The following is a 1,083,419-nucleotide window of genomic DNA, read 5'->3' on the forward strand; positions in this document are numbered from 1 at the left end:
ACCCCAGGAAAACATTTGATCATTCCGGTATTATATAAGCCCTTGTAGTAAATCAGTCGGCTGATCATAGACGACACGAGATGGGTACCAGGGTGTCAGTATCGTGGGGGGACGAAAAGGTGGAAAGGGGAGAGGGGGGAAACTAAATTGTCATAGATAGGTACTGGTGCGTTTCACCAATTGAGAAGGATCCCTCAGACCGTATCATGGCCCTCCTCTTCTCACTTTAGGGATCTGCAGTAGAGGACACGAGCAAAGAGCTAGATTGAGTTTTGTAGATTTGCGTGGGTCAAAAAACCTGGCCAAAGTGACAAAAATAAGAATGAAAGAAAAATACGAATGGATCGTGATTGACGATGAAGCGCGTAAGTGGGGGGAAGTTCAATGAATTGATGCAGTTCCAGCAAGTTACTGCGTAAAGGGGGAAGGGAAGGCCCCAGTAGTCTCATTGCTGAATCAATTAGTGATCCTAGGGTTAGACAGCATGGCAGCATGACACCTAAATAGCAGCAGGAGCAACACTACCCAGCACTTGCGCTTGCCAGAGGTACATAGTAGTGCAGTGTGGGGTGAAGGTGGGCAGTGGTGGGGTACCTTGGCGGGGACTAAAATTAGTTTACTTAAAGGACCCTTGCCCCATACCTCCGTTCTTTAACTGCCAAGGTACGGACAGGGTAAGTAGTACAGGACAGGTAAATCTGAGCACCGAATGACCCCCTGAAATTTCCTAAACTGATAGCGCTAGAAGACGGTTTGCGCACCCACTCGCGTTTCCTCTGACAATCTTGCAATCAATCTTGTGTTCATGCGGGGCCGAGATTGTAGTACATCGACCAAGTACAATACAAAATATGTGCTGGTATAAGGAGGGGGGAGGAAGAAAAGAGCGAACTAGCACCGGGCACTATTTCGTAGCGCAATCAATGGCTCTGAACTATCTCCAAGAGTCTATCTGTTATACTCATGTATTTTTTTTGGGGGGGGGGGGAAGAGCATTGTATGTACTATGGTATCTCCGTTGAGTTGCAAGAGAAGGAAGGTGCGGGGCAGGGGAGGGGCCGGCGGACAGTTCAAGGAAGGGAAGGCATCGCTTAAGAGGTACTTTGAAGACTAAAAGTACGTATCGGGCGTATATGTGCATCCATGGTTAAGGGTCCAGGGGCAAGAACGACTAAGGCCAGGGGTCGGGGTTGGTTTTGGGCCATGTGGGATGGGATCTCCTTCCCGGTTTGATCCAATTCCATCCCAATTCGATTCAATTGCAAATTTCAAGACTCGAGCTTTGAACAATCAAGCTTCATTCTGGCAGCAAATGCCCTCTCCCCCCTTTCCTCTCTCGCACGCCACCAATTATACCCTCTCTTTGGTTGTTTAGGGTTGTGTCCTGTCCCCCAAACTTTCTCTCTCTCTCTCTCTCTCTCTGTGCTGATTCTCTTCTCGCCCCCTGCCCTTGTTCATACGTCTCAGACGTTGGGTTACGTCCGCAGCTACAAAGCAGAGACGAGACGGCAGCGACGGGGTGCCGCGCGACACGCCCTTGCTACCGGCCTATTTTGACGAATAGCTCGAGTCCTAGCCCTGGCCCTGGCCCTCCCTCTTCTTGACTCTGGTTGGCCTCGATTTGAGGCCTGAAGTGTTGTGCGTGTGTGTTTGTATGTGTAGAAGCATGTGTGGCTTTGGAGGGTAACACATGACAACGCTGCATTGGACACGACAAAGACACACTACATACAACAAAGCACGGCTACACACACATGTGCGTGTGTGTGTGTGTGTGTGTGTGTGTGTGTGTGTGTGTGTGATTGCTTGACTCGGTATCCTAACTTAAGTACAGTATAATCATATTGCGCCATCTGGACACACGAAACGACCTGTCAGGGCTACCACCTCGGCGGCTGCTGCAAGCTAGCCTCGTCGAGGTCAAGCCTCAGTTCCTTTTCCCCCACCGTCGCACCGTCAAGATCGCTCTTGTGCCAGGGGGGTCCAGTCAGATCTCCTTTCCTGGCTGTCCACTCACCCAACATAAGCGCTCAAGCCTCTTCTGTGCCGTTCTGCATGTGTACATCGTCCATTGCCACCTCGCAAGATTTCGTGGTGGTTCGCAGGTTCGTGCGTGGCAGTGACCGAGGCCAAGCGCCTGGCCTGGCAATCCAGAAAGGCCCCTAACCACTGCATTGTCGAGGGACGAGACGAAACAATACCACATACACACACGCCCACACACACACACACACACGAGAGGGTCATCTGGACACAACTGCACTGCACTGCACTGCCCATTGCTCCTCGGCTAGTCCTTGTTTCGACCATTCAGCAACCACGGGACGAGGTAACGATACACACAGACACACAGGCGCATGTCTCTCCCTCCTGCACCTGCATCTGCGTCTGCATCTGCATGGCGTCCACACAACAGCACACCTGCCCTTCCTTCTGTTTCGCCTGTCATTTCTCTCGACCCCCCCTCCACCCCAGCAGATCTCTAGGCTTCCCCTGTGGGTGACGCCGACGACATTGACGTTGAATCACCGCCATTACGACGACAAGGAGGAGGAAGACGAACACCACCACCACTACAAACGTTGGCGCCTGCCTGCAAGGGTGGTGGGGCTTGTGAGACTAGTTGCAGGGCTAATTATTCATTTCCCTCCCGACCAGACGAACGGCAGTGCGGTACCGTACCATACCTTGGGAGGAGGGTGTCACCCAGCAGGCATAAACCCGTGTCAGCCAGGGCTCAAAGATCCGGGTCCGAAATTTTGAACATGCCTTTCTCTGAGGACCAACAGCCCCAGCCTAGGAGGGTGCGCAATCACCGTCGCAACAACAAGCCTGACCTCAACATAGACACTTTCGACGCCAACGCCTACTCCTACTCTCCCGACTACGAGGACAACGAGCTCTCTACACCACTGTCGCCCCCGCCGCCCAGTCACCTCGCATTCCCTAAGCCTCCCGACATCCCCTACAAGTCGTCTCAGCGCAGTCTGAACTCCCCCTCCTCCTCCTCCGCCGCTGGCGCCGCCGGCACATACGACAGGCGCCCTCCGCCCCTCTCGTTGTCCAGAGGCAGGCCTGCTGCAGCCGACGACGACTACTACGACGACGACTACGATCGCGACAGCCCACGTCTCCACTTCAAGTTGTCTAGCCAGGGCTACAGGGCTGGCCAGGAGGAGAGGGATGCGCGCACAAGACCTGGTACTACTGATCCCAACAGAGGCCGCGACCTAGGAGGCGGCCACCACGACGACCGAGCCGACGGCCCTGACGACAACCAGACCTTCTTCGACGCCTTCTCTGATACCTTCTCCGACGCCGACGTGATGTCCAACCAAGGGAACGACTCCCCCCTGCGGCGACGGCACTCCCGCACCCCGCCGCCGTCCGCCCTGCAGCATCGCGACTTGCGAGACTCCTCCCTCCGAGATTCCCACGACCTCTCCCTCTCCCCTCGAAATGTGACCCGCGACTCCCTTCTGGGGAACATGCTCCTCTCCCTCGACCAATTCAACCACATGAGCCAGGTGAACAACATGCAGACCAGCGGCGAGACCAGGACCATGTCTGGTTTTGCCGGCCCTCATCCTTCGTATCGCTACGAGGACCCAGCAGCAGCAGGCCCGAGGGCGGGCACAGCAGGAGGTGGGGGCGGCAGTAGGACGATGACGAGCACAACAAACTCAAAGGCAAGAAATACTATCCACGCCGGAGCTGTGGCCGGGGGCCGAGGCGGCCACGGGTACTCGTACAGTTCCGACTACGAAGGCGCCGACGATGACCTGAGCCGTGTGTCGACCAACATGTCGCGAGGGCGCAGGAGTAACAGCCTCTCGGCCAATCCAGGTGGCCTGCGCGATATTGCCACCAATCAGCAGCGCCCCGTCCCTGGTGGCTCCTCTTTGGGCTCACGGGTGCTACACTCGAGGGGAGGACGCGGGAGCAAGAGCAGTAGTACAAACAGCGTTGACGCAGCAGGCTATGCACACGTGTTGGGCAGCCAGAAATGGGCGCAAAGTATTGGTGTGCCCAAACGATCCTCCAGTCTAGAACCGGCACGCCGCCGCTCCTACGGCACACAGCCGCCGGACCAGCAGCAGCTGCACTCGTCGCGCCCGACCACTACCCAACACCCACAGAAACACCTACAACAGCAGCAGCAACAGGGGCAGCAGCCGTCGTGGCATATAGAGCTGCCCAACTCCTTCTTCGACCACGCCAGCTCCAACCTCGACTACGACTACTCTTACGATCTGGACGATGCTGCACCCACCCCGACAGTACCAGTCGGTCCGCGTCGGCTCGCCACCATGCCGTCTATGCCGTCCATTGCCCGGCACGAGCCCATGGGCGAGCCCCTGTCACCCGTGCGCTCTGTCAACCTCCGCCTGGAGCGCAAGCGCAGCAACAAATCTTCACGGAGCACCAGCACTGCCAAGCACCACCCGTCGTCCTCCTCAAGACGTGATGCCGCCCGCGAGCGTGACCATGAACCTGTTCCCCCTCTTCCTCTTCCTGGTACTGCTCCTGGTACCGTCGCAGATTTGTTAGAAGACTCGGCCCCGGCCCCCCATGTTGGTTACGAGAAGGCCAAGGAGCCCGTGCACGCCAGCCCGGCTGCTGCTCCCACATCGACCGTCGCGCAGCACAAGGAAAAACAACCCGGTTTCTTCAGGCGCATGTTCGGTGGCGGCTCCAAGAACAGCCTTGTTGCAGCTCTAGACCAGTCCGCCAGCCTGCCCTCGTCTGCTACATCTCTTGCCCCGGCCATCGGCTCTCCTGCAGCCTCTGCCAAAATCATGAGCAGCAACCATGCATCCTCATCCCAGCAATCGCCCACGACTGCAAATGCGGCATTCTCGGAAGCCAACAAAGCCGCCACCAGCACCCCGTCCTCGAGGCAGACGAGCTCGTCCCACGGGATACAGAAGAAACCATCAGGGTTCTTCCGGCGCCGCAAGAAGTCTGTGTCGGTGAACAATGTAGAACCACCCCCTCTTCCGCCCACCTTACCACCGTCCATCATACCATCGGCAGAGCTGCTGCCTCCTCCCCAGAAGCGGCTCGAGGTTATGACCCCGAAGCCCGAGCCCAGCCCTGTCACAAGCCTGCGCAAGGCCATGGACCCTTTTCTCAAGGCCTCGGAGTCATCAGCCCCGTCTTCCGGCCGGACCAGTCCCCGGGACGACCAAGCGCAGTCCGTCTATCACTCGGCAGTGGAAGAGTTTCCTCCCGACCGACAGCTTCGAAGCTTCTCTCCCGACTACGAGCCAGACCCGAGAGCCACAATACGTTCAGTGCCGTCCGATTCGAGACCCAGGGTGGACAGAAGCCCCACCGCCCCCGGAGCACAAAGGCCCGGGACGCCAACACGACATGTCTCGAAGCCACTTTACGATTACGAGCGCAGCAGTTCCTTCTTGCACGACAATAGCGAAAGCGATGGTAGCCCACAACAAGTCAGGAAGCAGGCCTCACAATCTGCCATGGCCAGCCGCTCCAGGTCGCCCATTCCTGTTGGCCGCATGACGCTGGCTCCGATCCAGACGGATTTGCCGTTGTCGTCCCCGTCTTCGTACGCCACGATCAAGGACAAGAAGCTGGACAGGCTGACACAGGACAGCATGGCCTCCGAAAAGAGCGACCGCCCGGGAAGCCTGACGCTGCCCATCGAGGGCTTCAAGACCGAGCCCGAACCCGAACCTGAACTAAAGACACGTGCTTCTGCGGCCAGCATCCCAGATCTGAAGATCGAAGGGGCAGACCTCAATGCCACGACCAACCTTCCCAAGGCCGAGCATCCTCTTGACGAGCCCCACTTCATCGTCGGCGATCCCACCCAAGACGACAAGGCGAAGGCGCAGAAGATCTTCGATGGCAGCGAGGACTTTATACCCAAAGAGAAAGCCGCCTCGTGGATGGGCGAAGAAGGGCCCATCAGACAGCGAACGCTTCGGGCCTACATGGACCTGTACGACTTTACAAACAAGAACATTGTCACATCGCTACGGGATGTCTGCAACAGGCTTATCCTCAGGGCAGAGACGCAGCAGGTGGACCGCATTCTCGTCACCTTTTCGAAGCGCTGGTGTGATTGCAATCCCCATCACGGATTCAAGTCCGTGGGTAAGTAATGCCCCTCTCTGGAGTCGCGCTGTGTATATTTTGTATGGATCAAACATGATACTGACACCGTCTTCCTTCTTCTCCTTCTCTAACTAGATGTCATCCACACCATCTGCTACTCGATCATGCTGCTCAACACAGACCTGCACATGGCCGACATCGAGTCCAAGATGACCCGCAGCCAGTTCATCAAGAACACCATGACCACAGTCAGACAGGCTGTGGCCGAGTCCATACCCAACGCATACGATAGACCCAGCATCCTCCCAGGCAAGGGCTCTACACTCGACGATCGACGCCAGTCTCTGGAGAATACCAATATCAATGAGAGGACCAGCTTCCGAAACTCGTTCATCAAGCTCCCTGGAAGGGCCGGGTCTGCACTGGGCGACGCGCCCACCGAGCTGGACGACTGCGGGCCTCTGGTGAAGTCCCCATTCGAGGGGTCTCTGAAGGCCTGGGAGAGCCAGATGGAGGTTGTGTTGAAGGACATCTATGCCTCCATCCGCGACGAGCGTCTGCCTCTGTATGGTGCGGAGCCTGTGCAGGAGCTGCCCTCGGCCGGTGGCCTGTCCGTCATGGGCATGCTGAAGCGCTCGCCCAGTGTGCTCAGCAAGGCGCCTTCAGAGAATCCCTCTGCTCGTGGACGGGTTGGACCGGAATCCATACGGGCAGGCAATGGACGATGGTCATCCAAGAGTCGGTCTCGGCCTCGTGGGTTCGGTAGCGCCGGCTTCGCGTCGAGCAGGACGAGTTTCGACGACGGTCAATCGCTGTGGAGTCCCGTCGACTCGGTCGCCACCTGGAGTCGGGCGTCCCTGGGTAGAACGCACACCTCGATGTCCATGGACTCGTTCGGCTCGCGCTTCCCTCGCGGCGACTACCAGCAGTCGATTGGGTTCGCCAATGCTCTGAGCCAGGCCATCATCCGCGAGGACCCGCGGAGCAGCGTCCCGTCGCTGGTCAGTGACGACCTGAAGACGACCCAGCTGCTCGACGACGAGTCTCTCGAGCTGGCCGGGCCGCCGTGGGTCAAGGAGGGCATTGTCATCCACAAACACCACCTCGACGGCGTCGACAAGAAGGCAAAGGATCGTAACTGGACCGAGGTCTTTGCCGTCATCCAGAAGGGCAACATCAGCATCTTTTCCTTCACGCCCAACAAATCCATGGGCCGTCGCAGCCGCAACGCCCCCAAGAAGGGTGCTGTTGTCGGCGGTGGCAACTGGCAGGAGAACGCGACGACGCTTGGCACCTGGAGCCTGCGCCTTACGCTGGCCTCTGCACTACCGCCACCCGGCTACTCGAAGCAGCGGCCGCACGTCTGGGCCCTGTCCCTGCCCACGGGCGCTGTGCACCTCTTCCATGTCGGCACGCCGGAGATCTGCAACGAGTTTGTTACGACGGCAAACTACTGGAGCGCCAGGCTCAGCACGCATCCGCTGATTGGTGGTGTTTCGAACATGGAGTTCGGCTGGAGCGATGCAATCATCAACAACGCCCTGGTCTCGGCCATCAACGAGACAACAGGGCCTGCCGGGCGACAACGCAGCAGTAGCAATGCCGCGGCGCGCTCCAGCATGCACTCTCGTGGGAGCAGCTTCCGGTCCGTCGGATCTTTTGACTTTGGCAGCTCGAACCCGCGCGCCGGCGGTGTGGCCGCGTCCAACAAGCTGCCCGGCGACATTGTCAATATCGCCGAGTGGACGCCGCCGACGCAGTCGATGCGGCCATCCAATGCCTCCGAGAAGGATCAGCTGGATGCGCTCCTCAACTACGTCAAATCGATCGAGGAGGAGCTGCAGCAGCACAACGCACTGCGCAGCCCCATGCTCCTGGCGTTCACGCCCAGGGGTTCCAATGCCCAAAAGGCCATGGCCAACTGGGAGCGCAAGAGCTCTTACCTGCTGCGCGAGATTGTCAAGTTCCGCACGTACGTGGATATCCTGCAGCTTGCAGACACACGCAGGACGGAGATCTACAGGGAACGTGAGGTGGCCAGGCGTGCGGCGAGGGGCAGTCTCGACGTGGACAGGCTCAGTTCCGACATGGGTGAGGGCGTCGGTTCCTACGAGTTTGGAGGTGAGGACGGTGCCGAATACGAAAGGGGACGGAGGGTGAGCCGTGGAGGGTATGAGGAGGAGGAGGAGGAGGAGGATGGGGACACGACGCTGCGGGCGTGAGACGTTTCTTCGTCCTGTCTTGTGCTGCTGCACATGAGTTCCCACTCACTCACTCCCTCCCTCCCTGCCCTTACCACTCACTTTGCCCTAACGGCAATCAATCAACGGATGGATGCTCAACATTGGTGCTATGGTGGTAGCCCTCGCACTTCTTGATGGGAAACAATGATTAATTCCGATACTGTGTGGCCACCTTGTATCTTGTTTATATTTCTGCTTAGGAGGGCTGTTTCTTCTACTGAGCAGTGATGAGCGGTGACTTGTTCATGCCTGCCAAGCTACAAGTTTTCTTCTTTCTTTCTCTTTTCTTCTTTCCATTGCCATTCTTGATACCCCACCGGTGCCTGCTCGCTACCAGGCAGCAGCTCCTTTTTTGTTGGGCATTGTTGATGACGGGTTGAGTTGGGGTTGCAGAAGAAGTTGGGGTTTTATTTTGTAGTTCTCTTTTTTCCCTTTTTCCCTTTTTTTTTTTTTTTTTTTTTTCATATTTCGGATTGTATTTATATAAACGACCCTGTAACTTTACATTACTTTATTATGTCTAATGTCAAGCGTTAGGAGTTGCTGGGTACATGGCCATGCATGGGCTAGATGGGCTTGGCTTCGGAATGGGAACGGAGATGAAAGAAGAAAAGAAAAAGAAAAAATGGGTGTGAGGGGTTTCTGGTGAGACAAAGAGGAGAGGAGAGGAGATGTGTGTGTGAGTGTGTGAGAGTATTTGCATATACTTTAATGAGAATGAAAAAGAGAACGCTTCCGAAACTGAGGAGGAAATGATCCTTGCTTGTTTGTGTTTTGTCTGCAGGCTTTGCTTTTTTGCTTGGCTTTACTTTTCGCCTCTCGGAAAAAGAAGTCCTGGTGGTTGGCTGGCAACAACGAGGAGCGAACGACAGCGGAAGAAAAAGCAGAAACCTAAGAAGGTAAGACATGATTTTGTATTCCGTGTGTCTCGGAGCACGAATGGATTGTCCTGTCTCACACTCCCCTCCCCCCCCCAAAACCTTCTTCCTCTTCCAGTTGCCTTTCTTTTTCTCGGCCAAACCTTGCCAACGAAAGCCTCGCACAAGAAGCGGGGGGGGGGGGGGTTTTCGGTGTGGTGGAGTGGGAAATCTGACGGTTCAGCATAGTGTCGATTGCACAGCTGAACCAATCCTTGACACACGCGGTGTGCGCCACTGACGCCTCTCACACGTCTTATCTTTTCCTCTGTTTTGGTGGGGGCGTGGTTTTCAGCTCATTACTTCCGTGCCTGGTTGGGAATAGGACGCCCTGCTGTGAGACATGACCACGGGTGGTTCTGACGTACACGGCGGCGGCGGGGGGAATACGTGGGCATGATTGCTTCGTTGTGTTTCTTTTGATCAAAGGTGTGTGTGTGTGTGTGTGTGTGTGTGTACACATTGAATTGACCAGACAGGAAAAAGATTGTCAGACATGGAGAAGAGGTGGTGGTCATACCAAGCTGGACGCAAGTGGTCCCCCCACCTTTCCTCCAAACTAAAGAAATAAATGAAAGGGAGGGAGGGAGGGAGAGATGTTCTCGCAAAGGTTTCACCCGTGGATTGATGTTGTGTGCCCATGACTACGGGGCAATTGTGTTCCAAAAGGTTGATCCTTTTTATTGTTGTTGTTATTTTTTTTTTTCATTTTTTTTTTTCTGTTCTTGAATTATAAGCAACACCTTTCTCGCCGTTACGAAGAGATTCGGCGGTGGCAGCAGCGGCAGCAATAACGCCTGAGAATCAACCAATCTGAGGATATCGACAACGAGCACATCATGTCCCTGCCTATTCCTCGACCTCCAGGTATTCCACTTCTGGGGAATGTCTTTGACGGTGAGTACACGCACAAGCATTCATTGTTCTGTTCTTCCTTCTTCTCCCTCTTATCTGTATTTGTATTACGGAGAGAATCACCAACCCCGAAAGAAAAAAGAAAGACAAAAGGAAGAAGAAAAGAAAGAAAGAAAAAAAGGGAAACTGACCACCCGAAAATGACAACTTATAGTAAACACCTCCAACACCTGGACGTCCCTGGCCTCCCTCGCCGCCAAGTACGGCGAGATCTTCCAGCTCACCGTCCTCGGCAAGACGGTGGTGTTTGTGGCGGGTGCCTCTCTTGCAGAAGAGCTATGCGACCAGCGTCGTTTTCGCAAGTACGTAGGCGGGCCCGTCGTCGAGATCCGGCATGCCGTGCATGACGCGCTGTTCACGGCGTATGACGACGAGGCGAGCTGGGGGGTGGCGCATCGGATCTGTGCGCCTCTTTTGCGGCGGGAGGCGGTGGAGGGGTGGACGGGGGAGGTGGCGGTGCTGACGGGGGAGTTGGTTAGGTGGTGGTGTGAGGAAGAGGAAGGGGGGAAGAAGAAGAAGATGATGAAGAAGAAGAAGAAGAAGAAGAAGAAGAACAGGAGCAAGGAGGAGAGGGATGGGAAGAAGGTGGATGAGCAAGGAGAGGGAGAAGGGGAAGGAGGAGGTGATGATCATCAGCATCAACATCACCCTGACTCGACAAAGACACAGCAGCAGCAACAACAGCAACAGCAAGAGGACGGCGTCCTGCTCATGACAGGACTAAACCGCCTCTCTCTGGAGGCGACCACCGCGACGCTCTTTGGGCGCAAGCTGGGCTGCATCGCCGCAGCCCACGACGACCCGATGCTCGCCGCCATGGAAGACGCCACCTCGGAGGCGATGCGGCGGCCCACGCGACCAGGCCTCGTGAACTGGCTGTTCCACTCCCGGCGGTGGCGCGAGTCCAAGACGGCCATGCGCGAAGGGTATGCCGCGCCCGTCATCACACACCGCCGGCGGAACCCGACGTCGCGCCGCGATCTGCTCGGGGCCCTGCTCAAGGGGCGAGACCCGGACACGGGCGAGGCCCTGCGCGAGAGCCAGATTGTGGACGAGGTGGTCACCATGCCTATCGGGAGCAGCACGGCGCCCTGTGCACTGGCTAGTGCCTTGTACTTTTTGTGCAAGAACCGGGAGTGTTTTGTGAAGGCGAGGAAGGAGGTGGATGAGGTGCTGGGGCCGTGGGTTGGTGGTGCTGGTGGGGGAGAGGAGAATACGGATGATGATGAAGAAGATGATGAAGAGGAAGAGGAAGAGGAAGATGTTCAAATGACCGCCGAGCAGCTGGGCCGGCTCAGTTACATCGAGGGCGTCGTGCGCGAGACCCTGCGCCTCTCTGCCGCAGCGCCTGGCTTCAACATCGAGCCCATCCCGCGGACCACTGCCGCAGGCGACGTCGACACGGCGCCCGTCCTCCTCGGGGGTGGCAAATACGCCGTCACCCACGACCAAGCCATGATCATCGTCCTCGCAGGCGTCAACACCGACCCGTCTGTGTTTGACGACCCTCTGTCCTTTCGCCCGGAGAGGATGATGCGCGAGGCGCTGGAGGCTCTCCCCGCCGGGGTCAAGAAGTGGTTCGGCAACGGGCGGCGCGAGTGTATCGGGAAGAACTGGGCCTGGATGTTCATGGTGACGGTCCTGGCTGTGCTGGTGCGGCGGTGTGATTTCGAGATGGTGGATGAGGAGGGCTGGACTTGGAAGCAGGATGGGTGGTTTAATATTCGGCCGGTTGGGCTGAGGATGAAGGTGACGAGGAGGAAGGCAGCGACGGCGGCGGCGGCGTAGATTGAGTGGAGGACAATCTTTGTCATTATGCGGTTCATTTGGATTGTTTTTCTTCACGATATATATTTTGGTTCCATGATTTACATACGCGCATGTTTGCGTCGTCGACTTTGCTTGGCTGTTGCAAGTATTAAAAGGCTTTTCATGTTGTATTCAGGTCTGTACAGTTATGATTCAGAATAAACATTATTACAATAATATTCAAGATTTATCAATTCTGCATAAGGCGCTATATATTTATACACTGAGAAGCAAGTCTTGAGTAAATCGAGACATCTACAAACCTCATGCTGGAATCCATTTCCATTGAGATCCCTCTTTGGTATATTCATTAAAGACGAAGGAATACTTCATATTGACTCTGTAATCGTCTCCAATTGAAGTATACTGTCTACAAGTGATGACTTCAAGGACTAGCTTGATATCACCTCGACACGGACAAATAGTACTTCGTATATATAACTTGGTGTTTTCATCTGTTGATCATTTTCGAAGAATAACAATAGGAAACAAAGAGGAAAAGAGGGGAGGAGAAGGAGAGGATGAGGGGACTGCATGACATTCCTTCGAAAGATAGCGTACGAGTATATGTATTACACACGTGTTGTCCTCACACCTTGACACGTTTGAATCGTTACTATTGGTGTTTTCACGTTTGTTGTGGGCTTTGGCTCTGGAGTAATACTCAGTGGCTTGGTTCTACCATGATTTCTTGGTGTCTTTGGATCACTGGCTTATGCTTCACATGACTGGTAGTACCGAGGTAGCATGCCGGGCTGTTGATCACTCCATGGTTGAAGCAACGGTAGATAGTCATCTTCTGTGGGTCTTACTCTGTCAAATGTATCTTACACTCTTGCTGTGGGTTCTACGGATTTCGGCCTGATGCCGGTCTGACTTGTCCAGCAAACACTTATTTCATGAGATGTTCTTGAAGAGCAATGAATACGCAAAGTACAAACGGGAAGAATCATGTACCAGACACATCTACTTGTGGTGAGTTTCGTCCATCTACATGAGTTCAACCTCTCAACTCCTTGTTCTTCTTCTTGCCTGCACGGAATCGCGGCACCGGCGCCTCGGACAACCGGGATTCAATATGATCCTTAGCACAGAACAAAGGCAGGTCAGCACCCAAAATGTTTGGTAAGGATTTCAACCATTTTCCGAACACCGGACTCGTCAGGAACGGGGCTGTGGAACGGTGCCGAAACCGATCGCGAATAGCTTCCGCGGCGGATCTCACGGTCCAATGCAGAAACCCATTCGAGAAGCTGATGCAGCAGCACGAGGATCTCCATCCGTGTGCTTAAGTAGGCCCGTCGAGATAACCCTTCCTGAGGAGTCCCTTCATGTGATTTAAGAGAGTGGTCCTCACTTTTGAGATTAGACAAGCGAAGGACACGAGGGCGAGGATGTATGCACAACCCTCGAGGGGCAAGGTGCACTCAAGTTGTAAGCGATGCGAGATCGACCGACCAACACCAGGTTCTGGCAGCATCTGACGCTCAAACGGGAGAGGATCTGACAGCCAATCACCCTCGCATCGTTATCGCTTTCGTTATAGTGTGCCCCCTTGCTGCATGGAACCGACCCGGGCACAGCCTCCCAAGCCTATTTTATGCTACTAAGACAGCCGGACGAGCACGACACCGTAACAATTATATTTTGAATCCTTCTACTAAATGAATGTATAACTCCATGGCAGTCTCGGTGTCTATTTACTGTCCGTGATGGATGCTTCCTAGGATCACGACTTGAACAAATGTGCTCCACATTATAAAAACCACACCAATTTCTACTTGTTTTCTTGTGTCTCATCATAAAGCACTTCATCGCTATCCAATTCCAACACGCAGCCTGGACAGAAAAGTCCCAAATACCCAATCTGAACCGTCGCAACCTACAAAACTTCTCACTCAACTCCTACCGCCAATAACACCCAGTCCAAGCAATTTACACAAGATAAAGTGATTATGGCCGTGGCCACAGAGATCTCGGGCCCAAAGGGCCTTCCTTTCCTCGGCAACATTCTCGACCTCCAAGATGAAGTCCCCATCCGCGCAATCGAGCGCATAGCAGACATCCACGGCCCCATCTTCAAGCTACGCATGCCCACGAGGGACATCATCGTCGTAAGCGGCTTCGAGCTGTTTGACGAGCTGTGCGACGAGACGCGATTCTATAAACTCGTCGGTGGCAAGTTGGCTAGACTGAGTGAGGGGGACAAGGCGCAAGGGTTGTTTACCTCGTATGTCTTTTTGATACACTCTTACCAAAGTTTCTCTTCCCACTCTTATGAAGACGTAATGGCATTTATTTTTTGCTGACGGATATATCGTGAACAGGCTCAGTGAGAAAGAGGAAGACTGGGGCCAGGCGCATCGAATTCTGATGCCGGCCTTTGGACCTCTGGCTATTGCGGATATGTTCCCAGGTGAGTGAGTGGGAAGGGAGGTTTTCCTAGCCAGCATAGAAATGCAGGACGATCCAGAAAAAAAAAAAAAAAAACAGACCTTGCGATGTTCTTCTTTCTAACATGGAGAAATCCTGTCCGCCCTTTTGTTTCTACACAGAAATGCACGACATAGCAAGCCAGCTCGTCCTAAAGTGGGCACGACAAGGCCCGCAGCACAGGATCCCGGCCTCGGAGGACTTCTCGCGCCTGACGCTCGACTCGATCGCGCTCTGCGCCATGGACTTTCGCTTCAACTCGTTCTACCAGGACGAGATGCACCCGTTCATCAAGGCCATGAACGTCAGCCTGGGCGCGGCGAACAGCTCCGGGCAGCTGGCCGGGCTGCTGTCGAGGCTGATGCCGTCGTACAACGAGCAGGTCAAGCAGAGCGCGGAGCTGATGGAGAAGACGTCGCGGGCGCTGGTGCAGCACAGGCGAGAGCACCCGACGGACAAGAAGGACCTGCTGAACTCGTTGATTTTCGGAAAGGACCCCAGGACGGGGAAGACGATGAGGGATGAGCTTATTGCTGCGAATATGCAGACATTCTTGGTCGCAGGTGAGTAGGAGAGAGAGAGAAAGTTCTGTGATCATCGTCGTCTTCCTTGTTGTCCTCACCTCCTTTGGTTCCTCTTCACATAAAACTGACAAAATTCGTCCTTACCCTCTCCCACAAAGGCCACGAGACGACCTCGGGACTTCTGTCGTTCGCCTTCCTGCAGCTCCTCAAGAACCCCAAGGCCTACCTCACCGCACAGGCAGAAGTAGACCGTGTCGTGGGCAGTGTCCGCATCGAGCCCAAACACGTCAACGAGCTCAAGTACATCAACGCCGTCCTGAGGGAGACGCTGCGGCTCACGCCCACAGCACCGGCCTTCAGCCGCGCCGTCCGGCCCGAGAACCACGAGGAGACCGTGTACATTGGCGCCAAGAACCCGGAGAGCACCAAGAAGTACGCCATCCCCCGCGGCAAGCCGATCATCTGCCTGCTGGGCAAGATCCACAAGGACCCCAAGGTCTGGGGGGACGATGCCGACGAGTTCCGCCCGGAGCGGATGCTGGACGAGAACTTTGAGAAGCTGCCCAAGAACGCGTGGAAGCCCTTTGGCACGGGCATGAGGGCGTGCATTGGGCGCGCGTTTGCGTGGCAGGAGGCGGTCCTGGCTGTTGCGCTGATCCTGCAGAACTTCGACATGACACTGGACGATCCCAATTATGAGATGAAGATTATGCAGAACCTCACCATCAAGCCCAAGGATTTCTTTATGAGGGCGAACCTCAGGGAAGGCATTACGCCGACGGTGTTGATGCAGAGACTGGCGGGCGACCACGATGAAGCCGCCTATAGAGGAAGTGGACAGAATGGGACTGGTACTGCTGCTGCCGCTGCAAAGAAGAAGGAGGAGGCGGAGGAAACCGTCGATTCGAGCCACGAGCTGTCCATCCTGTATGGCTCAAATACCGGAACGTGTCAGGCCCTGGCACAGAAACTGGCTGCACAGTGTGCACAGAGAGGCTTCAAGGCCGAAGTCAAGACACTAGACCAGGTGATGGGCCGGGTGCCCAAGAGGAAGCCCACAGTGATCATCACAGCCTCGTACGAAGGTCTCCCTACCGATGACGCCGCGCGGTTCGTGGCGTGGGTAGAGAGCTTGGACGAGAACAAGGACAGGACGACAATGCCGCTCGAGGGCGCACGATTTGCTTGTTTTGGATGCGGCCACAGCGATTGGGTGTCGACGTACCAGCGCATCCCTAAGCTGCTCGACGAGCTGCTCGTGAAGGCTGGGGCGGAGAGGATCGCAGAGCGTGGGTGCTCGGACGTCAGTAAGCAGGATACCTTTGGCGATTTCGAGGCGTGGACGAACGGTCACCTGTGGCCGGCACTTGGTGCCCATCTCGGCTCGTCATCACCAGGAGATGATGGCTCGGCTTCGAACGGCAGCGCGGCAGCAGTGCCCATGCTGGAGGTCGAGCTCACCACGCAGGAGAGAGCGGCACACCTCCAGCAGAACGTCCAGTGGGCCAATGTCATGAGCACCAAGGTCTTGACGGCGCCAGGGGAGCCCGAGAAGCGCCACATCGAGATCGAGCTCCCTTCCAACGTGACCTATAGCGCCGGTGACTACCTCGCTGTGCTGCCCCTGAACCCAAAGGAGTATGTCAGGAGGGTGATAAACCACTTCAACCTGCCGTGGGATGGAGTAATCACCATCAAGGCCGGGACCGCAACGACCCTCCCTACGGGAACGCCGGTAGGCATCTTCGACCTCCTTCAGGGCTATGTCGAAATCTCTCAGCCAGCAACAAAGCAGGACATCAAGGTCCTGTTGCCCGTCTGCAGCGCTGACGACACTAGTGAGGACAACGGCGTCAGAAAGACCCTGACCTCGTACCTCGACACGACTGTCTTCGCTTCCGAGATCATCCAAAAGCGCATCACGATTCTCGACCTCCTCACACAGCACAAGACGGCGCTCCCTCTCCCCTTTAGCACCTACCTCGCCCTCCTCCCTCCCATGCGCACGCGGCACTACTCCATCTCCTCCTCCCCACTCGCCTCGCCACACTCCGTCACGCTGACCTACAGCGTCCTGGACGCGCCCGCCTGGTACCAGCCCCCCATCCAGGCCCCTGCCTCAAGCCAGGAGGAGGTCCGGCAGCGGTTCCTGGGCGTGGCAGGCAGCTACATGCGGTCCCTGGCGGCGGGCGACCGCGTGCTGGTCTCGGTGCGCAGCACAAACAAGTACTTCCGCCTGCCTGTGGACCAGGAGCAGACGCCCATCGTGATGCTCGCCAACGGCAGCGGGGTGGCGCCGTTCCGAGGGTTCGTGCAGGAGCGGGCGACGCTGGTCCGCGAGGGCGGCAAGACGCTGGCGCCGGCGGTCCTGTTTGCGGGCTGCCGGCGCGAGGGCAAGGACCAGCTGTACGCGGACGAGTTTGCCGAGTGGGCGAGGCTGGGTGCGGTGGACGTGCGGTGGGTGTTTAGCAGGGCGGTGCCTCGCGCCGAGGACGGCTGCAGGTATGTGCAGGATCGCATGCTCAGGGACCATGAGGATGTCGGGAGGCTGTGGGAGCGCGGGGCCAGGTTTTATATCTGCGGCAGTAAGGAGCTCGCGCAGGGTGTTGGGTCTGTGGCGAGGAAGTTGTTTCTGGAGGCGGCCAAGGCGGAGGGGAAAGAGGTTACTGAGGAGCAGGTCAATACCTTTGTGAGGGGGATGAAGAATGAGAGGTTCGTGACGGATATCTTTTAGAGCAGGTCGATACTGTTTATAGACTTGAAATCAAGAGTTTGCCGAACGTTGACTATGAATTGTTCCATGACTTTCTGCATGCATACTTACCCTTTGGCCAAGAATTGTCCACGTTCATGGCCAACAAACCAAGCACTCCCGTCATTGTTTGACTTTAGTAGACTCTTGTTCACTGGCTGGTTCGTCGCAATAGTCTCATGTTTCGTGGTATAATTACCGTGTCCTGGGTCGGTATTCACCACTCAAGTCACATCAGTGACGAGTTTCTTGGACGAGGAAAACAGGTCGTTTTAACCTGCAAGGATCAAAGCAAGGAGACCAAAACGTCGGCTACCTGCCACGCCCTGCTAAGTCCTGGCCCAGAATGCCATGATCTCTGCAGGCTTCCTTGGGCCGAGCTGCGAGCGTGTGGCTCTGCTTGTCTAAAGATAGTCTTAAAGGGATGAGTATGATTTGTGCAAAGAATTCTTGGTCTTCAAACAACACATATCCATCTCCTCATTGCTCAACTTACGCTTGTGAAAATGCCTTGAGGTCCTAAGCGAATTTCGCTTCAGGAACTGGTATGATCCCGGCATAACCGACCCACCCTCCCCCTGGCTGTGCCGCAGTACATAGTGACTGATCTGTCTCTCTTGGTATGGTTCTCCTTCTCCGTCTCCCTCCCTGTGTTGATGCTTTGTACATCAAACATGACATGCTGACAAAGTCATGTCCCTCCTAAGGGCTTGTTCTGGGATGCACTTCCTGCGAGACTCTTTACGGTTGAGATCTGCCGACCCGCCCAGGCGCAAACGAATGCCGAGACATTCCTCTGGCGTTCTTCTGGTTCTCGTTTTTTTGCGTATTGAGCGCTTCCCACCCCTCGGGAATAAGCACTAAATGGTCTAAGCCTCCTGCAAGCCTTGTTGTTCCTTTGGGGATGCGTGTCAGGGATATAGCTAAGCTGCGCCGTCATCAATCGTCGTGTGAAAGAAGAGGCCCGAGAAGAAGACAACCTCGGAATATATGTACACACGTGCAACACCTGACACGGCGCCGCAACTTGCTGTTGATGTCACGTCACCTCTCAAGCCTGAAGAAGTGTCATCAAGAAAGAGAGAGACAAAGACAGGAGAAGGAGAAGCATTCTTGTTTCAACAATGTCTGCATCCCCCACAGACCGAGTTCCGAAGCGATCAGGCGTCGTCAAGCGGTCGTCAATGGCATGTACGACATGCCGTCAGGTGAAGGTGCGTGGTGTCTCGCGCGAGCAACAGAAAGAAGAAGGAAGAGGAGGACGATAGTTGAACAAATCAGTCTAACATGACCTCGAGCGCCAATGTAGCTCAAGTGTGATGCTCTCAAACGGTCCCCAAATCCGTGTACGAGGTGCGAGAGGATGAAGAGACCATGTCTGTGTGACCCCGGTTTCAAGAGAAGTGTCGTCCGAGGGTACGTCGGGGTTCCAGACACCGCCCAACCAAACCGCACGTGCAAGGAGACCCAATTGATGGTGTTTTTTGTCTAACATTGGTTTGTTAGGGCCTTGGAAAAAGTCACACAGGAGAAGGAGGAGTTGCAACATCTCGTGCACTCTCTTCGCGGCGAGAGTGCGATGGACGGTGCTCTGGTGGTCCCCTCCGAGCAACGCAGCCGTGGCCTCAGCTCCGAGTCTCCGCAATACAGAATCAGCATGACAAGCACTCCTCAAAACATATTGCCCCGTCCAGAAAGTTCCAGCCTGCCCGGCGCATCGCCCTTGCGGCCCTCGATGGCACTGACGCCGAATTCGAACGCGACGGTCATGGACAGCGTGTCGACATTCCATCTTCACGGCGTCTATGTCGATCGACATTCAGCAGAAGGGCTTTTTCAATAGTACGTCCTGTAACCTCAGTGGGTGTACTGCCGCGCCGATGATCCTCCCGCGGATAGGGACCACAGTCTGCTGACCACGCGAGGGCCATGACAGCTTTTTGGACCATCATTTCGAGCAGCTCCCTATCCTGCATGTGCGGAGGAGCATCGATCTTGTCTTTGAGGACAGCCCCCTTCTCTTTTGGGCCGTGATATTGACTGCCGCGCGTGGATCTCGCAATCCTCTGTTCGAGAAGCTCCTCGAGCCGGTTAAGCGCCTCTTGATGGCCCAGATCGTCACCTCGATACGGTCGATACACGCCATCCAGGGCTTGTTGATCCTTTCTTTCTGGCCATTCCCTGTCCAGCGGCAGACACAAGACGTATCCTGGACGTATTGCAATATTGCCGTCTCGGCTGCGATACAGATTTGTTTAGGTCGGGCAGATCTACCTCGATCCGGTCCACATGCCAAATTTGACGTCCCAAAAGGTTGGACGGGGGATGCCGTCCTGCGCAAAAAGACCTGGCTGGGCTGTTTTGTCGTCAGCACGTCGTAAGTGTGGCCCTTATGTGATCAGGAGTCGATCCTGAGATCAGATCTGAAGCAGTCCTTGCTGACATGTGGTGCTTCATCCTTCACAGTCTGGCTGCGACGTTTGGTCTACCGCCGCCCATGAGTATGGTTGCCAACCGTGCGCTGTCCATTAGGCAGAGTCTCGAAGGCCACGTACCGCAGGATTTTTTGAGGCTGGCTGAGCTCCAAGAGTTCTGGATCAGGGCGACCACGATCATCGAGGGCTCTAGCTCTGGCAAGCCGCATCATTCCCTGATAAACCTGTTGGTTATGGAACTCGACGAAATAAAGCGAAGTTGGCCGGCAAATATCTCGCTGTGGCTCAGTATGGGATTTGCAGCAACGGGCCTACATCTCTGCACCACTGCCGTGTCGAGTAATATCCAGCGCGAGGCCAAACTGCAGGCCGCGGACCTGCGAACAGCGCGATACCAGAGCTTTGAGGCTGCCTCGCGAATCGTCGACCTCGTCGTCACGTTGTCAAATAACACGTCGGGACGAATTGAAATCCAAAGCCATGCGACAAGAGAAGTCAGTGAGGCCATGGAGCTGTATCCCAAGCATCAATTGCGCGATGTCGTTGCGGCAGCGCTATGTCTTGTCAACACCATCGCTGTGGACAACCTCGACACAAAGCTAGTCTCTGCAGACGTGAAGACGACAGTCATTCAAGAGGTGCTGCAGATATGTTCCGTTTTGCGAAGTCTCTCGTGGGATGAATGGGATGAAGGCGGCAGCGCGGCAGGGCTTCTCGAGCTGCTCGTGCGGCATGCCGAGGACAGCAACACGGGTCGCCACTTTAGGGAGGCTGAGCTGTCGCCGCAGCTCGGCATCGTGCAAAACAGCGTCGACGTCGCCCGGCGGATCTTGGGAAGAGTGGAGGATTCGGGTCTCAACCCAGAACAACATCCTCCAGGCCCGGCCCTGGCGGGAACGAATCCGTTGCAGACTCCCGGGTATTCGACCATCTCTGGCCATCCCACCGTGGAAAGCTCACATTCTGGAGGTGATGAGTCTTTTGCCCACCCTGCCCCGTTCATGCAGGCCGGACACGACACAGCAGTGCCAAATAGGCTGCCGGGGCCGGATGAGGCGAATGAGTATGTCATGTCTACTTGGAGTTTTGACACGTTCCTGTGGGATGAGTTGGATGTTATGAACTGGGGCCATCTTTATCAGCCTGATACAACAGCTATAGCCGTGGAGCCAAGCGGTTAATGACGAGATGAATAGTGATGTATGGCTGGGGTTGGACTTGCAAGGTCCTTGTGGTAATTATCTCTGTGGAGGATCGATCTACACCATCAATATAAGTTGGTTTTCAACATGATAAAAACTCAAGTGATCTGGAAAATCTACTTCCCAGACCGGTCACCTGTGGCTGCTGTCCTCGAAGCTACCTTGTGTCATGAGGCTCATTTTAGACCTTCTCTTGCTTTTTAGTGTGGCCTCGTCGTGTTGCACCTTACGCAGAGCACACATGTGCTCTTGAGCATATTTTTGGGAAGGAATAGAGATGAGGAATCGTATCCATTGGTTCGAGAGTGTATGAGCAGTCAAATCCTGTGATCATTGGAATTTATGCGTAATGCGTAATTGCTGCTTCCTAGGAACTGCTCTATTTACTTGAGGCAGGAGGCGAGCAGCATTGTTCCATGGGAGGATGAAGCCTGTGAGGAAGGAGCCCTGACGCTAAGGTACCATAGTGCTGTAACCCCGAAATAATGCACGGGCCACACAGTGCATACTGTAACATACTACTACTACTAACACTTTGTTTCCTCTCATTCCTTCCCTCGCACACTCATGTCCTCCTCTTTTTTTTTTCCTCCTAGGCAAGATCAATTCCAGCGGGCCTGGAAAGGCAAGATAAGGTCGAATTCAAGTCACAACACGATGGCCTTCCCAAGACTTCCTGCCAGGGCAGCCTATATCAACCTCTCCAATCCTCACAAGCGGAATGCCCTCTCCCTCGCCGTCCTCCGCGACCTTCGCAGGCAGCTCCACTTTCACCTCAAATGCCCTGTGACGGGCGAACCGGTGCTCCTCCCACCCTTTCAGCCAGATCTCATCGACACCCTCGAGGCTGCTGCTGAGGGTGGCAGCAAGTCAGACGATCTCCATGCATGGCTCACCCACGCCCCAACATGGCGACGCAGACGTGCAGACCAGCCACGGGTCCTCGTCCTCCGCAGCGAAGGCCCTGTCTTCTCGTCGGGCCACGACCTGGCCGAGCTGTCGAGCCTCTCCCGAGACGAGGTGCACGAGACCTTTGCACTCTGCGCAGAGGTCATGTCCCTCATCCGACGCTCGCCCGCGGTCGTCGTAGCCCCGGTCCAGGGACTGGCCACCGCGGCAGGGTTTCAGCTGGCCATGACTGCCGACCTCCCCATTGCGCTGGGCGACACCAAGTTCCAGCTGCCGGGCATGGGCATTGGCCTACCCTGCACGAGCCCTGCCGTTGCGGTGTCGAGGCGTGTATCGCCGGGTCTGGCGTATCGGATGTTTGCCACTGCTGAGTCGGTTACGGCTGCGGAGCTGGGGGCGGGCGTGCTGGATGTTGTGCCTGTGCCGGAGCATGCGGAGAGCACGGATACCAGGGCGAAGGCGTTTGAGGAGAGGGTGGCATCTGTAGTGGGGAGACTGGTGGAGACGTCTGGTCAGGCGCAGGCGCTGGGCAAGTGGGCGTTCTGGACGCAGCTTGGGATGCGCGGCGGACATGGCGAAGGTGGCGGTGCCGATGGGTATGAGGATGCTGTCAGGTGGGCTGGGAGGGCTATGGCGTTGCATGCGAGGAGCGAGGATGCTAAGGAGGGCATTACGGCTTGGAGGGAAAAGAGGAGGGCGGAGTGGAAGACGTGAATGCGCTGTCAGGTGCGTTCGTTTGATTGTGTAGTCTTCTATTTGTACAGATTCAGGCACCTCATCTTCTTTGTCCAAGGATACCCCAAATACAGCGCAGTTCATCGGCCATGGATCTCTAGAACTGATGGATCTGGTCTTTCCGATAGCCCAACTTGGCCAAGATCCCCTCCTGCCGCCCTCCCCAGCCTTTCTTCCCAAGCAACGCCTCTTCCATTCCCGGCGGCCCGCACACCATCACCTTCGTATTCTCCTCCGACGCTGGCACAGCAACCTCCCTCAGCAGCGCCTCGGTGACATATCCCTTTCTGAACCGTTCATCACCGCCAGCCAGCTTCTCACCTCCCCTCGAAACCGCATACACAGCCCTAAACCTGTCCTTCCCAAACCTGCTCTCGAGGTCTTCAAACTCTCTCCTCAGCAGAACATCCTCCTCGGCATTCACGCCAAACACAAGTCGAATCTTGGTCTTGTCCGCCGGGTCCTGCAGGATCCCCTGGATGAGCTGGTAGCACGGCGTGATCCCAGCCCCGCCCGCAATCAGCGTGATGGAGTCGTGCTTGTTCGGCGTCCACTTGTACCCTGGGATCACGACTGCGAACAGGACCTTGTCGCCTGGGGACAGCGAGTGTAGGTGTGTCGACTGCTTGCCGTTTGGATAGCGCTTCACCATGAACTCTACCACGCCAGCTTGATCGCTGGGCGAGATGGGCGTGTAGGGTCTTAGTACGGGCAGATAGTGGCCCTTGGGCACTGCCACTGTAAGCAGCGCGGCTGCAATAGCTGTCAATAGCCGTTCCATCCTAAGATGGCTCTTCTACCTTGCTTCATGCACATGACGAGCTGAACTCACAAGTCAACGGCAGCCCACTCACGTCCCCCTCCCCAGGCAACCCAAACCGCAACCTCTTCGTATTGTGGTTCACATCCTCGCTCTCCTGCAACGCCAGGCTCACAAACGCTGGCCCAGCGCGCCCAAACACCTTTTTGGAGGCAGCACCACCCGGCGGCGCCTCTGCGTCTGCTGAGCCTACCAGGAGTCTCGAGAGGAGCGCGCCCCCTGCGCCGGCGACGGCGAGGCCCTTGAAGATATTTAGGCCGTGGGTGTGGAGGAGTTCCTGGGCGGTCGACATCCTGTGTGCTGCTGTTCTTGATGAGGTAGAGAAATGTGCTGTGGCAGATGTGAAGAAGAATAAGGGCGTCGTCTGTCGCGAGACGCGCGTGAAGATGCGGGAGGCGTTCATTTCGGGGTAATATAGGATGACAGTTCTTTTAGTTTTATTTTGGTTTAAAAAAAAACAAACCCAAACACACGCAGGCTTAATTAGTAGCCAACCAATGTGTAACGAGGACTAGAAGAAGATTTCAAGCAAAAGCATGGTCTTGCTTGTGGTCGCCAAGTGTCGGACCCAAGGTGGTGTTGGGCTGAGCTTATGTATGTGGATGGGGAAGTCCGATGCGGCATCACCGAAAAGTCCGGATCGGTCCGGGCTGACATGGGGACCATCTTACTCCTGGGCTACTTTCACCGAGTACCCTAAGTGATTAATTTATAGGACCAAAAAAAGAACCGAAAAAGATAGCAAAGTTTGCAACTACTGCCTTACAAGGTTACGGGGGATATGCATTGAAAAGGCCGTGGTATTCAATGTAGTGCAACGGGGCATTGTTTATTTCTCGGGACCGAGCGGTGAGACGATCGTTCCGTGGCGTGACTGGTTTCTTCAAGGAATTGAGTGCGCGCTCCCTCGAAAGTTCGCAGTGGGAAAATACCTCTGAATGGAAATCTATTCACTTGTGGTTATCCTTTCTTCTTCAAACACACTACTTCCACACACCTCCCTCCCTATTCCAGCTCCGTGCCGTATGCGTCTGGAGCTCTCCTTTGAAGCTGAGAGGTTGCCCCTGCGGTTTATGCAGAGGCCGAATGGAGAGGGCGATATTGGACCACCGCTAGCTATTGAAGCCAAGTATTGCAAGATTTGCGCGTGTAAGAAATCAAAGTCGACTCTCCCTCTCTGCACTTTGGAGCATCATCGAGCTGAATATCGGTAATGATCTGGACTCGCCCGTGTGCTATACGAGCGGCAATCATTTCAGCTGGGTCGTTGAGTATCTCGGAGCAGTGGAATCCCACACATGGCGTGGAAAAGTGCACCCTCTCATATGACGATGCGGAATGCCGTTCTTGTAGACGGCCCGCCTCCCACAGCATTTCCACCGGCCCGGTTCCTTAGGCAAGGTTGGATCCTCATAAACCTCTCCTGGAAAGAGAAACGGTCAGTACGCGTGTGATCAAGTTGTTGAGAATCATTGTGATTTTATAACAGTTCGATGATGGAAACGTACCCGTGTGCCAGCTCCTGCACAGTCCTGCCGTGTTTTGGCTTTCTCTATACCACACAGAGCAGTGTTTGCACCGGAACTCGCGTTCTCCCGTCGTGATCTCGTTAGGTTGCTTAATGGAACTGTTCTTCTGATGGGATATCCTGCTGGCTGGCTGCTGTGCGCGAGGAGTGTGAGAATTGGCCATAGGCGTCTGCGGTAGGCTGCCGGCATTCTTCGAGGGCGTGGCGAGGTAAGGCAGTCGAGCAGGGCTGACGAATGCCACGTCATTCTCCAGACCGGCCCTCTGTCTACCACGGAAAGACTGCTCTGGGCTGGTGCAGGACTGGGTCGCTTTGAAAGGAGTGATGGGCTCCAAGAACATCTGGACATCATTGTCATCGTCTTCCTCCTCGATCTTGATCGCTGGACTAGTTTCCTTGGCGCTGGCGTCTTTTTTGAGGTTCAATTTCAGAATGCGTTGCGACCCACGCCGCGTGCTGGACGGAATAGGCCGAAGAAAACTAGGAGTGGCGCCATGGGATCTTGACCGCAAAGGCAGTTGCATTTCTGGGTTCTGGAAGCTCGCAGGAGGAGCCTGTTGTAGGCAACCAGTCTGTTGGACGTCCGCAAGCCTTCCCTTTTTATCAGGCCTCATTGGTGTGTCGTCCTGACTGTCATTTCTGCCATGCTTGCGTGATCCTCCTGACTGGTTGTTGAAGGAGCCGTTCGGAAAAGGGTAAGCTGCCGCGTCTTGGCTAGACTCGCCAGCTCTCATGAAAGCCAGTTCGTTAGCCGATCTTCCACCTGTTGAGCTCACACCCTTCTCGTGGCCACAACTAGACGAGGGATCGCCTAGTGGCGCCGTTTCTTTTCCTTTGGGTTCGCTGTAGGTCTTGGTTGGAGCATTTCCAAGTTTCACTGCATCGATAGCCGTAGCATTGTCGACCTTCGCTTTCTGTTTTGCCTTCTTGCTCTTGCCTCTCTTTGCCTTCTTCTTCTTCTTCGTCTGCTGGACGTCGTCCTCGTTATGTTTTCCTTTCGACTTTTTTGGCTTGCGAGTGTCGACCTCTCGTGGACCGCTCCTGTCTGGTTTCTTGGCCGTCCTTGTTGTCAGAATAGCGTCGTCGCTCTCGCTTTCCCCGCCATCAAGAGCAGATCGTGACTTCTTGACAGCCTTCTTTCGCTTCTCTTGTCTGATGGCAAGTCCAGAATCGCTCTTCTCTAACTCGGCCTCAGAGCTGCCCCTTTCACTGTCGCGCTCAGCATCCGACCCCTGGTCCGCGAGACCACCACCATCTCCCACCCCAACGACATCCATCGACACCTCGCCAGGCTGAGTCCATCCCAACTTTTCAATTGCGTCTGGGAAGCCAAGCTCCGTTGATTCGTAGCGCAGAGATGTATGGTCCAGGTTTCCGATTGGCAGCGGGTTTTTCAGTGCGTCCATGAGACTGTTTGTGACGGTGGTTCTGGTCGCGTTGATGTTGACAACCAGCGTGGCCAGGACATCTCTGGCTTTGGCCCCGCTGAGGCTGCGAACGTGCTCTAGGGTGACCTTTCTGAGGGCAGACATGGGCATGGTTGCGATTCCCGCTGGGAAAGAGCCTGCCTGGGTGCTTGACGTTGTGAAAAAGGCCATTTTCTCGGGTATGGTCAGGAGAGTTCCTGGGATGGGAAGGTGTTAGTTATTGTGTTCGTTTGGGGTTGGGCGTGGAGGTGTTGAAGGCATCTCAAACTGTATGTGAAAAGGAAGGTTGAGGCACCGTATGCTTGTTTGTTTGAAGCTCACATCAAGTTCAGATGAAGGGGACAATGGGAACGGGGGAAAGTAGGAAAGACGGAGACTCTCGCACTTGACTTTAAAAAACACCTCTGGACCTTCAGAAGGGTGTAGAGACAGGATCCTAACACAGGCCTGCGTTGCTCTCTATGGTCAGACTTGGACTTGTCAGGTTGAGTGTGGTGCCATTGGGAACAAAACACCAGCTCGGAGAAGAGGAAAACACGAAAGAGGGGGGTGGCGAGGAACAGTAGGAACCACCCGATGGTATCGCTTGAGTTCTAGCAGGTTTGAGCTGGTTTTGTCAAATTTGCTGACGGTCGTGCAAAAGAGACGAAAATGGTTGATGGAGCTGGTTGTCGGAGCTGCAATTTTCTGGAAGCGCGCGTGCGAGAAAAAACTGGGTTGCAAAAATTTGGAAAAAGAAATAAAGAGAAAGGTAAGGTTTCGTGTGTGGCGTTAGGGTGCATAGATTAGATGATCTCTCAAAGTCAAAGTTGACCTGTCCACGTTGCCTGCGTGGCTGGCGTCGCTGCAGAATGAGAAAGGGGACACGGAAAAAGAAAGATTCCATTTAACGTATGGCTTTGCTTTTGAATGTCAGATGGAAGCCCACAGGAAAATATACGTATCACCCAGGCACGCGGCAGTATTGACCATCACTTAGTAAGTGGTGTATTCCGTGCATGGGGCATGGTCAAAGCTGGCCTTTATAACATGCTCAAGTGCCCTCGTAAATTTATTTACACGAACCACCATATTAACACCATCCCGTCTCCTAATCGGACAGAGTATATAACTAGCTTTTCTCCTTTCGTTGACTGGTCTGGGTGGTTGGTCGACACATTTGAGGAGGTGGGTCGAGATTGGCGGAGAGGCCAGGGGGCACAAGCTTGCATTTATCAAACATACAGACAACTTCTAAGGAGGATCTTCTTTCCATGTATTATGAAGCATACTGTACAGTCGACCTAGAAATTTGTGTTGGCGACGCTCAAAATAATATCAAGCAAAGCTCCCCCTTTCCAGTCCCAGACTGACTGCTGTATCTCGGTTCGAAAGGTTGCTTTTTGTACTCGTATGGAGTGGGGAAGCGGTATTGATGCTGGTATCCGACCTGAAAGGTCATAGCGACTTATTCAGAAACGTCTCGGCTCGTACTTGGTCAAGGTTTTGGGGTCCCAAGCTTCGTTCTTATCCTGGTGATACACTCCCACGCAGCCTGGCGAGCAGATATTCAAGGCAGAGCGGCCGTCGACCGTGATCGGGCGCTCACCACAGCAGGTCCACTCGAGGCCGCCGATGCCACGATTGAGAGTACCTAATGCAAACAACTACTATTAGTCTCAGATCACAGACGAGTTGGTCTGATTTGGCATGAATGGGGCGGTGGCGTACCAGAATGGTAGGAACAAGGGGCGGAGCCGTCAGGACGGGCTACGTTGCTCTTGTCGTTGAAGTCTGACTTGCACAGGTGACATCTGCGGAGACGCAATTTCAAATTAGACTCGGTGATAACAGAAAGGGAACTGAGCCTCTGTGTCTCCATGTTGTTATCCTCCAAGTCTCTGGGACAGTCTGAGGAGGTTTGGGCTTGGACAGGTCCCTTGGTGTTGTCGACGACGACCTGAGGAAGACGACCAGTGTCATCCAGCTCGGGCTCGAAATCCTCGATATTCTCATGTGACTGTTGACGATGCTCCAAACGGCTGTCGTTGCCCTCGCAGGCCCCTACTGCTGCTACAGCCTGCAACAGGTCACCGTCGACTGTCTCGGCTGTGGTCGCGCTGGGACTGTGATAGATGTTGATGGTGACGTTGCCTCCATTGACTACGAAGGTAGGAGAAGTACAGTTACTGGAAGCCACAGCATCGGAGGAGCAATTAGCACACTTGACGCTGATGTTGCCAGGCGTGTCTGCATCGGTGCTGTTGACGTGAGACTGTGAAGTCTCGCGCGTGCTGGTGGCGTCCATGATGGACAAGGTACGTTCTGCCTGCTGGATCTAGTGAGGAAGAGGCAAGTGGAAGGGATGATGACGTTGCTGAATTGAGGTTGAATGGCGCTGGGTGTGGTTGCGAGAGACGGAAGGAGAAGTGCACGCGTGGTAAAAATGTTGAGCAACAAAGAAAGGCGCGTGCTGATGATTCAGTGAACCCTGCCCCACAATCAATGTCATTGGAAGGTGCAATCTAAACAAAAACTTGTCTAATAAGTCTCAATATGCCCTTGTGGGGTTCCAAAGTATGGAAACTTGAGTGGTGATGGCATCATGAAACACTTCCCACAGCCCGCCATTCACGACACACTCCAACTTATTCATGGTCAAATTAAGGCTACGTAAAGTCGACTTCAGTTAATGTTCGGCTATTGATTTCAACTAACCTTTCAAGTTAGTAATAGTTTGTACTACCAATAAGTACTTATATTAGACTGTAAGAATAGCTTCTTATTCCAAAGATTTCTGGTTGGCACTGCCTTCCTTGACATCAACTTCTCACTTTATTTGAACGTTATCGGAATAATCATTGCATTGCTTATTGCACGTGCCGGCTTCTGAGTTTTTAACGAGTTCAAACACGGTTATATCGTAAAGTTCCGACATCTAGATCCAATGATTTGAACAGAAAATAATTTGAATAGAGATACGTAGGTTAATTACCAGAAGTGTGCGTAGCTAGAAGGCGAAAAGTAAGGATTACTGGAACGAGATCTACCGGGCAACTTCATCTATTCCTCTCTTTCGAGGGTACATGTCCAGAACAGTCTCCAGCTCCTATTACGTCCGCTTAGTATGACATCCAATAAAATTTCTCTAATGGCGTGCAAATGCCTGAATGTTGGAGGAATCTTACCTCTACAGTGCCTGAAATGTTCGCATCTGCTCCCATACCAAGTGTGAACTTGGCCAGTTTCCTCTTTTCTTGCTGTAGCTTCACAACGTTCTGCAAAAATCAGCAAGATCACGAATTTTAGATCAATAATCATGCAGCATGACTAGATGCTCACCTGTTCGACAGTGTTCTGAAGTACATATCGGAAAATCACAACTTCCCTCTTTTGGCCCATGCGTACTGCACGAGCAATTGCTTGTTCTTCGACTGATGGGTTCCATTGCGGCTCAACAATGTGAATGCGGCTCGCCACTGTGAGGTTCAATCTATAACACATCTTAGTAAGCATTCGAAGACGTTGACTCAAAATTTCCAAGTATTGGTGGTATTATTCACCCTACGGCGCCGGTCTCCATGGTCAAGAGAAGGACTTGTAACGAATCGTTCTCTTTAAACATTTGCAGTCGGGTGGAACGATCTGCGTAGCTGGTATCCCCGTCGACCTGGCAGTAAGAGACAGAGTGGCTGCTGAGCACGTGGGCCAGCAGATTGAGGGTTGACTTCCAATAAGAGAAAACGATACTGAATACCAGAGGGTCCGAGGATGGGTCAGCAACAAATTTGCATGTCATCGGGAAGGTTTTGGGGCATACGTACGCCTTGTCCTTCGTGGTCTTCGTTGAGACGATGTTTCTCAAGACTGCATCCAGCTTCGTGGACTGCCCGTCTTGGGCTGAGCGCTCTGCACAGCCCGGAGTCATGGGCAGAATCGCATACAGAACGCCGCGCTCAGAAGCTGCTGTGGGCAGAGGGCTTGGAGACCTGTCTTGTAGTGGTCGCCCGCAATCCGGGCACACTTCCAGCTGAGACAGAAGCATGGCGCTGTCTTGGTCACTTCTGGCGCACCGATCGCACTGGTGAATGATGCCATCGAGTGCTCCAAACTGTGATGGACAAATCAGACCGGCACTTGATGCTGTGCTACGGCTTTGGAATGTGCCGGAGTTACAGATCATGCGCAGTCGCAACAGTATTGTGAACAGCTCCGTACAGCGAGTGGACTGTCCAGTGCTGACCATCTCGTCGATCTGGACCCGACCACGATTCAAGGCTTGATCGTAGAAAGTCTGTTCCTGCGGTGAGAAACGTAACGAGATCGTTTCTTCGCGGCTCGCTGGTAGAGTAAGGCAAGACTCGGTGCGCCGGAGATAGTAGGCTTGAGAAATAAGAACATTGTTAAAAGGGGATAGCTGTGAGCTGGATTGATTTGGCTGGAATGAACACTGGTTTCATTTCTTTGTAAAAACGGATACATCTTTGCTATAATATTGAATGCCTGCTAGTTGAGTAAGTTTATAATTTAAGAAGTGGCTTAACACTTGAATGTTTTCGCTTTCCACAACCCCGGTTCAAATACATATGTACAGTATTGATTAAAAACCCCCGAAGGTTATGTTTATTGCTTCAAGTGACAACCACGCAAGACATGGATAGCTTCTTGAAAAGCCCTAGATAGACTCTACTATTTGACTTGAATCACATTCTCTTATCCGTCGCGTCTGTCCTTTCGCTATAGAACTGCCCACTTCTCCTTTATCCCCCACCACTACCACGACCGCCTTTGGAAGACTTAGGACATGGTGGTGGCATCAATCTACATGCAGGCAAGATTTTCGAACACTTTATCCACCGAGGTCGACACTTCTTCTTCTTCTTTGGTTTGGGCTCCGGCTTCTGGGGCTTTTTAGGCGGGCCTGACCGAGGAGGAGCATGCGGCGGCGGCGGCGGCGGCGGCGGCGGTGCTTTGTTGGCGTTGTCAAACTCCTTGATGATCTTTGCGACCTCCTCAAGGATCTGAACCTGCTTTCACGCCACAATCCGCGTATACTCGCTGCCAGGTGCCTTGGAAGGGTTCCTGAGCAACTCCTCATAGAACTCCTGCCGGTTGAGGACAGTCTAGTGGTCCATGGCCCGGTTGTCCTCGTCCCGCATGGCCCTCTTCAACATCTCACCAGGCTGCGCCGTCGGACCAGTGAGCCCAGCCAATCTCTTGCGAGCCACGTCGCGCAGTGCCCACTCCCTGATCCCCAAGGGCCCCACGTCGTCCTATAACCCGTCTTCGCCGGACGAGACGTCCTTGGGAACACCCTTTTCGCCCGTTGTGCTGGGTGAGACGCAGTTCTCGGGCAGCCAGCCTTTGGCCTTGAGCGCGGGATGTCCCTCGCCCTCCAGCCAGCCATCTCTCACGTACTTGACCCTGGTCAGCTTATCGCCAGGTCGAAGTCTGAGGTATCTCGAGTCCCCAGGAGGGCCCTCAAAGGCAAAGTCTGCCACTGCCCCTTCAGAACGCCACACGCTCCCCGGTGTCGTGTCCAGTCCCGGAATCCCAGGCGGCGCGTCAGGCGGCACAGCCGGCGGCACAGGCGCGCCAACTTTGCCCTGGGCACGAGCAGCCGCGTTGGTCACGCGCGAGAGGCCCTGGAACCAGGCGAGCAGCTTGCTCGTCTCAGCCGGGTTCATGGGCCAAACCTTGTGGCTCTTGGGGTCGGGAAGAAGATTCTCGATGCCTTTCCAGATCTCCTTGGTCGTCGAGCCGATGCCCGCCTCGTACCCTACCTCGGGCCCGACAGGCGTGCCACCACCTCCCGATGGAGCCGAGTTGATGATGCGCTCTGCCAACTTGCGCACGAGGGTGTTCTTATTGTTGTTTACAACATAGCCTATCCCTACAGCGCCGAGAGTACCTCCTCCTAGACCGAGGCCTACGGCTAGGCCTACTTTTTCCGAGTAGTGTGGTAGGTGGGTTGCGCCTGGTGGGATGATCTGTGTTATGTCTGCTTAGCATTTATCATCATGTATTGAGGGAAGACGAGGAAGAAGAGAGGTGCGAGAAGAAAGAAACAGAGGAGGGACTGATTTCTTTCTTCTTCACCGAATGAACTTCTAGAAACTTACGGTCTTGACAGATGTGGGCTTCTTCTTTGGAGGCGGCGAGGCTGAAGGCTTCCTTGTGGGCTTCCGGGGTGTGCTATGAGGTGGGGGCTTGGACCCTTTTGACGACGGCTTTGGCGGACTCGACGATCTGCGGGTCGCGATGGAGGAAGAGGAAGGCCGAGCCGAAGAGAGAGAGAGCTCGATGAAGTTTTCGTAGCGGTGTTCCGCAGCGAAGAGGATGTGGCCGTTACCAGGACTGACGGCGATGAAGACCTAGAGGGGGAGGACGAGGAGGCGGAAGAACAAAGGCCGTCGCATACTATACCCTCAATGAGAGGGATGCTGCCATCGCTGCCGACCTTGGAGGCCGAGACAGTGACAGTCAGGGTATAGCAGGCGACCGTCGTGATCCCAGAAGGAAAATCAGAACTGCTCCACCCGGGCCTCGTCTTGTAACCGTCACGCAGGTGCATCGTCTGGGTGATGGCCTCCGTGAACTTCCCTCCCGTGGCGCATGTGCCAAGTCCTGAAGACCACGGCGAGACAGAGGAGTGGCTGGCCGTCTCGCCGTACTTGGCACCACGGCCCTCATCGCCTTGTCCCACTTGGCATTTACCAGGGTCGTGGGAAAAGCGGCGCCAGACAGGATCCCAGGCGTGTTGTCGTTGGCGATGATAGGCCCGCACACCTCAAAGTGTCCGTGGGGTGTCTTGCCCACGGCGCAAAGAAGGATGCCCGAGGTTCAGTTTGTCACGGCATCCTCGGGGATGGGGCCGGCAAGGGCGCACACCCCGACGGCCAAGAAGGCCAGCAGGGATAGCAGAGAGGAGAACGAGAAGAACATCCTGTTGGGCGAGGCTGGGAAGACCCATGCTCGGATGCTGTTGGGAAGATGGAGGCTATTGTCAGCCCTCCAGTGAAGGGTTGGTCGAGAAGGATGAGGGAAAAAAGGAGAGGAAACATGTCTTGGATTGTCGAGAGAAGAGGGGGATATTTATGTTTTCCCACTCATCACTGGTCATCTGTGTTTGGGTTTTGGGAGACTGTTTTCTTGTGGCATGTGATGCTAATCTCTTAGTCCACTTTCTTCGCACTAATAGTTTAACACAAGCATATGTGTGCGTATACTCAGCTAAAAATCGACGGACCTCCTAGCCTTGGCTTCTCTTACTGATCGTCTAGAGAGAACATGACCATTCAGAGGCGCGATGAGGTGCATGTTTTGCATATGTGAAATGAGCGACTCCACCAAGCCTTGTCAAGGGTTATTTATAAGTTTGAGGAAGATGTTAGTATGCATTTTGCTGAGTCGTGTACCCTCTCATCGCTCTTCCTCAGACTAGTTGCACTGATCATAAAAAGGGACGGCGTTGGGGAGAGGAGAACATGCAATGGTCAGCGTCAACATCAACGTATCATGGATTTATAATTCGATGAACTGCATTCAGACCTAACACTTGTTTTGATACCCATATGACATCTCATGTCTGAAACGGGAGCCAGACGAAGTGTCGAGATGGAAATGGAATGAAGTTACTTGTGATACTCACAGAAATAACACGAGCCGCAGAAATAAAGTTGATCACTAACTGCCAAATACGAATGAATGCTATGTCAAGAAGGAAAGAAGGAAGACAAGAAAATGAAAAATTAGTTGAGAAAGAAGCAGAAAGGAAGAGTTGAGCAGGGAAATCATATTTTTCAATGCTGCATATTTCGATCGGAAATAATCTGATGAGACAAAGATGATAAGTAGTGGAAATAACGAGGTCTCAATTCCTTGCTTCATGCCTGTCAAAGGCCCATTACTTCATCCGTCTCGACATCTCTTGGGCTAAAGTCCTGGGTAATAGCAAGTAATTTTATGACAACTTGAAGTGCTGGCAACAAGATGTTCTTCTGACCTCTCATGTGCACCAGCACGTGCAAGTTTCGTACGCTCTGGGAACTTGGCTGGAGGAGGTATGGAAGTCTTCCCCTTTATGCAAGACTTTCCGTGTGAGGTCTCAACCCCTATTCCAATACCAACCAAGAGCTGATATCAAGTAAAGAGATCATCATACGATCCATGAATTCAACCAGAAGAGTCGTTGGTGACCGCCCTCCCCCACCCCCCAGGGGGTCGCCCTGGTCTCAACAACCCCGACATGTTCTATATTGAAGGGGTTGTTTTGTTAACAGCACTTTGTGGCGCTACTTCAACGCTGATACCTATACGCAAGCGTCACATCCGCCCTCGGCACCAGGCCAGGCTTCATTCTCTGTTGTTGTTGCTGTTCCCTCTCGCCACTTGCACTCCCACCACCACCACCACCACCACCTCCTCCTCCTACTTCCCAACCTTCACAAACTCCCATCCACACCCGCAGACACCACATGGCCACCAAAGAGTCCCGCAGCGCCCTGGGGAGCGCCCTCGTGACGACTAGCCTCCAGGTAGCGGGCCCATCGCCCGCGATGACCTCCTCGCACGCGACCTGCCGCCCGGTAGCGTCTAGATAGTTGTACTCGTCGCGGCTCAGCCAGCGCATGCGCATCCAGGCGAAGAAGACGGGGTTGGGATCGGAGTGTTCGGGGTTGACGTCTGTGGCTGTTCGGCCTGGGTGGAGGAGTGCGCTTAAGCATGCTGGGGGGCGGGATAGTGAGGTTGATAAGGGGAAGGAGGAGGAGGAGGACGAGGAGGATGATGGTGGAGGTGTCTGTTGTTGCTGTGGTGGTGGTGTTTCTAGGTGAATGTTGCCCAGCAGTGACGCTGACAGGGAGGTAAGGTAGTATGATGTTGGTGGTGGTGGGAGAGAAGGGTGTGAAGCTGGAAGAGGCGGCGGAGGCATCCTTTCTGCTGTAGTAATAGTGGGAGAGGGCATGAAAGAAGTCACAGGTTGTCTGCACTGGCGCGTGAGATGAAAAAGCGGCTGAGGCGGAGCGGAGGTCCGTGTGAGGATAATGTAATCCGTGCCGCTGGGCTTAAGAGGCGGAGCGGTGGTGACGGGATGGCTCAGGATGTACAGAGGTAATTCCAATGCCGTCTCAGATGTGATAACTTGGCCGGTAAGCACGAGAACGTCTGGAGCGAGGACACCCTCGGCGTATATTGAGTTGCTGGTTGGGTAGGCTGCTCTCGTATCCTGTCTCTCACATGCCGCCATCTTTCTGTGTTCTCACTTCATGGAAGAAGGCGGAAACGGAACGAGAATAGGGCTGGGTAGATGGGCGGCCATTAAGCGAAATCTGGTGAGTCCGAGTATTGTTGTGGAGCGAGAACTAGAGAACAACATGTAGATATTAGAAGAGAAGCTTCAGTTGATTGAGAGAGAGAATGAAGAAGGGAGGGAGGGAGGTGGAGAAAGCCCAGCTTTACATGCAATACGGTGAGAAGATAATGAGATATATGGTATTATAGATATTCTGCAGTGAAAATGAACGTCATCTAGCTTGCCAAAAAGAGTATCAAGATTCATAGAGCTGGGGTCGAATCCTTCTGTGGGCGGCATTCCACAAAACCACCTACATTCTAACGTGAAAGAACTGGGGCGGAGGAGCCTCATCAATCCTATTTAGGCATCGTTAATCTTTGCTTACACCTCCGTGCGCATCCCTCAGGAATTTATGGCGGCGGGCGGGGTGTCGGACTGTGGGCCGATTCCTGCGGGCAACTTTATATAAACGTGCCAGAACTGCCCGTTTGTAATTGCCCCAAATGTCTCCTATAGTAATGCCATTACTCGTGTATGAAGATCCTGTGATGTCCGACGACCCAGTTATCGCAAAGAGGATCTCGGCAAGCTTATTCTGAATCTGTACAAGATCAGTATGGCCCTCTCTTCTCGTACGCTCGTGTCTTCTGTCGTGATAAATGGTTATCAATCCAGTGATTCCACTGCAGATATGCAGAAGAAGATGCCGCCCCCAGGAGAGAATCAAAGAGCCGAGACAAAGTTTTCCGACATTCTGCTTTACCTAGTGGAACAGTGCGAACTTTTGTACGACTTTCTGCGGCACGACACGCTAACCGTCGTTCAAGAGGAGTGGCCTCAGATCACCAGTAATTTGGCCCCATGAAGGAATCGGAACTCTGCAGGACAGAGACAAAGAAGAGTTGGCTCCCTTGCCTCCCACGCAGCTGCATGATAAGTCAATGCGGCCCAACCCCTCCGTTCGAGGTACCTTGATGCTAGAGCTGGGTGGCTGGAATTGAGGCTTTCCAACGAAAGGCTCGTATCTGCTGCAGTCAGATGCATACTGCCTGCCCCAATGGTACACACCGTAGCAAGATGGTGTGCGTGTGAAACGTCGAGAAATGGGGGCCGCAAATTTAGGGTAGCATGAGCGTCGATGTTCGGTGAGGTTATCTGGTCATGTTTTTCACACATAACTGCATCTCGTTGCAAACGGTCGTATGTCGGAGCGTTCCGGCCAAGATCAAGATACGTATAAGATGCATGTAGCTTGGCCATACCACACACACTGCATACTGCCCGCCCGCCCTAGTTACCACCACCTACCGCCTAGTCGAGTAGTAGCTTTGAAAAGTAACAAGGGCCACCTGAGCTGCTCTGTCCCAAATGTTCACCAGGTCTTTGTCTCACAAGCTCTGCGGCTTGCCCCAAATGCAGCCCCCAGTGAGGGGAATTTAAAAGCCACTTTCCATCTTCATCCCCTCGGACTAGATGGATTCGTAAGAACATAAAATATGCCCGCATACGACGCAGAACTTGTCCACTTCTCAAGGGAGGCCAAATTTTGCGAGCTCGAGAGATTCTCCTCCGGCAGCAGGTCTGTCGAGAAGCAGCCTGCACTAACTGGCGATGGTCAGTACGCAACCAAGTCAGAGGCCGCAGACTCTGAAGGAGATGTGAAGAGGGACAATGACAATTACACGACCGAGTCCGACGTTGTAGCCAGAGGACGAGAGGGCGACACGGGCGACGGGCAGCAGGAGCCACAGCAGCCACAGCAACAGGACCGCCACCTGGAGCTGGCTTACTTTGCGCAGAGACGGGAGGAGGACGAGCTCGATGCCCTACTGGACGAGGCGTACGAGTGGTGCGAGGAGGACACTTATGTTCTCGCCGCTGGCCCTGACGAAGAGCTGCACGAGCTGGATGGATGGCTTCTGCGCGGTAAAGACGAGGAGCCGCGAACCGGTGCGTATATAAACACCCAATGCCATTTGCCACAAGCCGGATATTTGGGAGCAGGCTAGCTAACTAGCTGGCTGACCGACAGGAGCCGTAACGAGTATTGAGGAGCATGATGTCGTCCACGACAGGACTTCGAGTCTCTTTCGCGAAGGAGAGTTGGTGCATGCAGCAAGTCGTTTGCAGACTTTTGTTGATTTCAGCGAATCCTGCTAGCTGTTCAAGATTTGCTCTGCTCAGAGTCATCTTGTCACTTCTCGAACATCGGCGGAGGAGGGAGGAGGGGAGGGGGGGAACAGGAGGGAAGGTGGGTGAGGTCAGTGATTGTCCTCACCATCCAGCAACAGTGACATGCACTGCCACTCAATTGAACGCATTCCAATCACATGATGGCTAAAGAGTAGTCTCTAAATGAGAACCGGTCTTAGTAAGCCCAAGTCAGACAGGTGTCAGTCAAAAAGGTGTGGCGGTCAATTAAATGTGAAGCTCTGGAGCTTTCCAATTCAAGAGTCCCTTCCAATGTGAGGTCTCCCACCAGAGCGGGCAGGGACCATCAAGGCATCGTGCGCCTAGCGTTTTTCGCTTGTGGTGTTTTTGGCGATTATCCACTGATGTTCTAGGGAATTCAGAAGGGCCCAAGGATATCGGAGGGTTGGTCAGGGGCTGCATGAACGCCCTGATAGCCCCGAACGCCCCCTGTGATGCGCAGATCCGGGGCAAGTCATGCAGCAGTGGTAGCGGCGGGGTGGTGGAAGACTGAGCTCATGCTAAACTATTCTTAGTTAAGATCCGTCCTCGTGATTCGCTGCAGTTATACTTTCTAGGCCGGATCCGTATTGGGACTTGTCTCCGCTCTAGGGTTGGACCTCCACCCTTCCCTGAGTGGGGTCTCCCAGTGGGAAGGTGCAACCCCCCCTCATGCTGGTGGTGATGGTGGTGGTTGTCGTCTTCGTCTTCGTCTCCGCCTCTCCACGTCTCCAACCATCCATTCCTCTTTGTCGTCTACGTGCCATCTTCATCGCCAAGTTCTCATTTATCTCTTCCTCCCTCGTGTGCCAGCTCCACAAGCTTGTACCCCGTCTTTCCAACATAGAGAGAATACACGGCGGATATGGTCTTGGATCTGGATCTGGATCTAAGCCCCTTTGGAAGCTGAATTTCAAGGGCCGACAAAGCTTGGCAGCATCTGCAGCCCTTCAACCACGGATTGAGTGCTCTCTGCAAAGCCTTTCCCCACCATCCATGCCGGGTACGCACACCACCCTTCGAGGCTCGTCTCCGGGATTTACGTACTCTTCTTGACTGGGATCCTGACACTGCTGAGGACAGCACTCAACAAGATCTGGTTCATGGGACCGGTCAGACACATATACACACACACACGCACATACAACAACTCATATGTACACCAACACACGCACATACAGACTATTCGACACTGCACAGACCAACCTTCTACGAGCTCACTTACTTGTGTGTATTTGTCTGCCTCTCTGCGCCACAAGAGGACCTGCTGGGCCTGCGAGAGCGCCACCCCTCGGATATCAAGACTTGAAGAGGGTTTGTGAGCGACATACTTGCTGTACGCCCGCCTTTCGTTGCTCAATCATGCCCGCCTACTAGTCCCTGTGCGGAGTGTCTTCGCAAATCCGAGCAACGACTGCCGAACCGTTCCTCACAGTCTGCAGGTCGCAGCAGGCCGACCTCAGATGCGTGCGCACTCGTTACACTGCAGTGAGCACCCGACACGTCCCACCCCCATCTCGCGCGAGATCTTCTTGAGAAGCTTTAGCCTTACGGACCGAGGCTGGTGTCGGTATCCACACCACACACACATACACAAACACACACACACACACACACACACACACACGCTTACCTTAAGTTACCGGATCCTGCTGTACTCCTCCTCATTGCTCACCGACTTCTCAGCCTGGCGGCCCGGACGAGTCCGCTGCCACAGGCATTAAACTCAACCGTTCATCTAGGGACCACAATATCTCATTTCAACAGTCATTATCTTGTCAGTTATTGTCAAAGCTAAGCAACCCCTCTCAAGAGCTGTGGCTCGGCCAGCTGGTCACAGCTCCACACCCGATGGATCCCCACGACATAGGTGACTCGGTCACCGTCAAGCAGGACCCGTCCATCAACGGCGCCGGTCCGCACCCTGATCTCACCCTGGATATTGCCAGCCCTCAGAACAGCCAGAATGGTAGCATCAACACCACTTCCCCCATTGCGGAGCATCGCGCCTCTAAGGTGGCTGCATGCCTGGCATGTCGGAAGAGTAAGGTTCGCTGTGAGAAGGGCACTGATCCCGTCCGCTGTCGACGATGTGCTCAGACCGGTGGGGATTGCATCCGACCAACGTTCAACGTTGGGAGACGGAAGGGCGTCAAGAAGTAGGTCCTAACTCCCCTTTCCTTCCTCAGCCTGCGACATAACCTGCCCGGATGTATCTCGCTGACTCCTGAGCAGCAAACGCAAGGGGCTCGAGAAAGCCCTCTTCCAAGTTGAGGAGGCTCTCAAGAGAGCCGGCCCGGGCGTCCAGGGCACTGATGCCAATAAGGCCATCTCCGAGCTCAAGTCTATGCTGGCTGCTGGGCAGGAATCCCGGCTCAATGGGTCTGTAGACGGGAGTAACAAGAGGCCACGTTTGATGACTACTGGCTCGAGTGAGCCCATGGACTCCTCATCTGACGAGGAGGAGAGCCCACGGTCTAGAAAGGAAAGCATGGGCCGCCGGGAGTCCATTATCTCACAGAGACATGTCCAGCCAGAGGAGCGCCTTGCCGTCGACGATGCCGAGAATCCGTTGCAGCTGCTGGCCCGGGCGTCAAATCTGCATCTGTCCCCCGAGTCGAGCCACGGCCAGTCGCCGGCCACCGCCACGTCCCATCTCCCGGCAAATAACAGCGCTGAGGAGATGGACCCCCAGATGAGACGAGTAGAGGCCTTCTTCGGAACGACGCATTTCAATGTGGACCAGGGAGAGGACTATGACCCCATCGATTTAGGTTTGGTGACGGAGGACGAGGCTGAGATGTTGTTCGACTTGTAAGGCTGGCCGGCCCTATCACGTCAAACAGCCCTGTAATACTGATGACATGGCGCTTTAGCTTCCACAAGAATCTTGCACACACCCGCTGGGGTCTCGATCCAGCTCTATACACAGTTCCATGGACACGCGCCCGCTCTGCATTTCTCTTCACTTCCGTCATGGCCGCCTCAGCACTCTTCATCGAGTCAGCCGCCGCACTGTCAAAGCGGCTCTCGAAGCACTGCAAGTTCCTAGCAAGAAAGGTCACCGAGCTGAGACACCGGTCGACGGAAATTGTCCTTGCGTTCATGGTCAATGTGCCGTGGATGAGCCCTGGAGTGCACAGTACTGACGACGAGACGTGTTGGTATATCTCCATGGCAACTACCATCGCCATCGACCTGGAGATGCCCAAGATCTCCATGCCCGCGGAGGCATTCAGGAATGGGGCAGCCGGTCAGCTGACGAGGCAGGACTGTATAGATCCCGAAACCGCACTGAGATCTGGTGGGTTCAAAGATGTCGACCCAAATTCGGAGCTGGGGAGGAGGCTTGTCCGGCGCCGCGAAAGATGCTGGCTTGCCCTGTTCGTCCTCGAGCGGGGCATGTGTCTGGCACGTGGCCGGCCCTATACTGTCCCTATAACGCCTTTGATTAGAAGATGTGACAGGTGGCATATATCAGACATAGCCGACAGCATGGATGGCGCGCTGGTGTCGATGGCGGTGCTACGGAGGGATCTAGATCCCCTCTTTGACACGATCCGCTCGCTTTGTGACGGTTCAAGAGAGGGCATGACGGATGGATCCCTACTTGCGCAGTCGTGAGTGGTAGCTTCACACCCGGATCGATACGCAGATTGTCGCTAACTCCATCGCAGGATTCAGACCACAGTGGACAAGTTCTTTGAACAGTGGTACCTCGAGTGGGGACAGACCATAGGGCAGGGACCCCGTGAGTGTATTTTCCATTACATCTTCTGCCATAACGTAACGCTGACTGTGTCTAGAAAATCGCCTCCCGCCCTATGTCGAGATCTTGGTGACGCATACACGCCTTTCGATTTACAGTCTCGTCATAAATCATCCTACCGCCCCTCTCGAAGTGCGGCACTTCTTCCGTACCGCTAGTCTGTCCGCTGCCCTCAATGTGATGCGAGCCGCCGTCCAGGGCGAGAAGCAACTCTACTCCATGCCCAACAACACAGCCATCATGGTGTCATTTGCAGCCTGCTTCGCCCTCCGTCTCAGCACGCAGATTGCGAACATTGGGAACGCAAACACGAACAGCAGCAGCGCGGCACTGGCACCATCGGTTCGGACGCTGATTGAGGAGACGGCCGACGTGCTCGAGAAAATTGGGAATGTCACGCGACATCGAAACAGCACATGTGGCCTATACGCCAAGTATCTACGGAGCATAGTCAAGAAGGCAGCAGCCGGGACGGGCTTACTGTCAAGGCAGGGGATGGGCACGCCGAGGGCCGTACAGCAGGGACATGTATATGGGGAGACTGCAAGGCAGCCCACGTCCTTCAAAGATACGTCCCGCAAGGCAGGAAACTCACTGCCTGGTGCACTCAACGGCGGCTTCGCCATCCCTCCACCGCCTACTGCTCCAATAAATGCCTACGACACGAGCACGCCAGCCTGGCCAGCATCCAACCCAGCCGACTTATTTCCATTCAGCTCAATGAGTGGTGACCAGATCATCGAGGCGCTGAACCGAGCTGGCGGCGAGTTTGATAATGGCTACGCTCCCGGGCTGGGAGGGGGAGGCAATGCTGCAGGCGGGACCGGCGCTGGGGGAGGGGGTTTTGGGTGGGAGGACGGCGCGGGCTTCGACTTCCTGCCTACATGGAGCAACTGGCCAGATTTTGGGTTCTAAAAAGAAGAAAAACAGGGGCGGTTGTATTATACTGGAGGCTCTTCTCAGCAGGTCACACGTAATGGAAAGAGCCGACTCGAGGACAGGCTATGCGCTCTAATAGAGATGACTATGTGAGAAAGCAGAGCACATTGGAAGGGCAAGCTGCCTACTAGAAGTTCAACAAGGACAAGACGCATCTAGGAGACAAAAGATTTCTGATGATGTAAAGAGGCCATTGCCTGCTAGGAAGGAAAAGGGGAAAAAATCAACGTCTGCATGTGATCTTGGGTTGCTATCATATACGCTCCCATGTATGCTGTCCCCTCTCCAGAAACGCCGGAACGGATACCATAAGAAATAGAAAGAAGCCGCCAAATACAACAAGCAGACATAACGATCCAGCCCAACCGAATTGCTATCGGCTCCCCGGGCGCAGGGTATCTAAATGGAAATTTCACATCTTCGCCTCAACCGGCGCCACAGCGGTCGTCGCCCGCCAGTTGACGAGGTCTTGGAGTTTCTCTATGAAGACGAAGGTGAGGATGGTATGGGGTCTGTTGTTGTTGGAGGTGGGTTGAGAAGAAAGAATGAGTCAGTCAGGCGAACGTGTGAAAGTAGGCACCAAGGGGACGGACGGATGGATGATGGAGGGGCAAACTTACGTCAATCTTAGCCAGGCTGGAGTCCAGCCTTTCATCAGGAATATGGGGCCTTCGTGCTGGAGACCTTGGGAGAGGACTTGCAGAACGCTCTGTAAGATCAAACCGAGATTCTTTGTGTTAGAGACAACGAAAAAAGGAAGGGGGAAAAAAAAACAAGGAAGGATAAAGGGGGGTGAGAATGGAAAAGGGACGAGGAGTCTAGAAAGAATTGCGTACCGAAGACCCTCCTGCCCTGGAGGCAGACTGGATGCGGCTCTTGAGAACGTCGGCAGGGGCACAGATGGTGGTGGCGACGGTGCCGGCGATGAGGGAGGAGAGCATGTGTGTCTTGACGTCGTCTTTTAGGCTCGTATTTTTGAGGAGGAACTGCTTGGCGGCGGTGTATCTTCAAGGTGGGCAACTATTGTTTTAGTGTTTGCATGATCGAGGGTATGATGATAAGTGATGGTGGGGTTGGGGGGGGGGGGGATGAGTCCAGTACCAAAGGGGAAGAAGAGAAACTTACGGCGCAATCTGCCCAACATTCATCAATACACTCCTCACCACAGTAGCCGTCAAACCCCTTCCAAAAGTAGCCAGGCCCTCCTCGCGCGCGATCCGAGCAAGGCCCCTCGCGGCATCTGGATAGTGCATCCTCTCGCTCGGTGGTTTTGCGCCGTCGGCGCACATGCGGACGAGGATGACCTCGGCCGGGTTGCCGATGATGCCGGCGAGACCGCCTGAGACACCGGCGCAGAGGATGGTGGCCCAGGACGAGAGAGGTTGGTTGTTGCGTTCTTTGAGGCGCTGGGAGAGGATGGTGTAGAGGCCGAAGCGGGCGGTGGAATAGGTGGATTGGCGGAGGATGGAGGCGCTGAGGCCTGTCCAGAGGGAGGGGATGCCTTGGATGGTTGTTAATTTGCTGTGTTGGAGGTTTGAAATATGGTGATTCTCCTTATTCTTCCTGTGTGTATATACAGACAAATTAAACACCAGGGGAGATTTAAAGAGAGGAGGACTTACCATCACGAGCTGCAAAGCTGTATAATGTCCTTAGCATCGGTGCCTTGGTGTGCATGACCTGCATCCGACTGAAAAAGATAATTGTGTTAAATTTTAGGGGTTTCCTTTTTCTTCATTTTCTTTCATAAATTGGACTTCTTTGGACTTCTTACTATTTTGTTTGGTCCAGTGGGTGTGCTAGAAAGCGAGGCCATCGTCAGTCCCAACTTGGCCAGCCATTGATATCACCTATAGGCGTTGGGGGTGGAGGGGTTGAGGGCGCGTGGGGATAGGGAGGTTCTAGGGCCTGCACTCACTGAAGCATACCGCCATAGAGGCAGCGGCACCACTGAAGATCCAGCACAAGTCAGCGCCCCCGAGTCACTGAAAGCCAACCAACGAGCCACCAATTACCACCGAAACCCTCGCTGTAGTAGTCTTCCATTCTCCAATCTAGAGATGTACTCACCCAAGCCACCATGGCTGTTTCTGCTTTTCCCTCTGTGATTTGGACATATTTGTTTGTCAACCGTTGTTGGTCAATCCTCCGTCAACCACATAATATGAGAGAAAAGAGAGAGACAAAATGGTCCCCCTTTTCCCCCCATATCCCATCCCATCTCATAATGCATTACCCTTCTAATGAATCCATTAATTCATGTCGGGTGGCAGAACTGCAGCCGCACCAGGAAGGCATTCGCTAACTAGTGTGGTGATAGCATGTGACCGTGCCCCACCAATAAATCAACCATCAACCGGCCTACGTAAACAAGGTACGTACCTGCCGCCAGCCCGGCACAGTCGGTCCGGTCATTTTTCTACCTGCCGCCTCAGCCCCACGCACTCCCCTAGCCGTCGCCATAGTGAATTTGTACCAATGCATCTCCATCCCATCGTCGTCACAGCCCAGCAGGGTTCATCTCGGCGCGCCCCTCGGCATAGTGCAACCGCGACAAGGCGACAGACAGACAGACAGACAGGTACAGGACGTGGGGGTGCTTGCGAGGACAATCACGTTTCTTGTTCTTGCGACTTCGGAACTCTTCTCTTGGGAATTATTTCTCGCCTTGGGATTTTCCTACTTTCTCCGACATATCGACTGATCTTCGTTTTCTGGTCTCTCGATCAATTGGAATCTCCTCCTTCACGATAACATCGGCCGACGAAGTAGGTCCAGTGACCACAGCTTTCGTTCTCTTGTCCATATAGAGAGTCGCAAAGAACAGACAAGAGGGGAAGAAGACGAAGAACCCACGACCCCACGCCCGCCCACACGATGTCGAAGCTGGCTCCCGCGCTCAAGGAGCTCGTCAATGCTCCTTTCTCCCGTCCAGGCCCTGCCAAGGCCCCAGCAGGCATAGGAAAGCTGTACGAGAGGATAGCAGGCGAGGCACAGGCCCAGAGCCTGGGCCCAAGACCGTGGATCGTCTTATCCGTATGTCTAGATGCCTTCTTCTTCTTCTTCCTCCTTCTCCTACTCCGTCTCCTCGTACGCGACTTTCTCTCCTCTGCTAACACCTAACAAAACAACAGGCCGCGGCAACCTTCACGCTCAACTCCCCCGACTCCCTTGCCATCCTCCACAACGTCGCCTCCTCCTCGACCGCCCAGACTTACCGTGCCCTCCCGCCCGCCCCGGCGGCCGAGCTGATTCGAGAGGTCGGCCTGAAGTGCATCTCCTTCAACGGCATCCCACGCTCCATCAACTGCCTCGGTGCCTTCCGCGCCTCTCTACCGCAAGACGTCCAGTCCGCCCTCGAGACCAAGCCCTCCCGCGAGCTGACGCCGGCCAACCTGGCCCAGCGCAAGGCGACGGGCCTGGGACTGTGGACGTCCGTCTACGACCCCTTCGAGACGAAGCTGATCGCCAAGCTGGCGGACAGCCACCCAGACCTGCCTGTGCACATCCTGGGCAGCCACTACGCGCCGCTGCTGAGCAACCCGGAGGGCGTCAACAGGGGCGGGCTGGCGGACGTGGGCCGGGTGCTGACGAGCCTGGTGGCGATTGCGTGTCTGCGCGCGCAGACGGGGGTGGGGCCGCAGGTGCTGAGCCATGTGTTTGGCCTGCGCAAGGCGGTGGACCAGGGGTATCATGAGAGGGAGGCCGAGAGCCCTGAGGAGGCGCAGGGGCTGGCGTGGCTTTCTGGGGACGAGGGGAGCGAGTGGCTGCTGAAGAGTGTGGATAGTATTGTGGAAGCGGTGGGACAGAACTTTGCTAGCAAGTTGTAGGATGTAGGATGTATTGAAATGATACCACATTTGGATTGTAAAGACACATACAAATATATGTCTACATAAGACCAATCATGAAACTTGTTCATCACAGTGAATGCAAATGAGATGTACGATTGTATCTCATTTTGTGTGAAGACTGCCAATATACATTTTATTGATGGTTATTCATATTTATTTATATATATACATATGTATGCCCAAACACCCTATCCACATCCTTCCCCCGCCCCCCCCCCCCCACCCCCCCCCCCACCCCCCTCCTCCTTTCTATCCTAGATTTATATACATACACAAATATATAAAATTTGCACAACAAAACCGATTACTCCATCTGCAGCAGGTCATCAGCAACCTTGAAGCTGGCATCCGTCTTGGCCTTGACCTCGTCAACCTCGACGCCTGGTGCCAGCTCGGTCAAGGTCAGCCCGCCCACCTCCCTGTCGACCTGGAAGACACACTGTTCACCAAATGTCAGTATACATACATAAATATCCGCAAGCATTCTCGAAACGGGAATATATATCATTTTACATACCAGATCAGTAATAATAGTGCTCACGACCCGCGCGCCCGTCAGAGGCAACGTGCACAGCTCGACAATCTTGGAGCTCCCGTCCTTGGCGACATGGTCGGTGGCGACGACGATCTTGGTCTGGTCTGGGTTCGAGACGAGGTCCATGGCGCCGCCCATGCCCTTGAAGACTTTGCCGGGGATCATGTAGTTGGCCAGGTCGCCGGCGGCGCTGACCTGGAGGGCGCCGAGGATGGAGACGTCGACGTGGCCGCCGCGGATCATGCCGAAGGACTCGGAGGAGTCGAAGGTGGCGGCGCCGGGGAGGAGGGTGACTGTTTCTTTGCCGGCATTGATGATGTCGCTGGGATTTGTTAGAGGCTGTGTTGGAAAGATGGTTTCTCTCTCTTCCTCTCTCTCTCACTTCCCTCTATGGCTCCGGTAAGGAGTTTACTTACGGGTCAACTTCATCCGCTGTAGGATATGGTCCCATGCCCAAGATACCATTCTCGCTCTGCAACCACACCTTCTGCCCCTCTGGTAGGAAACTTGGCGCCAGGGTGGGAATACCCACACCCAGGTTCACATAGTATCCATCCTTCAACTCCTTGGCCGCCCTCCTCGCAATCCTCTCCCTCCTCAGGACCGCAGGGCTCTTCTCTGCTTCCGCCTTGGACGAGTCTGTGTTCTCCTCCCGCAGCTTCATCAGCTCGATCGTCTTCTCCGCCGTGGCCGGGACGATCCTGTCGACAAAGATGCCAGGCAGATCCACCTCCATAGGGCCAATCTCGCCGACCTCGACAATATTCTCGGCCTCGACAATGGTCAGCGCAGCAGCCTTCGCCATGATGGGGCCAAAGGTCCTCGTGGTGTAGCGAAACACACAGTTGCCCGCGGTGTCGGCCTTCCAGGCGCGCAGGATGGCCACGTCGCCGGGCAGCGCCGTCTCCATGAGGTACGTCTTGCCGCCAAAGATGCGGGTCTCGCGCGGCTTGCCCGACTCGAGCACGCGGCCCGACGCATCCAGGCGCACGGGGATCTGGCCCGACTGCACCAGGCTGTGGGCGCCGGTGGCGGTGAAGAAGGCGGGGATGCCGGAGCCGGCGGCGCGGAGGCGCTCGGCCAGGGTGCCCTGGGGGCAGAGCTCGATGGCGATCTGGCCCGTCAGGTACTTCTTCTCGAGGACCTTGTTGCTGCCCAGGTACGACAGCACGAGGCGGTCGACCTGGCCCTCCTTGGTAAGCACGCTGAGCCCGCCCTTGCCCTCGACGCCGGCGTTGTTGGAGACGGCGGTCAGGGAGTGCAGGCTGTCCTTGCCGCGGCGGTGCAGGGCCGTGATGAGGGTTTCGGCTACGCCGCAGAGGCCGAAGCCTGAGGACAGGATGGTGGAGCCGGATTGGATGTCGGCTACAGCGTCGTCGGCGGTTGGGTAGAGCTTGGAGCCGCCTCGTTTGGGGGTGGGAGAGGAGGAGGCGGCGGCGAGGATGCGAGTGGTGGTGGAGAAGAGGCGGTTGTGACGGGAGGAGGCTATCCTCTGTGGTGAAGATGATAGTGAAGATGATGATGATGATGATGATGATGGCCTTGAGGAGGAGGGTGTGAGACAGGCTGTTGCTCTTGATGATGATGCTGCTCCTGCTGCCACGGCCTGTCGTGTCCTGGCTGGAGAGAGGAGGTTGAGGTTTGGCATGCACCGCCGCACATGTCTTGCTGTCGTCGCCATGGTTGCTGTGCTGTATAGTTTGACGTGCGTCTTCCCTTCTGCTCTTCTCTGCCTTTTGTATTTTCTTGCACACCAACTTGAACAAAGCGTTGAAGCCGAGAATGTACTGTAGGGGCCAACTGATCAAGACACAAAACAGAACAAAAAGTGAGGCTATTCAGCAAATTATTTTCCCTTCACAAACAATTCAGAAAATAGTCAAGAATCCATGCAACGCAATGCCCCTCGCAGTAACCTCGTAATCTGATCGTAATTCCGCAATCCGGAACGGGAACCCAGAGATCGCATGCGCATAAATGTCCCCTTACAAGTCAAATCATGGGCGCGCACCTCGGCCGCGCAAAAAGAACCTCGGGGGTAACTTCTGCCGACCGGCGACGTCATCATCCCGCAGGGGTTGTTTTCTCCACCGGAGCTAAGCATTTGCAGTGGTTGTTTGCTGCCGAGGGCGGTCGGGGGGTAGATCAGAAGGCCGGGGTTGCGGGTTGTGGGCCTGGGCCAAAATGCACGCGGGTTCTAAAACATACTTTAATCACTGGGAAGCCTTATTGGGATATTCCGAGGTGAGAGGAAAGGACGCGACTTTTTGGGGGTTCGCTACACGAGGGCAGCGAGGTCGGAGTTTGGTCTCTCTCTTGGCTGATTACGGTACTTGAAGTAGTCTCCATACACTTACATATCCAAGGTTGAGGGGTTGTTATGTTTGGTACTTGTTTTCGCGACTGGAAAGAAAGCACGTTTTGAAGGCAGTGATCTTTTCTCTTGCACTGGCCAGCATGTTGAAATCCTGGCCAGTGCATATGTTATGCAAGACCATGCTGCTCATCACCTGATCTGTGCAGCCTGTCAGTAATAGAAGATGTTGATCTGGAGGTGAGAGGTTTGGGAGAACCAGTTGCATGCAATGTGACGTGACGTTTCGATTGATGAGAAGGCCCCAGACAAATTTAACGTTAGACACATATTTGCTAGTTATATAATGAGAGTGCTGTGCCGTTCGCAAAGGATCCGTCTGAGCTTCAAGGGTCCCCAATAGCAAAGTGGCCGTTTTAAACCAACGGACAGCCAAGTCGAAAATGTCTTGTCGATTGAAACATCTGCCTTGGCAGTACAACTCTTATCCGCAGCCTTCCGATTTCATCCTACTCTCTCAGTCTATTTTGGGATAGCCTATGGCTTCTGCACTAACAATAGCAGAGCGAAATAGTACTATCAAGGGATCTTGGCTCACAGCCTGACGAACGACTAGAGTCACTCAATGAGCGACCCCGTCGGTGCCGGCACGGAATCCTTGCGTTTAAGTTTTTATAAGTACTGTACCTTCTGAGGTACTCGTTGCGCTAGCCAAGTCTTCTTGGCATACATCTGTCAGGCCTGCAGGTCATATTCGACAAACACTGCCAAGCACGTTGGCAAGACACAAAGAGACCAACACCATTTGACCTCAGACAAATAGCTGAACTGAGACCTCAATAAGTCTCAGCCAGTCAGACAGGCCTGACAATTCCTCGACAACCAACGCCCGCCGTTGGGACGCATAACCATAAAGGTGGCGACAAGAAAGGGAATAGCGTAATGGATCTTGTGCGCCTCTTCCGCAGGGGTCGGATTGTGCCGCACACTCCTCTTTGCGGGGAAAAAATAAGGATAAGGGAATCCGGGGTAATTTGCTGGCTGGAGTGTAACCTGTAAGCATTCAAGTCGGTGAAGCAGAGCACACGGATGACAACGACAATAACACAGCCTACATTTCACCGCTGTGATTACTGAGTCTCTCTCTCTCTGTGCTCTCTGTGTACGTGTGCCTCTGTCTCTCTGCAATCATCTCACTGGTAAGAAACGAAAGCAAGAGCATTATTCGCCACTACTGCCAGCATGAAGTCGTCCTTAGACTTCCCTGAGGCCAAACCCGAGGCCGGCGAGGTCGAGGAGGCACAAGCAGAACACGAGTACCGAACGCGAATGACCAGGCGCATCCTCCTCAAGACCGACACCCGCATCCTGCCTATCCTCGCACTATTGTTCTTGTGCTCTTTTTTAGACAGGACAAATGTCGGCAACGCAAAGATTATTGGTCTCGTAGAGGACCTGGACATGACCAACCTGCAGTACAATCAGGGTCTGGCTGTGTTCTATGCGACATACATAGCAAGGTATGCGCCCCAAGGTCCATCCCATGCACTATCGTCCTCAAGTCTCCACACATATACGATATAATAACGGGCTGTGCTAACAATGAGATCCTTGTTCCTCTAGTGAACTCCCCTCCAACCTCATCCTGAAGCGCCTCACCCCGCGACTATGGCTCGCCTTCCTCACCTGCGCCTGGGGCATCGTCACCATGTGCCTCGGATTTGTCCGCAGCTACGGCAGTTTCGTCGCCGTCCGCGCCGTACTGGGCATCACCGAGGGCGGCCTGCTACCCGGCATGGTCCTGTACCTGTCAGGCTTGTACACGAGAGGCGAGATGGCCCTGCGAATCGGCATCTTCTACACGGCTGCCTCGCTGTCTGGCGCCTTTGGAGGCCTTCTCGCCCGTGGCTTGTCGGCCATCGGGCCACGGGGCGGCCTTGAGGGCTGGCGGTGGATTTTTATCATTGAGGGCTTGCTTACTGTGGTCTGTGGCCTGGTTGCGCTGGTGTTCTTGTCCAGTAACCTCGCCACGGCGTCGTTCCTTACGGTCGAGGAGCAGGAGTTTGCTGTGAGGAGATTGTCGGGGGATTTGTCACCGGAGGAGAGGTTCCAGTAAGTTTTCTAATTGTTGTCTTCTTTTTCTGTCTCTTTTTTTTCCTTCTCTCCCGACGTGACAGGGAAGATGCTAAGAAATTGATAGCACCGAAAGTGAGAGACAAGAAAAGTTTCGATGGTCAGAGGTGAGAAGAGGAGTTTTCAACATCCAGGTGTGGCTTACTGCAACTGCGTACTTTGCTATCCTGGCAGGCTTGTACTCTTTTGGCCTTTTTGTAAGTCATTTTCTCTGACATAATGAAAGAGATGTATCATACCCTTGAAATCCTAACCAGTATCACAGCTCCCGACGATCATCAATGGGCTGGGCATCACATCCAACTCTAACGAGACTCAACTCTGGAGCGTCATACCTTATGCTGTCGCTACACCAGTCACTGGTATGTCTGAAATCCCTCCTCAGATTCTAACGACAAGCAGACGGGAGAGAAGGAGGAAGAAAGAGTAACGAGGGCTCTTCACTGATGAATCTCACTTCGCAATAGTTCTCATTGCATTTATTTCGGATCGCATGAAGATCAGGGGTGTCATCATGCTCTTCACCCTCCCTATCGCCATCATAGGCTACGCAGCCATCGCCAACATCACATCATCCGAGGCCAAGTTTGGCATGACCTGTCTGATGGCTATTGGCATGTACTCAAGCGTGCCTTGCGTTCTCGTCTGGAACTCAAACAACTCAGCCGGCCACTATAAGCGCGCCACCACGTCGGCCTTGCAGCTGGCGGTGGCCAATGCCGGCGGGTTTGTAGCAAGTAAGTCCTGTCCATCTAACTACTTCATCCATCTCGTCTCGCAGTTCCTCTTAGAAAAGGCTCCTGTTAACGTTCCTTTAGCATTTGTCTATCCCAGCGATGAGGGCCCTCTCTACCACAAGGGCCACAGCATCATCCTCGGCCTATTGTGCTATGCTTGGGTTGCAGTGCTTGCGAACGTGTTGTACTGTATCAAGATCAACAAGGACAAGCGAAACGGAAAGTACTCTCACTTTGAGGGATCTGGAGACGATCGGGACCCCAACTTTGTAATGGTCTTGTAGAAGTGCTATGAAAAGAGAACGATCTTCGCCTTGCTTTCTAATTTCAGACACACACACACACACACACACACACATAGAGAGAGAGAGAGAGCGAGAGAGAGGTGTCACTATACATCCGGCGCGGATAAGACGGGCGGATCTTCCAATTTTGGGGGTTGAGCAAGTTGTATATGACGACGTACATGTCATACTCAGGACTGCCTCAGCTCGCCTTGACGTTTGAAGGAGGCGTAATTGATGCGGAGAGTTGGCCAAAGCTGGTGAGCTCGGAATACAACAGATGTTTAGCTCCGTTGGAAGAAGTTGTCGTGTGACAGGGAGAGCAGTTAGCCACATGGCGTACATATGAATCGCTTACTCTCTTCCTCAGGATTTTGTCAAAACATGTCCTGAGCGAAGAGTCTAGACTAAAGCTCTGTGTGGGTGTCGAGGCCTGAGGACAAGTGCCAGTTAAGGTTATACTCAACAGGAACATAGTGCCCAGATGCAACCTCAGCAGCGGGGCGAATATCTCAAGAAAGAAGGTGTTGTGCGCTATAGTCTTCAGGCTCGCATGCATCTGAGAGGGCAGATTTTCAAAGCAGGTAGTAAATGTGAGGTGTGTTGCTTGGGGAGTTGGAGAAACCCTACCATGTCACTTCTTGATGACCACGAATTGCCCAAAGTGAGGGAGCTGACGAGGCCATCGTGAGAAAGTAACATGATCGTATTGGTGGACTGGAGGCGCATAGGTGTGAGCCCCCTTGTCTATATGTGCCACCCACATTCCTCTTCGGTCAGCGACGGACCAATTTGGACCCCTGCTCGACTCCCCTCATTGCGGAAACCTGTTGAGAGACCCTTCACATCACAAATCAGAGTGCTGACTATCACATCTAAGCATCAATACCACCGCTCCTCTACATTCTGGCCTCTCCCCCACGCAAAAGACGGGGGTGGCATTACGTACCCACGTGCAGCACGGCAAAGTTGGCATGCCCTTTCGTGACAGATCTTTTTCTTGTGGTCTTCTATCACAAGTGCTAGATAGAATTACTACCTTCCATATAGGGCTCAAACTATCTCCAAAATCATGTCTCCTCGACAATGTTCTGCCGCAATTGCCGTGCCCTCGACCACGATCCACAGCGGCAACCAAGAAACACAATTCCCCATTGCTACTAGTACGTGCAGTATCACGACGGAACTCCTCATTCATGCCCATCCTGCCGGGAAACCTAGGATTGTGGATAATATGTTGCATATTCCTACGGTTACAGTGTATCTTGCCACGCTTCTGTTCCTCCTCCGCCTGATACTACCTCATCGTGCCCCTGACAAGCTCGCTTATTCGTGGCTGTCTCGTGCATTGACATCGCGGGATTGAAACCAATACTATGCTCAGTAAGTCCCACGCCATAGCTGAGGCAAATTGACTCGATGGGAAAGGTCTAAAGGAATGAAGCTTGGCATGCGTGAGGGCTTCGTGGAGGCATGGGATACCTTCGTGCCCGCGGACGCCGTGTAGACATCGTGCACAGTAATGATGAAGGGATATGATTGCCTATAAAGAGACGAGAGCCCTCATGGATGAGACACGTTCAAGAAGGGGCATCTTTTCTTGAACAGAACATATTGAGACGCGAATTTCCCGAAGAAAAATATATTCAATTTCTATTATCAACACCTTTTATCATAACTACCCTACACCGTTACCATGCAGCTGTCCCAGATTACCGTCTTTGGTCTCTTCAGCCTCGCCGCTGCCAGGCCCCATGCCCACCACAAGCGGACGGCAGCTGAGATCGAGTCCAGCATTGCATCCATCTCCACGGAGCTGACGACCTTCGACAATGACATCAACGCTTTCACCGGCAGCCTCCTCCAGGCCCTCGCCCTACTCACGGCTTACGACAGCCTCGACTCGGCCGTCACCTCCGCCACCTCTGACATCACCTCCACTGGCGCTCTAGATGAGTCGGACTCCGCTACCATCTACGCAGATGTCAGCAGCCTGACTACCCAGATCACCACCACCCTCAGTGATGCTGTCGCCAAGGTGAGAGCTATTGATTGTCCATAACTTGCCCCTATTGTTACGTGAGAGCGATGTCATCTTAGGCCGGCATGCTAACCTTGGGCGATGTATTAGTACTCTGTGGTTGAGTCGGCTGGATATGCCTCTGATGTCTGCGATGCCCTCTCGAGCCTCTACGTAAGTCTTTTACAACCTAGTCACACCTACAAAATGAAAAGAGTGATCACGCTAAGGAAATGATACTGTATAGACCGACTCCGATGCGTTCTTCGAAGCCCTTGAGACTGAGAGTAAGTGAACAATGACCCACAGTGACTGACTAACACATTAAAAAAAACATCTACTAACTAGTGGGTACAGTCTACTCTACCTACACTTCTGAGGTCGACACTCTGCAGGCCACTTCAGACGCTGCTTTCGAGACCACCGTCTCGACCTACGGCTGCTAAATTTGCAACCATGTGAAAAGAAAAAGCTTCATCTTGATGTTTCATGAGATACCAGGGTGCAAACACGAAGAAGGTTCACGTGCTTAGTATATATTCTTGATCGTATAGTACAAAGAAGAAAAATTAAAGTTTGATGACTTCTCGCTTCACTCTCATTCGGAAGGTGATGACGGTCCTTGAGTTGTCCTACATAAAAATAGTACTAGGTGGATCCTGCTTAAGGTTTGATGTCCAGTTAAAGATTACTTAGTTTGCCTTTGTGGCTGACGAGGCCATCATAGATATGAACGTCGTTAAGTTCAAGCAAAGTATGAAAGACAGGTGCATATCTCAAACAACGGTATGTTCCTTTGAGAAGATCTCATGTACATTCTCGACTAAACACGAAACTAGCTGCACAGTCTACTTTCTCTCCAGAGCCTGAACAGCCTCATCCAAATTAGGGATCTCGTTGGCACTCGCTGCAACACCTCCCCACACGACTTTGCCCTGCCCGTCAACAGCCCAGCTCCCACTGGTCTGAAACCGAAACCCGCTCTCTGTAGGTCTGTTCGAGATACCATCATCTCTAGCCAGTCTGAAAACGTCATAGAGCCCCATCGGATTCAACACATGCCAGAACGAGGCAACGCCCAGGCCCCACGCGGCGTAGATCTCCCGCTTATCGTCCACCACAACCTCGAGATTGTCTGGGTTGGTACCGCCGATGTCGTGCAGCCACTTGTCGGTGTGCTCTCGGCTGGAGTGCGACACGGCGATGAAGTGGATGTCGGAGTGTCCCTTTGCTGTCTCTCGGAGGCGCAGGAACGTCTTTTCTGCGACTGTAAATTGGGCAGCGTGGTCAGCATGTCATCTGTGTAGCGAGCCGGCCTCACGTATTGTTCACGTCTGAGGCTGAAGGATGACCCAACTCACATGGACAACCACAGTGTCTGAGAAAGGTAAGAATGGTGAGTTTGTCACCAGATTGGGGCAGCTTGAGGCGAGCCGTCGAAGGGGCAGGCTGTCCCACCTCTGGGGCGGGGGACGTTGGGATCTTGGGAGGAGTAAGCCATGAATAAAACTCTTGTGTGGCAGACATTATGTGCGAGGGGTTCGATGTTGCACTGGATGTATTGTATATATTGAAAGGAGATGTAGAATTCTGGTGGCTCAGATCGTTGACACAGGAGAAGATTTGTTGCGCAGAAGTCATGACTAAAGACGTCATCATGAAACAAATATGCACACGATCGACTAAGCGACGCTAAATTGAGGAGCAGAGGGTGGGTAAGGGCAACGTCTCGACGACTCACCTTTGGGTCACTATTAATTATACACACTAAGAATATTCCAGATCAGGCCTCGATTGAAATTCGCACTTCGTATACGCTGATAATGAATGTGCGCTACTTTGATATCGCTCTCAGAGGCTCAGACCAACAATATTCCAATCAAATCATGTCACAAAATTCTCACCAAAAGCGCAAGCACATATGATAAAGCAAAGAGCCCACCCTTGGAATATTGTGTACTCTCAGCAGCAACAGTTTATCAAAAACACAAGATCATTAACGGCCCAACTTGCGCGCAACTGCCACGGCCAACTTGAAGACGTTCCACCGGACCATAGCCAGCTGCTGCCTTATTGACCTTCAGGGCCAACTTTGATTTTCTCAAGACAAGCCAGAAGCTAAAAAGGCATATCCAGCTATCTCCTCAGTAGAGCAGGGCCCATAGTGCAACCTACTATGAGATGGTATCATGCCATCTGTCGTAGGCATGGCGATCGACACCGTCTCTGTGATTCCCGAATACTGCGTCCGGTGTCCCAGACGGCTCACGTCCGCCGTGTCAGCAGCGAAGATGAGGCCAAACTCCCCAGAGACAAAAGCTGCAGTCGTTTCGTCTGTGGGCAGCGTGATGTAGGCAAGGCCAGAGACAAACCAGACCCATCTGCTCTCAGATCACATAGTCAGCCACGTGTGATGTTCCGAAATCCGCCGCCTGTCTTTCTTACTGGTTAGAAGGTGCGTGGTGCAGCCCGCCGTCTAGCCCCGATGGTATCACGACGTAGGTGAAATTGGTGACATCGCCGAGAACGATCGATGCGCTGCCGGCGATACCAGGGGTGGATGCGATGGAGAAGGGCGTGTCCATCGTCCAGCACTCGAGCGTGGAGGCACCGTTCTGCGCCCCGACTGCGGTGATGTTGAGATTGAGTGCGGTGGCTAGGCTTTGCAAGCCGGCAGAGGCGAGCAGGCTTGCAAGACACCTGGACACGTGCATGATGATGAGCTGTAAGACGATGAAGTGACTAATTCTGCGTGAGCGCTTGACGATGATTGAGATACCTGGGCTCTTTTCCAAGACTTCTCCCCTGGATGTTGGGTCGACGGAGGTTGCTGTGAAGAGGGAGTGCTTGGGCTTCCAAGATAGGGGAGAACGATGAGTGGGGGATCAGCAGCTTTTTCATTGCTTTCGCTGGTGCGATGTGACTTGCGCGTAATTCTTGTACCGCCACATGCAGCCATGACGATGGTTACGCCACTTCGGCACAAAACGTGCTTGTATCCTCGCGGAAGCGACCTGTCTCAACACTGGGGAACGGCCACCCCTAGACATCAGGGTCTGGACGGTATCCATCTTCCCATCGATGAGGATTATGTGCGTTTGTGAGGCCTCCCTCTCCTCTTTCCATGAGACTATCCAATCGCTTTGAAAGGGTCAAAGACACCTGCCCATACATGTCTTGTGGTGTGAGATGCGGCTGATACGGCTGCTTGCAATGTCCGGACTAATATCCCCGAGGAGAGGAAGTCGTCACACCCCGACATGTTAACCAGTCAACACCCAGGTGCATGTCTTCGAAAGGAATGAGACAGGAGGAGAAAAGAAGATGGTGGTCAAGATTAAAGTCTACCAGAGCATACTTCCTGAACAAAATATGAACATTCGAGAGGCCACGTATCTTTGACACATCTTTTCCAAGACATAATGCAATTACTGATTTGTGATGAAAGCCTAGTGTGCCGCGTATTGGAATACGGCCGATTTCAACTGACCTCAGATTGCTATCGAGGTTGGGAAAAACCTGACGATGGACGCACATACTGCTGTCAGGAATGATTACTTCATACTTGATCAGTATGAGGTGGTAAGGCAACGTTCAGACAATTTCTGACATTATCGAGGATCATAAATCAGAAGCCGAGATCTATTTTGAAGCCTTCACATGCTGCAAAGAGCATCTGGAGTAAAGATGGTGGGCTTACATTTATACGCCACAAGGTGGGAAAGCGGGCACAGCCTCCATCATGTTGGCCAAAACGTCCTCCACTAGATGATCGTCCCTTCTCGTGCAGTAAATGGGTCGACTATACAGGCAAAGATTTCCCAATCTTTTAACCAAAGCCGTCGCGGGTGATAGGCGTCCAACCACGCTGTGTTGTGATTATTCAGCAAGCCGCTCGATAATAAAGATTAGCGTATGCATTGAGAGGGAAGAGGCAAGCGGTTTAGGGAATGGGAAAGTATCATGTGCCTCAGACGTATTATGTTTTCTTGGTTCATGGTCAGGCTGTCAGGCACTGATCAGACATGCAAGTCTGTTGTCATCATCGGCGCGGTGAAAGAGGACGAGCAGGACGGAGTTTGAGTACGGGGAGGGCGTCTCAAGCACTGACCAAGGGAACAAAGGCTTATGTATCGATGCGAAGCTCATTTGGATAGTCTTGAAAGTAGTGGATATGATAAATTGATGGATACCTATCAGAAATCAAGGACGTCAGCACTTGCGAAATGTTGTAGGTAAAATGGTGTCGTGGCTAGGAGACGCGTCGAGCCTAACTGCAGGGATGGGGAAGGAGGAGGAAGACGGGCTGTACAAAGTTGTGATAATACATCTGCGAGACATGACGCCTTTCTGAAGCGCTGAATACATGGTCGAGCTCAAAAGAGTATACTGAAGTACTGGTAGTTGTTGACTGCAGTTTGCGAGGTGAGAGTTCGCCGGGTTCGCCCGCCGAGAATGGCTTTGGCAATGTTTGTTGTATAAAGAAAGAAAGGAAACGGGCAAGCGTGGGAAGGCATCAAAGATTCCCGAATAGGCTCACGTTGAAAGTGCATATTGGCATCATGTGACTCTGCTCTTTCTAAGGTGACATTATCGATTGTTTGCAAGGACTTCCAAAGGGGTTCGAGATGGGCGATCTAGCAAGCCACTTACGTGCTGCAATGCAAAGGCTGGTTTCTCTGTTTGTATGTAACATGTAGACAGCATCTTGCTAGCTCTGGGGCATTTACCTTTCCACCTGTGAACTGAATTGTTGTGATCTTGCACAGATCTATACAATGAAGATTGCAGGATGACATGCACAGGATTATTATTACAGGGAGTTAGCAAAGTCTTCCGGTATGCTTGCTCTCGCTGTAATTACTATTCAGCCTACTTTTAATCACACCTTACCTCGCATTACGAACACCCAAACACATTGATGGTAGTAACATTCTCCTTTGACAAGTAACCTCAGCATTTGCTTTGGTGAGACAAATCAAAAGGTCTGAGCTCCCTGTCCCTCAGCACATGATGACGAATTTCCACATCCTCCTGTAGACCGGGACATTCCACTCCTGATCTTGGCTTGGGCAAAAGCATCATAGACCGGCATGTTCTTGATGGTTCCCAAAAGGGTACCTTTGTTTCATAGCAAGTCATTGTATTTCCATGCTCTAGGTCCCAGCCTTGCTCAACCCTTGACAGTGTACACCTACTATAGAAACTCCAGCTGGAAGCTTCCGCCTGCATCCTCTTCAAGCCGGACTTCGATCCCATCTTCACAGAGCACCTGAATGTCCCCGGACTCATCCGCACTTTTCTTTGGCAATCCTGGTCATCGCGTCACATGCCACACCTAGGAATTACTATATATACCACAGCATCTTACCCCTGAGCTGTCTCTCCTGCTGTTCTGTTCTCCTCACCTTCATATTTGTCATTCGGCTTATTGTCTAAGACGTATGATATTTCAACACTCAATCTTCCCAAGACGCTGTTCTTGGCGCTATCAACCTTTTCACCGTTTTTACCTCGGTGCTATTACTCTTCCCATTTTGGTCCAGCCGAGCAGTCGTCGACAGTATTTGGCGACGGCTCATGGGTCTGTATCACCGATGGGTTGATGAGGGTGACGGAAATCACGACTGCCCAGTCCGTCGCCCCCAGAAGTTCGAACCTTCGAAAGAGAGGGCTAGCCTAGCTCTTGAGGGGCCAGACCTGCATACCTGCCCTTCTCCCCCGTTCTACGTTCGTAACATTAGCGACTGATTCCCAAGTAGTCCGCCCCTTCAGAGCAATAGAGGCTAACCTGACAGATAGTCGCCAAGGACTGCTGCTTTACAGACCCAACTCAAGCCTTGCACTTCTTGAATGGGCGGGGCTTGCGACATGTGTCGCATAAAGAAGACCCAGTGCGGTGCTGAGAGGCTGGTCACTCTCACTCTGCGTGCCGGGTCAAGCCGGCCGTAATGCAAGAAGCGCAAGGCTAGGGATGGGTTCCGCCCCGGGGGGGGTGGGGGGGCAAAGGCCTTTTCAAAGGCTTCCGTATCAACAGGGCCTCTCGATTTTTTCCATGGCCATCTGCATTACCATACCCTCGTGGGCCGACCATGTTGCCATTTTCAAGACCTCGGGTCTGACGGCCAAGAAGCACCGTTACTACAACGAGGACACAATCGACCTGGACTTTGACGGCATGGTTGCCGACATCAAGGCCAGTCCCAGGGGCAGCAACTTCCTTCTGCACGCCTGTGCCCACCAACAAGAGTGTTATTGCAAGAAGAGCTGGGAAAATGGGACTATCCGAACGTGTTCGCCTTGCGTCCTGAGAAGGGTGTCTCTTGGACGGTCAAACAATCACGGTAAGCAGCGATTCCACTTCTGTATTTTACTTTTCCAATTTGATCTAACGTACTTGGATAGGGGATTGAGACAACTTTGTGAACAAATTATCATCGTCGACAACGACTTCACAGTGACTGCTTATCTGATCAAGGGCAAGATATACGTGCATTATTTGTTGACGCGTGCAGTCGGCATGGTTATCTGTTGTTTCATCATAACTCCGACAAAAGACGCAAGAACCTCGCCTCCGGCTCAGATATTCTTGATCTCACCATCACATCAATATGAAGCAGCTGAGGCAGCGCGACGGTCTTCTACACATCGTACACAGACACATCCTTCTGCTGCAATTGGGCGCCGCTGTCTTGTCAATGAAAATGGGCAGGTTGCCAGACTGGCCTCGTCGATCACCTATCCTCATCATGAAGACGAGCCACGATTACTCGAGAGGCCGAAGGCAGCTTGTCGGGCTTTGCGATGTTGCACAGTGCATCTTTCCCCAGGTCCAGTTGTAGAAGAATCAAATGTGCGAGGGCCAGTGAGTCACTGGCCCTCACTATCGCTGGGCACCATCTGCCTACATGTAAATAGCCCCACCTAGCCAGAGGTCATTTCCCTCCGTTTCTTCTTCTTCTTTTCTCCAGCAGCGCATCAATCCGTCATTTCCATATCAAAACTCCACGTGCATCATCATTAGGGAGCAGTACAGCTATCAATCGAGTCTTCTCTGGTTAGCCTCAGGCCCTCAATAAGCATGAATATACTGCTAAGGGCGCTATCGCCAATATAAAAAGTATGACGGGGAAAAGTCGAGGCCGAGCGATTCATATTCTCGTCTCAGATTTCAAGCTGTACAAAGGTCGTCTGCACGAATGCGGGGATGGAATAAAATCCATGCATCCCCTCCATTGAGGCTCGCTTCACAAGACGCTTTGACAACCGTAGGAAGCTGTTGAATGCTTAGCTATTAAGGGAGGCTTCATCATCAATCCGCATCATGAAACCAATTGGCAGTCTCTTCTTTTAGTCATTCTAATTATCCTCCGTCTTCAGAGCTCCATCAAGCTTCCCTCTGTTCTGGTTCACAAGACTCTAGCCTTATGAGCCAACGAAGGCGAAGCCCAGCATCAAGACTAGACCAGGTTCGCCGTCATGCAGAGTCTTGACAATTCTATCTAGTCCATATTATCTGCCGGGGAAAAAACAGTTGTAAAGGATTCTGCGGCCTTGTATCTTCGTTTCTCGGTCTGCATTCCTGTTTGGGGTCAAAGTCCAGATAAAAACTCCATCTCGGCCGTCTTGACTTTGGAGGCAATCCTCAATAAGATGGTTTTTCCGCAATGACCTCGGGCTTTGAGGGAAAGACAAGGGGGAGGAGGGAAGGTTGGGCAGGTTGGGAAATGGCCTGTGTTTGCAAGCACAGACGACGGCACAGACGACGTGGAGGCGGCACTCGGCCGCAGCAACCTTGGAACAGCGCAACGGCAGTCGAAGTCAACACCCTCTCAAGACGTCCATAAAGTCCACGTGGGTAGCTGTTCTAGCTCGGACGAGTGGCGTCTTCCCACTACGGAACATGCCGCACGCAATCTCACAAGGTGGTGGAGGCTGCGCAGTGACAAAAAGAAAAAGACCTGCCGCAGGGGGAGAATGTTGTGGAGGAAATCAAGGAAGGAGTCTAACTCGGCTGTTTCGAAACAATGCACAAGTCCTGAAAGGGCCAGTCCCGAAATCCCTCGACCTGTTTGTGGATACGCGCCCCGAGATGAGCCACTGAATACGGGTCTTGCTGGGTGGGGAACCATGGCACAAGCCGGGGAGACTTGCCCATGTCAGATACCATGGCGCAGACGGCAATTTCAGATATCTTCTCCCGCAAGAAGGGGACCGGACATCTTGCAAAGGTGGTAAAGGAAGTGACTCAAGAGGCCTTCTTGTTGTATTTGAATTTCGGAAAAGGAGTTTTCGGCCGATGCGTTCTCAGCAGTAATCGAGGGCGGATGCTACCTATAATTGTGTAATTATAGAAAAGCTGATACTGTGTAGATAGAATTTTCTTTAAACTTACGCTCTTGCAGATGTACCCCTGATGAATTGAATCCGTCGGCCCACTTTGGGATCTTGCAGTTCTATAAGTCGTGATGCGATCTCTTGTTGTCCGTGTCTTTGCTCCTCCTGAGCTTGTTGTTGTTGTTCGTCGCTCGCCGTGTGTAGTTCCCTAATCGTCCGTTGGAGCTGGTCCGCCTCCTTTCCTTGCCCAACGAGGTTCGCCTTTCTAGGAATTAATTCGTTCCGTTCTCTCACTCTTTTCTCACCTACATTCGCTTCCACGGTAACAATGAAGGCTTCTCTCGGTAAGAATCTACCGGCAAACAACACCCGAAAGCATCTTTTGTCTGAAGAGCAGACGTTTCAATCAATGGAGGAGTTACTAACGAGGCCCACACAGCCCAGACCGCAGCCTTTGCGGCGTCTCGATCAATCGTCGATACTGGCCTTGCATCGAGATCGATCGACACCGCGCTCTTTAACAACTTTCAGTGGATGGCCGAATACGCAGCTGCAGGGTATTGCAACATAGACGGCACTGTCGGCGACGTGATCTCCTGCGAGGATGATGTCTGCGCCGACATCGTCGCCAATGGTGCCACCATCGTGGCGACCCTCAGCACTGGATACGAGTCTACCGGCGGTGTGATCATGAGGGACGATGTCAACAAGGCGATTGTGGTTTCTTTTGCCGGCACAGACTCGGATAGTATTATCGACATCGTACTGGAGTAAGTCGAGCAGGGCCTCTATTGAATGATGGATGGCACAAGATGATCTTTTCTCTTTACTGCTGTCATGAGCTAATTCATTATCAATTGCTTAGTCTCGACTTTGGCCTCGAATCTATCGGGATGTGTGACGGGTGCGAGGTGCACAGCGGCTTTCACGGCGCCTGGGACGATGTGTCCGATACGGTCATCAGCACTGTCCAGGACCTGGTGGAGGAGACCGGCTCCGAGTACAGCGTCACTTTCACGGGACACTCCCTCGGAGCCGCGCTTGCAACCCTGGGATGCGCATAGTACGTCCTCACTTGACCTATTTGCACACTTCTTACCGCTCTCCATGCCCACCACTCTTGCTATACACACAACCTTGTTCTATTACTAACCAATCACCTCGTCTACAGCTGGCGCATCGACGGAGGCGCCTGTGAACTCTACACATTCGGCTCCCCCCGCGTGGGCAACCTCGCCTTTGCCGAGTTCGTGTCGGCCCAGAGCGGCGACGAGTACCGCATGACGCACCTGGACGACCCTGTCCCTCGTCTTCCAAGCCATGACTTCGGATATTACCACACCAACATGGAATACTGGCTGTCGGACGGCACGGACACTACGACGGACTACACGGCTGCCGACGTGGTTGTCTGCACGGGGTATTACAATACGAGCTGTAACAGTGCGGGCTTGATCAGCACAGACTATACGGCACATTCGTATTATTTGGAGCATATTAGCGTTTGCAGTTGAGGATGAGGATAATATAGAGTGGACTCGAGGAGTCTTATGTGTTGGAGGCTTTTTGGGCCAAGTCAAGATGAACGTTGACTAGTTCCAATGTCAAATTAATACATCATGTAAATTGTTCAGATCTCAATTCGTTGAACATATGCACGTGCTGTCGTTAGGACGTGTTGCTCAGCCATCACGCTATTCAACAACTAAGGTTCGTGCCAGATAAGAACTGGAATGATCAGATATTCCTCACTTCATGCAGCCTTACAAATTCTCCATCATCCATACCGCACCGTTCCCGCACCCTCCCTAAACCAATCATCCGACGCCAACGATTCCTCAGCCGACGCAAAGTTGATGATAGTGCTCTTCATCGTCGTATACTCGCGATACGCATCAATACCATTCTCGCTGCCCACACCGCTCGCTGTCTTTGCGCCACCCCAAGGACTGCTCGGATCGTTGCGGTGGTGCGTGTTGACCCAGACAATCCCAGCCTCGATCTGCTCCGAGACTCGGTACGCCTGCGAGAGGTCCTTTGTCCAGATGGCTGCCCCGAGGCCAAAGCTGCTGTCGTTGGCGAGCTGGACGGCCTCGTCCTCGTTGTCGAAGCCCACAACGACAACTACAGGCCCAAATGCCTCTTCCCTCCAGATGCGTGCGTCGAGGATACTATTGTTGCCGTCCGTGGATGTGAGTATCGTCGGTGCGTAATAGTAACCCTTGGAAAAGTCGGTCCCATCCAGAGAACTCGTCCCTCCTAGCCTGGACCCTCCAACGGCAGTGACCCCGAAGCCACCCTCCACAGCCTGCTGAACGAGAGTCTCGACGTTCTTTAGCTGCTTTTCGGAGATCAGCGGGCCCATCATCGACACTGGATTCGACGGCGCGCCCATGTTCTGAAAGATGAGCTCGCACTTGGCCTTCAGCCTGTCCACGACCTGGTTCTTCACCTTATTGTCCACAATGATCCTCGTGGCAGCCACACAAGTCTGTCCACTGGCCACAAACGCCCCAAACGCGATCCCATTCACAGCAACATTGATATCCGCGTCTTGAAACACCACAAGCGGCGCCTTGCCGCCAAGCTCAGCCGTGAACCTCGCCAGGTTGCCTCCCACAATACTCCCAATCGCCCTCCCGGCCTCAGTGCCGCCGGTGACGTCCACTTTCCTCACCAACACATGGCTCACCAGCGCCTTGCCCGTGGTGGCGCCATACCCAGGCAGCACGCTGAACACCCCGTCCGGCACGCCAGCCTCGGCCAGGATCTCGCCCAGCTTCAGGGTCGTCAGCGGAGTCAGCTCGCTAGGCTTGACGACAACGCTATTTCCCGCAGCCAGGGCAGGCGCAATCTTTTTCACGGCGATGAGGAGGGGGTGGTTAAAGGGGGTGATGAGCGCGACGACGCCCAGCGGCACGCGGTCGACCCAGTTGTGCAGTTTTCCCACGGTGGGAAGCACGGCGCGCTCCTCGGTGCGCAGCAGGGCGGCGTAGTACTTGAACCAGCGGACGAGGGAGGGGACCTGGGCGTTCATCTCGCGGATGGGGCGGCCGGTCTGCTGGACCTCGAGGGCGATGAGGGAGGGGAGGTGGGCGGTGAGGAGGGTGGCGGTGCGGTCGAGGACGTCTGCGCGGTGGTGGCGTGGGGCGCGGGACCAGGTGCCGGATTTGAAGGCCGCGTTGGCGATGATGATGGCGTGCTCGACGTCGGCGGGCGAGGCGGACTGGGCGTGGGCGAAGATGGTCCCTGTAGAGGGGTCCTCGATGGGGATTCTGGATTATATGTTAGAGATGAAGGGTCCTCGTTCCTGTACTGGGGTCCTGTATGGGATGGGTTGATGATGGTTCACTCACAACTCTCCTTGGCCCGGCGAATACTTGCCACCTATCCACAGCTGGGCTGGATCAGATGTTGCAGACATGATTACGAGGCCTCAAATGAGAGATGCCTCAAATGCGAGATGAAGGTCACCAAGGAATCGATAAATAATCCTTGAGATGAGGTGTGGCTGTGCAAGTACAAATGTAGTAATTTCACAGTCAAGGATGAGAGAAAGAAGGACGAGAGAGGTCTTTTGGAGTTTGAGGTTATCGCCGGCATCTTTTTGTGGGCCGTAAGATTCTCGACCCCGGCAACATGGCGGGCCGTCCCGTGGCACAGGGAACAGGGTACCATTAAGGGAGAATCGTAAGGCTCAATTTAAAGTGACTCGTTTCTATACATACATTGTTTGGAGGGGGTAGACACAGCTTGTTCATGAGGGAAACGTAGGAGACCGATCTTCACTCAAACAGACGGTATTATTCGGACGTTCCAAGAGATACTGCAGCTTCAAGTCTCGGCAAACAACCACATTGCAAGCATTCCTACGACCCATGTAATTCCATGTTACGAAATTACTATCCATGATCAGAATGACAAGAAATCACTGCCAGCCAAGCAAAAACTCAGAATGTGCTGCCAATACCCGCCTCCAACCTTTCATTCCCCACAGTAACCACATTGCTTGTCGCATGCTGTCAAATCTTTCATGGGCTCGTAACAGGCATCAAAGCTGTCGTAGTGGCCATCGAGATCGTAAGCCCTCTCCTCTGCTTCTTCAACCCACGGCTTATCCTGTGCATTCAGGTCAGCTCATGCCTTATCCGCATCAGGCTAGAAAATATGTTACCACTCTTTCGAAAGCTTTGTGTTTGTCTCCGTCTCGCTGCAACTTGCCATACTTCTGCCTACAATATTGAAGCAGTTGCTCGTCAGGTCCGCAGGTCATGTTACGGAGAATGTCGCTTCTATGTTGCGATATCACATCCAGGGCTCGACTGGGGACTAGGACTCGATTGACAATCTTATTTAGTCGAACTGTGCCGAGTCCCTGGCCTGTTCCACGTGATTCGACATGAGGCGTGGCTGACTCGACCAAGTCTTTGATATCCGCAAGACTGACCGAGCTGCGGTCAGTCAACTGTAAACCAGTCGACGAGGAAAGTGGCGATGCTTGAGCTGCTCAGTTCTTCATCCCACTGATCTTCCAAGTCGAGATCAAGGTTGAATTTCTTGCTCATCCAATCTTGGCAGAACAAAGACAAGATGCTTGTGCCAAGTGATGGCAATAGGGATTGAAAGGCAGCTTTCACCGTGATCTCTGGCAGGGCCTTATCCTAATACATCATTCAAAATTAGATATTACATCACTTTTATAATTCTAACTTCTCATAGCATACCTTATTTTCCTGGAAATACAGAGTCTTAACAGAAGCTTTGGTTTCTGCTTGGGAATGCAGATCCTCTTTTGGGGTCCCCATGCCCACGCCCAACTTCGTCGCTGCAGGTTTTTGCTTCAATCTTCGGTCGATATCTCTGGACGGTCTTGCGAGATTGGCTCGCCAATGATGCGTTATTGATAGGGTTTATCTGATAGAGGTTGACCTCAAAGCCTTTGTCATGCTTTGCACATTTGAAATTCTTATACCTGCAGATCTCCGAGCCGTGAATCAGTATACAAGTATCACTGTCTTGAGATAGCCACCCTGTACTTAAGCGTTCAACTTCTCAAAGTTTGCTTCAAGAAGTGCATCCGCCTCAGTTTCGGCGAACTCGGATCCTGAGCCAGATGGGACAAAGTATCGAATCGACTCCTGGGGTCCGTAGCTCACTTGGTTTACGAGCTAGACCGCGAATGGTGCGCCTTTGACCAGTGGGGCGTCATTTTTGATGACCACCTTCTCCCGACGAGCCCAGGACATGAACTGGTTGAACTTATGGTCATGGTCAAGGCGCTGAGGTCGATAAGGCGTGATGGACGAACAACAGAGAATAGCAGACATTGTGGCTTGAAAATGAAATGAAGATATTGAAATAGTAGAGAATAGAGTGTGAATAGCAACAAGCACTGAAAGCTTACAGCATACTGTGTTCTCAGGTAGTAGATCGTAACTTCGTTTTATCAACATGCCAACACTGATCCCTTTATAGATAGAAGCAAACATAGGTATTATGCATTGGTTCGAAGAATAGTCTCGCGCGGGTTGTAATATCCCAGTTGAGACATGATCAAAATTGTCTCGAGATTCGGTCAACGATATGGAGTGACTTAAACTTTGTTTCTGAAGCGTAGTGACCGGTCAGATATAGACAACGTCATGATTCACTTTGTTTCCTGTTTCCTGAGAGAAGGAACGAGAGCCCTAGATCTGAGATGGTCACAGATTGCATTGAGACTTCACGTAAGTTCATTCTAAAGGAAAGACTCCTCGGTTCGTTCCCGTAGGCCAAGATGATAGTTCTTTCGTGATTAGCTCTTCGGTGAGCTTGCATGAAAGAAGGGAGCTTCAATAATGTTTGATGATCTACTTGATCTCAACGAAGGCGAGGCGTTGCAGCCAAGCAGATAGGTATTGTCCTGTATCAGGCCAAATTGGATGATTTAATACGCGAGCATGACCAACGCTCTAGTGATCGAGACCATTCCGGATGTGATTATTACCGAGATGAGGGACTCCTCATAATCTTCCTCGGCAGATGGAGCAGGACGATGCGATGGAGGAAGAGAAAGGAGCGCAAGATGTCGTCATTGTAGCTGTTTGTTTAGGAGGCTTAGGTATATTAATACTATTTTGATACATCATCGCTAGTCGCCCTTGTCAACAAGACAGGACACTTACACAATCAACATACTGACGAACATTTGCTTCGCGTCAGCGTCTTCAAAGACAGCTACGGGCTGGATACCCCCAGGCATGAAATGCACGGGCTGATAGTGGCTGACCCACGCATAAGCACCTGGGTATCAATGTCCAATTGCTCTATGCAACCCAGGCGACCAGAAGGCAAGCAACCGAGTCATTTGTAGCTCAACGAAGAGATGCAAATTGGAGTACGCGTGATAATTATGGCCGAATACCTTTGACAATAAACATGACAAGTCTCACCTCCAACGCAGGTTGTCTTACCAAGAACTTTGTTGGCAGTCGTCCCACTCTTCGCTCAAGTATGGGGCCAGCATTATGTGTCGTGTGGCCATGAATCCATTCTCGGATATGCCGGATCAGGCAAGCCGACAAGACAGGGCGATAGAACTCCACGGAACGTCCACCTCGCCCGCAAATGTGCCCCAACCTCCAAAACGTTTTTGTACATTGATCTACACACGCTAAACAGAAAATCCAACTAAGTGACGATGTGGCCTCCGTCAGCGGAGAATGACTCCGCCCCCAGACTTGTGCCTTGTCTTGGCTTTCTGGGGAAAATGCGGAGTAGAGTCGTAGGTGTGGATAATTTGAATAGTGTACAATATTGTCCCGACCGGCTTGTGGTAAGACATGTCGAACAACATCACTTTGACAGCCACCCTAGCGGGGGTCTGTCGCCCTATTTTCAGCTTCCACGAAGATAGTTCAACAGAAGCACAAGACCGAGAACGAGCCTACCAGGCTGACTGGTGTGTCAGTCTCCTCCCCTCCTTCCCCTCCTCCTTCTCCCTCTTCCCCCCCCCCCCCTCTCTCTCTCAAGAGAGAAGCTGATATATAAATGCAAGTGAATAGTCAAATCTAAAGGCAAAGACAAACATATACGCACACACACATCATTCATCCACTCTGCCCAACAAAGATGAGCCCATCCACAACAACAGACACACCAAAGCACGTCCCCTCCAGCCAGCGCTGCGAGCCCGGCTCCATCAACGTGCCCATTGCAAAATGGCCCAAGACCGCCACCGACGGTCCCATTGACGCCCTGGCCGTGGCCAAGGACATCTTCTCAAGCTTCAACAGCAACCTCGCCAAGTTGCCCTCCCAACAGGCCGCTAGCGACATCATATCTCTGTTTCGGGACGAGGGCTGCTACTGGCGCGACCACCTCGCCCTGTCGTGGGACCTGCGCACCCTCAAGAACCGCGACAAGATCGCTGCCTTCCTGGCGGACAATGCAAGTCTCGAGGAGGTTGCTGTTGACACTTCAACCGAGTTCCGGTCGCCTAAAGTTGGGGCTTTCAACCCAGAGCAGACGGTCAAGGGCATCGTGGTCTATCTCACTCTCTCTACGCGGCTGGGACGGGGACGTGGATTAGCGAAGCTGGCCCAGGACGGCGGTGGTGGCTGGAAGATCTGGACGCTGTTTACGGGTCTGGAGGAGCTCAAGGGGTTTGAGGAACCTGTTGGGCGGCGGCGGCCTACTGGTGTGGCACATGGATATCACCGTGGGCGGAAGAACTGGCTTGATAGGAGGCGGGAGGAGGAGGATTTTGTCAATGGTGACCCTGATGTTCTCATTTTGGGTGAGTTCTACATTTTGCTATATTACTATTGTCATAAGCTTTCTTTCTTTCTCTCTCTCTCTCTCTCTCTCTCCCCCCTCTTCTCTTTCCCATCTTTATATAGTACTTCATGCTGACAGAAATCTTAAACTTAGGTGCTGGTCAGGCTGGGCTCACAGCCCATGCCAGGCTGAAGATGCTCAACGTTCCTACGCTGATCGTGGATGCGAACGCTTCAGTCGGCGATAATTGGCGGCAGCGATACCACCAGCTCGTTCTCCGTATGTAACAACCAACCCTCTCTCCATCTCTTACCCTCGTCTCTTCGGTTAGTTCTCATCCAGCGGAAACCATCAGCTAACCATATGGAAAATCAAAAATCTCTTTGTCCCTCCCAACAGACGACCCAGTATGGTACGACCACATGCCATACATTCCCTTCCCCGACTCGTGGCCCATCTTCACGCCCAAGGACAAGCTAGGTGACTTTTTCGAGTCGTACGCAAAGCTGCTCGAGCTGAATGTGTGGACCCGGTCGACAGTCGAGGCGGCCTCGTGGGACGAGCGCGAGAAACGCTGGACCATCACGGTCAAGCGCACAGTCACAGACGGCCAGGGCGGCGAGGAAACGCACACACGCACCCTCCGCCCCAAGCACATCATCCAGTCCACCGGGCACTCCGGAAAACCCAACCTCCCCGCCATCCCCGGCATCGAGACGTTCCAGGGCGACTTTCTAGGTCACAGCTCAGCCTTCCCCGGCGCCCGCCCCGACGGAGCAGGCAGAAAGGCCGTCGTGATCGGAGCGTGCAACTCTGCCCACGACATTTGCCAGGACTACCACGAAAAGGGCTACGCCGTCACCATGGTGCAGCGCTCGTCCACCTGCGTGGTCTCGAGCAGTTCCATCTGCCGCATCAGCCTGAAAGGGGACTACGAAGAAGGCGGGCCCCCGACAGAGGATTCCGACCTGGCTGGGTGGGCCACGCCCGCAGAGGTGCTCAAGGCCGTGCACAGGGAAGTCTGCGCTGCACAGCAGGCCCACGATGCGGAGACTCTCCAAGGCCTGCGCAAGGCCGGGTTCGCCGTGGATAAAGGGCCGGACGAGTGTGGGTTGTATCTCAAGTATTTCCAGCGCGGAGGCGGGTACTACATCGACGTTGGGGCCTCGCAGCTCATTGCGGACGGGAGCATCGCTGTCAAGCAGGGCCAGGAGGTTGTCGAGGTGCTGCCGCATGGTTTGCGCTTTGCAGACGGGACGGAGCTTGAGGCGGACGAGATTGTGTTTGCGACTGGCTATCAAAATATGCGCACGCAGGCCCGGGCTATCTTTGGAGATGAGGTGGCGGACAAGCTCGGGGATATTTGGGGCTTTGATGAGGAGGGTGAGTTTAGGGCGCTGTGGAGGAACTCGGGACATCCTGGGTTTTGGTTTCATGGAGGCAATCTGGCGATTTGTCGGTACTATTCGAGGGTTGTGGCGTTGCAGATCAAGGCGCAGCTCGAGGGTTTGGCTTGATTGTGGAGGAAGCAATGATTAATTGCAAAGCATGCGATTGCCTAGCCTTGTAATTATCTTCTAATGACTCACCCGTGGCACTTGGTCGTGAAGAGATGCTTTGAATAAGTAAACAAGAAGGTTTCAGACAAGGACTTTGCATAATTATGTGATGAACATTGACTCTAGGCAGATAGGTACACGAACCAGTAGGCAATAATCAAGGATATTTGACAGCATGTCTCAACAGACCCAGCGGTAATTGAATTCCTCGTCCCTCTGAGAATATCCTTATGTAGTGAAATGTACGCATTCTCCAAGACAAAGCAATTGTCTATTCAATGAGGCTTCTTATATGATAAATTTTTGCTTTACGGCATGAAGACGAGCCCTTCCTCCTGCAACGCGCAGAGCCAATTCCCGTTAGGATCAATTCGTAAGTATCATACGTTCTCTCTACCACTCTCCATTATTCTTCCTGCCTTATTTGCCCCCTCCACCCTCATTCAACTCTCTGGAAATCCACGCCCTCCGCCCTCTGCCCCTCGATAAACATCACGGGCGGAGTAAAATGCTTCCGCCCATGAAACAAATAAGCCACCACGCTCAAGACAATCACCGCCCCCCAGATCAGCGGCGCCCAGTTCGCATCCGCCGGATCGGGCGAGGTCTCGCTCGGGAAACAGCTCATGACGACGATGAACCCCGAGTAGGCGACGGCGACGATGTTGATGGGTAACCCCCACCGCCCCAAGCTCCAGCGGGCTGGGGGTAGCGGGGGCGCGTTGCCGATGCCTAGACGGCGGAGGAGGACGCAGCCTATGGAGAGCATGTAGGTCGACATGAGGGCCAGGAGGGAGAGGGAGGCGATGATGCTGAAGGCCAGGCTGGAGCCGAGGGAGACGAGGGAGATGATGACGGAGATGATTGTGGCGGCGTAGACTGCGTTGAAGGGTTGATCGTATTTGTGATTCATCTGTGTGAGTGTATGCACAGTTAGAAAGGGTAATGTTTTGTGGTTTCTTGCTTCATTTTCCTTTTTCTCTCTTTTAATCTGATTCATGTTTCATGGTTTTCTCTTCCTTCAAGACTCACATGAGAGATCCAGGAGGAAAAAGGGAACCCCTTGTCCCTAGAAAAAGCCCATATCTCACGTGACGTGGTCGCCAGAGCAGTAATGTTGCCGGCAGCGATGAGGAGGATCAATACGACAGCCAGAAACAGCGCGGCGCTGCTGCTTCCTGTATTGGCAAACAGGTTCAGGTACGGCAGGTCGGAGTCAAGAATGGAATCCAATGGGCCAATGCAAAACAACATGGTGATGACGAGCAAAATGGCCATGACGGAGTTCAAGACGTAGGACCACCACATGGCGAGGGGGACAGTCAGAGACGCATCCCTCACCTCCTCGGCTACAAGGGAAATTCCGAGAATTAAGAAGTAATTAGCAATCAACTGCAAGTCACAAGAACGACAAACAAAAAAACGAGACAAAATGCTCACAGATGTGCACGATAGTATCACTTCCCAACATCGACCAAATAATCGAAACCTGCGTAACCAAACACGCAGCCCCATAATTCCCCCACCCACTATTATTCTCAAACCCAGCAAAGACGTCCCGCGCGCTGTTCAGAGGCCGACACAAGCCCCAGAGCACCCCGACATAGGCCACCAGGCCAATGGTGTGCCCCAGCAGGCTCCCGACCTCGACGGCAGGCAGCACGCTGGCGCCGAGCGTGTTGAAGACGATGGTGACGAGCATGAGCGCCAGCAGGACCAGGAACAGCTGCCAGTCCGTCATGACGAGGTCGGGCCAGGTCAGGTTGACCGTGACCTGGACCAGCTGGGCGGCCACGTAGACGCCGCCCGCATAGCTGGCGACCCAGCCCAGGCTGCTCATCCAGCCCGCCGCGTAGCTGGCCTCCTTTTGCCATCGCGGCGGGGCGAACTCGCTCACCCAGTGGTACTGCCCGCCCGCCGTCGGGCTCATGGACGTCATCTCGGCCAGCGACAGCACCACCGACCCGTACAGCACCATGCACCCGATGAACGTCCAGAAGAAGCCGCCGTAGCCTACGGCCGGGATCGACGGCGACATGGACACGATGGCGTACTCCCACGTCGCCATGTAGATCGACACGAACCCAAAGGTCGACCAGTACGAGAAGTTGCGCTGGAACTGCTGTGCCTTGCCCAGCCTCGCCATGTCGGCCGCATCCGTGTCGACGAGGAGAGAATCTATCCCCGCCGCCGCCTCATCGGGCGAGGCGACCTTGGCGAGCACATTCTTGGCCGACATTGTTTTTTTTTTTTTTTTTTTTTTTTGGGGAGAGTAGTCGACGAGATCAGACTTAAATTAGGCGACCAATTCACTCATACATGGATATAGTGTATTAAAGTGAGAAACGTCCAAACAGTACAAGAGACCTCAAAGGGCAGCTGATGGGAGAAAGGAAAGGGAACGCCTGTGAGCCAATCTAAGGACTTGGACAATATTCTCTCCAGCTGAGGTGAGAATATGCAAACAAACCAAAGTGCGTATGCTGTGGCAAACGGCCGTCTGCTGCCTTATCTCTGATTGATGCGAGACACAAAAAGAAATGGACCGACTTGACTATCAGGCACATTGTAAGAGGCGTACACATGCTGCATTAGCGCTGCAACACCACAGGCGCTGCAGCTTGAGTATGGCGTTCAGCTAGGACGGGTCAGTGGCTGGGACCATCCTACTTAAGGTAAGTCTGCATACTTGTGGCCAGGGGTATCTGCGTCGCTTTTACATTGGAGGAATCCGTTGCCGGTATCCCGGACCCACGAGATAAGTCGATCACCATGCGCGTCTGCTTGACGTATGGAAAGAGAGAGAGAGAGAGAGATGGGCCACAAGATAAACGACATTGCCTGATAAGATAGCTACTGTAGACTAAGTTATATTACCGAGAAGCTGGCATCTATCAAGTACAGATCAATTCGTTACAAAATCACGCTTTTTCAAAGCAAAACAGATTCATCGACCGAGCCCCATCCCACAGCCCTCGCTGCATTCTCTGGCATGCTTGATTATAATAAACGCAATGATTACACCAATATCGACAATGCCGTTGGAGATAATGACCAGGCCTACCACAGCTCACAAGTAGGCTCCTTGACAGGGCAATTGAATGCCTCGCGGAACTCACGAGAGTTCGATGTAGTTCCCTGTGAAGGTCAGCAGAGCGCCCAATCATTGAACGAGCCAAATACAGAGAGGAGAACTCAACTTACCTTGATTCTATACTGGCTAGGACTGTGAGGATCCGTGTAGATCAGCTGTACCGACCTCTCCTCTCGCGACTTCCCACACCACGTCAGTCCATAGGCGAGGAAGAAGACCTGCTCCTTGGTGAAGTGCTGCAGCCCCGGGAGCTGCAGGTCAGCCTTCTCATCGTCACGCTGCTGCCAGGATTGGAACGCGGCCGTGAGACCGCCGGCGTCAGCAATGTTCTCTCCAAGTGTGAGCTTCCCGTTCACGTGGAGCGGTCCATCCTTGGTCGGGATGGAATAGTTGGAGTACTGCTCGACGAAGCAGTCCGTCTTGGTCTTGAAGGCGTCGATGGTCGAATTATCCCACCAGTCAGTATAGTTCCCGTTCTGGTCGTAATTCCGACCTGACGAATCAAAGGCATGCGACAGCTCATGACCGGCGACAGCGCCAAAGGCACCATACGACAGGTACTTGGGCACGGAGGGGTCATAAAAGACGGGAGCCTGCATGATGCCGGCTGGGAACACGATCTCATTGCCAGGCGGGTTGTAATAGGCATTGACGGTCGGCGCAGACATGCCCCATTCGGCCTTGTCGACGGGCTTGTCAATCTGCGCCCACTCGCGCTTGATATCATTCTTGGTCGAGGCGAGCCTGTTGGCAAAGAATGTGTTGGAGGAAACGGGAACCTCGCTGTAGTACTTCTGGAGTTCTTCTGCGTCGGTGACATCCGGACTCTCGGTGGGGTACCCAATCTTTTGACGAATCAGGTTGACCTTGTCAATCGCGAGCTGGCGGACCGTCTTGGTCATCCACTCGGAATGTTTGAGCTTGGTGATGAACTCGTCCTTGATATCATGGATGATCTGGTCGCCGAGATCCTTGGCTTCCTTGGAGAAGGCTGTTTCGACGAAGAAGCGGCTCAGGATCCAGGGAAGATCACTGTCGACCACACTAACACACGTCCTCCACCTCTCGGGCTTGACATCAGGCTCCTTGCCCTGAAGCTTGTTGTTGAACCTGCGAAGAGGCTCCACAGAATCACTCTCCACCACCGTCCCGTAGGACTGCACCACCTTCCAGCCCAGGTACGCCTTGAGGACGTCCCGTTCCTGGGTTGCCAAGATATCGGAAAGAGACTTGAGGTAGTCTGGAGAGGCCACGATGATCTTGGACGGCTTGTAGCCATCGGCAAGGCCCGTAATGAGCGTCTTCACCGAGATGGCAGGGTTGTATGCGTCGGCCTCATCCAAGGTCTTGGGGTTGTAGACTTTGGTGATGTCCGACAGATCTTCGGGGTCAGGAGCCGCAGCGGCCATTTGCGCCTCGAAATCAACCAGCTGATCAACCACCCTCTTGTTCACGTGGTCCGGTGCTCCTGGGTGCTGGAAGACCGAGAGCACGTCGTGGGCCCTTTCCTTCCTGGCTTCATTTATCAAGCCCTGGAGAACGGCACCGATTGTGTCCTTGTACGCAGTCACCATCTCGGTTTTGTTGTAATACTGCTTTGATGGGAGACCAAAAGAATAGGGAGGGCTGAGCGATACGACATTGGCATTGGGGTCCTTGTCATCAGCACCAACACCCAGGGAAATCGGGGTCCTGACCCCAATGCTCATCAAAAATTGCACAGTGTTGGTGAGAGCTTGATCTTCATGAGATCCGTGTAAGGGGTATAGCCTTTCGACCTGTTTGAGCAGGTCGAGCAGCGGCTTGGACCCGATGGACCGCAGCAGGGTCTCGTTCAGGCAAGCGTTGTACCCATCCTGCAGCTTGGCGAAGATCTCCTGGTCTGGAGACGAGGCAGTCCAAAAGAGAGAAGTATCCTGTGGGGCTGGAGACTCGAGGATACGCTTCAGGATAAGCTGGCCTTCCTCGCTCATGACCTGCAGGCTGCCCACGCTGGTCTGGTCCTCACGGATCTCGTGGATGGCATCGAAGCCCTCGCAGGCATACGCGCGGAAGTCCTCGCATGGGTCGAGCTCCTTGTATCTGTTCCTCTCACACAGTAAGTAAACGATAGGTACAGGAGCAGCAGGAATGGGCGCTGTGCTGAGGGGAATGGTGCTTTCTGACTGACCTAGGTGAGATGCTCCGCAGCAGCGTAGCCGAGGCGAGAACGCATCCAGCAGTCGTGCAGATCTTGGCCTCGTCACCGGGGTTTGGCACCACGGGCGACTCGTCACTTTCTTCTTTCCTGGCCAGAAAGGTCACCAGGAAGAGAGCGATGAAAAAGATGAGAAGCAAGCTCAGAATGATGTTGGCGATATGACCTGCGAGCCAGCTCGTCAGGCGCTCCGTCCTCGAATGCTCGTGAGATTCTTCCTCATCTGCGGCCCCATCGCGGCCCAGAAGAGGAGTCCTCTCACTGGCGGGGACATCATCAGAAGAAGGGTTGATGTTTGACATGATTTGTTGTTTTTGATGGACTCCAAAAGGGATGTCCAACCTTTTGAAGGGAAAAGGAAACTGCAGTTGACTGGAGGCCGTGGTGTGTGTTGGTTGATATGTGAGACGGGGTCGTACTGTGGGTGTGGGGCTGGAGCTAGGATGCGGCAGGTGCTATGGTGAGTTGTCGGCTGACGTAACACAAGCATCATCGCCCACTTGATGCCCCCTGAGCAAGGGCCTCCATGGGCCTCCTTCATACAGTAAGGCCTGAACTATACCGCGGTACAAGCACGTACTTCTTATGGCTCAGCCAAACTCTTCCTCAAACCCCTGCCAACATCAACCAACCTTCGATGCTACGCCGTGGTCGAAACAGTAAACTCTCAGCCCATGTTGACCAATAATCCTTGTATCGTATGACTGGAATCTGCCGTGCACTTTACGACTTGACTCTGTATGCAGCCAGCATGCACGCCCATTGCTCAGTTTGTATCTTCTCATGATAAATGTCAAGAATGTGTCATCCCCTGGCGGATCGGCCCGTCTGACGAGGTAAAATCTAAACACGCAGGACACGCGGTTCATGGGGCAGAACCCGACGCCATCTGCCGGTGACGTTTCTGGCCGGCTGGGACGAGACGCCTCACATAGGCCACCGCACCCTTGTAGAGGAACTACGTTTTGAATCGCTCTTGGCTTAGTGAAATTGTGTACGTCGTGTGGTATCTGATGAAATATCCAAAGTCATGCCCTCGCTTCAGGCCCATCATCTCACCTCCTCCGTCCTCGCACAGATGGGACATCCCCTAATCTGATCTCTCAACAGCCTCGCGTGCGTAACCTTGGTGCCCACCGTTCTCCTCACGCCCTGTCTTTCATCATCCTCATGTGCCGCATAGCGACCAAAACCTGCGAGATCCTCTGTCAGCTGGTCTGGGTGCAGCACCTGCAACAAATGCGTCAGGTGGTACACGTGTCCACACGCGAAGCCCACCAGTGTCTCCTCTTCCCATTCGGTAAATGGCTCCAGACACTGCACCGCCGCACAGTGGCCAGGCTTCCACTTCTTTGCGGGCTTCTTGAGAGGCGGGTGTGGCGTGGCGGCGGCGTCCTTTGTCGCCTTCGAGTTGCCTGTTGCTGCTTTGGCGGATGGTTCGTTGGTCCCGGTGGAGTGAACCGAAGCTGCATCCGATACCACGCTCTTGGTTTCCACGTCCACGTGGTCGGCATCCTTGACCACAACATCGTATTTGATCCCCTTGCGCTGCCCATTTCGGAGAGTCGTTTGCGCAGCGGCGACTTCGCTTCTCAGTACTCTGGCAACGCCCTCGCTGATGCTGTATTGTATCTCGTGCTCCTTCATGATATGCTTCAGACCCTCTCGTAGGCCTTCAATCTCCAAGCCTTCAGGAATCCTCCTCACTAACGTGATGGGGTTGATGGCAGTGCCGACTTCTTCAAGCAGTCCTCGTATGAAGCGCGGTTTGTCCATGCTATAGTTCAACAGGTCTTCCCACAGGTCCGGGTCGTCAAGATCTTTAGCAAAGGCTATTGCTCGACTCACGTCGCCCAGTCGGTCTATGATGAGGTATAAAGCCCGCTTCATCTGACCGGTCTTGGAGTACAGGTAGACGAGCTCGGGAATGTAGCTGTGTTCTTCGCATTCATGAACGGCCTAGGCATATCGTCAGTTACGTTTGGTCCGAGGATCACGAGAAGGGGAGAATTGTGTGCAGACCGACCTTTTCAAAGGTGTACGATGTCGAGGTCTTCAGAAAGTCCATCAGAATGGATTGATCGTACAGGGCGAAAAGATGGACGGCCAAGTCCGCAAACCCATCGACCAGGCTCTGGCTCTCCATGACAAGGCGCTCGCGGTTCTCACCCATATGTTCTTGAACCCCTTCGCCTTTGAAGAGCGCCCGCAGGTAGAAAAACAGGTAAAGGTTCAGTTCTTTCTCCTGCAACTGGGACACCACGGCCTCAGGTCTGACCAGGCCGTGCTGGGCTTCATCGACCAGAAGTGTGATTGCCTCTGCGGTGGCCTCCTCCAGGTTGCTCATGGTCATCTGGTCCTGTCCATCAGCAGGGACGCGAAGAGTCACGAAGCTCGGGATATCATCTGCCACAGCATCGGCCAGATGACTGTCTTTGATCAACCTCATTGCGGAATCGGCATCTTGGAGCCTGATATAGTAACGGAGGGCCTCCCTATGGCGACCGTTGACCTCACACAGCTTCGCTAGGCTTTCCACGACGATCCTCCAATCACGCCCCTTCACGCCGTCCTCAACACTATCCGGTCGCACATCACGATACTTCAACTGGTTCTCCAGAGTGGTTGTGACAGTGTTGACGTCGAACAAGTCCGAATGCCATCTGTCCAGGAGGTCCTTCAGTCGTAGTTTGTCGGTCTGGATATAGTGCTTGAGCACGACTTCGTAGACAATGGACGGGAGCGGGGGCCGCATCGGCTCGATGGGGATGAAGTTTGTGATCTCGTCGAACTTTTCGGCGTGGGCGAACGCGTAGACCCACTTCTCCCATTGATCAGAAGACGTGAGGACTTTGCCCGCCACCTGGCCAGCACGTTGCCAGTCTCCGGTATCAACCAGCTGCTGGAGCCAAAGCTCGCCGATGCGCCGCTTTTCCTTGTCGACCATGACATTTGCTTGCCTGCCGACCTCATCCATCACCGACGCAGTGTCGGCGTAGAAATCGTCCGGCATCTGCGACCGACTTGGCGTGCTTGGTGATGTGATGTCTTGGATATTTTCTGCGGTGATGACGATCTCCGGGTTCTCATCTACGAGCTCCCAGGCCCGCTGGTATTCTCGCCGCTCTACAAGCCAGGAGAGATGGTCGCTCAAGTCGCGCTTCGTAGCGAGGATGCAGTCATAAGGACTGTGCACAAAGATCTTGGTTCCAGGCTTCGACAGGCTGGGATGCACACTTGGCGTGGCCAGCCGCTGAGGCTGCGCCCTGACGCTCCCAGAAATGCTTGGTGTCTTGGAAGCAGAAGCTGCCTCATTGCTATGTCCACTTCGAACGCTGGCGGCAGAGCTGAAGAGGGCCTTGGTGGGATACATGGCCACATTCCAGACATCGGTACCAATCCCAGCCATGGTTTCGAGGTATCCTTTGGAACCTGCCACCACGGTAGCCGCCTGTTGTGGGAGGACGCCCAAATGGTAGTCATTTGAGCTCAGGCGATCGTGTCGACTGATGCTGAGGCTGTCCTTGTCGATCTCGGCCTGGGAAATCAGATCAATCAATCGCAGCTCCGGGGGAGGATGGTTTTGGCGACGCCGAAGGCCGCCTGAGGGACCGCTGCCGGCGGAGCTCGTCGAAGGCTCTGCCTTGTGGCCGTGAACAGGCTTGCTCTCCCCTTCATCGCCCTCGTCGTCTTCATCATGCAGAGGGTAAGCAAGAACGAGTAACAGGCTCTGGGTATACAACGAAATGCCTGAAATGATACAATCCATGCGCAAACTAACTTGAAGTCAGCACCAGGCTACAGTTCCAAGACCGGGGCGGATGAGACTCACATCTTTACCATTTCCGCCTTATCGAGACTTCGCTCGGCGGCATTCTTGTCCGCGCCGTGGACATGAATAATCCAAATCGTGCCACCCCACCCAACCAAAAGTCTTTCGGTTTGCCTTTTGTCGCGGCTTTGGTGAAGTTTGAGTTTCTCTGCAGCCGGAGAGGCAGGGCCAATGTCCTCTGCGACCTTGGCTTCGTCGCTCGCTGGTACAGACTGTTCGTCGATCCACTCGACTCTGCCTTTCCACACACTGGCCATGGTCTCCCATTCGTCGGTCTGCGGTCTGTCATAATGACCGATCCGCTTCCAAGCATCGTCCGGTTCACCACCCTCCAGGTGCAGATTAGATCGCATGATCTTGATGCCATGTTCGTTAAGCCATACGACATATTTTCCGGACAGCGACCATTTGATTGTGCTGATGATGCCCTCCCCGGAATGCAGAACTGTATCTTTGCCAGTGTTCGTACCGAGGCCCATGCTACCCAGCCAGCCAGATGCAGTAGCAGCAGCCGTTCCTACAGTCGAAGACGTACTGCGGCCAGGACCACCACCAACCGTCAAGATAAGATTTCCGGCTGTTCCTCCCGAGAGATATGTCCGGTCGTTCTTGAAGTCAGGGGACAGGGCGACTGCATGTACGGGTCTGGCAAAGTTCCTCAACTGCACATCCTTCAAGTCAACCAATGACTGAACACAAACGTTGCCGTCCATCGAAGACGTAGCAATGTAGATCTGATTCGAGGGAAGGTTCGGTATCTGTGGCGCCTCCCGAGGCTTTCTCGCTGTCGCTGCAGAGCTCGCCGCAGACTGTCGCGATTCCGGCCGAGAATTTGAGCCACCAGCTACACCGCCAGTCGCCTGGGCAATCGCACGCGTGGCGGCTTCGGGTTTGGCAGCAATTGTCGGCGGCGGAAATGGAGATATAGAGACGGCAGTGACGGAGACGGAATGGGCATGATAGGTTCGCAAGGCCTGGAAGGACGGTAATTGTAGCACATGCTGCGGGACCATCAGTTGGGGACGGACTGAAGGTCTGGGAGAGGTTTGATGCTCACAATATTGCCGTTGTGGGTGCCAATAATCTGCATACGGGGTCAGCCGAGCGCGCGGTGGCGACAAGGGGCGGCGTTTGGCCTCCTTACCATCTTATCACCGGCGACAAGGAATGCACTCGTCGAGTCTGCATTTCTGTAGACGGAGCTGAGATGCTGCGTTAACCTGGCATACTTTAGTCGCGGCTCGTCGTCGTCGTCGTCGTCCTCATCGTCGTCGTCGTCATCTTCCCCTCCTTCCTCTTCGTCCTCTTCCTCGTCGTCATCTCCGTCTTGCTCCTCAGTTTCGGTCTCTGTAGCCTCTGTGGTCGTGTCATAAGCGCCTATGGGTTTAGCATCGCCAGTAGCTTCTGCTGAGCTTTCAGGAGAGTTGCGACCGTCGTCAACAGGACTGGATGCGACTTCGTGCGTGTCGATGGTCTTGTCATCGCCTGCACCAGGCACAGATTCCGTCATCTTTGCTCAAAGCCTAATGACCTGATCATGGCGGTCGCTATCTGTGAGGGAAAGGAACAGGTCTCGTCGCGGGGGAGTTGATCGTATAACCAAGACAGGCAGCTTGCAAGAGCACGACAAAATAAATTGAAAGTGACTTCGGAGACACGCGACGTCAGAGAGGCTAGTGGACCGCGGCTCTACGTGGGCAGGTGGGATGGGGCACCTAGGAAGGAGCTTGGGCCGTCAATTGCAAGGGTACGTACCGCTAAAGGTGGTGTAGCCATAGAAGCGCGAGTTAGCAACACTGTAGATCCATGCATGACAAGGCACGACAAGGCTCGACCTCGACGCGTCGACGGCATATTTACTTCTTTACGACGACTGTGACCAGCAACCACAAACTACAGATCGAAAATCCCTTGTGAACACAGGCCGATGGGCCGCACGTGGCTTACAAGTCTTCAGAGATTTTCTCCACATACATACAAAAGGCAGACTGTCTCTCACTGAGCCTTATGGAGCGCATCAGTCACGATGGCGTCGGTCAAGTCTTTGGGGATGCATCCGCCCCTAGGCCTGCGAGGGCAGCCGGTCCAGGGCAGCTATACCTGGGATGTCACAATAGATGACGGCGGCGAGGATGAGCTCCTGATCATCGATAACAGTGTCATCTGGAAGCGAGGAGGTGTGTTCAGGAAGAGCTTCAATCCCGAAGTCGAAAAGGACGAGCCCATCCTGCAGGCCCTGTTGACCTATTTCCCCACCAACAACACGAACAACCATGCAACTGCCACCAGGGGCACTACTATGGATCAGTCTGGCGCTTCCTCCAAGGCGAAAGACCAAGGAAAAAAGGACGTCAACAAGCTAGAGAAGGCACTTGTCATCTTCCTCAAGACACAGGCACGCATCTTCTTTCTGTCTGGTACAAGCCACACCGTCCACATGCCCTTCGAGGTCGAGGCCGCCTGCGCTGCTCCGGTTGGTGTCATCATTCAAAGGAAACCTCGAACGCACAATATGGCGCCTATCAGCCTGAAGTTTCCCCGTGTACCACCGAGCTCGTTCGTCTCCTCGCAGTTGTCTTCAGCACCCCAAAGGCAGCATAACCCGACGGCTTCGTTCTCTGTGGAAGGTCTGGCATTGCCAAGAACATTGCCGCTGAGGCTGAGCACCACAATGGAGAATATGTTCGAGACTCCGCTGGTGGTGAATGATTCACAATGGCCCCGCCTGGTCTGCCTGACTGATCCATTCCTGGAGCTGGGCCTGGTGGTGAGCCGCTCGCCAACCTCAAGTAAAGGGGATCGGCCACGTTCCTCGCCAAACGCGCCCTTTTTAGACCTGTCGGAGGAAATTCTTCACATTGAGACGATAGAGGATGGCTTGATTCTGGCAGTAACCGCGAATCGAGAGGCCAACCAATATACAGTCTGGCACCTCAGCTACATTCAGGACGAGGACATCTTTACCAAACACCCGAAGGACCAGGACCAAAAAGCCAATCGCCGACGCAGCTCAATGCAACCGAGGCTCAGCAGCGGCGCCACAACACCAGTTGCGGCGTCTTTCCGCGAGAGCTTCGGCGCCGGTCCACAACCTGGCAAGAAAGATCGAAAAGGCGACAAACAGGACAGATCCAATACAGGTGACATAGCCGCGGCATTAGGAGCAGACAGAGGAGACAAGACAAAGAAGCCGTCCCGACGTGTGAGCTCCCTGCTGGCTCGAGCCGACTTGTCTGCGTCGCACGAAAGAACCACGTTCGCTGAGCCATCGGCCCAATCCACTCACGCCGAGGGCCGTCGTATGACAGCAGGCCAACGAGTTCGTCACAGCGGCGGCCAAAGCAATCTGAACCTCGGCAATGCTCGCACCATGGGTAACCTCAGCAATTTGCGAGAAGCTGAAGGCCTCCTGAACGAGCTGCGAGCTGGTGGTGACTTTGAAGGTTTTCATAGCATGGGGCTCGAGGATCATAGCTTTGATGGTTTGACCAGAGAGATTCTTCTCACCAAGATAATCAGCACGTCTATCGACAATGCGAATGTGCGGTATTCGCTCTCAACCCAGCCAGCTCGCACACAGTACAAAGTCTTTATGGTCAAAAGCCCCCAGTTCGCAACGGACGAATCTGGTCGTTGGGACCTGCTTGTTGGCATACAGGATCCTCTAGATAAACGCCTGCAGCTTCTCCCCTTGACTATAGAACGACGAGGAAATGCCAGCCCACCGGGCCACGATAGTGGGAGGACAGCCGCGTCAATCGCCTCTAGCGCATACAAGATCACTCCCAATATGTTGACCCGAGCCTCCAGTGTCGTTGACTCCTGCAAGGTCTCGGATGGCGACCAGTCCATGATTCTGATACTGTCGGAGAACAAGGAGGGTCAGCGAGAATTAAGCATCCAGGCACCGTGGAGTGCAATGACCCCGCTGGCCTTGCCGACGTTATACGCAGACAACATCGGGAGCCTAGAGTATACCGGCACTCACGTCAACAGAGAGGTCAAGGGTCGACGTTCTATTGGCTCCAAACTCACCGCCACGGATATCACGAGAATTCGCCATTCGCGCCTGTCGGGTACCGTGGATCTTGAGGATCGAGAGGGCAAAATTCACCGCATTCAGATCCAGCTGCAGCCAGCCAGTCCTCAAGTTCAAAAGCTTCTCCAGGTCTGTCGCAGCGTCTTGCCGATCGAGGTGTCGGAAAAGATGCTGGCTGGCTGGTGGCATATCATGCATTGGATGGAAGAGCAGGGCATCGATGCAGCAGACCGTGAGTGGTCGTGTTTCGTCGTGGAGATTCTTGCTATATTTCTATCCCTTGGAAATCCTGCTTCAAGCCTTCAGCAACCACCTACACAAGCGACGCCACGGCTTCGGAGGGCCATGCATGCCTCTGCAGGAAGCTATGAAAAGATGCTACCATTTGCAGGCCCCAATGCATCCACATGTCCATCGTGGGCATTAAGTCGTCCATGGAGGTGGCTCGTGGATGAGGAGACACCGGCCATACCACCCATCACACCCAGAACCAGCCGAGACGACTTTTTGACGATTCATACACGACTCGCCAAGTCATATATGGACTCACCCCGGGGCCAACATGCGCTGGGATCCTCTAACGGGCATCTGCCCACAGCCCGGAAAAGAAGCCTTGAGGACCGCACCGGTGCTGCATGGGGCATCATGTGCGCTTTACACTTGCTGGTCGAAGAAGGAAAGCTGGACGTAATGGACCCAGAATACTCTTCGCCAGGACGGGCTGATGTCAGAGCCCTTCTTTGTCAGATTGGACGCTGGCTGGGTTGGAACGAGTTTGTGGCCCTGCACGAGCTGGGCATGCCGACTGATCTCGACCCTCGGAACCACTATGGTAAGTTTGTTTTGCCCAGACCCATATCAATAGCTGAGCTGACACAATGGCAGATATTTCCGCTGCCGGTCTACCAAGTCCACAACGTCTTGTCAGCATCTTGGAGTGGATCCAATCGCATTTCGCGGGCGACAAATCTATTGAGTTCCCTACTGTTGCAGACGTCTACGCGACGATTACTCAGAGGAGCATTACCGCGGACAATGCATTCCGTCGGTGGTCCTCAATCATGCCGAGGACGTTCATGTTCAAGAGGCTCTTCTCCTTCCTCACGCCCGGTACCTCACATGTCGAGGTCGTTGAGCTTGTCCACCGATGCGGCTTCACAGCCAACGTTCTTGAGACCTTGCCGGAAGCTGTTCTCACGCCTATCAAAGACGCCATCTCAATGTGCCAGTCACGCCCACCAGCGAGCTGGCCGATAGAACTGTTGGCACTGGTTCACAGGGCCGACATTGCGACCATGCTTAAGCAGCACGAAGCCAAGGAGATGTTGGCCATCAACGCTCCACCTCCCTCCCATGCCGCCACCGAAGATTACAAGGCGATTTGTGGTAGCGTAGAGAAACCAATCCACTATGGACACTTGGCAAATGAGTCCACTGAGCGCCAGGCAATCATCCAGGCTCTTTTCAAGGAAGACCGCCGACTCGTTGAGGCAGAGAGCATGCTATCGACCAGGTACCACAGGGTCATCCACTGCAACGCAGAACCAAACTGGACAGAATCAGAGCTTCTGGAAAAACAAAAGGAGCAGGTCACTGTTGTTGCCACTGGAACCCTCGCCATTCCGGCAGGACGCGGCCTTATGCACTTTGGCCTCCGCTTTCCGCTCCCGACTGAGAGATTTGACATCACGGGCTTCAACCTCACATGTCTCGTCAAGCCGACGAATATCCTAGTCAATGCAGACAAGTCTTTGTTCATTGAGGAGAAAGTCAACTGGGCCTTCTTCCACCAAGGTGCTGCGGCTGGGCTTCAAATATCGCCTCGTGCCACAGGTATCGACAACAACTGGATCATCTTTAATAAACCCAATGGAGAACCAAGTAACAGGCATGCTGGGTTCCTTCTGGCTCTCGGTTTGAATGGACACCTGAAATCCGTGGTGAAATGGGTGGCGTTCAAGTATCTCACGACGAAGCATACAATGACGTCCATAGGCCTGCTGCTTGGACTCGCGGCGTCGTTCATGGGCTCTATGGACAACTTGATCACCCGAGTCCTCACCGTCCATGTCACGCGCCTGCTGCCACCAGGCTCCGCGGAACTCAACCTGTCACACCTCACGCAGACGGCTGGCCTCATGGGCATAGGGCTTGTCTATTGTGAGAGTCGACACCGGCGCATGAGCGAGATCATGATGTCAGAGATCGAGCACGACCAGGACGAAAACGAAGAGGACCCTCTCAGAAATGAAGGGTACCGTCTTGCGGCGGGTTTTGCCCTTGGGCTGATCAACCTGGGACGGGGCGCGGACCTCCGAGGACTGCACGATATGCGGCTGAAGGAGAAGCTGTTGACGTTCGCGTCGACAACGAAGAAAGTTGAACTGGTCAACGTCCTCGACCGCGCAGCACCTGGCGCCGTCGTTGCGATAGCACTCATGTTCATGAAGTCTGAAGACCACATTGTCGCACGCAAGGTCGACGTTCCCGACTCTGTGCTTCAGTTCACATATATTCGGCCGGATGTCTTACTGCTACGAACCCTCGCCAAGAACCTCATCATGTGGAGCCGCATCGAGCCGAGCGTGGAGTGGATTCGGTCCAGTCTGCCTGTTGAGTACAGATGGCGGCATTTACTCCAGGGACCGAAGTCCTTGCGCAGTAAGGATATGTCCTTCTACTCGATATTATCCGGGCTCTTGTTCTCGCTTGGTCTGCGGTTTGCAGGCTCTGGAAATCTGCATGTGAGAGACTTGTTGGTCAGATATCTCGACAAGTTCAGAGACCTTGTCAGACAGCCCGCCGAGTGTTATGATGCGCAGCTGGCACGCAACAACGTGCAGATGTGTCAAGACATTACTGCCTTGTCCGCCGCCACGGTGATGGCAGGTACAGGTGATTTAGAAGTGCTGAGGAGGCTGCGGTCCCTGCATGGCCGCCATGATCCGGACACGTCCTACGGCAGCCACCTGGCAGCCCATTTGGCCATCGGGGCCTTGTTCCTAGGCAGTGGAACCGCGACTTTCAGTACCAACAACCTGGCCATCGCCTCTCTTCTGATCGCGTTCTACCCGCTGTTCCCCGCCAACGTCCAGGACAACAGAGCCCATCTCCAGGCCTTCAGGCATTTCTGGGTGTTTGCTGCTGACCCTCGCTGTCTCGTGTCCAAGGACTTGGCAACAGGCGCGCCCGTCAGTGTGCCTGTCCTCATCAAAATGAAGTCAGTGACGTCCAGGTCTCTGAAACACACCTCACCATCCAAGTCACGATCGAAAGCCCGACATGCCGCGACCACGAGACAAGAGGAGCCCCTTGTCCTTCGCAAGCAGACACCCTGCCTTCTGCCACTCCTCGACGACATATCCTCTGTTCGCACTGACGCCACGTCTCTTGGGTACTGGAACCTCGAGCTCGACTTCGAGCACAACCCAGACCTCGCCGCCGAGTTCCGCGAGAACCAGACGCTCAACCTCCGCCAGCGAACGCTCCACGAGAGTGTTTTCAGCGGCACGCTCCGCGCGCTCGGCCGCGACAGTCTCGCCAACAAGAGTGGCGGCTGGCACGCCGGCAGCGCGTCCGCCTCGGCATCATCCCACGAGCCACTTGAGTGGATCTTCAACCGAATCCCGCTGAAAGGCATCACACATGCCGAGCGCGTAATGGTCCTTGATCGTACCGGCGGGGAGGGGGGAAGTGAAGAGGCTGCCGGGACCGAGGTTGACGCGAGGTTGACGCTGGAGAGCGGGTTGGAGGGCTGGAGTCAGGAGGATCTGGAGGGGTTGAGGCTGTTATTTGCGTGGGCTGAGAAGAGAGAATCGTCGAGAGATGGTGGCCCGAAGGGCGAGGATGAGGGCGAGGGATGGTGGTTGCGTGATGGTGTGGTTGAGATGTTGAGGGGAAAGGTCTGGATTGCTGCGAGGAGAGAGATGGAGGGCAGTCCTGGGTCATAAGAGTACGCAGCTACCCCAGCTTACAAGCACAAATCAAACCCAGGTTATGGAGATATCCGTGAGTCCTGGATGCCTCTTTTGAATATAGCCTTTGCATCTGAAATCATGTGGTCTGTCTGTACTTTGCTAAGACTATAAGTAATGTTAACAATACAAAACTATTATAGAAGACATCTAGTCAACACAGTCTTGAGCAAGCTCTCAGGATCGACACACACGATCACAAATCACAGTGCAATCTGAATCAGATTTAGTTGGTTGCACATTACCCCTCCTGATAAAGTTTGGACCCATGGTAGACTGTACGCAGTCTGATCTTCTCAACTTCCAGTCATCAGGTCTGATTCGTCCATTCTTGTGGCACAGAAATTGTCGAGTAGCATGCTCCAAGAACACCCAGTATTCAAGAGAACCTTCACCTCACTGTGCTCGTTCAATCACTCGAAGACAGTGGCCTAGTATATATAATGAGATACAAAACTGCCTAGGAATCCACGCAATGTCTGTTCTGAGGGGTTACCACGAACACCCAAGAGACAACTCCTGTCTCATGTTTCTTCTTCAATTCTCTTCATCCAAGAATAACAGCTTCATAGGGCTGTGTGAGCCTCTCTCACCCTCAAACAAGAAAACAAACCACAAAAAAAACACCATGTCGGAGCACCGGACTGAGACCGACAAGTGGCCTTCTGCTCTCAGGTAAACCTTTGCACACTTCTTACCTCTATCCTCGCTCTTTATAGTCAGCTTGAACATGTAATCAATGAATGCTCTTTTTGGAAACATTTGGAACACTCACATGCTCGAAAATGCAATGCCAGTGACAATCCCCACTCGCTACCAATACGGGAACCCTCACCTGCCTACCATCATCGTCATCGACCACATGCAGTCGAAATCCCTGGGAGACCTGGCTCAGAGCCAAACATGTAAGTATTCCCCAAGGTCCGGAAAGACATGAAGAAGAAAAGGGAAAAAAGAAAGAAAAAAAATCACAATTTTCGTTCTCATCCTTCCCCTTTCCAGCACCTTCTATCCTCTCTCTCTCTCTCTCTTCTCTCAGGAAACATGTATAGGACTCCAAAACGCAAAGCATGCTAAAACCGCCAAACAAACTTCAAAAGAAACCGACAAGACGCCTTGGCCGACCACGGAAACCGACGCGCCACAGATGCCCAGTCCGATGTAGAAGCCAAGATCCATAAAGAGTCCAAGAAACTCGAGTTCAAACACCGGGCGGCCCAAGAAGCGCTGGACCGCCGAGCCAAGAAAAAGGCCACGGACTGGGCGAGCGCGTTAGCAGGGCCGTCGGAGCAGTGCGACCCGGGCGAGCCGGCGACGGCACCGGCCAGCTACGAGTACCACGGCGACAGCAGCTCGTCGTCGGGCCGGCTGCGGCCGCCGGATGAGCGGGTGTGGTTTGCGCCGAGCCCGGGCCCGGAGAGGCTGGCGGAGCACTTGGAGGGGCTGGGGCGGCATGGGGTCTGGGGGACGTCGGCTTCGGGTGGGGGGACGCGGGTGACTTCGTCTTCGCAGCTGGAGAGGGAGGTGCTGGAGATGATGGGGTGGGATGTCTCGGTGGCTGAGGGGAGGGGGGCAGGTGTGGCGAGCCGGGCAGATTCGGCGAGTAGGCGGCATTCTTCTGGTTATTCTCGTCGGCATCATCGGCGTCGAGGATCATCTCGTGGAAGTGAAGCAGATGGGGGATGTTGCGTAATTCTGTAGATGGGTTACTACAGTGAGACACAGGGCTATGGTAATAATGAAAGGTAGATCTAGATTGGCTTTTGATCTAGATTCAAAGAGAAGAGGATTGTTGGTTGGTAACTATCATTCATACTTTGTACTTTGCTTTACTTGGTATTAACACTGACGGTGGTTGATAATCACTTTATTGAGCATAGCCTGACCAAGCGCTTTCGTATCCTATTGTCACCACACAAACAAGCGCCCATCATGAACTTCTTGAACATCTTTGGTATCATATGCCATTAATATAAATCTGGTTTTATGTACAAAGGCATTACTTTATGTGCACCCGTCACCAACTTCAGCCACTTTGGGACTCTTCCTGATGACCATTTACGGTCCAAAGGCAATGATGAGAGCCATCCAACCATCCCACAAGAACTCCAACAAAATAAAAAGAAGGAAACCAGTACGTAGTATCCCGCCGACCCTTAATGAAACCTCGCGGCGTTGAGTCTCTGCAGCCTCAGGTTCCGGTCATATCTAAACTCCCGATACGCCGAGTATGCACCAAACGACAACTGAAAAAGAAACAAGGTCATATGTCAGCAAGGTGAGTACACAAAAGAGAGAGGTAGAAAAAGATGAGAAGGTTCAACGTACCATGCCAGTGATCAGGACAAACAGTGGATATGCCTCCACAGGCGGGCTCATGGGGTGCGCAGACAGGCGGGCCAGCATGCTGGGGGCCCTTGCGACCTGGTGGAAGAGTCTTGGTGTGGGACGCATGGTGAATTAAAAGATGATTTTGTGTAATTGTAAAATGGACAGTAGTCGTTGAATGTCGTGCGTATGTGTGTGTGTCCAAGTGTCCACGCTGTTGACGAATAGGGTGAAGGCGAAGTGTGATTGATTCTGGTAGTAGAATGTAGAGACTTGAACTCGATCAACTGATTGGTTGGCAAGTGAAATCAGCCGTATGTCTCAGGTTTTTTGCTTGTCAAAAAAACCGAGTGATGATTCGATGGCGATATTAATTGAATGCACACGAACCATAATAACCACTGCAGTGAAACATAGGAACCCATATGATCTCTTTATACTCCCACCCGCCGAAAGACTACCTCACCCATCATGCGACAAACCGTTCCTCATGGACAGGCCGTGGTGTGACCAGCCCAGCTTATTCCCGGCCAAGCATCCCACCGTGGCGTGATTCCTTTCCTTCTCAACCCCGTCCGCCCCCCGCCAGCCTCGTCCCGCGCCGAAAGCCCCTTCTTGCGCCGGGAAATATAGGAAAGGAGAAATACAAGAAAAGGATATCTGGACATCATATGTCTAGTCTCTCTTCGTAACCCCAGAAAATGTATCCCCGGGTTTTGTTCGCCTGTCACCAGATTGTCGGGTCTTTTCCAAAAACAAAACGTAAGGCTGGCCGGGTGCAGCCGCCGCCCGCGCATTTGTCAGTCACATGGCTGGGCTGTTTGCTTGCTTGCTTGCTTTTAACATCATCGCTACACTCCAAGATACTTTACTGTTCTGGTTAAGCAGATCTTGGATCCTGCCATCTGTCGTTGACCCTATCCTTGTCACCAAACTATTCATATTTGCTAATCGAGAACATCGGTTGGCACAGCTGCAAGATGAAGCGGGACAGACATGATCAACTCCAGCCAGGCCAAAGAGGCCACACACTCACACACTTACTCACACATGCAATCCATAACAGCCCAGCCAAGACACAGACAGTCAAGTCTCCGGTTTTAAAGGGTAGTTTTTGTCTATTCATTCGACGACATCAAAGGGTGCCCCTTTTTCAGAATCACCCGGGAAGACCCTTTCCTCCCCTCTAAACGCCTAATTTCTGCCGGTAGTAAACACAAGAAGCTTTGTTGAAAGTGTCATCAAATCCACCACCGCTTCCTTTTGCTTTTCCCATTATACCCTAGTGTCGTCCGCACCAGCAGCAGCCACTCCCCTCCCCTCCACGTCCCCCACCTATACTTCCCCCCTGATGGGTCATCTCGTCACAAGCTTTGTTTCTTTGCCCTTCTTTCTTTCTTTTACCGTGCCACCGCCGAGTTCAGCACTTGCGTCCTGAAGAATCCTCCCTTGGTCCGCTCAATGACCTGCTGGTAGACGCTGCTGGGCGGGTGATTCATGATGACGGTGCCCTCCTTGGAATCGATCTTGGCGTCCAGACGCGTGTCACGGATCAGGTTCACAATCCACTTCTCGCCATCCTCGTTGTTGAGGCCCAGGCTGGCGCTCAGGCCCTTGATGTCGATGCGTGCGTGGATCTTGCAGTAGCTCTCAAAGATCAGGTGCCTCGCGTTGTCGACAAAGACATCGCCACCCGCTGTCGACAGGAAGAAGTCGCCGCGGATCACCTCCTCGGCGCGGCTCAGCTGGCGCTGTGCCTCCTCAAAGTCAAAGTCGATGAACAGGGCGCGCACGAAGTCGGTCAGGGGGTCGTTGTACTCGTACGCCTCCTGTCGCACGATGCGCACAATGTCCTTGAGTTGCTTCTGCTGCACACCCGAGTTCCGCGCACGGCCGCGGCCGGTGATAACGGCGGCGGTGAGGTACCGCAGAATCCAGGGACACGAGGTCTGAATAGTGTTGATATATTCGGGCCGGAAGAACATCTCGAGGAGTTGGTCGCGTGCGGCGTCGTTGTTGAAGAGGGGGAAGAGGGCCCAGTGGATGAGCCAGGTACGGTGCTGCAGCTGTGCGAGGGGGTTGTTGTAGAGTCTCTCGTCGATGCCCTCCCTCACCTTCTTCAGCTCGTCCAGAGCTGCCTCCCAGCTGGTGCTCAGGATCTCGGACGCGAGCTTGCCCCACGTCGCCGCCTGAACCTTGTCGTTGTCCGTGGACAGAAGACGGAACTGGAACAGCAGGTCGGCTGCCGCACCGTAGTTTCCACAGCTGTACTGGAAGTTGCCAAAGTCGTAAAGAGCGTTGACCATTTCAATCGTAACCTGTCACGTCGTCACTGACATTAGCATTGCGTTACTCGAATCTCTTCGATCCCCCTTCTTTGTCCCACCGCGCCATACCACGCGCCCCCACACGGCTGCGGTAGACAATAGAGGTGTGGTGGGATATCGATCCCTCTCTCTCCCTCTCTCCCATGGCTATACACGTACATCATGCTCCTTCTTCAGGAATTCCAAGTTGGCAACCTTGTCGCTCCTCAGGTTTGAGACGACCTCCTCGGTCTGCAGCAGCTCGGTGAGCTTGTTGGTGCTATCCTCAAAGTTCTCCAAGGTCTCGATGACCTTTTGCCTCTTGTCGGCGAACTCCTTCGGTGGATCCTGGAGGCCCTCGAGGTCGCAGTACAGGTTGGCGACGTAGTCGGTCATGTTGGTCTTCTTGAGCAGCTCGTACTTGGCCTTGAGCAGCTCGCGCGTCTTGTCGGCGTTGCCATCCTCGTTCTCCACCACGCTGCTGCTGAACTCGAGGAGGGGAAAGATGAGGTGGCGGTCCAGCTTGGTGACAAGCTTGGGCAGGAGGTCGAACTCCGACGTTGCGAGGTCTGCCATCGTGGGTATCGATAGGTGGTATCGCAAAAGATAGGCAGGTAGGTTATGGACGAGGTGTGGGTACCAGTCCTAGAGGTAAATCGACGTCGAGAATGGGGGATGGTGGAGAAGGCTCGAGGTCGAGGTTCGGGTCGAAGTCGAGATCGGTCAAGCCCAGAGTGAAAGAGAGAGAGAGAGAGGAGGAGGGAGGATATGACTGACTGACTGACTGACTGACTGACTGACTGACTACCTAGTGTAGGGTCGTTTCGCCAAGTCGTCGGTGTTGAGGTTGGGGCTTGTTGGTGGGTGTGAGACACAACAGGACTGGAGGCAGGGCTAAAGGTTGAATGGGAGGGTTTGGCGGGGCTCGCTCAAAAATCCAGCATTGTTCTCCTTCCTCTGCTCGCTTCAAACTTCTGTCCCTGCCGTTTTCGTGTGGTCCCACCCTGGCCTCATTTTCATTCGCCAGTCGCACTTTAGTTCAGCCGTGTCCCCGATCTTGCCGCGGGACAAGTGTACGTACCGGTACGTACAGGGTCTTGCCGGCAGCGTTCTCGGCAAGGTCCATGCATGTACGCCTGCGAGCTTTCGATTTTCTTTTTGGTGAGCACTCCTCGTGTCTGGAAAGGCCAACACCTCGCGCGCAGGAATCCCTCCACGAGCACTGCCTATCGCGGTTCAATTTCGTCCTTGTACAAGAAGGTCGGAACAAGAACATTATGATATACCAAATACCAATTCGGGCAGCCACCGCGGCGGCGCCCAGCCGACTGGTCTCAACCCATGCCGTCCGCGCCCCGTTCTCCCCATGCTTCACCACCACCACCACCACCACCACCATCAGCACGACGCGACATCTTACCACCGAAGCAAGATTCACACCACAAGCCTCGAGTTCTCCCTCACTACGTCCCTCACCGACACCCTCAACAGCCACAGCCTCACCCTCCGGGACACCAAAACGGCTAACCTACCTCGTCGAACGCACCGCCTCCAAGAACCTCCCCGTCTATGACGATGTCCGATCAGGCGGGACGAGGAAGCAGACCCTGATCAAAAAGATTGTGGGCAACACGCAGGACCTCAAGAGCGACATCATAGAGGAGCTGAAATTCAAGAAGGAGGATGTCAAGATCAATCCTGTGACGGGACAGGTCGTGATAAAGGTAGGTGCGCGGCGAGAGGATCGTCTGTGTCTGTCGATCGCATGACGACGCTTCCCAGCAAAATTTGAAATAACTATATGGAAATATTTACTGATGAACCGTGTATATATATGTAGGGTTTCCATCATGAGAAGGTCAAGAATTGGCTTGAGGCTCGAGGTTTCTAGTTGGCGGAGGAAGAGCTTAGGTGAAGCACTAGTAGTCGCCGACCCTTTTTCACCTCGGAACTACCAATCTATCCAGCGCCGCAAAGACCGGGGCGCTGCACAAATACCATATCATACGCATAAGTGCGTCGTACGCGGGGAAATACCCACGTCGAGGTCAGGAGAACCAAGAGACGTTAGCCCTTTCCAGCCGACAGCTGGCTCAAGTTAGGGAATTGAGGGCAAATTTAGATAGAAGACTCGTGGTGAGTCCGTTGCTACGAGCAGCTATGCCAGCTGGTGTGGGAGAGGAATTATCTAGCTGTCATATAAGCCATGTCCGGTTTTTATAGGACATATATGCATACCTTCCTTCACTCGTATTTACAGAGAGGGTTGGAATGTATTGTCAACATGTCGATACCCCCAAGACAGCAACAGTATGATCCACGACATGTTGAAGAAAAACCACACAAGACATTGGTTCTGCCATCTTCACGCATGAAATTGGAGTACCTTCGCATGTTTAGTATAGCACAAACACACAAAATTGATTCGTCTAATCGATTCGCTCCGTTTCCAATCAAGACACCTGCAACGACATGCCGACGTCTATTGCTAATAAAAGGACGCACCGCATATGCCCACCTGCTTGAATTTTTTTGTTTTTGTCCCCCCCCCCCCCAAACAGCGACCTGCTAAACTCTAGGAATGTCTTAAGTCAAGATCGATCTTCATAATCTGTTCCAATTTGGGACGCCGGTGGGAATGCTGCAACATATAAAGCCCTCGATCCATTCTTTTGTGCCAAAACTTTGTCACAAGCTCCACACTCTCGCTTTGACTCCATTTACATACTTTCTTCGACGCAGGCCACTCTTCACCTTTCCAGCGCTCCAAAAGCAACAAGATCCTTCAACAGCCCGTCCCTTGTGAGTTCCTGGCTGGTCATTTCTAGCGCACGCAGTACCTTCTCACTCTTGGGAATGACACCGGCTGGTATCGTGGCCGCCGGGTTGGCTGGATTGCGAGCCTTCTCCGAGAGCTTGCGCAGCATCGAAGTCGCCGTCACAGCGATGTAGAGCAGGTCGGGATCCTTCTTGGGATGGCTGCGTGGGTGGGCGCCGGGAGCACGGATCGTCGGCCTTTCGAATTCCACATAGAGATCTCGAACGAGGAGGAAGAGGTTCTGCGCGAAGCCGTTACCGGCTGAGAGCCAAGTGCAAGTGATGCTGGGGTCGGTATCGGGGACCAGAGAGGAGAGAATCTCGCCAGCAAGCAACCCCTGCATGAGGAAGGCCTTGCGAGCCTCGACCAGGGATGGCATGTCAGGGGCACGGGGCTCGCGCGTCTGGTCGGGGATCGGCGACATTGCGAGGGCGAAGGTCCGGGTAATCAGCTCTGAAGGAGGAGACGTGGCTGCATCAAGAGCAAAGATGTTCTTGTAATGACTCCTGTTGGGTTCATCGCGGGCAAAGAGCTTGGCCAGCGCATCAATAGCATGAGGGAGGTAGGGATGCAGTGCCGGGTCAAACGGAGCCAGATACATCTTGCCACCATCGGAAAGAATGGGGTGTGGAGTCGGTGCGAAAGCAAGGATGAACTGAAGGAGATAGTAGGCCTGCTCGCGGTCGGGTATCTCGATGAATGAGGAGATGTTCGACAAAAAGATGACAACGTCTTTCATAAAGTCCAGCGTATCTGCGTGTGTCCTTAGCAGCATGTTCCGGGTGCCCAGGTACCGAATCACCACACAAAAGAACTTGATCAGCATCTCGTCTGCTAGGAGCTGCTGGCAGGGGAAGTTGAACGACATGTTGCGGAGAATGGTGGTAATGCAGAGCAGTCGGTCGGTAGCCTGATCAAGTTCGTATTCCAGGGTGCCCATGGCGTGAATCTCCTTGATAGCCAGTCTCTCCAGGCGACAGGCTCTGCACACGTCCTCGTACGGGTTGATGACGATCTCGTCTGACAGCTCCTCGGTATGCTCCGCGAGTAGCTCAACCTGATCTTCAGCACACTCTACTAGGGTCTCCACCAGCTCTTCACACCTATGTAGGTCCAGATCAACCATGCCGGCAGGCCCTGTTAGGGTGGCTAGCGTGTCCAGGGCAAGACGAACCTCAGCGTGGATACCACTCTGCAGGCCCATGACGAGAGCATGTACGTCGATGTTGCCAAGTGCAACGACTGGTGGTATATCGGGTTTCCAAGCCTCATACTCCTGCCCAATCTTGCCGGCAGCCTGCACATTGAGCCCACCGTGCGTGAAGCTATCAGCCACGTATCGAGAGCAGGGCTGGTATTCCGTCGGGTCCCTCGCGAACGGCGCCGTGTACGGCAGCAGCTTCTGCTCGTCTGCAGGCACGCCCTGCGCTTCAGGATGTGCGCTGCCAGGCAGTGGTAACGACATGCTCCCGTGCTTGCTCGCAGGTGAGGGCAAGGCGATGTCGTCGTGGCCAGGCGTCTGGCTCTTGGACACACTGTTGCGGGGATGTACTTGTACTTGCCCCCCAGGTGGTTGTGGTGTCGAGTAGCCATTGACGCTCGCTTGCATTGCCCCTGGGGGTATCGGTTTTGAAGGTGACTGCATCTGCCCCTGCTGCATGCCCATGTGCTGTCCTGCTTGCATCATGCCCTGTTGCATCTGCCCTGGTAACATGGGTTTCTGCCCGACGGGTATATTGGCGGCGCTTTGCTGCTGTTGGTGCTGTGGCTGGTGCGGCGGCGGGTGCTGCTGCTGTGGCGGCTGCTGCTGATGTTGTTGCGGATGTTGTTGTTGTTGTTGTTGTTGTTGTTGTTGTTGTTGTTGTTGCTGCTGCTGCTGTTGCTGCTGCTGGCTCCGAAGTGACCGATAGTGATCCTCAAACGCCCTGAGAGAGCGCTCGTAGATCATTTTGAACTGCTGAGGCGCCATAGGCATCTGATTAGGATGGTATCCGAGCGCAAGCGAGATCTGCGCCCAGCCGTTGCGCTGGGTGACAGAATTGAACCCGCCATGCTTGAAGACAATCTGGAACAGGTTCATGAGGTTGATAGGACGGTCGCCGAGCGAAGGATTAGGGTCAAATGGCAGCTGCTTCTGTTGCATGAACGTGGCGACCTGCTTCATGAAGTTGTCTGCCCCAGTCTGAGCTCGCATGCCTTGCTGTGGCGTCATCCCAGGCTGTTGTGCGCGCATCGCAGGGTTGACGTTTGGCGGCATTTGCCCATTGGGCATCTGCTGCCGTGCCATGTAATTCCTCTGCTGCTGCTGCTGCTGCTGCTGTTGCTGTTGCTGTTGTTGCTGCTGCTGTTGTTGTTGCTGTTGTTGTTGCTGCTGCTGCTGCTGCTGCGCCATGTTCTGCCCAGGTACCTGACCCTGCATCTGAGAGGGCATCTGCATACTTCCCATATGTCCTTGTCGTTGCATCTGCTGCTGCATCTGATACATCATCTTCTGCTGTTCCATAGGATTGCGAGCCTGGGCCATACCGGGGGCGAACATCTGGTTGGGCATCTGGCCCATCTGGCCCATCTTGCCCATTTGTTGCATCTGCGCCATCTGGCCCATCTGGCCCATACCCATCTGGCCTGGTTGTTGCATCATGCCCGGCTGCATCTGACCCATTTGTTGCGGCATCATCTGCCCGCCCATCGCGTTCGGGGTGGAGGGAGGTCGAGCGGGTGAAGGGCTCGGAGCGCTGAAGCTCGGATTATAACCCTGCGGGTAGCCACCTTGCTGCATGCCCTGCGGCATGTATGAGTGTGGCTGAGGTGTGCTGCTCTGTTCGGAGGGTACCGGTGATGCTTGAGGTGCAAACTGCTGCTGCTGGGCGGCGGGGGAGAAGGGGTGAGGCGACGTCGTGGACACACGCTGCGGCACGCTGCCAGGTCGCATCGGGTTGTTGCCCATGATGGGCGAGGGTGTCGCGTTTGCAGACCCATTGGCCTGCAGGTGCGGGTATGGTGATGGCTGGCCCGAGCCAGGTTGTTGCATGGCGCCAGCTTGTTGATAGCTGGGGAAATTGGCCTGTTGGGGCGTGTCGGCGCGTGATGTCGGCAGCATGCCAGGGTTCTGTCGCGGCGAGCTTGCGATGCTGTCCTCTCTTGGGCGCGGTCGCTTAGAGGGGATGACGGGATTTGTCTGATACATCTGGTTGGGGAAAGACGGCGACGCGTTACGCATTTGGCCATTCTGCATGGCCATCATCTGCGCTTGGTATTGCGCCTGGTTGAACTGGCCAGCGCTAGAGTTCGCCATGAAGGCGGAGGGGTCCATCATTCCCGAGGCTTGGGCTGCATTTGGGTCGTTCATGTTGGGGAAGCCGTTGCCATTGTGGTTGGGGACAGCAGCCTCGTTCATGCCCCAGGCTGACATGGTTGGAGGCGGACGACTATTCGCGCGATGCGAAGAAAACGACGGCGGCGGCGGCAGAAGAGTGGGAGGGGAATAGAACTCGGAGTTAGGGCGCGACAGCTAGTACTCTGGTGGAGATGACGATAGTGGTCGAGGCTGAGAAAGAGACGTCGACAGTGGCTGAACCCATCTGGCTAAAAGATGGCCTCGAATGGTGTGTCGTCAATTAAGGTCTGTGGGGAGAATAGAGACGAGAGTTAGACACAGCCAATCATCAAAACAGAACAGGTACGAGGCATCAAGATGAAAATTAGCGCGAGAGTGACCGCAGGTGATACGCGACGGGGTGTGGAAGGAGGTTCAGTCGCGTCAATCCAGGTCGCGATGCGATGCGATGCGATGCGATGGGAACTGATTGCCGCAGCAAGCTTGCAGTGAGTGGGCAGGTTCAGTTGTCCTCGCTGGGGGCTGTGTTGGGGGGGGGGGGGCGGCGCGGATATGGGACACAGAACAGTGATCTGATCCGGTCCAGGCTGCCAGGGACTTGTTGCAGCGCTTGCCCACAGTGGAAGGGTGTGGCTGGACAGTGAGCGATTGTGCAGGTAAGGGGGGCTCACTTAGGGGAAGAGGGGAAAGATGGTCTGTGTGTTGGGGTGGAGCCCTGCTAAAAAGCCCCTTCTGTGAGTGATCTGGTCTCTGGTTACAACCAACTGTGAAGGTTCAGAGACCACAGAGGGCAAAACTAAGGCCGACAAGGGGGAGGGGGGGGGCAACGGTGGAATAGACCAACCAGAATACAAGAAATCAAAAAAAAGTCGCGGGCTTTTCCAAGGTTAAGTTGTAAAGGGGGGACATCAAAGAGGGAAGGAAGAAAAAAATTAAAAATCAAGTCCAAAACAAATTAAAGAACAATAATAAAGTACACAAAAACACAGTGCAAATGAAATAAAATAAAAATGAGAAAAACTTGCAATACAAGTATAGCACAGAAAACAAGAAGGATCAAAAGAAGAAGATAGAGAGCGAGAGAAGATATTACATGTGTGCACGAGCAGAGCGGGTGGTGTGCAGTATGGTTTGGTGCGCTCGATGTAGATAGTGAGGGCAAAGTTGAAAGAGGCCAGTTTTGTAGAGAGAGGCTGACTCGCAAATTGGGCAGAAGGAGAGGGGGGTTTCCGTTGTGGTGGGTGCTGATACGTGATATGTAGTATGGCTGTGCAGTAGTAAGTGTGCTGTGCTGGGGCTGCCCGCTGTAACAAGAGCTGCAGTGAATCAAAGAAGAAGAAAAAATACCCAGCCAAACAGGCCACAGGAGGTCGACGACTTGAAGCGACGTTCAGCAGTCGCGCCGGGCAGAGGCCATCAAATCAGAGGGGCAGAGCATCGAAATGAAAGCTCAGGAACAAGATTACAGCAGGTAAAGTGCGGAAACAGGGGCATGTGGCAGAGCAAGAAAGGGTCATACGTACCGGAGCAGCGATTGATTCGTGACCGAACCGACTTGAGTTCCATGGGGGAAAAACGAGAGGAGAATCTTCCCACTTGCTCCCCGCGGACACGCACCGCTCGCCCTGGTCTTTGTCTTTGTCCGCCTGTCCAAACAAGCTAGACCAGAACAGGAGAGGCGTGAAAAGGACAAGAGGCTGACACCCCCTGGCGTGAGCCGAGGTAGTCAATCCATCCGCCTTAATCCCGTCGACAGCCGCCTAGCTTTGATCCGCTCGACCCTGTTTCTCGTTTCATTTTTCAGTCCGTAGTATTGCGTACAGCACAATGAGCCTGATGCCGAGTGTGCGTTTGTCGACCAACTGGCGTTCCTGAACGGTACCTGACATATACGACATTCCCAGTTCCAAAGAAGAGGGTGATGGGGAAGAAGAAGAAACATGATGTCACCGTCCGCAGCTGGTTCGAGGAGGTAATGGGTGTCCCAGATATGGTCGTCGAGTTCAAACCCAGTGTTGAATCTGAGGAAAGTGCTGAACGGGTGGATGGCTTGACCCCATTATACCTCAGTGAGGAGCTGGGTAATAGGGTTCAGCGGAGTCTGCCGAACACACGCAAGATCAATAACTCTTGTGGTTCGTTCAGCTTCAAAGACCATGGCGCACAAATTCCAGGCAGCCTACCGCTCTCATGCCCTGCCAATTCGGCGACACGCCACAAGCGTTTGGGCCTGTCTCTCCCGGGAGCCAGATGACCAGAACCAGACCAACTAAAAACAGATCAGATCAGCCGGTTTGTGTTTGAGTCTTCCTCCTTGGCAGGCCAGCCAGCTACTCCCTGGCTCCGTTCTGATGCTGCGCTGAGTGCATAAGAAACTTCCAATGGTGGTGGCGATCACTTAGGAGGCTGCCAGGCTGCCTGCTGCTGCTGCTGCTGCTGCTGCTGCTGCTGCTGTAGCAGCAAACCATGCTTTGATGGATGGATGGGGCCCCCGCTGTAGTAGTGGTACCCTGCCGCTGGTGCTGTATTGTGCTGTGTTGTGCTGTGTGGCAGGCGGCAGATGGCATTGGCAGCGGGTTGGTGTGCCCCTGGTCGGTGGTCACATCCCCACCCCTTCCAGCCCAGTCACTGTCACTTTTGCCTGGGTTGGGTGGGCTTGTGTGCTGGTGATGGGAAACCTGGGACGTTGTTGTGCCGTGTTCTTTTCCTCTTTTCTCTCTTTCCTTTATCTTCTTCTTGGTATTCCTCTTCTGTCTGAGCGGTGGGCTCAGGGTGAACCACGCTCTTCTTTACTCCAAGCCATCTCAGTTGCGTCGCTCTCTTCAACCCATCTTAGAAGTAGGCGTGTTTTCCTAGTGGTGCGGAGCCGTTGCGTCAGGTCTAGAGTACCAGCTGAGAGAAGGCATGAGCAGCAACAAAGCGACAACAAGGCGAGAAAGAGGAATTGTGAGATTATGAGAGCGAAACAGACGGGTGCAGGATGAGAAAGGAGAGAAAACAGATGAGAAAGGAGGGGTGCAAGAGGGAGTTTGGCCCAGGTCGAGGAAGTGCCTCGAGGTACTCTTGTACTTCCGTAGTGCCGTACCTCGTGCTCTTACCTAATCAAGGGCCCCTACTGTGGTAATAAGGCATCAAGGAGGGAAGCCACGCCTGCAACAGCCAACAGCCAAAAGCAACTTTCTCTCCCAGAGGTGTGCCTGTCCTAGCCCCATTGAGCCAACCCTCATCAGTCATCCGTCCATTCGGATAGGTCGTTTTCAGCCACCACGATGCATCCATACCCAGAAAAAAGAAGTGCTCTTGGGGCCCTTGAATTCTGATCATCTGAAAGTTTTTTCTTCTTCTTTTCTTTTCTTTTATTTGATGTGCAGCCAGTCATACATCCATACGGAGGGTTCCGAGACAGCTTTGTGATTGGACTGGGTGTATCGCTAGGTAGCACCTGCCCAAATAGCAAACTGCGATGAGGGAAAGAAAGAGACTGGTTTTTAGTGCTGTAATCAAAAGCCTGACTAGGTTGGTCCCTCTACTTAGTAGAGATCATTACATACTCGCAATTGTTCTCCTAATGTCAATGACAGACCTCGAGCTCTTCCTTCCTTCTCCTTTCATCGAGCACGATATCTTCTATGATTGAAGGGGCCACCGAGAGATGAACAGATCATTGCAGAGCCTGTTGTGGCCTCTGAGGCCAGAGGATGGCTGGACCTTGAGGCTGGACGGTTGCACCGCCTTGCGATAGCTCTACTACTGACTTCTGGCATTCATGTCAATACCAAGGCATGCTGGGCAACCTACCTGCCGATGCTCGCAGGCAGGGGTCGCAATTCACGGTATCTCTAGCTGCCCTGCACGGTTTATTGGCCCTTAGCCTCAAACTGGTTGTCAGACAGCTTCCCGCAGCCACGAGACCATATGTTCGTCTAATAAGACCCTTTTCGTGCTACCAGCCTTGGGGATGCTCCCGTATTTTTGGCCTGGCCGACGAAAGATAGCGGCGTTGTGTATCGTCGCCTTCTCTCAAGGAGAATTGCGTTGCGAGCCCAAGGGGCAGACACTGTTCTGTCATTCAGGTGAACGAGGCGATCTGATCGAGGCTTTCATATGTGCTGACCGCCGTCTTAAAGAACAGAGACAGCAAGTGTTAGCAAAAGACCAGGCTCTCAGGCGAGGTAGGCACGAGGGCCATCTAGGGGAAATAGAAGCTTGTCTCTCACCAATGACCACCGTCGTCCCATTCGCATAATCTGCCCTCACAAGGAATAAATACGCCTCTGCCACATCCTCCGGCCACCCCACAAACCCAACACTGAGTTCCCGCGCCCCCTTCGCCCACACCTCCTGCTGCACCTCGCGTGAGTGGCCCTGCTTGTCCCACAGCTCCGTCCGGCACAGGCCTGGCACCACCGTGTTGACGCGAACCCTCCTGCCAACCAGCTCCAGCGCCAACCCCTGCGTCAGCGAGAGGAGCCCGCCATTTAATGCACCTCCAACCGCCGTGCCTTTACTGGCGCGCAGGCCCACCACGCCTGCCGTGAGCGTCAGCGAACCTCCTGGCACGACGATGTCGTCGTGCGCGGCTATGGCTTTGGCCACCACGACGCTGCCCCAGAATTTGACGCCGAAGAGATGTCTCGCATCGGTGAGGTCTGCTGCCGCGAGAGGGCCGCGGATGGCCCCGTCGACGGATGTGAAGATGATGTGGTCGAAGGGGGCGGCGGCGCGAAGGAGGGTCGTGAAGGCGGCCTCGTCACGGACATCGCCCGCGTAACCCCTGACGAGAAGAGGAGCAGGGGTGGAGAGGTCGATCGTTGAGTGGCGGGAAGCGTTGAGGCGGTGGATGGCGTCGTTGACATGGTCTTGTTGGCTTGAGATGATAGTAATGTGGGCGCCGTGTTCAAGGAGGACGCAGGCTGTGCCAAAGCCGATGCTGGGTGGGAAAAGGAGGAGTTTTGTCAAGTTAGCTCTGTTTGTGTCCGAAAGAAATAGGAGGGGAAACCATGTATGTACCCGGATGTGCCTCCTATGACGGCTATCCTCTTCCCTACAAGCTTGTCTCGACTTGATGGTCTCGTCATGATCTTCATGGCGCGTCTTTGAAACTTGCCTGGCGAGATGGCCTCAATGTAGACCTAGTACGAGGTGGTGGTTCTGACCAGACAGTGGAGAGTATATATGAGCGTTACTTGAGCAGCTGAGCAGGTAGCATCGGGCTGAGGGCGGATCATCCAACATACGCAGCTCTATGTTGCTGTGTGCGTGAGAAAGAGAAAGAGAGACACAGTGAGGAAGAGAGCGGACTTCCATCTTCGATCCTTCTGCCACCACCAAGAAAGGGATTACAGAGTAGATTTTATACCCACGAACGACACGATCGATGCCAAGCATCACGTTCGTGCCAGTTCAGCCGGGTCGACAGCTACGTCCCTCCTCTTGCCTCCTCCTCCTTCGCCCTCTCAGACGCACGCGGCACGGGGATTTATCTACCAACGGTACAAGCGAAAGCCCTGCAGCTGGTGTGGCATGCAAATTAGTTGGTCTATGTCTAATGGCGCGTGAGACAACAGCGGAGGAGGCTGGAAGGTCTTGGCAAAATGCACGCTTCGAGGGACGATGTGACTGATCTTCCTTCTCAAACATTGGAAAAGGTCGATTAGGCTTATGGGGTTTACTGCAGCCATAATCAGCGAACCAAATGGCAGTTCGTCAAAGATCTACGATGTACAGACAGTACATCCACTCGGGCGGGATCACATCAAGGAGCGGGCAGCTGGAGGCGGGAATGTTGAAGGATCCCCACCCCTCCCGGCACATACCGGCCCTTTTGCACCGGCCCCCAGAACCGTCTTGTCGAGGCTACTGCATGCCAAGGAGGGCGAGACTCTGCCACTCGATCAGAGGGCAGCAGGCGCGCGAGGTGTGCCGTGCTGAGCCGTGGTCTAGAAGACATGGCATGAATGCAGAGCAGCAGGGAAAAGTAAATATAGTAGCTGTGTGTTCAGAACAGTCAAGTGCTGCTCTACAGGCTTGGAGCGTCGACAACAAGCATTCATGGTTTACATATGCCTAACAAAGTTCCCCCGCACCAAGAAAACGCCAACACGCTGGTCTTGCGTCTCTAGCGGCACTTAATAAGCTTGTCTCTCAAGCGTGGGGAAAGGCAAAAGGGAGGTGGACTGGACCCCTGATAGAGGGAAGGGGATGTATTGGTCTGCGTATGGTAGCATTCTGCAGCCCTCCATCCCCTCAAGGCTTGAAACTGAGCTCCAGCGGCATGCGGGGCGCTGCCGTTTCGTGCAGAATCGCCGTCTGTCCTGATTAAAATTATTTTTCTTTACGATACCTTGAGGAATCATGTGAAAGATGTCTAATCTTAGTTGTTGTCGTCATATAAGTCTTGTCCGTCCTGCACGTACATGCTGCGAAGCACTTAGCAAGTAAGAAGGACAATATGCTGTGTTTTTCATTTTGCATCGTTTCACGAGTGGTAACAGTCGAGACCATTTCACCTGAGACCTCTCAACCACCTCACGAGCACAGTGTAACAAGAAGACGAAGATGAAAGATAACGACGATGACGATGATGAGAAATGTAGGACATCTCCAAGCACGAAGCTGCAGACATCAGATGTCATCAAGATACTTTAGTTGATCCTAATGGGTGACAAGAAATGGCTCCTAGCCCCCCCCCTTGTCTTCTCCCTGGGAATCTGAACCAGGTGGTGGATCACCACAAGGAACTCTTCATACTGGAACCTCAGAAAACGGCTGAATTGTGTACTAGTCTCCAATACTGCCCGAGTATTATAGAGACTTACACAATGTGTTTTAGAGTCTCTCTTCCAGATGCTCTGAAGAGGCCGACATGCTCTGCACGCACACGCCCCCAGTTCGTGTGGTGCTGCCCGGGGGGGAACAAGCATTTTGTCGCCCTTGAAACGCGCGACTCGCCTGGGATCAACCGCCTTTCCCCTTCGGGTCTTTAACCGCCATCGTCTCGTCTCGAGTCTGTTTGAGCCTCATCCCGGCCCCGTCGTCTCAGATGCGCCAATGATCGCAGTCCACCCAGAAGGATGGTCAAGAATCAAGAAAACCCTCTTCTTCTCTTCCTCTTTTTCTTCTTCCTCCTTGGATTCAGGAAGGCAGCTCCGGAGCTCACCTCAATCAACGCAACAAACTTTCACGCTGGACGGCCCTTTTCCATTCTTTTTTCTTCTCCTTTCGCTCTCTTGAATACAGCAACTGGTTTTTGCCGTACTATTTAATTTTATCTCCACCGACATAATGGCGTCCCACAAGTATGAGACCGTGCAGCTCAAGACGGAAGAGCACGACCACGACCACAGCTCAAGGTCCAGCACAGAGGTCGAGTCGCTGATGGGCGAGGAGGAGAAGTCGTCATGGCAGACACAACAGATGCAGAGGAGGTCCAAGAGGCAGTCGCTGCGCAGCATCCTCAGCTCTTCGCGGTGGATGCTGGACACAACGTTGCTCATCATCATTCTCGTCTTGTTGGTCCGGAACCAGATGAAGGAGCCGCCTATAGACCAGTGGCAGGTCGTCGGCGATATGACGGGTGTCGGACCAAGCTGTTAGTCATTCATGATATATACACATACACATACGGACTTTTGAAGGGTTGCTAATGTTGTTTCACTTGTTTAGTTAACCAGAAGCTGACACGGTTTGAATACGACACATCGTATGCGCCGATGAACACATCCGAGTTCTTCACCGATGAGGTTCTACAGAAGTGGAACAATCTCATGCCTAGTAAGGACGACCAACAGCCCTCTTTTCCTGCTTCAGCATATGATCACTTACTAACAAACTCTTCCCTGTCTGTCAGTTGGCATGGGCTTCCAATGGGTCAATGACACCTACAAGTACAACAACCTCCCCCACCCCATCCAGTGGTACGAGGGCATGACCGTCTTCACAACGTCCGTGACGCATCAAATTCACTGCCTGGTACGTTTCGTCCTCTTGTTACTTGATATCATTGTCATCATAATTATCCCTGCTAACCAACAATACATCATCTCCAGTTCACCATTGCCCAGACATACTCAGGCCTGTCCTCAGGCCACCCTATCCCAGAGGACCACCACTGGCACATGATCCACTGCATCGCCTACATGCGCCAGGCAGTGCTGTGCGCCGCCGACACCGCCCTCGAGGGCAAAGCCACCACCTTCCCGGATGACAACTCGGGGAGCGACGGCTGGGACGCTACGCACGTGTGCAAGGACTATGATCAGGTCAAGTCGTACCTGGAGAGCGTGCGTGCGTATGACGACCAGCTGATCTACTAAGGGATGGAATAAACATGGCATTTTCACGGCGTCAGGGCGGGAAATATAGGAGAACAGTCTCGTACAAAACTTATTCTTGTGAAGTGCAGTAAATATATACATGCATACCCTCACTTTGGAGAGTGACATTTTGAGATTTTCCTTATTTTCATGTTCATCACAGGCACAGATGTCTGGCTTCATTGCTTGCGTTGACAACTGGTCAATTAAAGCACTCTTGATGCTGCCTTGGTTTCGAGATGGAGCAGCGAGCCATTGCAAAGAAAAGTCATGCCGTTCAGCTGGCATTGCACAGCCACCAAAGTTAGCCATTCACAGACTTCATATCTGATATTGCCCATGCCGAGTGGGTTATATGGTCTTGCTTCAATACCTGGACAAGAATAACACATGCATATCTATAGGTAAATAATAGAGGAGACAGACATGCATGCTATGACCTACCTTAGCGGCTGAGGCGGCACGACGGGTTCCTCACCCTGGAAACTTGATGAAAGGGATAAATGATTAGTCGTCCTACAGAAAGTGGCTGTTGGCTGTTGGTGCCGTACAGCTGATCCGTCCGCCGGCTGAACGGTACCGTGGTCTCTTTTGTTGGCGATCGTGTTCTTAGGATTCGACTGCTTGGTCAAAAACTTTGAAAAGGCAACGCGGCTGTGCAACTTGGGTAGTCATAGCACCTAAAGCAGAGTGTTGTTGGATATGATGGATTATATGAACGACGAAGCTGAGTGAATAAATTTGTTGCCATCTCTCATCTTGCGTGAGTTTGCGGCCTCCGCCAACCGTACTAAGTACTTAGTCAATTGACACACACACATAAGATATTTATTGCAGGATTCTAAGTAGCATTGAAAGGCGGTATGCTTGGTTGGTCACCAATATTTTGGCTAATTGAGTTGTTGACTTGTTGGCACGCAGTCACCGGGGACCGAACTCTGTAGCGACACTCCTTCAGATGGCCGGGTCTGCAGCCCCGGGCGATTTCACATTGCACTTTCTTATACTCTGTAAAAACAAGCGCATTTAAAGCTAACGTCGTGCAAGTCTAGTTAAATACGAAAGAGACAAAAAAACCCTGTACGTCGCAACCGAATTCCCGCAGGATCCGAAGGACACACTCGGGCGCCACCTGAGCCACGAAGAAAAGCGCGGGGGCGGCCGCTCTGTAACGATCGATCTCCTCATGCCGGCACAACAAAACAAAGCCCCCCAACCACTGCAGAGCAGCGATTGGAAGGGCCGGGGGCAGAGTGACTCTGTGTGGATCCCCTGGCCGCTGCAGTTGGTCATCTTTCTTTTTTTCTTATTTCTTTCAGCCCCTCAGCCTGGCTTTGCAGCTGAACGCGGGTGGAAGGAGGCCGCTGGGCTAGTTCTGGCCATTGGGTTTCAGTGGGGTCTGAAGCCTACACAGCAGCAGCGCGTTGATTGGTGAATTCATTGGCATCGTCCAACCAGAACGGACAACCAGGCTGCAGCGGCAGTGTTTACTTTGGCTGCCTGCAAGAGAGAAAGAGAAAGAGACAATGTCCGGCCGTTGTGTCTGGCCTTTCCTGGAGGGAAGGGGGACTACGGCTGAGCTCCATGTGTCTTTTTCTTTGCTGTCTCGCGCTCCGTCAATGCATGGATGCATGCCCACGCTGGACCCCCCGTTTTCTGACGTGTCTGGCGGCGCGGTGATGCCTGCGCGTGTGGGTTTCTGAGTGTGGTGGCACTGCAGTTGGTCGGGCAGCGGAATCGAATCCTGGCTCTTTGAAAGAATCCAACACTCTTTTTTGTTTGAGAGCTGGATATACTAAATGATGAATAAGTAATTGAGGCAACGATGTATATAGATCTCGCTCTCTCCCTCCCAGCTCTGAGCTTTATGTCTTGGTCCTGAGAGTGGCTGCTATCGCTGCTTTGAATTCTTGCTTACTTGTCAACGTCTTCTGAGCTGACAGTAAGAAAAGACACTCACGATCGTCATACCATGGTGCAACTCACACAATTTGCTGCGCTTCTTGCGCTCCCAAGGGCTATTGTCGCCTTGGACACCCGCGCAGCACAGAGTTCTCCCTCCATTACTGGACCAGGCTTCATCCATGCACCTCTCAAGAGGGCAGACGTCCCTGTAAATGTCGAGAGAAGATCGTCCGTCACACGCAGAGCATCCTCAAAGTCAAAGACGGGATCTGCAACCGTCGGGAATCTGTACGTCCATATTCCCTCTACGCACGTCTTTCTCGTTCCAGGTGGAACAACAGTGTTAATACAGATTCGACCAAAACAGGCAGCGGAGATACTCAATCAACATCACAGTCGGAGGACAGGACACCATGCTCATGATTGACACCGGAAGCTCTGAGCTCTGGGTCAACCCCAACTGTTCCGTGGCCCAGGAGTCCGTTTCGCTGGGCAGTGACTTTCTGTCGGACGAGTTTTGTCGGAGCGTAGGACAGTATGACCCAGCGTCTTCAAAGACGTCCAAGAAAGTAGGGACTATGAACACGCTGTCTTATGGCGACTCGAGTCAGACTGTGTATGACTATTATACGGACACGGTTGAGGTGGCTGGTCTAGCTATTGACAAGCAGCAATTGTGAGTTCTCCTAGATTGTTTCCACACTCGTCCCGTCACCCATGAGGGGGAGGAAAAAGTTCATTGCTTACAATCACCCTTTTTCCTTCTTCTTTTTAGCGGCGTGACTTCGGAATCGACTGGTGTTGCCATTGGAATTCTTGGCCTGGCTCCCAACAACTGGTACGGATACAACAACACGCCGCCCTCGGACAACAGCGACCTCAACGCATTGTTCTCTAATGCCAGCTACGAACTGCCGCTGGCCAACATGGCCTCGCAGGGTCTCATCAACCGCGCAGCCTTCAGTCTGGTGAGTTTTTTTTCCTGCTTTTTTACAACATCACTCACTTTTCTTCTTCTTCTCCTTTGTCACTCTTAAGCTGACATGGATCTGGCGCAACAGGATCTCCGCGACGACAACGAGACCACCGGATCCCTCATCTTCGGTGGCATCGACAAGGGAAAATTCTCAGACATGCTAGGTGATCTACGCATCTTCACATTCCCCCAGAGCTATGACGGCTACACGTGGCCCATCTACTCGTACAACATCTCTGTCAGCAGCGTAGGCGTGACCACGTCGGAGGGGAGCGATACGCTCAGCGGGTACACGTCCAACTTTTACGCCTTGCTGGACTCGGGCACGCCCAACAACATTATTCCCACGGGTTATCTCGAGCCCATCTGCGACGCTTTTGGCGCCCAGTACAACGGCAGCTATGGTCTCTGTGTGGTGCCGTGCGCCACGAGGAATGCGAGCCTGGGTGCAGTCGAGTACGGTTTCGACGGCACCTCGGGGTTTGTGCTTCGTAACAACTACCGCAACATCATCTATGAGACCAACATTGTTGACTTTGCCCTCATGTTCGACACGACCGTCGCTGAGCTGGCCAAGGACTTGAACCTCACCGGCATCCTGTCGGCCGAGGACTTGGAGAATCTCAACAGGTTCAACGGCCTCGACGACGTGGACGACGATGCTATCAGTGCTGACCAGAGCGACGGGTCGATCCCTGATATCTGCTATCTTAACACGTTCGAGTCGGACGAGCCGACATCCTGGATCCTAGGTGCGCCTCTGCTGCGGGATGCGTATGCCGTGTTCGACTGGGAGGTGCCTCAGATCCTCCTGGGGCAGGCAGCCGACTGCGGAACTGAAGTAGTTGCCTTTTCGAAGGGCACGGATACGAATGCCATTCCTACGGTCGGAAATTGTCATGCAGAGGTGCCGACTTATGTCAGTCTGGCAAATGCCACTGCGTCGGCGGCTGCGGCGCTCAAAGGTTCTTCGAGTAAAAGCTCGAGCTCGTCCTCGTCCTCGTCCTCCTCGTCTTCTTCCTCTTCCTCTTCCTCCTCCTCCAAGACATCTGGCTCGGAATCTGTGAGCATTGGCGTGGGCGTGGGCGCTGCAGCAGCCGGAGTGGTGATTCTCGGAAGCGGAGTGTTTATCTGGAGGAGGATGATGGCCAGCAAGGCGAGATCCATGCCCATCCCTGGGGCGGACTCGGAAATTCCTGCGGCCGATGAAGCCAAGATTCCTCTTGCGCCTGAGTCGACGGAGGAGTATGGGAGGCTGAGCCAGGTGCAGACGCGTTACGATAGCCCAGCATACGATCCTCAGGAAGGCAGACTGTAAAGCAGGATGAATGGACCCAAGAAAAAGAAAAGGTGGTGGTGGCAGGCTTATACCAATAATACTAATTTACTAGACAGAATGGTGTTATTCCCCTTTTTTTTTTTAAAAAAAAAAAAAGACAGAAGAAAAAAAAGAAATACTTGAATATCTTCATTCGTTGCGTATGACAACCACCATCTTGGCACCGCCTCCACCAGACTCCATAATCTCATGAATCTCCTGTATATCCTCCATCTTGAACTCCCTATAAGGGATCTTGATGCGTCCTTCTTCAACATCTCTCACCAGCTCCTCCCACGGCATCCGATGGAAATCATCCGGCCCTCCTCCATACGCACAGAGCCTCACCCGGTTTGGCACCGCCATGGGACTGAACCTCTCCATCTCCCATTGCCCACCCTGAATTCCCGTCATACACAGAGTCCCCTTGGGCCTCAGACACGCCGCGCTGTCCAGGAGTGTTGTCGTGCCCACGAGCTCCAGACACTTGTCAAACCTTGTCTCTACTCCTCCTTCTCCACCACTCCCCAGGACTTTCTCAGCTATTGACCCGTCGTCGATGAACACTTCGTCCGCTCCAGCCTCTCTCAGCATGTCCTCGCGCTCCGCTTTTCTCGTCGTCGCACCTATCCGACTCGTTCCAAACCTGGCCCGCAGGAGCTGCAGCGCACAGATCCCCACCGAGCTCGTCGCCCCGCGCACGAGGACGCTCTCGCCAGGCTGCACGTCCAACCCTTCCCCTTCCAACGAGCCCCACGCCGTCTGCATCATCTCGGGAAGCGCAGCGATCTGTGCGACACTGACCTTCTTCGTCGTCGTCTCGTCAGGCACCCGCCGCAGGTTCTCCTCAGGCACGCAACAGTACTCTGCATAGCTGCCCGGGATCTGCCGCCCCAGCCCGCCCATGCATGTTGCAACACGCTGGCCGAGGGGGAACCTGGGAGGGGTGGAAGAAGAAGAAGAAGAAGAAGAGGAAGAGGAAGCATTCAGGGAGGCCACGACGCCTACGCACTCGATGCCCATGATCAAGGGGAACTGGAGACCTGGAGAGTGGCCTTGGCGGGTGTACATTTCGGCACGGTTGATGCCGAAGGCGAGGATGCGGATGAGCACTTGGCCTGGTTGCGGAGCGGGGATGGGGATGTGTTGGATTTGGAGGACGGAGGGGGGCCCTGGGGTTGCGCAGACTATGGCGCGCATTGTCTTGGGGATGGGAGCCATGACGGTAAATTGCGATGGTGGATGGGGAGGAAGCAGCAGACAGTTGATCTATGTGAGTATAGGATCGAGTTGATGGATAGAACTCGGTACTTTTGAATGTTGGCAAGGTGGAGCTCTTGTCAGATGTGTATAACACACTAGGTCAAGGTGGTTCGGAAGCGTCGGAGTTCTCTAGAACCGATGCCTAATTACCAAGTCACGTTCAGTACAAGTACATAACAGACAATGATCGGACTTGTCAGCTATTATACAGGATATCATATGGTGAACCTATGGTCTGATACTGAACGTAGCTAGAACATACTCCTTGACCGTCATCATCTTAATTCCCCTCTGCCCATTTAGTGTCTCATGCAAATCCCACGACACACCCTTCCCATCCCCAAAGATGCACTGATACTTGTACCACAAAGTATCTGGATTCTCCCTCAGCCTTGCCCTGAGAAAATCCATCCTCCACTCCTCCCTCGCCAGCCCCAACTCCAGCGTCTCCTCCAGAATATCCGCTAGCTGTCCATACGACACCGTCTCCCCGGCAATATAAACCACCCGGTCCAGCGTGCTCTCAGGGTGCCACACCATCTCGGCCGTCATACGCCCAATATCAACAGGCGTCGTCACCGTCACCTTGTTTTCCCAGCTGCCCAAGGCCCGCACCGTCGGGCTGCTGGCCTCGAGGTCCACGACGCCAAAGTCTGGCAGGAAAAGGTAGCTCATGAACAGGCCTGTCGAGATGATGGTCCAGTGCGTGCTGTGCTGGGATCGTAGCAAGTGACGGACCTGGAGCATCTCATCGAAGAGCTCGTGGGCACTGCCGTGGCCTATGGCTTCATAGTCTACGCCAAATTGCCATGGGCTTGAAAAGTGATCAGAGGGGGCTCTGTTAGCAAGACTATGATGGATGTTATAGAAAGAGAGATATAGAAAATAAGGAGAAAAAAAGACAAGCCTACAAGTATCGCTTCACACCAGCCTGCAAAGCCGCCGCCGCCGACTTCAACTGCGTTCCCTTGGGCAACCCATACCCGCCAGCTTGGATCACAACATCGTATCTCCCAAAAGTAGCCGCGAGAACAGAGACATCATCCTCAACAAAGTTGCCAGGGACGAGATGTGCGCCTAGGGACTGGAGCCTGGTGTTGGAGGCCTGCTTGGCTGGTGACGGGGCGTTGATGGACTCGGACCGGAGGAGCATGTGGAGCGGGGTCTCGGAGGGGCGGGCTGGGTGCTGGGCTAGGGCGGTTAGGATAGCCTCGCCCAGCTCGCCAGCGCCTACGATGAGGATGGAGAGAGGGGTGGACATGTTGTGCTGGGGTGGGTGCAGTTATTAGTGGGTCTGAATGTTAAGACGTAGGCGGATAGGAACTAAATTAATGAATAGCCAGTCTGCCCATGACCTGCGACAATCTTGTCTGAATCGCAAGGCGTTTTTAATTATGATGACAGCGTTGTGAATGGGAAGGGAGGGAAGAAGGGAGGGATGAAGGGAGAAAGGCAAGAAGAATATAATTGAATTAGAGACTTGTCAAGTTATAAAGCATGCTAATCCAGTCTCTGAAACAAAGTGAAGAGGTCCTGACAAATTGAGAAACAAATAGTCATTCAGCCTAGATGAACCATTATTCAGCAGTCTCTGGCAGATCGATACTTTGCTAGGTGTGGAGTGATATGACTTGGGCTTGGCAATGGAAACAGCCACCGGAATTAGGAGTTACTGTTGGGTCTGTACAAGTACATTCTTGTGGAGAATGTCCTTGTTTCCACTCCAAGAGATGACGGATGTTAGAAATAGGCAGTCATTTGGAAGCAATTGAAAGTGGTTCCCATTGTATAGCTATCTACTTACATCAACATGGGAGTGCTGTAATCCTACTAATAGCTGTAACTCACAAACATGTGTTAGAATGACAAGCAATACTTAATGAGCAGCAGTGATTCACATGGAAATGAGTAGGCTTTCTCTTTACGCAACTAAGCTCCGTTATAAACTCAACTGCTTTCTCTACCTTTCATTCGCCACACCTCAACACAGACAACTCTCACAGCCCCTCAATCCACGTCCCTCGAAACTTCTAGCTGAACCTCGTCTGATTTCTTGTAGAGCAGGCCTTAGAAGTATGCAGCTTTTCTTCACCCCTGGCAACTGGAAAATACTCCCGTACCCTACCTGATCATAGATGGAACCCATGAGACTCCGCCCTGCCAACACGGCCTGTATACGAGTTGGGACTCTTCCTTAGCCGGATGGCCAAACATTGTCGCTAAAACCCTGGCTGAGACCTGTAATCACTGTGTGTAAGCTATTTCGAAATGGTTCATCGATTATCTAGAAAATCGCTGGGCAAGAATTGGGAATGTTGCATTGTCTGACCTTTCAAGCCGCAAGGCCCCCTGCTTGGGAATGGGGGAAGAGCGCGTGCTGTGTGTATACTGCGTAAACATTGATATACAGCAAGATAGAAGAGACGGAGCAAATAATCACCTAGACAGCGGAAGCACCACCAATTCACTTGACGTGAAGCATTCAAGCAGGTGGCGAATTGATCTGTAGAAATACCACGAGAACGCAGTTCGGCACATGCGTTTGGGTCACAACAGGTGTGTCTACCATATCTTGAAAGTTATATTTGATGTGATGCGTGTTCATTTCCTTGGAGAATCAGTCAATTGAAGTTTAAGGCAGCAGGAAAATCAATCTTCTTCTTATCCATCCTATGTGCTCGATTACGGCAGCCCGTCATTACTGTCGTCTGGTGGCGAAGAAAGTGACGAAAGTGACGAAAGTGATACCAAGATCCTGGAGCCGTACGATCCTAGCATTGACAACAACTTTGAATACCCGATATTAAATGCCCCAAGAGAGTGGGGCAGGGTGAAGAAACCTGTGACGAAACCAGTGGTCCAAGACCCAGTCCCACCCCAAGCTTCAACGTCGTGGACCACGCCCGAGCAAACTTCGTCCGGCTTCTCAAGCAAGGCTGGAGGGTGTCCGATCTGTGCCGGATTGATTTGCGCCTGTCGAATCCGAGGCGACCGTACAGATCCAAGGTCAGGCTTGGGTATTCCGCCTCAAGGCTCGCCCAGACAGAACGAGTATTTCGTCCCCGGTAACGGGATAAACCGAGAGGTTATCACTGCTGATATCTGCCGCTATCTTGGAAATGATGCGCTTGTTCGACCTGCAACATACCAAGTATGACCAAATCAACTCCTCCTCATACACCGCGCGCTGTGGTGATGAAACCAAGGTAGCAGCAAATGGCATACTAATGCGGGAATTCCTGCAGGATCCCACCACTGGCCAAATGATGCAAGGCTACCGTGTCTCCGCCTACAGACCTCTTACTCCGGTAAGTATTCCTAAATCCAGTCGATACCTAATTGCCCCAAGCTAAAATCATCGATCCGGTAGAGCATGATTCAAGACCTCAAGAACGATTCTGCTCGGTGGGAGATGGAGAGAAGGAGCCTCTCAGGAGCCAATGCTACATACCCTGGATCGAATGCCCCTGGGTATAGTGGCTGGGCACCGACCTTGTCTCCCAGCATGGATCCAAGAGTTACTGCGTATGCCAGTGGAGGAGCATATTGCAGTGGAGGAGCATATGGAGCCATAACTCAGGCAGCCCAGGTCAGCAGTCATCCCACATACGGTGGCACAACTTATCCAACAAGCAGCCAGGCGGACTACAGCTCGTACGGCTATTCCTCTGTATACGAGAGGGATCCGCCGCACGAAACAACGCCCGAAACACGGAAAGAGAGCAAGGCTCACGGCAGAACCCGGAGATAGGCCGGCTGGCGCGATGCTGAAGACACGATAAGCGGTCTCGCAATGGCGTCCAGACTTGCGTCGATAGCACTGTGACTCGCATGGCTTATGTCAACGATAGGCGTTCTGATGAATTGTCTCACGTTCCACAAGAAAGCAGCAGAATAAGCAACAAGAATAAACTCGCAACTTGCTAGTGCAAAATACCAAGGCATAAGAATAATGTAGCATGGCTGGCCCTGAGATGATTTTGATTTTATTGTCACAATGTCTGTCCAAGACAAAGGCGTGGAGCTTCTCGCCGTAGCGCGGTGATTACCATCCCCTCCACAACAGTCTCATGCGGAAGCTGAACAGATGCGTCTGACACCAATCTTCAGACTTCGATTGCGAGTTCTCTCGTATAGAAAGAACTGCGCTTCAAGGTATAAAAAAGAAAACGAAGGTCTCTGAACCTAATGGGATAGTTGCTTACGTGAGAGAATAAAGTATTCGAGTAATTACTTAGTTATTTAGCTATACGAACACCGACAGCAGATAATAAGGACTTGAGCGTAAGTAAGTCATTAGACTTGACAGGTAATCAACAGACCCAAGCGACTTGCTAGACAACGTGTGATGACTCTTAATTTCAATACTATGAGATGAAGAGGGACAATGTACTTATACAGAGAAATAACGATGAGAAAAAGGAAGAGTAAACAACAAGAACAAGAGATGCAAATGAATCAACCCAAGACCTCGGATCCTAACAATGCAGAAGACGGATAGCACCGGAATTTGCTTTCTTGAGCGGGACTCGCTACTATCAACAGCCGCGGTTTCATTCGGCCCAGTGCAGTCGGCTCCGGCACTTTAGAACTAACACTGCGGTACCGCTTGGCTTATCTTGAACCACCACCGCATCTCTTCGAGTTCACCTTCAAGAGACAGCAGACATTCATTCTGTAGACGACGATTCGTGAAAACTACAAGTGTGAAAACTACTCGTACACCTGTAAGAAGGACCTGGCACTGCAAGTTTCCAATACAAGCCACTAGAAATCGACCAATCATTCATCATCAGACATGGCGCCGTGGCAAGAGCAAGTCAAGGTTGCCCTCGAGGCCCGGGAAAAGTCAACCCCAAAGCAGTGGCTACTGCCAGAGGACAAGCTGCCTCCGAAAACACAGCAAAACGTCGTGGACGTGCCCAGAACGTCAGGGATCTTGACAGAGGAGGAGGTCGAGATCACGGAGCAGGACGTGCCTCAGCTGCTGGAAGCATATCGCACCAAGAAGTGGACAGTGAGACAGGTTGTGACGGCCTTTCTGAAGAAGTCTGTCATTATTCACCAGCTGGTACTTAAACTCATGATCTTCTCTTCTCTTCCCTTCTCTCTTCAGCCCCCAAAACAACACACCTCTGTTCCCTCTCTCTCTAACTCTCACCAGACCAACTTCGTCACCGAGTTCCTCGCCGACGAGGCCCTCCAGCGCGCAGACGACCTGGACACCCACCTAGCCACCCAAGGAAGCCTCTCGGGCCCGCTCCACGGGATCCCCGTCTCCGTCAAGGAGCAGCTCTCCCTGGCAAACCACATCAACCACGGCGGCTTCGTCGCCCTCATCGCCAACCCCGCGCCCGCCCAGGACGCCCACCTCGCCCGCCTCTTCCGCCAGGCCGGCGCCGTCCTCATCACCCGCACCAACATCCCCCAGAGCCTGATGCACCTGGACTGCGAGAACAACATCCTCGGCCGCACCCTCAACCCGCGCCACCTGCTGCTGTCGCCAGGTGGCTCCTCGGGCGGCGAGGGCGTGAGCATCGGCGCCCGCTGTGCTGCCCTGGGTATCGGCACCGATATTGGCGGCAGCGTGCGCATCCCCGCTGCGTTTAATGCTTGTTATGGCCTGCGGCCTACGGCGCTGCGCGTGCCTGTGCTCGGGCAGACGGGCGTCTCGCTGGGCCAGGAGAGCATTCGTGGCGTGGCGGGCCCGCTGGCCCATAGTGTGGAAGGGCTGGAGATCTGGATGAGGAGTGTGCTGGAGCAGGAGCCTTGGGAGTATGAGACGAGCTTGATGCCTGTGCCTTGGAGGAAGGATGTGAAGCTTGGGAAGGGGGAGTTTGTCGTGGGTGTCTTGTGGGATGATGGGTTGGTCACTTTCTTTCTTGAAATCTTTCTTGTGTCTTTCCATCGTTACTTGGTTTTTTTCTTCTTCTTTCCAAGTATGCAACATTTACTGACGATTCATACATTTGGAACAGCATCGTCAAGCCTCATCCTCCAATACTACGAGCCTTGAAACATGCAGTCTCGAGGCTCAAAGAAGCCGGCGTCAAGGTGGTGGACTGGGAACCTTACGATCACCAGCGCGGCTGGGATGTTCTCGTGCGCCTTCTCCTCTTCTTTCCTTCCCCTCTTATCATATCCATACTTTCACTCCTGCTAATCATCCTCCTTCCCAAAAGGCTCCTTTATACTTCCCAGACGGAGGTCAGCGCTGGCTCACCGCCATGTCCAACACAGGCGAACCCATCCTCCCTCTAACCCAACATGCCCTGGACTTCTCCATCAGCACAGGCAAGACCCCGCTGACCATCCCCGACAACTGGGACCTCAACGTCGCCCGCGAGACTTACCGGCGCGAGCACCACCTGCTCATGAAGACCCGCGGTGTGGACTTCATCTTGTGTCCTGTGTACCCTGGCGCAGGTGTTCTACAGGGCCAGCCTCGGTATTGGGGGTATACGAGTATCTGGAACATCCTGGATCTTCCGGCGGCTGTCTTGCCGAGTGGGCTGGCGTGTGACAAGGTCGTGGATGGGAAGGATGAAGGGTTCAAGGCGATGAATGAGAAGGACGAGGAGGAGCAGAAGGCTTGTGAGTTGACTGACTGACTGATCTTATCCCATGCTCTGCGGTCTCATCTGCGGGACGGGAATCTTTCCTTGTGATTTTGGATGGCTAAAAACTGACATGGCAACTTGCAGATGACCCGGAGTTGTTCCACGGCTTCCCCATTGCTCTGCAGCTCGTCGGCAAGAGGTTCAGAGACGAGGATGTTCTTGCTGCCGCAAAGGTTTTGGACGACGCCCTCAAGAGCAAGAAGTAATTGACAACCGGCGAGCAGACAGGCAGATTATAAGTATAACTGGAGAACCTGGGTGCATCTCTCTACTGATTAGACGGTCAACAAGGCGAACACACCTGACTTGTACAGGAACTAGAAGCTGGTCGGTAGATTCCACAAATAGAGGAATGGCATAGACGAACACCAGATCAAGAGTAGAATGATACATTCAGTTACAAAGAAGGTCACAGCTTTGCAAGCAGAACACTCGCGGCCTCCTTAAGCCTCTCCTTGGCATCCTGAATCTGTCTCAGACTAGGTGGCATGCCCGTCAGGCTGTTTTCCGGCGGTCTGCTGTCAGCTCGCGCAGCCAATAGGTCCATACACTCCTGTATTAGCATGTGGCACCTCTCGATGGATTTTAGGTCCTCTTTGTGCTTCTCTACTTCTTCTGGTGACATGATCAGCGGAGGGGCCGGGATCTGGCTGACCTTGGCAGGCAGTGGAGGCATTGGTGGTGGTGGAGGATGAGGGGGATGGGGTGGCGGCATGATGTTGATCACGTCGGATGGGGGATGAGTGGGCAGCCCTGCGGGTGAAGCAAGATATTCGTATCCTTCTGTCGTGATGAGACCCGTTGGGGTCAAGTACTTCTGGGGTGGTTTGCCGTGGGTTGGGTAGGGGAAGAGACCAAACTGCGCCATGTATTCGGCCTCTGGCTTTTGCGGCTGAGCAAGACTCGGCAGGGGAGCGAGCGGCCGAGGCGCAATCGGCCGCAGAGAAGGAGGGCGCGGTGCGATGTTGACGAGACGTCGGCTAGCGAAGCCAGGTGGAGGAGCTTGTGTCGTCACGTCTGCTGGATCGAGATCATCTGCTATATCTCGTGGAGGAGGGCCTTCTTGACCGGCATCTTCCCACGGCTTATCAAAGTCGTTGTCGCTGAAGTTAGAGTCGGATGTCATGCCAGTGGTGACTTGCAGTGCTGACAATTGCGGCTGCAGCGACGTAGAGGAATCCACATTTAAGTCCAAGGATGACGCGACCTGGCGCTCTACCGCAACCTGGCTGTCCTGCTCGTCCTCGCGAGCCTCGTCAGCATCTGTCCCTTCACCATCATCCAGAACCTCTTGGTCGCTCTCGGCTTCGTCACTCGATGTCTCCATTACCTCCTGCAGTGCATCTGTTCCAGCGAGAGCCATCGCCGAAGGGCCCTGTGCTGATCCCGTTGGAGCCATGCCGTCCTGGGCAGGAGGAGTGAAGATTGGGTCGAAGGTGTGAGGTAGAAAGTCCACGCCGGGTAACTTGTTGAGAACATTTGTACCAAAGCTTCCAGCCTTTCTTCTTTCTGCCGAGAGGGCTCTCAAGTGCTGCTGCTGTTGCTGCTGCTGCTGCGCATTGCGTCCCAGAAGAGCAGGGTCATTCGTCGACTTAGGCCTCGCATCACCCATGAGCCTATACCCATACTCCCGCCTGGCATCCCGTGCAACCTCCTCGCTCATCTTGCTCCTCACCCAGCCATCCACGTCCACAACGCCCAGCTCTTGGGCGATGCTCTCAAACTGCTCCTTCTGAGCCTTGGCCGCCCGGTTCCGAGCTGTGCCGCGGATATTCTCGACGCTGCGCTGCGTGTCCTCGGTCAGGCCCCAGACGGTACGCAACCGTTCGACAGTGGCAGCGCCCCTCTTGAGCCTGACACCACGGGCGCTGAGATTCTCTGCGATCTGTGCTGCCGACAGGCCCTCTTTTGTCATGCGCGTGATCTCGGCCTTGCGCAGGACGCGGATGCGCACTCGCTTGACGGGGACGGGGTCACTGTTGGACAACCGCTGGGCGTGGTCGAGGTGGGCCTTACGGATGTTGGCGAGACCTTGCTCGGTCATTCGTCTCTGTGCCTAATCTTTCCAACCATGGAATTCTTTCTGTGTTAGACCAGCCAGGCGCGTCAAGAGCATGGGCAGAACACAGACAGACAGACTGACTGACCCTCTGTCGGAGACCCCATTTCATCCTCTGCCTCGCAACAGCCCGATTGCTCGTCTCGACGCCCATGGCGATGAGAGCATCAGCGATAGTCTGGCAACCTTCGCCCTTTTTCGTGCGCGTCTCGATTTCGTCCCTGAACTCGTCCAGGTTTGAGCCCAGCTTGCCCCTCGTCTTGGGATACACCCATGGTTGTCCTTTCGGGTCAAGACCCCCATGCGCGTCCAGACCCGCTGCCCAGCTCAGGTCTGCGCTGCTCGTGTCCATGCCGTTCAGCAAGGCGTCTGGGTCTTGAGGTTGCCTGCGTGTGATGAGTCGGAGCGAGGCATAGTCAGTGCCTGGTGTGACGGGATTGCGTGCGCCGTCTGTTGTTGTGCTCGCCGCATGTCCTCTCGTCCCATTGCCCGCATGTCCAGCATGAGTGTTGTTTGCATTATTTTCGGTCGTAACATCTCGTTGCAGGACGGCATTTTGCAGCTGGACTAGACGAAGCTCTTCGTCTTCTGTCGTGGAGGTATTTCGATTCGAAGGGGGAGGAGGATGACTTTCATTGTCTTGGGTTTCATGTCGGCGGGCGTATGCGCCAGTGGGCATCTTGGAGGGCTCGCATGGGATGCGTCGTGGGATGGTCGTCGACTTGGTGTGGTCGTTATTGTTTATGTCGTAAGGGCCTCAGACACAGGCCAGCGAAGGTGGGGTGGATGAGCTCTTGCCTCATTTGGCAGAAACAGATGTCAGCCACAATTTTAAAGCCACGCCACAAGGTCAGCCACGAACAGCCACTCAGGAAGAAGAGGAAGGAGACGAGGACAGGAAAGAAAAAAAGGTTATAAATAAAGGATAGATTTTCATTTACAATAAGCAGGAATAAAGTTGAAGAGATGTAAATATGGGGAAAGAAAGTTGTATTGGATCGAGTATAATCAAAGGACAAGAGGAAAGGCTGAACAAAGGTCCTCGAGCAAAGACAAGAATTGAGATAATTAGGTACTTAAGGATTAGAAGATTAAAACAGACAATATTGGGGGAAAAAATCAGAAGAGAAGAGGAAAGGCAGTCATGCACAGGACTGATAATCAACATGCGCTGTACGACGGCCAAGTTCCAAAATGCTGCTCCCAACTCCAAACGTTGATGCCCATTCCAAGACGATGCAGTTGTTACTGTGCTTACATATAGGGTCTCTTCTTTGGTTCATCTCCTTTTCTTTCTTCTGTTGTTTTCTTCACTTCTGTTTGCAAAGAAAATTACATGCCGACGTCCAACGAGATAATGTATGCATCACAACTGTAAATATCAATTCATCAACGTGACACAATGACAAAGGCATGCACATGCGTAATGGTTGAATGCTGTTCATTCCAATAACATGGATCGATCTGGTGGATATGAAACAGTCAATGACAGAAACAGGAAATTCATCTTTCCAGAATCTTGGGTTTCTGAGTAGACACGAATTTATCCCCAGCCATCTAAGCAGGACCATCGACCTCCTTCTCATCCTCACCCAGCAGCCCCAAGGCCTGACGCCGAGTGGGCGAGCTCGGGTCAAAGTAGGGCTTCTCACACAGGGAAGTGACCCGAGTGCCATGACGAGGGTGTCGGCCACCATAGTCCCAGCTGGCGTTGTGGTTGGTAATTCTGTAAAGAGAGTGATCCCAAAATTAGCCTCTGCTCGAGTCTGATGCACATTCTGACACCTTCTTCGGAGTACTTGATTACTGACCTGTTGTCCCAGATGGCGCTCGTGCCCTGCGTCCACTTGAAGCGGACCTGGATGTCGGGGTTCGACTCGTACACATCACACAGGTAGTTCAGGATGACATCGCTCTCTGGCTTGTCGAGGCCTACGATCCGGTGGCACATGGCCCGGTTGACAAAGAGGGACTTCCAGCCCGTGGCGGGATGGGTGCGGACGATGGGGTGGATCCTCTCGATATACTTTGGTCCCTCCTCAGGGTGATCACGGTCGAGGTAGGGGTGAGCTACATTAGATAACAAGAAAATTAGAACATGAAATATCAGTAGAAGAGAGGAGAGACGCAAGAATTAATGAATCACTGACCTGAACGGAATACACCCAGCTTGCCGTCAATGATCTTGCGGAAGTCTGGAGACAGCTTCTCGTAAGCAGAGTAGCCGCTCGCCCAGAGAGTATCACCGCCCGTGGGGGGAATCGTGTCGTTGTGTAGGTGGGTGTATCCGGCCGGGTGCAGCTCATGGACAAGGTCGCTGTGCCAGCGAGACGCGCCGCCAGGCTTGCGGAAGCCTGTCTGACGCTCGGTTGCCATCAGGTCGGGCCAGATAATGCTGACGCCGGGAAGTCCTGGTACTTGAGGCACTTGGGGCTAGATAGAGACGAAAACGAGATGTCAGAAACTACTTCATCATGTCTTTGTCCGTGCTGTAGATGCAAAATGAACATAGGAAAGGCCTTGGGAATAATCAAGGAAAAACGCACATGAACCTCGACCTCGCCAAACCATTCTCCCAGCTGCCAAAAAGGTTAGCTCAAAAATAAACTCCTAGAAAGACTTGTTATTCTCTTGTAATGACTTGCCGACTTCTGCTGCTGAGGAGACAGATCTTGGTCGCGGAAGAAAACAACACTGCGCTCAGCAACAAGCAGGGCCAGCTCGTCCTTTTGCTGGTCCGTGAGGTCCTTGAGCTGCAGGCCCTCGATCTCGGTGCCGATGTGCGTCGTGAGGTCAGTCACTTTGGTGGCTGCCGAGAGCAGGGCCTTCTTCTCCTTGTCGGCCCTCGAACCCGGGTCGACGTAGGGCCGTTCGACATTGCGGATCTTGTAGACATCGTCGAGGAAGAGAGGCCTCGAGGGTCTGTATGGGTAGCCGTTGCTCAGGTCAATGCCTGCCTTCTTGAGACGGATGGCTGTTGGCTCTGGAAGGCCCAGGTTGTCCTTCTTGGGCTCGACATAATCAACAATGTCGGGAACAATGGGAGCTGGAGCCATGATGTATATGTATCGCTGTTTACTCCAAGTAGACACGCGAGATAGTATCAAGTAAATACGAAGTAATAGTCTTTTGGTGGTGATAGCAAGATCGCCACGAAAGTGATCTTATTCTGCAAACTCTGATCTCGTTTCTACTCTCTGTATGTTTTCTCCAAATAACACTGCTGTCCATGTCCCGTCCACATGAAGATTATATATCCCCGGGCATCCTCATCGACTTTCTAATCTACTATTGCATCAATTACCCCGATCAGACACACACACGGCCCACAAATGCCACGAAGGCAAGCACGTATTTCTAAGCATCATGTGTATCCTAGGCCTGCCCCTCTCCCCCCAAATCTCCAAACCAGCAGCTTGCAATTATTAACCAGATGCGGAGAAGATGCATCACCAAAACCAGTGTGTGTCTGAGGTCATTCGCAGTCTACCCTGCATGCAGTGACTGATAGTGCAAGCCACCTTTCGTACAAATCAGAAGAGCTGTCGGCCCTCCACGATGCGCGACACGAGCAGCAACCCCATAATTACAGTTTTACAGTAGAGCATGCATTGGCACGCCATCGCCATCGCGGGGCTTGCGATCATCAAATGGAAAACTAGTGCGCTTACTCGCCGTCTAATTCCCCAAAGACCGGGATTGGAAATACCACCCAGAGTATGTAGATCCAGGGCTTGCTATCTGCGGGGTCTCTTCTCTCTCGCGCAACACGTACCTCGTACTAGGTTCTGAGGATGGCAGTGGTGGGGGGGAAGCATATTGCGTGCTCGTGATCGCGTCTGGTGTCATGACGGATTGTGCAGATACACTACGCGCACCTTGGAGCTCGGGTAAAGAAAGGCGAATATCATTATGGTACACAGGCGGGGTTCTCTCTATTCTTCTTTTCTAGAGCGGCCCATCGGATCCGAACAACAAGATACGAATGATGCAGCTGCAGTTGGCAGAGAATCTTCACTAGAACCAAGTAGTCATTAGTCTGTCAAATTTAGGGAAGATGTTCATCCTTCACGAGGCTACGGGAGATCCTCGGGCTCATTTGTTTTACATAATTATCCACAATTGCGCCCAAACGGATGCAAGTTAATTATCGTGCGCTCGGGCGGTGGCCATTGTTGGGGTTCTGGTTTGGTTATCCTATATTCTAGTCACTGACTTTACTAGTAAAAATATGCATTGCTATGGTATAATTGGTACTGCAAAAAAGGTGTTGGGCGGATGACGCACCGCCATGGCTGTCAGCACGCCATCCCGATATCCACGATGGCGAGAACCCGCAACGTGGGGCGTGCAGGGCGTGTGTTGATAACTTTGGTACCTCTCACTAGTCGTTCAACGTTCGCTCCATCTATAAGCTGGCTTGTCACGCAGCTCGTTCTGGTCGAATACCATATAATGCAGCTGTATGGCGTGCTGCGTTTCGTTGGACTTTTTGGGCAATCAGATTGGCTGACTCGAGTACGACGAAAAGATACTGTCACTGTTGTCTTCGTATCTTTTACTCGCCAAGCTGTAGCCAGCCCGTTGAAGAGGAAATAATTCGACCGGACATCAGCACTAATCGGTTCTAAATACGATGGCAGTCTCAGTCACCGGGCCGGCCGACAGCGAGGCCGAGAAGACCGCACGCGTCTCAATCTCTCAGTCGGATGAGAAGCATGGCCACAATGTTCCCGAGTCGGACGATGCGGACTCGCACTCATCGATTACAGTGCAGACTGTTCCCAAGAGGACATGGCGATCGTACTTGTGGGATACATTCGACAAGTCGCCGGAGGAGCGACGGTTTCTCTTCAAGCTGGATGCAGTCATCCTGACATTTGCTTCTCTTGGTTACTTTATCAAGTACCTTGACCAGGTGGGACACCCTAAAAAATTCTTTCGAAGGCAATTGGTCAGGACATTTGTAATTAACCTCTTTTTATTGCAGGTGAACATCAGCAATGCCTATGTCAGTGGTATGGAAGAGGACATGCACCTCTATGGCAACCAGCTCAATATCATGACGACCACATGGACGGTCGGATACGTGATAGGTGAAGTGCCAATGTAAGTTGCCCAGGACCTCTCGAATATTGTAATTACAAATCGAAATCGCACCATCCATGCTGACCAATTCACCAAGCAACCTGCTCCTCACCAAGGTCCGCCCGTCCTATGTGATTCCCGCCTGCGAGACCATCTGGGCCGTCTTGACCATCCTCATGACGAAATGTACCAACGCCCAGCAGATGTACGTGCTGCGCTTCTTCATCGGCCTGGCCGAGTCTGGCTTTTACCCGGGCATGCAGTACATTATCGGGTCCTGGTACCGGAAAGACGAGCTCGCCCGTCGATCGTGCATCTTCCACGCCTCGTCCGCCATTGGAGCCATGTTCTCAGGTTATCTCATGGCTGCCGTGTACCATCTGGGCGGCGTGGATGGCTTCAAAGGGTGGCAGTGGCTCTTCATCGTCAACACGGTCATCTCGCTGCCCATCGCCCTCGCAGGTTTCTTCCTGTTCCCTGACGTTCCCGAGATCTGCCGTGCCTTCTACCTCTCCAAAGAGGAGATCGCTCTGGCGCAGAAGCGCATGGAGCTGGAAGGGCGTGCAAACCGTGGCAAGTATACCAAGGCCAAGGTCAAGAAGATATTCTCCAGCTGGCACATCTACCTCCTGACGCTGCTGTATGTGCTCTTTAACAACGGAAACGGCTATGGAAGCCAGCCTGTGTTTGCCGACTGGCTCAAGCTACAAGGATACAGCACCGTCCAGGTCAACACGTACCCGACAATCACACAGGCCGTCCAGGTCATCACGACTTTCATCTACGCCTGGACCTCTGACACGCTGTGCGGAGGCGCAAGATGGCCGCCGATTGTGTACTCGGGCGTCAACAACTTTGTCATCAATATATCCATGGCCGTTTGGAATATTCCTGTAGGTTGGAAGTGGGCCTGCTTCATCCTGCAAGGTTTTGGTGGCGGTATCAGTGGGTTGATCATGGCCTGGGCGCACGAGATCTGCAGCGACGACAATGAGGAGCGGGCTCTGGTGGTGGGCACCATGAACGAGATGGCATATGTCTTCCAGGCCTGGCTGCCAAATATAATCTGGCTGGAGACGAGTGCGCCAGAATTCCACAAGGGCTTCATGACCATGATTTTCTTTGCTGTAGGATTGGTATTTACGGCTTTTGTGGTGCGACATTTACACCACAGGGAGAGGGCCATGAAGCTTAGGGCTGCAGATGTGTACTAGACAGGTCTGTGTGAGAGATGTGAAACTATTACATATATTTCTCTGCAAATGTTAAATATACTTGAGTACACACAACTCTGAAAATACGAGACCAGGGAAGCTGTAGTAAACATGATGAGAGGCTATTTGTCCGCAAGACTGTATAGATTAATGTTGTTGATGTCAGTCTGCATCTCATTTGCTCCGTAGATTTCCCACTCCTTCGGCAGCCTCCGCCTGCAAAGTCGCACAATCCCTCGGGCTACAGACTTGCCCACGATATTCCTGCTCCAGGCTGATGGAGTCGTACGACAAAAGGACCCACGGTTATTGAAGCGAGTCAAACGATAAGGGATTGATATGTTGCCTTTTGCTTTCCCCTCCCATAGCGTAATTCGTGGGTGAGTATTGCGCCATCTCAGCCACGACCCCAAAAGCACCGAAGACGGGGCCGCGGTTTGTAATACATTCGTAAGAGACTTTGAATGAGAGTATAAACCAACGAGGAAAATTTACACTAGGCTATTTGTACCCATTTATGACGCCTAGTTTCTCATTTTGCCCTAGGAAATAATAATATCATTAACAGACCCACGCCCCGACTTGATAGTCTTCGATTCATCACTAATTACGGGCCTTCTCTTGCCCAGCAAATATCTCACACGCTTCAGGCGTGCCTGTCTACTTTCTTCAGCAAGTCTCGAGTCATGCCGTCCTCTATCAAGTCTGTCGCCGTCGTAGGAGCTGGCATCAGCGGCGTGTCAGCTGCTGCCCATCTCCTTCGACATGATTTCAAGGTGACCGTGTTTGAGCGGTCCGACGTTGCCGGCGGCGTCTGGCATTTTGACCCCCGAAGAGACAAGGACCCTGAATATCCGCGCATAAAGTCAGAAATAGGTGGCAGTAGTAGTCCTGCAAGTACAGGCAACGAGACGAACGGCGAGGAGGATCGCAAAACACCAGAAGACATCGCTATTGCTCATGCACCGCCGGGACCGTGTTACGAGGGACTCATGAACAATGTCCCCACCACCATGATGAAGAGCACTCTCCTCAAGTGGCCAGAAGGAACACCCGAACATGTCACACACCATGAGATTGAGACGTACGTGCAGACGCTTGCCCTTGAGACGGGTGTGCAAGGTGTGACGCTGTACAACACGCGCGTCGAGGAAGCTGTCAAGAACCCCAAGACCGGCGGATGGGATCTACGGAGCAGAACCCTCCTCAGGAATGAGGACGGTTCAATTTCATTTGAGGACAAAGACTGGGTATTTGATGCTGTGGTTGTGGCATCAGGGCACTACCATGTCCCTCTGATCCCAAGCGTCCCAGGATTGGCTGAATGGAAGCAGAAGTTTCCAGACAGGGTCATGCATTCCAAGAGCTACCGCTATCCGGCCGAGTTCAAGGACCAGAACCTCCTCCTTGTCGGTGCTGGCGTGTCGTCGCTTGACATCGCAAAGGAGCTGGAGAAGGTGGCAAACAAGACCTACCAATCAGCGCGTGGCGGTATATTCGACCTCGACGCCTCTCTCCTCCCGTCCAACTCGGAAAGAGTAGCAGGCCTCCAGTCCTTCGAGCTGGACGAGGGGAAAAGCCTCGAGGACGAGCCTGGTGTGCCGATACCAGGCACAGTACGCCTGACAGACGGGCGAATCCTTAGCGACATCCACCAGGTCATCATCGCGTCGGGGTACCAGACCACATACCCCTTTCTAAAGGGCCTTGAGTCGGACACGATTCCTGTCGAGGAGGCTGACGAGACAATCCTGATCACGGCGGATAAGTGTGTCACGCACAACCTGCACAAGGACATCTTCTATATCCCGGACCCGACCCTGTCCTTCGTGGGTGTGCCTTACTACACCTCAACCTTCTCCATGTTCGACTTCCAGGCCGAGGTGGTGGCGCGAGTGTACGCTGGTATGGCAGAGCTACCGAGCAGAGAGGAGATGAAAGAAGAGCACGCGGCCAGGAAGGCAAAAGGAGTAAAGGGTAAAGCCTTCCACAGCCTGCTGCAGAATCAGGTACCGTATATGAATGAGGTCTTGGAGTGGGTGAACCAAGGCGTGGAGGAGAGGGGCTTGGATAGGATGAGAGGGGTCGATGAGGATTGGTATGAAGCACTGGAGGACTTCAAGGCCAAGTCACGGAGGTTGTTGCCCGAGGGCTCGGCGCAGGTTCAGCAGCCCATCGCTAGCAAGTACTACAAGACAGAGTCAGACGCATAGATAGGAAACGAGATATGATTAGATGATTAGAATCAGATCATGGCCTGAGAGGAAGCTTCTTTTCTTTTGTTTTCTTCTCACAACTTAGTAGCAGGGACAAGCGTTGGTTCTTGGCAATGCATCCAATATTACATTCATATTCTCAATTTATATCATCACACGATCAAATTATAGCACATTGCTAAGAATCTAGTGTCGCCTCACGACTCTAGGCTTCTTCTTCTCCGTGTAATACTCGTCGACCCAGGTCACAATCTGTGCCACCTCATTGTCGATCACTTCCTGCACACCAGCATTGACCAGGCCGTTGTCAATCAGCATGTCGCTGCAGTGGATGCCAGAGGGAATAACCTGGATAGGCGCTGTGGCAGTGCCCTGGAACGGACCACCGGGCTTGTAGTCGCTGGAGACGGTCGAGTCCTTCCAAGGATCGTACTGGCCATTGGTCCAGATAAGCCTGGTGGTGTTGCCAGCCGTGTCCCAGCCGCCGGTGTACGCGTTGGTATCGGCAACGGTCTTGTTGTCAGGGTCAAAGGTTCCTGGAGGGGGGAACAGGAGCGAGCATTGGCGCTGCCAGTATTCTCCAGAGACAAGGCGGGAGACGATGGTGGAGACGTTCCCTGGGGCACCATCTTGCCAGTAGGCAAAGCTAAAGAAAGTGTATCTGTCAGAATCATGCACACAAAAGTCTGAAAACATGGAACACAAATATGTATAGGGTTCGACTTACGGCTGGTTGCAAAGGAACCAGTTCCACTGAAGGTTGTAGATGTTGTCCACGCTCCTGTCAGTGAAGAACGGGCTGCTGGCGTTGTACGTGTCGAAGCAGCCAACATCCCACTCGTCAGTCCAAACATCATAGCCGTAAGAGGCACAGGCTGTTATTTTGTTGTCTTGTGAGCTTGGGCCAACCTTTGAAACAAAATCATGAGTCTCCGGGCGGGAAGATATAACTTACCACCGTCCACAATGTAGTTCTTGATGAACGCAGCATAGCCGTCAAGCGCCTTCTCAAGACCAACGCCCTCGGCACCGGGAACAGTAGTGGAGTCAGGGAAATAGTACCCAACGTTCTCGACAGAGTCGCAGAAAAGGTAGAAGGGGCTGTAGCCCGAGTAGAACTGAATCTCCTGCCACTCCCAAGGGCCGTACTCGAGGACGGCAGCAAAGTCGTCGTTGTGCTCGAGATCCTCAAGGGCGAACTTGGCCTTCAGGCTCTGGATGGCAGCCGTGTCGTTGCTCGTAAGAACCGAGTCAACGTAGGCAATGACGCTCTGCACGTCTGCGCTGCAGTTGGCGGGCATGCCAGCCTGCACAGGCTTGAAGTATTGATACTGTTGAAGTGTTAGCGACATGGTTCAAACCCCCTCAAGAATCACCAGTTTTTTGAAAGACTTACAAAGTCCCAGATGGTCTCGACGACGGCACTGGTCGCATAGTATGCCCAGTACGTGCCCGGATCGACAGCCTCGACCCAGCCAGTCAGAGCACCCGAGTAACTTCCACCAGCCATGACCCAAGGAGCATTCGAAGCCAGACTGGAGCCGGTGGGGTCAAAGGGCAGATCAATGTTGTTGGCTAGGTACGTGGTGTCCTTGATGGCCTGCTCCAGCGTCAGGTAGGTGAAGTTCTCGGTCGTGAGCCAGGTGTACGGGCTCGACTCGCCCCAGTAGCGGTGCTCCATCATGACGACGGCGCCTCCAAGCTCCTGGGCGAACACGCCTGTGATGGTCTCGTTGGTGAGATAACCCGTGTACTCGTCGGCCTCGATCTCGCCAGGCGTGAAGAAGACGACAGGCGCGCCGGGACCCGTCCAGTACTCAGAGCTCCACCAGAAACGCTGGCTGAAGGTGCCCTTGCTGGGGTCATTGTGGTCGAGCAGCTGCTCAAAGGTGCCCTGGCCGACGGTGGTGGTGTTGTCCCGCTTCTTGAGACTGCCCGTGCTGAATCGCTCGTCGACCCGCTTGGGTGGCAGAGGCTTGGGTGGTCCTGGGGCTCTGTTCAGGGCAGCCAGAGTGCTGCCGGCCAGGAGCAGCGGGCTGAGGAGGACGGACTTCATCTTGACAAGACCTCTCGTCGTGCTGCTGTCGTCAACGTCGGTGAAAGGGAGGAGTTTGACGAGGGAACGACAACACAAGAGGAAGAGAAAGGAGAACAAGAGAGAGCAAGACCCAGAGGGCCGAGGGTGGACTTATAAACAATACAGTCGCGTCTTCATCTTCATTACCCAAGCTCCTTGACCTCGAGGCCCCCCCACTTGTACGAATATGAACCTTACCAACAGCACTATGGTAATTCTGATACTACCTTAGACGGAAACATCTCTTTAGGATATACTTGCATTGCCTTCCCATTCAGGTGTGGGTCAAGAATGCAGTCCACACGCTAAGAGGACCCATAACAGCAGGCGAATCTTCCATGGTGGTGTGTGTTGGCGGTGCAAGCCGTGGCTCGTTTGCCTCGAAGTGTGGAAACGAAGAACCAGAGCCAAAGAAAGGAGGCCTTCTAGCACGCTTCTCCCGCATACTGCAGGTAGATGATCGTCTCTGCAGCGGACCGTCGTCTTTTGTCTGACCCCTCTGAGCTGAGCCCCCTCCCCTCCCCTCCTCCGGGTGCTCGGACTACGGCATGGACGATTCATCTGCATGGCCCACAATTCTCGAGCGAGAGAATGCATGTGCATGTGCCGGGCCGTTGAGGGCTTGCGTACCAGCTAGCACGACAGCGCTACTATTGCATATATCTATTGTCTTTTAAGTTATCGCTGCAGGAGACGGGAAAGCATTCCGAAGATGTGCATGGAGAATGTTACAACGCCTTCATAGATGCTTGTCAGTGTTATTTCTTGTCTTCTTTTCTTCCGCGCAGAACCCATAATTAATTTGCACGGGCGATAGGCGGCACAACAGAGATATCAATCTGGTGGTGAAGTAGAAATGTCGCGCTCAATTCCTTGTTTGGCGGAGGTGTTCCGGAGACGTTCGGCTAGGATGGTCAACCACCTTCCTAAATGAGCCTTGCTGGTCCCACCGCAAGAATACGACGAAATGATCGACGGACATCCCAGAAGGTTCCGGAGCAGGGAAAATTGCTTATCGAGGCGTGCATCTCACGTAGCACAGAAGATCTTTGGAAATTGAAGGTTGCACGGCGACTCTTACTCTTGATAGGTTCGTCCTCCCTGGTACCTGGCCAGGATGTTCTAAAATGAAGGGGCTTAGATGTGAAGAGCAATGACAGAGGCTTGATCGTGAGACCATTTTTAAGGTTCTCCCCGCGGGTAGTCACGTGGGTCCTTTTTCGAAAGGGGGCCAAGACTTGGCTTGCCCGTCTAGACTATGTGGGGATAATATGTTCTTTGGATGGATGAAGAGGGCCAATGCGTGGGTCCCGTCTGATAACCAAGGAACTTGATCAACAGCTCTAGGGGTTATTGCGCCGGGTCGCCGTGCAGTGGTGGCGTTGTTTCTAGATAACACTAGTGGGGTGCAGCTGGAAGGTGACATTGCATTCAGTTGCATTGCTTCCCGTCACGTACCAATTATTATGTGGTAACGTTAATGTATTATTGACTCCAAGAAGGTTCATGGCTTGGGAAACGGCAGTGTGCCATAGTACAAGGCATGAAGTGCCATTGTACTGCAGTACGCTATGGAGATAATACTCCTGAGGTCCTCCTCTCTTCTTGGCAGTGGTCAGCAACAATTTCTTCCATGTTGAGCTGAGCAGAGTGGCTTAGATGAAGATTTGTGGAGCGGCTTGATTGTAGAGGAGGAAAGCATTGTTGATTGTCAGCTAGGCGGAAGATGCTTCAATGGCACACATTCCTCTGAGCAATAATCTGACTAAGATACTTGGGTATTTGATTGAGAGGGGTTCCAAGTGAGTCCCTGGAAGTTGAGTAACCGACCTGCTACAACATCGAGACATAGATTACTCAATCGCTCGAGGGTTGAACAATTGGATATGAAGACCCCTCTTGCCTACAAGGACTAGGAAGAGTGAGGAAGATCTAGGCACGATTCTACGAATACTGTGAATGTGTTGAACAGCGGCAACTGATCATCTAATTAGATGTATATATATATAGTCGAAAACATGAATGCCAAACAAAGATTCCAAAGTAACCTGTTTCAGCATATACAATCACTACAATTGCTACTAGTCACTAAATGAGATGAGTTCATTGACCCAAGGAAAAGACGTCGTCATCTGTCCACAAGAAGAAAAGCCATCAGAATCTTCTACAGACCATCTTCAATTTTTCAATTTCCCTTCAAAGACAAGCAAATGTTGGTGTTGAGTCACTGTTTCTTGTCAATCATTCATTCCTTTAATCAATGGATAAATATTGCATACCACTCTTTTAACCAACTCCAATGGATCAAGTGGCATCTCCTTGGGTCCTTGCACCAACTTTATCAGCACCAAGAATCTCTCCCCTCAGCTTTATTGTTCTCTTTCCTTGACAATGAACTCTTGGTTCTCTCAAGCCGTTGTCGTACCGACCACAGGCACCAGCCTGACCTTCGAGTGCGGACACTGCCACAGAATCGTTTGCAACGAAACCTGCCTCGCTGGACATCGTGATCGATATCACTGCCACAACTCGAGATGCGTATACCACCGTCCAACTCAGCCACAATATGCAGCCTCGCCCGTGCCTTCTCAACACGACAACAACAACGCTGCCCTAGACTCAGCAGGTACATACCGCACCACAGCAGAGCCACTTCCTGCGTCGACTACCTTGGGCGAGACGACCGACATGCCTGAAGAAGGCAACCTGGTCATCCACGAGACGATCACACGTGAATACTGCAGGGAGGAGGACCCAGTGCCGATCAATGCCAGCCAGCACAGGACTTCTGGGCACGCAGATCGAGGCAGCTCTCATCGGACTGAGCACGGACAGGAAGTGGCTGCGTCCCTGCCGCCTCTTCCAGTCGACGTCACTGATGCGGAGATTGTGGCGCAGGAGAGACTGCTCGCTGAGTACCAGCGGCGTGCTCACCAATAGAGCAACACATGGTGTCTATGTGTGCCTTTCCCCCAGAAAGTAGCTTCCGTGACGGAGTGGTGGACAGTACCCGATAGTGACACGAGGAGAGGATCTGCAGACAGACAGGATCAGAAGGAGAGTCCGATGCTCCCAAAGATTCCCCAGGAAGCTTATTCACTGCTGACCTTGCTGTATGTGGAATGTGGTAGGGAATGTGGCCTTCATCAATTATGCCTTGGCCTCCACCTTTTCATTTGATGCCTGGTGGTGGAGGGTAAATACCTGCTGTCAGCATGTTCTGTCCAAAGTCGTTAATTAAGCATAATAACAAGCGAGAGCTCACAAATCATGACCAGGATTCGAGGTCTTGGCTGGTCGCCTCCGCTCTTCCTTCTCATGCACGTCCCCCTCTCTCCCTCTCTCCCTCCCTCTCTCTCTGTGTCCACCTCCGCTTACAGATCTTCCCTTTCCTTTTCCTTTTCCATCACATGTTTTGTCATGTCTCAAAGTATAAATCATAATGCCTAGCACACCCTGGATTAAACCCCGCTCCGCAGCCGGGGCAAGTGTTCCCACAGCCAAGGTACTCCGCCACCGTCAGCTCGCGCCTGCAGTTCCCGCAGAGCACCGCAGGCGTGTCGCGCTCGTCTCGGGCCCACACCTGGGCGCTGTGGCCGGCCACCGCCTCGTGGCAGCTGATACAGGCGTAGTACTCGCCGCAGCACTTGTGTCTGATGGCGATGATGTCGAGGTCGGAATTCCAGTGGGCGCACTGGGTGCGGTCGGTGACGTTGAGGCCGTGGACTTTTGGGGTAGGGTTTTCTGGCATGATGGATTGAGGATGGTGTGTTGAAGGAGGAAGCTATGATGGGAAAGGCAGAATCTTGTGGTGTTGTCTGTGGGCTTTTGCTGTGTATATGAGATGAGATGTTTGCGACTATTTACACGAATTTTGTTCAAAGCTTTGTTTCTAGACGACTTGTTCGTTGCGGATATCCCTCAACCCTAACCCTACCAATTGTCGTGAAACGCTGAAATCTTGTAACTATGTGATGAATATCAAGGAATGACTTCATGGATTATGAGAAGGATACCGATTCTACAAGCAATAGTCATACGCAATGGCCCAAAGGTTGAGTCAATAGGCAGGGATCCAACTGAGATCTATATTTGATTCATGATACTCTTCATAATATCCTGTCTCAAGCGGCCCAGAACTCACCTAGCCCCTGTCAAACCCGTTATTCGCCGAGAAAACAGATTGTGACTATCAATTGATAACACTTACGAGATACCCAGAGTATCTTTCATGGCTGCAATGGCAGAAAATAGCTCATTGTCATGATACTTCCGCGCCACAATCTGCAGACACACAGGAGCCCCCTCAAAGTCGCCCTCCTCCCAGAGCTTCCGCACATGTGCGTCCTCGTCGCCGAGCACTGTGCCAGAAGAGGAAGACCCGTGTTGCGCCTCCTCTTCGCTCTTGGCTAGTGCCTTGATTGGCGTTGGAAACACAAACCCAGGACAGTCAACATAGTTCCAGAAGGCGGTGTAGTTCCAGTAGAGCGCCGTGTCGTGCGCAGAGGCCGGGCCGACGAACACAGGACACACCACCACGTCGACGTCCTGCTCGGTCCAGTGCTCTGCGAACTGGGTACGAAGATCGTCGCGCTCGAGGCGCATCTTGAACATGTCTTCCCATGAATAGGCTGGGCCCTCGGCGTCCTGGATGATCCACTGGGCTTTTATGATTTTAATGCATTACTTCATCAGCATGTATTGTTTTCTCCATCTCTCCTGAGAGGAAAAACCAATGATCAATATCGTAATAAGGGACTGGACTTACTCAGTTTCTCCATGGGTTCTCCCGTCTTGGCCACGGCGGCCTTTATGCCCTCTCCGCCGTCAGGCCAGTATGCGCGACGAATGTTCTTAATAGCATCTGCGACGCGATAAGGGACAAAAGGCTTCAGCTCGAACCCGTCGGAGGAGCCAGAGAGTTTAGACCTCGCCCACTCGAGGGCCCGCACCACGGGCGGCTGGGGCTGAATCACACCGTCGTTCATCATGAACCCAATCTTTAGAGGTTTTTGTCGACTTGATGCTCCAGCTCCTCCATCTGCACTCAGCCCTCTCCAGGGCAACGGCACAAGGCTCGGGTCCTTAAGAAAGGGCTTCTCACCGAGCACAGCGCCCATCCACAAGTCCAAGTCCCTCGCCGACACCGCCATGGGCCCACACGTCGCCAGAATTGTCAGCTCCGCAGGGACGCCGCCAGAATGATTCAACCCGCGCATCGGCAGCAGCCTGGTCGTAGGCTTGAACCCATACACCCCACAGAACCCAGCAGGGCCCCGAATGCTGCCTCCAATATCCGTACCCACGCCCAGCACCGAGCCACGCAGCGCAAGCAGCGCCGCCTCTCCTCCTGAAGACCCTCCCGCCGACAGGTGCACGTTGTGCGGGTTCAGGGTGCGGCCGTACGGGCTGACGGTCTCGAGGTGCATGATGGCCTGCGGCTGGTTCGTCTTGCAGTAGAAGACGGCACCGAGCCTGCGCAGGATGGAGACGATGTGGCTGTCTTCTGTGTCGAGCCTGCGCGAGCCCAGGTAGCCGTCGGCAGACCAGTGGCCTGCCATCTGCAGGTGCTCCTTGATGCTCACCGGCACGCCGTGCAGGGGGCCCACCACGGTTCCCGTGCGCGCGAGGTGCTCGTCCAGGGCGCGCGCCTGGGCCAAGGCTTCGTCTAGGAACCACTCCGTCAGGCAACATGTCAGCTGGTGCGCGATGATGGCGCGCTTGGCGAAGGCGGTGGTCACGGCGACGGAGGTGAGCTGGCCCGTGCGGATTGCCTGGGCGAGCGAGGTGGCGTCGTGGGTTTCTGTGATGGCGAGCTCGTCGGCGGTGAGGAGGCCGCAGTCGCGCGGGATCGAGGTCACGTCCTTGGGCGGGTTGTCGATGATGGCAGAGGGGAGGAGGAGGTTCTTGGGCACCTTGTTGGCGAACTGCTCAAGGACGATGTTGTCGACGAGGGATTCATACTCGGGTGTGCCTTTGGCCACCGGCACCGTCTGGACGATGGGGAAGACTCTGGGTGGCATGTTGTTTGTAGAAGAAGAGTGGTCCAAAGAGAAGTCCTCGCTGTAATTTGAGTGAGTGGTACTATTGTTGAGTGAACCCTGAGTCTGAGAGCGTACCTCGAGATATTTGTCAACAATGATACCCGGCTTGATATGATTGAGTAGAAATAAACACTCCCAGCAACCTTGAAAGAAGCAGATCGAAGATTTCGCCAGTCTGTATAATTGCCGGGTGGTGGAACACGACCAAGGTGGCACAAATGAGTGAGATACGTGATGAATTACTAATGAGGAGATGGGCACGATAAATGACAGATAAAGTTGTAGCCGTAGATCTCTCGTTATTTGCCCAGATAGGACGATACTGATAAGGAGTTTGTCCACCAAGGCGCGCTAATCAGTAGGTCGAACTACCATGCTGGTGTTACACTACATGTAGACCTGTTCATAGAGACAGAGTAATTCAAATTCAAAATCTAGAAGGCTGTATTTATATTCCGTCTCATCATAAAGTATATGCTCTCCACGACTGTTGACGAAAAGGACATGAGAGACGGTTTGATTTTCCGGGTCCTTGTGACCTGAGCTCCGCTCTCACTGTCCGTGCATGCTAGGCTGCCAACATTGTTGGTTGACTAATTGTCTCGACGCTGAGTAATTGACATGAGAAGAGAATAATTGCTACAAAGCAATATCCTTGATCAATATGAGGCGGTGATTAATTTGTTGATCATTTTCAGGATGACGTTGGAGGCGGTGAGCTTGGAGTTGCAAATCGGCATTTCGAAACCGCGCAGCAAGTACACTAATACTTGAGTAGACATGAGATATGAAGCTGGGACAGCAGTAATCGGAGAAATAACACTGAAAACGTACTATGAAGATTATTTCAGACGCTTCTGTCCATCAGGAGATACCGTAGAGCTTATATGAGCAAACCTACTCCAGTCCCAGGAGTCATTTGTTACGACGCCCTCTCGACTGACTGACACCTTATTGCCTCTTAAACTTGTTGACAGACTACAAATTGCTTCATAGACGTTCATCTTAAGGGAGAGCCCCGACAATTTTCAACGTTTACAGCTTTGCGCCACCTCACGGCGGCGAATCAGAGATCATGATGTAAAGCCAAAAGACCTAGACTGTTCTCATATGTATACATAGAGAGAGAGAGAGAGAGAGAGAGAGAGAGCGCCATGACAGACCGGTACCTTGAAGTTGTAACCATCAGATTGTCGAAGGTAGCCATCCTGGATGGATCAATGAAATCTTGCGGTCTGTTGCTGGAATTGCAAATTGCTGTCGTTCCGAGTTGCTTTCTTACCTCAGCCCTCCGAGAATTCCTCTGCAAGTTCTGTTAGTAGTCACAGTAATTGAAACCTATGCCATTGCTACATATATGACATTGACTGCGACTCTAGAGGCGGATTCACTGTGAAGGCAAATGTATGCGACAGGTAATGACGCGTAGTGTGCACGTTTCGGGTTCCAAGGGAAAACAAGCAAACGCGAAAGGGAGGTTGTCTACGCGTGCAAAGAAGGTGCATTTGGCTCACTGGCACGTGCATGCCTGGCAACCACCAGCCCTGACCGCCGTTTCTCTAGATAGCCTCACTCCAGCCTGAGCCTGGCTGGTTTCCTTTGTTTCCCCTCTCCTCTCCTTCTGCAACGCGCCCCAACAACCCAATTCTCCCACAACAAGACATTTCCTACCTTGTGCCCGTATTCTTTATTCACGGTCTTCCCGCTTGGTCTGCCTTCAGCAAAATCCTTCATTTCGCGCAGACACTCGACGGCAAGCCAAGGCAAGGTATACGCCAAGTTTCGAAACAGGGCTTTTGATCACCACCTCCTTCCTCAACAAGCTTCATTCGATCATCTCAGCAAGTACCTGCAGCTATCCGAGCGAGGACCTCAGCCCACACCCATCGGAGCCCACAAACGAATCATACAACATCTGTCCAACTTGGCCCTGCCAGTCTGAGCTTGTGGCAGATTTAACCAATAACACGCGAGACTGCTGGGTAGTCAACTCCTCACAGTCACCAGCAAAATGGACATCGACGACAAGACAGCCATTATTATCCTGCGCCTGCAGGCAGAAGACCTCGAGGAGTTCTCTCGTCATCGGGCTGCCAATGCCAAAGGCAAAGAACGTCATGACCACATCGACGACTTGGGCGTCGCTCTGGAGCTTCACAAGGCCGAGATCCAGTCCCGCATCACCTTTCTTTCCGACCGCCAGATGACCTTGAGCTTGGCCAGAGCTAACCGCGAGGATGGCGGACTCATCAGCAATTTGACAGCTCAGGATGTCCAAATCGCTCGAGACTGGCGATTGGCCTGCAAACTAGCAAACAAGAAGACGGCGCTTATGCAAGGCCCAGGACCTGACAAAGCAGCACGCCTGAAAAAACAGCCAGATACCGTTGATGACGAGCTCCTCAAGAAGCTCGACGAGATGTACGTCTCTGGACCTCAGGCCGTTTTAGACAACGACCACCAGCAGGCTGAATTGTCTTCATGGGCAGCCTCGCGGAAGGTCTCCACAGCCAAGCCAGAGCTACTGCCTTGCAACACCTGCCTGGACCGGTTCCCAATCTCCGACATTACCAGGGCACCCTGTTCCCATCACTACTGCCGGGGCTGTCTCGTGGAACACTTCACGCGGAGCCTGAAGGATGAGTCCCTCTTTCCTCCCCGATGCTGTGGCCAGCCGATTCCGCCTCAGAGCAACCGCAGGTTTCTCTCCTCGCAGCTGATTGAAAGCTACGAAGCGAAGAAATTGGAACAAGAGACGATTGACGCAACGTACTGCCATCGCCCTTCCTGTGGCGCTTTCATCCCGCCTCGGTCCGTGTCCAGCGGTGTTGGAACATGCGTCAAGTGCAAGACAACTACATGTGCGTCGTGCAAGAAGGCCCCACATGTAGGTGAGTGCCCCGAGGACCCTGCCACACAAGAGATTCTGCGGATGGCCAAGGAGAACGGATGGCAGTCTTGCTACTCTTGTCACCGGCTCGTCGAACTACGCCATGGATGCAACCATATCAGTAAGCTATACATTGCATCTGCTAACCCTCAAGTGCTCTCCCCTCCCTTGCTTGTGATTCATTAGCGATCTGACCAAGACCTGAGCCCTACAGCTTGTCGTTGCGGAGCTCAGTTCTGCTACGTCTGTGCTGCCCGCTGGAAAAAATGCACTTGCGCACAGTGGGACGAGGACAGATTATTTGACAGGGCGAATGTTGTGGCGGATCGGGAGGTTCGGAACCGGACTTTGCCTGCGGCTGCAAGGAGTGATATGGTCGCTCAGGTTCGACAGCAGCTCATCAATGACCACGAGTGCGCGCACAACTCTTGGAGGAGGATCGACGGGCCGCGCGAGTGCGAAGAGTGCGGTGACAAGATGCCCATCTGGCTGAACGTCTGCCGTCGATGCAACATCATGGTCTGCAGACGGTGCAGATTCAATCGCGTATAGGAGCCTGCTTGAGATCACACGGCTCTTGTCTGTGGCAATTAATAGCAGAATGAATGAATGGATGGAAGATGAAAGAGCTGCTCGCTCGGCCTGCCTTGATATTTGACCTATCAGAGCATTGTGTCATGCATTGAGGCGACCCACTTACCACACCAGTGTGGTGAGGATGGTCCGTGCGCTGATCACCCTTCTCGCCAATCAGCATCCAAACACCCGCGAGGCCGGACCCACTAACCACGCCGGTGCGGTAGACACTGGCTTGCACCTGCAGTAATTATTCCTCGCTGCGCTAAAGCTTTACTGACAATGGCTCTGGAAGGAGGTGGGAGCTACTTTCGATCGCTGCTATAGAGATCATGATGTAAACGTGTCTTCCATTATTCCGTCTATTCTATTTCATTGACTCTACTGAGATCTGTAGGGAAGTTAATGGTCCACTCACACTCCAACCTGCTCACGATCACTAATGGAAGCCGGCAGACATGAAAGTCGTCTCGAGCTCGAAACTCTTGGTGATTGCCAACTCACTCCTGAAAGTGCCCTTAGAACAGCTCGTCCTCCTTGACAAGTATATCCTTCGTAACCTCGTCGAGACCGCGTAGCCCAGCAAGATGCATGTTCATCAGCAGGTCACCACAAATGGACCGCAGGACATGCTTCACCCCCTCCTCGCCTCCAATCGCCAGACCATACGCATACGGCCTTCCAATAAAGACACACTTGGCCCCAAGAGCATATGCTTTGATAATGTCGGCACCACACCGCACACCGCTGTCAAAGAACACTTCGATCTGATCCCCCACAGCGTCCACGATCCGCGGCAGCACCCCCAGGCTGCTCACCCCGCCGTCCTGCTGCCTCCCGCCGTGGTTCGACACCACAATCCCCTGCACGCCCACCTCCACCGCCCTCTTCGCATCCTCCACTGTCTGGATCCCCTTCAGCACGATCGGCCCGTCCCAGTGCTGCTTCAGGAACGCCACATCCTCCCAGGCGTGCGAGTGGCCTGGAAAGGCAATCTTGGCCCACTCCGCCGCCGCCTCGCCGAGGCGATGCCCTGTCAACTCGCTGTCATGCCTGCGACCATCACCACCACCACCTCCTTCGACGCCATGCCCATGCTCCTCCTCGAAATGCGACCGAAACACCGGATCTGTGAGGCCAATCTCGACGCCGATGCGGTCTGCATGGATAAAGGGGTTGTAACCATGGTTCATATCCGCAGGCCGCCAGCCTAGAACGTACGTGTCCAGCGTCACAAACAGCGCACTGTAGCCCGCCTTCTTCGCACGACTGAGCAGCGACGCCGTGATGTCGTTGTGCTCTCGCGACGGCCAGTACAGCTGGAACCACCGCACCGGCTTCTGGTCTTGTTCCTGCAGGCCCTCGACGCTGTCCATCGCCTCGGCCACGTCCTCGATGCTCGTGCTCGACGCCGTGCTCAGCGTGTACGGCACACCCAGCGCAGCAGCGGCCCGGGCAGCGGCCAGCTCGCCTTCTGGGTGGAAGATGCGCTGCACGCCGATCGGGGCGATGGCCACGGGGAAGGGGAGCTGGGCCGTGGACCCCAGCACCGTGCTGTGCGTGTCGGCAAAGACCTCGTTGCCGTTTTCGTCCTTGCGCGAGGGGCACAGGCGCCGCGGCAGGATGGACCACCTCTCGAAGGCGGCGCGGTTCTTGCGGTAGGTTGATCCCTCGCCTGCGTTGCCGTGGATGTAGCCCCAGGAGTTGGCCGAGAGGATGCTCTGGGCCTGGTCCTCCCAGTCCGAGTAGTGGAAGCTGAAGGGGGGCTTGGCTGAGTGCAGACCTGCCTGGAAAACGGCATTTTCGTACGAGACAGGATCGGGACTACGACTGTTGGGGGCCATGATGGAAAAGGTAATGATGGTAAAGAATAAGGTGTAATGATTGCGGCGTAGATTGTAGCTGCTGATGTCTTGGCCAGCGATAAGGGGGAAGAAAGAAGAAGAAAAGTCTAAATAAACAAAGTCTGAACGCCGATCTAGTGGTTTCGGTTTGGGGTTTGGTGAATTCTCGAGGTTTTTATTGTTTCCTTGGTTGAACAAGGGTTAGGTTCGTGCATTCGGTGCATAAGCGCGAGGTGCGGCGATGGTGACGTCGATGGTCGATGTCAACGTGCGCGCCCGCGAGGCACGAAAGAAACCTGTTTCAATTCATCACTAACAATAACCTTGGAAGAGTACAACACAATTCAAAAACTACTTGCTTTCATTCTTTCCTCTTTCTCCCCAGACAAATTCATGAAATCAATGGCAAGGGATTATTGACTTTATCATTGATCAGCAATGCGCCCAGTGCCAAAACCAATCCCCGCTTCCTTTTTATTCCACGGCATTACCAAGAGTCCGCAGCCGCCGTGACCGCAGTCGCTGGCGTTTTGGCTCGGTGGTCAAGTCCAGGCTGAGCCGTGGTGAAGATCAGCATATGATTATCTTGGTTGTCGGTAAAATGTTTGGAGGGAACGTAAGTGAATAACTTCTCGAAGAGCGGCCGTATGGAGCAGAAAGCAAGTAAGAACCATATTTTGGTTTGGAGATACATGCACCGAGAAAGGAGACAGCCTTTGCGCTATCATGATGAGGAAGCCTTGTATTCAGCCAGTGATGTAGACAAGCTCAGGACATTTAATATCACATTTTCCCATGCTATTTTCTGGCCCAGTACAACATTGTCCTGAATTGGGGTGGTCCCAAAATATTGAGCTGGTGAGTTGGCTCAGGAGTGAATTGCAGGAGAGGCTCGATCTATGCTTCCAGCGTCAGTAATAATCAAATGATCTCATCCGGAGTAGCCAGGAGGCCAACTTTAGCGTGCAGGTCACTATGAAGCATGTACATGAGTAGGAAACCTTGAATTCTGCACTTATGTTTCTGCCAAGTCTCCTGGCTGTAGCATACATCATACTAAAACGCTCGTAAAAAGTGTACTGCTGTGGCAGTGGCCATAGGGGCCTTAGGTGAATGAGGCCTGGGTGGCCACCCTGACTCACTGGCCTGGGCCATTCAATGGAAAGGCAGTGAGTCGCCAGGTACGCTAGCTCAGTTGGGACTAGTGCTAATTGCCTTCTATATAGAAGGCAATTGGCAAGCGTGCCTTGAGATAGATTAATTGAAGAATCATCTTCCCTTCTACCATTTGTACAGCCCCTAGAGTGCCTTCTACAACTGCCTTTACAGCTTTTTGACATGTGCCTTTTCCCTCTCAAGGAAATCTTTGAAGCTGGTTAGTGGGATCACAGTGGCCAGTTCCTGTATGTCGACAAGTTCTTCCATGTGCTCTAAGCATTTGTCGCCCTTAATATAAGGGTTGTCGAAAGACCCAGCAGGCAGCTTGGCGACGTCTTCTTCAGTCAGGAAGACTGCGTTCAAGCCCGGCCGTCCCATCGCTTGGCCGAGACAATCCAGTGTCTCTTGTGGGGTGAGGAACTCGCTGGCAAGCCCGATAGCCCGACCGTCAAATCGATCTGGATTTTGAAAGGCTGCGACGGTGAATTTGGCGACGTCGTCGTGGTCAATCAGCCCGAGGCGGGTATCAGCCTTGAGAACGGTGGACCATGTTCCTTTTTCCAAGATCTCCGAGTAGCCCTCGATTACCGGCTCCAAGAAATTAGCCATGAAGTACCCGGGCCGTACAATGGTACATAAGTCAAATCTCCCTTCTTTCATAGTCTCTTCCACATCCTTCTTGACCTTAAGAAAGGTATGCAGCATCGTACCAGGCTTGACTATGCCCTTGAGGGGCCCCTCTATGCCGTATACTTGAAGCAAAGAAAGCCTCGTAAGTGTCTGGATTTATGTAGGCAGACTTGGAGGTAAATGTAAGTGAACGTACGGGATACGCCAAGGCTCGTGGATAAAATCACTTGCTTCACCCCGGACTCTTTAGCGATATCAACTATTTTCGCAGCCTGTCGACGTTCACGATCGAAATCATCCCAGGTCGAAACGAGATTGATAAACATCTTGCTGCAGCCGGCGATGCTCGTCTTGAGTGCCTCTTCATCTTCCCAGTCGCCTTGGGTAAGCTTCACACCGGCTGCTTCCAAGGCAACTGCTTTAGGCGACTCGAGGTCTCGAACAGTTGCGTGGACATTCCAGTTCAATTCCAAAAGACGCTTGGCTACGGCGCCGCCTTGATTGCCCGTAACGCCACAGACGAAGACGGATAGAGACTGTGTAGCCATATTGGACAATGTACAACGTCGTTGAAAGCTTACGAGTGCACGAGGAATAATCCGAAGAAGGTGTAACGAAGCTAAGCAGACCGTCGATGGCTGATTTCTTATGCTGAAATGAAGAGGAAGGAGAGAAAAACTGGACAAGTATGGGGGCCATCAGAGGAACCCCTCTATATACCCCCCAAGCTGGCTTATTAATCTTTCCACCAAAGGTTCAAAGTCTGGTTGTCAGACACGGTCTCCATTTTCTGAAAAGAGAGAGGCGGAAAAATATAGTTCATAAGATGGACAATGGTACCTGTATCTCTACTTTCAGCTGAACCTCTGTCATGTAGCATATGTCATACTACTTGAGTGTCCACATTGCACTTTTGTTCCCTTTCCCTGTGCCATACATTAATTTTGTTTCAATACTGCTATTCATAAATGGGAAATCACGTGTTTGACCGACCAGCATTTTTCAATAAGGTGGATTCTACGGTTTTCTTTTCTTTAAAAAAAGAAAAAGATCAAAAAGGAAGCAAACCTGAAAGATGATTCATGCCGTTGTGCCTATCCCTAGTACTAATCTTCTGATAAGCTACCCAAATTATACATATTTCAGCGACATATGAGCCGTTAGAGGTGGCAATCTGGCTCGCTCCATAGACTTGTTAAGAAACATGATGAAACACAAAGTCAACAGAGAGGGGGTTCATCGGACAGTGGTTCTGTGGCATTGCAAATATCGTCCCCATGACACTTAATAATGGCCAGTAGGTTTACAGTGGAGATCGACTTCCCATGCCAGAAGGTTGTACCACGCAGCCTGGCGATTATCAAGGCCCCTTATTGTCTGCTGAGATGAGTGTATTTTTTTCTCTTCAGATCAGGACTCAGTAATAACAAGCACGAGGATGCCGACAACAGTCTCTTCTCTGAACCAAGGAAGCATGAGTCTTCAGGACCCACAAGGACGTTATTGAAAAGAGTCCAAAACTCGGAGTAGACCAGCTAGCTTCTAGTCCTCACGAATGCTAACGTGGGCCTCCAAAAAGCCCTTTCCTTTGGTACCAATGACAAACTGGTCACTGTCACATTCAAAGTCTTCTGCTGTTGTTCCTATAAACTGGAAGTTGAAGCGTTGCACAAGGGCGGCGAGGGTCATGTATAGTTCGGCCCATGCGAGGCTGTGTACATAGCCGTGTGAGTAAGGGCAGACAAGGTGATCAAGTAATGGGCAAAGACGTACTGCATTCCGATGCACATTCTCGTCCCTTTGGAAAACGGCGCATACGCCTTCTCAGCATTCTTGCCACCGTTCCCGTCCACCCAACGTTCTGGTTTGAAGGATTGAGGGTCTGGGTATAAGTTCTCGTCTGTATGCATTAAGATTGTGGTCATTCCGACAGGCGTGCCCGCGGGTATGCGCCAGTCCTTGTAGAACAGATCCCGATCCGGGGCAATACGTGCCATGCGCGTGGCTATGCCGGGACTCAGGCGTAGGCCTTCCATTATCGTCGAGGTGAGGTAAGGGAGCTGCTCAAGCACTTTCAGTTCCATCACATCAGGGTGCTTCTCCTTGGCAGAATCGAGTTCAGCTCGTAGTCGTTGAAGAATTTCAGGATCACTGAAAACGTGGAAGAAAATCAGGCGAAGTGCACCGCCAATAGTCTCAAATCCCGCGCCGCTGACAGAGGATACGTCCTCAAAGACGCGCTGGAAAGACTTGTCGTGGGGAGGGAGCTTGGAGTCGAGTATCTCGTGGACTATGGTCCGCTGGCCTCTGTCTTCTGGCGAAGGCGATACAGCGGCAGCCATAAGACGTTTCGTATCTGCCATGGCATTCTACAGCCTCGAGAGTAAGCACACGGCAAAATGTGAGCTCAGACTTTGTAGAAGATTGAGCGTACCTTTAGATGCGCAAAGAAAGTCTTCATCTCATCATCTGAAATTTTGATAGCCCAATCCAAGGGCATTGAATTCAACAGAGGCAGAACATATCCCACGTGCTTGGTGATCCGCCAAAGGGGCCCGGCCCCTTGCGCGGCGTGGAGAACGGCGACATCAAAGTCATCACGATCGAGGCTGTTATAGCTCTTAGCCAGAATGAAGTCGAAGGCTACATCGCGTGCCAGCGCGGTAGCAGCAGCCCCTAGATTGACTGTTTTCCCTGACTCGGCAATCTTGGACAGACGATCACAGAAATTGTTCACATGTCCTCGGATCATGTCTTTCCGATCAGCTACTTTGGCCTTAGCAAAGAAGGTGGCCAAGGGCTGGCGGCGGGCCCTGTGTCGTTCGTGGTCTACTGTGTGGATCGTTGGACCTTCAGCTCCCCAAGCATCCCACGCAAAGGCATACCTGTCCCAGCGCCCCTCTTGACGATATAGAGTGTTGAAAAAGGTTGAGTCGCTGACATGGAGCTCGTAAGGACTGATCCGTATGATCGGGCCTAGAGTGGCGCAAACAACGCGTATCAGACAGGGAGAAGCAAACAAAGCTTCCAGAAGACTGACATTGAGAGGCAGGAGTCCTTACCATATTGTTTGTGCAGTTCCTTGATCTTGAATGTGTACTGGCCATTCTGAACAACATCATAGTAGCCTTCGTACCACCGCGTTATGGCTGCTAACTTTGGACCTGGAAACCGAGCAAGAGGATGGAGAAACAGGCGATAGATGGTAAGACTGGCAAGGTACACAAAAATTGCTGTGACGACATTCTGCCATGATAGTAACATGTTCAAAGATGCCATGACAGGCTTCGGATCTCGTGTTCAACGTCTTGAGAATCGAACTGGGTCAAGGGATGGAGCGTTTGAACATAACAAGCATGTATCAATTTGAAGACAGTACGAAAGCGTAGGAGCAGATCACCTCTGAGAAAAAGAAGCCGTGGTTGGGAACAACTTCTTGCGAAGAAAACAAATGATCTGGCCAAAGAGACAGAGATTGGGGTGAATGCTTCAGCTGCCACGTCGAGAACTGAGATGCCGTGACAGCCACTAGTTGTCATTGCTGGACAAAGCGAGAGCTGACTGACCCCGGCTTGCTGTGTCTCAGTTTTTTTGTGCAACAAGAGCTGTCTTTCACCCCGCCGATAGTAGTTAGGCAATTTGCTTCTCACCGGGGACGGGACTTTGGTCCGGAGGCGCCTTTAGGTCTTACTCACGTTTTTGTCCCTCCAATGAAGTCACACTGTTTTGGAGCGGGAGAGCATTTGATCAGCGTCAGCATATGCAAGTTGGCGCTTGAGCCAGTTGTTACGGGTACTTACATTTATGTTGTGTGAGTGAGTAAGTACTGAAGTATTTTCAATCGTGCAGCTAACCACATTGCTACATAATTTACTTGAGTAAGAAATCACGATGCGACTCCGAGCCATGCCGTGCGAACCGAGCACCATCCAAGAGACTCGATACCACCTGTCGATCATGAAGGAGGGTAAAGTTGGGGGCACGCATGAGTTGGGGGCTCCTGCGTTGTAACGCCAATATCCAAGGTGCAGGTAGCCATACCACCGACCCAGACTAGATTCATGTCGACATAATTCATCCGATTTACTAGCATTTACTACTTGTACAGATATGCGTTTAAGTGACAGTACATCCCGTTTCCTGACACCACCCTTAGAAGTGCAGCCTCGCTGACAACTTGAGCACGACCGTGCCGATCTAACGTGGCAAGAACTTGCGAGGTACTCAGCTACATAATAGATGTGGTACTCTGGTCTCAACAGGGGTTGTCCACCATTTTCACCTGGAGGAAGGGAGGGCTGCGCGCCCGCGAGGGAAAAATTCTTTCGGGGCCGGATGGCAGTTCTCTGATCTGTGTAGCTCGATCGACCCTTGTATGTTTGGGTGCCTTCGACGAGTCCGACCGCGACGCCTAAATAAAAAAGATTATAAGGCCGAGACCGTAGGGTGGGGTGACTTCCGTTTCTCTCAATCTCCTAGGCACTGAGGCTGGTGAACCCACAAGCTTAACTTCGATAACGTCCCTGTCATCCAGACTTTGGCCACGAATTATCGTGGTTACCTAGGCATCAAGTATTCGTCTTCGGCAGTAATATCTGAGTCTCGCCTTCAACATTCGGTTTGCAATGGAGGGAAATGTGCTTTTGGGCGTGCCATTGGCATTCACCATTCTCGGTGCACTTGCTGTCGGTCTTCGCTTCTATGTTCGCACCAGAAACCAAAATGTCCTGGGTTGGGATGACTGGGTTATGCTTCTGGCTGTGGTAAGAAATGCGAAACTAGGCGTTAGAAATCTACTGATAGTTACGTCTTAGGTGATTGAGATCGTCAACCGATCCTTGACCACGCTATCGACAATATATGATCTCCGAGTTCCTCCGACGACTGAAGACGCGGTGCTGGCACTGAAGTACAACTATCTCGCTCTACCGTTTCAAGTGACGGTATCCGTATTGGCGCGACTCTCCATTATGCTTTTATTGATCCGTTTGTTCTCTGTTCACAAGTGGTTCAAGCGGTTCTTGATCATTCTATTCACTATCTTGTCTGTACTCAGCATTATTTTCATTCCAATAACCTTCTGCCAAGTGACTCCAGCCCAGGCGCTCTGGGACTACTTGCTGGTCGTCACGAACAGGTGGAATCCAAATATCTGGCTATACTTAGCGTGTGTTATCCAATGTTCGTATGATCCACGCCTTCGCTATCTTGGGGCTGTTGAACGTTCGAAGCATTACTGATTCATTGGGACAGCTATCTATACCTTCTCGGATCTAGCGTTTGTCATGCTGCCCGTCATGATTATCTGGAGACTGTAAGTACTCTTATAAGGAACATAATAGATGACGCACAGAAACACCGAAGTCCCTTTCCAGAACGGGGTCAGAATTTCACGCTCACTTCCCCGCTTTTAGGAATATGCCACTTCGTCAGAAGATAGGCCTTATTATTCTCATGGCGATGTCTTTGCTTACCATGGTCATGTCAATAATGAGGACTGTTTGGATTGTTGTGTCGTACAGTGGCAGCTCGGCTCTAGAAACTTATGACGAGACTTCAATCCTAACGCTGGCTCTCCTGGAGGGAGACATGGTCATTATCATGGGCTGCATCCCGACGTTGCGGAGTCTCATGAAGCTGAACCTGTCACAAGTCGGCTTGTCATTCTCAAACTTTTTCGCCAGGTCCAAATCGAAGCCCTCGACAATGGACAAGAGCTACAATAGTTCTGGACCATACCACGACTTGGAGCTCAGCACTAGGAAACTAGCTGCTATCGGTCAAAGTGAGAATGTCCAAGTCTCTACTGCTGTTTTCCACCCGAATAATAGGAGCCAAGATGAGTTGGTAGGAGAAACTGAGGTTAGGCGAACAGACCAGTTTTCTATCACGTACGAATCGGCAGGGGACGCAGAAAGACATGCGGGACAATAAGACCATTTAGAATTTGATATATGAAGAGGTTTGGAGGAATATACCAGGAGAATATTGCAGAAAATAGAGAGCTTTTCATCTAGGGAATCAAACAAGCCGCCCCGGACATAAATTCAACAGACCTTGAAGTAATTGCTACATGGTTAACGGTCTCATGTTGACCCCGCCACGCTACCCATCAACTTCCAATACACCTTTCAAGTTCATCCGACACGTGTCGAGCATCTGGGCTAGGCAAACTCAATGTGGTTATTGCTTGGCATCGTTTGAATCTGTAGAAGCAGTGGAACCCTTGTTTGGCCTCACTCATGTTCGCCGTCTGATCCTGATTTGAGCACTCGTCGGAGGCAACATTATGCTTAACAGACTTCTTCTCTTGCCTGGTTTCTTTACTATTTCCACATCGTAGTGCATAATAATATGAGCAAGAGCCTGCTTCATAGTCTGCGCGGCGAACCACCGGCCAGGGCACGTGTGCTTCCCATACCCGAAAACGAGGAAGGAGGGGGTGATGAATGTAAGAGACTCGCGTTGAGACGCGTGCGCGGCCGTTCCCGCCAGACCTTCGAACTTGCGTGAGAAACGAAAAGCGTCGAAAATCAGTGGATCATCGTAAAAATTGGTATCCTGGTGTATTGACTGTGTAGGAAAGACCATCCGGACTCCTCGGGGAATGCGAATTCCATTGCCCAAATCTAATTCGTTCGAGACTACGTCCCGAGCAAGCCCGGCCACGTTGAAGTCAGAAAGACGCATAGATTCGCGAATGGCTGAGTCGTGCCTATAGAGACGATCGACAGCTTGTCTCGTTGAAAGGCCGTTGTATCTTGCGTGAATTAGTCTGCACTCCGCCTCCAAGCCGCTGATAAAGTCCTCTTTGGATGGACTGTCGTAGATATCGAGCACACAGTGAGCGAAGACATAGACCATTCCAACAACAAACATAATGTTGGCCGTAAGAAGCCGAGTCGCGATTCGGACTGGATTTAGTTCGTCCGGGCCTTGTTTGGCGCAAAGAGGAATAATCCATTGGAGAAAATCGTTCTATTAGTTCCACGTCAGTGGCAGTCTCATTGTAGAGGGTGGATGGAGTCTCAAACTTACCGGAAAACTGTCCACTGCTTGACTTGTTCTCCAAACCCTCAGTCTCTCTTCGACAATAGGCACTAGGATCTCGAGGCAGCGAGCGTGATAATATTTGGCTCGCAGTGCCACCAATGGTCCTATCAGACCCCTCATGCGAGGTGGGAAGCAATTGATCATGGCCGAGCCCATAACAACAGAGTCGGCGAATTGTCTGGACCGCTCGAAGAAGGTCTCATCCCGGCACATGGGAAGTCCTATAAGAATTCTTGCTGCTGCGCGAGTGAGAATGCGCCCACAAGTGTCCCACATATTCAGAGTCGTCCAATCTTTAGATGTGCCCCAACATTCTCGGAAGGCAATATCAAGTTCCTCGGCTGTTGCAGCAGCTAGGGAGTCGAGATCCTTATTTTCCCCCATGTGTTTCCGCACGACGTCGAAGTGAATGACATTCATGTACACGTCGCGGTCAGAGATCATGTAAGGAAGTCCAAGAGTCTCGATTTGGGCCTCAAAGGACCTTAATTCGCTGTCGGGTTTATGAAGCAAATCCAGCATTGAAGGTGGCAAAACTACCACCGCATCGCCTGTCCAGACTGTGGGCAGAGCAAACGGTAATTTCTGCGTTCTGGAGAATTTTTCATAGCCAGTATGCACATTATGCTGCGTCGACGTCAAGGACCGCAGCAAAGCTCGTGTCCATGGGAATATGCCACCGGAAGAGACACCGACCATGTCAAGCTTTGCCCATAGTTGTGCCTTTTTCTTATCCTGTACGTGTGATGTTAGGAACCGTCTTGCTATCAGAATGCCAATGAAGAGTAGGGCTAAACACAATAATTGACAGGGTGAGATCATGTTGACGATTGTTGGATCAGACGTTGGAGGGGTTTGGGACACATGGCGCTTGGTTACTGAAGGATGTTTTCGGCCGGCATAAAGTTCTTTCCCATTCAGTTTATCTCGCTTCATCTCGCTTCAAGCTAATCCGAATCCTCAAGTCACTCTTGGTTATGTGCTTCTTTCATGGACTCTATCTGATTACCGGGGCATCCTTTTACTGCGATATGACATAATGCTACTTTACGAGCAGATTTAGCAATGCCAGCCCGTTGTTGGTGGCGGAGGCAAAGCACAAACTATCCCGTGTAGCCCAAAAGTGGTGGTAATGCTGCAGTGAGAATGAAAGGGTGTAAATGCAACGCACCAATTCATTGACTGGCCAAGCATCTCGCGTAAGCATCTCGGACAAGCTTTTTCTGCATATCAGCTATGACATCTAGATGATACGTCCACCTTTGGGGATGGAATATCAATTCATGTGGATCCATTCGCGTGTAACCACATTCACAGATTGTAGACCTTGTCTCATCCTCCTTTTTACCCTTTTCTTTTTGGATGTTGACAATGATGGAACATCGGACTGAGAGTTCGACCTAGAGTTCCATCAGTACGACGCGGCCAGGCAGAAGCCAACACCCACCCCAAACCAGCGCCTGTCGGCCGCCCACAAACCCAACTGGCCACTTCAGGGATTTCACTTACGTGAGATTCGGTTTCCCTAGGAAATGATCGCATTACGTTCTTACAGATGATGTCATCTTGTCTTATTTGCCCCCAGATTACCCCGCCAATCAACCTTGCTGTGGTAGGTTGGCGGCGCATTGGATTCGCTGCAATGTAATCAGGGATACATGCCTGGAGTTGAACGGCACACTGTATCTGAGCCATGGGGTATTCTGTTACGACCATTGCCTCCCAATATGTGCTGAAAAGAGCCAGCACTGGTATTCTTACTGTAGTGTATTTCAATGCAATACGGTACCAAAGCCGGGGTCAAATGTTCCATGAAGACTTTGCAACCGGATCTACCTAATAAAACCAATTGCAATATTAAACTTGATTCGGATGTTGAACGATTGCTAGCTGCTGGAAATGACTACCCTCGAAACCTACTACTACTCTGATATGCTCACTGATATCAGAGACAATGCTGGTGGCACTATGGCAGACGCACTTCCATCAAGCTCTCGTGACTCACAGGGTTGTACACGTATGTCTTGATCAGCTTCAGTCCAGCCTCGTCGATCACACTGCGCCACTGTTTCTCTGAGCGTTCCATTCCCGCAAACGCACCCATCATCGTTATATCCATAGAGGCTGCATCAACATGTGCTCCAACTTCAGGTAGGATCATCTCATCAATCAGAAGAATAGAGTCTGAGGACATGGCCGACTTGGTATTTTCGAGAAGCTTGCGAACTTTATGAGGCGGGTGGTTGTGGAGAACTCCTCGCATGAAGTAGAATTTGGCTCCTAGTATATGGGAGGTGAGTCAGAGCGGTTGTTCATGTTGATCTCCTGTTGGAATCGTCTTACCTTGAATCGGTTGACGATCAAAGAAATCATGGGCCATATTCTCCACTCCAGGTGTTTGCAGTGCCTTGGCAATTGAGTGCGGCAAGTCTTGGAGTATCACTCGACCGGGCACGTCAGGATACTTCTCTTTGAATTGAGCACACTGATGACCGATCCCACCGCCGATGTTGACGTAGAGGGCTCTGTCAGCCCTGCAGTCTTGTATATGTTCTTTCACAGGGTATACGATAAGCCAAGAGAGCTCTGGTTGGCGTCGGAAAGCCATGAAGTCGTTGAAGTAGGCCAGATTCTGTGGATGGTCCACAAACCAGGCAAACTGGTGAATATCCGTATTCCAGGCTTCTTGAAAAACCGTGTGAAGCTCATCAGTGGGATTTTTATATCCGATTTTCTTCAGGAAGCCGGGCAGCACCTGGTACTGTGGTGAGACGGTTTCGAAACTACAATCTGTGTGAGCGGTCTCATCGCCTAAGCTGGTGTTGTCTCGGGAAGAAGAAAGAATATTCAACCTACTAATGGCTCACTCCTGCCTCAGTGACCCTCTCTGCCAGGTTTCTGGTCAGGTGGTTCGCGGCATACTGGTCGCTAGCGACCTCTTCAACGGCGCCTATAGCGGCGAGGTACCGAAGGAACCGATCTATATTCAAGTCAACATGCATATCGTGGAATTGCATGCAGAGGGCGTCGAACTCAATAACAGTGCCTCTGCATTAGTGTGCTGAGATATGTCAGTCACGGTCACGGGCTCATGACGTTCGGTCAAGAGCCTGAAAAGTCCCAAATCAAAGCCGATTTTTATGACAGCCGTCTGAAGGTTCTGATATTGATAACCATTAATGACCTGGAAAACATTGAGAGGAGGAGGGAGACCTACCATGGCGCCGTATCGGTGTAGTGTATCGTCAGACGTCTCCATTGAATATGCCAGCTTATGCAGGGCAGACATGAGGTGCTGACGACCTACTTCGTTGGTCACTGCCGCCAACTCCCTGATCTTCTGTAAAACTTCATCCATATCGTGCTAGGGGGTAGTCAAGACCGCGGAAGGTAAGATGGATAGCAGTGATCTTGATAAACACGCAACGAAGTAAGTGCTATCAACCACCGCCTTTGAAACACGAGATATGGAGGCCGAAGAACAGCTCGACAAGGTCTCTGATATAAGAAGGCGAGTGTAGATGGTGCAGAATAGTCAGCAATTTGATCTGTGGTTGCTTTCAGACAAGTGATCGGCATCAACCACAGGGAAGAGAGCAGAGGAACCTAAGACAGGACTTAAACGCACAATCACAAGGCCTGACAATGCATAGATGACAAGAACATGACGGCAGTCCTTTCAAGTTGCTGATATCTAGTCAAGTGAGACGGCCAAGACAGAATTCACTGAGTGATACGTGCCCCATGCAGTTCGGGGCCCGAGTAGGCCACCTCGAATCACTAGATCAAGAATAATAATTCCGTACCTCGGTGCATTGACGCCGGCAGAAGCGATCCGTAGATGGTGTAAACGTGAAAGGAACTTGGGGTCTCAAGAGTTCGGTCAAACATGGCTCATCTGTGACATACGGTACTATGGTACAGTATTTTCTTCGCTCGGCAAACTCGCATCACCATCAGCAGCCAGACTTGAAGCCTTCCGTAGCACGGTAAGGTAGGAGTGGGGGCCAACAGCAAACTTGGTGCATTCACTTGGGGAATTACGTGCATCCTATTGCAACATCGTATAGGTGTCTATGCGGAATGTGTCACGTCGTACGGCATATGTATGTGGAAGGTCTGCATCGTGAAATCCGAGCTGAATGTACTACAGCCCGCAAGGATCCGAAGCCGCCACCTCGACAAAACAATAGCTGTAATCCAGCCCTGGACTCAGTACAAACGTGTGAGTTATTGACTTATCACATTAATGCCGTCGCAATTTGAACTAGGAAGCTGTACATGTCGTGTGCAATGTGAATAGTGACATTTCCTTTCCGGCAAATTGGTGCTGATCAGGATTCTGCATATTCTCCATACCCTGCCCTCTTTCCTTTCAATTCTGGTTAAGAAGGGATGCTTTCACTTGGGTGAGACAGCGTCAGCTCTTCGGCCCGTTATCCAGAAGAGGAATACGCACAAAAGAAAGCTCGAGGTGATTACTGAGCCGACACCCTAAGCATTCAAATGTTACGCTTTGATATCAGAACTCATGCTTACCTAGGGAACTCCTATGGACCTATGTAATTGTGGAGTAAAGCAGAAGAATGAGAGAAATCTTTTCCATGAATTCAAAGTCCCCTAGCCTTCAGAGCGGCCTGCAGTGTTATAGCAAACCGAGCGACATGGTCAGGCCCAAGCATAGTATAATGCTCCCCTCCAACAGTATGGAATCTTGGCTCCGTCCGACTAAAGTCTTTCCATTTACTGAGATGTTTTGTGACCCATTCCTCACGCGTTGCAGATGCTATTTTCAGAGGTATGGCGTGGAATACATCAAGAACATCTACCATGCCATCGGGGTCATATTCGCTAGCCATACTCTTGCACATTCTTCGTCAGTAATCAGGAGCATGACAGCTTCAGATGCATTTCGAGCACTTACTTGTAGACCAAAGGCTACATCAGCCCACCTGGCAAGTTCTATCTCGCCTAGCCCGAGCTCGTCCATCCGAGGCCCATCTGCTACCTGGAGAACCTGTTTTAGTGCCTCGGTACGGGGCACAGCCCGGAAGCCCTTCTCTTCACAAATATCAGCATATTCTTCTGTAGTGAGACCCAAGAAGTAAGCTAGATGTAACAAGCACATGTTCCAGTTCAGATAGCGCATCCGCATTTTGATGTGCGGTGGTAGGTTGAAGCTACCCAGGAAGCGCACCGAGCTCCCACCGTCTTCAGAGTTAAGCAGTTTAGCCATTTCGAATGCTAGCATAGTCCCATAACTGTAGCCAGCAAGTGCGTACGGGCCTTTCGGTTGTTTCTGCCGCATGGCTCCCACATAGGTCTGTACTGTCTCGATGATGGATGAAAAACGCTTTTGGTTCGGCTCAAAGCCTCGAGCTCTGAGTGCATACACCGGCCTGTCGTCATCACTCATGTGTTGAGCTAGTCCAACAAATACCAGGACCTCTCCCACGCCGGGATGTACGAGCCACAAAGGCGCTTTGGTACCATGTGATCGCAATATGACCACTGGGTCATAGTCTACCGCTGCTGGCAAGGCGGGATTTGCAGAATCGCGGATGAGATCAGGGCTGAGGGCAGCAGCCAATGACCTAACAGTAGGATGTTTCATGAGCATCACTAGAGGAATTGGAATGCCTATTCGCCTGTCGATGCGACGCTTAATTCGGACGAGGTCCATCGAAGTGCAGCCAAGCTCAAACAGAGGAGTGTCCAGACTAACTGTATCAGCAGATATCCTCAACGTCTGCGCAAAGTCTTGGAGAAGACTTGCTTCTCCTTCATTTGCTGGAAGCCCTGTCCGTTGTCTCTGTCCTTCAGCAGCATCCAAAGCCTCGGAGTGGAGATCAACATCCCGGCTAAAGGCACCCCCTTCGAAGAGCGATCGCATTTGAGCTCGAGATATCTTGCCCAAAGTAGTTGTAGGGAGTAATGGCAGCGATTCTTTTCTTAGACAAAAAACAAGTGGACGGTGCCCAGAACACATGAAACATGCGTGCGCTGCCATCCCGTGGATCCTGAGCAGCTCCTCAGCCTGCAAGGGCCATTGCTTTGGAAGGTATGCGACGGTGATTTGCTCGGTATTGGCCGCCCTGGATGGGAAACTGATAACGCGAGCAACGTGCGCTCCCAAGGCCTGCTCGAGAGCCCACTGAAGCTCAGCCGAAGAGACTTTGACGCCATTGATATTAATAACGTCCTTTGCCCGGCCACCCAAACTGAGATTGCCAGCAGAATCGATTCTTGCCTGGTCGCCGGTGCGAAACCAGCAGCCATCAGCGGTAAAAGCTTCGGATGTTGCCTTTGGATTGCGATAGTACTGGTCGAAAACAACATCTCCGCGTACCTCAAGATCGCCCAGCTCGTTGGGCAAAGCCGCTCTCGTGTTGCCTTCGGGAGTGGTCACAGTAATGCGCATATTTATTCCTTTCATACACCGGCCGAGAGACGATACGGAGTTTCTATTCTTCACATCGTATTCCGGGCATTCGAGGTTGTATATCGCCCCAGCGCAGGTTTCTGTCATGCCAAACCCTGTGACGATGGCATTACTGGGCGCGCCATGCCTCTCGAGAAGGGCTGATACTGCAACACATGTACTGACATCGTTGGCCTCGCCCCCAGAAGCGAGAAACATGAAATCGGATAAGTCCCAGGGACCCTGGCTGGTCGAGGACTCAACGGCTGAGATGAGCTTGGCAAGAAAGAAGTTGGGAGCGAAGGAGCGGGATACACGGTGGGTGCTGAGGAGGTCGAGAAAAGTCGTAGGCGATGACAAAATATCTGCGGCGTGAATGTGGATTTGACCGACGCCAAGCCAGAGAGCCTGGAGATGAATTTCGACGAGGCCGGCGACATGATCGAGGCCAATCCAGTTTAAGAAAGGCCGACCGTCTGGGAGCAGTCGAACAGAAGCCTTCCCTTCAACCGCAGCGAGCACTTGGTGGTGTGTCAAGCATACAGCTTTCGCATTTCCAGTACTGCCGGACGTCAACATGAGAAAGGCTGGCGTCCGTTCACCAGCGTACACATGGTCTGCCTCATGATTTCCTGGTCTTGTTCCGTGATCACCAAGTATATATAGGTCGCTGGGTCCATTTGTTCCCTTCTTCGCCAGCAGCGTCTCGATTGTATGCACCTCGAAAGAGTGACCTCCATCGAATAAAGGAAGATACTCGGCATTTGTGATGCAGATAGGAGATTTGAGGAGTGACGACAAATTCTGCAGGTAGTTTTGTCGTTGTTTATCAAGATTGCTCAAGGGCGATGAGAGAACCGGTAACCCGTTTGCAAGAAGAATGGACCAGAACCACAGGATAGTATCCCAATGGTCCCCTAGATGCAGCAGAATAGGCTGGCCGTTTCGAAATTTCTCCAGAGACCGTATCAGGACGCTGTTCGTCTTGGCACGCGTGTACAAGCTACTGTATGAAACTTCCTTCGGCGTTGACACATCTCCAAGGGGATAAAAGCTGAGCAACCGATCTGGTTTTGATTCTGATTGAGCCTTGAGGAGATCTTGGAGACAGGATCGCCCAGTGGACCATGTCGTTGCATTTGCTGGCCGTGGCTTCTCCATCCATCGATTCCAGATTCCCGCGCAAGAAGACCGCAGACCGGACAGAGTGTAATACATGTTGTCTTGCGAAGCTGGTAGTACGTTAAGCGATGTGAGCCAAGTTTGAATGTATTATCGAGGAGGAGAGCACACGATAACAATAAGAAATTTGAATTCGTATCGAGCTCAGACAGATAGCAGTTAATTAGTTATGATGCTGCTTTACTCCGAAAAAGTTTTACTCTCAAGGCAGCCAAAATCCCTCTTGCATCTAGGCGTACTAACACTATTCAGAACATAACATTCATAAGCTTCCCCGGAAAACTCGTGCCCTGCAACTGGGAATGCAATTTTTCACATTTGCAGCTAGAGGATTGTGTAAATCCAAAGCAGCGGGGATTGGGGCCGAGCGTGAGTAACACACATGCAGTTGAGACACACCTCAAGGATGCAGCCAGCTGATCCTAAGAATTTTGTGGCGGAAGGGGTGTGAAGAAAAAAGTATTACCCTCCGAGCTTCGTTTGCGAGTTGAATTGGAAGGTAGTAGATCAACGAAGAATGGGTTAAGTTAATGCAACCCTATTCGGAGCACGGCTAGGGCTTACTGTACACCAATAAAACCGATGAATGTGTGCGCGGTTGCCTAAGTGCATGAAACTCATGCGGTGGGTGTACTACGGTAACTGTTGGGGATGGATGAGGTCGGCATGAAAGTTGATGTACTACACAAAAGAACCCATATCGTGTACTCTGAATGTAAACATCTACTTGAGTATTCACTTTAAGCATGATACCTAGATTTCCGATATATTGCTTAGTGGGTGATTCGCAGACCCCAAAAACTATGGGTTGCTCAACGCGACATGGCTTCAATTAACCCGTCATTATCGGCCCGTTCACAATCCTTACATTCAATCGGAGCGAGAGTCTTGCGGATCATGTTGCCAATGCGGCTTGCTATCGGGCCCGAGACTCTCTGCAACTCCCGCCTCTTCCAGCGTAAGGATGCTGAACGTTTCCGTGCTTATTGGAGCGATGAACACAGATTCCATATGGCTTGGGCAGTGCTCATGTAACACCCGTTTTCCTGGATGTATAGCCACCGCAAGGTGGGACTGGTAACTGACAGACTCAGTTGTACACAGAAACTTTCGTTCCCCCTTCTCCGAAGGCAGATACCAACTGTAAGATCTTGGGTCTTCACCCCTGAACTCTACCTTTGCTTCTTGAACCCTCGACATCATGGCTACTACCCAGTCGTCCCGAATCTCGCAGCTGGCAGCAACAATCAGTGAATCCGTGGCGAGGCTACAGGAAGTACTGTCAACCAGAGGACTCCAATCACCTTCTTTTGACGAGTACGCGCAATTCTCGTTGCCCCAAGAGGCGTGGGACGTCCAGGATGCTATTCTCGACGCTACGGCAGAGCTTCATGACCTGTTGCTCGACCCCTTGGTCCTGATCAGAGAACACGGAGGAGTAAAAGACCCCCTTGTCACGGTCGACGCCTTTCGAGCGCTGACTTGTGTACTTTAGCACAACAACTCAACATGCTTGCAGGCCATAGCACGTTTCGGTATTGCAAGCATGATCCCCACAGCAGGTCGAATGTCCTTCGCCAATATCGCCAAGCAGACGGGGTCCTCCGAAGACATGATCCGCCGGCTGCTTCGCCATGCAATGACCATGCGTGTATTTCGCGAGCCAGAGCCGGGCATGGTATCCCATACTGCTGCATCCAGGATATTTAGTGACCCACTCATGAACGACTGGCTCAGGATTGGAACAGAGGAATTGTGGCCTGCCGCTGTCAAGGTAATGGGGACGGTTGTAGTATCCTTGCATCATCACAGGAAATATACACTGACTGTCTGTTGTTGTAGATGGTTGATGCCCTGCAGAAATGGCCACAATCATCCGAGCCGAACGAGACAGTATTGCCGCCCCCCCCCCCCTTCCACCTCGCGCCCCGGCTCTGACTCTTCAACAAACATGGCAGTATACTCACCAATGATTATACTAGGGATTCTCCCTCGCAAACAACACGACGGAATCAATCTACGACGTACTTGGAAGCGACCCGGAGCGGGCAATTCGCTTTGCAAATTCAATGACGGTCTTCGCCAAAAGCCCCAACTTCGACCCCATCCACATCATAGACAATTTTGACTGGGCCGCCCTAGGTCCAGCAAAGGTGGTCGACGTTGGCGGCGGCCAGGGCCATGTCGCTATAGAACTCGCCAGTACCTTCAAGAACCTCGAGTTCATTGTACAGGACATGGACAAGATGATAGAAAACGCTGGGACTGGTTTGCCAGAGCAATTGAAGAACAGAGTGCGCTTCGTGGCGCATGATCTGTTTGCACCACAGACTGTCCAGGCTGACGTGTTCTTCTTCCGCTGGGTTTTGCATAATTGGTCGGATAAGTATTGTATCCGCATCCTACGCGCACAGGTTCCTGTTCTGAAGCCAAATGCGAGGATCATCATCCAGGACGGATGCCTACCTGAACCTGGCGCTGTAGCGCATTGGAAGGAGAAATATTTAAGGTATGCTTGTCAACCAGGAATCAAGATGGGAATTCTTTCTAACAAAATAACTTAAAATTGACAGATCAGACGATCTGAGTATGGTCTCATTGTTCAATGCGCGCGAGAGGACAGCAGACGAGTGGAAGTTGCTGCTAGTGAATGCAGATCCAAGGTTCGTAATGAAAGGGGTGACTCAGCCTAAAGGATCAGCTTTGGCGATTATCGAGGTCATCTGGGATGGAGGCTCCTCTTAACACGTCGGCTACGGGTCTGGAGCCGAGTGTGAAGAAAAGGCTGACGATCAGCATCGTGGGCAAGCTTGTAGTGGGTTGTTGGTCAGGGAATGGGCCAAATTATCCCAAAGATGGGAATGATCTCGGCAATTATACTTGGAGGCTACTTAACTGCAGTGCTAAATTGCTAGTTACTCAGAATATGGAAAGGTCATAGGTAGAGGTTGGGAACATGTTGATATGTAGGGTGGACCATAAGAACCTGTAGATCACATTTACTCGTTAGGCAATACCTACTTAGGTATTTCCTCCGTGCCTCTTGCATCATTCCAAGTCACGTTCTCTGACAAGGACTCGTCCTTTCGCATCTAGATATCAGGACTGGCGCCTGGCTGAGCACTGCAAGCCAATGCAAAGCAAAAGCAACATGAAGGGTGAGGCTGTGTTTATTGAACAATGCCGAATTACCAGGCCATTTGCTGAGAACGACCAGGATTTGTGTCATATTTACACCTGAATAAAATTGAGGACGGGTCTATGACAAAGTCCACTCAACCCCCCTAAACAATTGTCTGCCACTTATCACTGTACAACGGCCAGCCCCTCCCTAAGCCTCTTCCCATTCTTATAGAACAGATATGGAAATGGCGTGAACAATAGGGCAATAAAAGCCAAAGTGGTGTTCCCCCACCCGTAACCCAAGCTCATATACAATTTATCGGCGCACAGAGGCAGCAAACCACCCGCTAGACACCTCAGGACCGAAGCAGCCCCAACCGGACCCGCAGCCTCTGCATGAAAGACGTCGATAAGGTATGTTGTGACGGGCATGATAAAGAATACCAGCCCTTGACAAAGGAGAAGACAGCCAACGATGGGCACGATCCAATGCAGTTGCTTCTCCAGTGCCCAGCCGTAGATGATGAGACCGAAGGCTGCCAAGGGTGAGCCTAGGGTGATGGGAGCCAGCCTGAGCTCGGGTGCTGGGGTCATGATAGTCTTTGTCAACTTTCTGTAGCCTCTGTCGGCTGTCACAGAGTAGATTCCAAGCCCTAGGAGAAGTCCGACGCCCAAGCCCAAGTATGGTAGTCCAGAGTCGCCCGTCGACCACCCGTAGACCTGCTGATATACCGTCGCCATCGTTGAAAGAACCAAGAACACAATTCCAAAAATTACTGAGAGTCCCAGCGCGGGAAGGAAAACAAGCGGAGATGTCATCAGTAACTTGATGGGTCGGACCACGGAACCTGCCAGTGTTCCGAATCCCATCCCTCTTCTTCTGCTATGAGGTATTGCTGCGACTTGATCAGATTTTCCAGGCTTGACCTGCAAGCGCTTTTCGTTGCGCTGCCTCACAAGAGGCCCATATGTTTCTCTTAGGACCAGCGTAGTCAGCAGTGACATAACAGCACCCACAATCGCAATGATCCAGCAGTTCCGTCTCCACCCGGCTTCCTGTGTGATATAGGCACCCGCCACAGGCCCAATCATAGGCCCGAGCAGCAGACCGAGCCCGTATATACTTGTTGCCCTGCCTCTGTCCTTGGGGAGGAACATGTCGCCGATGACACCACCCCCAACAGCCGGCGGAGCAGCTGCGGCCACTCCTTGGAGAAAACGAAACCCAATCACCTGTCCGAGTGACCGCGACGCCGCGACCGCGCAGGCACATGCCACGAACAAGACATTTGTGCTGTGGATGACGACAAGACGTCCGTAGACCTCTGAGATCCCGGACGTGAGCAAAAGTCCTGCCGCCATGCCGATCAGAAACACAGAGACGACGAGCACGGCGAGGATGAGGCTGTCGGTTTTGAACTCGGTGGTGATCTGGCCTACAGAGGGCGCTACCATCGACGAGGCCATCTGGCCGGCGGCGGAGAGGAGGGCGATGTTGAGGACGATGGAGATCTTCTTGTGGTTGGGCCATTGCAGTGGGTCGCTGTGTGTCAGTGAGTCGGCTGGATGCGAGCCAGCTTCGACGTCTGTTGTCGTTGAGTGGTCTGAGATGCTCACGCTGTTGCCGTTTTCAGCATGATGGTCGTCCGTGGCTATTTTTCTAGTTTCGGGCAGGGCGGCGTCTTGTTGCATCTTGAGCTACGCAATTTGTGAAAACGAAGTTGCCTAATGATTGAGAAAATGGACAACAACCTTGAAATGGCAATAGTTATGTTACAAGACACATTCTAAATCAGCGTTGATTTTTAGAAAGCGAGATATATGCAGAAATGAATAACAAGATGTTCAGCAGACCAGGACGGCGGTGATCGCCGACCCCAGCACAGGCCAAAAGGTTCATGTGTACTTAGTCAATTTATCTTCGCCGGTGTGGCTTGGGGAGCGGTTGGAAGAGCTCCTCTCGACAAATACTGTATACACGTGCGGCCTTCTGAACGCCCTCGGGTCGAAGCGCAACCCTACCGAGCATCACAGGACACCCCTTGTACAACATCAAGCGCAGGAAACATGGGTGTATATGTGTGAATGTACAGACAGATTAACATGATTATGCCCTGCCTTTGGCTGCTTTCTTGACGGCGCCCTTCCCGACGCCACGTTTTCGAACAAGTGATATAGTTGTTCTTCTATACCTCCTGCCCCGGCATGCTTCGCAGTCGCTATTGGATGCAGCAACTCAGGTCTCGTATTCGGCCGCTGTTCTTGTGCACATTCTGGGGCTGAAACGGGCGCTTGCTTGAAGATCTTAATGGACCGCTGAGATAACAGAATCAGGGACTTGCATGTGGCGTTCATCAGCTGACGTTAAGATGCTACCATTGCACTCTTTTCACCGAATAGAGCACCATTCAGTGTCGCTTTGGCTAGCTGACGAGGGTAACAAATCAAGAGCAGTTCTCTAGCAAAAGTAGCTTGACCTCAGATTGTGACTTCATCTCGGGAGTTCTCCACGAGCATATGAGTGATAAGTGCACGCCTTTTGCTAAAGGGCTGGTTCGTAGTGCTCGTTTGTCACATACTTACTCTGTACCATTATCTGCTGAGAGGCTGACATTCTTCATCCATCCCGGATGCGTACCTTTATTATTCGTCATGCATGGTATAATAGTGCAACGTCCCACCAGTGCTCCTTCGTGTCACGCAGGTACCGAAAAGAAGCATGGTTGTGTTTCTGGAACGATTTGGCCTTGACGGTTTGTCCCCAGAAATCCTTCTAGAAAATTGAGGAAGACTTCTGTGGGCTCCCGAGTAGGACAGCGTTACAGGGTCGTGTGGCCCTTAGGACAAGGGCGGATATTCTTTCTTCTTTCAGCGTGTGATTCTGAAATTACCGTAGCGCCCGCCCTCATCAATCTGAATCCTGCCTGATTTTCGTATTGATTGGGCTCGAAACGTGCCACAGAGGAGGTTCTTCGGTCCAGTGCTACAGGCGCACGAGATATACGAGACTCGACTTCTTTGAAGCACGTTATGATGGCCAGCACACTTGCCTTCGGAAATTATCTAACCTGTCAAGCATACCCTGGCGCTGTGAATGGATTATTTCCTGCTCTTGCGAGTCATAGACTTTTATGTCGAGAAGGTCTATTTGAAAAACTCATCAGACAGGTTTTGGTATTATTTCCTTTGAAACCAATAGCAAGTTCGCATCCTCGTATCTTCACCTCTTCCAACTGTATGCACAGAGTTCGATGCTGAAGGTCCGATGTTAACTCGTATCACAATACTACCAACTCAACCCATGTCACGATTCCTATGCCCTTGATACAATTGGACCCAGTTAAACAAGCTGCGTTGTCTATTGATTAAACATCATGACCGTACCTTCTAATGACTCCCCTTCTTAGCCTGAGTATTGCTGAGGCCATCGTGTTACAAGAAATAATCGGAATATCAGTCTATCTCTGCATAATGTCGCAGTCTCTCAGGGCCCGCTTTGCTTGTCATGCCCTGTTTTGTTGTTGTAACTTGGCATACCTTCGCAAATTGAAATCCAACAAAATAACTTGTTTGCATTCTCCTGAAAGAAAGTCCAGACCCTGTTTGGTCGACCAATGTATACTATTCTGACCCTCTGCTTCTGCCAGCAGACAAAAGCTGTCGTTATTGCTCTACCGATCCATGCGTCATACTCAGATTCATATTGCTAAGACTCTGCGTCGTAGCCGTGACAGACGCGCCATCTGGATGCATCACTGCCAGATTGAGGTCAACAATGAACGAATTTCCTTCCCCAAACCTCTCAAACAGTGGGCTTTCCACGCCGCCTGCTGAAGAAGCCTGACCAGCGTGTGGTCGTTGTTGCTGGAGGTGAACCTGAGGAAAGTGTGGCGCGTCGACCCTCACCACCTCCAAGATAGTGTCCACCTCAGAGGTGGTGACTATGCCCCTCATAACGGCCATGCTGAGCAGGCCCGTCAATATTTCCTGGACGAAGACGAAGTTCGAGGCCAGATTTTTGTAGCCGTCGACACAAGCCAGGAACCACTTCCGGCGAGCTATGCCCTCGATCTTCCTGCTCGCCTCCACGTCCACGCTCGGATCTTGGAGTTGTGCCGTGTGGGATAGGCTGGAGTGCAGGGGAACGCAGGCATTCGCGACGTACAACAGCGCGTTTTGCCATGTGTGCGATCTGGGGGAGCAGTCGTATTGTGTTCGGAAAATTAGGACGAGGTGCTTGAGTTGGTTGATCGAGGCCATGTATACGTCTTCTGACGTCCGTTTGTCTGCGGTACATCGGCCTACATTCAGCGGGCGGGGTATAGTGCGGTAGAGCAGTGGTCGGAAGAGGTCAGCGATGGCCGTATGCAGACAAATGCTACAAGAATATGGCGTTAGCTTGTCCCTAGCAATGTGGATCAGAAAGGGATATGTGATTTAGTACTGGAGGACTGCAGCATGGTGAGGCATGTTCTGAGCCCGGGACATGCTCAGAGGCAGTGTGTCTGACCATGCCAGCAGCCTGCTGTATATTTTCTCGGCAAATTCTGGAGAGCTGCGGAGTGTAGGCGCGATGCGATCTCCGCTGTCGTAGTATTGTCCCAGTATCTCGCGGATTATAGGCGTAAGTCTGCATAGTTGGGTGAAACTTTGACCCATATAGTCTGGCAGATGGAACGCAATAGACTCAGCGTTCGTACGCTCAATGACAGTGCCTGGAATTGGGAGCCATGGCTGTATGTCGATATAAGATCGGTGGTAATTCATCCCACGAAGTCTGCCATGCAAGACCCCCATCAATGTCAGTCCAAGGATTCTCAGTGCTAGTACGGGGCAGAAGACATTGAATGGCAACGCCCGACCATAAACAGGGTATTCAGAGGCTGGGGAGGCAATCAAGGAAGAGAAAGATCAGTTCACATTGATTCAACTCACGTTGCCATGCAAAACGTTCCCCAAGCTGTGTGCGAGGCAGCTCGAACACAGAGGACATGGTCGTCCAACCAACTTCTGGCAGATTGCCCCTCGTTTACGGCCAACAACCCATTGTCACCTGCAAGCTGGATCCCATAATGTAGATATTGATGTGCGATTGCCTGGCGGCCGTGACACGTCGCAGCCACACTCATGAGTTGAAGAGCGGCCACTGTCATGATGGCAGTACCATACTGTGGCGCGACTGTCTTCTCTTCGTTATACAATTGCTCTGCCTCGGCGAAGAACTCGTGACTTAACCCGGCAGCCTGGGGCTCGAATGCGGTATATCCTTGCTGAGAAAAGTCAATCCAAGTACTCCAGCCATTGAAGGAGACGGATCAGAGCTAGCATATTCTATACACAGGGAAAGGGAAACATACACATGCCAAGGAGAGAAGAGCACTGAGGAGTAGAGGTGAGCAAAACTCGGTCTTGCGAGATACGAGATCTCCGAGGAAGAGGTCAGCATCGAACAGGCCCAGTGTCGGATGATCTGTAACGAGATAATGCGATATGGCCCGAGACGCGAGTACAGTGGAAACTTCGGTCTGAAGCCATTGATGCACCTCGAAGTGCCTCAATCGTTCGTCGCAGACCGTGTAGAGATCTCCAATGGAGTCGTTGGGCGAAAGCGCTGTGTGAGGTCCGTGACGTTCGGTTGGGGAGATTGAAGACTGGTCGTTGCTCAGTCTAACGATGTTTAGCATTTGTTCTTCATCTCTTTGGTACCAGCTCTGGAATGAGGAATTAGATAATCTAGAGAAGTCAAGACACTGAATATGGTTTGCAGGAGTCGAGAGACTTCTCCATATCATAGTGTAGGCTGGCTATCCGCCCATGGTGAATGATACTCACATTGAGCCGGTTCGGCTGTCGCGACTGGGCGTGTACATCGGAGAGTCACTTGCTGGACGAAAAGTCGTCACAGACATCTTGTTGTAAATCAATGGTGTCAAGTACCCAAAGGAGTACCGAGCCATGAGCTCAAACTCCAAACTTTGGCTTGACGGCACATCGATGTCTTCCGTAGTGATTACCATCTGTAGCGGAGCCATCTTTGAATGGTCAGTAATTATTTGGCTGGAAATTGTCATTTCTCTGGGGATGCAAGTTATGGAGCACTTACTGCAGCCTCGCTAGGCTTCGCTGCTTCGATCTGATGGAAGGGGACGAGGGCTTGTTCATTTGAAGATGACTCGAGGCCGTCGACAGTCTTCAAGTTCCCGCTTGCGAGTTGCATGCGCAAGTCATTGTTCTCCTTGCGCAGACGATCGAGATCGGCTCTCTGCTTCTCCACAATACCAGTTTCTCGTTGAGTAAAAACACATTCTGTTTTGCGTCTTACACAGGACGGACATGGTGGTTCGCCATTGCACTGTGAAATCTCCATTGATTAGCAAACCAGAAGCAGACGTGGAATGTAGCATGCCAACGGCCAATAGACAAAGTTTCCAATCCCCTGGGTTAAGGTTCATCATGTTCTCCCAAACCCACTGTCAGGCGAGAGAGGATGAGAGGGGTTGGCCATAAGCTTGTGCCACCAGCACTGGCCCTGGCTTTTTCTGAAGCCCACCAATAAGAAGGCAACATGAGAGGAGGAGATGTGTTTGTAGATACTGCTGCTAGAAGGTTCTTTTGCTGGACAAAACTGACAGATCATGAGGCTAAGTGTATGATCCAATGAGAAGAGCAAGATGTGAAGGCCTAAGTTCTGGTGCGTGTAAACTTTATGTGCAAAGCCATTCGTGCAGATATAGATAGGTACTTACCCAGTAGAGATCAGCCCTGTGAGTGCAAGTGTGTTAAATCTGGCGCAACGACGGCTCCGTAAAGAGTGATGATAGCATTCTGGAGCCCACGTCGACGGATATTGGTGAAGAAAGGATGGTTTTTGTATACAACCCAGAACATGAGAGGTACTGGTGCTTGTTCCTTGAACCTCTTCTTTCTTGAGTGCTCCTTTTAGTATGCCTGGGCGAGAGAATAGATCAACCAGACTGAGCCTTACTTTCGACCCTGCTGAGGATGTAAGGAGTGATGGTACCCTAAAGCTTAGAAGTCTTAACCGCTAAATCACTAGATATCTGTGTGTTGCATCCTCCGCGGTGTGGTCAATGCAGTAGAGTGGGTCATAGGGCTGACTTATAGAAACATGCCAAGGATGGGGTATCAAACAAGAAGATCGAGTCCACGAACCGGAACTAGATATGAGACTTCCGGGAGTGAGACGAAAGAACGAAACGGGAAGGCGTACTGCTGTTTTCCTGATACGGCAAGCATCACAGGCAAAATGCCCTCCTCCAGCTTTCCTCTTTTTTTTCGAGGCGGCGTCAGAGGCCGTCCCCTTGGGCGCCTGGTCATCGTTGCCGGTCTCGATGGAGTTGTTGTCTCCACGGGCAGGTAGAATAGGCACAAAGCCTTTGTGGCTACCGCTTCCAAGAGGATTCATCCTCGGATTCATTCGTTTTGGATTGCTGTTCCTAGTTCAGAAGATTCGATAGGCGGGTAAACACTGTGTACTAACGAAAGTATGAACATGAAGAGACTTGGTTGTCTTTCGGGAGGGTGGAAGGGGGCAGGGTCTGGCTGGTGGGGACAGTAAGTAACAGATGCTAGGGGGCAAAAAAACAAAAAAAAAAAAACAAGAAAAAAGGCAACAGACATGCAACATGGGGGTTTTATTTAAATTCTGTACACAATCCTGTTTCGGTTCCGCCTCCCCTTTTTCTCCCTTCTCGCCTCCCCTATCCGTTAACTTCTTACGTCATTGTACTATGAGCGGCATCGACCGAACACACGATCTCTTCGCCCCTACGCCTTGAGACAAGGTCAGCGATGTCCACATGGCACCGCAATCCTACAGTACGCCCATAATGCATCTCGCCCCTTGCAGCATCGTCATTGTCATGTGCCAACGAAACAAGAAGTAAAATGGCACAAATAGTAAAAGCTTGTCATTATGCGTCGTCAGAGACGTTCCAGGCACGTGGCATAGGTGGACAGCCATTTAATGATCGTACGAGCATCACGATCACGACTATAACCATGAACACTTGAATAAAACCTGAGAGGAATCTGCTGAGTATTTCTCAAAGAGCAACAAATGTTAGTCGAGTGCATCGCATGATTTCGACTTCAGAGTTCCAACTAGCCTGCTGATGTTGATTGTAATCGATGGTTCCTATGCGATTTCTCCATTGAAGCACAATGCACACTCCTATTCCTCTTGTCCAAAGATATGAATACATATCTTCTCTCCAGGACCTTAGCCAGTCTCCATGTCTTCTTGCCATTCTTTTCAGTGCAGATCCGTTCTACACCGACTCTTTGTTTGTCTGGCACATTGCCCATCGCTTTCAAGACCTGTTGATGTTCCTTGACTTGTTCCTTGCTCATGCTCCATCGTGATAGCGTTTCTCTTTTCCTCCCCGTCAAGGGGTATCGAGGGTATCATATGATTCAACCTCCCCATACCGCTTCCCCCCCGTCTCATTCACACCTTCTGCAACCATGGCAAGGTATCATGTTGTCCTCAAGGCGAGTCATCTTCTTTTACCAAACGACAACGCCTGAGCTCTTCCTCTTCCCTTCTGAAGCCGACGTCACCGCGACCCTTGTTATTTGTGTACATTGTCAACTGAGTCGTGTCCAGCATGCGCCATCATCGATGACGAGGTCGTCAAGTACGAATACGGTCGGGCGCTGGCGTTTGAAACAATTTGTTTGGCCGTATGTTCCAGGTATTGCTGAATCTCTTTGTGGCCGCACCGTCCGTGCCGTAGTATCTCGTTCTTCAGCTGCAAGACCTCCTCTTTGAGCTCCGTGGCCATGGCCTCAAGATTTTGGTGTTCGCCCTTCGCGACCTCGAACTTGGCCTCGAGCTCCTCTTTTGCGGCCTTGGACCGAGCCCGGATGTTGTTCGCAGTCTTGCGCCGGCGGAGGAGTTTCGACTCTCGATCCTGTGCTATTCGATCTTGCCCTATAGGTGGCATAGCACTAGGAGCTGTACGGCTTCGACGCGGTGTAGGTCGCTGCTGCGGTGATCTGCTGCCTGCGACCTGCTGATTGCCCGAGGAGGCTGGTGCGAGGGAATGCTCGCCCTCACGATCTTCAGGACTGGGCTTGGGGAGATCATGGGGAGCGATTTGAGTCTCAACAGTCTTCTTCTTCGTCTTCTTCTTCTTGTCCTGAGGCCGCGTAACCTGTTCCTCCGCAGGTTTTGAGGTCTTACTCTTCTTTCTGGTGCTACGTGCCGATGTTGGCGCTGCTTCTTCTGCGGATCGGAGGTTCAGCTGTGCTGGGTCGACGCTCGGGTTCGATGGCGACGTTTTGGCTAAGGTCGCATCGCGGTTCTCAGAGAATTCGGGACTATAGGGAGTCGTGATCATGCCAATCTCGAAGGGTCGCTGGTCTGAGATCGACTGCATTGGCTGAACAGAGCAATCCCTGTTCTGCCGATATGTGAAGGGCCCTGGGTGGAAGTTGAGAATGTTGGATCCCATGTCGACGTTCGCAGGATGTGGCACAGCACCAGTCAACCTATCCCCACAAGCTGTCGTGGCTTGGACACGACAAGTTTGATCGTTGGTGTGGGTGGCAGGTGGTGCTGCAAAGGAGGCGAAGTTAGAACCAGCTTCGAACAAACCAGTGTCATAAGAACGATCATTGCTGAGAGGAAAGTCTGGCATCGAGCATGGAGACATGTGCTGGCTCATTGGTGCGAAGTCGACATGTTCGGTGGGAGGGCAGTTTGAACGGATGCTGTCGTCGTCTGAGGCGAATTGGTACTGGGAGGCCGTTTCGGCAACGAAGGATTCATTTGTCGGTCCCACGAGAATATCGAGGTCGTCAGGGGAGGTGAGCTGCACAAAGTGACCGTCTATGTACCTGCCACGGCGTGCCTGGAACTCAGCCAGCTCGACAGACACTTGGCTAGACAGAATGTCTTGGCGTGGAGGCGATGGTCGTAGGGACACTGGAAAGGACGCAGTGCCCTGGCCGGCGTGAGTGTCGCCCATTGTACTCGTTTGTTTTTCCTGGGTTTTCTTTCGTATCTGTTACCCAACAGAGAAAAGGCTTGCTCTACAGTACGCTCAATGTCTTCTCTTCCCGTGAGCTGATGTTGTGGTTTGCCCTGGCAGACACATGAACGAGAATGTAAGAAAGGATCAACGAGACGGTTGGAAAAAATTCAACGCGTCTTCACGATAGGTGGTCGATGTCCAAGGGGAGGTTGGCAGAGCAAGGGGTGACTCGGGATTCGCAAGTGCATAGGGTGGTTTTCCGTTTTCTTTTCACTTCTGGGTTTCAGACACACCAACAAGCCCTCGCTAGACTGGCAAACGAAACCCCACGTTCTTCAGAACGAAGACCTGAGGAACGCTCGAAGGGAGCAGTGAGGTAGCTTACACACACCGGGGGTGTCTGTCGTGTTTTCAAGTGCAGCACAAGCAAGGACAAAGCCTTCTGCGCCGGTGCCGTGAGCAGGAAGGCCAGGGTCCTATTGGTTGGGAAGAGGGGGAAAATGGGGGTATGGGAAGCTCCGTGAGTGCTTTGCTGCCTGTCCGAAACAGAGGGCCTCGTCGAGGCCAGCACGTCAGTGCGTTAGCTCCCTGGGCAACACAGGAGGCTGTTAAGTGATGCCTGAACACAAGATGTTATCGAGGTCTCGTTGCTCTTCGTCGAGAACCTAACATTTACTTCTATTGTTGGATCAAGCCCAAACTTGAGCAGGCAATCAACAACCTCATAGGCCGAGAGACAGCGGGGAAAATACAGAAAGGTAGCTACACGAGGACTTCAAGAGAAGGGGATTAAGGAGGAAAAAGGACATGAGAAAGTAGGCAAAAAAACAATGCAATAAAAAGACATGAGGAGGTTAAAGAGCAATCGGGGCATTCGACATCAGCGTCGATGGGGCATCTTGCTTCAGAACGCCAAGATCTCTCTGTGCTGATCAAAGAGAGGGTGTCGTCAGGTACGCCTTCTAGAAGGCGATCTTTGAAGGGGTCCATGGCAAACGAGGGGGACGCACACACCCAAGCTGTAGGCTCACCACACCACTAGGTTACACAGCACACCTACACACCACCATTTTACACACACACCTACACATACGCACACAGAGTATCACTCCAGTAGCCTCGGTGGATCTAACGGTTTGAGCAAGAGTGGAGGTCTGGCGATGAAAAAACTTCGGAAGTCAGGCGTCTGCTAGTCATTTGGCCATCTCGTCATGCTGTTGGATATATGACCTGTCATACTGAAATGATGAACTGGGAAGGAGGTTTCAAATCATCGTACAAAATCCAGTATTATCTCGCCCTGTAACAGCATTTTCACGCGTACGCTGAAGCAGGGCAACACCTTCGAGAGAAGAAGCCCCGTTCAAAAGAAGGGAGGGGAAGGAAAGATGGGAGTAGCAGAAACTTGTTGACCACGGCTGTGTAAACATACCCGCATTAATTTTCAGACGCGGATGCGACACTTCACAGGGACATTTTCCTGATCCCACTGTTTATTCTTCTACACCAACCATGTACTCTATACTTATGGAGAACAAGCCTACCAATCACCTGTCACCAAAGCCTCTCCACCAGCAACATTGTTCTGATTGGCCAGGGGGGCGTTGGCAGGATCGTGATCGCGGAGATCAGGTTGCGTTCTTTTTTTCCTCTCTCTTTTGCCTCTCTTTCAGCCCTCTCCCTTTGTTCTGCCTGGTTGCAAGATACAATAGAGCACACCAGATGATAATTCAGAGGAAGGGCCAGTCGTTTAAAGAGAGAGAAAGAAGATAGGAAAGGAGTGTGGTGGAGGAGACACAAGAGGGAAAGAAGGGATGGGGACGGAAGATAGGGAAAACAAACCAGTAAACAGACTGGAGTGGCCAGGCAAACCACGACAACAAATCCACCCCAGCACGACAGCCCAGGAGGGGTAAAACAGCCTAAACAACAAAGGTCACATCAGTCAGATTTCCGCCTTCTATTCCCCCGCTCGCACAGAGTAGGAAATCGCCCAACGGGATGATCACTGCTCTTCATGCAAGTTCTGAGAAACTGATCTAATTGCAGAACCCCACTCGCAATGGCACTAAATTCTAGAGGTTTCACTGACACTTCACCTTGCTGTGGCATGTACATGGCGGCAGGCAAAAACGTGGGCATCCTTTGACGATGACTTCCCATGTGGGAGTTGTGGTGGGTCGCAAGTCCATAACGCACGTGAGTCCCAGTGGGATTTACCAATGTGTTTGATAGATGTCCCTGACTCTCGAGCTCCGTCGAGAGATGATTTTGGAAGTGTGAGCGCGCGGTAGAATCAAAGCTTAAACGACCGTCTGCTCCTCTGCGCATAAGACTTTCAAGGAGCCTGTGCTGGTAGACTAAGTCGTATAAATACATATTGATGTTCATTCTCAGAAAGACTAGATTTCTGATGTTATTGCGATTGTCATGTTCTTGTTTTCTTCTGGCGCCTGTCTGTGCCAGAGCACTGGCGTCCAGGCGGATACCTTACTACGGCCACCATTTCCAGCCCACAGTGGTGTGTTCCATGCTTGCCGACACGAAGGGAGGGTTGCTTTTTCGTGAAGCGCTTTCCCCTCTCCACCCCCGTCACCCCCATCTGCAGGAGACGTCTGTATACACACGCCCCTGGTCTTAATAGAATCAGAAAGATTTTGCGTAACATTTCCTTGATGAACCTTGACTAGCGGCCTAGAAGACATTTATTTGATGCGATTAGTTTCCACTGAAGCGGAAGCGAAAGCGGTGGTGGCGAGTGTGGCACTGGCCTGTAGCCTCGTTCAGAAGTATCATGCAGGTTGTTGCTTACCAGCCGGAACTCCAGACATCTTCCAGTGAGTATGGCACAAAGTCCACGGCAGACAGGTACCTCAATACCACCGTCGGCCTCTCCAGGGTCTGCTGCTTGCACCCATTCGTAGTCCCTCCACTTTTGTCCAGGGGCGTGGTCTTCAACAAAACGCTACTGGGGTGACGAAGCAAAGAGCAATCATGTTGGTAATTTTATATCTCTATATATCGAAAAGAAGAGGGCTTTTGGCAAGAACCTGAATACTTTTCCATATGGATATTGGTATTTTTTGTGCATGGAGCGATTCTTAACTTGGGAGTCATCGAGTTTCCTTCTCCCTTCGAGAACCCCGGTGTTAGAGACGCCAGGCTGTGACAACGATCACTGCTCTTCAGAAGGGGGCGGGGCTAGTACACCACAACTAGCTCCTCTATACATAAGTATCCCGTCCAGCTCAAGAATGTAGTCCATTGTGCTACATGATCCGGTGAGAAAAGAAATCGCTGGACTTCAATCAGGTGGATGTCAATGTACGTTGGAAAAGCGTGACGCAGTGACCAGTACACCTGGTCACTAAAGTACGCAACAGCTTGTACTATAGTACTAGCAGCGACTTTTGTGGTGAACACTGCATTGTAGGTGGAAAACGTCGTGCAGATGTTCTTTTTCACGTACGGCTGAACCTGCGGCGGCAATATGCCCTAGATCTCAGGGCGAGCAGAACCCTCGAAAGATCAAACAACTTGCAACGTAAAGCTCTTTAAATAACTGGATCTTCGCCTTGTGACAGTCAGGCATTACAAAGGATGTTAGCATTATCATCAATTTCCCGTCTCAAGCTCGTCAAATGTCACGTTCCATCGGAAGGAGATCCCGCTCTGCAGATTTACGTGGCTGAAGAACTTGCTTCTGGTCTTTACCCCTTCTCGACCCAGTGCACGATCCTGGTGTCAGCTTGGTACTCTTTTTGTTCTTTCTTTTTCCCCACTTGGGATGATTTTTTATCCACCTTGTTTACACGTTTCGTGTACACAAGTGGTCTGTGCTGTTTGATGTTCTTGTTGTCAACTTGAAAATATCTTTGATGCTCACGAATCATACATTTTCAACGTTTTATGCGGAAACCCTCCCCTCCCCCCCTCTGTCCCTAAAATGCACACGCTACCTGCATCACCTACATCACAGACCCCACGCGTAACTATACCCAGGTGCCTAAGCCTGCCACCGACATGTGGCATCATCCACCTCTAGTATTGCTCTAACCCGCCCACCTCCCAAAGAGCTTCTCCCAACATCGCTCTCAATCTACGCAGACCTGCCTTCCGTCATGTGTCATAGAGGTTCTCTTCAAGCATCATGACAACCGCTGGCTTCAACAATAGGTGTGTCAATGTCAATAAGATTCTATTTCCTGCTTCTTGATAACTCTTGTGTCTTTGATGATTCTAGAGACGCGTCTAACTGATGAATTCTTCTAGGAAACAGAACTTCCCGACTTGAAGGACGCGCTGACCCATACTCTTCGTGACTCCAACGTCTTCAGACCGCTGGGACAGCTCGACAATGTATCCAACAAAATAGCTCCGACCACACGAACCTCCTCCCACCATCCTGTACACTGCCTGTGTGCTTCATGGCAGCCGTCTCCGAGATACTTTCCACGGAGGTGTATAATACAAAGGTCGTCGAATCGTTCGAGTGGTGATCGATCGGGAAAAGAGGTCTCGGTGGCTGTCATAAACGATCCCACATCGAAGCGGCGAGCGGACGCGTGCATTGCGACATAGTTCAATATCAAACAGCACGAGTTGTTGCTTTGAAATATGCTCATCTCGCAGATCAGGAGGAGATGAGCACAGCCCCAGTGTTGTCATCTGCTCGGAGGCGACTCGGTCGCTCTGCGAGCGCATGATTGGGGAAGGGGGAAGCTGCTGCCGCAGGCACCATCCTAGGACGACCAGGAGGCTGAGAATGGGGTCTCGGAAACTCCAAAGACGCCCATCCACCGGGCGATGAGTTTATAGGTGCGCCGTGGAAAGAACCATAGATCGATATATCGGTGCTGCTCTCATTTTTTTCTTGCGTTGCTCGTGGCGTTAGTTCACGCTCAGTCCCAGCCACCATCCCCGTCACCAGCTAACCAGCCCATCTTTTCCCCACGGCGGTTGGCTGTGGCCTTGGAGTCGAGGATTTGTGAGTGGGCCTTGATAGCAGCGCAGGCCTCGCAGTGGTGTGTCTTGTTGGCCTTCTTCTTGCGCGGGCTGGCGGCATCCATCTTGCCACAGTACTTGTGAGGACGCTGGGCGGTCCAGTTCGCTGGGATCTGGTCCGACCCTGACGCTTTGGATTTGGTGCTCTTGCTCATCGCGGCTGTGTTTGCCTGTCCTGCGTGTGCGTGGTTCCGTGGTTGAAGTTGTTGACGTAGATGACCTGTCGTCTTGGCCGAGTTGAGCTGTACAGGAAGACTCTCCGGTGTGCAAGGGAAAGACAAAGAGAGACGAGAGCGAAAGTGTGTCTAATGTCAATGAGTAGTGTGAGCCTGAACAGAACCACAGGCAGCCACTGACTGCCAAGATAGATCTTGTTCCTAGAGGATTCTGATCAGATTTGCAAAAATCCCATACCTTTGGCCAAAAAGTCCCTGGACCCTGATCTGCAGTGGCGATAAGTCAGAAGTGACTGTTGATTCCGAAATGGCCTGATTTTCAGGACACTCGAATCCATACATGGGATTACTAACATGATAGCATCTGGGGGGCTGGTGGGTCAGGCGGGATTGGTGGGTCTACGTCATCCCCCATGAGCGCTGAACAGGGACTACCTTGCCAGTCTCATGGGCCTTTCCAGAGACTTTGGTGCTTGATTACCTAAATTCATCAGTACCCATGCTACCTTCCCTAGTGGGTGCAAAATGAACTCGGAGCTTCAAGCTTAGAGCTTACTTAATCCCAACTGTTTAATTGTCACAAGGTAAATTGCACAGCTTGCTGGACTTTGAAGAGGTGAACGGGCTTGCAATACATACAACCTTACACTCTCTGTCATGATGCCTCCTATACCTGTTCAAGAGCTGAGCAGATACCTCTTCACTGGACAGTTCTCTCAGCGGGGCTGCCTTCATCTTGCTCAAAACAAGATATGCACCTCAACCTTCTCTTCCAGACAGTCTAGCACTCGTCGCCTTTCTCTCTCCTCCTCCTCCAGATATCACCACACATCATCGACAAAGGCTGAGTCCACTCCACTGAGCCAGGAGGGATCACCTCTCTCCCCACCATCTGGCCAGGTGCCCCTGCGAAAGCTTCTCAAGGCCTCTCTCAAGGCCCAGAAGAAGGCACCCACCACCCGCAGGCAGACTGTCGACGGGTGGGAGCTCACCGTCGGCATCGAGATCCACGCCCAGCTTAACACCCCATATAAGCTATTCTCCCATGCCTCAACCCCTCTGCCAGCCGACGCTCCCAACACGCGCGTTGCGCTCTTCGACCTCGCCACCCCGGGCTCCCAGCCTCTCTTCCAGCAGGACGCTCTCATCCCCGCTGTGCGTGCCGCCTTGGCCTTGAGCTGTAACATACAGGCGACGAGCAGATGGGATCGCAAACACTACTTCTGGTGGGACCAGCCAGGCGGGTATCAGATTACACAGTTCCACGAACCCTTTGCGAGGGATGGTCACATCAGGCTATACCAAAGGGATGGGATCGCCGACGAGGATGGCGATGCCATCACGATTGGCATACAACAAGTGCAGATGGAGCAAGATACCGCCAAGACCGTTGCGAGACCCGATGGTGTGCAGTGGGTGGATTTCAACCGGGTCGGCGTGCCGTTGATTGAGATCATTACCAGGCCCGAGATCCATCACCCAAGGACAGCTGCCGCGCTGGTGCGGAAGATCCAGCATTACCTCAATTCCGTGGACGCCTGTGTCAGCGGGATGGAAGCCGGTGGTCTGCGAGCCGATGTCAATGTCAGTGTAAGGAGGAAAGGCCAGCCGTCGTGGCAGACCCTTCCGTTGGGCCAGAGGACGGAGATCAAGAACCTGAGCTCTTTCAAGGCTGTGGAGGACGCTATCATTGCCGAGAGGGACAGGCAGATCCAAGTCCTCGAACAGGGCGGCGTCATTCTCGGCGAGACCCGTGGCTGGTCCATCGGCGGCACGGAGACGACACGGCTGCGCGGAAAGGAGGGCGAGGTGGACTATCGATACATGCCAGACCCAGATCTAGCACCACTGTACATTGGGAATACTCTGGTCTCACATCTTCGAGACAATATGGGTATGCTGCCTGACTCTGAGGTGGACGAGTTGAGCAGCCAGTGGGGCATCAAGGCCAAGGACGCCATGGCTCTGATGCTTCTGGACGATGGTGGCAGGCTCGAGTACTTTTACAACGTTGTTCAACACCTGCAGAACCGTCTGGAGGACAATTGGACCGAAAATTGTGCGGCTCTAGCATGCAATTGGGTCCTCCATGAGCTCGGTCGCCTCACTTCTGACCGTAACGTCACCGCTGAAGGCATGGTCGAATCTTTAGGCATGACGCCTAAGGGGGAGTGCTCACGTATTCCGGCCGTACATCTCGCAGATATCCTATATTTCCTTCATGAAGGTCGGATTTCCGCAGGCGTGGCGAAGGACCTTCTCTTCGCTGTGTTCCGTGGTGCCCTCGACAGTGCATCACCCGAGAGCTATGCCAGCATTGAGGAGGCAGTCGACAGAGAGGGCCTCTGGTTCAGCAGGCTCACGCCGCAGGAGTACGATGAGTTGGCCAACCAGGTTCTGGAGGGCGAGGAAACGGCGCTTGTAAACAAGTTCGAGCCTTATTTTTCGGGCAAAGTGAAGAAATACCCAGAAGGTCAGCTACAGCGCCTTGTCGGCAAGATGATGAGGGAGGGACCCGCGGAGAGGATTGACCCCAAAACTGCGCAGCTTGTCCTGCGGAGGGTCATTCAGGAAAGAGTGGAGGTCTCGGCAGAGTAGCGGCACTGAATTGAGAGTCTCGCCTGTGCGTCCAACTCCCGATTGATTCATCCTCCCCAGTATGACATCGCAACCAACACATGGAGTTCTATGCATGCGTCGTTGTACCAAAGGGAGTACTGTCGATCTTTGATGTCATATGACAGGTCGAATACCTCGGTGCTTGCCAGAATTGAGCACCCTTGCTCCGTACAAGGCATGCCCTCTGCCAGTGGCACAGTCGAAGCGCAGCACTTCCTGCTGTTGTCCATCCATCCCACATACGAGCAGTATTGCACCATCTCTATTTCGATTCGCTTCACAGTGGTTGATTTCCAATCATGAGAACAGCCCCGCCTACGCAGGCAGTCAAGGTGCCAAAGTAGGGTGGCATGGAATCACATCCCCTCACGGCCTTGCTGATTAATGAATGGCTTGAATTTGTCATCTCTTCACTCGAAGCCCACGCCAGCCTTTTTCTTTTTATGGTGATATAAATTGGGATAACCTGTCTCTCTTCATACCATTGTTTTGGAGGGAGACAAGATTAAGTCGGAAGACACTTTGCTCCCTATCTTCACAGAATCCTTCTGCTCAATATGGCCCCGATCCGTGTCGCCCTCGTGGGCCTCTCTGCCAACGCAACGACCTCCTGGGCAGCCCAGGGCCATCTTCCCTATCTGCTCTCTCTACGAGGCAAGACTCATTATGAAGTCGTAGCCCTGCTCAACTCGTCCACCAAAGCAGCCGAAGCCGCAAGGGAACACTTTAAATTGTCTAGCTCAGTAAAGACCTATGGCGATCCGGCTGCGCTCGCTGCAGATCCAGACGTCGATCTTGTCGTCGTCAGCACGCGCGTCGACACCCACGCGGCTCTTGCTCGACCCCAGCTCGAGGCAGGGAAGCCAGTCTTCGTGGAGTGGCCTGTGGCATCGTCAGCAGCAGCCTCCCGCGCGCTGCTCGATCCAGGCACGAACGAGAAGCACAAGGCCGCACTGCAGAGGAGTATTGTTGGGCTGCAGGGGCAGGCGGCGCCCATCCTCACCAAGTTGAGGGAGGTTCTCGACTCTGGGCGCATTGGGAAGGTTGTCAACAGCGAGGCCAAGTTGTACGCAAACCTGCTCGGTCGAGACTCGCAACCTGAGCCTCTGGCCTATCTCACCGAACGCAAAGTTGGCGGGAGCTCACTTACGATCACCTACGGGCATACGATCGACTTCATCCAGGATGTGCTCGGTGATCTGCAAGCCTCGACGGTCAAAACCACGTCAGCTGTGCTGTTCCCCGAGGTCAAGATCTTGGGACGGGACGGAGCGGTGGTCAGGACGGTCAAGTCGGACGTCCCAGATTACGTGGCGGTCAGTGGGCACCTGCAGGATGTCAGGGGCACAGGCAGAGTGGTTCCAGGGGCGCCGCTGGCCGTGATAATGCGGGCCGGCAAGCCATTCAAAGGCCAGCCTGCGTTCGAGTGGACCATTCACGGTGAGAAAGGTGACATACTCTTCACGAGTCCAGCAGGACCTTATATCTTCTCTGGCGACTCGTACGACATCCAGCCCCGGATTGAGATTCATGATCTCGAGACGGACGAAGTGGTCAACGTCGAGTGGGACTGGCTGGACTGGCAGAAGGACCTCTTTATCCGGGGTCGAAACGTAGGAGGGGTCTATGACCGCTATGCTGCATGGTGGGACGGCGGTCGGTCTGCTGAGAAAGAGCTGCCCGATGCCGAGCGCTTCCCGCGGTTGTTGGACGCTCAGGTCAGGATGGATCATCTGGAGAAGATCTTGAAGGATTTTGATGAAGCGGTTGAGAGTCTAAAGGAGTAAGGCATCTCGCTCCTAAGATTGATCCTGCTAATTCCGCATTTACTATGTTAAGACTTCATTTTGTACCGTAGTGCTTCTATCAATGTACTTAAATCACATCAATTCAACCAACCTCTGTTACTCCGACAATGAATTTCTTGATACAAACCGACCGAACAAAGACGAGACAATAGCCGCCCGCCTACTTAATACGAATGTGTGGTGTATGGCTGAAGCAGGCCTAAGCCCCTCTAGGTGGATGCAAACCTCTGCCACGGCCAAGGACTCTTTGGCCACGTCCTCGTCCCCCGCGTTGATGTCCAGGTCTTACACCTCGTCCTCGATTCTGGCTTCCAACATCACCTCCTCGGCCACCTCGTTGATGACCACGTGCCCCTGGTCGTGCACGGCTTGGCATCCCAGAACCCGCGACTCCTCGTCCCACCCCTCGATATCCACTACCTGCGGCCCCTCTTCCACGACCTCGATATTCATGATCCCCTCCTCGTCCGCCCTGTCCTCGTATGAAGCCGCCTCGGATCCCATTGCCACGAGGTCCTCCTTGACGAGCAGCAGGAGCAGCAGGAAGCGGCATCTGCCCTGCAGGAACTGGTCGTAGACCCCTACCGCCCACACCAGACCCAGCCACCGGCTGAGCATGGTGAACGGGCCTCGGCATGACAGGATTGTCTCTTCCTACACCGACTGGGTGGCCATGGCTTTGGCCTGGTACGGTTGAACCACCTGCTCCAAATCGCTGGGCATGGACGTTTAGAGGTCGCACCGTACCAGCTGCGCCTGCTGGGTTCACACGGGCTTGTCCATGTAGAACTGTACCACCTGCTGCGGGTTGCTTTCCATAATTCACGCCGGGCACGAATATACCACCTGCTGCGAACCGACTGGCATAGGATCCCGCACGCTGGGCACCATCACCAACAGGACTCCGACTGGGGACAGGTCCAGCAGCCTGACCTGCGTGGTAAGGTTGCGGGTTCAATGGATTTGGACCAATGTTAAGGGCAGGGTGTGCTGCTAGTCCTGGCGGTAATGTCGGCACTGGGTGTCGATGAAATCTACGAGAAAGTCTAGCAGATGAGCTTAGCTAGTAATTATAAATCCAAGAAAAAGAGGAAGAAGTAGATAAATAAGTTTTTATAAAATAACAAAAAAAGAGGATGGGAAAAGAGGTGAGGTGGAACGAATGAAAAAGTTATGCAACAGACAAGTGACTCACGGTTCTGGTGGATTGACTAGTATAGTCTTGAGGTCGGTCTTGGACCATGGAGCAATCTCTCTTTGGTCCCAATCAAGAGCAAGACTCCGCAAGATTACTTTCTCGAGTTCCGTCAGCGTCGGTCTGTCAGATGGCTGGTTTGCTGTGCATGTGTGAATGTTATGATTAGCCTTGATTACAAATTGCAATTTATAATCATCACATCGGCAGACTCAGAAATTCATCAAGGAAAAGAAACACTGCGCCTCAAATCAGAAGGTCTTACCCATGCACTGTGCAATCGTCCTTCGAAGTTCGAGGTCTTGGTAATCGAATTCATTGGTCAACAAGTAGCCCCCGTACGTCCATGCTTCAAAGTCTGTACCATCCGGTCGAGAGAAGGTCTCTTTTGAGCATTCGGGTGGTACCGATGGACTCTCCGAGGTTACAAGTTGCCACATGCACTATTTACAGCAATTAGTCTCGCTTAGCTGACTATAGTGGTTACAGTTGTGGGTTGCTCTTGTGTTGAACTCACGAGGCCCACGGCGTAGACGTTGGACCACCAGTCGTAGTTCCCGGCAACGGGCTCGAGAGGGTAAGGTGAACGGTCTAGGTAGTTCCAGTCTTTGGTGAATTGTTCCTGTTTTTATGTATGAGTCATTTGAATTCGGTCATTCTGCTGCTGAGAGCTGCATGTGGACGGGGTGAGCTACTGACTGGGGAGAAATGTGTGACTTTGCCTCGTGTCCGGTCTTTAGAAAAACCCACCCTGTTCATGAATCAATGAATGTGTTAACTATTTCAATATTGCGTCTGAGAGCATTGATGATCTATGCTTACCAGTCCATGCGGTCCGCTACTGTGAAGGTCTTTGAGAGGCCAAGATCTCCAATCTACACCCCAGTCAGAAAGTATGTACTTGGTATTACGACCTTCAATATCCTCTTCATTCACCGGTCCCTCACCTTGATCACAGGAACGGTCGTATGAGGATGAAGGACATCTGGAGAAGTGCGAAGGTCGAAACTTCCAATCATCACTTTCGTCCAGTCAGCACTTCTTGTGGAGGTTGATTGCCATCCGCAGACAGAACAAACTTGCCGTTTGAAAGGTCAAGGTCAAAATGAACCATCGCGTCTTCAGGTGAAATTTCGCTCCCATCTTTCCCTCGCGGTATCGTCTCGTCCTGCACCGGGATATTTTCTTTTTCAGGATCGCGCCCTCCTGTCCAGTTGTCAGGGTAGGCCATGGCTACGCATCCTTTGAATACTACCAGACAGCATGAGTTCAGTATTTCCTTGCCCTTCAACGCTCTTGCAAGGACGAATATCCAACTTACAACAATGGAATATCATCCATAGATCCTGGCTTCTCAGACGCGTCCTTCGTTCCCTTGCTTCATATATTACGCTTTTCAGATCGCCATATGGTGCGTACTAGAGTGGCAGTGACTTTCTGGTCAGTAGATGTTGTCGGGACATTATGATACGTCATCCACTGACCTCCATTGCAAGATGAGTTGCAAGTGTATTGAACTTGTTGATGAGTACATCCCTTTTGGTAAGCGGGAATTTCTTCAGACGTTTCCCCATGACTGGCTGGGGGAGATTTCTCAAGTAGTGACGTTGTAAGATATGCCTTGCTCCTGCAAGTCGCTGCAACGTCAAGAGGTTCAGCACCATACTCTCTTCCACTCCCAGCACGGGCCGGCCGCGGTCAGCCATATATTCTTGATAGCCGTCAACTCACCCGCATATTGTCAATCTCAGGACCCAAAGACGTAGGTCCAAGAGCAGCCTTCACCACCACCTTGTGAGACTGGCCATTGATATCTTCCATCTGCAAGAGTGCAGCACAGCCATACCCGCCTTGTCCAAGCACCTTCTTGAGCCGAAAGCCAATCATGCTAAACGCCGGCATGATACCGAACTTGCCCCCTTGGATTGCGGCTTCAATCTCGTGAAACTGATTTGGAGGTGCCCATCTTCTCATCTTGACGGCTCGATGCGCAGTCAGATCTGGGCCCTCAGGCCGTTCTCCAAGGACTCCCGTCGGTGCCTGCCGTAATCTCGGGACTTTGATTCTTTGATAGATTGCTCGTCGCAGGCCCTGGGCAAAGGCCCTCTTCCATACAAGGTAACTGTCGAAGCCTTGCCAATAGTGATCGAAGATATCAAATGTTACCCGTATCTGATTCTTGTCGCGCTCCGAAAGGGAGGCAAAGGTTCCTGGCCTGGAATCTGCTGCTGGTGCTGGTACTGGCGGTGGCACCTCGGTGGCATTCTGAGGAGCTGAAGCCCGCGCTCCTGAGGCACTGTCTCCTCCTACTGGGCGGTTTTCGAGTACCTCTGAGACTTTCTCTGTCCTCGAATTGGGAGCTTGATCATTGGGCTCATCGGTGCCATCTTCTCGACGCGGATGAGCAAGAGGAGGAGGCGGAAGAGAAGGAGGATAGGAGCTCAACAAGGAGGAAGGAGGAGGGCTGAGCGAGGAAGAAAGAGGAGGAGGAGGAGGAGGAGGAGGAGGAGAAGTAGAAGGGGGAGGAGGAGTGAAAGAAGGTAGAGGAGTAAGAGACGAGGAAGCAGAAGGGGAACGAGGAGGAAGAGGGCTGAGAGAGGAGGAGGAAGAAGAAGAAGGAGGAGGCAAAGGAGTGAGTGACGATGAAGGAGGAGGGACTGAACCTCCAAGCAGGGAGCTCATGGATTGCGGCGAATGCTAGTGCGCATTCAAAACGAAGTTTTGATAATTTGCAGTTGTCTTGCTATTATTTCGACGATAATCGCACGTTGAATCTTCAAATTCTGCGGCTGTCTATTGTAAATGTATTTGTCGTGGACGAGGATGTGTTTCATCAGACTACAGTCTATCTACAATGCTCGTATTGCTCTCGGAGCTGACTTTATCAATAGTGAAAGAAATCGTCGACGTTCCTGTAGTTCTTTATAGCAACTGGACAAAGGTTTATTCTGTGATACGACGCCTTTTCAGCGCTCAAAACCACCGTTTCTGGCTAGGCTCTTCACTGTGCAGAAGATGTACTTTTTCAGCAGCATGTGAGTGTTGCCAAAAATTTACTTATGTGTTTCTTGTTCGCTTTGGTGGTATAATAACGTTTTTGAAGTAATTACTTAAACCCAAGACTGGTGTCCAATGTTGGTACTCGGTGCTAGGGAGGATGTAATCGGGCATGAACACGCTGCTTTATACTTTCAAGGGATGTGGAGACGGGAATGCTTAATTACCACATGAGATGGCATTCTCAGTGCAGTCTCGTCGCGTGTACCTACTTTTCCCCTGCGCATTCCAGAATTCGGTGACTGTCTCAGGTAGGAAATGGATGCTTGACCGAAGGCGTGTTAACCTAAGACTTAAGACCCCCTTTCACTGTATAATGACTTTCAGCAGCTATTAAATGACATTCTACTAGACTTCCTTCCTTTTCTTTTCGTTCTGTAGGTATGACAGGATTATCTTTCTTTCATCTCAACAGACTTCGCCCTAACTTGGCCCCAACCATGGAGGCTGGTCTGGCACAATCACTATGAAGTCTGTTTATACACGCCGTGCGCTGATGCGCCGGCGCAGTCCCAGCTTGGTATTTGGCGTTCTACTCATCTTGGCCTTTACTCAAGTCATCGACTTGGTAGGAGAGTTTGGTTACTCTTCATCGACATATTACTGGCTATGCTCGACCTCCCAACAGTCCCAGCATGACCATACGCACACATCTAGGTGGGCAGGCTACTCGATCAAACCTATAGCCTACGTCTTCCCGCAGTTCCATCCCATCCCTGAGAACGACAGGTTTTGGGGTACAAACTTTACAGAGTGGGTGAATGTGAAGAAGGCCAAGTTGAATCGGTTTGGGCTCGAGACATTACAGCCCTCGAAGGAGGTAGGGTACTACAACCTCCTGGACTACGATGTTCGCAAGCGCTATGCGACCCTCGTCAGAGACTCAGGGTAAGTTAGTCCTCCAAAACGAATGATTTGTTTTATGTTATCTCACTTCAGATTGCTCATCTGGTACTCTTTGTCTTCTCAGAATTCATGGCATCGCTTATCACCACTACTGGTTCGGATATCCCGTGATGGACAAGCCCCTCCAAGCCATGCTCCAAGACGGCCAACCCGACGTCCCCTTCATGCTATCCTGGGCCAACGAACCCTGGACCGTCCGGTGGGACGGCATGGACGAACTCAGCAACGAGGACGGCACGCTGCTATCACAGGTCTACGGCAACAGTACAGAGTGGCGCCGCCACTTCGACTGGATGGCCACCTTCTTTAGGCACCCCAAGTATATCCGCTCAGCCGGCAAGGTGCAACTCGTTGTATACTCTCCCAGCCTGATGGGTGACGTGGGGAAGCGCATGTTTGCCAGATGGCGCCGGTGGGCGGCGGAGGATCCGTCGATCGGGGGGTTGGATATCATCGAGACGGTTTGGGAGTGGGATTATCCGCCAGAGCGTGGTCAGACTGATGCGACCAGCGAATTTGCTCCTCACTCAGGAGGCACGTTTGATATGACATCCTGGGATAGGAACCCGCGGATAAGCACGGTGCATCATCGCGGTGTGATGGTGAGCTGGGACAACACACCGAGACACCTCAAGGATGGTCTGTCAGTGAGTACAATCTGGGTGCATCCCACACTCTGGAGAGGTGAGTGATAGTTCATTACTGGATGATTTGAACACTGCCCCTCATGGTCCAAGTACACTGGTTCACTAACAAGATCGCGGCAGAGAGTCTCGTCAGCATGATGCGTCGTATCAAGCTGGACCCAAATCCCCGCGGCCAAGAAAACTTTCTCTTCATCAACGCGCTGAATGAATGGGGAGAAGGCAATGTTCTCGAGCCATCTGCGCAATGGGGCTCTGCCTTTTCAAAGGCCTTCCGCTCCGCCAGGGACTACGCTGAAGTTTCTCTACCCTGGATGGAGGATCGGATCCGGCAGGGTGAAGAGCTGGAGCATGCAGTTCTGGACACAAACAGCAAAGTTGACGTCTGCGTCATCATTCGAGACTTCTCCGGCTCTCTTCCATGGACCGAGGCTTGGCAGCTGTCTCACACGCTGTGGTCGCTGCAAGCGCAACACAATGCCAGATGGCGGGCTGTTGTTGTCCCGGTGGGCGCGGAGGTGGGCATGCCAGGCATCGAGACGCAGGTGCTGGACACCTACGACCCGAGGATTGTATACTCTGACATACCAGAAGACCTGCGCCATAACAAACACACAAACACATCTGACGACGTAACCGACTGGGTCATTGCCAACATGGACACCCTTAGCCCGTCTTGCGGCAAGGCCACATACATGCTCGTCACCAATGCGTCCACAACGTATGAGCCGCATACTTTCGACATCGCCTCAAGGAAACGCACAGATATCATTGGCCTTAATTTTATCTCCCCCGAGACGATGGAAGTCCAGGATCAGCTCGAAAGAGATTTGACGTGGGACCGGCGGTGCGCCCGCTACTCGGAGAAGACACCTCTGGAGATGTCCCAGGCAATGAAGCCAGGACACGGGACACTCGATATCAGTGCAGCGCTGGTCAACTTCGCGCGCTGGCGCAGCGAAAACCATCTGTTCAAGCATGCGGCCGAGTTGTACGGGGACAGCGTGGTGAAACTGGCTGAATTAAAAAGACGGCGTCATGAGCCCTGGGCATGGTTACGGCCGACAGGCTCCAAGTATTACGATGTCGTTCATGCCGGTACCTACCCAGCTTGCATGCGAAGCGGCCGGATCTGGTTCGATGGGCCAGGTGTGGGTGGGCTCAAGTCGGGCTGTTATAGCGGCCAGGACTTGCAGTGGACCGTTGTTAGTGATGTTATTCCCGTTCAATGGGATTACGAGAGGTTTAAGAACGAGGATCCATATTGTGTTCGGCTGTCGGAGAGGACGTACACAGCTGTATTTTCTGAGAATCCTATGGCGAGTCTGGGTTTGAGTGAATACTCGTCGCCTGGGGACAAAAGTGAAGAAGAGAGACTTGTTGGTCTTAGTACATCTTGGGCGTCTTGAATAACGACGAATAAGTCAAAGGGGGGGGTTTTGGGCCGGGGTAGTTTTGGGCCACCCTGGCCACCCTCACCGCCTCTTCAACCCCCTTTAGTTTGATAGCTATTACTCAACCAATTTTGATCCAAACAACTTCATCTTTCCAGCAAACCTTTATCTGACTGTTATGAAGCCCTATTCCGAGTTTGAGCTAGCCCAGGCCGTTGAGGCTGTCAGAAAAGGCAAGTCTCAGCGGCAAGCCTCGAGGGAATGGGGTATTCCAAGGAGTACTCTTCAGGCTCGTCTAGAAGGAGGGGAATCGCATAAAACAGCCCACGAAAACCAGCAAAGGCTCTCTATTGATCAGGAAAGAAGACTGGCCGAATGGATCCTGATTCAAGAAAGCCTAGGCGTTCCACCAAGCCATTCAGAACTCAAATACTTTGCTCAGCAGATCCTCGAGGTCCAGGGAGACCCTCAGGCCCTCGGGGTGCAATGGACTCAGGCTTTTTTGAAGAGAAATCCAGAGATAAAGGTCAGGAAGACTCGCCGCATTGCCTCTGAACGAACGAATGGGGCTACAACAGAGGTAATACGGCTTTGGTTTCGTCTTTTCAATCTTCCTCATATCCAAGCTATTAAGCCAGCTAATAGATGGAATATGGATGAAGCTGGCCTGATGGAGGGCCAAGGAACAAATGGATTAGTCCTCGGAGGCTCCTCTTCGCGTTCAATTCAAAGGAAAGACCCTGGATCAAAAGCCTGGACTTCTTTCCTCGAGTGTATCTCAGCTACAGGTGCCTACCTCTTCCCTCTGGTGATTTTCAAGGGCTAAACGGTACAACAACAGTGGTTTCCTCTTGATTTGGAGCCTTTTGATGGTTGGAAGTTCACAGCTACGCAAAACGGATAGACAAACAATAAAATAGCAGTTGAATGGCTGAAAGAGATCTTCATTCCTCATAGCCAGCCAGCAGACCCCTCAGAAGCCAGGCTGTTAGTCCTGGATGGCCATAGCAGCCATAAAACGGACGAGTTTATGTAGCTTTGCTTCCAAAACAATATCCTGCTTATTTACTTGCCTTCTTATACCTCTCACGTTCTTCAACCCCTCGATCTAGGGATCTTTTCATCTCTCAAACGGGCATACAGAAAGAAAGTCAGCAATATGGGCTAATGGGACGATTCAACTATTGCAGGCAAGCGTTTATTCCTCAGCAACTATCGTCTGGCTCGACTGGAAGGCCTTTCAAGCCAGAATATTAGATCTGGATGGAAAGCAACTGGTCTGTGGCCTCTCAGACCCTCAAAAGCCCTCTTAAGCCCTCTTCTCCTCGAGAACAGTCAACCAAGCCGTCAGACCCAGTCCAATTCAGGCTCAGCACAATCAACAGCACCTCGTCTTTCCCCAAAAGCCTCCTCAAGCCAGCCAGTCCTCTTTTCAACTCCTCGAAAGGCTAAACAGCTGTACTATCAGCTGCTAGAGAATCGACAACAACTTCGAACGGAATCAGGCTGCCGTATGCTATTCAAGAAGATAAAAAAGGCTTATAGGGAGAGGGACCTCGAGTTTGCCAAGGCATTGGAGGAAAATAAAGCGTTGAAAAGGCAGATTGAGGCTCTGAGGCCTAGTAAAAGAAGAAAGGTTGATATGGATCCGAATTCGAAGTTTGCAGGGATTGAGGATATATAGAGAGCTCAAAACGCGGCCAATCGCCACGAGGATAGTCTGAATGAAGAGAGCGATGTCGAATTACCTACTGATGAGGAGGATTGCATCGTGGTGGGTGAATAGAATAGATAAACAGTATATATATATATGGGTGTGTGTATTTGACGAGGGTGGCCAGGGTGGCCCAAAACTACCCCGGCCCAAAACCCCCCCCTTTGACTTACATGGACTACTTAGGTTATCGAATACTACGAAATCATGATCATAAAGTTTCACATGAATAACGCCTTCGACGCTCTGGAAGGACATATCACAGGCTCATGGATAGCTTGAGTCCGTAATTATTACCTACATCACGGTAATAGCTGAATTATGATCATATTACATACTTGAGTACTTCATCAGGACTGATCCCCGCAAAGGATATATTAGTGGATTCACTCCAGGGCTCAGTCCCGTCATAATGACGTTGTACTCAATGGCAGCATCTAGACTGGTATGAATAGGTCATCTACCGTCAGTGCGGAGATCATACCAAACAAAGACTGAGCGAATTCAGCTTTGGAAGGGTTGTTGGTAGCGATTTAGCTCGCATAGGTTCAGCCTCAGTGACTAAAGTAGGTAACTAATCCAGTGCCAGTATGGACTACACTCATCGGCGATGCTCATGAGGGCAGCCCAAGATAAAATACAGTCTCCCGTGTTTACAGCAAATTCTGCAGCAGTAAGTCGCTGGTTGCGGCAAACATTAGCATAGAAGCATGAATGGCTTGCTCGCGTCCTCCCTAACGCTATCCGGGCCACGCGGGAGCTACGGAGGCGCCTATTATTTTTCCTTCTTCTTCCATGAAGCATGTCCTATACCACATTGTTTAAAGGCCATTCAGCCCGTTGTATTCTGATTTTGACCAAGCTCGAGGCATGGGCAATGACTTCTAGCACCGACGATCTATATGACCAGCTTTGTATTATTCACCCATCCTAAGTAGTATATTAGATTATCATACAGCTAGCAAGATGCAACGAGTTGCGGTTGTGCTCTTTGTCGCAGGGCTGGCACTTCCACCGGGTGTCAAATGTCAATCATCTGCTGATATTGACTCGTTCATTCCGCAGCGGATGGCATGCCCAGAGGATGTCCAGGTCCGCCCAGCTGGGGTAAGTCTTTACAGCCTAGTAATACCAAGGACTGTCTAAGGACACGACATTGTGTTGACCAGGACTGCAGAATCTGTCCTCAGAAGAGGAAACGTGGAGAGAGACGAGATTGACCGAGGTCATAAGCTCTATGAAGTCTTACCTGACAACAGCCAATATCTCAGGTTTCGACACCGAATCGTATCTCAGTAAGCTTAACACCACGAATGCTCCCATTCTCGGTCTTGCTATCTCTGGGGGTGGAAGCACCTCTGGAATGGGCGGTCTGGGCATCTGGCAGGCATTCGATGAGCGTTACGAGCCTGCTGTCAAGGCTGGCACCGGTGGTATAACCCAGTGTCTCACCTATCTCACTGGACTCAGTGGCGGTGGTTGTATTGCCGTCTCAACTCTGTACGTTTATGTGTGTGTCAAGTCGCATTGTAATGGTCGTTTCGCCCATACTCATTACTTTTCATGATGATTCCAGAGCCAGCAATCAGTACACCACAGTGGACAACATCAGACAAGCCGTCAATTTCTCTGAAAACTACGTGACAGGCCCGAATGACAATGTTTCGGAGTATTTCACCGACCTCTACGAAAACAGTCTTGCAAAACAAGAAGCCGGCTTCCCAGTCTCCATCGCGGATATCTTTGGCCAGTTCTGGCAGATGTACCTCCCGGAGTCGTGGCAAAACAGCTTGTTTTCAGACCTCGCCACACAAAACACCTCCTTTTCCAACGGAACAGGTCCAATGCCGATCCTCGGCCTGGCAGAAGTGATCCCAGGCCAATCACCGAGCATGGGAAACATCCTGTACCCAGGCCGCAACTCCACAAACGGATTCAACCTGACCGAGTACGAAGTCACCCCGTTCGAGTTTGGAAGCTGGCTGGGCGGGCGTGTGCAGGGCTTCATGCCGACGCAGTACCTTGGTTCTGCCATGTCAGCTGGAGAGCCGTCAGGCGTCACCTGTGTTACTGGATTCGACAGATTCACCTTCTTCCAGGGCGCCACTGCGGACGCGTACAACTTCTATTTTATCTCTGATTTCTTCAACATCCCACTATTCGCCAAGCGCGCCCTATCCAGCATTCAAAACCTCGTAGCCCGACAAGATGTTGGTGCGCCAGACGACGTGGACATACCGTCAGAATGGGACAGTAATCTGCTGGTGGGCTTGGTGAACCAGACAGCTGAAACCTTTGGCCAGGATTTCAACGATACCCTCTGGGCCTGGGTGCCAAACCCATTTCAGGACTATAATGATGCAATGGCCAATGTTACTGATCTGCTTCTGGTCGACGGGAGTGAGGCGGGTGAGACGGATCCCTTGCGGCCACTGATCATCCCGCAGAGGGGGTTGGATTTCATCATTGTGTATGAAGCTACACTTGATGCTGCTTATAATTGTGAGTACCCCGTGGGCTTTTCTTTCTACTTCACTCGTGGGAATCATAACTGACAGAATACACCAAGGGAGCAACGGCACCAATCTCATCAACTCAGCTCAGGCCGCTGAACAAGGAGGTATCCCTTTCCCTAAGGTTCCTACCGTGGACACTCTTGTCCTTCGTAACTATACTCGGCAACCCACCTTCTTCGGGTGCAACGACAGTGCCGAGACGCCATTGTTGCTGTGGCTGCCCAATTCACCCTGGTCGTCCTACTCCAACTACTCCTATACAATGGCGGCGTTCACCGACACCCAGCTGAACGTAACACTTGAAAATGCCTTCAACCTGGCAACCTACGGCAATGGAAACATCCCCGCGGGCGAGGGCTGGTCGACCTGTCTAGCCTGCGCTGCAGTCAAGAAGAGTGTTGCAAGAGTTGGTTTGGAGTTGCCCGAGGTTTGCAGCCAGTGTTGGACGCGATTCTGCTGGGACGGGACTGAAGAGGATGGAAAAACGGATACAGAGACGGCTTTTGACTTGCCGCTTCGTTTGAACCCCAACTTGACTTATTCCGAGTGGTATAATACGACTTGGAGTATGTGATCTACATGTTTCGAGGAGGGGCACAACCTAAACCAACAATAGGCCAACGGCGCACAACGTTCAGATGAGAGGACAACCAAGGAGTTATTTTGTTTTCAGGGAAGAAGAATGCAGTGACTGTGAACAAAGGAAGGCTATCTAGGCAGGCAATATATAGGCATACTTTAGGACTACATAACCTGTAGTAATGTTTCACTCATTCATTGTACAATACAGTAAGGTTATTCTCAACAAGTATGATTCCAAAATCTTTTTCCTGAAGTGGGGACTACCTGCTTTGAATGCACTATGGATGGAATAGCAGACTCCCTCTTCAGGCCCGTCAGATTTCTCACCAGGAAGAAACTGAAAGGCGACAAACAAGTAACACACAGAAATATAAAATGCTAGTGTCATGCACTGTGTCCTAATCACAATGTAAATCCTCATACCTTTCCTTAGTAACGCATAGACAACATGTTCAGTCAAGTAGGTTCGTTGGTAAAGTTTGAAAGCGCCATAACATACGCTGTATGAGACTCAGGTAACTCCTTATCTTTAAGAATCGTTCGTTAACATCTTCAACCCTCATCGACAATGGAGCCTTTTGCTAATATTCAACTCGCATCTTGGGCAGAAACATGTCCATTACTAAGGAAGTAAGTGATTTGCGCAGCAGCATGACATTTTGGCTTAGAGGCAAACAGAAAATACTCACTTGCTGGAGGCAAAAACGCTACCCCCAACGCCGCCCCCAATCGCAGCAGCAATAACGACAATGGCAAAGAACAAGAATATAATAAATGTCGGCTGAGAACAACCATAGATGATCTTTTGCTTCCTCGAGCCTTCTGCGCCCTCTCCCAGCTCGACGTCATCGAGTGTGCTGGGGACTGGCTGATTGTCGAGTCGAGTTTGTGGACGGCCTACAGGTCCTGGGGCAGGTTTCCGGAACCACGAAGAATGTGTGGTAGTGGGCTTTAATGCGTGCTCCGCTTCTAGTTGGCCTGGAGCATGTTTTGCACTTGAAAATGGCAGTGGAAACATGGCGACGGCGGGTGGCTCCCTCAGAGTGGCTGAGTTGATGGGGACGTAAGCAGCTTCTTTTGTAGGCCCTTCCATGATTCGGGATGTGATGTGCATATCATCCCATTTGCGTGGGAACGACCATTAACAAGAAAGGCCAATCTGGATCTGAATGTGCTGGTCCAAAGCGATTCAAGCCATCGAAGGTGTAAGTGCAGTCCGAACAGCCGTGGAAGAAAGAAAGAAAAGAAAGATTGAATACGGCAATCGATATTAATTATAGATTTCCTTCCTTCCCCCATCCAGAAGCAGAGCCGCTGGGCTCAGAGTAATGCAGCAAATATTTTGCAACAAATGCAGTTCTAAGGATGCATTATTAGCCCCCATACGCCATGCGCGCACTCACACGGCAGTCTTGCATCATGGGATTATGACACGACTCCAATGAGAAAATTCGGGGGCGGGCTGCCACAGCGCAGCTGTGCAAGCAATGTCCTGGCAAGACGCAGCGAAGTCAGCCGCGCCCCGGCCGAAAAGGCCAAAGCAGCAGGCCTCAGGGGCGGCGGGCCAACAAAGACACACGCAAAGCTGCGGCTTACCGTCCGCCGCCGCCCCCCCCCCCCCCCTTCCTCTCGGGACAAAGCACTACGTACTTGGAACATACATGCACACAAGTGCCGTGAGGAGACTAGATACGCACGATATATGCTTACACAAACACAAGGGCCCGGTTCGACATGTCGCAGGCCTGCGGGAGCTGCTCGTTGGCTGATTTGCATGGTGGACTGGACTGGAACAGGCTTAGGTATGCACATGCTGTGCTCTTGTGGTAAGTTGCGTCGTTACATCTCAACGTAGCTCTGTGGGGGAGGGGATGGAATAGAACTGTAATAATGCTCACTTTTACAGGGCTGTGCTCGTGTTAATTGCGCTCAGATTCCGCGTTGGACGGACACCCTCCACTAATCATGGATGCCTCGGTACTACTGGTTTCGAACGGTTGTTCCCATTTTCTCCATGTTACAGTAACTTTGACACCATGCACGGTGATGAGACTTTTGCCTACAGATTGGACTATTGATACACAGTCTCAAACATGAATCGCCACAACCAGCAATATCAAAACTGTTATATCATGGTCAAGTGTTCAAGGAGAAACAGTGCAATCTTCACGCCCAGACTGAGACAGAATGTGGTGCAGAATTTCAGCCAGAAACAAAAAGATTACAACATAGATGACGTGCAGTCTATCAGGAGCATAGGAGCGTCAACCCTCCCCCTCCTTTTTTTTTTTTTCCTCTCTCTCTCTCTCTCTCTCTCTCGCAGCTCTTGGAAATAGGAGGCGTAGGAGGACGCACGATTTAGAACCTCGCCATAAGAGATTCTTCGTACGCTTTGGCAACGAGGCCAAGGTGGAGAACTTTTCTCTTCAACCTGATGTACTGTCTCGAAAGAGGATAATCATGAGATTCCGACCAAGATAGGAGATGTTCTTGTGTACAGTCTATAGCTCTAAGAAGAGGGTATCATGTATGCTTTTTCGACCTTCCTGTAATTAACAACCAACTCATCCACACAAGAGGGGCACTGAGGCACAACCATCATCAACCCCGTTCTCTTTCACCCTGTCTAGATCTTGACAGCCAACTTGGTAAACCCAACCTGCTTGCCCCTGGCCAGCAAATAAACAAGCACACTAACCGCCATGCAAAGCCCACAAAACAACTGCAGTCCAAGATACCCACCCCCCTGCGCCTGCACGATCGCCCCGGCGATAGGGCTCCCCGTGAGCGCGCCAAAGCTCATGACGGCCATGCCCGTGCCCGTGCGGACGCCGATCTGGCGGATATCGCTGAGCTGGGCAATCAAGGTGGGCATGAGGGAGACGAAGCCACCAGAGGCGAAGCCAAAGAGGGCGATGAAGACGACGATGGCGGCGGAGGAATTGGCGGCGGGGATCCAGACGGCGAGGGTCATGATAGCGGAGAGGGAGGTGATGGCGATCATGACGTTGAAGCGGCCGAATTTGTCGGCAGCGAGACCTGGGAGGATACGGCCGAAGATGCTGTTTGCACAAAGTGGTTAGCCCTAAGTTTCTTTGGCCTTTTTGGTTTCTTTTCTTTCTTTTATTCTTCTTGGCGAGAAAAATAGGAGGGGAAGGAAGAGGGCAAGCACAAGCACAACAGCAGAAGCTTACCTCACAGCGTTCAAGATGGGAATGAGATAGTCAATCAAATTCTCACTCATTCCGGCCGCCCTGGCCTGCAGCAGGATATAATTGTACGGGATAAACATGCCCCAGTAGAACAAGAAGTTGGCCGCCAGCGTCAGAGCAAACGCCGGCTCCGTAAAGCCCCCAGTGTAGTCCTTCAGCCTCAAGGGCTTGGGCTGGGGCGGCAGCCTGGACTTGACGGTGACACAGGTGACGCTCAGCAGGCCCAGGAAGATGAAGGCGACGGCGCGCATGGTCCAGGGAAAGCCGACCTGGGGGATGAGCTTCTCGATCATGATGGGCATGACGAAGCCGCTGAGCGAGGAGCCCGAGACGACGATGCCGAAGGCGACGGCGCGCTTCTTGAAGAACCAGGAGACGACGCTGGTCATGCAGGCGTTGAAGACGGCCGAGGAGGCGACGGCGGCGCAGATAGACTGGGCGAGGAAGAACTGGTAGTACTGGGTCGCCAGGGAGGTCATCATCAGGCCGAAGATGTAGACCAGCGAGCCGACCACAAGCATCCACCGCGGCCCGTAGACGTCAAACACGCGTCCAAACACGATCCCGAAGAAGATCATGGCCCAGACCTCGGTCGAGGTGATCCAGGACACGGACGACGACGAGTAGGAAGCCAGCGGGCCCGTCTCGTAGTGCTCCTGGAACACACCGATGCAGCTGACAAACCCAAATGTGCAGAACAGCCCGCAGAATCCACCGAGCACCACGGACCAGGCCTGCATGCCGCCGTCGGGGAAGTCGGAAGGGTGGTGGCCTGAGCCCGGCAGAGGGCCTCCTGTTGCTTGTGCCGCACCACCCTCGCCAGCAGCGCCATCGTTCTCCCCTCCGTGGGCTTTCTCCTCGGCTATGTCAGCCTCAGCGACCTCTTCTGGTTCCGCAATGATATTTGCTAGCGTCTCTGTATTTTGTGATTGGATGCGCTCGAGCGAGGGTCGGGTGGACTCCCAGGATGTCTGGTCAGCCTTTTCAAGGTCATATCCTGCCGTTGCCGCCATTGCTGCTGGTGTTGTTGTTGTTGTTGTTGTGGTAGTAGAAGTAGCATCACTGTTGTGATATGCGCTGGGTGAGTTTGGCATTTTGAAACTATGAGCCAGGGCGAAGGTCGTAGTGAGGGCTGGCGTAGGCTGTATTATACAGAAGTAGTCTTAATATAGTAGAGCTACTGGTGAGAAGGCGATTGTTGAAAATGCTTTCCCACAGGAGAGAGAATGGGGAGAGAGGAGACAAGTTCGTATGCCAGTGTCCTTGTTGGCGATATGATGACTTCTGATCTGTTCTATCAAAAAGACAACTCGCACAATTTCACCTTGAACACAGTAAGGGCAAAATATGTAGTCGAAGCCTTGGTTTGTGGGGGGGGGGGGGGATAAAAGAAGGAAACAGTGACCGTCCTGAGACGGGTTGATTATGCATCCGCGGAGAGAAGAGAAACGGTGTAGTAGTGAATTGGATGGTCATAAAAAAAAATAAAAAAAGTCTAGTATAAGCGGGTATAAAAATAATTTAAAAAAAAAAAGCAGTAGGACGTTGAGAATGATCTTCGGAGATTCGAGACGGATTAATCCTGTGTGAGTCTGACCGTAGAAGTCCGCAGCTATATAGGCTATAGTCATACTCAGTCAGCTGGGAGTGGCAACTCATTTTAGCTGCGCATAGATTCACATAAACAGCTCGAGTATCCTGAAGAGGACATGACGAACCAGGACCGGGGGACAAGAAATAAAGCTGGCGCCACTTCCAGACCAGCCTTTGGCTCTCAGAGAGGCGGTTCGCCAACAGAGAATGCGACTTACAGAGAATGATTGATACCCCGTTCAAAAGGCCGAGGATCACGAGTAAAGACCGTCTCGTCTGCTGGATATGGAGGACAGGACAGTACTGCTCAATTGGCCAACGTTTTTGCGGGCCGGATGAGTCAAGTGTATATGGCAAACGGAGATGAGAGATACTGTTTATGGTATGAATTTCTCACTCGCTCGAAAACGGAGAGCATGCAATCTTTGTCACATGATTGTCATCAGCACCCATCTTCCAGCTATATAGCAGGTTGCATAGCATCTCCTGCAAGGAGTGTGTCAGCCAGCCTCGTTTCTTGCGTGCTTTGGGTCGGAGGGATTCGACTGGCATGGTTAGTGGCTGCACATCTACCTAAGCTCCGGGGATATGCAGAGCGCGAAAGACGCGAGCCCAGGCCCAGAAGGGAGACGGAGAAATAGTCCATTAGTAACAGAGGACCTGGCTGGGCTAGGTTGGTCTAGTCGAAAATTGGGCTCGAGGTGAATGGTTTGATTGGAGGGTAGGTGAGCCCAAGGTCCGCGGATGATCCGGTACGGCGGTCTGTTCGATGCAGTGGCTCGTCCACCTACAGTGGGTTTACTGATTGAGCCCGAGCGGCTCGGAATACTATGTCTGCCTCTCTCTCTATTTCTTTAATATAATACCGAGGTGAATCTGCAGGAGAGAGCTTGGGTCCCTAACGATCAGTTCATCAGAGAAGAAGAAGCTAGTCTTGCTGTGCTAGACATGGCCCAGAATGCCGAAGCCGAGCGGTGTGTACGGATTTGATCGGGCAAATATCATTGCTCAACGTGCTATTCACTATGTACAACAAGATTCCCCCTACTATGATCTGCAGTTTGGGTCTCTGTCAAGAATGAGACCGATTTCGGAATTCGTATCACCGCCCGACAAAATCCTTCAGATCTTTGGTGTCTTCAAACTGGACCTTTCCGTCCTTTCCCACACTGGCCACATGTATGGCAACTGGCTGTTCAGCAGCACTCGCCGGTGCTGATGCGCCAGAACCTGGTGTGGTCGCATCGCCTTCCTTCTTGGGCTTCGCAGCCTGCTCCACGGCCTTGGGCACAATGCCGGCCTCGGCATCCGCAATCTCATTCACGTCGTCCTTTGTCAACACGTCACTGATTCTGACGCCGCGACTGGACATCAATATTGCCGTGGGGCCCTTGAACTGCAAGAACAACCTGTCCCCAAAAATAGATCTCCTCGTCTGTGTTCGCAGGCTGAACAGTACCTTTGCCAGAAATTTGTAGACTGCCGTCTCCTTCATCTCCTTCCAGAACCTGGCCAGGCCCTGTGGCACCAGGCTGGCTGGGAGGCTGGGGACCGTCAATCTGATCCCAGCACTTCTGAAGCGGAATGGCACCGGAGGGTTCCTGTCCACGCTGTATGCCACAACATGACTGGGATGTACAACCAACTCCTCGCCTTCCGACAGCGTGACCTCGTATATCTGGCCTGGTGCTGCAAGAGCAGCCATGCCACGGCCCGTCAGGTGATGGTTGCCCCAGTGTGCTGGCGCCAGCCCGCGCTGGACCCTGGGTGTGATGGACAGGGTGTGGCCGGTCCATGCGAGGAGGGCATTCCGCTGCGCGACTTGCCAGTCGGTAGTCCCGTCGAGGTGTAAGATCGAGAACGTGGTATTAGGGGACTTGGTCGCAATCAGGGCTGTTATTGGAGAGGTAGAGGAGATGCGCTGATAGAGGAAGGGCATGCCGAGGAGGGCGTGGCGAAAGGGGCTGAGGAGGCTGAGTGTGGATTGGGCCTGGAAGCGCACGGTAAGTCAGCCAGAGAATTCATACGAATAGGCCCATACCCCATGTATAGTTCTCACATTTTGTGCCTTTCCTGCGACTGTCACGAGCGTCCCTCGTCTCGTGTACAGCTTTTGTGAGGCGGAGAGGGTGACGGATAGGAGCGAGTACGGCGAGCCAAGCACTTCAAACCGAGCGTCTAGTAGCACATCGAAAGTTAGTATCGACTTCACGGGGCCAAACCACGCCTCCTTGTTCCAAGGAGTGAGTACCTGCTGTGTCCCTGAAGCCTTGCGAAGGCGCGCCGAAGGCATCACCTCCCACCTTGGGCGACTCCGTCGTCGGCGCGGCGCTGATCTGGATCGCACGACATTGCAGGCAGACGTAAGACGGTCTTATCCTGCTGAGAGGACGTTGTGCCACTCGTGATAGTGGCAATTGGCCTCGCATGATGCTGAGCGAGGGTGGTGAAAGAGGGGAGAGTGGTGGTGGAGTTTGAAGACTCTCGAGCTTGCATCGCCAAAATTCGGAAATCAAGAATATGACGGAAGACCTGCATCCCTGGTCCACAGTGCACAGACCACTTATTGGGGAATCGAGACACGCAGTGGCAGAGAGAGCATAGCAAGCCCCACTTACACACCGGCCGGGGCTTCTTCCAGCGCACAAGCCACTGAACACCACTTGACGCCACGCCTGGACGGCCTTGGATGGGCAAGGGTGTAGCTTCGTTGCCCTCGCAACCAAACCCCACTGGAAATATTGACCAGGGTGAGTTCCAACCGACGCCTACACCCACATCTGCAACTTAGAGTTGAGAGGCTCATCCAACGGACGCAATCTCAACTTCTCTGCCTCTTCCCTTGCTTCTGGTGGTAAGCTGTGGCTGCCCACCCTATAGTCCTTTTCTCATCCTTGTATTATTTCTTTCCAGTTCTCTTTCTCTGTTTTCATGTTTGAATTAGTTGTTGTTCTTTTCTAATCAACATGTCTGTCCGGGTCGTTGCGAGGATACGGCCTCTGTTAAATGAAGAGCTCGAACGAGATGTAATCGTCCACGCAGACCGCAAGGAGGGCAGCCAGAAGGCAAATATCGTCAAAATTCCCAACCCAAAGAACGAAGCCGAGGAGTTCTCCTTCGCCTTCAATGGCGTGTATGACCAGGAGACCACGCAAGAGGACCTGTTCACTGCAGAGGGTGTGTGTTACCTTGCAATGGATAATGAGCAGAGACAACAGCTTTGCAGCCCAAGCAACCGACCATGCTAACCCCCTACGTCACAGTCTCGCCGCACCTCAAAGCCCTCTTCCAAGGTCTCGACGTAACTATCTTCGCATACGGCGTCACCGGAACGGGCAAAACTCATACGATGCGCGGGGGACTCAAGCTGGCTGACCGAGGCGTCATTCCACGCCTGCTGAGCAACGTGTTCCGACGAGGCAAGAAGATCACAAAAGACTCAGACGGGGAGACAACCGTAGATGTTGCTCTGTCATACTACGAGATCTACAATGACAAGGTGTTCGACCTCATGGAACCCGCCGAGAAGCGAACCCCATCCGGCCTTCCCTTGCGAGAGGCGAACGGGAAGACGAACGTCGTGGGACTCTCGGAGCGAGCATGCCGCGATTTGAAAGATTTCGAGGCTCTTTATATCGAGGCAAACACCAACCGCGTGACGGCCGCCACCAAGCTCAATGCTCACAGCAGTCGCAGCCATGCCATCCTGCGTGTCAAGGTGACACAGACGACCGGCGACCGGGTCCTGGAGAGCACCGCATCCGCCATCGACCTGGCCGGATCAGAAGACAATCGAAGAACAGAGAACAACCGTGAGCGGCTCGTGGAATCCGCTGCGATCAACAAGTCCCTGTTTGTCCTATCACAATGTGTTGAGGCCATCTCCCGAGGTGACAAGCGCATCCCCTACCGAGAGTCCAAAATGACCCGTATCCTTTCCTTGGGACAGAACAATGGTATCACGGTCATGATCTTGAATCTTGCGCCTATGCGCAGCTACCACCTCGACACATTAAGCAGCCTGAATGTCAGCTCTCGCGCCAAGAGGATCGAGGTTCGCGAGATCGAGAACGAGATTGTCTTCAAGCAGGCCCCACGTGCCATGACCCTGAGTGGAACGAGTATTCAGAGACAGCCCCTGCGGCCTCTCAATAACGCACACAATGTTCATACGGGGACAACTGCTGCAAACAAGGAGAAGGCTGCTGAAAAGGACAAGGACAAGCCAGCAAAGTTGTTCAGCGTCTATTCGGACAAATCGAAGACTGCACCAGCACGTCCGTCCACGACCAATATCTCATTGCAAGCACGTGTGTCCAACATCAGCAAGCGCAAGTCCGATACCAACGATGCACAGAGTCGACCCACTAAAATCCTGCGGCCGAATTCCGTCACTTCTCGTCCCCCACTGGCTGCTGTCGCACAGCCCTCTATAACAATGTCAGCTGTTCAGATTGAGGAGATGGTCGAGCGCAAGGTTCAGGAGATACTCGCATCCCGAGCAGCGAAAGACTCACAACTGAAGAAGGAAGAGCAGGCTCCTCCTCCCCCACAGCCTGCATCGGCTGATATCAGCGAGGCCGTACAACGGCGTCTGGAGGCTCTTGAGCGACGTATCGAGGACAATGACGGTGGAAACATGGGCAGATCCGAAGGCATGCGGCTTCTCTTACAGGCGCGCAAGCTCAAGGAGAAGGGTGACGACGACGGAGCTCTCAGGTGCTACGAGTCTGCCCTGGCGTATTTCCCTGGACAAGCGAAACTGTTGGGCAAGATTGAAAGACTGAGGGCAAAGATGGCGGGCAAGAACGCAGCGGCTGGTGTTGCGGAGGACACTGGTGATTATGTGAAGCCAGAACCAGTCCCCAGCAAGAAGATAAGAAAGCACTACAAGACAGAGAGCGACGAGGACGCCAATGATTCCGACTACAACGCCTCGGAAGCCGACGCAGACGAGAGCTACGTGGATACCAAGATGAAATCCAGCGGCTCCAAGGCCTCCAAGGCTCGCACTGCAGGATCCCGGCCTTACCTCCCGACGCCAGAAAGTAGCTTCGAGAACAGGCCTAGTGCAGCAAACCCGCCCTCCCCACGAACACAAAGACTGCTCGACATCGTCAACTCACATGACGCTGACCTGATTAAGGGCCTGCATGGGTTTGGGCCCAAGAAGGCGAGGGACGTTGTAGAACGGCTCGAGGCCTACGAGGGAGGCATGATCGTGTCAGTCGAGCAGCTGAGGAGTGTGCCTGGGTTTGGGGGTAAGACATTGGAGAGAGCATGGGAAGGAATCAAGTGCTGAATCTTTTGGAGGAATGAACGGTAAGTCAACGGTGGGCGGGCGGAGGCGAGCGAGGGTCTCACGTTGAGCTTGATTGTCTGGCATGAGACATCACGACGACGATACCTCACGACCGTACGTACTACGTACGCCCGCGAAGACATCATCTAGCATCTTGTTGGTCCTTTCCTATCATGCATGGCGAGGCGTTATCAGGAGTCTGTTTGTCCTCTTAGATAGTCAATTCTGTGGCGGAAGTGCCTGTCTCTCTGCGCCATTTTTGGTTTATCTGATACTCTATTAAGATGGTCAAGCCTTGCAATGCAGCGCGCCTCTCGTATCTACAACAAACAATTTCAGCGTCCGAGACTGGCTTGAACCTTCTGGTTGCCCTTAAGACCTAAGTCAGCTGGTCCATCTTGTATGCAGTGCCGTGAGCCCCGGGCACACAACTTTTCCTGAATATTAAATGACTGCTTGGGGCACCGGCGGCGGGTTGTCTGGTATTTTCTCTCTGTCTAATCACCTATAGCTAGCTGGACCAGCCAGGACACCGTCCACGGTTTCGACGCCTGTTGAGCTGACAGTACTTTGAAATTATAACCTAGTCCATAAAAGATCAAGGGCATATCAAGCTGGCCATGTTTCCACCATGCTTTGCCCTATTAGTTCACTAGTTGAGCACTTGTGCAGGATGGCGCCTGTGCTAGAATGTTTTGACAGCTTGGATGGCTGGGGCATCGAAGTTTTATGTCTTCAAGTCTACAAAGAACTCCTGGATGCATCTATAAGACCAGATTGCTGAGGTGCATCTCCTCTTGCTGTTATTATCAACATCTGCTGGGTATGAAGAGGACTGTTGGTGCATGAAATCCTAGGAAAAGTGTCATTTACACGGCAGGTATTACCAACCAGAAGAATAGATGCACGCCTAGTAGGTGGCTAGTCAATATAGACAGCTTCTCCTTAGCAGCTGGGTTTGTATCGAAGCAGTAATGTGACATCAAGCTTCACTTTAGCTCATAGCTCCGTTCTAGAGGAGGTTCTCTGTCCACTTCCTTACCTACCAGAACAGCCCCCTCTCGCTGGATGATCATTATTCATGTTCTAGCAACACCCACCATAGGCACATACTACCATCCCTCCCTCAGATTCATCTGGTATCAAATATACTCTCATCTAGAAACTTATTCCTCCGTTCTTGGTCTTGGTTCAGTACCAGACGCCAAGTTACTACATAAGTCTATTTACATACTTGTTTATTCCCTACAACTAATTCGTCAAGATGTCTGATTCTCAGCACATAACCCCTTTCACCTCTGCCGAAACGGCCACTAAAGAGCAGGACACAAGTGGCCTCTCACGGAACACTTCTCTCGTCCTCAATGTCGCCTCCTCCAAAGACAAGCCCAACAACCCAATCACGACCCGCCAGTTCATCCTAATGGCAATAAGCGGCAGCATCGGCGCAGGCCTCTTCATCGCCTCGGGAGAGGCCCTGCAAAAAGGCGGTCCTGGCTCCCTCGTCCTCGCCTTTCTCATCGTGGGGCTCGCCGTCTGGCTGACCATGTGCGCGCTGGGCGAGCTAGCCTCGACGATCCCAGCGCGCGGGTCCTTCTACGACTACTCGGTGCGGTTTGTGTCCGAGTCGTGGGGCTTTGCGATGGGGTGGAACTACGTGGTCAACTTCATGCTCATCGTGGGGTTCGAGATCACGGTGATTGTTCGGCTGGCGAGGTACTGGGTCGGCGCGGATGCGTCTGTGCTGTCTTCAGGGGTCATTGCCGCTGTGCCGGCTTGTCATGTTGTGCTGGCTGTGCTCCAGTGTTTTGGGCCCAAGTGGTATGGAGAGGCAGAGCACTTTTTTGGGATTCTAAAGGTGTTTATATTGACGACGTTTATTGGCACGGCTGTTGTGATTGCAGCAGGAGGGACGCCAGAGGCTGGTGGAAGAGGGTTTGAGAATTACCTCCAGTATGATTTCCTCGTTCCTGTCTCTTTCCTTTCCTCAACCCATTTTTTTTCCTTGTCCTTTTGCATGGAAAGTATCTCGCATCACTGACATGTAGACTTTTTTGTGTCTCTCTTCCCATAGCGGCCAAGCATTCCGCAACGGTTTTCAAGGCTCCATCTCCGTCCTCGCCGCCGCAGGACTGGCCTATGGAGGCACCGAAATGCTCGGCCTCACCGCCGCCGCCTGCGCCCAGCCACGCAAAGTAATGCCCCTCGGCGCCAAGCTCGTCGCAGGCCGCATCCTCCTCTGCTACTGCACCGCCCTCTTCGCTCTGGGCCTGGTTCTGCGCCCCTCGGCCCTTGACAGCCCCGAAATCGCCAACTTGACGGCTTCTCCTTTTGTAATCGCTGTGCGCGTCGCAGATATCCCCCGCCTGCCGGACATCATCAACGGCCTGCTCATCGCCAGCGTGTTCAGCATGGGAAATTCCGCCGTGTTTGCGTCCTCGCGGGCGCTGGCGGCGATCTGTGAGCGTGGCATGGGCCCGCGGGTCTTATCTCGGTTCTCTGAGCGCGGGGTGCCCTGGGCGGCGCTGCTTGTTGTCTTTAGCGTTGCTATGTTGGCGTGGCTTGCTGCGGTGCGGAACGGGACGGAGATTTTTGAGTGGCTCCTTGCGTTGGCCAGCGTGAGCAATCTTTTCACGGTTCGTATTCTTCTTGTTCTCTCTCCTCTTCGTTCGTCATCGTACTGTTCAGGGGATACTAATGAATTTCTCAAAGTGGATGAGCATCAACATATGCCACATCCGCCTCCGCAAGGCCCTCAGATTTCAAGGCCGTAACCCTGATCTGGAGGTAGCATGGCAGGCCTGCTGTGGTGTCTGGGGCAGTTACCTCGCTGCCGTCATGATTGTCTGCATCATGATCGCACAGGTCGCCAGCGCCGCCCTGCCTCCTGTCCTGAACCACGACGGCACGCTCTACTTCATCTTTCTCCTGAGGGGTATATTGGGGTTTGTTGTTGTTGCTGTGTTCTGGGTGGGACATTTGGTTTATTCGGCTCGTTTGGAGGGGAGCAAGAGGAAGACCTGGCGGGAATTGTTGCTTGTTCCGCTTGGGACGATTGCTTTGCCTGAGCTGAATGCCAATATAAGGGCACCTGCAAGGGATGAGGAGGAGGAGGAGGAGGAGGAAGAAAAGTAGGGAGGTGTATAGATGCTTTGAAACAGCAAGAAAGGTTCCGTCAGGCTTTTGTACTTTGGATCTTCGTCGGTATTTCTTTCTTTCGTTAACACCCCAAGTAAGTGACAAACAGGGTTTCCTGGGATCTTTTGCCCATCTAATACAACTGTAACCAGTAATTTCATCAATTTACTTACTATCTTCTAAAAACAGCCCCTCAGTCCAATGTCAATCCTCATCCTCATGCCTCTTCCACTTCCTCCACCTAAACATCATGGCCACATCCGTCCAGAACCCAACCGGCTTCGTCGCCAGACTCTCCTCATACGCATCAATAACAGGCCTATCCCACACCAGATCCGCCTCCTCCGGTTTAACCACCTTGGTCCGCTTCAGAATCTTCCACACGGTATACGTCACAACCGCCACAAAGACCATGGTGTAGTAGCTGAAGAAGGTGCCCAGGTCCCACTCTCCAGGGAGGAACGTCTCGTAGCCATAACAGCCCAAGACCACCGTCTCGCCGACGAGGCCGATCCAGGCGCTGTAGGGCTGGAACCAGCCCTTGTACGGCAGGGTGTCGCGGTCGATGCCCTGTGCCTTCAAGGCGCGGTAGAAGAAGATGTACGTCAGACACATGATCATGTAGTCAATCAGCTGCGCGGCCTCGGTCAGGTTGGCGAACCAGGTGAGGGCCTGGCTGGTGCCGCTCGAGACGTCGAGGAAGGACAGCAGGGGAAACAGCATGGTGACGGCGAAGGCGTAGACGGGGATGCCGGAGCGGGTGCACTTTGCAAAGATCTTGGGGGCCTGGCCCTCGAGGGCGAGGCCGTACAGCGAGCGCGTGGCGCAGTACGTGTAGGCGTTGCCGGCCGAGAAGATGCTGGTGACCATGAGGGCGTTGGTGATGTGCGGGAGGACGCCGATGCCCAGGTTCTGCATGGCGATCACGTAGGGGCTGCCGGCCGCGGTGCCCGAGCTGTTGTTGGCGATGAGGGTCGGGTTGTTGTAGGGGAGGACGATGCCCACGCACAGGGCGCCGCCGATGAAGAAGAAGCCGAAGCGCCAGTAGACCGTCTTGAAGGCCTGCTTGAGATAGGTCCGGGGCCGCTCTGCCTCGCCGGCTACTATGGCGAGGTACTCGGGCCCGACGATGGTGAAGGCTGCCGACCAGAGGGCGCCCAGGAAGCCTTGGAACCGGCCCAGGGTTCCGGTGTGGATGTACTCGGCAAAGGAGCCTGGGTTCTGCCAGTAGGTGAAGCCATATGCGTCGTGGTGCGGGTTGCCTCCCACCATGGTGATGAAGGTGAAGCCTAAGAGACAGTACTTGGTAAGCAAGAGAAGGATCGCTCCTTGAGTATGCAGCCATGGTTGAACTTACAAAAAACAATGACAATGAGGAGGAATTTCCCTGTCGACAGCCAGAACTCGGCCTCTCCATAGTACTTGACGGCAAAGACGTTAATGGCAGCGTAGAGCACGACACAGGCTGCACAGACGGCGGCAACAGGAATGTCATCGCGCCAGAAGGTCAGGATCAGGTTGATGGCAGAGATCTCAAAGGGGATCATGGCTGCCTCGTAGAGGTAGAAGTTCCAGCCGCTCATGAAGCCAAAGGCCTCGTCCACCCACTTGCCAGCGAAGCGGATGAAGGAGCCTGATAGTCAAAACAAAAATTGCACATGACCGTGAAATCAGCAAGCCGAGAACATTACACACACAAGACAGAGAGATAAGAGAATTGTTTACCAGAGATGGGCATGAACACGGCCATCTCTGCCATGCAGTTGTTCACCAGGGCCAACAGGCCACAGTAGAGGGCATAGGCGATCAGCAGCGACCCTGGCCCGCCGTCGAGCAGACCATTGCCGATACTGACGAAGAGGGCGGTGCCGATGGAACCTCCGATGGCGATCATCTGGATCTGCCGGTTGCCGAGATGCCGCTGGAGGGCGTCTGCATTGCCTCTGACCTCGATGCTGCCCTCTGTCTCGTCATAGCTGCTGGGCCGCCCCTTTTCGTGGTTCGCTGTGGCGTTGGCCCCGTCGTCCAGCTCCTTCAGGCTGGCCATGATGACGTTTTGTCCGCTGTTTGGCCGTTATCAACCTGAGGCAGAGAGGCACAAGTCACTATGAGGTGTAGGTTGTGTGTTCTGAAAGATGACTGCTGATCATCATATATAGAATGCCAAGCGCGCATACACACTATATAAACATGCGATGGCCCAAAAAGAAGAATGCAGGTGTACGTTCATGCACAGTAGTGAGTTCCCTCTTTATCTACAAGGGTTGTGAGCCCTGGTTTTTATTAACGGGCCTGGACCAGCTGAGTGAGAAACCAGAGGCGCTCGAGAGATAAGGAAGGGGGCAAATTCCGTTGGACTGCACATCATTTGCCTACCAATGAGCGTACGGGGGACCATAGTATGCTAAGCATGCAGCTGTAGGGGAGCACGTGGGGAGGAACAACATCCTGTTGACAGGCCGACAAGGCCAGTCGATAGCGTGCTGCCGCTAGAGACGGCATCAGTTTGGACAGGGTGGAGTGGTCACTGGGGTGTGTTATTGAAAATCTATATGCATGGATTGTAGCCTTTGGGAGAATTAGAGGCTCTGGTTGTGGGGGTTGAAGAGGAATGGTAAGTCGATCAGGATCTCGACGCTTGTTTTACTACTGTAGAACGTTACATTCCAAGGTTCATAGCGGTAGATCCTGATCGATGATTGATTGTTCATGCTGTACACTATGATTCAATGTAAACTGTACTGTATGGCATATAAAAGTCAGTATGATTGCAGCTTTCATCATCTTTCGCACGCAAAGATGTCGATTATCTTTGCTTTCTATCAAAAAACAGAGAAGGATGAAAGCAAAGATCATTTCCAACATGCTTTTTTATCCTCCGTACTTGCTCCCCTGTTCCACAAGGCTTGATCCATGCCAACCCCCGCCACCATCTCCTCTTCCAGCATGTATAGCCGCTTATTGTGGGATGAGTCTTCAGCTTGGCTTGCCCTGCTCTTCAGACGGCTTTAATAGCGCTAAAAGACGTCGGCATCGCCTTGGACATAACCCCGCTCCCTAGAAAAGGAGGGGGTTCTAGATCATAAAACCCCCACAACCTCGGCCGTATTAGTGAGCTCAGCACCAGCTGAACAATAATCATAGCAGACATACGACTCGAAATGACATCGTACAATTACCTGTGGAGCGCGCAATTATTTTACATATGGAATAAGGAAGTATCTCCTGCAGCTGCTTTACATGTTTGTTGGTCTTGGGCGTGAGGGAGGAGGCATGGCAATGATGAGCACGACGATGTAGGTCTATTGTTTTCTGTGACTATGGCATGAGCACGAGTATACAGAGCACCACAAGCAGCTATTTATTGACCACGGCAATATCCAAACCAAAGCCTCACATTGATCACTCTCCAAACGGCGTAAACTTGTCCAAAAACGCCGTGGCATCCTCATTCTCCCTCTCCAAAACCCTCCGATGCTGCTCACTCCTCACCCGAACAACACACGAAAACGGTTTCGGCCGGATGTTGAAGCCCTCGGTATAGTCAAAGGTATCATACTTTGTCCCAGGCACAGGCCCGATATCATATGCCCACAGCAGCTTGGCCAGCGCGATGAAGAGCGAGTTGGCGGCCAGGTTCGCGCCGGGACAGATTCTGCGGCCCCAGCCAAAGGACGAGTGCCCGCTCTTGGAAGGGTGTGCCCTCCCGCCGACCTCGACATCTTGCTTCTCTTGCACTCCTCCTGCGATGGTTGCGCCCTTGGCCCTGGCGGCAATGTTCTCGTCCAAGAAACGCAGAGGATTAAAGTGGTGCGGGTTGGGATAATACGCCTCGTTCAGGTTGATGGCCCAAGAGTTGCCCAGCACAGTCGTGCCGGCAGGAATGTAATAGCCCTCATAGACATCATCCTCCGTCGACGCGTGAGGCGTGCCGCCCAGCACAGCAACAGGCCGCCACCGCAGCACCTCCTTACAAAAGGCCCGGATATACGGCAGCGCCGCCTCGTCCTCAAACGTAGGGCTGCGGCCCCCGCCCACGACGCGGTCCAGCTCCTCGTGCGCAGCCTGCAGGGTCTCCTGGTGCGTGACCAGAGCCAGGAATGCCGAGCACAGCGTCGACGCAGTGGTGTCGGACCCAGCACCGAACAGCGACGCCGGGACAAAGGCCAGGTCGCGGTCCGACAGCGGGATGGGCTCTTCTCCGCCCGTGGCCGCCCTCTCGCGCATCTCCAGCAGGATCTTGCACAGCGAGTCCGGGACCTTGGCCTCTGCGCCCTCGGCCCGGGCGCGCGCCATGTCGCCTCGCACAATGTCCATGAGCGCCATGTTGGCGACGGCCTCGCGTCGCCCGTGCGCCTTGATCTCGGCCTTCCACGGCGCGAGCCAGTCAGGAATGTACTTGAGCGCGGGAAGGGTCTCGACGAGGTACCGCCCCGGCACGTTGAGCGAGGCCGAGTACTGCATGAACTCGAAGCGCTGGGCGATGACCTGGGCGCCCAGCGAGTCGATGCGGTGCCCGTACGCGACGCAGAACACCACGCTCGAGGTGAAGGTCTCGACCAGGCCGACGTATTCCTCAGGCCGGTCCAGCAGGCGGAACACCAGCCGGCTCGCCTCGGCCTCCTGCGCGGGCTTGTACAGCCGCAGCGCCTTGGGCGTCATGGCCATGTGCAGCAGTCGCCTCCGCACGCTCCATTCTTTCCCGTACGGCTGCACCAGGATGCTCGCCCCGTCCCAGAGCAGCTCGCCCATGGCCACCATGCGGGGCCGCGACGAGTACTTGCTGCTGCGGCTCTCCATGAGCTCCGAGGCCACGATCGGGTCCGAGATGATGACCGTCGGGCGCCGGCCGATCCAGATGGTGAAGATGGGGCCGTAGCGCTGCGACCAGGCCTGGAACTGGACCCATGGCTTGGACTTGGGGAGCTGGAGCTTGTTGCCGATGAAGGGGAGGGGCGGAGGGCCGGGGGGCATGCGCAGCCATGTGACTGCATCGTAAAGGGCTGTGGCTGCTGGGAGGGCGATGACGAGAGAGAGCCAGATGTAGAGGGGCCATGTAGATGGGTGAAGAAGAAGAGAGAGGTCTGCCATGATTCTTCTTCACTCTCTCTTTCGGCTTGCTCCTGTAAGGTTTGTGTATGTTGTTACAGAAGTATTATGTGAGACCAGATTTATTCACCACCATTACTTTACCCCTCGCGTTTCGACTTGGTCCTGCTTGTCGTTACTTGATGATCCTTCAGAAAAGTAATGTGAAGACGAGAGGGCGAAGCAGGGTTGAATTTAAACCCCAATAAGATGCAGCACGGCTCAGTATTACTAGACAACGGCTCGCTTTCCACTAAGAAGAATCATTATTCCGACACAGCTCAGAGGGAACTTGGGGCATGCTCGGCAATTGGGCACAAGAGAACTCAATACTAATGTAGGCTTTGTTGGCCATCTTTTCGTTTGGGAGGAGTCGAGACGGGCCAGCATTTCCCCGCACAAAAGACCAACGCATTTCCCCCCAGACCGCTCCCTGCATCTTGGCTATGATATTCCATATAGCCGGTGGAAGCGCCTCTTTGGTGGGAATGTTGGCCCGCAATAGCTCACTCATTCCTTGGCCCCCGTTGGTTGCGGATCGGAAAATGGATCTCGGGCACAGATAGTGTCGTCGTCTTTTGGGTTTGTGGACCAATCACCGTCTCGTCCTTATAATGAAATCTGCCATGACAGTTTATCATAGACGATATAAAAGGGAACGTATCTAAGAAGGCAGCAGTGTGAGCAGCATAGCATTCTTCCAAAGCCATAGAACAGTAAAAGATCATGAGCAGCACAGGAAACATGGCAAAAGGAATGAGTAGCGGATAAAATTCAAAAAAAAAAGAAAGACATTCATTCAAACACTTGGTATCTCGAGCTCCCTTTGACACAGAAAGACGAACCCCCCCCACCCCCCCCGAACCTTTGCATCAAACCGACTACTCCCAAAACCAGATGATCCAAAACAATAAAGTAAAAACAGGCCTAGACCCCGACCCCTGGACACAAAACAGCTAAAAACAGTGATACAAAAGAAAAAATATTGTTAAAATGATTGGTGAGTGAAGACATCCCTCATCCAGTGAGGAAGTTGAAAACAAAACAAAACAAAACAAAAAGCAGACCTAGAACGCCTGTCCAAGAGAAGCATCTCCATTCTTGGAGACAATTTCAAACTCCTGTGTCTTGCCGCCAACACCAGCAATACTAAATAAAGGACCGCCCTTGATCTTCATGGTAGCAGACGACGGCGTGACGTCGTCGGACGTGTTCACCCTCCTCAGAGGCCGCGGCGAGGCAATGGTGACGGTCTTGACCTGGCCCGTCTGGATGCGTCGCAGGCCCGTCCTCGCCGCCGCAGGGAGGTTCTTGTTCCTGCCGACACCAGCAGTGCCGTAGGGGTCGCCGCCGCTGGTGAACTGCATGGACACGGTGGGCACATGGTGCATCTCGATGGCGGTCTCGACGTCGTCCTCATCGCTGCGACCCTGGCCAGACTGGCCTTGGAATTTGACCTGCTTCTGCCCGCCCTTCTGTGCCGCGTACAGCGCCTTCTGCTCCTCGTGCAGCATTGCATTGAAGGCCGCCGTGGCGATCTTCTCGTCATCCTTCTTGTTGGGGTACAGCCGCAGAGCGCCCGCGGGCTGCTTGTTATTGTTGTTGTTGTTGTTGTTGTTGTTGTTGTTGTTGTTGTTGTTGTTGTTGTTGTTGTTGTTGTTGTTGTTGTTGTTGTTGTTGTTGTTGTTGTTGTTGTTGTTGTTGTTGTTGTTGTTATTTGCAGCGCTGGGGTGCGGCGGCTTGGGCCGCTGCCTGTCCTCTACTGATGCCTCGCGCCGAGGTGTCGAGGCCACCGAGTTGGGCGTCGCCGCCCCGCTCCTGGTCGGCCGGAATTGCACCAGGCGCTGCTTCAGCGGCTCGACGATGTTGGTGTTGGAGCCCATTCCCAGACTGTCCTGCTGCAGCTGCGGTGGGCTGATGGTCGGCCGCCAGACCGAGGGCGAGTCCGACCTCTCGCTGCTTGAGCCACCCCGCTCCCGACGCTGGCGCCCACGGCCGCGGTCAGGCGAGGCCGTGCGGTCGATGCCGATCCCGATGGTGCGGAGGGCGGCGTTGGTGAATTTGTTTTCTTCTTGCGGTGGGGTGCGGGAGGTGCTCGATGCGGATGTCGAGGACGCCGAGGATTCTTTCCTGTGGTGCTCTGGGCGTCGGACTGTCCTGGAGGTCACGCTACCGCTCTTGGATGATGAACCGGCGGACGATGATGACGACGAGGAGGAGCCTTCCGAGGAGGCGACAGAGGCCTTGCGACGAGGAGGAGGTGGTGGTGGCGGCGGGTTGGGGTTGCCAAACGATGATGTAGACGACTCGGAACCTGATCGCGAGCGGTCAGTGCCAGGGCGGCTCTGCGGTGTGGCTGGCCTTGAATCTTTGGCGGCAGCAATCTTGGCCCTCTCGCGGATGGACTCGAGCTCTCGTCTGCTGCTCTCGCCGGGAGGAATAGTCCGCATCATCATCATACCCATGCGGTTCTGTGGTGGCGACATGCTCGCATCCCTGCTCGAGGGCGGGGTGGGCTCCATCGGCTGTGGCATGGGGAGGGGCTTGGGCAGCGGCTTTGCGCCTTCAGGTGGAGGCATGTAGGCTGTCGCCGGCAGCATCGGGATCTGCTCTTCCCCTGGCATGTAGGTGGCCGAGGGGAGCATCAACACTTCCTGTTCCTGGTCCTCGTCGTACTTGGCAGAGGGTAAGTGGTAGTCCGGGCCGACCTCCTTCTGCCTGATGCGGTTGACGGCCGTCTCGCTCGCTGACCTCTGGTGCATCTGCTTGCGAGCCATGTTCAAGGGCCTCGGGACGAGTGCCTCGGACGAGTTCTTGGCCGGGATCGCAGGGCGGTTCATCCTATTGTTATTGTGCCCATGGTGTCGAGGAAACCTAGAGTACTGGCCCGTCACGCCATCGTAGTGAGGCGCAGGCAGGACAGACCGTCGAGAGTGCGCGATCTCAAGCAGAGGCTGGTCGTAGATGACAGGAATGTCGGCACACATGGGACAGGTCAGGTCAGAGATGAACTCGTCCTCATCCAGGGCCACCTCGTCCTGTTCATGGGGGTCACACCAGTGCTTGAGGTGAGCCTTGCCAACACACTTCTCCCGCCGGATGAAGTAATGCCTCTCGGGCTCCTCACAGCCTGCATACCCGAGGTAGGTGAATTTACACATCTCCTTCTTCCTGTGTTGTAGATGCTGATGTTGTTGATGTTTGTTCCTCAGTCTTCGCAGTACGCCGTCGTCGTCAAGAAGCCAAAGGGCAAGAGGCCAAAAGAATTAGGCGAAAGGGAAGTTGGCGTCCCAGGGCCAATGGTAGAGTAAACAGCTGGTGAATGTGCTGTGGCTGCTGCAGGTCGTGGGGCCGTCTTCACGAAGCGAGGTCTTTAGGGGGCCGACGCAGTGATCTTAGCGATTGGCATTGAGAAGTCCTCAAAAAGATTGTTACCCTCCTCGGGATGTTATAGTCATCTGCAAAAGAGAGAGAGAGAGAGGCTGACCTCTCGACTGCACAAGCCAGATGAAACAGGTGAGATGCTGGGGCATTGTTTTGTTGTGTTCCAGAAAGACCTGGTGAGAGAGACCAACAGACACGGCCACTAAGCATCGCTGAGACGATCGACGCTGCGTGTTTGACACGGCAGAGCAACAGCAATACCTTGGTGAAGCAGGCGGAGGGCGGGCTCAGGACACGACCTGGGACCGCGTCTACGGCCGCAGCCCAGCAAGGCAACGGTGTATTGTCATGCTGGAACTCAAGAGCCGCGGGACTGGCCATGCTGACTGTACAAGATGGAGACTGCAAAATCATGGCTCTCCTGTCTGCCGCTGTTGCCAGAGAGCCAAAAGTCAGGCCAGAGTAACCATCATGCGCCGGGGTCGGCTCCGGCTCTAAGCCCGGAAGAAGAGGCCGTCATGTCCGCAGAGGAGAAGGCCCAGGAGTCGGAGACGATTGGCTGAGGTCGTCTGGCTGCGGTTTTGTTTCGACGCGGCCATACTGCCCGGCTAAAGTCGTGGTCGTCGAGGGTCAAGGCGTGTAGAGAAAGGACAAAAGTTTCGAACAGCAGCTGACTTCAGCTGGGGCTGACTGTGATGGCCAGCACCCGCACTAACACGTTTGTAGGGTATCTGAGTGTAGAGCTGTTAGCGGGGAACACCTTGGCGGTGCCGACCATAAGCAGACCCGTGGACCCGGGCTTGGCCCCCCCCCCCCCCCAAACGGCTCGAAACTCCTCCACTACCGGTGGAAATGACGACGTTGAAAAGGGTGTCTATTCTTAGGAGCAAGGTCATCATCTTTGTGTCGTGGTCCAGAGCAAGCGTCGCCGACACAGATTCTGTATTGTAGACAGGGAGAGGTTCTTCTTGTTCTCCACTCCTTCTTCGTCTCCACTTCTTCTTTCGATGCTGACCACGAACCCACTGACAGTATGATGGTTAAAACGGACCCTGAATTAGCTTAATCGCCATACAGATGCAGACAGTGCCCTTGTCATTGAACAGACACAGCGAGAGTTTTGGTAAACAGGTCACTTTGTTTTCGCCTCGAAGGTCTCTTCAAAAGGACAAGATGAAAATCCGAGGGGTTGAAAGGATCAACGAAAAGGAAGACAGAGCCAAGAATAGCTCTTTCTCGCTGAAGCTTGCTAACATTCACTCATTGGGAAGGCATGACAGCACGCCTTCCTCATCCTCAATCTTTTCGCCTCTTTCAAAAAGAAGGAGCGCAGGGAACCCATGCAAGTGCTTTGATACATGGCAATTACCCAATTCTCTCCAATGATTATTTGCTCTGGGACAGAATTTCAAACACTCCACTCCGAGTCCTCCACTCTGTTGCTCTGAACGAAGTGAATCTTGCGCAATGCTCGATGTGTTGGAGGTGCTGGATTCAAGGACGACATATCACATCACACGCTTTCGACAGTGCTTCAAATGCATCAACCCGAACGCAAAAAGGTTTCTCAATATGATCTTGAACGTACAGGACTGCGACCTTGAATGCCTGACCTGGCCCGACAATCGTGCCCAGATTTCAATGTCACCTTGGACTGGCCAACAGCTTAGAGACCTGGCATTACGTTGGATCATCATGAGAGGTATACGACACGATGTTCAAGGTGCTCCACCAGGCGCCCCAGCCTACGTGTAGAGGTCGGCCGCCACAGTCTGAATGTATAGATGGCTGAGAATTGTTGTATGCTGGGTCAATATCATTAGACAGGGTCCATTCTGGACTGCCATTGTGAAAGCGACTCTCATGTTGAGATTAGGGAGCTACTGGCCTACGATATGGCTGCCATCTAAAACACTTGCCCGCTGAGAGAAATTTTTGCATGGCGATCACCAATGCATCATTCCGCCGCCGTTTTGGCAATTGTTTATGTGTAGTGGGATCCAACTACTCAGCATATTCTAAAAATACATCTGCTGCACCCGAGTAAGGCCATCCTTCCGACCTCATAACAATCTGACAGCCGGCCCGGCTCCTCCCGGCCCAAGGTTGGCTGGGATCATCTTGGGTGCAAATCATAATACGTCATTATCCAAAGTTTTGTAGGTTATTACCTCTTAGCAAAGGTATCATCAAGCTTAGGCAGCATTTCAGCCTTAGTTTGAAGTGATTCTTATGCTTCAAATGACGAGCGTCTGGGGGACTGAAAGATGAGTAAACAGACTCATGATGACTGGCATTATTGAAAAATCATCTAGAAGTTCTAGGTGTTTATTGAAATCGTATGTATAGGCAAACACACACAAACACACACACACACACACACACACAAATAACGAGAAGTAATAAAGCTGTCCTATGTAGAGATTCAGTTGAGAAAGCTACTGCAAGCGGCGGATGGTCGAATTTTCGCCAAATCTACTAAGAATGTTGGAAACATGACACGTGTGCCGAGTGGCACTTTGAATAGTTCATCAGGAGCAGTCTCTATTAAGAGTCAAATAGGAGGATATGCAGGTTATAAGAGAAAGGAAACTCGCTACAAATTAATAGATGCCCGGCGATCAACTACCTCCCTTTTCTTCTTCTTTTTTCTCATTAGGCCTCTGAGAATTCCAGTTTCCGATGTGTTGGAGAATTAATCATGCTTCTATTCTGCAGAGACAATATTCAATTAGCAGATTGATAACATTGCAATTTTTAGTATGTTGCGTGGTATAGTAGGTGGGTTAGGGGACCTACTGTAGATCGAGGTCTCAAGCAAGTTCTTAATGACCTTCCCCAGAGACATCTGGACGGTAATCGTATCATGTACATCTTGCTCTGGACCTGCACACTAGAACCTACTACATAGCTGTCTCATTCCATCTGAGTGGTTGAATCCCTCAAGCAACTCAAATATCACAACATGAAAGAAGAGCAAACAGCAAAGAAAAAGGGGCCTAGAACATTGAGGTTTCTCCTGTAATGGTATTCCAGCTGGTGCTGTATTAAGCAAGCCGTCAATGCCAATTGACAGGATGCACTAAACTCGTCTTGGTAGCAAACAGGTACTCCCGCACCTTGGCACGCTTGGCGCTTTGTTCAGCACGCAATCGTGGCTAGCCACGCAACCACGCTTGCCACACCAGGCCCAGCAACGTTAGCTTCTACGATACGCCAGGCGTTTAAAAGGTACTGTAGGCAGGCCTGACAGGCACAAATGTACCACTGTCCAAACCGTCTCCCATAAAATCTGACCCCTGTCAAGCCTTGCACGTCGTGCTCCGACACGCCCACATCAAAAACGATCACTTCAGGAAACTATGCAGTCACTGGCGTCTGTTTTGTTTGATTTCCCCACACCATCATGGCGATCCATATTTCCACAAACAAAGTCGAGATGATGTGTTATATAGTGGGGGTTCCATCTGGGCTGCCGTGCGATCCGAGGGCCAGGAGCGTGGCAGAAGGCACTCATTTGAGGGAACAATGTGAGGACCCTTGCGCATTCAACGGCCCGATTTTATGACGACACCTTTCAGGGACCTTCCTTGAATCGATCGGAGCATGAACAGCATGGATATTTTCAGACGAGAAAACGTTCGCCAACCAATGTGGAAGAACAGTCCAGTCTCGAGAGGCAAGTCAGTACTTTGTACGGAGCAGACGGGTTTAAAAGAAACTGTGGAATGGGACTCCAATTTTTTTTTTTTTTTTTTTTTTTTGAAGGTCTCTGTCTCTTGTCTCATGATTGCCTCTCCTCCACACCTGCAGCTACCCTCTCACCAACTCAATCTTTCTCTCACTTCCGACAAATCTAAGCGAGGTCGTGCATGGACCACACATGATGAAATCATCAGCCCCTCTGCTCTTCTCAAAGTGGGCACACTTTCTTCTTTGTCGTCTTCCTCCTTCTCCTCCTTCTCCATCTAGGTGATCGCCCACAGTGGATGACATGGCGTTGTGTTGCCAGCCTGGTCGACGACAGGGAACCACCAATCATTTTGCACTCAACGAGACCATCACGGAGCTCCACAAGCAGGGCAGCGCCATCATCTTTCACTTGTTCCCACATCAGACAACAATATCAGACACAACCTCGACTGGCACTCTCGCTCACTCACCACCATCCTCGTCAACTTGAGCCTCTCTCCACCTCAAACATTCCATCCATCCACTTCGAACAACCTTAATCAAAACGCTGCCATCTCCTCCACCATCTATCTACCTTCACGATAGGATCGTCCTTGTCAACATGGCGGAAGGGGCCATTCCAGGTGCCCCCCAGATTTCTGGCACCGATGAGAACACCTCCTTCTTCACCCACCAGCCTCCTCCGGTCCAGGGCGTCAACTTCGGCTCCCAGTCAGATACGATCGACCAGACGAGCTCAGGCTCCCCAGTGCAGGCCCCAGAGGAGCTCCGGCGGCGCAGTAGAAGCAACAGTCAGTGGCATGCGCGCCACCATAGTCACGATGACACGGGCGACGAGACGGACTCGTTAGACTCCCACTCCCACTTGGCAGCCTCTCCTGTGCTCTCACCACAACCCCCAGCAACGCCCATCCCACCCCACGATGCGCCTCTTGTCACGCCTGGTACCACCGACACAACTCGCCGAGCCCGCTTCCCCTCGGAGCCAGCGCAGCTCGCAAGGTCTTACTCGGCCCCTCGTCGGGCGAGAACCGACATGACCTCTGCAGATGCAGATGCAGCTGCAGGCCCGATATACGATGGCGAGAAGGACCAGGAGCCCTTCCGTCACAGGCGCGGCTGGTGGGACTCGCTCAGGAACTGGATGAAGGCGGTGAGGGACGACTTTGGCATCCCAGACAGGGACCAGGATATTCAGGACCTCATCGGTGATATAGGCATTGATCTGCAGACGATCCGCAAGGTCACTGGGCGGCCCAAGAAGGGGAGGAAGACGTCTCAAACCCACGTCTCCAGCCTCATCGCCCCGTCTGTGATGCTGGCCCGTCCAGGCCTGGGCACCAGGAGCGAGTCTACCGCATCCGCCCAGGCATCCCAATCCGGCGGCAGCACAGCCGTGGGCTCTGGGACTACCACCCCTGGTACCTTGAGGAAGATCTTTGGGCCCGGTGTCGACGCTCATGAGCTGTCTAGTGCGCTCAAGAAGTTGAAGGTCAAGGCTGCCAAGGGTAACAGCAAGCAGGCCAAGTATGTCGCGGCAAAGGCCGAGCTGGCACACAGGAGGAACCTGGTGCTCTTGATGGTACGTCTGCGCATGAACCTTGTGTCGATGTGGGACGGACGCACTGACACTTCTCACAACTCTCCAGGTTTATGCATTCATGGCATATGGCGCTCCCACACACCGTATCGAGGAGTACACCCTCCAAATGTTCAAGGCCCTGGAGATGGAAGGCCGGGTCAACTACACCGTGGGCTGTACGGAGATTTCCTTTATTAACCCTATCGACCCCGCCGACCCCTTCACAAGATCCGCCTACACCACCATCGTCAAGGCCCAGGGGCTCGATATCGGTGCCTGCGAGGTTGTCTTCCACCTCTACAAGGACGTCGTACACGGAGAGGTCTCCATCGAGGACGCGACGCAGTCCCTTGCCACCCTCATCGCCTCCCCACCGTACTACAAGCCGTGGTGGATAGTGCCCTTCTATGGTTGTGCGTCAGCGCTGGCTTGTATCTGGGCCTACAGCGGATATTGGTTGGATATGCCCATTGCCTTCCTGCTCGGCTGCATCGTAGGCACGCTCCAGGTCATCCTCGCCGCCAAGAACCCCCTATACGCCAATGTTCTTGAGGTCACTGCGGCTCTCATCACCTCGTTTGGCGCGCGCGCCTTCGCTTCCATTGGTTCCGCTCAGGAATACTTCTGCTTCGGCTCCGTGGCCGAGTCCTCCATCACCACGATCCTGCCGGGATATATTGTGCTGTGCGGTAGTCTCGAGCTGCAGTCCAAGTCCATCACCGCAGGATCTACCCGTCTCTTCTACGCCATCATTTACTCGCTGCTTCTGGGTTATGGCATGGCCGTCGGCTCGCAGCTGTGGGGCGCCATCTACCCCGACGCACCCGCCACCGCGACATGTCCGCGGTCTGTGGATCCGCGCTGGAAGATCCTGCTCGTCCCGAGCTACCTGGTCGTCCAGGCTGTCCTTATTCGCTCCCGCCCGCGTCAGGTCCCCGTGCAGGTTATTATCGGCTCGGCGGCGTACACTGTCAACTACTTTGTGTCGCAGTACGCCACGGCCCAGGTGGCAGACACAGCTTCGGCGCTCACGTTGGGAGTGCTGGGCCATCTTTGGGCAAGGTCGCAGCGAGCTTTTGCATTTGCGGCCGTGGTTGCTGGCATGTATGTACTTCTTTTTTTTCTTCTCCCCTCGATCAGGTCCTGGGAAGCCACTGACTCACAACTGAACGCTATAGAATGGTGCTTGTACCCTCGGGCCTCTCCGCGCAAGGCGGCTTGATCACGGGCCTCGAGACGCCCTTGTTCGACAACTCGACCACGAGTGCCGAGTCAATCTACGAGAAGAACATATACCAGAGTTTCAGCGTAGGCGCCCAGATGATCACGGTGGCCATCGGTCTAGCCGTGGGCATCTTTATGTCTGCGCTGGTGGTGTATCCGCTGGGTAGGAAGAACAACGCCCTGTTTTCCTTTTGAAGTGCAAATCTACTTGAGTCTATGAGGATGATGAACATGGTGGTGGTGGTGTGTGTATGTGTGAGTGTGTGTGTGTGAGAGAGAGAGAGAGAGAGAGAGAGAGGTGGACATTGTACACCGCGTCTCTGTTCTCCTCGTCATGATAAAGACATCTGAGATGCTACTCTATTCATCGCGCTTCTTCATTACATGTTCAGATTCAGACATACAGCTAGACTTATGAGAGCAAGGGCGGGCCCTCTTGATGAGGGAGAAAGCCAAACTTGAAGCACCAGTGGCGGGGAATAGCCAAAATAAAATGAGAAACTCGACTGCTGGTGCTCGGTGACTGTCATGGTTTCATCAAAGACTTTTGCGTAATTATGTCGCTTGGCAATCTCTTTCGTGGCAAGCAGACGGCTTTACTGGTGAACCGTCTCATTGCTGAGGCTTCTTGTTCTCGATGATTTGCTGTGAGTTCTGATTTGCGTGTTTCTATGGTATCTTGCCTCTGTAAGGCTACAACCACTCTCAACCATCCTCCTTTCACATCTTCTTTTAGCTTCCTCCATCTTGTAGAGGCATATAGTAAGACGTCGCCTCAAGATGGAGTCAAAGCCGTTTCCTCGCTGCCGGGCTCATGTCCAAGCCGGATGCTGTCTTAGACGTGTACGTGGACATAAAGTATAGTTCAATAAAGAAAACAACATGCATAATATTATTCCATCCAATCTGGACCAAAAAGAATGGGAATCATGATCTATTAAGCCGGCCGAGAACTCATACAGTCGAAGCCAGAATGAACATGTTGGAGCAGGGAAGTTCAAGCAATATGTATGTGGAGTCTCAGTGATAGTACCTGGTGTGATTGTCTAGGTATATAATCAGAGGAGATTAATTCGTCATCACTTACTTGCTGTGGATAATGAGACTGCTTGGCTGGTAGTCTTGCTGGCAGTTTGGCGGACCTGTGAGTCCTAAGGATAAAATCAGTGATGGGATTAAAGGAAAAATCATGATAGAAGAGAAATGAGGATATTACTATAGAGTAAAGGAGAAAAGAAGGTAAGAACGAAAGTACACAGTGAGAGAAAGGGAGAAACAAAACGTTCACATGATCTGGCGACATCTCAAACACCAGCGCGCTCTCAAGCCATGGTGTTTCTGTTCTGAATGCCATGTTTCCATCTCGACCAGTCCCTTAGCCATCGTCAGTCTTCCACAGAATCAAAATGCAGTCGTCTTTAAAGGCACCTCGTTCAGTTGATTGCTTCCAACATCGTTGCCAGTCACAAGAACGAACTGCTGATGTGTCACGCCGGTCACTCCCAGCATCTCTCCACCTGGCCAGGTGATCAACTTTTATTTATCTAGCATAAAATATGTTGTGGCAGAGGCTTTACCACGCAGGCCATCACTGACAAGTACGCACGTGTATGATAACGGCCGTGTCTGAAAGAAGAAGTCAGTCAATGTGACCGATGTTGTCCAATCCTTTAGCTACATCGAGACACCACGAGGACGTGTTCTTCCACTCACACTGCTCCCTGTTCACCCAGGGTCTCTCAGCCTACTGACCTACCTTGACAACCCCGTTGTAAGTTTTCGCTTCGAAGCATGGACCCCATTTTCTCTCTAGCTTCAGTATCAGCAGCCACATGTTTGACCGACCAGGCGAGGCGGCAACTGCGGTCACCTGAGAACCCTGTGCCGCCCTTTGCGGTTTATCTCAAACACTATTTGCTACGGGGTGGGGGCACCGCGAGCAATGACACTCGCTTGCGGGGAACGGGGACGGGGTCAAGACCCTGCCGTCTACGACTCACGATAGCTTCATGCGGTGAGTATCGGGAGATGTTTCCGGATCTTGCGCAGGACAGTGATTAGTGCATAGGATGATTATGAACGAGATGATTGGGCGAACAAGCCTGCTGATAATAGGAAATCCAGTTCTCGAAGGCTGGTGTTCACATCGTAGTGGAAAATTATGCAAGCATAGAGACAATACCGATTATGAAACAAGCTGCCAAGATACACAACTCTGTATATCTCCTCATCCTGGGTTGCAAGAGATGTCCCGGCCAGGGCATCAGTGGAAACCAATCCTTCTTCCCCTTGGGGCGCGTGACAATTCCAGGCTAATGTCTGCTGCAAAGTTCCACAAACACTTGATCTAGTCTTGTCTCGTCACCTGCACAGGATGGAAATGGAATAGGGACCCCGTCGAGGGTCGGGCCCTTCCGCAAAAAAAAAAAGTGACAGTCGGTGGACAGACGCCCGTATGGGCTTGGGATGGGCTGGGCTGGGCTCTCCCCTCCTTCTTCTCCTCCTCCTCTTCCTCCTCCTTCCTTCCTTCATTCCTTCTCAACCGAACTCACGATACTTATCGTGCACCACCCGGACCGGAGAGTCTCCCCCCGTTCTTGGGGCTGTGCGCGTGGTCCAACCACGAAGAGTTGATACCCCAGTGTCATCATTGGCTGGAGGCGCACCGGCCTCTCTTAGTTTGGTCTTGCATGTGGGCCCACTTCTTTTCTTTTCCCCAGCTTGAGTATACAGTGGTGAGAATGTCCAGTTAGCACTTGGTGGAAGGGCCAGACTGCAGTTGGCATAGCACTTATACTACGCCGGACGACCTGGTCCTTCTTTTTCGCCCCCCTCCACTCTTCTTGTGTGTTTGTTACACCGTCTAATTATTCCGGCTTCATGCAGGTAAGGTTGGGTTTTTGTTGCTCTCTGTCTTCCCCTCTCCCCTTCACAAGTCGGTCGGAGGTCCCCCAATACAGGGCACACATATTACGTCAAGAAAACTGGGCGGGTTGGTTGGAGCTTGTGTTACGGTTCACTCTACAGGAACGCAAAGTTACTTAGGCTCACAGTCCTTGTGCTTCGGCCTTTTGGACTGGTCTGGACAAAGAAAGGGGTCCCGGGACGTCAGGGGTCCTACTGTAACCTCAGGATACGGGGATCGTGATTATAATGTGAAGATGGCAGGTGTGACATAACAAATGGAGGTGTGGTTCTTCGTCTCATCACAGGAGAGTAATAGAAACGACAGTGTCATGTAAGAAGCGAAGGATGGAGGAGACAGTGCTGCGCGTGACTCGAGAGGAGATAGGTCACAAAAGGAAAGAGAAGGAAGAGATAAAAGGGGAAAAAAGAGTCTGAGCCGCCAGCATGATGCTACCACAGCCAGGGTTAAGGCGGCTCCGGGACCTTCTGCATGCCAACGAACCTGGAGCCTCCAGACGAAAACAGAAAAAAGAAACAAGGGACCAAGCTTGTGATGTGTAATGGGTAAGTACTTTGGGGCGCTGGCTAGTTGGCTGGCTGGCTTGCTTGCATGGGTTTATGGTTGTTAAAAGATGTGGTGGGTGTTGAGGACGGGATCCGGCTCGCTTCCGTGCATGGCACGCATAGTTGCCGCTGATGTGAAAAGAAAAGGGAAAAAGGAAAGGGAAGAGAGAAAAGGGGATCTGCATCCAGAACGGTCTCCACATATGATGAAGGGAAGAAGCGCCCTCACCGGCATGCACGGCAGCAAACAGGGTGTGAGGGGATGTCGTGTTCAAGCATGGTTGGGCTGGAGAGCTGGGTTGAGATACCCTTGAAGTGGATCCCCAAGAGAAAAGAGGCGTCGTCCGGGGAGGGAAAGCTGAAGCGACAGGCTGATAGTGGCCACACACAGACAGACACACCGCGCGCGGCAGAGACGAACATTGGTTTCCTATTCTTCCTTTCTTCCTTTCTTTTTTTGCCCCTTACTACTCCTCATCAGGAGGAGGAGGGCTGCTGACTACAATAGATGAGGATAAGGTTTGTCTTCTCTGGGCAATGGATCTGTGGGGAAGGGGAACGGAACGGTGGATGGTCGGATGGGATGTGATGGTGACAACATAACTATGGTACTGCCACCACCACATGCAAGAGACCAGTCACGAATCAGGTGCTGGTTTCCGGGCACAACAACTGATCCGAGGAGAAACTAATAAAGCAGAGAGTAGTCCAGGGGGATCTACCGAAAGGAGTGCCACAGGAACCTTCGGGCTACCCTCCGTTAACGGAGATATACTTATCCGTGCTGGCTTATCATGAGTTGTCACGACGTGGTAGTGCATGCAGCTAATGCACTGACATCTTGCTGAGTGACCAAAGAGGGACCAAGGAGAGTAGAAAGGAGAGCAGACACACACTAGGGATGCATGCATGCGGAGGGCGAAGAAGCAGAGAAGAGGTGAGAAGCCAGGGACCGAGGATTGATGCGAAGAAGGAGGAGGGCGTTCTGGACCGATCCGCTGAGGAGATCTCCCTCCAACAACGTCGGCCGACAGAGAAGGCTCTCATCCCTTTCTCGCCCTCTCCTATACTTGGTCGCTGTTCTATCCCTTATCACGTGCACGATTCCAACGTCGCCTTTGCCACGAGGCTCAGACAAGCTGGCTTGCACACAACGCTAGACTTTTTATCACCGTCCCGTCTCAAGTCTTGCTCTCTAGTTGCCGGTTGGCCCACCCTTTTTTTTTCCTTATACACTGCACGCATGCACACACACAAGCACAACTCCCGAGTCATCGCCGAGATTGTTCAAACAGACACACATCGTCATCCTTTGTATTTTTTGAATTTCTTATTTCAGTCTTGATACAACATCATTCTTGAATTATATATTAGACTACCCACACAATTTCTCCCTTCCTCTGTCCTATTGTTTTCTTCGTTTCTTTCCCCCACCTACGTACATGAATTTGCCGGCTATTCGTATGACTTCCCATTCCAACAAAATAAAATTTTGAAAAGAGTAGGAAGAAGAGGAGAAGGAGGAGGAGGGCAAAGTCTAGGTGTCCATTCGGCTCTGGATCGTCGTCATGGGAGCCGATCACTCCAAATCTTGGTGCGTCCGTTCTCGGTGATACTAGCTCTCTCCCCACATGGCCTATACAGTATTGGGCTCGCGCAAGAAGGGACGGGAACAGTGCTTATCGTTGGTTCATTCGAGCCCAACCACTCACTCGCCCGCTACCCTCTCTTTACCTATCGTCCACTCGACAACTTGGAATTTGCTTGCTTGATTGATTGATTGTCTAGCTATCAACAACGATCCGGGGTCCCTGTGCTTCGCCTCTCTTTTTTGGGGGGGAATGGAGAGTTTCTTAAGTTTGTACTATCTCGATTCAGCCGCCCGGGGCGCCAAGCTATTCCCACTTCTCTTTCTCCTACTCTGGGGTTGTTAGAGGTGGTTGATTAGGGTGTTTCGTGTGCACGAACTATGACGAGACGCTGGCCTGGATAGATCGTTTGCATTGTGACGACATCTTGGAACTGCTATGATTCTTTTTTGAAATCAGATTCATGATGAGGTCTGCATCTGAAGCCAATCCAATCTACTCAACCTCCTCCTCCTTCTTCTTCTCTCCCATCAGGCTAACACCTCTCAGGTACTTCTTAGACCATGGAAAATTGGTATCGTTGAGGATGGTTTCAGACTAGACTCGTCCCGTCTGTGGCCAAGGAGGTCTACCCAGCAAAAAAAAAAAAAAAAAAAAAAAAAAAAACCAGCTCTGTAGTACTCACTTATCTGGAACCAACGACGCCCCCCCAGGGCGGGCTGGATACTACTCACGGGGCTGTTTGTCCACCCGATTGTGGACCACTTGGCTATCTTTTGGTCTCTCCTCATGTTTCCCCTCCTCCTCCCTCCTCTTTCACTCCAAGGGCAGGCAAGGGAAGGGCAGGCAGACGCGGGTATGAGCTACTATGCTTCACAGCAAAAGGGCGTCTGGGGTCCGGATCGCGATGGTGATGGCGCCCGCTTATCACTGCGCCACCCAATGAGGTCTTGCCTCACCCTCTGATACATGCACGATACGTACCTATGGGCTTCATGGGGAACGGTTCAGTGCACTGTATACCGACGATGATAAGGTCCCTCCGTCATGGTCCATTATAGGTATAAAGATGGCTGCACTTTCCCTTCCCACGACGCCTCGACAATCCTGGGCACATCAGGTCTCTTGATTCTTTTTCCTTCTTCTCGAGATCAATCTACACATTCATCCCATTATCCATCCCCCCTTCCTCTTGGAACACAGATAGAAACGCATTACTACTATAATATACCTCTTTTTTTTGGAAACATCACACTTTGACTCTCACAAGTCATCTTAACAACAACATCTATCTATATCTCATCATCTACATCATCATCCTCCCCCTCCTCCTTATATCATCATCATATTATCATGGCTGCCGCAGAGGTGTTTGCTCCCAACTTCGGCAGGAAGCCTAGTATGGGCTGGACCGCGACGCCTCTTATCGTCGAGCCCATGGTCCAGCCTACCCAGCCCGTGCTGGCCAAGGAGAGCTTCAACCCTGAGAAGCACCTCCAGTACTCCCCTCCTTCCAAGATTCACTCCATGGAGGAGCTCGGCTTTGCTGACAACCACGGCGTGTCGCCCGTTGCCGTCTCTGAGCCCTTCCCTCTATTCACACAAGAAGCTGTTATGAGGTTTCGTGAGGAGATTCTGAAGAAGGAGGTTATAGACAACTGCAGCGTCTCTAGCAACATCTCACACTGCCAGCTTCGGGGCTATGCCAGCAAGTAAGTCACCGTAACCATCCCTTCCACCACGCCTCGATACAGTTATAACAATATTTCTCGCTACCTTTCTCCCGATATATATGAAGACCTTCATCATCGAAAGGGCTGTAAGCATTCAGAAAAGCTGACCATGTCAACCTTTCACACGAAACAGATATGCGCCATTCGTCTATGACGCATGGAAGAACCCCGAGGTCCTGCGCATTGTTTCGAACATAGCGGGCGTCGAGCTGACCCCGGCCATGGACTTCGAGATCGCCCACGTCAACCTCTCGGTGCAGTCGCCCGAGCAGATGGACGAGGAGCTCCGGGCCTACCAGGAGGAGTCGGAAAAGAACGACGACGACAAGGACCCCATCGTCGGCTGGCACACCGACAGCTACCCTTTTGTCTGCGTCACCATGCTCTCGGACTGCACCCAGATGATCGGCGGCGAGACCGCACTCCGCACGGGCACCGGCGAGATCATGAAGGTCCGAGGACCTCAGATGGTATGATTGGATTCATACGTGAAATCTTCTTCATGGCAACATCAACACCAACATGCAACAACATCATGTCCCACTTGTATATCATCTGAAACTACAAACAGTCTCGATGATACTACACACACACACATCCACATACACACACAACACTTGCGTCCGTAAGGCGCGGCAATATGCTGACGGCAAGCCTCTTTTTTCTTCGTTCGCACAGGGTTGCGCCGTTGTCCTCCAAGGCAGATACATCGAACACCAAGCCCTTCGCGCCCTCGGTGGCCTCGAGCGTATTAGCAGTGAGTGATAAACCTGAAAACTAAACACATACAAGGGACGTCAAAAGCAAGCCCCGTTGCTAACAACATCACTTTCCCCCCTTTCTAGTGGTCACATCCTTCCGCCCCAAGAACCCGCTCATCAAAGACGACACCTGCCTCACCACCGTCCGCGGCATCTCAGACCTCAAGGAGCTCTACTCCCAGTTCAGTGAGTACCGCCTCGAGATCCTAGAGGAGCGCATCCGCGCCGAGCTCAAGGAGATCCGTGAGTCCCGCGCCGCAGGCCGTGGCGTGTCGACACGGAAGCTCAAGGCGTTCCTGGAGGAGCAGCAGCGCTTCCTTGAACACATGAACTGCGAGATGGTGGACGAGGATAAAGTCGCTGTTGGGATTGTTTAATCCTACGGGATGGATATACACATAACGTATCCAAGCCTCTCTTTAGGCAAGAGACAACAGATGAAGATGGCTGCTGCGCGGCAAGGGGGAAGACACTGAAGATGGACATTTTCACACGAGGAAGACCAGGACTATCGAGATATCATCACTTTGAGCCGATAAGTGCTGTGGGTGAAAAGAGAAAGAGGAGGTTGAGATTTTTACGATCTACACGACCAAATTTTGTTGTTTTTATTTCTTCATGGACCAGATTGAGCAAGTCTGTTTTGTTTTGAAGCGTTGCTAGGATTGTTTTGAGGTCTCGCCTTGGATGGTTTGGCGGTCTGTAATTCACAAAGTATCTTCTCCCACAGATTGCAATCGAAATCTTGGTTTCAACGTATCCACCAATCACACTCATCCTATAGAGAAGCTTCAGAAGTGCAAGATAACCGCAGTGACGATCTTCTGATTATCTAAATGCACCATCTTTCCTCGCTACCCACTTTTGGCATCTAGCGGTTGTCTTGTCTTGTTCTGATACTTTATCTCGATACGATAACAACGAAGCGGAACGGCAATTCTTCTCTTGCGTATCTTGATCATCACCCAAGGATATAGTATTCAGGCCTTGTCAAGCGCTAGACCATATCTCTCTGAGTCTACTTGTCTCTTAAGCGACGATCACATTCTCAATCTCCAAATCGTCTAGTGGTTGTCGTCCGAATTTGACCGCAAGACGCCTCTTGGGGAGATTAAGCCCGACTTGTTCCAAGATCATTCGCCCAGGCTACTTATCTATCTGCACACCGTATAACACAGACGCATTCCCACCTGGCACTGAATCGCGCCGAGCTTGATTTCCCACAAGGTAAGGGTCTTATCTCCGGTATGGCAAGGCAGACCTTGTACCTTCGCAAGACGAGATCTGTCGGTTTGTTGAATAGGGTGAGTGACCTTTTCCTCTCACGACAGCAGATGTGGAAGATTCTCTTTTATAGTCATCTGCATCAAATCAATATTGCTATCAAGTGCTTGTGGTGGGACCTGGGAGGGACCTCGCAGGGTAAGCACTATCTTTGAGGTCCAAATCCAACGACAGTCCCTGTGGGTAGAGTACTGTGCTTGGAGATTTCGAGTCTATTCTACAAGCGATAAGGAACTAACAATCTAAATGGCTGTGGAATGACTCGGAATACAAACGGAGGACTCGCATTTGTTCAATGATTCCAGTATATATTATGAAGAGGCGCGTAAATGATGATGATGCACAATCATACCCGATGATTCGGCATCTATCGCTGTCTTGACCACGTAAAAGACAACCCGTTCTTTCAACGCATACCAGTGCACCATCACTTCATGGACTATCGACAGTTGACACGCTTGCATTACAACTTGAAGTGCGCTGACAGGCAAGTCTGACCGTAAATCCACAACCGTTAACCACTGGCCTGCTCTGTATCATGGTTCAGGCCGACTGTGAGGTCTTATCATTGTACTTTTGCAAATTTCAAAGTGATTCCTTCATGGTTTGTAAAGTCCAGAGTCTGATGAAACCCGAAAGGAACAACAATGAGTAGCATGACGAGCAGCATTATCACAACCACTGCAGCATAATGACGAACGAGAACTACAACGATACAGTACAACAGATTCAAAGAGAATGATCCCAAGTCCATTTCGAGTTTGAAGTTTCAAATGGAATACGCAGTGAGCTGGAGCCACCCAATACACCTCTTTGTTGTTGGGCCACTCACAGAACATTACCACCGCAATACTTACTTTATACCTGTGCTTTCTCAGATTCTACCTGGACAAGCCCTTCAGAAGGTTGCGATCTAATCAGTGAACTTCAAGTCAACTCAACTTAGTCCCAGGTCTCTGGACAAACGACTGGGCAAAAGCTCAAAAAGCAGCTGGTTTGGTAAACTGTGTACCAATGAGTGGATCAATCAACAGCTAATAAAAGGATTAAGTAGACAGGTTCTTTGTTGGTGTTGTTTGAAGTGATTATAATTATTATAGCAATGCTAATATTCGAGCTTCAAAAGCTTGTATATAAACCTCCCATGTAAGGAGAGATCTTGCGCAACACCACACATCATCTGTGGCCTCTTCATCCTTCTCGGTGCTGACACTTCTGGAAAAGCTGAGGTCTGTTCCAGAAGGTTTCTTCGTCCAACGAGACATGAGCAGGCTGCCTTTGCCCCCGTTCTTTTTTTTGCCCCTCCTTCTTCTCGGGTGCAGCAACCGCTCTTTAGTCTCGTTTCGTCGAGGATTGTCGTGTGATCGAGGCGTCGATAGGGACCAGTGATGCGCGTGGTGTCGGCAGGGTAGTCGGATATGTGGGAGCCGCGCAGTCCTTCGGGGACCACGTTCGAACTCGTCTAAAAAAAAATGCACCTCCCCTTTCCAATCCCTTCTTCTCTATCTTGGTATCTCCTCCGGCATGCCATTGTTTCTCGGAGCCTCTCCCCTGTCTGTTAAGGTGGTCCTCCTCGCCTCCACGGCGCAATATGGGGCTTTTTCTCGCCCTCGTTCTTCTTTCCTTCTTGAAGATAATGATCGTGATGGCTCCTCCTCCCCAAAATTCCTTTTTCTCCTCCCTTTTTCACCATCCACACATAATTTCGTTGCCAGGTCATGAAGAATAATAGTAATCCCAGAAAGCCCCCCATCACAAAGAGACTTTCCCTTCCCACACGCCGTCTCATAGCACAGCAGCACCAGCGATCATAACCGGCACCACATAGCGAACAACATCCAAGGCCGCCGGCGCCGTAGGCCGCGCCGCACCGCCGACAACAGACGCTGTCACCACGGTGCCCACGCTGCTGTACCCAGTCCAGGTTGGGCTGCTGCCCTGGCCAGCGCTGCTACCCGTCGTGGCCGTCGTTCCCGACCCGCTCGTGAGCACAGTCCCGGACGTGGAAGAGGCGGATGTCAACGTCGTCGGCGTCGGCGTCGCCGTCGCCGATGCCCCGGTAACGGTGGCGCTGTTGCTTGCGGGCACGGTGCCGGGTATGAAGCTGCCTGACACGGAGACTGTTCCTGCGGCGCCTGCTAGCACGGCAGGTGATGCACAGTCACACACTGGGAAGAAGAACGTCAGCCTCTCTGTTGGTCAGGCGAGAAAAAGAAATGAGGACGAAGGAAGCAAGAAACAGAGGGAAAGAAGATGAGAAAAGAAAGGCATACCGGTGGAGGCACCGTCAATGACGGCCTGGAAACTGGCAGAAGGACATGCTGAAGCCACACACCCGTCCACAGCAGCGAACAGGGCGGCCGTCTTTTGGCACTGGCAGTCGAAGTCGGTGCCGCCGCAGCCGACTGAGGTGGCGCCGTTGAGGATGCAGTTCTGGGCGCAGCTGGGGATCACGGACAGCGCGGTGGCCACGCAGTTCTGGGCGAGGGCGAAGTGGTCATGGAAGAGGACGGCGACGAGAGACGTCGATAATAATGAAGATGGTAGCTTCATGCTTTCTTTTTTTTCTTTCTTTTGTGGTCTAGGATATGATATAAAGGGTTGAATATCCTTAGATCCTATCTGTTGACGCAGGGGAAAGGGGAAATCGTTTCACGATCTCTGAGGTGGGTGGTAGAGAGAGTAGAATAGGATAGGATGGGATAATCACATGTGGCGGGAGGGGGGAGGGCCAGTCAGATCGAATGGGGGGGGGGGGGGGGGAGAGCCGAGGAGGAGGCAGAGGAAAGTCGAAGACTACTACTACTACACTATAGAAGTGGGTATCACGAGCTTCTTCGGGTTGCGACTGGATGATGTGGAGAGGCCATGGGGCCATGGGTTCCCCCTCGCTGGGAGGGAAATCAGGAAGCTGGGTGGAGGAGGAGAGACTGATGTAAGCCTTGGCCACTTGGTTACAGTGGGCAAAAATCCGAATAAGTGAGTAGGAAGGCGGAAAAGAAAAATCGCGTACTATAGTATGTAGCTCACCTTCCAGGAACGTGCCTCCGGGCTCCGCACGGGCGAGTCACCGACGATGTGGTTGAAATTACACCACACAGAACGGATACGAAGAATTACTACGACAACGGTTCTACGGCACAACTCATAGTATGACTACTATGGTACATAAGAGGTAGTCCACCCCTGTTTACCCCGCAAACCTTACTTGCCCAAGTGACCAAGATCCTTGGCAAAGCTCTGCCTGGGGTAGACGCTTGTTGTGTTGTTGCTGGTTCAGTGACCATCCTGGCGGGCCAAGGGAGAGACATTCCAAAGAGATCATCCAAAATCTGATGTAGAAGACTTTCACATGTTGGCTTGAAAAGCTCGGTATGATCTCACCGCCCTCCTCTTCAAGCGCAATGCAACCCCAAGAAAAGTAAAATACAACCAGATCTAGTCGGAACATATCCTCGACCACACCCCCCTCTTCCTCCCCCTCCTTCGTCTGCCTTGGTTTACACCTTTGTAGCACTCATCTCACCACACGACTTCCCTACTTGGCAGTCATTGACGTTTCTCTCCGCGGCAGTCGACCATTCAGGGCAAGTATATTACCCAACCCTGACCTCGATTCGGTAGGTCAAGCCGGATCCGTTCATCTACTCCGGCCGGGCTGACCGATCTGCAACACCTTGGCCGTCTCTTCATTCTCCAACTTTCTACCTACTATGTATGGTAGACCCTGACTGGCAACTCTTTCCACCAGGACGAGAAAGACGCAAGGGAGGGGAAAGAAAGCACTGCTGCCAGCAAATTCTGACTGAGGAGAAAAGAGGGGGAAATCGATGCTACCCGAACCCCGAATCCGACTCTGTGGCACCCACACCCATTTCGGCCTCAGCCCGGCCCTCTCTCTCTCTCTCTCTCTTTCTGCCCCTGCAATGCAACGACCCCTCACTTGCAGCCGTCGTGATCAGCATGCAGCTATCGACTCGGTTGCATGTGCTTAGCTGCGTTCAGCTCGAAGAGAAAAAAAAGACCGCACATCTTTCTTTCTCTGTGTCACGTACCATAGTACACACTACCTCTCTCTTTTCCGACTTCCGTATGTTCGCACGTCACGGGCCTCCTCGGCTCCCGTCTTTAGTGGTCCATTTACGCTGGGGACCTACGCTGATCTCTCCAACCTTTGCCACGTGTGGAGGACTGATGGCCCTGCAGAAGCGCTGGGACAAGCTTTGCCGCGGTTTTCTAGGCCATCCCCTTCTTTGTTGTTTCTTCCACCTCGTCGAAGAAGCTTCCACACGGAGGGGGGGGGGGGGGGAGGAATAGAAAAGACTAAAATGAGAATATGGGAAAGAGAAGGGAGATCATTAGAATTGAAGCAGGTAGCAAGAAAACCGAAGTTAATGTAATCTCAGTGGATCTCGACCAAGCCCGTAGTGGAGTTGTTCCAAGGTGTCCGGTGTCCGAGGCGGGAGCTGGAGGGCCCTCCTACCTGCATAAATAGTAACCCCCGACCTGCAGAAAGAGAGCTTTTTATGCACTGCACTGACTGAGCGCACTGGTCATTGCGCCGTTGCATTCAACATGTATTCTCTCATATTCACAAGAGGATGACATCTTATAGATTGAATGAAGGCTCCATAGTATTTCTGTCTCATTTTGACATTTCCCCCCAATAGGATGTCACATCAGTAAAGAAACCGATGCCGCGCAATCTGCCAAGTTCCTTCATTCATTGATTACAATCATGTCAAAGTCAAGTGACTCGTGAGTGGTTGGATTCAAAGGGTTGCTAGTGAGGACGGGGGAGAGGAGTTGTGATCTTTGATCACACTTGACAATAATAATAAAAAAAGCCTACGCAAATCCTACCTGCTGCCACAGTAATGTGGAAAATCCTAGGTGGTTTCCGTGGATCCAGAAAATGTCACTTCACGTAATCGCCAGATCTTACAATGTCAGGTCAGGTTGAGGACTGTGGAACGTGCTTAAATGCATCTCTCTAGTTGAACAGTGATGTAATGAAGGAGGACCTTTATATGAAACTCAAAGAATTGTAGCAAATGGGGAAAATAAATTAGAAAAGACTTGTCTACACTCGTCAAAATGTCTACTGCAGTACACAGCTGTGGATGTAGCAAGGTCATCAGCCAATGATTGCCTGGAAATTCGTAGTAATACATTTCAAGAAAGCTCATAGTCTGCACACAAACGACACTTGTAAATCTCAATGTCTACCTGGAACAGTACCCAAGGCTGGCATCGAAACGTAATTCGTACAATCTTACAACCTATCCAAGCGGATTCCGAGTATTCATCCTCCATCACAGCACCTACACTGTCATACACCAAACCATCTGTCCCGAGATCGTTCGTTCAGTGCCGGCCCACACAGGTGCAGGGCTTCTTCTCCTAGATTGAGATCTATCAGTCAAGTGCAAAAAGAAAAAGGTTCACAGTTCAGCGAGGAAATTCCTCTAGAAATCGTCACCATAAGAGAATAGTGATCATGAACTAACCAGGCAAAGAAGAAGAGAACACTTTCTCCTCCTCGACCACCTACACCCCCTACTCATCCATTGGCACCACCACATCTAGCCCGCTAACTTGTCGACTCTCGGCATCAAACCCTTCGTTCGCAGCCCCGTGAAGGGACTGTCTGGACACCACCATCATGCAGTCCTCCGCCTCGAGCCCTCGCTCCCGATATCCCTCTCCCTCGTCGTCTTCCATTCCTCCCCCTGAGCCAACAGGAAGGCACTGTCTAGCCTGCATGGAGGCAGGAGCTTCCTCATGGCCGAGTATAAGCCCACCGATGTAGGGCGCAGGGGCAGCCATACCAGTGGGGAGGAGGGCGCTGCTGATGATGGCAGCGAGGGCCAGGACGATGGTGGAGATGGGTTGCATGTTTGCAAGAGAAGGGTGAGCGAATAGTAGAGTGCTGTGTTGGTCAAAAGCTTTGCTTTTTTTTTTTTTTTTTTTTTTTTTTTGCAGTCTGATTGCGGGAGGTGAGGATTTGAATTTATGTTTGTGGTGGGAAACCAGGTGGCAATCAGCTTCGATGAGAATGGTGAGGTTGATCTGCTTCGCCAGTCAAGACAAACATGTGGAAGGCATGAGCAGAGTCTTTATACCTGGGGGACAATCATCTCAAGGAGCCCAGACTCTCGGCTAAGTACACCAGGAACAAGACACCATCACATCTTTCACCCTGCTCATCGGAGCCCACCTCTCCCTGAGTACTCTTTGCCCCAGGCAGGCACACCTTGGCCACAACTGCCGCGAAGGCAAGCAACCTTATTGCCAGAGGAAAATCATGGACCAAGCGAGACGTTTGGCGAAAGCATATGCAGCCTCCCGAGACCGCCAGACCGGTGTTTCTTTGTCCTGTCAGAGCCGCATGTGTCCAATCGGTTGGTGGCCTTGGTGCCCTACGTTTCCCCCCTCCGTTGCGGTCGTGTTTCTCTCTTGGGTACGCCTTTCGTTTGTCTCGCCTCGTCATTCCGTCACCCGCCGGCTAATACAGCCGTATGGTATAATCATGCCTTACTTTCTTTCTTTTTCTTTGCAACGTAACTTGTCTGTGTTGTACTGGATTCTACGAGGAGAAAGGGATCATCTGAGAGAATTATCCTGGAACACGGTCTTGGTGAATGTTTGAGGATATGCGATACATTCACGAACAGCTTCAACCAGTCTCAGTGTGTCCGGCCTCTTGACAAGATTACTGAATCCTTCCAGAGCATTGGTTGATTATTAGCTATAATAGTGCGAGATGCGTGTAGGTATATACGTGCTATGGCAGAGGCTGCGCAAGCGTTCAAACACATGCAGACCCGAGGCACTCCCCATTTATCAAAGACCTGCCCTAATCCAAAGATGGACCACATCACGATTAGCTCTCCATAGTTTCAGAAGGCTCTATAGTAAGAGACCTGGATATGTTCTGGCCAACAGACGATGATCAAAAGGCCACGATCACGGGCAACGCCCTGTGAATACCTCAGACCTCGCCTGCCAGACCCGGGACCCTGCAGCTGTCAAAGAGTCAGTGCGACCATTCCACAAGGCAGATCGGCAGCCGGGCCAGGCTGTCTGTGAATACAACAGCAAGCAGCACAAGAATGCTAACACCAGCAGCAGGATCGAGGTTCCGAGGGTCCTTGCCTCCCCGAGACCATTACCTTACTCTTTGGGCTGCCGGCTTGCCTAAAGAGGTTTCCTCTTCGAGTACGTGATACATGCTATCGCTTAGTGGTGGTTGTTTGACCTAGGGACTCTCTTCCACCCCTCTGAGACACACCTGGGCATTCAAGTGGTTTAATTCTACCAATGAATCGTGCTCACTTCAAGAGCCACGAGCACCGCTGTCCTCCTTTCTCTCTCTTTCTTCCTCTCCTTCCTCGCGTATTGTTTCCCTTCCCCCATGGACTTCTCGTCTACCACATCCGAAAGAAGAAGAAGAGGTACTCGCTGTAGAGACAGGTGTAGGAAAATAATAGATCCAGATGCCGATCACCTTCGGAGACCGTGTTAGATTGCCACCCCTCCCCAGAATCACCACCCACCGATCTGGGAATCTCGAGGCGAGATCGAGTCTCTTTTCCCCCTCGCCGTCGCGAAAGAAAGGGGTTCACAAGGCGGGCTCGGGTTGCCGAGCGAGGCCCTCTCCCGTCCGTCCGCCCGCCCGGCTGCGTGAGCGAGCGAGATGATTACCTAGCGAGCCCAATAGGGCAACTTCCGTCGTGGTTGTTGTCTCAGTACATAGGCGACCGGGAGAAGGGGTGAATGCGGATGGGAGATGAATGCTGGCCGGTCGATCGACTTTTCCTCTGTTGAAAAGCAGGCACGCAGGTGGGAGTTGAGAAATAGGAACATCCAGCCTTCACCCGGCCAGTCCTCCTCTGAGATGGTACAAACTGACGGGCTCCCTTTTAGATCAGGGAGGACATTGCTTTACGACCTCCACCGCCGCGGTAATAATAAATAAATAAAAAAGAAGAAAACAAAGAAAGAAAGAAAAACTCTCAAGTGATCTTCAAATGGGTCACAGAGGCGCAGACAGACCGAAGACGGGGAGGAGAGGGGGGGGGGGGGCAGGCATCAAGATGGACGAGAGAGGAGAAAATGGCGAGGAGAGACAAAGACATCACTCACGTATCACAAGCTTGGTCGGACAGGCTGGCAGAGATCAGATCGTGTAACGACTGTCCCGCTGCGAGATGGCCCTGAGACACACATCAACATTGCTTCCCGACTGGACTGGATGATTGGGGCAGAGTAGGATATGTCAACCTCCAGGTAGGCACATGAGCTCGATTAGGCCTGTCGCAGCACAAATGCACACACACAGGCTGAGTTGATAATGTTCTGGGGAATAGCAACGCACAAGTACACCATGCCCCCAAGAAAGAAAAGCAAGCGAGTCGTCGCTAATCAGTCACCAGCATCCCAGGGCAAGGCGAAACAGGTAGTCAGTCAGTCAATCGTCAAGTCAAGTGATGAAGAAGAATGGATTGTTTAAAAAAAAATAGAAGTATGTCTATCCTCAAAATATATGTCGAACATCGCAGAAGATAGTACATTCGATCCGGGTAATAAGTGAGACTGACCCAAGATACATAGGATAGCGTGGAAAGATATCCAATATCCAACCCGCCCGCCCTCTGCTATAGATTGGTCCAGATGGTGAATGTTGTTCTCTTTTTTTGGCTTTTTTTCTTTATGGCGGAAGTCAACAGATTGACAACTGGGACAATTTTCTCTGCCCAGTCGCCATCTAACTTTTCCTTTTGATCGTCGTACTCCCTGTTCAAATGGCAGACCGTGAGCCTGCTGAGCCCCAAGTCATCCCTCTACCGCTTCTAAGCCCCTTGATATTCAAAATAAATCCTGCCCGGCCTAGACAAGACGAGATGATGTACAAATGATGTCTTGTCGCCGGGCGTCCCCATATTGTGGCAGTCCGATCGGGTGTGATAATCGATACGCCATATGTGTGCAACTCCCGTCCTTCTAGGAAAATGTGGTATCGCAAAACCATTCGTCGTGATGAGATGACCGGTACGCTGTTTTGACAGGATCATCGTGTCGCTGAGCAACTCGAGGCTGGTGTCTCGCGCAGGCGTACCGTGAACAAGAAAAAGGAGAGGACGGTGTGGGAGGACAAGTCAGGCTATAGCGGGCCTACACAGCAGCACACACGCACAACGTGCAAGTGACCTCTCTCCACACGAAAATAACACGCCGCCGGGAATTCGTCGCGAGGACCGATACACCGGTCAACTAAGCAGAATTCCGAAACGCCGAAGATGCCGATGATGAAAGGAATAGAGTACAGGCAAGGAGTCGTTCGTTCGTAGCAGTGTCCGATCTGGGCGATCTTCCTCACGCGTTGGTCACCTAGATAGAGTTAGTCAGCAAAAGGGGAAGAGAAAAAAAAAAGTGACCCGTTGCAGTGATGAAACGTACGCGAAGTATCCGGCGTGAGTAATCCTGGTTGTCGGCGATACTACCGCTGCTCAACCTTCTCTGGGCCATGACAGGGTCCATCCGGGCGTCGGTATCGATTGAGTAGCCACCGCTGCTTCCGGGAGGCTTCATGAAGGCGTTGACTGCGGCGTTACGGCGGTGCTCCTCCTCAATCTCGCGGTTCTTTCTCCGTCGCATAAAGAAGAATATACCGCCAGCTATAGCAAGCAGCGCGACGACGCCCACAACAACGCCAGCCACAATACCTCCCTTATTACTCGAGGTGTCTTTAGGTACTGCCGTGGCACTCGAGGTGACGTATACAACGCTGGCTGTGACTGAAGTTAGCGGGAATTGTCATTTACCATGCTGCACAGCACCACTTATGAGCTTACTTTGGCCACCGGATACGACTGTAGACGAAGCAACTACGTTGCCTGTGCTGCTTGTTGAACTAGCATTGTCCTTGGCATAGGATACGTCCAGCGAGATGCCGGTGTTGAATACCGAAAAGTATTTCGTATTACCCGAGAAGCCACCACCTGGATCACATCAGTAAGAAAGAAATCACCTGGCTGAAGGGACCGGGGGGGAGGGAGACTCACAGGCCTCCTGAGGATAGCCAGAGCAGCCAATGCTGCATTTGGAGTCGGCTGCCCTCGTGTCCTCCGGTGGGTACTCATTGCCGCACCAGCACTCATCACCGTCCGTCATCGCGGCCACCAGATAGCCGGCGTCCGTGCAGTTCACGGTCGCACAGGAGCCTCGAGAATTGAACACCGAGGTGTTTGTCAAGATCAGATCGCCCCAGGATGAGAAGCAGCCCTGCGAGATGGCTACGCCGAGGGTAGGTTGAGCCGATGGCGACGCGACACCGGTCGCAGTTGAAGCTGCAGTAGAAGTCGTCTCGCTGGTGGTGGTGACTGCGTATGCCGGGTAGGCAGCGGCAACCACAGCCGCGAAGATTGTTGATAATCTCATTTTGTGTATATGTGAGTCTTGGTCGGTCGACCGAAGAAAGGGTTGTAAAGTATAGGTGTGTAACGAGTGTCGAGTCGGAGAGGCGGAATCGGATCAACGATTCGGTCTCTTGACTTGAGAAGAAAGATGTCGTCGCTTAGCAAGCGAGTATTACAAGGGTATTGTCGACGTGGATAGAGAGTCGACGACAGTCTCTGGATGATCGTGAGAACCGTCGGCGTCCAGGTCGTGCGTTGTCGGTGTGATTTCCTTTTGTCTCTCGAATGTGTCAAGACGCCACGAGGGTAGTCACAGATGTTCGTCGGCGGCCTAGTGAGAGCAAGAATAGACAAGGCCTGAGTGTATTACACAAAGAGCTCGCGTGGTCGATTGTTGAATGAAGAACGACCTCTTTGTCGTGAGCGTTTCCACCCTATCCCGCTTTCCTGCCTTGGGCCGCGATGGTCCCGTGTTTCTTCCCTTCTAGTCCTCACGGCTGAGATAGCATCGGCCTGTGCCTGACTGGAGGCTCGATTCTTTTTCTTCTTTCTCTCCCGCCGGTAGTTGGTAAGAGTGAGAAGAGGTTGTTGCTTGATAGACCCGGTCGAGGGGGTGGACAGACAGATAATAGTGGCTTGTCCTTCGGTCTGGGGAAGGGCAGCCGTGGAATTTGGGGGGATTGACTAGATTGTCCAAGGTCCAAGTAAGGGGAGGACGCAAGAGGAGGGGAAAAAAACCAACAAGCCAAGGGATGTCAGCCCGGATTGGGAGTTGCGGTCTCGAAACGTGGTCGGCGGGCGGTTCGTCTATGAATAGGGGGTGGCCGTGGGATCGGTCTTGTGTCTACCTCCAGCCACACACGTCCAGGTCCAGGTCAACAAGACGAGACGGCGAGCAAAGGGGGGGCCAGCTGGCTGTTCGATGCAGACTGGTAACGGGACTGAGTTGGGCTGTACCGGATTGGACAGCTTGGAGATGGAAACGAAACGAACGACTGGGTACGAGTGCGTTGTTTCGGGGTGTCTCAGAGCCTCTCTACCAAAGTTCTTCCTCGTCTCGACGGATTTAGAACAAGCTCGACATGCGTGTTCGTGTGTGTGTGTGTGAGAGAGAGAAGAAGAAGAGGTGGTGAGACGAAAAACGATCGGAGAATACGAAATGACTGTGGTGTTGCCAAATGTGACAAAAAATGAAATTGAGAAAGAGGGAATGAACGGTGGACACTTTGTTGTTGGGTCTGACTGGAGAAACGAGAGGCAGGTCAGTGCAGTGTTGCAGTGTGCAGGTTTTGAAAAGAGTGGTCTGGTCGGGCTTGGGGTCTCGTTCAGGTCAGGTCAAATCAGGCCAGCTCAGGTCAGACCAGGGCCCTTTTTTGGAGGGGGTGTGTGGTTGGTAGGGGACGGGAGAAGGGGGGGAGGGGGTGCGTGTTGTGAGGGAAGAGGGAACAAAAACAGAGAAGGGCAAGAGAGGGAGAGAACTGGGGACACCGGGGAGTGGCTTCCTGTCTCAGTCATCAGTCCCTTGAGTGCTCCCTGCTGATCCCCGCTGGGGCCTGCTCCTCTCTTCCTGCCACGCCAACTCATGCACCAGACAGGGCACACCTGCTCTCTTCCCTCAGCAGGAGTTGGGAGAGAGCAGGTACCCACCCACCCACCCACCCGTCTGGCAGGGAGGAACTTTGCACAGTACTGAGCACGGCCGTCAACCCACCAAGCGCCAGGTGCCCAACGCTGGCTGGGGCATGAGATGATGGGTCCTCAGTTAGATCATCACCTCACGTTATTTCAATCACAAGTCACAGTCCCAGTCACAAGTCGACGTGGTAGTAGTAGTGGTAGTGCAGGCTCATTTTTAATCAACATCAAAACTATCCCTTCCTCAGATGTCTTGTTTTCGCCCCCTGAACAGAATTGTCATTGTAGCATAGTTATTAGTGTTTTTTTCTCTCTTGCTTTCCCTTTTTCTTTTTCGCCTTTGTTTTTGTTTTTCCCCTTGCGCTTGTTTATTACACAAGAAAATGCCACAAGCACATCCACACGCACCACTCACATGGCGGATGGGGAAATTACTGACGGAACCCCCTTTCTGCGATCGACAGTACGTACCCTCGTTTAGGCGCCTCTGAGTGGATGGAACTGAGATCGGTTCCTGACTTGGCATGGGTGTGCTGCCCCACCTAATTACCCGCTTACACAGTGTGATCGATTTCTCTGCACTAATAACTCTCTGCACAACTGCTTCCAAAAAACGTTTGCCATCAAAAATCTGAGTTTGGATCATTGATTTGGTACTCCACTTCTCGCTCTCGACCCCCAATCATCATTCAGCAACCCAGCCTTTGGAGCACCTCGTCCTCAGGACCGTCCAGCTTGTGAAACGGCGAAACATGCCAACCAACCCCCCCTTAAAGGCAACTTCCCTCCTCAAAAAGAAATGCGATGACGAAATGCCCCTTGCCATTTCACCTGCATTTGGCCTAATCTAACAGGAAATGTCGCGACGGATGTTCCCCTGAGCCTATCCTTATGAGGGGCCCTGATAGCAGACGCGCGCCTCGACCGCCTATGCACTATTACAGCTTATGCCATGAGATGAATCGTGGTACCATCCATCCTCATGTCGGTGATAACGACACGCGGCCTAAGCCTAGACTGCCAACGCCCACCATTCCGCTTGCAGGTTGGACAGCAAAGCCTCACTGCGAGATAGCTACTACATGTTCCTTATTACTGCGTCTTTTTTTTGATCTTGAAGATTTCTCGACAGCAACCAGCTTATGCCGCACTACGTTGGTCTACTTTACGAGCTTGGGAAGTCACTAACGCGCAAAGGCACCTTGCCCTGAAGATCCCCAGATGGCCTCCAACCAAGCACCCAAGGTGCTGTGGTGCAGCCGGCATGCTGGAACAAGCTAGCTTAGACCAGACGCCAGCCCAGTATCGTTTTCAAAAGGCGCTGGCTCTAAAACGGCTGCAATTGTGGCACACGGCCTACCGAAGACGGACCGACGTCTTGGACGGCGGGCGACGTGTGTGCCAGACGCAAGTTTGGAGGAGCTTCTCGACGATCACGCTCGTATATACGATACAAGCCAACTCATTCGTCGTCGGTGGACAGCTTGGGACGTATTCTAGAGGGTGCGACAGGGTTCACGGCTCTTGTGTCTGTGTCTCGTCGGGTGCGATTTGTCCAGCAGGGCGCCAGGCAGGGCAGGGCTCCTTCTCACTGCCGGCTGCGTGACCATTATCACGTTTCAATTGTCGCTGCGGCCCCTCTTGTGATCGACTTGATGGCCCACCGGTTCCAGAGATCACTACTCAACCACATGCCTTGAACTCAAAAAAAAGAAAAAAGAAAAAAGAAAACAGAAGAAGAAAGAGAAAAAGACCAAGTCCTTACTCCGCATCATTAACCTTGAAGCTTGCATTGTCCTCTCCCCCTGGCTATCGAGCGATTTTGAGAGATGTACCACGTTTTGGAACAAATCCGTTCTCTACCCAAGGTTAACTTTCTTGGCTGTAACTTGTTGCGGACGAACTTGAGCAGCACAAGCATCCTACAAAGGTCAGTCACCCCAAATGCCACCGATACGAGGCACACAAGACCTCTTGGTTTTTCTTGGTGTATCCAGAACACCACACTGGCCTAAACAATTGGTGCACTGCTGCAGGCTCTACCTTGTCACGGCGTGCAGTAGGTTTCCAGCCACGCAGCCATGGCCGTTTAGTTCGGTTGGCGGCCATGTACACCTGCAGCAAGAGGCCAAGCGGCACCTGCTCGACAATACGAGCTTGACCATCTTCTCGTACGACCTGGGCCGTCCATCGGAAGCTTTCGACCAGAAGCGGTCAGCAAGAGCTCTGAAGTTCTTCATGTATGGGAATGTGACCCTCTTGTGTCTGATTCGTTTACAACGGAGGCTGGTTTGTCCATGTTGTGGGAGGACACTCATCCATGCTGTTGCGCGACGGGCATGAACGCAATATCGCTTCTCGCCTGCACAGCCTCACGGACTAGGAAAATTGTTTCGGTGGCCCACGTCATGCCAAAAAGTTTTCTACTACATACACGGCATCCAAAATGCCGGTAAGCGCATATGGATGCAGCCACCGCGACACGTCTCTCTCGTCCCCGGGACACCAGCAGGAAAGATGCGTCTTGCCTGGCTGGTGAGCAACAGACACGGCAGCCGCTGCAGCGCTGCTACGGATCGTGGTTCCCAGCACCCTCTTCCGGTAGCTCACGATGTACCTAAACCAGATGATCTCTGACTTGTCATCAAAACAACTAGTTCTCGTCAGCATTCACGACACGTGTAGGTGCATTCAAAACCACAGGGTGCATCCGGCCGGCCGGTTGGGCCGACCCGGCGAAAGAGAAAGATCCCCTGGTGGTCAGATCTCTGGAGCCACAACCAACCGACAGTATGGTGCTTGTCAACGGATATGTCGCAGGGATACTGAATCTTGATTGCAAAATCCCACGCCCCAATCCGGACAGGTTAGCCAGCAGGGCCTGCTCGGTCTAGACCTGGCTCGTGATAATATCGATGTCTGTGGTGAGACCCTCGAGACAATAGACGCGTATTTGTCCATCGATTTGATCGGTTCATCGATTCCTTGCCGCCGCACAGCGATTTACCCGTCAATAGTCTCGAGTCCAGTGGATACACGAGCCCGTATCCCGCGCCGTATCTCGCCATCTTGCAGCCCTACACGGCACGGTGTTGTGTTTACAGTATGCGTGCCGTTATTTCCTTAACAAGTCCCGCCGTGGCCGCCCAGTCGACATGCGGAGGAATGACCTGGGTCTTGCTAAGCGAGCGCTTTTTATATCCTGATCCACCTTCAGACGAGCACGGTCGCTCAGCACAAGCACGCGCAAAACATAACACGGAAGAGACGAAGAAAGAGCTACAAGAGAAGAAAGACGTCCACAATCGATCTTTGTCCTGTCTCGCCATCCCGAGCAACAGAAAAACAAAGACGACGACGACGACGACGACGACGAGAGGGATCGCACAATGAGCGCCAGCACAGCACATTTCAAGAACATTATGGGTCTACACCGCGTAAGTGCTGTGTCAGCAGTAAACAAATTTCAGACATGTTTCCTGGGTGGCCATCCTTCGCCCGGCCTTGGAGAGCGACTATTGCTACGTATTCCTTCTTGTCTGGGGGGGGGATGGCCGGCCGAGATGCCGTCTCCCGGCCACGGATCTGACACGACAGGTTGGTCCGTTGGCCACTAGTTTTGTTCTATACCAAAGTACCTACCATACACGGTAGACAACCTTCTTCTTCTCCTCCTGTCCTGGGCGAGGTTGGCAGAACGGGTTCCCCGGAAGTGGCATCTCTTCGCGGGGGACCCGGAAATTTGGTCTTCGTGTCTGGCCCACCCAAATCACCAGGAACCTCTCTCTAGGCACGTTGGGCGGTCCTCGAGGTGCGGCAGTCGCTAATGAGTGTCTCGTTTTTTTGCTTCTCTTCCTTCTTTTGTCTTTTCTCTCGTCTTTTCCCCTCCTCCAAATTTTTGGCCAGGGTCCCCATACTCCATTGACTGTGCTAAGTATGTGTGCATGATATGTGATCACGACTCGTCTGCAGCCTGCGCAGAGCAGCCTGAATCCCCGTAGAAGCAGTACATAATCACTAAGACAGGTAGTCGAGACCGGATGGAGGCGTTTCGAAAGGCGATGATCTCACCCTCGCTGGACCATCCGCGTGACCGTCTGTCAGTCTGGATTAATGCCAGTCAGTCATCCAATCGTTCATCGTCGACCAACAGTTCGGGGATCGGTGCCCATCAACATGAAACACAGCTTGTGGGGAAGCGATTGAGAGGATATGCACTCTCTCTTTCTCTCTCTCTCGCGATCTACACCCTCTGGAGGCCGCCGCTGCCTTTGTTGCTTGCTGCAGAGACACAGACACACACACGCACTGCTTGTTTTGGTCCATGGGAGACGTGCAATGACAGGTTGGCTTCTGCGTTCGTGATGGAAGGTAAACGAGATATGCTTGTTTCCTCGTTTAATCTCTTCGTCGATCGCGGGGGTAATGAACGGACTTCTCAAGCGAAGTTGTGGCCAAGGCTTTTGCAGAGGGGACCCTCATCACGGCAGTGCTCGTTTGTTGTGGCCCCTCTTCTGTCCCCCACTCTCCTCTTATGTCTTAAAGAAGAAAAAAGAGGGAGAAACATAAAAATAAGATAAAAATACTTGAAGTGAAACAGCCCCTGAAGAGGAGTTCAGGGTTAGGGTCCTGACAGACAGTACGTACCGCAGCCGACACGCCGCTGCTAACCGATGGTTCCCGGTTGGCGGACTCGACGTCACCACCACCACCAAAACTGACCCTCGGCTTGGCTGTTGTGCAGTAGTATAGCTTCATGTTGTAAACAAGCTTCCACCTCGTCCTTGTCCTCTCATGTCGTTGTGATCCCACCTTAACCACCACCGCCCATCGATCTCCAGGGTAACCAAAGCCCACCATGCCCTCCCGCACCCTCCTCCTTCGCTTCCCAAGGCAATCCCCCCAAGTCCTACTTCCCACTGCCCGCCGGCGCTGCTACTCGGCAAAACCAGCCGCCGCATCATCAGACCAAGAACCACTGATCCGCGTCACCGACCTTCCTGCCCCCAACACAGGCCACATCCGTATCCTCGAGCTCAACCGCCCCTCTGCACGGAACGCCATCTCGCGTGCCCTCCTGCAGGGCCTGCGCAGGGAGATCGACGACGTGCATGCCCAGTACGACGCGGAAACGGGGGACGAGATTCCAGTGCAGAGCTGGAACCAGCGGTTTGGCGGGGCCGCTGGGGAGAGCTCAAAAGGGCCTACGCGGGCGGTGATTATTGCGAGTGCGGTGGAGAGCTGTTTTTGTGCCGGGGCGGATTTGAAGGAGAGGAGAGGGTTCACGCAGGAAGAGTGAGTTTTCTGTTCTCTCTCTTACTTTCTCTCTCTCTCTGGATACAAGAGACTTCTGCAGAACGCCCCAAGACAACCTTGCTGACATCGATTTCTATCTATTCTCTCCAGAACCGACGCTTTCCTCATCACCCTTCGTGCAACCTTCGCCACCCTCGCCGCCCTTCCCGTCCCCACCATCTCCGCCATCAGCTCCCTCGCCCTGGGCGGCGGCCTCGAGCTCGCACTGGCCACCCACTTCCGCGTCCTCTCCTCCAACGCCGTCATTGGCTTGCCCGAGACCCGCCTGGGCATCCTCCCCGGCGCCGGCGGCACCCACCGCCTCCCCGCCCTGATCGGCATTGGCCGCGCTCGCGACCTTATCCTCACGGGGCGCCGCGTGTCAGCGCCCGAAGCATACTTCCTCGGCATCGCGGACAGGCTGGTCGAGGTCCTGCCGGAGGAGGGAGAAGGTGACAAGACGGAGGCTGTTGCGGCTGGGATTCTGGCGCGGGCGAGGCGGGATGTGCTGAGCGAGGGGGTGCGGCTCGCCACAGAGATCTGTGAGGGCGGCCCTGTTGCTGTGCGGGCAGCTCTGCAGGCTGTGCAGAGACCACATGAGAGTGTAGAGAATGCCATGTATGAGAGGGTTGTCAAGACCGAGGACCGTAATGAGGCGCTGCGGGCGTTTGGGGAGAAGAGAAAACCTGTGTTTACGGGACGGTGAGGAGGCTTAAATGGGACAGCAGGGTGGCACAGTCTTCCTCCGTGGACGCCTCTTATGACAGGAAGGATCTTATGGGAAGACTAGAGATGAAAGACAGGAGGTTCTCTGCACGAGGGCCCGACCTCTTAAATTCTTTTACGGTCCTAATGAACCACCAATTTCTGAGTTTATTCAGAAAGGTTTATATTGCCTTCTCTTAATGTTTCTCACAAGTTTTCATCCAATATCATGACGAGGTGTGAACCATTTTGCAGCCAGGGAGCTTCCCCTTAGGAAAGTACAACTACAAAACCGTACGGCAAAAAGCTATATTAGATATTCGCCGAGGAAGGAAAGGGGGAAGGAAGAAAAGAAAAGAAGACAAAAAAAGCCAGCCAAACTGACCCTAACTGAAGCGATCTACAAAAAGGTCGGGCAGGTGCCAACTCACTGGCCCTCGCACAAATTCCTCGGAAGAAACAAAGAACTTCCTAGCAAGAGGAAACCTTTGATCTCATAAAGTTTATTCCAAGATAGAGCACCTTGAAAAATTTCAAACACATCTTACTTACTTAAGGAAACCCCCATCACTACTTGTGGGACAGTCACAAGGCCGGGGACCTTGAATACTCCAGATAACTATTTTGCAAGTACCGGAGGATCTTCTAGTCAGACCACTCTATTAGAGCATGTCAGCTCAGTAATTACTTACTGTACTCACATACATTGGAAGCTTGTCTCAGTACCTTATGGGTATAGTTCCAGTCTGTGCATCATCTACAAAGAACAGCCCGTCGTCCTAGAAGTCATTTCAGGAACAAGTCACCACAGCTTAGGGCACAGATAGCCCAGGCCTTTGCAATTTAGTGGCATCAACACTATACCAAGAATAAAAAGGCCACCTATGTACATCTTTAAGGATCTTGCTGCTAAGTACCCGGAATTTTCTGAGCAACCCAAGATGAAGCCTGATATCCTATAAAAAAAAAACAACGCCATACGTTCATCCTTCGCTTATAACAGCCTGAATCAAGAATTTTCCTCTGGATTTATTTCAATATAGATAGGGATCTCGAGACTTCCTTACTTTCCTTTTCTATCACAGGAACAGCGCAGAGCATCCATAACCATGGACGAGTGCGCGGGACAATGTATGGGGGAGTGTTGCATGAACGTCACATGCAGGGTATTCCTCACCATCGGGGTCGTTGTCATCGACAGGCTCGTCGTCGCCCAATCTGACACAATTATACAACGAGGCCGCCAAACGCAGAGGGCCTTACACTTACCCCAGTGCATGTGCGTCTTCTCCGACGAAGATCCAGGAATGTCGAGAAGGGAGATCCGAATGGCGGGCAAGCTTCTGGGTTTGGCGACACTGGCATTCGCCTTTGGGATTCTCATTGCTGTTCTGAAGGGGACTATGCTGGACTGGTGGGTATTTGGAATCGCATTCGTCTTTCCAGCCTGCATCATCTGCCCTCTCTGGCTGACACTTGCTCTGAGCAACAGGCGACGGTCCAGCAGAGGGCAAAGTCCAGATGAGGACTCCCCAACCAACAAGACGCCACTGCAATCCAAGTCGTTGTCTAGCACAGTCGGCAAAGATGCAGTGAAACTGGAGTCCCAGTCGAGTCCGGTCGAGGTCAACCAAGAGAATCGTGGGTCTGGATCTGCGTGGCTCAAGGACCCAGAACTCCAGTTGTCTATTAGTATGGTATGGACGAACGCTTGGTTAACCTGTTAAATTCCGTTGGACAGGCTGAAGCGCTGTTTGAGTACCTTGGCAATCTCTTTTCGCATTTGAGATGTTTGGTGCGGCAGTGCGGACGGCCACAGAGGTCTATGTCGGCAGAGGCCAGGGGGGGGGGGGGAAGGGATGGGCTGTAGGAGGGTTACAAACAAGAAATTCATGCTGATTGAAGGAGTTTATTGCGTTCTGCATCATCGATATTATACTATGACTTTTTCACCACTACCTGCTGAGAACTCTTCTGTTCTGCCGTTCTGGTTCAACTGTCATCGCCTGTGCAGTACAGAAGAGTCATACTATGAAGGCGAGACCACGCAGCCCATCACAAAACAACCCAGTTCTTCTTCATATTCACAATTGCAATGGTACACCTTACGTTAGTGAAGAAGGCAATCTCAATTGGTTGACCTAGGATGGAGCCACACAATTTGTCTGGTCGGTGGTTCATCTACCAGTGGTGTGTAGTAGTTCGAGATGCTGCGCCTTCATGTAGTGACCCCGAGGAATGCAAAGGGTTGGGCCTCCGCTTGTGATTACTACCCACTCAAGGCACTGTAGCTCGTACGACAGTAGTAAACAGAGGATTTACTTACTGTACTTGGTTTCACCTGTGTGTGATCCGATTTGCATTGCGTCATGGCCCTCGCTGGAATGGGGAACAGTGCAAGGGCAATGTCGAAAGACGGATGCCACTCACTATACATTACAGCATAGTACACAGATCCTGTTAGGAACAGATCACCAAACAGTCGAAGATCGCTTACTGTTTTTTACGTAGAGATTCCTCCGTGAGCTCCTGAGTAAAACGTCATTTTTGGCGTGTATTGCCTAGCGTGCCTGCAACCAAACAGCGTCCTGCTGCAGCTTGCCCTTGCTTCTCCAAGCACCATCGTCATAGTGATCTAGAGCATTCATGACATCATCCCCTTTACCCCCTCGCCTGCAAAACAACGACCAGCCAGGCCTTATTAATTCGCCCTTCACCTTTGTCTGCGTACGAGCTTTATCGTACCTTCATACCTTTTCTACATTCTTCACTCCCACCAACTCGCAACACAGCCGATTCCCCAAGAATCGAACACAAAACGTCTTCGCGCAGAACCTAGCATCTCGACTGACCAAACACAACTCTCGCCACCATGTCTTTCCTCACCGAGATCACCACCCGCCGCATGGCGACCCTCACCCGCACTGCGGCAAACACAACCTTCACCACCCTTCCTCGTGCGTCCTTCAGCACCACCGTGCAGCTGCGGAAGAACCCTGTGGATGTGGCCAAGGATGGGCTGAAGACTGTCGATCGCGCTGTGAGCGACAAGCTCGTGGACGGCATCAACGTGGGCAGTACGTACACCCCAACACCAACTGCATATTGTATGAATAAAGGAGGAGGGCAAGCCGCTGACTGACATGTTTCTCTTTTCTACAGCCCACGTCAAGGACAAGGTGAAGGAGGCTGCTTCTGACCTTAGCTCTGGTAAAGCGAGTGGCGATGCCGCTAAGCTGCGTGGTGAGGCCGAGGGCAAGGCGCAGGAGCTCAAGGGAGAGGCAAAGGGCAAGGCTAGCGAGCTGAAGGGCAAGGCCAAGGAGAAGGTCAATGAGCTGTAAGCAGATGAAGAACAGGAGGGAGGAACGAGAGCTGATTGAAGCTCCATTGATTACGGGCGCAGGGATGGCGTAACTACCTCCACGGGGCGTTTTTTACTACGATGATTTGTACGACAGGCATTGCATCGTTCAGGTGTTCGGTTTTGACAGGTAAAAGGTTGACCACAATCAATAGCTTTCCATGTTACCTTGTTCTCGCGACGTGCAACATATATGTTTGCGGACCCAAGTGATGAGAAAATGCTATACAATGTATCACTGGACAGGATCTTCGACATGCCATGACTGAGCATTCCCAAGAGACACGTCCAGCAGTGCTTCCTACAAGTCTTTGTCAACATCCAACTTGTCTAACCTTTGGATAGGCTGCGCGTCACGAAATCCAACACTGCTGCGCCACCCTATATCAGCGCAATATTCGTATAGTATCACTATTCATTATGAGATCGAAAAGCCACCGAAAGTTGCAGTTACGAGCGATCCACCAGAATCAAACTGCCAAATGATGACCAGGATATAGATTTGCATCAATGATCTCCCCATGCGTGAAGTGTCACGATATTCATCGCATACCTTGCAGATGCCGCCCGTCCACTTTGCTAACACGGCAGCTAAAAGATCGAGGTGAATTAACCAATCGAAGCTACTTGATTCTTTTCCCGTCTGTCAACCTTGAGAAAACGGGATCGTGGACGAGGACTTCTGTAGTGAGCCTGCTCTAGAGGACATGGAAGGAAGCTGACGGCAAACATCGAGGCGAAGTAAAGCCACTCGAGGCTTTCGTGATTTCCTATTCGCCCATCAAGCAGAACATGTACGCACCAATTCAAAGTTTGAACTACGCCGGCAGGATCCGTCGACATATTTGTGAAACTTCACTAATTAATTACCTGGCAGGTCACGTCAGACCGGCCATATAATCATCCCGACGAGAGCAAAGCTCATGGAATTTATAGGTTACGTGGCTTCCACTGTAAGATTCGATACCGAAACTGATTATGCTTCGCATTCGGGCAGCCTTCTCCAGTTGATCCTGTGGCGCGTAAGCCTATCACCGGTGTAGACCTCTTTGTAAGTAGCGCTGAATGCGACGCACCGATGTGGCCGTCGGCGAGATATCAACCCGCCGGAGGTAATGTGCAGTTCAACGTTTTGAAACGGCTTTCGGGACCGGCGTGTACACTTGAAGCTTGTCCTATCACGAATTCCCTTTGAAGACGTGCCACATTCCGATCGATTCAACGCGGCAGCATGCATTGAAGACTGGGTAGGAATCGCCAAGAATGTGGCTGAGGTCGTCTTAGAGATTGGCAGGCGTCTCAACTCGCTGGCACTTGCAAGGTTGATACGAAGATGTACGTGGCAGCATGGGGCAGTAGTACTATGGAGAGCAACAGCACTGCTGGCTGCTTCGTATTTGTTTGTTTGCCATGATAAGTCGTATTTTTTGTCGCAATGGTAGCCTGGCTGGCCCTTTTGGGAAACCACCTACGAAAGCACAATCGCGCCCTTCTCTCCCCTGTTCCCACGTGGCGGAGGAATCAAAGCTGAAGCGCAATTTGCTTGGGAGAGATTCGCTCGACTTGATCCCTGGACCACCAGACCGACACTCCGAGACCTATCACAGCGCTGTGTTGCGGACGCCAGCGTATGAATGCTTGTGGGCCCAGAGCGAGGCTGCAAATCACCCTAAACTCGCCTGCCTCCACCCTTTTCTGCTGTCCCTAATCCCTCCGTTATCGTTTGATTTCATTTTGTGATAAGCGCTGACTGTCGTTTTCGCTTCAGACACAGCCACAATTAGCTGCACTTTTTCATTGGAGTGCCGATGTGCCCGTATTGTCCATCTTTGTCGCACATACTTACTAGTACACTGCTGACGAGAATAAGCATCCCTTGGTGTGGGTCCTGTCCGAACGCACTGCCTGAAATCCTGCTGCTATGGCGGCGCGGCTGGATGCGCTCAACAAGGGGGGCAGAGGCTTGGTGTGCAACTTTGAACCATTTTTATCTGGCTGGTTGATCCGACAGAGAAGAAATATAAGACACTAAGGATGTCCATTGTAGATCTGAGAATCCTGGGGTCGTAATCATTTGATACACAAGAAGCAACTTCAACTAGAAATCTTCTCAGCCGTGCGATCGAACGGTTTCCAGAGCGCAACAGGAGCCCTCTCTCTCACACACACATACCCAGAGTCCGTGAACTGAAAGCCACCACCGATTAGAAGAGAAGGAAAGCGACAACCGCATAATCGCAAAAATGAGCAACGACACAGCCACCGAAGCCCAGCTGAAGGCGATATCGCAAGCCAACTGCTACCCTTATACGCGAGGGCTGGTGCCCGCATACGGATATTATCCTTCAGAGGCAGCAGGCATCATTTTCGTCGTCCTCTTCGCCATCCCGTTTTTCTATCACACCTTCCAGTCGCTCCGGCTCCGTGTGTCGACATCCATATTACTTGCCTTGGGTGCTTTGAGTAAGTTCAGCTGCATAAAAATTTCGAGATCTGTGATCCCACCCACTTCCAAACCTGCCCCTCTAGAGTCTCCATTCCAACGTCAATCGATATCTGAATGGAAAAAGGAAAAGAAAAAGGAAAAGGAAAGAAAGATGAAAAAATGTACTGACTTGCATTATAGCTGAGTTGGTAGGATGGGCGGCACGTCTCTACTCATCTCGATGCTCCTATAACGGCAACGCCTTCCTCGCTCAGGAGGTGACCCTGATAATCGCCCCCGTCTTCTTCTCGGCCGCCCTCTACGTCCTCCTGGGCCGCCTCATCATCGGCCTCGGCCGCTCGTCCTCGATGCTCTCCCCCAAGATGTATACCATCGTCTTCTGCACGTGTGACGTCGTCTCCCTGGTCGTCCAGGCCGTCGGCGGCGCCCAGACAAGCACGGCTAGCTCCACCGACCAGGCCGGCAAGGAGTTGGGCACGCACATTATGGTGGCGGGTATCGCGTTCCAGCTCTTCACCATGACGCTGTTCGGGCTGTTGCTCATCGACTTCTTCCGCCGCGTGTTCTCCAGGGGCAGCGAGTTCCGCGGCTTCGTCACGGCGCCTGTGCAGCGCGTCCTGGTCGCCCTGGTCATCAGCTTCATCATGATCTACATCCGGAGCATCTACAGGACTATCGAGCTCGCGCAGGGCTGGACGGGCTATCTGATTACGCACGAGGGGTACTTCATCGGGCTGGATGCGTCTATCATGGTGATTGCTGTTGGTGTCTTTGTCGCTGTCGACCCTGCCCTGCGTAGGACGGAAGCGTATGACGGCATCCTCGGGTCGAAGCGCTCCCCTGACACTTCGGATTCGGAGGCGCCCATCTCTATGGAGCGGCTGCGTGGTGTGAGGGCCATGTAGACCTAACAGGTTGGCAGACAGTACGCAGGAGAATGCGATGGTTGTATCAATAAAGTGGTAATAAAGGTTTGTCCTGGTGGTTATAGAAGGCAGCAGCGTGTTTTTGTCGAGGTTTTTTGAGGCAAGATTCGACCTGGGACTTGGTATGAAATCACGGCGTTGGAAAGGCACATAGACAGTTGGTGGACTCTACCTGTAGAGAATATTTTTTTTTTGTTATAATACCCAGGATAGGCTTGGATTGGAATCTTGATCAAAGCCAGCATTGGACAGCAAGAGCATTTGTATTCTGGTCTGGTATCTGTCTCACCAACTTCTTTCCCAAGTGCTTCTAGCCTCAATAATCTGTGTATCCACAAGTGTAATCAGTATTATCCCTGATGCCCTACCTCTCTCATAATTAGTGCGATGATTACTGTTGTCTACGACAACAAGCCTTTTCGTGGTGGCATCCATGATTGCATCTAATGCTTTCTTTGAGTATGATGTGCCTTGGGGAAATCCCCCATGAACTTGAGCTGAGGGAAGTCTAGACGAAACAACACTTGGAAGCGGTGACACGTAATGGTTTGAGGCTTGTTCAGCAGAAGCGGCGCCATGTCAGACGGGGATCATGTCCATTGCTATGCTCGTTGCAACACGGAATGTCCTTTCGGAAGGGAACTAAGCGGAGTCAGACTCTGTGCTACTGAATGGCTGTAATGCGTTAGCTTGCCTGTCGAGCTTCGTGAGAAGGAGGAGCAACAACGTTCTGGTACATGTTAGAAAAATAGGAACGCCAACCTGCGCACTCAAAGCTAATCGAATTTGGTCTGATCCAGTGGCACAGTATTACACCCCTCACGCTCCAGGTCCTAGAATTTGACTTCAGTTCCTAGCGAGATTGCCGATAATCGCTTATCAGGCTTTAATTGACAACCGTCTGGAGCGGCCTTGGTGAGATGTTAATTATAGGCATCTCATCCATCATGTATGCTAGCAGGGAACGTTCCCTCATACCAAGATATGATGATGAGATGACCTTTTGAAGAATGAAAGAAGGCAGATAATGGCTGTTGAAATTATGATCCATTATTGATTAAAGAGTATTATTTGGAATCTTGAGGTAATCCAAGTATCATTATCACGAAGTACTTGAGATAATATCTGATAAATAAAAGTTTCAGTGCTGTACTGCATCTATAAGATATCTCTACTATAATGCAAGTCCTGTTTCGCCGTTAATCTTTGACCAGAAATCAAATCGAGGGCAGGATTTATTAAACGATGGGTGTCGTGATGGCTGCGATGGCTGAAGGCCAGCGCATTGTGCACAGTACAGGCCTTAGCGATATATGGGCAGCAATAAAGTGGGATCATGTTAACGAGGAAACATCAACGCTGTGTTATGTAAGCACAGAGGAACAGGGATGAATGGTAATAGCAGGGGAAGGCAGGGGCCCCACACGTCAAGCACTCCACTACCAGAGCTGTTCAGCCTGCCAGCTTCAGTTGGACCTCACCAGCGCGTTCGTTCCCAAATTTTGCGTGAATGCACCAAAACAGACAAAGAAAACAAAACAGCTTCATCGCGCATTGGGGCTACACCAAACAACAACGAACAACTGAAAAGCATCCCTCCTGGCATTCTGCGAATCGCCTCTCAAGTTCGACACGACATGTTTCTGTGACCTACCTCAACACGCTGCGCAGACATCTGAGGCCCTTGATTCACAGTCGGCATATCCTCTCCTTCTGCCTCGGCCTCCTCTGCCACTCCCTCAGCCCCTACCTCTCCTGGAGGGCCCCTCTCCCAGATCCTACCAACCCTCATGACCTCCAAGACAGCTAGTATGGCAGATCACTTGAAGCCGCGGGTGCGGCACACCATTCAAAACACGCAATACACGTATGTACAGCTGCTCCTTGAAGTGCTGTGCAGCGCAGTGCAGCGGTGTTCCAATAGAGAGAAGCATTCTGTGGCTGACCATATCTGTACAGATACAATCTCAACCGCCGCATTCACGATATCAAGACCTACCCTGCTCTCTCCCCACAAGGCTCCTCCATCGTCCTCTACGGTCACGAAAATGGTGTCACCGTCGTCTGGCGAGGTGGCCGTCGACTGAAACCTGCCAAGACCCAACCCCCAAAAACGACACCAGGCAGCAAGCCAAACGGATCTACAGTAGGCGCGGATGATGCCGTCATGATCTTGGACTCTGATGACGAGGAGCCGGCGCCTGCTGCACCAGCCACTTTCGTTGACAGGCCCGAGTTTGAAAAAGAAGCAGTCGAAGATGTGCTTGGGTATTCCGAGATCATTCAGACGTTGGACCTTGCCCTTGGCACCGATGTGTTGCACATCGCAGTCTTGTCGTTAACACCCCGTCCTGGAGGAGAGAGCTCAGGAGATACCGCGATACTGTCTGACAGAATGGTCTTCGCTATAACATGCGCAGCCGGCCCCGCCTACGTGATCACATTGCCGCTCACCCCGCCTTCACACGATAGCAAAGCCCGCGAGGAGCTGCGTACAGATCTTCTGGCCGGCGCCGCGGGCAAGGGCAAGTGGGGGGAGACCTTGACCCAGCTCACGGGCCAATTCAGACACCCCGATGGCATTGCCATCACTCTGGCACGCGACAGGCCGAACAGCTCTGCCTCGAGCGGCCGATCCTCCACGCATCTCATCATCGCCATCCAATCCAAAGACGCGTCGGGCGCACTGCGCCTATGGGATGTTCCCCTCGAGCAGCAGCAAACCGACAACACACCCCTCGAGCCTTTCCAGACCGAGTTTCTCCCGAGCCCGCTGACCGGCATTGCCTTCAATCCGAGTCCATCGCACCCGACCCAGCTCCTTGCCGTGGCGTCTCCACACGCTGTTCGTATCTACGACTATTCGACATCACCTACCCCGCAAGACGACCTTTCCGAAGGGCCTTGGCCTGCGCACGGCTCATGGCTGATCTCTCTCTACGCCCCGTTCATACGTGGCAGTGTCTCGTGCGCAAGAAAGCCGATCGTCGGTGCCAACTGGATCTCGCATGGAAGAGCAATCATGGCCTTGATGGCAGACGGGCAATGGGGAATATGGGATGTCGAGGGCGCAGGGCCCTTGGGCAATGCAAATAGCGACTCGACATCTCTGTTTGGGAAACAAAGTACTGCCTTGCGTGGGGCCGCCCTCACAGCCTTCAACGCATCGGGACAACTGGAAGGCTCGAGTCCGCTTCGAACAGCAGGCTCGCACGGTGACAGTTTTGAGTCCAACAATGACTTCAGTGCGAGCGGTCGTCGGAGCTCCCTGTTGTCTGTGTTCGCCACTGGGCCAGAGCGACTTGCCTCTGTCAAGGGTGGCGTGGAGGTCGCACGACTGCCCAGCTCGCGAGACCTAGTTTCTGGTGAGGAGAGCGTGGTGCTCTGGATCAGTGGTTCTGACGCTCTTGTCTGCGTCGTTCCTGTCGTTGCCAAGTTCTGGGACACGCAGATCCGGCGCAGTGCTGGCGGTGGTGTCAATCTCTTCAGCGGTGCGCAGCCATCACGCATGGTGCGTCTTACAGAGCTCAATGCGGGCCTTCTTGGCGAGCGGCTATGCGGCGTAGATGCAGTGCCCAAGTCCCAACGTCGCCAGCCCGCTGCGTCAGACGGTCTGTATGAAGCCCCGGCAAATGGAAGCACGGGCCTGCCTGTTGAGGTCCTTGTCCGCGGCGAGAGCAGGCTCGTGGTGGTGCAGGACTACCAAGACATCGATACGGCACCATTGCGACACCCCACCCAGAAGAAGAGACTTGTGCTCGCCAACAAGCCCGTGGATCCTGTCAATGCCATCATTGTCCACCAGCGACCCGATGCGCCGAAACTGCCCCACACGTTCGAGAACCTCAGCATACGCCCTAGTACACGTGGGAGTGTGCAAGCACAGTCCACGAGGTTGTTTAGTGAGAGCTTCAGCCAGCCGCATGACAACATGGATGACGAGGCCATGGATCACCAGCCTGCACCCATGAGCCTCCCGTCCCGGCCACGTAATATGGGCCTCGAGTTCATGGATGACCTGGATGCCGCAGCGGACGCCGGCTACGAGTTAGATGCCGAGGATCGCGACGTCGAGAACGAAATCATGGACCTTATGGAGCTTGACTCTCACCTGGAGCAGATGGAAGAGGAGCGCATGCGGGGAACAAAGCGGGTATTCTTCGAGGAGAGTTAGGAATCTTCTACGACGCCTGCCCGTGGAAACCAGCAGCAGCACAAAGACGGCCTGAAGGCGGAGTCCTGGAACGAGGCGGCTAAGGTCAAGCGCGTCCGTTTCGAGGGCCATCTTATCGATACGAGTGAGGACACGAGTGCCGAGCCTTCTGCGTTCGACGTCCAACAGACACCGATGGCTGAGAAGAAAGTCTTTCTCGAGGGATATACCGATTCGCCCGAATTCGCTCATGTCGAAAACCCGGTCGTGTACATGGAGAAGGAGGTGCTTCCTGAGGAGCGCAAACATCACCACAGCCGTGGGCCCTCACACCCTCTCAGTCAAGTCATGAATATAGACGACGAGGCCACATCGCCAGAGAAAGTACCTGGAGACACTGGCCCAAGCGAGGAGATGCACGGCGGCGCGGGCGGCATTAAAGAAGAGCCTATCGTTCTCAGCAGCGATGATGACGAGGACGAAGAGGACGACGGGATGTCACTCGATGAAGAAGAGGAGCTCGGAGAACCGGACGATGACACATTCGAATTTCTCCTTCAGTGAACTCAGGGTGATAATCATCACATCATCAATCGGATGGCGCGATAAGGGAATCAAAGAATATGATCTGTGCAATGGAGGTTTGTACGTTACGATACCCCCGCCACCAACTTAAGGCGGTCACCACAATGCAAAATTTGTTGAATGCAAGGGCTTGAACCCTTTGGCGAAACCATCTCTGTAGGCCTCGCACATCTGTGGAGTCTGCTTTTGGCCTTTAGCCTTTCATTTCCTTATCTCTCCCCCCTCTTCCGCTTCCTGCACATATCCTTTTTCTTTTCCGCACGGCAAGGTGGAGCACAAGGCGAGATTCATCCTTGACCCAGCTCTGTATTCCGAGCGGTAGATCAAACAAACAAGAGCCTCTGGCCGTTGCCTTCCAAGGCATACTGCACCCAGACTCTTTGCGACACCTTTTTTCTCTTGAAAACCACAAAATAGTGAATTGACCATTTGCTCTCCCGACCTTACGGACTCCTGTTTCCCTCTGGCGCGATTTTTCAGGCTGGGGGAGGTGGGCGTGTTGGGGTTGGGTGGTAGGGGTGTCGGTACAATCCTTCCCTTTTCCTTGGGGGTTCTCATGTTGCTGAGTTAGCTGGCTGCTTCACAGTGCCTTTGTTTGTGGGTCCTGCTTCGTCCTCTTCAGGAAATGTCCGTCTGTTGTGCAATGTGCTGGTCATTTTACCCATCCTCCTCCCGTCCTCTCTCTTCCAAGCAGAAGACGAGGAGTGTTCCGATGACAAGCATGTGTTATACCCGTTGACGCAGCATACATGAGTCTCAACATTCGATTGGAATCAGATTACTCATTAAGATGATGCGCGACAGCTCCATGCTTTCTTATTCCCTTTGCATCCCAAATGCCCTCGGTCTCTTCATTGGCCTCCAAGCTGCCAGGCCCCATGGGACCCTGCAGTTGCAATCCAATAAATCAAGGCGCCCACACACCCTGATCAACGGGCCCTATTCCCGGAGCGGAAGCCAGCTCTCGATACGAACCACACTCCTCTCAAGCGAATATGCGACTTGTCAGCAAGAGATGCGGGCTCTCTCGAATGAACGTTGGAGGGAAGCATGGCCCCAGCTGCTTTTCTCTGGGACCGATTAATGGTAACATGTGCGTGGGGGCCTGGGTAAGATTCTCGCAGGAAGATTAAGGTAGGCAGGGTATAGGTGCCTAAGCTTACACAACGCACTCGAGGAACCCCCGCTGCTCTTTTGGCTCGGATGATGAAGTTCGGATTGAGAGAGTACTGAAGGATTTGGCTGTGTATAGAGGAGGGTCTCCCGGACTGAGAAAATGTTTGAGACTTGGGAGATAATAACTTGAAGACCTTGTAGCCCGTGATTATATAGAATTCGAATTGGCATATTATAACATGGCGTGCGGCCCGCAAAAGACATTTAGTTGGCCGGACTCATCACTTGATAAACAACCACAGCACATGTCACACTCCTCACCACAGATATTCATTCCAACCCCTCGCCAACCACCCTTTCCAAGCTGCAGCTGCAGCTAGCCCATCACCCGTCAGCATGACAATAAGTGGATACGAATAAGTGCTTGGCAAATGTAATCTATGCCATCAGCAACGCGACTTGGGGAACAGCCATGGCTGCTGTCAAAAAGTCCGATATCTCCTTCATGGTGCCTTCTGCTGAACCTCCAGTCTTCATTGCCTCTTCTTTTCGCCTCCTTGATGGAACTCAACTTTGCCTTGACTCCTGATCTTACCATGTTGTTTGCATAAGAGTCAAGGGACTTACCACTGCAACTTGATGACCTGGATCTCCAGACACCGTACACGGGAGAGTGTGTAGCACATTCAAAAAAAAAACAACAACCGTAGGACGCAACTCGTGGTACCAACAAAAACCGACGCTCCCGAGACGCGTTTTACCAACAAAGTCCACAACTAAGACAATTCTCTTCGTGTCGACCATTCACCGGTCTGAGAGTATCTTTTGAACGGTTGAGACAGCCACTCATTAGTGGTTGGACTTTCCAAGTGCAATGGCAATTGGGAAAGAAGGCAACGTGAAGTGGGTAGATGTGAGTGAAAACTCTGGTCTCGTGCCACTCTTTCTGCATAATTCCATGAGACGGTCGACGGTTGGATTCGCCTGCCGTGCGAAATACTCTTTATTACACAACGCACTGGCCTACCTTCCCTTTGCTTTGAACGCCACTCCTAGGTTTTCCCCATTACAAACCCTGCAATCCCCACATTCCTTTACTAACACAACCATTCTCTTCCAAAAGGGCCTTCGCGGCATCGCATCGGCCTTGGTCGTGCTCACCCACCTAGCACGGGCCTGGGACGGCGAGCTCTTCGGTGCCACCTCGAAAGAAGGCGCGGCGCCACGATTCTTCCAGCTCCCCTACCTGCGCATCCTCATCCAGGGGCGCATCGGCGTGACCATCTTCGCCTTCGTCACCGGCTATGTCTGCGCCCTCAAGCCCATCAAGCTGTACAAGCAGGGCAACCAGGAGGCCGCGTTCGTCTCCATCAGCAAGTCGGCCCTGCGGCGCTTCCCGCGGCTGTTCTTACCTGCCGCCGCGGCGACCTGTGTGAGCTTTCTCCTGGCCGAGCTGGGCCTGTACGCGGTGGCCAAGCACCAGGACAGCTGGTGGGTGGATGTGCAGTCGCCCAAGAGGTTCGCGTATCTGGGGGAGGCGGTGGTGAATCTGGTCTACAATATTGTCACCACGTGGACACGGGGTGTGAATGACTATGATAATAGCCAGTGGACCCTGTTGCCGCTTCTCAAGGGTAGCATGTGGGTTTATGCCTTTATGGTGGCGACGGCGTATGTCAAGCCCAGGTACCGCATGTGGGCGAGTTTTGGGCTGTGGGTGTACTTTTACTGTGCTTCGGACTGTAAGTGGTTCTATACCTTTTTCCCCTTTACCCCTCCGTCACCAAAGGTTAAGAAAGGATTCTCGATAAAACCCCGGCTGAAATGTTTGTCTTTGATTTTCTAGCGGCTTTCGGAATGCAATTCTTCTGGGGCACACTCATCGCCGACCTGCAGAATCATGAGCCCTTCACGGCTCTCATTGCCAGCCGCCCACGAGCGAGCGCCATCATCTCTGGCTTTCTGTTGTTCATAGGTCTCACATTCGCGTCGTACCCAGAAGGACACGCCGAGTGGATGGGTTGGTCGAGAACCCTGCTCAGCATCATGAGGCCGATCCTCCCGAACAACCCGGACTTCCCACGGTTCGCAAGCGGCATTGGTCTCGAGTTCATCTCCATCGGCATCGTATTCAGTCCATTCCTGCAGAAGGCGCTGAGCAGCAGGTACCTGCTGTTCCTGGGCAGGATGAGCTTTGCCGTGTACCTCCTGCACGGCCCGCTGCTGAAGACGGTGCTTGTGTGGATGCTGTATGGCGTGCAGACGCTCCCTGACCACGAGAACGATAAGGGCGAGATGGTCATTACGAGGCTGAAGTATCCCGGAAACCTGACTCTTGTGGCCTGGCAGATCGTGTGGCTGCCGATGTTATATGGCATTGCGAGCCTGTGGATGAACCACGTCGATCCGGTCTGCGAGAGGTTGACCAACAGGTTGGTTGAGTACGTCAAGCTGGACGCATCAGAGAAGGTGTCTGTGTTGCCTACGACGAGGTGATTGGAGGTTTGGCTACAGGGAAAGAAGAGCTTGCATGCTAGACATTGATCTTCAAAAGGTGGGATTTCATGATCATTATGACCTCTTATTACGAAAGCGTGCGTGGAGACTTGCACAAGCGAAACATGATTTTGATGAGAGATAAAGTTCTGCGTTTTTCCAAGACCAGTTTCTTTTCAGAGGGCAATGACCGTTGAAGAATAGCGAAGGCAAATTGAGAAACCACTTATAATCAGACTATGATAAATTAATCGCGTTGGAAACAGCCGATTCGTTAATGTCTCGAACATCCGCCAAAATCGCGAGCGGGAAGAGACAGAAAGATTCGTAGATTAAGGACACTACTAAATGAGCCATGTTTATATAATAGAATAAAGGATGTCTCTAAGCCTGCGCCCGGCAACAGTAAAGCCACCGGCCCGTGAACCTTATCGGGTTGAAGAATATCTAACGCCGGGCCTGCTGGAAGTAATCAATCGGCAGTGTTCCGCTTTCGCTTACCTTGTTTTCCTCCTACTGAGAAGGGCCTGAAAATCGGAGCAAACGGAGTTTTAAAGACAAGGTGCTGGCCTCGACCGTAGCGACAAATCAATCGGACTCTCGCTGTGACTTTATATACTATTTTGACCTTACGGACGCATACAATCAAGTGAATTCGCTTGGACTCATAAGGCCGGCAGCGAAGAAGGAAAGGAAACCAAAACCATAAAGCGGATCTCGGCTCACTACTTTTTATAGAATCCCGGTCTAAAGCGCCTCTTAGGATTTCAAATCGCCGCCAGGCCTTATCAAAGTCTCTCCAACCGCGTCCGCAATTCCTCGACGCGTTGTCCACAACTGAAACATCGAGAGATCGTGTCAGCATTTCAACATGGCACAACCAAATGGGCTTGCAGAGGATGCACCAAAGGATATCCTACTAACCATGTACCCTGCACCGCGGCGCGCGGCGTGGGAGGAAAGCCTGCTGCAAAAATGCCCTGGGAAGCTAGACATCCGCTTCGCAAGCACCACGAGGCCAGACGGCACACCCATCAAGCCCTCAGAGCAAGATCCCGCTGTGTTTGAGGGCGTGACGATGCTCTTCTCATACATGCCAGCGCCTGCAGGTGCGTTGACGGCCCAATCAGGATTAATCTTCCTTCGCCCTTCCTTTTTGATCTGGCAATTCTGGGGTTGTTCAGCTCACTGATGGTGGACGCACAGAACACGTACCAAAACTTCGATTCGTCCAGGTGACCTCGGCAGGGACGGACCTTTGGGCTAATCACCCCAAGTATCTGGATAAGAGCGTGACTTTTTGTACGACCAGTGGTTCTTCTGCGTGAGTTCTACAGAATACAGCTTGGTTACTGGGGTAAGATTTGAGCCCTGCTGATGAAAGACACTATTGGCAGGCCTCAAATCGCCGAATGGGTTCTTGGAAGTTGGCTCAGGTTCCGCAATGATTTCCCCAGGTATGAAGCGCAGCAGAAACAGTGCACTTGGGCAGTGGCGCCCACCACAGCCTGGGCAGCAGACTCCATCAATGCACGAGTGTAAGTCACTTGATCATCCATTTCCTGGCCGTACGTTGCGTTTCAAACACTCACTTCTCACTGACTGATTTCATTCCTAGTGGTATTCTCGGCTATGGCGCCATCGGTCGCCAAGTTGCTCGCGTATGTAAAGCAATGGGCATGGAAATCCTGGCTTTCACCTCCACTCCTCGGCTCACACCCGAATCTCGCCGCGACCGTGCCTATTGCGTGCCCGGGCTCGGCGACCCAGAGGGAACCCTCCCCAGCGAGTGGTTCCACGGCACGACCAAGGACGACCTGAACAAGTTCCTGGCACAGGACCTCGACATGCTCGTCCTCTCGCTCCCGCTGACCAAGGCCACCGAGAAGTTCATCTCGACGGAGCAGTTCGACATCCTGAGCGCCAAGAAGACGTTTGTCGTGAACATTGCACGCGGCCCGATCGTCGACACGGAAGCCCTCATCGATGCTCTGGAACAGGACAAGATCCGCGGCGCGGCCGTGGATGTTACGGACCCGGAGCCGCTGCCTCGGGACCATGCGCTGTGGAAGGCTAAGAATTGTTTGGTCACGCCTCATGTCAGCTGGCAGTCGACGGGACAGTTCAAACGGGTTTTGGACATCCTCGCTGTGAATGTGGAGCGGTTCTTCAACGGCGAACAGTTGGTGAATGAGCTCAAGAGGTGAACATGGGAACAAGCATCGAATTTTACTGGGCTTCATTACTTGGCGTATACGGGGGGGTTGCATACGTGCGTCAGGGGGTTTTCTAGAATCTCTGGGTATTTAGACGATAGTGTAGACTGCATTTCCTTGTGCATAACTGCATGCATACCAGCCAAGTTGCTTCAGAAGCTGGTCCAAAAACCTACGTCGTACTACTCTTCAAAATCGGTACAAAAATGGCCGCTTTTACTCGCCATCCTCTGGAAGCACATATCCGTCCGTGCCTTCATCGCTTCTCTCCACATTGATCTCCTCCCACTCGACACCATTCATCGCCCTGATATACAGGGGGCGGATCCGCCTCTGCTGCTCCACGAATTTCTGCTTCGCCTCTGGCAGTTTACCAACCAGCTCTTGTGGAGGTCCCAGCGGCACACCATAGCATGCCACGCCGCAGGTCTTGCAGAAAGGAGCGAGGTTGAACTTCCGGCCGAATGCGTAGGCCGTGGTGTTGTCTTCTCCCACAAGAGTGACTTGGTCTTTGTCGGGGTAAATGCTAGCAGCTGCCCGCTGTAAAGAGGTCACACCATGATATTAGTGGGCCTGGATGGATTAGTTTTGAAGGGAGTCAACATACCCTCACACATATGCTACAGTTGTCCTCCTTGATCTGAACATCCTTGAGAGCAGGTGTCACCACGGTGAACGCCACTGTCCCGCACTGGCAGGACCCAGTATAGACCCTCTTCTTGGTCTCATCATCGGAGGATACGTTCTGTGCCAGAGAATCGGGGAGCGGAACGGGTGTCTCTTTGATGCTCGCAGAGGTGCTAGAGAACCAATGTTAAGTGAGCACATCATGATCATTATCTGCCGAAGCCTAGGGGTCGAGCGCAAACTCACTCTATTGTCTCAACTTCGGTCTTGAAAGGGTTCACACCAATGAATGTTCGGATCTGCCGTCGGACAATACTTCAGCTTATCATCACCGCAAGCCGTCCATTGTGTTTTCGAAGAACTTACATTGACTCCTAATTTGCCCTCCAGCGGTCCTGTTTTATGAGTTCCATAGAGACCCGTTCCACAAGAAGTACAGAACTGTTAAGCCCAAGTTAGAGCATGAACACCAACCATAATTCAACTAAACTCCACCCTGCTCAAATCAACAAACCTCGTGCCTCAAAGCCTCCGTCTCAAATTCCCCCAACGTATCAGCACCGCCTTTCGTGTACTGCACGTGACCCTCGCCTGGAAACGCCCATAGATAGCCCGACTTGTGGCATAGGCTGCAATTGCACCCCGTCGCTCGAGTGATCGCGGGCACCGTGACCTCGAACCTGTTCCTACCACAGTGGCAGTTGCCCTTGTACGAGGTCAGATCGCCGGGACGACTATCTCCATCTGCGTGCTGTTGTGGGCTTGACTTGGACAAGCGACGACTTATACTCAATCCCGTCTCTTGTCGTACGACAGGCATGTTTACACAGTTTGCTTTACTGGGGTTGCCAGTCGCGTAGGTTCGCAAGCCAATTGCTGTTGTTTTTAACAGCAGCAGTCGAGAAGGAAGGGGGATTTTTGTGAAGCGGGTCCTAGCAAGGAAACTTGACGTTTGGCTCGAATATATACTGCACAGTTAGCTGCATCAGGTGCGGCGCAGCAAGGCTCTTGTCCAAAAAGAGACTCGATTCTGACGTGACTCTAGCTCGTCAGCCCCCAAGCCTGAAGGGGTGTTCCCCGAAGGGCATGTTATCGGGCCCTTGTACCCTTTTGTGCATGCAAAGCTGAAAACTAAGGGTTTCAGATCTTCAACAAGCGTCTTATTGTCTAGTAATTACCAGATAAACCTCATCATTGGAATGGCCAAGGCGTATGTGTTGCCAATGTTCCAGAGTAGCAATACATTACCCGTGTGATGAAATGATTTGAAGTGGTCGGCAACTCTGCCGTGGAATCTTCAAACTCCGTAGCGCCTCAATGAACCTCGGGATGCTGATATCGATGCTGCAACAGGGAGCAAAGTGAGGAAGGATAAAGCTTGGATTATATTTAACATCTAGGCGAGCATTCAGCCAATGAAGCGCAATCTGAAAGAGTAGATATGCCAATTGAAGATATTTATCTCGGTTTAGAAGGTCAAAAAGTCATTGCGCTAAGCACTCGTCAATTTCGTATGAACTTGGTGTCCTGCATTATGCTCAAGTAAACAATGACTCAATTTGAGAAACACATTGTTGTTCAACTATCACACTCAAATGGTGCAAGTAATCTGATAGAAGTGGAATACAAAATATCTGTGCAAAAGCAGTCCTGCTGAGATAGGCCAATTACACAACGTTAGAGAAAGACATTATGGATGCTTCGTCCCATGCCCCCCGACTTTCGGACTCCCCACTAGCCGTTCTTAGGTATTGTAGGCCTCCACAGCATGTGGGTTGCGAATAGCAATGCGGAGAGTGCTGAGCTGGTGGCATCCTTTGAAATCCCGCTCCCGTCTTACTGCCGGTAATCCGCCGGCGTTATCATTTCTCATCACAAAAGTGGTCTTGACGATAGCCTGATCTGTTCATTGACGGGCGCGAAAACCAAATAGACGACGACGACAACGTCTGAAATCGAGTCTTGCCTGGCGCACGCAGACATGAACGGCCAGATAGATGCTCCGCAGGCCATCGCGCCCACCGAAAAGGAACGCCAGGCGGGGGTCTACTCGCCGCGCAACTTGCAGAAGGTGCTTGGGGCGCTGCACCGAGATGGCCTGGTGGTTTTGAGGGATGTCATTGACAAAGATCATATCGATGCGCTGAACGATAACATGTGCAAGGAGGCCGAGAGGATGATGTCCGACCCGAACCAGGCGTATAATCAGAACGTAAAGTGTAAGATGCGCACCCGGCTGCTTGACTACTTATCTCTTCGACATGCGAGGTGGGCTGGACTGACTGTGCTATCCTGAAGCAAATTTCTTGCAAAGACCACCGGTGACGGATGCGGCCCATCTTCACGAAGACATATACTTCAATTCTTTCCTCCTGCAAATCGCCAACGCGTGAGTACTTTAGCAGCGCCTGCAGAGATGTTGGATCGTGCTGTTGTTGACCTGGCCTACAGCTATTTGGGATCGAAGCCCATCTGGAACTGGCTCACATCCAACACGGCCCTGGCAAACACCGCCGGTATGCGTCAGCCCGAGCACAAGGACTCAAACTTTGATCACCCCCTCTGTCCATACTACTTCATCGCCAACATCCCCCTCTGCGACTTTTCCGTCGAGAACGGCGCGACGGAATTCTGGCTGGGGTCCTCCGTCTACACAACAATGGAGGACCAGCAGACCGTGGAACAGGACTGCACAGTCTCGAACAAGGCTTATAAAGCAGGTGCCCGCATACCCTGGATCGCAGAAGGGCCCAAGGAGGCCCGGAGGGCTGTTCGTCCGCCACTTCAGCCGGAGGCTCACCGCGGGGATATTATGATCCGGGATCTGCGAACATGGCACGCTGGTATGCCTAATAATTCTGACAAGCACCGGATTATGCTAGGACTGGGGTATCAGGTGAGCACCAGAGATAATCATCAATCATGATGAACTCCAAGAGAAAGGGGCATTCAGGCTGACTGACGCCATCTTTAGAGCCCGTTTCATCCAAACTTTAAACAGCGTCTCCATCTTCCTCTCTCGCAGGAGGAGTTCTTCTTGGGGCAGTCTAAGGGCAGGATAGAAGTTAGGGCCAACTTTTATGACGATGACGAGTTCTCGAAAACGAAAGCCGACACAATGTTTGATATTTGTCCTCAGTATGGGTCTGATGAGTAGGAATTCTTTTGGATTATCTGAAGGGCGGGATGGGCAATGTCGTACGAGACGCCAGTTTATAACAATGACAAGCCTATGTGTCGAAATGCCTTTAACCTGAAGAATGATCATTTCGTGAAGAATCCCAGTGGTGATCAGATATAGTTGATGTAGCGCGACTTCGGCAGCAGACAACGTTGGCAACATCAATGCACCGCAGCTGCCGTACATTTACCGGTTACGGTAATCTGAGATGATCAGTCTCGCTGTCACTCAGGAGGTCTTTGTTTTTGCATGTTCATTGCGCGAAAGGGAACACTGATCGTCATTTTTTATGACAGCATGCCGATTAGAATTGACGCTCGGAAGTCAATTCTAAAACGCCGAGGAACAGCTGTTGCATCGAAATTACCTAGTATTGAACTATCGGCACGAGTGCCTGCAAGATCGAATCTATTGCTTCTAGAAGGAAGTTTACGAATCCCAAGATGTTTCAACTAAGATACAAGTTCCTCGGTCCTTGCCTAGCAATGTTGCGGTAGGGAGTAGCGTCCGATTCAGAGACGGGCGTCCCTCACGCGTCAATAGTCTTCGCCTAGAGGCCAACAAGACCCAGCGGTGCGGATTTCCGTCCTACCTGTAGCATAGCGATATGTAGAGTAGGACCTGGGGTGGGCTGTTGTATGCCTGTTCCGGGCTAGAGGACCGAATATGATTCAAACTCTAAATTCAGCCTGCAGGTACTGTGGTACATGCAGGAGCGTTGTCTCCACTGGTCTAATTTACCATGTTGCATTGCCAACGATAGCCGTGAGAGCCATCGTAAGATCCAAGTCCAGGATGAGGCGGAGAATAAATCCCCCTTCGAGCGAGCCACCCGAAAAGCAGCAGAGATGATTAGCATACTTCATCAGGTACCATAATGCATACCCTGATTCTCGACAAAACCAAGAAACATCTCGGGTCTACTTCTCTACACAAGAGTGGGCCTCGTTTGAAGTACATAGACGTATAGCGCGCGCGCGCGCGCGCCGAGAACTATTTCTTGGAGGGGCCATTGGCTCCTGGCCCAAACAACCAATGGAAGAATCGTGGAGGTTCAGCTGGCACCAGAAACATGTTTGCGATGTGGGGGAGGAATTCACTAGTCAAAAAACACCCCCCCCTTTCTGGACTTTCTACAAGCACTTTACTTCTGACCACGGTATGTATTTGCGGGCCGACCACAGCCACCGGATGTTGACGACATCGGGATGGCACCCGGAACCAACAACCATAACGCGTGGATCTCGACGGGCCGGCTGCTCATCCAAGAATGGAATGCTCCCGAACTATCGGTCCCTTATTCGTGTACATGCGTACATTAGAGAATCCCTTATTAAGAGAATGTGTGCTCATCTTACCTCACTGATGCCACCCTTTCCAGACATCTTGATCACTGTCACTCATTGATGACTGCCTCTCGTCGTTTCTTGATCTCTTGTATCTGCAAGCTTCTGTCCTTGAATTTTGCCCATTAACCTTGACGATTTCCCTCACGCCATGTTGGTGAAATACCAGCTTGCGGCTCTGGCACTTGCAACAGTGACCAATGCTGCCCCCTTCTCTGGCACACATGTCTGCGAAAAGCGTCTCGCCAGCAGCTATGACTACGTGATTGTCGGTGCAGGTGCAGCCGGCTTGACCGTGGCCAATAGGCTTTCTGAGGACAGCAGTAAGTCGTATACCCTACATGCGTGTTGGCATCCTAACCTTCAAACCAACCTTTGTATGGCAAGACTAAATGACAAACTTTCATGATGATGCAGGCGTCACCGTTCTTGTGATCGAGGCTGGAGACTTGTGAGTTTGAAAGCCCCCTTGGACAGAGTCGAATCACATACATGAATCTCTAGAATGAAGACTGACTAGCGATTTTATAGCGACCAGGACGAAGACTACATCACCATCCCGGGACTGGCTGGCGGAGCGATCGGCACCAAATACGACTGGAACATCAGCTACGCAGCGAATCCCGAATTGCAGGGTCGAGAAGTGTCGATCCCCCAGGGCAAGATTGTCGGGGGTTCGACAAAGCTGAACCGCATGGTCTTCGACCGAGGCTCGAAAGCAGACTTTGATGCTTGGGCTGAGCTGGGTAATGCCGGCTGGGACTATGATGGCCTGTATCCGTATTTCAAAAAGGTTTGCATACTTTGATCAGGGTGTTTAGAAAGAGAAAAAGAAGAAGAAAAAAGACCAAGGAAGGCTAACTTTTCTCAACAGCAAGAGAAATTTACGGCACCCGATGCGGATATTGTCGCCGAGTACGGTGTTGAGATCGACCCAAGCTCGCACGGCTATTCTGGTAATATCCAGGTCAGCTATTCGCCGTTTTTCTGGCCATTGACGCGTAAGTCCTGTCCTTCTTTTTCTTCTTCATTTCTTTTCCTTTCTTAAGTTTGCGTATGAATGCGCCTCTCTCCACGTATGTCTAATATCATCTTCAAGACAACATTGTCAATGCAACGGAGGAATTGGGAATTACTATTCCGAAGGACCAGGCCTCTGGAGAACCGATTGGAGGCTATTTCTGCCCTCATGATATCGATCCAGTCACCATCACACGGTCTTCTGCAGAAGAGGCTGAATACGATGGTGTGAAGAATCGTACAAACCTCCATCTCATTACCGGGCAGCAAGTAACGCGGCTGCTCATCGACTCATCCAATGGCACGGCCAAGGTCACTGGTGTGGAGGTAAGATAACTCAACAACATACTCAACAACTACTTGTTCAAGAAACCATCCAGACTAACTCCAAATCAGTACGCAGCATCCGTAGATGCGGAGAGGTCGACAATCTCCGTGGGCAAAGAAGCCATCTTGGCTGCTGGGTCAATTTTCACGCCCCAGATCCTCCAAGTTTCCGGGATTGGGTCAAGCAGTCTCCTTGAGGAGATTGGTGTCTCAACAGCCGTGGATCTGCCAGCTGTTGGGCAAAATTTCCAGGATCATGTTCTCCTGTACACGGCTGCTACAGGTGAGTCTATTCAATATTTCCTCTTGTTACACCACTCAGAGAGCACCTGTTTGACAAAATCCTCAACTCTAAGTGGCCACCGACGAAATCACGAGCGGTGATCTCACTAGCAATGCTACATTCGCGGCCGAAGCACTGGCAGAATACGAACTAGACAAGACAGGGCCCTACTCTACCCCCACCGGTGACTTCTTACTGTTCTTGCCTCTGACTACAATCACCAACGATACCTCCATCGCTGCTCAGGCCACCACGCAGAATGGAACGCAGTACCTCCCAGCTGACACGCCCGCCGAGGTGGTCGCCGGCTACGAGAAACAGCAGGCCGTCATGAACAGCCGCCTGAACAGCACAGACTCAGCCATCATGGAGTATATCTGGGACACAGGCTCTCTGGTTCTCGGACTCGAGCACCCTTACTCCCGCGGTACCGTCCGCGCAGGCTCGAACAGCACCTTCGATGCACCCATTGCCACGCCCGGCTACCTGTCCAACCCAATTGACGTGCAGGTCCTGATCGAAGCGGTCAAGTATACCAGGACCATCAGGGACACCGCTGCCATCCAGGCCCTGCTGCCCGTCGAGACTTCGCCAGGGCTGAACGTGACGAGCGATGCGGATCTTGAGAACTTTGTCCGGGCGAACTCGGCTACGCTGTACCACCCGTCTGGGAGCTGCAAGATGGGACCACGGGAGGAGGGAGGCGTCGTGGACACTTCCTTGAAGGTGTATGGGACGAGCAACCTGCGGCTTGTGGATGCCAGTGTGATTCCGTTGATGCCGGCGACACATCTCATGACAGTTGTCTATGGTATTGCAGAGAAGGTATGGTTCCCCCATCTCGGTAACCTCATCTTTACGTTCTTGCGTGAACAGTGCTAACTTTTGACTTTTCTATAGGCTTCTGATATCATCAAGGGCGTGTCACCATGAGCAACTGATGAATAGCTGAGAGACTTGAGATATTCATTTACATTCTAGTGGACATATTAAATATACTTTTTGAATTATAAAACATCAGATTTGGCCGTCCGATTGCTAAGCTTCGAAGAATCAGTTCGTTCTCTCTCGTACAGAGACGATATTTCCCTGTGGAATACGGATAGAACCACAAATTGTCCCTTGGGACAACTCGTATAGCCACGATCAGTATCATGAGCTTTTGCAAGCCCATCAATTTAAACAACAACCAGCAAGGTGCCACAAACTCAGCACGCCAGAAACACGAGGCCTGCCAATTTCCGATTTGTCAATATCCAAGATGGCCAATCCACTTTCACCGCCCTTGACTCATGAAGCACCTTTACCTCTTCAATTTTTCATCCACATTGGCAAGATGGCCGAGCGGTCTAAGGCGCCACGTTCAGGTTCTTCAAACTTGAATATCTCTTCGTGGTCTCGCAAGAGGCGTGAGTTCGAATCTCACTCTTGTCAATTTACTTTTTGTAGCTGCCATCTTACAGGTTTTGTTGGGAGACATGATTCCATGGAACGTAGGCCGGTTTACGGAATTGCATTTTGATTGACTCTTGGTGGTCCGTCCTCTCTCTCTTCTTCTTTCTCTTTTGACGCATTCTATGAGGACGTGAGGTATTGTCGGGGGAAAGAAGAACGGAAAGAATCCTGTCAAATCAATATCAGTGGTCATGTCTTGTTCTGTTACTGGCTTAACACCATCGTCAAAATATATAGATAAATTCCCCGTACAGCAAGAGTTCACCTCCTTTAGCAGTTTAGAGATGATATTTGAAGTCCAGCTCACGGTCTCCAGTCTTGACTTTTCTTGTGTCTTGAATCTCTCCCCTGGCAATCTTTTCCTTGTTCCTCGTCTGGCGAGAGATATACAGTGCCTTACACGCAATGACCAGCTGCGCAACACCAATAGACCCCAAGCTGAACGCATTGCCCAGCGTATAAGGGGCTTTCCGGTAGATCTGACCCGCCACAATCCCTGCACAGTTGCCCAGGGTCTGCTGGAACCCGATGGCCGCCGCCCTCCTATAGTGTGGCGCGACGTTGACGTTTAGCCAGGTCAGGTTGATGCCGGGGCCGTTGTAGGCGGCGATGGCGCAGAGAAAAGTGCCAAAGAACTTGACGCCGTTGGACACGGGGCTGAGAATGAGGGCGTAGCCGATCACGCCGATGAAGTTGGCAAAGACGAGGAAGGGCGAGCGCAGGGTGAAGCGGTCCGAGGCGAAGGAGAGGGCGAGGAAGCTACCGCCTCCGACAATGTAGACGGGAATGGTGAGATACTGGGCCTGCAGGGAATTGTAGCCCATGGATTCGATGATGGAAGGGAGAAACGTGGAGAAGCCGTAGAGGAGGATGTCTTGACAGAACTGAATGGCGCCGCTGGTGAGAAGAGAAGAAAAAGGAATATGTTAGCGAGGAATCCCTTCTGATAATATTATGCTCTACTGTGAGAACAGAGAGGGAGATTGAATAGTTGCTTACCTCAACCATAGCTTGGGGTCACGAAGCGTGATAAAGATCTCCTGCCAGCTAAACTCCTCGGTGCCCATATACCGAGCACGCTGCTGGGCGCGAATACCCATGAGCGCTTTCTCGCGGTCATTCAGGAAATATGCGTTGCTTGGGTCGTTGGGTAGACCAAACCAGACGATCAGGGCGACCACCATGCTGAAGATGCCCTCGATAATGTAAACCCACCGCCAGCCTGCATATCCGCCGACACCATCCATCTTCAGGATGAGGTACGCGAGCAGGCCACCAAAGGCACCCGACAGGGCCGTACACACGAAGAGGTATGAGACACGCCTCGCTTGTTCCTCTCGCTTGTACACCATGGTCAAGTACAGGTTCAACCCCGGGAACAAGCCGCCCTCGCATGCACCCAGGACCAGCCGCGCAGCGTACATGCCGCCGATGCTGGTGATGAAGCCGGAAAATATGGTGGTCAGCGACCAGATGATGCAGAGGCCCGTCATCAGGATGCGCGGCGTGATTTTCTTCAGCGCGATGGCCCAGGGCGCCTCGACGAGGACGTAGGTGGCGTAGAAGATGGAGACGGCCGTGGAGATCTCCTCGGTGCTGGCGTGGATGTCCTCGGGCATGCCGGCCACCTTGACGTTTCCGATGTTGGAGCGGTCGAGAAAGCATGAGAGGTAGACGAGCATAATGACCGGCACGAAGAAGAGGTCCAGCTTCGCGAGCAGCTTGCGCTCCTCGGCCGGCTCGATGGTCTCGATGACCGTCGACGACGCCGCCGCGCCTTGGTCGGCTGACATGGGCCGCTTCTCCATCATGTCGCCCTTGGTGGACAGGTTGTCCAGGGATGGCTGTGCTGACATGCTTTGTGGGGATGCTGGCTTGCTTCAAGCTAGATGCTCTGATCGGCAAAAGAAGAAAAAGAGAAAGGAGGAAGAAGAGGTCCTTGTCTTTGCCTTTCTTAAGCTCTCAAGACATGACAATCGCTTTAATTTTGGTTTTGAAACCCTTTTATCAAAGTGCTCATAGCCTCATCAATAATAAGAATATAAATGATAGTGATTGTACATAGTATTGGTGGTTCCGGCATATGGAGAAGCTACCCGATGGAGCAGAGGAGAAACAGTTTGAGATAAGCCGAAGGGGGGCATCCGTGGGATGGTCGCGCTATCAATCAATTAGGTATAATAGGGGTATAAGATAGTAGCATCGCCCGATCGGAGGGGAAACAAAGCGTCTCCACACTGGCGAACGTTGACATTATCAGCTCATGACGCTCACTGCTGCTCAACGTCTCTCGCGGTCTCGTGCCGACTCCGATCCCCTCCCCCAAGGATTACCTCGCCGCTAAGACATCATCGGTGGGCCATGCCGCCTGGTGGTTCATTAGCAGTGGTCGTTGGGGGAGGCAGACAGGCGATCGGAGAGGTTTCCCGACGTGTGGGGCAGAAATGAAATGCTTATAAGCCCTATGAAACTCCATTAAGTAAATCGCATATGCACTTATCACAATTTAGCGCAATTGGTCGCGAAGGGCAGAATCAGTGTCAAGTATCAAAGCGATTGGAATAAGGATCAGGTAGCTATTGGCGACCGAAGTATTTCCAATCGCCCCAAGATGTAGTGCTATATGTTGTATGTATAAATTATTGAGCTGAAGCAAAGCAGAGGTGAACACCCAGGAGATGCATATTTTTATTCCTAGCCGTGTTCGCTTGTGCTGGCACATTTACCCGATAATCACCACCGGTAGTTATCATGAAAGCCTTCAGGAGTAAGTTTCTGTCAAGATCCTCGGCTGAGTGTCATAAGCGATATGATGATTAGAACCAACTGTGCACTGTGACCTACATCCCTTCCTGCAACCGGAATAATTACAATGCCATGCATCCCTTGTACTTTGCCTCAAACGCAGGTTATCAACAGCATTTTTCTCAGTCATAGACTTCTCTCGAATGTAGATCGCAAGCGATAATAAGAGTACTTAGTAAACACGACTATAATTATCTGCCCATTGAGTCTAAGTACTTATACAAGTGAACAGTGTTGACTAGGAATTGACCCATATTTATCACACAACGGCGCCTCATCAGGTCATACAATACGGCCCGTAGAACACGACCTGCATTAACTGATGTTAGTTGGTCAACTCTGGAATGTCAGTCCTCGAGAATTTACTTCTTCGGTGGGATGGTACCACTGCCAAGTTCCAGAAGACGCCTAATCGGCTTCACCCAACTTCAATAGGCTGACCTCGGTGTCACTCCCCGACGAGGCTGGTCTGGTGGTCTTTTCAGTTGCTACGTGAAACCGCTTCGGTGTGGCTTTTTTAGCTCTCATGGAAGTGTTGACCATACCAAAGCTGGGAAAGGTGACATGCACAATCAGCGAGCACTGCATACGAAGTGTTTACCCCGGCGTTAAAGTGCTTCAGTATATGCATTTATACCCTAGTTTGTTGGTGCTAAGCCCTCAGATATGCACGAAGCCCGCCGCCCCACGCTCAGCTATCACCCCGTTTGGCGGCAGCCGAAACCAACGACGTGCATGTCTCTCCTACTCTTGCACCCCGCCGTCAGCCTCGACCATTGCTTCGCCTCAATGACCGGACCCCATGTGACTCTCCTCACAGAGCCTCAATGCCTTCAGAGCCCAAGACCCAAGACCTGACACCTTATATCATTCATTGACTCGTCCACTTGTCATAGAATTCCATCTTGGTGGATCCTTTTCCTTTTGCCCCATGGAGTCGGGACATTGTGCCGACGATCGAGACCTTTGCGCTTTGGCCAGGCTGAGCTGAACAAGAGAGTTACATTGCTTTTCTTCTTCTTTCCCCCCCCCCCCCCCCTCTTTTTAGCCCTTCCCCTTCTCCAAATTGATACCTTGTTGGCTCCACTCTGCCATGCCTCGCGTGGCATCACATGGTTCCGCTGGCTCACCCACCAGGGCCAGTGAGAATCTGTTGAGGCCTGTGGCGTAAGTTCCACCGCCGAGGAAATTCAACAGATGGATGGGCATTTCTGACAAAATACACATCAGATGTAACCGTTGTCGCGATCGTCGGTCTTACTGTTCAAAAGACCGACCAAAATGCACAAGATGTCAGGCAGGCCGCTTCAAATGTGTCTATGAGACCGCCAGAAAGATCACTGTCAGCGAAGCGTGAGTGGTCCTTTACAGTAATTAATTAGCTCTATCAGAGACGTACTGTTTTTTTTTAAAAAAAAATAATAATAATCAAGCTCACGGTAATTAGATACCTGAGACGCCTCGAAGCCAAGGTCAAATTCTACGAAGGTACGTCTGACTTCAAAAACAATATCATTATTAACCTTGCATTCGTGGCCGATTCCATCCACCTCCTTCGTTTTACTGACCTTGACCTAGAGACATACCCCCATCTTCAAATGGACGCTAGAAGGACTGCATCCGTTCGATCCTCATCCTTTCATGAGGAGGATGACGAGATCGAAGATGACTTGTTGCTTCCAGAGGAGTTCACGCAGCTGAGTGTAGAGTCACCCAGAAGTACATCCACAGGTAGGCATTTATGCAGAGAACAGTCGTTACTATTCCCAAATAAATTTCCGTAGGGCTCTTTCGCTGATTATTCTCTCCAGGCTTCAAAGGCCCAGCGCATTCGGACCACTTCCTCAAGAGTTTCGGCAAGGTCTCGCTGCTGCAGGACGATGGAAGTCTAGATCAGCATGAAGAATTCTACGACAGAGAGGCTCTCCCCTCTCGGCGCTTCTCGCAGAACAGTCATATCCGGCTACCTCCGATGGACATTGCCCGACAGCTCTACGCCGCGCAGTACACATACATTGGCACCATCTTCGCCTGGACAGACCCAACTGCTTTTGAGTGTCTCATGCAGGAGGCGTACCAGGGCCCTCCAGATCTCGGCGACCTCAACTCTTGCCTGGTCCACTCAAAATTGCTCGTCATTCTGGCGTTTGGAAAGATGTATTCTGTCAACCAGTGGATAGACTGGCAGGGTCCTCCTGGCTTTGACTACTTCACTCGCGCGCTGGAGCTTCTCCCCGATGTGCACGAGGAAGGGTCTATTCTATTTGTCGAAACTCTTGCTCTCGTTGGCTACTTCATGCAAAATCTGAACAGGAGAGACGCCGCCTTCTTGTATGTCGGCATGGCCCTCAGGATGGCTATCACACTTGGCCTGCACCAGGAGTCAACCAACAGTGAGCTGGACGATCTCACAAGAGAGCGCAGGAGACGTGTCTGGTGGAGTGTTTACAGCCTTGACCGCATTCAGAGTGTCAAGTCTGGCAATCCAATCACCATCTATGATGAAGACATTGGCGTTTCTTTCCCTTCCAAGCTCCCGTGCGAGCCCGACTATTCGGCTGCAGACGCCCTGGGAAATTACACCAAGCTCTCTCAGATCTGTGGCGAGATCACCGTCAGCATCTACCGCCGCACACCCAAGTCTGGGTTGACCTTGATGGCCGCCGTCAAGAAGATCATCATGGCCTTGTCCAAGTGGCACCAGGAGCTTCCCGAGGAGCTGCGTTTCGACCCAGCACGCCTGAGCATCAGCCGAGAGTCCGTGTCGACACTTCTTCACTACTCACAGTGCATCAACATGACAGCGCGGCCGCTACTGTTCCACGTAGTGCAGAAGCGTCTCAAGGCAGGCCTGGCCGACAAGGAACGAGACTGGAGGGAGGGTCTCACGCAGACCACAGTCAGGGTTATCGAGATGTGTGTGGCTGCGTCCCAGGACACGATTAACATGATGACCATCGCTGCGCAGAAGAACCTCGTAGCCACCTATGGCTACATGGATTCCGAACATGCCTTTTCCGCCGCTATCGTCCTCGTCATGGTCTGCGTGGCGTTCCCTACCGATCGGCAGAACACCAATTCCATGAACGCGGCCCTTGAGCTCCTTCGAGCCATGTCGCAGAAGGGAAACAGCCACATGGCGACCCGCTACGATCTCTTGGACAGACTGAGGACCACCTTCATCCCCGATGCCGTACCCATCACCACCACTTCAGACGATCAGCCATCGGTGTCCGCGCAGATCTTCCAGATGTCTCCAGTCACATCCCCTTCCGCCACTCGTCAGCAGCCTTTGCCGGCATTATCTCCTGGCAACAGCATGGACGTCTCTCGACGCTTGTCACTGCAGCAGGCGAACGCGGTCCCAGGCCACGATCCAGCCGTCCCTGTCCCAGCTGGAGGCGCCAGGAGAATGAACGTGCACCCCGGTCTACAAGTCACCAGCGGCTATCCGCAGCAAGCCTTATCGCAGATGCCAGACTTCACATTCCTGACCAACCCGAGCCTAGGCGAAGGCATGTTCTACGATGTAGACATGAGTGGCGTCGGCAATAACAACCAGGACTTTTGGGAAGAGGCTTTTGCGAATCCTGCTGAGGATCCGGGCAACACGCTGATGGAAAGTCTTGAATGGACGCAATCGGGCTATGGATCAATATAGGGTCCAAAAAAGTCCGAAAGAGCTTGAATGGCCGGTTTGGGTGCGGAGTTAAAGGATCGGTAAGGATAGTCTAGGGTTTTCGGTATGAGCACGTTACGTCTCTTTTCAAAAGCCTGGGTTTTCCCTTGCATAAAAGATTCTCGTTCTTCATATTGATTAGTAGTTGGGCGTATTTGAAGGGTTCTTGATATCGACTTTGACTTGCAATATCCCTATGTCAGCAAGTATATGAGAATTTGACGAGAAAATAATCTGCTCGTCCACAGACTGTTGAGCTTCTATGCAATCAAATCACTCCAGCTAGCCTAGCTCCTCAATTTTTTTCTCGCATTGCTCTCGTAAATGATGCAGCTACTGATAAACCAATTCCATACAATAAATTTACCTTTGCAAATAACACTCTTATGTTGTCATATCTGGTGAGAGAATGTTCAATTATGGGTTGTTATCAATATCATTGGTGTTGTCTCCGAACTTATTTGCATTGTTCGGATATTCTTTCTTTTCCCACTTCCCCTCACCCACCGAGAGCGCCGTGATCAATATCGTTTCCCAAGCCCAACGTTTATAACTCCGAAAGCAGCCTTCATGATCATAAGGGCCATAGAATCGTTCTCTGCAATGTACCTAGCCACTGAGATGAAGAGATGGAAATGGGCTTCCGCCAACGACAAAACGCACGCTCTTAGAGCGGTTGCAACAGCAGGACCTGATAATATCCTCCTCTGGTCGTCGACAGCGGAGCGGCGAATATAGAGAAGTTGCACTCGGGGTAGTCCTTTTCAGGATGATACAGAGAGCATGGTAGAAGAAATTCACGGCCAATTCCAAATTCTTCTCCTTGTTGACCGTGGTGACGTCGAAATCATCGCTTGTGGTGACTGAACATTGAAGCGATGGGATTTCTCCGTGTCATTAGACTTCTCAAACCCGTGCCAACATAGCTTCTGATGTCAGCCCCCCCCCCCCCCAAAAACTAATCTGCGTTGTCTCGGATCCAAATAAGTCTCTGGTGATAATGATCCGTCATGATTTCGTGACGGATCGTGCCAGATGCTTATCAGAATCCGAAATAGGAGGACCAGTTGTAATGAATCCAGGATGAGGGAAAGAGACATTGACATCTCTTTTGACGACAGAAGCACGAAGCTGCGGGTGGTGGTGGAGCAGCAGAAGCAGGAGAATTTGATAGCCAGGGTTGAACAGATAGGAACCCTTTCATAAGTGATAAATGGGAGTTCAAAAATTTGAGTCGAGAATATGACATCTGTCCCTGACTGATAAGTGTCTTCCGCGGTCTGTATTGCCTAGGCGACCGCGGAAACGGTGAAGCCGCTCATACCATGGTGTCGGAGGGCCATACGAAAGAACTTCCCGGTTTCCCTATCGATATTGGATACCGGAGCTCACACCCCCATAGAAAGGCGAGGTCCATAAGCTGTCGATATGGTTATAATGACGGCCGTACACGTTGAGAGAAGTCTCAGAGTCACCCATATTTGCGACCAGGGCGTCGATGTACCTCCTCGACGCTAGTCTGCCCTTGTCCAGGAAGCGCTGCCAGTGGCGGTTGATATGAGAGTTAGGGTACTCAGCGGCCTCACCACGGGATTCATGGTCTCCAGGAAAGCCCATGTAGACCACCTTCGTCACCGGATGTAGAATCAGACACCGCATTGTCGACAGCAGTCCATGACGACGATATGGACATTTCGAACGGCCAGTACTATCAATGATACGACCAGCCGGCACCGTGAATAATACAGATTACCGCCCAGCCGGCAGGTGAAACCAGGGTGCAACGATCTCCGTCCAGTCTTTGTGCCACTCGTGTGGCCTCAGTGGTGACAGAATACAAGACCACATAAACGATGATCTGATCCAAGATCCACCCATATGAGCTCAGACCCGGGTTTCTCGGGAAATAATGCACCCTGCTCACTTCCATCTTATAGATCAAGATGTCTAATATCGACAGACGCCGGACCGATGCTGGTGAAGGATGTGCAAGTGGTCTGAGTCCCAGGAGATTAAGTGCATCTTCTTCGCAATAATAGGCTGATCTTCTCCTTGTCCAATATTGATGAAACTCTGTGACTGCTCGCATCGATGTACACATATTACTTCTCCCAGGCCCGACGGCAACCTCTCTTTTGGGCGCCGAGTGCCTGACCAAGGTGGATGGGCGACATGGTGTGTCTCTATCGTCCAGTCATGAACCAAACCCAACGAGGAGAAGGCGTGAGGGACGGTGAGCATGATATTGCCCGCCAGGGACGCACGACTCTGCTGCAGCAAAATTTTAAGCCACAAGGAAGCTCGAAATATATCGTAATGTGCGCCATAACGGCATAAAGTGAGCACATCATTGTTGCAACCAAGAATACGGTTTGAGAATTCAGGCCATCTATATCGACTTAGTCTTCTTAGCCAGACAGCGCAGGTTTTGTGGAATGGAAATGCGGTTGTCCCGATACCAGCTCATTGGGTGTCAGGAAAGAAGGATGTGGTTCTACAAAGAGCTCAGGTTTTGGCGAAAACGTAGCCGGTATTTATAGTCCACAGCTGCGCTGCACTGACGATGCGTCCCAAGCTGCATCACCTCGGAAGGTCACCAAACTCATCAAGTCAGAACATGATCGATACTCGTGGAGCAACAACAAACAAGATTCGAAGATTCAGCTAGTTAGTAATATCACTGCAAAGATGCAGACAATACGTGAAATGGAGCGAGGTACCTTCAGAGCAGGACTCCTGTCACATCTCATTGCCTATCTGGTCGTCTAATCGTCTAATCACTTTTTTATCATGCATTGTACTCAGTACTAATAGACAGATGCTTTTGTGGTGATCAATACAGAAGTTTCCGAGTGAGAACAACCTCGATGAAGCTACCACAGCCAACAGTCCAAGCAATTTCGCAGTAACAACAACACAACAGCATAATGGCGGCACTAGTGCATTTCATGTTGAGACCTAGAACAAGCCTTACATCGAATCTTGAACGTGGTCATAGAATGAGGGGTGAGTGGCTACCTTTAAGATGGTGGCGTGTTCCTGCTTGAGTCGTTACAGAACGCAAGAATGAGAAATGATCGTGCAGTATTTGACACGCCTTTTCTTCCCCGGCAGTATGAACACTTGCCACTGTAGTCTTCGCTCGATTGATGCTTACATTTTCCAGTAGCCCCATTTCCTGATCACACTGGCAAAAACATGTGTTCCTCGATTATCTTGCTGTACGCCTGCCTCTGCCCCTTCTGCCGATGCCACCACCTGCATCTATTAGTGAGCTGCAATACGCCATAATTGTATTGAAATATGCCTCATTTCAGGCAGCAGCAGCCTCTAACCTCGGAAAACCCATTGAAGGCTGAAGAAGTGAGTCATTGACGGTGAGAGTCACGATAAGAAACAAAGGCATTTGTTTGGCTGGGCTGGTAGGTCTTGATATATAAAGTCGACACCTGTCCTCAACTTCGGCCCGCGGCGCAAGATATTGACGGGGGTTGGCCCGTCAGGCATGCATAAGGCGCCATCCATACCTCCGGCTGTGTGGCCGGATCAAGCCGCCGAGGCACAGCACCCGCAATAGGTCCTCTTTACGTTATCTTTGGCAAACGAGGTATGAGAGCATTGATCAGGTTTCAGGACAACATAAATGTGCCGGACGCCCTTCAATTTAATGAAAGATAGAGTACGAGAGTCAATCTAATCTTCTCGGAATTCTCCTACGGTGTTGTCTAGAATCAATTAAACAAGCTCCGTGCTATCACCTTCGAGCCACTTGGCCAACTTCAACATGCCGAAACTGTTGATCACGAACTGCACCGTCGAGGACGCAACTGAGATGGCTCATAACAACATACCAGCATTCTGGCAGGACCAGAACTGGCGATATCCCTGGGTGAATTTCGGACTGGAGAATCTCATCAAGGCCACCGTCGACCGGTACCCTCGCAACCAACTCCTCAAAAACCGCGATACCCTGCGCCACTTCAAAGCTGTCGACCCCGAGACTGGGAAGCTCATCGGCTATATCCGCTGGCAGCTGCCCGCGAACCGCTGCAAGAATGAGGACGGCCACCCTGTGTGGCCAGAGGGTCAGGTCCCAGATGTCAGCCCCGAGGACAGAGAGGCGTTTAACAAGAAGGCCGCGGCGGCGGAGTGGAAGCCGCAAGATTTTGGTGATGACGACCATTTCGATGACGTTTTTGCCCGGAGAAGGGATGTGCTTGTGGCTGAGAGGGAATACATCAGTACGTTCTTGATTCATATACAAATACCTAGGTCTTCGTCGAACCCAATCTCGTGGACAGACTAGCGGGTCTGACTCTCATGATTCAATTAGTCCTGGACTATCTAGCAGTCCATCCAGACAATCAAGGCAAGGGTATCGGGTCGGCTCTCGTCAAGCACGGTATACAGAAGGCGCGAGAATTGGGTATCGACGTATTCGTTCTGGCCTTTGCTAGTGGCTTCAAGGTCTACACAAACGCCGGCTTCGATGTATTAGAGACGTTTGACCAAGACGCTACAAAGGTTGGAGGGACTGAACACTATATCGTTAGACTCATGGAGCTTCGAGTCAAGAAGGACTGAGCCCGCTTGATGGATATAATAGTACCGCACGCGTCTAAGGAGACAGATACTTAAGTAATCACACAGTATGTTCGGAAAGAGATCAAGAAGGTGGTTTTAGATCTTAGTTTAAGAGCACGATTCTCCTTCTTAAGTTGTCCATAAGTGTACCCATCTGTCACGTGTTCCAACCGCGTTGCTGTGCCCAAGCCAAATGTTCGACATAATTGTTAATGAAAGAGAGGAGAGGAAACATCCGGAGATTCATGCGTGCTGCTGTCACATACAAAGCGGGGTTTACATTGCCTGAAGGCATCCTGTTCGTGCGGCTAAACACAATTAAACTTTGGCCGCCACGTAACCAAAAACCCATCTACGCAAGCAGTTCCAATCCGTCAACACAGCAAGCCCAAACTCGGCATGTGCAAGAGACTTTGGAACGTAACGGTTATTACCAGGGAACGATGTGTCAATATGCTTTGATCAGTCTAAGCTTGGACTTCCGTAATTTTAGAAGCTGTGTCTTTTCTCGGCCATGAATATACCGAGAAGTGTCGTATTTTGTGATCAGCAGGTCATGTCCCCTGGTAAACGATATCAATGCTACCAAGTAAGATTAGAGGTTCATATGAGCCGTAGATTCCGTTCTTTACCGGCAAATTCTTGTATAGATCTCCCAGATGGCATCAAAGTGCTACGATCGATCATAGAGCAGCCTCAGGTTCAGAACTCAACATGATGTATAAGCGAGGATTGATGGCTTCTCTGGGGCTCACCACAGTCCTGATACTCCTTTATTGGACCGGCTGTGTTGCTGCTGAAAACGACAAAAGAGATGTCATTGTCACCTTCAACGATATTTTTGTTCCTCCGTCGGATTATATTGTCCCAAAGACGCTGTATGGACGCACCGTGCAGCTAGCAGATGGCACACTCCTCGCGACCTGGTGAGTGACTTTTCCTCTTGATTACAATGCAGTTCCTCTGTAGATTTGGTTACAAGTCTGATCGAAAGTCAACAACTACAGGGAGAACTATTCCCCAGAACCACCCAATGTCTATTTTCCGATTTTCCGGAGTACCGACTATGGCCAAACCTGGGCTGCCTTTTCCAACGTCACAGACCAAGTCAACGACTGGGGTTTGCGCTATCAGCCCTTCCTCTACTTGCTCCCACAAGCTATTGGCGACCTCGCGGCAGGAACTATACTATGCGCAGGAAACTCCATCCCGTCAGACTTGAGCCAGACTCAAATCGACCTGTACGCATCCACAGACGACGGTGCATCTTGGTCCTACGTCTCGAGCATTGCGTCTGGCGGCGTGGCAGAGCCTGTTAACGGGGACACACCAGTGTGGGAGCCTTTCCTGATGGTATATGACGACCAGCTGGTGGCATATTACTCAGACCAGAGCGACACAACCTATGCCCAGAAACTCGCCCACAAGACCTCCACAGACGGCGTGACATGGGGCACTGAGGTCAATGACGTCGCCCAGCCTACCTATTCCGCCCGTCCAGGCATGGCCACAGTCGCGGAGATGGGTAACGGCGAGTACATCATGACGTACGAGTACTGTGGGACCGAAGCCTGCGATGTGTATTATCGCATCAGCGACAGCCCGCTGACGTTCGATTCTGCGACCGATAATAAGCTCACAGCGAATGGAGTCACACCCGTGAGCTCTCCGTACGTCGTCTGGAGCTCGTCGGGCGGGACCAACGGCACGATTGTTGTGAGCGCAGACAGCAACACACAAATCTTCATCAGCACTGCCCTGGGAGACCCCGACTCTTGGGTTGAGTATGACACGCCTCAGTCTGGGGCCTACTCACGGCATCTGCGTGTCATGGATGATCCGGATTACCTTCTCATCATGAGTGCCGGGTATCTCGACAGTGATAATTGGGTCACGTTGAGTGTAATGGAGTTACCAAATTTGTGAGGGAAAGAGGAAAATGGCCTCGAATGACCCCAGTAAAACAGCCATCCAAACACTTTTTGCACTTAACTTACTTTGAACAATTGCATCTTGAACGAAGAAAAATATATTTATTCGCGCTTGTTAAGTGATGGGCTGTGATCTCTCGAGTATTTCCGAGTGCATAATCAGTTATTCTCGTCAAGTGCTTGGAATTATAAGGGCTTTGCAGCATCTCAATTCGTGACGGGCAATTTATAACAAAAGGAGGTACGCATATAAGTGGAAAAGTATAATTAGCGGTTCCAATGGCACAGGAAAATCACCGCGGCATGAAAACATCAAGACGGTGCTATAGTCTGTATTAAATCCACAAATGAACGTCGCCGCGGCATATGATGTACTTACCAGAACGGGGCAGCGGAGTGCTCCATAATAGCGGGTCGTTAGCTTCCGAGCAAACCTAACAACATTCACAGTGAAACACTCGTGGAGTATCTTGGGCAAGGCAAAGCAAGTTGTGGATAGTTTCTGGAAGCTAAGCACAGACTTTCGACAACGGGATTGCCGACTCTGCCCTGCAGTAAGATGAAGTGTACCAGGTTGACCTATATAAAATACTATATAGACCAGAGCTTATGCTCAGTCGGCCGAGATGGCTCAAACCCCCGTCCCCTCTGGAAGCGCAACATCAAAACATCAGTTTGACTGCAACCGTACAAATTATTGGAGAAGATCATGATGTTGTATGCATTTCCCATCACAGCCCTCTTCTTGCCGTTTGTCGCCGCCGTTCCGATACTTGACAGGCGCGCCGGAGGTTCTCGAACCACTCCTCCCGCAGGATGTCTCGTCGTTGAGCAGGGTAAGACGCATGCCATCTTTTCTCTCTGGAGATGATTCTCACTAACGTGCTTTTCAATGGCAGGCACAAGCACATCTGGATATTACACAACAATTGAAGACGCGATAGATTCGCTCTCTGGCTCAGCAGACGCTTGCATTTTCGTCTACCCAGGAACATACACATTGACCGAGCAGATTCTCATCGATTATGAGGGAGCGCTCACCCTGTACGGTTCTACAACCGAGTAAGCATCCCTAGGAATAAACGCTGAATTCAGTGTCATAATTAACATGTGTAGCGTCGGGACGTACGCGGAGAACACTGTAACAGTGCAATGGTCAATGACATCAACCGAAGCCGGATCAGACTCTCTCAGCGCCGCGATTCAAGTCACTAGTGACAACTTCTCCATGTACAATATCAACGTCAAGAATACTTACGGAGCAGGCACCCAGGCTATCGCATTTACTGCTCATGGTAACCAGCATGGGTATTATGGATGTGGCTTTTACGGCTACCAAGATACGTGAGTACACTAGATATTACGGCGTATCTCCCAAAGGATCCCCCATGGACATGGCTATCAAAAGCTCTAGCTGACCAAATTTGATATCATAGCCTCTACGCTTACGCGGGAGATCAATATTACAAGAACTGCTACATCGAGGTGAGTGCCTGTGCACACAAACCGACTTCCGTTTCCATTGTGAAACAGCACAGCAGCTGAGAGAAACGACAGGGCGCGGTGGACTACATATTCGGCGATGCTGCAGCGTGGTTTGAGAGCTGCATTCTGGCATCGGATGGGCCCGGCGCCATTACTGCGAACTCTCGAGAGGAGACGACCGATACTGCGTGGTACGTCATCAACAACTCGACGGTAAGTAATACAATTTTTCCTTTATGAATCGAGTTTCCGAGATTAGACCATCCTTACTCACAGAAAAACCAAAAATCACTTAGATCACGGCCGTGTCAGGCGACGACCTGTACCAAGAGGTTTACCTCGGCCGTCCGTGGCGAGATTACGCGCGCGTCATCTTCCAGTATTCGAGCCTCAGCGACATTATCAACCCGAAAGGGTGGACGACGTTGGACCTCACGGCCATTCCAACTTTTGAGGAGTACGAAAACACGGGTGCTGGATCGGACACCTCGGAGCGCGTGAACGAGACGGTGGCCACTGCTGCAGTGACTATGGCCCAGTTATGGCCAGATGGGTACAGCTGGATCAACGCGACATACTAAGATCTCTACGTCGCTTTGTCGGGCATCAGAGAGAGACCCAGAGACTTGATAGCGTCTACTTCAAAGCTCAGGGATATTACGAAACAGCTATTCCAGATCTGAATTATACGAGTTCATTTCCGTAAAGGTTACTTGTTTGAACACATGCATTCGATCCTCCTTATGGTACCTTCACACACATATTGTCACTCAAATACGCTTTTATTATTATTCATATGATACATAATTCATTACTATACCGCCTGGAGCTGTACTTGATAAACACTTTTCGGTCAGACTGGATTGACCAAGGTCATGAATTGGCAAAGCCTCCTGATTTCCTATCGAGGCTCCTACTGGTATAGCAAGAAATCACACCAAACTCAGACCCACCCAGTCAACGGCAAAACTATCGGCACCGGCGCAGTACAAGTAGCATTGCCGCCCTGATCACGCGTGCACTCGAGCGGAAAACTTGCCCCATAGCTCGGGATCTGATCGTTGCAGGAACCCACGCCAGTGGCATAGTACGCATTGTAGTACACGCTGCCCACGTTGCCTGTATTGCTGTTAGAGTTCCCATAGAAGCCGATCTGGTCCGCCGCGCTGCCACAGTCAAAGTGACCCTCGCCGAGCTCGTAATCGCGGTAGCCCTTCGGCTCCACCTGGTAGCACGTGCCTCCGTCGATGGTGATGTCGATGGAGTCGGGCGGGCCGTAGCCGAGAGGCTGATATGCTGCCGATGACAGGCCGGTGTAGCAGAACGGCGTGCAGACGCAGTTGGCGTCGCCTTCCGAACACAAGGACGTGCTGTTCCAGCAGACGGTGGAGCCCGCTGGGTAGTTCGGGTTGACGCAGTCGAGGTTGTGGGTCGAGTTGAACCAGGTGAAGGCTGTCATTGTGAGAGCCGGGGGGACGTCGGATGTGCAGCTTGCTGGTATGCTGACGGTGCTCGTGGAGGCTGTGGACGTCGAGGCTGGCGCTGCTGTTGTGCTGCTGTGTGTCGTGGCGGTTGTGGATGTCGACGTTTTCGCTGTTGTTGTGGTGCTGTGCTTCGGGGGCGAGTGGGCCAGCGACACCCCGGCTACGAGCAGGAGAAGAGAGGTCTCTAGGAGTCTGATATGCATGATGGTCTGCTTGACTGATGTGAATGGGACAATCAGGTTGATTTAGTCGTTGATGGTGGGATATGATATGAGATGCAAAGAAGCGCGGACAGTGTTGAACATTAAATACCTTTTATCAAATACTTTTGAGAGATTCCTTTCCTGCTCCATCCCCCCCCCCCCCGGTGTATGTATGTAATAGTGCTTGAGAGTGGCACCCGAGTCAGTCAGACATTTCTTCACGCTCGCACCATGTCCCATTGTCTTGGACCTCTAGGCAGCCAGCTCCCTTCTCGTATCGAGTAGTATCGCTGTGGATCTCAATAGTGCTCACCCTGCTGAGCAGCGAGAAATCATGCATTCGGGCAAAGAACAGCAACTTCGCTCCGACCTCAATCGGTCAAAAGCGAGAATCTATTAGCAAACGTAGCGTGCACTTGTCTCATTACCCAGCCCTGATGCTCCAACCTGACGCCCCCTCGGAGCTAGAGGATCGCCCAGCTGGTAACCTTAAAAAGTAAGCTTGTCCTGTTTTTCATGCAGGGGCCTCGTATTCCCAGGAACAGAACAGACAGCGCCTGAAGAACATTGGTCGAGCCTACGGTGGTCTAAGGACAAAGCGTCGGCACCTCGGCTTCCACATAGTCATGTCCAAGGGCTGAGAAGCTATTGCAAGGGTCCTGTATAATTTTTTTTACGATTTTTTTCTTTCTTTGATTCTTGGTCATGGACTCTCAGCTGGGAATAGCATGACACTACTTGGGCCTGCCAGTAAGCTGAAAACCTGCGCTGAAGCCTTCACCGCCAGACTACTTGACATCAAACTATCGCATACTATAGTACATGCATTAAAGACAAAGGTACGTGAGAGGCTAAGGGCTTACAACGCACATATAACTTAGCAACGCTGCTATGCCAGTGACTTGTCCGGCTATCCAACAAAATATCATCTCAGCAGCAGTTCAGCTCGGACGCTCGGGATCTGATTCGTTCTCCCTCCAGGCTCTCACATCGTTTTGGTATTAGCAGTCCACGCATGTTGAGGCTAATGCGTGAATCGAATGATTACAGGCACCAACTTTTATTGGGTTGCTGCCCATAAGCAGTCATGTCGTCTTCATGGCCCGCTGCGAATTGACCGAGAATATGTCTTGAAGCTATAAGGTGACTTTGGCTGCACCGTCGAGGCTGTGATACTGAACAAGCAGAATTTCCTCTAGTATCTCGACAAACAGTCAATATTAGCCTTGAATCTCATGAGTTTGGCCTCCCTCCGGCCTAGTAACGAAGGCTCGACGCGACTTCTGAAGCGCCTCACCGGGATCTGACGGACGAGCATGGCTGCAGGGAAGAAGTCTATGTTAATCTCACAAGGGGTCGGTTGAAGTCATAAAGAAGCTACATCCGCCTCTGGAGACCGAAGGATTCGAGAGCCTGTATGTGCCCTGCGTCATTGCGGGGGTGGTCCAGAACATTGGCGGTCAGTCAAGCAACATAGATGTAACAATTCAGAGTCAATTTGAAAGCATCCGGAGGGAAAGCTTTCCCACAAGCACATCCGAGCTACGTTACGATGAATCGTCGTATGAGAGTCAACTGGCTGATGCACCAATACATTCTGCAATATGCAGCAGCGGCCTTCATTGAAAGATGCCAAGTTGGTAGAGAACATTTGATGTCAAAGCACGAAAAGAACAAGATACTGGCTGGCCGGCTTTATATGAGAAAATGATAAACTGATACGACTTTGGGAAACTCCATCAGGAGAATATTCAGCCGTAAATTATTTCGCTTTCAATTGCAGAGAGTGCTCGCAAGCTCGAGAACTGTACATAGAAACGACTCAATGCAAACAGTTTCGATGGGAGATAATAGTATACTAATGATGGTCATCACATGGATTGCAAAATAGAACGGTAGAGGTGTCAATCACAAAATGCACCCACCGTCATGCCAAACAACCTACAAGCTACCGGGAATGTCTTGCCGCCCAGAGTCGTCTGAATAGCACCGTGAGTCTAAAGACGGCCGAAAGTGGAGTCTGATTATTTCAAAGCAGATTAGACAACACTATTCATGATTAGATTTATTTCCGGTCTGTCAATTGCGGCATCAATGAATTTGGTGACTCTGCAAGTCGGAGTGCGGTCCCGGCCTGCATTACAATGAGTCAGAAATAAGACAGGGTACGATTGAAGCATTTATAAGCGGTATCTTCAATGTTCTTTTTCAATTCAACAACACTATATTAATATGATCCGCAGATTATTGACCTGAAAGCGAGGAAACAGCTTGATTTTCTTGCCCAGCCGTCGTCTCGAGTCGATAATCCATCACTATCATCCATCATGGCGCCTGAGAGAGCAATTCCTCCACCGAGCTTCAGCGAGGACCAGTTGAGAGAGTACTTCAAGCACATCAAACTGCCAGAGAAGTACTACTCAGCAGGCTGTCGTCGAGATGAAGCCTTCCTCACGGCCCTGCACCGATACCACATCGCGGCGATCCCATATGAGAACCTCTCGCTTCATTACTCCTCACACAAGACCATCAGCCTCGACCCGACCTTCCTGTTCGCCAAGTTTGTGACCAACGGACGAAACCGCGGAGGCTACTGCATGGAAGGCTCCCTTTTCTTCCTGGAGATACTCCGCAGCATCGGATTCCGAGCCTATCCTGCCATGGTCCGCATTCGTCTCCGAGAGAACGGCGTGCCAAAGGGAGACTACATAGGCATCGTCCACCTAGTCATCATAATCGAAGTCCCCACGGCCCACGGCGAGACAGAGAAGTATGTCTGCGATGTAGCCTTTGGTGGCGATGGACCCGTGGTCCCCATGCCATTCAAAGAAGGCGTGGTGACCCGTAATATCGGGACCCAGGAGATTCGATTCGTCCATGAGGAGCTTCCAAAGTCGCTTGGAAAATACTGGGTTTATCAATACCGGAACGGTCCAGACAAGGAGTGGAACTCTTTCTATGCCTTTAACGACACGGAGGCCCTGGCGCGGGACTTTGAACCGATTAACTACTGGACGAGCCAGGGACCGACTTTTCAAAAGACGACGATGATCATTGTCAAATTCCTGCTTGGTCCTGCCGGTCCTGATGGGGACTCTGGTGTTGTTGGCAAGATTATGCTGGTCAATGACACGATCAAGAGAAACATGGGCGGGAAGACAGAGGTGGTCCAGGTCTGTTCCACAGAGCCTGAAAGAGTCGAGGCTCTGAAAAAGCATTTCGGTATATCCTTGACGGACGAGGAAATCATCGGAATCCAGGGTAGTGTGACCGAGTTGAAGGACGTGGAGGTGCTCGGTGCATGAGCAATGAAGCATCCCAATTTTTTTTCCATTTTCTTTTCTCTCCAGCATATTCAAAGCAAAGCAGGGTGACAAAATCGTTCGGCAAGGGCAATCAGCCATTTTCATCCCAGCGATAGGTCTTGAACACTCGGTCTTTCGCGCCCAAATGTCTAATTTTAATCCTGCTCCCTCATTTCTACATTGTCTATGAGGTCTCCTGTTTTCTAGACCGAGTTCGAGACCTAGAAGTAGTATGTGCCAATTTTCACAATTTCTCGGTCTTCCCTTGTACCGCTCCATCGTCCTGGTCCACAGCCTTCCTCTTCTTCGGCGTCTTGGTAGTCCTCTGCTGCTGCTTACTCCTCTTGCCCCTGAGCTCGAGGCTCTTCTCATCCAACGCCACCAAGTCCGCTTGACCACTTACCAGCTGTTCCCCAAGCCCAATCGCATCCTGTAGCTGCTGCTGGCTCATGTGCTTGTACGCTGGGCTCTTCAACACCTGGTGCCACGGCCTATCCCTCCCTACTGCGTTGTCTAGGATGATGCGAGCGAAGCAGTGGTCAAGAGAGACGGGCCATTTCGGTTGCGCTGGATCTTTGGCCTTGGCGAGCGCAGGGAGCTCTTTGCGGTATAGATGATTCCACTTGTCCTGGAGGTGATCTCGAGGGGAGGACATGGCTTGGGCGGCTGAGGTTTGGAAGATCGAGTGACGCCGAGTAAATGTAATGAGTGATAATGGCAACGAGCGGAGGAGGCAGAGGGGTTGAGATGTTCTGCAACAGAAGACTTTCATGTCCATAGGGGTTTTGAAGATGATATGACAGTTGGTCGTGTAATCATACCATCGTCTCAAAGGTGCTCTCAAGGCTGTCGTTGTCGTCATTAACATTGTGCACAGTACTGAAGTTTGATTGCCAAGCCTAGCAGGGGTCTCCTGGGTTCCGGTCCTCAGTCGCGCAACAGCGTTCTAGAAATGCTCTAAACTGCATGACATACCACGGCACCTCGGCTTTGCGACGTCTGTATGGATCATATGGGCTCAAATCGCTACTACACAGATCATAATGCACGGGGAAACTTGTTTGAACAGACGTCACAGGATTGAGCATCAGACAAGCCACTTCGATGCGATACATGATAAGAACATCAAAAGCTCACTTGGAGCCATTTCCTATACATCCTGTAGTACTGTCTCCTTGCGGGTATAAAGCTCTTTCTCTGTTTTCTTCTGCTTCTTTGCTTTCCTCTACACGCCAGTAGTATGGACACCCGTTGCCCCTTTCTCCGAGACAACATCAACAACGTCGTCCTCACCAGCAAGATGGCGCGCCTTGGCAGTGGCATCGTCACCACCCACAATGGCATTGTCGCCATCGAAGTACTTGGCAATCTCCTCGAGAGGGGTGTTCTTGGTCTCGATGAAGTACTTCCAGATAAAGACCAGCTCAAAGGCGATCCAGCAGCAGTAGACAATGTAGTACCTCCAGCCGATGTTGCCGAGGGCGACGGGGTTGACGTATTGGTTGAACCACAATGCGACGTCGACGAAGAACATCATGACGGTGAGACCCTGTTTTGAGAGAGGTTGTGTGAGCGATTGTCTTTGTTTCTTCTGAATATATGAGCAGGGAGGAATATGCTTACCTTGGCACGGATGCGGTACGGCAGAATCTCGGCAGAGTAAGACACGAGCAGACCGCAGAACCCGAGATTGTAGAAGACGTAGAAGACGAAGATGAAGACAATGACGGCCTTGCCAGCACCATCAGAATTGTGCTTAGCATACTCAGCCGACCCAATAGTCTCGACGATAAACGAGATGAGCATGCCGACGCAGGACGTGAGGAACAAAGGGCGACGCCCAATCTTGTCCACAAAGAAGCAGATTCCCACGGCGGAGACGAGCTGGACGATGGACAGGTACCCGTTTATCTCCAGCTGGGTCTTGGAGTCGGTGATGCCGATGGTCTTGAGCACGCCAGTGAGATAATACGAGACAAGACCGTTGCCGGACCACTGGGAGAAGAGACCAAAGCTGATGAGGATGAGAAGACGGTGGCGGTTTCCTGGCGTGGACCAGAGCTCGCTCCAGGACGACTTCTCGTACTCTTGCTCGAGGGCGATTGTCTGCTGGATCTCGTTGAACTCGACGTTGACGAGCTCATCATTCTGGTCGCCCTGTGCGTGGTACTTGAACATGATCTGCTTGGCGCGCTCCTGCTTCCCGTGGGCGATGAGCCAGCGAGGCGACTCGGGCACAAACCAGATGAAGACGATCTGGAAGAGCGAGGGGATGGCCTGCAGGAGGCAGGGGGCCCGCCAGGCCCAGTTCCCGTTGATGCTGTCGGTGCCAAAGGACACCCATGCGCCGATGAGGGAGCCCAGGTACCAAAGGGTGTTGTAGATGGTCGTGTAGACGGCGCGGTGCTGCGGGTGCACGAGCTCCGTGATGAGGAGGGGCGCAGAGCCGTGTGCGATGGCGATGCCGAAGCCCAGCAGCAGACGGCCCACGATGAAGAGCGCGACGTGGATGCCCAGGGAGAGCAGCACAATTCCGCAGATCATGATAGAGCAGCCGATCACGACGCCGGCTCGACGTCCCAGGAGATCAGCACAGTAGGGCACGAAGGGGATGGCCAGCATGGATCCCATGGAGAAGGATGCCGTGATCAGTCCAAGGATAGAGGGCGAGGGGTCGTGGAAATAGTCTTTCCACTGGTCCATGCTCTGCAAGCTGTTGATCAGAGATCCGTCGTAACCTGCACAGGACAGAATTCATTAGAAGGTCTATTCATCCAAGCAACAACTTCCTACATTGTTTCTTGATTCATTGCGCTTAGCTTACCGTTGGTGGCCGAAGTCAGCATGGCAGCCCAGAGGTAGAGATAAAGCCCTCGCATATGCTTCATCCTCCACCATGTGACCTTGGGCCAGTCCCGGCCTCCCAACTGAAATGTGTTTTTGCCCATCTTGGAACGTTGGGAAGACAGTGTCTCCTCGCCAGGAACTGAATCAAGAAGGAAAGGCTGACTGACACACGGTCCACCAGCGTGAAGGAGACGAGAACGGCGAAGGACAAACAGAAAAAAGGAGCAGAGACGACATTTCCCCTAGTATTTATGTATCTGGAATCATGTGCCATCTATATGTGCATAACTATGCGAGAGGTAGATTTAGTCCATCCCAGAGCCATGGCCCCCCCTTGTCGGTGTGGCGCCACGAATGCAGTAAAGGGGGAGGGGGTGTGGTACGGCAGAGAGTATTAACCGCTTGGTTAACCGGGGACACAGCACGTTCTCCATACCAAAGAAGGATTCGGAGACCCGCTCGGTAAACGGTCCGTCCAAGCGTCTGACGACCTGCTCGGCCGTATTTCCTGCGAGTCACAGTGTGATGGAAGGAAGAGAAGACCATGCTTCATCGTCCCGACATCCCCCATAGTCAGCCACCATCTACAAGCCAACTCCCTATAGGTCTTACATAGGCTTTCAGAAGAAGAAGAACGATCGGAAAACGCTGAGGACAGGGTCGTCAAAGCCATGAGTAATAATCAAGCATAGTCAGGAAGGAATTGGCCATCAGGGTCAACCTTTCTAACAATCTCATTTGCCTATATTCTCCCTCATCCTCCTGGATAAATACAAGGCCCAACTGCCCAAATGTTTCCCCGGACCGCCAGTTAAAAGTGGAGAATTCCCCCCAGCTTACCCCAGGAAAAGTCAGCGTGCCATGGGGAAAGGTCTGGGTCAGGTCTGGTCTAGGGAAGTTCTTCAGTTTAGCCTAAAGAGACTCCTTGCCAACAAAGGCCCGCAACCTAGCCTTTTTTTGTGCAGGATCCTACGCCTACCACTCAGTGTACGAGCAGGTGGGCACATTTTCCCACCGATAGAATGGGTGTCTGACCACCATTGGGACGCCGACGTCGCCGCTGCCAAGAAAGATGTGGTAGTAATCCGCAGGGGCGTGAGTCCCGCACGGGAGGGGGTGTACTGCCCAGAGATGGCTTCTCCCAATATAAACATGGAGACAAATGATAAATATCTTCTGAATCTCTGCTTCAAATATCAGGGAATCAATTATAAAGTCTTGGGGATTCTCACTGAAAGGTTAAGCGCCCAGAATTTCCTACCAAAAGTCCAGTGTTCTCAACATTAGGAGTGAGACGATCATCAGCGTGTGGGTGTGGCCAGACCATAAATTTCAGGGCCCAGAACCGTCCCACAGGTGCACCATCATCACTTGCAGAGACTAGCGATGCAAGATTATGCTACTTCCGTGGAGCCTCAGCTCACGTGTCGATCGAATAATCTGGCTGCCGCAGCAGGATTACCGAGTCAAAGGTTCCTGCCAGGCAGGCTCTGGCCTGCTGCCGCTTGCACCAAGCACACTGAAGATTGAAAACTCCCGGACCGGGTAAAAGCCTTATCGATTGATGGGTGGTGCCTTGGCTAGAAGTATGCAATAGTTGGTGATCTGCAGGAACGTTGCACTTCCAGGCTCTTGGGTCGTTTCGCTTGGAACACCTCGGCTACGGAATGCAACTCGGTCGGTTTTTGTGTTTTGATGTACATTGTTTCCAGGGAAGGGATGGGTCTCATGAACTGATTATCACATTAAACCTAGTGGACTTGTAGCTAAGTATCGACAGGAATGCAATAGAGTCGTTCCTATACGGACATGCCCAAGCTGTGGGGAAAAAAGTTAAAATTGTAAGACTCGATTATGGCGAACATCATGTCCAGCGTTAGGACACAATATCCGATTGTACCAGCTGTACGTCCTGGGCATATCCGACTACAAGGTACATATCGGTACATGGACGACGCACTTCATAACAAGTTTCACCTTGCAATAGACAGTAAGAGTTTGGAAGAACAAGCCCTTGATTAATATGCAAAGATTGCACTAGCCTTGGACTCCTTGACCGTTCGACGGGGGAAAGCCTAATCGACTACGACCCGAGATCCCAAGCCCCATTCCGAGAGTCTTTAGTACATGTGTACAGATTCGAATCAAGAAACCAAGGTCATGATCGATCCCACTCCGTAGCCAAGCTTGACACAGTAGCTATGCGTAAGCTTCAAGCCATCCGTGGCTCCCGTCGAACGTTTGCTCTTCCGTTATTTTCTGGAGTTGTGTTTTCTTCACTTTTCCTTTTTTTTTTTTTCCTTCTTTTTTTCTTCTTTTTCTCTTTTGGATTGTGTTATAAGGGAGACTTCTTGCTCCATCCTCATCGCCTGATTTTTCCAAATCGGTACCTTCATGGCGATGGGATTCAATAGGCCATGAATGTGGGCTCGAACTGGATTGCGGTCGAGACGGACCCGTTGGAGAGCCATCGATGATGTGAAGGAAGAGCTCGCGTTCCGCGCGTGAAGATGCTGATCGTGCTCAAGACAGCAAGACGTTGCCAAGAGTGCCAAAATTGTTCGTGCATGAGTGGAAGCACACGCCGTCTAGCACCAGGGTTCCATCGACAGTGAAAAGCCATAGCCAGACGAGCGAAAATTGTCGTCAGTAGAAGGTTGTTGAACCCTGCCTGGACACGCACTTTCACCCCAGTGCGGCCCATTAATTGTCCCCATTCGCCGCCTCCCGTTCGCCTCCTCGGCGCCTCGCCTCCCATATCATCTCTCAAAGAGACACGTCGTAGTATAACACACCACAACCGCCCGTACCCATTTCAGGGGATATCCTGCACCATTCTTCGGCAGACATGATACCGTCAGTGTATGGCATGCTCACCGCGGCCACAACTTACCTCTGGCCACGCCTCAGTCAAACAACAAAAGGTAATAAAGGCCGACCGACTCCTTAAACCGATGTGGCTCCCGTGACACCCCGAGACACCTGTCTGGAAGTGACCACCTGCCCAACTCCATGACCGAAACCGCCTTTCAAAACGAGAAAAAAGAACGGACGCCCTTACGCCAACCGTATATACGACTGCGCGCCAGTGACACGCCAAAGACGCCGATCAAAAACACGAAAAGCGAAATCAAAGCATTTCGAACAAGAAAAACCGAGTAAGAATCCTCGGCTGCTTTTGTAAACCCTTCGCCATGCTCCTATCCGTATTGAACCACAATTTGATTCAGGGGTATGATGGCCAAATATCGAGAATAACGAAAATGTCGTCAAGACGCAAATGGCCTTTCTATCCCATCAAGTCTCCTATGCCGTTGCCGTCATCAAAGGTGACGATGAGGATGTAGTCGTGTGAGTATATTGTTAAGGGAGGTCCTGGTGCGGACGCTGTAGTCGATGTGCTCCATAGGGATTTGAAGGTCTGAGTAGCAGTTGTAGGAGTAGTGGAGTATTATCGGTTAGGTGAAAATCGAGTCCTACCGACTTGCAATGTGGAATGGAAAGCGTCAAAGAAAAGATAATAGTCAAAACCCAGCCAAATACAAATAATAAAACACAAAACCACCATGTCTCCATGAAAATGATTTTTTGTTTTATTACTGAGGACCACCTGCCGGTGGGCCTTGCCCTCGACCACCGCGTGGGTTGTAGTTGCCTCGGTAGTTGCCACGACCACGTCCAACAGAACCGCCACGGCCGTTGTGCCGATTGGTCTGATACTGCCGCTGCTGACCATTCTGGCGACCGTTCTGCCAGTCAAGCTGGCCGGCCGCAGAGGCCTGTGGTTGTTGAGCTTGAGGTAATAGAGGAGCAGCACTCTGCTGTGTAGCCGTCTTCATCGGACGGGGAATGGACTCGGGGTTCTCGTAGACGTAGAGGCTCTTGTCAATGCTCGCAGGGATGGGCTGGATCTCGATGCCCAGGTCCTGTTCAATGTTGTAGAGGTTGAATCGGTCGTCCCAGCTGATCAAGTTGATTGCCAAGCCAAGATGACCATAGCGACCAGAACGGCCGATACGGTGGAGGTATGTCTCGGCGTTCTTGGGGAAGTCGAAGTTGATGACAACATTGACCGCTTGGATGTCAATGCCACGGGTGAGAAGGTCGGAGCAGACGAGATTGCGGCAAGCTCCATTGCGGAAGTCATGGAAAACTCGGTTACGGGCGTGCTGAGGCATCTTCGCGTGACTGTAGAAGCAAGAGTATCCAAGCTCGGTGATTTTCTTAGCAAGCAGCTCGACACGGTTGGTCGAGTTACAAAAGATGATAGACTGGTTAATCTGGAGCTTAGAGAAGAGCGTGTTGAGGCAGTGGACCTTCTGCTTCTCTTCGACAAAGGCGTAGAACTGAGTGATACCACGGAGGGTCAGCTCGTCCATGAGATTGATCTCGTAAGGGTTGGTCATGTGTTTGTCAGAGAACTCCTTGACCGAAATTGGAAAGGTAGCGGAGAAGAGCATGAGCTGACGGTCGGCGGGGTGTCTGCCGAGGACCTCTTCAATGGTGGTGGTGAATTCCTGGGAAAGAAGCTTGTCGGCCTCATCCATGACGACCATACGACATTCGCTCAGGTCTGCAATGTTTTGTCGCGCCAAGTCTGCAATCCTGCCAGGTGTGCCGACGAGAACATGCACAGGGTCTGCCAGACGGATGATATCGTCCCTCAGACCAGTTCCTCCCGTGGTGACCATCACGTTGATACCGAGATGTTTACCTAGGGTTTTGGCAACCTGTGACGTTTGCATGGCCAGCTCTCGTGTGGGTACTAGGATGACGCATTGAATCTTGGGCTCCTTGGGGACAACCTTTTCGAGACAAGGTATGAGAAAGGCGGCCGTCTTTCCTGTGCCATTCTTCGCGCGAGCCAATATGTTTCTTCCCTGCAGGGCAACGGGGATGCTCTCTTCTTGGATGGGAGAAGGTCTCTCGAAGCCAGCCTCGAAAATACCCATCAGCATGGACCGCTGAAGGTTGAAATCCTCGAACTCTAGGCCTTTAGTATTTGTGACATCCTGTGAGACAATATACCCGTTAGCTGACGCAGACCCTGGACAGCATTCAATACCTGTAGAGAGAGGGATCAAGACAGACCTCTGTTTGTTGGCGGCTGTCCTTGGGGGGCAGCTTGAGGTTTTGTCGCCAGTTAGGATCAGCTTCTCTGTGCAAGTGTCAGCTGGAAATGTCTCTGCTATACAACAAGTATGCTACCTACGGGGGCGGGGCGGAACTGCTGCTAGCACTCGGGGTTGCGATAGAAGTCTGTTTCATCTGCTCCGCGAGCTGATCAAAGGCAGTCTGGTTCGAAAATTGCGGCGTCGTCATGGCTGTCCTGGATTAGACGACGTGCTCAGGTGAGGTTGGTAGGATGAAATCTGGGGGCGACAAGTGCTGCCCGTCTTCGGTGTCGCGACTGAGGCGATCTGATGTTGTGTAAACAAGGAGGGGGGAGTGCTCCTATCGAGAATATGGCGCAACTTCGGCTTTGGCACAGTGTCAAATTCGCGTGCTGCGGAGACCGAGATGTAGGATTTATCTTGGAGTACGGGGGGTAGAGGGCTTGATTGATTTCGATGAGTGTCGAACGAGGAGGTAGAGAAACTTTGGTGCTGGTGATCGAGATGTGCAGACAGGGGCTCGGTCGAAGGATGGGCTGGTCGTGGGTAGTGAAGTCTGGGCGCTGCTCGACGGGAGAGGAACAAGACAGCGGTATCAAAGTCGCCTCAGTGGTGGAAATGTCTGTTCGAGGTCCCTGAAGAGTATTTTGAGGCGTAGGACCTGTATTTCAAAGGATCGAGAGGTCGTCCGACAGGGTGAGGGAAGAGATTTGCAGTGGCTGGCGTAATTTGGCCGGCACAAGGTCTTTGTAAATGGCCTTTCCTGGGTGTTTTGTGGATGTTCAGAGCGGCTTGATAGTGCGTTGAAGGAGTAGAGAGTACGAGATGGTGGAGTTGATTGACAAACGTGCCCTTGCGAAGTGGTTGTGAAGGATGGTGTTTGGTTGTCAAGGTGGAACAAATCTATGGCCTCCCGAGAGGCGAGGTTGAGAATCTGACGAGCTGCCCAGTAGCCTTGGCTCCACCTGAGCACAAAGATACCCTACCTTACGCTTGCAGGCCTGCTACGGAGGGGTCTTCCCCTCTCACACCTACCTCTGGTACCACCCCAGTCATTGACCGTTACCCCTAACCCTAGACTAGTGCCATGCTTGGAAGGTGCGACGGCGGGGATCTTTTGTTCCGTCACTACGCTTGCACTGTGCACGTTTAATCCTCTGGTGCACTTGTACAACGTCCTCTATGACCAAACGACGTCCTGCTGGCGGTTGACGCAATGATCTCTGTCGCTTTCTCTTCACAGATACTATTGTTGTGACCCTCCAACTCGCCCAGCTATGCTCCTGAAGAAGTCAACGATTGCCCTGTGTTCCAGCGGCAGCCTCACTTCGACTATATCGCCTCCCGCAATCATAACGTCATCGACCAACCGCGGCCCCTCCACGACATTGTCACCACTCAACCCAACACCACCACCACCATCACCATCCTCTAACCGCCTGCGCAGGAGTAAGTTGGCCATCCGGGCACAATGGCAAGGCTCACGAACCTACGCAACTGTCAAAGACCATAGCCGAGGTGACCAGCCTCCCTCCGAGCCGTCCCAATATGTCCCTCCCGCGTGGCCCGCCAGCAACAACCCCACCCCCTACGACATCTTCGCCCAGTCCCGGCACGCACCCTATAGTAAGAAGATGTTCTACCAGCTCGTGAAGCTCTATCATCCAGATCGCCACGGGCATGGCTCCTCCTCCAGCGACAAACTCTCCCGTGGCACAAAGCTCGAGCGCTATCGTCTCGTCATCGCAGCCAACACCATCCTCAGCGATCCCACAAAGAAGCGCGCGTACGACCTATACGGTGCCGGCTGGGGCTCCAAGAGCGATATGTGTAACGAAGGCTGGCGTGAAATGGACCGGGCCTGGAGGAGGGGTCCTGGCAGCGCAGCACACAATGCCACGTGGGAGGACTGGGAGAGGTGGTACGAGCAGCGTGATGGCGGCGCGGGACGCAGCAAAGAGAAGCAGCAGCCATTGTACATGAGCAATGGGCTGTTCGTTGCTTCGCTCGCCGTGTTCGTGGTGATCGGCAGTTGGGGTCAGGCAACAAGGGCGGGGCAACACTCGGTCCACCTGATTGAGATGAGGGAGAATTCGAGCAACAACATTAGTGAGGACATGTGGAGAAGGCGGAGAGAAAAGGCCTATTTGACGAGGGAGGATCGTGTCGAAAACTTCCTGCGACAGAGGGAGGGCTGGGGACATGAAGTCGGGAATGAAAGTCATTCGCCAAAGGATTGGTCATAATACGGTCGATAGACCCACGACCGTATTATTACTGGGAGAAGATGAATTGGGAGGACAATATGTCTGCACCAAGAATCCCCAGGCGCACCCAAGAATGGTAGGAAGCAACTAAATCTCAGAGGACATGGGCTCGCGATGAGGAAAACGTCGAAAGTCCCAGTTGGTTTCCGGGTCGAGGGGAAGAGCTCATCTGTTTACTTACCTTGCTCCTCATATCAGTGAGTGTCACTATTGCGCAGTTGTGATTTGAGGTCCGACCTCGCTGGAGGAAGGCGGAGCTTACAGGGCGAACATTTCGCAATTGCTTCAGCTGAACATATAACTTCATCTTCTGCTGTACCCAGAGAGTCCAAGGTCCTAGTGCCCGTCAATCATGCGTCCCCTTCTTTGAGGCCCCGATCGTGTGTGGAGGGGAGAAGAAAGAGAAGATAGTCTCAGCCCAATTTCTTTCGCGCCTGGCATTCTCGATGAATTCCTGACTCAGCAGTACGGTACGATGCCCGTTCATCAATTGGACATCTTGGCAGGAGGCATTGCCTAAATACTTATCTAAACTTCATTTCTTGATAAAATGAACTTCAGGAAGCTGTCCCACGGACTCGCAACATGATCCTTACCTCTGAACAGTACTTTAGCATAGGCATTCGCCATCGAGATGACCTTAAATTCTACCTGAGCATGGACAAAACTCAAATGCTGCGTCACCACCCGGCACTACCCGGATGGACGATGTCCTCAACTACGATTCTGTAGTCAATACTCGTTTTTTATTTTACGGGATGACATATCGCGCGCTGCGAGTATCGAGCTTCTCATAGCCAGTATGTCTGGCGTGGGAGCAGAAGTTGCTCCTGCTCTTGCCACCTTCTCCGAAGTCAACGCCTGGACTCTATCAGAACTCTGTCACCTAGGCCTCAAATCTCAGATAAAAGACCAAGGCCACTCACTAATTTCATTATAAATTAGTGGCTCTGACTTCAAAAATTGACTTGGACTTCCAGAACAACGTGCAGGAGAGATCCAAAGGAGGAGAAAGGATGCAGAGCAGCCAAGGAAGTCTCTGTGACATCGACTGCGAGCTTCGCGGACCATTCCTTGTAAATAAACTGGCTTTGTGCGTCAAGTCTCGTTGCAACACCATTCGCGTTGGTCGTCACCGGTCACCCACCCTTCCCTGCAGATGGTGAAGCGGTGTATCCCGCCCATTAGCCATATATGACCAGGTCATTCACAGCCTGTCACCCATTCCTTCATTTGGGAATATCTCAGGCCAATACACCATCCTCTCGGGCATTCGATTGGTCTCAATGATTAGAATAGTTCGGTGAGTAAGACTGACCCCACCAACCATCGGAGACACTGTCAGTATGCCAAGTGGTTACAAAGAGGCTGCTTCACAACAACGAGGTTGTAAACTCCGTCGCTGGAAAGCACCGAGTCACTAAACATGCGCATAGTTCTGCGGCCTTCCATCTCATATTTGCCCTGCCCTGGTTGTTTCCCATTACTGTGGAATCCATTCCAGGGTTCTCGAATGCGCCAATGAATTCTACCGTTGAGTTGTTGCTACCTCTAACACTCTTGAGCGGACTATCCCTCGCACTTGTGCAACTTCTACCACGCAACAGAACATTCTCTTCTCGGAATCCTTCCATTATTTCAACGAGGCGTATCACAACGTCTACAGGTCCAACAATAAGCCTCGCATCTCGATCTTCACAGTAATTGGAACAGCGAAGGTTGTACAATCTACCACCTCGAAGTAAACGGTACGGCACATTGGTCTTCTGATCGTGGCTCTTCGGTGCTACATGCTGTTTCCACAGTAGTCCTGCGCCGTTACTCTCAAGGTTCTATTGCTTTCCATTCTCTTCTATTCTTCTATTGGTCTGCCGCGACGAACCCTGTGTCACTTGGGCTGCCACTGTTCGCAAAGCCTACCAATCTGGCTCGCCGTCCTTTGCTAAGGCACTCAACATGGCTCCATCCAGGATTCGCATAGTTCTCGCGCCCAAGAAGCTCAGGGCCTCTCGAGGCTCAACGTCCAATGTCAAGAAGTCTGGGGACAACAAGTACAGCGAATCGAACAAGAAAATTCAGCAGCCTGTTCCCGCTACATCATTCCCGCTCAATCGGGTTCCTGCAGAGATCCAGACAATGATCTGGAGCGAGGTCATCAAGATGCCAGCCTGCCATACTTTCAAAATTGTGAAGGACGACCAGGTATCCGCGGGCTCTGCTGCTAATCCCTGGGCACTCCGCATCATGGCGAAAGAGCCCCGTCATGACCCCTCTGCCTACCGCCTGTGGAAGAAACTACACCAGCTTCACAATATCAGCTTCGAGGCAGCCTTTCGCTTCTTGGCTACCAACATCCAGCCCCTTGCTCTGCATCTGCCAGGCTCGAGACAGCCGACATACGCCCCACGTGCCGCCATCGATTCTTCAAATGACCTGGTCATCTTTGACTTTGAGAGGGGCTCCAGGCAGACACTGTTCTCGTGGTTTGAGCATACTGGCGTACGAAGCACCATGAATATAAGGCTGATTCGGAGCCGCTTCAGGCACTTCACGAGAGTAGCCCTTCACTACCGGGACAGTCACGTTAATGCCGATCTGCCAGGCCCATTCCAGTGCTACTGCCAGCCGCCAGTACCCATGCGATGCCACCGTTACAAGGCCTGTCCCCTTGAGCTGGCTTGCTTTCTGGACTGCTTCAGAAATCTGAAAGAGTTCTATTTGATTGTCCAACCCAGACGCCAAGAGGAGATCAGGTTCGCCGCTGAGTACAAGAGTAAGCGTCCTCTTTTTTTTTTAAGTTTACCTTCTCCGCATAGAAATTGACTTTGTGATGCAGAGAATGTGGACCATGCTGGTCTTTGCATCCCAAGGACAAGGATCTCTGGCCACGGGAAGACTGTCGGGCCTTTCAAGCTCTCTCAGTTCTTCGACACAAAGTACGAGTACATCCAACAAGCACCACCGAAACTCATGCCCCTCGTTCGCACACGGAGTCCTTTTTACGGTCCTGGTAGTGCACGTGACTGCCTCATCAAGGCTTGGGACATCTACAAGGGCACTACAGGCGATGAGGAGTTCCGCACTCCTCAAGAGCAGCGTGACCAGTCTAAGGTAGGAATTTTGATTCCCTATACCCTCGACACCAAACCCTAAGATAGGATACAACCTGAGAGATCCCTGCATCTAGGTGAAAGATCAATCACAGCGAATGGGGTGTCACTTGGCTGAAGACTGAAGGATTGGGGCATATCACAAGCTTGGGGTTAGAATCAGAACTGGTACATGGAGGAGCAATAACTTCAGCGGCTCACACAGAATAGCACTAGCGTTTGGAGCTGTCCAGGGGGTTGAAGGTTGACAACCAGAACATATCATTAAACACCGCTTATTTACGGTCTCCATAGACGAATGTCACTTTCAATGGTTTTGGTAGTATCCAGGAGAGCAAAGTAGTATCTTGGCTTCTTGGTATTTGCATCTTGGAGCAACAGGTCATCTCTGTCCATCCCCTGGTCAAGGTCGCAACAAGGAGCTGATTGTTGCTTCATGCACATGGCTCCCTACCTTGTTTTCGAAAGTCACCCTGTGTAGTGCATCATGGCTGGTGTTGATAAGCCCATGAGATTGTCTGGCTGGTAGAGACCAAGGGCGGCATAAACAGACTCTGGTGTCAGTGCTGTGAGGTCATTTTAACATTAGCCTCAAGAAAACAGCCATCCTCGGAAGCTTCTGCACATTCACTAATGCTTGAATAACACTTCATGTTAAGAGACTAAATTTTACCTCAGGCAAGTGGCGAGCCGCTTCCCTTCTTTATCACTACTTAGAGGACACTATTACGCGGAGAAGTGTTGAGATTTGCACAAATCATGGTCTTGAATATCGTTTCTAGTATTATCTGGTATCATATAACTAGTAAACTCCATTCATGCTTCCATGCCCGCATGCAAAGGCACATTGTACCCTAAATGAACAAAGAACTCCTCCCAAAACCAATAACTTTACCTCCGGCCATGATTGCTCGGCGTATCCAGACGCGGCTCAGCTCGGAACGGGGGCCCCTCGGGCTTCTAAAATCAGTACCCCTTTCCCCATCAATACCATCCATCATCGTATGATTCTATGCACATGTATATCGTCGTGACGGCCTTATTATTTCCGTCCCTTCGTTGTCACTCCAGATCAGACATCATCTGTGTGTCGCTGGCCCACTTCTAGTTCATGCATCTCGGTCATACATTAGTCCACTGCTGTTGTTGACTTGCACCATCCTGCTGGCTATGATAGGCTTTCTGCGGGAAGTACCCCTGGCCCTGCCCGTGCATGCTCATCTCAGGTGGCGTATACACATGCGAAGGCGCAGGCCGCTGCACATCGACATAGCTCTCGGCAAACGCATCGCTCGCGTTGTACTCGGGCGAGTTGTACGCATCGTTATGGTACGTGTCTGCACCGCCACCGCGGTACAAGGGCGATGACGACGACAAGTCTGTGCTGGGAGGATAGTTGGTCGTCCTCTCAGGCGAGGGGGCTGGCCTCCAGCCGTTGTTGCTGCTGCTGCTCCCTCCGTGCGGTGGGACTTGGAGGTGTTGTTGTTGTTGTTGTTGTTGTTGGTGTTGATGATGATAAGGTTGAAGATGGCCAGAAGAGGCGGCGTCGCTGGCCTGGTGATATTCTCCGGCGGGTGGGCTGTTGTCACGGCCGTACTGGGCGTTGTAGGGGTCGTAACGGCGCCAGTCGCTGCCGTTTGGGCTGTGTGAGCGACGGTAATCTGCACTGCGGCGCATGTGCTCCTTTGCTGTCTCTGGGTCGACGACGCTGATGGCCTGTGTATGGGGTGTTAGTTATTACTCTTATTCCCAAAGGTTGTTTTGAAATGGTGCCAACAGAAGAAAAAAAGAAAACATGAAAAACGTACCGACATCATGGCCTGCGATGTTCGCTGATACCCAGCATTATCCACCGGTGTGCCAGGCCGAGGCTCCCCCGTCGAGTACGGAAGATCGCTCTTGTCGACGTCCTCGTCGTCGTTGAGGCGTTTTCTCTTGGTGAAGGGAATCCTCCAGGGACAGCAGAAGAGGTCACCCAGAAACCTCGTGATGGGTGGCACGCAGGCGACGAGGGCGACAAGGGCCAGCAGGCCTAGAAAGGCGCCTGTGGTCACGGCCGCAATATTGATCGTCATTTTGCCTGTTCTTTTTCCTTTTCTTTTCTTTCTCTTCCTTTTTGCCCTTCTTTCCTCCCTGTCCGGCGGCTCCCGACGCCACGGACTGGTGTAGGTTGTGTGCTTGGCGATCTGAATGTAGTGGATAGGACAAGTAGGGGTTCAAATGTTGGGATGAGGCTAGCTTTGAAGTCGTCAGACGTGCAGGAAGGAGGAAAGACAAAAAAAATTTGGGTATGTGTGAATGTAAGTGTGAGTGTGTGGGTGAGTGGGTGGGTTATGTGAGGGAAAAAAAGGACTGGTGTTATGAAACTCTTTTTCCTGCAAGAAGCCCGGTATTATGTGTTTGAGATATATGAAAGTGGTGGTGTAATCTTGCACCATTGATCAAGGCACGGGCGGCTTCTTCTCACGGATGCTCGATATTCAAAATGACATAGGGTGCCGGCCGTTTGTTATAACCTTGTTAGCAAGGTAGTGGAGATGCTCCGACGATCACCTGGGACCCAGGAAGAAAAATGCTTTTTTTGTTTTCCTTTTTTTAACTTTGCAATACTGGGGACGATGGACGGGCATGGTGCGGCATGGATGGTGATGATGGCTGCAAATCAGGGACGGGACGCAAGTTGCATGCCGACCCACCCACGCATCCCAAACCCGCCTCAGGAATTCTTGCACTACCACCCATCCAACCACCCCCCAACCCCCAATACCACGGCTATGCTCGCATAGTATCTACTTGGTATCTGCCTTGTCTGCCACTTGCATGGCCTGCTGTGTGGCCCTCCTTAGGTATGACTTCATCTGATGAATGGGGGGCCCTGGTATGTTTCATGGGTGCTACCATCCTGAGCTCCACTCTCAACCTTGAGTGCTGCCGTGCCAGTGATTGGATGGCTCTTGCAGCTCTCAAAGTTATCACTTGCAGCTGTACTGTACATAGTGCAGTCCCGTGAGTCGTTCCTTGTTCTCTTCACTCACCGACGTCACGCTGAGAGGATGCAGCGGAGAGCACCGCCTCACTCGCCACGCGCGGTGTTCTGGAACTTGTACTGTGTAGTGCCCCAAAGGCATGGCCCCTCACGAGGCTACCTTGATGGCCATCCAGCTGCCTCCTTGTGGCTGTGAAGAGGGGCAAAGACGATCACGCCTGCTATCTTTTCCCCTTGGCACACACCTATGCTCCTCTTTTCTTTCTCGTTTGGGCCCCCAGGGCATCTTCTGACCTCGCTCTCGCGCTTCGCTCTCCTATCTCGGCCCTAACTTGAGGAAGCACCAGCGCATAAAACGAGTATGGACGTAGAGACCAAAGTCGCAAGGCAAAAACGCTGGTCGAGACTCTGTGCGTTTCGCCATCCTGCTCAATTTGACGCGCCTGCTGCTGCTCAGCCACTCCTGCATCGCTCAGACGAAAACTGGCAAGACCTGTGGCTGGCTCTAACCCAATCCGAGTCTAGTGAGGGGGAAGAGCAAGGGTTGGCTGATAGGTAGTGTGACGACAAACCGTCCCGCTCCGTCCCCGGATCACGGCACGGTTGTCGAACAACCCGGGCACGTGCCGGGGGGAGGAGGGAGCGCTTGTTCACGAGACTGGTTGCGACTGGTGCAATTGGCGCGCGGAGCAAGTTTTGGGTCGCTTTGTCTTCAGAGAGAGAAGAGTGAGTGCGGGAATCTGAGTCAAGGAGAATCAATGCTGAATGTTGCTTCTTGACGAAGAGGTTGGGGTTGCACCCTGCCCAGGTGGTCGGGTTGGATGACTCGTTGTGGCGGGTATTTCGCAACAGCGCATTCAGATTCTCACCACAGCGGCTTGCGAGAGCATGCAACTTCAGAACTATCCTCACAAGACCTTCTGCTTTTTATTTAAGCTTATTTGGCGGTGTCAATGTTGATTGGGTGCGAAACTCTGCTTTGTAAGTCATTTCGACGGTAAAAGTCGTCTTGGCTGGAAAACAGGGACTTTGGACGTCCAAATCCCCCTACAACCTTATTGCGGACCTCGGAATGCAGTGCTCTAAAGAGTTATTAGGGGTTGACGTTGTCAATAATATTTTGGAGACGTCATACTTGTAGTATTCAAGTGTGCTGTGAGCCTCTACTGGGCATCCTAAGTAGCATTTCGAGCATTCTAGGCGCTACTAGTTATGAAGCAGCCGAGCCAGACATTTTAAGCTACTATAGCACATAGTAAGCATGCCCTCAAGGCACGGCAGTTCAATGCTTAGATGTCTCACCTTTCAAGATCATGAGGTTGGTGTCAGCCACCCGTTCGATCTGGACTGGCTTAACTTTTCTAGACGTTTTGTAGCCGTTCATCTCAACCCCTGATCGATACGCCTGACAGATATGTCTACTCTGTACAAGAGCTTCCAAAACAGATGTAGTGCAAGAAGCTGAACACCCATGCATCTGGAATCGAGTCTGAGGATGCCCTCGCTTGATGATCCACAAGCTTGTCCCCCAATTTCCCAGCCACTTTTTCAAGTCCAAGTAAACGTAAAATCTGTATTTTTCGTTGTGGCACGATAGCTATAAGACTAGTCATAATGTGAAAGCCAAAAAATGTTACACTGCGGAACGAAGAAAACGTCAAGACTGGCAGCAAACAATGGAAGGTGAGGCTGGATACCAACCTCCCTTCCTCCATCTACCAAATTTCCCGTGTTTGGGGAAGCTGTCCGCGCCGGTGTGTACGGACTGACAGGGGCCAGGGTCCTGTGCTTATCTTGTCTTATCAGCGGGAGTGTTTACGGGCGGGACCCCTGTCGCGGGACCTCCAATCCATCCGTTCGTCATCCGTGCAGCTGCCTCGGTGACAGCGCCAGGTCCTCTGAGATACATTGGTTGGCGGGAACTGATTAACCCACAAGAAAACACCATATAACACGACTATTATGGTGGATAGACGGAACACCAACCTCCTTCCATAGCCACCATATCTTCTTTCTTCCAAGATGCGCCCCATTACCCCCGCCCACTTGCTCATCCTGCTGAGTCTCTCGCAGCGTGTAGTGAGCTCTCCATCTCCCCGTCAGGCCGGTCAGGTCGTCCTCGCGCCACCCTCCTTGAGCCATGACCACGACCGCCACAATGATGACGCCGCCGCATCAGGGCTCTTTACCGATGTCCACGGCCAACATGTCGTTGACGATAGCATCCTGGCTGCCCTCAGTGCCCACTCCGACCCAGTCGATGCCCTCATTTCTCTCCAGCCCGAACTGGCGGCACAACTGTCTGAACGGCGTCTGATCCACGTTCAAGGACAGACCGAGCCGGAATGGATGACCGAGGGAGACAAGTTGCACCTCAGGAGGGAGGGCAAGAAGTTTATGGATATCACGGATCATCAAGATCTATACAAGGACTCTGTCAATACTCGGGCAGGGAAAGCTAGTCAGCAAGGCCTTCTTCCTCCTTCTCCTACAAGGTTACTGACGCGGTTGTGGGCTCAGACCTCCCCAACTTGACCCATCAGAGACTTGTCAAGCCGCTCTTCCCCAAGATCTCGACCAAGCGGATGCACGACGTCCTGGAGCACATGACCTCCTACTACAACCGCTACTACGGCGGGCCTACCGGCGAGGAGAGCTCGCAATGGCTGCACGACCACATCCAGTCCATCATCGCCGAGTCGCCCTTCCACACCCACATCTCCCTCGAATACTTCACCCACCGCTTCCCCCAGTCCTCCATCATTGCCCGCTTCGAGCCCAAGGTCCGCGACTTTGACAAGCCCTTGACCATCATCGGCGCCCACCAGGACTCTGCCAACTACCTGTTCCCGCTGCTGCCGGCGCCAGGTGCGGACGATGACTGCTCGGGTACTGTGAGCATATTAGAGGCCTTCCGGGTGTTGGCTCTGAGCGGTTATGTGCCCAAGGATGGACCTGTGGAGTTCCATTGGTATGCGGCGGAGGAGGGCGGCCTGCTGGGCAGCCAGGACATTGCCGCATATAAGAAAAAGGAGGGTGCCAACATTGGAGCCATGATGGAATTTGTACGGTTGCCACATTCCCCTTTTACCGGCTGGCTCTTTCGAATTGGAAGAGAAAAACTGACAAGCCTTGAACCAACACAAAACAGGACATGACTGCCTTCATCGCCCGTAACGCGACGGAGAGCATTGGGTTCATCAAGACAGACGCGGATGCCCCTCTGACCAAGTGGGCCGTGGAGCTGAGTGAGGCCTACATCTCCATCCCGACAAGCGTCTACGAGCTCATGCCGTAAGTCTTTTCCTGCACCATATCCTCATCACTAAACATTGTTATCCATCCTCCAGGCTTTACTAGGGCTGACAAAGTATACTTTTCGCAGCGGTGCCGGCTCTGATTACATGTCTTACACCAAGCTGGGTTTCCCGTCGACATTTGCAGCTGAAGGGAACCCAGTTGCTGGCGGCTTCCCTGGTGAATTTGACCCATATGTCCATACCGCCAACGACAAGATGACGGTCGACGATGAGACTGGGTACTTCTCTGTCGACGTAAGTTGCAACGCGCCTCCTCCTCCTGTTTCCTTTGGACAACCCTCCCGTCCTATAATACAGCATAACTGATATGTTGTCTGAAACAGCACATGGCGAGGTTTTCGGAGTTAGCTATTGCCTTTGCTGTCGAACAGGGTGGTTGGGACAATGCTTGGAGGTAAAACAGAATTCCAAACGTAGCCGGAGAGGCTCCATCTGTAATTACATACCAGAAGATGGACATGGACACTTGATCAGCAGCATACCCATTAGGTTGACCAGGCCGAGCAACCAAGAATTACTTACACCTAATTTCCCGGTCCTTCTACGTCAATCTCTTCCCAATCTGCCTATTTACCCACCGTGTCCTATGCAAGCCGTTGGTCCAGTGCCACAGGGTTGCGTGCACGTGGCACCAACAACTAAGCTTTCATGCAATGCATTGTAACCTGTCAGCGCTAAGGTCGCTCTGGAGGATTTCGAAACTATTAATTTTCTTCTGTCTGTCGGTTTCTTTTTGGGGGCCTTTTGACTTTCTGATAGGCTTTCCAATTTTAGATAATTGGTTTTAATTCAGCTGTGGATATAAACAGATTGCCTAGCGAGTGTGTGTGTGTGTGTGTGTGTATGTATGTATGTATGTATGTATGTATGTATGTATGTATGTATGTATGTATGTATGTATGTATGTATGTATGTATGTATGTATGTATATATCTATAGAAAGGGTCTTTTCGCTTGCTTGTCTCTCTTGAGATTGTCTACGCCGCCTCTTCCCTCCGAAGTAATCATCGCCGTACTAAGTTCCTCGCGCATCATCGTGTTCAACACCAGAAGCGAGTAAAGATGGGCCGACCAGAGATCTTCAAGACCCTGCACATGGCCGAGGTAACGTCCTCCCATGTCAACTTCCTCTCTTCTCTCTTGATAAGCCGTGGATGTTGCCTTCCACACCTAATAAAACCCGCTCTAATCAAAACCCATCCCAACAGGGCATGTACATGAATATCCTCTTCGACCCCTCTCTACCCTCCGACTCCCTGGACCGCTGGCAAGCCGAAGTCGTCTGCGAGGGCTCCAAGCCCGGCGTGGGTACCTTCTCTGTGCCACCGCACTGGCACAAGAAACACTCGGAAAAGATGACTGTGATTGAGGGTCGCATCAAGGTCACCATCGACGGGAAAGAAAAGATCGTGGGTCCGGGGGAGCGTATTACTATTCCGGCGTATACAGTGCATTCGATTGCGGGTTTCAAGGGGGAGAGGCTTGTGTGCAGAGAGCGGGCGGATCCCTCTGGGGATTACAAGGCTGCGTGAGCTTGATCGATTTTCTTTCCAACTTTCAGCTGTTTTCTTTTTCTTCCTTTCTCTTTCATTTTCATTTGCTTCTTGTTCTTTGAAATTGTTATTGGTCTCTGGCAATCAATTTTTACCCTAGAGGTGTGGGCTGACAATGACCTTGCTGGTACGTCAAATTCCAGGTTCTTCAACGATCTTCTAGCACGAGGATGGCCCACGCCGTTCCTGTACTCGATGAGGGTCTTTTACGATGGCGATATTTATCCCTCGTTGGGGCTGGGCTGGAAGGGCTTTGATGTCGCGGTGAGTATTGTTTCTCTTGACCGTTTGCTTGGTTCGACGTGCTGACTTTTGGTATGTACAGTTCGTGACGGTGTTTGGACTCATTGCGAAGTTGTTCATGCCGGAGAAACAAAAGCTCCAGTGAAAGAGGGTCATATTCTGAGGCAAAGTCAAAACACCTGTCCGATGCGCTGTTGATTAATATGAAAATTTCTATGCTCATGTTATAACTATCTGTGTAACATCTCCGCATTTGCCTGTTATTTCACATCTACGTTATTCCTTTACGTGTTGAATTTGATGAGCGCCACCGAAAACCCATACATACTTTAGACAGGATAGTTTTGTTTTCACGAGGATGACTACCTTCTGATCATGCCTGGATTTATTGTGGGATGATTAGTGCTGAGGTGATGTTGTCTAAGCATCAGGAACAAAAGCAGCCTGTACCCTTTTCCCGCTAATCAACGTCCAAGCCCTTTTGGTTTTTTCTAAGTACTGTCAGTGTGTCTAGTCTGTACTGTCTAGGAGAGGGACTGCACCATCATATTGAAGCTGACAATTAACGTTAAGCGTAAGGCAGCAGACGTTTGAATGGCTAACGCTTTTACCACAGGCTTCTTCGCAGCCAGGCGAGAGTCTTCCTGTAAGCTAGAGAACATCAATACCTGGGGAGCAAGTGGTCATCATGAAACACAAATGATATAGATCTGGAGTGACGCATGACTTTGCAAGCCAACATTTGTTACATTTTTACGGTAGATGGAACAAGGGATGTCAAGAGGTTGCGCACAAATGAAAGAATATCTTACATAGAAACATTCCTCAAAGCACAACTCCAGTAAAGCATCAACATGATCCTTGTGCCAGACAGACGTGATGGATCACATGTCTTCAAACCCTGCAGGCACATTGCACAGTGCAAACGCACAACACTAAGTCAAAGGCCATAGACAAGACAAACTTATGTGGATACCACTTGGTGTGTACAATGGAGGGTTTAAAGTCACACATGGAACAGGTTCTAGTTTATTCCTTACCGATTCTGCATATAAATGGAGTTGGCAGAAACTTCCGGCAGCTAGCCAGAAGACCAAGTAAGTAAATAACTTGTCGACAATTAGAACGGATCTCCATGTCTCAGATAAAAGAATTGTCGCAATCCTCAGGAAGAGATCATACCGGGGTCTTCCATGAGAGGCCCTTACGACATGTACTGCAGTCGACATCCCCACTTCCTCTCGGTATATAAGACCCCTTTCCCCCAAGGCCCTAAGCTCCCTCTTTTCGAAAATCTTTCCTCCAGCACTCTCATCACTTTCCGTTCTCTCACTGCCTTTGTTTGGCCACATGTCGTCGCACCGGCATGGAGTAGCCTAGAAACCAGCAACAGCATCAATCAACACTGGGGCTGGCCACAGCTACAGCAGTGTCACTTTCGCTACCGCAGTCGGCAAACCCGCTTAGGAAGCTGGCTGGTGGAGAACGCCTTGTAACCTAGGTGCCGTGGATAGCAACTAGGGAGGTTGTTAAGGTCCAGGCTTGCCATAGCTCATACGAAACCGTCCGCTACGGAATGAAGGGATGGCAGGATGTCGCCAAGTGAGAGTATGCATGCATCATTGCATTGAACGAATGGCTTCCTTCTTGGACTAACTTGTCAATCTTTCGCAGCTGCATTAAAGCGTGGATGCCTACCCTCTGTGGAAAGTTAAACTCTAGAGGGTTGGGAGCGAGAACCTACCGGATCAAGAGCGACGACGACGACGACGAGCGTATGCGAGTCCGAGAATGATAGCCAACACTACAATACCCATCAAGAAGGCTTGAGATACCTATGGCCTGCAGACGACATTCAACAGATGAGTCGTCAATCTCTACAACCACACGAGACCGTAACAAGAAAGTTGCTGTCGCATGTTGGAGCATATGCTTGCCCGGAGACCGATGTATTCCACTATGAGATGTCTATTCCTAGGCTCATCACAAACTTTTGCTCCTGTTCAACCACCAGGAGCAAGAAGGAAAAAAAAAAAAGAAGAAAGATTTATGGCGCACCTCCTCCCTGCTTCTCTCAAAGGGCACTACGGACGGCGGAGTGCCTGGAGCCTGGCAACCTCGGCCTGAAGCCTGGTGATCTCAACCTCCCAGCCCCTCTGAAGCTCGAGACGAGCAGAGATAAGAAGACGGACAAGCTCCATCTTTGTGAGCGTCGCCAGCGCCACCTCGTCGACGTTCTGAGGAGCCCGATCCGCACCCAGGGTATGCGTGGCCCTGTAGTTCGGGTTGAGAGCGCGCATCCTGTCCTCGGCCGCGGACAGCTGGCTCTTGAGCCGGTTGAGGCGGGTGCGGTCGCGGACCAAACGAGCAATGGTGATGTGCTTTTGTGCTCGCTTGAGGTGGGCCTCGGACACGGAGAACACCTTGGGGTCGCCTGGCTCGTAGTGGTCGTGGAAGCTGGCCAGGTGGTCGCGGCGTGCGTCCAGGCGGTTGGCGGCGAAGGTCGTCTGGCAGCGAGGGTAGGGGCAGGAGAGTCTGCCGGCGTTGGGGTTGGGAGGCGCGGCCTGGTTGCCAGCGTCCTGTTCGTCTCCATCGTCGTCCTCGGCCTCGTCGTCGTCGTTCTCCACATGGTCTGCAGCGCTGACGATTGGGTCGACAACCAAGGCTGCGTGAGCAGCGATGACCTCGGCCGGAGTGACCACACGCCTGTGCCTCACGTCAAAATCGAGAATGGAGAGGCTATTGCGCACGAAGGGGAGCAGAACTCCGGTCACGTCTTCTCTGGGAACCGAGTACCTATTTTGTGCGTCAGCAAGAAGCCTATGAGAGCTGGTCCACGAGGACGCCGAGGGCGAAGAATTGGTTTATTTACAGAGGACGGGCGGCGACGGCATTGGACCTGTTGGCCCTATTGATAGCCGTATTGACGGCTGTCTCGACGATCTCTACCAGTTCCAGCTGGAGCTCATGGTGGCCGCTGGCGCGTATACGGGCGTTGTATTGCAGGCTGCGGCGGACGATGGTCTCGGCCAGGTTCACAGCGGAGCGAACAATGGATTCGCGAGGGAAAGTGCCGCTGTGGAGTGGGTCAGTCATGTTTGGAAATATGGAACAGGCTACTGAAAAGGACATACTCATCCTGAGCGGCGATCTCAGCCCAGCGGCCGTCGAGGAAGAGGCCGAGGTCGGTTCGGACATTGTCGACAATGGTGCTATCATTTGTTAAGATAGTCAGAGGGATGGAAACAAGCAACGATGACCATGATGGAGACATAATGGCTTACCTGATGCCGTTGGCATTCATCTTGCAAGAGCTTGCTGCTGGTAAATAGTGGATTTGTCTGGTTGGTGGTATGGAAGGGGCGGTGATATGGGCGGTGGAAGCACGGTATGGGTGGAAGAGTGGGATGGATGGACGTGTGCTATGGTTGAACTGTGATGAGGTATGCGAGAAGATGGACGTCTGAACGAGGTGTGGTATGGGGAAGTTTGGTTTAAATCTGGGTGTGATCTGAACTGGGTTGTGGTTTGGATCTAGAAGTAAGCTGTGTTGTGGGTTGAGTTTGTTCAGACTTCTTGAGAGTTGGCAAAAAGCAGCTTGCTATTATATAGTAATGTCTATCGGTGAATATCAATAACCACATTGGAGGGTGCCTTCACTATGTGTACCTTTGGTGTGGTCCCTTCTGGTGTGTTCGACCATGATTGGAATGGCCAGAATAGAACACTGGGATAGTTCTATAATTCGGGGTGGAACCCCCGAGAAGATGAACTATGGTTTCCATGAATAACAGAAGTAAATTCCACAGTGAGGAGCATTGAACCATAGTAGCAAGAAAATGGATAAGAAAGGCAGGAAACGTAACTGAGGATCGATTGCACCAAGTAGCTTAGACAATGACTGTCATGATAATGGCTTCTAAAGAATGCTTAAACTACTCTGTCTTCTGGCTGATTCTCCACAAGTCTGGTTTATTGTTATTACCTGATCCCGTTCTGAAATAGTTCTCACAACTGTCAAGTTGCCTTCTTTCTTAGATAGTCTGTTCTGGTTGAGCCTAGAAATTGTGCATATTGATTAGACTGCTGCCTAGAAGCAGTTCAATGTGTGCCAGGACCATCTACTGTCTGACCCCCCCTCGCCGGACACCCGTACCCGCCGGACACTAAAATGCGAAATGCCCCACACAAAAGCTATATACTCAAACACACAGAAGTAATTCAATTCAAATTGTATAATAATAATAAATATATCATCGAAATGATCTAAACTTCCTCATTCCAAATATCTATTTGGCATACGGCTAGCCCGTCCAGAAGATGTGCGAATTGGTGGTGAATCCTCACGTAGAATGTCTGCATTATCGTCCTCAGAGTCCTCCTCGTCAACCTCGTCTTGAACCTCCACAACATCCTCAACAGGCAAATCCTCCTCTTCCTGGGCTAGATTGGCCTCTTCTCCAGCCGCAAGTGCCTCTGAGATAGTCATAAAGCGCTTGTTGGGATTGGGGATCTTCTTGCGCTTCCGGGTCTTCGAGATGGCCTCGTTCTGGGCCTTGAGGGAAGCATTTTGCTGTCGGAGCAAGATAACCTCAGCCTGAAGGTCTTCAAGGTGATTTGCAACCCTCCTCAGCTTGCTGCGTTCGTTATAGCTTCGATCTCGGCCTATAGCAGTGATAAACCCATGGGAAATAGGCTCATACTCCTCATCCTCCTCTAACTCGTCTGCTCCTCGTTTCTGCTTGTCCTCCTGGATTTCCTCATGAGATAAGGCTTTATGGCGATTAATTGGATAGTTGCCACTATGTCTCCATCCTCCTTTTACTACTCTAGGAGTAATTGCTGCTCTGGCTGTAATGAGACACTGTAGAAAGTTGATCTTGTTAACAGGGGCTGAGTCTGTAAGATCTTGCAACTTTTGAAGTTCTTTCCGATAGGCTGCTTTCAATACAGCAAATATGCCGTTATCTAGTGGCTGGAGGCCGTGGGAGGTATGTGCAGGGAGAAAGCAAAGGAAAACGTTATTCAAGTAGCAAGAAGCCATAAACTCTGGCTGTTTTATATCAGCACGTTATCCTCGAGGTTCACTACCTTGAGCTTCACAAGGCTTAACTTACTGAAGTATGGCTATTATGGCCATCTAGGATGAGGAGAATAGCCCGAGATATATCATTCTCACGGAGGATGTTCATCTGAGGAAGAAAAACATCCTCAAGCCACGCCACCGCGATTTCATTGCTTGTCCAGCCGTTTTGACTTGTGATCACACGCCAGGTTGGCACAGACTGCTCCATATCTTCAGAAAACCACTGTTTTTGAAGATCTTTGCCCTTGAAGATGATTCCTGGGTCCAGAAGCTGGCCTGTAGCTGTACAGCTTTCAATAAGGGTAACCCAGCTTCTGTCCTGGCTACTTTTGAGGAATGCCTTCTTTTTTTCAGAAGAACCAAGGACCAGCGAGTTCAGGCCTAGCAAAAGCATCAGTTTAGAGGCTCTGAGATGAGGATTCCATAGAAATTCACCATATCCAGTCATAATGCCACCCTCATCCACATTCACTGTAAGCTGTGGCTCGATCCACCCATATTCCTTCTCGCGAATGTCGAAATACTAGTTGACGGCTTTCGGGGTGAAGGCATCGTATCTGGTGGCTTCCTGGCGAGTGCCTATTTTATGGCGAATTTGAGGATTTCTCTTCTTGAAGCCCTCTATCCATTTGCGGCCGAGAGCCTTCAGATCTCCCTTCTGCTTGAGGAGGGCTGCTACAACGCCACGAACAGCAGAAGCTGATGGAGCATATCCTAGGCTTTCCTGCTTGATGATCCATCTCGATATATTCTCTTCCTCGGTCGTAGAAAGGCGTTGTTGAGGTTGTTTTACCTCTTGGACTGAAGACCCTCCACGCAGCCGATCTGACAGCGTTTGGGGGGGGATTCCGTGTTTCTTGGCTGATTTCCGCAAAGATAAATGGTTATCTATGATATCGAAGAGGGCATCAGCCATATTCTCCTCATTCCAGGCGTGAGAAGGCATCGTGGCTGGCTTGAGGTAGAAGAGTGTTGAAGGAAAAAGATCACAGTTATCAAGACAGGAAGGAACAGACCTTAGCTTCCGATATCACTACAATTGCGTCATAAGGCGTCTGACTACAAATATAATTATATCAATAGATTCGTCATCTAGAGGACTATCTATCTATCAAAATACTATTTAAATAGCTTCAATATTGAGGGAAGTGTATGTGTGTGAGGATATTGATATTTGTATGGCGCTGTCGAAAATTAGGTGTCCGGCGGGTACGGGTGTCCGGCGAGGGGGGGTCAGACAGTAGATTTCCCTTTCTTTCGCTATCTTTCAACTTCTACATCCCCAAGAACATAAGACAATACCTCTCCAATCTTCGACAAGAGATGTTCCTCCTCAGCTGGTCCGTGCATATATCTGCCTCACACTCAAATTGCTACGTTGCTTTCGTGCAAAACCATTGGCTCTAGTCCTCCATCCTTCTCAGCCTCTAAGCCTCTAATCCTCTTTTCTGCATCCTCTCTCTCCAGCTCTCGGCCCGCTGCGCCTCTGGGAAGCTTATTGGACATGGAGACCGTATCGAAGATGTTGCGACTGTGAGTGAAAATCAGGTCGACTTCTTCGAGGTGGCGACCACTGGTCTCGGGAAAGAGGAAGTAGACAGCTATTTCTCGAGCGTCAGATTCATACAATTCATCTGGAATGCATGTGGGTAGCGAGACTCCTTACAAGGCAATGTGAGAAAAAGATTGATGCACGCGTAAACGATAGGGTACCGATATCCAATGGTGGAGAAGCCTACTGGCGTGATTTCTGCCACAACCTGTGACATGCAGTATACGAGATTAGCAGACGATCGGATAGCGCATAACAGGGAACACAAAGTCTGCATACAAAGTTGAATAGCCACGCCGAACCCGTCGAGATAGCAGTGATACTCGAGCGATGGCTGAGAGGTGCGATCTCAGCAGCGTAGAGGAACGTCAATCCTAAGAAGCCTGTAGGGAAGAAGAAGCTGAACATAAAAATGAAGGCAGCCGCCGCAGCAATCGCAGAATTATTATTTGGTTGCGAGGAGCCGCCTGCGATGATGGCCATGCAAATACCCATGCCCGCCGCGGCAAACAGCATTAGCTTTCGCCGGCCGAACCGGTCGACTGTCAAAACGCCGATAGGAGAGCACAGGGTCTGCCAGGTAAAGACGGAGGCAGCAATAATTCTCGCCGTCTTTGCAGGCAGGCCGAGGTCGGTCTCAAAAATCGTTTCTTGGTAGAAGGCTAGGGCGTTGATGCCGCTCATCTGTCAAGAAGGTTTTAGTACATTTTAGCCACGTCCAGGATCCATTGTGAGTTTCAATTTCCAGCTGCCTACCTGTTGGAACATCTGTCCTGCGGCAGCAAGGCAGGTCCTGTGAAGCAATCTCGACTCGCCGTTTCGAAAAATGTCTGTAAACTTGGCCTGGCCCGAAAATGCCAGCGACTCTTCAATCTCCGCAACATTGTCGGCAACATCAGCAGCATCAGGCTCGACACCGTTCAAGGCAGCCAGTGTCTGTCTGGCCTCCTGAACCTTCCCCTTTCTAACCAGCCACCTAGGAGACTCAGGCATGTGAGGCGTAGTAAAAAGTATGATGAGCGACCAAAACCCCGACAGTGCCAGTGGAAATCTCCAAGTGACAGAGCCAGTCGAGTGCGAGATCCCAAACGAGATCCACGCGGCGATCGCCAGCCCACCGCTGATGAAGACGCTCTCCAGAAGCACAACGGCTCCTCGGTGATCAGCTGCTGAGCACTCGGCCTGCCAGTTGGGCGCAGTGGCCGTCAGGTGTCCGAAGCCGAAACCCGAGACCAGCCGCCCGACGATGAGTTGTCCGAGCGAGAAGGACGACGACTGCAGCAGGGCCCCGATGAAATTTACCGCCGCTCCGAACATGATCGTCTTCTTCCTGCCGAGCTTATCGCCAAGCCATATGCAGTCGAGGGCACCAAAAAAACAACCCAGCGTGTAGAGTGCAACGACTGTTCCCTGGAGTCGCGAACTTGCAGCTTGCTCAGCGCCAGTGGTATTCACTGTGTCGATCTCTGGGAATGTGCTTATCCAGGAGGGAAGGCTGAGGAGACCGCCAGCGACTGCGTTGTTGTATCCAAATCTGTGAAATAATTAATATGACGCTCTTGTTAGCAAGAGAAAAATGTTATGGCCTGCGTCAAGAAGCAAGTCTTACAAAAGATACGATGGCATAATGACTGCCCATATCGTCGCTGCTTGTAGGGAGCTACCCCTCAGACCAAAGTACGAAGGCATCCTGCCACCCGTTGTGTATACTCGTGACTGGTTCTGTAGACGGTACTCTGGATACGTGCGCAAGTTGCTGCTGTTTTCGAGACGGAAATCGGAGCAACTCGTCTTAGAGAATCAAAGAGGTAATTTAAGATGACGAGACTTGGACCAAAGACGTGTCGAACTTTTCGAAACACGCTGCTACTTAAGGGCGTAGGCAAGAACAAAGGCATGATCGACGGCGTCGCGTGGTCATCACCCAGAAACGCCACCTTGTCCCCCTCAACGGTCTTCTATAGTTCACAACACAACCACTCGGGGGACAACGCTAGGTGCGTATGAGGAATCATCGGTTTCTACCCCCTCCAGGGATCCCCAAATCTGATGGGGATCATCTTTCACTCCTCCCTCCCCTGCTTTCTCCAACATGTACCAGTAAGTGAGTATAACCCCTGACTATACTTACATCTGTACCCCAGGATCTGCTGTACATAGGACATTGCCTGCAAGGGTTCTAACTCGAAGACTCTACTGTACATAGTATAGGCCACAAGCCTTGAGTATTGTCAGCACCACATTAAATTCCTAAGTGACGCACATCATGAACATCTAATCGAGAAATCGCAGACATTCGTCCTCTCTAAAAACAAGCTGTTACCTCATAGACTGGACACTTGATCAGAACAACCCCACAGGCAACCTTCCCCAGACGCCCCACACCAAACTGTGCCGCTCGTCCCGAGTCCCGTTTGAGAGCCAGTGGTGACCCCACGGGACAAGCATGATGACCTCTGTGCTGGACGGATGTCCGGCCTTTATTTGGGTTACCTGACTCGAAATCTGCGCATCCCTTGTTCCAGGGAAATGTAGCCTTGTACAAGGTATCCATCAATACGACTCTTCGTTCCCAAGCAGTGGCTTCTCCCCTCTCCCCCATTTGGAATAGAAAATGAAACATTGAGCATCGTTTGTGATTCTGCTCCTCCGTGAGTTATCACCAAGTATTGTGGCAACCCGCTTGAAATACGACATAACGAGCGGGTATCCTTGAGGCCGTGGCCGTTCACTTCTGATAGTATCGGCAATACAATTTAGTGCTGGTCAGGGAGAGGAGCAAATCGTCTCGGACTTGGTCGAAATGTTGCAGCCAGCAATACTTTTCCCACTTCGGACTCATATTGGCTGTTCTACCTTTGAGAATAGTAACAGATAGTACTGATAGGCCAATCTTTACCTGTCTTCAAAGTATCCAACACCGCCCATCTGCCTGTCAAACCCAAGAGCAACAGAACTGCTGCTCACATTTTATAATACCCCACTCTGGCACAACTAATAATGCCACAGCAGAATATCTCCACTCTATTCCCGCCGGTGGCGTTCAACGTAGCGTTCGTTAGCGAAAGCTTCATTTTCCTGCTAAGCGGGGCCAAGAGAAAGCTTGATCGTATTCCAAGGAGCATGACCTGGCAGATAGAGCACGAGGTTTGCATTAAGTATATCCAGTGATTAAGATGATGCAGCAGCCCAACGTAGTAAGCTGTAATTTTCACCCTAGACCTAGCAAGGCCAATGTTGAAAGGTCATGCAGACTGATTTGATTCATGATGACATCTTCCCCGCATCCTCAACGGGCACTAATACTGCATACCTGTGATGATAGAAGAATACCGGGTTGTGTTTAATCCGAGTGGCGAGGGGGTGGACGGTCGTAGTTGGGTAGATTTTGTGAAGATGCACCTGTCATTGCAAAAACACAACGATGTTCTAGTGTTATTAGAAGGGAAAGAACAAAAGCGAGCAGGCCGAGATCTTCTCGCCTGTAATTCATACTCCGAGGTCGGCGAAGAACTTCACTGACGAGACGATATATAACGTCATAAGAAAGGCACCTCTACACTCGCGTCTGGTTCTTCTGGCTTCTCATCACCGAAACAGCCCCTGGCCATAATTAGCAGAGGAATAGAGTCATGGCGACCAGAAACGTCGCTTCATGGGTCCACGACCTGAAATACACCCAGCTACCACCAGATGTGGTCCGGGCAGCCGTGCAAAGCTTCTACAACTGGGCTGGATGTGCCATAGGAGGCAGTGATCATGAAGCCGTCAAGATTGCCGTAAGTGCGAGAGACTGTTAGCTTCAACTCTGTTTCCAGCGCCAGGGAAAACTGACGCAGTAAATCGCACACCCTGGACCACAGCACAATGCTCTAAAACCATTCTTTGGCCGTCCGAGTGCCACCCTCCTCGGACGCGAAGGTGACAACCGCACAGACCCGCAGCACGCCGCCCTCCTCAACGGCATCGCCTCCCATGTGCACGACTACGATGATACACACCTTGACACCATCATCCACCCCACGGGCCCCGTCGCCAGCGCACTTCTTGCCGCCGCTGAATGGCGCTCCCGCGAAGGAACCGAGACCATCTCTGGAAAGAATTTCCTCCTAGCTCTCGTCGCGGGGATCGAGGTCGAGTGCAAGCTCGGCCTGGCCGTCTGGCCGCAGCACTACGACGTGGGCTGGCACATCACCTCGACCACTGGCTCTGTCGGCGCCGCGGTGGCGGTGGCCAAGTTGCTGGGCTTGTCGCGCGACAAGATTGCGCATGCGGTCGGCGTGGCGGCCACACAGGTCGTGGGGCTGCGCGAGATGTTTGGCAGCCACACCAAGAGTTTCCATCCTGGGCGGGCGGCGCAGGCGGGCTTGATGGCGGCGCTGCTGGCCAAGGAGGGCTACACGAGTAGTGACACGTCGCTGGAGGCCAAGAGAGGGTGGGCCAACGTCGTGGGCGCGACCAAGGGGGAGGTAGAGATACAGGCGGACCTTAGCAAGTGGCTTGGGAGCGGCGACGTTGGTCTGCCCGCGACGGAAGGCCGGTGGGAGATCCTGCGCAACAGCTTTAAGCCGTTCCCGTGTGGCATCGTCATACACCCTGTCATCGATGCATGTGCGCAGATACATGAGGACATGCAAAAGGAAGGCCTGAAACCGGAAGATATCGAGAGCGTGCATGCCAAGGTCCACTACCTCGTGCTGGAGCTGACAGGCAAGAAAGAGCCCAAGGACGGCTTGCAGGGCAAGTTCAGCGTCTATCATGGAGGTGCCTGCGGCCTGCTCTTTGGAAAGGCCACGCCGAGCCAGTACGAGGATTCTGTTGTCCGCAATGCCGAGGTCATTGGTGTTCGTGACCGTATCCATGCCGAGATCGACGACAGCTTGGGAGCCGATGAGACAAAGGTCGTGGTCACAATGAACGGAGGGCGCACCCTCGAGAAGCACGTCGTCCATGCAGTTGGCAGTATGGAGGTGCCGTTAGACGAGAAGAGGCTGCAAGAGAAGTTCATGGACCAGTGTCAGAGAGTCTTGGGCGAAGCCCAGGCTGGTGTTGCGAGTAAGACGTTGTGGGCTGTTGAGAATGCGGAGTCCATTGCGTCCATCACCAGCTATTTGGCTCCTCGAGAAAGACAGTAGCCCTCACAAGCAATATTTAGAGACCCAAGACTATCAAATCTCTTATCCCATGCTGGAGAGACCTATAATCATCGTCTTCTATTAAATAGTACATTGAAAAATGTCCCGATGCTCTATTGTCTGTCAAGAAGTGGATTGCTATTCTGACAATACAGGGTTACTCCTCGAGTATTATCCAGAAGTTGCCGCACCACAACATGGGAATGCGCACAAATGATAGGTGTAGAAGACAACTTCAAATGAAGTTCACTGATGGCAACTCGGAACTACCCAAACAGCTGGCAGAAAAGCCGGAGTACGGCATTCGAGGCCTACGGAACTGGGATGATATTTATAGTAGGCTCGAAAAAGCCAAGGAACAATTCGATGGCGACAAGTCGCAGTTCGTGAGCGGCGTTAGGAAGGTCTAGCGATATCTCAATGACAGAAGTGATGTTGCGCGACAGGCACTTGAATTCGTCCCAGACATTGAATACACACCACCAGTAAAAGCTGCAGTGGGAGTGCTCCTGGATGTGAGTCTTTTCCAACGTCTTGACGCCCTCGTTCATCCAGAGGCCTAACTTTAGCAGGCTGCGAAGGTCGCATCAGATGTCCGCAGGACGGTCAAATCGAGCTTCGACGAACATGGCCTTGAGAAGACTTTTTCAAAGATCGAGATGTTTCTTGCCACATTCCCAGAAGATGAAAATATCATACTGGCATCTATTAGTCTGGTTGCATGCACGCTCAAGGCTTTGAAGGGTGCGATTGTGTACTTTTTGTCAACCACCTGTGAGCCTACTTGCTCTCAACTCCGTGAACCCTTGATCCCCATACTGACGTTACTTTCTTCAGTAAAGAGGTTCCGTCAGACTTTGCCGGTTGTGGATGATGGCAAAAAATATGAAGAGGAGCTACTTAATAGTATTGTCCAGATCCCGATAAAATGCCAGGAATTAGTAGAGCAAGGTCTTGGCTCGCACATAGAGGGAACGAAGAGGGCAATGGAACTAATACTGCAGGATGAGTATTTTACACCGCAAGTTGAGGACATGGATTATCACTGATTTATCTCCGACTCAGAATTTGGCCGGCTCGAGCTTCTCGAGATTTCTATGGGCAATAGAGTAGAAGTTGTCGTGCAGAAGTCCCACCTCATTATACGACAAGGGACCGAGCTTGCTTTGAAAGTGGATAAACTGGGTGAATCAATTACAAATATGATTGATCTAATCAATGAAATATTTGATCTACTTTCACAGGGAGAAAAGAACCGTGACATGGAGCGGGAAAGGTCTCAAGAGATGAGTTATAAGTTGACTTGTCTTATCCACCAAATATCACGGTCAATGTACTTTTGTCAGGCTAATGGGAATGCTAGTTCACTTCGAAAGATTCAAAGAGGAATTCAAGAACCATCTCGCGGAAGACGAGAGATCTAAAGCCATGAAAGCTGTCACTCCGTCCCCGACCCAGCCGCCGCAACAACTTTCTTGGTATCCCCCTCAGCAATAGGTACCATGGAACCCGCTGCAGCAGTCGTGGATACCTCCCCAGGGATTCATCAACCGCCGGGCCCTTTAATAGCTCAACTACCTATACAATATTATCCGTACCAATCATCACCAGAGCCAACAGTATATTCCAGTGTCTTACTGGAACTCCTCAAGATATCGAGCTTGGATTCGAGCGACATCACAAGCATCCTAGATTCTGAGGACTCCATTGCTCTGCGATACCGCAGCCATGCCAAGAGTATCATCATAGCAAACGAGTTCCGCGCTTGGGCGACGTCTTCCACCTCTTGCGAGTTGCTTATCCAGGGCGATACACGGCACGATGCAATCCAAGCCGGTTCTGCGTTGTCACTTGTGTCTGCAATGCTGATGCAAGGACTTCGCACCAGGCCCAGCTTCGCCTCTGTGGTATTCTTCTGTCGACAGCATCCCGAGTCCGATGATCTGTTCGCCGGCCCGAGTGCCTTGATCCGAAGCTTGACCGCTCAGCTTCTCCGACAGGACTTTGCGAACTTCACCTTTTGCCAGAAGAACGTTGACATGGAAGGGCTGCGCGGGGGGGATGTTGGCGTGCTGTGTCCTTTTTTCGAGTGGTTGGTCAGACAGCTTCCTCAGCAGAAGACAGTGGTCTGCGTAGTCGATGCAGTAGAGACTTATGAGACGGGCGAGTACGAAGATGATCTGCGGACGGTTATGCAATCCTTACTGAGGCTTGCGAGGGATCCTAATCTCTTGGCCACCGTGAAAGTGTTGGTAACAAGTCATGAAAATACGGTGAGCCCTCATGAGATCTTCAACGAGGGCGAAGGTATTCTTTTGATGGAGGGACTTATTTCCAACGGTGATGAGAAGGGCATGATGGACCTTGATGGTGAGCTGTGATCGCAATCCAGGCTGATTTGAGCGCTTTAGTCCTGTACGTGTATTTCATGACTTTACGATCACAATTTCTCTCACTGCTTTTGCCGATGTTGACTCTCTTCGTGACATGACTCTTTGGCTAATTTTTGGACTGCTTTCAATCGATATTGAACCCTTTCCACTTGCCTGTGTGGCCAAGGAAGATTGCAAGCCGAATTATCTGAGCAATGAATCATTGCATAGCCTGCATTCCTAAATGTATCTCCTGCCCTCAAGCGAGGAAGTTACATATGCAACAGCCAAGCCTCAATTGATTTCTTCAGACACTCAATTGATCGATGTGTCGAGACAGGACTCATTGAGACGAGCATCAGTGCCCGTGTACCAAGTCCGGCTCATTCTCTTGACATCAAGCAAAGAGCTGCTTCCGCTCTCTCGAGACCTACATTCTAGGCTCCTCGGTCCGATCGAAAAGAATAATGCTACGATGCTGATCAACCTACAAATCCGGTCAAATCAGGTGAGTAGTCAACGTGGACGCTGACGAATACACAGGAGCATTTCGGTGGAGAAGGTTGTCATGCGGGATTCAAGAACAGGTATGCGTCTTGTTACTACGTAGCAGACACTACACCTGCAGAAAACCCGGCTACGGCTTGAAATGTGCCACCAATGCTTGTCCCGATCGAGCAGGTCATGCAGCCCTAAGCAGGTTGCCTGATGAAGACGAACTACCCTATCTCCGCTTACATTAAGTCAGATGCTCTGAATTCATCATTCCCATTAGGATGGTATAATGGTCTTCTAATGAGTGTGTTGGTATGTGGTATCTTGTTGAACGGCCAGTTCAAAATTCCCTGGCTGGTGAGACAATTGCCTCAAAATCTCCTTCCGAGTCACGAGCATTTGCTGGGATCTTGTCGATGCCCCTCCAGTGTGTGCAGACCCGCACCCTCCGCCGAAGCCCGTAACGCCATAGCATCCAAATGACATAGAAAATGAAAGAAAAACACAAAAACAAATGCAAGATGAGACTTCGTGAGGCCAACCTGCAACCAGGTGGCCCTCCATATGCAATCCAATAGCCCCCTATAATCAGCACCTGATTCCTCATCCCCTAGATATTATGAAAGTTATGCGGCGGTCAGAAGTCCCACGCTCTCCTCTCGTGCCTGAAGTTGATGTGTTTTCCTGAGGTCGCTCCAGCCCTTCCTCCTGCGCAGCTGCCGCCGTAGCCCTTGAATAGGTCTGAGTTCCATCCAAGCCGGTGAAGACGGCGAGATGGTGGAGAGAGCCGGCGCGCGGCTGGCTGACACGCTGAAGGGCGTCGGTGTGGTGATGAGCTTGGCCTCTGCTTCCTTTGCTATCACTGGGACCGGACCAAGGATCTCTGAGACTCCCATGTCCAGAATCCAGGTCTGTCGGAACCATGATCGCAGCCTTTGGAAAAAGGCAGGATTAGGCCCGATGGCTATGAGGCTTGGTCAGCGCTCAGACTTGCAAAGAAGAATCAGTGGGAAACAAGGTATATAATTCAGATGAACTCACTCAGAAACCTTGATCCAAACATATCGGTAATCTCTGAGAGGGGCTTTTGACCTTTGGTGGCTCCCAACACACACTTTCTTCTCCAGATCGATCCCTTTCCGAAGAAAACGAAATGGATAGCCAGGAACTCACAACCTCTTCCTAGCAGGCGGGCAGAGGGCGTTTTCATATGAGTGCATCGCGGATGACGCCATGCCCATGCAAAATCCGTTGATTCGTCTTCTCCCCTACCTCGGACTATCGTCCAAAAGGCGGGGTGAGCGATCTCGGCAGGTGTGTGAGCCGATGCAAAGAGACTGCGATCGAAGGAGGGGTCGCTGCGAATGAGCAAAAGCGCTCACTGCACAAAGTCCACTCTTGGCGTGTAGTGACGTGTTTCCCGAATTGCCTCTTTGGGAAGGTGTTGCAGCCCGTCTGCAACCCTCACTCTCGAGATCTTGTGCTGAACTGGCAGAAACTGGGCATTCTTACTGCGGGCGCTCAAATGCGGGCAGCAGGCACGACATAACCTTTTTCCCGGGAAATGTTGGGGCGTACATAGGGCAGAGAAGGGTGCGGGCGCAGCAGAGGAAATGTGAGGGTAAGGTGAGTTGTGCGTGGATTGTTGGCAGATAGTTTGTTGATCCCCGAACTGGGAGGGGCGGGAAGGGTCCAATTTTTCTCTGCAGTAGCACGAACTTCTTTTTACAGCCTTGTTTGCATTTGGATCAAATTATAGCGATCGTTTGCAGTCATGGCTTTGCCGATGGACTGATCATTGAGCCACGGGAATCATCAAAACAATACTGATCTTCACAATACGAGTGCAACAATCACCGCCCTGAGCCTACAGGCCATTCTCTGGATTTGGCAATAACAACATAGATGACACACATGCAAGTCGGACTCCTGCCGAATGTGATCTTTGTTCAAAGACTGTGACTTTAATACTGGATTGCTTTGCTATTCGGGCTCTTGAAGTGTACTCGATCTATGCTTCTCGTTATCATCACTCGTAATATCAGAGGATGACGACAGCCCCAAAGGCAGGCATCATAGCTTGGCAGACGGGTCTGCGGACCGGATAAAGACAATCTTTCTTGACGAGTAAATACAGAGTCCATTTCGCTCACATCCAGGGTATGTGGTTCCGACGGTTATATCGTCCTTGTGCTTTTCTCAACCTTGTTCCGCCGCCGGCCACCGAGCTTGGCCTCCACAGTTGGAAAGCCCTGATTCCGCAGGACTATCCTAGTGGTCTTGTTACTCTTCGGAACCCGGATGGAGCCTCTCTGCTTGTTCTAAACTCCGTGCTGTAGAGTATGTCGAGGAAGTCACAAAGTTAATTTGCGTGTTTGAGGAAATTATGAAACTGCTAAGATTTTTCTTGTAACAAATTAACGGTTTATGGTGTCCCTTACTGATCGCTCGAGTTCGGCCGACATTGGCCCCGATTGCAAGCCAAGGTAATTAAAACACACAAATCTCAAGGAGAGATAGATAGTGAGTTGAGACCATTGCTGGATTTTGTATATCTTTGATCATATAATATGATGCATTTGTGATTTCACGAACAACCTCTCTTATAGTCCGTAGATGCACTATTGTTGTGCTTCTGGACACAGATATAATTAATATGCCTCAGCAATGTGTCGCGATTGTGGCAGGCAAGGTGATATAAGGCGCTTTGTCTTGATTAAATCAGCATAGTAGTGATCGACTATTCCGTCCAATTTATATTCAAGGCCACAGCTTGCAGCTCTCCTAGCCAGATGATCTCTAGTGACGTCTGTGGTGAGTGATCATACTGGCCAGTGTTGCATATGATTTGTGACATCTTACTTGGATACTCATCACCCTGTTGTCTTCTGGTAATAGCTGCTCTGCTTGTTAGTATTCGTGTCAACTTTGTGATAGCCCGAGGCAGCACGTCAGTTTTGTTCGAGTGACCCGTCTACCTGGTTGGCAATTTCTCTATTCCCTCTCAAGGTAATTCTGAAAATTCCGTCAGGCTGGCGAATTGCTCACCACACATCGTATTTGTAGCTAGCTTCGGGCGATTGACAAAGCACGACAGAGGCGTGACATAGACAGGTCAGACTGGGATCGGTGCCGTTATTAGACTTGAGGATAAGCATAGTCACAACACAGATATTCGTCTAGTGAAATCTACGAGATTCTCGGCTTTAGGTGTTGGTCATCCTGGGGACGGCAGTCGACACGGAGAGCAGCACGGCGCCGGTTTGCAGGCTCCAAGCTCCGAGCCACGAGCCGCTGCGCCGCACCACTGTAAAGAACTATGAGAAGCGTTGAAACTCGTCGGGGACTCGTTGTTGGAAAGAAAATGGACGGAAGAGACCTGAAAATCCGATTCGGGAGCAGTATTGCAAACTGATGAAGTATTGATACTGCGACGACCACTGTTTAAACTAACAAGCAATTACGCCTTCGTCTGCACACACGAAAATGTTTAAGGGCTGACAGATCGCTTTCTGAGTGTCAAAGCCACAAGCTCCTATCATAGTCATATTCACAGAGCGGTGTCTACTATGACCCAAGGAGAAGCTGAAATTGGCCCCGTGTCAGCGGATCCCGAGACGCGCTCGCCCCAACAAGCTTTCCCATGGCACATCGGAATAGATCAAGACACGAGTGAACCCCAAGATCTATGTTTGCTAGGACAATTCACTGCAATTTTCTTTTGGCTTTGCTAGCACTTCTCAATAAGAATGACTCCTGAAAAGTGATGTATTAATTCACTGACCCTCCTGTAAGGTCACTTGGGATGGACCAGATGACACTCTCAATCCGTTCAACTGGCCACAATGGAAAAAATGGGCAGTCACACCCCTCACTTCTCTCGGAAGCACGCTCACTATGATGTCCTCGACGGTAATCGCTCCAGCCCTGACGACCATGTCTCGGGATCTCGACACCAACGAGGCAACAACACAAATGACCTTGTCTATATTCGTGCTTGGCTACGTGTTTGGCCCCCGCCGCTCGCTCCATTGACTGAGATGTTCGGGAGAAAGTCAATCTGGATCCTTTCAGGTTGCTTCTATGTCATCTGGAATACTGTTGCTGGCTTTGCCCAGAGTAACGGTGTAGTGATTGCGAACTGTTTCCTTGCAGGGTTCGGAGCTAGTGCTATACATGCTGTGCTTTTGAGGTAATTCTTCTTCAACAACATATGGAGAGGCTCATAAGTGCATGAAATGGGGTTCAAACCCTGTACTCGCCGACTGTTGGACGAAGAAACAGCGTGGACGCTCTTTGGCCGAGCTGTGGGTTCTATTCTCGGCGGTGTGCTTGTACGTCTCCTATGCCACAAGTAAAATCTCAGAACATGGGGATGCCCTGAAACAAACACAACTACTAAGTGAGCCAATGTTGGAGTGTGCTAATGGGGTAATATGGACTAGACTGGTATTGTTGGATGGCGCTGGAGTTTCTAGTTTTCGTCAATCGCAGATGCCGTTCTCATGTCCTCAGCAGTTTCATATTTCCAGAGACACACGCCGCTTCGATCCTCCATCGAAAAGCCAAGAATCTTCGCAAACAGACAAGCCAGCCATACTACACGGCATACGAGCAGGAATACGAGTCTGTTGAGCATACCCTTGCCCCCAGCTTGGCGCGGCCTAGAAGACTGCTCATAACACAGCCCTTTGTCCAACTCATGTCCGTCTTCCTCACCTACAAATATGGAATTCTTTACATAGTGCAAAGTACTCTGGCGACCATGTTTATCAATCGTTATGACCAGTCCAAAACTATATCCGGGCTACACTATATTGCCATCTGCCTCGGCTGCATGGCAGCATCGCAGGGCGGAGCACGCTTCATGGACCGGCTGTAGCGACATCTTAAGAGTCACAACAACGGCGAGGCTCAACCCGAGTTCCGTGCGCCCTTCATGATGCTCGGGGTGGTTCTCATCCCAATCGGCCTGTTCTGGTACGGCTGGGCTACCGAGGAGCGGGTGGTCTGGCTCGTGCCCGATTTTGGCTTGTCCGTCTTTGCATACGGCATCATCATCTCGACGCAGTCTATGCAGGCCTATCTCGTGGACGCTAACCCGGAGCATGTAGCTAGCGCCACGGCGGCGAGCCAACTGCTCCGGAACATCACGGCGTTCGCCTTCCCGCTATTTGCGTCCAGGATGTATTCTAGTCTTGGATATGGATGGGGTAACAGTCTTCTGACTTTTGTATGGCTCGGCTTGGGGCTACCTGCACCATTCCTATCGTGGAGATACGGTGCTGGATTGCGGGCAATAGGCAAGCAGCAGCGGTAGAAAGCACAGTGGTAAGCTCAATAGAAAGTCATAGCTGTGGAAGAAGCCTGCACTATACACACAATAAAGTCATTGCTTGGTCATTCAGAGGTCGAGACATGGGTGTCCATCAATATGTGGCACAACATCGTCCGTTGCAAGAGGGGCGTGAGCTTCTACCCCTCCTCCCTCACCAAGCGTTGAGCAACATGCAACGAAGCCTGCAAGCCACTTCTTGGTACGAAATCGTAGAAAAAGGTGGTCAGTAAATCATATCACGTGCAGCCGTGAGTGGAAGGTGGAAATCAATATCTTGCCACCGCGCAGGTCGAGCGTGTGAGAGGTGCTAGACGCCGGCAGTCTTCCCTAACTCCGGGCCCTGCTCCCCGAAGTACTCTACCATAAAAATAAGCCGAGGGGTACTTCTGCACCTTTAGATTGCCTGAATAATTCTGGTTATGTTGCCATTGTCCTCATATTCAACCTCTATTAGGTACACATAGGCTTCAGTCAATTATCATCATCAACACCACCACCAGCAATTATGTCGGTCCCGTGGGAGAGACTCATCCGTTTCACTGCCGAGGACGGCCGCGTGCTGCGCGGTGAGCCTATCCTCCCTAGTCCTGATTTCGACCTGGGGACGACAACAGAGGAGACGAAATTACAAGCCAAGATCATCAAAGGGCACGATATTTACGACACCACCGGTAAGACGGTGGTCACTGATGAGGTAGTCACGGTCAAGAAGCTCCTCGGCCCCCTGGCGCAGGCAGACGTGCCTATCCTCCGCTGCGTGGGCCTCAACTACGCCAAACACATCCGCGAGGCCGGCAGGAAGCCCCCTCCTTTCCCTTTCATCTTCTTCAAGCCCAACACGTGCGTGCACGACCACGGCGCCAACATCGTGGTCCCCAAGATCGCCCAGGACGACCAGGCAGACTACGAGGGGGAGCTGTGCTTTGTTCTCGGCAAGGACGCCAAAGATGTCTCCAAGGAGGATGCCCTGTCGTACATTGCGGCTTACACCGCCGGGAACGATGTGTCTTCCCGAAAGCTGCAGCGAGATCCTGCGTTTGCTGGCGTTGTACCTCAGTGGGGGTTCTCAAAGGGCTTTGATACTTTTGCCCCGCTTGGCCCTTGTCTCGTCAGGGCGGACCTGGTAGGAGACCCGAGCAAGTTGGACCTCTCTACGATTGTGAATGGTGAAATCAGGCAGCAAGAGTCTGTTAGTGACTTGTTGTTTGACTGTGCCTACTTGATTTCGTATTTATCGAGTGGGACAACCCTTCAAGCGGGCTCTGTAGTTATGACGGGAACCCCAGGAGGTAAAGTCACCACCCCGAGGATCTTGCATACAACAATCTAGTTGAGAAAGCGCTAATCTTGTTATTTCTCGGTACAGGAGTTGGCATGGGCCAGACACCATCTCAGTGGCTTAAGCCTGGTGACCAGGTTGATGTGAAGATCAGCAAGATTGGCACTCTTCGAAACGGTGTGGAATATGCATGATTAATGGATGTAGGCGCATGATAGTGCTCAAAGTGTTAAAAACTCACAAAGTTATACCAAGGAGACTAGGAATTCCAAATGTAGCAAATGTCAGATTGTCACATGCTCCCTTGCTCCCCGGTTGCTTTAGCCCACGATTGTCATACTGCAGTAATTAGGTATGAATCGGCTTTCAAACAGCCTATAGAGTTGTTCACTGTATATGCAGGACTTACTAACCGGTCTAAGACCTCGGGCTCCTTTGTTACGTTCCGTCACATTTTGACCGAAATATCGTCCATAACAAGCCACTCGAAATGCTTTCAACTCTCACGGGACGCTATCTTGTTCCTATGAATTACGAATACCTTATCATTCAAACGCGATGTTGCTGCCGCCGCTAGGCCGGGGACTTAGGGAAGCACGAGATAGCATCACAGTTCTGGTCGATCTCAGACGAGGAACCCATGATCACTGGCTTTACCTAAAAGAATGAAATATTCACACACCTCGTCATCAGTTCCCACCCTGTTCCCTCCAACATCTCACCCCCTTCCAGCGTCTCGGTGATTGCGAGTGCCGATCCTGCAATTGCGTCTTTCCAAGTCATACAGCGCCGGCAGCCTTGTCTCAAAGCACGCAGCACCAGCCCAGCAACAGCCCAATATGCCGATGGCAACACCTCTCTCGGTGCTAACCTTGCTCTCCAATGGGGATGCAAAGGCGGTGAAGGCAACCAACGGCAGCCTCGTCACGAGCGAGGACGAATCTGACAGCGAGGCTGAGGAACAGCCCAAGTACACGTCCACCTCGTATCCGTCGAATTGTCTGCAATTCTTGCAAAATGTTCCTGAATTGCACACGCGTCAGCATCGTGAGGTGAAACAGGCCAAAGTGAAGCTGGATATCCTCATTGTCGGTGCTGGCCTTGGTGGACTGGCTACGGCTGTAGCCTTGCGCAGGAGAGGTCACGATGTGACGGTTTTTGAGCAGGCTCCGGAACTCATGGAGGTGAGTTTCGTCAAAATCACAATATAAAACTCTTGAAAATTTTATGGCACATAATCTTCCAATCAGAGTATCTGACATTACAATAGGTCGGCGCTGGTATTCAAGTTCCACCAAATTCAGGAATACTCCTAAAACGATGGGGAGTTGCCCAGCGCTTTGCGAAATACGTCGTCCAGCCAGCTAAGATGAATTTCCGGCGCTGGCAAAACGGAGCTTTGATTGGCGTCACAGACACCTCGCCCGAGTTCAGTGCAAAGTATGGGTCGCCTTACTATGTTGTGCACAGAGCTCATCTCCACAATGCTCTGTATCAGCAGGCCAGTGCGCTGGGAGTTAAGACGATGCTGAACAGCAAGGTGGACGAGTACAATCCAGAGACGGCCACCATTATTCTGTCAGATGGGAGTGTCTTCCAGGGCGATCTGGTCGTTGCTGCAGATGGTACGTCGACTTGCTGGTGTCTTTGTTGATATTTTGTACACCTATGGCAGAGTTATTACCGTGGTGATCTCTCATACTGACACTCATGATGCTGCAGGGGTGAAATCGCTCGCACGAGCATTGGTATCTCCTGGAGGAAGAGGGGTGCCGAAGCTCACGGGTTTTGCAGTATATCGCGCAACAGTTGATGTTGACAAGATGAGACCTTTTCCAGAGCTTGCTTGGATTCTGGAGAAGCACAACCTGAATCTCTGGTGAGCTATGAACTCAGCTATCTTATTACGTCCACAATCATCCTAATGATTTTTAGGGTTGGCGAGGACCGCCACGTGATGACCTACTCCATAGCTGGCGGAAAGTCATTCAACATGGTCTTGTCCCACCGCGACAAAGGAGATCCTGCCACCTTCGGTCTGGAGGAGGATATCCTGGGTAATATGAGGAGGGAGTTTGAAGGATGGGATCCACAGTAAGCCAGCCAGTCGCTCTTGATTATTCATACCTGCAAGACCCAAACAAAATGCTAAGCTTGCTTTTATCAGACTCACCAGAATCATTAGCCTGATAGACAAGGCACTGAAGACACCCCTAATGACCGGCTCTGCACTGGACAAATGGGTATCCAACTCCTCCAAGCTCATTATCCTAGGTGACGCAGCCCACGCCATGGTCCCGTATATGTCCCAAGGCGCAGCGATGGCAGTCGAAGACGGCGCCGCCCTCGCTGTGGCCCTGAGCAAGATCACGTCACCCAAGGAGGTCAAATTCGCCTTGAATGTCTTCGAGCAGGAGCGGATCAAGCGGAGCAGCATGATGCAGGAGGCGAGCATGGTAAACTCGATGATCTGGCACTTCAAGGACGGGCCGCTCCAGCAGGCGCGGGATGCGGCCATGCGGCCTGAGGTGGACGGGAGGCATTTCCTCAGCAGTCCGAATCAGTGGAGTGACCCAGTCACGCAGAACTGGGCGTATGGGTATGACGCAGAGAAGGTGATGGAGGAGGCTTGGGACAAGGCGATTCATGATCTGATACTGAAAACGCAGAATTAGAAACGGGATGAGCCATTGACAGTATGATACGGGCCAAAGACCAGACGCAAAGATAACATAGTGGTTTTGGAAACTATAATTTGATTTCTGCTAATTATTGAAATATGGCTTGCCTATGCAGTACTTGTCCAGTGATGCGGAGCACAACTTCACGATGTGTTGATTGTTAACAATTAGCAGAAGAGATCAGACTCTTGATTTCCCTCGGTCATACCACTCCATAGGGACGCCAAGAAGTCGTTCTCCCAACCTAGAGCACCGAGATCAAAGTGGCTGACATCGATTGGTATGGGAGCATACGAGTGAGGCACCCCGTATTGGTTGGCGGGCCTCGGAGTTTCCACCGTAGGCGTGCCCCCTTCACCATTACTCCTGAACGAGCCGTCTGCTTGTTCACCTTTGGAGTTAAATAAGTGTCAGCCTCATTTACACATTTGAACTCTCGAAGCACAGGTATGTATGGGTCAAAATTACTTACCCAGGAGATGCAGACACTGGTTCAACGTTGTCGCAAACTTTGCACACTTTTCCACCATCTTGTTTCCATTGTCAATCAACGGCAAACATGCAAGTGCTGCTGCTAGTATCTCATTCAGGGCCTGGTCTGAGATGCCTGTGGCTTCGTAAGAAGTGGGCGCTTCTGGGCCGCTGACATGGTTACAAAGCATCAATGCGACGATCGTCAGTGTCGCATTGAATGCTGCTCAGGTGTTAGTATCAGGAATTTTTGCTGTCAACCTCTTGTTTGATCATGTGTTGATACTCACTATAGTAAAGGGTAAACCACCACGCCCCAAGTAAGCCCCTCTTTGGCTCGGGAGAGTGCGTGAGCACATTGACAATCCCGATCAACTCGGACGCCGACTGGAAGCAGATGCTCTTGCTGCGCTGCCCAACTTGTCTCAACATCGAGTCCTCTGCATCGTAGCTCTGGCCCCGTTCGATGCTGGAGAGGTATAGATCCAACATCCGGCGGTGCGCAAGGATGCGGACGTTGTGATACCGCAAGGTGAGAACGACTCGGAACCTCTTCTCCGCGCTGAAGCTGTCGTCATTCCTTAGCTCTGCTGGTGTGACAAGACTCGAGAGTGGACCCAGCGCGGCCTGCCATTCGAGCAGCTGATGTTCGATCTGGAGAATGCTGGCGGCGACAGGGAGGACACCGCCGTCCGGATCGCCAATATTGCATTTGTAGAGAATGTCGATTATCGTCCACATTATTTTGTAAAGAGTTCTAGCTGCAATGTCAGCTGCCAGTGTCTAATAATCTCATTCTTCGTTATTCTCACGGGCGAAACTGACATAGTATACACGAAGAAATCAGTACTGAGCATGACATCGTTGACCTTCATAGGGGCAAGAGTCTTGTCGCAGGCTTTTGGCAATGGGGTTCGAACATAAGATTCGGGAATGGCTGGAGGGCGGCCAAAGGTCATGCTGAGTGTTCTGGTAATTTCTGTGTCAATTCGGTTGCCACTTGAAGGGACAGAAATTGTGTGGGAAATTACCTGTCGAGAAGAATGCAGCCATACCAGGTCCTAAGACGCATCTCTTTATCCAACGGGGAATTGTCTTTGCAGAAAGAAGTCGAGTGCAGCCCCAGCTGGAAAGCCGCCTTCACAGCAAGACCATGCACGTTCCAGGTGGTCGTCGATCGATGTGTGCCTTGCAAGTATTGGCTCAAGAGCAGCATTGCCTGGACTGTTGTTGACCATAATAAATAATCAGTCGACGAGGCCTTTTCCTTATTGTCATGAGGTCACTTACCAGTCTCCAAGCTTGCACTATGCAACATGCGATCCAGACATAGTGCCTTGGCACGCATATAGAAGACTTCCGCCCGGGCCGCCCTGTCAGAGGCAGTGATGTTCATGCTGGCAGAAGTCACCGTGGCCATGGTAAGAATGGCATTTAGCAGCCCCAGCCAGGACCGCCTGAACTTTCTGAAGTTATTCCTCTTCACCCGCTCATACTCATCCAAAAAGCTCGGGCCGTGCACAAAAGGGAACAGAGCTCCCGTGTCCACGAAGAAGCGACTGACGAGGGCGTCCATCTCCTCGTCAGGAGGTAGGGCGAGATAGTCGACGGCCCCATCCACACTGCCCGCCTCGCCGTTGATCAGCCGTGTCGTCCGCACGTGGGGCGTGGAGGGCCGAGATACATCGAGAGAGGGCCTGTGGGGGATCTGCCGGTGCGACCTCGCGTCGGGGCCGAGGTGACGAGATGCTGGCCGCGATAAGAGGGCGTACATGGCTCGGCGGATATTGCGAGTGAATGCGATGTTCGATGATGGGCCTGCGGTGAAAGAAGAAGTGCTCAGCCATTGATAGTCTCTTCCCGAGTTTTTCCCCCCACCCTCCTCTTTCCCAAGATCGGCCACCATGAGCTGACACGTACCATAGTAACCAGAGTCCTCTTCCTTTGCGAATTCCATGGATCCCATACCATCGGTAGCATCAGGAAATTCTCCAAAGTCCTCGGAATCCACTTCAGGCACGGTGAGAGCCGACTGATACGTTGACATGCTGGCCCTCCGGTCGTTCATGATGGAGTCGCTAGTCACACTTCCGGTCCGGCTCTGTGTGTCCTTCAGCATGCGCACGTCGCTCTCGAGCTGAGACAGGCGGGTCTCTACGAGCTGAAGAAACCTGGTAGACGTCCAAGCCAAAGGGAATGAGTTAGTCCAGACAGTCCGACGCCGTTGCAAAAGCACACCCACAACCATCACCTGGTGACCACATTCTCCTTCTCCTCCCCCTTTACCGCAGGTATCATCACTTACGCCCTTGGAACTGGAGTTGTCGCCGAGATGGGAGGAGATAAGTAGACGCATTCAATATTCTGTGCCTGACAACTAGAGCATTTCGGCCGGTAGCCATCACACTGTTCTCATAACAATCCGTCAGCTCCCCAGAGTTCATGAAACTGTGTTGATGACAACGACAACAACAGAGGGAGATGAGAAAAAGGAGGGATAGAGACAAAAGAGGAAAAGAAGAAAAAGTTAGATCGCCCCCTTTTCCTTCCTCTTCTGTATCTTCTCCCTCCATTTTCTACCTCTTTTCTTTTCCACAGGCTAGTAGCCAAAAAAGAAAAAATTAAAAATAAATAAATAAAAAATGTGTGGGTGTAATAATTCAAAATTTGCTCTGTGGGCTGAGCCTTACGCGCGACTTCTTGCTCCTGCACGCACCACAAGCGACGGGTATCCTGCGACGCTTCTGCGGCCTACGCGGAGTGTCCTCAGCTGTATCATTAGCAGCAACAGAGGCACCGGCCGGCGTAGGCATGGAGTCGAGATCCAGCGGGCCGCCGCCCGTATCCGTTTCGTCCTCGCCGCTCGTAGGGAGCGACACCCGAATGGAATCGGCCATTGAGAGCTCTCTCTCTCTCTCTCTCTCTCCCTCTCTCTCTGTGTGTGTATTTCTTTCCCCCAAAAATAAAGCTGCAGAGGATAGGAAGGGGAATGGACTGGGAAAGCCTGGTTAGCTAGGCTGATCTTCGCGGATCTAGGAAGTCGATAAGGAAGGGTCTGCCTGCAGAGTTGCTTTGAACGATTGAGTTAGGCAGGTAATTAGGAGAACTAGGTGGGGGGAGAAGAAAAATTCATGCTGCTCATGGCGGCCTTCAAGTGTGTTGAAGCCTCGACGGACTATCTCCCCGCACGTCATTCTGCTTTGCGTGTTGTCTGCTGGTGGTCGGTTGCTGTAGGGGCCGAACCGCCGGGATTACTACCCTATTTCCGAAAAGGGTTGATACATATTATGTGATGTCGTAGTAAGTTCGTGCATGATCACTTCTTGGGGATAGGGAAGAAGAAAGACGAGGAGGGGGCTTGGTTACGACATAATAAGTAATAAACATCTATTCATTTGTGAATAGGTTCAGGCCTACATATTAGGTATAGGCTCATCACGGCGTTGCAAATCGAGCTGCGACCGTCTTTCTCACCATTTCTTTTCGCTTCTTTTCAGGATCTGGAGTAGCAGTGGAGTACCATCTGACCTGACCAGACGCGTGACGCCTTCAACCCACGGTATGGCGACAACCACACAGACGGAGGAGATCAAGGTCGAAGATGCGACCGAGGTCATGCTGCGGCAGGCAGAGAAAGCACACACAAAGCCTCTCTGGCTACAGATGGCAAGGCTGAACCCGCCTCTGCCCAATCCCAAGTGTACGCCCCACCTGTGGAAATACGCCGACATCCGGCCCAGCCTTCTCGAGGCTGGCAAGCTTGTTCCGGAGCACCAAGCTGAGAGGAGGGTGCTGATGCTGATTAATCCAGCAAGAGGTATGATCCATAGGAAAGAAGAGGAGAGAAAAGGAGGGAAGAGGGGAAAAAAAAGAAGATCAGAGAAAGAAAGGAGAGAGAAACAAAGACCAATGACAGCAAACATTCTGACATAAAAGCTTGGAACCTATTCAAGATGCCCCCTTCACGACAGACACCCTGTACGCGGGCCTACAGCTGGTAATGCCCAACGAGACAGCCAAGGCGCACAGGCACGTAGCCTTCGCCATGCGGTTCATCATCGAGGGCCAGGGCGGCTTCACGGCGGTGCACGGCCGGCGCATCCGCATGCAGAGGGGCGACGTGATCCTGACGCCGACCATGAACTGGCACGACCACGGCAAGGACGGCTCGGGCCCCATGATCTGGCTCGACGGGCTGGATCTGCCCAATTTCCAGCATTTCCCCGTGCATTTTGTTGAGCAGTTCTCGTCGCCTCGCTATCCGGCCGAGGACGTCGACACGTCGGCCTCGCCGCTGGTGTTTCCCTGGAGCCGGATGAAGGCGGCGCTGGACGAGGTGGAGGGGGACTCGGCTGAGCTGCGGTATCTTCACGAGGACGGGAGACAAGGTAGGTAGTGGTCTCTCTTACTTATTGCCCTCGGATTGAAAGAGAGAATCTAGTCGAAAGCTGACGAAATGTGGGGGACAAAATGCTACAGTGAGCAGAATCCTCGGAGGCTCAGCGGCCCGTATCAATGCGGGCAAGACATCGCCTCGCGTGCAGGAGACGGCATCATCAGTCTACCATGTGATAGAGGGATCAGGATACACGACCATTGGAGATGTGGAGTATCGATGGGAAAAGGGCGACACTTTCTGCATTCCCTCGTGGTATCCCTTCCAACACTTTGCTGGAGGTCAAGAGGGGGATGACCCGGTGTACTTGTATCGATTCGACGACAAGCCCATGCTGACCTCTCTGGGGTTCTACCGGACGTCGGATACGGATGTTGAGACCCTGGTGTCGAATTGAAAGAAGAGAAAAGAAGGGAAAGACAGAGAAGAAGGAGGGTCCAAAAACGACAATGTTAAGAATTATTGTACAAATTCCCACTTAGCCGTCAACTCCTCTACCCAGGGTCGCCCCTCCTCTTTTTTTCTTCTTTCTCTCTCAAAAATTTTTTTTTCGACCTTCTGATGCCTCCACCAGAACGGCTAGTTCCAAGAACCAGGTCCCCTATCAGCGTCCCAGACCCAGACCCATGCAACATGCCAGCAATGGTGGCTACTTTTTGTGCCGTGTGTTCCACTTTGCACTGGAGAAAGTCGACCCAGACCCAAGCAAGAGCAATCAATGCCTCGTCAAATCGCAAGATAGGTGGATTCGCAGCCCTCTCCATCTTCTCTATCACATGCCATTCGTTTCGTTTACCACCCAACCCGTGCCCCAACAGCCTGTCACCCCTGTTCCGGACCCCTCTGCGCCGCCCGCGCCATGGTGATCGTTTGGACCAGCCCTTTCAGCAACCCCATCACGGAGGCGCTCGCGACCAGGACCAGGAGCGCCAGCAACTCCCGGCGTACCTTGTAGTGACCATCCCACGAGACCATGAGGATCGCCGTTAGGTACTGGGTGAGGCAGAGCAGTGTCCATCTGACGGCCTGGTTGAAGAGACCCGGCCCGAAGTGGCTGAAGGGCGAGAAGTGGACGAGATAATAAACGGGCACAGCGCAGTACAGGGCGAAATGTACTATGAGGAGGGGCCCGCTGAGGAGGCGGGAGAAGACGTCCTCATTGAAGAGGGCGCTTCGCTTTATCTTCCTCGGCTGCTGATGTTGCTGTTGCTGCTGCTGCTGGTTGGTATTGTTGTTGATGTCGACCAGGTTCGAGGGGACGGGAGATCTCCTCGGGGAACCCGACAGGGCATCAGCCGCCAGCGCCATGGGCTGGGGGATGATGGGAAAGATTGTCTCGCCCTGGTAGCTCATAGCTCACCCGGACTGGAGTAACGATGATGAGTGTTGACAAAAGAGGTTGGCAGGTGGCGACAGAGGAAGGGGTCGGGTGAGTAAGAAGGGTTATGTTGTGTGCCGTATGTCGTAGAGTTGGTAGGGGTCCAAGGTTACAGGGCTGTAGAATCCTGGGGAGAAATACAGAAAGAATCCACAGAAGAAGAGAGAGCAGAAACAAGAGTCCAGACACAGAGACAAGTTGTAATGTGGGGGACGTGACTGGCGTGCGAGACGTTGGGAGTTAAAGGTAACGTCTCACCAAGGATACAAGATGAGAGAGAGGGAGAGGAGAATGCTGACCAAGGTTTGTTTGGTCGGTGGCGGTCAGATCCTGGGGTTTGGTTTTGAAACTTGGGAAAGTACACTCAGAGAGGGTTCCGAGGTGACAGGACCTAGGCTCGTATGTTGTGGGTGTTTCCCCCCCCCCTCTCTCTTTTTTCTTTCTTTATTTTTTGGAAAGTGGATGGGGCAATTTACAGCACAGCACAGTCCAGTACGTACTGGCAGCTCTGGGTGGGAAAGGTCTGAACGAACAGCCCAACGCGTGGCCTGGGCCAGACCCAAACAAGTTCCGAACGGGTTCAGCTGCCCTCTGTGCTGGCGCTTTGGTAGAAAAACACACGCACACAGCAGAAGAGGTAGGCCCGTCCTCCTTCATTCACTAATTAATTGGAATGAGGCGCAGCTTCCCGTCTGTCAGGGGTTCCGTGCTCAGCTCAGATCTTGGAAAAGCGGAATTCTGCCTAACCCATGATGACATGTAAATTGCCGTCTGTGCCTCGTGGGATTTTCATGAGGTTGGCTTCGATAGGACGTAAACAAGCTGGTGGTAATAATGAGTATGATGAAACTTGAGGGAACCTTAACCTTGAGTTTATGGACAAGCAAAGACCAGACACAAGGTTTATCTTATAATCAAATGTGCAAGTCTTGCTGCGGCTGGTGCCGATTCATGACGACAATGTGAAACCCCCTTGGGGGTTGTGCGCGCTCGCATCCTTACAGAAGGTTTAAGTAGGGATGCAGCACACACACTTTCCCATGCTGGCTGATCTGTTTAGGCTCCCCAACGCTAATATTTCTGGCAACTCCTTCGTTGGTACCTCACCTTTTTATTTTATTTTTTAAAATGCCTATGTTAATGATCAAACCACGCTTACAAGATCATTGCCGCATGTCTGAGATGATTTAAATTCTTCATTCTTCTTCATACAATCAATGTCTACGATTGAAGTCGCCGTTCCTAAACCGAGAGCATGCACACGCTAACAAACACCAACGCTATCTGTTCACTGCATCAGGACGCTACCGCAATTCGCCTCCGTTAGAAATCACGCGCGGCCGTCCAGAACGTCATTGTGTATGCCCCCAGTCACACTTTGCGCTTAGGACGAATGCGGCCTACTTTTCGATAGTATGGTGTGAGCAAGTTGGCTTAACTTGCTGCCAGAGCCAGGTGGTTATCTTTCGTGTTGTGAAATTGAAGACTTGGATTGATGTCTGGCCAAGACGAAATGACTATTGGCTGGGTACATACAGTAGATGCTTCATCAGTGCCTCGCAACCTGAAGTCTTGGCCATCTCTACTGTACATGTTAGATCTTCCCTTCAAGAACTTATTCTCATTACTAGAATTTTATGATGTTGTCCGAGAACGTAGAATATGGTCGCCTATTTCATTTAAAAATAATGTATTAGAATGGATGAAAGAAAAAGAAAGAGTCTGAGAAACAGGAGAGGCTAGGATCTGGGTACATGGCATAAGAAGAAAGTTATTCGACAACGAAGTGTAAAGTGTGTGATGTAAGAGAGCTGTAGCACAAGCCAGTTCCATCATGTTGTCTAAGAAGGTCCCAGTAACCAGTAACTCACTGGATGCTCTCATAATACACGTGCAGCTCACCGAGTCGAATCATACTAATATCGTAAGACACTGAGCGTAAAACGCGTTATAAGGGGCACAGCATCGTATCTTTCATGTTCTTACTACGTGCATTTGAGAGAAGACCGCCAAAATGAAGGATCATTGTCCTAACAATCATTCAGTTTTGAAGCATTAGCTAATCATCTTGACCTTCAATCCAAAAGTCTCCTGGAATGCAATCTATCACACCCACGAGGTCCTTTCAAGTTGTGAGTTGCATTTGTATATCTGAGCTTTTGACAGAGGCTGCATGGGTGGGGTTACCTTGTTGTCGACGGCGCTGACGGCGCCGATGTTGACTTGGACCCAGCCGGGTGAATATTGAAGGTTCATCAATGCCATATCGATCAGTTTCACGCAGGTGGGATAATCGTGCAGGCTAGATGATTACACAGACTAAGAGGCCGGGCAGCTGATGACAATAAATTGAGCTGCTTGTTTCGACACTTCATGCAGGAGCCAAATATCCAGAATTGCACTACGTATGCTCACCAGACGTTGAGCCTTTACGCAGGCTAGTACTCAGTACCGTACTTGAGGACTATTGCCGCATTCAACTGATATCCAAATTCATTTTGAACAAGGTCAGAACTGAGATCGTTTATCAAAAGGTCAAATGACAGTTTTCAAGTCACATAAAGAAAAGCAGTATGGAGGGTGGTTGAAAGCGGCGTCGGTAATCGCCCTTGTCTGTCCCCTTCATCGACCTCAAACACCACTGCAAATATATACTTTACATTTTCATTTTTAGCTACGAAAGGTAACGTTCAATCCTCACGCTCTTTATTTACTCCTTGCATGATCGCCTCGACGGAGAGATGTAGGAGAGACATTCGCGACCATCTCGTGGGCTGCCTAAGTACTTAGAAGTAAGCGTGTACGTACTTAAGTACTCAGCCAACCTAGATTCTCCCCAAGCTGATGTTGGACTATGAAAACAATGCTTGTTGTGCGACAGCTAGACAAATTCTACAACTCTTTGCAAGTGAGCTTCAAAATCTACAGGTCCTCACAGTGATACCATGTCTGAGTTATTCCGGCAAGCCTGGATGCTGAGGAGGTCGCGGGGAAAAGGACGTAATAGGGCCGATCCTCTTTCCACAAACATCCAGATTTGCAGTCGTCTCATAATCGTCGTCACGAGCAAGAAAGTGAAAAGAAATGCGAGAACCAAAAACATGCGCGAGCTGGGCGGGCTGCTGTTCAAATAATTCATGCTCCAACGATGACGATGCGGGGAGCACACCGCCAAAGCAGTCCGATCCCGTTTTGAACGCGACGCGATCTTTTGCGCTCAAATTCTGTTCCCCCCGTGGTCTAGACGCAGGACGGAGGGGCTGTGATATCATTCCAATTTTTTATTATTTCACAGTAGAGGCGGGCCGAGTTCCGACGTCATCAGCCCCATAAACGGACGATGTCCTTGGTCTCCACTGCCGCCGAAGGTATATGACACGTGCAAAGGTGGGATGGGACTGTGATGCCTTGGGAGCTGATGACATGAAGGATGAAGTTTTCTCTCTTTTCATTGCTGTAGTATAGGTTGTTGAATGTAGTAGACTGACACAAGTCTGTGAGAGGTGCTGCTTGTATAGTCATTGAATCAGTCTTGGGAATTTACAGCAAATGGCTCACGATGAAGGAGAACGAGAAGAGCCTCCGTCTTGTTACAAGTAGCAGCAAGGGCCGGCGCCGAGAGGTCCAGGGCTACATGGCCGGGCCGAGTGGCGCTTCTATCGGTGTCTTTCGTCTTCCTTTGTTTGTTGTTGTGTTTGTTGTTGTGTTTGTTGTTGTTCCTGCCAACGAACTACAGAGCTGCAGGAACTTTGGGCTGGGCTTAGATTTCACACGAGGTTCAAGGTGTGGATTGCCATACTGTAATGGTAACAATGCAGCCAAAGCCAGGAACAAGAAATGATCTGTCCAGTCAGATCAGGGGGCGCAAGATTTGCCCATGACCCCGCCCTACCCCTCACTTCCCTTTCCAGTGTTATACCATAGTACGGCAACCCCCAAAGGTTGTTCAGGCCATAGGTGTCGAACTTGACTGTAGAGGAGATTACGATACCTGTAATTCTCGAGAGAACTATCTGCTTTATGCTCTCCCGCATCCCTATCAAAACAATTCGATATTTGGCCCGAGGTTTTTTTTTCCCGACTAAAATGAGTCTGCTGTCGCGTTGTTAGTCGCGCCCAGAACCATGCATCAATGATGTCATCCTAGTCTAGTAGACACCAAGGCGCCATGTATCGAGGGCCAACTAGCTTTATTCTCGGCACAAGTGTGGACTCTCCCCTCAAGGTTCACTGTGGCTGGAAAGAAAAAAAAGAGGGGGGGATCGAGCCTGTCATCGCAGCAAGGTGACGAAGGGGGGCCACCTGTCAGGCTTGTACGGCAGATGAGAGAAGATGGAAGAGGCGGGCTTGACTGGGTTGCAAACAATTCCCGCAGTTCCGCGTCGGAGCTTATCGAAACAGCATTACCGCGAGTGGGTTTAGAAAGAAGAGGAGATAGAGCTTGTTAGGAATATATATAGAGAGAGAGGCCGAGGTCTGCTGCTCTTCCTGTGCCTTTCGCCTTTCCCCGTTTTACATTCTTTACTACCAAACCGACTTCGTTCTCATTCCGTTCCTCTCTCGACTTCTCAACACAATCCCTTCCATCCTATTTCACACTCTCTCCCAAGATGCCTCAAAAAGCTCCTTCCGCGTCCTCCCTCAAGGACCTCTTCAGCCTTAAGGGCAAGGTCGTGGTGGTCACCGGCGCTTCCGGCCCTAAGGGCATGGGTATCGAGGCCGCCCGTGGCTGCGCCGAGATGGGCGCCGATGTGGCCATCACCTACGCCAGCCGCAAGGAGGGCGCCGAGAAGAACGTCGAGGAGCTGACCAAGGAGTACGGCGTCAAGGTCAAGGCCTACAAGTGCAACGTGGGCGAGTACGCGCAGTGCGAGGAGCTGGTGCAGACCGTGCTCAAGGACTTTGGCAAGATTGACGCTTTCATCGCCAAGTATGTTCATCACTTCCGCTTCGAAGTCGCTACAATTTCCTCGTGCCTCTTTCCCAAACAAGCGTACAATATACTAACAAGATGTGTCCCACAGTGCCGGTGCTACTGCCAACGCCGGTGTCATCGATGGCTCCGCCGAGGAGTGGGATCGCGTCATCAACACCGACCTGAACGGCACTGCCTACTGCGCCAAGGCCGTGGGCGCCGTCTTCAAGAAGCAGGGCCACGGCTCCCTGGTCATCACCGCCTCCATGTCCGGCCACATTGCCAACTTCCCTCAGGAGCAGACCTCGTACAACGTCGCCAAGGCAGGCTGCATTCACATGGCCCGCTCCCTGGCAAACGAGTGGCGCGACTTTGCCCGTGTCAACTCCATCTCGCCTGGTTACATCGACACCGGCCTGAGCGACTTCATCGACGCCGAGACCCAGGCACTGTGGCACAGCATGATCCCCATGGGCCGCGATGGCCTTGCCAAGGAGCTCAAGGGCGCCTATGTCTACCTCGTCAGCGACGCCAGCACCTACACTACCGGTGCTGACCTCGTCATTGACGGTGGCTACACCTGCCGGTAAGGGGATTTACAGCTGGGGTGTACGAAAAAGAGATAAAAGCGAGAAAAGAGACAAAAGACATTCACACATGTCAACACGAATATTACGAGCCTTCAATCATAATGTAGAGAGTTTGGGATCTGGGTTTTCTTGGGTGCCCGGAACGGCCGGCGGATCACGTCAGGATAACCGGGAGGAAAGATTTATAAAGTTATACCAAGGAAAATACAATGAAAGATTATGAAGACAAAGACATGAAGTTAAACACAATACTCCACATCGATCCTTCCGATTGTTACCCAATTCCATCCTTTCAGCCTCACCTCCTTCTGTTGGGGTGGTGATCCGAGGGAGGGGGATGGAGGAACGCTCGAAAAGGCCCCCAAATGCACCGGTGATGTCAAATCTGGCGGGGGCGGTACTCTAGGAATCCGCTATTACAGGTGCCATGGCAGCAGTAATTTTCAGCGAGGTAGCCCCCCGATGACCCCTCCCCTCCCCCACCATGGCGGGGTTATCTTGGTGGGGCAGCCACCCATTCACTGTTTGCTAGACGTCACCCCTACCCTCTGGTTACTGTGTGTCAACTTCTTCAATGTGTTTGCTCTAAACTTCTTGTAACACCAACAACACAGAGTTGTTTCCCTCCCTCTCTATTCATGCCCTCTCCCCTCACTCTTCGATCAATCACCACCGCTACCAGGCGCCTCAGACCCCTCGCTAGCCACCAGCACGCATCATCTTCACCACCACCACCACTACTACTACTACTACAGACCAGCGCCCGTTCCTCTTCCCATCCCTCGCTACCTCCCTCCGCCCACGACCGCCACAGCCGCCGCTCCTTCACGATGACGACCAAGTCCCAAGAGCCCGTAATCACCTCCATCGAGGACCTTCCCATCACCGAGTCGAAATGGGTCACCCTCAAGCGCATCAACTTCACCGACCAGACCGGCAAGGCCCGCACCTGGGAGTCCGCCGTGCGCAAGACCCGCTCCGCCGCAGCGGGCGTCGACGCCGTCGCCATGGGCAACATCCTGCTCCCCAAGCCGCGCACCGAAGGCCAACCCGCCTCCACCATGCTCGTCATCCAGTACCGGCCCCCGCTCGACAGCTGGACGGTCGAGTGGCCCGCGGGCCTCGTCGACGCCGGCGAGACGGCCGAGCAGGCTGCGCGCCGCGAGTTCAAGGAGGAGACGGGCTACGAGGTGTCGCGTGTGCTGAGCGTGAGCCCGCCGCAGGCTGCCGACCCGGGCATGACCAATGCCAACATGCAGCTTGTCATGGTCGAGGCCGAGGTGCCTACTGCGGGCGGGGGCGACATGCCTGCCCAGAGGCTCGATGATGGGGAGCACATTCAGCGCGTCGTTATCCCGCTGGCCGAGCTGTACGCGACGCTGGAGGAATATTCCAAGAAGGACAGGTTCATCGTTGCTGCGAAGCTGTTTCACTTTGCGGCTGGGATGGAGTTTATGAGGACGCAGAAATACTTCTAGGCATCGTGGCCGTAGGCAGGCGTGATTTCATACTGGATAACTGGGACATTCAGGCCAAGTGAAGCAAAGCTTTTCTTAACAGAAGGAGGGATACTACATCTACAACATTGGCTTGGGAGATCTCTGCCTGAAGCCAGATGATGATTTCCCTCCAGCATAGAGTACAAGTGGGATAGCTCGGTGTTGACCTTTATTGCAAGGAGGTACATGGGCGCAACAGACAAGTTTTGCGTGATGGTCTTTACGACATCGACGAACTGAATCAGTGCAAAGAAAATTTCAACGGGCAGGTTGGCTATTACAGCATAGATCTCGGACTCAAGATAGATCATACAAGCCGCGATACGCGCTCTGCCTGTCTCTTTCTTCGCCGGACAAGACGCTATCGTCTGTTGGACTTTATCTTGAAGGGACTCTGAATCTGGGACACGCGGCCCTGTGCCTTGCACCCTCTGTCTATTGGCAGCAAGTTGGTGTCCTCGTCGGAAGAGCCCCAACCGTGAAATAACCCTGTTTCCTTTCCACATGCCGTCCACAACTCGTGGCGCTGCCGGCCCGTCTCTTTAGCTCCGGCCAACGCCTCCCCGAGCCCGAGATAGAAATCTTCGGGTTCTTCGCCACTTTGCTCGTCTCAGACAATCTCGAATGGCTGGTTGTCGTCTTCACCATGCCTGTTTTACGCTTGATACTGTCGTCACTCGGGGCAGATGGGGGTACTCTCTTTTCACCTGGACATGGCTTCTTGCCTTTAGGCTCACCTTGTCTTAATTCCTGACTAGCAACAGGAATCGTGAATCGAAAGAGAGAGAAAATGGTACCAAGAACAAAGGAAGAAAAGAAGAGATAAATAGAAGGAACCCGTAGCACGTGGTTGGGCCTGGACCAGACTGCACCAAGCCTACGGGTGGCCCGGCACTCGTGGTGGGCCCGCCTGGGGCAGCTTCTTCCTCTCCGTCTCGAGTAAATCAAAGGGTGGAGCCAGTCTCCTCAGGAGACAAAACGGGACGCACGGGACACGCGGGAGATGATTGAGGGCTAGGTAGAAATAATCTTTGTTGATTCCGAGAAAAAAAAATGTCTGGTGACACCGTGTAAGCGGATGCTCTCGTGGGAACAAAAGAAGACAAGAACGAAACTATATACAGTAGGTCATGCAGGATCATCTAAAACTGCTGGCCATCGAAACCAGTCGTGCAGGCTAGCCAAATTACAAACACAATAGTACAGAACGCCAAGACTCAGGAGAACTCGACCACCTTTAGCCGCCTCTTTTCCTTCTCTAATGCTCTCTATTCGCATTTCTCCTCCTCCTCTGATATCGCCGTCAGGCGACACCTGACAACCGTTCTTTTGCACCCGTAATGCAAGGTCGTGAAAGATGCAAAGGCATGTGATCATAGGATGCGGACTGCTCTCGTGGGAAGCTCTCGTCCCTGTCGATCCATTCCCGGCATGGCTAAGGCATGTCTAGCCCGCGTGGGGATCAGCGTTCATCATCTGTGAGCCCGGTCGCCCATAACTCCACAGCAATGCAAAGACAAATTGAAGTTGTTGGATCAAGATGCTGTTCTTTCTCGTGACGATGGATGAAAATGCCGCAGGTATATGCGTGTGTGCGTGTGTGTGTATAGAATGTCCAAGACAGTGGCCAGTTCAGCCGACTACCTTGCGCCATCGAAGCTCGCCCTCTGTGCCCTCCAGTCGGCAGAAGGAGTCGCCGTTGCCCTGTTGGCAGAGGAGCCAAACCCGGGCATGGAGCTGAACCTGTGCATCTTCTTGCGTTCCTTGCTGGACATGGCTGCCGACGGAGAGGGAGTCATGGCGGATGGAGATGGTGGGCTCTCGATGGTAGGGCTCTGGAAGTCGGAGGACGAACCACTGCTGTTGTTCGAGGAACCTGTGGTGTTGGGGGTCTGGTAGATGTACTCGCCGTCAACGTAGATCGCGTTGGAGACGAAGGTGGATCGTCTGTCGCGGTGACGGGTATAGCGCCGCTCGAGGCGAAACAACTCGATCCTGGACTGGATGCGTTCGAAGATCCCAGGCATGATGACAACTTTTGGGTGAGGTAACTTGGGGTAGGACGGAATTGGAGGCTCTGTCGAGTGGCGCGGCCGAGGAAGGGATGGATAAATGTCGCACGACCAGGTTCCTGTCGAGGTCTGAGATAACGTCTCGTGCGGTGCTGGGCTCCTTGCTCGCTATAGTCTCTCTTGATCTGTTCTATTCTGCCTTGTTTCTCGTTGTTTGTGGACGGAAGTTTGTTGATCGTGGAAGTTCGTATTCAGAAGGAGGATTCCTGTTCTGGGTGGTTATATTTCGTAACCGAGGTGGAGTTACGAGTGGAATCAATGTGGGCTCCCGAGCTCCGTGTATTTCAGGCGTTAAAAGATGGCGGAATGAAGTTGAACTTCAGTGAAGTGGGTTGTGTGGAGAGAGAGAGAACGACTGGAGGTGAGGAATAGTAGGACGTGGAAAAGAAATAGATAATTATTGGTAGTGGCTGGAGGAAAGAGGAGGGTGAGAGAGGGGACAAGATAGAATAAGGGGAGAGGGCTAATCCCAAGGTGGATAGGGCCCGGGGTTTATAAGAGGAGATAGGGATAGGGTGCCTGGCTACCCAGGTCCAGCGAGCAAAGGGAGGGTCGTGGTTCTCTCTGTCTATATGCCTAAGGAATGCAGAAGGCCTAGAAGACCTAGAAGAGTCGACTGCTCCGTGTCGCTTCTACGAGTCGTGATGGAGTACGAACGGGCAGGAAACGTTGTGGGGTGCATGGCAGACGATGCATTCAATACTACTCCACCACTCTAGCCGTGCGCAATCTCATCGATACCTCATCCCTGCTTCTGTCCCCTCTAGACTTCCGAGGCTATCCCCGCTTCATGCTCCACCCTGGTCTGATCCTTCCTCAGCACGGATGGGCACTAGCCCTTGAAGAGGACTCGTGGGCCCTTGGGCGTGGTCTGTACCCACCGAGACCGACATGGGGTATCATTCGAGCCTTGTCAATATACGGAAAGTGCTACTATGATACACCCACGTACGTGGAGCGTGGCGCAGGACGCAGGGGGATCAATGCTTCAAAGCGTCGAGAATCTGGAGAGAAGGGGGAGGGAGTAGGAAAGAGCGTCGGGTACGCTTGGAAAGAGGTCTGTCCAAGGTTCAAGGCAGCAAGTGCTATCCACACACATCGAAAAGAACGAAGAAAAGAGTACCACACACTCAAGCCTACACACCCAGAAAGAAGACGTCGATGTGATGTTGCAATCTCATGTTCTAGATCGTGCGTGCATGGACGAAACGTGGCTCTGAGCCTCAAGACTGGTCGACTGCACCACACTGGAACGACACTAGATACAGCGAACGTTACAGCAACGATTAGCCGCATCACCTCTGTTCGACCTCAATGGCCAGTTGACCTTAAGATCAGCGCCACACGCCCAGCCAGCATTCAATACTCGAGTCTCTCTGTTCTCGAGTCAATCAAAGCTTTTGCCCCTCCGCTTTCTTAGAGTGTAGGGCTATTATGCCGAAATATCCGATAAACACGATTGGATGTTCATTAAGATAGCAATGTTTGTTTGCAGTCGAGACATATCAGGATTGATCGACTGCGAAGAAGCAAATTTACGCCAACATCGTCTCTGTCTACTGTATGTGAAGAGAGCTGATCCGATGCGGTGGTGTGCTTCACAGTATCCCAAAGGACACACCATCCTCACGATGCTGCGTTGGTTGTTTACGTCTCTTGGACCCCGACATCCCTCACCATCGGACTCGGGCTAATGACCCCAACGGCTCGACAGGGAACAAATACCATTCGGCCGGATCATGCAGCGTTTCCAGCCAAGCTAGCACATTGAAGCATTGACCACTGAACTTGGCTGTGCGGGTGCCCTGTCAATTATCGGTTAGATCATCGTCCCGACCTCGACAAGAACTTCGGACGACCCGCCACCCACTCACTGGGATTGGTCAGGCATACGACAGTGTGCTGTTCCTTCTTCTCGTTCCTCGAGCAAGGACTATTCATGCTATGAAGTCTGGAGTCATCTTCACCCGAATCTGGATGCCAGTGCTATGGTACACACCTCGTGGCCGACTTAGCATCTCTGAGAAGATGTCGTTCAGCGAGCCAAGCCGTGGCAAAGCCCCAGTGGCTCCATTTTGCTGGGCGATTTTGATCTCCATTCGAGTCAATTCCGCTGCAGATCATCGTCTCGCATACAATGATGCTTCATGCGGAAGACGAATCAAGTTTTCGTCGATCCTCTCTTGGTAGATCGGCAGACTGCATGATTTCAAGCAACTTCGCAAGACATGACACTTTTATTTTGGTCGTCCCTGATGATCCTTCATATCTTTGGTCGATGCCGTGAGGTGAGGTTCGCGCTCTTTGACATCGAGTCTTGGCCGACTTTGCGACCAATATGTTTGGTTTGCCCCCTCGAAATCGACACGAATACGGATAATGCCCTGTAGCATTCGATATCGGCCTGGACATCGTGGCCTGTGTCGTCGAGAAAGGGAGGCCAATGTTCAAGATTCGTTTGCCAATACGTCAACACCGAATTGGGTCCGTGCCTGTCCAAAGTTGTGTTACCCCCTTGTGTTGATGTCCGCCTCCACCGAGCACCAGCTCATCCAAACCAGCCTGCATGCTGACGGAACCATCGAGATCATACACCAGTGGCTGACAACGCAGCATGCGCCGTGTCTCGATTCGACATTATCACTTCTCATCCCCCTTGATCTCTCTCGAAAGGACTGTACTCAGACCTACACGACCAGCATATGAGCTAAAGGCATGCACGTCCAGTCGCTACAAATGGCTGATGCCCATGAGATCCAGAGCCTTTCCGCCAGACCGCTCCGTGCAGACCGAAGAGACCAAGAGGTAAATCGAGACATCTTCCAGATATTATCTCCAAATACGACAATTTCCAGCGCTTGAGTCTGGGGACTCGATCTAGAATTTGTGCCTCAAGCTGAGGCCTCCTCGTGTCAGCATGCCGCCAATTGCTTGATTGAGAAGATGCTCCTACACTTACTCAAGCTCATTTCCCCATTATCAATACGACGAGGTTGAACTCGATTCGAGGCTGCACACGTTGACCTCGAGCAATATGTTGAGGCACGACCCTCGCCATACTGATGGAAGTGTTTGTGGTCCCGCGAAGCGACAGTTCTGAATGTTGGGTTTGGCGAACGGGCAATGAGTTGACCCATTTGGCTGCCCACGTTCTGAAGGGCTAGCATATGAGGATGCCATCAACTTTGACCTCTCTGGAGGCATCAGGCACAACGATGTTTGTATCGTTCGTTACAGCCCAGCTGCTCTTGAAAAAAGTGGAAGATACCACAAGCACCGAGAGAATATGTGCAGAGCTGCACTGCATTTTCTACACTGAGTGCGCACAGCGTTGACACGCCCAGGAAGAATTGTATCGGTAAGACATACTGCAGCCACAACAAGTCGTTATGACGCCAAACAGCCATCAGAGACACGCGAAGGTACTCATGAGCTCGAATACCTGTTCAACGAGATGGATACTATGGACCTTTTCTGGACAAGAAGTCCAACAATTGACCATGCTGGCAAGCTTATCAATGTGGTCTCATGGTCCCACAAAACTAATAACTCACGAAAACTGATGTCAGAGCACACAGCCTTCCGTACGAGATTGATCAACCCGACCGAACAATTGCAACATGGCCGCTAGGAGCCACATGGCCTGATGCTCTTACACCAAGGAGTCGGATCCGCCGTGGACCTGTTGAGGTTTGTACAAACTCTGTATCAAATTCCGCTGTCCAGGGAACTTCTCAGACAGCCCAGCCTTCGAGATGGCCCTCCTCAAGCTTTCTGTAGCCCCAGAGCTGAGCAGCATACACTCGGTTTCCTTGATCATACGACGACCAGGAGGTTCCCCCGAAAAGCCCTTTCATTCCAGCTGTAGCGCAAGCCCTCGGAGATCGCATAATCGTCGCCGACCTACAAGCAGGGAGGCACACACACCGCCCCAGCCTGTTGAGGCCTGGATCCGCGGGACATACGGCACGCCTGCGACCATCGATTGACTCAGATATGACCTGTTGACCGGCCAGTAGCGCGGCATTCTCACTCTCACCGCCGAGTTGAGTGCTGTCCGTAGTGGTTGTCACGCTTCATATTCGGCTTTGATCTGCGGCAACGCCTTGCTGAGATGTACCGTGCCCTCGCATTCGCAGCAGCTGCCATAGTAGGAGCTTTTGTGGCGGTCTCGAGTGTGGTGTTGCACAACATATACATATGCGCTGACGCATATAGGGATAAGACAAGGGTCTCATTCGTGCAGTTTGTACATATTGTGTGGACGCAAAAGCATGATAACCACGGCGGGGAAGCTGATCGCTATCACAAATGGGATGGACGGCCCGAGGCGGTCTCGTGTCCGCTGCTGCTGTCGCTTCTTGATGATGAGATCCCGGCAATGTTCCGCTCTTACCGCCTCTATCTCGGAGGGTTGATGTTGCTGCTTCCAATCGCAACAGCAGAGAGCATCGTACGAGGTGTCTGGTGCATCGCAATTGTGACGGAGGCGGCTTGCTGCTGGAGGCTCTGAACCCTCGGGCTACATGCAGTAAGGTCTCATGCAAGCATTGGTCAGCTCTCCCAAGTACCCAGTGCCGCACGGTGGAAGATTCCCATAGGGTTCAAACAGAGAGGAGATCGAGCTCTCATAGGATGATGAGTGAAATTTGCTCGTTGCCTGTAACAGCTTCGATCAAAGTGCTAAATTTCCTTAACGTGGGCATTGACAGGAATATGTTCTACCGACTTGATGTGAGGATTCATTGACCGTTCTCGACCACTTGTACAGTATGCGCTCCTCGAGCACTCACGAGACCCCCGGGTGTAGTGCTAATACATCGAATTAACCGATTAACCACTATTTTGCTTTTTGATGAGCCAAGGGAGGCCTCCTATACTTTCTTAACTTGGACGGCGCTTAAGAAGCATAATTACAGCTCATCGCTTAATCCAAGAGAGGAAACACATAACCCAGCAATCAGCAGTTTCCAGACAGCTCCACGCACGCACACACACACACTGAACCATTTCACAACGAAGGATTCAACTTTCTTTTGAAAGTTGTCCTCCCCCTCCCTCCACACCCCACTCAGAGCGTTCTAGATCGAGACAGTAAGCATTGATGCCTTAGTACGAGAGGACGACGACTACCGATCGTACGATCTTAGGGCATGGAAGGGCAAGCCTCGAGCAGAATTATGATAGAGATCGTGAGAGCCCTGCTCTTGCCACTCATGTGAAAAATGTGAGACAACGCCTGACATTCCGCCCTTTTTACCATACTTATCCTGCAAAGTCGCGGCCGTAAGGTGCCTGCCGGGGCCCCTGGTGTCCTTTTGCATGAATTCGTTGTTCTTTTTCCCTCTCACGGGGGCCAGGGATTTGGAGCCGATTCGTCATGGCTGAGTCCTTGGAAATAGAAGGTCGGTCGGAACTCCTACTGGTTGGCGAGAGTGTAAGCCGAGTCGAGTGGCCTTGGTCAAAAGGTGGGTTGAATCAGCTGGTCCGGGTCCTCTTCAGGGCTGCAAAGCGGCAGGAGATCATGCCACCGATTTTTATTTTTTTTATGATGAAATGTGTTTCTTTTGGATGTGATAGCTCCGATTGACTAAAGGCAACATCCGCTCTGGGTTGCATTGGCAGGCATATGATGCAGGATGCTTGCAAGTATCAGTACAAGTCAATTGTTTCCAAATCATACTAACGAGTAGTTGGGAAGACAAATACAATATCTGGGGCTGGTTACGATGTTGTCGTGGCATGGAGGGTTTTTCAACCTGCTTATAGGCCATAAAGACTCGAATGTGTGGTCTGTGGAGCAAGAGAGCAAAAGGAATGATATTAAAAGGCAGCTCATTTTGGGCCTTGTAGAGCCATTTGAGTAAAACCTCCGCCGAAAAAAAGAAGGAAATGAAGAATGTAAGGGCTCCACAAGACCGCCGTGCGAGGCGGAAAACAAGTCTTTGGACGTGTCTCGTGAGTTTGCCCGCAAAGTATATAGACGCATGGAATCTCATCATGGTTGTGGATATTGATTTTGTGTCCAGATGGAAGTACTGAGACCTCTAGCACAATCTTAGCAAAGGCTTAGCTGAAGAGGGAAATTGAGTGCGCAAAGTCACCTAGAATATAGTCAGATATACTTTCAATGCATTTGTACTCTTTTTTGTCACTTTTTCAAGCTAGTCTCGCGTTGGCGATGTTCACCTGTCTGCCGCCGTGCAGCGTGGCAGCGTCACCAATACTCTTGCCGCCCTCCTGTTTGGGAAATTGTGCTCCTTGTTTGCTCGTTATACTTTCTCAGACGGGCGAGCAACTGGGCATGCGTGTCAGGTGCCAGCTAGCCATGATCCTCTTTCGTCTGCAGGTTTGAACTGAGAGGACTACCATGACACTCACTGCATGTGCTATGCTCCAGCATCCTTACTGGATGTTCAATATGTTTATGATTGGATTGTGGATGGCTGAGCTTTCCTGTAAAACCTGGACTGGATTCTTGCTGATATTCCCGTTTCCTCAGTCCTCTTATGTTCAACTGCATCATTTTCTGTAACTATCTGATCTCCCGTCTATGTAAAGCAATGCGACTATAACTACTCATATCATGCATTCACTCAAAGCTATGTAGCATGAGAAATAGTTTATATTGTATCAGCGGTTGCGAACTTACCCGAGAGCAATCATCGTCATCCCATGAAGGCCACGTATACCAGTGCAAGATAACACCTACACTTTGACCAATGCTTGAGCCCATATATTTTGGGGCAGATCATAGGTTGTGGTGTTATTAATGTGGAAAGCTGACCGCAGAGGCTGCGTGTAACCCCACGGGGCCACTGTGCGGCAACAAGCCCACGTTCATTCGTTGAAATATCACTGACCGATTGCCGAAAGCACTCAGACTTGCACATAAGAGATCTGACATCACGTCGGTTATCAGGACGTGATGAATAGCAAAGCCTTGTTATGTGCCTGTGGCTTCTGATTCGTCCACAGTTCAATACCCATCTTACCAATCACCAGACTCTCACATAAGAAGAGTCAGCAACGAGCAACGAGATGCCATAACCCACACGCGGCAAGCCAATACTTCAGCGAATGAAAATGAAAGCACCATGAAACTAAACTCCCTCTTTCAGCCGAGGAGAAGAGACTCAGACCGTTTGTCCCGGGGAGGACGGGACACAGGCCCCTTGGCGAGGATCGACGACAATGTCTCAGTCACAGAGCGGGAGAACGGAGGAACACCTCCACTTAAACGCCGGTGTAAGGGGTCTTTTTGGAGGGTTCAGATAGAGGCGTGGGTAAGGTAATGGCCCCGGCCGGAAATGACGCGGAACATGGATTGTGGAATGAAGCCTGTCGAGAAACACCGGCACAAGTAACATCATAGTAAGGATTATGGAGGAACATTCTTTATTCGGCAGGCAGCCCAGCAATGATACTACATATGTAGCTAGACCAAAGTACAATGGCTGTAACCTTGAAACTGCGGTGGTCACATTCAGGTCCCGTGGTCTCCACCACACCAACTATCCTGATTCCTTTTGCTTCGGTCACTCAGATGTGGTAAAGGAGTGAAGGGTGATTACATGATCATGTCGAAAGAGAAGTGCCGCTGATACAGACCCCCTCAGAAAATACAAGGCATGATACGACATCGACTTGACTAGTTTCAGACATTTCAAGGCTGTTCGTCAGCAGCCTCTTATGCCTTTGCTGCCCGCATCTGCTCAGGCGGTGGAAGAAACCTCGAGCTGTTACGTACTACTTGATCTGGCTAGTTGGAGCTGCTCGGCAAAATATTCAGTCGGTGGACAGCAGGGGAGGGAATGAACAAAAAGGGCCCCATGCGGTAGAAGTACCTCAGAACAAAGTACATGGTGTTTCTCTGTCATGAGTCTGATGATCTGTTGATGTCAACCATTGCACGGATTTTCCCGACGCGTCCTGTCTTCTCAAACCATGGCAGACTGCTGGATGTACGGTCAAGACTTCCCGCTGAACCATGTAGAACATCTAGAAGGCCTATTAATATAGCCATATTCTTGATAAGCGAGTAGTAATCACTCTTCCCTCCATAATCACAGCCCTCCTCTAGAGCCCGTCGGTCTCAGCCGCTCGGTTCAACGCCGCACACCTCGTCTATCATGGTGGCCAAGAGCGTGCTCACTTCTAAAGGGAAGTACTCTCTACCTCTCCCTAGCTTCAATTTTCTTGGGGTCTTTAGAAATCTGCCAAAACCTTCGACTGCCTCCGAAAGCCCCTTCATGTACCAGTGTCTTACTACCCCGCGAGCGGCTGGGATAAGTAGGCCTCGATTCCAGCTGGACACGGATTTCAGCTTGCTCTTGATACCAGCGCAAGCCCCCTCGGTACTGATTGGCGCGGGCCTAGGGATATGCTTCTGTCTCTCCATTGGTACCGAAGCGGCCATGGATCGACGTGGTTTACGCAACCGATCAGGGTTACTTTGCAGCCACGAAACCATCCAAGAAGGCAGGTTTGAGATCCTCGATAGTGACATCGCCTTGCTGACGGGCATCGACAAATGCTGCGGGTCAATAAAAATACGCACGCTCGGTGGCGGCTCAACTTCACGCTCGCCACCCCGCGAGGTTTAAGAGGACTGAGAGGGCCGGGGTAAAGGCTGGCCAGCTGAATTGTACGGTGTCATGGGCGGTGGGCAAAGGTGCTCGGAAATGCATGATGCTCTTCTTTCTTCTTGGTGTTCGTTGGTTCCAACTGCAGTAGTGGATGGATATTAATGGTGTCACCTTGACGCCCTTGCCTGCATCGCCTATTTTCTCATCCCACGCGGATGTTTCATCGGTAAGTGGGGTATCTTGTCTATCGCTTCGGTTGTTGCCGTCGCTTCAGGGCTTGCAATACCGCTTCTTTACCGGTCTTCCAAATCATTTTTTCGTAATTACTCCTCCCCACTCTCGCTGTTGCTGACGGTTTCATGGAATAGAAAGCGTGGACTGAGAGTCTATGGGCCAACTTGGGTTGTTGGCAGTGAGGCCTCAAAACTAGGATCTAGGCGGCTGGCCCCGATTTTCAGGACACCACCACGGAAGACCATCCGGCACGTCAGATGCCGCAATAATCCCAAGATGAATGGCGTTGGTAGATGGAATATTTCTTTTCCCTCATGTGCTAAAAGGATACCCCCAGCTAAGTGCGGCGCCACCCATAACCTAGGCAGCACACAACGTCTACTGGATCTGCTTTGAGGCGCCATCTTGTGGCCATGCGCTTAATACCGTGGGGAAAAACAATCAAGACTTGGCTCATGCCCCCCTCCCAAATCTTGTCCTAGTTCGGTTGGAGGACGGGTTGTTGAAAAGCCGGCGAGCTGTAGCATGCATCATGAACCAAAGATGGAACGCAGAGAGACGCTGTACCGGTAAATTGACACTTTGAGCCCTGTCGGCCTGCACTTCTGCAGGATGGTGACTGCAGCGCTAGGATCTTTGCTCTACCTTACGGACGGCTCCCTTCGGACACTGCAGTGGTCCAGACCGCGGTCTCGGACCGAAATGACTTTTCACCTTGGGATGTGGGCATGTTACTTTCCGGCCTCTCTGGCAGAAGAAAAGAAAACAAAAAAAAAAAGAAGGAGAATGTATTCCTTGCACACACCATAGGGAAACACGAGGGGCCCCTCTGAGGATTGGTCTTCCTTGCATGGTCCGTTCACCAGATAGTTGAGGATATACACTTGGTAGGTATTCTTTATGCGTATAGGAAAAGCAACATACCAGACCCACTGTGGCAGTGGCCATAGGGGCCTTAGGTGAATGAGGCCTGGGTGGCCACCCTGACTCACTGGCCTGGGCCATTCAATGGAAAGGCAGTGAGTCGCCAGGTACGCTAGCTCAGTTGGGACTAGTGCTAATTGCCTTCTATATAGAAGGCAATTGGCAAGCGTGCCTTGAGATAGATTAATTGAAGAATCATCTTCCCTTCTACCATTTGTACAGCCCCTAGAGTGCCTTCTACAAGTGGTAGCTACGATCATACACTGCATTGAGGAATTCCTTGAGGATTCACCCCACGAAGCCACTGCGCTGATACGCCCACCTGGGAAATCAGCGGCCTTGGCAACCCAAAAACACCAAAAGCCCACTATCGTGAAGATCGTGGCACCAAAACAACAAGCCCTTGGCACCACGCTCACCTGAGACTGTGCCACGGACTTCCCTGACGCGTTACGCTCACCTGAGACCTCGCAAACAGGCGTTTTCATCAAAAACACCACAAAAAACCATCAAAAACACGCCCACGGGCATTCACAAGCATTCACAGCTAAGCTGTTTTTTCCTTTTACCCCGTCGCTGGTGGAAGCCCTGGCAGTTGAAATCAGCAAGCACACTCTGATCCTCGCGAGCACCATAGACATCCTCGCGCAGACGCCACGAGTTACCCTGGTTACGGCACGCTCGCCTGAGAAGCCTAAACCATCCCCTAGCCTTCATATCCATCTGTTGCTTGTCGCCAATTGGCTTGATTAACAGCGATTCACTGTTGATTTTAACCCTGGCAAGACAATCAGACAAGCTGAGCTAACTATGAGCGGTTTCTCAAAGAACCCAACTCGACCACCTATCCACCGTGCTACCACAGCCGACCTGGCTGCCAGTCTGGCGACACAGCTAGGCAAAGACCCCAAACTTCTTCACGGACGCTCGACGAGTGAAGACGCGATGGCCTCTCGAGAAGAAGAGACCGCCAGTCAGGACAACCCGTTCCAGGCGGGAGACTACCATGGCAACAGCTCAGCACTGTTCGAGTCCCCTGCTGCGCAACGCGAGACTGGCACCCTCCAGCACGAGGACCTTGAAGAGCCAGCCAACTTCTCGAACAACCCTGCTTTCAAGGAATATATTCGCTACATCAAGACGCAGGCTGACGACGCGAAGATGGCTGCGGTGCACGCAAACCTGGAGATCAGGAAAACCGCCGACGCTGTAGCTCGCCTTGAGACCCAGCAAGCCACGATAGCCATCAAACAAGGAGCCCTCGATACTCAGGTCGGTAGGCAGACCGACATGCTAGCCCAGCTGATGCGCCACTTCAAACTTGGCCCTGAGGCAACTGCCTCGGATATTCGCTTTCAGGTCAGCAATGGTAATATACCCCCCGCCGTACCTGGACCCTCTCAGGGCTCAACCGCTCCCCGACGAACTGTTCACTACGGCGCTGGAGGAGGCGACCCTGGTGACTCGGGCGACGACTCCGACGACCAGGGAAGTGGTAGCGGTGGCCGTCATCCTCCCGACAGGCCTCCAGGACCTGGATCGGGCAATCCTCGTAGCCAGCGCGACGATACCCCGTTCTCGAACCGATCAAGCACCCAGCACGTCATCAAGATGAAGAGGGAGGAATTGGGAGTCTTCGACCCTGAATACGACGACCCCGAAGATGTTGGCATGGTTACAGTCGGCAAGGACCTCGTCTTCACTGATGTCTGGTCCTTTCTAGACCGTCTTGAGTCCCTCAAAGATGGCACGAATGATGCTGATATTGAGAACGAGATATTGCGCATGTTCAGCACCTTACTGCAAGGCGCTGCCATTTACTGGTGGACCAACGAGTTGACCAACACTAAGCGCGCCGAGCTTCGTCGAGGAGGATATGGCGTCGTCACCAATCTCCTGGCTCAGCGATTCGCCATGGAACCCACGCGTGCCACGCGAAAGTTCCGCGAAAGCTACCTGACCTTGAGAAACATTGCTGAGGACGAGTTTGCCCTGCGAAAGTTCATCCAGAAGAACCTCCGATACGCGCGCGGTATGGGCATTCTCGACCGCGAGAACCTCAACTGGAAGGGCGCCTTGAACGACATCTGGAGCAAGATGGATGAACGCATTCAGCACCACCTTGCCCCTCCTCGTCGCTACAACACCCTGGACGAGTATATGGAGGAGGTCGAGCAGGCCAAGAGCATCTTGGTCAACATCGCTGATCGACGCTACCCTGAGTACTACAGAGGAAAGGGTAGTCGTCGAGACCGTTCCCCAGCCCGCAAGTACGACTCTCGCACCAGCAGCAACCGCCGCGACGACCGAGATCGTCGAGATAACCGCGATCGTGATCGCGGAAGGGATCGTGGTCATGACCGCCGCGACAAAGATCGGTCAAGCTATCGTGACAAGAGCGTGACTCGTTCCTCAAGGTACGAGCCTCGAGATCGCGATTCATACCAAAACCGGGACTCCAACCGCGACAAGCCTCGGGATCGCAACCGCGACCGTGATTACGATCGGTCCAGGAAGGATGGCAAGTCTGAGGATCGCAAGAAACGCGACTGGAGTCGCCCAGCGACCTCCGACAAAAAGAAAGCCTACAACGTTACCGAGGACAAGGGTGAAGACACGCCCTCTGAGGACGACAGTGACGACCTACCTTCGCCTGGCGATAGGCAGGTACACTGGATCGATAGTCCTGGACGATCGCCCTCGCCAACCTCGTCATACTACTCTCGATCGCCTAGCCCTGTAGGCCGCGTCTACAACCTACGCGAAGTCGACCACCCAGTCAACCGCACGTGTATCTTCTGTGACAGAGAGTTTGATTCTCGAAGCCAGATGTTCCAGCACGTGGGCGCTTGCCAGGATCGAGACCAGAAGACGAACGTCTTCAAAGAGGTCAAGAGACGTCTGAAGCACGCTATGTCTTTTGGAACTACTTCGCCTGAGACAAGCATACCACCGGTCCAATACCGTGATGAAGACATCCTCACGGAAGCCACGCCCGAAAAGCAGCCGAACGAGCCTATCGGCGGTTACACTCACATGAAAATCACCGTACGAGCTACTCCCACCGGACCTGATATGACCCTCTGCAAAGACACTGGCACTGGTCACGACTTGGTGGACCGACAGTTCCTCAGTCAGTTCCCTGCCGCTGAGGTCTCGGTTCACAAGCCTCAAAAGATCGGGGGTGTGGGAAAGGGCACGATCACGCTGTCCAAATACGCTGAATGGGACTTCTACGCCTGTGGCAGGCGTGCCGACGGCTCTCCTGGACTGCTGTGCCAGCGTGCTGGGGCATGGATCGTGGATGACCTACCCGCTGGAGCCCTTATCGGCAACGGATGGCTCAAAGCCCGCAAGGCCATCATCAATTACGAGGACCAGGCTATCACATACCCAGGGCAAGGCAACTTCCAGGTGCCTTTCGAGGTTCAGCGTCAGGCCCTCTCACCTACGGTGCGAAAGGTGAGGATGGCCCACGCCTATGTTGTCAGCCCTGGCGAGACTGCTCAGGTGGCTGTGAGGTACGCTGAACTGCCCAAAGGCCGCTCATTCTCTTTCACATCGACCCACGGCACCGCGCTGAACGCGCAGGTCGATGCTTCTTCACCCCCTGTAGTAGCCCTGCACAACGCTACGGAAGGAGCTGTCAAGATCCCCAAAGGCACCCGCATGGGAACTATCCACGAGTGTGAGGACACGGGATGGTTCAAAGCTACCTTCAAGGGCGCTGTAAAGGCCCTGGCAGTGGCAGCTGCCTTGGGAGGACTGGCGTCGACCTACCAGCCGGCCGACACCCACGCGATAGGTGCACACAGCGTGCAATTCGCATCTTCATTGAAGGTTCCTGTTGGTCAGGTGGCAGTGAACGGAGAATTCGACCTCACGCCAGAGATCATCGCAACAGCCAAGGGCGCAGAAACAGAGACACGTCCTATTGGTGATTTCCTGCTAAGGGATAGCTTGTCCTCTACGCCTTACAGCGACGCTGTTTGTCACTCCCTCGGCGATATGGGAATGGCCTATGGCATCGACCTCTCGACGGATACCGAGGCACTACCGTCCGACGACCACGACCTCGACATACGGAAACCTTCGACCATTATCAAGGGATCCCTGGGCATCAAAGCCCCAGACGAAGCCCCAGCAATGGTCCTTGATAACGGCGTTCGCATCTGTTCACAGGACCCGGTCAAAGCTCGACAATTCAAGAGGATTGTCGAAAAGTACCCTGCTGTGTGGGAAAACAAAGGCCCTCTTGACATGCCTGAGGACCAGATGATGAAGATCCCCTTGATGGAAGGATGGCAACACGCAAAACTGAATCGTCCCCGCTACCCTGTTTCCCGCAAGGACGAGAAGTTCATCGACCAGGTGCACGAAGAAATGCACGAAGCTGGCCGCCTCGAGTTCGCTGACGACGTCTGTCCGTTCGCATTGCCGATCTTCGTGGTCTGGCGAACAGTACACGGGAAGGAAAAGGGCCGCATCGTTGCAGATCTCAGGGCCCTCAACAAGTGGGCAGTGCCTGATAATTACCCCCTTCCTCTTCAGTCAGACGTGATCGAGGCTATACGCGGTAAGCGGCACATCACGGTTATCGACGCCACAGCTTTCTTTTACCAGTTCCCTGTCCACCCTGAGTATCGTGACCGTCAGACCATGGTCACGCACCGTGGCCTTGAGCGACCAACAGTGGCCCTGATGGGCTACCGCAACTCGCCAGCTCACGCCCAGAGGTATATGGACAGGCTACTTCGTGACCACAGGCACTTCGTCAAGGCATTTATCGACGACATCGTGATCTTCTCAGATTCGTTTGAGGACCACCTGAAGCACCTCGACGTCGCCCTGAACATCTTCGACAGGAAGGGAATCTCTATTTCTCCCACAAAGAGTCACATCGGTTTCCCCTCGGTCGAACTTCTTGGCTTCTATGTCGACGCGCTTGGCCTGTCTACCACGAAGGAACGCACTGAGGCCTTTCGGAAGATGACCTTCCCTAGAAACCTCAAGGACCTCGAAACCTACCTTGGCGCGACCGGTTTCCTACGAACGATGATCCCGTACTACGCGCAGCTCGTGGAACCGCTTCAACTGCGAAAGACAGCGCTGCTGGCTGAAGGCCGTAAGCTTGGAAAAATCACACCTGGGAAGAAGTCGCAGCGTCAAGCTTATACACGTCGCACATACTACGAGCCAACAGACGCTGAAAAGATAGCTTTCGAGGACCTACAGAACACTATCTGCAGAAAGATGCGCTTGTACCATATGGAACCATTGCAGAAGCTGTTTATCCAAGTAGATGGATGCTTGCAACGAGGATTTGGCGTGATGGTCTTTCAGTTGAAGGAAGACTATATCTGGCAACCTGGCAAGCCGATCCCCTCGCACGCTATCAAACCAGTAATGTTCCTCAGCCGCTGCTTGACGAAAGCTGAAATGAACTACGGTCCCTCTGAGCAAGAGGTTGCGTGTCTGGTCTGGGCAACGAAACGCCTGCGCAAGCTGATTCAATCAAACCAAGCGCAGCCTGTAGTTGTCCTCACAGATCACGACGCCACGCGTGGCATCGTTACCCAAACGCGCCTTGACACCTCGTCTACAGACCGTGCTAACCGACGTCTTGTCAACGCCTCCATCTACCTCAGCCAGTACCAGTTCGACATTCACCACCTGGCTGGGAAGCTCAACTATGTCCCTGATGCCTTGTCAAGGCTGTCTGCAACAGGAGATGCGGAGGCGCGACGGAGCGACGAACCAGCCACTCTCGACACGGTAGTTGATGATCTACCCACAGTCTTCCTTGTCTTGTCGGAAGCACAAATGTCTGAGGATATGCGACAGCGCTTCTGGCGAGGATACAAGGAGGATACAGTCTATGGGAACATCATCACAGACCTGACAAAGGTCGGTTCAGCCGGAAAGAAGCCTCCTACCTTGGTAAACAATGAGGACATTGTCTCTGCTTCTAAGCCCGGCCACCCATTCCGCCTGAAGGACCAACTGTTGTACAACTACGACAATGATGGAAAAGAACGCCTTGTCGTCCCACGACCTCTGGTGCAGGAACTTCTGCGCGACGCACACGACGATAAGCACCACTTTGGCAGAGACCGCATGATGGCCGAGTTGGATGGTCTTCACTTCAGGAAGAAGCGACTGCTTGTCTCACAGTATGTCGATCACTGCCACGAGTGTGGCGCTCAGAAGAAGCAAAACCAGAAGCCAGCAGGTTTACTCCAACCGATTCAGGCCCCCTCTGAACCTATGCATACGATCTCCCTCGACTTCATCCTTGGATTGCCCTCAGTCGAATCAACAGGCACCCCGTGGCAGGTAAAAGGCTCCAAAGCCTACAACTCGCTGATGCCCGTCACTTGCAAGACCTCCAAGAGGACTCTACTGATTCCAGGCCACTCAACCTACTCAGCCAAGCAATGGGGAGCTGTCCTGGGCAGACAGCTGCTGTTGAGCGACTGGGCATGCCCTCGAGCGATTATCTCTGACCGCGACGCCAAGTTCACCTCAGACTACTGGACGGGCCTATGGAAGGCCTTTGGCACGCGTCTACAGATGACTACAGCACACCACCCTCAGGCTGATGGAGCAGCTGAACGAAAGAATCAGGATGTCGAGCTGGCTATCAGATACCACGCTGCTGAACACCCTGACGAGGTTTGGATAGACCTAATTCCCTCTTTGCAGTGGAATCTGAACAACTCACACCAACGCTCCATTGACGCGAGCCCTCACGAGTTTCTGTTCGGATTCAAGATCCAGTCACCGTCCGACCGATTAGTCAACATCACCAAACAACTGTCCGAGATACGCTTTATGCGTGAACACCTGCGAAAAGACGCGCAACTGGCTATGGACATCGTCGCAGCAGACAACAAACGCACGTACGATGCCAAACACCGACACGAAGAATACGAGAAGGGCGACAAAGTCTGGCTAAAACTTGGCAAGGCATACAAGCCACTGCTGCGCCAGGCCAACAAGACACAGGCTCTTCGCGAAGGCCCTTTTACGATCATCAGAAAAGTGTCACCTTTGGCTTATGAACTTGACTTCAAAACTGGTGACCGTGATGCTGACGTTCAAGTACACCCAGTGGTCAGCATTCAGTACCTGAGTCGGTACAAGCCTACCGACGACCCCTTCAACCGCCAGCTACCTGAGCCTGGCCCGATCGAGCACAACGAAGACAGCGATGACTCAATTGGACCTGATGAGGACTACTACGAAGTCGATCGCATCGTAGACAAGAAGATCGAGCGACGAGGTGGCAAGAATACAGTGCGATATCTGGTGCGATGGAAGGGATGGTCCTCGCGGCACGATCGCTGGAAGGATTTGAGAAGCCTTAAGTGCCCTGGCCTCATCGAGGAATACGAACGCGCACACCCCGACAAGGCTACAGAAATCCTCGTGAAAGACAGCCCAGCTGACCCCGTGAAGAGAAAGCGCGGCCGGCCTTCCAAGAAACTGTTGCCTGACGGCAATGAGGATGGAGAAGCCGTGCCAGCACGGAGGAAGCGAGGTCGGCCTGCCAAGGGCACAGCCTCCCCGGCTGTCAACATTGACGCGTCTGACAACGCGTCTGGAGGCCTCCCTGAGCCTGAAAAGGATGGAAAACAGGGCCCTGAGACCTCTCCTGGCCTCCGAAGAAGCGCGAGACTGACACGTGGACACGTGACCCCTAGATAGCTGCTGAGGACAGCAGGAACGTTTTTCCGTGGCCGGCACTTGTGGCAGTGGCCATAGGGGCCTTAGGTGAATGAGGCCTGGGTGGCCACCCTGACTCACTGGCCTGGGCCATTCAATGGAAAGGCAGTGAGTCGCCAGGTACGCTAGCTCAGTTGGGACTAGTGCTAATTGCCTTCTATATAGAAGGCAATTGGCAAGCGTGCCTTGAGATAGATTAATTGAAGAATCATCTTCCCTTCTACCATTTGTACAGCCCCTAGAGTGCCTTCTACACCCACCCACAATATGCAAGCCATGCCAAGGCCAACGAGGCGTGGTCTACCGCTATGTACAAAAAGCCAATGCACAAGATGTGATAGATCGCATTTCTTATGATACATGAAAATGAGTGGCTGAAAAATTATTGTGGGGTCAGTTGACGCAATACGCTCAGCCTGCCCGGTGTGCTCAGTAGCATTCTAAATCTCCTGAAGGGACCAAGATATGTCCGTCGACCAGCAAATATGCAGGTACATCCCAATATTGCAAGGCTCATATCGAGATCCCAGCACTAATGCACAGCGCGCCTCAGCGGAAGGCCTTCCGGCACCAACGATGCAACCCTACTGCTTATGTTGGCCAGTCCCGGCAGGAAAAAGTAATTCATTGTCATTTGGACGGAACTCGCGGAAGAGAACCAGACGTTGGAACAAGTCATCATTGCTTGTGCTCAAGGGCCAGCATAAGTGTGGCTGTCTACTTGAGTACGTACTTGGGACAAAGTTGACTAGTTACCTCTGCCCGGGGGCGGGGGGGGGGGGTGTTTATTGTCCTTGTTTGTTAGCCAGTGCACCATCCACTCCCTGAGGTATGCTACCTAACTACTTCAAGTATCCAAGAAGTGCTAAGAGGTACTTTCTCATGGTTAGTACATTTTACTTGCACCGCGTCAATGAAGTTGGAAAAACCAACTTTACACACCCAAGTTGATCCTGGACGGTGATATTAGTTGTTTGGGCAGGTCACACTGCACAAACGCCCATCATCGACACTGTCCCTCGTCGAATGCTGCTATTTCGAGCCATTGGATCGGCCTCTCTGTGTAGCAACTTTTGCCGAGTCTTTCCGGCTGTGGAGGATCCCGCACTTCGTATTCAACATAAACTATGTACCCTCTCTGCATAGAGGCAGTCAGCTGCACTGTCGCTAGGTGCAGCCGCTCACGTCACGGCGAGAAGCTGTTTTGGCAATGGTCTAAACGGCGTCCCGCACCAGTGACGGAGTTATGACAAGAAAAAGCAACGGCTTGCTTTTTGGTGCGTTGTGATACGTCTCTTGTCCGTTGTGAAAAGACTGGGCCGAGGGACACGTTGTCCCGGCTTCTAGCACTGCATCGACTTCTTAGCGAACACACATGCCCCAGCCAACTAGTCTTAATAACAAACCAAGCAAGTATCATCTATATACAGCCCTTTTGTAAGCCACAAACTCCTCCAAAAGAGTGCATATCACTACTGCCAACAGGGTCTTTGAGGTTGCACTTCGGCGGGAATAAGTAAGTTCTCAGACCCAAAGCGCCGCAGAGATCCTGATTGCCTATGGAGCACCAGGTCACTTCGGGCACGCTACCCTGACATACACAGGTGTCTTTGACCCCATCGTACTTCCTCACCGGTCCGCTGATCAAGAGTGACTGCATGCCGACCAAGGACTCTGGCGAGTAGTATGTTCGCTTATCCTAGCGAGCCAACGAGCCCTTTCTGCAAGTTTAATACGCCGCGTCGAGCCATCCTCTTTTTCCACTCCCCAATCCATTAACTCTACCTCATCAACTCTTGCTCATCATCGTTTCTCTTCCCTTCGAAAGGCCCTTCTCTTGAAAAGATTTAAAAGCATCTTTTCCATTCTCTCCCTTCCTTCCGTTGAAATCAGCTTCTCCATCAATATGGGCGAAGAAGATTATACGTGGGACACATCGACCCTGATCGACGTGCTCAGCGTTGGAGACGCTTCTTGCGATGGCCGTGGGAAGAACAAAGCCTGTGACCTCACGACCCTGAGTCCTCCTGACAACATCATGACCAAGCCCAATCCTGCAGAACGGGTCGCCTACATGGCCGGCCGTAATGATTTCCGGGCTGCTAGATCGCGGTGTACCAGCGCCTGTGTCGAGTACAACAAGATGGCGGAGGATGCCTCAACCGAAGAGCGTTTCACAAAATGGATGAGGTATGTATCTGAAAGGAAAGAAGAAAGAAAAAACAGGAATTATAAAATCTGCCTCTGACATGATATTACAGTATCGTGGATCCAGACCGGAAGACAGAGGTCAGCGCCACGGGAGCCATTGCCATGTCAGATGCCTTTAGCAAGAGAAAAGAAGGAGACGCATCCTCGTCTGCAGAAAGTATCCCTCGTCCTACGTTTCCTTACGTAAAGATGCCCATCTACATGGACTACGGCCTCCGAGTTCGCATCGGTCCGACAACCTTCATCAACAGAAATTGCTTCATCATGGACACGCCCGTCGCGGACATTGTCATCGGTGAACGATGTCAAATCGGCCCCAATGTCAACATCATCGGCGTCGGCCACTCCGTCAAGTACGAGGAGCGTAATGAGCTCGAGACCGGCGTGGCGGGCAGCTGGGGCGCCAAGGTCCAAATAGGCGACGGCGCCTGGATTGGAGCTGGCAGCACAATTCTGTAAGGACTTGTCCCCAATGTCTCTTCGCACGTGGCGAACTCTAGACGCTGACCATCTATTCTGTCCTTTATCCAGACCAGGGGTGACTATCGGAGAGTATTCGACGATTGGGGCGGGCAGTGTCGTTACTAGAGATGTGCCGGCGCGCTGTGTCGCTGTTGGCAACCCGGCCAAGGTCTTGTACATTATCGATGATGAGAGACCACCTGCAAAATATGCAAAGACAGCTATGACGCTAGAGCAGGCCTTGTCGATCAACCGTGAGGAAGAAGAGGAGGAGTAGGCGAGTGCTAGATTCGGGTCAAGCCGAGCCCGTGTGACCAATGAGTTGTGTTGTGGTCCTTGAGTACAGCCCTTGTAAGAGGGGGGGGGGGGGGGAGAGAAGGAGGAGGCAAGCTGATTCTAGAGGATGTTCATCTTTCTCTTTGCATTTTGGTACTTTTCATTGTGCTTCAAGGCGATTTTCTATGCATCTTCTCTCATTATTTGGCTGCTGAGCTGCATTGTAATACTAGATTTCCTTTGCATTGCATGGCTCAGTCCACAAATTTGTCACTGCTAGTATTAAGCCTCTCCTCTTGTTCGTTTTACGAGCTGTTCGGACGATAGCATCACGTTTGATGGCGACATAGATCAAGGAAGCAAACTCCCTATACCCACCCCAGTATAGTATATAAAGTGAATGTAAATGGCGCCCAATCTATGATTCAAATTTTATCATCAATATATTGCTAATGTGAACCACTGATTGTAGCCGAATTGATCAAACAATGAAATGGTCATTTGTGCATTTATTGTCAGAGTGACAAGTAGTCTTCACCTGCCTCGCCCAAGGGGAAATTGTACATTCTAAGACACAAGATCCATCAAGTCATGAGAGGGCCTTCAATTCTAGAGCTTTCACTATCGACTTTGAGACAAGTGAGTTTTTCATGCAAGGTGGCATCTTGTGAGGTTAACAGTGAGTGCCTGGGAAAGTGGTGCTCTAGGAAGTGAAGCTATAGCAAGGAAAGTTCGATGAAGTTCGAGAACAGTGGATTCAAAGTGGAGTTATCTGAATTCACAAGTGCGATTCACACCTCTGCAAACTATATAACGTAGCGCCGCAGTCCGGTCATTCCTAATCAAACGACATTCCTGGATACCAACCAAATCAACACTCCAATCAACGTGCTACTCCACAGCATTGATGGTCCTTATTCTCATCGAGGGCATCATGGCCACTCCAGCCATGATGCTGAGATGACCATCCTTGTCTGCTATTTTAATCTGCTACTGATTGTTCTTCTCCTTGTCGACCCAATGACACCATCGACTTCATAGACCGTCCTACAGGGTTATTATGAGGATCCCTGAATATGCAGGCTTCGCTGGGCCTGATATTTCTGCAGTCCACCAAGTGGGTCTGACAGCTATTACCATCACATCGGAGAGTCGAGTCCTGCATCTTCGAGTGAGCTCCTTAATCTCCCTGCTGACAAGATGATAACGGACTACAAGACTGACTAGACCATCAGGTTGCAAAATCAGCAGCCGACGAACAGCTCGAGCCTCTTGATGACATCAACTACGTCAAATGTCGGGACAATGCTGTTTGAAATCATCTCTCAGGCTTGTGTGCCAAACCATGGCGTGGGCGAGCTTATCAACGATCCAAAGAAGATCCTAAGCTCGCGGGGGATAAGATCATCCTAGATGAGACAACCAACAAGGCAAATCTGGTTGCAGATGTCAGAGGTGCCTCCGGCGGGAACATCAACAGCCTCACCGCAACAAACACTGTCATGGCTCAGCAGTTCATTGTGCACAAGATCATATCAACGATGTCTGTGCCGACCATGGTGATGTCATCATCACAAGCAATATTGCCTTTGCCCAGGGCTCTCTAATTTCCACCACTAGGGCTTCTCGGCAAAGACACTATTTCCAGTCATGGTGAGCACACAGCACTCCCTTGCAGGCATGCATAGAGCAAAGACTCCAACCAGTAGTGCTGAATGCTGATGGCCACGTGATGAGACAGGGCAATCAAAATTCTCCGTCTCATTGGAGAACAGCTGTTCTCCCCTATATATATCTCCTGAGCCTGCCCTCTATTTTGACCGGTCTCAGCAAGTGATGGGCAGCTATGACGTGGACGACCTACTCGGCTTCTAGATATTCTGCCTATCGACTCTGTTCTGTTGGCCCAATCGGGATATTGGGACGGGCCGGTTTAATATATCGACTCTGCTCTCTTGGTGCTGTCGTCGACACAGCCCGCTCAGACTATGCTGGCTGGAGAAGCCCTTCCAGCCTGACTAGCCCGTCTACCAACCTGAATCAACGGAGTCGGAAGGCGGAAATACACGCGCAACCCCAACCCATTCCATCAACTTATCCTTTAGCCTATATTTCGGCAGATTATGATGGGAGCGAGACACTGCTAAGTATCTTTGGGCACATGGACAGACGCATCTGCGCTATACCAATGACCGGCTATTTGACGTAGTCGACTTTTCAACCAATGCGGTCTCTTTGTTCCACGGGACCATGGACAACATGGAACTACCTGTTAGTCACACGATCTGATCCTGGAAACCTAGACGGCGGGGTGACGGGCTCTGGCAATCCAGGGTACCGCCCGAGGAGCTGAGCAAATCCTTAGTACAGCTGCGCCGAATTTGATGCACAGACGTCTCTGGATCTTCAGTCTCTTTGTGGGTGCGTCAATCCCAGTGGTGCTGTTGATGAGGCCTGTGATCCTCCACCCAGTCCGCCGCGGGCCCGGTGGCGCTGGCGGCTACGAGTATTCTAATGACAAAGTCACTCGTGTCGTCCAATTGGGTTGCGGAACATCGTCAGAGCTAGGCGCATACGATGAGGACAGCGGTGAGAACGCACCTCGGGCGGTTCCCTAGGGGTCAGTCGGTGCTGACGAACACGTCACCACTCCTGTAACCACCCATGATGGATAAGACCCGACGTCGCCAGTGTCGACAAAGGTATGGCTATCATTGAGCCTTTCAAAGACTTGTCTAAGGGTCGATACTTTTGGTACTACGAGTCGTACATAGCATCTATAAGGAGAGAGGGGGGGGGGGGGAAGAGGAGGAAGAGGAGGAAGAGGAGGAAGAGGAGGAAGAGGAGGAAGAGGAGGAAGAGCAGGAAGAGGAGGAAGAAGAGGAAGAAGAGGAAGAGGGAGAGCGAGTGGATGTTAACTAGCGTTTGGGTGCGAGATCTTCAGCAACGTTCAAGATAGACGACATCATCGCCAGCTGCACGGTATTTTTGTCTTCCTTTTGTAACTCTTTTCTAGAGTCAACATCGATGAGAGGAGAGGAGGCTGGGGAGACAATAACATTATGATTCTGTACAGTCTTCTTACACTTATCGAGTTCAGGAATCTCGTGTCCTCAATCTGATTTTTCCCCTTGAAAAGTTAACTAGGGATAGAAGAAGATGAAGGGTTGTTAATTAATCAACACATGACATTTTGCGGCTTGTCCAGAGAAGCTAGGGAATTGATTTGGCTCGAGAAAGGTAGAATTCTGTGGAGCCCTCACCAAACTTAACAGGCCAAAAGAAAAAGTGAGATATGATAGCGGTGATGAACTTGGAAACGTCCGAGCGAGCCTATCTTTCTTCATTTCTGACCAGACGCCAAGCGTTGGATATCGACACCTGACCCCTCCATCACACAATTGACTGGTTCGCTTGTCATACAGTATTTTGCCCCAGGCCTTATTTCCGGGGGGGACGGGAAGGGAATAGGCCGAACTGCAGGCGGGTGGTGGGTGGGTTGCATTGCAATTAGGCCTTGACTATCTTCGTTGTTCCCTCTGTCGTAATTACACAGGCATGACAGGCTCCCTGGTCCACTCGGGCGCAGGTCTGTCTGTCTGTCTCTTCCACCCATTAATTTCTTCCCTGGTGCAAGCAGAAAAAAGAGATCTGATGGCCTCATGGACTCGAAATCAGATAGGTAGAGACGGGAGACTTGGGCCGATACAGGTACTGTACATGATTGTATCGTACCACGAGACCATGATGTGAAAGCCCGAGACCAAAAGAGAAAGAGGTTCGCTAAAGGCAGGCCAAGATAAGTGGCGTATCTTTGTGCACACTTGGCAATCTTTGGGGGTTTCGTATTGGACCAAGCAAACACCGAAAATACTAACCGCCTCAACACATCGGTCAGCATCTTCCTGTGGCACAGCTTACCTACATGTACCATGATTCATCATTGCCATGCAAGCGAGAACTAATGATGTATTTGTGCGAAGAAACATGACCCCTTTTTTGGAAGGAGGGTTACTGTATCATCAGAACATCAGAACTGCCCTTGGTCTTCCAAACTTTGTCGTCATCAACCGATCTCGCGACCAACCCTGTCAACCTGTCACTGTCCGTGCCAGGTGCTTTGCTGGCTCGCTAGCTGGGCGGGCTGTTCGGTTCGGTAATAGTGGGAGGCGAGCAACGCCCTATCCCCGTTGCCTTTTCACTTTTAAAATAGTGGCTGTCTCGGCACCCTCCGACGAGTGGTTACGCGTAATGTGGATCAAGGATAGAAGGCTGAGCCTCTTGATTGGCCCAGGCAGGCTCGGATGGTCTCCACCCCGTCGGATTCTCAACGCTGCGTCGCCTTCTACTTGGTTTGGGTCGTGGATCGTCCATATCTTTACCGGATTCCTGCTCCACTGATGGAGGGTGGGATGGGATACTTCAGATCAGGGGAAAAGGGGAGAAGAAAGATTGCGATTCGTGAGTCCCCAGTTTTATGCGCCGAAGTCATCGCCTTTTCCAAGAGGTACCAAGACAAGAAGAGGAGACGAAGGAAAAGGGGGGGAGGGTCCTGTCAGTTTTTTTTTTTGGGGATCGTCACTTTGTGCTTGCGTTTTTTAATCTTTCGCTCTCTTTCCTTTTGGTTTCGATGCTGCAAGTATGTAAAGTAGTAGGCCAAAGAACTACTTACTTCACATCCCAACAACGCCCCCCTCCCGAACAATGTATTCCGAAGGCGGTTGGCAGCCCTCCGCCGGTGCTCGGAGATACCTGCGCATCCTTAACTCGACAGCCTTTCGCATCACAGTGGTGCTGGCGGCTGTAGCAGGGCTTTGGATGGGCGCGTCAGAGCTGTGGGCAAACGTCCTGAGCCGTCTTCACCTGCACCGCCATCTGTCGTGGTACGGCCTTGGGTTGTACGGTCTTGCGCCGTCGACACACCTCGAGTCCTTTGAGCCGCGCGTTCCGTATCTCGACTTCCCGCGGTGGGATGCGCGGTGCAGCCAGGATTATGTCTTTTTTGGGTGGCGCGGCCACGAGGTCGACGAGCCCGGCGCCGTGATTCTCGACGCACAGGGCGAGCTTGTCTGGCGCAACACAGACGAGTCGCAGACTGACCAGAACGATGTGCGCCCGCAGGTGTACCGCGGCGAGAGGTTCCTGACGTACCAGATGGACGGTGCGGATGGAAACCAGTCAGAAGGGTACTGGTACATGCTGGACGAGTCGTATAATATTCGCTACCGGGTGCGACCCAATGGATTTCCTCATGCCGACATGCACGAGTTCCAGATCACAGAAGACGATACTGCGCTGATCATCACGACGATTCCTATCCCTTACGACCTCAGAAACGTCGGCGGTCCGGAGCACGGCTGGGTCGAGGACTGTTATTTCCAGGAACTCGACATCGAGACGGGCGAGGTGCTGTTCCAGTGGTCCTCGGTCGACCACTTCCCCATCAATACGACCATGGAAGTCCAGAACAACTGCTTGATCGATCCCAGGGCCAGGTTCGCCGGCTGCGGCGACGACGAGGACTCTGCCTTTGACTATTTCCACCTCAACAGCGTGGAGAAGGACGCCTCGGGCAACTATCTCATCTCGGCGCGCAACACCTGGGGCATCAGCTACATCGACGGCACGACGGGCGAGGTGCTCTGGACCCTGGGCGCGGGCCGGGTCAACGACTTCGAGGACCTCTCGGACGGGCTGGCGACCGATTTCGCATGGCAGCACCACGCGCGCTGGGTCGACGAGGACAAGACCATCCTCTCCTTCTTCGACAACCACTACCACCGCATCGGCGACCCCTACGGCCCCAGCGGCGGGCGCGTCGTCGAACTCAACCTGCACAACAGGACCGCCCGCCTCCGCCACCTGCTCGAGCACCCCAACCACATCAAGCCCGAGTCCCAGGGCAACACCCAACACCTCGACAACGGAAACTACATGGTCGGCTGGGGCAGCAGCGGCGCCTTCACCGAGTTTGCCCCCGACGGCGAGGTCCTGTGTGACGGGCGGTTTGGTGCAGAGGCTGCGTTCGAGTTCTCTCCTGTCAGCTCGTATCGTGTGTTTCGAGGAGAGTGGACGGGCATGCCCAGCTATCCGCCCAGCGTCGCCGTCGTGGGCAACAAGGTCTATGTCAGCTGGAACGGGGCGACCGAGGTCGAGAGGTGGCAGGTCGAGGCCCTCGATGAGAGCGAGAAGACGGTCGATGTGCTCGCCCAAGCGTTTAAAGACGGCTTCGAGACCGTCATCGACCTGCCCAAGGCCGCTGCCAACAGTATGATCCGTGTTGTGGCGCTCAGTGAGGGCGGTGAGCGCCTGGGGACCACTGATTTCCTCGAGGTGCCTGCGTGGAGCGTGGGCGGACTAGCGCCGTTGTTTGTCATGATCATCAGCCTGATTGGTGTGTTTCTGGTCGCCGTGTGTGGCGCTATTGTGTGGTGGACGTGTGCCCGGCGCCGGAGGGGACAGAAGGCAGAAGGCTATGAGAGGCTGGATGAGGGTGAGGAGTGGAAGGATGAGGCCAGCATGGAGCTGCAGGAGAGCCTGGGCAGTGAGGAGAATCTGACCAGTCCAGCCAACAGAGGGGCCCATCATCAACTACATCAGCAGGGTGATGCTGTATCATGACACAGGCCCAACTAAGCCTTGTTTCAATGAATTACATAATTAAAGCGATTAGACTGAATCAAGACATCAATGACTTGATAGTTTGCACATAGCAGTGCCTCAATGACACCTTCATGGTATATGATCTTGATAGTATTGGTGTTATATTGCACTCTCCGTGGCTTCAAAGTAAGTGTCATGAGGCCTGTGCTGATCTTGGTCTCATCCTAGCACAAACATGAGTTGAATCGATGCATATTTGAACAATAATGTGTCCTAGCTTTGGATCTTGTGTACTTACTTGGTCTTGAACTAGTTAAACGACCAAAGCAAGGGGAGATGCATGTTAATTCAACAGCTGACTATATGTGAGGCAATTAATCAATCTATGCAGAAACGTTACAAATTAGTGAAGTCAAGCTTGAACACTATGTTTACACTGACCTTTCCTTGTAAACTCGATACATTCTACCCACATGCAAATATAAACCTGGTATGTAATACAAGTCAAATCAACCAATGTGACTGGCTAATAGGCTGGACTCTGCATACTACGTCAAGTTTACAAGTCATAAAGCAGTGAGCTAGGGCAGTGTAGTGTCTTCAGCCCTCCAGAAGCTAAGCCTAGTTGTGCAACAAGTTCTTGTAGTAATAGTCATCAATGTAATTAACATGTGATCACAACAAGACTCATAGCAGAATCGTACAAGTATATAAAGTCATTGCAACGCTTCGGCACACAATGTCAGAACACAGTAGAACATACTTTTATTTGAGAGGGTCCCAATCATCTCTTCAGAGACTCCTTTATGGCCCTCAGGATGTGTTGGAGCTCCGTGGCCTCACGATCGACATTGCGCAGAGGAAAACCAAACCTCGAGCGACGAGGGACCACCGTCCAAGCGATGGTGTCCAACATTACAAAAACTTTAGAGCAGTCTGTGGGCGGAGAGGAAGGGAGCAGTGACGTGGACAAACGAATACAAGAGATTTTAGACACCATCACCGTGGGGAAGAAGGAGCTGATCCAGCATCGAAGAAAGACTCGCTAGCGAGGATCGCTTGATGGGACAATGTCGTCGAACGGAGCTACCGCGCCACATTTGGGGTTCCGCTGTACAAGCCCACACGTCCATGCGAGGACCGACTCTTCACGAGGAGCACCCTGGCTTCGAACAATAATAAGATTGAGGAGGACTGGGCAGATCAGAGTGATGATGGTGATATCCATGAGAGCTGCCAATCGTATCCGAGACAGTCTCAGGATGATATCAGCTAGCAGTATAACGTCATGCCACAGGCCTGCGAGGCTGAGGAGCCAACACCTGAGCTCAACATCCAGAGTTCTACGAGAAAGAGGAACTGGCCACAGACAGCCAAGAGAGCACACCATGATAAATGAATTATAAGAGAGGGTGAGCAGATCGTGGTGTTTCAACATCGATCCAATAACTTTATCAACCAGTCATTGGGCTTCTTTCGGGCTGGCCTTGTGACACTTGGAAGACTGATGATGAGATTTTGGTACGTTTTGAGGAGGGCACATTATCATGCCGGGCACGGCAATCCGGGGTTGATCAGTGTATATCATCCTCGACCAAGCCTCAGCTCAATCTGATATGCCTGAATCCAACAACAACCCATCCAAGACATTGTTGGCCCATAGTATTTGAAAAATACAATATTGCAAGGTAACAGTAGTATGTTGATAAAACTCTTGATATGCAAACCACAGCTGAACACTCCTCATCAATGCTGTGACGGTGAAGAGGGTTGATAAAGAGCGTGAGTGAATGAGGACATTCGCACTGAAGGGCTGCTATCCACAGACTCACGATGGAGGACTCTCCGGTACTTAAGTAAGCAGACAAACAAGCTGCCGTTTGGGTGAAGAAAATGCAAGTATTAGAGTATACATGAAATATGAATTGAATCCACACTTGTGGACTTAGGGCCCGGAACTAAAATGTTCGAAACGGTGTGAAGATTCAGGTAATCAGTAGCCCGTCCACGGAGATGCAGCCTGTCACATGTCCAACCAATGCCTCTACCCTGTAAGGTTTCCGTCATCTTAAGGGCCCGCCAGCCTAATCGAAGTCGGAGATGCATGCAAAACTATTACATTATAGTATACCTCAGTTGACCTGAAAGAACACCAGTCGAATCTCATGATGAACGCACGTGGCTTTTGTTACAATTACATTTGCCAACAACGACCTTGCCTTGGTATAATACTTTGGGATCATGATGTTGTCACTGCTTGCTGCAGTGGAGTCTGGATTTAAACTTTTCCTTGGCCTCCGGACCGTTGAGAAAGACGGTGCGCGATTATCGAGGTTTGATTCGTCCACCGCGAGTCAGACCATGCCGAGACATACAGAGGGGAATATTGAAGATTCATACTAGAGAAGACCGAAAGAGAACGCCCCGACAAAGAAAAGACGGCAAGGCTTCAGCATTGTCGCCTGAATCATCGCTTGAGCCTCAAATTACTAGTTGATCAATAGGCTCCCTCTTCATCTTCACCACCAGGTTTCACACTGTTCGCCAACTGCCCAATCATGGGCGCACTCCGAGCCTGGAAAGGCAGGTCGCATGACAGGCCAGGCGGCCCCCCAGCCAGCCGTCGATGCAACGCTATCATGCTCCTTTCAGGTACCGATCCGCTGCAGGGCCCACCTGAGAGATTTGGTCTCGAGACGGAGGGGCACGCCACAGAGCTAGCGACACCTCATGATTGGCGCTGACGGTAATTGGAGGTCGCAAGCCGCACAAGAGGGGCGCGCCTGTAGGGGGTTTGGTCCACTGCATCCCGGGCATGTGGCCGTCGCAGCTGAGAGGAGACCAACAGTAGTAAAAGCCACAATCCGGCATGGCGGCCTGCCAATGGATGGAGTTGCCATTGTGATCTTCAATCGGCCGAAAGGCATTTATTCAAATATCGTAGAGGTCCCCCACGATGTGATCTGGGGTAGGAGGAAGTTTAGAAGAGGAGAGGAAGGGGATCTCTTTTTGTCTGTCCGCTCCTTTTTTTTTATTTTTTATTTTTATTTAGACGGTTGACTGTTGCGTTTACTCTCAACTGTCGTGTCACTCCTTGATCCTTTTGGGACCCCTTCAACCTCCTCCACACACTCCTTTTCCCTCAGTAACACCTCCCATACCCCAAAGTCGATATGGGTCTCCACTCGTTCCTCAAAACAGCATCTGTTGCTGCGCTGGCAGTCGGTGGCAGCGAGGCGGCCAAAATTATCCAGGCCAACGACGACGGTTGGGCAGAACTGTATCTGCGTTCATTTCATTATGCCTTGATTGCAGATGGCCATGACGCCGTCGTCTCGTCTCCGGCGAGTGACGAGTCTGCCAAGAGTACGTGACCCCAAAACGGCCGGAGAGAGGACTTATATGTCGTCTGATATTATATGTACATCTGTTCATATATATGTATACACACATATATATGTCGATGTTTATTATATGTCTACATAGAAGAACATAAAGATGAGAAACTTCAGGCTAACACTGTTCTCTTTACACACACAGGCTCACTCAACCTACCTCCCACAGACCGCATACTGGCATGTGAATACGACAGCTGTCCAGCAGGCACCTTGACGCCGACGGGCACCAACGCCAGCGACACACGCCTGAACTGGGTCAACTCGTACCCGGCCACGTCGATGGAGTACGGCATCAACGAGTTCGGCCCGGGCATCTGGGGCAACGGCACTGTGCCCGACCTCGCCGTGTCGGGTCCCAACGTGGGCTCCAACCTCGGCTTCATCCAGGTCGAGTTCTCGGGCACCGTGGGCGCCGCGTGTTATGCCGTCGACCAGGGCATACCTGGCATTGCCTTCAGCGGCCTCACGACGGGCAACCTGCCCTGGAACACGACGCCTGTGCCCCTGCGGAGCACGCTGTATGCCGAGCTGGCCCTGAGCGTGACCAACACCATCCTCGAGGCCGGTGCGCCGTATTTGCCCGACGGCGTCTTCCTGAACGTCAACATGGCCGAGGTCGAGGGCAACTGCACGGCTGCCAGTGACTTTGAGTACATCCTCACGCGCATCAACACGCCCTCTGCACTTTCGACGGCGGATATCGAGACTTGTGGCGACACCTGGCTGCCGACTGAGACCAGTGTTATGGACACCGGGGGTTGCTACGTGACCATCAGCGTGGGCACGTGCAGTGACAAGACGGATGGAAGCGCCACAGAGCAGCAGACTGTTCTTGATAAGCTGGGCAACCTTGTGACCTGCCTGGCGTCATGAGTAATCACCGCTGTGCCCCTCTGGTCCATGCCATTGTTCATAGCGCCGTAATTTTTATTCATAATGAAAGCTAGCACTGATGTCTTGACATACATATGAATCTGCATGCATGTATCTTTTAGTTACTTTGGCTGGATCTACTTGCCTGAATCCCTATTACCAGCCTGTTCTTCTCTGTAGCTAGACTGCTCCTCCTTCTCCTCCTCCTCCTCCTCCTCGTCATCGTCGTCGTCGTCGTCGTCGTCTCTCTCCCTAGCGAGTGCCTGCTCCGTCCTGCTCATGATCTCAGCCAGCATCATCAGCTCCTCGAGCGAATTTCTCAACTTGTCATCCCTGACCTGCCGCCATCGTTTTGATTAAGATCTGTGCTTGGAGCCATGACAAGTCGGGGTGACAGTGTGCACACCTGCCTGCTTCCTGGTCTGAGGCTGCACTTTCTGTGGATGTCGGGCTCGAGTTATGCTCTGATCTCGGAAGCGAAACTATATCTTCGTCTCCTTCGGACTCATCGATGAGAGTCCACTCTGTATCGCTCTCGGCAGCAGACCTGGTAGAATCAGAACAAGACATTATTATAGCAAGTTTTGGCTGTAAGGCTATGTGCAGTAGAGATTGCTTTGCTCGAATTAGACCAGGCTCAAAGCTGGCTGCGCAGTTGATTTATAGTATTTTGAGAAAACAATTGTTTGTCCATCTGTTGGTTGCACAATTTAGGCAAACTTCCTTACAGCAAGCTCTCTACGCAGTCATCTTGTTACGCTATCTTACTCATTACCAATTTTGCCGAAGGCTGGCTATCGTAGACAGTCGCCAGTCACAATGACAATTCAAGCGACACGATACTTACAGAGAAATATCGTGCAGAAGTCATGATGAACTGAATTTGCCAGTGCCACGAAGTATCCCGTCTTTATTCCCCTTCCCCTTTTTTATCATGCATGAACAGTCATTTGTGTCGTCATCGGACGTTTATGCCGAAGTATCGGGGGATGGTGGGACGGGTTCCCCTTGCTTGTCAAATTGTTCCCGTCGACTTCTTGAAACAAATATTAATAGCGCCAAACACTGCATACCTGTCCTTCTACAGACTCAGCCTCCTCTTTACCCCTTTGCAATCCAAGAATGCCGTACTCTTGTGTCGTACATAAAGCACATAGTACATGCTCATTCTATGGCGCCACAACGTTCGTGATTGAACTTCATCCTGCCCTGCAGCAGACAGAATATTCGCATCATGTGTTTATATTTCGTTACTCACTCTGACAGATCATTCTCATGTCTCCAGGAGAGTCAGCTGTACATAGTATTTCCCATCGACCTCCCGGATGATCATCCCGCGGATGATCCACCCGATCGGGAATATAATGGGTCTCACATATCCTTTTCTCACATCCCCACAAGCAGGGGTGAGCACAAAAAGCCCTTCCCTTCAACCTCGCGTCCGTCTCATCTCGCTGTCGTCGGAAGAATGGTTGGTGGATCGTAAAAACCCCGGTCACGTACCCGCCCCAGCTGCCGAAACGGCGAGAGAGTACGTTGGCCATGCGCCCGTGTTGGGCCATTATGCATCATAGGGAAATGGATTTCGTAAATTTGTAACCACTGCCGGGCGGGCTGTTTAAGGATCAGGGTCCGAAAAGACCAAATACGGTTGAGGGAAAACTTGGGAAAGGGGCTTCCATGTTGTTTATGGACGATTATACATAAGACGAATGTTTCTTCTAGTTTGTTTCAATGATTTTGTTTGTGATCGTCCATCCTCCAGTTTTTCTCTCCGTTCCTTTCACCGAGCATCAGGTCTCGCTTTCGTTGACATATTTCCAACCACCAAACAGCTTGCTGTACACACTGTATATATACAATTTTTCTCTCTCCACATACACACATAAACAACACTCTTCTTTCAAAATGGTTGCCATTCTTTCCCTCATCCTGGCCGGCTCTGCCATTGTCAGTGCCTCGGCCGTCGTCCCACAACAGCGCGAGTCGCTCCACAAGCGTCTGACCTCCAGCTCCACTGGCACCAGCGGAGGTTACTACTACTCGTTCTGGACCGAGGAGGACACCGGCGTGGACTATGAGAATGGAGACGACGGCGAGTACACTGTGACCTGGGAGTCGAGCAGCATCGACTTTGTCGCCGGTAAGGGCTGGGAGGAAGGATCTGACAGGTAAGAAAGTCTCTTTCTTTTTCATCTGTAGACAAAAAGAAAGTCAATACTGACGATAACTCTTCCAGGTCCATCTCCTTCGAGGCCGACTTCAGCCCCGACGGCAATGCCTACCTCTCCGTGTACGGCTGGACCACCAGCCCGCTGGTCGAGTACTACATCCTCGAGAACTACGGCGACTACGACCCATCGGCCCAGCTGACCTACGTGGGCACGCTGGACTCAGATGGCTCCACGTACGACGTGTACCAGACGACCCGCACGGATGCCGCCTCCATCGAGGGCGACGGCGAGACCTTCAGCCAGTACTGGAGCATCCGCCAGGACCTGCGCAGCAGCGGCACCGTCACCACCGCCAACCACTTTGATGCGTGGGCGTCGCTGGGCCTGACCCTTGGCTCTTTCACCGAGGGCGCGTACCAGATTGTGGCGACGGAGGGATATGAGAGCTCTGGCACCAGCACCGTCACCGTCACCAGCTCGTAGATCGATGGATCGCAGCGGAGGGAAGGAAGTGAGGGGTATCAGTTTGGTTTGGAGTACTGAGCGCCGTAGCTGCAATTAGGTGTTTTAATATCAAGTGATTGGCGTCTTTTGATGGGGCCGTTGCTGCTTGTGGACCATTATTCTCGACTCGTCTGAATCGCCGTAATATGTGAAATTCTCAGTCGTGGAGGTTTTCAACAGGATAAGCCAAAGATCATTTAAACTCCGGCTAGACTCTACGTCCCCGACATCACAACTGGCGGTGGTCGTAGTTGTATGATGTCTACCAATTGCTAGGTTTGCATTCTTTTTTTTTTTCTTTGCATTTCTCCTTTGGAGAAAAAAAATCAGAGTAAGATCAAGAAAAATATAAATTAAAAAACTACTAGTGCCTGTCAATTCATTGTTGCAGGTTATGTCATATTGTTGCTCATCCAGATCCAATTCAACTCGTCGTATAAGGGTGTCCTCAGTATCAGTGTTGACTTGCAAATCAAGTTTCGCAAGACACTGAGAAAGCCCTATTCCGATGAGGCCTTTTGATTTCAAAAGTTGACCAGGCCTAGTCTGGTAGGGAGTGTTGGCGATCCATCCAAGACTTATCTGCCTACGGGCCTCCGGAGCCGGTTCTCGGCTTTCCAATGATTATCCTCGGCAGACCTCAACAGCATGTGTTTGCATTTAGAGTAAGAGAGAGAGTATCAGCCTTGGTACTGACCTTCCTCTCTCACCTAATATACGATTATCAGACAGACAATGCTAACAAGGCTACTCTATCGACCTCGTACCCTTCCAAAACCACTCACCCACTTGCTTCACATCCACTCAGCAACCATATCGACCATGACTTCCACGCCCGACCCCATCGTCGAGCAGCTCAAGAACTTCACGACCTGCGACGTCTCCAACGCCCTGATCAAGCTCAAATACCGCAACGGCGGCTTCCTCTCCGGCCTAACCCTGTGGTCCCCAGACCGACAGGCCGGCGACACCCGCATCGTCGGCCCCGCCTACACTGTCCAGTACGCGCCGCTCTCAGACCCAGCCCCGAAACTCGCAGGCGCGCACTACATCGACGGCGTCCCCGCCGGAGCAGTCGTCTTCGTGTCGTGCCCTGCGCGCACCCCAAATGCCATCTACGGCGGCCTGATGACGGCGCGCGCTCGTGGCCGCGGGGCGGTGGGGAGCGTGATTGATGGGCGGTTTCGCGATCTGCAGGAGCAGCGGGCGATGGGGTATCCTGTGTTTGGGCGGGACGTGGGCACTGCGCCGCCGCAGGAGCTGCTCAAGGTGGTGGGCGTGGGTGTTCCTGTCAGGTTGGCGACGGATGAGCAGGAGATGGAGGTGCGGCCCGGGGATTATCTCGTAGGCGACCTGAACGGCGTAGTGGTGCTTCCGAGGGAGCTGGCCGAGGAGGCGCTGCCGCTGATGAAGGCGTCGGTCGAGGCGGATGATCAGATGATGGAGGCGATTGTCAAGGGGATGAGTTTTGATGAGGCGAGCAAGAAGTTTAGGGGGTGAGGATGGTAGGTGGTAGCTTGATGCTAGGAACAAGACCAATAAAGGTTTGCTTTTCACTGAGGTTGGGTAGTATTTTGTTGTCTTTTGACGGTGGCCGGGAGACCACGCAACAGTTTACCCTTTCCTGAGAACATTTTCATGACTTTAGTCTTCCTCTCCGAAAGGCATACTTGGAAGTCTCTTGTTCTACGAAATTGTATTCAGCTCGATGTGATCAAATTGTTGGATCAGTATAGGAACAGGCTGACAAACGTGTTGAAGGGATCATACGTGATCATTCGGATCGCGTGTTTTATACGCTTCTTCTACTCATGATTTAATGTATGGCCTTGGTGAATCTCGCTACTCTGTCTATCAATATAGTTCATTTTCTCAATGTTGCACGCTCTTTGCTCGGAGACAACTAATCCTTTTATCATTGCATCCTTTTATTGTTGAAGTTATGTGGTGATGAGTTATGGGTATTTCCCTGAATTAAGTGAACTGGCAATCAAAGGAAATCTCCTGACAGAGGCTTCCACAAACTATAATAAAGTAGGCTTCACTTTATACCAACAACCAGTAGGGTTGTGAAAACCGTCCATTTTCATCCATGTCTCTTGTTTTCCATTCCTCTTTTTTTTTTAGCTTGTCTTTTCTAGAGGGGATCGCGCTAACCTTACCATGCTGCTCTAGGGTCCACCTGCCTCTCGGTCCTCTCGGCTCGACGTCATGGTTCATGATTGAATCCTGGCCCAGATTCCCCTTCTAGTTTCGAGACAGACTTCTTTTTCTTCTGTTGGTAAGACGTATTTCGTTGCTGCTGGTGTTGTCTATTGAAATCCTCCAATCATACAAGTGCACGCTCGCCTTCTTCAAGAGCAATCTAGACACATACAAGCCTCGCCTAGCTTACGACACCATGGCAGACAAGTCAAAACCAACCGAAGAGCGTCCACGATACGTTTTCTTCTTTACCGGGCCAACAGCATGTGGGAAGTCAACGATAGCAAAATACGTAGCCGATAGGCTGCACTTGACCTTCCTAGAAGGTGACGATGTACGCACTTCTCATCTTTTCTCTCTCCTGTCATGGCTCGTCGGGAAAACAAAGGAGACCAAGAGTCTTATCCTCCACCACGAGCCACCTCCACTTACTCACTTTTCTCGTGATTCAGTTCCACCCCCGCGCCAACATCGAAAAGATGCACCGCGGCGAGCCTCTCACGGACGACGACCGCAAGGGCTGGCTCTTCGCCCTCCGCGACCACGAGACCTACCACCCGACCGGCGCAGGAGAGGACAAGAAGACCCTGCACCTGGCCATCACCTGCTCGGCGCTGAAACGACAATACCGCGACGTGCTGCGCCAGGGGTCGGCGCAGAGCCCAAACCTGCGAGTGCGGTTTGTGTACCTGGACGCGCCGGAGGAGGTTCTGATGGACAGGGCGAGGCGGCGGAAGGGCCACTTTGCCGGGGAAAATCTGGTGCACTCGCAGTTTCTGAGCCTGGAGAGGCCTGGGGTGGAGGAGGAGGATGTGGTCCTGGTGAATGTGGATCGGCCGCTGGAGGATGGAGAAAAGGAGGCGGTGGAGAGGGTGAGGGAGATATTGGAGAGGGAAGATTCTGGGTAGAAGTTACACAAGCTGTGACTCTTTCTCCTTCTTTTTTTGTTTTCCTCTTTGCATTATCCTTGTTATTATGGTCGTCGTGACACTTTTTGCCCCCCTTCCCTTTGAATTATTCTTCATTCGTGGAGAATGGGTTGCATATAACTTAGGCAGGAAGTGGAGAATGATAGACAAACTACAGTATAGACTGGTTTTTATACATATTTGACTTCTTGCTCTCATGAATTTATTGTAATAGAAGTGAACGATTCACTGTCTTGTCTTGCTAGCAATACTATTCTGGCCTGTGTTTGACTTCGGCGCCGGAAGTGGATACTTGGCCGAGTGCCTCGGCTCACCTTCGTCCTTCCCTGACCGTGGCCTAGACTCAAACTCCAATGTCCTCTCTTCGTTCCTTATAGTGATCCTTCTTTCTCCTCCTCCTTCAATATCATTTGCCATCTTCACGCACTCCTCATCCACCACACAAAAATGTCCAACCAGTCCCTCTCCATAGTCCTGGCCGAGCGGCCCAAGGGCCCAGTCATCCCAGGCCAAACCTTCCACCAGAAACAAACCCCCATCCCTGCCCCCTCCACCCTCAAGGACGGCCAGATTCTCCTCGAGACGCTCTATCTCTCCCTCGATCCTGCCATGCGCAGCTGGCTAGATGATGCCCGCTCCTACGTGCCCCCAGTCCAGCTCGGCGCCGTCATGCGCGGCTCCGTCATCGGGCGTGTGCTCGCCTCCAAGTCCGACCGCGCCAAGGCCGGCGACTATGTCGTCGCCATGACTGGGTGGCAAGAGGTTGCCGTCGCTGGCCCAAAGGAGTTCGAGACGGTGTCGGAGATTATGGGTGGCAGCGCTGGCAAGGAGGAGCAGCTGGGCAAGGGTGTGGGCCTGACGGATCTCCAGGGCGTGCTGGGCTTGACGGGCTTGACGGCGTATTTCGGCATGACCACCATCGGAAAGCCCAAGGCGGGCGAGACGGTGGTGATCAGCGGCGCAGCTGGGGCGACAGGGTCGGTGGCGGGGCAGATGGCCAAGATTGCGGGTGCCAAGGTGATTGGGATTGCGGGGAGCGAGGACAAGTGCAGGTGGCTGGAGAGGGAGGTCGGCTTTGATGTGTGCTTGAACTATCGAGACCCGGAGTTTAAGAAGAAGTTCAAGGAGGCCACACCGAAGTACATTGATGTGTACTGGGACAATGGTTAGTTGCTCTGCCTCCTAGATGGTCTGGAGTTCGGATCGCTGTATGTGTGTGTGTGCTTTTGTGTGTTCACCTGGCTGACTCTTTTTTCTTTCTTTTCCTTCTTTCCCTTGCTCCAGTGGGCGGTGATATCCTCGACATGGCGCTGGCGAGGGCGGCAAAGGATGCACGATTCGTCATGTGTGGTGCTATCAGCCAGTACAACTCGCCTGATCCCAAGGGTCCAAGGGCAAGCACACCTTCTTTTCTTTGCTGCCTTTTCTGTTTGACTTTTACGTTCTCTCTTGGCTGTTTTCCCCAGAGTGGCTAATCACTGAGGACTCTCTGTCTTGTTTATCTTTCTAGCAAATTTCCAAGGTCATCACGCAGCGCATCCGCATGGAGGGTTTCATCGTCTTCGACCACGCCAAGCAGTACCCGGTGGCCCGCAGGCAGCTCGCGCAGTGGCTGGCCGAGGGCAAGATCAAGAGACAGGAGACTATCGTCAAGGGCGGGCTGAAGGTTGCCGAGAAGTCGCTGGTGGACCTATTCAAGGGTGGAAACACAGGTGAGCAGTTTCTTTCTATTCGTTTTACCCCTCTATATTCCTCGTTCTTGATTTAAAGTGGTTGGGCTTACTTTTGAATAGGAAAACTTCTCGTAGAGGTCAAGTCTCCGGAGACGACAAGCAAACTGTAATGCTGCGATGACATGTCGAGAGGGAGGCGGTCTATTTTCCAGTATAAGAGTGCTATACTTTTAGCCTCGAAAGGCCCATAACCAACCACAAGGGACTGTTTTCTGGGCCTCACATGACAGGCCCAACATGCGAATGTAGCACACCTTAGGCACTACTCTAGTGAGAATCAAGTGTCCTGCGGTCACCTAAATTTGAGATCTGAGTAAGTATGGTCTGCTATGGGACACCTCTACGCTGTGCTATTATCCTGTGACCAAATTCGCCTCGACCGTGATCCCCATCCGTCTCCTCCCATGCCAAACATAATAACCCCTTTTCACGCTTGCGTATCGATCTGTCGGGTAAGCTCAAGTACTACTGAAGATCTCGTTCGGGTTAAAAAGGAAGACCAAGTCACTACTATGCGTTTAAACGCAGGCCTGTCTCATCATCGTGAGGTTGCAGCTCAAAAATGCGTGAACCCGGAATCGAACCGGGGGCCCATCGAATCAACTGTCCTCGTAACGAGGACAAGATGGCAACGATGGATTTTACCACTAAACCATTCACGCTGTTGGAAACCCTGACAAATTTGAACGTCTCATAAACTGTACAGCAATGTGCGTATTTCTGTGTGTGTGCGCAAAGTCTGACGAGGCCATGTGGGCTCCAGGTCCCGCACGATGTCTTCTTGATCCACTCCGAGAAATACACCCGGAGGGCCCGCTTACTTCGGAGCTGGACCACGTTGTTGGAATTGCACCGACAAAGGATTCTAACAGACCATGTCCTTTGGCACAGCAGCGAGGTGTAGCAATTATCTAGGAGTTGCGAAGGATCGGAGTTGGTGCGAGGCGGAGAGGTTCCTGGTTCCAACGGGCGCGGCTGAGCACTATGCAGAAGAACTGTTGTGGAGGACCGCACGAGACAGCGAATCAGAAGTCAGATTATGTGTCTGTTATTAGCTTCTGTTGTTATGTTGGATCAGCACCTCGAATGACTTGTAGCACAGCCACAGCCCAGCGTCTGAAGGAAGGGGGACGAGGGAACCATGTCTTTGATAAGTTGTTCCTGGTGCTGTGATCTCATATACAAGAAAAAGAAGAGGGAATGGGGCTCGACCAGATGCGCCAAGACTGAATAATTGAAATGAGATCATATTATATGAGACTGACAGCAAAGAGAAATGGTATCTGTATCACATGTGTTCGAGCCAGTGTGTCAGACCGTTCCTGTGGCCGTGTCGGCAGTCAATTCTTCAAGTGCTGACAGCGGTGTGTTGTTGTTGTCATAGTTGTGCAGTAGAGATGGTAAAGGATGGGCTGTTGGTGCTGGAGGCCCCCCCCCCTAAACCCCACTACACATACCCTAAAACCCGGCCCCAGACCGCCGGCCAACACCAATGCCAGACTCAGCTGTGGCACATGGGACCAACCACAGCACACCTCAGGACCCCGTCTCAGGCTTAGCCCTACCACTAAAGGAATTAAGGTTGGACGGTTGGGTGGGGGCCCTCTCCCATTCAGGCCCCTGCTAGCCTCGATTGCTCCATGCAATTGAGCATGCATGTTTGCCAGGTTCAGAGAAAGCTGAACCCCAGCTATGCGCCTTCTTTTCTCTTTTGATCATCATGAGACTCGCTGCTTCTGTTTTCCCCTTTCCCAGCTACTATTTGTGTGCTCGCTTTTCCTCCTCCACCTCAATTTTTCTGGTCGCTGGTCTGGTCTGGTCAAGGCCTAGGTTGGTCAATCGTGGTCTGTTCTAAGTGAGGTCACATTAATTGGTCCAAAAGAAATAACCCCTTCTCAATTTAACTTTCTTTCTTCTGTTCTTCCTTTTCGATTCAATTTCTAGACTATCCCCTCCAACAAGCAACTCATCCAGCTCGACAAGAATCGCGTCAAGAACAACTATCTTCTCCTCGCGACGAAGCGCCCACCATCATCATCACGATCAGTCGTCCTTGACGCGTCGACGTCAAAATGCAGCAGCAATACCCCCCCAATCCGGCTCCGGAATACCAGCAATATCCTCCTCCCACAAATGGCGCCTACACTGCTGTCGATCCGCAGGGACCACATCAGGGTTTCGAATACGGCAACGACCAGAAAGTGCCCTTTGACCAGGCATTCAAGATCGAGCGGCCCAAGTACAACGATGTATGGGCAGGCATCTTGTTCCTGGTCTTTATGGCCGGGTTCACTGTCGTCTCTGGCATCGCCCTCCGCGGCTACGGTAAGAATGCTGCCCCTCCTCCTCCTCCTCCTCCTCCTCCTCCTGTTGCTGCTGCTGTTGTTCCTCCTGATTAGGTCGTTCTGCTGACCATGACTTCTTCCTCGCAGCGACCACTCGAAGCTCCAACGGTACTAGCATCTACGACTCCGACGTCCTCACGATCAATACAAACACTATCATTCTCTTTCTCTTCTGCCTCGCCGTCGCGGTCGTCTTCAGCATTGGCTACGTCTTTTTGATCCGCATCGCGCCCAAGCAGATCATCTGGATCACCGGCATCCTCAATATTGTCTGGGGCCTGGTCGCCGCCATCTACATGGTCATCAAGAAACAATATGTCGGCGGCATCATCTTCCTCGTCTTTGTCGTCTTCATGATGTTCGCCTTCTGGAGCTGGCGGAGGCGCATCCCCTTCAGCGCTCTGATGTTACGCACCTCCATCCACGTCGCCAACCACCACGGCCACGTCTACATGGTCAGCCTCGTCGGTGGTCTGATTGGCGCTCTCTACTCCATCTGGTTCGCCATCACCTTCGTCGCCATCTACGTCAAGTGGTCCCCCAGCGACAACAACCCGTCCTGCACCTCCAGCTCCTGCAGCTACGCCACCGTCACCGGCCTCGTCGTCTTCATCACCTTTACCTCCTTCTGGTTCAGTGAGTGGATCAAGAACACTATCCACACGACCATTGCGGGCATATACGGCAGTTGGTACTACAACTCGCGCCAATACCCAACCGGTGTCACCAGGGGCGCCCTGCGTCGATCCCTGACCTACAGCTTCGGTTCCATCAGCCTGGGCAGCCTCATTGTCGCCATCGTCAACTTCCTCAAGTTGCTGGCCCAGTCGGCTAGGAACGATGCGGCCCAACAGGGAGACATTGTTGCCTTTGTCTTGTCCTGCTTCCTGACCTGCATTCTCGGCTGTCTGCAGTGGGTGATCGAGTTCGTCAACAGATATGCCTTCTCGCACATTGCCCTCTATGGTCGGCCATACTTCCAATCGGCCAAGGATACTTGGAGGTTCGTTCACACACTCTGGCGTCCTATACGCCCCCCCCCCTTTCTTTTTTTTTCTTTCTTTCTTTGTCTTTCTTTCTTTTTCTCTCTCCACAGATGGGCTAACATCATTGAACACTCCAACAGGATGATCAAGGACCGTGGCATTGACGCCCTCATCAACGAGTGCCTCATCGGGCCCGTCTTCTCTTTCGGCTCCTTGTTCATCGGCTTCGCCACTGCTTTGCTTTCCTTCCTCTATCTCGAGTTCACCAAGCCCGCGTACAACTCCAACGGTGACTTCACTGTCGTCATCTGCGCCTTTGCCTTCCTGATCGGCCTCCAGATCTGCAACATCTTCACCACCCCGCTGAGCAGCGGCATCGATACCATCTTTGTCGCTATGGCGTGGGACCCAGAAGTCATGATCAGGGACCACCCAGACCTGTACCACCAGATGGTGCAGGTGTACCCCCATGTCCAGGAGGCTATCCATGCGTAGATGTCTACGAGCTCAAGGTGGGCCTCTTGTGCCTCCGAAGATTGAGAACATGCCTGGTCTTGGTCTTTTCTGGTCGCCGAGTGTTCCGGCCCATTGAAGCTAGATTCTTGCCATGGTTTCTTTCGTCTCTTGCTTCCTTGTACCGACCTTGTTTTTCTCTGCCGTTTTTCCTTTTTCTTTTGTTTTGTCAGCATACAGATACCCCGGGTTCCATTGGAAACAACAGCAGGCAAGGCAAGGGTACAATAACAAACCACAAGATGAGCTAGTATTAGGTTTAATGTTCTCAATAAAAAGATAATTCTGATCAAGTTTTTGTTGGTCGAGTTGTATCAGCGTGAACCTACATGCCTTGGGCCTGGTGTGACTGAAGAGGGTCCACAAACACGAGATGGTGCAGAGTCTACTTAGTGTGGAGCTGCCTGCCTGCCTGCCCTACCCAATTCAATAGATTAGTGCAACAATTTCTAGGTAGCATAGTATAGACAATGAGTCTCTGTTCCTAATGAAGTGTTCTGTCGACCCTCCTCTCGTCCTGGCATCTTCTACCAGCACCTGTTTGCCAACATCTTGAGTATTCCAAAGACTGGTCAACTGCCTTCTCCTTCACACCAGACTATTATAATCTTTGTGCGAGTCCTGTCTAGTTGTTGTCTATATAGACCACCATCATTTCCAGTCAGCTGGGAGTGGTCACTCCTTTTAGCTGTTTCATAATCTTGCGTTTCTTCAACTTTACACTTTGAGTAGAGGGTATCATGAGGGTGTCTTCTGTGATGAAAGTTGGCATTTCTTTGCAGCTGGTAGTATAAGGGGTTGTTGGAAAGGAATGATGCCTTCTTCCCACATCACAATAGCTATAATCCTTCTCTTGGGTGCTATGAACCTTAGGCAGAAGCTGGAACCACGTGTTAGCTATGCTACCTGCTCTATCAATACCAGCTACCTTCACTGTAGTCTTCCCGAGCCCGTCTTTACTACCATGACCCTTTCTCGAGGTCTGAGAAAGCCTCACGTTTAGGCCTCAGCTCGGATTCCGTAGAGAACAGCGAGAAACTGACAAATGATAAGCCGAGAGACGTTGACCAAGGGGAACATTCCGAGTCTCTTCACTATGAAAAGCACACATCATTTACTCTAGATAGTCCACGCCCTTTGCTTTGGTAGGGCCACAAGATAGTGATTCAGCAGCCTTCTATTACAGATAATGATACCATTCACACAAGCCCAAAACTACATAATGCAGTCTCAAGTCCAGCTAAATAGCAGTCCTGTCTGTTTCTTCCCTCCAGACATCTTGGTTGATTTGCGTCAGTACCAACCAACCATCTCTACAAGAGGAGCAACTGAAATCTCCAAGCACCAGTGAGTCCATCCACTCTATCATTATTCCCTTGCCATCCTCCTAGCCTTGGCGATTCATATGTTACTTTCGAATGAGGCGGCGTATCAAGATGCCCTTCAATTTGCCAACAAGTTCAATACCGCAACGGGTCTTGTGTAAAAGCTGCAGGCCAAAAAACTCAACCCTTTACACACAGCTCAACATGGTGTTTCAAGGACACTTGCCAATATGGCTCTTTGCAACAGCGCAAAACTTTCATTTACACAATATCCTGGCTCTATAATGCCTTCAGCCCACAATCCTCTCCTCATTATCCAATCTTTCCACTACAGAAGACCTCAATTGTCCAATAGCACAATAAGGCGTTTATATCCCGCACTTTGCTAACATGCTTGTAGTACAAAGACGACTACCCACTACTAGTAGCTCTAGCCGAGCTATAAGAATGTCCCAACCCGATAAACGTTCGAACACGTCCAACGAGCAGGACAAGTCCGAGGTGGTCGCCAGCCCACAGCGCTCTACGTCCACGCACCCAGCGGCTCGTGTAGCCTCCACCCAGTCCCGGCCTCCGAGCCAACAAGAAGGCAACCAGGTGCCTGTTGTGCCCCAGCAGCCGTTCGAGGGGTACCATCGATACAACATCCCTCCTCATCCCCTAGGCTTGTTCGATAACTTCTTGCACCAGCCCTTGCCGCAATGGCCTGCTGCAGCATCATTCAACCCGAACGTGGCCGGTGTCTTCAACAACGCACCGGCTGCCTTCTATAACGCACAGCCGGGAGCCGCACACAATTGCCCCCAGTGTGTTGCTGCGAACCCCTTCGCCATGTACAACGCCCCGGGCGTTATGTACCATCATCATCATCCAGCGGCTTTCTTCACGCCGCCTGTTGCCAATCCTGGACCCAACCCTGTCGCCCACGCCGTCGTGCCCGCCCCGGCCGCCGCAGCACAAGACAACAATAACAATAATATCAGTGCCCAGAGCAACAACAACAACCCTGGCGTGGCTTCTGGTCCCGCACAGGCAGTGCAGCAAGGAGGCGCCAGCCAACGAGGAAGGCGGTCTCGTCGAAGAGCCAGCGGTCGAGAGGGTCGTCCACGTCCATCGCGGTGGACGGCCCAGGATCTGACGACGGCACGTGAGATGCGCCAGAACGGGCAGTCGGACAACGAGATTGCTGAGGCTCTGGGCAAGACGGCCCAGGCCGTCAGCTCTAAGCTGTGGCGGGACCGCGGCGGAGATCCTCACAACAATGAGCGGGGCATGCCTCGTCGTGGACAGACATAGGTTTACAGGCGAGAAGGGTGCTGGGCCCCCTCCCCACGTATGAAAAAAAAAAAAAAAGGGGGGGGGAGGGGGAGGGGCAAACTCCTGTCTGTTAGTGGGTGCCTTCGAACGTCGGAGATGATGATGGTGGTATCAGTAGAGAACCAGGGACTACTAGCATCACAGATGGCCCTGCAGGAAAGCGAAGGGGCACGGTCGATGCGAACGCATCGCTGATCACTGTTACAATGCATACTCAACCTGCCAGGCATAATTCGATATGGGACGGCAAAGTACTGTCCACCTATCGCTTTCCACGAAGAGCAGCTTCTCCCTGCCGGCTTGAACTTCCAGCCGGTTCTCGATCCCGGATGTCCAGCACGATGAACCGAACACTACGACACGAAACTCAACACATGGTTGGGTCATCACGCGGGATGTTGTTCCTGAAAGTATGCTACCGATCTATGGTGGTTAACTTTCGGTCTGCTGCTGACCCGGCCAATGTTGGCTTGGCCTTGGATCTGTCGATGGGATGAACACACACTGGATGATATCTCCCCTTACATTGGGGTATCGCTGGACGGGAAACTATGTCGAGATTACAGTGGCAATCCTTTGTCTTGGTCCTGCCTCTTGATCCTTTCGCCTACTCAATACGATGTAGCATGTAATAGTAAAGACAATGAAATAAATACTTCCTTACATTCATGTAGCTACTTGTCTAGGGTACATCATTTGCACAAGACCATGTTCCTCCTCATGCGAGGGCAAAATGCTTGCAGGCATTAATCTGCCTTGTGTATGTGTAATATGAAGAGGAGCAGGGTGCACAAACATAAGGTGGTTCTGCAGTTCTTTTCACGTAGTCCAGGAAAGCATCTCAAAGTATGACTGACCGGTTTCATATTTCTATATTAGGCAACCTTTTCGATTCGTCGCCTTATCCCCACAGAGCTTACAACCCTTGCTGCAGCTCAAAGGGTGTCATCACACGGGAGAGGGTTTAGGGGCCTCTATGTTTGGAACTTGTTTTGAACAATGAAATAAAGTTTGCTTGCAGTCGTCAGCCTCAGGCCTAGTAGCTTCCATAAAAGAGTGGGCTGGCAGAGCTCAGTATGTGATTTGCCCTGTAGAGATTGGTGTCGATCTCAATATGCAGCCTGCTCTTGGCTAGAGTTCTTCTTATCCGTGATATTACCATTAATGCTTCGTTCCCAGAGTCGGGCACCTAGAGGAGGAGCATGCGGATTCCTTTGCGAATGCGACGATGCAAAAGGTAAAGCTTGCAGTAGAGCGTAGAGCGCGGTGTTCCGCGGGTGATTCCGACCACGCGTCTTTAGCGTTCTGATGGGGCGGAAAGACTTTCAGGAGGCATCAGGCCTACGTTTGAACACAGACCATTCAGAGCATGCACACCCGCTCTCTCTCTGCGGTTTCTTGGAAGACATACATACTATTATGGTAAAACTACGAGCACCCAGGAAAGATATCTCTCTATGTTGGTCACATATCATCATTGACTTAACAGCTGTCATACTGATCAGGTTCGTTATTCTCCGAAGGTGGACCTCAAGAGATCCCGTGACTCAAATCCCACTCATGAGTGCACAGAAAGCATACGTAGTGATTCTGCTCTGCCCTTCTTTGAGGTAAAGTATGCGTCCTCCTTGGAAAATTACCACGTGGAGGAAGTGGACCTGTTCATCTCGGTCCGCACGCCCAGCACAAGCATGTGCGAGGAAAAGTGTGGGGGTTGTGCCCGTTTGAATTAGAAACGCGAACAAAGACCTCATGAAAGCAAGAAATTTGGAATTTGTCAAGAAAGGCAATGGAACGAAGCGTCGTTTCGTGTGGACTTGATACTCCTTCGAACACTTTGCAAACTATGGGCGAGTACAACACGGGTGAACAAGCTCGCCAAAGGTTTTCGGCTCCGGTCACGTTCTCATCTCTGTTGCGATCCAGCTTCCCGTGCGACTGCAGCTGGACTTGATGTCGCTTTGCTTGGTCTTCGCTGGTCTAGGCTCTGGGAATTTGGGACAAGTTTTCTGGGCCTGAAACCGTAGGCAAAGCTTAATGACAGATGCCGCTCGACAGCCATGTCTCTCTAGGGTACACTTTGGGAATAGCTGGCAACGGTTTCATCCGCCCGGGCTGGGGAACGGGAAGGCCCTAGACTACTTACACGATCTTTGCCCTGGATTTGTGCACGCGAGAGTACTATAAGGTTTGCCAGGAGCCAAACTCTGTTCTCCCTCTCCCTGTTTGTTGATTGCAGCCCAATAACAATGCCTACTTCTGGACGGCCAAGACAATCACAGAGAGTCTAAGTACTACTAAGCTCCCTACTCACCAGTTGGACTGGTGGTGGTGTTCCTGGGGCCTTGTCGCAATCCGAAATTCTGATTCGACGTCAATGGCTTCCGGGAATGCCACTGACACAACGGCCTGAAAGGCCAAGAAAGCCAAATGATTATTACATACGCAATCGCGCCGCATGATATTCAGACGGGCATGGAAATGAACTATCAACACTTGCGAACCCAACTTTGAAAAGAGTGACAGAGAGGAAAAGAGAATTCATCTTCATTGATGCGTTCAGTATTAATGGGATGGTATCAGGAAGCGATTTGTTCAGTTCGAGGATAAAATCCATCAACTCCCCATCCAGTCATTATGTGAATTGAGACTCTTTTGTTCTTCACCATCACCATCATCAGCATCGTGCTGTCACTGACGTTCCCGCACACGATAGGAGCTGACTTTCTCATCATCACCTCTGACGCCTCGATCTCCGTGATCATACATTCCCTCTAGCCTTACTCTTCTCTACCACCTTCTGTCTGACCCCACCAGACGGATATACGAACGCAATACAACTTGCTCTAACCAGCACTACTGCCCGTTATGGCACAGGTCGACGCCCAGATGGCTGCTCACGAGCAAGCTCTCTACGACGGAGACGATGGCTGGAGCGCCGTTGATATGGACGTCGAAAACAAGGGCGAAATGACTGCCACGGGCGGACGATCCAAGCACCTGTCCATGGACCTGGCGGGCAGTGTCTTTCTCATCGCCTCCAATGGCCGTATGCTGAGCCTACCCATCGCGAGCGAATCACCAAATGACCCGCTCAGCTGGGCAAAGCGGCGCCGGATCTTTATCGTCGTGATTTTGCTTTTACACTCTGCTCTGTCCATGTTCCTCATTGAGACCCCCGGCAATCTTTACAAGGCTTTTGCCAAGGACTTTGATGAGAAGGTAAGCATCCCAGTTCCAAGTCCAAAGAAAGACAAGATAGAGTCCCCACACACATACAAATACATACACACACACACACACACACACACAAGGGCTAACCATTGGCAATGAATCACAGGACCTGTACCCTTTCTCCATTATCAATCTGGCCTCGAGCCCGACGTTGACGATGGGCGTGAGCTTCTTCCTTTGGATCCCACTCTGCGTGGCATTCGGCAGGCGACCTGTGATCTTTGCGTCCTCGTTCATGCTCACCAGCGGCTGCCTGGGCGCTGGGTTCTCACAGAGCTTCCACCAGCTCCTTGCTTCCATTTGCGTTATCGGCTTTGCAAGTGGCGCTACACTCAGCACTGTAAGGAAATACCGTGTTATGTGTCTGTATGTGAGAGACCTCAAGCTTGTTACTAAACTCGATTCATTACAGACCCTCCTCCAAATCATCGACCTGACCTTCATAGATGAGCGGCCTATCGCCCTCGCTACCTTCTGGGCCTGCGGTGGCTCCCTGGCCGTCTCATCTTTGGGGTTTCTTCCCATGTTGATGGACACAGCCTCGGAGTGGCGACCCTTGTTCAAGGCAGCCTCGATCCCTGCCGCCATCATCGCCGTGGTCATCTTGTTCTTTGTTCCAGAGACTTACTTCCAACGACCTCCCATCGCCTTTGACGGGCGCGTGCTCGTGCAGTCCGGCACCGAGAAGGTCAAGATCTACGACGACTGGTTCGACGTGCCCGGTCGCGACGACGACAACACAACCGCCGCCCTGATCGAGGACACGCTCCCAGCCGACGAGAACACCCTCCAGTCCGGGTGGCGCGTGTCACCATTCAGGCTCTGGCGCCGCAGCATCGCCAACCCCAAAGCAGCCGCCGTCTGCGTGGTGCAGATCTTCCTGTGCCTCGCGAACCCGCTCGTCTTCTGGGTGGCGCTGCTCAACGCCATCAACTTTGGCGGCATGATGTCCATCGGCACAGGGTTCCCCGTCGTCATGGCCGCAGCACCCTACAACCTGTCGCCCGAGGAAGTGGGCCGCGTCAACTTCACCACGGGGCTGACGTCCTTGCTCGCGCTGCCTGCGAGCTACTACATGCTCAACAACATCATGAAGCGCCTGACCCTGCGCAACCGTGGCGTGCGGCACGCCGAGTTCTACCTGCCCGCCTTTGTGCTCCCCGTCACGACGGGCGCCGCCAGCGTCTTCCTCTTTGGGTTCGCGGCCGAGAGGCACTGGCCCGCTGTTGTGTACCATGTCGCCTACGGGCTCAACTCGTTCAGCTTCATCAGCGGGAGCATCGCCAACACCATCTGGGTGACCGAGTCGCTGCCACAGCTGGCCGCCCCTGCGATCGCTGTCGTCGGGGGCGTGAGCTACATGGCGAGCTGGAGCATCACGGCCGTGCTGCCGATGTGGGATGAGTCATGGGGCCTGCTGGCTGTGAATGTGTTTATCGGCGTGGGCATTCTTTTGATCGGGCTGTTGGCGATTCCAATCGCCTTTTGGGGGAGAAGCGTGCGGCAGTTCATCAGGGGACGATGGGCTGAGTACGAGGCTGGTGCGTTGAGGCCGCAGTCGAAGGGGAGGGCTTGAGTTGAGTGGGCGAGAAAGAGTTTAAGCACTCACAGTGTCTGTCTTTCATTTTCATTCATTCTTTTCCTTCTCTTTTGTTACATCTGGGTATCTAGTGGGTTCGACATTGTACATACTATTGTCATCGAAAACCAGGATGGTGTTGAGAGCGAAAAGGGAATTGTATTACATGGAGAGGATAATTACCTCCAAGACATTTACTTACATACTATGGTATTTTATTTGTACATCAGCTGTATTTGTTGTAAACTTATGCAGTGGTTATAGCAGCTGAATGCGCATAACGCTTTCAGGGCGTAACGGGAGATTCTTTTTCCCCTCCTCTTCCTCAGAGTTCATGCATGATCCCGTGCAATGTCGTCAACGAAGACTGTGATGAATTAGGCGTTGAAGGAGCACCTTGTAATACTAGCAGTGTCATCTTTTCACAGTAAAATGATCCACTGTTTCTTCCTGCCTGAACCATTATTGCAATACGAGAACCGATCATGATGAGTCAACGACCTGATCAGAGCGCTAGCGATGCAGCACAGCAGCAACAATCTTCGTCCTTTGCACCACCGGCTGCATCAGCCGCACGCACTCATCTGTGGTTTGAAGAGACAACCGTCGTGCCCCAAGCCTTTCGTACGTTGCTGGTGGAGTACAGCCATATCCTGCCCGAGGAGGTTGAAGAACATGTCATCCGTGTGGTAAGTAAGCCCCTCTCATCCTGGTGGCAGCTGCTCCTGAGGTGTGAAATTCAGCATCTCGTCTTGCTTCCACTACCCATGTGCTTCTTCTAATCCTCCAACCTCAGCGTAACCGTGCCTGGGCCGTCCACCCTTATCCATGTCTAGGCCAGTTCCGCTTCCTCGAACTTAATCTCTCGCAACGACCAGGCGACCTTTACGCCCGCCTGCTATCCATTCTCACCGCCACCGACAAAAACTCAGGCACCCCGCTCTTCCTGGACGTGGGTGCCTGTCTGGGCCAGGACATTCGCAAATTGATTTACGACGGCGCCCCGCCCGCAACCGTTGCTGGCGCTGAGCTGTCAGGTACCTTCATCGAGCTGGGTTATGAGCTCTTCCGCGATTCCTACTCGTCTCAGGTGGATGGCGGCAGTGGCGGCAATGGCGTCAGGATGGTCCAGGCCGACATCCTCGCGCCCCTTGGTGGGGAGGCAAGTCCGTTGGCGCAGTTCCAGGCGAGACTCGAGGTCGTTCAGCTGGGCATGATTCTACACCTGTTCAGCTGGGAGGAACAGGTGACCGCCTTCAAAAACGCCATCAGCTTGTTAAAGGACAAGAATGGTGTGTTGATCATTGGGCAGGCGACGGGAAATGTAGATGGAGTGGAAACTCGGACGCTGGCTCCTAGAGGTGGAGACAGGACGACGTGGAAACATAATGTGCAGAGCTTCCAGAGGCTTGTAAAAGACGTGGAGAGCAGGACGGGGACGAGGTGGGAGGTTAAGGCGGAGCTGGATGAAGGGCTGAGCGTCAATGATGGGAAAAGGTCGTGGGATGATCCGAGGACGAGGAGGCTGCTGTTTGAGATAGTGCGGGTGGAATGAGTGGTCCAAGTCGGGGGGGCAGGTGGCGCTACATTTAATTTCTTGTACTGCAAGACAGCACAATCGAGTATTTATCCCACTGGAAAGCATATAGTTCTTTGCATCAAACAACAAAAATCTGATGGCCTGGGGAATGTGTCATCCTCCAGAGGATAACTGATCATGCGATTTACGGCAACACAGGAGGATTTCACAACGAAGAAAAGGTATCCCTGAACAAGATTCGGAAAATGTTGACTTGTGATCATTGTCGTCGATTCAGCGACTATGGACTTCAGTAAACCCGAACGCCGGTGAGCCCATGCCGATCCTTTTGGTATCCCGAAATTCCCAGACAAGTCGTAACAGCTTCCACGGTCATCTTTTTTCTCAAGGCTGACGAGGCACCGATCTCTCTTACGAGGTCTTAGCACCCTGAGTAGGAGTGACCTTCTTGCCGTCCTTGTTGTAACGGACACGGGGAGGAGGAGCACGGTTGCGACGACCCACGCGGGAGCGGACACTACAGGTGGAATCTTGTCAGCGGAGGCTATTCGGTGACGGAGAGGGTGGGAGATGGAGAATGTGCCGCCAAGGTTCTTCTCAGCCACCCGTGTCGACCAGGCGAGCTGACCGCCATGAAGGCAGGTAGACAGCAACGCCTGACCAGACACAGTTGTCCTCCATCGGGGACAAACGTACCGGACAATCTTGCCGTGAATGGCGCAAGAGACACAGTACTGCAGCTTGAGGTACATCTTGGGGACGGTGTACTCGGCGAAGACCGAGGCGTCAGAGATGTCACCTAGTAAATAAGAAAATGTTGTTAGCATTGGCCGGTAAGGAGAGAAGGGTGAAAAAATGGCAAGGAGAGGCGAGGAAGTCGTCATACGGATAGCAGCAGACTCGACCATGTTGCGGATGGTGAATCTCTTGATGGCCTTATCCTTGGGCGTGCATCGCGAGCAGTTGCTGCAGCGGATGGGCTTGGTGTGGCCGCGGCCCTTCTTGTTGCGGCCGTTATTCTTTCTCTATAGAGGAGAATTGGGTCAGTGAAATTTGCTTGGGCGTGGGAATGGTTCAGTCGACGGTGATGGCGACGACAGCCACGGGCGACAAGAGAGCAGCGCGAGCCGCCTTCAAACCAGCAAGGAGCAGACTCCGAAGCTGGGCCACCGTCGAGTGAATGTATCATCAAGAGGGTATTATATTCGTACCTTCTTAGGCATTTTGACGACGGGTGGATTGATCAGGAATCGTACAGAGTGTCGTTGAAGAGGAGGTTTGAAAGTTCGCCTGGCTCGAGAAAAATGGTCGATACAGTGGTGAGCTCCACTCCAGTGCTTCCTTTGTCAGCCACTAAGAGCCACGCCCTTTCCAAAATTTCTGTGAGGTCACGTGAATGGTGTGCACAGACCCCTGCTCACCCCAGCCCGCTAGCCCCAGGACTCCCAAAACTTCAAACCAAAAATCGACAGCACCTGCGAATTTCTTTCCCCGTCTCTTCCTTCGAGCAACGAACATCTTCACGAGGCTTGCTTATGACGGGATAATACCCTAGGTACGTCTCGACCACGATGATGTTGTTCAACGGCATCGCGGCTTTCCCCTTCCTCTCCTTTCCACAGCACATTTGATACCCTTTCCTGTGTTTTTTTGCGTTCATGATACCCGGCGCCCTTCAGTCGCTTGCGATAATGTGGGCGCCACCATCATCAAATTTTGTGATCCTTCATCACCTCGGAGCAGTCAGGCACAGACAAGCAGTGAGCAGACGGCGAGGTAAAAGGCAGATTGTCGTCCCAGTCTCTTGATTGACGGGTCTACTAATTATCTGTTTTGCCCTGTCTCTGTTGGCTCTCAGTCTCTGATACGCCCTTGTTCCCTTCCCCGCCCCACATCACAAACCCACCCACTACTGAACTGCAATATTTTCCATCTCGCCGCAAGCCGTCTCATTCTAACCTTCCCTCCTTCCCTTCCAGCAGGTACAGCCCATCATGCAGATTTTCGTCAAGACCCTCACGGGTAAGACTATCACCCTTGAGGTGGAGTCCTCCGACACCATCGACAATGTCAAGGCCAAGATCCAGGACAAGGAGGGCATTCCCCCAGACCAGCAGCGCCTGATCTTTGCTGGCAAGCAGCTCGAGGACGGCCGCACCCTGTCCGACTACAACATCCAGAAGGAGTCCACCCTCCACCTGGTCCTGCGCCTGCGTGGTGGCGCCAAGAAGAGAAAGAAGAAGGTGTACACCACCCCCAAGAAGATCAAGCACAAGCGCAAGAAGACCAAGCTGGCGGTGCTCAAGTACTACAAGGTCGACTCGGACGGCAAGATCGAGCGCCTCCGCCGCGAGTGCCCCAACGAATCTGTAAGCACACACTCTTTTATCTACTCAAACATTACTTCCCTGAATTTATTCTCGGGTGCTAATCATACCTCTTCAATGCAATAGTGCGGTGCTGGTGTCTTCATGGCTGCCCACAAGGACCGTCAGTACTGCGGTCGCTGCCACCTGACCTACGTCTTCGAGAAGTCTTCCTAAACAATTCGACAAATAATCACGATTTGGGTTGACGATGGACGGAGTATGGGAAATGGGAAAAGTTTTTCACGGCTGCTCACATCACTGGGCAAAAGGACATGAGAAAGTCATCATGTGTCAAGGGATATTTGATAGGCTCGTCTAAGTCTCTTTATCTGGCTGGCGGCAAATGGGATACCAAAATTTGATGGTCAAGGTCTCAACATCATCTGTGTTCTCGTGCGTAATATGTGTTCCGATGTGTTGCTCAGCTCGTCATCTCTCTACGACCCTTGCCTAATTTGAACTTTGTTTCTGGTTTCCTTTTTCATTCAGGCTCAGCCTCGATCTGTACCTATGTGAACGACTGCACCACCAGTCAATACCCAGTCAGGCCAGATTATTCTCGCCATGAACAGGAGTATTGATGTCAGCTTAGGGAGTGGTGGTGATAACAGCATTAAAAGTGGTTAATAATTTCCAGAGAAGTCTGCCTGACTTATGCTAGCTACTCCCGGAACCCGTTCCTCAGATTCTCCCATTCACTCTCCGGATACTCTATGCAGTTCTCCTCCCACCTCAAACCTCTCGCCCCGCCAAACACATCCACGACATTTCCAATCAAGCTCTCGTTGCCCTTCTTGTCCCCCGAGCTTTCCCACCACATAGCCCCGCCCAGGTGGTGATTCCGTATGTACTCGGCCTTTTCCCTGGCCATCGGCAGCGTGTCGTAGCTGACCAGCATCTTCTTGCTGTCGTCGTAGCTGTAGCTGGCCCCGGCCTCGCCATCCCGCACCTCTCTCGCACCCGGCAGCGGCAGTGCCTTGTAGTCGTATACACCTCTCTCCCAGCTCCCCTCGCCGATGCCGCTGTACGGTTTGCCGATGCCGGCGGTGTTCTCAAACGCGCGGCCGTATAGTGGCATGCCCAGAACGATCTTGTCCATGTCCACGAACCGCGTGTAGTACTCCAGGGCGCGAGCGGTGCTAAAGGGCGTCGCGAGTGAGTTGTTCCTGGCAGGATACAGATTCGCCTGGTGACCAGCATTGGCATCCCACGAACCGGCATAGTCGTAGGCCATCAGGTTCCAGAAGTCCAGGTACCGGTCCATACCGCGCAGGTCGAGCTTCTCGTAGGTCTGTGGGCCCGCCGGGCACGCGACCGTCAGCTCGAAGTGGTGAGGCCGCCCGCCAGGGCCGTGGGTAGAAGAGGGCAGGGTGTGGGCGTAGGCGTCCATCTCCTCGCGGCAGGCCTTGAGGAGGGCGACCCAGTCTGCGGCCTCCTGGGCGTTGGACGGGTACTCCCAGTCGATGTCGAGCCCGTCGAAGCCATAATTCTTGAGCAGCTTAACTGCCGACCGGGCAAAGTTGGCGCGATTCTGCGGGGAGCCTGCGCCGCCCTTGAAGTTGGAGCTGTACGTCCACCCACCAATGGACAGCAGCACCTTGAGATTGCGGTTCCGGCGCTTGAGGAGGTTGAGCTGCTTCAGGCAGCCGTACAGCTTGTGTCCGTCCTCCCACTTGTCGCCGTCCCAATGTATCTCCTGGTCTGCCCACGAGTCGGTTAGGTAAACCTCGCCTGACTCGGGGCGGACGTTGGCAAAGGCGTAGAGAACATGTGTGAGATTCTCGACGGGTAGCTCCCAGGGGAAGTGCTTGCGGCCGTAGATGGCCCAGTTGACAAAGTAGACGACACTACGCGGGCTCCTGGTGGCGGTCATTATGTATTGCTGTTGTAGCTGTTGTTGGCGGAGGGGGTCACCGATGCCTTCGTATTGATATTCGTCAAGAGTATGTTCAAATTGTAGAATGGGGATTTGATGTTGATGTTGTTGTTCTTGTGGTTGGGCGTTTGTGAGGAAGAGGAACACTGTGAAGCTTATAAAGAAAATTGTCCAGGGGAGTAGGCTGCCTCTAGGTGGCATATTTCGGTATGCAAGGTGAATTTGAGACTCCGAGAGAGGTGGACGCGCTTGGTAGGGAGGGTGTCATACGTGGAGATGATATTGTGGCTCAGCAATAAGAGGGGCTTTGCATCGGATCCATGAAGAACGGGCGTCAGAGGGGGGCGGTGGTAGATGCCAAGGATCTGCTTGAGAGGAAGGCAAAATACAGTACATAGTAGATTGATCCTCCTGTAGAACGCTGTACAATGTGATTGTACTACAAACACCTTTCAGAAATGGGATTGTTTCTTTCCTACCCTGATGTACCTGGAACGCTGCTGCCCTTGCTCAGCTCAGCTCGTCTGCGGGGTCGTTGACTGTGTTGCTGGCTTCTTCTGGTGACGTTGCAGACACAGGAGTAACAGCAAGACCAGGTTCCTGTCCAGTCATATGAGAGGCAAGGTTCTCAGTTGTGACCAGAAGGCAAAAGAAGACTCCATGACTGCCAGCAAACACAGACAAAATGGCTTGTACGTGTCCTGGTTTCATGCTATGATGTCAACCGGATGCACATGCTGTGTGCGCGCAAGATGGGCCATCTTTTTGCGCCGTCCACAATTCAGCTTGTCATGGTGCTCTTGGTAAAAGAAGTGACTCCCTCCTGGAGGTCAGTGCCTAGCCATTGTGCTGCTAACTCTCACTTCTGATGCTGTGAATACGAATGAATGAATGTGGCTGGGTTAGTGAGGAGCTCCTTTAACAGCCAGCTCTCCAGTTGCTGGGCTGTGTCCTCTATGCAGCAGCTTTGGGGGGCAAATTCTACTGACGTCTGCAGCCCGCCACCAGATGGCAGGTGCTACTGACGGCTGCTTACCAGCTGGTGAAGATACAGGATATCCGGACAGGGATGCCCACCTCAACATGGGGTCCGTGCTAACCTTGCTCCACCCCTGCAACTCCAAAATTTCCTTCCTACGGCTAGGAGTGGGAGAGGGAAAGAAAGAAAAAAAATCTCGAGTTGACATCCCGCGCCGATAAACCTACCAACAGAATTTCCAGCAGCAAATTATCGGCTGGAATCACCATCTTGCCAGGAGATATTCGACAAGATGGCCAACATCAACTATCTACTCTATGAGTCTGCAGCTGGCTATGCTGTCTTCAAGGTGGTCAACCAGGCTGACAGCGTGGGCTTGCAGCTCAAGGAGGTTCAAAACTCGTTGAGCGACCTTGCAACTTTCAGCAAATATGTCAAGCTTGAGAGCTTCAAGCCATACGAGTACGTTTGACTGCTGGCGTCAGAGAATTCGTATGAAAATGTTTCCACCCAGTTGACACAATGTCCCCCTTCCAGAAATGCAGCGCAGACCTTAGAAAACATCAACTTGATCTCTGAGGGTATCATGCCCGACACCCTCAGGTCCGTCCTCGAGCTCGTCCTCCCGCAGACATCCGGCCACAAGTCCAAGATCGTTCTCGGTGTACAAGATAAGAAATTGGCGGGAGAGATCAGCTCCACCTTCAAGGGTGTTGAGTGCGAGACCAGCGACACGAGCGAGGTGGTCGCCGACCTGCTGCGAGGGATCCGTGTGCATGCCGAGAAGCTCCTCAAGGGCCTGCAGGATGGTGATCTGGGCCGTGCGCAGCTGGGTATGGGCCACGCCTACTCCCGCGCCAAGGTCAAGTTCTCCGTCCACAAGAACGACAACCACATTATCCAGGCCATTGCGACGCTCGATGCTCTTGACAAGGGTATCAACCAGGGCTGCATGCGTGTGCGTGAGTGGTACGGCTGGCACTTCCCCGAGCTGATCAGGATCGTGTCGGACAATGCTACCTACGCGAAAATGGTGCTGGCCATTGGCAACAAGAAGACTCTGAACGATGAAAAGCTGCACGACATCGCGGCTGTGGTGGACGACGACGGCGAGAAGGCTGAGGATATCATCCACGCAGCGAGGATGTCGATGGGCATGGACATCACCGACACGGATCTGGTCATGGTCAAGTCATTTGCCGAGTCCGTAAGCAAGATGGCAGACTACCGCAAGGCGCTGTCCAAGTCTCTGGACGACAAGATGGGCGACGTCGCGCCCAACCTGCAGTGCATTCTTGGCACGCCCGTGGCAGCCAGACTTATCTCCCACGCCGGCTCCCTGACCAACCTCGCCAAATACCCAGCCTCTACCCTCCAGATCCTTGGTGCCGAGAAGGCTCTCTTCCGCGCCCTTAAGACCAAGGGTGCCACCCCCAAGTACGGTCTGATTTACCAGTCGTCGTTTATCGGACGCGCTGGTCCCAAGATCAAGGGCCGCATCTCGAGATACCTTGCCAACAAGTGCAGCATCGCTTCGCGCATCGACAACTTTTCCGAGCACCCCTCCGCGCGCTTCGGCGAGGTCTTGCGGCAGCAGCTCGAGGACCGCCTCGAGTTCTACGCCACTGGAAAGAAGCCCATCAAGAACGAGGAGGCCATGAGCAACGCCATGAAGGCGATCCTGGGCGATGGTGGCGATGATCTCGCCATCGATACGGAGATGATTGATGTGCACCCTGGCAAGCAGGAGGACGGCAGCAGCAGCGCCAAGAAGAGCAAGAAGGACAAGAAGGACAAGAAGAGGAAATCCGACGCCATGGACATCGACGAGCCCGCGCCAGCAGAAGACAAGGCCGAGAAGAAGAAGAAGAAGCACAAGGGTGACGACGACAAGAAGGAGAAGAAGAAGAAGAAGGACAAGAAGGTCGAGGCTTAGGACACCCCGATCCGAAGGAAGCGGATGGTTGAGAGACACAGACACTTGGCTATGGCCAAGAAGGAGAAGGCCACCCAGGCCAAAGCGCGCAAGGCTTCCTCTTTGAAGAAGAAAACCAAAGCCTAATGTGTGCGCTGCCTCAATCTTCTTCTGCCTCTCTTCCTCCACGCCATCCTTGCCCCTCTCTTTCTTCATTTATCGTCGCTTATCTCACACCTCTTTTATTTTCGTCGTCCGTCTCTGTTGGCTGGAGTTAAGAGGGTTGCGGGTGAAAAAACTTTGGCATCGGCGTTCCTGGATCTCTTTCTTTTTCTTTTTTTCTCAATTCAATTGAATGCCTTTGCGGGGAGTGTCGTGAAGTTGGGGGAGGCAGGGGATCGAAGTTTTTTGTGTACCATCATCAGTCTTCATACCCAGGGCAGATCATTGAGATCGTCATGATTACTGGAGGCCAGGTCGGTCTCTGGTCGTATGATAGAAGGCAAAAGCAATGAAAAGGCGGCACTACCTTGAAGTCCATTCTTTGATCTGCTGAGCTGGTGCATGTGCCTGGGTAGGATTCAACCGAATCAATTTTAAAAGAATCAAATAAGGGGACGACATAGACGGTTCAGAACTACTGTCATTCCACAGCGTATCTACAAACAAGACGCTTTTTCCCCCAACTATGCGCAAAGCTATCCTTACCCTCTTCCATTTCCACCCACCCCATTCATCCTGTTCCTATGCATAAAAGAAATTGTAACATAAAAAAGTAAAAGAAAACGCCTTGACGCCCTGAGTCTGCTTGCTTGCTTCAGTCAGGTTATAAGGTATCGTATATCACCACTGGCCGCACGCCCGACACTTTGTGATTGATGCCCAGTTGGTCGCCGTTTGACCCCCTCCCCCCTCCTGCTTATTTTTGGGATCCTGCCGCTTTTCTTTCCCTTCTTCTATGCGCCCTCACTGCCGAATTCGTTTGTCCACTCCGCGTTCCTTGTCAGATCCTCCTGCGAGACGGTCGGTCTTGACGACTTGACGGACTTGATAAAGTCCTTGAAGTCGACGATAGGCTCAAGGAGCTCATCGGTGCTGACGTCCTCCCATGTCATCTCTATCGCGTCGGGCTCGCCTGGGGAGCAAGGGGTGACCTTTTTCTCGCCGTCCACCGTGACCTTGCCGAAGAGAGATAGGGTGTCAGTTTGAGTCCATGAGAGGGCGAGCGTCTTCAGGAAGGGTTGGGGGGGTGGGGGGGGAAGGTATGGAACAGATTAGAACGGTAGAACATACTGGCTTGAAGTGCGTCGCTTGCTGGATCTTTCGCACGGGCTGCATCAGCGCATCCTGCACAGCGACGGCGATATCACTGCCGCTGTAGCCCTCGCTCAGCTTGGCCAGCTCGCGGTAGTCCTCGCTCTTGAGGCTCGTCTTGGTGTCGCCCACGGCGATTTTGAACATGGTCGTCCTGGCGGCGGTGTCGGGTAGAGAGATGTGCACGCGGCGCTGGAAGCGGCGGCGAATGGCGGCGTCGAGCTGCCAGGGGATGTTCGTAGCGCCGAGCACCAGGACGCCAGTCGAGTCCTTGCCCACGCCGTCCATCTGCACCAGCATTTCGGTTTTTATACGGCGCGAGGCCTCGGATTCACCCTCGCCTCGGGGCCCGCACAGGGCGTCGACCTCGTCGATGAAGATGATGGAGGGTTTGTTCTCGCGGGCCATGTTGAAGAGCTGCTTGACGAGCCTAATTGTTGATGTCGTAGTATTAGCATCGTCAGCGCCCTTGGGAGGGAGGCGAGGATGGATGGGATGTGAGGAGGTGGTTAGAAGACGTACCTTTCCGACTCGCCCATCCACTTGCTCACCAGGTCGGAGCTGCTCACGCTGAAGAACGTGCTCTTGGCCTCGGTCGCCAGCGCCTTGGCCAGATAACTCTTTCCCGTACCCGGCGGCCCATACAGCAGGATACCCTTCCACGGCTTCCTGTTGCCCTGGAACATCTGGGGGAACTTGATGGGAAGCAGGACGGCCTCCTTCAGGGCCTCTTTCGCCCCTTCGAGACCTGCGACGTCCTCCCACTTGACGTTGGGCCGATCTTGCAAGATGGCGCCGGCCAGGGCGCTCCTCAGCTTCTTGGAGTCCTCATCGATAGCGCCGCCCCCATCGCCGTCGCCATCGCCTCCTTTGCCCTTGCCTGTGCCGCCGGTGCTGGAGCCGTTAGCGCCCAGCATGCCTGGCTTTTTGCGCTTGGCGTCTGAGTCGGACAGGTGAGCTTTCAGCTTCTCAGCGCGGTCCATGTACTCGCCCGTCTTCTGGCGGATCATCTCCTTGGACTTTGGGTTCTTCTCCCATTTCAAGGCCAGCATGAAGAGCTCGAGTGACTGGTAGTACATCTGGTAGGCCTTGTCGTACTGGGCAGCATTGTCGGCCTCGATCGCCTTTCGCACCTGCTCGATGGCGCGGGAGAGGAAGTCTGTGTTGGACATGGTTGCAAGGAGGTCGAGGAGTCTGAGGACGGGGTGGTTCAGTCTGTATCGAGGGGAGATAGACGGTCCAAGTGAGGGGTGAAGCGGGCTCCGTGATCGTTCGTGTGTTGTGTCGGCTTCGCAGATAGCAACACAGAGCTGGTAGTGCCAGTGAGGCTGCTGCTGTGATGGACTCGATGGTCGTACAAATTGACGCTGGCTGCCTTCTGTAGAGCTCGTGGTTGAGGGAGGTAAAGGAGGGCAAAGGAAGTGTATGGCCGTATCGTCACTTTAGGTGCCTTGGTCGTTGTTGACCTGCAGGCAAGGTGTGTTATCAGCCTTGGCAAGCGCCGCTACCTTTTCCCATCTGGCTTGGCGGGGTCGAGGAGTGACGTTGCCATGCTTCTTTGCCTGCCTGGGCCCGGGCCTGGGCCTGGGCCCTGGAACTTTGCTGTAGTAATTTCACCAAACATATGTGCACTGGCTGGCTGGGTAATATTGGCCTTGGCCTGGAAAGATGTCTTGAACTTGACATCGCCTCGTAGAATTTTTATGTATACAATATTATGAAAATCAATTTAGAACCATCAGTTTTACTTACTGGTGTCAATTTTATGTCACAAGTTCTCTACTTAATCTCGTGTAAGATCTCGTACGAGATCACGTCCTGTGCGCCTAAGGGAAGTACACACTATCTACCGCCCCCGGTCATAATTTTGGGCTGGACTGTAGTGAACGCTCGATTTTACTGCTCATTCGCAACTCAACTCAACACAGAGCAACCGACTCTTTTCACTTGCAACCTTCTCTCCCATTACCATACTTATATTTTGCCTTCCTTCATCTCATCAAGTGACCTCATAGTCTCGCTGCACTACTCTCACCTCTGATCAGCAGTGAGCTCAGAGCCTTGGGTGCCAGAGCTGAGGACCACTGAACCGAGTTCGTACGAACCAAATAACCTGTCGAATCTAGTGGGTGTGTGTAACACAATATAGAGACCAGAAAAGATGGCAGAGATACAAGCGAAACTGCAGTCTCTCTCTGAAGAGTTTCAAAAGCTCCAATCTGGTACGTCCTCCCTCCATGCTTCACACGCCCACCCCCCTGCTGACCCATCTCAACTCCCTCCCAAAAGAGCTGCAGACGACAATCGCCTCCCGCCAGAAACTCGAGGCCCAGAAGACAGAGAACCTTGGCGTGTCAGGCGAGTTCAAGAAGCTCAAGGACGGCGAGGAGATCTACAAGCTCGTCGGACCCGTGCTGCTCAAGCAAGACAAGGTCGAGGCCGAGGGGACAGTGAACGGGCGGCTGGAGTTCATTGGGAAGGAGATGTGAGTTTTGATGCTTCTTTTTTCTCTTGAATCCTGACAGTGTGCTGATGGGACGTCGGGGAATAGTGATCGCCAGGAGGCTCAGATCAAAGAGGTCCAGGAGAAGATCGAGAACATCAAGGCCGAGATCATCAAGATTCAGTCGAGTGCCCAGTCTGCTGGTGCAGCGCCGCCTGCCGGTGCGGCAACGGCTTGAGTGAGGGAGGATGGCGAGATGGACACAGGATACCTGACAGCAAAAGAGCACCTACCGCCCTTAACTGCCGGCGGGGTCCCTTTCTGGGAGAAGAGAAGAGCTATACGGTCCGCGGCGTTCTCACATTACCAACAAGACGGGCCAGGCATAGCATCCGAGCACATTGGACAGACATATGCAGGAAAGAGGAAGAGGGAAGAAGAAAAGATTTCATATCATTGAGAGGATCCCACCTCCTCCTAAGGTAAAGGTCAAACCCGGACGCCTTGAGTCCATGACCGGACAGAAGAAAAAAGACCCCATCGCTATGTATGAAATGCAGCCTGGTCTTGGTGCCATGCGCCCCATGTCCCTTGCAATTCCAAAACAGAAATGTGCACGCCTTCCAAGTATATCCTTCTTCACGGGCTGGTCAGCCGACCAACCCAGAGATATACACACATATCTCGGTCTTGGTCGTCAACCCCCCGCCGATTTCCCCTCTTCTTTAGTTGAGCGCCAGGATCGTAAACACATCAGGAACACCCAGGTTCCGTGTTGGGTGCGGCCCGTCGTTAAACGCAGGCTCGTTGTAGATATCATCCACCTCCACCACAGACACCGTCGCCGTCGCAGCGTCCTTCTTCATCTCCATACCCTCAATAAGCGCATCACCACCATCGTCCTCCAGGCCGACCGCGCGCATGATCAGCCGCCCAATCTGGGCCTTCTCGAAACAGTCCGACCACACGGGGCTTGTCTCCACAGCCGCAAGCATGGCCCGCCTCTTGTCGCTCTCTGCGAAATGCTGCAGCCTCGCGGCGACGGCCTCCTCTGAGAGAGGGGGCAGGCAGGCGGCGATGGGGCGCAGGACGCTGACAATGCCAGCGATGGCCTGCGCGAAGAGACAGCCGCGCGAGTCGACGTCCAGGGCGGCGAGGATGCGCTGGGTGTCGGGGGAGGAGGTGTCGTCGAGGACAAAGGCGCGGTGGTCTGAGTCGAAGGTGGCGGCGAGGATGGCACGCAGGGTAGGAACGTGCGTGGCGGAGTGAGGGAAGAGGTTGGCGAGGGCTGCGTTGTAGACTTGTTCGCAGAGGGCAAAGATGGTTGTGTCTGGGAGGGTGGTGACGTGGTTGGTGTGGATCACGAAGAGAGGGTAGGAGGTTTCGATGATTGCTGTGGCGGGAGTGAAGAGTTAGTACTGGCACTGGGAGCAGGCAGTATATACAAGTGAGGGTGATGGTCGTGAGGGTTGTCCTTACATCGACACTGAACATCCAGATCGGCAGCCATGATAGTGTTTTTTTGAATTTGATAAACACTTGTTACAGTTTGGCAGTGAGTTGGTAGTATAGTAATAGGTATAAGAGTAGTAGGTGACTAGGGTCGAGTGACAGTAGTAGGATTCAGGTGTGAATGAAGATGCTAGAGTTGATATTGGCTATCGACAAGACGCAAGTGAAAGAACACCTCGAGGAAGCACGACCTTTTTATCCTAGACCCAATCCTCACTCAGCCTTACAGCCTCGCCCGCGGCCAGGGAAGGTGGATCAACGGGAATCAACAAGTTCCCATCATCAACGATAATACCACGGTCCGAGGCGGGAAGACGGGATGGCGTGGAATTTGGGCCCCCATCGGAAGACTACGGCCACCTGCCAGGAAGGTTTGGAAGGTTTCTGTAAGGTGGATGTGCAATAGCGCCTGGAACATTAACTCGCCCCTTAGCCCGACTGTCGTGTGTGGGGACCGGCAATTGGTGGAAGGGGGTTGATTGGGGGGGTGTGCGACCCTGCGACAACATGTCAGGATAATCAGCTGAGGAGTTGGTCCAGTATGACGGCGGGTGGTGTGTTAGTGCACGGGGTGAGACGTGATGGGTGAGATGGGCTCCTGCTCCGGCTTATCCCGAGGCGGAGATTAGCGACGGCAAGTTCTAGCCAGCGGAGGGTCCGAAGCCCTTTCTTTTCTTTTCTTCTTTTTCTCTGCATCAAACTTTTCTCCCCTTGCCTTTTTTTCTCTTTGTCTCGCTGAGATTTTTCTCTCACTTCCTTCTCTTCCTCTGGTCTTGGCCTCCTAGTATTGTGTCTATGATGATGGGTGGCAATGGTAGAGCTGGTAAGGGGTAGTCTGCCAGTCACCCACCCTGGGGTTTTATGTGCGAGTCATCAAGCCACTACCAGTAGTAGTCTTCAGTGTGCCTTCAATAAGTGACCCCTCAGCTAAAGCCCCAGAGCAGAGCCTCCATACACACCAAGCAGGCACTTGAAACTTGTTTAGTCGTACTTGGGCCTCTTTCTATCTCACGTAGATACTTGGGACACGGGACTGTAAGTTAAATTAAAACAGTAGCGAGCTTAACAGTAGGAAAGCTATTCATGAGTAGAAGGTCCCGAAGAGGAGTACACGTTGAGTGCGATTTTGAAAAGAGGGGTACTTCTCAGCCAGCCACGTTCCAGCATCTCATGGTCCTTAGTCTCTATTTCAGGGCATTCACCATGGTACGTACTGCTGCAACGATGGGGCTACCTACTATAGTGCACTTGTCACAGTGCTTGCAATGATAGGTTCTTTGATTGCTTATGTCATCATCAGGCCCCCTGGAGTGAGAAGCTCCCCCGCCAAAGCCAGCTTGCTCGACAGGGCTGCTCCATGGTGGGGTTCGAAAGCCGGGAAGGCTAACCCTCTGGACGGCTGCCATGTGCGCCTGACCTGCAGGAGCCTAAAGAACCCAGGCCCATTGGTGCCTGCCATGACATTTGAATACGAATCGTAAACAAACTGCAGCCAAGAGAAGCAAAGACCCCTCCAGATTTTCCTTGTGTTGTCGTCAGCACCTCTCCTCACTGCCCGAGCACCACCAGGAGGATATTCTCCTACACAACCAGACCTTACTGTATCGTACAGACTTCCAAGAGGTGCCGCAAGACTGCCTCCCCCACATCATGGTCTCGCCCCTGCATTTCTGAGGGCACACGACGTCACTTTCATGGGCCTACCACAAGGCTACCACAGGCCATCACGACAAGTCCTGCCTGCCCTCCTGTAGCTCTGCACCAGACAACACAGCATCGCCAAAATGAACACCACCTGGTCACTGCCTGACAGGCCCCTGAGCATTGAGGAGATCACGAGTGAGGCCAACAATTTCAAGTACAGCAACAATGTCCCCTTCAAACATTGGCTGCGCGCTGCAGACTCACTCCACCGCCAGGTATGTCCCCCATCGTTGCTGATGGCTGTCATTCTCCTTCATGCTCATCGAAGTTACTGTGCATTCTGTTGACAAGCTTTAACAGGGCAAGGCATATGTTCGAGATGGCAACCTGGCCCAGGCCTACCTCCTCCTCTACCGATTCTCTACCCTCGTGATCAAATACATTCCAACACACCCTGAAGCCAAAGACCCAGAGGGCAAGAATACCTTGAAGGCCCTTAGAGCCAGAACAAAACCTGTCCTCGAGACCCTGTCTGAGCTCAACCCTCAGCTGAAAGCTGCATACGATGAATGGGTTAAGATCCATGAGACTCAGCAGGATGCCTCAACTCATCTGGATGGGGAGAAATCCTCCTTTGCGAAGCGTGCTTCCAAGGATCCAGCACTGTCATGGAACCCCAGAGTCCGCGCCAAACTATTGGATGCAGATGACAATCAAGAACTTGCGGTAGACCTGGCGAACCGAGAGATCAGACGGCGCGATGCGGCTCGTAAGGCGACCCGCCAGGCCGGAATCTCAGAAGAGGAGGAGCAACAGAGGCGGACCGCGGGTCTATGGGATAACTGGGACGCGCCTGCAACGAGGAAAAGAAGCGTCGATGATGGTGACATCAGGCTCAACATGGATGCCGTGCGCCGCAGGCTCGACCAGGCCGACCAGGCCCGGCAGCCACCTAGCCCAGACGGTATTCGTTCTCAATCCAGCACCTCCAACTTCTACGATCGAGCACCATCGTATAGCTACCCGTCCATCTCCAGAACCTCCTCGCACCAGTACGAGAACAGCCTTGCGGACGATACCTATAACCATCGCCCCGTCGTCCATCCGCCTGCTCGCCCACCCAAACATAACGGCTTACCATCTGCCTCTGCGTATCGATTGGAGCCAGCCCCCCCACGGCCCAGCAAGGAGCCCATCTATAGCCCGTACGAGGCCCCACCAGCACCATCAGCCGAGCCTGTCACGGCTCTAGAACGACCACCCAAGATGGACAACAAGGCGGACAAGGCAAGTGAGCGATACACGTTTCGGCCTGCCGCATACCTCGAGAACGGCACCCCACTCCGGTCCATCTTTCTCCCCACTGGTCTCCGTGATGAGTTTCTCCGGTTGGCAGGGCCAAACACCCGGAAGGGACTGGAGATGTGTGGCATCTTGTGTGGTACCGCTGTCAACAATGCCTTGTTCATCAGCTGTTTGGTCATCCCGCAGCAGACCTGCACCTCTGATACGTGCGAGACGGACAATGAGGAGGCGGTCATGGAGTTCTGCATGCAGGAAGACTTGATGGTGTTCGGTTGGATCCACACCCACCCAACGCAGTCCTGCTTCATGAGCTCCAGAGACATGCACACCCAGTCGGGCTACCAGGTGATGATGCCCGAGAGCATTGCCATCGTCTGCGCCCCTAGATCTGAGCCCTCGTAAGTAATGGGCGGCGTCTCTGCATTCAATTCTTTACCAGGACATCAGTTAGCTAACAGAGTGTGTTGCAGCTTCGGCATCTTCCGTCTTACCAACCCACCTGGTCTGGACCATATCCTGCGCTGCACCCAGTCCGCCACATTCCATCCACATAGCCTCGACAACCTGTACACGGATGCCGTACACCCTACGGGGCATGTCTACCACTCCAGTCAGATGGACTTTACCGTCGAGGACTTACGGACAAAGTCGAGGAAATAATTTTCCGACTTGGTCCCGCCTCGAGTCCTCTCCTACCTTACACTTGTGTCAGGCCCGTTCTTGCTACGTGGACTTTGGCCCGAACTCCCACGGTGTTTTTCATTTTTGCAACTTTCGGTCAGCTTCTTCACGCAGTGAAAATGGTAGCAGGGTGGGCATAACGTGTCCTAGACTTTGGGCATAACGTGTCCTAGACTTTGGGCTGGACTGGTGCATCAACTTGATCTTCTGGCTAACCCAGTCGTTAATTCTACGACTCTTGGAAGTAGCAGCCGGCTTTTTTCAGGCACCGGTCCAAACTCAGGCGCGGACCGCCAGTCAAGATAAGCCTTAGATTGTCCAGGGCAAGGCGTTGTTGTGTTTCTACCCTTGGCTGGCTGAAACACATCATCTCACCTTGATTCCACGGAGCTTCCAGAGTAAAGTGGACATCCCGTGATGGTTACTGGTAACGAACTGTCGCCTTCTATTGAATTGGGCTGTCTCGTTGCAGCACGTTGCAGCATACTGAGCCGATTGTTCCAGTTTTTGACAAGCGGACGTGCTTGGGGGGCTGAAGCCGGGTCCCGGGGCACTCTTGTTCGGCACTGGCTTGCCGTTCTCGTTGTACTGCCTTTACAGAGCATAGCGAAGGAGTTTTGGGACAAAATGATGGAACTGGTCCATCAGAGATACTACTTCAAATCCGATCGAGAAGACAACTATCACAGCGTGGTACTCTGAACAGCGATTGACTGCGTTATGCCCTACATATGAACCTTGAGATCAAATACAAGGGTCTTATAAGCATCCTTGTTTGCCTGGTGTGTCTTGCCTCCTCGAGGAATCCTGTAAAGTATACTTTTTCGACGTTCTCTTTGATGTTTCTACCTTGACCATGGCGAGCTGGTTCCTCTCCAGTAATGCCACAGCCTGCCTAAGTAGACAGGGAACACACTTGGTTCCAACATTTTTCCCCTGCTCGCCTCTGCATCCTAAGGCTACCATTGTCTAACACAATGTCCGATTTATCCCAGTGAATCATCGGATCACACAATAGCAGCTTTGGCAAACAGAGTATCAGGTTGTTCGCAATATCAGGCAGTAGCGTGAGGAATCTCATTTAATCTCAGAATATTGATTCTGGCCTTGCCAGCAAAGACAGTTGGTGAGCAGCTTGCATGTCAGATGGCTGGTAGGCTGAAGCTATTGAGCCATGAGCTATGAACCTCTTCCTGGCTTACAGTGTCGTGACGGGGCTACATTGTGGTCGAAACGTCAATGTGGTCAGTGCAAGACCATTGATGGGGCTTTGGTGTCGTGATGTGTCGTCTGTCGTGAGAGATGGTGTATTCACCTGGCTGGCCTTTCAAGCCAATACCTGGACCTGGATCTTCTTTCCTCTTCTCCTTTTCTTTTTATCCTGTGAAGACGCCATCTGACAATGACTTTGTTCTGACACACGCTCGACTTTCTTTCTCGCACGCCCAGTACACGCTCGTCGATGTAGCTTTGTTCCATCTTTGATACGAACGCGAAGTAAGTCATTGGTGGCACACAAAGTATAGGAAGTCTAGATGGATAGACTCCTCAGGGATCTCTCTGCATATGTCATTAACGCTTAAAACGTCTTCTCAGCGCTTCTCGCCATCTGGCCAACTCTTCCTAGTCCTGACCAAGCTTCTCGATACGATACTCTTTTCGCACGCAAGACTGCAGGAGACGTTTTGTCTCGCTCGAAGAGGCCACAGCATTGCGACTCCAACAAGCTCTCCACGCTCCAGAACGTCCAGAACTCCTTGACGAGCACCTGACCCGTCGCTGAGCTGAACCGCCATCTCTCTTGACACTTGGTCTATACTGGTCTCACCTTTTCCTCAAGTACAATCTCAACCCACACACTCTTCACAACCAGAAATAGGGCGTGGATGCTCCGTATCTACGAAAAATGCCACCAACCACCCCTCAGCGAGGCCAACGCTCGGCCAATTCCTCTACCTCTACCTCTCCCACCACCCCGTCCACACCATCCCCATTCCGCAGCCCCTCCGTAAGCCCTCAAAAGCTCGACGCCCTCCTCCGCCTCCCCAACTTCACCTTCCGCCGTCCCGCCACCCGCGGCCGCAACAAAGGCGCCAATCCCTTCCACCCAACCCTCCGCGCCACCATTGCTCGCGCCCTGGGCGCTGAGACCCGTACCGGTCGCGCAGGCAGGCAGGCCACCGTCGCACGCCGCGTGGGCCTTGTCTTTCGGCATGCTGTGCGGACACACCGGCTTTTTCCCTCGTTTGAGCTGGAGACGGAGCATTTCTGGGACGCGGTGCTGGACGGGCTGAGGCGGGAGGATGGCGAGCTGGCTACTGCTTTACGTGGTGGCGTGGTTATGGAGGTGGTCGGGGTGTATGCTGACGCGTATGTGAGGGAGCATGGCGAGGGCGAGGGCCGGGAGGAGGAGGAGGAGGAGGAGGAGGAGGAGGAGCTGAGGGGCAAAGGAAAGTCGCCTGCTACGCCGCCGCCGCCGCCGCCGCGAAAGGCACTCCTCGACGCCGTGCGGGAGTGGTGCGAGATCTTCCGAGAGTACCGCCACGACAAGACAGAGCGCATGGCGGAGAGGGACGCCCCGGCCTACCCGCCTCGCAAGAAGGGAGAGATGGATGGTGCTTACATCGCCCGTCTTCAGGCGGCTGCGGAGGAGGTTGCTGCGAACCGTGCGCGCCAGGAGGCCAAGGCGCGGCGGGTGAAGCAGGTCTCGGAGATGGAGCACGAGAAGGACCGCATGCTGTGGTATGCGGCGATGGATCGGCTGGATGGTAGGCTGAATGAGATGGAGTGGGAGAATCGGCTCTTGCAGGTGGGAGGCACGGAGGAGGATGATCCTTGGGTGCCGTGGAAGGTCCAGGTGGAGGGGCTTGGGCTCTTTGAGGAGAGCGATGAGGATGGTGGCCAGGCAGGTGTGCTGTAGGAGGGCTGGGGGGAAGCCGTGGCTGCTCTTGAGTAAACAGGAAGAAGAGTAGGGGCTGTGGTTTAGCAGATGGGTACGATGATCATTGATGGGTAGCAGTTTGTCTGTCGAGTAGGAAAGTTCATGATGTGTATGCAAAGTAATAAAGCTTCTCTTCTTCACTTGGTCCAACATTGAATGCTATCATGTTATCACACTCACGATATGGATTCTGGAATTGATATTGTATCTCAACCCAAGACGTTGGAGCCGTAACGTATCTGAGAGGTTTGCAGCGTCCGAGAATCTGGTCAATCTTCGAGCATTAAAGATAGATTGGATTCCGAGGGAGTCAAGAATACTTACCTTGGTAGAAGAGGCCTCATGTCCAGCTCAAACAATGTATATCATCTGCTCCTCCACGTCCCATTCGTCCCACTCCTTACTCTCTTCGGTACCAAGCATGGTTAACCACCTGCTACCTCTTGAGTCTACCTGTACTTGCCGGCCTGCTACCCACGCGTATCCTACAAGGCGAAACCGTCGCTGTTCTGGGGTTGACTCTCCGACTACCTCGCGGAGTATGAGTGGTGTAGCGACCCACCCCGAAGACAATGCAACACCAATCGCCCTCTTGTACTGTTGCTGGGACATTGCCTAGGTAGCCTCTTGCCGTGCACGCAATCCCTCGACCAGATGTCCCCATATGCATCGAGGCCTGGAGCCCCTGCACGCCTTCAAGTCTGGCCGTCTGAGAACTTCCTAGCTGCTTGATGACTTTCTCAGTCGCCTTGACCCAGGTAGGCCATTCTCCAGAGTAACAGCCTTGTACGAGAGTGTAAAAATAAGCTAACAGAACATCCTCAGGTTCATAAGCCGAAGCAAAATTGGCTTCGCTTAGAGGTTGCCAGAAAGGCACAACGAGAGGCGGCACATTCAGCATCCCAAGAGGCGCATGAACATGTTGTATGCGATCGAACAGGACACCTTGAACGCCGAGGACATCGTGATCCAGTGTTGGTCTTGCATAGGCTCCAGCTGCAGGGGAGTCACAACTCTGCCGGCGACCGAGGAGACCTGTATAGCTGCTTCCCTGGACGTTGTAATATAGGAATTTATCCCAGCGAGGAACCCATGTCGGGGCTTTCTTGTCGGTAAGCGTGTTGTTATCGTGTTGGACATGGCGCAAAATATCCAGGTCACCGGTTGCGAGGTAATGGCGTGCCAGGACCGTGTACCCCGCTTCTGCCGATTTTGTATAGTCCGGCTGCAAGATTAAATCCGTATTGGAAACCCCTTTCGTGGAAGTGGTAGTACCCATTGCATGCAGAGACTGAAAGGCATAGACTCTGTCAATAGGATCCTTGAGGTGAAGTAGTCGAGCAAAGTCGAGGATTTCCAGGAAAGATTGGTTCATACAGTATGACTGTTGCAGGCCAACACTTCGTTTTCGAATTTCAAGTTGTGTAGTATCCCATGCAGCGATAGATAAATGGGCTGAAAGAGATGAAGACAAAGGCAGTTCATCCAAATCGCACATCGGAGCAAGGCGTGATAGTCGATCTCTGCCCTGGGACCCCAAAATATAACCGCCTCAGTGGCCGACGCTGCTTCTTGGATCACCCAGCCCCTTTCCCACCATGGCTGCCCGATAAGCGTATAGATATACTTTATCCTCGAGTCCATGCTCAGACGCTTTTCCAGGTCGTGTGACGGAGGTTGGAATCCATGGCCTTCCGCTAGATTCATACCGCTCAGGTCCGCACATATTATCTCATTTAGCCATGATACGAAAGTCTCTGCAGCAACTCCGCCGCCGTCGTCATCACCGACAATATGTATCAAAACTCGGCGGGCACGAGGGTAGATCTGCCCCATAAGGGCGACCTGGTGGCTTTTCTCCACCTAGTTTCCCTAGTCGATGCAAATTGAGTCGGCCCATAGCGACCGCGTCTCGGAAGCATGCCGAACTCGTCTCAAAGCCGCGGCCAGGTTCGCAGTGATTTCTCTTGTGCTGCCGTTGCAAGAAATCTCTTCGGTCTTCTCTTCACTGCCCCAGACGTACGAGATGGCCTCGAAGTCCAGCTCGCCGTCCAGGCTGGCGGCCTTGAGCTCGCAGGCGAGGGGCTCGGCGCCACTGCCCGGCGAGAGCACCAGGTAACGGATGAAATTACCAGGAGGAAGCTCTTTGTACGTGTCAGCATCGAGATGGGTGTCCTGCAGAGGGTCGAATGGCATGGTGTTTGATAAGGCTCAGCTGCAGGCTTGCAGACTGTCTCAGGTTTCGTTGATCGTAGACGAAAGACATGCGGTTCTGGATGGCTTCACTGGAACAGGTTGAGGGGCGGGGGAAGGACCGTCTCTGTCATCCACCATGTCAGAGTTACAAGCTGAAGGGGTCTGGGTGGCCTCTGGTGAGCCTCCGTTGGTCACATGGCTGCATATTGCATCAAAGAACAGCCAGTCTGATTGATCGTGCGAGGGCCCTGCACGGCCGGCCAGCTACCCAACAGCCAGGCCTGTTGTTAGCCTCAGATAGTTCGGCCTCGTGAGCTCTTCCTCTTTTCTCTTTTTCCTCTGCAGCGCATTGCCATATGGATCTTTTTACACTCGCATGTCGGTTGTTCCAAAAGCAAGGAACCTCAGTGGTGGTGGCTGCAGGCGTCTGTATGTACCAAGTACACAGTGTTGATTACAGTACAAATAACCAATGACTTTTTACACTTACTCAAGCTAAGTGCCGTGGAAAAGTGGAACACACAACCCCCTAACCCCGATACTCTTTTCAGATCCTGTCTTGCTTTTAAAGAAGAGAGAGGTGAGAGAGAAGAAGAAGAAGAAGAAGAAGAAGAAAGAAAACTAAAAAATTAAATAAGCAGAGGCCTGACTAGGAATATTGAGCACATTTCAGATATCCCTATTCTCTGACATTTTGAGTTATATCTTGGATTCCTGTCCAGATGGCCTGACATGCCTGCACACTACTTATGTTCAACATACTTGAGTACCCGAGCCTCATGAGCAAGTCGTTTTAATGCTGGAATTTTGGTGATCATTTCCCTTCTCTTAAGGCAAAGCACTGAGTGGTCATGTGTTTGTGTTTCGTTGATAGCCTTGGAAACTAGACTTGACTGGTTTCTCTGCCTCCATTCCTTCTGTAGAACAGCCCTGCATAGAACATCCTGTCGTATCTTTAACTCAAGTGAATTTGAGGTCTACCATCAAGGATTCCGGTTCGGGCCATTTTACTCAAGTCTTTGCGCTTAACGTCGGATGAAGGATATAATGTGAAGCACAGAGCCCGAACTCAGCGTAAAGAAGTAATTGTGAAATACTTGACTGGTAGTCATGGCTGGTTTCACTGTACACTGGACGCTTGACCTGCTCTCCAAACCCCAGTCGATGCCTACAGCTTCCCGTCCAGCATTATGCCGCCCTGCTGCCTTGTTCAAACTAATATACAAATTCAGATACCTAGCATAACCCCTCTTTTGACGCTCTTTCTCAAAGTACACAATTGCTGCTTCATTCTCAAGAAAGAGGGCATGCAGGCATATCCTCATCTCATCAACGCCTCAAAGTCTCACAAATCTTGTCGTACCAAAACCGTCTTATCTGGATGCCGCTCCACCTCACTCAATTTTCTCATCGAGAGTACATCCCAAGGAAGCCAGTCCATCACCTCGTGAAACATGAAGATGGCGTCTCAAGAAAAGAACCTCGCAGGCCAAATGTTCATAGCCGTCTTGATCCCAGAATCGACCGGCAGCCCAGCATGTTTCGTTCGCACGTCCCCCGTCCCATTGGCAAGCAGATTCACCCAGAACACCGCATTGCCCTTGACAGGCCGCACCGCAATGCCCCCGTCCTCATGCACCCTCCACAGCGCCTCACCGCCCCGCGCGCGAGACTCCGCCACCGCCTTGGCCGGCGCGCTCACGTTGGGGAACCACGTCTCGCCCGCGGTGCAGTCGTCCTCCAGCACAGGCAGGAACGTCGCGACGCGGTTCCACAGCACGCCATTGTGCTCGGGGAGGCGGTCGGCGCTGAACCAGTCAAAGTGCGCGTCAAACCGCTGCCCGGGCCCGTAGCGCACCAGCTGCAAGGGTAGCACGTCGTCGCCCTGTGGGATCGTCAGGAGCGTGCCTAGAAACGACACGGCGCGGTTGCGCACGCACTGCGCTGCGGGGAGGTCGACGGGGAGGATGGCCGAGTGCGAGGTGCGCGCCTGGTTATGTGCCTTGCCGCCGCTCTTGCGGTGGATGCCGGAGGGCTGGAAAAGGGGCTCGCCTGCCTCGAGGAGGGCAGGGATCTCGCCTGGGGCCAGGAAGTCGTGGATGTAGATCAGGAGAGGGTCGACGCTGATGATCTCGGTAGTGTAGCTGTGCGGCTGGCAGGTGAAAGGCTCAATGGCTTGTGGGTGCGGGGTCAGGAGAGACGCCAGCCAGGATGGGAGTGGGATTGATGACGAGGAGGAGAGAAGAATATCGTGGTGATGTTGGAGCAGCAGGCTTACGAGGGCTCCAAAGAGCGCCGCCGCTGTGGCCGCCAATACTCTTGCTAGCAAGGTCATGTTACAAGTATATTATCATACCTTTGAGCCTGTGCTGAAGAACATGCTGCCCAGAGAGCTCGTAGGGTCAGTGCACGAGTAGCCGACAAGACGTTTGGTAAATCTGGAGTCTTGTATTTCATATCCATTACCTCTCTAAATTACCTGATGCGCACATAAGCATAGCGTATACAAGCATCAAGGGCACGTAAGCACCTTCCTCATCCAGTTAATCTGTGCAGATCTGCTTGTTTATGTGAAACGATGCAACCTTACTATACCAGTGATGAACGACACTGCAGCACGCCACCAACTAGTCTTATAAGGCATGTTAAAAAAGGAAAAGATGATGGGGGATAAAATCTGATTCTTGAATCGTGGCCAATGACATGAGGCGAGAGTCAGATGCAATAGATCTTGTGCATAGATTTTCTTTATTGGCAACTGAAGACTGAAGCAATAAACATTGAACGCCCTGATTTGGCTGGCTTGCGTCGCATTCATCCGGCTCTTTCCGAGGGCGCTGCCCTTCGCCCTGGTTTCCTAAAACGTCGACCTCATTGAATTATCAACTATGCAAGTTCAACATAGTGCTTAATCATCAGTAATTCTCTCTTTCCTACTCTAGCTCCTGTTCTTACTCAGCTATGGCCTCGCTATGCCCCCTCCACTTCCACGGCCTCATTGTCAATTTCTCATTAAGTAACAGTACATATTGGGTAAGATTGAGTCGCTTACAACTGGGTACCAACTGGCTTACATGCAGCAGCTCTAGCAGCCCTGACGGGATCGGTGTCTGGGGATGTATCTCACCCATTTCCACACCCTGGTCGTTCACTGATAGTTGAACATAGGTTAGGATACATCTGCCATTGAAACTTGCACGAATACCTATGATAAAGAATAAGGCAACGAAAACTAGCACGATTACAAGCTTCTTCATCGTTCAATGCGTCCCTATGCCATTGCAATCACAATTTATGTGCTTGACAAGCCACAACAGCAACATCAACACTGCCTCCCATGGATACAGCCATGGATACAGCCTTATTTCACAACACTCGAATCGCCATCCGCCCAGTGAACGTGAATCTTCCAGCTCGTGACTTTCCACAAAGCCTCCCCTTCCACCTTTACGAATTCGATCACGCACAGCCCGCCCGCCAAGTACTTCGCCCCGTCAGCCTTCATTCCCTCGCCACCGAAGCAATGTTGTGCCAACATGGAAGCACTCATGCGAGCCCTTGTATCCCCATCCGTGATGTTGATGCGTATATTGGTCAAGTAGTGCATCGTGTCCAGCTTGCTGACCCGGTCGTGAAAGAGGTCGGATAGAATGGCATCACGGCCTTGGGTTACTCTGCCGCTTAGGTCAAAGGTGGCCTCCTCGGCGAAGGCAGAGGTGAACAGTTCGGGGTCGTTGGTGTCGAAGCCCAGGAGAACTCTGTAGGCGGCGTCTACTATAGCTTCGCGGCCGGTAAGAGGGGGATTCAGGGTTGGGGGGAGGGACAAGTGGCTGAGATTGGTCGTCATGGTGAGATTTGGAGAAAGGATGTCTTTGTATGTATGATAGAATAGTTTGGCTGGTGAGAAATATTGACAACAACGACGCTACTTCGTTTTCCTAAATTGTCCTAGCTTAGAGAATTACTACTCGCTTCTCGTTCACCCGAAGAGTTATTGCATTTATATATATATTTCAGTCTGGCTCGAACAGCTTGGCATACACTCACCCGCAATTAAGCCGACACTATCGCCGTTTAAGTCCAACCTCTGTGCTATCACTGCAGATGGCGTTTACACGATGGTGGAGCATGAATCTACAGGAATAAGCTGTACATCATCTACACGTTTAAGATTTTACTTATCAGAATCTATATCTGAGGCCCTTCTTGGTTGTCAAATTGCACATGTACGAGACACGTCCTTGGCCCTGATTCGCAAAGATTCTACATTGACTGGGAAATTACGATAACAGAGCCCAGCTCAATATCTAGTAAATAATTGTCAAGTCAGTGCAACGAAAAAAATGTCTATGGTATACTCGGGTTTAGTGTTAACTCCAGAGCTCATCGAAGTGACGATGGTGGAACTTGGAATGGGGGCTGCGTTTCGGAATGATAGAACTCTCCGATGACAAACTGACTTTGAATATGTCAGATTTCACTGTGTGGTTCACCAAGGCCTGGGTCCCTAACTAATGATTTTGTATCTGAGCGATATATCTTGAAGGATTGGAAAGGCTCGGGCTTCCAGTCTCATCAACACTTGCACAACGACCACAATACACACACTCACTCACCCTCAACGATCATAAAACAAGCTCCAGTACATCACTATCACCATTCCATACAATTACTTAACGAGTGACTTGCATTTATTTATTCTCAGAATTGCGTCAACCAAGACACGCCTTTCTCAAATAGTCACAACCATCTTGGTTCTACTAACCCCCTTCATCAACTTCTGGATTCCTCCCTCTACAGCATCCAGGCCCGTCCCCACAACCTCAATCTTAACAGGCAACTTCTGCTCCCCGCTCTCCAGCAGTTTAGTGGCATACGATATTACGTCAGCCCCTCCGTCCGTCTGGAACACCTGCATCCCCAGCACCTTGGCATGCTTCGTCCCCTGCGGCACAGAGACCTCCGCAAGACCCGTGACGACCTCTGAGAACAACTTGGGCCCGTCGGCCCGCAACGCCTCGAGAATCTGCGGCTGCTCCACCACAGCCCCGACACAGTCAAGGACAGCATCGAACCCGGCACCTCCAGGGGTGGTTCCTTTGAGGATGTCGACGTTGCTCTGGTCGGCGCGGGCGATGCAGGTTGAGGCGCCCAGCTCCTTGGTCAGGAAGCCATGGTGCTGCGGAGAGCTGGTCGCGACGATGGTGGCAGACGTGCCGAGGGCCCTGCGCAGGAGCTGAATGGCGTGGCCTCCGACGGCGGAGCTGCCGCCGAGGACGAGGACGGATTTGGGGGCTGTGGCTTGGTCGAGCTTGGTGGTTCCCAGGCCTGGGAGGGGGACTCCGAGGCCGACAACTATGGCTGATGTAGCGGTGACGAAACCGATCCTATTTTGGGATTATTCATCAATGTGTCAGCTGGTGGTGGGCATCACTTGAACGAAGCGAGACTCAGGCGGGTTGGGACCAACTCACGGGATCGAGGCAGCCTCCTCCAAGGTCAACGAAGCAGGTTTTTTGGCCACGCTGCTATCCAAAGCCACTACAAACTCCTGGAAGGCCGCGCCCTTGGCGCCGAGTCCGAACCGACTCGACCAGGCAAACACCTCGTCCCCAGGCTGAAAACTCGTGACAGCCGGGCCGACCGAGTCGACGACGCCTGCAATTTCCAGGCCCAGCACGACGGGCCAGGATTCGATGGCGACGCCGTAGTACAGGGATTTCCCGTCGACTGGGTTGAGACCGACGGCTTTGGTACGGATGAGGACTTCGTGGTCGTTGGGGGTGGGCTTGGGAATGGTGACGAGGGTCAAGGGGCCTCCTTGCTTGGTGGCTTCGAGACGCTGCATTGTCGACATGATTGTTAGCTTGGGTGAGAGTAGTATATTGTAAGTGTGGTGTTGATAATAATGTTAAGAGTAGGCTGATTGTTGCTTGTCTGTGGAAATATGAGTTCTAAGGTTTCTTTTGTTGGTGCTCATACAATTTCGAAATGAAACTGACAGAGACCGTGAGGATTTCATTCATCTTTATACTCGTCATTTGTTCACTGACTTTCAAGTGAAGTATCATTGCAAAGCAGGTCTACCAAGACAATGTTGACTCCTACTTCCGCAATGTCCTCAGCACAATTGCCATTCAAATTCAAGCCCGTTCATAGTCTTCGGCCCCGGCCTGGCTCCATGGTCAGACATCGGGCCCGGCCTGGCTCGGACAACAGCCCTGCCCGAATTAGTAACTTCGGCAAACCTGGTTTACCGTAGTGCGAAGTAGTTTATACCCGCCAGTGTTTTCGTTATGTCCGATGACAAAACAGCTCGGAAATACGCTAAAAACAACAGCGGATGACAAAAGCTGGAATAGTGATCGCAGACGGAATTCCTATGAGCATAAGTCAAAGGGGGGGGTTTTGGGCCGGGGTAGTTTTGGGCCACCCTGGCCACCCTCACCGCCTCTTCAACCCCCTTTAGTTTGATAGCTATTACTCAACCAATTTTGATCCAAACAACTTCATCTTTCCAGCAAACCTTTATCTGACTGTTATGAAGCCCTATTCCGAGTTTGAGCTAGCCCAGGCCGTTGAGGCTGTCAGAAAAGGCAAGTCTCAGCGGCAAGCCTCGAGGGAATGGGGTATTCCAAGGAGTACTCTTCAGGCTCGCCTAGAAGGAGGGGAATCGCATAAAACAGCCCACGAAAACCAGCAAAGGCTCTCTATTGATCAGGAAAGAAGACTAGCCGAATGGATCCTGATTCAAGAAAGCCTAGGCATTCTACCAAGCTATTCAGAACTCAAATACTTTGCTCAGCAGATCCTCGAGGTCCAGGGAGACTCTCAGGCCCTCGGGATGCAATGGACTCAGGCTTTTTTGAAGAGAAATCCAGAGATAAAGGTCAGGAAGACTCGCCGCATTGCCTCTGAACGAACGAATGGGGCTACAACAGAGGTAATACGGCTTTGGTTTCGTCTTTTCAATCTTCCTTATATCCAAGCTATTAAGCCAGCTAATAGATGGAATATGGATGAAGCTAGCCTGATGGAGGGCTAAGGAACAAATGAATTAGTTCTCGGAGGCTCCTCTTCGCATTCAATTCAAAGGAAAGACCCTGGATCAAAAGCCTGGACTTCTTTCCTCGAGTGTATCTCAGCTACAGGTGCCTACCTCTTCCCTCTGGTGATTTTCAAAGGCTAAACGGTACAATAACAGTGGTTTCCTCTTGATTTGGAGCCTTTTGATGATTAGAAGTTTACAGCTACGCAAAACGGATGGACAAATGATAAAATAGCAGTTGAATAGCTGAAAGAGATCTTCATTCCTCATAGCCAGCCAGCAGACCCCTCAGAAGCCAGGCTGTTAGTCCTGGATAGCCATGGCAGCCATAAAACGGACGAGTTTATGTGGCTTTGCTTCCAAAATAATATCCTGCTTATTTACTTGCCTCCTCATACCTCTCACGTTCTTCAACCCCTCGATCTAGGGGTCTTTTCATCTCTCAAACGGGCATACAGAAAGAAAGTCAGCAATATGGGCTAATGGGGCGATTCAACTATTGCAGGCAAGCGTTTATTCCTCAGCAACTATCGTCTGGCTCAACTGGAAAGCCTTTCAAGCCAGAATATTAGATCTGGATGGAAAGCAACTGGTCTGTGGCTTCTCAGACCCTCAAAAGCCCTCTTGAGCCCTCTTCTTCTCAAGAACAGTCAACCAAGCCGTCAGACCCAGTCCAATTCAGGCTCAGCACAATCAACAGCACCTCGTCTTTCCCTAAAAGCCTCCTCAAGCCAGCCAGTCCTCTTTTCAACTCCTCGAAAGGCTAAACAGCTATACTATCAGCTGCTAGAGAATCAGCAACAACTTCGAACGGAACCAGGCTGCCGTATGCTATTCAAGAAGATAAAAAAGGCTTATGGGGAGAGGGATCTCGAGTTTGCCAAGGCATTGGAGGAAAATAAAGCGTTGAAAAGGCAGATTGAGGCTCTGAGGCCTAGTAAAAGAAGAAAGATTGATATGGATCCGAATTCGAAGTTTGCAGGGATTAAGGATATACAGAGAGCTCAAAACGCAGCTAATCGCCACGAGGATAGTCTGAATGAAGAGAGCGATGTCGAATTACCTACTGATGAGGAGGATTGCATCGTGGTGGGTGAATAGAATAGATAAACAGTATATATATATATGGGTGTGTGTATTTGACGAGGGTGGCCAGGGTGGCCCAAAACTACCCCGGCCCAAAACCCCCCCCTTTGACTTATGTCATAACATTCGACTTGCTCGCGCCTCGCGCTTTGGTATTGGAAAGCGGATTTTTGAAATTCAGTTCCACAGGTTTCGAAGGAATGCCACAGCTTGCGATGAAGCAAGATTGAGAGGGGTTGAGGTTTTGTTCAGGTTCGGAAGACAGCACAGGGCTCCAGATCAATCTTGTGCTCTTCAATGTTGATTGTCACCAGCAGTATCGCTCCCTCTCTCTCTCTCTCTCTCTCCAAGTATCCTTGTCAAGTCTTTTTTGCAAGAATAAACGACAACCGAATTCTGCATCCGTAGCCCCAGTGCCTTGCAGAAGGACGCTTGAGAACTCATGAGATGCGTTATAATTACAAGATTCATTGATGAGCTAAAATTGTCCAGTATAGATCTTAGTGTGAAGCCTAGCAGCTTGTCACAACCGCTTCAGCCCATACATCCAGCAACAACAGCCATCACAGCGACATAAGCACCAACATCCCGAGCGATATCCTGACGGCTAGCAAAAGCCCGCCATACACCAAGCACAGCCATCGAGTTGAAAGCCCACAAGCCGACAAGCAAGACAACAGCCATGCGACCGACGAAGCCAGGAATGACTGTGAACCCCAACATGGGCAACAGTACCGCGCCGGCCATTGTCAACGCCGCATCAGATGTCGTTTGAGAAGGAACAACAGGCTCTGGCGTCTTCCTTGTCTCCGTTGTCAGCGTACTAGGGTCAACCTGCATGACACCACGGCTCACCCCTCGATGGTGCTGCGGCGGGAGCGAAGCAGAGGTCATCAACTGCTGGGTCGAGAGGACGGACGGATGGGATGCGATCAATGGCTCCAGAGGTTGCGGCCTGGTGGTGGACCTCGGGCTGATCGATGTCGCGCTGTCGATACCGGAGGAGCTTCGGCTTCCTATCGAGAGGCGGTTGTGGCGGACAAGCCATGAGTTGCCGTGCATTGTGCCGGGTATCGGCGTAACGGTGGGCTCCTCACTAGTGGTGTTGTGATGTAAAGACTGGAGGTACTCCTGGGCTGCAGGTCTCGTCTCGTGGTGCATAGAGGAATGCGGAGAGCCATTACTGCTGATAGGTGAGCACTCCTCGCTAGCGGCGAGGGTAACAAGGTCCTCGGCTGAGTCGAGGAAGCGCGTCTCGTCCTCGGAGATGGGCTGGCGTGTGGCGAGGTAAGTCTGATAGTCGTCGATGTCGGAGGGCGAGGGCGCAGGCAGATCGCGCGTCGCCGTGAAGGATGTAAGGACGTGGTCTGCGTTTTTTACGTGTCAGTGATGTGCTTTTCTAGAAGTCACCAATTTTTCTCTCAAAAAATTGTCCTTGACAAAAGAGTCCGAGTCCAACTCACTGTACTGCCCCAGCTTGAAGGCGATCTTGTCCAAAATATCCGTCTTGTGCCACTGCAGCTCTCCACCAGCCAGGAACTCGGCCCTCCGGCTAGCCGGCAGGATATGGTTCTGCACCCGCCGCGTTTGCGTGTCTGTAGTGTCGAGCCGGTGCAGCTGCTCTTCCAACTCACCCAGTTCGTCCTGCAGGTGCAGGAGAAGTCTATGATTGAGCGCCTCGAACCTGCGATAGATGGGCTTGATCGCCACGTGGTCCTGCTCGTCGGTCCCACCACTTGGAAAGACGCTGACGAAACTCGCCGTACTGTTGCGCCTCGAGCCATGCTTGTGGGGCGGACCGAAGGATGCGCTGGTGGGATAAGCACTCGCCCGGCAGCGCTGATTCGCGGCGGAGGAGGAGGATGAAGAGATGGTAGAGGCGAGCAGCTCGTAGCCTGAGAGTGGCAGCTTCTCAGCACGAGGCAGGTGTTTGGGATGCGTCTGGTTCGGCACTCGTGGAGTCAGGTTTTGGGCCGAGATGTGTGGTAGCTTTGCCGAGCCTCGAGGCATCTCTGGAGTTCCATAGTAGCGATCTCGTTCAGGACTGTGGCTGTGATGTTTGTCCAGCGGTGCCCTGAGACGCTCGGGAGGTTGGGTGGCTGCTGGTGCGATGGGTGTCTCGTCGCCACCCACAGCGCCCACGTGGTCCTCGCCGAGGCTCAGATCTGTGTCTGTTGTTTTCTCGGACGAGGCAACGCTATGTCGCCTGCTTGAGGATGAGGTGGAAGAGCGAGAAGAAGAGTTGCTCTTTGCTGTAGGTGAGGACGACGATGTGGTCATCAGTGCCTTCAACAGGTCTAACGACGGTGGCAGCATAGTATCAGAGCTGATACCCTCCGCCGCCGTGTTCTCTGTTTCTCTCCCCCGAGGCCAGTCCTCTCCTGCTGGCGGAATTGAGGCCACATCATGGCCAGAGCCAATACTCTCCTCTCTGCCCAAATCGATTCTATCTTCCTTGTCGTCCTTGTCGTTTGAATGGGGAATTGTCGACAAAGAAGCACGCCGATGCGAGGCAGCAGACCGAGGCAATGCAGGAATCGACGGAATCCTGGCTTGGTTTGCTGCACTCGAAGGCGAGAGGTGCTTCAAGCCCCAACCCTCACAATCAAGGGGAAGGCTCGTGTTGGCTCGAATTGAGCTGCTCTTCAGAAGAGCGAGGTCCGCAGCGGAATATCGGCGCCGGCTCGACGGCGAGCCACGGCCGTGGCTGGCCCTGCTGAGTTCATTCTCGGCGGCTGGGCTGTTGTTGGCCTTGAGAAAGTGGTGCAGCTGAGGGGAGGCGGAGCGGTAATAGCTGCTGCGACCTAGATGATCGCGCTTCGTCGAGGTCAGCCGCGTGGTGGTGGTGCTGGCGGTGGTGACGCGCGGTGGTGGCTCATTGGCCTGGTCTGTCGCGACATCGAGCACATGGTCGAGGTCTGCCAGGGGCGGTTGTTCACTTGGCGGCTCCTGGATGGTTGGAATGGTGGGGCACTTGTAAGTAGGCAACATGATATCCCTTAAATATAATGATACCAAAGTCTGCAGTTTGGATCTGGCGTCAATGGGATGATGTCTTCTGAGGAACATACGATTGAGCCTTACGAAATGTTCAGTGGAGACTTACTTGGGAATATATCTGTCTTAATTCACAATTGCCGTTTTTGACACTCAAATCCGAGAAGTGAGAACTGAGCTCAAGGTTTGGATGAATAAAGGTCCAGTGGTAAATCGGACAAACTTTCGGTTGTCCAAGCAGAAGCCCAGCCGGATAAGTGAGTGAGTGAGTTGAGTGAGTGAATGTTTTCGGCGTTCGTCAGTCAGCCAGCTGGGTATCGCTGGTAATAACCATATGGGTAGAGCTGGTAGATCTTTCTCGGCACGTCTGTGGGAAATGGCCTGATTTTTTGTTAATCAGTGTTTGAGGTTGTCCGCGCCCCTGGGACCACGACCGATTCTCTCGAGCAGCAGCAAGCTAGTGCTGAGAGATGCAAGCCTCCTTGAACGGGTAATCCAGCTCCGGAAGTCAGTCGCCAGCCGAGTTGCAACCATACATACAACACTGCTGTTCAAAGTACTTGGCCAGACTCAAAGATCCTTCCAGCTACAAGAATCGCTGTCCTCGCTCGTTGGTCCGTGGTAAAAGTTGGTGGTGGCGGTCACTGGTCTTACAAGATGCCCCCAGCCAGTTCTGTCTGCGCTGCGGCTGATGGTGTTTCAGATGCAGACTTGAAGCCAGGAGGTGGCGGGCAGCGGAAGACAGGGAGCCGCATGCACTACGACGCTGAAGGGACCTCCGTCTATGAGGGGCCGAAACATCGAACCCCCTGATTCTGAATCTGGGGAAAGTCAAGATGCTTATTCGGGACCCCGGTGGAAGATCTTCGTGAGGTCGTCGATCGCGCGTCCTGTGCGGAAGTTGGAAGCACCGCCGTGCACTGGCTCCTTCGCCGGGGCCGACACCCCCTGCAGCAGGCCTCGGACCGGAACTTGACGAGAAGCATAACTCAAAAGAAGCTTAGATGCCACCCTGCTCGAAACGCCCAACCGGTAGTAACATGTTCTGCGATACGGTAGCATGGAAGTCATGATTATCCGTGCCCGAGGGAATATTTCCTGGAGGGGCAGCGAGTTCCAGAACAAGATTCGCGCCCCCTCAGGTCGAAGCGACATCCTCCTGCTCGCGTATGAAGGTTGTCGGGGAAAGAAACGATGATAGGGTCAGTGGTTGGATTACGAAGTCCAGTTCACGAACACCATCTTCTATACGACCTTTCTATCATTAATTTTTCCAAGTACGTAGATGGCCTGTACTTGCCTGCCCATAACAACTCCTGCACGTTTATCGCTCGGTTGTTTTTTTCTTTTCTCGATTTCTCTGCCCCTCCTGTCTATGACTATGGAGTGTTCCCAGTGGCATCTTTGCCGGCCTTGCCTCGACCAGCTGCTGCTTCAAACTTGGCTTTCCAGGTGTCCTCTTGCTTGAACATGGCAATGCACTCCATCGCTGAGGGCATGCCGTACTCGGGATCTGCTCCTCCGTCCAGTAAAGCCTAGGATTCATGGTTAGATGCCGGCGTGCAGAGACTGTGGCCGTAGTGGTTGACTCTGGTCTCCCTGCGACACAGGAAAAGAAGAAAGTGAAAGAATCAAGAAGAAGAAGAGACAAAAAGAAGCCAGGAAAAGGAAGGATCTCAGGGAGTGAAAGGCAGGGGCTATTCTGCACCCCTAACCCTACATTTTCAAAGTGCCAAACGGGAAAGTTGCATTACTCACCTCGATGACATCATCTTCTTTCTTGAAGACGGCGCCTGCAATAGGGCTCTGATGGCGGTCGTTCAACCTGTTGGGATCCGCACCATGGTCTATGAGAAAGCGGACGAGATCAGCATGGCCGTGGTAGGCGGCAAGCATGAGCTGGCGAACAAAGATCAGCATAAGTAGCTACCGACGATGGAGTCAAGCCTCAGGAGAAGGGGTGGTGTCCAAGAAGCTGTCGGTCATACCAGAGTATCGCCTTTTCCATTCGTCAGGTTCGGGGGCAGGCCGGCCGTGATAGCCTGTTGTAGTAGCTCAGCGTTGCCCTGCCTGGCAGCGTCGTACATGCGTCCTGCAAGAGCGATTGCTTCTGGTGGGATGGAGGTTCCTGGGCTGGGTGACGTGCCAGTGTTTTCTTGAGGCTCACTCATGGTCAAGAGATCGTATGCGTGATAGGCTTCGAGGGGGTAAACTGTAGCAAGATCCAGCTGCACGGCGGAAAATGATCCTCGCGATGATGTGACGAAGATGAGCCCTTGGTTCGAAGGGAGGTTGAGTGTTTTTTTCCCGCGCAAAATTGTCAGCGTAAGGTGAGCCAGAGCTGATGTTGATGCTTCTCGTACAAAGGGAAAGACGCTAGCAAACGCTGCTGACACATTTACAACTCGTGACACACAAAACATGCTGACTGACTTGCTCAGCCTCGTTCTTGACAACTTTTTCTTCTTTGCGTAAGACAGGCCATAGGTATTGATGATTCGGAAGTAGCCTTTGGCTTCTCCATGCACCTTTTTTTTTCTCTCTCCCCAAGAATTCCTTCGCCTGGCTCCAAAATGATGTCCTGATCTAGCGTTTTGCCCCGCTTGTTCTGTGTGTTGGATGCATCATAACAGGCGAGCTCGAAGGGAAAGGCTCTGAAGAGCATAAGTCTCGGTTTAACCCATACTTAATTGTTGAAATATATACGCAAGTTGGAGCCGTATAAACTGCAAAGCAATAGGACACTCTTCAGTGGAGTCAGAATGTGATACTTGCTAGTTCTCAGCATCAAGCCCCAAGTATGCTTTCCTGATTGGCTAGCTTCTACATTGACGTGAGCGGCATTTGTCCAGCCACAAGCCACAAAATCTAGGCACCAATAGTCCGAAGAACTCCAATAAAGCTAGGAATGCTAATAGTGCGGAGACTGGTTATATGAGCATCAAGAACTTCGAGTCTCTGAAGTATATAAGGGGTTCATGCTAACAGGAGTAGGGCCAAGTAAAGGCCTCGCATAAGAATGTAGGTTTTTAAATTCTGATCCGAGTACAAGAAGAATTCCCGATTGAACAAAGATACCTGTGCATAAGCCTGCTCTAAGAACTTAGAAAACGACATGATCGACATTGAGACGGGAATTTCAATGTCTGGTATCTTCAAACAGGTTGGCAGTCTGGCCTCAAAGCTCGCCCCTCCCCTCTCCTCCCTCTCCCCTTACGGGTACCTGCATCATACAGTCCACAGGTGCTACCATTAGATAGAAAGGATTGTGTAGAGGTCAACATCATCGTGATTAGAGCCCTTGTGTTTTTCAGACTTACCTAATCAATGATTGATACCCAACCAACATTTGGTCCGGTGAGTCTTCTTTACCAACTTGAATACCTAAGACAGTCTCCGTTGTCATACATACTCCTTGTTGTGATTGCAAAAACACAGTGCTGGGGAGCTGATGAGGTCGATACCCCACCAAGGGGGCGTTTTCCTTAGCCTTTGACGTGACTACCCAGACAGAGTGACACCTCAGGCAGGGGCAGTTTCCCCTTGAGGTTCACTTTCACTTTCCCTCGGGCCATTTTCAGGGTTGTTTCCAATAGTTCAAAGAGATGCCTTAGTTCCTAGCAAAATTCTCCCTCCTTCCATCTCCAGATGCGACACTCAAGGGAGGGCCATCTTCTCGCAATTTTCTCTTCTTTTACGCTACCTAGAGAACAATCAAGAAAAGAACGACAACGCAATACTATCAAGATATCATGGAGGCTATACTCTTCCACGACATCAATTTTCCAGAGCTGCGCAAACCCCGCCAGATGGGAGATGACCTTGACTATGGACCAGACCAAAATGACGGCACCGTCGTTCCGGGCATCATTGACGTCTCTGGAGCTCTCGGCACCGCGTCTTTCGGTGGGCTCCCCGACCCTACCAAGCCTGAGTTCATCTTCGACCCAGCCTGCGGGGCCGACATCATCGTCACCGTCCTCTACCAGTACCGTCCAAGTGCTCTGCGCCAGTTTCTAGACTGCCGCATCAGCGGCGAGTTCACATTCGTGCACCGGTGCGATCTCTCAGTAATCAAAAAGAATCATCATACAGACATCCGACCGTTTGTCATCACCCGTAAAGGAGCACACGTCGAGGTTCGCACATCCATCTATGCATCTACTGACCGGTTTCACCCCATCCTCTCAGCCCCTGCTAATCTCTAGTTACTGTCAGGCTGGCTATCGCACAGGCTATACCAATGGCGAGCCGTCCCAGGAGTGGGAGGAGATCGTCTCCTATGACATCCTTCTGTCTAACACGTGGCGTCAAGGTCGATGCCAATTTCCTGGCAGCAATCCCGACATGCCCTTCACCCTGGCTCTCAATAGGAATGCGGTATACGAGGAGCGACGACTGTTTGAGGATACCGCAGTCGCCGTGCTGACTCCGGCCCTCACACAGCGTCGTTGGTGGGCTGCCCCACGTGGCTGGACAATTCGAGTTACTGCGCCAGGCTAGGGGGGGAAAGTAGATAAAGACGAACGGATGGACAGGTTGAAAATTTATCAAGCCATAAGGTGAACCCAAGAGGGCCTTCAAGTATGGCCCTCATTTGCGTATAGGCGTAGTAAGATGGTCTTTCGCCTTGAGGTGGCACGCATAGTCGAAGGCTTAGGGAGGACCAGCACTTGAATCCATCAGTTGACAAAGATCTGACCTAGAGATCAAGATTTTGTTGAAATTATGTGTGAGAAACATGTGATAAAAAGCAGGATGAACTCTGCTCTAGGCCCTTGAGAAAACCCCAGTCTGGGATATTGGATGTGCATTCTTTTGTTTTGCATCAGGAGACCTGCAACGTGAGACCTGCAACGTGCAGCAGCTTAGAGACAGGTGTTTGTCATTAAGGTGGTGCAAGCTGTAGGCAACAAAGCTATTTCATCTGATCTCTGGGAAATTTGTTTCCTTTACAGCTTGATTTGCTCTCTTTGAACGTCACCTTTACCCTTCACCACGCGTCGTGACTTTCGCTCTATTACCATCATCACAACCAGACACACTTCTATTGCCAATCACAACAGCTCTCTTCATCAATGGATCGTCTTACTGATTTCTGGGACTATTGCAATCCTCTGTCAGTCCATGCCAATGTATACCGACAGCAGAGGAATCTCCTTCTGGAGGCCAGGAGCCGAAAGGGTCAGAAACCCACTGACGCGTTGAAGCGGTCACGCGCCAAGCTGGAGGAGAGTTTCTTCACCATGGTATGTCCAACCAAGCAGCACATTCCTTAGTGAATCAGGTCTCTTTCAAGATAGCTATACTGACAAAAGAAACACCTTCAAGGCCCTCGATTTGCGTCTAGGCAACCTTCTGCCCTCAGTCTCAGAGGGAGAAGTCCTTCGAACAACCTTCATCGGTGAATCGTATCGTCCATGCATCAAGCCCCTGAGCAGCCTCGTGCCCATTACTCTCGATGAACTCAAGCTCGAGATTCACCATCGTGGAAGGGTTCTCCTGGCCAAGGTATTCTGTGAGCCCATCTACTCGGGCTCTATCCTGAACGCGATTGAAGATATCCATGGGAACGTCGACTGTCTCTCGATGTTCCACCAGCCTACAACAGAATTTCCCACCAACATCCTGCCCAAAGGCGCCATCATCGCGGTCAAGGAACCATATTACAAGCTCTCTTCTGATAGAAGCACCATAGTTCGTGTTGACCACCCCTCGGATTGCATGCTGCTGAAGCCTAGCCACGAGATGGTGCCATCAGCATGGCAGCAGGTGGGGCGTGTCACCGTCCGAGCATCTCGCATGAAGGACAAGGGCAACGACGCGTTCAAAAAAGGGGACTGGGAAGCTGCTGTCAACCTGTACTCCGACGGCCTGGCAATGGTGTCTGATGACGAGGGGCAAGATGATCTGCGTCGCACTCTGTACCGCAATCGTGCCCAGGCCAGAATCCATCTGGGCCATTTTGAGCTTGCTGTCGATGATGCCACGGCTTCCATTATCCCTGGCAAGGACCTCTCTGAAGAGTCCAAGGCGTTGAACCTCAAGTCTCTATTTCGAGCTGGTCGTGCTTATTATGAGCTGGCAGAGTTCACGCTGGCCAGATCTTTCTTCGAGCAGGCTGAGGCTCTCGGAATCGAGGACGAGAACGTCCATGCGGAGCTGGATCGAACCAAGAAGCGCCTTCTGGAGCAGGAAAAGGGCGAATACGACTTCGTCGAGATGGCTGCTTCGCCGACCTTTTCTCACACGGAACTCGATCATGCATCTTTCCTGAGCAACACCAAGATTGACCTGGCGGGCTCTCATGGCCGTGGCCTCTTTGCAACCAAGGATATCAAGCATGGCGAGATAGTCATGGTAGAGAAGGCCTTTTGCGCAGCCATGGAGTCCAACACTTCCAAGACGTCGGACCTCCTGGTTGACACGAACACTCACTTCTCGACGTTCGGCACACACTCCCGCCTTCTGTTCCGCACGGTCGAGAAGCTGCGATGGAACCACAAGCTGGCCAACAAATACCTGGACCTATACGCCGGCCCCAGCTACAAGAAGAAGGAGGCCAGGATCGTCGACGACACCGTCATCATCGACATCTTCCAGGTGGAGGTCATCTCGCAGTTCAACGGCTTCGTCTGCGCCCAGGTGAAGACCCGCCTCCCGGACGAGAGCGCGTGCTCCAAGGTGCAGGGATCGACGGGCATCTGGCTGCACGCCTCCTACGCGAACCACTCGTGCCTCGAGAACACCGGCCGCGCCTTCATCGGCGACATGATGATCCTGCGCGCCTCCAGGGACATCAAGGCCGGCGAGGAGATCACCACGGCCTATTTCGTGGGTACGGAACCGACTATCGACCGCAAGCGCAAGATGAGCTACTACTTGTTCAACTGCGACTGCCGCTTGTGCGCGGCCGAGCGCAAAGTCTCCATTCTAACCCTGGTGGAGCGTGACAGGCTCACCGGGCTGGCCGAGCGTTTTATCATCGAGAACGCATGCACAAACCTCCATGAGACCTGCCCCGCGCCAGACGACAAGCTCAAGTTCGCCCAGGACTTGCAGTCGAAACTTACCGCCACCTACGACGCGGCTCTGTACAAGGACCTGCCCCGTTTCGCGTGTATGCCCATCGACGCTTGGCTCTGCCAGTCTGACCCTACGCCCTCCAACGGCATCGTCTCGTCGACCCGTCTGCTGCGCGATCTCGGCTACAAGATCAGCGTCAAGGGCGGCGAGCTGACCATCGACCGCACCAACGGGGTCTTTACTGCCGCCACGGCGCATGGTGCCATGTACGCCGCCAGGGCCTGGGCCGTGGCTGGTCGGTACCAGGTCGTGCCTGGATTCATCCAGTTTGGCAAGGAGGTCTACCTGGCGTATTATGGCGAGATGGACGAATTTTCGGACCTGTTTGGGCTGAAGTTCTTTCTGGCTGGCACTGCTGAGAGTGGTGGTGGGGAGGCCCTTGTCGCCTTTCTGCAAGGCTTGGGCCTGTGAAAAGTCGGAGACGAGGGTTTGAGATCGAGATAAATGAAATAGAAAAAATACGAAAAAAAAAATTAAAAAATTCAAGGATGAGATTATGGACGGAAGCTTCTGGTACGAGCCTAGCTTATTCGTCAGGCTTATGGGGTTGATGAACTCGCCCTCGATGCGGCGTTTGCGACAGACATGGCCGAGCACATGGCACAATCGCTTCATACTTGGGTTGATGGACCATACATTCTCCCACGAACTATCGTCTGGAAAATGCGACTTTGACTAGTGGTAAGTATACGTGTCTCAGCTGGTCTCGTTCGTTCCGTGCACTTTATGTTTCGGGGAATGCTCATCTGCTGAAGATGGGACGGACAAGACCATCGAACTTGAACAAATGAATGACTTCGTCTTAGGAAAATGATAGTTTGTATGATGGAATAAATCCATCTAGTCAAAAGAAGCAATTCCTACAGCTCTAACCCTCATGCTGCACCATGACGCCCTTGGACCTGTAGCCTGCACCCATCAGCCCGCCCTCACCTTCATCTCCGTGAGAAGCCCTTGCTTTCTCATCACTGCTGAACTCTCCTTGCTTCTGAATCCCATGCCCATGTACTCTTCCCTCTTCTGTGTCCGAATAATCAATCAACACCTCTCCATTCTTCCCATACCTTCTCGGTTCCACCCGAGCCTGATGCACCGCGCCAACAACGCCCTTCCAGCCCGGCTTCAGCTTATGGAAGATGCCGTCCATCTCCTCGAGGCTCCTGCATGCTGTCTCTGGGTAAAAGAAGTACACACTCGGCACCATAAACGCGTTGATCACCGCAAAGATGATATACGTCTGGTACCCGATGTTGTTAAACGCCACAGGCGTGATCTTGACGACGAGGAAATTGAAAATCCAGTTCGCTGACGTCGACAGCGCGTTGGCCGGTGCGCGGATCCGCAGGCGCACGATCTCGGCCGGGTACAGCCAGGTCATGCCCAGCCAGCCGACGGCGAAGAAGGTGTTGAAGACCAACAAAAAGACGACGACGGCGATGTCGCCTGCACGGCTTCCCAGCGAGTCCACGCCCGCCAGAATCGCCATCGTGGCCGCCTGGCCCACGGCGCCGAAGAGCATCAGCTTGCGCCGGCCGACGCGCTCGACGAGGAAGACTGCAGGCCAGGAGGCGAGGAAGTACTCTGTGCCGTTGAGCGCGGCTAGGAGGAGGGAGAGGAACTGGGACATGCCTAGGTTGCTGTAGATGACTGTGAGATAGTACGTGACGAGATTGATTCCCTGAAAATGTCATCCCAGTGTCAGTATAGTAACGCAACTTTATTATAAACTTCTTTGCATAACGCAGAGAAACAAAAATGGCAAATCAGGCTCACCGTGATTTGTTGAAACATCTGGTTTGTGTACGCGAGCAAAGTGCGGTGTAGGTTGCGGTTCTTGTCCATTGTGAACAAGTCGGCGAAAGTTCCCTTGGACATCTCAATCACCGTGTCCTTGACCTCATCGAACTCAGCCACGATGATCTTGTCGTTAACCTCCTTGTCGTTCAGGGCAGCCAGAACCTCACGAGCCTCGTCCTCCCTCCCACGGAGAATGAGCCAGCGCGGCGACTCAGGCAGACCCCAGATCAAACTGAGGATGAACACGCAAAACACAATCTGGAAGGCAAACGGGAATCGCCAGGCCACCGACCCAGGGGCGAAGGACAACCCCAGGTCGATCCAATACGAGACCACCCGAGATCAGCGCCCCCTCGATCATTACCAGCTTGCCACGTCTGTGCGCGTGTGAGGTCTCGGACTGCCACGTTGGGATCGTGGACGTATTGCTGCTGTTCCCCAGGCCCGTGATGAACCTGCCCGCGATGAGGTGCGGCAGGGTGGTCGCCGAGGCCTGCAGGGCGGCGCCGATGATCATGATGGACGTGCCTAGCATAATCATGCGTTTGCGGCCGAGGGGGTTTCCGATGAAGATAGTGATCACGGCGCCGACGAAGCAGCCTAAGGTTGTAGGCGGCTGTTGTGATGCCTTGAATAGTGGAGCGGTGGGATGAGTCCTCTGCTGAGGTGGCGGCGTTCGGGTTGATCTCTGGAAACTGGGAGAGAAAATTGGGCATGGCTATGAAGAGATTACAATTATGAGCCTGTGAAGGTTTCTTTGGTTCATTTTTTTTGTTGGGAGGGGGGGAGGGGCGAGATCGAGTTCCGGCAGAATTGCGACATGCTTGCGAGGGATGTTCCAGCTCTTTGCCCTTTACCAAGGCAAGACATCGCTGGGATGGGATGCTACCGGAGACGGTGTATACACATACTCAAAATGCCACCAAAAAGACCTTGATCTGCAAAATTGTTAGTACTTTTGCGCACGCGAAGAGGATGGCAGGTTAAGCAAGAAAATGTTGAGGTACTGACCGTAGCCGAAAAGAGGAAATCGCATCCAGCAATCAAGCCAACAGCCCAGTTGAGGGCCGAGCCCCGCAGACCGAAATATTTCTTCATGCTGGCGAGTGGAGGATATTGAATCTGTGTGAATATTTTAAAGAACAGACTTGGGCTGGCAGGCGGTGGGGCGTCAATTAGCTTGAGCAAAGTTTATGTTATGCTCTGAGAAATTGATACACTCTAGAAATCATGTTAAGATCCTGACTAGGCACATAGTAGAGACAGACGATCCCGAAGATTGGAATACAATGCGACTCGGGGGATGTAAATCAATTTATTACAAGATGATCACTTATATCAGGAACTTGCCATCCCGATTTTCTCCATGCTCTACCCCCCCCCCCCCAAAAGCATTATTTTGACAGTATATAGATTGCTCCTGTCGGGTGTGCTCTCTCATTCGCCATGGCAGCGAATAGGACAAGGCTCGGCTTACTCGAACAGACAGTCCCGGGGCAGCTTGAGCAGACAAGTGGATGAATGTTTCCCACGAGGCCCTCTCAAGGCCCTCTCGCTCAGGCACAAGACTCGCCTGCTCCATTGTGTGTGTGTGTGTGTGTGTGTGTGTGTGTGTGTGTGTATGTATGTGTGTGTGTGTGTATGTATGTGGAGAGGCCTAATAAAATCCGGGGCCAAGATTGCGGAGGAACGAGACGTCATCTGTGGGCCTTTCGCAAGAGCTGGTCGCACAATCTGATGCGATTTGCGAGCATAACGGGCCGACTGACATTGAGCAAGTCGCTGTAGATATTATTTGAGAGGCGATAGCTCTTGAACATGTGTAACAGTCCCGTTCAATCAATTTCAAAGAGGACCGTATTTATTTGATGTGGAAAACAATAGAAATTTCTCTACTACAGAAAGGTTGTAACGAGGGTGTCGGCTGACTTGTATGTTGACAAGCCTCCAAATCAGTGGGGTTTGCCCGCGCTATCGTGGTGAATTTGGTAGTGGGTCATGATCCGCGTTGTTTTCGAATGCGACAGGTTTGCGTGAATGTTTTGCCAGCCTCTTGCGACATATTTCAACCTCCAAAGAAAACGTCATGCTGTAGAGCCGTAACCGTAGGCAGCCCCCATGTAGCAGTGTTGAACTATAGCAAAGAAGAGTCAGCGCTATCATGTGAGCACTGGTTGCGATTCAATATTGTTAAGCCTACCATGTCGGCGCCTTGATCATTATCCCAGAGATGTTTCGGTGAAGCCTTGGCAACGATTACATATATCCCTGCCAGTTGCTGTTGTCCAAGTACTTGCGCTGTCTTGAAGCTTGCCTTCCTTGTGTGCACTCTTGGTGTTGGACTGGTGAAGATGTTTTCTTTTCCTGAGGTCATAGAGGAGACAAATGAACCGGTTCCGGTCTCCTAGGCATTTGCGACGACGACAAAGTATCATAACCTGAAAGTGCCAGAGACACATTGGTGGGCCTTGCTGGCCTGGTTTTCCGCGGTCGTGATTTGATGTAGGCGAGGTACACGACCAAGAGCGAAAGCACGGCAGCGACGAAAGACGGAACGCCAATACCAATGGTAGCTTTGGCGTCGCTGGACATGGACTGAGATGAAGCAGACATTGAGTGAAGAAGAAAGGTATATGCAAGAGTTTTGAAATTTATGAACCGAGTGGATGCTTGTCAGCCACTACTAAACATGAAGATTTGTGCAGAGGATAGTCTTGTCGAAGGTCTGCAATGTCTTTGCTTGGGCCTTATAAAGGTATTTGTATGTGTGTGGAAGTAGGAGGACTCCCATAATTCGTTACAAATTCTCTAGCGTACATGTTGAAGGAGGCACTCAAACTGAGTGCGATATTTCGACATTGCGACCGCCGTTTTTGTTAACTAGCCATTATTAGGTATGGACAACCCCCAGGGACTAATTTTCACACCTCCTCACCCCAGCAAAAACATACTGCATTACACAAAATGCCAGATCGAAGTCAGGTAGTACTCCAATAAATAAATGCCAATCTAGCAAATACATCTTGAAATCAAGCAATACCTCATTGTGATTAGATGTTCTCAACAGAAAATTTGTCATAATAAAGTGGTAAGGCAAACAGTGAATTTACCTCAAAAATATGTACTGCTCAGGTGGCAGGGTATGAAAATGAGTCCCTTGGGATTGCGTGTGAGCCAAGCGCTGTAGATCAACTCTCACCTTAATTTTTATTAGTTTCTGGAAATCCTCAAGCAAATAATAGGCCTTTGGCCGTTTTGATAAGGTTGACGGCAACGCTGTTAACACTCCTGAAATCTCGTCAACCTTCCATACTCAACACCATCCTCGAGACCTTGAAGAAGAACTCGGAGACCACCTATTAAGTTAACGGGGGTAGTTTCCGCCCATCCGTAGTTTCCGCCCACCCCGGCCAGCCACACCGCTTCTTCAACCCCTTTTAGTTTGATAGCTTTTATTCAGTCAATTATCTTCCAAACAACTTCATCTTTTCAGAAAATCTTTATATGATGATCATGAAGCCTTACTCTGAATTTGAGCTAGATCAGGCTGTCAGCGCTGTCAGAAATGGCCTCTCTCAACGAAAAGCCTCGAGGCAATGGAGCATCCCAAGAACCACACTCCGAGATCATCTAGAAGAAGCAATACCGCATAAAACAGCCTACGAAAACCAGCAAAGGCTTTCTATTCCTCAAGAAAGGAAGTTGGTTGAATGGATCCTCGTTCAGGAAAGTCTAGGACTTCTACCAAGCTATTCAGAGCTGAAGTACTTTGCTCAGAAGATTCTTCATATCCATGGCGATGATCAAGCCCTCGGAATCAAGTGGACTAGCGCTTTTTTGAAGAGAAATCCAGAGATAAGAGTTCTAAGGACTAGGAGGATTGCTTCAGCTCGAACTAATGGTGCAACAACAGAGGTAATACGGCCTTGGTTTCATCTCTTCGATCTTCCTCAGGTCCAAGCTATCAAGCCAGCTAATCGATGGAATATGGATGAGGCTGGAATATTAGAGGGCTAAGGAGAGAATGGATTAGTTCTTAGTAGCTCTTCCTCACATTCAATCCAAAAGAAAGATCCTGGATCAAGAGCCTGGACTTCGTTTCTCGAGTATATCTCAGCTATAAGCACATACTTCTTTCCTCTCGTTATCTTCAAGGGAAAAACAGTACAACAGCAGTGGTTTCCTCTTCTCTTACAGCCTTTTGATGGCTGGAAGTATACAGCTACTCAAAACGGATGGATAAACAATGCAATAGCTCTCGAGTGGCTGGAAAAGATCTTCATCCCAGGCAGCCAGCCAGCAGACCCCTTGGAAGCCAGACTATTGATCCTGGATGGCCACGGCAGCCATACAACTGAGGAGTTTATGTAGCAATGCTATCAAAACAATATCCTGTTGATCTATTTGCCTCCTCATACCTCTCACGTGCTTCAACCTCTTGATCTTGGAGTTTTTTCGTCTCTCAAAAGAGCTTATAGGAAGAAAGTCAGTTTTGAGAGCCAACAGGGGGATTTGACAGCCTTTGGCAAGCGAGCATTCCTCGAGTATTATCGCTAAGCTCGTATGGAAGGGCTTTCGAGCCAGAATATCAGATCTGGGTGCACAGCAACTGGTTTATAGCCTCTCAGGCTATCCAAACCACTCCTCAGCCCTCTTCTCCTCGAGAACAGTCAACTACACATTCAGAAGCAGTCAAATTCAAGGCTCAGAACGATCAACAGTACCTCAGCTATCCCCCAAAGCCTCCTCAAGCCAGCAAGCTTTCTTTTTAACTCCTCGAAAGGCTAACAGCTATATCAACAGCTACAAGAGAATCGGAACCGTCTTTTATCAGTACCAGAGCAACGCCTACTATTCAGAAAGATACAGAAGGCCTATGATAAGAGAGGTATAGAGTTTGCTAAAGCCTTGGAAAGAAATAAGGCATTGGAAATGCAAGCTAAGGATAGGAGGCTTAAGTCGAAGCACCCCCTTGTGGACACCCCCCCCTTGTGGACACCCCTGGCCAGCCACACCGCCATTTCCACCACCTTTACTTTTATAACCTTTTCAACCAATTCTTATCCGAATAACTTCATCTTTTTACAGGGCCTTCATACGACAATAATGAAGTCATATACCGAGTTTGAGGTAGCCCAGGCCGTCGAGGCTGTTAAAAAAGGCTGGTCTCAGAAACGAGCCGCACGCGAATACGGGATCCCGAGGACTACTCTTCTTCATCGCCTGGCAGGAAGAGAATCGCATCAAACAGCTCATCAACATCAGCAAAAGCTCTCCTTTCCTCAGGAAAAGAAGTTGGCTGAATGGATTCTTGTTCAGGAAAGCCTAGGGCTTGCACCAAGCCACTCAGAGCTTAGGCACTTTGCTCAGAGGATCCTGGAGGTCCAGAAAGATACTCGAGGGCTAGGGAAGAGATGGACTGAGGGCTTTTTGAAGAGAAATCCAGAGATAAGGGTACGAAAGCATAAACGGATTGCCTCTGAACGAATCAATGGAGCTACAACAGAGGTAATAAGGCCTTGGTTTCGTCTTTTCGACCTTCCTCAAATCCAAGCTATCAAACCAGCTAATAGATGGAATATGGATGAAGCTGGAATAGCTGAGAGCTAAGGAGAGAACGGATTGGTTCTTGGGGGCTCTTCTTCATGTTCAATTCATCGAAAAGAGCCTGGGTCGAGATCCTGGACTTCGATCCTCGAGTGTATCTCTGCTACAGGCACCTATCTTTCCCCTCTAGTGATCTTCAAGAGCCAAACAGTACAATAGCAGTAGTTTCCTCTCTTCTTGGAGTTATTTGAGGGCTAGCAGTTCACAGCTACGAGCAATGGATGGACTGATAATGCTGTAGCTCTCGAATGGCTGAAAAAGATCTTCATTCCAGGCAGCAAGCCAGCAGACCCCTCAGAGGCTCAACTATTAGTCCTGGATAGCCATAGCAGCCATACAACTGATGAGTTTATGTAGCAATGCTATCAAAACAACATCCTGTTGATTTACTTGCCTCCTCATACCTCTCACGTACTTCAGCCCCTCGATCTAGGGGTCTTCTCGTTTCTTAAGAGAGCGTACAGGCGAAAAGTCAGTTCTATAAGCCAGTAGGAGGATTCAACAGTCTTTGGCAAGCGAATATTCCTCGAGACCTATCATCAGGCTCGCTTGGAAGGCCTTTCGAGCCAGAATATCAAGTCTGGATGGAATGCTTCAGGCTTATAGCCTGTTAGACCTTCCAAGCCACTCCTCAGCCCTCTTCTCCTCGAGAACACCTCTCAGTTCATCCAGACTCAGGCAAATTCAAAGTTAACAGCATCAAAAGCAGCCCAGAATACCCTGAAAGCCTCCTCAGGCCAGGCAGTTATCTTTTCAACGCCTTGCGAAGCTCGAGATATATATCATCAACTATAGCAGAATCGGCACCAGCTTTCATCTTTGCCAGTACAACGTATACTTTTCAGGAAGATATGCAAAGCATTCAGTGAGAGGGATGTCGAACTAGCTAGAGCCCTGGAAAAGAATGAGATACTGAAAAAGCAGGCTGAGGCTAGAAGGCCAACTAAAAGAAGGAAGGTAGATACAAGCTCAAATTCGAGGTTTGCAGATATTGAGGCTATACAGAAGGCTCAAAATGCAGTCAACAGGAATGACGATAGTCTAAATGAAGAGAGCGATGCCGAATTACCTACTGATGAGGAGGACTGTATCGTGGTAGCTGATTAGGAAGAGAAATGTATATAAATCAATGTATATATATATATGCGATGTGGCTGGCCAGGGGTGTCCACAAGGGGGGGTGTCCACAAGGGGGTGCTTCGACTTACTAAAAGAAGAAAGGTTGATATGAGCTCAAATTCGAAGTTTGCAAATATTGAGGCTATACAGAGGGCTCAAATAGCAGCTAATCAAGATGAGGATAGTTAGGATGAAGAGAACGATGTTGAATTAGTTACTGATGAAGAGGAATGCATCGTGGTGAGTGAATAGTATGTGAAAATAATCAATATATATATATATGTATATGTGTGGTGTGGCTGGCCGGGTGGGCGGAAACTACGGATGGGCGGAAACTACCCCCGTTAACTTAATACACTCTAAATTCAAGTTTGGAGAGTTCCTGTTCCCCAAGTCTGGTAGCAATCGGTTCTATTGCTTTGAATACAGTCCAATTTAATGCAGAGCTGCTCTGCCAAATCACGTACTGATTAATTATGCCAGGTTTTCACTTATTCCCGCCCCCCCCCCCCTAGCGTTGCTTATTTTGTAACATCAATGATGCATTGGTAACATCGGATCTTAAAGTTTCGTCATTTACTTTCAGCAGTGCTTTGCACTAGACAGCAGAATGGCGGGACCAGGAGTAGAACGCTACAGGCAAGATAAATTCTGACTCGGAAGAGAGATACTGTACTATGCTAGGAGACACGGATCCCAACTATCCAAGTTCAGCTTGCGTATGAAGGCGATATATTGATTAAATTCTCTTCTGAATTCGCTGCTGCTTCAGGCTTTGTTTTGCTGCGCTGCCCGGGGCTAGCTCAGCACGCCCTATACCCCATCTTAAATACCCCTCGAGCGCGATCGTGTGGGAGCTATAATACGACATGGTCAACAGAGCAACTTCAGCTCAAACTGCACAATTCTCAAGAGTATAATTATAATATTCACACTTTTCTACCCGGTTAGTACATACTTGCCATCTGAAATTGGTAATTTCCTCCCATATTTACGCATGGCGTTTGTGCAAAAATACTTATTATAGGCAGGTGTCGCTCACTTTCTAATATTCATTCACGAAGCTAGCATAGATTTATCAAAACAGGTCTGATTCAGCCTGGATCTGTGTGGTACGGCATGTATTGTTTGGGCAGCGAAGTGTGAAAATTATAATTGAGAGTTGTATGAAGGATGGATCTTGCGGCAGTGCGAAAGACCCCTGTAGTTTATTGCGAGAACCAAAGCTCATTGGTAAATGCTGACTGCACGTGCCGGGGGCTGGTAGCTACGTCTATGGCCTACAAAACTACGAGCCTGACTGATGAATATTAACTACCGCGACAAAGGCTTTCCTTTCCTACGCAGACATAGATTCACGCATCCCCATCAAAAAAGTTGGCCTTTCTGTGATTGTTATTTTCTCTGACCAGCTTTTCTACCTGGACTTCAGCGACAGGCCTGAATTCACAATGTCCGCTGGCCAGACTATTTTCCAGCTGTCTCATGAACCTCGTAGGCAGCAGGGTTCGTCAGTTGACGAAAATGAGCGTCCGAATGCCACACCTTCACCTGTCCTCAGCCCAATGTCTTTGGACAACTCTCAACAATCACTTGATCACGGACCAGAAATCGAACCTGCCATACGACACCAGCAGAACTCTCCCCGTACGCTGAATCACAGCAGCAGCGCAGGCTTCTTGAATCACAGTGATAAGCAACTTCAAGACAATGAGGAGACACATGCCACACCTGTGGTCAGCAGCGATAACGCGCGATCGTCCATCACTTCATCATCTGCATCAACAAATCTGGAGGATGCGCGATCGGCTATGGCCACGCTGTCGTCGTTCGTCGCCAAGGGCGGACTGAACAGCTTCGTGGACAAGAAGGATAGAACTGCAATGGTCCAATTCTTCCTGATGCTATTGCAATTTTTTCAAGGGATCCAGCGGCGTGAACGCTACAAGTCTTTGGTTTATCGAGAAATTGAGTTGAGGAGTAACTTGCGGGAGGTGGAACGTATGAAAGAGAGACTTGGTAGTCAAATGGATATGGAGAGCGCATCCAGCGACCACCAAGGGCCACAGACGGCAGAACAACAACAGCTTCCGTCGCCTCAGGCGGAGAGTTCCTCTCGCGAAGCCTCGAGGCATGAGATTGACGCAAGCCGCCAGCATGAGACTGATGCGGACCGCCAGGAGGAGCCTCAACGCAAACGACGTCGCTTGAACTACAGCAAGTGCACATTCTGCAGGAAGGACAAGAAGGCCGTAAGTAATTACAAGAACTCTCTCGATATTAGCACCTGGTCTGACATTCTAGGGAAAGTGTTCTCCCATCGGGCGAGTCTGGCCTGGTCAGAAATGTGACCGCTGCTCCATGTTGGGCTTCGAGTGCTCGGCCAGTGTGGAAAAGAAAGCAGGGCGGGGTGGGGCTGTTCGAGGCGCTTAGCGTGGTTCCGCCGCGGGGCAAGGCCTCAGATAGTACACCCCTCACACGCGAATGGGACAACATGGCTGAAAAGCTACATATGGCAGTACAGTGGGCATCCTAGATGATAGCATCAAAAGAATGATAGTTCCTAGTATAAGTTTGAAAGACATGGTCAATATACACAGATAGATAGAAAACGCATATCCATCTACCTAGACTGGACGAGACAAACATGGGAGGTTTCCAATGTTGCGACTGGAGATTGCTTACCTTGTACTATCGTCTGTAACACCTTTGGAGGAAATCTCCTGGCAACTAATCCAAATCTAGAGCCGAGCAGCCTGCCTGTGAGCAGTCGGAAGCAAGAGGACACTCCTGCCTCCATACAACCCCATTACAATAGCAGTCTCCCCAATAAAACTTGGACTCCGGCCGAAGAATCTGGTATCAAGCAGATGCATAATGCTAGAAGGACTTGGGCTGAGGTCACTAAGGCAAGAACGAGATCATCTCGGTATATTTTAAATTACAATTATCAGGATGTATGTTTCATATTTTCCCTCTTAGACAGTACATGCTGTACCACGAAGGATCCAGGTTGAACTCAGACCTATTACGATAAAATGTGAGTGCTGATTGAATGAAATATACTAAAATATGAGTGAGTCATATATGTAATAAGTACTGTACCAAGATAACATACAGACAGTCAAGCATCACAATATAGCATCATTGCTGTGTTTTACTGGTTATTAACCAGCTAACAGTGAGCATATTAACAACGTTTAACCAGTAATCAACAACTTACCAGCTCTAAAAACATTAATTGGCTGAACGCCTCTATTCCTTCCACGCCGGCTTTATTTCCCAGAAATGCTCCTCATGAATAAAAATGAAAAGTGTACAAGATCGATCAAGAATTCAACAATCTAATATCTGGATGAGAAATGAGAGCGATATGTAAATAAACTAGATTATTCAGGTGAAATCATAGAATGGATTATTCTAAGTTAGCCAGTTTTTATGCTAAAGCATTTAATTATCTTAAAGCCAACTAATCATTAAACTTCAGACAGCTGTTTTGTATGCTCATTATTGGCTGACTTACAAATAATACAAAAAGAGTAATGAGCACTGCTAGAATTATTAGTTGACTGTGTGTATTTTTACAAAGGAGCAAGATATAAATAATGGAAGAATAAATAATGATTCAGTCTCACGAGTAGGCATTGTCCGGGTGGCGAAGTGTGGAAACAATAATTACCAAGAGATCTATTGCTAGCGTCAATGCCGACCCAGGTGGCAGCAGGAATTTTCCGATCCGACAGACGCCGCTGAATAGCCATCAGCGTATACACAGACGTGATCTAGAACGAAAGAAAATATGTAAAGGAGAAAGAAGAAGTGGGAGTTATCTACAGAAAGGCAATGAAGCAAGTGCTTTAGCCATGAAAGGGCCAATGAGTCACTGGCCGTCGCATACCATGTTGAGCTACACTAGCACAATGGTAAGTAGTTATAGTCCATATTTGCGCAAAACAAGATGAATACGAGGCTTACAGGTCAATAGCAGTGGCATAGTCCTGGTGTTCCGTCAAAAACTACCTGCAGATGTAGGTACGATAGTGCGATAATTCTGATAGCGCGACATGTAAGTGCGAAAGTGCGATAGTACAATAGTGTCATAGTACGACAGTGCGATATATTTGAGTGCGATGTGTTTGAGTGCGATATGTTTGAGGGCGATATGTTTGATAGTGCGATGATTGTGCTATGCACTAATAATTTCTTCTTCTTTCTTTCTTTCTTCCTTTCTCCGAGAAAAGTCCACACTGGCTACTGAGTCAAGTTATGCGAAGGCAAAAAGGCTCATATTGCAATGCGCTGAAGAGGAAAGAGAAAAGAGGAAAAGCCACCAGGTCGAACTATCTAGCGGTTACAACCTCACAACTGTCCGAGCAGTTCACTACATGCAGCGTTTCTCTACCACAGACGGTTGAATCAATTCGGGCTAATATCACATTTGACTGTTTGTATGTATCAGACATCATTCAACTGAATTAACTGGACCGTCTTTGGCTATAAGGTATAGACCCCTTGTGCTCATGACCAGATTTGATTTTGGGCGAAATTTCAGTGCTTTTCAGACAGTAAACTATATATATAGAATAACTGCCAGATTTAGATACCAATCATAGGCGCCGTGGCAGAGCGGTCTAATGCGATAGACTAGAAATTCTCGAATTCCTTGTTATCTATTCTCTTCGGAGGCCCATGTTCGAATCATGGCGGCGTCGGCTTTTTTCCGTTTCCGTTTTGCCGTTCCCTGCCTCTGTCTCTCCGTCTGTGCACTAACAAGCTGGTATCTTCCATCTCGATCATCTCGTTTATATTAACTACTAGACTGAAAAGGAAGGTAGTATTAACACTTGCTGCTGAAGTTGGTATGTATGCCAATCAAGTAAGTAGAGTTTAGCACTATGTGGGTATTCTGGAACTGTTAGAGCTAGCTTCAAACTCATTCTGCATCATAAATGCAGTTAGTAATCTCATCTTGCTAACAATGCTCGTTCCTGACAAGTTCTGTGATCAAATTCCCCGCTGCCTACTGTTGAAAAAGATATCTCAAAGAGCTTATCGATATATGTAAAACCAGCGAGCGCAGAAATAGCAATATGAATAGTTTCAAATTTCGGATGTCTGCTGATTATCACATACTATATATATTCCTTAACATATGTCGGATTTCAGTGCTACCTCAAGAACTGAGTATATTAAGATGCTTCTAACAGATGCCTTAACCCCTTGTGGGCAAGCTCCTCTGTTCACTGGTTGAAAGGCGCTGAGTGGCCTGTTCATTCTAAGTCACGGTCTGTCGTATCTGTTCACCAGGCACGGCTGTTTCGTTCCGGCGCCTACGGCCGGCGAAAGACCCTGGGTGTTGGCTTCAGCGCAGACTAATCCGGGGGAGCAGGCGTGGCTGGGCCGGCCAGTCAGAATCTTGTTCCCGTCTGCTATCTTTTCTCTGTTTTTCATTTTCGAGTCAAGGCTACTCTTCAGACGAAAAGCCTGGGTGGGCGGGATCCTGTATTCTCAGGGGTTTTTTTTTCCTCCCCCCCTTTATTCGGGTACGTAGTCGTGGCAGCGAAGTCGTCATAGTAGTTCCTGTGGGTGTCGATTTCCTAATTTGTCTCTTGGTCAATGGGTCCTTCTGTGTCTACAGGCTCGATATAATGTGCTTGTGCACGCAAGATGTCAGAGAGTTACGGGCAAGTGCCCCGTCGATCTGACACGAGACAGATCCGCATAGCAGATTCGAGAGGCATAAATGTAGACCTGACTGATAAGTGTGCTTGTACAAAGAACGACAGTCAACGAAGGCCACAACGGCACAAGAACAGGGTGAAGACCCTGCTTCAGATCTGTCCAGAGGGACTCAAGCTTGGAAAAGAAGGGAAGTTGTCCTGTTGTTGTTGTGTGTCTTAAATAGCCCAAAAGATGGTGATGCCCTTTACTTAAAAAAGACCCAGGAGCCACTTCAATTTAAGTCCGGAGGACTACCACACTGGCCACCACGAGATGGTGTTGTTATTTACTCCTATCCTATGAATCATCTGGTAATTCTATACTAGTAGAAAGTCTTCAACGGCCTTTGTGAACTGGTCAGGGTCTTGCAGAGGCGCAAAATGGCTCACATTCTTCAGTATGACCAGGTTACTTCCAATGATAGCCTTGTTCAACCGTGGGGCAACATCCCGATTGACAGCCTCTTCATATTCTGCGCCTGCGATGGTGACTTTGCTGCCGTTGATCTCTGCAAGGTCTGCATCGGTCCATTGTGGAAGGGTTGCTTCCAACGTCCCCACCTTTGTCGCAAATTCGGTGAAGTTGGCAGTTGGCTGCAGCGTGCTGTATTCTGTTTGGCAACGCGATACAAACTCGCTATATATCGCGGTGTCGGTGAATGTCGCATTCGTATCCTCGGGTACAGAGAAGCCTCCAAAGACAAAGGCTCGCTCGATATGCGCTTCAATCGTGCTGTTCAGCAATGCCGCCAGCGTTGTGGCGGCTCCGTCCGACCAACCGACGATGTTGTATTTGCTGATACCCTTCTGGCTAAGCAACTGAAAGGTATCTTGTGCAAACATGTCGAACGTAAACACATCCGCGGAATTGAATGTGCTTCTCCCGTGGCCTCTGCGGTCGACGGCAATGACATAGTGACCACCCTCGATCAGGCGAGATATGACGGCGCCGAAATACGCCGAGTATCCTAAGCCTCCATGGATCATGACAATAGGAGTACTGCCGGCTTCTTCGTTGTACTGTTGCATCCAGAGCTCAACGCCGTCGACTGGCGTCTTTACCTCCGTGATTGGAGCCGGTAATGCTGGCGTAGGTGGGAGTGTAAGCCATACTGGGGTCTCTGACTGACGAATGGCCAAGCTCTGTACGCTAGGAAGTGCCGATGCGGCGAGTAGAGCAAGTAATGAGCGTGCGGACATGGTGGCAGCTTCAATCATCCAAAACTTAGTTCTTGGGCGACAATGTTATTAGGGAGCTGTTCAGGAGAAGGACTGAGTGATTACATATATATATATATATATATATATATACATGTTGACGAATATATTTATGAATCGGATGCTACGGAGATTCCGCATAACTAGTCATAAAAACAATGGAGGGAGCTTATTAGAAACTAGCCATGGAAAGCCCTGGGCCATCATAAAAATAAGCTTTCGGTTGTAGCTTTCAAGAGTATGGGATTCTCTTGTATCGGACGACTCCTTGAGGCTTCCCTCTCTGGACCCATATTATGCCTTGGCCTTAAGCTTGTTTCTCATTTATTCTCGAGTCATTACATATAGAGACGAACATAAACTTTTCCATGGGTCGAACTCTACGAAGCTTTCGCATAATTAATCGTATTGGCAATTAAGGGTACTTGAAACTGGCTAGGTAGTTATGGTGAGTGCTGGGTCATGTTCAAGTAAGCCCTCCAATCAACAAGCGGTGCACGACGCAGCCAGCCTGGCCCAGCTCCAAGGGAAAGGCGACAGAGGCGCTCCACGACGACGCCCCTGGTCAGAGGCAACCAGCAAAAATGTGTACCTCGTATCCTCAGAGTTGGGAATATAAGTCAATAGTGCGAAGTAAATGATTCAAGATATTCCATTCTGATCTACTGGCAATGAGGACTAACCTTCTTTAGAATTACTACCACAACGCATATATCGTATCATATGATGAACTCTGGGAAATACACGTACTCTATCGAAAGGGTACTTGCCGGGTTATTTTGTTTTGTGTTGCTATTTGGAAGGCTAGACCTCGACGCAGGATCCTCATATCACGCTTTCTTGAAAGTTCCGATCTTCAAGGTGCATTTGCGTCTCCGTGGAACATGAAACGTACCTTCAAATTTTTTTTTATTAGACAACGTAACAGAAAAACAAACACCACAAAAAACTCGCCATACTGCGACTGCAGAACTTTTCGAGGTGAAGATCCAACATGACGACCCAATATCATGTGTCGAATGTGGTCCTGCAGGACCCGTGTAGATGCAGGCGGGTGTCCCAGAGACATACATGCTTTTGATCACCGGAATATTCCCTACGAGGGCTGATAGCTTTCTGCGTCTACAAGCCTGTCCTTAAGGGGTCACGCTTACTCTGAAAGGTGTAATAAGGGCTTTGTTCCTCGTTGACAAAATATACCTTGAGGAACTCGCTCTAGCGGTGCACAATAATTACTAGGCATAATACTATCTGTTGGATGTAAGCCACTATTCGGGCCGCTCCGGCCATTCCTCGGCCAGGCCGGCCACGCCGTGCCGCCCTCCGGCCGCCTTGAGAATTGACTGATTCAGATATCCCTCAAGGCGAGTCAGGCCCTCAGGCCTAGTTGAGGATAAAAGAGGGCATATACGACCCTCTTCAGTACATAGAATAGAAGGGATATGCTTCAATAGACGTTCGTTATTCAATACATTATCAGTACGATCGTGATCTCTAGCCCTGAAGGCATAGAGGCACTCGACATCCTCATACACCGTATCCTCCATACCTGATCAGCTAGAGGATCTCAACATAAGGAGTACTCGCTCCGGGCGTGAATACAGCACAGCCTTATCAACAAAAGACCTGGCCCAACCTGAAGACCAGGCAAAAGGAGGAAAAACCTCCTCAACACAAGAAGCCATGTCTGATACCGAGGAAAGGAAGGAGGGAGCCTCCTCAATCTCGAGGCACCTCAGCAAAGAGGAATGGCTTACCCAGGGCAACTGGACTATCTGGGAGCTCTCAATGAAGAGGCTCTTCATCGAATATAAGAAGTTCGACTTGATGAAGCCTCTCTTCGTAGCCCTCCAAAAGAAGACACACCTGACCGAGGCTGAAAAGGAGGCCCTGGCAACTCCCATCAACCTCGTCGAACCTGAGGATCGCGATATTCAGCTATCAGCCATCGATAGTATGATCCACCGTTCGTGTGGCAAAGAGGCTAGAAGCCTCGTCGGCCATATATCCGACCCAGTGACCAAGTGGCTCACTCTCAGGGACTGGGCAATAGGCACAGGCCCTGTTCAATACCAGGAGCTCCTTGCGGATCTCCAGTCCATCAAAAGCAACGCATTCAAGACCTCAAGCGAGTATATCAACGCATTCAACCTCCTCAAAGAGCGCCTCACCCTCCTAGGCCGCCAGGTCGACGAGGTCGAGTACCAAGTCAGCTTTATTCAGGGCATTCAGGCTGAAAACCCTCAGTGGGTAGCTCGAATTCGACAAACGATGCAGCTCAGCGCCCCAGGAGCCTTTTCCCTTAAGGCAATTCAAGCTGATTACATCAACGAGGTTAGGAACTCGAGGATCCTCGAGATAGCCAACCTTACAAGCCAACAAGGGCCCAAAAGGGGAGGCAAAAGGACGAGCAATTGGACCTGTCCTCACAAGGGTCATTCAGCCGAGAACTGCTGGATCATCCACCCTGAAAAACGAAAGGATAAGGAGAAATGGCGAGGAAAGAAAGGCCAAGAGGAAAAGACCTCGAGCAACACCTCGAGCCCTCAACAGGCCAATTTAACCGCTGAAAAACAGCCAAATAGCCAAACGGTTCGAGCTCAAGGATCTAGGCCAGGCCAACTACTTCCTGGGGGTGTCCATCACCAGAGATCGTCATCAACGCACTATCAGGCTCGCACAGGACGCGTACGCTGAGAGATCTCTTCTCGAAAGCAGCTACGAGGATGTGAGACCATCGCCTATTCCCTTTGCCACAGGATCACTAGCCCTAGCCAGGCTACACGATGATCAGGCCTCCAGCAAGGCTATCACAGAATACCAATCACGCAACAGCCGCCTGATGTACTCAATAACCCAAACCAGGCCTGATATGGCCTTCCTACTGTCTGTGACCTCGAGGTACAGCTACAACCCGTCGTCTGAACACCAGGCACTCCTCAAGCACAGATATCGCTGTTACCAACGCACCAAGCATCTAGGGCTCGAGATCGGGAATAAGGACGGGATCCTGCTCTACGTACGCTGGGACGACGAGACGTTCAGCCACAAGGCAGCACGCTACGAGAATAGACTACTTATATCCCTGGAAAGGAGACAAGGCAACGGGCTGTTCAACGTACAGCCTCGTTGTTCAAATAAGCAACAGCATGATTGATTGGCATTCAAGGCGCACAAGCCGCATAATGCTGTCAATAACAGAGGCTGAATATTACGCTATTTGCAAGGGAATGCAGATGAGCTTGTAGTTCAAGGGCCTTCTCACGGAGTTGAGAATCCCATCGAAGTTCACAGCGAAGTATAATAACCTAGGGGCTGTCAAATTGACGAAGAATCCCGAATTCTACCAAAGAACAGGGCATATACCCCTTGAGGAACACTTCGTGAGGGACGAGGTGGCTGACGAGCGCATTGGCATCGAATGGGTGCCCACAGAGCACCAATTAGCTGATGGGCTTACGAAGCCACTCAACGGCAACAAACAAGCTGAAATGCTGAAACGGATGAAGCTGTTTGAAAACACCAAGGGGTGAAAGGTCACGATGCCGTATATACGGAGAAAGGGCCTTGAAGAAGCGGCAAATAGGCCTTATGGGGGTGTGTTGGATGTAAGCCACTATTCAGGCCGCTCCGGCCATTCCTCGGCCAGGCCGGCCACGCCGTGCCGCCCTCCGGCCGCCTTGAGAATTGACTGATTCAGATATCCCTCAAGGCGAGTCAGGCCCTCAGGGCCTAGTTGAGGATAAAAGAGGGCATATACGACCCTCGTCAGTACATAGAATAGAAGGGATAAGCTTCAATAGACGTTCGTTATTCAACACTATCAGAGGTCCATAATTTCTCCTCTATTGGCAAAATCCAAATTCTTACCACGTCCCAGAATCAACCTGGAGACTGGCCATCAAGAATAAAGTTCCAAATCTTTTGCAACTGGGGTCAGATGGACCGTCTAGACATCTCGTCGCCAAGCACAATATTATCATGGTCAAAGGTTGTCAGCCTCACACCGGGACCTTTGCACCAACATAAACTCCAGCAGTGACCGATTGTGATTTTTCTTTCGAAAGTCTTTGATCAGTGTCCTCAATTTCTTTGCTACTATTTGAAATCTTATTAAGATCTTGGAGGAGCTCAGTGGCCAAGCGCTCGACATTTCCCATATGAATATCTCTAGTTTCCCGCTCCATCAAACCATCCTAGCTTCTCGTCATCACCAACAACATCATCCTATCAACAGATCTTATTTAACTTTAGCTTCTCAGCTTCCAGTCAAAACAATCAGAATGGCCCCCACCAAGACTACTGCCAACTCCTCCATGGGAGTCAACGGCTACTCTTACTGCGTTGTCATGTAAGAGGCTCATCATGCCTCTTATGGTGCTGGGGACACAAGGGACTCTCCTATTCTGATGACAGCTACTCCATACATCCCAAAGGACCAGCCAAGCTGAGAGCCAAAGATATGGTCGCAATTTCCAGATCAAAAATTGATGTCGCTCTATATCAGCTACCTTTGCAGCACCACTATCGCGCGGCCTGACGATTGATGGCCGCCGGTCAACGATAACTACACCATCAACAATGCACTTAACTTTCGCTTCTAATACAAACATGATTTTTCTTTTGACTTACCGTTTAAAGCCGCCGACTCTGGGGTCTAGTCTGACAGGGAAGAATGGCGGGGAATCTTGCTGGGCGCGCTGGGCTGTAAGGTCCTTTATCTCGGACCCATGTCGAAAATGCCACCAACGACGTGTACTGCAGCGAAGCTCCACTCTGATGAGTTGACACCAAGAATTTTCTGAATCCTTCCGGGAGTTGATCAATTTGCCCACCCAACCTCCCTCTTGAGTGTGGCTTCTCTCCTGCGAACATGCTTTTGAACGACGAGATACGACTCCTGGACATCCTACCGTACGGTAGTGATGGCGCAAGCGCCCCTATTCACTGCGAAACCCGCGTCGTAGCTCTGTCCGATAAGCCAGTATACGAGGTACTGTCCTATCGATGGGGCGACCCCGAAGCCAAACGTGTTGTCACGTTAGACAACCAACAGACGTTTGTGACTACCAAACTCCACGCGGCGCTGTTGCGTGTACGACTGGAAGACAAACAGAGAACGATCTGGATCGACCAGCTTTGCATCGACCAGGACAATTTGACCGAAAAAGCCGTTCAAATCCGTCTCATGCGCGAGATCTACACCAACTGCAGCCAGTGCCTCATCTGGGTAGACGAAATCAACCCCACGGTTCCCCAGGCTGATGCAGAAGCCATCATCGACGCGCTCAACTCGATAGCTTACAAGACCCTTCCCGTCCCGCCTTGTCTGGCTTCTGCCTCGGCTTTCCACGGTCCTATCCAAGCGTTGAAGAGTATCAGCGTTGGCACCCATCCGTGGTGGAACCGCATCTGGACCGTCCAAGAATCAATCCTGCCGGCCAACAAGGTGTTCCTCTGGGGTCCGCTGCAATTACCATGGGATACACTCGCTCACTGCGCCTATGCTTGGACCGGCACCTCGGACAACCCCGCCCAAGCCATGTGGGATTTGCTTTCCAAGGCTCCGCCCAAGGCAGCCCAGGACATTAGAGACATCCTGGGACACTTGTTTTGCAATGTGATCTGGATCGACTCGGCCCACCAACAACGCGACACCCCAGTCGCGACCACCGCAAAATGGCGCGGGCGCCAGGCCACCGAGCCACGGGACAAGGTGTTTGGGCTGCTGGGGCTGCTGCCGCGCGGCATGGAGCTGTACTATACGGACCGATGCGACTACACGACACCCACGGTGCAGGTATACAGCGCCTTCACCTTGGACATGATCTTACATGCGCGGGGTTTGTTTCCTCTGGTGATTGAACCACGAGCGCCTCCAGGGAAAGGGACCGAGGGTGTGCCGCGGTGGGCCTGCGACATGGACTGCACCATACCTTACCAGGTCGATGCATTTTATCGATACTGGGGGTACAGGAGTTACGACGCCTGTGCCGGGCGAGAACTGGACAAAAAGGCCCTCCATGATGCAGCAGCAGCAGCAGCAGACGCGGAGCGTCCAATGCAGACTCTAGGACTGACTGGTGTTTTAGCTGGCACGATCGAGATGATCGGTACCAAGCTACCACACCAAAATACCATTCCAGCGGATAATGTCGTGCTTGAGAAAATTGCGAGCACGATGCGATCTTGGATGAGCATGGCACGCAAGTATCACGAGGGATTGGCCAATGGATTGTCAGGAGAGCAGTTTGAAGAGGCCTTCTATAGGGTCATGGTGAGCGACCGGGTCCGAGACGGAAACCAATGGACGGAGAGACCGCCCAACGAGCAAGATTTGGCCGATATTTCGAATTTCGTGCGGACGGGACACGGACTCATCAATGGTCTTGCTGCGTTTTGGAGCAGGTATGTCTGCAACCAGACCTTCTTCATCACGGAGAGCGGGATGATGGGCTTGGGCCATCTGGAAACCGAGATAGGAGATCAGGTGTGGATATTCGACGGGGGAAAAATGCCTTTTACGATTCGGCAGTCGGAAGGCCTGAAAAGCGGGGAAGATTTTGACTTTGTAGGCTGCTGTTATTGTCATGGCATCATGGACGGGGAGTTGTTTAACACGGATGGGCAAAGCAAATGGGTGCTCCAGGGCAGTGTGCTGGTGCATTGAAGCGCGATAGACAAAAGGTTTTTGGGAGCATATACAGCATATTCATCTACCATAGTCGTCTGACCCCTCTCAAGGTTTGAAGTTCTTTGATCCTCTTCATTATTGTAGGCAGCTAAGTGAAAACATAGCGAAACAACATAACAAGGCTCCTGCTTAGCTTATAAGTAGCAAATATAAAGGGGCCTTGCAAATTGTTCAGTATGGCGAAGCAGCTTTGGCTAGGAAGTGAGGTGCATACGCTTTGACAGGAGTTTTGTTGGAACACCGGAGGCATGCGTTTCGTGGAAAACACGACGGCAAAAGAAAGACGACGAAAGATGTTCAACAAAGTAGAAGAGCAGAGTGGAAAGCTTGTCTTGGACTTGTGAAACTACCCATCAGAACTTTGTCATCTCGCACTAAATGATAAGAAAATTGCGAAGCATTGGGGATTTCGCTTCTGGGCGTCCAGTGTTGAGACACCAGCGCTGGGCGGCAATAGGCTTGTTCACTGCCAATCAATACTCTGGTGGCGCTTTGCCCGCTGGTTTCCACCGGTTGTTTTTCTTGAGCCATGAACTTGATATTCGCCTCTGCTATTGACCACGTAGCATTTACTCATATCCATCTCGAATTGCGAATAAGTACTAGCATACCCGAGTTTGGCGCGGGACTCCACATTCTTTCTGTGCCTGAAAAAAAGAGGGGGAGGAATATCGAATCATTGGCTACGATTCCCTGGTTATATTCATACCACCAAGGATTTTCCAAACTTCATTTGAGTATTGTTTCTTATCTTGTATAACTGCTTTCTCCTCACTCCATTCGACGCCGGCTGTCAACTATTTTGGTTCAGCTGCGGGAAAAGACTGTGATGCGAGGTGATAACCGGGAATACTTACTTGTTGGGGAAGTGAGTGTAGTATTTCATGGGCACACTAACACACCCCACGTGCTCTGCAACAAGACGTCCCGTGCATCTCAAGCGCTCTGCATGTTTCAGCTCATTATTGCGACACCGAAGGAAAGAAAAGAGGAGTAATTATGGCTAGCCAACATTGAGGAGGGGCTTCATTGAACACCCTGGAATCGAACCTGTTTCTACCGTCAACAAAGGAAATCAGTTGGCATTCATTTGTATTTACTGGCTCTTCGTTATTGCTGTGAGCTTTCGAAGAGCCGTATTGAATCATCAACTTCACTGGTAATCAAGGTCGACTGGGTTGAATAGCCGCCATAACGTGCTACCTCTGCAACTATGGTGTGTATCTCTCTCTCTCTCTCTGAGCACCTTACGCGATATTGTATTCCAAACGCTGCTGACACTCAAAAATTCAGCGTGTGGTACAGGCCGCGGGCTTCTGGGCCTCGCTCTACCAAGGCAAGTTCTGAAGAGAGCTGAAGCCGTAACTACGGCGGCGACGACCATTCATGGACACCTCTCTTTCTCTCTCTCTCTGTGCGTGTGTGCGTTTGAAGCTGACCACACACATGCCAGGCCTTCTCTCCCTCTTCGGCGGCCCAGAAACCACACCCACCGCCCCACCCTACACCAAAAACAACCTAACATGGTCCCCCGACAAGCTACGCATGAACCAGATCCAGGTCATCGGCACCCACAACAGCTACCACCGCGAGATCTCCTCCGCCGAGCGAACCTGGCACGCCCGGCTGCTCGGCGGGCCCGAGAACTACTACTACTCGCACGCCGCCCTGGCCGTCCAGGCCGAGCACCAGGGCGTGCGCAGCTTCGAGCTCGACATCTGGGCCGACCCGGACGGCGGCAACTACGCCCACCCCGTGATCCGCCGCCTGTCGGGCGTGGCGTACCCGCCAGAGGACGAGATGAAGCAGCCCGGGTCCAAGGTGATGCACGTCGCCGACAAGGACGTCGGCACGACCTGCTACACCCTCGTGGGCTGTCTCGAGGGCCTCCGGGCGTGGTCGAGGGCGCACCGGCACCACGTGCCCATCTCCGTCATGCTCGAGTTCAAGACGGTCAACTCCCACCTGGGCTACCTGGGCGGCGCGAGGTCCTTCTCCTGGAACGACACCGCCCTGCTTGCCGACCTGGACGCCGAGCTGCGGTCTGTCTTCTCCTCCAGGGACGAGCTCATCGTGCCGGACGACCTGCGCCGCGATGGCCTGACCCTGGAGGAGTCTATCCTTGCGCACGGGTGGCCTGATCTGGACTCGGCGCGGGGCCGCATCTTCTTCCTCATGGACGACGGGCCCAAGACCCTCGGGCTGGTGCGCAATGCGTCCGTGGAAGGCAGGCCTAGTCTCGAGGGCAGGGTGGTGTTCACGCAGTCTGCACCGGGCGAGGCTGACTGCGCGTTCCGAAAGCTCAACGATGCGACCAAGGGAGACGTCGTCGCGACGATACGAGAGGATGTGGCGAGAGGATATTGGGTGCGCACGAGGGCCGACATCCCTATCGAGACGGTCGTGGGCAAGAATGTCACTGGGATGAGGGACGCAGCGCTGCGGAGCGGGGCCCAGGTTGTGTCTACAGACTGGCCTGCGTGGGGGATGAGTGCGAGGTATAATGTGGACTATGTTGTGGCGCTCGAGGGAGGGAGGACCGCGAGGTGTAACCCTGTGAATGCGCCCGAGTCTTGTACAGGGCTGCCGACTCTGGAAGCCAAAGGCCAGGAGTTGTAATGATGAGAGGGTGGAAAGGAAGCTGATTGTTCGTATATATATTGTGATACCACAGTGATTCAAAGGAAACCAGGCTCGCCAGGCTGAGCAGGTCTGAAGGACACCGCATACTATGTACAGTCGCCTGCATGGCGGGACGACGTTGACAAGACCAGACAAATAAAATTTCCCTATACATGAATGTCAGACCACTTCGGCCGCTCAATTCGAGCCTGTCTGCAGGCAGGCTAAATATAGAAAGAAACCTAAGAAATCTACACGACTCATCTACCATCGAATCTTCCTGTTCCCTGCTTTCTCAGTCTTCTCACAAGACGTTGACGTCCAACCATTTGAGTCTCGACATAGCGAACAGAAAACATACACACAGAGGAGAGAGCAAAGAGAAATCCCTCTCTTCAGCCCCAAAGAAGAGAAATGCAATGAATTGAAAATCGAAACCCGCTCGGCACGGCGCAACACTGACGGGGCTGGTAAAAGATAAACACCGCTCTCCAACGCCGTGCAATGCAATGCTTAAGAAGTAAAAAAAAGTAATTAAGAAGGTCATAAGTATTGACGAAAATGGGGAGACTTTTCAGAGACCAGTCCAGGCCAAAGTCGTTTTCTCTCTCCTCTCCGTGCTCTGTCGTCTGCGCCCTTTCTCCCTCCTCATGTGCTCTCTTTCACTATTGTATGCTGCATCTCCTTCCTCCTCTTGCTCCTCCTCTTCTAGAATATTTCTCAACCCTCCGTGAGAACCTCAAAGATGCCGCTGACGTTCGGCACTTCCCTCTCCACCCGCCCAAACACAAATCGACTCCGAGGGGTGAGCGGCTCCTTGAGCATCTCCTCCAGCGGCGACACAGTCTCGCCAGGCCTGCTCATCGCCACCTGCTGCTGCTGCTGCTGCCGCGCCTGCGATGCCGCTGGTGGTGGCGAAGGGATCTCGCCCTTGAGGTACGCAGAGAGCTTCTGTGCCAGCTCGTCGGGTGCTGACACGTTGACGGGCGACAAGAATGTGGGTCTGCTGATGCGGCGGAACGCGCGGGGGCGGAAGAAGGAGGAAGCCGCGGCAGCATCGGTGCCAATGGACGTATTGGGACGAGGTAGGTCGTGGAAGGCATCGAGGGACTTGGGTTGGTGGTGGAAGGAGGCGAGTGGAGTCGTGTTTATCCTGCTGAAGTCGCGCGGCTGCGATGATGGAACGGCGGCGGCGGCGTGGCGGGGACTAACGGGATGGTCTTGTCGCTGTTCTTCCTCTTGTTGTATTTCTACGGCGGAATGGTCCAGACCAAAGCTGAACGAGGCAAACTCCGAGGGCGCAGGACGCATTGTCTCTTCCTCCTCTTCATAGTGACTCGCGTCGTCATCGTCGTCATCATCATCGTCGTCGGCCTCGGTGCTCCGTGGTGGGCTGACAGGGCTGTCCAGCGTAACGATGGGGTGAACCTCGACCCTAGCCACCTCCGTCTTGAGCAACGGCGCCGTAACACTCCTCCTGGGGCTACTGTAGGCTAGGGCATTCCCGGGCGGGCTCAGAGGTGGGCTAGCAGGCGGGCTGGCCGTCAAGGGCGGGCTGATAGGTTCTGTCTGGTGTCGCTTAACATTGGTATAGGGCGTCGACACGATGCGCATGTTCCCGCGCCACTGGGAGCCGCTGACGGGCCTGGGCTTCTGGCGCGGCCAGTCGAGGGGCTCATGGGGCTGGTCGAGGAAGGACGGAGTCGGCCGGAGGGTCTTTGCGTCAAGTTGGCGGCGGCGCTTCTGCTCCTCCTCGAAGAGCTCGACGCCCTTGGCTACCTGGATGTTGTCGCCCGTGCTGTTGATCTGGAGGAGAAGGTCTTGAAGTTGATCTTCCTCGAGGTTCTCGACAAGATCAAAGATGTGGTCCACCGAGGACCGGGACCGAAGTCTTGTTGTTACTGCTGGGCCCGGCATTTTGGACAGGTCGTTTTTGTGTCTCGTCTATTCTTTTTATAATGACGTGTTCAAGGATATCTCGACATGCAGCGTCTACCTGTCTCGTTCGTCACCGGGTTGTTCGCGTCGAGATTTCACTTTCAATCTTTCTTCGTCTTCCGTTTCGTGTGGGATTGGTGATAGAGAGAGATTCAGAGACTATCAAAACAAAATAAGAAAGGCCAATGAGTGTTAAATGGTTTCTCTCTATTCCTCTGTTCGTGTCCAGACACAGAAGGGAGGCGAGCGAGCGAGTTTTTCGAGTGAGTGTGGGTCAAATGTGCGATAGAGAAAGAAAAAAAGAGAGTGAAAGGGGGAATGCAAAATCACTATAACAGAAGAGATGCTTCAGTGCGCTGGAAAGAAATGAGCGTACATTCCAGTCGATAATACTGAAGCAGGTTGTTGCTATGGTCGGTTGGTGGTGAGGATGTTTGAAGGGGGGTTTCCTTTTCTCAAACTTGTTTTGGGGGCTAAAGTCAGGAGAAGGGAGAGAAGGAGCGAAAGAGAACAGGAGGGAGAGAGCGATGTGCACTGCAGGGAAGGAGCAATGCAATCAATTCATAACTGCTGCCCACAATAAATTATGTCAGGGGGGAACCGTGTCTTGTTTAATTTCCCATCCCATCCGTCTCATGCCTCTTTTCCTCGCTCTTTTGTTTGTATTCTGGTCATGGTCAAAGCTTCTTTTGGGGAATCGCAATTTCGCCAGGCGACGGCCCCAAAACACAGTTTCAGCTTTTTATCAAAACCCAGCGACAAGGGGGGGGGGGGGCTCTCTGTCCTGCTAGGCCGGAACGAGAGATTTCAGAACGGGGGTTCCTTCTGTAGATCATGCTCCAAGGGGCCATTGCTTGCTCTTGCAGTCTTGTTTACCCCAGACTGGCCGAGATTGGACGGTGACTTGACATTTTGCACTGACGATTTCTACCATGGTGTGAGATTCCAAGGTTGACCGACGAACTATTCATATATACTGACAAGAAGCAATTCAGACGTGAATATATCGTGTCACTTGCTACTCGGAATGAACAAGCCTCAGACATTTCGCTTGCAAAAATGACCTCGCTTCCTCAGCACCTCCGTCCTCCTCGTTCCGAATGATTCAGGGGCGGGCTACAGGAAATTCCCCGGGCGTTGGCTTGCTTGCTTACCCAGCGCTATTTCGGATCAAGTTTAGCAGCCAACGATAAGCACAGAGCACCCATCTTGTTTCTTGATTTCGCTAAAAAGCCACCGTGAGACACGCGACGTCAACGAACGCCCCATCAATCACGTGTGGAGAGAATCAACAAGCACCCGACAGTCTGGTTCCAAGCTAAGAACAGTTATTGTTCTGCCTGCATGTACAAATGCTGTGAGACCGTGCACAGCATACATCCGCGTCGCGTCTAATCATGGACGGATGGGCGCTGAGAGATGGTGCGTGCGGTCCGTGTCTTAGCCAACTAGGAGCATAGCACAGTACATGCTTCCAGGCACTCGAGGACCCAGGATAAGAAATCTTCCTGGTGACGACATCTCAAACCGCCGGCAGTATGATGATGAATTGAGTAAAGGTCCGCTCATGGCCTAATAATCATATTTCAATCGGAAAGCCCATCAGATCATAAGTGATTATGCTTGTTTGATTCCCTGCATGATTTCAACACGCCAGGTCCACCCTCGATTCGACCTCAATTCCACTCCCTTCAGTTGGCAAAGTACAGCAGCCGTCCCTCCTTGCGCGCCTCTTTCTCGGTATAGCTGACCTCGCTCACCGTCGTGCCCTTTGCATCTTTCAGCACAATCTTGCCGCCTGAGTTCGACAGCGGCGCCTCGGGCACCTCGAACCCCTTCTTGGTGTGCGCAGCCAGCTGCACGCCACTCCCCAGCTTCTCTGCCTCGCCGTTCTTGTTCTCGATCGTCCAGCCCTCCAGGCTCTGCGTTGTGTTGCTCTTGTTCTGTATGTACACCGTCTCCCTCTTCCCCTCGGGCGCATCCCGGTCCGGCCCACGCGGGTTGACGATGGCGGCCTCGATGCCCACCTGGCCCTTGGTTGGGTGAGACGTCCTGGCCTCCGAGGTGGACGTGGTGCTTGTCGAGCCGCCGCCCAGCGCCTGTGCGAAGGTCTCGCCCTCGGGGTCGCCCTTGTCGTCTGTCTTGAGGGTCTGGGTCGCAAAGGCCAAAAAGATGCCCTGCCACGTGCCATTGGCGAATTGGATGACGATGCCACCATCCTGGTACGTGCCGTTCTCGTCCTCGAAACTACCCGCGTTGCCCTGGTTCATATGAATGTCGTGTATGCCCTGGCTGGTGCTGCTGTCCTGGTAGTGGCTGCCCCAGAGGTACATGGTCGCCTTCTCCTGGACGGCCTGGTTCATGATGGGGTCGAGGTATGACAGGATATCGCCCTTCTCGGTGGGGTCCTTGGGGTCGTGCGAGACCAGCGTGCCCGCGCTGGGGTCAAGAAAACCCTCGCGCAAAAAGTCTAGGGCAAGCGAGCTGCTGCCCTTCTGTGTGCTGAAGCCCTCGCTGAGCTGCGAGAGAGAGGTCGTGGACGGCTGCTTAGCGTCAAAGTTGGAGACAAACCAGTAAACAAGGCGCTTGTCTGTGTCCGAGGACATGATGTTGACGTCGGCCTCGTATGTGCCCTTGTCGGCGTCGGTGAACTCGAGGTGGCCATGATCCGTGTCGGCTGTAGGAAAAAGAACAATGCGATGTCAGCAAACAGCAACAGTAGTAAGCAGCAGGGCAGGTGGGCAGCGAGGAGAGAAAAAGAGGGAGAAATAGAGGAAGGATAGCAGCAGTGTTCTGGAGGAAGAGAGAGTCTGGGCAGTGGCTGCGTACCTGTGCCGTTCCAGCTGGTGGGCGTGCACTTCCACAATCCGTAGTCGGAGATACCCATCTTGAATTTCTTTTTGTGTTCCTATGGTGTGCCAATCTGTAGCTTTCGAGTGTGTTTTCGTAGTGCAGTTGTGACTGCCTTGCTGGTGCTGTTTCGGTAATTTTAGAAGAGGGCGGGGGAGGAGTAGAGGTTGATGAGTCGCGTTAAGATCAGACAAGAAGCTTCTACATGCAACGCAGCTTCCACCGCTTTATAGAAAACGGACCCATCAGAAGACGGCCGGCAGTTCAGGCAAGCACCATCTGCAATGGAAAACAGTGACATCACAAGTCCCTCCGCTGCAGCAGTCGTCACACACGCTTACTACGGTACTATGGATACGAGATAGCTGAACGGTAGAGCAAGGAACGAAGGGGAGGTATGTGGTGGTGGTGGACCCCTCCCTCCCTTTCGCGCATGAGACATCCAGTCACTATCACTCGATGGTTCAACCTGATAATGAGCGGGGGCAGAATTGGGTCCGAAAAGAAGAGTTGTATGCAATGGCAGGCCTGAAACAAGGCATCACATGCACGAAGCCGCGCGCGCTGCAAATCTGGGCTGTGCCTGGGTGCTGCAATAAGGTGGGTCTACTATCACAGGTACAAGGAAGGGGGTTTAAAGCAAGCAGACAAGCAAGCAAAGTATGGCGACCACTGGATCAGGAACGTGGCTCATGTGCATTCTTACTGGTCTCCCTGGTGCATAAAGATTGTCATGCTTCCTTGCCTCCCGGTGCCGTTCTTCCAGACTAGCTCAGCACTACAACCAAGAGAAGGGGGCCTGCCATGACCAAGTCTGCCAAGATGGCAGGATGGCAAAAGCTGGAGCACGACAGCAAGATCCTCCTCACGGGTCGGGGCGAGGCGAGGCGCCACCAGGGACCACCATGCCGAAGAGGGGGTGAACGTGAAAGCCGGCAGTGCTGGACTGGACAAAACGGAAGAATAGGCAACACGAGAGGGGGATACGAACGTCAAACGAGATACGTCCAGTCCAAGGCGTGGACGACCAGGAGCACAGCATTGGTTGGGCCAGAACCAAGGAGCACGGCAGATGGACATGTCCTATGCAAAAGAAATGACCATGGAGAGGGAGAGCTCTGGAGGGGTAAAAACAGGAACGAATGCAGACGGTGACGTATAGAGTAGCATCGGCAAAAGGGGGGGGGGGGGGACAGCGTCTGGCACTGCAGCGGGTGGGCGGCGCCGGGCGGCACTTGGCGAACCCGCAGCAGTACTGCAAATGCAACTGAAATTAGAAGCCGCTGCTCGTTTCTATAGTAGGTACAGTAGCATTGAGACAAGATGCTGATAGGTTCAAGTTGCCCCACCATGAGGCTTCTCCCTCTGCCTCAGCCTGCTAGCCATGATGGGGGTTGAGTCGTGGGTCATCGGCCCAGCCCTCATGCCGCTGGCTTTTTGCAGTGGAGGCTACTGACATCGCCGGTATTAAGATGACCAAAGTGCAAAAGCTATTGTAAGTCAAGCCTGGTGGAAACTGAGAACGGCTGTTGATGTTTCGTGGGTGGTTTGGCCCGTAAATATGAACAAATCAATGATAGAGAAGGGGAAAGGAGGCCCACATCCCTGCATCAATCAGTCCACCTTCGATCCAGTTCATGTTCTCATAGACCACGAAATTACTACGAACTCTTTGTCTTGTCATTCTGCCATCTGTTATGCCCCAAGAACCGTCTGTGCATGTCTATTCTCTCTCTTCTCTAGTCTAGTCTATCGTGTAATACTGTACGTCTATCGAATATATGTAAAGTCTTGCGGGTATCGTCTCTAGGTCTAGTCGTCTTTCTTTCTCCTCGATTCATAATTCACGTGATCCGCTCTTCTTCTTTTCCATCCTTCCCATCTACGCACTTTCATGACGATGATGTCTCCTCCTCTTCGTTCATCGCGGCCGCCTCCACCTCGACCCAACCGATCCTGAACATCCGGTACCCAACCTCGTCCGCCCGCCCAATGCCCTTGCGCTTCTCGATGCCAACCTTGTCTAGGATACGGAATACCCTCCGCCCGTCGTCCGACCTCGGACACAGCTCGCTATCCGCAAAGGCAGACTCGACAGTGTCGGTGACGCCCTCGAACCTGCCGTTGGGCCGCACCGACGCGACGAGCCAAAAGACACCATGGGGTGCCAGCAATCGCGCCGCGCAGTCACGCAGCCAGGTCGCGTGCTGAGGGGCATAGACGACGTCTGTCGCGATTAGCATGTCCGCGGGCCTGTCTAGCAGCGGCGCCTCGAGGCGGGGGACCGACCAGTCGAGCAGGCAGGTCTGGACAGGATACTCCTTGTCCTCGTCGCTGGCATCACTGCTGCTACTGGGAGGGAAATTCATGGCGATATTGTCCCTGAGGTTAGCTAGCACGGCTGGGTGGTAGTCAGTGGCGATGACCTCTGCACCCGCCATGCCCAGGCGTGGGAGCAGCTTGGCCATGGTGATGCCTACGAGACCTGTGCCAGCGCCCAGCTCGATGATCCGCGGCGCGGCGCCCAGGGCGTCGACAGACAGATCGAACCGCTGGGGCCCAGAGCACAGCAGCTCGGACACGACGATGGACGCGCCCCAGCTCTGCAGACCCACATCGGTGTGATCTGAACCAACAGCCGGCGTCCCGTCCGTCAGCCGAACCTTGATGGATGCGCTCTCGTCCTCGTGCTCTTCCTCGCCCTCCTTTTGCGGCTTCAGCCAGAACTGAAAGTCCCTGACCATGGCACCCGCCTCTTCGTCCTCGTCTGCGTCCGAGGCATTGCTGAAGGAGGCCAGTATATATGAGGCATCATCGATCAGTCTCTGCCTGGTGTCGTCGTCGGCATCGCATAGGAGCTCCTCAGCGCGCGCCACAAAGGTCGTCAGCCAGCGCACGGCAAACTCCCGCTCAAAGGTGTCGCTACGAAGGTTTGCAATGGCGTCCGTGTCGGCAATGTCACATCCATGCTGATCCTGTTGTCCCTGTTTATCCTCCTCCTCCTTCTCGTCTTCCTCCTCGCCAGAGGCATAGCCAGAGTCGACAGGCACGGGTGTTGCGATCCCACTAGTGGCAGGCGCAGTCAGGTAAACTGCTCGTTTGGAGGACAGGGAGGGTTTGTTGAAGGCAGCAGCGCGAGGAAGAGGGCAGTAGATGTCGGTCAGATTGCGCAGAGCGGACGTGATGGTGTCCTCGTTGACTCTCTCGGGGTCCGGATTTCGCAGAGGAGGAAGGCTGCTCGTTGGCGCCAGCACGGAGTGGACAGGACTCATCTGATGAGAAGGGTGGGGGGCTAAGGGCACCGGAACACACGAGAGCACGAGAAGGACACAGCGTGGGAGAAGGAGGTGGTGATGGTGGACGAGGACGAGGATGAGGACGAGGGGATGGTCACAGGATGGACTACCGCTGAGGACCACCCGTGTGGTGGGTCTCACTGATCTTTGAGGCCATTTTTTAAGATCCACTTCCCCGTCCTATAGATCGTGGGAGGGTGAAAGGGGTGGAAGGGGGGCGGTTATGGCGCAGAAAAGGATGCAGGGAAGAGGACGAAGAAAAGAAAAAGAAAAAGTCACGACTTAGTCCCCCAAATTTTTTTGGTTAGCGGGGCGGGACCTGGCAGTGGGAACCCTGCTATCGCTAGCTGCCTATTGTGGTTAGCCCTACCATTGAACTATTATTACAGTACAGTAAACACTATGAGTCTCAGCACTTTCAAGCACTTGAGTGCATGCTCTTGGTACACAGCAGTAACACTTACAGTCGCTGGGACCGTTTTCTCTTTTCTCTTCCTTCAATGTTTGGCTAGTGGATAAGTGGTGAGAAGCATATGTTTAAGGTATTACAGATGGAAGTAAGACTAACTTCGTTTGAAGATTTCTATGCTTTCTTGTAATACACACCCGATGCACTTAGTTTGAGACACATGTAGTGAATACCTTCCGAATGGAATGCCAAACTCAAATGGACAGTGCAAATTTCTGTTGCTGGAAGATAGTATTGGGGAATAATGGCGATCGCCAGGTCTCTCAGAACTGGCTATACCTATATTTTCCCTACAGATAGCAGGGTCAGAAGTGCAGTAAGTACCAAGGACGATTTGCAACATAGAGTCTGGAGTTCTTTATACACAGGCACGGTGAGACCAAGCAGCTTAAGTAACCTCGCACCAGCATAGTTCTTCAAAGACGGAAGAGGCGAGATCAAAAGCATGTTGCAAGGTCAACCCGCCAGTATCTTTCTTCCCAACGAGGTTGCGCCCAAACTCAAGAAATGGGCCAAAACACCAGACTCAAGCCTAATGTGTCGGAAGGCGTCGTCCCACCAGTCTGGTCTGTCTGTCGTGGCATGATGAGACTTGCTGGTGTATGTATGAATGCCAGTATATCGTACCTTTCGTTGTTTCTTAAAGTGAGCTATAACTTCGTATGGAGAGCACAACAGGAAGTCAAAGCAGTAATTAGGTCTGTTCTACTCTATCACGTGTCAGCTCCTCCGCCTAGTGCTGCCCGAATTTGAGTCCTTGGAGACACTCAGCGGGGGGAAAAGAATTTTTTTTTAAAAAAAAAGAGAGAAAAAAACCCCCCTTCAATGTCTTGATGGGAGTGTTGGAAGTGTAGCTGTTGCACATCCTTATAATTTGAGGTGTTATTTTCGCCAGCACCGCCGTAGGTGATGTGTATTTTGGACAGCATCCAATCTGCTGAACATGAAAGCACTATTTCCCGCCTGGAAGACTTTGTCAAACTGGTTCGTTCAGATGGGCCACATGTACAGAGGCTCATAAAAATGTCCTTGACAACGGACGGCCATAGCGGAGCTCTTGGGCAATGCACAACAAGTTTTGAACATGTAAATGCCTCTAAGACGCCACAGTGACAGAGGAGAGGTTTCTACGGAGCATTTGATATCAGTGAGCTGGGACGTTCATCTCGATGAGGAGTTGTCAGCTGGTGTACGAGGGCAAATTTGTGCGACCATTTCAACGCGTTGTCAGCGCGCCAGCTCCTCGAGACCCTGCAACTCGGGCCCAGGCAGAAATGACAAACCAATCGATGCACCATTTGGACAACACAGCAGTCTCACGGACGGACAAGAATTATTATGGCGGTGTGGGCTCTGTGGTCTGGGAGTTCACGGGCCTTCCGCGGTGACGAGATGCCAAGACGACTCAGCCGGGATGAAGAAGGCTTAATGAGCTTGAATAGTGATCATCTTGGCTGTGGACCCTTTGGCTAGCCAATGCCGGCAGTTCCCACTGGGCTCCTTCCTGGAGCCTTTTGGACTGTATGTCGTCATGAAAATAATATCCAGCCACATTTAGTGAGTGACAACGGGCAGTGGATGAACTGGCTTGCACAACGTCGTTTGCTGTTCAGTGGAGACTGCAACATCATTTTCGCCTTATATTCTGAAGCTCCAGTTGTTCAGTTGTTCAGTCGGGCACAGTTATAAAAACAGTCCATGGTTCCTTCCACTTGTTGTTGTTGAACCTTGCTGCCCTCCGTTCCTCCTTCCCTCTTTTCGTTGAGGACGACTTAATGAGGTAATCATCTCGATAATTTCATCCACCATGACGAGAGATTGTTCCCTCGGCAGTAGCACTGCTGCTGCTGCTGCTGGCGCCATCGTCCTTCTTTCACTCTTCCAGACCGTCCACGCCGCTGTGCCCCTCTACAGCAGCTACACCTTCAATCCTCTCGAGCACCTCGCCGGCGTGGCTCCTTACTTCGAACCTCTTGACCCACCAACAGACCCTTCCACCCCTCAAGGCTGCTCGCCCGTCCGTGCCGCTTACCTTGTCCGCCACGCCGCCATCTACGCCAACGACTACGATTACGAGGAGTACCTCTCGCCCTTTGTGGAAAAATTTCAGAACCTCACCTCCTCCATCGACTGGACTAGTACGGCCCCAGCCCTCAGCTTCCTCTCCTCGTGGACGCCACCTGTCACCACCGCCGAGGAGGAGCTCCTCACCCGCGTGGGCAAGCTCGAGGCCGCCCAGCTAGGTGTCAGCCTTAGTTTTCGGTACGGCGACAAACTGGCCCTGCCGCCACGCATCTGGGCCAGTTCTGCCGAGCGCACGTACGAGTCGGCCAAGGCTTTAATCCGGGGGTTTGAGCCGGCCGGGGGTGATAACTCTATTGGCCTGGTGTCTGTGTACGAGTCGGACGAGGGCGGTGCCGACACCCTTACGCCGTATTCAAGCTGTCCGTTGTACGATGGCAGCGCGGGCAGTGACCAGTCTGGAGTGTACCTAGACAAGTTCACAGGGCCCGTCAGGGCACGTCTGAATGCTGCAGCGCCCAGCTTTAACTTTACTGCTGACGACATCTACGGCATGATGGAAATGTGCGGGTACGAGACGGTCATTCGAGGGTCTTCGCCCTTTTGCAACCTGGAGCTCTTTGGACCTGACGACTGGCTCGGCTGGGAATACACTGCCGACCTCCAATACCATTACAACGTTGGCTACGGCAGCCCTGTCGCAGGAGCCGTGGGCATGCCGTGGGTGCGGGCTACTGCCGACCTGCTCATGGCTGAAGATGCGCAACAGGACCTCTATGTGAGCTTCACGCACCGCGAGCTGCCGCCCATGGTGCTCGTGGCTATGGGCCTGTTCAACAACTCGGCCTTTAGCGGGTCATCGGGGCCCGCCAATGTGAACGACACGATGCCTGAGGACACCATCAACCACCGCCGGGCGTGGCGGAGCAGCCATGTCCTTCCCTTTATGACCAACATCGCGGTGGAGAGGCTGAACTGCAGCGGGAGCTATGGGTTCGACGACGGTGATTATTACCGGGCACTGGTGAACAATGCGCCACAGCAACTGCCGGACTGTGGTGACGGGCCTGGCACAACGTGCTCGAGGGCGACTTTTGAGCAATTCCTCCAACAGAGGGCTGACATGTTTGGGAACTATTCTGAGGTGTGTGATACCGCATCGGAATATGATAACTCGACAGATGTCTTGACCATTTATACGGACCCGGCCGTGGGGAATGGGACGTTTGTGGGCAAGAGAGGCATGTGGGATGGGGAGTAAAAGAATGAAGCCTCATGGTCCATGGATCAATGGGTTAGCCCCACATGAATAGAATTTTAATGAATCAAAATAAGAGTTATAATCCTCAAAGGAAGAATACTAAGCCTTTAGCTTTTTTCGATCCTCCACGTATTCATGCAAATTTATTCCTAGCTCTGTTTCTCAGGTCAAAATCGCAATCCCCTGCGCAGACTTGCTCCCACCCAGCCCACTCAGATCAGCATGCTGTACCTGGCTCATCGTCTTCGTGCTCACCACCGTCACAGCTGCATCCGTCGTCCCGTTCCCAGGGCTCAGTGCATACAGAAACACCCCCGCCGCCCCAATGTCAATCAGGCCCGGGTCCCCATTCGCACTTAGGTCAATCTCTCCCAGGATCGTCGCGTTCCCCGGCGACACCTCCACGAGCCTGTCGAGCCCTCCGTCCGCCAGAAACGCCGTCCCCGTCGCCGGACTGATGGTCAGCCAGCAGATGGCCTTTTGGCCTGGAACCACTGCCTCGGCGCTGGTGCTGAGGACGGTCTGGCCCGTACCTTTGGTGCTCTCCTGTTGCTGCACCCCAATCACTGCTGCGCCGAAGGACGGGTCTGCGATGAAGAGGCTCGTGGTGGAACCCGGGATCGTCGCGGCTCCGAACAGCATCGCCGTGTTCGGGGGTGAACTCTGCTGGCCTGTGGCGGCCACCGAGGGGCCGGCGGTATTGTTGCTTGTTATGGCATACGAGGCGAGGAACCCCGTGTTGTTCACTGCCGGATTACCCTTGACCGTGGCGAACAATGTGCTCTCGTCCGCCGAGAAGAAGACCTGCGACACGGTGTTGGTGGGCCCCACAGGCGGCGTGGTCTGGCCCAGGTCGAGGGCGCGCAGGTCGTCTGCCTCGCTGCACCCGGACGAGGCGTCGAACGAGACGCAGGAGATGCCGGCGCTGGCGCCCGTCAGGCCGACGCAGGCGAGCTTGTTCTGGGCCGAGACGGCGACGGTGTTGGGGAAGTCGCCGGGCAGGGGGACGGGCTGGCCTAGGAGGGTGAGCTTGGTGGCGTCTCGGGGGTCGATGGTGAACATGGATAGGGAGTTGGAGCCTGGATTGACGGCGAAGAGGGTCTGGTTTGGAGTGTTAGTGAGATGGGCTCGGGTGGAAGGATGATGTGGTGCTTTGTTTTGAGTGTTGCCAACGTACATTCCCAGAGACTGCCAGTGCAGACTGGCTGAAGAGGGCATCTGGCCCAGCCGACTCGTTGGTTGCGGCGTTGATGGCGCTGGCCCCCGCGCCGCCCGTCAGCGTGGTCGACCCGGCTGCTGTGTCGAGAAAGCCATCAGCCCCGACGGGCACGGCGATGACTGCGTTCTTGGCCTGGTTGTCTAGCACGTAGATGGCCTTGGCTCCGGCAGCAGAACCACCCCCTGTGTGGCCTCCTTTGCCGCCGCAGGACCTGGTGGAGGACGGGGCCGCAGAGACTGGGAGGAGTAGTCCCATGAGGGCCACAACGGTGGGGAGTGCGTACATGATGACGATAGGGTATAGGGTGTGAAGATGGGGTGTTTAAACCAATCAGATCAACTTTGACAGATGCTGGTCTATAAAATAGTGACCTAATGTTCCTGTATATAATAAGAAGTTTGGTCTGATTGATGTATTACTAGACTTAGGTGGACGAACGGACATGTTTATAGTCCGTGAGACCAAAGGGCTATCTATTAAATATCTGCCTTCTTACATCACAAATGCCTTCGTAATGAACCTTTTCAATATGCTCGGATCGATACATCATTTGTCATGTTATGTTGGAGATCATCATTATACAATTTTCCTGTTGTGTTGACTGTTGATATGATCAGAATCTCCAATTTGGGTATAAGGGTGATGATGTGCAATTTCAAGGACATCTAGGGGAACACAGGCACTGCTGCATCTGATTGGAGACAAATCTGGACCCCTAATTCACGTCTAAGCATGCCCTGTGCTACCACACCGATGTAACGACGTTACGTGTGGATGTTATACTAATCAGTATTTCCTCTTTGAGACCAACGGGCTTGGGGAACGCCACACCCTTGGACCCGCTTTCTTTCTTCTTCTTCTTCTTCCTCCTCCTCCTCTCTTGTCCTCGTTCATGCACGAGCAAGGGTTTGGTTTCTGGCAGTCTGCGCCATCGCCAGAAAAGACAATTTTGTTTATAATGTCCCGACAACAAAAGATAATAATATTCATTAGTCAGATACGTCGGTGAAGAGTTCATCTCGAGGCCAACACCTTTGATCCCTCGATTATTTTGCCCAATACGTACTAATCTTCGCTGACCGGGCTCACTATCCGTGTGTCCCTTATTCAGACTCTTATCAAAATTCGGTCCCCACGGTCCGTATGAAGCCGTTGGCCCCAGGTCTTGTTTGGTTGGATCGAACCCCGTCTCACGTCATCCGTGGCGTTCCGGCTCAGCCCCATAGAGAAAGACACCTGAAGATTTCCGTGCCGAGCATGACTCGACTGTCAAATCCTTCCATCTGGTTGCCCTTTTGCATGTGAGGCCCCCCTACCTGTTTTACTGCTGCTGTATCATTTTTCCAAACGCTGCGACTCCCATCACGCAACACGATCCGTGACCCAAAGGCGTCATCCCTCCCAAAGTCTTTGTCCGTTTAGGTGACCTGTCCCATCGTTGCTCATCTGTGGTGGGTCAATTGAAAAAGTCCCAAATCGACTGCCTGTTATCTGCGCAAATCCATCGAGATGCCTAATCCTATCTTCCGGATGTTCAACCCTGGTGGTGCGTGTGGCCACCTCTCCTAACCACCCCCCCCCCTCCACCGTTCTTTTCTCTCTCTCATCAATATTGTAATGCCTACAAAAAGGATTGTGGCGGCGCTAGTCGAAGTCCGTGGAAGCTGACATTTGATTGGCTTGTTATCTCTCACAGCTCCCAAGGAGGATCGCGTTCAAAAGCGCCGCAAACAGCTCAGGCAAGCACAGCAGTAAGTAAGATGGTGTTTATCAAGTATTTCTGGTCCCATGTCGTTACTTTCCCTTGCAAAAAAGTTTAAGAAACCATGATCATCATCACAGCCCCCATTGGAAGAAAAGAAGAAAAAAAGGGGGGGGCCATATGCTGACTGCCATCTTTCAAACAACGCAGAACATATCGTGAGCGCAAGGAGAGATATGTCAAAGACCTAGAAAAAGCCGTGGCGGAGAGCCGAGCCCGCGAGACAGAGCTGCTGAGGCAGAACGAGCGCCTCAACGCCGCCGTTCAGACCCTGGTGGGATTGCTGCAGCAGCACGGCGGAACCGTTCCGTCTGACCTGCCAGTGGCCGTGTCTTCTCCTCAAAGTGCTGACCTGATCGGCTTTCCTCATCATGCCAATGCCAACAAACCTCTTCCTGCTTCGCCGAGCATATTCTCCGACTCCACTACTGTCGACTCGGGGCTGAGCCCACCTCTGCAGCAGAAAGTAGTGTGTGTTGCCGACGTTGATCATGTCGGCTTGGGAGTGGAGTTTGTGTTGTCGTAAGTTACTCATTACACTTTCTTTACATCCTATTTATTTGGAAACTTAACTCAACATTCCCATTCAGACTTGAAAAGCCCTGCCTCGACCATCTCCACGGTAACCCCGACAAACCAGACGACCCCTCCGGCCACGCACTCACCCTCTCTTCCCAAGTCTGCGCCGTATCATCTCCCACCTGTGTCACATCCCCCGTGCCAGCAGAATGTCTAGACTACCACGCGCTCCCGGCCACGATGCTGGACAACCTCTTGAGGCTCTCGAAGGCGCTCTGCTCCTCTGACCGCGAGGTCACGCCTGTGCAGGCCTGGGACTTCCTGCGCTCGCAGCAGCAGTTTGGCATGTTTGAGCTGCAGAGCCTTCAGACGCTGGCGCAGCTTTTGCGGGATACGATTAAATGTCATGGGTGAGTTTCTCGTGAGATGGTGATGGATTGCATTTTGAAGGGGGTTTGCTCGTTTCTGAGTGCTAATTTTCTTTTAGGTTTGGTGCTGTGATCGACCAGGAAACTTTTATGCGGTTGGCTTTTGAGATCTTGCAGCGGAATCTTGGACCGTCTTCTTAATCATCACTTCAGAGATTGTTCCTCCAGAGATGAGATGTTCGGCGGTTTGAAGGGCTGTTATTCATGTACCACCATACTGAAAAGAGGCGATTGCATATTTCGCTACTCATATTTTCAGTCCTCTGATATCAGGCGAGCAAGACCCTATTGGACCTCAACGGCTCAAGGCTAACGGGCGCGGCTCTCAACTTTTCCTTCATTCTCGGTGTCGAAAAGTTAAACAGGCATTGCAAAACATGTTCGCAGCTCAGGGAGAGCCTTTCAATACTCATTTTACAAGTCGCAAAGAAAGGCACCACTCATCAGAGACGAGTGACTGTTCGTTCATCATGCACTGAATAAGTCTGGTTGATTTTTTTTGGATTTTTTGCTGCAAATTATGCTTCGCCTATTTAATCTCTTTGTTCTCGATGCGAAGCTGATGAACCGTGGCCTGCGCTTTCTGTAATGCCTTATTGGCCTTGTCCACTTCGGTCCTCAGCGTGAATACCTCTGTATCCATTCCTTCCAGTCCTGATCCTTTTCGTTGATCAACACTGCCCCGTTCTCCCTCGTGTCTGGCCTGCAGCTCATCATGTTGCCTCTGCAAGTTCGCCAACTCCTCCCGCAGCCCTGCAGTCTGCTCAAGTACAAGCCCCAACTTCCTCTCCAGCACCGAGATGGTCGAGTCCTTCTCCGCCAGAGCCTCGCCATGTTCTTCCTCATGTGCCTCGCGAAGCTCTTCAGCCTCCTGCAGGCTCTTGTTCGCCGCATCCAAATCCCCCTCCAGCCGCTGCGCCAGCGTCTCCAAGTCTGCAATGTCCCGCGTGTACGACTTCACCGACCCCCTCAGCCTGTCCATGCCGGCCTCGAGCTCCTGGATCCGCACGTTCCTCAGCTTCACCTTCCCCTTCAGCGTGCTGATCTCCTGCCGCATATCATCCATGGCTCCGACGCGCGCGCCGAGCTGTCTGCGGAGCGACACCTCCACGGCCTGGAACTCGTCGATGGTGTCGGCATGCTCCAGCCTCTCCCTCGCCAGCTCCCGGAGCCGCGCGAGCAGCAGGTCCAGCACGGCCGCGCCCGACGCGGAGAGCGGCAGCGTGCTCTCGCCTGGCTCCAGGTACTCCAGCTCCAGCCGGGCCGACCGGAACGCCGCCGCGAGAGAGGCGATGGCCTGAGGCGCGTCGCTGCCCCGGATGCCTAGGCTGTCGAGCGACGTGTCTACTTTGGCCAGGGCTGCCGTGCGGTCTCGGAATGCGCGGAGGAGCTGGTTCAGTCGCGCTTCGACCTTGATGGTTGGCGAGCGCGAGCCTAGAATCGCTTCGGCTGCGGAGCCGTCCTCGGGGCTGAAGGGGGCGAGTTTGTCGGCCAGGCGGCAGGTCATGGCCTCGTATGTCTCGAGGATGGATGTGAGCTTCTTGACTTCGAGCTGCAGGGAGGCGAGCTCCTCCTGCGCGGCCTCTCGGCCTGCCTCGTCTGGCATCTGCACCTGTACGGACTTGTGAGACGAGGGCGGGGTGAAGAGCTGACGCATGGGCGGCATGATGAGGCGCATGATGGGGCTGGTTGAAGGTGGAGTGGGAATGGAGTTTCTGATGTCTGCGCGCCGTCTTGTGGGCGTGCTGCAGGCCAGCTGGGCGATGGAGCTCTCGTCGAAAAAGTGGTCGGCATCGTCCTCAAAATCAATGTTCATCGCCAGGCAGTTGTTATTATCGTCATAGTCGACGTTGTTCGTGCCAACACCACCAGAAGATGAATAGTGACCTCCTCCTGTCATGGCGCTGCTCCAGTCGACCTGTGTGCTGTCGCTGAGGTCGCTGTTTGACGGTGCAGGGCTCTTGAGGGCGCGTCGAAGATGCTCGACCTGTCTCTTGAGGTCGTCGATGCTTTCCCCCTCCTCCTCCTCCTCCTCGTCGTCGCCATCCTCGTCAGCACCAGCACCAGCAGACACAACCACCGTCACACCAGAAAGGCGTCGAATCTCGGCGTCCTTTGTGGCGAGAGCGGCTCGGAGTGAGTCCATCTCTGCCTTGTCCTGCAGTACCTTGCGTCGTTTCTCGGCACTGATGACATTCATCTCCTCGCTCAGGCCGTTGCGTCTAATCCTCCTCTTGACGCGGCCGTCCAAGACTTGTCGCATGGGTAGGAATGTGACCTGGCCGCTGTAATACGCGGTGTCGCGGTCGGGTGTGAAGATTTTGTGGTCATCATCATGAGGTTGGCTCAGGACGGTGGCAGGCCCTGAATGACGACGCCTCTTGCGCCCATTCTCAGGACTGCTGCAGTTACTCAGCTTCGTACGGCACATGAACGGTGTCAGGCCCGTCGAGGCTGGTGATGATGATGATGATGATGATGATGATGAGACTGAGTCACTTTTCGGCACGGCCTCTCCGGTTGAGCCCGAATCCGAGAAGCGAACTCGCTTCTTGCTCTCGCGGCTGGGCGTCTGGGGCAGGCGATGAGGGGTCTGGGGCTCAGTGGGTCGGTCCAGATGAAGGGCCCTATTGCTGCTGCTGCTTCTGCTGCCCACACCGCTTCGACGAGGACGCCGCAGTGCAAGGGGAAGATCTTCTTGTTCCAGCATTGTGGACAGGAAAAAGAACAGAACAGCGGGACAGGGTTCGAATCGATTGACCGAGTACAGAGTGTACAGAGTGAATAAAGATGGATGGTAATATAAATTGAAGATGAATTTTGGCCTAAGTCTCTAATTACTGCAAGTGTACTGACTGACTGTAATATTTACAAGAAATGAGGAGCAAAGGATGAAATAAGAAGAGGGATTTAGGGTTTGACAGAAGAAAAGAAAGAAGAAGAAAAAAATACATTTTCTAGAAGGGGGTGGGTTGAGGGGGAGGGTCATTCACGGATTCCTCCGTATTAATAAATGAATATCTTGTGCTGGGGGGGGGGGGGAGAAGGGGGAACGCTTTTGAAGAGTGGACGAGGGGGTGAATGTTGTGTCAGGGGTGCAATCGGAGTGAGGACAATAACAAGTCGCGAAAACTGGAGTACTCTTGTTGTTTACTTTTTGCTGTTTTTCGCTTAGCGTGTTGGATCCACATGACAACTTGCGCCCGTCAGCCAATCGTTGCATTGATGTGTTGGCGTATCGACTGTTTTTGCCTAGCCTATCGAGTTGTTGTCTTGTCATTGTCTTCCTGTTCTCGTTCGTTCAGTCTTTCTTTCACGGTCAATTGAGGTGAAGAAAGTCTTGTTTGCGCCTCGATTTTCTTTCTTTTTTTTTCTTTTTTTTTTTTTTTTTGTCTCGTCCCTCTTCCCTCTCTTCTTGTCCGCTTTCTTTTTTTCTTTTAACCCTCCTCTGTCATGGCATTTCTCCTTGTAAGAGTCAAGCACAAGCACCAAAGAGGAAGCCCCGCATTAACTAATTAAATTATTACCGCGACGCGCAGCAAAAACAAAAAAACATTCAAGACCCCTGGGTCAATTGGGCAAGCTGGCAATTTCCTGCAACCAACAAAAACCTCATTTCGGTCGATGATCTGCTGTCCTTCCAATGGGCATTGAAAAATAAAATCGAAAACAGAAAACATTTGTTGTTCATTTTCAACCCCAAGGTGACGTGGCAACGGGTGGCCCATGTCGGTCGATTATTATTTCTGCGGCAACACAGGTAAGATCAGTTTCATAGGATGCAGTGCTGACAGAGTCTGCCAGACTGCCTTGTGATGTGACATGTGAATTGACCTTTCATAGCCGCCCACGTAATTAGGCTGGCCTGGCTGGGGTAAACAAGCACTCCGATCGCGTCCAGTGTAAGTAGCTCGTGCACAGAGCCTGACCACGTCCTGAAACCGGAACTGTGATTTAGGTACACGAATACACTCGAGGCATAATAAATATGGTTTGACGGCTTTGTCCTCTAAGAGGTGTTAGACTCATTTAAGAACGAAATACAAACAATAGACTAAACGTCTGAGCTCCGTGACCTGTAGATGAACAGATTTGGCCGCTCATCTCATACGGCACTGGGGCCTTTCCTCCAATTAATCTAGGTCGATATATCACTGCAAGTTGCTCTGATTGTTTCCCTTCATCTTAATTACGCATCCATTCAAAAATGCATCCTCCACACCACGATTAACATCTGATGTCTGAACAAAAACTTAAAAGTCCGCACTGTAGGCCACTTCCCTCGAAGCCTCGACATCGCTCCTCACACTCTTCAGCTTCTCCTCAATCCGAGCCACACAGCTCTTCCCAAGCGGCAGCCGCAGGATCTTGCCCTTCAGCGCCCCAGCCTCGCCCTCGCCCGACACCACCTGGAAGATCACCTCGGACCCCTTCTCCGGATCTCCAGGCTGCTTGCCGTCCGCAGCCTTCCACCCTGCCATCGCCTTGCTCAACAGCCCGCTGGGTGTGTCCTGCCCGATGCCCTTCTCGTTGGCCACAAAGGCGCCCAGGAAGTTTGTGCGGAAGGGGCCCGGCTCGACGATCAGGACCGAAATGCCGAACTCGACCTCCTCGCGCGCCAATGACTCGCTGATCGCTTCCAGCGCGAACTTGCTGGCGCTGTAGATGCCGCCTGTCACCAGCGCGTCTTGACCCGCCGAGCTGGAGATGTTGACAATCGTCCCGGTCTTACGAGAGCGCATGCCGGGGAGGACGCCCTGGATGGTGTGCAGGGACCCGAACACGTTTGTCTCGAATTGACGTCGGACCTCGTTTTCTCTGTGAGCGAAAATCTCGTCAGCATGTTGATCTGCCTGCTTTTGTTTATTGTTACAGTCCATCACCTACGTCATCTGCGCGATCGGCCCTAGAAGGCTGTATCCGGCGTTGTTGATCAGGACATCGATCCGCCCATAGATGGCTTCCGCATCCTGCACCTTCTTCACGATGCTGGCCTGTGGCTCCGTCATGTCCATCTCGATGATTACCCCGCCGGCCCCTTCAATAGACTTGACCGCGTCACTAGAGCGTGTCCTGCTGCGAACGCTGCCGATGACCCTGTGGCCTGCTTTCAGGGCACGCAGGGACAGGATCAGCCCGAAGCCTGCTGAGGCACCTGTGATCAGCCAGACTGGCGTAGACATTTTGATTAGACAGTCGAAATTAAGTGTTTGTCGAGGTTTTTTTTGGGATTCTGGATTAGGTTGAGATCACTGATAGAAATGGGATGGCTTCCTCGATGCTTCACACAATGATTAATCTGGACGTTTCCTGAAGCTATATAACATCAAGCAAAACTCAATGACTTTGCATTCTCGTTTGTCAACATCCATATTTCCCATTATTCCCGAAGATTGCTGTCGTGGCTAACACGTCTAAGACCGCAGTCAAGACCGCAGCCACCTACAAGCCTATCGCCGATGACATGCGGCGTTACTAGATCGGTGATTGGTATGGTCTATGCCCTTTTTGGCGACTGCACACTTGGTGGAAGACGAGCCTGGAATCAGGATATAGTCTACAGTCGCGCTGATCCCCGAAGGAGTTAAATTCTCTAGAACCAAAAGCTGTGTGATGATTATCGGGGAATTGGAGACTACGTCACAACGAATGAAATCATTCCCTCATGAAGTTGTATCGAGACCCCCGCATGCCTATACTGCCAACAGCAGCGCATGGCTAATCAGTGCAGAGCTAAATGAAAGACTGGTGCTCTTGCACGAAACTGTCTTCAAAAGGTGATGGTGCGGAGGAGACATGCTTACATCTGTACATGATGGGCAAATGGGGGCAGTAGAAGTTGTAGTCGGGCTTTATTTTTTTTATTTTTTATTTTTTTTGTTTTTCTTCTTCTTCTTTCTTTCCCCCAAGGTTGCGCTCAGACCTTTATGTTTCAGCACGTGTGAGGCGTCCGTCCCCCCACAGCGTTCTTCTCGCCGGAAATCAGCTTACTACCAGATTCCTTTTTTGAATTTTATTTGTTTCTTCCCTTTCTCTCAGGTCGTATTAGACTAGAAGATTAAGGATGATTGAAGTATGAGAGACCAGAGATTTCATTGTCACCTTCAACATGATCTGAAGCAACTTATGTTCTGCCTTGTTCGGACTGCTTCCATTTCTCGAGTGTAGAGAATCAGAAAATCCATGAAAAAAATTCGGTCCCTGTCAAAAATAGTCGCCCGCAAATTCTCTTTTGTCTACGGCAGTCAAGACGCCTCAGGAACTTGGGACTGGAGCAGGGAGGGTGGGCACTTCGATTGTTGCAACCCTGGTTCGTTTAAGATCTGACGCCGATTTGGATCGGTTGTTTCCTCGATCCAGCTAGCCAGTTGTTTCCGCTGCACCAGATTTCGCTACATTTCACCTCATTAAGTTTGGCGCGATGCTCTCTTAGCATGACAAGAGCCTGGTGGGCCGCCGCCAGCTGCTGTGGCTCATTCAATCACAACATTGTGCAGATGATTTTGCTGGGCTCTCGTGCCCTGTTCAGACACTTTGAACGGATATATTTACTATGGTGACACTTGAGGCGCGGAATCGCTTGACTCCGTCCCTCCATGTAATCTTGATCATGAAGCGTAGTGGTCGTGCCGAGTTGCTCGAGCATAGTTTGCTGCCAATGCTGTCCAGTTTCTTCGCCATACGGACAGCCACCGAATATGACGCTCTAGGGTCAACCCATGAGAGGGGCTTTCCTTGTTGATCTAGCTTCCACAGGAGAGATCTCGTTGAAAGCTAGAGATTGTATGGCCTCAACCTAACGGTGCCGAGCGAATAATACTGCACTGCGCTTCAATGCTATCCACAGAGGGTGGAGGCTCTAAGAGAGTTCGAGGTTGCCATGCAGAAAAGCACCGATGTGCACTAAGTTGCTGTACCATGGCTCCAAGAAAGCAAACTTGATAATTATGCTTGACCTACCGTAGTCTATCCTTATCGTGTGTCAAACTCCTTCGAGGCAGGGAACGTAACCCCTCGCTCCTTTGATCCTAGTCACACCCACAGAGTACCATGTAATAGGTGTACCGTGCTGTCGGTTCCAGGACACGAACGACTCGGAGCCAATGGTTATGTGTGATCGCCTGATAGATGCAGGCTGGATTCATGCTGCTGCCCAAGTCCCGTGGCTATGTGCTTACACTTTATGCCGGCCCTTTTGCCCCGGGAACTAGATGCCTGCTCCCGCGCGTAGAGACTTGTCATATCTGTCCAAACAAAGATGTTTCTTGCTATCATGACGTCTCGTCCTTGGAATCTCGGGTCAACCTGACGGAGATCAGAAGCCTTTTCCAGTCCTGGTTCCGACGTCACATACGGTAGATGTTGCATGGGGTTAGATCACGGCGCCAATGACATTCTATGGAAACTCAAACGAAAGAGGGGCTTAGACAAGAGCTGAGCTCAGACAATTTCCATGTAGTAATGCTTAGCAGCATCTTGTCCTGAGGACCTGCATAGATCGGGAAGCCATTATGTGCAAGACGAGCTAACATTCAGAATCCTCTCTTCTTGAAAAGGGGATTATCTTATGAATATGATCACCCTGAGCCTAGTACCACTAAACTCAGGTTGACAGTGCGTACAGTGGACCTGCACCTCATCTCGACAGCTAGCTATAGCTTCTGACACAAGAGCGGGGAAACAACGAGCCAAGGACTCCCTTGGTGGTTTGCAGTGCCTCTTGACCCGGAGACTGAAGTTGATGAGGAGATCACAGCCCTCAGTTCTTGGTCGAGGGTTTGGAAAAAGCTGATCAGCAACAAGGACTCATTTCGTTCCGGTAGCAGCATATCCGGAATGGAACTCGTCGCAACACTGGTTCTCCATCTTCATATCTTGTTCTCTTCTATCCTTATTTGCTTGCATCTGTATAAAGCCAATCCCTTCCCTTTCACACGACATTCTCGTGATTCAGATTCCACACAGGATCTGTCACCTCTCCACCCAGCGAGTCTTTTGTGTTTTGACTGTTGTGGCGGCCCGGGAAAACACCCGGAAGCACTGTTGTGATGGACTTGAAGACGCGAGGGAGAAGTTTCCGCAGAGTCAGCAATCTGCGAAGAATGCAGCCAAATACTGTCCAGCGCAGAGTGGATGAAGTTCCCAGCCGTGCCTCTTCTCCACTGATCCGGCCTGATGATGGTGATTGTTCCGAGGACGACGACAATAATGATTACGATGATTATGGGGCTCAAGGGCAAGGTGAGTATTTAGGACTGAAGGCAGTGACTGACGGGAAGACGTCTCAGAGAAACAAGATGTGAGAAGTGTATTTAGCTGACCGATGATTCAAACATAGCCACACCACCTTTAATTGCGCTGCCAAAGACCGCTATTTTACTACCAGAAGTAGCTTCTACAACCATACCCACAGCTCCGCGCACGTCCAATTCGCATTGTCTCGTCATATCCACGACCTCAACCAATACCCCTGCACTGGATATTGCTACCTTGGGATCGTCTGCCTCGCCTTTAACGACTGATATCGGTTATCAAGCAAGAACATCAGCTGGGGCTGTTGTGGGATTAACAGGTAATAATTCTCGCTTGTTGCGAAACGCCAATATCATATTGAACACGCAGGTCTAACTGTCCAATGTGAATATAGCTGCTTCGATTTCTTTTTTTCTTGTCGTGACCGGTGGCATCTGTTTCTTTTCTCGACTATATCAACGCCGAGCCCTCACGCCCAATGCAATGCTCTTCGGCACGAATAAAAATCGCAAAAGGAGCCATACCGACGTCAGCTGGGTCCGGAACCAAGGCCCAATACGCTTGAACCCAGTCACGCCGTCATCTTATCATGATACCCACAAGGATTCCTGGAGAACGAGGGCCAGACTGGTGCGACCAACGCAGCCTCCGATTATCCAGACCAACTACGACATACCGCTTCTGCCAGATCCCCCAGCTCCAGTACAAACGAGACTCAGTCGGTCAAATGCGCAGCGTGCACGTAGTGCCAGCTTGGGGTGCTTGACGACGTACGAATCCACGATGAGCCCCTCGAGCACTATTACTTGGAGATATGGCACTGGGCTCACTCCAGCGCCACGGTGTAGGGAAGGGGGGAAAGGAATGGAGAGACATTTCTCACTAGGCCAGTTAAGCTCAAAAACTCAAGATGTCCGCTATTCGATGCCAAGCACAGCCTGTCGGGCTTCGAACTCGGTTCAGTCACAGGACGAGTTCAGACTTGACTCTGGGTGCAAGGAGACACCAAAGGAAGAATCGCAGGAACGGTGCAGAAGCTGGCCAGATGGAAGCAACAGTACGGGCTCGAATGCCATGTCTGCGCTTGCGGCCGCCGAGATTGAGCCGTGCCCATCCTTGAATTTGCCCAGTCGATCCTCACACGCCGCATCATCGTGAGACAACAGGGTGTTGGCCTTTACTGGGGATGGGGATGCAAAGGAGTAGTTTCATATAATGAACAGTGAGCTGCTGATGTTCCAAAGCTTGAAAGAGGAGGAATTGTAGCAAGTAAGCGCATCACGGTGTTTCAGAGTGTCAATGTTACAAGACCCCGGAAAACAGTCTGGGACGAACGAGTACTTCAGCCTACTTATGTTTGGTGACGTGTTCAGAAGCCCAAGATCTTGTTTACTCTTCGAATGACTTCCTTCTCCCCCTCGCTGCCATCGACAGGCTCAACCAGTGGCTCGAGACCGACAGAGGCTGGCCCATCCTCTCCAGCCACGGACCTGAGAAAGCTCTCGTCTGGCCGGTCCACATGCTCAGACTCACCCTTGCCGCCGGGAAAATCAGGCCCAGGAGTGCCTTTGGTCCATGCGTCCCTCATCTGTACGACGTAGTTGGCGTTGATCTCGGTGGCTGGGCAAATGGGAATATAGAGCACGCTTGAGTCTCGTTTGCCTTTGTGCTCAAAGTCAACAGCATGGATTGCTGTGGTTGGTTTCTTTTTGTCAGCCACGCCACGTGATCCAATTTCGTCTGTGAGTAACTTAACTTACTATCGCAGTGCCATGCCACATAGTCCCCAGGCTTGATATGAGGCACATGGACCATCGTCCTGTCTAGCTCGAGGTGAGGATGCATGGCCAGCTTAGGAAACTCCATGCCGTACCCAGGAGTCGCCCCTGGTATCTCGCTTGTCATCTTGTCCCCGCTGGTAAACTCCCAATTCTCAGGTGCTAAGAATCTCGCCCTTGCCAGACTCCCTGGCTTTGCCTTCTCCAAATCTACAATGTTTCTCGGCTGGAAGAAGGGCCGCAGCAGTGCATATGATGTAGCCAGTTTCAGGAGTGGGTTTACCAACAACGTTCCCTCCTTTGGCCCAGCCTTGCTGATACTCATCCATCCCTGAAACGCTCTGAACGCACTGCAGGCTCCCAAGCCATTGTATAGATCGTTCACCGCATTGACCCTCGTGCTAGCGTCCCATGGGTCGTACTGCGATTCCCAATCCCCTCGAAATATGGCATCATACGTACCACCAAGACCGTATCCCTCAGGCATCCATCTCTCCACGCTTCCACCGTCTACGTGCGGACCAAGTGCGAAAGTTGCGTCCCCTGGCTGTCGTATGCGCAGGCGATCGGCGTAGGATATGGGGTTGGAGATGGATATGAGAGATCTTGGGTCGGATGTATTCCATGTTGATCTCATGAGCGCCTTTTGCAGGACCATGAAGTTGGGATGTGTGCGGGCGCGCAGCTGGGGCGCTGACCAGTACAATTCCCAAACTTGAGGATCGTGCGCCGGGAATCCTAGACATCAGTGCATGAGCATGGGTGCAGACCGTCAAAAGTTCAGTCAAAGACAGTGCTATGTTAGAAAATAACCAGTAATTACCCTTTGTATGTGGATTCTTGCGGATATACTCGTCCAGCTCAAATTTGTATCCTCGAGCCTCCTGCTCCGGGATGACGCCTCTGATAACCACAGCGCCACGCTTCTTTATCTCCTCCCGGATGGTGCTAAGGTCGTCCTGAAGCCGATCAAAGTGCAGCTCGGGGATGACATTGGACCCCTGCTCGGCGACGATGTCGTTCTCGACCCTGAGCCGCTCGAGCAGCGCATTCCAGCTCGTCTTGATTTTGTCCTCGTGTCCCTCAACCAGCGACAGCTTGAGCAGCCGAAACTGATCCGGGAGGGGTTCGTCCTTGATGCCGGCTAGAGATGCGAAGGAGTCTGATATATCACCTTCTCGCTTGGATTGTGAGGCGGCTGCCATCGCGCCCATGGCGACTGTGCGCTTTTGGCTGCTGACGAGTGTCCATGATGGGCGGACAGCTCGTCTTATTGTGGCTCGGATCATCGGCTCGGGACAATATCATACAGCCAGGATAGACTCAAAAATGGATTTTCTTTTATTGGCACATGAAGCAAAACTCATAGACGAATGTTGGATAAGGTCATTATAATATTTAGTATACCTAGTAATCGTATTCGGTGGTGGCGTTCGTCTTTATACAGATGGAAATCAAGGATACGAGAGCGGAACTACCGTCTCAAGAAAGTTACTAATACAGTCATTCATACAGAATCTTGATTGAGCGTCCCCAATGTGCAGTCAGTCTTTGGACAAATGATCTTCCCGGACCCATAGATCAACGGAATACCCGTTTTAAGCATAGCGTGCTGTGGCTTATATATGGGACGGAGATACTATAAATGGCATGACTCCGACTTCGTATCTTTACGACCTTTTCACCTCACGTCTCGCAATAGGGTTTCTCTCCTGAAGGAGTGCTCTATGGCAAAGAGTTTGGGACTGGATAGATCTTTAACCGACTTTGTGAGCCTTGACATGCCGACGTTTTCTTGCCTGTGTCTTTTCTTGCCTTTGGTGAGGCCGACTGGGGCATCGGTCATACGATCTGCAACTCCGGCACCGGCTCTGCCGCCTCGGTAACAGATACCACGATGGATCTTTCGGAAACGCCCAAATTAACATCAACTCCTTCCGGCCAGAAACGCCCAGTCAGATTTGTGGCCTCAGATGAGGATGGCTTGCCTGTGAAACGCCGCCAGGTTCAGCAAGCCTGTGAGGCTTGCCGGAAGAAAAAGGTCCGTTTTCTGGCATATGTTTTCCAGCGTTATTCATGAACTATCACTGATATTATATTCAGAAGAAATGTCCTCATGGATGTAGACATGCAAGCTCCATCTCGACTAATCACCGAGAAATATCGCAAAAGCCAGAATCGGCGCAACAATCGCAGCCACAAAATAGATCGTGCTCAGCCGGCCCGTCAGCTTCTTGTAAGACGACCTCGCCGGGCATCGAGGCATCGGTAGCCTCGCAGCTGCTTGAGCTGTCCACTTCACGGTTCGTTGGCGACTTGCTGCCGGAAAGCGTCTTTATTCATGCTGGCGATGGGCAAAATCCTAGGCAGCCGTCACTCCATCGACTTCACTCAGAAATTGGGACCTGGATGCGGCACTTACCTCCGAGCTCAGATGGGCAGACTGCGGCTCTTGATACCTCAAATGCGGCTAAAAAGCATGTTCAGGTCATTCTACCTCTTGGTGGCCGTCTACGAAGACCACATAACCGCAGCATTACCAATGCAGGCGAGGGGGATCTGGCAATATGCCCTCCAACCTCAGATTACCAGCATCTCCACCGGATCTACTGTGAGCAGATCCACCCTGTCCTGCCTATACTCAACGATTCCGACATTGGCGCAACCAAAGACGTACATGCACCATCCGTGCGACACAGTGTTTTCAAACAGGCCATCTCCCTAGCCGCCGGCCTAGAACCTGGAGCGCGAAGTCATCTACACCTTGTTGACGACGGTGGTCCGCTCCTAACCCCTTCCGAGTTTCATCACCGCCTAGCAAAGGCCATATTTGCCTCCCTCGACGCGGATGTATTGACTGACCGTGTGGACCGTATCCGCGTCTTGCTTTTCATGTTTCTGTTCTACCAGCCCCGCCATGCTTCCGACAGAGACGTGTCCCCCTTGATCTTCAGTCAAGCCGTGCACTATGCGCAAACTCTTGGTATACACCTCCGAGGCTATGGCAAGGGCTCTGATGATTCCGACGCAGAAAGACTGTTCTGTCTGCTCTGGGCGTTCGATCGCATCAATGCTGCGTTTCACGGACGGGCTTGTCTTTTGCATGAGCGCGACATCGACCGAGACGTGGACGTTTGTATTGAACGACAGGAGCGGCCTGCCTTCAAATTATTCCTCAAAGTGGCGGAGGTACTTAACAGGGTGATCTCTCTATATCGTCCCCGATATGAGGGCGTGGATTCGGTAGATCTTCCCGTGTTTGAGATTATGATTCTTGAGGCCGGTGCTGAGAAAATGCCGTCTTCCATACTTGGTGAGTTGTTCTATAAAAGTACTGTAAATGACGAGGAAAGGCTGACGGTGGTCTCGGTGGTCTCGAAGCCACCATAGAGGTCTTCTACCATGCCGTCTCTATATTATCTTGTCGACGGCACCCGCACCCCAGGACCTCCCTCCCAGACGCATCCAACGCCGCCATCCCGCACCCCAACGTCAACGCCCGTCGCTCTCTGTCAGCCGACCGCATCGTTGATTCGGTCGTGTCATCCCTGTCTCACCAGCCCTCATCCTCTTCCTCTTCCGACAGCATCTACATCCTCCCCTTTGTCCCGTACGCGGTCGCACTGTCATTGAGCGTCATGTACCTGAAGATGCGCTACTCCAAAATATCCATGTACAGGTTGAGAGCAAAGGCACGCTTCGTAGAGGTTGTCGGTTTGCTGCATTCGCTGGGCGAGGTGTACACCAACGCAAGATTGAACGCGGGCCTGGGCATCGCTATATTAAACGAAATGGACAAGACGGCCAAGGGGCTTGCCAACTCGAACGGGCCAGCAGCCACAGGGAGTACGGTGGCCGGGACGAGAGCTACAACGCCGCGCCAGGCGACAAGACTCGAAGTTCAGAACAGACCTGGCGCTGAGGAGGGTGAGATGGGCGGAGCGGTGGAGGTGCAACGCCATGAGGACATAAGCTCAGGCCCAGCAAGCCTGGATAGTGAGGATCCAACCGAGGACCCTCCCTCGACTGTCTTCACATTGGGCGAGACCAATAACGCCCAGACACCGACAGAGCCGACACCGACGACGGTTGACGAAGCTCCTGCGGTCCAATACCAACAGCAGGCTGAGAAAAGCGACTATTCGCCGCCGCCGCCGCCATGGGACGACATTTCAGATATTGATCTTTTCATACATTTTGATCCAGGCTTTGATTTGGACGCCGTGGATGCGGCTTTGGAGGCGAACCTCGAAATGGGCTATCCGCAGACGTGGTCTATGCAATGGCCAGAATGATGACAAAGTGACAAGATAAGGTAGGATGACCTCGGCTTGATATCTGGTAATAGGGTTCAACACGTCTTGATGGGGCAGAAAAGAGATGGAGGATGAAAGGACAACGCCAACGAATTGTGACTGGGATACAAATGTACTGAACGAGGGTAGCCAGTGGACGGTAGCGCAACGAGGTTGAAAGGGGACTGATGTTAGTCCTGACTGATAAAATGAGCTACCGGGGGGGGGGGGGTGTTGTTACATAAGATATCTACCGTGAGATTTTCTCCTAATGACAGATTTGGTGGGTATCAGTCTATTGGTATAGAAGCTGTTCCTAGTCTAAACTCAACACTCTCTACTCAACCTCTACAAGGACTCCAGGTGGGTACAGACGCAACCTCTCTAGATCCTCCTCCTCGTTCTCACTTCGTCAAGAGGTGCCAGACTACGAATAACCCGTGCTCGAAATTTACTCATTTAAGAATTGGCTAAGATAGTCCAACTTGCCCAGAGGCACACCCTTCATTCGGAGGATGTTGTAGGCAGTGACAGTGTGGAAGAACAGGTTCGCCGTAAGATAAGTTGACACCCAGTCGCCGACAGTTGCCTTATCTTGGGTACCAGGCTTGAACCTGTTTCGTCTGCGTGTCAGCCTCGGTGCAAGACATCTTTGAAAGCGGAGAGAGAGCGTGAGAAGGTAGGCAATGGGTAACATACAGTTCCAACTCTTCATCCTCTCTGTCATTGATCTGTTCCGGCTTGACCTGCTTTACTAGGTCTCGGGTCTTCTGTATGCGGGCGTGTAGCTCCGCAAAGGTCTTCCCCTCTTCACCCCAGTCCCCGGGTCCAAGGCCTGTCAAGTGGAAGATCGATCTCTGGACCACCCTTGACACTGTCCTCAAGTTAGAATCCATCCCCGAAACGAAACGCTGGGGGTTGGGTACGCAGGATGGAAGGGCTATGTACGAGTCTGAATCTGCTTGCCCAGAGGATACATGTCCTCATACAACTTCGCATTGATGTAGTCAACATCAGGGTCGAGACCGTTCTCCTTGGCGTGTGCCTGGGCCTTGTCAAGGATATAGTCGGCGGTACTGAGGGCCTTGAAAATCAAAGGGAAATAGGCATCGTACAGGGTGTGCTTGGCGGCCATTTTTTTTGGTGACGTGGTGTTGCTTGGGTTGAAAGGGTTTCAAGAGTCCTTGGTTGGATTATACTAGAGTATCAATGATATTCGTTTCTGTGAAGAGGAGTTTCAAGAGGTTTCGACGCACCGAGTCGAGGGCATACTTATAATCATTACTAGATGCTTCACATGTTAATATTGTCGTCGTTTGACGTTTACGTCAGTCCTCCGGGAGTCAGCCCAACCTCCCTAAGGGGAACTTCTGCAGGTCTGAGCGCGATGACAAAGTAATTACCCGAGCCAATGCCATCTGTCTGAGCTTTATCCTCCTACGTCAGCAGTAACCGAGAGATTACAGGACAAGGTTTCAGAAGTGCTGACAAATCCTGGCCATCGGGATACAAAGCGGCGAGATGTTTGGGCCGCAGTTCACGGGAATATTCGTATTTGTACGTAGGCTAATGAAGTTGTACACGGAGTTAAATTTAGAAGGATTCTGATAAAGCCGGCTTAGAAACTCCCCAATTCCCGTCCATAATACTACGTAAATCCTACGTGGAGGGTGGTGATTGACTTGATAAGTATACACTCGGGGAAAGTAGTCAGTAGACCACTCTACACCGCCGTTGTCAGCGGATTGAGGGTTAAAAATAAAAGCTATATTATTATGTCCCGACCGGCGCAGGCCGGCAGAATTAGGAATAACCATCATCTAAACACTTGTAAGCTTAAACCGCTTTCGTTAATCTTGCTATTTAACCCATCATTCTCCTAGTTACTATGTCATAGGTCGCAGGACTCCGTTCTTTAGTTTGGTGCCTTATCATTGTCTGGTTCAGATATTAAGATGACTCCAGTTTCAACGATGCGGAGTGACTATTTGGCCCTGCGTAGTTAGGTCCTCAAGTATCTATCATGATCACTATTCGTCACGGGCGGCATTTGTTATGTATACATGTGCTGAATGAAAGTTCGGGTAGCGAGCGGTAAACGTATGGAATTGCTTTCAGCCACAGCACCTTTTCACGAGCGCTTTATTGCACACTGTCTCTCTCCTGAGGAGACTCAGAATTGAGGACGTTTGTGAAGAGTTGGCTCCATAGAATTAAGTATGCAATTCGGAGTTTACTGGCAATAATGCAAGTTCTTGCCACAATGGTTACTGCTTCGATCTGTTGCCTTCTTCGCTACTAAGACTGGGAAGCAAGCAAGTCGGCTGCGCTCGTAGGGACCAACACCACTCGATTACATGCTGTGCCCGACTATCAACGCCCTTCCCATACGCGTTGAGCCTCCTGAACTTGTCTTCTAGCTCGCTCCTTGTGAGAGTATTGCCTGGGTCACCCTTTGGCTCGTCGCAAGTACCCCAAACAACCCGACCATCGGCCAGCTTGACCTCCACCCTGCCGAGCCACCGCTTCGGGTACGCCAAATCGACCTCACCATCCAAGACCATGCTAATGCGTTCCCTGAACTGCAGCACATCTGGATCCGTAAGAGCAAACTTCTCAAAGTCCAAGAGGCTCGCGCTTCCCTTCAACGCGATGAGAGAAAGCGTCGACTTCATGCTGAATTTGGCCGCATGTACCGTCTTTGGCGGCGAGGAGGAAGCGTCGACTGGACCGAGCACATCCACTGCGCCCTGATGCACATGCGCCGTGATCCTCTCTATCTCCACCATAGCGTCCCTAATGCCGTTCCCTGCGATGGCATCAAGCAGTGCATCAGCAGCAGGATGCGTATGCCGGCAGCAGGCATGAAACTTGAAGCTTGTCTCGAGGACAGCCCACCTCGCACCCAGACGGTCACTCAGCCTCGTTCCATCCGCGTCCGGGCCCGACATTCCCTTCATCAGGCCTGCGCCGCCCTCGATGACGTCCTGCGCGCCCTTCAGCCCGTCGCGCACCATGTACGCGCTCAGAAGGCCGTTTGAGGCGGCGTGTGCGCAGTGCAGCTGTTTGCTGTCCCCGGCACCGCTGCGCATGAACTCCCATAGCCCACTGGTCTGCGTGCCCGCCGTGCCCAGGACAGAGACCACCTGGTCGTAGCCGAGGCCGAGGAGTTTGGCGACGGCCAGTGCGGCTGCTACTGTGCCGACGGTGGCTGTGGTGTGGAAGATGCGATAATGGGACCGGCCCAGGGACTCGGCGATGCGGATTCCAGCCTCGTAGCCGGCGATACTGGCCAAGAGGAGGTCGGAACCGGACAGATTATTGTCTTGAGCAGCTGCTAGGACGGCCGGGAAGATGACACTGTTGCCATACAATTAGTTAGGCGTCGAATTTGCCGTCAGGTGTGACTTGCGGGAGATGGCGGCAATCGAATAGAAGAGTGAAAAAAAAAAATCAGCAAAAAGGAGGTTGTGGTGATGGCTTTTGCTTACGTCGCGGGATGCATCACGCTGCTATTGTGCAGGTCATCCTGCTCTAGGGTATGACTCGAGGCTGCATTCACCCAGGCAGCCCAGTAAGGGCTCGACCTGGTGTCGCTGGCGAGGATCTGTGCCGAGCCATCACTCGGTCCCATCTGCCTCGCTATGTTTCCAAAGGTCGGGATCGGGTGAGTCTCGGCGGCGGCGAGTGCTGAAGCAAGCCAGTCGAGGAACAGGTCCTCAATCCGGCGCCATACTTCCTCGGGAACAGTGTCGCCTGTGAGGTCATCTGAGAGATACCGAAGCAGGGCAGCAGTGTGCTCAGACGTTGTCATCTTGAGAGGTCTCGTCGAAGCGAGGGGCGACGACAATATAGAAGACTGGGTAATTCTCTCTTTTTATTAATTCGTAAATATAATTACAGCATCCTGATGGTGATATCTAGCGGTTAAACCCATTTATCGGGACACGTTATCCTCGGTACGTTGGTCGGCTACGGATGCGGGGTGAGGACGTATGTACTAGGTGTGCAGCGACTTATTGCCACCGTGCAAACCGCGCACCATATAGCCTATTCACTTACACTGCTCGATGAAGACGGTTAATCGTTCTGAGGCCTTAAGAATAGTACTAACTACTATTTCCAATATGACAAGACAAGGGTGGCACCTTCAAAGTTCGCGATCCAACAATCATGCACTTTCAAGACGGGTAACATGTATCTTGGCTATGAATAAGTCGAAAGCATCACATCTCACATCTCAAACACATGAAAGACTGAACCAGGTCAGACATGGCGAAATGCAGCTATGTAAGAAAGTCACAATTCTCTTCCTCTAATGAGCTGCATTAGCGAACACTTACTACTCCTAGAACATGCGCGAGACTACCTGTATTCTCAGCCATGAAAATGCCGATCATCAAGATGAGTCCGCCATGATTACATACTTTATGTTGCGCTGACGGGTTGGCTGAACTCGGGGTCTCTGGGTTGTGAGTTCATCCGCACACACCCGCCCGCCGGTGATCAGTCATCCGAGGTGACGCTTGAGGCACCAAGGCACATTCCTCAGCCTTGAAGAGACTGACCTACTTTCCCCGGCACTTGGAACACACTTTTAACGCTGCAGCGGCACCGGTTTGCCCGCGCTTCCCACCCTTCTTAGCACTCGTGCATGAAGAGTTACTAAAGAAAGACTTTGCGTGCATATATAGTCAACCCGGTTTCCTTTCAAGGCATCGGGATTGCGAAGCTGGGATGGAGCTAGATGGATGAGGAAAGGACACGTCTGTTAGTGATGGTCGAAGGATTTCAGCAGGGCGGCACGTCAGACCTAGACATGACACTTGCTGTGTGACTCTGTGGAGGGGATTGGAATCTTGGGGGCCAGATGTAGCTGGGGTATACGTTGATTGGTCCACGGCTTTTGCTGAGGGGCAGCGCGCAGGGCAGACTTTGGTTGAGCTTATCCACAGAACCATGTCAGCAGGATAGGGCCAATGGCATGCAAGACACAAGACGCAGGTTATCGAAGGGAGCTCCTCCAGAAGAGTTGAGCACGCCCTATCATCTGAATGGCGGCGTGGGTCTCACCGTCCCGAGGGCGCCATCCATACTAAAAAAGTATAATCAATATGTCGGCCAACTTAGTTAGTCAGTCAGCCTGAGCAGTAATGAATTAAATACAAACCATGGGTCCTCTCGCCTCTGGCACAGAAGCACGACCCTCAATCTGATTCATCGCTTGTAATGAGAAAAACCCGCCAGAACATAGATCAATCCTATAACTGCGATCCCAGTAATGACCGTCAGCCATGGCATCGCACCATGAATCGTGGTTTCGATACCCTCTTGAGCGGCCATATCCCTTCCGCTGGTTCACACCTCTCTTCACCGGGATGGCCGTAGTAGCAGCGGTCTTCTTCACATTCATGAATATAGCAGCAGATGGGTACACTCAGAAGGTCGTCTACACGACAGACCCGAACTCGACCCTACATCAGCACCATTGGTACATGGATGCGCCTTGGTCCTGGATCAGCACCGCCCAGTTCTCGTGCCAATCACCCGGTATCTCAATAGGAAGCCCTTACTACACCTCAAACCAGGAGACAGCCAGTTACACCGTCACCAGCATGAACACGACCCTGATGCCGGACGAGGCCGCTGTCTACGCTGGTCTTACCGCACAGTCCCTTGGCATTACAACCTACATGAACAATACATTGCGTGACTGCTCGATGGGCCACATGCAGGTTATCTTCACGTCTGGACAAGAACCGAGCTCAGCTGTACTTCAGATTCAGGTTAGTCTCCTGTTCAGAGATGTGGTGTGCTTGTGATCCACATAGGCTAAAGGAAGAGGCTAACGTTTGCGTAGACTGGACCGGTATATTGCTATATTGAGACAGACCAACGTGTGAACATCACGGTGCAACAGTCATTCAGTGGTACCGAGTTTCTGTTTGAACAGCGTTCCAGTTTGAGTCAATATCTAGTATACAACTTCATGTCAGTTCTTTCGAGGCAGGGATAAAACCTGTTTTCTCTTCTGAGATCCATGGCTGACGATACGAAACCTGTTTAGGAAACAAAGCTATACTGTACTGTTGGATGCTATTCAAGCTATGAACAGCACCGCCGGCTATACTGGGACAACTCTAGGTTAGTTACACTGTCCTTTTTAATGTGGGTACGTTCATCAACAGCTCATAATCTAACACGCCTCCTTTCAAAAGCTCTGCAGACTTCAGATATCTCAGACATCACTTCCGACGACTTCTTCACAGTGTCGATCTTGAGCCCTGGAGCGAGTGAAAGTCTTGTCTCATCCTCAAACAATAACACGGACACTCCTTTCCCCCTCGCGCAGGGCGAGCCGCGAGATGTCTCAATGCTCCTCGACGCTTTCGCGAAATCATACTACTCCGCCGTCATGTGGGATCTGGCCTTTGATGACAGCAACGCATTTTTGAATGAGACCGCGACGCAGTACTTACAGGCTGCCATAAATGATGCCAGTGGGAGCGAGGCCATTAGCAACGGCAACCTCTCCATCCTGGGCTCATCAGAGCTGCAAGGCACCCCGGCGCAGTTCAGCGTGCAGTACATCTGCTCTGTGCCTCGCCAAAAGGACACCGGATCCATGATCGTCTCCGTGATGGTGTCGGACATCGTGCTCATCTCTGCCTTCTGGAAGATCTTCGACTGGATCGCGCGCAGGTATCTCAGGTCCCGTGATCCCAACTGGAATATATGCCCGGGCTGTCTTGAGCGCAACTTCAACTGTGGAGTCGCCTCGCAAAACAACAACAATGCCAGCATGCGAGTGTGGCAGCTGGACCAGGATCCCCTCTGCCAGAACGTAGACGCGGATCAGCATACCTTGTATAACAGTAGCAACAACAATCAGAGTCAGTCAACAAACCCAGACCCGTACTGGAACAAAGCGGGCGGTACGGAGTCGGTCAAGACGAGGGAGTCGCAGAGCACAATCAGGACACTTGACGAGAAGTTTATCAACTTGGAGAAGATCACATCTGGGCAGTACCTCGCCGTCTCATGAAATGTTTCGATGAAGAGGAGTCGGAGGGCATGAATTACTTCGAACTCGCGTCATAATACAGGAATACAATAGACTAAAACGCTCGAGGGGCCGGTGGTGAAACTTGCAGAAGATTCTCAAAAAATGCTAGCGGAAACCAGTATTGCTGATCCACTGAGATTGTGCAATGCAATAATGGTATTGGTATATGTGTGCTGAAAAAGATGTAACATATATCTCAGACCCCTCCCATATACAATCACGGGCCTGGGGTCTAACTCTGTACTTTCATTCTCTCGCACTCTCTCCTCCCTTTCCTTTATCTAATGGTGCCTAATAGAGAGGCCACCCATTACTGCTACGACGAAACCTGGCAGAGCTTTGACTTCTTACAGACAGCGCTGCTCAAGGTCTCAATGCTCCCGCTGCTCAGCAGCTCAAGCACCTGCATGCTCGCCTCGTATTCCCGTGCAATGAAGTTACGGATCTCGATGGCCGTCAGGGAGTCGAGAGGATAGTGCGTCAGGCTCCTCGTCACATCAAGATCTTCGGCTTCCATCATGAGCACTTGTGCGATCTTCGCCACAAGCCCGCGGCTGACCACGTTCTCGGCCTCTGCCTGGCTGAGGGAAGGGCTCAGCGAACAGATGACGTCTTTTCCGGCCTCGTCTTCTGCATCTGTTGGAACATACAGATGAGAAAACTTGCTATCATGCGCCCAGAAAGGTAAGGACTTGGGTTTTGTTTTCCCTCCGCCGCCATTGCTAACGCCTACTCCGGTGATGACATGGTGCTGACAAGAAGCCGTCTGTCCTGTCACGGCCGCTTGCAGTAGCGCTAGCACCTCGGAATCGCAGATCGTATTGTCGACCTCACCTCCCAGGTTTCGGAGAACATCAGCTGCTCGCTCAGCGCCGCCTTCAGAGTCGGCGAGATAGCCAGCATCGGACACGGCGGCCAGAGCAAGTGATGTTGCTGGCAGACCTCTCGACAGACGGTGCTGGACAAGGCCGTCCATGAAAGTGTTGGCAGCTGCGTATGCGGCCTGGCCTCGATTTCCGACAACAGCGGACACCGAAGACATGACAACGAAGAAGTCCAGCTGATTTGTAGTCGGGGACTCGGTGCCTTCTACTCCATCCAAGGTTTTGTGTAGATTCCAAGCACCTTTCACTTTGGAGTCGATGACCGTCATGTACTCTTCATGGGTCATCTTCTCAAACAGAACATCGCGAAGGACCATGGCGCTGTGTATGACGCCCCTGACTGGTGGAAGTGCAGCATCGGTGCTGATCCAACTCAGAAGCGACGTCAAGCTGGACTCGTCAGTAACGTCGCATTGCCGAACATGAACGCGAGCACCGACTGCCTGCGCCTCTTCCGAGAGTTCCTCTACTGCTGGTGTCATCTTGCCGGCTCTTGATAGCAGCACGAGATGACCTGCACCATGGTTAATCATCCATTTGGCCATGCTCCGCCCTAAGCCGCCCGTGCCACCCACGATAATGTAAGTGGCATCGGATTGAAGGAGCTTGCTGCGCGTTGGATCGTGCCGTGGCGGCGCTCTGATCGTGTCGTCGGCTGTGGGCACGAGAACTGTCTTTGAGCTACCTTCACCTTTCGCAAGTCTGTTGAGAGCCTCATGCGCTTGCGAGAAAGGCACGGCAGTCACGCCATGGATCGGCTGGATCTTGCCCTGTTGGAGGAGTTTTGCTGTCTTGGCAACAACGCGTGCAAGAACCTGGGGTCTTCTATATCCCAAGGAGAGCATATCGATGGTGATGTGAGAAGTGTTCCGGGGCATCTTGAGATTGTCGAGGAAGGACGATGGTTGTATGTCTTCGAACCTGAGATGTTTCTGTCCTCGGCTGATGCTTTCCTGTCGTGAAGCGTCTTGTTCCTGAATTTGCACGAGGCAGCCAAAATCGGACACACACGACCTCCAAAGCTTGCTTAAGTGTGACTGCTCGCGGCTTCTAGATGTGTTCGAATCCAAGATCACGTCAACTCCAGTCTTGTGCGTTGTCGCCATGAGGGCGTTGTATATCTCATGACCCGAAGAGTCACTGGAAATATTCTTGCTCCCGTAAGGTACAAAAACATGGTCTTCAGCGATGGATCCGGAGTACTGGCTGAGAATCTTTTCTCTCTCCTCCACAGTCTCAACGATAGCATAAACGACCGCCTCAGCCCGAAGCGCAAGGCAGATGGCGGCCTGTCCAATGGGGTCTGAACCATGAGTAATAAGCACGCTTTGGCCTGGTTCCAAACGTGCCTGGTCCATGAGGCTGTAGTAAGCTGTATAGTATGCTAATGGCAAAGTGGCAGCCTGCTCGAATGACATTGTTGACACTGTTTCCGAGGAGAGAGGGATGGTCATGCAGGCCGAGGCGCGCGCGAGACTTGCAAAAGCACCGTGGGACTTTTTGTCCACGGCAGTGGTCAGACAGGCGATGGGACGACCTATTTGGATCGCAGGATCAGTCACTGCGCTTCCGAGTCTGATCACTATCCCGGACGCCTCAAGGCCAGCCAGAGTGGACGGAGCTTCTGACTGTGCCGCAAATGCGTCGTGTCTGTTTGCAGCAACGGCTTTGACCTCGAACTCAACCTCGTCATCTGCAAGTGGTACAGCTTTTGCCGAGGTATCCTCGATCATATGGACACCTTGAATGGTCTTGTTGGCACCAGAGCCGCGAGTGGTGTAACAAGACTTGGTCATCTCAAACTGCAATTTCAGCGCTCGGCTCCCAGATGTTCCTTCAGCGTAGGACTGCTCTGTCAAAGCTTGAGGGTTGGTGAACTGCTGAACAAGCTGATCCATGTTGTCATCGTTGACGACTCGAGGAACCATGATTTTACCAGACCTGTAAACGAACTCCATATCGTTCTCCTTCTTGTTTGAGATGCCGAATGCGCTCAGAGTCACGTTGGAGATAATCTCCGAGACTTCTTCAGGATTGATGGTGTTGCTTGGGGACCCCTGGATGTCCAAGTGTGCGAATGGAGTCATCGTCTCGGCACGAATGGTCCTGCTTAGACCACTGATTATATTGGAGCTGGGAGAGGTACAATCGATATATGATCCGCCAGTCACCCACAAGATCCGGCTGGCGCTATCAGCAAGGGCCTTGACAGCATTGAACTGAGACTCCGTGGGGTTGACAAGGAAGGGCTGGTCGATCTCTGTGAGGACGATGCAGGTTTTGTCGGACATGACTGCCTTGACGTGCTCGGAAGTGTGTGCCGTGGCTCCTTCGAAGAGCCCCGGCTCAATGCTAGGACGGGCCGAAAAGACGTTCTTCTCGAGGACTTTGACCAATTCACTTGCGAACGAATGTGACAATGTGCCATCCTCGCCCGAGATGATGACACCAGGTGCGAGTGCTGTTGGTGCCGGTGTGTCCTGGTTCTCAAGGGGTTCCCACTCGTATTTGTAGCAGAGCTGACGAGCACTGTCACCATCATCGTCAGCTCTTGACAGGCTGTTGTCCAACATGGGCGAAACGACCAGCCCATCAATAGAGACAACCGGGTAGAGAGAACCTGTAATCTCCTGCGGTGCCGTCGCGAGTATGCTCACACTCGTTGCTTGAGGGGCCTGACCATCAAATTTGGCCATAGAATAGGTCCGCAAATCGTTTGCAGTTGTCTCGCCTGTGGTGTTGAGAGCGATGGTCAGGCGTCCTATTGATGATGGAAGGTAGACTGTGTCGTTCGTCTCTGCCATGCGATCGCCGAACAGAATTGGCCAGTACGTGTCAATGATGGACTCGAGTATGGTCGGATGCAGCACAGGTGTGCTGGGGTTCCGCTGGTCTTCCGAACCTGCGGGTTGGCAGACTGTTCCGACAGAAAAGTCACCAGCACTTGTGCAATCCCGCATGCACTGGAAGGAGGGACCATATTCGACACCAAGATTTTCAGACAACTTTGAGTAGAAGGCCGCTATACCTTCACCGTCGATGTGAGCAGCATTCTGTTCTTGGGTAGAAGCTGTTGCTTCATTGATCAGGTTCTGTTGAGCATGGCTCGCCGCTGTGTCTTGCTGTGCCGTTCTCACCAGTCCGACACAATGCTGGGTCCATTCTGTGTTGACAGACCAGGAGGATATCCTGAACTCATGCCATTCCTCGCCCGAAATTGGGTCACAGCGTCGGTGGAGTGAGGTACTCATCTCGATGCTGCCATTTCCGTCAACCACATCTGATGAGAAAACAAGCGGCTTGAGCACCTCAACATCCTTGAGTTCCACCATATTGTTCGCGTGCTTTTGATCGACCGTCTTCTGTACAACGGCCACAACCCCCATGGAAACGAATCCCGCGAGAGGAAACACAACCGTCCCCTGAATGCGATGATGTCTTATCCATGGTAGATCGTCCAGAGAGATGACATTGCGCCATATGGGGTCCGTGCTTGTTGAGTAGATGGCCTCGAGGCCGATCAGCTCACTCCGATGACACTTCGAGCCTCGGTGGTTATGCATTCGCGACAGGCGTGATTCGTGCCAGTACCTCGTTTTATGGTTCCATGAATACCTCGGTAGGTCAGTCAGTAATGTAGGTCGATCGACTCCGCTATCGGCGGGAGAGTTGACAGCATCTATGTGCAACAGGCCTCCATTGGTGGTAATGGCGCCAGCAAGCTGAAGGGCTGTCTCAATAGCGTTGCGGTTGCGGACCAAGACTGAGCTATAGGCAATGTCTTTTGAGTGGCCTGCAGCTTGGAGAATTTGCTTGACTGGGCCTTGGAGGGCGGAATGCGGGCCCATTTCAACAAGCATGCTCACAGATGCCTCTTTTTCCATAGAGTCCCTGTTCATAGCTTCGAGTGCTTGGCTGAACCGTACCGGACGAGTCAAATTATCGACCCAATAATTTTCGTCACATCCGGAACCATCAATAAGATGGCCGTAGAGTGAAGAGTAGAACTTCGCTACCCGGCTTGGTCTGGGTATAGGGAGGGACTGTAAAGCGGATTTGTACTCCTTGGCCACAAGATTCATGTGGTGTGAGTGATAGGCCACGTCCACCTGAAGTCGTCTGTTGAAGGTAGCTGGCTGTGTCTCCTTGATGGTTTGTTCGAGAACTGTGAGAGCCTCTGCATCGCCTGAGATCGTAAGGCTCGTGGGACTGTTGTAACAGGCAATGCGGATCTCCTGTCCCTTCTCTTCCAGTTCAGGCTTTGAGTTCACGGTATCAATGAGAGGTTGAAACTCCTCCTTCGAGCCACCTACCGCCATCATTGCACCTTGCAGGCGAGGGAAATCAGACTTTAGGGCTGGAATCATCCTTCCTCGGTGGTAGGCAATTGCCATGGCCGACTCGAATGTGATAATTCCCGCCGCATAGGCTGCAGCGATCTCACCGCTTGAGTGCCCTGTCACGGCTTTCGGCCGAATCCCCCATGAGTGCAAGAGATCAACAAGGCACAGTTGAACCGCTGTACAACTAGGCTGGCTGATGTGTGCCTCGGAGACTTTCGATGCCTTCGCATCTTCTTGCATCAACTCATCAATCAGGGACCACTGGGAGCCCAATTTTCTCAGACATCTGTCCGCCCGATCCAAGGAGGCTGTGTATGCCGGGAAACCACCTGGCCCATATAGCTCTCGACCCATAGCATGCCACTGTGCACCCTGGCCAGTGAAGACAAAGCCAAGCTTTAGATCTTGGTGCTGGCCTTGACCAGGTGTTGTGGACCGAGTGGAGATTATGTTCTTGCTGTTGAGTGCTTCGATGAGCTGGAATGAGGTTCCAGCCGGGATAGCGACTCGCCATTTGAGGAGAGACTTTCTGCTCAATGTATAGCAGAGATGTTCGAGAAGATCAGACTGGAATATTCTGGACGCAAATTCGTCAGACAGGATACAAGCAATAATGATATCACCGATGTGTCGAGAAGGAATCATGCTTACTCGGGTCTTTGTTCAAGGTAGACAACCAAGCTCGCCATTGTAGCTTCCAAGGATTGTCTGTCGTTGCCAGAAAGAACAAACAGTTTCCTCGCAACCTGAGGCTTCTCGGTCGAATTGTCTTTGGTAGCTCGCCTGGACATGGGCAGCTTCTTGGTAGGAGCCGGGCTCTTTCCAAGCACGACATGTGCGTTCGTGCCGCCAAAACCGAAGTTGTTTACGCTGACGTATTTCTTGTTCCTAGGCCAGGGACGCTGAGATTTTGGCACCGCCATGTTCCACTCTTTCCACGGAATCTTCTTATTTGGCGTCTTGAGGTCATAATTCGGGAGGATGAAATTCCGCTCGAGCATCAGCGCGGCCTTGATGACAGCGGCGACGCCAGATGCCGCTTCGAGGTGACCGATGTTCGACTTGATGGACCCAATGAAGAGCGGGTCCCTGGCAGATCGCCCCTCTCCCAACGCACGATAGATGGCACCTGCTTCGGTGGGATCGCCTATCTTTGTGCCCGTGCCGTGTGCCTCGACGAATCCGCAATCTCGTGGATGCAGACCTGCACTCTCGTAGACTTGCTTGATCAGGCTCTCTGCAGTGTGATATATAGTCAGTACTAAATTGGAAGACGCTGTATATGCTTTCCATCCTTGACCCGGTTGTCACTGACCTTGTGCATCGCCATTTGGCATCGTGATACCGGGAGTTTTGCCATCTTGATTTATCCCTGTCCCGAGTATGACAGCGCGGATAGCGTCCTTGTCCTTGATAGCTTGGTCAAGAGGCTTCAAGACGATGATGCCGCAGCCCTCGCCTCGACCGAATCCGGTGCCACGCTCGTCAAAGGCCATTGATCGGCCAGAATCGGATAGCAGTCTAGAAAGCGCCAGGTCAGGGTTAGTCTGGTTGTCCCATTTGTATTCGTTGAAGTGGTAGCGGTTCCAGATACTTACCGGCCAGTTGAGAACGAAATGAAGGAATCCGGCAGCATGTTCAAGTGACAAGCGCCGGTGATAGCCATGCAAGATTCTCCGTTCCGTATACTTTGACACGCCGCATGAAGCGCCACTAAGCTGGAAGAGCAGGCTGTATCAAGCGTGAAACTCGGCCCTCGCAGGTCGAAGAAATGTGATAATCTGTTAGACTGCATTGCTTGAGCGCAACCTATGTCTGAGTGTCAACACTGGGCATGGCCTACATAGGTTGTCATCTCCGTTATACTGACCTGTTGACTGATACATCGGCATGGAGTCCGAGTCACGCGATAGATGAGTCTCATACTCGGACAGACTACCGCCAATGAAAACTCCGACTTGCTGTCCAACAACCGAGTGCTTTGGTATGCCGGCACTCTCCAGAGCCTCGAATGTACACTCTAATAACAGTCTCTGCTGTGGATCCACTATACAAAACAAATCTTGTCAGCAAGTGTCGTCGTAGCAAACATTGGCACTTGTTTACTCTGTTTTCCCGACGCGACGGTCATCGAAGATTGTAAGACGTGATGTTTCAACTTACTTGCGACAGCCTCCTTCTCAGTCAGTGAGAAGAACGGGGCATCAAATGCAGCCGGATCCTCATTGAGGAAATATCCGCCTTGGGAATGATAGGCACCCGTCCTCCCGGGGTTGGGGTGATAGAAAGCATCATGATTGAAGCGCTCCTTGGGAGCACCAGCCATGAATCCGCTTCGTGCTCTCGAACATAACTCCCAGAACTCGACGGGGTTGCTGACGCCTCCAGGAAGGCGACAGGACATGCCGACAATGGCGACAGGCTGTTGTCTTGCCATACTCGGTATGCGATCTGAGGACATCGTACTAGTGCTTCTGTTGTTCACGTCGTCAACGAACCCACCTTCTGCTCCATTGGGGTATGCAAACCCTGGGCTGGTCGCTGGTGATGATCCACCGGAGGAGGAGCTGGAGAGGGCGGCTGGCGCCATGGCAGATTATTTGATGCTGACCAGCAACGTCGTCATAGAGTTTTGGGTGAGAAGAGGTAATCTCGGGAGCGCGTCCCACACCAGAAATTCCACTTCAAGTGATCGTCTCAAGTGAATAGGATGCTGGGTGTTGAAAAGTCACCGGGATCAAATATATCGAGAGACCACACGTGGTTCAAAAAATATCCAATCGCAATACCACTTCCTTATTAATTAAAGCATGCTAACGCCATGTGCATCCTCACGTCCACTCAAGGAAAAGGAACATTGAGAACCAATCCTCTTAGTGCGTTCCTATAACCCCTTGATGGATGAAAACAATCTGCAACGGGCCGTGAATACATGTAACCCTTCACCCTCCGTTCTCTGGGGTTTTCGATCTTCGTACGCCTTGCAACACATAGTTTCCAGGCATGACTCGTCACTACAAAGTTTGAACGGCGAGTCTGAGCGCTGGCTTGGAAACCAGCCCATGTGTGCCAGGTCACGGGCCGCGGGGGGCTATGTCGATAGAGGTTTCACGTTTAAAGTGAAGGCTGATGGGGGTCTCACTCTGGAACAAGCCAATTGGGCAGCACTCCTGCTCGCTGTCGAGTTTCCGGCAGGTCGGCACGTGTGAATATCGTAGCACAATTGGTTTAGGCTAATGAACCAGATATCAGCTCTTTAGCTCGACTGGCCTTGACACCCAGGAGACCCCTCCAAACAATCGTCCGATCTTGCCCTAACTCAGGCACAGCGGCTGGAACCAAATCTCCGGGCCCCTTTGTAGATCTGATGATGCTGTTGGGGAGCACGATAGAAGCAATGGATACTGATTTTCTTTAAACTCAAAATCAGTCTGAACCTGCGTGTTGGTAAAGTTTATCAGATTGCAACACCCCCTCTTTCGTCGACGCTGGATGTTCTCCTATCACAACTTGTTGCTCGATCACATTGGAGTAATACGTCAGAAGTCATCATGAGATTTCTTTGTTTGAATGGGGCCTACGGCAGTGCCGATGTAAGTAAAGGCTCAGCAATGATTTTCTCGGAAAGGTCATCGTGCTAATGTCGAACGCAGAAATTTCAAGTCCAGCTGGGTCCGTTTCGATCTCATGGGCAAAGGTGCTCTTCTCTCGTGCAATCGAATATTCTTCACTAACATGGAGTAGCGCCGATATTGAAAGAGCTTGGCGATGTTGGCGACGGTCGACCTTCAACCTTTTATTTTGCCCATGGTCCATGCCGAGCCGTACCACCACCAGGTTTTGAAGACTATTTCGGCCCAGCACCTCACTACAGATTCATTGAGCCGGATGGAGCAGCCAGCAAGGGTCAGTCTGATGATGTTCTGTCGAGGATACGCGAGTTTCCCGAATGCGAGATCGCCGAGGACACCATGCGCGAGTTGCTCCGTGGATGCGAAGACTCTTCCGAATCCGACTCTGATGCTGGGACACCAACTGCTGTGGCAACGGCGCATCGATCTACCAATAATGCTATCAGGTACATCTTGGATATCGTGAAAAAGCATGGGCCCTTTGATGCTGTCGTCGGATACTCAGAGGGTGCCACCATGGCAGCAACGATGTTGCTCTACCAACAGCGGCAGCAAAAGCGATGGGGAACGAAGCCTCTCTTCAAGTACGGCATCTTTTTTGCGGGCTGGCCACCTCTAGACCCTCGAACACACGACATCATCCTTGCGGATGAAAGCGATGAGAGAATCGAGACAAGAACGCTCCATATTGGTAAGTTTCTCCATTTCTGTTTCATGGTATGACAATCTTGGGTCGTTTGTCCAATCTGATTTTCCCCCCTACCAGTTGGTTCACTAGATCCATACATACATGGATCTATGGCTCTTTACAATGTATGCGATATGGACACAGCAGTTCTGTTTGATCATGCAAAAGGGCACACACTGCCCAGAGATAAGGAGACGATCCGGGAGCTTGTCGACGTGATCTGTGAGACAGTGGCTGAAATGCAGGAGGATGGTAATATTTAGGCGCACAGACACTAGTCAAGCACGTGGTCAGATAAGGAGAAATTGAGGGAAGGGAACATCAAGAGGATAGCTGGCTAGCCTTCGAATCTAGAAAGACGATCGATACCCATATCAAGTTGGTGTATTTGTGTGACTTCCGACAAGGTTTGATTAAACCCAGATGATCTGCGCCTGGATTTTGGGTAAACAATCTAGTCGTCTGTGCACCAGAGCAAGCACAGCAAACTGAGACCTGACAGTCGTGCCGCCAAGTTGAACCTTCGTATCCGTATAAGCTGTAACACTAGCCCACCTACCCTCGATTCAAGGCGGCTGCCAGGAAACAAGCCTAGATCTGGGTATCCACTTCATCGACACCCATGTTCGAAATACAGCCTTGGACCACAACCCGTGGCTTGTTACATCCTTCCGTTAAGGTTTGCCTCTTCAAACAGCCCCCTTCTTGAATGAAACGTTGAACTCCAGACTAAAGGTGATGATAGACATGGCGGAATTGCTGAAGCCGATCCTCTCCATACAGGACATTGGCGCCGAAAGACTCAATCAATCTGTCGATGCCTCACGAGACATTGTGGCGGCCAATCGGTGAGCAGAAAGTCTCGCTGAACCAACGAGGCTCAGGTGCGCCGGTGCTAATCAATGCTATACCAATGATCCCTCTGTTGACTGTTTGACTCCGTTTCCTCAACCCCAATGAGGATTCTTGCATATTCATTTTGTTTTTTCATATACCCTGTTTGGTTTAGAGACGATGTCAGAAGATCATGGCACTGATGGAGCGAGTCTATTGGGGCTCTCACCTGAGAAGAAGGCAGCCCTTACCAATTTCATAGTAGGAAATACCTGCCTTTTTCGCTGTCGAATTTACCAAGATTTTCCAAGACGAGACTGACAAGGCGATGATTAGGCGATTTTCTCGTACGCGAGTCTGACCGACCGGGCTATCGCAGCAGCATCATGTTTGGCTTCTTTCGCGGCTGGGCTTACGATGCCTGTGACATACATTCTTTTTGGTATGCCTTTCGCTATAATAGCTATGTATTCTCACGGAGAACTGATGATAGATTACAGGGCAGCTTACGGCAACGTTTACTGAGTTCTTCAAGCAAAGCTCTCAAGAGACTGAGGCCGAGTTTCTCCGAGGGGTGAACGAGACAGTGTATGCACGTCCTTGTGACACCGTACTTGCAAGATGGATTGACATCAAGTCAAGATATGCAATTCGTTCATGAACTGGAATGAGACACTGACGACTGACCACTTGCGTGCAGAAAGAACATCACATTTGTCTTTTTAGTCAAGTTTGTTCTCACCTATGCATCAAATGTTGGTTTCTTCCCTCGCTGTTTTGCTGGCCCTGGAGTAGACATTCACCTGCTGAAACTACGCTTGACAACAGCTTGGCCTACGCTTGACGAGTCTGCGGATCTCAGCAAACGTCAGAACAGTGTATCTGCGCTCGCTCTTTAGCCTGCCAATATCGACGTTGGATATGTTGCCAACAGGCCAAACTGCGTCTATCATTACCACAGTGGCAAACAATTTACAGCTTGGCATCTCGGAGAGAATGGGCAACATTTTTTCGGGAATCTCCATGATTATCGGATCCTTGGCCGTTGCATTCATGTACGACTGGTACTTGACGCTTGTGACGAGCCTTGGGTTCATTTGCATTGCCACAGTTTATACTCTGGTAACGCCTCGGATCGCTAGTATTGTGGCCGCGGTCCTGGAACAAGACATTAAAGCAAGCAATGTTGCTTCCGAGTGGTTGACACCTAATGCAGCACGTGTGCTTGCGGCCCTTGGCGCCAGCTATAAGATCGAAGGCTTGTATGCAAAAATTGTGGATGAGGGTCATCGTAGGGGCAAGACGATGGGCTCTTTGGTTGCTTTGCAGAATGGTTTGAGTAAGTTTTCTGCAGTGAAGTAATTGGCAATGGCAGCACGCTGATATTAAACAAGTACACTTTTTTGTATACGCGTGAGTACTCGAGAATATTCCCATGGCCGAACATGGTGGCTTGATTACTGAACCCAATGACGATTTTCAGAACATTCGCACTTGCGTTTTGGGCAGCCTTCGAGATGTACATGCTTCTGGAGATCACCAGTCCGGAACCTCTTATTGTGTCAGTAAACTGTTCCCAGATACTTACGATCATGCTGTGCACAGACTGACCTTTTCCTACCCAGTGTACTCCTCTCCAACATCCAGATGGCGACGTCCCTGAGCCAGTTATCAACACCCATAGCCGCTGCATTTCAAGCAGCAGACGCCATTGCCATCTTCCACACCATCATCAAGTTTCCCAAGCCCGTTCTCGGCACGTCAAAAGATGTATCTCCATGCGGCGATATCACTTTGGAAAATGTCAACTTCACCTATCCAGCACGAGCAGACGTCAAAGTGCTTGATAACTTGACGCTGACGTTTCCCGCTGGGAAGGTAAGTAGTTCTTGTAGGCCCAAGAAGTCCTTTAGTAGCCTGACGCGAGTAGCGCAGTGCCCTGGTCGGGCCCTCAGGCCATGGAAAGAGTACTCTTGTCGGGATTATCCAGAGATGGTATGAATTCGACGGGGATCCTATACTCAATCCCTTTGTAAGTTCCTCACAGCGCCTTGTGCAACCAAACATGGAGACCTGGAGGTTAAACCGCAGTCTGCTCACGAATTTCAGGTTCTTCACTTCAGAAACGGGCTCGTGGCCATCTCAGGGAGAAAACTCAACGAGATCGACCCGAAATGGTGGCGCAACCAGATCGGGCTCGTACAGCAAGACAGCGCACTCTTTGACACTTCCATTTACAAGAATGTCGAGTACGGACTCATGGGAACTCCTTGGGAGCACGCCAGTAGTGACGTGAAGACCCGAATGATTGAACAAGCATGCAGAGATGCCTTTGCGGATGATTTCATCTCACGTTTTCCAGAGGTATGTGATGACATTTCGAATCGTATTTGGTGGTGCACAAACCCCGATTCGATCGGAAAGAGGCTGATTGACAAATTTTAGGGGTACCAAACAACTGTTGGACAGTCCGGATCGAAGCTTTCTGGTGGCCAGCGCCAGCGCCTAGCAATTGCCCGTGCAATTGTCAAACAGCCAAGTATTCTGATCCTCGACGAAGCAACCTCTGCCATTGACGTTCGAAGCGAGCAGATCGTACAGGCAGCTCTCGATCGTGCTAGTCGCGGTCGTACCACTATCGTTATTGCTCATCGCCTGAGCTCCATACAAAAGGCCGACCACATCGTAGTCCTGCGAAAGGGGCAGGTGGTGCAGCAGGGAACGCACACAAGTCTTCTGGCTGAAACTGACGGGGTCTATTCTCGATTGGTCCTCGCCCAAAATCTTGATACAGCTGAGGAAGAAGCTGATGCTGAGGGAGTGCGCCCGGCGTCGACAACCTTGACAGACACGGAATGCGTGTCAGAAGATGAAGCGCATGTTATGCAACACAGAGAAATATGCAAGCCTTCCGCGGGTAAAGTCGATGCTGAGGATGAAAAGGACATAGTGGAAGGGCGCGTGAAGGTCCTCGGTGAGCCAGTATCTTTTGGGGTATGGCGGAGGCTATGGTCGGTATTGTACGAACAGTCCTTCCGCTGGAAAGCGTACGCAGTGATGCTCTTTGGCGCCCTCGCTGCCGGTGCAGCCACGCCGCTGCAGGCCTACCTGTTTGCAGAGCTCGTGTCTCTCTTCTCGTTCTGGGATGCATATCTCTCAGTGATCGTCAACTTCTGGGTCCTCATGATGACCGCTCTGGCCGTTGGTGTCGGATTTGGCCACGTTGCTCTGGGTTGGTCTACCACCAAGCTGGGTTTCGCCATTACAAGGGCGTACCGGAAAGAGTACTTTGCCAATATGTTGAAGAAACCGGCATCATTCTTTGATAATGATAAGAACAACTCGGTTGGGGCCTTGACGAGTCGGCTGTCGACAGACCCTACACAGTTGCAAGAGCTGGTGGGGATCCACATGGCCTCCGTCATCACATCTTCGATCAACTTGTTTGGATGCATTGCTCTAGCCATGGTGTTCGGCTGGAAGCTCACGCTTGTGGCGCTCCTGACAACTCTCCCAGTTGTTATGGGATCCATGATCTACCGGATGCGGTACGAGATGGCCCTCGACCAAATGAACAAAGCCGTTTTTGCCGAGAGTGCTCGATTCGCTTGCGAAAGCATCGCGTCGATCCGGACGGTCGTGAGCCTCACTCTGGAGGACAGCATCTGCCAAAGATATGAGCAGATGCTGCTAGAACACATCAAGAAGGCTTTCCACAAGGCCACAGTGTCGGTGATGTTGTTCTCGTTGAGCGAGAGTATCACTTTGCTCTGCATGGCCTTCGTGTTGTGGTATGGCGGTCAGTTACTGGGTGACCACGAGTACTCCCCGTTCCAATACATGGTCGTCTATATCGCTGTACTGCAAGGCGGCACAAGCACAGGTCAATGGCTCAGCCTGAGCCCCAATATCTCCAGTGCGACCAGGGCAGCTGAGCGTATCCTGGCGAGCAGAGAAGACGACGAAGACTCGGGTTTTGACAACGATAGCTGGGGCCTGGCCGTGGAGCACAGCAAGAAAACTGGAGTCGATATCGAGTTTCGTAATGTCAGCTTCCAATACCCTACACGCTCTGCCCAGATCTTCAGTGATCTCAGTCTGAAGATCGGCAGAGGGCAATTCGTGGCGATCGTAGGACCATCGGGATCGGGGAAAACGACTGTGATATCGCTCATCGAAAGATTCTATGCGCCACAACAAGGCCAGGTTCTACTCAATGGCATCGACATTGCCAATTTGAACCTGGAAAGTTACAGGCGGGGGATCTCGCTGGTGGCTCAGGAACCCAGCCTATTCAGCGGTACCATTCGCGAGAACATCACTCTGGGCGTACACAGCCGAGAGAATGACCATGACAGCAGCGCGGGTCTCATAACCGACAAGGAGGTCCATCAAGCTGCGCTCGCTGCCGGCATCCACGACTTTATTGTTTCTCTTCCCGACGGGTACGAGACCAATATTGGTACTGGAGGTCTTGCGTTGTCTGGCGGACAGAAGCAGCGCATCTCCCTCGCGCGTGCGCTGATCCGCCAGACTGGCTTGTTGCTTCTCGACGAGGCGACAAGTAGTCTCGACAGTGAAACTGAAGCGCGCGTTCAGGCGGCCCTGGCAGCAACCAAGGGTAGTCGGACCATGGTCGTCGTGGCACATCGACTGGCCACCGTTCAAGATGCAGACGTGATCTTTGTTCTCGGGTGTAAAGGCGAGGTCGTTGAGCAAGGCACTCACGCTCTTCTCCTTGCTAGGAGGGGAGTCTACTACAACATGGTGAGACTCGTCATTCTTATTTTGTTTTTCTGTGTCCGCGTTTATTCTGGTCCCTCGAGATGCCCGCATGCTCCACATTTGAAATGCTCGATATCACCTGCTCCTCACCATATCGTCTACAGATGTTGTGATACTGACCTGATGAGCAGTGCCAAGTACAGACGTTGGATCAGGATCAGGGTTAAGTGGAGAGATCTCATTTCCGAGTTGGAGGCGTTCGGATGATTTAGTGGAGCAGAATGACCACCCCCTCCCCTACTCTTCATGCAGGTGTTTGAATCGTTGCTCTTTAATTCTGAAGTCCGATGCCAGCAACGGTGACGGCCAATGCCGTAATTAGACTGTAATTGTATAATACATTACTTGTCCTGTGCTAAATATGACAACTTGTGCAACTCTGTAACGATGTTAAACTTCCAAAAGTCAATCCTTTAGATTTATCCCCGGGCTTAGACTCGGCCGAGAACGCACGACGACGTAAGACGTCTGAATCTTATTCATAGTCATACAAGGTTTTATTCAAGAATGTAACCCTGGAATTCCAGCACTGCGGGGAATAGCATATGCGGAGCGGTGAAAAACCTGAGAAGAACTTCTTTGTGCCGGCAATTCCCTCATCCAAATCCGATCGTCAATTACAGACGCAAAAAAGAATGATGCCACCGCCTCGGAGAAGACGGCGTTCCGTGGTGGGGGGTGCCGAACATCCATCGATAGAGCTGTGTATGCGTGACTGCGGATTTCCTCATATATTTAAGTACGACGCGTGTCCTTTCGTACAGTCTGTGTCGAGAGGCATGATGGAGCCGTCTTGGTTAGTTTTCAAGTCGACCATCTGAGAGGACGACCGAGATCTCAAAGCATGGCTTTCTCACGTCTCGCTGGTGCTGCTCTCGCGGCCCTGGCCCTCGTCCCACACGTCGTCTCCTCGTCGGCAAACCCCATAGTACGCACCAGCTATGGCCACATCATGGGTGCCACATCCGAGTTCCGCGAGGGCGTCTCGACGTTCAAGGGAATTCCCTATGCAGAGCCACCCGTGGGCGACCTTCGCTGGCGGCCGCCCGTCAAGCCCGCACCCTGGGGCTCAGAAGTCCTCAACGCCACGGCCTTTGGGAATCAATGTATACAAACGTTTTCCAATATCAACCAGAGCATCTGGACGAACATGTATCTGCCTGTCAGTGAAGACTGCCTGTATCTGAACGTCTGGACGTCGAATCTAGACTTGGACGCCAAGCAGCCAGTGTTTCTCTGGATGCATGGTGGGCGCTTTTGGGACGGCAGCGGCGAGGTTATAACCTTTGACGGCTCGGGACTTGCTGCTGAGGGTATTGTCGTGGTGACTATCAACGACCGGCTGGGTAAGCTTTGAAGGTCCCTTCTCTTCTGGTTCTCGGGGTAATTAAGCAGGAGAGAACGTTTCGTGATTTACTGACACTATATTGTGTGTTTTCATTGAACAGGACCTCTTGGCTACCTCGCCCATCCTGAGCTGGCTGCAGAGTCTCCACACAACGTCAGCGGCAACTATGGTGTGATGGACATGATTGCCTCTGTCGAGTGGGTCCGCGACCAGATTCAATACTTTGGCGGTGATCCTCAGAAGATTACAGTCGGCGGACAGTCCTCAGGATCGTCATGTGCGCTGGACATGTTTTACAGCCCTCTTGCTTCTGGGATGATTGCAGGTGCGATCCCTGAGAGCGGTGCTCGCTCGCCCCTCGATCCGCTGACGGGCTCCCTCGCGACCTCGTATCGAACGATGGACACAGCCCTCGCCCAGGGTCAAGAGTTTATCGCACAGTTCAACGCCACCACGATTGAGGAAGCGCGACAGATCACCGTGGCGGAGCTTCTCTCAGGGGATGGGATGTACTACCTTGAAGACGACACAACCTTTGATGACACAGTGTGGTACAACCAGTCGAGTGCCTTTATGGACCCGCCTCTGTTCAGGCCAGTCCTTGATGGATACGTGTTGCAGTACACATATGGAGGTTCGTATGGGAATGATGGCGCACGTTGCTTACCCCCTGTTACTGAAAGTTGACGGCTAACGTGGCATTTGTGTTATTTATAGACAGCCTCAAGTACAATGCACACGCAGACGTTCCGGTCTTGACTGGAAACAACGCCGATGAGTCTGGCGCCATGCTAGATCCTGGTCTCACTGTTGCAAGCTACAAGCAGTTCTTTGACCAGTTCTTCTCGAATACGAACCTGACGTCGACCTTTTACGAGCTCTGGCCAGGCGAGACCGACGCACAGGCAAACAACAATAGTAATGATTTCTTCCAAGTCGTCGGCCGAGTGTCTTCTTGGTGAGCTTTGCAACCCCGTTGTGGTTTTTTTTCCCTTGCTCCAATTTAGGATCTCAGATCATGTTCTAACTTTGCGTTTGCAACATCACAGGCAATGGGGTCAAGACTTTTATACAGGCATTGCCAATGACGCGAGCGTCCAAGAATATGCCAGCTTGAACAGCAGCAACGGTGCCAATGTCTACACCTATTATTTCGACCACTCTCCACCGATTGACTCTTCCCTCGTTGCGCCGAATACCCAGGGCACTTACCACGGCGCTGAGCAGCTATACGTGTTCAATAACATCCCGTACAACTACCCTGATGCCGGCTGGACCTCGAGCGACTATACAGTCCAGGCACAGTTGGTGCAGTACTGGGTCAACTTCATCAAATATGGCAACCCGAACGGGAACGGGACCGGCAGCAGCGGGAACCTGACGTACTGGCCCGCGAGTGGCAATGACGGGACGACCATGTGGCTGGGTGACTCCTGGGGCGCAGACTCCATTGCCACGGCTGCCAAGAAACAGTTCGTCCTGGACTGGTTTGTTGCAACAGGTTACACTTATTAGAGTAAACAAATCGATATTGTTTCATGTATATACATTGATCAACTACGTTGCTATGGTTGTTCCAAGTCAGCAATTTCGTGTATGTGCAGGAAACGAATGTAAGGCTTACTTTTGTGGGGACCCTCCGTCCTGCGATGAATTCTCAATCCTCGAGTTCCTTGTCAGGCCTTGCTAAGGCCTTGCTAGGGCCGGAGAGCGCCTTAATCTACCTGGATCTGCCGTATGCCACTTCTGTGATTGGTGCCGAGATTCCAATTCAAGCAACATACATCCTTGGAACACGGCTATGTGCTTCTCCCTGGCAGAGCCTTCCAAAGAGAGACCCAGCTTGACGTAATGATTTCTTAACATGAGGACGCCGAGGCTACCTGGGTGATTTGTGAATCTTGAACCACATCTCTTGTCTGCCAGTGTGCAAGACACTGCACATCGGATCGAAGATTCTACAACCTCATGTCTGGAGGTGGCGGCGGTGAACCTGTCAAGAAGACTCCTGAAGTTTCTCTGGTTGTAATTTCGGCACTGCAGCGGATACATTGCTGCGTTGGTTTGGCCCGCCACAAGCGGAACGTTGCAGCGCTTTCCATCAAGCGCTTGGCACATGTCAGTCCTCTCTGTGCTAGCCCACCTTTTCTTTTTTTTTTTTTTTGGTCCGACCTCAAATTAGTAACACAAGAACCGCTTGGGATGGGCGATCATCCCGTATTTGTCGGCTGCAGGCCTTGGCCGTTGGGCTGAGCAAAGCGGAGAGACCCACCGGCGGAGAAAATCAGGAGAAACGGCAACTCCGTCCGAACCTTATTCCAGTTAACCGTGCGGGAGGAAACAAGCTTCATTTTTTGGGGCTGCAAAGAAGACAGCAGAGGACCGTTTCCGAGGCGTGATAGGTTCGGAAGGGCTAGCAAGTCTCCTCTGCGGCTGACATGTCTGGTGGGCTTTTGTTGGGCAGAGCCTTTGGGGCGAACAAAGCCCGTGTTGTTTTTGAGTGTCCAGAATGATCGTCATGGATTCATCGGCACTGCACAGGCACCGTGTACAGCCTAGGGACCTAGCCTCGTTGAGAAAAGGGTGATTTAGACGTGTGCCAAGAGAAGTTACGAGATGGTTTGCCTTCGAGATGAAGGATGGATTAGTATAAGTATAAGCTTGTTGTCTGCTCATGATATTCCATGCGACTATCATTATCATCCTCATCAAACAACTCCAGACTTCTCTCTCATCACCCCACTAAACAAATCTTCATCGACACTCTTCTCGTGTTTCCACCATCACCACCCTCAAAAAAAAACTATCCAACATGCAGTCCAACATGCTCGCCCTTCTCTCTCTCGTCGGCGCCGCTGCCGCTGCTCCTCAGGTCAAGGTTCGCGACACCATTGCGGTCGGCGACGCCTTCGGCCTCACTGCCCTCCGTTCGGGCTCTCCCGTCCACCTGCAGAGCTTCCAGGCCGCCAACAACACCTTCTTTGTCGGCCTTACCGCACAGGGCGCTGAGTGCGACACCGAGTCCAACTTCGCCACCTTCTTCCTGGGCGAGGACGCCTCCCTCAACCTCTACAGCACCTCGGCACCCTACCAACAGGCCTTCGTCGACGCCTCCGGCATGGGCCAGGGCATTATCGGCTACACCACCGGTGCTCAGCCCGCTCCGGGCTCACAGACCGGCTTTGCCCTCGATGCTTACAACGACCTGACCTACAACAATTTGTCCTTCATTGCTTGCCCTTGGCTGAATGGCGCCTACACCATCTGGGTGGATGCTGGTGTGGCTAACCCAGCTGGCAACCTGAACTGCACAGGCATCTCGGTCCGGGCTACCAAGGCTGAGACCCCCGACTCTTGCCTGTACACGGCGCTGTAAATCTGGACTTGAATTATGGAAAATTGTACATAGGACCGGGAGGAAAAACGATGGATATTGGTTCACTTCCATGTTACATAATTTGTTAGACATGACTATCAAAATGCATAAGCGATGGGACTTCTCAACCGATTAAATACGATGCGATCCTTCTAAGAGATGTGATCTACTATTTACTGCCTTTTTAAATGTTTTAGGTCTCATCAATCATGATACTATTCGCAGACGAAGATAAAGTAATATTCATTAATGTTTGATTCTCTACGCTTCTCTATCATTGCGTCAAGATCTCATCTACTGTGACCTCTCCCAGTCCGTCTTGAATGCTGGACCATTTGAATCCGAGCAAAGCCTTGTCCAGTCCGCAGCATCCTTGTACTTAACAAGTCATGATATGTCGGCAAAATGTTGCAGTACGCTGATCGAAATATCGTACGATCCGACGAGAAACGAGCTGGTGATCTTGCCCCACGTATGAAGTCATCAAAGGACACTCAAATCTCTCAAGTGCTTGCACTGTACATTCTTGCGGACTCAAAAACCTGCCTCGTGGGTTCTTCAAGTAGTCGATACTACGACGAGGTGAGCTCAGTCTTGCTCCTCTGGTGGAATTCCTCTTGGCAACTACGCCGTGTGTTCAACTCACATCTTTCCTTGCAACATAAGTATTCATGATCTGATTCGGTAAGATTTTGTGCTGACAGCCTCTCGGAACGGATAGAACCGAAACGGAAGGAGATCAACATCCATCTCTGTCTGTACACTCTATGATATTCGTATGATCGCATCAGAATTAATTTTTTACTCAAGCCCGAAAAAGACCCCTGATGATCATCTTGATATGTTTCGATGCGCTTATTTCCAGGTCATCAAGGGCAAGCTCAGGTTTCATCTCTACGAAAATTCTGTTCTCTTGGCATCGACGTGCTCAAGATCAAATAGTGCGCGGAGGAATTTCTACATAGATCCATGCCTGAATTTTATCCAGATTAATGAGTTGCTTGCAATGGTACTACGGGTTCTACAGCTTCTCAAATAACCGATTTGGGTCTTCCCATTTGGCTGCCAAGGTAGAGCTATCATACTTGTAACTGGTACGTGATCAACTAGATGATGAGATTCCGGACATTTTCATACAAGAGATCCAAGTAAAGATAATAACACAGCAATATGCCAACATAAGAGGTAATTATGTGACCTGCAATCTTGGAGATACGCCCACCTATCTGTTCATTCCTCAATTTATCCAAGATAAATGCCATGGGGACGCCTGACACGATAATCGTCTATTATAGCACATTCGAGCATAAGCTCAAAGCCAATTTCATCAGTCCCCTTTCCCTTTTTAAGCTCATTGCGCACGAGCAGAAACTTTTTTCATTTAGTATTGTTATTTTCTATCTGCGCACTGGTAACGTGGCTAAACCTTTCAACATTCTCTAGCACATATTTATGCCTCACTCACGCCAGTCCAGGTTCCACTGGATCACTGCCAACGCGATTTCGAAACAACATGCACTTGATGACCAATCTTAGTGATGTTGAATAGTGAAACACATTCAGAAAATCAAGGTCTATTCTCAACTGAAGCGTATGTTTCTATCTATCGTCTCAACATAGATTTTTTGGTGTTTTCTCATTCGATCGTCTTTTCTACGCGTTTGGTTCAGCCTCGTGAATAATATGCAGTTGGGCAAGCCATCCCATAAGTGGCGTAAAGCGTGCACACAGTTCTCCTCACGTTCCAAGAGCCCAAGTCACCGCTCTATCCCATCTTCTCTTTTGCCTTTGTTACAATCAGTACTGTTCACGAAACGATCCTCCTGTTTGTTGTAAGTTACTATGACACGAAGACTTCGACTTTGATCTCCGGTGATCAAATCATCCCAAAACCGAAGTGGTGGTATTCCGTCTGTTCCATATCATATTAGCCAGTATCACTACCACAACTGCCACCTCAACCTCTCGGCATCGTTCATGCACCTGCTCCAACTACACCATCATCTATTCACGCCGGCAAGCTATCTGACACCTCTACATTAGCTGAGCAAATCTTGACGTTCTTGAAAATTTCAATATGTTGTAAGCATATTGTTACGCTTGGGTTCTATAAGCGCTAGCTGGGGCGAGAGAGTGCAGAGCTTGAGACAGATCCTGAACTAGGCTTTCCAGTCTTCAGGTTATTGGCAATACTGCCCACAGTATCACCAAGGGCAATCGATGCTTATGACTTGCTTTGCCGACTCAATCAGCTCGAGGTTCCTGGGCACCCTAGCCATACTACAGATCTTGGAAGGACGTATAGTTGTCCTTGAGACTACATGTCAACGACATCTCAAGGCCGCCGCAAGGGGCTACACCAAGCGATAAAGCTTTCACCCACTGTTCAGAGTCCATGGTGCAAAAGTCCTGTGAAATGCGGGTAATGACGAGAATGTGTAGCAAAGCCACGCAGTTCTATGTCAACACTCTTTGTGCTCGGATTGCTCCTAGGATTCCTTGATGAATTCCTTGACCATTTCGCAGGTGGCCTTCTGAACGTTTGATCACGTGAAAAAAGGCGTGCAGAGTGACGTCTGCCGGCCGTAAATGTTGGCTCTCCGACGTTACACAAGAATGCATAGCGCCGGCAGACAGCCTGGTTTTGGCAGCCTTATGTCAGCAGTAGACTACATATCATGGTGCTCAGGATAGATTTCACATCCTAGCAGTCATTATCAGTGCGTAATCAGACTTTTTTAGGGTCATAATGCTTCTCATTTTCTCTCAAGGGTGTGGGAGGATGTTCATCTGTATTGTTTGTACTTGGTGGATCATCAATTGTCTAATCAAGTTTGGGATCAGAGCTATACATGAGAGTTGAAAGCTGACAAGATGAATGGTTGGAAAAGCTAATGCTAGGGAGATGCTATGCTAATGTGATATAGACCGAATGGTAAACGACGCTAATGAGATATAACATTGTCATTCTGGCGAGGAAGAAGATGTGTTGTCATGAATTGAGTCATTAGGCATGTGTTGTGGGAGCGCTTGGTATCGTCATGCGAGGGGAAAGACAATCTGGTAGTGTGTGCTCATAAACAAGATATCCAACGCCGGGAGATCCCTTTGTTACAAGGAAAGTGTGTAAAGAAGATTTCGGAGAGCTTCCTCAAGCCCCGTTAGCTTTGAACCGCTTCTGCATCAGTCGTATGTTGACTAGACAGAGTATAGAGACCACCGAGTTCGTCGGAAGGTTGCTGTTGAGGCCGCCCAAGGTCAACTGATACGGCCATGGCGCCCCAACGGACCTTGCAGCTCTTTTCCTCTGCCAGGTCGATCTCGTTGAGTCTGTACCGCTTTGTTGTCTTGTGCATGTGGATGTAACCTTGCAAGTGGTCCATCCAAGCTGACCTGTACGGCTCACGGCCATCGAGGACTATTTCAATCCGTCTCTGTGCCTCCAGACACTCCTCGGCAGCATCCTTGATGACAGAGATAACATCTCTACCTTCGTAATTGGCTCTCTGGTGGATGTAATTCAGGGTAACTCCAGCCTTCTCTTCCTTATAGAATCTGATGATGTCGTTAGTGGAAGTGGTCAACGGTATGGTCTGTCGTACAGGATGGCAAAACTTACGAAAGAACATCATTGCAAAGATTCAGGACCCGACCTATATCCGGTATGGCCTCAAGGAACATGCCTATGTCTGGATGGGTAGCCTTTGGGAAAGTGAAGTATGAATAGGCGTCCGGCACCCCTTCTCTGTCCCGGAAGTAATGAGGCCAGCGGCGTCCACCCTTGGTAGGCACCATGGCCTGGAACTCTGGTCTCTCTTCCAACACATTGCAATTGATGAAGGCGAGGGATGATATGATAATGAAGTTGGCGGTAACATTGTCCCACACATCATAGGTCGATCGCAGAACGCTGGCATATCCCTCAAGAACGAGATTGAGCTGCTTTTCACCGTTGTAAAAACGTTGTTGAAACTCGCGCACATGTTCCTTCATAGGCAGGTCGTCGATTTGAGTGCCAAGCCATGTGTGGAGGCCCGCGTATACTTGTGCTCCGAGAGGTAGGCTAGGATAACATACCTGTGCATACATGTTAGTTATAATGGAGGCAGGAGGCAGAGAGGAGGATGGAAAGACTGGAAGAGAAAAGGAGAGGACAACGAGTAGGCGGAGGGTAATGAGGCTAAACTTACAGCTGCGTAAGTGAAGCCAACTTCAAAACAACGCCGGGAATGCGGGCTTGTAAGATCAACTCCAGTCTCCTTGGCTCTTTCGAGCATTGTTTTCCAGAGAGCGTCATTCTTAATCCGAGGGGGGGTCTTGTAACCGATGTCTTTGAGAAACTTGATGATGACCGTTCGAAGTTCCGATTCTAGAGTCTTTGATTCCTCTGGCTTTGGCACATCTGGAAGGGTTCGAGGCTTGTCCGGCTCATTGTGTGACTCATTGTGTGACTCATTGTGTGACGCTACAACGCTGACAAGCTGCGAGACGTATGGAGCGGAAGGAAACTGGCCCATGATGAGTGGAGACATTGGATGATTTAGGAATGAGAGGTAGAGAGAGAGAAAGTAAAGACAGAGGAGGAGAGGAGGAGGAGAGGAGGAGGAGAGGAGGAGGAGAGGAGGAGGAGAGGAGAGGAGAGGAGAGGGACAGAGAAATACAAAGTGCAATGGCCAGCACCTACAGGACCAACAGCATGTGCTTTCAACCTTGTTCTCGTCTACCGTCCAACAGCTCAGAGTATATATTGAGCTGCCGACGGGCCGACCACTGTGGACCGGACTGGGGCGAACCGTCCTGTTGGGACGCCCGTGGCCGAGCAACTTGCCGTCGCTTGCTGTAATACCGCAGACTCATCATCCTGGAATGCTCGTATGCATCTGCTGATTGGCTGTTGATGGCTCCATACCATCAGATGTTCTTCCTCTCATTGTGACTAGCCAACCGATGCTCACATTTTAACATGTTATCAGTTGAAAAGTATACCGCGTTAAATGCCTCGAAAGTCAGTTTCCCCTCCTTCATCTTATTAGACTCGCTAGTGGAGATTAGCCCTCTTCCTCTTTTTTCCACAACCTAGATAGTGCGGAAAATTGTCCTGTAGCAGTTGTGTTGTGTCTCGTAAAGGAATTACAAAAATAGACCTTTTTGACGGGATATACTTTGGGCCAATATACGCCTCTTTGTATTTCAAAACGCCCGTGTTTCACAAACAGGCCATGGATGGACCTCTGAAGCTTAGGACCTTACACTTGTTAGACGACCATCTGCGTGTCATGCGGGAAGCAGTACCATAGAATCTAGTACTGTTGTATTCTCTCGTTCTACCCACATACCCAGTGGAGCAAAACAAATCCAGCGAATCCCAGAGGCCTACGGTCCTAATAGTCAATATCGGTTATAACAGCGTGGAGCCGGGTCCGGGCAGCAAGCCATACGGGGATGGCCCGAAACAGCAGGCGAGTACCGAGACCTGTCATTTTGGCTGTCAAAGACGACATGGGCTGCTGATGGCCACGTTCATGATACGTGGGTAGTCACAATAAAGAGGGGGAGGAGGGAGTCGGACTCCTCGGTGTACCCACACCGTTGGTGTCTCAGTCCCTGGACCTGGCGAGATCCACTCCTCCCGAAGCGGTACACCGTGACGGCGCGAGGTTTCTTCTCCACTATCCCTCGTGCTACGCATGCAGAACAATAGCATTGTAGTAGTACCCGAAGAGACTATTGCGCCATATGGGTTCCCGCCATGGAGAGGGGCAAGTTACGTGCCTCCTCTCAAGGATTTCTTGTTCAGGATGGCTGATGGACCTCGGAGGATTCGATGTAAAAGGATATAAAGGTACGGTGAGAAGCTCCTTGAGGCACTGATACGAGAACTAATCATACTATCCATGACCACATGATACAACATGACAAGGGCAGTGGTTGACCCGTATATGATCGCTATTGTTCTTGCCAGGTTTTTCTTGTACGCTGTGCAGGAGCTGACCTCGGTGAGTCGCCACTGGGGGAGGAGGAGAGGTGGCCCCGCCGAGCCTGGCCAACGATGCTCAGAAGATACCCCATAACACTACGGCAAGAAGCGCGTGGTTATCACATCTCATCATACCTCGTGGCTCCTGGGGGACCCTTCACCGCAGCATCCAGGCCGTGTTCGTATAGGCTAACCTAGTCTTGGCAAGCCAACCCCGCTGGTTTGGGGTGGGTCTCGCTGGCCAGCACATTCTGGGTCCTTTCGAAAAGGGGGTTCTCTCCGCGTCGTTATCATTGGACGAAGGGCTTAGTCTGCAGACTGGGAAAATATGTTGGCATGATCAGGCGATGTCTCCTTTGCGGTCTGCGGTCAAAGACTCCGGGGCTGCAACACGGACGGTATCTGCAAGAGGGAACGATAGTTTCTAGTCTTTCTTTCCACCTGTCGCGTCTTTCCTTGTTTGGTATGTCCTTGAGCTGAATATCTATGGGCTCTTGCCCCCCCGCTCTTGATGCATCGTTACTACACCGTATCCGTGCTTCCCAGCGGCAGATGACCACTGTATTATCGGATGGATCGTGAGCATGCCTTGCGTTGGGCTCGACCAAAGTTTCTGCTTGTCTTCATGCATCCAATTCGACCCTAAAAAGGTAGAATCCTCCGGGTAAAGACGGACAGCGGACTTGGACTAGGTATTGCCACTGGACTGGCAGGAGGAAGCGGGCCCACCTGGGCATGGCCCTCCTTGATACCTTCCTACTAGTGATCATCCCCATTCTGGACCGTTCGAGACAGAGAGGGATACTCGCTTGGCTGGGCAGTGATGTCCAGGGGAGGGGAAAACAGAGAGGGGCAAGCATTGTCGGTCAGAGTTTGTCTGAGCCCCTGACCAGGCGGCCTTCCGGCCTCACCTTGTGCGAAGAGGAACTGAAAACCGAAAGTTAAACCGCTTAACAAATGGTGGCTACTTTGGTACTGGAATCCTGTTAAAGGCCAACTCCACTTATTGCGGTCATTTTGTTTGTCTTTTTTTTTTTTTTACCCTGGCAAGAAGATTGATCACATTCCTTCCAGTATAGACGAGTAAGTATTAGGTTCAGGAATCGCCATCACGGCTCCGCGGGTGGTTCGACGAGAAGGAAGGGAGGGCGTTTGACAGGGTCTGATATAATGAGGTGGTTCGCAAGCCAATATATCCCCATCCCCATGCTTTGTCGAGGGAGATCTGCTGCAATGCCATCGGTTGTTTAATCACACCTCGAACCACCCTCATCCATCCTCAACTATGGCTCTCCAGATCACCTCGGAAACGATTCCATCTCTGGAAGGGAAAGTCGCTATCATTACCGGTGAGTTGACCGAACTCTATATCACCTCTGACGTATCATAATCCCGAGCGGAGCCGAGTCATGTCCACTCTTGATCATCACTAAGGCGACCTTACTATGCAGGCTGGGATGAAGGAAGTGCCGAAAGCTGACACGCTGTGTTGTGTACGATTAGGAGGCTCATCGGGCATTGGCTTAGCCACCGTCAAGCTCTTGCTGGAAAAAGGCGCCAAGGTCCACAACATTGATATCAGCGAGCCCAACGATGAGGATGCAGACGACTGGGAGGAGTGGGAAAACTTCCACATCCACCAGCTCGACGTCACGAACTGGGCCGCCCTACGTGACGCCTTTGACAGTATCGGCCATGTGGATTTGGTCTTTGCCAACGCGGGCATCTCAGACGTGGGGCACAACTTTCTCGATGATGAGTTTGACGAGGACGGCCGTTTACTAGAACCAACCCAGAGCTACCAGGTAATCGATGTCGACATCCGGGCTGTGCTGAACACTGTCAAGCTGGCTCATCATCAGATGAAGAAGCACAATGTTCAGGGAAGCATTGTCATCACAGGAGGCTCAGCTGGGTACTGGGCAGACCCGCTGGTCAAGGTTGCCTCTTTAGCTTGGACAGGAGTGAGTTTATTGCGTTCTAGCTCTCCCCCGCTCTCTTGTTGATCCCAAGAGAAAGGCAATTATGCTAACTACTGGCCGACAGCAACTTGGCCTCGTGAGGGTCTTGCGCCATGTTCTCGAGAAAGACAATATCACCATCAATGGGGTAACTCCAGGGGCTACCGTCACGAGAATGGTTCCCTTCCGGCCTGTCATAGCCTGGATGCGTAACGAGCTGCCCCTGAGCACCCCCGAGACCGTTGCTCTCGCCCTCCTCTACTCGGCAACAGCGTCGCAGACCCGGCGTGTTGATGTCTACGGTCTGGACACGGAAGAGGCTCTGGATGTTGCGGATCGCTGGAATGGTCGGGTGATTCAGGTGCTGGGGGATGAGTTTCGCGAGATTGAAGAGCCTCTGGCAGACAGTAGGGATTTCTGGTTTGGAGAGCGTTTTACGCGCTTAACGAGAAACCAACAGGCAGCGTGCGATGTTACAAATCACAAGGCCAAGGTGCGGGTGCCTGACAGAGGGCACACAGGGGATACGAGCGAGTCTGATGCCTGATGACAATCTGAAAAGCCCATGGCAACTGGGATGAGGAGCAGCAAACCATGGTTTCTTGTTCCTCCTGCGTGCCTGAAGCAAGGAACTGTGCGCCCGCTGCAAGAAAATGGGGTCAGTCCAGGCAAGAAAAATTATGGAGAGCCGAGATTTATTGATATGACGACTTAAGAAGGATATAGGTGTTTGGGATGACAAGATTAATAGATACTAGAGTCTATATGTGAAGAGAAATCATTCTATGTTTGGTCATCCTACCTTTTTTTTCCCCTTGCATAGATAAGGTCACCTGCACCAGTGAGGTTTGGCTTCTCCAGAAATACCAAGGCTCCTCTCCGGATTCTTGAACCTCGTTCGTCAGAGACTTGACATTTTTACGTTGCATTTATTGCTCCCTTGTTGCATGAGGAAAAGAGAGTTGGGAAGAGGAAAGAGTAGCTGTATGATTGTGGAAATATACTATGTACAGAGAAGAAGGTGGTTCTTGGGTTTCAAGCTTATTGCATACTCGGTGTATCTTAGCACTTTTTCATGTGCTATAGTACCCTATATACTGCGACATAGTAAGTATCTCGACAGTCGTAATGTAAGATTCCAGCATCTGCGCCCCCAAGTAACAGTATCAGTGGGGTCATCGACCATGCGAAGTGCTCCACAAGACGTAACCAATGTGCGCGAAATACGCCTAACAAGACACTAAGGCACCAACAGCGGTCCAGACCCCAGTCGAAATGGACTGTTACTTTCTCTGTGCAGTGACGACAGAAAGCTAATTTAGTACCACCTGCGGAGAGTTTCCGGCAAAGTAAAGTGATCGTCAAAGCATGTGACTGTCTTCCTTTCAGACGCACCAACAGACACACACACACACACACACACACACACACACACACACACACACACACACACACACACACACACCTTTACAGATCCGAGATAGCCTTGCCTGTGCCGGCAGTGCCGTATTGGCGCTGCTGCTTATTCTTCCTGCCCGCAACACCCTGAAAATCGTTATCAGGCTTGGCATCCAGCGGTCTGTCGAGGCCAAGACGATGGGCAGTGGAATACGTCGCGATGCCTCCATCAGGGTCCGCCTCAGTGATCAGCTCCTTGCGCCTGGTGTCCACCAGCAGACGGATGAGGTCGGGACGCATGTAGTGCCCTGCAAAATCAGCGAGGACCTTGGTCAGGTGGGTTTCATCGAGATCGATGTCGACAAAGAGGAGCCCGTCAAAATCCTTGTCCGGCTTCACGACCAGGCTTCCGTCAGGGCGATAGATGCGCGCGTGGCCATTGTAAGGAGACGGGTCCGTCTCGGGCTCCACGCCGTCGGGGGTCGTCTTTCTGAGACCCTCGACGCTGAGCCGTTGGAACGGGGCCAGGGTCCATGTCCCTGTCTCGACGGCATAGGCAGGGGTGACTAAATTTGACGCAGTATCCGCATAGTTTGTGGCAGGGTCGGGCGCAACCTGGCGCTCGACGCCAGGGTAGACAGGCCAAGCAGCAACATGGATCTGTTCACCGGCGGAGACGTTCAGTGCCTTGAGGAAGGGGTTCATGTTCTCCCAGCAGTTGAGCTGGCCCAGGCGTCCAATCCCGGTCTCCGTGACGGACAAGAACGTATCCCCTGACCCATCACCGTAAACAAGCTTTTCGACATGGGTTGGCTTAACCTTGCGACGGTGGTTGATCACGTTGCCCTCGGGATCAATCAGGGCCTGGGCTAGGTAGAGTGTGGCGTGATCAATCTCGGAGAAACCAAGTGAGACGTAAATTTGGTTGTCGCGGGCCGCCCTTCGGATGCAGCGGAACTCCTCCGAGTCGACGGGAAGAGAGCTCTCGCGATACTTTTTCAGCATGGGGAGGCTCTGGAGATAGTTGACTTTCCACATCCAGTAAGGGTACCCAGGAATCCCTATGCATTATGACCCATGTAAGTCTGACTGAAAGTTGTCCTTTCTCTTCGTTCTCCCCCTCTCTTTTCCTTCTTTTCCCTCTTGCTATCTTTGAATGTCTTTGAAGAGAATTTACTTACAAACTTCAGGAAACGCCACCAGCTTGCAACCTGCTTTGCCTGCTTCATTGATGAAGTTGATGGTCTTCTGTACACTGGCTTCGAGGTCGAACCACTGTGATGGCTTGTCAGCGCTCGCAAGATCCTCCGCGCAGTAGTCGTTGTCGCAGAGATGACCTACTCCTGGCTCAGACGTGACAGCCGCCGCTTTGTACTTGGTGATTGTCATCTTGCTAGAGCTAAGCTGCAGTTACGTTGAAACTGAGAAGGCGAACGGTGGTCTCTCGAAAGCTCTGTGGAGGCTCGAGAAGTGTGTCGAATTGCTTGTTTCTGTTTCGATTTGACTTCTCCCCCCTTTTTGCTGGTCGACTGATTGAACTTTATACAAACACACTTCATCATCTAATTACGAACACACAGACTGTTTCTTCTCCGTCATCGTGACTTTGTCGCTGGAGCACACAAGACTGCATCGGGATCTGGTAACCAATACTAATCGAGCAAGCGCCCAGCACCGACTCGTGTGCATATCAATACTATTTGGGCAACACCGATTACTCATATCGAATCATCATAGATGCAACAGACCCCACGATCGGGTTTTGGTAATTCTCATAGGCCTCGATAACCGCTAGGTGTTACGGGTGAGACTGGTTGCAGCGCACATCGGTGATTGCTCTCGGGCGGCTGAGACTCGGTATCTGGGACAGCCTGACCGGTCTTTGGTCACCAAAGACCGTTGGGGTAATTGCCAACACCACTGCCTCCGAAGACATGCCATTGATGCAAATGCGGACAGAAAATATGGATTGTAAATAATTATGGGCGGTTCCGGCCGGTCTTGTGGTGTTACACCGATGCTGACATGAACATGGGCGTAAGAGACAACTGAGTGCTTCATGGTTATCTTTTCTGATTCCATTGCTCATATAATTGAGGTGACTGTTGATGTGGGGTCCATTACAGGTTGGCAAGGCCCAGTCAATTCTCCCTCATGGATGAATCGTAATTTAAATATAGTAGACCTGGGCTAAGCACATATAATTCATTACCTCTTACATTCAATTGTACTCAAGTGAGCTCTGAATTGGAGGATGTCACACCAGCCCAGCCTACGATAATGATAGGTTGTTACCATTATAGCCAAATGGACTTCTCGCCAGCAACTCAAGACATACTGTTTACTTTGCGGGGTACAATTGTATCACTAATTAAGTAAGGAGCATATGACTTATATGAAATGAATTATGCCTAGGTTACTCGGAGCTACTGGAATACTGGTTGGGGCAGGTCGATGTATGGCTCCACCCCTCATTTAAACCAACGTCACAACGTGTTTGCTGCAGCGTGACTGATTGGGTGCGACGCCAACCTTACACGAGCTACAATCGAGTCAACACACGAACACGGCTACAAAAAACTTTGAACTCACCGTCCAAACCTGTTGTGACACCTTGTGTATCAGCTTAGAGGCGCCGCCCTTCATCCAGTTCAGTAGAAACAAAAATGGTGGTCGTCAGCGGCGCACGATCTTTGGCACTCATGAGTCTCCTATCACAACGCGCCGCGGCTACTTGGCCCGCCCTGCAATTCACAGATGCCGGCACTTTCCAAATCACCATCTTTGAAGACTTGCACTTTGGTGAAGCTGAGGATACAGACTGGGGACCATTGCAGGATGTCGACACCCTGGAGGTGATGCAGACCGTGTTGGACAACGAGACGCCTCAGCTTGTCATTCTCAATGGAGACTTGATCACCGGCGAGAACACATTCAAGGAAAACTCGACCGACTATGTGGATGAGATAGTTGCGCCGCTGGTAGAAGCAGGTCTGCCGTGGGCATCAACTTACGGCAGTAAGACAGCGACATCCTTTTATTAATCCTTCTCGTCTTCGTGTTTGGATCCACTGACAGAATATCAACTAATTACTTCACAGATCACGACTCAGATTTCAACCTGTCCAGGACAGAGATCTATGACAGAGAAAAGACGTATGCAAATAGCTTGACTGGTAACATGGTACAAGCCAACGACTCTGGTATCTCAAACTACTACCTTCCCGTCTATGCCGACAACGACACCTCCGTCACTCCGGCCATGATCCTGTGGTTCTTTGATAGTCGAGGCGGGTACGTGGGCCCAAAGACTCTCCTCCATGCCACTACGAGTCCCACTGACAGCCTTCTCCTCAGTAATTACTACCAAGAACTCGCTGCGGACGGCACAAGTGTGAGCCAGCCAAACTGGGTCGGCAGCAGCGTGGTCTCGTGGTTCGAAGAAACAAGGGCCCAGCTCACCACTCTGTATGGAACATCTCTACCCTCCCTCGCCTTCGTCCACATCCCCGTGGATGCTTTCCTCGCCTTCCAGGACGCGGGCGTCGATGCAACGCAGGAACCAGGCATCAACGCCGATGTGCCCCTGTCGCAGCAAGGCGTGCAGTCCGGCGAGGGCTCTTCCGAGACCGTGTACACATATGACGGCCAGGACGTGCCGTTCATGCAGGCCCTGCTGGAGACCGAGAACCTCATTGCCGTGTTCAGTGGGCATGACCACGGTAATGATTGGTGTTTCCAGTGGGATGAGGATCTTGCGGTTATGGGCCTCACGGGGAACGGGCTGGATCTTTGCTTCAGTCGCCACACGGGGTATGGAGGCTATGGGTCGTGGACAAGGGGATCACGCCAGATCCTCGTCAGCCTGGAGACTCTTGGGAATGCTACCGAGACGTGGACGCGTCTTGAGGATGGGAGCGTTGTTGGTGATGTGATGCTGAACTCAACATTTGGCTCAGACGAGTATCCTGCGGTGCCTTTGACTTACACGAGCGAGTATGATGAAGGTCAGCCCTATTCCAGGTAGTATGTAGGTAGGTGGTGGTTTCTGTAAATAAGAAATGAGACTGGGATTCGCAGATTGAGAGCAATAGGTGCACAGCATGCGGATTATATACCTTCCTGTGTCACATTTCTGATGGCATTTAAGAAGAGCCAATGGTACATGCATTGTCCCTTGTTCTTCTGTACCAGCACACATACAGAAGTATGGCTAATTCATTGGCCAGCCAAAAACTTCACAATCTCATCACACAAAGCATTAGGAAGCTCAACCTGAGGCCAGTGGCCTGCACCAGGCAAGATCCTCGTGCCCCTATAATCACTCGCAGTCTTGCCACTCTGAAGCGCCTCAAGCGCACCAGGACGCTGGTAATTACCCCAGTCAGCCACGCCACCAATATAAGTCACTGGTACCTGAAAGTTCAAGCCCGCAAAGACGGCCATCTGCGAGTTGACATTCTGGGGGCTCGTCGCGCTTCGATACCAGTTCAACATGCCCTGGAACCCCGTCCGCGTGAACTCCTGCACGTACACGTCGAGCTCTGCATCGCTGAGGAAGGACTCCGTCAGCGTCGTATCCTCGTCCTTCATATCAGCCTCTACTACCTCGGGCATCGTTGCGCCCAGTGGCATGATGTAGTAGCCTGGCATGCGCGCGAGCTGATCGGCTATCCAAGCTCTCAAGGGGCCAATATCGACCTCGTTTCCCTTCCAGACGTGGCTTTTCAGATGGACATAGCCTCGGAGAAACGCCTTGAGACCCTGTGAGGGATTTTTCCAGTCCTCTGCCGCTCGAGCTGTGCTGTTGTACCACTGATAATGCATAAGAGGCCTCTCGCGGCGCGCAAGTGCTGTATGGATGTCTTCTCGGCCCCTCTCGGCCTGCTTTCCTACACCAGTGTAGCTGCGACCCAGATCTGGCAGGCTGACTGACCCCGTCGGAACGTGGCTCACAAAGACGGCAGCCTTGAACAGATCCGGCCTCGTCAGGCTGCAGGCACTCGCAGCCGTCGCGCCAAAGTCGTGGCCAACCACGAGGGCTGCCTCTTCATGACCTAGTGCCCTCATGAGCGCGATGTTGTCCAGAATGAGCTGCATCTGGGTGAATTTGGACAGGTCAACGTGGGCGTAGGAGCTCGTGTCCCAGCCTGTGGTGCGCCCATAACCGCGCGAGTCCGGGGCGACAACGTGGAAGCCTTTTGATGCGAGTGGGAGGAGAACCTTGCGCCAGGTGTAGGCTAGTTCTGGGTATCCGTGGAACAGCAGAATCAGGGGGTGGCTTGCATCTCCGGCTTCGAGGACAAATATGTTCAACCCGCATGTGGGTTCGGTTGTAAGGTCGATGTGGCGCTGTCGTATGTCTTCCGGCAGTGGCAGTGTTGGAAACGAGGCCATGATGCGCGAATGAGATGGGACTGGTCTTTGGTTTATGTCGTGTGGTTGAATTGTCGAGGAGCAATACGTTGTTGAGGTGGCAGTAAATGACGAAAGCGGGGAGCGAGCAGTTGAAGTATCATTTTCTCCGTTTATCCGCGACGTTTCTTGGTGAAGTCAAATTAGTAATGAGCCAACAACATCACGTATCAATTTGTACTACTTTTTGTTCTCTCTCAACCCCATTCTAACCGAGAAAGAAGGGAGGGCTTTCTGGCTGTGTATGATGGAAGGATTTGCCGCTGTATAAACCTGACCACAACTTCCGTTGTGCAAGTCCACACAACTTAACACTGATCTGAGAGATTTCTATACTGTTACTGTGCTGCTTCTAAATACTATTCTCTGTATGGTCTGTAAATGCTTCCTCAAAAGTGTTGAACCTGTGTCTTTGCCATCCTTTTATATTCTCTCTCTCTCTCTCTCTCTCTCTCTCTCTCTCTCTCTCTCTTCTTGGAAAGCGTCTCTAATATTGGCCCAGTCACAACAAGCCATCACTGGCCTTCTACCGCTTTGAACTGAACCCCCGTACGAGAGGCTGCAGCCCTGATCCTGTCCACCACAGGCCTCACATCGGTCGTCTTGATGGGCAAGCGGTGATCCCCCTCCCACTCGATCAGCGTCGTGGCCTTCGGATCGCACCACTCCTCCAGCAGGATCTGGTGATAGCCCAAGCCCGGGTCCTGCATGCCGTGCACATGAATCGTCGGTATACGAAGGATCCTCCCGGCGCTGTCATTACTCTCGTAGTCAAACCTCTCGTCCTTGTCCAGCCACGAGGCCCTGTCTGGATCGTACTGCAGCAGCGGGCCCCGTCCAGCCATCAAGACCCCGAACCGGAACCCCTTCTCGGACCTGCGCAGGCGGCCCAGGCTCTCTGGCTTTTCCTGCTGCCGCAGCAGGATGCTGGCCGCGACCCGCCCGCCCTGGCTGAAGCCCAGCACGGCGACCCACTCGCCCGTCGCGCCCAGCCTGTCGTCGGCGTCCATGGCGTCCCCGATCTGCCTCTCGATGGCCGCCCAGGTCTCCTTGGGATACTCCTCCACAGCGTTGGGGCCGGGCGTCATCAGCCAGCGCTTGAACGGTCCGTACTCGGCAAAGACGCTGAGCACGTCGGGTCCCGGTGTGGAGGCGAAGGGCGCGCACGGGTAGACCATGCGGAACTGCGACTTGAGGTGGTGCGAGATGGCCCGGCACTGCATGTAGAAGATCTGTGGGTTGGTGCCGCCGCCGTGCAGGCAGAGGATTCGTGGGAGGTGCAGCGTGGCATTGTCTGGGGCGGGGGCCACGGCGTCGCCGGTGTTGGTGGTGCCGTTGTGCATGATAGCCGGGTTTCCGAGCCGACAGCAAGTTCTCGTCGTCGTGGTGGTAATGGTGGTGATGGGTTCCCTTTTTTTTTTTTTTTTTTTTTTTGTGTGTGTGTGGGGGGGCTGCCGTGACGAGAGATGATCCTACGATGTTGTGACTTGCTTGTACTGTGGACTACACAAGATGATACCAGTAGGACTTGTGTTCTCGTTTCAGAAAGCTTGAGGTGGGAGGGCGGGCTGGAGAGAGAGAGAGAGACTGCAGAATGGGCGTAAAGGTGTGTGTGAGTGAGGGGGAGAAAGCAATCAAGGGTCGGATCTAAAAGATATGATGAGGAAGCAATTCGTAAGATGGCTTTACAACCAACCCCCTTCGGCGACATTGGGCTACCGGGGGTTGGTCAGCCGTTGTATACATGCTAACCGTTACAATGATGAATATGGAGTACCTGCATGGTTGTGTCAGCAAGCCCATGTATGAACTGAAGGTCATTTGTTTATCGAATGAAGTGTGTAGGTGGTCGGTGAATTCATTCCAATGAAGGGTGAATGCATCCCTTGAGACAATAAGTTTTGATGTATTTCATTAGGTTTTGCTCACCCTTGCTTGATTCTTTACTCACATCACTTTTGCATCGCAATGGAACAGATAATATAGCCTTCATCTACACCTCGACCCAAGTCGCTTGCAATGTATACTTTCTTGGGTACTGTTTCGCCATCTTGACAATTATCGATATGATTAGGTGCCCATCATGATCATGTGCGCAAACTCATCATCTTGTAAAATATGCCATGTTCATGTGAATAGGCGACACAGTGGTACGACCACCAAGAAAAGAAAAGAAAAACGGTCTGGTGCTCTATAGTGGGAGGATGCGAGCGCTCAGGATGTGCTTACATGGAGTACTACGGCAGTACTGTAATTAACCAGCAACCCCCACTCGTGAACAGGGCAAAAACAAGGCGTCAGAGTAGCCCCCCCGGGGGGGGGGGGTTAACTGATCATATTTCCTCCTCGTCTTATAGTTATGGTTGTCATTACTCTATTTGTAGCATGTAAATTGAACGGACTCAATACGAACACTAAAACCTTTATCCTGTATGCCCAAGCAGACTACAGTTACATCACACAGTGTGATGCAGCGAAGAAAGAACCGGTGCCCGTCCTCTCGCGGTTTGCTGCACCCAAATCATGCATGTTACAGCAGTAAAATCTCACTCGTGTGGGTGGGTGTGCACACGAGATGGATCACCGCGCGCTGAAAGAGCGCCATGTAACATCGACTTGGCGGGAACAAGGAGGTGGATGTGGGCTGTATAACCGAGGAACTTGAGACAGAAGAAACGCCTTGACCTCAATGGCTCCCATGGTTCATATGTAGTACTTATGATCCCTCTCATATAGATAGGGAACGGACGCTATCCTAAACCCCCCTGACCTTCATGTACAGTGACTACTTGCACAGCAAAAGCAATTCGCAGTCAGGGGGTTTCCTACTGTAATTTACGAGTGAGAGGCGCTGTGGAATACTGTCGTGGCCCCACTGGAGCAGCGCTGAGTCGGTACTGGCGGTTCAAGATACCTCCGCCAGCCACAGCCGGAACAGGGCCTTTCCGATGAGCTGAGGATTGGTCGTAGCCAATTGGTCCTCTCTTTCTGCGCGCTGGTGGTGTGGTGTCTGCATTTGATTCTTCTTGGCTGGTATTGGTGCTATTCTGTACAGCACACATACTATCACATTAGACAGACAGGGGACAAGAAAACACTTTGTGAGTAACTGTAATAATGATGAGTGTTTTCCCTTCACTCCCGCCCCCCCCGAACCTTGTATGAGAAAGGATCCATTACTCAGCCGTCTCTGTCTGTCTATCTTATCTCCTACTTGCTCTGCTGTGAATCTCGCTGCTCATCTATAATTTCTTGATCCCGTCTCACTTTTCTCCGTCTATTACCATCCATGCCGTCGACCCACTTTGCCACCTGTTCAGAGCCTCCGACAAAAATCTCCTCTCTCTCTCCAAGTCAGCTTCCGGAACAGCGCCGTCCACGGCCTGTAACATTCATCCCCTTCTAAGCCCACTTGGGCCGCTCGTCGCCACCCGTCGGCTCTCCCAACACTAACAATCGTGCTCAAGCTATCCGCCCCGACGGCCTTATCAGCCATGACGGGGCCTGCTGCGCCGAGCGTGCCTCCGGAATCCGCTCCGGCCCCGGGTGCAGGTGGACACGGTGGAGTGAGCAAGAGGAAGTTTGCTGCGCCCCCCGTCAAGTCGGCCTGTCTTTCCTGGTACGTCATGTCACATCAACACGTGTGGTTCCTGCGCCGCCTTCTCACATGCAGACCTGTTGATGTTGCCGATGCCCATCTGACTAAGATTCGGTCCATCGACCCCCGTCCCACTCGCCAATCCCTCGTCTCTCTCTTCCCTCACTCGAGATGTGCGTGTGCGTACAAAGGGAGGAGAAAGAGTAGAGAGAGAGACGAATCCTGTCTTGTTTTGTTGTTGGTACTGCCGCGGCTGCTGACGATGATGTGTGAAGCCGAGCTGCTCGGACCCGCTGCGATGGCGGGAAACCATGTGCAACTGTACGTGAGCCTCTATACACACACACACACACACACACACACACACACACACATAAAGGGCCCTCCTTACCTCCTAGGTAGAGGGTGTGTCCTCCTTCTTCCCCCTTTTTCACTCATCAATCCATTCCATCCAAGTTGGTCATCTCTAAGTGTATCTCTCTCCTCCACTGTATCTCTCCCTTTTTGCAGTGTCAGAATAGAAACCGAGAATGTGTCTACCTCCCCAGTCGGCGGGGCGGCCCACGACCCCGGAAGAAGCCACGGCCAGAGATGGACGTGACGGACGTGACGGACGAAGACCCGAACCAAATACCCAGCGACGTCTTCACCGTGTTGTCACAGGAACCAGCTGATGCACCCCGGGCTCGTGAGTTCTTCTGGCAGCCCGCTCTATCCTTTGGGATGGGATTCCCCGAAGACTGTGTTGACAGACTGGCTTGGAAACAGCCATATCGATACAGGACTACATCGACCCGGGAGCCGGCCTGAAGCAGCTCCAAGACTGGGTCCCGGACAGCGACTTCATCTTCGACAGCCTGTTTCTGAACGGCATGGACCCCACTGTCGGCGGCGGCGGCGGCTTTGCGTCGGATGTTTCCGGGACGGAGACGCCGGCTCATGTCGCGCCCATGGTGAGAACCTACCAGAGCGACGCAGCAATGTGAGAAAACCCGGCCCCAAAGGTGTCGTTCTGGGATGATGCCTGGCTGACCGCCTCCACCAGACTTGAAGCGTACTACGTCTTCATACACCCTTTCCTCCCGATCCTACCGCCGCCGTTTAGCATTCCTGTTGATCGGCCTGTGCCCCGTTTGCAAGACCAACTCGACCTCTTCGAGGGGGCCTACGAGCCTTCCTCGGCCGTGACGCTTGCCATCTCGGCCGTCCTCGCCCTCATACCGTGCCCCGAGGATCCTCACCCCCAGACGCACGAGTCGCAGCTGTTCCGGAGGAAGTACGCCCAGTTCCTCGCCCAGTCTGCCTTCGAGACCATTGAGAGCGACGAGGAGATCCCGGATTCGTCCATCGAACCCCCCAGGGCGCTCAGCGAAGAGCCCAAACAGCCTTTTCGGAGGCCACTGCACCCACAGGTTCCCCTGGAGCTCGAGAGGATTGTGGCTCTGTGCGTGCTGAGCATCTACGAGTATGCACAGCGTGGGAACCTCAAGAAGATGCAGAACCGGGCGGGGCAGGCGCTCATGTCTGCGATGGACCTGTCTCTGCACTCGTGTACGGTGCGGGACGAGTTCACTGAGGCGAGACGGCGAGCCTGGTGGATGAGTGTATGTCGGCCCTACCACTCGTTGCTTTCGCCCTGCCATACGAAACTAACTCTCCTCTGCTTTTCTTTTTTCCTCTCTTAGTACGTGTGCGTCGCGCAGGGCTCCATCGTCAGCAACACGGTGAGATCTTGTCTCAGCAACAGCGCGCGCATGATCTTGACCCTGACAGGCTGCAGCAGAAACCATCGTTCCTGGTGCTCTCGCCCAGCTACACGGCCGAGTTCCCAACCTTTCTCGCCGATCCTGAGGTGAGCAGTCCCCAGTGCAGACATCTTTGGGCAACCATAGAGACACAAATAAACTCACCAATCCTTCCTTCATAGGCGTTCACTGTCTTCATGCAAGCCCAGCGTGCAATCCTAGCCGCGACGCAGTTTGTCATAGAGCTCAACAAGGCTCTCAAAGAGAACGCCGACATGAAACCCATCTTTGAGAGGATGAGAGAGCTTGAAGCCCTCCTCGCGCCGCTCCTAGCCCGTAGCGAAGGCTGGCTGCTGCCGTCCACGACGACATCACCTGTCGATCCCGCCGAGGGGGTTGTGGCCCGGTCGCTGAGGTGCATGGCATCCATCAAGCTGAATAGGTATGTGCCTCGAGATAGTTGTATTGTCCTCCCTTGCCACCGAGCCAGCCACACAGGGCCCCAGTGTCTCGCAGGTAAGACTGACATACGTCACTACCACACCAGTGCAAGGATCAAAGTCCACCGCTATTGTGCCTTCTTTGACATTCCTGTCTTCTCGCGCAAACACTGCGATTTGAAGCCCTTCAACTCGAGCAGCAGCAGTAGCAACAGTGGCGGCGACGAGCCACGACAGTGGCCTGCGTGCTCCTGCAGTACTTTCGTCACGCCCTACGCGGCGAGCACGACTGGAACTGTGACCACGCCGAGTGGCAGCTCGCTTTCAGCAGGGTTGTCTCCAACCTCTTCAGACGGTACCACTATCACCACCGCTACTGTCACCACCACCCAACAACAACAACAACAACAACAACAACAGCCGTCACCACCCTACCCAGCAACTAATCCCTTTCCCTTCAGCAGCCACCAGTCCGCCCGAACCTGCCTCAAGTGCGCGCTCGATATTTCTCGCGCGTTTGAGGAGCTCCCGTACCCGATTCCTACAGGCGCACAGCAGCCGCAAGGCCCGCCTGTGTTCCTGTCGCCGACGTCGGGGACGGTGTGTCCACGTACGATGCCTTCTTTTGCGTGCTGTGCTATGCAGTGTGCTTATGCGCTGCTTATGGTTCACCAGAAGACTCGGGCACTGTATTCTCCGAATGCCGCTCCTGGGGTAGTCGAGGGAGTAGGAGGGGCCACGGTGGGTCTTGGTGGTAGTGAGGCGATGAGGCTCAGTGTAGGCGGAGTCGGAGCACATCAACAGCAGAACCAGCAGCAAATTGATCCAAGGCCTGCGGCTGTCAAGAACCTTCTCATCAGGCTGCAGCAGGGGCTGACGAGTATTTACGCCACATTGTCGAACTATGCCATGTCGTCTGAGGCATTGGGAGGGATGAGGGGTAAGTCTGGTATCTTTGCGCGCGGTCTTTGATGCTTTGTACTGGTTTGGCTGGCTGACTGACTCCATTCCACCCGCAGACCAAATCAAGAGCGCGATCGAGGACTCGACGGTGTTTGTGGTCGGATAGAGAGGCGATTACTAGTTTTTGCATGAGGATACGCCTTTGCTGTCATTAGCAGCAGCTTGGGCTTGGACATTTGCTGGACATGGACTGGGACTCCTCGTGTGGTGATCTGGAAGTACATTATGATAGACGGTCTAGAGTCTGAGAAGGGAACGAAGCTTCAAGGTCCATGGCCGAGGGAGGAAGGCCGGTGGGGGGGGGGGGGTTGGAAAGGAATAGCAACGGCTGGCAGTTGCCATCAATGACAGTATTCCTGTGTTCGCCAGCCTGTGACATGAGAATCGTGCCTTCCACAGGACCCCAACGTATATGCTACATTTTCCTACTGCGTAATTAAGTACCTGAGTACGTCGGTTGGTCTGTGGGTAAGTACTTTGTAGCCAACCCTGCGGTTCAAGATTATCTCAGGGCCACAATTTCGCAGGTCTGCAGACAAACAAGCATGCCATGACAACTATGTTCTTTTCTTATTTTCCTTTCCCCCTTTCCTTTTTCCTTCTTTTCCCATTCTATGTTATACTCGAGTGCATGTTCAATCTCTTCGTTGATATTCTTATCCAGTTCTCCTTCCAGCTTAGCTCATAAGCCCAGCGGAATGTCGGCAGCGCTAAAAATAATTCCATCACCGACCCTATCCATGCCAGCGTGCGCTGTATTTAACTCCCTGCACCACCCCCCCCCCCCCGGTAGCCCCCGCCCTGAAAACAGGAACCATCACCCCATGCCCCGGTACTAGGCTCTAGTACCCAGCCACCCAAAAGTAGAGCCTGGATTCTGGCTGTAGTACAGAGACGCGCCTGCGCTGTTGACGACGGGGGGGCTGGGCTGGGGCCTGTGCTCTTTCGTCTCGTCGTTCAGTGCATGCTTCCATCCTGATTTGAATTGCGTCAATCCTCTTCCATCCTCAACGATCACAGCATTGCGACGCAGTATCGACGCACATTCACACACACTCTCTCTCTTTGTCTTTTCTCGCGTCATGCCTTTCTCGAGGACTCGGCCTTCCCTTGCTTCCATATCGCAGTGCTACCGGCAATACTAATCAAACGAACAAACACCAAAACCAAACACCTACCACTCAGTCGCGAATCGATCTCTTCGCCTTGTTTTGCGTTTAGAGAAGAGGCGAACCCCGTCTATTCGTCCGCCCCACTCGTGCCACGGACCGACCTCCGTCGCGACCCTCGTGGCCGCCTGGCTGAACGCCGCTGTAATAAGGCGTCACCTGAAAGCCCTCACCCCGGCACCGTCTCAACGCCCAACCTCGCAGTCGAAGCCCGACGAGCCGCCGGCGCCTCTCTTCAGTACGCGGGCCTTGCTGGTCGTGAATCGAAACCTGCTTCGACCTCCCCCTACCTGCCCAGAACTCCCATCATTACTCTACCGTACCTCGAGGTGGAAGCAGTACATCATATCTTGGGTACCCGACTGCGGTTTGAGCGTGGCTGTACCGTCGTGAATTACGCACCCAGACGGACGCACATATATTCCTCCGATCAAGATGGCTACGACAGAAACATCAGAGAGCGATGTCGTCTACGAGCGGCGCGTTGAGCGCCTGCACAAGTACCACTGGCCCGCAATTCAGCTCAACGTGTGGATGCTATTCATGCTGGTCGCATCGTCCGCCATTCTCGGTATCTTTGCGAGCTTCATACAAACGCAACAACAACTACGGCTCGGAGTACCATGGTAAGCAGACCCCTCCCAATGCCTCTTTCTCTCTCCCCCTCTCTTTCAATCTCCATCCAGCGTATTCTAATTCCTCTTCTCTCACTTTGCAGGTACTTCCCCTACTACATAACCGTCTCCGCCATCGTGATCATCTTCATATGGTTAATGCTCTGGCTCATCTTCCAACGCCGTCTCCTCCCTTCCATCGTAATGATCGGCGGATTTATGCTCTTTGTGCTGTGGCTAGTCGGCCTGATCGTTGTCTCGGTGGAGCTCTGGGGCCCCAACGGCGTGAGCTCTTCGTGCAATACCCAGGTATTCAACACGAACCCGACTGGCCAGTCCCTCCAGACGCTGGCTTGGCTGGAGCAGAAGAGCATCTGCCAGGGCTGGCAGGCCGTTTTCGCGCTGGGGCTGGTCGGTTCGATATTCCTCCTATGGATCATGATCATGGCGTACCAGGTGTTTGCTATGGACCGCTGACCGCCAACTTGTTGTTGGTCCCTGTCAAGAGTCTGCTGTGTTTTTTAACTTTCTTTCTTGAAGATATGCCGTTGGGGGGATTTCAATTCAATACGTACAAGTTTATGAAGATGGCCATTGATTGAGGTTGGAAGCATGACTGGGTGTTTTTTTTTCCTCTTTTTCAGGAGGCGTATGGTTGACTGTGGTCTCAAGAGAGAGCGAGGTTGCACGACCGATATATGGGCATGATAACAGGAGCGATACCAAGGGGCTGGCCAGTGGGCACGATGTATCATAGCTTTCCACGATTTTGAAGCCTGTTACGGGGTTATGGGTCACGATGTCATACATAGTGCCGATTGGATTGGAACATGACCGTATAATTCACATCAAACATTCAACAGCAACATAAATATTTTGACTTTGACTTTGTAATTCATTATGGTATCAAGCTTCTACTACTGTCCTCCCCCCCCCCCCCGGCCGGTCTCAATTACGTATTATAACGCCGGATTGCCCACGTAAATTTAGGTAGGCACGTAGGTAGGTAGTTGTCCATCAGGATTTTCCAAGCCGGTTGGTTTAGTTGGAGAACTTGGAGTTGACCTGCTTGCCCGTCGCCTTCTCAAACATCTCACGGGCACCGTCGGTGATTTTCTCGGAGGTGTTGCGGTCAACGGTGTGGCCGGACTTCTTGGCGCCGAAGTCAAAGGCTATGAGCATGAACGTAGGACTGTTAGTCATTGCTGTTCTTTCCCTTACGGATTCAAAAGAATGATAACAAGGCAAGAGGGGGGAGAAGAGAAAAACTCACCCTTGTCAAGGTAATCTTCCTTTTCCGCACCAGCCTGCTGAGGGGGAGCAGCTCCGGAGCCGCCGGAGTTGCTGACGGAGTTCATGGCGTTCTTGATTTGATCCATTGTTGATGGTGGTGATGATGGTGATTTGATGCTTTGAAAAAATGCGATATGATGTGATTGATGAGGAGTGAATGGGTCTTGGGAAGATGTAGAAAGCTAAGAGATTGCCAAGGGAATGGATTTATATATTCGAAAGAGGGGTCTTGTACGAGGGGTGGAGGGGGGAGGAGAGCCTTCGTAGCTGGCCTCATTACATCACTGCCAGCTGAACCCCGGATAAGGTTACCACGAAATGTAACAGCCACTCAAAGCCGCTCAGGGGTCTAAGCAGGACTGTGAAAGGCTTGGCAGAGGGATCAAATGCGAAGAGGAGAACGAAAACAAAACAAGCCAACCGTTCGAGGGGGCTTATCCTGGTTGCTGGTGTCTACTTTGGTACAATAATCATGGCAGCTTGGCTTTTGGCCCTCGGATCCTTGTGTCTCAGCAGCTACAGTACGTCATCGTCTGCTCGGACCCCTGTTTTTTGTGGAGGGGGAGGGGTCCTGTTGGACCTTCTCCCGAGGTCACCTCCAGTATCCTTACTACGATGGATAATTATAGCTGTGATACCATACGCATGTTCGAATGCTCTTATCCTCAAGGTAAGCTTTATTCGTGCAGCATCAGATTCGGGACGTCGTCCAAAAGGACGCCCATCAGACCCAGACAAGGATCCAACTATTGTTCCCTTCGACCGATAACCTTGGAACCTGAGACTGACTCGTCCGCCCTCTCTGAATTGTCGTCACATGTGGAACGTTGGTACCATACTTCTTCGATTGTCTGAGTGCCACCTATATCCTACATGATATACATGCAAGACAGTGAACCAGCGTTATGCGTGTCTGTTCGAATTCCTGACTATCATGGCTATACGAGAATACCTCTTCCGTCTCGACCATTTGCAGTGGCATGCCATCTCGTTCCTGGGTCGTTACTTAGCACTGATGCGCTTTGATTTCACGTTGGTGTACAATACCAATACACAGTATTGATCGTAACGAAATGGAGGCAAAATGGGGGGTGGAAACAAGAGGGTGCCAACACTCGAAAGTACTTCCCTCCTGGATTTTGTGGGGGGGTGGGGGCTTAAGCACAACTTCTCCCTCCTCCATGCATAGATATCGGCTCTAGTCAACAGGAGCATACATATTGCTTGCACATGATCGTAAACAAATACATCCACTATTCCCTGGTTATAACCACGACAGTTACCGGCTGGTGTTGGCACTAGAGAACGGAGACATGGCTATAATGGGCGGGAGATCTGGACAGGGAACACTGCGGTATCTCTGTACTCAAGGGTACAAGACTATTTCTCCATTCTGCAACGCGATATGTGATGAGTTGCCCAGGTGTTACACGCAGCACATTGCCACAAAGATCGGCTGCACCGAGATCGTGACCACAATCTCTACAGAAACCCGAGCCATCTCGTACCTCCCACCCTTTGCAACACCCTTTCCTGTTCGTCTCACTCAGTAACAAACTATACTCTCAAGGGGAATATGAAAAGATTGCTCTGCGGCTGGGCATGGATGTTTTGGCTATCGTTATGGCTAAAAATGGTTCTTCTGGGACCATCAACACCTCTGTCGAGCTCGCGGTGGGCCAGTTTCTCAAGGTTCCTCAGGTAAGGGTCGTCCCCCTCTCGTTTTCCCCTGTATTGTCCTATGATGTGCATTGCAGTAAGAACTGCATCCTCAAAACTTATTCAACAGTGCGCTCCGTCTCAATGTGTTCTCCAGCCTTACTCCTTCTCGTGGGGCGTGTACAAAAACTTGGCGGAAGATTACGACTCAACTATCGGCCAGATCATGATGTTGTCCCCTATTTACAACTGCAGCTCCAAGGCTATGGAGAGTGGCACGTATCCTTCGATTACTCTGCCTGTCAACTGTACCCTATTAGCGCGCAATGCGACCGTGTTGGTGTAATTTCTTGGATACCAATCACTTGCTGGCGAGAGATATTGTGCGAGGGCCAGTGGTGCACGGCCCCAGCCAGCCAACAGCCAGACCTGTTGATAGCCTCAGATACCTGGCCTCGTGGCGTCTTTCTTCCTTTCTCTTTTCTTCTTCAGCGCACAGCAATGCAATCTTTTTGCCCTCACACAGATATGATATTATTCGAATCGTTAACCTGTTTGTCTAGAAATTGTATTTGTTTCCAAAAAAAAAGGCGAGCGGCAAAGAAGATTTGCGGTTATTTTGGTGGAGAAGATAGATATGTATTTGTATTCACTATCGACAAATTGTCAAATAAAAACCAGGAATTATTCTATCAATTCTGGCCGGGCATAAACATCCGTGGGCAGTTTAGACCACCTGCTGTTATACACCCTGCCCTCCTTGATCACTGCCATAAGATGGCGGTCAGGCTTTTCGAAAATAGTGATATCCTCCAACGGGTTCGCATTCAACACTAAAAGGTCAGACACGAATCCCTCCTTCACCTGTCCCAGCCTGTCCTGCTGCCCCAGCATCCTGGCTGGGTTGACAGTAGCATGCCGCAAGACCTCCTCGCAAGGCAGCACCTGGGCTCTCAGCCCAAATTCGCCAAGCTGCTCCACGCCCAGGAAACTCAGCAGGTCGCTGCCCAGGCACATTGTCACGCCAGCCTCGTATGCCAGCTTGAGGCTTTTGAAGCCCTCCTTCAACACCATCTCGTTCTTTGCGCGGTTCTCAGCCGGCAGGAAAGCAGCATACTTCGGGTCGGCCATGGCCTTGTACGCAATCAGCGTCGGCGTAAGGAAGACCCCATTATCCGCCAGAAACCGCGCCGTCTCCTGATCAAGAAAGTTGCCGTGCTCGATGCCCCGGACCCCGTTTTCGACGGCATGCCGGATCACTTTTGGTGTGTACGCGTGCGCGGTCGCAAAGGTCTCGCCGAACAACGTCGCCACCTCCGCTGCGGCGCGGATCTCCTCCGCTGTCAGCTGCACGCCCGCCAGCCTGTCTGTTGGGGATGCGACGCCCCCGCCCGCCATGAGCTTGAGGAAGTCGGCGCCCTGGCGGAGCTGATCGCGCGCCGCATGGAGCACCGAGGGCACACCGTCGACGACGAGGCTGAGGCCTTCCGAGGAGCCGCCTCCACAGCAACCGCCACCTCCACCTGTGATGGTGGTGTCATGAGCACCTCTCCGGTCGCCGTGACCGCCCGTCTGACTGAGGGCGCGGCCTGCGATGAACAGCCGCGGGCCCGGGAACACGCCGTCGGCAATGGCCTCCTTAAGGGCAAGAGTGGCACCGCCGCAGTCGCGGGCCGTAGTGTAGCCGCGGGCCAGCATGGCTCCGGCCTGGAAGGGCTGGCGGAGGAGGGAGACAGCGTTCGGGACGGACATGGACGAGCGCAGGTCAGACTCGCCAGGGACTGAGGTCAAGTGGACGTGGGCGTCGATGAGCCCCGGGCAGAGGTAGTATCTGCCGGCGCAGTCGATGCTATTGACGGCATCATCGGCCTCGCCTCCACCTTCTCTATTACTGATGCTGGCATCAATGGAGGTGATCTTGCCGCCTGCGATGCGCACGGTCTGATTTGGGAGCACTCTGCCAGCTGCAGCGTCGATGATGTTGATATTCACAAAGACATATGTTTTCTGGGATAGAAGGGACCATGGCTTGGTGATTGTGTCGGGGATGGTATTGTTATCAGAGTGCTGCTGCTCCTGGATTGCCACGACTGCTGTGTGGCGAGGGAGGCGGCTGAATCCCTGGGCTGGTCGCACCTTCATTGTGATATTGTTGGTATTGAATGTAGGTCAATTATGAGCCTGCTGTTTTTTGATCAGGAGGACGAATTAGCCATTGATTACAGGAACGACCAGATGAGTGCTTGCCCGGTGATGCAAGACGAGAGACATATGCCTGGCAGTAAAGACCATCTATCTTTCGACCCCACTTCCGGCTAAATAGCATATACAGCACAACGAAGGGGTGACCCATCCTACTGTATCTTGTTGAAGATTATGTGGGTTTAATGCTGGGCTCCTGCAGAGCTGGAAGTTTCTCAAAATCGAATTGGTTGCGAATATTACAATTTTACAGTCCCTGGCGATTTGACTGTGTAATTGGCAGCGTTTTAGCACCTACAGCAAAACACTGACGTGAAGAAATACGCAAGTACAGATCCACAACAAGCATGTCAATATCGGCTTCTTTTCGCTGTATGGGCAATGTTTATTATTTGCAATGACCTCGAAGTCTGAATTATTGGTGACCAACTCAATTGTCAAGCCTTTACAAAATACATATTCAGTTGCCACTTCCGTTCTGATTGCTTCCAAAGACTAATTTCAAGTCATTCTTTTCAGCTTCGCAATGTACATACAATCTGGACCGGAAATTAAACTCGAATCCAGCATTGCGAGTTTAGCTGACGAGGTGCAGATGCATCAACAGCAATTTCATTCTGACCGCCGGGGCCTTCGGTCTTGACGGAGAGTCTGCAAAATTTTGAGTACTCATCTTGCAAACATTGTGGTGGGACCTATTCTGTCTCCATCTTCCCCTTCAAAGTACTTTTCATCAAATGGTTATTGTCCCTGTAGCAAGCAGATAATTGCTAAAGTATTCTTCATATGGCTGCATGAATAGCTCGGAGAAGTCCTTGAGTTTGATTGTGGGTTGGAGATGTAGGCGGCTCCGCAAGCCAGGGCAACAAGGAAGGGGGAGAGGGAAAGAGCATCGCTAGCTTGGAGTATTGAAGCATTGGCTCTCACAGAGCACTAGCACAGACTGCATCATAGATTTAATGCTCTACAGAATTGCAGTGAGGGATACGATCGAGTAAATAATGTACTGAGTAGCACCACCGTTCCCTGTCCAGTAAAAGGTTCAGCATCTCTTCCTTCTGTACTTTTGCTGCGGTACAGCAGTACTTCGCTCGGGGTCCGGACCCCTTGCTGATCAGCAGCATAGAGACAGTGGGTAGTCGTGCAGCAGGTGGGGTGTTGCCCCTGACACCCTCAGGGCCCTTTTAGCGGTGGTCCCTGGATGAAAGCAGACCCCTGCTAGGGGCAATGCACTGACTACCATCATAGCAAGCGCGGTTTATGTAATCACAACGTCAAGCTGCATTGGTACAATATGCTAGCCGATGGTACTGTACTATAGTACTAGGGTGTGATTTAGTATGGTCGTAGGCATGTGCTGCGCCAATCCAACCACAGCACCTCCCCAGCTGCATCGATCTTGACTGGTCATGTCAACAGCATTGATTGGACGAAACAACGCGAGGACTCGATGACCTCAATAACAGATACCATACAATACTACCCTCCACGTGCAGTAACACGTATATCGGACATCTTCTACAGATACACTATCGAGTACAGCGAGTTCTCATTCACCGACACCGTCGTCGCATCGCCCCTGAACAAGAAAGGAAGCTCTGGCTGGCAGAGGAGTGCAGAGGAAGAGAGAAGGCAGAGCTCACCCTTGACTTGAGGACACACGGTCTTGCCTGAAGTACGCCGTTTCTCAAGGTCTTGTGTCGTGCAGAGATCTCCCCACCCCCTCCTCGACGCGAATGCGCAGCAGACGGAATTGAGCCCATCGCAAGGGTCCGCCCCAGACGAGACGGCGCCACGCGCGCAAGGGGGGGCGACGGGACACATGCACAAGGCCTGCTGCAGGAGGTAGACCACGGAAGGTGAATCACACAAAATGGAGGACGACAGCGGCAGCAGTGATGTGGCTGCCATAGCTGCCTCGAGACCTCTCCCCCCTTCATCCTCGGGCACAACAGTAGCTAGTAGCACCTCAGGCGACGACCTCGACCACGAGCATGTTGGGCGCGAATTGTCGCGCCCATCGACTGCATACCGAGTACCAGACGATGAATCCCCCAACGAGGAAGACTGGCCCGGATCTTCAGGAGAGGAGCACGACGACGATCTGGACGACATCCCCACGCCAACCCATGAGATACGAACAGCGCCACAGACCGCATTCAGTGCAGATACTATTCCAGACTTGAGGCCGCCGGTGGTCTCACAACAGCAGTCGGCTCAAGAAAGAACAAGCGGTGACCAACAGGCACTCTCGCCAGGAGAGCCCAGTTATGCCGAAGGGCACAGCGAACTGCCCGCAAGAGATCCCAACGACTCCTACACAGCACACATGGTTCGGAAGCGCCTCCAGGACATGGAATCAAGCTTCACCACCCCGCTCTCTCCGCTCCCTACCATCAACTCGCTCGGCTTCGACGACACCTTCGTTTTCGATTCTCCCTCTAAGCCTCCTAAGTCAGGCCCTCCTTCCTCGATCAAATCCACCGGCCCCACGTCCCACCCAGTCCAACATGACGAGCCATCCCTGCCTACGGTTGCCCCGCGGCGCGAAAACGTGAACAAGAGTCCTTTCATGAGAGGAGAAGAAGCATCTTTTGCTGGGCGGCAACAACAACAAGAAGACCAGTCACATGTGTCGAGCAACACCTCTGCGCTCGAAGGGTTTTCCTCCTCGCCAACTGGCGCTGCCACTGCACGCACCGTCTCAAGAGCCATGTCGAGACACAGCAACGCTAAGGACGAGGCTGGTCACGATGGCTCAGGGGATAGTGCAGCTGCGGATGATTACTTCTTGCAAGCTGGCACGGCATCCACAGCTTCAAAACACCCGTCATCACAGAGGACCGCGGAGAGGAGCATACCCAAGATCAGCGTGGACGCTGGCAGTACGCCTGGCAACGCCCTCAAGGGCGGCCAGCGTCCCAAGTACCTGCGCAGTCGCATGTCGAGCCAGCGATCTTCCGACTCCGACTTCGCCGCTGGGGACACCGAAAGTGACGCTACCGTCGGCACAGCGGACCTTCGTGCAGATTACGCCCTACAGTCTGGTGGAGCCGTGCCGGCGATGAGCATGTCGCGGAATAGCAGCGTAAGCAATATGATCACACGCCAGATCAGCATGGGCAGCATGGTGTCGGACTTTCGCGAGGACTCGACTGGGCGCATAGGCATGGAGCCGCTGGAGCCGCTGGAGCCGTTGACTGAGGACGAGGGCGTTCGTTTTGGAGACCAGCTGAAGACGCCCAGAGCTCCGAAACAGGCTCTGACCGAACCGACCGACACAGTGATCGCGAGACACGTTAGGAACGTCCAGGTGCCTGAGTCGCTGGCCAGGGAGTACAGGACAAAGAGTGGCCTTGTGACGCCCAGGCGGAAGATGTCAGAGGTGAACCTCAGTGCCAGCGCCAGCACCACTCGCACCGGCCGAAACCTCACACTTAAGGAACAAAGCAGCACAATAGAACGGCTCTCCAAGGAGAACTTTGACCTGAAGCTAAAGGTCATGTTCTTGAGCGATCGCCTTGACAAGCTCTCCGAAGAAGGTATTAAGGAAATGATCTCGGAGAATGTGGAGCTCAAGACAAGCCTAGCGGTCCTGCAGCGCGACAACAAAGTCCTGCGCCGCCGCGTGAAGGAGCTGGAGAGAAAGCTCAAGGACGAGGACGAACGACCCGGTACAGCTAAAAGCGGGGCGTCCTCGGCTGGTCAGACGGCAGAAGACTACGAGCAGAATGCTGCAAATGAGGAGGAGCTTCTCTATCTACGTGAGCGGGTCGACGAGTACGTCTCCGAGATTGAGCGTTTGAGGCAAGAAAGCCTGAACAAGGAGGCAGAAAAGAGGCGCATGGCAGAGGTTGTCAAGAATCTTCAGGCCGTCAATGCGGGCCGCATAGGAGACTCGCTTGGTCAAGACGACGAGACAGAGGTGTGGAGGGAGCTGTACTCCCAGGAGTCTGGGCGCCGAGAGCAGGCAGAAGAGGACAACCAGAGGATGGGCGACGAGAACAAGAGACTGCGCGACGAGGTCTTTCGCCTGAAGCAAGAGCTCACGAATGGTACGATGAGCTCGACCGGTAACTCGGCCGGCACTGGTCTACAGCATACTACCAACATCTACAACATCACAAGGAAGCCTAGGCCTGAATCGCCGTCGAGGTCAAGATCGAGGATGTCAGAGTCAGAGGTGACAGGCACTATGAGTGTCAGCGTCACTCTGGTGGAAGAGCTGCGCCGCGAAAGCGAGCAGCTCAGGCATGAAAACGCGGAGCTGAGGCGCGAAGTCGGTGCACAGACGTCCATGCTGACCTCGAGAAACCGAGAGAAGGAAAGGTTATACCAAGAAATTGAGGACCTGAAGATGGCACAGCGCCGCAGTGGTACGGCAAGCTCGACTCTTGACAGCATTCTGGATCGTTCCGCCTCTCGTTCTGGCGTGCATGACCGGCCGCCATCTCGAGGGAGCCAGGCTACCCGCACAGCGACTCTCGACGAGGATCCCGAACGGGAGGAGCTCGAGAACAAGCTGGCCGAGCTTCGCGACAAGCTCAGTGCGGTCAAGATGCAGAACCAGGACCTGCAACAGGAGCTCAACGCCTACGTCGAGGAATACGAGGCCGAGCTGGAAGCCAGGAAAGAAGTGGAGACGGCCGCCCTGCAGCTGCAAGAAGACCTCGAAGCCACCCAGAATGACCTTATGGCTTTGCAGCAAGAGCGGGATGAGCTGCTTCAGGAGAACTCCGGCATGGACCAAGAATTCAACAATCTGCGGACGGAGGCGCAGGACGAGATTGACCACCTCGAAGCAGAGGCTGAACAGCGAGACGCGGAGATCGCTCGGCTCAATCAGGAGCTTGTCGAGCGCAGCGAGAATCAAGAAGCCCTGCAGGAAGAGATGCGCCGGCTGAGTGACGACATGATCCGGTTCGAGGACACCCAAGAGGCCCAGCTCAGGCGGATCAAACAGCTCGAGGAAGAGCTAACGCAGAGCAATACCGAGCTCGAGGACCTGGAGGAGAAGCTCATGGCGGCCAACGACAAAGTATCCCGTCTCAGTGTGCAGCAAGAATCCAACCAGGGTGAGATCGCCTTCTTGCGCGAGGAGCAGGAAGGCGACAAACTCAAGATCGGCGACCTTGTCGGCCAGGTGGCACAACTCGAGGTTGTCCTCCGAGAGGAGAAGGACAAAACCAAGGAGCTGGAGGCACAGATGCAGAATGAGAGACAGCAACACGAGATTGTCACCAACCAGGAGAAGGAGGAGGTCCAGCAGGTGGTCAACCAGCTCAACAGAGAGCTGACGGTGGCCAAGGACGAGTCCAGGAAGCTGCGCAAGAGCCTCTCTAAGCAGGAGATCGAGGCAGCTGAGTGGAAGGAGCGGCTGCAAGAGCTGGAGAACAACCTCAGAGAGGCGCTTGGAGATCTCAACGGCACCAAGTCCACTTTCCTTCGTGACATCTCCAAGCTTCAGCATGACCTTGAGAGGACGTGCCGCGAGCTCGACACCACCCGGACGGCTCTCAACGACAAGGAGCGCCTGCTGAAACACCGGGACGAGCTCCTCGAGACCTCCGCTCTGGAGGCCCGTCGGCTGGCTGAGATGTTCGACAAGGAGAAGCAGCTTCATCGTACCACGAAGCATGAGCTCGATACATACCAGAAGACGCAGCTTCACATCCACGGCAACATGTCCACTGCTGAGCTGCGCATCAAGGAGCTAGAATCGTCCAAGAGCAGAGACAAGCAACGGCTTGCCAAGCTGGAGTCGACGCTCAAGGAGCAACTGAACGAGCGAAACAGCCTCCTCCTGGTGCTATGGACAAGGCTGTCGACCCTCTGTGGTACCGACTGGGCGCACGACAACAGCCTCATCAGTGGGCGCGCACTGCCCTCACTAGAGGCTGTGGCCACCATGCTGCCCGGCTTCAGCAAGAATCTGCTGGCTGCTGTGAGGACCATCGAGTCCATCATGGGCAAGTTCCAAGACCGCGCAAGGAGCATCGAGCGCGAATTGTGGAAGGAGTATCAACACCTGGAGGAGACCCTTGATAAACGCATGAAGAAGCTTGATAAGCTCGAGTCGATTGTGCGGAACGGTATTGCCACGGGCTCGATAGGGGGCGGTGGCGTGGCGGCGCAGGCTCTTGTTGACAACCTGCGCCAGCGGATAGTGAAGCTTGAAGATGTGAACAGACAGCTGCAGGTGGACAATGCAACCCTGCGAACTGCGAACGAGGTGCGCGCGCGTGCAGCACAGGAGGCAAGTCTGGAGCCCCGTGGTGATAGGAACTTTGATGGTGGCAGCCCCAGCCCAGCCATCCCAACCGGACCGCGCGATCGGCCTTCTGGATCTTCGGAACGGTCGCGCTCCAGCCGCCAGACCAGTCGGACGTACGGGCCGGCTATGACGGCGTCGTCTTCTTCCTCGGTCCGCCGCGATGCCAGTCGACCCTCAACCATCTCGCGCGCACACACAGAGAACGAAGCCGTCACGCTGTCGAATTCAAAAGACTACGCACGTGACTACGACCCGGGTCCAGCATCCGCAGGCGCAGTGCCGCTGCTGTCCCCAGGAGCGCCATCCGACGCAGACATCAAGTGGATGCACCGGCTGAAAGACCTCGAGGGCAAACTTAAGGCGGAGCGCGAGGGTCGGATGCTGGACCGGACAGAAGCAAGTCGGCGACTGTTAGATCTAGAGGAAATCGCGCGGGAGGCGCAGATGAGAGAGGCGAAGCGCGAGAAGCACCGCAAGCTGCAGGCGGCGCTGTCGCTAGGCAAAAAGAGCCCCGCAGCCTCACGGTCGGCCTCGGCGGCTGGCGACTGAAGAGGTTCGTCGCCTGCGATGGAGCCTGTCGGAGAATCTGTGCTTGGGGACAGGATAAGACTGGTGTCCTCTCTAGCGAAGCCAGCAGCATCGTGGGGGAGAAGATTGGTTTCATTTGTTTCTGATCATGGGCGAAAGCCTCGGCGTTTTGTGGGTGGTCGGCGAAGGAGGGTGGAGAGTGCTACTGTATGATACCTTTCGTGATTTGGTCTGTGGGTTTCTTCTTCTTCTTTTCTTGTTTAATGCACACAGTCACTCAGACGGCTTGATTTGCTTTACTCCTGAAGGCGATCCTGTTGACGCAATCTGCAGTGTATTGGTATTGGATAACGAGGACGACAGGGTGTTCGTTTACACCTCACAGTTTGCCAGGGGGGGAAACAAAAGCAAAGCACTGGGCCAAAGAACATCATATCATACGAATTAAGATTATTCGTCTTCTTTTCCCTTCCTTTTATCTGACAAGACTGCTGGTCACGAAATCAAGAACAGAGGGCAGACCGAGTCCTCCCGCAAAGCAGTGCAAAACATGCGAAATTAAGTACTATTAAACGCTGCCATGTTACCCAACAGGTGCCACTGCAACAGCCACAGCACAGGCCTCCTCCTACCACCACCGCTCAAAAGAGACCCAACTCTTTTACATTTCTTTACAGGTCCATCTCGTGTCTCTTACGCCTTCCTGACGCTGCGAGGGAAAGGGTGGGCGTGGCCGTTGTCCGAGTGTCTCTTTCTGGCGGGCTTGCTCTTGGGGCAGCCGGAAGAAGATCCCTTGGAGCCGCCGACAGCCTTCGCACCGGTCAGATCCTTGCCCTTGCCGGAGCTGGCGGCCTCAGCATGCGTGCTGGTCTCGGTCGCGGCGGCAGCAACGTTGGGCACCGTCTTGGTGGTCCAGTGGTAGCCCTCGCCCTTGCCATTTCCACCCTGGGCGCCGGGAGCGGTGGGGACGTGGGTCGCTACACCACGGTCTGCGTGGGGGACGCTGGTCAGCGTGACTGGGTGGCCGTAGTCGCCCTTCCAACCGATGGTCGAGGGGCAGGTGCCGGAGAAACCGGCAGCCGTGGTGGTGGTGGTGACAGAAGCAGAAGAGGCATAGTTCAGGGCAGCAGCACCACCGGTAGCGGTGGCGGAAGATGATGAAGAGGAAGAGTTGCCACGCACCGTGACGGTCACCGTCGCGGTGGGAGCGGCCGCGCAGACGGACGACGTGGTCACCGGGTCGACGCAGCTGGCGCCGCCGATGGAGAACTTGGGGGTCTGAGCGTAGATCACGTAGACGTTGGTGCCGTTGATGGCGTTGCTAAATTTTGATTTTATCAATGCATGTTCGATCTTGAAGCTTCTTGTTTTTTTTTTTTTTCTTCTTTCTTTTTTCCTTTCCTTTTTCCCCCTTTGGTTGGTTTGGAACTTACAACTGGTACCCATACGCGGAGTCAACATCGCAGGGAATGCGGACAGAGGCCTCGCCGGCGCTGGTGTCAACATCGAGGTCGAGCTCCTGGTAGTAGGGAGGCCAGTTGACAAAGTTGACCAGGTAGACGCTCAGGGTGGTCGGGTCGGTGTCGACGGTGGACCACTCCAGGTCGTAGGTCGAGCCCTTGGTCAGGGTCGCGTTCTCGGCCGGGTTGAGGAACTGGACGGCGGAGGCCAGCTGGGCGGCGCCGCTGAGGGCGAGGAGGGCGAGAGATGAGGTACGCATGATGATTAATTTTTTTTTTTTAAAAAAAAAAAAAGAAAACGAGTGAGCGTCGTAAGAAAAAGATAGGGAGAGGACGAATGAGTGGAAGTGCTGTGGAACAACACACACGGAACGAGCGTGAGGGATTACTTGGTCTCTTGAACCTGAACCTGGCTGTCGAAGGGAAAAAAGAGAGCGAGCGAGAGAAGCAAAAACAAAGGGAAGACGAGGTGAGATGGTAATATTATAAGAAGGAGGGCGGGTTCATCGTGTTCCTCCTCCTCTTTGGGACCCGTCCCCCCCCCCTCCCCCCCGGTCCAGAGCCAAGCCCTGCACATGTGTAATGGACCCATTTTAATATTTGACAATGTTAATCTCCCCTAGCATCCCTCGTCGAGGTTGCATCGCGACCTCTTTTCATAGCAGTCTTCTCCTTATCAACGACCCACCCATAGGCACCAGCGTTAATACTATTTCGGAGAATATTAAGCTTCCTTATGTGACATTCAGATCCTGTCCTTTTGGGGTCATCCACTAAGATCATCTTCTACCAAATTGCAGCAAGTCATGAGAGACACAACCGCAGCTAAAGATTCCCCCCCTTTTGCCGCTGCCGGTTCAAGCAAGAAAGATGAAAAGGAGTGAATAAGAGAAAAGATGTCTGCAACCTCGGATAACCAAAAGCCTCACAATGAGCATTGGCCTGATGGTAATTTCATTACTTAGTTCCGCCCCATCTCAGCCGCAGGGCGTGTTCTTCGCCCGCTAGTCTTGCGATGGCGCATCCCCCACGTTTCCTTTCCAGGGCACCGCTTACACCAAACAGGCTTGGTGTGCCCTGTAAGACTCGTTCACGACAGCGTCAAATCTGGGTACGCGCCCCGGATCTGGCCAAGTCCATCCGAGACCCCTCGAGTCGCTCCCCTTTTTTTCCTCTTTCCTCCGCCGAGATACGGAACCATTGGAAGCTCACGGTTAAGCCAAAGGGACCCATCGTGTGGCGTGATGTTGTGATGGTGAAATTTGAATGGTTGCTTTACTGGCCAAATTGACAAGTGTCGTGAGAGCGCGGGTGGGATTGGCTTATGCTGCACTTCTCCTTGCATCTTACATCCCCACACATTCTAGACAGGCACAGAGAAAAGGGGAGGAAAAGACTGATAGAACAATTGGGTGCGTGGTCATTGCTTTCGACCTATTTTTACATATAATTGACGGGATACAAGTCCCATTTTGTGTTCCTAGTAGGAAAAAAAGGAAAGAAGAAAAGAGAAAAGGGAGGTATTGGGAGAAAGAAAAAGAAGGGGAAAAAAGACTACCATTGGAAAGCCACCTTCACGGAGGGACCTTAATCCAGCTTAGCCATGGAGTCTAAAGTTCTTAGCCAAAGCGCCCACCATCCCGTGCGGGAGAAAAAAAAACGAGCAAACAAAAATAAAAAAAATCAGCGCAATAAACAGAGGTGCAGTACGCAATCCCAAAATGATCATATTGTAATGGTAAAAGACTCATTTGACTCTGATATGGGTTAGGTTATCGCCAACTCGAAGAATGTCTGGAGAGGTGTATGTCTGGATTTGTGGGGCGGCAGAAGTGATCTCCATGATCCTGGGAGCAATCTTGGTAACATAATTTATACTATGTAGTATATGAATACAAGGGACAGTGGTCCTACACAATCAGGATGTGTTACTCGTGCTAGAGCTGGTGTCAAAATGGTGTGCATACTTGCCTCGGTAAGGCTGAAGGGCTCGTACTGGTGTAGGGTGTGTAATGCGGCGCACCATGCACACAAGACCAAAAGGAGAGCAGCCGGCAGCACTGGGGGGCGGTCGAAAAGGAGGTGGTCTAGACCGCTCAGGAATGCCCAAGCACCAAAGCAAAGAGGGAAAGATAGGAAGACATGACCATGTAAGAGCGGTCGGAGGTAGCCGGAGGGCATTCAGGTTGGTATTGGATCCTCCTCAACATCAACACTTTCTCGTTTCTTATATGGCTGATTTCGGACGAAGCTTGTAGCATGGTTCAATACGAAGCACTCTCGATAACGACCTGCTAGTCTCTAGAACAATGTCTACAATATTGCGAGACAAAGTTCCGACTTTCTCACCATACTGTAGCAGAAAAGATCAAAGACAATAGACAGAAACATCTGCTTGCCCAATAAACACACGCTATCAACCCAAAAGCCTGCACCTCCACCCCAACATCACAGCGCATCATTCTCCCACTCATCAAAGACGATACACACCGCGGCAATAGCGGCGTAGTCGACTCCCGGCGCAACTGTGACGCTGTACGTATTCTGATCAAACAAAAAGGTGCTCAGACTCTTGAAGGCGGACTTGCGGTGCACGACAGCACACACCTCACCGCTGCCCTCGCGCTTGATCTCGGCCACCGAGTCGCGCCAGTTCCCTTCCATCACAAGAACCTGCTCTGCACCGCCCGGCTGCGTGAATGTTATGGTGAACTTGCTCCCGAAGCCGACTGTCTCCGTTGTCAGCATTTGTTTGTTTGTAGGGCAATCATCGTCAGGCATACCTTTCAAGTTCTTCTTGATCTCGCAGAACTTCTCGCCGTTCACGTCGATGAGCTTCATGTACTCGTGGACAAGATGGAGGTGTTCCTTCTTGAGGTCGAATAGATGGTTGCCCGTCATGTCAAAGAAAGCCCTCTTGCTCGTGAGTAAACTGGCTGTTGAATGTCAGACTGACTTCGAGGGACATGGATGCAAGCTAAGTTTCCACTGAAGGCGATACTCCGGGAAAATGGTAACCACTTGTCCTATCGCATGTGGGTGTCACTACTTACGGTCGACTTTCAAGACGGGATAGGGATCTCGTCCATTCCGTGGATCGACCTTGATGTCGAAAGCATCACCGGTGAGTGATAACACTTTCTCCTTGAGAATGATCGTCGTCTCTTGTTGAGCGTTGACAAAATCCAAGCGCCCTACAGGCGGGTTCACAGGGTGAAGAGCGGACATCGTGGATTCTTGGTAGAGTCGTTGCTGATAGCGATCTGGTGCTCTAGATTGAGGAGATGAAAGAGGACAGAGTTTCGATTGAGCCACGGAATATTAAATATTACTAGGACTATGCATGATTAAAGGATTGCGAACCTTGGACTGCTTGCATCAGGATACTGCGAGACGTGTCACGATGTCCAACGAACGGCTTTCCTATTGAACGAGATGCGGTGCTAAAGAACCAACAGTTTGCTGTGTTGAGGCGCAGAGGCGAAGCAAATGTGGAACCTGCTACAGAAAAAGCTGAGTTGCTACAGTTGGAGGCCTGGCAGGGGCTGCAGTGGGGGCCCAACAAACAAATGCACAGCCCCCGCGTACGGCCTGCAACAACATCGCTCGCCCTTACATTTGTCGTCCAGGTATTGGATGATGCCTTCTGTTGATCAGTAATGCCAATGGAATTTAAGTCCAAAAGAGCTACTGGCGGCACAGCACTCGGGGATTCTGACAGATTCAGACCGCGATGCGTTGCTTGGCGTAATCGCCTTCCCTCATTTCTCCATAATTAGCCCAGACCCTATGAGCTGGATCAAGATGACGTGAACATCCTCAGTAGATGGTCAAGATAGCCAGTATCCAGATCTGTCCAGATGCAAATAGATTGGAATTGATGGACGAGAAGGCATTGAGCACGTGTAGAGCCTTCATACCAACTTTGACAACCTTGTTGTAATGAACATGAGGAGAATTTGGGTGATTCAGGTGCCTCAGAAAGCATGTATTGTGCGTCGATCAAGGAAAATGAAGCAGCAAAATAATTGCAAGGCATCTGCTCATCTAATTTGTGGAAAGTTATGTGCAGATGGTTCTTTGCATAATTTAGATGGCTGCTTCTTCCGGCTGTTCACATGCCCTCCCACATAGTGACATGTTCAACACGAGTGGCTTTCCATTCCTTCATTTCCATGTTTCGAAATGTCTGAATCGCTTAACAATACGAAAAATGATTCGACGTCTCGAGCCAAGAAATGATACCGGAGAAAGTGATTACCATTACCTAGGTAGCATTGGGTTGGGACCTCGGGCTCAGAGCAGACCAAATTTCCCGTGTTGAGAAGCATCCGGAACATCATGCCAACAGTATAGCTTTGGCCATGATTACACTATTCACATCTTCCGTGTGGCTGCTTTTACATATGTACAGTCCGTTTCCATAGTAATAGACATTAATAAGTTGCTTTACAGATTCTCTGCCTCCAAAATATTTTCCTTCAATAGTCAAATTGTTGCGTCAAAGTAGGAGACGTTGACAGGATGTGCTGCTAAAATGACAATCCTAGATGAAAACTAAGTAATTACTCATATATTGAAAACAGGAATGACGGAGGACGTTACGTTATATGTTCTCAATTTCGCGATGCATCAGTTTAGGTCTTTTGAACCAATATCAGCTTCACTAGGGCATAACAAGATCGGATTATGAATCACTCACAATTTCCTTCCAAATACTCTGATCATGTGTGCCATTTAGCTCCTTAACATCCCTATTCTATGGCCCTCGCTGATCGAAAACCATAGTGCAAAGGCCACAGTTTGCAGGCTAGTGACGATCTTGTTACCTTTTACAGCAATGACTACGATTGAAACACGGTAGGTCACACGAGACAGTCCGGGTTTTGCACGTGCTCTTATGATGATTGGTAATAACGTACTTTACATGCACGGGATACCGTTGTGTACCTATGACTCGGGTGAATATCATGTTACATGCACGTAGCTCTCCCTGTTATACTAATCAATTGTCCCCAAACTTGAGACATGCCACCCACAAGCCGAGGTGGCCTTTTAGAAAATCCACCAAAAGCAAGAAAGATGTGAGTGGATACTTGCATACTACAATATTCTGCAGGCGGCAACATGGAGAGTACGAGATAAGGGCCTCTGCACCCGAGAAAGAAGACAAAATGGCCCTGCAGGTGTGACCCCCCAAAAGTACAAGATATCCGTGCAGGCAAACGGGACGTATGAAATTGCCTGTCGTGAAACGCTCGCATCTTATCTAGGACAGTCACTGCTAAGCAGATCGCTAAGGCATTTCACGGGCAGTCCTCAATGCAGCTTCTGAATAGACGGAGTGACCCCAAAGACGCCAAAATAGTGTACATTGATGCCCGTCCGTGCCTGGAAAGATAACTCTCCCTCCCCCAGTCAAAGGATCTTCTTTCTCTTCTCATTTTCGTCTGATGACCAATGTGAGCCGAGAGGCGTCGAATCGACATGCCATTCTGTCGTCATTGACCACGGCCAGGTCAAGCCACAATATATACACGGTTGTACGATACGGCTTTAAGAGGGAGCCCACGCGGCAACTCTCATGGAGTCTCTGCTGACGCCGCGAACGTGCATCGGACGGCAGAATTGTACTGTGGTTTCGTACTGCTAGCTGAGTATCTTCTGGCCCGTGCGTCTTGAGTGCACCTGTACCTCCTCGATGGGTGTCTTGTCACTCAGATACTGGTGGGTCGCTACGAAAGAAGCTCCACAGAACCTGACCGGGACGCCCAATATTACCCATCATACCATAGTACTTGGTATCCAGCGAGAATCAGAAAGAGAAAAAAAAAAAAATCAATCTACGATATTCCTTTTTGATAGGCCGCGGATCATTCCCGGCTTGTCATACCACCTACTATGGTAGATGCATGTAGTAATGCATGCAAATGTACAACGAAAATGGGGTGCTGCAAGTGGATGGGGCCTCATGCAATATTTGAGGATCTTATAGCCATGTAGCGTAGTGAGATTGGCGGAATCGCCCGCGGGAATTGATACATCGCGCAGCACACGATACTTAGTCCTGTACGTACCAACCTTCATCAAATGTTCCAGCGCTCACATCTGTCAATGTCCAAGAGCCACAGGCTCCATGCTCAGCATTCTGCCCCATATTGCTGGCTCGAATGCATATGCGCTGGTTTCCAAGCCTGCAAGACAAATTGTTACAGGCGGCTAATTGCGGATCTCGATCGATCTCCCAGTTGGGGCAGGGAATGGTCCCTGGCTCTGCCCGCATTTTTGGTGGTATCTGCTTTTTCTGGCATTTCTAGAGCATGTGTCATCCGTACTGTGAAACTCCCTTCGCATGAGCCACCAAGCCAACAAGCTCTCTAGGCGCACCGCGCTTTTGACGCTTCCCGACGGAGGAATTCGTCTCTTGTGACAGATCTAGGATCTGAGATTAGGACGGTATCCCCCCCTGTGGTCCTACCAGAGCACAGGTAGGAAGGAAAGATTTGTTCACTGGGAGGGGGCGTTGGGTTAAGTGGACATCTCATCCGAACATGCATGCCTGGATCGCCCGTTCCCAAACACGTACCCGTTTTATACTGATGAACTGTATACATCCGGCCCCATCACAAAGTCTGGTACCGAGTCTGCAAACCGTTAAACCTAAGCAACGGCCTAGCATTACGACAGAAGATCCCGGCCCCTCCTTGATGGAATGAGAGAGAAAGAAAGAAAATGTGTGCTTCAAAGGTTGTCCTCCAGGCGCCAGTTTACACACCTCATGCGGATCTGGCCGGCCCCCGAATGACGGCCCATAAATCAAGACAAAAAGAGTAATGGCCCCCTTCCCCCCTTGCCACAGGAAGCTATTTATCTGCTACTCGGGTCCTCTGTCTCCCACATCACATCATCCGGCACATGTTCAAAGCCCGCTCGTTGCCGTCTACCTTTCTGGAAAGTCAACGGGTCTTTTCGCCCCCCCACCGCCCCAGCCCAGAGGAGGAGGAGGGGGTCCACGAGAAGTGCCGCCTGCAGGAGTGCTTAATAGTCCGTGTGTGTTATTATTCAATGTAGCTGGTCAGTGACCTGCATATGCCTGAGGCAGCCAAGAAAAGGGAGGAGGGCGCCAGGCCCTTCTTTTAGTCTATTCTAGCCTAGGGTTGTCCCATGAAGATGACGAGGAGGCTCATGTTGGGGTCTCCTTGGACCCTCGCTGGCGTGAGAGATGATTGTCGCACGACATACGATCGAGACCCATGCCGGTCGAGTCGCGCAATGAGAATTTGAAGTATCCCGGTCCTTGGATGTTGTCGTCTTCTTCAGCTCTTCCCTTATTTCCTTCCCCTCCCCTCCCCCCCCCTCCCACCCCCACGAGCCTAAGAGACGGGTCTAGGGAAAGGAAGGGGGAAAGGAAAATGGACAGAAGAAATTCTTTGTTTGCAACTTACCTCTGCGGGCTTTGTGGAAATATGCTCATGCATGCATCTCTGTGTCCCCCCGGCTCGAGGCTGAACAATCCATGCACGATGCGGTCCTACCTTGCAGCTTGCTTCTTGCAGCTTGCTTCTTGCAGGTCGAGTTGGGCATCCATGATTTTTATGTGATATATGATAGACAAGGGCTAGCTAAATTCTTTGCAGCCGCCGTCAACCTTTTTCATTTTATTTTTTCAGCAAGGAGGGGAGGAAGAAGGAAGATGAACACACCACGCCCTCCCCTGATAATTATACCACCACCGCCCATCCCACTGGGAATCCCATTTGGGGCGGTCTGGTTCCTTTCTTCGGTAAGACGCGGTCATACTAACCAACCCAACCAGCAGCCCATCTTGAGTAATATCTTGAACGGACAGGCTCCTTCGTTTCGTGAGTCTCAACCCATCTTGCCTGGACAAGTGGTTTAGGTGCGCCAACATGGTCCCACCGTGGACTGGAATGTCCTTCTACTCTTTCTTGTCCTCCGCTGCGCAGACAACGACAACTCCATCCAGACTAGTTCTACGAGGCCTTACTGAGGGTCAGGCCGTCCTCCTCACACACATCGTCACGTGGGCCTTGACGATCGTGGCGGGCATTTTCCTTGCCCTGCGCTTCTTTGCAATATGGTACAGAAGGGTTGGCTTGGTAGCCGACGATGTATTTCTTGCTATCACATGGGTATGCAGGCAGTCTGCCTTCCTCCTTCGACGTACACTCCTGAATAATTATTATGGACACCCGCACACGCACAGCTTCAAGGAAGGGAGAAAGTTGGCACTAACCCTGACACGAATACACTGCAAAAGGTCCTTGTCGTCTTCTACTCTACCACCTCATCCCTCGAGCTTGCCCTTGGGCTGGGAACGACGACGCAGGCAATCAACTCCCTGTCGTATTCCTCCTCGTCACTGCTCCTCCTCGACAATGTTGCTCGCACCCTCGCCCTCACAACCGCGGCGTGGAGCAAGTCTGCGCTGGGGATCTCGCTCCTGGGGCTCGGGAGGAAGCGGCGCGCACTATGGGCCCTGGGTGTGGTGATCGCTTCCGTCAACATGGAGGCTATCGGCACCACTCTGGCGCACTGGATGAGGTGTAAGCCGGTTTTCGGAGCATGGAATGATAGTGCCAATGGGACGTGTTGGCCCAGAAGGGTCGATAGCGCAATCCAAATCAGCGCACAAGGTAAGCAGTCCTTTGCTATACTCTCCTTCTCTCTTCGAACTTTCATATATGTCCATATATATACTTTTTCTTGGAAAATGAGGGCAACAGACAAGCTTACCCTGGGCCTCGCCTCAGCATACTTTGCATTTTGCGACCTGGCACTGGTTGTCGTTGGTGTCATGCTCGTGTGGTCGAGCAGCCTTCATCGCGGTGAGAAGGTGGGCGCGAGTGTCTTGGTGGCTCTAGGCCTGATGTGAGTACTACCTGGTTGATTGAATAGTGATTCAAACCACGCAAATCATGAAGACTGATATTGTTTATTATTCATCACTCAGGGCCGCTGCAGGCGCCATCGCAACAGCCGTTGAAATCTCGTTCCTGACAGACGCCAACTTTACGAGTAAGCAGTCCTCCAAGCCCAATAAAGCACAGGAGTGGGAACGAAGAAGAAGAATGTTACCATAGCTAACCTGAAATCCTTTCAATTTTCTGTTTTCCTCCCTCCCTTCAGCTCAGAACATACACATCCTCCTCACGGCGGTGATAGACCCAACCCTAACCATCCTCGCCTCCTCCTTGCCAGCCCTCCGCCTCTTACTCCCAGCTTACGACCGAGGCCGCTCCTCGCCCAAGGAGTTCCACCTCATACAGCGGCAGAACGATGACGATGATATGATGATGTCCAAAGACATAATGCCTAACCAGACTCCCGCTCCTTTGCCACCCCCGCCGCCGCCAGTGCGCCCTGCCAGGCCGTTGAGTAGACATGGATTGGTTGGACTGGTCGATATACCTGATGCTGCTCTTTCGATGAAGGATGAACTTTCCTTCTATAGTGGAGTGGGAGGTGTGGCCATGGACCAACAACGAAAGCAGCAGCAGCAGCAGCAGCAGCAACGGCAGCAGCAGCAACAGCAACAGCGGTACTATGGAGGAAGCGGGGAGTCTATGGACTATCTGCTTCCTGGCGGCGGTTACTGGTACAATACGTACGCGACCATGACACCACCCGTGACGGCGAATACACGCGGCTTCATGAGCCCCAGCACAGGAGGCGGAAGAAGCAGCAACAACAGCTGGCAAAGCGACCAAGTGACCCTGGCTACCCCGCAGAGATCACCAGTCACATCAGCGCCGCCGCCGCCGCCGCCGCCGCCGCCGCCTCCAGCGCTGACGATGATGACGGGCATGTATCCAGGCCACTCCCACGCCCCCTTCGGAAAGCTAACGACCCTTGAAGAAGAAGAAGGGGCGGCGTCGTCGGCGCGCCCAAGCTATGTCTCGACGCCACGGTCGTCCACGTACAGTGCGGGCAATATGGTGCGGTATGTCGAAGGGATAATGGGAATAACGACGCCGACAACGACTCCGACGATGGAGAATCGTGGAGACGATGATGGCAGCGATGGGAGGAGCGAGCAGCAGATGCAGGGGAGGAGGGGGGGAGGAGGAGGAGGAGGACTTGGTGAGCTGTTGAGGCCGCGGGATTCGCCTACTTTGGGGCAGTATGGGTTGGATGACGAGCCAAGACCGAGGGACTTGGCTGATGATTATTTTAGCCGAGTGGATGTGAAGATGTGATGTAATGGGAGTAATGTATGTTAAAAGGGTAGAATGATAAGTTAATGAAGTTTAGGTCGTCAGGGCTGGGAGGGAGCGCTGAAACGGGAGTTTGGAAGTATAAGATGGGTTGGTTCAAGGGCGGTATAGAAAGGTAAAGGGAATAATTATATTACGGTCGTGAGAAAATATGATACCCATGCATAAATACGTTCATGTCTGTCCTTCATTAGTCTTCCATCTTATCCACCCCATCATTCTGTATTCATAGCCAAGCCTTGTCCATTGATACGTCCTGCATCCCGTTCCCTTTCCCCATCTCGTCGTGCAACTTGTATCATAATTATCCATCCTTGAACCCTTTTCGTCCATGCCTTACCATGTATGGAAAAGAAGAAGAGACAAAAGTAAGAAAAGGGGAACCTGTATTCCTTGGTCATGATATCGTTGTCCATGTGCAAGTCCTCTTCCTCCACATCAACATCCGTCACCATATTATAAATAAATTGAGCCCCTCAAGAACGCCCCTCCAAAGCCAATCCTACCCCTATCCAATCCATCCATTCATTCATTCATTCCATCCCCCCATTTTGTTCTTCCGCTTTGTTCGTACTCTGCAGCACCGCCGCCACTGAAGCAATATATGGCCCGTTGCAAGGCCAATCGCCGTCAGACACCAAACAGTTTGCTCCAGCGACCTCTCTTGGAGCCAGGACGCCCTTCGCCGTCATCGCTCTGGTAGCTGACGGTCCTCTGGCTCTGCATGCCCGGGTGCGGGTTGTTGCCGCGAAGGAGATTGCCGCTGCCGCTGCCCTGGCCATAATGGTGCAGGTTGGGCATCGACGGCACAGGAGGAACACGTCCATCACCACCATCCTCATCGTCATGAAACCCACCTCCTCCATCCCGTCCGCCACGGTCCCTACCACTGCCATACTGACCGCCTCTTCCTCCGGCTCCATTCGCCAGAGCACCGCTGCTACCACCCACGCCGCTAAGGTCCCCACGCAGCGCCCTCTCGACGTCAGCGTACTGCCGTCGGTAGTCATCGTGCTTGGCCTTGGCCTCGAGAAACCGCTGCTCGGCCTCGCGCTGGTGCTCCTGCAGGGCGCGCATCTCCTCGTCGAGGCGGACGGTCTCGGCCTGGGCTTCGGCCATCAGGGCGCCGTACTCGGCTACCTTTGCGTCGAGGGGCTGCAGGACCGAGCTGGCCAGGCTCGGGGTCGGCATGCGCTGGATGCCAGGGCCCAGACCTAGGCCGGTGGGCGTCGCCAGGAGAGAGGAGTCGGGTGAGACGGGGCGTCCACCACCACCGCCGGGAGAGAAGGGAGGAGGGTGGCCGTGGTGGACAGCACCGCCTGCAGCCATGGTGTTGGACGAGGGGCGGCCGTTGGACTGTTGGGAAGGGCGTCTGTTGTTGTCGCGAGGGTCCTTGGACGGTGGGGTGGGACGCTCGCGACGAGATTGAGATTGCTGCTGCTGCTGCTGCTGCTGCTGTTGTTGGGATTGACGGTAGCGGGCAGCGTCGAGGTCGACCTTGTTGGGGGGAAAGAGGTCGTCTGCAGGCGAGCGGGGCTGTGGCTTGCTCTCCATCATACCAGCAGCGTAGGAAGGAGGCTGGTGGTCACGAGCTGTTGCTGCTGCAGCTGCTGCAGGTGCTGTTGATGATGACGAGGTGGATGTCGATGTAGTTGTTCCAGAAGAAGGTCTGGTCGAACTGTTGGAGTGATTGTTACTGTTGAAGTTCATGTGAGGAGGAGGAGGAGCAAGTCCTCGAGTGCCTCCAGCTTGTGTCAGGTTGACAGGGACAGCAGCGTGGGCGGCACCAGTAGAGCCAGGACCCGCTGAAGTCGACGAGGAGCGCGGGCGAGAGGAGCCGCCGGCGGGATGATCGACCAATCGGTGCTGCAGTGGCTGTTGTGGTGGGATGGGAACCTGCATGGCCATGTTGATCGGCTTCCGTCTTGGTGAGTTTTGCTGCTGCTGCTGCTTCTGCCGTTGTGGCGCCTGCGGCTGGGCGGCAGTATTATTCTTGGTGGCGACGACGTCAGCGCCTTCGGAGTAATCGTAGTAATTTGGATATGCAGGGGAGGAAGAAGAAACAGTGGGCGAGTCCTGCTGGGATTTATCCGAGCCGGCAGACGAGGGCGGTGAGCCAGACGAGCAAGAGGTAGTGTTGCTATTGTCTCGATGGTGGTGAGGGCGATGTTGGTGGAGATGGTGACGATAGGATGTTGTTGGCGTTGTTTTTGTTGTTGACGATGGCAGCACTGCAGGGGGCATCTGCACAGCTGGGGCAAGTCCTCGCTGGCTCTCTCTGCTGGACCTCGCCTCGAGCTCTTCAAAACGGTCCCTCTCACGTCGCACGCGGGGTCTGGGCGGTGAGCTCATCATTTGCCAGGGGGCGTGTTTGGTAGTGGGGTTTTTGATGGTGGTGGGGGTCTTCAGAGAAAAAGTAAAGCTCAAGTACTGAGGCAAAAAATTGGGGCAAAGAGGAAAGAAAGAAAAAAAAGTAAAAGAAGAGCAGAATACACGCCCACTTTCTTTCTTTCTCGTCCGTGCTGTGCTACGCGGGAGTGGAGACCCAGACTTGTCACAAAAACAAGATAAAAAGAAACAGAAGGGAGGAAAAAGAAGTGAATGAAGCTATGATCATCAATCGCATTGCCTTGTCTCGTCTGTTTCTGTACGAGAGCCCAAAGAAAAAAGTCGGTGGTCGGGGGAGGGTCTGAGGCTTGCATCATCTTGGTGGCTGGTCGGTCATGGCCTCACCTCGTGTTTACGAGCCTACCAACCTTTGCTTTCCTTTCAGCGGCCAGAGAATTAGCGCACCTCCCAAAAATTGAGACGGCCTATTTCCTGCTGTCATACACTATGGTTAGCAGGAACACTACGCTGCATGCACTTACAATAAGTAAGTATTTAGTCTACTGTTTTGCATGTGCACTGGGCAAAAAGTATCATGGTTGGTACTTGGCCTCGTCGTCATTTTTATACGCAATCCCCCGCCACCTCTTTTCATAGCAGCATGTACCAGACTACAATAGCATTCGACCTCATTCTGCCGAGTCTGTTGTCTGGATCTTCTGCAGCTTTAGACACTTCATCTTTGCTCAGATGAGCCCGCCCTGACCTGACATTCCTGTTCTTCTCATCACATTCTGGATGGATGCTCAGATTGAGGAAGAAAGAAAACAAACATAAGTACTTTATTCATGTCTCGTTTCACCAGCCCACAACCCCAAAGCGACCAAGGTTACCCCTTCAGCCCAAGATGACAAGCCCAGGGTTAGTCCTTGTCACTTTGCTTGGGTGGAGGTAACAAGTCCGGGATCAAGCCTCCGGGCCCTCCCGCTGACATCCTGGCATCCTGGCCCACCGAGTGAAAATTTACCCTGCAAACATTGAAGGATGATTTCTATCAATCCGTGCCGAAAGAAAATATTAGCAGGACTTGGAATTTCTCTGCTTTCGGTTGATAGGCTAAAGGAGAACCGGGAATCATACTCCAGAGATAAGGAAGGCCAGGCAGTGATGAGTTTTCATCTTGAGCAACAGGGAACAGTGCGAGGATGACCATTTCAGACTCAGTATCAAGACAAGAGAGAAAAACCATAGAATCGATTAGTGCCACAGCAAAGCGCTGTGCCCATAAACTTATATATATTTGTCTTGAAGTACCTATGTTATGAGCAATGTCAGCCATTTGTTCCTTGTGGATGGATGGGGGACAAGAGGTCAGTCTCTTTGGCTGACCTTGAAGGATATTGTGTGATTAAGGTGTGGTTATCAGTTGGTGCAATTCAATGCATTACCCTCCTCAAGGTAGACTGGTTAGCAGCACTTCATAATCAAAGAAAAGTGGACAAGACCACCATCACAAACCCTCTTAGATGTCTCTGGATCCAATAAGGGTGATTGATGTTGACATGATTACATTTGATATCAGCAATCATGGAGATTGAGCAGCTATCACAAGAAGCTGTGGCCACATCGTGGGTTATGTGCAGCATGCCACTAAAGCGATACCTTGGCCAGGGGCGGCGTGCCTTTTACACAATTGGCAGATCATGTGCTCCTGGTAGTCATCTTATTCGGATTCTTTCCCATCTTCTGCCACACTTTCTGAAAAGAACAGGCTGAGGCTCAACTCCATATCTTGCGAGCACACTCATGACCACAACCAGAATACCTCCCGCCTCCACACCCTCATTCATTCAAAGAAACTCCTTACTGCATTTTTTACAACATTCCAGTCTTCTAGAAAGATTGACCCAATGATATCGATTTGGGCGTGGTGCTCGACAGTATCAACCTTTGCATAGTTCACCCTCGAGGCACTGTTTATCAGTTGTGCGCCGACTGTCGACACGACACCACGAACAGGGGAGAAGCCAAGTTGAGGCTCCCCCGGCAACGGCAATGGAAAATTATCAGGCGAGTCCACGTATATGATACCGTGTTCCCCCGGTTTACCACCCCGTTTCGTACATCCTTGGTCTTCATATGTATAGATAGGACTGCGTCGTGCGGTCAGTATCATGTCATTTATGCCCAAGAAGGAAGTCTGCAATTTACACGCAGGTACAGTGAGCCTCATAATCTTTAAAGATAATGAAGAGGCGAGATACCATCCGGAATTCCTTCTGTTGATCTGCCGGCAGATTGTTTACATGTGCGGAGGAGCTCCGCTGCGCGCCTTTCTGTTCACTCCACTTGACTTTGATAATCTAACGAAGTTCAAGTAAGCGAAAAAGCGCATATCAGGTATCACTTTGCCAATGGTATCTTTCCTGTCCAGGTTTGAACTTCGTATGTGGTTGGAGCTCGAATCCTGCAGTCTAATTAACGAGAATACTACCGCTACACACTGATTCGAGCTTACCAAGGTCTGAATATTCTTTGGAGGCCTGATCTCCCATGAGATGCGGTGCCTTTCTCGGCCTCACATCACTTTGATCCTGAACAGTTGGAATTGAGGACACACCAGAAGCACCCATGGAAGGAGGCCTCATGTCTGGTAGCGGGTTGCCGTTTGCGTCAAAATTTGTCGAAAGTCTTGCGTATTTCCGTACTCTCTTTCGGCCTAATGGTGATAGTCAGATGAAAGAAAGGTTGCTCACGGGAAGAGGATGATGAGAAAGGGAAGGAAAAAATGAGAAAGGTCATAAAAGAGCGAACCTTCAAGCCGTACACCCTCCCAATAGTATTTCTGTGCGTAGGGATCCCATACAGGTGCAGCGTCCCAGGTGATTTCTGCCTCCGGGCGAGGAGCCATGGAAACGGCTGACTTTGTCGGAGTGGTAGTCTCAGCTGGCCCAACCATGGTAGAGTCTTCCTCGATTGGCTCCATCTGGAGATCGGGCTTCTGAGCCGAGAACAACGTTTGAATCACATTATCATCAGCTAGATTATAGTCTGAATGCAACGTTTTCGCCGTTACTTCTTTCCAAGTCTGGGTATCATGTGGACCAAGGTCAGGAGCGGGTCCGCTAATGTCGCCAGAAAGCTCTTCAGCTTGAAAGACCTCCTCAGTGTCTTCATCTGCATTTGCTTCAAGTATCGATGCTATCTCTGCCGAATTGTCACTATTTGGAACCACAAATAGTGTGCTTCGGGACTCGTGGGCCTTTAAGTCATGTTCCAGATTGAAGCTTTCCGGAATAATGTGACCGGACACCGAGATTTGAGAGAACCACACAAGATGCGATGCAATATGGCCCTGGACATCCTGGTTGTCACCGAAGCTGGTGTCGCCGCATATTGGGCATTTTTGAATGGAATTGAAGGGTGAGATTCGAGTATGACATTCCTGGACAACTTCGTCTATGTCCTCTTCAGCCACTTCTTCCTTATGCATCTTAAGCATGTGTTGGCGGAATTCAGGCTCTGAAGAGAAGCCCATGTCTGATGTGTGATCTCGATGGACGCAGGTCCATAGGTCTTGGGCGTGGTTCTTCATCATGTGTGACATCCATGTTTCCATTGTGCGATACATGTCGCGTGGTTCCTTGCACGGTGTGATTATGCAGATGAACGGCATCAAATCTGAAACAATATGGGTCCTATCAGCATGTTCGTCAGTATCAGACATTTTGCTGCCTCGGTAATATGGCAGACTTACACCCAATGTTGTTCAGTGAATTCATGAACCGGACAAACAAGATAACAGTATGGGCACTCCATAATCTTCGTCTGCTCGTCGGGCACAAGCGGTCGTCGTGGCAGATCGACCACAGACGTTTCCATTTGAGCCTCAGCGTAATGATAACTCAAGCTAGGTTGAACCTCAGAATCAGAGAGGGTCGCTACTTGTGATGTGAATTCTCTTTCACGTGCCGGATCATAAGATGTCGAATTTGATATCGACGTTTCACTCTTGATCCGTGACATGGAGCTGTCAGAAATTTCGTGGGAGGGTCTTAACGAGACAACTTTTCGGGAAGCTCGCTGTGAGGTGAGATATTCGAAATAATTCTGTCGAAGACTGATGGTCTTTACGAGACGCTCTTTGAGTGGACTGTCTTTGAGGGCTTCATAGCCACCGTCCTTTATTTTCCAGTCAAAGTAATGACGCACAAGTCGTTCGAACTCGGCTGATGTTGCTTTGGCTATCTCACCCTGATCTTCCTCGATGTATTGAGAAGCCTCGTAAGCCTGCGTGAGATACCAGACCGTCTGATGGCCCTAGATAATCGAGGTAGTCGGTCCAGTGAAAGATTGAAGTCGCTATCTGATACAATCTGTGAGGCTGCACTTCCTGACGGACCTTTCCGTGCTAGCCGGTTGTGCTCAGCGTGTGTTCCAAGGAAGAACTTTGGTCTTGATTTGACTAACCTCGCAGGCTAGAAGCAAAGTCCTCAAGTAAGTCTATAATCTTGCATCGCAGCACAGGTGCTTTCCTTAACCGCTGGTCCATCGAGTCAAGCCCTCGTGACAATGCTGCATTGTTTTGAGCCCATAAATTGAACCGAAATCTGATGCTCGAAGCAACTTCGAACTCTGCTTCAGATCTTGATTTGGCCATACCAGTCCATTCTTCCAGGAGATTGGAGCAATCCTTCGTCAAAGTGGAGATATCAAAGCCCGAGCTTGGAGCATGAGTATCCATGACGGGAGAAGCATAACAATCGATGAAAAACCAGCAACATATAAGGTATGAAAAACATGACATGACAGAGATAACATCATGATCGGGGTCACTTCAGCAAAGAGGGGTAATACTGTCAGCAAATCACGTGAATAGCTTGGGTTTGCCTGAACGTCACCTCACATTATGTTCCCCGCCTCAAGGAAGAATTCTGAGCTCGTAATTGAAGGATCATACCTCAAAGCTACCATACGGTCATCATGCTTGAATCTGTAGACAGGGCCTTCCATCTCATCTTATTTTCAGCTCCGCTCTGCTCTATTCTCGCTCACTTTCTAATTTTAGAGGCGTACAGATGACACCATAGCCTGGTAACATGGCATGGAGCAATGTGCATGCACTCCACATTATCACGGAAGCCCTTTCCAGTAGTCTACGGTCGAAACACTCTGACAAAGCACGAGCCATCAAAGCAGAACTTAGCCATAAAGATTTCAACAATATTCTATTTCACCTGAGCGTGCTCCACACCGAGTTGTCAGGCATCCTCAGGAGAAACGAGGTGCCACCAGGAGACCCAACAGCAGAAGAGAGGTTGGGCCCGCTGATAACGAAATTCGAAGATGTCTTCGACCACATGGTTATCGGTAGTTTCCCTAGGAGCAACATTGGCCGCGATACATCGAACCTTCTGCTACCAAAAGCGGTAGAACTCTATCAGACGTCTCCGACCTTTTCAATAGAAGCAGCTATTAAGCCCAACAGAGCGGACCGCCTGAGAAGATTGCTTCCCTTTCTGGAAGCAGTCAATAGCCTGAACGATGAGGAACCTGAAGACGGCGACACAGAGACCTTTGAAGATACCGACTCAACTAGCGATCCTCCTCCGGCTTTGCATTTGCGGCAGGATACTGAAAGTATCAAGCAGCTAATCAATAAGTTGCACGCGACATTGCATCGCCATTGGCCATGTCAGGAACATCAATACCAGGCAAGAGAGCCTGGCAACAAATTCACTCTGGGCTCATGCGAGAAAGCCTTTGTCGAACTGGATTCCCGTTGGCTCCTTTCCAATGAACCGATGGAAGACTTCTTCCTTGCACTCGAAGGAAATGGTATTGACCAACTCTGCGAATTCCAATACGCGGCAAACGAAGGATAGTAAGTTTCAATGGATGCTATTCTTGCGGTTCCCTCTCAAGAGATGCGAACGTAATGAAGCTGACCAGAAACAGGATTCAACCCGATGAGTGCATCTGCCAGATCTCCAGCGACGATGTGCAAGATTTCTGCTTATCGCTTCTCTTCGATGGTACCAGCAGACTTTGGTACCACGGCAACGAAGCTCGCAGGTCTCGGGATCGACTTCACGTGATCAGCGACCGTTCACAAAGTTTCGATATCGTTTCCCTCAGAGCCCTCTGTTCGGATTCAAAATTTAATTTCGCCATGGCTATGAAGGTCGAGATACTGGTCGCAAGAGCAGTTTTGATCCTGACCGATGGCCCATGGATGCCAAACGAGGATGCGCTATCTCTGGATACTATCTTTTTGTCTTGCCGTCGCAGTCGAGATGATGGCCGCTCTCATCTTCTTGATTCCTCGCTCACCCAGGTCTTCATACCAACTTACTTCAGTTCCCTGACTCCTTCGGTCCGCAAATCACACAGCCAGTTCGCACATGCGTTTCCTATAATAAAAGCTCTGGGAATACTAATAGCTGATATTGAGAAGCACCGGCTGAAACGGGCCACTCCTGAAACGGGAATCACACCGCTCACCCGAGCCAGGCACATCCTTGAGAGCATCAGAAAGTATATTGGTCCAGGAAGCGGGATTTGCAAGGCCATTAGCTTTTGCCTTGGTAATGATTCAATCGAGCTTTACCCAGGCGGACGAGAAGCAGCCTCGTTATACGATCCAGCATTTCTCACATTTCTCTACGAAAACATCGTAAGAGAACTAGAGAAGGACTACAATATATGTGCTCAGGTCCCTTGGAATCAGATCTACCAGATCGGAAACACAAATGCTATAGGCACAAGCAGCTCAAGCAAGTGCACACATGCTCAGTTCAAGGCCGTCTACCGCACTCAAAGGAATATCTGTCCCTTTTCCCCAATCGTTGAGCAAGAACCCGGACCCTCGAAATCTCAGCAAACATCCCTTCCTCGACGACAACACATTCCAGTTGATATCAAGCACCTCCTGACAAATGGGTATGCTTCTACAGCAGCTGCAGAGAGGTAAGCAACACTGTTCTACATTCTTCGTTTTATCGCACAATCTGAGAAATTATAGGACCCCTGAGACGGATCGTTGGTTCAAGAAGCTGGATGATGTCCACACAGTCCTGAACTCACGCCGAGGAAGAAAATTGAGCGACACTGGGAGCCCAGATGTCGACGATGACGAATTGAAGAGCCTCGTTAGGATTGCTCTTCTTGATACAGGCGTTGATCTGACACATCCTGAATTTGAAGATTACCTGCGGAACGGCCAACTGCACGCTGGTATTGATCTCTATGACCAAGGAAACAAACATGGCGTCGTGGACCTTGATGGACATGGGACGCATATGTGTCACACGCTGCTGAGAACAGCGCCCTTTACAAGAGTGTATCCGACAAGGGTTTTCAAGGATCTCCATACATTGAATCAAGATGAAGAGGCCAAGCCGGCTTCTGTTATCGCGAAGGTACGACAGTTACACAACTGTGCCCAGAGAAAGGTCCACATTACTAACATATATAGGGCTATCCGCTATGCCGTTAAGGTGTGGGACGTGGATATCATCACCATGTGTTTCGCTTTCACCAACGACCAAGCCGAGATTGAAGATGCTATGGACGCCGTTCAGAAACAGAAAGAGGTGCTCATACTCGCTGCAGCATCCAACAACACCGCCCTCGAGAGTGAGCCAGTCGGGTTTCCAGCCCGCGCATCAGAGCACGTTATATGTGTCAATTCATCTTCGGCTGCAGACATGAAGTCAAACTTCAGTCCAGAAGGCATTGATGGTCAGGCAAATCTCAGTGCAGTGGGTGAAGGTATCAAGGCTTCCTGGCCACTGCTTCTGCAGAGTCACAATTCCAATCAGCCCTACAAAATCTTGGATGGGACTTCATCCGCCACTATCATTGCTGCAGGTATTGCCGCCTTGATTTTGGACTTTTCTCGATACAACGGCCTTACCTTAAGGGACGACGAACTGAAGAGTTGGAACAAGATGAAGACCAAACTCCAGAAGACCGATGATATGCGGATGGTGATCTGGAAATGCATGACGCATAAGAAGGGAGGATGTGGCTACAATTTCATTAAGCCTTGGAGGCTGCTATTGAAAGCGGATATGACGGATATTGCCAGGGAAATCATGGGAGCTCTGAAAGGTAAGTTTAGAAGGTTCGAGTAGGCTTGAGTTCAGGCTGTACCATCCAGTCCAATCATGTAGCCATTACGATTATGCGCGCCAGATATGTGTCAGCAACAACACATCAATACATGAGCCTAGTCCCAATCTTCTCACGTGGAGGACACTATTGGGCGACCAGATATCTCACTTGTTCACGCAGCATGGGCTTACAGCTGGACCAGGGTCACCGCCACTGTTAGACTCACTGGAGCTGAACAGGAGGCAGCCCATTTCGTTGACGCTCCTTAGTGTGGTGCAGTACAAGTGTCTTCTACCGTGTATTCTAGATCCCCTTGCATACTTTTATTGCGCGAACGTAAGCTCGTGAAGGAACTCAATCTTCCGGAATCACATTTACTATCCCATTCATTGAGCACGTTCGTCTACTGCCTGGGTTTGTCCTTATTTATTTCTCCCTTGGCAACGTGGAATGTATTTACCATGGCAAGATCGAAGAGGTGGATCTTGACCAAGTCCTGTGACTATCAACCTGGAGGAAGCCTTCAACTTGGCCAGATCCTTGCCAAGCCGAAGTATCCATCTCACGCACTGCAGCCGGCTGGACCGCTGCCTCTCCCCCAAGGATTAATCGTTGAGCATACTTCTTGTGAAGACCTTGACGTGCGAGTGAACGACGAGCTCGCCGCGCATTTTGATGCTTGGGCAAGTTTCTACCTAGTTTCGACAAACACCGAGGCCGTCTCTACACGATCGAAGAGCTTCAGCTGGCATTTCGACAAGCTCGATAGCATAACAATGACACCATCACTCGATTATGTCCGAGCAGCTATGGGTCATGGCGATGTGCCGGCAAGCCTCAAGAAGTGGTCTTTCAGCATGCGAGTGTACATGGTCACGGGCGTCCGCATTGTGAGCGGCGCCAGGATCTCACGTAGCAATGAGGCTGAGGCTCGACTTTCTGGGTCTGCACAGGTCAGCTTGAACACAGGGATTGATCCAGTCGGTGCTGGGGCTGGACTGGGATCGAAGTCATCACATGCCGAATCTGTTGGAAGAACGTCGGATTTCGTATTTGCGTATCGCCTGAACGAGATTCGATATCGTGGCAAAATCACTCATGAGCCCTATAATGGAGGAGAGCTCTCTTCAACAGAAGCCAAGGGCCCATCCCGCCCGGAAATCATTGTTGATGGTTTTGAGGTGCTTGGAATCTGTGAGGATTCCTGGAAAGGGAACGCGAGGGATTTTGATCAGGTGACGATTGCTTCGCATGAAGACCTTGAGTGTTATTTGAGCAAATAGTCACGAGGAGTTTTGAGAATATAAATCGGCTATACAAACACAAAAGTTAGAGGATAGGTGGAGAGGGGGAAATGCTGCACTTCACCTTCTGTCACATTGTCATGTGGAGAAGATCGAGAGAGAAATATGTTGTCTGTGAGGCCTCGAGCTTTACTTCTCAGTCCATCGTTATCGACAGGTTGTTACAACAGGTATCTCCTTGTAAGAGGGAGTGAAAAATCTCAATATCACTATTGATGACTATTAACGTAAGAAGTTCTATACATGGCCAGACGGAAGACATTATGATACCTCAGTGCGTTAGGCATGAATATCGATGTACTCCTTGCTGTGGGAGACGTTGCGAGCCGAGATCCAAGTTTCGATCTTGGATATTGCGTTCACTACTAACTGCCTCGTGCATAAGGCCCTGCAGTGCGGCCCTCGGAACGACTGCAAAATACATTGCGAGGCCGATAACAAACATGAGTTGACCAATCTATCCAATCTTTCATGAAAACTGTAATTAGTAATGCTCAACGCATTTCAGGATTGCGCTCTGAGCTTGGAGAACATGATCATATGCATTTGCTCTTGGCATATATCGTGGCTCTCTCCTGGCTTCTTTCCGAGTACATATATGACCAAAGGGAGCCTAGTCATGGTTCTTTGGCATAGGAAATGATAATGTCATGTCTCAAAAGGCGCATCATGCTTGTCAGAGGAATATACATCTCATCACGATTGGCCGCTGTCGAGTTGATGTTGTAAGGAGATTTGATGAAAGGCTAACTGGGCTATGTAAACACCGTACATTAGGTTCCAACGGCGGCAAGCTCAGTGCTACAAGGTGTCTGATCAGAGGATGAGGCCATCGATGGGTTAGTAGCAGCTCAATGTATGGTGCGGCTATACTCTATGTAATTACACAAAAGGTTCACAACAACTAAGATGTATTCACTTATGTACAACGTATATGCTTCAAGTTTTACACTTGCGCGATTAGGCAAGAAATCAAACCTGCCTTGAATAACACAAACAATCTCTTACAAGGAAGAAGAACCCCACCGTCACCTATCTGCGAGCGTTAAGTAGGTATAACTCGTAGCACGAGGATATGGTTGAGCATTATTGCGCTCTGAGTGTTTTCATCCGTCCGTCCTACACAAAAGCAGTCTGAATGGATCGTCAGCAAAACAGTCTCGTATTTTCTACTGACTGGCTTGCGTTGGGCAGCTATTTTCAAACGATATTCTGCAGTGGTAACGAATATCCGCCCTGGCTTGAGATGAAACAAGAACGGTATGCACGGCTGCTACATCTACATTCATTGATAGACGAGAGTAATTCCGCTCTCGCACTGAGATCAACAATTTCTTTGCCATCTGCAACCCCTCTCTAAATTGTACGATACGGACGGAGTTCCAGCGTGTATTTCGGAAATTGAGAATATCTCCAGAATCCGTATAGGCCATCGTTTTCTTACATGTTATCACAGGAGGCAGTGTCCAATATGTAGTGATACAAAATATCAGACTCAGCGCACTGGTATTGTCAGACAAGAAATCAAACCCACAAGCACTGGAGCAGGGGGGCCATCTGTCTCGAAGGCGTTTTGGATCCTGGTGCGAACGCACATTCCTTCCCGTCCCAGGCTGAAGGATACGACGCCACCATCGGAACATTGAATATTAATAAATCATGATCGAAGTGTGGGGTCGTGTTCCGAAAAGCGACGCTGTCCCCATCCACTTTTGACACCTTGGCTCGCATGTTCATCTTTCCAAATTGGAGACCGGAAGTCGGTACGAGAAGGAAACAAGACAACCTCAATCACGTCATTGCCGCCCCTTGCTGGGCTGTAACATCTTCGCAAGTCAGGGAAACAATGGAGAGAGGACGTTGGAGGGATCTGTCTGCGCGCAGAGTACGTGCACTTGTCTTGCAGGCCTTGGGGCCATCGTTGCCCTATCATGGCACCTCATCTGTCACTGGAGGGGCCCAATGCCTGCATCACGCAATCTCCAGTGGCTGCCGATGCAGCTGTGTGTTGCACTGCTGCGCAACAACCCAGTCGGTGGCCCCATAGGGCTGCTGGGTATGTTTCATTGCATCAGGATCTATTCGAAGAGTTTCATCATTTGAGTTGGCCGTCAATGGATGGTAGCAACGGCTCCGATGCATGTCAAGATGCCCCCGCTGCGTATCTGACGATCTGTGTTGGATTGCGATACTGATCACTTGATGAGTCGATGACGGCGCTTCAACACGAGCGTGCCGCGTGGCAGCAATAGACTGGATGATCCAGTATTCTATTCTAGTATCTCGTCGAATTGCCCCTGGCTGTTCAACACGACGGGTGTCGGTGTAGCCGATACGAGATTCCTCGATTTGTTGTCGGCTTCGAGATCATATCCGAATCCTCATAATCAACAACCACACATCGACTGCGTAGCAATTGTTACGCAGTTCTGGTGGGGCTTGGGTTAGCGATTCCTATGTCTGGAAGCAATATACAGACCCGTTCGGGTACAGAAGGTGGAACATCACCTTTTTGGTGATCATCCAAGGCTTCAAGAGGCTATTGTGGATCTCGGCCCCAGCCTCGTATAGAGGGGGAGAATAAAACCAACTCGAGATGGTGTCAATAGGCATTCTTGAAATAGCCATGAAACAATGAATCATATTACATCTATCACAGTACGAGTTGACTTGGGTCTGCATCCATGGGACCTTACAAATTGGTATCAACGTCGACTGGTTCGGCTGTTTTGTCAACATTGTGAAGTACCCTCAAGGTCCAGCTCAACCATTGTGAATACTGTATATGCAATTCTTAATGCTTCATATAGATGGTCAGAACATAGTTCAGAATAATGAGGTATTGAGTTTATGCTAAGATGGACAAGTGCAATAAATATAACGGTCATTGGCTGCTTAGGCATGTGTTCACTCTAGGTTTGTGGCAACTAGAAATCGTCCGTCCCGACACGGACAGTCTCGAGCTTCTATCATGCCACTGCAATTTAGGCGACGCAGGGCACCCATACTAAAATCAAAAAAGCCTTGGTGGTGGACAAACATGAAGTGACATGTATATGAGGCCCGAACAGGTATCCATCCCTACCAAAAATCAAGCATAGCAGGTGTGGCATGTTTTCGTGTCTACAGAATTGATATGAGAGTGTTTAATGAACTTCTCAAGGCTTCAGTGCGCCGATTTGTCTCCAAAATGAAACCCAGCTATCAATTCCGTCCTGACATTTGCTCGCGTTGAATTGGAGGAAACATGATCTCCCGCCAAGACAGATGAATCGTCTGAAGGAAGACCAGCGCGACAATGCCCAGACTGGACATCCATCCCCTTCATCTCCAGGGCCAAGGCGGATATAGAGAGGAAGGAGTTCATCCATATAGAGCCAAGACACAGAAAGGAGCATCAAACTCTAATAGAGACACGCCGACAAGATTCCTCGGTACTCGGTGGCAAAAGCCAACGGCCAAAGAGCTTCCTGAAAGGGGCAGCACACGTGAAGCACAAAATACTCGGGGTTGACGGCAGACCCTGGAAGGCCGGCCATGTTCCCCCTTCTCTCGACCCCGTCTCACGTCACACAGCCATTTTTGCGCGCCTGGGATTTCATGTGGTAGCTTGTGAGATGCCCGCCTTGGCATCTTACCGCCCGCCGCCGTGGGCCAGGGTAATTCACCGTGCCATCTTACCCGACCGATCGGCTTTGGATGGGTTGCGCTGGGGCCTGGGATGAGGGTGACAGGCTGGGAAACGGTGTGTGAGTGGGGATGCGCTGAGAGAGATGTCGGCCGGACCGTGATGACCGTCTCTTGTGGGACTGGGCCTTTATCAGATCCAAAGCGGCCTGACAGCCCGAACAGTGGGCACCAATTTGGGTCTGAGACAATCAAGGAGGCCGGAACATGAAATATGGCTTGATGAGAAGAAGGGCAGAAAATAGTAAGCAGAAGTATACACACACACACAGAGAGAGTCAAGGACGATACACTCACCCCTCCCTCCGTTTCCCCTCCAGCCACTCTCCCCTCCTCCTCTCCCCTCTTTCTTTCCTCTCCTACTCCAGAATAGGGAGGCAAGAACGAAAAGAGAAAAAAAAAAGTGACACAGAAGAGAGAAAGAGATCGACGATTGCTGGGGCCGCGTCAGCTCCCCCCCGATGCGGGTTTAGCACTCGGCGATCCCCACAATTCGATGCCCCGCTGCAACTCTTCCATTTCGAAACGGCTGTCGGGAGTCGGCGGCCAGTGTTGGGTTTGGTGAACCGAACTCATGATAAACAGGAGGGGAACTGGAAAGGAGAGAGGGGGAGGGGCTTTCTTTCTGTAGATAGGCAAGAGGTGGGCGATGACATCGATCGCGAAGCAGTAAACCTTGTCGCGCGTGGGATGGGGCCACACCACGACAAGCACTGGACAACCGGCTGCTTATCAGGGCTGGGCCTCTTTTTTTTCTTTTCCTCCTTCTCAGTCTTGCACTCGAAGAAGGAAAACCTGGAATCCATATTTGCACCAGCAAGAATTATGATGAGGATGCACAGGCCACATGAAATTTTGTAACTATTTTGTAATCAAATGGGAATAGGTATTGTAAATAGTGAATGCAAGTTGTTGAATGAAATGCTTTTGCCCAAGCACCAGGTCAGGCATCCGAACCGTGAAAACCGTCCCAAACCATCTAGCCCAGAAAAAAGATAAACGCCCAAGAATGATGATGATATGTACAGTGCATGTACATGCCCAGAAACCAATATGATATCACCGATATAACCGATATGTGCCAGAGAAAGAAAAGGAAAAAAAAACCCCGATCCAACCACCATGATCACATCACTATCCCCATTTTCGGTAAGTCTCATTTCGTCAACAAGGATTCGGGTCTTTTATCCCAAACCCTCACACACCAATCGGATGGGTTAGATGGTGAGCATGCCCATCAGCATGTAGCACACGAAGCCGACAACGACCCACCACATGAGCAGGCGAAGGCCGACGTTGAGCATCTGCATGCGGTTCCTTCTGCGGGAGCGGCGGACAAAGTCGCTGCTGTCGTTGACGTTGGGGAACTTCTGAGCCTTGGGCACACACTCGCCCAGGAACGCGCACAGGGGCTCCCAGCCCTCCTGGACGCGGAACTCGAGCAGCCTCTCGGGCTTCTTGCCGTCCTCGGTGGCCAGCTTGACCACGTTGGCGTAGTGGCGGCGGTAGATGTCCTTGCCGCGGTTGGCAAAGTCGCCCTCGAAGAAGGTGTCGAAGAACATCTTGAGCATCGGGTAGTACATCTGCGCGGCCCACGACCCGGACAGGCCAAAGGGGAGGATCTTGTTGCTGAGCGCCGCCAGCTCGTGGTCCGTCGCCCGCCAGAAGACGGTCGGCAGCGTCGACTTGTGCCAGCTGTCGACGTCGCGGCCCGTCAGGACCACCTTGGCCTCGGGGTACACCTCGATCAGCTCCTCGGCAAAGGCGCACGCAGGCCAGTCGCACACGGCCTGGCAGTTGCCCAGCAGCTGGTCCCAGAACTCGCGGGTGCGGATGGTGCCCTCGGGCAGTGGAGAGCGCTCGGGGAAGTACTTGGCCACCAGGGCGTCGTGCCACAGCAGGGCGTCGGGGGGGTTCTCGATCGAGGCGCACATCATGTGGTAGGTCTCGACGTAGCCCAGGTGCCTCATGGCCGCACGCATAGCTAGTATCAGATGTCAGTTTTTTTTTATATCTTTTCTGTGCGTAATGACCCGATGTGTTGTTATGTGAGGGCTCAAACATACAAGCTGTGCCTGTTCTTCCAGTCGCCAGCAGCAGAACCTTCATGGGAACAGTCCTGGTCTGCTTGCGCTTGTCGAAATCCGTGTCATTGGTGAAGACATCTGTGATGGGCTTGCGAGTGTATGTGTCTGCGTAGCAGGGGAACATCTGGGGCTTCTCGATGGCCGACATCTTGGGTGGTGCGTTGGTTTGTTTTGGTTTTTTGCTGATTCGACGACTGCAGGGTTGCTTGGAAATTACAAATGGGTATCCTTTTTTCTTTTTCTTCCAAAGTGTAGTGTTTGACAGGAAAGGATGACGAGCGTATTATTTTCTGGGAATAAAATATAACGAGTGGTGTGTGTGTGTGTGTGTGTGTGTGTGCGCTCGTCAAGGAAGGATATGTGTAGGTGTAAAAGGAACGGGCTTGGTTCGTCCTTGGTCACGGTTGGTGTAGTAGCCTGACGACTTGAAGATGAAGATGGAAAGGAGAAGATAATAGAGAGACAAGAGAAAAAGAAAAATAAGACCTTCAAGACGGCCAAAACAGAGAGGCGGTCGACGGCCAGAAATAAAGATCATGAACCACCAGGATGTATGAGCTACGGGGCTAAGGTGACAGATGGGGCCTCTCGAAAGTGAAGGGTACGTACTCACCCACGCAGGAAACTGACAAGGGTGCGTACGTATACACGCTCAGGTCCTGGACGGGCCGTCAGGGTTATTGCCTTCGCCTCTCAGGAGACTGACTGACAGGAGGAGGGTACTTTGGTACATGAGTAAGTGCGCACCCTGTGGCAGGGCCAGGCCCGTCTCTTCCTTGTCCCCTTTTCTCCCTCCTCGTCCCCCTCCCTCCCTGGTCATCCCTGACTATCAACTAGGGGTTGAGGAGTCTGTGATTTTGTGTGGGGAAAAAGGCCAGGGCGATACCAGGTGGAAGGGAAAGGGTGTGACGGAATCTCGCATGGAGATGAAATGTGGAAAACGAAACCGGCCTAGTGACGAAGTATGGAAAATGCAACGCCACATTCAACTACTACGTACTACCAAGTAACAGACAAGTTTTGGGATGCGCAAGGGAAACCAAAAAAAGAACAAGAGGGAAACAAAAGGAAACAACATGACAGCACGAACCGATGGCTACTCATTCAAACTGTGGCGTAGAGTAACCTGTCACAATTGATGATGGGTTTGAATTTCAGGCCCGCAAACAGAAACAAGGAGTGGGGAGGAAAGGTGACGGAAGTAAGAGTGACGGACGCCGGGCCGGGCAGCTTTCAGGGCCAAAGAGGGCGAGGGGCGGCTGATTTAGTCGCGCGTACTATTGTATTATGGTAAAATGAAAATGGTACGAATGTACAGAACTATAGGACGAGAATGAACAAGCAAAGAGGAAGAAGAAAAAAACAAAAAAAAACACAGAGCAGAAGTGGAGCGGCTATAGCAGCAGTAGCGACAACTTGCAAGCAAAGCTCGGCCCCTCCTCCTGAGTGGCTAATATCCAAGCTGATCAGGGTGGAGACTTTGTTTCCTATTGATTTATGGTGGCGCACGGAGGCTCGATCATTTGCACAGAGCAAGAGCCAGATGCGCCCATGTGTGGCTGGCTGGCAGGCTCTCCTCTCCTGGCTGGGGGGTTGACTGCATTCTTCATCCTTCCCAACCAGGCGAGGCTTGGAAGATGTCGTTGTCGTCGTCGTTCGGTCGTTCGTTGGCTCGTTGGTTTAGTCCCCCGATCCTTGGAGCTCTGGTTGACGCTTGGGCGGTGCGACGTCGATCCCATCTAGCCACAACCGCAATAGGTCGCGGTTGGTCGAGAACACTAGGCGCAACTTGTCATCAATTTCATCTTGATTAGGATGCTAGGGGTTTGGATGGGAATAGCCAAGGAGCCGCATTGTTGGGTAGGCGTGGAGCCCCCCCTGTGCAGCGAACCTCCCAAGTTGGCACCCGGAAGTCGGACGGGCGCTCCAAGGAGGACAGTCATGCTCTCTCAACAAACCTCTAATGCGCCGTCACGGTAGCGCCAAGCTTTTCTTGCCAAGACCTTTGGTGCTACATGGGAATAAATTGCAACTGGATGTGATCGATCACAGGGTGGAAACACAGAACAGGATCTACACCGAGAAGCGACGTGAACGTTCATGCGCCCATAGTGGTGACCAACCAATGATTGTGCGCAGTATTGTGATCGGCTTTATCATGGTACAAATCGCCTCCCGAATGGAGGAAAGGCGCTCGCAGGTGTACCATAGTACGGTAGAATCTCAGGTTCCCTCCGCGTTTCTGGAGAATTACGAATGTTTCATAGAAAAGGAGCTGTAAGTAACGAGTCGAAACGAGCGCGCCAAGGAGAGGCGACAGTTGAAACAAACGGGCCAGGGTGTGTAAGTGTGTGTGGAGAGGCCAGTACCAGAAGGCAAGTAAGAGAAAGGCCCATCGACCGTTTTTGGGAGCGCTGTGGCGATCCTACCAAAAAAGAGCGATCCACGCACTCTGGCCGCCTTTCTCCAGAGTTGACTGGCCCTGAGAACTCCTGGGTCGGCTGCCACTACCGGTGGGATGCTTCCCGCTGACCAGGAAGCCGACCAGGGACCTGAGGAGAGAGACCAGGGGTCTACGTAATCTCGGGTGTCATCTCTGTGTTCTGCGGCGTGGTTATTTCTAGCAGCAGCATAGGCGTTTTAGCCTGTTGGCTGTGAGGAGAGTTCAGACGACATGCATTACCATCTGCAGCAGACAGGCGATGATCAAGGACGATCCCTCCCCCGTTGAAGAAACTGAGGGGCGCCTGTGCAGTCCCCATAGTAGCTCAGAGGGCCAGTTGGGCGCGGGCGGCCCCGCATGAGCCTGGTGACGACAGTATACTTTTTATATCCTTCTGGGCTTAGCTGGTGGCGTTGTGGATCGGGACAGTTACGCGTCTGTACTACCAAAGCACACTTATAGTTGTATAGAGTTGGTATAGAACAGTAACACAAACCGGGCACGGGGCGGCACGGGAAGAACAACACAAAGACAGAAGGGGAGCCCGTCTGTCATGTCAAAAACCTAGACATCACTGACTCCAGGGCACTTGTTGCCACTACAGGGCTCTCTTCGTACTAAAAGAACCCCCCTGGGACACCACACTTGCCGTCTCTGTACACGCGTCCGGCTTCCGTAGGTGCTGTCCCATCACATCCTGGACACCGAGGCCCGACCTGCATCTCCGGCTGAGACGGTGATATTTTCCCCAGGGATTCGGTAAATTATCCAAACGAGAGGGAGGGCAGCGGCAGTTGCTCCCCTTCCTCATTTCGCTTGGGAGGCTCTGGCCATCTTCGAAAGGTGAGGGGAGGGGAAGAAGCATGGGGGAGGGGATGCTTTGAGCCTCCTCTCCTCATCTAGACCAGACAAGGCACCGGGCGGTTGGAGCCAACAGGCAAGTTGTCTCGTGTTGAGAGCGTCAGCTCATAGCACAACCAGCCATGGATGTACTGATTTGATTTTTCTTCTTCTTTTTTTACTTTCTTTAGTGGGTATTCTCTTTTTTCCTCTTCTTCTGACACCAGTACGACGTAGAAGATTCTTTCATTCCTCGGGCGAGTCCAGCGTAGGGATCGGAGCTCCGACCAAACCCACTACCGGACCAGCTTTGTTAGGGTTTCAAGACTTCCTCATATCACCTGAGTCAAATACAAAAAAGACCAGGTGAGAACAAAGAGGACCGTTTGAAATACTGTCCTGTCTACTGTGCTGCTGTCTTGCTCAACTGATTGTCTTGTACAAAAATCCCTCTCCCTTCATTTCTCCTTTCGAGAGCTGGTGGAAGATCACATGGGATAGAGATTGCAAGAAATAACATACAGATATTAGACCGCCAGTCATCATCTTCACCGGAGACCGACATCCGCGATGCTATATGCAAGACTGTCGATCATCAGTATCAAGTAGCCTACCCCATGCATGTATGCATGGCATAGCATAGCATGGCATGGGGCTTACCGAGGGCCTGCAGGGCTGGCTGGCTGGCCACGGGGCGCCTAAGGTGAAACGGCTGTCCCACTGCCGCTGTCTCAACCGAGTACCGCGTACCGATCAAGTGGGTAATACCGACTCCCGGGAGGCCGTCTGGACCTTTCATCAACCCCTTACACGCGACTACCATGTACCATAGTACTATCGAGGAGGAGAAGGGGCCAGAAAGGTGGGCTTCGGGGATTTAGAATGAGGATCGGAAGGGAAGAAGAAGAAGACGAGAAGAAGAAAAAGTGGGCTACAGCCAGGGCAAGGGTGTACGCAGCAAGCCTCATCATGTCAGGACGGACACTAACACATAGTAAATTAATCCACTGCTTGTACTATGATAGTGTAGCCTTGTGGTGTGATGGTGTGTATGTAGTGCTGCCATAATCTGTAACACTCTGCAGCGATGCCAGACGATCCTGGCGTTGAAGGAAAGAAAAGACGGAAGAAAAGAATGAACGCAAGAAAGGGACGGAACCCTCTGACAAACTGTCTTACCACCAGCCTGGCCTGACCTTGGTTTGCGTGCGTCATCAGGTCATTGCAACTACTATGTAATGCACTGCGCTTGCTTGGGATGAAAAAGAGGAACAAGAAGCGTGCGACAAAGCCAGATGATGATGATGCTGCTGCTCTGCTTTAGGAACCCTCCGGCCAGACCAGATCCAGGTTTGCGGAACATCAGGTGCAGGAACACAATCTGGCGAACCCCGAGGCTTGTGGGGGACGGGATCGCTGGCAACATGGAGCACGAAGATCATAGTAGCCACTACTATGTACACTCCATCAGTACAAACAGAGAAAGAGGAAGAAGAAAAAAACAGGGCTGGGTGGCTGGTGCTCGCTCTTCGTCATCGTGCAGAGCATGTTGCGGGCCGGTAGGAAGAAAAGGGCAGACGGGCCCCAGAAAAAAGCCCCCACCTGCAAAAGACGCGTAATGCCACTAAGCCATGCGACCCCCAGGGCCTATGCTCAGAAGGTCTACTTACCATCTCTCCTACACTATAGTACGCTGAGTACGTACCCTCTGCGTAAGGGGTGGCCAATGGTCGCAGGCCCAACGTCCCTTCTAGGGGTCGACCTGTAACACACTCTCGACAGGCTGACTGCACGATTGGCAAGCTCAGACAGATCAGAGAGCACTTTTAGTTGTTGATGACTGATGAGGGAAAAGACCATGATTATCATTACCTCCCAGCACCACTATTGACGCCCATCTGCCTCTGCTCTTCTTTTCTTTTCGTCGTATCAGTTCCATGTCCTCCTTCTCGTGGTTCCAAAAGTGTTTCTTGAATAATGGGTAATTTGGTGGCTTCGTTCACTCCACAGGACGGTACCCATATCATTACGACAACGCCCCTTAGTCTTTTTCATCCTTACCTTTTTCTGCTTCTTTATTTACTGTAAACCATACACTCTACGTTCCACACATAATATCTTACACAACACAGACACACGCACACATACACACATATACACAGGGTATCATGGACCAGTACGTACCATAGCATCGTCCTCGTCTTAATTAGGATCGCATATTTTTGCGGAGAAAGGGAGGGCGTGCCACTCATCCACACCCATCAATCTATCGGGGATCGGTGGGGAGGGCACACTCTGGGTAGTGGGACCGACGACCGAGACGAGCAGGGACAAGAAAAGAAAGAAAAAAAGGAGGAGAGACTTTCAGCCTACTGGTACCTCCGAGAGGGCCGGGGAGAGGGAAACCCAAGTGATTTGACGGAACGACGATCGCCTGCAGGACGGGGGGCGTCTGAGATATCCTTGTCCCCAGCTACCCTGCAGGCCCCATTCATCACCCCTGCGCGCGTGAACTGACTTTCGTCGTCGGCGTCCTTGTGGCTCTCTGCATTCAAACAAGGCAAGGTCAGCAGGAACGAGAAGAGGGGCGGCGGCAAGGGATCAGGGAATAGAGATTGAGTGTGCCGCTCAACAATTATTTCCACCCGCTGCTGTGGCTCATCAGGTCAGTACGCGCAAATCTGTTCGTCTAGTAATTGTCGTCGTCGTCCTCCGAGTTACAAGGGACCCATTCCCAGCAAGTTTCCCTCTTGTCCCCTCCGCCTCCACCTCCTCCTCCACTTTCCTCTGTGTCTCTTCTCTTCCCTCTCAAAAGGTTCTCTTATTTTTTGTATCATTAAACCGCATGTCCAACCACCTTTTATTTTTTTTTTAGTTCTTTCTTGTTTTGTTTCGTCAGACCTTTTTCGCCGTTGAGGACTCCGGCATCCCATCATTTGCTTTACCAAGATACTTTTACTCTTCTTCACTGCCACTCACTCGCATCTGCCTTTTTTTGTCCCTTGCTCTACCTTCTTATCAAGCCATATTTTATTTTATATCCTTTTGACTCGATCTCACTCTTGTCTAACCCACCCTTCTCGCTCCATAGTCGTTATCTTCTCCGGATCCAATACCCAGATCTGGTATAGCCCTCACAGAGACACGACGTCACAGTACTTGGAAGGAAGGCCAGAGAGAAGCGTTGCCGACTTTCCTTTTTTTCCCTCTTTTCTTCTCATCATCACCAACCTGTTCCTGTGTTGGAGGAGCGGGCTCCCACCAACCGGCCACAGCCAAACATGGCATACACCAACTCCCAGACAACGGCCTCTCAGCCATCACAACCACAACAACAACAAGCCACCTCATTATCACCACCAAGTCAGTTCGACATAATGGACGACCTGAATGAGAAGGAGGCTGGCGACTATGAACAGTTCATCAACCAGGATGGATCAAGAAGTGGTCTTGCCTCATGCGCCTCGTCCATAACAGCCTTTGATCCCAGGAACAGTTCAGACCGCGAGAGGGCCTACCACAGCGATGACGATGACGAATTCACAAAAGGATACTCATCATCCGCACCCTTTCTGCCGAGGGACGAGGAAGCAGCACCAGAGGCGCCCAAGAAGGCTGCACCAGAACATGTCACCTGGATGTCTCTGCCTCACAAGGGCCAGCTTCTGATCCTGTTCCTCTGCCGCATGGTCGACTTTCTTCAGGTTGCCACCCTGCAGGCGTACATCTTTTACCAGCTGCGACACATGGCTGAACAGCAGATACTAGAGGCCGGCTCAGGTATGTTTTACTACCCAGAAAATCCCACTTTTATTGTTGTCATTTTTTCACTAACAGTGTCTGTTTAGATGCAGTCATGTCTGATGCCAAGATCTCAGCACAGGCTGGTCTCCTGACAGGAGGCTTCACCGGTGCTCAAGTTCTCACAGCCATTTTCTGGGGCAAGGTGGCCGACTCTCCCAAGATCTACGGAGGCCGCAAGATGGTGCTCCTGATCGGAACCCTCGGAACGGCGATTGCCTGTTTCGGGTATGGCTTCTCCAACTCATTTGCCACCGCCATGTTCTGGAGAGTTGTCGCAGGCTGCGTCAACGGCCTTGTCGGCATCATCCGGACCATGATCTCTGAGATCACCGTCGAGAGGAAGTACCAGTCCAGGGCTTTCCTCATCCTGCCAATGAGCTTCAACGTCGCTGGTATCTTGGGCCCCATTCTCGGAGGCTGGCTTGCGGACCCGGCTGTGACCCTCCCTGCGTGGTTCGCACCAGGTGCTCCCTTCCACAGCACGCTGATTGAGAAATACCCCTTCGCGCTGCCTTCGATCGCCAACGCTGCCGCCCTCTTCGCCGTGTTTCTGGCTGTCCTCTTTGGCCTGGAGGAAACTTCCAAGTCCAAGAAGGGCACCTACGATATCGGTCTGGACTATGCGGCCCGCGTCAAGTGTTTTATCCTGCGCAGGCCCAGCGACTACGTCTACCACGACCGCAGCGGCTACGACCAGCTCGAGTCGATGCAGATGAGCGAGAAGAGCGGCAGACCCGCGATGCCCGCTGCCCTCCCTGGCAAGAAGAGAAAGACCCTCCCCTTCTCGCGCCTGTGGACCAAGAACGTCATCTTCACCCTCCTCAGCCAGGCCTTTTACGACTTCCACCTGGGCGCCTTCACCAACATCTGGACCCTCTTCCTGTCCACCCCTCGCCCTGGCTTCGTCTCCCCCTCTGTCGAGACCATTCCCGTCGTCGAGGGCCGTGCTCTGGGCAAGCGCAACTTGCTCTGGTTCGCAGGAGGCCTGGGCATGCCTGCTTCTACGGTTGGCAACGCCACCTCCATCCTCGGCGTCCTGGGCATGCTGCTGCAGGTCGTCATGTACCCGCCCATGCACGCCCGCCTGGGAACCCTGCGCAGCTTCCGGTACTTCCTCGTCATCTTCCCCGTGGCCTACCTGCTCGCGCCCTTCCTCGCCACCCTCCCACAGACCCAGAACGAGGACGGCACCACGTCGGTGTCTACCGCCCTCTGGTTCGCCATCGTCATGATCCTGTTCCTGCACACCTCTGCGCGCACCATGACACTGCCCGCCAGCATCATCCTGCTCAACAACTGCAGCCCGCACCCTTCTGTGCTGGGTACTATCCACGGCATCGGACAGTCCGTGTCTGCTGGGTTTAGGACTGTTGGACCCATCGTGGGCGGCTGGTGGTACGGCATGGGCTTGGACTGGGGCATGGTCGCCTTCAGCTGGTGGGCTGTGGCCCTTGTCAGCGTGGGTGGCTCGATTGCCTCCTTGATGCTGTACGAGGGTACCGGCAAGGAGATTGAGCTGGATGACGAGGAGGAATAGATTATGTGATGATATTATTACAAGAGGAAAGAAATTCATTTGTACACTTAGACATCATGTTAATAGCGACTGCATTTCAACAAGACATTCTGAGTCTTGAACTTCACATTACTTTGCTCACTTACTTACTGGTCCAAGTGATGATCACATAATGATGACTTGTATTTTCCTACTTCTTACCATGTCTACTGAGTGATGATCCTAGAGGACATGAATGATATACTGTTGCCATACAACTGACTGGCTGCTACGATGAACCGCTCAGCTAGTCTACTGTCTAAGTATGTAAAACAACTTATGTATACTATCTTAGCCGCACTTGGCTCAGACCGCACGAAATCTGCTCTATTGCAACCTTAGCCAGCCTTTGCCCTTACCTTCCTACCAATTTCAGAACCTACACACAAGAGTCGTAAAGAAGATTAAATTGCAGGTGGGATGAGGCGTCATTTGGGAAATTCTAGTCTCTCTTAACATCTACATAATTCAAAATGGCAATTCTCAACAGAGAAAGCATCGAGGATTGACCAACAAACCCACAACTAAAAAAAAAAAAAAAAAGCCTTATAATCTTTATTATTGTTGTTTGATGATCTTGCTTCTAAATCCAAAATCAATCAGCATTCTGACTTGAGCATTTTCGAACATCACTTCAGCAGTATTGATTATTACGTGAACATGAACCTCGGGACAACACAATCTCATTCTCATCTGGTCGTATATAAAGGTGTCATGATTCATCAAATCATTCTACTTAGTAAGTACAAACACGTAACATGTGATGCCTCGCTATGCTAAATGCTATGTAAATTCAGGTCTCCCCGATGTAAGAACGCAGCCTGCATGTCTCATGTCTCGTAACTCGTTATTGAAAGAGCCAGCAACAAGTATTATACCTCGCAACGAGCCAAACGCCGAAAGTAAAGGGGGGAAATATCCTTTTTTTCTACTGTTCACACGATCCCATTGCGGTGCTCATCAAGACGAGCATCATCCTCCGTGGCAAGTTGGCGCAGCCGAAACGTTGGCGGAGAAATCAAACCATTCTCGTTCCTAGACCGTCTTCCCAACCACTTGGATGTCGTTGCATCATCGCTCGAGTTAGATCTGCTCGTCGACAGGAACGACATGGCGGGCTCCGTCTCAGATGTGGTGGCTTCGCCCTTCCTCACCGACATGTAAAGGAAGTCGTAAAGGTAACTGGTCTCGAGCTGCCTGGGCCTGCGGTCGTCGGTCCAGTAGCGCTCCTCGCTCAGGTCCTTGGACAGGTGCTTCCTGAAGTAGCGGTCCTGGCCCACCCACCAGGCACGCCAGAGGATGAGGATGAGGAGGGTCAGTGGGACGGTGATGGCCCAGTACCACCAAAAGTCAATGCCCACGACGGAGCTGCCGTCCCAGTCGAAGATGCCCATTCCAAACAGAGAACTCATGAATTCGCCTGGGAGGAAGACAGCTGTGATGATGGCCAGCGCTTTCATGGAGGACGAGTCTCTTGAGGATGCTACAGCCATGCGTGCGTTGAGGTTGTTGTCCTCCTGGGCTATTTTGCTGTATATCTGATATGGAGAGTCAGTCAAGAGGTATGGATAGTCAAAGATTGCGCAGAGAAGTCCATGCAGGAAGTGAAACAAAGTACTCTACTCACAATATCAACCAGGGCTTTACATCGCATCTCAAGAATGGTCCTGTCCGTCTTGAGAGACTGGCACAACTGCAAGAGACCCTCGAGGTACTGCCTGATCTCGTGCCAGTGCCCAGCCAGCGGGTCATCCGAGATTCTAGCCCGCAGCAGGCCCGTCTTGACTTTGCCACGAGCCGACAACGGAACAGGAAACGCAGCACCGCTCGGTGTGGCATTGTCTGGACCCTGCCTGACATCATCCAGCTCGTCCCCCGCGGCGAGGAGGACATGGCACGTGCGCTCGAACCACTCCAGAGTGTTCAGCAGCCGAATCGACTTCTTCAGCACATCGTGCGCATTCTTCATCAGCTCTGTAGACTTTTTGTACACCGGCACCCCTTGACCCTGGCTGGTGCTCCCACTCCTGCTATGTCCCGAGCCTTGACGGCGTGCCGGCGTGATGGAGGGCGTCTTCTGGAGCCCAACATCCCGCTGCCGCGCGCGCTCGTCGATGGCGTCGAACCCAGCCATGTTGCTCACGTCGCGCTCGACAGCCAGGACCTCGCTGTGGTTCTCTGCCACGGCCCTCTCGGTGCTGGCGAACTGCACCTGCAGCAGCATGACGGGAATGACAAGGGGGTGGGCCCAGTGCGACTTGCACGCCTGCATGCGCGTGTCGTACTGCTCCAGGTCGTCGCCGCCACCGCCACCTCCGTTGCTGTTGCTGTTGTTCTGGTGAGGCTCGACAAAGGACGACTGACGGATGAGGGTGGTGGTTGTGCGGTCTGTCACGATGTATGTCATGGAGAGAAAGTCGTAGGGAGCCTGTGGGTCTGTCGGGAAGGACAGGATGATGCTGAGTTTCTCGTGGTGGCGGTCCCAGAACGTCGACTCGACCGCCCTCCTCCTGACGTACTGCAGTGTCGCCGGGTGGAGGTCCATGGCGGCGTAGTCCTCTGCCGTCAGGTACAAGCCATCCAGGTCGAGGTCCTCGCTAGACTTGATATTCGGCCGTCGATGGCATATCACCTGCCGCACTCTGCCCTGCAAGAGGTGCGACGATTTAAGCCTAGGGCTCCAGCCACCATCGACGTCGACAGCGTAGTCATCCCTCAGAGCCTGGTGGAATAGCTCATCTCCTCTGCTCCCGTCCTTGGACGTGATGTGCTGAGGAATGTGCCTAAGAAAAGGGCGGTCGTTGTCCGTGTCGCCAGAGTGAATAGTGCTCGCACAGTCGATATCTGGATCCTTAGCAAAAATGGCATACTCTTGGAATTTGAGATGCGAGGCGCCTTCGCGCAGCAGGATGTCGCCCTGGAGCGTGTTGGTGTCGTGCAGGAAGAGGTCGGACCGGTGAGGACACTTCATCGTCGTCGTTTTCGTCGTCGTCGTCGGGCCGCTGTAGCCTTGTCCTCCTCCTCCTCCTCCTCCTGAACCTGCTCACCGCCTTCCAGCAACGGGGTCTTCCCTGGCTGTCTATTACTATATTGCCGTTAATTCTCAGGGTTTAACCCGGGGCATGACAATCAAGTCACAGTAGTATTAGATCGTTTGTCAAGCGCTGCTCATTGAGGCTGTGCTGCTTGCTGTCATGGGCACACGACAAGTGCCGCGGGTAGACACATGGAGAAAACGACCCCTGGCCACGAGAAGACCCCCATCCTCTCTCTCTCTCTCTCTTTTCTGCTACTGCTCACCGAGAGAAGAATTCTGCTTCGAGGATCCGCTGTCCTTTTCCTTACCGCACGCGTTATCGCTTGGCGGTGGAGCATGCATGCAGCCATCATTTGTTCCCCGGGTCCACAGAGATCATCCCAAGTGGACAATAGTCAGGAATTGAACGCGAATCAGGAACCTAGATTTGTGCTTCAGCTGTTGTCATCGATACAGCGCAGCGGTAAAAAGCGGATAATAGCACCTGGTGATGGCTGGGGCGGTCAGAAAGCTTGCATGTAGTTCAACCAATATGTCATTTTGAAAAGTGCAAATCTGAGTACTCATATTCAAGGTGACGCCCCTGGTCAACTATACGCATGGTGGGTGCGTGTATAGGTAGTAGTGGGTTAGGTAAGGCTCTGAAACTTCCAGTACGCGGAAGTTGGCTTGGAGAGCGAGAACATCAAGTAAAAGCAGAGCAATGACGCGGAAGCCGAGATACTCAGCAGAGTATTCGAAATACTCTTCTGCGCTTTGCTTAATAACACATCTTATACGAGAAGAAGATAAGATGAAACACTATAATCACTATTTTGGTCCAGTGTGATGCAATCTTGTCAACGGTAATCTCGAATACAATGAGCAAGCAGTTCAAGTACTCTAGCGAATCTTCTCGTCGACCAAACTAATGTGCCCACAGAAAGATGCTCAGGATAACCCTCAGAGTGAATGAAAAGAACGACAGCGCGTCCTCCTCAGCCCCAACACACCTTCATCGACCAAGGCAACGGAGAAACACTGCACCAGTCCTCCGTCAGGTACATGCCAAATGGCTCGCTGCTCGTGCTGATCTTCTTAAGCTCGCCCTGCGGCCCCGGTGCACGTCGGAGGTTGTCCAGCCGGAACACGGCGCGGAACATCTCTGTCAGTGCGAGGTATATGACCGCCTTTCCCAGACAAGTGTCATTCTCGGGTCCAGGGAGTATATAGCTCTCAATGGGACGGTCGGGGTTGATTTTCCCAGCTAGGTTGGAGTGTAGAGAGGGCTGTAAGACAGACGAACATCATGGTATTAGCACTACTATATCCAGTGAGAGATTGATAGCTTGTTTCAGACCTACCACTTCGACAAGCACATGGCTGCCTGCATCTCCAGAGTCGCGTCCTTTACCTCCTCCCGGGGTTGCAGACAGGCGAACTGCTTCCAAGGCATAACCCAGAAGCCGCGCGTCTGTCTCATCTGAAGGATCTTCGCGTGCCAGCTGTTGGATCTGAAGGAGATGAGACTTATTCTCTGGAAAAAGATAAAAGTCGACGGCTTGGGCGAACTGCTTAGTGTTAGCAAGTCGCTCATTTCCATATGAGTGGAGGAGAAAAGGAAGAAGAAGAAGAAGAAGAAGAAAAAGGAGGACCGCAGCTTACCATTGCACCTTGTGCGGATACGGTCGTGGCGGAAGCTGGCAGGATCTGGCTCCACGCAATATCAGAAGAACTTAGACCACTCTTGGAGAGATTCTTGATGAAGTCTGTGCCATAAGCAGCCCAAGAGTCATGCGTCTTTCCAGTACCAAACCAACCAGTTATGTTGCTGACGGCTGTCTCAGTCAGCTCGCCGAGCTGAACAGCCACCGTCTTGGCGGCCTGTCGAAGTGGGAAGGCCTTCACTGCATCGCTGTCAAGGTATGTGGTCAAGTAGATGAGCGTCAGCACAGCATGTAGCTCGTCTGCGGTGTAGATGCCCTTAGGGTTAGAGGAGGTCTTGACAGGCAAGCTGAACAGACGGGAGACGAAGTGAACCTGGAATATGAACGATCATTAGAACATATACTTCTGCGATATACTATGTGTAGTCGGTGTTTACTTACGCCAGCCAAATTGCCCACATCTCTGATTATATCGACAAAGTGGGTAGTTACCAGCTCATAACTCTTCTCACGCAGTAGCTCATCCATCAATTGCGCATAAGAAGTCGTGACCGCATCTTCCCAACCTTCTCCAGATACATATGCCTCGTTAGGCGACAGCGTAGCACCTGAGTTGCCCGTGAGAGCATTGGTTGTCTCGCACCACATGTCTCTATATTGAGCTTCTGTGTGTCTGGCACCTACTACGGGTGGAGGTGAAAAGGCAGGACGCTCCCAGGTAAACAGCTCGGCGCGGTTGAGGGAGGTCAAGATGCGGTGGTTCTCCGGTGGAATGACCATGGGGTAATGCGCGTAGACAGAGTTGGTCTTGAAGTGATTGGGGAATGCGCGGAGGAAGAGTTTGGAAAAGCAGCAGCCGTGGTTCACACTCAGATCGTACTGCACCTCGTTGTAGCCCCAGTTTGTCAGGGCGCGGGCACTGTAGTCGGTTGTGTAGTATCTGTCGCCGCGCACGAGGCAGACAGCATCGCTCAGTACCACGCGCGAGATGGTGTAGGTCGGCGCAATGCCCACGCCCGGAACCATTGGTTCCTTTGCCTCTTCGGCCACAAGGCCTGGGTAGAGCTCCACAAAGTCGGGATGCTCGTACAGATGCCTCAGACAGCTTGCCACCTCAGGATCGGAGTTGAGCTCCTCAAAGGTGTCGTACGGCTTGAGGCCAAAGTGCCTTCGGAATTCATTCAGGCCAGCCACATGCCATTTTCGGCCTTGCAGAATGCCCAGAATCTCAACAGGTCTCATGGAGAGAGGTACGTTGCGTGCACCAAAGGCACCGGCACAGTCCTCAATCGATGATGTGATGCACTCAACCAGGTCATCATCGCTGTACTTGCCCGTCTTCGGATCACGCTGAAAATCACCAAAGGTTCTCTGAGCAGGGTCGTCGGGGGTTTTCCTGTCGAAGTTGGCGAAGCCCATGATCATATCTTGGAGTGTGACCTCGGTAGAAGACTTTCCAATGAGGTTGGCAAATAGCTCCTGGATCCATTTATCGTCCTTCTCCGAGATGCAGCTGTGCCACCGGTAACAAAGATTGAACTCAGCTGACACCACGTTGCCGGTGCCAGAGGCCGCTCCAGCAGCTGTGCCAGCGTCACGGCCCATCTCCTGACGAGGATCCAGAGTCCACGTCGTATCGCAGCGGTTCAGATTGACAATATTGCGAACATAGTCGACCAGTGTGATGTTAATGTATAGACCCGAGGTCACGAGTCGAGCCGTCTGGAAGAGGTCCTCATCGTACTTCTTCCATGCCTCGTCACTCTCGCGCTGCTTTTCGTTGTCGGGTCCTCCAATGGGAAAGGGGCTGAACAGACCAGGGCGCTGCCCAGGAGGCGGCGTGAACCGGCCACCTTCATTGATGGCCGCCAGATGCTCAGCTACGTGATTGTGGAATCGATTGAACATGACCAGCAGCACGGATACACCAGGTGGCATTCCGCCGAGACGCTTGTCCGCATACGAGTCGGGCTTAAGTTTACCATCCTGAAAGGTGCGAATCGTGTTCTGCATATCCTGGTTGCTGCCGTACAGCGGCGAGAGATCCAAGTACGAAGACGTATTCGTCTTGGTCATGTCTTTGGGGTCTGTCCAGAACAGATCATGGATGATTATGGTCGCCCAGTACCACAAAATGCTGGAAACGTTGTTCGGATGCTTCCTATAGCCCTCACTCGATCGCTTCATCACTGTGTCAAAGATGAGCGCCGGGTCGGGCAGCGCACCAGGAGGCATAATAGTCGGCCGAACAGAACGCGCATATGTGGTCCCTGCTGCACCCATTTGTGGAAATAGTGGATTGTTATTGGATCCATCGGCTCTTCGATACATATACTTCTCTCCGATGTAACTGAGGACAGGATGATCCAGGCTGTCCCATAGCTCGTCAATGAACTGGTCCGTCAGCAGGACCCGGTTGCGAGACTTGGTTGGAAGACCGGCCACGAGCTGGATGACGCGCTCCATGAGCATTGTGTGGTCATCCATGGGCTCGTTGCCCTTGAGCTTGCTCTTGATCAGTGCAATGAACGTCTTGACATCTGTGATAGGAGTCAGCGGCTGTCTATCTAATGGTGGCAAGCAAGTTGCATTGTTTGATACCTTTCCAGCTGATATACTTCAAGTCCACCCTAAACCCCGTCTGCCACCTCTTTGCACTTCCTGTACCAACTCCATTCTGCGTAGGCATAGGCCTTCGCGGCGCATGAACGAGCTGAGCAAACTGGTCGAGGGCATCTGTGATGCCTGCGCGGTCCGCTTTGGGAGTCAATCGCGGCGACGCTGTTGATAGAGGTGGAAGTGGCCCTGGTCTGCTGGTGTCTGATTTCTTTGGTCCAGACGAATTGGTCTGCGCAAGACGGTCCAAGCCGTTGACCCCATGAACACCGTTGGTGTTGGGACCAACATCGTTGGTCCCATTCGTAGACGTTGTGTGTGACGCCATGCTGCCTCTTGAGTCTTTCTTACAGAAGTCACAAGTCTAGCAACAAGATATGAAGGGGGATGACGACTCGATTCTGGTCAGACGAGTAGAAGCAAAGCAGAGACAAATATGTTGAGGCGTAAAGGAGCTCTCAACTCGAACGAGTGGTCGGCACGGCTGAGGAAAGGTTTGATGTAGAAATGTAGTACGGGGCCTATGCTGTGAGGTAATACCCGACCTGCTACTGTAAAACAACGTGAAAAAGAACGGGAAGCCCGTTCTCTTGGTCTAACATGCCAATGCCAGCACTTTGGAAAACAACAATAATCAACTTGTCCTGTGTTGCCACCCCTCACGGATCAAAGATGATTTAAGTGGCGGCCGCCAGCGATTGTGGACAGCTGAATATGGGAATCAATGTTTCACGTGCTCCGCTTGTCATTGTTGCGCGGAGTTGTTGTGAAATGGCTGCGAGAGACCAGGGATGCTTTTCTCAGTATGCGACTCAGGCAACGTTTAGATGTAGCCAGCCGCTGATCACAATGCGCACACACCATGACAAATTGATAGTCATGCAACCGAATCACCTCGTCGGCGACGTTGCAGTCAGAACCAATATGAAAAGGCGCATCCACACAGCTGAGTTGCTGCCCAAGAAAGTCCATCGAACCAACCAGAAAGCCCAGATAAAGTGGCACTTTGGCGTTGCTGGAGATCATTGGTGATGATGATATTCCCGATGTAGGCCGGGCCATCACAAGGCTGCTGACAAGGCGCAGAAGTAGTGTACACCATCCGCCCCTCAGCTGAGGAAAGCAGCGCCTCGGTTGCTGTTGATAGAAGGTCGGTGGAGTCTGGGTGGTCTCACCTGCAGCAAAATTATCCAGACTATTGCCCCCTGGTACGCTCTGAAAAGCCACCGGGGGATTGCACATGCGATCTGCGGCGACGGTACCCGACACATCTTGTTGTATAACGCAACGAAATGAAAGAACACGTTAGAACTGAACGAGTACAACATAATTTGTCATCTTGCCGTGCAGTTTGAACACCGCAGATGCGAATGAAAGCATTGTGGCTTGGAATAATTTGCCCGAGACATGGTGACGACAATCCAGACGAATCCAGTTTCAGACACGTGCCTCCCATCCAACCCCCCTCCCCTCTGCTTATACCAGAGCCATGGCGGTCTTTTCTTTTCCTGACCCATCCCTAAGACCCAATTTCAGCTGAGCTAGTATTCGATGTCGCCTTGGAAAGACGATCCCAAGAGCTTGCCAATGGCGTGGCGCATCGCCGTGATCATATGTCTACAAAATCGAAGCCAGTCATTCAGGATTTCAGGAACGTGCGCTGACAATAGTCCACAGAAAAAGAAAAGAAAGGAGGCTGTCAGCCTGCCGAAGATGTTATGAGCAAAGAAGTTGGGGTTGGACTGATCGATAGTGCAGGCAGGTCCCCGAGAAATTGGCCCCGAGAAATTGTTGGTAGTAGTTTAATTGTATGCAATGGAAATAGTGCGTGCTTATTCCTATGCGGTGTATCAATAGACCTGTGCAACATGCCCATCCTTTGTCCCACGCTAATCTCGGTAGATTGGGCTACGAAGCTGAGGCCAAAGAGCTTCATCAGGAGCCAATCGCTGAGATGGCTGCGAGAGCCAACCATGCGGACGATATAGGTGCGTGGCAGGTGCAAATGGGATCACAAAACCCCTTTTTTGTGCCATACGCCCACGAAATCCCTCCCAATTTCGACTTTCCCCACCCAGAGTTCCTCTCTGCTCGTACATTCAGCAAAGGATCCAGCTTCAAAACCCCTAGAGACTTTGCAAACATGGGATCGAACGCTGGCATGGCTCAGCGCAAGAAACACAACCATCGGAAGTTGGTCCTATGCTTTGACGGAACGGGGAACAAGTTTCATGGTGATGAGAGCGACTCCAACATCCTCAAGATATTCAGGATGCTCGACCGCACTGCGAGCGATCAGTGTAAGTCCAGAGCTCGTGACCCTGCGTGGATGCTCGATTGCAGACTGACACTTCAGACAGATCACTACTATCAACGTGAGTGGCACTTGCACCAGGCATGAATGCTTTTTCTGACGGACCACTGACAGTTCTGGTGTTCCAAAAACAGCTGGCATAGGCACATACGTAGTGTCCAACTCGCTCACACACACAAGTCGGCGTGCACGAATCAAGTCATGGTACATGAAGGCGAAAGACAGCGCAGTAGGTACTTCTTTCGACCATCATGTCGTTGGCGGTTATCGTTTCCTGATGCGCTTCTATTGCCCCGGGGACGAGGTCTATATTTTCGGCTTCAGCAGGGGCTCGTACATTGCCCGCTTCCTGGCGGAGATGCTGGACTATGTCGGCTTGCTGTCGCACGGCAACGAGGAGATGGTAGTCTTTGCATGGAAGGCGTTTTCTCAGTGGCAGTGCCGCCGAAACGCATGCGGAGACGACGAGGAGGCCCAGAAGAAGAAACGCGAGATGTACGAATACATGAAGGGCTTCCGTGAAACCTTCAGCCGGCCGGTGAGACGAATCCGGTTTCTTGGGCTATTTGATACCGTCAACAGCGTACCAAGGTTCGAGACGGCCTGGATGGAGCGCAACAAGTTCCCCTACACCGCCAGGAGCTCAGCCAAGGTCATCCGGCATGCCGTGAGCATCGATGAGCGTCGTGCCAAGTTTCGTCAAGACTTGTTATACCAGACCGAGTCGAAGTCTAAAAAGCGCCACCACGGTTCTCACCATCACAATCTCCATGACCCCATCGGCCAAATGGTGCACGGAGTACAGGACAGGTATCGTCGTCGGTCCACGGTGGCAAACGGCAGTACAGAGCAGCCAGAGCGAAGACCCGAGACCACCCAAGATGAGGATGGGGAACGCAAGCTCTCGCAAATCGGGAAACTCATGATCCCAATGCCGGATGAGATGGGCGGGCCACATGATCCCACACCGTTTCGCAGGCGCTCCCGCTCAAAGTCTCGAGCCACTCTGCATACAGTGGACACAACCTCCGAGTACTCCCAAGCTGGACCCTTGAACAGTGGTGAAGAGGATTCCGAGTCTGAGAATGAGATGGAACAAGACATTGACGAGGTCTGGTTCGCAGGCGGCCACGGCGATGTCGGGGGTGGGTGGCAGGTTGAGGAAGGGACAAAGAGCACCAGCCATGTGCCGTTAGTGTGGATGGTACGGGAGGCAGCCAAGGCTGGTCTCTCGTTCGATACAGAGAAAGTCATCGCCATGGGTTGCTACCAGGCCGTGGCCGACTACAAAGCGACTGCTGGTTCTCTTGGAAGGCACACAGAGCACCTGACAGTCCCTGACATCCTCATCTCCTCCATCAACGCGGCTCCCCGGGCGCAAGGGCGCGAGGAGGATGCAGAGGGTCAGAATGCGGATGGCAATAACGCGGCCACGGCTGGAGAGAACCCGCGCTCTGCCTTCCACGAGATGATGAACAGAGCCCATGTGGCCCGCATTCATGACTCCCTCAGCTTCGACTGCGGTCTGAATTTCATGACGGTGCTGAGTTGGAGATTCATGGAGTATATGCCGTTTCGACGGATGGATCTTCAGCCAGACGGCACGTGGAAACCAATTCGGTGGCCACTACCATGCGGCGAAGTCCGAGACATTCCAGACAATGTACGGGTACACGGCAGCGTGATTCGTCGGATGAGGGAGGACAAGAATTACCGGCCTGGAAATCTCATCGTCGGCGGTGGCGGCAGAGGCTGTAGAGTCGCGCCAGAGTCCTATGGTATGGGAGACTGGGTGTGCGTGGAGAATGAAGGAGATCCTGTAACTGAGGTGTGGAAGAAACGTGGCCAGACAGGCTGAGCAAGTCTGGAGATTGGGGAAGGTGGTATTGAGGTTGAGTGTAATCTGATCAAATCCGTTCTTGTTTCCCTGCGTACATGAGCAGTCCTAAGATACAGATTAATATGCACATATGTTTTCGTGACGCATTGACCGTCGCTCGATGCAAAGTCAGATGCTGGCCACTTCCAGAACCGGACGGGCTCTCTCGCTCTCCAGTCCCTTCCTCCTCGGAGCAAGACTACGAGAGTGGCTCAACTCGCGAAGGAGGGCGCACTGATGTAGGTGAACAGGACCGCGTCCCGAGCAGAACATTGTCTCTTTGCCTTGAAGACCCCCTGATACGCCATGTACGCTGGTTACGTGCATTCGGTTGCGTCGTAGAGCCGGCCCCGTCTTGGGCTTCATATTTGCTTCGCTTCTTTCTAATCATTTCGTTCCATAATAAGTCTGCGTAATCATCTGCGTGGGTGGCGTGGAGGGCCTGGGGGCGGCGGAGGATTTGTCGGCGTGCCGCGAAACTGGTTGCGGAGCTCCTGGATGAAGTGCTTCAGGAAGCCATTGCTGCTCGACTCGGGGAGATCTACATTTTCCAAAGGGAAATAGCCCATCAGCATGTCTCTTGAGTGGTATACAGCATAATCGTGGGATAAGCCTACCTGTCGCCTCGCCTGGCCGTAATGGCTCGTGGGGATCACGGCCGTACTTGCGATCCTGAACTCTCCGGTGGATCCGACGGACCACGTTGTGGAAGCCAGGGCTGCGTAGAATCTGGGCACAGGGAGTTAGACAGGATGAGGACTGGAAATCACCAGGACCTTGAGACGAACCTGTGCAACTATGTAGTTCTAGTGATTATACAGAAACAGTCAGCAGGCCGTTCGGTTTCCATTCCACAGCACATTCTTGGGTCATGAGGGGGGGGGGGGGCGTTGATAGTTCTCTTGGAGACCGTTTTTATGGATCCGCGGCACGTACCTCGCAGACTAGAAGGACTCTGATGGCCGAGTTGACCCAGAATGCCATCGTGGGCAAGAGATGCTATAGTAGCAGGCTCATGAGTTCTGATTATTGAAAAAAGAAAGATTCGTTGTAAGGAAGGTGGCGATCCATCATCATGCGCGTCGACCCCAACGCCGTTGTGTCACTTGCTCGTCAATTACGTAATCATTCAACTCCTAACCCTAACGAGCCAGGAACAGTGGAGGTCGGGTTATCTCGACACATAACCTCACTATACGCTCTATTTACCACTGCAATCTTGAGTTGGGTTCTTTAAAAACATACTACCGTGGAATCTAACAACTGGTGGTTGGAGTTATGTAACAGGCTCCATTGACGGGCTGCGCTACAGAGAAACACTAAATCAAAAAAAATCAGCCATGTCCAGGCTGGTTGAGCCATGTAGGGAAAGCAGGACAGATTCTTACCTGCCAGACACTCACGGGCTGGTGACTTACTGGGCACCGAACGGATTCAATTCAATCACCTGGAGAAATCATGGAATATCAACTGAAGAAAAGCAAAATCCCCGTCTTCCCAACCTCTTTCCAGTAACGACAGAATGCTCATGCCTGCTGTCAACTTTATATTCTCGGCCTGTCTCCAGCCACCTGGTCCGACGATAAGCCCACGTGTATTCCGTTCATGAACCAGACTATGCACGCGCATCAAAAATTCCATGCGGTCTGGAGCCTGCAATTGAGCGCCGTACTGCTGCATCTCTTGTTCAGCTGATTCTAACGGATTTAGAAGCCTGAGTAGAGCTCGAGATGCAATCCTGCCGATCCCTAGTTGCATCAGCCATTGATTACAGTATCACAATCGAGTCCGTTACCATCCAAGATAGAGTTCACCGTGTGGTCTCACATGCAATCGAATTTGGCTTATCAAGATGAGTCCCTAAGGACCCCATCTCTCTTTGCACCCTGTGAAATTAGTCTGGCCTGCAGCTTATGCATCATGCGATGGCGATTGGTCGGCCATGATACATTCCTATGGTTCCATTATGTCCTCTACCCCTCTCGCATATGCCAATCCTTCAACCACGACGGATCACTTTCGAGGTTCTTCACGCCCTGCCTCAAATGCATTAGGTTATAAGTTACACTCTGCGAAATGCCATGGATCTTACTGATGTTACTCGTGATATGGGCGTCGCCTCAGGGCTATTTCTCCTGGTCGCTCTAAGGATCGGTTGGGAACTCCTCTTTTCCCCGCTCCGGGACTTCCCTGGGCCATTTGCTGCCAAATTTACTGACCTTTGGCGGGCCCTATGGTACGTTTCTTCAACAAGCAACACACACGTCCTCTCTCTGTGTGCGTATGTGTAGAGAGTTGCGAGGTCTCCTCGGCGCCTGGGGAATCACGAATTTCCAGCTTTTCTATTCCCGGTTGCCAACCCGGCTGCTCAGAAAACCCAATTATTTATTGGGAAGATCAGATGGTGATTAGTAATCTTCGTCATTGAAACAGGTCCGCGAAGGGCGACATCGATACAACACATCTGAAGTGGCATCGCAAATACGATGCTACGGCTGTCAGAATCGGGCCCCGTGCTATCAGCATTGGGAATCCGGACCTCATACGAACAATTTACACCACCAAAGACCCTTGGGTGAAAGCATGTTCCCCAATCAAGTCGATTCTCTCCAATGTTCGACCAAAATACTGACATACATGTCGTACAGTCCAACATGTATCGGGCCAGTATGACCTTCCTCATCCACGGGTCAGTAATGTCTGATCTTTTATGATTGCATTAACATAAAAATAAATCACCAGACGACGCTCTCATTGACGGGCAAATAATTTCCAACATCTTCAATACGGATGACAATGTCTGGCATGACAAGCACATGAGACCAATTCGCAGTCTGTGGACCATGTGAGCACTCGGAAGATCCGTTATCTGCGGCTTCAGGGCAAAGACCCTTCTCACATAAGTCTCATGACCAGGACCAAGGTTCTCGCGCAAGAGCCCGCCATCGACGAGACTCTCAGCAAGCTGATTCAAAAGCTGGAGACCAATTTTGTCGACGGAGAGAATGCCGGCAAGGTCTGCATGATGGACGTTTGGCTGGGCTATTTCGCCTGGGATGTGACGGCGAATATCAGCTTCGGTCGACATTATGGCTTTCTTGACCAAGAGAGGGACGTGGACAGTTTGTGAGTCCTGGGCTATTTGGAAAAGTCCGATAACAATGATTCCTGGTACTGAGCCGTGGCACTAACTCTGCGTATCTTGGTGTAGGATCCGTGACTCCACTAAGGGCCTCTACTACTTTGCGCCTATATCTCAAATTCCATGGGTTGATAAACTTCTCGACAAGAATCCAATAATGCGTATCGGACCGAAGCCAACATTAACGGGTATCTTTTATGCCTACAAGGTAGTGGCTGAGTATGAACACGAATTGGAAGTCAAGGGAGACAGGTCAACGTCGGCAGAGCACTATCTGGATAAGTATACTAAGCTGTCGGTGTTTTCCAGGCCCGTGAGACCGTGTAGTGGTCCTGAAGCTGACGTTCCTCGTCCACATAGGAAAAAGACATGTCAAGACCCCAAGGTCGACAACAACCAAATTGTATCATGGTTGATGCTCAACGTTCTGGCAGGCGGTGACACAACTTCCGCTACGATGAGGGCAGTTGTGTATTATCTAGCCAAGACACCACATGCTCACGACAAACTCACTGCGGAACTAGACAGCGCACGTCTTGCACTGCCTGCGCAGTGGTCTAGCATCAAGAGTCTTCCATATCTAGATGCTGTGATGAGAGAGTCCTTACGCATCAATCCTGGTATAGCCATGATCTTTGAGCGGATCGTCCCACTGGGTGGCTTGACCCTTCCAGATGGACGTTTCATACCTGCTGGAACGAAAGTGGGCGTTAACCCTGCAGTGACGAACCGCGACCGTGTCGTGTTCGGTGCCGATGCGGATGACTTCAATCCAGACCGTTGGCTCAGAAGAGATGACGAGGACGAGGCAGAGTTTGAGGTGCGGCACAAAAGAATGCGTGATGTTGCAGACCATACCTTCGGTGGTGGTTCCCGTGTGTGCATGGGCCGTTACTTCGCGCAGCTGGAGCTCTTCAAGTTGTTTGCGACGCTGTATTCAGTCTTTGATGTGAGATCACAACTTCCTCTATTATTGGGCCTCAGGCTGAGCCAGAAACGGGCCATGACTTAGAGGTGTACCCAAGTACTGACTTCTCATTCTGCACGAAAAGATCAAGCTGCAGGATACATCCCATAAATGGAAGTACCATGATGCGTGGTTTGTCTACCAATGGGACATGCCGATGCTCATCACCAGGCGGCAGAAATGACCAAAAGCCATGGATGACGTATATACAAACGGCAGAAGGATGTGAGCTGATCCCCAGGTCAGGCACTACAGAAGATATATCATGGAACTTGCTAGAAGGGATGGGTTTATACACGACCGTCAACCTGAGATGGCAGCAGTGGCTGATGATACAAGGGAGCTTTCGTTCAGAGGCAAGACGCAAGTGCCCGCTAGGAAGGAAAACCAAGTTGACCCCGAGAATACACCAACATAGTCTCGTAAATCCAGCTCATGGTGTTGCTTGATTTGCCGGGGGGGGGGGGGGGGGACTGTGGTCTTGCCAGTAATTCACAATCGAAGTGGGTATCAATATATTTTAGTATGAGGCCAACTAAATCTCATCTCACCCAGCCAAAGTGACGATGCCTTGAGCCAGCATTGACTGCTTGGAAATTTGTAAGTGGCTTGGCCTGTGGGTTCTCAAACTATTCATCTACTCGATCGCGTTTCCCTATCAACATTTTCTAACAATTGTCTTACTAGCGAGTTCTCTTACTCTCATACTTCGATCCATCCTGCCGGAGAACCTAACGGCCCTGGAAGGTGGATCTTTGGTGTGCAGTATCCTCTCTCTCTCTCTCTCTCTCTCTCTCAGCCCAGTCTCACCTAGGTCTGCCATGAGACGCGTGATTTCATGCTATAGCAGGGCGTGTTTGTCTTCAAGAACTTTCAAGAGAACGAAACAGGGATGAGGTAAAATCCGGCACTGGACTGTCTCATCTTCGACGGTGATCACGACGAGGTTTACGATCGTTTGGCCCTCGAGGACTTGGACGGTCTCGAACACAGACATAATATTGGCCTGCACCGTGTACATGGTACGTATCTGGGTTGCGAAGTCCAACGTGGTCGACGGGGTCAGGGCGATGTGAAAAGTTTGCGAATAGTCTTGTGAGATGCTGTGGAAGATGGTATCTTTCGCCAAAGCTTTTTCGGCCCGTACTTCCCAAACATCCATGCCATCTGTGTCTCATTCATCCTCGACTGTCACGGCGACTGCTACTGAATTGGATGGTTGTGACAAGAGATATGCTGCTTTAGTCCAGACTATGTACTTTAGATGGCGTTCTCATACTAGCACAGAGATAGTGAAAAGGATCTCACGAGCTTTCGAACTGGTAAATGCGGTATGGAATCAATCGAAAGTGAATCGTTTATTCAGAAAACCTGCGCACCACACATGTGATCTGTTCTCACCGTGTTGAGTGCCTTTTTTTCAAATGTGCTCAAAGTAGAAGCCCGGCAGCATCAGTCCCCTCATGTCGCAGATGAAGACTGGAGGAAGGTGTCGGAATTGATTGCTTTGACAGCCCGCAGGATCTCGCCATGGCTCCTCTCAAAATTATACAAGCTTCCAAATTTGGTTTCATCGCGGCGACCCCGATGTTGCGCGCCAATACAAACCCTCCCGGGGGCTAAGCCGGGAAAACCGGGCCCCTAGTTCAGGGTCATCCGATGTCCGCGCCTCGCTACAAGGCTATCGAGCCTACCTCTTACCACGCTGCAAAAGCTGGTTCTGCATCCTGAAACACGAGCACCCTAGACTACGACTTAAGGTAACGCTGGCCCTTCCATCCACTTTCCAGCAGAAGAGAATCCCTGCCTGGGCGCCGCGTAACATTTCGTCGTAGCTTCACAGGCGCAGGGCCCATGGCAGTCCTTCGAAACTTCATGCGGCCGGAGAAACATGAGAGCCATCCGGCCACCTGGAGTGGACACCGCTGCTGCCACTCAAAAAGACCCGAAACACCACTTCCCATATCATGTTCAATGGATTCCAAAGTGAGCATGCATGTCTTGAAAACCAACATCCCGCCGCCCAACAAAACTTACAAACAAACCCCTTGGCAACATAGTGTATTTACGATTGTCGGGCCCAGAGTGCAGAGACTCCCGGGAAATCGACAAGTGCAACCGGGGGCGGTTCAATCACCGCTACGAGATATCTCCCCCGAGCTGAAGCAGTCCAACGATAGACAGGATACGGTGTTTGAGGACGACACGGAGGAAGACAAAGCGTAAACGGCAAGGACAAGACCTGTGGGATCAGACGCTGGGCGTGTTGTGTAGTCCTGAGCGGCGCCAAGACTTCAGTCCCACCAACGACCATGGCCAACGGCGAGGGAAGCTTACTTGCCATGGCAAGATCCGGCTTCAGCAGCAACAGTGGTCTGCTCCCCATCTCAATACCCGAGTACAGCGCCGACGAGATCAAGGTCTACATCGACACGCGGCTCGCTGCGGACGTGGGCGAGCGGGAGGCGATCGCCGCTAAGATGGCCGACAAGTCTGGAGGCGTGCAGCTGTGGGCAGAGATGGTGACCGCCATCGTCAACGAGGCGAGCGAGGGCGGCGTGTCAGGAGAGGTGATCATGGGCATGCTGGACGACATTGCACCAACCGCGGTTGCAAAGCTGGACGACTTGTATGCCTGGAAACTGAGTCGCTTAAGCCCCACAGAACAAGCCCAGGCCTTCATGGTGATGCAATGGGTCATCTTGGCAGCAGAGCCATTGCGGCTCAATGAGCTGCTTGATGCGATGAGGCTGATCCTTGCCATACGGCAGCGTGACGGGCGCAAAGAGTGGAATCCCATCTCGGTTCTGAACATCGAGCCGCCCCTGTCTATGGAGGACATGAAAACCGCCGAAGATCATGAGATGGGTGCTGGGATTCCGATGGACTCGCCTGTGCTATTCTGGAGATGGATACAGCGAATCTCTCAGGGCCTGCTCAAGTTGGAGTCTGCAGGCGGCCCAGGCAGCAGGATATCGAACGACCCGCTTGGCCGGAAGTATCTCCGACCAGCTCACACCACCGTCCTGCAATTCTTCCGAAAGGGTAGAGGATTCCAGTCGCTTTCACCCTTGCCAGATAAGCAGCAGGCTAGGATCTCCTCGACAGAGACTTTGATCGACAACAGCCAGTACTGGCTCCTCCGTGCGTGTCTGAGCTACCTGAGCATGGCAGAGCTCAACCACCTGGGCCAGGACATGCCTGAAGAGACGGACCAGCGGCTCCAACATGCCGAAGATCAGAGGAAGGCGGCCATGGCATCATATCCCCTCCTGCGATACGTAGTGGACAATCTGGTCTTCCACCTGCTCTGCCCGAGACAGTGCAGGTATTTCTTGCCACAAGCAGAGCTCCTCGGGCTTTTCACAGCCAACAGATGCCACTTGTGGCGGAGATGGACATATCTATTAGGTTTCGATGTCGATGACGCTGATCCTGAGGCTGTTCTCAACAAAGCAAGCCAGGGAGCGACCAAGAAGTTGCTCGCACCGATATACGGCGCCAAATACAGACTCATCAGGGTCCTTCGAAAGGTGTGGAAGACAGCAATGGAGCAGCAAAAGAGCGGCGTCCTATCTGGGGACTTGTCCACGGTACAGACGGAAACACACGATCAGCTGGAGTCAGGTTCTCCTGCGCAATTGATGATGCCCAACCTTGGTGGAGGAAATGGCTTGACAAAGCTGCTATTGGGTCCACCTGTGAGTCCACTGTCGAACTCGTTCTCATCCCTTGATACACCGAGTCCACCTTCTCCAGAGGCTGTTGCTTGGGATGGAAAACGAGAAATAACGAGCCTCAGTCCATTGCAATGAGTTCCTCGACGATCATTCGACGTAATATGCTGGCTGGGTGAAAGGTCTGGAAGAGCAGGAGGAAGAGGTTCAATACCATGGACATAGCAGGCCTTGCGGTACAGAATGCCGTGTATAGACGATCAGTCCCTAGAGTACGTAATCAATAGTAAGAAGCCTTGCTGAACATTCATTTTTTTGATATTCACCACAGGGAGAGAACATTACTGAGCCCCAATATGAGTCTCGTGGCCTTCATCAAGAGAGCCTTTTGCGTATGCTCGTCCACCTTATCAGTTTCGCCGAAATGTAGAAGCCGATAAGGAGGTCGAAGGGGCCAAGTCATAAGTGTCTCTTTACGGAAGAGAAAAGAAATATGAAAATGCACAAGGGAGAAATCTGCCTGGATGCGTGGAAGGAAAGGACATAGTTGATGTTGATGAGTGATTCGGGGCGGGCACGAACCAGCTGGCAGCGGCTGGCCGTTATGGCCAGGGAGCGGCGCTAACAAAAACGGCAGGCGGTATCTTCGATATGACATCGATTTGTTGGATTGTCCTAATATTCTGCCGGCCCATTTTTTTTTATTTTTTTTTAATCCCGCCCTGATCGATGTCTACAGCTTGATAATTTGGAGAGGCGATCCGTCAAAATGCGCCGTTGCTCCTTGTCTAAACTTCTTTGATATATAGCTCTACCCCTCCTTGCCCCTTACTTGTCCTTCCTTCATGTTCAACCTAGCTCGTCACTATGAACGAGCTCTTTTCTCCTCCCCTTGGCGGCCTTCAGCCTGCCTGATCACCATTGCGACAGCGACAACGCCGATAGCGAAGGCGACGGCGATTCGCACATATCTTCGCCAATGGGACCCCTCGAGGCCTGAATCGATACAACATGGCGACGAAGCTGAACCGACACCTCGCGTTAGACGTGGCCCAGATGTGTTCCATGTCGCCGATCATTCATTGGCCCAGAAGCTCCTCGAGTCTCAGGTGTGGACAATCTCTTCTCCTAAGCCGAAGAAGGAGCCCCGGCGCCTGGGACGGCCGCCAAAAAAAACGCCTGCAGACGTCACAAAAGAGGCACCAAAGAAGAGAGGGAGATCACGGAAGGCAGACGTTCAAGCGCGCGAGAACAAACCCAAGGAGGCTGAGCTACAATCCGAATTGCGAGAGGCGGCAAAGCCAAAGGCTGACAGGGCGAGGATCAACGTCGTCAGTGAAAGACTTGTCAAGGACATCACAACCTACCTCGAACCTACTTTCCGCCGTCACAAGGGATGCGATTTGATATCCGTCTATCCAGGCTCTGGACTCTGGGACCGAGCCCTCCACGACGCCGTCCAGCCGCGATCCCACCTGCTGTTAGAGCCCGATGCAGACTTCTACCAACCCTTCCTCAAGCCACTCCTTGACAGAGACGGCGTCCGTATCCTGCCCAAATCTGGCATCGTGTGGGACGAGCTCAACAAGATCCTGACGCCTGAGAACTTCCCGAATCAGGTCGAGACGAGCAAGGACCCCAAAGTACCTCCCCCGCGCAACGACACCCTTCTTGTCACGATGAATCTCTCCATGTACCCTAAGAGGAGGTTCACCGTGTTCGACTCCGTCTCTCGTCTGGTCGTATATCAGTTGATTCAGAGCATGCGCACGTCGACCCTCTTCCAGAAGTACGGTCAGGTGCGCGTGCTGATCTGGATACCCGACGATGAAAAAGCACAATTAGTGCCCCGGACCACAACTAATAGGAACAAATTAGCCATCCAGGGTGAGCTAACGACCGAGTATATTGCCGAGGTTTGCTGCACCGATCACGTCGTGGAGGCAGGTGTGTCAGTCAAGAAAACCGACAGGATCAGGAATGACCAGATAGACCTTGAGAGTGCGAGACAGACCCTGCTCAGGATGCGCGAGGGCGGTTTCGAGACACCACCGGGACGGAAGACGCAAATCGTAAAGATGCTCGAGGAGCTTCAGCTCCCTCTGAACGAGCCCATCTCCCTGATGGAGATCAAGAATATACGCGACAAGACCACCTCGGTGGAACATCGGAAGCTGCTGGATTTACAAGAGAAGGGCAGACTGGAGGAGGATAGCGCACAGTCGACGAGGTTGCAGCGGCTGAAGCACTATCACTCTAGGCAAGACCGGGAGGAGGTCAGAATCTTTGACTGGGTTCGTCAGTTCGACGAAATCATGGATGCGTATGGCGAGGCGGCGCGGGCGACCACGCCGAAGGCGCGTGAGAAAAAGCTCGCAAGAGCGAAGGAGAAGGAGGCAGACTTTGACGAACGTCTCCAGAAGCTGTCCAGCCAGATGCACGGCCAAGTCTGCCACACCCGCGACCAACTGCACCTCATACGGCAGCCCGCAGAGTTGGGCAGTATCCTCAGCTGGGACCGCCGTCCCTGGGAGCCCCTCACTGTTGACGCAACCGACTTCTTCCCGAACGTACCCTGTGCGCTGCTCGATATCCAACCCAAGGCGCCCAGCCCGCTCCTTCGCGCTGCAGGGCCGGGCAGCAGCAACTCGGGCGATATTTTTGACCTGTTGCTAAGCACCCTCCTGTGGACACGCAGCGCGACACTGCGCAAGCAACTCGACCAGGTGTGGCCCGGCACGTATGATGGGATTATAGACAACGTACCGTCGGTGGCGGACCCGGCCAAGGGGGGGATCCCTCTGAAAGGCTCGATGGCGATCACCGTGCGCGTGCTGAACCAGCTCCAGATGGTAGAAATTCTGGAGGCGTTTATGAAGTGGCCGTTTAGGCCGTCGTACGCTGACTTGGTGGGCCGCCTGGCGGATGAGCGGGCGGCAGGCGAGGAGGCATTGTCGATTGCTGAGGATGAGACTGTTGACTTGATGGGCCTGGCAAGTGCCGATAACTTCTAGGAGAGATGACATCTGTATGTAGAAATTACAGACAGCCAACAATGCTACTCATGCCAACGTGCAGTCATCATATTTTGGCTCTGATGCATGTGCCTCTTGTTTACAATACCTGCCCTGACCCAAAGTTGGCACGAGTAGAAGTATTCAGCGTGCCGTGAAACCTAGGCTAGATGACTGCATACTACTTAGCATCCAATAGTAATTGACATGGCTGTAGAAGTCTCCTTAATATCGTGCCTCAGCGTGGACCGAGGAAGCCATTCCCAAACTCTGCCCCGCCTTACAGGCCCTGCGATCCGCTCCTCCCAACTTACAAATAGGAAGAAGAATGAGTTCCCTCTCGTCCCGCAGCGTGTGCTCAGGGAGCCTGGGGAGCTCGGAAAAGAAAGAGAGGGAAAAGAAAGAAAAAAAAGGGTTGAAAAAAGTAAGGGAAAAAAGAAAAATAAGAAGAAAAAAGGAGAAATAAAGACATTAACAGGTGAAACCCCTGACCTCGCCTCGGAGTTATGAGGATGAATACGATGCTGACCGCATGAGGAGGATTTGCAGTCTCTCCAGGGCTGACGAGCTTCTCGGCAGCTCCCTGTGTTTCCGAGTCATTTCGTAATTCGTATGTTGGGCATTCCTGGATATATCTCCGCCTCTATAGCGAAGGCAAGAAATCATTTCGCAAGAGCTTGTTGTACCACAATGTGATTTATATCATCAGTGCGGATGGTTAGCAAATTGAGCTCGTGACGATGACTAATGGTCCGGCCAGTCATAACTCTGTGTCAAAGCCATTTCCCCAGGTCACAGAACCTGGGAAGCGGGAGTGGCTTGAATCAGATCAGCATTTTACGACTCTTCTCGTCAATCTTGTTTCTGGAGGTTTCACAGCCACGCGATTCGAGGTTTTCAATTCTCGAGCTGTTCTTTAATGACGGTTGAGACAGTTCAGTCTCAGAAGACGGGCGCTAATGTTTAGCGGGTAGCCTGGCGCCCACAGATAAGTTTACACGTGCTGCTATAAAGCCTCTAGAGGGTAGAGGGTAAATGTCAGCGGGTAGAAGAGGAGAGACTAAAAGGTTAAGGGGATAGTTCAGGGGCAACAAGCCTAGCCTTGAGGGTGGTTCCGGGTTCAATGACGGCTAAAGCCTAAGCGACAGAGGGGTTACAGTACAACCTCAGGTGGGCTTAACCCTGTCCACCGTATCGAAGATGGTTGGCGATCAATCAAGCAAGCAATCAATCAACCAACGGCTGCCTGCCTGCAGATGTCAGCAGTAACACACAGCCGGCCCTCCAGGCAAGCAAGACAAGGACCACCTAGGCCCCTCCCAACCCAGAATAGACCAAGTCCTACGGGGGTGTGGATGCCCCCAGCGGAGGTTCTAGAATGGCTTGGTTGAGCAGGTTGGCAGGGTCGATCGCCAGTGGAGTTCCACTGTTGGCGAACCACTGTGGGCCTTGCCTAAGACCATGCTACTATGCTACAGCTTCCTGGTGTGTGTGTGTGTGCGTGAACTCACTTCTTTTTTGCTCCCCGGTGCCCACTGATCACCAAAAACAAGGCCTCCTACAAAACGAACACATATCCACACCCGCACTTGCACGCACGCACGCACGCATGAGTCCCTCTCTCCCAATCGCTGGTGTCGAGGGCACAGGTCACTGAGCAATCTGATCATTCATTTTCCTCTTTGCTCTCCATAGACGGTTCCTTTCTTTCCTGTTCGGTCATTATTGCGTATGTCGGCGAATCTACCACAAACTTGACCTGTCGCAACGCTCAACCTCCTGCCGACGAGAGTGCTTCTTGTCCTCATTCTTTCTACGTCTCCTACCCGCTGCCCCTGCCATTGCAGAACTTTCACCACTTCCTCGGATTCCTGCTGTGCTAGATGCTGATGCTGACGCTGACGCTGACGCTGACTGCGACTGCGACGGCACCAAACCTTCCCACCACGGCCAGACCACCAATTACAATAGGCACAGAGATTCTCCTTTACCTATAGGCCAATCTTACGATCTTGGGTCCTCCATTTCTCTCTCTTTGCATCTGTCTGTCTCTCTCGACCTACCGACCAAGCACCTCTTCCCCGTCCGCTAAGCACTGAGCATGTTCCCATGCGCTGGGGAAGCGTGATTCCGCACAAGATGCGCTCGCCAGCGTTCCCTCCACGGCGACCCTCAGCCATCCTGCGCTATCTAATACCTGCCTTCTTGATCATCACCCTCTTCTACTACCTCAAACCTGCCCGCGAACCCCCGACTCCAGCACCAGGTGTCGACCTCGCCCGCCCTGCCCCACAGGCCAGCAGGCCCGAGCACGACGAGAATGGCCAACTTAAGCAGCAGAGTCCCGCCGGCAAGACGGGCGAGACCCCGTCTGAATACACTGCCAAGCAGCAGCACGAAGTCAACCAGCCCACACTGCCCCAGCAGGAACCCATAATCGACCTCTCAGGAACGAGGCCGGGCGGCGCCGACAGCGAGACGCCCAAGCAAGCCACAGGCAAAAACAACCACCCCATCGACCGCCTCATCGAGAACGCGCAGAAGGAATTCCAAGACACCCTCGCCGGGGAGTCCCACTCGCTCGCCGAGGCCGCCGCCGCCTACCGCAAGAAGAGGGGCCGCCACCCCCCGCCAGGTTTCGACCAGTGGTACAAATATGCACAGGAGCGCAATGCCGTCATGGTCGAGTCCTTCTGGGACCAAATTTACCACGACCTGGAGCCCTTCTGGGCGCTCCCGGCCGGCGAGATCCGCAAGGGCGCTTGGGACTACGAGATGACCATCAATGTGCGGTCGGGCGTGGCCAGCGCGGGGAGCGACTGGTTTTGGACGCAGATCTGGCTGAGCCTGGTCCAGACGATCCAGCACCTGCTGCCCGACATGGACATTGCGCTCAATGCCATGGACGAGCCGAGGCTGGTGGTGCCCTGGGAGAAGATGAACGAGTACATGAACAAGGCGGCCGCCGCAAGGGGTATGGTCCCGGCCAAGGACGCCATCAACAACTTCGAAGTGTTGGCTCCGCCGGGCCAGGGCCGTGAGCGTGACGTGGAGCTGCCGGAAAAGAACTGGGAGGGAACAAGTAAGTGCATAGACCTACCGACGAAGAGGGATCTCCTTTGATTTTGTTTCTTCCCTCGACTTTCTTTTGGTCTAGGGCCTTTTGAGATACTGATATGGTATGTCTCCTGCCAGAACCATACTGGGGGGTAGCGCAGCGAGGATGCGCCCCTGAAAGCCCTACGCGGAACGCAGAGAACATGACCGATTTTGACCACCCACCGACCTTTACGCACTCATTCGCCGAGCCTCACATGTACAAGGGCTTCGTTTCCAACTACACCATGTCGACCAGCATCTGCCACCAACCCGACCTGCAGGGCCTGAACGGCATGTTCATCGAGCCGCTCACGGTGTCGGCCACCAGGACGCTCTTCCCCATGTTCGGCGGGTCGAAGCTGTCTGTCAACAACGAGATCCTCCTGCCGGCGCCCATGTACTGGAACGAGGAGGAGAGGTTCACGGCGGGCGGCGATACGGGCGTGGACTGGCCGCTTAAAAAGGACGGGGTGGTCTGGCGCGGAGTCGCGACGGGAGGCAAGAACCGGCCCAACAACTGGAAGGCGTTCCAGCGGCACCGGTTCGTAGCCATGAACAATGCGACCAAGATCGAGCGCGCCGAGGACTGGACAGAGAAGCCCGTCAACTTCGAGCTTCCCTCACCGACATACGGGCTGGCGGCGCAGCGGCCCGTATCGGCGGACAGCCCCAAGACGAAGCTGGGCGAGTGGGTGGGCAACTGGTCGGACGTGGCGTTTGTGGACCTCATGTGCGAGCAGGAGGAGGCGGGCGGGCAGTGCCACTACACATCGCCGCACTTCAACGTGCAGGAGGGCATCCGGCTGGCGGAGCAGTTCGACTGGAAGTACCTCCCCGACATCGACGGCAACTCGTTCTCTGGCCGGTACCTTGGGTTCCTGCGGTCGACGAGCCTGCCGATCAAGGCGACGGTATACCGCGAGTGGCACGACTCGCGGCTGGTGGCGTGGAAGCACTTTGTGCCCATGGACAACCGGTACAGCGACTGGTTCGGCATCATGGAGTACTTTCTAGGCTACGGCGCCGAGAGGCCCGCGCACGACGCGGCAGCCGAGAAGATTGCGAGCGACGGGAAGGCGTGGGCTGAGAAAGTCTTACGACGCGAGGACATGCAGATCTATGTCCTGCGGCTGCTGCTCGAGTACGCACGAGTGAGCGACGAGAGGAGGGAGAAGATGGGATGGGTGGGCGACCTGACTGCATAAATGGTTCTGGCTACGGTACGAAAACCACATACGCACACACACGCGTCCGCATCCGGAATGAAGGGATGAAGAATGATCTGGACCCTTGCGAGACATGATTGCTATCCCCGTTCAGGACCTCCTCGGGCAACACCCTCCGTCCAGTCTTTGCCCGCAATAAGAGAGGCAGTCACAGTCATTTATATAATTGTACGAATCGCTTACAACAGTTTAAGTTGAGCTGGGATTATCGAAAGAGGGTTCTACGGTGTTCAGGGCGCTGGGCACAGGTTTTTCTTTGGGGGGTGGGCAAGATCTCCCTAGGCAAAGGAAGAAGGCGTCTTTTCTTCTTTCTTCTTCTCTTTTTAATTCCTGTTGTCTTTTGAGAGGATGTGTTTCCATCTTCTTTTCGGAATGACTGGATGAGCAAAAGCGGTATGAGGCTTGGGGGAGTTTGAGGACGGAGGGGGTCAGTCGAATTAGCCATGGTCTGTCTCTCTTACTCTCGCACAGGTCGAAAGCCACACACAACAACTTATGCACACGCGCATGACAGTAGCATACGTGCATAGGTATTCCTGTATGGTATATCTTTTGGATCGACGTGATATTATTAAATGGAAATAATGCATTATTCACATTATATACATCCTCCTATTTGATCGGTTTTTGTCGTTGTCTTGTCAGTGGTTTGTTGGCCTTTCCATTGCTTACACTCTCTTCTCTGAGATGAGATGAGAAATTCAGAAGATCCATGCATCCATTCATCCGCCCACCACGTCAATACCCCACGTGCATCTCGTCTCAATGCTACGTACGTGAGCTGTACCATGTACTATATTACTGCTTTTGGCGGAGCCGACCTCTTTGAGGAGCCGACACCGGCTGGCGGCTGGCCGCGGCTCTTGGGGGGAAGACAGTAGTGTGGGTGGTCCTGCCTCTGGCATTGGTGGGATCCCACCCAGGGAGTGGTATCTACCTATCTTATCACGAGAGCTGCGAATGACGGTGGAAAAGTGTTAGGACCAGGGTGATGATGGACAAAGGGGGGAAGGAGAGGGAGGCAGAAGGCCAGAGAGAAGGAAGTGACGGCCAACAAAAGGTGATGAATGTTCCTCGTCCTTGCCCACAGCTCCTCACACAGGTTCTTCTTGTTCTCTTTCTTCTTCTTTCTTTTTGTCTCCTGTAATACAATGCATGCAACTGCCGTGTGACCTCCCCAAACCTGGGCTCGGCAAGCGATGGTCGGGTCTGCTTGAAATACCGCACGCACTGCAACCCTGGCCCTGTCCCCCTTGTCGTATAGTATGTGCTGGCTTGCTTGGCCTTTGGCTCCTTGGGCTGATGGAGAAACCAAAAGCGATCCGTGTGGGTCCCTCATGACCTAGACGCCCATGTTGGCGCCGTCGCCAGGACCCTCTTTCGACCCCTAAGCGCAGGTGATGCCTATTCCTGCTTTTAGGGGAACAAGAAAAACACCATGATCAAGAAATCTTCTCAGACTGTTTGACCGTCTCCAGCCCCAAGCCCACATGGGGCCCCCCAAAGGTAAAAGCGAAGCCACCCCCCTCCCCTTCTCACTCTTCCCTCCCGTCTCTTGTCTCCGAGGGTTCGTTTTGTTGGTGTAATTATGTGTTATTCTTACGGCATAGCGCTGAGGGAGGCGGTGTCCTCCTGATACGTAGCTCCGAGGCCGAAAGGAAGGGCGGACTATTTAAAGGGCAGTGGATGGCTTGGTTGTGATGGTTTTGGCGGGTGAAATGGTTTTAGATTTTTGGGTTTGATAATATCTTTTTTTTTTTTTTTTTTTTACCTCGTGAGTTTCTTTTTACCGTCTCTACCCTTTTTAACCCTGAAGTGTTTCTAACTCGAACCAAAAAAAGAAAAAGGTTATAGACTGTCACAACGGAGAAACACTTTCACAAGCCAAAGAGAATTGCCTGCAACCTTGCCTGCCGCCGCTTGAACTAACGTCGTCATACTTAACGGGTTTCGAAAAAAGGGAACGAACGGACCAGCCGAGAGAGAAGGAATCCTTTTCTTCTTTCACCGTCACCGCTTGTTAAGGGTCTTCGTGGGGGGAATTGGTCTCGGAACAGGGCATTTCTTCTCTTACTTTCCACCTTGAAGAATCTTCTTCTTTCTCTCTCTTTTGTTTATTTCACTTCTTTCCTAAAACGGAAGAGAAAGCAAGGGGAACAATCCCGAGTCGGTCAACTATCATCCGCCCAAGGGAGAACAAAGACAAGAAAAACGAAGACAAGTCTAGCCAGTATCGAAACCACTTTAACGACCACCACAATGGCGCCGTCTACCCTTGAGAACAGGAGCGTCTCCGCTTCCGTCCCCGCCGGCGATGTCAACGACACCAACGGTAGCAAGAAGCGCAAGGCAAGCATGTCGCAGCAGACCTATGGTCACTACAACAAGGGCATGAACACGAGCATGATCCAGTCCAAGTTCCTCTCCAACCCGGAGGACTTGGGCATCGTCGCTGTGGGCTTCTCGGGTGGTCAGGTATGTTTTGTGTTCTCTTTCTTTCTTCCCTGCCTACTTGCCCTGCCTTCTCGTCACTCCTGCCACTTTTCTTGAACCCCGAGAGATCTAACATTATTCTTCTCTTCTTCCAACTAAAGTGCAAACCCGGTGTCGATGCTGCCCCCTCCGCCCTGATCGAGTCCGGCCTCCTCACCCAGCTCCGCGATGAACTGGGCTACCGCCTCCATGGCGACGACACCGTACACCTCTACACCGACCTCGTCCCCGCCGCCGGCGAAGATCCTCCCTACCGCGGCATGAAGAACCCTCGTGCCGTCTCTGCCGTGACCCGCCGCATTGCCGACCAGGTCTATAGCCACGCTAGCCAAGGCCGCCTCGTCCTCACCCTAGGTGGTGACCACTCCATCGCCATTGGCACCGTCGGCGGCACGGCGCGCGCCATACGCGAGAGGCTGGGTCGCGAGGTCGCCGTCATCTGGGTCGACGCGCACGCCGACATCAACACACCCGAGACGAGCGGGTCCGGCAACGTTCACGGCATGCCTGTCGCTTTCCTCACGGGCCTGGCGCGTGAGGATAAGGAGGAGTACTTTGGCTGGCTGCAGGAGGAGAACAGGTTGTCGCTGCGGAAGCTGGTGTACATTGGCCTGCGGGACGTCGATGCAGGCGAGAAGAGGATCCTGAGGGAGAACGGTATCCGTGCTTTCAGCATGTTTGATATCGACCGGTACGTTGGTCCCTCTCTGGAGAGAGGAAGAGAGACCATGGAGATGCTAACAGGGGAAAAAAAAGGCACGGAATTGGCCGCGTCATGGAGATGGCCCTCGCACACATCGGGAACGACACACCTATCCACCTCTCCTTTGACGTCGATGCTCTCGACCCCATGTGGGCCCCCTCTACAGGCACCCCCGTCCGCGGCGGCCTCACCCTTCGCGAGGGCGATTACATCGCCGAGTGCGTCCACGAGACCGGCAACCTGGTCGCCATGGATCTGGTCGAGGTCAACCCCAAGCTGGTCGCTGGCGAGAACGATGTCGGCGCCAACGAGACCGTCCGGGCCGGCTGCAGCCTGGTCAGGTGTGCACTGGGTGAGAGCCTGCTGTAGGCTGAATAAAGGAAAGAGACTGGGCTTGGACAAGAAGGTGGGGTGGCAAGACGGGGGGAGAGGGGGGGGGGGGGGTTTATGCATGTGCTCACCATTATAATTGATAGCATGAGATGCCGTGTATGCCAAGCAGAAGCACACTCGATTCACCAGCTAGAAGAAAAGTTCCCAATCATCGTTGCTCTCTTCAGTCTCTTCGTCTCTCTTGACCAATGTAGAGCCGTGACGTTTAAAAACGACCGCCTCCATAAAAACAGCCAATTCTTCAGTCAAGACTTCACTGTTTTCCGATATCAGATACTTCTTCCTTCTAAGAAACTTGTTGAAGCCCATCATAGCAAGGGTATCTTGAACACCAAGGTAGGCTCGAAATGGATACTTCTTCGCCGTTTCAGGTTGTCCACCGGTCCATAATCCATGGCCCACAATCTTTAACGTGTCGGTGCCAGGCAGCTCTCGAACAACAAGCATGAGTCCGTAATCGAAAGGCGACTCGACATAAGCTCTGGTCTTGAAAAGACACCAGTCTCCATCCTGCGCCGCTCGAGGCAAGAGCAAGTTCGAGCTCGCATCTTGATCAATGATCGCGTGATAGTCCGGATATTGGTAAATCTTCAACAATGGCTCCCAGCTTCCGCATAGAGACCAGCATGCATTAATCTTTTGAGCGAGATATCCCGAAAACCTGATGCTCCAGGTGTTCTGTGTTGGGGCCGACCTTTGGGGGTAGAGAAATCGGCGGTGTTTCTCTGCGTTGTTCTAACGCCCTGATGAATCCCAAGCTGAACGACCTTTTTGAGGAGGAAATCTTAGTGTCGAACACTTCGAGTATCTCGCCGACTTCTTCCACCTTCTCGTACCAATTAAGGTTGGGATGGTCAAGGCGCAAGTTTTCCTTCTCTGCATCACCTCCAACACCTCCACAACGACCTCGAAATCGTCATTTTCATAATCCGGCATGAGAGGTGCTTCTCCCTCCCAGTCGACCATGGCCAAAACCCCGAAGCACTTGTCTCTCGTGTACTGACATTGTAAGTCGGACGATCGAACTTCCCTTAACAACTCGATTAGGCTCTTCCTAGCGTTTCCGTCGGATGCGCTGGCCACGAGAAGGAATTCAGTTCTTGTGAACAGGTCACGTTCGTCGTGCACCTCTTCCTCAGCGGTAGAACGCAAGCGGTCATAGTCTCCATTGTAATCGCTGCTATTCCGGAACACATTTTTGCACACGGTGTATGTCAACCAGCCGTTGCGGAGAAATTCACGTTGCACCTCGGCCATTCTTTCCAACGTGGAGGCAGGAACAGTGTCATTCCCGCAGGAAAAGGTGACGTGCCTGCCGAGATGTTGCTCTTGGTATACCCATAGTCGTCGGAAATAAGGCCGGCGCATGAATGCCCTAAATTGCCGCCAAAAACTCCATAGCTTTTTAGAGCTTGTTTCCGAGCGGATACAGAGGGATCGATATCTCTCTTCCCACTCCTGGTCCAGAAACTGTGAGCGAAAAGTACAACAGGCGATTGAGTCTTGGAGATGCTCCTTGAACATCGAAGTCTCGGGTCCTGGATAGCACTCTTCCGTGAATGACAGCAGTCGTCGTGTTCTAGTGACGTCTTCGTAATCGAGTTCGGATAGGGCAGCTTCAATATCGTCAGAAAAGCGATATGAGATATCGTTCTGATGCTCGGAAAACTGAGACAGGGCAATTCTATTGTCGTTTGCGAACCGAAAGATGATGTCGCTCCCATCAGCCTGATCCCCGACACACGCAAGAACAATCTTGGCTTCGGAATAGGTCTGGCCCATGAGTGAGACTTGATGTCCCTTCTCCCCTGGGTGAAGTTGATCTATGCACACGGAGTCAATCCAGTACCAGGCCTCTTGGTCGTAGCCCCATGCCTGCCTCAACGCGGTATTGCAGTTCTGAGTGACCTTCAGCAGGTATCCGTTGACTGTAATTTGGGTTGTTTGGTTCAGGTCCCCCCAGGTATAGGAAATGGCGTTGTATCCACTTTGTTCGGTGTCCTTGCGTGCGACAGACTTCATCTGGCACTCGAGAAATGGTGTCTGACCTTCTGGGGCTAAGTTTCAGGTGACCTTGAGAAGCCGGATGTAGTTTTTCGGATCGACCAGAGGTTCGTATTGAAAAGGGAAGAAATCTGCAGGAGCAGTGTGGTTGCTTGCCATCTTTGATTTGAGGGAGAAATTCCAGTGACGATGTTGTGTAATGTAGGGAAAGGCGAGACGTAGCAATCATGCATCGGGGCAAAGAGGGTTGATGAGGAGAAGGGAGCATGGAGGGGAGTAAGAAATTGCTCAGGAGTGAACAAGATAGAAACTGGCTGACATGCAATAACAGCTAGCTCCCGTTTTCACTGGCACTGCCTACTTGACAAAGCCACACTGCTGGAGCCTCAGCTCTAGCCTGACAGGGCAAGAGATTGTTTGGAGACTCACGGGGGTGGTCATGATATTTAGCTGCATTTTATTATACTTGTATCACTGAGGCATCCTGGACACTCACTGCCTAGTTTTGTGCTAGTGTTGATTGCTGCATATTCACCAAGTTCACAGCTTGACTGGATTGTGATAAGTAAACTGAAGTACACGCCAGACAATTACTCGAGCCCTGATTCCAAGGCAGTTTGGATCAGTCTCGAGAGATTGAAACAGTAATTTGGAGAGCCATGCATTTGAGATAACGCCATCCATGTTATAACACCACACTCGGTACCCAGACAAGACACTTAGACAGATATTACAAGATAATAATGGATGCCTCATATGTGGCTGAGGATGAAGGATGCATTTAGCCCGGTATGCCCTACCTTATCTTCTTTTCTCTGCTATGGTTCAACAAAACATACCACCCCAGCTTGTCTCCACGACCATGCCGGGCATATGACAAGGCTTATGATATGAAGTGTAAAATATGCTCAGTTGGCTGTTCTCTAGCAAAGCCGCCACTATATCTTGCTTGTCATCAGTTTCGCTCTTCTCCCTTTAGACTCTCATATGCAAGAAAGTAGGACCCTCTGTCTGCCTTCTCATCTGATTAATTACACATCTTCTCATGTACTATAATGCTTATTTCTTAGGCCTTTCTTTGATCCTATTCTCCAAAGTTATAGATATCCATAGCTCGGCAAAGACTATGTAAGTAGCTATTGAATCTCTCCTAGATATAGCATATAATGCATATCTCTTGATATCTGGACATGATGCATGTAGATCTGCCATTGGACCTTCGAAAGCCACCGCAGTGTCTATCGTTTTCGAGCAGGTGTCCCACTGGTCAGCCTCACAGGAATCGGAGATCTTAAGCTTGAATTCTGAGGACGAAAAGCTTCTCCTCTTTGTGATACAGTGTAATTTCGAGGTCACCACCTTGCCTGACGTCTGTAGAAACTGCCTTGAACTCATGGGGAGGACGAGCGTGCTGCGATAAAGAAAGAGCAGCACAAGTGAGAGACTACTCTAGAGGACAAGCACCGCTCAGGGCTACAGCAGAGCTATTGCTCGAGTTTCACAAGTTCACAAGGGCGCAGCCAAGATCAAACCACGGATGAGTCTCAAGTATTTCAGCTCATCATCTGCGCGTCTTGCAGACTTGGCAATGCGCACGGCCTGCAATCGTCGCAGCCTGGAGACAAGTAGGTAATTACCAGTGGAACCTGTGCGGGACAACGAACGGTCATTACTTTATGTATTTTTGTGCAAGGGGTGGAGAAGTAGAGGCGTCTCGCCTGTGTACTCGGAAAGTTAGACATGAAGATAGCTAAGCTCTGCTCATCACCAATCCACTCGTGCAAAGTGAGGTGTCCGAGCCATAACCAGTCGCAACTTGAGGCAGCTTTGCCCTATAATTTGAGACAGAGAACATGGGCTCCTTGTATGCTCAAGTATAGATCTTTCAGACTAACATGAGTGATAGTCTCTTTTTAGTGGAAGAAGAAAGATTGAGCTCAAGTTTGATTGCACCTGGCACGGTGTATCCTCACCGCCTGTTCCATTCGCAGTTCGTGTGGACTATAACCTTCTAGTCTGGACGCCAGCCTCTGCTCCCGTCCACTGGAGTGTATGAAATGCCACAGCCCAACATTCGACAGAAAGTACAGAGTGTACCATAGCGGCCAGCCTATCAGCCGGTCATCTACACGCCTGTCAGGCTCAAATTGCAATCTCGACCCTCGTGAGAATACGTCTGACACTAGATTCTATATAACCACTTATTCTAGAATCCAATGCATACCATGTCGTTTCTGTCATCATGCATGATTGTTAGAACTCGAAGAGGATGTTGCGCACCACCTCACTTTGCGACCGAACCAGGTGCCCACATCAGCCAACCAAGCAGGCTGCCCCGTCCTCGTTCGTGGACCTGACTATGCGAAGCCACTCGGTCCGAAGAGCGCTTCAGATCCTCCGCTGCCATCATCGACTCTTGATCCTGTGCCTTGTCTTCGACCCGCACAGCGGGCTGCTCAGCCACGGCGATCTCTCCGCCTCTGCCCGAGCGATCCCGCCACACATCGCCAAAGATGTACGCCATTGTAAGTGCCGCCACAATTACGGCCGGCCAGACCATAGCAGAGTTGCGAATCGACTCGTAACTCTCCTCCATATCTCTGATAGACCGCTTCAGCAGTGCGATCTCGTCCTCCGCGGCCTCCAGCTTGGCAGCCATCGCCCTGAACCTCTTCGCCTGTCCGTAAGGGTCTGCGTGGTCCAAGGACTCCTGGAAGTCCGAGGCGGCCTCGGCGGCCTCGCGCTCAGCCTCCTGGGCCTCACGTGCTGCATCGCTGGACGCGCCTGGGGCGGGGGCAAAAGGGTTGACCTCGCTGGAGCGGATGAGGTGGATGTGGGATGAGTACTCGGTTCGTGGGATGCCTCGCTCTCGAGAGAGGTACTGGGACTCACGGGAGCCGGCGAGGCCGCCCAGGTTGAAGAGGATGTTGCGGGAGGGCGGGGTGGTGTGGAATTGGCGGGATGAGGGGGGGGGCACGCGTATCAGCCCACGCGAGCGGAGGGGCAAGCTGGGTAGTCGGGCCATGGTAATGACAGAAAGAAGGACAGAATCCTTGTGCATAGCAAAAGCAATATTTATGAAGACACCAAGACTTGTGGCTGTTGTTGGTGATGTCGCAGGCCAGGAGACCAATTGATGTTGATGGCCAGAGATTGAGGTGGTGGTGGTGTTGGACAGCTTGATTGAGGGGCATGATGTTCTACAGCATGCGTGGCAGGGCCCCTCTGAGGTTTGGAGAAGCAACCCCGCGTTGCTGCATTCTGAATACAGCAGGTGGTGATGAGCAAAGAATCAGATTACCTAAGTAACCTTCAACGTCCATTGGCTGTTTCTGGACATATTCCAGCTGTCTGATTCTTCAACTGTGTCTACATCGTTCGCATTGACAAGGCTGGGAGCTGGTATGTGATTTCTGATTCATGGCTGAGAACTGCTATAATCCAGTGCACTGTCTGGGCACTCTAATTCTCGCAGCCTTGTACCCTTCATTGTCAGTCAGTGCTTCGCATTGCATTTCTGAACAGGACAAGGGCCTCCTCATTAGGAAAATAGAGGACTAAAGTCATGCAGACTTTCAGCCTCAGATCATGACTCGAACCTGGACTCGGAGCAATGGAAGTTGTCCAGCACTACTAGCTCAAGTACTAGCCCTGCTGCTCACCACTATACTATGTAGAACTCATGTCATGTTTGTGCATTTGATTTATGGCAGAGAATTGCCAGAGTACTTTTGTCTTGACAGCAATTGCGTTACAGTAGCACAACCCTTCCCAAATAATAGCACAGAATGCTGGTCTTGTGAGCTCTGTTGTCACTGCAAACTCTGAGCAACTGACTGCTGCAGTGGCAAGGAATCCCGTTGATGGTTCAAGACCATGGCTTGACTGTTGTACCACCAAGAGTTCAAGAGACATCGATGGACCATTGTCTGATTTTTAACATTAACATGCTACCGTGCACAGGTCTTGCATGTTATTGAGTTTGCTTCTCAGGACTTTAGATATAATCTTATCTTGTCATTCATTCTAGCATCTGCTCACAGTGGACAGTCAAGTACCGGGCTTTGAAGTAGCTCTCCTGTCACAGCATTGAACATCTTATCAGATCAAGCGGTTCCATTTCATATCTAATCTGTTTTTTATGTCCGTAGTCTCGGACATGTCAAGCACGTGTCAGACATGGTTAGAACAATGCATTGTCGCAAGTGTTCAACGACAACTGGCTGCTAAGAGCTATTATCACGATCCGGCAATCGAAGTGATAAGCATCTGCATATGGACTTCCAGGGCAAGCGAGTCCAACCCCTTGGTCAATGGGACCCGCTGTTTCTGACCTGTAGACCCCGCAGCGGTCAGCAGAGGCCTCTATTCCCAAAACGAAAGGCCCAATTTGTTGGTCCCTGTAGTCCGCTTTTTTGTGGTCAAGTGGGTGGTGTCATGAGGGTTACGCCTACATTTAACGGGCGGAGCTTACCGGCTGCTGCGACGAAAAATCTCATCATTGACCCTCATGAAGTTCGGTACGGTGGACGCGCAAGATAATCTCGCTTGCCCTAAAACTTTTGCCACGGAGTTGGCGAGTATGTCAGCCTGATTTGAGACCTCCACGAGTAGGGGTCATTGCACATCTATACTACATACATAGTACATAGTACTACGTAGGACCAAGAGGAGTGGGACACCGGTTGGAATGAGCCAACCAAAAGAATTATGCACAATACAGTACCAAAGTAGGAGCCGTTGCAGTTATGAGAAGCCAATTTGAGGAAAACCACTGGAGTCCTACTAACGGAATTGAGATTGGCACAAAATGTGCCGTCCGGGATGGGACGAGGGCGGTTTAAGGTTGTTGCCGTGCATTCGCATCGACCTGCTGTAAAGGACATTCAGTCTTGATAAGGAGAAAAGATGACTTCATATGGGGAACCTCCTTGCCCCTCTCCCCCTCTGCAGACCAGGCTCTGGACAATCCAAGGGGGCCGTTTCGTATGTTGATCCAGTTGACGGTGGAGCGTTGGTTTCCACCTGAACCTGACATTTTGCAAGAGGCATGAGGCGGTGACAGGATGATTAGGCGCCCTGACAGAGCCTCTCCACGTCACATTACGAGCTCAGGGGGAGGAGTCTCTTAACCATGCGCACACGCTCGGTATGTATAGTAAAACCAGATCATACGGGAAATGGGTAACTTGATGCAAATCTCTACCTCGTCTGCCTTTGCAGGTCGCCATGTAGAAAGTAAACGTGACTCCATCCTCCTTACTATGAGTAGCAAATCCATTTCCCTTTGCGGAAACATGGTAGTACTATGATTTAAGCCTGTGCACCAGCCGCCAGAACTTCCAGGGCACGCCGCAGGACGTCATCCTCGGCAGGGTAGTCGGGCCCCCTGATGGCCTCAGCGGCGGGCAGCAGGGTGCTCTCGTCAATCTCCTTGTACTTGCCCGTCTGCACCTGGATGGCCTGGCCATTGCGCGCGGTATCGGCCATCAGCAGGGCCGCAGCACGACCGACGGCAGAGGCAGGCTGGATCTCGACGTTGATCTTGGCCATGATCTCCTTCAGGCCCGGAAGGACGCTGCTCTCGGTCCATGTCGGGCAGATGGTGTTGATGCGGATGGGCAGGTTGGCCGCGCCCAGCAGCGGGTGCAGGCCGCGGGCGAACCCAAGCACAGCATGCTTGGCCGTTGCTGGGGAAGAAGACCGTGCGTATTAGTTGCAGGCACAAGCATTGATCGGGCCGTTACACTACGACAGGAGAATATAATCCTCGCGGAAGCAGGGGTTTGGGTGAAGGCTATTGTAAAAATAAAATGAATATATGAAAGAATAATAGTAAGAGAAAACAAACGTACCATAGTCTACGGCACGGCACCGCTGGATCCCCATGGTGGAAGCATTGACAACAATGCTGCCACCCTCGGGCTGCTGGCGCAAGTAGTAGATGGCCAGGGTGCCGGTGTTAATGACACCCTTCAAGCTCACGTCCAAGAGGTCGTACGAGGGCTCCTTGAGGTCGCCATTCTCGTCCACCGCAGTGGCCAGGTAGTCAGCCCGGGGACCCAGTCCGGCGTTGGCAAAGACGTGGTCGATCTTGCCATATGTCTCCTTGGTCTTCTTGAACAGGGCATTAAGCTGGGCCCAGTTGGCGACATCGGTTTGGACGAAGGTGAAGCTTCCAGAGGGCGACTCAGTCGGTGGGGCCACATCGCCATTGACGACAGATGCACCTAGAGACAGCAGCAGTTGCACGGTCGCGAGACCAATTCCGGACGAGCCTCCTGAATAGACGAGAGTGACAGGTCATATCATGTCAGGATTCATATTCCCCTTTTCGTTACACGAGGAGGAATGGAAGAGGGGGCAAACAGGAATAGGAAACAAAAGACGGGGAAAAGGAAAGAGAATGAACTGATTCAGGAAAACGATTCATACCTGTCACAATGACAACCTTGCCCTTCAGGGCGCTCAGATCACCATCGTTGATATAGAGTTCGGCCATTTTGGGGGTTAACTTGCTGGGATAGGTTTCGAAAATTGCTACGTAAATAAGAAAAACAACAAAAGGATAAAGGGCAACCACAGGAACAGTTTCAATGGAACGTCCGCTGCAGGTAACCCCTTAATATCGCTGTTGCTTGTGTGGCAGAACGGGGCGGTCCAGCAGCAGACACCTGGAGCTGGACATGGAGCATGGAGATTTTACCTGATAGCCCCTGTCCGTTACTACTTTCGACCCATGTTCATACACATGTTATGTATGCACATGAATCGGTTGCGCAGTAGGGCTACCACCATCTTCATAAACATTCTGCAGGCGACTGTGACCTTACCTTAGCACGTGCTTAGGATGCTCAAAGTATGTTTGGGATCGTACTATGGTACCATAGGTTTGGTAGTCGGGACCTGATTGATGATGTGTGAACCTAAAATACTACCCAAATGTCAGCCCTACGTTCATTTCAATCTACTATAGTAGAACAATGAACCAATACCCTACCTCGCATGTGCGGCTATTCATAACCAAAGCACTGCTGCGGTAAAAGCCGACGATGAGAGGACGACTTGATGGCCTCTCTTGTTGGCTCGGAGTGGCCTGGGTGGATGCGCAGGGCAAAACCGGATAATCCGGCTACTTGCGCTATGTACTATGGGACGGGGCACGACAGGCCAGATTCAGAGCATAGTACATATTCACCATTGCCAAAGTAGCATCGGTAGCATGGACGCCAAGTGGGTCGTGGCTCTCGAACCTGGGCCATCCAGGCAATGTGCCCATGTTGTAATTTTTTCTCTCTCTCTTTTCTTTCCTTTTCCTCCTTTCTTCTGTCTCCATAACTGGGACACAGATCCACCACTGAGACGGGTGCGCAGATCGTTCAACGGTGCAACCCTTGCTGGACGACTCAGGTGTCAGGGTACAGTGTCTGTATGTACTATGGTAGTGGAGAAACACACTCGAAAGACAGAACACAACTGGCCAACCTTCGTGTGGCGAGTTGCTTGGATGCCCTGGTTCCCCGAGGATGTCGTCAACGTTACAAGGACGTGACCAAGCCTCGGCTCGAGGGCTACACTACTATATGCATGGTATGCAGCTCGCATGAGGTTTCTCCTATTTATGTTCCCTTCAGGAATCGACTTGCATCTCTTGATTTCGAGATCGGGTCGGTGAAATTTTCTTTCCATTGGAGGGCGTTTTCTAGTACCACCGTTCATTAGTATGAACCTATCGTAAGATCATATGTTTACTTTAGACCTCAGTCCAAGGACTTGGACCCGTTTTGCTTGGTTTGGAACCCGTTATTATGGAGATGGCACCCAGGATCAAATTTCCAGTATTTTGAGTTTCTCGCCCTGTTGATCCTCAGGTTATGCCAGGGTCCTCTTATATTGGGGACTAGGGGCCCGATCCGTCGCGCTTGTTTCTTCCCTTAGCCTTCGAGCCGGTACTTGAGAGCGTACATTTGAGGGAAAGCTCTTTTTCTTGTTTATATGGGGATCCCGTCCGCTACATCAAAGTGTTATGTTGTTGGTCCTTGTTTGGGGTTCATGATTCTTCCTGTCCAGAAGCCACCCTCCCCTTCCCTCTTCTTCCTTCCTCTGTCATGAGCAGTGCCGCTCGGTGCTCTTCGATACGCCATGGTTGAGCCAGCCGGTGTGGGAGTGCCTCTGCTCCGGGTCACGATCCTATTCCTCGTCTTGACATGGGTAACTGTCATCGTACGTGTGTCAGTGAGAAGATGGCTTCGGCCCGAGGCCAAGGGGTTGGATGATCTGATGATGTGCATCGGTCTCGTAAGTCCTCTTTCTGATGATCTCTAGGGCGTAATGTCTACATTCAACTATGCACTGTTTTCGAGGAAATTTGGAATAAACAGACACGACAGCGCTCTAACCCCTAATGCCGGAAATTTCAGGTCCTCTACACAGTCACATGCTCTTTGGTTATCGTATGTTGTTATCACGGCGCAGGGCAGCTGTCGGAACACCTTACGGCGATAGACATTATGCAGGGAACAAAGGTGCGCACCACCAGGCGAGAATCATTCATCAGGCAGCAACGATGTTGACGATGCTGCCTCTAGGTATTTTTCATCGCCGAATTCTTCTACGCCGGCTGTACCGTCCCGATCAAGAGCAGCATCTGTGTCTGTCTGATACGCGTGGCCGATGGACGTCGTCGATTCTCGTGGACTCTATGGGGTCTCGTTGCGCTGCAGTTCATGGCGGCCATCATCTTCTTCGCAGGCATCTCCAACATCTGCCACCCGATTACGACTCTCTGGGGCGAGACCACCTACGGTACCTGTGATTCGAAGCTCAACAGCAGCGTTAGCTTCCTCTTCTCTGCCGTCTCCATATTGACGGATGTGACCTTGGCCATCCTGCCTGCCATCTTGATTTGGCCTATCCAGATGAAACGTCGCCTCAAGGTCTCTGTGGCTATCATCCTCGGAATGGCTGCCTTGTGAGTGACTGCATTCATGAACTTTTTTAACTTGTCCTTCCTCACCCCCCCCCCCTTTTGTTTTGTTTTTTTTTCAAAAACAAGAATAAGCAAAACAACCCCAACAACATTCGTCTTCTCTTCTACCTGCTGTCGACGACTGACCAACTGACTCTTCTTCCTCCAGTGCGAGTTGTGCCACCATCATCCGACTTCGTTACTTGACCTTGTACGACAACCAAGCTGAGTTTATGTACAGCGCAGGCCCCATCGGGCTATGGTCCGTCGTCGAAGAAGGAATCAGCATCGTTGCCGGCTCTCTGCCCGCCCTCCGCCCCCTGCTTAGCCTGCCTATGTTTGGAGGCACCAGAGACGCCAGCAAAGGGATCTCGAATCCCGAGACGGACTTGCAGACATGGGGGGCGGGCGACAAAAGGGACGTGGCAGATGACCTCACAGACAGCATGAAGATGCAGACCTTTGTGTCGGGCAGCAGCAGCAACCACCCAACCAACAACAAAGTAAGGATCTCGAAGGACGGGGACAGCGATGGAGAGAGCCAGACTCACATCCTCAAAGAGACGCACGTCATGGTTTCGACCGAGCATATAAACTCCACAGGAACCGAGGAGTGGACAAAGCGACGGGTCAACGGTTGGGATCGAGCGGCAGACAAGTGACATCAAACAAAAGATGGATCATTAATAAACCTTTATTTCGGAGGGATCCTTGAGAGTCTGTATTTGTGTCGCCGTGTCTGGCTCGTCGAGTTTTCGAGCTCCGAACCGTGCCACGGCAGCCGAGTAATGGTCGGGACTCTCAACCCTTGGGACAAAACCGCACTCCGTTCTTGTCGCAAGACCTACAACAGTACTGTAACTCCGTTAGGCGCATACCTGGCCGAGTAACCTACTGTAACTACTCCGGCACTGCGATATCATAACAACAGTGCTGGATTCACTGAGTGTTCTTCGAGGAACGGGTTAGGAAGAGTTGTAGGTCAGATCCGAGTTTGTTCCGGGGCCGGTGCTTCGAGAACTCGGGGGTCCGGCGACCCACTCTATTAGCCGCTTGGTTGGCCCCGAGGACTTATTAATTCGTGGATGAGGTCATGCATTTGAGCTGGTCTATTATGACGACACTCTGATCCAGCGCATCAGTGCTGCTGAAATCACTTATGACATAGGTTCGCTGATCTCAAATCGAGAAAACTGCGGTATATGAGTGTTCAATGTTGTACATACCTTAATAGAAAGCGAATTACTCGGTTGACTCAATCAATCCATACCCTTCATCCTCTTGCTCTTTCACCACTCGACCTCGTCCACACCAGTCTATTTTCTCTAGAGACCCATCTGTTTGACTACCCTCATCACACGAGAATGGCACCACAGCGCGTGTTCCAGCTTAGTGGCACATGCAATAATTACCCATGGGGGAAGAAGGGCCAGCAATCTCTGGCTGCCCAACTATGTGCCAGGACGCCAGGGACAGACTTCAAGATTGAAGATGATACCTTCTACTCTGAGATGTGGTTTGGCGATTACCCTGATTTTCCGGCTAGAGTACTCGAAACTGGAGAGCTCCTTGCGGATGTCTTGAAGAAGAATCAAGAAACGCTGCTCGGGAAGAAGGTCGTCGACAACTTCGATGCCCAGCTACCTTTCCTTCCAAAGGTAAAAAAATCCGGTTCATCTAATTACAAATTAATGGTCTGTAATGGATAATGCTAACATGTCACCACGTAAAGATCCTTTCGATAGCAAAGGCGCTTCCCTTACAACTGCACCCGAACAAAGACCTCGCAACGAAGCTACACCAGAAAGACCCAGACCAGTTCTCCGACCCCAACCACAAGCCCGAGATCGCCGTCGCTCTCTCCAAGTTCGAGGTGTTTGCCGGTTTCAAGCCTCTCGACAAGGTCCAACCGATCTTCACCCTCTCGGCGCTCACGCCTTATCTCCCCAGCACACCCACTGAGTACTGGACAAACGACACCTTGCGCGAGGTGACAAGAAACCTCCTCAAGGCCGACGACGCCACCGTCAAAACCATCGAGAAAGACCTTCTCGCAACCCCGCACGAGAACCTGCAGAAGGTTGGCGCCGAGTATTTCCCCGACCTCCTGGCCCGGCTGCAGGGCCAGTACGGCCCCGGCGATGCAGGCAGCATCGTTGCGCTAACGTGCATGAACTTCATGACACTCGAGCCCCTGGACGCCATCTACATTCCTGCCGACGGCATCCATGCGTACTTATCCGGCAACATTGTCGAATGCATGGCGCGGTCAAACAACGTGCTCAACGTGGGCTTCTGTCCCGCGGCGGACAGGAATAACATCGATATGTTTGCGGATACGTTGACGTTCAAGGCGCACAGCAGAGAGGATGTGATCCTGCCAAGTCAGAAGAGCGAGAGGAGCAAGACAGGCAAGACGGTTGTCTATAAGCCGCCGATGAGTGAGTTCGATATGCTCTTGGCTGGACTGCGGGCGGGCGAGAGTGACGAGATCAAGGCCGGGGATGGGCCTGGAGTGGTGATTGTTACGCAGGGTACAGGGAAGATGACTGCAGACGGTGACGATTTCGAGCTGAAGGAGGGTTATATTTACTATGTGGCACCGGGCGTCGACGTCAAATGGGAGACGGAGAGCGGGATGCAGATCTTCGAGGCAGTCATATAAGCAATCGAGGTCACCACATGGCGCTGAAGGATTGATGAAAGAGTATGACTATTGGAAAAAGACATGAGTTAAAACAAGTCAACTTAGCAGTGTGCAACTATAACCTGCCCAAATTCGTAATTTCTTGTTTTAGCATATTATTATTTGCATGTATGTTTGAGGCGAGCTCACACTACATTCTTGACACGTCTAGCAGGACTGGGATGCTCTCATCAAAATCAGGTTGATTACTGCTTAGCTGTACAAGGTCCAACTGCGAAAGAAGCAGCCGAGCTGATGAGAAAGTGGAAATTCTAAAGACACATGGACAAATGAAATGAAGGATCACTAACCTGGACCTAGACTTATAGAAATTCTTGTTCTTGAGCAGACTTATATTTTTCTCAAATTCACATGTCACCCGGTCCTACCATACAGCCCTGAGAGAATATGCAATTGTTTGTGACAAACGTGGCCAGTCCAGTGGTACGAATGAGAAAAAATGAAGAAAAAGACTATACTTCTCAGCCAAGTTCCTCAAGTCTTTATACTAAACTCCTAGAATCTAGAGTCCGTTGCTGTGTTGGCATGAAGAAAGAAGGGAACGACTCCTCAAAACCAGTTCATGATCGGGGTTAGGGTTACCGAGATTTCATTGGTAGACCTTCTACGGTTCTCTTAGTCATCTGGACCCACCGCAAATTGATCACGCCATCGACCCCCAGGCCAGTTGTAGCTTACCAAACGGATGATCTCTGTTTGTAGCCATATTTTGGGCCTTACAAATCTTTGATGTTGAGTCTCCTCTACACCCCAAAAAAAATGGCTCGTTCATAACATTCACTCCTTACACCAATCTCCCTACTCTCTTACCTTATCTGGGCGTCACGATGGCAGCTTTATTTGGAGCAGTGGCCTCCCGGGCCTCTGCAAGGGCTCTTCAGACAAGATTGCCCCTAACAACTTCCTCCCTTAGATCATACGCCACCGTCAACGCGATACCGCCAAAGCCTCACCATCGCGTGGTCATTGTTGGAGGAGGCACGGCAGGTGTCACAGTTGCTGCGCAGCTGCTGAAGACCAAGGAGTTCCAAAAGGACGAGATAGCCATCTTGGATCCGGCCAAGGACCACCACTACCAGCCTGGATGGACCCTCGTCGGCTCAGGCCTCAAGCCTCTGAGTGACATGAGCCGTCCTCTGTCCAGCATCATCCCTGAGAATGTCACGCATTATCCTCTGCAGGTTTCCAAGTTTGATCCCGAGAATAACGAGCTCAAGACAACGGACGGCGTGGAGGTTTCGTACGAGTATCTGGTGGTGGCCCCCGGTCTGGAGGTCAACTTTGGCGGTGTTAAGGGGTTGCCTGAGGCCCTGCAGGACTCGAGCAGCAATGTGAGCTCCATCTATTCCAACAACACGGTTGAGCAGGTCTGGAAAAACATCCAAGGGTTTAAGAAGGGGACGGCTATCTTCACGCAGCCAGCGGGCGTTATCAAGTGTGCTGGTGCCCCGCAGAAGATCATGTGGATGGCCCTGTCCCAGTGGGAGAAGGACGGTGTGAGGAAGGAGATCCTGCCGTACTTTGCTACTGGTGCTCCAGGTATGCTCCCCGGCCTTCTGTCTCTCGGAATATTGAGAGAAAAAGGAAGCACACTGACCGCGATGATGCAGCCATGTTCGCCGTGCCAAAGTACTCCAAGGCACTTGAAGAGCTGCGTGTGCAGCGCCAGGTGGAGGGGCTGTTCCAGCACAACTTGGTCGGTGTCGATGTGAAGAGCAAGACTGCCACTTTCAAGAATCTGGCAGACAACGGCAAGGAGGTCCAGAAAGAGTTTGGTTTTTTGCACGTGGTTCCTCCTCAGAAGCCCTGGAACTGGGTTGCCAAGTCCCCTCTCGGTAAGAACTTCTAGCCTCGCATCTGAAAGGCCGAATTGTTTTCTTGGAATAAAGGCCCAATGCTGACTGTTTGTCATTATTGCAGCCGACTCTGCCGGCTGGGTGGATGTGGACAAAACCACCACTCAGCATAACAAGTTCACCAACGTCTTCTCGATAGGCGACGCCTCTTCCCTCCCCAACTCCAAGACTGCCGCTGCCATCTCTTCTCAGGCTCCTGTTCTCGTAGATAACCTGCTCGCCGCCATCCGTGGCAAAGAGCTCAGCGCTGGCTACACCGGCTACGCTTCCTGCCCCCTGCTGACCGGCCACAACGAGCTGATGCTCTGCGAGTTCAAGTATGGAGGTGTGCCTGACGAGACATTCGCTAAGGTGCCCGGTATCGGCAGCCAGGATGTGCCACGACGGGTCTTCTACCACTTGAAGAAGGACTTTTTCCCCAGCGTGTACTGGAACAGCTTCGTGAAGGGGACTTGGTATGGACCAAGGGCATGGTTCAAGCCGGATACTGCAAAGACTTCTGCGTAGAAATCTACGGTTAAGGCCATGGCGAGGAGGAAGAGTGAGATTGCAAGATTTACCAACCTCCAAAGCGTAACCTACCCCATTCGAATTCCGTTGTTTTTGTTGGAGAGACGTAAGAGTAAATAGGGTCGCCCTCTGCAAGTAGGATGGAATTTTTTTCACAAGGGGCGTGGAAAGGTCGTACCGAGATTATACCAGAAGACTATGTGAGATGCTGAGGCTTTTCGATAGTGCTCTTCAGCCATTACAGTAGCTATTCAGGCTTAATGACTCATTTTCTAACCATCGTAAGCGTCGATGTGAACTCTGGAAGATTAGGGATACTAAGTCGTCTAGGGAAGTGCATGAGGCCAGACTAGGGCGATGACCTGGCACACCAACCAATACAAGCCGCTAGTAGAGATGAGGCTGAGCCCAAGCTCGGTCTCCAGCATACAACTAATATTCCTAGCCATACTTTTAGAGCCTGCTTTAAATATAACACATACTACTACTATCGTGATCATTGCACTAGTAGCCTCACTTCACTGAATGATCATGACGGTGGAGCTTGGAGTGCTTGAGCAAGGAATAGAGCGTAAAGATTAAAAAAAATCACCAGTGCTAGATTAGTAGTCGAATACCCTAATCATAAAGTAGCAAACATGATGCCTACATCACAGCTCGTTGCGCACGGAAAGCTGTCCTCCTTAAAAACTAGGTACAGGCGAATGGAGATTCAGTTATGTGAACTGCCAATCTCTTAATCGTCGATAATTAATACTTCGACGACAAGACTGTATGCCGTACCTTTGTAGATACATCAGTTTGAATGCTGTTGCATATTGTACAATAGCCTTTTTGATAGAGACAGTAGCTGAAAAAGAACAAGACCGTCTCAAAAAGCAGATCTCCCAGACTCACCTTTACTTACTAATTCTTCGCCATATGCCCAGTAACGAGAGAGCTAGGAAATAGTACACTGGTGTACAGGGAAACTATTACCTACAGCATGATTCCGTCATGTCCTAGATTAAACCTAGGATCGCTTGGACTGCAATAACCCCATCTTAGAGCTGGCTTATCAAGTGTTCTAGATACACATCATGAGTAACTTGCAATGAAGAACTACTACTTGACTCAGCAGTGTTCCCAAATGCTTCTTGAGGGATACTCTGAATTGCTTATTCTCCTATCCCTCCACTCTACGTACACCTGATTGTCACTTTGACTGTCATCCGTACATTCTCTTGGGAATTGGATTCCACACGGTCTTTTGCGTAGTGTATACACTGCATTACCATTTTCTGTTCACATACTTGTCGAGATGTCCCTCAAGCGAAGCCGAGAAGGCTCTGAGCCGCCCAAGAAGCGGCAAAAGACCTCTGGGCCCGATATGATGCCCACCCCGGAGTCAGAATGTCTCGACTTCCCAGAGGCATCTGACCGCCACTCGCCAGCTCTGTCGCTCCACCCAGAAGCTGCTTCCAGCGACTCTGGGTGCCTGTTCGAAACGAGCCGGTCCAGGGACGTCTCGTTTCCGGTCGATGGTCCTCTCGCTCCTCTGAGGATGAGCCTTACGGTCTCGGAAGACCCGTTGGGATATGGGAGCCGCTTGAATTACCGCGGAGACCTATATCTCACGCTGCCTCAGGGAGAGTTCCAGATCGGCCATATCAATGGCTGGCTGCTGAGGAAATCCGCGCCATCCCAGCAAGGCCGGAGCTCTCCCCTCTGGGTCGCCGAGTGGTTGCAGGGCTCCATGTCCAAGTACAAAGACGAGGATAAGGACATGGCGCAAGCCTTGCGATCGCTGTATGGGAAGCAAGGACAGCCTCAGAAGCTTGAGGTCCCGGGTCCCAGCCATGAAGACGATATTGTCTTCATTGAAATGATTCATATCGATGAGAAGAATGAAGCCACCGGGATCAAGGTATGTTGTCAGCGAAACATTTTCCCGCCCCCATCATTAGCCGATCATTGCTAACGTGTTCTTGTTATAGTTCGCTGGCAACAAGCTTCTCAAGCACGCGTTCAGTCTTTACTACGCGTGCATTGCTGATTGGCGCATCTCGGAGAAGTACCGGCCCAAGGCACATTTGGTGTTCATTCTTGAGCCGGCACTGCCCCAAGATGATGACATTGCCGCGATCTGGTTCAGAGGTCAAGGCAAGCCCAGTGGAAGCAAAGCCATGGACGTCCTGGAGAGGCAGGTCGCCGACACGTTGAGAATGGTATACTCTTCAGCGTCCATCGGATACAGAGTGCTCGTCGAAGATGCCCTGGTTCGGTGTCCAGGCGGAGCAACGGTCCACACCATCATGGGCCTTCAACTCTCCGTGGAGGCGATGCGAAACCACCTCTCAAGATCACGGGCGGTGTGAAGGTGTCTCTTGGCGGGCGACGGCAGACGTTGATCTTGAATCTTCTTCCAGTACAGATTGCGAAGTGTCTTTTCTTGCACAGGTTGTATTCCTGCCTGAAGCTCTAGGACATCGGCTAATTTTGTTCAGCCTTTTTCCCTCTCTCATGTTGACATTGGATGGCTTTTACAAGAGCAAGCATTGCGTTTGGATAATGGTTTTCTATTTGGAATTGGAGCATGGTGTTTTCGGAGTTCAGCTTGGGTGTGAGTTCAAGGAGTACAAAATCGGATACATGAGAGATGAGAAAAGAATATACCCAGACTAGTTCACTTTATGATAATGACATAACGCCCTGACTCAGTGTGTATTTATTATCGATGCCAGAATGTCATTTTTTATTATAGAACTTGGGTTGTGGCTACTGAAGGAGACTAGTTTCACTTTTGGAGAGGAAAAGAGGGGGGGGGGGGACAAGAATGTCAGTCTGTCCCAGCCAGCGTGCTGATGCATTTCAAATACTGATAGGCAAGTCCTTCATTAAATCTCTTGACCATTAAGAGATCGCGAATTGTAAAGTCGAAAATCTTGTATCATGACGCTGTATACCAAACCCGTCACCTGGACCTGTCCCACGTAGCGAGAAAGGGCGGGCAATGCAAAGTGTCCAGCTGCAGACCCTTCTCAGACTTCTCACTTGAACATTCCGATCCTAGACATATTGGTGGAGTCAATGCATTGCCTAAATCGTCCCGACTCTGGGCTAAATCCTCCGATTTATTGCAGAATAGAAATGTATTTTTTCTCGTTTTAATTGACTGCACGGAAACCCCTGACATGGAGAGATCCTGGAACCGGTCGTATACAGCCATCTAACTGACTTTATGGTAGCATCTTGTTTTTAAGAAGACCACAAATCATTGCAGGGTAGTAGTTGAGTCACTACAAACACGAGATAGTATAAGGCAGACCCGATGGATATTCATCACAACGTAATATGAAGCATAAATGAATGTAGTATTGATGGCGTTCTACGCTCTTCAATATTGACTTGCTGCACTTGCTACCCCTATAAGTCCGACAAAGTGAAATCTCCAGAGACTCCAGTTTAATTGCCATTGTTCCACTTGACGCACTTGATGCGGCGGCTGTCACCATCCCGCTGATCCAAATTCACGCACGGGTGGTCATTGTCGTTGGCCCAGTTCCCCAGCAGATCGCCCGCGCACGAGGCGCCATCGCCAGTCTTCTCGCTGTAGTAGAACCAGGGGCCAGAGGCAAAGTAGACGGAGTGGCTGCTATCATCCATCGTGACATCAACGTTGTAGTTGCTTTCGTGCTCGTAGGAGGCGGTTCCTTGAGCACTGGTGCGGGGAAAAAAAAAAGCAAGTTAGCAATGGTTTGTTTGGTATTCAAGTCATAGGAGGCAATCGAGAAAACAAGACACCAGTAGATTGACTCTGATGGAGGAAAACTTACCAGTTATCACTGGAGAACTCGTTAGCCTTGCGGTTGGCCCGAGGAGTGATGGCCGAGGCGGAAACTCCCACAGCAGCGCCGAGGGCGAGCATAGCGTTGAGGATGAAGCTGGAGTGCATGTTGATGACTGAGTAACGATTGCTGAAGACTGAACTGATATGGTCGAGATAATGTTGTTGATTTGAATCTATTGTTTTCCGGAAACAAGTGTGTCTTTGGATGCTATGAATGATGAGGAGAATGATGCTGGATGAGAGAGTGTGTGTGTGTCTGTTTTTCGATTTGAGGATGTATATATACCCTTCGGATGAGACTTGAGCACCATGCAAGCATGGTCACTAACTTCTGAAGGCAGGACTGCGCATCGTGACAGTCCGAGGTGAGGAAGAGAATATGCGAGATATGACCCTAAAGGAGACAGGCCCGCGACACTCACATCAGCTGAGACTCCAACTGAGTATTGGACCATGAGTGGCAGTGAACAAGAAGAACCATAATCAACGGTAGATAGGAATACTGGTAGACCATGGCCGTACGCTGAAGCCGTCAGGCCTATACGCACGTGCCAAAACGAAACAACCGATAGCTTTATCGACATGTTACACGGACTCATCCAAAATAAACTGTCAGCTAATAATTAAGTAGTGAAAGCGGTATAATCTGACTCAGTGCTTGGCATCAATCAATAGGTATTGCAACGAGCCTCGCGATGCCGGGGTTAGTATGACATCGAATAGAACGAAACGCGAAGGATGGCCAGCACTAAGCTTATAAGTCTGAAGGGCGACTTGGCATCGTTAGGTTTCCACTTGAATCTTGTTAGCTTAACTGGCGCTCAGAATTGTCCTAATTCTTGTTGTCGATACCAGCATTTGGAGGCTCTAATCTGCAAGAATGGCAAGGTATGTGTAAACCTTCTTGATTCTACTTTTGTCATCGCCCGTCGAATTTACAAATTTTATACACCTTTCACGGGAAACGTTGTGGCGGAGTTTGAAGAGCTGGTGGCATAGTCATCTGCTCACTGAGTCCTCCCATTCATGCATCTTTTACTGTTAGCGGTTTCAGTCTGCTCAGGGTCTCAGGAGATAATATTAACACAAAGCGGCTGCTTACTCCCCTTTTGAAAATAGTGCTGTTCACCTGATCCACTGTCCCCCATGGCTGAAAGGTATTTTTCTCGTCGATGCCAAAGACACAGATGTCTTGGCACAGACCTCGACAATTCAAACATTGGCCTTCGTTAATAGAAACTCGGCCCGCTTGCTGCCAGCCGTACCATATCCTCGATCAGAGTCATTCGATGGCTGATTCAGGGGGGTTAACCATTCAACAGCTAGACGAGTTACATTCTTCAAAGTTTTGCGAAAGGTATGCATAACCTGAAAATGCAGCTTCTTATTCTCTTGGGCATATTGAGTTGTATCTCTTCGGACTCGTAATCGTGGTTTAGCTCGCCAATATGAACAACCGTTCAAAGCAGGAAAGCAGATCATCCAGCCTGGCAGCAATCTACTGAGAAGGTGAGACATGCAGGATTGTTGTAGCCGCCAGCGTACGAAGACAGCTCACTGGTACATGCCAGCACACGCATGATCAGCTGTAAGGCGCAGACAACCTCACTAGCACCTCCTTATGGATGCTGACCATTCGTAACAACCTCATCCCAGTTCCTAATCTCTCATCTTGATTCTGCACCGCGCTGGCTTCTTGGCCTCCCATCTGAGGCTGTTGAGACGCATCAGCCTTGGCGTCAGCAGTACGGCTGACAAGATCCTGCTCTGGCCTTTATTAGCACCTGCCATCCTCTCAGTGACAACATTATTCTAGAGGACCATCCTCTTTGATCAAAGAAATCCGCGGTCAGGTCCGATGTGTCCAGGCGGCGAACGTGTGGACCCCGGAGGGTGGGAAGGCAAACGACGGTATGTTGTCTCTGATATTCTGACTTTTCCCTCGCTCTCCCTTTATTTTTCTTCTTCTTTCATTGCCCCTTTAGATCATTTCCTCTTCTTTTCTTATCAATTTTCCCTTTCTTTTTTTACTGGTCACACCACAATCAGAGCCTGTTGAGGCATGATGCGCCATTGAGGCGACGAGGGAAATTCCCCTTCAGAAACGTTGCATCATTTTGGCTCAAAAAGAAAGAAAGAGAGAGAGAGGAAAGGAAGAAAACGTGTGTAACATAGCAAGTCGGTTCACACACAATACTGCAATTATCGCTGTACAGACAGCAACAGCAGCAGTCCCCCGCACCAGTGCGGTCATGGCTATGGCGATCGCAACGGCACCGCAACCTCATCCGGCATGTTGGCCCGGTCGGTAAGTCGGGTTCGTTAACGACGGGGATCCGCCCTCATGGGACTTGATGATAAGAATGGCGTCCTGGATGACACGACCCATTTCAAAGGTGGATGGAGGAGTGAAAACATGATAGGGAAGAGTGGTCTCGTCGTTTTCTTGTCGGTGCCATTTGCATGTACCACACTGTCGGGCAACAAAAACAAACTTTGGGACATTCAGGGGACCCGTCGTCTGCTTGTCTCCACATCTGGACAGTGGACCGTAGCGGGAACCGGCGAGTTTTCCCCAAGATTATCAGCAACGTTACTTTGGCCGTATGATTGCATCGCAGTGCGGAGTCTCTTGGCCGGGATCATGATGCCTTCAATCTGCAATGTGACGCCGATCAAGTTCAGAGTATCATTCGGAAGTCAATATGTAATTACTACGTCGACGTCGGTCCGGATAAATTGCAGCCCTACCCCCTCCTCCTCCTCCTCCTGCATACTATGGCAGCAGCAGCAGCTCTTCTTGCAGACGATCTCGTATCGCATGGTCAGGTGGTATTGTCGTGGTTGTCAGACAAGACGGAACACACGATGAAGTTCCTCCTCGGCGTCAAGACGGCCCTTCTTGGGCTGTCGGCAACTTGTAAGTGACTGATTAACTGATTAATTTGTGCCTTTGATAAATGACAGCTGACGATTCTTACTTGTCCTGCAGCTCTGGTTGCCGCCGACATCCTTGCCGGCATACCAACTCTGCCTTTCGAGGTGTCTAACGGTTCATTTGCTCTGTCGAGCATCCAGACCATCGTGGTTGATTCCCAATATGCCTCCGCTGTGGACGACTCTATGGATACTCTGATCCCGCCCACGCTGTTTGCATTCGCAACCACATTTGCCGAGGATCTGAGCAGCATCTTCAACATCAGCGCCACCGTCACCAATGGGACCGCTGCTGCTGGGGGTGTCTTCTTGACCCTTGGCGATTCCAGCAGGTATCTCAACGCATCAGGCGATCCGTCGTCAGAGGGCTATACTCTCACTGTGACCCCTACCCAGATCACCATCACAGGAGCAAGCCCCCTTGGCGCGTGGTGGGGGACGAGAACCGTGCTGCAGCAGGCTACCCTGAACGATGGCGCGGTCCCTTCTGGCACAGGAGACGACGTGCCGGGCTGGGCCACGCGAGGAATGATGCTCGACGCAGGACGGCACTTTTACCCCAAGGAGTTCATGCAGGAAATGTGCGCGTACATGTCCTTCTTCAAGCAAAACACCTTCCACCTGCACCTTAGCGACAACCTGTACAATAATGTCGATATCTACTCGCAAGAGCGCTCCCTTAGTCTGTATGCGCGCTTTCGGCTCTGGTCAGACGCCGAGGCCCTGGTTGGTCTCAACAAGTACAAGAACGAGTCGTACACTCGTGAGGACTTTGATGAGATCCAGTCGTCCTGCGCTGCTCGTGGAGTGACGGTGATCCCGGAGATTGAGGCGCCAGGCCACGCGCTGGTGATTGTGCAGTGGAAGCCGGAGCTGGGCTACTCAACCGACCTCAGCCTGCTGAACATCAGCCATCCTGAGACGATCCCCACGATGGAGACTATCTGGAGTGAATTCCTCCCTTGGTTCCATACCAAGGTCGTCTCCATCGGTGCAGACGAGTACACGGGTCCCTCGACGGATTACGTGACCTTTGTCAACGCCATGGCGAGTTATATTGGCACCACAGTTGGCAAGGCGATTCGGATCTGGGGCACATTCCCTCCCATCTACAACGGCACGTACGAAAACGTCTATCAGAACGTCTCGGTGCAGCACTGGGAATACTTTGAGGACAATCCTTACTACGACTACATCCTGAACAATTATTCAGTTGTCAACTCCAACGATGATTTCTATGTCGTCAACAAGTGGGCGCCTCCTGGAGGCTATCTGAACCATATCAACCTTACCAAGACGTTTGACGGCACGCCACCAAATGCCACGTACTGGCGGCCCTACGTGTTTGACCAGAGCAATGCCACGGACAACCCTCCCGAGTCCAGCCCCTACGTGCTTGGCTCCATTGTGCCCCTCTGGAACGACTATGGTGCCAATGCCTCCGTGTACTCCGAGGCCTATTACGCCTGGAGGCCTGGTGTTCCTGCACTGGCAGACAAGCAGTGGGGAGGAAACTTGTCGACAGCCGACTTTGACGCTATCTTCGAGACTCTGCACGCTGTCGTCCCAGGACAGAACCTCGATCGAACCATTCCCTCTGTGTCAGATGTCATCTTCAACTACACCTTGTCGAGCAACGGCACCCTCAAGGACATTTCTCCGAACAGCTTCAGCGTCGAGACAGACTGCGCCGTTCCCACAGGCGAAGACGCGCTCGAGCTCACCCCATCCTGCTCCATCGTGACGCCTCACTCGTCCAAAGGCCGCAATTACACCCTCACCCTCGCCGGGCTGACAGTCACCAACCTCACCACGCCAACAAACGCAACCCTCCTCACAGGCGGCGACTCGACCCTCATGCTCACCCCCAACATCACTTTCTTCGCAGGTGGGAACTACTTCCGCCTCAACGAGACGGTGCCGCTCGGCGAGACTGTCGACCTGGCTATCATCGCGCGTGGGAATAGGACGTTTGCTTCTGTCAGCGAGGGGGGCGTGCTGCTGGTGGACGAGGCCGAGTTTCTGGCGGAGATGGGCATCAATGGGGAGTATTTTCACTGGGCCGAGATAGCGTTTGAGGCACCTCTGAAGACGGTCGGAGGTGCTGGGAGTGGTTGGATAGGCAGTTTGAAGGGGTTCAGTCTCACTTCTGTGGCCTGATTGCGATAGTTGATGACGATGACGACGACGACAATGATTATGTGGTTGTATATATGCTGTAGCTTGTTTCCCGCCTTGAATCAGACAGAAGGTTGTACCATCTTCCCTGCCTTCTTCAAGTGCTCCTTTTTTCTTCCTTTTTTCATCTCTTTCTAGATCACTCCAGCGTGTAAGTCGTCCCACAAAACGACGGCACAATCACACCCGGCATCGCCTGCTCACACATAGACTTGAATTTCCAGCCCGTGCAGTGCCCTGGCATTAACACCTTGGGCTCCAAAGCCTTCAGGTCCTCCAGTGATGAGGCCAGCTTCTCTGGCTGGTTATCCGCCAGGTGAAACCCGCCCACCACTGCATGAAGGGGATTTCTTCCTCGTCCTCCTTCATCTCCTCGGTCTAGCTCGATGGCGTGCCTGCACACGTTGATGATACCTGCGTGACTGCAACCCGTGAATACGACGAGGCCTTTCCCCTTGAGACGACACATGACAAGCCGCTCATCGGCGATCGCCTCGTCTGGCTCCCAGGCGCCATCGCCACCACTGGATGGTGATGCCGACGACGACGACGACGACGACGACGCCGCCGCCGAAGGTACGAAGCGCAGCCCACCGCGAATGCCCTTCTCGTAGGCAGTACGTCGCGGGATGGCCCCCGACGACAAGAAAAATCCATCGAACAAGCTGTGTGCCGAAGCTTTCTGCTTGATGACGACAGAAGCGGATCCTTCCAACCCCGCGCTCTCTATCTCCTGGATGGTTGGATCCGCTTCCAGGCTGACCACTGCGCCAGATGGCGTCAGCAGGCCTCTGTACGCCGGCCTGTCTGGGTGCACATTGACAGTGAGGAGGTTACTCTTGTCACTGGCTGTGCTGATGGCCCTGATGGCCTCAAGCATGCCGCCCGAGTGGTCGCGGTGCCAGTGCGAGAGGTGGATGTGCTCGATGGCGGCGAGGTCGACGCGGAGGCGGGACGCGTTGCGGGTCCAGGTGGACCCTTCTGGACCCGTGTCGAAGAGGAGAGTGTGTTTCTGGTCTCCTCTTTTGGCTGTCTGAGGATGTTACAGATTACCCAGTTCGTCAGTGGCTTAGCAGATGTGGAAATAAGGGGACAACAGGCAGAGGAGGACGAAGAATGAAGAAGAGGAAGAAGAAGAAAAGCGGAGAGAGACAGAGAGTTAGGGCGCACGATCATGAGGGAGAGCCCGTGGGCGCCGCAACAGATACTTCCCATCCTGACCTCCCCCTTGGCACCGCCTCTGCTGTCGCCAGCTGGTAGAGAGTCCAGTGGTAGACCTTGCATCAGGCCCGCGTACTGCACGGCAGGGTTATTGCTGGGTGAGATGGGATCGACCTCATTGTCGACGATCACCTTGATCTCGATGCTGTCGACCTCGACCAAGCCTTGAGATGATGCCATATCTTGGTTGGGCCTTGACCGTTCCATTCCTCTTTATATGTTTCTTTATTGAACGTGAAGAAGTATGTGTGTGTACTTTGTATCCAGGTGTACAGTTCTCAAGGGGGAGGTGAGACAATGCCCGTCGGCGAACTCGGGAATAATTGATAGTTGTGGTCTCGCCTTGCTTGGAAAGACGTGTGACTCAGCTCCAAGCTCTGGCGTCCACGTGGGCTTTCCGGGATCCTGCAGCAAACAATGCAGGCATAATATCCTCATCTCCTCATAATCCTTCTTTTCGAAAGGGACTTTTGCTGTAGGAGAGTATTCATTAGCAAGCAAACCAGTATGTACCCTAAGGCACACTAGACCAGTGGCTCTTCAGCAACAACAAATCAACGTTGGATATCCTTGGCATCCGGCCGGAGGGGTCTCAGGGGCTGATGCCGAGCTGATTGGAGCCATGAATTCTAATATAGTGATTTGCTGTTTTCGCCGGGGCCTGGATCGCTAGAAACCTCCCACACATCCCGCTCAGCGTTTTTCTCCCGTGCCGTTTCCCTCACCTACACCGTGATTACATAGCAACAACTTGGGCTGTCGACAGTCCTAGTGGTCCAACGGTGACCTTGGTGTTTGATTCTCCTGTCATTTGTTGCATGTAGGCTAAATGCAGTGCAGAAGAGACGAAGAGAGACAGCAGATGCTGATCCGGATGCGACGGACTGTCATCGTTGGATTTTCCTTTCCTGAAACGCTAAAAAATAAACAGTTGTTATTTTCTCCCCTTTCCTTTTTCTGCCTTGTCCAGGGCATATATACATGAGTATGTTATGACCTCGTTGTGGACTGCGAGCGAGGCTTGCGAAGTTGAGTGGCTTAGATAAGATTAGTATAGACCCTTTGGACCCTTTCTGCGCCACCTTTTTCCTCTTATTCTTTCTACCCCGCCCCCTCAGCCTCTTTTTACCGCTGTGAGGCTGGAGGCGTCATGTCCATATGCGTGCGTGTCTCAAGTCCACTCCCAGGGGGATCAAACCTTGACCTTGACTCGGGGCGCTTTGGCGCTGGGCCTACGACGCCACTGAGGAGCCCTTCAGCCCGTCCGTGTTCTTGGCAAAGAATCTAGATATCATGGTATCCTCTTTTGGGCATTTTGTTCTATGGACGATAACCAAGGAGTAAATGGTTCACAGGCAAAACCCTCTTATCTTCTACCAATGTTCAAACGGCAAGGAAGAAAAAAATGAGACTAGGCAACAGACAGGAAAGATATCATTGAACATCTTTCAAACTACATACAGTACGATTCCATACAACCCCCCTTTGCTTTAATCCTTTCTCTACATCCGACACTCGGTTCTCGGTGTGGCATCTCATTATGGCAATCTCTGCCAATGAATGCACCGACGCCCGAGATCTTCTGCCGAGTGCCCCTTTGCAGACATTTTCCCCCTGCGCTGCCATCCCTGAGAAGGGGCTCGAGAATAGTTTGACGGGTGTCGGGTGGACCCAACACGTAAGCCTATGCACGCGTTGGGCTATGCCTCGACGGGACAGCGTCACAAAGGGCAAACAAGGGAGGGGGTTATACCTTGACAGTCGCCCCACCATATCTAACAATGCTCTTGACTACGTGCGGGCGAAACTCTCTCTCATATCAATTAATTTTTGTTCCCCATCCTATCGCAGTTTTCTCGCCCCAGATCGTGTGTGGGCGTGATCCAGATGTATTGGCCAGCTCCATCGCATCTCTTCTCCCCCACACACCACTTTTTTGTGGATTCTTACCCGGGCTTACGCACTTCGCAAGCATGCATATGTCTTTCGAGATCTCTGACCGTCTCCCCTTCTCTCTCATGGTCCTCCTCCCCTGCCTTCCCGACCTTTTATTTTTAAAGTAGGAGGGAGACCAAACGGCGAGCAGGGGGAGGGGAGCACAATGAGTGGTGAGTACTACGTCAACACATGGAGAGCAGGGGAGGCTGGAGGAAGAAAGAAAGGATCCATCCTTGCCAGATTTGTAGGAGGCGTGGAGGGAGATTCGGGGACGACCCGACCAGAGGCATCATCAAGTGGTCCACATGGTTTGAAAGTCGTGGTTGTTGATCCCAATTGTTCCTTACATAGTATGTATACTACCCAGGCTACTGCTCGTACCCGTAGCTGCTCCGTTATTAGTACTATCATTGCTGTTCTCTTTTTGTCCACGTTTTGTTTCTTGTTTTCATTTCTCGATGAGAATGTTTTCTTGAAAGAGCTTCACGTCCTGAATTGAGAGCCTTGTCTGTCAACCTGTGCCGCCCTCCCCTTCCTCCTCCCTTTTTCATTCTTCTCCCCTTAGCTGGTGACAGGCCTGCCCACGTCAGAGAAAGAAAGAGAGAAGAAAAGATGATGGCCTGTCTGAATGCGCCATTATGGTGCCGTCTGCTGGTTGCCTTCATCCTTCTGGGCAGCCTCGTGTGCGCCGACGAGTTCTCTAATGACTATGAGGCATACAACAATGCAAAGTATGGCAAGCGGCCCACCCAGACCTTCGTCTCAAACCCGGACATTGTGGCGCCTCTCCTCCAGGTCAACATCTGGGACGAGGAGAAGATCTCTCCCACAGGCGGCTCGCACATCTTCATCCGCCACGACTTTGAGCAGTCCAGTCCTTTAATCCTCGACGCCAGCGATCTAAGCCTGGTGTATATGGACCGTGCATACGACCGCACCAGCGATATCCGCGTCCAGAAGAGCGGCAACGAGTCCTATCTTACCTTCTACGCCGGCCCTATTGTGGATGGGCACGGGTCGGGCGACGGATTGGTTCTCGATGAGCACTACAACGAGGTGTACAAGGTCAATGTGCAAAATCTATCTGTCAAGAATGACCTGCACGAGTTTCAGTTTACGGACCAGGGAACGGCCCTGGTTACGGCCTATGACTTGGTTAGGATGGACCTGCGCAAGTATCGGGGCTCACGAAAGGGAGGAATCTTTGACGGCGTCTTTCAGGAGATTGATCTCGCTACCAACGAGGTCATTTTCCAGTGGAGGGCCTCTGACCATGTCGACCTGGCCGACTCGTTCTACAAGATGGAGTTGAAATGGGATTTTTTTCATATCAACAGCGTACAAAAGGTAAATGGAATAGGAGATGAAGAGAAAAGATGGAAAAAATAAGGCAGCAGGCTTGACTTTGATGTATAAGAAGACACCCAGGCTGACCAGACGCACACGATTCCGTTATACAGTCTCGAGAGGGGAATTATCTCGTTTCCGCCCGCCACATGCACTCCATCTACTTAATCAATGGGCAGACAGGCGAGATCATGTGGACCCTCGGCGGGAAAAAGAACCAGTTCAGAGAGTTAGATGCAGACAAGGGCGCCAACCCGTCAGGAGACAACCTGCTCTCCTTTGCCTGGCAGCACCACGCCCGCTTCTTCCACAACAACGAGAACGAGATCACCTTCTTCGACAACCACGCCCTGACCACCCAGCAGCAATGCACCAAAGACTGCAGCCGCGGCCTGCACATCAGCATCGATCTTGACTCGAACCCAGAGGATCCCGCCGTGCGTATCCTGCACGAGTACCGCCACCCACAGTCTCTCCAGGCCCAGAGCCAAGGCAGCGTGCAGCCTCTCGAGGATGGCAGCGGCAACGTCTTTGTGGGCTGGGGCCGGTGTCCTTCCTTTACTGAGCACACTGCCGACGGCGAGGCAGTCATGGATGTTCAATTCTCTCCCTGGCACACCAAGAAAAACTCGATTGCCCTCGATAACTACCGCGCTTACCGTATGGACTGGACTGGCCAGCCTGAGACGGACCCAGATGTCATGACCCAGGAGAAGGACGGCGTGACGAGCGTGTACGCCAGCTGGAACGGCGCCACTGAGGTGAAGGCTTGGGCTTTTGTAAGCAGCACCCTTTTCCTTGCTCGCAACATCGTGCACCATGTCGAAACGAACAGGAAATCAAACCAACTGACGAATGGTGTCTTCACACGAGAAACAGCTCGCCAGCAACGAGAGCAGCGACCTCTACGGCCCAGGACAGGTCCTTGCCATCGTCCCTCGCGACGGCTTCGAGACCTCCTTCGCCCTCGAGTACCCAGCCCGCTTCGCCCGCGTCGCCGCCCTCGACGCCGAGTGGAACATTCTCGGGTCTTCTGGCATCGTCGACATCCGCAACGAGCGCGTGTTTGGCGATATGCGGCCCATCACTGCTGTCAAGCAGTTCGGAGACATCATGGTCTCTGATAACGGGTATTCAGTTAGCCTTACAGACCACACCGAGTTTCCGGGCCAGGGGGGTACTTTCTTGGGGGTCCCTGTTGGGTGGCATAGTCTGCTTGGTTTGGCTATGCTTCTGGGACTGTGGGCTGCTGCGCGCATCTTTTGATGAAGCAACAGGGTTAACGGATGAACCTTACCCGGTTGGATCGGATTCAACCCCTGGACGAGAGGACCGGCCACACTTTTTTTTGAGATGGCATCATCTCGAGTCTGACCACAACCAGGTCAACTCCGCCGAGCCAAGTATTACGGAAAGGTGGTGGCCATGGTCTTCAAGAGCCGACCGCTCTCGCCTTGAACGTCAGGCCGATGATGTTTTCATACACTGCACCAGACTGGTCGGTTTGGAAACCACCTTCTCTGTCAACCACACTCCATGCCTCGAGTCGAAACAGTAGCCGAGGTTATACCCGACAAATGTACAGGAGGCATGTCGGCGCTGAGTCTGCCATGCACCAGGCTCGGAGGACTCAAATACATGGGGGGCGCCTAAGAAGGTACACAGGTGTCATTCAAAGTCACTGAATTTTGTGGCAAGAATTTTCGACGCGTGTCATCTTGTGTTGCGTGTGTCTGTGCGCGAGGGTGACCAATAGTGTCACATATTGTCGTGGGATGCATTTTAGAGCGTTGGCGTTTTTGGTTTCTTGCTATTCACGGGCTTTTCCATACGGCACTTCATGATACCCTCTTTCTGCTGTTTATCAACATCGTTCGGAAAAATTCAAATTGCAGTCTTTAAACAAATTTGTGAACTCTTTCGTGTTTCCCTATATCAAACTTTCAACGAGCGTCATCAACTCTTGAGGATATCTCATGTTCGTCTGTCCACAATTTCGCACCAAGGTTCAATACAGCTCGCCAAAGAATGTATCATCGATTTGCCGGTTTGATCAAGACTATATTCGTAAGGAGAGTCGTTCGTTATCTCATCAGTAGGTGAAGCACCAGCTCCACGTCGTGTTTAGCTACAGGCAGGCAAAAAGAAAATGCGACATTGGGACTTGAGGACTAAGACTGAAACACACAAATATACCTAGCCCAGAAAACAACCAGATCAGGTCGATATCTGAGATCCTCTAGAGAGCACCCAGGAGCGCTGCGAGGCCACCACCCGCTCCGCCAGTTGCGCCAGTTGCACCAGTAGCACCAGCTCCTCCGGTCAGCGCTCCAAGCAGCGCCCCGAGACCGCCAGCACCACCTGCAGCGGCTGCATCATCCGCACCAGCAGCCGTCGCGGCTGAGGTAGTCGACCCTGCAGCGGTTGTTCCAGCGGCACTATCTCCGCTCGCTGCCGCAGGCGCAGTGCTCGCCGAAGTCCCAGTGCTGGCTCCCGTGGTCGCGGAGCCCGTGCCAGCCACAGCCGCCGACGTTGAGTTCGAGGCCCCGCCGTACGCAGTGATGGCCTGGCTGAGGACGGTGCTGATCTGGCCGATGGATTTCTGCGCGATGCTCTGGCCGATGGACGGCACCTTGGACACGATGGCGTTGCCCAGAGCGGTGGCGCCTGACTGTTGCGTCTGCAGCTGCTGCGCGACCACGCTGGTGACGCCCAGCTGGTCAAAGGTGGGCTTCTTGGCGATCAGCGCCGAGACGGTGTTATTGGCCGAGGTAGTGAGGCCTGTCGCGGATTGCTGCAGGGTGAGGGCGTCCGTCAGGGACAGCGTCGAGGTTGCCGAAATGGAGCTTGTCGCGTTCGAGATGGCGTTCTGCGCCGCCGTGCTGGCGCTGAGGACATTGTTGAGGGAATTGGGATCCGTGCCACTGACGGACTATTATTGTTGATTCAAATATTAGTATGAGTTGATTGAAAAGGCTCTCTTCTTTTTTTTTTCCCCCCCCGGCCAGGGGGAGGGGGGAGGGGGGCTTGGCGAATTATTTGTAATTGGAGTGGATGATGGCCTACATTGACAGCAGTCCCGAGCGAATCGAGGGCGTTCTGGACAGAAGTGATACCAGACTGGATTGTCTGCAGGTCTCGCTTCAGGAGAGATGGTGCTGCGAGCACGGTCACCGCCAGCAGTGGTTGGGCAAGGAGGCTGAACTTCATCTTGTCGACGATATATTAGAATGATTCAAAAGTTTGCGAGAGAAATAAAGGGCATCCAGTGCCTGAATAGAAGATGAATTAGAATAAAAGTAGATTGAGAGGTATGCAGTTGGATCTGTCGTGTCTGTGAGAATCGAAAATGACACAGACGGCAGACTTGGTGATTTATTTATCTTGATTCTATGGCCTCTTTTTGCCTCATCCACTTTCCTGAACCAGTTAACTATCTCGGCCTCTCATCCGTTTCCTTGTTAGGCACTGACACAACAGGAACCGATGCGACAAGCTCGCAAGATTTGACACAAAACAACAGAGCACCGAGGAGGTGCCATTCAAGGGAGAATGAAAAGTGGACCTGGAGCAAACACCTTATGACATTTCAAAGTTGAGGATTAGAGTTGTTTTGGCAGTCTATGGTGTGTGGGAAGATGGGTTGAAACAGAAGTCGACCTGAGCACGGGGGGCCAAGGCGGTTATAATCCTGATTTCACGGCAACGCACCATGGCGCGAACCTTGGTAGAAAGTTCAGACAGGCCTGCAGGGGCTGAATCGCGATTGGTCCATCTGTTTCGTCCAGTGTCTTCAGGTTCCCCTATTGGCGAAACCGTATGATTTATGGTAGACCCCACGCCTCTCGCCCTTCAAACGTCTTGTTGGTCGCATGGCTTGACGGATCCGTCGCGCGTTTCTTGCGCCAAGCCATGTCTTGATCACTTGTGTCGTTGTCATCCGACACCCCTCGAAGTTATACGACGAACTGAGGGGGCAAGGGAGTGTCCTTCTCCCTGTTTCTTGTCGCAATAGGCAATCCATGAGAAAAGTATGAGCAGAGGCGCACCTGGCATGTTATACCTTTTTGTCTTCGCAAAGATTGGGGTGAGATAGCTTGCTGCACCATCTGATCTTTTAGGCTGTATTATATTGGCCTTGATCAGTTTTGTACTGTCATCCAACTACCAAATCGGGTTGTTTTCAGAGAGTTCCAGTTCCAAACCTGTCCTCCATCTGAGCCTTTGGATTGACACTTGTTGTCAAACTCACAGATTCTTATTTTTATCTCTCATCCCGCATATGATTGATAAACTGCCAATTCGGGAAGGTCTTGAGACTCGGCCGCATCGCCGTAAACAAGTCTAGGGGAGGGGAAGGGGGTCTTGTTCTGGGCGTCCTAAGAGAGGCGCTGTTCGAGCGGTATTCCCTGCACCAACACTCAGCGACCCGTGTGAATTGTCCTGGGTCATGTTTGCCACGACATAGATCTTTCTACTGTTAGTTGTGACGTGGCAGGCAAACGCTCACCCCCGTGTAGAATTAAGGGTAAACTTATTCTTAAACTCACTCAACCTGTTACCAGCATTGTGCTTCATAGGAGAGGGGCAACACTGCATATGACTAAGAAAGAAAAACGCCTTGCACCCAAAAATATCAAGTACTCTGAACAAATAATCGAAGGGTCTGCGTCATGTGTCTTGATTATCATTGTCTAGATGATATCTTGATCAATCTCAAAGGCATTATCACACCGCTATGCTGGCTTCGAATGCGACCCCTGTGTATTTGCCCCTCCGAGATGATGGATCATCCCTCCTTGGGGAGGGCTGCCTGCACCGAGGGAAGCGCAAGCATCTTCTCGAGCCACTCCTTGACGACCGGATACTTTGTCGCATCAAATCCCTCAATAAAACCTGTCAAGGTGTAATTCTGCCACGGAATGAAGGCGAGATCAGCGAATGAGAGCTTGTTGCCCACCAGCCAAGGCCCATCGCTCCCGCCCTTGGCCTTCTGCGCTGCGAGGTAGCCTTCTAGGACGTGGGTCACCCTGCCTATCTCGTTGACGTATCGTTCCACCGCGCTGGGCAGCTTTTCTTGGTGGAACTTGTTGAACCAGACCGCCTGACCGTAGTACGGCCCCTGCCCGGAGACCTGGAAGTACAGCCACTGCCTCGCCAGGTAGTCCTCCTTGCTGCCGCGAGGGAAGCTGAGCTTGTTGTCGGTGTCGTATTTCTCGATGAGGTACTCGATGATGGCTCCAGATTCCCACAGAGTGAGACCAGAGTTGGGGTCCTCAATGGCTGGCACGCGGCCGTTCGGATTGATCGCCACGTACGGTAGCTTTTTGACTTCCGAGAATGGGATATTCTCCGTCTCGTAGGGGATACCAAGCTCCTCGAGCACAACTTATTTCATGCATTAGTTAGGGGAAAAGAAGTGCTACATATGTTGGGGATCGGGTCACGAGTCCTTACTGGCGACCTTGATGGGGTTGGGCCCAGCGTGACCCCAGAGCTTGATTGGCTTCAGTTGGGACGTCATGATGATGTTTGGTCCGGCCTTGGATTATTTCGAATCGAGGGGATTTATTCAGAGGATTTGGTGATTGGAGGTTGATGTGATGATAATGGACTACAATTTCGAAATACAAGCGAGCTTCTATCTACTTTTATAACTGCGACGCACGTGGATTCCTCAGCGACGACACCTCATGTTTCTGCTGCCTACATTAAGTTACTGGACGGCATCTTGGTCATGTCGGCAACATTCAGAGTATGTTATTACAAATGGTTGATCTGGCGGATCTGGTGCTCGGCTCGATTGCCCGACTTTGATTTGTAATGGAGATGGTCCCCCTGCCCTGGTCCCCCCGTCCTGCTTGCTTAGATCAGCCTCAGCCATCCACAAATTAGAGCAGGGTCCTTTTGCAGATGTGAATTAATTATGACAAGACTTGCATGTGCTCTCTTTATGATTGAAAAATAAATCATACTGTTTACTGCACAACTCGGACACTCGCGCCATTGGCTGTTCTTCTACAAAACTGAGTAATCCCGCCCGTGCTTCGACAGTGCAAAAAGGTCCACCGGACATAACTACCAGGACGTTTCACCTGGGGGTCCTGCGAGCTGCCGCAGATTGACACTGTAAGTCAAAGGGGGGGGTTTTGGGCCGGGGTAGTTTTGGGCCACCCTGGCCACCCTCACCGCCTCTTCAACCCCCTTTAGTTTGATAGCTATTACTCAACCAATTTTGATCCAAACAACTTCATCTTTCCAGCAAACCTTTATCTGACTGTTATGAAGCCCTATTCCGAGTTTGAGCTAGCCCAGGCCGTTGAGGCTGTCAGAAAAGGCAAGTCTCAGCGGCAAGCCTCGAGGGAATGGGGTATTCCAAGGAGTACTCTTCAGGCTCGCCTAGAAGGAGGGGAATCGCATAAAACAGCCCACGAAAACCAGCAAAGGCTCTCTATTGATCAGGAAAGAAGACTAGCCGAATGGATCCTGATTCAAGAAAGCCTAGGCGTTCCACCAAGCTATTCAGAACTCAAATACTTTGCTCAGCAGATCCTCGAGGTCCAGGGAGACTCTCAGGCCCTCGGGGTGCAATAGACTCAGGCTTTTTTGAAGAGAAATCCAGAGATAAAGGTCAGGAAGACTCGCTGCATTGCCTCTGAACGAACGAATGGGGCTACAACAGAGGTAATACGGCTTTGGTTTCGTCTTTTCAATCTTCCTCATATCCAAGCTATTAAGCCAGCTAATAGATGGAATATGGATGAAGCTGGCCTGATGGAGAGCCAAGGAACAAATGGATTAGTTCTCGGAAGCTCCTCTTCGCATTCAATTCAAAGGAAAGACCCTGGATCAAAAGCCTGGACTTCTTTCCTCGAGTGTATCTCAGCTACAGGTGCCTACCTCTTCCCTCTAGTGATTTTCAAGGGCTAAACGGTACAACAACAGTAGTTTCCTCTTGATTTGGAGCCTTTTGATGGTTGGAAGTTTACAGCTATGCAAAACGGATGGACAAACGATAAAATGGCAGTTGAATAGCTGAAAGAGATCTTCATTCCTCATAGCCAGCCAGCAGATCCCTCAGAAGCCAGGCTGTTAGTCCTGGATAGCCATAGCAGCCATAAAACGGACGAGTTTATATGGCTTTGCTTCCAAAACAATATCCTGCTTATTTACTTGCCTCCTCATACCTCTCACATTCTTCAACCCCTCGATCTAGAGATCTTTTCATCTCTCAAACGAGCATACAGAAAGAAAGTCAGCAATATGGGCTAATGGGGCGATTCAACTATCGCAGGCAAGCGTTTATTCCTCAGCAACTATTATCTAGCTCGACTGGAAGGCCTTTCAAGCCAGAATATTAGATCTAGATGGAAAGCAACTGGTCTGTGGCCTCTCAGACTCTCAAAAGCCCTCTTGAGCCCTCTTCTTCTCGAGAACAGTCAACCAAGCCGTCAGACCCAGTCCAATTCAGGCTCAGCACAATCAACAGCACCTCATCTTTCCCCAAAAGCCTCCTCAAGCCAGCTAGTCCTCTTTTCAACTCCTCGAAAGGCTAAACAGCTATACTATCAGCTGCTAGAGAATCAGCAACAACTTCGAACGGAACCAGGCCGCCGTATGCTATTCAAGAAGATAAAAAAGGCTTATGGGGAGAGGGACCTCGAGTTTGCCAAGGCATTGGAGGAAAATAAAGCGTTGAAAAGGCAGATTGAGGCTCTGAGGCCTAGTAAAAGAAGAAAGGTTGATATGGATCCGAATTCGAAGTTTGCAGGGATTGAGGATATACAGAGAGCTCAAAACGCGGCTAATCGCCACGAGGATAGTCTGAATGAAGAGAGCGATGTCGAATTACCTACTGATGAGGAGGATTGCATCGTGGTGGGTGAATAGAATAGATAAATAGTATATATATATATGGGTGTGTGTATTTGACGAGGGTGGCCAGGGTGGCCCAAAACTACCCCGGCCCAAAACCCCCCCCTTTGACTTAAAGGCCGAGTCTTTCATCACCGGAGAATAAGGATACATTGCGGGGTAACTCTTGGATATTGTTAGCTGGTAATTAACGGAGGATTTGAAAACCGCTCCGAAGGCATTGGTCTAAAGATTCTCCCGAGCAAGACACATACACGGAATTCCGTGGCTTTGTACTATGATTACTATGCACAAGTCTCATTTCATGACCAAGATATACGCAGCGATATCCTACGGGCTGATGTGAGTCGGTTCATCGGGTTTGCAAAGTCGTATCCCGCCGTTGCTGTGCAGGACCACCTGCAGGAAGGAAGGAAAGGGACAAGGAATGAGTTCAGATCTTCTTTGGGAATGACCAACATTGGGGCTGATTAAGTCGAGGTGTAGTCATGATGGGCATTGGTCTGGAAGTGTCTGTATTCCTCACGGGCTGTAAGTATACCAAAAGAAGCAGCTCAATTATTCACTGGTCTAATGACTTGTATCCAGGGTCTTCACTGCGATTGGCCTTCGCTTTTCATAAGCATGAGGCGACTGTTTCCAACTACAGGCATATTCTCCCAAGTACGTATCTGATCATCTATGTTGAACACGGGGTAGTGTTCTTACTAGCTATGCCGGTCGACAACGAACTCTCACCCTCGGTCGCTTACTTAGGCGCGGCCCCAGTTGACCACCCAGCGGGTTGAGACACAGACCGGCCAGCTGTGGATGGGTCTGTGTCGCAGAGCAGCATATCATCATAATTTGCGAGCTCAAACGTGTCTGGTATCGCCTCAACCCAGGCTTCTGCAACCCATTCGCTTTGCTCATTTGAGTCCTTCCAAGCATCCCCTTTGTCAGACCTGTTCCGGAATGGTCAGAAATGTAAATCTCAAGTGATCTTATTCATTTTATGGCGACGCAGCGTACATTGTCTGAGGGATGTCCATCTTCTTCAGTACATGGATTTTGTACGTATTCGTGTCATGAGAAGAGGACTGCTGCTTCTCGATAACTTCGCCCCAGATTTTCAGTTCTACGATCAAGAACCGCGTTAGTTTTGGGCTTCTTCAGCCGGCGTCATGATCATGAAGCCACTCTGGGATGAATCTTCTCCCTGAACTTACTGGCTCCGGACTCGCGAGTCACGTCAGCTATGACTTTGTCGCCTGAGTCGAACTTGAGTACAGCCATGTTGAAGGTTGAAGTGTATCGGAATATCCTGGATAGGAAAAGCCTCTGTTCGATTTAAAAATGGCCCAGTATAAGGCGCTGACAGTTGGGGGCGGTTTGGGAGTTCATTGGGACCAAAGACCACGCCTCTGACTAGGTAATTATAGTAAACTATCCTGGCTCAATTGTTTGAGGAAGGAACTGTACAGTGACAGACAAACATTGCTGGCACGCGGTGACTACGGGCAAATTAGCCATATGTCACCTCTGGACACGCGGTATCAACCCTATCCAATCAGCGTGTTCCACTGTCAGTTGTGCTATGAAAACAATCACTAAAGTGAGAGCTAGATGCAAGGAGCGAGCATTTCTTTGGACCCTCGCGTTGCAACTCGGTTGTATACAGCGGCACGTGAGCGGTAGCCACGGCTGTCTGCAATGTCGCACTCGGCATTTCATCACGAGTTGCTAGTGCTTATGATCAACCTCACCTGTCAAGGCTAAGCGCTTGTCAGCACGGGGACCATCTTGAGCTGTCGAGGTTACAGGGAATGGGAATGAAACAGCTTTAATAACAAGGTATGGATGGATACCAACAGAGGAACATAGCCTGGCGCCCAGCGACATTGACCGTGTTATCAAGTGATCGCTATCCACCCACTCCACTTATGAGGTCCACGGAGTGCTGAAGTTGCAAGTTTTTAGGCAGGGTAGATAATCTGCCCGGCATCTTCAACAGCAAATGTATCAGGAATTTGCTGCTGATTCACTTGCTGTTGATGCATTTGCTGCTAATGTAGTCGCTGTCGACGCACCCTGGCCAAGAGCTGGATGCTCCGGGCAAAGCCTCAATTCGCTCTCCTCATAGACCTCAGACGCAACCTCATGCTCCTCCAACGCATTATCGTTCCAGAATCCAAGCACAGTTTGCACACCATCTTGGTTTCTATGAAGACAACTGGTTACTTTTCCAACGCTCATATGAAAAAGAAAGAAGAAAAAAAGCCTCGCTACCACGGGTAGAAAGACCAGAGGAGATGTGGAATGAGGGGGACAGGAGGCAGCTTACAGTACTGTATATTCCATCCAGGCTTTCTCCACGACGAGATACTTGTGTTCATGCCCCCGCTTTCTCTGCAAGTTCACACCTCTGATGCGGCCCCAGATCGCATCTAGCGAACGGCGTTTCGTGGTCAGCAAGTTATGCAGTCTTTATGGGTTGCAAATCACTCACAAAGGTCTTGAGCAAGTACTTACGCTCATCTAGGCGCTGGGCCAGAACCAAATCTCCATTCTTGTAAAGCGGAGGCATTGGATAGTATGTTGGTGCTGCAATTTTTCTTTTCTTGGTTCTGATCCCTTAGTTGTCATGTTGTTTGTCTACATAATGGTGTGTTGAGGTCTTTCTCAGCTTTCTCACCCTCGAAGCTTGGAGGTATTTATGTTTTTTGAAAAGTTTCCATATTGTTGGAGATTGTCAAGCAGAAAGAAGCAGTACATCACAAACATATGATGAACAGAACAATTATCATACTTGCCATCGTGTCTATGAGATGAGTAGTGTACGAAAAGGCCATGTTACAAGTAGGTCAGATGACTAATAATTCGATCTTGTCACATCCTGCAATAAGTACTTGTAGAGATTTGTAAACGAAAAAGCTGACATGCTATAGCTTCGGAAGACTTCACTCTTTACTGCCATATCCTCCTCTACAGCCCCTCACTACCATAAGACATATTACTGACTATGTAAGGATATGTGTCTTTATTCATCTAGGAGTAACAACGGTTTTATGTTATTGTAAATGACTGATATGATGAGTGATGCATGTTAGAAGACGGAAATTGGGGTTTCAGAGTTACTTGATTGCTGAATGCGACGCTATTTGGCAATTACCAACGTAGAGAACTTTGTTCAAACATAGTCGAGGCAGCAGTCTCATATGTGATCATTCAATGTCCATAGGTGAGGTGTTCACCAAAGAAATATGTGCTGTGTTCACTCGCTTGTCAGTGTGAAAAAAGAACCAAACCTTGATCAAAGTAACAATTGTCCCACGTCACTTTCTCACATGTCACCTGCCTAGGGAAAGATTGAGAAAAAAGATTGATTCAAAAATGCAAGAAGTTCCATTTCCAAATTGGTCCACAAGTCTTGTCCTCTTGGAACCACCAGGTTAGACCTCAAACTAGATATCCAACCCATCCCCCCGAAGCAGGCTTGTTTTCATGAAAGGCCCCTAAAACTCCCTAAAATCCAACTTCTTATGCCGCACCCTTCTTCCTCTGCCCAACGTAAAAGGCCACTCCACCCTTCTCGCTCGTGAAGGTAATCGTCACGCCCTTGGGGAAGAAGAAGTGGTCCCCCTTCTTGGCGTGGACCGTCTGGCCTGTCTCATCGACGATGGTGAAGTCGCCGTCCAGAATGATCTTCATCTCATCATATGTGTATGTGTACTTGAGAGGGGTGCCGGGCTCGAGGCGGAAGATGCCTGACGACAGGGGGCTCTCTGCGTTGGTGGCTTCTGAGGAGAAGAGGTCCTCAAGGTAGGCATTCTCGTTGGCCAAGAGCTGGGGGGAGAAGGAGGCCGGCAGGCCGGCGTAGTGCTGGAAGGTGACGGGCTTGGACTCTGTCGCCATGTTGAACCTCTTTTGATATATGTTCTTCGTTTCCTTGATTGAAGGACAAAAGATTTTATTGCGGGTATTAAGGACTCGAGATAGTAGCGATCTTGAATCAGTATTTGGAATTAGATTTGCGAATGAGTTTGAATAAATGAGGAATGTCGAGAACGAGTCTCAATTTCGTAGGAGCGAATGGGCAGCAATATATATAAACTTTCATCCCCTCCAACACTATCAGATAGCCCCCTCCTCTCCTCACTGATGATCGACTGAGCAGCTAATACTAGGCCACATCTCAAACACGAAAAAAGCGCCAAGCCCAGGGCTGACAATCGCCGTTGTCGCTGGTGATGGTGTGTACCACAGTACCTCAGGCCCGAAAGTGGTCAAGGAAAAGTCTGGGTTCTCCCTCCTCCCATGCTTTCCTCCTTAGGCTCTACGGGTGTCCTTGGTCTCCCAATCGAACATTTCCCTGCTTATCTAGACGACCGACCGGTCAGGCAGCGGCCCAGGCCCAATCCCATCCATTATCTAGCGCTGGAGAGGGGGAGCCAATCCATCCAAGCCCTGCCCATGTGGGGAAAAGCGGTGCCACGGGTCGGCTGGATTTTTGCCCAGCCCCAAAAGTGTCCGTCTTCCGAGAACGGCGATGGCGATCTATCGGCATGCTATGGCTGCGGCCTCAAAGCCAAAACAAATAGTAGGCAAGACCCCATCCTGTGGCACTGTGACCCGTTGGCTTGGCTTGTGACCATGACATGACGATGGGTTCCGCCCCGAATCTACTATCTTAAATACCGACAGTTCTCCGTGGGAATCCCGACATTGTGCGATGCGTGTCGCGCACAGCTCATCACCTGCATCTGGACGTGATTGTTGCCGTAATTACGCACGCAACGGGCAAAAACGCCTCATTGATACGAGGGCAAAGACTGCCGGATTGTGAATAATGGAATCACATCGCTCTCGAATTGTGTGTGAAATGACGATGTTCATGATATCTAGAGCCAAAATGGAATTGACAATGTCTCACTGGCATGCGCGAGACTGCTGCTGCCTGTGCATAGAAAGAACACGAATCATTAGAACTACGAACGCAAAAAAGGTAAAATAAAAAAATGGCATGTGCCCTGAACACCAGATTCTGCGTTTCACCAGCTTCTTCTATCAACGATGCATCTATCTACAGAGGTAGCCTCTAGATTGCCTTCGTCTAAAATCTTGTCTAATCACTTACTACAGCAAGCTTCAGGCGCGCCGTCCTCGCCAATCTTCATCACTGCGGCGCCATCCACAATGCCATTCAGGGCCGTGCTGCGGTTCACCTCCTGCCTGCTCGGCGGGACGTCCAGCGCTGGGTTGCGATCAAAGAAGTTGACTGGTCGTAGCGTCACCTTGAGCATCTCCATGGGCATCACAGGGAAGTCTTCTATGCGGGGGATGTGGTTGATGCCGAACTGCACCCACACGACGGGCTCCTCGCCGCCCTCTCCCAGCTTGTCCTTGCGGTCGGCCCATGAGCGCACGCCTGTCCCGCCCCGCGACTGGTTGGTGTAGTAGCCGCCCGCAAAGAGCTCGTTCTCGGCGTATTTGGTCACGTAGATGTTGTGATCAGCAAACTCGGCACGCTTGAAGTGGTAAGACTCGCTGTCAGCAAGCATGGGCTGCATCGGGGGAACGTGGATCTTGTACCCGACGTTCGAGCCGTTGACGGGGTTCTTGATGCCTGTGTTGATGATCTTGAAAGTCCTGTTCTTCGCTACGTCGAGGTCATACCCACCAGACGTGGTGATAGGTGTGCGCTTGACAGTGTAGCCGACGCCATGGAGGTTCTCCTTGCTGTCCCGCGGAATAGCGTGCGCCTCCTCATACACCACGGCTTGGTTGCCCCTCCCGCCGACCATGGGGTCAACACGCAGGGAGAAAAAGTGCTGGTGGTACCCACCCAGCACGCCGGGGTGCACAACGGTGCCATATGGGTGCGGTGTGGTGGACAGGTCCAGATCGACTGGCTGTGTGGACAGGATGCCCGTAGCGCGCACCTCATACGTGAGGTCGCCGGCCAGGTTGAAGTTCCACGCGAGGATGTACTCGTAGTTAGACACAGTCAGGATGGTCTGCAGGACCAGCTCGCGGTTGCGCACGACGACGGCACGGTTGGTGCGGTAGTTTGTGTGCTTCCACAGTAGACCTGAATCTTGCTCGTGGATGCATACCACATTCGGATAGTCCACAGGTCGGCCCTCGCTGTCGGGCAAGACGCCAGAGATGTAGTAGATGGAGCCGAGACAGTCACACCCGAGGGAGAGGTTGTTTGCCATGATTCCCGCGCCGACATCGCCCAGGTCGAAGGCCTGTTTCTTGTGGAAGGGGTGGCGCGGGTCGGCGTAGGGAATGGCCATGTCTGACAGCGATAGCCGGTGAAAGAGAGGCCGACCGTCATAGTAGACATCGTAGAGGACCATGCCCTCTCGCTGGTTGAAGCCGACCTTGAAGTCCCACTTCTGCCAATTGATGGTCTTGCCCAGCTCGCTGAACGAGGAGACGGTGAACGAGGCGCCCTCAGGCTGGACGACCTGCAGAGGCTTGAGATCCTTGCGGAGACCGTTGGGTTGGGCTTCGGGAATATACTCGTTGGGAGGGACAGGGCCTTTCCAGGGCTCCAGGGGCTTGATTGTGCTGTCGTGGCCCGTAGGCAAGATGTCGATGCGGATCACCTTGTGGTCGACCGTATCGACGACTGGAGAAATGGGAAGTGGGAATGCGTAGTGGCAGCTGTCTGGCTCTGAGGAGTTGGCCGGGTCACGCATGTAGAGGAAGCACTGCTTGACACGCTTGTGGTCGGAAAAGAGCCCCTCATGAACGCCATCGGAACCTGAAGTACGTCAGCATGTAAGGTTGGCGTATGAAAGGCGGGCGCTTGCCCGCTTTGTCTTCTACTTACCATAGATCCACGGATCCGAGACCACCACAGTGCCCTCGGGGAGCTTCAACTTGGCAATCTCGGCCTTGACGCCCTCATCCTCCGTCAAGACTTTCTCGATGGCGATGAGCTCCTCTCCATCACCAGGGGCGTGGATGAAGGGGCCGAGGCGGACATTGCTCTCGACCTTGTTGGCCGTGAGGTTGACGGTAGCCTCGTGGAGTTTGTCCTGGGAAGATGTCAATAATGAACACGACGCATCTTGCTTTTTTCCCTATTTTTCCTTCTTCTTGCTTCTTTTTTTCTTTCCTTGCCCCTGTACTTGATTATATGATCATTCTTACAGTGTTTCTCAGATAATAAACGACCTGACTCTTTCTCTCGATCGGCTTAGGTGCCTGACCCGCTTTCTCCGACTCGAGATATGGAGCCAGCTCAGCTTTTGGCGGCTCCAGCAGGGTGATAATCTTGAACTGGAACTTGGTCCCTTCGGGCCACTGTGCCCTGATCAGAGAAGACGACCGAGATATCTCGTCTTTTGTCAGAGGGCCGAGGGGATGCGAGGGGCCAGTCTTGATGTCCGAACTGCGGGTGGCATTGGCAGTCTTGGTCCCTTCCACACCGTCTGCCTGCACAGACGTGCTCGTGGCGGCCTTGGTATCGTCTGCTGTCATGTTGAGTTTGCTGAGGAGGATGAGCCGTTTGATAATTGGTGATAAGCTTTTTGTACAGCTCTGAGGAGAAGAGGGTGGAACAAGCGACGGTTTATTACCGCGTGAAGAAGGGTGCGAGATGAATAATGGTCGAGAAGAGTCTATTTATACCGTTTTCTTATCGAGTTATTTGTTGTAATAGTAGTAGTAGTGAAGGTAAGAAAAGAAGAGGAGAAAATGGGATGATGATGATGATGATGATGATGAGAGTTGTGATAATGCATGGAAGGCACTGATAGTGATAATAGAATGTACCAACATCGCCCCTCCCCTCTTTGGCAACAAAAGTGAGAAACGGGCAACAAGGGTTTAACTGAATTGGTAGCTAGTATCTCATCCTCGTAGTACGTGACGGGTGGACCTGCCGGACGAGGTTTCGACCCGTGAGATTCAGGGTCCAGGGCTGTGAAATGTGACGATCTGGTTGGTTGGCGGAGGAGGCACTATAGTTGGCCTGCCATGGGCGCTGTGAGATTTCGGGTGGTACCATAGTAGGTCCATTAGTATCTCTGGTGCCTAAGCACACTCTCTAGCATCGTGCCCTTATGCAAGGCGTGCTGCCTGTAGCCCCTAATAGTACTAGAGCGAAGTCCGGCAAGATACCGCCCTAGGCCCACCTTCTTCTCCCCACACCTTTCCAGCTTACAGCACAGCTGCCGCTATAGCCACCTCTACCGCCCCCTGGTCATCTGCTATCATCCTTCTGAAGACGGCTCCAGTACCAATGTATTTATCCTACATGTGGCATTGATGCTGAGAGATGGGTATTATACACCAATTCCAACCGATATCGACATGAAAATGATGCCCGTCCAGGGCAGAAGAGATTGAAACGCGTCCACAGTCCAACAACCAAAGTTTTGCCATGCTCGTCCCTGCTAAATACCTTCCTTGCTTCTCTCTAAACCCTCGTTATCCATACCATGGAAAAAGACCTGCACTGACCGCAATAACCCACGAGTCAAAGTTGGCTCGCGAGACAACAATTCCGTTCTTTGCTCTGTTTACCTCTAGCCGAACAGGCCCTTGGAGACCCACCGGCTCGCGCTGACCATCCACAGCCTGGAGTAGTACTGGTGCGCAATCTCCATGTACTTGGGCATCGGCCCCAGGATACCATCCTGTCGCGCGGCGCTGTTGAAGAAGCAGCTCTTGAGCCCCAGCTCGACCTCGTTTCGCTCCTTGTCTACCTCGGCGTAAATGACAAACAGGCCGTCGCTCTCGCGCCCGCCCTGGCTGCGCGGAGAGTCGCCACAGCGCACCGTGATGGAGGTTGGCGTCTTTTCTACGACCTCGAAGTGGTCTGTGATGTAGGTTCCCTTCTCGTAGGTCGACGTGGCGAGGTCGCGGGGAGCCCAGAGCTGGGATGGGGTTTGGGGTTCGTATTTCTGGGCTAGGTAGCGGCGCTGGAGACGGTATGCTATTTGATTCCACAGGGAACACGATCCCCCGCCCTTCTCGTTAGCATTGCTTATTTTTTCTCTCTCTCTTGGCTCAACACATATTTACGATCACGCATGGAACCAAAGGGAAGCAGAGCTCAGACTCACCCCACCCTGCCCATACACCCCGACAGAACTCAACCGCCAGGTCGCCCTCCTTCTGCAGCAGCTCCGGCCTGATCTTGTCAAGGGGTACCCGCTTGATGCAGACGTCCTGGGTCGTGGGGTTGTTATAAATGTTGTAGCGGGCATAGGTCTTGCTGGACCAGATAGGGTCGTCACGAGGCAACGGGCAAATAATCGAGGTCGTGCCCGCAATGTAGCCCACGAAGGCCGTCCCCGTCAGGACGGTTGTGTAGAAGGTGCGCTTGATGATGCCCATTTTTGGTTGGGAGCTGTCTGCAGGGCGGGCTGAGTCGTGGTAGCGCTGTAGTGGTAGGGAAAGTACTTGGGTAGTGGGAGTTGTTTGTGGTTGCTTGGCTGGTTGATCGGGAGAGGGGACGAGAGGTCACATAGCGGCTGCAAGCTTGTCGCGTGATGATTCTCCCGGAATCTGGCGAGGATCCTCGGCTGACCACGGCCTCGCGTTACCGAGCTCTCCCCAGCTCTGGGTTCCGGCCCCACTGTGCTGTAGTAGAGGGGATCAGGACCCCCTGAAGCCCTAGCGGCAATCGCCCGATATTAGCGGGGTGGACGAACCCCTCTCTCACGATGCTGGTTCATCCTCAAGTACTTACTCGAGTATTCAAAGAAGAAATTCAAGCATGCAGCCAAAATACTGCAGTTAAGAACAGTATGTATCTCAGCAGCTACTCAATACAAGACACACAAGTCCAGCAAAGACCTGCAATGTCTTCACAGTCAAAAAATGCCAGGTTGTACTCTTTACGATGACCACCAGAATTCTTTTGATACCACCTAGCAAGAACGGGGTTGAGGTCAGACAGGATAGGTTCATGAATCATTTCCAACCTCATATCTCTTTAACCACAGGGTTCAAAGTGCCTCGCTACACTTGGCTTCGTAAGAGAACTCGCCGTACTCCTTATGCAGTATCAAAATCTGAGCCCCTGGGCGTCTGCAGACTTCTGCAGCAGAGATCGACCTGAGGGTGGCATGTCTGATACGGCCATCGTCTCAACTCAAGCCTCTTGACAAAACAACCCTGTCCACACGCTTATACTGTCGTCACTCTCGTTACTTTTTTTTTCTTCTTCTTCTGCCTCTCTCGTCGTCCTGCTCAGCCTCGATAAGGTGCTTCCTGCTTTTCTTCCGTTACTGACCATGCAAACTACATACATACACGACATCGACGTCAACAATTCGTGATGGGCGTCTACAGGAAGAGGCAGCTCCGGGCTGCCGTTTCCCTCCTCCTCTATCCTATGCTCGCTACCGTCTTCTTCATTATCGTTACAAAAATGTTGTTCAGCCGCGCACCAAAAAACATCGAGTCTCGACCTTTCACGGCGGGCCACAAAAATACTCCGTCCAGCCTGAGCAAAACTCTCGTCGTGGCCTCAACGACCAAAGACGACAGAGCCTGGCTCTCCGAGATCCCTCCATCTCTCAACTGGACCATCGCTCACTACCGTGTCGACAAGCCACTCTCCCCAGCGCTCTCCGTCCCCTCTGCAGCGGGCAACGAGGCTATGGTCTACCTCACCTACATCATCGACAACTACAACGCCCTCCCGGACATTGTCTTCTTCCACCACGCCCACCTCCAGGCCTGGCACCAGAAACTCGATTCTCTGCAAGAGCTCGCCCGGCTGAGGCCCCAGTACATCCTAAAGGCAGGCTATGCGAGCACACGCTGCCTCTCTGGATGCGAGAACATCGTGCCGCTCGAAGGGGCAAAGCCGGGCGACTGGGCCCGCTTTCCCAAACTGGACAGGAAGACTCATCTTGCCACACTCCTGCATGCCTTTCTGGAACCCGAGAAGGGGGAAGAGGTTCCCAGCAGACTGGCCGCGCCGTGCTGTGCCCAGTTCGCTGTGAGCGGGGAGAGGATCAGGATGAGGAGCCTGGACTGGTGGGTTGACCTGAGGAACTGGTTGATCAACACACCACTGCAGAGCCTGAACAGTGGGCGGCTGATGGAGCATCTCTGGCACGTTTGGTTTGGGATGCCTGCTGAATTGTAAGTGGTCTTCCCTTTTCTATCCTTTCCCAATGTGGGGGGTTTTTAGCCGGGGTTGGATATTCAGTTCTGCTAACAGCCCTTCGTTTGTGTGTCTACAGGTGTCCGAGTCTCGAGTCTTGTCGGTGTCACGTATTCGGTATCGGTGACCACTGCGAGCCATATTTAGAAGAAGAGAAGTACATGTGAGGGTCCAATGGATGGTGCACATGTCTACAAAAAGGCAGGTTTGAAGGCCAGGAGCACCAACTCGATCCATCAACAAGACAATGACTGGTAGACCAGTCATCTGTACAAAAGGACTAGGAGGAGATAAAGAATTCGTATAACGAAACCACCCACGACGGTCATACATACCAAAAGCGCGGATATCTCGCCCAACAGACCCGCACCGTCGAATCCCTACTCTTTACCCTTGTTCTCTACAAGGCCTTGGGTTATTTCGATATCGTCTGGAACCTCAAATCTGGTGTTGTGGTATGTTGATTCCTTCGCCTCTATCTCTCTTTTTCGCCTTTTCTGTTCTTCCTCCTCGGGGAGCTTCCTCATCAGGCACGCCGAATTGCTGCGTCTGCAGAGTGGTGCAACTTGCATCAGCAGTGAGTCATTCTGTGTCTAAGTGGAATTGGCACTAACAGGAGACCAGCCAAGCTATGCAGCCGGATGTTAGTGAATTCCAACAGTCTCCCAAAAGGGATAAATTCATCACGATCGGGGTTGACTTGGCTGTAATTCTCCCCACACAGGCCTGTCTTTTCCGCTGGGATTCATCAAGGGTGCTCCTGACAGATTGAATGAGAAGTACGCCAACGTATAAAGGGGGAGGAGAGAGCATGGCTAGCAGGGGCAGGTAACATAAGATATATAAACACCTGGGCGCCGCTGGGAACTGAGTTCAAGAGACCAGTAGAAAAAGGATATACATTTCGGTGTAATTATTCGAATCACCTGGTAGTGGCAAGTTCACAGTTCAACCACCTGGTTCTCATGCTCGTCATTTGTAGCACAAACACAACCACGACCAGTGCAGCCATGGTAACAATCACAGCCCTCCAGGCACCCGCAGCGAGCGAAACATCCGCTGCAGGTCAAGGTGCCAGCAGCGCACCAAACGATGGTGCTGCAGCGTCAACAAAAAGGTATTGCCATTTTTCTCAAGCCCTTTTCTCATCTTCGATTAGTAGCATTAAACTTCCACCATGCGTGTCCTTGTTGCTCGAGTATTTACCCATCACCGCAGATCAGACAGGTCAGCCAGACCTGAAGCTCGAGACAATGACGAAGGAACGGGTACGGAGATCAGTAACGAGGAGCACGACGGTGAGGATGACGACAATGATCATTATGATGATAATGATGACAACGACGACAAGGACATTGTTCCAGAAGTCATCTTCACCCCCGCCCAGTGCCTCTTCTGCAACATCCTCTCCACGTCATTTTCCACAAATCTCACTCATATGCACAAGAAGCACGGCCTCTTCATCCCCACTAACATCGACGATGGTACAAAAGTGCTCGTCGTCGACGTCGAGACCATCGTCCGGTACATGCACCTCGTGGTCTTTGGCTACCAAGAATGCCTGTCTTGCCATACGCAACGGCAGTCCCCACACGCGGTGCAGCAGCACATGATGGGGAAGGGACACTGTCATGTTGACCTTGAGGGAGAGACGAGCGAGTTTCGTGATTTCTATGAGGATGCTGAGGGGATGTTTGGCAGCGGTGAGGACGGTGACAGTGACGGCGGCGGTGATGATCTTGACAGGAACGTCGAGGGAGAAAGGGAGGACTGGACGATAAGCAGCAAGAAAGCTCAAAGGTCAGGGGCATCGACAGCCAGCATAGATAAAGGCAACCTCCGCCTCGCATCTGGCAAGGTCCTCGTCCATCGCTCCGCCCCGGCTCCGAAGAATACCCACCACAGACCGCTGTCCCTTGGCGGCTCAAGAAGGTCTGGCCAGCGCGGCATCGAATATCTTCTGGGCGATCTAGCCCCCGAGTCTGAAGCTCAACCCCAGCCGTCCGACACCGCCACAGCCGAACACTCACCACCCGGACAGCATGCTCCTTCGTCGCCACAATCATCTGCGCCGCAAGTGCAAGTCCTCACTCGAGCCGAGCGCCGCATCCTCACGAACAGCAAGTCTGCTCTCACCGTGGCACTTACCAAAATGTCCGTCCGCGACCGAACCGCGCTGGCACACCTCACGCCTGCCGAGAGACGGTCGACCATCATCGGACAGTTCAAGCAGCAGGAACGGCTGCGGACGGTGGAAAGGAAGTACTGGAGTAAGGTTGAACTGCGACCAAACAAGGCCCAAGGCGGGCTAAAGACGTAAAAGAGGGGCTAACGAGCGTTTGTACGCTGTGTGTTGGGAACAGGTCGGATGGAAGGAATGGGTAATCAGGTGCTTATGAAGCACTTCAAACCGGACGTGCCGGGACCAAAATTGGGATGATATTGGGGAGGAGGGGGGGGGGGGTGGGATTTTTAGAATTGGACCTTTGAAGCAGAAAATGGTTAAATGAAGATAGTTGTAAAGCGAGTAAGTATTTTTAACTGAGACAAAGGGTGAAAGCGCTTGTCGGTTTCTTCCAAGCTTCTTGATGAGGTGATTGATATCTATCATAGGATGAATCCAGGGTTAGGGGGACAAGACAGCATTGCTCTTTGGCAGAAACTTAAGAGTCTCAAAGTGTTTCACCCCTGCACATTCACTGGCATCGACGAGATTAGCTCCTTTATAATTCAATCAAAAAATCAAAATTCATAATCCACACGGAAAAAGGGAATTTTGGGCTTTGCACCCAAATACTTCTGAGGGACGCCGGATTTGAACCGACAACCTTGAGGAGTCTCCAGAGAAATAACTGGAATCTCACACGCTACCGTTGCGCCAGCCCCCCATTACGTATTCATTTTGTAAAATGGGTAGTTTATAAAGTATGACTTCCAAGCAATACAAGACGGTACCACAACGCAAATTACTTCTTCAACACACCCCTCAGTATTGACGCATGTCTTTTGAAAAAAATCAGTTGTCTGCTGTGAAATGATGTCATTACGTCCCTTTCAAGGCAACAATTAGGGAAAGAAAAGGGTAAGGTCGGCGGGGTAATGGACGTGCAAAGATGGCGCAGTGGAGCTTGCGAATATCAGAATACAGGTGGCTAATGGGCGGTGTGGACATGTTCAGCAGACTGGGAGAGTAAATCCAAATTCAGATTTGCCATGAAAGAATACACTAGCAAGTCAATTTCAAAATCAATCCCGTAGCTCTTCTCAACTCCAGAACTCCAATCCCCAGATCTAACTGCCAACCACATGCAAGCCCAGCATCAAATGCACCTTAGGAAAATCCACCAAAAAAAAAAGAAGAAAAAAAAAAAGAGGAAACCACCAGACCGCGAGGGGGATATCACTAGACCATCATCTTAAACCTCTTCGAGGCATGGAACACGTGCTAAAACACAATATACAACAATGGAAATGAAACATAGTCAAACATGATGCAGGTCACGTCTGATGCCACATCATTCCCCAGAACACTGAGGATCCACGATGCAGCAGCATGAGAGGGCGAGCGCTTATAGTGCACCCTTCACAGCCGCTGAGAATCCAGTGTTGTTAGCGGCGTACCCGGCATCCCAGATAGCCACACCGCCGAGGTTCTTGAGGCCCATGCCCTTGATAGTCGAGATGCTGCTCTTGATCTGGTCCGCATCCTGAATGTCGACAGGGTTCGAGTTTGTGGTGTCAGCGGCACCTTTCCCGCCGGGGATGGCGACAACCAGCTTGGGGCTGGGGCTGACGCTGCTGAAGAGGGCATCCCAGGCCTGGATGTTGCTCTCGAAGTTGGAAGCGCCGAGCTCATTTGAGTCGTCGTTGTAGAACTGGACGTTCATGAAGTTGATGTACTTCATCACGGACTTGGGAATGGACGTGCTGTCTCCCGCGTCGACCTGGCTGCACATGGGGTCGGCGCTGATATAGTAGCTCTTTGAGGTGTCGGAGCCGAAGTACCCAGTCAGGGTAGAAAGGAAAGTATCATAATTGCTGCCGTCTCCAGTCTCATTGTCCAGATCTACACCGTCGAGGACGACATCTGTACCAAAGGGTCGGAGATCTTGCATGCTGGTGCCGCCAAGAAATAGGTTCCTAGAGTAGAAAACATTCAGCATTGGGGTCATGGCAGTCCATGTGGACACGGAACGGGTTTCCAAGAAGAGGCATCTACACAACCAACATAGGAAAGGGGGGAGAACTCACCACAGGTTATCAGCAGCCGTCTTTGCGTCGTCAGAGCTAGACAATGTCGCGTCTGAGATGCCAGTCGTACCGCCAAAAGAGATCAGGACCTTGATGCCTTTGCTCTGGCAGTCACTAATCTGGCTGGCAACACTCGTCCCGCTGGCCCCAGGGACAGTGGCATCAAACAATCCCCAGCCATCTTGCTGCGATTGCGCTGTGCTTGCACTGCCGGTATCTTTGCCCAGGTTCAACTTGGGCGGGATCAGGCTGGTCAGGAAGGCCATGATGACAACATCGTAGTCGCCGCTCCCGCACACGTCTGAGAGCTCCTCGGTGCTCTGGCCCCAGAAAACAGCTACCTGGCTTCCAGTCATCAAGTCGTCCCGCTTGGTGATCCGCTCGCCGGCATAAGAGGCATACGGAGCGGCTTGCACTGCGCCAGCCACTAGGGCGGCCACCGCTGCGAATGCGTGTGTTCTCATTATGATAAAATAATGTGGTAAGGAGTGCCTTCAACGTGATCAACAACGTCGAGAGAAAACAAGGCGTAAGGAAAGGGAAAGAAAGATGGAAAAGAAGAATCAAGCGACAGACTAATTACAGACCTGCTCGTAATCCCAGAATGAGTGAGTGTGAAGAAGAATGGAGAATAACTCGCCGGGAGCTACAGTCTCATCAAGAGACGGAAGAAAAGAAAAGATATAAAGAAAGGCAACAACAAACCGTTAGACTGCGCTTAGACTGGTCAATGGAGATCGAGAACATCTCAAGTCTTGCTTCTTGGGACTGGTCTTATATAGATAGATACGAAATGCAAAGGCCCATGCGGCTTGACCGCACAAGGTGGTAGCCCCCGAGGTCCAGCCTCCGGTCCAAGACCTTTTGGAGGCGTTTTGGGGGAAAGGGGGGGGGGGGGGGCGCGATTCCGAGCATGTCTGTGCTGGAAAGAGGAAAAGCAGGTCGTTGAGCTGAGATAACAGGCCCGTTTACAGGGTATCATTTGGGAAACAGTACATGATGCACGACATGGCCGTCAGCACGCAGACTAGATGCCAAAAGTCGTTGCCCTCACAACTGCATCCGTTAATCGAGAGCGGTGGCTCGCGTCGGACATCTTAGTGGGCTGAGTCTGCTCTGCGCTAATTCTGTCCAGCAGGCCTGCAGACCCTCAGAAAGGGCCCGAAATGCCATGCACGACATACCTTAGGTCAAATCTTTATTATTTCAGTGTTCTTCTGGATTGAAGTGGCCGCTATGGCCTTGTTGCGGGCCGAGATCTGAAGTATCTGACGTGATCATTTTCTATAACAAGCTATAAGAATGGTGTGCAAGTTGGTCAGCTTTTAGGTTTTATTTGCATCGCTGCAAGATACACAAGCATCTCCTACCCCAAAACCCTGCTGATCCGGCCGCTTCCGAAAGGTCAAAGAAGTCTTACGCGCGAACAAAAGTCCTCGTGGCACTCCTCAGGGTTGCTCGGCCCTCCCCGACGGCCCGTCGAGCTCCCAAACAGAGGGAAGTACTGTCTTGCATCATCTCTGTCCCGATTCACATTTGTTTCGTGAGCCAAAGACCTGCTGCTTAAGATGATGACCAACTGCACAAGAACATTCGTTCTCCCACACACCACGCTTACTATGGCAATAGGTATTCATGTCTCGAAGTCCAACTCAAACACGGCCAAAACTTGATGTAAGAACGCTCAAAATCTGATGTACCAGCTATGCTTTTCCGAAGCTCGAACATTGCTGGTCAACGCGCAGCTGTGGGAAATCTTTCAGAAAGTGCAGAGACTTGAAAAACAGGTTCATGTCTAGAAAGGAAGGAAGTTGAATTGATCTCATATTCGAAAAATTTGCTTGGATCTGAGGGTAGATTCGTTATAACAGCTTGATAATTTAACTGATATATTCGAATTTGATAGCACGAGTACGGTAAATGATCGTATACGCGTAATGCCTTGTTCCGTTTCTTGAAAAAGTGTTCTTTTGGTTACGCCGGTTGAACCCACGTCTCAAGCATCTGACTGTGCTGCCAAGGCTGACGATCGATAATTCCATCATCACCCGTGAACGCGTTGGTTGTCGGTGTCAGATTGCGTTGAGCAAACCATGGTCAGCAAGAGCATAATCCGTCTCATAACCCACGTGTTTCGAGCTTGAGATCTGAGGATTGGAATGAGGACGGCCCGCTCCGAAATATAGGAACGGAAGAGTATAAGTCTCGGCAAAGCGCATAGAGCCTGATCAGAAGACTCGAATTTCATGTCATGGCTACCAAATACTATCTTTGAGTCTCAGTATGTCCATAGCCCTTCCCACACTTCAATTATGGGTTGGTATTCATCAGTATTCTTATTGATTTTGACAGCCGTCCGTCTTAACGACCAAAGTCTGACTCCGTCCTCCTCCCTCCGCAACAGACTTGGCTGATGATCAGCTGTGTCGAAAAGACTTGTATAGCCCTCTCTAGTGCTACTTGGGAAAGGCGGCAGCAGCGCTGCTCAGGCGGCGCAGTGTGTCAGGGAGGTTACCACCAATCAGCTCGGTTATGATTGCATCCAATTCCTCGTCTGTCAAGCGCTCCTTCTTTGTGATCCTGATCCAGTACTTGAAGGGACCACGGTTCTGGTCCAGCGCGCTGCCCAGCTCCATACAACGCTCGGTATTGCTGTGCTCAGTGTGCATACGCGTCAGGTGCGTTACCATCTTGCTAATATCCCGCAGCGGCCACGACGAGGGTTCCGATGGCTGCTTGGGTGCAGGTTGCTGTAAATACTTTTGGGATGTGCAGAGCGTGCACATCCAGTGGCCGAGGCGTTGAAAGGTATCGCCACGTGGGCCAGAGCCTGCAACCGCAGGACTAGAAGAGGGTGGGGACGTGACACGCGGGTGGGCAGCACTGGGTTTCTCAACAGGCGTCGAGGGGGTTGCAGTCGAGTTGGCGGCAAGAAAGGTGTTCGTCTTCTTAGTGTTGCTGCCAACGGCGATGGATGGGCCGGCGGAGGCACTCGAGTCCTCACGTTCGTCCTCAGCAGTATTCTTTAAAGTGGATTTGCCAGCAGCCGAGCTGGTTTTGTAGAGCTTGCTGATGGTAGGAGCAGCATTGTCATCCTCGGTGGTGTGGCTCAACGGAGAGCCGACCCGAACATCGTGGCGGGGTCGCTTGGCAGCAGGTATCTCGCTGGTAGCGCGGCCATCCACGCCAGGAGTAGAGGCATCACGATCAGCTGCAGTCGCGAGGCGGCATTAGTAAAAAAAGATACCGTGTGCGCTGCGCGCGGCAAGGTCTTTGCCCGTGCATAGCTGGATAATCTTGAGACACAGGAGGAGGATAGAGGGGTTTGATTGGGGGAGGCAAGAACATGTGCTGGAGGAACCTACGAGTCGCGACACGTATCTCATCAGGCAGCATGCGCTTGGCACCAGCGCTGGCCAGCGCAGCAGCCTTGGCAGAACCATTTGCAGTAAGTGAAGACGAGGGCGTGAACTCGCCAAAAGGTCGGGGCCGATTCTTGGAACCAGGAGGACGGCCAGGGCCACGTCGCTCCTGAGGGCCATCTGGATAACCACCGTAGCCTGCAGTTGAAGACTGAATTGACGAAATGGGAGTGCCACCACCGTACTGGCCTCGAGCGGCGGCTGCACCACCACCATTGTAGACATCGGGCTGAGAGTTTGTGCCAGGAGGCCAGGCGCCGTAATATGCGCTGGCCGTCATAGTACCGGCCTTACCGGTCATACTAGCGACATGACGCGCATTGTTCATGCCAGCCTGCATTAGCTGGATGCGGTGCTGAAGCATGCGCATCTGGTGACCAAGGTCGAGGATACGCAGCTGAAATGTGCGGACCTCGTGAGGGGTGATGCCTCCGACCATATCAGGGTCCAGCTGGGCACGGCAGAAGTCCAAGTCGTAACGGTACGCGCTCAAGTCCTCTGTCAGTTGGCGAATGACAAGCTGATCGATGTCCTGCGGCGTGTTCTCAACAATGTTGATAAGGCTATGGCCAGTGGGCCTGGGCACAACTCGATTTTTGTCGCCATCATGGTTGGTGGGGCCAATGCTGGTATCTCGTGCATCTTGACGCGTGGGGTCAGAGTAGCCCATCTCCATGTCACCATCAGCATCTGCCTCTTGGGCTGAGGGGGCTGGAAGGAGCTTGCGCGGCATGTTAGTAGCCTAAAGGGAAAACAAAAGTGTGAGTATGCGATACGATTAATGCTTTTGATTCATTGGCAGGGGATTGGTAGGGGAGAGACTGGTGACAGAGGGTGGGAGAAGGGCGGGGAGGAAGGTTGGTAGCAGAGGAGCGTGGAGAATATATTACAGAAACTGCTGTGCAGTGGTAAGAGGTTATGAATATGTGTACCAAACACAGCAGGTTGTGATAAGTGGCCAGTGCGGAGGAGGGAGGAAGAATCTTGCCAGAAAAAGAAACAAGGGTCGGGGAAAGAGGTCTGCATAAACTGCTGCAGTCCCAATAATGGTTCGGTGCAGGAGGACGGCAACGTTTGGAAGATAGGGGTATCGAGTAAGGGCACAGCCAAGGTATAGCTGGAGGTTCTGAGACAACGCGATGAGGACAAGATGAGAGCAGGGTAAGGTGAAGAGACAAGGGGGAATGGATGGCCTGGGGTGTTGACATGGTAGGTCGATGAGACATGGCAGTTCTTGACAAACAACCAGCTTCTCGCCAAAAGGTCAGCAACTGGACAGTGGTCGCCATCCAGTGGCCACCTATTCCAGCAGATTATCCAATCTCTGTCTCATCAACAGCACTCTAGAGGGACACCCCACTTGGAGTCCAAGCAACTTGTTGCATCACCACCATCGAGATCGTAATACAGCCTCGAACTGGGTTACTGTGCCATATCCACCTTCCCTCCCCCCTCCCCTCCCTCCCAGGGAAAGAAATCAAAGAGGGCAGGCAGTAGTACTGCGCAGTGCTTACCTCGCCAAAGAATATATCCGCAAACTCAGGATCTCCTCCCAAGATTTTGTCAATATTTCGATCCAAAGTCTTCTCTTGCTGTGTCTGAGAGCGGTTGCCGTTGCTCTGGGGTTGCGAATCGCCTTGCGTTGCAAGAGATGATCGCTCAGTTTGTCGGCGCGGCATGGTCTTGAGATCCACAGCCTGTTTTGGACTGAACGGTTGGAACAGGTCTGAAGAGAGTCTCAAAGGACTTTGAAGGGCCCAAAAGGAAAAGAAGAGAAAAGAACAAGCAAGAGAAGAAAGAGACCTTTTAGCAAAAGTGGGGCCTGCGACACAAAGAATGAGCATCTAGGAAATAGAATATGCGCGCTAAAATTGGGCCGCTGCAGAAGGTCATTCGTGGTCGGTCATACGCAGGGGTTTGGATTTAAGAAAGAAAAAAGAAGCGGGAAAGGAAAAGGAAAAGACTGGAGTGCTTTAATAAAGACAAGAACGAGTGTACAAACTGGGGGGGGGGGGGCAAGGTCGACAGTGCTTGAAGTTATTTGGTGTACGGATAATGTGTGCAAGCAGTGTCACCGGATGTTGGCCATTTGGGACAATTCAAACAAAGGTGAGGTGCATGAGAGTGTGAGCGGTTGTTCAACCCTTGGTTGCTCACCAGATCATGTCTCTGCCCAGATGGCAGTCCTGGAGGAAGAAAACGGCCGAGATGAGGGCTGATAATTAATAAGTGAGTTGCCGTAGGGTCCGGTCGTCAGTCGTAGTTACCCGCCTTTTTCGCATTCGGTTCTCCCCTTTTTGTGCCTGCGATGATGACACAACAACTCTCCTCTTTTCTTGCCCGAACGCCCAAATTCTCGAGCTCCTCCACCGCCAGTGTCGTTCCTCCCAATGCGAATCGGTAGGTCGTGACCTTTCACTCCAGATTTTGCATGCTTCTGCTCTCAGACAGTGAAGCAGAGACCCACAAGCTGTTGGCAATGATCAGCGAGGTAATGACACGATATCAATCTGGAGAAGGATGAAAGCAAATAAATATGAATGGATGACGAGCGCAAATTTTCCACAAAGAAGGAGAACCTCGATGGTATCTTCCAAATGTAGGTATTCGCATAAAAAAGAGGGGGAAAGAAATGATGCAGGGACATACTTGATAATTTGATATCATCCACTACCCTTACTGCAATTGTCACTGACCTTGAGCCGCGGGCACTCGGTTCGAAGGAAAAGAATAATAACACGTCTTCAAGTCGAGCGCAAGAGATATGTTAATGTGTGGATTGAGATGATCGCGATGAGGTTGACGCGTTGCGCGATGATTGATTGACGATGAATTGAGGTGGTGGGTAAAGGGGAGGGGAGGGGTGCATTGAAAAGAAAAATACGAAAGGAAGAGAGAAAAAAAAAAAAGTCAGACGTTGTTGCGTTGAGTGCTCGGGGAAATAATTGGGGAGGGTTGGGAGAAAAAAAAATTGTTATCTCATCTATCGAATCAAAAGTCTTCTTCCAACTAAATTGGCAAGCAAGATTCCGCCCTGTCCCTGCTGCGCTGCCACCCCCCCCCCTCAATTTAGTTTCGCCTGAGACATAAGTGGCCCAGCAACTTTATTTTCTTCAGGGTTTCTCTTACCAACCCCTCTGCTCTTCTTCTGATTCTTATCTACTTATGAGCATTGCTCCGTGCCGATTAGTTCATCTAGTTTTATAATTTCTTTTGCGACAAAACGAACCAGCTAGCGAAGCACTTTTTACTTTTTATTCAATCATCCGTACGTCATCATAGAAGTCCAGCTAATACGTGCATACCGGAAAACAATCTACCTATTACAGCAGAAGTATATCTACAATGATTAGTTCAAAAAAAAGTACGATATAGTTTCTGCGTTCATTGGGTCTACTATTACCATCCTCAGTAATTTGGTAAGAGTCATCAACAGCAACAATACAACCCAATGATCCTTTGATTTTCTGCAGTATTGGATGGAAACAGAGTGAATCAACTTCTTAATGTCTGTTCAATAGTGAGGCGAGAAAAATCCCTTTGATTAAAAACAGTGACTTGTAGTTAAGGTATCGTCACGAATATATCACTAAAATACGTCCACAGAATATTGACTTGTTCATCCAAAACTTTGGCAGGGAACGAAGGTGGAACTGGTCGCAATGAATTCCATCTTAACTAAACCATGAGTGAGCTGGTGAGGTAAAGATATTTGACTTATGCTTAAGTAATTACTGAATAAAACAGGCACTTTGTGAGACTTGCTATGCCTTGAGCACTACCTGGGCCCATAAAGACCTCAGTTATGCAATCCTGTTGCTTCTCGTCCCATTTCAGCTTTAGAGCCAATGAATGTCAACTGCATTGCCGATTACATAGCATTCTAAGGATTGCTCACAGATTTGACACAAATCCAGAACATATATTGTAATTTGTTGGACTGCCAAACTCGTACTGTTGAGCTTAAGTTCTTTTGCTCAGGTCTCGGACCAACCTGGTTCTTTCTCCAGATGTCAGCTGCTCTTTCCCAAATAGTGAAATGAGGGACTTATCATAACCTTCTAATTTGCGTCTTTAGATGTTCCAGAATATTCTCTCTGGACTGATTCCTCCAGTGTGAAACAGAGTTCAGACTGAACCCTAACCCTTTCTTGTCTCAAGGCCGCATTTCCTCGTCTCAGTCAGAACTGCAAGTGCAAGCTGCGAGACGTGCTTTCCCCTCTCCGCGTGACTCTCCCTTTCCAACCCACCTCCACAGTGACAATACAGCCAACCAACATGCCTGGCTCCTCTCTCTGGCTGGTGCCACCATCTTCTCATCCCATCCACGCCATCCTCGCCAAACTCATCTCTTCCGAATTGCCTTTGCATCTCCCCTCTGCATCCCCACCTCCACCACTCTTTAGCCCGCATCTGACGCTCACCTCCAACATCGACCCAGCCAAGTATGGCGACGATCCACAGGGATGGCTAAACAGCATTCCCTTCCCATCTAGTGCAGATGTCCAGGTCATATTCGAACGCGTCAAGACTGAGGATGTCTTCTTTCGTCGGTGCTACATCAGCTGCGGCTGGGATGGGGTTCGAGACACAGCGGGCATCGCAAGGGCGAGGGGCGTCATAGGGGAGGAAACAGTGCAGCAGGAGACCACAAAGTGGCTGGCCGAATGGAGGGAGGCCTTCGGGCCACATGTCAGTCTGCTTTAGTGAGTGTTTGCTCCGGCTTCTCGCATTAGAGACAGCCCCGCTTGTGTGTTTGGGTGGTGCCCATGACTGATGCTGGAGAACAGTGGCGACATGCCCATTGATGAGGCCAAGCTCAAAGAAATTGAGCAGGCTGTGCAAGAAGCAGGCATCACCTTGAGCCAGGACAAAGGTAAATCTGAAAGGTTTGATGGGTGGGATGGAGGCATAGTGTGGCTTGTTCCCACTGACAAAGATATTGCGGAATGGAAGCCTATCGCGACTCGGCTTCTCTGATTTCTGCCAGCCCCGTTGGGTCTGCTTCCCAAGAAGCGAGAAGTGCTGGAAGCATTTGCTAAGCCCCATTTCCCTGGGAGTAGGTGCCCAAAAACTGCCTGGTCCATGATGATTGGTAGAATCCAAGCAGTGGTTGCATGTATTATAAGAATTGGCTGGCTACCCTCTCACACTCGCAATGCAGTAATCGAGGAATATACTAAGCCCATATGGTCTTCCCCTTCATATTCACTTGAAAGGGCCTTGACTTGATAGCTGAGAAGCTTGTGAGCATAGAAAGCCAGTTGCTGCTCTTGAGAAGCGATGCTATGACCAAGTGACGAGAAGGCAAACACACACGTCGAACATTCTGACTGGTAATTACTCACAGGTATGTACTATAATAAATACTTTTTTCCATTTGACATATGCTATCATAGAAGTCTTGAAAAAGCCCAAATACCCAAGCCTATACCAACCACTCTCCAGAAAATACCACCCCAGCTCCATTCTGGGAAGAGGTCATGATATTTAGTCACTGGCAGTCCAGGTTCCTTGCCATGGCCTTTGCCACTACCACCTTTGCTTCCCCCAGCTTTGTGTGCGGTCGTGCCTTCATTGTTGTTATTCGTCATACTGCTCTGTTGTTGCAGTCCCCCAACCTCTGTCACTGGGTACGTAGCCGGCGTCACCGTCCTGGTCTTGATGTCGAAAATATCCGAGGCGCTGAGTATATGTCCACGAGCGTCCAGGGCAACGGCACGGAAATACCTCGCCTGCTGCGACATCTCAACCCACATTGACGTCTCGAATCCATCCCGCTGTGCCCTCGTCACGAATTTCTGGGCTCCGTTGATATCGAAGCTTTTCTTGCTCCCGAGAAGAACCCATTCCTTCACTTCAGTGGCGCCGTTCCAGCTTGTCCAGATTCTGATGCCTCCCGAGCGGCCTCTTTCGCCCATTATGTCGGGTTTCCAGTGCGGACGCCCCGTCCAATCGACCTTGTAGGCGCGATAATTATCCAAACTCTTCCAGTCCGTCTTGGGAGAGCGCCAGGGCGAGAATTGGATGTCGAAAACGCAATCTCCGCCGGGAAGATGCTCTGTAATGGCAGGGTTGCGACCCCAGCCGATGAACACGTTGCCGTTGTCGAGGACTTGCACGCTTCCTTGGGAGATACTCCACAGCCCTACCGGGTGAAGGTATTCGTTGAGGAGCTGGACCCTCTTGGCGTCTGGATCGAGAGAGAAGTGCAAGCCCCGCGAGCAGTTCTCCGTGCAGCCCCAGCCATTTATATCGACGCCGTGGTTGTCGAAAACGGTAAACTCCTTCTCGTTTCGTCCTGGGTAGAACTGTGCATGGTGCTGCCAGCCCATGGTCAACAGAGGATTGCTAAAGGACCGCCCTGCAGGGTAAGGCAGCTCCTCGAAGTCGTTGCCCTTCCCGCCCAGCGTCCACTTGACGGCGCCCGTCGTCCCGTCGATCATGTATATCGAGTGCATGGAGGCCGCCGACACAAGATAGTCGCCCGTCTGAGACTTCTGTACGCTGGTGACGTGGAAGAAATCCCACCCGTACTCTGATTCGTCGGCAGGCTCGTACGATAGGTCCATGGGGATGTGCTCGGACGCGCGCCACTGGAAGAGCACCTCGAAGGTGTCGAGGTTGATCTCCTGGAAGACACAATCCAGCAGCTTGCCCTCTTGCGCATCTTCGTCATCGTCGTCGGAGAGGTATGGGCTTAGATCCCAGTCGATCATCTCGTACGCGGTAATTATTGCCGTCTTGTCTCCCGTCATGACAAACTCATGAAAGTCCGCTCCGACTTTGAGATCCTCTGCTGCCAAGAGACCGACTTCCCGGTACGACTGGTCGTACCCAAAAACGAAGCCGTTGCCGAAGCCTACATCCTCCTGAATAGGTCCGCCGAAGAATGAGAGGATCGGCTTGCCTTCGTACATCTGTACGTTGACATTCGCCACGCCTGGGAAACTGCGGTTCAGGTACACGGCGCTGAGGTCCTCTGTGCTCAGTATGAGCGGCGACGCATCCAGGCTGTTCTTGGAATCAGAAAAGGCATCGTGACGGATCAGAATGTGTGAGCCAGATTTAGACATGGCCTGTTTGTTCCAGGTGTTGACTTGTATCGCAGGACTAAAGTTTTTTGCCGAGTGATACTCGTTTGTGGGGAATGTGCCATAGACACCGTCATTGTAGGACTGCTTGTCGTGATACAGCTTATCCAGGCCGCTGACCAGAGTGGCCGTAGTTGCCAGAAAGGCAACTGTCGAAGTCAACATCGTGACCTGCCGCTCTTGTGCGTGCTGCTGTGTCGAGGGCAAGCGGTCAGGCCAGGAGGCCCAAAAAAAAAAAAAAAAAAAAAAAAAAAGGGGCCACACGCTTGGTGTTCGGAGAGAGAGAGAACAGAGAGACAGAGAGAGACAGAGAACCCGCTGCCTCTTAAGAGAGGGTTGTCGTAAACGGACAGCCTAACTGGTCTCTCTCCTACTTGCCGCTTGTAACTGTAGGCGTAGGCTCTCTCCGGTGGTGATTTGATTTCTGCTCTCCGTGGTCCTAAAAGATGTCGGAGGGATGTTCACTCCTCCTAATTATCCATCTTGTTGAAGGCGAGTTTTCGAATGGATCGAGGTCCCCTTGTCTACCTGGAGTGGGTCAGGCCCCATGTTTCACATTCTAGGTTGCAGAGCCGAAATTGAGGGTCCTGTCGGAAAGGCCAATAAAACCACAGCTGACTCAAACCAGGAGCCTCTTCATCAGCGACACGTCTATCGAACCCTGCCAGCTGGACTTGTCAACGCCGTGTTTATCAATTTGACAGGTGCTAGGCGGTGAAATAGCGCGACGCCTGGCAAAGCGCCGATATGGACCATTGTCAACTAGAGTGCACCGACCACCGTAGAGTCTCTACCGATTTGAGATCAATCGCACTACATGGGGTCGTGGTCTACCTCCATGAGCCCTTGCTAGGTTTTGCTTGTTTAGGGATCCTCGACATGAACCATGTATCCCCATGCCAACATATGTTGTGCTGGCGCCGAGAGAGTTTAACCAGTCAATTTTGCAGGACGATGATTTTCAAAATAGCATAGCGTCTGTTCGATCGACGGCCAATTATGTCTAGCGAGCTGTGAAAGATGGATACGGTGGATACTGCACAGCAGCATGATTTGCCATAGTATTAAGCTTAGCAAGAAGAAATTTACCAAGAGGCGCAGGCGCTACCGCCTTGGTCATTCTTTAGCGTGATTAGCAGTCGGCTGTACCGCTATTCGTTCTATTTGAACATTACCATGAGGGTCGTCAGCTTGTAAATATAGCCCTACTTAGGTAGCTTGTTTTCATATGTTCCACAGCTGTCCAACATCTCCTAGAGTAAGTTTTTCAGATAATCTTTTGAATTACGATTGTCGGAATACTCAAACTATATTATCAAACAATATTTTACCATTATTCTAGGGCTACAGACTTGTTGAGATTACTATTGTTGCAAAATTGCGGAAACTTGTGGGGAGGAACAACCAAATATTTCTCCTAACACCAATGATTCCTTACTTTATATATTGAACTTTCCTCTTGAAGCGTGCCCTTGCATGCAACACTTTGTCATAGCAGGGGCTCTTGATCCATGCCATCAAGAAACTTTTGTATGGTGGCATTCGTCCAGATACTCGCAAGATAGGCCCGGTCACCAGTATGCCCCCCAGCCTTCTGCAACACCTGCACTCTCAGATCCTGCACAGTTGGATCTTCAGTTACTCTTTGTTGGCCTGCGTCCCTCGCTACTTGTCTGTCCGCCATGAACTGCCTTTCATTCGTGAGCATCACATAGACGTCCCTCATCAAGTCGTTCCTTCGCTCTGTCTCGGACCTCAGGACACGGAGATCTCCTTCGATCTGCCTTATGTCCATATACGAAGACAAAATACCCACGGCCTCTCGAACTAATCTCTTCATAGGGCCATCCGCCAGTCGTCTCATCTCTCTCATTGCTGCAGTCCTGTACGCCCGAAGAAAACCGGTGCGCCTTGCACGCGTCACCGATCGCAGCCTGGATTGCCCATAGAGTGACAGGTCGACAGAGCCATCTGGACCAATGCTCTGTGCCAGGTTGTTGTTCTCTTCCAGCATATCCACCTGCAGTTGAAACCCAGTGTGCAAAGTCCTGACCTCATTCAGCATCTCTAGAAGCAGATGAGATTCCGTCGCCAGATCCTTAGGAATCATGCCATTTGTGCCGCATGCTAGGTCTGTTTCTAACTTTTGTTCAAAAATCTCCTGCCAGCCTCCGCCGACTTTGTATGCATCATCGCCCAGATCTGCCAGGGAGACGCTGATGCGTTGGCCATTTAAAAGATCCCGTGTAATTGTCATTCTCTTTCGCAGAGCAACTATGTATGACCTGAATGCCTTTCGGAAATTTTGTCCCTGCAGCAGATACATGTTTAGAATGTTCTGTTGGTAAGCGATCTCTTGGTCGATCACTCTGCGGAGCTGCATCATATTCTGCAAGGCTGGCCGCACGCTGTTCTGCAAGGCGCGGATCCGCTCCTTGGCATTTTCGACTGTAAAGGATGCTGTAGTACTAGGTGTCGCCATATCTCCGTGAATGGCGTTGACCATGGCGGTATAGCATCTGGCAACTCTCAGAGCCAGCCTCTGCATCTCCCGGCACTTGTGCGCCCATCCCGCCTCTTCATTTGCGAGTCTCGTCGCAAGTATAGCCGACTCAGCCACCAAACACATCATAGCCGTGATGTAGCTTCTGAGCACTCGAAGTCCTTTGTCCGCAAGTTGTCGTGCCATGGTGTCACGGAGCCAAGTGTATGCCTCCGAACCCAGCACAGCGACCATATCGTCAGGATCATTCTCGATGGGGAAAAGTGGCACAGATCTTGCTCGCTGGTCTGACAAGGCCTGCCCATCATTGCAGGCCAGTAATAGTCCTTGGTGGCCGTACTTCCGGTAGTTAGACTGCCACCACGTCTTTTGGAAGAGTCGAGCATACCATGCCACGGGCACAGCTGTGATCTCGTTCCAGCTCTGGACACGAGGCTCGACAAGCCAGCGCATATATGCAGTGTCACGTTGGTCTGCTTTTGTTTTCCCTTGTTGGTACGGTTGTGGGTGGGCGACTGGCCAGTCGGATGTTGCGATGATAGGCATCAACATGAATGCACTGGATCCTCCTCTCGGTAACCTGATAATACGGTTCCCCCAGAGGTATTTCTCAAAGTTCAGCCCTTCCTCCCCTTGCGCTGCGTCCTCTGCAAAGAAGTCATTTCGACTAGGCCGTGTTTGAAATCCTTGGGAATCTTTCAACATCGGACCAAATACTTGGTTACCAAGCCTGAGCAGGCTGTTGAGTATCTCCTCTCCAAGAGCTGCCCCTATTGGCGTCTTTTTCAAGATGAGGGTTCGAGTCATCAGACATCGATGCGCGTGAGCACATGCGTGAGCCAGCTCGTGCAAGATCGTTGATGCAATTGCAAAAGTATGAGATGCCCTTTCACTGTCTGACAGGTTCTTGGGGACAAGTAGCGGCCAGATGAGCGTTGCACTGATGCAAAGCCGGGGCGCCCACACATTTTGGTCCTGATACACTCGAACCATTCCGCTGTTGTTTTCGCCGAGGTATATACTGAATTGTAGGAATCTATACAAGAGGGACATGCATGCGTTTCTGGCTAGCCTCGAGTCGAAACCAAGGTCGTTGAGTCTTTGCATTTCTGGGTATGGGGTGGGCATTCTTGCGTCGGTACCATCGACATGTATCCACACAGAGGTGTAAGGGACGCCTCCTTGCCTGGATCGCTCTTCACTCGTACGACCGTCTTTCGCATTGTCGACAGGCCGAAGGTGGTGGAGGCTCGTCATGGCCTGCCAGTATGGATGGCCCGATCTCATAATTTTCGACACCAACTGTAACGCTGGGCGGAGAGCCTCGCGGACCTTCTCATTTGTCTGGTAGTTGTATACTCCCCCCACACCGTCGAGGCTGGGACCATAACGTACATCCCAAAGGCCAGACCAGTCTTTCCACCCCGGCATCGACATCTGGGTCCACCTCATAGGGTCGAAAAGTGTGTCAACAGGATCGTCCAAATCTGGGGGCCAGGCAATGTCGAGTCTCGGGTTCAAGGCCCCTATCTTAGCTAGCTCGGCCGTGTCGTAGTCAAATACAATATTCTGCAAGCTCCTGTCATACTCATCGCCCTCAAAACTCTGTACGGATGGCTGAAATGATGGATCTGTAGGTGTCATTCTGGAATGGCCCCAATTGTCTCTCTGCCTGTCCGTGTGGACACCGAATCGCCGCGCGTATTCGGTAGGATGCCGAGCCTCGTCTTCAGGGCGTAGGGCTGGCCTCATAGACGCTGCAGGATCTCCTAGTTTTTGTCGCACTTTATACCACGTCCCATCGAAGGCGATCTCGACATCCTCGCGCCATAGCGGGTGTGTCCAAGATGGAACATAGGAGAAGGGCGTCGATGTATTCAAGGGTGTCCAACCTCCCAGTCCCTGCAAGGCCTTCAGGTCTGTTTGGGTAAAGTCGCGGCCAGCAGATGCATGTGCTGTAGTTATGTTTTCACGTTGCTGGTCATCATGCTTGTCTTGTAATGAGGCTCGTGGGGGCTCGTCTTGGGAAATTGAGGCCATTGCTTGACGAATGCACTGATCTTACTGTGCGCGAGACCACGGAGAGTGAATGTTCGTACAGCGGGTAGAGTTTCGTCAAAGACAAATTGTTTCTTGAGATTCGAGAGATTACTGCAAACAAAGTCCATGAAAAGGCCGATAATTAGCTCAGAGATTATATGCCGTGCGGTCATTCTTTATTTGTCTTGACAATGGCCGTCAAGACTCGAAAGCGAACTTTTTGAGCGACAATCACCCGTGCATTTCGTGTGAGCCCGCAACAGGCTAGCTCGCAGTTGTTTTGGCCCTCCATTCATAATGATGGCAACATAGCCTATTCATTCCAGAATCGTGATCATATGTACTAGGCCGACTTCGTGTTGCATCTTCGTGATTGCAAGCCAGCCAAGATGTGGATGGCTTCACTCTTGTAATTCAACAGTCACAGACGTCAATAGGTCAAGCATAGACAAGGATTCAAAAGTCTTTGAATTTGTATGTACAACCTGCAGACCTTGCAGGGTTCTGGTTAAGGAGGACTGGCCGCTACCAACCTTCCGAAAACAAAATAAAATAAAATATCGAGTCCACCCAGTTATATATACATGATAGGCAGACCCGAATCATGTCGTTCGACAGATCTTGAAGAAGCGAAGATTGGGGTATTTGATAAATATGTAGAGCGAGAGACTTCGAAGAAGAGAAGAATATGAAGAAAGCCAGATTGTCTCTGGGTTCGTGGCTAATATTGATACCAGCCAACAGGAAGGTTCCGGGATTCCTCGAACCCCTGACTTATGTCTGGTAGACAGCGACGTAGCCTACTTCCATCATGGCTCCGTATCCATCAACGGTCGCAGAGTTTGGGTCACCAGGCTAAAAAGGAAGAGACAAACAAGTATTAGTATGGTGGACGGCATAGCGTGAAACATGATAGAAGACCATAATGGATAAAACTCACCCAAGATCCACCAACAGCCATGTTGAGGATGATGTAGTACGGCTGGTGTGCCAGGTTGTCCCACACACTCTCGTCAAAGCTGCCGCCAGTGAGGGTCTGGAAGACTGTGCCGTCCATGGACCAGGAGATTGTCTCGGTCTCCCAGTTGCCGCTGGTACGGTCCCACTCAAGGCGCCAGGTGTGCCAGTCGTCATTGCCGACGTCGATGCTGCTCTGGAGGCCCTCGTCGTCGTCGTCATCGTTGCACTCATCACCGCAGTGCGCCGTGCCGTAGCCCGTCAGAACACCGTCGATCATCTCGAGGATGTCGAGCTCGCCGCAGTCGGGCCACGTCTCTGCTCCCGTGCGGAAGCTCTCAGGCAGCATCCAGAAGGCGGGCCAGTAGCCCTGCTTGGTGGACTCGGCATTGGTGCCAAAGTCGATCTCGGCCTCGACACGCGTGATGACACCCGAGGCGGGCGTCCACGAGTCGACGGACTCGATCCGGCCCGAAGTCCACGACCCGTCTGATTCCCACGGGACAATCTGGAGGGTGCTGCCGCCTGAGAGCTGAAGGTTCTCGTTGGAGGAGCTGTACACCTCCAGCTCGTCGTTAACGCCCAGGTAGCCCGTGATGATGTTCCAGTTGGAGGTGGAGGGCGACGTGCCGGCGTCCCCAGAGAAGTCGGCAGTCCAGAGAAGAGTGTAGCCGGAGTAGGTTGGGGCGTCGTATTGTGCTACGACGGTGCGCAGGGTCCCTACAAGGGACAAAGCCGCAAGGGTGTTCCTAATCGAGGGGCTCATGGTTGTGTAGATGTAACAATACTTCCAAAGAGGAAGAAGAAGAAGAAGCGATATACAATATTGACGATGATGGAGTTGCTGTAGTGAAGGCCAGCACAATAATGACTGTGTACAAGAGCCTTGCTCTCTATTGTATCTACAACCAAGAATAATATCAAAAGAGGGAAGGACTGTCGCGGTTCGACCTGGAAGCGAACACACAAGAAGGAATGGAGAGCACTTGGAGGACTCAAGGAGTGTAAGTGGCAGGAAATGCCTTGGATGAGGACTTGGAAGAGCCGTGGAGAGTCAAGGGAAGATATGGAGCACTGGAGAAGAGGGCATCGCGACGTTTTATAGATCTTGAATTTGGTCCTGTTTTCTTGTGCTAGCCATGGGTATCCCTTCTCTCTCTCTTTCTTTTGTCTCAAAATGGTCTACCTTGTCGACCGAAGGGGGAAGCTGTGGGGGCGGATACACGTGGGGCTTCGCCGTGGTCTAGGTGCGTGATGCATGCCGAATCATATGCAAGTGTCATTTTTGAAACAAGAGGATCGAGAGATCATTGGACGAACCCATCTGGCCTTGCAGCCCTGGGAGAGGAAGGGGGCGGTTTCCTCGGCTGTTGGACAAGATAGGAGGAAGCCGAGGATTCTAGCCTGGGCGGCGAGATCGAGACATGGCAAAGAGGCAAATTATTCCGACGTGGCCACCCGGTTTTTTTCTTTGTTGCCTACTGCCAGAGGTATCAAATTTGGGCAGAGGGGGGTGGGGGGGCAAGAGGACGACTACGAGGAGGAAGAGGAGAAGGAGGAGGCGGAGGAAGTGGAGGCAAACAAACATGGATGGTCTTTCGGTGCCTTGGGATGCCATCCTCGAGCTATAGGCGCGCAACTCTGGTGGTGTAACCCCCCTTAATCATCGTCGTCGCCTAGTTGCGATGCCAAAACCTCTTACCGAGCAGCCGGCGCCGGCGAGCCACATTTTTGGGACTGAGGGTCCTTTAAACCCTTCTCATTTCTAAAAGAAAAAGACACCAGACGGAAGAAATACCCGGATGGGAGAGCCGGCACATGATAGTTCGAGCCATACTTAACTCAAGAACAGATGCGTTCGCGCCTGGGGAAAGGCCCGATTGTAGCTTCTTGGGGGAAATTTGCAAGGGGCAGCAGCGCAGACACCTGAAGCCCAAGGGACGACTGTCAAAGGATATAGGATCTCTGGGGCAAAAAGGGGGGGGGGGGTGTTTGGTGGCATTTGGTTTGAAGTGGGTCGCGTGGAGGACCAGAGTTGGCATCAGTCCGGTAGTCATCAGCTGTACCTGCAGGGCTCGCGCGCCAATGACGGGTTGAATCGAACATGTCAAGTGTTAGGCTGTAGACGAAGGCAACTCATCCGGTGCCCTGGGATGCCTGGAGATCTAAGAGCATGCGCCAGGGACCCTTGGGTCTGGCCGACGACAGGCTCATGGTTTCTTGTGCCTTGTCCAATGGCGTGTGACAGCCAGGGGTAATACTACATCAGCCGGAAAAAAACTGACTTGTTTGGTGGTTGCTGCCGCCGCCAGAGGGTCAGGAAAAACTGCGTTTAGAAACGTGACTGGTGGATTGAACAACACGTCGTCGTCGTTTCTTGTCCACATGGTAAATTAGAAGACAAAGTAAATGACAAAAAAAACGGCCCTTCTCACGGGCTTTGCCTTTACTTACTCACACGAGCGAGGTGGTGCAGCACAGCTTTGCATATGCCTTCTTGATTCGAAATGGTGCGACGGAAATAAGCCCGTGTGCGACCCAAAGAATTAAATCACGGCCTCCACAGGCCACGAACTCCCCCTTGTCGACTTCTTCCCTCAATCACTCCTCCTCTTCTCCCAAAGAACCCCCCCCCCCCGGACGGTGTAAGCAGCAGGGTTTAGGCTGTTATGGACGCCTGATCTTCAGACGCGAAAGTGGGGCCCTTTGATCGGCCCTACATCAACATGATTTGCCTTTGGGGTGGGTGGGTTCTGGTTCTGGTTCCAGGCAGGCTGCCACGCTGCCTGGCGTGCCTGGACCTGATGAGCCCTTATCCTCGGCTCGTGCCGCCTGATAATCCGCAGTGATCTCCGTGGAGAAAAGAGGACCGGCACATCTGCTGTTGATCTTTGGTTGCAGCCACGGCCTATTACCCGAGTCGATGGTCCAGCATTCACGTGCCCACCGCCCTGACCTGCTGATCGGGCTGTCGAGTCAGTGCTTGAGATCATATTATGGTACAATTCATCCAACACAATACTAACATATGACATGTTGAGCAAATGAACAAGATGCATAGGATGATGCAATGGCGATAGAAGACAGTTGTTGGGTGCCAACGACCGCCCACATTCCTATGAGAAGCAATGTGCTTGCACTATTCGTTCTCAAGCCCAACTTTCCGTTGGGACGACGATAAGGGAGTGTGTGTATTTTCTAATAATATCTAATGTACGGTAAGGTTTCGAGAGGCTCAGTACTTACGCAATTGGAAATCCTGACAGGATTCCCTGCCGCGTTTGAATCATTGATTGAGCCGTCGGCGTCCTCTTGCGATCTAACAGAATTTGGTAACCAACTATGAGACGAAACTCGAAGGCTCAATCTACGTACTTTGTGTCGGCATCCCTTTTTCAGTTCCTATTTTTGTTTTGTTTTATTTTTGTCATTGTTTGATGGGTTTTCTCCACATCCTAGCTTCGGTCTTTCCCACTCTATCTCTTTTGTCTTTGGAACTCAAGGAGTTGGTGCTTTTTGATGCCATCCACGGCGCGCCTTGATACGTGAAATGACTAATAATAATTACTGTATGTCAATACAGTCTCCTTTGCTGGGGATTCCCAGTATCCCCACTCATTTTCTCCATCATAACCTATCTTCGGTGGTCATATCTACCAGAGTGATCACCACGCCCGTACTTGTTCATCCGCCTCTGATCCCGTCTGCCCATCTCATGCGAATATCCACGGTCACGGCTCTCGGAGCTCGTCACCGTGTCGAAGCCCCTCGAGTTGCCATTCATGCTACTGCTGCTGTTCGATCCGCGCCCCATCTTGAACGCGAATGCGATGGCGCCCAGCAGCTCGCTTGGGTTGAGCATGCCCGTAAAGGCACGGATGCCCAGGAAGCCGCCCTGGTAGTGCAGATATCGAGAGTCGCCCCGCCCAGCTTCCACGTGATGCCGACCGATGATGTATGGGCCAACGTCGTAGGCGTAGTGGAAGAAAATGGAGAACGGAACCATGAGGCAGCAGTTGACGATGGCAGGGATGCCTGCGACAGCGTCGGCTTCGCTCATGGTGTTGGTCGGCGACAGAGGTGACGGGTTGATATCATTCAGGACCCAGAAGATGATCTGAAACCTCTGTCAGCACACATAATCCCGTCCCAGACTTTTGTTCATCTCTTTTTCTTCTTTTTCTTTTCAAGGTAGACTCACGTTCATGAGGAAATTCAAGCCAACCATCAACTTGAACGCAAACAGTTTGGACAGCGGCTTGTGGCCAGATAACTCGGCCTTAAGAAGCTTGTAGAACCTGAGGCATGATATGACGGCTGTGATAAGGGACAAGATGTGTACCAAGTTGAGCTAGTATGTTTTCAGCTGCAGTCAGTTTCTCGATCTTCAAATACACAAATTGCCGCCGTCAACCAGTTACCCCATATCAATTCTCCAGATTGTCTGATAGGCAAGCGGTAACAACCAGACCTCAACGACAATACTGTCTTTTCCGTCTCTTCTGCTTTTGACTGTTGGGTTTTGAGGGGGGGGGAGGGGGTCCAAGACTCACCCATAAGTGTCCAAAATACGGCTTGTTGCTATTCGCACAATAAATGTTGATCTTTGGAGAGTTGGTGACATCTGTCGCGATCGTGACCAGGAGCTGAACCACTGGATACTGAAACACACAGAACCATTTCCTCTTGTACCATTTCAGACCATTTTTCGGAGCCTTGCCTCTTTTAGATGGCACCTGCAGGCCGCTGAAGAAGAAATCCCGCTGGTTCTCGTGCGGGCTGATGAATTCCAGCAGCAGCAGAAAAAAGTTGGCCAGGGCCATCGATTGCATCATGTCGGCCCAGACGGTGATGTAGAAGTAAGCAGCCGGAATGAGCTGGCCGATCAGGTTGAGCAAAGCATTGATGGGTATAAGGAGGCAGATGCGCAGGATTTTGAGCTGCTCATTGGGTTTTGAGAGATGCGTTGCATGGCGGAACATCAAGATGAGGATCGAAAGAATCGAGAAGCCGGCTGCAGCGGCAGAGATGATCGTCCCCAGCTGGTGCCACGTAAAACCTCCGGCAATAGGGTCGGTCGGCGCTGTTTAGAGTACTGTATTAGCATTATACCAGACCCTTCACGCTGTGGCGACTTGGACGATGACAAAGGCGCGATCTCTGACGATGCGCACCCGTGGGAAGCTGTTTTCTTTGGCCCCCCCGGGGGGGGGGTCAAAGACTTACTTTCTAGGAGGGGGTTTGGTAGCGAGCATGTGTGATTTGATGACGAGCTCGATGAACTGCTGCTCTTATGACTGAACAGTCCCCGGGATAAGAGATCCTGCAACGTTGAAGCCATGGCTGAGGGCGCCGTTTTGCAAAATTCCGTGTTGTTTTTGCCCTTCCCGCTGGTGTCAACCCGTCAAGTATTCAAGTTGAGGCACGATGTCCCTCAGAGCAAAGAGGAGAAAGCCTTGCGCCTAAGAATAGCCTGTTTTTCCCCCTTTTTTAACTGTGACTCTTTTGTGTTCTTATCGCTCTCGATCTATTGATGAAACAGTCGGAGGATAGGGCGGCCGATTGGCCGGATGAGGAACGCACACCCGTGGCCTTGCAGATGGAAGCACTTGGGAAGCGTGAGGGGTTGTAGATGTTGGTCAGAACGCAGGAAAGGAGTCGATCGAGGTGGATGATGAAGTTAAAAAGGTTATGAATCCAGGGAGCCCCAGGTTTGCGACCAGAAAGTGAGGAAGAATGGTAAAGGGAGAAGGATGAGCTTAGACCTAACAAGACACGGACGAATCTGCACGTATATACCTCCGATCTACCGGTGTTTGCAAGCATGGGGGTGTTGGTCGTTCTCGACTTGTGATTGACGGGCAGTGCAACGGAGATTCTGCTTTATAAACCTGCGCATCCACGCAAGCCACAAGGGCTGCGCAAGGACAGTATGCTCAGTAGAGCCTAGTTTGATACTGTATCATTGTGCGCTCCTACGCGCTCTACACTTTCGACCTGCGGGTTCCCAGTCGGCACTCTTGTCAAAGCGCTGACATCTGACGCTCTCAGGGTCGTCTCCGTTACCACGCAGAAACCTGCAGCCTCCTACCCCGGGTCCATCTCTCCTTGGGGCGTAGCATTGCCGGAGACTTTGATATCTGTCGCAGTACATCGTCATAGTTCCCCTCTCCATTGGCCAAGAGGTCTTTACGATTGGTTCGAGCCAGGTCAGATCTGGCGGCGAAGAGACGGAATTGAAGAAAGATGAAATCACTCCTGCAGCAAGGGTGTTGCATTGCAAGAGGGCCCCTGGGCAGCAGGCTGACAGGCTATTGGATAGACCATAATCACCTGCCCCATACGTCGGAACTTGAGGTGTAAAAATGCCGACTTGCGGCGTGGGTGACGACTCACGCGTACACACCACAGTACCTTTTGTACCAGACTTGGCTTCTCTTCTCCATGCATTGTCGTATCTTGACTCCATATTTTTAAGCATGCTGGTCATGCAGCTGCAGCGTGTGTGCGCTGATGTAGATGGGTTGTTGGCGTCTTGTGGCTGGACCCTCGCATACCGAAATACCACTACGTGTGGACGCCAGAAAGTTGAAACCCACTTTGTCACACACACACACACACATTACACACACACACACACATTGCCTCTCCCTCTGATGCTTTGCTCAAGTTCCAGACAATGCCAAGGTTAACGCGAGATTTCAAGTTTAATAGTTCCTCAGAAACACTAAAAGCTTCCTCTTTCCATCTATAAATGCCTGAGAATAACCATCATTGCTTCTCAGAATGCCTTGGCGAGTGTTATCATACCTCGTCCTTGCTTGTCAGCCACAGCCGTTTTTTACCAAATGGCCGTGTCGATCATCGGTGCCGGCACTTACACGGCGCCTGCAAGCTCCGTGATCCAGGACACTGCCTCACGGGTTGCCATTTAGACCACCTCGTTATCGCATGCCCTCTCGTGGTTTATTTAATCTTGTTGTGCGCACATATTACATTCAACCTTCTTTACCGTACCAATGTTTAGGGCTGAGTTCAGTCTTGCATGTACGCAGAGAGGTGGTATTGCTGTTTACAAGAAATCCACACACACTCTCTCTCTCTGTGTCTTTCGATGGGTCGCTCTCTCTGTCTCTAACTTCCTCTTTCATTATCTCCCCGATATCCGGCCCTCACCCAGCTTGCTCCCCACCCCTACAGGATTCTTTGCTGGCAAGGGTTGAACAGCATACGGGAAGAATGTTATTATTCCTGGCATGGCGAATTTCAAGGCTTTTCGCGAGCCAAATTCTGTCCCTCGCGTTCAAATGTGTGAAAGTTTCTACTTTTGGCTGCGCGACCAAAGATTCTAGGAACGAAGCAGGCTGGACCACATGAAAAGATTTCCCTTCAACATATTAATGGACCCATAACCGAATACTATGGATTTCACTAACATCTACAACATCCTGGAGCGGATTCGAAAGACAGTTGACTACACTGGCATCAAGATGCAACAGCCTCGACTCCGATGAAACGCAGACTCCACGTCATGTTTGACAAGAACACACAGCCGGACCGAACTTGAATATGTCCAGATTAATATTGGATTTAATGCCTAGGTGGCGGATTGAGGCTCGATAACGTTGACTCTCCAGATGTTTGATTTGTCACTCATATTCCATACACGCTACTTCCTATTACACAGCCTCTGTGTGCTGTGCCTGTGTGATGTCACGGTTGTCTTTGCTCAGCGCACCTGCACCTACATCCTTCTCACCGCTAGGAGTACTCGAAGATGTTGTCGGCACATCCGTGCCAGCCTCGGCCCGGATCCTTGCCATCTCCTCAGCAGGAGGCGGTGTCCACTTGGCCGACGTGCGAGGATTGACGTGCTCCAGGTACATGGTATCGATCTCCTCCAGTGTCCTGCCCTGTCCCTCGATCACAAACAGGTAGACCAGCACACCGCCTATCAGGTTACATGCGGCAAAGACATAGCCCAGGGCGAAGTCAATGTCTGCGGTAATGAACGGCGTGAAGAAGGCGATGAGAAAGTTCCAGGTCCAGTTGCTGGCGGTGGCGATGGCCATGCCCTTGGCACGGTACTTGGATGGGTAGATCTCTGCGATGAGCGTCCAGACCATTGGGCCCCAGGTCGTGGCATAGCCAAGGATGAACAGGGCGGCCATAACGATGAGGGCGATTCCAGCCTCGGGTGTGTTGGACGGTGTGTTCACGTCGAGGGCGAAATGGCCTACGGAGGCGAAGATCATGAAGCAGATAAACATCCAGATGCTGCCCGCGATTAGGGACCTGCGGCGGCCATAATGCTCCACGAGGTACAAGCCAATGAAGGTGACGCCGAAGTTGATGCCATTCAGGATCATCTGCGTGATGAAGGAGCTGATGGAGACCGAGCTAAAGATGGTCTGCAAGAGATTATTAGTAAGGTTATTATTATTATATCGGAAATTTGTCCCCCCGGGGACCGGAAGGGGGGGCGGGGGGCAGCGCCTGGAAAGGAATATACATACCGTTCCATAATAAAAGAAGTAATTTGCTCCAGTCAGCTGCTGGAACATCTGCAGCATGATTCCCAGCAAAATTCTGTAGGTCATGCGCGGTGCCTTGAACATATTCGCCATCTCTCTGACGGGCCCTTGCTTCTGTGTCCGCATTTCGATACGCCACTTGCTCTCCAGCTCCTCCATCTGGGTGAAGATGGCAAAGTGGTTCTCTGGAGCTCCGTATACACGCATCAACGTCTGCTTGGCCTGTTCCACACCGCCTTTCCTGTACACAAAGCGCGGCGTCTCTTTGAAGAACCAGACGCCGGCGCCAAGGATGAGAGTCCAGATCCAGCCGATGCTGATAACAATGCGCCAGGAACCAGAGTTGTCCATCTGATGTGTGTAGGTGCCGTAGTTGAAACATGCAGCAAGGAAAATCCCAAGCGTGATGAAAAGCTGGTATGTACACACTAGAGCACCACGGATCCATGGTGGACTACACTCTGCCTGGAACATTGGGACAAGCAGGCTCAGAGCACCCACGCCGAAGCCGGCCACCAGGCGGCCAACCATGAACTGCTGCCATGAGGTCGAGGCCGCGACCTGGATGACGAAGCCGACGGCGACGATGGCACTCCAAATGGAGATAGATGGACGGCGGCCGATCCAGTCGGCGAGAGGTGCCGCCACAAGAGCGCCCACAAGGGTGCCTATCGACAAGAGGCCGACAATCAGACCCGACCTGACGTTGCTGAAGGCATAGGACCCATCTGGCTGCATTTCTGCGAATCTCTTTTGGAAGTCGGGCATTTCTTGGAAACCTGAGATCTGACCAGTGTCGTATCTGTGCCAATGATTGGATTAGTTCGCTGAACGCAAAATCGTCATGGTAACACGCGAATAAGGAATACGGCACATACCCAAAGATGAACCCGCCCATCGACACCAAAACGCCCATGCAGAAGGACCGCCCAGTGATCCTGGGGAGGGGAGAGTAGTCGAGGTGAGCAAGCTCTTTACGAGCATCGGTGCTCACCTCAGAATTGGGGTTCGCATAGTCAAAGTTGACTTTGCTGTTGAGACTCAACATTGTGACGACGGCATACACACAGACCCGAAGAAGAAACGATGATATGCTCCTCGTCGATGGCAGTTAGAGGGTCAAAGGCAGTTTGGCAGGTTCGAATCCTCTCTGTTAGGTTCTGTCGAGACTATTTGTACTGGACAAAGAAAATACACGCTTTCTCTTTGGGTGGGGGCGATCGATGATTGTTAATACGGAGTGTGTGGAGTTCGTGGACCAAGATTCTCACATAGACCACATGTCCTCCACGGGGTTTTCTCGCGGGGATATTGTGGAAAATATGTGGAGTACGTATTGGACTTCAAACAAGAGCTAGAGTTTTTCCCTTCCCTTTCCTTCTTTATTCGTGATCCATATGGGCCCTCGGATCAACGAAATATTCGGCCCTTCGCTGAGCAATGACATCACATCAATTCTAAGCCGAAAAGAGGCCGGTTGATCCGTTCCCAGGTGCCATTCTGGCAGGGTCAGGCACGACAGGGTCTCCCCATAACGGCACTGCACCTGGTTCCTGTCAAAGGCAGACGCTACAAACCGCTGGCGCCGCCTTGGTCGAGGAAGGAGGAGGACGACGCATAGCAGATATCATAAGCAAATTTTTGCGGCTCTTTTTTCCCAGGTTGTTAGCATCATCTGGGGTGCATGACTAGGTAATTTAGGGGGTCCTCTCAATTTGTCGACGTCATACTTTCTTTACTCGGGGTTATGCATAGCCCCCGGGCCGTTATCTCTCGACGTCATCCTTTCAGGGACCGACATTTAAGTAGACACGCAACTTCTTGTTGTTAGCCGCGCGAAAATTTCATTTGTCTCTTTCTTTCTTGGTTTACAACTGGGAAATGATTGCGTCGGGTCAACGAACCGGACACACTACTAACGACTGGTTAGATATCTTCATTTAGGGATACGAGACATTTATCCGGGCTTGAGGTGCACGTGTAAAAGTGTTCCCGATGTTGATGAAACCCAACGTATCGAGTATTTCATAAACTAAGAACTATAACATTGACTGATTGATTTGGCAGGGTACATGATTGCGAGTGCCAAGGCCTATTTCTCCATTGAGAGACACAGCGAAGCTTTTCTTCAGCCGTGTAAATCAGTATGTTGATTTTCCTTAGACTTCTCGATCCTCGGAGAGACCGGGTCTTGACTCTAGTGCGTTTGCTTTCTTGACTCTGGTTGGCAGAACCTGGAGTGACGCAAGCTGCCCAGACAAAGGCTCTGCAACGCGACTTGTCTTGCGTTGGATCCACACCCGCTGCGCTGCCGTTGCCGTCGCTGTGATGATGAACTGTGGTTCACCACCGCCTTGACCTGGCTCCTTACTTTATGCTAGTATTAATATAATTAATCGACGTTTACATGCACCTTTTAGAATCACGTCCACATTTTAGACTACACAATCCATACAGGGCATCGGAGATAAGACGCGAGTCCGCCATTATAATGCAGTGTGAGACAATGCTAGTCTGCTGCGGTAGTGTTGAATTCTTCTATTGGTCTCCGTTTGTATCAAGGAGCTTGCACTATTGAGTCAGGCGTGCTGATTACGCCCACAGGCAATCTTGTACTTGTTGCAGCGCTGTTATCTTCGCGCTCTTCGAGCGAAAAAAACAAAAATTATCACTACAAATAATGATGTTGGAAATCTGGCAATCAATAATAATATAGTCTCCTGGTTCTTTCGTTAACAAACCTTTGTAGAACATCTACTGTTCTAAGACCAGCTAATTAGTGTCTGCCTCATGAATTTTTCTCTCGACAAGACCGGAAAGGGTCTCGACCGGACCCGAGACGGAAAGAAAAGGGAAAAGACAACAGAATGAAGCATAGAAGGGAGCAGTTGACAATCAAAAACTAAGCGAACGAATCATAAAGACTGCCACACTATAAGTCAAACAAGATCTGGGAATGTGCATCGCTGGCTCGTAACGTCGCAGCCTAGCGACCACCTGCATGGCTTCATACCAAAGAGGGCACAATAAGCACACTAGAACCATGCCAAGTGATCCTTCCACGTTCAATGTAAATCACAGGATGCGGTGAAGAATCTAAGACAAGGTAGTAACGGGCTTTTGCTGTCGGATTCAAGTTGTATATCATTGCCGATGACCCCATCAGCTTCCGGCTCGCCCGTTCTGACTTGGTTTTTGCACGGCAACAATTCCATTCGAGTAGAGAGAAAGATAGGACGCGCAACTTGGTCAAATCATATTATCCTTCATCATTTTAACGCTTTCGTCCACAATGCATGTCTTTGTCGTCTTGAACCTGGCCGCAGCGGTAGCTGCCTCTGCCCTATCCCAAAAGATGGCACGCGGTCTCGACGTCCCCTCTCTGGACGTGCCTGAATGCCCTGCTGTTGGCACAGTCGCTTACAACACATCCGTTCCCAACAATGACACCGCCGCCTTTCCCGAGACGAAAGCTTCTCTTTGCTATGACGACAGCTTCATCCGCATCACCTTCACTGCTCTCCAGGAGGAGTACTTTTACTGTATGTGTTCAGCTCCTAGCATAATAGTAGAACAACCCCGCCCGTCAGCAAACGTCGACTGATCAAGGCTACTTACCATAATCACTTAGACAACAATAGTGTCCCCACCAATGGGGACATCTATGACTACGAGGTGATGGAGGCATTCATCGTGAGTTCTGTCTCGCTCTCTCTAATTTCGAGATGGGGCACAGTCATGTTGCCTCCCTCCTCCTTCCCCCCTCCGAGCAGCGATGGATTCTCAAGCCGCTGACGCCACCCACTATGACATACAGTACAGGGGAGTGAATGACCCCCAGACCTATCTCGAGTTCGAAGTGGCCCCCAACAACGTCACGTTCTCCGCATGGATCTATAATCCATCCAAGGTCCGCGCCACCGGTGCAGCCTTCACGGGCGCCTACATCACCTCGCTCGTAGCGGATCAGCTTTCCGCCAACACCACTATCGTCAGGTCTGAGGACCTGTGGTACTCCCACGTGCAGATCCCCCTGGGTTTCTTCAATGTTGACACGGGCAAGGCCAAGGGCACGCGCTGGCGAATGAACTTTTTCCGCACCGTCACCTCGGCCGAGCTCTTCCCCACCCAGTATTATGGTGCCTGGAATCCTCCCAATGAGACCAACTTCCATATGACGCCCTTCTTTGGTCATGTATACTTTGTCTGATTGTTCTGGCATATCAATGGATTGTTAGCATCTATTGGGGAGTGGTGTCACATGAGTTTTTCTGGTTAATGTATATGGGAGGCATGGGTGGGTGAGGATACTCCCTATTAACTATAAGGCAGATCTCTGCAGGTAATCAATAAATGAATATGGAATCAAGTTGATATAGTTTTGAATGACACAGCCTTGTAGTTTGGCACTACGTTATGATGCTTACTTAGCTCAGCATCTCTATTCCGTAGAGCCTTTCTGAACAACATAATCTTAGTGCAGGTCTGCATAATAAAGGCTTTGGTGTAGTACAACGGAAGTATGGATGATATGACACAGTTTTGAGGGCGACCAGCAGCATCAGAGCATAGATAGAAATCAATGAGAAATACATAGAAATTGCGGAATGTATAAGAAGACAAGGGACAGCAAATACTTTCGCACAATTTTGCATTCTATAGTATGAATTGTGAGGACCTGAATAAACAGAAAATCATCACTGTACTTCTTTGCTTCTGAAGGAAAGTCTCATCTCCTGCACTGTGCTAGAGGTGTTTGGGCCATGCTGTCAGGGGTAAGCTTGGCTGAGCAAGGATCACCCCACCCCTCCATAGCTCTACCCCGCAGCAAACATCCCACCTTCAGTAGTAAAGACAAACCCCCGCCATGAAGCCACTTTTGGCGGAGGAAATAAGGAAATAACACAGTCCCACACAGCTACTGCCACCCAAGCACACCCAGCACCATATCCAGAACTAGAACGGAGCAGCGTAAATAGCCTGAATTCTGGCGTCACCGTCCGTCTCCATTGTTTGCGGTTTTGTCGCTCTTTGCGCTCCAATCACGATAATTTTGCTACTTTGCGAAGGTCGCCGTTAGTATTGTGGGACCGAGGCTGGCATGGGATCATACTTAAATACAGCTCTCATCCTCTTGAACGTTTCCTCTCCGTCCTCTGTCCCTACTCGCGCTGCTCCTTTGGTGGACAACTACTTCTGCTTTGTGCCTTCTACTTGAGATATTCCTCCCACCATGTCTACCACTGACGAGATCACCTTTCTACCCCTGGGCGCGATCCTGCAAACCCTCCCCATCGCAGGCACCAACATCGTGCAAGGCTTCTCCTCCCAGGCCGACTATGAGTCCCACAACACCGCACACTTCGGCGCCACCATCGGTCGTGTGGCCAACCGCATCTCCGGCGCTACCATCCAGTCCCTCAACGGGCAGTCCTACAAGCTCGCCGCCAACAATGGACCCAACAACCTACATGGAGGCCCCAAGGGCTGGGGGAAGCGGATCTGGCAGGGCCCGGAGCCCGTAGGCGCCAAGAAGAGCGTGGGCGCCGCCACACTGAAGGAGGGAGGCGAGAGCGTCAGGTTCAGCCTGACCAGCGAGGACGGCGATGAGGGGTTCCCTGGCACTGTGGAGGCGAGCGTCGTGTATACGGCTGGCAAGACGGACGAGGGCGGCAAAGAAGTCACCGTGCTGGGCATGGAGTATGAGGCGCAGCTCGTCGGCGGCGCAGACGAGACTGCCATTAATATGACAAATCACTCGTACGTTGTAGAGAGATGTTTTCCCCCCTGTCATTAGTTGTGCTCAGCCCTCCCCCCCATGCCCTTTTCCCTTTCAGGTGCGGTGGTAGGAAAGGCATAGAGACTGACAGTTAGGATGATGACATGCTCAGTTACTTTAATCTCACCGGTGGCCCAACGATCGAGGGCACCGAGATCCGCATCCTCACCAACTCCCACCTCCCTCTCGACTCTGGCGGCATCCCAACCTCTGGTCCAGCACCGTTCCCGAAATTCCAGGGCGGCCACGACAATCCCTTTACGCTCGGCGCCACAGAACCAGATGTCGACGACTGCTTCATCGTGAATGCAGACCCCGGCTCGGTGCCGCTGGACACACGCGGCCAGCCCCTCAACAAGCTGGTGGCTGCGTACCACCCCGAGAGCAAGATCCACCTCGAGGTCTACAGCACCGAGCCCGCCTTCCAGTTCTACACGGGCAAGTACATCGACATCCCAGCCGTGGGTGGTGTCCCGGCACGCGGGTCGAGGGCGGGGTTCTGTGTCGAGCCGAGTCGGTGGGTCAACGCCATCAACGAGCCCGAGTGGAAGAGCCAGATGGTGCTGAAGAAGGGCGAGACTTATGGTGCCACAATCGTGTACAAGGCCTGGAAGGATTGAAGAAAATACGTGCTGAAGTTGGGATAGATATTTGACGTGCTTGGAGAGAGATTAGAGAGCTGGCTGTCTCGAAAAGAGCCAGGCGCATGCCACATCTATTGCAAAGTCAATTACAGCATCCCTATCTCAATCATCCTCAACCTCCACCTCCCCTTCATCTTCCTTTGATGCAGAACCAGTGGTGGGGCCCTTTGCCTCCTGCTTCCGATACAACCCTGCTAAAAAGTCGCTCGTGCTCGCCTCTTCGATGCTCTTATCCTCTCGTTTCCGCAGGAACCTCGGGAACCGCAAGCTGAGCCCCCTATCCTCGCTCACCAGGCCGATGGCCGCTGTGTATGTGGGGCTGAGCGTGATATCCGCAAACGCCATCTCCCACACCTCCTGCGGCTCGAACCACACATCTGGCTGGGGGCCACTGTACTCGATGAAGCCTGGCTGTGTTTTACTTGTGTTCTTGGGCTCCCCAGCCCCCTCCTCGCCGTCGTCATAGTGCGCCCGATTGGCCTTGTAGAAGGCATCTGTGAAGCCTGAGATGCACTTGGTCACAACCTCGAGACTGGCCGTCTCGTCGTTGCGGCAGGCAAGGAGGATAGGTGACCACCACTTGTTCTTGCGCCCTTGTCCGTGCCAACCCGCTACGGGAATAAGATCAAGCGTGTCAAAGGTTGTGCCGTAGTCCTTTTTGACTTTGAGCCAGGAGTCGAGGCGCTTGTCTGGCTCATATGTCGCAAGGAGAGGTTTCCGTCGTCCCTTTTTCTTTTCCTTATCATCAACCTCGAGGTCGGTGCCGCCGCCCTTGGCCTTCTTGGTTTTTTGGCCCTTGGCCGTGGACTGGGGTTTCTCAACTTCCCCAGAGGTCCCGCCAGCGCCGCTGTTACCTGTGTAGGCAAGCTCGGGAAGGTGATCTAGAATCTTGACCATGATGCCCTCGCACTTGATCTCTGTGGCTGACTTGAAGAATTCCTGTATCGTCTCGGGGTCTTGCGAAGTAGCATCCAGGCTCTTGACCCAGGTAAAGTTGTGCGGCACCTCGACAAACAGGGACCGCAGCAGGTTGCGACGCTCGCGGAAAGGTCTGTCCAGCAGCGGTTGTCCGTTGAGATACATCAGGTCGAATGCGAACATGCAGACGTCGATGGTCACACTGCCGATCTGCACATCCTTTCTGGCTCGGTTGGAAAGCGTCTGGAACGTCTTCAGCTCTCCGGTCTCCCTGTTGATAGCCACGACTTCGCCTTCCATGATGAAGCTGTCTACGCCCTCCCCTCGAATCTTGGGCATCAGGGCGACCAGGTCGGGATACTTGTCTGTCATGACTTCTAGGTGCCGAGAGAAGATGGTCACCTTTCCGTTCTCATCACAGTGTATCTGCGCACGCTGACCATCATACTTGAACTCGCAGGCGAACTCTCGGCCGTCTAGCTTGGTAAGCATTTCGGCAAGGTCTCTAGTGATGCTTCCGAGCATGGGCCGTAGCGGGACGTGTAGGGTGAGACCACAGCGTATCAACAGCTCGTCTGAGATTCCAATCTCGAGCAGCACTGGCACAAGATCGTTATAGTTCGGTCTCCTGGCAAAACACGCCTTGACCAGCTCTTCCGCCTTGGCGTAGATCTCTGCCACCTCCTCCTTCTTCCTGGCCGCCAGTCCGTTTCGATCTTGAAGAGGAAAGTCAGCATCTGGTGGGCGAGAGAGTAAGAAAGCTCGCGCGAGAGCAATGAGCATCGTCGTCTTGACCGCACCGATCCTGAGGTGCTGGCACAAGGTCCGGACAATATATCTGCTCTCCTCGCCACCTCGAGCATCCTGCAGCAGGCGATCGACAATCCGCTGCTTCTGTTCGACACTGCCCTGCCCAGAGCTATTGGCAATCTTAACCAAGGACTGATAGACGCCCTTGATGGTCAGTGGCTTTGGCTTCCGCAACGTGAAGCTCTGCTTCTTCTTTGCTTCGAAAGCTACATCGCCCGGGTCGCCGTACTTGTCGTAGATGGTCTTCAATGCCCGCCCATCCAGACCACAGACCTGCTTCAGCGCCTTGGAAATTGCCGAGCCGCCGAGACCAAGCTCAAGCGAGATGTATGGGGGTGAGATGGAATTGGTGGCTAGCCACACTGCCGGAAGCAAGCTGGAAGGGTCAGCCTCGATCAGAAGCCGGACACAGTTGACCAGCGCATCCACAGTCGCGATTCTTTTGGTGGTACCCCCCACGATCACGAAGCACCGTGTGAGCAAAGCATACGAGGCATTGCTGCCTTCTGCCGCCCAGGCCTTCTTTAATTCCGGGATGTACTTGGACGGATCAAAGGTCAAGGGGCTCTCGTCCAAGGGGATGGAAGCCGAAGCTGTCTCCTCCGCGTCGGCCATCGACTGGAGGGACAAAGTGCTGTTCCCCTTGAGCCCGAAGGGGTTGGCAGGTTCTCCTTTCTGTGTCTCCAACAACCCAGTCCTCTCGGATGCTGGGCATGGAGACTCGAACGGCGTAGCTTGCTCCTTCTCAGAAGCATGTTTGGCTTCATCCGACTGCCCACCCTGAACGTCCTCTCGATCCCACTCAGCCTGCAACTTTCTAGCTAGCTCCTCGTCTGTAAGCTCATGAGGAGAGGTACTCCTCGCAGATTCAACTCCTGGTGGCGTCACCTCACCGCCTCCCAGGTTTGGAACCGCCGCGCCGGCATTCTGCTTCTGCCTGGCGAAGAAATATTCGAGGCCCTTGGAGGGCTGCTTGACATCGTTGTTCAGCTTGCGCTTCTTTGCCGGGCTCGACATGGCTGCGCTCAGGTGGTGAGGCCCGTTTGCGGGCTACTTTGCGAGGCGCAAGTCTGCGGCATCATTCACAAGACTCTGGTCACTTCATCTTTAGGTGTCTCGGTGAATTGGTTTCATTTCTTTTTGGCTAGAATAAGCAGATGCATCGTTCAGTAATCGTCTCAAGTGGTTGATGTCACCAAGTACCTGCGTACCCCTGAACCCTGCTCAGAGCCATAGAGAGTGTCGATTGGCCAGTTCGGCATCAAATTTTGGCCGTCCTCCGTGGCGCTAGTACCCCTCAAGCTAACAGGCTCACAAAGGCCTTGGAAAGTGCGACCAGGCAAAGTTTCTGCGGGAAGGTGCCCCACTATCGAGCAGTCGAACTCATCAAAGAAGGACAAACCGACTTGGCCTGGCGACATCCACCCCTCAGAGACTAAGCGCCTGACTTGTCTTTTCTCCTTTGCTTCTTCTCCTTCTCTCCTCTTCTCCTGTCCCCTGGCCTTGTTCCTGGGCGATACCCAACATCACATCATACAGGGCATCAACACCTAAACGTTGCCCACCATGTCCAACAACGAAGATCCACAAGAGCGCCCAGCCGAGATACACCAGATAATAAATGGCCTCGAGCGATACAACCCAGAGGCAGTCGGCCCTCTCGAGGCATACCTCCAGCAGCAATGCGAGCAGAGGTACTGCGATGGCAACGCAAACAGGGTCCTCCTGAAGCTGTAAGCCTACCTAAGTCCTCTTTCTGCCCATGTTCCCAGCCTCCTTGTCGCCCATCGCGTCGCTTGGATGGTGTCGTGTATCAGGATGATCGAACTCAACCACGTTTCCTATTACCTGATGCCTCTGGCGCTTGAAGTGGAAATATTAGCTCTATCTGACACACACAAATTCTCTTGTTCATTACTGCCTATCGCTGTCACATCTTTGACTGCGAAGCTAGCGCACGTTGCTGACTTGACTTCTCTCGTCCTCGACGAATAGCTACCAGCTCAACCCCGACCGCATCAAGGACGAGGTCATCACCAACATCCTCGTCAAGGCCATGACTACCTTCCCCTCCCCGCAGTTCGACCTTGCTCTCCACCTCCTTTCACCCTCCTCCCTCGCCAGCGGCTCCGAGCTTGCTGAGGCCGTCTCAAAGCTCCGTGCCCTCAACGCTCATCTTGAGGGCGCTTCATTCGCCCGGTTCTGGGCTACTCTGGACTCCGACGATCTCTATGCCGACCTGACCACCGACATCGACGGCTTCGAGGAAACCATCCGGGTGCGCATCGCACAACTCGTGTCGGAAGCCTTTAGGGAGGTGCAGACCGTTCCCGTGCTGGGTGATTGGCTTGGACTGGAGGGCAAGGAGGCTGTTGAGAAGTTCGTGGTTGAGACCTGCGGCTGGAAGGTGGACGGAGACAAGGTAGTGGTGCCCAAGAATGCAGACAACGAGGCCAAGAAGGCCGAGATCCGCGAGGATGTCAACGTGGAGATGTTCGCGCGGGTCATCCGCCGGTCCTGGGAGGAAGCTGCATAGGGTTTCTGTCGGATTTCCGCTATGACCGTCGCTGGAGGACGAGAAACAGGTCCGGGTGCAAGCAGGACAGAGAGTGTGAGAAAACAGGAGCAGAAGCAACGAAGCTATGCTTAGGCAGTGGAGGCAATGGGGAGGGTTTGTGTCCACACAACCGCGCTTGAGGGACTGCATTTGGCGGTAATTGGCGTTCGGGGTTGATTGGGTTTTTCTCCCGGACCAGACGTGGTCCGAAGCTGCGTGACCACGTCTCTTTTTCAGAGCAGGGCGTTCAATGCCGATCTGGAAAGATAAAAATAAAAGCAGGAAATACAAGTCCACCTCCATCCAGGCTCTGTCAACGATCAAGTCTTGCATCACTCACGGAGGCGCGAACGTCGTGTTACTCCAAGGCTGTTGCTGCTGGGACATGCGCCAGGGAAGAGGCTACTAGACTCCCGATGACTCTCATGGAGAGTCGCATTGCGCCGTGAAAGGAATTAACCAAAGATCTCACGTGAATCGGTACCGGTTGTTTGTGCATTCACAAAAGGCTATGTGAAGTGCATTGTGGTATCTACCTACGTACATGTAACACAGGCCGCCAACATTGCCGATTTCCCATCCCTAGCTAATTGGGTAAGCTCCATGCTTCCCTAGGCAGCTCGTATGGAAACGGAAAGAAACAAAGAAAGAGGCTTAATCTCAGGCCAAAAACAGAAATAATCGCGCGCACTCGCGAGGGGGAGGTATCTAGGGCAGAAAATAAAGGCCATCAAAATCGCACAGCGAAGCAGAAAGGTCAAACCATAGTCGCATCAGCACTTTGGTGAGTGCTTGTCTCTCATCTAACACCTCACGCCACTTCAAGTAGAATGAGCCAGATGCTCTGGATATGGGGAGAATGTCTTCCAAGTCCACAAAGCTTTTAGTAAGGCGAGTTGACGACGTCTTCTCGTCTCAGCCGGCCGGCAGCACCTTTCCGCGGCGTGCTGTATGCTCCACCTGTCGCACCGCTCCTCCTACCCCCCGGACCCATGATTGATTGCCGCGTCGGTCTCTTTAGTTTTTCCTTGGGAATCATGTTGACCTCGTTTGGTAGGGCGTAGATGACATTCTTGTCGGAACCAAAGCGGAAATCATCAGCCTTGACCACATCGGAGTAGCGCTTGATCATGTAGGGCGCCTTGTGTCCCTGAACAACCCTCTTCAGGTTCCACTCGATGACGTATGGGCCCGTGGCAGAGATGATAGATGTCTCTTCTTGACCCTCGCCCGCGTTGAATTTAGCTGGGGTAAACGACACACCCTTGCCGGTCTCGTAGGCAAATTGTGCAACGTGCTCGGGAGTGAGGGCCAGCCGGCGCGGCTGGGGCTTGGAGTCAGCAGCGAACGGCTTCTCAAAGCCGAGCTTGCCCTCGTTCTTGCCCGATTTCTGCAGAGCATCAATGAGAAGTAGGTAGGTGCGGCAGGTTGCGAGCACCCAGCGGCCGTCGGCAGACACATCCAAACCGATGATGGGCTCACCCAGCGCCGGAATGTGCGTCTTGGCATTAATGCCCAATCGGTCGAACAGACGAATGTCACCCTTGTTGGAGGCTACAGCGATGTGGCCCTTCTCGGTGGTCGCGACAGAGGAGAAATCGTTCTTGGAAACGTACTGCTTCAGCTGGCTGTCCACAAGCTTGTTGCCGGAGAGGCGAGGGTCAACGCGGTAGAGGGCATTGCGGCTGATGCCCAGGAAGGTAGGCTCCGAGGTCATTTGCGCAAACTTGTTTTCCGGGGCGAAGGTGATGGCGGGAATATCCTCGTGTACCTGCCACTCGTCCACAACCTTGCCGTACTCGAGATCCATACGATAGAGCTTGTTGGGGTCCGCATCGTTCTGCAGGATCATGTTGTTGTCCTCGTTGTGGAGCATGACCTTCTTGGGAGAGAACAACGTGCCTGTTGGAGTTTCGACCTTAGAGATGTTGGTGCTGAACTCCAGCTTGTTGTTTGGAGTGTGCCTGAAAACACCGATCTTCGAGCCGCGGACAACAAAGGATCGATCGTGTTTGTAGCCCACAGCAATCGCGCTGTTGGTCTCCTTGTCCTTGGGTTGCGTTTCGACATCCTCCTCGTCCTCGTCGGTATCATAGTGCTCACTCCGGGGGCTGTCGTCGTCCTCTTCTTCTTCTTCCTCTTCCTCGTCGGCGGTATGCTCCTCTGACTCTTCCTCCTCGAGAGGTGGCGCATCTTCCATGGTGATGTCGTTGAAGGCCTCCGCGACATAGTCGCGCTCAACCTCCTTCACCTTGGTCCACTTGACCTCGTTCAACTGCTCCCAGAGGGAGCGCAGCAGACCTTCCTGGAAGCGCTCCAAAGTCTGGTGGTCCTTGAATCGAAGAAGCCACGAGTAGGCGGACCCATCGTCGGAAAATTGGTTGAAGATGAAAGACAGGTACTCAAAGTTGAAGACGGGATTGATATCGGCAATGACTGGAATGCCCAGCCAGTCTCGATTATTTTTTCCCTGGACCGAAAGCCAATACTGCCAGTCACCGACCTCGGTCACGATCGCGGTGACAGACTCGTCCTGCAACACGAACGCCCCAGAGGGAAAGTCGAAAAAGTGTAGCTCTGCATTCTCGGCAGCTAGCAGCTCTCTGGCCTCGGGTGCGGCAATTGACTTGGGAGGGCCAACATTTCGGACTCCAGAGGGTGTATCGAATTGCTCATCCTCCTCAGGCAGCTTCCCCCTCTTGGTACTAGTGTTGGCTGTAGCGGCGGCGGGCTTATTCAGATGCATCTGGTCGATCGAGTCGATAGATCGTGCGAGCGTGGGGCTGTGAATGGGGCTAGCCTGAGGGATGGGCTGCTCGTCGAATTCGAATTGCTCGAGGTCCTCGTTGGATGCGGTGGTAAAAGGCTTGCGGTACTTCCGCTCGTACTGGCACTGCTTGGCGACAAGCTCGAACTGCTCGATCTGGGCCGCAGAAACGGACGCGTCGCAAACGTACTCGAAGACGTCGCCAGCATCACCGCTCAAGTCCTTCCAGCACAGGACCTTGTCGGATGATCCCTCCCTGTTCTTGACGCGGAAGTGTAGGGCCTCGTCGAGTAGAAAGGTCTTCTCATCACGATCCGAGGCAAGGGCGTCGATCGCAGCGTCTTCCCCCTCCTCCTCGGCAAGTAGATCAGCCTCGCCCTCCTCGTAAACGCGCTGGACGACAAGCTGGTACTGAAAATCCTGAGCAGTTCTGCGAATGCGAGCGGCGGCGTCTTTGAAAATAAGTTCAGAGTAACCCTTGGGGGAGAGGGGGCGGACGAGGTAAAGTTGGCCTTGGGGCAGTTCGATCATGGACTCAGCGCCAGCCGCACCGAAGATGAGCTTGCTGACTGTGAAACAATTAGAGATCAGTAAAATTGGGCGAGGACAGAGAAGGAACAGACTGGCCCCCAGGTGAAAACTCGACTTGACTGACGGCCGACCCAAAAAAGAGAGGTCCTGCCCAGAGGGGAAAGCTGGGGGAGAGTGCGGGTTGCACCTGAAGTTGGCGGGGCAACGAAAGGCATTTGGAGTTTTGGCTTACCGTTTCGAAGAACAAACATTTTGAGCTATTAGCATGGACCAGAGACAGGAGAACAAAATAAAATGCGTCAAGATCTGAAAGGATGAGGAGGAGAGATGGGGAGACAGGGTATGGAAACCTGGTTGCTCCGTCCTGGGTCGAGGAGATGGGAAAGGGAAGAAATGGTGATGAGGGACAGTTGTAGCCCTGTACTGTCTCGTGAAAGGGAAAGTGACTGTCGACTGGCGTCATCAGATCATCTCTTAGGCTTTCTGGTTTTGGGGTGGGACACGCCGCAATCTGTGCTTGCCACAAACCCCCACATGACGCATGGGCCAGGCTGCAGGCCTCCCCCTAAGCTTGTTGTGGCTTAGTAACAGAAAGAACCGCCAGGGATCAGCCCAGGTCATGGCATTATCACCAAGCGCTCCAGACAGTAAGCCTCAGTAAGTATTCAGTGATTTTCCCTCTTGTTTGCTTCGCAGAAATTGTCTCTGTATGGCCCTTTACGCACATGAAGTAGTCCTTTGTGAATTTCTGTGTCAGGGACTTTCCTCTACCATGCAGCTTCCTCAACTGAACAATCAAACGAAGCGTGACCAAGACAGACTTGTTCATTGTCACGTCTTAATTACCTCGCCTCCCCAAAGCACTTTTTGTTATTTTTCTTTTCACCTTTCCCTCAACTTTCAACTTTTCCTCTTCACAATATTGTCATTTATCCTCCTCAATACATCCTAGCCCAAATCTTCTTCTGAGGACTTCTAGGCCCTTATGAGCAAAACAGCCTGCGGATCACTCGGAACAGCTTCAGCCTCAATAGAAGAAAGCACACAGGCATGACAGCTGATCAGGTGTACTCAGGAAGGGTTAAGTTGTTACATTAGAGACCTGCTACAGCACTTCTTTGGAAATACAGAGACCAAGTTCCTGGTCACATGTTCATACCGCAAGTGTTGCAACTCGCTGGATGCAGGCATACGGTGCAGCAGCGCAAGCAATGTTTGCTCCTGCAAATGGTTCACGGGTATTTCTGTGTCTGGGTGGCCTGATTTATACAACTACATGGATAATCTTGGTCCAGCATACTTGACTAATAAAAGCTCGATATTCGAAGCGAAGAGAATTCTTTGTGTATCTCTATTAACAATGACAAACAATCTTTTATTAGTCAAGTCTCTGTCTGACTGTTTGAACCCCAATACTAAGAGTTTGTCATACTGCATGGTTCGCCATTCCCATTCTTACACAACTCAATTGTAAGAGTGAAATTCTTAGCCTGACATAGGTCTGTGGGTTGAGGTTCTGATTTGCGCAACGTAACGCTGCTGCAACACTTCCGACTGTATCACCATTATGGTGTATAGGATCTGAAAGCACTGTCGTCTTTAAGTCTCCTTTAGAGATTGTCGTGCTGTTTGGCTGCTTGTATTATATTGAAACAGTCCATTGCAGGTAATCACTTCCATGATAAACATTGTTTGGTTGTGAGGACGGGATGCACCGAATTTCTTCTTGTTATTTGAAAACGTAGCCCTCGCCGACCGTCCGCGATATTGCTCAGTTTTCTATCGTTCCCTTAGACTGAACGCTTACATCAACGCTACTAACTGAGCAGGAAACACACTTACTTTATCACTCGGCTACACTTTGATGTGGATAAGATGGGTTGCTTCCAGTCCACCCAGAAGCGCAAGCAACAAATCGCTGTTCCTCTCCGAAGTACAACGAAGAAGCAGGGGAATAGGAAACGGTTCGACAGCAACATTTTGATCACGGTCGAGCATCCCTCTGAGGCCACGTTGCCCAGGTCACCTGGTCACGAGACACATGTTCTCGCCTGGCAGGGCCCACCTGATCCAGAGGAGTTTGCCATACAGCTTGGCCGGGCACCGAAGATGGGAGGTGCAGGATGCAGTGAGAGCCGTCCATGAGGCAGAGGGCGCCCGCCCACATGGGGTGGTGGGCTGAGTTTTTTTCCTGTTTTGGTTTGCTCCAGGGTGAAACTGGTCTCGCCGAGAGATACAATCCATCTTTAATGGGGATTAAAGAGAGCGAATATGTGTTATTTTTGTTTCTAACCATATCAAGATGTAAAACTATGACCTTGAGCTGAATTCGATGACTGATGACTGATGATACGATGCACAAAATATACAACAGTAAACCAAAGTCGTATTCCCGTGTTTCATCGCCTGCGGCTTGTAATGCACATTATTTGAGGTTTGCTTGCGAGCTGGTCAAGCTCGACATGCACTGACTGGAGTCACATCACCGCCGACATATGAGTTTTCGAAGAATGGTAATACCATCTTCGCAGTCTTTCGATGCTGCGGACTCGCACATAAGGGCAACACCTGCCTGGCCCACGTTGCTGGTGCTGCTTAAAGCTCATCGATCTTGGCCTGTGAGCCGGCAGGTTCTTCGTCCTTGACAACTTCCTCATCGTTCATCATGCTCTCCTCCACCTCTCCGGTATCCAGGGGGTTTCCCGTGCTAAGGCCGAGTATATCATCGACAATCAAGCGCGCGACATTCTTGCCCATCAGCGCATTCGTCTCCATGGTGGAGATGAAGCTGTCCATGCCTGAGGTGTAGTAAACACCATTGCCTAGGATGGGGTCCTGGAATGTCACTCGGGGAAGGGCCTTGGGATAGGAATAAAACACGTGAGGATAGTACCACGAGACCGGCTCAACAATCGTCTCTTCATCCCCTTCTTGGGCTGGTATGGTGCCGGCAAAAGTCCTGGGAACATCGACACCGAGGAGGGAGGAGAGGAACTCGGGTGTGACCTCCATGGGCGAAAAGATCTTGTACAACACCTCCTCCTTGCCGCTCTTCGGGTTGGTGATGGTGCGCAGGGTGCTCACGGAGAAGAAACCTGTCTTGCCAGCACCTTCTAGCCCGGACGAGCCATCTGCGGTTGGGGCATAGGTGGTCAGCACGGTGGTTGGCACTTTGGCACCGGGTTGCAAGCCCAGGAATGCCGGACTGATGGCGAACGGCGAGGCAAAAAGCGTGACGTGCAGCTTCACGTAGGGAACCTTGTCGATAGTGGTCTGCAAGACCTCGGAAGGAGCATCGATGTTGGTGAACTGATAAGGGGCGGCGATGATAACATTGTCAAAGGCTACGCCCGCTGGGACCTCGGCCGTGTTGCCGACAGATTTGGTGTTGATGAGGTATTTCGGATGGGCAGCACCGGTCTTCGTGCCCAGAGCGATAGAAGACACTGATGTGTTGAGAGCAATCTGCGCACCACTCGCGGCGACCATGTGGTCAAAAATCCGCCAGTTCCCGCCCAGCACGGCCTTTGCGCCCTCAGGAGCCATCGAGACCATCGTGTCAAGGCCGTGAATGGCATCTAGGTTCGAAGCATAGTTGACTCTTGTTGCAGCCTGAACGATGTCTTTTGCAAATGCGGACGAGATGCCGTTGTCCTCCAGGAACTGCTGGCCCGTGACACCCGTCACCTTGGCCAGGTCGAGCTCGAATGCGCGTGTGCTAAGAGACCTGAAGGGGAAGTAGGGCTCTTCGTAGAGCTTGAGAAAAGTAGCGACGGTGTTCTGCATCAGCTTCTGGGCGTAGTACGGCGCGAGGCGATACTTCCAGACAAGCTTAGCCATATCCCACCACCACGAGGAGGCGGCGGACGTCTCGAAGACAAATTCGTCGCCATCCCAGATGGCGGTGAGGCGGTCTGCGCTGGTGTAAGGATCTCTGAGCTCGAGTCCAAACAGCTGCGACGCGTTCCAGAGGATCTGGTTTGCCTCAACAAAAATGGAGGCGCCGAGTTCGACGGGCTCGGAGGCGTTGCCATAGGCATCGACGGTGAGTGAGCGGCCGCCAATGTGGCCTGTCTTTTCGAATAGAGTGATATTCACGTCGACACCCTCTGCGGCAGCATACCTGGATAGGTGGAAAGCCGCAGATGAGCCAGCTGCGCCGGCGCCTATTCTTTAACGTCAGCGGCGGCCGGATAAGACGGAAAAGAATGAAAGAAACAGACGGGCAAGAGGACATGAGCTACAGGACCCTGGAAAATGGTGACAATATGATAGATACAAGTAGACGAGAGAAACCCAAGCATAGGAGTGGCTTATAACAAAAAGGAGCCAGCGCATCATCCTCTAGAACCTGGCCGAGCTGACCCTACAGGGTCTGCCCACAGCATATACATATGTATGAAAGCATGATCTGATGAAGAAAGACGAGAGTGCTCACCTATAATAGCCACCTGTCGAATACTGCTGGGAGCATCTTCCAGCACTGTCTGAGATGAAGCACCATCTTGAGCGCCTGGAGAGGCCAGCAGGCCTGGGATGGCGGCCTTGATGCTGTCAAGCCACCTCATCGTTCGGACACAGTGTTCTGGGATGCGATTGGAAAGACAGGAATGGGGACGATGTTTGGCGGTGAGATAGTCCTGCTATATAGACGCAGGACTTGTGGTGCAGCAAAAGAATAAGAACAACAATGAATCCGAGACACAATATCAACGATCCCCCGAAAGACACTCGGATATAATACTACTACAACAACGGCAGACCCTCCCCTAAAACGATGCAGAGAAGTCCTCAGGACGAGTGAAGATGCAAGGTGGCATGACACGAAGTCTGGTGCTGATTTGTTCGGTGTGAGAAGAAAGAGGGAATGAGAGAAGAATCTCCTGAAATTGCAGACAGACTGGGCTGTTCAAGCTGGCCTGACGATGTCGCAACCAAGGGTGCGCGTCGCATGCGTGGGACCCTGGATCTGGGATATGCAGGCATTCAGGATGACAAGTACTTATTGATGTGTGTCTAGGACAGCGTGTCCAAGAGTATATGTTATCAGGCAGTCCACCGCCCGTTGCCCTGTTGCCGTCTTTGGCTGTTTGCTCCAGGGCCCCGAACCGCCTAAAAGGGGTCTAAGCTTCCCCCTGTGCTGCCCCCTGTGCAGAACATCCGTAACCCTGACACCTCTGATAAACTTAACCCTTTGGCTTGCAAAGCTAGTGGAACTTGTGCCCCTCCATGGGCCCCTCCCTCCACCCCACGGATACTGCCCCCCCTGGTCGCGACACGATTAGCAGCCAGCTGGGTTAGCCTGCCGGCAGAGCATCCCAAAATTTCTAAGGATATCGCGAGGAGGGAACAAGCTTCAGGCACGTCCCTCCATAGACACGTCCACCTCACCTCCCACACAGCCATACGAGGACACCTTACACCACCCCTTGACCTCATCCGACACTCGCAAGGTCATTTCGTCCTCTCTTTTGAATAACCCTGACAGTACTGAGATAAGATGTCTGCGGCACAGCTTCTCAACCCCAAGGCCGAGTCAAGGGTACGACCTCACCACCGTGCTGCGGCTTGCCCCTCCTCAAAACCAGGCCTGAAAGTTGTACACGAGCTGACTGGTAATGTGATGATAGCGGCGGGGCGAGGCTCTCAAGGTTAATATCAGCGCTGGTGAGGGTCTTCAGGATGTCCTGAAGTCCAACCTGGGACCTTTGGGCACGATAAAGATGTACGGTTCCCATTCCCCCACCTTTTTGAAGCTATTAGAGCAAAGGCTGACGTCTCTTGCCTTGTCTTGTTTGACAGGCTCGTCGATGGCGCAGGCCAGATCAAGCTCACCAAGGATGGCAACGTTCTCCTCCGCGAGATGCAGATACAGAACCCCACCGCCGTCATGATCGCCCGCGCCGCCACAGCCCAGGACGATATCTGCGGCGACGGCACCACCTCCGTCGTGCTTCTCGTCGGAGAGCTCCTGAAGCAGGCCGACCGTTACATCAGCGAGGGTCTTCACCCCCGCATCGTCACCGACGGCTTCGAGATTGCCAAGAACGAGGCCCTCAAGTTCCTCGACTCGTTCAAGCTGTCGAAAGAGGTGGACCGCGAGCTGTTGCTGAATGTTGCTCGGACGTCCCTCGCGACCAAGCTGAACGCCACCCTGGCGAACATGCTGACCCCCGATATCGTCGACGCCGTGCTGGCCATTTATCAGGCACCTGCGAAACCCGACCTGCACATGGTGGAGATCATGAAGATGCAGCACCGCACTGCCTCCGACACACAGCTGATCAAGGGCCTGGCGCTGGACCACGGTGCGAGGCACCCTGACATGCCCAAGAGGGTGGAGAATGCCTACATCCTCACACTGAACGTCAGCCTGGAGTACGAGAAGAGCGAGATCAACTCGGGCTTCTTCTACTCCTCTGCCGACCAGCGCGAGAAGCTGGTCGAGAGCGAGCGCCGCTTCGTGGACTCCAAGCTGAAGAAGATTGTCGAGCTCAAAAAGGAGGTCTGCGGTAATGACCCCAAAAAGAACTTTGTCATCATCAACCAGAAGGGCATCGACCCGCTGTCGCTCGACGTCTTGGCCAAGAACGGCATCCTCGCGCTGCGCCGGGCAAAGCGGAGAAACATGGAGCGACTACAGCTTATCTGCGGCGGCATCGCACAGAACAGTGTCGATGACCTGTCACCGGACGTGCTGGGATGGGCAGGGCTGGTGTACGAACAGACCCTGGGCGAGGAGAAGTACACCTTCATCGAGGAAGTCAAGGAGCCCAAGTCGGTCACCTTGCTGATCAAGGGCCCCAATGCACACACCATCACGCAGGTTACAGACGCCGTGAGGGATGGTCTTCGAAGCGTGTACAACATGATTGTGGACAAGAGCGTGGTGCCCGGTGGTGGCGCATTCCAGGTCGCGTGTGCCGCCCACCTGAAGAGCGATGCATTTGCGAAGACAGTCAAGGGCAAGGCGAAGTGGGGTGTGGAGGCATTTGCCGATGCCCTGCTGGTCATTCCCAAGACGTTGGCAGCAAATGCCGGGCATGACATTCAAGATGCACGTAAGTATACCTCCACCATTCCTTTTCATACAGGGCTGCCTAACATCAACCTCACACTTACTGATCCGTGTTCCACAGTGGCTGCCCTTCAAGACGAGCACGCTGAGGGTGCCGTCGTCGGTTTGGACCTGTCTACTGGCGAGCCCATGGATCCTACTCTGGAGGGTGTCTACGATTCCTTCCGTGTCCTGCGGAACTGTATCGCATCCAGCTCAGGGATCGCATCCAACCTGCTGTTGTGCGATGAGCTGCTCAAGGCCAGACAGATGGGACGGCAAGGCGGCCCTGGGCCGGGCATGGACGGGCCGGATGATGGGATGTAAAGGCATGGATTCACGATAGGCATGTGTGTACATCAAAGAGACAAGATACCACTGTAGAGGCATGGCGTTCATATCAAATGTCCATAACATGAAGAAAAAAAATGGGTCGGGGTGGTATATTGTCTAGAGAACCAACGTTTTACAGAGTACAGAGAAGATCGACTTGGCTCGTGCCATGCCCATGACCAGATGCTTATCAGTGATATGTAAGGATATATGCCCCACTTAAAAGTTGAACCTCGCAGTGCGTCAAAACTCCAACCAAGACAACTTAAATTTCGCCCACCTCCCCCCCCCTCCCCAACATCACAGCTTCAGCGTATCTCTGACAGGGCCAAATATTCCCCGCACACACTGTTGGGCTTCCTGAAACAAGATGGCGCCCTACGATAGTGACGACTCGCTGGACGACGATCAAGATTACACCGAGACGGATGTCCTGTTGGGCTACGCATCCAAAGACGCCAATGGCGAGACGATAAGTCGACTTGGCGGACGACCAGTATGATGTCTCTTGTTCTTTCCTTAGCCAATGCATCTACACGTATAGATTGACTGACGAGTTCTTTTGTCTCTCTCACACAGGAATGGCTCACCTCCCAAGCCCCATCCTACACGCACGCCAAGTGCAAGATCTGCTCTTCTCCCCTTGTCCAGCTGCTTCAGCTCAACGGCGAGCTACCCGACCGTTTCCCAGGCCACGAGAGGCGGCTCTATGTCTTCAGTTGCCGCAAAAAGACATGTAGGCGCAAGGAGGGCAGTGTCCGCGTGCTGAGGGCAACGCGCATCTCCGCAGATGCGGCTGCTAAGACGAGAGAGAGGCGGGAGCGTGAGGAGAGAGACAGGGCTGAGAAGGAGAGGAAGGAGGCGGAGAGAAAAGAGAAGGAGAAAGGTTTAGGCGAAGCTCTGTTTGGTGTGCAGAAAGGCGCCTTTGGTGGCTCTGCTGGACAGGCGAACCCTTTTGCGACAGGCGGCAGCACCCCGGGAGGGGGCGGCGCAGCGGCGAACCCCTTTGCAAAGCCGGCTGTGGGCGCTGTAACGAACCCATTTAGCGCAGGCAGCTCATCAGCCCCGTCAGAAAAAGAGAGGCAGCCAAAGCCGGCCGAAGATGCAGCAGCGGACCTCCCTCACACGTTTGCAAAGGCTGTTTCCCTGAACAATCCACAAGCAAAACCAGCTGGGCCCCCTCCCCCTCCCGAGCCATGGCCACCAGAGTCCGACCTCCCGGCTCCCTATGCAGTCAGCTACCTGGCTGAAGCGGATTATGAAACCCTCGACCCGCTCCCGCTACCGGCACAGAACATCTCCACGACCAGCATGGACATCGACGACGGCACCGCTGGCTCGGGCTCCGGTGGCGGCGGCGGCGGCAAGGAGGATAAAGACGTCTTCGAGTCATCCATAGACAGCACGTTCCAGAAGTTCGCCGACCGCCTTGCCCAGAACCCCGACCAGTGCATCCGATACGAGTTCGGTGGCGCCCCGCTGCTCTACTCCAAGAACGACGCAGTGGGCAAGAAGCTCCACGACGTCCCCGCCTCTGGCACCGGTCGCGTCCTCCCGCGATGTGGACAGTGTGGGGCAGAGCGGGTGTTTGAAGTGCAGATGACGCCGCAGGCTATTGCTGAGCTGGAGAGCGAAGAGGAGGCCGGCGTTCTGGACGGGATGGACTGGGGTACGGTGATTGTTGCTGTCTGTGAGAAGGACTGCATCCCGAGACACGTCGAGGAGGGCGAGGCTGGATATGTGGAGGAGTGGGTAGGCGTGCAATGGGAGGAGTTGACTGCACGGAGGTGATCATGACTCTGCTTCAAAGGCGATAGTTAGTTTGGAGGATGGAATGGCGTGAGTCCAGCAGGGGAACTGTCCCTTCACGCTTCAATGGGGAAAATCATGTATAGAGTGCAGCATTGCGCAAACAAGAATGGAGTTGCGATTCAAGGAGTAAGTGGGGAGATACCCTGTTCCCAAAACTAGGACTACGGACGTATATACATTCTGGGGGAGGAAGAGGGAGAAAAAAGATGTTTACTTGTCCAACTCCAATGCTACAGAAACCCTAAGACGTAAGAAATGCTTGTCTATACCATACCCTTCATGCCAACCCGTCCGATACCCAGGTCGCCTTCTTCAGGATTGACCGACCATCCACACAGCCACGGCCTCGGCTGTCAGATGCCTCCGCTAAACAACTTCGCCATAAGTCTATTCGCGGCCATGCACAATCCGCTCTATCCCCGTCCACCCAAAGAACGCCCCTCTATTTATGTGGCAGCGCTCCCCTCAGCCTTTCCGGCCTCGTCATCCAGCTTGGTCTCTTGCCCCGTCACAGCATCTACAGCGCTCTTGATAGCACCGCCGACCTTATCCTTGAGTGGAATCTTTGGAGGGCCGTTGCCGATCCCGTTCCCGGCACCCGCGTTGGCATCGAGCCTCTTCATTTCAGTGACGAACTGCTTGCCCCACCATGCGCTCGTGTACTTGAATACATACTTCTCGAGCTTTTTGTAGTTTGCCTCACGCTGCTCTGCGCTCATGGTGACGGCCTCGTGGATGGCATTGGCCATGTCCTCCGTGTTCCACGGGTTAACAATCAGACTGCCCGAAAGCGACTGGGCAGCACCGGTGAACTCAGACAGGACTAGTGAGCCGTGGCGCTCGCGCTGCGTGGCAATGTATTCGTACGAGACGAGGTTCATGCCATCGCGTGTGGAGGTGACGAAGCACACGTCGCTGACGGCGTAGAGTGCAGTCAGCTCATCGAAGCTGACGGACTGGTGCAGGAAGTGAATGGGCATGAACTCGATGGTGCCGAAACGACCGTTGATCCGGCCGACCAGCTCGTTGACCACAGCTCGGAGGTTCTGGTACTCCTCGACATCCTGCCTAGAGGGCACGGCCACCTGGACCAACACGATCTTGCCGATCCACTCGGGATGCTCGGTCAGGAAGACCTCGAGCGCGTGCAACTTCTGCGGCACGCCTTTGATGTAGTCAAGCCGGTCAACGCCAACAATAAGCTTAACGCCTTCAAACTTGCGGGACAGGGCGGCGATGCGCTCCTGCACCTTGGGCTGCTTGAGGCCCTCAACAAACTTCTCGGGGTCGATGCCGATGGGGAACGCGCCCACGGTGACGAACTTGCCGTTGAACTCGACGCCGTTGGGGGTGGTGGGCGTGGAGAGGATGCGGCTGCAGGAGGAGAGGAAGTGTCGGGCATAATCGTAGGTGTGAAAGCCGATCAGGTCGCAGTGGAGAACACCATAGAGGAGGGCCTCGCGGATGGGGACAATCCTGTAAACCTCGGAGGAGGGAAAGGGAGTGTGTAGGAAGAAACCGATCTTGACATTCTTCTTGGACTCGCCGATCAGCTCGCGCAGCATCTGGGGGAGTAGCATGAGGTGGTAATCATGGACCCAGATCATGTCGCCGTCCTGCACATCTGCAGCAACAGTCTTGGCGAAGAGCTGGTTGACCTCGTGGTAGGCAGCCCATGCAGACTCGTCGAAGGTGATCTCGCCGGGGTGATAGTGGAAGAGAGGCCAAAGGATCTCATCTGGAGGAAAACAGCGGTTAGATTGAGGAAAGGGCGTCTCTTAACGTGGCTGCGAGAATACCAGGGGAAAAGGGCGGGGAGAGCCCAAGGAATGAAGGAGAGAATAGAAATAGTTAGACGTACTGGAGAAGCCATTGTAGTGCTTGTCTGCGAGGTCATCGTCGACAAAGACCGGATGGGCATCGCACTCCTTCTTGAGCCTCTCCCTCATAAGGTCAACCTCTGCTTCTGGAACCTGCAACCCAGGCCATCCGTACCACTCGTAGGTCATCGTCTTGGACAGGCCACTCAGGCCTGTGACCAGACCACCCGAGGACATTGAGAAGTTGTACTGGCCATCGTCAGTGCGCTTGATGGTCAAAGGGAGGCGGTTGGATATGATGAGCAGACGGCTGCCATCATTGACGTTGGTCTCCTCGCCTGCCATCTCGAGAGACACGGTTTGAAGTAGGGTGTGGGTATTGTTTGATGGTAGCGAGCAGGGTGGTGGAAGTGCTAGGAGGATACAAAGGGCGGATCGTCGCTGTTGTAGGTCAAAAAGAATATTGGAACCCTCTCAATGCTCAACAGCCACAAGGAGCCGGTCGCTCTTCGTCGATGAGAGTGCTTGGCGTTCGTCAAGAAGCTGTATACAAGTACTTCGTAGGTAATACGAAGGAATAAGGATTCGATGCGATGGAGAGAGCAGGGCAGCAAGTCTTGATTCCGGGCTGGTGTCGGGGGCAGGCAGGCTGGGCCGGTGGGGTTTGGCGGGGTATCCTGGGTCTATTCTCAATGGATTTATTTTGTGGGGTGATTTCTGGTAAATGGTGTCCAATGAGCGGTCGTAAATGCAGGAGCAGAGGTCAAGGTGTCAGTCCAAGTGGTGGCTTTACACTGTGTTGTTGTTGGCGATGTAATTGCATGGCAGAAAATCAGCCAACAAAATTGCCAGAGCAGTGAGAAGATGTGTGGGTTGAGAGAGCTTTCCCTTAGTTGCCCTGCAACGACGTAATTTTGGCGGAATGCCGACAGGGATTAATTCACGCTAACCTCCTGACGCGTCTGGCCCACACCCCTGGGGGCGTGTGCATACTATAGAGACCTTGGTTACACGTACAAAGCAAACTGAGGAGAATTCGATATATTTCAGACTCATCATCTACATTTTCAACCGAGTCAGATGAAGGAAACCCCAGATGGCGAAATTATTATGTGGCACATATTTTCCGCATAATTGGAACTATCATACTGGAGCAGAGCCCTGTGAAAGTTCTCTCGATGAATGAGAATTTGCTCAGGTGCGCTGCTCAATTTTCCAGGTCAGCACAAGACGCATGGTATATCCAAAGATCCTAGAGTGATATGGTCGCTGAGTTTCCTTTGAGGCCTAGTGCGCAAGCCATGTATTTATTTTAGGCTATAGCGGACTATATCAAGGTGACACAGAGATGTCATCTAGCAATTACAACATTGTAATTGCAGACAGAAACCAGACACTTAATCATATCTAGCTACTGCACATTAGGCATTAAGATTCAACGGTGAGGTGCATGTGAAAGAGTTTAGCTGAGGATTTTCAAACGCCTCGATCATGCCTGTTCAGAGCGGTCAGCAGATGTATTCATTGTGCAACGGGGAATATAGACCTACCTTCAATCGCAGCGTAGAGACCAAGACCAGCTGTGGCCCAAGCCCCACACGCATAGAGAAGATGCAGAATGTTGAGCCACCACCTCCCACGAAAAAATCCTCGTACCCAGCGTTTCAGGCCCTTGTCCTTGCGGATGACTGCTCCTGTCACAGGATCAAAGCCCTCGCCTTCGACGATGGCATTCAATTGGATATCGTAAGCCAAAGCTAGCATGGGCGGAAAGCAGTACGTGAACTCCAACAGTGTAGCCGACGAGATCACGGATACGAAGCCAAAGTAGTCCGGGATGGCTGCCGCAATGATGTACGCGATGGACCACCAGATAGGAACAATGATGGCCCAAAGGATCTTGCCGGATTTGGTCGTGAGAGGAGGAGCCGAGAACAAGTCCATCAAGACATTATTATAAAAGACCTTTATGCCGATGTTTCCATACAGCGCGGCGGCAATAAGGCCGCTGATGAATGCAAGCATATTGCCGGCAGTCTGAAAGCCGTACGCAGATACGCCTTGATAGGAGATCTGATATGCATACTGTCCCTGGAAGTAGTAGACATAGCAACCGTATATCACTGTCGGGTGGTCAGGAGTCTTTCATTCTGTGCTTGAACCAGTAATAGTAATACCAGTTGCCAATTTGAAGAAAGAAAAGAAAAAGCAAGGGCGGAGCAGGACATGCAATACTCACTATAGACACTGTAAATGAAGAATTGAGCTCCCCACATGGCCTTCAAAAAGTCATAGGGTCGACGCATCTCAGCCATGAATTCGATGAACAGCTGAGCACCACCGTACGCAAGAACACCGGACATGAGGCCGTTTAGAGACCCAGTCAGGCTGCTGGGATCTGGCAGGTAGTTGTAGTGTTTGACAGGAGGATAAATGCCGTTTGCATCGGGTGTGATGGAGTCTGGGTCGACGAGAGCCCCTGCTGAGCCCAGAACAGAGATGGCAAAGTTAGGCGGGCTGTGAGCCATGATGCCCATGGTGATGAAGATGACCAGGAGGTTCAGCCAGATTGCCAGATTAGCAATGAGTCCAAATCGGCGGAGCGTGCGAACCTGACCCAGGGCAAAGCCAGCGGCAACAAAGATGATGGGACAGACCGCATAGCAGATGCGGAACTTGGACACTTGAGACAACGCCTGGCCGTTTTGTATGGTTACCTGCCCGAGGATAAGAAGCAAGGCCAATGCTTGAAGGACGTTGAGGATGTGTCGTGCCCACCCGCCGTAAAGGCGGAAACCAAGATCACCAAAGTTTCTTAACGGGAATTGATAGGAGTCGAGGCCCAGGAAGATGTGCCAGAGCAGGTAGCCACCGTAGCCAGCCATGAAGCCAAAGACGCTGTACAGAATGATGCCCGGCATCCAGCCAAGAGCGCCCATGGCGAAACCAACACCATACGGCCCCAGGATGTCAGTTGTGATGAGATAGAAACAGGCGCCGGCGGACGCTGTACGAAACGCTCGCGAGGCATTTGACCACTCCTCATCGGTGATCTCCAGGCGGTTGGCGCGATTGGCAAAATTCAGATTGCTGGACGTTATGTCGCCGGTCTCTGCCTCCTGCCCCTCTGTCTTGGGCTTCGCGCGCAGGATGATCTCTCGCCAGTTGGTCTTGGGTCTGGGTTCGTTTCTCTCCAGCTCCCGTGTCTGAAGCGCATAGTAGTGATACTCCTCGAAAGTGACGTCCGGGTCGTGTAGCTTCCGCGCCTGGGGTCTGATGTATCCAGTATCGCTGGATAAGACCACATCCCCGGCCTGTGGTGGCCCGCCCGAAGGCGGGGAGGTCGACACTCCCTTCTCATCTTCTGATTGCATTCTCACTTGTCAGCGCTTTTTCGACTATGAACAAAGGAGTACTGTGGACAGTACTGTGGTGCGTGCGTTTCCCTGATTAATATCTGGCATAAGAGGATCTAAGTAGTCTTTTGGAAAACTGCAACATCGCAAGCTGCTCGGGTATGTCGGCATGGAGACTGGTCACGAGCTGCCTGTTTTCGAATAGCGCTGACAACAGACCATTCACAAAGGGACAAACTACTACATTGAGGCGCTTACAGGTGCGGAGTACTACAATTATGCATAGATTGCCCCTGCGTCACTAATCTGCTAGGCAAGTGCCTCTGCGATACACATTGACCAGACAGCATCCATGATGGAGAGTGGCTAGGCAGCAACAAATTGCACAGCTTGCCAATTGAACCTGAAGCTCAAGCTTGCATCTTGTAGCGCAACGGCTCAGGGGTGGTAATACATGAGAGCAACTCAACAATCAAGTGATAATCCAAGCTACTTCTCAAGACAATCTCCACACGGCCACAGCCAGATAACAAATCTACCCGAACCTCCGCTGCTTACAACCATGGTCAGCGCACGTTTGGACTGGTCAGGACAACACCGCCTGCGGCTTGCACCCACTTGAGGCCCAAGCTTCCAAGATTGTTACGTAGTATTGATGAACACAGTCTGACACGCAGCTTCTTCCACCTTTTCTTTGTTCAGTGTATATATCATGAAAGGCTGACTGTGTCGAGGATGCGACATAGAAGAGGGTTTTGACGGGGCTATGGCTACCAGGCACGCACAGGATTAGTGAACCATCAAGCCTCGCACACATGTCTACACGTCTTAGCCCCCTCCCAAATCTTTCCACCATTCAATCACGGATTTTCACTTGTCTCTTCCCCTCAAAGCCCCTTAGTTGCTAGTCCCAACCCAAATGAACATGAAAATTTCACCGATACAATGAATCAGTCCTTCATCTACACTTCACTATCAACTGCAACCTGCATTCAGCTGCTGAAGATCAACACACTACATGAAATCGTCATCACTGCCGATTCCAGCAGCTAACATACGCATGGGCTTCACCATATTCCTGAACAGGAACGATCCTGGGAACCCGACAAGATGGCTCGAAACCGCGACCCACATCCTCAATGATGCGAGCAATCATTTTGTGGGGTCTGCTTCGTAACTCACACCTGGGTCGATGCCCTGTGTATTAACCAGCAAAACTTAGCGGAGCGAGCATTATGAGCTCGGCTGATGAGCAGGATTTATGATAACTGCGACGGGTTATCATATGACTCGGATCAGAGGACTGTAATACGGCTGGTGTATTTGAGTTGATTCAAGCAATGGCGAAACCAGACAACGACGATTGGAGAGGAGCTGTGGACGACCTGGCCTCGGGAAGGCTACATGGTGGATTTTGGGCTCAAACCTGGGAACATGATGCGGCATCATTCGACAAACTTTTCGACCTAAGCTAGTTTCATCGCCTTTGGGTAGTCCGAAAATGTGTCCTCCCCTCCCGGGCAATTAATTCAGTGTGGAAAGTGTTCGCCGGACGCACCATCACATTTGTTCCGCTGTACAACACTTATCCTTCGCAGGCTCACTATGACGGCCCCGCTTTGAGTCTTGTTAAATGATATCGAAATCCATGTACTGCGATGTCAGCGGAGGCAAGATCCGTCGCTAGGAAACTTGACTCCAGCAGGCTCAAGATCTTGAGGGACGATAACATGTCATATAAGAGTTTCGAAAGCCACTGGCAACGCGCACTTGGCACCAAATTATCGCCGTTTCCTCTTCAAGGTAGAATGTGTTACGATCCTCGAGGCTACATGAACGAAGGACGCGGTATTTCGTCTGATTCTCTGTATACTTTAGTGAACTATATTCGGCGAATAGCGGACGTCTTTCGATATGGTCTACTCACCCGAGGTCCTCTATTGGTTGCCAAAGAATACAATCAGACGCAAATCTTCCGTCATGTGTCACAGAATTAGTGATCCCGATGAGTATGCCTCCGTTTTGCCGCGGTACAGCCATGGAGGATCAAAGGAAGAAATACATGTCAAGTATACAACGAGACACAGGATGGGCTCGCTTTTGTTAAAGGGGTGCCCATTCTAGGTGGCCAGGCTTATACAAAGGCGAGCTTTCGCAGGCTGCTCGTCAGCTCCATGACCTCGAGCACAACCCACGTGCCATTAGTACCTAGATAGCTTCAGTATCTAAGGACTGCACGAAATTCTGAATATTGTTAGAGGGCTATATAATCTTGGGTTTCAAAAAAGAAGCCCAGGAATTTGCAAATTACTACATGTATTCTCCTGAGAAGCAAGTTTAATTATCCATAAATCATAAATGATGTGTTACTTGCATGGGGGCGCGGAGACCAACGGCGACAGCAAGCCTGCAGCTGCTTGAGGCCTCTGCGGTCGTCTTGGCTTAATAAGGTCAACATTATCGAGGCGGGGAAGTCGTTTCTAAGGGAGGGAAAGCCAGATACAGCTGTCTTTGGCGTGCGCTGGCGTACGAATGAGCCTTACGATATGTTGAACATGGGGATGGAGTGGAACTGCTCTGCCTGTTCCTACGGTGGATCATTGGAGAAGTTTCAGTTCTTTGCTTTCGTGGGCGCTTGTCTTCTGATAATTCATACTTTAGCTTACTAACAATTACCAAAGCATATGCTGTTATCGTTTCCAAAGCTTCTACCTTTGGATGTCCGGCTCAAGCTGATCGGTGGTCAGTGGAAACCTGTCTGGTAAGAGCAACCCAACCTGGGAATTTCCGTGATCTGCTCCTGGACTGGAATACTTTATCTAAGTTTGTAGGAGGTAATCTAGAAAGAATTACTGGAAGAGTACTCGATCTAAAAGAATAAAGAGGACAAATCTTATCTGCCCGATCTTGGCAGTAGGAAGCACCAGTATGGGACACTTCGGCAACACGAAGCCCGGAATAATGGCTATTCTGCAGTAAATGCAACCCTTCTAGACGAATAAGAGCAAACAAACAAAGCAGAGGTAGTGTCTGAGCGAATCATTGGGAATGTGTTTGGGGTTTGAATCCTCATCGACATTAAGAGGGCGTGAGGAGTCATTATTACTTAATCAGAGTGCTGCAGCCGAGATCAACGTCTCTTTTGCTTGTACTGAAACGTCGCATAGGCATTTGTGTTTCCAAATAGGAACCATTCCGAATAGAAGTGGTGATCTAAATATAGCTTACTGATCTCAGTACTAGATTCAAGGTGCCAACCTGTAGGAGCGACAACAGCAGCCAGTGCTCACTGCTATACTAAGGAACAGCTTCCGAAGATTGTTTGCAGTATTATATCTTGTCATCATCAAACTGTTTTGTACTTTCCTGTTGAATGGACTATAATAAAGCTTTATTCTACATGATGAGGACATGCGGACAGAGTCTAATTAATTAAATAGGCCCGCATTCAGTACAACCTGTGAAGATGATGTGATTGGCAACCAGAGTCAGGTGCCCATGTGCTCGAGAATATATCCAGACTATGTATTAACTCGGCACTGCTGCTCAGCTTAATATTCAAATTGACAAGCATGTTTCCAAGAATGGCGCGGGCCTCTGTTGAACAAGATTGTCAATAGGCCAAAGTTACAGCCCGATGAAGCAGAACACAATCCCTTGAAACCGAGGCTTAGCGATAATGAAGGTGAAACCACAGCTACAAACGGCCCCGTCCCCAACGCTGTTAGTCCCATCTAAAATTGAGAAGCCAATCGAGACGAGCGGCTGGCGGTGGAATGAGTCTAACCTAGATTCGTATCCCAGCCTTGTGTTGTGCAGGTGGCGTAGCCGCAGGCCTCTAAAGTCCGATGCCTGTGCTTGTTTTCAGTGTTTACCCCGCTATGTCCGTTGCGTATCCTACCGCGCCTGGCTAGGGATGGCGCATTAGATTGTCCGAAACTAAGCTTATTTCGAACTCGCACTTGGACAACCGACATCTTATAGGTCGTCTTCATACCAAGCGTCATACTTCCAGAGTGTTGTGTTGGGTAAGATTTCAGACCCTCTCATCGTTGGTAGACCAAGAGAAGCACTAATCCTAATTTCGTATTGATACTTGGCAGATTTCCCCCGAGCACAACTTGACAGTTAATATAAAACTGACGACTTTTATCCGCCCAGGACATAAGAAAATGGCTGCTTGGTTGCTCTGTATTTTTCAACTGCACAATCTCAACGGAATTGAATTGAGCCTCTTAACCTTGAACTGAGAAACTCGCCACATTTCCTTTATAAGAAAACACTCAAGAAGACAAGGTTGACCTCATCGCGACATCCAAGTTGGAAATACTTAAGGTCTCTAGAGCTTCTTGGCTATCAAACAACAGCATGGCCGCAAAAACACCTGAGAATCATGCGGCCTGGATTTCAAAGGCCAAAGGGCCTCTCTCCATCTCGCCAGCTCCGTACACGCCACCCGGGCCAGATCAGGTTGTGGTTCGAGTTCATGCAATCGCCATGAATCTCATCGACTGGATGAAGCAAGAGGTGGGCGACATGATGTACGGATGGATCAAGTACCCCTTCATCCTGGGAAATGACGTGGCTGGAGAGATTGTCGAGGTCGGCACGAAGGTGCAGAAATCGGGACAGTTCCGACCTGGTCAACGTGTCACAGGGCTCGCCCTAGGCATGGACTCGCGCTCTGCAAAGGCCGCCGAAGGTGGATTCCAGGAGTACGTCGTCCTGAGGAGCAACTCGGTGTCAGCAATTCCGGACGATATGGCGTACGAGAAGGCATGTGTATTGCCTCTGTGTCTGAGCACAGCTGCTTCCGGACTCTTCTGTGACAAATATCTCGCCCTCAATCACCCTTCGGTTGAGAATTACATCCACAAGGCTGGCGCTGGTGATGTGGTTGTCGTGTGGGGTGCCAGCACAGCCGTGGGCATGAATGCCGTCCAGCTGCTTGTCGCTGCGGGCTACAGGGTTGTTGCGACAGCTGGAGTCCATAATTTCGACACTATCCGGGGGCTCGGCGCCACGGAGGTTTTCAGTTATAGAAGCAAGACCTGCGTCAAGGAAATCGTGGACGCTGTCGGACGCCTCACCTCCGATGGCCGGACTAAATGTGGCGGGGCGATGGCCATCGGCGAGGCATCGATCAAACCGTGCATCGAGATACTGGCCACGTGCTGCAAAGGCTCAGAGAGAAAATTTGTGGCATCCATGTCCATGGACGGCCCGGCAAAGATGGCGCCCGGGGCTTTCGGAATGGTATCCTTCCTGGCCAAGATGGTGTGGGCGCAAATCACTACGCTGGTGAAGAAGACCATGAAGGGTGTCACGGTGCAGTTTGTCTGGGGCACGGAGCTTGTTGACAGTGATGTTGCAAAGGTGGTGTACAGTGACTTCTTGCCTGCTGCCCTGGCTTCTGGGAGATTCGTGCCAATGCCAGAGCCTCAGGTCATAGGACAAGGGCTGGAGAAGGTACAAGAGGCATTTGAGGTGGGCAAAAAGGGTGTCTCGGCAAAGAAGATTGTAATCACATTGTGAATAAATGGGTAAGCAATCACAACAGACTGCTACTTTACTACACTATACAAACACTGATGTCTCCTTCTCTCAGAACTTCAAAGTTCTTGGCTGTGCAACCGAAGAAAGTGCCAGTGTCCTCGTTTGTTTACAGGCTGATACCTACATGTTATGGCCAAGGGGTGTATTTTAATATGCGTGTTGCTTCTTGTAATATTTCATGCTAATACCAATGCTGATGATTGCAAAGAAGCTTTAAAATGCAATCTCCCCGTGACACATTGCAGTATTGAGGCGACTAAGGAACTCACCCTGATGAGTACGCCACGGCGATTGCTTTTCCACTGCATTTCGAGTCTCGGCGTCGGCCGGATCGTCGTGGTCGGGAAGAGTGTTGTGCATTCTAGTGTCACATAGAGACAGGTTTCAGAATGTGCAGAGTGAAAACTTCGTTTTCGAACCCGTTTTCGCTTTCGATATACAGATCTGTCCCTTGGTACAGACAATAGCTCATCAACAGCTGGGGCATGACATGGCATCGTCTCGTCCAAGTGGGCCAGTGAGCGGTTCCTGGAGCGACTACATGAACATACGACGATCCATCCTGGTTTGTACGGATATATTGCCTAGGACAGTTCTTTCCCGGGTTAGGTATAGATTAGGTCCAAGGGCTGCGACTACCGAGCAATATCCATCATTACGCGAGGAGGCTTCATGCCGTGCTTGTTCTGGCAGACGGGCAGATGGCGGGCACGGTCGAGTTTGTTCTGCTACATATCGTTGCGCGCCGTAACGTCACCGCTGTCTTGACTTGGCGGGACAGAGACAACAAATGACAATCTCTTCGCTTTTCACACCCATCCGGGCAACGATTGGCTGGTGCTAAGTGAGCTCCACACCCTGATGGAAGGAAGTGAGAGCAGTGATTGCGACCCAAGGCTACAGTGGAGATGGAAATGACGGTCTGGGTGAGGAGAACCGGCGAGCTTGAAAAGCATCCTACTATCGTGGCCCTACTCGAGAACTCTACTAGAGAGGGCAAGCTAGTATTTCAAAGGCTAGCGGCCTGATATACACAAGAATACGAGGTTGACATAGGCAGTGAGATGTCATGATTCTTAAACAAGAGAATTTAAACACTGAAAATGGATCCACAACAAGAGGCGTTGCGAGTTAATTGCTGGAGTTCATTTAAGCGAAGATGTCACAATTCTAAAGATGCATAAAGTAGATTGTTCCGAATAGATCAAGTGTTATTCCATTTGGAGACCATCCCTTCTATTCTTCCTCCTCTTATGAGGGAATATATTCTATTGCTCTCATTCATTCAATCTTGTAATAAACACCATTTCATCTCTTCATTGTCCTTCAACTGAGTGGCGACCCTTGCCAATTACAAAATGATTCAATACTCTACCCTTCCCCTCCCTTAAGAAGACGCGGCCCCCCTCAGAATGACCAAGGAAGAGAACGACAAGCTGTGGGAATGCTTAATTGAAACCCCCTCATTGGCCTAAGTATTAGATAATCTTGATACCCTTGCGAGCTAATGAAAAGGGGTTCAGCCAGATGAACCATCGTATGTAGCCATCAGTATATATGGTTAATCTATCAAATATACCAGTGACCTTGGCGTGGAGGCTGTACATCATCTTCCTCAGTCCCCATGCCAAGATGCCTGACAGGTTCATCAATACCCAGCATGTTCACACTGTCCTGGAGATGCGAGTCCAAGGCCATAGAGCCCCATTTGATCTTGCCCAAGGTCAGCTTTCTCAATAATAACGACTCTTTCTCATCTCGTGCGCTCAAGCTCATGCCGCCCAATAAGCGCTCAACTTCATTTTCATCCAAAGCACCACTGCCTATGAGAATACTCTGGCCCTGCCAATCCTGGGGAGCGCCATGCGTTTCTTGAAAGCGGTCAACGCTGGAAGAATGATTTCCGTCTCCGTTATTGTAGGTTCTGATAAAGGGACCAGTCTGCAAAGAAGGTTGCGTTTCTGAGCGTGTATATTTGTGCATGCTGTCGAGGTCAATCTGGACAGAGCGTTCGTATCGTTCTGCATATCCCGTTGTCAGAGCTGAGAATCGAGTATTCCCAGGTCTTGGTTCGTAATATGCTCCCAGAAGGGGTCCTGTGTTGTTATCCCGCAAGTGGGGAGAAGGCTGCGGATAAACACTGCCACTGGCAACGTCTAACTGGGCCCTTGTCTGGGACACACGTTCGGGTAATGGCGGCCTCGTTCCTCTTTGATTGTTTGACCTCAGTGGCTGATAATTTTCTTCTGACATTGTTATTGAGGATTGGTAGGACTGGCGCAGCGTGTCGGCGTTCGTGGCATCTATGGCGGCATTGTATCCCTGAACTGCGGCTGTCTGTTGACCCCTAGTGAAGTTCATAGATGGCGCAGGCATTTGAACCTGACCATTGCCGTCATTAGATTCTTCATATGCAGATCCTTCCCTAACGGCACTATCGGAGGTATTCGTAAGTTCCCAGTGTCTTCTTGCCATCACAGAGGCGTGGCATGCGGCAGACAAAACCAAAGAATTCGATCCACCAGCTACCATGGTCCCCGGGACCTTTCTGTAGCTGAAAGCTATTGGTATGCAACATAAGAGGGCGGAGACGAGAGTCATAATCAGCAAAGCCAACCCTGAAACCCCCATAGCAACCAAGGCGTCTTCTGAGACTCCCAACTCTTGCAGGTCAAATGAATAGCTTATATAAGAAGAGTCCCAGAAATCTGATTATAACATTGAAGTCAGCAGCCTGCGACAATAATGTTTAATACTTCTAATCCACTTACTCCCTTCAACGATGTAGATAAATATTGCGTTCGATAAGATCCAGTGAAGGCCAATGCTAACACCAAGCAACGGCAAGCTGTATCTATACGGTAGTTGAAGACGATAACTGGATGTCTGAGATCCTGTAGGGTGGGAAACACGCAGCGGCTTGTATTCGAGACTGTACGAGTTCCACTCCTGCTCAGTCTGAGTACGAGTAAAGAAAGCATTGAAAGAGAAATAGCAAAATGATAGGATGATTTGGGGGCTATTCGCAGCGAGAAGCAAAGTCACGTATGACGGTGGTTCGTAGAATATGTTGACGGCTGTGTTATTGTCTGAGGAACCAAACGCCTGGATTCTGTTGCGCAGTACATGTCAGCATCTCGTAAACGACAACCAGAAGCCATGTAACATACACCGAGCTGGGCCCGTAGGTGGTAGCAAAGATTGTCAAAGCAACCACGAGCAGAATTACGCCGGCTGTGAGGAGGCTGTAGGTGCGTATCCACACGCCTTTAGATATGACCGACTTGACATATCGGCGAGTGATACCATGCCATCGGCGTGGTCTGGGTCCATGGATCAGATACTGGGTTGATCCCAGTGTTTGTTTTTGAAATTCAATTCGCCGGCTGTCCCTGATGTTGATTGTACCTAACCCAACCGTCTTTGCATCAGGACATGAGATGAACGATTCCATCGCATCGCCAAGCGTGACAAGTGAAGTGTGTGGGATCTTCCAGAGGGTCAAAGCACCCAGGAAGACCTTGGCAAACACACACAGGGCCACGACCAGAAGCAGAGAGGTAGAGGCACCGACCTTGCACTTGTAGTCCGGGTTCGGCTCTGCAAGGCAATACGCCACATTCAAGTGGCTGAAAGATTGATTGAACCCGTATATCGTTGGATACGAAGACTGAAAGCTCTCCACAGGGATGGTCCAGATCGAACCTGATAGGGTTGTAGTATTCACCCAGGCATGTGCTGTGGGATCCCCAAGCACTCCTGCGCATTGACCGTACTGGTTACATCCGTCGTCTGAGGACCGTTCATCAGGTACTCTTTGGTTGAAACAGGAAAGTGAACGCCACAGGGAGTTGGCGACACGGGGAGGAATGTGTGCATCCCAAAGCTGGCTGAGATTGCTGTTTGTGTCGAAATCGAAAATTTCTGACCGAACCCATCCAGGACCCACGCCATCAACAACGACTGTCATGTTGCGATATTCTTTTCTCGGCTTGCAGAATCTGTATTCGGAGAAACACTCGCTGGGTGTAAGGTTTTTCCACCCTGCAACTGCACTCTCAACCACCTTCATTGTCTGATTGGCGGGTGACGAATCGTCCCAGTATTGAGCCAAGTTAATCTGCTCGCCGAGGCCGTACCATATGTTAGTCATATTGTTATTGAAAGTAGGCCCAGGAAAGCCAGATGGGGACAAAGATGCCCCTGGACCAAAATAATGCCCCGTTCCCTCCACGAATGCTTCGGTCGCGATGCCGAGATGCCAGCTGGAGCCCTCGAAATTCGTTTCGTAAACGACGCTATTGAAAAGTAGGTGGACGGGTACAGAACTAAGAAACAGCCCAAACCATACGATCCGTTTAAAATTAGAGAGAAAGAAGATGTTCTTTAACGACGGCACTCCGATTTCCAAGCCACATAGAACCTGGTGGGCCTTGTCGATTTCTTTGCGAGATGGCGCACTCAAAATTTGCATAAAGAAGTTGGATGATGCAAGGACACAGGTCGAAAGAACGTTGATAAAAAGGTGCAATACCAAGTTGATACGGCTGGCAGCAGTACAGTCGCCCTGATATAAGATTCTCGCTGTCGAAATGGGTCGCGGTGGGGATGCGAAAACATTGGCCAAGACGCACCCCAGCAGCACGAGCGCAGAGAAAAAGATCAAGAGCAGGTTGACGGCGCCGATGCGGCGCCAACCACTCTTAGGAAATCTGTCCTGAATGGACATGGTAAAATGTAGAAGATTAGGTGCTGTAAGGATAATTCGGATGGCGGTACGTCGCCTAGAAACCAAGTGGAATCGACATTAGAAGCTCTCATATCTTTCAAGAAGATTGGTTGTGCTAGGAGATCGATGTGGCTACCGCAGATTGAATGTTGGTGAGAGAAAACACTTTAGAGCCCTGGTATGTGTAAAGTATCTTTGGAAAACTAAGTACTTATTGAAACAGCTAGCCCTCATCCTTGCAGCTGCAAAGGTGATGATCGGTTGGCACGTACTTGCAATCCAGGAAAAGCGACCTTAGCGCGTAAGCTGCATCACGACCCTGCACGGCGTAAGCTGCAATTATTGCCACATGACGAAGCGGATATCGTGGAGAACACGTGCTGCTTGTCTGCTGGCAGTGTATAGCATATCCCTTTGGTATCCCAATTAATTTCATGATATGACTTAACTACTTTTTAAGGAACTGTATCGAATTTCAACCAAGACTTCACGTTCAAAGTTCTGAATGCTGTCAACCGGTAATTATGCCTGTTGAAGTTTTGTCGAGGTTATAATGTCCGGGATCATGAAGCGATGCTTATCTGAAGTTCAAAAGTCAGCCTTGAGTGCGACCAGCCCGGAATCCGGTTTGAGACTAAAATATACGGGGGCTAAGCTGACAGGAATGTGACCAGAGTGGGGGGGAGGGGCTGGGGTTGCATGCAGCTGAGGCCTCTGGTACTTGCTACATATCACAATATAAACTCTCGTCCTACTCTTGTTTCTGCTTATATTGATCTTCTAGACTCAAACCCATTCGCCATATATCATCAATTCTTTTGATGAATTACAGCAGCCATGCCCACGAAATATTATATGATATCCACTGAAAGTTTCAAACAGCGAATTTCAAGTACAATTCCTTCCGTATTGAAAAGATGGGGCTGCCGAGTATGGGTCATGAGAATCATTCGTTTGGTAATTATAAGTATCAAACTTAGCGTTTCTATCAATACCTTGGTTGCTATGAAAGCTTATGTGGGGAGTACCGTGCTTCTCCTGCATGTTATTTTTGTATGTCCAAAGACATGGCCGAAAGCCCAAGAGAGATACACTGCTTTCATAAAACTAATAAACAATGCATTAGTCATCTATTTTGATCACATTTGACATAGCTAGACTTGTTACTGCATGGGTTGGGGACGAGTCTCCGTGGACGCCGCCAGGCCTGATCATAGCTGTCGACTTGATGCTCGGTGTCCTCACAATTGGATCCGGTATTGCGGCAGGCATCACCTTCTACAGCACAGCCTCCACAGGAGCCATGTGGTAAGCAAATTTGAAATAAGACTCTTGCACTGAATTTTAGTCACTAATCGAATGGGTGTGGGGGATTATCACCTGTAGGTTTATACTTGTATTGGCTCTCATTTCAAGTGGCGGCCTCACTTATCGTCTGTTTCGAGAGCTTCCTGCCCAGAGACAACTCCGACATCTCTACCAAACCATAGAGCCGACTATACTCTTTACCGAGTCAGGCGATGCGGTCGCTGTCTTCTTAAAGGGGTCCACAGAGACAGGAGTTGAGTTGCCCCATATCCGGTTGGCACAGGCTGAAGTTATGTGAGAGCCGGACACAGCTCAATAATGCTCCTAATTACGATGATTTGGCCCTTAGTGGATGGTCTAGTGGGCACGTTGAGCTTGACGAATTGCTTAGAGCGATTAGAAAGAAACCTCTTATATTTATGTCAGCAACCGTTGTTGACAACGAAGGGGTCCCGAGGTCATCAAAAGTCTCGAAGGAAGCATTCAGAGGGCAAAATTAAGGAAGGAAAACTTAGGCGCAAAGAACCGCTTTCGCTGTTATTTATATACTAAGAATACAATCTAAGGGAAATGGGGGGAAACCACTGAGGGTACGCCTTCCATGTAAACATCGGTTAGAAGACCTTCGTGCCTTTTCATATAAGCTTTATGTTTCCCGGAAAGCAAAGCAGACTGTCATTCTCCTGCTTGACTGCTACTTAACTCTTCTGTACCCGCCAAACTTTCTAGAATACGAACCTCGCGACTGCTCTTAACAATTCTCAAGAGTTATAATTGTATCATTTCATATGCCACGAATAAATATTTCGACAGCAACAGCGATCTCTTTGTTGTTCCAGACAACTTTGACATCAACATCTCCATCAGTTCTCGAAACTTGAGCCATGGCCACAGATCTCAATGTTCCTACACATTTCTAGCAAGAATACCATCGTCCTCCCACCATGTCTTCAGCAGTACACGAGCCTGATCCACACATCCATGCCAAACCTGTGATTTGACGACTTTTTCCAACAAGCTGAGCAGCATGAACCTTCCCTCCTTATAGATTCCAGAACAACCATGTACGTCAGATGCTTCATGCCGTTCAACACCGCTTCCTCGTTTTCCTTTGCGTTGAAAGCATTAGCAGTCGGTGGCCCCCAAGATCTTGACGCAAGTACTGCCCTCCTTTCAGCTCCATCACCCAAGCCGAATCTTCGCCTCGAGTCCAATGGTCACTTGCTTACGGACAGACTATGGCAGATTTGTCCAATACTTTTCGCCAATCACCCTGGTACTACGAATCACCGATTCTGGGATGGTGTCACTGGTCTGACAGGCTGTCAGTTCTATTGGGTAAGTCTGCATGCATGATGTATGCAGAAGGCCATCCTACCTCCTTAGCCATCTATTCTGGCTTCTATTACCCCTTTTTACTGACGTCTCTACACAGACTGAAGTCAAGAGCTGGCGAAAGCGCTCAGCGCTATCCTCGACCCTCGACCACACCTCGCGCTTACTGTCCCATCCGCTGTCACTTAGAGTCATTGGAGCACAGAATCCAGTCCGTATTTATTAAAGACTATCCAAGTGCTGTTACGATCTTGAAACAACCCTGTCTCAACTTAATAGCACGTGGTCCCGCCGGGAAACACCATGATAGCCGAGCCAATTCTCATGAAGCTCGAGTTTCCTCTCGCCACGGCAAGAGCCTAAAGACAGCGCTTGTGTCTTCGTCACATGCTTAGTTCATTTCGTCTGTAATCTACTCACAAGTCAGTCTTCATTATGCACGCGATGTTCCCAATCAGATGCAATTTCGGGCGGGGATGTACTTAGTAGGTTGCTAGACTCCGTTGATCAGCTTTCGGCCTCCATCCGGCGAATGGTGGTCGAACTGCAGGCTGACCCAATCTCACTAGACTAGACACTAAGATTCTCTACGCCAAGTCATGTGTTCATGAGCATAGACGACTGCGCGTCAGACGGTACGCAGAAGCTACGTGGCCATGCATTTAAAGGAGAGAATCAGCTGCCGGTTTCCTTCTGCTCTTCGATAACCACAACTTGCTCAACATTGACGACTTTCCTGATACTAAACCTCCTCTGACAGTTCCACAAGATGGGGTTACAGATGAGCTATTTGCGAAGATTCTGTCATCGCAGAGCCGATTACACGCCTCTCATCGACGATACACGATGGCCACACTATTTGGGAAAGAAGGTGGACGCAACGGGGATTACATCGATTTTGATCAGAAGGGCATGCAGTAACGAAACAAAAAGCCATATCTATACTTCCAGATCTGATTATCATGAAGGTGTTTCAGAACCTGGATGACTGCAGTGTCGAATGCCTTCGCCGCGTTTCACGAAAGTTTGCGAGCCTATGCAGCAAGACCGCACTCAAGCACTTGCAGCTGCCTACCGACCTCAATTCTCCTTTTTACATGTGGCACGACTGTTTGGCCGGGCCTTTCTTATGGCCGCGGCCGAGCACCATCGATGGGTTCAAGACGGAGCTTTGCCGACTCCTTGACAAGGATAGGTACTGTCAAGTCTGCTTGACAGCACGTGAGGCACCTGACTGGGACAGCAGGGTCAAGAGGTTATGTCGATACCTGCACTGCTCTGCGTGTGGCGTTGATCACCCAGCATGTTTGTTCTCCATCCGTCAACGTCGAAAAGAGACATCGTCTGATCAAGTGTGCATCGGTCACGAGGGCTACTTCCGCATCTGTGAGCACAGCCAGATCCGTTGGAAAAATATCGAATACTGGCGTCTCATGCAGTTATTTCAACCTGAAACTTCCGAGAATGTGGTTTTTGTGTGCAAGGAACAGGGTCATCTTATGTTGTGCCCCGAGCAGAAACTTGCGATGGGAGCAGACGCTGACGTCGGACGTGGCCGTGACTGCGGATGCGTCGAATCGCGCAGCCTCCATCCAACGATCGAAATTCGCTCGTATAAATCTTTAGTCACCTCATGGACTGCGCACATTGATTTTACGCCCCAGGAGCGCCCAGTCATCCTGCCGACCCTCTGGTGTAGATTAGGAGAAGCTTATAAAATGGGGGGCTGGGGAATTTGTCCAATCCTGTTTTACGGCCACATACCTCAACTTCTTTGTTTCGACCCGAATGACTGTGGATGTGTCGGGATGCAACACCGACCGATGGGTAACTGGTGGCCTTGTCCTCCATTGGATAAAAGCAGGTCGTGCCGGTGGAATCCTGCAAGACAAATCAGTTGGCTTTCTGAGGACACCCGGAAAGAGTACGAATATCAATAGAAACTCGAGGCATAGCAAGAGGCGCCACAGAAATCAACACCAAAGCGCATATTACAAGAGACAGCTGGGCAGCGCGGTGACTGCCAGGCCGACTTACAATCCCACCGAAGGCGCATAAATTATGGCGGCAAAGAGCTCACAGACGAGCGCGGGCTCTTCGATGTGGAGGTTCGGCCATGTCATTTGGGAGGACACTGTCTTGTGCTCCATTACCAATGCAGATGGGATGCCTGCGATATGATGGGTCCGAACTGGTATCACTCTTTGAATTCGGATTCATACAATATACGCGAAGATCAGGAAACGTACGGGGTCCACTGGTGTGAAAGCGGTACTTGCCATAATTACTACAGACGTTTTCCACGGTTCTCGCGATTCCTCAAGCGCTCGGAATATCGGCGCGAGTGCCCTCGCATGTGTTCATAGTGACACGTGGTTAAGGGGGAGTGCGACTAACAGAGCACATCTGGAAACACGAGAATACCTTGATGCTCTTTCAGCCGGACTCAAAACCCTGGACACCTGAAGAAGCATTGCTGGCACGAAAGGTGTCGATGGGAAGAAGGTAGGGATCAGGCGCCACCACAACCAGGTGGGTGGTGGGTTCTGATTGTGCAAGTCTGAAGGGTGAGTGAGGGGTCATACAATGAATAGACAAGAAGGGAGGAATGGTTGCCCATGGCCGGAAGGGAAAGTTTCAATCGGGACTTATGTAAGGAGAAGTGCGAAATGTTGGACTTCTAAACTATGTCACACGAGCAAAGAATTCTTTTTGGATGTTTTATTGTCGGAATTAGTTCTTGATGCTCGCAAAACTGGAGACTCCTTCCAAGCAGTGCTCTGTCTGGCCTTCCGTCGTGCATCGAAAGAAAGGACTGGTTAGCAGGTCTTGATTCTTGTAGCCATTAGTATGGCCTGATTGTGTAGTTCTATAGAATGTTGGAGTACGAGATCTAATCGCCAGGTTTATGGATTATGCTTATACTCAAAGATAGTATTATGCCACTGTCTAGAAGCTGTATCGTGGGCGAAGCCATTTGCATCGCGGACTCTAAGAAATCCCATCAACATACAACTGTCGCTCAGTGAAATCGATGCTGAAAGTCATCAACAGATATTAGAGTGGCTATCTATCGAGAGAAGTTAACGCAAACGAGAGAGAGATTCGTTTCTCCAGTCTCTCACACGAATCTCTATCACCCCTACATGCCTTTGCTGCTGAATATCTTTCTGTTGTCAAAATCGACTGGGGTACCTGGAAACCGTTGACAATCTACCAAAGCTCCTTCACCAGGATCTGAAATATCTAATTTACCCAGTGGGCTGTCAAAGGAGCATTGCGAACATAGGCACAGAAGACAAGCTCGTATGAGCATCATAATACGGGGCCTCTTCGGCGTGGTCCTAGGGAGTTTGCAACAACGCGCTATTAACGAACAGTATGACAAGCTCTATGGCTTGTATGGCCCGCTTCAAAAGATTTTAGTGCAATTCAAAGATTTCTTTTGTATCGATGATGCCACACACTCTCTTCAGGCTCTTTTCCACTTGCATACATGGCGTCATAACGTTCCCCCATGATAGACCTCTCAGCGCGTTCCTTCAACCTTTTTTCCACATACGATATGGCCACACGGGTATCGTGAAAACCTCCGGTCATTATCCAAGGGGAGACCAACCGAGCATAGAACCTGCGAAGCTCACCGAGGGCGGGCAATGTCAGCAGGATACTGCTGGAAGCCTTCATGATTTGTAAGGCTTGAGGCTTTGACATTTCGATCCAGGAACGAGGTTGCTCCCAGTCGCTCGGCTCGTTTGTGATGAAACGAATTGTGAGTCCCTCTACATTGATCTTATCCTTGGCCCAGGCGATTGTATCCTTCCAGTCTTGCAGCGCGGAGTGGTCTTTCCCCGGCCAAACATTATAGTCATATGGAGGGAAGACAAATTCTAGGAAACGCAGATGATGCAGGCAGTCCTCAGGGACAACCTCCTTCAGGAACCTGCTGGCTCCGAAGCAAGCATGCGGGTACTCATCTTTGGGCCCATCTACAAGGTCCCAGTCGATCTCGCGCTTCCACGGAGGATCGGACGTCCAGTCGTGTACGACGAAGCGATTCCCCGAGTAAAATACAGCCTGAGCTTCCTTGTAAAGTGTCCGGCAGACAAGAAAGAGGGCTTTCGGTGGCGCCCAGCATTGGCAAGCCACCGTTGAGGATTTGGCGCTATGCTGGAGACGACAAAAGCAGCCAGGAGAAGGCCCGTAATATCGCGTCCAGCACTTGGAGAATTGGCAACCATGATGCCGGGATGGTGGGCAAATTAGCCCCATGCCTTCCAAGTTGTCACAATACGTTTGGCTCGATAAAAAGCCTCCGTGCTGTGGGCTCCAGGTAACCTGGGCCCAAGGGGTGATCAAGTCCGAATACTCCAGGATGCGGAAACGCAGTTCTCGCGGCAGGCTGAGGAATAGCGAAGGCGACCCGGATGCAGGACCCTGCACCGGATTAACGGACGATGGCAAGGAAGTCAAAGACGGTGGGATGCCGTGGCAAGCCCGCAGTACGGCGTCGTTGGCTAATTGTTGAAGTTGACCGTGTGGATAACGTGCTAGTCGAACCGAGCAATGTCGGAGCCTCGGCAGACGTAGAAGGGATCTTGTCATCTCCGTGGCTGCTTGTATTCCAGCGTCGGTGGGGACGAAGTCGCAGATTATGGCTAGCTCGAGGATGCCTGGACGAATGCCCGAAGCCAGATGTGAAGCTATTAGATCCCAATCGGCAAGTCTCGGATCAGGATCACCGGCAGCAGGCGTGTCATGCTGAGCGTCCATTCCGCAGAATTGGGGATCTCTGTTGCAACAATGACGGTAACATTCCCAGCCCTCGCTTTCGTGACATGAGGTCCCAGAAAGTATAACTTGGAGGTGAGACAGCGCGGCAAGCGATGATGTCCTCAGGTTTCTCAGAGGTTGGAGTGACTGCTGGTCGCTGTATCGAATGTGAAATCGATGCGTTCTGTACAGGAGGTTCGAGGCTTCCTCATATAGAATACGACATGAAAGAAGCAGACCATGAACTCCAGATGGATGAGGTCCGACGTGTTTGTGGCCGTTTAGATCGACCGATCGCTCTGTGGGGCCGTGAAGGCCAAGGAAATAGTAGATGCGGATGCGAAGTGGTTGTGTCAAACGTAGAATGCCAGGCTGGCTGTGTAGCTGAGGAGGTTCCTGGGGTTGAGAACTTTGATGAGCCATGCTGGTCTTGTCGCGTCGAGGGGGCGGCGGTGAAGCTAGGATTTGGATGTGAAGTATCGTCCTGTGAGCTGTCGTTGTTTCTGATACAATCTTGACACGTCAAGTTTGTGGCTTGAAGTTGCGTGGTTGTTGCCTTGGCTCTGAGAGCAGGATCACATGCAGGGATCCACAATTGAGCGGCGAGGCACCTCTTACATAAACCCTCTCTCGCCTGCTTTGATCACAAAAGGTGGCCTACAAATCAGCCAGATTACGTACTATAAAGTAGGGGAGTATTTCTAGGATTTGACAACTTGAGCTCAACACGTAATTGAACACCATCTGGTCAACTTTCACCAACATCAACCCTGAATACCCTGAATAACATGGCTTATACTATTATATTCGGAGTGAATGAGACGACCCAGTGGTCACAATGGAGTCAAAGAGACTTAGCCCTGCCCAGCTGATGTTCTAAAGGCGTCTGGAAACGGCTTAGTAGATGAGGCTGAAGGCAAACACCTTGTCCAGAGAAATATATAATATATGGTAGACTCGAACGAGGAAGACAAGGAAACAGAGAATCATTCAAGTACGCAATTAACACTCTTGATTCCCTTGCTCAAGCCTAGTTACTCATCTCAAATATCGGTCTTCAACATCTCGTAGATCAAGATAAAGCACCAAGTGTTACTCTCTATATGACCTTCTTTTCGATTATACCGTCATCATTTCGTAAGTCTAGCTAGTTCTTTTTTAGGTACCATAAATCACCATGCTAAAGTCTCTTGTGAGCCTCACATTCTTACTGTCATTCATTATGTTTGGAACACGGCGAAAGGATATTCATGGTGCTTGGGTTATTACGAATCATTTTGATAGGTTCAATGTTATATATTTCTTGTGTTGCATAGAACCCACTACTTTTTCAGCTTTTGCTTCACTCTTATATCCATCCTTTTTATTCTTTCTTTCTTCAAAACAAAATAATAAAAAAAACAATAAGGGAGAGAAAAGACCCATCAAAACTTGCTATAATCACCAGACCGGCTGTGTCTAATGAATTGTATCAATTGCTAGTCCTTTCTCGTGATAAGTCCTTGTTCTTGTGTGGGTGAAGAGAGAGGAAAGCCTGATGAAATATTCATGTGATGCTTTCATAATATTGTAGTCGGTGCTTCTCCAGCCCACTTGACCCAGTCATACGCTAGCATAACGGCATTTTCAAATAGACTAGGAACGAAACAGTTACAAAGTTTGCGATGCGGTGATAAGGGTTTGGTAGGAGGACGGTGGGCAGCTGACGATGCGCCCTGAAGAAAAAGCTTGTCTACTTTCGCAGCAGCCGTCTCGTTAGAGGACTTGAGCCTCAAGAAGTGCTGACGATCCCTCGACTTATCCCAAACCCATCGGTTGGTTCCATTGGGTTCGATATAGTTGTACCCATTCTTATTGCCATATTCGAACATGTCAGTAAGACCATGGATGGCATACAAGACCGCGAGGGGATCCCAGGACGACCGCGGGTTAAAGTACGAGTAATAAATATAAGCCATCCTGACAGGGTCATTCGCGGGGCCTTTGTCCATGAGAGGCCCACCAGTAAGGATATATTTGCTGACGTCGTCCCCGATGAAGATGATCTTCCCCTCCCACGAGTTGATGGCATGGCGCGTGAGGGAAGCGTTGGAGCCGTAGAAATTCCAGCTGTGGCCTGAGGGGTAAGCCCCGCCCATTACCACGAGCTCCGAGACCTTCTGCCTGATGAGTTCGGGTCCGCTGAGATACGAATAGGAGTCGCTCGTTGTGTTCAGCAGGCCAGAAAGATTATCGAGGAAGCCAATAGAGGCGATGGTGATGCTGCCGTCGTCAGCCTCGGACAGAATTTTTCGATACAGTGAGACAGGATCCCACGCCTCATCGGCACGACCCCAGGGAAGGCTTCCAGCAGACCAGTGGCGAGCGACCTTGCTTGCGTACTCGCCAAGCTCATAATACCAGGAGTCGAAGAAGGTGTTGTTGTTCAGCGGACGAGGTATTCCAATCGGAAGGCTCTCAAGGCCGTAGTGCGCTAGGATTGCAGACGCAGCAACAGCTGAGAACGAGGAGGGGTAGTTCAGGTTGACAGCGAGAAGCTCCGCGTCTGGTGAGGTAGCTGCTAGCAACAGGGCACCTGCGTCGCTATTAAGCAGATTAGTACTGCTCATATGCGGACGCTCAATAGCAACGAGTCCGTCCGAGGAAAGGAGAAGTGTGTGGTCTCACTCAACATCGCTGTAGAGATCGGTGTCAACAATCAAGCGTTTACGAGCAGCAAGGGCGTGTGTGACGCCCGTGAGCAGACCAAGAATGTGATGGACGCGCATCTCCTCTTTCACTCTCACACACACTCGGTTGTTTTCTGTACTTGAGTAGACACGACAATGGTGCGCAGGTACCACACGAAGGTCAAGCTGGGGAAGAAGGCGATGGTGAGATCGAATTGATTGCGTTGGGAAGGGCAGATCATGCTGATACGCTTCCTAGGACTTTGGACCTTAAAAGGCTTGGAGGGCTTAGGGCACAGCCCCATTACAGTTGCCTTGAGCTCCAGTGCGCCAGGGCCAGCCCAAACCCCGGTCCGCCCTCCCCCCCAGTATATAGTACTGTATACTAACCCTGGCTGCGACTTCTCCTACCAACATGCATTGCGGGAGGTACTTCATCGCAATACTTCGACACACATCTTTGATGTAAGTAGCAATTAAGTGCACAGTGTGCGGTATCCTCTGCAGCACAAACCTTGTCTGGTAGCACCCAAGCACGCATACTAGCTGGGGAAAAAACAGAAGAAGAAACCTCCCCTCTCCCACAACCAAAAACAGACAAAGTAATGGACGGTACGTTTCTACATAGCGCGTTGGACTTGAGCGTTGAGAGCTAAATAACATGTCATATACTAGCGCCGAGCTGAAAACCAAAAATAAAACATATAAGAGGAGAAGAGAAGATACAAGAACTCGAACCCCTCATCGTCCGTCCACCAGGCTGTGGATTCGGCCCCGCAGAAATGCGCAGTTGGGATCCTGATTGCCGCCGTCCAAGTGCCTGACTCAACACCACGATGACTACTGCGCCAGGTACTGTCATTTACGACTCGCATCCCGTGCGGTCCAGGCTGCGCGAGACGAGGCTGCTGCTAATCCAGGAAGGCGAGTGGGGCGAGGCTATTACTGGCCGTTTGCAAGTTGTGTCGCTGTCCCACAGTCCGAGCTACGAGGCCGTGTCATATACCTGGGGCGACCGCAGCGACGAGCGCACAGTTTACGTTGACGGCCACGCTCTACGCATCAGCGCCAACCTCGAGAGCGCCTTTCGCCATCTCCGCAGCAGCACGGCTCCTCGAGCCTTGTGGGCTGATGCCGTCTGCATCAACCAGAAGGACACCCGCGAGCGCAGTGAACAGGTGGAGCTCATGAGAGACATATACGCACACTGCACCGGCGTCCTCGTCTGGCTCGGCGGCGTTCAGGGGGCTCAGCCCAGAGAGCATGACCACACCACCCCTTGCCGCTGGATCACTGGCTGCACTCCTATCGACGAATCATGGACGGTCTCGGTCTACGAGGACGACATCCACAGGATCACGTCTTTTGAGAGCAGCCTGAAGATGTACTACAGGCTACCGTTCGCCCTCCGCCACAGCGTTAAGATCGACAACGTCTTGGGCGCCTACTGCCTCATCGGCCTGCTCGCAGGGAATAGCCACATCAATAGCACGGATATCATGTTCCTCGACAATACAGATGCTTTCCACAGAATCGTCGAGGAACTACATGGGCTCATGGCCTCTGCATGGTGGACTCGCCTGTGGGTGGTCCAAGAGATTGTACTGCCTCCCAAGGCAACCCTCCACTATGGCCAGTTCGTCGCGTCCTGGGACTTGTTCGCACATGCAGCTCGCAACTACGAGCGCCACTCCAAGACATGCTGCGAAGGCCACTACGCGTCCCTGCACTACCACGATATACGCCACATAGAACATTTCTCCAGGACCATAACCGAGCTCGACGAGCTGAGGAGGGAGTGGCAGACGATCCTGGGCCGGCGAGCTTGGTGGTCTGGTGCCCGTCCAGCTCTTATTTCACTGCGCCGCCTGCTCTGGCAGTTCCGCCCGCGCGAGGTCTCGGACCCGCGCGACAAGGTTTTCAGCCTCCTCACTCTCGTCCAGGACTGGGGTGGGCGGGATCCTATGCGTCCAGACTACAATTTGGACATTACGGCGGTGTACCGGCTGACTGTGCAAAAATCCATAGCCCAGGACCGTTCCCTGTTGATTCTGATGGGAAGCACTGAGAAAACCATGGTCGGCCTGCCATCCTGGCTCCCGGACTGGAACTTCAAGCCAGCCCTCCACGAGCTTGAGCGCCTGGAGCGCACGCCACTGTTCGATGCCTCCAGGGGCGCCACGTTTAGCGTGCGTTTTCCGGATGATGCTCGCATAGAAGTGACGGGATATCAAGTAGACGAAGTCACGGTAGTATCCCCCATAATGCCAGAATATACAGATGAGGCCGAGGGCTTAGCCATGTTCAACTCGTGGTATGACCTAGTTTTTTCTAGGCAGCCGCCTACGTCTACCTGCATTGCTGGGGGGACACGACTCGAGGCGTTCTGGCGTACACTCTGTCTAGATACCGTCCGTAGTATCGGCAAGGAAGAGGCTATGCTCCATAAAGGCCAGCGTTATAGGCGATGCTCCACGACATACGTCCGTGAGTCTTTAAATCTTTGGATGGATGATTCTGGAATGCCTCACCAAAGTGTGACTGACAGATCATTGGTTCAAACGGACATGCGACAAGCGAGAAAGGGACGAAGTGATGAGAAACGCAGGCGAGAGCAGCTGTCACGGACGGCCTCTGCATCAAGCTCATCTGCCGGGACGGAGGCCCCTGGCATGGAAAGCCTCAACTACATCGCGGTCGATTTCGCTATTGCGTCAGCGACGATGAAGAGGCGGCTGTTCTTCACCAAGAATGGGGTATATCGGCCTTGGGCCCCCGAGTATGGCCGAAGGAGACATAGCGTACATCTTTGCTGGGGGCCATACGCCTTTCATCATTCGGTCTTGTAACGCAATAAAAGATGAAAATATGCAGGCAACAAGGCATTCTCTTTCTTGGGAGACTGCTATGTACCTGGTGTAATGGATGGTGAGGCTATGGCTGACTTTGAAGCCAAGAAGGAGATAGTTCATCTTGTATGATAATTTTTTCCCTTTTACATTTCACCTTGAGCATTCCAGCATTAATTTTTGCAGAAGAATAGTGTTGTTGATTCTTTAAAATGTAACTGGTATGAGAGAATCGAGCAAAAGCCCAAGCTTCAAGCTTTGAAAACCCAATGTAATAAATGCAGCAGTGGACTGAGAGCGTCAAGAGTCATGGAAATTTAAGCTAGTAAAAAAAATAAAAATATCAAACATAACTTTCACATTTGCTATTCCTGAAACAAAGAGCAGGATAGCTCTCATAGAAGTGAGAGCAACAGCATTCCGATAAGCTAATTAATTAACTGCTTCATGTTATAGGGAATGTACCTTCCGTTCTTATTCTCTGAATGCTAAGCTCAGTCATTCACCTGCAGAGGAACCTTACTACCCCTGCTAATCTGGATTTCTGGGCGAGATGATTTGTATGGCATCAGGTATTCTTAATTTCACCGAATTTCTTTTACGGAGGATCTGTTGCCACCTTGTCTAGTGAGTGGTAGCTTCGACTTTCAACAATGTAAGCTGCTAACTAATCTTCGTATCTTGTTCAAAACCCACGAGAGCAGAATACCTGACAAGCTCAGAATGTGAAAGGACGGAGCCTGCAGAACTTGTCACAGAAGCATTGTTCAAGCTATCCCCAGGCCAGCAGTCAAGCTGATATCAAGCTTCAACAACGAAGGGATTTGTTCCAGCTTCAGCGCCACCACATCACCATAAAGTGGGAGCGTTGACTGATGAGATGAGGATTGATAAGTTGACTGCTGTAAACTAGTTCATTGCATAAGCCTATGTATTTTTTTTAAACAAAACTCTTAACCTGTAATATGCTTGACATATACACTGTTTCATGGGTGAGTTATTCCCTACTGATTACTAAATGGCGATATTCTCATCTTGCTAGTGATAGAAATTGGAGAATATTGGAGCAACAGCTTGCTTTATGCTCTATGTATATGTAAAATGCACAGCTCGAATTACACGAACATATTGTAACAAAATTCATCACACCAGCTCCATCCCCCGGGCTTGGGGAGGTGGTGCATTCTTCAAGCAATAGCTTTGGGACACCATGACATTTGCAACTCCTCATTAGCTCTGATAGCTACTCTGTTCCCTCTAGTGTGATATCATCATCACGAGATTGTCTCAGTTTAGCCTATTTAACTAGAATGGAGTTATTCGTTCAGAGCGAGGGAAATATATAACATTTTGCAAATCTCCAATCTTCAATTTCTTCATCGATTCGTTCATCATCTTCCATTGTCTAATTCCCTCATCCTTGAATCTCTGGAGTCTTTCTCTCAATAGATTAGATATCGCTGCAGGTAATTCTGGGCAACTTCTAAAGAAGGAAATATGATTTCACATAAAGACCAAGTACTCATCAGCTCACTCCCCAAGCCCCAAGAATTTCCATCCTCGCGGGTTGCTGTCCCTTCTTTCCATTCTCCTCGAGCCGTCTCACTCTGCTGACGAGCAGGCCCACACCGATGGGGCCCAGTATTGTGCATAATGTGATCGCCCACGTCACAATCAAGAACAGCTCCGAAGGTTCGTCGGCATCAACACCGCGACCAAAAGTCCCGCTGCTCTCGGCCAGCGCCGAGATAAGGTACCCGATCTCGCCCCGTGCGATCATTGCGAGGGCCACAATGTAGGCTGGATATAGAGACACGCCCGCGGCGGAGTCTAGGGAGTGGTTGCTAGTGTTTTGAGGTATTGAATCTGCGGGAGGAGATGAAGAGCCGTGGCATAGCTGTTGAACTGAACTGCCGCTGTTATGTGGCTCGTGTCCCCTATCCATGCCCTTGTTACGAGCTACGGAGGCCATCTGGGGGTGAGACTGGGAGCTGGTAGCCGACTTGGTCCGTTTCCCACCCTTGGATGGGCTGTTTCGGTGCCACAGCTGCCTGTGGATGTATAAAGGATTACGAAAGAACAGAAACCAAATGCCACAGGTCATCTTGCCCGCCGCCATTAGTATCGTGTACACCATACCCCTCCAGACGACAGGCTTGGCAAACATCTTGGTGACGGGCACCGAGAAGCCGATAGAAGCCTGCTATGGTGTTAGTCATGTTATATGTTCTGTTGCAAAGTAGGCACCTCACAAAGAAGAATGGCTTGAGAAGTCTCTCCACAGCTACGCTGTAATAACGGCCATATATATTTAGGCCTGACGTAGAAGAAATTGCGTCTGCACAAGCAGGAGAATCTGAGAGACTCTGGTCCTCACTTGCATTCCGAAGTGTGATATGTGGGACCTCCGAGTCCCACCACGACACAGTAGCGCCAGCGATATACGCTGCAAAGAGGCTTGAGGTCCCAGCGAATGTGCCCCCAGTAACAAGTCCTAGGAGCAAAACAGTATGAATCGTGAGAGCCGTTTCTGGCTTCCTCATCAAGCGGTCCAGTTTTGTGTCTGGATGCTCCTCTCGCGCTTTATTCAGGTATAATGTAGTAGGAATGACAACGAAACGGGAGACTGCCGGCGCCAGCACCGCGAATCCTATCGACACCATGATCGGCCGCACGATTGTGATAGGGCGGAGGTCACCATCGCCAAGATTAGACACAATTTGTACCATGATCAGTCCGACGACATCATCCATCATCGCAGCGCTGGTGAGGACCACACCCAGGCGCGTTGAGGACATGCCACTGGTGCTCAGGATCGTGAAGGTGGTGCCGAGACTGGTGGAACACAGGGCCGCCCCAGCTGCAAAAGCCTGCACTTGCGAAGCGCTTGCGATGGAGCACAAGGTGAAGGAAAGAGCCATGGGTACAGCGACGCCTGCCGCAGCAACGGCTGCGGAGAGGACGAGGTTCGCCTTGAGAGTTTTGAAGGATATTGATAGGCCGCCTGTTAACAGCGGTCATTAGCCAAATGGGTGGTTTGTTTGAATAGGTTTGGTGCTCACCTTCATAGACGATCAAGATTAAACCGATGTAGCCTATCTGCATTATTGCTTCTTGAACGGAGAATGGTAGCCAATTTGCTCCAGGTGCGCCCCAGGCGATGCCGAGAAAAACCTGGCCGATGAGACCGCAGTACAAAAGCTTATCGAGTCCATAATTGACTACATTGAGGAGTAACAGAAAACCGGATAGGATAGTCAGGGTTACGATGGAAGGTTCTGCATATGATAAAGAAGATGGCTCCATGCTGTTGACTTCTAAAAAAGCCCCATCTCGAGCAAGGCAAGTTGATAAAGATCACAATGTTCTCAAAGCACAGAGACGGCTCAAAATGTGAACCAAATTTTCCGAAGTCGATCGGTACTGCTTACGAGATAGCGCGGTTGAAGGCGACTAGAGTAGTATTAGGGTTATAGTGCGCTGTTTTTCAAACTACGGGTGCAGACCAACTAAAGATTCCGAGAAGCATTAGCAGCAGGCATACAGCAAGGACAGAAGGATGAGGAAAGGCTCAGATATCAGCAATTATGTTTGAGTAGCCAAGTCCTAGCACTGCTATAAGAGGATGTACTCTTTTAAGGCGTTCATGCCTCAATGTACGGACCCACACACCGTGCTATGGTAGTTACAGAGGCACAGCTCCTCCGCTAAAGTCGCTGCCTCGTGCCGGAAAACACGCTGTCGGCTCCATGGGTGTTATAGATAGAGGGAAGATAAGGAAACAATAGGGGGTAAAGGTGGGGGGGGGGGGGGGCGAGAGAAATCAGATTTTTTTCTTCTCCCTTCTATATTTTTCCACATTTAATACAATGCTTTGAGGCTATGCCCTGCTACGAGTACCTTCGTATGCCTACTCACTCTTCTCGCAACCTAATGAGCATTTGACTTTATCGTATCATGTCCACTTGGAACATCACGTACTGAATAACTGCTCAAGGCCAAATCATTGCCCCCTGCCTCTCCCCCAATGGGAGTTTGTACTGAGATGATCAGTCGTTCAAATTGGATGCGTGGCCTAGTATACATGGCCAACCAGGTACATCCTGATTGCCCCTCAGAAGTATATATTCTTGTTCTGGAGTCCATCGTACTGGCTATTACAGCACTGGATTTCTGAGCGTTTACAAACGCTCAAAACCCTTTGGATTACCGCAATTTTTGATCCGCTGCAATCCCGGCGCTTGGGAGAAGAACACATGCACCGCTCAAGCCGACCCGTGTTCAGAGAACAGCTATTTGCCGACCAGATCTTCGGCCAACGGCTCTCTCTATTCCCAGCCACGGTTCTCAATTCCGTCGAGGTCTTACTCTGATGCAGTTGACCCGAAATCTTGACTAAAAGGATATGAAGTAGTTCTCATATTTGTATATTAACCTTGCCATCCCCCCTCCCTTAGACGAACCTAATGACTCAACCTCTTAAGCGGAACTACACCTCTACTATGGTAGTCTGCAACATATGCTCGAGAGGGGGGCAAGGGGGGGGGGGGCTGATTGGACCTGTGCTCGCTAGCCTGATGGCGTTAGTATTTTTCGCGGAATTCGATTTCCGAATACTGGGGATGCGCGTGGAGTCTCCACTACCTGGTGTCGAGGATCTGACCTACAGTTCTGTGACCGAGTCGGGCCTCTTTGCTTAGCGCTCATGAGCTCGGACAGGAATATCTGTCCTCGCAAGCAGTGCCAGCTCTTTTTTTGGGCTTAACAAGAAGAATTCTGATGGAGTAAGTACGTATCGTAGAAAGGGTGTATCAGCCAAACGTTCATTCTCTTGTCCTCCTTCTCTCATCTTCCAGTAATAGTGGGCAAGCGTAAAAGCATCGCCACTGGACCGAAGTCGGGCGGACGAGGGTGACCTTCGAGCAGGACAAAGATAACATGACGTGGAAGAGGAGACATTTCTTCCGGAATTCCCCTTCCCCAGCCTAGTCAACGTGGGGAGGAGGTCAGGGGAACGCGGGGCTCCATATGGGGCCCCTGATTCGGGATAGTTACGGGGTAGTGTGCGCCTCTGCGGCTAACATTTCCAGCTCGACAACATGCGACTTGCGACATGTAGACACACGAGATGAGGCCAACAGATATCAGATGAATCCATAGGCCATAAAAGACTGGTACAGATCGCTCGCGTCTCTACCGCAGCAGCAGCTGTCCACCTCCACGAACGAGACCCGAGAGCCATTCCTCCAGCCGGCGACGTGCTCCATGCGACCATCTGGCGCGAAGATGGACTCATCCGCCTCGATAACCTCGAAACAAGAGACCAAAAGAAAGCATGTGACTACAGCATGTCTCTCCTGCCGGGAGAGCAAGGTGAAGGTAACCCAGTACCATTGCTACTACCACCCTCGGGGGCGCCGGTATCCCGCCTCCACTAGATAGAGAGGCAGGACTGACAATAATGACTACATCTCAGTGCAATGGAGCGATGCCGGCTTGCTCCAATTGTCTCAACAAGCGCAAAGAATGCAAGTACCAAGCTAGAGATGACAGACGAAAGTACGTCATACCTCCTCCCTCTTCCCTCTCTCTCTCTCTCTCTCTCTCTCTCTCTCTCTCTCTCTCTCTCTCTCTCTCTGCGTCTCCCTCTATCGCTTCATCCCGAGGGTTGTTTTGTTACACCTGTGACGCAGATGCGGACTGACCGACCTCTCGCAGGCTCTCCCTCCGCCTGGCCATCGAGCTGCTATCCGACAGGGTACGCAAGCTCTCGCAATTCATAGTCGAACAGGGCCTGGAAGTTCCCCCAGCCGACCAGGAATATGAAAATACATTGTCAAATATCTTGCAGATGACAGGACTCTCCTCCATGCCACCCAGCCTCGCAAGGAAAACCACAGACAGGGAGACCAGCACCCAGAGGGGTCCAGCCGCACAGCAGCTCGACCCGAGGACCGAATCCTTGCCGAACACGAGCGCCCCGGTGCCCAATGCGACGTACGGTGCGCACCCCTCGGGAGATATAACAGGTAATCCGCTCCAGGCAATGCAAGGCCTGCTCGAACTGGCGAACGCGGTAGAAAACATGGATGGCACAATGCGTGACCGAGACAACTGGTCCTGGAGAGTAACGACAGCAGGGGCTATACCAACCCCCCAGGACCCTCTGCCACAGGTGGCCATAATCCAGCCCAACTACGTGTCCTCGGTGGGCGACCTCTCAAGCCCGGCACAGCCACAACCACAAGCAAATTCTTCTGGCGGAATCCCGAGCTGTCCCTCGCTCGAGGTAGACGACGGGGCCACCAGCTCGACCGAGGGCGTCGACGAGCTGGCAGACCGGCTGTCTGATCTGCTGGGGACCCTCCACGTCAGGCCGGGCGGCCATATACGGTTCTACGGCGCTACATCTAACTTCAGCTTGTTAGAAACTACGGCTGCAGACGTCGGCATGAATGTCCACTGGACGGTACGCAACGACGGGATCGAGCACCTCAGACGCCTTGGCCTTGACAAGAAGGTCCCACCTGAGATCGAGCAGCACCTGATGGAACTCTACTTTACGTGGCAGGACCCGTCGTTCCACGTCGTGGACCGCAACATGTTTGACGAGGCAATACGGGTATGGGGGGAGCAGATTGAAGATACAGCCTACTACTCGGAAGCACTGAGGAATGCCATGTAAGCCAACGACGATAAAAGAAACAAAGAGAAAGAAAGGGAGAACTACAACCAAATACACCCTATCGCCAGTCTGTAAGCTAACTCACGTTCGGAGCTGCGCTCTGGGAGCTGCATTCGATGCGCGGCACCACCCGGCATTTGTCACATTCCCTAGGTCCCTGGCGGATTTCTTTGCAGATAGAGCCAAGGCTCTGTTAGACATAGAGCTGGACTCTCCCTGTGTTGCGACTATCCAGGCCTTGATCCTGTTGAGCGCCCACGATATAGGATGTGCTAGGGATGCTAAGGGATGGCTGTTCAGCGGTATGTTGGCACAAAAAATATAAAAGTATCGATAGTTCTGTAAACTCTGCTGACGAACGACCATTTCCTCCTCGCTAGGTATGGCGACTCGCTTGGCTTTTACTCTGGCATTGCATCAGGACCTGAAACCCTACGTGGTCAAAGGCGTAGTGAGCGAAGCCGAGGCTGATCTTCGGCGGACTGTCTTTTGGGCCGCCTTTGTGGTAGATCAGTACGTGACTGCCCCCCGCCCCCGTCCTTCTTTTCCTCCGTTGTTGCTTTCGTTGTAGTTGCTCATCTCGTCATATAGTGTCTGGAGCTTCTACCTGGGTCAACCGTTCCGCCTGTCCATGAAAGGCGTCAGCCTGGACAAGCCCGAATTGAATAGCCGCCCCAAGCCAGCGGGTCAATGGACTCCTTACGTGCGGCCCACCGCTACACAGGCTCCTGTTCCTGTAGTAGACTGCGCAGAATGCGTCTGTAAATACCAGATCCTATTGTTTGAGGCCACGGCCCCCCTCAGTGATGCCTCGTGAGTCTAGCACACGCCGCTCCAAAGAGAGAACGTGGAAAAAGGAACCAGGTATCGATTATATGATGGCTAACCAGCCTGTCGGCCCGCGCTCCAGGCACGGTGGCATATTCATTTCTCAGACATCATTGCAGGAATTAAATGCCCAGGCCGTGAAGAAATTATCAGACTGGCAGGAACAGCTACCCCTTGCGTTACGAGTGGATCTAGAGGATCGCGACGGCATCTACCTTCCACACGTCATTCTTCTGCAGTAAGAGCTGTCCTTGTTTCTTTTTTTTTTTTTGGGAGGGGGGGGGGGGGGGAATATTCCCTCCATCTTTATTGTTCGATATATATGTTCTTACTAAATCTGAGTGTTTCTAGGATGCAATATTATCAGAGTCTTATTCATGCTTACAGGCCTTGGATGTCAAAAACTCATTCCGTCCACCAGCCACAGACGACGCAGGGTCCTGGTGCAGGCTTGGCCCGCAAGATGTGCATGGACTCGGCCAAAGCCATCGCAAAGCTACTTCGTATGTACGAGGACCGCTACACCCTTCGCAGGATCAACATCCAGGCCGTCGCGATTACTTTCTCTGCCGCCCTGCTCCTGGTCTTTGCAACCGTGTCTCGCTATCAGCGGGACAGGGCGGACGAGATCCTCGCCGACCTCAGCGTGTGTTTTCGGGCGCTGGATGAGCTCGCCCCGGCCTGGGACACCGCTAAGCGAGCTCGTGACTTTCTCACCCGACTACAACGTCATTGGGAGCGACAGGCCAGGTCGAACTCCCTAGCTGACACCAAGGCCCCTTCTACAAAGCCGAGGAAACGGTCGCGCCCCTCTTTCCTGTCAGAGGATCGAAGCCCGCCTACGTCTCTCCGCGGCGACGAGTCGTCCTATTCTGCCATAGGTAGTGAATACTCAACAAGGAGTAGTGGAGGTGTGGCAAGTGACTTTGGGTTGGACCTTGACTTCGACTGGATGCTGAGGACAAGTATGGCAGATATGCCAGGAAACTGGGGCAATATCTTTACCGTGCCGTCAGGGGCTTTCCAACCTGGTTAGGACATGTCGAGAAAAAGAATCCCCATATGCATTTTTTCGATGATTTCTTTTTAATCATTAATATGAATGGATCATGTCAGACATTCGTTTGGTCTAGATAAATTCATTCCTCCCTCACAGCAATCTGCCCGCGTGAATGCCACCCGTTATCAATATATCATCCGAAGTGTGGTATGCGCTTGCATCCGACAAGAGGTACACCACGGGCACCTTGAGGTCTGTCCGGTCCCCTATCCGGCGCATCGGCGGCTCAGTGGTCATAATCTCTGCCAGCCAAGGATAACGATCACAGAGCTCGATCGTCATGTCCGTCAACATATACCTGTATATCACCAACCGCCTATGTCAGTCATTCTGATTGTACACATGCAAAGACATACTCATCGATCACGATCGAACTACGGGCGGCAAAAGAGAAGTCAAAATTTACCCAGGCGAGATGGAGTTGACGCGGATGCCCATGCCTGCCAGTTCCACACCCAGCGCCTTGGCCAGCGAGACGACGGCGCCCTTGCTGGCGCAGTAGTCGCTTGTCGTCTGGCCCTTGCTGGCGACGTGGGCGGCGATAGAGGCGATGAACACGATCGAGCCGCCACGCGGGTTGAAGTCGGTCGGCTCCTGCTTTGCCATCTGTGCTGCGGCCAGCTGTGCGGCGTAGTACGTTCCCAGGACGTTGATGTTTAGGCACCGTGCCACGGACTCGGGGGATCGTTTGATAAAGGGCTCATCAGGGCAGATGCCAGCGGCGGTTACACTGAAGGAAAGGTTTTTGTGTCAGTAACAGGGGAGATATGGCAGCGTATTGAAAAAGTTTCTTTCCAAAGGACATGAAAACATAGAAGAGCAACTTACAGCCCGTCAATACGCCCGAAGTCCTTGACGATCTCATCGAATGTGGTCTGGAGGGTCGCAAAGTTTGTCACATCGCTCCTGTGCACCCAAAAAAAAAAAAAAAAAAAAAAAGCCTGGCGTTAGATAGTTGGCTCGTAGAGTGATGTAGCGAGAGGTAGAAGACGACGCACTTGTAAAGCTTGACCTTGATATCAGACTTGGACTCTAGTTTCTTGAAGTGATTGTGCGGCTTGTCAAGCACGTCGAGGATAGCGACATTGCCTCCAACCTCGGCGATCGCAAAGGCAAAGGCTAGTCCCAGCCCACGGCCCCCACCAGTGATGACAATGGTGCGTCCCTTAAGGCTGAGCAGGTCTTGTACCGAGCGTGTAAGGAACTCGTCTGGGTTTCGATCGAGGACGGCGTTGCCTGTGACGAGGGCTTCCGGGGAAGCCATTGTTAGAAAGGTAAGAATCTAGGTTTTATATTGTCTTATCTACTAATATCTTCCGAACCTAGAGGTGGGATTCGCAGAAGTTATTGGCCTAGGGAGAGAGCCTTCCCAGACTTGTTGTGTATGACCTGCTGTATATATTTATGATGTCGTGGAAGAGCTTCCGAAAGGGGAAGAGGTGTTTCCACAAGAGAGAAAAAGCGAGACAGCGGGGCGCGTGCTCTGCTGAGACCAACTTAGTCGGAAGCTATCCCCGCCAAGTGGTCCCGGTGGCTCCCCGGCGGGCTTGTCCCATGGGGTCGGAGGATGAATCCCGAGCCTCAGGTCCGGACGCGGGGTACCGCGCCGAGCGGAAATATCAACCCGGATCATGTCGGAAGGCGAGACCTACGGTACCGAAGGCTCATGGTTCAGGCTTGATTGCGGATCCTGTTTTACGAAAAAGTCACAGGCCGGATCGATTCCCTAGGTTAAGGCATACAACTATGCCAGTTTTCCAGGTTTACCACGAGGACATCATGCTCAGACGGCCGCTGTTTCTCATTACATAAATCATTTGGCATAACGCAGGATATTGCATTATCTCAGCGCCAAAATGAAGGACGAATCTTTGCAGGCACTTGTTCCTTTGACTTCGGCTGAGAAGCACGAGGCCCGCCTGGCAAGAGGAGGCGGCTGGAGAGAGCATCTTGACGATGATGACCGCGCCGTCCTCGCCTTGCGAAATCTGATCTTCGACATCTGCAATCAGAATGGCGGCGGTCATGGCGGCTCAGCCATTGGTATGGCAGCCATCGGTGTTGCCCTGTACAAACACACGATGCGTTACAACCCGTCAAACCCTTCGTGGTTCGATAGAGATCGCTTCGTCCTTTCCAATGGTGAGTGGATTGTCGAGTACCTACGAGCGCACAAAAACCTCTCTTTGTCTCATTCCTCTCAATTTTGCTCTCTTCTCCTCCCCCCCCCCCATCCTTTCTCTCGCTCTCTTCATGACCGAAATCGTCGCTGATACTAGGCTCTCTCACACCATTACAGGCCACGCTGCAATGTTCCTGTACGCTCTGAACCACCTCGTAGGCTATGATGCCTGGACAATGGACGAGATCAAGGGATACGGTAGTGCCAAGGAAAACGGATTCTCTACACTTTGCCATGCCCACCCAGAATCGGAGGACCCAGCAATAGAAGTCACCACAGGCCCACTGGGACAGGGCATCGCGAATGCTGTCGGCCTGGCCATCGCCTCCAAGAATCTTGCCGCGCGGTATAATCGCCCTGGCTTCGACGTCGTCAGCTCGCGTGTATATTGCATGACGGGTGACGGCTGCCTGATGGAGGGCGTTGCACTGGAGGCCATGTCCCTGGCCGGCAACCTGGGGCTCGACAATCTCGTCGTCATATACGACAACAACCAGGTGACGTGCGACGGACCTCTCGACTGGATCAACGTCGAGGATGTCAACGCCAAGCTGCGAGCGTGCGGGTGGCATGTCCTCGAGGTCGCCGATGGTTCCTACGACGTCAGCGCCCTCGTCGCAGTATTTCAGTTCGCCAAGACTCTCGTTAAGAAGCCCGTTTTTATCAATGTCCGCACCGTCATCGGCCTCGGAACCTCCTCGGCGGGGACATATAAGGCACACCACGGTGTTTTTGACCCGGACAGCGTGGCCCTCTCCAAGCGCCTAGCAGGACAGGACCCGTCCACAACACACGAGGTTCCGCCAGCTGCTTTGGAGTACTTCAGAGAGAGGAAAGCACACGGTCAAAAGCTCCAGGGCGCATGGGACGATCTTCTCGAGAAGTACCAAAAGGCACACCCTGACCTGGCCAAGGATCTCAAGGGCCGACAGGCTGGCGAGAACGGGACTGTATGGCAGAAGACGCTTGAGAGCCTCGACATTGGCCAGTTCAAGGGGTTCGCCACCCGTGAAGTGAACGGCACTATCATGGAAAAGATGTGGAAAGACCACCCGGCGCTCTTCGGCGGCGGTGCTGATCTGGTCAACTCCAACAAGGTCTCATATGAGGCATCCGAGGTGTTCCACCCATCCACGGGCTACTCTGGCCGGTACCTGCGATATGGCATCCGTGAACACGCCATGGCATCCATCTCCAATGGTATTGCGGCCTACAACCCAGGCACTTTCCTTCCCTTCACGGCCACATTCTTCATGTTCTACATCTACGCTGCTCCAGGCGTCCGAATGGGTGCCCAGAGCCGTCTTCCTGTGATTCACTTTGCCACGCACGACTCGTTTGCCGAGGGCCAGAATGGTCCGACACACCAGCCTGTCGAGCTAGATTCTCTCTACCGCGCCATGCCGAACCTAACTTACATGCGGCCATGTGACGCAGAGGAGGTCATTGGCGCCTGGCTGCTGGCGCTCGGCAAGACCACGGGGCCCTCCATGCTGTCTCTTGGCCGTGACGCAGTGGCACCAGTGCCCAACACCAGCCGTCTCAAGGTCACCAAGGGTGCCTACATCGTCAAAGATGTAGAGAAGGCTGCTATTATCCTCGCCAGCTGTGGCACAAACCTCCACTATGCCGTCGCCGCAGCTGAGAGCCTGTCCGCCTCGGGTGTTGCCACCCGCGTCGTCAGCGCCCCTAGCTTCGAGCACTTTGACGTTCAGGACAGGTCATACCAGGAGTCCGTATTTCCGCTGGACGGTACCCCCATCGTCAGCGTAGAAGAGTACATTGCGTCGACATGGGCACGATACGTGACGGCAAGCATTGGCATGACCGGATATGGCTACTCAGCTTCCAACAAGAGCAATTACGATAGATTCGGTCTAGATGCGAAGGGGATTGAGAGGAGGGTGAGGAGTTACCTCGGCGAGCTCTCTGGACAGGATGCCAGGAAAGCTGGCTGGAGGGCCATCTGAGTGAGCGCAGTGTGGTTTTTCTTCCTCTTTTTGCCTCCCCCCCCCCCCCCCGTGCAAGATTTCAATAGTCACGGCAGAAGTGAACAAGCAAAATTAGATGCGATGTAATTAATTCTCGGAAGATGACTCAAAGAAATGAAAACGACAATAGAAACCTAGATGGCTCGTGATGCAGACTGTGGAATGGAGGTATGCAAGCATCCGAAGTCCCAAGCCAGTGGTCTCGATGGACGTTGATATTGTATGGTACCGAGCCAGGCAGGCGTCTCTATTTTACACGGTCTCTTGTATGACTGTTAAGATTTAATATTCACACTTCGCTACCTACTTAGTTGCCAACACATGTGATCAAGCACTCCTGATCAGGTGTGATTTATATCATCTGCCGGTTCCAGCAATTTGTAATTATCTGCTGCTCCTCAAAGGCCCCTTTTCCTAGTGACTACTTAGCGGGTGCCGTTTTACCCTAGACCGCAGCGATGTGAACCACTAAAGAGGTTGTAGAGAGATTGACGCGAGAGGTTTTCGTCCACCTTCCAGTCATATTTTCCTTCTCAAGTGTTCGCAGAGGGTCGGCATGCCTAGTTCGGCGTTATGAGCTGTATGGAATATAAGTCCTTAGCAAGTGTGAATAGGATTATTGTGCGAGGCCAGTGAGTCACTGGCCCAGGGCCGTGCACGGCCCCTCCAGCCAGCCAACAGCCAGACCTGTTGATAGCCTCAGTTAGCTGCCCTCCTGGCGTTTCTCTTCCTTTCTCTTTTCTCTTCAGCGCACAGCAATGCAACCCATTTCCCCTCACACAATTATTGTTATCATTATTAATACTACTTAAAGTAGTCATGGCACACAAGTCTTGCTTGACCACAGAATTTCTTCGCCAAATCAAGTTTTGTTTGAATGACTCTAGTTCTCAGAATGCCGTGTTGTACTGTGTTGAAGTTGCTTAAGTGGACATTGGCAGATGAGAATCTTCACATGTTTGATTTTAGGCTACTGCTTCAAAATCTACAACGGTCTTCACGACCAATTTCCCGTCCGCATCCCGTGTCTTTCCAGCCATCTCAAGGGCTTCCTGCACACGATCAAGCCCCTGAAAGCGGCGAATGATCATCTTCTGCACAGCTGGCAACGCTTGACCACCCATCTGCTCTGTGATAGAAGCCTTGGCGATTTCTATGGTTCTGGTCAATTCCGATGGGTGGCCGAGAGTGGCCAACAGGTCACTCGGGATCCGGTTTCCGAGAAGTCAGGCCAGCCTTCACTGCGCGTGAGGGGAGAGGAGGCAGTCCCTCGTGGGGAATGCCATTCTAGCTCCACCATATCCAATTCAGGGATCGCCATTGCCGCTAGATTTCGGCGGTCCTTTCTCCGGATCGCCCTTTTGCTAGAATTCGGAGCACGTCTCCAGCTAGGCCGAGCATTCGTTTTGCAATAACTCCTCCCCAAGGAACCTTTTTTTATCTCGGGTCTCGCACAGCAACGAGTCCAAAGTCATCTTTACCTTCTCCTTTGCTTCTACGTCGGCTCTCATAGACACTTTCACACGCTCAAGATGTCGACTTACGCAAAGGAGCTCAATACCATCATCATTGGAGCAGGCCCTGCGGGCATTGCCATGGCCTATCGCTTGAAGCATGAGCTCGATTTTCATGACTTCACCATTTACGAAAAGCTGGATGGTGTTGGAGGCACATGGAGGGCGAACACTTATCCTGGCTGGCATGTTTTCTCTGAGATTGTGGTCATCCGACAGTGTTGGTGGGAGATAAGCGCTGACCTTCAATTTTCTCCAACGACAGTGGCTGCGATCTCCAGTCACACCTATACTCCTTTAGTTTCAACCCGAACCCCAACTGGTCTAAACAGCTGTGCGAGCAACCTGAGATTCTCCAATGTAAGCTGTTTTGAGCTGCCATCATGTGCGCTTCCGATCACCCACCACAAACTAGAGAGCTAATAAATTTCTGCCATTTGAATAGACCTGGAAGACACCGTGGATAAGTTCGACATCCGCAAGCACATTCATCCCTCTGTCGAATGCACCGGAGCGAGATGGTGCACTGAGAAGTCCAAGTGGGAGGTGAACTTTAAGGACCTCAAGACCAGCGTCGAGTTCTCCCGCTATGCGTCTGTCTTCGTGTCTGCAGTCGGGGCCATCTCCTTCCCGAGGGACACTAAGTTCCCAGGCATGGAAAACTTTCAGGGCCACATGTTCCACACAGCACGATGGGATCACTCTGTCTCGTACTCCAACAAGCGCGTTGCCGTCATCGGAAATGGCTGCAGCGCTGCGCAGGTCGTACCAGCCGTGGCCAAGAAGGCCGCCTCTGTGAAGCAGTACGCCCGCAGCGGTCAGTGGTTCCATGCTCGGCCCAACCGCAACTACACAGAGCTCGAGAAGTTCATGTTCCGCTGGGTGCCCCTCTGGGAGAAGCTTCTCCGTCTGCGCATCTTCCTCGAGGCTGACGAGGAGACTACCACCTACTTCCCGACGCCCAGGGGTCTCAAGGTGCGGACCCAGGTCGAGGCCGAGTCCAAGCAGTACATGAAGTCCAAGACGCCAGAAAAGTACTGGGACCACCTGATACCAAGGTTCCCGCTGGGGTGCAAGCGCCGCATCTTTGACCCCGGCTACCTCGACTCCCTCTACCTTCCCAACGTTGACCTCCTTCCCGAGGGCATCCAGGAGATCACCGAGACAGGCATCGTGAGCACCTCTGGAATACGGGATGACTACGACATCATTGTCCTCGCCACTGGGTTCCAGGTCTCGGAGTTCCTTGTGCCCATGGAGATCGTGGGCGCAGATGGCCGATCGCTGCACCAGCAGTGGAAGGAATGCCGTGGCGCCCAGGCCTACCTGGGCACCCACGTCCACAACTTCCCCAACCTGGCCATCCTCTTTGGCCCCAACACATTCCCTGCCAATAACTCTGCGCTGTTTGCGTGCGAGACGCAGGTCGACTATGCTATCAAGTCACTCTTTGTGCCCCTGATCGACCACAGGGCCGAGGTCATCGAGGTCAAGCAGGCGGTTGAGGACTACACGACAAACGCTATACACAAGGAGCTTTCCAACACCGTCTTCGCTGGAGACTGTTCCAACTGGTATATTGGCAGCTTTGGCCGGAATGCTGCCTCCTGGCCTGGCAAGGCGGCTTCCTTCTGGGCTAGCACGTACTTCCCAAACTGGTCTGCCTTCAATCTTATCGGTGGCAGCAGGTTGTGGCCACTCTATGCTCTTCGCCGGCAGGTGTACACCTCGAACTGGCTCATGAAGGCCATCGTCGTCCTTAGTGTTGTGGCAGCAGCATCTCGTTCTGGGCCCTCGAAGGGCAGGATTCCCGATGTGGCCAGCGGTCTTCGGGCTTGGATCGCCCAGGTTTCATAAAGGGGTCTCGCGCCGAAGTTCTTTTAGCAAGGAAAAGATGGTTGGTGTGTTCTGGAACGCATAAATTACAAGGGTGGCGTTGGTGTAAACCTTTAGTCAGGCTGACTTGGATACCATTGGGTTTTTCGTGGGAACAAATTCTGCTCCCTAAAGGCTTGGTGCTGATTCCTTTGCATGTTCACATCAAACTGCTGTTTCTCTTTTTACAGTACGTACGTCTTCTACTCATGATGATAAAGGATTTCCAAATTATTACATCATACTGATGTGAATTTTAAAGAGGAATCCATTGCCCTTGATAGTATAAAATCCAAGCCAAGTATACGTGCGTACAGATACTGCAAATTTCAAGCAGTTTCATTTGAACACTTCGCCATCGTAGCTGAACATATTCATCAGTGAATTTGTGATTTTCCTTCAGGGGTTTGCACAATATCACACATCAAACTTGCTGCAGTCAAGTCTCGACTGAATTTTAATACGTATTCACTAAAGTCTATCCAACTTTAGGTTAGCAACTTGAATGGCACCCATTGCTAGAGAGGCAAAGTGTGTGAATTGAATTCTTGAGTTGAACCAACTGCGATAATGCACCTAGTAGCTGCATCTAGACTGCAGCCTTACTTTAGGAAGACGTGCTCCTCGCTTTGCTACCATGAGGCGGCGTGCTGCTCTGGAATACAGCTGATGAGCGAGAGCTGACTCTTTGACTGCTCTATAGAAGGTAACTTCTTTCGCAGCCCTCAGGTGAAGGATGCGAACCGCGTTTGCCCGGCACCTCTTCTGTGAGAATCCAAGATCACTTCGCCACAACAGGCCGTCTTACTGTGAAAGACGAAGGGGGTGATCATCCCTGTCGCTCTGGGGAGAGCCAGTCCCCGGAAGTGCATAGAAAGCTGACTCGATTGAAGCTTAAAACCAGCCGAAGGTAGCCTGGCTGGCCTCGGCATCATTGAAACTACATTGTCACGCAGTATGGTTAGCACGGCTTCGCCTTCCTGGGGGTGGCACCACCCCGGGTCGACGGATCTGTTCGGAGCTGAATCCCGACCCACTTTGGGCGCAGCAGAAGTATTCGGGGCTCGAAATCCGCTGCAGAACTCGGATGTCATTGGGCCGGCAAAGATGAGGAATCCATAATGAGTACAAAGTCTTGCATCCGAAATATTGGGATAGAACAAGAACTACACATTAAAATACTTTCTCTGGTCCATGTAAGCAGGTAAATTAGTACTGACTTGATCGCTGTCTTGTAATCCGCCCCGCCCCTTGCCATGATCTAATTACAGCCCTTGGATCTTGCTATTGAAATGTCTTACCACGCACAACATCTGGAGAGTGTTAGTAGTGCTCCTCAGTCATATTGGTATAACACAATACTAATGCAAAATCGGCCTCACTGCAGCTGAAGGACAGCAGTTTGTTCTCCGGCGAAGCCTTCATCGGTGGGAAGTGGATCTCGAAAGAGAAACAGTTCGACGTTTATGGTCCGTTTTCATGAACCAACTCCTCGTTTGTTTCTTTTCTTCCTCTTTTCACTTGGTTCGTACTGATGTCAAATGATAGAACCGTCATCCATTTCCGTCTTGGGCAAGGTTTCAGACTGTTTGCTCGAAGATTTTCAGGCAGCCATCGTGAGTGCGGACGAAGCACAATGCAAGTTCTTTAAAAGCACAACCGGGACAGCAAGGGGCGCACTTCTACGAAAATGGTATGACCTCATTCTGGAAAACATTGATGATCGTAAGTACATATTCAGTTGAAACTTTCGCGGTCACCTCGTTTGCTAACATACCGTACAATAGTTACGACAATCCTCTCCCTCGAGAATGGCAAGACGCGGGCTGAGGCAAGAGGAGAAGTTGCATATGCTGCCAGCTTTATAGCATGGTTTGCCGAGGAAGCCACCCGAGCTTATGGCGTCACGATCCCGTCATCTACACCTCACACGACTCTGATGACCCTTCGTGAGCCCATTGGTGTGTGCGGTATCATCACGCCTTGGAACTTCCCTGCCGCTATGATCACAAGGAAAGTCGGCCCAGCACTTGCAGCTGGCTGCTCCGTCGTGATCAAGCCACCCAGTGAGACTCCCTACTCGTGCATTGCACTTACCAAGCTGGCCGTCAAAGCCGGTATTCCTCCTGCCGTAATTCAGGTGTGCCCCACTAAGGACCGACAAGCTGCTACTGAGCTTGCTAAGCACCCGCTCGTTAAGAAGCTCAGCTTCACCGGCTCAACCGGCGTGGGCAAGAAGCTGGCTGAGCTGGCAACGGGAACACTAAAGAAGGTTAGCCTCGAGCTCGGTGGTAATGCGCCATTCATCGTCTTTGACGACGCAAATCTTGATCTGGCTGTAGAAGGTGCCATGTTTTGCAAGTTCCGCTGCTCCGGACAGACATGCGTTTGGTAAGTTACCCGACCACTTGAACCCGCAGGCTGCTGCAATGAAAAGCAGAAAGAAATGGCTAACTTTGAGCCACAGTGCAAATCGCCTCTACGTGCAGAAGGGTGTGGCCAAGCCTTTCATCGAAAAACTAGTGAAGGCAGTGCAGGCTCTCAAGACAGGTCCAGGGCTGGATGCTTCCACAACGCAGGGTCCGCTGGTAAACAAGTCTGCTGTGGAAAAGGTCCAGGAGCACGTGGACGATGCCACCTCCAAGGGTGCCAAAGTTGAGGTTGGTGGCAAGCCGCCTGCCTCGGCAGGTTTCTTTTACGAACCGACTGTGCTCTCTGGAGTAAACCCGGAGATGCTGGTCAGCAGAGAGGAGACATTCGGGCCACTCGCTCCCGTCTTCGTCTTCAAGACTGAAGCGGACGCTTTGCGACTTGCGAACGACACTGAGTTTGGATTGGCCGGGTACTTATTCTCACAGGATATTGCTCGGGCCATGCGGGTGGCTCACAAGCTTCAGGTTGGTATGGTCGGTGTCAATACTGGAAAGATCAGCGCTGCTGAAGCGCCGTTTGGAGGCATCAAGGAAAGTGGGTACGGAAAAGAGGGTAGCCTCTATGGGCTTGAGGAATACCAGGTTATTAAGAGCGTCACAATCGGCAATCAAGATGCTGGTCTCTAAGCTGCTGGATGGGAAATATTGAGAGAAATGGAGTCTTCTCTATCTTCAAGATCACATCATAACATGATTCTTCCAGTATCGATACTGCATACTTAAGTAATTAATCTGCAATGTGGACACCAAGTGACTTTATCCATATCTGCAACGTCTTACCCTTATTTCAGACAGCAGCGACCAATAACAAAACCGATTGTAGCTGCTACGATCGAATAGAATTTATTTTCTCAATGACTAGCCAGGCCACTACTCAGAAGTTTAAGTAGAATACCAAGCAATATGTATCTTTACTAGCTTGAATACAAATTATTGCCTGGCCAGACGTCGATATAACAGAAGAGAAAAGGATAATTATTAGAAGGCCTCGAGAATCATAGGTAGCTGAGAAGGGGCTGGGAGGCATTAAGTTTCAAATGTTCATTGAGTAGAGGTTATAACCGTCCTCATCATTCCTTTCGTTATCCATCTCGAGCAGCTGATCTCGAGCAGCTAGCTTTATGCACTCATTTACATTGTCGCTTTTATACGCATTGGGCAGCCATAATCCGGTCAGCCTCAGCAGCAGCCAACCTCAGGATCTCAACATCACCACCAGAACCATCACCGAACAGTGCGTCGATCTCTTCCAGGGTCTTACCCTTGGTTTCCGGGACGAAGAGCAACGCCCATATCCCAGCAAGTCCACAGAAGAAGGCGAAAAAGATATAAGTCCCAAACCTGATATCCTGGAGCATAGGTGGCGTGGCGATGCCAACGGTGAAGTTGGCAAGCCAGTTGACACAGGTAGCCAGGGCCACACCTTTTGCACGCTGAGAGTTGGGATACACCTCGGCAGGCAGGGCCCAGCCGAGGGGCGAGAAGGAAACGCCGAAAACCATGATAAAACAGAAGGCCATGGCGACGCATGCCCAACCAGCAGACGTGTTTGCCGACCAGTCCGCCTCGTAGACGCCAGCGAGAGCAGCAATGATCACATAGCAGAAGCAAGACCCGAAACCTCCCAAAATGGCGAGAGGTCTGCGTCCCACCTTGTCGATAACGACAAAGCAGATAGCGACAGCAACCAGCTGCAGGATGTTGAACACTCCAGACAAAATGAGTGCCATTTCGGAGGTTTGTCCAATGGATTCGAACAAAGTCGGTGCATAGTAAATGAAGGCGTTTATGCCAGAAAATTGCTGGAAGAAGCAGACTCCGCAGCCGACAATGGTTCTTCGGATCGTCTTGCGATCAAACAGATCCAGCCATGAGTAGACCTCCAGCTTGAAGTCGGTGGCACCTGGGTGTCTTTGTTGAATGGAAAGCCTCTTGAACTCAACCTCGGCGAAGATTCCCCTTGCCTCTTGTTGCACGCGTGCATCAGAGATAGGCAGTCTGCGCAACTTGGACAGACTGATCAGGGTCTCTTCGTGGCGGCCAACGAGGCTGAGCCACCGGGGTGAGTAGGGGAAAAATTGAAGGCCGATGCCGAGAATTGTAGTGCAGACCATTTGCAGTCCCAGAGGTAGCCGGAATGAGACCTCACTGTTGATGTTTCTCGTACCATATGTAATCCAGAAGGAAATAACGACGCCGGATACAATGGAAATGGACTCGAGTACGAGAAGGGTTCCTCTGAGATTCGGCGGAGAGATTTCGGAGATATACAATGGGGCACCCTGTTTTCATTCATTGTTAGCTCTCCGATTCTCATCTTGTTTATTGTTTTGAGGGAATTCCCCCCTTCTCTCATCCCCTTTGCAAGAGGACACCCTGCAATTTGCAGAGCGCATGAAACCTTGGAAGTCAAAAGATTACTTCCCATTGCTAGAGTTCCAACGCCAATGCCCCCAATAGCTCTGCCAGTGACCAGGGCAGCATAACTCGGGGCTGATGTCTGAATTGCGGCACCGATGGTGAAGATAACCACCACAACGGTGAGGGCGTGTTTCCGTGAGATCTTGTCGGCCAGGTAAGGCATAAAGATACAACCAATAAAAGCGCCGAGCAGCAACATAGCAGTCATGAAACTAGTGCCAAAAGCACTTTCGGTTTGTGGGAAGGCATTGTGGAACTGGGCCATAACGTTGATGATTGAGATAACACCCTGGTCGTAGCCAAACGAAAACCCACCTAGTGAGGCGAGGAAAGCAGCGCCAAAGACGTATGAGTTGCCGATCAGCCCGCGAAGGCCGTTTGGCCCGTAAACAATATCTTCAGCGAAGACGTTGGATTGGGCCAGCTCCTTGGAGCCGCGGGGAAGACTGGAATCCTCCATGTGCTCGTGGGATAGTCCTTTAGGACCATCGCCCAAAGCATTGTTTATTTTATCAACGGACATTGTGAAGAGACGAGATATCGAATGGCGATGCCAGGCTGAAGTTTCTTGGAGAATTCACTCAGAAAGGAGGCACAAGACGAGGCTGAGATGGTCTCTCTTCTAGAACACTTTGAGAGGCTTTTTATACCGCCGTGAATCTGGGTGATTGAGGGGGATGACATCCATTAGCTGGAATATGCTCTCCGAGTCTCCAGTTTTCCGCGGGAAAAATTGGCCGTAGCTTGTTTGGCGGTTAGGTTCCAAGGTCAAACCAGCCTCAGTTGCGGGGAAACCCAGTCTTGCCCCGGATTCTGCTCCACCGGAATCTGGGGAAATGCGTCACATCCTGGTTCAAGAACGGGGAAACCAGGGAACACCCCTTCATATACGCATGGATAATAGTTTTAAGGGTAAACGATGACCCTCTCAGCATTCATTATCTTGGTCGGGTGTGTGGAGTACTAGGATGCATTAGATAAATTACACCGAATGTAGAGTGCCTTCGTGAAAACAAATCCACGGATAAGAGACTACATTATGATATGGTGTATCTATGCCTATGTGGTGTTGCCTTTGCGGGCAGGTTCAGCGCAACAGTCGCCATGTTGATTATGAGGCAAATTCAGCCTATGTTCAGACTGTATTGATGCCATGTTTCGTTATTGCATGCTCTGCGGTCCAGTTCCAGTTCTCGGAGTTGTACAGAGCCCAATGCCAATGGCCCTCATATAGCTGGGACAAAGTACCCCCCCCGGGGGGGTTGGGGGGCCTGGGGGCTCACCTCCTCAATCGATGTCTCGTCCTGGAACGATGTATTGAATTATTTCGAGTTCCTCCCGTTGAACCAGACACTGGACATCATTTAAAAGCCTTGCCTTTCTATTATAGGATTCCAGCCGGGTTTCAGTAGATGCACTTCGGAGGCAGCTGTCAGGCTCAGGCCTGGATCCAGAGTAAGCTGTTGTGTGACGGGATCGGAGCATGGGGGAAGAGCACTGACCCAAGTGCTGCGATCCCCAAAGTCGCAAGTAGTAGAGTGTACGGCGGTTCATTTTGGAAATTATGCAGTACTTGATGTTGTAGCAGATTCCGGAACTGTCTCAATTTCGGAAGCAGATCCTCTCCTGATGCAAATATCGCTCCAACACTTCCAATGAGCTAGCCCATGCCGAGAATTCCACACTAAATAACCAGTTTATGCTCTAAATAACTTGATGCAGAACCTCGTGTCTCCGTCGTCTTGTGCGGGGTTCGCCCGAAGACCTGCCGTCCGATTATGAGGCATTGAGATGCTGAGGCAGAGCCCTTGCCTTGGCTGAAAGTCTGTACGGACCTGTGTGATACCACTGCGGACTGCGCTCTTTATAAGTGTTCCTTGTTGTCAATATATCTGGACCGAATTATCACAGAGATAAGAGACTGCACGCATTGGTCCATCAACACATAGATTCGATCGGCGACAAGGGGCATATACTTGGTGTCAACAGGCTAGAATACCTACGCCCACGTCGCGGACTTCCACGCTGTAATTCTCACAGGACACAGCTGATATGTTGGTGTTGAAAATGATTTGCATGCGTTGCTCTCAATTCATACTCTGTGAAAGATTTAGCCCTTGGCTGCAAATCTGCTGCACCCACAGAATTATTTTGAGGCAGCTCCTGACAGCCCTTTCACATGTTATTGAATTCACGCAATAACACTCGGCCAATATGTAAAGCTGAAGGACCCGTGCGTCGAGCTGAACGTGGTTTGTAATTTTCGTCCAAGGTGGTACTGTCAAGTCCTTCTCGAATGCCTTCTTGGTACAGCGCAGAGACGTTGCTACTACCAGGGCATGAGATGAGCCAAAATTTTTGATGATCCCCTTTGTCAACGAGATCTACGGAGATGTGTTGCAACGTGGATGCAGACCCGAAGGGCTTAGACTGAAGAAAGAAAACAAAAGCTCTCAAGGCACGTATTTCTTTTACGCGATTTTGAATAGGAACATCTGTCTAGCACTAACGATGCTTGGCCCTCAAAGCACAAGCTAATAAGACTACTGCAATTCAGACAACAACTCAGTAACAAGAGTGGGACAGCGTTTGATGCTCTCGTCTTCAACGAGTTTGCCTTCATCAGCTGGAAGTGTTGCCATTGTCTTTCTCTGCTTCTGCAAGGTATGCAATGTGCTGGGAGTCACTGACCTCCCTTAGATCAGTTCTGTGGGACTATTCTTGCTCTCGCTGTTCTTTTGTTCATGGAATTTCTTTCCAGGCCATTTTACAACTGCTGACATTGAACTGCTTACCTTGGATCCCTGTGTTTGTTATACCTCTATGTTATACCTCTTTGTGGCCAAAAGTTTATGCTCGACGTCATTCGAGGATAGGTAAACTTCTGGGAGTTTGATCTCACTAATAATTGGAAAAGTGAATTATTCAAATAAATCTTATCAATGGGGAGTTGAGCATGATTAGTTAGAAGAAAGGCTGGTGCTTGTCTCAGCAAGGTAGGCTACCACAAATACTCCTTAAGTCTGATCTCGAGAGCAGCGACTTTTAATGGAAAGAAAGCTAGCAGATGGTTGCAAACTTTGATTTATTTCCTCACAAAGACAACTTCATAACCTTGAATAATTATTTTTGTTCAATCTTGGCATTGAGTCCACCCTGAACTGCAAAATTGCATGGTTACAAAACTTCAGGTCCTAATTTAAAGTTCTAACATTTGTATAGTTATTAAGAAGCATAATTTCACGAATTCAGCCTCTAGCACTTCGGTATGTAACAAATTAAGAATTATCTGGGTTCATTATTGTCCCCAAGCTATAATCTTGAAGCAAACAGGACAAGCAGTCGAAATCCATTACTTGATGAGATTGTGAAATCATACCACTAAAAACATCTCTTCATTGAAACATCTCTTGATCACATCTTTTTGATTACGGATAGATTTTGCTTTAACATTAACTTAGAGCACTTATTTGCTGTCAGAATTTTGAAGAATGGGAATAATTCTTTGCTCTCCCTGTTCTGTACCGTGTTTGAAACAAGCTAGTGTTAGATAACACTTTTTTACTTCTTTTTCATGCTCAATGCACCACCTGTTCTGTATGTGCAAAGAAATAGATAGTGTTCAGGAGGCATCAGGGCTCCAAAAATAACACAAGTCCTTTTGAATATATGTGAGAGAATCCTGTTCTTGCTAGAGTACCTAAGGGATAATTATAGATCACTGCTCATTTGAGAACCCACTATTTAGCCCCACTCTTTCTCATTGTCGTATAGTATACGATACAGACTAGGGTCGTGTTTTAATTTGCACAATCTCCTTACTATGTACCCAATAGTCATTGATGCTTGTATACTTAACCAGGGGCACTGTCCTTGGGCTTCCCGCAAAAGTATAGTGATGTACTAAATTTAGTACATATCTGGTATATATGGCTGCATATTAATGCATGGGTGGAGCGTATAAAGCGCACTGATATAGAACATCCCATTGCAGTAACGGGTGTCGGGAAAATAGTCTGCTTGAGAGCGTCGTGCATAATTTGTCTATGCCGCCCCCGCTAAGTCGGTTCAAAAATTGAAAGTTTTACCACTAGTAGGCATCCAAATATACAAGAAGGACCGTTTCGCTATGTCAAAGGTACATCTGTTATGCAATCAAAGCGAACTCCTCGAACAATGCCGTTCCTGTGTATAACTCTCCGCCATCAAGTCCGCCTTCAATTGTTCCACGAGCCCGGTTGTATCCTGTTATATCGATGATGATTGTACCGGTCGTAACATTGGCAACAAATGTAGTTCCGTTGCCCAGATCGAACTGCATTCCCAGGCCCTGCATGATACCTGTTGTCAAAGTCGGCGGATAGGTACTACTTGCACCCCATGGGCGGACTACAACTGCGTTCGTGGCGCAGCTTGCGCTGATGACCGTGCCATTCTCGGCAACGTAGCCAGCGAAGTACTCCTGGCCAGCGAGGTCGAGGGCGTCATACCAGACAATGGAGTAGGGGCCGAGGTGTGCGTGTCCCCAGTACCATTGCGAGGCGCTGTCCACAAAAGCCTGGTCGCCCCAGTTCTTGTCGTGGTACCCAATGCCATCGTCGAAGCTCAGGGAGGTGCCGTCGCTGAAAAGGAGATCGACGGTTGCTGTTGCGTCAGGCACGGCGTTGGCCCAGCCGATGTGTGGCATAATCACCTCGCTCGCACCATCTTCATTGAGGCTGCAAGGGTAGTGAGCGGGGGCGAGCTGTTGATTGTTCAATTAGTCTTCATGACACTAGTAGGTCATCTGGCAGGCCGCGAAAAGGTGGCCTTTAGTAGCACGTACCGACTTCCAGGTTATGGTCCCTTGGACGCCGATGTCAGACGAGTTGATAGTCATGACATAAGTTGCTTCTGACTCGGAAAGACTAGAGCCGACGAAGCTGAAGCCGGCACCTTCCCATACTAATGAGATGCCGTCCTGGTCGTAATCAATAACGCCACCGGTCGCAGGCAGGTCCAAGTTGTATGCGGTCCCGTTAGCAAACGTCCCTGTAAGCGAGGCTGATAGGGGCCCGTCGTAATAGGTATTGATAAAGCCATCAGGGCCTGCATTGTAGATAACAACGACCGTAGATGCGTTGGTTGCTGCAGACACTACGTCGAAATACCACCTGTGGGCGTTTTAGCTGAGAATCATACGAAGGCAGTAAGTAGAAATCCGGCTTACCAGTCGTAAGTAGTGTCATTTGCAGGGCCAGAGATCTTCGGACCGTCCAAATATGTGCTGGGGCTTGACGTCCACTCAGCAGTTACAGTCCCATTGGTGAGAACATTGCTTAAGGTCTCGACAGTAGCTGTAGCGGAGCTGATGAGCAGCGCGGACGCTGCGATAACTGCTTTCTGCATCTTGAGATCGGTAAAAGTTGGTTGAAGGGGAAGACATTGTTGAAGAGATGCGAAAGAAGCGCAGGCCAGCCATATAAGAAGACCGAACTTTCTTTTTATTTATTTATTTATTTAACGGAATGTCGCATTGCGGATCGACCGGAGGACCGTTGATTCCTTTGATTCCTTTGATTAGATGGAGCGACACGTGGAGCTTTCGCGGCGCAGATCAAGCTGAATTTGGTCGAATCCCGCACGTTGGCTCGGAGCGAGAGGCGAGGGGGACCCGGATGTCAAGGATTACAAAGTGCCAACGACGGGTACTATAGGACTAGGGATAAGGAATAGGCTTAGGAGCGGCACACCAGGATTGCGAGTTGGGGCGTCCTTTTGGCTCGAGAGGACTCTGTTAGTAATTGAGAGAATGAATAACTTACAACTCATATACCTGAAAAGGGTGATCAGTCAGCTACTGAGCCTCACAGTTCTATAACAATAACGATTGACTCAGTATGATCGGCCGGTCTTCAGTAAACCAGACATATGTAGTCCGCGTAGTTTCCCTAGTCCTCTCACTACTTGGCCAGCCTCGACAGACTCTAACGTGCCTGACCAACAGAGCCCACTTTGACCATGTCTCAATCTCGACCAGCATGTTATCCCCTACCATACCCGCTAATTTCTATATCGAAGCAAATTAACAACAAGCATCTTGAAGGCTAAGCAGTCTGTGCACCAGATAGCAAGACTGCTGAACACGTGAAGCCGAAAACACCTGCCAAAGTGTGCTGGCAAGTAATGCCGGACACGCTAACGCAATTTGGCTCACTGCTCGCGTGGTGGGAGTGGTGGGAGTTCCTCCCGTCGGGCGTCGCTCTGTACCATAAAAACGCAACGAACTAGGAGCCTCATTTCGGACACAGAGCAGCGGGCCGCACAAGGTTAGCCTAGGCCATATCGATTGAGACGGCATAACGGATTCGCTGGCGCGCATGCGTACGAATGATGTTGTGAGAAGGGCGAGGCGCAGAAGGTGCAACCTGAGTGGGCTGCGAGGCAGCACCGGGCTTTTTGAATGTGGTTACGAGATAAGAGATGATGTTGAGCGTGTTTAATCCCTTTGTTTCATTTGCGGGCAAAGAGAGGGGCAGTGGCTTTGGTGCATGACAACTATGCATCAGCTGATTATGCAACTTCAACAAAAAAGAAGGAAAAAAACAGGGGGCAGGGGGGAGGGTGGGAGGAGGGGAGGGAGAAAACAACAATCCACCTCCTCCTAGAGGGACACCGCAACCTTCTAAATGCAATCACTGTCATAACGTCTTAGCGCTTCTATATGCAGAAGGGTGTGGCCAAGCCTTTCGTAAAAAAAGAAAAAAAAAAGAAAAAAAGAAGAAAAAAAGAAACCTGGTGAAGGTAGTGCAGGCTCTCAAGACAGGTCCAGGACACTCAAGAGCTACGATACTGAGAAGCAGCCCATAGGTCATCGTGCTGGCTAGTCCACTCTCCACAATATGTAGAGGTCACGCTTTGGTTGTACACGCGGCACTGGGCATGTGTCTCGGTTTCCGCTTGAGGAGAATCGGAAGGCTATCATGTACTTCTTCGACAAGGCACACCCTGAATACGAAATGAGATGATGAGCCGGGGAGCAAGCATCTAAGACACTGAAATTGGAGTTTTTGGCTCTGGCGCCAGGTTAGCTGGTTTTACCCTTGAAGAGGCAAGGCAACTGCTGAAGACTCTGCAACGCATGGTCTGAACGACGAGAGTTTGAACACCAAGGTTGTGCCATTTCAATGGCACTGCCCGGGCATGACCTTTGTCACTTGTGGATATACATAGTACAAACAAGAGAAGAACCTAGCTCTTCGAGATCTACTATCGTGAACAGGATATTACTAGTACAAGAGAATGATCCCAGCTGAGACATGATGAACATCAATCTCGTGGAGGTATAGCGAGTTACTATGGCAAGCACATGCAACGCGCAAGCAGAGCTAACTAAAGAGTGAAAAGCTTATTAAGCAACAATAAAGCTGCTCTGGATAGACTCAGTAGCATTACTGTGAGGAAGGAAACCCTAACCCTAATCACTTACACATATAAAAACACCCCTTTTAAGCGTTTTCTTTTATCTAGTTTTCTAGATAATTAGCAATCTAATCCATTCTTTCAATACTCACTAAAGCGATTATTTTCCCCTAGTTATAAGCCCAGTTCGCTCAGTAGCAAGGCGCCACCTTCTAAGATACAAGAGGATGCCACTCTAACTGAATTTAGTTATAATTAGAGATTCTCTACCATCTACTCATAGTCCCGAGAGGTTGTGAGTTCAAATCAGGATTGAAGCAGAGGCAGAGGGATCTGCTGTGATAAAGTATATAGTATTTGCTCTTAAGTTTATTTCACAAAGCCGTGTCTTTGGAAACTGAGGGGGTGTGTGGGAAAAAAGATAGGTGCAGCTAGTTCTGAGAGACCTGGCGATCGTCATTTTCCCCCAATAATTACCGCATAGCATGGAAAGTGGCAAGATTCTCTGCCTAAATTGTGGACTCTAATTCTCGAACGGGTCTTCTACAGGGGAGACGAAGACATCGTGAAGGAAAACAAGCTCCCCTACCATAGGACCAATGAAACACATGCCAGCCAAACGTAACCACACAGCAAAATCTAAAGTTTACATCGCGAGGCTGCCGTATGAGTCTCAGCCGCCGACCAAGTCTTTAAGTAGTAGTATTGCCAGTTCCTTGTGGAAACTGAGTCAAATATTTGAGTACGCCTCGCTGCCTCGATCGGCGTCATGAACCCGATAGTCTTTGAGCACGACGAAGTATCGTGGTGACCAACATCCCAACAGTGGCTGGACCATTCAATGAATACCGCGCGGTGCTCCTTGTCGTTTGAGCCGAGGAAGACTTGCGCATGGCTGCGCCCCTGCCGAAGCGGACCCCGAACGTGACGCTCGTCTGCGTCTACTTCAACTCCCGGGGTCTTGCAGCCGCTTGAAACAGCCTCGCTACTCTCCACACACGCGATAATGATGTGCTCGTACGAACCGAACCGTATGACATCAGGCAGAGGGTTCGGGTCATTATTCCTTGCCTTGCTGTGGCGTTTGTGTGTTAATTGCGGCCCGCCCCGTGGCGCCGTTGGTATTTGTGAGTGTGATGCTGCTGCCAACTTCGAAGAAGTTCCTGAGCAGAGGCTAGAGCATGAGCTTGTTCATCAGCACGAAGGATGTAATCGCAATCAATGTGATTGATTACTTGATCACGCATGGCTCCCAAAAAAGACTTGATGTAATCCGACAACCTATCCTTGGCGGAACATTGACATCTAGTGACTAACAATGCTGTACTACTTGCCTAAAACTTTCTACAAAACAATACTTAAACTTTCGCGGACGCTCAAGCACACCCCGCCAATCCTGGTACAATCGGCTCTGGTAGTCATAATATTCACTGTAGACAACATAAGTTTAAGCTAACAAGAGCGGTATCAAAATGCCAGGCACAAAAAAGAGGTGTCAGTCGAAGGATTAGCTGAAGAAAGAGGAAAGACAAAGAGAAGAAAAGAGGAAATCCCTGAGCCTCAATATCTCTGCTTCCTGATGGCTGTGCGAAAAAGATAGGCTGAAGGCGGCGAGAGCGGAGCTAGACCATGAGCGGGACCTGAATGTTGATCTGGGGATCATGATTACGGAAACGGGATGAACGTTATCCCTTCTTTTGTACTCCAAATGTTTTCAGCTCTGTTCTCAACATCAGGTCTTTACCATCAGTTGCCCCTTCTCACAGCTTGTACGGTACAAGGCTGTGATCATTGTAGGTCATAGGAAGCAGAGTGGGGGCCATGCACAGCAGTATGTGAGGTACGGTCAGCAGGAGACCAAATTCAAGATTTCAGCTTGCTTGCAAACAGAGACCCTACATAATTAAAGCTGAAGTATTATAATATTTGACGGGATAATATCACATGTATGGGGTGGGCGGGGTGCATGCGTGCAAAGATAAAGCAGAGCCTTAGTCCAGCTCTTAATTAGTAGCTTACGCGAAACATATCTATATATTTGGAAAGTATGAATTAGCAAGCACAACACTTAGTGAACCATCCCATTCCTCACTTCTTACTTTTTTCAAAGAATGGTTTCCAAAGATCACGACGGTACGCCCCCGGCTGGGCCAGATTTATCTGGACAAGCTTTTGGCAACAGCAGCGTCTGCAGGGGTGAGCGACTTGACGGAGAGGGAAGCTCAAAGTCGAAAGAGGATGAAAGTCCACCTCAAATATACGAATCAGACATGAGCGAAGACAGCAATGAATCAGGCAACGTATGTCAACCATCCGAAGATATCGCTCAGGAAGGCGACAGCAGCTCAAGCCAGATATTGGAATCAGAACCCGAAAACCTCGAAAAGAAGGGGTTCTCAGCATTTCACAAGCTGTCCGTGTTGGCCACATCGTCCTTCGTCCTCGCGAGCATTGCACTCCCCTGCTGCGTCGCCTTCATCTGCTTTCTCTGGTCGAATCCGGGGGGTACACAGACGAATAAGACTTGGCTTAACATTGTCCAGAGCGACTGGACTCTTAAGTCAATCACAATAAGTACGATGGTCTTACGTACTGCTATTGCAACGCAAGCAGTGTAAGTGATGTTTTAGCCACAGTAGCTACCTGTCCTGCTTGGTATCCTAACAAGAGCAGAATCATAACATCAATGCTGTCTTGCATTATCATGGAATGCAAAGGCGTTGCCCTTCATCGGTCCGTAGCTGTGTCTGCCCTGAGGTACGTCAACAACGGACCGCAGAGCCTCGCACTCGCGTTGAGAGACACATACTCTTATGCCGGACTATGGGTGTTCGTCACATTGCTTGTGTACCTCACCACATTTGCTCTCCAGTTCGTATCGACTGTTCTCGTGAGCGACCTCGCTATTGGGCCATTGATAGGTCATACCAGAAACGAGGCGACCCTTGCAGCATTGTCCTGGCACGCAGGAATTGGCCAAATTAACGACACGAGACTGACAGGACAGATCTCGTACTGGTCAGAATCTCCTCCTGACTTTCCCATCTTCGCAGAATATCGCGAGGACCCTCCGGCGGCATTATCTCTCTCACAAAACACCATCCGTGATGCTGGGGTGACACTAAGAGCTTTCATACCAATCTCAAATCAGTCTAAGCGAACAACAATTCAATCCTTCTCCGGCATGGTTACTATCGAGGACTCCAGAGTCGTCTGTATTAGGCCCAAGCTACATCCATACTTCAGTATCGGGTATGTAACAGGGAGTTTTGGCTACCTTCTCAACGGCTCACTTACCCCTGAGACTGTGCCCCCTGGCCTTATACTTGCTGAGGAGCCAGCCATGACTTCCGGTCTGCTGCCAGTGACTTACAGTCTTGCCACGAACCAGTCCAGCGGGTCCCAAGTGACCTTGAACTGGAGCCAGCAGATACCTTTCGCTCACGGGGATGGTGGACGTTGGGGTATTGCTCAGAACTTGATGTATCTTGGTCCCGCCCTAGTCTCATCTTTGGATCCACGGTATTCCGAAATAACCTCAGCTGAAGGTTCTATGAACTTCACCATGACGAACCCAGAATATCTTGCTTGGAACTTGACGTATTATCAAGATGGTAATAATGTGTCCTTGATGACGGGTCGAAGCTATGAGCTCCTGAACTTGACAGTCTCCGAGCCCAGCGAGCCAGAAAGGAATACCAATATGTTCTTCAGTTCAGACCAAGATGAAAACAAACTCATTATAGATACGAAGAACGAATGGCTGGTTTTTAAAATCCCGAGCATTCCGGACTTTGGCCTGTCAGTATCTCTCTGTTTTGACTCATTCGCCTCAATCAACGCCCATGTCAACTTTACAAGCACCCAACCCAACAGTGAGCCATAACTGGGTGCATGGAACGCCTCGGCCGGGTTTCTGGACACAACAGACGTGCGCCGTCAGCTCGGTACGCTGCCAGGTCAGAACCAATCCGCTCCGGAACGAGGTATCATGAGCTTTGAGACTAGCCCACAGCAGCTACGAGAGCAAACACAACTCTGGTATGATGACGCTAAAAATCAAGGCGCAAGCAACATATCATTCCCTTCTCAAGCCTTTGTCGCAATGGTCAGCAAGGACACGTACTCGTGGGGTACGTGGATGTGCAGGGGCTGCGGGATGGAATTCGCAATTAAGTCGGACATGAACATCTCCTATGTCGACAACACTGCAGTCCAGGAACAGTTATTCCAAGACGTGGTAAAGAACACGGGTGACAGTGCCAAAGCCTGGCAGTCGTACTATACTATCCTCGGCCGTCTGGCGTATTACCAGAACCTGCCCTATTACGACATCGGGGACACACCAGCTATCGCAAGGTTTCAAGATTATCAGTTTCCTCAGTCTAGAAAGGGTCTGTCTGTGGCCGTCACGGCGGTCTGTGTGCACATTGTCCTGGTCAGTGCGATCACAATCACTTTTCTAATGAAATCTCGGGTTTCGCGAGTCGGAGATAATGCGTGGCTGAACCTAGCACAGGCGAATTCTTCGCTTACAGAGGATGTGATGCGAAGCTTTTCGATAATGAGGGATAGAGATGTGGAGAAAGACATCTTGACGCGAGGCATGAAGGACAAAATAGTTCATATCAGCTAGTTGTTTTATGAAGAAGTATGTCTTCCCGCTCTTCCCATAACATAAAGTCAATAAGAAAATTGTGATAGAGAATGTACCATATTGGAAAGCGCTTTAAATATGGAGCTCCGACTTATATTACTAATTTAGCACGCGCTGGGATCGGGCGGCGACATGCGGGGTGGAATACCATTTCGATCGACGGCAGCGTTGGGAGGGACCTACAACTAGGTTGATTATCCGCTTCGCGGCAGAAGACCGGCAAAGGCATCAGTCTGAATGTTCCTCGTGCACGATGAACCAACTACCCATCATAACGAGCGAGCCAACAGACGCTGTGACCAACCGGGTTGATTCGATCGATCACTCAAGGCCACATCCGATCGTTTTCGTCACATCGTGCTGTCCTCAGTAAGCTTGGTGAAAAAAAAGCCAAAATCTTACGTTTGTCCACCTAGTGCTTATAGTAGCAACATGGGTGATATTGCGTTATAGCAAGGGGGCGGCTCTTAGTCTCTTGTGATAGTCGGCCATTGGTCTGGTCTTGAAACAACGAGACGCCCAGTAAACTGCATAGACACGGCACGAATTCGGTACATACTACGGTTGCCTGTGCAAGGTCATCATCCCAGATTAGGATGTACTGGAGATCTAAAGCTGGCTCAGGGGCTTGAGCTAGCCCACCGAACGTGACGGCTGATTGTAGATCATCCGAGGCGTGTCAATCTGCCGCTGTAACCCCGCACCCGACGCAGCCAATAGGACCTACACCCGACGTTGCTGATACTTTGAAGCCAAGATCAGGGTTGAGCGGGGCGCACGGCATGTCATAGCGACCAGGCGTGATGATGCTAGGGCGATAAAGAGGACTTCGGCGGTGAGCTGATATAAGTATTTGCTAAGGTCAAACAGATCTTGTCCGTGGATCTTGCTTGGTGTGAATGACGCTCATCGCGACTATACCGCGACTTTCGAAGTATTTCGGTTCTAGCAAGGGCCGAGCGCAGCAAAGAATATCATGGGAGAATCTTCTGCGGCTCCTGTCTTGCGCAAGTCTGACGACGACATCGCTAATGGCGCGGATTCCGGCGGACCTTCCCAACGCCAGACGGGTGGTGACATTCTCGAATCAAATGTCGATGTGTCAGTTGAAGCAGTTTTCAAACTCGCTATTGACTGTAAAGCTAATCGTGTGAGCAGACTCATCATTGGTGCCGGTCCAGCAGGGTAAGAGAGTTCCTGAGTCCCTCAACGCAGCCAAGGCAAGGACTATACTGACGGTGATGTTGCTAAAGGCTGATGGCAGCTGCGTGGATGGCTCACTGCGGTATCAAGACGCGCATTGTCGACAAGAGGAATACAAAGATTTTCTCCGGCCAGGCAGACGGACTACAGTGCCGTAGCTTAGAGATCTTCGATAGCCTTGGGTTCGCTGACAGGGCTTGGAAGGAGGCTAATCATATGATCGAGGTACGTCTTGGGATGTCCACAAATGTGTAAAGCTACTGACATCCAACATAGATCTGCATGTGGGTTAGTCTTCACCACAGCAAGGCCCAGCCTATCCAATTTGAGTATTGCCTATATCCCTGACATTCACAGAACCCCGGCCAGGATGGTGTGATTCGACGGTCGGATAGAATTCCAGACACCATCGTGGGCCTCTCGCGATTCCAGCAGATCGTCCTTCACCAAGGTAGGATCGAGCGGTTCTTCCTCGATAACATCAAAAAGTTTTCCAAAGATACGATTCAAGTCGAGCGTGGCGTCCTACCTACCTCATTGGTGATTGATGAGACCAAAGTAGAAACCAACGATGGTTATCCTGTGACGGTCTCCCTTCAGCACCTCACTGAAGAAGACTCTACTCCGAAACAGCAAGTGAGCGGGAGCAAGGTGCCAGACGGGCTCTTCAGAAGTAACCTTGCTCAGGATGATGAAGCAGATCTCCTCAGCGAACGCAAACCTGGATCCGGAAATGTTGAGATAGTTCATGCCAAGTATGTACTTGGCTGTGACGGTGCTCGGAGCTGGACGCGGAAACAACTCGGGTTTGAACTGGAGGGCGAAGCCACGGACTTCATCTGGGGCGTGATGGATATCATACCTATCACTGATTTTCGTTAGTACATGATGCCAGACTCATGAGCTGGAATTCAAAGCTGACTCCTGAGAAGCCGACATTCGTATGCGATGCGCTATCCATTCGGCTGACAATGGCAGCTTGATGGTTATTCCGCGAGAGAATAAGTTGGTTCGACTGTATATTCAGCTGAAAGAAGTCACACCGGATGCGTCTGGCAGAGCAGACCGATCCAAGATCACCCCTGATATGATCTTCAGAGCCTCAAGGAAGATTCTACATCCGTACAAGCTAGACTACGAGTATTGCGACTGGTGGACCGCATATCAAATCGGTCAACGTGTTGGTAACGACTTCTCTTCCCACAACCGCGTCTTCCTGGCCGGTGACGCCGTCCATACACATTCTCCGAAGGCCGGTCAGGGAATGAACGTCTCCATGCAAGACACCTTCAATCTCGGATGGAAAGTTGCCTTGGTTGCCAAGGGCATCGCCAAGAGGACCATCCTCTCCACCTACGAGACTGAGCGGCGCCAGGTAGCTCAAGACCTCATTGAGTTTGACCACCGCTTCAGCAGGCTCTTTTCTGGGCGACCAGCCAAGGATGTTATGGACGCAGAAGGCGTCTCGATGGAAGTGTTCAAGGATGCCTTTTTGAAAGGCAACTTGTTCGCGAGTGGCCTCTCCGTCAACTATGGCGCAAGTGATCTTGTTATAAAGAAAGAGTCTGATGAGTTGTTAGCCAAGGGCCTGCCAGTTGGGATGCGTTTCAACAGCTTCAAGGTTCTCAACCAGGCTGACGGCCGCCCTTGGCACTTCCAAGAGAGGTTGAGAGCAGACGGTCGCTTCCGCGTTGTGTTGTTCGCCGGGAATGTTCTTAATCCAGTGCAGAAGGAGCGGGTCCGCAGGTTCTGCACGGATCTTGATGGGTCTGGTAGCTTCCTTCGAAAGGCTACTCCTCCGGGTGCTCCAATCGATAGTGTCATCGAGATACTGACTATCCACGCCTCAAAGCGGATTGAGACAGAACTGCTGAAAGACTTCCCCGAAATTTTACATCCCTTCGACGAGCACATTGGTTGGGACTACGATAAGGTTTTCGTCGATGATGAAAGCTACCACGAAGGTTTTGGGGATGCTTACAGAAACTATGGTGTAGACAAAGAGCGTGGCTGCGTGGTAGTTGTCCGACCAGACCAGTATGTGGCCTGGGTTGGGAGACTTGAGGACTTCACTGGTATACAGGCATATTTTGAGGCATGTTTGGAGCTTGGGGGTATATATATGTAGATAAATAGTTACCAGATGCTTACATCAATGCTTTTCTTTTCCAAGCAGCTTCCTGGCTTGTATATGGTCGAGAACCATTGTCGATAAGCATATTGAAGAACACGTAGCGGCAGAGAATACATCGTGTTTCACTACAGTCTCTATGCTATACGCTATATGCAAGTCGCCTTTACATCGTGATAGGACTGATACTCTATAATAGACATCCACGTCTCAACATCAGTCACAAAATTGTTAGGAGATCCGTGCTCTGATAGGACTCAAGAGTGAAGAATTGCCCCGAGTTCTCAAAATGATGCAGCTCTCCTAGTTGTACTCCTGCTTTGTCAATTGTAGAAAAATTCATGGCCGCGTATCTCATCCTGTGGCGCAGATTCTGTGAGTTGTTCTAATAGATTGATCGTCAATACAGGCTGCTCTTCGCTCTGCCCCATGTTCTATTTAATGGTTACTCTTCAGAACATGATCGCACTTCCCGAGCAAAACCGAAGAGCATGGAACTCAAGGCCTGGTACATATCCTAATCCGTCCGGGTCTGTGGCGGCCAAGGCCGTAGTCGAACCAGGAGAGGAAGTGTGTCCGGTGGGAGGCAATTCAAGATTGGGTAATGGAGAGACACCTGCCTCTGAATCCGGTTTTATTGAAGCGTAGTGGTGAAGAAGAAAAGATTCTGATGATCTAAGACATTAACGAACGAAGATCTGAGAGTGCTTGGGCATGTTTCTTCTTATTTTAGCGCCTAGTAATTCCGTCTTTTCGAAATCCAGGACGTAAAATTGGAGAGTATTAAAGAATACAACTAAATGTAAATCGGCCATTCATGTTTCGTTAGCGTCTGTATTGACTGTCAAGAGATGACTTCTCTCGGTAAACTATATTGTCTGAAGACATTTGTTGCTGGAGATACCCAAAACCTTTGCTTCATCTCACGCGACAGCACTGCATTATCGTGTGAAAAAGTGAACTATCGTCAGCCTTAACTCTTAAAGTGGCTTAAATATAAGCTACTGCTATACTCATTCATCTCATTCATCTCTACATAGGTTTCTCTCTCACACAGATTAATTTATTCCCAATGCTGTTTATGCCACTTTTATACGCTCGGCACTGCTCGTTTCGCCTTATATCCAAAGTGGTGGTAGGCTAAGCATGGACTCATATCAACCGCTACGATTGTTCCGGCTTCGAATCGGCGGCAGTGTTCATTAGACCACACTGGTCGTGTTGGTTTCCAGGTAGATACAACTGGTACTGAAATTTGGGTAGCAAAGGAGTCTACAGGAGTGTGTGGAGTTAGATGGGGGTTTTCTGACTAGGATAAGCAATATCACAGATCATACCATAATACACCGGAAGAAAATGGACTATGAATATGATTAGGCAGACCGGGTGGCACGCTCCGGAGTACTTGTACAATGCCTGCAGCAGTGACGTGACGATGCTCGAAGCAGAGTTCCCAATCTTGCGAGCCGAGCAGGTCGTCTCGGCCCCAACATTCATATGATCGGCATACAGACAACATAAGCATTACCCGGGTACAAGATAGCCTTCAGCCGTCCACGTGCTGTGCCATGGTCCCACCTAGGTGATTGGAGTCTAGTGCATGAAAAAGTACCGTGTGTCGATCATTACTTCTCTAGGTAGGTAGTGATGCATTACACAAATAATTGAGGCTGTTGAGTATCTAATAATGTGTACGTAGCCACTGAGAACCAAAAGTCATTCGACCTGGATACACAGCAGTGCCACTGATATGCATATACGAGATTCATATATTGTCGTTGAACACAAGATACTTAGAATCTATTCAAGGTAACTGGTGATATAATTGACTGCAGATCTTAGCCAGGTCTGGAGTTTTCATCTCCTCACACAATTCCCACCTATGCTCCCGATTGACATAGTATCTAAACCGCTGATCAGGTCCTGAATCACCATTGATAGCCCCCAAAAGCTCAGTCTCTCGCTGTGATTTATGGCCCCAAGTGAGTTTACAACAATTTTTAAATGCGCCACGTGTGCTAGCATGAGGAGCGGAGTTTGGAGTGCCGAGAGTGGCAAAGGGATGCTATTGCTAAAGAAAGCGACTCAGCCTGACCCGGATTGAGCTCAACGAGCACTATAAACAACCCTGCCATCGTGCCATCCCATCTGCTAGACGCAGGAAATGTCACCTGTATTGTCAATTGAGTGATGTAATAAGTCCCAAATTGATAATTAGCCCCCAATTTCATTGAAATTAATACAAAGTAGTATTGATCATTCAACCGCCTCATCGATTGCCTGGTGCTGCACCAGGAAGGCCCCCACCACCTTGAGAACCCGTTTTCTAAGCCCGCCATCATCGAGATGACACATGTGGCTTCCATTTTGAAATGTGATCCAGCGTACGCGTGGGATGAGCTCAAAGAAAGGCTCCTGCGAAATGTCGCGCGATGTGTCGAACTCCCCATTGTAGACCAGAGTGGGGGCGGCAATCTGCGGCAAGCGCGGTATGCCCGTCCAGCCGTGCAGCGAGCCGTTCAAGTCCAACACGGAGGGGCCGTACCTGTAGAATGAAGTCTGAATTCAGTATGTGTATGAGATGAGGAATTGGATCAGAAGGAAGAATGAACAGAACATGTGTCTTCGAAGGGTACGAAGCTATGTGGAAAGATGTCCGCGTGTAAATATTGGAGTCAAACACTCTGCACCTCAGGGAAGATATGTACTGTCTGACCCCCCCTTGCCAGACACCCGTACCCGCCGGACAGCTAATTTCCGACAGCGCCATACAAATACCAACATCCTCACTTACATATTATTTCCTCAATATTGAAGCTATTCAGAAACTGTTTTGATAGATAGATAGCCCTTTAATTGACGAATCTATTGATATACTTATATCTATGCCTGGACGCCTTATGACGCAATTCTGGCAATGCCGGAAGCTAATATCTGTTCCTTCCTGTCTTCATATCCATGATCCTTTTCCTTCAACAATCTTCTACCTCAAGCAAGCCACAATGCCTTCCCACGCCTGGAATGAGGAGAATATGGCTGATGCCCTCTTCGATATTATAGATAACCATTTATCTTTACGAAAATCAGCCAAGAAACACGGAATCGCCCCCCAAACGCTGTCAGATCGGCTGCATGCAGGGTCCTCAGTTCAAGAAGCAAAGCAACCTCAACAACGCCTTTCTACTACTGAGGAAAAGAAGATATCGAGATGAATCATCAAGCAGGAGAGCCTAGGATATGCTCCATCAGCTTCTGCTGTGCGTGGTGTTGTAGGAGCCCTCCTCAAGCAGAAGGGAGATCTCAATGCCCTTGGCCGCAAATGGATAGAGGGCTTCAAGAAGAGAAATCCTCAAATTCGCCATAAAATAGGCACTCGCCAGGAAGCCACCAGATACGATGCCTTCACCCCGAAAGCTGTTAACTAGTATTTCGACATTCGCGAGAAGGAATATGGGTGGATCGAGCCACAGCTTACAGTGAATGTGGATGAGGGTGGCATTATGACTGGATATGGTAAATTTCTATGGAATCCTCATCTCAGAGCTCCTGAACTGATACTTTTGATAGGCCTGAACTCGCTGGTCCTTGGATCCTCTGAAAAAAAGAAGGCATTCCTCAAAAGCAGCCAGGACAGAAGCTGGGTTACTCTCATTGAAAGCTGTACAGCCACAGGCCAGCTTCTCGACCTAGGCATCATCTTCAAGGGCAAAGATCTTCAAAAACAGTGGTTTTCTGAAGACATGGAGCAGTCTGTGCCAACCTGGCGCGTGATTACCAGTCAAAACGGCTGGACAAGCAATGAAATCGCAGTAGCGTGGCTTGAGGATGTTTTCCTTCTTCAGATGAATAATCTCCGTGAGAATGATATATCTCGGGCTATCCTCCTCATCCTAGATGGCCATAATAGCCATACATCAGTAAGTTAAGATCTTTTGAAGCTCAAGGTGGTATTTCTCGAGGATAATGTGCTGATATAAAACAGCTGGAGTTCATAGCTTCTTGCTACTTGAATAACATTTTCCTTTGCTTTCTCCCCGCACACACCTCCCACAGCCTCCAGCCACTAGATAACGGCATATTTGCTGTACTGAAAGCAGCCTATCGGAAAGAACTTCAAAAGTTGCAAGATCTCACAGACTCAGCCCCTGTTAACAAGATCAACTTTCTACGGTGTCTCATCACAGCCAGGGCAGCAATCACTCCTAAAGTAGTAAAAGGAGGATGGAGATATAGTGGCAACTATCCAATTAATCGCCATAAAGCCCTATCTCATGAGGAAATCCAGGAGGATAAGCAAAAACGAGGAGCAGATGAGTTGGAGGAGGACGAGGAGAATGAGCCCATTTCCCATGAGTTTATTACTGCTATAGGCCGAGACCGAAGCTACAACGAACGCAGCAAGTTGAGGAGGATCGCAAATCACCTTGAAGACCTCCAAGCTGAGGTTATCTTGCTCCGACAGCGAAATGCCTCCCTTAAGGCTCAGAACGAGGCCATTTCGAAGACCCGAAAGCGCAAGAAGATCCCCAATCCTAACAAACGCTTTATGACTATTTCAGAGGCACTTTCGGCTGGAGAAGAGGCCAACACAGCCCAGGAAGAGGATGGTTTGCCTGCTGAGGATATTGTGGAGGTTCAAGACGAGGTTGACGAGGAGGACTCTGAGGACGATAATGCAGACATTCCACGTAAGGATTCACCACCAATTCGTCGATCTTCTGGGCGGACTAGCCGTATGCCAACTAGATATTTGGAATGAGGAAATTTAGATCATTTCGATGATATATTTATTATTATTATACGATTTGAAGTGAATTATTTCTATATACTTGAAAAGGTGGCAATTGTGTGGGCCATTTCGCATTTTAGTGTCCGGCGGGTACGGGTGTCCGGCAAGGGGGGGTCAGACAGTAAAGCAAGCCATGCACGATCGCAGCTCCAGTGAATGGTGTCAAGCATTGGGTTTCTCTTTTGTGGATTCTTCTGGAGCAGTGTGAGGGGTTTCCCTCTTTCTTTGGGGGCCGCTGGGGAAAGGGGGGGGGGGTAGATGGGAAGACCGAAGCGGAATAATCTGCTAATATTGTTTTCAGAATCTGCATAATGTGCAAGCTTTAAACAATAATAGAGTGAATTTTCCATAGTAACTTGTCTCTCTATGAGATCTTGCAAACTACAAGTCCAGCTCCTTTGTTAATAGGTTCGAGCACATCTGGATGAAAGAGCTCGAACTCCCTCTTAATCAAGCTGCAAGCAATCTAGCATTCATACAATGCTTTTGCTTAAGCTGCAGCAGCACTAGCATTCCGTAAGTAGACGAACAGCTTTATGATCTGGATCTTGTTTCAAGAGCAGAGTTGAGTCTGGTTGGGAGAGCTATAGCGGACCCTACACATGCTCTCCGGAAAGCTGGGCAATCGAGCGATATTCTGTTAGCAGTACCTCCATAATAGAATCATGTAAACTAATCAAAAGCAAGGACGATTGAAGAGTCTAGGCTATTGGGAAGCAGTAAATAAGACATGAAGCGGAACTTGGCAGTATAACAGAACTCCAGCACGCGTGAAGTAGCGGAGATCTGTGATAAGAAATTGGGAGAAAACAGCCCAGTAGCATGTTTACAAAAAGATCTTTGACAGGGAGGTTATATCTGCCTACGGTACTACTATGTACAAGCACGTAGGTACTCTTTCTTCGTCTCTGGCATTTGAAGCCCGGACTCCACTCAAACGACAAGCTGAGATTATTGATGCGTTATATCGGGTGCTTAATTCATAGACATATTTGTTCTAACAAGTTACAATAAGGCTGTTATACATGTTTGTAAGTTCAGGACAGTCTCTATAGTTAATGTAATCTTCATAGTGTAATCGAGATTATCTATTAATGCTATCTGCTGTACCATCCCAAGCTTATTTAGCGTACCAGATTGGATATGACTTCCTTCTGTATCCAGTGCCTGTTCTATAGTTCTAATAGCTTCATTTAAATCTGCCAATCGGCTGATATTTGAGTGATTCTCTGCTAGTGTTCGTGCATTATCATGTAAGCGATGTATTTGGTCAAGCTCATCAAATGTTGAGTCTTGGCTGACTCTGTAAGAGAAATAATACGTCAATAGTGTAACTTATTCCTCTCGAACACGCCAATATTAGACACCCCCTCTTATCTCTTGATGAAGTGAAATCGAGAAAAGGGCAATAATTCACTACGGAAGGCTTAGAGGTATAACTCACGGAACTCCTAGTCGTGAAGGCCCAATGTCTTCCACATTGAGCTTGTACTAAGTCGAAGGGGGGGGTTTTGGGCTGGGGTAGTTTTGGGCCACCCTGGCCACCCTCGTCAAATACACACACCCATATATATATATACTGTTTATCTATTCTATTCACCCACCACGATGCAATCCTCCTCATCAGTAGGTAATTCGACATCGCTCTCTTCATTCAGACTATCCTCGTGGCGATTGACTGCGTTTTGAGCTCTCTGTATATCCTCAATCCCTGCAAACTTCGAATTCGGGTCCATATCAACCTTTCTTCTTTTACTAGGCCTCAGAGCCTCAATCTGCCTTTTCAACGCTTTATTTTCCTCCAATGCCTTGGCCAACTCGAGGTTCCTCTTCCCATAAGCCTTTTTTATCTTCTTGAATAGCATACGGCAGCCTGGTTCTGTTCGAAGTTGTTGCTGATTCTCTAGCAGCTGATAGTACAGCTGTTTAGCCTTTCGAGGAGTTGAAAAGAGGACTAGCTGGCTTGAGAAGGCTTTTGGGAGAAGACAAGGTGCTGTTGATTGTGCTGAGCCTGAATTGGACTGGGTCTGACAGCTTGGTTGACTGTTCTCGAGGAGAAGAGGGCTCAGGAGGGCTTTTGAGGGTCTGAGAGGCTACAGACCAGTTGCTTTCCATCCAGATCTGATATTCTGGCTTGAAAAGCCTTCCAGTCGAGCCAGACGATAGTTCCTGAGGAATAACCGCTTGCCTGCAATAGTTGAGTCCCCTCATTAGCCTATATTGCTAACTTTCTTTCTATATGCTCGTTTGAGAGATGAAAAGACTTCTAGATCGAGGGGTTGAAGAATGTGAGAGGTATGAAGAGGCAAGTAAATAAGCAGTATGTTGTTTTGGAAGCAAAGCCACATAAATTCGTCGGTTTTATGGCTGCCATGGCTATCCAGAACCAACAGTTTAGCTTCTGAGGGGTCTGCTGGCTGGCTATGAGGGATGAAGATCTTTTTCAGCTATTCAAGTGCTATTTTATTGTTTGTCCATCCAGTTTGAGTAGCTGTGAACTGCTAGCTCTCAAAAGGCTTCAAATCAAGAGGAAACTACTATTATTGTACCGTTTGGCCCTTGAAAATTACCAGAGGGAAGAGGTAGGCACCTGTAGCAGAGATACACTCGAGAAAAGAGATCCAGGCCTTTGAACCAGGGTCCTTTTTTTGAATTGAACAAGAAGAGGAGCCTCCGAGAACTAATCCATTCGTTCCTTGGCCCTCCATCAGGCCAGCTTCATCCTAGTTCCATCTATTAGCTGGCTTGATAGCTTGGATGTGAGGAAGGTTGAAAAGACGAAACCAAGGCCGTATTACCTCTGTTGTAGCCCCATTCGTTCGCTCAGAGGCAATACAGCGAGTCTTCCTGATCTTTATCTCTGGATTTCTCTTCAAAAAAAGCCTGAGTCCATTGCACCCCGAGGGCCTGAGAGTCTCCCTGGACCTCGAGAATCTGCTGAGCAAAGTATTTGAGTTCGGAATAGCTTGGTGGAACGCCTAGGCTTTCTTGAATCAGGATCCATTCAGCCAGTCTTCTTTCCTGATCAATAGAGACCCTTTGCTGGTTTTCGTAGGCTGTTTTATGCGATTCCCCTCCTTCTAGGCGAGCCTGAAGAGTACTCCTTGGAATACCCCATTCTCTCGAGGCTTGCCGCTGAGACTTGCCTTTTCTGACAGCCTCAACAGCCTGGGCTAGCTCAAACTCGGAATAGAGCTTCATAACAGTCAGATAAAGGTTTGCTAGAAAGATGAAGTTGTTTGGATCAAAATTGGTTGAGTAATAGCTATCAAACTAAAGGGGGTTGAAGAGGCGGTGAGGGTGGCCAGGGTGGCCCAAAAATACCCCGGCCCAGAACCCCCCCCTTCGACTTAATGCATTCAGGCCGACATTATGCTAAGAATGCTATATCGTCGCACGCGGTTTGCGTACGCCGCAGGCGTTACCCCGATCCAACCCTCTGTTCGTTGAATAGCCTGTTCCGCCCTAACCCTAGCCCTAACAAACATTGGCTTTTTTTTTTGGGGGGGGGGGGGGGGTTTGGCTTTTTTTTAATAAGTAATAACGGCGAGTGAGTGGCTGCGCCACGCAAAACCAACAGCATATTGTGATGCAAGGGCAACGTGCGAAACATGAAGTGAGTCACTCGATAATGTTTCGAGCCTGTCCTATGAAATTAACTTTGTGTCATGTAAGGAAGGGAATTTAGATGCGTCTGGAGGCTCGTCCAAAATAGCCACATCCTCCCCATCGTCTCACTAGGTAATATCTGCCGAGAAGTTCATATTAGCAACAGTTTACAAGGAAAAATACAAGGCAAGACTACTCAATTCAGTAGGGACAGACTGCAACTTACTCTTGACCACCCAATTATCTACAGACCGCTTGTCGTTCATTCCACTATCCGGACCAAACTCGACCATGCAGTGAGCCATTGTGTATGCACCCGGCCAATAATAGTCTTGGGCATGGCAAGTCAGCGAATGCGCCTTACATTTCAGTCGTAGGGGCGAAACTTACATGCTTGCGGAGGGTTCTTCAGACACCACGCGTTGTACGTCTTGCCATTGCCACCGATGGGATACTTGTGGTATTCATCCTGGTCAAAGATGTTCACAGCGCAGACGATGTTGTCCCATATATGGCTGTGTGGGAAAGTGTTGCCCGACTCGGAGAAGTTGACAGGGCCAGGGCTGTCTCACCAGTGGAAGTTGCCGTTCCCGCCATCGATGATGGCGAAGGTGTAGTTGCGCTTGAACACCCATGATTTCGTAGTGGGGGCCTGTAGTGGTCGTCACCAGTCAGTAAAGACCATCCTCTAGAAGCCTCGCTAAGAACGGCTCCTTGTCTCGCGGCAGACGAAGAAGCAACTTACGGTGTATACAGGGTGCTTGGGGGTGGTACGGGCATCCTGACGCCGTAGTCTGTGTACCGCTGCGTTGCACAACCTGAAGTTTTACCATCTTCGGTCCAAACTGATGCGTGAAACGGTGAGAGTCGGTGAAAGCACTCTATATATACTCTTTGAGTCACATTTCTAAGGCATATGCGGTACATATGCCTGGTATATGGTCAGCCAACTCTTTTCTACCGCCCCCCCCTCCCCCCCCGCCCCCGGCCATCTACAACCTGTGGCTTGGCGCGGAGCGGGGGGGGGGGGGGAGGGGGTGGCGGGCAGGGTAAGAGACATCTCTGCGGCCATATGGCTGCATTTAGTCGGGGACCACTTTGGTGATGCTGCTGACGCTTGCCTCTCGTTTCCTTGTTCTTTTCGTCGCTTGTTTTCCTAGGTTAGGGTGATGCTTCGTTTTCGTTTTCGTGACCCCGTCTCTCTGTCGCGTCTGACGTCGACCGCGACCGCTGTAATGCCCCATTATGCCCTCACATGCTCTACTATCCGAGCCCAATAAGATACGAACACCAATCATCCAAAGTCCTTTTCAGATCCTGTGTACGCCCTCACTTTGATACGGGGAACTTGGCGCCCAACTTAAAAAACGCTTCCGAGAGGCTGTGCATGTTAACGTCGCGTAGCTCGTCGAGGTGGGCGAAGCGGTCGAGGGAGATGAAGCTCGGATTGATTGTGGACGGGGCCATGCTGGCCAGGTACTTCTTGATATCGGCGTAGGCAGGCCGTTTGTTCTCGTCGCGGGCGAGGGCGTTGGTGACATTTTTGCACATCTCATCGATGGCACGGTCGCGGACGGGATCTGGTCTGGCCCGCTCGGCTTTGGGCATGACGTCGAGGGTGCGAAGGCAGGCGATGAGTAGGCTGCAGACGCCGGCGGCGATGGCGGTGGCGACGGAGCTGCCGCTGATGTGCTCGGTGGAGGTGGCGAGGAAGGGGATGGGGCCGACGGCGACGTCCTGGCTGTTGATGCAAAAGTCGTACTGGTTGTTCTTTTTGTTGGCGTCGTCGGCAGTGTTGTCGTCCCAGTCGTGCTGCAGCTTACCGTACATGTTGCAGCTGGCCATGCGCAGCATCGTGTTCTCGCGGCCGGGGCCGTCGCCGCCAAGGCAGGCGGGGAAGACCTCGGTGCTGATGCGCGCGCCCTCGTCGTGGTGGCTGCAGACGACGAGGATGCCACTCTTCATGGCCTGCCGCACGGCCTCATTGAACGCGCCGTCGTTCTCGGTCGTCGTGAAGCTCATCGAGATGATGTCCACGCCCTTGTTGATGGCCCAGTTCACCGCCGCGGCCGCGCGCACAGCCGAGTAGCCGTAGTGGCCGTCGGCAATCTTGGCCACAAACAGCTGGCACAGCGGGTCGATGGCGCACACCAGATTCGCCATTTGCGTCCCGTGCGGGTTAGACGCAAAGTACCACGGGCTCACGCGGTCCCGCTCATGCACAAACGACTTGCCATCACAGACGCGCGCCCACAGGCTGTCGGCCGTGAGAAAGTCCTGGCTATTCAGATGCCGCTCGCTGCTGCTGTTGCTGCTGCTGCCATGCACATTCGGCACGTCCTCGGCCTGGTCACGGTCGGGCACACGGGGCGCATTTGGCGGGTCTATGCCGAGGATGCCATTGTCGATGATGGCTACTTTCACCGGCCGGAACTTCTGGCGTTCGACGTGGCATTCGGAGGCCATTTGGCGGTAGTACGCAATGAACTGGGCGAGCCGCGGCGACAGGTGGTGGATGCTGGTGAGGTCAGTAGGGCAGAATATGAGAAACAACAGAAACAACGAGAACAAGAACAACAACAAGAACGCACATCTCTTGCAGGCGTGGCGTCTCGGTCTGGGTCGTCCAGAGCTGCGACTGCACGTCGATTTGCATTGATGTCTTTCGTTTCTTTAACTCTTCAACTTTTGTGTTAATATACTTGAGGGTCGCATCGCTTTGTTTTTTGGTCGCGAGTTCCTATGCACAGTGAGATTCTGCCTTTTGTTTTCTCCTTTTCTTCCACTTACCTTGATGACATGTATGTAGACATGTTCCAGCTGTGAAGTCAGCACGCTGTGAGATCGAGACGGGGAAACAAGAAAGAAAAAAGAAAAACAAACATTCATCGATGCGAGGCCCTCCGTGCTGAACCAGTGGTCCAGCGCCGATCGCCGGCCGCCCGTGTAGAGGTGCAGCCGCGTAAGGTACGTCTTTTGCACGCTCTCATCCTCAGACGTCTTGTTGTTCTTGTTGTCCTTAGACGTCTTGTTGTTCTTGTTGTCCTTAGACGTCTTGTTCTTATCGTCCTTGGCCTTGTCAACCTTGGACGTCCTGTCGTTCTTGTCGTTGTCGACGCTGCAAACAAACGGAATGTCTTCGGGCCCGCTGTGCGGCTGGAAGATGTTGAGCGAGAGGTCGAGAATGCGCCAGTCGAGCTCTTCGACGCGGAAGCGCTTGACCACGCTGGCAATCTCGAGCTCGTCATGCGGGTGCGCCATGCGGTCCGGCACGCGCAGCGTGATGATGCGGCGCACGCCGTGATCGTAAAGCCAGTCGAGCATGTCCAGGATCTCCGTGTGCGTGCGCTGCAGATGAGAGCGCTGCAGGTTCTGCGCGGCGGGCGTCTGCGGCTGTGTGCTCAGGTCGAGCACGGGAAATTCGGCGTACCGGATCGTCTCTTCGTAGCGGATCAGGCTGTAGCTGCGCCCTTGCCGCGGCATCGACCTGACAAAATCGGCCACGCTGGTGCCCTCGATCAGGAGACGGGACATGTCAAAGTTGATTTCGTATTCTGTTCCTCGGATTAGAAGTGTAACTGGCTGGGGAAGAGGGGCATTGAATCAAAAATCGTCGTACCGGGCTCTGTTGTGTTTTTGACATTTTGTCAGAAGGAGGCCAAAAAAAAAAAAAAAAAAAAAAAAAAAAAAAAAAAAAAAAAAAAACCCCCAAAAAAGAGACGGAAAGAGAAAGAACAAGAACAAGAAAAAATCAGAAGGGAAGAAAAGTCTTTGGGAACCAACACACCTCTTGATTCGCGGAGAATGGTGAGAAGCGTCTGCACATTTTCGGCGTGCTTCATGGTGCAGTAGATGAGCGCCGATCGGATCTGCTTATACGCGACGATATTCTGATCTTGGACATGCGAGCTCCCAGGGCGAATGCTCTCGTTGTTGTACCAGAGCGGATAGTACCCGCTGTCCTCCTTTTGCGCTTCTTGCTCACGCGGCCCATCGTTGACGCTGTTGACGCTGTTGACGCTGTTGACGCTGTCGACACCGTTGGCCGCGTTAGCACCGTCGACAGTAGCCGCGGCCGTCTCTGCGGACGCTTCTGTTTCTTTTCTTTTGGGAAACGTGTCGTTGGCAGTGGTGTGGACATAGGCACGCGTGACGGCGAGCAAGGGCGCGTGGCGCAAAAGCGTCTCTATCAGCGGCCGCTGCTGGAAGAGGATGGCCATGTGGAGAATGCCGGGGACGTCTTTGAGGAAAGACGCAACGGGCTTAAAGTACTCAAAGGGCGTCGGGAGCGTGCTGCTATCGCCCTGGGCGAGGGGTTTGGCATCTTTGGCAAAGGCGCGGAGGATGTCGGCGTCGGCAAACAGGCTGTGCTTCATGACCACGCTGAGCACCTCGGGCGACTGGAGCACATCCTCGGGCGCGTGGGACAGGACAGCAACGGCCAGATCCCGGCAGCCTTTCTCGTCGTCGCCGCCGCCGCCGCCGTCATCGTGTTCGTCGTTGTCATCGTCGTCGTCGTCATCGTTGTCGCTGTCGTCGTTTTTGTTGTTGGCGTTGTCGTCTTGGTCATGGTGATTTCCCGACGGCACCGCACCTTGCGACTGCTGGCGCTTTTTGTCCATCCAATTCCCGAGCGCTTTCACGATGCGCTCGCGTGTTGTCAGCAGCTTGCAGTGGTGTTCTGATGCGAGAATGACACGAGCCAGGCTCAGGAGGGGTCCGTTGATGACGTTGTCTAGCATCTCACTTTCTTTCTTCTGCTTGTCTTTCTCCTGCACTTGGTCTGGATCCCGCAAAACCCCTGGTATTTCGCGCAGCACGTGGCCCAAGGCTAGGTGGGCCTTTTTGTGGTTCTTGACAATGTCATCGTGCAGGCCCTTGTTCTTGCCTCGAATTAGACCGGCCAAGGTGTTCATCTCATCCTTCTCCGGCTGCTCGTCGTGGCACAGCTTCTTCGCCTCCGCCAGCAGTGACTTCATGTGCGGGTAACCCTTGCACAGGGCCGTTACAAACAGCGTCGAGGTCGTTGTCGTCTCGTCGTTTGGCTTTATATACATGTGCGGGTTGCCTTTCTGCTTGGTGGGACTAAGCTTCTGTTCTGGTTGCTCCGTCCTTTCCTTATCTTGTTCCCGCTTGCACGAATTCTTTATCCTCTGTCTAGTCGGGGATAAAATCAGCAGTTTCCATCCCTCCTTTTCGCATGCCATGATCGTCTTGGCCAGCTGTAGGTGCGCGTTGCTCGTCCCCGTCCCCGTCCCCGTCCCGCTTCGCGCGTTGTCGATTGCCAGTTTGAGCAAATGCCATCGCACGCAACTGTCCACATGCACGTCATCCTTGGACAAGAAGTCTTTGATCTCCTTCGTCTGCCGCCCTGGCACGTCGGTCTGGCCGGGCGCATCCTGTGTCGCTTCGACGAGGCTCTTGTAGAGGGGTTCAAGCTCCTTTTGAAACGTGTTGTTGTCTGTGTAGGATGCTTTGGCCCATCTTTTAGTGGCCGCGGAAAATTTTGAGTCCATGACTGAGGCTATTGCGTGTTGATGTGTTTCCCGTTGTCTGGCGGGGCCTGTTTTGTCTTCTTGAATTTTTTCGTGCTTGCTGGCTTCTGGTTTTTGGGGTTTTGAATATTTTGGGGTTCACATACAAAGGACGTGGAATGAGCAAAGAAACAGTCCACACATTGATTGTTTAGTTTCTCTTGCGGCTTATTCAAATTTATCTACCCCTCCCCCAGAGAAAATAGGGTCTTGCTCCGTGCCCGTGTACGATAGACAAAAAGCAAGTGATTTGCAAAAGACTTGCAAGTGACTTGCACAGATATGGAAAACCGCTAGCGTTCCTTGTGCTTCAGCAGCGCCCGAATTACTAGTGCCTGCCGCGCCATCCGATACTCCATCAGCTCCATGCGACTCTCCAGCATCGCCATGCGAATGAGCAGGTCCTCCTCCTCTTCGTCATCGTTGTGCCTGCCCTTGCCTTCAGACAGGCCAAGCAGGGCGTCCAACGCGGCCTTATCGACCAATGCCGGCGTCGTCTCAGCTGAACACCCTTGCACTGCCACGCTCAGCGTAGCATTCGGTTCCGTCTGTGCAGTGTGCTGGGCCGTTGTCTTGTTGGGCCGCTCCATCGTGGCAAACGGCGCCCAGCCGACGAGGCAGGGCCGCTTCGCCCCGACCTTGTCCGCATCCGGGCCGGTGCCATGGAACTCGACCTGGATGCGCGCTGAACGCACCGGCCTGTCCGAGCCCGCGCCGCTGGCCCTGGTTTGCGACTGCAGGTTCACCTTGAACACGGCAAACGTCGCCTTGGTGTCCGTCGTCTTGGTTTTGGTCTTGTTCACCATGACCCCGTCGGCCCACAGCAGTCGGGTCATGGAGAAGACCTCGGTCGAAAACAACACCGGCCCGTCGTCTGCAATCGTCTGCACCTTTGTGGTGCGCGCGTCGCCCTCGCGACTCTCCTCGATGCGCGCCTTTAGCTGGACCTCGGTGCTCTCCGCCAGCGCGTTGAACGAGTTGGCCTCGGACCTACTCGCCGCCGTCTGCCTACCGTGGAATGCGATCCACGTCCTACAGCGCCTGCCCGACAGCAGCACGGGCTTGGGACCACTTCTGGACTGGATCGTCCGGGACAGTGTCAGCGACAGTGCCAGCGACAATGCCAGCGACTGGGCCCATGTGGATGCCCTGATGTACGCGGCCGCGCTCGCATTCCGGCCCCTGTCGGCCACCGAGCTGGCCGCGCTCGCCGAGCTGCCAGCCACCGTGGACGCTGCTATCCTCGTCGACGTCCTCGCACGGCTGCTGCTCGAGCTCCGGGAGAGAGATGTCGGCGACGGACCGCAGAAGTACGCGTACTTTTCGAGCCCGGCCGTGTTGGCGGCCCAGCGTGCACGGCTGGCCAAGGACACGGCCGCGCCCAAGCGGCACGTAAACCTACACGCCGACATGGCCCGCCGCCACCTGCGCTGTCTCATGCGACACTACGACGCGGCCCGCGCCGCTCCGACCGGCAAGGATGGCGGCAAGGAGGTCAGCGGTGACCGGCTTTCACTGTACATGAAATTCGCATGGCTGCGTCATCTGGACCGTGTGGACATTGGCCGCGCAGAGCAAACAGACGACCCGGTCACGGACGAGGTGCGCCGCTTCGTCGAGCAATATGCTAGCCCATGGCTCCGCGATCTAGAGGCGCTCGGCGTCCTCGTTGTCGCCCGCGGTCTGCTGCAAGACCTGCTCGCATCGGCCCCCGAGCCGCTGTCGCCGATGCAGGACGCACTGCAGAGGTTGTTCACGAGCATCGTGCGCCAGCAGGTGGTGCATTTGTCCCTTGCCGAGACCGACCGCTTTCTGCGCATGGCGGGCCACAAAGCCGACAACGACGACAACGAGCTTGACGACATGCCCGTCCGCCCACAAGATCCACCAGTACCGCTGCCGGAGATCCAGTCCTTGACCAGCCCAGAGATGGCCGAGACGGCCGCGGCTATAGCCACGCTCACAGGCCACAGCGACTGGGTCCGCGACGTGCACTGGGCCTACGACGGCCGCCTCATCGTGTCCATCTCGGACGACGACACGCTGCGGTGCTATGACCGCGCGTCGCTGCGCGTGCAGCACGTCACGAGCCACACGCTGCCGGGATACCCTGAAAGACTGGCCGTGTCCCCCACAGATCCCTGCATGCTGATCGCCATTGACAACCTGAACATTGTGCACCTCGATCTTGCCGCGGGTGTCGTAGTCGCCGCGAGAAAGACCCATGACGAAATTGTGGGAGAGATAAGAGAGCAGCCACCACGGCAACGGCCGGCGCAACAGGCGCAACAGGCGCAACGGAACGAGGACGATGTCAATGATGCCAGCGATGCCAGCGATGCCAGCGATGCCAGCGATGCCAGGGATGCCAGGGATTGGTTTGTCGGCATTCACTTCGCTGAGGATGGCTCAGGCGACGTCATTATCACCTGTGAAGACTTCGGTAGCCCACAGCTCCAAGTGGTCCTGGCCATGCCTGGGCTGCGTCGGAAGCAGGCGAAGCGTATGGAGCGTGACAACAAAAGCCTACCCGAGACCCTGAAGAACAAGGAGTCTGCGTCCGAGTGCGTGGAGACCGCCGTGGCCCCCGCGTCGAGACTGGCGGCCCTCCTCCGCGACGACGGCCGTCTGAGTATCTACGACACGGACTCGGGGGCGCGGCTCCAGACGCTGCGCGGCACGCAGAGCAAGTTCACCACCTTAGAGTACAATATGCTCTGGCGCGTGTTTGTCACCCATGACGAGAGCGGGTGTTTGACGTTCCACGTCCTCCGCGACCGAAAAGAACGAGAAGAACAAGGAAAACAAGGGACCACAGAGCCGCTCATTCGATCGTTTCGGGCCCCGGGCCACTCGATACCGCTGTCCTATGCGTTCTCGCGCGACCGGGACGAAATTGGTTTGACCTTTCAATACAGCCCCACCACGATGTACAAAGTCACCGAGACGGGCGTGGACCGTGTCGACCATGCCGACCGCGATAACCTCGACGACCGTGAAGATCGTTATAACAGTGCCAGCGACTCTAGCAGCACTGCCAACACAACGGGACGGAAGGTCCACCTGCTGATGGCCACCGTTCTCTCCCACGACGGCTTGCGGGCGGCCACGGCCAATGAAGACGGTGAAGTCCAACTCTGGAATATAGCCTCGCATGGCACAGATGCCACGTTGTGGCGCACCATGAGGGGCCTACGCTCTGAGGTCAACTGGCTCAGCTTTTCCAGCGACGACGCACTGCTCCTGGCGTGCCTGGACAATGGCCAGACCGACGTCTGGGACACGGATACGGGTAAGCGTGTCGCCGTCCTGGGCGGCCACAGCTCGTGGGTTCACTTTGCCGCCTTTGCGCCGGATGATAAGCTCGTGGCCACCGCATCGTACGATGGGTTGGTCCGCCTCTGGGATCTGGCCGCATGCCGGGCCATGTACCTGGAAACAAACGGGCACATGGACAGTCTTTTCCGGGAGGACGAAAGCAAGTCTGACGACAGCAAGTCCGACAACAAGGAAGAGAACCAAGGCGAGAACGAGGATGAGAACAAGGACGAGAACAAGGACGAGAACAAGGACGAGAACAAGGACGAGAACAAGGACGAGAACAAGGACGAGAACAAGGACGAGAACAAGGACGAGAACAAGGACGAGAACAAGGACGAGAACAAGGACGAGGGCAAGGATGAAGACAAGGACAAGGACAATACCAACGACAACGACAACGGCGACGACGAGAAAACGTCTCCCACAACCAAACGAATCTTCATTACCCTCAAGGACGCGGCCCTTTGTTCGATCGGCACGGTCGCCTTTTCGCCCGACGGCCGCTTCCTTGCCACGTCCGGCAACCTCGGCCACATCTGGGACATATCGCCCGCACCCGACTCCGATACCGTCCTTCCCCCCGGACTGATGGAGCCCTGCACCACTCTGTCCTGGCGGCACATGACCTCGCATAAACGAGACGAAGGCAAAGAGCGGAAAGACCGCTCAGATGATCATGACGATGATGGCGATAGCGATGATGACGACAGCGATGACAACGATAGCGATGACGATGCTAACAGCCTACTCTGCTATAGCTTCGCCTTCTCTCCAGACAGCCGCTCGCTCTTTGGCTTTCACGAAGACGGCCAGCTCCTCGTCTGGACGCGCACGGCCGGCGCGAGTGACGATAGAGACGACCGTGCCGACTGTGATAACCACTGGCAACCCTTGCCCGCTGTACTCGCCCACGGCTTCGCGGTCCCGGGCCGCGAAACGCTCTGGGTCCACTGGCCCAGCCGACTGTCCGTCTCGGTGGGCATCGACGGACAGCGTCTGCTGCACTCGGAGAATGGAGTCTGGGAACTGCCGTCGACTCAGCTGCCCAGGAACGCAGACGACAAAGTCGTCAAAGTCGGCCTCCAGCCCTCGCCGCAGTATCCCTGCAGCGTCGTCTACACCGGCGCCCACGTGGCCATTCTCTGGCAGAACCAGCTGGTCGCCCAGCTCCCCGACGTGTTCGCGCCGTACAAGCGCTATCCCTTTTGGAGCTACACCTGCGCGGTGCACGACGGCACGACTCTCGTGATCGGCACCCGCGCGGCTGGACTTTTGTGTTTTCGGTTTCAGGGCAAGCAGAGAAATGCGGTGGACGGGATGGGCATGCCACGAGATGAAGTGAATGAAGTGCATGAAGCAAATGAGACAAATAAGACCAACGAGGTAAATGAGGAGAACGAAGGAAACAACGCAAACGAGGCAGTCAAGGCGGTCGAGGCAGACGTGGGAGACGTGGGCGACGTGGGAAACGAGGGTAACGAAGGAAGCGAGGGAAACGAGGGAAACATATAGTCTGTTGATTATTTCAAAACACGCAACAGGGCATCGCATATGCGAACATGATATCAAGCCTGGGCCGCGTTGGATTATGAGGTAATTTCAGGATGCAATCATAGACATGTCGAAGCTAATTCGATCGATCTATATGCTGGTGTAGCCGCTTGTCAGCGAGGAGGCTGTCATCAACAAGGCAGCATAGACAAAACCCAGCGCAATCAATAGCGGTGCGGAAAGTCTCTTTTAGCTATTGATATCACTTTGCTAATGGGATATCCAGCCCGCCTTACTATTTGTCCAGACGCTATAGCGGAAACCAAACTTAGCAGAACCGAATGCTGCTTTAAAGCACTTTTCATAGTAGTGAAATACATGCTGCTCTCTTTTCTGCACAGGAATGCTAAGTCAAGTTCTAGCTTTAGTAGTAAGATAGCACTTACTATAAAGAGTAACTTATATCATCCTATCTCCTTAGAATAGGAAGATAAGTCAAAGCACCCCCTTGTGAACACCTCTGGCCAGCCACACTGCTATTTCCACCATCTCTACTTTTATAACCTTTTCTCAACCAATCCTTACCCGAATAACTTCGTCTTTTCACAGAGCCTTTATACAACTAGAATAAAGTACTATCCAGAGTCTGAGCTAGCCCAGGCTATTAAAGCTATTAAAAATAACAGATCTCAGAAAAAAGCTTTATGCAATTCCGAGAAATATTCTTTATTGCCTAGTAGGAAGAGAATTGCATTAAATAGCTTATTAATATCAGAAAAGGCTTTTCTTTCCTCGGGAAAAGAAGTTAGCTGAATGGATCCTTATTCAGGAAAGCCTGGAGCTTTCACCAAGCTACTCGGAGCTCAGGCACTTTGCTCAGAGGATTTTCGAAGCCAGAAAGACTCTCAAGAGCTAAGGAAGAGATAGACTAAGAGCTTTTTGAAGAGAAATCCAGAGATAAGAGTATGGAAGCATCAACAGATTGCTTCTGCATGAATTAATAGAGCTATAATAGAGATAAATATAGCCTTACTTTCATCTTTTCAATCTTCCTGAAGTCCAAGCCGGCAAACTAGCTAATAGATGGAATATAGATGAAGCTGGATATAATAAGCACTGCAGTGATCCGAAGATATCTAAGTATATGAGGGATTTATGCTAATAAGAGCGGTACTAAGTACAGGCTTTGAATACGGAAACATAACTAAAATCTGAATGCAAGTATTTACTGCTTTTAGAGCTATCAAAGTACGAATGTAATCTGATACTTAGATTGATAATTGAAGAGCTATATATAATAATGTATCTGCTAGTAATGAATATAAGATTATATATCCAGCTCTCTAGTATAGATCGCTTGGATTATTAGCGAGTCTAGCAATCTATGATATGAGGCTCATCGGGATCGCTCTGTGCTACTGGTTCGGCTCCTCAGAGTTCGCTGGGGATTGGATGTTTTCCCTGGGCGGGTATCACCCGGCCTTCAAGCCACCACCGCACTGGCCCCCCAATCGGCATCGCCTGGGACGTCTCGTCGGAGCTGCGAGTTTCGGGCACGGCCTTCTTCGCCATCACGCCGAAGGCTATCATGGCCGGGGGTCGCCTGGCCGCCAGCTTCGTCGCAGGGCCCATCCACGCCGACTTTGAGGCCTAGGCGTCGTTCCTCATCAATTACAACCCACTCTTCTTTATGGCTGACATTGGCCTCAACATCACCAACATCGCCAGCGTCCGTATTCAGTTCGTTCACATCGACATCAGCGGCTCTGTGCACGCGGAGCTCCACCTGCAGGGTCCGCCCTTTGACGGCTACGTCGATGTCGACTCTAAGTTGGTGTCCATCAAGATCTGGTTCGGCGAGGTGAACAGCAGGCCCCTGCTCTTGAACTTTTGCGAGTTCCTGGATGCCGTGCTGAAGCCCGGCCTCTCGGGCGCCGGCCAGGACACGAGCGAGGATCTTGTCGTTCTCGGTGTAGCCGACGGTGCCGTGGCTAGGGGTGCGAGCAACTTTGACAGGCCCAAGGGTGAGCCATGGCGGATGCGTGCCGCCCAGGTCAAATTCCGCATCGAATCCAAGTTTGCCGTGAGCAGGTCCATCATCGGCAGCGACCTGGAGCACGGACCCGTGCAGGACAAAAACGGAGGGAGGGCTCCTATCTATGCCCGCCTGATGCAGAACAAGTCGGTCATCACATCCACCCACCGCATCAAGATCACCGGCCCCGGGAAACAGCAGGGATACGAGTAGCAAGCCTTGCCTATAGGAAAGCGTTTGCCCAAGGGCATTTGGGGTCTATGTGAGTGAATGTACAAGTTCAATATAGTTCACTAGGACAACTGGCTGATGTTCACGTACGTCTACAGACGAAAAGAGCCAGGATCCGCCATCATCCGGCCAAGAGGACAACAACCTTGAGGCGGTGCTCAGCAATAACAAGGCAAAAGACAGCACCATCCTGCACCTGGTCAGCCACCTCCTCGTACCGCCTCCGTCAAGGCTTCCAGACGCCAAAGGCACCCTCCCAGCCTTCAACGCGGCACGGTCCATATCGGAGGGTGTGTTCCAAAAGCAAGCAGACAGCAGCCTGGGATCGTCATCGAACAACGTAGTGGTCAAGAACCAGCTGCTCTCACCTGATAAGTAGGGAAGGCCGCGCATCCCGCTGTGCTCTATCACTGCTCTCAGCCCTCCCATCGGATATGGAGAGCTCAAGCCGGAGCCGGCAGCTATGCAGGAGAGGATGCCAGAGGCAGGGAAGAAGACCTTATAGCATGGTGCTGATGATACTGCGACACAGGGGCTCGCCGGCTGGGTGGCCACAGGTTTCAGCTGGCAGGGCTCCCCGTTGATCAGCAAGGAGGATACAGCTTCTGGGGAAGCCGAAGAGGAAGGGGGCTAGCACCAGATGCAGCACGTCCTATTCAGAACCGGTCCGCTCAAAAGTGCTAGGCCGCTGTGGCTACTCGATCAGTTCGACGAATGTTACATGAGCTACCACTCTGCTGCATCAGAAGTCGGTATATGGATCCAGACCTGGTAATATTCCTGGTCTTTGGATGGGCTGAATTTTACATTTTGTGTTTGATAGCCCGAGCTTGATTTCTTGTAATAACTAATATCCATTGCTCAGCTGATAACAAATATATCGCATTTAGCGATCGATCTCTTATGAGCGACATGTGCTGACCTAAATAGTAACCTTCTTCTCGGCCAAATTCCCCGTTTTCTGTGCTTCATCGGCTAGTGACTCAGATGTGGTGATTGTCTGGATAGTGGCGGCTCGCTTCCGATCCCGCCACAGGAGAAGCTGAGCAAGGGCCGTTACAAGAACTAGACAAACCTTGTTAGAACGTTCTATAATACTCTCTAATAACTATATGGCGGGTTTGACTTACTCAACAGAATTTGAAGGACAATGCTCCAGGTATAGCCTTTCGTCGCTCTGGGAAAGTCCGTAGTCTTCCATACGAAGTTGGGTGCCTTTTACAAGTCGCTTGTTAATATCATAGTGCTCTCTGCGATTCGTACTCAGCTTATAGACTCACAATCGCTTGTACAACATAGGCAAGGTCATTTGCCATAGCTACAAGAAGGGCCCGCTTCTCAGTATCATCAGAACATATCTCATTAATCCAGCTTAGAATTAATGGACCTGCGCCACACTATAACGACTAGTATCAGTACACTCTTCAAATCCAGCTTAGAATATCCCAATAAACTTACACCGACATTGCTAAGCCAGTACACAACAGTACGGCCGTGTATGTTTGAATAAAGGGGCATCTTGAGCAAAAGAATAGCGAATAGGAGCTGCCAAGATTTTGTGAGTCCCTTACTCTCTTCCGATTCTGTGTTTGAAAATGTCCTTACAGTAATAACGGCGCCTATGTGAATAAAGGGAGCTCGACTGCCTTTGAAAGGGCCATCTGCAAGGAATGCCCAACTGAGCGCTATTGGAACGAATATGCCGATTGTAGGAAGCGGCACTACAAAGCAGTTAGCATTGTTGCTAGAATGACTATATCGTATAGGAGGAAATTACTTGCGATCATTGATTTGCGCTACTGAGTAGTGAACCCCTGGAACCGGAGCTGGAGTTGTGTTGAAACTCTTGAGCCAGTATCCCATAGCAGCTTGGAAATAGCCATTGTTCCACACGACATAGATAAGAGCTAATGGTAGCTTATGGTTAGCGGAATGTTAGCAATGCAATAGGCTGAATGCTTACGAAGAACGTATGTATGCCAGCTCAGGAGTATCTTCTTGACTTTGGCTCTGGTCCACGGTTGTTTACCGGCGCGACCGATTGCTTGCCTACATAGTGTTAATTAGCAGTTTTTTTCTCGTCATGCTCTCCAGCCTTCGAAACAAAGAGTGCTTCAAAGCGCTGAATATAGTATCCCACAAAGCTTGAGCTTAGGTTGCACAGGCTACGGTACTTTGGAAGGGAAGTGTTGCTTCTTGAACTTACATGCGCTTGGCCGCAAGAGCACTCTCATCATGACTGAGCCACCAAGTTTTCCTGTGGTCTTGTGGGCTGTTCGGGAAGAAGACAAAGCCGGCCACTGCAAGAGGCAAGGTTATGATGCCGTCGATGAGGAACAACCACCGCCAGCCCGCGAAGCCATTCACTCCATCGAGGTTGGTATAGGCAGCAGCCTGAAGGAAACCGCTGAAGAGTGTTCCCACAGAACCAGCCAGCCAGAAGATCATAGCTCTCTTGCCAATTTCCTGCGGTGTGTACCATGAGCCGAGCATGTAGTGAATACCTGGGTAAAAGCCGGACCTGTATCAAAGGGTCAAGAAATCAGTATACAATAGGTAAAACCCATGAGATCAGGACACCAGGACTAACTCGAACAATCCCACAAAGAAGCGCAAGGCATATAGCGACGTATATGACTGCACGTTTGCTGTGCAGAATGTGCAGACAGCCCAACCAACTTCAAGGGCCGGGATGACCCATCGCGGAGACACGCGCGTAAGCACCAGGTTCGACGGGATTTGTCCGATAACGTAGCCGGCCGTCCAAATCGAAGTACTCGTCACTAGCTGATTCCCGTACATGCTCAAATCCTCTTCCATGCCGCTGAGGTAGGCATTGTTAATGTTGGTTTGGTCAATATTCTTGAGAAAATACCCGATTGACGCAAAGGTCAAGATGAAGGCGTCAACCTTGAAGAGCAGGCGGCGCTGGTCGGTGGGATAGTCCCAGGTGTCCCATAGGTAGCCCTTCCATGACTTGACGGGCTTTACGACCAGCGTCTCTTGAGAGTCGTTTCGCTCGCTGGCGGCTGTGTAAACCTCGCTGTCGGTCCCCATTTTGAAGTTTCGTGTTAGATCGAGGAACGAACCTGAACATCTAGGACCACGACTGTACGACCACTGCTACAGGCTTAACCGAGCGTGTGTCAAATCTTTATAGGACGTCAGGCAAAGCTGGCACACTGGTCAATAGTCGCATCTAGACCGAGAGAACATCATCTTAAGACTTTGGAGCTCAATTACAAATCTTCGAAAATGCGCACTAGTAAACATCCGATGGCGTTTGCGCAGCTTAAAATGCCATAATTGTGATAAGCTTGAGCATTACATTCACATTCCCGGTTAGTCTTACGTATTACTGTGTAAATTCTCAGGCGATTTCGGAATAATGTATAGTGGCAAGTCTTTCTCATTTGTTGTGCGGAATGTCGTGAGATCAGTGCATATGGCGTCTTCAGATAGCAGAATAAGTAAGCGTGGGGAGAGAATCCTCCTAAGCTTAGCTCTAGCCCATCTAGCAGACCTTGTGATAACAAATCCACCCCTCTCAAATCAAAGCCATTGTAGACCAGAACTTAAGCATAGTTACTTCCATTACTGAATACCCATCGTGTAATGAATGCACTGGAATGTTCGAAGATCCTGAGTACACCAAGAGTTTATGCTAACAAGAGCGGTATTGAAGTGTCAATCCCTGAGTACGGAAATATAAACAAGTAACCTCTGTGCAAGTGTATCATTCGCCTTTGGAGCTATTCAAGTATGTAACAAATGAATACTTAGATTAATGACTGAAGAGCTATGTTTAGTAGTCTATCTAATGATAATGAATATGTTCTTATATATCCTGCTCTTCAGTATAGCTTATCTAGCTTACTAATAATCCAGATGATTCAGCTTATTGGATTATCTAGTGATTCAATAATTCATCCCTATTATAATCCTAACTCTTGCTTATATAATCCTAGCTAATCATCTAGTACGGGATTATAATACGATTCCTGTTATTGGAGTCTGTTTCGTAATCTGCAAGTTGGATAGATTATAACATCATCTTCCTTCTATCAGTTGTTATTCTCAACGATCTTCCGTAAGTTTCCTAGCAAGTTGTCTGCGTGCTGAGTTATGTCTTTCTAATCGAAATATCAAACAGAATCAACAAATCTTGCATTCCTAAGTCTCGTTCTCGGAAAACCGAAGAATGTAAAAATCTTTTATCTGCTATTCTTCAGCATTCTGTTACTATGTGTAATGATGCACTGCAGTATCCGAAGATCCTATCCTAAAGTCAAAGTGTCCTCAAGGTAGAGGACAGTTTTTTTGGATAGGAAATTTTTTCGCGCTAGCAAAAACAGTGGTAAGAGGATCGTTTTTTTCTTCTGTAAACTGTCCTCAACTCAATTTTTAAGCTTTCTGTCTCATTTCAATTTAAAGTCTGGTCGCTTCCCTTAACATATGAAAGTCTTGGGGGAGCTCGTACTCACACAACCATGGCGTCCGTAGTCAGCAAAAGCGGGCTGCCGACTCCTACACCGGCTCACATGACCCACTTACCCGTGGGCCCTAGCCTAGCCACCTGGCCCACTTCCTCCCGTAGTGGGTGCCGTAATTGGTTGCTGGCTAAAAAGGTGTTCATTTTCAACGTATTTTTTTACTATGGGAATGCTACCAAAATCCGGTGCTTAAGCTATGACTGATAGTTGAATTGAATACTTGCAACACCACAATGTCGCAAGTTAACAAAAACTTAGTATTTCTATTCACAGATCTCGAGGAATAGGTAGTAAGAAACTTATATCCTCATCACTTTACCAGGCTTCAGCATCGTGCAATGCTATATGAAGGTCCCTCGTAGCTTGCAATGAGGCTATATCTATATCTTGAAGAGGATGCTCGAAGCCTTGCCCTAGACCAGATATCTCTGCATCGCTTGAAACGGATATAAAGTTCTTATCATCAATCTCAACCTCGTTAAGAATCTTAACATCGTCAAGGATCTTGATATCGTTAAGCTGTTGTATATCCACAGGTAATAGTTGCTGTAGTGGCGTTCGACGTTCCTCTTGAGTTGCTAGCTGAGCTTCAGAGCAATAGATCATCAGCTAGCTTCTGAAGAGGATTGGCTGGCCTTAATATCTCTGATGAGCTTTCTTCCATGCTATTTGCTGCTCTTTTCATATTATCGCTTTTCTCTTTGCCTTATTCTTTCTTGCCTTAGCTTCTTCATGCTTTCTGATACAAGCAATCCTCTGTATTTCAGCTTAATAATCTTTCTCCTCGATCTGGATATTCTAATGCTGTATATCGCAAACAGTAAGGCTGTTCCCCATTTCGCCATCTGGCCTAACCTGAGTCTTTGTAAGCTTGCCCTGTGTAATGAGCACTGCAGCAATCCGAAGATTCCAAAGTACACAAAGGGGTTTATGCTAACAAGAGCGGTGCTAAGTACAGGCCTTGAATACGGAAACACAACTGTAGTAACTATGCAAGTATTCACTGCTTTTGGGGCTATCAGAGTTGGAGAGTAATCTGATACTTAGACTGATACTTAGATTGATAACTGAAGAGCTATATACTGAATCTATCTAATGGTAATGAATGTGTGATTATATATTCAGCTCTTCAGTGTGGCTTACCTTGGCTCACTACTGATCCAGGTAATCTGAGCTCACTGAATCACCTAATAATCCAGTAATCCATCCCTACTATATCCCTAACCCTGAGTTATATAATCCTTATTAGTTATCTGATGTTGAGTCATAATATCTGATCCTTGCTTGCTTGTGATCTGTTTTCGTGATCTGCATGTTGGATGGATTATAATATCATCTTTCTTCTATCAGTTGTTATCCTCAACGATCTTCTGTAAGTATTCTGGCAAATCTTTTGTATGCATAATCTTGCCTTCCTAATTGAGATATCGAACAGAATCAACAAATCTTGTACTTCCAAGTCTCGTTCTCGAAAAACTGAGGAATGTAAAAGTCTTCTTTCCGCCATTCTTTAAAATTCTTTTACTATGCCTTCCTATTCGTTTTGTAAGGATTAGAGCATTCCTTTCTGTTAAGTTTCTTCTCTTGTTTCTTCTCGTTGCGCTGAATGTATTCATGTAATGAGCACTGCAGTAATCCGAAGATTCCTAAGTACACGAGAGGTTTATGCTAACAAGAGCGGTATCAAAGTATTAAGTTCTTGAATACGGAACCATACAAGTTCTGATAAGCGATGCAAGTATTCACTGCCTTTGGGGCTATTCAGTATAGAAGATTGAATACTTAGATTGATAACTGAAGAGCTATATACTGGATCTATCTAATGGTAATGAATATATTCTTATATATCCAACTCCTTAGTATGGACTGTAAGGGTTGGTGGTTGATTGTTACAGTCTACTGCTTGGACTGTGAGGACTGATTGTTGATTGCTCCAGTTTCTTTCTGATTGGTTGTAATCTGTAATCCTAATCCTAGATTATGTAATTCTTGTTGGTTATCCGATGTTGAATTATAATATCTGATTCTTGTTACTCGTGATCTGTTTTGTGAAGTGCATATTGAATGGATTATAACATCATCTCTCTTCTATCAGTTGTTGTTCCCAATAATCTTTTGTAAGTATTTTAGCAAATCTTCTGTGCATGATCTTATCTTTCTAATTCGGATAATGAGCAGAATCGATAAAACTCGCTACAAAAAGATGGAATAGTTTACCTCTCTCTGGCTTATTGCTCTTTCTCGTTGTATTGAAATACTGATGTATTTCTTCTGCAGCGATCGCAAAGCTTGCTGCCTTGCTTCTGAGGAAGATTCATTACGCTGTACGGAGTATATTAAGTACAAGCATGGGAATTGTAATATGTACAGATTGTTGCTGTTACAGGTAGAAAAGATTGTAGCTTAGCATTCCGCTGCTGAAGCTGCTCTTGATAATGCAGAGGAGGAGCTAGAGCGTGCTATAGTCAAGGTGCGCTGGCTGCGGAAACAGCGCAAGCTGTAAGCTGAGAAAATAGCACGCGCTGTTCGTTGTGATCTGGATACGATTGAGGAGCTTGATCGTATGAAAGCAGAGGAGCTGGCGAGGGAGCAGCAGGCCTGTGTTCCTGTTAGTCCCCTTCCTGAGAAGTTTTCTGCTTTGGTTTCAGAAGAGCTCTCCTAGTCTCCTGGTAGTATGTTGGATTATTTCTTTTTAAGCGATGTGGATAGTATTGAAGATAATGAAGATCCTTCTGGTGTTCAAGAGGCTTGTTCCGAGTCTCAGTCTGGAGCGGAGCAATTGTTCTAAGTGCTGGTTTCTCTTTTTTTCCAATATTCAGCTATCTTTTTCTGAGCATTTTTAACATTTTTCTGTAGTTCTTATGAATTTTCGCTTGCTAAGTAATCTTTCCATTTGATAAGATATTCTCTTGTATTATCTGTGCTTCTGTGCTTAAGAATTTTCTTCATCTTATATTCTAATTCATTGTTTTCTACTTCTGCTGTATCATTCTCTAATATTTTCTATACTGCTGATTCTAGCAATAAGATATAGAAAACCAGATATATTCTTATTCTATAAAATAATATTAGTTTGTAATTAATTAGGAAAATCTATTATAAGATCTTAAATAATTCTAATTTTTTGTAATTAAGTTTGTTGCTAGATCTAGTTGTTTTAATATTTTTTCGGAGTAAGTAGATCTTATCTCTCTTCTATAGGATTAATCCCTCAATTCTTTTGGAGTTTGCATATTGTGCTATTCATTTCTGAATAAATTGTAGTTCTGATTGAAATTCTTTCTAAACTTTTTTAATCTTCTTAATTCTTTTATTTATAGCTTCTGCATCTGCTTCTAGCAGTATTTTGTAATAAGCTATTGGATTGTATTTATAGAATATAAAGAATAGTAATTTCTTTATTATGCTTATATCTGCATTATTATAAGCAAACTATATAAGAAGTAATAAATTAATCTAGTTATTCTGTTTCTAATTGATATAGTATTGAAAATACTATTTAATAATCTGATTTATTCTTTCTATTTATTTATTTATCTGCAGATGAAATATTATAGATATTCTATAATATATTTTAAGCTATTTTATAAGCAAAGTTTAAAACTTTGAATTGAACTTTCTATTTCTATTAGAGATTACTTCTTCTAATATGCTGTAATTAGCAATAATTATTCTGAGAAATGTATATACAAGTTTCTCTGCTATACTGCTTTTCTTATAAAGAAGAAAGTAAGCATACTTGCTTAGTTTGCAAACTATTATTAGAATACTATTATATTATATTTTAATTAAGAGTTCTTATAAGAGAAGTAGCTTAATAATAAAGTTTAAACTAATGAATTGCTAAATAGTTGTAAGTATTAGTAAGAGATACAGTAGTTTATAAGGTTTGTATCTTTCTGCTTTATTCTTCTTATAGCTATTGCATTATTATAAGATATTTTCAATTCTTTTTCTAAAGCTTAATAAATTTCAGTATTTTTTGATATATTTATAAGTTGCTCTAATTCTCTAATATTTATATACTAGTATATTATATATATTCTTGATATAATTATCTTATTCATCTGGAATTATCAATTCTGGATTCTTCTCTAAGAGTTCAATTCTGAAGATAGCATTCAGTTCTCTATATGCATTAATAAGATTTCCTGATTCGTTTTGAACGAAGATGTTCTATATATCTGAGGAATCTGCATTTCGATAATCTGATTTTCTGCTGAGAGCGTTTGCTTGTTTGTTTTCTGAGCTCTTGCAGTATATAATTCTGAAATTGAATTGTAAGAGAAACTCTGCTTATCTGATTTATTGCTTGTTTAAGATCTTAATTGTTATGAATATAATTAGATTCTTATAATTTGAATGAATTATAATTAAATGCTATATATTAATAAGATAGTATTGCTATTCTTTGAAAGCTTTTACTACTGCTATAAGTTTCTAGTCAGGGATTCCATAGTTGATTTCTAAGCTATTTAATTTCTTTAAGAAGTTGCTTACAATCCTTAGATGTTCTTAGTTGTCTTGCTAATCAAGTTATTCTTCGAATGCATATTCTAATGCATTGATCTTAATTTTAAAGAATTTGTAGGAATCTGCTTTATACAGAACTAGCTTTAAGATAATATACTTGATAATCTTATCAAAAACTTCTTGTACTTTGAAGGTTTATTCGAAGAATTGATTCCTTTTGATAAGATTTATAAGAAAATGCGCGATTTAGCTATAATTCTTGATGAACTATTTATAGAAGTTAATATATTCGAGGAAAGATTTAATATTTCTAATATTTCTGAAAATTAGCTAATTTCTAATAGCTTTTATCTTATCTTTCTATAGCTTAATACATTCTAGCTTGATTGTAAATCCGAAATAGTTAACTTTTTGTATATGAAAGTAATTCTTTGCAAGTTCTACAAGAAGCTTCGCATTCTGAAGCATTTGCAATACTGTTTTCACATATTTCTTATATTCTTCCAGTATTCGAGAGTAAATAAGAATATTATTGAGATATGCAATAATGAACTAGTTCAGATGCTTATATAGAATATGATTGATTATTTCCTGGAATAAAGCTGGGGCATTCGTTAAACTGAAAAGCATGATTAGATATTTGTAATATTTATAGCGCATTCTGAAAGCGGTTTTCTATTCTTCTTCTTTCTTTACTCTAATCAGGTTATAAGCTTCTTTCAGATCTAGTACTGTAAATTACTATACTTCTTGCAATCTATCTTATAGTTTCTTAATAAGTAATAACAGATATTGGTTTTTGATTGTAATATCATTAAGTTGCTTATAATCAATGCATAATCTAAGCTTGCTATTCTTCTTAAATATGAACAGAATAGAATATTCTGCTGATAATTGCAATAGTTATATATATTCTTTCTTGAGATTCTTATTAAGATATTTCTTAAGTACTTCTAACTATATCTTGTTTAGTTTATAAATAGGGAAGAATTTGAGCTGCTTTTCTTTTTATAGCAGGATTTCATGATTGTATAAGCTGTATTCTAGCAATTCTGTATTCAATTTTTCCTGAAATAGTTTCTTAAACTTATAATATTCTCATAGTATGCTTGCAAGTATTAGTTCTGATTTATATGCTGTTTCTGCTATCTGGAGAAACAGTAGGTACTGTTGAGCGTGCTTCTTTTCGTTCGCTGTTTTTGGTGATGTTTTTGAGAGCTTTAAGCATTCGCTCCGAGCTGAACTGAGCGCTCAAGAGCTTAGTTTCGAGGTTTTTTCTGTATAGATCTACTATTCACTTTCTGAAGCTTTTTCTTGTTGCTCTGAAGCGAACCAACTTGCTAAGAGCTTTGCTTTCGTTATTTTACTAACCTATTAGCATTCTAATACTATTTGAATTCGCTTATTACTAGATTCTTCCTCTTGAACTGCCAGCTCTGCTGATTTGGAAATATATAGGAAGTTATATAAAGCTTCTTTTTCTGAATATTCTTCAATCACTAGCTTTAATCCTGTGCTGTTGATTATAACTATCTCTCTGAATACAGCTTGTTCTTATAAGATCTAGCTAATAGTCTAATTGATTCGAGGATTGTGCTCTTTGAGCTATGGAAGTTTCATAATTAGCTTATGCTATGCTGTATTCGTAATATCAAAGGAAACTCTGATTACATATTCTTGGATTAAGATAGATAGATAATTAGTCTTCTTATTAATTATTCCTTAGTTGTATGCAACAGATTATTCTTTCATAATACTGAGAATATATGATTACTTCTTCTATTTTTATTGTAGTTATGTTTGATTAATAATATATAAGAATATGAAATTTCTCTAAGTATTACTATTCAATAATATGCTGTACTTGCATCCTTGAATGTATATATTAAGCTTAATATAAGCATAGTCTGCTTTGAAAGCTCTATATAGGAACTATTTCAGTCTAATCATCTGCAATCTCTTTATAAGCAATTCTATTCTTTTAAGTTTATTAAGAACTGCTTATTCTTCTAAGCTTGCTTCACTGCTTCTTAAGCAAGCTTCTTAGCTTGCTTTTGCTTATATTATTATTATTTCTAATCTTTCTTCTATTAATACTAGTTGCAAACCTTATTATTAATATAAATCGTACAGAGTATTGTTTTGCATTGCTACTATTTTATTTTCTTGTTTATATATTACATAAAGCAGTTATCTAGTAGTTCGATATATACATTATAATGCTATTTATTAAGAATCTCTCTAAAGCGAAGTTCCTGTTCTTCAACAGCTTAAAGAATTTGTTCTGATTCTCTAATAGAGAATTATTCGTATTGCATCTTGTTCGAGAAATGCATTCTGCAGCTATAATAGATGCAGGAGATCCAAGCTAGTTCGTAGTATAGGTTGTAAAGTAAGCTGATTTAAGAATTCTTATCTTCTTATGCTTTAATGTTTTGCAAGGAAATGCAGATGAAGAGCTTCTTTAGCTTTATTCTATAGATAAGATATTTAATTTATGTTATTTTCTTATTCTATTTAATGCTGAAAGGAAATCTTTCTGTAAGCTTCTTAAGTTTATTGTTTACGAGAAATTCTAGTGAACTATTGAATTGCTTATTCTGATTTAATTCTTTTGCTGCCTGAGAGGCATTCTTGTGTTTATATCAGTAATCAAGAGAGTATTATCCCTTATTCATCTCTCTAGTTATAGTAACTGTTATGAGTAATAAGGAGTGCTGAAAAGTGCTGTTGCTAAAGCTTTCCTTTAATGCCTGAATGCTTTATTCTCTGATGCTAGAGCAGTCCGAGTTGCTGCTGCTCATAGTTGTGCTGAGCATATTTCCTTGCTCAGCTATTACTATCTGCTTATAATGCTTAGATTTCTGAGAGAACTATTCTAAGCTTTTCTTACTTAAGAAGTATATTAAGCAATTATTATTATAGCAGAATATTTAGCTAAGACTTTCATAATTAATAGAGTTCGATACTTGCTCTAGAGAAATGTTTTTGCTTAGTTGATTAAGCTTCTATTGCTAAGCAATGTTTATCTAGCATTCTTTTTAAACTGATTGCTATTTGTTTTTCCGAGATTGATAGCAATTATATGCTATATATTCTTATTTATTGTAGTTGTAGCAAGTAATACTGCTCTTCTTGTTATATTATCTGCTAGCAGCATTAAGCTCTATGAGACTAGCATGTATAGTGCTGCTCTGTGCTATGCTGCTATATTAATTGTTATTCTTGTTTTGAAGCTTCTTGCTTATATTAGCTGGAAATCTTCAAGTCTAGCTTCTTTCTTTCTTAGATTTCTCTACTTATTGTTCGTATAAACAGTTATTAATGCAGATTGCTTGATTGAAGAATATTGCAAAGTTCTCTAGCTAATCTTATTTGAAGATTTCATTCTTAATATCATTCTTAAGTTTCTTATAGTAGTATTTCATAAGATTCTTATCTTTTTATAAAAGCTTTGCTAAGAATTGTTTGAATTTAATTGTATAAGCAGAAGCTAACTTGGTTTGTTTGAGATCTATAAGTTATTAAGCTGTAGTATATTCTTCGTTAGAATTACTGAAGATTTCTTTGAAAGCTTTCTTAAAGCTTTCAAAGAAATCGAATATATTCTTAATACTCTAGATATGCGTATTAGAGTTGCTCTAATACTCCAAGTAATTGTATAGAAAAGGTTTGTATTAGATAAAAGCATCTTTTTCAAGATAAGTCTCTACAAGAATAATCTTCTCGAATTCTATAATAAACTGAGTTGCATAGTACAAAAAGTATGCTCTATAGTAAATAAGGAACTTATGCAGTATCTTTTGATTGCTATTATATATAGCAAGCTTATTCATCTTATATGCTTTTCCAGCGCTACTAATAATTGCAGAAATAGATTGCATCTGCTAAGCTTATTAAGCTAGCTAGATCTATTAATTAGCAATAGTAGCGCTTTAAGCCTGCTGTTGTTCATGCAGATTCTGAATTCGCTGGATAAGCTGGTATACCTAGTTAACCAGTTCTTCCTAAGTAGGGGCATGCGAGAACGAAGAGATTCCTGAAGGAGCTATCGTATTCCGTATTGCTCAAGAGGTAATACTGAACTGTTCTTGAACAAGAGTTATCAAAATGTAATAAGCACTGCAGTAATCCGAAGATTCCTAAGTATACGAGAGGTTTATGCTAATAAGAGCAGTATTAAAGTATTAAGTTCTTGAATATGAAACTATACAAGTTCTAATAAGCAATGCAAGTATTCATTGCTTTTGAAGCTACTCAGTATAGAAGACTGAATACTTAGATTAATAACTGAAGAGCTATATACTGAATCTATCTAATGATAATGAATGTGTTCTTATATATTCAACTCCTTAGTATGAACTGTAAGAGTTGGTGGTTGATTGTTATAGTTTATTGCTTGGACTGTGAAGACTGATTATCAACTGCTTCAGTCTCTTTCTGATTGGTTGTAACCTGTAACTCTAACTCTAGATTACGTAATCCTTGTTGGTTGTTCGATGTTGAATCATGATATCTGGTCCTTGTTACTCGTGACTTGTTTTATAAAGTGCATGTTGGATGAGTTATAACAATTCAACTCAACCGTTCCTGATGCAATGTACAGAGCGTTAGTTCTTTGGAGCTGCGCAAGATCGCTATTCAGTATCAAGAGCTGGAGAATGAGCTGTAGACTGCTAAGGAAAAGGTTCTTCAGCTGTACAAGCAGAAAAGGATATAATTCAAAAAGATAATATACGCTGTTTGCTGCAGCATCAATAATATAAAGAAGCTGGATTATATTGAAGCTAAGAAAGCTAAAGAGGAATATTGCTATGCTGCTATTGCTATGCAGAAAGCTATACTTGAGAAGTTAGCTGTGATTGCTGAAGATTCTTTCTTTGAGAGTTTCAATTGGAATTCTGTAGATATAGAGAATTTAGTAATAAATTAATCAGATTTTCTGAAGAGTAAGATTTCTGAAATCCCTAGGTTTTAGTTTGGGATGGAGCGATTATTCTAGATACTAGTTTCCTTTCTTTTTCAATATTCAGCTACTCTTTTCTAAGCATTTTCAATATTTTTCTATAATTCCTATAAATTTTCGCTTGCTAGATAATCATTTCACTTGATAAGATATTTCCTTATACTATTTATGCTTTTATATTTAAGAATCTTTTCTACTTCATATTCTAATTTATTATTCTCTACTTCTGCTATATTATCTGCTAGTATTGAATCAGAACTAGGGCGCCGTCGCCCTCGAAAGAAAAAGGAACAAACAGCTGCCGAAGCAATGAGCAAGGGCTCATGCAACCCAAGCGTGCCTGTATAGATGAGGACAGCAAACTAAGGCTACACGGGCGCAAGAACAGGGTGAAAAACCTGTTTTAGACCTATCCAAAGGGTTCAAAATTGAAAGAAAGAGAAAGGATGCTTTTTTTTTTTGTTGCTTATAGCTAAAGAATTTGAAAAGTGGGTGGTATCCTTTATATGTATGAGGACCCTTGACCCACTGTACTCCATGTCTCACGGACTACCACCCTGGCCACCACAACACTAGCTTATATAAGCAAGCATTATCTGAATAATTAGCTCAGAAGTATTAGAGCTAATTAGGATTGGAATTTCAAGAATATTCCAATTATACTGCTAGATAATAATTCGAATACAGCTCTGCTCTATACAATCGAACTATTTCGCTTTTAAATTCTAAAATCTACTAATTTCTACTAATCATCTAGTAGCTATTCAGATTAGAAGCAAGCTTTCTATCTTAATTATAGAGAAATTATATAAAATGTGAAAAAATGAAGTATAGAAATAGCTATAATAAGCTTGCACTGCTAAGCTTTCTTTTATAAGCTGAAATATAATAATTATATACAATATTCTAATTAATTATTAAGAAGAAGTATCTTATTTCAAGAATACAAAGCTATATAAATAAAAGCTAATAGAATACTGAATATAATCTATAAGTTAAATATTATCTTCTTTATAAGAAGAGTTGCAAACTTGCTTAAACTATTTATTGAAAGCAATCTCGATAGAATGAAAAGAAATATATCAGCTTTTGCTCTAAAGAATTTCAAAGCAAGTAGAGCATTCAGCTTAGTTCTATTAAGATAATAGTTCCGAAAGAGTATAGCTTTAGCTAGCTCAATCTTGCATTTATTAAGAGAATATAGTATTAGCTTAGAGTTAAGTTGATTTCTATTCAGAACTTTTATTAATTCTTACTTTTCTTCATTTCAAGAAATGCTTATTAATTTAGAACTAATAATCAATCTGTTAATGCAGCAAATAGCTAAGCCTGAATATACTACTAAAGCTTTATTGTATTAGAAACTGAGAAGTAGCAATATTATGCTTTTCAATTTTTCTAATAGATCTTAGAAACTTCGTATATCTTTATAAAATAAGCTTCATAGCTTTAACTCTATTAAGCTCTCAATAAGTTCTCTAAACTGAATAGGATTCGATTATGCTATTAAGATAAATATATATAAAGCAGACTGCAAAAGGATTTATTGAGTAAGAATGCAGAATCAGGAGAGAACTGCTGCTGCTACTACTGCTCAAGCAGAGTTTGAAAGCAGATGGAAATAAAGAAGAGATTAGCATTAGAATCTATTCAGATTATACTTATATTATAAATAAACTAAAAATAAATACTAATACTTCTATATTAATTTAAATAATAGCTTAAGTAATAGAAAAAAATATAAGAGTTGAATTGAAAGAATAATTTGGTTTGCAGTATTTTCTTTAGCAATTTGCAATGAATTCTTTATTTCTTTACTTTATTTCTCTCTGATCAGATTTAGTATATTATTGAACTTGTTGTAACTTTGAAAGAAAGTTGCTGAGGAAGAACTGTTATAGTAGCTAGAGTAGTAGTTCGTGAAACATGGAGTATAGTAAGTTAAGAATCCTTATACATATAAAGAATACTACTTACTTTTCAAATTCTTTAGCTATAAAAAACAAGAAGATATTCTTTCTCTTCTTTTCAATTTTGAACTCTTTGAATAGGTTTAAGACAGATTTTTCATTCTGTTCTTGCGTCTGTATAGCCTTAGTTTGCTATTCTCATCTGTACAGGCACGCTTGGGTTGCACAAGCTCTTGCCCATTGCTTCAGCAGCTGTTGAACCAGAACTAGGGCGCCGTTGCTCTCGAAAGAAAAAGGGATAAACAGCTGCCGAAGCAATGGGCAAGGGCTTATGCAACCCAAGCATATCTGTACAGATGAGAACAGCAAACTAAGGCTATACGGGTGCAAGAACAGGGTGAAAAACCTGTCTTAGATTTGTCCAAAGGGTTCAAAATTGAAAAGAAGAGAAAGGATGCTTTTTTGTTTTCTATAGCTAAAGAATTTGAAAAGTGAGTGGTATCCTTTATATGTATGAGGACCCTTAACCCACTGTACTCCATGTCCCACGGACTACCACCCTGGCCACCACAACACTGTTTGTTCCTTTTTCTTTCGAAGGCGACGGCGCCCTAGTTCTGATTCACTATATTCATGATATCAAAGAAAACTCTGATTATATATTCTTGGATTAAGATAGATAGATGATTAGTTTTCTTATCGATTACTCCTTGATTGTATGCAACAGATTATTCTTTTATAGTACTGAGAGTATATGATTGCTTCTTTCATTTCCATTATAGTTATACCTAATTAATAATATATAGGAATATAAAGTTTCTCTAAGCGCTGCTATTCAATAGTACGCTATATTTGTATTCTTGAATATATATGTTGAGCTTGATATAAGCATAGTTTGCTTTAAAAGCTTTATATAAGAATTATTTTAGTTTGATTATCTGCAGTTCCTTTACAAGCAATCCTAGCCTTTTGAAGTTATTAAGAGCTGCTTATTCTTCGTCTAAGCTTGCTTTGCTGCTTCTTGAGCAAGCTTTTTAGCTTGCTTTTGCTCATATCATTATTATTCTTAATCTTTCTTCTATTAATACTAGTTGCAGATCTTGTTATTAATATGAATTGTATAAAGCATTATTCTATATTGCTACTACTCTATTTTCTTGTTTACATACTATCTGAGGCAGTTATCTGATAGCTCAATGTATGCATTGTTATATTACTTGTTGAGAACTTTTCTGAAGCAAAGTTTCTATTTCTTAATAGCTTGAAGAATTTATTTCAGTTCTCTGATAGAAAACTATTTATGCTATATCTTTTCTGAGAAATGCATTCTGCAGCTATAATAAGCACAGAAGATCTATACCAGCTTATAATATAGATTATAAAGTGAATTAATTCAAGAGTTCTCATCTTGTTATGCTTTAATATTTTGCAAGGAAATGTAAATAAAAAGCTCTTTTAGTTCTATTTCATAAATGAGATATTCAATTCATATTGTTTCCTTGTTCTATTCAATACTGAAGAGAAATCTTCCTTTCCGAACTTCTATAAAGCTGTTGAGTTCATTATTTATGCAAAGCTCTAGTAAATTGCTAGATTATTTATTTTAGCTTAATTCTTTTATTATCTGAGAAATATCTTCGGTATTATCTAAGTATTTGCATTAATAGCTAAGAGAATATCATCTCTTATTCATATCTCTAATTATAATGCTTAGCATAGATAATAAAGAATGATAAAAAGTATTATTACTAAGTTCTTCTTTCAGCGCTTAAATGATTTATTCAGTAATATTGAAACAATTCGAGTTGCTGCTGCTCATAGTTGTGCTAGGCATATATTCTTATCTTTCTATTGCTATCTACCTGTAGCGCTTAGGTTTCTAAGGAAACTATTCTAAGCTTTTCTTATTCGAGAGATGTATTAAGCAGTTATTATTATAGCAGAATATCTAGCTAAGATTTCTATAATTAATAGAGTTCAATATTTGCTTCAAGAGAATGTTTTTGCTTAATTAATTGGATTTCTGTTGCTAAGCAATATTTACTTAGCATTCTTTCTGAACTAGTTGCTATTTGTTCTTTCGGAATTAATAGCAGTTGTATAATATATATTCTTATTTATTGCAGTTATAGCAAGTAATACTATTTCTTTTGCTATACTGCTTATTAGCTGTATTAAGTTCTATGAAATCAGTATATATAATACTGTGTAATGAGCACTGCAGCAATCCGAAGATTCCTAAGTACACAAAGGGAGTTTATGCTAACAAGAGCGGTATCAAAGTATCAAGTCCTTGAATACGGAACCGTACAAGTCCTAATAAGCAATGCAAGTATTCACTGCCTTTGAAGCTACTCAGTATATGAAACTGAATACTTAGATTAACAACTGAAGAGCTATATACGAGATCTATCTAATGGGAATAAACGTGTTCTTATATATCCAGCTCTTCAGTTCTGTTGGTAGTATTGATTGTTGAATTCCTTGGATTATCTGAGTAATTCAACTGATCCGGATTACTATAGATCAGCTACTGATCCATTCTAATTCTATAACTCTAATTCTTACTTATATAAGCCTTAGTTCTTAAAATGTTGAATTCTTTCCTATCTTTCTAAACAATTGTTCCGAGTATTCTAGCTAGTAATCTGCATGTTGGATAGATTATAATATTATCTTTCTTCTATCGATTATTATCTCTAATAATCTTTCGTAAGTATTCTAGCAAATTATTTGCATATATGATTATGCTTTTCTAATTAAGATATTAAACAGAATTAACAAATTACATTCTAGTTGTTCAGTAAAAACTCAAGAGCATTATCATCTTGCTAAGCTTATTTCTGCTTTCAGTATCGAAATACCTGCTTGTGCTCATTGTTGAAAGATAGAAGCTTTCTATTGTTTCGCTAAAAACTCTTCTTATTGTAAGAAATGTATTTCTCTAAATCAAAGCTGTAATATTAATCATTTCTCAGCTTCTGCTAGTTAGTTTCTTCATTCCTTAGTATTCTTTATGATTACTAATTTTCTTCTTTAGCAAGACATTTGATTCATAAAAAGCGTAAGATTTTGAGCGAGAAGGCTGAAGCAGAATCAGCAAACGCTGCTGCTCTACAAACCTTGCTAGCATTGCAGGCCCATCTTGATCATACACAGAAACAGCGAAAGCTATTGAAAAAGCATACTGCAGAAATGATTTATTATAGCTTTAATTCCTTGAAGAGGTTTGCTGATAAGGAGAATTGCAGTCTTTGTAAAGAGGAGACTCGTCTGATGTTTCAGGGATATCTTGAAATTATTGATTGGAGTTTCTTGGATTTGGAAGGTTCTGTAGTAAATTGGTTAAGCTTTCTGGAGAATGAGATTCCCGAAGCTTCTGGATCTTGGTTCGGAGCAGAGCAATTGTCTTAGGTACTGGTTTCCTTTCTTTTTCAATACTCAGCTACTCTTTCTTAAGCATTCTTAACGTTTTTTTTTATAATTCTTATAAATTTTCGCTTGCTAAGTAATCTTTCCATTTAACGAGATATTCCCTTGTATTATCTATGCTTCTATGCTTGAGAATCTTCTTTATTTCATACTCTGATTCATTGTTTTCCACTTCTGCTATATTGTTTATTAGTATTTCCTGTACTGCTGATTCCAGCAGTGAAATGTGGAAAACTAGGTATATTCTTATCTCATAAGATAATACTAACTCGTAATTAACTAGAGAAATCTATTGCAAGATTTTGAATAGTTCTAACTTCTTATAATCAAGTTTATTGCTAGATCTAGTTGTTTTGATATTTTTTCGAAGTAGATAGATCTTATCTTCCTTCTGTAGGATTGGTTTTTCAATCCTCTTGGAGTTTGCATATTATATTATTCATTTCTGAACGAATTATAGTTCTAATTGGAGTTTCTTTTGAACTTTCTTAATCTTCTTAATTCTTTTATCTGCAGCTTCTGCATCTGCTTCTGGTAATGCTTTGTAATAAGCTGTTAGATTATATCTATAGAATATAAAGAATAATGATTTCTTTATTATGCTTATATTTGCATTATTATAAGCAAACTATGCAAGAGATAATAGATTAATTCAGTTATTCTGTTTCTGATTAATATAGTATTGTAGATACTATTTAACAACTTGATTTATTCTTTCTGTTTGTTTATCTGTTTATAAGTGAAATGCTATGAATATTCTATAGTATATTCCGAGCTGTTTTATAAGCGAAGTTCAAAACTTCAAGTTAAACTTTCTATCTCTATTGGAGATTACTTTCTCTAGCATGCTGTAATTAGCAATAATTGTTCTGAGGAATGTATATGCAAGCTTCTCTGCTATACTGCTTTCCTTATAGAGGAGAAAATAAGCATACTTGCTCAGTTTGCAAACTATTACTAGAATGCTATTATATTGCATCTTAATTAAGAGTTCTTATAAGAGAGATAGCTTGATAATGAAGTTTAGATTGATAGATTGCTAAACAGTTGTAGATACTAGTAAGGAGTGCAGTAGTTTGTAAAGCTTGTATCTTTCTGCTTTGTTTTTCTTGCAGCTATTATATTATTATAGAATATTCTTAATTCTTTTCCTAAGATCTGATGGATTTTAGTATTTCTTAATGCATTTATAGATTACTTTAATTCTCTAGTATCTATATGCTAGTACATTGTATATATTCTTGATATAATTGTTTTGTTTATTTGGAGTTATTAATTCTAAATCTCTTTCTGAAAATTCAATTCTGAGAGCAGCATTTAGTTCTCTATATATATTAATGAGATTTTCTGATTCATTCTGAATAAAGATGTTCTGTATATCCAAGGAATCTGTATTTCAATAGTCTGATCTTCTACTGAGAGCATCTGCTTATTCATTCTCCGAGCTTTTGCAGTATATAATCTTGAAATCGAACTGTAAGAAGAATTCTGCTTATCTGATTTGTTGCTTGTTCAAAATCTTAATTATTATGAATATAATTAGATTCTTATAATCCGAATGAACTATAATCGAGTATTATATGCTAATAAGATAGTATTGCTACTTCTTGAAAGCTTTTACTATTGCTATGAGTTTCTGATTAGGGATTCTATAGTTGATTTCCGAGCTATTTAATTTCTTTGAGAAGTTGCTTATAATTCTTAGATGTTCTTGATCATCTCGCTAGCTAAGTTATTCTCTGAGTGCATATTCTGATGCATTGGTTTCAACTTCAAAAAGTTTGTAGAGATTTGCTTTATATAGAACTAGCTCTGAGATGATGTATTTAATGATCTTATCAAAAGCTTCTTGTGCTTTGGAAGTTTATTTGAAAAGCTATTCTTTTTTGGTAAGATTTGTAAGAAGATATACAATTCAGCTGTAGTTCTTAATAAACTGCTTGTAGAAGTTGATATATCCGAGGAAAGATTTAATATCTCTAATGTTTCTAGGAACTGGCTAATTTCTAACAGCTTCTATCTTGTTTTTTTGTAGCTTAATGCATCCTAGCTTGATTGTGAATTCGAGATAGTTGATCTTTTATATGTAAAAGTGATTCTTTGCAGGTTTTACAAGGAATTTTGCATCTTAAAGCATTTGCAATACTATTTCCACATATTTCTTGTATTCTTCAAGTGTTTGAGAGTAGATAAGAATGTTATTGAGATAGGCAATGATGAACTGATTTAGATGCTTGTATAGAATGTAATTGATTATTTCTTGAAATAAAGCTGGAGCGTTCGTTAAACTAAAAAGCATAACTAAATATTTGTAGTATTTGTAGCGTATTCTGAAAGCAGTTTTCTATTCTTCTTCTTTCTTTACTCTAATTAGATTATAAGCTTCTTTTAGATCTAAAACTGTAAACTATTGTACTTCTTGCAGCTTATCTTGTAATTCCTTGATAAGTAGTAATGAATATCAGTTTTTGATTGTAATATCATTAAGTTGCTTATAATTAATACATAGTCTGAGCTTGCTATTCTTTTTGAGTATAAACAGAATGGGGTATTCTGCTAGTGATTGCAATAGTTATATATATTCTTTCTTAAAGTTCTTATCAAGATACTTCCTAAGTGCTTCTAGCTATATCTTGTTTAGTTTGTAAATAGAGAAGAATTTGAGCTGTTTCTTTTCTTGTAACAGAATCTTGTAGTTGTATAAGCTGTATTCTGACAATCTTATATCTAATGAACCAGAACTAGGGCGCTGTCGCCCTCGAAAGAAAAAGGAACAAACAGCTGCCGAAGCAATGGGCAAGGGCTCGTGCAACCCAAGCGTGCCTGTGCAGATGAGAACAGCAAACTAAGGCCACACAAGCACAAGAACAGGGTGAAAAACCTGTCTTAGACCTGTCCAAAGGGTTCAAAATTGAAAAGAAGAGAAAGGATGCTTCATTGTTGCTTATAGCTAAAGAATTTGAAAAGTGGGTGGTATCCTTTATATGTATGAGAACCCTTGACCCACTGTACTCCATGTCCCACGGACTACCACCCTGGCCACCACAACACTAATTCTTTCTGAAATAGTTTCTTGAACTTGTAATATTCTCGTAGTATATTTGCGAGTATTGGTTCTGATTTCTATACTGTTTCTGCTATCTGAAGGAACAGTAGGTACTGCTGAGCATGCTTCTTTTCGTTCGTTGTTTTTGGCGATGTTTTTGAAAGCTTTAAGCATTCGCTCCAAGCTGAACTGAGTGCTCGAGGGCCTGGTTTCGAGGTTTTTCCTGTATGAGTTCATAATTCATATTCTAAAGCTTTTCCTTGTTGCTTCAGAGCGAACTAACTTGCTGAGAATCTTGCTTCTGTTGTTTTGCTAATCTGTTAGCGCTCTAGCACTGTTTGGATTCGCTTATTACTAGATCCTTCTCCTTGAACTGCTAGCTCTGCTGGTTTGAAGGTATATAAGAAGTTGTATGAAGCTTCTTTTTCTGAGTATTCTTCAATCACTAGCTTCAATCCTGCATTATTAATTGTAATTATTTCTCTGGATATAGCTTGTTTCCATGAGATCTGGCTAGTAGTTTAATTGATTCGAGAATTATGCTTCTTAAGCTATGGAAGCTCTATAATCAGCTTATACTGTACTGTATTCGTAATATTAAAAGAAATCTGGATTGCATATTTCTGGATTAAAATAGATAGATAATTAGTCTTCTTATTGATTACTTCTTGGTTGTATGCAACAGATTGTTCTTTTATAGTGCTGAAGGTGTATGAGTATCTCTTTCATTTCTATTGTAGTTATGCTTGATTAATAATATATAGGAATATAAAGTTTCTCTGAGCGCTACTGTTCAATAGTATGCTATACTTATATCTTTGAATATATATATTAAACTTGATATAAGCATAATCTATTCTAAAAGCTTTATATAGAAACTATTCTGATCTGATTATCTGCAATCTCTTTACAAGCAATTCTATTCTTTTAAGTATATTAAGAACTGCTTATTCTTCTAAGCTTGCTTCGCTGCTTCTCAAGCAAGCTTTTTAGCTTGCTTTTGCTTATATTATTATTATTCCTAGTCTTTCTTCTATTAATACTAGTTGCAAATCTTGTTATTAATATGAATTATGCAGAGTATTATCTTATACTGCTACTATTTTATTTCCTTATTTATGTATTGCATGAAGCAGTTGTTTAGTAGTTCGATATATGCATTGTAATGCTATCTATTAAGAATCTTTCTGAAGCGGAATTTCTGTTTTTTAATAACCTAAAGGATTTGTTCTGATTCTCTGATGGGAAACTATTCATATTGCATCTTGTTTAAGAAATGTGTTCTGCAGCTATGATAGATGTAGGAGATTTATGCTAATTCATGGTATAGATTGTGAAATAAGCTGACTCGAGAATTCTTCTCTTCTTATGCCTTAATGTTCTGCAAGAAGATGCAAGTAAAGAGCTTTTCTAATTCTATCTCATAGATAAGATATTCAATCTATATTATTTCTTTATTCCACTCAATACTGAAGGGAAACTTTTCTGTAGATTTCTTGAGTTCATTGTTCACGGGAAACTCTAGTGAACTGTTGAACTGCTTGTTCTAGCTTGATCTTTCTGTTGCTTGAAAAGCGTTTTCTGTATTATTTAAGTATTTATACTAATAATCAAAAGAGTATCATCCCTTATTCATATCCCTGGTTATAGTATTTAGCATAAATAATAAGGAATGATGAAAAGCACTGTTATTAAGCTCTTCCCCCAGCATCTGAATACTTTGTTTAGCAATATTAAAGCAATTCAAGTTGTTGCTACTTGTAGTTATGCTGAGCATATATCCTTGCTCTGCTGTTGCTATCTGCCTATAGCATCTAGATTTCTAAGAAAACTATTCTGAATCTTTCTTACTCGAAAAATGTATTAAGCAGTTATTATTATAATAGAATGTTTAGCTGAGATTTCCATAATCAATAGAGTTCAATATTTGCTTCAAGAGAGTATTTTTGCTTAGTTGATTGGGTTTCTATTATCAGACAATATTTACTTAGCATTCTTTCTAAACTAGTTGCTATTTATTCTTCTGAAATTAATAGCAATTGCATGCAATATATTCTTATTTATTACAATTATAGCAAATAATACTATTCTTCTTATTATACTATCTATTAGCTGTATTGAGTTCTATAGAATTAGCATGTATAGTGCTGTTCTAAGCTATATTGCTATATTAACTGCTATTCTTGTTTTGAAGTTTCTTGCTTGTATTAGCTGGAAATCTCCAAGTTTAGCTTTCTTCCTTTTTGAACTTCTTCATCCATTATTCATACAGATAGTTATTAATGCGAATAGCTTGATTGAAGAATATTGCGAAGTTCTTCAGCTAATTCTGTTTGGAGATTTCATTTTTAATATTATTCTTGAATCCCTTATAGTAGTATTCTATAAGATTCTTGTTTTCCTACAGAAATCTTGCTAAGAGCTGCTTGAATCTAACTGTATAAGTAGAAGCTGATTTAGTTTGCTTGAGATTCATAAGCTGCTAAGCTGTAATATATTCTTCATTAGAATTATCAAAGATTTCTTTGAAAGCTTTTTCGAAGCTCTTAAAGGAATTGAATATATTCTTAGTACTCTGAGTATATGCATTGGAATTGTTCTGATGCTCCAAGTAGTTGTATAGAGAAAGCTTATATTAGATAAGAGTATTCTTTTCAAGATAAGTTTCTATAAGAATAATCTTTTCAGATTCTATAATGAACTGGATTATATAATACAAGAAATATGCTCTGTAGTAGATAAGAAATTTATATAGCATTTTCTGATTGCTGTTATATATAGCAAGCTTATTCATCTTATATGCTTTTTCAGCATCATTAGTAGCTGTAGAGATGAACTGCATTTGCTGAGCTTATTAAGTTAGCTGAGCTTGTTAGTTAGTAATAATAGCGCTCTGGATCTGCTGTTGTTTGCATAGATTCTGAATATGCTGAATAAGCTGATACATCTAGTTAATCAGTTCTTTCTGAGTAGGAATGCGCAAGAATAAAGAAGTTTCTAGAGAAGCTATTGTATTCTGTATTGTTTAAGAGAATAATACTGAACTATTCTTGAATAAGAGTTGTTAAAATGTAATAAGCATTGCAGCAATCCGAAGATTCCTAAGTATATAAAGAGAGTTTATACTAATAAGAGCAGTATTAAAATATTAAGTTCTTAAATACGGAACTATACAAGTTCTAATAAGCAATGCAAATATTCACTATCTTTGAAGCTACTCAGTATATAAAACTAAATACTTAGATTAATAACTAAAAAGCTATATACAAGATCTATCTAATAGGAATGAATGTATTCTTATATATTCAGCTTTTCAGTTCTATTAGTAGTATTAGTTGTTGGATTTCTTGGATTATCTGGATAATCTAACTGATCCGGATTACCATGGATCAGCTACTGATCCATTCTAATCCTGTAATTCTAATCCTTGCTTATGTAAGCCTTAGTTCTTGAGATATTGAATCCTTCTCTGTCTTTCCGAACAGTTGTTCCGGGTGTCCTAGCTGGTAACCTGCATGTTGGATGAGTCATAACATACTGCTTTAAGCTATACTATCTTATTAATTATTATTTTTGTATTAGAATTTCTTATTTATATTAGCTGGAAATTTTTAAGTTTAGCTTTCTTTCTTGAATTTTTTTATTTATTATTTGTATAGATAATTATTAATATAAATTGCTTAATTAGAAAATATTGCAAAGTTTTCTAGCTAATTCTGCTTAAAGATTTTATTCTTAATATTATTCTTAAGTTTCTTATAATAATACTTTATAAGATTCTTATCTTTCTATAAAAGTCTTACTAAGAGCTGCTTGAATCTGATTATATAAGCAGAAGCTGATTTGATCTGCTTAAGATTCATAAGCTGCTAAGCTGTAATATATTCTTTATTAGAATTGCTAAAGATTTTCTTAAAAGCTTTCTCAAAGCTTGCAAAGGAATTGAATATATCTTTAATATTCTGAGTATATATATCAGAATTATTCTAATACTTTAAGTAGTTATATAGAGAAAGCTTGTATTAGATAAAAGCATTCTTTTCAAAGCAAGTTCCTGCAAGAATAACTTTCTCAGATTTCTTAGTAAACTAAATTATATAATGTAAAAAGTATACTCTGCAGTGAATAAGAAATTCATGCAGTATCTTTTAATTGCTATTATATATAGCAAGCTTATTCATCTTATATATCTTTTCAGCATTGCTGGTAATTATAAAGATAAACTGCACCTACTGAGCTTATTAAATAAGCTGAGCTTGCTAATTAGCAATAATAATACTCTAAGTCTGCTATTAGTTATACAGATTCTGAATGCACTGAATAAGCTAATATATCTGATTAATCAGTTCTTTCTGAGTAGGAATGTATAAGAATGAAAAGATTTCTTAAGAAGCTATTGTATTCCGTATTACTCAAAAGAATAATACTGAACTATTCTTGAATAAGAGTTATCAAAATATAATAAGCACTGCAGCAATCTAAAGATTCCAAAATACACAAAGAAGTTTATGCTAACAAGAGCAGTGCTAAGTATAAGCCTTGAATACGGAAATACAACTGAGTAACTGTACAAGTATTCACTGCCTTTGGAGCTATCAGAGTAGGAGAGTAATCTGATACTTAGATTAATAACTAAAGAGCTATGTACTGAATCTATCTAATAGTAATGAATGTATAGTTATATATTCAGCTCTTCAGTATGAATATATTAAATAGCAACATATCCAAGTTATTCTGCTAGCTCTAAATAGCATATATCCAAAGCTATCCTTCCTGATTGGCTGTGCTTATAACCTTAACTCTGGGTTATGTAATTAATGCTTTGTTAGAATGTTGGGTTCTTGACACCTGGTCCTTGTTACTCGTGACTTGTTTTGTGACCTGCATGTTGGATGGGTCATAACATCTTTAGTTTTTCGAGAACAGGATTTAGAAGCATGAGACTTGTTAATTCTGTTCAACATCTTAATTAGAAAAGTATAATTCAATATATAAAAATCTTGCAAGAAAACTTATAAAAGATTATTAAGAATAATAACTAATAGAAAAGAAATGATATTATAATTTATTCAGCTTATAGATTACAAAATAAGCTTTAGCAATAGAAACTAAGCATTAAGATATTATAATAAATAGCTAATCAGAATTATATAATTAAGAATTAAAATTATAATAAGAATGAATTATTTGAATTATTAATAAGCTAAGTAAGCTAAATCATCTAAATCATTAGTAAGCTAGATAAGCTATACTAAAGAGCTGAATATATAAGAATATATTCATTATTATTAGATAGATTATCAGAATATAACTCTTTAGTTATCAATCTAAGTATTCATTTGTTACATATTTAAATAGCTCCAAAGGTGAATGATCAGTACTTGCACGGATTACTCAGTTATATTTCCGTATTCAGTGAATTCTACTTCGATACCGCTCTTGTTAGTATAAACTCTTTGTATACTTCAGATCTTCGGATATTGCAGTGCGCTTCATTATACTTAGCTTCTTCCTCGCTTGCTTTCCACCGAAAATCATGATGTAGCTTAAGATATTGTACCGCACAGTGAATAAGCCTCTTATAACCGCATCTCAGCTTACCCAACACTCCCATACTTTGTCTTTAATCTATTCTTCATATTTCCTTTTCCCTACTTCTCCCTCTTAGGTTCAAGATGCAGTATAGCTATCTATAAGATCTGCGATATTAGCATCCTGTTTCTATTGGCCATCGTAGGAGCGGGGAGATGGGCGTAATGTCGGGGATCGAAGGAGGTGTCCCGTGCTCCAGCTGCGGTGTCGGCGTCCACGACCTCGAGGCAGATATAGTCGTGGTGGTGATGGTCGAGTCCAGGGGTCCAGAGTGGTGGTATGAATAAGGCCACCCTATGATGAGAGGGATGTGCAAAACCACGTACACGATGGAGAATACCAAGATGAGTACACCCATTAGGATGCCACAAGATTTGAGCACAACCCAGCGCAAAAGAGCCTTGATAGGTGATGGGATGTAGACGCCAGAAGAGAACACAAATGACTTCTGCGTATAAGTCCCAGAGAAAAGCTAGAGCCCACCGGGCGATTCCTGGGATCCCTCCAGCTGTCATTTTGGTGTTACCCGCGCGTCCCCCTTCACAGGGAGACTGGTGGTGTTGATTAGGTGGCCTGGGTGGCTGCAGTGCTTTGGGGATGGGAACTAGCAGCTCCTCGTCTTGGAGGTGGGACACCTTCGCTGTGGGCGTAGCTTGGGTTCCCTGAAGCTTCAGGTTGGCCCTAAACCTCTCCTTCAGCTGGTATGGACGAAGCGGTGCCATCGCGCTGGGGTGACCGGTCCTTGATCCAGAAGGGCGAGGGCGAGGAAGGTGGACAAGCAGAGAGGGCCGTGATGGTAGAGAGGCTGTTGAAGCCGTGTGTGTCAGGTCTCTGATCTTGCAATCAACTGTTCCTACGACTGGGCTTAAAGGTGCTTTTTTTTTTCTTTCTTTCTTTGGACTGGAGATTTTCAGTTGAAACGGTGTGCTACGAGTTCTTTGTGCCAAAGTGTCACATATTGTCTCGCCAGCCACAAGCCACAACAAGCGTGACGTGTACGCTTCCACTCAGTTCAACCCGCCAGAACCGGCCTGAGCAACTCTGTCCTTTCAGCTGTCGGCAGCTCAACTCCCCCCTCCTCCCCCCCCAAAAAACCCTCCAAAAAGAACTCCTATCTATCTTGCCCAGGTTGTACGATCCATTTTGCACAATATCAACGACCCAAAACGAACAGGAAAAAAAAAAAGGTCAAGGACAATCCTAGAGAATACAATATGTGGTCACTGCGTGTTACGATCGCCAGCATCTCTGTCACGGTAGCAGCACTCTTATTGGGTTGTACAAACTGGCCTGTCAGAACCAGTGACTACGAGAGCGACGGCAATAATGCTGCAGCACTCCAGGCAGCCAGATCTCAAGAAAACGCCGCGATAAGAAAACACGCGGACTGGGACAGCCCAGCGGGGGCGATCTGCAGGGCACACCAACAAGCCAAGATACACCTCGCCATCTCGACACCTGACCTTCCCCCAATCCCGCACGAGGTGCTCAACATCAACCTGGCCGTGTGCCCATTCGTACCGCTGGCAGGGCTGATTAGTGGGTTTGGTGTGCAGTAACTTGCTGCTGTCCTGGCTGTGCTGGACGCATACGAAGCGCGTGTCCAGGAGACATACATCTGGGCCCATCATGGGGCGTCTGAGCAGGATCTTGACTAGAGAAGTGGAGTCCTGTACGCACTGTCTCTTGCGGCCGAGCTTATGGTGACGCCGGCCTGGAGGAACCAATACATCCGCGAGGTGGTGCCTTTACTGCATAAAAGCGTCACCAAGGTGCGCAGACGAAGTTGGCCAGGTGTCGGCGGCGGCGACGGCGACCAGGCCCCCGAAGAGCAGGCCGCCAAGGTCAAGGCTCTGGATCAATGGTGCCTGGATCACGGTGTGAGCGAGCTGATGTAAACGGTCCCATTGGCGCTAGAAATTCAACACTTACTAGTACAGTTTCGGACAAATGATTACATAACCCATGACAGGATTGTCCGAACTAATCAGGAAGGGACCGCAACGATCGCACAGCGGTTCTTACGGTCCAAGGATGGGACCGCAACAGTCGCACTGCGGCAGCCACGGTCCAGGACTGAAGAGACGGATATATAACTACACAGTCCTTACCAATGGAAAGATCTTGTACATAGCTCTTTAGTTTGTTTGTTTGTTTGTGTTATTTGACGCCAGAGGGAAAGGAAGCGTAGCTATCCTTTCCAGACCTCCCGAGGGGTATAAGGCGCGCTGAGCTAGGTTGCCTTCAAGCTTGGTTATAAGTCCAAGGCCAACAAGGACCTGATTGCGGCCCTCGCCCAGGTCTCTGGTGAATCCGCACTCGTCCATTAAGACAGCTGCCAGCAGGGCAACGGCCTGTGGCGAGGTTGCGTGGTGATATGGAAGGGGGTTGTTGAATCGGCGACTGCAGTCTGTGCCAACTGCTACTACAACGGAGGCGCCTCACTGTGCCACTGGCCAGAGCGATGCCTGGTGCATATATCCAATATATGCCGGCGACTCAGAGCAATGGCCGGTGTATATGAGAAAGACGAAAGAGGGACTCTACCTGAGCTTCATCAACATTGGCCAATATCTGCAATAATCGGAGCGGCTCTTCGAGGGCCATGCCTAGGTTTCGAGATATGGATCCCTGCTTTCTTTTGAATCCGGCTAGCCCAGCTGCCAGCGGTCTGGCTGGAGATCTTCTCGTTGCGCTGCGCTGTGGAGCGCCGGAGAAGTCGGATCTTATACCATAGCCGGCGGTCTGAGAAGTCCGGCAGAGGCTCCTTTTCGCATCCGAAGCGCCAGAAGTACCAGAAAGCCACAGCGCTGACTACACAGCTGAGAGGGTCGCGATGCCGAAGCGCGCCGCCATACTGGATACGCGCATCTGTATTCTTTTTGCCCTGTCTCATTACAGCCACAAGACAGCGTGGCGGCGGCAGCCCTGATCGTCTCTGGCGATATGCCTCCGGCAGCGTGAAGCTGAACAGGTCTGGCATCTCGAGGGCCGAGCGCTCGCCAGGCCTCTAGGCAAGATGTGTGCCCAAGAGAAAGTCCCTATTGGTCCGCAGCGCCTGGCCTATGGATCGGCTATAGCCCCAAGTCCAAGCTGCGCGCGTATGGTTAGGTATCTCGAGCTGCGAATACACATCTCGAAGAGTAAGGTCCAGGCGGTCTGCGTATTCGTCGCGCTGTCTGGCGTACGTCTCGTCGCTGGGTTCTTTCAACAGATCCTTGAGCAACATAGTCCTGGGGTTCGGTGCCGCATTCATATTAACAGAGGTCTGGAAGGCCCAGAGCTTGACGATGGCTGAGATATAGCTCTTGACGGAGTTAAGGTGAAGGAGGAGCCGGATGCTTGGGTGCAGCGACGTGGCCCAGTCCGACTGGTATCTCCCCACAAAGGGGAATCAGCCTCGCATCAACATTCATCTGCCTTTTGGAGGCTTCTAGGGCGCTGTGGCCGTGGCGGTAGGGCTAGATCGCGAGGAGGGATTCTGATGCTGGAGGACACGATGTCGGCCGCGATACCCCGCGCGCATACAGCACCTTGAAATCCATAAGATCTGGCCATTTGAAGAAGCGGTGTGGTCGGCCAGGGTGGCCGATAACCCCGGGTGGCCGATAACCCCCCCCCCCCCCCTGCGACTTATATCCTTGCCACGAGCCAGACCCATGCTCCTATATGAAGAGAACCAAGACGCGCTGGGCAGCAGTAGGGCCAAGGTCTTTACTGGACCAAACATATGAAAGATAGCAGCATAAGAGACACAGATGATGGAGCTATCGAGTTCGTAAAAGCCAAGACGCTAGCGCTAAAGGGAAGAGGAGAAATTCTGGCCAGCCTTGCTGTCGTAGCCTTCTTGCTAGACGATTCTTGAGTACTGCATCAAAAGCCCCTTGTACGTCCATCGTCAGAAGGGAGGCCCTCTGTCCCCTGATGGAGAGCTTTTTTGATATCGTGGGTGAGGCATGTTGCCAAGTCAACCGCTGACCTTTTCGGGAGAGCTCCGAAATGCTGGCTGCTGAGGAGGCCTCGCGTGACTGCGAGCGTTGACATCCTTCTTGCCACCAGTCGCTCGAGCCCCTTTCCCAATGCAAGAGAGCAGAGCTATGGGACGATATGCCCGATAGGTTGAGTAGTCTGACTTTCCCGGTTTTGGGATCATTGTGACCTCTGCCTTTCGGAAAGCTCTGGGGTGGTATCCAGCTCGTAGGCATCCCCCATATAAGGCTGCTATAGGCTCAGCAATCCACGACCAGGCCGCTCTGAGGAGCCTGACAGTAATGCCGTCTATACCTGGCGCAGTATTGCTTGTGTGCAGGCAGCAGTGTTCTGCTTCTTGAGTCGTTACTGTCTCGTCCCATGGGATCGCCTCTGGCGAGTCCTCTATAGCCAGTTGTTCCCAAGGGTCTTCGATGTCGTCCTCTGCTGAGAATCGGAAGAGCACTTTGTCCCTGAGCAGGCTAGCCTTGGCTGTCGGTTCTGTGATCATCCGTCCTTGGTCCACGAGAGGCGGCGGCTGGTACGAACCGGGACTTTTGTGCCAGGCTGTAATCTTGAATATGTCCTTCGAGGTAGTTGCTTTTCCAATCATTCCCTCCCAGTATGATCGCTTTGCCTTTCTCGCTTCGGTCTTAAGAGCTTTGTTGGCCATCCTCAGCAGCTCTGTATCCCCTTCTCTCTCTCATAGCCTCCTTGGCTCTCTGCTGCGCTTGGCGACATCCCTCTGTCCACCACACAGCTGCGTGCCCTCTTCGTTTTACCCTTTCCCCTGTGGCTCCCATTGCCCCCTGTAGGAGTTCTGAGAGTTCTTGTGCTAATATATCCAACAACTCTGGAGTACCATCCAGTGTTCGGATCCGGCTGCTGTGTCGTTTTACCATCTGCGCGAACTTATTCTCCATGGTTTCCTTGACCTTTAGGCGCCCTTCTCTTCGAGGCAGCGCCTGGTCTCCCGTGATCTCCGTCTATAGCGTATAGTGGTCAGATCCTGTATACAGCTCTTGGAGCACATTTGTGCGTATATCTGTCAGCGAGGTAAACACTAGGTTGATAGTATTTCCTGCTTTGTGCGTGGGTTCCTCTGAGTTGGCAGCATACACCTGGTGATCCTCTGCCCAAGCTGCTATCCTGTTCTCTGGCCCGCAGTGTCGTTGATGCCCCCGGCTGCCATGTCTAGTGGCAGCGCGTTGAAATCTCTGGCAACCACTATTCTGTCGGGTAGTTCCCACTTCTCCAGCGCATCTAGCACCTCGTGGCTCCTAGGGTTCACGTATATATTGGCGATCGTGATTCCCTGGACAAATACAGCATAGAAGTCATGCGATCCGAAAGGCCTTTCCTGGTATACTGTTCAGTTCCGGCCCCTTCTTCATATATGTAACCACCCCTGGTCTGCTCGTTCATATGTCTATCGGTATATATATGTCGTAGCCCGGGTGGGTTTTCGTAAGATTGCGGCTGCCTCTGCTCTGTGCCCAGGGCTCTTGGATCAAGATTACATCTGCCCTTGCTTCCCAGGCCACATTCAATGCAATATCGTGTACTGGCCCGCTCTTTCCGCAGTTCACCGGAAGGAGCCGGAGCCTACACCCTTGTCTGTCGCTCTGCCTTGTCTGTGGTGTATTCACGATATTAGGCGTTGGTGTCCATCGGGGTCCTCAGCAGACTCCAGGAGTTCCGTTGATGCCACAATGATTGATTTCCTCCGCCATGATCGGGTCTGGCGAGGATGTGGGTGGAGGGGGGCCTTTCCTCTGTCCGCTGAGGCTGTCCTATTTCTGGTGGGGAGTTCGGCGTGGAGGCTTGCTGGGGGGGGGGGGGGGGATTTCCTCTCCTCTCCTCTCCTGCTCTGGCTTGTCCCTCGTGTCCTGCGGCTCCTTTGGGGCTTGGGCGTGAGCTGCTGCATACTCCTTTTCCCCTAGCTTTCTGATCGCCTGGAGCTGTCTCTGTGTAGGTCTGTGGATCTTTCCGTGTTTCCTCTTTGGGCGGGCCGGGCAGCTCGGGAAGTTGGACGGGTGAGGACCTTTACAGTTGGGGCACCGAGGATGTCGTGTGCACCTCGGGGTGCACCGCGTTTTGTCTCCGCAGTTTTGGCACTTCTCAGGGCGCAAGCACTGCCTGGGGTCGTGGAAGTCGAGACATCGGCTGCACTGTGTAACCTGTTCCTTTTCCTTCAGCCTCCTGGCTGGCGGGGAAACTCTCAAAGATCCCGGAAGCCTGGCTTGACCGTGTTCCGGAAGGAGATGACCCAGTTTCTCCTCTGTCCCTCCTCTTGGTGTCCCGAGGGCTTGCACTGGACTGGTACTGATCCTGTGGGCGGCGTTGACCTCCGCTGGGATCAGCTCTTCCGTTCGGCGCTCTCCATTGTGTGTCTTGAGGGAGTTCGGGACGCTGTTGACAATGTAGGTGTACCATTTCTCCGCTTTCTCCACAACTGCTCCGTGATCCTCCAGGAAAGACCATGGTGCACATAGCTTTGTCTCTGCTTCCTTGGACGCGGTACGGACAGCAAAAGCCACTTCGTACTTGTTGGACCTGCTTAAAATCCGCTAGCCGTATGCCGGTTTGGTCGCTGAGGCTGACCTTGGCTTCCGGCGCCGTAAGGCTACGCCATGGGTGCCAAGTTGGCAGCAGCCGGATGAAGATCCGGTCGTCCGCTTTCGCCTCCTCCCTTCCGCCTTTTGCCGCCTTGCGTGTTGGCTCGAGGGCCAGGTTTTGCTGCTCGTCTTCTTTCTCTGGACAAGCGTCCATTGGGATTCGTCGCTGGTTGCCTTGGATTGGCCTTCGCTGTGGGCTTTGCTACGTGGCTCACGTTGTTGGGGGGGGGCGGGTTCTCGTCCAGTCTTCTGGCCAATTTCCTTGTCTTGTAGTTCGGCCCGGGCCCGTTGTTGCGGGGCGGGTGGAGTGAGTCTCGTCTTGGTTGGGTCCGGAGTTCCTATATTGGTTCCCCCCTGTGGGGTGGATTCAGCGCTCAACTGTCCCGCCCCGCTGGCCAGCTGTAAGAGCGCCCTCCCTCCTCAGCACTGCGCCCGCGTTTTTGGCCCAGGTCTTCTGGAACCCTGTGCTGAATTCGCTGAGGGGCGAGGTCGAGCGCTTTCGATGTTGTAGTGAGAACTTGGCGGCGAGCCCGTCGTTCGCTCTCCTCCCCAAGGAGAGAGAGTTCGACCGCTTCTTGGAGCGGTCCTTTCCCCGGTGCTGTCTGCTTCGCGTTGTTGGCCGTGAAGACGAGGTTCCGTGGGACAGAATTGTTGCCCCAGGCAAGGTCGCGCAAGGGCAACTCCTGTGGCGATGTTGGGAGTGATGTCTGTTGTCGCCGCGAGTGAGGACAGGACCTCGACGGGCCTTTTCTTTGCCGGTCGAGGTGCTTCGGGGGGGAAGCCCGCTGGCCTCCTGTAACTGTACGTCGCTCCTCCGCAAGCATACTTAGCCCTCCTGCACACAGTGCAAGCAGTTTCGTTGTACTGTGATCCCCAGCAATCCGTTCCTTCTTTGCACAATGCGAGAGGTTTGCGGGACTGTGTTGTCTAGAAGGAAGGAGACCCTCTTCGCCAGCGGGTCCCTTTCCCTGCTCTGCCTATCCATACCCTGTGGCCTGCTCCGCGCCTTTTTTACTTCTGCGTCGAACAACCTCCGCTCGCCAAAGAAGATGTCCGTGCGCCGAGCCGGCTATTTCTTGGCCCCCTGTAGGCGACAAACCACCACCCCAGCACCCCCTTTGTCGGTTTTACTAACCATAACCCCCGGGCCTTCTTGGCGCTCGGTTTAGCGTGCCCAGGCCACCACCAGACCTCCCCGCCGTAAAGAGCGACCGGGAGTACGCAGGCCGAGGTAGCGAGTGCCGTGAGGTTGGGGGGGGAACCGTCCGAGACCCGGTTGGAGAGATTCAATAGGTGGCTTCTCTACACATGAAGATTATATATATGCCCAATGCAGTTCATACAGCGCCTTGTTCACAGCCGCGTTTTGTATTCCTCCTACTGTATCTGTATTACGGGATCATTACACATTAAGTCGAGAACACGCTGTTGTGGCCGCCGAATTTAGTTGGCGCGGGCCGCTAAATTCGGCGGCCCTGGCAGTGCGGCGCAACTGTCACTACTAAGTACTTACTACCTCCTCCACTGCAGAGGAGGATCGCCATCCCTGCAACTGCGCCGCTCGTCACTTTCCTGAAAATAGAACCTGCCAGTTTCGCGTTTTCTCTTTTGGACCCGTGCATTGAATCCTTGAGTTACAAAATGGCCAGTGCTCACACCGTTCGGCGCTCTAGCCTCGCCGACTCGCTTTGCTCGAGTCAAAGACCCTTTACCCCCTACGAGCACGTAGTAGTGTCGGTATGGCACCGCGTCGCCCTTCACCCCCGTACACAAAGCAGACCCCATCGTCAGCATGCGGATTTCATCCAGCACTTCACGCGGCGCGAAGCCCAGAAGCGGCTTGCGCGACGCCCAGATGCGCTGACGGCTGCACAGCATGCAGCACTTCGCGAGCAGCTCAAAGAACGTTCACTTCCTCAAGCCCGACTACGCCGACAACACTAAAGTGAATATAGCAGGTATTCTGCGAAAGCGGAAGAGGTAATCGGCCGCCCTGACCCTGTTCCTATCCGTCTTATCGCTAACTTGGGCATGGAGATATTGCGAGTCCGCCGAGCTTACCAACGAGTGGCGAGACGTGATCCAGGGCGGCGCAGATCGATCCATGGCGATGGATTTTCTGTTCCACTTGTGTGAATCCTACAAGATCAAGTCGTGGGGGACATCGTGGGAGTATTTTCGCCAATACAAGCAGCTGTACGCCAGCGTTACCGGCCAGTATATGGACAGGAACGATAGCAAAGAAATCCTCAAGGTGCGATACTATACGCCTTCCGTCATGACAGGTACTGACTGTCCTATTCAGTGGCATGACGCGGTCCTCGTTCACCGCTTTGGCCTAGTAGCTCCGAACGGCGGCGGAAAGGACGTGGCCGATTCCGGCGACTTGCTTGCCCTCCAGACCTTCAACATCGCCTACGACACAGGCGTCTTCTCGGGAGAAAGGCATCGCATACAATTAGCAGGGTGCTACCTCGGTCTCGCCTTCACGGGGGCGCGACCGGCAGAGTTTGTAGACGGGGGAGCGAAAGAGCGGCAAGGATGGGTGCCTAGAGGAGCTGTTCCCGCGGAAACCGCGAGTAGCCCATGAAGAAGACGGTACAAAGGCGCTGGAGCCGAGCTCCGGACTACTTGAAGACATTCTCGCACAAGAATATGCCAGCCGGGGGCGTCCGAAAGCGCTCTGCTACGAAAGACATCCTACTGATGGTCGTGCGCCATCCGAACACTAGCGAGGACGTCCTGGCGATGTCGATCAAATTTGCGCATCACAAGGGAGGGGGCAGATAACAAGCCGAAGCCGTAAGTCGTTCTATCTCGCCCTTGGGCCTGGCGTCTTACCTAACATATGCTGGACCTCCAGGACTGTCTTCTTTTTCACGCCCACCAGGAGGTTAATTTTTCTGTCTCATCAGCGTCGTTGTCAGCCTAGCGGTACATGACGGCGCATTCGCTGCGTCGAATCTCACCAGTGCCAGACAGGTCTTTCAGGTCAAAAATCGAGGTCCAGTCAAATGCACTCCTTTACGCTGGAAGGAGGAATGGCTCAAGCGACCCATTTTCCGCCGTTGCGGTGATTTGCCAGACGACTCGGGCGGTGCTCAATACCAACCGCTCCCATACCACAAGCTCAGAGACGACATGGCACGACAGTCATTGGATAGTGGATGTGAAAAAGCAATCGAACCAAAGGCCTGGCGTAGAGGAGCCGCAAACTCTGCTAATGGTATGTCAAATCGGTTCCCTCGCCGGCATGTTGGTTCTGACAGCGCACAGGCCACGCTCCTGATGCTGTCCGCGACCAGATGATGATGCGACACGACCCGAAGTGGGCTACTTTCAACAGCGCGTATATCAACGAGAAGGTCCAGTTCCATCTTCAAAACGCGTTTTTAGACGAACCCACTGAAGACAGCCTAATTGGAATGCTGTCGCATATCGGACTGATGCGCGACCCCCGTGCGAGCGAGGATATGGTCCCCGATGAGGTTTGGGAGAAAATGCCGCCCAATCCAGAGATTATCGAGCTCCGAGGCAGAGCGAGCGCAGCTGAAAGACGGTCAATACAGAATCAGAGGCACGGAAAACGAGACACGGGTGCGGGAGCTTACCCGGAAAATTGCAACGAAGCAAGCGCAACGCGACAAGGCCATCCGGCGAGAATTCCGGGCTCACCATTTCCATAACCGCCCAACCTGGGATATTGAAAGGCACGCCAGCGGGGATGAAGAAGAGGACAGATACATTGAACCGACGATGGACTTGCACCCACCCGAGAGGGCTCGGCTCGCTGAGATTCTTTGTAATCAGCCGGACGATTCCGAATCCCTTGGAGCTGCTCGAACTCCGCATCGAGGCTACTGAGCTGATGATAGCCTTGTGCGGAAAGACGGAAACAGTGAAGCGGCATCGCACTCGGCGCAAGGCAGCAGGGGGAATTCTGATCAAGGAAGAGTCTCCTGGGCCAAGATCCTTTCCCGCTACTTATGCACAGGACGCAATGCCCTCGCTGCATCGGGGGACAACAGGCTGTCGTACGAGGAACGAACATTCCAGTATTGTCGACCTGCGGTGATGCACGATCATTTTGACACGAAGCACGCAGGACGGATGAGCGGTTCCAAGCAGATCACATGCTGTCACCCAAGGTGCCATGGAGGAAGAGCTGGAGTTCAAAGACTTGGGCCATTTCAAGAACCATGTAGAGAGGATCCATGGCGTCAAATTGCGGCCTTGAATATCTCTGGACCAGGAGCGTTGCGCGTACTCTCATTGACTGTATTGCAGCCCTACATAGCGCGAAATCCCACTTCGCGCACAAGCCGGAGTGCAAAACGACGGCCGATTCGGGCCGCAAATTCTGATTGATATCCGAGCCACTTCATATCCCTAATCTCCAATCACAAAGCTGCTGATAGCAGCGAATTGTGCCCGAAGAAGAACATTTACACGCTCGGCCAATGTCTGGCCGCATGCGGTTCCAGAGTTATTCAAACTATATCCATTCACCTGCCACGCCGAGGAGAGATTATCTCTCTCTAATCTCCAATATTATCTTTGATGTAAAGGCAGGACAGACGTCCCCCAGCAGGCTGTCTATGCGTACTTTGTTTTCTTTCGTTAACAACCCTGTAGTAACTCGTCGTCATCAGCCTTGTGCGACACCAAGGGCAGTATCGCGGGCAGCACGGAGATGTGTGTGACAATGACCACTTGCAGCCACGCAAGTTTCAGCCACTTCTTTATCAAGGGTTAATATGTGAATCTGTCCGAACTTGCAGCGTCGATTGAGAATATTGTCGTGAGATGTTATGATAGAGAATATATTGAATTCCTATCCGGGCCTGTTCTTCCGCAAAATCACAAGCGTCAAGGATCAAATATGAACCACAATCCCCCTCAAGATACTGTTGTTATTACGATGGGTCGTGGATAGCGGTGTTCCTGTCAAAAAGTTAGAATCGACCCACTATAGTTGAACGCCCAGAACTCTTACAATATCACTTCCTATCAGGGGAAGATAGTTCTGTCTAGATCGACACACGTAATCTTGGCGATATCTGCTGATAGAGATGTGGAACTCGGCTCCATACACCTCGTGAAGCTGCCTTAAAAGTTTTCACCAATGTGCGCCATCTCTTTCGAAAATTTTCGCCGCTTCTGTCTCTTTTCCTCGGTCGTTTCGCAAGACCGTTCTTGCGCCCTGCGGTAAGATCTTGCAAGGGTTGTTCAGGAATGCCACCAAGACGTTCAGCTTCGGCGTTAGACATAACGTAGGCCGGTTTTCGTCACCAAAGGATGGAACGGAGGCGTATTCCGGGGATAGAGAGCCACTGAAAGACAGCGAGATTTCAAAATTCATGCTCGCTTATTATACTACAGGAGAACAATAAAGGGCCAAAAAAAAAACCAGAATCCTGTCGTCCATGATACCATTTACTGTAAATGGTAAATTCTCTACAGTCAAGCTTTGATATGTACTAAATTTGCGTTTTCCTATGATCGCGCGACTCCGGCAGGCGGAGCTTGGCTGGTGATAGGAAACGATCAAAGGTCGGTATTAGCGTATGGACGGGATACCAGCAATAATAAACGAAAGAAAGAACCTATCTTCCCAATGAAACCATGTCTGACTCCGCCTATGCTGAGGTCACCAAGGTACGTACCGCACTCAACCGGCTTCGTGGTCTGGAACGTTTACCATCTTTACAAGTATCAGCGCTGACGTTTCAGTGAGAAAACTGATCCGGTAGCCGCGCTGCCCAAAAATACACACTTAGGATCCCTGTACCTTGGTACCAAAAAGATGCCAGAAACCAGAAACATGACAACCGGAAACCAGAAACAGCTCTGCCGGCACGGTAGCACACTCAGCCCTCCTGGGGAGATCTCTATGGGAGAAGACAGGGTACTTTGCGAGGTTGGTGAGCCCATGTTTGTATATCTAGTAAGATTGCGTAAAGAAATGCTAGTGTTACTTTAGAACCTGGATGCAGAAACCTCTGTGTTAGAAAGACGGAGCAGCTTGTAAATTTATGCCATCGTATGTCCTACTACCATAACTAGATTCTAGAAACCGTATCCATTCAAACCCCCGTTTGCAATTGACCCCTGTCTGCAAGTGGGCAACATGGGAAGTCCGGCATATTCAAATCATTATCATACACCTAATACAGCACCACAATCAATATATTATTCATCTTCATAATGCTGCATAGCTACAATTACCTCCTGTATAATCTCTTCTATCTCGTCTAGTAATTACATCCTGGGCGCAGTGCCTGGCGCAACCCTCTTCCTTTTGGCAGAGACTACCTTTGCCTCTTCTTTTTGCCTTTTCATAACATCGTCTAAATCTATAAAGAAAGAGTTGGCATCCCGATTCACAGTCCTTTTAGCCTGTGGCTTAACAAAATCAAACTAAATTTCCAACGCCTCTAGGCAGTACTACAAGGTCGCATTCTCCATATTGCCTCAATTAATCGCCTTCCCTGCCTTACCCCATAGCAGTCTGATCGCCCTTTCCTGTCCCTTCAACTAAACCAATTAGTCTCTGACGTCTTAAGACTTATACAAGGTCCATACCTCTCCATATAGATCGTTTTCAGGCTTATGGGAGATAATCAAAGAGGGCTGATCGGCTGTAAGAATATCTCCTTCTTTCTCTCCCACCTCTTGCACTATAGAACGGTTGAAAGGACAGATTCCCGTCTTGTCTAAAGCCTAACCATATATTTTTATCAGTAAACAATTGAGTGCGCGCAGCTTCATAAGCTTAGATAAATCTCTGCTTATTAATTAGGGCGCTAGCGGTAAGGGATATAAACCAAGCTGTATACTGATAATAGTACTCCTTCAATGCTAAAAACACAGCCACATCCAAGGGCTGTATCTTTTAAGACGAGTATACAGGTAAATAGAAAGGGCGGACTTTATTCTAGCAACATTTAAACATAAAGTCAACGCCTATGTAAGTGTAGTAACCATCAAGTATAAGCAGTCGCCACTCTCGAAGGTCATCCGGCTTAGTAGAGGGCAAGTAGATCTTTTCGAGCCATTCTATGGCAATCTTAGTATTAGACCAGCCGCTAAGGCTATAAGTGTATTTCCAGTAATAAGGGAAGTTACCATTAGGCGGAAAGTGTTAAACTTAAGGGGATTAACCCGTGAAGATAACCAGTGGATCAAGCAAACCTCCCTCTGCTTTAATACACTCCAATATTGACACCCATGTGCGCGCGCCGCTGGTAATCTTCATAGAACGTTTCGTCAAATTACTTCCAACCACTTTGCCAGCTTTAAACTCTCCCTCCGCAACTCCGTTCTCGTCCAAGTTGGCAATATTCTTCGGGAGGATCTTAAGCTCTTCAATAACGGTAAAAAGACGATTAAAATGGCTCGTTCATGGCCTTTTAAGAGGTATAGTATGCCCTGTCTGATGCCAGCAGTCTTGATCCCTTCGTTTATAAGCGCAGATTTCAATTCACAAACTTCCTTACCCAGTTCTTGCCCACGGGAGTAGTACTACTGCCAGCGTACATGTCAGGGCCGATTGTGCCAGCAAGGCTCAGAGCCAGCTAAGCCAGCTGGATTACGGATGATTAAGCAATATGCGGCTATAAAGCGGCTTTCTAGCCACATCAGCACTGCTGAGCAGAACTTAGTTCCTTAGGCCTCAATGTCATTTCTGGTTGTATGCCCTTGAAAGAGAGGAAAGACCTCGCCACATTGCCTTTGCAACCTTTCCACCTGACAGTACATAACCAACTAGGCAAAAGCGCATAATTCCTTCAAGGTAATGGCTCTCCCGCACCTTTCTTCTTGCAAAATCCATTCCGCCAGGTCATATTCTTACTCGGAGGATAATTTTCGGTTGTTAATACCGTCTTAGGCATTACTGTTTTGGCCGTGGAGGTGTCTCGAGAATGTAGACGGGTCGATTCCGTATAGTGCAGCGGCATCCTTTTGCAACAACCCGTTTCGAACGGCCGAAATGGCCTTAGCCATGAGTTCATCTTCATAAACAGGCATAATGAATCTAAAGACGAGAAGAAAAAAAAATTCATTAAGTAATAGGGGGTAAAAGTGGTCGTGTTGACTGGATTTGCATCTGAAACTCGCTTGCAGGCAGGGGTCAATTGCAGACGGGGGTTCGAATGAATAAACGGCGATACTTTCCTGAATGACCAAGAGCGCGCTGCAAAGTACCTGAGTACCTGGGTAACTGCAGGTATGGGAGATCTGCGAAATACTATTTACGGAGAACCGTAATTCAGCATCCACCAAGCCCAGGTCTCGAAACCCGTCCACCAAAAAACAGAAAGCCACTGAATTCTACGATCCACCCGAAACAAGAAATCTACCACCCACTGAGAAGTAAATCTACCATCCACCTACAGCTGAACTAAATCTACATTCCACTGTGAACTAAATCTACCATCCACTCACAGCTGAACTAAATCTACCATCCACCTGGTTCAGCCCTCTGAGGTTCATCCCTCCCTCTCAGATCCAACCCTTTTATTTGAGGGTCAACCCTCTTTTCAGGTCCAGTCCTCTTTTCAGGCCCAGCTCTTTTACGTGAGGGTCAACCCTCGTTGCAGGTCCAACCCTCTTTTCAGGTCCAGTCCTTTTATTTGAGGTTCAACCCTCTTTTCAGGCCCAGCCTTTGTATTTGAGGGTCAATTGAGGTGCAGCTCTCTTTGAGGGGTAGGATTAGAGGGTTGGCCTTGAGAGGGCTAGACATGAAAAGAGGCCTGACCCCTTGTCTTCTTAAGTCTAGCTCTCCTTCTAGATTATCTACATCTAACTAAGCTTTATACCTCTTACTTCTGGTCTTTATAGTTCTATTATTAGGTAGTTAATCAACTGGTCATATTTTACGCAGAGATCGAATCTTCTTCTCTCGGTACGAATGCACTAACGGGGAGCTTAGTTTACAAGTTGACTAAATAGTCTCTGGCAAAAGTTTTCAGAAAACCAGATTCATTTTCGCTTTTCCAGAAATCTGCATTCCTCGCACAGCAAACATAAGGGCCGCTTAAGGTTGTTTAGATAATTGGTAAGTTGATAAGTTTGAAAAGAGTTTCCGCTTTTCCAGATTTCTGCAAAGCACAGACACATATAAAGAGCGTGCCGTTCCTCTAATACTGGGAATTCTCATCCAACGCAATTCTTTAACTCGGCGTCTCTGATACCACCAAAGCATAATATCTTGTCTTTACTATGATCGATTATTTTGTTGGCTCCTGCCAGCTGGCACTGGGCCGATTGACATTCGATTCTAGTCGAGAACCAAATCCTAGTGCCATTCACCGGCTCTCGGAGGTGCTTAGATTGTCATGCGATCCCATGAGTCACCAGATTCCAGCTGTGGTGTCGCCTGAGGAGCTCCAGACAGTACTCGATGATTCAAACGTCTCCAGGGAAGCTCTTGTGGAGAATCGTCAACCACATCCAGAATTATTCCCATCGGCCAAGCTGAGGGGCATCCATGGGAGACAGCGATTCGAAGCCGCGCTGCGTGTTTACGGTTCTCGGAAGTTGTGGACAGTGCAACTATACTGTATTCCCGCTGAAAGCGATGTATATCGATTGTTGCAGCCAGAAGTCGACCAGTACTTCTATCAGACGCCGCCCTCAGATGGAGAGATCTTCCTGAAAATACGCGAAAACAAAGGCCCTGGCCAAGTTGATATCGCTAAACTCTGGCGCTTGAAGTTGAGCAGTTATAAGCAGAAAGTTTTGGGCACCGTTGAGCGGCAATCAGGCCTGCTCGAGAAGTTAGATCAACTACGTGCCTTCCCCGGTCTCTGGAACGGCTTCCAGTTGGGCAATATAGAGAAGCATCTGAAGCTGCACACCCCTGAAGAAGTTTCGCACTACCTTCAACATGTGCACAAGACCTGGCAGTTGATTACCCTGGACGATCCCACGATACAAAAAGCAACAGATTTTCAAACTGTCAAGCGATTGGAACTACTTGCGCCAGCTATTTTTTCAGCTGATGGTGCAGAAGTACGGAGGTTGATCAGCGACGGGACGCTCTTCCCAAGCGTCTCGGCACCGAGTGTACGGGCCAGGATACAAGATGCGATGCTTCAGATTGTCGGCTTAATTCCCAGCATCACGACTTTCCATCAGAACATGATGTTATTGAGTATCGTTGCGAAGATCTTGCGAAGGCATATCGTCGGTGATGCAAGAAGTGGATCGCTACGCTCTGCTATGATGGGCTGCTGGCAGGCACCGGAAAAGATGCTCATAGAGGAAGCCGAGAACTCTTTCTATAAGCTCCATTTCCCACCGTCCTTCGACCTAGCATACCGCCAAGTCTTCATGTCAGCCCTACGCCACTTTTCACGCCTCTCAGTTGTAGGCCCTCGTTGTGAGAGAGGCCAAAGTATGAATGCGGCCATGGTTGACGATCAATACTTGGCCCAATTCTTGCGCGGAGCTTGGAAGCAAGGTTTCCGCTCGGTAAAGATTGAGGCCACACTTGCAAAGTTGCGCGACTGCCTGCCTCCGCAAGCAAAGGTAGACCCAGGAGCCCCTAGCCCTGAGAAAGCACTCGAACGGAGATCCGGCAGGCCGTTCTCAAACTCAGCCGCTGTATTGTCGTCGTCATTCTTTCTGCCCAATACCTTCACTGCAGAACAAAGCGAATACCCTTCCACCATTTTCGTTCTGGAGGACTTCATGCGTTCCTTTTTCGAGGGAGGATCTTCGGAGATGCGTCCTATCGCCACGGCGGTACGGGAGCACGAGCAGTCCTATGCTCCAAGCTCAAGGACTGCGCAGGAGACTGGAGAACATTGTGATATGGAAATCACTCGATACAGTCCGGCGGCTGAGAGCTCAGACTCTCAACCCACTCAGTTGGCGACGCGCCTCCGTCGTCTTGCAATGGGTCGCGGATTTCAGACCGCACTGCAGTCCCCGCAGAGCATTGACGCAGGTCTTCATCAACAATCTCGTCCTCTCCCACTTTACATACGACAGTCTCCAGACTCGTCCACATATCCAAGCAGCCCGGAAACGTCTGTGACTAGCACAAGCATGTCGTTTGCCACACGTTCTCTGATCTCTCCAGGAGATATGCTCCCCAGCCATGCCGGAGTACGGCAAGCTACGTTACGGGTGCTACAGGGACACAGTGGACAGAGCAGAAGTCAATCAGCCGGTAGCGTGTCCGCAGACACTGACATAATACGGACTCTCTTCGCTCCAAAGGACTTGCGATTTGGTAGAAGAGCATAAGCAGACATGCGATAACGGATTTTGGAGGAATGGATATACTTGACCAAGAGCGGCTTCATGGTCTACGATCGACGGAGAATGTTTGTGCGCCAATCATCACAAGCGCAATGATGTATAAACACCGCAAATGGAACTTGAAATTATATTCTGCAATGTCGCCTTTATACTGAATCGCCTTTATACTGCAACCTGCACAATTCCTAAGCTGGAGAGTAGTGGAAGATGTTTCATTTTATCAGTAGAGCTTTTGGGGGGGGGGGGGGCAAGTGAACGGGGCAGTGACTGGTAGAGTCTGCTAGTAAAATGCAGTGGCATTTTACTGGTAGAGATTCCTATCTTTTAGGCTTGTCTACTCGTAGAATCTATGGGCTGTCTACTAGTCAGGTCTGCAGAACAGGCTGTCCTCTAAATGTCAGGACTCTACTAGTAGTAGACGACCCCAGAATTCTACTAGCAGCCAAAACATACTAGTAGAATTGTTGTGCGCTGTCTACGGGGGGGATCCTAGGCGCAGTCCACTGGTAGACCTGAGGCCTATCTAGATCCAAAATCAAACCACGAAATCCAACCACGAAACCCAACAGCCACGAAATCCAACAGCCACGGAACTCCAGCCACGAAATCGAGCCCCGAAATCGAGCCCCGAAATCGAGCCCCGAAATCGAGCTACGAAATCCAACTCGAAATCCAACCCCGAAATCCAATTACGAAATCCAACTACGAAAGCAAGTACGAAAGCAAGCACGAAAGCAAGTACGAAAGCAAGTACGAAAGCAAGCGCGAAATCCAAATCCAAGCACAAAATCTGTCAGGGTAAAAAGGGCACACAAGTGAGGTGAAAGGGTGTGAGCTGCTCCTGAGTCGCTCTGTTGACGCTTCCATTCAAAGGGACTACTGAACCTATCTCCCTCCTCCTCTTTTTCGCTGCTGGACCTGTTGTTCCCCTTTCCCTTATGTACACAATTGGCCTGGACTAGATAAGATAACAATGGCCTGATGGCCACGCTGGCATCGTACGAGAGCGCTGCTCCAGAGCAGAGCCCTCACCGGGGTCCCAGACCGCCACTGGGGAATGCAAGGGCCACCCATTTCCGCCGTGCGCACACAAGCCCTGACAAAATCCAAGCAAGCACGAAAGCAAGCACGAAATCCAAGTACGAATCCCAGGCACGAATCCAGGCACGAATCCAGGCACGAATCCAGGCACGAACTACTAAACAAACCGCACTGGCGAACTGGGTATGCGACGACCGACAAAGCACCGTGAACACTACCCAATTCAGGGAATCAAAATTGAAATAATATGTCTAAATGCCATTTCTCGCATTACTTGAACACAACCATATTACTATCATCCCTGGCTATAGCATGTGAAAATTCAGTTTCATGAGACTTTCCCTTGTCCTCCTTGAAATCCGTTGGTGTTCTTTTAATAGGAAGAGGATAGCTTTGGTCCTGAAGACAATCAGCTTTTATCCACAGGGCAGCTCATTATATTAACTTACAATATCCTGACTACCGGGTCTAAACGAGGGCGAAGAACAGTATTCAAAATACCGCCCGTACTTTGTGCAGAAGTAGATATCGATGTGGTATTTTTTTCGCATGCTATCCATTCTTCTCATCAAACTCCGGAGACTTTTCGAGAAGTTCTCATTCGTTCTATCTCGAATTCTTTTCCGAGCAGTCACTGTCTTTGGTATTCCCACAGAAGCTGGGGTTGAGAGCGGAAGGCAGGGAGTCATTCCGAAGAAAAAGCTGTGGTCAGGGGTTACCGTCTAGAAGGTGGGGGGGGGGGCTAACAAAGCTAGTGGATAAATTGGTAGGAGCTACTATGCTACCAGCCAGGAATTGGGTTTTTTAATAATTCATTTTCAAGCAGCCCACGTTGATTCGATTTAAAATAAAGGCGCAATTTTAAAGAGACGACTTTTAGATAACAACTTTTAGTAAGCAGTTTTCGGTAGATAGTTCTTAGCAAACGTTCATCTATAAACAGTTCCTGATCGTTTCGCAGTTGCGCGCATGGATGACGTCTTCATGGGTGGGGCTAAAATTAGCGGAAATAGTGGCCCGTCAAGCCGATCTGGTTGCTAAATTTAGAAAACTGCCTCTAAAATTAAACTTGGACAAAGCAAAATTAAATTGGGTAATGTGCATTCCTAAGAAATCTGATTTACGGCCTGCAAGCGATACCAGATAGGTGATTAAAGCGAAACCTGAGCAGAGTGTCTGCTTTATACCAACTGAGAAAATCTACGCTTTCTTCCTTGGTCGTTTTGCCGCAGCCCCTCCTTGCAGCGAGCTCTGTGGGGTGGCAAGATGTGGCGCCGCTGGGGCTACCGAACTCTGGCTGGACGTTGCTGCGGACAGGCTTTCCATGCCCTGGGACAGACCGGTCTCAGGCAGCGGGTCGACGGTAAAGTCGATGTCGGGCGGGATCTGATCGATCGCAGCGCGAATTCTCGCAAAGTGCGATGGCATCCAGAGATCGTAGACATTCTTGGTAAAGCGGTAGGCAGTCCACTTCTCCCTGCCATCCAGCTCTACGAAGCTGAACTGGCGGATCGGATGGCGGTAGTACTTGACCTCCTTCCCTTCTATGACAGGATAGTAGCCGTAGATCCGCACAGCCTGATGGTCGTGCGAGACAGAGAAGCTGAGGATCTGCCGGTCGACCTCGGCCTCTCGTCCCACAAGTCGGAAGAGCTCAAAGACTGCCCGTGCGGCCATCGCCATGCTGTGGGCGTTCTGCCGGTCGGCCACGTCGAGCGCCGCCGCGCTGCACTTGACCTCGCACGCGAGGAACGGGAAGAACATGTAATACGTGGCCATGAAGAACGACTGGTCGCCGCCAAGCCAGTTGCCGATGAACGGCGCGAGCTTGGCCAGTTGGTCGTCCGAGAAGGCCTTACGCCGGAAGCCAACAGAGTAGTCGGGCTGCGGGCGAGTCTTGGTCAGAGGGACCGAGTTGTTCCAGCCTTCGTTCGTGCTCTCAATCAAACATTCAAGCTCTGTCGCACCGTAGGTAGCAAGGACCTCCGCAGAAGGCACAATCAGCTGAGAGATGTCCCGTATGACCCTGGTTTCGTTCCGGTCTTGGAATTTGCGGCAGGTCGCCTCGAAAATATCATCCCGAAAAAGCGAGTTCTGAGGAGGCTCCTGCGCCTCTTCAAGGAGAGTGTTGCAAAGGTTCTTGCTAGCATCCGCAATACCTACAGGCGACTTGTCCATAAAGGCACCCTTGGTTGCAAGTAAGGTTTTGTAGCGCACATCATTATAGTCGGCACTCTTCTCCTCTCTCGGCTTCTGGTCGCTGGGGGTTACGGACGAAGCCGAGCTGGACCGTTTTCGGCCTAGCGAGGGAGTCGATCTGTTTCTTGCAAGCAAATGATCCATGTCAAGGCAAGCTTCGAAGTATTTCTGCGGCCAGCGTCGTTCTCGTACCCAGAAGTCAAGTATGTCGCGCCAGTCCTCGTCGGTATCGTCTGTTGCCTCTTCACCGAGAGATTCCTGCGAGATGGACTCGACAGGGCCGGGCCGGTGACGCGTGCGTATAGTCTCGTCTGGATCGAGCTCGGGCAGAGTGACTTCGCGCCACCGCTTGTGTCCTGTACAGGGCTGTTCCGGATGAAATTAGCTGAGATTCCAGCACGTGTTACCTGTGGACTTTGCGATATAACATACTATGAATGAGTCTATTGCAGGGTCCACAGATGGTAGTATCTTTAGGGCTCGAGGCGGGCTATTTGTCGCCTGGCGCGCTCGTTTTGCGCGCTGCTCGTCCGCGACTGCAGTGTCTGCACCACGTTTTCGGCGGCGTGCTTGCGGCGGGGGCTGGGACGGGGTACTGTCTGCGAGACGATGCTGTCGAACTCTGTCGCTACGCCGAAGGCGCTCTATATTCATTAGCTGACAATCGTAGATCAACGCGGCCCCCTCCTGCTATGAGCGGGACCTCTGCACAATGTTCTTACCTTTGTCTGGTTGTAGGCAATGTTCCTGGAGTGGTTTTGGGCTCGCGAGGTTCGCAACCTGCGATGCCATGGATGGAAAGGATTGATGTGGGTTGGGAGGAGGAGTATGTAGTGATGGGCGAGGTGGAGAGGGGCGTTCGGGCACGAAGCTTGTTGCGCCTAAGGTGTGATTCTTCCAAGGCATGCATCTCGGGCTTGGCGGATTCGGTGGGCGCCTAAATGGTTGGCTGGGGAGCGACAGACGCCAACAGCTTCCGCGCTTCAGTGCAGTACAAGCATTCGAAGAACCCACTATTTGCCGCCTGGTTGCTTAGTACCAGGCCACAGTAGCCGCCAACACGTCCTGCATGTGTGTTCCCATTACTAATAGACCATCACCAGATACGAAGCTTTACTAGCAAACATCTACTCACAAAACCAAAATTATTCAATAGTTTTAATAGTTATTTGAACACTCCCTTGACTAGTAAAAATCTATGAATAAGAATATATAACCAGAACCGCTTCCTACCACAGTGTTACTGGTCCCGCTGACCGGGCAAAGAGCTTGCTGTCTTGGTAAATGCACGTGACTCCACTTATAGTAAGCGTGGGGATCATGGTACTGAGACGCGCACACAGCGTCACGTAATAGACTTGATCGCTAGTGATATTGGAGCATCGCTCAAAACTAGCTCTTGTCTCGTTCGCCTTGAATGCCTTGAATGCCTCGCTCGCCTTGTACGCCTCCCTCGCCTTGTACGCCTCCCTCGCCTTGTACGCCTTGCTCGCCTTGTATGCCCTGTACACCGCGCAAGCATTAGCTTTCTGCAGTGCAATAATACTGTTTCATGACTTCCCAACTCATAGTCTCTTCCAATATGACAGTCCATCAGTGAGCCTCCACCTCGATTCTGAGTCTTCCTCCAGCCCCTAAGCCCAAACCTCTTTCACCTTGTTCACCTCGCATGCCTCGCTCCCCTTGTATACCTTGTGCCCCTTGTATGCCTTGTTCACCTTGCATGCCTTGTTCACCTTGCATGCCTTGTTCACCTTGTACTCCTCGCTCGCCTTGTATGCCTCGCTCGCCTTGTGTGCCCTGTACACCTGGAGGTCCTGGGGGTCCTGGAGGTCCACACGCGCCAGCCGCTCCAGGCGAAAGATGTTCAACACCACGAGCATAGCGTCTTCCGCAAGTAGGACAAACCCGTGTCCGCGCACCTGGAGACACAGCCTGCTGGCGCCTGGTCTGTCGGAAGCATTGTATCCACATATAGAAGAGGCACAGACAACCGAGACCACTGCTCAGAAAGACACCGAAAACGACAAGCGCGGTTTGGGCAGAATCGCTATTGGACCCCATTTAGACGAATGCTCGGGTGCACGCGTGCTTCATTTGTCCACATCAGCAAAGCTCCGAATCTAGTTGAGTATTGTTCTGTAAAGCTGGGGTGGCTCTGACAGAGTTTAGGCACCTCTCCTGTGGGGTTTCATATGGCCTTGTGAAGATTCCACAAGCCGCTACACAGTTTAATCAGTAATGGATCATCTTCCCTCCTACCATTTGTGAACCACCATAGTGTGCCTTCCACACTTCTATTAGATATTTCTCCTATTTCTGATGACTCCTTCTAGTTGAACAAATAGTTTCTCATGCAATGGCTCCTCCCTTTTCACCATCCCGCGGACCGTGGCTCACGTCCGAACAGATATCCTTTTATAGAGACACAGCATTCAAGTGGTATTACAATGCCAAGGTCGACCAAGAAGAAACGCCTATCTTCATAGAGATGAAGCTGCGATTGGATCAAATGGAACACATATTGAAGGTAATTCTTTCAAAAGTAGTACGTAATTAGTCGCATTCATATTATTGAGCGCTGCTTACTCTAATGATAGGCAGACTCTGAGGCAGATGCTGCAACGCTCGAAGCCTTCACACTGAGCCAGCGAGAAGCTGAAAAATAAGACAAATGTGCTCATTAGACGGATATAACTGGGCTGGAACTCGATATTGTGTTTCAGATCTGGTAGCATTCTTTCATGCTTTTTACAAGTCAGTGAGGATGATTGGCTTGAGTATTTGCATGGATTCTTCTATGAAAGTGTACTAATATTTGGGGGTATAATATGTCCAAAGATTTTAAGTGCTTGGGCGTCAATGGCAAACACTTCGTAAGAATGTACAGACCCCTCGAAGCCTCGACGAGCCCCTTCAACAGCCATCATGTGTGATGAGCCAGTGGTTCAGCCAGAACTAGTGCTCAGGGAGAACACAGACCTGAAGATAAACTAAAGATATATAAATGATTGGATTAGGGATTGTTTACGCAGAGAGTTTCGATGATTTCCTCACAGATAACAAGTTATTTATGTCCTAGAATGGTTGAACGATTCTTTCATTGGAATTATCTAAAGAATATGCTAAGCTGAAATATTACTATGCTGATCGCCTATCAGATACTCTTCTTCCTCAACATTACCACGACTGATACATATCAAACAAAAAGGCAACACACAAATCTGAATCTGATAAAACTCTTCATATGTGTAAGAGTTATAACGTGGACAAACAAAGAAAGCCCAGAATCCGAAAGGATCTCGTATACTCCACAACTACTATCTGATTTCTGTTTCAACATATAGTAGCATAGGTCGCATGGATTATGCTGTTGTGGTACTCGTGGCTCTACCACAGGATATCATGGTTGTACATGATGCTGGATTAGCAACCCCTGTCTGGGAGCATACTACACAATCTTTCGTCCATGTCTCTCCGATCGCAAGCAGGCTTGTTTGACTCGGAGCGTCTGTGTAGTCGCAGGATGGTACAGCAAAAGTGCTTGATCCTGATGTATACACGGGCAGCGGATACGTAATTGTTCCGCTGCAGACACATCCATCTTGGCTGATGCCCGTATCAGGACTCACAGCTTGGTAAGTGCAGGGGAGGCTGCTTGCTGTTATATCTGCAGCTGACATCGGAGGAGTGGATTCTGCCGAGGATGCTGTGAGCAATGATGTTACAGGCGAGGCTCGAACTGCGGGCGATATTCCGCTTTTAGCTGTATACTGGATCGCAGATGTTGATAAAGGGAGCTTAGAGGAGACTGAAAATCCATAGGATTGGGTGATTGGTTGGGCTGTGGAAAATGACGAAGAAGATCCGGCATAGTCCTTGGAATTGTTGGATTGAACTGCTGACTGAATTGAGGATAAGGTCGAAAGGGGCACAGAGCCTGTCCGGCCCCCGGATCCAGATATAAATGGGTAGGTAGACTGCGAAAGAGACTGCTGCTGGCTGCGGGAGATTGATGTCGAATACAGCTTTGTTCCAGAACTTCTCGGCGCGCCTCCATAAATAACCACAGAAGCACAGGTTTCATTGCCAGCACACCACCTAGTTTGTTAGCCCCAGTGCACCAGTAAAGAAAGGAAAAGCTTTCAGTATACGAACCAAGCAATATCTGCATCCCCATTGGGAGCATCATAAGGGATTATAAAGTGTGCGAGGCCAGGTGGGTCACTGGCCCCACTATCGCCAGCCAACCTAGCTATAGCTCTAGTATTATGACCCATTCAACATGCAGGTCGCGGAACGGACCCGCCAAACAAAGAGCCAGGTGTCACAACCCAACGTCGGATAACCACGGTGATTACGTAATCCAGAACAAGGATTACAGCAGAAATGGATCATTGGATTATTAGATGATCCAATGAGCCTGGATCACTTGGATTGCTAATAATCCAGGATGAGCTATAATGAAAAGCTGGATATATAAGAATATATTCATTACTGTTGGATAAATTTAGTATATAGCTCTTCAGTTATTAATCTAAGTATCAGATTATTCTTCTACTATAATGAGCACTGCAGTAATCCGAAGATTCCAAAGTACACAAGGGGTTTATGCTAACAAGAGCAGTGCTAAGTATAAGCCTTGAATACGGAAATACAACTGAGTAATCGTACAAGTATTCACTGCTTTTAGGGCTATCAGAATAAGAGAGTAATCTGATACTTAGATTGATAACTGAAGAGCTATATACTGAATCTATCTAATGGTAATGAATGTGTGATTATATATTCAGCTCTTCAGTATGAATATATTGAATAGCAATATATTCAAGTTATTCTGCTAGCTCTGAATAGCATATATTCAAAGCTATTCTTTCTGATTAGTTATATTTATAATTCTAATTCTGAATTATATAATTAATACTTTATTATAAATATTAAGTTCTTAATATCTGATTCTTATTACTTATAATCTGTTTCATAATCTGTATATTAGATGAATTATAACATTATCTTTCTTCTATCAGTTATTATTCTCAATAATCTTTTATAAGTATTCTAGCAAGTTTTTCATATGCATAATCTTGCTTTCCTAATTGAGATATTGAACAGAATTAACAAATCTTATTCTCGTGCTAAGAAGACTAAACAAAAGAATTCTCTTCTTTCTTTGATTCTTACAAATGCTGTTATCATGCCTTTCTATTCTTTCTGCAAGAGTTGTAGTATTCAGTTTTATTAAGTCTCTATTGAGAATTTTGTCAGGTGGAAAGGTTGCAAAGGCAATGTGGCGAGGTCTTTCTCTCTTTCAGGGGTATACAACCAGAATAATATTGAGGCCTAAGGAGCTAAGTTCTGCTCAGCAGTGCTGATGTGGCTAGAAAGCCGCTTTATAGCCGCATATTGCTTAGTCATCCGTAATCCAGCTGGCTTAGCTGGCTCTGAGCCTTGCTGGCACAATCGGCCCTGACAGATTGTCCCCCCTTATCAGGCCTTGTCCTCAAGGCCTTTGAGGCTTCCAAGCTTTCGTTGCTTCCAGGCTTCCGTTGCTCTCAGGCTTCCGTTGCTTCCAGGCTTTCGTTGCTCCCAAGCTTCCGTTGCTTCCAGGCTTTCGCTGCTTCCAGGCTTTCGCTGCTTCCTAGCTGCTCCTACGCCTTCTCAATGCTTCAGGCTCTTAAGATCTCTCAGTGCTTCAGGCTTCTCAAAGCTTCTCAAGATCCCTCAGTGCCTCAGGTTTCTCAAAGCCTCTCAGATCTCTCAGTGCCTCAGGCCTCTCAAGGCCTCTCAAGATCTCTCAGTGCCTCAAGCCTCTCAAGGCTTCTCAAGATCTCTCAAGGTCTCTCAGTGCCTCAGGCCTCTCAAGATCTCTCAGTGCTTCAGGTTTCTCAAAGCCTCTCAAGATCTCTCAGTGCTTCAGGCCTCTCAAGGCCTCTCAAGGTCTCTCAGTGCCTCAGGCCTCTCAAGGCCTCTCAAGGTCTCTCAGTGCCTCAGGCCTCTCAAGGCCTCTCAAGATCTCTCAGTGCCTCAGGCTTCTAGGCCACTCAAGGTCTCTCAAGATCTCTCAGTGCCTCAGGCCTCTCAAGGCCTCTCAAGGTCTCTCAGTGCCTCAGGCCTCTCAAGGCTTCTCAAGGTCTCTCAGTGCCTCAGGCCTCTCAAGGCCTCTCAAGATCTCTCAGTGCCTCAGGCTTCTAAGCCACTCAAGGTCTCTCAAGATCTCTCAGTGCCTCAGGCTTCTAGGTCACTCAAGGTCTCTCAAGGTCTCTCAATGCCTCAGGCCTCTCAACCATCTCCCTCCTTCTCTTCTGGCTTCGTCCCCGAAGCCTGTGAAAAAAAATCTCTTTTTAATCACATTTCAGACATAAGTCTTCCGAGTGCAATACCCGCGCTATATACGCTGCTCAGTCGCTGCTCCCTCAGCACTTTATCCAGGCACTCTTCAGAACTTAAAGCTGTTTAATATAGATTACAAGCCTTCCACCAGAGACTTGGTTTGCAGCCAAGAAGCCCAGCATCCAGAACAGCATCCCTGCAGCTATAACGGATAATTATAGCTTTCCGTTTTGAGAGTTGCTCTCTAGCAACTCTGAAGCTATTACTACGCTTCGCTCCACCGCTAAGCGCAGAAGAATAATTAGTTTGCAATCTAATATCCAAGCAACTTCAGTTGCCAAGCAGATACTCCGCTTCAGCTCTGCACTCTTGCTCAAATAGCAAAGAGCACACTCTCGAAAACAGAAGATACTCAGATCTACTGCTTGCTTACTCTGCTCTCTCGCTCGAATAGCGAAGAATATACTCTCGAAAACAGAAGATACTTAGATCTACTGCTTGCTTACTCTGCTCTCTCGCTCGAATAGCAAAGAATATATTCTCGAAAACAGAAGATACTCAGATCTACTGCTTGCTTATTCTGCTCTCTCGCTCGAATAGCGAAGAATACACTCTCGAAAACAGAAGATACTTAGATCTACTGCTTGCTTACTCTGCTCTCTCGCTCGAATAGCGAAGAATATACTTTGTTCTAGCTTAGCAACTCGAATGCTCTGAATCTCTTCTGAATGCTTCTTGCATGCTGCTTGCATACTGCTTGCTCGCTATTTGCTCTAGCTTAGCAACTCGAATGCTCTAAATCTCTTCTGAATGCTTCTTGCATGCTGCTTGCATACTGCTTGCTTGCTATTTACTCTAGCTTAGCAACTCAAATGCTCTAAATCTCTTCTGAACGCTTTTTGCATGCTGCTTGCATACTGCTTGCTTGCTGTTTGCTCTAGCTTAGCAACTCGAATGCTCTGAATCTCTTCTGAACGCTTTTCGCATGCTGCTTGCATACTGCTTGCTCAACACTGCTTGCTCGCTGTATGCTCTAGCTTAGCAACTCGAATGCTCTGAATCTCTTCTGAACGCTTCTCGCACGCTGCTTGCATACTGCTTGCTTGATACTGCTTGCTTGCTGTATGCTCTAGCTTAGCAACTCGAATGCTCTGAATCTCTTCTGAACGCTTCTCGCATGCTGCTTGCATACTGCTTGCTCGCTGTTTGCTCTAGCTTAGCAATTCGAATGCTCTGAATCTTTTCTGAATGCTTCTTGCACGCTGCTTGCATACTGCTTGCTCGCTGTTTGCTCTAGCTTAGCAACTCGAATGCTCTGAATCTCTTCTGAACGCTTCTTGCACGCTGCTTGCATACTGCTTGCTCAGCACTGCTTGCTCGCTGTATTCAAGGCTCGAAAGCTCGAAAATCGAAGGCTCGAAGGTTAAAAGCTCGAAGATTAAAGGCTCGAAGGTCAAAGGCTCGAAGGTTCGAAAAGAATAGTGGTTTGATCGTTTGCTCTGCTCCTGCTCAGTGTTAGCGCTGCTCCTAGGGAAGAAAAAAAAAAAAGATAGAAAGCCTCGCCGGATTGCCTCCTTTAAAAGGGCCAGGCCTCAAACTGTCAGGTGGAAAGGTTGCAAAGGCAATGTAGCGAGGTCTTTCTCTCTTTCAGGGGTATACAACCAGAATAACATTGAGGCCTAAGGAGCTAAGTTCTGCTCAGCAGTGCTGATGTGGCTAGAAAGCCGCTTTATAGCCGCATATTGCTTAGTCATCCGTAATCCAGCTGGCTTAGCTGGCTCTGAGCCTTGCTGGCACAATCGGCCCTGACAAATTTCTTCTATTGTGCTGAATGTATTCGCTTGAGCTGCTTTCAGTGCAATATTCAGAGGCTGAATGTAGCAGAAATTCATTGGATAGACATTCAATACTAATGCTTGGAAAACTAATTCAAGAGTGCTAAGGAGCAGCTGCGCAATGCTGCTGCAGAAGTAGAATGTTTGCAGAAGCAAAAGCGTTTGTAGTTTGAGAGGATGATAAAAGCTGTTCGTTGAAGCTTTTCTAGTATAAAGAAGCTAGATGTTATGACTCATCCAACATGCAGGTTACGAAACAGGTTACAAGTAACAAGAATCAGATGTTAAGAATCCAATGTTCTAACAAAGCATTGATTACATAATTCAGAATTAGAGTTATAAAGAAAGAAGGATTGCTAGTGTTGTGGTGGCCAGGGTGGTAGTCCGTGGGACATGGAGTACAGTGGGTTAAGAATCCTTATACATATAAAGAATATCTGTAATGAGCACTGCAGCAATCCGAAGATTCCAAAGTATACAAAGGGGATTTATGCTAACAAGAGCAGTATCAAAATGCTAAGTTCTTGAATACGGAACTGTACAAGTCTCAATAAGCAATGCAAGTATTCACTGCTTTTAGAGCTATCAGAGTAGAGAATAATCTGATACTTAGATTAACAACTGAAGAGCTATATACTGAATTCATCTACTAGTAATGAACATATTCTTATATATTCAGCTTTTCAGTTCTAACTAATCTAACTATATTATAATTCTTTATAATTATCTCTCTGAATATATTAATTATATTCATAGCTAATATAGTTGCATTAGCAATTCTAATCCGGATTATATAATTCTGATTAGTATCTAATATTGAATTATAATATTTGATTTCTTAGTTAGTAAGGCTTATTTTGTAATCTGCATATTAAATGAATTATAATATTATTTTCTTCCTATTAGTTATTATTCTTAATAATCTTCTATAAGTATTCTAGCAAATTCTTTGTATATATAATCTTGCTTTCCTAATTGAAATGTTGAATAGAATTAACAGATCTTGTATTTGCAAACCTTCTTCCGTTTCAAAGAATATCCGAGATTGAGATCTCTTGGTTTCCTGCTTCTTGGAAAATTTTATCGAGATGCTTATCTGTTCTTATTGCAAGAATTGTAATTTCGGATTCTGCAAGATATCTTTCGAAAACTCTTCTCATTGTATCGAATGCATTCGATTAAACTATTCTAAGTGTAATATTATAAGCTCTTCTTTCGAGAAGCTTTGCAATATTATTATTTAATATTAAAAGTTGGAAAATGAGATTAAGAAAAGAAAAATTAAGCTTCTTTATTTATGCTAATAGAAGCAGATATAGTTTAAGAAGATGAAATATACTTTGTATTATAGTATTACTTATATAGAGAAATTGGATTGTATAAAAGCTGAGAAAGCTGAAGCTGAGAGAGTGCATATTGCTGCTGAAGTATAGGCTGTAGCAGCAGAGGAATCTGTTATTGTAGCTGAGAATTCTTCCTTTAAAAGTTTTGATTGAAACTCTGTAGATTTGAGAGATTCTGTAGTAGATTAGTTGAGCTTTCTAGAGAGTGAGATTTTCAAAGCTTCTGAGTTTCGGTTTGGGATGGAGTGATTGTTTTAGATACTAGTTTCCTTTCTTTTCTAATATTCAGCTATTCTTTCTTGAGCATTCTTAATATTCTTCTGTAATTTCCATGAATTTTTGCTTGCTGAGTAATCTTTTTATTTGATGAGATATTCCTTTGTATTATTTATGCTTCTATACTTAAGGATTTTTTCTATCTTATATTCTAGTTCGTTATTCTCTACTTCTACTATATTGTTTATAAGTATTTCCTATGCTGCTAGTTCTAATAATAAGATATGAAAAACTGGATATATTCTTATTTCATAAGATAATACTAATTCGTAATTAATTGGGAAAATCTATTGCAAGATTTTAAATAGTTCCAACTTTTTGTAATTAAGTTTATTGCTAGATCTGATTATTTTAATGTTTTTTCGAAGTAGATAAGCTTTATTTTCCTTCTATAGGATTAATCTTTCAATTCTTTTAAAGTTTGCATAATATGCTATTTATTTCTGAATGAATTATAATTCTGATTGGAATTCTTTCTGAACTTTCTTGATCTTCTTAACTTTTTTGTTTGCAGCTTCTGCATCTGCTTCCAGCAGTACTTTATAATAAGCTATTAAATTATATTTATAGAATATAAAGAATAGCGATTTCTTCATTGTATTTATATTTATGCTATTATAAGCGAATTATGCGAGAAGCAATAGATTAATCTAGTTATTCTGTTTCTAATTAATATAATATTAAAGATACTATTCAACAATCTGATTTATTCTTTCTATCTGTTCATTTATCTGCAGATAAAATGCTATAAACATTCTGTAGTATGTTTCAAGCTATTTCATAAGTAAAGTTTAAAATTTTAAATTAAACTTTCTATTTTTATTAGAGATTATTTCTTCTAGCATGCTATAATTAGCAATGATTATTCTGAGAAATGCATATATAAGTTCTTCTGCTATACTGCTTTTCTTATAGGAAAGAAAGTAAATATATTTGCTTAATTTGCAAATTACTACTAGAATGCTATTATATTGCATCTTAATTAAGAGTTCTTATAAGAAAGATAGCTTAATAATAAAGTTTAGACTAATGAATTGCTAAATAGTTATAGATACTAATAAGAAATGCAATAGTTTATAAAGCTTGTATCTTTCTGCTTTGTTCTTTTTGCAGCTATTGTATTATTATAGAATATTCCTAATTCTTTTTCTAAAGCTTAATAAATTTCAGTATTTTTTAATATATTTGTAAATTGCTTTAACTTTCTGATATTTATATGCTGATATATTATATATATTCTTGATATAGTTATTTTGTTCGTTTGGAGTTATTGATTCTAAGTTTTTTCCTAAAGATCTAATTCTGAAAGCAGCATTTAATTCTCTGTGCACATTAACAAGATTTTCCAACTTGTCTTAAGCAAAGATGTTCTGTATATCTGAGGAATTTGTATCTTGATAGTCTAATCTTCTACTAAGAGCATTTGCTTATTCGTTTTCTGAGCTTTTGCAGTATACAATCTTAAAATTGAACTATAAGAGGAATTCTGCTTATTTGATTTATTACTTATTCAAAACTTTGATTATTATGAATATAGTTAGATTCTTATAATCTGAATAAATTATAATTAAGTATTATATACTAATAAGATAGTATTGCTACTTCTTGAAAGCTTTTACTATTGCTATAAGCTCTTGATTAGGAATTCTGTAGTTGATTTCTAAGCTGTTTAACTTCTTTAAGAAGTTGCTTATAATCCTTAAATGTTCTTAGTTATCTCGCTAACCAAGTTGTTCTCTGAGTATATATTCTAATATATTAGTTTTAATTTTAAAAGGTTTATAGAGATCTGCTTTATATAGAATTAGCTCTGAGATAATATACTTGATGATTTTATTGAAAGCTTCTTATGCCTTAGGAATTCATTTGAAGAGCTGCTTCTTTTTGATAAGATTTGTAAGAGAATATACGATTCAGCTGTAGTTCTTAATAAACTGCTTATAGAAGTTAATATATCTGAGGAAAAATCTAATATTTCTAATATTTCTGAGAACTAGCTAATTTCTAATAGCTTCTATTTTATCTTTCTATAGCTTAATGCATTCTAGCTTGATTATGAATCCGAGATAGTTAATCTTTTGTATATAAAAGTGATTCTTTGCAGGTTTTATAAGAAGTTTTGCATCTTGGAATGTTTGCAATACTATTTTTATATATTTCTTATATTCTTCAAGTATTCGAGAATAGATAAGAATATTATTAAGATAAGTAATAATGAACTGATTCAGATACTTATATAGAATATAATTGATTATTTTCTGAAATAAAGCTGAGATATTTGTTAAATCAAAGAGTATAACTAAATATTTATAGTATTCGTAGCATATTCTGAAAGCAGTTTTCCATTCTTCTTCTTCTTTTACTTTAATTAGATTATAAGCTTCTTTTAGATCTAAAACTATAAATCATTATACTCCTTGCAGCTTATCTCGTAATTTCTTAATAAGTAGCAATAAATATTAGTTCTTAATTATAATATTATTAAATTGCTTATAATTAATATATAGCTTAAGCTTGCTATTTTTTTTAAATATAAATAAGATGAGATATTCTGCTAATAATTGCAATAATTATATATATTCTTTCTTAAGATTCTTATCGAGATACTTCTTGAGTATTTCTAGCTATACTTTGTTTAGTCTGTAAATAAAGAAGAATTTGAGCTATTTTCCTTCTTATAGCGGAATCTTGTAATTGTATAAGCTGTATTCTAGCAATTCTGTATTCAATTCTTTCTGAAACAGTTTCTTGAACTTATAATATTCTTATAGTATATTCGCAAGTATTAGTTCTGATTCTTATGCTGTTTCTGCTATCTGAAGGAATAGTAGGTATTGTTGAGCGTGCTTCTTTTCGTTCGTTGTTTTTAGCAACGTTTTTAAGAGCTTTAAGCATTCGCTCCGAGCTAAACTGAGCGCTTAAGAGCCTGGTTTCGAGATTTTTCCTGTATGGATTCATAATTCACATTCTGAAGCTTTTCCTTATTGCTTTAAAGCGAACTAACTTGCTGAGAATCTTGCTTTTATTATTTTGCTAACTTGTTAGCGCTCTAGCATTATTTGAGTTCGCTTATTACTAAATTCTTCTTCTTAAACTACTAGCTCTGCTAACTTGGAAGTATATATAAAGTTATATAAAGCTTCTTTTTCTAAGTATTCTCTAATTACTAGCTTCAATCCTGCGCTATTAATTATAACTATTTCTCTGAGTATAGCTTGTTTCCATGAGATCTAACCAGTAATCCAATCGATTCGAGAATTGTGCTTCTTGAGCTATAGAAGCTTCATAATTAGCTTATACTATGCTGTATTCATGATATCAAAAGAAGCTCTAATTATATATTCTTGGATTGAGATAGATAGATGATTAGTTTTCTTATCGATTACTTCTTGATTATATATAACAGATTATTCTTCTATAATACTGAAAGTATATAAGCATCTCTTTCATTTTCATTATAGTTATGCTTAATTAATGATATATGGAAATATGAAGTTTCTCTAAGCACTATTGTTTAATAATATGCTATATTTATATTCTTGAATGTATATATTAAACTTAATATAAGCATAATTTGTTCTAAAAGCTTTATATAAGAACTGTTTCAATTTAATTATTTATAGTTTCTTTATAAGCAATTTTGTTCTTTTGAGTTTATTAAGAACTATTTATTCTTTTGAGTCTACTTTGCTACTTCTTAAGTAAGCTTCTTAGCTTACTTTTATTCATATCATTATTATTCCTAGTCTTTCTTTTATTAATGCTAGTTACAAATCTTATTATTAATATAAATTATACAGAATATTGTTTTGTACTGCTACTATTTTATTTTCTTATTTATGCATTGCATAAAGCAGTTATCTAGTAGCTTGATATATGCATTGTAGTACTATCTGTTAAGAATCTTCCTAAAGCGGAATTTCTATTCTTCAATAGCTTGAAGAATTTATTCTGATTTTCTGATAAAGAATCATTTATATTATATCTTATCTGAGAAATATATTCTGCAGCTATAATAAGTATAGAAGATTCAAGCTAGTTCGTAGTATAGATTATAAAATGAATTAATCCAAGAATCTTCATTTTATTATATCTCAATGTTTTGCAAAGAAATGCAGATAAAGAGCTCTTCTAACTCTATTTCATAAATAAGATATTCAACTTATATTATTTCCTTATTCTATTCAATACTAAAAAGGAATCTTTTTATAAGCTTCTTAAATTCATTATTTATAAAAAACTCCAGTAAATTATTAGATTGTTCGTTTTAGCTTAATCTTTCTATTGCTTGAGAAGCATTTTCGGTATTATTTAGATATTTATACCAATAATCAAGAGAATACTATCCTTTGTTCATTTCTCTGATTATAGTATTTGATGCAGATAATAAGGAATAGCAAAGAGTATTATTATTAAGCCCTTCCTCCAGCACCTGAATGCTTCATTCAGTAATATCGAAGCAGTTTAAATTATTGCTGCTTATAATCATGCTAAGCATATACTCTCACTCTGCTATCACTATCTGCTTATAGCATCTAGATTTCTAAGAAAACTATTCTGAACCTTTCTTACTCAAAAGATATATTAAGCAGTTATTATTATAGCAGAATATCCAGCTGAAACTTCCATAATTAATAGAGTCTAATACTTGCTTCAAGAGAATATTTTTGCTTAGTTGATTAGATTTCTATTATTAAGCAATATTCATTTAGCATTCTTTCTAGATTAGTTGCTATTTGTTCTTTCGGAATTAATAATAGTTGCATGCAATATATTCTTATTTGTTGCAGTTGTAGCAAGTAATGCTATTCCTCTTGCTATACTGCTTATTAGCAGTATTGAGTTCTATGAAACTGATATGCATAGTATTGCTCTGAGCTGTGCTGCTTTATTATCCGCTATTCTTATATTAAAGTTTCTTGCTTATATTAGCTAGAAATCTTCAAGTTTAGCTTTCTTTCTTCTTAAACTTCTCTACTTATTATTTATATAAATAGTTATTAATGCAAATAGCTTAATTAGAAAATATTATAAAATTCTTTAGCTAATTCTGTTTAGAGATTTCATTTTTAATATTATCTTTAAATTTCTTATAATAGTATTTTATAAGATTCTTATTTTTTTATAAAAATCTTGCTAAGAGCTGCTTGAATCTAACTATATAAGCAGAAGCTAACTTGATTTGTCTGAGGTTTATAAGCTGCTAAGCTATAGTATATTCTTTATTAGGATTATTAAAGATTTCTTTAAAAGCTTTCTTAAAGCTTTTAAAGAAATCGAATATATTCTTGATATTCTGAATATATGCATTGAAATTATTCTGATGCTCTAAATAGTTGTATAGAGAAAGCTTATATTAAATAAGAGCATTCTTTTTGAAACAAGTTCTTGCAAGAATAATCTTTTCAGATTTTATAATAAACTGAGTTATATAGTGCAAGAAATATACTCTGCAGTAGATAAGAAATTCATGCAGCATTTTCTGATTACTATTATATATAGTAAGCTTATTCATCTTATATGCCTTTTCAGCACTATTAATAGCTATAGAGATAAACTGCGCTTATTAAGCTTATTAAGCTAGCTAAGCTTATTAGTTAGCAATAATAGCGCTCTAAGCTTGCTATTATTCATATAAATCCTAAATATGCTAAGTAAGCTAATATATCTAGTTAATCAGTTCCTTCTAAGTAGAAATATGCAAGAACGAAGAGATTCCTAAAGAAGCTATTATATTTCATATTGCTCAAGAGATAATACTGAACTATTCTTGAACAAGAATTATTAAAATATAATAAATACTGCAGCAATCCAAAGATTCCAAAGTATACAAAGAGAATTTATACTAACAAAAGCAGTATCAAAATGCTAAGTTCTTGAATACAGAACTATACAAGTCTTAATAAGCAATGCAAGTATTTACTGCCTTTGGAGCTATCAGAGTAGAGAGTAATCTAATACTTAGATTAATAACTGAAGAGCTATATACTGGATTCATCTACTGGTAATGAATGTATTCTTATATATTCAGCTCTTCAGTTCTGACTAATCTGACTATGTTATGATTTCTCATAGTTATTTCTTCGAATATGTTGACTATGTTTATAGCTAACATAGTTGTATTAGCAATCCTAACCCGGGTTATGTAATCCTGATTGGTATCCAACATTGAGTCGTAATATCTGGTCCCTTGGTTGGTGGGGCTTATTCTGTAATCTGTATGTTGGATGAGTCATAACAATATCACTCACTTTTCAAATTCTTTAGCTATAAGCAAAAAAAAAAGCATCCTTTCTCTTCCTTTCAATTTTGAACCCTTTGGACAGATCTAAGACAGATTTTTCACCCTATTCTTGCGCTCATATAGCCTTAGTTTGCTGTTCTCATCTGTACAGGCATGCTTGGATTGCATAAGCTCTTGCTTATTGCTTTAGCAGCTGTTTGTTCCTTTTTCTTTCGAAAGCGATAGCGCTCTAGTTCTAGTTCAATAATGCAGTGAATATGAACTTAGCTATTCAGACTGATAGCTTAGAGCTGTTTGCATTATAGTTCGTAAGAATTAGTAAGAGCAGCAAGTTTATTCTATAAATGAGTATATTCTTTTTCTCTGCTAAGCTCTTTTATTTTCTTTATCTATTATGCTTATATAACAGATTATATATTATATCTAAACTCTGGATTATGCTTGAAATCTCTTATAGAAAGAAGATGAGTGAATAGAGGAGGAGTGGTATGAGTTCTGATTGTAAGCTAGTGAATGATGTATTAAGCTTGCAAGCTAATATTATAAAGAAACGAATTTCTTTTTTCAATATTTTCCATATTAATTAATAATTCTATATAGAAGCTGATATAGCTTAAATTTATATAAGCTGCAGCGGAAAGTTTAATTATATTAAATATGGATTTATAATTAAATTATAAAGTGAAATGCTTTTAATAAATAGTATTCTGCAGAGAAAAATAGTATAATTAATAAAATCTATGCTTCTTGCAATAATCTAATCAGCATGCTTTATCTGAATATGTTTAGCTATATTAATCCTTTGAATCAAAAGCTTGCTAGTTGTATTATTTCAAAAGCAAAAAATATAAGAAAGTAAAGATAAGAAACTATTAATATATATAAGAAATAAAAATTGAGAATTATAATAATATTATCTGATATCAAACTTTAATTAATACTTTATATCTAATCAGAAATGCTTTTATTAATTAGCAGAACTATTAATAAAGAAAATCTCAGTATAATATAGAATAGCTAATTCAATCTCTTATTATTCATTATAAGATAGATCTTATATATGCTCTACTTACAAACTGAATCTCCCTTAAGCATCTGAATCTTCTTAATTTCTACAGTATTGTTTTCCATAGAATATAGAAAGTATTTCAGCTATAGCACTCTCAACTCAAGAATCTCGAATCAGAAAAGCAAAGAAATATCGGAAAAAGCAACAACTAAGAGGAAAGATAGCTTTTATATCTAAGAGCTCTTTCAATCAGATACTTAGTTTAGCTAACTATTTAGCTAATAATTACTATAGTTAGAATTTCAAGTTTCCCTTTTATAGTAAGCTTGCTAATAGTAAGTTAATATTGTTTACTTATATAGAAGTTTTCTTATAGCTGAAGTGATTTAACTAGTAGCATTAGATTAAAAGAATTGATAATATTCAAGCATTCAACTTTATAAAAAGCTTTTATACAGATATAATTATTGCTGAAAAAGTAAAGAGATTCATTATAAGCGCTAAAACTTGAAATGAATAGAAGAAGCAACTATTAATTGCTTATTACTCTTGGAATTATCTTTAGATATATATTTCTAAGCAGAAGCATTTAAACATTATTAATAACTATTTTATTATCAATGCTGCTAGCTTCTAATTATTTATTATGAATTATAATAATGCTCTTACTTATCTTAAGATTAGAAATAATTAATCTGTAGCAGAAGTATGAATAAAGCTCTCTTTAATCTAGATTAAGCATTTCCAAGCTAATTATAATATTACTGCTGAAAGCATTAGCAATAAGAAGTAGCTTTATCTTATAAAAAAGCTATTAAAAGTTTATTATAAAGCACTTCAGAAAGAGGTTCAAAACTAACTTGCTTTTAGTACTACTAATCTTCAACTTTATTAACAAGCTTAATTTCAAAGTTCTTCTATACTTCCATCTCAGCTAGTTCTTAACTAGATACAGCTCATTCCTATTCCATATCTAATATATAATGCTTCTAATCAACTAATAAATCTATTAGAACAAGCAATAGAGCTATTATATTATTAACTGCTTCAATAATCAACTTAAAATTAGCAAGCTTAGCTTAAACTAATTAAGCAGATCTTGAAAGCTAAATCTGCTTAAAAAAGCAACTAAGAATACAATTAATTAGCTTTAATAATAAAGCAACTCTATATTAATCAAATTATAATAGCAAAATTCTTAAAGCTGCAAACTAATACTTTTAGATAAATATAGAATATTTTGTATAATTAAACTAAAGCTTTATAAAAAATCTTATAACTAATTAAGCATTTCTAAACTATTTCTACAAGAAATTCTTTCTAGAAAAATACAAATTTCTTATAGATAAGTATTATCTATACAAGTTCGGAGAATGAGAGGGAGCAGTATTCTGAAGTATAGCGAGCAGAGATTAATGAAATTCTGAAGAAGAATGGAATTCTATATAGATGCTATAATTATAAGTTGAAATTCTATAGAGCTTATGAATATATAGAACTCTATATTATTATGAATTATAGTATTTGCTATACTTCAGCATTAGCAAAGCTAGAGTAGCATTTTGGTAATTGCTTGGAATTTCTAAATTTTAGATTAAAACTAGTATTATATAACTAGATTATATCCGCTTAAGATAATTTCAAAGGCAGTATAATTCGTTTAATTCTCAGTTTCTATAAGAATTAGTAGCTGAAGAATATTAAGAATTCTTAAATCTTTTAATATATTAGCTTAGTTTAAGAGAATAAGAAATAGTATAAAGATTCTGAAATAGCTAAGAATAAGATATTATAAGAAGAAATTAATTCTGTTCCCAGATATAATAATTAGTATAGAATTAATAATATTAAGATTCTTAGTAATGCTAGTAAGATTTAAATAAAGAAGTTATATCTTATTTTAGCTTAAGCTGAATTATATCTATTAAAGCTTTTTAGTATTAATGCTATAAATATTGGATTTATTCAAGCTTAGGTAAATGCGAATAAAGCAAAGAAGTGCTGTATTGGGAAAGCTAGGTATGATAATGGTGAGATTGGAAGAGATGCAAGTGTAAGAATTGTTGAGATTCTTATATATTTCAGGAATATTAAATCAGAGGAATCTAATAAGCAATTCAACAGTCTGAATAGAAAGCTAATAGTTTAAGCTATTAATAATAAGCTTCTAAATTAATTTCTAAACTATTTATTAAAGATTTTAAGCTAGAAGATGATAGTTATATTATTAGAATGAGAAGCTTATCTGATTTACAGTTTTCAAGGAATTAGCTCTGAAGCTCGAAAAGTTGTTAATCTTAATAATCAAACTAGCTTGGATCTGCATAAGATAGATACTGCTGGATTAGCTAATTCATTGCAGCATAAATCTGGAATCTTAATGCTTTCTCAGCTTGAAAAGCTTATTAATAATTAGATTATTAATACTTAGGATATTATTAAGTATTTTTTAAAACTAGCTTAACTATTCGCAATTCAAGCTTTGTTTCTTATTACTAAATCTAGCTATATTAAGCTTACTATTAATATAATTCAAGCTTTCAACAAATTCTTATTTCTTTCTATAATAGCTTTTATAACTACTTTCAGCAGCATCTGAGATAGAAGCATCGCTCTAGTAGCATATATCTCTCTGCAGCTGAAAGATAAAGAAAATGAACTTGTATAAGCAATGCTGAATATAAATATTGAAATAAGCTTAATAGCTTTCTCTCTATATTCGAGCATATGCTTATCTTATATGCTAACATTGAATATTATCTTATATATATATAATAAATCAGATATAGCGCTTATTAGAATTCTTAAAACTAATATTTTCTATAGCAGCTTTTCTAAATAAATAATATTCTATATTATTAATAATAGATTAATATTGCTAAATTATTCTATGCTATTAGAAATGCTATTTGTAATATAAATTAAGCTTTTCTTTAATTATTTTATTTCCGAATTTCTCTATACAAGCTTCGCTTTTGGAAGAATATAACTAGTTACTATAATTAGCAATCAGAAACTTCTTAAAGAGAAGAGTTTATATAGAACTATACCAAAAAACTGAGTGCTAGCAGCTATTCTAAGAAATGCAGAGCTATTAGCAGAGAAGTTGTTCCAGAGTGAATATTGTTGGAAAAGGGAGATATAGCTATAATATTTATATCTGAATGAAATATTGCAGCTATTGTAAATAAGTTAATAGTAGAACTAATAAGAAGAAAGTTGAAGAAGAATTGCTCTATAGTAAATAAGAAAGAAGCGATTCGAGAGTCTTGCTTGTATAAAATGCATAGCAGCTAGCGCTATTCACGCTAGCTACATTATATAAAGAAGGAAAGAAAAGATATCTTAAGCTTAATTAATACTCTTTATAAGCTTAAAGATAAGAAAGTTAAGCTAATTAATAATTCTCAGCTTAATAGTTTAGTATTAGAAAGGATAATTGAATAGAAGCTTGCTAAGATTGAGAAAATGAAATAAGCTTAGCAATTTACAAAGCTTATCAAGTGTTATAACTCATCCAACATGCAGGTCACCAGCCAGGACACCCGGGACAACTGTTCGAAAGACAGGAAAGGATTCAACACTTCAAGAACTAAGGCTTACATAAGCAAGAGTTAGGATTACAGGATCAGGATGAATCAGTAGCTAATCCATAGTAATCTGAATCAGTTGAATTACCCAGATGATCCAAGTAATCCAACAACTAATACTACTAACAGAACTGAAAAGCTAAATATATAAGAATATATTCATTCCTATTAGATAGATCTTATATATAGCTCTTTAGTTATTAATCTAAATATTAGATTATTCTCTATTCTAATAGCTTCAAAAGCAATAAATACTTGTATTATTTACTAAGACTTGTATAGTTCTGTATTTAAGAATTTGATACTTTGATATCGCTTTTGTTAGTATAAATCCTCTTTATATACTTTGGAATCTTCGGATTGCTGCAGTACTTATTATATTTTAATAATTCTTATTCAGAAATGGTTTAGTATTATCTTCTTAAGCAATACGAAATACAATAGCTTTCTTAAGAATCTCTTCATTCTTATGTATTCCTACTTAGGAAGAACTGATTAACTAAATATATTAGCTTACTCAGCATATTCAGAATCTGCGCAAATAATAGCAGGCTCAGAGCGCTATTATTGCTAACTAATAAGCTCAGCTAGCTTAATAAGCTTAGCAGATGCAGTTTATCTCTGCAATTACCAATAGCGCTGGAAAAGCATATAAGATAAATAAGCTTGCTATATATAATAGCAATCAAAAAACGCTATATGAATTTCTTATCTACTGCAGGATATATTTCCTGCATTACAAGATTCAGTTTACCAAGAAATCTGAGAAAGTTATTCTTGCAGAGACTCATTTCGAAAAGAATATTCTCATCTAATACAAGCTTTCTCTATACAATTACTTAAAGCATCAGAATAATCCCGATATATATATTCAGATTATTAAGAATATATTTAATTCTTTTAAAAGCTTTAAGAAAGCTCTTAAAGAAATCTTTAATAATTCTAATAAAGAATGTATTACAGCTTAGTAGCTTATAAATCTCAAGCAGACTAAATTAGCTTCTGCTTATACAATTAGATTTAAGCAACTTTCAGTGCAATTTCTATAGAAAGATAAGAATCTTATGAAGTATTATTACAAAGAACTCAAGAATAATATTAAAGATGAAATCTCTAAGCAGAATTAGCTGGAGAACTTTGCAATATTCTCTAATCAAGCTATTCGTATTAATAATTATCTATATAAATAATAAATAGAGAAGTTTAAGAAGAGAGAAAGCTAGATTTAGAGATTTCCAGCTAATATAAGCAAGAAACTCTAAAATAAGAATAGCAGTTAATATAGCAGTATAGCTTAAAGCAATATTATATATGCTGATTCTATGAAACTCAATGCTGCTAATAGATAATATAGCAAAAAAAATAATATTATTTACTATAATTATAATAAATAAGAATATATTATATACAACTGCTATTAATTCTGAAAGAATAAATAGCAATTAGTTCAGAAAGAATACTAGATAAATATTGCTCAATAATAGAAACTCAATCAACTAAGCAAAAATACTTCCTTAAAGCAAGTATTAAACTCTATTAATTACAGAAGTTTTAGCTGAACATTCTGCTATAATAACAACTGCTTAATATACTTTTCGAGTAAGAAAAGCTTAGAATAGTTCTCTCAGAAATCTAGATGCTACAGACAAATAGCAACAGCAGAATAAGAATGCATGCTCAGCACTCCTATAAGTAGCAACTTGGATTGCTCTAATATTATAAAATAGAGCATTCAGGCATTGGAAGAAGAGCTTAGCAACAATACTCTTTAATATTTTTTATTGCTTATACTAAGCACTATAACTAGGAATATGAATAAGAAATAGTATTCTCTTAGCTACTGATATAAATATCTAAGCAATACAGAGAATGCTTCTCAAGCAATAGAAGAATCAAGCTAGAGCAAACAACTTAGCAGCTTGCAGAAGCTCTATAAGAATAATATACTTAATAAGCTTAAAGAAAGATTTTCTTTCAGCATTGAATAAAACAAGAAAACAATATAAATTGAATATTTTGTTTACAGAATAGAGCTGAAAAAGCTCTTTATCTGCATCTCTTTGCAGAATATTAAGATATGAAGAGATAAGAATCCTCAGATCAGCTCACTTCACAACCTATATCACGAACTAGCATAGATCTCCTATACTTATCATAGCTGCAGAATGCATTTCTCAAACAAGATGTAATACAAATAGTTTCCTATTAGAGAACTAGAACAAATCCTTCAAGCTATTAAAGAATAGAAACTCTGCTTCAGGGAGATTCTCAATAGATAGTATTACAATGCATACATCGAATTATCAGATAACTGCCTCATATAATATATAAACAAGAAAATAAAATAATAGCAGTACAAAATGATATTCTATACGATTTATATTAATAACAAGATTTGCAATTAGTATTAATAGAAGAAAGATCAGAAATAATGATAATATAAGCAAAAGCAAGCTAAGAAGCTTGCTTAAGAAGCAGCGAAGCAAGCTTAGAAGAATAAGCAGTTCTTGATAAACTCAAAAGAATAGGATTGCTTATAAAGAGATTGCAGATAATCAGACTGAAATAGTTCCTATATAGAGCTTTCAAAGCAGATTATGCTTATATTAAGTTCAATATATATATTTAAGAATGCAAGTATAGCATACTATTGAATAATAATGCTTAGGAAAACTTTATATTTCTATATATTATTAATCAGATATAATTATAATAAAGATGAAAGAGATGCTTATATACTCTCAGTACTATAGAAGAATAATCTGTTGCATATAACTAAGGAATAATCAATAAGGAGATTAATTATCTATCTATTTTAATCCAAGAATGTATAACTAGAGCTTCCTTTGATATTATAGATATAGTATAGTATAAGCTAATTATAAAGCTTCTATAGCTTAAGAAGTATAATTCTCGAATTGATTGAACTACTAGCTAGATCTTATAAGAACAAGCTATATCCAGAGAAATAGTTATAATCAATAATATAGAATCGAAGCTAGTAATTGAAGAATACTCAGAAAAAGAAGCTTTATACAACTTTTCATATATTTTTAAACTAGCAGAGCTAGCAGTTTAAGAAGAAGAATCTAGTAATAAGCGAATCCGAACAGTGCTAGAATATCAACAGGTTAGCAAAACAACAGAAGCGAGACTCTTAGCAAGTTAGTTCGCTTCAGAGCAACAAGAATAAGCTTCAGAATATGAATTGTGAATCCATATAGGAAAAACCTCGAAACCAAGCTTTCAAGCGCTTGATTCAGCCTGGAGCGAATGCTTAAAACTCTTGAAAACGCTATCAGAAAAGAAGCATGCTTAATAATATCTACTATTCCTTCAGATAGCAGAAATAGTATAGAGATTAGAACTAATACTTACAAATATACTATAAGAATATTATAAGTTCAAGAAGCTATTTCAGAAAGAATTGGATATAGGATTGCTAGAATATAGCTTATATAATTATAAGATTCTGCTATAAGAAAAAAAATAGCTTAAATTCTTTCCTATTTATAAACTAGATAAAGTATAGCTAGAAGCACTTAGGAAGTATCTTGATAAGAATCTTAAGAAAGAATATATATAATTATTGCAATTACTAGCAGAATATCTTATTCTATTTATATTTAAGAAAAATAGCAAGCTTAAGCTATATATTGATTATAAGTAATTCAATAATATTATAATCAAGAACTAATACTTATTGCTACTTATTAAGAAACTATAAGATAGATTATAAGAAGTATAGTGATTTATAGTTCTGAATCTAAAAGAAGCTTATAATCTGATTAGAATAAAGAAAGAAGAAGAATGGAAAACTGCTTTCAGAATATGCTATAAATACTACAAATATTTAATTATATCCTTTAATCTAATGAATACTCCAGCTTCATTCCAGAAAATAATTAATTATATTTTATATAAGCATCTGAATTAGTTCATTATTGCTTATCTTAATAACATTCTTATCTACTTTTAAATACTTGAAGAATATAAGAAATATATAGAAATAGTATTGCAAATGCTTTAAGATGCAAAACTTTTTATAGAATCTGCAAAGAATTACTTTTATATATAAAAGATTAACTATCTCGGATTTACAATTAAGCTAGAATGCATTAAGCTATAGAAAAATAAGATAGAAGCTATTAGAAATTAGCTAATTCTTAGAAATATTAGGAATATTAAATCTTTCCTTGAATATATTAATTTCTATAAGCAGTTCATTAAGAACTATAGCTAAATTATACATTCTCTTATAAATCTTATCAAAAAGAAGCAGCTCTTCGAATAAACTCCCAAGGCATAAGAAGCTTTCAATGAGATTATCAAGCATATTATCTCAAAGCTAATTCTATATAAAGCAGATTCTTACAAACTTTTTGAAATTGAGATCAATATATCAGAATATGCATTTGGAGAACAACTTGGTTAATGAAACGATCAAGAGCATTTAAAGATTATAAGCAACTTCTCAAAGAAGTTGAATAGCTCAGAAATCAATTATAAAATTCTTAATTAGGAATTTATAGCAATAGTAAAAGCTTTCAAGAAGTAGTAATACTATTTTATTAGCATATAATACTCGATTATAGTTCATTCGGATTATAAGAATCTGATTATATTTATAATAATTAAGATTTTAAATAAGCAATAAGTTAAATAAGCAGAATTTCTCTTATAGTTCGATTTCAAGATTATATACTGCAAAGGCTTGAAGAATGAATAAGTAGATGCTTTCAGCAGAAGATTAGACTATTAAAATGCAGATTTCTTGAATATACAGAATATTTTTGTTCAAAATAAGTTAGAAAATCTTATTAATACATACAGAGAACTGAATGCTATCTTCAGAATTAAATCCTTAGAAAAGAATCCAGAATTAATAATCTCAGATGAACAAGATAATTATATCAAGAATATATATAGTATATCAGCATATAAGCATCAGAGAATTAGAGCAATCTATGAATATATCAAAAGATACTAGAATCTATTAAGCTTTAGAAAAAAAATTAAGAATATCTTACAATAATGCAATAGCTGCAAGAAGAACAAAGCAGAAAGATATAAGCCTTACAGATTATTATATCTCTTATCAGTATCTATAACTATTTAGCAATTCATTAGTTTAAACTTTATTACTAAGCTATTTTTCTTATGAGAACTCTTAATTAAGATGCAATATAATAGCATTCTAGTAGTAGTTTGCAAACTAAGCAAGTATGCTTATTTTCTTTCTTATAAGAAAAGCAATACAGCAGAGAAACTTGCATATACATTCCTCAGAATAATCATTGCTAACTATAGCACGCTAGAGGAAGTAATCTCCAACAGAGATAGAAAGTTCAATTCGAAGTTTTGAACTTTGCTTATAAAACAGCTCAAAATATACTACAGAATATTCACAGCATTTTACTTATAAATAAATAAACAAATAGAAAGAATAAATCAAGTTATTAAACAGTATCTATAATACTATATTAATCAAAAACAGAATAACTAAATTAATCTATTGCTTCTTGTACAATTCGCTTATAATAGCACAGATATGAGCATAACGAAGAAATCGCTATTCTTCATACTCTATGAATATAATTCAACAGCTTATTACAAAGCACTGCAAGAAGCAGATGTAGAAGCTGCAAACAAAAGAGTTAGGAAAATTAAGAAGATTCAAGAAAAACTTTAGTTAGAATTACAATTCATCCAAGAACAAATAATATACTATACAAACTTCAAAAGAATTGAGAAACCAATTCTACAGAAGAGAAATAAAGTATACTTACTTTGCAAAAATATCAAAATAATCAAGCTTAGCAGCAAACTCGATTATAAGAAACTAGGATTATTCAAAATTCTACGAAAAATCTTCTTAGTTAACTACGAACTTATACTACCTTACATGTAATGAGCACTGCAGTAATCCGAAGATTCCTAAGTACACGAAGAGGTTTATGCTAATAAGAGCAGTATTAAAGTATCAAAACCTTGAATACGAAACCATACAAGTCTTAGTAAGCAATGCAAGTATTCACTGCCTTTGGAGCTATCAGAGTAGAGAGTAATCTAATACTTAGATTAACAACTGAAGAGCTATATACTGAATCCATCTAATAGTAGTGAATATATTCTTATATATCCAGCTCTTCAGTATAGATATGTTGAATAGCAATATATTCAAGTTATTCTGCTAGCTCTGAATAGCATATATCCGAAGCTATCCTTTCTAATTAGCTGTGCTTATAATTCTAATCTCAGATTATATAATCAATGCTTTATCAGAATGTTAAATCCTTAATATCTAATCCCTATTACTTATGCTCTATTCTGTAATCTGCATATTGGATGAATCATAATATCATTTTCCTTCTATCAGTTATTATTCCTAACAATCTTTTGTAAGTATTCTAGCAAATCCTCCGTATACATATTCTTGCCTTCCTAATTGAGATGTTGAATAGAATCAACAAATCTCGTTCTCATGCTGAGAAAACTAAATAAAAGAATTCTCTTCTTTCCTTAATTCTTCAAAACGCTATTACTATGCTTTTTTATTCCTTTTGTAAGAGTTGTAGTATTCAGTCTTATTAAGTCTTCATTAAGAATTTCTCTTACTACGCTGAATATATTCGCCTGAGTTATTCTCAGTGCAATATTTAAGGATTGAGCGCAGCAGAAATTCGTTGGATAAGTATTCAATACTAACGCCTGGAGGACCAACTCGAAAGTGCTGAGGAGCAGCTGCGCAATGCTGCTGCGGAGGTAGGATGTTTGCGGAAGCAGAAGCATCTGTGATTTGAAAGGATAATAAAAGCTATTCGTCAAAGCTTTTTCAGTATAGAGGAGTTGGAATGTAAGAAAGCTGAGGAGGAGCGGGCTTGCGTTGCTGCTAGAGTTCGTTCTGTAGTTGCAGAGGAATCTGCTGTAGTTGCTGGAGATTCTTCTTTTGAGAGTTTTAACTGGAATTCCATAGATGTAGGGAATGCAGTGGTGGATTGATCGGGTTTCCTGGAAAGCGAGATCTCTGAGGCTCCTGGATCTTGATTCGGGATGGAGCGATCGTCTTAGATACTAGTTTCCTTCCTTTTCCAATATTCAGCTACTTTTTCCTAAGCATTCTTAACATTCTTCTGTAGTTCTCATGAATTTTCGCTTGCTGAATAATCTTTCCACTTAATGAGATATTTCCTTGTATTATTTATACTTCTATACTTGAGAATCTTTTCTATTTCATACTCTGATTCATCATTTTTTACTTCTGCTATATTATCCGCTAGTATTTCCTATACTGCTAGTTCCAGCAGTAAGATATGGAAAACCAAGTATATCCTCATTCTATAAAGTAATACTAACTCATAATTAATCAGAGAAATCTATTGCAAGATTTTGAATAATTCTAATTTCTTATAATCAAGCTTATTGCTAAATCTAGTTGTTTTAATGTTTTTTCGAAGTAAGTAAATCTTATCTTCCTTCTGTAGGATTGATCTCTCAATTCTCTTAGAGTTTGCATATTATATTATTCATTTCTAAACGAATTGTAATTCTAATTGAAGTTTCTTCTGAACTTTCTTAATCTTCTTAATTCTCTTATCTGCAGCTTCTATATTTGCTTCTAGCAATATCTTATAGTAAGCTGTTGAATTGTATTCATAGAATACAAAGAATAATAACTTCTTTATTATACTTATATCTGTACTATTATAAGCGAATTATGCAAAAAGCAATAGATTAATTCAATTATTCTATTTCTAGTTAATATAGTATTGAAGATATTATTCAATAATTTAATTCATTCTTTTCATCTATTCATCTATTTGTAAATAAAATGCTATAAACATTTTGTAATATATTCTAAGCTGTTTTATAAGCAAAGTTTAAAACTTTAAATTAAACTTTCTATCTTTATTAGAGATTACTTCTTCTAGCATGCTATAATTAGCAATAATCATTCTGAGAAATGCATATACGAGTTCTTCTGCTATATTGCTTTTCTTATAGAAAAGAAAATAAGCATACTTGCTCAGTTTGCAAACTATTACTAGAATGCTATCATATTGTATCTTAATTAAGAGTTCTTATAAGAAAAATAGCTTAATAATGAAGTTTAAACTAATAAATTGCTAAATAATTATAAGTACTAGTAAGAAGTATAATAATTCATAAAGCTTATATCTTTCTGCTTTATTCTTTTTGCAGCTATTGCATTGCTATAAGATATTCTCAATTCTTTTTCTAAAGCTTAATAGATTCCAGTATCTTTTAATACATTTATAGATTGCTTTAACTTCTTAATATTTATATGCTAATATACTATATATATTTCTAATATAGCTATTTTATTTATCTGGAATTATTAATTCTGGATTCTTTTCTGAAGATTCAATTCTAAGAGCAGCATTCAGCTCTCTATATGCATTAATAAGATTTCCTGATTCATCTTAAGCAAAGATGTTCTATATATCCGAAGAATCTGCATCTCGATAATCTGATCTTCTGCTGAAAGCATCTGCTTATTCATTCTTTAAGCTTTTGCAGTATATAATCTTGAAATCGAACTGTAAGAGGAATTCTGCTTATCTAATTTATTACTTATTCAAAATCTTAATTATTATGAATATAATCAGATTCTTATAATCCGAGTAAACTATAATCGAATATTATATGCTAATAAGATAATATTGCTACTTCTTGAAAGCTTTTACTATTGCTATAAGTTTCTAATTAGGGATTTCATAGTTGATTTCCAAGCTATTCAACTTCTTTAAGAAGTTGCTTACAATTCTTAGATACTCTTGATTATTTTGTTAATCAAGCTATTCTCCGAATACATAATCTAATGCATTAGTTTCAATTTCAAAGAGTTTGTAGAGATCTACTTCGTATAGAATTGGTTCTAAGATAATGTGCTTAATGATCTCATCGAAGGCTTCTTATGCCTTGGAATTCTACTTGAAAAGTTAATCTTTTTTGATAAGATTTGTAAGAGAATGTGCGATTTAGCTATAGTTCTTAATAAATTATTTATAGAAATTAATATATTTAAGAAAAAATCTAATATTTCTAATATTTCTAGAAATTAGCTAGTTTCTAATAGCTTCTATCTTATCTTTCTGTAGCTTAATGCATCCTAGCTTGATTGTAAATTCGAGATAATCAACTTTTTATATATAAAAGTAGCTCTTTGCAGATTCTACAAGAAGTTTTGCGCTTTAAAGCATTTGCAATACTGTTTCCACATATTCCTTATATTCTTCAAGTATTCGAGAATAGATAAGAATATTGTTGAGATAGGCAATAATAAACTGATTCAGATGCTTACATAAAATATAATTAATCATTTCCTGGAATGAAGTTGGGATATTCATTAAATCAAAGAGTATAATTAAATACTCGTAGTATTCATAGCATATTCTAAAAGCAGTTTTCCATTCTTCTTCTTTTTTTATTCTAATCAGATTATAAGCTTTTTTCAGATTTAGAACTATAAACTATTATGCTTCTTGCAATCTATTTTGTAATTCCTTAATAAATAATAGCGAATATCAGTTCTTAATTATAATATTATTAAGTTGCTTATAATTAATATATAGCTTAAGCTTGCTGTTTTTCTTAGATATAAACAGAATAGAGTATCCTGCTGATAATTGCAATAATTATATATATTCTTTCTTAAGATTCTCATTGAGATACTTCTGAAATATCTCTAGCTATACCTTATTTAGTTCGTAAATAGGAAAGAATTTAAGCTGTTTCTCTTCTTATAGCAGAATCTTATAATTGTATAAGCTGTATTCTAGCAATTCTATATCCAATTCTTTCTGGAATAGTTTCTTAAACTTATAATATTCTTATAATATATTTGCAAGTATTAATTCTAGTTTTTATACTATTTCTGCTATCTGAAGAAACAGTAGATATTATTAAGCATGCTTCTTTTCTAATAGCATTTTCGAGAGCCTTAAGCATTTGCTCCAAGCTGAACTGAGCGCTTGAGAGCTTGATTTCGAGATTTTTCCTATATGATTCTACAATTCACATTCTAAAGCTTTTCCTTATTGCTCCGGAATGAACCAACTTGCTAAGAGTCTTGCTTCTATTATTTTGCTAATCTATTAGCGCTCTAGCACTATTTGGATTTGCTTATTACTAGATTCTTCTCCTTGAACTGCTAGCTCTGCTAGTTTGAAAGTATATAGGAAATCATATAAAGCTTCTTTTTCTAAGTATTCTTCAACTACTAGCTTCAATTCTGTGCTATTAATTGTAACTATTTCTCTGGGTATAGCTTGTTCCTATAAGATCTGGCTAGTAGTTCAATCAATTCAAGGATTATACTTCTTAAGCTATAAAAGCTCCATAATCAGCTCATGCTATACTATATTCATAATATCAAAAGAAGCTCTAATTATGCATTCTTGAATCAAAATAAATAAATAATCAGTCTTCTTATCAATTACTTCTTAATTGTATGCAACAGATTATTCTTTCATAATGCTGAGAGTATATAAGCATCTCTTCCATCTCTATTATAATTATACTTAATTAATAATATATAAAGATATAAAGTTTCTCTAAGCGCTACTATTTAATAATACGCTATATTTGTATTCTTAAATATATATATTAAACTTAATATAAGCATAATTTGTTCTAGAAGCTTCATATAGAAACCGTTTCAGTCTGATCATCTGCAATCCCTTTATAAGCAATCCTATTCTTTTGAGTTTATTAAGAACTATTTATTCTTTTAAGCTTGCTTTGCTGCTTCTTAAGCAAGCTTCTTAGCTTGCTTTTGCTTGTATTATTATTATTCCTAGTCTTTCTTCTATTAATACTAATTGCAAATCTTATCATTAATATGAATTATGCAGAGTATCATTTTGCACTACTATCATTTTATTTTCTTATTCATATATTGTATAGAGCAGTTATCTAGTAATCCGATATATACATTGTAATATTATCTGTTAAGAATCTTCCTAAAGCAGAGTTTCTGTTCTTTAATAGCTTAAAGAATTTGTTCTGATTCTCTAACAGAGAACCATTTATATTACATTTTGTCTGAGAAATACATTCTGCAGCTATAATAAATACATAAGATTCAAGCTAGTTTGTAATATAGATTGTAAAGTGAACCAATCCAAAGATCTTTATCTTATTGTGCCTCAATATCTTGCAAGGGAATGCAGATGAAGAGCTTCTCTAATCCTATTTTATAAACAAGATATTTAATTTATATTATTTCCTTATTCCATCCAATACTGAAGGAGAACCTTTCTATAAGCTTCTTGAGTTCATTATTCACAGGAGACTCTAGTGAATCATTAAATCATTCATTCTAGCTTAATCTTTCCGTTGCTTAAAAAGCATTCTCAGTATCGTTTAGGTATTTATACTAATAATCAAGAAAGTATTATCCCTTATTCATATCTCTGATTATAATGCTTAGCATAAGCAATAAAGAATGTTGAAGAGTATCATTACTAAGTTCTTCTTTCAACACCTGAATGCTCTATTCCACAATATCAGAGCAGTCCGAATTGCTACTCGTAGGAGTGCTGAGCATATATCCTCGCTCTGCTATTGCTATTTATCTGCAGCGCTAAAGCTTCTGAGAGAACTATTCTAAATCTTCTTTACTCAAGAGGTATATTAAGCAGTTATCATTATAGCAGAATATTCAGCTGAAACTTTTATAATCAATAGAATCCGATACTTGCTCCGAGAAAGTGTTTTTGCTTAGCTGATTGAATTCCTATTATCAAGCGATATTCATCTAGCATTCTTTCTAAACTAGTTGCTATTTGTTCTTCCAAAGCTAATAGCAGTTATATACAATATATTCTTATTTATTACAATTATAGCAAATAATATTATTCTTCTTGCTATACTGCTTATTAGCTGCATTAAGTTTCATAGAACCAGTATACATAATATCACTCTGAACTATACTGCTATATCAATCGCTATTCTTATTTTAGAATTTCTTGCTCATATTAGCTGGAAACTTTCAAATCTAGCTTTCTCTTTTCTTAAACTTCTCCACCCGTTATTCATACAAACAGTTATTAATACAAATAGCTTAATTAGAAAACATTGCAAAGTTCTTTAGCTAATCCTGTTTAAAGATTTCATCTTTAATATCATCCTTAAATTCCTTATAATAATATTCCATGAGATTCTTATCTTCCTACAGAAGTTATACTAAGAATTACTTGAATCTAATTATATAAGCAGAAGCTAATTTGATCTACTTGAGATTCATAAGCTACTAAGCTGTAATACATTCTTTATTAGAATTATTAAAGATTTTCTTAAAAGCTTTCTCAAAGCTTTCAAAAGAATCAAATATATTCTTAATATTCTGGATATGCACATCGGAGTTGTTCTAATGCTCCAAGTGATTGCATAGAGAAAGCTTATATCAGATAAGAGCATTCTTTTCGAAACGAATTTCTGCAAGAATAACTTTCTCAGATTTCTTAATAAACTGAGTCTTGTAATGCAGAAAATATGCTCTGTAGTAGATAAGGAATCCATATAGCATCTTTTGATTACTGTTATATATAGCAAGCTTATTCATCTTGTATGCTTTTCTAGCACTACTAATAGTTGCAGAGATAAACTGCATCTGCTAAGCTTATTAAACTAGCTAAGCTTATTAGTTAGCGATAGTAGCGCTCTAAGCTTGCTGTTATTTGCACAGATCCTGAATACGCTGAATAAGCTGATATACCTAATTAATTAGTTCTTCCTGAATAGAAGCGTATAAGAACGAAGAGATTCCTGGAGAAGCTATTGTATTCCATATTGCTTAAAGAGATAATACTGAACTATTCTTGAACAAGAATTATCAAAATATAATAAGCATTGCAATAATCTGAAGATTCCTAAGTATACAAAGAGGTTTATGCTAATAAGAGCAGTATTGAAATATTAAGATCTTGAATACGGAATTATACAAATCTTAGTAAGCAATGCAAGTATTTACTGCTTTTAGAGCTATTAGAATAGAGAGTAATCTGATACTTAGATTAACAACTGAAGAGCTATATACTGAATTCATCTAATGATAGTAAATGTGTTCTTATATATTCAGCTCTTCAGTATGGATATGTTGGATAGCAATATATCCAAGTTATTCTGCTAGCTCTGGATAGCACATATCCGAAGCTATCCTTCCTGATTAGCTGTGCTCATAATTCTAATCCCGGGTTATGTAATCAATGCTTTGTCAGAACATTGAGTCCTTGACATCTGATCCCTGTTACTCGTGCCCTGTTCTGTAACCTGCATGTTGAATGAGTCATAACATTACAGAATAAGGATATACTCGGTTTTTTATATCTTGCTACTAGAACTAGCAGTAAAAGAAATACTAACAGATAATACTGTGAAAGTTGAAAACAATGAATCAGAATACGAGATAGAAAAGATTCTTAAGCATAGAAGCAATAATAATATGCTCGAATATCTCATCAAATGAAAAGATTACTCAGCAAGTGAAAACTCATGGGAACTGCAGAAGAATGTTGGAAATGCTATGAAAAAATTAATAAAATACTGGAAAACAAAAACTAGCTTTAATCCTACTATCATATTATTAGCAGTTATTTTAGCATTACAACAATAACAAAAATCATTACCTAAGATCTCTCCGCTCCGGAATGAGAATCAGATGCTACAGCTTTACTCTTCAGAAGGAAAGGCTAACCAGATATGTGTCAGGGCTTGTATGCGCACAAAGGAAATAGGTGGCCCTTGCGACCCCTGGTGGCGGTCCAGGGCTGCTGCGAGGGCTTCGCTCCGAAGCAGCGCTCTCGTACGATGCCGCGTGGCCATCAGGCCATTGTCAGCCCATCTAGTCCAGGCCAATTGTGTACATAAGGGAAAGGGGAACAACAGGTCCAGCAGCGAAAAAGAGGAGGAGGGAGATAGGTTCAGTAGTCCCTTTGAATGGAAGCATCAACAGAGCGGCTTGGGAGCAGCTCACACCCCTTCACCTCACTTGTGTGCCCTTTTTACCCTGACAAGTCTGAACCTTCTACCCTTTCCCGGGAAGTGAGCCGTCGGGGGTGAGAATGGCTCCGGTTACACGAAGCGGTAGCGCCGCTCCAGAGCGACAACCACAACGAGCCGGCGACTCCGACCCCTCACAGACCCTAAGCCAACTCCCCTCTCAGACCCTCCCTCCAAGCTCGAACCCAGGCCCAGCCCACGAGAACCCCTCGCTCGAGGCACCAGCAGATATGGCCGGGTTGCAACGCCAGGAACGCGAGCTCGATCGTCAGTTGGAAGAAGAGGAGATACGGCAGCGGCTGAGGAGCAAGCGCGCTCGCTTAACACTACTCCAGAGCGGCGACACCGGCCCGGAGCCCCGGCCAGCTGGCCTCAGCCCTCTCAGCACCCCTCCTGTGCCGACCCCTTCAGAGGCACCCTCGACAGCGCCTGCACAGCTATATCGCGGCTTGCCAGCCCTCATATACAAGGGGGGATCGTACATGGAGTTGAAGACGTTCCTATACGACCTGCGGTACCATTTCGACATCTGCCGCTTGACCAATGAAGCGGATAAGGTGGGATATGCAGTGCGCTGCTTGAAAGACGATCCCAAGCGGGACTGGGTCAACTATGTCGCCCGCCAGGAGGAGGGACAGCGTGAGCCTGTCCCTATCACCTTTGGAGAACTCGAGTCCTTCCTGGAGAACCAGTTGGCCGATCCCACCACCCGCGCTGTCACTGCTGCAGCGACGCTTGCAAGCATCGCTCAAGGCAAGGGCGAATCAGTGATAAGCTTCGTGCGCCGGTACCAGGAGGCGGAGCTTGAGTCTCCCTATCCTGACACCGAGCAACATCGCATAACGGCTGTTCTCACACGCCTCAGACCAGAGATCCGTATCGCCATCAGTGCGCAGACGACGCTCCCGAGCAGCTGGAATGCCCTGATTGGCTTAGCACGACGTATCGAATCCGCTCAAGGGACGGTTACCAACCCTCAACCTGCTGTCAAGACGCTCCTAAGCAGCAGCCCAGGAACTGCTACCCCCTCATATCGTGGCTGTTACAGCTGTGGCAAGCCAGGCCATATAGCAAGGGACTGCACAGCTCCGCGTGGTTCTCAGGCACTTCCCCTCACGGGCACTCAAGCTTCGTCGACGCGCCCTCAGACAGTTGATAACAACTTTGCCCGCTGTTACAACTGTCAGAAGACAGGCCATTTTGCTAACCTATGCCCGGAGCCTCGACGAAACGTCTGTTACACCTGCAATAAGCCAGGCCACTATAGTTCCAGTTGCCCAGAGGCAGAATGTCGGATTTGCAGGAAGAAGGGGCATACAGCAAACAGCTGCGAGCAGGCCAACAAGGTGGCGACAGCCACGCAACAGAGCTGAGGAGACGCCGAGCGGAAGCCTCGCCAGCTCACCGTCCACGCGAGGCTGTCGCTCGGAGACAAAAGGAAGCACACGTATGGGTTGGTCGACTCGGGGGCAGAGGAGAACCTGATCGACCGCCGCTTGGCCGAGGCTCTGGCGCAGAACCAACCTTTTGAAGCATGCCCCAGGCTCGTCTCAATTAACCAGGGAGCTATCATCACATACGGCAGCTGCTCTATCGATGTGAAGGTCACAGATAGCCTAGGAACATCCAGGAAGCAGCGCCATCGCTTCGTGGTAGCAGATATTGGCCAGCCCAGCCTGATCCTGGGGTTCCCGTGGCTTGAGGTCGTCAACCCGGTAATACGATGGGATATGAGGCAATGGAGGTTTCCCCTCCAGCGCTCCCAGATTCGGCTCTGCACTATGGCGAAAGGGCTTGAGGGAGCGAGGGTTGCCTTTGCGGCATATTACTACCCAAGCCCACCAGACCTACCCCTCGAGGCTAAGCCAGAAGACGCAGCGCCAGAGCTGCGCCTGCCCCCTGAGTACCGCGACTTCGTCGACCTATGCATGGAGGAGGCATCAAAGTCGCTCGCACCCCACACTGATATCGACCATCGCATCGAGCTCGAAGAGGGGGCAAGACCGCCCTGGGGGCCCTTGTACGCCCTCTCCGCGGCCGAACTAGAAGTGCTCAGGAAATACTTGGAGGAGATGCTAACCAGGGGATGGATTCGACCCTCGACCAGCCCTGCTGGCGCACCTATACTGTTCGTGCCAAAGAAAGGAGGCGAGCTGCGCCTCTGCGTGGACTACAGGGCGCTGAATCGGATTACACGCAAGGACCGCACCCCGTTGCCTTTGATTGCCGAGATCCTCGATCGACTGAGCCATGCACAAATCTATACCAAGCTCGACCTTAAGGATGCGTACCATCGGCTCCGAATCCGTGAAGGAGACGAGTGGAAGACCGCCTTCCGTACGAAATACGGCCATTTCGAGTACTGTGTTCTGCCCTTTGGCCTCACCAACGCCCCGGCCACGTTCCAGGCATACATCAACAAGGCGCTGGCGGGCCTGGTGGATGTGATCTGCATCGTCTACCTGGATGATATCCTGATCTACAGTGATGATGCCAAGCAGCATACAAGCCACGTTCGAGAGGTCTTGGAGCGGCTACGGCAATGGGGGCTATACCTCAACCTGAGGAAGTGCGAGTTCAACATACGACAGGTGGAATTCCTGGGCTTTGTGGTGTCCCCAGAAGGAATCAGCATGGACAAGGGGCGCGTCGCAGCTATTGCGCAGTGGCCGCTCCCGCGCACCGTCCGCGATATTCAGATATTTCTTGGGTTCACTGGGTTCTACCGTCGATTTATACGGAACTACTCCAAGGTCGCTACACCATTGACCGACCTTTTGCGAGGCGGCGGCACAGGCGTAGTCGCGCTCTCGAACCGCGCCCGAGTAGCTTTCAAGACCCTGATCATGCTCTTTACAACAGCCCCATTGCTACGCCACTACGATGCTGCATTACCAACGAGGGTTGAAACGGATGCTTCTGCTTTCGCTATAGGAGCTGTGCTGGCCCAGCTGTTTCAAGGCCGCTGGCATCCAATTGCCTTTCGTTCAAAGAAGCTCTCTCCAACAGAAACACGGTATGGCGTGGGGGATATCGAGCTGTTAGCTATTGTGGACGCTGTATCAAACTGGCAGCATTATTTGTTGTATCTGCCTGAGCCTGTACTCGTCCTCACGGACCATCTCAACTTGCAGTACTGGGAGACTAAACAGAAGCTATCTGCCCGCCAGTTGCGCTGGCTGGACGATCTCAGCGTGTATAACCTCATCATCCAGTACCGCCCCGGCAAGTCCAACCCGGCTGATGGGTTGTCCAGGCGGCCAGATCACCAGGGGGGAGAGGGAGCTGAGCAGGAGCTGCGAAGCCCCAGCGATTTCGTCACGATGGAGAATCTGGAGGATCAGAGAGGACCTTGTGTTGGTCGTATTCGAAGAGTGAGAGTGGAGCAAGCAGCAGACCTGAGTGTCTCCTGTTTTCGAGTGTGCGCCCTTCGCTATTCGAGCGAGGGCGCGGAGTTTGAGCAGACAGCAGACCTGAGTGTCTCCTGTTTTCGAGAGTGCGCCCTTCGCTATTCGAGCGAGGGCGCAGAGTTGAAGCGGAGTGTCCGCTTGGCAACTGATGTTGCTTGGGTGTCGGGTCGCGAACCGACCACCCTTCCGCGCCTAGCGGTGGAGCGAAGCGTGGCAACGGCGCCGGAGCAGCTTGCAGAGCCAATGAGGGCGCATCTGCTACGACTGCAACAAGAAGACGTTTTTGTTCAGACGGAAGCTTGGCGCAAGAGGCGAACACGCAGCTCTACAGCCGGTGTGGAGCTATGGCAAGTCATCGAGGGCTTGCTATGCTTCAGGGGACGTGTATTTGTGCCAAACCATCCATCAACTCGCAAGGAGCTTTTGGAGGCGTACCATGATGATCCAACAGCCGGCCATCTCGGCATAGCTAAGTCCACTAAGATGATTTCTCGTTACTACTATTGGGATGCGTTAGCTAAGGATATGAAGAAGCATATTAACACGTGTGCAGTGTGCCAGCGGATAAAAACGAGGAAACAACGCCCATACGGCCTGCTCAGTCCCTTACCACCAGCAACTCGCCCATGGGCCGAGATATCAATGGACTTTATCACCGGTCTGCCCGGGTCCATCGGTCTCTACAATAAGGCTTACGATGCTATCCTGGTGATCGTCGACAGATACTCGAAGTACGCCCTGTACATTCCGACAACAACACGGCTCACAAGCAGCGGCCTAGCAGATATCATGCTGTGGCACGTGTATCAGTTCTACGGCATTCCTGAGGGCATTGTGTCAGACAGAGGGAGCCTCTTTACAAGCCACTTCTGGACTGACTTCTGCTTCCACCTGGGGACCAAGCGGCGCCTGAGCACTGCGTTTCACCCCCAAACAGATGGACAGACCGAGCGGCAGAACCAGAACCTCGAACAATACCTCCGCGCTTATTGCAGCCTTTCTCAAGCGGATTGGGCGCGGCGCCTACCCCTTGCACAGGCAGCGTATAACAGCGCAGACCATAGCGGGACAGGATCATCACCTGCTATGTTGCTCTACGGATTCCAACCAACAAAACCGACAGATATCAACACGCAGCGCCCAAGCTACGTCCCCAAGGTCTCAGAGCGGCTCGAAGACCTCGCCAAGGCTCGTGAGGAGGCTCAGGAAAGCCTCAACCATGCAAGACAAGCATACACCAGGTGGTACAACAAACGCCATACCGATAAAAGATTCTCCCTTGGCGACCTCGTCCTCGTCTCAGCCAGGCATTTACGCCAAAAAGGCGTCAACAATAAACTGGCAAACAAATACCTTGGCCCTTTTCGAGTGCTGGAGATCGTGGGAGCGCATGGACTGGCGTACAAGCTCGAATTGCCAGCGAAATACAAGGTCCACAATGTCTTTCCAATCGTGGCCCTGAAGAACTTCAATAAACGAGATGGAGAAGAGCTCGAGGCGCACCCTGACATCGACCTCGAGGAAGAGGCGCGTTGGGAGGTGGAGGCTATTCTGGCACACCGAGGGCCACCTAGGAACCGCCAATTCCTCATACATTGGAAGGGATATAGCAGCGATGAGGATTCATGGGAACCACGGGCATTTATTGACGACGGACCATTGATCAAAGAATACGAAGCACGGTTGAAGCGGTAACAACGCAGCGCGGAAGCTGCTCGGTCTTTGATTGGAAAACTAAAAACCCTTATATGGCCCACCCACCCGGGGAGTTAGCGACGCCCCTGCGTCGTGGCAATCAGTGCCAGTTATTTCCCACGCTGTAAAAGCGCGCCCACCCACCCAGGGTTTTTAAAGAGGTTACCCTCCCTCTTCGGGAGCCGCCTCAGAAGGCTTGCGAGCTGCCTCGGCCAGCGTCTCCAGAGCGCTGACACCGCGCCGAAGCAGCGACATCAACTCCCCGCTCATAACAGGGGCAGGAGACGCGCCGACCACCGGCGCAGGAGCAGCGCCCACAGAGCGCACCAGCCGGAGGACACCCTGCAAGTCCTCGTCGGTCGGCTCCCGACCAAAGGAGCAGGCATTGTCCAGGGCCAAACCCGCCTCGTAAGGAAGCTATAGTGGCTTGTGAGCAGCGCGAAAGACAAGAGGGAGCAGGGGTAATACTACTCACGGGCTGGCAGGAGTGGTTGCCGCGAGCACACCGAAAACAACGGGCACCGGAGCCTATGACGAATCAATATGAGGATTTGTAAGGCAAGGAAACTGGCGCACCTGACTGGTCCCGGCACCGGACCTCAGGCTCCTGGATGCGGCGACGCACGCACCCCTGGCACCAGCCGGCGGGGGGACGCACCGCACCCGGTCCCTCGGGGACCTTCTTCCTCTTGACGGCCTAGCAACGTCAGCGCGGCGCTGTATACACGATATATATGAGTACTCACGGAGGCCGTGGGAGTGACGGGAGGCGGGGCCTCCGGGGCAGGAGTCTCGGGAGACTCGAGGGGGGGCGAGAGAGAGGGCGAGGGCGAGGGAGAGGCCCTCTTGCGCTTCTTGCTGGCGGGGGCCTTGCGGCCACCACGCCGACCGCCGCGGCGGCCACGAGAGGGAGAGGACGCGGGAGCAGCGGGGGCGCCCGAGGGCAGAGGGTGGCGAGGAGGGGGCACCGCGTCAACAGCGCCGGAGGAGGCATTGCCAGCCTCCGAGGCCTCAGGGGCGATCTGACCCTCAGAGACCTCAGGGGCCGGCGCAGCCTCCCCAGACGCGTTGACAGCAGTAAAAGGAGACATCTGCGACGAATCAGCTTCCACGCGATGCCTCAGAGGATAGGGATACACGTACCGTGCTGTTGCTGCTGTTGTTGTTGTTGTTGCTGCTGCTGCTGTGGTGGCTGAGGAAAGGGAAAAACAGAAAAGAGAGGGGGGTTCAGGCGCGAGGGCGAAATAGGGGGCAACAGTGCCCCACTAGCGCGCGCACCCCAGGCAACCCTGTTGTCTGGCCCTAGAAGCTATTCCGAGATCGCGGTAGCATGGATGACCGCGCCAAGCTGCGCAGTCTTCGTGACCACGCCGCGTCTGCGCTGCGCCAGCGCTGGGGCAACCTTCACGACATCACATGACTTACCGGCGGAGGAAAACTTGGCCCTCTAGGGCGAGGCACCCCAACAACAAGGACCAACTGACGAGAGGACTATTGACAAGTATGAAGGGACCTGTGGGTCTGCGTGGGAGCAGCTCGGGCGCGTAGTTCCTGGGGACAGGAACCTGGAAGAGGGAGGATTCTGTCAGGGCTTGTATGCGCACAAAGGAAATAGGTGGCCCTTGCGACCCCTGGTGGCGGTCCAGGGCTGCTGCGAGGGCTTCGCTCCGAAGCAGCGCTCTCGTACGATGCCGCGTGGCCATCAGGCCATTGTCAGCCCATCTAGTCCAGGCCAATTGTGTACATAAGGGAAAGGGGAACAACAGGTCCAGCAGCGAAAAAGAGGAGGAGGGAGATAGGTTCAGTAGTCCCTTTGAATGGAAGCATCAACAGAGCGGCTTGGGAGCAGCTCACACCCCTTCACCTCACTTGTGTGCCCTTTTTACCCTGACAATATGCTAGAATCAAGAGCTAAGAAACTCCAATCGATAATCTCAAGATATTTCTGAGATATCAGACAAGTCTTCTCCTTACGAAGACTGCAATTCTTCTCATTAGCGAATCCCTTTAAGAAATTAAAGCTATAACGAATCATTTTAGCAGCTTGCTTCTCCAACAGCCTTCGCTATTTCCATGTATGATTAAGATAAGCCTGCAATGCTAGCAAGGCTTGTAAGGCAGCAGCGTTTGCTAACTCTGCCTTAGCTTCTTTGCTTAAAATCTTGCACTTTTTACAAATCAAATGCTTTGCTAAAAAAGAAAATTAGTAATTACAGAGAATATTAAGAAACGAAGAAACCAATCAGCAGAAGCTGAGAAACAATCAGTATTACAGCTTTGATTCAGAGAAATACACTCCCTACAACGAGAAGAGTTTTCGATAAAATAACAGAAAGCTCCCATCTTCCAATAATAAGCACAAGCAAGCATTTCAATACCAAAAGCAGAAATAAGCTTAGCAAGATAATAATGCTCTTGAGTTTTCACCGAACAATTAGAACGAGATTTGTTGATTCTATTTAATATCTTGATTAGAAAAGCATAATTATATATACAAATAACTTACTAGAATACTTATAAAAGATTATTAGAAATAATGATTAATAAAAGGAAGATAATATTATAATCTATTCAATATGCAGATTATTAGCTAGAATATCCGGAATAATTATTCAAAAGATAGAAAAGAATTCAATATCTTAAGAACTAAAGCTTATATAAGCAAGAGTTAGAATTATAGAATCAGGATAAATCAGTAGCTGATTCATGATAATTCGAATCAGTTGGATTACTCAGGTAATCCAAGTGATTCAATAACCAATACTATCAACAGAACTGAAGAGCTGAATATATAAGAATATATTCATTCCCATTAGATAGATCTTGTATATAGCTCTTCAGTTATCAATCTAAGTATTAGATTACTCTCTATTCTGATAGCTCCAAAAGCAGTGAATACTTGCATCACTTACTAAGACTTGTATGGTTCCGTATTCAAGGACTTGATACTTTGATATCGCTCTTGTTAGCATAAACCCTCTTTGTATACTTTGGAATCTTCGGATTGCTGCAGTGCTCATTACATCAAGTATAATGAGTAGATTGAATCCAAGTTCAGCAATCTGAATTCTAATTAGCATCTAAGATCTAATTAATAAACTGCTATACAAGAGAAAAACTATAAAAAGTTTTCTAAAGCTGAGAAGAAAATATTCAAATATATATTAAGAAATAGAATTAAAGCTCTTATATAAAACTTTACTAAGATTGAAAAGATTATTAAGAAAGTAGCTTTCTTATAAGAAATCAGAATTATATTTTATAAGATCTTTTAAGCAAAGCATATTTCAATTCCTAATACTTTCAAGCTAAAACTAATAAAGCTTTTGAAATAATATATTAAGCAGAAGATTATTAAGAAAAGCTATATATTATATAGAAATAACTAGTTTCTTATTATTAAAAAGAATAGTAGCTTATATCTAATTAATAATATTCAAAAGTATAATAAATATAGCTTTAAGAATGCTTTCATACTGCTTATTTCAGATGAATTCTTGGAGAAGTTTGCTATATGTAAGATTTTTTCATTGCTTAACTTCTTTTCTAAATATAACTAAATGCAACTGCATTTTAATAGCAGGAATATAATAATCTTTTCAATATTCTTAAGCTTATTCAGAATATATATTTTATTTCAGAATACTATTAATTCTATTATTCAGTTTATAAGAATAATAATTAGATTTCTATATAATCTTATTTCTTATATATATTAGCTTTTTCTTAATAATATTTCTATTTATAGTTCTATAATAATCTATGGAAATAAAGAGATTTCAAGCTTTCTTGAAATGTATAAATATATTGCTAAGTATATTAGAAATCTTAACAAGATTCTTATAAATGCAAAGCTAGCTAAAGCTACAATCTTAGTATTTAAGTTAGAATAATGCTAAGTAAAAGTTGATATAATTAATTATATTATTAGTTTTAGCGAATAACAACTTTAGAACAGAAAGATAGAAAAGCTTCTAGCTTGAATAGAATACAAGAATATCAAAAATATTCGCTCTTTCATTGGATTGATTATTTATTATGCAGCTTGGATTTGGAATTTTGCAATCATTATTTGATTACTCTATAATCTTCTTAAGAAAGATATTGCATAAAAGTAAGAGAAGAAATAGAAAAAAGCTATTGCTATACTTATTCGAATACTTATATCTTATCTAGTTATTATTTCAATTAATTATAATACTAATACTAGAAAGATTATTCTTATAATAAATGCAAGCTTATTAAGCTAAAGCGCTATATTAATGCAGATAATAGAAGATAAATAAAAGCTAGCATATTTCATTAGCAGAATCTGAATAGTTGCAATACAGAAATATAATACTACTAAGAAAGAGTATTGTATTATTCTCTATACTCTACAATTTCTTTAGCAGCATCTTTATAATTGCTATTTCATTCTGGAAATCAATACTTGCATTCTAATAAATCAACTTAATAGAGAAATGAATAATATATTTAGTATTCTTCTGAATAGATAAATAGCAGTAATTAAGATATTTAATTTTATTATTAAATATATTTCTGAATTAAAGAATTCTATAGCTAATACTCTTTTTCAATCTCTATATTTAATGCTATTTAAGAAAAATAAAGATAGCAATATTAAGAATTAATATAATGCTTAGCTTAATAATATAAATTCAAATAAAGCTAATCTAGTATTACTACTAAATTCAATTCTTAAGTAAATGGAATAGTTAAAATAGTATATAGAGTTCTTATGCTATAGAATTATTTTATTAAAACTTTTTAAAAAGAATTATAAAAACTTTATAATAAAAGTATTAAAGTATCAAGTACTTAATTAAGCTCTGTAGCGCTATACTGATACAAAACTCTTATACTAATAAATAGTAGATAATTCTAATCTTTATTGCTGAATTATTAGAGAATATTATACTAAGTTTGAATATTAAGATTAAGATTTTATAGTAGCTTATATTAAGCAACTCTATTACTGGAGAGATTTCTGAATAGATATAGCTAATTGTTATAACCCATCCAACATGCAGGTCACAGAACAGGTCACGAATAACAGAGATCAGATGTCAAGGACTCAACATCCTAACAAAGCATTGATTACATAACCCAGGGTTAGAGTTATAAGCACAACCAATCAGGAAGGATAGCTTCGAATATGTGCTATTCAGAGCTAGCAGAATAACTTGAATATGTTGCTATCCAATATATTCATACTAAAGAGCTGAATATATAAGAATACATTCATTACCATTAGATAGATTCAGTATATAGCTCTTTAATTGTTAATCTAAATATCAGATTACTCTTTACTCTAATAGCTCCAAAAGCAGTAAATACTTGCATTGCTTACTAAAACTTGTACAGTTCCGTATTCAAGAACTTAGCATTTTGATACTGCTCTTATTAGCATAAATCCTCTTCATATACTTAGAAATCTTCAGATTGCTGCAATGCTTATTACATTTTGATAATTCTTATTCAAGAATAGTTCAATATTACTTCTTAAGCAATACGGAATATAATAGCTTCTCCAGAAACCTCTTTATTCTCGCACGCTCCCACTTAGAAAGAACTAGTTAATCAGATATACCAGCTTATTCAGCATATTCAGAATCTGCACGAATAATAGCAAGCTTAGAGCGCTATTATCGCTAATCAACAAGCTTAGCTAGCTTAGCAAGCTTAACAGATGCAGTCTATCTCTACAGCTATCAATAATGCTAGAAAAGCATACAAGATAAACAAGCTCGCTATATATAACAGCAATCAGAAAATACTACATAGATTTCTTATTTACTGCAGAGTATATTTCTTGCATTATACAACTCAGTTTACTATGAAATCTGAAAAGATTATTCTTGCAGAAACTCATTTTAAAAAGAATATTCTCATTTAATACAAGCCTTCTCTATGCAATTACTTAGAGCATCAGAACAACTCTAATATACATACTTAAAGTACTAAAAATATATTCAATTCCTTTAAGAGCTTCGAAAAAGCTTTTAAAGAAATCTTTGATAATTTCAATAAAGAATATATTACAGCTTAGCAGCTTATAAATCTCAGATAAACTAAGTTAGCTTCTGCTTATACAATCAGATTCAAGCAATTCTTAGCACAACTCCTATAGAAAGATAAGAATCTTATAAAGCATTATTATAAGAAACTTAAGAATAATATTAAAGATGAAATTTCTAAGCAGAATTAGCTGAAGAACTTTATAATATTCTCTAATTAAGCTATCTGTATTAATAATCATCTGTATGAATAATGAGTAAAGAAGTTCAAGAAAAGAGAAAGCTAGATTTGAAAGTTTTCAGCTAATATAAGCAAGAAACTCCAAAATAAGAATAGCAGCTGATATAGCAGTACAGCTCAGAGCAGCACTATGTATGCTGATTTCATGAAACTTAATGCAGCTAATAAGCAGTATAGCAAAAGAAATAGCATTACTTGCTATAATTATAATAAACAAGAATATATTGCATGCAACTGCTATCAATTCTGAAAGAATAAATAGTAATTAGTTTAAGAAGAATACTAGATAAATATTACTTAATAATAGAAATTCAATTAACTAAGCAAAAATACTTTCTCAGAGCAAATATCGGATTCTATTAATTACGAAAATCTCAGCTGGATATTCTGCTATAATAATAACTGCTTAATATACTTCTTGAGTAAGAAAAGTTCAGAATAGTTCTCTCAGAAATCTAAGCGCTATAGGCAGATAGCAATAGCAGAACGAGAATATATACTCAATACAATTACAAGCAGCAATAACTCGAACTGCTTCAATATTATTAAATAAAGCATTCAAGCGCTAAAGGAAGAGCTTAATAATGATATCCTTTGCTATTCCTCATTACTTATACCAAACATTATAATCAGAGAAATGAACAAAGAATAATACTCTTTTAATTATTAATATAAATACCTAAATAATACCAAAAATGCTTTTCAGGCAACAGAAAGATCAAGCTAGAACGAATGATCTAACGATTCACCGGAATCTCCTATAAATAATAAATCTAAGAAGCTTACAAGAAGATTCTCCTTCAGCATTAAATAAAACAAGGAAACAATATAGATTGAATATCTTGTCTATAGAATAGAATTAAAAGAGCTTTTCATCTGCATTCCCTTGCAGAACATCGAAGCATAAGAAGATAAGAATTCTTAAATTAGCTTACTTCATAATCTATACTACGAATTAGCTTGGATTTTCTATATCTATTATAGCTGCAGAATACATTTCTCGAAGAAGATGCAATATGAATAGTTTCCTATCAGAAAACCAGAACAAATCCTTCAGGCTATTGAAGAACAGAAACTCTGCTTCAGAGAGATTCTTAACAAGCAATACTACAATATATACATTGAGCTACTGAATAATTGCCTTATGCAGTATATAAATAAAAAGATAGAATAGTAGCAGTGCAGAATAATATTCTATATAGTTTATATTAATAATAAGGTTTGTAACTAGCATTAACAGAAGAAAAACTAGAAATAATAACAATATGAGCAAAAGCAAGCTAAGAAGCTTGCTTAAGAAGCAGCAAAGCAGGCTTAGAAGAACAAATAGTTCTTAATGAATCCAAAAGGATAGAATTGCTTGTAAAGAAACTGCAGATGATCAGATTAGAATAGTTTCTATGTAAAGCTTCTAGAACAGATTATACTTATATCAAGTTTAATATATACATTTAAGAATACAAATATAGTGCACTATTAAACAGTAGCGCTTAGAGAAACTTTATATTCTTATACATCATTAATCAGATATAACTATAATGAAAATAAAAGAAGCGCTTATATATTCTCAGTACTATAAAAGAATAATCTATTACATACAATCAAGAAGTAATCAATAAGGAAACTAATCATCTATCTATCTTGATTCAAGAATATATAATCAGAGCTTTCTTTAATATTACAAATATAGCATAGCATAAGCTGATTATGGGATTTCCATAGCTCAAAGAGCATAATTCTCGAAGCGATTAGACTACTAGCTAGATCTTATGAGAACAAGCTGTATCCAGAGAAATAGTTATAATCAATAGCGTAGAATCGAAGCTAGTAGTTGAAGAATACTCAGGAAAAGAAGCTTTATACAACTTTATATATACTTTCAAGTTAGCAGAGCTAGCAGTTTAAGGAAAAGAATCTAGTAATAAGCAAACTCAAATAGTGCTAGAATGCTAATAAGTTAGCAAAATAACAGAAGCGAAATTCTCAGCAAGTTGGTTCGCTCTGAAGCAATAAGGAAAAGCTTCAGAATATAGATTATAAACCTATACAGGAAAAACTTCGAAACCAAGCTTTCAAGCGCTTGATTCAGCTCAGAGCAAATGCTTAAAGCTCTCGAAAACGCCATCAGAAAAGAAGCACGCTTAATAATACTTACTATTCCTCCAGATAGCAGAAACAGCATAAGAATCAGAATCAATACTTGCGAATATACTATGAGAATATCATAAGTTTAAGAAACTATTTCAGAGAGAATTGAATACAGGATTACTGAAATATAGCTCATATAATTACAAGATCCTGCTATAAGAAAGGAAATAGCTCAAATTCTTTCTTATTTATAGATTAGATAAAGCATAGCTAGAAGCATTTAGGAAATATCTTGATAAGAATCTTAAGAAAGAATATATACGATTATTGCAATTACTAGCAGAATATCTTATTCTGTTTATATTTAAGAAAAATAGCAAGCTTAAGCTATATATTAATTATAAGCAACTTAATAATATTACAATTAAGAACCAATACTTGTTATTACTTATTAAGGAACTATAAGATAGATTATAAGAAGCATAGTAATTTATAGTTTTGAATCTAAAAGAAGCTTATAATCTAATCAGAGTAAAGAAAGAAGAAGAATGGAAAACTGCTTTCAGAATATGCTATAGATACTACAAATATTTGGTTATGCTCTTTAGTTTAATAAACGCTTTAGCTTTATTCCAGGAAATAATCAATTATATTCTATGCAAGTATCTGAATCAGTTCATTATTACTTATCTTAATAACATTCTTATTTACTCTCAAATACTGGAAGAATATAAGAAGTATATAGAAGCAGTACTATAAACGCTTTAATGCGCAAAACTCCTTACAGAATCTGCAAAGAATTATTTTTATATACAAAAAGTTAACTACTTCGGATTCATAATTAAGCTGGGATGCATTAAGCTACAGAAAGATAAGATGAAAGCTATTAGAAACTAGCTAATTCTCAGAAATATTAGAAATATTAGATTTTTTCTTGAATATATCAACTTCTACAAGCAGTTTATTAAGAACTACAGCTAAATCGCATACTCTCTTACAAATCTCACCAAAAAAGAACAGCCTTTCAAATAAACCCCCAAAGCACAAGAAGCTTTCAATAAGATCATCAAGCATATTACCTTAAAGCTTATTCTGTATAAAGTAAATCCCTACAAACTCTTTAAAGTTGAAACTAATGCATTGAAATATATACTTAGAAAATAACTTAGCTAGCAAGATAACTAAGAATATTTAAGAATTGTAAGCAACTTCTCAAAGAAGTTGAATAGCTCGGAAATCAACTATAGAATCTCTAATTAGAAACTCATAGCAATAGTAAAAGCTTTCGAGAAATAGCAATATTATTTTATTAGCGCACAATACTCAATTATAGTTTACTCGGATTATAAGAATCTAATTATATTCATAATAACTAAGATTTTGAATAAGCAATAAGTTAGATAAGCAGAATTCCTCTTATAATTCGATTTCAAGATTGTATACTGCAAAAGCTTGAAGAATAAACAAGCAGATGCTTTCAGCAGAAGATTAGACTATCGAGATACAAATTCTTCGAATATATAGAATATCTTTGCTTAAAACAAGTCAGGAAACCTTATTAATGCGCACAGAGAACTGAATGCTATCTTCAGAATTGAACTCTTGGAAAAGAATTCAGAATCAATAACTCTGAACGAACAAAATAACTACATCAAGAATATATACAATATACCAGCATATAAGCATTAGAAAGTTAGAGCAATCTATGAATGTATTAGAAGATACTAGAATTTATCAAGCTTTAGAAAAAGAATTGAAAACATCTTATAACAATGCAATAGCTGCAAAAAGAATAAGGTAGAAAGATATAAGCTTTATAAACTACTGCACTCCTTACTAGTATTTATAATTATTTAGCAATTCATCAATTTAAACTTCATTACTAAGCTATTTCTCTTATGAGAACTCTTAACTAAAGTGCAATACAATAGCATTCTAGTAATAGTTTGCAAACTAAGTAAGTATGCTTATTTTCTCTCCTATAATGTAATGAGCACTGCAGCAATCCGAAGATTCCTAAGTATACAAAGAGGTTTATGCTAACAAGAGCAGTATCAAAGTATCAAGTTCTTGAATACGGAACTATACAAATCCTAATAAGCAATGCAAATATTCACTACCTTTGAAGCTACTTAGTATATGAAACTGAATACTTAGATTGATAACTGAAGAGCTATATACAAGATCTATCTAATAGGAATGAATATATTCTTATATATTCAGCTCTTTAGTTCTGTTAATAGTATTAATTGTTGGATTCCTTGGATTATCTGAATAATCCAACTAATCCGGATTACCATGGATTAGCTACTAATCTATTCTGATCCTGTAATTCTAACTCTTGCTTATGTAAGCCTTAGTTCTTAAGATGTTGAATCCTTCTCTGTTTTTCCGAATAGTTATTCCGAATATTCTAGTTAGTAATTTGCATATTGAATGAATTATAATATTATCTTCTTCTTATCAATTATTATCTCTAACAATCTTCTATAAGTATTCAGCAAGTTATTTGCATATATAATTATGCTTTTCTAATTGAGATATTGAACAGAATTAACAAATTGTATTCTAGTTATTTAATAAAAACTTAAGAGTATTATTATCTTGCTAAGCTTATTTCTGCTTTTAGTATTAAAATGCCTGCTTATACTCATTATCGAAAGATGGAAGCTTTCTATTATTTTGCTAAAAACTCTTCTTATTATAAGAAGTATATTTTTCTAAGTTAGAGCTGTGATACTAATTATTTCTCAGCTTCTGCTAATTAGTTTCTTTATTTCTTAGTATTCTTCATAATTACTGATTTTCTTCTTCAGCAGAGCATTTGATTTGTAAAAAGTGCAAGATTTTGAGCGAGAAAGCTGAGGCAGAGTTAGCAAATGCTGCTGCTCTACAAGCCTTGCTAGCATTGCAGGCTTGTCTTGATTGTACATGGAAATAGCGAAAGCTGTTGGAGAAGCGTGCTGCAGAAATGATTTGTTGTAGTTTCAATTCCTTGGAAAAGTTTGCTAATGAGAAGGATTGCAGCTTTCGTAAAGAGGAGATTCGTCTGATATCTTAGGAACATCTTGAGATTATCGACTGGAGTTTCTTAGCTTTTGATCCTAGCATATCTGATTAGCTTTTCCTTCTGAAGAGTGAAACTGCAGCGCTTGATTCTCGTTTCGGAGCGGAGCGATCATCTTAGGTGCTGGTTTTCCTTTTCCAATATTCAGCTATCTTTTCCTAAGCATTTTTAACATTTTTTCGCGATTTCTAAGAATTTTCGCTTGCTGAATAATCTTTTCATTTAATAAGATATTCTCTTGTATTGTTTATGCTTTTATGCTTGAGAATCTTTTCTATCTCATATTCTGATTCATTATTCTCTACTTCTGCTGTATTATCTGCTAATATTTCCTATGCTGCTAATTTCAGCAATGAAATGTGGAAAACTGGATATATTCTTATCCTATAAAATAATGCTAACTTGTAATTAATCAGAGAAATCTATTGCAAGATTTTGAATAGTTCTAACTTCTTATAATTGAGCTTGTTGCTGGATCTAATTGTTTTGATGTTTTTTCGAAGTAGATAAGCTTTATCTCCCTTCTATAGGATTAATCTTTTAATCCTTTTGGAGTTTGCATATTATATCATTCGTTTCTGAATAAATTGTAATTCTAATTGGAATTCCTTCTGAACTTTCTTAATCTTCTTAACTCTTTTATCTGCAGTTTCTGCATCTACTTCTAGCAGTGCTTCATAATAAGCTATTGAATTATATTTATAGAATATAAAGAATAATGATTTCTTTATTATACTTATATCTGCATTATTATAAGCAAACTATGCAAGAAGCAATAAATTGATTCAATTATTCTGTTTCTAATTGATATAGTATTGAAGATATTGTTTAATAATCTAATTCATTCTTTCTATTTATTCATCTGTTTGCAAGTGAAATGCTATAAATATTCTATAATATATTCTGAGCTGTTTTATAAGTAAAGTTCAAAACTTTGAGTTAAACTTTCTATTTCTATTGAAGATTACTTCTTCTAATATGCTGTAGTTAGTAATAATCATTCTGAGAAATGTATATACAAGTTCTTCTGCTATACTGCTTTTCTTATAAAGAAGAAAGTAAGCGTACTTGCTCAGTCTGCAAATTACTACCAGAATGCTATTATATTATACTTTAGTTAAGAGTTCTTATAAGAGAAATAGCTTAATAATGAAATTTAAGCTGATAAATTGTTAAATAGCTATAAATACTAGTAAGGATTGTAGCAGTTTGTAAGGCTTATATCTTTCTGCTTTATTCTTCTTGCAGCTATTGCATTGTTGTAAAATGCTTTCAATTCTTTTCCTAAGATCTAATAAATTCCAGTATTTTTTGATACATTTATAGATTGCTTTAACTTTCTGATATCCATATACTAATATATTATATATATTCTTAATATAATTATCTTGTTCATCTGGAGTTATTAATTCTGAATTCTTTTCTAAGAATTCTATTCTAAGAGCAGTATTCAGTTCTCTATATGCATTGATAAGATTTCCTGATTCATCTTGAGCGAAGATATTCTATATATCTGAAGAATCTGCATCTTGATAGTCTAATCTTCTGCTGAAAGCATCTGCTCATCCGTTTTCTGAGCTCTTGCAGTATATAATCTTGAAGTTGAACTATAAGAGGAATTCTGTTCATCTGATTTATTTTTTATTCAAAACCTTGATTATTATGAATATAATCAGATTCTTATGATTCGAATGAACTATAATCAGATATTATATGCTAATAAAGTAGTATTACTACTTCTCAAAAGCTTTCATTATTGCTATAAGTTTCTGATTAGGAATTCTGTAATTGATTTCCAAGCTATTCAACTTCTTTGAGAAGTTGCTTATAATCCTTAGATATTCTTAGTTATCTTACTAGCTAAGTTATTCTCTAAGTATATATTCCGATGTATTAGTTTTAATTTCAAAGAGTTTGTAGAAATCTGCTTTATATAGAATTAGCTTTAAGATAATATACTTGATAATCTTATCGAAAGCTTCTTATATCTTGAGAATTCATTTGAAAAGCTATTCTTTTTTAATAAGATTTATAAGAGAGTATGCAATCCAGCTATAGTTCTTAATAAACTGCTTATAAAAGTTAATATATCTGAGGAAAAACTTAATATTTCTAATATTTCTAGGAACTAGCTAATTCCTAATAGCTTCTATCTTATCTTTCTGTAGCTTAATGCATTCTAGCTTGATTGTGAATCCGAAATAATTAACTTTTTGTATATGAAAGTAATTCTTTGCGAATTTTACAAGGAGTTTTGCATCTTGAAGCATTTGCAATACTGTTTCTATATACTTCTTGTATTCTTCCAATATTCAAGAGTAAATAAGAATGTTATTGAGATAAGCAATGATGAACTGATTCAGATATTCGTATAGAATATGATTAATTATTTCCTGAAACGAAGCTGGAGTATTTGTTAGATCAAAGAGCATAATTAAATATTCATAGTATTTATAGCATATTCTGAAAGCAGTTTTCCATTCTTTTTCTTTCTTTATTCTGATTAGATTATAAGCTTTTTTCAGATTCAGAACTGTAAACTACTATACTTCTTGCAATCTATCTTGTAATTCCTTGATGAGTAGTAATGAGTATTGATTCTTGATTATAATATTATTGAGTTATTTATAATTAATATATAGCTTAAGCTTGCTATTTTTCTTAAATATAAACAGAATAAAGTATTCTGCTAATAATTGTAATAGTTATATATATTCTTTCTTAAGATTCTCATTGAGATACTTTCTAAATACTTCTAGCTATACTTTGTTTAGTTTGTAAATAAGGAAGAATTTGAGCTATTTCTCTTCTTATAGCAGAATCTTGTGATTATATAAGCTGTATTCTAGCAATTCCGTATCTAATTCTTTCTGAAATAGTTTCTTGAATTTGTAATATTCTCATAGTATATTTGCGAGTATTAGTTCTGATTCCTGTGCTGTTTCTGCTATCTGGAGAAACAGTAGATACTGTTGAGCGTGCTTCTTTTCTAATAGCATTTTCAAGAGCTTTGAGTGTTCGCTCCGAGCTGAACTGAGCGCTTGAGAATCTAGTTTCGAGATTTTTCTCATATAGTTCTACAATTCACATTTTGAAGCTTTTTCTTATTGCTTCAGAGCGAACTAACTTGCTGAGAGCCTTGCTTTCATTATTTTGCTAATCTGTTAATGCTCTAGCATTATTTGAATTTACTTATTACTAGATTCTTCTCCTTGAACTGCTAGCCTTGCTGGTTTGAAAGTATGTAGGAAGTTGTATAAAGCTTCTTTTTCTGAGTATTCTTCAACCACTAGCTTCGATTCTGCACTGTTGATTATAACTATCTTTCTGGATACAGCTTGTTCTCATAAAATCTAGCTAGTAGTTCAATCGATTTGAGGATTATACTTCTTGAGCTATGAAAGCTTTATAATCAGCTTATGCTATACTGTATCTGTGATATCAAAAGAAGCTTTGGTTATACATTCTTGGATTAAGATAGATAGATAATTAGTTTTCTTATTAATTACTTCTTGATTGTATGCAACAGATTATTCTTCTATGGTGCTGAGAGTATATAAGCATTTCTTTCATCTTTATTGTAGTTGTGCTTGATTAATAATATATAGAAATATAAAGTTTCTCTAAGCGCTACTATTTAATAGTATACTGTATTTATATTTTTGAATATATATATCGAATTTGATATAAGCATAATCTGTTTTAGAAACTTTATATAGAAACTGTTCTAGTTTGATTATCTGCAGTCTTTTTACAAGCAATCCTGTTCTTTTGAATTTGTTAAGAGCTGCTTGTTCTTCTGAGCCTGCTTTGCTGCTTCTTAAGCAAGCTTTTTAGCTTGTTTTTGCTTGTATCGTTATTATTCCTAGTCTTTCTTCTGTTAATATCAGTTGCAAACTTTATTATTAATGTAAATCATACAAAATGCTATCTTGCACTACTACCATTTTATCTTCTTGTTTATACATTATATGGAATAATTATCTGATAGCTCGATATATGCATTATAGTACTATCTGTTGAGAATCTCCCTGAAGTGGAGTTTCTATTCTTCAACAATCTAAAGAATTTGTTCTAATTCTCTAACAGAGAACTATTCATATTGCATCTTGTCTGAGAAATATATTCTGCAGCTATGATAGATGCAGAAGATTCAAGCTAATTTGTAGTATAGGTTGTAAAGTAAGCTAATCCGAGGATTCTCATTTTCTCATGCTTTGATATTTTGTAAGGGAATGCAGATGAAGAGCTTCTCTAGTTCTATTCTATAGATGAGATATTTAATCTATATTATTTCCTTGTTCTATTCAATGCTGAAGGGGAATCTTTCTGTAAGCTTCTTGGATTCATTATTCACGAAAGATTCCAGTAAATCGTTAGATTATCTGTTCTAGCTTGATCTTTCTGTTGCTTGAGAAGCGTTTTTGATATTATTTAGATATTTATACTAGTAGCTAAAAAGGTATTATCTCTTATTCATATTCCTAATTATAATGCTTAGCATAAGCAATGAAGAATATTGAAGAGTATTATTGCTAAGCTCTTCTTCTAATATCTGAATGCTCTATTCCATAATATTAGAACAGTTCGAATTGCTACTTGTAAGAATGCTAAGCATGCACTCTCATTCTGCTATTGCTATTTGTCTGCAGTGCTGAAGCTTCTGAGGAAACTATTCTGAATCTTTCTTACTCGAGAGATATATTAAGCAGTTATTATCATAGCAGAATATCCAGCTGAAACTTCTATAATTAATAGAATCCAATACTTGCTCTAAGAGAATATTTTTGCTTAGTTGATTAGATTTCTGTTATCAAGCGATATTCATCTAGCATTCTTTCTAAACTAATTGCTATTTATTCTTCTGAAATTAATAGCAGTTGTATGCAATGTATTCTTATTTATTGCAATTATAGCAAGTAATGCTATTCCTCTTATTATACTGCTTATTAGTAGCATCGAGTTCTATAGGATTGGTATGCATAGTGCTGCTTTGAGCTGTACTGCTATATTGACTGCTATTCTTGTTTTGAAGTTTCTTGCTCGTATTAGCTGGAAATCTTCAAGTCTAGTATCAGAGCTTGTATGCGCACAAAGGAAATAGGTGGCCCTTGCAACCCCTGGTGGCGGTTCAGAGCTGCTGCAAGAGCTTCGCTCCGAAGCAGCGCTCTCATACAATGCTGCATAGCTATCAAGCTATTATTATTCCATCTAGTCCAAGCCAATTGTATACATAAGGGAAAGGGGAACAATAGATCCAGCAGCGAAAAGAGGAGGAGGAAAATAGATTCAGTAGTCCCTTTGAATAAAAGTATCAACAGAGCAGCTTGGGAGCAGCTTATATCCCTTCACCTTACTTGTATACTCTTTTTACCCTAACAAGTCTGAACCTTCTACTCTTTCCCGGGAAGTAAGCTGTTGAAAGTGAGAATAGCTCTGGTTACACGAAGCGGCAGCGCTGCTCCAGAGCAACAACCACAACGAGCTAGCAACTCCGACCCCTCACAGATCCTAAGCTAACTCCCCTTTCAGACTCTCCCTCCAAGCTCGAATCCAAACTCAGCTTATAAGAACCCCTTGCTCGAGGCACCAGCAGATATAGCTGGATTGCAATGCCAGAAATACGAGCTCGATTATCAGTTGAAAGAAGAGAAGATATAGCAGCAGCTGAGAAGCAAGCGTGCTTGCTTAATACTACTCCAGAGCAGCAATACCAGCCCAGAGCTTCAGCTAGCTAGCTTCAGCCCTCTCAGCATCCCTTCTATGCTAATCTCTTCAGAAGTACTCTCAACAGCGCCTGCACAGCTATATTGCAGCTTGCTAGCTCTTATATATAAGAAGGGATTGTATATGGAGTTGAAGATATTTCTATATAATCTGCAGTATTATTTCAACATTTGCTGCTTAATTAATGAAGCGAATAAGATGGAATATGCAGTGCGCTGCTTGAAAGATGATTTCAAGCAGAACTAGATCAACTATATCGCTTACTAGAAGAAGGAATAGCATAAGCTTGTTTCTATTATCTTTGAAGAATTCGAATCCTTTTTAGAGAACTAGTTAGCTAATCCTACTATCTGCGCTGTTACTACTGCAGCGATGCTTGCAAGCATTGCTCAAGGCAAGAGCAAATCAGTAATAAGCTTCGTACATTAGTATCAGAAAGCGGAGCTTGAGTTTTCTCATTCTGATACCGAGCAATACTGCATAACAGCTGTTCTTATATGCTTTAAACTAGAGATTCGTATTGCTATCAGTATGCAGACAATGCTTCTGAGCAGCTGAAATGCTCTAATTAGCTTAGTATAATGTATTGAATCTGCTTAAGAGATAATTACCAACTTTCAATCTGCTATTAAAACGCTTCTAAGCAGCAGCTCAGGAACTGCTACTCTCTTATATTGTAGCTGTTATAGCTGTAGCAAGCCAGGCTATATAGTAAGGAACTGTACAGCTCTGCATGATTCTCAGGCATTTCCTCTTATGAGCACTCAAGCTTCGTTAATGTATTCTCAGACAGTTGATAACAACTTTGCTTGCTGTTACAACTATTAGAAGACAAGCTATTTTGCTAACCTATGCTCGAAGCCTCGATGAAACGTTTGTTATACCTGCAATAAGCTAGGCTACTATAGTTTCAGTTGCTCAGAAGCAGAATGTTGGATTTGCAGGAAGAAGGAGCATACAGCAAACAGCTGCAAGCAGGCTAACAAGGTAGCAACAGCTATGCAACAGAGCTGAGGAGATGCTGAGCGGAAGCCTTGCTAGCTTACTATTTACATAAAGCTGTTGCTTGGAAACAAAAGGAAGCATATATATAGGTTGATTGACTTGAGAGCAGAGGAAAATCTGATCAACCGCTGCTTAGCTGAAGCTCTAGCGCAGAACCAATCTTTTGAAGCATACTTTAAGCTCGTTTCAATTAATCAGAGAGCTATTATTATATATAGCAGCTGCTTTATTGATATGAAGGTTATAAATAGCCTAGAAACATTCAGAAAGCAGCGCTATTGCTTTGTAATAGCAGATATTAGCCAGTTCAGCCTGATCCTGAGATTCCTGTAGCTTGAGATTATCAATCCGGTAATATGATGAGATATAAAGCAATAAAGATTTCCTCTCTAGCACTTCCAGATTCAGCTCTGCACTATGATAAAAAAGCTTGAGAGAGCAAGAGTTACTTTTACAGCATATTACTATCCAAGCTTACCAGATCTACCTCTCAAGGCTGAGCTAGAAAACGCAGCACCAGAGCTGCACCTGCTCCCTGAGTATCACAACTTCATCAATCTATATATGGAGGAAGTATCAAAGTTGCTCGCATCCTATACTAATATCAACTATTGCATCGAGCTTGAAGAGAGAGCAAGACTGCTCTGGAAGCTCTTATACGCTCTTTCTGCAGCTGAACTAGAAATGCTTAGGAAATACTTGAAGAAGATGCTAGCTAGGAGATAAATTCAATTCTCAACCAGCTCTGCTAGTATATTTATACTGTTCATGCTAAAGAAAGGAAGCAAGCTGCGCTTCTGCATAAACTATAGAGCGCTGAATCGGATTATATGCAAGAACTGCATTCTATTGCCTTTGATTGCTGAGATCCTTAATCAACTGAGCTATGTATAAATCTATACTAAGCTTAATCTTAAGAATGCATACTATCAGCTCCGAATTCGTAAAGAAGATGAGTAGAAGATTGCTTTTCATATGAAATACAGCTATTTCGAGTACTATATTCTGCTCTTTAGCTTTACTAATGCTCTAGCTATATTCCAAGCATATATTAATAAAGCGCTAGCAAGCTTAGTAAATATAATCTGCATTATCTATCTGAATGATATTCTAATTTATAATAATAATGCTAAACAGCATATAAGCTATATTTGAAAGATTTTAAAGCAGCTATAGCAATGAAAGCTATATCTTAATCTGAGAAAGTACAAGTTCAATATATAATAGATGAAATTCCTAAGCTTTATAATATTCCCAGAAGAAATTAGTATAAATAAGAAGCGCATTATAGCTATTGCATAGTAGCTACTTCTATATACTGTTCGCAATATTCAGATATTTCTTGAATTTACTGGATTCTATTGTTAATTTATACGAAACTACTCTAAAATTGCTATACTATTGATTGATTTTTTATAAGATAGCAGTATAAGCATGATTGCATTCTTGAACTATGCCTGAGTAGCTTTCAAGATTCTAATTATGCTCTTTACAATAGCTTCATTGCTATGCTACTATAATGCTGCATTATTAATAAGAGTTGAAATGAATGCTTCTGCTTTTGCTATAAAAGCTGTGCTAGCTTAGCTATTTCAAAGCTGCTAGCATTCAATTGCCTTTCATTCAAAGAAGCTCTCTCTAACAGAAATACAGTATAGCATAAGAGATATCGAGCTGTTAGCTATTGTAAACGCTATATCAAACTAGCAGCATTATTTGTTATATCTATCTAAGCTTGTATTCATTCTTACAAACTATCTCAACTTGCAATATTGGAAGATTAAACAGAAGCTATCTGCTTGCTAATTATACTAGCTGAATAATCTCAGCATATATAATCTTATCATCCAATACTGCCCCAGTAAGTTCAATCCAGCTGATAGGTTATCCAAGCAGCCAGATTACCAGAGGAGAGAGAGAGCTGAGCAGAAGCTGCAAAGCTCCAGCAATTTCATTACGATAAAGAATCTAGAGAATTAGAGAGAACCTTGTATTGATTGTATTCGAAGAGTGAGAGTAAAGCAAGTAGCAAACCTGAGTATCTTCTGTTTTCAAGTATGCGCTCTTTGCTATTTAAGCAAGAGTGCGGAGTTTGAATAGATAGCAGATCTGAGTATCTTCTGTTTTCGAGAATACGCTCTTCGTTATTCAAGCAAGAGCGCAGAATTAAAGCGGAATATCCGCTTAGCAACTAATATTGCTTGGATATCGGATTGCAAACTAATTATTCTTCTGCATCTAGCAGTAGAGCGAAGCGTAATAATAGTGCTGAAGCAGCTTGCAGAGCTAATAAGAGTACATCTATTATAATTGCAATAAGAAAACGTTTTTGTTCAGATGAAAGCTTAGCGCAAGAAGCGAATATGCAGCTCTACAGCTGATATAAAGCTATAGCAAGTTATTAAGAGCTTATTATGCTTCAGGAGATGTATATTTGTGCTAAACTATTTATCAACTCGCAAGAAGCTTTTGAAAGCATATTATAATGATTCAATAGCTAGCTATCTCAGCATAGTTAAGTTTACTAAGATGATTTCTTATTATTATTATTAGAATGCATTAGCTAAGGATATAAAGAAGCATATTAATATATATATAGTATGCTAGCGGATAAAAACAAGGAAATAATGCTTATATAGCCTGCTCAGTTTCTTATTATCAGTAACTCGCTTATAAGCTAAGATATTAATAAACTTTATTATTAGTTTGCTTGGATTCATTAGTTTCTACAATAAAGCTTATAATGCTATTCTAATAATTATTAATAAATACTCGAAGTACGCTCTATACATTCCAATAATAATACAGCTTATAAGCAGCAATCTAGCAAATATTATGCTATAGTACATATATCAGTTCTATAGCATTTCTGAAAGCATTGTATCAAACAGAAGAAGCTTCTTTACAAGCTACTTCTAAACTAACTTCTGCTTTTATCTAGAAACTAAGCAGCGCTTAAGTACTGCATTTCACTTCCAAATAGATGAACAGACTGAGCAGCAGAACTAGAATCTCAAATAATATCTTTGCACTTATTGCAGCTTTTCTCAAGCAGATTGGATGCAGCGCTTACCTCTTGTACAAGCAGCGTATAACAGCGCAAACTATAGCAGAATAGAATTATTATCTGCTATATTGCTCTATAGATTCCAACTAATAAAACTAATAGATATTAATATACAGTACTCAAGCTATATTTCCAAAATCTTAGAGCAGCTTGAAGATTTTGCTAAAGCTTGTAAGAAAGCTTAGAAAAGCTTTAATCATGCAAAACAAGCATATATCAGATAGTATAACAAATGCTATACTAATAAAAGATTCTCCCTTAGCAATCTTATTCTTATTTTAGCTAAACATTTATACTAAAAAAGCATTAATAATAAACTAATAAATAAATACCTTAGCTCTTTTCGAGTGCTGAAGATTGTAAAAGCACATGAACTAGCATACAAGCTCGAATTGCTAGCGAAATACAAGATTTACAATATCTTTCCAATTGTAGCTCTAAAGAACTTTAATAAACGAGATGAAGAAGAGCTTGAGATGCACTCTGATATCAATCTCAAGAAAGAAATGCATTGGAAGATAAAAGCTATTCTAGCATACCGAGAGCTATCTAGAAACTGCTAATTTCTCATACATTGAAAGAAATATAGCAGCAATGAGAATTTATAGGAACTATAAGCATTTATTGATAACGAACTATTGATTAAAGAATACAAGGTATAGTTGAAGCAATAACAATGCAGTACAGAAGCTGCTTGGTTTTCGATTGGAAAACTAAAAACTCTTATATAGCTTATTCATTCGAAGAGTTAGCAATGCTTCTGCATTGTAGCAATTAGTGCTAGTTATTTTCTATACTGTAAAAGCATGCTTATTCATTCAGAGTTTTTAAAGAGATTACTCTTCCTCTTCGAGAGCTGCTTTAGAAGGCTTGCAAGCTGCTTCAGCTAGCATCTCCAGAGCGCTAATACTGCGCTAAAGCAGCAACATCAACTCTCTGCTTATAACAGGAGCAGAAGATATGCTGACTACTGGCGCAGAAGCAGCGCTTATAGAGCGCACTAGCTAAAGAATACTCTGCAAGTTCTTATTGATTAGCTCTTAATCAAAGAAGCAAGCATTATTCAGAGCTAAACCCGCTTCGTAAGAAAGCTATAATGGCTTGTAAGCAGCGCGAAAGACAAGAGGAAGCAGAGATAATACTATTTACAAGCTAGCAGAAGTGATTGCTGCAAGCATACCGAAAATAATGAGCACTGAAGCTTATAACAAATTAATATAAGAATTTGTAAAGCAAGGAAACTAGCGCATCTAATTGATCCCAGCATTAGATTTCAGGCTTCTGAATATAGCAATGCATGTACTTCTAGCATCAGCTAGCAGAGGAATGTACTGTATCTGATTCCTTGGGAACCTTCTTCCTCTTAATAGCTTAGCAATGTTAGCGCAGCGCTGTATATACGATATATATGAATACTTACGGAAGCTATAGGAGTGATAGGAGGCGGAGCCTTCGGAGCAGGAGTTTCGGGAGACTTGAGGAGAGGCGAGAGAGAGAGCGAGGGCAAGGGAGAAGCTCTCTTGCGCTTCTTGCTGGCAGAAGCCTTGCAGCTATCACGCTGACCGCTGCAGCGGCTATAAGAAGGAGAGGATGCAGGAGCAGCGGGGGCGCTCAAGAGCAAAGAGTGGCGAGGAGGGGGCACTGCATCAACAGCGCTGGAGGAAGCATTGCTAGCTTCCGAGGCCTCAGGGGCGATCTAACTCTCAGAAACCTCAGGAGCTGGCGCAGCTTCCTCAGATGCATTAATAATAGTAAAAGGAGATATCTGCAATAAATCAGCTTCTATACAATGCTTCAGAGAATAGGGATATATATACTATGCTATTGCTGCTATTATTGTTATTATTGCTGCTGCTGCTGTAGTAGCTGAGGAAAGGGAAAAACAGAAAAAGAAGGGAATTCAGATGCAAGAGCGAAATAGAAAGCAATAGTACCTTACTAGCGCATGCATTCCAAGCAATCCTATTATCTAGCTCTAGAAGCTATTCCGAGATTATAGTAGTATGAATGATTGCGCTAAGCTGCACAGTCTTCGTAACTACGCTGCATCTGCACTGCGCTAGCGCTAAAGCAATTTTTACAATATCATATAACTTATTAGCAGAGAAAAACTTAGCTCTCTAGAGCAAAGCTGTAATGAGCACTGCAGCAATCCGAAGATTCCTAAGTACACGAAGAGGTTTATGCTAACAAGAGTGGTATCAAAGTATCAAATCCTTGAATACGGAACCGTACAAGTCTTAATAAGCGATGCAAGTATTCACTGCCTTTGGAGCTATCAGAGTAGAGAGTAATCTGATACTTAGATTGATAACTGAAGAACTATCTGAAGGAAATCTATCTAATAGTAAGAAATGTGAATCTTTATATACCTAGTTCTTCAGTCCCTTGCTTGCTGGTGATCATCCTAGATCATCACCGATCATTCCGAATCACTACTGATCACTGAGCGCTGGTGATCACTAGTGATCATCCTATTATCTGATTAGTTGGCTTATAATCCTAATCCTGAGTTATGTAATCCTTGTGGATTATTCGATGTTGAGTTATAATACCTGGTTCTTGTTTGCTTGTAATCTGTTTCCATGATCTGCATATTGAATGAGTTATAATATCATCTCCTTTCTATTAGTTGTTGTTCTCAATAATCTTCTGTAAGTATTCGGCAAGTTCTTCGTATGCGTGGTTATGCTTTTCTAATCGAGATGTTGAACAGAATCTTAAATTCTCGTGTTAGCAAATCTTCTTCTGATGCTTTCGTTACTTTCTCGAAGCTGCATCTTCGTTATCTCGAGCGTTATTCGTATATTGAGTTTACTAGCTACGAAGTTATGCTGTGCTTATTGTATCTGAAGGAGGGGGTGCAATGCAAGATGGTGGATGGAGTTAAGAGCTGTTCTCAGTATATGAAATGAGGTTGTTCCTGTGATGCTGGTCGAATTTCTATGTCTTCTCGTGAGCCTTCTCTTTCCCCTTTCTTAGTTCTTGCTGATGGTACTGCTTTAGTATCTCGTATTACTGATGAGTTGGTTCGTTTGGATGGTAGGGAGGTAGAGGAGGAGGAGCGTTTGTTGAAGCGTTAGCGAGAGCTAGCGGATGCTCAGGCCCGTTTGTCGGAATCTTTGGGTTGCTTGTTCTGCCTGAAAAAGCAACAATGCTTTCTTCAGGAAAAGGGGATAAAACTGGTAAATGAAGGTTTAGAAGAGGAGGAGCGTAAGCGTGTGTTTGCTGAGGTTCGGGCTGTGATCTCCATGAAGCTTGTGATAGTTGAGGAATCGGCTGCGGTGGCTGGGGATTCTTCTTTCGAAGTTTTTGATTGGAATTCTGTGGATGTGGGGAATGGTGTGGTAGATTGGTCTGGGTTTTTGGATGAGATGGTGAGCTCTGAGTTCCTTTCCGAGCTGAAGCGATTGTCTTAGGTGCTGGCTTTCCTTTTCCAATATTCAGCTACCTTTTCCTGAGCGTTTTCGATGTTCTTCCGTGATTCTCATGAGTTTTCGCTTGCTGAATAGCCTTTCCATTTGATAAGATATTCCCTTGTGCTGTTTATATCTCTATGCTTGAGAATCTTCTCTATCTTATACTCTAGTTCGTTGTTTTCTACTTCTGCTGTATTGTTCGCTAATATTTCCTGTGCTACTAGTTCTAGCAATGAGATATGGAAAACTGAATGTATCCTCATCCTGTAGAATAATACTAATTCGTAATTAACCGAAGAAATCTATTGCAAAATTTTGAATAATCCTAACTTCTTATGATTGAGCTTGCTGCTGGATTTGATTGTTTTGATGTTTTTCCGAAGTAGATAGACTTTATCTCCTTTCTGTAGGATTAGTTTCTCAATTCTTTTGGAGTTTGCATATTGCATTATTTGTTCTTGAATGAATTATAATTCTAATTAAAGTTCCTTCTAAACTTTCTTAATCTTCTTAACTCTTTTGTTTGCAGTTTCTATATCTGCTTCTAATAATACCTTATAATAAGCTATTGAATTATATTCATAAAGTATAAAGAATAGCAATTGCTTTATTATGCTTGTATCTGCGCTATTATAAGCGAACTGTGCAAGAAGTAATAGATTAATTCAGTTATTCTGTTTCTAGTTGATATAGTATTGTAGATACTGTTTAACAATCTGATTTATTCTTTCTGTCTGTTCATCTGTTTGCAGATGAAATGCTATAGATATTCTGTAATATATTCCAAGCTGTTTTATAAGCAAAGTTCAAAACTTTGAATTGAACTTTCTGTTTCTATTGGAGATTACTTCTTCTAGCATGCTATGATTAGCAATGATTATTCTGAGAAATGTATATACAAGTTTCTCTGCTATACTGCTTTTCTTGTAGAAGAGAAAATAAGCATACTTGCTCAGTTTGCAAACTATTACTAGAATGCTATTGTATTATATCTTAATTAAGAGTTCTTGTAAGAAGAATAGCTTGATGATAAAGTCTAGACTAATGAATTGCTAAATAGTTATAAGTACTAGTAAGGAGTGCAATAGTTTGTAAGGCTTGTATTTTTCTGCTTTATTCTTTTTGCAGCTATTATATTGTTATAAGATGTTTTCAATTCTTTTTCTAAAATCTAATAGATTTCAGTATTTCTTGATGCATTTATAGATTGCTCTAATTCTCTAATGTTTGTATGCTAGTATACTGTATATATTCTTGATATAGTTGTTTTGTTCATTCAGAGTTATTAATTCTGAATTCCTTTCTGAGAATCCGATTCTGAGAGCAGCATTCAGTTCTTTATATATATTGATAAGATTTTCTGATTCATTCTGAGTAAAGATATTCTATATATCCGAGGAATCTGCGTTTCAATAGTCTGATCTTCTGCTAAGAGCATCTGCTTATTCATTCTCTGAGCTTTTATAGTATACAATCTTGAAGTCGAACTGTAAGAGAAATTCTGCTTATCTGATTTGTTGTTTATTCAAAACCTTAATTATTATGAATATAGTCAGATTCTTGTAATCAGAGTGAACTACGATTGGGTGCTGTATACCAATAAGGTAGTACTGCTACTCTTCGAAAGCTTTTACTATTGTTATAAGTTCCTGATCAGAGATTCCGTAATTGATTTCCAAGCTATTCAACTTCTTCGAGAAGTTGCTTACAATCCTCAGATATTCTTAGTTATCTTGCTAACCAAGTTGTTCTTCAAGTGCATATTCCAATGCATTAGTTTCAATTTCAAAAGGCTTATAAGGATCTGCTTTATACAGAATTAGTTCTGAGATAATATGCCTAATAATCTTGTTGAAAGCTTCTTATGCTTTAGGAATTCATTCGAAGAGCTGCTCCTTTTTAATGAGATTTATAAGGGGATATGCGATCCAGCTGTAGTTCTTAATGAACTGCTTGTAGAAGTTAATGTATCCGAGGAAAGATTTAATATTTCTAATATTTCTAAGAACTAGCTAATTTCTAATAGCTTCTATCTTATTTTTCTATAGCTTAATGCATTCTAGCTTAATTGTGAATCTGAGATAGTTAATCTTTTATATATGAAAGTAATTCTTTGCAGATTCTATAAGAAGTTTTGCATCTTAAAGCATTTGCAATACTGTTTCTATATACTTCTTATATTCTTTCAGTATTCGAGAGTAAATAAGAATGTTATTAAGATAGGCAATGATGAACTAATTCAGATATTTGCATAGAATATAATTGATTATTTTCTGAAATGAAGCTGAAGCGTTTGTTAAACTAAAGAATATAACTAAATATTCGTAGTATTTATAGTGTATTCTAAAAGCAGTTTTCCATTCTTCTCCTTTCTTTACTCTGATTAGATTATAAGCTTCTTTCAGATTCAGAACTATAAATCACTATACTTCTTGCAATCTATCTTGTAATTTCTTAATAAATAGCAATGAATATCAGTTCTTGATTATAATATTATTGAATTGCCTGTAATTAATACATAGCTTAAGCTTGCTATTCTTCTTAGATATAAATAGAATAGAATATTCTGTTAGTAATTGCAATAATTGTATATATTCCTTCTTAAGATTCTCATTGAAATACTTTCTAAGTATCTCTAGCTGTATCTTGTTTAGTCTGTAGATAGGGAAGAATTTGGGCTGTTTCCCTTCTTATAGCAGAATCTCGTGGTTGTATGGGCTGTATTCTGGCAATTCTGTATCCAATTCTTTCTGAAATAGTTTCTTGAACTTGTAGTATTCTCGTAATATATTTGCAAGTATTGGTTCTGATTCTTATGCTGTTTCTGCTATCTGAAGGAATAGTAGGTATTGTTAAGCATGCTTCTTTTCTAATAGCATTTTCGAGGGCTTTGAGCGTTTGCTCTGAGCTGGATTGAGCGCTTGAGAGCTTAGTTTCAAGGTTTTTCTCGTATAGATCTATAATTCATATTCTGAAGCTTTTTCTTATTGCTCTGAAGCAAATTAACTTGCTGAGAATCTTGCTTCTATTGTTTTACTAATCTATTAACGCTCTAGCACTGTTTGGATTCGCTTATTACTAGATTCTTCTCCTTAAACTGCTAGCCCTGCTGGTTTGAAAGTATATGAGAAGTTGTATGAAGCCTTTTTTTCTAAATATTCTTTAATCACTAGCTTCGATTCTGCGCTGTTAATTGTAACTATTTCTCTGAATACAGCTTGTTTCCATAAGATCTAGCTAATAGTTTAATCGATTTGAGAATTGTGCTTCTTAAGCTATGAAAGCTTTATAATCAGCTTATGCTGTACTATATCCGTAATATCAAAAGAAGCTCTAATTGCATATTCTTAGATTAAAATAGATAGATAATTAGTCTTCTTATTAATTATTTCTTAGTTATATGCAATAGATTGTTCTTCTATAATGCTAAGAGTATATGAGCATTTCTTCTATCTCTATTGTAGTTATGCTTAATTAATGATATATAGAAATATAAAGTTTTTCTAAGCGCTACTATTCAATAGTATGCTATACTTGTATCCTTGAATATATATATTGAACTTAATATAAGCATAATCTGTTCTGAAAGCTTTATATAGAAACTGTTCTAATCTAATTATCTGCAGTTTCTTTACAAACAATCCTATTCTTTTAGATTTGTTGAAAACTGCTTATTCTTCTAAGCTTGCTTTGCTGCTTCTCAAGCAAGCTTCTTAGCTTGCTTTTGCTTATATCGTTATTATTCCTAGTTTTTCTTCTATTAATACTAATTGCAAATCTTGTTATTAATATGAATTGTACAGAGTATCGTTTTATACTGCTACCATTTTATTTTCTTGTTTATGCATTGCATAGAGCAGTTGTCTAGTAGTCCGATGTATGCATTGTAGTGCTATTTATTGAGAATCTTTCTGAAGCAGAGTTTCTGTTCTTTAATAGCTTAAAGGATTTGTTCTGATTCTCTAATGGAGAACTATTCATATTATATCTTATCTAAGAAATGCATTTTGCAGCTATAATAAATGCAGGAGATTCAAGCTAATTCATAATATAGATTGTAAAGTAAGCTAATCCAAGAGTTTTTATCTTCCTATGCTTCGATGTTTTGCAAGAGAATGCAGATGAAGAGCTCTTCCAGCCCTATTCTGTAGATAAGATATTCAATCTATATTGTTTTCTTGTTCTATTCAATGCTGAAGGGAAATCTTCTTTTAAGCTTATTAGGCGTATTGTTTGCAGAAAGCTTCTGCAAGCTGCTAGGTTATTTGTTCTAGCTTGATTCTTCTATTGCTTAAGAGATATTCTTTATATTGCTTAGATATTTGTACTAGTAGCTAAGAGAGTATTATCTCTTATTCATATCTCTAATTATAATGCTTAGCGTAAGCAATGAAGAATATTGAAGAGTATTATTGCTAAGCTCTTCTTTCAATGCCTGAATGCTCTGTTTTATAATATTAAAGCAGTCTGAATAGCTACTCATAAGAATGCTGAGCGTGCATTCTCGTTCTGCTGTTGCTATTTATCTGCAGTACTTAGATCTCTAAGAGAACTATTCTGAATCTTTCTTACTTGAAAGATATGTTAAGCAGTTATTATTATAGCAGAATATTCAGCTGAGACTTCCGTAATCAATAGAGTTCGATACTTGCTTCAAGAGAGTATTTTTGCTCAGTTGATTGGGTTTCTATCATCAAGCAATATTCATCTAGCATTCTTCCTGAATTAATTGCTATTTATTCTTTCAGAATTGATAGTAATTGCATACAATATATTCTTATTTGTTGCAGTTATAGCAAGTAATACTATTCTTCTTGCTATACTGCTTATTAGCAGCATTGAGTTTCATAGAATCAGCATATATAGTGCTGCTCTGAGCTATACTACTATATCAACTGCTATTCTTATTTTGAAGTTTCTTGCTTATATTAGCTGGAAATCTCCAAATCTAGCTTCCTTTCTTCTTGAATTTCTTTACTTATTATTCATACAAACAGTTATTAATACAGATAGCTTGATTAGAGAATATTACAAAGTTCTCTAGCTAATTCTGCTTAGAGATTTCATCTTTAATATCATTCTTAAATTCCTTATAATAATACTTTATAAGATTTTTGTTTTCTTATAAAAGTTATATTAAGAGTTGCTTAAATCTGATTATATAAGCAGAAGCTGATTTGGTTTGCTTGAGATTTATGAGCTGCTAAGCTATAGTATATTCTTTATTGAAATTATTAAAGATTTTCTTAAGAGCTTTCTTAAAGCTTTCAAAAGAATTAAATATATTCTTAGTATTCTGAGTATGCATATTGAGATTGTTCTGATGCTCCAAGTAGTTATATAGAGAAAGCTTGTATTAAATGAAAGCATTCTTTTCGAAACGAGTTTCTGCAAAGATAATTTTCTCAGATTTTATAATAAACTGGATTGCATAATATAAGAAATATGCTCTATAGTAAATAAGAAATCTATATAGCATTTTCTAATTGCTGTTATATATAGCGAGCTTGTTCATCTTATATGCTTTTCCAGCATCACTGGTAATTGCAGAGATGAACTGTATCTGCTGAGCTTATTGAGCTAGCTAAGCTTGCTGATTAGCGATAGTAGCGCTCTGAGCCTGCTGTTGTTCATGCAGGTTCTGAATATGCTGAATAAGCTGGTATACCTAGTTAACCAGTTCTTCCTGAGTAGAGGCATGCGAGGACGAAGAGGTTTCTGGAGAAGCTATTGTATTCCGTATTGCTTAAGAAGTAATACTGAACCGTTCTTGAACAAGAGTTATCAAAATGTAATAAGCACTGCAGCAATTCGAAGATTCCTAAGTATACGAAGGAGTTTATGCTAATAAGAGCAGTATTAAAGTATCAAGTTCTTGAATATGGAACTATACAAGTCTTAATAAGCAATGCAAGTATTTACTGCTTTTGAAGCTATTAGAATAGAAAGTAATCTGATACTTAGATTGATAACTGAAGAACTATCTGAAGGAAATCTATCTAATAATAAGAAATGTAAACCTTTATATATCTGGTTTTTCAGTTCCTTGCTTGCTGATAATCATCCTAGATCATCACCGATCATTCCGGATCACTACTGATCACTAAGCGCTGGTGATCACTAGTGATCGTTCTATTGTCTGATTGGTTAGCCTGTAACCCTAACCCTGGGTTACGTAATCCTTGTGAGTTATCCGATGTTGAGTCATGATACCTGGTCCTTGTTTGCCTGTGACTTGTTTCCGTGACCTGCATGTTGGATGGGTTATAACAAAAGCATCCTAACAACAAGAACTAACTGATAAGAGAATTATTAACAAGTATGAAGAGATCTATAAGTCTGCACAAGAGCAGCTTGAGTATATAATTCCTGGGAATAGGAATCTGGAAGAGAAAGGATTCTATTAGAGCTTGTATGTGCACAAAGGAAATAGGTAGCTCTTGCAATCCCTGATAGCAGTTCAGAGCTGCTGCGAGAGCTTCGCTCCGAAGCAGCGCTCTTATACAATGCTGCATAGCTATCAGGCTATTGTCATCCCATCTAGTCCAAGCTAATTGTGTATATAAGGGAAAGGGAAATAATAGATCCAGCAGCGAAAAGAGGAGAAGGGAGATAGATTCAGTAGTCCCTTTGAATGAAAGCATCAACAGAGCAGCTTGGGAGCAGCTTACACCCCTTTACCTCACTTGTGTGCTCTTTTTACTCTGACATCTAGCTTTCTTTCTTCTTGAACTTTTCTATTCATCGTTCATACAAACGATTATCGATGCAGATAGCTTGATTAAAGAACGTTGCAAAGTTCTTCAGCCAATCCTGTTTGGAGATTTCATTCTTAATATCGTTCTTAAGTCTCTTATAATAGTATTTCATAAGATTCTTATCTTCTTACGAAAGTCTTGCTGAGAGCTGCTTAAATCTGACTATATAAGCAGAAGCTGACTTAATCTGCTTAAGATCCATGAGCTGCTAAGCTATAATGCATTCTTTGTTAGAATTACCAAAGATCTTCTTAAAAGCCTTCTTAAAGCTTTCAAAGAAATCAAATATATTCTTAATACTCTGGATATATACATTGAAATTATTCTAATGCTTTAAGTAGTTGCATAGAGAAGATTCGTACTAAATAAAAGCATCTTTCTCGAAACGAGTTTCTATAAGAATAATCTTCTCGAATTCCATAGTAAACTAGATTGCATAATACAAAAAGTACGCTCTATAATGAGTAAGGAATCTATGCAGCATCTTCTGATTGCTATTATATATAGCAAGCTTATTCATCTTATATGCTTTTCTAGCGCTACTAGTAATTGTAGAGATAAACTGCGCCTGCTGAGCTTATTGAGCTAGCTGAGCTTGTTGGTTAGCAATAGTAATGCTCTAAGCCTGCTGTTGTTCGCACAGATTCTGAATATACTGAATAAGCTAGTATACCTAATTAACTAGTTCCTTCTAAGTAGGGGCGTATAAGAACAAAGAGATTCCTGAAGAAGCTATCGTATTCCATATTGCTCAAGAGGTAATACTGAATCGTTCTTAAATAAGAGTTATCAAAATATAATGAGTACTGTAGCAATTCGAAGATTCCTAAGTATATAAAGAGATTTATGCTAATAAGAGCAGTATCAAAATATCAAATCCTTGAATACGGAACTATACAAATCCTAATAAGCAATACAAGTATTCACTGCCTTTGGAGCTACTCAGTATATGAAACTGAATACTTAGATTAATAACTGAAAAGCTATATATGAGATCTATCTAATGGGAATGAATGTATTCTTATATATTCAGCTCTTTAGTTCTGTTAGTAGTGTTGGTTGTTGAATCTCTTGAATTACCTGAGTAATCCAACTGATTCGGATTACCATGGATTAGCCACTAATCCATCCTGATCCTATAATCCTAATCCTTGCTTATATAAGCCTTAGTTCTTGAAATGTTAAATCCTTCCCTGTCTTTTCGAACAGTTGTTCCGGGTGTCCTGGCTGGTGACCTGCATGTTGGATGAGTTATAACATATAAGGAAAGCAGTATAGTAGAGGAACTTGTATATGCATTCCTTAGAATGATTATTGCTAATCATAGCATATCAGAAGAAGTAATCTTCGATAGAAACAGAAAGTTCAATTCAAAGTTTTGAATTTCGCTTATAAAACAGCTCAGAATACACTATAGAATATCTATAGCATTTCATCTGCAGATAGATAAATAGATAGAAAGAATAAATCAGATTATTGAATAGTATCTTCGATATTATATCAATCAGAAACAGAATAACTGAATTAATCTATTGCTTCTTATACAATTCGCTTATAATAGTGCAGATATAAGCATAATAAAGAAGTTATTATTCTTTATATTCTATAAATACAACTCAACAGCTTATTACAAAGCACTGCTAGAAGCAGATGCAGAAGCTGCAGATAAAAGAGTTAAGAAGATTAAGAAAGTTTAGAAGAAACTCCGATTAGAACTATAATTTATTCAAGAACGAATAGCACAATATGCAAATTCCAAAAGAATTGAGAAACCAATTCTACAGAAGGGAGATAAGATTTATTTACTTCGGAAAAATATTAAAATAATCAGATTCAGCAACAAACTTGATTACAAAAAGTTAAGCTTCTTCAAAATCTTGCAACAAATCTTTCTAGTTAACTACAAGTTAGCATTATTTCATAGGATAAGGATATACTCAGTTTTCCACATCTCATTGCTGAAACCAGCAGCACAGAAAATACTAACAGATAATATAGCAGAAGTGGAAAATAATGAATCAGAGTATAAGATAGAAAAGATTCTTAAGCATAGAAGCATAGATAATACAAGAGAATATCTCATTAAATGAAAAGAATATCTAGCAAGCGAAAATTCTTGGAAACTGCAGAAAAACGTTAAAAATGCTTAGGAAAAGATAGCTGAGTATTGGAAAAGGAAGGAAACCAGTACCTAAGACAATCGCTCCGCCCCGGACTGAGATCTAGGGGCCTCAGAGATCTCGCTCTCCAGAAAACCCGACCAATTCATCACTGCATTCCCCAAGTCCACAGAATTCCAATTAAATCCCTCAAAGGAAGGATCTCCAGCAATAGCAGCAAACTCCTCCGCAACTACGGAACGAACCCCAACAGCAATACGAGCTCGCTCCTCCTCAGCCTCTTCACGTTCTAGTTCCTTCATACTGGAAAGGCTTCAGCAAACAGCTTTCATTATCCTCTCAAACTATAAACGTTTCTGTTTTCGCAAACGTTCTATCTCTGTAGCAGCGTTGCGCAGCTGCCCCTCAGCACTCTCAAGTTGGTTCTCCAGATATTAGTATTGGATGCCTATCTAGCGAATTTCTGCTGCGCTTAGCTCTTGGATATTGCACTGGGAGCAGCTCAGGCAGATGCATTCAGCATAACAAGAGGAATTCTCAGCAGAAATCTAACAAAGCTGAATACTATAATCCTTGCAGAAAGAACAGAAAGACATGGTAATAGTATTTGTAAGAATCAGGGAAAGAAGAGAATTCTTTTGTCTAGTCTTCTCAGCATGAGAACGAGATTTGTTAACTCTATTCAATATCTCAATTAGAAAGGCAAGATCATGTATACAGAGGATTTGCCAGAATACTTACAAAAGATCGTTGAAAATAACGACTAATAGAAGGGAGATAATGTTATAACTCATCCAATATGCAGATTACAGAATAGATTACAAATAACAGGAATCAGATATTAAGAACTCAATATCCTAACAAAGTATTGATTATATAATCCAGAATTAGAGTTATAAGTATAACTAATCAGAAAGAATAGCTTCAGATATATGCTATCCAGAGCTAGCAGGATAACTTGGATATATTACTATTCAACATATCTATACTGAAGAGCTGAATATATAAGAACACGTTCATTACCATTAGATAGATTCAGTACATAGCTCTTCAGTTATCAATCTAAGTATCAGATTACTCTCTACTCTGATAGCCCTAAAGGCAGTGAATACTTGCATCGCTTACTGAGACTTGTATGGTTCCGTATTCAAGGACTTGGCACTTTGATACCGCTCTTGTTAGCATAAACCCTCTTCGTATACTTAGGAATCTTCGGATTGCTGCAGTGCTCATTACACTAATGCTATCTCAGATTGCAAAAAGTATGCAAAGTTCGATTTAAAGATATAAAAGAAAGAAGTAATTCTAATTCTTTCAAGTTAATTCTTTATAAGAATCAGTATTAATATTCAATATATAGCTAAGAATAGTAATTATAGATATCTTGCGAAAGCTTGCTGTAATCTAATCAGCTATATGCTTGCAAGATTTCTCAAGAAAGCTATAGCTGCAGAAATGAGAAAATTCATTTTGGAAGAGATTATTCTTGTATTTGAATGCTTTCTCAAAATTACTGTTAATAGAGAATCAGAAAATAAAGCTAAAATAGCTAAGATTATTAGAGCTTTTAAAATCTTGCTTATTTAAATCTTTAGTTACAATTTCTATACTTAAGAACAAGTAAAAGCTAATTATCTTTTCTTAGCAAGTATTCTTACTAAGCTAGCTAATGCTTAATTCTAAAGATGAAAGCAATACTTAAGATTTATATTCTTTGCTAAAAGAATTATAATCTGCTAATTGTATAAATACAGCTTTTTCTATTTGATTTTCGATTAAAAGCTATTTATTCCAATTGAAACTGAAATTCTAATATAAAGAGTTCTTATATAAACTGAAAACTAATTCTCTTAGAAAGCGTTTAAAATGTAGTTAAGAATAATTATAGCTAAGAAAGATAATATGCAGAAAGCAATTAAAGCTATTTAGATATACTATTAAAAGATTATAGCTAAAAGTTAAATGCAGAATCTAATACGAAAATCTCAACTGAATATCGAAGATCTTATGCTTATTTATAATTATATTCGAAAAATAAGCTATTTATATAATACTAAGATCTCTTATAAGTAAAAGAGTTTATATCTAATTGCTTAGATTCTAAATAAATATGCTTATAAGCTTAAGATTATAAACAGAGTTCTGCTAAAAAGCATATATTTAGCTACTAATCTCAAAAAGTTTATATGAAATATAAATAGCATTTAGAAATCTAAGATGCTTATACTTTAAGAAGAAGATATTAAGCTTCAATCTAGCTAATTATTAGTAGAAAAGCTGGATTTAATGAAAGCTTTCTAGCAAGAGGAATCAAATAATAATATTCTTAAAGTTTAGAAAGCAGATTCAAGCAATAATGCTACATTCTGAATTCCAAATATCATTAAGTATAACTCTATATCTAGCTAAATTAGTTCTAATCTAGAGATTATTAATCTAGCAATTAAAGCGGATAATAATACTGAGAATGGAAATGAAGTTAGTAATAGTAAATATTTTATATAAGCAGCAGAGAAGAAGAAGTAAGAATAGGAGAAAGCAAATAGAAGTAGAATATTTATATTAATTTTAACTAAATCAGCATTTCTAGCTCATAAGAAAGATTGATTTCTTTCTATTTATATTTTCTTTTTATTTACAAAATATATTTTCTTTTCATCTTTTCTATTCCATCTTATATATTTTGCTAGAAAAGAAGGAATAAAATATCATCTGCTACTACTTGCTATAGAATACTATAAATCTACCTAAAAATTTCAAAGTATCCAGTATAGAGCATATTAATCAGCTTTGAAGCTATTTTCGTTATTCAAAAATTGCAGTATATTGAAATATAATGCATAAAAAATGTAAAGTATTAAAGAAATACTGCAATCTATAGAAACTTCTTACTTTTATATATTATTCTTATTATTAGAATATTTGTAAATATCATTCAATAGCTTTCTTCTTATTCTATTCAGATTTATATTATTCATATTATTCGCTAAAGAATTGTTATTAAAAATAGAGAAAGAATCTTAAGATTAAACAAACTTAGCTTATTTCTTAATATGAAATCCTATTATAGCCTTGCTCTTGCTTTTATCCTTACTGCAAGATATAGATTATAAAGCTGTCTGCTTAGATCTAAATATTCTCTTCTTAGAAGCAGAAGAAGCAGTATTCTTTTTGCTAATCTATATAGATAAAGTTAGCAATAATCTTCTTAAGTATTGCAATTATAATTAATTATAAAACTTATAGTATTCTATAAGTATTATTTTCTTAGCATAAGAAAAATCTATTTAATCTGATTATATATCAGAGTAAAAAGAGCACACAAGTGAGGTGAAGAGGTGTGAGCTGCTCCCAAGCCGCTCTGTTAACGCTTTCATTCAAAGGAACTACTGAATCTATCTTCCTCCTCCTCTTTTCGCTGCTGAATCTGTTATTCCCCTTTCCCTTATATACACAATTAGCCTGAACTAGATGGGATGATAATAGCCTGATAGCTATGCAGCATTGTATAAGAGCGCTGCTTCGAAGCAAAGCTCTTGCAGCAGCTCTAAACTGCTACCAGGGATTGCAAGAGCTATCTATTTCCTTTGTATGCATACAAGCTCTAACAGAATCCTTTCTCTTCCAGATTTTTATTTCCAGGAACTATACGCTCAAGCTGCTCTTGTACAGATCTATAGATCTCTTTATACTTATTAATAGTTCTTTTATCAGTTAGTTCTTATTATTAGAATGCCTTGCTCTAGAGAGCTAAGTTTTCCTCTGCTAATAAGTTATATGATGTTGTAAAGATTGCTCTAGCACTAGTATAGTGCAGATGCAGCATAGTTACAAAGACTATGCAGCTTAGTACAGTTATCTATGCTACTATAATTTCGGAATAGCTTCTAAAGCTAGATAACAGGATTATCTGAAGTATGCATGCTAGTAGAGCACTATTGCTTCCTATTTCGCTCTTGCACTTGAATTCCCCTTTCTTTCTATTTTTTCCTTTCCTTAGCTACTACAGCAGCAGCAGCAACAATAACAATAATAGCAGCAATAGCATAGTATATATATCTCTATTCTTTAAAGCATTGCATAAAAGCTAATTCATTGCAGATATCTTCTTTTATTACTATTAATATATCTAGAAAGGCTATACTAGCTTCTGAGATCTCTGAGAATCAGATCGCTTCTGAAGCTTCGGAGGCTAGCAATGCTTCCTCCAGCGCTATTGATGCAGTACTCCCTTCTCGCCATCCTCTGCTCTCGAGCGCTCCTGCTGCTCTTGCGTTCTCTCCCTCTTGTAGCTGCTGCAGCGGTCAGCGTAGTAGCTGCAAAGCTTCCGCCAGCAAGAAGCGCAAGAGAGCCTCTCCCTCGCCCTCGCTCTCTCTCTCGCTCCTCTTCAAATCTCTCAAAACTCCTGCTCCGAAAGCTCCGCCTCCTGTTACTCTTACAGCTTCCATAAGTACTCATATATATTGTATATACAGCGCTGTACTAATATTGCTAAGCTGTTAAAAGGAAGAAGGTTTCTGAGGGATCGGATGCAGTGCATCTCCTTGCTAGCTAGTGCTAGGAATGCATGCATCGCTGCATTTAGAAGCTTGAGATCCAGTGCTGAAATCAATTAGATGCGCTAGTTTCCTTGCTTTACAAATCCTTATATTGATTCATTATAAGCTTCAATGCTTGTTATTTTCGATATACTTGCAGTAACTACTTTTACTAGCTTGTAAATAGTATTATCTCTGCTCTCTCTTGTTTTTCGTACTGCTTATAAGCTATTATAGCTTTCTTATAAAGCGGATTTAGCTCTGAATAATGCTTGCTCCTTTGGTTAAGAGCTGACTAATAAGAACTTGCAGAATATTCTTCAGCTGATATGCTCTATAAGCGCTGCTTCTGCGCTAGTAGTTAGCGCATCTTCTGCTTCTATTATAAGCAAGGAGTTGATATTGCTGCTTCAGCGCAGTATTAGCGCTCTGAAGATGCTAGCTGAAGCAGCTCGCAAGCTTTCTGAAGTAGCTTCCAAAGAGGGAGAATAATCTCTTTAAAAACCCTGAGTAAATAAGCACGCTTTTATAGCATGAGAAATAACTAGCATTAATTGCTATAATGCAGAAGCATTGCTAACTTTCTGAATAAATGAGCTATATAAGAGTTTTTAGTTTTCCAATCAAAGATTAAGCAGCTTCTATACTACATTATTACTACTTCAATCATGCTTTGTATTCTTTAATCAATAATTTATTATCAATAAATGCTTATAATTTCTATGAATTCTTATTGCTGCTATATCTCTTCCAATATATAAGGAATTAGCAGTTTCTAAGTAGCTCTCAGTATATCAGAATAGCTTTCATTTTTCAATGCGCTTCTTCCTCGAAGTCGATATTAGAATGCGCCTCAAGCTCTTCTCTATCTTATTTATTAAAGTTCTTTAGAGCTATAATTGAAAAGATATTGTAAATCTTATATTTCGCTAGCAATTCAAGCTTATATACTAGTTCATGCATTTCTATAATCTTCAGCATTCGAAAAGAGCTAAAATATTTGTTTGCTAGTTTATTATTAATACTTTTTTAGCATAAATGCTTAGCTGAAATGAGAATAAGATTGCTAAGAGAGAATCTTTTATCAGTATAGCGTTTGTTATATTATCTAATATATGCTTGTTTTGCATAATTGAAGCTTTTCTAAGCTTTCTTACAAGCTTTAGCAAGATCTTCAAGCTGCTTTGAGATCTTGAGAATATAGCTTAAGCACTGCATATTGATATCTATTAGTTTTGTTAGTTGGAATCTGTAAAGCAATATAGCAGATAATAATTCTATTCCGCTATAGTTTGCACTGTTATATGCTATCTATGCAAGAAGTAAGCGCTGCGCTTAATCTGCTTGAGAAAAGCTGCAATAAGCATGGAGATATTGTTCGAGATTCTAGTTCTGCTGCTCAGTTTATCTATCTGTTTGGGAGTGAAATGCAGTGCTTAAGCACTGCTTGGTTTTCAGATAGAAGCAGAAGTTAGTTTAGAAGTAGCTTGTAAAGAAGCTTTCTTTATCTAATATAATGCTCTTAAGAATGCTGTAGAACTGATATATATGCTATAGCATAATATCTGCTAAGCTGCTGCTTATAAGCTATATTATTATTGGAATATATAGAGCATATTTCGAGTATCTGTTAATGATTATCAGAATAGCATTATAAGCTTTATTATAGAGACTGATAAATCTGAGCAAACTGGTAATAAAGTCTATTAATATCTCAGCTTATAAGCGAGTTGCTGATAATAAGGGATTGAGCAGGCTGTATAAGCGTTATTTCTTCATTTTTATTCGCTAGTATACTGTATATGTATTAATATGCTTCTTTATATCCTTAGCTAATGCATCTCAATAGTAATAACGAGAAATCATCTTAGTAAACTTAGCTATGCTGAAATAGCTAGCTGTTGAATCATTATAATACATCTTCAAAAGCTTCTTATAAGTTGATAAATAGTTTAGCACAAATATATATCTTCTAAAGCATAGCAAGCTCTCAATAACTTGCTATAGCTCTATATTAGCTATAGAGCTGCATATTCGCTTCTTATACTAAGCTTCTATCTGAATAAAAACATCTTCTTATTGCAATTATAGCAGATATACTCTTATTAGCTCTGCAAGCTGCTTTAGCGCTATTATTACGCTTCATTCTACTGCTAAATGCGAAAGAATAATTGATTTGCAACTTAACATTCAAGCAATATTAGTTGCTAAGCGAATATTCCGCTTCAATTCTATATTCTCGCTCGAATAGCAAAGAGCATACTCTTGAAAACAGAGAATATTCAGATCTGCTATCTGCTTAAACTCTACACTCTTGCTCAAATAGCGAAGAATGCATACTTGAAAACAGAAGATACTCAGATCTGCTGCTTGCTCTATTCTTACTTTTTGAATATGATCAATACAAGATCCTTTCTAATCCTTCAGATTCTCTATTGTAATGAAATTGCTGGGGCTTTGCAGCTTTTGCTTAGCTTTCTCTTCTTTCTGATAATCTAGCTGTCTGAATAACTCATTAGCTGGATTGAACTTGCTAAAGCAGTACTGAATGATGAGATTATATATACTGAGATTATTCAGCTAGCGCAATTAGCAGGCAGATAGCTTCTGTTTAGTCTTCTAGTATTGCAAGTTGAAATGATTTATAAGAATGAGTATAAGCTTAAGCAGATATAACAAATAATGCTGCTAGTTTGATACAGCATCTACAATAGCTAATTGTTATAACTCATTCAACATGCAGATCACAGAACAGATCACGAGTAACAGGGACCAGGTGTTAAGAACTCAACGTCCCAACAAAGCATTGATTACATAACCCAGGGTTAGGATTATAAGCACAGCTAATTAGAAAGAATAGATTCGGATATGTGCTATTCAGAGCTAGCAGAATAACTTGAATATATTGCTATCCAACATATTCATACTAAAGAGCTGAATATATAAGAATACATTCATTATCATTAGATAGATTCAGTATATAGCTTCTCAGTTATCAATCTAAGTATTCAGTTTTCTATACTGAGTAGCTCCAAAGGCAGTAAATACTTGCATTGCTTATCAGAACTTGTACAGTTCCGTATTCAAGAACTTAATACTTTAATACTGCTCTTGTTAGCATAAATCTCTTGTATACTTAGAAATCTTCGGATTGCTACAGTATTTATTATATTTTGATAACTCTTGTTCAAGAACAGTTCAGTATTATCTCTTGAGCAATACGGAATATGATAGCTTCTCTAGGAATCTCTTTATTCTTGTATGCTTCTATTCAGAAGAAACTGGTTAATCAGATATACTAGCTTATCCAGTATATTCAGAATCTGTATAAATAATAGCAAGCTTAGAGCGCTACTATTGCTAACTAATAAGCTTAGCTAGCTTAATAAGCTTAGCAGGCGTAGTTTATCTCTGCAACTACTAGTAGCGTTGGAAAAGTATATAAGATAAATAAGCTTGCTATATATAACAGCAATTAAAAGATGCTGCATGAATTCCTTATTCACTGCAGAGCATATTTTCTGTATTATAAGACTCAGTTCATTAAGGAATCTAAGAAAGTTATTCTTGCAGGAATTTATTTCGAAAAGAATGCTTTCATTTAGTACAAGCTTTCTTTATGCAACTACTTGAAGCATCAGAATAACTTCAATGCATATATTCAGAGTATTAAGAATATATTTAATTCCTTTGAAAGCTTTAAGAAAGCTCTTAAAAAAACCTTTAGTAATTCCAATAAAGAATGCATTATAGCTTAGCAGCTTATAAATCTCAGACAGATTAAGTTAGCTTCTGCTTATATAATTAGATTCAAGCAGCTCTTAATAAGATTTTTATAAGAAGATAAGAATCTTATGAAATATTATTATAAGGGATTCAAGAATAATATTAAAAATGAAATCTTCAAATAAGATTAGCTAGAGAATTTTGCAATATTTTCTAATCAAGCTATCTGCATTAACAACTATCTATACAAACAATGAATAGAAAAATTCAAGAAAGGAAGAAGCTAGATTTGAAGATTTCCGGCTAATACAAGCAAGAAATTCCAATACAAGAATAGCGAATAATAGAATAGCATAGCTTAGAGCAGCACTATGCATGCTAGTTCTATAGAATTCAATGCTACTAATAAGCAATATAGCAAGAGAAACAGCATTACTTGCTACAACTGCAACAAATAAGAATATATTGCATGCAACTGCTATTAATTCTAAAAGAATAAATAGCAGCTAGTTTAGAAGGAATATCAAATAAATATTGCTTGATAATAGAAATCCAATCAATTAAGCAAAAATACTCTTTCAGAGCAAGTATCGAACTTTATTAATCATGAAAGTCTTAGCTGAACATTCTACTATAATAACAACTGCTTAATATACCTCTTGAGTAAAGAAAGTTCAGAATAGTTCTCTCAGAAACTTAAGCGCTGCAGATAAATAGCAATAGCAGAATGAGAATGCATGCTTAGCATTTCTACGAGTAGCAACTTGGACTGCTTTAATATTGTAAAACAGAGCATTCAGATATTAGAAGAAGAGCTTAGCAATAATACTCTTTAACATTCTTTATTACTTATACTAAGCACTATGATCAGGAATATGAATAAGGAATAATATTCTCTTAGCTACTAATATGAATATCTAAGCAATATAGAGAATGCTTCTTAAGCAATAGAAGAATTAAGCTAAAGCAAATAATCTAGCAGCTTGCAAAAGCTTCCTACAAATAATATGTTTAATAAGCTTAAAGAAAGATTTCTCTTCAGCATTGAGTAGAATAAGAAAATAATATAAATTGAATATCTTGTTTATGGAATAGAGCTGAAAGAGCTCTTCATCTGCATCTTCTTGCAGAATATCAAAGCATAAGAAGATAAGAATTCTCGGATTAGCCTACTTTACAACCTATACTATGAACTAGCATGAATCTCCTGCATCTATTATAGCTGCAGAATGTATTTCTTGGAGAAGATACAATATAAATAGTTTCCTATTAGAGAATTAGAACAAATTCTTCAGGCTGTTAAAGAACAAGAACTCTGCTTCAGAAAGATTCTTAATAAGCAATATTACAATACATATATCGAATTATCAGATAACTGCTCTATATAATGCATAAATAAGAAAATAAAATAGTAGCAGTATAAAATGATACTCTGTACAATTCATATTAATAATAAGATTTGCAATTAGTATTAACAGAAGAAAGATTAGGAATAATATCAGGTGGAAAGGTTGCAAAGGCAATGTGGCGAGGTTTTTTCTCTCTTTCAGGAGCATACAATCAGAATAATATTGAGGCTTAAGGAGCTAAGTTCTGCTCAGCAGTGCTGATGTGGCTAGAAAGCCGCTTTATAGCTGCATATTGCTTAGTTATCCGTAATCCAGCTGGCTTAGCTGGCTCTGAGCCTTGCTGGCACAATCAGCTCTGACAGATTGTTCCCCCTTATCAGGCCTTGTCCTCAAGGCCTTTGAAGCTTCCGAGCTTTCGTTGCTTTCAGGCTTCCGTTGCTCCCAAGCTTCCATTGCTCCCAAGCTTCCGTTGCTTCCAGGCTTTCGCTGCTTCCTAGCTGCTCCTACGCCTTCTCAATGCTTCAGGCTCTTAAGATCTCTCAGTGCTTCAGGCTTCTCAAAGCTTCTCAAGATCCCTCAGTGCCTCAGGTTTCTCAAAGCCTCTCAAGATCTCTCAGTGCCTCAGGCTTCTCAAGGCCTCTCAAGGTCTCTCAGTGCCTCAGGCCTCTCAAGGCTTCTCAAGATCTCTCAGTGCCTCAGGTTCCTCAAAGCTTCTCAAGATCTCTCAGTGCTTCAGGCTTCTCAAAGCCTCTCAAGGTCTCTCAGTGCCTTAAGCCTCTCAAGGCTTCTCAAGATCTCTCAGTGCCTCAGGTTTCTCAAAGCCTCTCAAGGTCTCTCAGTGCTTCAGGTTTCTCAAAGCTTCTCAAGGTCTCTCAGTGCTTCAGGCTTCTCAAGGCCTCTCAAGATCTCTCAGTGCCTCAGGCCTCTCAAGGCTTCTCAAGGCCTCTCAACCATCTCCCTCCTTCTCTTCTGGCTTCGTCCCCGAAGCTTGTGAAAAAAAAAAAATCTCTTTTTAATCACATTCCAGACATAAGTTTTCCGAGTACAATACCCGCACTATATACGCTGCTCAGTTGCTGCTCCCTCAGCGCTTTATTCAAGTACTCTTCAGAACTTAAAGCTGTTTAATATAGATTGCAAGCCTTCCACCAGAAACTTGATTTGCAGCTAAGAAGCTCAGTATTCAGAATAGCATCTCTATAGCTATAACGGATAATTATAGCTTTCTATCTTGAGAATTGCTCTCTAGCAACTCTGAAGCTGTTACTACACTTCGCTCTACTGCTAAGTGCAGAAGAATAATTAGTTCGCAATCTAATATCCAAGCAACTTCAGTTGCTAAGCAAATACTCTGCTTCAGCTCTGCACTCTCGCTCAAATAGCGAAGAGCATATTCTCGAAAACAGAAGATACTCAGATCTACTGCTTGCTTACTCTGCTTTCTTACTCGAATAGCAAAGAATACACTCTTGAAAACAGAAGATACTCAGATCTATTGCTTGCTTACTTTGCTTTCTTGCTTGAATAGCAAAGAATATACTCTCGAAAACAAAAGATACTCAGATCTACTGCTTGCTTACTCTGCTCTTTCATTCGAATAGCGAAGAATACACTCTCGAAAACAGAAGATACTCAGATCTACTGCTTGCTTACTCTACTCTTTTGCTTGAATAGCAAAGAATATACTTTGTTCTAGCTTAGCAACTCAAATACTCTGAATCTCTTCTGAATACTTCTTATATGCTGCTTGCATACTGCTTGCTTGCTATTTGCTCTAGCTTAGCAACTCGAATGCTCTGAATCTCTTCTGAATACTTCTTATATACTGCTTGTATACTGCTTGCTTGCTGTTTGCTTTAGCTTAGCAACTCGAATGCTCTGAATCTCTTCTAAACGCTTCTTGCATGCTGCTTGCATACTGCTTGCTCGCTGTTTGCTCTAGCTTAGCAACTCAAATGCTCTGAATCTCTTCTAAACGCTTCTTGCACGCTGCTTGCATACTGCTTGCTCGCTATTTGCTCTAGCTTAGCAACTCGAATGCTCTGAATCTCTTCTGAATGCTTCTTGCATGCTGCTTGCATACTGCTTGCTTGCTATTTGCTCTAGCTTAGCAACTCGAATGCTCTGAATCTCTTCTGAACGCTTCTTGCACGCTGCTTGCATACTGCTTGCTCGCTATTTGCTCTAGCTTAGCGACTCGAATACTCTGAATCTCTTCTGAATGCTTCTCGCATGCTGCTTGCATATTGCTTGCTCGCTGTTTGCTCTAGCTTAGCAACTCGAATGCTCTGAATCTCTTCTAAATGCTTCTTGCACGCTGCTTGTATACTGCTTGCTCAACACTGCTTGCTCGCTGTATTCAAGGCTCGAAAGCTCGAAAATCGAAGGCTTGAAGATTAAAAGCTCAAAGGTTAAAGGCTCGAAGATCAAAGGCTCGAAGGTTCGAAAAGAATAGTAGTCTGATCGTTTGCTCTGCTCCTGCTCAGTGTTAGCGCTGCTCCTAGGGAAGAAAAAAAAAGATAGAAAGCCTCGCTGGATTGCTTCCTTTAAAAGGGCTAGGCCTCAAACTGTCAGGTGGAAAGGTTGCAAAGGCAATGTAGCGAGGTCTTTTCTCTCTTTCAGGGGCATACAATCAGAATAACATTGAGGCCTAAGGAGCTAAGTTCTGCTCAGCAGTGCTGACGTGGCTAGAAAGCCGCTTTATAGCCGCATATTGCTTAGTCATCCGTAATCCAGCTGGCTTAGCTGGCCCTGAGCCTTGCTGGCACAATCGGCCCTGACAAATAATAATAATATGAGCAAAAGCAAGCTAAGAAGTTTGCTTAAGAAGCAGCGAAGCAGGCTCAGAAGAATAAGCAGTCTTTAATAAACTTAAAAGAATAGGATTGCTTGTAAAGAAATTGCAGATAATTAGATCAAAACAGTTCCTATATAAAGCTTTCAAAGCAGACTATGCTTACATTAAGCTTGATATATACATTCAAGGATGCAAGTATAGCGTACTATTGAATAGTAGCGCTCAGGGAAATTTCATATCCTCATATATTATCAATCAGGTATAACTACAATGGAAATGAAAGAAGCAATCATATACTCTCAGCACTATAAAAGAACAATCTATTGCATACAATCAAGAAGTAATCAATAAGAAAACTAATTATCTATCTATCTTAATTCAAGAATGCATAACCAGAGCTTTCTTCGATATTACAAATATAGTACAGTATGAGCTAATTATGAAGCTTCTATAGCTCAAGAAGCATAATCCTCAAATCGATTAAACTACTAGCTAAATCTCATAAGAACAAGCTATATTCAGAGAGATAATTATAATCAATAGCGCAGGATCGAAGCTAGTGATTAAAGAATACTTAGAAAAAGAAGCTTCATACAACTTCTTATATATTTTCAAATCAGCAGAGCTAGCAGTTTAAGAAGAAGAATCTAGTAATAAGCGAACCTAAATAATGCTAGAGCGCTAATAGATTAGCAAAATAATGAAAGCAAGATTCTTAGCAAGTTGGTTTGCTCTGGAGCAATAATAATAAGCTTTAGAATGTAAATTGTAAATCTATACGGGAAAAATCTTAAAACCAGGCTCTCAAGCGCTCAGTTCAGCCCGAAGCGAATGCTTAAAGCCTTCAAAAACATTATCAGAAAAGAAGCATGCTTAACAGTACTTATTATTCCTTCAAATAATAGAAACAGCACAGAAACCAGAATCAATACTTGCAAACATACTATAAGAATATTACAAGTTCAAGAAACTATTCCAGAAAGAATTGGATACAGAATTGCTAGAATACAGCTCATATAACTACGAGATTCTGCTACAAGAAGGAAAACAGCCCAAATTCTTCTCTATTTACAGACTAGATAAGATATAGCTAGAAGCATTTCAGAAATATCTTGATGAGAATCTTAAGAAAGAATATATATAATTATTGCAATTATCAGCAGAATATCCTATTCTGTTTATATCTAAGAAAAACAGCAAGCTTAAGCTATATATTAATTATAAGCAATTCAATAATATTACAATCAAGAACTAATATCTATTGCTACTTATTAAGGAATTATAAGATAGATTGCAAGAAGTATAATAGTTTATAATTCTAAATCTGAAAGAAGCTTATAATCTGATTAGAATAAAGAAAGAAGAAGAATAGAAAACTGCTTTCAGAATATGCTATGAATACTACAAATATTTAATTATGCTTTTTAATCTAACGAATATTTCAGCTTTATTTCAGAAAATAATCAATCATATTCTATGCAAGCATCTGAATTAATTCGTTATTGCTTATCTTAATAATATCCTTATTTACTCTCAAATACTAGAAGAATACAAAAAATATATGAAAATAGTATTATAAATGCTTTAGAATGCAAAACTTCTTGTAGAATCAGCGAAGAGTTACTTTCATGTATAAAAAATCAACTACCTCGGATTCACAATCAAGCTGGGATATATCAAGCTACAGAAGAATAAGATAAAAGCTATCAGAAACTAGCTAATTCCTAAGAATATTAGAAATATTAGATTTTTTCTCGAATATATTAACTTCTACAAACAGTTTATTAAGAACTATAGCCGAATTATATATTCTCTTACAAATCTTATCAAAAGAAATCAATTTTTCAAATAAACTTCTAAAATACAAGAAGCTTTTAATAAAATTATTAAGCATATTACTTTAGAGCTAGTTCTATATAAAGCAGATCTTTATAAACCTTTTAAAATTGAAACTAATGCATTAGAATATGCACTCGAAGAACAACTTAGCTAGCGAAACAACTAAGAGCATCTAAGAATTGTAAGCAACTTCTTAAAGAAGTTGAATAGCTTGAAAATCAACTATAGAATCCTTAATCAGAAACTCATAGCAATAGTAAAAGCTTTCGAGAAATAGCAATACTATCTCATTAGCATATAATATTCAATTATAGTTCATTCGAATTATAAGAATCTAACTATATTCATAATAACTAAGGTTTTGAATAAGCAATAAATCAGATAAGCAGAATTCTTCTTATAGTTTAACTTCAAGATTGTATACTGCAAAGACTTGAAAAACGAATAAGTAAATGCTTTCAGCAGAAGATTAGATTATTAAAATGCAGATTTCTCGGATATATAGAACATCTTCGCTCAAAATGAGTTAGGAAATCTTATTAATATATATAGAGAACTGAATACTGCCTTCAGAATTAAACTCTCAGAAAAGGATTTAGAATCAATAATTTCAGATGAATAAGATAACTATATCAAGAATATATACAGCGCATCAGCGCATAGATATTAGAAAATCAGAGCAATCTATGAATGCATCAAAAAATACTAGAATTTACCAAGCTTTAGAAAAAGAATTGAGAATATTCTACGATAATGCAATAGTTGCAAGAAGAATAAAACAGAATAATACAAATCTTACAAACTGCTATAATCCTTATCAGTATCTACAGCTATTTAGCAATCAATCAGCTTAGACTTTATTACTAAGCTACTTCTCTTATAAGAACTCTTAATTAAAATGCAATATAATAGCATTCTAGTAGTGGTTTGCAAACTGAGCAAGTATGTATACTTTCTACTTTACAAGGAAAGCAGCACTGCAGAGGACCTCGCATATACGTTCCTCAGAACGATCATTGCTAACTACAGCATGCCAGAAGAAGTTATCTCTAATAGAGATAAGTTGTTTATATCAAACTTTTGAAAGTTACTTATGAAACAACTTGGAGCAAATCATAAGCTATCTACAGCTTTCCATCCGCAAACAGACGAACAAACGGAACGAACCAACCAGATATTAGAATAATATCTATAACACTATATCAACTATAAACAGAACAACTGAGTTAATCTGTTACTACTCGCACAATTCGCTTATAACAGTGCAGATATTAGCACAACAAAAAAGTCATTATTCTATACACTCTACAGATACAACTCAACAGCTTACTACGAAGCTTTGCTAGAAGCAAATGCAGAAGCTGCAAACAAAAGAATTAAGAAAATCAAAAAGATTCAGAAAGACTTATAGATAAACCTACAATTCATCAGAGAATGAATAATACAATTTGCAAACTCAAAAAGAATTGAGAAACCAATCCTACAAAAGGGAAATAAAGTTTATCTTCTTTGCAAAAACATTAAAATAACTAAGCTTAACAACAAACTTAACTATAAGAAACTAGAACTATTCAAAATCTTACAACAAATCTCTTTAGTTAATTATAAGTTAGCATTATTTCATGAAATAAGGATATACTCAGTTTTCCACATCTTACTACTGGAATTAGCAGCACAGGAAATACTAACAAACAATATAGCAGAAGTAGAAAATAATGAATCGAAATATAAGATAGAGAAGATTCTCAAGCATAGAAGCACAAACAATATAAGAGAATATCTTGTTAAATGGAAAGATTATCTAGCAAGCGAAAATTCTTGAGAATTATAGAAAAATATTAAAAATGCTTAGAAAAAGATAGCTGAATATTGGAAAAGAAAAGCTAGCATTTAAAATGATTGCTCCGCCCCAGACTGAGATCCAGGAGCTTCAAAGATCTTGCTCTCCAGGAAATCCAACCAATCTACCACTGCATTCCCCACATCCACGGAATTTCAGTCAAAATCCTCAAAAGAAGAATCTCCAGCAACTGCAGCAGATTCCTCTGTAACTACAGAACGAATCCCAGCAGCAATGCAAGCTCGCTTCTCTTCAGCTTTCTTACATTCCAACTCCTTCATACTGGAAAAGCTCTAGCAAATAGCTTTCATCATTCTCTCAAACTACAAACGCTTCTGCTTCCGTAAATATTCTATCTCTGCAGCAGCATTGCGCAGCTGCTCCTCAGCATTCTCGAATTAGTTCTTCAGGCGTTGGTATTGAATGCTTATCCGATGAATTTCCGCTACGCTCAACTCTTGAATATCACACTGAGAGCAGCTTAAGCGGATATATTTAGCATAGCAAGAGGAATTCTCAACGGAGACTTAATAAGACTGAATATTATAATTCTTGCAAAAGGAATAAGAAGATATAATAAGAGCGTTTTTAAGAACTAAGAAAAGAAAAGAATCCTTTTATCTAATTTTCTTAGTACAAGAATAAGATTTGTTAATTCTGTTTAACATCTCAATTAGAAAGGCAAGATTATGTATATAGAGAACTTGCTAGAATACTTACAAAAGATTATTAAGAATAATAACTAATAGGAGAGAGATGATATTATGATTCATTTAATATGCAGATTACAGAACAGGTTACGAGTAATAGAGATCAGATATCAAGAACTCAATATTCTAACAAAGCATTGATTATATAATTCAGGATTAGGGTTATAAGTACAGCTAATCAGAAAGAATAGATTCGGATATATGCTATTCAGAGCTAGCAGAATAACTTGGATATGTTGCTATTTAACATATCTATACTGAAGAGCTGAATATATAAGAATACATTTATTACCATTAGATAGATTCAGTATATAGCTTCTCAGTTGTTAATCTAAGTATTCAGTCTTTTATACTGAGTAGCTCCAAAGGCAGTAAACACTTGCATCGCTTATCAGAACTTATATGGTTTCGTATTCAAGAACTTAACACTTTGATACTGCTCTTGTTAGCATAAACCTCTCGTGTACTTAGGAATCTTCGGATTGCTGCAGTGCTCATTATACTAATAGCTTAATATTCCTCATGCTATATTATATTTCTGTTGAAGAGAGCTTCTTTGAATGAAAAGCAATTAGATGCTAGCAGCTTTGAAATAGCTAAGCTAGCATAGCTTCTATAGCAAAAGCAGAAGCATCCGTTTCAATTCTTATTAATAATACAGCATTATAGTAGCATAGCAATGAAGCTGTTATAAAAAGTATAATCAGAGTTTTGAAAGCTATTCAAGCGCAGTTCAAGAGCGCAACTATGCTTATACTACTGCCTTGCAAAAGATCGGTTAATAGTATAGCAATCTTGAAGTAATTCCGTATAAATCAACAGTAGAATTCAGTAAATCCAAGAAATATCTGAATATTGCAGATAGTATACAGAAGCAGCTACTATGCAATAGCTGCAATGTACCTCTTGTTTATGCTGATTTCTTCTGAGAATATTATAAAGCTTAGGAATTCTATCTATTGTATGTTGAACTTGCACTTCCTCAGATTAAGATATAGCTTCCATTGCTATAGCTGCTTTAAGATTTCTTGAATGTGGCTTATATGCTGCTTAGCATTATTACTATAGATTAGGATATCATCTAAATAGATAATGCAGATTATATTTATCAAGCTTGCTAGCGCTTTGTTAATATATGCTTGGAATATAGCTGGGATGTTAGTAAAGCTAAAGAGCAGAATATAGTATTCGAAATAGCTGTATTTCATACGGAAAGCGATCTTTTACTCATTTCCTTTATAGATTCAGAGCTAATAATATGTATTCTTAAGATTAAGCTTAGTATAGATTTGTATATAGCTTAGTTGATTGAGAATCTCAGCAATTAAAGATAACAGAATGCAGTTCTTGTATATAATCCGATTCAATGCTCTATAATCCATACAAAAATGCAGCTTGCTTTCTTTCTTTAGTATGAATAGTATAAATGCGCTAGCAGAGCTAGTTGAGAATTGAATCTATCTTCTGGCTAGCATCTTCTTCAAGTATTTTCTGAGTACTTCTAGTTCAGCTGCAGAGAGAGCATATAAGAGCTTCCAGAGCAGTCTTGCTTTCTTTTCGAGCTCGATGCAATGATTGATATTAGTATAGAGTGCAAGCAACTTTGATGCTTTCTCCATGCATAGATTAATGAAGTTGCAGTATTCAGAGAGCAGATGCAGCTCTGGCGCTGCATCTTCTGGCTCAGCCTTGAGAGGTAGATCTGATGGGCTTGAGTAGTAATATGCTGCAAAGGCAACTCTCGCTTCTTTAAGCTCTTTCGCCATAGTATAGAGCTGAATTTGGAAGTGCTGGAAGAGAAATCTCCATTGCTTTATATCCTATTATATTACCGGGTTAATAATCTCAAGCTACGAGAATCTCAGGATTAGGCTGAGCTAGCTAATATCTGCTATTATAAAGTGATAGTGCTGCTTTCTGAATATTTCTAAGCTATCTGTGATCTTTATATTAATAGAGCAGCTGCTGTATGTAATGATAGCTCTCTGGTTAATTGAGATGAGCTTGGAGTATGCTTCAAAAGGTTGGTTCTGCGCTAGAGCTTCGGCTAAGTAGCAATCGATCAGGTTCTCCTTTGCTTCTGAGTTAATCAATTCATATATATGCTTCCTTTTGTTTCCGAGCAACAGCCTTGTATGGATAGTAAGCTGGCGAGGCTTCTGTTCGGCGTTTCCTTAGCTCTGTTGCATAGCTGTTGCTATCTTGTTAGCTTGCTTGCAGCTGTTTGCTATATGCTTCTTCTTTCTGCAAATCTAATATTCTGCTTCTGAGCAACTGAAACTATAGTAGCTTAGCTTATTGCAGATATAACAGACATTTCGTCGAGGCTTCAGATATAGATTAGCAAAATAGCTTGTTTTCTAATAGTTATAATAGCAGGCAAAGTTGTTATCAACTATCTGAGAGCGCATTAATAAAGCTTGAGTATCTGTAAGGAGAAGTGCTTGAGAACTATGCAAAGCTATATAGTTTCTTGCTATATAGCCTAGCTTGCTACAGCTATAATAGCTATGATATAAGAGGATAGCAGTTTCTAAGCTGCTGCTTAGAAGCATCTTAATAGCAGGTTGAGAGTTAGCAATCATTTCTTGAGTAGATTCGATATATTGTGCTAAGCTAATTAGAGCATTCCAGCTACTTGGAAGTATTATCTGCATACTGATAGCAATACAAATCTCTGGTTTGAAGCGTATAAGAACAGCTGTTATGTAGTATTACTCAGTATTAGAATGGAAAGATTCAAGCTTTGCTTCCTAGTACTAGTATACAAAGCTTATTATTGATTCGCTCTTGCTTTAAGCAATGCTTGCAAGTATTGCTGCAGCAGTAATAATGCGAATGGTAAGATCAGCTAACTGATTCTTCAGAAAGAACTTGAGTTCTTTAAAGATAATAGGAATAAGCTTATACTATTCCTTCTTTTAGCAAGCAATATAATTAATCCAGTTCCGCTTGGGATTATCTTTCAAGTAGTATATTGCATATTCCATCTTATCCGCTTTATTAGTTAAGCAGCAAATGTTGAAATAATACTGCAGATTGTATAGGAATATCTTTAACTCTATATACAATCCCTTCTTATATATAAGAGCTAGCAAGCTGCGATATAGCTGTGCAGGCGCTGTTAAGAGTGCTTCTGAAAGGATTGGTATAGGAGGGGTGCTGAGAGGGCTGAAGCTAGCTGGCTGAAGCTTTAAGCTGGTATTGCTGCTCTGGAGTAGTATTAAGCAAGCGCGCTTGCTTCTCAGCTGCTGCTATATCTTCTTTTCTTCTAACTAATAATCAAGCTTACATTTCTAGCATTGCAATCCAGCCATATCTGCTAGTACTTCGAGCGAGAGATTCTTGTAAGCTGAGCTTAGATTCGAGCTTGGAGGGAGGATCTAAGAGAGGAGTTAGCTTAGAGTTTGTAAGAAGTTGGAGTTGCTAGCTTGTTATGGTTGTTGCTCTAGAGCAGCGCTGCTGCTTTGTATAACCGGAGCTATTCTCATCTCCAACAGCTTACTTTCCGGAAAAGAGTAGAAGATTCAGACTTATTAGAATAAAAAGAGCATACAAGTGAAGTGAAGAGATATAAGCTGCTTCCAAGCTGCTCTGTTGATGCTTTCATTCAAAGGGACTACTGAACCTATCTCCCTTCTTCTCTTTTCGCTGCTGGATCTGTTGTTCCCCTTTTCCTTATGTATACAATTGGTCTGGACTAGATGGGATGATAATGGCCTGATGGCTATGCGGCATTGTACGAGAGCGCTGCTTCGGAGCGAAGCTCTTGCAGCAGCTCTGGACCGCCACCAGGGGTCGCAAGGGCTACCTATTTCCTTTGTGCGCATACAAGCCCTGACATTATATATAATATTTTTATTCTATATAAGCTTATATTAAGCTTTAATAATATGCTTAATATTAGCATTGAAATTAACTTGAGAATCTATCTCAATTATATATTAAGAGCTGAATTAGTAAAATAAGTATTAATGCTGCAAGAAGAATAATAATTAGTATATACTCAAATCTAATTAAGAATATTAGAATAGAAATCTTATTTATATATTGCATTCTTTGATACAAGAGAAGTTTTTAATATAATTATATTCAGATTTTGTATAATAAATGCAGTTGCTGCATTTCCTATTAAAGAAGCTCTTTATTAAAATATATTCTAGAAAAAGCTAATTAATATTGATCTGCTATTTTTGAATAAGTATATAAGCAGTAGCATATTAATAAGAGCAGTAATTGCAAAGAACTAAATTATGCTAATTATAAAACTAAATAAGAAGAGAATTTACTTGCTCAGATTAGAAGAAGATATGAATAAGATACTCGCTAAAGAGCTTCTAACTAGCTTTATATATTATAATAGGATTCAGTTTAATAGAATTCTTATTATTCAGCTTTGCAAAATAAGCAGCAAAGCTAGAGCTTAGTAGTAAGTTGTTTTAAAATATAATATTGCTTTGAATATTTCAAGAAGCATATATTAAGCTAAGATCTTTCTTAATAGTATTGAAATCTGTAATATTAAGAAAGTTAATATAGATATTCTTAAGCTAGTAATAGTTGCTGCTCTGAAAAGAAGGAATCAAAGAAGAAAATCAGATCTAGATCTTATTAATCTCTTAAGAAGCAATATTTATATATAAAAAGAAAATAGCATTAGTAATAATTCAAGATATCTTAAGTATATTATAGAGCTAAGCAAGAGAAGATTGATAGAAGGAGAAGTTATTATATAAAGAATAAATTGAAAGGGAAGATGAACTAAGAGAGAGATTGTTGAATAAATTGCTGAAGATTAATAAGATAGTAATAAGTAATAAATATATTCAATTAAGTTATTATATCTTTTATCTAGTTTATTATCAAATAGCTTCTATTTAGCTAAGAGTAAAGCTATTTGCTTTGTAATAAATAGAAAGCAGTAAATTACTTGAATAATTGCTAAATAAGATAAATTAGCTATTCTATTTATATTTGTAGCTAGCTATTCTTTTTTCTTCTTTAATTTCTTTATAACTACTTTTCTTAAGCATATATATACTCTTTTTTTTCTTTCTTATTAATACTGCTCCAGATCTATATACTAATATCAGAGCAAATTGTTAACTGCTCTGCTTATATAATATCATTTTTCTCAATAGATCTTCTAGCTGAAGCTGCATTCTTCTCTACCTTTCTTTCTCAATCAATACCCTTTCAATCTCTTAACTTTATATCTTTGCAAATCTCTCTTACAACTGCTTATCTTTCAATAAAGCTATTCTTCCCTTTTCTCTTTCCTTTCAATTTAGCAGCAATAGCCAAATTCAAGTATTCTTTATTCCTATCTATTCAGCATAGCTAAGAAAACTGAATAACTAAGACTTACTGCTTTCAGACTATCTTTTCCAAAGTATTATATTCAACTAAAGTAATTAAGAATTATTCGCTTTACTTTAGTTTAAGAGATAAAGAAAATTATCTAGTAGCAGAATTTATTAAGAAGTATTTCTCAGAGTTATTCTCTTGCAAGTTATACTTGCTTATAATTTTTAGTACTAATTCTTTCAGATATCTTCTTAATATTTATAATCTAATTAGATTCTTAAATACAGGAGTTTCTTAAGATATTGGTTTGCAGTATGCTGTAGCTGCTTTTCATTATTATGCTCAGTATAATTAATAAGATATATTCTTAATAAGATATCTTTGTATTCTATTAATAGCTTATTTATCTAGCTCTTTTAATATTCTTAATAAGAAGGATCTGCTTAAATATAAAGCTAGATAGAAGCGCTTATGAGTTTTTCTTTTAATTAATATAGCAATTTCAGCTTATACTCTATCTTAGCTTAATATAAAGATTGAAAAAGGATTTTACATTGCTATATATAAATCCAGCAATGCTCTACTAGCTTATACAAGCAAGCATTATCTGAATAATCAGCTCAGAAGTACTAAAGCTAATTAGGATTGGGATTTCGAGAATGTTTCAATTATGCTGCTAGATAATGATTCGAATGCAGCTCTGCTTTATATAATCGAACTATTTCGCTTTTAAATTCTAAAATCTACTGATTTCTATTAATTATTTAGTAGCTATTTAGATTGGAAGCAAGCTTTCTATTTTAACTATAGAAAGATTGTACAAAATGTGGAAAAATAGGATGCGAAGATAGCTATAACAAGCTTGCATTATTAAGCTTTCTTTTATAAGCTGAAATATAGCAATTATATGCAATATTCTGATTAGCTATTAAGAAGAAATATCTTATTTCAAGAATATAAAGCTGTATAAGTAAAAGCTAATAGAATACTGAATATAATCTATAAGCTGAATATTATCTTCTTTATAAGAGAAGTTGCAAATTTGCTTAAACTATTTATTGAAAACAATCTTAATAGAATAAGAAGAAATATATTAGCTTTTATCCTAAAGGATTTCAGAGTAAGTAAAGCATTTAGCCTAGTTCTATCAAAATAAGAATTCTAAGAGAGTATAGCTTCAGCTAGCTCGATCTTACATTCATTAAAAGAATATAATATTAGCTCAGAATTAAGTTAACTTTCATTCGGAATTCTTATTAATTCTTACTCCTCTTCATCTCAAGAAATGCTTATTGATTCAGAACTAACAATTAACTTATTAATACAGCAAACAGCTAAATCTGAACGTACTACTAAAGCCTCATTGTATTAGAAACTAAGAAGCAGTAATATCATGCTTCTTAGTTTTTCTAATAAATCTTAAAAGCTTTATATACTTCTATGAAATAAGCTTTATAGCTTTAATTTTATTAAGCTCTTAATAGATTCTTCAAACTGAATAAGATTTGATTATATTATTAAGATAAATATATATAAAGCGAACTGCAAAAGGATTCGTTGAATGAGAATACAGAATCAGAAGAGAACTACTGCTACTGCTGCTGCTTAAGCAGAGTTTGAAAGCAAATGGAAATAGAGAAGAGATTAGCATTAGAATCTAGCTAGATTATATCCGTATTATAAATAAACTAAAGATAAATACTAATACTTCTGCATTAATTTGAATAATAGCTTAAGCAATAGAAAGAGATATAAGAATTAAATTGAAAGGATGGTTTGGTTTGCAGTATTTCCTTTAGCAGTTTGCAATAAATTCTTTATTTCTTTACTTCATCTTCCTCTAATCAGATCTAATACATTATTAGACTTGTTACAACTTTGGAAGAAAGTTGCTGAGAGAGAACTATTGTAGTAGCTAGGATGATAGTTCGTAGAATATGAAGTATAATGGATCAAGAGTTCTTATACATATAAAGGATACTACTCATTTTTCAAATTCTTTAGCTATAAGCAAAAAAAAAAGCATTCTTTCACTTTCTTTCAATTTTGAACCCTTTGAACAGATCTAAAACAGGTTTTTCACTCTGTTCTTGCGCTCGTATAGCCTTAGTTTGCTGTTCTCATCTGTACAGGCACGCTTGGGTTGCATGAGCTCTTGCTCATTGCTTCAGCAGCTGTTTGTCCCTTTTTCTTTCGAGGGCGACAGCGCCCTAGTTCTGGTTCACTATTAATAAGCTTTAATAAACTATTTAATTGCTTATTAGAAAATGTTTCTTTAAATGCTTATAAGAGTTATTTCTTCTATTGCTACTTATAGTATTCCAAGAGATATCTTTCTTTGTTATTTTCTCTAAAGATCAATTCTTTCTCGAAGATACTAGAGCAATCTGAGTTGCTATTATTCAGAACTGTATTGTAGATTAATTCTTTTCTTCTTATTACTAGCTGCTTAATCTTTCTTTATAATACTTTCGAGAACTATTCTAAGCTTTTCTTATTCGAAAAGTATATTAAGCAGTTATTATTATAGCAGAATATTCAGCTAAGACTTTCATAATTAATAGAATTCAATACTTGCTTCAAAAGAATGTTTTTGCTTAGCTAATTAGATTGCTATACTTGCATTATATTGAGCTATTATTCATTAAAAACAAGTTTTCATTATTAAAGCTTTTTAAGCTAGCAATAATCTTATATAATATAGCTTGATTTATTGCAATTATAATAGTTTCAATTATATATTTTTCTTATAATGTTGTGGTGGCCAGAGTGGTAGTCCGTGGAACATGGAGTACAGTAGGTCAAGGGTTCTCATACATATAAAGAATACTACTCACTTTTCAAATTCTTTAGCTATAAAAAACAAGAAAGCATCCTTTTCTCTTCTTTTCAATTTTGAACCCTTTGGACAGGTCTAAGATAGGTTTTTCACCCTGTTCTTGCGCCTGTATAGCCTTAGTTTGCTGTCTTCATCTGTACAGGCACGCTTGGGTTGCACGAGCCCTTGCTCATTGCTTCAGCAGCTGTTTGTTCCTTTTTCTTTCGAGGGCGACGGCGCCCTAGTTCTGATTCAATAATTATATTTAACTTTATGAATTTAGCATAAGTATTTTCATTCTATGCTATACTCTGCTGAAAGCTTTTATTCTAGCTTTAAAGTTAGAACTCTTTGCTAATATTTAGCTATAATTGCTATATAAATTAGCTTCCTTTCTTCTTAAACTTCTCTATTTATTATTTATAAAGATAATTATTTATTCTAATAGCTATATTTGAAAATACTGCGAAATCTTCAAGCTATTCTTATTTTATAATCTTATTCTTAATTTTATTCTTAAATCTCTTATAATAATATTCAATAAAATTCTTATCTTTCTATAAAAGCTATATAGCAAGTTACTTAAACTTAATTATATAAGCTAATACTAACTTAATCTGCTTAAGATTTATTAATTACTTAGCTATTATATATTCTTTATTAGAATTATTAAAAATATTCTTAAAAGCTTTCTTAAAGCTTTCAAAAAAATCAAATATTTCCTTAGTAATTCTAGCATATATATTGGAATTATTAGTATATTTCAGATAGTTGCAAAGAGAAGATTTATATTAGATAAGAGTATTCTTTTTAAAGCGAGTTCTAGCAAGAATAACTTTCTCGAATTCCGTAGTAAACTAAGAAGTATTATACAAAAAGTATACTTTATAATAAATAAGAAATTTCTGAAGAAGTTTCTAAATATTATTATATATAATAAGCTTATTCATTTTATAGCTCTTATATATAGAAACTTAAAGCTTATACTGAATCTATTTCTGTATTATAACTCATCCAACATACAGGTTACAGAATAGGCTCTACTAATAAAGGAACCAGGTATTACAACTCAACATCGGATACCAAACAGGATTATATAATCCGGATTAGGATTACTAGCGCAACTATATCGACTATGAATATAATCAACATATTTGGAGATTAACTATAAGAAATCGGAATATAGTTAGGATAGTTAGAACTAAAAAGCTGAATATATAAGAATACATTCATTACCATTAGATAGATTCAGTATATAGCTCTTCAATTATCAATCTAAGTATCAGATTACTCTCTTACTTTAATAATCTCAAAAGCAGTAAATACTTACACAATTATCTCAGTTGTATTTCTGTATTCAAAATCTATATTAAATACTGCTCTTATTAGTATAAACTTCTTATATACTCTAGAATCTTCAGATTACTGCAGTATTCATTACATTTTAATAACTCTTATTCAAGAACAGTTCAGTATTATTCTTTTGAGCAATATAGAATATAATAGCTTCCCAGAAATTCTCTTCATTCTTATGCACTTCTACTCAAAAAGAACTAATTAACTAGATATATCAGCTTATTTAGTATATTCAGAACTTATGCAATTAACAGCAAGCTCAGAGCGCTATCATTGCTTACTAGCAAGCTTAGCTAGCTTAGCAAGCTCAATAAGCACAGTTCATTTCTACAATCATCAGCAACGCTGAAAAAGCATACAAGATAAACAAGCTTACTATATATAATAGCAATTAAAAGATATTATATAAGTTTCTTATCTACTGCAAAGCATACTTTTTGTATTATGCAATTCAGTTTACTAAGAAATCCAAGAAGATTATTCTTGCAGAAACTCATTTTAAAAAGAATACTCTTATCTAATATAAGCTTTTTCTATATAATCATTTAAAATATCAGAATAATTCTAATGTCAGGTGGAAAGGTTGCAAAGGCAATGTAGCGAGGTCTTTCTCTCTTTCAGGGGCATACAACCAGAATAACATTGAGGCCTAAGGAGCTAAGTTCTTGTAATGAGCACTGCAGCAATCCGAAGATTCCTAAGTATACGAAGGGGTTTATGCTAACAAGAGCGGTGTCAAAGTGTCAAGTCCTTGAATACGGAACTGTACAAGTTCTAATAAGCGATGCAAGTGTTCACTGCCTTTGGAGCTACTCAGTATAAAAAACTGAATACTTAGATTGATAACTGAAGAGCTATATATAAGATCTATCTAATGATAATAACCGTATTCTTATATATTCAGCTCTTCAGTATAGCTTGTTGGGATTGTTAGCAAGTTTAGCAATTCAAGATATGAAGCTTGTTGGGATTGCTAGCAAGTTTAGCAATCCAAGATATAAAGCTCGTTGAGATCGCTAGCAAGTCTAGCAATCCTCCCTTCTTTACAATCCTAATCCTGGATTATATAATCAATGCTTTATTAGAATATTAAGTTCTTAATATCTGATTTCTATTACTCGTAATCTGTTTTGCAACCTGCATATTGAATAGGTTATAATATTATCTTCTTCCTATTAGTCATTATTCTTAATGATTTTCTGTAAGTATTCTAGCAAGTCTCCATATTCATAATCTTGCTTTCCTAATCGAGATGCTGAACAGAATCAACAAAGTTGCGAAACCGAAATCCTCGAATTCTCGTTCTAACAAAAAGAAGCAGAAAGATCTCCTTCTTCAGTTCATTCTTTTAAACGGTTTCAATATGCATCCCTGTTCTTATTGCAATAGTCGAGGCCTGCAATCGTATATCGTTTCTTCTTACAATTCATTCTGTTGCTTGGAATGTGTTTTCCAGAATTGCGCTAAGTGCGATATTCTGGAGCTGATGAATGCTGCTGAACTCCTTCTTATCTCTATTCAGCATTGAAAGCTGGAGGATAAGATAGAAAAATTGGAGTTAAAGTTGCTTCAGCTGCATTAATAAAAGAAGATGTAGCGTGAGAGAATATCTCGAGCTATTCGTTGAGGTTTCAAGAATCTTGAAGAGCTTGAGAAAGAGGAGGCTGAGGAGGCTGAAGCTGAAAGGGTATGTGTTGCTGCTGAAGTGCAAGCTATGGTGGCTGAGGAATCTGCTGTTGTAGCTAGAAATTCTTCTTTTGAGAGTTTTGACTGGAATTCTATAAATCTGGAGAATTCTGTGGTTGACTGGTTGAGTTTCCTGGGGAATAAAACCTCTGAGAGCGCTGAATCTCGGTCCGGAGCAGAGCAATCATCTTAGGTGCTAGTTTTCCTTTTCCAATATTCAGCTACCTTTTTCTGAGTATTTTTAACATTTTTCTGCAGTTCTTATGAATTTTCGCTTGCTAGATAACCTTTCCACTTAACGAGATATTCCCTTATATTATCTATGCTTCTGTGCTTAAGAATCTTCTTTACTTCATACTCTGATTCATTGTTTTCCACTTCCGCTATATTATCTATTAGTATTTCCTATACTGCTAATTCCAGCAATGAAACATAGAAAACTGAATATATTCTTATTCTATAAGATAATACTAACTCATAATTAATTAGAGAAATCTGCTGCAAGATTTTGAATGATTCTAACTTCTTGTAGTTGAGTTTGTTGCTAAGTCTGATTGTTTTGATATTTTTCCGAAGTAGATAGATCTTATCTCCCTTCTGTAGAATTGATTCCTCAATTCTTTTGGAGTTTGCATACTGTATTATTCATTCTTGAACAAATTATAATTCTGATTGGAGTTCTTTCTGAACTTTCTTAATCTTTCTAACTCTTTTATTTGCAGCTTCTGCATCTGCTTCCAATAATGCTTCATAATAAGCTATTGGATTATATTTATAAAGTATAAAGAATAGTAATTGCTTTATTATACTTATATCTGCGCTATTATAAGTGAATTGTATAAGAAGCAATAGATCAATCTAGTTATTCTGTTTCTAATTGATATAGTATTATAGATACTATTTAACAATCTAATTCATTCTTTTCATTTGTTTATCTATTTGCAGATAGAATGCTATAAATATTCTGTAATATATTTCGAGCTGTTTTATAAGCAAAGTTCAAAACTTTGAATTAAACTTTCTATTTCTATCGAAGATTACTTCTTCTAGCATACTATGATTAGCAATAATCATTCTGAGAAATGCATATATAAGTTTCTCTGCTATATTGCTTTCCTTATAGAAGAAAAAATAAGCATACTTGCTCAGTTTGCAAACTATTACTAGAATGCTATTATATTGCATCTTAGTTAAGAGTTTTCATAAGAGAAGTAGCTTGATAATAAAGTTTAAACTAATGAATTGCTAAACAGTTATAGATACTAATAAGGAATGCAGTAGTCTATAAAGCTTATATCTTTCTATCTTATTCTTTTTGTAGCTATTGTATTATTATAAGATATTCTCAATTCTTTTTCTAAAATCTAGTAGATTTCAGTATTTCTTAATACATTCATAGATTATTCTAACTCTCTAATATTCATATGCTAGTATACTATATATATTCTTGATATAGTTGTTTTGTTCATCTGAAGTTATTAATTCTGAATCCCTTTCTGAGGATTCGATTCTGAGAGCAGCATTCAGTTCTCTATATATATTAATAAGATTTCCTAATTCATCCTGAATAAAGATATTCTGTATATCTAAGGAATCTGCATCTCGATAGTTTGATCTTCTGCTGAAAGTATTTGCTTATTCATTCTTTAAGCTTTTGCAGTATATAATCTTGAAATCAAACTATAAGAGGAATTCTGCTCATCTAACTTATTGTTTGTTCAAAACCTTGATTATTATGAATGTAGTTAGATTCTTGTGATCAGAATAAATTACAATCAAGTGCTATGCGCTAATAAGATAGTGCTGCCACTTCTTAAAAGCTTTTACTATTATTATAAGTTCCTAATCAGGGATTCTATAGTTGATTTCCAAGCTATTCAACTTCTTCGAGAAGTTGCTTACAATCCTCAGATATCCTTAGTTATCTCGCTAACCAAGTTGTTCTCCAAGTGTATATTCCAATATATTAGTTTCAACTTCAAAAAGCTTATAGAGATCTGCTTTATACAGAATTAATTCTGAGATAATATATTTAATAATCTTATCAAAAGCTTCTTATGCCTTAAGAATTCATTTGAAGAGCTGCTTCTTTTTGGTAAGATTTGTAAGAGGATATGCAATTCAGCTGTAGTTCTTAATAAACTGCTTGTAGAAATTGATATATCCAAGGAAAGACTTAACATCTCTAATATTTCTGGGAACTAGCTAATTCCTAACAGCTTCTATCTTATTTTTCTGTAACTTAATACATTCTAGCTTGATTGTGAATCCGAGATAGTCAACTTTTTGTATATAAAAGTAACTCTTTGCAGATTCTATAAGAAGTTTTGCATCTTGAAGTATTTGCAATACTGTTTCTACATGCTTCTTGTATTCTTCCAGTATTTGAAAGTAAATAAGAATATTATTGAGATAAGCAATAATGAACTGATTCAGATATTCGCATAGAATGTGATTAATCATTTTCTGAAATGAAGCTGGAGTATTTGTTAAATTAAAGAGCATAATCAAATATTTGTAGTATTCATAGCATATTCTGAAAGCAGTTTTCCATTCTTCTCCTTTCTTTACTCTAATTAAGTTGTAAGCTTCTTTCAGATTCAGAACTATAAACTACTATGCTTCTTATAATCTATCTTATAATTCCTTGATGAATAGTAATAAGTATTAGTTTTTAATTATAATATTATTAAGTTGCTTGTAGTTAATATATAGCTTAAGCTTGCTATTCTTCTTAGATATGAATAGAATGGAGTATTCTGCTGATAATCGCAATAATTGTATATATCCCTTCTTAAAGTTCTCATTGAGATACTCCTTAAGTGCCTCTAGTTATGCTTTATCTAGTTTATAAATGGGAAAGAACTTGGGCTGTTTTCCTTCTTGTAGCAGGATCTTGTAGTTGTATAAGCTGTATTCTGGTAATTCTGTATTCAATTCTTTCTGGAATAATTTCTTAAACTTATAGTATTCTTATGATATATTTGCAAGTATTGATTCTGATCTCTATGCTATTTCTGCTATCTGAAGGAATAGTAAGTACTATTAAGCATGCTTCTTTTCTAATGGCGTTTTCGAGGGCTTTAAGCATTCGCTCCGGGCTGAACTGAGCGCTCGAGAGCTTGATTTCGAGGTTTTTCCTGTATGGATTTACAATTCATATTCTGAAGCTTTTCCTTGTTGCTCCGGGGCGGACCAACTTGCTGAAGATTTCGCTTTTGTTATTTTGCTAATCTATTAGCGCTCTAGTACTATTTGGATTCGCTTATTACTAGATTCTTCTTCTTAAGCTGCTAGCTTTGCTGATTTGGAAATATATATAAAGTTGTTTGAAGCTTCCTTTCCCGAGTGTTCTTCAATAACTAGCTTCGATTCTGCATTGTTGATTGCAACTATTTCTCTAAATACAGCTTGTTCTCATGAGATCTAGCCAGTAATTCAATTGATTCAAGGATTGTACTCTTTAAGCTATGGAAGCTTCATAATCAGCTCATGCTATGCTGTATTCATGATATCAAAAGAAGCCCTGATTATATATTCTTGAATTAAAATAGATAGATAATCAGTTTTCTTATCGATTACTCCTTGGTTATATGCAACAGATTGTTCTTCTACAGTGCTGAGGATATATAAGCGCCTCTTCCATTTCCATTGTAGTTGTACCTAATTAACAATATTTGGAAATATAAAGTTTTCTTAAGCGCTACTATTCAATAATGCACTATATTTATACTCTTGAATATATATATCGAACTTGATATAAGCATAATCTGTCTTGAAAGCTCTATATAGGAACTGTTCCAATCTAATCATCTGCAATTCTTTTACAAGCAATTCTATTCTTTTGAATTTGCTGAAAACTGCTTATTCTTCTAAGCTTGCTTTGCTGCTTCTTAAGCAAGCTTCTTAGCTTGCTTTTGCTTATATTGTTATTATTTCTAATCTTTCTTCTGTTGATGCTAATTGCAAATCTTGTTATTAATATAAATTATATAGAATGTTATTTTATACTGCTACTATTTTATTTTCTTGTTTATGCATTGCATGGAGCAATTGTTTGATAGTTCGATGTATGCATTGTGATGCTATTTATTGAGAATCTTTCTGAAGCGGAGTTCCTATTCTTCAATAGCTTGAAGAATTTGTTCTAGTTTTCTAATAAGGAACTATTCATATTGTATCTTATCTAAGAAATGTATTCTGCAGCTATAATAGGTGCAGAAGATTCAAGCTAATTCGTAGTATAAGTTGTAAAGTGAGCTGATTCAAGGGTTCTTATCTTCTTGTATCTTGATGTTTTGCAAGGAGATGCAGGTAAAGAGCTTTTCTAGCTCTATTCTATAGATAAGATATTTAATCTATATTGTTTTCTTGTTCTATCTAATGCTGAAGGGAAATCTTTCTTTAAGCTTGTTGAGCATGTTGTTTGCAGGAAGCTTCTGCAAGCTGCTAGATTGTTTGCTCTAGCTTAATTCTTCTGTTGCTTGAGAAGCGTTTTCTATATTGCTTAGATGTTTATACTAGTAGCTAAGAGAGTATTATCCCTTATTCATATTCTTAGTTATAGTGCTTAGCATAAGCAATGAAGAATGTTAAAGGATATTGTTGCTAAGCTCTTCTTTCAATACTTGAATACTTTATTTCACAATATTAGAGCAATCTGAGTTGCTACTTGTAAGAGTGCTGAGTATGCATCCTTGCTCTGCTATTGCTATTTATCTGCAGTGCTAAGATTTCTAAGAGAACTATTCTAAACTTTTCTTGCTTAAGAAATATATTAAGCAGTTATTATTATAGCAGAATATTCAGCTAAAGCTTCTGTAATTAATAGAGTTCAATACTTGCTTCAAGGGAGTGTTTTTGCTTAGTTGATTGAATTCCTATTGCTAAGCGATATTTATCTAGCATTCTTTCTGAACTGATTGCTATTTATTCTTTCAGGATTAATAGCAGTTGCATACAATGTATTCTTGTTTGTTGCAGTTGTAGCAAGTAATACTATTCTTCTTGCTATACTGCTTATTAGCTGCATTGAGTTCCATGGAACTAGCATACATAGTGCTGCTCTAAGCTATACTGCTATATCAACTGCTATTCTTATTTTGAAATTTCTTGCTTGTATTAGCTAGAAACTTCCAAATCTAGCTTCCTTCCTTCTTAAACTTCTTTACTTATTATTCATACAGATAGTTGTTGATGCAGATAGCTTGATTAGAGAATATTGCAAAGTTCTCCAGCTAATCCTGCTTGAAGATTTCATCTTTAACGTTGTTCTTAAATCCCTTATAGTAGTATTTCATAAGATTCTTATCTTTCTATGAAAGTTGCGCTGAGAGTTGCTTAAATCTGATTATATAAGCAGAAGCTGATTTGATCTGCTTGAGATTTATGAGCTGCTAAGCTATAATACATTCTTTGTTGAAATCATCAAAGGTTTCCTTAAAAGCCTTCTCAAAGCTTTCAAAAGAATCAAACATATTCTTAGTACTCTGAGTATATGCATTGGGATTATTCTGATGCTTCAAGTAGTTACATAAAGAAAGCTTATATCAGATGAAAGCATTCTTTTCAAGATAAGTCCTTGCAAGAATAACTTTCTCAGACTTCATAATAAACTGAGTTGCATAATACAAGAAATACATTCTGCAGTGAATAAGGAATCCATGCAGCATTTTCTGATTGCTATTATATATAGCAAGCTTATTCATCTTGTATACCTTTCCAGCATCATTAGCAGCTATAGAGATGAACTGCGCTTATTAAGCTTGTTAAGCTAGCTGAGCTTATTAGTTAGCAATAATAGCGCTCTGAGCCTGCTGTTATTTGCACAGATCCTGAATATGCTGAATGAGCTAATATACCTGATTAATCAGTTCTTCCTGAGTAGGAGCGCACGAGAATGAAAGGATTTCTGAAGAAGCTATTATATTCCGTATTGCTCAAAGAAGTAATACTGAACCATTCTTAAATAAGAATTGTCAAAATGTAATGAGCACTGCAGCAATCCGAAGATTTCTAAGTATACAAAGAGGTTTATGCTAACAAGAGCAGTATCAAAGTATCAAGTTCTTGAATATGGAACCATACAAGTTCTAATAAGCAATGCAAGTATTTACTGCTTTTGAAGCTACTCAGTATAGAAAACTGAATACTTAGATTAATAACTGAAAAGCTATGTATAAGATCTATCTAATAGTAATAATTGTATTCTTATATATTCAGCTCTTCAGTATAGCTCGTTGGGATTGCTAGCAAGTTTAGCGATTCAAGATGTGAAGCTCGTTGAGATCGCTAGCGAGTTTAGCGATTCAAGGTGTGAAGCTCGTTGGGATCACTAGCGAGTCTAGCGATCCTCCCTTCTTTACAACCCTAATCCTGGATTATGTAATCAATGCTTTGTCAGAATGTTGAGTTCTTAACACCTGATCCCTGTTACTCGTGATCTGTTTTGCAACCTGCATGTTGGATGGGTTATAACAGTTCTGCTCAGCAGTGCTGATGTGGCTAGAAAGCTGCTTTATAGCCGCATATTGCTTAGTCATTCGTAATCCAGCTGGCTTAGCTGGCCCTGAGCCTTGCTGGCACAATCGGCCCTGACAGATTGTCCCCTCTTATCAGGCCTTGTCCTTAAGGCCTTTGAGGCTTCCGAGCTTTCGTTGCTTCCAGGCTTCCGTTGCTCCCAAGCTTCCGTTGCTCCCAAGCTTCCGTTGCTTCCAGGCTTTCGCTGCTTCCTAGCTGCTCCTACGCCTTCTCAATGCTTCAGGCTCTTAAGATCTCTCAGTGCTTCAGGCTTCTCAAAGCTTCTCAAGATCCCTCAGTGCCTCAGGTTTCTCAAAGCTTCTCAAGATCTCTCAGTGCCTCAGGCCTCTCAAGGCCTCTCAAGATCTCTCAGTGCTTCAGGTTCCTCAAGGCTTCTCAAGATCTCTCAGTGCTTCAAGCTTCTCAAGGCTTCTCAAGGTCTCTCAGTGCCTCAGGCCTCTCAAGGCTTCTTAAGATCTCTCAGTGCTTTAGGTTTCTCAAAGCTTCTCAAGATCTCTCAGTGCCTCAGGCTTCTCAAGGCTTCTCAAGGTCTCTCAGTGCCTCAGGCCTCTCAAGGCTTCTCAAGATCTCTCAGTGCCTCAGGTTCCTCAAAGCCTCTCAAGGTCTCTCAGTGCCTCAGGCCTCTCCATCATCTCTCTCCTTCTCTTCTGGCTTTATCCCCGAAGCTTGTGAAAAAAAAATCTCTTTTTAATCACATTCCAGACATAAGTCTTCCGAATGCAATACCTGCACTATATACGCTGCTCAATCACTACTCTCTCAGTACTTTATCCAAGCATTCTTCAGAACTTAAAGCTATTTAATATAAATTACAAGCCTTTTACCAGAAACTTGATTTGCAGCTAAGAAGCCTAGCATTCAGAATAGCATCTCTGCAGCTATAATAGATAATTATAGCTTTCCATCTTAAGAATTGCTTTCTAGCAACTCTGAAGCTATTACTATACTTTGCTTTATTGCTAAGCACAGAAGAATAATTAATTCGCAATCTAATACTCAAGCAATTTCAGTTACTAAGCAGATACTCCGCTTTAGCTCTGCATTCTCGCTCGAATAGCAAAGAGCATACTCTTGAAAACAGAAGATATTCAGATCTACTGCTTACTTACTCTGCTCTCTTGCTCGAATAGCAAAGAATATACTCTTGAAAACAGAAGATACTCAGATCTACTACTTGCTTACTCTGCTCTCTCGCTCGAATAGCAAAGAATATACTCTCGAAAACAGAAGATACTCAGATCTACTGCTTGCTCACTCTGCTCTCTTACTTAAATAGCAAAGAACATACTCTCGAAAACAGAAAATACTCAGATCTACTGCTTGCTTACTCTGCTTTCTTGCTTGAATAGCAAAGAATATACTTTGTTCTAGCTTAGCAATTTGAATACTCTGAATCTCTTCTAAATGCTTCTTGTATGCTGTTTATATACTGCTTGCTTGCTATTTGCTCTAGCTTAGCAACTTGAATGCTCTGAATCTCTTCTGAATACTTCTTGCATGCTGCTTGCATATTGCTTATTCGCTATTTGCTTTAGCTTAGCAACTCGAATACTCTGAATCTCTTCTGAATGCTTCTTGCATGCTGCTTGCATACTGCTTGCTCAATACTGCTTGCTTGCTATATGCTCTAGCTTAGCAACCCGAATGCTCTGAATCTCTTCTGAACGCTTTTCGCATGCTGCTTGCATACTGCTTGCTTGCTGTTTGCTCTAGCTTAGCAACTCGAATGCTCTGAATCTCTTCTGAACGCTTCTCGCACGCTGCTTGCATACTGCTTGCTCAACACTGCTTGCTTGCTGTATGCTCTAGCTTAGCGACCCGAATGCTCTGAATCTCTTCTGAACGCTTCTTGCACGCTGCTTGCATACTGCTTGCTTGCTGTTTGCTCTAGCTTAGCAACTCGAATGCTCTGAATCTCTTCTGAACGCTTCTCGCACGCTGCTTGCATACTGCTTGCTTAACACTGCTTGCTTGCTGTATTCAAGGCTCGAAAGCTCGAAAATCGAAGGCTCGAAGGTTAAAGGCTCGAAGGTTAAAGGCTCGAAAGTTCGAAAAGGATAGTGGTCTGATCGTTTGCTCTGCTCCTGCTCAGTATTAGCGCTGCTCCTAGGGAAAAAAAAAGATAGAAAGCCTCGCTGGATTGCCTCCTTTAAAAGGGCCAGGCCTCAAACTGTTAGATGGAAAGGTTGCAAAGGCAATGTGGCGAGGTCTTTCTCTCTTTCAGGAGCATACAACCAGAATAACATTGAGGCTTAAGGAGCTAAGTTCTGCTCAGCAGTACTGACGTGGCTAGAAAGCCGCTTTATAGCCGCATATTGCTTAGTCATCCGTAATCCAGCTGGCTTAGCTGGCCCTGAGCCTTGCTGGCACAATCGGCCCTGACATCTAATATGCATATTTAGAGTATTAAGAATATATTCAATTTCTTTGTAAGCTTTAAGAAAGTTTTTAAGAAAATCTTTAGCAATTCTAATAAAGAATGTATTATAGCTTAGTAATTTATAAATCTTAAGCAAATTAAATTAGTTTCTGCTTATATAGTTAGATTTAAGCAGCTTTTAGCAAAATTCTTATAGAAAAATAAGAATTTTATAGAATATTATTATAAGGAATTTAAGAATGATATTAAGAATAAAATCTTTAAATAGAATTAGTTAGAGAATTTTGTAATATTCTCTAATTAAGCAATTTGTATTAATAATTATTTATATAAATAATAAATAAAGAAATTTAAGAAAGAAGAAAGCTAAACTTGAAAGTTTTCAATTAATATAAGCAAGAACTCTAGTATAAAAATAGCGATTAATATAGCAATATAGCTTAAAGCAGTATTATATATACTGATTTTATAAAACTTAATGCTGCTAATAAGCAGTATAGCAAGAGAAATAATATTATTTGCTATAATTATAATAAATAGAAATATATAGTATACAACTGCTATTAATTTCAAAAGAATAAATAGCAACTAGTTTAGAAAGAATGCTAAGTAAATATTGCTTAGCAATAGAAATCTAATTAACTGAGCAAAAACATTTTCTTGAAGCAAGTATTAAATTCTATTAATTATGAAAATCTCAGCTGAATATTCTGCTATAATAATAATTGCTTAATATATCTCTTAAGTAAGAAAGATTTAGAATAGTTCTTTCAGAAATCTAAATACTATAGATAAATAGCAATAGAAGAATAAGAATATATGCTTAGTATAACTATAAGCAGCAATAACTCGAATTGCTTTAATATTATTAAATAAAGCATTTAAATATTAAAGAAAGAATTTAGCAACAATACTCTTCATTATTCTTCATTATTTATATCAAACATTATAATCAGAAATATGAATAAGGAATAGTACTCTCTTAGCTATTAGTATAAATACTTAAACGATACTGAAAATACTTCTCAAACAACAGAAGAATTAAGCTAGAGCAAATAATCTAGCAATTCATTAGAGTCTTTCATAAGCAGCGAATTCAATAGCTTTACAGAAGTTTGAAAAGAAAGATTTTCCTTTAGTATTAAATAGAATAAGGAAATAATATAGATTAAATATTTCATTTATAAAATAGAGCTAGAAGAGCTCTTTATCTGCATTCTCTTACAAAACATTGAAGTATAATAAAACAAAAATTCTTAAATCAGCTTACTTTACAATCTACACTACAAACTAATATAGATTTTCTATGCTTATTATAGCTGCAGAATACATTTCTTAGAAAAAATGCAATATAAATAATTCTTTATTAGGAAATCAGAACAAATCCTTCAAGCTATTAAGAAGCAAGAATTTTGCTTCAGAGAAGTTCTCAATAAGCAGCACAATAATGCATATATCAAGCTACTAGATAACTGCTCTAAATAATATATAGATAAGAAAGTAGAATAGTAGCAATACAAAATAATGCTCTGTATAATTCATATTAATAACAAAATCTGCAACTAGTATTAATAGAAAAAAAATTAGAAATAATAATAATATGAATAAAAGCAAGCTAAAAAGCTTGCTTAAGAAGTAGCAAAGCAAGCTTAGAGAAGGAATAAGCAGCTCTTAATAATTCTAAAAGGCTAGAATTGCTTATAAGAAGACTACAGATAATCAGATTAGAATAGTTTCTATATAAAGCTTTTAAAGCAGATTATGCTTATATTAAGCTTAATATATATATTTAAGAATATAAATATAGCGTATTATTAAATAGTAATACTTAGAGAAACTTTATATTCTTATATATTATTAATTAAGCATAATTATAATAGAAATGAAAGAAATAGCTATATACTTTCAGTATTATAGAAGAATAATCTATTGCATATAATCAAGAAGTAATTAATAAGAAAACTAATTATCTATTTATCTTAATTCAAGAATACATAATTAGAGTTTTCTTTAATATCATGAATATAGTTGTAATGAGCACTGCAGTAATCCGAAGATTCCAAAGTACACAAGGGGATTTATGCTAACAAGAGCGGTGCCAAGTACAAGCCTTGAATACGGAAACACACCTGGTGTTATAACCCATCCAACATGCAGGTCACAGGATAAGCCCCACCAACCAAGGAACCAGGTATCACAACCCAACGTCGGATACCAATCAGGATTACGTAATCCGGGTTAGGATTGCTAGCGCAACTATATTAGCTATAAATATAATCAACATATTCGGAGAAATAACTATAAGGAATCATAATATAATCAGATTAGTTAGAACTAAAAAGCTAAATATATAAGAATACATTCATTACTATTAGATAGATTCAGTATATAGCTTTTCAGTTGTTAATCTAAGTATTCAGTCTTCTATACTGAATAGCTTCAAAGGCAGTGAATACTTGCATTGCTTATTAGAACTTGTATAGTTCTGTATTCAAGAATTTGATACTTTAATACTGCTCTTGTTAGCATAAATCTCTTATGTACTTAGGAATCTTTGGATTACTGCAGTGCTTATTACATTTTGACAATTCTTGTTCAAGAATGGTTTAGTATTATCTCTTGAGCAATACGGAATATGATAGCTTTTCCAGGAATTTCTTCATTCTTATATGCTTCTACTCAGGAGAAATTGATTAATTAGATATACTAGCTTATCTAGCATATTTAGAATCTGCGCGAATAATAGTAAGCTTAGAGCGCTACTATCGCTAACTAATAAGCTTAGCTAGCTTAACAAGCTTAATAAGCATAGTTCATTTCTATAGCTACTAATAGTGCTGAAAAAGCATATAAGATAAATAAGCTTGCTATATATAATAGCAATCAGAAAATGCTGCATGGATTTCTTACTTACTGCAAAGCGTATTTCTTATATTATACAACTCAGTTTATTATAGAGTTTGAAAAGATTATTCTTACAGGAATTTATCTTGAAAAGAATATCCTTATTTGATATAAGCTTTTTCTATACAACTACTTAGAGTATTAGAATAATTCTAATATACATATTTAGAGTATTAAGAATATATTTGATTTCTTTAAGAGCTTTGAAAAAGCTCTTAAAGAAACTTTTAGTAACTCTAATGAAGAATGTATTATAGCTTAGCAGCTTATAAATCTTAGATAGATCAAATCAGCTTCTGCTTATATAATTAGATTTAAGCAGCTCTTAGCAAAACTTCTATAGAAAGATAAGAATCTCATGGAATATTACTATAAGAAACTTAAGAATAATATTAAGAATGAAATCTCCAAATAGAATTAGCTAGAGAACTTTGCAACATTCTCTAATCAAGCAATCTATATTAATAACTATCTGTATGAATAATGAGTAAAGAAATTCAAGAAAGGAGGAAGTTAGATTTGAAGATTTTCAGCTAATATAAGCAAGAAATTCTAATATAAGAATAGCGAATAATAGAGCAGCATAGCTTAGAGCAGCATTATGCATACTAGTTCTATAGAACTCAATACTACTAATAAGCAGTATAGCAAGAGAAATAGCATTACTTGCTACAATTGCAATAAATAAGAATACATTATATATAACTACTATTAATCCCAGAAGAATAAATAGCAACTAGTTCAGAAAGAATACTAAATGAATATCGCTTAGTAATAAAAATCTAATTAACTAAGCAAAAATACTCTCTTGAAGCAAATATCAGATTCTATTAATTATAGAAGTTTTAGCTGAATATTCTATTATAATAATAACTGCTTAATACATCTCTTGAGTAAGGAAGATTTAGAATAATTCTTTCAGAAATCTAAGCGCTACAAGCAGATAGCGATAGCAGAGCGAGAGTATATGCTTAGCATGATTACAAGCAGCAACAATTCAGACTGCTTCGATATCACTGAACGAAGTATTCAGACGCTAGAGAAAGGATTTAATAACAATGCTTTTTACTATTCCTCATTATCTATATCAGATACTATAATCAGAGAAATGAATAAAGGATAATATTCTCTTGATTATTAGTATAAATATCTAAATAATATTGAAAATGCTTTTTAAGCAACGAAAAGATTAAGCTAGAATGAATGATCTAATAATTCACTGAAGTCTCCTGTGAACAATAAATCCAAGAAGCTTACAGGAAGATTTCTCTTTAGCATTGGATAGAACAAGGGAATAATATGAATTGAATATCTTATTTATAGAATAGAGTTAGAGAAGCTCTTTATCTGCATTTCCTTGCAAGATATTAAGATATAATAAGATAAAGATTCTCGGATTGATTTACTTTACAATCTATATTACAAACTAGCTTAGATCTCCTATATCTATTATAGCTATAGAATGCATTTCTCAGATAAGATATAATATGAATAATTCCTTATTAGAGAACTAGAACAAATTCTTTAAGCTGTTAAAGAATAGAAACTCTGCTTCAGAAAGGTTCTTAATAGATAATACTATAATGCATATATCAGGCTATTGAATGATTATTCTATACAATATATAGATAAAAAGATAGAATAATAGCAGTACAAAATGATACTCTGTACGATTTATATTAATGATAAAGTTTGCAATTAGCATTAATAGAAGAAAGACTAGGAATAATAATAATACAAGCAAAAATAAGCTAAAAAGCTTGCTTAAGAAGCAGCAAAACAAGCTTAGAAGAACAAGCAGCTCTTAACAAATCCAAAAGAACAGGATTGCTTGTAAAGAAACTGCAGATAATTAAACTAGAACAGTTTCTATATAAAGCTTTCAGAATAGATTATGCTTATATCAAGTTCAATATATATATTCAAGAATACAAATATAGTATACTATTGAACAGTAGCACTTAGAGAAACTTTATATCCCTATACATCATTAATCAGGCATAACTACAATGGAAATGAAAGAGATGCTTATATACTCTCAGCACTATAAAAGAATAATCTATTGCATATAACTAAGAAGTAATCAATAAGAAAACTAATCATTTATCTATCTTAATCCAAGAATGCATAATCAGAGCTTTCTTTGATATTACGAATACAGCATAGCATAAGCTAATTATAGAGCTTTTATAGCTTAAGAAGTACAATTCTTAAATCGATTGAACTACTAGCTAGATCTTATAGAAATAAGCTATATTCAGAGAGATAGTTACAATCAATAATGCAGAATCGAAGCTAGTAATTGAAGAATACTCAGAAAAAGAAGCTTTATACAACTTCTTATATACTTCTAAACTAGCAAAGCTAGCAGTTCAAGAAGAAGAATCTAGTAATAAGCAAATTTAAATAATGCTAGAGTGCTAACAGGTTAGCAAAACAACAGAAGTAAGACTCTCAGCAAGTTGGTTTGCTCTGGAGCAATAAGAATAAGCTTCAGAATATGAATTATAAACTCATATGAGAAAAATCTCAAAACTAAGCTTTTAAGTACTCAGTTCAGCTTAGAGTGAATACTTAAGGCTTTTGAAAATGCTATCAGAAAAGAAGCATGCTCAATAGTACTTACTGTTTCTTCAGATAGCAGAAACAGCATAAAGACTAGAATCAATACTTGCAAACATATTATAAGAATATTATAAATTCAAGAAACTATTCTAGAAAGAATTGAATACAGAATTGCTAGAATACAGCTTATATAATTATAAGATTCTGCTATAAGAAGAGAAATAGCTCAAATTCTTTCCTATTTACAAATTAGATAAAGTATAGCTAGAGATACTTAGAAAGTATCTTGATAAGAATCTTAAGAAAGAATATATATGATTATTATAATTACTAGCAGAATATCTTATTCTGTTTATATTTAAGAAAAATAGCAAGCTTAAGCTATATATTAATTATAAGCAACTTAATAATATTATAATTAAGAACTGATATTTATTATTATTTATTAAGAAATTACAAGATAGATTGCAAGAAGCATAATAGTTTATAGTTCTGAATCTGAAAGAAGCTTATAATCTGATTAGAGTAAAGAAAGAAGAAGAATAGAAAACTGCTTTCAGAATATACTATAGATATTACAAATATTTAGTTATACTTTTTGATTTAATGAATATCTTAGCTTTATTCCAGAAAATAATTAATTATATTCTATACAAGCATCTGAATCAGTTCATTATTGCTTATCTCAATAATATTCTTATTTACTTTCGAATACTTGAAGAATACAAGAAATATATAGAAATAGTATTGCAAACGCTTCAAGATGCAAAACTTCTTATAGAATCTGCAAAGAGTTACTTTTATATACAAAAGATTGATTATCTCGGATTCACAATCAAGCTAGAATATATTAAGCTACAGAAAGACAAGATAGAAGCTGTTAGAAATTAGCTAATTCTCAGAAATATCAGAGATATTAAATCTTTTCTCGAATATATCAACTTCTATAGATAGTTTATTAAGAATTATAGCTAAATTGTATATTCTCTTACAAATCTTATTAAGAAAAAGCAGCCTTTCAAGTAAATCTTTAAGATACAAGAAGCTTTTAATAAGATCATCGAATATATTATCTCAGAATCAATTCTATATAAAGCAGATCTTTACAAATTCTTTAAAGTTGAAATTAATACATCAGAATATATACTTGAAGAATAACTTAGCTAGCAAGATGATTAAGAGCATCTAAGAATTATAAGCAACTTCTTAAAGAAGTTGAATAGCTTAGAAATCAATTATAGAATCTCTGATTAGAAACTCATAGCAATAATAAAAATCTTCAAGAAATAGCAATATTATTTCATTAGTATATAATACTTAATTATAGTTCATTTAAATTACAAGAATCTAATTATATTCATAATAATTAAGATTTTGAATAAGCAATAAGTTAGATAAGCAGAATTCCTCTTATAGTTTAACTTCAAGATTGTATACTGCAAAAGCTCAGAGAATGAATAAGCAGATACTTTTAGCAGAAGATTAGACTATTAAGATGCAGATTCTTTGAATATATAGAATATCTTTGCTTAAGATGAATCAGAAAATCTCGTTAATGCATATAGAGAACTGAATGCTGCTCTCAGAATAGAATTCTTAGAAAAGAATCCAGAATTAATAATTTCAGATAAATAAAATAAATATATTAAAGATATATATAACATACTAGTATATAAATATCAGGAAATTAGAGCAATCTATAAATGCATTAAAAGATATTAAAATTTATTAAGCTTTAGAAAAAGAATTAAGAATATTCTATAATAATGCAATAGCTGCAAGAAGAATAAAGCAGAAAAATACAAATCTTATAAATTATTGCATCTCTTACTAATATTTATAATTATTTAGCAATCCATCAATCTAAACTTTATTATTAAGCTATCTTTCTTATAAGAACTCTTAATTAAAGTATAATACAATAGCATTCTAGTAATAGTTTGCAAACTAAGTAAGTACGCTTACTTTCTCTTCTATAAGAAAAGCAGTATAGCAGAGGAATTCGTATATGCATTTCTCAGAATAATCATTGCTAACTATAGTATATTAGAAGAAGTAATCTCTAATAGAAATAGAAAGTTTAATTCAAAGTTTTAAACTTTGCTTATAAAATAGCTTAGAATATACTATAGAATATTTATAGCATTTTATCTGCAAATAAATAAATAAATAGAAAGAATAAATCAGATTATTAAATAATATTTTCAATACTATATTAATTAGAAATAGAATAACTAAATTAATCTATTACTTTTTGCATAATTCGCTTATAATAGCGCAGATATAAGCATAATGAAGAAATTATTATTCTTTATACTTTATAAATACAATTCAATAGCTTATTACAAAGCACTGCTAGAAGCAAATATAGAAGCTGCAAACAAAAGAGTTAAGAAGATTAAGAAAATTCAGAAAGAACTCTGATTAGAATTATAATTCATTCAGAAATAAATAGCATATTATATAAACTTCAAAAGAATTAAGAGATTAATTCTATAAAAAGGAGATAAGATCTATCTACTTCGAAAAAATATTAAAATAATCAGATCTAGTAATAAACTCGATTACAAGAAGTTAGAGCTATTTAAAATCTTATAACAGATTTCTCTAGTTAATTATAAGTTAGTATTATCTTATAAGATAAGAATATACTCAGTTTTTTATATCTTATTACTGGAATTAGCAGCATAGGAAATACTAATGAATAATGCAGTAGAAGTGAAGAATAATGAATCAGAATACAAGATAGAAAAGATTCTCAAGCATAGAAGCATAAACAGTATAAGAGAATATCTTATCAAATGGAAAAGCTATTCAGCGAGCGAAAACTCATGAGAATTACAGAAGAATGTTAAGAATGCTCAAGAAAGAATAGCTGAGTATTGAAGAAAGAAGAAAACCTGTACTTAAGACAATCGCTCTGCTCTGAACCGAAACTCAGAAGCTTCAGAAATTTTACTTTCCAGAAAGCTCAACTAATCTACTATAGAATCTTTCAAATCTATAGAATTCCAATTGAAACTCTTAAAGAAAGGATTTCTAGCTATAATAACAGATTTCTCTGCTACTATAGCCTGCACTTCAGCAGCAATACACACTCTTTTAGCTTCAGCCTTCTCAGCTTTCATATAATTCAATTCCTTTATACAAATAATACTATAATGCAAAGCATATTTCATCTTCTTGAATTATATTTGCTTCTATTAATACAGATGGAAAAGCTTAATTTTTCTCTTTTCAATCTTATTTTCTAACTTTCAATATTAAATAGCAATATTGCAAAGCTTCTCAAAGAAAAAGCTTATAATATTATACTTGAAGCAGCTTAGTTAAATGCATTCAATATAATAAGAAGAGTTTCCAGAAAATATCTTACAGAATTCGAAACTACAATTCTTGCAATAGGAATAGATAGATATCTCAATAAAATTTTCCAAGAAGCGGGAAATCAAAAGATCTCGATCTTGGATACTCTTTGGAATGGAAGAAGATTTGCAAATATAGAATTTGTTAATTCTATTCAACATTTCAATTAGAAAAACAAGATTATATATACAAAGAACTTGCTAGAATACTTATAGAAGATTATTGAGAATAATAATTGATAGAAGAAAAATAATATTATAACTTATTTAATATGCAGATTATAGAATAAGCTTTACTAATTAAGGAACTAAGTATTATAATTCAATATTGAGTATTAATTAGGATTATATAATCTGGATTAGAATTGCTAGTGCAACTATATTAGCTATGAATATAGTTAATATATTTAGAGAAATGATTATAAGAAATTATAATATAGTTAGGTTAGTTAGAACTAAAGAGCTGAATATATAAGAATACATTTATTATCATTAGATGAATTCAGTATATAGCTCTTCAGTTGTTAATCTAAGTATTCAATCTTCTATACTGAGTAGCTTCAAAGGCAGTGAATACTTGCATTGCTTATCAGAACTTGTACAGTTCTGTATTCAAGAATTTGATACTTTGATACCGCTCTTGTTAGCATAAACTTCTTATATACTTAGGAATCTTCGGATTACTGCAGTGCTTATTACACCTGGAGTAATCGTGCAAGTGTTCACTGCTTTTAAAGCTATCAGAGTAGAAGAGTAATCTGATACTTAGATTAACAACTGAAGAGCTATATACTGAATTCATCTAATAGTAATAAACATATTCTTATATATTCAGCTTTTTAATATAGCTTGTTAGGATTGCTAGCGAATCTAGCAATTCAAAATGTAAAGCTCGTTAGGATCGCTAGCGAGCTCAACGATTCTCCCTTCTTTACAACCCTAACTCTAAGTTATATAATCAATGCTTTATTAGAATATTGGATTCTTAATATCTAGTTCTTATTACTTATAACTTGTTTTCGTAATCTGCATATTGAATAAGTTATAATATCATCTTTCTTCTATCAGTTATTATTCTCAATAATCTTCTATAAGTATTCTAGCAAATCTCTGTATTCATAATCTTGCCTTTCTAATCGAGATGCTGAACAGAATTAACAAAATTGCGAAACTGAAATCCTCGAATCCTTGCTCTAACAAAAAGAAGCAGAAAGATCTCCTTTTTCAGTTCATTCTTTCAAATAGTTTCGATATGCATCTCTGTTCTTATTGCAACAGTTGAAGCCTGCAATTGTATATCGTTTCTTCTCATAATTTATCCTGTTGCTTAGAGTATATTTCTCAGAATCGTGCTAAGTATGATATTCTGAAGCTGATGAATGCTGCTGAACTTTTTCTTATTTCTACTCAGCATTGAAAGTTGGAGAATAAGATAGAAGAGTTGGAGTTGAAATTGCTTTAATTGCATTAACAAAAGAAGATGTGATATTGTTGTGGTGGCTAGGGTAGTAGTTCGTGGGATGTGGAGTACAGTGGGTCAAGGGTTCTCATACATATAAAGGATATCACTCACTTTTCAAATTCTTTAGCTATAAGCAACAATGAAGCATCCTTTCTCTTCTTTTCAATTTTGAACCCTTTGGACAGGTCTAAGACAGGTTTTTTCATCCTGTTCTTGTGCCCGTGTGGCCTTAGTTTGCTGTTCTCATCTGCACAGGCACGCTTGGGTTGCACGAGCCCTTGCCCATTGCTTCAGCAGCTGTTTGTCCCTTTTTCTTTCGAGAGCGACGGCGCCCTAGTTCTGGTTCAATATAAGAGGATATTTCGAGCTATTTGTTAAGATCTCAAGAATCTCGAAGAGCTTGAGAAAGAAGAAGCTGAGGAAGCTGAGGCTGAGAGAATGTGTATTGCTGCTGAAGTGCAGGCTGTAGTAGCTGAGGAATCTGCTATTATAGCTGAAGATTCTTCTTTTGAGAGTTTTGACTGGAATTCTATAGATCTAAGGAATTCTATAATTAATTAGTTGAGTTTTCTAGAGAATGAAATCTCTAAAAGCTCTGAATTTCGGTTTAGAGCGGAGCAATCGTTTTAGATACTAGTTTTTCTTTTCCAATATTCAGCTACTTTTTTCTAAGTATTTTTAATGTTTTTCTGCAGTTCTTATAAGTTTTTGCTTGCTAAGTAGCTTTTCTATTTGATGAGATATTCTCTTATGCTATCTATGCTTCTGTGCTTAAGAATCTTTTCTACTTCATATTCTGATTCATTATTCTCCACTTCTGCTGCATTATTTATTAGTATTTCCTATGCTGCTGATTCTAGCAATAAGATATGAAAAACTGAGTATATTCTTATTCTATAAGATAATACTAATTTATAATTAATTAGAGAGATTTGTTATAAGATTTTGAATAATTCTAACTTTTTGTAATTGAGTTTATTGCTAGATTTGATTATTTTAATATTTTTTCGAAGTAGATAAGCTTTATCTCTTTTCTATAGAATTGATTTCTCAATTCTTTTGGAGTTTGTATACTGTATTATTCATTCTTGAACGAATTGTAATTCTGATTAGAGTTTCTTCTGAACTTTCTTAATCTTCTTAATTCTTTTATCTGCAGCTTCTATATCTGCTTCCAGCAATGCCTTATAATAAGCTATTAGATTATATTTATAAAATATAAAGAATAATAATTTCTTTATTATATTTGTATCTGTATTATTATAAGCGAATTATACAAGAAGCAATAGATTAATTTAGTTATTCTATTTCTAGTTAATATAGTATTAAAAATATTATTTAATAATCTGATTTATTCTTTCTATCTATTTATTTATCTGCAAATAAAATGCTATAGATATTTTATAATATATTCTAAGCTGTTTTATAAGCAAAGTTTAAAACTTTGAATTAAACTTTCTATTTCTATTAGAGATTACTTCTTCTAATATGCTATAGTTAGCAATGATTGTTCTAAGGAATATATATGCAAGTTCCTTTACTATACTGCTTTTCTTATAAAGAAGAAAATAAGCATACTTGCTTAGTTTGCAAACTATTACTAGAATGCTATTATATTGCACTTTAGTTAAGAGTTCTTATAAGAGAAATAGCTTAGTAATAAAGTTTAAACTAATGAATTGCTAAATAGTTATAAATACTAATAAGAGATACAATAGTTTATAAAGCTTATATCTTTCTGCTTTATTCTTTTTGCAGCTATTACATTATTATAGAATATTTTCAATTCTTTTTCTAAGATCTGATAAACTTCAGTATCTTCTAATATATTCATAGATTGCTCTGATTTCCTAATATCTGTATACTAGTATATTATATATATTCTTAATATAGTTGTTTTATTCGTTTGGAATTATTAATTTTGAATTCTTTTCCAAAGATTCTATTCTAAGAATAGCATTCAGTTCTCTGTATATATTAATAAGATTTTCTGATTCATCTTGAGCAAAGATATTCTATATATTTAAAGAGTTTGCATTTCGATAATCTGATCTTTTGCTAAAAGCATCTACTTATTCATTCTCTAAGCTTTTGCAGTATATAATCTTGAAATTGAATTATAAAAGGAATTCTGCTTATCTGATTTATTACTTATTCAAAATCTTAATTATTATGAATATAATCAGATTCTTATAATTCAAATAAATTATAATTAAATGCTATATACTAATGAAATAGTATTGCTATTTCTTAAAAGCTTTTACTATTGCTATAAGTTTCTAATTAGGAATTCTATAATTGATTTCCGAGCTATTCAACTTCTTTAAGAAGTTGCTTACAATTCTTAGATACTCTTGATTATCTTGCTAGCTAAGTTATTCTTCAAATGCATATTCTAATGTATTAGTTTCAATTTTAAAAGGTTTATAGAGATCTGCTTTATACAGAATTGATTCTAAGATAATATACTTAATAATCTTATCGAAAGCTTCTTATATTTTGAGAATTTATTCGAAAAGCTGCTTCTTTTTAGTAAGATTTGTAAGAGAATATATAATTTAGCTGTAGTTTCTAATGAATTGCTTGTAGAAGTTGATATATTCGAGAAAGAATCTAATATTTCTAATATTTCTGAGAACTAGCTAATTCTTAACAGCTTTTATCTTATTTTTCTGTAGCTTAATATATTCTAGCTTGATTATGAATCCGAGATAGTTAATCTTTTATATATAAAAATAACTCTTTGCGAGTTCTATAAGAAGTTTTGCATTTTGAAGCATTTGCAATACTGTTTTCATATATTTCTTATATTCTTCAAGTATTTAAGAATAGATAAGAATATTATTAAGATAAGCAATAATGAACTAATTCAGATACTTATATAGAATATAATTGATTATTTCTTGGAATAAAGCTGAAGCATTTGTTAGATTAAAGAGTATAATTAAATATTTATAGTATTCATAGTATATTTTGAAAGTAGTTTTCCATTCTTCTTCTTTCTTTATTCTGATCAGATTATAAGCTTCTTTCAGATTCAGAACTATAAATTACTATACTTCTTGCAATCTATTTTATAATTCTTTAATAAGTAGTAATAAATATTAGTTCTTAATTATAATATTATTAAGTTGCTTATAATTAATATATAGCTTAAGCTTGCTATTTTTCTTAAGTATAAATAGAATAAGATATTCTGCTAATAATTATAATAATTATATATATTCTTTCTTAAGATTCTTATTAAGATACTTCTTAAATGCTTTTAGCTATGCTTTATTTAATCTGTAGATAAGAAAGAATTTAGGCTGTTTTCCTTCTTATAGCGGGATCTTGTGGTTGTATGAGCTGTATTCTGGCAATTCTGTATTCAATTCTTTCTAGAATAGTTTCTTGAACTTGTAATATTCTTATAGTATGTTCGCAAGTATTAGTTCTGATTCTTGTACTGTTTCTGCTATTTAGAGGAATAGTAGATACTGCTAAGCATGCTTCTTTTCATTTGTTGTTTTTGGTAATGTTTTTAAGAGCTTTTGTTATAACTCATTCAACATGCAGGTCACCAGCCAGAACACTCGGGACAACTATTCGAAAGATAGGAAAGGATTCAACACTTCAAGAACTAAGGCTTACATAAGCAAGAATTAGGATTACAGGATCAGGATGGATCAGTAGCTAATTCATAGTAATCCGAATCAGTTGAATCATTCAGATAATCCAAGTAATCCAATAACTAATACTATCAACAGAACTGAAGAGCTGAATATATAAGAATATATTCATTTCCATTAGATAGATCTCGTATATAGCTCTTTAGTTATTAATCTAAGTATCAGATTACTCTTTACTCTAATAGCTTCAAAAGCAGTGAATATTCGCATTACTTACTAAGACTTGTATAGTTTTATATTCAAGAATTTGATATTTTGATATTGTTCTTATTAGTATAAATTCTCTTTATATACTTTAAAATCTTCGGATTGCTGCAATACTTATTACATTTTGATAATTCTTGTTTAGAAATAGTTTAGTATTATCCTTTTAAGTAATACAGAATATAATAGCTTTTCCAGAAACTTCTTTATTCTTATATATTCCTACTCAGAAAGAATTAGTTAACTAAATATACTAGCTTATTTAGCATATTCAGAATCTGTATGAATAATAATAAGCTTAGAGCGCTACTATTGCTAATTAATAAGCTTAGCTAGCTTAACAAGCTCAGCAGGCGCAGTCTATCTCTGCAATCACTAGTAGCGCTAGAAAAGCATATAAGATAGATAAGCTTGCTATATATAATAGCAATTAAAAGATGCTACATAGATTTCTCATTCACTGCAGAGCATATTTCCTATACTACAAGACTTAGTTTATCAAGAAATCTGAGAAAGTTATTCTTGCAGAAATTCATTTCGAAAAGAATGCTCTTATCTAGTACAAGCTTTCTCTATATAACTACTTAAAGCATCAGAATAATTCCGATATGCATATCCAGATTATTAAGAATATATTTGATTCTTTTGAAAGCTTTGAAAAAGCTCTTAAGGAAATCTTTAGTAATTCCAATAAAGAATGCATTACAGCTCAGCAGCTTATAGATCTCAAGCAAACTAAATCAGCTTCTGCTTATATAATCAGATTTAAGCAACTCTTAGCGCAACTTCTGTAGAAAGATAAGAATCTTATAAAGCATTATTATAAGAAATTCAAGAATGATATTAAAAATGAAATCTCTAAACAGAATTAGCTAAAGAACTTTGCAATATTCTCTAATTAAGCTATCTGCATTAATAACTGTTTGTATAAATAATAAATAGAGAAATTCAAAAAGAAAGAAAGCTAAACTTAGAGATTTTCAGCTAATATAAGCAAGAAACTTTAAAATAAGAATAGCAATTGATATAGCAGTATAGCTTAGAGCAGTACTATATATGCTAGTTTTATAGAACTTAATGCTACTAATAAACAGTATAGCAAAAGAAATAGCATTACTTGCTACAATTATAACAAATAAGAATATATTATATGCAACTACTATTAATCCCGGAAGAACAAATAGCAACTAGTTTAGAAAGAATACTAAATAAATATTACTTAATAATAGGAATCTAATCAACTAAGCAAAAACACTCTCTTGAAGCAAGTATTGAATTCTATTGATTACAGAAATCTTAGCTGAATATTCTGCTATAATAATAACTGCTTAATATATTTCTCAAGTAAGAAAGGCTTAGAATAGTTTCTTTAGAAATCTAAGCGCTGCAGATAAATAGTAATAGTAGAACGAGAATGTATGCTTAGCATCCTTACAAGTAGCAACTCGAACTGCTCTGATATTGTGGAATAAAGCATTCAAGCATTAGAAGAAGAGCTTAGCAATAATACTTTTTAATATTCTTCATTGCTTATACTAAGCACTATGATTAGAGATATGAATAAGAGATAATATTCTTTTAGCTACTAGTATAAATATCTAAGCAATACAGAAAATGCTTCTCAAGCAACAGAAGGATTAAGCTAGAGCAAACAATCTAGCAGCTTGCAGAAGCTTCATAAGAATAATATATTTAATAAGCTTAAAGGAAGGTTTCCTTTCAGCATTGAGTAGAATAAGAAAACAATATAAATCGAATATCTTGTTTACAGAATAGAGCTGAAAAAGCTTTTTATCTGCATTTCCTTGCAGAACATCGAGATATAAAAAGATAAGAATTTTTGAATCAGCTCATTTTACAACCTATATTATAAACTAGCATAAATCTCCTACATCTATTATAGCTGCAGAATGCATTTCTCAGACAAGATGCAATACAAATAGTTTCTCATTAGAGAACTAGGATAAATCCTTCAAACTGTTGAAGAATAGAAACTCTGCTTCAGTGTTATAACTCATCCAACATGCAGGTCACGAAAACAGATTACAGGCAAACAAGGACCAGATATCATAACTCAACATCAGACAACTCACAAGGATTATGTAACTCAGGATTAGGATTACAAGCCAACCAATCGAACAATAGAACGATCATTAGTAATCACTAGCGCTCAGTAATTAGTAGTAATTCGGAATAATCAGTGATGATCTGAGATGATTACCAGCAAGCAAGAAACTGAAGAACCAGGTATATAAAGATTTACATTTCTTACTGCTAGATAGATTTCCTTCAGATAGTTCTTCAGTTATCAATCTAAGTATTCAGTCTTCTATACTAAGTAGCTTCAAAAGCAGTAAATACTTGCATTGCTTATCAGAACTTGTACAGTTCCGTATTTAAGAACTTAATACTTTAATACTGCTTTTGTTAGCATAAATCTCTTATATACTTAGGAATCTTCAGATTGCTGCAGTATTCATTACATTTTGATAATTCTTGTTCAAGAATAGTTTAGTATTATCTCTTAAGCAATACAGAATACGATAGCTTCTTCAGAAATCTCTTCATTCTTGCATGCTTCTACTCAGAAGAAACTAATTAATCAGATATATTAGCTTATCTAGCATATTCAGAATCTGTATAAACAATAGCAAGCTCAGAGCGCCACTATTGCTAATCAGCAGGCTTAGCTAGCTTAATAAGCTCAGCAGGCGTAATTCATCTCTGCAGTTATCAGTGATACTAAGAAAGCATACAAGATGAATAAGCTTGCTATATATAACAGTAATCAGAAGATGCTGCATAAGTTTCTTACTTACTGCAAAGCATATTTCTTGTATTATGCAATCCAGTTTACTATAGAATCTGAAAAGATTATTCTTACAGAAACTCATCTTAAAAAGAATATTCTTATCTAATACAAGCCTTCTCTATATAACTACTTAGAGCATTAGAATAATCTTAATGTATATATTCAGAGTATTAAGAATATATTTAATTCTTTTGAAAGCTTTAAGAAAGCTTTTAAGAAAATCTTTAATAATTTCAATAAAGAATATATTATAGCTTAGCAGCTTATAAATCTCAAACAAACTAAGTTAGCTTCTGCTTATATAATCAGATTTAAGCAATTCTTAGTGCAATTTCTGTAGAAAGATAAGAATCTTATAAAGTATTATTATAAGAAATTCAAGAATGATATTAAAGATGAAATCTTCAAACAGAATTAGCTAGAGAATTTTATAACGTTTTCCAATCAAGCTATTTATATTAATAATTATTTATATAAATAATAAATGGAAAAGTTCAAGAAGGGAAGAAGCTAGACTTGGAGATTTTCAGCTAATATAAGTAAGAAACTTCAAAATAAGAATAGCGATTAATATAGCAGTACAGCTTAAAGCAGTACTATGCATGCTGATTCTATAGAACTCAATGCAGCTAATAAGTAGTATAGCAAGAAGAATAATATTACTTGCTACAACTATAACAAATAAGAATATATTGCATGCAACTGCTATCAGCTTTAAAAGAATAAATAGCAACTAGTTCAGAAAGAATATTAGATAAATATTGCTTGATAATAGAAACTCAATCAACTAAGCAAAAATACTTTCTTAGAGCAAGTATTGAATTCTATTAATTATAGAAATCTTAGCTGAATATTCTGCTACAATAATAACTGCTTAACATATCTCTCAAGTAAGAAAGATTCAGAATGGTTCCTTTAGAAACCTAAGCGCTATAAGCAGATAGCAATAGCAGGGCGAGGGTATATGCTCAGCACAATTACGAGCAGCAATAACTTGAACTGCTTCGATATTACTAAATGAAGCATTCAAGCGCTGAAGAAAGAGCTTAATAATAATGCTCTTCGCTATTCCCTATCATCTGCACCAGATACTATAATCAGAGAAATAAACAAAGAATAATATCCTTTTGATTATTAGTATAAATATCTAAATAATACCGAAAACGCTTTTCAAGCAATGAAAAGATTAAGTTAGAATGAATAATTTAATAATTCACCAGAGTTTCTCATAAACAATGAATCTAAGAAGCTTATAAAAAGATTTCCCTTTAGCATTAGATAGAATAAGGAAACAATATAGATTAAATATCTTGTTTATAGAATAGAGCTGGAAGAACTCTTTATCTGCATTTCCTTGCAAAACATTGAAGCATAAGAGAATAAGAATTCTCGGATTAGCTTACTTTACAATCTATACTATGAACTAGCTTGAATCTCCTGCATCTATTATAGCTGCAGAATGCATTTCTTAAACAAGATGCAATACGAATAGTTTTCTGTTAGAGAATCAGAACAAATCCTTCAGGCTGTTGAAGAACAGAAACTTCACTTTAGAGAGATTCTTAATAAACAATACTATAATGCATATATCAAGCTATTGGATAATTGCTCTATATAATGTATAGATAAAAAAATAGAGTGATAGCAGTATAAGATGATATTCTGCATAATTCATATTAATAATAAAGTTTGCAACTAATATTAATAGAAGAAAGATTAGAAATAATAATAATATAAGCAAAAGCAAGCTAAGAAGCTTGCTTAAGAAGCAGCAAAATAAGCTTAGAAGGATAAGCAGTTCTTAGCAAATTCAAAAGAATAGGATTGCTTATAAAGAAATGTTATAACTCATTCAACATGCAGGTCACAGAACAGGTCACGAGTAACAGAGATCAGGTGTTGAAGACTCAACGTTCTAACAAAGCATTGATTACATAACCTAGGGTTAGGGTTGCAGAAACCTAACCAATCAGACAGCAAGACGATCACTCGTGATCACTGATGCTCAGTGATCAGTAGTAATTCAGAATAATCAATGGTAATCTGGAATGATTATCAGCAAGCAAAGAACTGAAAAACTAAGTATATAAAGATTCACATTTCTTACTGCTAGATAGATTTCCTTCAGATAGTTCTTCAGTTATCAATCTAAGTATTCAGTTTCATATACTGAGTAGCTTCAAAAGCAGTAAATACTTACATTGCTTATTAGAACTTATACAGTTCCGTATTCAAGAATTTGATACTTTAATACTGCTTTTGTTAGCATAAACTTCTTCGTATACTTAGGAATCTTCAGATTGCTGCAATGCTTATTACATTTTAATAATTCTTGTTTAAGAACAGTTCAGTATTATCTCTTGAGCAATACGGAATATGATAGCTTTTCTAGAAACTTCTTCATTCTTGCGCGCTTCTATTCAGAAGGAACTGGTTAATCAGATATACTAGCTTATTCAGCATATTCAGAATCTGTATGAATAACAGCAGGCTTAAAGCGCTACTATTGCTAACTAATAAGCTTAGCTAGTTTAGCAAGCTTAATAAGCGCAGTTCATCTCTACAGCTACCAATGATGCTGGAAAGGCGTATAAGATAAACAAGCTTGCTATATATAATAGCAATCAGAAAATGCTGCATAAATTTCTTATTCACTGCAGAGCGTATTTCTTATATCATATAACTCAGTTTACTATAAAATCTGAAAAGATTATTCTTACAGAAACTTGCTTTGAAAAGAATGCTTTTATTTAATACAAGCCTTCTCTATGCAATTACTTGGAGCATTAGAATAATCCTAATGCATATATTCAGAGTATTAAGAATATATTCGATTCCTTTGAAAGCTTTGAGAAAGCTCTTAAAGAGATCTTTAGTAATCCTAACGAAGAATGCATTACAGCTTAGCAGCTCATGAACCTCAGATAGATCAAGTTAGCTTCCGCTTATACAGTTAGATTCAAGCAACTCTTAGCAAGATTTTCGTAAGAAAATAAGAATCTTATGAAATACTATTATAAGGAATTCAAGAATAATATTAAGAATAAAATTTCTAAACAGAATTAGCTAGAGAACTTTGCAATATTCTCTAATCAAGCTATTTATATCAATAATTATCTGTATAAATAATAAATAGAGAAGTTTAAGAAGAGAAGAAGCTAGATTTAGAAGTTTCCAGCTAATACAAGCAAGAAACTCTAAAACAAGAATAGCAATCGATATAGCAGTACAGCTCAGAGCAGCACTATATATACTGATTTCATAAAACTCAATGCAGCTAATAAGCAGTATAGCAAGAGAAATAGCATTACTTGCTACAACTGCAACAAACAAGAACATATTGCATGCAACTGCTATTAATTCCGGAAGAATAAATAGCAATCAGTTCAGAAAGAATGCTAGATGAATATTGCTTAATAACAGAAACTCAATCAACTAAGCAAAAACATTCCTTCGAAGCAAGTATCGAACTCTATTAATTATAGAAGTTTTAGCTGAATATTCTGCTATAATAATAATTGCTTAATATATCTCTTGAGTAAGAAAGATTTAGAATGATTTTCTCAGAAACTTAAGCGCTACAAGCAGGTAGCAACAGCAGAGCGAGAGTATATGCTTAGCATAATTACAAGCAGCAACAACTCGGACTGCTCCGATGTTACTGAATAAAGCATTCAAGCGCTAGAAGAAGAGCTTAACAATAGTGCTCTTCGCTATTCCCCATCATCTGCATTAGATACTATAACCAGGGAAATGAACAAAGAATGATACCCTCTTGATTATTAATATAAATACCTAAATAACACCGAAAACGCCTCTCAGACAACGGAAAGATTAAGCTAAAACGAACAATCTAACGATTCACTGGAGTCTCCCGTGAATAATAAACCCAAGAAGCTTACAGAAAGATTCCTCTTCAGCATAGGATAGAATAAGAAAATAATATAAATTGAATATCTTGTTTATAAGATAGGATTAAAGAAGCTCTTTATTTACATTCCCTTGCAAGATATTGAGGTATAATAAAACGAAGATTCTCGGATTAGCTCATTTTACAATCTATACTACGAATTAGCTTGAATCTTCTGCATCTATTATAGCTGCAGAATGCATTTCTTAGATAAGATACAATACGAATAATTTCCCATCAAAGAATCAGAATAAATCCTTTAAGCTATTGAGAAACAGAAACTCCGCTTCAGAGAGATTCTCAACAAGCAATACTATAATGCATATATCGAGCTACTGAATAATTGCTCTATGCAATGTATAGATAAAAAGATAGAATGATAGTAGTGCAAGATGATATTCTATACGATTTACATTAATAATAAAATTTGCAATTAGCATTGATAGAAGAAAGATTAGAAATAATGATAATATGAGCAAAAACAAGCTAAGAAGCTTGCTTGAGAAGCAGCAAAGCAAGCTTCGAAGAACAAGCAGTTTTCAATAAATTCAAAAGAACAGGATTGCTTATAAAGAAACTGCAGATAATTAGATTAGAACAGTTCTTATATGAAGCTTCTAAAACAAATTATGCTTATATTAAGTTTAATATATATATTCAAGAATACAAATATAGCATACTATTGAATAGTAATACTTAGAGAAACTTTATATTTCTATATATCATTAATCAAGCATAATTATAATAGAAATGAAAAAGATGCTTATATACTCTTAATACTGTAAAAGAATAATCTATTGCATATAACTAAGAAGTAATCAATAAGAAAACTAATCATCTATCTATCTTGATTCAAGAATATATAATCAGAGCTTCCTTTGATATTACGAATACAGCATAGCATAAGCTAATTATAAAGCTTCCATAGCTTAAGAAGTATAATTCTCGAATCGATTGAACTACTAGCTAGATCTTATGAGAACAAGCTATATCCAGAGAAATAATCATAATTAACAATGCAGAATCGAAGCTAGTGATTGAAGAATACTCAGGAAAAGAAGCTTTATATAACTTCATATATACTTTCAAGTTAGCAGAGCTAGCAGTTCAAGGAGAAGAATCTAATGATAAGCGAACTCAAATAGTGCTAGAGCGCTAATAGGTTAGCAAAACAATAGAAGCAAAACTCTCAGCAAGTTGATCCGCTTTAGAGCAATAAGGAAAAGCTTCAGAATGTGAATTATGAACCTATACAGGAAAAATCTCGAAACCAAGCTTTCAAGCGCTTAGTTTAGCTTGAAGCGAATACTCAAGATCCTTGAAAATGCTATCAGAAAAGAAGCATGCTTAATAATATCTACTATTTCTTCAGATAGCAGAAATAGTATAAGAACTAGAATCAATACTTGCAAACATATTACAAGAATATTATAAGTTCAAAAAACTATTCCAGAAAGAATTGAATACAGGATTGCTAGAATATAGCTCATATAATTACAAGATTCTGCTACAAGAAGAGAAACAGCTTAAATTCTTCCTTATTTATAGATTAGATAAAATATAGCTAAAAGCATTTAGAAAGTATCTTAATAAGAATCTTAAGAAAGAATATATATAATTATTACAATTATTAGCAGAATATCTTATTCTATTTATACTTAAGAAAAACAGCAAGCTTAAGCTATATATTGATTACAAGCAACTTAATAATATTACAATCAAGAACTAATACTTGTTGCTACTTATTAAGAAACTACAAAATAGATTGCAAGGAGTACAGTAGTTTACAGTTCTGAATTTGAAAGAAGCTTATAATCTAATTAGAGTAAAGAAAGAAGAAGAATGAAAAACTGCTTTCAGAATATGCTATAAACACTACAAATATTTGATTATACTCTTTGATTTAATAAATATTTCAGCTTTATTTCAGAAAATAATCAATTATATTCTATGCAAGCATCTAAATTAATTCATTATTGCTTATCTTGATAATATTCTTATTTACTCTTGAATATTGAGAGAATATAAGAAATATGTGGAAATAGTATTGCAAATGCTTCAAGATGCAAAACTTCTTATAGAACCTGCAAAGAGCTACTTTTACATACAAAGAGTTAACTACCTCGGATTTACAATCAAGCTGAGATGTATCAAGCTATAGAAGAATAAAGTAGAAGCTATTAGGAATTAGCTAATTCCTAGGAATATTAGAGATATTAGATCTTTCCTCAGATATATTAACTTCTACAAGCAGTTCATTAAGAACCATAGCTGAATCATACACTCTCTTACAAATCTTACTAAGAAGAAACAGCTTTTCGAATGAATTTCTAAGATATAAGAAGCTTTTAATGAAATTATCAAATACATTATCTCAGAGCTAGTTCTATATAAAGCAAATCCTTACAAACTCTTTGAAATTGAAACTAATGCATCGAGATATATACTTAGAGAATAACTTAGTTAGCAAGATAATTAAGAATATTTAAGAATTATAAGCAATTTCTCAAAGAAGTTAAATAATTCGGAAATTAACTACAGAATCCCTAATCAGAAACTTATAGCAATAATAAAAGCTTTCAAAAAGTAGCAATACTATCTTATTAGCATATAATACCCGATTATAATTCACTTGAATTACAAGAATCTAACTACATTCATAATAACTAAGATTTTGAACAAGCAATAAGTTAAATAAGCAGAATTTCTCTTATAGTTCAACTTTAAGATTGTACATTACAAAAGCTCAGAAAACGGATAAGCAGATGCTTTCAGCAGAAGATCAGATTATTAAGATGCAGATTCTTCAGATATACAGAACATCTTTGCTCAAAATGAATCAGAAAATCTTGTTAATGCATATAGAGAACTGAATGCTGCTCTCAGAATAGAATCCTCAGAAAAAGATTTAGAATTAATGATTTCAGAAGAACAAAACAATTACATCAGGGATATATACAGTGCATTAGTATACGGATATTAGAAAATCAGAGCAATCTATGAATGCATTAAAAAGCACTGAAATCTACTAAGCCTTAGAAAAAGAATTGAAAATATTCTATAATAATGCAATAGCTGCAAGAAGAATAAAGCAGAAAGATATAAGCTTTACAAACTACTGCACTCTTTATCAGTACTTACAACTGTATAGCAATCTATCAGTCTAAACTTCATTATCAAGCTATCTTTCTTATAAGAATTCTTAATTAAGATATAATATAATAGCATTCTAATAGTGATTTGCAAATTGAGCAAGTATGCTTATTTTCTCTTCTACAAGGAAAGCAGTATAGCAGAGGAATTCGCATATGCATTTCTCAGAATGATTATTGCTAACTATAGCATATTAGAAGAAGTAATCTCCAACAGAGATAGAAAGTTTAACTCAAAATTTTGGATTTCATTTATAAAACAGCTCAGAATATACTATAGAATATTCATAGCATTCTATTTGCAAACAGATGAATAAATAGAAAGAATAAATCAGATTATTAAATAATATCTTTAATATTATATTAACTAGAAACAGAATAACTAAGTTAATCTATTGCTTTTTATATAATTTGCTTATAATAGCATAAATATGAGTATAACAAAGAAATTACTATTCTTTATGCTCTATAGATATAATCTAATAGCTTACTATAAGATACTGCAAGAAGCAGATATAGAAGCTGCAAATAAAAGAGTTAAGAAGATTAAGAAAGTTCAGAAGGAATTCTGATTAGAATTACAATTCATTCAAGAATGAATAATATAATATGCAAACTCCAAGAGAATTAAGAAACCAATTCTATAGAAGAGAAATAAAACTTACCTACTTCGAAAAAATATCAAAACAATCAGACTCAGTAATAAGCTTAATTATAAGAAGTTAGAATTATTCAAAATCTTGCAACAGATTTCTCTAATTAACTATAAGTTAGTATTATTTCATAGAATAAGAATATACTCAGTTTTTCATATCTTACTGCTAGAATCAGCAGTACAGGAAATACTAGCGAATAATATAGCAGAAGTAGAAAATAATGAATCAGAATATGAGATAGAAAAGATTCTTAAGTATAGAAGTACAAACAGCATAAGGGAATATCTTATCAAATGAAAAGGCTACTTAGCAAGCGAAAACTTATGAGAATTATGAAAGAATATTGAAAATGCTTAGGAAAAGATAGCTGAATATTGGAAAAGAAAAGCTAGCATCTAAGACGATCGCTTCGCTCCGGACTGAGATTCAGGAGCTTCAGAGATCTCGCTCTTTAGGAAATCCAACTAATCTACCACTGCATTCCTCACATCTATAGAATTCCAGTCGAAATCTCCAGAGGAAGAACCCTCAGGAGCAACAACAGGCCCTGCAGAAACCACAGCCTGCACCTCAGCAGCTACGCGCTCGCGCTCCTCCTCCTCCAGGCTCTCATTCACCAGTTTTATTCCCTTTTTCTGAAGAAAGCATTACTGCTTCTTCAAACGAGATAAACAATCTAGAAACTCGAACAAACGAGCCTGAGTATTCGCTAGCTCTCGTTGATGCTCTAACAAACGCTTCTTCTTCTCTATCTTTCTACTATCCAAACGAACTAACTCATCAGTAATACAAGATACTAAAACAGTACTATTAGCAAGAACTAAGAAAAAGGAAAGAAAAAGCTTATAAGAAAATATAAGGATTCGATCAGCATTATAGGAACAATCTTGTTTTGTATACTGAGAACAGCTCTTAATCCCATCTACTATCTTACATTGCACTCCCTTCTTTAGATACAATGAATACAGCATAACTTCGTAGCTAGTAAACTCAATATACAAATAATGCTTGAGATAATGAAGATGTAGCTTCGAGAAAGTAATAGAAGCATCAGAAGAAGATTTACTAATACGGGAATTCAAGGTTCTGTTCAACATAACGAATTAGAAAGGCATAACCATACATGCAGAGGATTTGCTAGAATACTTACGAAAGATCGTTGGGAACAACGACTGATAGGAGGGAGATAATGTTATAACCTATCCAACATGCAGATCACAGAACAGATCACGAGTAACAGGGACTAGATATTGAGAACTCAACATCCTAACAAAGCATTGATTATATAACCTAGGGTTAGGATTGCAGAAACCTAATCAATCAGACAGCAAGACGATCACTTGTGATCACCGATGCTTGGTGATCAGTAGTAATTCAGAATGATCAGTAGTAATCTGAGATGATTACCAGCAAGCAAAGAACTGAAGAACCAAGTATATAAAGGTTTATATTTCTTACTGCCAGATAGATTTCCTTCAGATAGTTCTTCAGTTGTCAATCTAAGTATTCAGTTTCATATACTGAGTAGCTCCAAAGGCAGTGAATACTTGCATCGCTTATTAGGACTTGTACGGTTCCGTATTCAAGAACTTGACACTTTGATATCGCTCTTGTTAGCATAAACCCCTTCATGTACTTAGGAATCTTCGGATTGCTGCAGTGCTCATTACAAGAAACTACAAATAATCAGACTAGAATAGTTCTTATATAAAGCTTTCAGAACAGATTATGCTTATATTAAGTTCAACATATATATTCAAGAATACAAGTACAGCATACTATTGAATAATAGCGCTTAGGAAAACTTCATATCTTCATACATCATTAATTAAGTATAACTACAATAGAAATGAAAGAAATATTCATATACTCTCAGCACTATAGAAGAACAATCTATTATATACAATCAAGAAGTAATCAATAAGGAAACTGATTATCTATCTATCTTAATCCAAGAACGCATAACCAGAGCTTCCTTTAATATTACAGATACAGCACAGCATAAGCTGATTATAAAGCTTCTATAGCTCAAGAAGCACAATCCTTGAATCGATTGAACTACTAGCTAGATCTCATGAAAATAAGCTATATCCAGAGAAATAATCATAATTAACAGCATAGGATTAAAGCTAGTAATTAAAAAATACTTAGAAAAAGAAGCTTTATACAACTTCTCACATACTTCCAAGTTAGCAGAGCTAGCAGTTTAAGAAGAAGAATCTAGTAATAAGCGAACCCAAACAGTATCAGAATATTAATAAATTAGCAAAATAACGGAAACAAGATCCTTAGCAAGTCAGTCCGCTTCGGAGCAACAAAGAAAAGCTTCAGAATATGAATTATGAATCTATACGGAAAAAACCTCGAAACCAGGCTCTCGAGCGCTCGATTCAGCTTGGAGCGAACGCTCAAAGCCCTCGAAAACGCCATTAGGAAAGAAGCATGCTTAACAGTATCTATTATTCCTCCAGATAGCAGAAACAGCACAAGAACTAGAACCAATACTTGCGAATATACTATAAGAATATCATAAGTTCAAGAAACTATTTCAGAAAGAATTGGATACAGAATTGCTAGAATACAGCTTATATAATCACAAGATTCTGCTATAAGAAGAAAAACAGCTCAAATTCTTTCCTATCTATAAACTAAATAAAGCATAGCTAGAAGCATTTCAGAAGTATCTTAATAAGAATCTTAAGAAAGAATATATACAATTATTGCAATTACTAGCAGAATACTCTATTCTATTTATATTTAAGAAAAACAGCAAGCTCAGACTATATATTAATTATAAGCAACTCAATAACATTATAATCAAGAACTAATATTCATTGCTACTTATTAAGAAATTATGAAATAGGCTGCAAGAAGTATAATAGTTTATAGTTCTAAATCTAAAAGAAGCTTACAATCTAATCAGAGTAAAGAAAGAAGAAGAATGGAAAACTGCTTTCAGAATATGCTATAAATACTACAAATATTTGATTATACTCTTTAGTCTAACAAATACTTCAGCTTTATTTCAGAAAATGATTAATTATATTCTATGCAAGCATCTGAATCAGTTTATCATTGCTTATCTTAATAACATTCTTATCTACTCTCGAATACTTGAAGAATACAAGAAATATATGGAAACAGTATTGCAAATGCTCCAAGATGCAAAACTTCTTATAAAACCCGCAAAGAATCACTTCCATATACAAAAGATTAATTATCTTGGATTCACAATCAAGCTAGAATGCATTAAGCTACAGAAAGATAAAGTAGAAGCTGTTAGAAATTAGCTAGTTCCTAGAAACATTAGGAATATTAAGTCTTTCCTCAGATATATCAACTTCTATAAGCAGTTTATTAAGAACTACAGCCAAATCATACATCTCCTTATAAATCTTACCAAAAAGGAGCAGCTCTTCGAATGAACCCCTAAGGCACAAGAAGCCTTCAATGAAATCATCAAGCATGTTACCTCAGAGCCAATTCTGTATAAAGCAGATATAGAAGCTGCAGATAAAAGAGTTAAGAAGATTAAGAAAGTTTAGAAGAAACTCTGATCAGAATTACAATTCGTTTAAGAACGAATAATACAATATGCAAATTCCAAAAGAATTGAGAAACCAATCCTACAGAAGGAAGATAAGATCTACTTACTTCGAAAAAATATCAAAACAATCAGATCCAGCAATAAACTCAATTACAAAAAGTTGGAATTATTCAAAATCTTGCAACAGATTTCTCCAGTTAATTACAAATTAGTATTATCTTATGAAATAAGAATATACTCAGTTTTCTATATCTTACTGCTGGAATTAGTAGCATAGGAAATACTAGCAAATAATATAGCAGAAGTAGAAAATAATGAATCAGAGTATAAGATAGAAAAGATTCTCAAGTATAGAGATACAGATAGCATAAAGAAATATCTTATCAAATGGAAAAGCTATTCAGCAAGCAAAAACTTATGAGAACTACAGAAGAATATTGAAAATGCTTAGGAAAAGATAGCTGAATATTGGAAAAGGAAAGCTAGCATCTAAGATAATTGCTCCATCCCAAACTGAAATCCAGGGGCTTCAGAAATCTTGCTCTTCAGGAAATCCGACTAATCCACTACTGCATTCCTCACATCTATAGAATTCTAGTCGAAACCTTCAGAAAAGAAACTCCTAGGAACAACTACAAGCTCCGCAGAAATCACAGCTTGCATCTCAGCTGCTATACGCTCGCACTCCTCCTCCTTCAAGCTTTCATTTACCAGTTTTATTCCCTTCTCCTGAAGGAAGCATCGCTGCTTCTTCAAACGAAACAAACAATCTAGAGATTCGAATAAACGAGCCTAAGCATCTGCTAGCTCTCGCTGATGCTCTAACAAATACTCCTCCTTCTCTATCTTCCTACCATTCAAACAAATCAACTCATTAGTAATACAAGATACTAAGATAGTACTATCAGCAAGAACTAAGAAAAAGGAAAGAGAAAGCTTATAAGAAGATATAAGAATTTAACTAGCATTATAGGAACGATCTTATTTCGTATACTAAGAACAGCTTTTAATTCCATCTACCATCTTATATTGCACTCTCTTCTTCAGATATAATAAGCATAGCATAACTTCATAGCTAGTGAACTCAATATATAAATAATGCTCGAGATAACAAAGATGTAGCTTCGAGAAAGTAACAAAAGTATCAGAAAAAGATTTGCTAATACAGGAATTTAGGATTCTGTTCAACATCTCAATTAGAAAAGCATAACTATACATACAGAGAACTTGCTAGATACTCACAGAAGATCATTGAGAATAACAACTGATAGAAGGGAGATGATATTATAACTCATCCAACATGCAGATCACGAAAACAGATCACAAGCAAACAAGGATCAGATATTATAACTCAATATCAAACAATTCACAAGGATTATATAATCCAGAGTTAGGATTATAAGCTAACTAATTGAATAATAGAACAATTACTAGTAATCACCAGCACTCAGTAATCAGTAGTGATCCGGAATGATCAGTGGTAATCTGGAATGATCACTAGCAAGCAAGGAACTGAAGAATCAGGTATATAAAGGTTCACATTTCTTACTGCTAGATAGATTTCCTTCAGATAGTTCTTCAGTTATCAATCTAAGTATTCAGTCTTCTATACTGAGTAGCTCCAAAAGCAGTGAATACTTGCATTGCTTATCAGAATTTGTACAGTTCCGTATTTAAAAACTTAATACTTTAACACCGCTCTTGTTAGCATAAACCTCTTGTGTACTTAGGAATCTTCGGATTGCTGCAGTGCTCATTACATTCAGAAAGATTCTCAATAGATAGCATTACAATATATATATTGGATTACTAGATAACTATTCCATGCAATGCATGAATAAGAAAATAAAATGGTAGCAGTGCAAAATGATATTCTGTATAATTCATATTAATAATAAGGTTTGTAACTAGTATCAATAGAAGAAAGATTAGGAATAATAATAATATAAGCAAAAGCAAGCTAAGAAGCTTGCTTAAGAAGCAGCGAAGCAAGCTTAGAAGAATAAGCAGTTCTTAATAAACTTAAAAGAATAGAATTGCTTGTAAAGGAACTGCAGATGATTAGACTGAAACAGTTTCTATATAAAGCTTTCAAAGCAGACTATGCTTACATTAAGTTCGATATATACATTCAAGAATGCAAGTATAGCATACTATTGAATAGTAATGCTTAGGGAAACTTTATATTCTTATATATTGTTAATCAGATATAACTATAATAAAGATGAAAGAGATATTCATATACTCTTAGTACTGTAAAAGAATAATCTGTTGCATATAACCAAAGAGTAATTAATAAGGAAACTGATTATTTATTTATTTTAATTCAAAAATGCATAATCAGAGCTTCCTTTAATATCACGGATATATGTAATGAGCACTGCAGCAATCCGAAGATTCCAAGATATACAAAGAGGGTTTATGCTAACAAGAGCGGTATCAAAGAGCCAAGTCCTTGAATACGGAACCGTACAAGTCTCAATAAGTAGTGCAAGTATTCACTGCTTTTGAAGCTATCAGAATAGAGAGTAATCTAATACTTAGATTGATAACTGAAGAGCTATATACTGGATTCATCTAATGATAATAAATGTATTCTTATATATTCAGCTCTTCAGTTCTAACTAATCTAATTATATTATAATTTCTTATAATTATTTCTCTGAATATATTAATTATATTTATAGCTAATATAGTTGCGCTAGCAATTCTAATTCGAATTATATAATTCTGATTAATATCTAATATTGAATTATAATATCTAGTTTCTTAATTAGTAAAGCTTATTCTATAATCTGCATATTGAATAAATTATAATATTATCTCTCTTCTATCAGTTATTATTCTTAACAATCTTCTATAAGTATTCTAGCAAGTTCTTTATATATATAATCTTGCTTTCCTAATTAAGATATTAAACAGAATTAATAAATCTTGTATTTACAAATCTTCTTCTATTTCAAAGAATATCCAAGATCGGAATCTCTTGGTTTCCTGCTTCCTGGAAAATTTTATTGAGATGCTCATTTGTTTCTATTGCGAGAATTGTAGTTTCGGATTCTGCAAGATATCTTCTGGAAACTCTTCTTATTATATCGAATATATTCAATTAAGCTGCTCCAAGTGCAACGTTATAAGCTCTTTCCCTAAGAAGCTTTATAATATTGCTACTTAATATTGAAAGTTGGAAAATGAGATTGAGAAGAGAAAGATTAAGCTTCTTTATTTATACTAATAGAAGCGGATATGATCTGAGAAGATAAAATATGCTCTGCATTGTAATATTACTTGCATAGAGGAATTGGATTGTATGAAAGCTGAGAAAGCTGAAGCTAAAAGAGTGTATATTGCTGCTGAAGTGCAGGCTATAGTAGCAGAGGAATCTATTATTATAGCTGGGGATTCTTTCTTTGAAGATTTCGATTGAAATTCTATAGATTTGGAAGATTCTATAATAGATTGATTGAGCTTTCTAAAGAGTGAGATTCTCGAAGCTTCTGAGTTTCGGTTTGGAGCAGAGTAATTATCTTAGATACTGGTTTTCCTTTTCCAATATTCAGCTATCTTTTCCTGAGCGTTTTCGATATTCTTCCGTAGTTCTTATGAGTTTTCGCTCGCTAAGTAGCCTTTTTATTTAATAAGATATTCCCTTATATTATCTATGCTTCTATGCTTAAGAATCTTCTCTACCTCATATTCTGATTCATTATTCTCCACTTCTACTGCATTATTCATTAATATTTCCTGTACTGCTAGTTCTAGCAGTAAAATATAGAAAACTAAGTATATTTTCATTCTATAAGATAATGCTAACTTGTAATTAACTAGAGAAATCTGTTGCAAGATTTTGAATAGCTCTAACTTTTTATAGTTGAATTTATTGCTAGATCTAGTTATTTTGATGTTTTTTTGAAATAAATAGATCTTATCTTCCTTCTGTAGAATTAGTTTTCTAATTCTTTTGGAGTTTGCATACTGCATTATTCGTTCTTGAATGAATTATAATTCTGATTGGAATTTCTCCTGAACTTTCTTAATCTTCTTAATTCTTTTATCTGCAGCTTCTATATCTGCTTCTAGCAATGCCTTGTAATAAGCTGTTGGATTATATCTATAGAGTACAAAGAATAATAACTTCTTCATTATGCTTATATCTGTGCTATTATAAGCGAACTGTATAAGAAGTAATAGATTAATTTAGTTATTCTATTTCTGATTAATATAGTATTAAAGATACTATTTAATAATCTGATTTATTCTTTCTGTTTATTCATTTATTTACAGATGAAATGCTATAGATATTTTATAGTATATTCCAAGCTATTTCATAAGCGAAGTTCAAAACTTTAAGTTGAACTTTCTGTTTCTATTAAAGATCACTTCTTCTAATATGCTATAATTAGCAATAATTATTCTAAGGAATGCATATACAAATTCTTCTGCTGTATTGCTTTTCTTATAAGAAAGAAAGTAAGCATACTTACTTAGTTTGCAAATTATTACTAGAATACTATTATATTGCATCTTAGTTAAGAGTTCTTATAAGAAAAGTAGCTTAATAATAAAGTTTAAACTAATGAATTGCTAAATAGTTGTAAATACTAATAAGAAATGCAATAGTTTATAAAGCTTATATCTTTCTACTTTATTCTTTTTGCAGCTATTGTATTATTATAAGATATTCTCAATTCTTTTTCTAAAGCTTAATAAGTTTCAGTATCTTTTAATGCATTCATAGATTGCTCTAACTCTCTAATATCTGTATGCTGATATACTGTATATATTCTTGATATAGTTGTTTTGTTTGTTTGAAATTATTAATTCTGAATTCTTTTCTAAGGATTCTATTCTGAAAGCAGCGCTTAGTTCTCTATATATATTAATAAGATTTCCTGATTTATCTTGAATAAAGATATTCTGTATATCCGAAGAATCTGCATCTTAATAGTCTGATCTTCTGCTAAGAGCATCTGCTTATCCATTCTCTAAGCTTTTGTAATATATAATCTTGAAGTTAAATTATAAGAGGAATTCTACTTATCTAACTTATTACTTATTCAAAATCTTAATTATTATAAATATAATCAGATTCTTATAATCTGAGTAAATTATAATTAGATATTATATGCTAATAAAATAGTATTGCTACTTCTTAAAAGCTTTTATTATTGCTATAAGTTTCTAATCAGGGATTCTATAGTTAATTTCTGAGCTATTTAACTTTTTTAAGAAGTTGCTTATAATTCTTAGATACTTTTAATTATTTTGCTAGCTAAATTGTTCTCCGAATGCATATTCTAATGCATTGATCTCAATTTCAAAAGGTTTGTAAGGATCTGCTTTATACAGAATTAGTTCTGAAGTAATATACTTAATAATCTCATTAAAAGCTTCTTGTGCTTTGAAAGTTCATTTGAAGAGTTGCTTCTTTTTGATAAGATTTGTAAGAGAATGTGCAATCTAGCTGTAATTCTTAATGAACTGCTTATAGAAGTTGATATATCTAAGAAAAGATTTAATATTTTTAATATTTTTAGGAACTAGCTAGTTTCTAATAGCTTCTATCTTATTCTTCTGTAGCTTGATGCATCCTAGCTTGATTATGAATCTGAGATAGTTAACTTTTTATATATAAAAGTAGCTCTTTGCAGATTTTATAAGAAGCTTTGCATTCTAAAGCGTTTGCAATACTATTTCTATGTATTTCTTATATTCTTTCAATATTTGAAAGTAAATAAGAATGTTATTGAAATAAGTAATAATGAACTAATTCAGATGCTTATATAGAATATAATTAATCATTTTCTGAAACAAAGCTAGAGTATTTGTTAGATTAAAAAGCATAATCAAATATTTGTAATATTTATAGCATATTCTGAAAGCAGTTTTTCATTCTTCTTTTTTCTTTATTCTGATCAGATTATAAGCTTCTTTCAGATTCAGAACTATAAATTATTATACTCCTTGCAATCTATCTTATAGTTCCTTGATAAGTAGTAACAGATATTAATTCTTGATTATAATATTATTGAGTTGCTTGTAATTAATATATAGCTTAAGCTTACTATTTTTTTTAGATATAAATAGAATAGGATATTCTGCTAATAATTGCAATAATTATATATATTCTTTCTTAAGATTCTTATTGAAATACTCTCTAAATGCTTCTAGCTATATCTTATTTAGTTTATAAATAAGAAAGAATTTGAGCTATTTCTCTTCTTATAGCAGAATCTTGTAATTATATAAGCTGTATTCTAATAATTCTATATTCAATTCTTTCTGAAATAGTTTCTTAAACTTATAATATTCTCATAATATATTTGCAAGTATTGGTTCTAATCCATATACTATTTCTGCTATCTGGAGGAACAGTAGGTATTATTAAGCATGCTTCTTTTCTAATAGCGTTTTCGAAAGCTTTGAGCATTTGCTTCAAGCTAAACTGAGCGCTTAAGAGCTTAGTTTTGAGGTTTTTCCTGTATAGATTTACAATTCATATTTTAAAGCTTTTTCTTATTACTCTAAAGCAGATCGACTTGCTAAGAGTTTCGCTTCTATTATTTTGCTAATCTGTTAGCGCTCTAGCATTATTTGAGTTTGCTTATTACTAGATTCTTCTTCTTGAACTGCTAGCTCTGCTAACTTGAAAGTATATGTGAAGTTGTATAAAGCTTCTTTTTCTAAGTATTCTTCAACTACTAGCTTCGATTCTGCGCTATTAATTGTAACTATCTCTCTGAATACAGCTTGTTCTTATAAGATCTAGCTAGTAATCTAATTGATTTGAGAATTATGCTTCTTAAGCTATAGAAGCTTTATAATCAGCTTATGTTATGCTGTATCTGTAATATTAAAGAAAGCTTTGATTATATATTCTTGAATTAAGATAAGTAGATAATTAATCTTCTTATTGATTACTTCTTAGTTGTATGCAACAGATTATTCTTCTATAGTGCTAAGAATATATAAGCATTTCTTTTATCTTTATTGTAATTATGCTTAATTAATGATGTATAGGGATATGAAGTTTCTCTGAGCATTATTATTCAATAGTATACTATACTTGTATTCTTGAATATATATATTGAACTTGATATAAATATAATCTATTCTGAAAGCTTTATATAGAAACTGTTCTAATCTGATTATCTGCAGTTTCTTTATAAGCAATTCTGTTCTTTTGAGTTTATTAAAAACTACTTGTTCTTCTAAGCCTGCTTTGCTGCTTCTTAAGCAAGCTTCTTAGCTTGCTTTTGCTTATATCATTATTATTCCTGATTTTTCTTTTATTAATACTAGTTGCAAATCTTATTATTAATATGAATTGTATAGAATATTATCTTATACTGCTACTATTTTATTTTCTTATTTATATATTATATGAAGCAGTTATTTGGTAGTCTGATATATGTATTATAGTACTATTTGTTAAGAACCTTTTTGAAGCGGAGTTTCTATTCTTCAATAGCCTAAAGAATTTGTTCTGATTCTCTAATAAGAAACTATTTGTATTGCATCTTTTCCAAGAAATGCATTCTGCAGCTATAATAAGTATAGGAGATTCAAGCTAATTCGTAGTATAGATTGTAAAGTAAGCTGATTTAAGGATTCTTATTTTCTTATATCTTGATATTTTGCAAGGGAATACAGATAAAGAGCTTCTTTAGTTTTATTCTATAGATAAGATATTCAATTTATATTGTTTCCTTATTCTATTCAATACTAAAGGAAAACCTTTCTATAGGTTTTCTGAGTTTATTGTTTATAAGAGATTCTAGTGAACTATTGGATTGCTTGTTTTAGCTTGGTTTTTCTGTTGCTTGAGAAGCGTTCTTAGTATTATTTAGATATTTATACTAATAATCAAGAGAGTATCATTCTTTGTTCATTTCTCTGATTATGATATCTAGTGCAGATAATGAGGAATAGCGAAGAGCATTATCATTAAGCTCTTCCTTCAGCATCTGAATGCTTTGTTTAGTAATATCGGAGCAATTCGAGTTATTGCTACTTGTAGTTATGCTGAGCATATATTCTCGCTCTGCTATTGCTATCTGCTTGTAGCGCTTAGATTTCTAAAGAAATTATTCTGAATCTTTCTTACTCGAAAGATATATTAAGCAGTTATTATTATAGTAGAATATTCAGCTGAAATTTTTATAATTAATAGAATTCAATACTTGCTTCAAGAAGATATTTTTGCTTAGTTGATTAGATTTCTATTATCAAGCAATATTCATCTAGCATTCTTTCTAAACTAGTTGCTATTTGTTCTTTCGAAATTAATAGCAATTGCATGCAATATATTCTTATTTGTTATAATTATAGCAAGTAATACTATTCCTCTTGCTATACTATCTATTGATAGTATTAAGTTTTATAAAATCAGTATGCATAATGCTGCTTTAAGCTATGCTGCTATATTGATTGCTATTCTTATTTTGAAGTTTCTTGCTTATATTAGCTGAGAATCTCCAAATCTAGCTTTCTTTCTTCTTAAACTTCTTTATTTATTATTTATATAGATGATTATTAATACAAATAGCTTAATTAGAGAATATTGCAAAGTTCTTCAGCTAATTCTACTTAGAGATTTCATTTTTAATATCATTCTTAAATCTCTTATAATAATACTTCATAAGATTCTTATCTTTCTATAGGAATTGTACTGAAAATTGCTTGAATCTGATTATATAAATAGAAGCTGATTTAGTTTGCTTGAGATTTATAAGTTGCTAAGCTGTAATGCATTCTTTATTAGAATTACTAAAGATCTCTTTGAAAGCTTTCTCAAAGCTTTTAAAGGAATCGAATATATTCTTGATACTCTGAGTATGTATATCGGAATTGTTCTGATGCTTCAAGTAGTTGTATAGAGAAAGCTTATACTAAATAAGAGTATTCTTTTCGAAACAAGTTTCTGCAAGAATAACTTTCTCAGATTCCTTAGTAAACTAAATCTCATAATGCAAGAAATATGCTCTGCAGTAAGTAAGGAATCTATATAGCATTTTCTAATTGCTATTATATATAGCAAGTTTGTTTATCTTATATACTTTTCCAGCACCACTAATAATTGCAGAGATAAACTACGCTTGCTAAGCTTATTAAGCTAGCTAAGCTTATTAGTTAGCAATAATAGCGCTCTAAGCTTGCTATTATTCATACAGATTCTGAATATGCTGAATAAGCTAGTATACCTGATTAATCAGTTTCTTCTGAATAGAAGTATGCAAGAATGAAAGAGTTTCTGAAGAAGCTATTGTATTCCATATTGCTTAAGGAATAATACTAAACTGTTCTTGAATAAGAGTTATCAAAATATAATGAATACTGTAGCAATCTGAAGATTCCAAGATATATAAAGAAGATTTATGCTAACAAGAGCAGTATTAAAAAGCTAAGTTCTTGAATACAGAACTGTACAAGTTTCAGTAAATGATACAAGTATTTACTGCTTTTGAAACTATTAGAGTAAAGAGTAATCTGATACTTAGATTGATAACTGAAGAGCTATATACTGAATTCATCTAATGATAATGAACATATTCTTATATATTCAGCTCTTCAGTTCTGACTAACCTAACTATGTTATGATTTCTCATAGTTATTTCTTCGAATATGTTAACTATGTTCATAGCTAATATAGTTGCGCTAGCAACCCTAATCCGGGTTACATAATCCTGATTAGTACCCGACGTTGAATTGTAATATCTGGTCTCTTAATTGGTGGAGCTTATCCTGTAACCTGCATGTTGAATGAGTTATAACAATATAGCATAGCATAAGCTAATTATAGAGCTTTTATAGCTCAAGAAGTATAATCCTCGAATCGATTGAATTATTAGCTAGATCTTATGAAAACAAGCTGTACTTAGAGAAATAGTTACAATTAATGATGCAGAATCGAAGCTAGTGATTAAAGAATACTCAGAAAAAGAAGCTTTATACAATTTTTTATATATTTTCAAACTAGCAGAGCTAGCAATTTAAGGAGAAGAATCTAGTAATAAGCAAATCCGAATAGTGCTAGAGTGCTAACAGATTAGCAAAATAATGAAAGTGAAACTCTTAGCAAGTTAGTTTGCTCCAGAGCAATAAGGATAAGCTTTAGAATATAAATTGTAAATTTATATAGGAAAAATCTTGAAATCAAGCTTTCAAATGCTCAGTTCAGCTTAAAGCAAATACTTAAGGCTTTCAAAAACGCTATCAGAAAAGAAGCATGCTTAACAATACTTATTATTCCTCCAGATAGCAGAAATAGCATAGAGATCAGAACCAATACTTGCGAATATACTACAAGAATATTATAAATTTAAGAAGCTATTCTAGGAAGAATTGAATACAGAATTATTAGAATACAGCTTATACAATTATAAGATTCTGCTATAAGAAGAGAAATAGCTTAAATTCTTCTTTATTTACAGACTAGATAAGATACAGCTAGAGATACTTAGAAAGTACTTCAATAAGAATCTTAAGAAAGAATATATATAATTATTGCAATTATTAGCAGAATATCTTATTCTGTTTATATCTAAGAAAAATAATAAGCTTAAGCTATATATTAATTATAAGCAATTCAATAATATTATAATTAAGAACTAATATCTATTACTACTTATTAAGGAATTATAAGATAGATTATAAGAAGTATAGTAGTTTATAGTTCTAAATCTAAAAGAAGCTTATAATCTGATTAGAATAAAGGAAGGAAAAGAATGGAAAACTGCTTTCAGAATATACTATAAATACTACGAATATTTGATTATACTTTTTAATCTAACGAATATTCTAGCTTTATTTCAGAAAATAATTAATTATATTCTATGCAAGCATCTGAATCAGTTTATTATTGCTTATTTCAATAATATTCTTATCTATTCTTGAATACTTGAAGAATATAAGAAATATGTAGAAATAGTATTGCAAATGCTTCAAGATGCAAAACTTCTTATGAAATCTGCAAAGAGTTACTTTTACATACAAAAGATTGATTATCTCGAATTTACAATCAAGCTAGAATGTATTAAGCTATAGAAAGATAAAATAAAAGCTATTAGGAATTAGCTAATTCCTAGAAATATTAGAAATATTAGATTTTTTCTTAAATATATTAACTTCTATAAGCAGTTTATTAAGAACTATAGCTGAATTGCATATTCTCTTACAAATCTTACTAAAAAGAAGCAGCTCTTCGAATAGATTCCCAAGGCATAAGAAGCTTTTGATAAGATTATCGAATATATTACTTTAAAGCTAATTCTGTATAAAGCAGATTCTTACAAATCCTTTAAAGTTGAAACTAATATATTAAGATATATACTCAGAAGATAACTTGATTAATAATATAATCAAGAGCGTTTAAGGATTGTAAGCAACTTCTTAAAAAAATTAAATAGCTTAGAAATTAACTATAGAATTCCTAATTAGGAATTCATAGCAATAGTAAAAGCTTTTGAGAAGTAGCAATACTACTTCATTAGCATACAATATCTGATTATAGTTTACTCAAATCATAAGAATCTAACTATATTTATAATAATCAAGATTTTGAATAAGTAATAAGTTAGATAAGCAGAATTTCTCTTATAGTTCAACTTCAAGATTATATACTACAAAAGCTCGAAGAACAGATAAGCAGATGCTCTTAGCAGAAGATTAGATTATCAAGATGCAGATTTCTTGAATATATAGAATATCTTTGCTCAAAATAAGTTAGAAAATCTTATTAATGTATATAGAGAACTGAATGCTATCTTCAGAATTGAATTCTTAGAGAAGAATCTAGAATTAATAATCTCAAATGAATAAAATAACTATATCAAGAATGTATACAGTATACTAGTATATAGATATTAGGAAATCAGAGCAATCTATAAATGCATTAAAAAATACTAGAATCTACTAAGTTTTAGAAAAAAAATTGAGAATATTCTATAACAATGCAATAGCTGCAAGAAGAATAAAGCAGAAAGATATAAGCTTTACAAACTACTGTATTCCTTATTAGTACTTATAACTATTTAGCAATCTATTAATCTAAACTTCATTACTAAGCTATTTTTCTTATAAGAACTTTTAATTAAGATGCAATATAATAGCATTCTAGTAATAATTTGCAGATTAAGCAAGTATACTTATTTTCTTCTTTATAAGGAAAGCAGTATAGCAAAGGAACTTGCATATACATTTCTCAGAATGATTATTGCTAATTACAGCATATTAGAAGAAGTAATCTCTAATAGAGATAGAAAGTTCAATTCGAAATTTTGAACTTCACTTATAAAACAGCTTGGAATATATTACAGAATATTTATAGCATTTTATCTATAAACAAATAAATAAATGAAAAGAATGAATTAAGTTATTAAATAATATCTATAATACTATATTAACTAGAAATAGAACAACTAAGTTAATTTATTGCTTTTTATATAGTTTGCTTATAATAGCGCAGATATGAGTATAATAAAGAAATTGCTATTCTTCATATTCTATGAATATAATTCAACAGCTTATTACAAAGTATTGTAAGAAGCAGATGCAGAAGCTGCAGATAAAAGAGTTAGGAAAATCAAGAAGATTTAAGAGAAATTTCAGTTAGAATTACAATTCGTTCAAGAACGAATAATATGCTATGCAAACTCCAAAAGAATTGAGAAACTAATTCTATAAAAGGAAGATAAAGTATATCTACTTTGCAAAAATATCAAAATAATCAAGCTTAGCAGCAAATTCGATTATAAGAAACTAGGATTATTCAAAATTCTACGAAAAATCTCTCTAGTTAACTACAAACTTGTACTATCTCACAGAATGAGAATATACTCGGTTTTCCACATCTCGCTACTAGAATCAGCAGCAAAAGAAACACTAACAAACGATACTGTGAAAGTTGAAGATAATGAATCAGAATACGAAATAGAAAAGATTCTCAAATACAGAGGCAATAACAATACGCTCGAATATCTCATTAAGTAGAAAGATTACTCAGTAAGCGAAAACTCATAGGAACTGCAGAAGAATATTGGAAATGCTATAGAAAAATTGATAAAATACTGGAAAACAAAGACTAGCTTCAATCCTACTACTATATTATTAGCAGTTATTTTAGCATTATGATAATAACAAAAACCACTATCTAAGATCCTTCTGCTCCGGAACGAGAATTAAGCGCTACAGCTTTACTCTTCAGAAGAGAAAGCTAACCAGATACGCTAGAATCAAGAGCTAAGAAACTCTAATCAATAATCTCAAAATGTTTCTGAGATATTAAACAAGTTTTCTTCTTATAAAGACTGCAATCCTTCTTATCAGCAAACCTCTTCAAGGAATTAAAGCTATAACGAATCATTTTAGCAGCTTGCTTCTTCAACAGCTTTTGCTGTTTCCGCATATAATCAAGATAAGCTTGCAATGCTAGCAAGGCTTGTAAGGCAGCAGCATTTGCTAACTCTGCCTCAGCTTTCTCATTCAAAATCTTGCGCTTTTTACAAATCAAACGCTCTGCTAAAGAAGAAAATCAGTAATTATAGAGAATACTAAGAAATAAAGAAACTAACTAGCAGAAGCTGAGAAACGATTAGTATTACAGCTTTGATTCAGAGAAATACATTCCTTATAACAAGAAGAGTTTTCAGCAAAACAATAGAAAGCTTCCATCTTCTAACAATGAGTACAAGCAGGCATTTCGATACCAAAAGCAGAAATAAGCTTAGCAAGATGATAATACTCTTGAGTTTTCATTGAATAATTAGAATGAGATTTGTTGATTCTGTTCAATATCTTGATTAGAAAAGCATAATTATATATATAAATAATTTACTAGAATATTTATGAAAGATTATTAGGAATAATAATCAATAGAAGGAAAATGATGTTATAATTCATTTAATATACAGATTACTAATCAGAATACTCGGAATAACTGTTTGAAAGATAGAAAAGAATTTAATATCTTAAGAACTAAAGCTTATATAAGCAAGAATTAGAATTATAGAATCAGAATAAATCAGTAGCTGATTTATAATAATTCAGATTAGTTGGATTATTCAGATAATCCAAGTAATCCAACAACTAATATTACTAACAGAACTGAAAAGCTGAATATATAAGAATATGTTCATTTTCATTAGATAGATCTTATATATAGCTCTTCAGTTATCAATTTAAGTATCAGATTACTCTTTACTCTAATAGCTCCAAAGGCAGTGAATACTTGCATTACTTACTAAGACTTATATAGTTCTGTATTCAAGGACTTAATACTTTGATATTGCTCTTGTTAGCATAAACTCTCTTTGTATACTTTGGAATCTTCGGATTGCTGCAGTGCTCATTACAGCTTTGAGCGTTTGCTTTAAGCTGGATCGAGCGCTCGAGAGCCTGGTTTCGAGGTTTTTCCCGTATGAGTTTACAATTCATATTCTAAAGCTTTTCCTTATTGCTCTGAAGCGAACCAACTTGCTGAGAATCTTGCTTTCATTGTTTTGTTAATCTGTTAATGCTCTAGCACTATTTGAGTTTGCTTGTTACTAGGTTTTTCTCCTTAAACTGCTAGCTCTGCTAACTTGAAAGTATGTATGAAGTTATCTGAAGCTTCTTTTCCTGAGTATTCTTCAATAACTAGCTTTAATTCTGTATTATTAATTGCAACTATCTCTCTAAGTATAGCTTGTTCTTATAAGATCTAGCTAGTAGTTCAATTGATTCAAGAATTATACTTCTTAAGCTATAAAAGCTTCATAATTAGCTTATATTGTGCTATATCTGTAATATCAAAGGAAGCTCTGATTATATGTTCTTGGATTAAGATAAGTAGATAATTAGTTTTCTTATTGATTATTTCTTGGTTGTATGCAACAGATTATTCTTCTATAGTGCTGAGAGTATATAAGCATCTCTTTTATCTCTATTATAATTATGCTTGATTGATGATATATAGAAATATAAAGTTTCTCTAAGCGCTACTATTTAATAGTATGCTGCACTTATATTCTTGAATATATATATTGAACTTAATATAAGCATAATTTGTTCTGAAAGCTTTATATAGAGATCATTCTGATCTAATTATCTGCAGTTTCTTTATAAGCAATTCTATTCTTTTGAATTTGTTAAGAACTGCTTATTCTTCTAAGCCTGCTTTACTGCTTCTTAAGCAAGCTTCTTAGCTTGCTTTTACTTATATTATTATTATTTCTAGTCTTTCTTTTATTAATGCTAGTTGCAAATCTTGTTATTAATATGAATCATATAGAATATTGTTTTGTACTGCTATTATTTTATTTTCTTATTTATACATTGCATGAAGTAATTATTTAGTAGTTCAATATATGCATTATAGTGCTGTTTGTTAAGAATCTTTCTGAAGTAGAATTTCTGTTCTTTAATAGCTTAAAGGATTTGTTCTAGTTCTTTAATAGGAAACTATTTGTATTGTATCTTGTTTGAGAAATGCATTCTGCAGCTATAATAGATGCAGAAGATCTAAGCTAGTTTATAATATAAGTTATAAAGTAAATTAATTTAAGAATCTTTATCTTATTATATCTTAATATCTTGCAAGAGGATATAGATGAAGAGCTTCTCTAATCCTATTCTATAAATAAGATATTCAATTCATATTATTTTCTTATTCTATTCAATACTGAAGGAGAATCTTTCTATAAGCTTTTTGAATTTATTATTTACAGAAAACTTCAGTAAATCATTAGATTATTCGTTCTAGCTTAATCTTTCTATTGCTTGAAAGATATTTTCAGTATTATTTAAATATTTATATTAATAACTAAGAAAGTATTATCCTTTATTCATTTCTCTGATTATGATATCTAATGCAGGTAATGAGGAATAGCAAAGAGTATCATTATTAAGCTCTTCCTTCAGCGCCTGAATACTTCATTCAGTAATATCAGAGCAGTTCGAGTTGTTGCTGCTCGTAATCATACTGGATATATACTCTTGCCCTGCTATTGCTATCTGCCTGTAGCGCTTAGATTTCTGAGAGAACTATTCTGAATCTTCTTTACTTAAGAAATATATTAAGCAGTTATCATTATAGCAGAATATTCAGCTAAGACTTTTATAATTAATAGAGTTTAATACTTGCTCTAAAAGAATGTTTTTGCTTAGTTAATTGGATTTCTATTATTAAGCAATATTCATCTAGCATTCTTTCTAAACTAGTTGCTATTTATTCTTCTGAGATTGATAGTAGTTGCATATAATATATTCTTATTTATTGCAATTGTAGCAAGTAATGCTATTTCTCTTGCTATACTGTTTATTAGTAGCATTAAGTTTTATAGAACTAGTATATATAGTGCTGCTCTGAGCTATACTGCTTTATTGTTTGCTATTCTTATATTAGAGTTTCTTGCTTATATTAGCTGAAAATCTTCAAATCTAGCTTTCTCTCTTTTTAAACTTTTCTAATTATTACTTATACAGATAATTATTAATGCAGATTGCTTAATTAGAGAATATTGCAAAGTTTTCTAGTTAATTCTGCTTGAAAATCTTATTCTTAATATTATTCTTAAGCTTCTTATAATAATATTCTATAAGATTCTTATCTTCTTATAAGAATCTTGCTAAGAGCTGTTTAAATCTAACTATATAAGCAGAAGCTAACTTGGTTTGCTTGAGATTTATAAGCTGCTAAGCTGTAATGCATTCTTTATTAAAATTATTAAAGATTTTCTTAAGAGCTTTCTTAAAGCTTTCAAAAGAATTGAATATATTCTTAGTATTCTGGATATGCATGCTGGAATTGCTCTAATGCTTTAAGTAATTATGCAGGGAAGATTTGTATTAGATAAGAGTATTCTTTTCGAAACGAGTTTCTATAAAGATAACTTTTTCAGATTTCATAATAAACTGGATTATATAATGCAAGAAATATGCTCTGCAATAAATAAGGAATTCATATAGCATTTTCTAATTGCTATTATATATAGCAAGCTTGTTTATCTTATATACTTTTCTAGCGCTACTGATAATTGCAAAGATAAACTGCGCCTGCTAAGCTTATTAAGCTAGCTAAGCTTATTAGTTAGCAATAGTAGCGCTCTAAGCTTGCTATTATTTGTACAGATTCTGAATATGCTGAGTAAGCTAATATATCTGATTAATTAGTTCTTTCTGAGTAGAGATGTATAAGAATAAAAAGATTTCTAAAAAAGCTATTATATTCTATATTGCTTAAAAGGATAATACTAAACCATTCTTAAATAAGAGTTGTTAAAATATAATAAGCACTGCAGCAATCCGAAGATTCTAAAGTATACAAAGAAAGTTTATGCTAATAAAAGCAGTATTAAAGTACTAAGTTCTTGAATATAGAACTGTACAAGTCTTAATAAGCGATGCAAGTATTCACTGCTTTTGAAGCTATTAAAGTAGAGAGTAATCTGATACTTAGATTGATAACTGAAGAGCTATATATGATAATCTGTTTAATGGTAATGAATGTATAGTTATATATTCAGCTTTTCAGTATAGCTCGCTGATGCTTACTGAAGCTTACTGCTGCTCAGTGGTGCTTACTGAGGCTCACTGCTGCTCAGTGGTGCTTACTGAAGCTCGGTGAGCACAGGTGAGCTCTTCTGATTGGTTGGCCTGTAACCCTAACCCTGGATTACGTAATCCTTATGGGTTGTCTGATGTTGAGTTATAACATCTAGTCCTTGTTTGCCTGTGATCTGTTTTCGTAACCTGCATGTTGAATGAGTCATAACACTTATATTATAAATAGATTAAAGATAGATACTAATACTTCTGTATTAATTTGAATAATAGCTTAAGCAATAAAGAGAAGCATAAGAATTGAATTGGAAGGATAGTTTGATTTGCAGTATTTCCTTTAGCAGTTTGCAATGAATTCTTTATTTCTTTACTTCATCTCCTTCTAATCAAACCTGGCATACTATTGAACTTGTTGCAACTTTGGAAGAAAGTTGCTAGAGAAGAACTGTTATAGTAGCTAGGGTGATAGTTCATGAGACATGGAGTACAGTAAGTCAAGGGTCTTCATATATATAAAGAATACTATTCACTTTTCAAATTCTTTAGCTATAGAAAAAAAAAAAGCATCCTTTCTCTTCCTTTCAATTTTGAACTCTTTGAACAGATCTAAAACAGGTTTTTCATCCTGTTTTTGCACCTGTGTAGCCTTAGTTTGCTGTTCTCATCTGTACAAGCATGCTTGATATTATAACCCATCCAACATGCAGGTCACCCGCCAGGACACCCGGAACAACTGTCCGGAAAGACAGGGAAGGATTCAACATCTCAAGAACTAAGGCTTACATAAGCAAGAGTTAGAGTTACAGGATCAGAATGAATCAGTAGCTGATCCATAGTAATCCGGATTAGTTGAATCACCTAGATAATCCAAGGGATCCAACAACTAACACTACTAACAGAACTGAAGAAGCTAGATATATAAGAATGCATTCATTACTATTAGATAGATTCAGTACATAGCTCTTCAGTTATCAATCTAAGTATTCAGTTTCATATACTGAGTAGCTCCAAAGGCAGTAAATACTTGCATTGCTTATTAGAACTTGTATGATTCTGTATTTAAGAACTTGATATTTTGATACCGCTCTTGTTAGCATAAATCTCTTTGTATACTTAGAAATCTTCGGATTGCTACAGTACTTATTATATTTTGATAATTCTTATTCAAGAACAGTTCAGTGTTATCTCTTGAGCAATACAGAATACAATAGCTTCTTCAGAAACTCTTTCATTCTCGCATACTTTCACTCAGGAAGAACTGATTAACCAGATATACCAGCTCACTCAGCATATCCAGGATTTATATAAACAACAGCAAGCTCAGAGCGCCACTATTGCTAACCAGCAGGCTCAGCTAGCCCAATAAGCTCAATAAGCGCAGTTCATCTCTGCAGTTATCAGTAATACTGGAAAGATATACAAGATAAACAAGCTCGCTATATACAATAGCAATCAAAAGATGCTACATGAATTCCTTACCCACTGCAGAGCATACTTTTTGTATTATGCAATCCAGTTTACTATAGAATCTGAGAAGATTATTCTTGCAGGAACTCGCTTCGAAAAGAATGCTCTCATTTAATATAAGCCTTCTCTATACAATTACTTGGAGCATCAGAACAATCCCAATATGCATACTCAGAATACTAAGGATATATTTAATTCTTTTAAAAGCTTCAAGAAAGCTTTTAAGAAAATCTTTGATAATCCTAATAAAGAATGTATTACAGCTTAGCAGCTTATAAATCTTAAGCAGATTAAATTAGCTTCTGCTTATATAGTTAGATTTAAGCAATTCTTAGTATGATTCTTATAGGAAGATAAGAATCTTATGAAATATTATTATAAGGGATTCAAGAATGATATTAAAGATGAAATCTTCAAGCAGGATTAGCTGGAAAACTTTGCAATATTCTCTAATCAAGCTATTTGCATTGATAACCGTTTGTATGAATAATGGATGGAAAAGTTAAAAAAGGGAGAAAGTTAGATTTGGAGAATTCCAGCTAATATAAGTAAGAAACTCCAATATAAGAATAGCGAACAACAGAGCAGCACAGCTCAGAGCAGTACTATGCATGCTAATTCTATAGAATTCGATGCAGCTAATAAGCAGTATAGCAAGAAGAATAATATTACTTGCTATAATTGCAACAAACAAGAATATATTGCATGTAACTACTATTAACTCCGGAAGAACAAATAGCAATCAGTTTAGAAAGAATGCTAGATGAATATCGCTTGATAATAGGAATCCAATCAACTGAGCAAAAATACTCTTTCGGAGCAAGTATTGGATTCTATTAATTACAGAAATCTCAGCTGAATATTCTGCTATAACAACAATTGCTTAATATACCTTTCGAGTAAGAAAGATTCAGAATAGTTCTCTCAGAAATCTAAGCGCTGCAGATAAATAGCAATAGCAGAGCAAGAGTATACGCTCAGCATGACTACGAGCAGTAACAACTCGAACTGCTCTGATGTTACTGAATGAAGCATTCAGGCGCTGGAGGAAGGGCTTAACAACGATGCTCTTTGCTATTCCCTATTACCTGCACCAAATACTATAATCAAAGGAATGAACAAAGAATAATATTCTCTTAGTTATTGATATAAATATCTAAATGATACCGAGAACATTTCTGTAATGAGCACTGCAGCAATCCGAAGATTCCTAAGTACATGAAGAGGTTTATGCTAACAAGAGCAGTGTTAAAGTATCAAGTTCTTGAATACGGAACTGTACAAGTCTCAATAAGCAATGCAAGTGTTCACTGCCTTTGGAGCTATCAGAGTAGAGAGTAATCTGATACTTAGATTGATAACTGAAGAGCTATATACTGAATCTATCTAATGGTAATGAACGTGTTCTTATATATTCAGCTCTTCAGTATAGCTCGTTGGGATTGCTGGCGAGCCTAGCGATCCAAGATGTAAAGCTCGTTAGGATCGCTAGCAAGCTCAACAATCCTCCCTCCTTTACAACCCTAACTCTGGATTATATAATCAGTGCTTTGTTAAAATATTGAATTCTTAACATCTAATCCTTATTACTTGTAACCTGTTCTATGATCTGCATATTGGATAGATTATAACATCATCTCTCTCCTATCAATCATTGTTCTCAACGATCTTCTGTAAGTATCCTAGCAAGTCTCTGTATTCATGATCTTGCTTTTCTAATCGAGATGCCGAACAGAATCAACAAAGTTGCGAAACCGAAATCCTCGAATCCTCGTTCTAACAAAAAGAAGCAGAAGAATCTCCTTCTTCAGTCCATTCTTTCAAACAGTTTCAATATGCATCCCTGTTCTTATTGTAACAGTTGAAGCCTGCAATTGTATATCGTTTCTCCTTACGATTTATCCTGTTGCTCGGAATACATTTCCCAGAATCGCGCTAAGTGCGATGTTCTGGAGCTGATGAACGCTGCTGAACTCCTTCTTACCTCTACTTAGCATCGAAAGCTGAAGAACGAGATAGAAGAGTTAGAGTTGAAGTTGCTTCAACTGCATTAACAAAAGAAGATGTAGCGTAAGAGAATGTCTCGAGCTATTCGTTGAGATCTCAAGAATCTCGAAAAGCTTGAGAAAGAGGAGGCTAAGGAAGCCGAGGCTGAGAGGGTTCGTATTGCTGCCGAAGTGCAGGCTGTGGTAGCTGAGGAATCTGCTGTTGTAGCTGGAGATTCTTCTTTTGAGAGTTTTGACTGGAATTCTGTGAATCTGGGAAATTCTGTAGTAGATTGATCGAGCTTTCTGAAGAGTAAGATTTCCGAAGCTTCTGAGTCTCGGTCCGGGGCGGAGCGATCGTCTTAGATACTGGTTTCCTTCCTTTTCCAATATTCAGCTACCTTTTCCTGAGCGTTTTCGATGTTCTTTCGTAGTTCCCATGAATTTTCACTTGCTGAATAACTTTTCCACTTAATAAGGTATTCCCTTGTATTATCTGTATCTCTATGCTTAAGAATCTTTTCCATCTCATACTCTAGTTTATTGTTTTCCACTTCTGCTGTATTATCTATTAGTATTTCCTATACTGCTAATTCCAGCAATAAAATGTGGAAAACCGAGTATATCCTCATCCCATAAGATAATGCTAACTTGTAATTAACTGGGAAAATCTATTGCAAGATTTTGAATGATCCCAGCTTCTTGTAGTTAAGTTTGTTACTAAGTCTAGTTGTTTTGATATTTTTTCGAAGTAGGTAAACCTTATCTCCCTCCTGTAGAATTAGTTCCTCAATCCTCTTGGAATTTGCATATCGTACTATTCGTTCCTGAATGAATCATAGTTCTAATCAGAATTCCTTCTGAACTTTCTTAATCTTCTTAACCCTTTTATCCGCAGCTTCTACATCTGCTCTCAGCAGTATCTTATAATAAGCTGTTGGATTGTATCCGTAGAATGTGAAGAATAGTAATTTCTTCGTTGTGCTTGTATCCGCGCTATTATAAGCAAACTGTATAAGAAGCAACAGATTAACTTAGTTATCCTATTCCTGATTGATATAGTATCAAAGATACTATTCAACAACTTAATTCATTCTTTCCATTTATTCATCTGTTTATAAGTGAAATGCTATAAACATTTTATAGTATATTCTGAGCTGTTTCATAAGTGAAATCCAAAACTTTAAATTGAACTTTCTATTTCTATCAGAGATCACTTCTTCTGATATATCATAATTAGCAATAATCATTCTGAGAAATGCATATACGAGTTCTTCTGCTATACTGCTTTTCTTATAAAGAAGAAAATAAGCATACTTGCTCAGTCTGCAAACCACTACTAGAATGCTATCGTATTGTACTTTAATTAAGAGTTCTTGTAAGAGAGATAGCTTGGTAATAAAGTTTAGACTAATGAATTGCTAAATAATCATAAGTACTGATAAGGGATACAGTAGTCTGTAAGGCTTGTATTTTTCTGCCTTATTCTTCTTGCAGCTATTGTATTGTTATAAAATATTCTCAATCCTCTTTCTAAGGCTTAGTAGATTCCAGTATCTTTTGATGTATTTGTAGATTGCTCTAACTCTCTGATGCTCATATGCTAGTGCACTGTATACATTCTTAATGTAGTTGTCTTGTTCGTTCGGAATTATTGATTTTGGATTCCTTTCCAAGAATTCGATTCTGATAGCAGCATTCAGTTCTCTATATATGTTAATAAGATTTTCCAACTTATTCTGAACAAAGATGTTCTATATATCCGAGGAATCTGCATCTCGATAATCTGATCTTCTGCTGAAAGCATCCGCTTATTCGTTTTCTAAGCCTTTGCAGTATATAATCTTGAAATCGAACTGTAAGAGGAATTCTGCCTATCTAACTTGTTGCTTGTTTAAAATCTTAGTTATTATGAATGTAATTAGATTCTTGTAATCTGAGTAAACTATAATCGGATATTATACGCTAATGAGGTAATATTGCTATTTCTTAAAAGCTTTTACTATTGCTATGAGTTTCTAATTAGGAATCCTGTAGTTAACTTCTGAGCTGTTCAACTTCTTTAAGAAGTTGCTTATAATTCTTAAATATTCTTGATCATCTTGCTAGCTAAGTTGTTCTCCGAATGCATATTCTAATATATCAGTCTCAACTTCAAAGGGTTTGTAGGGATCTGCTTTATATAGAATCGGTTCTGAAGTAATATGCTTAATGATTTCGTTGAAGGCTTTTTATATCTTGAAGATCTACTCGAAGAGTTGATCCCTTTTGATAAGATTCATAAGAGAATGCGCAATTCAGCTATAATTCTTAATAAACTATCTGTAGAAGTTAACATATTCGAGGAAAAACCTAACATCCCTGATATTCCTGGGAATGAGCTAATTCCTAACAGCTTCTACTTTATCTTTCTGTAGCTTAATGCATCCTAGCTTAATTATAAATCCGAGATAATCAACCTTTTGTACATGAAAGTAACTCTTTGCAGATTCTACAAGAAGTTTTGCATCTTAGAGCGTTTGCAACACTGTTTCCACATATTTCTTGTATTCTTCCAATATCTGAGAGTAAATAAGAATATTATCAAGATAAGCAATAACGAACTGATTCAGATATTCGCACAGAACATAATTGATCATCTCTTGGAATGAAGCTGGGGCGTTTGTTAAGCTGAAGAGCATAATCACATATTCGTAGTATCTGTAGCGCATTCTGAAGGCAGTTTTCCATTCTTCTCCTTCCTTTACTCTAATCAGATTGTAAGCTCCTTTTAAATCTAGAACTGTAAACCATTATACTCCCTGCAATCTATCTTGTAATTCCTTAATGAATAGCAACAGATATTGGTTCTTGATTATGATATTATTGAATTGCTTGTAGTTAATACATAGCTTAAGCTTGCTGTTTTTCTTAGATATAAATAGAATGAGATATTCTGCTGATGATTGCAATAATCGTATATATTCTTTCTTAAAGTTCTCGTCGAGATATTTCCTAAGTACCTCTAGCTATACCTTGTTTAATCTATAGATAGGGAAGAATTTGGGCTGTTTCTCTTCTTGTAGCAGAATCTCGTGATTGTATAGGCTGTATTCTAGCAATCCTGTATCCAATTCTTCCTGAAACAGTTTCTTGAACTTGTAATATTCTCGTAGTATGTTTGCAAGTATTAGTTCTAATCCTTGTGCTGTTTCTGCTACCTGGAGGAATAGTAGATACTGTTGAGCATACTTCTTTTCTGATAGCGTTTTCGAGAGCTTTGAGCATTCGCTCCGAGCTGAAGCGAGCGCTCAAAGGCTTGGTTTCGAAGTTTTTCCTGTATGAATCTACAATCCACTTTCTGAAGCCTTTCCTTATTGCTTCAGAGCGAACTGACTTGCTAAGAGTCTCGCTTCCATTATTTTGCTAACCTGTTGATGCCCTAGCATTATTTGGATTCGCTTATCACTAGATCCTTCTCCTTAAACTGCTAGCTCTGCTAACTTGGAGATATATATGAAATCGTATAAAGCTTCTTTTCCCGAATGTTCTTCAATCACTAGCTTTAATCCTATACTATTGATTATAACTATCTCTCTGGATACAGCTTGTTCTTATGAAATCTAGTCAGTAGTTCAATCGATTCAAGAATTATGCTTCTTAAGCTACGGAAGTCCTATAATCAGCTTATGCTATACTATATCCATAATATCAAAAGAAACTCTGATTATATATCCTTAGATTAAAATAAATAGATAATCAGTCTTCTTATTAATTACTTCTTAGTTGTATGCAACAGATTATTCTTCTATAGTGCTGAGAGTATATGAGCGCTTCTTTCATTTCCATTGTAGTTATGCCTGATTGATAATATATGGAGATATAAAGTTTCCTTGAGCGCTACTATTCAATAGTGCGCTGTACTTATATCCTTGAATGTATATATCGAACTTAATATAAGCATAATCTGTTCTAGAAGCTTTATATAGAAACTGTTTCAATCTAATCATCTGCAGTTCCTTTACAAGCAATTCTATCCTTTTGAATTTGTTAAGAACTGCTTGTTCTTCTAAGCCTGCTTTGCTGCTTCTCAAGCAAGCTTCTTAGCTTATTTTTGCTTATATCATCATTATTCCTAATTTTCCTTCTATTAATGCTAGTTGCAAATCTTATTGCTAATATAAATTATACAGAATATCATCTTGCACTATTACTATTTTATTTTCTTGTTCATGCATTGTATGGAATAGTTATCTAGCAGTTCGATATATGCATTGTAGTGCTATCTGTTAAGAATCTTCCTGAAGCGGAGTTTCTGTTCTTCAATAGCTTAAAGGATTTGTTCTAATTCTCTGATAGAGAACTATTCATATTGCATCTTCTTTGAGAAGTATGCTTAGCAGCTGTGGTAGATGCAGGAGATTTATGCTAGTTCGTAGTATAAGTTGTGAAGTGAGCTAATTCAAGAATCCTCATCTTCTTATACCTCGATATTCTGTAAGGGGATGCAGATGAAGAGCTCTTCCAGCTTTATTCCGTAGATAAGATATTCGATCCATGTTGTTTTCTTGTTTTATCTAATGCTGAAGGGAAATCTTTCTTTAGGCTTGTTGAGTATGTTGTTTGTAGGAAGCTTCTGCGGGCTGCTAGATTGTTTGCTCTGGCTTAATCCTTTTATTGCTTGAGAAGCGTTCTCTATGTTGCTTAGATATTTGTATCAGTAGCTAAGAGGATATCATCTCTTATTCATATCTCTGATCATAGTGCTTAGCATAAGTAATGAAGAATGTTGAAGAGTATCGTTACTAAGTTCTTCTTCCAATGCTTGAATGCTCTGTTCAGTGATATTGAAGCAGTTTGAGTTGTTGCTGCTCGTAGTTGTGCTGAGCATATATCCTCATTCTGCTATTGCTATTTGTCTGCAGCGCCTAGATTTCTGAGGAAACTATCCTAAATCTTTCTTACTCGAGAGATATGTTAAGCAGTTGTTGTTATAACAGAATATTCAGCTGAGATTTCTATAATCAACAGAATCTAATACTTGCTTCAAGGGAGTATTTTTGCTTAGTTAATTGGGTTTCTATTGCTAAGCAACATTTATCTAGTATTCTTTCTGAACTGGTTGCTATTTGTTCTTCCGGGATTGATAATAGTTGCATACAATGTGTTCTTATTTGTTGCAATTATAGCAAGTAATGCTATTTCTCTTGCTATACTGCTTATTAGCAGCATTGAGTTCTATGAAACTGGTATATATAGTGCTGCTCTAAGCTATGCTGTTATATTAACTGCTATTCTTATTTTGGAGTTTCTTGCTCGTATTAGCTGGAAATCTCCAAGTCTAGCTTTCTTCCTTTTTGAACTTCTCTATTTATTGTTCATATAGATAGTTGTTGATGCAGATAGCTTGATTGGAGAATATTGCAAAGTTCTCTAGCTAATTCTGCTTGAAGATTTCATCTTTAATATTATTCTTGAATTCCTTATAATAGTGCTCTATAAGATTCTTATCTTTCTATGAGAGTTGTGCTAAGAGCTGCTTGAATCTAACTATATAAGCAGAAGCTAACTTAGTCTGCTTGAGATTCATAAGCTGCTGAGCTGTAATGCATTCTTTGTTAGAGTTGCTAAAGATCTTCTTAAGAGCTTTCTCAAAGCTCTTAAAGAAATCAAACATATCCTTGATACTCTGAATATGCACATTGAGATTATTCTGATACTTCAAATGATTACATAGAAAAGGCTTGTATCAAATGAGAGCATTCTTTTCGAAATGAATCTCTGCAAGAATAACTTTCTCAGATTCTTTGATAAACTAAGTCTTGTAATGCAGGAAATACACTCTGCAGTGAATAAGGAATCCATGTAGTATCTTTTGATTGCTATCATATATAGCAAGCTTATTCATTTTGTATATCTTTCCAGCACTACTGGTGATTGCAGAGATGGATTGCGCCTGCTAAGCCTGTTGAGCTAGCTGGGCCTGCTAGTTAGCAATGGTAGCGCTCTGAGCCTGCTGTTGTTCGCATAGGTTCTGGATATACTGGGTAAGCTGATATATCTGGTTGATTAGTTCTTCCTGAGTAGAGATGCGCAAGAACAAAGGAGTTTCTGAAGAAGCTATCATATTCTGTATTGCTTAAGGAGATAATACTAAACTGTTCTTGAACAAGAGTTATCAAAATGTAATGAGCACTATAGCAATCCGAAGATTCCTAAGTATATAAAGAGGTTTATACTAACAAGAGCAATATCAAAGTATTAAGTTCTTGAATACGGAACTGTACAAGTTTCAATAAGCGATGCAAGTATTTACTGTTTTTGAAGCTATTAGAGTAGAGAGTAATCTGATATTTAGATTAACAACTGAAGAGCTATGTACTGAATCTATCTAATGATAATGAATGTATTCTTATATATCCAGCTCTTCAGTATAGCTTGTTGGGATCGCTAGCGAGCTCAGCAATCCAAGGTGTGAAGCTCGTTGGGATTGCTAGCAAGCCCAACAATTCTCCCTCCTTTACAACTCTAACCCTGGGTTATGTAATCAGTGCTTTGTCAGAATGTTGAGTCCTTAACACCTGGTTCTTGTTACTCGTGACCTGTTCTGTGACCTGCATGTTGAATGAGTCATAACAATTTCTCAAGCAATGGAAAGATCAAGCTAGAACGAGCGATTCAACAGTTCACTAGAATCTCTTATAAACAATAAACCCAAGAAACCTACAGAAAGATTCCCCTTCAGTATTGGGTAGAACAAGGAAACAATATAGATTGAATATCTTATTTACAGAATAGAACTAGAAGAGCTCTTTATTTGCATCTTCTTGCAGAATATCGAAGCATGAGAAGATAAGAACCTTCGGATCAGCTTATTTCACAATCTATATCATGAATTAGCTTGGATCTCCTGCATCTATCATAGCTGCAGAATACATTTCTCGGAGAAGATGCAATACGAATAATTCCCTATCAGAGAACTAGAATAAATTCTTTAGGCTGTTGAAGAACAGGAACTCCGCTTCAGAGAGATTCTCAACAGATAACACTACAATGCATATATCGGGCTACCGAATGATTGCCTCATGCAATGCATAAATAAAAAGATAGAGTAGTAGCAGTGCAAAACAATACTCTGCACGATTTATATTAATGATAAGATTTGCAACTAGCATTAATAGAAGAAAGATTAGGAATAATGATAATATGAGCAAAAACAAGCTAAGAAGCTCGCTTAAGAAGCAGCGAAGCAGGCTCAGAAGAACAAGCAGTTCTTGATAAACCCAAAAGAATAGAATTGCTTATAAAGGAATTGCAGATGATTAGATCAGAATGGTTCCTATATAAAGCTTTTAGGATAGATTATACTTATATTAAGTTTAATATATATATTTAAGAATATAAATATAGTATACTATTGAATAGTAATGCTTAGGAAAACTTTATATCTCTATATATTATCAATCAGATATAACTATAATGGAGATGGAAGAAATGCTTATATACTCTCAGCACTATAGAAGAATAATCTGTTGCATATAATCAAGAAGTAATCGATAAGAAAACTAATTATTTACTTATTTTGATTCAAGAATGTATAATCAGAGCTTCTTTTGATATTATGAATATAGCATAGCATAAGCTAATTATAGAGCTTCTATAGCTTAAGAAGCATAATTCTTGAATTGATTGAACTACTAACTAGCTCTTATAAGAACAAGCTATACTTAGAGAGATAGTTGCAATCAACAGCGCAGGATCGAAGCTAGTAATTAAAGAATACTCAGGAAAAGAAGCTTTACACAACTTCCTATATACCTTCAAATCAGCAGAGCTAGCAGTTCAAGGAGAAGAATCTAGTAATAAGCGAACTCAAACAGTGCTAGAATGCTAACAGATTAGCAAAACAACAGAAGCAAGACTCTTAGCAAATCAGTCTGCTTCAGAGCAATAAGGAAAAGCTTCAGAATGTGAATTGTAAATTCATACAGGAAAACTCTCGAAACCAAGCTCTCGAGCGCTCGATTCAGCTCGGAGCGAATGCTTAAGGCTTTCGAAAACGCTATCAGAAAAGAAGCATGCTCAATAATACCTACTGTTCCTCCAAGTAGCAGAAATAGCATAAGAACCAGAACTAATACTTGCAAACATATTATAAGAATATCACAAGTTTAAGAAACTGTTTCAGGAAGAATTGGATACAGGATTGCTAGAATACAGCTTATACAATCACGAAATCCTGCTACAAGAAGAGAAGCAGCTCAAATTCTTCCCTATTTACAAACTAAACAAGGCACAGCTAGAGGCACTCAGGGAGTACTTCAACGAAAATCTCAAAAAGAGATATATACAACTGTTTCACTTATCAGCAGAATACTCTATCCTGTTTATACCCAAGAAGAACAGCAAGCTCAAGCTATATATTGATTATAAGCAACTCAATAATATTACAATCAAGAACTGATATCTGTTGCTACTTATTAAGAAACTATAAGATAGATTATAAAAAGTACAATAGTTTATAGTTCTAAATCTAAAAGAAGCTTATAATCTGATTAGAATAAAGGAAGAAGAAGAATGGAAAACTGCTTTCAGAATACGCTATAGATACTACAAATATTTAGTTATGCTCTTCAGTTTAATAAATACTCCAGCTTCATTCCAGAAAATAATCAATCACATTCTATACAAACATCTAGATCAGTTCATCATTATCTATCTTAATAACATTCTTATTTACTCTTGAACATTAGAAGAATACAAGAAATATATGAAAACAGTATTGCAAATGCTTCAGAATACAAAGCTTCTTATAGAATCTGCAAAGAGCTACTTTTATATACAAAAAGTTAACTATCTCGAATTTACAATCAAGCTAGAATGCATCAAGCTACAAAAAGATAAGATAGAAGCTATTAAAAACTAGCTAATTTCTAGGAATATCAGAGATATTAGATTTTTCCTCAGATACATTAACTTCTACAAGCAGTTCATTAAGAACTATAGCTGGATTATATACCTTCTTACAAATCTCACCAAAAAGAATCAACTCTTCGAATGAATCTCCAAAGCACAAGAAGCCTTTGATAAGATTATTAAGCACATCATCTCAAAGCTAATTCTGTATAAAGCAAATCTCTACAAACCCTTTGAAATTGAGACTAATATATCAGAATATGCACTTAGAGAACAACTTGGTTAGCAAAACAACTAAGAGCATCTAAGAATCATAAGCAACTTTTCAAAAAAGTTGAATAGCTTGGAAATCAATTACAGAATCTCTGATCAGAAACTTATAGCAATAATGAAAGCTTTTGAGAAATAGCAGCACTACCTCATCAGCGTATAACACTCAATCATAATTCACTCAGATTACAAGAATCTAACTACATTCATAACAATCAAGATTTTAAACAAGCAACAAATTAGATAAGCAGAATTCCTCTTACAATTCGATTTCAAGATTGTATACTGCAAAGACTTGGAGAATAAACAAGCAGATGCTTTCAGCAGAAGATCAAACTATCGAAATGCAAACTCTTCGAATATACAGAACATCTTCGCTCAAAACAAGTCAGAAAATCTTGTTAATGCATACAGAGAACTGAACGCTGCTCTCAGAATTGAACTCTCGGAGAAAAATTCAGAATTAATAACTCCAGATAAACAAAACAACTATATCAAGAATGTATATAATGCATCAGTATATAAGCACCAGAGAGTCAGAGCAATCTACAAATGCATCAAAAGATACTGGAATTTATCAGATCTTAGGAAAAGAATTGAAAGCATTCTATAATAATATAATAGCTGCAAAAAGAACAAAGCAAAAAGATACAAGCCTTATGAACTACTGCACTTCTTACTAATATTTATAATTATTTAACAATCCATCAATCTAAACTTTATTATCAAGCTACTTTTCTTATAAGAATTCTTAACTAAGATGCAATACAATAGCATTCTAGTAATGATTTGCAAACTGAGCAAGTATGCTTATTTTCTTTCCTACAAAGAAAGCAGTATAGCAAAGGAATTTGCATATATATTCCTTAGAACAATCATTGCTAATCATAGCATATTAGAGAAAGTAATCTCCGATAGAGATAGAAAGTTCAATTTGAAGTTTTGAATTTCGCTTATAAAACAGCTCAGAATATACTATAGAATGTTTATAGTATTTTATCTGCAAACAGATGAATAGATGGAAAGAATGAATCAGATTATTAAACAGTATCTATAATACTATATCAACTAGGAATAAGATAACTGAGTTAATCTGTTGCTTCTTGTATAGTTCGCTTATAATAGCGCAGATATAAGCATAATGAAGAAGTTACTATTCTTTGCATTTTACAGATATAATCCAACAGCTTATTACAAAGCATTATTAGGAGCAGATGCAGAAGCTGTGAATAAAAGAGTTAAAAAGATTAAGAAAGTTTAGGAGAAACTCCGATTAGAATTACAATTCGTTTAAGAACGAATAATGCAATATGCAAACTCCAAAAGGATTGAGGGATTAATTCTATAGGAAGGAGATAAGGTTTATCTACTTCGAAAAAACATCAAAATAACTAGATCTAGCAACAAGCTTAATTATAAGAAGTTAGAACTATTCAAAATCTTGCAACAGATTTCCCTAGTTAATTACGAGTTAGCATTACCTCATGGGATGAGAATATACTCAGTTTTCTACATTTTACTGCTGGAATCAGCAGCACAGGAAATACTAATAGACAATACAGTGGAAGTGGAAAATAATGAACCAGAATATGAAATAGAGAAGATTCTCAAGCATAGAAGCACAGATAATACAAGGGAATATCTTATCAAATGGAAAGGTTACTCAGCAAGCGAAAACTCTTGGGAATTGCGGAAAAACGTTAAAAATGCTCAGAAAAAGGTAGCTGAATATTGGAAAAGGAAAATCAGCATCTAGGATGATCGCTCCGCCCTGGAACGAGAATCAAGCGCTACAGTTTCACTCTCCAGAAGGAAAAGCTAACCAGATATGCTAGAATCAAAAGCCAAAGAACTCCAGTTAATAATCTCAAGATATCCCTGAGACATCAAGCGAATCTCCTCTTCACGAAGACTGCAATCCTTCTTATCAGCAAATCTTTCCAAGGAATTGAAACTATAATGAATCATTTCTGCAGCACGCTCCTCCAACAACCTTCGCTATTTCCATGCACAATCAAGACGAGCCTGCAACGCTAACAAAGCTTGTAGAGCAGCAGCGTTTGCTGACTCTGCTTTAGCCTCCTTGCTTAAAACCTTGCGCTTTTTACAAATCAAACGCTCCGCTAAAGAAGAAAATCAGTAACCACAGAAAATACTAAGAAACAAAGAAACCAACCAGCAGAAGCTGAGAAACAACCAGTATTACAGCTTTGATTCAGAGAAATATACTCCTTACAACGAGAAGAGTTTTCAGCAAAACAACAGAAAGCCCTCATCTCCCAACAATAAGCACAAGCAGGCATTTCAATACCAAAAGCAGAAATAAGCTTAGCAAGATGATAATGCTCTTGAGTTTTCACTGAATAACTAGAATGCAATTTGTTAATTCTATTCAACATCTCGATTAGGAAAGCATGATTATATACGCGAATAACTTGCTAGAATACTTATAGAAGATCATTAGAGATAACAATCAATAGAAGAAAGATGATATTATAACTCATCCAACATGCAGATCACCCGCCAGAACACTCGGAACAACTGTTCGGAAAGACAGGAAAGGATTTAACATCTCAAGAACTAAGGCTTATATAAGCAAGGATTAGGGTTACAGGATCAGAATGAATCAGTGGCTGATCCATGATAATTCGAATTAATTGGATTATCCAGATGATCCAAGGGATCTAACAACTAATACTACTAATGGAACTGAAGAAGCTGAATATATAAGAATGCATTCATTATCATTAGATAGATTTAGTATATAGCTCTTCAGTTATCAATCTAAGTATTCAGTTTCACATACTGAGTAGCTCCAAAGGCAGTAAATACTTGCATCGCTTATTAGGACTTGTATAGTTCCGTATTCAAGGACTTGATACTTTGATACCGCTCTTGTTAGCATAAACCCCTTTGTATACTTAGGAATCTTCGGATTGCTGCAGTGCTCATTACACTTGAGTTGTATAAGCTCTTGCTTATTGCTTCAGCAGCTGTTTATTCCTTTTTCTTTCGAAGGCAACAGCGCCCTAGTTCTGATTCACTGCAAACAAATAAACAAACAGAAAGAATGAACTAGATTATCAAATAATATTTTCAATACTATATTAATCAGAAACAGAATAACTAAATTAATCTATTGCTCCTTACATAGTTTGCTTATAATAGCGCAAATATAAGCATAATAAAGAAATTACTATTCTTCATACTTTACAGATACAATTCAACAGCTTATTATAAAGCACTGCTAGAAGCAGATGCAGAAGCTGCAAACAAAAGAGTTAAGAAGATTAAGAAGATTTAGAAAGAACTTCAGTTAGAATTATAATTCATTCAGAAACGAATAATGCAATATGCAAACTCCAAAAGAATTGAGAAACTAATTCTATAGAAGGGAGATAAGATTTATCTATTTCGGAAAAATATCAAAATAATTAAGCTTAGCAATAAACTTAATTATAAGAAGTTAGAACTATTCAAAATCTTATAATAAATCTTTCCAATTAATTATAAGTTAGTATTATCTTATAGAATAAGAATATATTCGGTTTTCTATATCTTATTACTGAAATTAGCAGCATAGAAAATACTAATAAATAATATAGCAAAAGTAGAAAACAATGAATCAGAATATGAAATAGAAAAGATTTTCAAGCATAGAAGTATAAATAATATAAGAGAATATCTTATTAAGTGAAAAAGTTACTCAGCAAGCGAAAACTCGTGAAAACTATAGGAAAATATTGAAAATGCTCAGAAGAAAGTAGCTGAGTATTGGAAAAAAAAAAAAAGAGAAACCAACATCTAGAACAGTCGCTCCGCTCCGAACTCAGAAACCTCGAAAATCTCACTCTCCAGAAAACCCAATCAATCCACTACTGAATTCCCTATATCCACAGAATTTCAATCAAAACTCTTGAAAGAAGGATTCCCAACAATCACAGCAGATTCTTCTGCAACTACAGAACAAATCCCAGCAGCAATACAAGCTCACTTCTCTTCAGCTTCCTTACATTCCAGCTCCTTCACGCTAGAAAAACCTCAGCGAATAGCCTTTATCATTCTCTCGAATTACAAACGCTTCTGCTTCCGCAAGCGCCCTATCTCTGCAGCAGCATTACGCAGCTGCTTCTCAGCACTCTCGAATTAGTTCTCCAGATGCTGATATTGAACGCTTATTCAACGAATTTCCGCTGCGCTCAGCTTCTGAACATCGCATCAAGAGCAGCTTAGATGTTATAACTCATCCAACATGCAGATCACGAAAACAGGTCACAGGCAAACAAGAACCAGGTGTTATAACTCAACATCAGACAACTCACAAGGATTACATAATCCAGAGTTAGGGTTACAAGCTAACTAATCAGAAGAGCTCATCTGTACTTACTAAGCTTCAATAAGCATCACTGAGCAGCAGTGAGCTTCAGTAAGTACTACTGAGCAGCAGTAAGCTTTAGTAAGTATCAGCAAGCTATACTGAAGAGCTAAATATATAACTATATATTTATTACTATTAGATAAATTATTATATATAACTCTTCAGTTATCAATCTAAGTATTAGATTACTCTCTATTCTGATAGCTCTAAAAGCAGTGAATACTTACATTGCTTATTGAGACTTGTATAATTCCGTATTTAAGAACTTAGCATTTTGATACTGCTTTTATTAATATAAATCCTCTTTGTATACTTTGGAATCTTCGGATTGCTGCAGTACTCATTACATTTTGATAATTCTTATTTAAGAATAGTTCAGTATTATTTCTTAAGTAATATGGAATATAATAGCTTTTCTAGAAATCTCTTTATTCTTGCATGCTTTTATTTAGAAGGAATTAATTAACTAGATATATTAGCTTATTCAGTATATTCAGAATCTATGCAAATAATAGCAAGCTTAGAGCGCTATTATTGCTAACTAATAAGCTTAGCTAGCTTAATAAGCTTAATAAGCACAGTTTATTTCTATAGCTATTAATGATACTGAAAAGGTATATAAGATGAATAAGCTTGCTATATATAATAGCAATCAGAAAATGCTATATGAATTCCTTATCTACTGCAGAGCGTATTTCTTATACTATATAACTCAGTTTACTATGAAATCTGAAAAGATTATTCTTACAGAAACTCATCTCGAAAAGAATGCTTTTATTTGATACAAGCCTTCTCTATACAATTACTTGGAGCATTAGAATAATTCTAATGCATATATTCAGAATACTAAGAATATATTCGATTTCTTTGAAAGCTTTAAAAAAGCTTTTAAAGAAACTTTTAATAATTTCAATAAAGAATATATTATAGCTTAGCAGCTTATGAATCTTAGATAAACTAAGTTAGCTTCTGCTTATATAGTTAGATTTAAGCAGCTCTTAGCAAGATTTCTATAGGAAAATAAGAATTTTATAAAATATTATTATAAGGAATTTAAGAATAATATTAAGAACAAAATCTTTAAACAGAATTAGCTAGAGAATTTTGCAATATTCTCTAATTAAGCAATCTGCATTAATAATTATCTATACGAACAATAAGTAAAGAAATTCAAGAAAGAAGAAAGCTAGACTTGGAGATTTCCAGCTAATATAAGCAAGAAACTCCAATATAAGAATAGCGAATAATAGGATAGTACAGCTTAGAGCAGCACTATATATGCTAGTTCTATAGAATTCAATGCTGCTAATAAGTAGTATAGCAAGAGGAACAGTATTACTTGCTACAACTATAATAAACAAGAATACATTATATATAATTGCTATTAATCTCAGAAGAACAAATAGCAATCAGTTCAGAAAGAATGCTAGATAAATATTGCTTGATAATAGAAACTCAATCAACTAAGCAAAAATATCTCTTTGGAGCAAGTATTGAACTCTATTAATTATAGAAATCTTAGCTGAATATTCTGCTATAATAATAACTGCTTAATATATCTCTTGAGTAAGAAAGATTTAGAATAGTTTCCTTAGAAATCTAGATGCTATAGGCAGATAGCAATAGCAGAGCGGAGATATATGCTTAGCATAATTATAAGCAGTAATAACTCGAACTACTTCGATATTACTAAACGAAGTATTCAGATACTGAAGAAAGAGCTTAATAATAATGCTCTTTACTATTTCCTATTATCTGCATCAGATACTATAATCAGAGAAATGAATAAAGAATAATATTCTCTTAATTATTAGTATAAATATCTAAATAATACTGAAAACACTTCTTAAGCAACAGAAAGATCAAGCTAGAATGAACAATCTAACGATTTACTAGAATCTCTTATAAATAATAAATCTAAGAAGCTTACAGGAAGATTTCTCTTTAATATTGAATGGAATAAGAAAACAATATAAATTGAATATCTTATTTATAGAATAAAATTAGAAAAGCTCTTCATCTGTATTCTCTTGTAAGACATTAAAGCATAATAAGATAAAGATTCTTGGATTGATTTACTTTATAATCTATATTACAAACTAGCTTGAATCTCCTATATTTATTATAGCTGCAGAATGCATTTCTCAGATAAGATGCAATACAAATAGTTCCCTATTAGAGAATCAGAATAAATCTTTTAAGCTGTTGAAGAACAGAAATTCTGCTTCAGAAAGGTTTTCAATAGATAGCATTATAATGCATATATCGAATTACTAGATAACTGCTCTATATAATGCATAAATAAGAAAATAAAATAGTAGCAGTGCAAAATAATACTCTGTATGATTTATATTAATAACAAAGTTTGCAACTAGCATTAATAGAAGAAAAATTAGGAATAATAATAATATGAGCAAAAGTAAGCTAAGAAGCTTGCTTAAGAAGCAGCAAAGCAAGCTTAGAAGAATAGATAGTTCTTAATAAACTCAAAAGAACAGGATTGCTTATAAAGAAACTGCAGATAATTAAACTGAAATAGTTCTTATATAAAGCTTCTAGAACAAATTATGCTTATATCAAGTTTAATATATATATTCAAGAATATAAATATAGCACACTATTGAATAGTAGCGCTTAGAGAAACTTTATATTCCTATATATTATTAATCAGATATAATTATAATAAAGATGAAAGAGATGCTCATATACTCTCAGCATTATAAAAGAATAATCTATTATATACAACTAAGAAGTAATCAATAAGAAGACTAATTATCTATCTATCTTGATTCAAGAATGCATAATTAGAGCTTTCTTTGATATTACAGATATAGCGCAGTATAAGCTGATTATAGAGCTTTTATAGCTCAAAAAGCATAATTCTCGAATTAATTAAACTACTAGCTAAATCTTATAAGAACAAGCTATATCCAGAGAAATAATTATAATCAATAGCGCAGAATTGAAGCTAGTAATTAAAGAATACTCAGAAAAAGAAGCTTTATATAACTTCATACATATTTCCAAGTTAGCAGAGCTAGCAGTTCAAGAAGAAGAACTTAGTAATAAGCAAATCCAAATAATGCTAGAGTACTAATAGATTAGCAAAACAATGGAAGCAAGATTCTTAGCAGATTGATCTGCTCTGAAGCAGCAAAAAAAAGCTTCAGAATATGAATTGTAAAACTATACAAGAAAAACCTCGAAATCAGGCTCTCAAGCGCTCAGTCTAGCCTGAAGCGAATGCTCAAAGCTCTCGAAAACGCTATCAGAAAAGAAGCATGCTTAACAGTACCTATTATTCCTCTAGATAGCAGAAACAGCATAGGAATCAGAACCAATACTTGCAAACATATTACAAGAATATTATAAATTCAAGAAACTATTCCAGAAAGAATTGGATATAGAATTGCTAGAATATAGCTTATACAACTACAAGATTCTGCTACAAAAAGGAAAATAGCTTAAATTCTTTCCTATTTATAAACTAAATAAAGCATAGCTAGAAACATTTCAAGAATATCTTGATAAGAATCTTAAGAAAGAATATATATAATTATTATAATTACTAGCAGAATATTCTATCTTGTTTATATCTAAGAAAAATAGCAAGCTTAGATTATATATTAATTATAAGCAATTTAATAATATTATAATTAAGAACTAATATTTATTGCTACTTATTAAGAAATTATAAGATAAGCTGCAAGAAGTATAATAATTTATAATTCTAGATTTAAAAAAAGCTTATAATCTAATTAGAATAAAAGAAAAAGAAGAATGGAAAACTGCTTTTAGAATATGCTACAAATACTATGAATATTTGATTATGCTTTTTAGTTTAACAAATACTTCAGCTTTATTTCAGAAAATGATTAATTATATTCTATACAAATATCTGAATTAATTCATTATTGCTTATCTTAATAACATTCTTATTTACTCTTGAATACTTGAAGAATATAAGGAATATATGAAAACAGTATTACAAATGCTTCAAGATGCAAAACTCCTTATGGAATCCGCAAAAAGTCACTTTTATATACAAAAGATCAACTACTTCGGATTCATAATCAAGCTAGAATATATTAAGCTACAGAAAAATAAGATAGAAGCTATTAGGAATTAGCTAGTTTCTAAGAATATTAGGAATATTAGATCTTTTCTTGAATATATCAACTTTTATAAGCAGTTTATTAAGAACTATAGCTGAATTATATACTCTTTTATAAATCTTATCAAAAAAGAATAGCTTTTCGAATAAATCTCTAAGATATAAGAAGCTTTCAATAAGATTATTAAGCATATTATCTTAGAACTAGTTCTGTATAAAGCAGATCTCTATAAATCCTTTGAAATTAAGATTAATATATTAGGATATGCATTTGGAGAACAACTTGGCTAGCAAGATGATTAAGAATATCTAAGAATTGTAAGCAACTTTTCAAAGAAGTTGAATAGCTCAGAAATCAACTATAGAATCTCTAATCAGAAACTCATAGCAATAGTAAAAGCTTTTAAAGAATAGCAATACTATCTTATTAGCATATAATACTTAATTATAGTTTACTTAGATTACAAGAATCTGATTATATTCATAATAACTAAGATTTTGAATAAATAATAAGTTAGATAAATAGAATTCCTTTTACAGTTTAACTTCAAGATTATATACTGCAAAAGCTCAGAAAACGAATAAGCAGATGCTCTTAGCAGAAAACTAGATTATCGAGATATAGATTCCTCGGATATATAGAATATCTTTATCCAAAACGAGTTGGGAAACCTTGTTAATGCATACAGAGAACTAAATGCTGCCTTCAGAATTGAATCTTCAGAAAAAAACTCAGAATTGATAACTCTAAATAAACAAGATAACTATATCAAGAATGTATATAATGCATCAGCATACAGATATTAAGGAGTTAGAGTAATCTATAAATGCATTAAAAAATACTGAAACTTATTAGATCTTAAGAAAAGAATTGGGAATATTCTATAACAATATAATAGCTATAAGAAGAATAAGATAGAAAAATACAAGCTTTACAAACTACTGCATCTCTTACTAGTATCTATAATTATTTAGCAATCTATTAATCTAAACTTTATTATTAAGCTATCTTTCTTATGAGAATGTTTAACTAAGATACAATATAATAGCATTTTAATAATGATTTGCAAACTAAGCAAGTATACTTACTTTCTTCTCTACAAGGAAAGCAGTATAGCAGAAGAACTTATATATATATTTCTCAGAATAATCATTGCTAATTATAGCATATTAGAAGAAATAATCTCTAATAGAGATAGAAAGTTCAATTCGAAATTTTGAACTTCACTTATAAAACAGCTCGGAATATACTATAGAATATTTATAGCATTTCATCTGCAGATAAATAAATAAACAGAAAGAATAAATTAGATTATTAAATAGTATCTTTAATACTATATTAATCAGAAACAGAATAACTGGATTAATCTATTGCTTCTTATATAATTCGCTTATAATAATGCAGATATGAATATAATAAAGAAATTACTATTCTTTATACTCTATAAATATAATCTAATAGCTTATTACGAAGTACTGCTGAGAGCAGATGCAGAAGCTGCAAATAAAAGGATTAAGAAGATTAAGAAAGTTTAGAAGAAACTTCAATCAGAATTATAATTCATTTAAGAATGAATAATGCAGTATGCAAACTTCAAAAGAATTGAGAAACTAATCCTACAGAAGGGAGATAAGATTTATCTACTTCGAAAAAAAAATATCAAAACAACTAAACTCAGCAATAAGCTTAACTATAAGAAGTTAGAACTATTCAAAATCTTGCAACAGATTTCTTTGATTAATTATAAATTAGCATTATCTTATAAAATGAGAATATATCCAGTTTTCCACATCTTACTGCTAAAATCAGCAGCACAGGAAATGCTAGCAGATAATACAGCAGAAGTAGAAAATAATGAACCAGAGTATAAGATAGAAAAGATTCTCAAGCATAGAAGCACGAATAGCACGAGAGAATACCTTATTAAATGAAAAGATTATCTAGCAAGCGAAAACTTATAAGAACTACAGAAGAATATTAAAAACACTTAGGAAAAGATAGCTGAATATTGGAAAAGGAAAGCTAGCACCTAAGACGATTGCTCCGCTCCGAACCGAGATCCAGGAGCCTTAGAGATCTCGCTTTCCAGAAAACCCGACTAATCCATCACTGCATTCCCTATATCTACAGAATTCCAGTCGAAATCTCCAGAGGAAGAACTCCTAGGAGCAACAACGAGCTCCGCGGAAATCACAGCCTGCATCTCAGCAGCTACGCGCTTGCGCTTCTCCTTCTTCAGGCTCTTATTCATCAGCTTTATCCTCTTCTTCTAAAGAAAGCGTTGCTGCTTCTTTAGCTGTAATAAACAAGCTAGCAATTCATTTATACAAGCCTGAAGTTCTAATAACTGCTCCTTCTCCTCAAGCTTATGCTCATCAATATAGATTAACTTATTAGTAATCCGGAATACTAAGAGGAAAAGTTTTAGTTAACAAAGAAAGATATTCAGAAGGAAATACTAATAAAAAGAAATAAGCATACAATCTGCATTGCAGAAACGATTCTGCTTAATACATTGCGAATAACTCTTTATTCTATCTATTATCTTATATAATATCTCTTCTTCCAAATACAAAGAATATAGCATTATCTCGTATCCATTGAATTCAATATAATCGAAACGTTTCTGATAAGCAAGGCTCTTCTTGGAAAGGATAAAGAAAGAAGATTTACTAATGCAAGAATTTAAGGTTCTATTCAACATCTTGATTAGAAAGGCATAATTATGCATATGAAGAACTTGCTAAATACTTACAGGAGATTGTTGAGAATAATGATTAATAGAAGGAAAATGTAATGAGCACTGCAGCAATCCGAAGATTCCTAAGTATACGAAGGGGATTTATGCTAACAAGAGCAGTATCAAAGTATCAAGTTCTTGAATACGGAACCATACAAGTTCTAATAAGCAATGCAAGTATTTACTGCCTTTGGAGCTACTCAGTATATGAAACTGAATACTTAGATTAACAACTGAAGAGCTATGTATGAGATCTATCTAATGAGAATGAATATATTCTTATATATTCAGCTCTTCAGTTCTGTTGATAGTATTGATTATTGAATTCCTTGGATTATCTGAATAATTCAACTAATTCGAATTATTATAGATTAGCTACTGATTTATTCTGATTCTGTAATTCTAATTCTTGCTTATATAAGCTTTAGTTCTTAAGATATTGAATTCTTCTCTATCTTTCCGAATAGTTATTCTGAGTATTCTAGCTAGTAATCTGCATATTGAATAAGTTATAATATCATCTTCTTCTTATTAATTATTATTTCTAATGATTTTCTGTAAGTATTCTAGCAAGTTATTTGCATACATAATTATGCTTTTCTAATTGAAATATCAAATAGAATTAACAAATTGTATTCTAATTGTTCAGTAAAAACTTAAAAGTATTATTATCTTGCTAAGCTTATTTCTGCTTTTAGTATTGAAATGTTTGCTTGTGCTTATTATTAGGAGATAGAAGCTTTCTATTATTTTGCTGAAAACTCTTCTCATTATGAGGAATGTATTTCTCTGGATTAAAGCTGTAATACTAATCGTTTCTTAGCTTCTGCTAATTAGTTTCTTCATTTCTTAGTATTCTCTATAGTTACTAATTTTCTTCTTCAGCAGAGCATTTAATTTGTAAAAAGTGCAAGATTTTAAGCAAGAAGGCTGAGGCAGAGTTAGCAAATACTGCTGCTTTACAAATCTTGCTAGCATCGCAGGCCTGTTTTGATTATATACGGAAATAGCGAAAGCTATTAAAGAAGCGTGCTGCAGAAATGATTCGTTATAGCTTCAATTCCTTGAAGGAGTTTGCTAATGAGAAGAATTGCAGTCTTCGTGAAGAGAAGACTCGTCTGATGTTTTAGGAACATCTTGAGGTTATCAACTGGAGTTCCTTGGATTTGAGAGGTTCTGTAGTAGATTGGTTGAGCTTTCTGAAGAGTGAGGTTTCCGAGGCTTCTGGATTTTGGTTCGGGGCGGAGCGATTGTCTTAGATATTGGTTTCCTTTCTTTTCCAATACTCAGCTATTCTTTCTTAAGCATTCTTAATGTTTTTTTTTGTAGTTCCTATGAATTTTCGCTTGCTAAATAATCTTTTCATTTGATAAGATATTTTCTTATATTATCTGTGCTTCTATGCTTGAGAATCTTCTCTACTTTATACTCTGGTTTATTGTTTTTCACTTCTGCTGTATTATTTGTTAATATTTTCTATACTGCTGATTCTAGCAGTAAAATATGAAAGACTGAGTATATTCTTATCTTATGAAATAATACTAACTTGTAATTAATTAGAGAAATCTGTTATAAGATTTTGAATAGTTCTAACTTCTTATAGTTGAATTTATTGCTAGATCTAGTTATTTTAATATTTTTTCGAAGTAAGTAGATCTTATTTTCTTTTTGTAGAATTAGTTCCTCAATTCTCTTAGAGTTTGCATATTATATTATTCGTTTCTGAATAAATTGTAGTTCTGATCGGAGTTTCTTCTGAACTTTCTTAATCTTCTTAATCCTTTTATCTGTAGCTTCTGCATCTGCTTCTGATAATGCTTTATAGTAAGCTATTGAATTATATCTGTAGAGTATAAAAAATAATAATTTCTTTATTATGCTTATATCTGCACTATTATAAGCAAACTATATAAGAAATAATAAATCAACTTAGTTATTCTATTCTTAATTGATATAGTATTATAGATACTATTTAATAACTTAATTTATTCTTTCTATCTATTTATCTGTTTGTAGATGAAATGCTATGAATATTCTGTAATATATTCCGAGCTATTTTATGAGCGAAGTTCAAAACTTCAAGTTGAACTTTCTATCTCTATTAGAGATTACTTTCTCTAGCATGCTGTGATTAGCAATGATCATTCTGAAGAATATATATGCAAGCTTCTCTGCTATACTGCTTTTCTTATAGAAGAGAAAATAAGCATACTTGCTCAGTTTGCAAACTATTACTAGAATGCTATCGTATTATATCTTAGTTAAGAATTCTTATAAGAAGAGTAGCTTAGTAATAAAGTTTAGATTGATGGATTGCTAAATAGTTATAAGTACTGATAAGAAGTACAGTAGTTTGTAAAGCTTGTATCTTTCTGCTTTGTTCTTCTTGCAGCTATTGCATTATTATAGAATATTCTCAATCCTTTTTCTAAGATTTAGTAAATTCCAGTATTTCTTAATACATTCGTAGATTATTCTAACTCTCTAATGCTTGTATGCTGGTATACTGTATACATTCTTGATATAGTTGTTTTGTTTATCTGAAGTTATTAATTCTGAATTCTTTTCCGAGAGTTCGATTCTGAGAGCAGCATTTAGTTTTCTATATATGTTAATAAGATTTCCTGATTCATTCTGAGTAAAGATATTCTATATATTCGAGAAATCTGTATTTTGATAATCTAATCTTCTACTAAGAGTATTTGCTTATTCATTCTCTAAGCTTTTGTAGTATATAATCTTGAAGTTGAACTGTAAGAAGAATTCTGCCCATCTAACTTATTGCTTATTCAAAACCTTAGTTATTATGAATATAATTAGATTCTTATAATCCGAGTAAACTATAATCAGATATTATACGCTAATGAGATAGTATTGCTACTTCTTGAAAGCTTTTACTATTGCTATAAATTCCTGATTAGGAATCCTATAGTTGATTTCCGAGCTATTTAACTTCTTTGAAAAGTTACTTATAATCCTTAAATATTCTTAATTATCTTGCTAGCTAAGTTGTTCTCCGAGTATATATTTTAATGCATCAGTTTCAACTTTAAAGAGTTTATAGAAGTTTGCTTTATATAGAACTAGCTCTGAGATAATATATTTGATAATCTTATCAAAAGCTTCTTATGCCTTAGGGATTTATTCAAAAGGCTGTTCTTTTTTGATAAGATTTGTAAGAGAGTATGCAATTCAGCTATAATTCTTAATAAACTGCTTATAGAAGTTGATATATTCGAGGAAAAACTTAATATCTCTAATGTTTCTAAGAACTAGCTAATTCCTAATAGCTTCTATTTTGTCTTTTTGTAGCTTAATGCATCCTAGCTCGATTGTGAATCCAAGATAGTTGATCTTTTGTATATGAAAGTAACTCTTTGCAGGTTTTACAAGGAGTTTTGCATCTTGAAGCATTTGCAATATTGTTTCCACATATTTCTTGTATTCTTCAAGTATTTGAAAGTAGATAAGAATATTATTGAGATAGGCAATGATGAACTGATTTAGATGCTTATATAGAATATAATTGATTATTTCCTGAAATAAAGCTGGAATGTTTGTTAAATCAAAGAGCATAACTAAATATTCGTAGTATTCATAGTATATTCTGAAAGCAGTTTTCTATTCTTCTTCTTCCTTTACTCTAATTAGATTGTAAGCTTCTTTTAGGTTTAGAACTATAAACTATTGTACTCCTTGCAGCCTATCTCATAATTCCTTGATAAGTAGTAATAGATATTAGTTTTTGATTATAATATTGTTGAATTGCTTGTAGTTAATATATAATCTAAGCTTGCTATTCTTTTTGAATATAAATAGAATGGGATATTCTGCTGATAATTGCAATGATTATATGTATTCTTTCTTAAGATTCTTATCGAGATACTTCCTAAGTGCCTCTAGCTATGCCTTGTTTAATCTATAAATAGGAAAGAATTTGAGCTGTTTCCCTTCTTGTAACAGAATCTTGTGATTATATAAGCTGTATTTTAGCAATTTTGTATTTAATTCTTTCTGGAATAGTTTCTTAAACTTATAATATTCTTGTAGTATATTCGCAAGTATTAGTTCTGATCTCTGTGCTGTTTCTGCTATCTGAAGGAATAGTAGATACTGCTGAGCATGCTTCTTTTCGTTCGTTATTTTTAGTAACGTTTTTGAGAGCTTTGAGCGTTTGCTCCGAGCTGAACTGAGCGCTCGAGAGCTTGGTTTCGAGATTTTTCCTATATGGGTTCATAATTCACATTCTAAAGCTTTTTCTTATTACTTCGAAGCGAACTGACTTGCTGAGAATCTTGCTTCCATTATTTTGCTAATCTATTAGCACTTTAGCACTATTTGAGTTTGTTTGTTACTAGATTCTTCTTCTTGAACTGCTAGCTCTGCTAGTTTAGAGATATATAAGAAGTTGTATAAAGCTTCTTTTTCTGAGTATTCTTTAATTACTAGCTTCGATCCTGCATTGTTAATTGTAACTATCTCTCTGAGTATAGCTTGTTTCCATGAGATCTAGCTAGTAGTTCAATCAATTCGAGAATTGTGCTTCTTAAGCTATAAAAGCTCTATAATCAGCTTATGCTGTGCTATATTCGTAATATTAAAAGAAATCTGGATTGCATGTTTCTGAATTAAGACAGATAGATGATTAGTCTTCTTATTGATTACTCCTTGATTGTATACAATAGATTATTCTTTTATAGTGCTGAGAGTATATAAGCATCTTTTTCATTTCTATTGTAGTTATGCTTAATTAATGATATATAGAAATATGAAGTTTCTCTGAGCATCATTGTTTAATAGTATGCTGTACTTGTATTCTTGAATGTATATGTTGAACTTGATATAAGTATAATCTGTTCTGAAAGCTTTATATAAGAATCATTCTGATTTAATTATCTGTAGTTTCTTTACAAGCAATTCTATTCTTTTGAGTATATTGAGAACTGCTTGTTCTTCTAAGCTTGCTTTACTGCTTCTCAAGCAAGCTTTTTAGCTTGCTTTTGCTCGTATTATTATTATTTCTAGTCTTTCTTCTATTAATGCTAGTTGCAAATCTTATTATTAATATGAATCGTATAAAGTATTGTTTTGCACTGCTACTATTTTATTTCCTTATTTATGCATTGCATAGAGCAGTTATCTGGTAGTCTGATGTATATATTGTAGTGCTATCTGTTGAGAATCTTTCTGAAGCGGAGTTCCTATTCTTTAATAGCTTGAAGAATTTATTCTAATTCTCTAATGGAGAATTATTCATATTGCATCTTGTTTAAGAAATGCATTCTGTAGCTATGATAGATGCAGGAGATTCATGCTAATTTGTAATATAGATTGTAAAGTAAGCTAATTCAAGAATTCTCTTCTTCTTGTACTTCGATATTCTGTAAGGGGATGCAGATGAAGAGCTTTTCTAGTTCTATTTTATAAACAAGATATTCAATTCATATTATTTCTTTATTCTATCTAATACTAAAGAGAAATCTTTCTGTAGGTTTCTTGGGTTTATTGTTTATAGGAAATTCTAGTGAACTATTGAACTGCTTGTTCTAGCTTAATCTTTCTATTGCTTGAAAAGCATTTTCTGTATTATTTAAGTATTTATATCAATAACCAAAAAAGTATCATTCCTTGTTCATATCCCTGGTTATAGTGCTTGATATAGATAATGAGGAATGATGAAGGGCATTATTGTTAAGCTCTTCCTTCAGCATCTGAATGCTTTGTTCAGCAATATTAAAGCAGTTCGAGTTATTGCTGCTTGTAGTTATGCTAAGCATATACTCTCGCTCTGCTATTGCTATCTGCCTATAGCGCCTAGATTTCTAAGAGAACTATTCTGAATCTTTCTTACTCGAGAGATATATTAAGCAGTTATTATTATAGCAGAATATTCAGCTAAAACTTCTATAATTAATAGAATTCGATACTTGCTTCAAGAGAGTATTTTTGCTTAGTTGATTGGATTTCTATTGTTAAGCAATATTTATTTAGCATTCTTTCTGAACTAGTTGCTATTTATTCTTTTAGAGTTAATAGTAGTTGTATGTAATATATTCTTATTTATTGCAATTGTAGCAAGTAATACTATTCTTCTTGCTATACTGCTTATTAGCTATATTAAGTTTCATAGAATTAGCATGCATAATGCTGCTCTGAGCTATATTGCTATATTGATTGCTATTCTTGTTTTAGAGTTTCTTGCTTATATTAGCTGGAAATTTCCAAATTTAGCTTTCTTTCTTCTTAGATTTCTTCATTTGTTATTCATATAGATAGTTATTAATGCAGATAGCTTGATTAGAGAATATTGCAAAGTTCTTTAGCTAATTCTGTTTGAAGATTTTATCTTTAATATTATTCTTAAATCTCTTATAGTAGTATTCTATAAGATTCTTATCTTCTTACAGAAATCTTGCTAAAAGCTGCTTGAATCTAATTATATAAGTAGAAGCTAACTTAGTCTGCTTGAGATTCATAAGCTGCTAAGCTGTAATACATTCTTTATTAGAATTACTAAAGATTTCTTTGAGAGCTTTTTCAAAGCTTTCAAAGAAATTGAATATATTCTTAGTATTCTGAATACATATATTGGAATTATTCTAATACTCTAAGTAGTTGTATAGAGAAAGCTTGTATTAGATAAGAGCATTTTTTTCGAAATAAGTTCTTGCAAGAATAATCTTTTCAGATTTCATAATGAACTGAGTTGCATAATGCAAGAAATATGCTTTACAGTAAATAAGAAATCTATACAGCATTTTCTGATTGCTATTATATATAGCAAGCTTATTCATCTTATATGCTTTTCTAGCATTATTAATAGCTGTAAAGATAAACTGCGCTTGCTAAGCTTATTAAATTAGCTGAGCTTATTAGTTAGCAATGATAGCGCTCTAAGCCTGCTGTTGTTCGCATAGATCCTGAATATGCTGAATAAGCTAATATATCTAATTAACTAGTTCTTCCTGAGTAGAAGCATACGAGAATGAAGAGATTTCTGAAGAAGCTATTATATTCCGTATTGCTTAAGAGGATAATACTAAACTGTTCTTGAATAAGAATTATCAAAATGTAATGAGCACTACAGCAATCTGAAGATTTCTAAGTATACAAAGAAGATTTATGCTAATAAGAGCAGTATCAAAGTATCAAGTTCTTGAATACAGAATTATATAAATCCTAATAAGCAATACAAATATTTACTGCTTTTGAAGCTATTTAGTATATGAAACTAAATACTTAGATTAATAACTGAAGAGCTATATACGAGATTTATTTAATAGGAATGAATGTATTTGTAATGAGCACTGCAGCAATCCGAAGATTCCTAAGTATACAAAGGGGTTTATGCTAGCAAGAGCAGTATCAAAGTATCAAGTTCTTGAATACGGAACCATACAAGTCCTAATAAGCGATGCAAGTATTCACTGCTTTTGAAGCTACTCAGTATATGAAACTAAATACTTAGATTAATAACTAAAGAACTTATCTAAAGGAAATCTATCTAATAATAAGAAATGTAAACCTTCATATACTTAGTTCTTCAGTTCGGATATATAGGATCAATATTAACTCCATCGATTTCTCCATCAACAGGATAAACGTTGACTGTATCTATCCGCTAATAACTCTAATCCTGAATTATATAATCGATGCTTTATTAGAACATTGAATTCTTGATATCTGATCTCTGTTACTCGTAATCTGTTCTATAATCTGCATGTTGGATGAGTTATAACATTATTTTCCTTCTATCAATCATTATTCTCAACGATCTTTCGTAAGTATTCTGGCAAATCTTCCGTCCGTAATCTTGCCTTTCTAATCAAGATATTAAACAGAGTTAATTCTTGTTATATTGCTAAGCTTTATTCTCATTCTTTGCAGAAATCATTCCTTCTTTCTGCTATAGCTACTTTCAGTTCTCCTTTGCTCATGCTTTGCTCATACTACAAAGATTACAATCTTTCAGCTGAGTGCAAGATTGCTAAATCCGAATCTTCCTGTTATTAAATCTGCATATATCTGAGTTTGTTGAATTGCAATGTTCGTAGCCTGATGCCTGCACAATTGAATTGTGTGACTGCTTAATATCGTTGCTTGGAGGCGGAGATGGAGGCGATTGAAGAGGAGGCTGTTGAGCTGAATGCTAAACTCCTTAGGCTGCATAAGCAGAAAAGGATGTAGTACGAAAAGATGATGTGCATTGTTTGTTAGGGTATTAACAATGTGGAGGAGTTGGAAAGGATAGAGGCGGAGGAGCAGGCTTGCATTGCTGCTGGAGTTCGTTCTGTAGTTGCAGAGAAATCTGCTGTGATTGCTGAAGATCCTTCTTTTGAGGGTTTTAACTGGAATTCTGTGGATATAGGGAATGCAGTGGTAAATTGGTCGGGTTTTCTGAAGAGTGAGATTCCCAAAGCTTCTGGGTTTCGGTTTGGGGCGGAGCAATCGTCTTAGATACTAGTTTCCTTTCTTTTCCAATACTTAGCTACTTTCTCCTGAGTGTTCTTAACATTCTTCTGTGGTTTCTATGAATTTTCGCTTGCTGAGTAACCTTTCTACTTGATGAGATATTTCCTTGTATTATCTGTGCTTCTATGCTTGAGGATCTTCTCTACCTTATACTCTGATTCATTGTTTTCCACTTCTGCTATTTTATCTATTAGTATTTCCTGTACTGCTGGTTCCAGCAGTGAAATATGAAAAACTAAGTATATTCTCATCTCATAAGATAATGCTAACTTGTAATTAACTAGGAAGATTTGTTGCAAGATTTTGAATAGTCCTAACTTCTTATAGTTAAGTTTGTTGCTAGATCTGATTATTTTGATATTTTTCCAAAGTAGATAAACCTTATCTCCTTTCTATAAGATTGATTCCTCAATCCTTTTAGAGTTTGCATACTGTATTATTCGTTCTTAAACGAATTATAATTCTGATTGAAGTTCCTTCTGAACTTTCTTAATCTTCTTAATCCTTTTATCTGCAGCTTCTGCATCTGCTCCTAGCAATACTTTGTAGTAAGCTGTTGAATTATATCTATAGAATATAAAGAATAATAACTTCTTTATTATATTTATATCTGTATTATTATAAGCGAACTATATAAAAAGCAATAAATCAATTCAGTTATTCTGTTTCTAATTGATATAGTATTATAAATACTGTTCAATAACTTGATTCATTCTTTTTATTTATTTATCTATTTGTAAGTGAAATGCTATGAATATTCTATAGTATATTCCGAGCTATTTTATAAGCAAAGTTCAAAACTTCGAGTTGAACTTTCTATCTCTATTAGAAATCACTTCTTCTAATATGCTATAATTAGCAATAATCATTCTGAGAAATGTATATACAAGTTTCTCTGCTGTACTGCTTTCCTTATAGAGAAGAAAATAAGCATACTTGCTCAGTCTGCAAACCACTACTAGAATGCTATCATATTATACTTTAGTTAAGAGTTCTCGTAAGAAAAGTAGCTTAATAATGAAGTTTAAACTAATGAATTACTAAACAGTTGTAAGTACTGATAAGAGATGCAGTAATCCATAAAGCTTATATCTTTCTACCTTATTTTTCTTACAGCTATTGCATTGTTATAAGATATTTTCAATTCTTTTCCTAAGATTTAATGAATTCTAATATCTTTTAATACATTCATAGATTACTCTAATTCTCTAATATCCGTATGCTGATGCACTATATACATTCTTGATGTAGTTATCTTATTTATTCAGAGTTATTAATTCTAAATCCCTTTCTGAAAGTTCGATTCTGAAAGCAGCATTCAGTTCTCTATGCACATTAACAAGATTTCCTGATTTATCTTGAGCGAAGATATTCTGTATATCCGAAGAATCTGCATTTCAATAGTTTGATTTTCTGCTGAAAGTATCTGCTTATCCATTTTCTGAGCTTTTGCAATATATAATCTTGAAGTTAAACTATAAGAAGAATTCTGCTCATCTAACTTATTGCTTATTCAAAACCTTGATTATTATAAATGTAATTAGATTCTTATAATCTAAGTGAACTATAATCGAGTATTGTATACTAATAAGATAGTATTGCTACTTCTTAAAAGCTTTCATTATTGCTATGAGTTTCTGATTAGGGATTCTGTAGTTGATTTCCGAGCTATTCAACTTCTTTGAGAAGTTGCTTATAATCCTTAAATGTTCTTGGTTGTCTCGCTAGCCAAGTTGTTCTCCGAGTGCATATTCTGATACATTAGTCTCAATTTCAAAGAGTTTATAGGAGTCTGCTTTATACAGAACTAGCTCTGAAGTAATATGCTTGATAATCTTATCAAAAGCTTCTTATGCTTTAGAGATTCATTTGAAGAATTAATCCCTTTTAGTAAGATTTGTAAGAGGATATGCAATTCGGCTATAGTTCTTGATGAACTGCTTATAGAAGTTGATATATTTAAGGAAAAACCTGATATCTCTAATGTTCCTGAGAATTGGCCAGTTCCTGATAGCTTCTACCTTATCTTTTTATAGCTTGATGTATTCTAGCTTGATCATGAACCCGAAATAATCAACTTTTTGTATGTAAAAGTAGCTTTTTGCAGGTTCTACAAGAAGTTTTGCATCTTAGAGCGTTTGCAATACTGTTTTCACATGTTTTTTATATTCTTTCAATATTCAAGAGTAAATAAGAATATTATTAAGGTAGGTAATAACGAACTGATCCAGATGCTTATATAGAATATGATTGATCATTTTCTGAAACAAAGCTAGAATATTCGTTAAACCAAAGAGCATAATCAAATATTCGTAGTATTTATAGCATATTCTGAAAGCAGTTTTCCATTCTTCTTCTTCCTTTACTCTAATTAGATTATAAGCTTCTTTCAGATTTAGAACTATAAACTACTATACTTCTTGCAATCTATCTTATAATTCCTTAATAAGTAGCAATGAATATCAGTTCTTAATTGTAATATCATTGAATTGCTTATAATCAATATATAGCTTAAGCTTGCTATTTTTCTTGAGTACAAACAGAATAGGATATTCTGCTAGTAATTGCAATAATTATATATATCCTTTCCTAAGATTCTTATCAAGATACTCCCTAAGTGCCTCTAGTTATGCTTTATCTAGTTTATAAATAGGGAAGAATTTGAGCTATTTCCCTTCTTGTAGCAGAATCTTGTAATTATATAAGCTGTATTCCAGCAATCCTGTATCCAATTCTTCCTGAAATAGTTTCTTAAACTTATAGTATTTCTATAATATATTCGCAAGTATTGATTCTGATTCTTATGCTGTTTCTGCTATCTGAAAGAACAGTAGATACTGCTGAGCATGCTTCTTTTCGTTCGTTGTTTTTAGTAACGTTTTTGAGAGCCTTAAGCGTTTGCTCCAGGCTGAACCGAGCGCTCAAGAGCTTAGTTTCGAGATTTTTCCTATATAGTTCTACAATCCACATTCTGAAGCTTTTTCTTATTGCTCCGAAGCAAACCGATTTGCTAAGAATCTCGCTTCCATTATTTTGCTAATCTATTAACGCTCTAGCACTATTTAGATTCGCTTATTACTAGATTCTTCTCCTTAAACTGCTAGCTCTGCTAGTTTGAAAGTATATATAAAGTTATATAAAGCTTCTTTTCCTGAGTATTCTTCAATCACTAGCTTCGATTCTGTGCTGTTGATTGTGATTATCTCTCTGGGTATAGCTTGTTCTCATGAGATCTGGCTAGTAATTCAATCGATTCGAGAATTATGCTTCTTAAGCTATGGAAGCTCTATAATCAGCTTATGCTATGCTGTATCTGTGATATCAAAGGAAGTTCTGATTATACATTCTTGGATTAAGATAGATAAATAATTAGTCTTCTTATTGATTACTTCTTAGTTATATGCAACAGATTGTTCTTTTATAGTGCTAAGAGTATATAAGCATCTCTTTCATCTTTATTATAGCTGTATCTGATTAATAATATATAAGAATATGAAGTTTCTCTAAGCATTACTATTCAATAGTGCGCTATATTAGTATTCTTGAATGTATATATTGAACTTAATATAAGCATAGTCTGTTCTAAAAGCTTTATATAGAAACTATTTTAGTTTAATCATCTGCAATCCCTTTATAAGCAATCCTGTTCTTTTGGATTCATTAAGAACTATTTATTCTTCTAAGCTTGCTTTGCTGCTTCTTGAGCAAGCTTCTTAGCTTGCTTTTGCTTGTATCATCGTTATTCCTAGTCTTTCCTTTGTTAATGCTAATCGCAAATCTTATTATTAATATAAATCATGCAGAATACTATTTTGTACTGCTACCATTTTATCTTCTTATTTATACATTATATAGAATAGTTATCTAATAATCCAATGTATATATTATAATGCTATCTGTTGAAAACTTCTCTGAAGCGGAATTCCTTTTCTTCAACAGCTTGAAGGATTTGTTCTAGTTCTCTGATGGAAAACTATTCATATTGCATCTTCTCCGAGAAATGCATTCTGCAGCTATAATAAGTGCAGGAGATCCATGCTAATTCATAATGTAGATTGTAAAATAAGCTGATCCGAGAGTCTTCATCTTCTCATGCTTTAATATTCTGCAAGAGAATGCAGATGAAGAGCTCTTCCAGTTCTATTCTGTAGATAAGATATTCGATCTATGTTGTTTCCTTATTCCATCCAATGCTGAAAGGAAACCTTTCTTTAAGCTTGTTGAGCATATTGTTCGTAGAAAGCTTCTGCAGGCTGCTAGATTGTTTGCTTTAGCTTAATTCTTCTGTTGCTTGAGAAGCATTCTCTGTATTGCTTAGATATTTATGCTAGTAGCTAAGAAAGTATTACCTCTTGTTCATATCCCTGGTCATAATGCTTGGTATAAACAATGAAGAATGTTGAAGAGTATTATTACTAAGCTCTTCTTTCAATGTCTGAATGCTCTATTCCACAATATCAGAGCAGTTCGAATTGCTACTCGTAGGAGTGCTAAGCATGCACCCTCGTCCCGCTATTGCTATTTGTCTGCAGCGCTAAAGCTTCTGAGAGAATCATTCTGAACCTTTCTTACTCGAGAGGTATATTAAGCAGTTATCATCATAGCAGAATATCCAGCTGAGACTTCTGTAATCAATAGAGTCTGATACTTGCTCCAAGAGAGTATTTTTGCTCAGTTGATTGGGTTTCTGTTATCAAGCAATATTCATTTAGCATTCTTCTTGAATTGATTGCTATTTGTTCTTTCGGAATTAATAGCAGTTGCATGCAATGTATTCTTGTTTATTGCAGTTATAGCAAGTAATGCTATTCCTCTTATTATACTGCCTGTTAGCAATATTGAGTTCTATAAAACTAGCATATATAGTACTGCTCTGAACTATACTACTATATCGATTACTATTTTTGTTTTAAAGTTTCTTGCTTGTATTAGCTGAAAACTTCCAAATCTAGCTTTCTTTCTTCTTAAACTTCTTCATTTGTTATTCATACAAATGATTATTGATGCAGATAGCTTGATTAGAGAACATTGCAAAGTTCTTCAGCTAATTCTGCTTAAAGATTTCATCTTTAATATCATTCTTAAGTTCCTTATAATAGTACTCCATAAGATTCTTATCTTCCTACAGAAGTTGCACTGAGAATTATTTAAATCTAACTATATAAGCAGAAGCTAACTTAGTTTATCTGAGATCTATAAGCTGCTGAGCTGTAGTATGCTCTTCATTGGAATTACCAAAGATCTCTTTGAGAGCTTTCTCGAAGCTTTCAAAGAAATCAAACATATTCTTAATACTCTGGATACGTATATTAGAATTGTTCTGATGCTCCAAGTAGTTGTATAGAGAAGGCTTGTATTAGATAAGAATATTCTTTTTGAAATAAGTTTCTGCAAGAATAACTTTCTCGGATTCCTTAGTAAACTGAGTCTCATAGTACAGAAAATACGCTCTGCAGTAGATAAGGAATTTATACAGCGTTTTCTGATTGCTATTGTACATAGCAAGCTTGTTTATCTTATATGCCTTTCCAGCACTGCTGATAACTATAGAGATGAACTGCACCTGCTGAGCCTGTTGAGCTAGCTAGGCCTGCTAGTTAGCAATAGTGGCGCTCTGAGCCTGCTGTTGTTTGTACAGATCCTGGATACGCTGGATAAGCTAGTATATCTAATTAACTAATTCCTTCTAAGTAGAGGCGTATAAGAATGAAGAGATTTCTGAAGAAGCTATTGTATTCCGTATTGCTTAAGGGAATAATACTGAACTGTTCTTGAATAAGAGTTATCAAAATGTAATAAGCACTATAGCAATTCGAAGATTCCTAAATATACGAAGAGATTTATGCTAGCAAGAGCAGTATCAAAGTATTAAATCCTTGAATACAGAACTGTACAAATCCTAATAAGCGATGCAAGTATTCACTGCCTTTGAAGCTACTCAATATATAAAACTGAATACTTAGATTAATAACTGAAGAACTTATCTAAAGGAAATCTATCTAACAGTAAGAAATGTGAACCTTCATATACTTAGTTCTTCAGTCCGGATATATAGGATCGATGTTGACTTCATCGATTCCTTCATCGACGGGATAGATATTAACCGTATCTATCCGCTAATAACCCTAACCCTGGGTTATGTAATCAATGCTTTGTCAGAACGTTGAATTCTTAACACCTGGTCCCTGTTACTCGTGACCTGTTCTGTGACCTGCATGTTGGATGGGTTATAACAGTATTCTTATATATTCAGCTCTTCAGTTCTGTTAATAGTATTGATTGTTGGATTCCTTGGATTATCTGAATAATTCAACTAATCCGAATTATTATGGATCAGCTACTGATCCATTCTGATTCTGTAACCCTAATTCTTGCTTATGTAAGCCTTAGTTCTTGAGATGTTGAATTCTTCTCTGTCTTTCCGAACAGTTGTTCCGAGTGTTCTAGCTGGTGACCTGCATGTTGGATGGGTCATAACAGAAAATGATATTATAATTCATTCAATATGCAGATTACGAAAACAGATTACAAGCAAATAAGAACCAGATATTATAACTCAACATCAGATAATCCACAAGGATTATATAATCCAGGGTTAGAATTATAAGCTAACCAATCAGAAGAGCTCATCTATGCTCACCAAGCTTCAGTAAGCACCACTGAGCAGCAGTGAGCCTCAATGAGCACCACTGAGCAGCAGTAAGCCTCAGTAAGCATCAGCGAGCTACACTGAAGAGCTGAATATATAATCACACGTTCATTACTATTAGATAGATCATCGTACATAACTCTTCAGTTATCAATCTAAGTATCAGATTACTCTCTACTCTGATAGCCCCAAAGGCAGTGAACACTTGTATCGCCTATTGAGACTTGTACGGTTCCGTATTCAAGAACTTGGCACTTTGATACCGCTCTTGTTAGCATAAACCCCCTTTGTATACTTTGGAATCTTCGGATTGCTGCAGTGCTTATTACACTAGATGAACATATTCAGTATAACAGAAGGAATCCTCAATGGAGACTTAACAGAACTAAATACTATAATTCTTGCAGAAAGAACAGAAAAGCATAATAACAGCGTTTTTAAGAACTAAGGAAAGAAGAGAATCCTTTTGTTTAGTTTTTTCAGCTCAAGAATAAAATTTGTTGATTCTATTCAACATCTCAATTAGAAAAGCAAGATTATGCATGCGAAGAGCTTATCAGAATACTTATGAAAGATTATTAAGAACAACAACTGATAGAAGAGAAATGATATTATAATCCATTCAATATGCAGATTACGGAACAAGTTACAAATAATAAGAATCAGGTGTTAAGAACCCAACATTCTGATAAAGCATTGATTACATAACTTAGAAATAGGATTATAAGCACGATTAATCAGAAAGAATAGCTTTGAATATGTGCTATTCAGAGCTAATAGGATAACTTAGATATATTGCTATCCAACATATTTATACTAAAAAGCTGAATATATAATTATACATTCGTTATCATTAGATAGATTCAGTATATAGCTCTTCAGTTGTTAATCTAAGTATCAGATTACTCTCTTACTCTGATAGCTCCAAAGGCAGTGAACACTTGCATCGCCTCTCAGGACTTGTACGGTTCCGTATTTAAGGACTTGATACTTCGATACCGCTCTTGTTAGCATAAACCCTTTATGTACTTAGGAATCTCCGGATTACTGCAGTGCTCATTACATAGCTGTTTCTTTAACAATTAATCCTCATAACCTCGCGTTTCACGCTGTTCAGAGTTTGCTAGAAATCTGTATCAGTTATTTTGTATGAAGAGAACACTGGATTCGATTTCTTCAGCCTCTCAGCCACCACGCCCACCACCAGGCTGCCTCCCTGGCGCAGAAGCGTTGCTGGCCCTCAGCATAGGCAGGTCTCTTTAGCTAGACAGCACGAGAAAGGATACTGTAATAAACACTGCAGCAATCCGGATATTCCAAAGTAATTAATTCATGCTTTGAGGATAATCGGATTATTATCTGAATAGGTTTCGAATATGCTGTTGAATGAGATTCCTTATTATTCGAACATCTTTAACATGGAATATGTATTCTTCACCTTTCGGCGCTTTGTTGTATAAATTTCCCCTTGATATTGTATTGTTGATACTTGACTTGGGGAGCATTTCATTTCAGCTCCAGTCTTGGTTCTTTTTTGTCTTGGAGTTATGCCTAGCCAAGCTTGAAATATTCCATGCGCAGTGCAGTAGGATATAAAGCTGGGAGAGTTTCCGGGAGTAATCAAGGCAACTGCACATTCGATCGCGAAGATGCTACAGTTGATATAGTCATCCTGCTGTAGGCACTCCTAGTAAAGACGAGTAAAGATGATAGTTAGAGACAAGAACGGGCCTGGCAATCAGCAGCTGTTCGGGCAAAATTGCAGGATCTCGTTGGAGAATATGCTTAGACAAGAATCGCGTGGTAGCACGAAGTATGCGGGAGAAGAAAAAAAATGTCCAACTAGCTTACTCACTTCACATTCAACAACCTGTAGCACAGATAATTCCTTCAGAAAACAGTGCTCGTTTGTCCACACTTGCATTCGTTTCAACACAAGATCCAGAATTCCCCTTTTGTAATCAGTCCGATTGCTATAGTATATCAAAATCCTAGTATCCTGGTCAAAGTAGCTGAGCATCTAATGGCGTTTATAATTAAAGAAGAATAATTAGCAGATAGCGCGGAAGCGTCTCGGGAAAGAGATCTGACCTATTGAACTGTTTCGGAAGGGAAAGCTAGAGTCGAACACATAAAATTCGCCGCCGAAGAAGCCAGGATCGCTATGACTACCACGATCAACTGCCTTCCTTACAGCTGTAAAGCGACGGTGAAGACAAAATACCATATCGCCGCTCTGGAGCATGGCGACATAGCGCACTGGGGTACTATTACACGGAGAGCGTGAGCCTAGCCCAGTATCCCCGTGTTAAGGCCTTGGCGGGTCCGGACAACTTAGCCCGATGAGCTGGCCTCGATTATCACTGTGACAGCCAGAACCAACTGCAGGAACTGGGGGGCTTAGGCATCGAGGCCTTAGGCAGCTACGGTCAGGGCATCTAGGCCCAGAAGCTCTGAAGGCGTTGGTCAACCACGCGCGCGGGGTTCGAATCAATGGCACGAAACAAGCTCGATGTGAGTTCTGTGCTACGGCCCACGCTCGACAGGTGGTTTCAAGGCGAGCCTCGGAAAATGTATCCAGGCGACCCTTTTGGCGGATTCCATGGGACCTGTTCGCTTTCCCAGCAGGTCACATGCACCAGAGCTGGGTCCTTTTGATTAAGGACGAATACAGCGGAAAAATGTTTGTTTATACCCTGCGCTCGAAGAAGGGTTCAGGAATCTCACAGATCCTCATGAACTTTGAGAGCTGGGTACGGCGAAGATATGGCCTTTCAGTGTGCAAAATTCGACAGGATAATGAGACGGCTGTGATCTCAAGCAGGGGAAACACTGCATATCAGGTCTGGTGTGAGGAGGAGGGGGTAGAACTCGAGCTTTCCCCTTCCCACACACATGAACCAAACGGCGGAGCCGAGCGGGGAGGACAAGAAATCATCACGAAACCTATAAAGATGAGAGAAGGAGCGGGGTTACCAGAGCGCCTCTGGCCATACACAGTCGAGGCCGCCGCGTTTCTCTTCAACATTTCCCCGCGCCAAGGCACGAAGATGCGGTCGCCAAACAAAGTTCTAGAGCGCTAGTTTGCTCAGTACTTCCGTTGGTATGCTCCCTCTGTGACGCACGAGCTCACAGCAGACCTCAGACCAGACTGGAGTAGCATTTATGCCTATGGATGTCGCGCATACCCACTGCATAAAGAGCGGGAAGCATATCAAAACAAACAGCAATATCAGATACAAGCACGGGGGCACATAGGATATCTGGTGGGGTATATCTCTTCAAACATTTATCAGATATGGGTTCCCGCGCTCAACCAGGTATTTACGACGCGGAATGTAACGTTCGACGAGCAGCTGTTCTATCATCTGGAGCGGGAAGAAGAGCTTCCGGCATCTGAGGCTCGAGAGGTGATCTTCGAGCTCCGAGAGGAGGAACTGCAGAACCCAGCTTCAATCTGGGAGCTACTTGGAACAACAGAACGCGCCGCGGATACCTCACCTGCCTTGGATACAGAGCTCCATGCAGTCAACAGGAGCTCGGGGGTGAGGAAGGAGAACCAGGCAGGTCATCTCCTTAGCCCTGAGGGCTCGAGAGAGCACTCAATGGCGCTGGAAGTCTCTCAAGACGAGAGCAGGGAAGCTTACCAAAATGACAATGGTAGCTACGAAAGACTCGGACGCGAGCAACGGGATCCTTTTACTCCTCCAGAGGAGCATATAGGAGATACAATTGTGGTGCGCACTGACACGCCACCACTAGAGATGAGCTCTGTTCCTGAACGCTCGGCTCGAGGAGAGCGTGAAGACAGGAATTCTGCCATCTCAACAAGGAGAAGCCGCCGGCTCCAAGGGAGACCGCCGGACACGAATCCCTCCTTCTTCAATGTCTGGGAGACAGACCAAAAAGAAGCAGGGTTTGACAGGCTCTCTTCTCTCCTATCCTTTCTGCCTGATCAACAGAAAGCACTGGAAAGAGGAGAGCGAGTACACACCACGCTCCATGCAGTCTTCAAAGGAGCTGTATTCAGCAGCGTTCCACACAAGTCAAGCGGAATCAAGTCGCTTGACAAGCGAAGTTGACGGTTTCGACGTCCGGTTCAAGCTAAATAAGCGGCATATTTAAGCAAGTGGCTTGCAAGCGAACAAGTAAGTTGCCCAAGTTCTATTGTGGATCCTTATAGCCTCAGTTTACCCCAGTTTTCTCAATATTTTGCTTCATTTTTATTTGAAAAACAAGGAATTTGGTGAACCAGACCAGTCTGAACCAGAGCCAACCAGACCAGTCTGAACCAACATCGTTTTTCTATCTGAGACCATCAACAGGTCTGGCTATTAGCTGGCTAGTAGGCCTTAATTCGCAAAACTGTTTATTGAAACTATATGTGCGAGTCCGACCGTTAGCTATATAGGCCACAGCCATTTCCAGTCAGCTGGGAGTGGTCACTCCTTTTAGCAGTTGCATACTTTTGCATTTTGTCTGCGCGAGGCCCCTTGCTCAAGTGAATGAAAAACAACTTCTAGATCCTCACAGTGCCTTTTTTGCCAGCCCCTGGTCTCCGCTGGCCCCGTCATGAAGTTTCGTATTCGTAATTCCAATAATAACTCTTTGAATTCATGTAAGCAGGTATCGTTTCTGAAATGATAATCAGCTGAGCTATCTCGAGAACAAGGCACACTACGCTGCGGGCTGCTCAAAAGTCCTCTTGGGTGATGTTCATGCTAGACAAACAATGGCTCACCTGCGTGCAGTTTGTACCAAGAGAGCTGCATCATTTGTCAGCGCTGGCTGGAAAGTGGACAAAGACGGTGAACCTCTTGCTCACATGAATAAAGACGGCTCATGTTCCCCCGACCTCTGCGGGGCCGGAACAAAGCAGCCCTTTACCCACACAAACAAAGGCTTCTTTTCCGGGCAGGTTTCCTCTAGGCTTTAAAATGTCTCTTGTTGCCGGTCCCTATCTCATTTCTCAGGTTGACATCCAGCCCGCCCTAAACCAGTCCTGCGGCCCCCCCTTCACTGGAGATCTGATCTGAGCTGTCCCGAACCATGCTAACATCTTCTACATAAACCTCCTCCTCCTCGTCCTTCTTTTTCGTCATGACAAGCCGAGTTGCCAAGACCCGGCAGACCCGGCAGACCCGGCAGACCCGGCAGACCCGTCGCTCTCGGAAACCCCCCACGCCCTCCTCAGAACAGCTGCTGAGCACTGTTGCTGCCGCGGGCCAGGGCAGAGGTATGTCGGCAGCGTGCCCTCCTTGTTTCCGTGAGATAAAGTCCGTGCTGACGCCTCTACAAAGATCCTCCGCAGAAGTCCCCGGACACACGAGCACCCAAGGCTGAGGACGGCCAGGCAGGAGAGGCAGCCAAGGTATGCACGCAACGATCCCCTCTCTTCTCTCTTCTTTCTGCAGGACACTGGCTGACGACGGCGTCGTGACGCAAGCAGGCAGCTCGCACACCTCCCAAGGCTGCGGGCCCACCAGCGCAGGCCCCTGGAGCCACGTATCTGTGCAGGCGGGCGCCGCTGACGCGCAAGAACCTCGCCCTGCTCGACAGGATGACTGGGGAGAAGGGTGCTGGTGCATCGGGCCTCCCTGATGCCACGACCAGGAACACAAGCTCGATCTCGAGCACAGCGCCCGGCTTTGCTGCTCAGGCTCGAAAGAATGGCATCTTCCTCCACCCGGACTCCAGACCTCCTGCGAACCGCGACGAACTCCGCAGACAGTATGCTGCATCCCGCATTTCAGCCTCGCCCACCAGATCAACCTTCGAGAGATACGTTTATAACATTAGCAACGCTCACACCGAGGCTGACGTGATACTTGCAAGCCAATCTCTGCTGAAGAAAGATTATCCGCAAGGTTATAAATATGCATGTAATCGGCCATTCACAGGTTTTCCACCAGATCTTGGGTTCAACGACGGCCTGTCTGCGCCGCAGCCTGATTACGTCCAGGGTCTTGCACAAAGTGCATTCGGGCCATTCCCGGCTGATGAGCAGCTGAATGGAGCTATTCTCTACAAGAACGACTATGACCCCATAACCCTGCCACATCTAGCTGGCGAGTGGAAAGGCCCTCTCAGACTGACAGGAGCCAAGGTGCAGAGCGCCTATGACGGAGCCTGTCTTGTCTATTCGAGGAACCAGGCTCTCTCGTATCTCGGAACGCCTGATCCCCCTGGGCACGCCCAAGTTACAACATTTACTTTGGACGGCACACTCCTCAACCAGTTTGCACACTATGCCAGGCCATCCTCTACAGATGGTAGGCCTGAATACCATCAGTACCCTATCAACTCGACACTTCTTACCAATTCTTACCAGGAGTTCAAGACTGGCCGAAAAGAGCTCCGGAATGCACAGGACTACGCCATGGGGCAGTCCCACCAGCTGAGGGACCAGCTGAGGGACCACTGGCGGGAGCAGCAGCGCCGGCTGGCCGCCGAGGCCGAGGGAGGAGACGAGGCTAAGGGAGGAGACGAGACTGAGGGAGGAGACGAGGCTGCGTCACGGTTACGAGGCTGAGGACGGAGGCGATAACCCAGGGCCGGTCCCGGGATTGTGGGGACTGCTGCTGCTGCTGCTGCTGCTGCTGCACGAGTCAGGTGGTGGCTGTTGGGGAATTTCCTTTGTAGGGTCCGGCGCATATAGAATGTACTATGTACTGCTTTTTTCTTTGTATTGTCAGATGCATATAGAATATACATCAACTACCCCGCTGAACAGGACAGATGCCCCTGCGCTGGAGAGGTGAGAGAGGTGAGAGAAGCCGGCCGCGAGGGAAGATGGAATCTGTGAGGGAGGACGAGGCTGAACAGGACAAGGAGTCGGCGTGATGGCGACGAGATCAGGCAGGCGGGCCGTCGACCAGCTGGTAGCTCAACTCCACTGCTACCAGCACACGCTCGAGATCCCATCCTCCAAGATCTTATAACAGTTGCCTGCTTGTCCCATGTCCACACTGTGCACGATCTCGGTGAACTAAGCCTATGCATTACAACAACACCCTAATTCATCAGAGAGCCACTCACAGAATACATTGTCATCCTTGAAAGTCTTGGTATTGCAGGACTATGATGCTACTAGTGGGTATGCCTGCGGAGAGTTCGGGAAGAGAGGGTCTCATGACCTACCTTGGACAGGCATAGAGTAGTATGTGAGGCAAAGACATCTCCGTTCCAAGGGACTAGCACAGTGACTTTGCCTTCGTCGTCCTCATACTCGAGTCTCACATATAGTATCTTAAGAATCTACTTTGCATCTCATCAACTACAATAGCATCCCTTTTTTTTCTTTCGTGACCGGTATCACAAAGAAATATCTATTTCGTAGCTCTGAAGGATAAGATCACAGCAGAGATTGCGCAGCCCCGACGAGCGCCTGGAGACGTGAAGGCCGAGATCATACCTGCTGATGACGCTTGGAACGGGATTGCTCAAGTCTATACAAGAGGATTGACAACCTCCCGAACAGGATCCTGCCGCATCACCGCATCCCCTCAAGACGGTAGCGCAGCTAATCATTGACCAAGGATACCTCGACTCTTGGGAACAACTCTATCCGCATCCCGTCTCCTTTCCCCATTCTAGCACACAACCCTGCTTTATTCTTAATAATGATTCATTCGACTACATATCTTGAATACGAACACATCAATAGGTTAAGAAGGTAGAGTCAGGTGTCCACTCGTTAGATGTCGCATGCCTATTCCCATCCTCACATCCGCCTGGGAGAGCTAAGGTGGCATTGAACACACGGGATCCGTTTGGGGACTACGGTATCAAAAAAATGAAGACTATGCGATGGAACCAATACCTCGTATATTTTGCAGTCACGACAGCATGCCTGCCTCCGTCCGAGCCAGCTTCCTGTTGACCTGGCTTGCTTGCTTCCATGTGACGGTAAGCTGATACCCTGAAGAGAACCTCAGGCTTCGGCCTTGCCAGACGGCGCCGCTACACCCAGCCCTTTGGGGACAACGACCATGCCTGCCAAAATCCCCCTATAGAGCACATCGACCAGACTACGCCGCTGCACCCAGCCCTGCCGGGATAACAACCATGCCTGCCAAAACCCTATAGAGCACATCAACCAGACTACGCCGCTGCACCCAGCCCTGCCGGGATAACGACCATGCCTGAAAGAATGCTCGGGGCTGTGGTGATGATGCTCTAGGACTGCCCACTAGCAGGAGATACCTACCCTCTTACCCTCTCTCTCTACATGTCCATAAGTGCTGGGTCGCTGCTGGGTGTTCTCCAGGCTCCGCCCTTGTCAGGCTGCCCGCTGCCGGCCCGGGCGCGCTCTCCACCTGTCCCCGACATCGAGACCTGTAGCTGCTCTTCCCTGCGCCTTCTCCTCCAGCCGCCGGCTCCTGCGTACAGATGTTATTGACAGGGCGTCCCGGGGAGGGCCAGGAGGCTCCGGGCCAGACGGCGCTTGTCGGGCGGCAGAGAGCAGCCGGGAAGAAGCTTCGGGTTCCCGGGGCTCACGCTTCCTCCGAGTCTTAGCTATCTTGGCTCCACGAACTCCATCAAGTGCCGTGGATGCTGATTGTGGAGGCTGCCCAGCTCTGTGACGAGACACACTCTTCGGTTGCTGCTGCTGCTGCTGCTGCTTGTGCTGTAGGGCTGAGGGGGAAGGGGGCGATGGAGAAAGCTGCCCATCCCCATCCCCATCCCCGGGACCGCCGGGCGGTAGGCTTTCTGTCTGCTCGTTGCCCTCCAGCGTCCGGAGCATCTTGTCAGCGGCTCGCTCATGCCTTGTCTGTTGCAGGCTGCCGCCGATAGCAGGTCGGGCACGGTCGGGGTTGTCTCTAGCCGGGCTCTGCTTCTTTTTCCACCTCGGCTTCTTCTGCACACGGCCTGGCGACGGGCGGGGTGCTGCTGTCCTCGCCTTGTTCCTCTTCCTGCCTGCCACAGGAACATCGGCCCTCTCCCAGCTCTTCTCTCCCCCATCCCGAGCCTGCCCCGCAGGAGAATATGACGCATCTGTCAGCGCAGGCGAGGTGGTTCGGTACTCGGGTGGTGTCGCGTATCTAGAAGAGGGCGATTCGCTTCGGGGGGGCGGTCCGCTCTGCTCCGAGTCTCTTTCGTCTCTCAGATCGCATGCTTCATCTGTTGACTCGTATGGTGGCCAGGCTCCCGGGCTTGGGAGTCCGTCTCTTTCGTCTCTTGGATGGTATTCCTCATCTGTTGACTCGTATGATAGCCAGGGTTCCTCATATATCCGGTTAACTTCTTCAAAGCTCGAGTATGCCGAAGGGAGTGATCTTGCTCCTTCAGGTCTAACGCCGGCGCCAGCTGCCGTCGGGCGCGATGTAGCAGATCAGTTGAAGATATCAATATCCTTTGATCGTAGCATAAGCGATGCAAAATATGCAATATATGCATCCAAGGACTTCTGACAGTTGATAGTAGTAATATCATACCAAAACTGCTAATTCTTATCATCACAGAGTTTATCAAACACTTTGAAGGAGTCCAGTGCTTCACTCCAGAGCTCATGCAACTCTTTCAGCCTCTCCTCCCGCCGCTCCCCGAGCCAGCGGAAAAAGTCAGCTTGGTTCTCAGACATCCGGCCGATATCGATTATATCGAAAAAGAAAGCTTCCGAGTTCTGCAGCGGTATTGTGACAGTATTGAACTGTCTGGGGAGGGTGGTAAAGATGGAGTAGGGGTTTATGTCGCGCGGCAGGAACTTGTGAAGCGCCTTTATACAGTCAGGAAATTGATCGAAATACTCGAAAGGATCGACAGGAGGGAAGATGATCGAATCCTAATCTAGGGGCAAGTTCATGATGATGAGTGATGGGGCGTGTTGAGTAGGACGAGAGGGCTTTGCGAAGGCAGGGCTTCGTGGAGATAGGATGCGAAAGAGCGCTAGCGATGAATGTTGTTGAGTGGGCAAGGAGAGGAACAGCGGGTACGGCGAAGCGCTGTGAGGTGGTGTGGCCCGTGCTTCACTGTGGGGAAGCGGTTAGTTCCGGTTCAGCAGATAAGCTTCAATAGACGTTCGTTATTCAACACAAGCTCCGCTCTATCATGAACCCTACGTACGTACCACTGTATATATAGGAATAGCGCTTCCGAACGAAGCCCAGCCATGGAACCATCAGACAAACAGATGAACGTTTGGTCCCGTCCTGTAACCTGCATATAGGATAGGTTGTAACAAGTGCTGATGGAAAAACGGAAGAGCAAATCCAGGCCACATGGGCACAAGAGCGCAGCTTACCTACTTTGCAAAAACATCAAAATAACTAAGCTTAGCAACAAACTTAATTACAAAAAGCTAGAATCATTTAAAATTCTACAACAAATTTCCCTAATTAACTACAAATTAGTACTATTTTACGAAATAAGAATGTACTCGTGTAATGAGCACTGCAGTAATCCGAAGATTCCAAAGTACACAAAAGGTTTATGCTAACAAGAGCGATGCTAAGTACAAGCCTTGAATACGGAAACACAACTAAGATAACTGTACAAGTATTCACTGCCTTTGGAGCTATCAGAGTAGGAAAGTAATCTAATACTTAGATTGATAACTGAAGAGCTATATATAATAATCTATCTAGTTAGTAGTAAATGTATTCTTATATATATTCAGCTCTTTATTATAGCTTATTTAGCTTACTGTAATCCGTGATTCGTATTGTGATGATTCAGTAAGTAGCTTACTTCTTTTGTTATGATTCAACTCTAACCTTTGCTTATGTAATTTCTGATGATTGTTCGATGTTGGATCGCAATATCTGATTTCTTGTTAGCAAGGTGTTATAACTCATCCAGCATGCAGGTCACAACAGGGAAGCAGCATGTTAGGTGGAAAGGTTGCAAAGGCAATGTGGCGAGGTCTTTTCTCTCTTTCAGGGGCATACAACCAGAATAACATTGAGGCCTAAGGAGCTAAGTTCTGCTCAGCAGTGCTGACGTGGCTAGAAAGCCGCTTTATAGCTGCATATTGCTTAGTCATCCGTAATCCAGCTGGCTTAGCTGGCTCTGAGCCTTGCTGGCACAATCGGCCCTGACAGATTGTCCCCCCTTATCAGGCCTTGTCCTCAAGGCCTTTGAGGCTTCCAAGCTTTCGTTGCTTCCAGGCTTCCGTTGCTCCCAGGCTTCCGTTGCTTTCAGGCTTTCGCTGCTTCCTAGCTGCTCCTACGCCTTCTCAATGCTTCAGGCTCTTAAGATCTCTCAGTGCTTCAGGCTTCTCAAAGCTTCTCAAGATCCCTTAGTGCCTCAGGTTTCTCAAAGCTTCTCAAGATCTCTCAGTGCTTCAGGCCTCTCAAGGCCTCTCAAGGTCTCTCAGTGCCTCAGGCTTCTCAAGGCCTCTCAAGGTCCCTCAGTGCCTCAGGCCTCTCAAGGCTTCTCAAGATCTCTCAGTGCTTCAGGTTTCTCAAGGCTTCTCAAGATCTCTCAGTGCTTCAGGCCTCTCAAGGCTTCTCAAGGTCTCTCAGTGTGTTATGACCCATCCAACATGCAGGTCACAGGATAAGCCCCACCAACCAAGGAACCAGGTATCACAACTCAACATCGGGTACCAATCAGGATTACGTAACCCGGATTAGGATTGCTAGCGCAACTATATTAGCTATGAACATAGTTAACATATTCGGAAAAATAACTATAAGAAATCATAACATAGTCAGGTTAGTCAGAACTGAAGAGCTGTGTTATAACCCATTCAACATGCAGGTCACTAGCCAGAATACCCGGAACAACTATCCGGAAAAACAGGGAAGGATTCAATATCTCAAGGACTAAGACTTACATAAGCAAGAATTAGGATTACAGGATCAGGATGGATCAGTAGCTAATCCATGGTAATCTGGATCAGTTGGATCACCCAGATGATCCAAAGAATCCAACAACCAATACTACCAACAGAACTGAAGAGCTGGATATATAAGGATACATTCATTCCCATTAGATAGATCTTATATATAGCTTTTCAATTGTTAATCTAAGTATTCAGTTTTATATACTAAGTAGTTCCAAAGGCAGTGAATACTTGCATCGCTTATTAGAACTTGTATAATTTTATATTCAAGAACTTGATACTTTGATACTGCTCTTATTAGCATAAACTCCTTCGTATACTTAGAAATCTTCGGATTGCTGCAATACTTATTACATTTTGATAATTCTTGTTCAAGAACAGTTCAGTATTACCCTCTTAAGCAATACAGAATACGATAGCTCCTTCAGGAATTCCTTCGTTCTCGTACGCCCCTACTCAGGAAGAACTGGTTAATTAGGTATATCAGCTTACTCAGCATATCCAGAATCTATGCAAACAACAGCAGGCTTAGAGCGCTACTATCGCCAACTAACAAGCCCAGCTAGCTTAACAAGCTCAGCAGGCGCAGTTTATCTCTGCAATTATCAGTAGCGCTGGAAAAGCATACAAGATGAATAAGCCTGCTATATATAACAGCAACCAAAAAATGCTGCATAGATTCCTTATCTACTGCAGAGCGTATTTCCTGTATTACGAAACTCAGTTTACTAAGAAATCTGAGAAAGTTATCCTTGTAGGAACTTATCTCGAAAAAGATGCTCTTATCTAATACAAACTTTCTTTGCGCAACTACTTGAAGCATCAGAACAATTCCAGCATATATATTCAGAATATCAAAAATATATTCAATTCTTTTAAAAGCTTCGAGAAAGCTCTTAAGAAAATCTTTAATAATTCCAACAAAGAATGCATTATAGCTTAGCAGCTTATGAATCTTAAGCAGACCAAGTTAGCTTCTGCTTATACAGTTAGATTCAAGCAACTTGTAGTATAACTCCTGTAAGAAGATAAGAATCTTATGGAATATTATTACAAGAGATTTAAGAACGATATTAAGAACGAAATCTTCAAACAGAATTAGCTAGAGAACTTCGCAATATTCTCTAATTAAGCTATCCGCATTAACAACCATCTATATGAACAATAAGTAGAAAAGTTCAAGAAGAAAGAAAGTTAGATTTGGAGATTTCCAGCTAATACGGGCAAGAAACTTCAAAATAAGAATAGCAGTCGATATAGCAGTATAGCTCAGAGCAGTACTATATACACTAGTTTCATGAAACTCAATGCAGCTAATAAGCAGTATAGCAAGAAGAGCAGCATTACTTGTTACAACTGCAACAAATAAAGATATATTATATACAACTGCTATCAACTCCGGAAGAACAAATAGTAATCAGTTCAGAAAGAATGCTAGATGAATATCGCTTGGTAATAGGAATCCAATCAACTAAGCAAAAACATTCTCTTGAAACAAATATCGAATTCTATTAATTACGGAAATCTCAGCTGAATATTCTGCTACAACAACAACTGCTTAATACACCTCTCGAATAAGAAAGATTCAGGATAATTCCCTCAGAAATCTAGATGCCACAGGCAGATAGCGACAGCAGGGCGAGAGTATACGCTCAGCACGACTACAAGTAGCAATAACTCGAACTGCTCCAATATCACTGAATAAAGCATTCAGGCACTGGAAGAAGAGCTTAATAACAATACTCTTCGCCATTCCTCATTACCTACACCAGATACTATAACCAGAGAAATGAACAAAGAATAGTACCCTCTTAGTTATTAGTATAAATATCTAAACAATACCGAAAACGCTTCTCAAGCAACAGAAAGATCAAGCTAGAACGAGCAATTCAATAATTTACTAAAGTTTCCTATAAACAATAAACCCAAGAAACTTACAGAAAGATTCCCCTTTAGTATTGAATGAAATAAGAAAATAATATAGATTGAATATCTTATTTATAAGATAGGATTAGAAGAGCTCTTCATCTGCATCTCCTTGCAGAACATTGAGGCATAAGAAAACAAGGATCTTCGAATCAGCTTACTCTACAATCTATACTATAAACTAGCATGAATCTCCTGCACCTATCATAGCTGCAGAACGCATTTCTCAGACAAGATGCAATACGAATGATTCTCCATCAGAGAATCAGAATAAATCCTTTAAGCTATTAAGAAAAAAGAACTTCGCTTCAGAAAAGTTCTCAACAAATAGTATTACAATGCATATATCGGATTACCAGATAACTGCTTTATGCAATATATGAATAAGAAAATAAAATAGTAGCAGTACAAAACAATACTCTGCACGATTCACATCAATAATAAGATTTGCAACTAGCATTAATAAAAGAAAGACTAGGAATAATAATAATATGAGCAAAAGCAAGCTAAGAAGCTTGCTTAAGAAGCAGCAAAGCAAGCTCAGAAGAATAAACAGCTTTCAACGAATTCAAAAGAACAGAATTGCTTGTAAAGGAACTGCAGACGATCAGACTAGAATAATTCTTATATAAAGCTTTTAGAACAGATTACGCTTATATTAAGTTTAACATATATATTCAGAAATATAAGTACAGCGTACTATTGAACAGTAGCGCTCAGAGAAACTTTATATCCCTATATATCATCAATCAAGCATAACTACAATGGAGATGGAAGAGATGCTTATACACTCTCAGCACTGTAAAAGAACAATCTATTGCATACAATTAAGAAGTAATCAATAAGAAAACTAATTATTTATCTGTTTCAATCCTAGAATGTATAATCAGAGCTTCTTTTAACATCATGAATACAGCATAGTATAAGCTGATTATAAGGCTTCTATAGCTTAAGAAGCACAATCCTCGAATTAATTAAACTACTAGCCAGATCTTATAGGAACAAGCTATACCCAGAGAAATAGTTGTAATCAATAATGCAGGATCGAAGCTAGTTATTGAAAAACATTCGGGAAAAGAAGCTTCAGACAACTTCATACATACTTTCAAATCAGCAAAGCTAGCAATTCAAGAAGAAGAACCTAGTAACAAGCGAACTCAAACAGTGCCAAAGCGCCAACAGATTAGCAAAATAACAAAAGCGAAACTCTTAGCAAGTCAGTCCGCCTCGGAGCAACAAGAAAAAGCTTCAGAAAGTGAATTGTGGATCTATACAGGAAAAACCTCGAAACCAAGCTCTCGAGCGCTCGCTCCAGCTCGGAGCGAACGCTCAAAGCTCTCAAAAACGCTATCAGAAAAGAAGCATGCTCAACAATACCTACTGTTCCTCCAGATAGCAGAAACAGCACAAGAATCAGAACCAATACTTGCAAACATATTACAAGAATATTATAAGTTCAAGAAACTATTTCAGAAAGAATTGAATACAGGATTGCTAGAATACAGCTTATATAATTACGAGATTCCGCTACAAGAAGGGAAACAGCCCAAATTCTTCTCCATCTACAAACTAAACAAAATACAGCTAGAAACACTCAGAGAGTACTTCGATAAGAATCTTAAGAAAGAATATATATAATCATTGCAATTACTAGCAGAATACTCCATTCTATTTATATCTAAGAAAAATAGCAAGCTCAGGCTATATATTGATTACAAGCAACTCAACAATATTACAATTAAGAACTGATATCTGTTGCTACTTATCAAGGAATTACGAGATAGATTGCAGAGAGCATAATGGTTTACAGTTCTAAACCTAAAAGAAGCTTACAACCTGATCAGAGTAAAGGAAGAAGAAGAATGGAAAACTGCCTTCAGAATGCGCTACAAATACTACGAATATTTGGTTATACTCTTCAGCTTAACAAACGCTCCAGCTTCGTTCCAGGAGATAATTAATCATATTCTATACAAGCATCTGAATCAGTTCGTTATCGCATATCTCAACAACATCCTCATTTTCTTTCGAATACTGAAAGAATACAAAAAATACGTGGAAATAGTGCTGCAAATGCTTCAAGATGCAAAGCTTCTTATAGAACCCGCAAAAAGTCACTTTCATATACAAAAAGTTAACTACCTCGGATTCACAATCAAGCTAGAATGCATTAAGCTACAAAAAAACAAGATAGAAGCTATCAGAAATTAGCTGGTTCCCAGAAACGTTAGAGATATCAGATCTTTCCTCGGATACATTAATTTCTACAAGCAATTCATTAAGAATTACAGCCGGATTGCACATTCCCTTACAAATCTCACCAAGAAAAAGCAGCCTTTCGAATGAATCTCCAAAGCATAAGAAGCCTTTGATGAGATTATTAAGCACATTACCTCAGAGCTAGTTCTGTATAAAGCAAACCCTTACAAACCCTTTGAAATTAAGATCAATACATTAGGATATATACTTGAAGAACAACTTGGTTAGTAAGATAACCAAGAACATCTAAGGATTGTAAGCAACTTCTCAAAGAAATTGAACAGCTCAGAAGTTAACTACAGGATTTCTAATCAGAAACTCATAGCAATAATAAAAGCCTTCGAGAAGTAGCAATACTACCTTATTAGCATACAATATCTGATCATAGTTCACTCAGATTACAAGAATCTGATTATATTCATAACAACCAAGATTTTGAATAAGCAACAAATCAGATGAGCAGAATTCCTCTTATAGTTCAACTTCAAGATTGTACACTGCAAAAGCTCAGAGAACGGATAAGCGAATACTCTTAGCAAAAGATCAGACTATCGAAATACAGATTCTTCGAATATACAGAACATCTTCGCTCAAGATGAGTTAGGAAATCTCATCAATGCATATAGAGAACTGAATGCTACTTTCAGAATTGAACTCTTGGAAAAGAATTCAGAATTAATAACTCCAAACAAATAAAATAACTATATTAAGAATGTATATAATGTACCAGTATATGGATATCAGAGAATCAGAGTAATCTACAAATGCATTAGAAGATACTAGAATCTATCAGATCTTAGAAAAAGAATTGAAAGCATTCTACAACAATGCAATAGCTGCAAGAAGAATAAAGCAGAAAAATACAAGCCTTATAAACTACTGCATCCCTTATCAGTACTTATAACTATTTAGCAATCTATCAGTCTAAACTTCATTACTAAGCTATCTTTTTCACAAGAACTCTTAACTAAAGTATAATACGATAGCATTCTAGTAGTAATTTGCAAACTGAGCAAATATGCTTATTTTCTTCTCTATAAGGAAAGCAGTATAGCAGAGAAACTTGTATATGTATTCCTTAGAACGATTATTGCTAATTATAGCATGCTAGAGAAAGTAATCTCTAATAAAGATAGAAAGTTTAATTCGAAGTTTTGAACTTCGCTTATAAAACAGCTCAAAATATATTATAGAATATTCATAGCATTTTACTTACAAACAGATAAACAAACGGAAAGAATGAACCAAGTTATTGAATAGTATTTACAATACTATATCAACTAGAAATAGGATAACTGAGTTAACTTATTGCTTCTTATACAGTTCGCTTATAATAGTGCAGATACGAGTACAATAAAGAAATCACTATTCTTCGTACTCTATGGATACAATCCAACAGCTTATTATAAGGCACTGCTGGAAGCAAATGCAGAAGCTGCAGATAAAAGAACTAAGAAGATTAAGAAAGTTCAGGAGGAACTCTGATTAGAATTACAATTCATTCAAGAATGAATAATGCGATATGCAAACTCCAAAAGGATTGAGAGATTAATTCTACAGAAGGAAGATAAGGTCTACCTACTTCGAAAAAACATCAAAACAACCAGACTCAGCAACAAACTCGATTACAAGAAGTTGGGGCTATTCAAAATCTTATAACAGATTTCCCTAGTTAATTATGAGTTAGCATTATCTTATGAAATGAGGATATACTCAGTTTTCTATATCTTACTGCTAGAATTAGCAGCGCAGAAAATACTAATAGATAATACAGCAGAAGTAGAAAACAATAAACTAGAATATAAGATAGAGAAGATTCTCAAGCACAGAGGCATAGACAATACAAGAGAATATCTTGTCAAATGGAAAGATTACTCAGCAAGCGAAAATTCTTAGGAACTGAAGAAAAACATTAAAAATGCTTAGGAAAAAGTAGCTGAATATTGAAAAAGAAAACCACTACTTAAGACCTCTCCGCCCCAAAGCGAGAATCAGACGCTGCAGTTTCACTCTCCAGAAGAAAAAGCCAACCAGATACGCTAGAATCAAGGGCCAAGAAACTTCAGTTGATAATCTCAAGATATCTCTGAAATATCAAACAAATCTCCTCTTTACGAAGACTGCAATCCTTCTCATCAGCAAACCCTTCCAAGGAGTTGAAACTGCAATAAATCATTTCTGCAATACGTTCCTCCAACAGCCTTCGCTATTTCCGTGCACAATCAAAACGAGCCTGCAATACCAGCAAGGCTTGTAGAGCAGCAGCATTTGCTGATTCTGCCTCAGCCTTCTTACTCAAAACCTTGCACTTTTCACAAATCAAACGCCCTGCTAAAGAAGAAAATTAGTAACTACAGAGAATACTAAGAAGCAAAGAAACCAACCAGCAGAAGCCGAGAAACAACCAGTATCACAGCTTTAACTCAGAGAAACACACTCCTCACAACGAGAAGAGTTTTCAGCGAAACAACAGAAAGCCCTCATCTCCCAATAATGAGCACAAGCAAGCATTTCAATACCAAAAGCAGAAATAAGCTTAGCAAAACAATAATGCTCTTAAGTTTTCACTGAATGATTAGAATGCAATTTGTTAATTCTATTCAATATTTCAATTAGAAAAGCATAATTGTATATGCGAATAACTTGCTCAAATACTTATGAAAGATTATTAGGAATAATGATTAATAGAAGGAAGATGATATTATAACTCATTCAATATGCAGATTACTAGTCAGAATACTCGGAATAACTATTCGGAAAGACAAGAAAGGATTCAATATCTCAAGAACTAAAGCTTATATAAGCAAGGATTAGGATTACAGGATCAGAATAGATTAGTAGCTAATCTATAGTAATCCGGATTAGTTAGATTACTCAGATAATCCAAAGAATCTAACAACCAATACTATCAATAGAACTAAAGAGCTGAATATATAAGAACACGTTCATTTCCATTAGATAGATCTCATACATAGCTTTTCAGTTGTTAATCTAAGTATTCAGTTTCATATACTGAGTAGCCCCAAAGGCAATGAATACTTGCATCGCTTATTAGGATTTGTATAGTTCCGTATTCAAGGACTTGATACTTTAATACTGCTCTTGTTAGCATAAACTCCTTCGTATACTTAGGAATCTTCGGATTGCTGCAGTGCTCATTACAAGCTGAATATATAAGAACATATTCATTACTATTAGATAGATCCAGTATATAGCTCTTCAGTTATCAATCTAAGTATCAGATTACTCTTTACTCTAATAGCTCTAAAAAGCAGTAAATACTTGCATTGCTTATTAAGACTTGTACAGTTCTGTATTTAAGAACTTAGCATTTTGATACTGCTCTTATTAGCATAAACCTCTTTGTATACTTAGGAATCTTCGGATTGCTGCAGTGCTTATTATATTTTAATAATTCTTATTCAAGAATAGTTCAGTATTATTTTCTTGAGCAATACAGAATATAATAGCTTCTTTAGAAACTTCTTTATTCTTATGCGCTTCTACTTAGAAAGAACTGATTAATCAAGTATATTAGCTCATTCAGCATATTCAGAATCTGCGCAAATAATAGCAAGCTTAAAGCATTATTATCGCTAACTAGCAAGCTTAGCTAGCTTAATAAGCTTAGCAAGCGCAGTTCACTTCTATAGCTACTAATAGTGCTAGAAAGGCATATAAGATGAACAAGCTTGCTATATATAATAGCAATTAGAAAATACTATATGGATTTCTTATTTACTGTAAAGCATATTTCTTGCATTATGCAATTCAGTTTACTATAGAATCTGAAAAGATTATTCTTGCAGAAACTCATTTCGAAAAGAATGCTCTTATTTAATACAAGTCTTCTCTATACAATTACTTGAAGCATTAGAATAATTCTAATATACAAACTCAGAATACTAAAAATATATTTAATTCTTTTAAAAGCTTCGAAAAAGCTTTCAAAGAAATCTTTAATAATTCTAATAAAGAATGTATTATAGCTTAGCAGCTTATAAATCTCAAGCAGATTAAGTTAGCTTCTGCTTATATAATCAGATTTAAATAACTCTTAATACAACTTCTGTAGAAAGATAAGAATCTTATAGAGTATTATTATAAGAAACTTAAGAATAATATTAAAGATAAAATCTTTAAGCAGAATTAGCTAGAGAACTTTGCAATATTCTCTAATCAAGCTATCTATATTAATAACTATCTGTATAAATAATGAATAAAGAAGTTCAAGAAGAAAGAAAGCTAAACTTGGAGA

General features: G+C 47.7%; 291 protein-coding genes and 4 non-coding genes across 295 annotated transcripts; 150 read left to right on the forward strand and 145 right to left on the reverse strand.

The window, feature by feature from the left end:
- Nucleotides 1–3,183: 3,183 nt before the first annotated feature.
- On the forward strand, nt 3,184–8,247 carry M406DRAFT_64339 (uncharacterized protein; the record flags this gene model as incomplete). The annotated part of the gene is made up of 14 exons (XM_040924879.1): nt 3,184–3,201; nt 3,340–3,385; nt 3,430–3,645; nt 3,715–3,846; nt 3,876–3,891; nt 3,965–4,108; nt 4,223–4,367; nt 4,401–4,681; nt 4,808–5,321; nt 5,619–6,126; nt 6,223–6,427; nt 6,464–7,736; nt 7,800–8,115; nt 8,147–8,247. 14 exons carry the CDS (start codon nt 3,184–3,186, stop codon nt 8,245–8,247), a joined length of 3,915 nt encoding a protein of 1,304 aa, XP_040774182.1.
- Nucleotides 8,248–10,992: 2,745 nt separating this feature from the next.
- Nucleotides 10,993–12,171, forward strand: M406DRAFT_356979 (uncharacterized protein). The gene has a single exon (XM_040923564.1). The coding sequence runs from the start codon at nt 11,003–11,005 to the stop codon at nt 11,948–11,950; it is 948 nt and encodes a 315-aa protein (XP_040774183.1). The 5' UTR covers nt 10,993–11,002; the 3' UTR covers nt 11,951–12,171.
- Nucleotides 12,172–13,926: 1,755 nt separating this feature from the next.
- Nucleotides 13,927–17,662, forward strand: M406DRAFT_49555 (uncharacterized protein; the record flags this gene model as incomplete). Its single annotated transcript, XM_040924393.1, has 5 exons — nt 13,927–14,201; nt 14,299–14,387; nt 14,527–14,967; nt 15,087–17,019; nt 17,053–17,662. 5 exons carry the CDS (start codon nt 13,927–13,929, stop codon nt 17,660–17,662), a joined length of 3,348 nt encoding a protein of 1,115 aa, XP_040774184.1.
- Nucleotides 17,663–18,804: 1,142 nt separating this feature from the next.
- On the forward strand, nt 18,805–21,355 carry M406DRAFT_352259 (uncharacterized protein; the record flags this gene model as incomplete). The annotated part of the gene is made up of 5 exons (XM_040922675.1): nt 18,805–18,894; nt 18,990–19,096; nt 19,187–19,522; nt 19,617–20,057; nt 20,147–21,355. The coding sequence occupies 5 exons, from the start codon at nt 18,805–18,807 to the stop codon at nt 21,294–21,296; spliced, it is 2,124 nt and encodes a 707-aa protein (XP_040774185.1). The 3' UTR covers nt 21,297–21,355.
- Nucleotides 21,356–21,927: 572 nt separating this feature from the next.
- On the forward strand, nt 21,928–23,050 carry M406DRAFT_323060 (ClpP/crotonase). The gene has a single exon (XM_040919732.1). It carries the CDS (start codon nt 21,975–21,977, stop codon nt 22,938–22,940), a length of 966 nt encoding a protein of 321 aa, XP_040774186.1. The 5' UTR covers nt 21,928–21,974; the 3' UTR covers nt 22,941–23,050.
- An 8-nt stretch (nt 23,051–23,058) lies between these two features.
- On the reverse strand, nt 23,059–24,073 carry M406DRAFT_48989 (uncharacterized protein; the record flags this gene model as incomplete). The annotated part of the gene is made up of 2 exons (XM_040924379.1): nt 23,059–23,714; nt 23,794–24,073. The coding sequence occupies 2 exons, from the start codon at nt 24,071–24,073 to the stop codon at nt 23,059–23,061; spliced, it is 936 nt and encodes a 311-aa protein (XP_040774187.1).
- A 958-nt stretch (nt 24,074–25,031) lies between these two features.
- Nucleotides 25,032–26,847, reverse strand: M406DRAFT_331766 (uncharacterized protein; the record flags this gene model as incomplete). The annotated part of the gene is made up of 2 exons (XM_040920664.1): nt 25,032–25,204; nt 25,290–26,847. The coding sequence occupies 2 exons, from the start codon at nt 26,845–26,847 to the stop codon at nt 25,032–25,034; spliced, it is 1,731 nt and encodes a 576-aa protein (XP_040774188.1).
- Nucleotides 26,848–28,187: 1,340 nt separating this feature from the next.
- M406DRAFT_73851 (uncharacterized protein) lies at nt 28,188–29,023 on the reverse strand (the record flags this gene model as incomplete). Its single annotated transcript, XM_040925665.1, has 2 exons — nt 28,188–28,369; nt 28,447–29,023. 2 exons carry the CDS (start codon nt 29,021–29,023, stop codon nt 28,188–28,190), a joined length of 759 nt encoding a protein of 252 aa, XP_040774189.1.
- Nucleotides 29,024–30,051: 1,028 nt separating this feature from the next.
- Nucleotides 30,052–30,466, reverse strand: M406DRAFT_243045 (uncharacterized protein; the record flags this gene model as incomplete). The annotated part of the gene is made up of 2 exons (XM_040916195.1): nt 30,052–30,208; nt 30,279–30,466. Coding segments are annotated over 2 exons (345 nt in total), but the record flags the coding sequence as incomplete, so codon positions are not given.
- A 1,522-nt stretch (nt 30,467–31,988) lies between these two features.
- M406DRAFT_331769 (uncharacterized protein) lies at nt 31,989–33,660 on the reverse strand (the record flags this gene model as incomplete). The annotated part of the gene is made up of 6 exons (XM_040920665.1): nt 31,989–32,579; nt 32,661–32,705; nt 32,838–33,089; nt 33,137–33,342; nt 33,390–33,525; nt 33,571–33,660. The coding sequence occupies 6 exons, from the start codon at nt 33,658–33,660 to the stop codon at nt 31,989–31,991; spliced, it is 1,320 nt and encodes a 439-aa protein (XP_040774191.1).
- Nucleotides 33,661–35,014: 1,354 nt separating this feature from the next.
- On the reverse strand, nt 35,015–35,962 carry M406DRAFT_73853 (uncharacterized protein; the record flags this gene model as incomplete). The annotated part of the gene is made up of 1 exon (XM_040925666.1): nt 35,015–35,962. The coding sequence occupies one exon, from the start codon at nt 35,960–35,962 to the stop codon at nt 35,015–35,017; it is 948 nt and encodes a 315-aa protein (XP_040774192.1).
- Nucleotides 35,963–37,506: 1,544 nt separating this feature from the next.
- On the forward strand, nt 37,507–38,714 carry M406DRAFT_331770 (uncharacterized protein; the record flags this gene model as incomplete). Its single annotated transcript, XM_040920666.1, has 4 exons — nt 37,507–37,960; nt 38,180–38,261; nt 38,383–38,402; nt 38,575–38,714. The coding sequence occupies 4 exons, from the start codon at nt 37,507–37,509 to the stop codon at nt 38,712–38,714; spliced, it is 696 nt and encodes a 231-aa protein (XP_040774193.1).
- A 1,505-nt stretch (nt 38,715–40,219) lies between these two features.
- Nucleotides 40,220–42,740, forward strand: M406DRAFT_226871 (uncharacterized protein; the record flags this gene model as incomplete). Its single annotated transcript, XM_040915753.1, has 7 exons — nt 40,220–40,359; nt 40,433–40,582; nt 40,670–41,014; nt 41,077–41,771; nt 41,892–41,951; nt 42,007–42,541; nt 42,638–42,740. Coding segments are annotated over 7 exons (2,028 nt in total), but the record flags the coding sequence as incomplete, so codon positions are not given.
- Nucleotides 42,741–43,320: 580 nt separating this feature from the next.
- On the reverse strand, nt 43,321–45,025 carry M406DRAFT_340858 (mitochondrial carrier; the record flags this gene model as incomplete). Its single annotated transcript, XM_040921591.1, has 8 exons — nt 43,321–43,420; nt 43,529–43,617; nt 43,745–43,913; nt 44,034–44,409; nt 44,531–44,598; nt 44,683–44,707; nt 44,827–44,858; nt 44,979–45,025. The coding sequence occupies 8 exons, from the start codon at nt 45,023–45,025 to the stop codon at nt 43,321–43,323; spliced, it is 906 nt and encodes a 301-aa protein (XP_040774195.1).
- Nucleotides 45,026–45,785: 760 nt separating this feature from the next.
- On the forward strand, nt 45,786–46,738 carry M406DRAFT_331773 (uncharacterized protein; the record flags this gene model as incomplete). Its single annotated transcript, XM_040920667.1, has 2 exons — nt 45,786–45,944; nt 46,043–46,738. 2 exons carry the CDS (start codon nt 45,786–45,788, stop codon nt 46,736–46,738), a joined length of 855 nt encoding a protein of 284 aa, XP_040774196.1.
- Nucleotides 46,739–47,066: 328 nt separating this feature from the next.
- On the reverse strand, nt 47,067–48,978 carry M406DRAFT_340860 (succinyl-CoA:3-ketoacid-coenzyme A transferase; the record flags this gene model as incomplete). The annotated part of the gene is made up of 4 exons (XM_040921592.1): nt 47,067–47,201; nt 47,280–47,619; nt 47,714–48,701; nt 48,861–48,978. The coding sequence occupies 4 exons, from the start codon at nt 48,976–48,978 to the stop codon at nt 47,067–47,069; spliced, it is 1,581 nt and encodes a 526-aa protein (XP_040774197.1).
- Nucleotides 48,979–50,940: 1,962 nt separating this feature from the next.
- Nucleotides 50,941–52,765, forward strand: M406DRAFT_340861 (MFS general substrate transporter; the record flags this gene model as incomplete). Its single annotated transcript, XM_040921593.1, has 6 exons — nt 50,941–51,131; nt 51,235–51,723; nt 51,812–51,941; nt 52,010–52,106; nt 52,212–52,481; nt 52,563–52,765. 6 exons carry the CDS (start codon nt 50,941–50,943, stop codon nt 52,763–52,765), a joined length of 1,380 nt encoding a protein of 459 aa, XP_040774198.1.
- A 1,608-nt stretch (nt 52,766–54,373) lies between these two features.
- M406DRAFT_356982 (uncharacterized protein) lies at nt 54,374–55,379 on the forward strand. Its single transcript, XM_040923565.1, has 4 exons — nt 54,374–54,803; nt 54,897–54,959; nt 55,033–55,072; nt 55,143–55,379. The coding sequence occupies exons 1-4, from the start codon at nt 54,462–54,464 to the stop codon at nt 55,229–55,231; spliced, it is 534 nt and encodes a 177-aa protein (XP_040774199.1). The 5' UTR covers nt 54,374–54,461; the 3' UTR covers nt 55,232–55,379.
- Nucleotides 55,380–55,633: 254 nt separating this feature from the next.
- M406DRAFT_340863 (uncharacterized protein) lies at nt 55,634–56,312 on the reverse strand (the record flags this gene model as incomplete). Its single annotated transcript, XM_040921594.1, has 2 exons — nt 55,634–56,052; nt 56,147–56,312. 2 exons carry the CDS (start codon nt 56,310–56,312, stop codon nt 55,634–55,636), a joined length of 585 nt encoding a protein of 194 aa, XP_040774200.1.
- Nucleotides 56,313–56,886: 574 nt separating this feature from the next.
- Nucleotides 56,887–57,499, reverse strand: M406DRAFT_261022 (uncharacterized protein; the record flags this gene model as incomplete). The annotated part of the gene is made up of 2 exons (XM_040917411.1): nt 56,887–57,166; nt 57,231–57,499. The coding sequence occupies 2 exons, from the start codon at nt 57,497–57,499 to the stop codon at nt 56,887–56,889; spliced, it is 549 nt and encodes a 182-aa protein (XP_040774201.1).
- Nucleotides 57,500–60,840: 3,341 nt separating this feature from the next.
- On the forward strand, nt 60,841–61,026 carry M406DRAFT_48653 (uncharacterized protein; the record flags this gene model as incomplete). The annotated part of the gene is made up of 1 exon (XM_040924373.1): nt 60,841–61,026. A coding segment is annotated over one exon (186 nt), but the record flags the coding sequence as incomplete, so codon positions are not given.
- A 2,630-nt stretch (nt 61,027–63,656) lies between these two features.
- On the forward strand, nt 63,657–64,636 carry M406DRAFT_340864 (alpha/beta-hydrolase; the record flags this gene model as incomplete). Its single annotated transcript, XM_040921595.1, has 3 exons — nt 63,657–63,884; nt 63,965–64,185; nt 64,294–64,636. 3 exons carry the CDS (start codon nt 63,657–63,659, stop codon nt 64,634–64,636), a joined length of 792 nt encoding a protein of 263 aa, XP_040774203.1.
- Nucleotides 64,637–64,899: 263 nt separating this feature from the next.
- M406DRAFT_331779 (aldehyde dehydrogenase) lies at nt 64,900–66,546 on the reverse strand (the record flags this gene model as incomplete). Its single annotated transcript, XM_040920668.1, has 2 exons — nt 64,900–66,397; nt 66,479–66,546. The coding sequence occupies 2 exons, from the start codon at nt 66,544–66,546 to the stop codon at nt 64,900–64,902; spliced, it is 1,566 nt and encodes a 521-aa protein (XP_040774204.1).
- A 1,033-nt stretch (nt 66,547–67,579) lies between these two features.
- M406DRAFT_331780 (uncharacterized protein) lies at nt 67,580–68,449 on the reverse strand (the record flags this gene model as incomplete). Its single annotated transcript, XM_040920669.1, has 3 exons — nt 67,580–67,783; nt 67,847–67,855; nt 68,297–68,449. 3 exons carry the CDS (start codon nt 68,447–68,449, stop codon nt 67,580–67,582), a joined length of 366 nt encoding a protein of 121 aa, XP_040774205.1.
- A 1,783-nt stretch (nt 68,450–70,232) lies between these two features.
- On the forward strand, nt 70,233–72,442 carry M406DRAFT_292874 (FAD/NAD(P)-binding domain-containing protein; the record flags this gene model as incomplete). Its single annotated transcript, XM_040919058.1, has 3 exons — nt 70,233–70,899; nt 71,034–71,159; nt 71,280–72,442. The coding sequence occupies 3 exons, from the start codon at nt 70,233–70,235 to the stop codon at nt 72,395–72,397; spliced, it is 1,911 nt and encodes a 636-aa protein (XP_040774206.1). The 3' UTR covers nt 72,398–72,442.
- Nucleotides 72,443–72,878: 436 nt separating this feature from the next.
- Nucleotides 72,879–74,585, reverse strand: M406DRAFT_340867 (amino acid transporter; the record flags this gene model as incomplete). Its single annotated transcript, XM_040921596.1, has 3 exons — nt 72,879–73,352; nt 73,472–73,788; nt 73,880–74,585. 3 exons carry the CDS (start codon nt 74,583–74,585, stop codon nt 72,879–72,881), a joined length of 1,497 nt encoding a protein of 498 aa, XP_040774207.1.
- A 671-nt stretch (nt 74,586–75,256) lies between these two features.
- M406DRAFT_279297 (endothelin-converting enzyme 1) lies at nt 75,257–78,127 on the reverse strand. The gene is made up of 4 exons (XM_040918377.1): nt 77,704–78,127; nt 77,027–77,615; nt 75,644–76,963; nt 75,257–75,577 (listed from the first exon to the last, which is right to left on the reverse strand). Exons 1-4 carry the CDS (start codon nt 78,030–78,032, stop codon nt 75,500–75,502), a joined length of 2,316 nt encoding a protein of 771 aa, XP_040774208.1. The 5' UTR covers nt 78,033–78,127; the 3' UTR covers nt 75,257–75,499.
- A 570-nt stretch (nt 78,128–78,697) lies between these two features.
- Nucleotides 78,698–82,910, reverse strand: M406DRAFT_279302 (uncharacterized protein). The gene is made up of 6 exons (XM_040918378.1): nt 82,707–82,910; nt 82,620–82,646; nt 81,563–82,563; nt 79,757–81,506; nt 79,192–79,689; nt 78,698–79,125 (listed from the first exon to the last, which is right to left on the reverse strand). The coding sequence occupies exons 1-6, from the start codon at nt 82,707–82,709 to the stop codon at nt 78,781–78,783; spliced, it is 3,624 nt and encodes a 1,207-aa protein (XP_040774209.1). The 5' UTR covers nt 82,710–82,910; the 3' UTR covers nt 78,698–78,780.
- A 678-nt stretch (nt 82,911–83,588) lies between these two features.
- M406DRAFT_262359 (uncharacterized protein) lies at nt 83,589–89,551 on the forward strand (the record flags this gene model as incomplete). The annotated part of the gene is made up of 3 exons (XM_040917506.1): nt 83,589–86,134; nt 86,213–86,433; nt 86,487–89,551. 3 exons carry the CDS (start codon nt 83,589–83,591, stop codon nt 89,549–89,551), a joined length of 5,832 nt encoding a protein of 1,943 aa, XP_040774210.1.
- An 814-nt stretch (nt 89,552–90,365) lies between these two features.
- Nucleotides 90,366–91,268, forward strand: M406DRAFT_331786 (uncharacterized protein; the record flags this gene model as incomplete). The annotated part of the gene is made up of 3 exons (XM_040920670.1): nt 90,366–90,480; nt 90,687–91,129; nt 91,170–91,268. 3 exons carry the CDS (start codon nt 90,366–90,368, stop codon nt 91,266–91,268), a joined length of 657 nt encoding a protein of 218 aa, XP_040774211.1.
- A 2,035-nt stretch (nt 91,269–93,303) lies between these two features.
- On the reverse strand, nt 93,304–95,056 carry M406DRAFT_352268 (eukaryotic translation initiation factor 3, subunit 6; the record flags this gene model as incomplete). The annotated part of the gene is made up of 2 exons (XM_040922676.1): nt 94,390–95,056; nt 93,304–94,221 (listed from the first exon to the last, which is right to left on the reverse strand). Exons 1-2 carry the CDS (start codon nt 94,783–94,785, stop codon nt 93,304–93,306), a joined length of 1,314 nt encoding a protein of 437 aa, XP_040774212.1. The 5' UTR covers nt 94,786–95,056.
- A 676-nt stretch (nt 95,057–95,732) lies between these two features.
- M406DRAFT_20426 (uncharacterized protein) lies at nt 95,733–96,100 on the forward strand (the record flags this gene model as incomplete). Its single annotated transcript, XM_040915458.1, has 2 exons — nt 95,733–95,933; nt 96,050–96,100. Coding segments are annotated over 2 exons (252 nt in total), but the record flags the coding sequence as incomplete, so codon positions are not given.
- Nucleotides 96,101–103,829: 7,729 nt separating this feature from the next.
- Nucleotides 103,830–105,451, reverse strand: M406DRAFT_108544 (uncharacterized protein; the record flags this gene model as incomplete). The annotated part of the gene is made up of 3 exons (XM_040915306.1): nt 103,830–104,484; nt 104,582–105,294; nt 105,375–105,451. The coding sequence occupies 3 exons, from the start codon at nt 105,449–105,451 to the stop codon at nt 104,465–104,467; spliced, it is 810 nt and encodes a 269-aa protein (XP_040774214.1). The 3' UTR covers nt 103,830–104,464.
- Nucleotides 105,452–107,514: 2,063 nt separating this feature from the next.
- On the forward strand, nt 107,515–108,664 carry M406DRAFT_279313 (uncharacterized protein; the record flags this gene model as incomplete). Its single annotated transcript, XM_040918379.1, has 4 exons — nt 107,515–107,955; nt 108,030–108,137; nt 108,214–108,335; nt 108,413–108,664. Coding segments are annotated over exons 1-4 (789 nt in total), but the record flags the coding sequence as incomplete, so codon positions are not given.
- A 1,987-nt stretch (nt 108,665–110,651) lies between these two features.
- On the forward strand, nt 110,652–112,968 carry M406DRAFT_352272 (acid protease; the record flags this gene model as incomplete). The annotated part of the gene is made up of 4 exons (XM_040922677.1): nt 110,652–110,872; nt 110,952–111,260; nt 111,360–111,552; nt 111,646–112,968. 4 exons carry the CDS (start codon nt 110,652–110,654, stop codon nt 112,876–112,878), a joined length of 1,956 nt encoding a protein of 651 aa, XP_040774216.1. The 3' UTR covers nt 112,879–112,968.
- A 60-nt stretch (nt 112,969–113,028) lies between these two features.
- Nucleotides 113,029–114,078, reverse strand: M406DRAFT_48425 (uncharacterized protein; the record flags this gene model as incomplete). The annotated part of the gene is made up of 1 exon (XM_040924364.1): nt 113,029–114,078. One exon carries the CDS (start codon nt 114,076–114,078, stop codon nt 113,029–113,031), a length of 1,050 nt encoding a protein of 349 aa, XP_040774217.1.
- A 263-nt stretch (nt 114,079–114,341) lies between these two features.
- M406DRAFT_94269 (uncharacterized protein) lies at nt 114,342–115,405 on the reverse strand (the record flags this gene model as incomplete). Its single annotated transcript, XM_040926270.1, has 2 exons — nt 114,342–114,955; nt 115,053–115,405. 2 exons carry the CDS (start codon nt 115,400–115,402, stop codon nt 114,370–114,372), a joined length of 936 nt encoding a protein of 311 aa, XP_040774218.1. The 3' UTR covers nt 114,342–114,369.
- Nucleotides 115,406–118,939: 3,534 nt separating this feature from the next.
- Nucleotides 118,940–120,967, forward strand: M406DRAFT_94271 (uncharacterized protein; the record flags this gene model as incomplete). Its single annotated transcript, XM_040926271.1, has 5 exons — nt 118,940–119,212; nt 119,306–120,006; nt 120,120–120,243; nt 120,324–120,735; nt 120,846–120,967. 5 exons carry the CDS (start codon nt 118,940–118,942, stop codon nt 120,965–120,967), a joined length of 1,632 nt encoding a protein of 543 aa, XP_040774219.1.
- Nucleotides 120,968–121,170: 203 nt separating this feature from the next.
- On the reverse strand, nt 121,171–123,499 carry M406DRAFT_73877 (uncharacterized protein; the record flags this gene model as incomplete). Its single annotated transcript, XM_040925667.1, has 2 exons — nt 121,171–122,817; nt 122,909–123,499. 2 exons carry the CDS (start codon nt 123,497–123,499, stop codon nt 121,171–121,173), a joined length of 2,238 nt encoding a protein of 745 aa, XP_040774220.1.
- Nucleotides 123,500–124,377: 878 nt separating this feature from the next.
- Nucleotides 124,378–125,876, reverse strand: M406DRAFT_340878 (TauD-domain-containing protein; the record flags this gene model as incomplete). The annotated part of the gene is made up of 5 exons (XM_040921597.1): nt 124,378–124,546; nt 124,632–124,890; nt 124,971–125,253; nt 125,367–125,399; nt 125,466–125,876. The coding sequence occupies 5 exons, from the start codon at nt 125,874–125,876 to the stop codon at nt 124,378–124,380; spliced, it is 1,155 nt and encodes a 384-aa protein (XP_040774221.1).
- Nucleotides 125,877–127,456: 1,580 nt separating this feature from the next.
- M406DRAFT_48889 (uncharacterized protein) lies at nt 127,457–129,122 on the forward strand (the record flags this gene model as incomplete). Its single annotated transcript, XM_040924377.1, has 3 exons — nt 127,457–127,738; nt 127,811–127,929; nt 128,006–129,122. The coding sequence occupies 3 exons, from the start codon at nt 127,457–127,459 to the stop codon at nt 129,120–129,122; spliced, it is 1,518 nt and encodes a 505-aa protein (XP_040774222.1).
- Nucleotides 129,123–130,885: 1,763 nt separating this feature from the next.
- Nucleotides 130,886–133,455, reverse strand: M406DRAFT_356989 (uncharacterized protein). The gene is made up of 4 exons (XM_040923566.1): nt 132,735–133,455; nt 132,294–132,669; nt 132,066–132,213; nt 130,886–131,984 (listed from the first exon to the last, which is right to left on the reverse strand). The coding sequence occupies exons 1-4, from the start codon at nt 133,392–133,394 to the stop codon at nt 131,525–131,527; spliced, it is 1,644 nt and encodes a 547-aa protein (XP_040774223.1). The 5' UTR covers nt 133,395–133,455; the 3' UTR covers nt 130,886–131,524.
- Nucleotides 133,456–135,665: 2,210 nt separating this feature from the next.
- Nucleotides 135,666–136,355, forward strand: M406DRAFT_356990 (uncharacterized protein; the record flags this gene model as incomplete). The annotated part of the gene is made up of 1 exon (XM_040923567.1): nt 135,666–136,355. Exon 1 carries the CDS (start codon nt 135,807–135,809, stop codon nt 136,353–136,355), a length of 549 nt encoding a protein of 182 aa, XP_040774224.1. The 5' UTR covers nt 135,666–135,806.
- A 19-nt stretch (nt 136,356–136,374) lies between these two features.
- M406DRAFT_323071 (CHY zinc finger family protein) lies at nt 136,375–137,232 on the reverse strand. Its single transcript, XM_040919733.1, has 3 exons — nt 136,681–137,232; nt 136,523–136,598; nt 136,375–136,449 (listed from the first exon to the last, which is right to left on the reverse strand). Exon 1 carries the CDS (start codon nt 137,164–137,166, stop codon nt 136,834–136,836), a length of 333 nt encoding a protein of 110 aa, XP_040774225.1. The 5' UTR covers nt 137,167–137,232; the 3' UTR covers nt 136,375–136,449; nt 136,523–136,598; nt 136,681–136,833.
- Nucleotides 137,233–137,621: 389 nt separating this feature from the next.
- Nucleotides 137,622–139,438, reverse strand: M406DRAFT_331799 (amidase; the record flags this gene model as incomplete). Its single annotated transcript, XM_040920671.1, has 2 exons — nt 137,622–138,079; nt 138,184–139,438. 2 exons carry the CDS (start codon nt 139,436–139,438, stop codon nt 137,622–137,624), a joined length of 1,713 nt encoding a protein of 570 aa, XP_040774226.1.
- Nucleotides 139,439–141,470: 2,032 nt separating this feature from the next.
- Nucleotides 141,471–142,901, forward strand: M406DRAFT_49512 (uncharacterized protein; the record flags this gene model as incomplete). Its single annotated transcript, XM_040924391.1, has 2 exons — nt 141,471–142,470; nt 142,564–142,901. The coding sequence occupies 2 exons, from the start codon at nt 141,471–141,473 to the stop codon at nt 142,899–142,901; spliced, it is 1,338 nt and encodes a 445-aa protein (XP_040774227.1).
- Nucleotides 142,902–143,443: 542 nt separating this feature from the next.
- Nucleotides 143,444–144,769, reverse strand: M406DRAFT_49010 (uncharacterized protein; the record flags this gene model as incomplete). The annotated part of the gene is made up of 3 exons (XM_040924381.1): nt 143,444–143,960; nt 144,003–144,262; nt 144,293–144,769. The coding sequence occupies 3 exons, from the start codon at nt 144,767–144,769 to the stop codon at nt 143,444–143,446; spliced, it is 1,254 nt and encodes a 417-aa protein (XP_040774228.1).
- A 1,323-nt stretch (nt 144,770–146,092) lies between these two features.
- M406DRAFT_49536 (uncharacterized protein) lies at nt 146,093–147,105 on the reverse strand (the record flags this gene model as incomplete). Its single annotated transcript, XM_040924392.1, has 2 exons — nt 146,093–146,641; nt 146,728–147,105. 2 exons carry the CDS (start codon nt 147,103–147,105, stop codon nt 146,093–146,095), a joined length of 927 nt encoding a protein of 308 aa, XP_040774229.1.
- Nucleotides 147,106–148,099: 994 nt separating this feature from the next.
- Nucleotides 148,100–149,836, reverse strand: M406DRAFT_340888 (cytochrome P450; the record flags this gene model as incomplete). Its single annotated transcript, XM_040921598.1, has 4 exons — nt 148,100–148,169; nt 148,331–148,926; nt 148,992–149,533; nt 149,620–149,836. 4 exons carry the CDS (start codon nt 149,834–149,836, stop codon nt 148,100–148,102), a joined length of 1,425 nt encoding a protein of 474 aa, XP_040774230.1.
- A 1,843-nt stretch (nt 149,837–151,679) lies between these two features.
- Nucleotides 151,680–152,590, forward strand: M406DRAFT_356993 (uncharacterized protein). Its single transcript, XM_040923568.1, has 3 exons — nt 151,680–151,738; nt 151,811–151,871; nt 151,972–152,590. The coding sequence occupies exons 2-3, from the start codon at nt 151,843–151,845 to the stop codon at nt 152,489–152,491; spliced, it is 549 nt and encodes a 182-aa protein (XP_040774231.1). The 5' UTR covers nt 151,680–151,738; nt 151,811–151,842; the 3' UTR covers nt 152,492–152,590.
- Nucleotides 152,568–154,432, reverse strand: M406DRAFT_292908 (cytochrome P450; the record flags this gene model as incomplete). Its single annotated transcript, XM_040919059.1, has 2 exons — nt 152,568–153,535; nt 153,596–154,432. The coding sequence occupies 2 exons, from the start codon at nt 154,430–154,432 to the stop codon at nt 152,798–152,800; spliced, it is 1,575 nt and encodes a 524-aa protein (XP_040774232.1). The 3' UTR covers nt 152,568–152,797.
- A 1,144-nt stretch (nt 154,433–155,576) lies between these two features.
- Nucleotides 155,577–156,968, reverse strand: M406DRAFT_48948 (uncharacterized protein; the record flags this gene model as incomplete). The annotated part of the gene is made up of 5 exons (XM_040924378.1): nt 155,577–155,890; nt 155,954–156,393; nt 156,467–156,590; nt 156,644–156,770; nt 156,828–156,968. 5 exons carry the CDS (start codon nt 156,966–156,968, stop codon nt 155,577–155,579), a joined length of 1,146 nt encoding a protein of 381 aa, XP_040774233.1.
- Nucleotides 156,969–158,122: 1,154 nt separating this feature from the next.
- M406DRAFT_108553 (uncharacterized protein) lies at nt 158,123–161,312 on the reverse strand. The gene is made up of 2 exons (XM_040915307.1): nt 158,535–161,312; nt 158,123–158,472 (listed from the first exon to the last, which is right to left on the reverse strand). Exons 1-2 carry the CDS (start codon nt 161,247–161,249, stop codon nt 158,221–158,223), a joined length of 2,967 nt encoding a protein of 988 aa, XP_040774234.1. The 5' UTR covers nt 161,250–161,312; the 3' UTR covers nt 158,123–158,220.
- A 1,102-nt stretch (nt 161,313–162,414) lies between these two features.
- On the forward strand, nt 162,415–163,958 carry M406DRAFT_340894 (S-adenosyl-L-methionine-dependent methyltransferase; the record flags this gene model as incomplete). The annotated part of the gene is made up of 4 exons (XM_040921599.1): nt 162,415–162,651; nt 162,709–162,987; nt 163,196–163,722; nt 163,787–163,958. The coding sequence occupies 4 exons, from the start codon at nt 162,415–162,417 to the stop codon at nt 163,956–163,958; spliced, it is 1,215 nt and encodes a 404-aa protein (XP_040774235.1).
- A 561-nt stretch (nt 163,959–164,519) lies between these two features.
- Nucleotides 164,520–165,973, reverse strand: M406DRAFT_64378 (uncharacterized protein; the record flags this gene model as incomplete). Its single annotated transcript, XM_040924880.1, has 2 exons — nt 164,520–165,879; nt 165,954–165,973. 2 exons carry the CDS (start codon nt 165,971–165,973, stop codon nt 164,520–164,522), a joined length of 1,380 nt encoding a protein of 459 aa, XP_040775008.1.
- A 2,026-nt stretch (nt 165,974–167,999) lies between these two features.
- Nucleotides 168,000–170,703, reverse strand: M406DRAFT_73893 (uncharacterized protein; the record flags this gene model as incomplete). The annotated part of the gene is made up of 6 exons (XM_040925668.1): nt 168,000–168,714; nt 168,781–169,113; nt 169,272–169,606; nt 169,694–170,003; nt 170,169–170,368; nt 170,440–170,703. 6 exons carry the CDS (start codon nt 170,701–170,703, stop codon nt 168,000–168,002), a joined length of 2,157 nt encoding a protein of 718 aa, XP_040775007.1.
- Nucleotides 170,704–172,930: 2,227 nt separating this feature from the next.
- M406DRAFT_73894 (transcriptional activator FOSB/c-Fos and related bZIP transcription factor) lies at nt 172,931–174,331 on the reverse strand (the record flags this gene model as incomplete). The annotated part of the gene is made up of 1 exon (XM_040925669.1): nt 172,931–174,331. One exon carries the CDS (start codon nt 174,329–174,331, stop codon nt 172,931–172,933), a length of 1,401 nt encoding a protein of 466 aa, XP_040775006.1.
- Nucleotides 174,332–179,238: 4,907 nt separating this feature from the next.
- On the reverse strand, nt 179,239–179,932 carry M406DRAFT_73895 (uncharacterized protein; the record flags this gene model as incomplete). The annotated part of the gene is made up of 3 exons (XM_040925670.1): nt 179,239–179,646; nt 179,756–179,784; nt 179,872–179,932. The coding sequence occupies 3 exons, from the start codon at nt 179,930–179,932 to the stop codon at nt 179,239–179,241; spliced, it is 498 nt and encodes a 165-aa protein (XP_040774236.1).
- Nucleotides 179,933–180,871: 939 nt separating this feature from the next.
- Nucleotides 180,872–182,143, forward strand: M406DRAFT_356996 (uncharacterized protein). Its single transcript, XM_040923569.1, has one exon. The coding sequence runs from the start codon at nt 180,883–180,885 to the stop codon at nt 182,113–182,115; it is 1,233 nt and encodes a 410-aa protein (XP_040774237.1). The 5' UTR covers nt 180,872–180,882; the 3' UTR covers nt 182,116–182,143.
- Nucleotides 182,144–182,651: 508 nt separating this feature from the next.
- Nucleotides 182,652–183,313, forward strand: M406DRAFT_356997 (NAD(P)-binding protein; the record flags this gene model as incomplete). The annotated part of the gene is made up of 1 exon (XM_040923570.1): nt 182,652–183,313. A coding segment is annotated over exon 1 (618 nt), but the record flags the coding sequence as incomplete, so codon positions are not given.
- A 56-nt stretch (nt 183,314–183,369) lies between these two features.
- On the forward strand, nt 183,370–184,041 carry M406DRAFT_57319 (uncharacterized protein). Its single transcript, XM_040924584.1, has one exon. The coding sequence runs from the start codon at nt 183,522–183,524 to the stop codon at nt 183,921–183,923; it is 402 nt and encodes a 133-aa protein (XP_040774239.1). The 5' UTR covers nt 183,370–183,521; the 3' UTR covers nt 183,924–184,041.
- Nucleotides 184,042–184,229: 188 nt separating this feature from the next.
- On the reverse strand, nt 184,230–184,562 carry M406DRAFT_331813 (uncharacterized protein; the record flags this gene model as incomplete). The annotated part of the gene is made up of 1 exon (XM_040920672.1): nt 184,230–184,562. One exon carries the CDS (start codon nt 184,560–184,562, stop codon nt 184,230–184,232), a length of 333 nt encoding a protein of 110 aa, XP_040774240.1.
- Nucleotides 184,563–184,937: 375 nt separating this feature from the next.
- M406DRAFT_331814 (uncharacterized protein) lies at nt 184,938–187,113 on the reverse strand (the record flags this gene model as incomplete). The annotated part of the gene is made up of 11 exons (XM_040920673.1): nt 184,938–184,978; nt 185,140–185,143; nt 185,238–185,281; nt 185,405–185,582; nt 185,657–185,761; nt 185,890; nt 185,962–186,014; nt 186,087–186,124; nt 186,461–186,557; nt 186,624–186,719; nt 186,871–187,113. The coding sequence occupies 11 exons, from the start codon at nt 187,111–187,113 to the stop codon at nt 184,938–184,940; spliced, it is 900 nt and encodes a 299-aa protein (XP_040774241.1).
- A 1,549-nt stretch (nt 187,114–188,662) lies between these two features.
- On the forward strand, nt 188,663–191,155 carry M406DRAFT_331815 (uncharacterized protein; the record flags this gene model as incomplete). The annotated part of the gene is made up of 4 exons (XM_040920674.1): nt 188,663–188,764; nt 188,825–189,084; nt 189,167–189,786; nt 189,840–191,155. The coding sequence occupies 4 exons, from the start codon at nt 188,663–188,665 to the stop codon at nt 191,153–191,155; spliced, it is 2,298 nt and encodes a 765-aa protein (XP_040774242.1).
- Nucleotides 191,156–193,701: 2,546 nt separating this feature from the next.
- M406DRAFT_279340 (FabD/lysophospholipase-like protein) lies at nt 193,702–196,156 on the forward strand. The gene is made up of 4 exons (XM_040918380.1): nt 193,702–193,961; nt 194,032–194,354; nt 194,431–195,360; nt 195,428–196,156. The coding sequence occupies exons 1-4, from the start codon at nt 193,821–193,823 to the stop codon at nt 195,942–195,944; spliced, it is 1,911 nt and encodes a 636-aa protein (XP_040774243.1). The 5' UTR covers nt 193,702–193,820; the 3' UTR covers nt 195,945–196,156.
- Nucleotides 196,157–198,578: 2,422 nt separating this feature from the next.
- M406DRAFT_340899 (MFS general substrate transporter) lies at nt 198,579–200,258 on the reverse strand (the record flags this gene model as incomplete). The annotated part of the gene is made up of 3 exons (XM_040921600.1): nt 198,579–199,014; nt 199,147–199,954; nt 200,228–200,258. 3 exons carry the CDS (start codon nt 200,256–200,258, stop codon nt 198,579–198,581), a joined length of 1,275 nt encoding a protein of 424 aa, XP_040774244.1.
- Nucleotides 200,259–201,741: 1,483 nt separating this feature from the next.
- On the reverse strand, nt 201,742–203,186 carry M406DRAFT_279342 (uncharacterized protein; the record flags this gene model as incomplete). Its single annotated transcript, XM_040918381.1, has 3 exons — nt 201,742–202,747; nt 202,817–202,935; nt 203,009–203,186. 3 exons carry the CDS (start codon nt 203,184–203,186, stop codon nt 201,860–201,862), a joined length of 1,185 nt encoding a protein of 394 aa, XP_040774245.1. The 3' UTR covers nt 201,742–201,859.
- Nucleotides 203,187–203,723: 537 nt separating this feature from the next.
- M406DRAFT_340901 (kinesin-domain-containing protein) lies at nt 203,724–206,059 on the forward strand (the record flags this gene model as incomplete). Its single annotated transcript, XM_040921601.1, has 3 exons — nt 203,724–203,934; nt 204,021–205,579; nt 205,610–206,059. 3 exons carry the CDS (start codon nt 203,724–203,726, stop codon nt 206,057–206,059), a joined length of 2,220 nt encoding a protein of 739 aa, XP_040774246.1.
- A 1,408-nt stretch (nt 206,060–207,467) lies between these two features.
- Nucleotides 207,468–209,047, forward strand: M406DRAFT_228119 (uncharacterized protein; the record flags this gene model as incomplete). Its single annotated transcript, XM_040915784.1, has 3 exons — nt 207,468–208,012; nt 208,134–208,695; nt 208,772–209,047. Coding segments are annotated over 3 exons (1,383 nt in total), but the record flags the coding sequence as incomplete, so codon positions are not given.
- A 354-nt stretch (nt 209,048–209,401) lies between these two features.
- On the reverse strand, nt 209,402–211,244 carry M406DRAFT_261482 (uncharacterized protein; the record flags this gene model as incomplete). The annotated part of the gene is made up of 3 exons (XM_040917443.1): nt 209,402–210,486; nt 210,555–210,830; nt 210,923–211,244. The coding sequence occupies 3 exons, from the start codon at nt 211,242–211,244 to the stop codon at nt 209,402–209,404; spliced, it is 1,683 nt and encodes a 560-aa protein (XP_040774248.1).
- A 1,355-nt stretch (nt 211,245–212,599) lies between these two features.
- Nucleotides 212,600–214,288, reverse strand: M406DRAFT_49443 (uncharacterized protein; the record flags this gene model as incomplete). Its single annotated transcript, XM_040924388.1, has 1 exon — nt 212,600–214,288. One exon carries the CDS (start codon nt 214,286–214,288, stop codon nt 212,600–212,602), a length of 1,689 nt encoding a protein of 562 aa, XP_040774249.1.
- Nucleotides 214,289–214,455: 167 nt separating this feature from the next.
- On the reverse strand, nt 214,456–215,116 carry M406DRAFT_103743 (uncharacterized protein). Its single transcript, XM_040915076.1, has one exon. The coding sequence runs from the start codon at nt 214,797–214,799 to the stop codon at nt 214,539–214,541; it is 261 nt and encodes an 86-aa protein (XP_040774250.1). The 5' UTR covers nt 214,800–215,116; the 3' UTR covers nt 214,456–214,538.
- A 7,901-nt stretch (nt 215,117–223,017) lies between these two features.
- Nucleotides 223,018–224,363, forward strand: M406DRAFT_261136 (DUF1212-domain-containing protein; the record flags this gene model as incomplete). The annotated part of the gene is made up of 2 exons (XM_040917418.1): nt 223,018–224,048; nt 224,123–224,363. Coding segments are annotated over 2 exons (1,272 nt in total), but the record flags the coding sequence as incomplete, so codon positions are not given.
- Nucleotides 224,364–225,141: 778 nt separating this feature from the next.
- M406DRAFT_73909 (uncharacterized protein) lies at nt 225,142–226,484 on the forward strand (the record flags this gene model as incomplete). The annotated part of the gene is made up of 6 exons (XM_040925671.1): nt 225,142–225,176; nt 225,289–225,312; nt 225,390–225,407; nt 225,737–225,766; nt 225,843–225,939; nt 226,284–226,484. 6 exons carry the CDS (start codon nt 225,142–225,144, stop codon nt 226,482–226,484), a joined length of 405 nt encoding a protein of 134 aa, XP_040774252.1.
- A 4,181-nt stretch (nt 226,485–230,665) lies between these two features.
- On the forward strand, nt 230,666–232,099 carry M406DRAFT_261979 (uncharacterized protein; the record flags this gene model as incomplete). The annotated part of the gene is made up of 4 exons (XM_040917481.1): nt 230,666–230,940; nt 231,095–231,431; nt 231,640–231,718; nt 231,807–232,099. 4 exons carry the CDS (start codon nt 230,666–230,668, stop codon nt 232,097–232,099), a joined length of 984 nt encoding a protein of 327 aa, XP_040774253.1.
- Nucleotides 232,100–234,074: 1,975 nt separating this feature from the next.
- On the reverse strand, nt 234,075–235,607 carry M406DRAFT_357001 (uncharacterized protein). The gene is made up of 2 exons (XM_040923571.1): nt 235,280–235,607; nt 234,075–235,174 (listed from the first exon to the last, which is right to left on the reverse strand). The coding sequence occupies exons 1-2, from the start codon at nt 235,557–235,559 to the stop codon at nt 234,792–234,794; spliced, it is 663 nt and encodes a 220-aa protein (XP_040774254.1). The 5' UTR covers nt 235,560–235,607; the 3' UTR covers nt 234,075–234,791.
- A 2,436-nt stretch (nt 235,608–238,043) lies between these two features.
- On the reverse strand, nt 238,044–238,904 carry M406DRAFT_73912 (uncharacterized protein; the record flags this gene model as incomplete). The annotated part of the gene is made up of 3 exons (XM_040925672.1): nt 238,044–238,158; nt 238,335–238,409; nt 238,570–238,904. 3 exons carry the CDS (start codon nt 238,902–238,904, stop codon nt 238,044–238,046), a joined length of 525 nt encoding a protein of 174 aa, XP_040774255.1.
- Nucleotides 238,905–241,284: 2,380 nt separating this feature from the next.
- Nucleotides 241,285–242,380, reverse strand: M406DRAFT_103747 (uncharacterized protein). Its single transcript, XM_040915077.1, has one exon. It carries the CDS (start codon nt 242,038–242,040, stop codon nt 241,810–241,812), a length of 231 nt encoding a protein of 76 aa, XP_040774256.1. The 5' UTR covers nt 242,041–242,380; the 3' UTR covers nt 241,285–241,809.
- Nucleotides 242,381–242,863: 483 nt separating this feature from the next.
- Nucleotides 242,864–243,613, reverse strand: M406DRAFT_357002 (uncharacterized protein; the record flags this gene model as incomplete). The annotated part of the gene is made up of 2 exons (XM_040923572.1): nt 243,074–243,613; nt 242,864–243,010 (listed from the first exon to the last, which is right to left on the reverse strand). Coding segments are annotated over exons 1-2 (522 nt in total), but the record flags the coding sequence as incomplete, so codon positions are not given.
- Nucleotides 243,614–249,920: 6,307 nt separating this feature from the next.
- M406DRAFT_261617 (ClpP/crotonase) lies at nt 249,921–251,063 on the forward strand (the record flags this gene model as incomplete). The annotated part of the gene is made up of 2 exons (XM_040917456.1): nt 249,921–250,357; nt 250,469–251,063. The coding sequence occupies 2 exons, from the start codon at nt 249,921–249,923 to the stop codon at nt 251,061–251,063; spliced, it is 1,032 nt and encodes a 343-aa protein (XP_040774258.1).
- A 1,108-nt stretch (nt 251,064–252,171) lies between these two features.
- Nucleotides 252,172–252,789, forward strand: M406DRAFT_73915 (uncharacterized protein; the record flags this gene model as incomplete). The annotated part of the gene is made up of 2 exons (XM_040925673.1): nt 252,172–252,476; nt 252,555–252,789. 2 exons carry the CDS (start codon nt 252,172–252,174, stop codon nt 252,787–252,789), a joined length of 540 nt encoding a protein of 179 aa, XP_040774259.1.
- Nucleotides 252,790–253,713: 924 nt separating this feature from the next.
- On the forward strand, nt 253,714–254,490 carry M406DRAFT_323083 (uncharacterized protein; the record flags this gene model as incomplete). The annotated part of the gene is made up of 2 exons (XM_040919734.1): nt 253,714–254,139; nt 254,225–254,490. Coding segments are annotated over exons 1-2 (377 nt in total), but the record flags the coding sequence as incomplete, so codon positions are not given.
- Nucleotides 254,491–256,474: 1,984 nt separating this feature from the next.
- On the forward strand, nt 256,475–258,073 carry M406DRAFT_347080 (RTA1-domain-containing protein). Its single transcript, XM_040922251.1, has 3 exons — nt 256,475–256,886; nt 257,050–257,664; nt 257,792–258,073. The coding sequence occupies exons 1-3, from the start codon at nt 256,667–256,669 to the stop codon at nt 257,833–257,835; spliced, it is 879 nt and encodes a 292-aa protein (XP_040774261.1). The 5' UTR covers nt 256,475–256,666; the 3' UTR covers nt 257,836–258,073.
- Nucleotides 258,074–259,746: 1,673 nt separating this feature from the next.
- M406DRAFT_48515 (uncharacterized protein) lies at nt 259,747–261,969 on the forward strand (the record flags this gene model as incomplete). The annotated part of the gene is made up of 1 exon (XM_040924367.1): nt 259,747–261,969. A coding segment is annotated over one exon (2,223 nt), but the record flags the coding sequence as incomplete, so codon positions are not given.
- A 2,235-nt stretch (nt 261,970–264,204) lies between these two features.
- Nucleotides 264,205–266,384, forward strand: M406DRAFT_279359 (uncharacterized protein). Its single transcript, XM_040918382.1, has 3 exons — nt 264,205–264,562; nt 264,773–265,391; nt 265,496–266,384. Exons 1-3 carry the CDS (start codon nt 264,524–264,526, stop codon nt 266,143–266,145), a joined length of 1,308 nt encoding a protein of 435 aa, XP_040774263.1. The 5' UTR covers nt 264,205–264,523; the 3' UTR covers nt 266,146–266,384.
- A 1,427-nt stretch (nt 266,385–267,811) lies between these two features.
- M406DRAFT_357007 (uncharacterized protein) lies at nt 267,812–268,586 on the forward strand. The gene has a single exon (XM_040923573.1). The coding sequence runs from the start codon at nt 267,819–267,821 to the stop codon at nt 268,350–268,352; it is 534 nt and encodes a 177-aa protein (XP_040774264.1). The 5' UTR covers nt 267,812–267,818; the 3' UTR covers nt 268,353–268,586.
- On the reverse strand, nt 268,578–269,808 carry M406DRAFT_73921 (uncharacterized protein; the record flags this gene model as incomplete). Its single annotated transcript, XM_040925674.1, has 5 exons — nt 268,578–268,901; nt 268,969–269,161; nt 269,235–269,287; nt 269,355–269,429; nt 269,503–269,808. The coding sequence occupies 5 exons, from the start codon at nt 269,806–269,808 to the stop codon at nt 268,578–268,580; spliced, it is 951 nt and encodes a 316-aa protein (XP_040774265.1).
- Nucleotides 269,809–270,969: 1,161 nt separating this feature from the next.
- M406DRAFT_292947 (phytanoyl-CoA dioxygenase family protein) lies at nt 270,970–272,225 on the forward strand (the record flags this gene model as incomplete). The annotated part of the gene is made up of 5 exons (XM_040919060.1): nt 270,970–271,207; nt 271,287–271,377; nt 271,440–271,665; nt 271,744–271,884; nt 271,963–272,225. 5 exons carry the CDS (start codon nt 270,970–270,972, stop codon nt 272,143–272,145), a joined length of 879 nt encoding a protein of 292 aa, XP_040774266.1. The 3' UTR covers nt 272,146–272,225.
- Nucleotides 272,226–273,666: 1,441 nt separating this feature from the next.
- Nucleotides 273,667–276,078, forward strand: M406DRAFT_340915 (putative oxidoreductase; the record flags this gene model as incomplete). The annotated part of the gene is made up of 9 exons (XM_040921602.1): nt 273,667–273,708; nt 273,754–273,838; nt 273,933–273,966; nt 274,047–274,308; nt 274,390–274,516; nt 274,615–274,862; nt 274,932–275,145; nt 275,219–275,970; nt 276,046–276,078. 9 exons carry the CDS (start codon nt 273,667–273,669, stop codon nt 276,076–276,078), a joined length of 1,797 nt encoding a protein of 598 aa, XP_040774267.1.
- A 397-nt stretch (nt 276,079–276,475) lies between these two features.
- On the forward strand, nt 276,476–276,579 carry M406DRAFT_t88. Its single transcript has one exon. It is a non-coding gene; the product is annotated as a tRNA-Leu (tRNA).
- A 299-nt stretch (nt 276,580–276,878) lies between these two features.
- Nucleotides 276,879–278,393, reverse strand: M406DRAFT_292948 (MFS general substrate transporter; the record flags this gene model as incomplete). The annotated part of the gene is made up of 2 exons (XM_040919061.1): nt 276,879–277,497; nt 277,600–278,393. 2 exons carry the CDS (start codon nt 278,391–278,393, stop codon nt 276,879–276,881), a joined length of 1,413 nt encoding a protein of 470 aa, XP_040774268.1.
- A 2,213-nt stretch (nt 278,394–280,606) lies between these two features.
- M406DRAFT_262434 (uncharacterized protein) lies at nt 280,607–282,565 on the forward strand (the record flags this gene model as incomplete). Its single annotated transcript, XM_040917513.1, has 4 exons — nt 280,607–280,758; nt 280,853–280,897; nt 281,015–281,136; nt 281,217–282,565. Coding segments are annotated over 4 exons (1,668 nt in total), but the record flags the coding sequence as incomplete, so codon positions are not given.
- A 4,303-nt stretch (nt 282,566–286,868) lies between these two features.
- On the forward strand, nt 286,869–287,668 carry M406DRAFT_340918 (acyl-CoA N-acyltransferase; the record flags this gene model as incomplete). Its single annotated transcript, XM_040921603.1, has 2 exons — nt 286,869–287,325; nt 287,418–287,668. The coding sequence occupies 2 exons, from the start codon at nt 286,869–286,871 to the stop codon at nt 287,666–287,668; spliced, it is 708 nt and encodes a 235-aa protein (XP_040774270.1).
- A 735-nt stretch (nt 287,669–288,403) lies between these two features.
- On the forward strand, nt 288,404–289,594 carry M406DRAFT_48608 (family 93 glycoside hydrolase; the record flags this gene model as incomplete). Its single annotated transcript, XM_040924371.1, has 2 exons — nt 288,404–288,594; nt 288,676–289,594. The coding sequence occupies 2 exons, from the start codon at nt 288,404–288,406 to the stop codon at nt 289,592–289,594; spliced, it is 1,110 nt and encodes a 369-aa protein (XP_040774271.1).
- Nucleotides 289,595–290,311: 717 nt separating this feature from the next.
- M406DRAFT_331841 (family 8 carbohydrate esterase) lies at nt 290,312–291,665 on the forward strand (the record flags this gene model as incomplete). Its single annotated transcript, XM_040920675.1, has 6 exons — nt 290,312–290,435; nt 290,499–290,661; nt 290,716–290,943; nt 291,036–291,084; nt 291,157–291,297; nt 291,381–291,665. 6 exons carry the CDS (start codon nt 290,312–290,314, stop codon nt 291,663–291,665), a joined length of 990 nt encoding a protein of 329 aa, XP_040774272.1.
- A 184-nt stretch (nt 291,666–291,849) lies between these two features.
- On the reverse strand, nt 291,850–292,822 carry M406DRAFT_323091 (uncharacterized protein). The gene has a single exon (XM_040919735.1). The coding sequence runs from the start codon at nt 292,769–292,771 to the stop codon at nt 292,028–292,030; it is 744 nt and encodes a 247-aa protein (XP_040774273.1). The 5' UTR covers nt 292,772–292,822; the 3' UTR covers nt 291,850–292,027.
- A 2,247-nt stretch (nt 292,823–295,069) lies between these two features.
- On the forward strand, nt 295,070–296,076 carry M406DRAFT_94316 (uncharacterized protein; the record flags this gene model as incomplete). Its single annotated transcript, XM_040926272.1, has 1 exon — nt 295,070–296,076. Exon 1 carries the CDS (start codon nt 295,099–295,101, stop codon nt 296,074–296,076), a length of 978 nt encoding a protein of 325 aa, XP_040774274.1. The 5' UTR covers nt 295,070–295,098.
- A 244-nt stretch (nt 296,077–296,320) lies between these two features.
- On the reverse strand, nt 296,321–296,731 carry M406DRAFT_323092 (uncharacterized protein; the record flags this gene model as incomplete). Its single annotated transcript, XM_040919736.1, has 1 exon — nt 296,321–296,731. The coding sequence occupies one exon, from the start codon at nt 296,729–296,731 to the stop codon at nt 296,321–296,323; it is 411 nt and encodes a 136-aa protein (XP_040774275.1).
- A 464-nt stretch (nt 296,732–297,195) lies between these two features.
- On the reverse strand, nt 297,196–299,096 carry M406DRAFT_94321 (uncharacterized protein). Its single transcript, XM_040926273.1, has 3 exons — nt 298,901–299,096; nt 297,700–298,814; nt 297,196–297,625 (listed from the first exon to the last, which is right to left on the reverse strand). The coding sequence occupies exons 1-3, from the start codon at nt 299,022–299,024 to the stop codon at nt 297,302–297,304; spliced, it is 1,563 nt and encodes a 520-aa protein (XP_040774276.1). The 5' UTR covers nt 299,025–299,096; the 3' UTR covers nt 297,196–297,301.
- A 2,126-nt stretch (nt 299,097–301,222) lies between these two features.
- M406DRAFT_103758 (uncharacterized protein) lies at nt 301,223–302,411 on the reverse strand. Its single transcript, XM_040915078.1, has one exon. It carries the CDS (start codon nt 301,679–301,681, stop codon nt 301,331–301,333), a length of 351 nt encoding a protein of 116 aa, XP_040774277.1. The 5' UTR covers nt 301,682–302,411; the 3' UTR covers nt 301,223–301,330.
- Nucleotides 302,412–302,679: 268 nt separating this feature from the next.
- On the reverse strand, nt 302,680–304,245 carry M406DRAFT_64405 (uncharacterized protein; the record flags this gene model as incomplete). The annotated part of the gene is made up of 4 exons (XM_040924881.1): nt 302,680–302,702; nt 302,741–303,935; nt 304,015–304,081; nt 304,136–304,245. The coding sequence occupies 4 exons, from the start codon at nt 304,243–304,245 to the stop codon at nt 302,680–302,682; spliced, it is 1,395 nt and encodes a 464-aa protein (XP_040774278.1).
- Nucleotides 304,246–305,593: 1,348 nt separating this feature from the next.
- M406DRAFT_232441 (uncharacterized protein) lies at nt 305,594–306,229 on the forward strand (the record flags this gene model as incomplete). Its single annotated transcript, XM_040915902.1, has 1 exon — nt 305,594–306,229. A coding segment is annotated over one exon (636 nt), but the record flags the coding sequence as incomplete, so codon positions are not given.
- Nucleotides 306,230–308,260: 2,031 nt separating this feature from the next.
- On the forward strand, nt 308,261–309,491 carry M406DRAFT_331847 (uncharacterized protein; the record flags this gene model as incomplete). The annotated part of the gene is made up of 3 exons (XM_040920676.1): nt 308,261–309,077; nt 309,141–309,415; nt 309,459–309,491. The coding sequence occupies 3 exons, from the start codon at nt 308,261–308,263 to the stop codon at nt 309,489–309,491; spliced, it is 1,125 nt and encodes a 374-aa protein (XP_040774280.1).
- A 391-nt stretch (nt 309,492–309,882) lies between these two features.
- M406DRAFT_352298 (uncharacterized protein) lies at nt 309,883–311,553 on the reverse strand (the record flags this gene model as incomplete). The annotated part of the gene is made up of 4 exons (XM_040922678.1): nt 311,223–311,553; nt 310,543–311,130; nt 310,310–310,424; nt 309,883–309,968 (listed from the first exon to the last, which is right to left on the reverse strand). The coding sequence occupies exons 1-4, from the start codon at nt 311,487–311,489 to the stop codon at nt 309,883–309,885; spliced, it is 1,056 nt and encodes a 351-aa protein (XP_040774281.1). The 5' UTR covers nt 311,490–311,553.
- Nucleotides 311,554–312,268: 715 nt separating this feature from the next.
- On the reverse strand, nt 312,269–313,715 carry M406DRAFT_73936 (uncharacterized protein; the record flags this gene model as incomplete). Its single annotated transcript, XM_040925675.1, has 5 exons — nt 312,269–312,396; nt 312,450–312,508; nt 312,695–312,905; nt 312,973–313,320; nt 313,703–313,715. The coding sequence occupies 5 exons, from the start codon at nt 313,713–313,715 to the stop codon at nt 312,269–312,271; spliced, it is 759 nt and encodes a 252-aa protein (XP_040774282.1).
- A 796-nt stretch (nt 313,716–314,511) lies between these two features.
- M406DRAFT_357013 (Zn-dependent exopeptidase) lies at nt 314,512–316,258 on the forward strand. Its single transcript, XM_040923574.1, has 5 exons — nt 314,512–314,861; nt 314,921–315,465; nt 315,552–315,694; nt 315,786–315,954; nt 316,044–316,258. The coding sequence occupies exons 1-5, from the start codon at nt 314,750–314,752 to the stop codon at nt 316,116–316,118; spliced, it is 1,044 nt and encodes a 347-aa protein (XP_040774283.1). The 5' UTR covers nt 314,512–314,749; the 3' UTR covers nt 316,119–316,258.
- A 313-nt stretch (nt 316,259–316,571) lies between these two features.
- M406DRAFT_357014 (uncharacterized protein) lies at nt 316,572–318,356 on the forward strand. The gene is made up of 4 exons (XM_040923575.1): nt 316,572–316,824; nt 316,929–317,248; nt 317,417–317,537; nt 317,599–318,356. The coding sequence occupies exons 1-4, from the start codon at nt 316,783–316,785 to the stop codon at nt 317,659–317,661; spliced, it is 546 nt and encodes a 181-aa protein (XP_040774284.1). The 5' UTR covers nt 316,572–316,782; the 3' UTR covers nt 317,662–318,356.
- A 1,244-nt stretch (nt 318,357–319,600) lies between these two features.
- M406DRAFT_73939 (uncharacterized protein) lies at nt 319,601–320,820 on the reverse strand (the record flags this gene model as incomplete). Its single annotated transcript, XM_040925676.1, has 4 exons — nt 319,601–320,312; nt 320,389–320,592; nt 320,651–320,728; nt 320,801–320,820. 4 exons carry the CDS (start codon nt 320,818–320,820, stop codon nt 319,601–319,603), a joined length of 1,014 nt encoding a protein of 337 aa, XP_040774285.1.
- A 1,446-nt stretch (nt 320,821–322,266) lies between these two features.
- Nucleotides 322,267–322,669, reverse strand: M406DRAFT_234141 (uncharacterized protein; the record flags this gene model as incomplete). Its single annotated transcript, XM_040915971.1, has 2 exons — nt 322,267–322,569; nt 322,634–322,669. Coding segments are annotated over 2 exons (339 nt in total), but the record flags the coding sequence as incomplete, so codon positions are not given.
- A 950-nt stretch (nt 322,670–323,619) lies between these two features.
- Nucleotides 323,620–325,950, reverse strand: M406DRAFT_347092 (general substrate transporter; the record flags this gene model as incomplete). The annotated part of the gene is made up of 6 exons (XM_040922252.1): nt 325,764–325,950; nt 324,911–325,688; nt 324,434–324,838; nt 324,269–324,362; nt 324,098–324,203; nt 323,620–323,635 (listed from the first exon to the last, which is right to left on the reverse strand). Exons 1-6 carry the CDS (start codon nt 325,841–325,843, stop codon nt 323,620–323,622), a joined length of 1,479 nt encoding a protein of 492 aa, XP_040774287.1. The 5' UTR covers nt 325,844–325,950.
- Nucleotides 325,951–327,786: 1,836 nt separating this feature from the next.
- M406DRAFT_262662 (2-methylcitrate dehydratase PrpD) lies at nt 327,787–329,289 on the forward strand (the record flags this gene model as incomplete). The annotated part of the gene is made up of 3 exons (XM_040917524.1): nt 327,787–327,933; nt 328,018–328,602; nt 328,774–329,289. 3 exons carry the CDS (start codon nt 327,787–327,789, stop codon nt 329,287–329,289), a joined length of 1,248 nt encoding a protein of 415 aa, XP_040774288.1.
- A 569-nt stretch (nt 329,290–329,858) lies between these two features.
- On the forward strand, nt 329,859–331,670 carry M406DRAFT_261652 (uncharacterized protein; the record flags this gene model as incomplete). The annotated part of the gene is made up of 2 exons (XM_040917457.1): nt 329,859–330,033; nt 331,123–331,670. Coding segments are annotated over 2 exons (723 nt in total), but the record flags the coding sequence as incomplete, so codon positions are not given.
- A 741-nt stretch (nt 331,671–332,411) lies between these two features.
- Nucleotides 332,412–333,296, reverse strand: M406DRAFT_323096 (uncharacterized protein). The gene is made up of 2 exons (XM_040919737.1): nt 333,198–333,296; nt 332,412–333,120 (listed from the first exon to the last, which is right to left on the reverse strand). The coding sequence occupies exons 1-2, from the start codon at nt 333,217–333,219 to the stop codon at nt 332,783–332,785; spliced, it is 360 nt and encodes a 119-aa protein (XP_040774290.1). The 5' UTR covers nt 333,220–333,296; the 3' UTR covers nt 332,412–332,782.
- Nucleotides 333,297–335,725: 2,429 nt separating this feature from the next.
- On the forward strand, nt 335,726–337,476 carry M406DRAFT_340931 (MFS general substrate transporter; the record flags this gene model as incomplete). Its single annotated transcript, XM_040921604.1, has 6 exons — nt 335,726–335,828; nt 335,971–336,161; nt 336,212–336,337; nt 336,387–336,463; nt 336,651–336,900; nt 337,039–337,476. The coding sequence occupies 6 exons, from the start codon at nt 335,726–335,728 to the stop codon at nt 337,474–337,476; spliced, it is 1,185 nt and encodes a 394-aa protein (XP_040774291.1).
- Nucleotides 337,477–337,929: 453 nt separating this feature from the next.
- M406DRAFT_292971 (uncharacterized protein) lies at nt 337,930–338,967 on the forward strand (the record flags this gene model as incomplete). Its single annotated transcript, XM_040919062.1, has 2 exons — nt 337,930–338,783; nt 338,834–338,967. The coding sequence occupies exons 1-2, from the start codon at nt 338,000–338,002 to the stop codon at nt 338,965–338,967; spliced, it is 918 nt and encodes a 305-aa protein (XP_040774292.1). The 5' UTR covers nt 337,930–337,999.
- Nucleotides 338,968–339,502: 535 nt separating this feature from the next.
- M406DRAFT_323097 (FAD/NAD(P)-binding domain-containing protein) lies at nt 339,503–341,548 on the forward strand. Its single transcript, XM_040919738.1, has 5 exons — nt 339,503–339,957; nt 340,044–340,398; nt 340,496–340,652; nt 340,709–340,867; nt 340,941–341,548. The coding sequence occupies exons 1-5, from the start codon at nt 339,613–339,615 to the stop codon at nt 341,446–341,448; spliced, it is 1,524 nt and encodes a 507-aa protein (XP_040774293.1). The 5' UTR covers nt 339,503–339,612; the 3' UTR covers nt 341,449–341,548.
- M406DRAFT_103763 (uncharacterized protein) lies at nt 341,511–345,236 on the reverse strand. The gene is made up of 8 exons (XM_040915079.1): nt 344,616–345,236; nt 344,231–344,331; nt 343,216–344,096; nt 342,957–343,149; nt 342,751–342,894; nt 342,216–342,682; nt 341,927–342,148; nt 341,511–341,845 (listed from the first exon to the last, which is right to left on the reverse strand). Exons 1-8 carry the CDS (start codon nt 344,820–344,822, stop codon nt 341,622–341,624), a joined length of 2,439 nt encoding a protein of 812 aa, XP_040775011.1. The 5' UTR covers nt 344,823–345,236; the 3' UTR covers nt 341,511–341,621.
- Nucleotides 345,237–345,265: 29 nt separating this feature from the next.
- Nucleotides 345,266–347,438, forward strand: M406DRAFT_357018 (uncharacterized protein). The gene is made up of 3 exons (XM_040923576.1): nt 345,266–345,742; nt 345,879–346,313; nt 346,405–347,438. The coding sequence occupies exons 1-3, from the start codon at nt 345,487–345,489 to the stop codon at nt 346,716–346,718; spliced, it is 1,005 nt and encodes a 334-aa protein (XP_040774294.1). The 5' UTR covers nt 345,266–345,486; the 3' UTR covers nt 346,719–347,438.
- A 4,768-nt stretch (nt 347,439–352,206) lies between these two features.
- Nucleotides 352,207–353,451, forward strand: M406DRAFT_357020 (L-xylulose reductase). The gene is made up of 2 exons (XM_040923577.1): nt 352,207–352,629; nt 352,724–353,451. Exons 1-2 carry the CDS (start codon nt 352,310–352,312, stop codon nt 353,202–353,204), a joined length of 801 nt encoding a protein of 266 aa, XP_040774295.1. The 5' UTR covers nt 352,207–352,309; the 3' UTR covers nt 353,205–353,451.
- A 583-nt stretch (nt 353,452–354,034) lies between these two features.
- M406DRAFT_262671 (uncharacterized protein) lies at nt 354,035–354,682 on the forward strand (the record flags this gene model as incomplete). Its single annotated transcript, XM_040917525.1, has 1 exon — nt 354,035–354,682. The coding sequence occupies one exon, from the start codon at nt 354,035–354,037 to the stop codon at nt 354,680–354,682; it is 648 nt and encodes a 215-aa protein (XP_040774296.1).
- Nucleotides 354,683–355,717: 1,035 nt separating this feature from the next.
- On the reverse strand, nt 355,718–357,314 carry M406DRAFT_323102 (uncharacterized protein). The gene has a single exon (XM_040919739.1). The coding sequence runs from the start codon at nt 356,728–356,730 to the stop codon at nt 356,344–356,346; it is 387 nt and encodes a 128-aa protein (XP_040774297.1). The 5' UTR covers nt 356,731–357,314; the 3' UTR covers nt 355,718–356,343.
- Nucleotides 357,315–357,565: 251 nt separating this feature from the next.
- Nucleotides 357,566–358,195, forward strand: M406DRAFT_73956 (uncharacterized protein; the record flags this gene model as incomplete). The annotated part of the gene is made up of 2 exons (XM_040925677.1): nt 357,566–357,816; nt 357,964–358,195. The coding sequence occupies 2 exons, from the start codon at nt 357,566–357,568 to the stop codon at nt 358,193–358,195; spliced, it is 483 nt and encodes a 160-aa protein (XP_040774298.1).
- Nucleotides 358,196–360,108: 1,913 nt separating this feature from the next.
- Nucleotides 360,109–361,181, reverse strand: M406DRAFT_103769 (uncharacterized protein). The gene has a single exon (XM_040915080.1). It carries the CDS (start codon nt 360,800–360,802, stop codon nt 360,629–360,631), a length of 174 nt encoding a protein of 57 aa, XP_040774299.1. The 5' UTR covers nt 360,803–361,181; the 3' UTR covers nt 360,109–360,628.
- Nucleotides 361,182–367,466: 6,285 nt separating this feature from the next.
- Nucleotides 367,467–367,984, forward strand: M406DRAFT_331863 (uncharacterized protein; the record flags this gene model as incomplete). Its single annotated transcript, XM_040920677.1, has 2 exons — nt 367,467–367,890; nt 367,926–367,984. The coding sequence occupies 2 exons, from the start codon at nt 367,467–367,469 to the stop codon at nt 367,982–367,984; spliced, it is 483 nt and encodes a 160-aa protein (XP_040774300.1).
- Nucleotides 367,985–376,634: 8,650 nt separating this feature from the next.
- Nucleotides 376,635–377,097, forward strand: M406DRAFT_223543 (trimeric LpxA-like protein; the record flags this gene model as incomplete). The annotated part of the gene is made up of 2 exons (XM_040915656.1): nt 376,635–376,915; nt 376,992–377,097. Coding segments are annotated over 2 exons (387 nt in total), but the record flags the coding sequence as incomplete, so codon positions are not given.
- Nucleotides 377,098–382,016: 4,919 nt separating this feature from the next.
- Nucleotides 382,017–383,746, forward strand: M406DRAFT_347100 (uncharacterized protein; the record flags this gene model as incomplete). The annotated part of the gene is made up of 2 exons (XM_040922253.1): nt 382,017–383,531; nt 383,735–383,746. 2 exons carry the CDS (start codon nt 382,017–382,019, stop codon nt 383,744–383,746), a joined length of 1,527 nt encoding a protein of 508 aa, XP_040774302.1.
- Nucleotides 383,747–386,786: 3,040 nt separating this feature from the next.
- On the forward strand, nt 386,787–388,194 carry M406DRAFT_357023 (sure-like protein). Its single transcript, XM_040923578.1, has 2 exons — nt 386,787–387,167; nt 387,342–388,194. The coding sequence occupies exons 1-2, from the start codon at nt 386,975–386,977 to the stop codon at nt 388,070–388,072; spliced, it is 924 nt and encodes a 307-aa protein (XP_040774303.1). The 5' UTR covers nt 386,787–386,974; the 3' UTR covers nt 388,073–388,194.
- A 15-nt stretch (nt 388,195–388,209) lies between these two features.
- M406DRAFT_73961 (uncharacterized protein) lies at nt 388,210–388,943 on the reverse strand (the record flags this gene model as incomplete). Its single annotated transcript, XM_040925678.1, has 4 exons — nt 388,210–388,405; nt 388,479–388,619; nt 388,841–388,866; nt 388,920–388,943. 4 exons carry the CDS (start codon nt 388,941–388,943, stop codon nt 388,210–388,212), a joined length of 387 nt encoding a protein of 128 aa, XP_040774304.1.
- A 1,037-nt stretch (nt 388,944–389,980) lies between these two features.
- M406DRAFT_19334 (family 11 glycoside hydrolase) lies at nt 389,981–390,720 on the forward strand (the record flags this gene model as incomplete). Its single annotated transcript, XM_040915438.1, has 2 exons — nt 389,981–390,243; nt 390,312–390,720. Coding segments are annotated over 2 exons (672 nt in total), but the record flags the coding sequence as incomplete, so codon positions are not given.
- An 852-nt stretch (nt 390,721–391,572) lies between these two features.
- On the forward strand, nt 391,573–392,250 carry M406DRAFT_331870 (RraA-like protein; the record flags this gene model as incomplete). The annotated part of the gene is made up of 1 exon (XM_040920678.1): nt 391,573–392,250. The coding sequence occupies one exon, from the start codon at nt 391,573–391,575 to the stop codon at nt 392,248–392,250; it is 678 nt and encodes a 225-aa protein (XP_040774306.1).
- Nucleotides 392,251–393,060: 810 nt separating this feature from the next.
- On the forward strand, nt 393,061–393,863 carry M406DRAFT_94350 (uncharacterized protein; the record flags this gene model as incomplete). Its single annotated transcript, XM_040926274.1, has 2 exons — nt 393,061–393,289; nt 393,408–393,863. Exons 1-2 carry the CDS (start codon nt 393,152–393,154, stop codon nt 393,861–393,863), a joined length of 594 nt encoding a protein of 197 aa, XP_040774307.1. The 5' UTR covers nt 393,061–393,151.
- Nucleotides 393,864–394,331: 468 nt separating this feature from the next.
- On the forward strand, nt 394,332–395,727 carry M406DRAFT_340944 (NAD(P)-binding protein; the record flags this gene model as incomplete). The annotated part of the gene is made up of 4 exons (XM_040921605.1): nt 394,332–395,049; nt 395,169–395,278; nt 395,395–395,596; nt 395,678–395,727. The coding sequence occupies 4 exons, from the start codon at nt 394,332–394,334 to the stop codon at nt 395,725–395,727; spliced, it is 1,080 nt and encodes a 359-aa protein (XP_040774308.1).
- Nucleotides 395,728–396,180: 453 nt separating this feature from the next.
- Nucleotides 396,181–396,279, reverse strand: M406DRAFT_t97. Its single transcript has one exon. It is a non-coding gene; the product is annotated as a tRNA-Gly (tRNA).
- Nucleotides 396,280–397,689: 1,410 nt separating this feature from the next.
- On the forward strand, nt 397,690–399,752 carry M406DRAFT_352312 (DUF580-domain-containing protein; the record flags this gene model as incomplete). Its single annotated transcript, XM_040922679.1, has 3 exons — nt 397,690–397,942; nt 398,017–398,965; nt 399,089–399,752. The coding sequence occupies 3 exons, from the start codon at nt 397,690–397,692 to the stop codon at nt 399,441–399,443; spliced, it is 1,557 nt and encodes a 518-aa protein (XP_040774309.1). The 3' UTR covers nt 399,444–399,752.
- A 1,481-nt stretch (nt 399,753–401,233) lies between these two features.
- On the forward strand, nt 401,234–402,082 carry M406DRAFT_331874 (uncharacterized protein; the record flags this gene model as incomplete). The annotated part of the gene is made up of 1 exon (XM_040920679.1): nt 401,234–402,082. The coding sequence occupies one exon, from the start codon at nt 401,234–401,236 to the stop codon at nt 402,080–402,082; it is 849 nt and encodes a 282-aa protein (XP_040774310.1).
- A 3,027-nt stretch (nt 402,083–405,109) lies between these two features.
- M406DRAFT_340946 (uncharacterized protein) lies at nt 405,110–406,913 on the forward strand (the record flags this gene model as incomplete). Its single annotated transcript, XM_040921606.1, has 2 exons — nt 405,110–405,325; nt 405,750–406,913. The coding sequence occupies 2 exons, from the start codon at nt 405,110–405,112 to the stop codon at nt 406,911–406,913; spliced, it is 1,380 nt and encodes a 459-aa protein (XP_040774311.1).
- A 491-nt stretch (nt 406,914–407,404) lies between these two features.
- On the forward strand, nt 407,405–408,471 carry M406DRAFT_261401 (uncharacterized protein; the record flags this gene model as incomplete). The annotated part of the gene is made up of 3 exons (XM_040917438.1): nt 407,405–407,605; nt 407,713–408,006; nt 408,049–408,471. 3 exons carry the CDS (start codon nt 407,405–407,407, stop codon nt 408,469–408,471), a joined length of 918 nt encoding a protein of 305 aa, XP_040774312.1.
- Nucleotides 408,472–408,694: 223 nt separating this feature from the next.
- M406DRAFT_357035 (ribosomal protein) lies at nt 408,695–409,747 on the reverse strand. The gene is made up of 4 exons (XM_040923579.1): nt 409,668–409,747; nt 409,343–409,481; nt 409,153–409,255; nt 408,695–408,973 (listed from the first exon to the last, which is right to left on the reverse strand). The coding sequence occupies exons 1-4, from the start codon at nt 409,677–409,679 to the stop codon at nt 408,868–408,870; spliced, it is 360 nt and encodes a 119-aa protein (XP_040774313.1). The 5' UTR covers nt 409,680–409,747; the 3' UTR covers nt 408,695–408,867.
- Nucleotides 409,748–409,928: 181 nt separating this feature from the next.
- Nucleotides 409,929–411,302, forward strand: M406DRAFT_357049 (uncharacterized protein). Its single transcript, XM_040923580.1, has 3 exons — nt 409,929–410,011; nt 410,436–410,825; nt 410,910–411,302. Exons 2-3 carry the CDS (start codon nt 410,451–410,453, stop codon nt 410,997–410,999), a joined length of 465 nt encoding a protein of 154 aa, XP_040774314.1. The 5' UTR covers nt 409,929–410,011; nt 410,436–410,450; the 3' UTR covers nt 411,000–411,302.
- On the reverse strand, nt 411,294–412,840 carry M406DRAFT_103799 (family 18 glycoside hydrolase). Its single transcript, XM_040915081.1, has one exon. The coding sequence runs from the start codon at nt 412,696–412,698 to the stop codon at nt 411,487–411,489; it is 1,212 nt and encodes a 403-aa protein (XP_040775012.1). The 5' UTR covers nt 412,699–412,840; the 3' UTR covers nt 411,294–411,486.
- Nucleotides 412,841–413,156: 316 nt separating this feature from the next.
- On the reverse strand, nt 413,157–413,604 carry M406DRAFT_57381 (uncharacterized protein; the record flags this gene model as incomplete). Its single annotated transcript, XM_040924585.1, has 1 exon — nt 413,157–413,604. A coding segment is annotated over exon 1 (196 nt), but the record flags the coding sequence as incomplete, so codon positions are not given.
- A 302-nt stretch (nt 413,605–413,906) lies between these two features.
- Nucleotides 413,907–416,130, forward strand: M406DRAFT_279435 (uncharacterized protein). The gene is made up of 2 exons (XM_040918383.1): nt 413,907–414,142; nt 414,218–416,130. Exons 1-2 carry the CDS (start codon nt 413,973–413,975, stop codon nt 415,614–415,616), a joined length of 1,569 nt encoding a protein of 522 aa, XP_040774316.1. The 5' UTR covers nt 413,907–413,972; the 3' UTR covers nt 415,617–416,130.
- A 92-nt stretch (nt 416,131–416,222) lies between these two features.
- Nucleotides 416,223–418,081, reverse strand: M406DRAFT_293017 (vacuolar protein sorting-associated protein VPS4; the record flags this gene model as incomplete). Its single annotated transcript, XM_040919063.1, has 3 exons — nt 416,223–416,773; nt 416,889–417,339; nt 417,432–418,081. 3 exons carry the CDS (start codon nt 418,079–418,081, stop codon nt 416,552–416,554), a joined length of 1,323 nt encoding a protein of 440 aa, XP_040774317.1. The 3' UTR covers nt 416,223–416,551.
- Nucleotides 418,082–419,070: 989 nt separating this feature from the next.
- Nucleotides 419,071–419,560, forward strand: M406DRAFT_244022 (Prefoldin; the record flags this gene model as incomplete). Its single annotated transcript, XM_040916241.1, has 3 exons — nt 419,071–419,131; nt 419,199–419,394; nt 419,461–419,560. Coding segments are annotated over 3 exons (357 nt in total), but the record flags the coding sequence as incomplete, so codon positions are not given.
- A 517-nt stretch (nt 419,561–420,077) lies between these two features.
- On the reverse strand, nt 420,078–420,596 carry M406DRAFT_263010 (uncharacterized protein; the record flags this gene model as incomplete). Its single annotated transcript, XM_040917557.1, has 2 exons — nt 420,078–420,218; nt 420,267–420,596. Coding segments are annotated over 2 exons (471 nt in total), but the record flags the coding sequence as incomplete, so codon positions are not given.
- Nucleotides 420,597–422,648: 2,052 nt separating this feature from the next.
- M406DRAFT_49060 (uncharacterized protein) lies at nt 422,649–424,473 on the forward strand (the record flags this gene model as incomplete). Its single annotated transcript, XM_040924382.1, has 4 exons — nt 422,649–422,783; nt 422,869–423,521; nt 423,801–424,211; nt 424,284–424,473. 4 exons carry the CDS (start codon nt 422,649–422,651, stop codon nt 424,471–424,473), a joined length of 1,389 nt encoding a protein of 462 aa, XP_040774320.1.
- Nucleotides 424,474–426,400: 1,927 nt separating this feature from the next.
- Nucleotides 426,401–427,414, forward strand: M406DRAFT_331884 (uncharacterized protein; the record flags this gene model as incomplete). Its single annotated transcript, XM_040920680.1, has 1 exon — nt 426,401–427,414. One exon carries the CDS (start codon nt 426,401–426,403, stop codon nt 427,412–427,414), a length of 1,014 nt encoding a protein of 337 aa, XP_040774321.1.
- A 64-nt stretch (nt 427,415–427,478) lies between these two features.
- On the reverse strand, nt 427,479–428,331 carry M406DRAFT_103802 (uncharacterized protein). The gene is made up of 2 exons (XM_040915082.1): nt 427,760–428,331; nt 427,479–427,674 (listed from the first exon to the last, which is right to left on the reverse strand). The coding sequence occupies exon 1, from the start codon at nt 428,045–428,047 to the stop codon at nt 427,787–427,789; it is 261 nt and encodes an 86-aa protein (XP_040774322.1). The 5' UTR covers nt 428,048–428,331; the 3' UTR covers nt 427,479–427,674; nt 427,760–427,786.
- A 696-nt stretch (nt 428,332–429,027) lies between these two features.
- M406DRAFT_323136 (uncharacterized protein) lies at nt 429,028–429,722 on the reverse strand. The gene has a single exon (XM_040919740.1). It carries the CDS (start codon nt 429,629–429,631, stop codon nt 429,308–429,310), a length of 324 nt encoding a protein of 107 aa, XP_040774323.1. The 5' UTR covers nt 429,632–429,722; the 3' UTR covers nt 429,028–429,307.
- A 1,377-nt stretch (nt 429,723–431,099) lies between these two features.
- Nucleotides 431,100–431,966, reverse strand: M406DRAFT_262993 (uncharacterized protein; the record flags this gene model as incomplete). The annotated part of the gene is made up of 1 exon (XM_040917555.1): nt 431,100–431,966. One exon carries the CDS (start codon nt 431,964–431,966, stop codon nt 431,100–431,102), a length of 867 nt encoding a protein of 288 aa, XP_040774324.1.
- A 598-nt stretch (nt 431,967–432,564) lies between these two features.
- M406DRAFT_340956 (uncharacterized protein) lies at nt 432,565–433,478 on the reverse strand (the record flags this gene model as incomplete). Its single annotated transcript, XM_040921607.1, has 2 exons — nt 432,565–432,576; nt 433,002–433,478. The coding sequence occupies 2 exons, from the start codon at nt 433,476–433,478 to the stop codon at nt 432,565–432,567; spliced, it is 489 nt and encodes a 162-aa protein (XP_040774325.1).
- Nucleotides 433,479–434,363: 885 nt separating this feature from the next.
- On the reverse strand, nt 434,364–435,596 carry M406DRAFT_352321 (putative quinone oxidoreductase; the record flags this gene model as incomplete). Its single annotated transcript, XM_040922680.1, has 2 exons — nt 435,106–435,596; nt 434,364–435,018 (listed from the first exon to the last, which is right to left on the reverse strand). Exons 1-2 carry the CDS (start codon nt 435,486–435,488, stop codon nt 434,364–434,366), a joined length of 1,038 nt encoding a protein of 345 aa, XP_040774326.1. The 5' UTR covers nt 435,489–435,596.
- Nucleotides 435,597–437,597: 2,001 nt separating this feature from the next.
- Nucleotides 437,598–437,774, forward strand: M406DRAFT_225189 (uncharacterized protein; the record flags this gene model as incomplete). Its single annotated transcript, XM_040915722.1, has 1 exon — nt 437,598–437,774. A coding segment is annotated over one exon (177 nt), but the record flags the coding sequence as incomplete, so codon positions are not given.
- A 525-nt stretch (nt 437,775–438,299) lies between these two features.
- On the reverse strand, nt 438,300–440,756 carry M406DRAFT_73983 (uncharacterized protein; the record flags this gene model as incomplete). The annotated part of the gene is made up of 2 exons (XM_040925679.1): nt 438,300–439,132; nt 439,229–440,756. 2 exons carry the CDS (start codon nt 440,754–440,756, stop codon nt 438,300–438,302), a joined length of 2,361 nt encoding a protein of 786 aa, XP_040774328.1.
- Nucleotides 440,757–442,165: 1,409 nt separating this feature from the next.
- Nucleotides 442,166–442,900, reverse strand: M406DRAFT_224175 (ankyrin; the record flags this gene model as incomplete). The annotated part of the gene is made up of 3 exons (XM_040915681.1): nt 442,166–442,297; nt 442,521–442,661; nt 442,751–442,900. Coding segments are annotated over 3 exons (423 nt in total), but the record flags the coding sequence as incomplete, so codon positions are not given.
- Nucleotides 442,901–444,514: 1,614 nt separating this feature from the next.
- On the forward strand, nt 444,515–445,265 carry M406DRAFT_331891 (uncharacterized protein; the record flags this gene model as incomplete). Its single annotated transcript, XM_040920681.1, has 2 exons — nt 444,515–444,901; nt 444,981–445,265. 2 exons carry the CDS (start codon nt 444,515–444,517, stop codon nt 445,263–445,265), a joined length of 672 nt encoding a protein of 223 aa, XP_040774330.1.
- A 575-nt stretch (nt 445,266–445,840) lies between these two features.
- On the forward strand, nt 445,841–448,259 carry M406DRAFT_73986 (uncharacterized protein; the record flags this gene model as incomplete). Its single annotated transcript, XM_040925680.1, has 2 exons — nt 445,841–446,011; nt 446,094–448,259. The coding sequence occupies 2 exons, from the start codon at nt 445,841–445,843 to the stop codon at nt 448,257–448,259; spliced, it is 2,337 nt and encodes a 778-aa protein (XP_040774331.1).
- Nucleotides 448,260–448,716: 457 nt separating this feature from the next.
- M406DRAFT_331893 (general substrate transporter) lies at nt 448,717–450,743 on the reverse strand (the record flags this gene model as incomplete). The annotated part of the gene is made up of 5 exons (XM_040920682.1): nt 448,717–448,750; nt 448,913–449,526; nt 449,622–449,903; nt 449,938–450,363; nt 450,657–450,743. 5 exons carry the CDS (start codon nt 450,741–450,743, stop codon nt 448,717–448,719), a joined length of 1,443 nt encoding a protein of 480 aa, XP_040774332.1.
- Nucleotides 450,744–457,822: 7,079 nt separating this feature from the next.
- On the forward strand, nt 457,823–459,620 carry M406DRAFT_73988 (uncharacterized protein; the record flags this gene model as incomplete). Its single annotated transcript, XM_040925681.1, has 4 exons — nt 457,823–458,623; nt 458,972–459,328; nt 459,384–459,411; nt 459,580–459,620. 4 exons carry the CDS (start codon nt 457,823–457,825, stop codon nt 459,618–459,620), a joined length of 1,227 nt encoding a protein of 408 aa, XP_040774333.1.
- A 1,363-nt stretch (nt 459,621–460,983) lies between these two features.
- M406DRAFT_t89 lies at nt 460,984–461,083 on the forward strand. Its single transcript has one exon. It is a non-coding gene; the product is annotated as a tRNA-Ser (tRNA).
- Nucleotides 461,084–462,409: 1,326 nt separating this feature from the next.
- On the reverse strand, nt 462,410–463,291 carry M406DRAFT_262622 (putative esterase; the record flags this gene model as incomplete). Its single annotated transcript, XM_040917520.1, has 1 exon — nt 462,410–463,291. One exon carries the CDS (start codon nt 463,289–463,291, stop codon nt 462,410–462,412), a length of 882 nt encoding a protein of 293 aa, XP_040774334.1.
- Nucleotides 463,292–466,148: 2,857 nt separating this feature from the next.
- On the forward strand, nt 466,149–466,466 carry M406DRAFT_261755 (uncharacterized protein; the record flags this gene model as incomplete). The annotated part of the gene is made up of 1 exon (XM_040917465.1): nt 466,149–466,466. A coding segment is annotated over one exon (318 nt), but the record flags the coding sequence as incomplete, so codon positions are not given.
- Nucleotides 466,467–468,182: 1,716 nt separating this feature from the next.
- M406DRAFT_262887 (HET-domain-containing protein) lies at nt 468,183–469,091 on the forward strand (the record flags this gene model as incomplete). The annotated part of the gene is made up of 1 exon (XM_040917544.1): nt 468,183–469,091. A coding segment is annotated over one exon (909 nt), but the record flags the coding sequence as incomplete, so codon positions are not given.
- Nucleotides 469,092–472,109: 3,018 nt separating this feature from the next.
- Nucleotides 472,110–472,801, forward strand: M406DRAFT_323137 (uncharacterized protein). The gene has a single exon (XM_040919741.1). The coding sequence runs from the start codon at nt 472,179–472,181 to the stop codon at nt 472,620–472,622; it is 444 nt and encodes a 147-aa protein (XP_040774337.1). The 5' UTR covers nt 472,110–472,178; the 3' UTR covers nt 472,623–472,801.
- Nucleotides 472,802–473,345: 544 nt separating this feature from the next.
- Nucleotides 473,346–474,542, reverse strand: M406DRAFT_73993 (uncharacterized protein; the record flags this gene model as incomplete). The annotated part of the gene is made up of 1 exon (XM_040925682.1): nt 473,346–474,542. One exon carries the CDS (start codon nt 474,540–474,542, stop codon nt 473,346–473,348), a length of 1,197 nt encoding a protein of 398 aa, XP_040774338.1.
- A 1,629-nt stretch (nt 474,543–476,171) lies between these two features.
- On the reverse strand, nt 476,172–477,559 carry M406DRAFT_323138 (uncharacterized protein). Its single transcript, XM_040919742.1, has 2 exons — nt 477,393–477,559; nt 476,172–477,240 (listed from the first exon to the last, which is right to left on the reverse strand). The coding sequence occupies exons 1-2, from the start codon at nt 477,448–477,450 to the stop codon at nt 476,255–476,257; spliced, it is 1,044 nt and encodes a 347-aa protein (XP_040774339.1). The 5' UTR covers nt 477,451–477,559; the 3' UTR covers nt 476,172–476,254.
- Nucleotides 477,560–479,305: 1,746 nt separating this feature from the next.
- M406DRAFT_293032 (uncharacterized protein) lies at nt 479,306–480,685 on the reverse strand (the record flags this gene model as incomplete). The annotated part of the gene is made up of 2 exons (XM_040919064.1): nt 479,306–480,479; nt 480,522–480,685. 2 exons carry the CDS (start codon nt 480,683–480,685, stop codon nt 479,306–479,308), a joined length of 1,338 nt encoding a protein of 445 aa, XP_040774340.1.
- A 2,024-nt stretch (nt 480,686–482,709) lies between these two features.
- M406DRAFT_340965 (phosphoglycerate mutase-like protein) lies at nt 482,710–484,461 on the forward strand (the record flags this gene model as incomplete). The annotated part of the gene is made up of 2 exons (XM_040921609.1): nt 482,710–482,735; nt 483,093–484,461. The coding sequence occupies 2 exons, from the start codon at nt 482,710–482,712 to the stop codon at nt 484,459–484,461; spliced, it is 1,395 nt and encodes a 464-aa protein (XP_040774341.1).
- Nucleotides 484,462–484,629: 168 nt separating this feature from the next.
- Nucleotides 484,630–485,839, reverse strand: M406DRAFT_230663 (uncharacterized protein; the record flags this gene model as incomplete). Its single annotated transcript, XM_040915847.1, has 2 exons — nt 484,630–485,562; nt 485,639–485,839. Coding segments are annotated over 2 exons (1,134 nt in total), but the record flags the coding sequence as incomplete, so codon positions are not given.
- A 1,157-nt stretch (nt 485,840–486,996) lies between these two features.
- Nucleotides 486,997–488,859, forward strand: M406DRAFT_103807 (basic-leucine zipper transcription factor nucleus DNA binding regulation of transcription, DNA-dependent). The gene is made up of 5 exons (XM_040915083.1): nt 486,997–487,226; nt 487,377–487,431; nt 487,593–487,964; nt 488,033–488,371; nt 488,449–488,859. Exons 1-5 carry the CDS (start codon nt 487,190–487,192, stop codon nt 488,528–488,530), a joined length of 885 nt encoding a protein of 294 aa, XP_040774343.1. The 5' UTR covers nt 486,997–487,189; the 3' UTR covers nt 488,531–488,859.
- Nucleotides 488,860–488,918: 59 nt separating this feature from the next.
- Nucleotides 488,919–491,099, reverse strand: M406DRAFT_293038 (uncharacterized protein; the record flags this gene model as incomplete). Its single annotated transcript, XM_040919065.1, has 4 exons — nt 488,919–490,187; nt 490,254–490,412; nt 490,464–490,674; nt 490,819–491,099. 4 exons carry the CDS (start codon nt 491,097–491,099, stop codon nt 488,919–488,921), a joined length of 1,920 nt encoding a protein of 639 aa, XP_040774344.1.
- A 1,543-nt stretch (nt 491,100–492,642) lies between these two features.
- M406DRAFT_261439 (NAD(P)-binding protein) lies at nt 492,643–493,572 on the reverse strand (the record flags this gene model as incomplete). Its single annotated transcript, XM_040917440.1, has 2 exons — nt 492,643–493,207; nt 493,277–493,572. 2 exons carry the CDS (start codon nt 493,570–493,572, stop codon nt 492,643–492,645), a joined length of 861 nt encoding a protein of 286 aa, XP_040774345.1.
- A 2,919-nt stretch (nt 493,573–496,491) lies between these two features.
- M406DRAFT_74001 (uncharacterized protein) lies at nt 496,492–497,800 on the forward strand (the record flags this gene model as incomplete). The annotated part of the gene is made up of 3 exons (XM_040925683.1): nt 496,492–496,630; nt 496,803–496,961; nt 497,037–497,800. The coding sequence occupies 3 exons, from the start codon at nt 496,492–496,494 to the stop codon at nt 497,798–497,800; spliced, it is 1,062 nt and encodes a 353-aa protein (XP_040774346.1).
- A 211-nt stretch (nt 497,801–498,011) lies between these two features.
- On the reverse strand, nt 498,012–499,634 carry M406DRAFT_261233 (DUF1479-domain-containing protein; the record flags this gene model as incomplete). Its single annotated transcript, XM_040917425.1, has 3 exons — nt 498,012–498,334; nt 498,394–499,158; nt 499,244–499,634. The coding sequence occupies 3 exons, from the start codon at nt 499,632–499,634 to the stop codon at nt 498,012–498,014; spliced, it is 1,479 nt and encodes a 492-aa protein (XP_040774347.1).
- Nucleotides 499,635–502,120: 2,486 nt separating this feature from the next.
- M406DRAFT_357062 (uncharacterized protein) lies at nt 502,121–503,978 on the reverse strand. The gene is made up of 3 exons (XM_040923582.1): nt 503,664–503,978; nt 503,415–503,589; nt 502,121–503,329 (listed from the first exon to the last, which is right to left on the reverse strand). The coding sequence occupies exons 1-3, from the start codon at nt 503,848–503,850 to the stop codon at nt 503,167–503,169; spliced, it is 525 nt and encodes a 174-aa protein (XP_040774348.1). The 5' UTR covers nt 503,851–503,978; the 3' UTR covers nt 502,121–503,166.
- A 1,004-nt stretch (nt 503,979–504,982) lies between these two features.
- On the reverse strand, nt 504,983–506,529 carry M406DRAFT_340973 (uncharacterized protein; the record flags this gene model as incomplete). The annotated part of the gene is made up of 3 exons (XM_040921610.1): nt 504,983–505,019; nt 505,107–506,075; nt 506,207–506,529. The coding sequence occupies 3 exons, from the start codon at nt 506,527–506,529 to the stop codon at nt 504,983–504,985; spliced, it is 1,329 nt and encodes a 442-aa protein (XP_040774349.1).
- Nucleotides 506,530–508,009: 1,480 nt separating this feature from the next.
- M406DRAFT_74006 (uncharacterized protein) lies at nt 508,010–509,760 on the forward strand (the record flags this gene model as incomplete). The annotated part of the gene is made up of 4 exons (XM_040925684.1): nt 508,010–508,501; nt 508,576–508,706; nt 508,783–508,859; nt 508,904–509,760. 4 exons carry the CDS (start codon nt 508,010–508,012, stop codon nt 509,758–509,760), a joined length of 1,557 nt encoding a protein of 518 aa, XP_040774350.1.
- Nucleotides 509,761–510,097: 337 nt separating this feature from the next.
- Nucleotides 510,098–517,469, reverse strand: M406DRAFT_49307 (uncharacterized protein; the record flags this gene model as incomplete). Its single annotated transcript, XM_040924387.1, has 7 exons — nt 510,098–511,597; nt 511,652–515,585; nt 515,660–516,245; nt 516,324–516,529; nt 516,607–516,805; nt 516,852–517,055; nt 517,172–517,469. The coding sequence occupies 7 exons, from the start codon at nt 517,467–517,469 to the stop codon at nt 510,098–510,100; spliced, it is 6,927 nt and encodes a 2,308-aa protein (XP_040774351.1).
- Nucleotides 517,470–518,559: 1,090 nt separating this feature from the next.
- On the forward strand, nt 518,560–519,591 carry M406DRAFT_261659 (uncharacterized protein; the record flags this gene model as incomplete). The annotated part of the gene is made up of 4 exons (XM_040917458.1): nt 518,560–518,601; nt 518,662–518,680; nt 518,753–519,331; nt 519,407–519,591. 4 exons carry the CDS (start codon nt 518,560–518,562, stop codon nt 519,589–519,591), a joined length of 825 nt encoding a protein of 274 aa, XP_040774352.1.
- A 988-nt stretch (nt 519,592–520,579) lies between these two features.
- On the forward strand, nt 520,580–525,154 carry M406DRAFT_74009 (uncharacterized protein; the record flags this gene model as incomplete). The annotated part of the gene is made up of 10 exons (XM_040925685.1): nt 520,580–520,604; nt 520,663–520,750; nt 520,863–520,917; nt 520,991–521,501; nt 521,557–521,575; nt 521,646–521,723; nt 521,788–522,040; nt 522,093–522,194; nt 522,272–522,526; nt 522,632–525,154. The coding sequence occupies 10 exons, from the start codon at nt 520,580–520,582 to the stop codon at nt 525,152–525,154; spliced, it is 3,909 nt and encodes a 1,302-aa protein (XP_040774353.1).
- Nucleotides 525,155–525,791: 637 nt separating this feature from the next.
- M406DRAFT_261836 (alpha/beta-hydrolase) lies at nt 525,792–527,810 on the forward strand (the record flags this gene model as incomplete). The annotated part of the gene is made up of 4 exons (XM_040917472.1): nt 525,792–526,293; nt 526,396–526,929; nt 527,013–527,253; nt 527,390–527,810. 4 exons carry the CDS (start codon nt 525,792–525,794, stop codon nt 527,808–527,810), a joined length of 1,698 nt encoding a protein of 565 aa, XP_040774354.1.
- Nucleotides 527,811–529,005: 1,195 nt separating this feature from the next.
- On the forward strand, nt 529,006–529,904 carry M406DRAFT_357066 (putative cell wall protein). Its single transcript, XM_040923583.1, has one exon. The coding sequence runs from the start codon at nt 529,108–529,110 to the stop codon at nt 529,669–529,671; it is 564 nt and encodes a 187-aa protein (XP_040774355.1). The 5' UTR covers nt 529,006–529,107; the 3' UTR covers nt 529,672–529,904.
- Nucleotides 529,905–532,854: 2,950 nt separating this feature from the next.
- M406DRAFT_331917 (terpenoid synthase) lies at nt 532,855–534,188 on the reverse strand (the record flags this gene model as incomplete). The annotated part of the gene is made up of 4 exons (XM_040920683.1): nt 532,855–532,869; nt 532,962–533,226; nt 533,291–533,748; nt 533,862–534,188. 4 exons carry the CDS (start codon nt 534,186–534,188, stop codon nt 532,855–532,857), a joined length of 1,065 nt encoding a protein of 354 aa, XP_040774356.1.
- Nucleotides 534,189–536,933: 2,745 nt separating this feature from the next.
- Nucleotides 536,934–538,156, forward strand: M406DRAFT_74013 (uncharacterized protein; the record flags this gene model as incomplete). Its single annotated transcript, XM_040925686.1, has 3 exons — nt 536,934–536,997; nt 537,152–537,612; nt 537,695–538,156. The coding sequence occupies 3 exons, from the start codon at nt 536,934–536,936 to the stop codon at nt 538,154–538,156; spliced, it is 987 nt and encodes a 328-aa protein (XP_040774357.1).
- Nucleotides 538,157–538,637: 481 nt separating this feature from the next.
- On the reverse strand, nt 538,638–540,498 carry M406DRAFT_347121 (uncharacterized protein). Its single transcript, XM_040922254.1, has 4 exons — nt 540,349–540,498; nt 540,189–540,282; nt 539,154–540,068; nt 538,638–539,099 (listed from the first exon to the last, which is right to left on the reverse strand). Exons 1-4 carry the CDS (start codon nt 540,394–540,396, stop codon nt 539,077–539,079), a joined length of 1,080 nt encoding a protein of 359 aa, XP_040774358.1. The 5' UTR covers nt 540,397–540,498; the 3' UTR covers nt 538,638–539,076.
- A 1,211-nt stretch (nt 540,499–541,709) lies between these two features.
- M406DRAFT_262757 (Metallo-dependent phosphatase) lies at nt 541,710–543,034 on the forward strand (the record flags this gene model as incomplete). The annotated part of the gene is made up of 3 exons (XM_040917534.1): nt 541,710–542,025; nt 542,109–542,301; nt 542,365–543,034. 3 exons carry the CDS (start codon nt 541,710–541,712, stop codon nt 543,032–543,034), a joined length of 1,179 nt encoding a protein of 392 aa, XP_040774359.1.
- A 191-nt stretch (nt 543,035–543,225) lies between these two features.
- Nucleotides 543,226–544,404, reverse strand: M406DRAFT_340981 (alpha/beta-hydrolase; the record flags this gene model as incomplete). The annotated part of the gene is made up of 2 exons (XM_040921611.1): nt 543,226–543,891; nt 543,940–544,404. 2 exons carry the CDS (start codon nt 544,402–544,404, stop codon nt 543,226–543,228), a joined length of 1,131 nt encoding a protein of 376 aa, XP_040774360.1.
- Nucleotides 544,405–544,681: 277 nt separating this feature from the next.
- M406DRAFT_293053 (alpha/beta-hydrolase) lies at nt 544,682–545,765 on the reverse strand (the record flags this gene model as incomplete). Its single annotated transcript, XM_040919066.1, has 1 exon — nt 544,682–545,765. The coding sequence occupies one exon, from the start codon at nt 545,763–545,765 to the stop codon at nt 544,938–544,940; it is 828 nt and encodes a 275-aa protein (XP_040774361.1). The 3' UTR covers nt 544,682–544,937.
- A 2,066-nt stretch (nt 545,766–547,831) lies between these two features.
- Nucleotides 547,832–551,535, forward strand: M406DRAFT_347123 (uncharacterized protein). Its single transcript, XM_040922255.1, has 11 exons — nt 547,832–548,041; nt 548,296–548,341; nt 548,531–548,708; nt 548,789–549,002; nt 549,066–549,624; nt 549,706–549,744; nt 549,804–549,872; nt 549,948–550,207; nt 550,313–550,931; nt 551,052–551,145; nt 551,225–551,535. The coding sequence occupies exons 1-11, from the start codon at nt 547,917–547,919 to the stop codon at nt 551,272–551,274; spliced, it is 2,253 nt and encodes a 750-aa protein (XP_040774362.1). The 5' UTR covers nt 547,832–547,916; the 3' UTR covers nt 551,275–551,535.
- A 1,237-nt stretch (nt 551,536–552,772) lies between these two features.
- On the forward strand, nt 552,773–553,428 carry M406DRAFT_340984 (uncharacterized protein; the record flags this gene model as incomplete). The annotated part of the gene is made up of 2 exons (XM_040921612.1): nt 552,773–552,963; nt 553,056–553,428. 2 exons carry the CDS (start codon nt 552,773–552,775, stop codon nt 553,426–553,428), a joined length of 564 nt encoding a protein of 187 aa, XP_040774363.1.
- Nucleotides 553,429–553,879: 451 nt separating this feature from the next.
- On the reverse strand, nt 553,880–554,282 carry M406DRAFT_323154 (uncharacterized protein; the record flags this gene model as incomplete). Its single annotated transcript, XM_040919743.1, has 3 exons — nt 553,880–553,911; nt 553,940–554,123; nt 554,225–554,282. Coding segments are annotated over 2 exons (189 nt in total), but the record flags the coding sequence as incomplete, so codon positions are not given.
- A 2,305-nt stretch (nt 554,283–556,587) lies between these two features.
- On the reverse strand, nt 556,588–558,045 carry M406DRAFT_261815 (uncharacterized protein; the record flags this gene model as incomplete). Its single annotated transcript, XM_040917469.1, has 1 exon — nt 556,588–558,045. The coding sequence occupies one exon, from the start codon at nt 558,043–558,045 to the stop codon at nt 556,588–556,590; it is 1,458 nt and encodes a 485-aa protein (XP_040774365.1).
- Nucleotides 558,046–560,734: 2,689 nt separating this feature from the next.
- Nucleotides 560,735–564,853, forward strand: M406DRAFT_10839 (uncharacterized protein; the record flags this gene model as incomplete). Its single annotated transcript, XM_040915296.1, has 3 exons — nt 560,735–562,260; nt 562,312–564,620; nt 564,678–564,853. Coding segments are annotated over 3 exons (4,011 nt in total), but the record flags the coding sequence as incomplete, so codon positions are not given.
- Nucleotides 564,854–566,146: 1,293 nt separating this feature from the next.
- M406DRAFT_262788 (uncharacterized protein) lies at nt 566,147–566,627 on the reverse strand (the record flags this gene model as incomplete). Its single annotated transcript, XM_040917536.1, has 2 exons — nt 566,147–566,228; nt 566,341–566,627. Coding segments are annotated over 2 exons (369 nt in total), but the record flags the coding sequence as incomplete, so codon positions are not given.
- A 1,991-nt stretch (nt 566,628–568,618) lies between these two features.
- M406DRAFT_357075 (uncharacterized protein) lies at nt 568,619–569,720 on the reverse strand. Its single transcript, XM_040923584.1, has 3 exons — nt 569,421–569,720; nt 569,151–569,303; nt 568,619–569,096 (listed from the first exon to the last, which is right to left on the reverse strand). The coding sequence occupies exons 1-3, from the start codon at nt 569,593–569,595 to the stop codon at nt 568,816–568,818; spliced, it is 609 nt and encodes a 202-aa protein (XP_040774368.1). The 5' UTR covers nt 569,596–569,720; the 3' UTR covers nt 568,619–568,815.
- Nucleotides 569,721–574,277: 4,557 nt separating this feature from the next.
- Nucleotides 574,278–576,587, forward strand: M406DRAFT_74024 (uncharacterized protein; the record flags this gene model as incomplete). Its single annotated transcript, XM_040925687.1, has 5 exons — nt 574,278–574,520; nt 574,595–575,024; nt 575,115–575,259; nt 575,342–575,406; nt 575,518–576,587. The coding sequence occupies 5 exons, from the start codon at nt 574,278–574,280 to the stop codon at nt 576,585–576,587; spliced, it is 1,953 nt and encodes a 650-aa protein (XP_040774369.1).
- A 648-nt stretch (nt 576,588–577,235) lies between these two features.
- Nucleotides 577,236–578,513, reverse strand: M406DRAFT_331930 (uncharacterized protein; the record flags this gene model as incomplete). Its single annotated transcript, XM_040920684.1, has 1 exon — nt 577,236–578,513. The coding sequence occupies one exon, from the start codon at nt 578,511–578,513 to the stop codon at nt 577,236–577,238; it is 1,278 nt and encodes a 425-aa protein (XP_040774370.1).
- Nucleotides 578,514–581,273: 2,760 nt separating this feature from the next.
- On the reverse strand, nt 581,274–582,660 carry M406DRAFT_331931 (uncharacterized protein; the record flags this gene model as incomplete). The annotated part of the gene is made up of 3 exons (XM_040920685.1): nt 581,274–581,296; nt 581,452–581,652; nt 581,748–582,660. The coding sequence occupies 3 exons, from the start codon at nt 582,658–582,660 to the stop codon at nt 581,274–581,276; spliced, it is 1,137 nt and encodes a 378-aa protein (XP_040774371.1).
- A 347-nt stretch (nt 582,661–583,007) lies between these two features.
- On the reverse strand, nt 583,008–583,711 carry M406DRAFT_103824 (uncharacterized protein). The gene has a single exon (XM_040915084.1). The coding sequence runs from the start codon at nt 583,675–583,677 to the stop codon at nt 583,399–583,401; it is 279 nt and encodes a 92-aa protein (XP_040774372.1). The 5' UTR covers nt 583,678–583,711; the 3' UTR covers nt 583,008–583,398.
- Nucleotides 583,712–586,084: 2,373 nt separating this feature from the next.
- M406DRAFT_222652 (subtilisin-like protein) lies at nt 586,085–586,984 on the forward strand (the record flags this gene model as incomplete). The annotated part of the gene is made up of 2 exons (XM_040915626.1): nt 586,085–586,288; nt 586,364–586,984. Coding segments are annotated over 2 exons (825 nt in total), but the record flags the coding sequence as incomplete, so codon positions are not given.
- A 528-nt stretch (nt 586,985–587,512) lies between these two features.
- On the forward strand, nt 587,513–588,334 carry M406DRAFT_262729 (uncharacterized protein; the record flags this gene model as incomplete). Its single annotated transcript, XM_040917533.1, has 1 exon — nt 587,513–588,334. One exon carries the CDS (start codon nt 587,513–587,515, stop codon nt 588,332–588,334), a length of 822 nt encoding a protein of 273 aa, XP_040774374.1.
- A 4,538-nt stretch (nt 588,335–592,872) lies between these two features.
- M406DRAFT_293064 (uncharacterized protein) lies at nt 592,873–594,253 on the reverse strand (the record flags this gene model as incomplete). Its single annotated transcript, XM_040919067.1, has 2 exons — nt 592,873–594,026; nt 594,109–594,253. The coding sequence occupies 2 exons, from the start codon at nt 594,251–594,253 to the stop codon at nt 593,260–593,262; spliced, it is 912 nt and encodes a 303-aa protein (XP_040774375.1). The 3' UTR covers nt 592,873–593,259.
- A 6,779-nt stretch (nt 594,254–601,032) lies between these two features.
- M406DRAFT_227455 (MFS general substrate transporter) lies at nt 601,033–602,753 on the forward strand (the record flags this gene model as incomplete). The annotated part of the gene is made up of 2 exons (XM_040915770.1): nt 601,033–601,192; nt 601,267–602,753. Coding segments are annotated over 2 exons (1,647 nt in total), but the record flags the coding sequence as incomplete, so codon positions are not given.
- A 1,573-nt stretch (nt 602,754–604,326) lies between these two features.
- M406DRAFT_261384 (uncharacterized protein) lies at nt 604,327–605,742 on the reverse strand (the record flags this gene model as incomplete). The annotated part of the gene is made up of 1 exon (XM_040917436.1): nt 604,327–605,742. The coding sequence occupies one exon, from the start codon at nt 605,740–605,742 to the stop codon at nt 604,327–604,329; it is 1,416 nt and encodes a 471-aa protein (XP_040774377.1).
- Nucleotides 605,743–606,785: 1,043 nt separating this feature from the next.
- Nucleotides 606,786–610,143, reverse strand: M406DRAFT_340992 (heme peroxidase; the record flags this gene model as incomplete). The annotated part of the gene is made up of 5 exons (XM_040921613.1): nt 606,786–607,054; nt 607,148–607,358; nt 607,453–607,827; nt 607,896–609,994; nt 610,056–610,143. 5 exons carry the CDS (start codon nt 610,141–610,143, stop codon nt 606,786–606,788), a joined length of 3,042 nt encoding a protein of 1,013 aa, XP_040774378.1.
- Nucleotides 610,144–611,860: 1,717 nt separating this feature from the next.
- M406DRAFT_323161 (uncharacterized protein) lies at nt 611,861–613,064 on the forward strand (the record flags this gene model as incomplete). Its single annotated transcript, XM_040919744.1, has 3 exons — nt 611,861–612,370; nt 612,431–612,445; nt 612,519–613,064. Coding segments are annotated over exons 1-3 (718 nt in total), but the record flags the coding sequence as incomplete, so codon positions are not given.
- A 546-nt stretch (nt 613,065–613,610) lies between these two features.
- M406DRAFT_323162 (uncharacterized protein) lies at nt 613,611–615,290 on the forward strand. Its single transcript, XM_040919745.1, has 4 exons — nt 613,611–614,804; nt 614,881–614,992; nt 615,052–615,069; nt 615,200–615,290. Exon 1 carries the CDS (start codon nt 613,643–613,645, stop codon nt 614,240–614,242), a length of 600 nt encoding a protein of 199 aa, XP_040774380.1. The 5' UTR covers nt 613,611–613,642; the 3' UTR covers nt 614,243–614,804; nt 614,881–614,992; nt 615,052–615,069; nt 615,200–615,290.
- A 1,081-nt stretch (nt 615,291–616,371) lies between these two features.
- Nucleotides 616,372–618,556, forward strand: M406DRAFT_340994 (cytochrome P450; the record flags this gene model as incomplete). Its single annotated transcript, XM_040921614.1, has 8 exons — nt 616,372–616,499; nt 616,697–616,844; nt 616,912–616,930; nt 617,006–617,108; nt 617,180–617,389; nt 617,475–617,703; nt 617,773–618,354; nt 618,458–618,556. 8 exons carry the CDS (start codon nt 616,372–616,374, stop codon nt 618,554–618,556), a joined length of 1,518 nt encoding a protein of 505 aa, XP_040774381.1.
- A 1,818-nt stretch (nt 618,557–620,374) lies between these two features.
- Nucleotides 620,375–625,134, forward strand: M406DRAFT_352344 (S-adenosyl-L-methionine-dependent methyltransferase). The gene is made up of 4 exons (XM_040922681.1): nt 620,375–622,073; nt 622,232–622,321; nt 622,381–622,441; nt 622,956–625,134. The coding sequence occupies exons 1-4, from the start codon at nt 620,685–620,687 to the stop codon at nt 625,061–625,063; spliced, it is 3,648 nt and encodes a 1,215-aa protein (XP_040774382.1). The 5' UTR covers nt 620,375–620,684; the 3' UTR covers nt 625,064–625,134.
- Nucleotides 625,135–627,172: 2,038 nt separating this feature from the next.
- Nucleotides 627,173–629,367, forward strand: M406DRAFT_64466 (family 90 glycosyltransferase; the record flags this gene model as incomplete). The annotated part of the gene is made up of 3 exons (XM_040924882.1): nt 627,173–627,404; nt 627,561–628,145; nt 628,259–629,367. 3 exons carry the CDS (start codon nt 627,173–627,175, stop codon nt 629,365–629,367), a joined length of 1,926 nt encoding a protein of 641 aa, XP_040774383.1.
- A 2,255-nt stretch (nt 629,368–631,622) lies between these two features.
- Nucleotides 631,623–633,127, forward strand: AGA (arginase and proline metabolism). The gene is made up of 4 exons (XM_040926463.1): nt 631,623–631,863; nt 631,983–632,572; nt 632,638–632,713; nt 632,786–633,127. The coding sequence occupies exons 1-4, from the start codon at nt 631,648–631,650 to the stop codon at nt 632,951–632,953; spliced, it is 1,050 nt and encodes a 349-aa protein (XP_040774384.1). The 5' UTR covers nt 631,623–631,647; the 3' UTR covers nt 632,954–633,127.
- Nucleotides 633,128–633,500: 373 nt separating this feature from the next.
- On the reverse strand, nt 633,501–634,267 carry M406DRAFT_357083 (uncharacterized protein). Its single transcript, XM_040923585.1, has one exon. It carries the CDS (start codon nt 634,232–634,234, stop codon nt 633,713–633,715), a length of 522 nt encoding a protein of 173 aa, XP_040774385.1. The 5' UTR covers nt 634,235–634,267; the 3' UTR covers nt 633,501–633,712.
- On the reverse strand, nt 634,247–635,011 carry M406DRAFT_242654 (uncharacterized protein; the record flags this gene model as incomplete). Its single annotated transcript, XM_040916180.1, has 2 exons — nt 634,247–634,370; nt 634,647–635,011. Coding segments are annotated over 2 exons (489 nt in total), but the record flags the coding sequence as incomplete, so codon positions are not given.
- A 2,149-nt stretch (nt 635,012–637,160) lies between these two features.
- M406DRAFT_357084 (uncharacterized protein) lies at nt 637,161–637,630 on the reverse strand. Its single transcript, XM_040923586.1, has one exon. The coding sequence runs from the start codon at nt 637,575–637,577 to the stop codon at nt 637,266–637,268; it is 312 nt and encodes a 103-aa protein (XP_040774387.1). The 5' UTR covers nt 637,578–637,630; the 3' UTR covers nt 637,161–637,265.
- Nucleotides 637,631–640,294: 2,664 nt separating this feature from the next.
- M406DRAFT_347136 (NAD(P)-binding protein) lies at nt 640,295–641,531 on the reverse strand (the record flags this gene model as incomplete). The annotated part of the gene is made up of 3 exons (XM_040922256.1): nt 641,417–641,531; nt 640,837–641,262; nt 640,295–640,671 (listed from the first exon to the last, which is right to left on the reverse strand). The coding sequence occupies exons 1-3, from the start codon at nt 641,481–641,483 to the stop codon at nt 640,295–640,297; spliced, it is 870 nt and encodes a 289-aa protein (XP_040774388.1). The 5' UTR covers nt 641,484–641,531.
- A 1,592-nt stretch (nt 641,532–643,123) lies between these two features.
- M406DRAFT_293095 (uncharacterized protein) lies at nt 643,124–645,206 on the forward strand (the record flags this gene model as incomplete). Its single annotated transcript, XM_040919068.1, has 5 exons — nt 643,124–643,279; nt 643,402–643,506; nt 643,570–643,952; nt 644,119–644,415; nt 644,458–645,206. The coding sequence occupies 5 exons, from the start codon at nt 643,124–643,126 to the stop codon at nt 644,609–644,611; spliced, it is 1,095 nt and encodes a 364-aa protein (XP_040774389.1). The 3' UTR covers nt 644,612–645,206.
- A 16-nt stretch (nt 645,207–645,222) lies between these two features.
- M406DRAFT_293099 (mannose-6-phosphate isomerase) lies at nt 645,223–646,684 on the forward strand. The gene is made up of 2 exons (XM_040919069.1): nt 645,223–645,607; nt 645,682–646,684. The coding sequence occupies exons 1-2, from the start codon at nt 645,314–645,316 to the stop codon at nt 646,612–646,614; spliced, it is 1,227 nt and encodes a 408-aa protein (XP_040774390.1). The 5' UTR covers nt 645,223–645,313; the 3' UTR covers nt 646,615–646,684.
- A 799-nt stretch (nt 646,685–647,483) lies between these two features.
- M406DRAFT_352352 (FAD/NAD(P)-binding domain-containing protein) lies at nt 647,484–649,300 on the forward strand (the record flags this gene model as incomplete). The annotated part of the gene is made up of 3 exons (XM_040922682.1): nt 647,484–648,195; nt 648,267–648,491; nt 648,577–649,300. 3 exons carry the CDS (start codon nt 647,484–647,486, stop codon nt 649,017–649,019), a joined length of 1,380 nt encoding a protein of 459 aa, XP_040774391.1. The 3' UTR covers nt 649,020–649,300.
- Nucleotides 649,301–650,322: 1,022 nt separating this feature from the next.
- M406DRAFT_74044 (uncharacterized protein) lies at nt 650,323–651,379 on the forward strand (the record flags this gene model as incomplete). Its single annotated transcript, XM_040925688.1, has 2 exons — nt 650,323–650,928; nt 650,999–651,379. 2 exons carry the CDS (start codon nt 650,323–650,325, stop codon nt 651,377–651,379), a joined length of 987 nt encoding a protein of 328 aa, XP_040774392.1.
- A 1,087-nt stretch (nt 651,380–652,466) lies between these two features.
- On the reverse strand, nt 652,467–652,956 carry M406DRAFT_262231 (uncharacterized protein; the record flags this gene model as incomplete). Its single annotated transcript, XM_040917496.1, has 2 exons — nt 652,467–652,722; nt 652,838–652,956. The coding sequence occupies 2 exons, from the start codon at nt 652,954–652,956 to the stop codon at nt 652,467–652,469; spliced, it is 375 nt and encodes a 124-aa protein (XP_040774393.1).
- A 2,732-nt stretch (nt 652,957–655,688) lies between these two features.
- M406DRAFT_94420 (family 20 glycoside hydrolase) lies at nt 655,689–658,047 on the forward strand. Its single transcript, XM_040926275.1, has 2 exons — nt 655,689–655,771; nt 655,844–658,047. Exons 1-2 carry the CDS (start codon nt 655,720–655,722, stop codon nt 657,946–657,948), a joined length of 2,157 nt encoding a protein of 718 aa, XP_040774394.1. The 5' UTR covers nt 655,689–655,719; the 3' UTR covers nt 657,949–658,047.
- A 58-nt stretch (nt 658,048–658,105) lies between these two features.
- M406DRAFT_261220 (metallo-beta-lactamase superfamily protein) lies at nt 658,106–659,367 on the reverse strand (the record flags this gene model as incomplete). The annotated part of the gene is made up of 3 exons (XM_040917423.1): nt 658,106–658,490; nt 658,530–658,999; nt 659,137–659,367. 3 exons carry the CDS (start codon nt 659,365–659,367, stop codon nt 658,106–658,108), a joined length of 1,086 nt encoding a protein of 361 aa, XP_040774395.1.
- Nucleotides 659,368–661,737: 2,370 nt separating this feature from the next.
- On the forward strand, nt 661,738–663,738 carry M406DRAFT_74048 (uncharacterized protein; the record flags this gene model as incomplete). Its single annotated transcript, XM_040925689.1, has 3 exons — nt 661,738–662,472; nt 662,586–663,251; nt 663,352–663,738. The coding sequence occupies 3 exons, from the start codon at nt 661,738–661,740 to the stop codon at nt 663,736–663,738; spliced, it is 1,788 nt and encodes a 595-aa protein (XP_040774396.1).
- Nucleotides 663,739–667,128: 3,390 nt separating this feature from the next.
- M406DRAFT_357090 (glutathione S-transferase) lies at nt 667,129–668,062 on the reverse strand. Its single transcript, XM_040923587.1, has 2 exons — nt 667,930–668,062; nt 667,129–667,860 (listed from the first exon to the last, which is right to left on the reverse strand). The coding sequence occupies exons 1-2, from the start codon at nt 667,994–667,996 to the stop codon at nt 667,262–667,264; spliced, it is 666 nt and encodes a 221-aa protein (XP_040774397.1). The 5' UTR covers nt 667,997–668,062; the 3' UTR covers nt 667,129–667,261.
- A 2,117-nt stretch (nt 668,063–670,179) lies between these two features.
- M406DRAFT_225191 (uncharacterized protein) lies at nt 670,180–670,356 on the forward strand (the record flags this gene model as incomplete). Its single annotated transcript, XM_040915724.1, has 1 exon — nt 670,180–670,356. A coding segment is annotated over one exon (177 nt), but the record flags the coding sequence as incomplete, so codon positions are not given.
- A 680-nt stretch (nt 670,357–671,036) lies between these two features.
- Nucleotides 671,037–671,622, reverse strand: M406DRAFT_74051 (uncharacterized protein; the record flags this gene model as incomplete). The annotated part of the gene is made up of 4 exons (XM_040925690.1): nt 671,037–671,042; nt 671,100–671,291; nt 671,359–671,464; nt 671,556–671,622. Coding segments are annotated over 4 exons (371 nt in total), but the record flags the coding sequence as incomplete, so codon positions are not given.
- Nucleotides 671,623–672,302: 680 nt separating this feature from the next.
- On the reverse strand, nt 672,303–672,913 carry M406DRAFT_331957 (uncharacterized protein; the record flags this gene model as incomplete). Its single annotated transcript, XM_040920686.1, has 4 exons — nt 672,303–672,331; nt 672,417–672,547; nt 672,671–672,773; nt 672,859–672,913. The coding sequence occupies 4 exons, from the start codon at nt 672,911–672,913 to the stop codon at nt 672,303–672,305; spliced, it is 318 nt and encodes a 105-aa protein (XP_040774400.1).
- A 788-nt stretch (nt 672,914–673,701) lies between these two features.
- On the reverse strand, nt 673,702–674,241 carry M406DRAFT_347143 (putative ethanolamine utilization protein; the record flags this gene model as incomplete). Its single annotated transcript, XM_040922257.1, has 1 exon — nt 673,702–674,241. One exon carries the CDS (start codon nt 674,239–674,241, stop codon nt 673,867–673,869), a length of 375 nt encoding a protein of 124 aa, XP_040774401.1. The 3' UTR covers nt 673,702–673,866.
- Nucleotides 674,242–675,201: 960 nt separating this feature from the next.
- On the reverse strand, nt 675,202–678,015 carry M406DRAFT_347144 (uncharacterized protein). Its single transcript, XM_040922258.1, has 4 exons — nt 677,494–678,015; nt 677,171–677,378; nt 675,522–677,101; nt 675,202–675,439 (listed from the first exon to the last, which is right to left on the reverse strand). Exons 1-4 carry the CDS (start codon nt 677,821–677,823, stop codon nt 675,425–675,427), a joined length of 2,133 nt encoding a protein of 710 aa, XP_040774402.1. The 5' UTR covers nt 677,824–678,015; the 3' UTR covers nt 675,202–675,424.
- An 857-nt stretch (nt 678,016–678,872) lies between these two features.
- M406DRAFT_261325 (uncharacterized protein) lies at nt 678,873–679,686 on the reverse strand (the record flags this gene model as incomplete). Its single annotated transcript, XM_040917432.1, has 2 exons — nt 678,873–679,282; nt 679,413–679,686. 2 exons carry the CDS (start codon nt 679,684–679,686, stop codon nt 678,873–678,875), a joined length of 684 nt encoding a protein of 227 aa, XP_040774403.1.
- A 1,126-nt stretch (nt 679,687–680,812) lies between these two features.
- Nucleotides 680,813–681,597, forward strand: M406DRAFT_232130 (uncharacterized protein; the record flags this gene model as incomplete). The annotated part of the gene is made up of 2 exons (XM_040915895.1): nt 680,813–681,447; nt 681,549–681,597. Coding segments are annotated over 2 exons (684 nt in total), but the record flags the coding sequence as incomplete, so codon positions are not given.
- Nucleotides 681,598–682,841: 1,244 nt separating this feature from the next.
- Nucleotides 682,842–683,909, forward strand: M406DRAFT_221758 (uncharacterized protein; the record flags this gene model as incomplete). The annotated part of the gene is made up of 4 exons (XM_040915603.1): nt 682,842–683,187; nt 683,287–683,470; nt 683,591–683,739; nt 683,833–683,909. Coding segments are annotated over 4 exons (756 nt in total), but the record flags the coding sequence as incomplete, so codon positions are not given.
- Nucleotides 683,910–684,269: 360 nt separating this feature from the next.
- M406DRAFT_t96 lies at nt 684,270–684,357 on the reverse strand. The gene has a single exon. It is a non-coding gene; the product is annotated as a tRNA-Trp (tRNA).
- A 681-nt stretch (nt 684,358–685,038) lies between these two features.
- Nucleotides 685,039–686,076, reverse strand: M406DRAFT_49001 (family 18 glycoside hydrolase; the record flags this gene model as incomplete). Its single annotated transcript, XM_040924380.1, has 2 exons — nt 685,039–685,609; nt 685,721–686,076. 2 exons carry the CDS (start codon nt 686,074–686,076, stop codon nt 685,039–685,041), a joined length of 927 nt encoding a protein of 308 aa, XP_040774406.1.
- Nucleotides 686,077–688,176: 2,100 nt separating this feature from the next.
- On the reverse strand, nt 688,177–689,875 carry M406DRAFT_331964 (uncharacterized protein; the record flags this gene model as incomplete). The annotated part of the gene is made up of 2 exons (XM_040920687.1): nt 688,177–688,931; nt 689,086–689,875. The coding sequence occupies 2 exons, from the start codon at nt 689,873–689,875 to the stop codon at nt 688,177–688,179; spliced, it is 1,545 nt and encodes a 514-aa protein (XP_040774407.1).
- Nucleotides 689,876–693,373: 3,498 nt separating this feature from the next.
- On the forward strand, nt 693,374–694,401 carry M406DRAFT_357096 (2, 3 cyclic phosphodiesterase). The gene is made up of 2 exons (XM_040923588.1): nt 693,374–693,848; nt 693,933–694,401. The coding sequence occupies exons 1-2, from the start codon at nt 693,421–693,423 to the stop codon at nt 694,120–694,122; spliced, it is 618 nt and encodes a 205-aa protein (XP_040774408.1). The 5' UTR covers nt 693,374–693,420; the 3' UTR covers nt 694,123–694,401.
- A 380-nt stretch (nt 694,402–694,781) lies between these two features.
- M406DRAFT_227507 (uncharacterized protein) lies at nt 694,782–696,323 on the reverse strand (the record flags this gene model as incomplete). The annotated part of the gene is made up of 1 exon (XM_040915772.1): nt 694,782–696,323. A coding segment is annotated over one exon (1,542 nt), but the record flags the coding sequence as incomplete, so codon positions are not given.
- Nucleotides 696,324–697,725: 1,402 nt separating this feature from the next.
- Nucleotides 697,726–700,952, reverse strand: M406DRAFT_74062 (uncharacterized protein; the record flags this gene model as incomplete). Its single annotated transcript, XM_040925691.1, has 2 exons — nt 697,726–700,694; nt 700,805–700,952. 2 exons carry the CDS (start codon nt 700,950–700,952, stop codon nt 697,726–697,728), a joined length of 3,117 nt encoding a protein of 1,038 aa, XP_040774410.1.
- A 274-nt stretch (nt 700,953–701,226) lies between these two features.
- Nucleotides 701,227–702,763, reverse strand: M406DRAFT_84314 (family 16 glycoside hydrolase). The gene is made up of 2 exons (XM_040926046.1): nt 701,720–702,763; nt 701,227–701,634 (listed from the first exon to the last, which is right to left on the reverse strand). Exons 1-2 carry the CDS (start codon nt 702,500–702,502, stop codon nt 701,554–701,556), a joined length of 864 nt encoding a protein of 287 aa, XP_040774411.1. The 5' UTR covers nt 702,503–702,763; the 3' UTR covers nt 701,227–701,553.
- A 2,399-nt stretch (nt 702,764–705,162) lies between these two features.
- M406DRAFT_357098 (uncharacterized protein) lies at nt 705,163–706,676 on the reverse strand. Its single transcript, XM_040923589.1, has 3 exons — nt 706,290–706,676; nt 705,938–706,087; nt 705,163–705,853 (listed from the first exon to the last, which is right to left on the reverse strand). Exons 1-3 carry the CDS (start codon nt 706,569–706,571, stop codon nt 705,371–705,373), a joined length of 915 nt encoding a protein of 304 aa, XP_040774412.1. The 5' UTR covers nt 706,572–706,676; the 3' UTR covers nt 705,163–705,370.
- Nucleotides 706,677–709,415: 2,739 nt separating this feature from the next.
- M406DRAFT_99684 (uncharacterized protein) lies at nt 709,416–711,372 on the reverse strand (the record flags this gene model as incomplete). Its single annotated transcript, XM_040926464.1, has 4 exons — nt 711,149–711,372; nt 710,253–711,072; nt 709,496–710,147; nt 709,416–709,459 (listed from the first exon to the last, which is right to left on the reverse strand). The coding sequence occupies exons 1-4, from the start codon at nt 711,316–711,318 to the stop codon at nt 709,416–709,418; spliced, it is 1,686 nt and encodes a 561-aa protein (XP_040774413.1). The 5' UTR covers nt 711,319–711,372.
- A 2,211-nt stretch (nt 711,373–713,583) lies between these two features.
- On the forward strand, nt 713,584–714,637 carry M406DRAFT_279552 (uncharacterized protein). The gene is made up of 3 exons (XM_040918384.1): nt 713,584–713,812; nt 713,902–713,963; nt 714,088–714,637. The coding sequence occupies exons 1-3, from the start codon at nt 713,626–713,628 to the stop codon at nt 714,478–714,480; spliced, it is 642 nt and encodes a 213-aa protein (XP_040774414.1). The 5' UTR covers nt 713,584–713,625; the 3' UTR covers nt 714,481–714,637.
- Nucleotides 714,638–716,348: 1,711 nt separating this feature from the next.
- M406DRAFT_347151 (ATP-dependent DNA ligase) lies at nt 716,349–719,438 on the reverse strand (the record flags this gene model as incomplete). Its single annotated transcript, XM_040922259.1, has 1 exon — nt 716,349–719,438. One exon carries the CDS (start codon nt 719,436–719,438, stop codon nt 716,796–716,798), a length of 2,643 nt encoding a protein of 880 aa, XP_040774415.1. The 3' UTR covers nt 716,349–716,795.
- A 502-nt stretch (nt 719,439–719,940) lies between these two features.
- On the forward strand, nt 719,941–721,283 carry M406DRAFT_347152 (ARM repeat-containing protein). The gene is made up of 2 exons (XM_040922260.1): nt 719,941–720,154; nt 720,417–721,283. Exons 1-2 carry the CDS (start codon nt 719,988–719,990, stop codon nt 720,955–720,957), a joined length of 708 nt encoding a protein of 235 aa, XP_040774416.1. The 5' UTR covers nt 719,941–719,987; the 3' UTR covers nt 720,958–721,283.
- A 5,588-nt stretch (nt 721,284–726,871) lies between these two features.
- M406DRAFT_331976 (Prenylcysteine oxidase) lies at nt 726,872–728,844 on the reverse strand (the record flags this gene model as incomplete). Its single annotated transcript, XM_040920688.1, has 2 exons — nt 726,872–728,442; nt 728,715–728,844. The coding sequence occupies 2 exons, from the start codon at nt 728,842–728,844 to the stop codon at nt 726,872–726,874; spliced, it is 1,701 nt and encodes a 566-aa protein (XP_040774417.1).
- Nucleotides 728,845–729,776: 932 nt separating this feature from the next.
- M406DRAFT_279569 (T-complex protein 1 subunit zeta) lies at nt 729,777–731,808 on the forward strand (the record flags this gene model as incomplete). Its single annotated transcript, XM_040918385.1, has 4 exons — nt 729,777–729,818; nt 729,907–730,001; nt 730,079–731,337; nt 731,416–731,808. The coding sequence occupies 4 exons, from the start codon at nt 729,777–729,779 to the stop codon at nt 731,658–731,660; spliced, it is 1,641 nt and encodes a 546-aa protein (XP_040774418.1). The 3' UTR covers nt 731,661–731,808.
- A 228-nt stretch (nt 731,809–732,036) lies between these two features.
- Nucleotides 732,037–733,601, forward strand: M406DRAFT_293149 (uncharacterized protein; the record flags this gene model as incomplete). The annotated part of the gene is made up of 2 exons (XM_040919070.1): nt 732,037–732,162; nt 732,246–733,601. The coding sequence occupies 2 exons, from the start codon at nt 732,037–732,039 to the stop codon at nt 733,455–733,457; spliced, it is 1,338 nt and encodes a 445-aa protein (XP_040774419.1). The 3' UTR covers nt 733,458–733,601.
- Nucleotides 733,573–736,101, reverse strand: M406DRAFT_99690 (family 20 glycosyltransferase). Its single transcript, XM_040926465.1, has 3 exons — nt 735,340–736,101; nt 734,077–735,216; nt 733,573–734,041 (listed from the first exon to the last, which is right to left on the reverse strand). Exons 1-3 carry the CDS (start codon nt 735,641–735,643, stop codon nt 734,025–734,027), a joined length of 1,461 nt encoding a protein of 486 aa, XP_040774420.1. The 5' UTR covers nt 735,644–736,101; the 3' UTR covers nt 733,573–734,024.
- A 474-nt stretch (nt 736,102–736,575) lies between these two features.
- Nucleotides 736,576–739,008, reverse strand: M406DRAFT_347157 (uncharacterized protein; the record flags this gene model as incomplete). Its single annotated transcript, XM_040922261.1, has 4 exons — nt 736,576–736,793; nt 736,849–737,421; nt 737,538–738,589; nt 738,989–739,008. 4 exons carry the CDS (start codon nt 739,006–739,008, stop codon nt 736,720–736,722), a joined length of 1,719 nt encoding a protein of 572 aa, XP_040774421.1. The 3' UTR covers nt 736,576–736,719.
- Nucleotides 739,009–742,863: 3,855 nt separating this feature from the next.
- Nucleotides 742,864–744,414, forward strand: M406DRAFT_357102 (zinc-binding oxidoreductase CipB). The gene is made up of 2 exons (XM_040923590.1): nt 742,864–744,197; nt 744,263–744,414. The coding sequence occupies exon 1, from the start codon at nt 743,023–743,025 to the stop codon at nt 744,187–744,189; it is 1,167 nt and encodes a 388-aa protein (XP_040774422.1). The 5' UTR covers nt 742,864–743,022; the 3' UTR covers nt 744,190–744,197; nt 744,263–744,414.
- Nucleotides 744,415–745,779: 1,365 nt separating this feature from the next.
- On the reverse strand, nt 745,780–748,939 carry M406DRAFT_74077 (uncharacterized protein; the record flags this gene model as incomplete). The annotated part of the gene is made up of 3 exons (XM_040925692.1): nt 745,780–746,918; nt 746,982–747,322; nt 747,381–748,939. The coding sequence occupies 3 exons, from the start codon at nt 748,937–748,939 to the stop codon at nt 745,780–745,782; spliced, it is 3,039 nt and encodes a 1,012-aa protein (XP_040774423.1).
- Nucleotides 748,940–749,944: 1,005 nt separating this feature from the next.
- Nucleotides 749,945–750,545, forward strand: M406DRAFT_74078 (uncharacterized protein; the record flags this gene model as incomplete). Its single annotated transcript, XM_040925693.1, has 3 exons — nt 749,945–749,992; nt 750,066–750,246; nt 750,355–750,545. The coding sequence occupies 3 exons, from the start codon at nt 749,945–749,947 to the stop codon at nt 750,543–750,545; spliced, it is 420 nt and encodes a 139-aa protein (XP_040774424.1).
- Nucleotides 750,546–751,191: 646 nt separating this feature from the next.
- On the forward strand, nt 751,192–751,945 carry M406DRAFT_331983 (uncharacterized protein; the record flags this gene model as incomplete). The annotated part of the gene is made up of 5 exons (XM_040920689.1): nt 751,192–751,239; nt 751,296–751,311; nt 751,425–751,585; nt 751,683–751,793; nt 751,862–751,945. The coding sequence occupies 5 exons, from the start codon at nt 751,192–751,194 to the stop codon at nt 751,943–751,945; spliced, it is 420 nt and encodes a 139-aa protein (XP_040774425.1).
- Nucleotides 751,946–755,014: 3,069 nt separating this feature from the next.
- Nucleotides 755,015–756,778, reverse strand: M406DRAFT_261903 (uncharacterized protein; the record flags this gene model as incomplete). The annotated part of the gene is made up of 1 exon (XM_040917477.1): nt 755,015–756,778. One exon carries the CDS (start codon nt 756,776–756,778, stop codon nt 755,015–755,017), a length of 1,764 nt encoding a protein of 587 aa, XP_040774426.1.
- A 1,136-nt stretch (nt 756,779–757,914) lies between these two features.
- On the reverse strand, nt 757,915–758,964 carry M406DRAFT_261591 (uncharacterized protein; the record flags this gene model as incomplete). The annotated part of the gene is made up of 1 exon (XM_040917453.1): nt 757,915–758,964. One exon carries the CDS (start codon nt 758,962–758,964, stop codon nt 757,915–757,917), a length of 1,050 nt encoding a protein of 349 aa, XP_040774427.1.
- Nucleotides 758,965–759,860: 896 nt separating this feature from the next.
- M406DRAFT_261514 (HET-domain-containing protein) lies at nt 759,861–761,132 on the forward strand (the record flags this gene model as incomplete). Its single annotated transcript, XM_040917445.1, has 2 exons — nt 759,861–760,355; nt 760,395–761,132. Coding segments are annotated over 2 exons (1,233 nt in total), but the record flags the coding sequence as incomplete, so codon positions are not given.
- Nucleotides 761,133–763,398: 2,266 nt separating this feature from the next.
- M406DRAFT_48582 (uncharacterized protein) lies at nt 763,399–765,179 on the reverse strand (the record flags this gene model as incomplete). The annotated part of the gene is made up of 4 exons (XM_040924369.1): nt 763,399–763,703; nt 763,947–764,073; nt 764,126–764,877; nt 764,936–765,179. The coding sequence occupies 4 exons, from the start codon at nt 765,177–765,179 to the stop codon at nt 763,399–763,401; spliced, it is 1,428 nt and encodes a 475-aa protein (XP_040774429.1).
- Nucleotides 765,180–767,201: 2,022 nt separating this feature from the next.
- Nucleotides 767,202–770,137, forward strand: M406DRAFT_226316 (uncharacterized protein; the record flags this gene model as incomplete). The annotated part of the gene is made up of 8 exons (XM_040915739.1): nt 767,202–767,252; nt 767,350–767,432; nt 767,592–768,554; nt 768,652–768,860; nt 768,939–769,071; nt 769,150–769,371; nt 769,469–769,624; nt 769,738–770,137. Coding segments are annotated over 8 exons (2,217 nt in total), but the record flags the coding sequence as incomplete, so codon positions are not given.
- A 399-nt stretch (nt 770,138–770,536) lies between these two features.
- M406DRAFT_262969 (NAD(P)-binding protein) lies at nt 770,537–771,710 on the reverse strand (the record flags this gene model as incomplete). The annotated part of the gene is made up of 4 exons (XM_040917550.1): nt 770,537–770,744; nt 770,853–771,176; nt 771,275–771,352; nt 771,445–771,710. 4 exons carry the CDS (start codon nt 771,708–771,710, stop codon nt 770,537–770,539), a joined length of 876 nt encoding a protein of 291 aa, XP_040774431.1.
- A 592-nt stretch (nt 771,711–772,302) lies between these two features.
- M406DRAFT_262171 (uncharacterized protein) lies at nt 772,303–774,598 on the forward strand (the record flags this gene model as incomplete). Its single annotated transcript, XM_040917492.1, has 2 exons — nt 772,303–772,588; nt 772,746–774,598. The coding sequence occupies 2 exons, from the start codon at nt 772,303–772,305 to the stop codon at nt 774,596–774,598; spliced, it is 2,139 nt and encodes a 712-aa protein (XP_040774432.1).
- Nucleotides 774,599–776,151: 1,553 nt separating this feature from the next.
- On the forward strand, nt 776,152–777,990 carry M406DRAFT_341029 (monooxygenase; the record flags this gene model as incomplete). Its single annotated transcript, XM_040921615.1, has 4 exons — nt 776,152–776,318; nt 776,399–776,493; nt 776,579–777,852; nt 777,934–777,990. 4 exons carry the CDS (start codon nt 776,152–776,154, stop codon nt 777,988–777,990), a joined length of 1,593 nt encoding a protein of 530 aa, XP_040774433.1.
- A 1,310-nt stretch (nt 777,991–779,300) lies between these two features.
- M406DRAFT_331992 (aldehyde dehydrogenase) lies at nt 779,301–781,067 on the forward strand (the record flags this gene model as incomplete). Its single annotated transcript, XM_040920690.1, has 5 exons — nt 779,301–779,330; nt 779,396–779,477; nt 779,557–779,733; nt 779,796–780,399; nt 780,476–781,067. The coding sequence occupies 5 exons, from the start codon at nt 779,301–779,303 to the stop codon at nt 781,065–781,067; spliced, it is 1,485 nt and encodes a 494-aa protein (XP_040774434.1).
- A 351-nt stretch (nt 781,068–781,418) lies between these two features.
- On the reverse strand, nt 781,419–783,321 carry M406DRAFT_341031 (general substrate transporter; the record flags this gene model as incomplete). Its single annotated transcript, XM_040921616.1, has 3 exons — nt 781,419–781,456; nt 781,654–782,722; nt 782,842–783,321. 3 exons carry the CDS (start codon nt 783,319–783,321, stop codon nt 781,419–781,421), a joined length of 1,587 nt encoding a protein of 528 aa, XP_040774435.1.
- Nucleotides 783,322–787,008: 3,687 nt separating this feature from the next.
- On the reverse strand, nt 787,009–788,249 carry M406DRAFT_263100 (uncharacterized protein; the record flags this gene model as incomplete). The annotated part of the gene is made up of 3 exons (XM_040917564.1): nt 787,009–787,605; nt 787,687–788,014; nt 788,071–788,249. The coding sequence occupies 3 exons, from the start codon at nt 788,247–788,249 to the stop codon at nt 787,009–787,011; spliced, it is 1,104 nt and encodes a 367-aa protein (XP_040774436.1).
- Nucleotides 788,250–794,367: 6,118 nt separating this feature from the next.
- On the forward strand, nt 794,368–794,898 carry M406DRAFT_331995 (uncharacterized protein; the record flags this gene model as incomplete). Its single annotated transcript, XM_040920691.1, has 3 exons — nt 794,368–794,395; nt 794,477–794,700; nt 794,782–794,898. The coding sequence occupies 3 exons, from the start codon at nt 794,368–794,370 to the stop codon at nt 794,896–794,898; spliced, it is 369 nt and encodes a 122-aa protein (XP_040774437.1).
- A 997-nt stretch (nt 794,899–795,895) lies between these two features.
- On the forward strand, nt 795,896–798,292 carry M406DRAFT_347159 (putative phenol 2-monooxygenase; the record flags this gene model as incomplete). Its single annotated transcript, XM_040922262.1, has 5 exons — nt 795,896–796,020; nt 796,078–796,104; nt 796,173–796,347; nt 796,480–796,999; nt 797,055–798,292. 5 exons carry the CDS (start codon nt 795,896–795,898, stop codon nt 798,248–798,250), a joined length of 2,043 nt encoding a protein of 680 aa, XP_040774438.1. The 3' UTR covers nt 798,251–798,292.
- Nucleotides 798,293–802,134: 3,842 nt separating this feature from the next.
- Nucleotides 802,135–802,538, forward strand: M406DRAFT_234142 (CENP-B protein; the record flags this gene model as incomplete). Its single annotated transcript, XM_040915972.1, has 2 exons — nt 802,135–802,170; nt 802,236–802,538. Coding segments are annotated over 2 exons (339 nt in total), but the record flags the coding sequence as incomplete, so codon positions are not given.
- Nucleotides 802,539–806,779: 4,241 nt separating this feature from the next.
- Nucleotides 806,780–807,484, reverse strand: M406DRAFT_74093 (uncharacterized protein; the record flags this gene model as incomplete). The annotated part of the gene is made up of 6 exons (XM_040925694.1): nt 806,780–806,790; nt 806,878–806,982; nt 807,042–807,166; nt 807,224–807,303; nt 807,397–807,432; nt 807,482–807,484. 6 exons carry the CDS (start codon nt 807,482–807,484, stop codon nt 806,780–806,782), a joined length of 360 nt encoding a protein of 119 aa, XP_040774440.1.
- An 859-nt stretch (nt 807,485–808,343) lies between these two features.
- On the reverse strand, nt 808,344–808,817 carry M406DRAFT_20039 (uncharacterized protein; the record flags this gene model as incomplete). Its single annotated transcript, XM_040915452.1, has 1 exon — nt 808,344–808,817. A coding segment is annotated over one exon (474 nt), but the record flags the coding sequence as incomplete, so codon positions are not given.
- A 993-nt stretch (nt 808,818–809,810) lies between these two features.
- Nucleotides 809,811–810,185, reverse strand: M406DRAFT_243377 (uncharacterized protein; the record flags this gene model as incomplete). Its single annotated transcript, XM_040916211.1, has 1 exon — nt 809,811–810,185. A coding segment is annotated over one exon (375 nt), but the record flags the coding sequence as incomplete, so codon positions are not given.
- Nucleotides 810,186–814,985: 4,800 nt separating this feature from the next.
- On the forward strand, nt 814,986–815,615 carry M406DRAFT_279585 (WD40 repeat-like protein; the record flags this gene model as incomplete). The annotated part of the gene is made up of 1 exon (XM_040918386.1): nt 814,986–815,615. A coding segment is annotated over exon 1 (501 nt), but the record flags the coding sequence as incomplete, so codon positions are not given.
- A 3,072-nt stretch (nt 815,616–818,687) lies between these two features.
- Nucleotides 818,688–819,642, forward strand: M406DRAFT_331999 (uncharacterized protein; the record flags this gene model as incomplete). The annotated part of the gene is made up of 2 exons (XM_040920692.1): nt 818,688–819,241; nt 819,372–819,642. 2 exons carry the CDS (start codon nt 818,688–818,690, stop codon nt 819,640–819,642), a joined length of 825 nt encoding a protein of 274 aa, XP_040774444.1.
- A 543-nt stretch (nt 819,643–820,185) lies between these two features.
- On the reverse strand, nt 820,186–822,320 carry M406DRAFT_261800 (MFS general substrate transporter; the record flags this gene model as incomplete). The annotated part of the gene is made up of 9 exons (XM_040917468.1): nt 820,186–820,328; nt 820,394–820,478; nt 820,544–820,660; nt 820,722–820,808; nt 820,869–821,007; nt 821,041–821,170; nt 821,227–821,312; nt 821,470–821,784; nt 821,854–822,320. 9 exons carry the CDS (start codon nt 822,318–822,320, stop codon nt 820,186–820,188), a joined length of 1,569 nt encoding a protein of 522 aa, XP_040774445.1.
- A 3,696-nt stretch (nt 822,321–826,016) lies between these two features.
- Nucleotides 826,017–832,901, forward strand: M406DRAFT_261134 (uncharacterized protein; the record flags this gene model as incomplete). Its single annotated transcript, XM_040917417.1, has 2 exons — nt 826,017–826,129; nt 832,838–832,901. 2 exons carry the CDS (start codon nt 826,017–826,019, stop codon nt 832,899–832,901), a joined length of 177 nt encoding a protein of 58 aa, XP_040774446.1.
- Nucleotides 832,902–847,878: 14,977 nt separating this feature from the next.
- M406DRAFT_332001 (uncharacterized protein) lies at nt 847,879–849,073 on the forward strand (the record flags this gene model as incomplete). Its single annotated transcript, XM_040920693.1, has 3 exons — nt 847,879–847,991; nt 848,473–848,714; nt 848,844–849,073. The coding sequence occupies 3 exons, from the start codon at nt 847,879–847,881 to the stop codon at nt 849,071–849,073; spliced, it is 585 nt and encodes a 194-aa protein (XP_040774447.1).
- Nucleotides 849,074–851,247: 2,174 nt separating this feature from the next.
- M406DRAFT_20552 (uncharacterized protein) lies at nt 851,248–851,397 on the reverse strand (the record flags this gene model as incomplete). Its single annotated transcript, XM_040915463.1, has 1 exon — nt 851,248–851,397. A coding segment is annotated over one exon (150 nt), but the record flags the coding sequence as incomplete, so codon positions are not given.
- A 733-nt stretch (nt 851,398–852,130) lies between these two features.
- Nucleotides 852,131–852,298, reverse strand: M406DRAFT_262386 (uncharacterized protein; the record flags this gene model as incomplete). The annotated part of the gene is made up of 1 exon (XM_040917508.1): nt 852,131–852,298. A coding segment is annotated over one exon (168 nt), but the record flags the coding sequence as incomplete, so codon positions are not given.
- A 3,105-nt stretch (nt 852,299–855,403) lies between these two features.
- On the forward strand, nt 855,404–856,352 carry M406DRAFT_352374 (uncharacterized protein; the record flags this gene model as incomplete). Its single annotated transcript, XM_040922683.1, has 4 exons — nt 855,404–855,499; nt 855,645–855,742; nt 855,800–856,016; nt 856,068–856,352. 4 exons carry the CDS (start codon nt 855,404–855,406, stop codon nt 856,350–856,352), a joined length of 696 nt encoding a protein of 231 aa, XP_040774450.1.
- Nucleotides 856,353–863,255: 6,903 nt separating this feature from the next.
- M406DRAFT_332004 (uncharacterized protein) lies at nt 863,256–864,615 on the forward strand (the record flags this gene model as incomplete). Its single annotated transcript, XM_040920694.1, has 3 exons — nt 863,256–863,294; nt 863,366–864,514; nt 864,604–864,615. 3 exons carry the CDS (start codon nt 863,256–863,258, stop codon nt 864,613–864,615), a joined length of 1,200 nt encoding a protein of 399 aa, XP_040774451.1.
- Nucleotides 864,616–867,427: 2,812 nt separating this feature from the next.
- Nucleotides 867,428–868,486, reverse strand: M406DRAFT_219602 (uncharacterized protein; the record flags this gene model as incomplete). Its single annotated transcript, XM_040915549.1, has 1 exon — nt 867,428–868,486. A coding segment is annotated over one exon (1,059 nt), but the record flags the coding sequence as incomplete, so codon positions are not given.
- A 1,019-nt stretch (nt 868,487–869,505) lies between these two features.
- On the reverse strand, nt 869,506–870,159 carry M406DRAFT_332006 (uncharacterized protein; the record flags this gene model as incomplete). The annotated part of the gene is made up of 2 exons (XM_040920695.1): nt 869,506–869,805; nt 869,923–870,159. The coding sequence occupies 2 exons, from the start codon at nt 870,157–870,159 to the stop codon at nt 869,506–869,508; spliced, it is 537 nt and encodes a 178-aa protein (XP_040774453.1).
- Nucleotides 870,160–875,613: 5,454 nt separating this feature from the next.
- Nucleotides 875,614–875,796, reverse strand: M406DRAFT_323187 (uncharacterized protein; the record flags this gene model as incomplete). The annotated part of the gene is made up of 1 exon (XM_040919746.1): nt 875,614–875,796. The coding sequence occupies one exon, from the start codon at nt 875,794–875,796 to the stop codon at nt 875,614–875,616; it is 183 nt and encodes a 60-aa protein (XP_040774454.1).
- A 1,697-nt stretch (nt 875,797–877,493) lies between these two features.
- On the forward strand, nt 877,494–877,685 carry M406DRAFT_260878 (uncharacterized protein; the record flags this gene model as incomplete). Its single annotated transcript, XM_040917397.1, has 1 exon — nt 877,494–877,685. A coding segment is annotated over one exon (192 nt), but the record flags the coding sequence as incomplete, so codon positions are not given.
- A 23,648-nt stretch (nt 877,686–901,333) lies between these two features.
- M406DRAFT_261312 (uncharacterized protein) lies at nt 901,334–901,540 on the reverse strand (the record flags this gene model as incomplete). Its single annotated transcript, XM_040917430.1, has 1 exon — nt 901,334–901,540. The coding sequence occupies one exon, from the start codon at nt 901,538–901,540 to the stop codon at nt 901,334–901,336; it is 207 nt and encodes a 68-aa protein (XP_040774456.1).
- A 1,450-nt stretch (nt 901,541–902,990) lies between these two features.
- Nucleotides 902,991–904,135, forward strand: M406DRAFT_332007 (uncharacterized protein; the record flags this gene model as incomplete). Its single annotated transcript, XM_040920696.1, has 2 exons — nt 902,991–903,870; nt 904,119–904,135. The coding sequence occupies 2 exons, from the start codon at nt 902,991–902,993 to the stop codon at nt 904,133–904,135; spliced, it is 897 nt and encodes a 298-aa protein (XP_040774457.1).
- Nucleotides 904,136–928,869: 24,734 nt separating this feature from the next.
- On the forward strand, nt 928,870–929,025 carry M406DRAFT_262310 (uncharacterized protein; the record flags this gene model as incomplete). The annotated part of the gene is made up of 1 exon (XM_040917501.1): nt 928,870–929,025. A coding segment is annotated over one exon (156 nt), but the record flags the coding sequence as incomplete, so codon positions are not given.
- Nucleotides 929,026–929,202: 177 nt separating this feature from the next.
- Nucleotides 929,203–929,433, forward strand: M406DRAFT_262076 (uncharacterized protein; the record flags this gene model as incomplete). The annotated part of the gene is made up of 1 exon (XM_040917490.1): nt 929,203–929,433. A coding segment is annotated over one exon (231 nt), but the record flags the coding sequence as incomplete, so codon positions are not given.
- Nucleotides 929,434–932,969: 3,536 nt separating this feature from the next.
- M406DRAFT_262677 (uncharacterized protein) lies at nt 932,970–933,134 on the reverse strand (the record flags this gene model as incomplete). The annotated part of the gene is made up of 1 exon (XM_040917527.1): nt 932,970–933,134. A coding segment is annotated over one exon (165 nt), but the record flags the coding sequence as incomplete, so codon positions are not given.
- Nucleotides 933,135–993,162: 60,028 nt separating this feature from the next.
- On the forward strand, nt 993,163–993,396 carry M406DRAFT_261078 (uncharacterized protein; the record flags this gene model as incomplete). Its single annotated transcript, XM_040917414.1, has 1 exon — nt 993,163–993,396. A coding segment is annotated over one exon (234 nt), but the record flags the coding sequence as incomplete, so codon positions are not given.
- A 39,767-nt stretch (nt 993,397–1,033,163) lies between these two features.
- On the reverse strand, nt 1,033,164–1,033,340 carry M406DRAFT_263104 (uncharacterized protein; the record flags this gene model as incomplete). Its single annotated transcript, XM_040917566.1, has 1 exon — nt 1,033,164–1,033,340. A coding segment is annotated over one exon (177 nt), but the record flags the coding sequence as incomplete, so codon positions are not given.
- Nucleotides 1,033,341–1,056,284: 22,944 nt separating this feature from the next.
- Nucleotides 1,056,285–1,056,524, forward strand: M406DRAFT_262424 (uncharacterized protein; the record flags this gene model as incomplete). The annotated part of the gene is made up of 1 exon (XM_040917510.1): nt 1,056,285–1,056,524. A coding segment is annotated over one exon (240 nt), but the record flags the coding sequence as incomplete, so codon positions are not given.
- Nucleotides 1,056,525–1,068,979: 12,455 nt separating this feature from the next.
- On the forward strand, nt 1,068,980–1,069,627 carry M406DRAFT_232605 (uncharacterized protein; the record flags this gene model as incomplete). The annotated part of the gene is made up of 1 exon (XM_040915911.1): nt 1,068,980–1,069,627. A coding segment is annotated over one exon (648 nt), but the record flags the coding sequence as incomplete, so codon positions are not given.
- A 1,367-nt stretch (nt 1,069,628–1,070,994) lies between these two features.
- On the reverse strand, nt 1,070,995–1,072,968 carry M406DRAFT_357105 (uncharacterized protein). The gene is made up of 2 exons (XM_040923591.1): nt 1,072,626–1,072,968; nt 1,070,995–1,072,523 (listed from the first exon to the last, which is right to left on the reverse strand). The coding sequence occupies exon 2, from the start codon at nt 1,072,183–1,072,185 to the stop codon at nt 1,071,706–1,071,708; it is 480 nt and encodes a 159-aa protein (XP_040774465.1). The 5' UTR covers nt 1,072,186–1,072,523; nt 1,072,626–1,072,968; the 3' UTR covers nt 1,070,995–1,071,705.
- A 409-nt stretch (nt 1,072,969–1,073,377) lies between these two features.
- Nucleotides 1,073,378–1,073,626, forward strand: M406DRAFT_261529 (uncharacterized protein; the record flags this gene model as incomplete). Its single annotated transcript, XM_040917446.1, has 1 exon — nt 1,073,378–1,073,626. The coding sequence occupies one exon, from the start codon at nt 1,073,378–1,073,380 to the stop codon at nt 1,073,624–1,073,626; it is 249 nt and encodes an 82-aa protein (XP_040774466.1).
- Nucleotides 1,073,627–1,075,604: 1,978 nt separating this feature from the next.
- M406DRAFT_261319 (uncharacterized protein) lies at nt 1,075,605–1,075,766 on the forward strand (the record flags this gene model as incomplete). Its single annotated transcript, XM_040917431.1, has 1 exon — nt 1,075,605–1,075,766. A coding segment is annotated over one exon (162 nt), but the record flags the coding sequence as incomplete, so codon positions are not given.
- Nucleotides 1,075,767–1,083,419: the final 7,653 nt, after the last annotated feature.

The sequence above is a fragment of the Cryphonectria parasitica genome, assembly GCF_011745365.1.
Source record: "Cryphonectria parasitica EP155 unplaced genomic scaffold M406scaffold_6, whole genome shotgun sequence".
Taxonomy (NCBI): domain Eukaryota; kingdom Fungi; phylum Ascomycota; class Sordariomycetes; order Diaporthales; family Cryphonectriaceae; genus Cryphonectria; species Cryphonectria parasitica.

Excerpts from the sequence above, each read along its gene's own strand:
- AGA (XM_040926463.1), top strand. The coding sequence starts at position 631,648 with ATGGCGCCGTCTACCCTTGAGAACAGGAGCGTCTCCGCTTCCGTCCCC. Across the intron at positions 631,864-631,982 it reads TGGGCTTCTCGGGTGGTCAG|TGCAAACCCGGTGTCGATGC; the intron begins GTATGTTTTGTG and ends TTCCAACTAAAG. Across the intron at positions 632,573-632,637 it reads AGCATGTTTGATATCGACCG|GCACGGAATTGGCCGCGTCA; the intron begins GTACGTTGGTCC and ends GGGAAAAAAAAG.
- M406DRAFT_279435 (XM_040918383.1), top strand. The coding sequence starts at position 413,973 with ATGGCCAACATCAACTATCTACTCTATGAGTCTGCAGCTGGCTATGCT. Across the intron at positions 414,143-414,217 it reads GAGAGCTTCAAGCCATACGA|AAATGCAGCGCAGACCTTAG; the intron begins GTACGTTTGACT and ends TCCCCCTTCCAG.
- M406DRAFT_323136 (XM_040919740.1), bottom strand. The coding sequence starts at position 429,631 with ATGCCATTCGACCCTCTGCAGGACACCCATCTCGATGCTGACACGTAC.
- M406DRAFT_103807 (XM_040915083.1), top strand. The coding sequence starts at position 487,190 with ATGCCTAATCCTATCTTCCGGATGTTCAACCCTGGTG. Across the intron at positions 487,227-487,376 it reads CCGGATGTTCAACCCTGGTG|CTCCCAAGGAGGATCGCGTT; the intron begins GTGCGTGTGGCC and ends TATCTCTCACAG. Across the intron at positions 488,372-488,448 it reads GATACGATTAAATGTCATGG|GTTTGGTGCTGTGATCGACC; the intron begins GTGAGTTTCTCG and ends ATTTTCTTTTAG.
- M406DRAFT_347123 (XM_040922255.1), top strand. The coding sequence starts at position 547,917 with ATGACGGGGCCTGCTGCGCCGAGCGTGCCTCCGGAATCCGCTCCGGCC. Across the intron at positions 549,745-549,803 it reads GCTCCATCGTCAGCAACACG|AAACCATCGTTCCTGGTGCT; the intron begins GTGAGATCTTGT and ends AGGCTGCAGCAG. Across the intron at positions 550,208-550,312 it reads GCATCCATCAAGCTGAATAG|TGCAAGGATCAAAGTCCACC; the intron begins GTATGTGCCTCG and ends CTACCACACCAG.
- M406DRAFT_108553 (XM_040915307.1), bottom strand. The coding sequence starts at position 161,249 with ATGTATTACACTCTGTCCGGTCTGCGGTCTTCTTGCGCGGGAATCTGG. Across the intron at positions 158,473-158,534 it reads ATGTAGCCTTTGGTCTACAA|AGTATGGCTAGCGAATATGA; the intron begins GTAAGTGCTCGA and ends AGAATGTGCAAG.
- M406DRAFT_357035 (XM_040923579.1), bottom strand. Across the intron at positions 409,256-409,342 it reads GGTCGAGTCTGCTGCTATCC|GTGACATCTCTGACGCCTCG; the intron begins GTATGACGACTT and ends CTTATTTACTAG. Across the intron at positions 408,974-409,152 it reads ATTCACGGCAAGATTGTCCG|TGTCCGCTCCCGCGTGGGTC; the intron begins GTACGTTTGTCC and ends TTCCACCTGTAG.
- M406DRAFT_357049 (XM_040923580.1), top strand. The coding sequence starts at position 410,451 with ATGCAGATTTTCGTCAAGACCCTCACGGGTAAGACTATCACCCTTGAG. Across the intron at positions 410,826-410,909 it reads GCGAGTGCCCCAACGAATCT|TGCGGTGCTGGTGTCTTCAT; the intron begins GTAAGCACACAC and ends TCAATGCAATAG.
- M406DRAFT_323137 (XM_040919741.1), top strand. The coding sequence starts at position 472,179 with ATGGACGACGGGCCCAAGACCCTCGGGCTGGTGCGCAATGCGTCCGTG.
- M406DRAFT_323102 (XM_040919739.1), bottom strand. The coding sequence starts at position 356,730 with ATGCCTGGGATCTTCGAACGCATCCAGTCCAGGATCGAGTTGTTTCGC.
- M406DRAFT_357098 (XM_040923589.1), bottom strand. The coding sequence starts at position 706,571 with ATGATGCAATCGATGGCCCTGGCCAACTTTTTTCTGCTGCTGCTGGAA. Across the intron at positions 706,088-706,289 it reads CGTATTTTGGACACTTATGG|CTCAACTTGGTACACATCTT; the intron begins GTGAGTCTTGGA and ends AAAACATACTAG. Across the intron at positions 705,854-705,937 it reads GCTTGAATTTCCTCATGAAC|ATCATCTTCTGGGTCCTGAA; the intron begins GTGAGTCTACCT and ends CAGAGGTTTCAG.
- M406DRAFT_323138 (XM_040919742.1), bottom strand. The coding sequence starts at position 477,450 with ATGGGTATCTCCGACTACGGATTGTGGAAGTGCACGCCCACCAGCTGG. Across the intron at positions 477,241-477,392 it reads CACCAGCTGGAACGGCACAG|CCGACACGGATCATGGCCAC; the intron begins GTACGCAGCCAC and ends TTTTTCCTACAG.
- M406DRAFT_357084 (XM_040923586.1), bottom strand. The coding sequence starts at position 637,577 with ATGGAGGAGAGTTACGAGTCGATTCGCAACTCTGCTATGGTCTGGCCG.
- M406DRAFT_84314 (XM_040926046.1), bottom strand. The coding sequence starts at position 702,502 with ATGAGCCCCTCGATTAGGAACACCCTTGCGGCTTTGTCCCTTGTAGGG. Across the intron at positions 701,635-701,719 it reads TGGCTGTTGGTGGATCTTGG|CCTGGTGACCCAAACTCTGC; the intron begins GTGAGTTTTATC and ends CTTCCTTTTTAG.
- M406DRAFT_357105 (XM_040923591.1), bottom strand. The coding sequence starts at position 1,072,185 with ATGCGTCATATTCTCCTGCGGGGCAGGCTCGGGATGGGGGAGAGAAGA.
- M406DRAFT_357007 (XM_040923573.1), top strand. The coding sequence starts at position 267,819 with ATGGGCATGGAAATCCTGGCTTTCACCTCCACTCCTCGGCTCACACCC.
- M406DRAFT_323097 (XM_040919738.1), top strand. The coding sequence starts at position 339,613 with ATGCCGATGGCAACACCTCTCTCGGTGCTAACCTTGCTCTCCAATGGG. Across the intron at positions 339,958-340,043 it reads AGGCTCCGGAACTCATGGAG|GTCGGCGCTGGTATTCAAGT; the intron begins GTGAGTTTCGTC and ends ACATTACAATAG. Across the intron at positions 340,653-340,708 it reads AAGCACAACCTGAATCTCTG|GGTTGGCGAGGACCGCCACG; the intron begins GTGAGCTATGAA and ends AATGATTTTTAG.
- M406DRAFT_357001 (XM_040923571.1), bottom strand. The coding sequence starts at position 235,559 with ATGAAGCTACCATCTTCATTATTATCGACGTCTCTCGTCGCCGTCCTC. Across the intron at positions 235,175-235,279 it reads CATTGACGGTGCCTCCACCG|TGTGTGACTGTGCATCACCT; the intron begins GTATGCCTTTCT and ends TCTTCTTCCCAG.
- M406DRAFT_279359 (XM_040918382.1), top strand. The coding sequence starts at position 264,524 with ATGGCAATTGGGAAAGAAGGCAACGTGAAGTGGGTAGAT. Across the intron at positions 264,563-264,772 it reads GCAACGTGAAGTGGGTAGAT|GGCCTTCGCGGCATCGCATC; the intron begins GTGAGTGAAAAC and ends CTCTTCCAAAAG. Across the intron at positions 265,392-265,495 it reads CTTTTACTGTGCTTCGGACT|CGGCTTTCGGAATGCAATTC; the intron begins GTAAGTGGTTCT and ends TTGATTTTCTAG.
- M406DRAFT_103763 (XM_040915079.1), bottom strand. The coding sequence starts at position 344,822 with ATGGCCGATTCCATTCGGGTGTCGCTCCCTACGAGCGGCGAGGACGAA. Across the intron at positions 344,332-344,615 it reads GCAGGAGCAAGAAGTCGCGC|TGTGATGGCTACCGGCCGAA; the intron begins GTAAGGCTCAGC and ends TTATGAGAACAG. Across the intron at positions 341,846-341,926 it reads CCAGTGTCTGCATCTCCTGG|GTGAACAAGCAGACGGCTCG; the intron begins GTAAGTAATTTT and ends TTAACTCCAAAG.
- M406DRAFT_323162 (XM_040919745.1), top strand. The coding sequence starts at position 613,643 with ATGGGTTGCTACCAGGCCGTGGCCGACTACAAAGCGACTGCTGGTTCT.
- M406DRAFT_103758 (XM_040915078.1), bottom strand. The coding sequence starts at position 301,681 with ATGGGAGGCGAGGCGCCGAGGAGGCGAACGGGAGGCGGCGAATGGGGA.
- M406DRAFT_323091 (XM_040919735.1), bottom strand. The coding sequence starts at position 292,771 with ATGCATATCAGACTCCTAGAGACCTCTCTTCTCCTGCTCGTAGCCGGG.
- M406DRAFT_357090 (XM_040923587.1), bottom strand. The coding sequence starts at position 667,996 with ATGACGTCCCAACTGAAGCCAATCAAGCTCTGGGGTCACGCTGGGCCC. Across the intron at positions 667,861-667,929 it reads CAACCCCATCAAGGTCGCCA|TTGTGCTCGAGGAGCTTGGT; the intron begins GTAAGGACTCGT and ends GCATGAAATAAG.
- M406DRAFT_356996 (XM_040923569.1), top strand. The coding sequence starts at position 180,883 with ATGGAGCAAGATACCGCCAAGACCGTTGCGAGACCCGATGGTGTGCAG.
- M406DRAFT_356993 (XM_040923568.1), top strand. The coding sequence starts at position 151,843 with ATGCTGCCCGTCATGATTATCTGGAGACT. Across the intron at positions 151,872-151,971 it reads GTCATGATTATCTGGAGACT|GAATATGCCACTTCGTCAGA; the intron begins GTAAGTACTCTT and ends CCCCGCTTTTAG.
- M406DRAFT_357075 (XM_040923584.1), bottom strand. The coding sequence starts at position 569,595 with ATGTCCGCTCTTCACCCTGTGAACCCGCCTGTAGGGCGCTTGGATTTT. Across the intron at positions 569,304-569,420 it reads TCCCGTCTTGAAAGTCGACC|CCAGTTTACTCACGAGCAAG; the intron begins GTAAGTAGTGAC and ends GACATTCAACAG. Across the intron at positions 569,097-569,150 it reads GATCAAGAAGAACTTGAAAG|TCGGCTTCGGGAGCAAGTTC; the intron begins GTATGCCTGACG and ends CAACGGAGACAG.
- M406DRAFT_99690 (XM_040926465.1), bottom strand. The coding sequence starts at position 735,643 with ATGGCAGGCGAGGAGACCAACGTCAATGATGGCAGCCGTCTGCTCATC. Across the intron at positions 735,217-735,339 it reads GCACTACAATGGCTTCTCCA|ATGAGATCCTTTGGCCTCTC; the intron begins GTACGTCTAACT and ends GTTTTCCTCCAG.
- M406DRAFT_357062 (XM_040923582.1), bottom strand. The coding sequence starts at position 503,850 with ATGGCCGCCAAGCACACCCTGTACGATGCCTATTTCCCTTTGATTTTC. Across the intron at positions 503,590-503,663 it reads GGGCAAGCAGATTCAGACTC|TGTCAAGGGTGGTCCAGAGA; the intron begins GTACATAGCCCT and ends ACTTGAGGACAG. Across the intron at positions 503,330-503,414 it reads GAGGATGAAGAGTTGGAACT|GTTCAAGCCTGGTACCCAAG; the intron begins GTATGTTACCCA and ends CAGACGAAACAG.
- M406DRAFT_357083 (XM_040923585.1), bottom strand. The coding sequence starts at position 634,234 with ATGGCCGAGGTGCAACGTGAATTTCTCCGCAACGGCTGGTTGACATAC.
- M406DRAFT_103799 (XM_040915081.1), bottom strand. The coding sequence starts at position 412,698 with ATGACCGCCACCAGGAGCCCGCGTAGTGTCGTCTACTTTGTCAACTGG.
- M406DRAFT_357096 (XM_040923588.1), top strand. The coding sequence starts at position 693,421 with ATGCCTGGCTCCTCTCTCTGGCTGGTGCCACCATCTTCTCATCCCATC. Across the intron at positions 693,849-693,932 it reads CCACATGTCAGTCTGCTTTA|TGGCGACATGCCCATTGATG; the intron begins GTGAGTGTTTGC and ends GCTGGAGAACAG.
- M406DRAFT_352344 (XM_040922681.1), top strand. The coding sequence starts at position 620,685 with ATGGCCAACGGCGAGGGAAGCTTACTTGCCATGGCAAGATCCGGCTTC. Across the intron at positions 622,322-622,380 it reads ATAGACGATCAGTCCCTAGA|GGAGAGAACATTACTGAGCC; the intron begins GTACGTAATCAA and ends TATTCACCACAG. Across the intron at positions 622,442-622,955 it reads TCATCAAGAGAGCCTTTTGC|CCTGCCTGATCACCATTGCG; the intron begins GTATGCTCGTCC and ends GGCGGCCTTCAG.
- M406DRAFT_357013 (XM_040923574.1), top strand. The coding sequence starts at position 314,750 with ATGACCGAGGGAGACAAGTTGCACCTCAGGAGGGAGGGCAAGAAGTTT. Across the intron at positions 315,466-315,551 it reads TTGGAGCCATGATGGAATTT|GACATGACTGCCTTCATCGC; the intron begins GTACGGTTGCCA and ends AACACAAAACAG. Across the intron at positions 315,955-316,043 it reads CTGGGTACTTCTCTGTCGAC|CACATGGCGAGGTTTTCGGA; the intron begins GTAAGTTGCAAC and ends TGTCTGAAACAG.
- M406DRAFT_103824 (XM_040915084.1), bottom strand. The coding sequence starts at position 583,677 with ATGGATACTCATGCTCCAAGCTCGGGCTTTGATATCTCCACTTTGACG.
- M406DRAFT_279552 (XM_040918384.1), top strand. The coding sequence starts at position 713,626 with ATGGCACGCGGTCTCGACGTCCCCTCTCTGGACGTGCCTGAATGCCCT. Across the intron at positions 713,813-713,901 it reads CCAGGAGGAGTACTTTTACT|ACAACAATAGTGTCCCCACC; the intron begins GTATGTGTTCAG and ends ATAATCACTTAG. Across the intron at positions 713,964-714,087 it reads AGGTGATGGAGGCATTCATC|TACAGGGGAGTGAATGACCC; the intron begins GTGAGTTCTGTC and ends TATGACATACAG.
- M406DRAFT_279340 (XM_040918380.1), top strand. The coding sequence starts at position 193,821 with ATGCAACGAGTTGCGGTTGTGCTCTTTGTCGCAGGGCTGGCACTTCCA. Across the intron at positions 194,355-194,430 it reads TGTATTGCCGTCTCAACTCT|AGCCAGCAATCAGTACACCA; the intron begins GTACGTTTATGT and ends TGATGATTCCAG. Across the intron at positions 195,361-195,427 it reads GATGCTGCTTATAATTGTGA|CAACGGCACCAATCTCATCA; the intron begins GTACCCCGTGGG and ends ACACCAAGGGAG.
- M406DRAFT_357018 (XM_040923576.1), top strand. The coding sequence starts at position 345,487 with ATGGCGACAACCACACAGACGGAGGAGATCAAGGTCGAAGATGCGACC. Across the intron at positions 345,743-345,878 it reads GCTGATTAATCCAGCAAGAG|ATGCCCCCTTCACGACAGAC; the intron begins GTATGATCCATA and ends AACCTATTCAAG. Across the intron at positions 346,314-346,404 it reads TCACGAGGACGGGAGACAAG|TGAGCAGAATCCTCGGAGGC; the intron begins GTAGGTAGTGGT and ends AAAATGCTACAG.
- M406DRAFT_279302 (XM_040918378.1), bottom strand. Across the intron at positions 82,564-82,619 it reads GCACCCACAACGGCAATATT|CATGTGCTACAATTACCGTC; the intron begins GTGAGCATCAAA and ends ATGGTCCCGCAG. Across the intron at positions 79,690-79,756 it reads CATCGTACACCTTTGAAAAG|GCCGTTCATGAATGCGAAGA; the intron begins GTCGGTCTGCAC and ends CGATATGCCTAG.
- M406DRAFT_103743 (XM_040915076.1), bottom strand. The coding sequence starts at position 214,799 with ATGAGTGAGCTATTGCGGGCCAACATTCCCACCAAAGAGGCGCTTCCA.
- M406DRAFT_356982 (XM_040923565.1), top strand. The coding sequence starts at position 54,462 with ATGCAGCTGTCCCAGATTACCGTCTTTGGTCTCTTCAGCCTCGCCGCT. Across the intron at positions 54,804-54,896 it reads TCAGTGATGCTGTCGCCAAG|TACTCTGTGGTTGAGTCGGC; the intron begins GTGAGAGCTATT and ends GCGATGTATTAG. Across the intron at positions 55,073-55,142 it reads CGAAGCCCTTGAGACTGAGA|TCTACTCTACCTACACTTCT; the intron begins GTAAGTGAACAA and ends TAGTGGGTACAG.
- M406DRAFT_323096 (XM_040919737.1), bottom strand. The coding sequence starts at position 333,219 with ATGTTTGGATCAAGGTTTCTGA. Across the intron at positions 333,121-333,197 it reads GTTTGGATCAAGGTTTCTGA|CCATCGGGCCTAATCCTGCC; the intron begins GTGAGTTCATCT and ends CAAGCCTCATAG.
- M406DRAFT_347144 (XM_040922258.1), bottom strand. The coding sequence starts at position 677,823 with ATGACAGCAGACGATACCAAGGCCGCCACGAGCACGTCTGTGCAGGCA. Across the intron at positions 677,379-677,493 it reads TTTATTATCTGAGAAACACT|GACAAACTCCACGAGGCTAC; the intron begins GTAAGAATGATC and ends ACATCTTCCCAG. Across the intron at positions 677,102-677,170 it reads CTCGGATCCGTGGATCTATG|GTTCCGATGGCGTTCATGAG; the intron begins GTAAGTAGAAGA and ends GACGTACTTCAG.
- M406DRAFT_357102 (XM_040923590.1), top strand. The coding sequence starts at position 743,023 with ATGGCCGCAAAAACACCTGAGAATCATGCGGCCTGGATTTCAAAGGCC.
- M406DRAFT_357014 (XM_040923575.1), top strand. The coding sequence starts at position 316,783 with ATGGGCCGACCAGAGATCTTCAAGACCCTGCACATGGCCGAG. Across the intron at positions 316,825-316,928 it reads AGACCCTGCACATGGCCGAG|GGCATGTACATGAATATCCT; the intron begins GTAACGTCCTCC and ends CCATCCCAACAG. Across the intron at positions 317,249-317,416 it reads TCTGGGGATTACAAGGCTGC|GTTCTTCAACGATCTTCTAG; the intron begins GTGAGCTTGATC and ends GTCAAATTCCAG.
- M406DRAFT_347152 (XM_040922260.1), top strand. The coding sequence starts at position 719,988 with ATGTCCAACAACGAAGATCCACAAGAGCGCCCAGCCGAGATACACCAG. Across the intron at positions 720,155-720,416 it reads AACAGGGTCCTCCTGAAGCT|CTACCAGCTCAACCCCGACC; the intron begins GTAAGCCTACCT and ends CTCGACGAATAG.
- M406DRAFT_357066 (XM_040923583.1), top strand. The coding sequence starts at position 529,108 with ATGCAGTCCAACATGCTCGCCCTTCTCTCTCTCGTCGGCGCCGCTGCC.
- M406DRAFT_357020 (XM_040923577.1), top strand. The coding sequence starts at position 352,310 with ATGCCTCAAAAAGCTCCTTCCGCGTCCTCCCTCAAGGACCTCTTCAGC. Across the intron at positions 352,630-352,723 it reads ATTGACGCTTTCATCGCCAA|TGCCGGTGCTACTGCCAACG; the intron begins GTATGTTCATCA and ends TGTGTCCCACAG.
- M406DRAFT_356979 (XM_040923564.1), top strand. The coding sequence starts at position 11,003 with ATGCGGCGGCCCACGCGACCAGGCCTCGTGAACTGGCTGTTCCACTCC.
- M406DRAFT_94420 (XM_040926275.1), top strand. The coding sequence starts at position 655,720 with ATGAAGTTCCTCCTCGGCGTCAAGACGGCCCTTCTTGGGCTGTCGGCA. Across the intron at positions 655,772-655,843 it reads TCTTGGGCTGTCGGCAACTT|CTCTGGTTGCCGCCGACATC; the intron begins GTAAGTGACTGA and ends CTTGTCCTGCAG.
- M406DRAFT_103802 (XM_040915082.1), bottom strand. The coding sequence starts at position 428,047 with ATGTCCCAGCAACAGTACAAGAGGGCGATTGGTGTTGCATTGTCTTCG.
- M406DRAFT_323060 (XM_040919732.1), top strand. The coding sequence starts at position 21,975 with ATGGCCTTCCCAAGACTTCCTGCCAGGGCAGCCTATATCAACCTCTCC.
- M406DRAFT_356989 (XM_040923566.1), bottom strand. The coding sequence starts at position 133,394 with ATGAAGTCCGTCCTCCTCAGCCCGCTGCTCCTGGCCGGCAGCACTCTG. Across the intron at positions 132,670-132,734 it reads TCGAGACCATCTGGGACTTT|TATCAATACTTCAAGCCTGT; the intron begins GTAAGTCTTTCA and ends ACACTTCAACAG. Across the intron at positions 132,214-132,293 it reads GAACTACATTGTGGACGGTG|CCTGTGCCTCTTACGGCTAT; the intron begins GTAAGTTATATC and ends ACAAAATAACAG.
- M406DRAFT_323071 (XM_040919733.1), bottom strand. The coding sequence starts at position 137,166 with ATGCCAGAAAACCCTACCCCAAAAGTCCACGGCCTCAACGTCACCGAC.
- M406DRAFT_357023 (XM_040923578.1), top strand. The coding sequence starts at position 386,975 with ATGGGTCTCCACTCGTTCCTCAAAACAGCATCTGTTGCTGCGCTGGCA. Across the intron at positions 387,168-387,341 it reads GAGTGACGAGTCTGCCAAGA|GCTCACTCAACCTACCTCCC; the intron begins GTACGTGACCCC and ends TTACACACACAG.
- M406DRAFT_94321 (XM_040926273.1), bottom strand. The coding sequence starts at position 299,024 with ATGGGCAAAAACACATTTCAGTTGGGAGGCCGGGACTGGCCCAAGGTC. Across the intron at positions 298,815-298,900 it reads GCTGACTTCGGCCACCAACG|GTTACGACGGATCTCTGATC; the intron begins GTAAGCTAAGCG and ends TGTCCTGTGCAG. Across the intron at positions 297,626-297,699 it reads CGTACCGCATCCGTGCCAAG|GGTCTCACCGTCATGATGTT; the intron begins GTAAGCATATTC and ends CTCTCAAAACAG.
- M406DRAFT_103769 (XM_040915080.1), bottom strand. The coding sequence starts at position 360,802 with ATGCCGCGCTACTGGCCGGTCAACAGGTCATATCTGAGTCAATCGATG.
- M406DRAFT_347121 (XM_040922254.1), bottom strand. The coding sequence starts at position 540,396 with ATGACAATCACCAAGTACAAAGCGGCGGCTGTCACGTCTGAGCCAGGA. Across the intron at positions 540,283-540,348 it reads CTGTCACGTCTGAGCCAGGA|TGGTTCGACCTCGAAGCCAG; the intron begins GTAGGTCATCTC and ends AAGCCATCACAG. Across the intron at positions 539,100-539,153 it reads GCCTGATAACGATTTTCAGG|GCAAGGCTATCTCGGATCTG; the intron begins GTGTTGCGGGCA and ends CTGCCGGCACAG.
- M406DRAFT_57319 (XM_040924584.1), top strand. The coding sequence starts at position 183,522 with ATGCGGGCCGGCAAGCCATTCAAAGGCCAGCCTGCGTTCGAGTGGACC.
- M406DRAFT_293099 (XM_040919069.1), top strand. The coding sequence starts at position 645,314 with ATGGCACCACAGCGCGTGTTCCAGCTTAGTGGCACATGCAATAATTAC. Across the intron at positions 645,608-645,681 it reads AGCTACCTTTCCTTCCAAAG|ATCCTTTCGATAGCAAAGGC; the intron begins GTAAAAAAATCC and ends CACCACGTAAAG.
- M406DRAFT_279297 (XM_040918377.1), bottom strand. The coding sequence starts at position 78,032 with ATGTCAAACATCAACCCTTCTTCTGATGATGTCCCCGCCAGTGAGAGG. Across the intron at positions 77,616-77,703 it reads CTGCGGAGCATCTCACCTAG|ATACAAGGAGCTCGACCCAT; the intron begins GTCAGTCAGAAA and ends TGAGAGGAACAG. Across the intron at positions 75,578-75,643 it reads CTAGCCAGTATAGAATCAAG|GGAACTACATCGAACTCTCG; the intron begins GTAAGTTGAGTT and ends TGACCTTCACAG.
- M406DRAFT_103747 (XM_040915077.1), bottom strand. The coding sequence starts at position 242,040 with ATGGTTTTGCGATACCACATTTTCCTAGAAGGACGGGAGTTGCACACA.
- M406DRAFT_347080 (XM_040922251.1), top strand. The coding sequence starts at position 256,667 with ATGAGCAACGACACAGCCACCGAAGCCCAGCTGAAGGCGATATCGCAA. Across the intron at positions 256,887-257,049 it reads ACTTGCCTTGGGTGCTTTGA|CTGAGTTGGTAGGATGGGCG; the intron begins GTAAGTTCAGCT and ends CTTGCATTATAG. Across the intron at positions 257,665-257,791 it reads CGCTGTCGACCCTGCCCTGC|ACAGTACGCAGGAGAATGCG; the intron begins GTAGGACGGAAG and ends ACAGGTTGGCAG.